Source organism: Pantherophis guttatus, chromosome 3, assembly GCF_059756535.1.
Source record: "Pantherophis guttatus breed Tessera chromosome 3, ASM5975653v1, whole genome shotgun sequence".
NCBI lineage: Eukaryota > Metazoa > Chordata > Lepidosauria > Squamata > Colubridae > Pantherophis > Pantherophis guttatus.
In genome coordinates this window covers 171,449,317-172,602,749 of record NC_142065.1, presented here as the reverse complement: position 1 = coordinate 172,602,749, position 1,153,433 = coordinate 171,449,317, and the positions used below count along the sequence as shown (strand labels likewise).

At 36.7% G+C, this 1,153,433-nt stretch overlaps 12 protein-coding genes, 13 long non-coding RNA genes, 3 other non-coding genes and 1 pseudogene across 64 annotated transcripts; 14 read left to right on the top strand and 15 right to left on the bottom strand.

Moving 5' to 3' along the window:
- Window positions 1–4,773: 4,773 nt before the first annotated feature.
- On the bottom strand, window positions 4,774–9,751 carry PPDPFL (pancreatic progenitor cell differentiation and proliferation factor like). The gene is made up of 5 exons (XM_034429740.3): window positions 9,343–9,751; window positions 7,944–8,036; window positions 6,991–7,083; window positions 6,677–6,776; window positions 4,774–6,370 (listed from the first exon to the last, which is right to left on the bottom strand). The coding sequence occupies exons 2-5, from the start codon at window positions 7,996–7,998 to the stop codon at window positions 6,358–6,360; spliced, it is 261 nt and encodes an 86-aa protein (XP_034285631.1). The 5' UTR covers window positions 7,999–8,036; window positions 9,343–9,751; the 3' UTR covers window positions 4,774–6,357.
- Window positions 9,752–64,815: 55,064 nt separating this feature from the next.
- Window positions 64,816–69,739, top strand: SNAI2 (snail family transcriptional repressor 2). Its single transcript, XM_034429739.3, has 3 exons — window positions 64,816–66,235; window positions 66,776–67,321; window positions 68,699–69,739. The coding sequence occupies exons 1-3, from the start codon at window positions 66,157–66,159 to the stop codon at window positions 68,878–68,880; spliced, it is 807 nt and encodes a 268-aa protein (XP_034285630.1). The 5' UTR covers window positions 64,816–66,156; the 3' UTR covers window positions 68,881–69,739.
- Window positions 69,740–69,846: 107 nt separating this feature from the next.
- Window positions 69,847–88,296, bottom strand: LOC148114909 (uncharacterized). The gene is made up of 3 exons (XR_015733372.1): window positions 88,147–88,296; window positions 72,346–72,402; window positions 69,847–70,323 (listed from the first exon to the last, which is right to left on the bottom strand). It is a non-coding gene; the product is annotated as an uncharacterized LOC148114909 (long non-coding RNA).
- Window positions 88,297–121,215: 32,919 nt separating this feature from the next.
- On the bottom strand, window positions 121,216–187,331 carry LOC148114908 (uncharacterized). The gene is made up of 3 exons (XR_015733371.1): window positions 187,065–187,331; window positions 122,709–122,907; window positions 121,216–121,847 (listed from the first exon to the last, which is right to left on the bottom strand). It is a non-coding gene; the product is annotated as an uncharacterized LOC148114908 (long non-coding RNA).
- LOC117672384 (uncharacterized) lies at window positions 158,208–160,424 on the top strand. The gene is made up of 2 exons (XR_015733370.1): window positions 158,208–158,393; window positions 160,000–160,424. It is a non-coding gene; the product is annotated as an uncharacterized LOC117672384 (long non-coding RNA).
- Window positions 187,332–187,834: 503 nt separating the features above from the next.
- LOC148114907 (uncharacterized) lies at window positions 187,835–225,028 on the top strand. Of its 2 annotated transcripts, XR_015733368.1 has the most exons (4): window positions 187,837–188,082; window positions 205,464–205,523; window positions 216,246–216,390; window positions 223,534–223,930. It is a non-coding gene; the product is annotated as an uncharacterized LOC148114907 (long non-coding RNA). The 2 variants fall into 2 exon arrangements; XR_015733369.1 differs by lacking the exon at window positions 205,464–205,523 and having other exon boundaries at window positions 187,835–188,082; window positions 223,534–225,028.
- A 7,370-nt stretch (window positions 225,029–232,398) lies between these two features.
- On the top strand, window positions 232,399–270,878 carry LOC117672774 (uncharacterized). Of its 5 annotated transcripts, XR_015733367.1 has the most exons (6): window positions 232,399–232,575; window positions 259,508–259,656; window positions 261,384–261,549; window positions 264,925–267,943; window positions 268,277–268,453; window positions 270,234–270,878. It is a non-coding gene; the product is annotated as an uncharacterized LOC117672774 (long non-coding RNA). The 5 variants fall into 5 exon arrangements; XR_015733366.1 differs by having other exon boundaries at window positions 264,925–268,453; XR_015733365.1 differs by lacking the exon at window positions 270,234–270,878 and having other exon boundaries at window positions 268,277–269,801.
- Window positions 254,712–290,662, bottom strand: LOC117672772 (uncharacterized). 3 transcript variants are annotated; one of them, XR_004593357.3, is made up of 3 exons: window positions 290,400–290,662; window positions 258,639–258,789; window positions 254,712–258,072 (listed from the first exon to the last, which is right to left on the bottom strand). It is a non-coding gene; the product is annotated as an uncharacterized LOC117672772 (long non-coding RNA). The 3 variants fall into 3 exon arrangements; XR_004593356.3 differs by having other exon boundaries at window positions 290,411–290,662; XR_004593355.2 differs by lacking the exon at window positions 290,400–290,662 and adding an exon at window positions 259,583–259,775.
- A 31,025-nt stretch (window positions 290,663–321,687) lies between these two features.
- Window positions 321,688–391,307, bottom strand: LOC117672410 (chloride channel protein C-like). Its single transcript, XM_034429043.2, has 17 exons — window positions 391,238–391,307; window positions 390,240–390,531; window positions 385,237–385,366; window positions 378,913–378,993; window positions 378,205–378,380; window positions 377,389–377,481; window positions 374,579–374,822; window positions 370,949–371,143; window positions 368,671–368,768; window positions 367,649–367,752; window positions 365,771–365,942; window positions 364,649–364,820; window positions 350,976–351,142; window positions 343,733–343,912; window positions 326,365–326,452; window positions 324,425–324,520; window positions 321,688–323,132 (listed from the first exon to the last, which is right to left on the bottom strand). The coding sequence occupies exons 1-17, from the start codon at window positions 391,305–391,307 to the stop codon at window positions 322,902–322,904; spliced, it is 2,589 nt and encodes an 862-aa protein (XP_034284934.2). The 3' UTR covers window positions 321,688–322,901.
- A 1,510-nt stretch (window positions 391,308–392,817) lies between these two features.
- Window positions 392,818–404,681, bottom strand: UBE2V2 (ubiquitin conjugating enzyme E2 V2). 2 transcript variants are annotated; one of them, XM_034429736.3, is made up of 4 exons: window positions 404,454–404,681; window positions 401,028–401,173; window positions 397,314–397,439; window positions 392,818–396,186 (listed from the first exon to the last, which is right to left on the bottom strand). In XM_034429736.3, exons 1-4 carry the CDS (start codon window positions 404,467–404,469, stop codon window positions 396,040–396,042), a joined length of 435 nt encoding a protein of 144 aa, XP_034285627.1. In that variant the 5' UTR covers window positions 404,470–404,681; the 3' UTR covers window positions 392,818–396,039. The 2 variants fall into 2 exon arrangements, with proteins under 2 accessions (XP_034285627.1, XP_034285628.1); XM_034429737.3 differs by lacking the exon at window positions 404,454–404,681 and adding an exon at window positions 403,106–404,449.
- A 1,005-nt stretch (window positions 404,682–405,686) lies between these two features.
- TRNAA-AGC (transfer RNA alanine (anticodon AGC)) lies at window positions 405,687–405,759 on the top strand. The gene has a single exon. It is a non-coding gene; the product is annotated as a tRNA-Ala (tRNA).
- A 486-nt stretch (window positions 405,760–406,245) lies between these two features.
- TRNAA-AGC (transfer RNA alanine (anticodon AGC)) lies at window positions 406,246–406,318 on the top strand. Its single transcript has one exon. It is a non-coding gene; the product is annotated as a tRNA-Ala (tRNA).
- A 642-nt stretch (window positions 406,319–406,960) lies between these two features.
- TRNAA-AGC (transfer RNA alanine (anticodon AGC)) lies at window positions 406,961–407,033 on the top strand. The gene has a single exon. It is a non-coding gene; the product is annotated as a tRNA-Ala (tRNA).
- A 9,000-nt stretch (window positions 407,034–416,033) lies between these two features.
- Window positions 416,034–428,120, bottom strand: MCM4 (minichromosome maintenance complex component 4). Its single transcript, XM_034429734.3, has 16 exons — window positions 427,454–428,120; window positions 426,031–426,186; window positions 424,912–425,072; window positions 424,675–424,776; window positions 424,318–424,413; window positions 424,134–424,229; window positions 423,479–423,617; window positions 422,872–423,092; window positions 422,380–422,500; window positions 421,322–421,581; window positions 420,161–420,526; window positions 419,585–419,712; window positions 418,526–418,733; window positions 417,362–417,590; window positions 417,058–417,191; window positions 416,034–416,425 (listed from the first exon to the last, which is right to left on the bottom strand). The coding sequence occupies exons 1-16, from the start codon at window positions 427,548–427,550 to the stop codon at window positions 416,333–416,335; spliced, it is 2,607 nt and encodes an 868-aa protein (XP_034285625.2). The 5' UTR covers window positions 427,551–428,120; the 3' UTR covers window positions 416,034–416,332.
- Window positions 428,121–428,140: 20 nt separating this feature from the next.
- PRKDC (protein kinase, DNA-activated, catalytic subunit) lies at window positions 428,141–537,945 on the top strand. Its single transcript, XM_034429731.3, has 86 exons — window positions 428,141–428,412; window positions 433,065–433,141; window positions 433,387–433,479; window positions 436,036–436,110; window positions 436,199–436,307; window positions 437,434–437,546; window positions 439,265–439,364; window positions 440,598–440,653; window positions 440,749–440,779; window positions 441,145–441,302; window positions 441,866–442,012; window positions 444,747–444,911; window positions 445,097–445,265; window positions 446,972–447,021; window positions 447,799–447,936; window positions 448,641–448,793; window positions 448,969–449,084; window positions 449,355–449,514; window positions 451,297–451,383; window positions 451,650–451,769; window positions 452,199–452,358; window positions 452,682–452,788; window positions 453,509–453,599; window positions 453,782–453,945; window positions 454,639–454,791; window positions 459,085–459,192; window positions 459,659–459,885; window positions 460,750–460,844; window positions 461,709–461,808; window positions 462,400–462,530; window positions 463,612–463,866; window positions 464,383–464,612; window positions 466,091–466,299; window positions 466,416–466,548; window positions 467,013–467,171; window positions 468,398–468,601; window positions 469,103–469,288; window positions 470,329–470,430; window positions 471,584–471,751; window positions 478,172–478,299; window positions 478,690–478,897; window positions 479,007–479,185; window positions 479,977–480,145; window positions 481,178–481,243; window positions 482,414–482,486; window positions 483,085–483,233; window positions 484,646–484,783; window positions 484,886–485,005; window positions 486,625–486,768; window positions 487,230–487,381; window positions 488,096–488,227; window positions 488,759–488,870; window positions 490,194–490,318; window positions 490,414–490,563; window positions 490,799–490,972; window positions 492,513–492,611; window positions 492,997–493,207; window positions 494,575–494,737; window positions 495,065–495,274; window positions 497,548–497,660; window positions 498,998–499,129; window positions 500,454–500,633; window positions 500,962–501,173; window positions 502,517–502,655; window positions 503,865–504,053; window positions 504,485–504,709; window positions 505,388–505,496; window positions 505,985–506,096; window positions 506,496–506,676; window positions 507,102–507,276; window positions 507,413–507,603; window positions 508,937–509,117; window positions 510,262–510,422; window positions 511,173–511,384; window positions 518,067–518,154; window positions 518,505–518,648; window positions 523,157–523,361; window positions 525,187–525,254; window positions 526,767–526,987; window positions 527,492–527,584; window positions 528,871–528,957; window positions 530,987–531,058; window positions 532,147–532,348; window positions 532,946–533,134; window positions 534,139–534,278; window positions 535,739–537,945. Exons 1-86 carry the CDS (start codon window positions 428,247–428,249, stop codon window positions 535,941–535,943), a joined length of 12,393 nt encoding a protein of 4,130 aa, XP_034285622.2. The 5' UTR covers window positions 428,141–428,246; the 3' UTR covers window positions 535,944–537,945.
- Window positions 537,946–538,558: 613 nt separating this feature from the next.
- On the top strand, window positions 538,559–543,561 carry CEBPD (CCAAT enhancer binding protein delta). The gene has a single exon (XM_034429735.3). It carries the CDS (start codon window positions 542,000–542,002, stop codon window positions 542,948–542,950), a length of 951 nt encoding a protein of 316 aa, XP_034285626.1. The 5' UTR covers window positions 538,559–541,999; the 3' UTR covers window positions 542,951–543,561.
- A 1,908-nt stretch (window positions 543,562–545,469) lies between these two features.
- On the bottom strand, window positions 545,470–720,798 carry SPIDR (scaffold protein involved in DNA repair). Of its 5 annotated transcripts, none has more exons than XR_015733361.1 (21): window positions 718,057–720,798; window positions 716,235–716,390; window positions 714,225–714,294; window positions 711,010–711,177; window positions 708,643–708,803; window positions 658,772–659,013; window positions 654,315–654,415; window positions 643,846–644,065; window positions 614,460–614,673; window positions 609,190–609,455; window positions 577,102–577,263; window positions 575,923–576,010; window positions 573,007–573,147; window positions 572,855–572,914; window positions 565,366–565,576; window positions 558,119–558,271; window positions 555,790–555,883; window positions 548,107–548,191; window positions 547,312–547,426; window positions 546,909–546,962; window positions 545,470–546,429 (listed from the first exon to the last, which is right to left on the bottom strand). XR_015733361.1 is itself a non-coding variant. In XM_034429723.3 (20 exons), the coding sequence occupies exons 1-20, from the start codon at window positions 718,069–718,071 to the stop codon at window positions 546,307–546,309; spliced, it is 2,814 nt and encodes a 937-aa protein (XP_034285614.2). In that variant the 5' UTR covers window positions 718,072–720,798; the 3' UTR covers window positions 545,470–546,306. The 5 variants fall into 5 exon arrangements, 3 of the variants coding, with proteins under 3 accessions (XP_034285614.2, XP_060537970.2, XP_087746672.1); XR_015733362.1 differs by lacking the exon at window positions 718,057–720,798 and adding an exon at window positions 717,787–718,045; XM_034429723.3 differs by lacking the exon at window positions 548,107–548,191.
- Window positions 650,923–674,026, top strand: LOC148114906 (uncharacterized). The gene is made up of 3 exons (XR_015733363.1): window positions 650,923–651,021; window positions 652,529–652,699; window positions 669,213–674,026. It is a non-coding gene; the product is annotated as an uncharacterized LOC148114906 (long non-coding RNA).
- LOC117672767 (uncharacterized) lies at window positions 718,417–720,978 on the top strand. The gene is made up of 2 exons (XR_004593354.3): window positions 718,417–718,506; window positions 720,715–720,978. It is a non-coding gene; the product is annotated as an uncharacterized LOC117672767 (long non-coding RNA).
- A 10,268-nt stretch (window positions 720,979–731,246) lies between these two features.
- On the bottom strand, window positions 731,247–790,415 carry MAPRE2 (microtubule associated protein RP/EB family member 2). 5 transcript variants are annotated; one of them, XM_034429726.3, is made up of 8 exons: window positions 790,263–790,415; window positions 779,567–779,628; window positions 754,666–754,793; window positions 740,249–740,394; window positions 739,610–739,823; window positions 736,507–736,646; window positions 734,276–734,434; window positions 731,247–733,735 (listed from the first exon to the last, which is right to left on the bottom strand). In XM_034429726.3, the coding sequence occupies exons 3-8, from the start codon at window positions 754,784–754,786 to the stop codon at window positions 733,664–733,666; spliced, it is 852 nt and encodes a 283-aa protein (XP_034285617.1). In that variant the 5' UTR covers window positions 754,787–754,793; window positions 779,567–779,628; window positions 790,263–790,415; the 3' UTR covers window positions 731,247–733,663. The 5 variants fall into 5 exon arrangements, with proteins under 5 accessions (XP_034285617.1, XP_034285618.1, XP_034285616.1 ...); XM_034429727.3 differs by lacking the exon at window positions 790,263–790,415 and adding an exon at window positions 789,648–789,666; XM_034429725.3 differs by lacking the exons at window positions 779,567–779,628; window positions 790,263–790,415 and adding an exon at window positions 767,355–767,699.
- Window positions 736,314–737,996, top strand: LOC132709139 (uncharacterized). The gene is made up of 2 exons (XR_009620173.2): window positions 736,314–736,345; window positions 737,911–737,996. It is a non-coding gene; the product is annotated as an uncharacterized LOC132709139 (long non-coding RNA).
- Window positions 790,416–796,977: 6,562 nt separating the features above from the next.
- Window positions 796,978–926,262, bottom strand: DTNA (dystrobrevin alpha). Of its 18 annotated transcripts, XM_087890544.1 has the most exons (24): window positions 926,065–926,249; window positions 875,610–875,677; window positions 872,473–872,553; window positions 854,178–854,391; window positions 850,278–850,363; window positions 847,912–848,066; window positions 846,747–846,852; window positions 844,928–845,094; window positions 843,110–843,234; window positions 839,877–839,957; window positions 835,313–835,402; window positions 828,670–828,747; window positions 827,623–827,715; window positions 821,228–821,315; window positions 817,277–817,383; window positions 816,277–816,390; window positions 815,487–815,583; window positions 814,199–814,219; window positions 809,237–809,396; window positions 808,100–808,189; window positions 807,111–807,279; window positions 805,397–805,529; window positions 803,756–803,803; window positions 800,392–800,661 (listed from the first exon to the last, which is right to left on the bottom strand). In XM_087890544.1, exons 1-23 carry the CDS (start codon window positions 926,079–926,081, stop codon window positions 803,786–803,788), a joined length of 2,358 nt encoding a protein of 785 aa, XP_087746670.1. In that variant the 5' UTR covers window positions 926,082–926,249; the 3' UTR covers window positions 800,392–800,661; window positions 803,756–803,785. The 18 variants fall into 18 exon arrangements, with proteins under 18 accessions (XP_034285606.1, XP_087746667.1, XP_087746670.1 ...); XM_087890537.1 differs by lacking the exon at window positions 828,670–828,747; XM_087890538.1 differs by lacking the exons at window positions 814,199–814,219; window positions 828,670–828,747.
- A 30,666-nt stretch (window positions 926,263–956,928) lies between these two features.
- Window positions 956,929–965,529, bottom strand: LOC148114905 (uncharacterized). Its single transcript, XM_087890545.1, has 4 exons — window positions 965,257–965,529; window positions 965,071–965,152; window positions 957,785–957,852; window positions 956,929–957,027 (listed from the first exon to the last, which is right to left on the bottom strand). The coding sequence occupies exons 1-4, from the start codon at window positions 965,450–965,452 to the stop codon at window positions 956,945–956,947; spliced, it is 429 nt and encodes a 142-aa protein (XP_087746671.1). The 5' UTR covers window positions 965,453–965,529; the 3' UTR covers window positions 956,929–956,944.
- Window positions 965,530–989,611: 24,082 nt separating this feature from the next.
- Window positions 989,612–1,016,399, bottom strand: LOC117672761 (uncharacterized). Its single transcript, XR_004593352.3, has 3 exons — window positions 1,016,045–1,016,399; window positions 996,448–996,585; window positions 989,612–989,801 (listed from the first exon to the last, which is right to left on the bottom strand). It is a non-coding gene; the product is annotated as an uncharacterized LOC117672761 (long non-coding RNA).
- Window positions 1,016,400–1,016,525: 126 nt separating this feature from the next.
- On the top strand, window positions 1,016,526–1,152,502 carry NOL4 (nucleolar protein 4). 4 transcript variants are annotated; one of them, XM_034429707.3, is made up of 11 exons: window positions 1,016,526–1,018,429; window positions 1,063,908–1,064,057; window positions 1,072,684–1,072,795; window positions 1,077,073–1,077,185; window positions 1,084,476–1,084,608; window positions 1,107,870–1,108,153; window positions 1,110,599–1,110,778; window positions 1,111,607–1,111,798; window positions 1,127,999–1,128,115; window positions 1,136,017–1,136,197; window positions 1,150,578–1,152,502. In XM_034429707.3, exons 1-11 carry the CDS (start codon window positions 1,018,220–1,018,222, stop codon window positions 1,150,769–1,150,771), a joined length of 1,866 nt encoding a protein of 621 aa, XP_034285598.1. In that variant the 5' UTR covers window positions 1,016,526–1,018,219; the 3' UTR covers window positions 1,150,772–1,152,502. The 4 variants fall into 4 exon arrangements, with proteins under 4 accessions (XP_034285598.1, XP_034285597.1, XP_034285599.1 ...); XM_034429706.3 differs by having other exon boundaries at window positions 1,016,526–1,018,498; XM_034429709.3 differs by lacking the exon at window positions 1,016,526–1,018,429 and adding an exon at window positions 1,019,196–1,019,295.
- LOC117672757 (uncharacterized) lies at window positions 1,023,970–1,047,705 on the bottom strand. Its single transcript, XR_004593347.2, has 2 exons — window positions 1,047,421–1,047,705; window positions 1,023,970–1,025,578 (listed from the first exon to the last, which is right to left on the bottom strand). It is a non-coding gene; the product is annotated as an uncharacterized LOC117672757 (long non-coding RNA).
- On the bottom strand, window positions 1,040,052–1,041,022 carry LOC148114904 (uncharacterized). The gene is made up of 2 exons (XR_015733360.1): window positions 1,040,849–1,041,022; window positions 1,040,052–1,040,156 (listed from the first exon to the last, which is right to left on the bottom strand). It is a non-coding gene; the product is annotated as an uncharacterized LOC148114904 (long non-coding RNA).
- Window positions 1,097,184–1,098,004, top strand: LOC117672756 (prefoldin subunit 1 pseudogene; annotated as a pseudogene).
- LOC117672758 (uncharacterized) lies at window positions 1,112,590–1,121,678 on the bottom strand. The gene is made up of 3 exons (XR_004593348.3): window positions 1,121,588–1,121,678; window positions 1,113,395–1,113,554; window positions 1,112,590–1,112,944 (listed from the first exon to the last, which is right to left on the bottom strand). It is a non-coding gene; the product is annotated as an uncharacterized LOC117672758 (long non-coding RNA).
- Window positions 1,152,503–1,153,433: the final 931 nt, after the last annotated feature.

The following is a 1,153,433-nucleotide window of genomic DNA, read 5'->3' as shown; positions in this document are numbered from 1 at the left end:
GATAAGCAGAAATACACCATTTTCACAGTCAGATTGGATCAGTTTAATAGTTTCTGAATGTAATGGAAAATTTACCAGCCATATTTGAAGAAACTCTTGATGTTGTATAGAGCAGAGTCAAGAGAAATGAAAGCAGTACTTAATCTGCAGGCATTTTGCCAAAATGCATACAGTGATGTGTCATCTTTTCTATAAGGTGCATATATGCATATATTTGAATAAAACAATTAAGTGTCAGCCCTGCTTTCCTCCTAAATACAGTTTGGAAAAGTTCTATCCAACTATTCCCACATTCATATATCAGCCTACAGGATAGAATTGCAACTTTATTGGATTCTATGCTGTTAGGTATGAATATTATGAAAGCAGAATATGGAAGTCATGCTGTGTAGCAAATTTCAGTTGCATGACATAAAATAAGTAAAAGGAACTTTTGACCTCCAGATGTTACTTCAGCCAGAATGTAAACAACATCTGGAGAGTTAAAGGTTGACATGCTTGATATAAACACTTAACAATTAGCATGTTGCATTTTATATGGAAACTCAACATGGAATTGTTCCATGCTTACCAAAAACTTCCTGTTTAGGTTTTGAACTACTAAACCAGACGTCTTCAAACTTGGCAGCTTTAAGACTCGTGGACTTCAACTGCTAGAATTCTTCAGCCAGCATAGGGACCCCTGTACTAAACAAACAAATGGGAACTACATTTATCAGCCTGATTTAAATGTGCATTAAAACGAATGAAATGTACTCAAGTGGATTAGACCTGCAAAACAACAGCAAACAATTTTTTGATACCCAGAGCCTTTACATGTTTTTCTAATCTATATTTGTTCTGGTGCTGAGAAAGAATGCTGTACAACACACTTATTTTAAAACAAAAATTGAAGTGAAATTGCTGTAGGCATCTCATTCCACAGTGAATTATACTGAGTAAGCACTATTGTCAATATTATGTATAGATGCTTAGGAGAAAAAAAAAATGCAGCTCAACCATTATTTAGTTTCATAAGTTGGACCTCATTTAAAGTACAAAATGTAAGGGCACATGGTTTATTCATCTAGGAGTTCAAAAATAATTAAAAAAATAATAATTACAATCTGAGATGATACGATTGCTTGTTTTACGCATACTTCTATTTCATAAAGCTATACTTAATACCTCCGCTAAAAAACACTGTGTGAGAGACATAAGAAATAGTTTACCCAAGCTATGTCCACAATGATAAATCCTACAGAGAAGAAGCAGAATAACAAATATTGATCCTCTTAAAAGCATCATAAAACTGCTCAAAGACATTATCAAGCAGCCACAGCTTAATTGTAGAAATCTAAAGCTAAAATCTTATATATGTCCAGTATTAAATGATATTAGTAACAACAGAATTGCAAGAAACACACAAACTGCTATGCTTGGTAATTTTTTTCTTTTCTTTGTCCCTGTGGCACTTAGAAGCAATTCTATAACCTGCTCTATTCAATAGTACAGCTTTCTGTTTCCTGTGGTATAGAAAGACAGACAACATTACATCACTGTACAATGCAACTGTGACTTTCTGAGAAAGATAAAGGCATCCTCAAGCTGAGCTCTTCTCCTGGAGACCACATGGACACCTCTTTTCAAAAAATGTTTAGTAACAATATGGCAATTGTTTGTCATTGTCTCCCACCCACACACCCAGTCTAGCCTACAAACCTTTATACATGCTGAATGATGCTGAATATGAGTCACTTTATTCATTTCCCCAAATGGAAAGTGACTGACCTTGTCAAGGCCATTAAAATAAAGTTGAAATATTATGTATGGTTCATATCACTTTGCTGAAGAGAGGAAGAGTGCAAACTGGGGCTGCTTTTTCTGTCAGTGCTGCTGTGTTTTCAGATTTTCTTTTTTGCCTGAGTTCCTAGAAGTCATTGGTGATACAAAACCATTCTAACTGCAGCACCAACACATTTATTGTAGCACAAGATTTATGAGCTAGAGATCAATTCCTTCGTTGAATACAATAATTCAGTGTTAATTATTGTTAAAATTATAGGTTTTTTCTTCAGTAAAACCATATTGTAAAAAGAAACAGAAGTCACGAATAGCACAGCCAAATAATTGGCTCTTAAGCTTCTTAAATACAATTAAAATATGATTTTTAAATACATGTAATATTAGTTCTTTATGCTTTGTACTACATGGTGCACTTCAATAAAAATAATCTCCAATATTGTTTTAACTGTAGCAAACAATCCATTATTAGATAGATTAGTAGCACATTAGTATGCAATGTAACTCCATATGTACAAGAAAACAATGATTTAACGTCATATTTTCTGACTTTTGGAAGCATGCTGCCTAATTATTTGAGAAGTTACTTGAGATACATTGTCAGTTAATCCAGTTGTTTAAATTGAAAATTCAATTAAATTGACTTACATATGTATTAAAAATAGTGTTTATTCAATTTATTGCAAATTCCTCTATGTTGCTTCAGTCATAGGACTCAAAGAACTTGCAACATAATATAGAATACATTGAGTAAATCAGAATTCATCAGCAATAATTACAATAAATACTAATAGCATTGTCATCACCATCATCATCAGTCATCCTTACATCATGAAACAGTCTCTCTCTCTCTCTGATTGTTTCTACTTGGGCCAAACAGCAGGATTGGGTCTGGACTGTTTCTATCAGGGAATATTATCTGGTGAGACATAGGAAGCAAACCTTGTCCTCTGGATCACCATTTGCCCTGAAATTCAGATAATATTTCATAGATCCTTAAAAAACATGCCTGTGCCTGTGTTCTCTCCGGTGTGGCAATTGGCAAGTTAATGGGATCGGTGAGATGAATATTTATTTGTAGTGATTGTTGGTCTTTTCTGACACTATATGTTTATTAATGTTATTATTGATTATTTTTAGTGAGTTTTCATTCTGTGTATCTACTCAGAATTACTATTAAAAAATATGCAACCATATAAATTGATTGAAACAAGTAAACAAATAGCATAATATCAGGCAGCCAGATTCATCTTAGTTCAGGTACATTTTTCATTCTTACCTCAGTGCCCAAAAGCACATTTAAAAAATTATTCTAGAATACACGGATGGAACTGTTTTTATTTCTGATATGAAGGCATACAATAAGATAGAAGCACTTGAAGAAAAAACTGGCCTGCAGATCTAACTTTATATCTCAGACAGAGCAGGGACTCTTACTAAATACTCTCTTCCAAAGATATGTCTTGGATGGACAGATTCTACCTGTAGCAGATGATATCAGAGATAGTCAGATAGTCATGTGTAGCATTAAAGGTGATGACAAAATTCTTTGAATTGTGCCTGGAAATAAATAGCCAATGCATCTCCTACAATATTAAACTTATTTAATAACTGGGTTGTCCCAGTTAAATTCACAATAAATAAAATAAATAAAACTTTATATACGTGTTAATTTAATTGAATGTCCACTTTTGCATTAATAGTTTCTTGATGGTATTCAAGAGCATTCCCATTTAGGTTGCATGACAGTAATGAGGCAACAAAGGCAGAATGATTCTTTTCAAAATTTTCTACTCTAGGTATGATCACAATTGACACACCAGAGACAACCGAGTGAAGGTTCTATTGGCCATGGTTTCCATCTACTGTTCATAGAGAAAACAGGACTGTATGAGCAGACGGGGAGTCCTCGTTTAATGAGCCCAAGCATCTCAGACTGTAGGCAAAACTGAACTGTGCTTGTAATCTTTGCTTTACAGACTTGTGAACAATTTGTAGTAAAATTACTTTTTCATCAGTCATAACTGTGATTGCTGAACAAGACAATTGCAAAATAAAGTCTACCTGTAATCTATTTAAGAGTTAGATTTGGTATTCTCCTGGTCAGTTGACTTAAAGATCCAAAGCTACTTTACCTTGCTAGGATTGTACACTTTTTTTTTAATCTGCTTGTTAAGTTTCACATTTTAAAAAATGATTTTGATATAGGTTTATAAGTGTATTTAATTAGGGCCTGCTTTTTACATCCCAATTGATATTCCCTGATAGACAAATTCTCAGTGCATACAATAATTCATGTGGAAAAAAGTAATGTGAATTGATTTTATCATTCATTATTTATTCAATGAGTGTATATTTCTATAACTTATATTTACTTCAAGTGACACCACCCAAAGACATAAAATTAAGGATGCATATTTTAGGTTGTATGACTTTTTTTTTTCCCTTTTAATTTATATGCCGCCCTTCTCCGGAAACTCAGGGCGGCTTACAATGCGTTAAGCAATGACTTAAAAAACAGCATAACTTTTTATCATTTATGTTTGTACTGTCATTCTAATTTGTCAACTATAATGCTGACCAACCTATAAAAAGATCTGAAATGTTCCAATGGATAAGTCAAATCAAAATGAAACATAGTTCTTTGGGTTTTTTTTCCTTCTAGCCTGCAAGGTGACTTTTCCTAAACTGAGGCTTTGATTACAAATCAGGAGAACTGTAGTCTGGTTTTACAGAACAGCAACAACTAATTGCAAACTAATGCTTAAAGCTGGCAAGGGTGCCGTGCCTATTAAATACATATTGTCAACAATCTATTATTTCTCAGGAAAATTTTCACCTGGCATTGAACACGAAGTGTTCAACATCTATCAGGGCAAAGAAAAAGCATTTACTAAATTTATGTAGATAAAATTGCCTACAGCTTCACTTCATTGCCACAGCATTTGAGAGATATTTAATGCAAATCTTGTTCAAAAGAAATAATTGGAAGGCATTTTTATCAATTTTTATTAATACAAAATTTCATAAAAAAACAAGTTATATACATTAAAACATCGCTTGGCCAATATTATAAATAGGCCTCTATATACAAAGTTGAACAGACAGCAAAAAGTTACTACCCAAATGGAAGCAGATTTTAAACACAGACTTACTGCGTGTTTATATTTTATTTGCTATATTAATCTTTTTCCACTAGAGGGATATAGTGTGTATGTGTGTGTGTGTTTTAAAACATTATGCATCCAAGTATGCAGTCAGCAATAATGCATCCATGTAAGTAATAATTTGACAAAGCAAATTGTTAAAACTTGATGTTACTATTCATTCATACTACAGAACATTGTGTATAATTAATCAGAAGAATAAAAGGATGACAAAGGAACATTAGAAACATTATCAATATATTAAATAATTAAATAATAATTCAATTTAGAATATTCAGCATTCACAGATTTTCTCATGTGATACAAATATATATTTCTTAGTGTAAGTAAATAAAACTTAAGGGCCTGGTGGCTCAACAGACTGATAGCATTGTGATTAACACCAGCTGTCTGCAATTACTGTAAGTTCGAATCTCACCAGGCTCAAGGTTGACTCAGCCTTCCATCCTTTCTAAGGTAGGTAAATTGAGGACTCAGTTTGTGGGGGCAATAAGCTGACTTTGTATAAATATATAAAAGTATGAAGGCTATTGCTTAATGCATTGTAAGCCGCCCTGAATCTCCGGAGAAGGGCGGCATATAAATCAAATTTTTTAAAAAAAAAAAAAAAATTAAAAACCTTACAACTCCTACAAAGCAAAATATGGGTCTATTTTTTTTCCTATGCTTTGAAACAGAATGGTATACATCAAAAATAAAAAAAATCAATTCAGAGTTCTTAAATTGTCTCTAATTTGAAGAGTTGATATAAATTGTACACTATTTGATGTCAAAGCAGTAATATACAATAGTAACACAACTATGAAAGAAAGCTCCAATGCAAATAGTAGAATTAGAATCAGATAAGGAGTTTAATACTGAGTATGTTCCATTTTAGTTTTTTAATGGAGGACCATAAATAATGCCTTAACCAGTTTTCTTCTAGCTGTTGACAAGTAAGAGAAATGTGTATTTGACATTTAAGTAAATTATTCATAAAGTAGAAGTTTATCATAGTTAACATTCCAAACTTAAATTCTGTGGAAAGAGGTGGTCTGTTTTGCTACGTAAAAAGGCACCATTGTATAAAAGGCATGGTAACCTTAAAAGATTTTGACCCAAGCAATGTACAGCATTTCAATTTAGTAAAATATATCCCAAGTAATCAGATATACCATATCCCACTAGATGTTGCATTTGCATTTCCTCTGGTGAAGCACAAAAATTATGAAATGTGGAACACCTGTTCATTATCAAGAATTCTTGCAACAGACACTGTACAGATGGTTGCTTGATGAATAAGCTCTGATTAAATCCTTGATCATCTGTATTTCTTCTCAAGCAGTTCATTTTCTTCACAGAAGTGAATTCATTTCAAGACATGACTGTCTATAATGTCCCAGCAGGAACTTTCAACTTGATATCCCAATCAGCTGTTAGTACTGTCAAGACAGAAATTATGATTTATGACCATGATTAGTATAAAGAATTACTGCCAAGCTTTCGGAAGAAACTAATGCAGCTGTTTAAGAGACATGGCAAAAGGAATAATCACAAAGTCTACCTTTGTCCAGAATAAGCAGATTTAAGTTCTATTTTAAGCTCTATTCTGGGTTGAGCACTTCTATACAAACTACAGTTATAATTAGCATCAGAATGAACTTCAAGTAGCACATTAGCTTCAGACTAAATTCTAAAGAACATTAATTCAAATAAATTGTGTACTCCAGGAGAGAAACAGTTCTTACCTGCTGGCTGATAAGGTTTTTCTGCCTACATTTGGAGGTGTTGGCTCACTGTGAAAAAAGCTTTTTATCCACCAGCACTTTTCAAACATTTCAGGTAGGCCTATAAATGGAAGATGCAAAATATCCATTGTATAATAAAGCTTCAAAGCAAAAAGAAAACTATTACTTTTAATGAAGCAGCAATATTGGAGAAAGATTAAGCTTAAATTTCACTGAAAACATATAGAGATTAAATGTACAATAAAAGATAGTGGAATATTTTTTTAATGCTTTTTCTGGACAACAGTTAGAAACTTTAATAAAGAGATGAATACCATGGTGATTTTTTTCCTGGTCTGAGAATGATGTGGGATCAGAACAGCAAGATGAACTGCTTGAAGAAACACTGCAATCAGAATTCAGTCGTGCTAGATGTGGGAAAAAAAAGCGGAGAGCATTTTGTATTTATTATTAAAAAGTAAACTAGTATTTAGTTTTCCTTAAGCACAACATTTTATATATTCCTGTTCAAAACCTAAAATACCTTTGATCATACAGATGATCAGATAACATGTATACTATGGGTATTTTACCAATCAGATTATAATCCCTTCTGAAAAGAGGATAGCCATTTTATATATGGAAGGGTAGATCATATAATTGTCAACTAAGGATGAAAGGAGAATAGTTCTTTCACTTTTCTTAAATAAATGTAATGCAAACCTATTAGCTGTTGTTTCCAGTTTTCCATAACTCAATAAATAAAGGTCAGGTGACCTAATCAACTTCAGGATTGACACACTGTTTGTCAATAACACACTCACTAGCTGAAGTTAGCACTATAACTGTTCATATTCCATTCTGATCTTTGCCTATTGGCCTTCATGGCCAACAGGGAGCTGCTGGTTTATTTTTATTCATGAAAATATAACATTAGTATCTTAACAATTAATAGTGCTCTGAGTCACTGACTTTCATTAGGTTCAAGTGCACACATTTATCATAGTCTGTGATAAGACTGGATCACATCCAAAGATTGTACATCAAACACACGAGATGGATTGCAATAAGTAGAAAATTAAATTATTCACAAGTTGAATAAAGGAAGAGACTGAAGAAACGCCTGGTTGTTGCTACGTTAGCTAGGAAGGTTAAATATCAAACTCTATGGCAATATAAAGATTATACAGGGCACTCTCTTTTATACAGAAGGAAAGTTTTAAGTTTTAAGATCATGCAAATATTGAGAACACAAAAATCATCCATGATTTCAGGGGACAACACTCACTTCTGTAGTACTGGTTCTTGGCTAAAAGGCAGCCAGCTGAAGGCACAGTTGCCATTGTTATGTTGTTGCAGAGTAACAAACTGCCAGGGCACCCTGCAAATTGAAAGAAAATGGGAAAATTCCATATTACTTTTCCAAAACCTATGGATAGGAAATCATAGTATCTATTTGCATAACAATACTGACTGTACCTCTATAAGGCTGGGTTTTGTAGCGGGAATATATTTAACATACCATATATGTGAATTTATTTGATTTATACCTTGGCTTTTTCATGCCCAAAGCCTTGAGATTTATTCTTGTTACATAAAAACAAATCATTTATTTTTTTCTACTTCTATAAAAATGTAAGATGGGGACAGCAACTGGATCCCTTCCTGCTATTTTTGAATACAATTCCCACAATCCCTTAACACTAAACCTGCTAGCTGTCCTCCTCAATTTGTCTTGGCAGCAAATAAAGATACTTGCAATTGGAAGAATTCTTTGGAGTCTCACAAAAGACATGATGAATAGTTTACAGCAGTGTCTATGGAGATTCTCAGTCATCCAGGTCATGGTTGTCCCAAAGGTGCTTTTTCTTCTTTTCTTCAAGAGGCAACTGGACTTTCATGTTTTTCTTAGAAGATATTTTGCTTCTTATCCAAGAAGCTTCTTCAGCTCTCACTGGATGGTGGGGAATGGAAGGATTTACATGAAAGACCAACTGCCTCTTGAAAAAAGCACCTTTGGGACAATTTACAGCAATGTTCCTCAACCTGGCTGGGAAATTTGGGGAAATGAAAGTCCATGCATCTTAAAAGTTGCTGAAGTTGAGAAGCCCTGGTTTAGAGAATTTGTCTGTCTCAGTTAGTTCTTCTGTCTGTTTGACTGAAAGAGTCCACTAGCTTTCATCTCTTTTACCAGGATCTGAAGATGCTCAGAAATGCAGGCTGAGACTCTACTTCCAGAATACAAAGTATGCTCCGTGTGCTGCTAACAGATTACCTCTTTGAACAAGCCGTGATATCTTCGCCGAGAGACCATTCTGTGTAGGATTCAAGTCTTATTCCCACTCATATATTCAGGATATGTGCTCAAAATTCCTCAAAAGCTTTAAGAAACTAAAGGCCAAACTGCTTTTATAGCGTTCTCTTCTAAGGAGCCCCGTTTCGGATTAACTAGTCCCAACACGCAACTCTCGTTCAGCCTCCGTGAAATCTCTGCAAAAGAACTTTCTAGCATCCCCACTGCTTTTAAATTAAAAAAAAAATGATCGTATAAAATCGCTTGCTGAAGTCACCTCGAAAGAAAACTTCAGGAAAGAATTTGTCCTAATTGAAAGTGTGGATTTGCATTCCTAGCCTCCCAAGAAAAACAAACAGGAATGGGAGAAAACCATAAGCAGAGCTCTGCTTACCTGTTATCGTCCCGCACCGCGGTGTCCTGGAACACCTTTTCACCTTTTTTTCGGGCAACCAGATCCCTCCAAACCCCGGGAGAACAATAAAGCTGGGTCGCAGAAACGTATCGGTAGCAGGAACGCAGCGAGTTTACCAAAGAACCGTTACAAGCGCACCCTTAACTTCCCACGCCTGTCTCCAGAGCTGGCTTTATATAGAAAAGCGAGGGGCATTGAAACTTGATCAGGCGTCTGGAAGGGGTGGGGTGAGCGAAGCCTCCCGGTCTCTGGAAGTTTTCCTTTGCTCAATAGGGTAAAGTTTGCTCCCTTTTTCCTCCTCTCCCGCCCTGCCGGACTGATTGATTGTATGATGACAAGGGTAACAACAACAAACACAGGCCATACTGTGCACACGCGCTAGGCGATTGACTCGTTGGGGAAGAGCACATGCCCTTCGAGAAACGTTTGGCAATTTCGGGAGAACTGACGAAATGACCTGCTTCCCGGGTTGTTCATGTGGAGCAGGTTGATTTTGGGGATGGCCTTTATGGTTTAGCCCAGCGTTTCTCAATCTCAGCAACTTTTAAAATGTATGGATTTGCTGCCTGGGGCATTCTGGGAATTGAAGTCCCAGACACATCTTAAAAGTCACTGAGGTTGCTAGATAATAAAGCATGGAGATGAAGTATGAAATATGGAAATTAAGGTAATGATAAAATATATGAAATGTTTTCTTATGGGAGTTAAGCCTTTGTTCAATAATTGTTAAATGAGAATAATAATATAAAGGGATATTTAAAGTTTTCAAATAAGAGAAATTAAATAAATTGTAATTTTGGATATGGGATTATGCACAAAAGAATCTTAACCGATCGACACACTTTCTGTGATTGTATTGAATGATGGTGTTTTTATGTTTAAAAATAATTTTAAAAAACTTTTTTTAAAAAAAGTCACAGGTTGAGAAACACTGGTTTAGCTATTGCTTGCTTTGGTCTGATTTTCTTAAACCAGGGATAGGTAACTTGTTGCCCTCCAAATGCTTGAATTTGAATTTAACCAATTTAGGCTACAATATCTCTTATGCAACGATCTGGATTATCAATATCAATAAATGGAAATAAAGATCTCTTTGGGTTGTTCTTTAATATTCTGCTGGCTCTTGTAGCCTAGGGAGAAGATTGTTGGTGTTGTAAGGCAATTCAGCAGTGTCTTGTCTGCTTCATCCAGTTTGAGATTAAGCCAGGAGACGGAAGTGTATTTCTGTTGGCTCTCCCAGTATGGCAATAATGCTGGCTGGACATTTGGTTTGGGCTACAGTTAGAGCAAGTCTTGATTGATGGATACCTTTCCCTTTCACCCCTCCTACCCACATTGAGAGCATGCATGGTACAAGTGGCCAGGGACTTTCTTGTAGATTTCAGAACCACTTGGCTCTCCTGCTACAGAACAGTCAGCATTTTTGGAAGGAGACGAGAAATACAAACTTTGCTGAACTTTCTCCTGGCCACAGAAAACATAGCTTTGGTGCAGGGCTCTGATGCCAGGTTGACTGCCCTCTACCAGAAGTGACCTGGAAACTCGGGGCAAACATATCCCCCAGACCATGAAACACAACTAGATCAAATGCAAAGACATCAAAATGTTTCTCCCAGCTTATGTGGGATCATGGGAGAAGCTCCATCTAATGCACTGCCTGCACTAGTTCCCACTTTCCCTTTTTTCCATAGGCAACGCAGTTCCACACATTTCATATTTTAGCAGGCCTCCTTTACTTTGCTTCATTTATGTTCTCTGTTTGGCTTCTGGGCAAGAGGCTGGGAGAGAGAGAAGTTCATTGCTTTCACTCTAAAGCAAGGACATTCCAGCACAGATTGGATAAGAGCCAAGTCAAGGAACAGGGCAGAGAGTCAGAATTAGCACTCTTACACCTATCACCATAGAAGCAGTTCCTGTCTACAGAATCATCAAGTGCAAATAATAATACTCATATGCAGCATGTATATTCTTAGTAGGGAATTTGGGACTACTTTGGGTACTGTGGTATGGTGATGTCTCATTTCACTTGATCCTCCACTGGAAGCCTAAGGGCAGGAGAAGGGCCAAGTACAGTGTTGCATAGGAAAATCACAAATGATCGTGCACCTAACTAAATGAATCCCCAAAGTCTGAGAGAAAAATAGCTCTCCATCCTGCCATAAGGACCACCATGAGTCTACATAGTCACATGGCCCAAGCCCACATTCAGGCATATACACAAGCAGTGATGCTGGCAGCTCAAAGGCAGAGGTGCAGCAGGTGAACTGTGAAAAGCCATTCCACCTACACCTCCTTCTACCAACACTCCACCGTCTTCCAAACCATCAGAATCACATAATCTGATGCTTTGCAGATGCTGTGGAGGTCATAGCACTAATTGGAGGAAACACTGAAATCAGCTGCCCCACACGCTGCCATAACATAATATGGAGGGTAAGACTAGAAGAGACGTATTGTTGATACATTTAGAGATTGAGAACTGTGTGACATTACCCACTTATATTCTACGGGAAATGTTTTGGTCTTAAATCTACATGCCATGGCAGTAAGGTATGAGTCAAAAATGATTATACGGGCATGTAATCAAACACAGTCACAGATTATATTTGCAAAAAGTGTCTAGATTCTGGTGACTGCCTTGGAGCTCCTACTTAACTTTTGCCTCACCCCAAATTTGTTTTTATTCAACTTTTGTGATATCAGTCCATTTCCCAGAAGGAAGGAAAAAGTAGCCTTATTTCCATAGCTCTATACTTCAACATAACAGGGCACGAAGGTGGCACTATAATATTTATTTCATTTCTTTTTATTTCCCCTTTTTAATTTGCTAGAAAAGCAACACAGAATGTTTTTTTTAATTTATAAACTTTATTAAAACACATATAAAAACATATAAAAATATTTAAACAACATACAACACACAAATACATTAATCTTTTGAAGCATTTGTTTCGTATTGTCCTTCAATTAATACAATTGTACTTATTTCCCTTAGTCTTAAACTAATAGTTTTCTTTTTCTATTTCCCCCTCCCCCTTCTTTTTCTCCCTTAAGAATTCCCCCTATATTAATCTATATACTATATGTTTGGATTATTCACAGAACACAGAATGTTGGACCCTCCTCTCTCTCCTATACTGGGGTTAGAGAAGAATGCCAGATGAGGCATCATTCTGAAGTTGGGTGGTAGCAGAATAACTCCTGATAATTATTGTGATTGCACAGCATGGCAAGCAACCAATTGTTAATGTGGGTTTTTCTTAATTACACCAATTTTCAGTGTTCCTATAAGACGGCTAGTCTTTAAACCAGTGTTTTTCAACTTGAGCAATTTTATGATGAAGGAGACTTCAGCTCCCAGAATTTCCCAGCTAGTGTTCTGGGAGTAAACACATCTTAAAGTTGCTGAGGTTGAGAAACCCTGCTCTAAATTAACTACACTCACAACACACCAGGCTAAATTGTACTTCCTTGTCATAGTTGCTGATTATATCAACTTACCATTGTCCATCAAAAGAAAAGAACATTTTCTTTAGGAAAAAGAAAAGTAATTGAGATTGCAATTTCCAGAATTCTCAACCAGCAACCCCAAAGCATTTGGAGAAAATTACTTATCTGAAGACAAAGGAAGGTTAACTACAGCATGCTGTTGCCCCAAAAATAGCCAGGTGTTGGGCCCATAAATCACATTGAACAATAATAAGGTTTATTTAATTTAATTAAATTTATCATTTGTAAATCATAATTCTTTAAAATGTCATGTAAACACATCCAATTGTGATTCATCCCAACTCCACTCCCCCTTCTTGTATTATCCACAATCTAACACATGTCATGGGCCCAAATCCCTTCATTACACATTTTAAAATTGTAACTACAGTGAGATGGGATAGGTTACATCTTGATATATTAATCAGATTATATTACTCAGCTTTGCAACAGCTTGAATGGCACGTCCTGTGCCTTTCCTGAAACCTCTGAAAGTAATTATGTCTCTTTCACAACATTACACAAAAGTGTAGACGCATTCCTGAAATTGAGGATTTGTTTCTCAATGTAAACAAGAACCATTTATCCAGTACAGGTAGTATTTTACATGAACTTTCTGTTGGAGTTTCAAATGGCAAGTTAGAAACTTTCCAGAGTGGAAAGTTGGAGACTTGCCCCAGGTTAGCATAGTAGAGCGGGCAAAGTGTCTTGAAGTAAGGTCTGCGCTAAAATTAGTAGGTTGAATTAATTCAGGTTTTATCTCTTCATTTTATTTATATTCTTGGAGTTATTCTGTCTGCTGGGTAATGTAACCAGTAGAAATTGCTAACACAATCAGATATCTCACTTTGCACTTAAACTGAAGTTTAATTCACACACTGTCTGTTGCAATGTTCCTAGGTAGCAAAAATAAATCTGCACTAATTTTATCTGGGTTTTGGCTCAGTGTTTCAGCCACCTGCCATATAATCCTTCTTCATTCTGAGGGAAAATTACTCTTGGGGGAACTTTTAATCTTGGTGATATGGTTCAGTCAGAAAGAAAAATATCAGGTTGTTATTCAGAGTAAGAAGCTAAAGAAACTGGGCCAGTTTGTGAGGGAGCGCTTGTCACTCAGAAAATAGTGATTTGTTTCTACTTTCATGAGAGGTGAGCGTCCATAATTTTCTCTATAATAGAGAAAGTATAATTATTACCCAATAGGTTTGTGCAAGGAAGCTGAGTTTAGCCTTGATGACAGTGGTATCATTAAAGAACTGTCTAAATCTGCAAAATGATAGATGCAATGTCAAATAAAACACACACACATCCTTTTGTGTGCTGTCACAGTGCTGGGCCAGATATTTTGCAAATTTTGACCTTTCCCCCCAGACACCCTATTTTGATGAGGAACTGTCTCATCAAAAGCAATGCAGCACTCCAGTTCTAGTATCCAAGAAGGCTTCTATGCATGTATACATGCATGCATGAATAATACATACATACTTACATACATACATACATACATACATACATACATACATGACTTCTTGGATACTAGAATTGGAAAAAAATTTGCCTTTAAAAGAAGGGGAAGCATTACTCTATGAAGCAGCTTTGTAAGGATCTTTCTCACAAATTTGTCAAAACTAAATATCCCATGTAAGCTTTGCATAGTTCTACTATCTGAGATCACTCAGCATGGATTTGTATGTACATCATGGAGAATTTCAGAATTAGGAAATTACATTAAAAACATTCCATATCCACAGTGCAATTTTCAGTTAATTTGGTCAAGAAAAAATAGAAAAATGAAGAGATATGTGTGTTGTTACTGCTGCAGCTGTTGTTGTTTTGATACTACACAGCCATGGAATCCTTAGCTTTCATTAATCTAATTCAGTTTTCCACAACTTTTTCCTGTACTGACAACTACATTTCTACCACTTTTGTAAAGTACTAGAGTAGAGAAAACTATTCTACATTTCTGATATTGGCAAGTAGCTCTCTGATCCTCCTGACAACACTGTTTAAACAAAACTTTGAGCCTAAAGACTACAACAACAGTGTGATAAATAGATAGGTAAGGTCATTTTTCATGATAAACCATTTCCCCAAAATCTCTACAAAAAAAGCCCAAAATCTTATCATAGTTTAACCCAGGATTTGCACAACTCGCTAAATATTTACATTCAACAGGAATTGAGAGGAAAGTTCATGCACATTTATAAATACATCGAGATGTCAACAGTTTGAACTGATGAGACCCTTTCTTGGAAATGTTATCTGAGACAGAAGTGACTACTGTATAACGATGTTTAATTAAAACTAACTTGTCATTTGCTATATTTGTTTCCACAGGGCATTTTAAGGCCAATTAAACTGCATCTATTGTTAATATATAAATTATAAAATCAAAATTGATTAAACACACTGAGAACATTGTAATATGTCTTCTCCTTTGTTCTTTTCTAGGGCAGCATATGCAGAGCTTACAGTATTGCCTGGAATTGTTTGAGCCTACATGTCTCAAATGTTTTTAAATAAGAAGCCTTAAGCAACAGAAATGAATATAATAAATTGGAATGTGACCAGTAGAATACAAAATTCATAAAACTTAATATAAGAGAATGAGGGAGAATACATTGGCTGCATTACAGTGGTGGGTTGTTACCGGTTCGCCCCAATTCGGGCAAATCAGTAGCAGCGGCGGTGTGAGGCTCTGCCCACCTGCCCAGATGTCATCAAATAAGATCTCTGAATGTGCAGAAGTGGTGTGCACACGAGCGAACAGTAGCAAAGGTAAGTGAAACCCACCCCTGCTGCATTACTGTCATCTTTTGGTGATCTGGCTTGTTGCAATCTAAATAAGTAGCACCATCATTGACCCTAACAATATGCCATTTATAACTGTTGAGAATAGTTAATTATCCCAGTCTAGTCCATGGCCAGTTGAAAATTAGGAATCATTTACTTCTGATTATTCATCACCTTATTTTTTAATCATAACTCTTGACCTAGATAGCTAAGTAAAGTAACTCCTAAGAAAAACATTGTATTTGATGTGGAATGGGATTCAGGTGCCATGAAATCGCCATTCAGATCTATAATATGGGAAATCATCACATGCTATGCAAATAATGATAAGCAAGCCTGTGTGAATGATACTTCACATTTATGTTGTTACAAAATCAATTTTTGGATGTTCAGTGTTATCTGTTACATTTTTGAGGCTGTTTTCCTGCATTTTTCATCTTTTGATCTATATATTCTAAATATTTTTATACAATTGTGAGGCAGAGAGATGTTCTGCAGTACGTAAGCACATTGCAATGCTTTATGCGGGTTTATAGCAATAGCACTTAGAGCTTATAGACCGTTTTACAGTGCTTTTACAGCCCTCTCCAAGCAGTTTTACAGAGTTAGCATATTGCTCCCAACAATTTGGGTCCTCATTTTACTCACCTCGGAAGGATGGAAAGCTGAGTTCAAATCCCACCAGGCTCAAAATGAGCCTGGTGGGATTTGAACTGCCAAATTGCAGGCAGCCAGCAATCAGCAGAAGTAGCCTGCAGTACGGCACTCTAACTGCTCACTGTCAAGGTTCTTTTTTTTTTAAAAAAAAAAATTGATTTATATGCCGCCCTTCTCCGGAGACTCAGGGTGGCTTACAATGTGTTAAGCAATAGCCTTCATACTTTTGTATATTTATACAAAGTCTGCTTATTGCGCCCACAAACTGGGTCCTCAATTTACCTACCTTAGAAAGGATGGAAGGCTGAGTCAACCTTGAGCCTGGTGAGATTCGAATTTACATAATTGCAGACAGCTGGTGTTAATCACAATGCTATCAGTCTGCTGAGCCACCAGGCCCGCTTATAATTTTACTCTTGTTTGATAATTTTGAGATAAAACAATTCCTTTATACTTAATTTAGTATTGTTCTGGAATCTAAATGATGTATCTGAAGCAAGGAATAATGAAAACAAATAACTAATGAATGATGAGAAGGTCTAAGAGGCTAATTTAAACAAAGTTAGATCAGATCAAAAACCTATTCATGCTCAATTCTTCATTAGTTGATATTGAAAGAAATACAAGCCCTCCAAAAGGGAAGGTCATGTCTGGCTGTCATAACTACTCAGCATAGGTATTCTTTGCTTTGAATGAAGCAAGGAAGTTAGCACCCACCCCTCTTCTAGAAGAATGAAATATTTTGAGAAATATTAAAAAGGCAGAATATTATATTTCCCTGGATGAGAAATTGAGAAACATGCTCTTGGAAAGCAGTCCCCACCTTTTTAAATAGATCTCAGTTGATGTCAGCACTTAAGAAATAAAGAAATAGCTAGCTCTATTCATAAGCAAATTCCCTGCAGCAAAGTCTGAAGAAAGGTAGGATTAGCCCTCAGCCACAATAGGAATTGCCCAGCAAGCCCCTTCATTGCATCAGCCAAACTTCAACCAAGCTTAGCTCAGACAAACTCCTACGATTTGTACATGGCACACTGGGAGTCTGACAACAGCCAATGAAATACATATTCTTGCACAGAAACAGGAAGTTCAAGTACAAAGCCCAAGAGAAGGTATAAACATCCCTCACTCTTAACTCCATGTGGTCAGCTACCCAGAATCACACATGCTTGGTGGTTCTGTCCATCATTAAACCATATTTCCAATCAACCTCCAGCCTCCATTTTGTTTCCAGTGCCTTTCTCCTGGCTTGAAACTGGACCTGGATATTTCTTCCAACACAAGTATAAACCTTAATGGCTTTGTTCAGACAATACACTGTTAAATCATCATCTGTCTAATCATGGTTATTGAATAAACCATTATATCTAGGTTCAAGTAATACAATCAAATACTAATAAGCTACATTTTTTATTAATGAACTATATGAATACAGGCAGTTTGACTACAGGCAGATATACAGGCAGTATATATATGATCTGCCCTACTAAAATAGGCCAAAAATACTTGTCAGGTATTTTTCTAGAATTATGTTTAGGATTAAGATCTCCCTGCACTTTTCTTTACTGGCAAAAAACTAAAACTGAATTCAAATAGTCGTAGATTCAAGCCATGCTAAACTTGAATTCTACCAAACAGTTGTCAATACTACAGTCCTCATTCCATCTAGTTTGTTGTCCTCTAATGGTTCTCCATATTTTTTTATTGCCCAGGTATGGCAACTATAATAAATCAAATTCTAGCTATACTCCAGAGTAGTATAGTAAAAAGATAAGGACGCAGGGAGGAAAAGTAATAGAGATGTTGAAGAATGGGAAACACAAAGAATAGATTTTCCAGTGACTTTTATTAAACCAACTTTGCAAGTACAGATAGTTCTCATTTAATGTCCACTCATATAGCAACCATTCAAAGTTACAACAGTACTGAACAAGGGGAACTTACCACAGGTCCACATAGTTGTGACCTTTACAGTGTCCCTGCAGTTATGTGATCATGATTTGGGCACTCAGCGATCACAGTTATGATGCTGCAGTATCCTACAATCCCGGGATTGCCATTTGCGACCTTCACTGCCAGCTTTTGACAAATGGAAAAGCCAGTAAGAAGTCACAAATAGAGATCATGTGACAATGGGATGCTGCAACTTTATGGGAAGGATTTGGCTAATGATAGCATTTGGGACTGTTGGAACTGCTGTCATAAATTGGCACTATCACATGATGTCATGCCTTATGGTTGCATTACTTTGCAACAGAGTTCCTGGTCTAAGCAAGGAATTCCAACATTCAGAATTAATACCCAACACAATAAGCAAAACTTTACAAATAAATGTATTGTAGGTACTGTGCTAAAACCAAAGGCATAGGCTCCATTATAGGTCTTGAACGCTAGATTACTCTATCTTTTGTACCTAATTATTTTAATTTGTGAACTGCCCAAGTTCATCCTGGAGTGGTGTCTACAACTATTAAATTACTAAAAAACTCCATTGTGACCATCCCCCCCCCACATCCCATTGTAGGAAGAACCCTTCCCTTCCATGCCACCTTTATTCTGCTTCTTACCTGACCTTCCAATGACTCCTGGATAGTAAAACAGAAGACTTCATAAGCCTTTCAAGATCTAGACTGAAATAGACAAAGCACATCTTTTTTTCATAGGTGAAATTGGCAAAAGTCAGCAAAGTAACTAAATCCCCTCTAGCTACGACAAGTTCTTCATTCCAATAATAGATTTCCTTCATGCAAACTCATCAGCCTAAGGTCATTTTGTCACACAAAAGGTAAAGATTGCAAACCCCCCACAATGAGCCAACCACATTTCCTCTCTACCAGACCAGGTGTGCTTCCTATCAATGCCTAGAAGGCAGAATGACTTTGTGCCTTTTATAGAAAGCAACTCTATAGAAGACTTATCTATAAAAGCAACCACTTCAAAACTGTAACTTTGTAGTTACCTTTAACTGTTGTGACTGTCTTGCTGTGACTTGCTGTGTCTGTCATGCTCCCAAATAAACCTCACCTCTGCTTCAAGCAATTTGTCCTGTGTTCTTTGGAAAACCCAGTTCAGATCATACCAGAATTTCCCTCTAGCACCATATTATTACCACTTGCATGAAGGAACCTGCATCTAATCCCTCTTTCCACAAATAAGTTCACACAACACTCAGAAGTAAAACACAGTCTGCCTTATGGCTTAGCATACAATTTATAAACTAGAACTCATAGTTCATTGTATTCTACAAAGTTAGATTGATACTCATGGTTTAGTAGGATATGGGAACCAGGTCTTGCAGCCATTATCATATGGTATCTTATGTTTTTTGTATGTGTGTGTATGTGTGTGTATAATGTTTATGTATTTAATAAATCTGATCTTCTAAGTGTCTTAATTGCATACCTCCATGATTAGAAAAATAACAGAGACTAAAGTAGTGTGGAGTTTATAACCCTTTTCTACTTATAAAGATGCTATCATCATCACAAGTTCTTTCAGAGAAATCAAAGAATTCATTACATTGTACTAACATAGAAAACATCAAATTCAAAAGAAGCTTACTCATAAGAGTAAGAGTAAGTAAGAATTGTAAGTAACAATTATCATAGATAATTGTTTGAATTGTTTGAGACAGCATCATATTCAACACATTGTACTTTGTGACAACAGTGGGCTATAAAACCAAATATGTCATAATAAATGTGCCAGCCTTTAAAATAATGCTAAATGTTTACTTATGTACACATGCATAAATGCTGCAACAGTCTGAAAGTTAAGATTTTATTATCTTAGTAAAAATCTTTTGACAGATATCAAATATCTGTCAGAGGCAGAAAAGGTAACATATAATATTTTATGCTATAACAGAAAATGAGGATAGTATGGTAATAATATTTTCTGAAAATCCATAATTCTTGACCCTCCTGTATAGATTCTGTGACTTGAATGTATAAATAGCAGCAGATTAAACAAAGTAAATGAAACTTTAAGAAGATTCTTGAAAAGTAATGTTCTAAAATTTATGTCCACTCTTTATTTTAATTAATCATAATTTCATACACATATCTTTCATACTCTCTTATTTGCAAACTTATTTTCAAAATAGTTCTGCCCTTCACATTAAGCAGCAAGTTCCTTCTGGTATACAGTATAGAGCACACTTGGCTTTTTAGTGTATATTGAAAAACAAATACAGTAAGAGGAATGGTTCTTTTCCTTTGTTGTGTGCCACCCAGAATCCCCTTTGGAAGAGAGATAGGCATCTAAACAAACTTGATTAATAAATAAATGTTCTACATAAGGATGCTAAAAGTTGCAATCTGACACCATTTTTAGAGAATATTGATTATGCATCCCTATTTTCAATTGTTAATTTTTATTTCTTCTTAATTAAACAGTATTGGACTCCTTATTAACCAAATATGATAGAATAGGATATTAGCTAAAGAGGATAATAGGGAGAACTTATCTACATAATTTGTTACCAATAAAAGATAAGAGGTCCATTCATTCAACAACAATTTCTGCTAACTTCATAGCCATGTCCATGTAGCTTTCTTGACAGTACAACACAAGTTGTTTACATTTTTATCTTCCGGTGTAACTCTATGTGTTTTTTATTTTTTGAGGCCCCAGCCTAGCACATAGATTCAATTTTCCTGCATATAACAGGAGCTTAAAATTATATATTTGTGAACAGTAAAGGTTTTAATTTCCTGTTCCAATGCAATATAAGAACATACAGTAATTTTATTTCCTGATTCTTATCTGGATTCTTCCCAAAAAATCATCTGAAAAAGACTTCATCCATGCCTGATGTTGTCTTCTTTGATTGATTATATATTATGAAATGCTTTCTTTCTGTTGCTTTAAAAAAATGACAGATAGCTATCTTTAGACTGTATTTGATTGAATAGATTATACTTAGACATAACTTTCTTACAGAATTGCTAAAATATAAGCAATATATGTACATATTTATCCTTATAGTTGGCTACAGTTATCTGTAATGAACTTTATCTCTTTACAGTGAAATTTAAGTTCATTCCTCTATTCACACTTTTTGTTCACAGTCAAAATATTGGGAGGTTTTAATACCTCTTTATTCATGAAACTGCCATCTCATGTTGTGTAGAAATTGTGCCAATACATTCGTTGCACCATAAGTCTTTCCTAATATTTCAGAGTTGAGTCACCTCTAACATTATAAACACATTTATGAAAGCATGCTTACAATGAGTGATTTCTTTTGACATGAAAAGCAGCCTAGCAGATAAGGGCACACTCAGGAAAGCTATCTATCTATCTATCAGCTAGCTAGCTAGCTATCATCAAATACATATTTATGCAGCCTCATTTATCAATAGCAGAATGGGACTTTTCAGTTCGAACCCTTGGTGCTGCCTCTTTCTCCTCCAGGGTTTCACCTCCGCGTTTTTACGCCTCAGCACTTTAGGCCACAGCCCCTCCGTCCCAGTCCCTTCACTGCGGCCCATTCGTTGAAGTACAGTTTGCATCGGGCTTTTGGGCACCCAGGACAGTTCGCAGCCACAGGGGCTGCAGTTAAGAGGGAGGCTCTGTCATTTCAGAGCCTCCCGAGGAGGCCAAGAGCAGCATGAGGCAGGGATCCAGTCACAAAAGACGGGGGGGGGGCTGTAGAAAATGAGGGATCCATCAGGTGGGGTTCCCAGTGCCTCTCCCTGTGGAAGAGGGGGCTGGAGGGAGCAAAGGTATTTCAAGAGCAGCGCAGCATCCCGGCGGCTCCTCTTGGGCAGCAGTACGCAGGAGGAGCCCTCATTTTCCTCTCTGACTTCAAACAGTGTCCCTCGTTGCATGTAGCTCAAAGTCTTTTGTTACAACCTCAATTTGCATATCTTGCCATCAAGATATACAGAGGAAATGGTATAAGTGCGCCTGGTCCCCTGGGCTTCAGTGGGAAGCCTGACTGTTGTGACCCCAGCCCCGGAGGCTGATTTATCTTCGCATGCTGAGTCGGAGGATGATATGGAGGAGAAGGAAGCTGTCACGAGCTATGTGTTGGAGGGGCCGTCTTCACTGGTGAGTCAGCAAGAACTGACAGTTGCTGACGTGCCTCTTGTCCCCAGCCAAATTGAGGAGGAAACAGAGGCCAGTAACGAGGAGGGGAAAACCCTATTGGATGCAAGAGAGAAACGTAGGAGACATTGTAGAGAACAGCTATTGCCATGTCCCAAGAGGTGTCAGGAGACGTAAGTACCCTACAAAGTATAAAAGGGGTGTGACTGGGCTGGAAAGGCGTGGTGAACAATTTGTTGGCATTTTGGATGCAGTGGATTTACAACTGTTAGTTTGGAGTTCTTTTTGACAAGAGTCTGCATTCCTGCATTAGCTTGCTGGCCATCTGCCAAGACCTTTGGAACATTGCCCGGTAACTATTGGACTGATATACTCTTTGGAAGAGAACTATTTATTAAAGGGCCAGCTTCAGCCTCTCTAGCCTGTGTTTATTACTGCCGGCTATTTGAGCCTCTGCAAGGCCACTCATGGGAGGGGACAGAATACTGGCTGGCATGCCTCTATCCCTTCCAGGGATGTTTGGGGAAAGGAATGTGAGCAGAGAAAGAGAAAAGGATAAACGATTGGAATTAGTGTTGCTCCTCACTCCTCTTCATTTCCACCTGTAAGGTCCAATAATAATACATTTAAGCTTATAAATGCCAAACAAGAAACTTAAACGGAGGTGAAACCTTTTAGCAGAGAGGTCATTTAAACTCTCCAGAAAGTGGGTGGGCATATTTGGGCAACAAAATGCCAAGCTAAAGAGACAAATTAACATCTCGAGTGAAGGCTAATCCCATTCTGCCTCTGTTCAGACCTTGCTGCAGGAAATTTTTGCCTATGAATATAGCTATCTACCTCTTTATCTCTTAAGTGCTGACATCTTCTGTAGGCTATAAAGGAAGGTGGGGACTGCTTTCTCCCTCTAAGAAAAAATGTTTCTCCATTTCTCATTCAGGAAAATGTATTCTTCCTTTTTAATATTTCTCAAAATATCTTATTCTTCTAGGAGAGGGGTGGGTACTAACTTTCTACAATTGGTGCCATGTTACTATGCCATACTATCACAAGAGGAGACTAAAACAAATTAGAAGGACGACCCACTTATTATCAGTGAGCAATCATGTGTCTTGCCCACTCCAAAAAAATGCAAGAGACTCCTGTCCCAAAGGTGCTTTTTCAAGAGGCAACTGGACTTTCTGGAAAACAAGAAAATCCAGTTGCCTCTTGAAAAAAGCACCTTTGGGACAACCATGACCTGGATGACTGAAGAATCCCCACAGACAACAGACTTCTGTGCTCAGTGAACTGACCAAGCACAGTTCCCCACCCAGGAGAAGCAATCGTTAGATCCATTTGCACCACTTAAAGATACCAGCTGGTTTCAGGGAACCTGACGTTGCGGTGAGACGAGTGAGAATTTCTGGGGCTCCAGAAATTCTGCCGATAGTCCCGCCGCTGGATGGAACATCCTGGACCCCACAGCCTTGTTTTGACTGTGGCAGTGGAAGCCACATCCTGTGGATCCCAGGGACACCGCAAAGTCCCTGGTTGATCCAGGAAAGCCCTTTTTCTAACAGCGGAGTAGCAGCCATTAAGCTGCTGAGGTTGTGACAGTTTCAGGAAGGAGGAAGAAGGAATGACAGGGAACAGATCGGTGAGAGATTTTTACTTCTTTTTAAATAATACAAAGAACACCCTAAGTGATGAAGTGAAGATTGAGAGCAAATGATGAGAAGCGGCGAATTTAATTGGGATTAATTTGTTTACCCAAGTATATAATTTAAAAGGAAATTGCTTTATTTTTATTATTGATTTGAACTGGACCGGACCGAAGAAGAAAAGACCAATATTGGGAACTCTTTAAAATTTGTCTTTTTTAGATTGATATTGATTGGACTATTTGGACTGGAGCCTTTCCTTTTTTAGGCCATTTTTGATTAATTTTAAATGAAAAGAACTTTCAAAGAATAGGCGAGACAGGAGAGTATGTAATGCTGCCATCTGCTGGGAAAGAAACTTTGTTTCTATGTTTATTCAAGTAGCAGAAGAAAGAGACATTGTAGCCATAATAAATAAAGAGGCTCTGTATTGAGTGATAAGAGTGGAGAGCAACTGAAGATTTGTACTGTTTATATAGGTGCTCTTGTTAGATTTAATTGAAGAAGGAACCTGGAAATATTCTGGAAAGCTTTTGATCTCTTTTGAGCAGTTACTTTTTTTCCCTTGTTATTTGTTGTTTGGATAAAGGACAAAAAAATCACCCTCTGTATGCTCTCTGGACTTAAAAGTGTTTGAAGGACTACTTATTCTTTCTTTCTTTTCTTTTTTTTCCCCCTTTTCTTCTGTACTTTTTAATTTTTTTATTTGGGATTTTTACACAACTCCATTGGATTAAGGCACCCAAGAGTCTGAAGATTTGTTGATTTAATATTGGCTTCTACTTTTTATTTTATTTTTTCCTTTTTTTTTCTATTTTTTTCCTTTTTGTTAACACCCAAAGGATTAAGGAAGAATCTGAAGAACTATTTTTTCTTTTTTTTCTTCCTCTTTTATTTGGCCTTTTTAAACTTTTTGTCTTTTGAAAGTGGTTTTAGTTGAATATTGAACAAAATGAGTAGAAAAGTAGCAACAGTGGGAGTTGCAGCAACTACACCGTCTTTGTCACCATCTGGAAGTTAACGCACTATCCGGGCAATGTTGCAACAAGAGAAAGAGAAAAAATCATTGACACAAATGATTTTACAAACACTTCAAAGGATGGAACAACAACAGATGAAAAGGTAGTTAATATTCAACAAACAATTTCAAATATGAAGAAAGATTGGTAAAATTAGAGGAAAAAGACAACCAAAAAAAGAAAAAATTAAGGAAATAGAGAATAGACTGGGAGAGGTTGAACAAGAAACAACTGGCTTAATTTGATGGGAAATGGATAAAGCAGAATTCTACTTAAGATTTCAAAACGTGGAAGAAGAAAAAGGAGAAAATTTAGCAGATATTATGACTGGGATGCTAGCCGAGGCTTTAGAAGTCACTAAAGAGAAGATGATAGAAGGGGGTTGATTAGATTTATCGAGTCTACACTAGATATGCAATGCGTAATAAACTGCCAAAAGAAGTACACATAAGATTTACTAAGAAATGATTAAAGCACAAATTCTCCAGTCAGCCAGAGAAAAGACTCTGAAATATAAGAGGAAATAAGTGATAGTTCTGAAACAAATTCCAAGAAAAGTGAGAGAGTTGAGAAGAGGATATCAATTTCTGACTAAAATTCTGATGCAAAAAGGAATTGACTATAGATGGTTAATTCCAGAAGGATTAGGTTTAACATGGCAACTTCAAAGATATAGATTGAATACAATTGATAAAGCGAGAGCTTTTTATGATGAATTCCTTAAAGAGAAAGAAGCAGAAATGAAAGTCAAAACTCAATCTACAGTAGTTCCAATAAAATTTACAGAAGAATAACTGGCAATGTTTGAATCAACAGAAGGTGCTGTTGGCGGGGTTGTGGAACATAAGGAACAACGTGAAGTCAGATCGACTAGAGCAACAAAACCTACATATAAAGTATGAACATGGAAGAAAGAAAATTAATTTCAATAAATGTAAATGGACTTAATTCGGCCAATAAAAGAAGAAAAGTATTCCATAAATTAGAGAAATTAAAATTTGATATAATTTGTTTACAGGAAGTACATATTAAAAAACAACATGAACAATTATTGATTCAAACAAAACTTGGAAAAACTTTCTTATCTTTGTCACAAAGCAAAAAGAGAGAAGTTGCTCTCTATATTAAAATGTAATAGCGGCAGAGCAGAAATATGCAGATCCAGAAGGTAGAATTTTGATGGTGGAAATAATTGATAATAATATAACACTACTTTTGGTAGCAATATATGCTCCAAATAACAATCAAAATGACTTTTATAGAAAATTACATAATAAAATAATTGAAATGGATTACGACAATATATGTATGATGGGAGATTTTAATGGAATTGTGGATGAAAAGTTGGACTATAAAACACATAAAATAACAAGACACAATAGAAAGATATTATCGAGATCTTTTTTAAAAATGATAGAGGAAATAAACTTGAAAGATATATAGAGGGAGAGAAATATACTTTTTATTCTGATAGACACTTATCTTGATCCAGATTAGATATGATATGGACAACAATGGACTTGACTTTTAATATTGAACAAGTGAAGATAGAAACAAATTTGTGGGTGGACCACAATCCCATGATTGCTATTTGGAAAGGGCGGAAAGGAAGATCTAGATGGACTTTAAATAATACAATATTAAAAGAGAAAGACTTTGTTCAGAAAATGGAAAGAGAGCTGGACTTTTTCTTTAAGGAAAATAAGAAAGAAGAAACATTGATACAAAATCGTTGGGATACCATGAAGGCCTATGCCAGGGGATTAATTATAGACTATACAAGGAAAAGAAATGTGAAGAAAAGACAAACCTTTAAAATATTGACCGATGATTATAAAAGATGTGAAAAGGAGCTCCAGAAAGATCCATATAAGAAAGATGTAAAAATTAAAATGGATATAATAAAGCATAAAATGGACCTACTGGAGAAGGAAGAATTAGCCCCCCCCAAAAAAGAAAAAAAGAAATGCCAAACAGAATTACTTTGAAAATGCAAATATATCAGGAAGATGGCTGGCATATAAACTGAAAAAGTCTCCCGCTATTGGATGTTATGAATGAAGTAATGACAAAAAAGGAAATACCCAAATCATGGACTGAGGCTTATATTACACTGATTCATAAAGAAGACACAGACCCACAACAAATCAAAAATTATAGGCCTATATCCTTGCTAAATTCAGACTATAAAATTTTTGCTTCATTATTGGCAGAAAGATTTAAGAGATATTTGAATAATTTTATACATTCAGATCAAAATGGATTCTTCCAAAAAGACAAAATTAGAGATAATATAAGAATAATTCTGGATACTTTAGAATATTATGAAGCGCATCCTGAAAAGCAGATGGCCTTGATATTTCTAGATGCACAAAAAGCCTTTGACAATGTGAACTGGCAATTTATGACGCTCCAAATGGAAGAGATGGGGTAGGAAATTTATCCAGACAATTGAAGCCATATATTCTAAGCAGACGGCAAAGGTAATGATAAATGGAGAATTGACTGACTTTATTGAGATAGAAAAAGGCACTAGACAAGGATGCCCATTATCCACATTGTTGCTTATATTGATGCTGGAAGTTTTAAATAAAAATATCAGAGAAGAAAAAGAGATAAAAGTATGAAAATTCGAAAAAAAGAATACAAGTTGCAAGCTTTCGCAGATGACCTGGTCTTTATTATTGAAGAACCATTAACATCAATAAACAAACTGATAGAAAATATTGGAGAGTTTGGGAAAGTAGCTGGTTTGAAAATTAATAAAGATAAGACAAAGATAATGACCAAAAATATGTTGAAAAAGCAAAAAGAAGAATTGATGGAGATCTCAAAGATGCAGATCACAAACAAGGTAAAATATTTGGGGATACAATTGACAGCAAGGTGTAGCTCACTTAAAGAAAAAAATTATAATAAGCTTAAGCAACAGATAGGACAAGATTTGGTGAAATGGAGAAATCTGCAGTTATCTTTGATTGGTAGGATTGCAACTATTAAGATGAATATTTTGCTTAGAATTTTGTATTTATTTCAGATAATTCCAATAAAGTTGGATAAGGAATCCTTTGCAGACTTGAATAAAATGATGTTGAAATACATTTGGCAGGGAAAGAAGGCAAGAATAAAACTTAAGTTGTTACAAGATGCTAAAATGAGGGGTGGTTTTGGTCTACCTAACTTTGAACTTTATTACCAAGCAGCTAGTTTAATGTGGATTAAAGAATGGATAACTTTGAAAAATACTAGATTATTGAATTTGGAGGGACATGATTTGTTGATGGGGTGGCATACCTTTTTTTGGTACAAAGGAACTAAAGTACAGGGGTATTTTAGAAGACATCAGATACGTGAAGCTTTATGGTTGAACTGGGAGAAGGTTAAAAAATATCATTGTCTGAAAATTCCAGTCTGGGTATCTACAATTGAAGCTTTTTCATATCCAGTGACATTTAGAAGGGAACAAATTATTATATATAGGGAATTATTGGATGAAAAGGGTGAACTTAAATTAAAGCAGGAAATAAAAGATCAGGGATGTAAGATGGACTGGTTTTCATATATGCAAATATTTTCTAGATATCAAGAAGATCTCAAAAAAGAAGGTTTTTATAATGTTTTGTCTAATTTAGATAAGATTTTATTGGGTTCCGATGACCATGTAATTAAAAAGTTATATGGATATTTGTTATAGGTAAAATTGGAAGAAGAACAGGTTAAAGAATCAATGATAGCGTGGGGGAAGAATTTTGGTTATGGTATTGATTTAGAGAAATGGCAAAAATTGTGGTCACATAATTATAAAATGACAATGTCTACAGCATATAAGGAGAATTTGTATAAGATGTTTTACAGGTGGCATCTACCAATGACGAGGGTAACAAAATGTTCCAGAATAAATCGGAGAAGTGTTGGAAGTGTCACCAGACTCCAGGATCCTATTACCACATGTGGTGGACATGCGTAGAAGCAAAGAGATATTGGACTAAGATACACACGTGGTTGGAAAAAATGATAAAGAGACATATTGACTTTAAACCAGAGATATTTTTCTTAGGGATCTTACCAGAGACATATAACAAAGAACTGCAATATCTAATTGTGAATCTTTTAACAGCGGCTAGAATTGTATTTGCTAAAAACTGGAAAGGAGAAAAAATACCTATTGATGAAGAAATTATTAAGAAAATGATGGAATGTGCTGAAATGAGTAAACTGACATTTGAAATAAGAGAACAGGAAGATAAACAATATTATTTGATGTGGGATTTATTTTATCAATGGATGGACCATAAAGTTTGGAGATAATTATGAAATAAGAGGAAGTTGAGATAAATTAAGTGAAATGATTTTTACGGAAATAAGCTGGGATGTTTAGTTATAATTTGAAGAGAGAAGGAGCACAAAAGAATGTCACCGATCGACATACTGCCTGTAATTGTTTGGAATGATTATGTTTTTATGTCTTGTTTTTGTTTTAAAACAAAAAAGTTGATTTCAAAAAAAAAAAGATACCAGCTGGTCTCACTCACCTCACAAGATATCCTTAGGTAATTATCCAGATTTAAGGAAAGATCACAGTAAAAAAAGGCAGTAAAAAAATCAGACAAAATGCCAAGCTTGCATCCTCCTCTCAGCCATTTCTTCTATGGCTATGCCAGCCTTTCTGTAAATAGTTGTTCCAGCTGTATTAGAAGTATACTCCAAAAAGCTTAAAATAACCCTTTAACAATCTTTAAGAAAGTCAAGCCCCAGGAATAAAGGTACCACAAAAAACTTGGGATGGGGTGGGGGGAACCCGGAGAAGCTTAATCTACAAACAGAAAGTCTGGGTGTAAGGTTTACAATATAACAAGTTTAACCTAGAGGCAGTTTCTGAAAACACTTAAAGCAGCAGGGCAGTTAAAATAAGGCTTAGGCTAGAAATACAGGCATACCAGAATGTTTTCTTCCTGCCTCCCTTGCAGGATTAGCCCTGTAAAGTGGGAAAAGATTTCTTCCAACAACTGGTTCTCCGAACTGCTCAGAAAATTAGCATCCGGTTTGTGAACCGGTGGTAGATCACCTCTGGACATCTCAAGTAAAACTACAACAGAAATAGTTCCTGTCCTTTTATGTTATCCAAAATCACAATAGCAATCTCAGTGGATGAATTCAAGCAATACACTATGTTGAAGTAAAATTGAGTTGGGTAGTTTATATTTCAGCATATTGTAGAATCTCATTTATTTTTAACATGATTTTTTAAAATGCTTGATTATCTTGATATTTCTATATAAATAAATATATCTAGCTTTGCTCAGTGAGGACTTTTACAGACCCTTGAAAAAAGGCTCTTGGCTGTGTGAGCCATGTTTCTGTTCTACCGCGGTCATCCATGTGCATCCATGTGCAAGTTCCAATCTCCATTGCCATTCAGAGGAAGAGAGCAAGGTAAATGTGCTAATTGCTTCTCATGATGCTACTCTACTGTTTGTTCAGAAAGAGTAGATAATGAGGATAAACAAAAGGATTGTTTCCAGCTGAGCTGTGCACCATAGTGGGTTCCTAAAGCCTGTGATGTTTGCAGGCCAACCCGTTTCTCTTGCATGACTTTAATCTTCTTCCTCTGCCTTTTCTATTGCATGCAGTGCATAGAAGACAAATATATTGGAGTCCTCCTCTTAATAATGTTAATTTTCTTAAATTGGGAAGGCAGGACGATGGAATATTTTTAATGTTCTAATGTTTTAAATGATTTTATAATTTTAAGTGACTTTTATTTTAAGATTGGGAACTGCCTAGAATTGTTTGAAAGGCAATATACCTTTTTTAAGTAATTAAATTAAAAGTACTTAAAATAAATAGTTTGATAACATTTTACATTCCAAGTGTGAAGAAGGATCTGCTCATAATTGCCTTGTCTTGCCGATGGGGATGGAGGCAGACGCTGCAGGGGTCCAGCTTAATCTCATACAACAGAAGTCAGACAGAAGAATGCAGGGGGAAAAGCTGGGAAAAGCTGGACTCACACATTTTTACCTTGTGGCATTTGTCACTCTAATTTCCCACCAACAGCAGGAAAGAGAAAGTGAGAAAAACAGGATCCTCTTTTTTTCCAGTTTACCAAGCAAATATTTTATTTGTCCCCTTTTCCTATCATATGTGACCCATGAGCCCTTTATGGGCAGCCCACCCCAGATTTTACCTCCTAAACACCAAAATGCTGCACAGGTAAATTAGAATCTAACGTATTATGTAAATCAGTAGCACTACTGTATATTCTACTTCCTAAATGATACTTTGGGCCAAATTAAACAATACTTGGTGAGGAAAGGACGACAGTCCTTTCTGAGTAATTCTGAGAAATGTAGTAACAAGATCAGATATAAACCAGATACCTTTGCTCTAAGAACACAATTCTAGAGTATGACCAGATTCGTCCATCCAGAATCTTCCAAATTATTTGATATTCCCTAGTGAACGCCTAAATCAGATATTTGCTAAAACTGCACCTGAAAGCAAATGAAAAAGAAAAGCTGGAAATTTATAGCCCTCAAACACTGAGCTATTCTCCCCTCAAAACAAGCTTCAAAACAAGCACTAGGGCTTATTTTCAGGGGGTGTTTTATTTTTTTCCATGTATGGGAGGCCCACTTCTGCTTGCTTGTGGCAGGCAGGAGGCTGCACATTGCACCAGTGCCACCACTGTGAGGCAGGAGGGTGGAGCTGCCCCACGTGCCCCATACAAGCTTACTTTAGGGCCTCCACAGCTAGGCCATTCATGCCCCAATACCTGCCTCACCTCATGGTGGTACATTAACAGCACAAATGTTATTGACCTGCTATACTTAGGAAGGGATATCTCCAGCAAGATGAAAGAGGGAATGAAAAGTTTGTGGAACAATTTTTTTCCTAAGAATCCAAGAACAATTCTACACTTATTTTTAATTCACGTTCTTACCATGAAGACTATATTATTTTTGACTCCTGTAACATTCAAATTTCATGCTAGTTAAGATGATGGAATCCAGCACTTTCTTATACTTTATCTGGTCTCACAAAGCAGCATTCATTGAGATGGCCACTACAGTCTGGAAATGGTTGTCAAAATAAATACGCGAAAGTATCGAAGAGCCTTAAGAAGGATCCACATTCTGTGCTTTCAAGGTCCAAATTGACTGGGCTTACTTTAGGGCCACTATATTCAGACAGGGCTTTGTATGCTTTTTCATTTTTGTACGTAGGGAATATTTGTCTTGAATGCATGCCCAATTCATGTTCCATTCTATGTAGAAGCTGTATTCTATATTGATAGAAACTCTTCTGATATGCTTGGAATATAGACTTAACAGTGAGAAGGACAAAGTTCATCTCCGTTGGCCTAAAACATTCCTTAATTGTTCCTCCAGAGTATTAAAGATCCCATAAGGAAAATCTAGGAGAGGTATTCAACTGTCTTTGATCATGCTTTTTAGGTCATCTGTTTTCTGAAAGATCAGCAGCAGGTGAAGCAATATAGTTTCTTATATCCCTCCAAAAATGCTCGGAAACAGTATTAAGTTTCCTATAAACAGTACCAAAAGTGAGAGTTTAAAGATAAAATACGAGGGGAAGGGCAAAATGTCACCTCTGTCTTTCCCCAGCAAAAGCCTCTGCTAGTTCAAAGTCCTTTTTACAAGAAGCCTTCCATTAACCAGGCAATTGTCAGCATCCAAGCCATTGCCTCCTACAGCAATTAGTAGCATTCAAGTGATGGGGCTGCTATTAGAAGACAAAGCATGCAATGCTCAGTCCCTATTTTTATGGCAGCTGATACTCCCTCTCCGTAATTGCCCATTCCCCTAATAGATGTGCTTCAAAAGTCCATTCCCTTCAATGAATGATTGTAGTACAGCAGTCACCTTTCAATAAAGACGAAAACCAGTGTCAGCAAGTCCTTGTGTTATCTATTATCTATCTTACTAACGCTGTTTTATGCATGTGCCACTGGAGCATGGCTTTTAGTTTATTTTAAAATTAATATGTTTGGGAGTACTTTCTGATTGTGCCGAGTTCAGCATTGGGACTTTCCATTTTCTCCCTGCACAGTCAAGCTGTTTGTGGGCCAGCAGTGAACTTCAACCCAGTTTTCAGTAGCCTCTTAAAATAGACCGGTGCAAAGTGTTCCTCTGTTTTTGGCATGTTATATCTGCATTGACGGCAGCGTCTGATAACCAACTGGGTTTTTTGTAGGGCAAAAGTGACTTGGCAAAAGTGACTTGTATGTGATGAAAAACCCAGAAAACAGTTGCATTCTAAGATTAATCCCACAGATAAATAACTTAAAACTGATATCTAAACCTTCCTGTATTTTCAACAAAACATGATTGGTCTATAGATTAAAAAGAGTGTCTAGCATCTGATCCAATATAAAATCAAAGAATTAATAATAATTTGAGTTTTATTTAAGTATTAAAGCAGGGATTCCTTATTGCCCAGCTCATGGAAGAAAACACAAACTGTTCAGTGGTTGGATTTTTACAGATTTTAACATTAAACACATTGTAAGCAAACAATTTTTTCTTACTGCACAAAAAGGATAGAGAAATAGCTTATATTTATTGGGACAATAGGTACTGTATTGAATCAAACATGTACCAGATTTAACTACATTAAATGGAGGGCTTTACATATATTGCTTCAATTTTTTATTCCCAGAAGTGTCATATAAAACTATATTCTTTTCTACCATTATCCACATTTCACTGTAAAGTATTTTAGATTAGGTCATATTGACTAGTCCAAGAATTGAATATGGACTTGAACCCAGACCTCTCCTAAAATAATTGATTTTGCCTTCTAAGCACTAATCCATATAATAATCACAATGACTCCAGTGCACCTTTATCTTTACTTAAAAAGCAATAGTCCTATATACATTTATCTAGGACCAATGAACAATACAGTGTCAAGATAAAAGCTCACAATGTAAGTATTTTCTTTTTGAGTTATTCAGTTCCCAAAGTGTAAAAGATTTAATAGATGACCTTGGTATGGAAAAAGTCTTAAGGAGGAATTGGAGAACCAATTACATTATCTAGAGCAGTGTTTCCTGCCCCCAAAACCTTATGGGCACCAGGGACCAGTTCTATGGAGAAAGATTTTTTCGCGGACTAGAGGGGGTGTGGTTTTGCATGCTGCCTGCATCCTGTGGATGGGATTCACTTGTTTGTGTGGACTGGTTGATGGCATACTGTGGACCATTGCCGATCCATGGACCAGGGGTAGGGGATCCCTGGTCTAGAGGTTGAGACAAGACAGGAGAGGAGAGGAGAGGAGAGGAGAGGAGAGGAGAGGAGAGGAGAGGAGAGGAGAGGAGAAGGCAGTGGAGGGGAAGGGAATGAGAGAGAGAGATAGGAAGCAAGTGTGAGAAAGAAACTCAAAATAACTAGGCTTTGATTTTGGTGGTATAAAAGAAAATAGAAAAAAATCAATGTAAATGTCTTTATGCACACTGTTATTCTATACCTATGTCATCAAAAAAATCTGCCCTTCTTTGCTTAGGGTGAGATCGTAATCAACATAAAAATAAACAGAATTTATTTCTATGGCAAGTGTTTAAAAATCAGTATTATTTTGCAAATTAACATAGCATAATTTCACATTTCCTGTTATTGTATAGCAGAAATTAATTCTCATTCATTCTACAGTATGATAATGTTGTCTTAATGGCATAACATAATCTCACAAGAATAAATGGATTTCTATGAGTCTAAATTCTAAAAGGTAGTGTTTTTGTCTTCTCAATTGGCTGTTGCCATTTGGCTGGCCAAACTATCCCACAATTTTCTATTTTGCCAATACAACAAATCAAGTGATTAAAAACAAGATTTAGCAAGCTTTTCAGCAACTTGTGCAAATAGAAATCTTTTGAAATTTATATTAAGAATGGATTTTATTAAGATAATGACACAAATAAAAGTGATTTCATCTGATTAAAAATGGTATTGTTGCCGTCACAATAATTTTATGTTCCATATTATTGTTCTGTATGTCACTGCATCACAGTACTACTACATTGGAAGCAGTTAAAAACAAAAATACATTGTGGAGACTTTTAAATGCACAGGACTAACATATGGATCCTACTGTGAATCATGGCTCTGCCACTGACTAGATCTACATGATCAACCCTTTTCCAGTATTTTTTTTCCTGGTTTATATTGAGCTTGGCACAATGTTTTGCTGTATGATAAATACAACAAAGTGATTTAACTGGGTGCAGCTGAAAGTCCTAGCTATACTATTATTTCTGGGAAAAGAGCAGATTGATACTGATTTGTGCTTGATGACTCATGTTACTATCCAATTTACTGTCAGTGAACCAGTAGTGGTATTCACTTACCTTCACTACCAGTTCAGAAATGTGAGCATGCATGCCACCTCTGTGCATGTGCAGAGCCTTCTGTGCTCTGAGCATCCGTGATGATGTCCGGGCAGGTGGGCGGAGCCTCCCACTGCCGCCGCTACCGGTTCTCCCGAACTGGGTAGAATTGGTAGAATCCCACCACTGCAGTGAGCTCAAAACATATGATAAAACAAGAAGCTCTTCTTTATTAGGTCATACGCTGTGAAATAAACCAAAGTGTTTAGAGCTTATGGAATTGTAGTCCGATATATCTGGAGGATGCTAGGAAAGACTGGATTGGATTAATCTGGTAATCAGCAGGAAATTCTCTCTCTCCAGGAAGGACTACTGACATACCACTCAAGTACTATACAGTGAGTATATATACAATATATACAAAAATATATACAAAATACTATATACAATATATAGTATATACCAGAGATGGCTAACCTTTTTGCCGTCGTGTGCCAAAAGTGGGGGGAGTATGGAGGGGTCGCGCACACACATACCAACACCCATAATTCAATGCCCCCCTATGCCCTGCCCCCCGTGCATGCACGTGTGATTCCCCCATGCTCCCCCTGCTTTTGGTACATGATGGCCCGGTGGGCCCAGTAGGCCCATTTTTCTCTCTCCCCAGGCTCCAGAGGCTTTCTTAGAGCCTGGGGAGGGCGAAAACAGCCTCCCTCCGAGGCCCTCCAGAGGCCGGAATCAGCCCATTTCCGAATTTCCTGAAGGCCTGAAAATCAGCTGGCGGCATGCACATGTGCACTGGACCTGAGCTAAGGCAATGCTCGCATGCCCACAGATATACCATAGGTTTGCCATCACAGGTATATATAGTACTATATATTGAAACCATGATAAATCTGGTTCAATCTTCATCCTTTGTATAAAAGCTCAAATTTTCTGAGGGAGATGTGTGTCTTATCCAGAAAACAGTGTGCACGTAATACCTTAATTCTACGTTTGTGCCATGAAGTTAAGATACATATTCCTAGGCTTTGCATCTTCAAAAGAGAGCATGCAAGGCTTGGGATATGGGAGGGAAAAGACTGAGTAAGGCATACTATCTTATAGTTTGAATATAAAATGCTCCATAATCCACCTTCCCAATCTTATATTCACTCAAAACAACTTTAAGATACCTCCCAAAGTGAGAACTGTCACAGTTCATTGATTATAAGCAGACAACTGAAAGAGTGCATATTCCTTCTGGCAAGTATTTATAGAACTACAAATAAAGAAGAATATTTATAGCTCAGGACTGAAATGAGAGGTCCTTGGTGCTCTCTGAGCTTGACCCCTCATTTATAGAAGTACTTGTACTGTCCTTTGGGTCCTCAAGTTAAGTTCTTCTTTGGCTTTTACAAATAACTACTAATTGTTTATACTGACACATACATTTAAGCAGAAATCATCTTGGTTCAAAGACAGAAAGTCCATCTTTGTCTTCTCATAAACCATGACTGTAATCTATAAATTAGTGAATAGAAATACTTCTGTCAGGTAAATTATTTATTTATTTATTTATTTATTTATTTATTTATTTATTTATTTATTTATGTAATTTATATGCCGCCCTTCTCCCGAAGGACTCAGGGCGGCTTACAAGAGGAACAAAAAAATTACAGAAACAACAAAGTCAATTTAAAATTAGTTAAAATTCATTAAAAATTTAATTAAAATTATTAAAAATCACCCCGACGGATTCAGCCCATTTGGTGAAAAAGCCACATCCTCAATTTGCAGTGGAAGGAGAGGAGGTCAGGGGCTGTCCTGAGGCCGGTGGGCAGCCCATTCCAGAGGGTCGGCGCTCCCACAGAGAACGCTCTCCCCCTGGGGGCCACCAGCCAACATTGTCTGGCTGACGGCACCCTGAGGAGGCCCGCTCTGTGTGAGCGCACCGGACGATGGGAGGATGGCAGAAGATGATCCTCTAGATACCCTGGGCCTAAACCATGAAGGGCTTTATAGGTGAGCACCAGGACCTTGAAATGAATCCGAAGAACCACCAGTAGTCAGTGCAGTTCGCGCAGGAGAGGTGTCACACGGGAGTACCAAGAAGCCCCCGTAACAACCCGCGTGGCTGCATTCTGGACTAACTGTAGCCTTCGGGTGCATCCCAAGGGCAGCCTCATGTAGAAGGCGTTACAGTAGTCCAACCGAGACGTAACAAGAGCATGAGTGACCATGGCAAGGGCATCCCGATCTAGGAAAGGACGCAACTGGCGCACCAGATGTACCTGTGCAAAAGGCCCCCCTGGTCACAGCCGTCAAATGATCTTCTAAAGATAGCCGTGAATCCAGGAGGACCCCCAGATTGTGGACCCTTTCTGAGGGAGTAAGGACCTCCCCTCCCATCACAAGTGACGGGGCCACTAGATCACGAGATGCCAGTATCCACAGCCACTCAGTCTTGGATGGGTTGAGTCTGAGTCTGTTTCTTCCCATCCAGGCCCGTACCGCTTCCAGGCAGCGGGACATCACAGAAAGGGCATCCCCAGGGTGATCCGGGGTAGAGATATAAAGCTGAGTATCATCAGCATATTGGTGGTACCTCACCCCGAAACTGACTTCCTAGTTATTCCTAATTGACTTCCTCGTTATTCCTAATTATTGAATTTGGTCTGCTCTGCAACTACAGCAATGGTCTCAAATACCAGTGAATCCCCATTGTTCTTCACAATGACAATTAGTAAGAAACAGATGTATCTTTACAAGCAGCTAAGCTGTAGAGTGATTCAAAGAGAAGGCAAGAAGTCAGCAGGGTATGTCACAACTGTGGCTTCAGCTGATGACTAACACTGTACTCTGTGTGCCAGATGGAAATAGGCCTTAGTAGTAAAAGGAACACATATTTAATAGTACATGTATTAACAGCAGCCAGAATCATGTTTGCACAACATTGGAAGTGCGAGGAGATCCCCACAGAAGAAAAGATAATAACAAAAATTTTAGAATGTGCAGAAATGAATAAACTAACATTTGAAATTAAAGAAAAGGAAGACACTGAATATTTTTGAGGTATGGGATCTGTTCTATTGATGGTTAAATAAGAGAAACAGGAGTTAGTATCTCAAAGATCACAAGAGAAAGATTAACCTCACTATTAGGATTGTTTATTGTAACTTATTAATTTTCATTAATTTTGATTAGTATTACTAACTAATATGTATTAATCAGGGGTGAAATGCTACCAGTTCGACCTGTTCTCCCTGTATTTCCAACGATCAGCTGGGCGATGACCAGCTGTGACGCACAATTTATAATTGCTAGAATCATCGGATTTCCTGCTTTCTAGCTAATCTAAATCACATGGCACAGCGGATTCCCCCCCCCACTGCTCTACTTACCTTTGCAGACTCGGAAGGCTTCAAAATGTTCCTTTTTTAGCATTGCGCGGGCGCACCTTTCGTAGGCAGACTCACAGAACCAATAGCAGAGGATTTCACCACTGCTATTAATGTTATGAGGGAAAAGCACTGTTATTATAAAACTACTATTAGAGAATACTATTATTATGACTATTATGAATATTACTCCAAAGAACTGTAACTAGGCAACACACTGTATATATGGATTTTGAACATGTTGCTCTTTTTTATCTATATTAATAAAAAATAAAAAAAGGAAATAGCCCTTAGTGTTACTACTTGTGGCAACCATTAAGCCATTGTACAGAAAGGAGGAAAGATGAGTGTGTGAGGCAAAATGTCTCACCGTAAGAAATAGTATACCCTTGATAGGTAGGCACAGTCCCTCTATTAGCATGCTGTAGGACTTTGCTAGAGTGGCATTGAAATAGTGCCACTGTAGCAAATAGCACTGAGAAAGCATCAAGGTCACTTAAGAGACATGCACAAGCTGTGGTAAAAGAAATATCAATCTATCATAAGTTTGTTTAAGGCACAACTTGCCACTGCAGGTAGGCCAATAGACAAGGAACAATTGTGTGAAGCAGAATATTCTTGCCGATGCTAAAAATAGCCCCATGAGGGGTAAATAGTAAATGCATCAAAGGCAAAGGCAGTACTTATTCGTTCTGTGAATAGAACCTGATTTTGTCTCTCACAGACTTCTCTATGTAACAAGGATTGTCTGTTTTTTGGTTTGGGGACACATCTGGAATTCTGAATATGTTGAGGGAAACTCTAGCACAGTGACTACTAGGAACTCTTACAAAGGAGTCTACTAAAAAAAGTAATTTTAAAACATCAATCTCCTACCTGTCATTTCCTTCCATTCCTGCCCTTTTCCAGCAAGCATACCAGTACTCCAGCTTTCTCTTTTTTAGGGGGGAGGATGATTGATGACCATGAAAGCTGATTCAGGCATCCCTTTTCCATATGTATTTCCTTGAAAATAACTGAAAATAGCTTTTGTAGAACTTGACTGCTAGAATTCAAAGTCAAAGGCTGAGCTATTTGTCATCAAAAGACAAAGTCCATACTATCCAGACAAGATTCATTTCCAAGGTTCTAATATACAGGTGTTATATTAAGTTGTTATTATTATATTAACAGTATTAATATAATACTGTTATATTAGGAAAATCCCTTATTGGTGAGCAACTAGAAAAAAAGCCTGTTGGACCAAAAAAAAAAAAAGAGGGTATAGAAAGGATGAATACAAACAACGTGAATTTGTATTCCACAGCCTTTAGACTCTCATACTCAAGACTTGAGAACATAGTAAATAATTGCTACAAACCTTAAAAGAACCAAATCTGAAATTATTTCATGGAGAACAGGCTCAAAGAGTTCAAAGAGACAAAAAGCCATGATTGTTCTTTTTGAGGGCATTTTTTGTAATATTTGTGCTCTCCTTCCTGGGTCTCATGTACCGTATTTTTCGGAGTATAAAACACGCCAGAGTATAAAACGCAGCTTAGTTTTTGGGGAGGAAAATCTGCCTACCAGGTATTCATCTGGCTAGCGTCCTTAGTCTGGTCAGCTTCAACACATTAGTTTGCTGGTTTTTTATCCCCTGCTTGGGGATAAAAAACAGCTTCTAAGGCACAGCTGAGAGGAAGCAGCAATGAGAAAATCAGGCAAAGCACGGGGTGGGGGGAGAGATCACTTCACTTGGCTAGCACCTAGTTAGGGCTGAAAAAAAGCTTCTAAAGAACAGCTGAGAGTTGGAGCAAAGCATGGAGATCACTTCACTTGCTAGTGCCTCATTAAAGCACAGCAAGTTGAGGGAGCAGGCAAAACTGGGAAGATTGCTCGCTGGGAAAATTGCTCGCTAGTGCCTTGTTAGTGCCTCGTTAGGGCTGAAAAAAAGCTTCAAAAAAGCTACATTTGGAGTTTAAAACACACCCAAATTTTCAGCCTCTTTTAGGGGGGTTAAAAGGTGCGTCTTATACTCTGAAAACTATGGTGATTAAAAAAATGAACTATCCTGATCAATAAGGGACAAAATGGGATTTTCACATTTCTCAGTTTAACTGAAACACACTGGCAACTTGATAAAATTCCATTCAAATTAAATGCAAAGTTAAAAATTATTTTCTGGTCAAGCCAGTTTAGAAAAAAATAGTATTTACAGTTACTGAAACAAAGAAACTAAAGTCAATATCGGCATATGTAGGAGGAGAGAATATGTTTGCTTTACTCTTTTCAGTTTTAAAAAATATTTTTATACTCAGCTAAATGAAAACTTCATGTTGGTGCTCACTTATTTTAATGTAGGTACTGGGGGGTGGGGGGGGACTGTTGTAATGTCAACCTCTATTTCAAAACAGACATTTGTTCAATTGGCCATGGCTTCCAAACTATAAATCATATTCTGCTCCATGAACAAATCAATCCATAAAACCTATATTATATAGCAATCATCATTATTTGTACTTTGGCAAAAAATCTAGCCTCCTTATCATTTCATTTCATACAAATAGCAATATTTGTATAGCTTTTGTTTCAATATTAGTGCTGTGCAATGTTTTGGATTCAAAAGATCACTGTGTGCTGTGAACATAAGTTATTTTCAGTTCCTTAAAGCAGCTATGACTTTTCCAAAGTCATACAATGCATTCCATGCAGTTACTACATGATCCAAAGGGAAAAATATGTTTTAAATATGTTTTTTAAAATCTGTATCACTTAGATCTCCTATTTAGGAGTTAGAAACACACATACTGTTTCACACAAAGTATGCCATTTCAATGCAGGATTGGCAATCTTTCAAAAGCGTGCTTCTGAAGAAATATGCTATTTTTATTATTATTATTATTATTATTATTATTATTATTATTATTATTATTATTATAGGAAATTATAGCATTTCAAATAAGCTTTTTATTTGATTTGAACAGATTTTAAATAGATCTTCATTAAGAGTAAATACTGCTGCAAATCAAGTCCTGCACTTCAACTATCTCTGACAAAGATAATCACATTTAAAAGACCTTTCATAAATGATATAAATAACTCAAGAATCTTTCTATATTTTTGAAACAATAAATATGGTTCTATTATTAATAGCAATAGCATTTAGACTTATCTACTGCTTCACAGTGCTTTACAGCCCTCTCTAAGCAGTTTACAGAGTCAGCATATTGTTCCCAATAATCTGGGTCCTCATTTTACTGACCTTGGAAGGATGGAAGGCTGAGTCAACCTTGAGTCGGTGAGATTTGAACTGCCAAACTGGCAACAGGCAAACTGGCAACAGGCAGTCAGCAGAAGTAACCTGCAGTACTGCATTCTAACCACTGCGCCACCATGGCTCATAATATTACTAATAGCTCTCTTAAATTATATAGTTTTTATAAGAGGATCAATAGATACAATGTGAATTAAATCATAAAAGTGATTGTTTTAATTAACAGGAAGAATAACATTTGCTTGATACAGAATAATAGAAAGATTGTCCCATGAAATAAGTAATGGCTACATGCAATCTTCAAATTTATGATTAAAACTTCAAACTTCAAATTTGCAGCATTCCACAAATATATAATTTCTGAAACAATGATGGTGTAAACAAATATACTTAATTAACATATTAGTTGCAGAACTTCACAATATATGGATTTTCACACAAACATTAGAAATGGTCTGTAGAAGGCATTTTTTAAAGTACTAGTTGTGATCTACCATGGGTTGGTTAAAAAAATTCACATTGTTCCAGATGTAGGTTTCAGCAGGTTCTGACCAGTTCTGGAGAACCGGTAGTGGAAATTTTGAGTAGTTCGGAGAACCGGTAGCAAAAATTCTGACTGCCTCTGCCCCCATCTATTCTCTGCCTCCCGAGTCCCAGCTGATCAGGAGGAAATGGGGATTTTGCAGTAACCTTCCCCTGGAGTGGGATGGGAATGGAGATTTTACAGTATCCTTTCCCTGCCACGCCCACCAAATCACACCCACCAAACCATGCAATGCCCACCAAGCCACACCCACATAACCGGTAGTAAAAAGTTTTGAAACCCACCACTGCATTGTTCCATAAACTTTTGTCTAAATATTTTTTTATTTCTATCCCACTACAATTTTGAATGCATTTGGCAGGAACTAAGAAAAGGCCTTTTTAATTATTGTCCCTGCTCTCTGGAAATTCTTGATAATGAAACCCTGGCCACTTTGATATCGGAAGATCTATCAGCTGGAGAATTTTTTAAAATTTAGATAGATCTTTAACTCATAAATATAGTATAATCTGCTGAATTGTTGTTAGAGCCTTAATCAGTTAATAACTGCTTTTATTAGAACTTTTGATTTTTTTCCATTGTTCTGGTTTCATTTACTTCTTTATTTACTTTACATCTTATTATTGTTTAATAAACTGAGCCATGCACTTGATGAATAATTTATTTTAATTTTCCTGAAATTAAATCGTGAGTCAACAGAAATTAGCCAGTAATAAATTTGACTAAGAAAAAAACCATCTCAAATATGGTATATGTTTTTAAACGATATGCATGTTAGATTATTAAAACTCAATTCAATCTATTTGCTTCCTTTAGACCTTCCTAGTTCACCTGAACTCATCTGTGTATGAGTTGGAGAGCCAAATCAATCAATCAATCAATCAATCAATCAATCAATCAATCAATGAAATGAAATGTACAATGCCTGCCAAGCTGAATGCAGAAATCCTGATGATCATTGCCAGCTCCTGCTCTAGAACAAATTATCCTTCTTTGCTAAACAAAATGAAAAATGTGATTATTGTTCTCATTCAAGAGACCTGAAAATACAAGTCCCTAGAGCCTGAATGTTTTTCAGCCCCTTTTATTATGAAATTGTCTTGCTCTAAAGCAATTCGGACGACAGGTCATTCTACATTCAGGTTTTATTAATCATATTGTAAAATTTATTATTGAGAAATTTCCCATTGAATTCTATAAGGTAAAGGCAGGGAAAATAATGTCCTCCAGGTATTTTGGATTATAATTTCTTTAGTTCCATGTTTAGAAACTGCAGATAAAGTTCTGTTTCTAGCTTTAACATGTTATGCATTTTGCTGTGGTCAACTGATTTGATTGCCTTTGTCTAATAAGCCAATCTGCAATAACAATAAGAACCAAATATTCAAATAAGCTGATGGTATGAATCTGTTTATTTTTTTTTTTGTTTGTGGGACCGTGAGCGCCCGTGATGCTCATGGCCCGTGAGGCCATGAGCCGTTATGATATGCATTAGTCGGCCTGGTTGTGAATAGGCTAAGGCCCACAGGTTGGAGACCCCTGCACTAAGAACTAATAATTCAGGTAACTTGCAGCAAAATGCTTTTTAAAAAAAACTTTTTAAAAAAGAAAGATGTATAGAGCCTAACAGAATACTACATAAAATGAAATGGCAGAACTTCCTCTATTGCTTTAGCCTTCAAATACCCTTTAATATTAAAGATGTAAATATTCAAGAGTATCAATCAAAACAGCTTAAAAATAAAATGTTACATAGTATAGATATATTCAACCTATGGAAGAAACAATCCCAAAGAATTAGAAATAGGGGCAAAATAGTTTCCAAATTGAAAAAACATATTCATCTTTAGCTTTCTAGTTTGCATTTATTCAAATCTATTTAAAAGCACGGTTACTAGGCAGTTTTCTATAGAAAATCTATAATGCTACCATAACAGTAAAAAGACTGAGAGGTTAGGTGAAATATTGTAGTTATTTTGGTGTAATAAATCAAAAGAAGTCTGACACTTATTTCAGCTAAAGATCAGTGATCTCATTCCCATTATTTTTCAGAGAACTGCTTGACTCATAATTCATCTTTCTTGCTTCATCCTGTTTTTCTTGCATGTTACTATAAAATTGGTATGTGCTGCAATTATAAAATGTCTCAGATTTCCATTTGGAAAAAAATATGATGTTAAGTAGCAGTTAAGGAACATATTGGTGATCTTAAGGATTTGTCCATCTTCTTCAATTTATGAATGCCCTCTTGTGGGAAAAGGGCTAAAGTACTAGTTTTCCAAGATACAAGAATACAACTGATGCTTTCATTTGCTTCATCTTTTCAAACACCTTTTAAGAATACCTGGGTACTTAAACAGACATAATGTTGAAGTGATTTCCTATTCAAAATTTTCCTAGCAATTTTTTTCAGGATTATTTTTCCCTTATCCTGTCACTTATTAGCCAGAGCTACTGTTTCACAGACATTAGGCATAGTCTATAAATATTTAAATGAAATTTTGCTTTAACTAGAAACATACAAGAGGTTAAAACAGTATGTTAAAAAGAAATATCGCAGCAGTTTTAAATAGTCATATGTTTCAGTGTTGAGGAGAAAGGTCTTTCAGTAGATTACTTTTAATTCTTAAATGGTCTCTTTCGCTTGCCAGGAAACATTTACATCTTTCTTGGAGTATTCAGTCATAACATTGTGATTAATCCATTTTTGCCAAATAAAGTATAAAAATAATTTTCTGCTTGTGTGCTTCTTCATTCTCAGCTAGATGCATACTAATCATTTTAGTTGTGATGATCACACTGACGATTTCTATATTTCTCTCTCCTCACTTTCCTTTGTTCACCTTTTAGAAACTAATAGTAAAAGCAATCTTAAGTAAAACCTTCAACAATTAATTCAACAATCCTAAAATCAATAACAAATACAAAATTACAACAGGTTTTATTTTATAAAATCAAGTGAAAGTTACCTTGAAATATGCTAGAGTAGACTCAACCTAGGTGAGAATGGACTGGCGATAATTATTTGTTTGTCAATGCTTAATTTTATTTATTTTAATATTTTAAAAAACGCTTCAATGTGTAGCTGAATTTAGACAAAACCAAGTTCACTTGCTACTTCCAGGCTGGTGTGATGCTCCTAAAAAGCGCCTTACCAACAAGAAGCTATATTTTCACAGATGTTGTTTATCAGATTTATTAAAAGGGGAAACAAAGGAATGCATTTAATTTAGCACGCCATTCACCTTTAAATTTATTCAAATGGGAATTCCTTGATATCTTTGCCTAACTTTTGTTGATGCAGTGAGAAAATTGCACCCATTTTCCTGATAAAGAAGGAACATGAACATTTTCTAAACATGTCATAGTCTGCAAACTGTGGTCTTCTTGTCCAAGCTCCAGAAAATCCATTATAACTGGATTTTAGGATTTGGGAAATGTGCTGGTCTGAATGTGGCTGTATTTCTCGTAAAAGGTCAGGTTTGGAGCAAGAAAGTCCTCCTGGATGCAACATTAAATCTGGATCAGTGGGAAGAAGGTAAATCAGACCAGCTGCATCCTTTCCTAGAAGAGAGAAACCTGGCACTGGAAATGGAAATACTAATGAATACAAGGTTGGATTATTGCAATACCTTTAAAAATTGTTGAGAAACTGTATTAAGCCATATGCACGGTGCAGCAGCAGTGATGAATAATGGTTCAAAAAAGATGCCACTTGACCTCCAGCTGATGAGCAATTGCTTTCAGGGTCCAGTTTAGTCTTACATAGCTTGGGAAGGCCTGTTTACAGAACCTATGTCCACATATACCAGGGGTCTGCGTCACTCCCATCCAGTCACATGACCCCCCCCATCCACGCCTACCCAGGTTTTGTGGTTCCCGGTGTTTTCTGTGGGAAGTGGGTCTCTCTCTCTCTCTCTCTCCCTCTCATTTTTGTTTTTCTTTTTCCTCTCCCTCTCTTCTTTCTATTTCTTCCTTGTTTTCTTTCTCTTTCTTCCTTTCTCTCCCCCCTTCTTTCTCATTTGTTTCCCTCTCTTTTTCCTCTCTCTCATTCTCTCCCTCCATCTCTCTCATTTCTCTCTCCCTGTCTCTCCCCCTCCTCTCTCTCATTTGTTTCTCTTTTTCCTCTCTCATTCTCTCCATCATTTTCTCATTTCTCTCTTTCTCCCCTTTTCTCTTTCATCTCTCTCTCATGCACACACGCGCACACAAGTGGAACACCCTCCTGGACCAGGATCACGGGGGTGACGGTGACTTCTCCTCCTGCTGCCACCACTGCACAATGAAGTGAGTAGCCGGCCATTGCGCAAATGTTCCTGAAGCAGCCCAGGAAGCACTTCAACCAGCTTTTGAACATTCCTGAAACCTTCTAATCCAGAAGCTTTCTCCGTCCTCCCCACCCCCACCCCCCAGCTCAAAATGTTTCCAGGCTGAATGGCTTCAGTAAATTTCTTCTGCTGTCCAATGTATGGTATTGTAGAATCAGAAGGTACAGAAGCAACTACAAAAACGAAGGGGTGACAATTCTTCCATGAAGAAATGCTTGGTGTGTGGTTAAGCCGAGTAATAAGACAGGAGCATGGGAAGACATTTGGATAACTGGCAGTGTAACATGCTTTTAAGAAGCCTGAAAAAAAGATTATTCACAGGATGGAAAATACGAATAATGGTTAAAATCTGGGTAATCCTATAAAATTGTGGTTGATTTAGGACAGACATAAGGAAATACTTTTTCCTTACAGTGCTTAGTGGAAAGGTGCAGAACAAGCTTTAAGAGGAGATTAAACAAATTGGTAGGGATACGGTAAAGCTATCAATGACTATTAGATGTGATTGCAACAATATATACTACTTCCAGGGTAGGTACAGTGTGCCTCTGAATACTAATCTTTCAGCAACACACCGGAGAGGATTTTTGATCTCATGACCTGCTTTTAGCTTTTGTATCTTGCTGTTTATCATGGTGTTTCAGCATGCTCTTATATTTTTACATTCATATAAACCTACAATACAGGTGTTCCTCTTAAAATTCAGTTGAAGATGCTTTTTCAAAGGCTTCAGAGGGGTCAGCTGGCAAACATATGTTGTTGCCTAAATTCAAGGCAGACTTGAATTTAGTTACTTGACATTCATAAGTTTCTACAGTGAATCATTATTTCCCAAGCTGAAGCACAGTGGTCTGTTTCTTCTGACTGCACTGCCCTTTGAGCAAGGAAAATATATTTATTACAAAACTAGGACAGATTGTTTTTCTATGTTCAGTCCTTCAAACAGAAAGATCTTGAGAACACTGGCAGCAGTTACAAAATGGATATATTCTAAGCAGCTGGTCAAGACTATCAATACACCAGTCTCAAAATTCATATTACTAGTTTTGTGTTTTGGAGAGCAATAAATCTGTCTGACATCAGTGCCTGCTGCTAGCCACAATAATTAAAAAACACCACATGACACATCTGGTGATGTCATAATACAAACCTTGCCCTTACATGTATCTGATGTAATTACTGAAGTTGTAGGATTTGTGTTGTGATGTCATGATGCACATTTTATTAGTCCCAATTCTCCTTGCAGAGACACTTATGATTATTTGTTATATCCAAACCAGCATTGATGTGTGCAAGTAAGTCAGAATAGAAAAGAACAGACATCTTAATAAGAGCATTCAAGAGGGGAACAAGAAAGTGAATTCCAAACAGATGCTCTGTGTTTGCTCTTCAAATCCATGATTGGACACAGTACTAATGATCTGGCATGGCCTATAGCTGGAATATTATGTGCAATTTATGCAAAGTCTTCCTTGAATTCTTGGCAATATTGTTTGGACCATTTGCTTTCTACTTCTTTACAGGCTGGCTGGGAACTCTGAGTATTATCATATCTGGAGGCACTAGGATGGGTAAAATGAACTAGTGGCAGGCAGCTCTAAAATCAGAGGTCATGCAATTTAGCATTTATTTCCCTTTTAAACTATTTTTAAAACCATTCCCATTATTCATCTTTCAGCAGAACCCTGACCTGATTTGTTTGACTATAACATTTTTAACATATGTAACATATGTAACGTATTTAACCCCCATTCAATCCAAATATTTTTTTAAGTGAATATAACTATGTTTTTCAAATCCAGCAAGATAAAAGAAGCAATTGAAAAAAAGACTAGACATGGTACACATGAAGCAAACAACTTTTATTTGTCAGACAAGCCTCCAACTACTCTCTGTGTTTACCTCTAGGTATGGCTTTCATTGACACACTTCCATGAAATTAACAGTGTACAAAGCAAAAGCATGCTTTCTTATTCTCCATGCACTTGGAGTGGGTTTCTGAAATCCTTGCTTTGGTTTCTCCCAACACTGATCATTGGTAGAACAAGACTGGATTGTTTTCTTTATTAACATCCCAGTGACTGTTCTTAGCTTCTTTAAACATGCTTCAATCAATGGGAAACTTCTTTTTGAAACTGGCTGATCACCAGTTAAAGTAACTGGTTTTTCTCCAGAAATACAAAGTGAATAGCAATAGTCTGTTCACCACCATTTTTGCAGCAAAAGTAATCAAGGATTGAAGAATATTATTGGAAGGAAGTTACTCTTGCCTCAAAGAATGGTGCTATTTTTCTTTGTGTTCCAGCCAAGATTACTACTGAATCTGGTTTCTGGAGAAACATGGATACATGTTTCAAAAAGTGGTTTGAAAAATAACTCAAAAATAAATCAAATTGACTTGTGTCTTTGGGTGTCATGCCATCAACCATGTTATCTATATCGCCATTATAATTTCCTCTGAACCTGTATGTAAGGGCTTAACCAAAAGTAGATTTATTCAACGAAACTTGTACAGTATCTCCACACTGTTTTGCACATTTTTAAAGAAAAAGATAGGCCTATAAGCATTTGATTTAAAAGATACTCATAATGTCATCCATTTATAATCATTGAGATTCTAAGTATTATATTTTAGAAAATGATTTGGATTTAACAAAAGCATAATAATCATCCAAGAATTGTGTAGGATAGTTAAAGGAATATGACTCTCCAAAGCCATTTTATTTTATTATTTAATTTATTGGACTTAGAAACTGCTCCAAGGGTGAACGACTCTTTTATAGCATGCAATGCAATGTGCATAAATTGAGCTAAAATCAAATACAGAATAATAGCAAAACATGTCAACATTGAATACAACAATACAAACAACAGTAGGAACATCAATCACCAAACACTCCACTATCAGAGGAAACTGTATTGCAGTGTCCCAGTCCTCAAGGCTACTGTAATAATCAGGTTCTAATGGCCTTATTGCTGTAAAGTCTGATGCTTTGTGTCATTCAAGCTTTTCACCTTCTAAGAATAAGCTGCATTAGTAGCTATTTTCCATTTTGATGTAATACAGTGTGCCCAATCAATTCATTATTTCAAAGCTGTCACCAAGGAATAATTTTTTGACGGAGGCATTCATCTTCATTTTCAGCATGGAAACATGAATATTTTATCTGCCATGAGTACATGGTCTGACATCAAATAAAGTGTCAGACTGGATGGCTGCCTTGACCTTATCTTCAGGCAGCAAAATGTGTTAGATTGGTACAGCCAAACACCCAGTCCTACTTGGAGGAAATCACCTGTAGGGCTCACTGAACTTTTGCTTGGAAATAAATCGGAAGAGCTGCCAAATGAATATCTACGTCAGAATTTCCAAATAGAAAAAAGTAAATATGCTGAAAGATATTAATTTACACAGGCTCAAGATTGACTCAGCCTTCCATCCTTTTGAGGTAGGTAAAATGAGGACCCGGTTTGTGGGGGCTGACTTTGTATAAAAAAGAACACCGCTTGGAGGGGGCCGAAAGCCCTACTAAGCAGGTATATACAAAAGTATGAAGGCTATTGCTTAACGCATTGTAAGCTGCCTTGAGTCTCCAGAGAAGGGCGGCATATAATTCAAACCAATAAATACAATAAATAAATTGAAGTATGATCCAATCCATGGCTATTCTCTTATCAATTCAGCATATAAGTAAACTGTGCCCAACAGATGCCTACATTAAAATTCTAGCCAGGTTTGCTGGGTTTTACTTTGATAATAAATGAAGGCGTAAGAAATAAACTTGAGAGCAAAACACTGTAATCCTAAAAAGCAGTACAAAAACTTTACTAAAGAAAAAAACAAATTTTATTTGTCCAGAAATTATATAACTTCGCTAAATTAATACAATCAGATCAACAGAGTTATTTCATCACTAGGGTTTCTCACTGAAATAATCAGGGATTGACAGTATTTTTAATCCGAAGTTTATTCTAAATTAAATTCCATGATTGACCGCTTGGTGGCATAACAGATCTCTTTTTGACTAAAGCAAAACATTCTGATTTAGTCTGTGAGGCTCAAACAATTGAGACCAGTGTACATAGTGTGGATTGTCCAGCAGGTGTCTCTTCCCAACTGTATAATAATGATTAAAATGCCTGTTTCACTCTGTAGGAATCCTTTTCAAGATCTTCCTGGGGAAGAATTGCATTGACATGCAATGATTAACAAAAATTCAATCCAGCTGACTCATCCTTCCACAATAAATCTGTCAACTGGATTTGAGGTCCATATGCATGCAACATGGAGCAGTACAGCAGAATTTAATTGTGTTATTTTATTGCCTTTTTTAAAAAAAATCTGTTACCCCACTAATTCTGACAGTTTTTGCATCTGACCTTTTTGAAGTTGACTAAATTAAATTGTAGGTAAATTTAAATTCAATATAGATATTGGATGGGATGAGGAAGGGATTTGTAAAGCTCTGCTTTCTTCATCTTCTATTAGAGCCAGAGACCTTCATTGGCTTTTAAAAAGCTTTCTTGGTGATTGCTCAATAGGAATACACCTGTCTTCCCTTGGAGATTTCTTAAAGATCATAATTTAGGCAACTTTGGAAATAACTAAATTTACTGTGGGTGGTCAGGCATTAAAATATTGTATGTTATTGATAAAACAACTTTTCAGATTCTTAGGTTTAAATGACTATTTTTAAAATCGGAAATTTTAAGATGTGTGGACTTCAACTCTCAGAATTCCCCAGCCAGTTTGAAGTCCCCACATCTTAAAGTTGCCAGGTCTGAAAAACATTGGTTTAAATAAATGCCTTTTGCCATGAGCTTTGATATAAAGTACCTACGTCATGTGTAGCAGCAGGTGAACGGAGATACAGGATCATTGGGGCAAAGTCCTTTTTCAGGACCAAAAAACAATCAGAAGCCAAAGACAATCCAGGAGGCAAGAGCTGAGCAGTAAATCACTGAGTAAACAGCAAATCAGAGATAAATAAAGCCAGCAGGATTTGATGTTACAAAAGTATATTTAGGAAGGCTACAGCTAGAATGAAAAAAGCATCTAACATTCAAAGCATGCTGCACTTCTCTTCCTAAAATCTACTATAATATAAAAAAAACTATTGTGACTGGATCCATCTCCTTTATTTGTATTCCAGAAACACATACACGGGTGCGTGAGACTGGGATGAAGGATTTCCTTTTACCATGTTATCAAACCTAAGAGAAAGGATTAAGATTCCCTCATCACATGATGCAGATTGGATTTTCAAGCACTAACTCGACAGTTTAAAAAGTAGACTATAGCATGATATAGTTTTTACATACTGTTTCATTCATGGCCTTAAGTTGCTTAACAGAGTTTAAACTGCAATAGAAAGACAAATCCTACATCCGTGATGGTGAACCTATGGCACGGGTGCCACAGGTGGCACATGTAGCCATATTGGTGGACACGCGAGCTCAGCTCCAGTGCTCATGCACGTGCCAGCCTGCTGATTTTCAGGCCTTCTGGACCCATCAGAAGTAGGGAAACAGGCTGTTTCCTGCCTCTAGAGGGCCTGGGGTGGTGGTGAGGAAGGCCCATTTTTCTCTCTCCCCAGTCTTCCAGTCCCACCGGAAGTTGGCAAATGGGCCAGTTCCGGTCTACAGAGGGCCTCTAGGGTGTGGGGAAGGCAGTTTTCACCCTGCCCCAGACTCCTAGAAAGACTCTGGATCCTGGGGATAGCAAAAAATGGAACTTCCTCTCCCACCAGAAGTTGGCAAACAGGCCGTTTTCGGCCTCAGGAGGGCCTCCGGAGGGGTGGGGAAGGCCGTTTTCACCCTCCCCAGACTCCTAGAAAGGCTTTGGAGCCTGGTGAGAGAGAAAAACGGGCTTACCGGACCATCACGTGCTAGGAGCGGGGAGGTCACGTGTGCATGCGCAAGGGCAGGATGCATAGAATTATAGATGTGGGCATGTGTGCAACATACACACACACACCGCTCCTGGCATGTGATAGCAAAAAGGTTAGGCTTCCTGCTTAGAGGAATCTAATAAGTATCTCAATTGGTATGTCAACCCAATGTTTAAATACTGTATACTGCTTCACTTTAACTTGTAGTTTGCTATATTAGGCAATCAATCCCAGACGGAGATATTCCCGTTGTAATGCCTGGTAGAATCATCTGTTTTGACAGTAATGAGTACAAACGGATTGTGCTGCAGTCATGAAAATGGCCCTTCTGCACATTTAGATCCAGTACAACTACCAAATCTGAAATGCAAAAATTCAGAGAGCCATTATTAGATGTTAGGAAAAAGATGCATAAAACTAACTCTTTGCTGTTATCTAGCTGTCAGCCCAAATCTGCTAACCCCTAAGCTCTCAGAGCCAATGCAGTATCAAACATTTAAAAAGGAAGAAGAAACTTAAGCACCTGAACAATGAAGAACTATCACTCCCAATGTTCTTTCTGATTGACCATGCTGGCTGACCTGGTGAGAACTATATTTCAGGACATATGGAACTCCCTCATTTCTCCATCTCCATAGAGCATAGACTGAGACATTAGATATATCAAAAACTAACAATCTGAAACATACCTCCAGATTAGCCAAGAAGAAGGAAAGGTTACAAGAAAAAGGTTTGGTATTAGGCTTCATAGTTTCCATACTCGAATAATATTGAAAATCTGTGGTGATATCTCAAATATGCAAGGAAATCTAAGAATATTTTTGAGCTAGAAGAGTTTTGCAAAGAAGAGTGGGGGCAGGGGAGGGTCCAAAGATAATAATAACAAGAGTTTTAGCTACAGTAGCTATTGGAAGCATTTGGAAGTTGTTACTTCTACAAAGAGGATGTTAGAAAATGCAGACTGAAATTGTATCCAAACGTTTGCACCTACCACATTCACTGTTTTAATTGATTCTGTAAACAACTGCACATAAACACTATGTGCTCAAATTCGCAGGAAAATGTCATATTTAAGCATGCATAGGTAGTGTCAGCTTTAACTCACAATGCTTTCCAACTTCCAGCCTAGCTACAGCCCAGATATTCCCTGTTGATCTGCCTTGATTTTTCACACATGGGGGATGTAGAGAGGGAGGGAGGGAGAGGGAGGGCGGGCAAATACTGTTACTTGCTAAGGCTGAATTAAAAGAAGGTTCATTCCTGTATTTCATTAAGGAAGGGAAAATGCCCATAGAAAAAAACGTAAGGAATTTGTTCTGAAGTTAACATTTCAGCAATGAATATTTTGTCTTAATTATCATCAATATCTGATTTCATGCTGAAGTACAAAGGATGTGACAAGTTCAGAATAATAAACAAACCTTGATAATAAGGACTCTAAATTTATCTTCACAGACTAAATCAAACCTAGCCCACTGTTTCATAGTGTTGCAATCAATGGTGCCCTCAAGAAGTTTTAAGATTGCAAACTATGGGCTTTCCTCCTTTAAATGATAATGTGGATTACTTCACTTACTTCAGAATATGTTCAGTCAGAAGATACTCCTTTTCTGCTGATGGGATCCTAGCATTAAAGTCTTAATACCAGCTATAATTTTGAATGACTGCATGTAGTTTAAAATGTTACCTCAGACATTGCCAATCAGGAACCAAATGCCTGGTTAATATTCCAGTTTAACCAGTGAGCTAAAATGTCTGGAAATACGTTTAAAATTGAATTGGGGGAACAGTGTTTGTTGCATTTTTTTTTTAAAAAAAGACGAAGTCTATTCCTTGACATATAATGATAGGATAATTCTCTCACCAAAGCTCTTATTACCTCCAGTTTCCACATTAATTGTATATAAATATTAGCTCTGTAGTGAAACTTGAATCATAATTATTCAGAGGTTGTACTGCTTAAGTGTCTTTTGAGTTTCACAAATTAGATAGCTAATATTTTAAAACATTATGTACTTTTTCCTACTTTTTTTCTTCTAGTCTATTATATTTGGTTTCTCTTTGTAATTCCTATTAGTACTTATTCCAATCTCTTTAAAAGTATATCCCACGGATTTCAATTATACTCCCATTTAAATTTATGTAGGATTGTATTTCAGTAAAATCAAGTCTATAATGACATCAATATCATTGGTATCTATGCTTCTACACAAAAGCAGGTTCAATGAAGTCCTATCAACATTGTGCGACTAACTTAAAGTTTAATTTCCATTTTGAATTATTGAATTTATTTCTTGCTCTTTTGTTTATCTAACACTCAGAGGTTTATTAATATTAAAAACATATTTTAAACAAATATAATAAAATAATGCAATTAAAATCAAAATTAAATCCAGAATTTAAATCCAGAATTTAAAAGAAATATTTTTAACGAAGTCTTTGGGAAGAGATGGGGTTTTGCCTGTTTTCTGAAGTATTAGTAGAATAGGCTTCAAACTATTTTACCTGTCTGTGGAGAACACTGGGTTTAGCCTGGGTGCTATACAAAAGAATATTTCTCCAATGTATGAGCTTCTAGCAATGAGACCAACTTCTGAAAAACCTTTGATCTTAGGAATCAAGCATGTTCTTTTCATAGAAGGAAAGGTGGCCTCTCAGAAACTCAAAACTTGACAAAGTGGGGCTTCTAAATGGAGCTTATTGAATGTGTAATTCAGTGCTTAGCGTTATGAGAGAAATACACTAAAAATGAATAGGAAGAATAATTTGTTATTCTCTAGGAGTCTCTGGAGGCTGGGGACAGCAAAAAAGTAACTTCCTGTCCAACCGGAAGTTGGGAAACAGGCTGTTTTGGGCCTACAGAGGGCCTCCGAGGAGGTGGGGAAGGCTGTTTTTGCCCTTCCCAGATGCATAGAGAGGATCTGGAGCCAGGTGAGAAAGAAAAACAGGCCTTCCCCGCCACCCCCAGACCCTTCGGAGGCAGGAAACAGCCTGTTTCCCTACTTCTGGTGGGCCCCAAAGGCCTGAAAATCAGTTGGCCAGCACGCACATGTGCGCTGGAGCTGAGCTGGCATGCCAGGCGACATGGCTCCATGTGCCACCTGTGGCACATGTGCCATAGGTTCGCCCTCACAGGTCTAGTGTCTACTTCACTACTACCCAGTTCTGCTAGCATTACCCTGGCCTCCTTACAGAATCAAAGGTTCTAAGTCTTGCATAACTCATCAAATGATTCAAGATGTATCATGCTCTATATTATTTTATTGGAATCCTATTCATCCATACATCAATAAAAACAATAGATCACTTGCCTTCTTCAAACATATTTTTATTTCCCTACTTAATGTGTATTTAAATGCCGTATTTTTCAGAGTATAAGTTGCTCCGGAGTATAAGACACACCTTAGTTTTGGGGAGGAAAATAGGGAAAAAAATTCTGTCTCTGCCTACCAGGTATTCATCTGGCTAGCATCCTTAGCCTGGGCAGCTTCAGCGTATTAGTTCACTGGTTGTGAGCGTGCACGCCTCATTGAGGATGATAAGCAGCTTCAAAAGCACAGCTAATAATCGGAGGGAGCTGCAGTGAATAAAGCAGGCAAAGCAGGGAAGTGGTAAGACAAGGCAGAAGATGTTCCAGGTTGCCATTTTGGGCTCTGCGCCTTGTGTTTTCAGCCTCCAAATGCTCCATTTGAGAGGCATTCAAGGCTGCGGGGATTGCCAAAGCACATTGCCAATTGCTGCCCAAAAACACAACGTGCAGGGGCCAAAAATAGGGCAAGCGGAGGCTGAAAACATGATGCGCAGAGGCGACTGGTGGTGATGTGCTTTGGTGATCCCCGCAGCCTTGAACGGCTCTCAAACGGGGCTTTTGGAGGCTGAAAACACAAGACACAGAGCCCAAAAATGCAAGCCATTGTCTGTGGCAATCTCTGCAGCCAGAAAGAAGGGACATGGAGGCCGAAGGGTGGGGGGCTGACGGGTGGGTGGGGCTACATTTGGAGTATAAGACGCACCCAAATTTTCAGTCTCTTTTAGGGGGCGAAGTGTGTCTTATACTCCAAAAAATACGGTAATTTGACATCAAACTGAGTCCAGATTGTAATGATATACACAGCTGATTGATAAGTCTCTTTAAATTCAGTCACTTCTGAGTTTGTGACTTTTTTCTGTCATCAGAATCTTAATTTTGTCCCTAAATATAAACATAGTAGGTTAATAAAATGAAATATATAATGCTGTATCACTGGAAAAGTGAAATATCCCCTTACATATTTATTTTTATAATAACACCATATTACTATGTATATGTCTATATTGTTTGGACTTAGCACAGTCAGTCAATACTACCATTGTGGTTTTTGTTTATTTACTTATTTACTTATTTATTAATATCTTATGTTTTTGTGCCCATTTCAGTGATACAGTGACTCTGGGCAGCTTACAATATGATGAAACTATTGTTTATGCTTTACTATTATAAACAAAGCACAATTTAGTTTAAATTTCACCAGGGTTCATACATCATAGTGTAGTTTATAGCATATCACGGTTTAATGTGAATCGTGCCTAAATGGGTAGTCATTTTTTTCCTCAAATGTATATTAATTTGCCCTAAAAATTTTGTGTCTATCATTTCCTTGCTCCACTTCAAAATATCAGCTGGAGTATAGGTAGTCTTCTACTTACAACCATTCATTTAGTGACCTTTTGAAGTTTTAATGGCACTGACAAAAGTGACTTATTATTGTTTTCCATACTTATAACCATTGCAGCATCCCTGTAGTCACTTGATCAAAATTCAGACGATTGGCAACTGGTGTGTATTTATGCCAGTTGCAGTGTCATGTGGGCAGGTTATGACCTTCTGACAAGCAAAGTCAATGAAAAAGCCAGATTCATTTAACAACTGTGTTACTAACATAACAACTGCAGGGATTCACTTAACAACTGTGGCAAGAAAGCTCATAAAATGGCACAAAACTCACTTAACAACTGTCTTGCTTAGCAATGGAAATTTTGGGTTCAATTGTGGTCATACACTGAGGGATAACTATACACAATATGATGTTTCTGTGTCAAGAAAAGATTGTAATCACATCCCTCATTGTCAGAACACTTAAGTAAGATTATTTGCTTTCCTACATTTGCTCCACTGTTTGCAATTCTGACACTGATGTATGCTCTGGCATGGTCATTTATTCAAATTTCTAATCCTCCAGTGGTCTCAAGTCCTTGGAAAAGGCAGGACAAGTAATGTCCTACTAATAAAATAGGAAATAAAAAATGGCTTCTTTGAGAATTATCAGCAGTACCAATAAAGGAGAATATTTGTAGCTCATGCTTGAAATGAGCAGTGTGGGTTGGAAGACATAGTACCTTCATCAGAGATTAGGAACAGCGTATCAAAAAAGCCTTTCAAATTGCACTTTCTGAATAAAGTCCATCTTCATTGCATTCTAAAACTCGCAATTTCACATCACCCTTAGCCAGGCATGGTTGCCACAATATAAGATCAATGTTTCAGTAAGAGTTCATGGCTACAATATATTAGTCAATATACTGCCAATAAAACAATTAATGGGCTTATCCTAAATATTTAAGGAACGGAGCCAATACTTGATTTCTGAATTAAAAGAGGGGCCTGGCAAACAACAGAAAACATTCGTGTCTCTCTTTTTCAAAAGGATCTGCTGCTTTTAACTCTGATTTATATTTGATTGTGATCTTTTCTTCAGGCCAATTCTTTCCTTCTAACACAACAGTATCTCTGGCTGCCTTCAACTGAATAGTCTCCCTCTCTAAATTCACGTTAAACACCTGCTGACTCTGACTCATGTAGCCTTCATACAGACTCACCCAGTTTTTTGACAGAAAACTTCACTCAGGTTAACAACATTCTGCTAATATCCTTCTAAAGCCATGTAATAACATGCCTTGCACCCATTGCCCAACATCATTCATTTTACCCCCACCACTTGCCTGACATGTCAGGACCTTATGATTTATACAGAAGTCTGGCTAGAGAAGCCCAAGGGCCTTCTTCACCATGCTTCTCCTATGCTGATGTTCTGATGCAATTGCATCAAGCATGAGACCGTAGAGAATAAGGCTCTTACTGTCTTCTGGATCATATGGACATTGATTAATCATCAGATGGTACAGATGAACATTGTCACATCATAGGAATGATGCTCACAAAGGCTAGAGTCAACGTTATTTTCTGCACTGAAAGGAAATCAAATAGTTGTGGAAATTTAGAAAAGAGCAAGCGTTTCACATGACAGAACGTGCTTTGCTTTGCTGTTGTTGATAGTCTACTGGGGAATTTCACACCATCTGTTAAGTAATTTTTGCTATGTTCTATGAAAAAATAATCTGCTACTTGAGATAGATTCACATAGTATATTCTATAAGTCTGACCAATATTTCACATACAAAACATTTGCAACCTGTGGTCCTCATGCTATTTTTCCTAAAAATCTGTTTTCCCTTTATTGCTTTTACAGTATAATTGTTCTTTAGGTTAATCAAGATCTACTGTATGTGTCAACAATTAATACTACCCTTTTACTAGTAAGACACTGCTGGGGAGAGGTGGATACTGCATCCGTTTTTTTGGAAAGATCAAGTTGGGATATTTCTCATGGACTTAGTGATGTTCTCTAATCACATGAAGTTGCCACTACAACTACATTATGAAGACCATGCTACACACAGAAAGGGTTCCAGAGTAGGTCTTGCAATTTATCAAGCATAGAACAATCCCTATGCCAAAACCCCCCAATATATTCCTACCCGTGGTTGGCCCTGTAGGACACAGGTGTCAAACTGGGGGCCCAGAGGCCGGGTGCATCACACACAGGCCACGCCCACCCCAGCTCCGTGAAGGAAAAAAACATCGTGAAATTATCACGTGGCAGCAATGTGACACCGCAAATTTGACATCCGTGCTATAGGAGGGCAGCCATCTTTGTCTATGTTAGCAAAAAAATGAGGAAGACTCTGGTAGCATTTGTAATAATATGTGTTAATTGGAAAAAGTGCTATCAGACTCCTGATTATTGGTTATCCAGGTTCAGCATTCTAAGGCAAATTTCCAGAATATTTTTTGGAATATTTGGAATATACTTTGAAATAGCTGGGATGGCATTAGCTATTTTGCACTTTGCACTTTGTACCTGCTGGCAGGGGAATGACCATCGGACTAACCGCCGTGAGAGGGTGGATTGGGGATTTATATCCTGGGTGCTGCATTGTTTCTGTTGTACCATCATTCGGCACCTGCACTTTACACCTTGCTGGCAGAGGGACGGACCATCGAATCTGCCGGGAGAGGGCGGATTTTGGACCTATATTATGGGTGCCGAATGCTCACGTTGGACCATTACTTCCATCTCACCAGTAGAGGGGGCAGACCATCAGGCCAAGCCGCTGTGAGAGGGCGGTGGGACTTATCCCTCCCCCCCCTGGACTGTGTTGACCTGGAGATGGACTTGGCCTCTGTTGTGAGAGAACAGCGGACTGGGTCTTGAATCCTTTTGTGGCTCCCGTCTTCTTATGTTCTCCCTCGGACTTTTCTGTATGGACCCTTTAGGAGATGGTCACCCCATCCCTGCGGCAAGATGTACTCAACAGCGGAGCTTCTTGGTCTGCGAGATTCCCCCCTCTCGCAGGCTTGGCCCTCCACGTTATCGAGGGCCTACCTCAATGACGGATTTTGGAATCCCGAGAGGTGGCATGCTGCAAAGAGGGGGCTGAGGGGTTTTTTAAAATTGTCCTTGTGTAAATTTTTAAGGGGCTTCGGGAGCGGGGGTGGAGAGGGAAGGTGATAGGTCAGGCTTGGCACAGATGCATGAACTGGGAGGTGTGGAGCCGGGTGTGGAGGGGCTTAGTGCAAGTATGGAAGAGGGCGATTCCATCAGGACCATGGTTGGGAGGGGCAGATACGGCGGGAGCAGGGGACCATATCGTGTTAGTGGGGCGCGCACCTGCTGTCTTCAAGCGGTGGCATGCCTCAGCCCCCAAGGCTCCTCTCGTTTCCCAGGTTGTCCAGAGCTTCAGAGCCCAGGCCTGATGCTGTGCAACACCAGGTCCGTGGTTAATAAGGCCCCCCTCATCTGCGAGTTAATTCAGGAGGGGGGAGCGGACCTGGCTGGTATTACAGAGACCTGGTTGGGCCAAGAGGGGGAATCCCCCTCGTAGAAATGTGCCCACCAAGTTTCCGAGCATTTCATCAGCCAAGGGCCAAGGGCAGGGGTGGGGGGGGTGGCGGTTGTCATTAAGGAAGGTCTTGATCCGAGGGAGACCACTGTACCACAGATAGCCGGATCTGAGTCTCTCCTGGTGAAGTGGGGCCATGGGATGCAGGTGTGCCTGCTGATCACGTACCTGGCTCCCTGCCACATGACAGCGGCCCTGCCCGAGCTTCTCAGTGTTATTGCCAGAGTGGCAGTTGATACCCCCAGACTAGTGGTCACGGGGGACTTCAACCTGCCATCGGCCGGTGAGGCGTCTAAGGTGGCCCGGGAGTTCATGGCTTCCATAACGGCCTTGGACCTGACACAACTAATTCATGGCCCTACTCACATGGGAGGACACACTCTGGACTTGGTTTTTGTCTCTGGTCAGTGGTTGAATGGCCAGGATATAGGGGATATAGCTATTGAGCCCGTCATGGTCTGACCATTCTCTCCTGAGGCTGGACTTTCTGACCGCTGCACCCCACCGCAGGGAGGTGGAACCGATTAGGTGGTTCCGCCCCAGGCGCCTGATGGATCCAGAGAGATTCCAGAGGGAGCTTGGGCCATTTCCTGAGGCTTTGGCTCACAACTCGACTGAAGATCTGGTGGCCGCCTGGGATAGGACGGCCGCCGGGGCTTTGGATCGTGTTGTGCCTTTGTGGCCTCTGACCTGGCGCTGCACCTGCCAGCTCCTTGGTTCACCGAGGAGCTGAGGGGGATGAAGCGCCGGAAAAGACGCCTAGAGAGTGGTTGGAGGGCCAGTCATTCCGAATCTGATCGAACACTAATTAGGTCTCATATTAAGACCTATTTAGTGGCGATAAAAGCGGCAAAGTGTGATTACTTTTCTGCTCTTATTGCATCGGCAGATAATCGCCCAGCCGTCTTGTTTAGAGTGACCTGCTCCCTCCTACATCAGGGAGCGCGGGAGGACCCCTTGCAAGGGCAGGCTGAGGATTTTGCACAGTATCTGCATGATAAAATCACTCAGATTCAGGAAGGCTTGGACTCTGACTGGGTAGATTCCGGCGGGATGGCTGAGGCGGGTCTTGAGAATGTTATCTGGGACGAGTTCGATCCTGTGACTCCTGAGGACGTGGATAGGATTCTGGGGGGGTTAAATGCAACCACATGTTTACTGGACCCGTGTCCGTCCTGGCTGATACTGGCTACCTGGGAAGTTACGCGAAGCTGGCTCCAGAGGATTATAAATGCTTCTTTGGGGGAGGGTTTCCTGCCGCCTGCCTTGAAAGAGGCAGTGGTGAGGCCCCTCCTTAAGAAGCCTTCTCTGGACCCGGCTGTTATGGCTAACTACCGTCCTGTCTCCAACCTTCGCTTTATTGCGAAGGTTGTTGAGAGTGTGGTTGCGCAACAGCTCCCACAGTACCTGGATGAAACCGTCTATCTAGACCTATGCCAGTCCAGCTTCAGGCCTGGGTACAGCATGGAAACGGCATTGGTCGCGTTGGTTGATGATCTCTGGAGGGCTCAGGACAGGGGTTGCTCCTCTGTTCTGGTCCTATTAGATCTCTCAGCAGCTTTTGATACCATCGACCATGGTATCATGCTGCACCGGCTGGACGGATTGGGGGTGGGAGGCATCGTGTTGCGGTGGTTCTCCTCCTATCTCTCCGATCGGTCACAGTCTGTGTTGGCAGGGGGGCAGAGGTCGACCTCGAGGCGCCTTGTTTGTGGGGTGCCACAAGCGTCAGTCCTCTTGCCACTCCTGTTCAACATTTATGTGAAGCCGCTGGGTGAGATCATCCGTAGATTTGGGGTGCAATGCCATCTGTATGCTGATGACACTCAGCTGTACATCTCCACCCCAAACCACCCCAACGATGCCCTTGAAGTGATGTCCCAGTGTCTGGAGGCCGTGTGGGTCTGGATGGGGAGGAACAGGCTTCAACTTAACCCTTCCAAGACCGAGTGGCTGTGGATGCCGGCATCCCGATATAGCCAGCTGGTGCCATCGCTGGCTATTTGGGCGAGTCATTGACCCCCACAGAGGTGGCTCGCAACTTGGGCATCCTCCTGGACACACGGCTGTCTTTAGAAGAGCACATGACCGCCGTGGCCAGGGAGGCTTTTTATCAGGTTCGCCTGATATGCCAGTTGCGCCCCTTTCTGAGTCGGGATTCCTTATGCACAGTCACTCATGCTTTCGTCACTTCTCGCCTGGACTACGCCAATGCTCTCTACATGGGGCTCCCCTTGAGGAGGCTCCAACTGGTCAAGAATGCGGCCGCGTGGGTGATTACGGGAGCAACATGGCGCTTCCATATAACACCTCTCCTGCGCGAGCTGCACTGGCTCCTGGTGGTCTTCCGGGTGCGCTTCAAGGTGTTGGTTCTCACATTTAAAGCGCTCCATGGCTTAGGGCCAGGGTATTTACGAGACCGCCTTCTGCTACCGATAACCTCCCACTGGCCAATACGCTCTCACAGAGAGCGCCTCCTCAGGGTGCCGTCGGTCAAGCAATGTCGGCTGGCGGCCCCCAGGGGGAGAGCCTTCTCTGGAACGAGCTATATCCCGGAAAACGGCTGTTTCTGGATCTCCGCACTTTCCGTAAGGCCCTGAAGACATTTTTATTTCAGCAAGCCGGCCTGGCCTGAATAGGTTTTATGGGTTAGTTTTTTAATTGTATAGCTAGGGGTTTTAAATTGGGGTGGCCGTTTAATTTAATTTATTTTTAATTATTTTAACTTTTATATTGTATGTTATTTTAATTCTCGGCTGTTCACCTCCCTGAGTCCCTTCGGGGAGAAGGGCGGGATATAAATTTAATAAATAATAATAATATTTCCATTTCACTGTAAATAGTATTGTCTGAAAAAATGAATTGCATGACACAAATCAAATTTAAGAGATCAATGGCAAAGAAAGCAGTAGTAAGAAGGAAGGCTTCATGAGGGCAGGAAATGAAGTAACATTTTAACAATTGTTATGCAGGAATGACAGCCTAGAAGCAGAAGGAAATTAGTTGAACCACTAAAACAGAGATAAGTAGTCTAGTATGCTCCTCTTATTTGGACTGCAGCTCCCCCAAAGCACCACTCAGCACAGCCAGTGATAAGGGATTGAGAAAACTATCCTCCATAACATCTGGAGGGCACCAGATTGTTTACTCTAACTCTACAATGTCTTTGACTGCATGCATATTTATCTAGAAGAAAACATGCCTAGGAAAGCATCTTGTTATTTCCTTGATTTCATTGCATCAAAGCAGAAGCCACATTATATCGTTGTTGTTTTTTTAAAAAAGTAACTATCTTGCTTGGTGCTAGCAAACCAATCAAATTTCTTCAGCATAGGTGTTCTTTCAACAACAACAATGTAAGACTTTCTTGGAGTCTGTTAACAGTTGGATCTCTACATGAAAGCAGATTAACTCTACTGCTGCACTTGTTTTGGCATCTCCCAGATAAAGAAGTTATGCAGCTTGACAAAGCACTTTGCTCTTACAAGTCTTAACAGAACCACAGATTTTTTTTCCATATCTTCACTCCAACACCTGTTGCAAAGGAGGCTGGGGTGGTCTCTGTGTAACTTTCCACCTTCTACTTCCACTTTATATCCCTTGATCTACTGACACGTTGTGATAACAGTGTATATAAAAATGCAAATTTAAGGTGAATTTGGAGACCTAAAGACATAGAACTAGAAATAAATTTCAGTTACAAACATAATGGGCAGAATGATTATATAGCTTAAATTGCATATAATTTGCAGGGAGCATTTCATGAACAACCCAATTTTGCACCATGTGAGAATGAAGTATTCACAAGGTTTAAAAGGCATTATATTTTGGGGAAATAGGTCTGGATCTGCCTTCTCTAATCTGTTGCCTTCCAGATATCCAAAACCTACTTCCAACACATCTGGAGGGCACAAGTTTAGAAAAAACTGAGCCAGAAAAAAATGATATTAAGAGGGAGTTGGCTAGCTTTCCTCTATTCCACACAGGCTCTCTGGGCTAACTGGAGCATTTGGCTGCACACATTTAATTCTGTGCTAGGGTATTTACAGGAATGACTCAATTTCCTCCAGGAAGGAAATGCAGAATTCCTTGCAGCAAGAAAATTCTAAAATAGAAAGGGCTTCTGTGCCCTCTGTAGCACTTTTGCTTAGAATCAAAACCCAACTTTGTTGGAGGAGGTTTTCTCTCAAGTAAGCAACGCCGGACATTGGGAGTGTTTTGTTCAAAGCACAAGGCTTATGCAGACCAGAAGACCCAAATCTCGTGGGTTTTATCTTAACCCAAAGACATCCAAAATAACACGGATCCAACTTAAGCATTCTTTATCTTCAGTTTCATATGCCTGGCTACCTTAGGGTTACACCGGGGCTATTCTGTGATTCAAAAGGCAAGTGTGGAGTATTCCCTTAAGAAGCTATGCAACATTTTTCAGCGATTCCCAAAATAGGTTGCACCGCCCTTGACAAAGCAAAGCCTCGCTCATTAACGTCTTCTACGGGATCACTAGCGGTCTCTTTTCTACCCTCCGCTCTTTGCTCAGCCGAGGGGAGCGTTTCTCCTCCGCCTTGCCCCGCGCACATCTGGGAGGCAGGCGCGCCGTTGGAAGAAGCTTCGCAGAACTCCACAGCTCCGGGAGTGAGGACAAAAAGGTCCTTTCCCTCGGCGCCGCCACACACACACACATACACACACCCCATCTCAAGTAGAATTCGCCCGGGAGGAGCAGGACAGAGAGACTCCAGCGCCTTCCTTGCCGCTGGAGAGGAGTGTCTTCCTCTCTCCTTTGCAGCCATCACGAAGGGAGGAGTTGAAACTTGATCCAAGTCCTGAGCAACTCCAAGGGATTGGATCTTCCCTCCTAAGAGCCGGGAGAAGTCCCCGGCCTGAAGAAGCTTGAGTTTGTCAAAAGAACATGAGCGAATTCCGGATTGGCTGAAACGGCGTCCCCGGACCCCTCCCCTCTTGCACCTGATGAGTGGGGTATTTACTGCACTTTTGAAGGACTTCTTTGCACTACATAATTTTGCTGCATGGGGCAAACGGAGGAGGAGATGTTCTAGAGGACCAATGTCCCTGCAGTGATTCTTCTCTCTTCTGCTGCTCAAAAGCTGGGAACCGTTATTCCGCAGCGAGAGGAAATCCGGGAAGGGGGAAAGCAGTCCTTGTGTTTCAAAATGCCACGGTCCTTCTTGGTGAAGAAACATTTCAACGCGTCCAAAAAGCCCAACTATAGTGAACTGGATACGCATACAGGTAATGCCAGACGGAAATCTGCATGGAAGCTGGAAGTCGGGCTCCGTTTGGGGTAACGGTAGTTCTTGAGTTAAACCTCCCAGCCTGTTTGCACCAAACTGCCCGTGTGCACTTTAGCATACTTTTTCCTTCCCCTGGGCAGTGCTTTCTTTTCGTCCTATTTACAAACGTGTCAGCACCAACCTTTTGAAACGTCTACCTTTTTTTTTTTTTTTTTTTTTTGCTTAACTGCTAAAATTGCATTTGATCGTTGCTGCACAAGAGAAGTTTGGAAATTTAGGAGGATAAGCCTGGATTTTACTGCTGGGTTTCTTGACCAAACTGGGAGAGAACTATGCTTGGACCAAATCGGACCTCCCCCAGTTTATGGTGCACAGTGTTAACTTACATATGTGAAGGACTGCATTCCTTAAACTCTCTACATTTTAAAAACGTATGTTTGTCAATGTCATGACAATTTCATCACTGGGTAAGTCTGGGTAGTGTGGCTGTTATCTCCTTCATTTTCTAATGGTTTTCCTCTCTTTGTCTTCTTTCTAGTGATAATTTCTCCATACCTTTATGAGAGCTACCCAATGCCGATAATTCCACAACCAGAAGTCCTGAGTTCGGTGGCATACAATCCAATCACAGTCTGGACTACAACTGGGCTGTTGCCTTCCCCTTTACCCAGTGATCTTTCTCCTCTTTCTGGATATCCTTCATCTTTGGGAAGAGTCAGCCCACCCCCCCATTCTGACACTTCGTCCAAAGATCACAGTGGCTCAGAAAGCCCCATTAGTGATGAAGAGGAGAGAATCCAGTCCAAGCTGTCCCACCCCCATGCAATTGAAGCTGAAAAATTTCAGTGTAGTTTATGCAACAAGACCTATTCAACTTTCTCGGGACTTGCCAAACATAAGCAGTTGCACTGTGATGCCCAATCTAGGAAATCCTTCAGCTGTAAATACTGTGATAAGGAATATGTGAGCCTGGGGGCTCTAAAGATGCACATCAGGACCCACACACTACCTTGTGTCTGCAAGATTTGTGGCAAGGCTTTCTCTCGACCTTGGCTACTCCAAGGACATATCCGGACTCATACTGGTAAGAGGGAAATACGATTTTTACACATACGTGGTATAGAGCTATCCAACCTTTCTCTGTGTTGACCATACTGACACACTGACTGCTCTTTTTATCTTCTTCAGTTATTGCAATTATATAGACATTGATTCCATTTTGGTCTTTTAGATGTTCAGTGGCATTTTCTATTCCCCCACCCTTTAAAAAAAAAACTTCCTTATGTGAGTGGGCCAAATTTTGTCCTGCAATAACAACTTCTAGCTTCTCTGCAAATTTTCATCAAGGTGTCAAAAGGCAGGCATCCAGCTGGCCATAAAAATGCCTTGGAACATGATCCATGCAGGAATAAGAGAAAAGAAGCAGACACGGAGGGAATAGGAGGCAAACAGATCAAGTTTCCAACAAGAATCTGCACAGTCAAGAGTTGTGCCCAGGCAGTGCATATAGCAAAGCCCATTAGTCAGCATATGGACATAGAAGGTAGTTTTTTTTCCCCCTTGAACATTGTTTAGAAATGAGTTTTTGCTTGAAATCAGTTATTTGGTCAGATAAATGAGATGAAGACTGCAGTTGTTTCTGATTTAGGATTGCAGCCTAAAAGGGGATCTTAAGTGTAGTTAGGTGGGATTAAGTCTTTGACTTTAAGTTTTATATAACTCTGGATATATGAACAGCACAACTAGTCCTAAAACAGAATACTCTCTGATCCTGGTTTATGTAGAAATAACTCTTGTTTATCTAAGATTGTCTTTAACAATTCTAACTAAACTCCCCAAGGTTATAATGCAGTGCATACTCATATGGCAGCAAACTCCATTGAACACAGTCTAAGGGAATTTCCAAAGGGGATTGGCTGTATAGCTATCCAAGCTAACTGAATTCTGCATTAAATTACATAAATCCAAACTATGGGACAGAAGTGAACTGTTCAATTAGGTGCAAACTTTTATTTGGAATGTTTTTTTCATGAGACTGCAAGTCACATCATATGTGAATCTATATATTGGTTTCACAAAAGCAGAATACTAAAGCATTAAATCTGATGGGACCTCTGCCATCCACATCAACAGCATACAAATCACAGCCTTGGGCAGCAAAAGGCGTTGCACAGGATACAGTAAATGAATGGAGGAAACATATGGAAATGTTGGGTGGAGCCCAACCTTCAGGGTGCTGGCTGCACCTGCTGAAGTAGAATAGGTTAGTGACTTGTCATTCAATGCATCATGATTTTCTGCAAGCTCTGAGTTGCCCATAATGTAAAGAAGAGAATCTCCGATGGCATTTAGAATCCACCCATCTCCTCCTCTGTGCTGCGCTAATAGTTTGCCCACTTAATATACACATTTCATTATTATAACATTCAAGTGACTAAATTCCTTCTTCCCTTCTTTTCAGGAGAGAAGCCTTTTTCATGCCCTCATTGCAACAGAGCATTTGCAGACAGGTCAAATTTGAGGGCCCATCTGCAGACCCATTCGGATGTGAAGAAATACCAGTGCAAAAATTGTTCCAAAACTTTCTCTCGAATGTCTCTTCTGCACAAACATGAGGAATCTGGCTGCTGTATAGCTCACTGAGTTTACCTGTTTCCATGCTTTTGCCACAAACTAGAGACACATCTACTCCTTTCCATGTATTCATCTGTTTCCCAAGAGGTGCAAAAAAAAAAAGTTTTATTTCACTTGTTTAAGCATGACTTTTCTGTAACACAAAAGCAACAAGATATATAGAAGAAGATGCAAATGCCAAATTGATTTTTTTATAAGAATGTATCACAGTTAAAATGACCATTCCAGCCAAAGTCTCCCAAAGAACCAAAATTTTGCTACATACCAAGTATCACAAGTGCTTGTCGGCGTCTTCTACATGAAGTCAGTAAATGTCAAATATTTTTTTTAGCATAGCGTGCTTCTTGATGAGTGATCTGAAATGTCTGAAAATTGCATCATTTCAAAGGAACAGAAGAATGTATGTCCAGTTGTTTGCCATGTTTTAATAGAATGTGCCTTTGTAAAACTGCCATGACAAACACTTTTGATGATGCTTCCTTTATTTGTAACAAAACGTTGGGCTTGTGAACGTATTGTTAAAATGGGAATAAGTGCAAGAGTGAGGGATGGGGGGAGGGGGATAACCATGGATATCTTTAAAGCTTTATTTTCCTAATTGCACAAAGGAAATGCAATACCGTGAGCAACTATCCTCAAATGAGCAATACCATTCAAGTGCCTTTTTATAAAAAAACCAAATTGATAGCCTTGTTTAAGGATGTAGACATAATGTAAATAATTATATTTTTATATGACCGAATGTGTTCTGAAACAAAATGAAATGTTATCTATTGCAATGTCTATAGTAATCTTGAAAAAGTGAAGCTAATTGTCTTATATTGTTTTCTAGAATTAATTTTTGTACAATAAACATTTTGGAGTAATATTTATGTAGTCTATCACATTAGATCCAAGTTAAGACTCTTGAACAAACTATATCCTATAATCTTATATATATATATATATATTGATAATTGCAGCTCCTGTGTCTCCCTTGTATAAGAAATCCTAAGTGGCTTATTGGAGGACTGCCGAGAATATAGATTTAGTCTGTGTGGCCAAAAAATAATCAGTAAGGGGCTGAAGTTAAAGAAATCTGGCTAATTTACTCATTGCTTAGAAAACTGCTTTGAATAGTACAAGCTTTGATTTTTCTCTGTTCTTTGGAGGAAAGATAGTAGAATTTAAGTAGAATGGTCACCAAATCTTACATCCCTTCTTCAAAATCACTTAATCAGAAATATAGTATAGAAAGCAATGTACATTTCTGTCTTCAAGAAAAAGTATAGGCCTAGCTCTACATTGGTCAATCAATGAAGAGAAAGCTTGGCTTCCTTCCAACCATGGAAAGTATTGGTATCTAGTAGAATCTCCTTACCACAGGGAGGCAATAATCTTCAATTATTTCAGCAGCCACCTCCCAAATTATACAGTTCAACAAAAGTGCCATTCCATCCAAACAGGTGTTCTCTGAAAAACAGGAGGTTGCAGAGAGAAAGGAGGAACTTTAAGCATTGTTTGCATACAGGCGGAAGAACCGTGTGTGTTTGTGTGTATGTTAACTGAACCCCACAGCAAGTGTTTACCAAACCATCTTAATGGAACCAATGAGATTCCAATGTAAATGTACATCCAAGTTACATGACATGTAACTGTGGGCCTGCTTTTTTTTTTCTGCATTTGGCTCTGTCACCAGACTGAAGCACTGACTATTTGATATGGAAAAGACTAACCATTCAATTCCCTATTTTAAAATTCTATAGTCTTCTTTTTTAAAAAAACATACTTTTTACATACCACATTAAAATGTGTGTTTCTTTCTAGTTGAGAAAAATTATTTTTTAGCAACTCTGATTAGTGAAGTGTTATTAAAGGGCAATATTTGTGCAATCCAGGATACCTGAGAAATAGTAAAAGTGATTTTGATGGTCTTGCAGTAGATCAATGTTTTTTAATCTTGACCACTTTGAGATGGATGGACACCAACTTCCAGAATTCTCCAGCTACGATGCAGTAGATGGTTAGAAAGATGTTCCGATCTTTCAAAGTGAATGAAATGGTAACAGTGCTGTAATCTGACCAGGAAATGAGACTGAGTTGTCTCTTATCTATGGTATGCATATTTTTAGGACCAAGGATGAAGCATTACTGTACTGTAACGTCAGCGTTTCCCAATTAGGTATCTTCCAGATGTGTTGGATTTCAATGTCCAGCCATCTGCTAAGTGGAATTATGGGAACCAGCATCTAATACCAGATTGGGAAAAGCTGATACGATTTGTACTTTTTGTGCCTGTTATGTGAAATCCCATGGACAAGCACTCTATAAATCACTATAGTAGTATTCCTGATTAAATCACTGGAATGATCTGTGCTGTATGATGTAACCAACACTAAGTTATTTTTAATTACCTGATTTCAGAGGAAGTGGTTTAAGCCTAACTTTCCTCTAAAGCACAGAGCATAAGCATGAGCAATCTTTTTTTTTTTTTACTTTTTGTTTAGTTATGTCTTTTGTGCACATTTCTTTAGTACATAAAGGGTGTTTTTGGGTTTTTGGGGGGAGGGGTTTTCATAAATTGTAAAGTCAGGGTAGAAATGAGCTTAGTCCTAAAGCAGCATGTCAGAAATTGCATTTGAAATTATTGGCAGGGCTAGAATAAAACAATATGCCCAGGAAAAAAAACAAATTTGATGTAAATTACATTAGGTTTATGAAATATTGGTTATATAATTACTCCAGTATTTTAAGTATATTCTCCTCTTCTGGCCCATTAAAATTTAGTTTAGTTAAACATTTTGGACACACGAGGCACAGCAAAAAATAAGGCAGACTCTGAAGGAGAACACAAATTGCTGTATTCCAGAAAGTTTAGATTTCAATCCCAAGCAGACCCAACCAGCAGAGGCGGTGGCAATGGATTACATGAACTGTAACATAATTTTTTTTTGAAGATACCACATTGTCTTCCTCTGGGCCATAGGCTGTACCTTTGATTTAAGTGATTTTTTACAAAACCTTACAATGTAGACCATTATTATGGGGTTTAAGATGAAATATAATCATGTTGGAACTGAACATTTTTTGTAGTGATGGATGTGCTTAACTGATAGGATGCACAACTGGGAAAAACAGTAAAACTAAGAGAGGGAGGGAGGGCGGGAGGGAGGGAGAGAGAGAGAGAGGGAGAGAGAGATGCTTGGACTGCTATTATAGTGAGCCTAACTCGGGCTAATCACAAGAGACATCAACTGCCAGGGAAGTAGTGGCTGCAAAACCTGAGAAGGGCCAAGGGGTTACCAGGCTCTGGGAACCCCCAGCAAAACCTCAATGAGTTAGATATATCATAAACAGTTACAAACAAATGAGTCCCCCCCACCCCAATATATCAATTATATGACTGGGATTTCCAGGATTTGATGTTGTCACTGTGATACAACAAATGACATTAGCAAATCCTGTATCGGAAGTGCAAATCACATTTTGACATACCCTCGATCAAATTACACAGCATGAATGAGTCAGGGCCATGGCATCTGCTCTGCAGGGCTTAAAATGAGAGAGAAAAAAGTAGGTCAGTAAGTAAAGCTGATGAGACTGAAAGCAAGCATCTAGTTTAATAGGATGGCATTTCATTACAATCACTTTTCTGATCTTATGGTGGGTGGGGGTGTTCTAAGTGGCCGAGTCCTTCAACAGATAATTATACCATCTCCATTTATTAGAATATTGTACTGGCAAATGAAAAACATTACTTTTATTCCCCAACAAATATATCAGTATATTTTAACTGCTTACTTATTATTCCAAACTGTATTTGTCAAAGCAGGAAGGATTCTGGTATCCATCAGTCATTTTCATTTATTTTAGTTTGAGAAAGCATTATTACGTTTCAACTTTTTTTTTTTTAAAGAATGTTATGGCAAGGTGGCTGTTTTTGTGATGTACACATAGCCCAGTGTGCAAAATTTATTGTTGCTCCTCTACAGGGGTGGATTCTAAATTTTTTTACTACCGGTTCTGTGGGCGTGGCTTATTTTGTGGGCGTGGCTTGATGGTCATGTGACAATTATTTAGGATTTAGCAGAGGTACTGGTCTATCAGGCTTTTAACTGCTTGCAGAGCTGTACCGATCTGCCCATTTATTTTTGCAGGCACTGATCTACTCATGTATTTTTGCAGGCACTGGTCTACCCATTTATTTTTGCAGGCACTGATCTACTCATGTATTTTTGCAGGCACCGGTCTACTCATTTGTTTTCTTTTAACACTGATCAGCTGTAGGGCGGCCCTTTGAAGCCCCGCGGCAAGAGTTTAAACAGTTTTTTTTCCCTCTAGCCATCAGCTGGGACTCAGGAGGCAGCAATAGATTGGGGGTGGGGCTAAATAAAAGGTAAGAATAATATGGGGGGGTGGGGGGGTGGGGGGGCAGAACCGGTTCAGTGACATCATATCGTCACCGCTACTGGCTTGGCGGAACCGGGCGGAACCGGGAGGAACCCACCACTGCTCCTCTACCACAATCAGTCTGCCATCAACTCATTAAACCAGTTGTGGGTCTTCTGGTCTCTCCCACCAAAACTAACTGAGCCTGAAACAGCACTTCAAAATGAAAAGAATAACCTGCTGTTTCCTATGATATCAAAAGCTTGTCCCTGTTAAATGGGTTTTAGTTGAATGAAAACGCAACTTTCGGTGAGTTAAACCAGTGCTTGAGTGTAAAATCACAAATGCCTACAAACGAAGCCTCTGTTTGTTCTACCAAATCCCAGGTCTCTGTGAGCTGAACCAGTCTTTGCAATATCAGGTCACAAGTCTCTGGCGTTAAACCAATGTTTGCTGTATGAAATCATAAACCTTTGCCACTAAATATCCTGCTTTTTTCTGAGAGCTCGAGATAGCTTCTATGGGACTCCTAACCTCGAAGCAACAACCCCGTGAAGTATGTGGCTCAGAATCTCCCCAGTGCCCTCCATTGCCAAGTGAGAACTTGAAACTGGTCTCACTGGTCAGTGTGTAATATCCTAATCACTGTAGGTACTGAGATAATATCAATTAAAACATACCATGAAATGAAAAAATGACAATGTAATAACATTTAATAGCAGCATGGAAGGGTTTGTTTTGCTTTGCTTTCTAATGTTTGATGGTTGTGATCTGTGTTTCCTGGAGTGCAAGGAAAAAAATAAACTTGCCTCTTGGAAACAAAATCCACAATTGGGATGTTTTTATTGAAAAAGCTCAGTTTTCAAATACCTGCTAATTTAGTTGTCAAACAATTAAATTTGTCTAAATCTGCATTTTTCAACCTCAGCAAATTTAAAATGTGTGCACTTTGACTCCCAGAATTCCCCAGCCTGGCTGAGAAATTATGGGAGTTGAAGTCCAGACATCTTTTAAGTTGTTGCGGTTGAGAAACACTGGTGTAAAATATAGGAGGCTTCCTTTCCTCCCAAAAAACCCCCTTGAAAATAAATTGATAGCCAGTGAAATTGTTCTAAAATCATGGGAAAGTTGTCTACAAAGTTCATTCTGAACAAAAGTCTATACGTTTCATCAGTTGTGCTTTCTGATTTGTTAATATCCTACCTTTATTATTTTTACAAATATCTCAAAGCAGCAAATGCACCTTCCTTCTCCTATTTTCCCCACAGCAACAAAACTGTGAGGTGGGCTGGGCTGAGAGAGAGTGACTGACCCACAGTCACCCAGTTGGCTTTCTAACACAGCCTCACTCAGAGTATTCTACGTAAGCAGTGATTAAGGAATGAATCCTAGTCATTAGATCTTCCTTCTCTAAGAAAAGATACAACTGGCACACTAGATGAAGCTAAGGCAAAACTGTCTTGCCTACCATCACAATATGACTTCTCCTGGATCTAAGATGACCTACACTGTAGGTAATTGATATTTCAGAACTTATATAGTCCTATATCTCAAAGGCCAGGTTACATTATCTATTCAGCAATGAGACTCATGACTTTTACATGCACCCATATCCTGCTCAGGGCTTAGGCAAAATTGAAGGACCACTTTAGCTAAACATTTAACATGTTGATGCTGAATGTGTCTCAGTAACTTTGCCTTGGGGTTTCTATTTTATTCCCTCTGTTTGGAGTCGGAGTTTGGAGTTGGAGTTTGGAGTTAAGCGGCAACTTTTTTTTCCTAACACAGACCAAAGAGGTTGATTCCATGCTGTTCTGTGCCTCAACTGCCATATGAATATCCCACAGTAACAAAGAGCACAGTGAGTCTTAAGCACAATATGGGGGGGTGGGGAATAACTCCTGGTGGGAGTCCTAATGGATTTAAAGGATACAATTAGAGGGCATTTTATGGAAGAGCTCTTCAAATACTACATTCATTTAGAAATGCTGACTATTTCTAAATGACCACGGCAAGTAATGCACCTTCTCCTGATCCTAAGAAGGTCAAATAACATTGTGAATAACTGCCATTAAATATATACACAAAACAGTATAAACTCAAAAGTGAAGTAGGGAAGCAAGAATTTCCTTAGTCCATAAATAACAATTTTTTCTTATGCAAATAAGTGGTCTTGAAGGACCCAATCTGAGTTGGTCACTGGGACTAGAGTTTTATTTTTCCAATAAACCTTTCAGATTGGTAGAAGAATAAACCTCTGGTCCCAGTGACTGACTCAGATTGGATTCTTCAGCCTTATCCTAGTACACATATATTTGCCTTCATTTGTCATGAGTAGTCTAGTCTGTGACCCAGATGTTCTCCAGCTCACACAACCCACTTTCTACCACTTTCAGCAACTAGGCAAAATGGTTGCTTCCTGAAGCATGAAGCTGCCTTAAGTCTTAGAAGCTTCATCATGGACAAAACCTGATACAGCTAAAGAACCAGTACCTGTTAAGTAGACTGAGGCAATTCTCCAAGGACACACTTAAACATATAAAGATAGCAATTGTTAATTATTATTTTTCTTACTCTATTACTATTGCTAGGGATGGAAAATGATGTTTGGGGGAGCTGCCCCATTTGAGAAAAAAAATGTCCATTGATTCTTTGTGTGATGGTATTCACTGCTCCATCTCATGCAAAAAAAAAAAAAAAATCTTCGGCCAGCCCTGCCAACAATTAGGATGCTTCCCCGAAGATAGAGAAGAACAAAGCACAGCAAGATAGATCCTGCAGGAGGGAAATGCTTCCAGGTTACCAGCTCTCCACAATCTTTAAAGCTCAACATTTTCTATCTGTAGGCTAGCTGGGGCAGCTTTAGTAAATTCCTATCAGATTATGCTGGAGACATCAACATCCAAGGCAAGGTCACAGCTCAGAATGGAGATCTTGTTTGGACACGTTGAAAGTAAGATTTGGGTGAGTCATACAGGCAAACATATCACAGAAGCAGCTGGAAGTCTGGATGTAGGTAAAAGAGAAAGGTCGTGAGCAGAAGAGACAGCAGAAGAGCATGCTGCTTCCCAATAGAAAGTGTACAGTACTGAGATTTTGTCAATCATTTTATGAGCCCATGTACCTTATCATAGACTAAAGCAATGTTGGCAACTTGGAGACGTATGTACTTCAATTCCTAGAAGCATGCTGGCTAAAAACTGCTGGGGAATGCTGGGAGTTGGTCCACACACCAAGTTGCCAAGTTTGAAAAACATTGGGACCAGTGGGAATTTAAAATTATGAGTGCAGGAGATGAGTGCATCCATGAAATGGTTATTACAAGAATGATAAATCACAGAGCATCCATTTATTAGAAGGAGAACTAGAGTCTTCATCTCCCTGTTAGCTCACTGAAGCAGCTCGAAGACAATCCTATAAATTATTATTAGGACAACTTTGGGCTGCTTTTTAAAACAAAAGAAGCAACAGAGGAGTTTGGGGCATATTGATGGCTGAAGTTAGCACATATCCTTACCCACCATAGTTAGTTATCAATAACAGGACAGATTTAATCAATAAGAACCAATGACTTAAATAAATGATTTGTGTAGCAGCCCAGAAAAAAATGTCAAAGGACGCCAAAGATTCAAACTTTAGGGCTATCACTATTCAAAACCAATGAGCACATCTATCCAAAACTATTTTGGTCAAATACACTCCATCCAGTGAATTATTCCTCTCTCAACATAGCACATGCATTTCCAGTACATCCTTTTCCCAACCATATAAGAGAAACTGAAGATTGGGAAACATTACACGGCAGTAAATTCCTTTTTCTATCTCATCCTCATGCAAAATCTGGGAAATATTCAAAATGATGCACTCATCTTACTCCAGGAACGGACTGAAGTACTTACCATTGGCAAAGCCACACTTTAAAGTACAAATCAGATCCTTATTTATTTTCATGTTTAACACTGTACCAAGAAATAATAAATAGGAATCTGAAATGACGTAGGAGAGCACAGAAATAAGGCTTTGTGGTTGAAGACTAATTCATGAGATGACGAAAGCAGAAAAAGATGAATTTTATCTGTCTGCCACTTTATTTTTCTCATGACTGAGGAGATCAACCATATGTTGTAACACCTTTGCAATAACTCTTACTGACTGCTATGACCTTTGCTGCTTAGTTGGGCTGATTAATTGCAGATTTCTTAGTCCTAATCTCAGCTGACAGGCCAGCTCAAATGTTTCTGCTTTGTTATTTCTTTCAGACCAAAAATTGCACAGAGACTGTTTATATTTCTTTTTTCATGGGACAAAAAAAAAAAGAAAAAATGGTAAGGAATATTTTAAAATCAACTTTTCCTTTTTTAAAAAAAGGATAAAAGTCAGTAACAGGAGCCATAACAATGTTTTGAATTTTCAGTACATTTACAATTCTAAAATCTTATAAATATTGTATCTATTTAGTACATTCATAACACTCAACCCTGTGCTCATCTACTTAGTATAGATTTATTCCAATGACGTTTCACACAATTGGGTCCAGATTAATTCTTTTGTGAATGGAAGAGATATTTTCATTCAGAGAAAAAGTCCATTAAAGGATATTTCCACTGGGATAGGGGAACTAGGAAATAAGTGATCTTCTCCAATTAATTATAATTGTTATGCTAGTTCTCCATACTGTACTCCAAATTAGTTTTTCAAGGGATAGAAGTTATAGGAGGAATGAGGAATTGAAAATAAGTATTGTCTGTGTGATTTTTTTTCCTACTATTAACAGCAGAAACATAATTTGTTTCTTGGGATTTAACCCACTGAACTGTACATAGTCCTAAGGAAGGGATTAGTTAGTTAGTTAGTTAGTTAGTTAGTTAGTTAGTTAGTTAGTTAGTTAGTTTTGTGCCTTTGAGTCAGTTTTGACAATAGTCAAGTCCATGCAGTTTTCTCAGCAATATTTTTCTGAAGTACTTTGCCATTGCCTTCTTCCTAGGGCTGAAATTGACTGGCCCAATATCATCCAGCTGATTTCATGCCTAAAGTGCAATTAGAATTTATTATATCCTGGTATCTATCAATGGTGCCTTTAACCACTACCATCAAATGGGCTCTGTAGTATAACCTAATAGTCTTAATATAAAGTGTCAACAGCATCAAAGTAGAGAATGGGGAACATGCATAGTGTCGAAAACAAGAATCAAAAATAGCTTTTTTCCTTCTCTCAAATACTGTCACTCAAAGTTGTCATCTGAAATTAAATTTAATGAGATTTAGGACTGCTAAAAAGAAATAGTTTTCAATGCATTGAATTAAACTATTAGCTGTATGATTTAATCAAGATTCTTGATGCTGCTAACCAAATGTAGTCTGTAATCATTAGACTACAGAAAGAAATTGCAAATGAAATTTGGATATTATCAGATGAATAGTATTCTCCTTAGTTATTAAAAGGTAATATTTTAGAATATCTCTTTCCAATCTGATTTTGGTCCTCTATAAAATTGTCTGCTAATTCTTGATGGCTCTGGAAGCTCTCAGAATATGTTCAGTCTCCAGGAATACATTTACCAGAGGAATATAGCGGAAGAACTATTTTCATGAAGCACAGGTTGTTTTGACTACCGTATTTCTCTGAAAATAAGACCCTGTCTTATATTTTTTTAGAACCCTGAAATAAATAAATAAGCCTTATTGCCATGAGCTCAAAAGCCCGATTGGGCTTATTATCAGGGGATGTCTTATTTTGGAGAAAACAGGGTATTTCTTTAGAGATAGCATTAAGCTCAGCTCACTGAAATTTTCAGTATCCTGCACTTTCAAACAATACTCATGCTAGAACTCATGATTTCTTTTCAATACAAAAGCACCTTAAGGAGAGAACTGAGTTTCCAGAGGAAAGAAGACAAGAGTTACTGCTGTGATGCTGGCCAATTCCCCTTCTCTAGCCGAAGCTACTTGCACTTTTTAAGATATTAATTTAAGGCTGAGAGGTAATTTTGACATCTGTGTTCGAAGGGCCATCAAATTCTCCCTTTGCACATAGTACACCAAGATCTCCTCTCTAAAATCTGCTGAATGGAATTCAAGTCCTTGAAGGCCAGAAAAATTATCTGGCTATTTTTGTAAGTCCCATTGGATTTATCAGTAGGATTTCCCCCACATCTCTTCTCTTTGCAACATGCTCATATTCTTTATCTCAGATGATCTTGCAACAGACTGATACAGCTGCTATTCTAAAATTAATCCTGATGTAAGCATCTCTACTAGAGTCAAATTTGACCTGCATTTGAAAAAGTTCCACCTTTTAAGATCACAGAATGAAACTTATCAGTTCTAAATCCAGACCAATATTTGGTCTGGATTTAAAGGCAGAGCTATTCATCTCTATAATCTATGTGTATCCTTTGCTTAAAACTCTGTGAACATCATCCAGGAACCACAAAGAGACATAACATTGATTAGAAATGTTATAAGCCAGACTTTTTCTCTCCTTTGCATATTTACAGTTAATGAAAAACTCTCTTATTGTAGCTTTTGAGAGGAAGTATATGTTAGACATGTATTAGGGATGGAATGTCACATGCTTAATAAATTTCAAGATAGGCTGAGAACAACTTCCTGTGTTCCCAAAATTATAGCAGCAAATAATGAAAACATCTCCCTTGTTTTTCCTGCCAGCACAATTTCCTGGCAAAATTTAAGTTCTACATTCAAATCCCACAAATGGTGGAAAGGGGCAGGATAATTTTATAATTTTAACTATCTCTACCCCTACCCCAGTCTTTCTTCCAGGCTTTATAACATCCCTTTTAATCAACTGCATCACAGAAAACATTATTCTGAATATAGTATATAATTTATTAGCCATTCAAAAGCCCAAGATTAATGTAGTAGTTACAGAATGTTTGCCTTTGGTAAAGATATCAGAAAGTCCCCTTTATTTCTAGGCTTTAATACATGAAGAAAAAGTTGTTATTTCAATTACAGAAAATAGAAGATTTGCAAGACTTTATACCAAAATCGGATCATTTTTGGTGATCCGGTTGCCTTTTTTAATTTTTGCAACATGCAACACTCATGCTATTGTATCACATATATTTCTTATTTCTAGATAAAAGGAGATCTCCAAGGAGAAAGACAGCTGATGTTGCCAGGCTGAAAAGCATTTCAATCTGACCTGGCTACTTTGCCTGCGGTGTTGCAATCTATGAGGAGGCCATAACCTCTAAAACCTGCTGATTTAAGAATAATTGGTCAGCGTGATGCTGCTGTGACCAACAAATGGAACAAATAAAATTATCCACCACTTCAGTACAGTGATTGTTCTGTCGCACTGCATGACTCCATGAATCCCCTAGAGGAATGGACTGGCTTATAATAAACAATTTGTTTCCTAGGTTCCTTTTCCAGTAGCTGCAGGGTAGTAAGCAGAAGACAGTACCAGCCTCTGTTGACTATGTTTATGTCTCTTTTTATTGGTCGATTCCAGTGGTGGGTAAAATTTTGGTATGGTAGGTTATACATTTTTCAGGATCCAAACATTCAGTATGTTACAAAAGTGATAATACATTGGCATAATCAAGGTTCACTTACAGAAAAAAAGGAAGAGAGCAAATGTTTTTTTTAACCTGATAATGTATAAGATCTACCCAAGCTGTGAACAGCTGTGGATGTTTGCACAGAAGCTTTGCTGGTTACAGTGATTTACTTATTTACTACCTTCAAACTATATTTTATTAACAGATGCTAAAAATATTTTTCTCACTCCTTTTACAAAGGTTTGGCAAATATCAAGCTTCTGTCTAATATTGCAGCATCCATGCCATTTGCACTGATTTGTCTGTTATCAGTTCTAATTATAAACTAGATTTTGAAATAAACAGTATTAGTGTAAACGGAATCAAAATTGTAACTGCATCCCTACAAAAGTTGAGCCTTGTTAGAATCTATATATATATAAGAATATGCCAATGCATTGTCTTTTTTAAAACAGAAATTTGTCAGCCCAAATAGGAACTTCTGTGTCCATTTAACATAAATATATTGTAGTAATTTATCTTGGTCCAACCTTGAAAAGTACAACTCAAAGTAATTTCAGTTGCAGAGAGAGAATTGGAATGCATTTTAGGATGACTCTAAGCAACGTGTGACTCAGGATCTCAATTTCTTTAGTGCCACTTCCTCAGAAAGGAATCTGTCTATCCAGTGAGATCAGAGAGGAAGTGTTTATAGAGAGTCCCTCTCACCAGGGAGTTTCATCTACAGTGACTCTATTTCTCAGGGATACCCCTACTTTTTTTTTTTTAATTTGATTTATATGCCGCCCTTCTCCGGAGACTCAGGGCGGCTTACAGTGCGTTAAGCAATAGCCTTCATACTTTTGTATATTTTATACAAAGTCAACTTATTGCCCCCATAAACTGAGTCCTCAATTTACCTACCTTAGAAAGGATGGAAGGCTGAGTCAACCTTGAGCCTGGCAAGATTCGAACTTACTTTAATTGCAGACAGCTGGTGTTAAATTGCAGTGCCTTGTCTGCAGAGCTATCCAGGCTCCTACTTCTGTCATGGCTTTGCACTGCCACTTGTGAGAACCTCGCCACTGGTTCTCACAAGACCATTAAAAACCTGGCCATTTGATAATGTTTAAAGAAAATATTAGACTAAGCTTGCTCCTGGTAGATGGGTCACCTACTACCTTTTGGAGGAAGAGTTTTATGCTCTGCAGTTTCCATGGTTTTCTTACTTGTGTACCATTCAGAGTCAGCTTGGAATGTAGTGGAATAGAAATCTTAGCAATAAACAAAGTGCAGCAGCCAAGACTTCAGTCATTGAGAGGGGAAAGATATGCGTGTTCAGTCATTGACAGAGAAATGATATGCGTGTCACACAATTTGTTGACACCCCATATAATTAAGCAAATGAACCTACAATTCTATTGATAATTGTATAGTACTTCCATAGAATCCTACATTAGTGAGGTATTGGATGGCATATCTGAATACTACTTGTAATTATAACCTTGTTACAAACTGAAGTCTTTAAAAAGGAAAGCACCTGAAATATGATAACATTTAACAATTCTCAAATATCTATTAGAAGCTCAAGAAATCATTTAGTAAGTGAAAGTATTAATGAATCTACAGTGCATAACATTTACATACATATACTGTACTTATAAGTATAGGTATACATATACACACAGATTAATCTTTCCTTAGATACATGGTTTATCTTTGTACAAGATAATCACACTGATTCCTTAAATGTCAGAAATAGGATAATAGAATTATCCTAACAGTCAAATTCTTGGTTTTAATATGGCCTGCTGTATTTGCATGTGACAAAGAAACAGCCACGTTATTTTCAATAATTATTTTCCTTAAGGCGCAACTAAGAAAACTACATGGATTGACCATATAAAATCTTTGATGATTTAGTTGGAGATTGTGTGCCTCTCGGCATCCATGGCTACTTGGTGAACTTTCAGTGCAATAATAGAGCTTATGATGTAGATAGATTAAAAGTTTTGGGATGTCTAATTGTTAATGTTGCAATGTAGGAAAATAAAATCCAAAATTACAAAAATAGAACCACATAAGAAGCATGAACATGGGAACACTTAACATAATGAAATATGAAATTAATTAAACTTTGACATCCTAGTCAGCAGCAATTTGAAGTGGACTGGAGTTGGAGACTCTTAGTAAGAAGATTATATAGTTTATTAGCCTAGGCAAAAAATAAAGAAAGAATGGTAGGGTTTTTATAATAACAAAAGATATAATAAAGTCTTGGATATAATGAAGTTAATGACCTAATAGCATCAATTAAGCTTCACAAACAACACTTTAATATGATGGTTATCCAGGTTTATGTTCCAACCACTGATGCAGAAGAGAAAGCTAACAAGTTTTATTATCAAGTTCAATCTGAAACTGATAGAACAGGCAAACCAGATGTGCTGCATATGATTGAAGACTAAAATGGCATAGTTGGAAACAGTAAGAAGGAAAATGCACTGAGTTGTATGATTTAGAAAGCAAAAATGAAGCAGAAGAATGACATACTGGTTTCCATGAATCCAATTATTTCATTAGTTCAACACAGTCTCAAATAACCAAAATAATATCTATATACATGTACATCACCCAATGGATTACACATATTATTGGTAAAAGGAATTGGAGGAACTCAATTATCACCACAAAAATGTGTCTGATATTGATTGTGGAACAGGTCATAACTTGTTCATGTACATGTTCTGTGTCAATCTAAAATGGCAGAACAAGCCAGTTTCCATAATATGATCTTGAGCACAGATCCATTATTTTCAAAGAAAACAATAGGAATGGCATGGACATCCATAACCTCTGTAACAGGGAATCAGATGAACTGTGGAATGAAATTACTGGTCTTTGATCATACTTTAAATAAAAGAATTCTATTTTGATTTTAAATCAAAAAAAGTTGTTTAAAATTAATATAAAAAGAGACTGACAGACAATGAAACAGAGAAAAAAATTTAATATTAAAAAATGGTGAAGAGTGCCAAAAAGAAAAAGGAAGACAATGCCAAGAAAAACAAATATGTCAGGAAACACCTTAACAAAGAGTTTTATAGAACTGTTATAAGATACAAGAAACAATATTACAACAACATCTGTAAAGATGTTGAAGATGGAAAAACAAGGAAAGTCTTTCAAATGATCTCTGAACTCAGAAGGAATTTAGCATTCCAATTCAAGATTGGCATCTGAACCAGTAACTGGTTAAAAAAAGGTGAAAGGGGTATATTCAAATTCTGTACCCTAAAGATGTCAACATCCAAGGAGACCAGAAGATACCCCTCATCTATAAGAAATTCTAGCATTAAAAGGTGAAATTAGATTAGCACTCAGTAAATTTTAAATTAAAAGGCTACCAAAATTGATGGAATCTTTACAAATATGTGGCAATTTATGAAATGTGTAAAGAAATATGACAAGCAACAGAAGAGAATCAATAAAATTCTAACCAAACTACACCAACAAATCTGGAGAACAAACTACCCCAGCAAATTGAAGTGGTAAATCTATATACCTATATCAAAGAAAGGAGATTTAACAATCTTACAATATTCTTTATTTTACTTGCTAGTAAAATAATGCTTAGAATCATCCAATGCATGTGAAAGACCTACATATAAAGGGAAATGCCAGATGTTCAAACTGATTTCAAAAAAGGACAAAGAACAGGAGACTTATTACTGAAAGATGCTGGACAATCAAGAAAGCCAAAGAATACAAAAAAAAAGGTTAATATTTTTTCACTGATTATAATTTTTAATTTAATTTAATTATAGTCCAAGACAAGTCATAAAATAAATAAAATACACAAGTAATGATTATAGAAAAACTTTCAACTGTCTTGACCATGTTGAGCTATGGAATATCCTTAGGAAAATGGGAATACCAGAACATCTAATTGTCCTCATGGGAAAACTATACACAGGATAGAAGGTCACATGTAGAAGGGTGGCACTACTTTGATAGCTGAAAATGAAAATGATCTGAAATCTCTAGTAATAAATGTCAAGGAATGTAGTGAAAAAATGAATGAAGGTTACATATAAAGGAGCTCAAACTAATGAGTACTGGGTACAATAACCATAGAACTGACAATAACAATACTGAAGTGAAGAATAACTTCAGCATTTCAGAATCGACTGTCAATAGTAATGCAGTCAAGAAATGCATCACAGACTAGCACTTGGTAGAGTAGCAATGAAGGTCTTAAAATGTTCAAGTGTTAATATTGAGAGGCACAAAGTTCAAAATTGTGCATACATTTTTTTCCCGTCTGATGCTCTATGGAATTTAAAGGTAGTGCTGGATACCATGAATAGCCAATGCAAACAAATGAACAAAGAAAAATGTAGTAGATGTAGATGTAGTAGATGGACTCAGGAAAGGAATGATAGATTTACTATTTACTGAAGCACTGGCAAAGATGGAAAGTAATCATCCTGGAGAAGGACTATCCATGTGGTCACTAACAGTTGACCCTGATATGATGGCACCTGATCAAATTTACATTAATGACAATAATTACATATTTTTTGTAAATCTTAGAAACAAATTGTAAGTGCAGAGTTTTCTTTGAAAACTGTTCTTTTTTTGTAAGATTGGACTTTTTTTCTTTGTGGTTTTTCTTCCATATATCTTACGTGCAGTTGTATATGTGTCTGCTCATAAATATCTCAGATAAGCAAATATAACATTAAAACTATACATTTTAGAGGCACTTAAGTCCTGGTATCTTACGATAATAAGAAATTCAAAGGAAGATGTTAAAGATTGCAAGGCATTCTGATATTGTTGCAGCTCTGTATTAGGTCACCACACATTGTTTCAGCCTGTTGAAAAGACATCAGCATTTTACATTTATGTAAGATCCACTTCTAAATTTAATTAATTACCACTTGAGCACTCAAAACACAGTGACTGATTAACTAAAATGTAAATTGAGTTAACAACTTGACTTATGAAGGATCAATAAAAATAGTATTCAAATATTATTATATATTTTATACTATTTTGTTTTATGTGTTATCAACAAAATATTCCATTTTCAATTAGTGTTCTAAAACAAGCAAGATAAAGATCAAAGCTTATGTCCCCCATCTCCAATTCCTATAACTGCACTTTTGAATAGTCAAAGTATAAATGGTGATGAGATCAATTTGATAAAGTTTCAAAATATAACAATACTGGATGGCTGGGTTTTTTTCCCCAAAACAAAAGGGTTATAGTTCAGTGACAGAGAACATATTTTCAATGCAAGAAGTGTATCTTTTATCTCTGGCTAAGAAAGGGAAGATAGCCCCATCTGGAAGCTTAGATAGCCAAAGATAAAATATAAGACTACAATTTCTATCATCCCAAACCATGGATCTTGAAGTCCTCCAACCTATCTGGAGATCACCTAGTTTGGAAAGGCTAATATAGCAAACCCCTAAAGCTGAATAATCTGATTCAGTAGAAGAAAATTTGTGAGATCTAAAGCATCTTTTGTGTGGTTTCTTATTAGGGCAAGTAACTGCTGCAACCTGTATGGTAGGAAGAAGTGGAGGGAAATGTTCTTTTTGGAGGGGGTCAGGGCTGCCAGGAAGATTTAACAAGTCTGAGTCTGTGGTCAGTGCTCTATTTGGTTTGGCAAAGAGAGTCTAAGACTCAGTTAGCATTTTCTACTGAAATTGCATGTTCAGTGCCCACTTTAAGACAGTTGAACAAATGGCCCACCCTCACCTGACTTGCTTGACATTGGCTCTCCAGTTAAGCTGAAAAATATCTCATGACACCTACATGATTGGATGAGATCATAATCATATGCTCAAAGCCATTAGGCCTGAACTGGAAAGCAAAACAGAGTGCCTTATGTTGTCGGCAGAATGTACCCATTTAATAGAACTAGCAGAGTAGAGCAGGTTCAAACACCAGGAAACATCTGGCTATTATTTACATCTCCTGTTTAATTTGGATGCTTGAGTTTAGTTTTCAAGATGGCAGTTGAGAAACAAATTGAGCCCATCACTCTGTTGCAGTTTAGAAAAGCAAGTTTTGTTTATACTTTCTCATATTAATACCTCCTCCTCCACTTAGCCAACAGGCGCCCGTGAAAAATATACCTCAATCATACAACTTCCTTTAACTAACAAAGCTGTAATTCAGTATAATGCTTTGTTGATCAGAGGAAAAGGGGATTCAAGTAAACTACAAATATCAAAATGATGAGACAAGGTTGATCCATAAGAAGCTGAACTTTAAGAGATTTGGGATTGTTTTTATTTGCATCTGATGAGAAAGTCAATGAAAGGCCTAAGAGTTTGACCTATCGTGCATTTGTCACAAAGGCTATTTCCTTCAACGGAACTCATTTTCACCCTTCAAAATAGCACAGTATGTAAAAATGACATTGCAGAAGATGATAGCTTTACACTGTAATCATCATCCAATAACATCTGAAACAAGGGAAAGCAAGAGTAGAATTTCAAATGCTAAGAAAAACTAGCATTTGAAAGCAAATTTGGCTACAAGACAAGAGGATGAGCTAAAATCCAGGATGCTTGTGTTTATAAACAAATGGCAGCAGGCTCAACAATACTGCCCAGAGATCCAAGACTGAGGCTACAAACTCATAATTAACACAAGAGCTTTGGAGGTACAAAAGTGAGGAAGACGTCGTACTGAAAATATAGCAATAGCACTTAGACTTATATAGCGCTTCATAGTGCTATGAAGCCCTCTCTAAGCAGTTTACAGAGTCAGCATATTTACCCCAACAATCTGGATCCTCATTTAACCGACCTCAGGAGGATGCAAGGCTTAGTCAACCTTGAGCTTGGTGAGATTCAAACTGCCAAACTGCTGGCAATTGGCAGTCAGCAGAATTAACCTGCAATACTGCATTTTAATCACTGAGCCACTACGGGTCTTAAAACATAATTCAATTTTGGTCCTCAGACTGTTGATTTCAATGTAGGTGTGTGGGGGGGAGTCATTTCACTTGCCTTAAGAAACACTGGAAAGACCAAAATGAAGGGAGAAGGGGAGGGAATAGTTTCTCTCTGCAATTTCATTTCAGGCATGGTTGTAGTTTTCTATATGACATAAAAGTTGCAAAATCTATTTTTTATCCATATGTTTACCTGCCTGCATATTCTCATCTTATACTTGGAATAGGTGAAAGTATAAGAAATACAGATAGAAGATAGAGAGAGAGAGAGACAGACAGAGTGAGAGAGAGAGAGAGAGAGAGAGAGAGAGAGAGACAGAAACAGAGACAGAGACAGAGACAGAGACAGAGACAGAGACAGACAGACAGACAGACAGACAGACAGACAGACAGACAGACAGATATCCTGGAAATGCATACCACCAGTCTATACAATAGTTGCCAGGTGCTCAGGCTCTCTTTGGAGTCTTCAGGTCCCCAGATATATATAGAATGATTCTCCTCATCAATGGCTGCCCTTCAGCATTGCAGCTTCATTTGTTGCTGAATTGCTGTGGTTCTCCTGTTGCCACTATTATGATTACCTTCCTTGACATTCCTATTGTAGATATGGAAAAATACATTGAATGGTTCCTTCATTTCTATTTCCCATTTATTTGTTGAATAATCAGTTTAGCTGGTCTGCAAGTAGAAGGGCTTCCACCAGGCATACTTTATAAAGATGTTGTTTTTTAAGGCTTCATATAAAACAGTGTTTGCCAATGTTTGGCAACTTTAAGATGTGTGAACTTCAACTCCCAGAATTCCCCATTCAACTGAATTTCACACATCTTAAAGTATCTAAAGTCAGAAACACTGCTAGGTGAATCTGCAAAATATTAATGTAAAAAACATAAAGAATTATATGAGTTTACTGATTACCTCAGGGGTGAAATTCAAAAATTTTCCCTACCGGTTCTGTGGGCGTGGCTTGGTGGTCATGTGACTGGGTGGATGTGGCTTGGTGGTCATGTGACTGGGTGGGCATGGCTTGGTGGTTATGTGACTGGGAAAACAAACTGTCACACTTTACACAAAAACAACACAAAAGCTACACAACTGACTCACACACAATGCAAAAGCAGCTGGACTTCACACAAAATGGCCCCTGCAACAAGCAGGAACCTCACAGAGTCACAGAGAGCTCAAAAACAAACTATCACACTTTACACAAAAACACCAGTTCAGGCAATAGGTAGTAAAAAATGCTTTAAAAAGTAAAAAAAAAGTTCCGACCATCGCGCGGCACAGCTGATTGTTGGACAATCAGCTGATTGTCACAGCTTATTGTCGGAACCTTTTTTAAAAACTTTTTTTACCTTTTTTTAAATATCTATTGCCTGAACAGGTAGTAAAAAAATGCTTTAAAAAAGTAAAAAAAAAGTTCAGGCAATCAGCTGTGTTGCGCGATCATCGGAACTTTTTTTTTACTTTTTAAAACATTTTTTTACTACTGGTTCAGGTGAACCAGTAGCATTGTCACTACTGGTTCCAGCGAACCACCCTGAACTGGTAGCATTTCACTCCTGGATTACCCCATTATGTTCAGTTGGTTCTCAAATGTTTTCAGTTTTCTAAAATGAGGTTGTCACTGGATAAAGTTATTAGAACATAGAACATAGGATAACCTCCTGCTTGAGCAGGAGACCCTATACCATTCTGGAGAAATGGTTGTCCAAACTCGTCTTGAAAACTTCCAGCGATGAGACACCATAACTTCTGGAGGTAAGCTGTTTCACTGATGAATTGTTCTCCTTGTTAGGAAATTTCTCCTTAGTTCTCAATTGGACCTCTTTATGAACTTCTACCCATTACTTCTTCTTCTGCCTTCAGGTGCTTTGGAGAATAGGTCAACCCCCTCTTCTCTGTGACAGTCCCTCAAGCACTGGAAGACAGTTATAATGTCACCTTTAATCTTTCTCATTGATAGGCTAGACTTACCCAGGTTCCTTAACCTGTTCATCATACAGTTTAGCTTCCAGACTTCTTATCCTTTTTATTGCTCTTCTCTGCACTCTTTCTAGGGCCTCAGCATCTTTTTCGTATCATGGCAGCCAGAACTGGACATAGTATTCCAAGTGGGACCTAGCTAGTGCAGTATAGAACAGTACTATCATTTTTCGTGATCTTGATGCTTTCTTTCGTTTGATGATAGTTGATCCTAGAACTGCTTTTTTGGCAGCTGCTGGTTCATATTTAAGCGTTGGTCCATTAGGATAGTTAGGAAAAAAAGAGCTGGAGTTGAACAAATCCAACTTCTGAAGCAATAGAATTCAAGCCATTAATCCTATGTTTGGTGCAATGATAGCGTATTGGTGTAAATCAGTGGTTGGTTGCCCCCGGTTCCGACCGGTTCGCAAGAACCAGTAGTAAAAGTGGTGGGAGGCCCCGCCCACTGCCCCGGATGTTGTCATCAGCAATCTGTGCATGCAAACTGGTAGTAAAGGTAAGTAGAACCCACCCCTGGTGTAAATGTGTGGACAAAGTAGATATCTGGATCTGTTACAGGGTTTAAGTGTTAGTATCATGGACAGTGGTCAGTTTCTACCAGTTCGCCCTGATTCAGGAGAACCAGTAGTGGCGGCGGGAGGCTCCACCCACCCACCCGGACATCATCACGGACGCTCTGCACGCACTCGCAGTTCTGAACCGGTAGCGAAGGTAAGTGAAAACCACTACTGATCATGGGAGTATGTTTTTTCCAGTTCTTCTATTTTTAATTTCATTTAGATTAGAGGCACCTTCACATGTTCTTTCTCAAATGTGATATATGTTGTCATTTGCAATGTTCCTCTGAATTCAGTGTAGGACATAAGAATTGCATGAGAATTTTTTTCCAGAAAGAAGCTCTAATAATGAACAAGCTTCTCTCAGCTCAATCAAGAATCAGCTCAAGTGCCTTTTAAAGCTCATTTCCTTTTTTGATCTCCTGCCTCATAGTGTGGCCTACATATTGATGTCACATGTACTATAATGTATAGTTCTCATAACTGTAGTTGGCCTGCATGTGCTACATCATATGCCCATCTGGGACAGAGAGCTTCTTCAAAATCTGCCACTTTCTCTCACCGATTCTCCCACAAAAAAATAATATGCTTTGAGAATTAAATGGATACTAGCAGGTCCTTCAGAAAACATTTTCAAGAAAACATTTGCATATAACTAATGAGCAATGAAACCAGTAAGACAGGTTGAAACCATTTTTGACATATGAACAAGGACACACAGAAATGGAGAACTAACAAGTACAACATTTATAATCAAATGTTTTAAACAGTTTGTTTTATGCAGTTAATTAATGTGCATGCAATCACTAGGTTTCTCAGGGCATCAATGGATATAAACAAAATGTTCCGGCATAAGAAATATGGCAGAATATATTCCGTTCCCCCACCTCCAAATAAAGGGGTTGCTTTTGCTTTTGCACTGTTTTATGTTTGTGGGCTTCCTCTGGCAAAGCAGAAGCACATTTTAACCGTTTTCTGTCTTTGCCTGCTTAGGCTGATGCTATCGGGGAGGCACTAAAACATGCTCTAAGCTTTGTTCCTTGCTCATGCTGTGCAAGACAACTGAGAACTTCTCCAGGCACAACAAGAGCAAATTTAGATACGTGCCTACTTTAACTGAATAATTCCAAAGGTTGAGTACCCTGTTAGTACCTAAATTAAAGTTAAATTATTCAGACTAAATGGGAAATTTATTTTCTTGCGAAACCCCAACCTAATGAAGTTATCAACTTTATTTATGATGGATGCTGTCCACATTATTTTATATTTTTAGAGGGGCAATGTAGCACAAATATTAAGACAACCTGGAAGAATGAATAATTAATTGCATTTTTTAAAAGCAATTGCCAACGTCATTCTACTCACCCTCCAACTTGGTCGATGACACTTGTCATCCCTCAACCATATGATCACTAAGGCATGTTGAATGCTGAATTGGTATGGATAGATTGCATTTATCATTTTTAGCTAGGATAGAATTTCTGTGAAAAGTAAAACTCAATTTATAGTACTATGTCTCAGATTGGACAGTTACTTAACTCTGTATACAATTCTGATCAATGACAATAATAAAGATGTTTTGTTCTATCTACCAGATAGATCAAGGGTGTCAAACACACGTCACAGTGCTGTCATGTGAAGTATCAGCACTTTTTCCCCCTTCACTAAACTGGGTGGGCGTGGCCAGCACGTGACGCATCCAGCCCACAGGCAGGGAGTTTAATAGCTCTGAGATAAAACTCTTCTTAAGGTTGGTTGCACTTTCACTGTAGAACAGGTTCTTGCTTCATTTTTCCTCTCTGCTCTTTACTTACTGAGCATCTTAATTCAAAAACAGAAATCTGTAAGTAAAGCATAATCCTTTGCAGGGTTTTCTTCCTAAAATAAAATGACAACAAGACTGCATAGACAAAAGATGTGACTCTTAGAGTGCTCCACTAAGAGGAGAAAAATCATTAATGCAGATATGGTGAATCTATTTATTTTGCAACAAATTTCCTGCTTGGTGCTATTGGGGTTGACTGTTTACCTGATGCTCTCTAACAAAGAGACAAGGTACTGCACGTTCTGTATTGTAGTGACTAACAAGCCATCTTGTCTAGGCTTGAGTGTTCATCATACCTGCATACTTTGAGCTCTCCCAACTCCCCAACCCTGTATCTGAGCATTCTACTAGAGGTTCTTGGGGAAACAGGATACCAACTGGATAACCAGCAGGAAACAAAGCCTCCTCAGAAGAGAGGAGCCTCAGGCTGTCTAATTACAAGTCCCTGCACTGCTTGAAGTTACTCAGCTGACATGCCTGAACTGTGCAAAGACCTTCAAGTGAACTATTATACAAAGCTCAATGTATCACATGGTTGTAAAGCAGCTGCTAAGTCTCATTGTAAATGAGGCACAGAGCTGATAAGTCACATACCCTCCTACTTAGTGGGAGGAGGGAATCTCCTTTCTTAGATTGTAGTGCTTTAGTCTAAGGATGATATTGGGAGGTGGAGAGGAAGTGGAAATTAGAACAGGAGAAATAAATTGCTTAAGCAAAGATCTAGAAAAGAATCTTACCTTGTTTTTTTTCCTCCAGTGGCATTGTAATATCTACCCACTTCTTTCAGAAACAACTCAGAGGAGGGGAGAAAAAGAGATACATTAATGTAAATGAATGGAAACCAAACTGGTAATTTAGATATTCTATTCTACCAAGTTAATTAAAACAACTATCTACAGAGTGCATTGGGAAAGCAGTGTCAATGATATTTGATGGCAAAGAAAACAGCCTTAATGTAACCTCTTAAGTGTTACTAAGAACAACGCCTATGATTTCCTTCAAAGAAGGCTAAGTGGCATTCTATAATTGTAGAAACTCAGGCATACCGTGATTAGATTTGTATTCCATCTTCCTTCCAAAACAGCCCTCAAAAGTAGCCAACAATTCTTTCACTGTCTTTGACCTGCTCTCTCACTGAGATTCTACTCTCTTGCTGAGATTCAGCATCAATTTATTTCTCTTTGTGTAGTCACCAAAGCCTTCAGATCTTTATTCATAGATGGAAATATATATTTTTTCTGAATTATATATTTACAATTTGCATCTGATAGACCTAATGCACATGTTTCCAAAAATAAAGACTGTCTTCAAAGACCTACTGCCAAGACTTTCTAGTCACTACAAGAAATAGTCAACCCTCTCTGGCCTGTTTTGTTGTTAAATGTATAATGAGACACACAATCCATAGTTTCAAGGACAAGCATACAGTTCCAAGACCGTTTTTGCAATATAAAATTTAAGTAATGTAATCTTTTAGGTTGGCAAATGGAATGAAAAATGTGGCTGATAAATAGCATGGATGTAAAGTGTTTGCTAACCCTTGGCAAGTTTACTATTTCTCCCCTATTCCCATTGCAAAAGATTCTGAGCACACTCCTATCCTTTTAAAAAACATTCGTTAATCTCTTCAAGAATGGAGGAAAAGCGTTATAGCTCAGTGGTGGCATTGCTGGGCCTTTCCAATCAGCTGTGCTATCCACCTGCTACTGACTTAAAAAAATGCTGTCAGCATAAATTGAGCTGACCCCTATGTCAATCCCTACTCTGCAACAGAAATGAGGCTGGCAAAAGGTACTGCCTTTATAAGTCTGTTGCGGGTCAAATTAAAAGGAAAAAAAACAAACCTTGGTGGATTTTGTTTTTCCTTCCATGTGCTGTACAGAAAAGAGCTACAATCACTCTCCCTGGCATGGAATAAGGTAGACTTGGCTGAGTGTGGGTATGTGCTTAGTATAGTAAGTTCATCCATCTGTAAAAGAAAAGCCACAGGTGCAGAAGGTGTAAGAAATGGTTTTCTCCTCTGCTCTTGTTGAGGACAACTGCTCCTCTGCACCTATGACTTGTCAGCCTCTGAATTTAGCATGTGTAAAACCCAAGTTAAAAAAAAGAAAGAAAGGGGGGGCTGCAAAATGAACTGTATAGTATGAGTACTACTCTCAAATAATAGTCACAGTCAGCACTGCAAAGGAATGGAGGTTCTGATAGTGAATGTGAAGAGGTCCAGTTGTGATTTTATGCCAAGAAGCACCCAAAGATATCTAGCAATCTTGGAGAGTATGCCATTATGATAGGTTTGTGCTGACAATCATTACCTTGTCATTAATACTACCAAAGCCACACTGGAGTAAGCAGAAAAGTGCAGGTCACAGACCTCAACAAAATAATTAAAGCATTTAAGCCATGTGAAATTCCAGAAGAAAACCTCCTACTGCCCTGTCATCTTGAGCATTTTCTAGACCAGGATTTGTTTAGATGGCATTTTTAAAATCTTTATTATATGTCAACTTGAACATTTTCTAGACCAGAGTTCATAAAAGTGGTCGGTATTGACTCCCAAGTGAGTTTATCCAAGGATCAATGTTGTTGGTGTTGTTATTCATATTCATTAAAGTTCTACGTATTAAGTTATTTTCATAGAATAAAAGTTTAGGGGTCAATGAACCATCTGAAACATCATGAAGGGGTTGAGGAGCTGAAGAGTTTTGGTCCCTCGTCTAGGTGATCTCAATAAATAAAACCTGTAATGCAGCCAGAATCTCACTCCCTTTTCCTTTGTAAATCAGCTTGTAAATCAGCACCATATAATTATAATGGTCTCTCAAAAGAGTTTAAGTCTGTTTTTTAAACACAGATCTAGCACTCTTTTGAAAGCATTGAACCCATGTTTAAAATGGGTTTTAAAGCCATGATCTTCCCCTCCATCACCTTACATATATTATGCCCTGTTTATTGTTTATTTATGAAGAGGAAAGGTACTGCTAAAGGGATTCCTAATACATTTTCTAAAACTAATTATTGGTGGGTAATCCTTCCCATGCCTTTTACAAGTGCTAGAAGTGGTACTGCAGCTACCCAGCTGTTCAAAGACTTTTCAGAAATAGAAATATGGTTAAGAATACTGCTATACCATCCAAGAGATTTATCATATCAAGCATTCTTGTAAATATATTTGTCTAACAGATGTTTTATTGGTAGTCCATGATCATGTTCTGCCATTATTTCTCAATTATGTCTCTTACTGTGAATAATTAATAATTAATCAATACACCAACAGTTATGTAATTGAAAGTCACTGCTTTCAATGGTTATGCACATGAATAAATTTAGTCCCTTATATAGTTATAATGCAATTTAATGGCCTATATGAATGTATAATAGTCTAATTTCTGAAGAAGTAACTTTTCTCCCACTCACATCCACATTTCTAGTGCAAGAAGAAATGCACCAATCATCTACACACCTGAAGTTGCAGAAGCAGCAAAATAAAAATCATGTTTTATTTTTAAGTCTAGTAATTGTTGGAAAAACACAAGGAAGGATGTCTTACATTCATATCCCTGAGTTCCGAGAAAGAGATGAAGAATATCATAAAGAAGTGTTATAGTATTAAAGTTAATCTATTCCATAAGATGATAAAGATTGGCAAGCATTGCTAGTCCAGAGGAATTGCAATAGCTGAGAAGGCAATTCTGAAAGTAGTATAGCTTTAAAAACCATCAGAATATTGGGGAACAAATTATTGAAAATGATAGAAAATAGGACGTGAAATGCAGACGAAATGAATCAGATGTCACAAAACAAGTGGGAAAGCACAATTGTACGTGGTCCCTCAGTCACACTTAAAAACATCACATCTCAAACAAACTTGATTTTCCACATTGAGATTTTTAAAAAACAGCATCTGACAAATGTCTACAAGACTTCTGGATATCATGCAAATTAGCATTAGCCAACATTCTGTCTAGGTCACATAGCCTCATCACATCCTTATGCAAAATTGAAATTTGTCTTCTACTGGAGATGATCTCTGAGTTTAATTTTTGTACTGTTGTATTCTATTTGCTTCTTAGTGCTTGTTTTAATCTTGAAGATGCAGAGGAATAAAGCTTTGGTTCTGATAGTAACACCATATGGGAGCAGCTGTTTGGGGTTAGATAGTTTGCTAATCATGAAATGAATTACATCTTCCTTTAAATGGAACAGCTTTTATATTTTGCTCTTAAACCTGAAGTCAAGTCAGTACAAAATGATAATAAACATGTCTGGAGAGATATCTCTAGCCCAAAGCAAGAGTCATTGTCCATGAACTCTGTTCCTATTCAGTTTCCATTTCCTAAGACAGAATGTTGGCATCCTTAAAGGAATGGCTTTGCAAAAGGGGAATGCAAGAGGGGAAAACAGTTTTCAACAGTGTTTGCTTTTGCAAAAATTGTGGGATTTCAACTATGTAAAATAATAATAAATGAACTGATAAAGTGCATTCGTTGCTCTGAATATTTTGCAATAAAAAGCAACAACCTTATAACAGAAGTAAATATTGTGAGCATATAAGTCCCTTGGTTTTTGAGGTATAATGCCACAGGTTTCAGAAGGACTTAACACTGAAGGAAATAAAAGGCTCTGAGGTCATTTTGTATCCACTTTTAGCTCCATGGAATGCACGTTACTAGTGCATTAAAAGAGAGAAAGGATCTCATGATAGGAAAGTTTAACAGATGCTACAGCTATCAAGATACAGAATTAATTCATAGATGTTCATATAACTGAACTGTTTTGCCTGCCCCATTATAAGAAGAAGCATTTTTTTAATAATCTCAAGTCAGTGCTCACTCTTGCTGATTCCTGGACTAGTCCCCATGTTTCCTTGGCAAGGTTGTTTGCCATTGCCTCCTTCGTAGGTGAGAGAGAGTGATGGACCCAAGATCATCCCGCTCACTTCATGCCTAAAGCAAGACTAGAACTTGCTGTCCCCTGTACATTGTATATATACTATACTAGTGCTACAAAATATGGTAGTGGATCAATACATTCTGGCTTGTTATGAATTCAATCAAAGCTACTTGAAAGTTGAGTTTGCACTTTATAAACTTATAGCTTCCATAGTAATATGGAGAAGAGAATGCATTTATTCCTGACAGGTATTGAAAAATACAAAGCAGGAGAGATTCATGGAGGAAAAAAAATATCAGCATATATAAATTGTAATGGCTGCTTCCTGGTGTGATTGCATGTATATTTATCAGTTAGTGACAGAGTATAGTTTCTCATACAAAGAGCAAGCACTGAAGCTGTAGCTTTAAGAAATCCCAAGTAATTGGAAACCAGAAGAGCTCCAATCAATCAAGACAGAATATATAAACTAAATAAAGGGCAGGCAATATTTTGTTTATGAATAGACACATTTAAAACTTTCGGGTACAAATAACTGCTAATTGTGGCCCAGACTGGTTTATTGGGGATACGTTTTTAACAGCATCTTGTTTTCCTTTTTTCCATTTCTTACAATGAAAAAGACTGTTCTGCCAGTTTTCAGCAATGCTTTAATAGTCCTAAGAAGTTTTAGTCAGATTCAATATGTGATTGTTTAGTGTCCTCTGATGAAGAGTTCAAAAATCATGTCAAGATGCACAACTTAAGGCTTCAGTGCCAGTGATTCCCAAAAGCTTAGCAATGATTCCATGCAAACTCCAAATTTATTATTAGGTTTTCATGTTTAAAGGGAAAATGCTTCAAGGGACAACTAGGAAAAATCATGTTCACTATTTTTTATTTTTTATTCAATGTAAAGAAAATCAAATTTAGACTGAACATTTGATCAAATGTTGTCCACCATTACTTTGTACTATAACTGAATAACAGAGTTGGAAGGGACCTTGGAGGTCTTCTAGTCCAAGCACCTGCTCAGGCAGGAAACCCTATACAATTTCAGATAAAGTGATGCTGTGATTCCAGCATGTCACTTAAAGGCTAAAAGTGATCTTTGCCAGAAAAAAGAGTTGCACTCTTACTCTGTGTTAAAGTCATGCTGTATAGACTCCATTGCTGACTGTAATAACTTGATCACTTATAAAGTGTTTCATCTACCCATTTCTAGTCTCGGTTATATTGTTGAAGATGTTCTGCTCGAATTCACATGATAGTAATGTGCTTATCAAAAAATATCAGCTACTATTTCCATAAGACAGACCAGCGTGCAAACGTCATTTTCAGCAGCCTCTACAGTCTTGTTCAGGATAAGCATATATGAGCTCCAGGAGGAATGTGCATAAGAAGAAGACTTCTGGGCTAGCTACGTTTGCAATGTCCTCACCTGATTTGGCCCTATGAGTCCATGACCTTCCTGCCTTGTGATAAGCTTTTCAGGAGACTGTTCTCTTGAAAATGACTCAGACCCATTGCTACTTTGTAGAATTTAGCAAAAGCAGCCGTCTCTGTCTTGAGAAAATGTGCACTTGTGTTTCAAGGAAACACAATTAGAAGTCCCTGGGGAGATTGGGAAAGCAGAGGAGGGGAGCACCATCAACAATTTTGTCCTACTTTCACATAACCTCTACCCTATTCAGTAGCAAAACTGTTTGCTTGCCATTCATACTAGCCCGCTTTGGAATAAGAACTTCTGAGTGTGAAATATGCCTTTAGCTGTACTTAGGATAGCCAATATCAGATAGCAATTGCAAGTCAAACTATATTTTATTCCCAGCAATAGCTATGCCCAAACTGGCTAGTTAAAATGGTGGAAGAGGGAAAAATAGAGAACTGGTCCAGCCTTGCTATGTATTGACCCTGGCAGGCTGAGTCCTGACAGGGCTGTTAACGTTCCTCAACATCCTTTCTTCTCTTTTAAAAGTAGTGAAAAGCTAAGGATAAGTAAAGGACACTCTTTTATTAGTTTTTCTTTAAAAATAGATTTGTGTTTTCCACCGCAAACAGTACAGTTTCACCTATTACAGGCAGTGAAGAAGTATCCAGCTTAATATTGAGCTTAATATTGTTACCTACAAATCAGTATTTGTAGGTAACAGTATTAAGCTCAATATTAAGCTGGATACTTCTTCACTGCCTGTAATAGGTGAAACAGCCTGTAAGGGATGTTGAACATTATCACAATAAAACAGGATTGAATTGTTCCAAAAACAGCCATACAAGGCTTATCCTTAAGTAAACTGTAGCCATAACTGCAAATCGTATCCCCGTCCCACCCCTTTTAGCAATAGCAATAGCATTTATATACCACTTCACAGTGTTTTTTACTCTGTAAGCGGTTTACAGAGTCAGCATAAGTTGACTCTGAACCATACAGAGGCTATCTCCATAACCTCCTGTATTAGCATATTCTATAACTAGGAAGGAAGAGGAAGTAAACCATTTTTGAGATGACTTCCTTGCACCTGGGATTAAGGAGCACTAGGCTAATCTAGACACTAATAGAAGGCTATTAGGAGACTAAACTAATTCTAATCCAAGAATAATTTAAATGTATTAATGAGTCTCCCTTACAGAGCTAAATACATCTGGTATTTATTGTCTGTTAACATATGCACATCTTTATCTGATTTACACATGTTTAATTTTTTCCAGCATACACATTTTTATACAGCCTATCTATAATAATGTATGCACTTTTTTGAAATGTATACAGTTTTCTTTCTTGGTTCTTCTCTACAGAATTTTATCAAATTATGCTTCTTTCCCACAATTCCATCCATGATCTGGGAAACATTTTGAGATGGATGCTAGCAGGCTGCAAATTATTCCATTGTGTTGTATCACACCACTTTACTCAAAAAGAACTTGGTTTTCTTTTACATTTCTATGTAAAAAATGGTCTTTGCATAACCATTGCTACTCCACTATATGAACTACCCTGTTACTGAATCAGTCAAGCTCATTCAAAGATATTTGTAAACCACAAGGAAGATAGGAAAAGCTGTTGGATACATAAACTTTAGGTACTTGGCAATTGGTTGTAAGTGCAAACAGGTTGCCAAGCATCAAACTGGGTGGGGGGAGATGGGGAGAGTGGTGCAACATTTTTCAATGGTTAGAAGTGCTTTATAGGCCATAAAGCACTCTTTCCAATATCATCGCAAGTGTAAGGACTATCTATATACAATATGAGATTGTCATTATATCCCAAATCATTCAACTGAGGAATGAAGCTCTCTTCTTTGAAGACTATGGACTATAATCTACCATATAGACCAATACAGATCAAACAAAAGAGTGTTTTGTGGCTTCCCAGTCTAGGATTGAGAGAGAGTGACCAAACCAAAGTCATGGGTCAGTTTCTTACCTAAGGCAGGACTAGAACCTTATAACGAATCATTCAATCAATTCCCTTCTGCATGTATTAGAGCAAATCAACAAAAATTTGCTATACCTTTATAGAAGCAGCCCTGTACTTATAAGCTGAAATTTTTATGTACCACCTTAATATATATTCTAACGTTTGCACACACACACAAAAAATCATGAAACTCATGATCTCTGTGAAACAGTCTACGCTTAAGTTTGAATGATACTAATTTTCTTCCATCTTCTTTGAAAATGGAAGACCTGGCTCCAGCATAAGGAGGAACATGAGGTTCCAGAGTACATCTATTTTATTCTGTTCAGGATTGGCATCACTAAGAGAAAGTGGAAGCAGTTTGCCTCAAGCTACAGATAGGCTATAATATAATAGCATATTCAACTGTCAATTATTTACAATATTTATTTATTTTTACCATGAGGACAATACCACATGGTCAATGGTGGGTTGCTCCCGGTACTGTCCAGTTCTTGCGAACCGGTAGTAAAAGCGGCGGGAGGCTCCGCCTGCCCACCCGGACATCATAATGGGTGATCTGAGCATGTGCAGAAGCTTCTGTACATCCGCTCCCATTGTGAACCGGTAGTAAAAGTAAATAGAACTCACCCTTGCACATGGTCTTTCTATGTCAAACACCAGGCAGTTATTTTTGTTTCTAACTCACATAAATTATGTCTTCTTCAGAGATCCTCTCTAAAGTTTTGGCACTAAAATGCCAAATGTTTGTCTTCTAGATTTTAGCTCTGTTCTATTTGGGCTTGTTATAGCCTGTCCAGTACAAAAACATCCCATTTTCCTGGCATCTTCTGGCAGCTTCCAAGCTATTTTTATGATAGCATTCAAATGCGGCATATTCTAATAGTTTACTGTGAAGTGTATAGAACTGTTTGAATGGCTAATCTTAGCTAAGCAATTCATTCATGTTATCTGATATATTACATCACATTGTGCAAGGTAAGGTTGCATTACATAATTACAAACAAAAATGCAATCCTTACAATAAACTGTCACAGGTGTTCCTGGAATATTTTTGCCAGAAGGAAGATGTGTGCACCATTAAACTTCTTCCAATTGTCAGTAGGAATTTGTGTTTTTGCATCACTGCCTGAAACAGTATGTTCTCAGACATAAACCACCATATTACAAGTATGTTGCCTTGTAGCATTTATCTCCTTAATCTGTCACCATATTTTTAGTTTTATATTGAAGAATGTTTCTGACTTGCATTATTTTCATGTTTCCATTCATAAATCAATTTTTTCCTACATAATTTTTTTATTTTTTTTCTGTAAAAATAACTGTATTTATATACCCATTTTAAACATCTCTGTTTTCAATACAATCATTAAGCATATTTTAATTTTTTTTCAGCTGAATATCGTTCCTGAGAAAGCTCCAATCTATTCCTAACTACAGTGGTGCCCAAAGTTTGAAATATGCATTGGGATATCACAACATACATTCTACCCTTCTATTTTTCATTATTTCTTTCATAAAATATTTCTTGCAGCTTATACAAGGCTGCTATATTACTTACTGCATTTTAATTATATTTTTACTAAGCAGTTTTAAGAAAAGAAGAAGAAAAAAGAAAAGACAAAAGACAAGCAAGGAAGAAGCAAAGAAAAATAAACTACATACAGTACTAGGCAATGAAGCATCAGAGAATAAGTAAAAAAAAAAAAAAAAAACCAACCCAGTATCTCATTATACTATATTGCTAAAAAATACCCTACCATTTGGTATCAAAAACAAAGTACTATGTGAATATTAGCAGCAATAATCAACTATCTTTAAAGGAATTTAGCAATGACCTTGATGAAGTTATGAGAGCGCCATTAAGGCAGCAACGAAGGAGCAAACTCCTCAAAATGGACTTGGGGAAGAGATTATACAATCTAGAGATGAAAGAAAGCATGAGAAACTAGAAACTCAAAATAATTCCAACTTGATTTGGTTTAGCATAAGAAACTTGGACAGGATTTCAAGATTCCATTAATATACCCTACAACAACAAAATAGCATTCCTAGAATCCCTGCAGAGTCTATATCTTGACCTAGCCTTCCTTTAAGGGTAAACAGCAAAGTATAAATCAAAAACGAAATTAAGAACGACAGCAATTTCCATCTGAGCAATGAAGACTTTAAGAGAAACCACAATTTTGGATATGGTAGAAGCCTGTACATAGTGTCAAATCAAAAATGGTTTCCTAGTTGCATTTAAATTCTGTGTTGGATTTACTTTTGAAATTCAAGGCTATAAGCATAAGTAACTAGACCTACAGATGTAATACTTTTATTCAAGCTCATTACTTTATTACATTCTATCTATTACACAAGTTTCTCCCCAGACTGCCAGCCTTAGCCTGGGAATAGAGTAGGAATAGATCAGGGGTCAGCAACCTGCGCCTCTGGAGCTCCATGTGGCTCTTTCTCCCCTCTGCTGCAGCTCCCTGTCACTCAAAATATGTCACAACCGCCAATGTGTACACCTGCTGGTACACGATTTATTGAGCTTTTCAATCCCGGGTAGGCTAACCATGGATAAATCCAAGAAAAGAAAAGTTTCAGAAGAAAACAGAATGTTTAATTCAACTACATATGCTAGTTTTGCAGCCACTCAAGAAATAGTCAGGCACGAGAAAGGTTTTGTGACTCCCAGTGTTTTCTTTTCTGTGGGAAACAGGTCCAAATGACTCTTTGAGTGTTTAAGGTTGTAGACCCATGGAATAGATAGATAAGATTCTACTGGGTTTAAGAAAGGGTCAGTTCTGGAGTTGCGCAAAGACATAAGGCTAATTCTATGCTTGAGGTCTCACCACTGCCTCATTGGGTGTTTCCCAGCATCTATTTTAAATATCAAGATGTACTCCCAGAGTTTAATTAGCCATTCATCTGCAGAAGAAATTGTTCATATTTGTCAATACGAATTGCAGTCTCTTTGACAAATTCAGTATGCTTTGTGGTAATGTGACGGTTAGCAATATTTAATTTTTTAAAAAATAGAGCTTAGAAAGAAAATTTGACTTTTATATTTGTTTCAATCTATTATAAATAAATATAGGAACATGATCCAACTTGCATTTCCAACATTTTTTAGGAAGCAAACTATCCATTTTAGCAATCAACACAGAGATAATATACAAACAGTAAAACATACCAGGGTTTTTTTATGATAACTGGATGTTCTGGATGTTAACCTGCTCAGTTTTTGAGTCATATTTCACCAATAATTTATATATAAACCCAGCCATTGCTCCAAATTGCTTTTTATGAAGTATTTAAATTCAATTAAATACTGTGTTCAGCCTTGTTTCTGCAATTACTTTAAAGCTATTCTGCTTATATAAAGATATCAAAACATGATGATTCTCACTATTTCAAAGAGAGATTCTAGAAAGATTTCATCTTCATCTAATCAATACTCAAATTTTACAATCTGTATGATAACGCAGTCTGTTTCTTCACTGAATGAATTTCTTTGAATCTCTTTGAATTTCTCTGTATGTACATGGTAACAAGGTAAGAGTTTATAAATCTAGATCAGGGGTGTCAAACTCGCATCATCACGGCAGCATCCCATGACGTATCGTGACTTTTTTCCCCCTTCACATGGCATGGGCATGGCCAGTGTGTGATCCATCTGGTCAGCAAGACTCAAGTTTGACAGCCCTGGTATAGATGGATTATTTTCCTGTATTTATTCCAAATTTTTAATCTATTTGTTATTATTGCAGAAACTCTTATAAGCTATTTATTTCTGTTCGTTTAAGTCCAAATATATTGGTGGCATCCATCTGGGATCCTACCTCTACCATAGGGTGATATAATTCAATCTGTGCTCCAATTTCAACAGCTAGCTTGATAACACAGTTTAACTAACTTCTAACTTCTTCTTTTGAATCCTGTAATATCTTGAATTTAACTCTCAGTGTTTTATTAGACATATAAAATTTATTATTTAACTCTGCCCATCATTCAATAATTTATTTTCAATTTTTATTGAAGTAATTTGAAACAGAAAATTAAGCCCTGGTAAAATATTCATTTAATGACTGAAATTCTTTCTAAGCAAGACAGATTTAATTTTCTCCATCTTAGAAAATCTGACATATTTTCAGGTTTGAGAATAGTTTTAAATAGTTATTCCCGGGTATTTAACCTTGTTAAATCCCATTAACAAATTTTGGTATGAATGGTATGAATTTTGCTTTCTTTCCTCAGTTAAATCCTATGTCAACTTTTGAGTTTTATCATTATCATCCAATATCCTAACACCAAATCCTAATGTTCTATGTATTCCATTATTAATTCTAAAGACTCCTTAGAATTCTGCTTGTTTTTACTTGCATTACAACATCACACATGAATATGTAAGAAGTTGAGTTTGCTGGGTTGTTGCAACATGTATTTAATCACTTGTCATGTCTTGTTTACCTTCTGCAGGTGCCTAAGCAATCCAGAAATTTCTCTGAAAATTACTACAAGTTAGCTCCTTATAGAAATCCATCAATAACTCCAACTTTCTAATTTCATGTATTCTTTCTTAATTTCTGGAAACCACATTAATATGAAGGACTTCCAGTTCTATTTTGCATATAAAATGGCATGAAATGTAGTTGTAGACAGAGATCAATCCACAGCTGTTGAGAAGCCCATTTCATCACTGTGTTGTTTTTAGATCTCAGAACAAAATCCTATCAGATCTTGAATGTTGCCTTGGCAAATCTCATTTCAATCATCTTTCAGTCATGGACTGACAAAGTAGGTTGGGAAAAGTGATCCCTAAGCTTTTGTTGTGGGTTTTTTTTAAAAAAAATAATATGTATCCAAGAAAGTAAATGAGATCAGGAAAAGTTAGTTCATGTTATCCTTTTTTGTATGGCAAAGGTTAAATGTACAATAGTTATACACTATTAATGATTCAGCTCTATGTATCTCAAGAAATTTAGAATATTTTAGCATTGATTTAAATACTAAGAAATGACTCTTATAAAACATTTCAATCACAATGATTCAGTGGTCAGAAATTAAATTTAGATATTCAAGATTTCATTCAAATGTTTTAATCACATTTTGTGTGGCTTTGTAAAAATGATTCATTTAGCCTTAGTTCTCCATTTTTAAATGACTTTTGAAAGCTCAATCACTTTGCAAACAGAATATTTTAAATGTCAAAAATTGGAATATTTTTATTTCAAAATATAACAGGGATAAAAATTCATGCACTTTTTTCTCATTTGTAACAAAACGTAACACAAAAGTGGTGATGGAAAGAGATGTATAAGATCATATATACTGGTAAAACTGCCCAATAGGTGAGTTCCATTAAAGGGTCATAAAAATGAAATCAAAAAATATTGCAGACAAGCAGGTTCTCCCAATGTTTTTTCTTACAGCTCTTGGCATAGCCTGCATTAAACCACTTTGATAATAACATGAGACAATTTTTAGCCCAAATGATTCAGTACTATACGTACACCGACCACATGCTGAATGGTCATATGCTAGATTGCCTATTAGTTATTAAGAACAAACAAACCTCTGTTATTCAGTTCAGCATCTCATAGCATTCAAATCAATAAAGTATTTGAGCAAGTTTTTCAAGTGCCAAACTGAAATGTTGAAAATAGTTAGTCAAATTAACCAATATGCTGTTTTGTGTTTTTGCTGGAAAAATTTTGATTGCACCAGGATCTAGAATTAAAAACTAATTAGAATTTTAAAAAACATGAATTTGCAAACCTTTCCGTAAGACTAACCTCTCAAATTTCCATGTTCTTTCATTTGGGAGTATTTATTATTATTATTATTATTATTATTATTATTATTATTATTATTATTTTATTTCTATACCGCCCTTCTCCTGCGGGACTCAGGGCGGTGTACAGCCAAGATAAAACATTGCATATAAAATTTAAAAACAATTTAAAACACAATTAAATAATTTCGGCCCAAGATATTAAAAACAACCCAATTAAAACCAAATTCAATTAAAACTGAGAGGATGGGATCAAGCCAGCCCAGCTAGAAGGAATAGGTGTGTTTTCAGGGATGATAATATATCATCCATATATTACTTACTGAAATCTTCCTGGAAACCTCAGAAATGCCATTCACACAAGTAAGCTATGAACTGAATAACTAAATTTAAGGACAGATGATTCTTTCTGTAATAGTCTAGATATGATTTAAAGGTAGAATAAATTACTCCTGGATAATGATTGGGAACATACTCTCAAATTTTTATACTTCTTCAGTGTGCTTCTCATTTCAGAATCTAGGAACCTAACAAGGGAAATAAAAAAATAGCAACCCAACTCTTAGTTTAACACAACTAGATCAATGTAATCAGTAATTTTATAAGTATGTTCTACATTTTTAAACAATGCATTTGGATGCAGATTACACTTCTTTCCATCCTTATCAGATTTTTAAAATGTTTCTGCTTATGTGGCCACATTTTTCTGTCGGTACTATCACTACCACAGAAGTAAAGATGCTACTTTACTTCTGTTAAACAACAGAATTGTCACGATTTGTACTGTTTTCAGAACCAGCAAAAGTAACTGTTATTCTTTGCTAACATTGTTAATACCATAGAGTTGTGGTTGCCAGCTGAAAAAATATAAAACTGAAAAAAGGGGATTGCTAATCTTTAACTGTACGAATAACATTAACATTATAAGATACAAATGAAGAGATAAAATGCATTCAGCCAACATAGGGTTTGAATTTTTAAAGATCAATATACCAAAGTACAAGAGAATGGCAAGAAGGTATAAGGCAGAGGTGAAATGCTACCAGTTCACACCGGATCAGGTGAACCAGTAATGGCAGTGGCGGGTGGTTCGGAGAATCAGTAGCTGCGGCAGCGCGAGGCTCCACCCACCCGCCCAGACATTGTTATTTCCTGATTTTAACAAGGAAGTAACCTTTTTTTACCCTTTGCGCATGTGCAGAAGGCTTTGCGCATGCACAGAGGGTCCAAAATTGCATATGACGTGTGCACACTTCCGAACCGGTAGGGAAGGTAAGTAGATTTCACTCCTGGTATAAGCCCACCAAAGCTCAACGAACCAAATGAACCAAAAAATACTAGCAGTCTTTCCATTTCTCAATCCCAATAGCACTAGCAACCTTTGTACATGAAGCCTAGTAAAGGAAACGCACACAAGAAGGCACATTTTTTCTGCCACATGAACTTTTCCAAAATATGTTGTTATTATTGTTGTTGCTAAAGTTGTAACTTAGTAGGCAGGCTGGACTGAAATTACAAGAAGTTTTCTCTCTGGTCATTGTTTGTTTGTTTGTTTGTCTGCCCAGAATTCCAACTACTCCAGCCTAGTATTCTAGACCAAAAGCAGCAGGACTATAACGTTCTATGTTACTGTCAGAAGGTTTGAAGGTTGAAATGCATCCCTAATTGATAGCTTGATTCCCATAGCCTCTTTCAGGAAATATGAACAAATGCAGAACTCCCCATTAGTGAGCAACCCTTCTCCTCTCTAAGTCGTGCCATGATGACAACAAATGGTCTACAACAGCAGTGAGGCTATCTGAGGTGGGAAGTGTTCTTGTAAAGTTACATATGCAAAGGCTTTCATGTGAGTTCAAATGTAGATAGGGGTTATTACATGGTAAATTGGATTCTTTTTTGTATTACATGCTTTATGCATTTTCATCAAGTCGTCATCATCATCTTTATCTATATCGGCTTACCCATCATATAATTTTATTGGTTGATTCTAGATTTTAATGCCATCTAGATTTTCCAGATGATGCCAAATGTTGGCAATATTCAGGGGTGTGAATTTGACTTCTCAGAATTCCCCAACCAATGTAATTCTTACTGAGAATTCTGGGAAATTACAGTAAATTCATGCATTTGGCAATTGCCAAAGTTGACATTTTTATCTCTAAGATGCAGAGTTCTAAATTTTATCCTTTCTTCAAAATATTAAACCGTCTTGAAAAGTTTAAAATGTATCTTTTCTCAAAGGTGACTTGCTCCATTTCCTTGAACATTTTAATTTCTTACATTCCACTTTAAATATTAGCTTACTTTGTCTTCTTCCATAAGATTACCTTTGAAACAAGTCTTGTAATGTAGAAAAAAAATAGGATTGTGCTGCAAGTGATTAACCACATCTGTATATACCAAAAATACTTCTGTTCCTCTCAATATGAAGCAAATCTTTTTCACAGCAAGAATCAGGAAGGCATTTCAGATTAACTCTGATTCAAAAATAATAAAATGTATCATACTATATAATGTATTTTTTTTCCTTTTGTCCCCTCCTGGGTTGAAGGACAAAGACACAATTGTAGTTGATGCAAAGCATTTTTGGTAAACATTACAGCTATAGGCAATAAAAAAAACACTATAAATTCAAATAAAATCAAGGCATGGAAAGAGTCTGAAATTTCCGTGGTTCTTTAGGCCTTCTTATGGAGACCACAAACTGAGCTGCCTAGATTTTAAATAGGAAATTCATTGCAGTGTCCTATCACAGGAGAAAATTGATTATTCTAATAGTTTTAATTGGGCCAAATTTATATATCTTTTAATTGTTTTTAATATTTGTTCTGCATGTTTTTTAATCTGGCTGTACACCGCCCTGAGTCCTCAGGGAGAAGGGCGGTATAGAAATCCAATATAAAATAAAATAAAAATAAAATAAAGTAAATAAATTGTTTTTAATCTAAAGAAAAAAGTAATTGCCTAGTTTAACACTCTCTTTGTTAAGTTAATATTTAACCTGGGCCAAATATTTACATTTTGCTTACACTAGCAAATTGTTTGGTGGTAACATCATTCTAGCTTACATCTTCCCTATCCACAGAAACCTGTTCCTTAATTACCACTTAATTAAGCAAACGGTAAGTCAATGTATGTCTTCATTTTTTAAAGCAGTGGATTGACAGATAATAAATTTACAATCCATACACATCTGCGTGCCTGGTGTACATGACAAACAATATAAGTGATCAAGCTACTTGAACCAGAGTGATATCAAAATAAGACAAATAGATGACATGCAGAGAAGAAAAAAAAAATGCTGCTATATTCATACATAGCTATTTTCTCTTTGGCATTTCTGAAATCACCACAGTGTAATGGGGCTAATATGCATGCTTCATTCTCCGCAGAGATCCACTAAGTGCTTAATCCATAAAACTGGATCAACAATTCAATTATCACAATTTTTCCAGGTTCTCATGACACACTAACTATATTGACACAGCTGGATTTGTAGAATATACTATGCTAGAATGTTGTTTGCAACACATTTTTAAATGTGATTAGAAAATATAAATTGTGACGCATCTGTCAAAGTCCCTTGGGAGTTGGGAGGCATAGAAATGTGACAAAATAATAAATAAATAAATAAATAAATAAATAAATAAATAAATAAATAAATAATAAACTGAGATTTTCTCTAGCATCAATATCAAGGTAGCGTTTCTAAGGGACAATTCTGGAAATCCAGGCTGCCCACCAATACTTCCAAAACCCCCAGAGGTATGTTGTCTTGCACAATAAAATCAAAAGGTTGGTGAGAAGATAATTTATAATAGAAATCCAGGGATAGATCTCTTAGGTAACGGAGAAGGTAGTTGGAAGTTAGTGAACATTGCAAGTATTGTATTTGTACTGTGAGGATCAGAGATGCTGTTAAATTCAGGCACAGTAAGAGGAAGAATCTGAAGCTAAGGACACTGTAGGAATATGTAGGATCAGAAAAAGGAAGATCTGCAGCGCAGATTGGCTAGAGGGGGAAAAAATGCTATGTTTGGAAAGACTAGGCCAGGAATCAATGAGGAAAGTTTTGCCAAAATGCTAAAATTCCAAGAAGTTCAGGAAAGAATTACTTTCCCCCTTTCCTCCTACGCTCTAGATCAGGGGTCACAAGCCCTGAGCTATATCCTGGTACTGGGCCATGGCCTGTTTGGAACTGGGCTGGCCAAGTGACAGGCAAGCATGCATGCACAGGTCCATTTGTTCAAATGGCAGGCCACTTGCATAAATGGAGCTGCGCACACACCTGCTGGTTACACAGAACCATTTCCTCCCCCCCTCCCCACTTGCCTGTCCTCAAAGCTAGAAAGGTTGGGGACCATCACTCTAGGCCCATGATGGCGAACCTATGGCACTGGTGCCACAGGTGGCACACAGGGCCATGTCAGTGGGCACGCGAGCGTTGCCGTAGCTCAGCTCCAGCGTGCATGTGTGCGCCGGCCAACTGATTTTTGGGCCTTTAGGTCCCACCGGAAGTTGGGAAATGGGCTGTTTCCGGCCTCTGGAGGGCCTCCTGAAGGGTGGGTGGGGAAGGCCGTTTTTGCCCTCCCCATGCTTCTAGAAAGCCTCTGGAGCCTGGGGATGGTGAAAAACAGGCCTACCGGGCCCACTGTGCCATTACGTGCTAAAAGCGGGGGGGCGCGGGGACAGGGTGCATTGAATTATGGGTGTGAGCACGCATGTGGGCGACCTCCCCGCGCTCCCCCCACTTTTGGCACATGACAGCAAAAAGGTTAGCCATCACTGCTCTAGGCTAAAAAGCCAGTGAAGTGAATATCCTGACACAGTCAAATCAAAATAGAGATAAGTGAGACAGTTAAGAAATTGTAAATGAAAAATAAATTACAAATATTTACTTGAAAAGTACTATAACAATAATTAGCATTGTTATTTAGAGAACTGTATGTATGCCTGTAAAGCTCTTGTTCCATTTCTCACTTTTCCCATTTTTTATTCCATGGGAAAATAAACAATTCAGAGTGCTATAGTTAGGAATAAATCTTGATTTGGATTATCAACTAGACTGTCTCAAGGGATGTTTCCTGCCAGGTGTTACCTTCAAACACACAATTTTACTGCCTCTGCTGAGCGTAGTGTGATGGGTACACAAAAAAGAAAACGTGACTAAAAAGATGGAAGATTTAATAGCTTTTTTTACTGTATTTAGTTAGTTGCTAATCACAATAGGTGTGAAGATGTACAGTCTAGATGAAGTAAGAATCCAGATATAATTCTACATTTCCTGTTTATAAGTAAGTGTCCTTCTATTCACATATCACTTTTGGCGGACCAGAGAAACCATTATTAAGGAATTTGTATACTGAGTAGTAGTAGATGAAAAACAGGTAGCTAGAATTATTGCTGGACTAAGAGAATAATTAACCAAATTCTCTACACTCATTTCATTAATTAAACAGTTTTACAGTCCAATTCATGTATCAGTCTTTCTCTCCCCTTACACATAAACCTCACAGTACAAAGTATACTTCAAATAAGTTTATATGCAAAAGTTAATTCTAAGATGCCCAATTTGTTGTTTTTATAATTTCTAAGCTGCCCAGAATCATATATATATGAGTTGGGAAGTTATATAAATTTGATATAGAAGCAAATAGATAAATAACACCTCAGACTTTTATCATTTCTTTTCAACTAAACAAAAATGAGAAGAATGAGGTTTGCATTTTGTTGTTGTTTTACCCATGTGTTGTTACCTTTTAAAACTGAGTGCAGTATTATAAAAATTATGATTCATGTGCTGCCCTTGATCTGTAAGAACTTCTCTTGATCTCAATGAGAAATATGAGAACCAGCAGGAAACTAGACTAAAGGGGCTAACAGGCCTTTTCCATTTCTAATTTCCATGATTAAAGTGTAGGATCAAAGGCACTCTAAGACTCTAAGTATAACCACATTCATAGAATGAAGCAGGTTCAAGGACTAACATATTTTAGGAAGTGAGAAGGAAATACCATTATAAATTTATTCAGGCACTAGCTGCTTCTCCCTGGCCCCTCCCCTCATCCCCTTCTCAAGATTTTAAAAATTCTTTTTATTCTTTCATCTCAGGTTTTCTTATGAAATGCAGAACTGGTGAAATAGTTTATAGGATCTAGAAGAACAGCTGCTTGATTTTGCCATGTAGTTTTGGGAATATGTGTTTGAAATGTATATATGTGCGTGGAAGGCATATTCCTCTCTGAATAGTCCTAATGAAAGTATTGTTTTGTCCTGACAAATTAAATAAAATTAACATGCTTTGAGGGATAGCAGCAAGATAGAGATAGTGTATTGTTGCAGAGCAATCCACTATACATGCCAGAAATAGATTAAACCACAGGTATGTGAATAGATATAATTCCCATTGTTCTCAAGAAAACGTAACCCCAGTTTGGGCAAGATGGCAGGCTTGCTGAATATTACAATGGAATTTATTTTCTTTTTTTTATTAGTCATATTTCTATGCCACCCACTCTCCGAGGACTCTGGGCGGCTTACACCAAAGACAGTATACTAAATAGCATATTGCCCCCAACAATCTGGGTCCTCATTTTACGCACCTCGGAAGGATGGAAGGCTGAGTCAACCTTGAGGTGGTGAGATTTGATCCGCTGATCTGCTGAACTAGCAGTCAGCTGTAGTAGCTGCAGTACTGCACTCTAACAACTGCGCCACCTCAGCTCCAACATTTGTTCACCAACATTGAATAACACACCTATGTGTGTTCTGGCATTCTGAGTATGTCATCAGTTACCCTTCCCTTGTCCCTCATTATGCCCTTGCTGTTATCTCCACAATATAAGGAAGTTAAGGCATAGACAATCAAATTTAAATCAAGGAATTTATATCTAAACATTTGCTCATTTACAATTTCTGGATGATATTAGCGGAGTTATTATTAAATGTCAGGTTGATTAATTTCCCAGAGTTGCTATTGGGATATAATTGCTAAAGTTTATGTACCTAAGTTGATAATATAACATTAATTCTATGCAAAATTTGTTCACAACCTCAGTTACTTTCCCTCCTATATGCACAGTCATGTACTTCAAATTTTAGATACAAAATACAGGTTCATGCTGTTTGCATTATATCAAAGGGCTAATTTAAATTTTCTGTGAAATAATGTTTTGTTCATTGATACTTTATCTTTTCTTTAAGGTAATGGTTATCACTTTGTCTTATAAAAAGATATAATAAATTGTGGGGAAAAACTGTAAATCCTTTTTTGCATTTAATGATGAGTTGCAATTTAAGCTACAAATTAATGCTGCAGTCTCAACATTAAACAAATCAACAAAAAAACAAAAAGGATTATTGCTTCCCACAGACCCTAGGATCTTTGGATGTGTTGGAACACTCTGAATTTCTCTTGGTATTGCACCAGAAAACAATTTGTGAAGAGAAGTATACTTTGCTGCCCTCAATTATTAATTTTTTTACCAAACAAAAATGTCCCAAAGGTGCTTTCTTTCAAGTGAAAATAAACCTCCAAGTGGCCTTAATGGGTTAATGACCAGATGACGGCAAGGAATCAATCCTTCCATTCTCCACCATTAGTCAAAATTGAAGAAGCTTCTTGGATGAGAAGTGAAATACTTTCAAACAAAACAAGAAAGTCCCATTGCCTTTTGAAAGAAAGCATCTTTGGGACAACCATGACCTGGATGACTGAGGATCTCCATAAACATTTACCAAACCAAAACTTCCCCTTTGTACATACTTGAAAACTGTTCCAACTACAGAGAGGATTTAGGGACATGGCAATAGACTGAGAACACTAAGGATTCTTCTGATCTTTAACCTTTCCAGGACATCTATTTTTCCACACCATATTTGTCCTCTTTCAAAGCTTACTTTGAATAGTGGGAGAAAGGATTAACAGCAGAAGTTGGTAGAAGTTGGCAAGGAAAAGCAAGAGCTCTCCTTCTGCCTTAGAGAAAGTGAAAGGCTAAACAATCAACCAAAATATGTTTTTATTCCACTTTTTCATACGTTTTTAATGTGTTCAATTAAAGTGTTATTTGCCAAAGAAAATGTATTATTCCATTTCCTAGATTAGAGATGAGCAAGAATGCTGAAGGTCAAATTTTGGTGAAGGGTGGATTTTCTTACTCAATAAAACAAAATACCCGACACGTAAGTATTTTTTTGATATTATGCTATTTTAGAAGATTTTTTAAATTTATATGTTATTAATATTTCACAGCTCTAAAAATTAAAAGTATGGATGGTTGGAACCACAGAAGGGAATGTGCAACTTTTCAAAAATGTTAGAAAATCATTCCAACACTTCATTGTTATTGAATCCATGCATTTTCCTTTTGAATGGGTGGGAGGGTTTAGCAAGAACAGCCAACAATAAAGCAAAAACATAAACCTTTCATAACTCAGGAGGAGAGTTGTGAAAGATTTAGTATTAATAACAGTGTGAACATTTGATTTTTAACAGGAATAAAGCACTGATCTTACAGGTCAGGATGGGCAAATATTTGTGACCAGGGACCAAAAGTAAATTTTGGGAGACAACAACATCCCCAAGACTGTGAAGGTCAGTGATGCACAGTGGATGTGGTAATGTCAGGTTAAGAAAAAATGAATAAATTGAAATCAACAAGTGGTAGGAGAGCTGCAGTTTATCAACCTATAGAGAAAAGGAATGAATTTGAGGGACTGTCTTTCCCAATCACATCAGCCCATTTCATCAGGTCTGGCAGAGAAGGCATGCTGTGGGTGCCATCTGTCAGGGAAACACATTTGCTGAGTCCCAGGAACAGGCCTTCTCTGATACCTGCCTTGTGGAACCTTCTCTCCCTATAAGTGAGATTAGTTCCATCCCTCTTAACATTCTGCAAGTTCCTCAAGATCTAGCTATGTTATCAAGCCTGGGAGTCCCAGGGGACCCAGGAGATTTTGCAATGGCTCCCTTACTGTGGCATCATGCTCCCTTGTTTTGTATGCTTTTTAGTAGCTTTTATAGTTTTTAATAGTGCTTGTTTTACATGTATTTATTGCTTTTCATATTTTTGTTGCACGCCAGTCAGAGTCAGTCTCTTATGAGATCGGTAGCTATGCAAATATAATAAATACTTAAATAAGAAATAATCGCTAACTATGCTTTTTCTTTAGGATATATACATTCATACTTCTTTATACAGTATATTAATGTATTGCAATAGCAAGTTGAAATATTCTTTCAGAATGAATTATTACACAGAAAGGAGACAAAGAATTCAGCTACAGTGTGCAATAATAAGCTCCTACATATACAGCAGTATACAATCAGAATAGAATAGAATAGAATAGAATAGAATAGAATAGAATAGAATAGAATAGAATAGAATAGAATTCTTTATTGGCCAAGTATGATTGGATACACAAGGAATTTGTCCTTGGGGCATATGCTCTCAGTGAACATAAAAGAAAAAAAATACATTCATCAAGAATCATAAGATACACCACTTAGTGATAGTCATAGGTTACTAATAAGCAATCAAATCATACCAGGAAACAAATTAAACAATATAAATCATAAAGATACAAGCAACATTGTAATAGTCATAAGTGAGAGGAGATAGGTAATAGGAAGGATGAGAAGAATAATAGTAATACAGTCTTAGTAAATAGTTTGACAGTGTTGTGGGAATTAGTTGTTTAGCAGAGTGATGGCATTCGGGAAAAAACTGTCCTTGTGTCTAGTTGTTCTGGTGTGCAGTGCCATATAGCGTCATTTTGAGGGTAGTTGAAACAATTTATGTCCAGGATGTAAGGGGGTCTGTAGATATTTTCACAGCCCTCTTTTTGACTCGTGCAGTATACAGGTCCTCAATGGAAGGCAGGTTGTTAGCAATTGTTTTTTCTGCAGTTCTAATTATCCGTTGAAGTCTGTGTCTGTCTTGTTTTGTTGCATAGCCAAACCAGACAGTTATAGAGGTGTAGATGGCAGACTCAATAATTCCACTGTAGAACTGAATCAGCAGCTTCTTGGGCAGTTTGAGCTTTCTGAGTTGGGGCAGAAAGAACATTCTTTGTTGTGCTTTTTTGATGATGTTTTTGATGTTAGGTGTCCATTTTAAGTCTTGAGATATGTTAGAACCTAGAAACTTGAAGGTCTCTACTATTGATACTGTGTTGTCTAGTATTGTAAGAAGTGATAGTATAGGAGGCTTTCTCCTAAAATCTACCAGAATTTTTATGGTTTTGAGTGTGTTTAGTTCAAGACTGTTCCAGTTGCACCACAAGGCTAGTTGTCCAACCTCCCATCTGTATGCAGATTCATTGTTGTCTCGAATGAGACCAATCACTGTAGTATCATCTGCAAACTTCAGTACTTTAACAGAGGGATCTTTTGAGATGGAGTCATTGGGTTGTGATGTGATTTTGCCTAGCTTCATCTGCTGCTTCCTGTCTGTTAGGAAGCTTATGATCCATTTATAAGTGTGGTCAGGTACAGCTATCTGATTTAATTTAGTTAGAAGAATATCTGGAATGATGGTATTGAATGCTGAACTGAAGTCTACAAAGAGGACCCTTGCATAGGTTTTTGGAGATTCAAGATATTGTAGGAAGTACTGCAGAGTCATATTAACAGCATCATCTGTCGATCTATTTGCTCAGTAGGCAAATTGCAAGGGGTCTAACAGCTGATCCATGATGGAATGGAAATATATTCTAGTATCTTCATTTTGCTTGACCTACACAATGATGAGAATCTGCAAATGATAATCTTCATAAGAGGTAATTGTAAAATAAGCAACATTTACAAAATTGCTGAAAAGGAATGTGCCATCACATACATCAAAGCATTTAAAAGTGACGTGAGTATCCAGAAGTGAGATTTAGCTTGACAAACTGCAGACTTCACAGTACAGGTCAAGGGTCAGGATCTCAATCCAATTATTTGTGCCTCACTGACAAGATCCCAGAGTTTTCATTGTCCCAGTATTTTTCCAATCTTTTTCCAACATTGTCCTTTCCTTCTACGACTGTGAAAATTGCCCAGGTCTTTTGCTTAAGGCAATGGAAATATACTGGTATAAAAGTGTAAGAGGGAAAGAAGAATCAACTCCTTCATCTTTAAAACTATGTCTATGAAACCATTTGTAAACACTGAAATATGCTATCTATGCCAGGACTTGTACAGCCAAAAAGACTCCACTAGCCAGTGATACCACAAAGCTGCACAGAGCCATTCTGGGAGAAGAGAATTTCAATAATCAGCTGGGATGAAATAAACATTCCCAACAATTATTTGTTGTTGGAAACATTGTATCATGCTATACGATTACTTATATATAATTTTTGTTAGACTAATTTTCTTGAAAGATGGAGAAGAAAAGAGAACAACATCTTTGAATGTTGGGTAAAGAAATAAAGGATATTCTTACTCAGAGCAGCTGGAATTGTGGAGCTATGCTTCTTTCTGAATGGTAGTGCACAAGAAAAATAAAGTCCTGAAAATATAATTCCATTGAGTGAATAAATGAGTTTCAAAAGCATAATCTAATTTGCTTTTGGAATGTCTAAAGTTATGAATGCTTATTAACTGGTTTTTTAAAATAGGTGAGATGAGAGTCCCTAGAGCAATCTAACTCAAACAGTAACATCTATGAAAAATAAACTAAATATCAAAAGTAGCAAACTTTAAGTGGCTTTTGTTAAGTCAGGAGATATGAGTTTTGCTGCAAAAACTCATTCCCATAAATAATAGGACTCTGTTCTTCCAGAAGAACCTCGCTAGTCAAACTCCAGCAGTGAAACAGCCAGTATTACCTCAAATTAGAGTGAAGAGCCACATTAATAAGGACTGAGACATATCTTTATCTCTGGGAAAGGACCAAGGATTAGCAAAAGATTGTATATTATAGATTAACTACATACACATTCTTAAAGGCTCTCTGAAGAGATGAGCTTTTCCTGGTTCATCAGGTCCAAATAGATTTCAGTATATTTAGCAGTTATGTTATTAAATACTGCACACTTATTAAGCAACTCTACCCTCAAAACATCACCAAGGATAAGATCTTCTTATAGACTCATCACCTATGTAGAAATACTTCAGCCTGCAATTTTGAAACAGAGAAATAATGCCTATATCAGTGATGGCTAACCTTTTTGCCATTGTGTGCCAGGGAGAGCGTGCACATGCCTACACCCATAATTCTATGTGTCCTGCCCCCGCACATGCAGGCACGACCCCCCTCGCCCCACTCCTGGCACACAATGACCCAGTAGGCCCGATTTTCTTTCTCACCTGGCTCCAGGGCCTCTTTAGGAGTCTGGGGAGGGTGAAAACGGCCTTCCCCACCCCCCCAGAGGTCCTCTGGAGGCAGGAAACATCCTGTTTCCCTACTTCTGGTGGGCCCAGAAGACCCAAAAATGCGTGCGCTGGAGCTGAATTCATGTGCCCACTGATATGGCTACATGTGCCACCTGTGGCACACGTGCCATAGGTTCACCATCACAGGCCTATATGATGCCTATATGAGCCGTGGTGGTGCAGTGGTTGGAATCAGTACTGCAGGCTATTCTGCTGACTGCCAGCTGCCTGTAGTTTGGCAATTTGAGTCTCACTGGCTCAAGGCCTTCCATCCTTCTGAGGTTAGTAAAATGGAGACCCAGATTGTTGGGGGCAATATGATGACTCTGTAAACCACTTAGAGAGGACTGGAAAGCACCGTGAAGCTGTATATAAGTCTAAGTGCTATTGCTATTGCTATATGACAGAGTGACGTTGGGATGGTTAATGAATGGAGCCTTTCTTTTCTCTCATCTTCTGGTTTTGAACGTATACCTATCTGACTACAATAGTCCTGACTGGATCTTTCTGAAGAAACATTCCAGAGTAGAATTCCCAACTGACCAATCCCTCCCATTTTTGTAGCACATGAATAAACTTTATGCAGGAATGTTTTTAAAATCACCTGATATTAAAAATTGCAAGCTCTAATTCTCATATTTCATAAGAGAGACTAATGCAGCCTTTGCTTATGAAACTCCAGCTTAGGTGTAAATTATGATAACCAACCTATTGAGAAGCATTGTAAATCTGCTGGTCCATTTCAGGAGAAAGGATAAAATGCTTGACATATTTTGTTGGAAAGGAGGTTGTTAGTCTTGCTGAAAGCTAACAAATTGATAAAACATGTTAAGTCTTAAGTAAGATGGATTCTAGAAAATGGAAACACAAGGAAGTGCTAACGATTTATGCACTTTTATTTCTAGGAAAAGGGAAAAGTTGTGTTTGTTTTCAACAGAGACAGGAAGCAGGATGGAAGATTTATTGGCCAGCCAACCAGCAGTTGTCTGGCACGTCTTTGTGTACTGTATAGACTTTAGATATTTAAAAATGCTTACATATTTGTTAAATCTGAAAATAATTAAAGGATTTGGATTATTCTAATGTGCTTTTGAAACTGGATTAAAAGTCTGAGAAACAGGCTAATCATCTGGAATTGCTCTGGGTCTTCTCTGGAACTGCATTTTTTCCCCTCTGTTACCTGGAGTGAACAATAATAAGATGGCCAACTTGAATCCTACCACAGACAAGTCTTAGTATTGCAAGCTATCTCCCCTGACAATCAGTTAGCCTTTCCTTTCTATCTTTCTCATGTAATTCCATGTGCCAATTATGGAATGGAAATCAAGAGGCAAAATGGGAAATCAGACTGTCCAATCAAAAAGTAAAGGGAAGGTACAATGCATGTGCCTATATGCTTCTCCCAAAACAGAGGCCTATATTAAAGCAGCTGGATATTTGGTCCTTGTAATATACTGCCTCCAAGAAATAGCTGACATAATGGACATAATGGCAGTATTTTCTGTGTTAGATATAGTTTTCTGAATGTATGGTCAGTCTCAGAAATACCATGTTATTTTGATTGTAAGGGGGGGGAAAATAATCCTAATTATGAATTAAGAGGTCCAAGCTGCCATGGATTGGTTGTTTTGGATAGCTTAGCAGAGTTTTCCTCCCCAAAGGGCAACTGCTGTAAAAACAGGAATTCTTGTTAGGCATCATTAAGAAAGTAATTGAAAATAAATTGCCAATTCATAATGCTGTTATAGTAACATAATGCTGTTATATGTAACTGGACATGAAAGGAGCTCCCAACTGGGCAATGGTGATGTCACCGGCTAATCCTTTCAACCCAGAAGCGCCTTCGTGCTTCCAACATGAGTGCAATGCAATTCTATAGAAATGGAAAAGATACAGACATGAACATTAAAAATGGTCAAGAGCCTCAAGCAATTTTCCTAAAGTACAGATTATCATGGATGTGATTCAAGATAAAAGGGTGTGTAAGAACTAATAGAGATATATAACATTATACAAGAAAAAACAGGATCACCAGAAGTTGCTCTTTCTTGCCCATATTAGAAGCTTGATTCATTGACTGACTGACTGACTGACTGACTGACTGACTGACTGACTGACTGACTGACTGATCGACTGACTGACTGACTGACTGATTGATTGATTATGTGCCATCCAACTGTTGGTTGTTAGAGACCACATAGATAGATTGTCCTTGTGATATTCTGGTCCTTCAGATCTTACAGTAATGCACCCATTGCCACTACAACTCAGTGTTCCCTCATGCCACTGGTCATCTTCTTCTTCTCTTATAAACTAGGCTCATTCATTGAAGCTCAGTCACAGGCGAGCAGGAAGGAGGCAGTGGCAAACCACTTACAGAATACCGAGTAACATAGTTGGAAGAGACCTTGCAGATCATCTAGTCCAACCCCCTGCTCAATCAGGAGACCCTAAAACTGTGATGGCGAACCTATGGCACATGTGCCAGAGGTGGCACATAGCGCTTTCTCTAATGGCACGCGAGCCATCGCCCCAGTTCAGCTCCACTGTGCATGCATGTGCACTTCCTGCCAACCAGCTGGTCTTTGGGTCTCTGCCGTATATGTGTGGGTGTGGGGTGGGGGAAGGCACGCAGATGCTCAGGGGTAGGGTGCATGCGGGGGTGCATATGCATGCGCAGAGGTTACATGCGTGGGGGCTGCATGTGAATTGCATTTTGGGATTTGGGCCCTCGGTCCAGAAAAGATTAACCATCACTTCCCTAAAATGTTTCTGACAAGTGGCTGTCCAATCTCTTCTTGAAAGCCTCCAATGATGAAGTATCCACAACTTCTGAAAGCAAGCTGTTCCATTGGTTGATTGTTCTCACTGTCAGAAAATTTATCCTTATTTTTAGGTTGAATCTCTCCTTGATCAGTTTCCATCCGTTATTCCTTGTCTGGCCTTCGGGTGCTCTGGAAAATAGCTTCACCCCCCCCTCCTCTCTGTGACAGCCCCTCAAATATTGGAACACTGCTATCATGTCACCTATGGTCCTTGTCTTCAAAACTTTGCCAAGAAAACTGCAGTGATGTTTCCAGGCAGTCTCTGAGAATTGGATACAATTGATCAGAAGAAAACAAAGTTCATTGTCTGGATTCGAAAGATCCCAGCTTCATCCCATTTTTGCTTGTTTTTGCTTGTTTTTTCTTTTTCTTTTTTTCTTCTTTTTTTTCTTTCTTTTTTTTCTTTGCCAATGTAGAATATGTGGGATTTTCATTCAGGATCTAAGCCACTGTAGACATGGAGTATTATATATTCTTTTGAGCTAAGACATTCTGGAAAAAAACAGTTAATATCAATTCTGGCTCCAGTAACAATTGAAAAGCTGTGCTATAGAGATTACAGGGATCATCTTAGAAAAGGGGATCCGGATTTCTCTACAAGTAATCAGGTTTTAAGAGTCCAGTCCTAGGATATAAAAAATCAAAGGGCATCTTGATTTTGGTCAGATGTGGGTAACATTTCGGAACTGTGACACTTCCCATAGGACATTATGCAAAGACAGCAAATGGGCATCAGTTTTCTCCCCATATTGAATGAGCATCTGCTACTATCACATAATACAAGCACAGATCCCATTAGAGTAATGTTGATCTCTATCAGACATCATCTGGCCTCCCATTTGTCTTCCATGCTGTGGCGGGGAATGTGATACAAAGTGAACAAGATACAGACATGAGCTTTGTGCTCAGAGGGATTCTTTGTTCCTCTGAATTTCCCCTGCTGGTTCTCTGACTCTCAAAACTGCTACTGCCACCACCAGTCTTTTGTCTCTTGGAGCCTTTCAACCAAATGGCCTGGTCAAATCACAAGCCAGCAGGTGCTCTTCTATCCATATTTGCACCTCCCAGTCCAAACATTTCTCTCTTTCTCGGAGTGGAAAATAGGAGAGGAGGGACTTATCAGCTGGCTTTAGGATTTGAAGTTTGCCTGTGCTTTGTTTATCTAGTTCCTGCTTGGAGACATATTTGCCCGGGTAAGCTAGGGACAGTGAAAAGCCTCTTGGCTAGGAGACTGGTTTTCACTCAGAGTAATATGTTTGTGAGGGTGGAAAGAATAATCTCACAGTGGAACCGCAATAATGATAAAGCTGAAAGTAATTTGGGAAAAATTCTTCACATTCAGCCTGGACTCACCTTTTTCCAATTATGTGAAGATGTTTTTCCATTGAGGATACAAGGCTGCAAAGTTATATCAGTCCTTTCAAGGTGGCCAACTTCCTCATCAGTCAAAGACTCAATCTTTTATATATATTCAGATGAGGCTTGGCCCAGCAGGGTGGGCAAATATCCAATATGGTGACTTCAGCAGAATAGGGGATGTCTGGGGAACGACCTATAGGGTTAAGTCCAAAATGTATCAAAACATGAAATCATGTAGAGCTGGACTGACTAGAAAACTATACATTGTTTATTGACTTGATCAATAAATAAGATAAAGCAGGAGAGTCAACCCAAATCCTTCCTAAAATTACAAGACTTTCAAACAAAATTTGAGTTTGGTAGTTTTAAAAGCATTATCTATGCCAAACCGAAATTGTTTATAGGAGCACAAGGTGCTAACCTGGAGTCCATGCTATGCCTGCCAACTTTTTTGTGTCTTTTTTCTTATACCATTAACAGGAGTTTGACCCATGGAGATTAAGCACAGGAAGTTTTCTTCAATTGTTTATCTCCTTGTGGGGAAAGCATCCACTGCTCTGTTTTTATGTCATGCTGTACTTAAAAACCAATAAAAACATTGGCAGCCCTGCATTTTGCTTGTCTGCTTAAGTTTTAATCATCAGCTATCTCTTTATTTTGCTGTACGGATTAAGGATGTGTAGTATCTGTCTCTCCCTCTTTCTATTTGTCCGTTTGTGTGCATATGGGGTATATGCATATAACCATACATACACAATTTATTCACATTTTCTTTCTTTCATTCTTTTTTCTTTTTCTTTCTTTTTTATTCAAGGACATAGATCATAAATAATAGTTATAGTGGTTAATGTTCAGAATCTGCCAGCATCTTTCATTTCTGTCTTTTAATTGCCTTTATTTCAAGTGATATAAGGTATTTTTTCTCTCTTTAATCTAATCAAATCACCACAACACAGTAACCCTAGCTGGTCTCCTTGCTAGCAGTTCTGACAATTGATAGTTGTCATTTGGAAAATATAATTACAGCTCAGTTTCCCCAGGAATTGTGTAATTTCAGAAATCCTTGCACAAAAGTGCTAGCAATGCTTCATTATATCCATTCAGGTTTGAATTGGGCAGGACAGTGGCCTTCCAGGTTTGTGGATGTTTCCATTATTGATGTTGAAAGGGATAGCACTTCCCCATTCTAGTCTGGTGTGCAATGTGGGAATCCTTCTTGACTCACAGCTATGACTCAAAGAACAGGTGGCAAGGAAAACCTTTGCACAAATTCATGTTGTGCACCAGTTGTCCCTTCCTCAACCAGGAAGCCCCACAGACAATCAGCCATTCCTGGTCACCTAGTGAAAATATCAAGAGTCAGGGTGAAGATGATCACTAGAAATACCTGGACATCTTTCAAACTGACAACATCAAGCACACTGATGTCAAGAAAAAGGTTAGAAATCAATACATCAAGAAAAGTTCTGAAGAAGATCTTAAAGTCCAAACTTAATGGAGGTAATTCCAGATACACAGCTGCAATAGCGGACTGGACTCAAGCAGAAATAAAAGCCCTGGATAGAAGACCAGAAAAATAATGACAATGGATCAAACCCTTCATCCACGCAGCAATGTTGACAAGACTACTTACTAAAGGAAATAGGTGGGCAAGTACATCAGATGGTTGAAAAAGGAAAAGGGGTATTGGAAGAATATCTAAAGGACAGTGAAGAAGATGCACTGAAGCAGTATACCAGGAAGACCTACCAAGTACTAAAGACCAAACTGGCCTATAAGAAAGACCAAATGAAGAACAGAAAAGAGACATGGGAAGACAAAGCATTACATGTCCAGTACATTTTTTTAAAAAAGCATTACGTGGCAATGGCTAAGAACAGGAAAGAAAGAAACAGAGGGGCTAATTTTGGATGCATAAGACCAACCCTTAAGAACAAAGGCATACCGAGCGACAATTGAGAAGACAGCAATTAATAGCAAGGGCTGACTCTGCAAAGAAGATGAAGAACAAGTAGATCACCTGGTTAGCTGCTGCAAGAAGGTCATACAGACTAACTGCAAACAATGGCCTGACAAAGTAGCAACAGTGGTACATTGGAAAATCTGCAAAAATACCATTTGCCTGCAAGTAAGAACTGGTGGGACTATAAAATAGAGATCGTTATAGAAAATGAGGAAGCTAAATACTCTGGTACTTTAGAATTCAAATTGACAGACATCTGCCACATAACCCCCCAAACTTAACAATTGTTGATAAGAAACACAAAAATGCCTGGATAGTGGATAGTCAATACATGAAGACAGCAGAATAAAAGAGAAAGACCTAGAAAATGAAGAGAAAAAAAAACCCTGAAAATAGAAATAGAATGATTGTGGCAAAAGGAGGCAAAGGTAGTACTAAAAGTAATAGGAACCTTGGGTGCAATCCCAAAACAACTGAAGCATTACTTGAACACCATCAGCATTTTACAAATTCACCATTAGTCAATTGCAAAAGGCAGCTTTATTTGAAAGAGCTTACATCCTGTAACAATATCTGTAACACCATCAAACATCAACCTCTGCCTACCTCAGGTCCTTGGGAAGAACTCAGAAGGTGGACTACAATGCCAAATCCAGTATGAACATCTGGTTGACTGTGCAGAGAGCCATAATAATATGCCTACCCATTTCCCCATTGGTTTAGTGGGCAGCAATAGGTATAATTGAGCAATGCCATCCATCTTTAGTAATTAATTGTTTCTATATAGCAAGTTCTTGATATGAATTCTGCAACAGACTTGTTTTTTTATTTAGATGTTGATGTTCTTATAATATAGCTGGTTGAGTGTAGTTCATTTAACTCTATATAAAGCTGGGTCTTTGGGGGGCTAAGTACCTAACCTCATGGATCAGCTAACTCCTTTTTTAATATTGGCATACTAATCCCAACCCCTTTGATCCAGTTAAGTATGTCTTGCAATAGGGGCACTGTGTTGGTTAAATTGTACGACTTTCACTTTTCCATATTTGGTAAATGGCAGAGGCTGAGATAAGAATGCTAAGAGATTGACATGTATATTTTCTGGATATTGAGAATAGTTTACATATTTCGCCAATTACTGTACTTAATGGGCAAGTTATCGAGAGCACTATCATTGCACCTTAATGCTAATTTGAAGCTTGCTTTGAACATTTTGTCTGCTCTATTTCACCTTTGGAGAGTGGGATGCTGGAAGAAATAGCATGTTAGTGGGGCCATTTAATAATGTGATTATTCTGAAAATATAGGGAAGAACAGCATAAAAATAATTCATGGTCTCTGCTACATCAAATGTATTTGAGTCAAATAAGGCTGTTATACATACTGAATTCAAACTGAAACGTCTTTTCTATTATTTTTAGATATTTTGAATTATTGAACTCAATGGGATGTACTTCCAGATAAAGTATCTCCATGAAAGAGAGTTGAGTAAAAGTACTTTATTTATCATTTCTAATAGACTCATTATGCAATGTTCATGTTATCCAAGGATTAAAGTTTAAGAGTAGGATGTTGTGATTCATTCTTCTATAACTAAATCAAAGAGGAAATGATGTAATTTCAGATGTCACTGCCTAGTAATACCTGTTGTGAGCATGTCTGCTTGTCATGCCATGCTCTGCTATGCCTTGAAATCAAACAAGTAAACATGCCAGGCACATTTAATTTATAAACCACTACAAAGGACCTAGAGTTATCCGATATGCCTGCTTAACTTTTGTCGAACTGTCAAGACTTATTGAGGAATACTCACTACATCTGCAAGATACTTAAAACAAATTAATTGCAACAACGAATGAAGATTTATGGAGGAGAAATCATCAGGCTAATTCAAATATAGAAAATCAAGCATTTTCCACAAATATATTTTTCCAATAGTCATTGCCTAGAATGATTGATATCTTCTCTAGATATTTATTTCTTTAAATAATAATAAGTTGTCAATTCTACAAATTTGCTTTCTTTGACAGAAAGATACAGTATGCCGATTGTGGTAACCAGACTTGCTATACTTGTAAACCTAACCTCAGACAGGAAAAGGAGTGGCCTGAAGGAATTTAGGCAATCCCGATTCTCATTCAGATGTAAGGTTTTTTTTTTCCTTCTTATGTGTCCTTGTATCAGTTTCTTTACTTTTCATAGCCTACTCTGATAAGTTATACTACTAGCATCATTGAAATTTTATCATTGTTAGATTCTGTCTGAAAAAAAAATATTTTCAAGAAATGATCAAGGATATTAGTTGGTTATCTGTATGACATTGTTCCATTCACACCTTGGACTTGGATAGAGATGTCCATATATCTAACCCAAGAATGGAGAATACAACAATGAGAAGAAAATACAGTAGTGGTGTTCAAGAAAAAACACAAACAAGTGCCCAAAAAGTCTGTAGAAAAAAAGATTAGAAGAAAATGTTACTACCTTTCAAAAAGATATTTCACCCTCATAAAAAATAACAACTTTGATATTTTGAGTAGAGCTATGGAGACATGCATGCTTCTTAGTTGAAATGTTAATGGTTCCTAGCTCTTGAACTCCTGATGCAGCTCATTTTAAGCTGTCACCTCTAAAGAGCTATTCTCAGGCTTTCAGTGCAGACATTAATTCAGCAAAGTCTTAATATGAGTTTGAGGAATTCTAGACATTATTTAGACATCTTTTTTTATTTTCTGTTCTTGGTTAAGGCCAAAGCAAATAGCTTGTGTTTGGGGGAACACAACCTTCATGTCCCTTTGTGCAAAGGGTAAGCAATCTTTTTGTACATGTTATGAACACCACATATATAACATGCACACACACACACACACACACATACACACACACACACACACACACACACAAGTTCTCCTAGATAGGAAGAAAAGACAGATTGCTTTTTCTCCCATGAAAAAGAATCTAGCTATTTGTGAGTTTGAAAATAATATTGAAATCCAAGTTTTCAAAGACTGAATGTAAGAAGGCCAGATTGTCTCTATTGTGTGCTTCAGAGTGCAATTTATAACTGCTGAGTGGATATCTCACTGTCCTCAGCAGGAATCAATAGGATCTAGCTTCAAATGTTGAGCATGTAAATCCAGTTTCATATATAGTGTTTCTGCATATTTTGTATAAAATATCATGGACTGATTAAAATTTGCCACCAAAACATATATGAATTTCTAGGGGAAAAAAGTGTGTCTTCCTGTTCACAATACTTATACATGGAAAGTTTGGGATAGCAAGGTCTTGCATGACTTCTGGACAAATTTTGGGAAACAGTTTACAAAATTCTTGAATGAATAATTATGAGCATAAAAAGGTTAGCCTATCCCATGAGTTGAGTTCTTCACAGAATGCTGCATTTCAATATTTACAGAACTTACATAATATGACATTTGGTTTTCTTATGGGATTTCAGTTTTCCAATGGTGGAAATACCACAAGAGTGCAGATGACATTTTATTTGGCATCACAAATTCACAAAGTGTTCCTTGGGGCTTTAAAGCAACAAGTAATAGAAGTCATAACAGAAGTACTGAAACTTTATGCTTAACTCCATTCTCCTTTTCTCTCTCTTTCTCCTAACTTTAATTGTAGATACAGCCCCAATAAGCATGACTATTTCATATTCCAGTTCAAAAGAGCTGAACTTGTCCCTCCAACATGGAATCGAGATTACTCCTCATTTCTTGAATGTTTCCTCCTTCTGTCACATTAACAATTACAAATAGTTGCCAATGATTATAGAGGCTTTGGAATATGCACTTCCCATTTTACCCATTTAATCATACAATCTTCACATATTCATCTTCATGACTGTCTCTCAATAACAATTTGTAATTTTAGCAATAAAATCCCCCCCTCCCTCCCTCCCTCCCTCCCTCCCTCCCTCTCTCTCTCTCTCTCTCTCTCTCTCTCTCTCTCTCTCTCTCTCTCTCTCTCAGTCCAGGTTTTTTTCCTGTAAAAACAAATTTCATTTTGTCTAATTTAAATCTTTCAGCTATTTGTACGTAGGTAAACAAATGTCAAATACAACCCTCTTTTTCCAGTTTATTTCTTGCTTTTGGTCTGAATTCCCCTTTAGCAAAACCCAGTAAATCTGCATAAGTCAACCAAGATTGTTTAGCTATCATTTTCTAGAAAAGTCAACAGTATTGATAATGTTCATGTTCTCCTCACACCAATGATTAATTTAAGAAAAGAGAAAAATGTAGCTTTACACTATGCATTAATGCACAATTTAGTTTTATATAGAAACCACTCTGGATTTTTTTCACAAAAGATAAGTCCATTGTTAAGGAAGAAATATATTCTGATATATTCTGATACATATCTGAATGCACATCCTGTTTAAAGTAATGCAAAGCAGAAGGTCAGCATTATCTTGATGTCAATCTGTAAGCACATCTGAAAATAAATACAGCTCATCTGTTGTGATTGAATTGTAAATTGAATTGGGGCAAAAGTAATGCCACACAATTCTGCGCTTGAAAAAAGAAGCAGTGTAGCATAGCAAGACAAATTATGGCTTGAGTTATTTACATGGGCAATAGGTACTTTTGTTCTTTAGTGACAGACTGAAGTAAACTAAAGAACTGTATCAAAGTTACAATGGTTGGGTGCATAGTGCCAATGATGTATGCTGTGACTCTTGACTGGCTGACATCATACCCTTCCTGTTTTAGAAAACAGCAGCAGTAAATGAAAATAATGGTTGAAAACATACATATGTGAAAGTTGGGGTGTTTTTATAACCGGTCTGGGTATAGTAATGAAACTGCCTTGGTTCCACATGTTGATAATCTCTGGCAGGTTTGGCATAAATGTAATATATTCTAAGATGTTGGGAGTTAGGCAGTATATAAATGGAATAAATGATTAGTATACAATACAGCAATATTAAATTACAGCTTCCAGGTTTTTATGCATCAAGTTTTTTCCCAAGAACCTAGGACTGTGATGGCGAACCTATGGCACGCGTGCCACAGGTGGCACGTGGAGCCATATCAGTGGGCACACGAACTCAGCTCCAGTGCGTATGTGTGCGCCAGCCAACTGATTTTTGGGCCTTCTGGTCCCACCAGAAGTCAGCAAATGGGCCGTTTCTGGCCTTTAGAGGGCCTCCGGGGTAGTGGGGAAGGCTGTTTTTGCCCTCCTGAGGTTCCTAGAAAGCCTCTGAAGCCTGGGGAGAGCAAAAAACGGGCCTACTGGGCCCACTGGGCCATCACGTGCCAAAAACGGGGGGAGCACGGGGGTGTCGCGCATGCATGCACAGGGGGTGGGGCACATAGAATTATGGGTGTGGGCACATGCGCGCGCAACTCTCCCCTGCTTTCCCTGCTTTTGGCACACGATGGCAAAAAAGTTAGCCATCACTGACCTAGGATGTTGTAATGTATCGGTATGTATATGGATACAAGCAGTGTGGCCTTGTAATTGACAGAGAGAAATTTTGTCGATGTGCAGACTTTCTAAATATCATCTAAGATTTTTGATATAGCACCCAATGTGCAGATAACCCCTGGGATCACCACGACCATTTTTTGCCATAATCTTTCAATTTCAGTTACTATTATTATGGTTCATTGCACAGATGTGTACACTGGATTTGGCATTTTTTATCCTCCTATTGAGTCTTCCCCTAGGACAGTATTGGCAAACCTTTTTGGCACTGAGAGCCGAAACAGGAGCGCAAGCACGTGCATGCCAGAAACCGAAATAGCAGTTGCCAGTGCACATGCACACACCAGGAAGATGATCTTCCAGTTTCCGACATGCACATGCACACCATCCTCCTGGTCTTCTGGTTTCTGCTGTGCATGTGCGCACGAAGACCAGGGGGCCGGCGCACTGGAACCCGGAAGAGTAACTGGCAACAGCTCGCTTGCCCAGAGAGATGGCATGCCACTTCCGGCACGGATGCCATAGGTTCGCCATCACGGCCCTTGGACCTGGGATAGGTAGATGTTCTTGTTTGAGATATTGATTGTATCACTGCAGAATGTAAGTTGTTCCAAGTAAAGCTGTTTTTTGCAATTAACTAAAGGTGATTTTTGTCAATGTTGATGGTGTTCAAGTGGTGCTCCAAATGTTTTGTCTTTACATTTTGTTATCTTTTCCCATTCTTTCTCTTCTGTTCTTCTGTCTCCAGATACTGCCACTCCACTATCCAGAATTTTTTGTTTTTCTTATTGACAGTTGTTAAGTCTAGGATGTTATGTGGCAGGTGCCTGTCTGTTTGAATTCTAAAGTCCCAAAGCACTTAGTCTCTTCATTTTCTATAACTTTCTCTATTTTACAATCCCTCCAATTATTGCTTGCAGGCAAATGATGTTTTTTGCAGATCTTTCTAATCAACATTTTTGCTACTTTGTCATGCTGTTGCTTGTAGTCTGTGCGGTCTTTTTGCAGCAGCTAAGCAGGTGGCCTACTATTTCTTCAGCCTCTTTGCAGAGGCAGCACTTGCTGTCTGCTGCTGTCTTCTCAGTTGTGACTTTATACGCATTTGTTCTTAATCTTCTTTTAGAATCATTATTATTATCCTGGCCCTCCTTGATGCTTCAAGACCTTTTGGTACCATCAATCCTTCTGGACCAGCTTAAGCAGGTTGGAAATGGGAAGCACATTTTTTCAGTGGTGGTTCTCATGCTTCCTCTGAGGCTAATTCCAAATAGTTTTGATAGGGAGGGTAGAGAGGCCCTATTTTATGGGGTTCTTAAAGCTGAATACTCTCCTTGCTTCTGTTTGACATCTACATGAAGCTGATAGTTAAATCACCTGGGAGCTCAGACTGAAAATACCTACTACACCTCTCAACCCTGGCTGGCCAAGTGATCAAGTTGGAAATCTGGGTAGAGACAAACAAGCTAAGACTCAACCTAGCAACTCTAGGTTGCTAGTGGCTATGGATTTTGAGATAACATAGTCCCAGTGAGCTTCCATTATTAGCTCTGTATGAGGTCACACAACCCATGCAAAACTAGTGTGATCTAATGTCACTAATTTTGAACTTCCTGTTGGGAAATAAGTTGTAGCCACAGCTAAAAAGGCCTTCACACAAATCCATCTTGTCAATTACACCTATTGAGAGGCCATACTCATATTCACTTCTGCCCTAGTACCTCCCATCTGGCTTACAAGGCCACTGGGAAATTACAGCTGGTCTAGGCTGAGGTATCATGACTAGCTATGATGAATGTCAGTACTCCAATAAATAACACTACTTTGTGAGTTGCACAGAATAGGTTTCTGGGTACAATTCAAGGTACTGGAGATCATCTCTAAAGCTCTTCATGACATAGGGCCTCGCTACTGGTGGGACTTCAGCCTCTGTTTATCTCTGGCTATTTTATAAGATTAAATAGGAGAGGCATATTCCAATACTCACTAATTAAACAGTAGCATTTTATGGGATTCAGATAATGTGCAGTACCTGATATTAAAGTATTTGCTCTGTGGACCCAAATTCAAATGGACCCACCCTGTCAGCCTTTAAGAAGGCCCTAAAGACCCAATTTTCCTACGGCTAGGAATTTATATTATGAAATAGCATGAAGTATGTATTTGGTCTCAGACCCAGTATATTTTATACTGTTATATTTTATTTTTATATGATTTTTCTCTATTGATATGAGCCACTCAAAGTCAATCACGTAAATTAAATTTTAAAATATATAAGCTATAGGTATAAATAAGATTTCCCTTCAGAAAGGCTGCTGAAGTAGCTAATAAATAAATAATCCAATCTCCTGTAAGAGTCATTTTTAAAATGAAAATCTGTACTTTATGAAAAAATAGTTTAAGCTCAATTTAGTCTAGGACTTTTACTCAATTGTAAAGAATCTCAATTTTATTTGAACACCTATTTTATTTTTCAAACGTAATTGCATATAGAAATAATATATTTCCTACTTCAGCTACAAGCACCAAAATGGAAAACAGTAACTTAATAACTGTTTGTAATGAAGCTGTAAATTAAAATGGGCCCTGACATTATGAACAGGTAGAATAAATAAAGTCTAACTTTTCAAAAATAATGAAGGTAGCTATGTTCATTACAAAGTACATGTTGTATGAATGCATCCATTGTATTTTATAAACTATGGATTGTGGCCTAATATATGATGGGCGTGGGGAAAATGTTTAATGGGCAAAATGATCTCAGCCTTCAGAAAGTACAATGAGGCTGAACTCCAGAACAAAATCTAACTTTGACTTGATTTCATTTATAATTAAATTTAACATATTAAACTTGCTCAATCCTTTACTTTCATTACATTACAGACCGCAATGTGGCAAGAACGCGAAGGTTTTGGGGCTGCATTCAAACCCCTTACGTTTCAGATACAACAACTTTGGGCTAAAGTACCTTACACACTTAGTTATTACTTGTTTAGTATGCTTAGGCCTATCTTGGTCATAACAAGGTGAAACATGAATATTTCCATTCAGAAAGGCTGCTGAAATTGCTAAGTTATATCTGGACAAGTTGCCATTGCTCTCCCTTCACCTCCCTCCCCATTCACACACACACACACACACACACACACACACACACACCGTTTTTCTCTTTTCTCTTTCTCTTACAGATTCACAGAGAGAGACTCATACACACACACTACATCCGCAAAATGTAATAGTTTTTTTTTTATCACTAGCCTGCTTTATATTTGTGGCTACAATCTGACAAAGTATGAAGCAAAAAAATGATTTTAAGACCAAGCCAAATGTTATTCCAGACCAAAGTACAGGCAAAATATTCCTGTAATTGTATCCTGTAATTGTGATGCAATCTTCTTCATGCCATGCCACAGTAAATTAATAGCAAGAAGAAATGTTCTATACACAGCAGTATGTACTAACATAGGTTAGTACATACTGATTTAACCCTAAAGTTTCCTCATAATAAATGCAACAGTCATATAGGTCTTTATGAACATGAGAGAGTTAATGTAAAAAAATCTTGGATATCTTAAAATGTGTTTTTTACATTACCAGAGTTACAAGGTCTCTTTGTCTGTAAACAGGTCATGTAATGCACAGTGAGCCCTGTAACAAAAGTATCTTCCCAAATATGGTTGATTTATATTCTACAACATAGTTCCTTGGCAGTACCAGAGGGGTATAGAACAGGAAATATTGCTTTCATTGGAACTATTTTTTAAATAATTGTGGGTAGACATTCCATTTACAACTTTAATGTTAGTTTTTTTTAAAAAAAAAAACCTTAATTGTTAATTATGTATAAATAAATAGTTACTAGATCAACAATGACAAACCAGATAAACAGATATTCAAATTAAACATATAGATGAAACAAAATAAACCAGTTTAGCAATCAGTATTCTAATTACATATGTGACATCTAATTAGCCCAAGTACAATATCTGCATGTTGTATTGTTGAGATGGTGGAGCTCTTTAATAAGTATAAAATATAATCTGTAATGTAATCACTATCACACATTACATATTAAAATATACTGAACCAACACTTGATTTATTTATTAATCAATTACCCATTTTATAAATACATACATTTCAGGGAATAACATTTGAACAAGTAGTGTTTTCAACGCTGTTCATTGATCAGTCCAGTTGTTCCTTATGTTGTCTACAACTATTCTGTTTTTGAATTAATAAAATTTGATCTTTCGGGATAACTCATTTCTGCCAGGCATTATTATTAGCTTAAATATCAGCCCTTGAAAATATCTTGGAATTCTACTTCGAATGGATACACCAGCAAATCATAAATAATTTCTCATTCTCTTAATTACATCTGTTTTGAACCATTCGTAGGCTCACATATGTAAGATGTCTCATCTCTTTATGTAATGAAACAGACACTTTCCCTTGATTTATGGCTCTTTCATGGTATAAGATGCAGGAGAAAAAGTCATTCGCAAAAATATTTCAGTCCTGCTTTCTCCAGTAGAGAAGCCAGTCACAGACCATCCATCTGCATCCAACCATCCATCCATCCATCCATCCATCCATCCATCCATCTATCTATCTATCTAACTATTGTCAAGCATGTATTAGATTTCAGATATACCGTATTTTTCGGAGTATAAGACACACAGCAGTATAAGACGCACCTTAGTTTTTGGGGAGGAAAAGAAGAAAAAAGCTGATTGGCAGGTGGATCGGCCTCCCGGAATACCCCCAATCAGTTGTTTCCAGAAGTGAATTTTAGCAACAGGTTCTTTGGTTATGAGCTCTGTGCCTTGGTTTTGTTTTGTTTTGGTTTGGTTTTTTTGCTTTTTTTTCCTGCCTCTAAAACTTCTGAAACTCTGTTTCAGAAAAAACTTTATTTTCTTGCCTCTGAAAGCCTCCGAAACAGAGCTTCAGAAATAAAAAAAAGCCTCTGAAGCTCTGTTTGGGGGCTTCTTTTCTGCAGCTCTGTTTGGGTCTTCTTTTCTGAAGCTTTGTTTCTGATTTTTTTTCAGCCTCTGAAACATCCATTTGAGAAGCTGGGTGGGCTACATTCGGAGTATAAGACACATCCAGATTTTCACCCTCTTTTTTGGGGAAAAAAGGTGCATCTTATACTCAGAAAAATATGGTAAACATAAACATAATTATGAATACATGGAATGGATATGAATAATATACATGAAATGGATACGAATAAAAGGAGACATTAGGACAGGGATGGTAGGCATGTTGGTGCGCTTATGCATGCCCCTTAAGGACCTCTTAGGGATGGGGTGAGGTCAACAGTAGACAGTTAAAGTTTTGGGGGTTTGGGGAAGAAACCACAGAGTCAGGTAGTGCATTCTAGACATTGACCACTCTGTTGCTGAAGTTGTATTTTCTGGAGTCGAGTTTGGAGCGGTTTACCTTAAGTTTGTATCTATTGTGTGCTTGTGTATTGTTGTGTTTGAAGCTGAAATAGTCATTGACAGGTAGGACATTGTAGCAGATAATTTTATGTACTACGCTTAGGTCAGACCGAAGGCAGCATAGTTCTAAATTGACTAAGCCCAAAATTTCAAGTCTGGTGGCATAAGGTATTTTTTTGCGTGCAGAGGCGTGGAGGACTCTTTTTGTGAAATATCTCTGGACTCTTTCAATTGTATTACTGTCCGATATGTAGTGTGGATTCCAGACAGATGAGCTGTATTCGAGAATTGATCTAGCAAAACCCACTGTCTGTTTGGATTTCTGCAAGAAATCATTTGCAAGAAAATTAAGAGAACATTCACCTATCCACCCAGGATAGGTGAATGTTCTCCACAAGTCTCAGACAATCACAAAGTGTCCTTTCTTAGGTAAAGAGTTCAGTTGACTGATGGCTGTACAGCTGCAGATTTTCTTGATTGAGAGCAATATCTTGTACTATTTAATTTATATAGTTTTGTATTTAATCTATTTATATGGCCAACCTATTTAGCATGCAACTTTTTTTCTGGATTTAGCCAATTTGATTGTGATAAAGAAAATTACTGGATAGATAGCCCATATGACCTACAACTGCAATGCTGAACTGCCCTCTTCTTAAAAGGTTAATTCTTATAGATGTTTGCTGAAGTATTATTATCCAATGTTTTTCATTGTCTAAGTTCACATAGGACTTCATCTTTTCCTTCGTGTACCTTAACATTTGTGCAAATTTTGCTTCTTGTTTTTGTGGAAATGTTAAACTAGTACTTTAGTTTTGTCACAGACAAGAGGTAAAATTTGAAAAGGACAAGATAGAAGCATTTCCAGTTGATAATCCATCTCATTATTCTGCCTATTTGGAATAAATTTATAATTCACTAAATTATTAGATTTACAGTTGAATGTACTGATTGATTCAGTTTTATCCTGGGATACCAAAGCCGCAGTGGTGGGTTGCCCCCAGTTCGGACCGGTTCACAAGAACCGGTAGTAAAACCGGCGGGAGGCTTCACCCACTGACCCGGACGTCATCAGAGGTGATCTGCGCATATGCGGGTGTGATGCGAACTGGCAGTAAAGGTAAGTAGAACCCACCCTGCTAAGCAGCCTTTATAATGTGAAAGCTATCTTCCACTGGTAAAGTTACTCTCTGATCTACTCTACTTTTTTTTAATGAGACTAATAGCATATGTTCCCTGTGCACTTAGACTGAGTATCTGTATCTGGTGGACATATAATTGTAGATCACTGTAACAAGTGGATCTAATTTCAAAAATTTCCCCAAAACATCATTCTTTAAAAATACTGTTACTAAAAATTTCTAATTTCTACACTTTTATTTTATAATAGTATAATGATAACATTCAACCATATCTTAAATAATACAGCTGGACAGATTACTCAAAGGGTACTTTCCTTTGATAAATACCTGAGTGAAGTGCTTCTTTGGTGCAGCTTTGGAACCTCTTTGTAAAGCCACAAGAACTATTGCATTTTGAATCTCCTCTGGGATTTTCAATAACTGAAAGAGGTATTTAATATGCAGAAACTGCACTTGATGCTCTCAGCCAGTCACAAAGATGCACAGAAATGCAAGTGCCAGTGAAGGCAGCAGAGCACCACAAAGCATCTCATTGAAGTACATAAGATTGCCTTGTAGTATAAATAAGAAACACCACTTTGCTTTTGCAGCACAAAAGCAGCACAAAGCGCACGAGAAAAACCCAAAACATTTGTCACCATTAAATAAATCCTTGGATTAAAATGGCTTTCTGGGATAGAGGATTGAAATTCCTTTTTTGTATAATGATGTATATCATTATAATGTAAAATAAATGCAAAATCCTAAACAGAATAATGGGAATAGATGCAAACTGAACTATTTATTTTATTTATTTTATTTTTCAAGCATGTATAAAATAACAGATATAAGTATAAACATGATTATGAATACAGAAGGAAATGGATACCAATAAATGGAGACAGTAGGACAGGGATGGTAGGCATGTTGGTGCGCTTATGCACGCCTCTTACAGACCTCTTAGGAATGGAGTGAGGTCAACACTTTTTTAGCTTTTTAAATTGTCAATGGGTTTTAGTTTGAATGTTTTAAATTCTTGGCCAAAGTCATGTAATTCTTTTAAAAATTTTAAATTTTGTATTAATATGTGTTTTAGTTCTGGCTGTGCACCGCCCTGAGTCCACTAGGAGAATGGCGGTATACAAATTTAAATAAATAAATAAATAAATAAATAAATAAATAAATAGTAGACAGTCTAAGGTTAAAGTTATGGGGGTTTGGGGATGCAACCACAGAGTCAGGTAGTGCATTCCAGGCATTGATCACTCTGTTGCTGAAGTCATGTTTTCTGCAATCGAGTTTGGAGCGGTTTACCTTAAGTTTGTATCTATTGTGTCCTCGTGTATCGTTGCAGTGTATTTATATACTTATATTTTATATTCATCTAATATTTTTGAGGAAGACATTGGAAGTCATCTAAAGGGCTTCTTCAAGATATTTTGTAGGAGGTTGTGTCTGTTGCAATATTTTTAGGATCAGACTCAATAATAATAATGAGAGTTAGAGGTTCAAATATATTTCTCTTTAATTATAGTAGGCATTCTATATTCACTGAATATTCACAGATAGAAGCAAGGAAAAATGGCGAAGGTGGCTCCTTATATATACAAAGGGTGGAGCCAAGAGTGGGAGTGGTGAATTATGAATACATAATACAAAATACATATCCTTTAACCATTGGGAGAATTCCTTAGACATGAATTCACATCCCCTATCTGTCATAATTTGTTTTATTCTGATATTATGTTGTGTTTCTATGCGTTTGTAAAATTCCTTAAATTTTTGAAAGGTTTCATCCTTGTGTTTTAATGTGTAAACAAAACCATAGCGACTGTAATCGTCTACTATTGTTAGGAAGTAACGTTTTCTATAAGTGATTGATGGAGTTAATGGACCAACTAAGTCCATGTGTACTAAGTCAAAAATTTTGTTAGTTGATCTGGTGGATTTTTTTGGCCTGGGACTAGTTTTTAATTTAGTAGATTTACATACTGAGCATTCCAAATAATTTTCACAATTTTTTATTTTGACACCTTCTGCGTGTTCAGTCATTTTTTGTACTACAGGAAAACTTGCATGTCCTAACTTCCTATGTAAGATATGAGCACACTCGTCATGAATTGGTTTTCCTATTTTTGGTTTCTTCTCATTGTGTGTATCTGTGTGATCATGAGATATTTTACATTCATCATTGTCACTGTTACTAATATTTTCATCATCTGCCTCAATGCAATCTTCCATATTTGAATCAATGTTATGTAACCATCTTTCTTTTGTTATCAGATAGGGTAGGCCTCCTTTAATCATCACAGTGCCTACATTTGTTTTATTCTTCTCTAAAGTTGCCTTTCCCTTTGAGAAAACTATATTGATGTCAGAATCTCTGCTTAATTTTATGACACTTAGTATGTTATGAGGTATTTCTGGTATTAACAATACCCCCTCTATTTTTCCTAGACCAGGTAAGGTCACATTCCCTCTGCCTAATACTTGAACTTTTTCTTGATTAGCTACCTTTATTACAAACTTATCTTCTGTAAATGAAGACAATATATTTTTGTTATTAGTGGTGTGATTAGTTGCTCCAGAATCAATAAGCCAATTATTGTTCTCATTTGGTTGCGTTTTGGTGCTATCTTGTTTATTTAGTCCATTCAGTGAACCAGATTTTCTCTCTTTTGAATTTTCTCTGCCCCCTCTACTTTCTCTGTAATTTGGTGGGCTTCTATATTTATGTCTATCTGTGGAAGACTGTCTATAATTGTATTTATTCCTATATTCTGACCTATGTCTTTCCTTTGAAATTTTGGGGCAATCTCTTCTATTGTGTTCTCTGGACCCACAATTGTGGCATTTAAAAGTTTCATTATATTTTTCTTGGAAAGCTACCTTCCTAAAAGGTTTGTGTTCTGTGTGATTGCTATAACGATTTTTTCTTGAATTGTCTTCTGCTATCAATTTGTTAGACAGACTTTCTATTGACAAATATCCTAGATTGATAGTGTCTAAGTGTGACATAAAACTATCCCATGATGAATCAAGTGAGTTGATAATAACACTTTTCATTGTTTGATCTGAAATCACTTCCCCCCTCAAATGCAGCTCAGCTCTTATTTTGTTTAAAGATATTAAATGCTCACTTATGGAAACCCCTGGTTTTACTCTGGAAGAAAAGAAGTCCTTAGACATCCTTGTGGTGGTAGCTACACTATCGCTGTGAAACAAATTAAACATGCATTGAATTATTTCTGAAACAGTTAGATTTGGTTTGATGCTATGATACATTGCAGGAGACACGCTAGATATTATTAAGAAAAATGCCTTATGGTGTAAACAATCTATTTTTAAAGTCCAAGGTCTTCTTGGGGGACTAGTGATAAAAAATAGTAAATTTTCTTTCATAAAGACAACCTGGAGCTGTTGATACCATTCTTGTAAGTTAATGCCATCAACCCTAAGTTTTGGGAAGTCACTGGGTAAGTTACCCACATTATTTTGTCCATTACTTACAACCTGAGGCAGTCCGTGGTCTCGCAAGTGTAGGAAATTGCAAAACGGCATGGGAATGCTCGCAACGAGTCTGCGCGGTTCTCTGGCCAGTTCAAGTCTTTCCGGACCGTCTACGTAGTTTCGCACATGCGCGTTGTTCATTTCTTCTTTGACGTCGTCGTGGAAGGTTCTCCCCATTGCAGCTCGCTCGCTCCGTTCCTCTTCAGACGAGTCGGTCTCTGGCTCGGTCTTAGGAGTTCTGATGGCGGTGACTGTTCTTCTCTTTCTTTTGGGTGCGTTGGCACTTGCTTCGGTCTGCGGTGTAGGGCGGAATCGACATGGCTCTCTGGGCTCGGGCGTCGTCGTTCTCGAAGTCAGGATGGGAGCGTGCAGGTCTTGAAGTATCGGCTTGTTCGCTTGCTTCTTCGTTGGCGCTTTGGAAATTTTTAATTTTGGCCCGAATGCAGCAAAAAGCGTCTTCATTGCTGACTTTACTTGGGATTTCGTTAAGTCGTTTTCATTTTCTGATTCTGGCTCTTCCGAAGAGTTTGAATCCTCCTTTTCACTTTCGTTGTCTGATAACGTTTTTCGCGCCAGAAATTTTGAACTGAGCATTTTGATTGGCTCTGCTTCGCTCACTTTGGGGGCTTGTTGAAACCAAGATGGCTGCCATTCAAAATTTCGCGCGGGATCACATCTTTTCTTTTTCATAATGACTTTCTCTGTAGTCATATCACTCACAGTTTTTTGGTCTTTGGGTTTCTCTTTAGCGATGTTTTTCTCTCTCGCTGCTCCGCTGTTCTTCAGCATTTCTTGGAGGTTCGCGATGAGGCTTTCATCATTCTTCTGGCTTTTTAAAAGCTTCAGTATCTCTGACCTGAGTTCATTATTTTCTATTTCGATTTCCTCCTGGTCATCATTTTCATTTATTAGTTCTTCTTCTTCAGTGGTGTATTCTTCGGATTCTCTCGAAATCGCGTTTGTGGATTCGTTGATTATTTCTTGTTCAGTTTCTATTTCTTTGCTGTAGGCCCTGGTGTTGGGCCTATCTTTCTTAGACATTTTTAGTTATTTATTGAGTCAATTAACCATCCTCTGCTACCAGTTTGTTGCAATATTTTTAGGATCAGACTCAATAATAATAATGAGAGTTAAAGGTTCAAATATATTTCTCTTTAATTATAGTAGGCATTCTATATTCACTGAATATTCACAGATAGAAGCAAGGAAAAATGGCGAAGGTGGCTCCTTATATATACAAAGGGTGGAGCCAAGAGTGGGAGTGGTGAATTATGAATACATTAAGAAACAAAGAATAAGTTAACCCCTGATATCCCATATATACATTATTTACACATTAGAGAATAAGGCATTTACATCTGACAGTGTCCTACTTATCAATACAAGATATATAACAGACAATTTACTCTGGCGCATGAGGCAGAAAATTCCACAAGCATTTCTTCCTACTTTGATCAAAGCAATATACCGAGTATAAAAGATGTAAGTAAATCTTTCATCCCTACCATAAAACTCACACTCAACCACCTGAACTATATACTATACTTTGCATTTATATGATCTGCCAACATCTTCAATGACTTGACATTTTTCTAATGTATCCATTAAAACTTCATTGATTTATAGTAGGAAACATATTGCATATTTATAAAGTAAAGAGAAATTCTTTACAAAACTTGCTAGAGGATAAATTTAGGGATTATACAACTAATTAATGTCAGTAGAAAAAAATGAACCAAAATGAAATATCTTTGCTTAATTGCAGCAGTGGGCTGCCATTGGGATTACCTTTGACAGTTTACTTCCAAGGTCATTTGATTAATCTGTAGGTTCTGCATTTGCTCCTGCGTTTAAATCATTTACTCCTCCTGAGCTAAAGAAGAAAGTTGCTGCTCCAGCTACTAAATGTATGAGAAATATATATAAAAAAGAACAATTACAATATTTGAAGGAAAATACATGTAGAATTGTATTTTGTATAATTAGAAGCATATATTTAATTGAGTATTCAAATATATCTTTTGTTCCAATATTTTTATTGGGGAATTAATTCAGAAAAGTCAGAATTTAGTTATGGATATACACATGAAGAGTTTAAATGGATCAGAAAAGGGCCCATTAGACACCCTAGGAAGGGAGGGAGGCACATGAAGCATCCAAGAAGGGAACAGCATAGACCAATCTTCTCTATCCTAGCACCTTCCAAATCTTTCACAACTGTATGTCAGAGCTTTTGTTCAGTATATTTGCATTTCCCTGACTATAATACCAGGCTCTCCAAATCTGGTTCCCTCCAGATGTGTTAAGACTGCAGCTGGAGTAGGCTCACATTGAAAGGAATTAGTATGTGTAACACCATAATTAGATATTTGTGTTTGAAACGAATGCCATGTTGTCAGTTCATAAATTAAGGGTCCTTAGAAACCATCTTAGACTTTGTATACTGTATATGTCCACAGATATGCATGAAATCTTTGTGTTTATCTCATTTTTCTCATTTTTCTATTTAACAAGTATAAAAGATTGATATTGTGACAGCTCAATTATTCAAAATCATTCTCACTGATTTTTTTTAAATTTCCATTAAAATATTGCTTAAATAAAGTGATAAATAAAATTAAAATATCACCACAGAGCAGTAATGACCTAAGCTGCAAGTAAGGCACCCTGTGTATATCACTTCAAAACATTAAAGGCATTTTCAAGATGGCCAGCAGACAATCTGACAGAGCGACATGCTTTAAGGTATTTCTCTTCAGTCAGGTATTTTCATGAACAAACATTTTCTTGTCCCAGTATTTGCCAAAAGGGAATAAAAGAATCTGTGGGCACCATATAAGCAAATCATTGTGTTTATTTGAGTAAATATTTATAAAAATGTTTTTTTCTACTGTTTGCTTAGCTTTAAGTGGGAGCAGGCAGTAAAGATAGTGGATGACATCAGAAACCAGACCAGAAAATTTAGGCTGATATCCAGAACGCAGATGAGGGCAAGAAAATATAAGTAAAACCACTTCTGATTTACTTATCCAAGACTTCCTTGTGTGCATATCAAATTGATCATCACTTCTATCATAATATCTCTTAAAGAATAAATCAGATCAGATGATAAAAGGAAATGACGGAGTTCCGAAAAATTAAAACTGGCTTCAGGGGTCAGCCAGTTTTGTTTAGGGCCCCATCACTGCTATGTTGTTGTTAGTTGCTAAGTCGTGTCCGACCCATTGCGACCCCATGGACAACGTTCCTCCAGGCCTTCCTGTCCTCTACCATCCTCTGGAGTCCATTTAAGCTCAGCCTACTGCTTCAGTGCTATAGGAGCATCATTACTATAAAGTCATTATAATTTATGCCTGACTTTATTTGGAGCCAATTTGCAAAGACTAAGTTTTTAACAGTTTTCTTTTCTTAGAACCATAGAAAATATAAGGCTAAAATATAACTACTCCAGGCTAACCCATCTCATCCTTGCAATCTAGTGTAAATACTTCTCTAATTTCTCAGAATTATTGTTCAACTATTCTTCTAAGTAATAAGACAGTACTGTAGCATTAACTGGCAAGGTTAATTTGCAATTATCAGTCATAGCCATATAATAACAATGCAGCTAAAACAATTATATAGCAATTAATTCCCCATCTCTTAACAATGTCAGCCGATACATTTGCAATCTCCATTTATCTTCGAGCTTCTCCCTGCATGGTGATTCTACTCCAGCAGAACCAAACCAAGAAAGTCAGCATGGTTAATAATGTTGTGGATTATTAGAAAGTACAGTCCAACATAATGACACATTATTTTGATCATGAGCTCTATCTGGAACTTACTATCATGCTTCTCATATTGATGTTTCTTTTGCCTTTTACATTCTCATTTTGAACTTATCTTATTATGACCATAATACATGTAGTTTAGCTTGTTTGGTTTGTTTAGATTTAGAACATAGGTTTGGAGAACCACATCTAGACCAGATGTTGCTGCACTGCATTTCAATTACACTGTTAAAACTTGGTCAAAAGATGTCTAAACTGCAGTGCTGCAATTTATTTCTTTAAAAAATGGGCAACTCAAATCTGGTAACTCATATTCTTACATTGCTACACTTGAACCCTCCAAAGCCCCTCAATACCCCAAATTCCACACTTTTCAGAAACATCACCATACTATCCACACACATGGAACAAACTCTAGGTGCCTATCTCAGAGGAACTGCCCACTCCAGCAAAAAAAGAACATAGATCAAGAGGTCATTTCAGTATCTCCCAGCACTGTACATCTATGGATATAATCCCAACATTCTACAATGAGAAATGTACACAATCTGTTCAGTGGTGGTATTCAAATCCTGGGGCTACCGATTTGCTATTGGTAACGCGCGGGTGCGCACACTACTTTGTGAGCATGTGCGCTTTGGCGCATGTGCAGAGCATTTTTTGTGATGCCTGGGTGGGTGGACGGAACCTACTGCCACTGCCATTACCGGTTTGCCCGAACCAGGGTGAACCGGAAGCAACCCATCCCTGAATCTGTTCCTTCACCCTTCATGACTCTTGAGCTAAGAAACCATATGAGCACTATGTTTCTGAAAAATTAGACAATTTATTACAACCATTTGACAAATCCAATACACGTGCATCATTCCCACATGAGATCTCTCTGTATGAAAAGTAAGCTCAGGAAGGACTACTTAGGGTGAGTCATAATCATATATGTTTTAAATATTTGATTGGGATTTGTATGAAGCATACAAATGGAATTGTTACCTTATCTACAGATCAAGATCCTGTGGCTAGAATAACCAATCAGGATTGTTGAAGACTGGTTATTGTGCTATGTCTCATTCATACTACCATCAGTTTGAAAGTGGGTGAGGCAGAGTGATTACTTGACATAGTATTACAGTCCTTTTTAGATCAATGAAAATATAGATGAGGAATTTGTGATTCCTTAGAGGTATGTCTCTGACTCACAGTGATTTCTGAGTCAACTCCTACTAGTGGGTGACATTCATTAAATTCATCATTGATCACTGTTGAGCCCTTGAACCTCTTTACAAGTGAAAGTTCATGTTCATACAAGACACACTTCTAAAGAAAGGAAGCAATGTAAAGTAAAAAAATGAATTTAAAATGTGTCTTGTGTACTTCATGAAATATCTCTGTGAACATTAGATAGCTAAGATCAAAGTATTGCAGATTGAATGCAGACAGAAATTTTGACAGAATGAATTCTCACAAGACAACATTAGAGATAATCTGAGCTCAAGGTCAGGAAATGCAAATATCAGCTTCCCCTCCCCAGTCCTACACTATTCAAAGCTGCAGTCAAAACCATGAAACTTCAGCAAGATCAACTTGTTCCAAGGATAATCGGAGCAAAGAATATAATAATTTATGTGTGTATGTATAGCCATTGTATGTGTATGTTTCAGGGTTCTTTGCAATGAGAAGCATTATTTTAAAAATGTAATAGCTAAGGTAAGTAAATACATGTATATGTTTATGTGTTTCCTTGGGAAATAAGTCTATGATGAATCCCATATGCAATGCAAGGAAAAGATAAGATGTGCTTATATCTTATTAATTGGAGCAAGGCCCTTTATTGCACTGTCTACACTAATAAATCTAAGGCCATAGTTTAGAAATCCCTTTAGAAAATAGTACAGGGATATTAAAGATGCTAACTCAGAAGCCTAGATAAAAGGGACATAAGTTAACAATAATGATGGCTCTTCTGATCCAACATTCCTGGAATTTTTTATGCCAGCCTTCCCCAGTTTGAGTTTCCTCATATGGTGTTAACTTCAGCTTATAGAATTCTCTAGGCAGCATGCTTACTGTTGAGAATTTTGGAAATTGACATCCACAGCATCTGGAGAGCACCCAGGTTGGACAGGCTTCTAGGGAGTATGAAAAAGATAAAATGTTTTAGGGAATTAGTCCAGTATTGGCTCTGGATTAGTTCCACCGGTCTACGAATACTGCAAGATAATATACAAACTTCAGAGAACAAGGTTAGGAAAGAACTGAACTTTCTAAATTGCTATTGCTAGTTGCATAATGAGTTAGACCAGCTGTCTGACTTGGTGAAAGGCAATTCCCAATGTTCATCATGCAGTCCTGTTCTTTGCTTAGTGCAGGCCTAATCCCTAAACACTTTACGAGCAAGTACAGTGAGCATATGTCAATGTAATAAAATAATCACGAATAAAACTTTGGTTCTATTGAAACTAACAGCTGAAATCTTTCAATTTTCAGAGATGAGAGTCACATCTGAAATCCCTCCCAAATATCTGCTTATTTTCCATTCACTTGGTCACCTGACTAATTATTACTCCAACTCATATCTCATACAGACTATATTGTCTAGGAGAAACAGATGAGGTTAATGTTCAGGTGGAGGTGCATACATTATTATGAGGTGAATGCTAAAGCACCACATTCAGGAACTTGCTATCCTAAATATGAAAGCAGAAATATAGAACCAAGGCATTCAGCAAACCTGACTGAAATTTTGCAGAATGAGAGCTCTTCAATACTCCCTTACAGCAGAAGATACTCTTAAAGCCACATTAGAAAAGCACATAAAATACAAAACAATTCCACCAGCTACCCAAAGGGACATCTGACATTTCATGAAGTGAAAGAAACATATAGGCTAATTTTCCCAACAATTCTCACCTCTAACTGCATCTTCCCCATTCTTCTTGGATCACATCTGTGCCCCTTCCTTCATCATTTTCAACAGCATAAAAGAATGAAAAAGGTCAGATGATAAACACTCAGATATTATCACAGATTCTTTGTAAGTTGAAGTGCAGTGTTTAATCTCTTCTAACTAGGAAATACAGTTCATTTGGAGCAATTGTCCATTGAGACAAAACAAAAATCATGTTCTCTGTAGCAGAATGTCATAGCACTCTAGCACAAAAAAGGAGACTAAATATTCTAAAGCAGGCACAGGAAGATAATATGTAAAGCAACATGAAGATAGTTTGAAGAAGGTATTCCACAATAATTATATAGAAGCACCAACTTAGTCTTGAATGAAGCTGGAAGTGAAAAAGAAATTCAAGATTGTTCTCCCTTGACACCAGTGATGGGTTGCTACTGGTTCGCCCCAGATTGGGCAAATCAATAGTGGCGGTGGCGGGAGGCTCCACCCACCTGCCCGGATGCTTCTGCACATGTGCAGAAGCGGTGCATGCGGCAGGCGCCCATGAGCGAACCAGTAGCGACGGGATTTGCAACCCACTACTGCTTGACACTCTTTGGTATAAGAGGGGGAAATTCTCTATGAGGCTTTCAGCATTGATGTCATTTCTTCAAGATAGGTCAAGTCAGGAAACAGATTATACAAGTACACCTAGAACTTTTCTTTATTATTGCAGGCACCTTAAAGCTAGTTTGCTCATTGCCGATTCTGTTTCTTTTATACAATGGTTGCTGTTAGCTCCAAAAAAGACATACAAGTGCATGCACAGAATGCACGCATGTGTGCCTATAAAAAAAAAACTGTGAAAGTATCTTTGTGTTTTTAAATGCTCTCAATATCACCAAACTATGTGGAAAGACCAGACATACTGAACCTCAACAGATTAACACACTTCTAACAGCCTTTGCATTTATATACCCACAAAGCATTAACAGCACTTGTCTTAAAGCACTCAGATGCATACAGTAATCTTTACATTACTTACTCAGAAAACACAACACAACATAATGCTTGTTGAGCTTATCTATCACCCACATAATAACTTTCCCACAGCAAAGAATTGCTTAAATACATCAGGAAACATGCTTCTATAACCAGTCTTCTTTTAACCTATTGTTTAACTATTACTTTCTTTCCCTCAACGTTCCACTACCACATCACTCCAATAGAAGCAGAAACATGACTAGTCTTTCCTAAACTTGAAAAAGCTTGAAGAAAAGCAATGTCTCAAAGGTCAAAATAGCAACTCAGTCACAGCACATAAAACAGTCAGAATATTCAAAAATACATTCAATGTGGGAAGTTTAGCTCCAACTTTAAAAAAAAAAACTCTTGAAAAACTCTTGCATGTTTTCTTTCAACTCAGAACATTTCAAGATTGGGATGTTTTGTGGTCAAAACGTCTTGTTCATCCCCAAATATCTTGTCCATACTTTTGTTATAGTTTGTCCTTGAAAGCAGCTGAACTAACATTTTAGTTAATATATGTTGTTTATTGACATTTTTTTCAAATATTCCAACAAATGCTAAAATCCTTTTCTGTTAAATCTCTTCCAATGTTCATTGATATATGTAATACGTATTTTTGCCAGGTTATAATTAATTCCTATTGTTTTAAAACTGCTGATGGAGAAAGGAAGAGATAAATTTCAAAGCTTTGTTCAGATCTCTTGGTTTCCTCTTCCTTTTCCTTTGCTCCATTAATTTCATACTAATTGTATTACCTCTTTTGCTTTGGGGAATGTAATCTACCTAGGAAGGGCAATCAACAAATATGTTTAATACCAAAATGCCAGAAGTTTTTATATATTTAGAGAAATGTTCAAAGAAAAAAAGAAGCTATATCTCCATCATATTATAAGAGACTTTATGTGTATATAAGTGTATGGGTGTTTATATCTGGAAAATATGCATTCATACTTTGATTGTGGGGTTTCTAGTTAGCCATCGTGGGTGTAGAATGCTGGAAAATAAAATTAGTCTGGTGCAGCCTAACTCTTCTTATTTTCTTATTACTAAGTCAACTGTATATAAGACTAAAATCATTTGAAAAAGTGTTATATTTATTCTAGATTAAAGTAAATTATATAATAAAATGCAGTTGTGGTTCTTTTTTAAATTATGCAGAAATCTTAAAATCTTGAGAGTATTTTTTGCATGATTTGTCAAAATATAAATTAAGAACACGTTTAACTTTGATGAAAACATTTGTGTTCTCTTATTAATACAGGATTGGATTATAGGTTTTATAATTGAAATCTAGTTTTGACTCATAAGGATAAGGTTTGACATGATCAGATTCAAATCTATGAATTTTTTATTTATTGAATAAAAGCAACAAGTTCCTTTTTTCAGTCAGGTGTAGCTGGAAGTATTGTGCTTACATATTTGCATGTGCATATGTTTGTATCTGTGCTCCACTACTGTGCTTCTCCAGAGCGTAGATCAGCTATCAACACAAGGAAACTTTGGGTATGTGAGATGCCTGACCTCATACTTCAGTGCTGAAGGCCTGTGGGTTTGGTCCAGAAACAGGAATTCCCTGCACAGACACTGAGTCTGCTGAAGGAGACAGGAGAGCAACAGCTACAGAAGAGGACTTTGTTCACAACCACCAAGGAGAATTTACACAACAGACACACATGAACACTCAACACCATGGAAAAGCAACATTTTCTAAAACACTCACTTTTTTCTTGGTCTACACAAGGACTTAATTTGTTTTAAATGGAGAGATGGGATAGTGTGCAATACAAATAAGCTAGATCTTAAAGCACATTATGAAACATTATTATTGTTGTTGTTGTTAATTTTCAATTCGATTCACAGTCTGTGACTGGTAAAACTTTAACAGTTCAAGTCCTAACCAAGGCCCTAAGAGTTGATTGTTATTATTATTATTGATCATTGCACAGTCAGCCAGATGTTCAGACACAATTTGGCATTTTTTTTTCCTACTTACTGAATCCTTACCAAGGACCTGGGATAGGCAGATATGTTTGTTACAGATACCTTTGTAGGATGGGAGCTGTTCCAAGTAAAGCAACCTTTTGTAATTGACTGATAGTGAATTTGTCAATGCCAGTGGTGTTCAAGTAGTGCTTCAGTTGTTTTGAGATTGCACCCAAGGCACCTATTACTATTGATATGATCTTTGCTTGCCTTTGCAACAGTCGTTCTATTTCTATTTGTAGGTCTTTGTATTTTATTATCTTCTCCAGTTCTTTCTCTTCTATTCTGCTGTCTCCAGGCACTGTCACATCCACTATCTAGACTTTTTTTGTCTTTCTTATTGACAGTTCTTAAGTCCAGGGTGTTATGTGGCAGGTACCTGTCTCTTTGAATTCTAAAGTCCCAGAACAATTTAACTTTTATATTTTCTATTACTTTATCTATATTATAGTCCTGCCAGTTCTTGTTTCCAAGCAAAGGATATTTCTTGCAGATCTTCCAATACATCATTTTACTTTCCAAATTCATAGAGGCCTAACCCTAACCATGTGGATTTGTCCCAATGGGATTTTCCCATGTATTTTACCAGGAAATATGGATAAGGCAGGGTATAAAAGTTAACACCCTCCTAAGTATAACGACATGTTACAAATGCATTAACTATGTCCATTTTGCTCTCCAATCTAATGGAAACCTAATGCTAACCTTAAGTGTATTTGCATCCCAATGGCATTTTTCCATGCATTTAACCAGATTACGTAGATAAAGTGGGCTCGAAAAATCAGTGCCCTCCTAAGTATAATGACCCACTACAAATCTTATGCCAATACTTACGTGCTTGAAATCCATTGGTGATGTCCATTTGGTTCTCCAAATTACTAGAGATGTAACCATAACCTTAAATTGAAATGGGCACCCAATAATTTAAGTAATTTTTTTAGACTAAACTTAAATAATAAAATAGATAATAGATTTTTAAGCTTTCTGCTTGATTATCAGGAAAGCACATAGCTTTACATAAAATAAACTTAATTATAAAGCTCATTATAAAAGCCATTCTTTTCCATTAAGAGTGACTTGCCATAGTGATTGGTTCTAGCTACACTCCTATTTAATCTATATACTAGTGACTTACCATAAACTACCTCTGAAAAGTTTTGTTTTGCTAATGATATGGCAATAGCAATCCTAACCAAGGTTTTTGAGGAAACGGAATACATTCTTACTAAAGATCTGAGGTCACTAAGCCAATGTTATGAGAGGTGGAAGGCTATGCCCTAACCAAGTAAAACCAAAATATGCACCTTCCATCTAAGCAATCATACAGCAAAGAAAGAGTTAAATGTAGCTTTTTGTGGGAAGAGGATAAAACACAACTACCATCCAAAAAAATCTCAGAATAATATTTGACTGATCCCTTACATTTGGAAAACACCTTGAAGTAATTGGACAAAAACTGAAAACTAGGAACAACTTGATTAGGAAAATTGCAGGAACAGGGTGGGGAGCACAAGCCAAAACATTGCATATAGTTGCAAAATCATTAGTATTCTTTGTTGCCGAATACTCTGCATCTGTATGGGGAAGAGGTTGTCATACAAACAAGATTGATGTTCACCTTAATGGCACAATAAGAATGATATCTGAAAGGCTTAAATCTATATCGGTCTCATCGGCTCCATGTTCTTTCTAACATGGCCCCTCCTGATATCAGATGACAACAGGCAGTCCAAGAGTGGAATAAGATAAACATGTCATCAGTTCCTAGAGATCTTCCAATATCTAAAATATTAGACTCTCTACCTCTTACCAGGCTTAAGTCTAGGAAACCAATTTGGGAAAACATTCCACAGTCTTACAATCTAGATGAAGAATGGAAATTAAGATGGGTGACTTTTAATAACCACAACCAGACAGATCATGCAGATCCAACAAAACCTCTTCCAGGAATGCACTTGTCCCAAAAAATATGGAGCCACCTGAATAGAATCAGGACACGACATGCCAGAACTAGGCAAAGCTCTTTAAGTGGGGAATGGCCGAGTGCCTGCAATGCAACTAGGGTGGCACTGGAATAAACTGGAATAAATTATATCACATATAGATCAAGAATGTCTCCTTGGGAAATTTCAAGGAACCTAGGATGATCTCACCACAGCCACATAAGAAGCAGTCAGATAGTTAGTTTCTTTAGATTGAATTATAACACCTATCCATTGTAATTCTATGGCTATATAATTGAATATAATATTTAATATATTATTACTCTATAGTTATGTGTATTGATACTTTATTTAAACTAAATTTGTATATTAGTATATTTTACTACTTTTTATGATTTATTGTGAGCCACCTAGAGTCATTGTACAAGGCAGGTGGAGATATAAGCCCGTAAATAAATAAACAAATAAAATAAATGCTTTATCCAGATCATATTTTACACCAGAGAAAGTAGAACTCCTGCATTGCTGTTTATGATGCATATAGGATATAGGTTCATTTTTTAAATATTGCTTTATTATGGCTATTGAAAATTAAAAATTAAGCTTGCTACTGCTCTCATTCTATCTATTAACTCAAAGTACATTTAGCATATATTTAACAGGCACCTAACGGTATTGATTATGTTTTATATGACAAACCGTTGTTTAATTCTCTTTCTTATTTAACTGTCAATAAAGTGTATTTTTGAAGCTGTGTTCAGATGTGGAACTAACTAGAGCTATTGGCAATGCCATTCATCTCAGAAATAAATCACAAACTCACATTGAACAGCTGCAGAAACATTATTTTAATCTGCTTCCTACAATTCTTTGCCAAGTTAGTAGAAAAATCTATTAGTAGCACTGAACTATTCTATCACTGATATAGAAGGTCTGCTGGGTGTAGTTTCCTCTTATTTGAAATTTTCAGTGGCTCCTTATTTAAAACAAATGAACTCACAAATGAGTTACCAACTTCAAAGGTTCTTGGAAGACCCTTGATATCATATTTTGTGCTAATTTATTTACAGACCTGGCTGCAATACAGACATATAATTTCAGTCTTTTTTTTTCAGAGGCAACCTTGCACTGAACCATCCTTTTTCCCCCCATGTTATAAACTTTTGGAATCCTTTGCTTGCAAGTACCAATAACACATATACATGCTTTTATTACAAATTTTCTAGCTGTTTCCTCAACTTGGAGGTAAGCAGAATGAATTCCTATTGCATCTGGCTGTTTAAAAAAATGTTTTAATAAAAATTAATAGGAAGTATACTTCATAGCAAATCAGTGGCGGGTTCCTCCCGGTTCCGCCCGGTTCTAGCAGTGACGATATGATGTCACCAAACTGGTTCTGCCCCCCCCGCCCCCCCACCCCACCCCCACATTATTCTTACCTTTTATTTGGCCCCACCCACAATCTATTGCTGCCTCCTGAGTCCCAGCTGATGGCTAGAGGGAAAAAAACTGTTTAAACTCTTGCTGTGGGGCTTCAAAGGGCCGCCCTACAGCTGATCAGTGTTAAAAGAAAACAAATGAGTAGACCGGTGCCTGCAAAAATAAATGGGTAGACCAGTGCCTGCAAAAATACGTGAGTAGATCAGTGCCTGCAAAAATACATGAGTAGACCAGTGCCTGCAAAAATACATGAGTAGATCAGTGCCTGCAAAAATAAATGGGTAGACCAGTGCCTGCAAAAATAAATGGGTAGATTGATACAGCTCTGCAAGCAGTTAAAAGTCTGGTAGACCAGAACCTCTGCTAAATCCTAAATAATTGTCACATGACCATCAAGCCACGCTCACAAAATAAGCCACAGAACCGATAGTAAAAAAATTTAGAACCCAGCCCTGTAGCAAACCAATAACTTTGAACTTTTTAAAAATATATCTAATGCAGATTATACAGCTTATGATTGATATGTATTTGATCGATACATGAGCTTCTAAACATCTTGAATTTTTAATCAAACGTTTTTTCATCTTTGAATGTATAGCTATTATGTATAATAAGAAATTTTATGACTACAAAAAAGTGTTATGTGATACAATTCAAGCCTGCCTTACTTAAAAAAAATCTACTATTATCAAAATTCATTGAGAAAGTTTTCCATTGGTGTGTGATATTCAAATTGTTTCTGGATGAGATAATGGCTTTTGATGCACCCAAAAAACAGTTCTTTTACCTGCAGGAAAATAGTAGAAAAAAAAATACGTAATGACATTTAAAACTTAAATTATGTAGCCTTTTTCCAAATCTGTAGAACTTTCAAATTCTGAATCAGGGGCATGGTTCATGAAGGAAACTATATCCTTGAGGTAAGAACATGTTCATATTAAAATAAAATAATTCACCACTACCAACAAAAGATAGTCAGTGACAATTGCTTGGTGTTTGATATGAAAGCCTACATCATAATTCCATTTTTTAAATGGAAGTATCAACAGAAATCACAGCCCTCCTTTGTTAGCCTATTTTCCGACACTGAGGTAAACAACAATGTCCATCACTACCAGCCAACATGTCCGAGAAATGGGATTTGTATTACAAAAGTCTAGAGGACACCAGTTGGAAGATGGGAGCCTGGATAGCTCAGCTAATGCATTATAATGCATTGTAATTAACATCCAGCTGTCTGCAATTACTGTAAGTTCGAATCTCACCAGGCTCAAGGTTGACTCAGCCTTCCATCCTTTCTAAGGTAGGTAAATTGAGGACCCAGTTTGTGGGGGCAATAAGCTGACTTTGTATAAATATACAAAAGTATGAAGGCTATTGCTTAACGCATTGTAAGCTGCCCTGAGTCTCCGGAGAAGGGTGGCATATAAATCAAATTAAAAATAAAAATAAATAAATAAATGGAGGACATTAAATAGTTCCTAAAAGAAAAACCAATACAGCTACAAATTGGTGTTCCCTCCCCCATCCAAGCAATACCCTTGTTTTTAAAGATTTGTACTTTCATTCTGATCTGAGCTTATCAGTTCTCCATGGAATGATATGTAGTACATAATTATCTCCTCAAGAAAGAAAAAGAGATGAACTGTTTTCATAAGAAGCATAGGCAACCGACACCAACACCTTGCACACTGAGTACCGAACAATCAACAAGTACTGCAACAAAACTTTCTTGTCAAAATGCATTGAATACCAAATTCAATGAATTTCAAAGCAGCTGAGTACTGGGTTACCACTATATCAATAAATCATATTATTCATATTATAAATCACATTATTCACATTCCATATTGTCATGTCATTGTACCAGGATTCCAGAGAGAGGACTTTATACTCGGACCAGTTACAAAACAATCATTTGTATATACAGTATTCTCTGTATAGGCCATTTATATTGTATTTATTGTGTGTATGAATAATTCAAACATGATGCATTGCTACCAGGGCAGCACATTTTATACAGTGACGACAAGTAGTTGTTTTTATTCCACAACTATGGAATGAAAAAATTCTATTGATTGTTGCTTCTTTGGTCACATGCAATTTATAATTAATAGCAAAATGTATCCATGTAAATATATTTTTGTACAACAAAATTGAAAATAAATTCCAACCAAAACTAAGTTGATCTGATAATGAGGTGAAGCATAATATTTTAAAAATGATGTGTATTTGTATATACATGGGCCTGCTGTATAAACAGAATATAAAAATAATGTATGCAGTTTTGGCTCTTTAGTAATATTTTTTCTAGAAGAAAAAATAATCAGCAAATGGAAATGCTATTGGTTTACTATGAAGAAGCCTAAAATAATTTCTAATTGTATACAAAGGCAAACAAATATTGACAGAATAGCAATTGAGCATATCATTGTCTCAAGAGGAGGTGCTAGGATCCTGATTTGAACAGCATGGGCTCATATTTCAAATGCAGTCAACCAGATGTAACATACAAATAACACTGGAGGCAAATATTAGGGCCTCCACCTGAAACATCTGCGTAAGTACTGACTACTGGTAAGAGCAGTCCACATCATTATGCCAATGGCAATCAAGCATCCGATCCCAAAGTCAAAATATCCAGAATCCATGTGCCTAGATCTTAACCCTTTCACCAAAGAGCCATCTTTTTATTACCAGGGATTATCATGTCCATTTCATCCCAGGAACAGAGACAATTCATAGTGCTAGGCTTTTAAGCTGTCCAATAGTGTGATGGTTAGATGGCAGAAGCTCATTAAGCTTCAGCTTTTTTCTAGTCTTCACTGGAAAATGAACTGCTAGCAGATGGATTCTGCTGCCACCAGAAAAGAGGATGCTTGCACTGCATAACACGAGTATAAGTTAATTGGGGCAATTTGGGGATATAATAAGTCCAATCAAGAATACATATAAACTACAACATGCCTAGAATCTCCTATAAAACATAAGGGTTTCACAGCACAACTGTCAAATTTGGGATTCCCTGACTTAATAGTTTTAAACCACTATTCTGAAATAGCATTCCATGCCCAATCAAAAGCTGTAAATGTGACTCAAGTAGCAGAACCATGTGCTACCTATGAATCATTTCATACAGTGCAAGAAAGAGCAAAGCAGTAAATGCAGGGGACATCAGCCCCTGCAAAAATGATTGCACAATCCCCCCATGCTGAAATGTGCAATGTCCAAATGAGCAAACACCCTGCTGTAGAAGTGCCTTCTGAAAACTGGAACTTCACAGTATGAACTATTCATGCTACTAATGCAAAGCCATCCATGGTGTCACTGCAACAGAGAAATGTCTAGGATTCCTTGCCTGTCCTTCTATAGTGAACCTCCTTGCCCTTACTTGCCTCTTATACAAAGCTGAAACCCTTGAAACTCATCCTACCTTTCTATTTTATTTTGCCAAAACTAATTGGACCCACCTGTTAACATGATTCAGGAATAATTATACTGCATCCTAAATGAGGGGATTTAGTATCCAAATCAAGGGTGACTCAATAGAAAATCTCTGTTATTACCTCCATGTAATTCTATAACCAAGTTAAACAACTCCTGTTATCCTGCAGATAAATGTTTTTAAAATTTTGGATAGTGTTCTAATAGATACTGCATTTCAGTGAATTAATCCCAAAATTGATGAATGGGAGAGAAATTCAAATGCACTTTCACTGGAACATTTGGGGTGGGGGGGGGGGAGAGAAAAGAAAGGAGACTCTTGCACACAGAAAAAGTCATCTCAATTTTGCATGATACTAAAACACTCTTATAAAGTGCCTGCTGTTACACAAATATGTAACTTCAGGAGATTCAGATTTATCACTGCATCAGCTACTTAACTACAGCCATTTCTTGCCAGGAAAAAAGTGTCAGCATGCCAAGAATGAAACCTGTACTTTGTGAGCAATGCATCCTCCTATATTCATTAAGTACTATATATTGTAAATGTAAGGAAATTTTCATAAAATATGTTTTTGTAATAAGTAACCCCTATCGACACCCAACCCACTGTGACCACACTTTATTTGGGGGTTTCATATGTTAAAGCCTTAGAGGTTAGCAGAGAAGCAGAAAGTGGGACTGAGGCCAGATTCCCCTTCATGGTGAGGTGTGCTCTATGTAGAAGGGAAGTGAATAATCAGATGGTTCCTAAGACACAATATAATTCTGTACCCCAAACTTTCTTCTAGATTTAAAAGTTATGATACAAACTTCCTTCCCCATTCATTTACTCAACTTTTGCTTAGACTAAGATAGCCAATTAAGATGGCTGTACACCGCCCTGAGTCCTTTGGGAGAAGGGCAGTATAGAAGTGTAATAAAATCTAAACCTAAATCTAAATCTACAGTAATTGGTGCAATAAAATGTGAATGGCAGCATCAAAAGCATCACATTTGCAATTAGTGTTTAAAAACCAAAAGAAGGGGGAAGTGCTAGAATTCATACAATAGAAAAACTGACATTGAATTGCTAGAATTAAGCTAAATTCTAATTGGAACATGAATTTCAACGGTAATTCAAAATAAAAAAGAGAAAACCAGTATGTCCCACTATGAAAGGGAAAATAATTAAATGCTGCTATCAAAGTAGAAACTTGCTTGGTGCAGAATAAATGACTTTATTGTTGTTGTTTTTTAATTCACTCTTCTGAAATACTGAGATGATAGATAGATAGATAGATAGATAGATAGATAGATAGATAGATAGATAGATAGATACATACATACATACATACATACATACATAACAGAACTTAATCACTTCTATTTTCCTGACAAGTTTCTCTGCTGAGTGAATTTATCCAGAATTTGTATAACTGTCTGATATATCCCTTTTATATCACACTTTCCATTTCTCTCAGGCCTTGTTGATTGGTCCTCCATTTCAGCCTATAAAATGAGAATACATTGCTTCCTAACTTAGGAAGTTTCCTTAAAGAGGTCTTTGTACTATCTTTGTTTAAAGCTCTAGAGTCTTCCTATAAATCTGCTGCTAACTACTAGTGCAGGCTTGCAAATCTTTCTTTCTAATACTGGGGCTTGGACATAATACGTACTCAGAATGTAAAAGGATGGTACTTTTAAAAAATTGGCAGAACCAAGGCAGGTGTAGTCTATAAACATTTACCATCTGCAGCAGAGGCTGCCCAGATTTTTGTTTGTTTGTTTTGTAATTTTAGGAACTCATCTGACCCAGCTAATGTGTAGAAAATAACTTAAATTGTAATTAAAATTTCTTAAAAATTCATAATTTTTTCTCCAGTCCATGCTTTTTTATTTAACAGAAGATCTGCCCTTGAAATGTGGATATTTTCTATTGCTATGTATAAGTAAGAATAATTCTTCATTAAGCCAAATAAATATATAACTCCATATTATATAGTGTCAGTACAGTAAGAGATTCCATGTAATACATTTAGATTTTGAAACTTATACCGAGCAATACAGTGGTTCCTGCTTAAGGAGTATTCCTTTCAAGAAAGCTTGCCTAGAGTTTTGTGCCCATATGAATTAGGGATTATGCTGAAGAATTTAGTTTTAAAAATATACAGTACTGTGTTTCAGAGAATTTGGCTTACATGTAATTGCAGAAACATGTGCTTTATAGAAAACATTTCTCTTTTTACTAGCACAAAAAATACTGATTACATGTTCCCTTACAAGGACTTTTGATTTTTGTTTCCTGCTTCTTTATTTTTCTGTATTTATTTATTCGTTTTTTAAAATTATTTTTATACATCAAATTTAGAAATCGCTCATTTTATTACAGGGTGACCTATCCTTTCATATTTATTGACACTTTATTGTAACTGCTAAAAAAGCCATCCAACAAATTAGGGAAAAGAGTAAACTGCTAAATTCTGATTATTCACTTAGAATAAATAGTCATTCAATGAACTCATAGCTTTTTCTCCTTGCTAGAGAGCAGTAGATATTTTCCTTTGACCATCCATGTAAGCATATAAATGCTGGCGAGGATATACTCGTGGTATACATTTTATTTTATCTGTATCTTTATAACATGCAAGAAAAGTTCACTTTCAGCCATAAAGAGCAAGAAAATACAAAGCTGCCTGTACAATAAAGCCAAAAGTCTCTTCTAATCCAACTACATTAGGAGGATATGTGAACCAAATGTATGCCCAATATATGAAGTATTCTTTAAGTAAAACTGAGCTCTGCTTTTGTCCTATGAAATCTCTTCTATACATAAGATAAATTAGCTTCTCTTGATTTGTTTGTTTGCTTTCTTTATATCTGACTCTTTCCTCAGAAGTTCAAGTATACCCAGTACACCATCTTCCTATTTTTCTCCATAACAAAAATCCTGTGTCATAGTTTTTTCTGAAAGAAAGTGACTGGCCTAAAGTCACCTATGACCTTCCATGGCTGATGATAGACTAAAACCTGGCTCTCTGGTATCAGTCCTAATACCATCATTATAGTGCTATGTTGTTTCTCATTATGTTTAAAGTTATAAAATGTACACACATTTAAACTTGCTGTTATCTCATTGTTTTGGAATCTAATGTTTTTAAATGCTTGCAGAATTATAGCAGGAGTGTCCGCTTCACATAAGAACTTGGGACCGATGAAAAATTTTGTGAAAATGTTGAACAAGAAAAATGGGGGTTTTCATTATTTCAGATGAGTGTTTTCAAGAATAACTGATGCCAAGATTAAAGAAGGCATTTGTGTTTTTCCACAGACCAGATACATCATTGATGAGAAGTTTGAAGCATTCAAAGGATGTCATTGAGAATTTTCTTGGCTACTCCAGATCACCAAACTAAATTCAGCTGGTTGACAATCTCCTGATAGCATACAAGACCATAAAGTGCAACCTGTTACTGATGGTTCCTTTCTGCATTGACACTTGGACTTCTTTCCCCAAAACCTAGGGGCAATCAGTGATGAACATGTTGAAAGCTTTCACCAGAACATTGCCACAATGGAAAAACAATATAGCAACTGGGATCTATCAGTGCTGGCTGACTATTATTGACGCTACAGTGAGATACATAAGATACTGACTACAAGCAGAAATCAGCAGCAAAATACTTTTGTCCCTGTTGAACTCATGCAGCCTGTCAGAAATATCATGTGATTAAATACATAGTTATTAAAATTTAATTTCATATTTCTCATGACTCCTACAAGATGCAGTCATTCTGAAATTTTACTTATGTTCAGTTTGAAGGCATCTACCATAATCACCAAAAGTTTTTCAGGAAGCAAAACATTTGGGGGGGGAATGCCCAGTTTTGAGTGACCAAAGTGGTGCCCCAAATTATTTGTACAATTGTTTTCTCTTTTGTATAGGAACTACATTTTCCAGTAATTTTTTTATACCTGATACATATGTGGACTGCTTCTCTAACTAATGAACCATACAAGTATTTGCAATGGTACTGTACTTTCATTATTCTCTAATTGCTGTATTTGAAAATGGTTATCATGAGCTTATACAGTGCATGAGTCAGAGACCTCTCCCTGTCTCCAAAGAAGCCGTCTTGAAGCAGGCTGCCACGCGCCTGCTGCACCTGATTGTCTCATCGGCACATTCCAGGTAACAAAAGCAGACGAGCTGAGGCAAAGCCCAAGACACTGATACACTTGTTCTATCCCCACAGGTGTAGCAGCCTCCTGTTTTGCAAGCTTCTGGGTGTAGGCGTTAAGAGCTGCATTCTTTTTTAATTTGTACTCCCTCCTTTTCCAGGCGGATGGAAAGGAAGCCAACAGCAACACTTAGAGCAGAAACACAGCCTTATGTGTGAAAGGACAGGGTGGCATAAAATCATTGCCCCAAATCAGAGTATAGCTCTGTATAGGTCCCAACCTGACAGTTTCTTGATAGGTGGTCAGTCGAGGTCCCAATTAGCTCAAGGGCATTCTTCAGAAGAAAAAGACTAACCTCATGAACACAGTCAGTTTTGGGAGTGGATGAATCTGAATTTCTTTATTTACTAGTTTTAAATATAATCCAGTCAGATCCAGTGGTGAATGCTAGAGTCCTTTCTCTGTAGTATTTATTTATTAAATGCATTGCTCAAGCTGAATCAAATACATATTCACAAGCATGTCTTGCAATTTATGCACAGGGAGCAGAATATGCACGAATCCTTAAAATCATTTAACTCCTGATCACTGGAATTTCATTACAGTTGGTAGAAGTATTCCTATTCATTTGTCTGATAGGTTAACTTATCAAACTCATAAGGTTCAGCAATACAGTATAAATTCCAGGACTATTTTCCTTATAATTTACAGCTAAGTACAGTAGATATCAGATCAGATATCTAAAGTCATCTTGTTGCAGATGCATCTGTAGAAATGCTTAAAATTATTAAATTTTGCTTGAGAAATATAAACTATTTAAACTATACATTCAACAGTTCTAGAGGCACAGGGTCAGAAGTCCAGTGATTACTTTTGAATTTATATAGCCAGTCTTCCTGACCAAGCAGTCTTGTTTTAATGAAAATGTTTTTTATTTTCCTGGATCAACTACTTTTCTTTATTCCTTGGCGTAAAACATTATGTGATTGTAATGGTTCCACATCTGGTGCTGCAAAATGATACAGACTAGTTGAAAATGAATAGGAATTGCAATGACACCATGTTGCAAAAGCATCTTAACATTCAGGTACAAAAATGCAAGCTGCAGAGTTATCTAAAGAAATGGATAATATTTACTAAAGCCTACTAAGTCATTTGGAAATCAAGCTGATAGAAATTTGTTTATCACCACTTCTGAGTTCTTCAGATTCCTACATTTTTCTCTCTCTTTTAAACAAGTTTTCCAGAGTTCTTAATTGAATCAGAATGTGTTATAAAGCAATATCTATTTAGGTGAATACAGTGGTGGGTTGACCCTGGTTCGCATCAGTTCTATAGAACCGGTAGTAAAACCATCGGGAGGCTCTGCCCACCAACCCTGACGTCATCAAAATGCTTCTGCGCTTGCGCAGAAGATCGCACGCAGCCCCATTACAAACCGGTAGTAAAGATAAGTAGAATCCACCCCTGGGTGTATATATATATATATGTTCCACTTACTTAAAATGTTTGTGTAATTTTGTGTCATTTCACAATTAATCCAGTACTTTGGTACAAGTTGGCAAGAGTAGAATGAGGAGAAATGGAAAGACTGACATCATAAACCAAATAGTTTATGTCCACAATGCCACTGAAAAGTTTGGTATGATATGTTTTACCCTTTGGTATTAAAGACCAAACCACACCAGAAGATATGTGTGCTCTAGTTTAAGTAAGCTTCTATCCCTCGAGATTTTTTTTCTTCTACCAGAGAAATAAGAATAAGATAATTCTCTGTCTAGCAATGTTTGCTTTAAAGCAATTGTTTTTAAATATCCATAACAACAGCTAGATTTTTAGAAATTAAAAAAAAAACTTTTTCTGGATATATTATTTAAAATCATATTAAAATATACAGTATAGACATAGTTTGCAGCATCTTTATTAAATTTCACTATACAACAGTATTTAAGTATAGGTAGACATACATCAAAATACTTAATGTGCTTCTAGTTGTGGAGATAGACAAAACAGAGCAATAATTACACCTGCCTGAAAATTAACTTTAAAGTAGACCTTTGACAATTTGGGATAAAATACATCATAAATACCATCTAATTTTCTACAGTCATACCCCTCTTATCTTGTACTCCTTTGATAAGTAACCTTCAGCTCATTTTTGCCAACTCTTGAAAAGAAGCAAATCCAGCTTTGCTTCCAATTCAAGTTTAGACAACATGGTTAAATTAACAGCTTGAACATTACCAAAAAAAAAAGATTAGGATAATTAATGCCAAGATTATAGAACTGGGAGTGTTTTATATTGTAGGTTGGGCCACTATTTGGGAGGCCAAATGAAATTTCTACCACCAACTCTAAACAGGTTCTGACAGTGAACTATGAAAAAGAAATGCTCCATGTCCTTAAAGGGCTTCTGCCAAGGTTCTCGGTGTTTTGAAAGGAAGCCTGCAGCTACACAGAAGAGCAGTTCTATCCCTACTTGTTTGGAAATGCAGACCACTGGAAGTATAAAAATAATATAATATGGTTTTACAATGAAGGCCAGTAATCTTTACTTATTATGAGTAGACATTACTGTAGGGATATTTTCTAATTATGGCACTAAATGCAAAAGAGTAAGACCTTCAATAGGTTAACATGTTCAAAAATAGGGTCAGAATTATGCAATCTGATTTCATTCCCAAACATAAACTTGAGATTTGTTATTTATTTGGAGAATTAGCCACCTAGAGTCAGGGACTAGTAAAATGGGCAACTACAGTACATAAATCAAATAAATAAGAAGCAGAACGGAATTAGAAATGATATGTATAATTTATCCTGATCATTTGGAAAGTTGGAATTAGTTCAGTCCTTGGCAAGTCCATTAAAGATACTCTTTTTATCTCCAAAAGAAATACTAAATGTGATGTATTTTATTACATTTATTACATTTTGCATATTATTTTTGTGCATCCATGACTCTAATGTTTTTGACATGGGGCTTTAAAGTGCAGAGACAAGCTTATATCTTCCTTGGAGATTCTGAAAGTTCTGATAAATGCTACCTAAGTCAAACTTTTTATCTATTCTTAAGTTTATATACTGTATGGCTTGCTGCAAAAATAAGCTTATATAGTGACTGTGGAAATAAGAGCTTTCAAAGCCAAAATCATTATGTTTTACAAAAATGCAGCATCAAAGCAAAAGGAGCAAAAACTTAAATAGCCCATCCATCCACCCCCATGTCTTTGATTTTGGAAATATACTGGATTGATTTGGATTTCTTTTCTTTGCTTTTAACTATTTTCATCAGGGTAAATTTTCAAATCTCAAATCCTGAATCCGAAGATGTAATATTATGTTGAAAACCCTGCTCCAAGTTCAATAATATTTCTATGCACAGGTTTTCGTTTGTTTTTTTTAAAAAAGCTACAACATCAGTGTGTTAATTTTGTGTTCATATTTATTAAATTTTTGTCCATAAAGGAACTAAATAAAGTTATCAATGAAGTATCATACTACCACTAGCCATAATATGAAGCACTCAGATTGACTAGGGTCAATGTTTTCATTTTAAATGCTAGTATAATCTTAGCATTAGAATTACACCTTTCATATTAATACTATATCTAAGATGTCACCTGAAATGCTGTTGCCTAACATGTTGTTTCCTTTTATTTGTTGCTTGTGTAACTGCCTCTGTTTTAGGCTGCTCATTGACTGAAATAAAGATTGACTAAATCTGACCAGGGTTTAAGAATAAGGGTTATTGGAGTAAGGTGATGGGCTTTTTTTTCCAGCTTTACCTAATAAGATTGCCAAATATCGAATAGCAGATATTGGAATGACAGTTTCTCTTTTAGAAGGCTATTCAGAAGTAAAGAAGATATAATCATTTGGGTAAAGCAGGATATGGAGCAGGCCAGGGCCTGCCGTAAAATACATTCACCCAGTGATTTCACTGACAGACAGAGACACTTGCCTATGGCAGGTGCAAAATTCAGGCAGTGCTCCGATTGCCTCAAGAAAAGAAAAAACCTGCGGTGAATGTTGGGACACGTTCTAAGCTTCTCAACAATTATGCATTGCTTTGTCTCTCTTCTCCCTGCACCTACCTCTCCCAGAAATGCTTTCAGGTTTGTCTTATTTTTTTTGGCCTGGAAGCACAGTTGTGGTTTACAAGGATGTGAGTAGTGGTGGTAATGGTAAAGAACAAAGTGAAGTTAGAATTTTAGAAAATCTTAAATGTTAGTCAATATGCTGTTTTCATAAAGTAGCTTCCATAATTTTGGAGATATACTTGCATCTGTTAACTTTGGGCAGAGGCGTTTAGAGGAGGGCAGGAAACCTTGACAATTTAATATCCTTATTTTCTTAAGCATTTCTGATAACCCGAGTATTGTTTTCTCTAACTTCTTAAAGGTTGGTCTACACATTCCATAAGTGGGCATGATCTCCTAGAAGAATGGCATTTTGTACAATTGCACAGCATACCATGAAGGTAGGGAAGAGAATAGGCACAGCTCAGCCTTTCCTTAACAACCACTTCCAAGTGCAATTTCAGTTAGCACACCTAATATGCTAAAAATTCATAGAGAAATCTAATAAGCATTTTGTGTTCCATGTTGTCAAACTATTGTTTGTCTTTGCTCTAAAGGTTAATCTTACAGTTACCTGGATATTTCAGAGCAATCTCTTGTTCAGTCCTGGTAAGAGAATGAGAAAATGTCCAATCTAAAGGGACAACTAATAAGAGGGCCCAATCCTTTTCTTGAGGTATTAAATCAATGACATTCAGTGGTGAACAATATGTGGTTTGCACTGGTGATGTCCAAATATGCCCTTACAAAGAACCCTTAGATATCAGACATGGACTTTGTTTCTTGAGAAGCATCATATCCAGAAATAATGCCAATAACTACCCTGGACCAGCCTTGCCATATTAATCTATGCTGAACAACAACAAAGCTAATGTAGGGGGATTGCAGGATTCTAACAATGGCCATACTGGCTGGGGAAAACTGGGAGTCAATATATCTGAAGATCATCCAAATGAAGAAAAGCTGGCCTAATTCTAGTCAAGTAGAAGGTTTCTAGTCAAGGTTTCCCTCTGTGCTGGTTATGCTTCTTACTTTTGGGCTGAGTCTGCTTTCAATTCTTCAACAGACTTTGTCCGTCATATTTCTTTCTTGCCCATATACTTGGGCTGCTGCTTTTGTCCACCTCTTCCTCCATGCCTACCACAATAGACTGTCTGAAATTCTTCTGCCTGAGATAAATAATGAAATGGCTGGCTCTCCTGTTCTGTATATGCTATCTGATTGGACTAATACTTGAATCAACATTGAGTAGGGGATAGTATCAACATCCATCAAAAAAGAGAATGAGTCAGAGAGGTTGAGGTGCCTCCATGGCTTTGCCCTCCAGCATCTGCCACTTGACACATTTGCCTCACCCTAACAATAGGGCCAATTCTTTCTATTACCAATCCTTTTCTGTCATCTAAGACATAGCAACACTTATAGTTTAAGCTGCTCATCTCCAATACTCATATCAGCTTACTCTAAGCTGGTTTAAGAAAATTCTGTCCAGACTGAAGTATGGTGGCAATAGCTAGCAAGATATTCTTGCAGACAGAAGACTCCCATGTCTTCCTACTGAACAGTTCCCCCAGCTGCTTCGCCCTTCTATAATTCTGTTCTAGAAAATCAATTTCCAATCTCTCTTATTCCTTGGGAGGCTCTTCCTAGACATGGAACTTTATATGTGCGTATTTATGAGAATTTGTGTTCATATATGTGTGTGTGTACTTAGGTATAGTACCTAGTCTACTAGGAAGAGATGGTGTTGGTAAATAAGCTGAACAGTGCATTGTTTTCTTTCTTTTTTTTCCTTAGTCATATAAGAAGCAATTCAGTTTCATCTCCGAAATAGACAGGGAGTTGGACGAAGTATGAAACCTTTCTTCTTCAGATAAATGGAAAAATAAAATAACTGGACATTAAAAAGAGTAGAACTGGAAAAAGTAGGAAAATAAAAATAAAAATAGTCAATAAAGAACATTTTTGCTGTGGGCAACAGTAACCTTCTCTTTACAAAGAAAGTGTTATTGTTATCATGGTAAACTCAACTCTAAAAGGAGTAACCAATCATGTTATGTGTTGACTCAGTTGAAGGGGAATTCTTGTAAAATGGCCTTTGTGAAATAGTCAGTGAACTGCTAGGTTAACTTGCAACAAACTAAAGTGTGCCTATGGAGATTCTCAGTCATTCTGGTCATGGTTGTCCCAAAGATGCTTTTTCAAAAGGCAACTGGATTTGATTTTTCCTTGAAGATATTTAAGCTTCTCATTCAAGAAGCTTCTTCAGTTGGAGAATGGAAGGATTGTGCTATCCCAAATGGAACACTTAAGGAACATAATATGCTATATCTGAAATATAGCAGAAAAAATGTGCCTTGCAAGTAGCTTTGATAGTGAGTGGGGGATTCATTGAAGGTGATATCATCTGTTTTGGGGTGTTTTTTATTTTTTCTTTTGGTTTGCTTGCTGGCTCAATGTAGTGATTAAGCAACCAGGCAGTATATATAAGTCCTATATTTGATTAGTAGTTCCAACTTTGTCTCACAATAAAGAAGTGATGAAGCAGAAGCAGGAAAAGAGGCAGCACTGGTTGCATATCATATTAATATTTCAGAGCACACAAGACGGACAACTGTAGATCTGGAATAAGTGCCTTGGGCCTTTCTACTATTCCCTAAAAACAGCCACACCCTTATAAGCAAGTTTGAAAAAAAGATACTGCTGCTACTTCAGTGAATAGCAGAGAGATGCTTTGTTTGCCCAGGCCAAAAGCACTTCTTCCGAAACATATTAAAATAGTCACCATTCTAACAAAAAAACCCTCTACACATTTGCATTTAATACTCATTTTGTTTTTTAGAATACAAGTACCATTAATGAGGAGGTTGTTAAGTACCAGGGCTCCACTGGTGTGAAGACAGATATCTTTCTTTCCACCCAGAGATGTTACCTAAATCACTCAATATACTTTTATTCTGAAATATTATTAGGCAACAATCCATTCACTATTCTGTTTTGTCCATTTCCGAGCACTGGCTACAGTCTTCCCCCACTTTCATTTCCATACTGATCTATGAGGTAAATTTGTTTACCATAATGGCACCACATGCTGACCTCCCAGTATAAGTGTTGTCTTGTTTCCAAGAAACTGAAGAGTTACAGGGCTTGAGCTATCTGGAGTAGGCATGAGGGCTTAGCGCCAGATCTCACTGTGGTGCCTCTCAAGAAGATTTGCCAGTTTGCGTCCACAGAGATAAACTAGCTAGATAATATGCCTGCTCCTACCCTCACTGAGATACTATGAAAATTGTTCTGCTGAAATCACTGTTAGTAGTGGGACTTTTCCCCATGACACCAATGGGGCTATTCTTTCAGAATAAGAACACTTCAACAGACGAGTTTTCATCAATTCATTAACAAGGAAGAAAAAACTTTTCCATATCAGCTGTAACTCTAATAATTATCAGCTTTTTCAGTTGATGCTATTTGTATTTAAAAATATAGCTGCAGTGAATATGTTGGGTAATTTGTGCCTTACAAATTAGATGTTAGTTATCAATGATTATATAATGCAGCATTTCTATGAAATAGGGGATGCATAGAAAAGAGGGAAAAGAAACCCCCAGATTATTTTTATTTAACAATGAAAGGTACCCAGAAAAATGTTTTCTACGATCTCACAAAAAGGGGAAAAAAACATGTAACTAAATTTGAGATATGTATTATTGCTCAAGCTCAGCAGCACCTTGAGGCAGGCACTGACCTGCACACATATTTTCAGTCACTGCCCTTGCCAGCATGAGCAACAGACAGGAAAACAGATCTTTTCAGTAAAGCAAAAAGTTGAAGGTTCAGTGGTTCAAAATGTGGCTGAATCATTATTGTCTGAAAACTGATAAATGTTTAGAATTCTATTCCCCATAAAAACTCTAAGCAAATTGGAAAACTTAATTACAGCATCTTACAATATTCCCCTGTAATAAAGTGCCCTCAAGGTGTTAGCATTTTTTTTGCTAGCAGTTTCAGACATTCTTATCAATGCACCTGTCTTTTCTTCTCTCTCTCTCTCTCTCTCTCTCTCTCTCTCTCTCTCTCACACACACACACACACACACACACACACACACACACACAGAGAGAGAGAGAGAGAGAGAGAGAGAGAGAGAGAGAGAGAGAGAGAGAGCCTGTGATGCAAGCACTGAGCAGAGTCTTTAGTAAAATACTGGTTCTGCCTAAAAACATCTTTCATGTCTACATTCACTCATCATTTCCTAGAATAATTTTAGATCATTCCAGCAGCTGTTCACAATTGATTGAAAACACATATTCACATACATATCCTCCCTGGTGGGATATGGTTTTCATCCAGGAAGAGTATGCCTCAGAAACAAACACATCTTTGTTAGAGGCTCTTGAATAGAGGCTAGATTGCTACCCAACAGGGATGCTGGAACAGTTAATTTCTTGCATCAGTAGTAATTTGGATGTAACTACTTCTGAGATCCCATCTAATTCATGAAAAATTTAATATCAAGCTATAGAACAATAATTGAACTGAAGCGAGAAGATGGGACATCCCAATCAATATTTCTAGAAATCTAAATGGCTCTTGTTTCCTGAGCTTCTCAGCTTGTGTGGCTTTTCAATGAGTGATTTTGTAGTGCCTGAAGGAGACTGGACATAAAATGAAATCTGTGAGGGGTCCTTGGTGTTCTCTGAGCTCACTTGTTTTCTTGCAGATGTTTCATTACCCAGACTACCATAGGTAATATCAGCAGTGCTAATCAATGAAATGAAATCTGACAATGAAATCTGTGTCTTGCAGACTCTGTCTGTGTTTATCACAAATAAGTCTGAGTGTTAATAATTATTTAACTAAAGAAGTGTCATACCGTTACTCTTGTTCCTACAAAAGTTCAATCGGCTACATTTGCTATTGTCACTGATATCCAAAAGACAAATGACTGATCTCATCAGGTATAATGCAGTACTGCAGGCTAACTTACTGCTCACTCCAGGGGTTCAATTCTAAGCGGCTCAAGATTGACTAGCCTTCCATCCTTCTGAGGTCAGTAAAATGAGAACCCAGACTGTAGGGGGCAATATGCTGACTCTGTAAACTGCTTAGAAAGGGCTGTAAAGCACTATGAAGTGATATAAGTCCAAGTGCTATTGCTATAAATAGAAGTTCCCTTTTTGTGTTTTCTATTTTTCTACTTTTCTTCCATTATCTCTTTTTTAATGATTAGCTTCCAAACATTTGGTCCCATTGAAAACACATTTGGAATCTGCATCATTTTTGTAAACAGCATTAGAACATAGGCTTGTAATCTATTCTAACTGTGAACAATACCTTCCAGACCATCTCCTGATATTACAAGGATGGGCTGAAATACCCTTGTATGGGCCAAAGCATAACAAAAGTGTTTTGCAATAGTCTTGGACTTGGCAGCACATCTGCTGCAATTATGAGGAAATTGCACTTAACCACATGTTTTATGAGATTTTTTTTCCAATTAACACAACTGTTTTGCATTTGTTTTTAAAATACTTTAAAATACTTCAATTGAAAGAGACAAAAGAAGCTAAGAAGATTATTTTTCGAAGCATATTGAAAGCTATGAACATTTGAACACTCAGGAATTCTTTATTAAACTGTCCGTTTTGGTGATCATAATTGGATCCTGCATCAGTTCATGGCACCTGTACATTCTGATATGTTGTCATAACCCTCAGAGCTATGTAAACAAGCAAGTCCTGTCGTGTTGCTGGCTGCCTGCAGTAATCAGACACAGACAAAGTGATTTCTGAGGGAGTCAGGAATATGTACATGAATTTGCGGGTGGTGGTGGTAATAAAGCTGAAAAAACAATCTTTTAAAGGAAAACTTGAGGAGAATCTTAAACTTATTTATTTATTTGTCAACAAGTACAAGGAAACAAGTAACAAATAAAAAAATATAAATAGCCAAAACAGAATGATTACATATAAATGGAAACAGTAGGACAGGGATGGTAGGCACGCTGATGCGCTTATGCACGCCCCCTTAGGGACCTCTTAAGAAACATGAAAGGTCCATGGTAGACAGTTTAAAAGGTATGGGAATTAGCGACACTAACAACAGGATCAGGTAGTGTTCCAGACATTTACTACTCTATTGCAGAAGTCATATTTCCTACAATCAAGATTAGAGCGAATTACATTGAGTTTGAATCTATTGATAGCCCTTGTGTTATTACAGTTGAAATTAAAGTACTCATTTACAGGTAGGACTTTTTGGTAAATAATCTTATGAACTAAGCATAGGTCGGAATGTAGATGGCATAGTTCAAGGCTATCCGGATCTAAAATTTCAAGCCTATCCGGACCTAAAATTTCAAGCCTAGTGGTATAGGGAATTTTATTTCGAGCAGAAGATTTGAGTAATCTTCTAGTAAAATATCTCTGGACCCTCTCTAATGTATTGATGTCTAAAATACAGTGAGGATTCCAGGCAGGTGAACAGTATTCAAGTTTAGGTCTGGCAAAGATTTTATATGCCCTAGTTTGAAGTATAGTGTTACCAGTGAGAAAAATAAGATAAGACAATTCTTATCATAAAGAAATAAAATAAGATTGACAATTCTTAATGCCTGTTTTGCAATGATGTTACAGTGAGCTCTGGGACTTAGAACTTTTGAAGTGAGTACTCCTAGGTCCTTGACAGAGTGTGGGTCAACTTTTAGATCATTTTCAGCCAGCAAATATTTGATGTTTTCATTTCTATCGCCAATGTGCAGGACTGAGCATTTGTTAGCAGAGATTTGAAGTTGCCAATTGTTTGACTATACATAGTTTAGGTCATTTTGAAGGGTAGTAGATGTCTGTGGTGTTGAATAGTTTAACATCATTGGCAAAGAGAACACAGCTGCTTATAATTTGATCACAAAGGATGTTGATATAAAGCAGAAAGAGTGTTGGACCTAGAATGCTGCCTTGGGGAACACCGTTGTTAACAGGTGCAGGATTTGATAGGGCGCTGCCTATTTTGAGCACTTGTTGCCTGTTTGACAGGAACACAACTATCCAATTATGCAGGGGTACAGAAATGCCATAAGATTTCAGTTTCAGAAGTAGTTTGTCGCGCACTACTGAATCAAAGGCTTTACTTCAGCCTATGTTGTTACTTTAGCAATGATAATATAGAGGTGTTATTTTCAGAATGGTCTTGGTTCATAATTAATGCAACACAGCAAAACATGATAGGCTTTTTGTTCATGTAACAGAATGGATGTTGGTGAGTAATCTGATTTTGCCACACTGCACTGATGCTTCCTGGGTAGGAAGCTACTCCCACATCTGCCTGTCAAAAGAATATTGCACTAGATAAATTTTACAGTATGAGATTATGAAGATGATTCAGAACTTCTCTTACTATATTTTCTTCTACAGCTTTCCAAGGTGGAAACAGGTGGATAAATAAAATGTAATAAGAAAAGCAGGTACAGATAATTATGATTTACAATCATATGTTATATGCAAATACTTTTTGTTTCATTCAGACCCATAGGAGGCTCTGCCATTAAACAGCAAATTACCAAATATAGGCAGCACATCATCTATCTTTCTGATGAAAAAAATAAAATTGAATAGGTTTGGTAAGCCTCCAATAGAGAGTTGGCACCTTTTTAAGTACTCAAAAGCCAAAAAACAAAACAAAACAAAACAAAACAAAACAAAACAAAACAAAACAAAACAAAACAAAACAAAACAAAACAAAACAAAACAGGAATGGCAAAAAGTCATTGATATTATGGCATCACTATTCTCTGAAGTCTTTGGCCAACACATTAGATATAAGCAAAATGCCCAGATACTCAGAAATTTTAGATAAACAGGGAAGCTTAAAAACAATCAGATATTAAAGGAACAGGGAATTTCTATCGATTGGTGGCCATATTTACAACTGCAATCTAGGTACAAGAAAGACGTGGAAGAATATGGAATTGACAAGGAACCAAAACAACTAGACAAATTGTTGATAGACCCCGAAGGAAAATTAATATCCAAAATATACAATTAACTATTAGAATTTGATAGAGCAGAGGAGGTGATGAAAGAACCGATAATTGCATGGGCTAAAAACATAGGGCATAATATAGATTTAGAGGATTGGGAAAGAATTTGGAACAAAAATTACACTATAACAAAATCCGCTGCTTATAAGGAAAATCAATACAAAATGCTTTACCATTGGCACCTAGCCCCAGCAAGGCTGGCTAAAATGTACTCGAATTTAAGCCCAAAATGTTGGAAATGTAACCAATGTCAAGGTACCTTCTTTCATGCTTGGTGGCTATGTCCTGAAGTGAAAAAGTACTGGACTAAGATACAAGGATGGCTACAAGAAATAATAAAATGTCAAATAGAACTTGATCTGTCCCCGTACCCACACACACACACACAGCCAGTCGAGGGTTAAGGAAACACTTTGGAATGCACCCAGTTCTTATCTCCCCACTTGGCAGCGATAGACACACCGTCTGCCAAGGGACTTTATTTTCACAAACAGACAGATATGATACGAACGTTCAAGAAAGTCCAAACAGAAATAATATTCCTCCCAGCAGTTCCGGACGAGGCTTTAGTGACTCCAAGGTTTTGCTTTGTTCGTCACAAAAGATCCTTGACCACCACTCTCTATTATATAGTCTCTGGGGTGTGGTCTCTGGGGTGTGGTCCAGTGACTCAGTGCTAATCCTAGCACGCCTCCTAAACTGCTGCAAACGTTTATCACGCCTTCGGAGGCGTGCGTCCAGGAATGATGTCTCATTATCACTTTGACTGGAATCAGCTGTCTCCTCTCCCTCGACCGGCACTTGAGACAATGCCAGAGGGGAGGGGCCTGGAGAGGGAGGCCTGGCTGACTCCTCTTCCTCATGCTCGGAGCTTTCTTCCTCCGATGGGACAGGCTCAGAGGGCGGGGCCACAACAGAACTAAAGCCGGAAACATTTCTCTTGGGAATACTTAAAACAAAATTTGATAGAAAGATAAGATATTTGATTCTACACATATTAACAGCGGTAAGAATTGCATTCACGCAATACTGGAAGGAACGCAATACACCACCAAAGGGATTGATCATTCAGAAGATATATGAATGTGCCGAAATGGATAAACTTACCCTAGAACTAAAAGAAAAAGATGATTCGGAATTTTATGTGGTTTGGGGAAAATGGTATACTTGGATAGATAATAGAAATAAAAATTGGAAATATACATAAGGCTATTGAGGATTAGATATTGAATGTATATAATGTATATATTATATAGAATGTTGATCCGAAGTATACAAAAATGACACGGTCTGTTGATTATTACTAGAGTTGTGTAAAGGAAAATTGTAAAAAAAAATTATTTTAAAAAAAAAAAGATTTTGAAGAATAACTTTAAAAAAGTTGCTACCACTCATTTTAAGGATATTGTATTTATCACAATAGTGCTGAGATGTCAGCAATGAGATTTAATATGCTGCTAGACCTGGGCAAGCCTTGTAGGCCAGGGTGATTGGACATGACAAATAAGGCCTTTTGATGATGAAGGCAAATCATTCTGGTTGAGATTAAGCTGGCACTTGCATTACATATTGTAAACCTTCATTCAAACCATGTTTATCTTAACAAGTTTTTAATAGTGTCCTATCAGTACTCTTTTTGATATAATTCTAAAATTTTGGATATGCCTCTTTTATTAATACTGGCTTTTAATTGTATCGTTGTTACTGATGTAAGCCACTACAAATCTTCTATAAGCCAATATTTCTTATCCTTGGAAATTTTAAGATGTGCAACAAGAGTTTTACATGCTCAAACGTAGAAAGACTTACAAACACCTATCATGGACAAATGGATGGTGAAGTTAATGGAATGGGTGGAGATGGTAAAATTGTCAGCATTTATGAAAGAAGGATTTAACAAATTTTATTTCTATATGGAAACCATTTTTGGACTTTTTACAAGAAAACGAAAAAATGAAAAACTAATTTTGAGATTTGATGATTAAAATTATATGGGATTATGGAAATAATGTCAACAAATATTAACCCTACAGTACGAGTTTGATGTAATTTTTTTAACTTATATCTGTACCAAAGAAAGTCAGAACTCGTTTTTTCTATTTTTCTTTTTTTTTTCTCTTGTGATCTTTCATTTTCACTTTTTACTCTTTCTTTTTTCTTTTCTTTCTTTTCTTTTATCTTTTAACTTTGTATTTTTAAAAAAACCCAATAAAGTCATATTAAAAAATGTATGGACTTCAGCTCCCAGAATTCGTCAATCAGAACTGAAGTCCAACATCTTAATGTTGTCAAGATTGAGAAACAATGCTGTAAGCAAAAAAACTCTAAATGTAATCAGTAAAAAAAATTGCACAATAATATGGTAACTAATATTTAAATTCATTAGTGAATATATACAATTTGACCATCAAGAATTATGGGACAATGAATTATGGATTTATATTATTTTAAATAAGGCATATGTTTGAAATTTTTGGTAACTCTTTTCCATTTCATTCATTTTAGCACTAAGATAAGATATATTCTAAGATATTCTTCAACATACCACAACATGTCAAAGATACTTCTAGATGATATATAAAAATTCTGCATCTTCTATAAAACATAGAGGACCTAAACCTTCTTTTTTAATAAAAAGAGGAAGAGAGAGTATGATTGCTTTCCAGATCTAATTTAAGTATTAGATTAATAATGGGCTCTCCAACAGCATCACTCAACTTTATGGCTCCTTTGTTAATGTGGAATATATAGCATAGGATATATAAGATTTATTTTCCTAGCATTGGCGTGACCATCTTATACCACAGTGTTTCTTAACCTCAGCCACATTAAGTATGCTGGTTGGAGAATTCCAAGAGTTGAGGTCCATCCCTTTTAAGGTAGCTGAGGTTGATAAAAGCTGCTATATATGACTGAGCTGGTCTCTATAAGCAATTTTGACTCTCCTGAATTCCTTTCAACTTTCTACAAAAGGCTTCCAGCCAATTTAGTTTTGAAATTGAAAACATTTCATTTATCTATGTTTAATGTTAAAATATTCCAATTTTTAAATTATTTAATTATTCAAATCAAATTTAATCATTTAAATTTTTTTTGCCCCCACTCCACCCTTTTTGGCATAGGCCACAAGTATCAAGTTTGGTCATGACAAACAAGGGGTTGCCCCAATTACAAAACAGAACAATTTTCTGGAAGGCCTATTATAGTACTTAGAATTATTCAAGATACAGTATTTACAATTACTCAAGAAACACCCTCCAATAATTACATTGCTATCACAATCTGAAGCCCTAGGATAGAATAACCCTCCCAAAAGCCTTTGGAACTGGCCCATGAGCCTCCCTAAAATTTGTTGCTAAAGGGATAGTTCTATCCTTTTTTTAAAAAAACAGGAGCAAGAGGAAAATATACAATGCCTAGGAATTAACAGTATTAGCTGTACACAATTAGTTTGATTTCATTTAACTTAGTTTTATGCCAGCCTCAATACTACTTTATTCTATCTAGCTCATTTTATTTTATTTTTTGGAAGTGTAGTCAGCAGCACAGAATTCAAAAGCTAAGTGCAGCTCCTAGTTGAATGAAAAATCACACCATTGACAAAGTTAGGTATCTGTGTTTGGCCCATGACTATTTGTTATATGGGTCCAAAACTTCTCATGGGTTTGCATCAATAAGATGTAATTCAAAAGCTAACATCTGCATTGGTCATTGCCTTTATCTATCTAGCCCAATATTGACCTCATGATCAAAGGCACAAGTCTTGCTACACCTTAACTGGCAACCAGAAATAGAAATTAGCACAAACAAAGCAGATGCCTTCCATTGGGCTATGCTAACAAAGACAGGTGCAGTTTAATTTTTTAAAAATTGAAATAATCTTTCTGTAGTGTTCAGTTGCCAACTCCTAAGAAGATCCTGGCCTCAGCGTGGCATCAGGGTTGATGACTAGTCGTTAAAGGATGACATTGTTTATGCATTACCCACATTATAAAAGTGAATAAATAAATTATTTGTATAAAGACAGTGACATCGCTTTAGAAAAACAGATGAATATCTAAAGAAACAAAATGTACTGAGGATTACAGAGGAACAGAGACATATTATGAACACACCTATAACAATAAGGAAACTTTCTGAAGCCATAAAAAAGTTTAAATTAGAAAAGGTGCGTGGATGGATGGATTATAAGATTCTTATTATAAATGTTTTGATAATGAACTTTTACAAATTGCCAAACATGATGAAGTTTATCCTACAGAGAGGAAAGATATCAGAGTTGGAAAGAGACGAATATAACATTAATACCCTAAGAGGATCAAGTTTTGACTTCAACAAGAAATTGTAGGCTGTTATCATTACTGAATAAATTGTTCACAATTATTCTAGCTGATAGACTGAAAATAATTTTGAAAGAATTTATTCTTGGGTAATAATGTGGATTGTTACTTAAAAGACAATCAAAGGACAGCACTGGAAAACTGTTGAATATTTTAGAATATTTGGAGCAAATAATGAAAAACAAGCCACATTAATCTTTTTAGATGCAGAGAAGATCTCTGACAAGTTGAACTGGACTTTTTTGTTCAAGGTTTTGGAAGATAATAATTTTCATGAGAATTTTATAAAATGGATAAGATTAATGTACAGAAGTAATGTACAGTTCACAGACAGCACAAATAATTGTTAGTGGAATCTAACAAAACTATGTGAGATACAAAAAGGAATAAGACAGGGATGGCCACTGTCCCATTCTTGTTTATTTTGTTTCTTGAAAAATTGAACAAATGTATAAGACAAGATGGGTGGAAAAGAAACTTATAAATTAAGAACATTTTGCACAAGGCTTGGTGTTGTTTCTGAAAGATCCTTTAAACATTGAATTGAAATATTAATGAACAAATTAAAAATGTCTTGCATTAGCAGGTCCAAAAATTAATAAACAAAAGAAAAAGATGTTAACAAAAATGTGAAAATAGAAGATCAAACAGAATTGATGAAAAAAAATGTGTTTTAAGATTGAGGTCACTATGTAAATACGAATTGTATGTTATTTCAAAATAACTGTGTTAAGACATTGAGTGAAGCTAAAAAGATATAAGATGGGAACAATTACAACTATCATTGCTGGTGAGATTTTCTGTGCTAAAAATTAATGTCTTGCTTAGAATGATCCAGACAATACCTGATTTGACTCATGCATCATTTAAACAGTGACAGAAGGATATATCTTTATGCATTTATGGTATAACCTACTTATTTCATTTACTTATGTAGATAGAATACAAAGGAGAGAATCACCGAAGAAAACAATATTTGTCTAAATCTCTGATTACTTGAAAATTCAGTGTTTTGTATCTCATTTCCATATCGCACATTTTCTCCATGACCCCTCACAATTGGAGACTTCTTTGGAATCACAAATCAGATAAGCTTTTGCAAAATATTGTCACTGAGCCTTGATGCACTTATCAGATTTTCACAGTAGCCAGGCACTCAGAACAGTTCAGCCATTGCTGTTTGGGATGAATGGTTGAAAAAGCAGTTCTCTGCAGAGAATTGATGGACATTCCAGCAACACATTTTCTGTAGATTTATCAAATGATAAAGCCATCTTCTGATGACTTTCTTTTTAACTAAGTATTGCTGCATCTTCTGATCAAATAATTAAAAAATGACAAATAGTTTTGATTGTTTAAATTTCCTAGACAGCCATATGTTTGGGCGTGTCATCAACAGCATACCTGGAAAAGATATGCTATTGGCAGTATCTGTTAATACGAGTGCCCCCCTGTGGCCCTGCTCATTTTTTCTGGAGAAAAGTGCATGAATCTGCAAAAGGTATCAGGTTTCACAGCAAGGTAGCTTCACTGTACAATATATGCAAAGTAATTAAAGTAAGCTGTTGGAATCACCCTTGATAAAGTAAAGCTGGAAATCCTACTAAAGGCATGGGAACGAAGCAGCAAAGCTCTTCACAGTGACTGTGACTAAAAAGTTAACAATGCTATTATAAGGATGGATTTAGGGTCTGCAATGAATTCATGATGGTTTATTTACTGTTAGTATTATCTTGCAAGAGCTTTGAGGGTTGTGAGTTCATGTATAAAATGACAATGCCTGAATTAATGTGGCTTTTCCTGCTTAATTCAAGTTCAGCTGAGGTTGCATCTTGTGCAAAGTTCTATGTTCAAGAAATGCATTGATGTCTATGGTTGCCAACCCCTTTGAAAGTGATTTCCTCCTTTAAGAACGATAGTTACAGACAAAGTTCAGCTAGCTGCAATGATTGTGTATCTAATAATATGAAAGCCTAGTTCCTGGCATCTGCCAAATTCATTAAGTTTCGATATTCACCTTGATCGGAGGCATAATGTTAGTTATACTATTTGCATCAACAGTACTGTTAGCAGCAAAGTCATTAAAGAAAATAGCTTAAGCGAAATTAGTTTCCAACTTTGCCTTTGCTTTATTTATCAGATGTAGAAAGCCTCCATTAAGACGCCTCTATAATGCACACAGCATTAAAATCAATAATAATAATAATAATAATAATAATAATAATAATAATAATAATAATAATAATAATAAATTTTCTGTGGAAAAAGAAATTGTGTGTTGTCCCGATTGTAATTGGAGCCCTTGGGGCAATACACAAAGGACTACCCCGCTATTTAGAAATTCTAAATTTACCGGACTTGAACATTTTTTTTTTTATGAAATTTTATTGAGTAAAGAAAATATTACATTTCAAACTCTATGGTTCGGCAACGTGTAGTCATCTTGTATATTTACATATATGGAATCTAATCAATTATCTAGGTATTATACAGTTTATACGTAAACCTTGTAAGATTGAACACATAATACAACAATAATATATAGATTAATTAATAATTATACATTGTCCTAATGAGAGTTAACTTTTGCATTTATTTTTCAACCACCTATACCACAGATCCTAGATCGTATAGAATTCTGAGTCTTCCTTTCCATTTAAAACATACGTTAATCTGCACATTTCTGCACAGTCCAATACTTTATTGACTATCTGTTCCTCAGTCGGACATCCTTTCTCTTTCCAGCAACTGGCATAGGAGAGTCTAGCAGCTGTGACAATATGAATAATCAAATATTTCTTTTCCTTAACAAATTTCCGTTTTAGCACTCCCAGGAGATAGATTTCAGGTAGAAAATTAATATCCTCATTTAATATTTCTTGGACCCATTTTTGTATTTTTTCCAGAATTTCCTCGCTTCCGGACACGTCCACCACATATGGTAGAAGGTACCTTGATGGTGGCCACATTTCCAGCACTTGGGGCTTGCATTCGAATAGATCTTTGCAATTCTAGATGGTGCTAAATGCCATCTATACAGCATTTTGTACTGATTCTCCTTATAGCTTATTGCTCTTGTCAATTTAAGATTGCTGTTCCATATTTCTTCCCAATCTTCTAAATTTATCTTTGAATCAATATTTTTCCCCAAGCGATCATTTGGTCTTTGAGTATTTCTCCTTCTCTATCATATTCGAGCAGGTAGGAGTATAATTTAGCTAATAGTTTGTTCTCATTGCCCAGCCATATCTTATCAAAGCTATTTGTTCCCACTTCTATTCCCTCCTCCTATTTATCTTTCTTGTATCAGGATTTTATCTGTAAATAGGGCCACCAATCTATATGGATCCCTTGCTCTTTCAATGTCTCATTAGATTTGAGGTTGCCGCTGTTATCTAAGATGTCTTGGTACGTAAACATTTTCTCTCTGCTTATTGTGTTTGGGTGGCTCATTGCCTCCATTGTAGAGATCCATTTTGGGATTTTAAAGTAATGTTTATGCCTAATTTCTTTCCATGTCTTCATTAATGTATCTCTAATTTTGTGTCAGTGGAAACATATTCCTGCCCCCTTTCCTTTATACCACAGGTAGGCATGCAAGCCTCTTAGCAGATCATGCCCTTCCAATTGTAGAATTCTTTTGTTTCTTTTCTTTTTTTTTTTTATTGCAAAAGTTTTACAATTACATTTTCACCCCTTTTTTTCACCCCCCCACCTCCCTCCCCAAACTTCCCGTCCTCCCTAACCCTCCCTAACCCTCCCCCCCCAGACTTCCCTATTATGTACTCATAACTAATAACACTGATATATATACCTGAACCCATCCCTCCCCCTACATAATTTTCCCTCTTTGTCTCTTTATATTAAAATATTTCTAATACATTGTTTTCAAATAAAAGCTATTTGATACTTTCTAATTTGGTATTTGTTCTGAACATATTCTATCCACCTTTTCCATTCCCATTCATAAGTCTCTTGTGAACAATCTTTTAAATATGCTGAAATCTTCGCCATCTCTGCAAAACTAGCCATCTTCGAAGTCCATTCCTCAATAGTAGGCAAAGCTTCATTCTTCCAATATTTACCTATCAACAATCTTGCTGCTGTTATCATATACAATATTAATTTTGTTTCATCCCGTGTAAAACCCTTAACTATACCCAATAAAAACAATTGTGGAGAAAATTGAATTTTTTTCTTCAAAACATTCTGCATGACCCACCATATTTTTATCCAAAAAGCCTTAACTTTCCTACAGGTCCACCAAACATGATAATACGTAGCATCCAAACATTCACATCTCCAACATTTTGGCTGAACATTAGGGTACATACATGACAACTTTTTAGGATCTAGATGCCATCTATAAAACATTTTATAAAAATTTTCCCTCAAATTCTGCGACTGTGTAAATTTAACATTCTGAACCCAAATTTTTTCCCATGTTTCCAACATCACTGGTTCTTCAAAATTTTGTGCCCACTTAATCATACAATCTTTAACTAATTCCGTTTCTGAATCCCTTTCTAGCAAAACATTGTAAAGCCTTTTAATATGCATTGGACCTTTCTCTCTTATATGTCTAACCAATTCTTCCTCATGCAACATAATACCAGTTTTTTGGTCCTCTTTCCATCTCAATTGTAATTGATTATATTGTAACCAGGTTAAATTAATCCCTTCGTCCAACAGTGTCTGCAATGTCTTCAACTGCCATCTGCCCGCATCTGTAAAAAGAACCTCTTTGTATAAAAACCCCCCGAGTGACATTATATTTGTATTCCACAAGGTATGACCAAGATCCAACCATAGCGGTATTTTATAAAAAACAGAAATCTTGGCAAAATGTTCATCTTAACTGCTGCTATTCTTCCAAGTAAAGACAGTTGCAGCTTTTTCCAAGTCCCCATGTCTTTCTGAACCTCTCGCCACAACACCTCATAGTTATTTTGAAACAATTTCATGTTTGATTCTGCAACCTGAACTCCAAGATATTTTACCTTAGGTACAATTTCAAAACCTGCCCTCCTTTCAAACTCATGTTTACGATCTTGTGTCATATTTTTGACTATCATTTTAGTCTTTTTTGAGTTCACTCTGAAACCTGAAACTCTACCATAGTCTTGTATAATGTCGTTCATCAGGATTATTGATTCCATTGGTTGTGATAGGGTAACCACCAGATCATCTGCAAATGCCTTTACTCTATAATCCTCTTGCCTTATCATTATGCCTTTCAAAATTTTTGAGTCCCGTATTGTATTTAGCAAGACTTCCAATGTTAAAATAAATAAAAGTGGGGACAACGGACATCCCTGTCTTGTTCCTTTTTCAATTTTAAACTCTGTCGTCAAACTTCCATTAATAATAATCTGTGCTTTTTGCTCTTGATAAATTGCTGAAATTGCCTGTGTAAACTGGTCCCCAAAGCCCATCTTTTTTAAAGTCTTTAGTAGAAAATTCCAATCCACTCTATCAAAGGCCTTCTCCGCATCCAAAAAGACCAGCACTGCAGAAATCTGTTTATTCTTATCAAGATATTCCAATAAATCTATTACTTGCCTTACATTGTCCTTCATGTATCTACCCTCAATAAATCCCGCTTGGTCCTCATGAATCACCTTTTGGATTACTGGCATCAACCTGTTGGCTAATACCTTCGCGTAAATTTTATAGTCTGTATTCAAAAGAGATATTGGTCTGTAGTTCTCTGGTTTTTTAGGACCAACTTGTTCTTTTGGTATCAAAGATATATAAGCAGTTGTCCAGGATGGGGGTATTTTACCCCCTTGTTGAATATTACAAAATAAATCTCTAAGTTGTCCCACCATTTCAGCTTGTAAAGTTTTGTAATACACTGCAGTCAAACCATCCGTGCCAGGAGCTTTGGCTGTTTTTAGCTGTTTAATTGCTGCTGTTATCTCCTCCTCTGTTATAGGATAATTCATTCTTTCCTTTTGTTGATCAGTAATTTTTGTAACTCTCTTATCCTTTAAATATTTTTCTATAAGTCCATTCTGCACCTCATCTTTGGCATATAGTTTAGTATAATAATCCAATTCTTTTGTTTCTTAATGTGGCCCACTCTAGTAGCCATACTAAATTGGCAGCTCTGTGGTATAGCTCCCAAACTGGGAGCCCAAATCCACCTTTACTTCTTTTTTCCTGCAAAGAACGTAACGCAATTCTTGGTTTTTTCCCTTCCCAAATGAATTTCCTTACTATCATGTTTAGATCCGAAACTTTGCCTTTGCTTTATTTATCAGATGTAGAAAGCCTCCATTAAGACGCCTCTATAATGCACACAGCATTAAAATCAATAATAATAATAATAATAATAATAATAATAATAATAATAATACATCCTCCGACGATACCTTAACAGTTCCTAGGTCCTTGGTTAGGACTCGAGCTGCTGAGCTATTAACCAGCCTCAAAGGCTGTGAATCTCACTAAAGATTAACCAATAAATAATAATAATAAATTTTCTGTGGAAAAAGAAATTGTGTGTTGTCCCGATTGTAATTGGAGCCCTTGGGGCAATACCCAAAGGACTACCCCGCTATTTAGAAATTCTAAATTTACCGGACTTGAACATTTTGACTCTACAAAAAACCACCTTACTCGGAACAGCTTACATCCTCCGATGAAACCTTAACAGTTCCTAGGTCCTTGGTTATGACTTGAGCTGCTGAGCTATTAACCAGCCTCAAAGGCTGTGAATCTCACTAAAGATTAAATAATAATAATAATAATAATAATAATAATAATAATAATAATAATAATAATAAAATAATTATGATACACCTGTAGAAGAAAGCATTCTAACATGCAGAATCCGATAAAGAGCTCACCACCAACATAACCAAAACAGAGTCTATAAAATACTGTCAAGGCCTGAGCCTTGTGGATCTCTAGTGATGTTGTTCCAGAGAGCAGCACTGTGATACGATTTAGTAGGTGATATATTTTGATATATGGAACTTGGAGGGTACTCGCTCTGTCTGAATAATAGGAAATGCAGAAATATCAGACATCAATAGTCCTCAGATTGCACTGGACTTCTCATGACTTTCGGATAGCAAAATCAATAGAGCAGCAGCTGAACTATTAAAGATGTAGTGTTTAGCACAGTAGTGCTAAGATATCAGCAATAAGATTTAATGTGCTGCTAATATTATGTTCAAAGATCCACATGAATTGTAGTGTAGTGGTTTAAAATATTAAATGTAGACCATGGAGACTCAGGTTTAAATTTCCATTTGACCAAGGATGGCTTGGGGCTAGTCCCTATCCCACAGGATTGTTCTGGATGATTAAAATTCGGAGAGACCCTTATGTACTCTGTCTTAAATTCTCAAACAAAAATAAGTGATTCAGTAAAGAAAAATCACTCATATGCAAAATGAAATAAATTGATAATATGTATCTTTATCTTTAAAAATGGTCATTCACTTCCACAACAGAAGCTAATGCATGTGAGCAGAAGAATTCACACACAGGCTGACTTCCTTGAAAGCTTTACTGTTTGACTTGGACATCTTCCTTTACCCCAAATGAATCACATGGTTGTGGTTTAAAAGAAAAAAGAAAAAAAGATTAAGTCCTTTATGCCTTTTTGAATTCCCTCATTAAGGATGCAGATGGAAGATATCAAAATAAAACAATTGTTTTTGTTTTGCTTTCCCCCTTACTAAGATTTTTTTAAAAAAATAATCTCTGCATTCTCCTAAATCATCAGGAATGAAGATCAAGTGACTAGGACATGAATAATTATCTGGATTATCTTGGCAAGGATGGAGAGGTTAAAAAAATAGTTTAGCATAGCTCATGTAGAAGAAAGAAGGCTTGTACCTAAGACACTAGAGAAATAGTTCAAGGACAGTTAATATATCTAAAATATGACTCTTGCAACTTTGCCAAGGTCAATGAGAACTAGAATGACCTGCCACAAAAATGGTGTTTTCATATGTTCATTGGAGCCAGCATCTCCCCCAACCCCAATATCTCCACAATATTTCAGAGATACAGTCATCTTCAACTCCAGGATATAATCAACTCCTCCACTTCCGAAATATTTGGCATTTCCTCAAAGATGTTCACAAAAGTCTAAAAGCAAAATACAGGCATTATATAGAGGACAAAGTGTTCCTTAACTCGTAGAGATGTGGGATTGATTTTGTTTAACAGCATTCCATATTTTAAGAAGAAATGCAGCTTGGCTTTATATGCTCATTTCCAGAACCAAAATATGCTGATAGGATGTTTCTTTTATGATTTTCCTTTTCAACAGATGAAATATTGTTAGTTAATGAAGTTCAAACTGTTCAAATGATCATTTTCTAATTCAATTTTATATTTTGAGACCCAACTGTGCTCCTTTCAAACACTTATCTTATACAGCACTACAAGGTAACTTTTTAATCAAATAACTGAATTCGCCACTTACTGTGGCAGTTCTCACAGCCCAATATCACCCTATCTATAAAATAATATATGTTTTCCTTCTCCTGTCATTTCATAAATAAGAAAAACATTCCTTTAAATTTAAATTTTGCTACATTACAGACCTTCATCCTTAAGGAATATACAGCTGTTGTTTAATAGCCAATGGAAGAATCCATTTTGCACTAAATGAATTTTTTGCCATGACCCATGGTGTCCTTTATCTGTTTATTTATTTATTAAATTTATTAGATTGCTACCTTTCTGAAATCTCTTAGTGGCTTATAAAAGGCATTTCATAGACCTCTGAAAATAGTATGGCTTTGCTCCAGTAAAATGGAAATATGAAATAACATTGTGCTCCTTGATGTGAGATCTGCAGCCACCATTTTGGTCTTCTGTAGTGCCTTAAAACCTGACTCATCAACCTTGAACAACACTGAAAACATTTTTCCTCCAGCTATTTCAAGTGCTAGTCAAGTAACATGAAGTAAAAATACATGGCTGCTTCATAGTCCTCAAAAGAAAAAGGGCTATATTGCTTTATGAAGCAGCTATGGAGAACTATTGCACATCCCTACCACTTCATGGTTAATCAGGGAATCTAAAGGATCTACAATTTGCTTCCAGTGCCCTGTTGTATGGAGTATTTTGTTTACCCTGTTACTAAACATTTTAGTAACATGTTTAGAAACATGGCTCATATCAATTTAGGAAACTTTATAGAAGCAGCTGAAATGCCATAACAACATGCTACCATTATGTTGGGGCAGTAAATCAGTACTATGAAGTAAGTAGTAAGTGAGTAAGTAAGTAAGTAAGCAAGCAAGCAAGCAAGCAAACTCAGAGGTTTTGTACTCCAACTTGATCAAATCAAATTGTATTAAATTCTTTATTAGGGCCATTGATCCAAATATTCTATATTTGGACACAGAAATTACATAACACAAGAAAAAAAAGATTAAACTAAATATAGAAAACAGAAAAGGGGAGGACAATTTCCAATAACATCATAAAGTAGCCTTTAGATGCTCATCTTATAATTATTAAGAAGTATTGCTTGTCTATATAAATTGACCTCTTTTATGCTTGTCCAGAAAATATCATTTCTACTAACAAGGGCAATTTGTTTAGGCAGCTATTTTATTTTATTTTTATTGCAAGTTTTGGCCATCTGCTTTTATTACTTTAATATGTGTGTGTTACATACTAAATATGTTGCAACATCCTCTCTTTATATTCACTCTCTAAAAACAGCATTCAAACAGAGGTTTGATTAGAAAATATTAGAAAATATTACTGTCTTACCACTCTTCGGAAAAAATATTCCATGTTTCAGCACAAACTGCAAGAAAAATGTTTAGTAGAGATATATGCTTTTGGGATTAGGATTTTGCAAAAAATCTGTCCAATGCTTGTGCAGGGGCTTGGACTAGAAGAACTCCAAGGTCCCTTCCAAGTCTGTTATTCTGTTATTCCACAAATAGAAATTACTAATCAACAAAAGCAGGAACAGAGAAACTTGCAGTATTGCATGTTGAAAACTCATAAACACAGCAAGTAGAGATCACTTCAGCAGCTTGGCATCTTGTAATTTGTGTCCTGACCTTCTCTTAAAAATAAACATATAGGTACTGAGATTACGCAGTGCTGTTGGTATTAATCATTCATCTTTTCTCTACTTTTGAAAGAGTACAGATTTCTTCAAATCTGATTTGGAAGTACAAATGAATAAAGGATCTAAACAAAACCACAGCCCTATCTTTTATAACTATTTACTGGCAGGCAATGAAAGAATTTTTATACATGGGGTACAACAGATCCATTTTTGTACAAAGTAGTACCCGTGGAAGAACACAAGCTTTGAATTATCTTTGCTTTATATCCTTTGAATTAGCAGTAGGGGACATATGGAATGTTGAAGTTTGGAGCAAAGGATCAAGTTTCTTCCTTCTTACCCTGAGATACTTATTCAGGTCTTATGGTTACAGTATCATAAATATGTTCCTAGTATTATCTTGTAACATGAACCCTTGTAATAGCTTTTCCTATATAAGGTGAAGATCCTTTTGTTTTGAACAGACTTCAGGGTGTAGGATTTGTGCTTTATTTCTTGGACACTCTTTTGGTGAATATTTCTGTTCGTTATTAATTACCGATTCTTTCACTTTACTTGGTATTACTATCAGAACAAAGAATAATAGGGTTGGAAGGGACCTTTGGGATCTTCTAATCCAACTCTCTACTCAGTCAGGAGACCCTATACTATTTCAGACAAATAGCTGTCCAGTCTCTTCTTGAAAACCTCCATCCACAACTTTTAGAGGTAAGCCATTCCACTGATTAATTGTTCTCACTGTCAGGAAACTTCTTCTTCATTGTAAGATAGATATCTCTTTAATAATCTTCCACCCATTACTTCTTCTCCTGACTTCAAGGGCTTTGCAGACTAGGTCAAAACCTCTTCCCTGTGACAGCCACTGATATCATCCCTAGTCCTGTTTGTTAAATTAGACATAACTGCCATCATTCCCTCCAACAGTCATCATATAGTTTAGCCTCCAGACCCCTTATCATCTTTGTTGCTCTTCTCTGCACTTTTTCTAGGGTCTCAACATCTTTGTGTGTGTGTGTGTGTGTGTGTGTGTGTGTGTGTGTGTGTGTGTGTGTGTGATGGTGACAAGAACTTGATATAGTACTCCAAGTGTGGTCTCATCAGTGCAGTATAAAGTGGTATTATCATTTCATGTAATCTCAAACTATCTCTTTGTTGATGCAATCTAGGACTGCATTAGCTTTTTTGGCAGCTTCAGCATGCTACTAGCTCATACTTAAATGATATTCTAGTCCACATTATTTTAATTAATTTAATTCTAACCTATGACTTTTTACTTTAAATATTTAGTTTTTCAAATAAAGCTAGACATAGTATGAAACAACTGTATGAAAAGGATTCTAAAGCTTATCCCAAGAAATTCTCAGAAGAGGTAACATTTTGAACTTCTTTTTGTCCCACATTGGCTCTCTGGTTCTTTTAAATTTATTGGATGGCAAATACTGCTGCAACTTTCTGGTACAGTGGATTAAGGGAGACTGACCGTGAGAGAATTTCTTTTCTGTTTTCATTGCTAATTGCCATAAAGCAAATATTTGGACACCAGCCATTCATCTGGAAATACTTGTGTGTCAGAAACATGCTAAGATACAAACCATAAACACAGAGAAAACCAACTCATGAAACCAAAGTGTTGCCTGTCATCTAAGACACAATCTAAGAGGCACAGATCTTATCTGATTGTTCCAGTGCCTCTTGCCTACAATACTGCTTTGGAAGATGCAGGAACTGTGCCAAACAACATTTCAGGCAATATGTGATGCTACAGATACTTTCCATTCCCAGAATGGTCAAGATAAAGATATCTCAGAATCTACTATAGCTTAAATGTACAAAATACATTTTCTAATACATCTAATGTGATGTATTAGAAAAGATGGCAAAGTATCACTGCCCATTTTTCCTGAAATATATACCTGGAGATATGTTTGTACGCATATATATATATATATATATATATGATATAAAGTTGCCAATACGTAAATGTTTTAGAATAATCCAACACATCAGGAAGGCTCCAGGCTGGAGAATTGGTTTAGGATTTCTCTCAACTCATGCTGAGAGCTTTCCAGCTATGTTTTAGTTCATATGTCTCTTAGATTTACCGACTGACTCACAATCCATTTAAGTCAAAATATTTGGAACCAAATGCAATGGCATAAAATACAGTCATTTATGGATCAAAACTACATTTCAACACTTCCCTTTGAGAGGCAAGCTGCAATTCTAAATATAGTACGTTAGGAATAGCCTTTTCCTGTATGTCAGTTAACAAAGAAGTTAGATTAATTTATGCAGATTAAAGTTGTTATATGCCCTCTTTCCAATTGATAAGTCATGGAAGTACAATCCAGAAAATATTGTATATCTAAAGATTTTCTAATTAGATTTGTAATTTATTGTTAATCTGGCACATTTTTTATAGTTTTTAGTCCCACCTTTATTATTTTTATAAATAACTCATGGTAATCAACATATATAATACTCACGAATGAAGGCAAATATACTTATGGAAGATAATGTTGCAGGATCCAACCTAGGTCAGTCATTGGGACCAGAGGTTTAGTCCTGAGCTTTCAGATTCATTTTGGAGCCCATCCACAGGGAATTTCTCTCTCACTAGAATGTGTGCTTTGGACTATTCTATGCATGTTATTTATGTGGTGCCTGGTTTTATGTGGCTTTTTAGTTGTTGATTGGGGTGTTGATGGCCAATTAAATTGTTGGCTGTTGTTTCCTTGTGCTGCCATGTCCTCAACTCCTAAGTACCTGATAAACTAGTAAATCAGCATTTCTGTTGACTGACAAGGGTCCCATTTCCCAGGTTTCAATCAATACCCTGGCTCAGTCAAAATCTTAGTAGTGCAAAATTGAATGTATGTCCTTGATCATTGTAATATGAAGCTACCGATGAGTTCAGGTCTCCTGCTCTGACTGCTTGCTTATGTTCTTGCAATCTGGTAGTTAGCTTCATCCCTATCTGTCCTTCATAGTCACAGGGTCAATCTATGCAGGGGATCTGGTAGATACCGGTTCCAATTGTAGTCGTAAATTGAGGACTACCTGCATATCTGAATGCTTCCAAAAATGGTAGGGTGTGGCCCTTAACATGAGCAAATCACATCCTTTATTTACAGGACTAAGACAGAATCCAGCCTTTTTGGCTCTTCAACCTCTAACCTGATCTGAGGTCTAGAAATCTTTATCTCCATAATAGCAACACTCATTCCAAGTCAGAGGTTATCACCTATCTTCTTCCTTAAACTTTAAACTTAGGCAAATGCTGATAAAAAGATTTTACAAGATAGATATTAAGAAGGATAGAGAAACTGGGTGTTGAACTGCAAAGGGCTCCAAAAAGGGCCTTCCTTAAATATATTAAATAAATGCTTAAATAAACTGGGGACAGATTAGATTGGAACCATATGCTCTAAGACCAGGGTGAAATCTAAAAATTTTCCCTACAGGTTCTGTGGGCATGGCTTAATTTGTGGGTGTGGCTTGGTGGTCAGGTGACCTAGTAGGTGTGGCTTTGTGGTCAGGTGACTGGGTGGGCATGGCCAATAATAATAAATAATAAAAATAATAAACAAAGTACACAAAACAATAAGAGGTACCAAAACCCAACTTTTACATTTTACACACACACAACACAACACAACTGACTCACACACAATGGAAAAGCTGCTGCACTTGACCCAAAATGGCCCCTGCAACAAGCAGTTACCTCACACAGCCACAAAAAGCTCAAAAACCAAGTTTCACACTTTTTCCACACAAAATGCCACATACAGCTTTGTGAGATTTTGTGTGTTTGTGTAGTTAGAGTGAAACACTACAGAAACACACCAAATCTCAGAAAGCTGCACAAATATTTTATTTTATTTTATTTTATTATTTTATTTTATTTTATTTATATTTTTAGATAAAAGCAGCTAAATTTAAAACTTCCTTAACTTTAAATTGCTATGTCTAAAAAAAATAAATAAAACTCCTTTAAAAGAACCCAATTAACTATTTTTTAAAGCTCCCAAAAAACAAACAAACCCAGTTACTTACCCAATTGAAGGCACAAGGCAGGCAGATTCAGTTGCTCACTGATGAGATTGATTGCAGGTAGGCAGATTCAGTTGCTAGCTGATGCAATTGATTGCAGGGATTGCAGCAGGTGAAGCAAGGCCGGAAAAGCAAGAGAGCTGGAAAGAAACAGCAAGCGGCCAAGTGGGCAACCAGGCGTTTGGGTGGGCATGGGCATGAGGGGAAAAGGGATTTTTGCTACCCGCCGCCATTGCTAACTGATCGGCCGATCCGGTCCAAACCAGGAGCATTTCACCCCTGTCTCAGACCCATCCACCAATTTTGCTTTTTGAGAAACCCATTTTTTTTCTCAATAGTTCTCTTCTAGTTTGCCAGATATCTACTTTATTTTTAGCTTTGCGATAGTGGGAAGGAAAATAATCCTAGAACATAGAACAACAGAGTTGGAAGGAACTTGGACGTCTTCAACTCCAACCTCCTGCTCAAGCAGGAGACCCTATACCAGGAGTCTGCAACCTTAAACACTCAAAGAGCCATTTGGACCCATTTCCAACAGAAAATAAAACACTGGGAGCCACAAAAGCTTTCCCGTTCCCGACTATTTCTTGAGCGACCACAAAACTAGCATATGTAGTTGAATGAAACATTCTGTTTTCTTCTGAAACTTTTCTTTTCTTGGATTTATCCATGGTTGGCAGAAGTTGAAAAACTCAATAAATCACGTGCCGGCGGGTGTCGCACATTGGCAGTTGCAACGCATATTTTGAGTGACAGGAAGCCTCAGCAGAGGGGTGAAAGAGCCACATGCAGCTCCAGAGCTGCAGGTTGCTGACCCCTGCCCTATACCATTTCAGACAAATGGCTGTCCAGTCTCTTCTTAAAAGCCTCCAGTGATGGAGCACCCACCCAATGGTCTGTAGGCCAACCGCTCCACTGGTTAATTGTTCTTACTATTAGGACATATCTCCTTAGTTCTAGGTTGCTTCTCTCCTTCTTTAATTTCCAACCATTTCTCATTCACAGATGCCCATGCCAGCTCAGTAGATATTTTGAATATACGTTAATTTTAATAAAAATACCAGAGATGCTGGTATCATCTCCGACCAATCTATACTATGGTTAGAGTGTTGGAAGTTAGGTGAACAGTTGTTCTTAAAATCAGTGTTCTTATGCATGCCAAATTGCAGCAAGTTTTTTGCAATTAAAGATTAAATTAAATAAAGACTATAAAGATTCCCAGTGAAATGTTGACAAGATTCTGAACGCTAATGATGCCCTTTTAAGTATATGCTATTCTTTCCAAACTTTCATGAATATTAGGTAGTTTTGCTTCTTTTCTTTCTAACAAACATTCTGTATTCACAAAGAGTTGTTTTCTTATGCTAGCAAATCTTTTCTACTTACTTTTACTACCTGTGAAAGTAGCCCCTAGCTTTTAGAAAAATAAATAACTTTTTATAAAGAGCAAATTTGACAGGCCCGCAATAGCTTAAGGGCTACTTGCAAGAGCTGCCTTCTACAGGATGTGACAAATTATTCTCCGTAAACAAAAGAAAGAAGGATTGCATGTTTAAAAAGAACAGTTGTGTCAATCTGCTAATGAAGGTTCCCAAGGAAAGTGATTGCTTAATTGTGATGAGTAATGACAGGGATTTCCTAGTCTTCCACGGAAGTCTTAGAACAAGGATATGTATGGTCACAAATATGCCTGACAGCACTATTATTGTCTTTTGGAAAGGATGCTAAATTGTTTTGTATATGTCACACCAAGGCATATACATATGCAGTTAAATCTGTTGTTTTTGTGATATGATGCATTGTTCACAGTGATGTAGCTGGTTAAAATATTGATCATAATGAATGAAACCTGAATCAGAATAGAAGTAGAAAGTCAAAGCAACCAGGCATAGAAAACTCTGGAAATACAATTCCACCAAGGCAGCTTGAGAAGCAGGAATTGTTATTTGCTGGTATATCAGGAGATGAATGCTCACTATTTCAAATAGTCTACAGCTGGGATTAAAAGTAAAGGTTCTCCTCGCACATATGTGCTAGTCATTCCTGACTCTGGGGGCGGTGCTCATCTCCGTTTCAAAGCCGAAGAGCCAGTGCTGTCAAAGACATCTCTGTGGTCATGTGGCCGGCATGACTAAATGCCAAAGGCGCACAAAACGCTGTTACCTTCCCAACAAAAGTGGTCCCTATTTTTCTACTTGCATTTTTTATGTGCTTTCGAACGGCTAGGTTGGCAGAACCTGGGACAAGTAATGGGAGCTCACCCTATTACATGGCACTAGGGATTCGAACCACTGAACTGCTGACCTTTCAATCGACAAGTTCAGCATCTTAGCCACTGAGCCACCGCATCCCTTGGGATTAAATTTGGGATTAAACCGGGATTAGATAGAGGCAAATAATTAAAATATTTGCCAATCAAATATTTGTTTTCATTTGTGATCAAAATTTTTAAATGTATTATTAATTGTACTGATTATTGACTGAATAAATTCTGCCCAAAGATGTGGCTAGCACGCACTATGATAGCTCATGTAGGTTCTAAGTTTTCCTCTTTCGCAAAATGTGGATATATTCAAATTGAATATCTTTCTCCCTACCCTGAAAAAAGGTTTGTGAGAAAGAACCAATCACCACCCTTACCAACAACCATTAAAGGCACAAAATGAATATTAACCGGATTAGTTGGGGACCATTGCTATAAAGGACTGTCTAACATACATCCAGATTAAAGATAATGAGCCATCAAAAAAGGAGAAAAAGTTTGAACCTGCCCAAACTACTGTTAGCACCAGTGTAAGAGATTGTGTATTCATCTAATCATAACCTTCCATACAGTGAGATGTATTTATGTTTTAAGGAAGTATAGTTCTAGTTAAATAACTATTTCACATTAGACACTAAACATATATTTAAGAAATGTAAATTACTCCGCAAACCTGAACCCCCAAATCTATGAAATAAATTTAGTTAGTTTGGGAATTTGTTTATGGCAATTGGACAAAAGATAGCCGTAATTGGAAACAATGTGGGTCAGTCCAAGCCCATTTATTCAAATGAAAATAGGCACTAGACAAAAAAAGCCATGTTACTATATATGTTGCGTTTATCCAAGACTCCATCTCCTAAAAACGGTCTGCCAAGCCACAGAAAAGATTCTATGAGGTCAGAATAGGTCTTATATAGATAGGATAACAAGATAAAAGCATACTTATGGCACCAATGCTTCTTTTTATATAGCTGACTCACAAATGCATGAATCCTTATCAAAAAGCTCCCATTTGAAATGAATTAACTGCCTCTTGTTTTGTTCAACATATGAGCCAGTGTGTAATCATTATGGCACCTGCATTATGACAAAACAGATCTAATATAGGCATATTTTTTTACTCTAGTAGATGTCTGAATAGGGACTGTCACTGAAAACAGGAAGCAAATGCTGTAATTTGAAGAACGCTGGCAACCAATCCATTAAAAGAAGACTGATTCAAGCTTTAAAAACAAAACAATCTAGAAACCTATATTTGGAAGCATCCAAATAAGGTTTCCCAGCTAACTCTTGACTGTGATTTGTGTTACTTTGGAAAGAGGGATGGACCTAATTAAAACAATCCAGTGCATAAAGCAGTGGAAGAAACAGCCTATTATCTGGAGAATACCGGTATGAACAAAATCAATTTATTTCATTTATAACTATTTTGCAGTGAAGGAAAGTAGATTAATTCTTCTAACTGGTGACTTAATGACAGTCCATTCTAATATAAAGTTCAATTCATAAACATAAATGAATGAGGAAAGCTCAAAATCGAATTCTATCCCAGGCCTTGTTTTTTAATAGTCCCAGATCAAAAATAGAACTAGATCTAACTCATAATGGTCCTCAGACCTGCAACTGGGATTGGATTTGCCAGCATTCCGGTGACACACTGTCTAAAATTTTTATAGTTTATTTTTGGGAGAAAAAGTCAGAGGTACCCAAACTTCTTTTTCTTTTCAATGGCTCTTTAGCCAGAAAAAAATACATGTTTCTCTGCAACTGTGAGTGATAGCCATTTATTGCCTCAAAGGAAGGAAGAAACAATGATTTTGTTAAGGTTGTTGTTGTACCTGGGAGTAATTCTTATATCTTACTAGGAGAAAGTCCATTTTTACTCCTTTATAATGAAACTACTTGCTTTTGTGTAAATCTTGTGGTATCTTTCTTTTTCACCAGTCTTTCACAGGTATATAGGAATTCTAGGAGTTCCGGTTGCAACTGGAGAATTGATAAGATGACCACAATCTTTGTAACATTGAAGGTGCTCTCTTTTGTAGTCTTTTTAATAATATTGATTATAATATGTTTGAATAACTTTTATGGCTGTTTTACTGTACAGTGTCCAAAGTCACATTTGTGAGATGGATGGATATACAAATTAAAGGAATAAATAAATAAACATGGAAGGTGCCAAATCTCTTTGGGGCCAAGGTATTTTTCGTCCCTTGCTTTTAGACCTCATCTGTCTATGCCTATCTATCTACTTATCTACATCATAAAGTTTATGGAATAAAAAGTATAGTCATACCTCACATGGAAAATGTTGAAAATCTAAGGAAAATCTCTCCTTCAGTAATTATAAAATTATAAAATATAAAATATAAAGTATTGGTTCTTCTAGAGTTTCAAACTAATTTTTCTAACCCAGATAAATCTATATCAAAATACATTTCTCAATAAATCCAAGATTATGAGAATATTTTGATGAACATTTTTTCTTATCAAAACAATAGTGATGGTACAGTTATATTTCAGGATGAGTATGTAGTTCAAATGGCAGACAGAAACCCTGAAAACAACTCTGTTATACAAATAAACAGTGCTGTTCTTGAACTTCGAGCTTCTGATCTTTGTTCTTATTACTCAGATTCAGTATTTGATTTAAAAAACTCAGACAACTAATGTGAAGAAAGACAGAGACAAAGCATATTTTGAGCTCAGGAAAAATACTCTTGATTAAAAGAATTACGAAATACTAATTTTTTACTTTTCTATTCAAATGCATGAAAAGGGGCATTTTTTGGTGTAATTTTTGTGGCCCGCCAGCAGCCTGCGCGGATCGTGGCTGATCCCGACAACGAGGAGGCTGGTGTGGGGTCACGCCAGCAGCCTGCACAGCTGGCGCTCGCATCGGCCAGCGAGGAGGCTGAAGAGGATGTGGTGCCAGAGGCAGAGACTCAGCCTGGGCCTTCAGAACCTCCAGAGGCTCCTTCAAGTGGAGAGAGCGAAGTGGAGGAGCCTCTCCTCAATGCTCGAGCATGCAGGGCTGCCAAAAGGCAGGAGTGGCTACTCAGGAGGAGGAGGTCTCCTCAAGAGTAAGATTTGAGGATAATTGGCCACTCCCTTAACCTATTTAAGTTGCACGCAATTAGTAATTTCTTGCTGGAAACAACATGTAATTATTACAGAGCATTTTTGAAGAGTGAGTGTCTTATTGTATCTTGTTTTCTGGGCTGGTTGCCAACCTTTGCCGGACTTTGTTTATTCTTGGTACGTTATAACTTTGATAAGGACCATTGGTGTGTGTCACAATCCTTGGGAATCCAGAGCTGGGGCAGAACAGTAATAAAAATAGTTTGCTCTAATATTGAACTACCAGCTACCATCACTTCTGTCAAATTTCTCAACAGGCTGGACTAGAAATTAGCACAACAGGCATTCAAGAATATAAACGCTCTTGATAAACAGTTATATTGTAGAAATGGTGATCCATTATGAATGAATGCCAATGACTTCTGTATTAAACACAATTCACTCAAGATTTAATTTTTGTGCCTATTTTTTCAGCCCATGCAGTATAATGGGTTTGAAACTACAAAAGTCTTCTTGGACAGACAGGATATTTTCCATCTATCCCTTGGTTATGTAATGTAGTAGTCTAGTTTCAGGCAGGTATCTACTGAACCTATGAGAACTATATTCTACAACTTTCTGCACATTGAGCTTGAAATCTGAATTTAGACAGGAAGAAGATGGCAATTTCCCTCTGGTCCAAGGCCGCACCTTTATTGTTACTGCCCTCCTAGAAAAGTTGATAGTAACTCAGAAAATTACTGAAAGGTTGGGGTGAAATTGTATGGCAAGAAAAAATCTGACAGAATTTAAGTCTCAAAATAAAGTTTCTATACTTACTAGGATTTAAAAAACAGTAAAAAGTTATACCATGCAAAATCATGTTTATCCGTGAATCAAAATTGGATTGAGACCATATACTTTTCATAAACAAAATACCTTGGGGGCTCTGTGAATGGCAGACATCTATGGCCAATGCATGGAAGATATTAGGCAAGGAATCAAGCCATATCAGAAGAAATAAAATATACATCCCTGTGCCCCTTCACGTGATCAATCTTTTCAAAAGCAAGAGACATTTCACAGACAATAGGTGTGTGCGAGGCCTGGCTGCAACTGTCCGAAAGTAAGCAGCTCCACCATCCCCCATCCTTACCTTTGTTTGATTTTGGGGATAGGTGATTTATACTGTTTTGTTTGTCTCTTTTATTGCTCTATTCATAATTTTTTATAAAAATATTTTTTTAAAAAAATAATGCAGTGTTAGTTCTGTTTGTATTGGAAATTAGCTTTGGAACAGTCACTTTCCTTTAATTTGCCTTCATGATCTGAAAGCAGGTACCAAGTTTCTGGAAAATGGTTTCTCAGTTTGACAACAAAAAGGCATGCACAACATAAATGGTCCTCCAGAACAGTAAAAAAGCAAATGAACTCATGAATTTTCTTGAAATATAAATAGATCATTTATGGGGTAGAAAATGGCCTTGATATGTTTAATGGAAGGGCCAAATCTGACAATGCAACCAGCAGATCTACAAAAGTTATGTTATTCAGATGGCTCCCAAGCCTATCAGGAAAACAGCCAATTCAGAACGGCAGGAGGAAAAAGCCTAGAGTTTAAACTCTAGGTCATAGACCTATATTAAGGATTTAATTTTGCACTATAGAAAAAATCTAGTCGAGTTTTCTCTAACTCTTCTGCCAAGTTAAGCAATTGTTGAATAAGGGGTTAGGCATATGAGATTTACTGCTGAGTTCTGGTTTGAAGCCTAACATATAAATGTGTGTTATTTTATTCTGTTGAAGCAATATGGATAGTAAGGCCAAGAGCCAGTGCGGTATGGTCCTCGTTGCATCCAAAGAATAGTCTCATTATTTGGATTGCATCACAGTTTCTGCTGTGAAAGGATGGAGTTTTAATTCTTATAAGTAAAAAGCAGACTGAGGTTTCATCAGCTTTTATCATTAAGATGTAGATTTTATGCACAGAATATATCAGTTATTTTTATAACTAATTCAATAATAATGAAGTACAATCAACACTGAATTTTCTACCCCTTTCTCCTTTAAAAGTCATCTAAAACTCAAGAAAGTTTACCATCTTTGCCAACAGCCAAATCTACTCACTCAGCTAAGGTGGAGTAACTTTAACCACCCAAGAAGTATAATTATCACCCTGAAATTCACTGTCTGGAATGTATTATTTATGTCATGAAATGGAATTTCTACATAATCATGAAAACAGTTAGATATATGGATTTACCAGGCTTTATTGGCACTAAGAATAACCAATGAGAAAGTTTCAGCAAAAGTTTAGCTTTTCCAAACAAATCCTAATTCTGTAGGATTTTTACTCAGATAAAAGTCTGGGGAGAAGATTGGGGCCCAGTGCTTTATTCCTACTTCTAGCAGTTCCTAATGTAACAAATACTCATTTTCTCCATGAGTTCTTGGAACAGTCTGAGCTGTTGTTATGCGGGGAAATGTGGGTGGTTATTAATCTGTCTTTTTCCTGCATATGAGTTGAAAATTGTAGTGATGGCTGAATACTGTAGCTTTGTGGCCAAATACAATCATTCCAATCGTTGTTGGCTCAGTGAAGATTGTCTATGTATGTTAAGGGGGAAACTAATGGTGCTTAGCACATAGTCTGGGAAGTAGATGGAAGCAAGAGTTTGATGTTTGGTATTTATAATAAGCAGAAAATATTGAGCTTGACAGTTCCTTTTTTTAATAGAATCATTGAATTGCCTAGAAATACACTACAAAGATTAAAATCAGACTCATTGCTAAGGTTCCCTGTGAAGTCTTACTAGAGAGCTCTGATTTCAAGCAGCTGGAGGCAAGGTGAGAAAAATGGAAAATTTGTCCACCCCCAGGCTCTGTGGAATGATATGTACAAATTATAAAAGAGAAATGTTGCAATTTAAGCTATGGTGAAGTTAAATCCAAAAATAAAATTAGTTTGTCTGCCCAAGAAAAACAAGATTATGGGAACTTGGGGTGTCCGCAGGGAACGGTAAAATAAAAGTTAACATGTTGGTCACAATGATGCAATCAAAACTGTGCTTGTTTTTATGTGCATTGTGCATAAAACATAATGCACCTAAATGCCAGGTGGGTATCAGAATACCCCTGATGTGAATGTAATAGAATACTGTCAATTTTGGAGCAGCACTAAAATCACAGATGGATGTTCTTCATTCAGAAGAATGATCTCCCTCAGGCACCTGGTTCTCCAGTTTTTCATTTCTCTCTCTCTCTCTCTCTCTCTCTAACCTTGAACTTCATTTCTATATTTAAAATTTGACCTCTGATGCAGGATTAAATAGCCTTAATCTTGGTTCCTCTTCTTATTACTGCTTCCTATCATGGATTTGTCATGTATAACAAAAAACCCTCAACAAATTAACCAACCAAATTAAAGAAGACATCAAATTATTGTCTGAAACTACACCAGTACCTTCCTGGTAATAAGTGTCAATATTTGAGTGATTTATCAAACAAACACAGATATACATTGTATGACAGTTGAATTGCTTTTCAGTAGTTCTCTGCTTTTAGATGTTGTTAATTCAATATACTTATCCTCAAGCTGCCTTATTTATTACTTTGCATTATAAATTCTATTTGCTAATATAAGACATTTATTGATCTGAGATAATGAACAATAGTTTTCAAAATTTAAAAACTTGTCATGGGATAGTTATGATTATGTTTTCTATTAAAATGGAAAATGATAAGAATAAGTTGCAATTATCAAGAATTTCTGGTAATTATTAGTTCACAATGATGTGGCTTTTTTTTTTTTTTTTGTCCTCTTCATCTCTGGCTGGCAGCTGTCCTATTTCCTTTCTTTAGTTTTAAGGAAAGGTGAGAGGGCATTTTGCATTGTCTGGCAAGAAACACTTGTCCCATGAGATAGGCAATGCCTTCCTACAGACAGGAAGAAAGTTTCACCAGACGGGATGCATTGTTCTCTCCCAACTCAAAAGTACATTTCATTGTCATCAGATAAGATTAAGAGAATCCATACCTGAAGATATTATTGAACTTGACACAATACACACTGATGAGGACACATCCCTGTATAGAAAAGGATGACTAATTAATGGAAAGCCTCACATAGATATTGCCTTCTGACACAAGATATTTAGCTGCCTTCTTACATGGAGCCTCAGCAGCTGCTTACATCTTGCTGATTATCTGGCCTTGAAAGCTCAGCAGAACTGGGGTTGCCTGAATTTCTAGGAAATACGAGGACTCCATCTAACCTAGATGAAAAGTTAAAAAAAAACCTGTATTAATAATATTGGAAGAAGGCAATGGCAGACTGTTTCTGAATTGCTGTCAAGAAATTTAATAGATATATTCATGAAGTCTACAGAAATCACTTGAAGAATACCTTATTTCACAGACATGGAACCTGTAACTCTGTATCACATACACAGAGTGTATGTGCACAATTTTGCAATGCTGAATCTTCAGCATGGATATAAATGCTGGAAATAATTTATCAAAGGCTGTACTTTAAAAAAATCTCACAATTGTATTTAATTTCAAAGGTAAAACTGGCACCAGGCGAGAAACTGAAAGTTACATTTGAAAGTTAAACAATTCTTGGGATTTGGAGATCCCAAGTACTTAGTATGGGATTCTTATTCTTATTTTTAATTATTATTTGGAAGAATTGGTGACAAAGTGGTATCTCTTTTTCATGCTTCTTATGCAAATTCTGGAGTTAATTCTAGAGAAGCTCCCTGAATACATAAAAAAGAAGGGAAATTCAATTGTAGATTCAGGTATTTCAAAAAGTGACCAGAAAGATCTCATGTTTGCAGTATGGATTCTTTAAAGCTTGATGACAAGAATGATTTGCTCAAAGCCTGACTTCATATATACTGTGTTTCCCCGAAAATAAGATCCTGTCTTATATTTTTTTGAACCCTAAAATAAGTGCTTGGTCTTATTTTGGGGGAGGTCTTATTATTTTGGGGCGCATGGAGCAAGATGGGGCTCCTCTTGCTGTCTTACCTGATTTCCAGCTCTGCATTTAAATATTTTTGGGGAGGGCTTATTTTGGGGCGAAGGCTTATTTTAGCGCATGCACTCAAAGCCCAATTGGGTTTATTATCAGGGGATGTCTTATTTTCGGGAAAACAGGGTAGTACAGTTGAAAGAATAATATAAATTCAACCCTGGCTATGTTTTGTTTCATGAATTTAAATATGTGTACTTAGAATCATGCCTTAGATTTCTATTACTGGATCTTTTATTTGTGAATAGCATTTGATTTATTCTGCTAATTGCTAAAAGGAGTGATGCCCTTTTCAGAAGAAAAATAACAGTATTTACATTGGGAATGAAGTTTAGAGTTGCCTTTTAGTCATTGTAGAAACAAGAATTCAGAACAAAAACTTGGACATGTTAGAAAAGAATCCATAACTTGGCAATCTAACTGAGCTTTCAGGCTAGAGCAGGCCTGTTAAACTCCCAGCCTGTGGGCCGGATGTGTCACGCATTGGCTACGCCCACAGCTGGTTTAGTGAAGGGGGAAAAAGTTCCGATACGTCACGTGATGCCTCTGTGATGGCATGAGTTTGACATCCCTGGGCTAGAGCTATATTTGCATAACCAGGCCCCTAAACGTCCCTTATCTGTTTCATGAGATAGATTTTGCTAAAAACTGTAATTTGATGCCGACAGTAGCTGGAAGAATTAGGCTGATTTTGCTTAAAAATAGCTAAGAAGAGTCAAGTCTGGGTAGTACTTGAAGTGGTCTCCAGGGAAACCCAGGTCCGTAGGCAAGATTGGGGAGTTGTAAAGCCACTTCAAAAGGAGGTTATGGCAAATGAGTTCTGTGCTGCTGTCAAGAAAATGACAGGATGTGTCCACGTGATCATCAGGATTCTAGCTCAACTTGAGAGATTTTTATCTACCATTATTTAAAGCTTCCAATTTCTCTTTAGTTAGACTGAACAAACCACATTGCTTCATCTCCAGACTACACAAGGATATAGTCGTTCCTTATCAAGGCAAATTGCTTTACCAGTGCTAATATTGAAAGATATTGTCTTGATGTCCCGGGAATTTTTTTCTAAAGTGAGAATAATTCAGAGAAAGAAACATAGTATAAATAATGTAAAAAATAAAAGCCCACCAATTAAATAACTGCTATAATAACAACTAAAAAATCCATACTTAAAGCTGGAAAAAATGTTCCTGTGGAAAATAAAAAGCAGAGTGGTTTGAATTCAGAAAAAGATGCCAACTGTAGCTCTGAATTTCCAGGCTCTGTGTCAGATTCTGTCAATGTTAGCATTATCCACAGAGAGCTTTATGTCCACGAGTTTAGCCTTTACTATGACTATTTTAAGAGAAACAGTAAAAAAATATGGCTTTTTTATCCATGAGTGAAACATGCATGTATTGAGCTAAAATAAGAGAATGGGAAATCATGGAAAAAGACAAATTATTGGATCCCTATTTCTGCCTGATCAACATACACAGGTTTAAAAGACATATTTGGTATAGATTATTTTAACAAGTGTAATTTAAGTCTCTGTTTAATCTGATCATTCTGAATTGAAGGCTAGATAATTACCTTCTAGTAACCATATGGACTCCAAAGCAATTCGTCAATGCAATTTCACAATAACTTATGTAACTCTTGCCTCCTTTATATGCAGTGAATATATTCAGAATAGGATTTTTTTCCTTACCAGTAGAGGAAATATAGTGAAGGCAGGGAAGGGAGTTGCCTTAGAGGGTGTTCATCAAACTCAAACTTGATATTCCCTTTCCATTCAGGAGGCTCTTCTCAAAGTCACTTAAAGGTCACCTTCTGAATGGACTATTGCATGCATTCCATATGAAGTTAGTTTGAAGAGCATCCAAAAGCTACAACTGGTGCAGAATACAGTTGCACAGGCAGTTATGGATGTCCTGTATAGGGCATATGTTAGACCTCTGATCCGTGAGCTGTATTGCTTGCCAGTATGCTTCCAGGTTTAATTCAAGATGCTGGTAAGTATCTATAAAATCTTTCATGGCAGTAGACTATTTGTAGGATCACCTTTCCTTGGTTACACCTATCTACCCCATTAAATGTAGCAGGAGAAGCATGTTCTGGGTCCCATCAGCTAGAGAATGTTATCTGGCAGGGCTCAGGAAAAGTGCCTTTTTTGTCATGGCACCCGCCTGTGGAACATCATTCCCCAGAGATCAGATTAGCCCCAATCTTACTGGCATTTTACAAGGACTTAGGGATATCGGTACATGATCAAGCATAGGAATCTAGATGTGCAGTAGAACCTATACAATATCTTAGAATTAGAATAATAGATGAAAGAGACCTTAGAGGTCTTCTAGCCCAACTTCTTGCTCAAGCAGGAGAGCCTAATCCAATCTCAACAAATGGCTGTTCAATCTCTTTTTGAAAATTTCCAGTGATGGAGCACCTACAACTTCTGGAGGCAAGCCGTTCCATTGATTAATTGTTGCCCTTAATTCTAGGTTAGATCTCTCTTTGATAATCTTCCATCCATTAGTGGTTAGGTAGTGGTTGTTGTTGTTGTTGTTGTTGTTATTGTTTGCTATTTTGACTTGTATCCCTACAATCAATTGATAAGTTGCACTATTTTTTTCCTTTTGTGTAAAGACAGATGCAAAGAATGAATTAAGCAGTTGCATTTTCTCCCAGATGCCTGTCACCTCCTTGCCATTTTCTCCAGTTAGTGGACCGATCGTTATATTGAATGTATATTATTTTTTATGGAATGTTGAATGTAGATTATTTTTAGAAGAGAATAGATGTAGCTCAGGGTTGAACTATGGAGGCCTTGGTGGTTTCTGAGCTTGGTTTTTGCTTGCAGATGTTTTATAAAATATCTGGAAGCAAACACCAAGCTCAGAGAGCAACAATGAATCCACAGATTGTTTTTTAGATTTGGCTGCTGATTCTATTATTTAGTTTGTGTTTAGTTTTATATGCTTTTTTATATGTTTTAAGATTGTACTTTGTTCTTTTTGTAGTTTTTAATTGTTGTAAACCACCCAGAGTCATGCATCTGAGATGATCTATGTAAATTGAATGAATAAATATATAAATGTCTTGCCCCCATCTTCAACAAACTTGATTAGTTTGGAATTTGGAATTAGTAGATTTGGAATAAATCTACTATATATATACACGGTGGTGCAATGGTTAGAGTGCAGTACCGCAGGTTACTTCTGCTGATCACCGGCTGCCAGCAGTTTAGCAAATCAAATCTCACCAGTCTCAAGATTGACTCAGCCTTCCATCCTTCCAAGGTGGGTAAAATAAGGACCCAGATTGTTGGGGGCAATATGCTGACTCAGTAAACCACTTAGAGAGGGCTATAAAGCACTGTGAAGCGGTATATAAGTCTAAGTGCGATTGCTACAGTATATCTGAGCTGCAAAAGTCAGACTACCACTAGATGGCAGTGAAAAATTCTATTTGCTACGGTGTCAAGTGGTTGTCCTGATGTTTGCAACCCATAGATGAGAACTGAAGATCAGAGTCCAAATAGAAGCTGCAATATAGCAGAACAGCCCATGAATATCTATGCATATAAAAAGATTGAATGAAAAGTAATGCCTCCAATGTTACACATTACCAAAAGATCACTGTACTTACATACTAGAATCTCTGATGTGTTCTTTAGAATCTCTTCTTTTATTTCAGTTGGTGAGAAATCACTGTGGGAAGAGGTGTTGCTGTTTGCAAAATGGAAGCTTGCAGCGAGTAAGTGCACTTTAAGCCATATAGCATTGAATTTTGACTGCCAAAGAAATCCTTCCAATTAAAATTCATCATCAAATGCAGGTTGTTCATAGCATTGATGTGAGTTCTGTGTGTTGCTAGGCCAAAAGAGGCAAAGATGGTGAATCAGGAAGAGTTCATTTGGGTGACCAAACATTTAATTAAACAATTGTGACAGCAAGCAACAAGTTTCCAATGAGAAAGGTTGATAAACTGATCAAGAACAATCAATAGTTTACTGAAAAGAATGTTGCCATCAAAGTAGATGTTTCATGGAAACATGCAAGTCACATTTATATAGTATCATAGAGTTATGCAACACCAGTTACTGTCAAACTGACAGCACAGATGAAAACTTCAAGATTGAATTAGATGACAATTGTGCTGCAGAAATCAAGGCAATAAATTTATTTAAAGCATTGTGACAGCTGACAACATGGATTCATCATCATGACCCAGAAATGAAACATCAGTCCATCAAATAACATCACAAAGCTTCACATTCAAAAACTTAATAAATTCAAATTTTGTGCTCTAACTGGAAAGCTCATTGTTGCAATTTTTAGATAGTGTTCTTCATATGGAGTTTATTGAACCTAGCACTACTATCAATACAGATCACTATATCACAACACTTAAAACTATGATAATTTAAAAAGAGTTCAGAAGCACAAAAGAAATTTTGCTGCAATATGATAACACTAGATTTCAAACCTCACAAACTACCCAACAGAGAATTGTGAAGTTGAATATTACCCCATCTGCCATGCAATCTAAACTTGGCACCATGCAACTTCCACCTTTTCCCAAAATTGAAGAAATTCCTTTGGGGCATCCAGGTGACTTAAATAAGGAAGTGGAAAGGACTGACAAGATCTGATTGAAGAGAGAAAGTTTGGCATTCTTTCATGGCAGTTTAAAGAAGCTGGTCCATCATTACCAGAAATGTGTAGCAAATGACAGTAAATATAGGGAAAGGTTTCTCCTGTTCAGTCGTGTTCAATTCTTAGCCGAGGGAGCCAGCATTGTCCGAAGATACTTCCATGGTCATGTGGCCAGCAAGACTATATGCTGAGTACATGGAACACTATCACCTTCCCACCAAAGTGGTACCTATTTATCTACCTATATTTGCATGCTTTCGAACTACTAGGTTGGCAGGAGCTGGGACAAGTAATGGGATCTCATCCTGTCTTGCAGTGCTTAGATCTCAAATTCAAGCTGTCAGCTTTCCAGCTGACAAGCTCAGCATCTTTAACTGCTAAGCTATCACACCCCCTGTCAGTAGTTACATGAAGAAGTAAATACAGGTAAAAAATAATATTTCAAGGATTATTTTCCATTTTCATATATTAAAATATTCCATTTAAACTATGGAGGAAAAAGCATTGCTTTTTATTTAAGCCACACAGAACCCTCTATGAGACTTTAGGATACGTTAACCTCATATAGGACTATGTTGATTTTTTTTCATGACAACAATATAACTTTTAACAGAATTTCCCATGCTTCTGGGTCTTCTAAGAAATTGGCACGTAGGAATTTCCCCGCACATTTTCGGCTTTATTTAATCAGTTTAGAACCCATGCTTCCATATAAAATGCTAAAAGGAGATAAAAACATTTTTAACATATAAAAAGAGAAGAAAACCAAAGTTAATGCATTTGCTGTTTTTTTCTACAGTGTAGCCATTCATATTAATCTATGTTTGCAAGACATGAAAGAAAGAAAATGTCATACTAAGCTGAGCAATTTAAAATCTCATCTCATGTATCCAAGTAAGACAATTAAGAAATCAGTACATATCACGCTAAATTTATGACAGGACAACAGGGTATTAAACAAGTAAAAATATTAGCATCCAAATTCAAAGGATTAATGATTGTCAGAGAAAACCTTTGTTTCAAACTTCTGATAAATACAAAGTCTTTTAATAATAAATTGATACAAATTGTGTATAGATGGTTATCTAAATTATTTGATGGAACAATTCTATGATTTGCAGTCATCCTTAGTTGCCACTATATGTTATATATTTCATTGCTACACAAACAATCTGAATATGACATTATGGTATATATTATTTACTTGAACTCTAATTAATATTCAGTATAATTGTGCACATGTTACAATATGTGTTTTGGAATATTTTATTTTATATTGGGCAATTTTTATTATTTTCACATATTTCCAGCATTGTTAAATAATGTTGGGAAATTGTCCCCTGAGGAAAGTTCAAGATAATATCTTTGAATCTGTCAGCCATTTGAAAAGACAAAGGCAACTAGGAATTACTTACACAATATATTAAACCTGGAAAAGGAAATGGAGAGCACAATTCAATTTGTATAATTGAAAAGTATGACATGTTTCTCAATGTAAAAATCAGCATATATGGCACATTTTCAACTTGCTTGGGAAACTACAGCAAACTCTTCTTTGTTTATATAATTTTATATGAACAAAACCATGTTTTAAAAAATATAAGAAATCTTTGACCCACATTTATAGAGAAAGTGAATTCAAAACACTAAGTAGTGTTCTATTTGTGAACTTCAACAATCATCCAGCTGAAAGCTGCTGAAGACAGAATGTTGTAACAGTTGGAGCCATTAGTCTTATTTCACAGTGGCTGATTTCTAGAACCAAGAATCATAATTAGTCCAAAATTTAATTTACATAAAATAGATAGCAATTTTTACTACTTTGTGGCCTTACATAAAAAATGCATTATTGGGCAAATTGGGCAACACATTCTGAAATCCTTCCAACTAATTAATTAATGTCTGTATTTTTATTAACATGGCTGAAAATATATATCAGTTCACATCAAATGTTATTGACCATTTTTCAAAGTTAATACCAGAATTTATTGATGTGGTTGTATGATAAGAAAAAATTGTAGCACAGTTGTTCTTTAAATACATCTTCTGGCTTCTCATTCTATATTGGCTTTTATCAATAAAAGTGCATTGTTTTAATTCTTAGTCATTTTCTTGAAAGCATGTAATACACAAGGGGAAATTTAGAGATGCTGTCAAATATCCCAGTATTGAGTTCTTTTCTCTTCTCTAATATGTAGAAAAAATTCCTTTATTTCTGGCAATACTACCTAAACCTTTCCCTGCACCTATCCCTGGTCAATGAAGAAAAAGGGATATCACAGCACGGATAGATGTAATTTTTCTTTATTTATGCCAAGGAATGTGATGACAACCAAGATAGCAGTGATATCTCCCTGGTAACAATCAATAAGGAAAAGGTTTAGCAGCCAACAAAGAGCAGCAGAATAATGGATCAAGAAAATACAAGACAGCAGCTTTCACAAATGTTCTTGTATGATAGTGCTACCCATCCAATTTATATATATATATATTTTTTTAAAAAAATGAACTGCATTCAATGGCCCATATCCTTTTTCCAGAAAGCACAGTATACTTTTATAATTTATTATACCTCTTTTTTCAAAGCTCTTTCTATTTCTGCCAAGGTTATTTTAACAACATACTTTAATAGCAACCTCATAAATATCACATAGATGCAAATTTTCCACATGTGCTTACATTGTGACTCCAACTGATAAATGTTTGAACTTAAAGTTCAAACATTTGATACAAACATTTGGACTTTTGAGCAAGCAAATGCAAGGAAGCCAAAACAAATCTAATTGTCCACAAAGTAGGATGGGAGATGCCACCTACAATTTAGAAAGAAGAAATAGTGTCATTACAGCCATGAGGGGCATCTGATGAGACCAAGAAGTAGACAGTGTCAGACACACACTTCTTTGGCTTTAGAATGTTGTTTCCAAACAAGAAATTTCACTTCTACAATCAGTGCAAGAGGTAGAAAACCAGCTGTCCTTGACACAAGAACTAGCAACACCTGTCAATAGAATTCAAACCACCTGTTTGGTCTTCCTTGGGGGATTTGGTCTGCAGCTGGTGTTGTGCGCTCCAGTCTTTTGCCTATATCTTTTTTACAACAACAAGGAAGAATGTGCTGAATATATAACACAGGTTAGATATTTCATGTAGAACAAGAGAGACTACAATCATTTTAGGCCGATGTTTTGATCGTGATTTTAAGATACGAATTTCTATTCCCATTTGATTTCCAGGTTTGTGCTAATTCAATGAAAGTGTAAAAAGCTAACACCATGTAGAATTTTGTTGTGAATTCTGCTGGAAGCATATCTGGGCATTCTGTTTTCACTGATTTTGCAATGGAAAAAAGATTAGTATCAAATTCTAGTAATCTTTGAATTTTTGTTTTATCAAAAATCAGCCCTTACTTCCATCACGCACACACCCCAAAGAAAAAAGCTAAAAAAGAAAAAAGCTAAAAAAATAAACCTATTAACAGCTGAATCAAATCAGTGCTAATCTTTACTTTTGAGAGAAATCTTAAAAAGTTGCATTACCTATGTAATATTTTGGAGTCTTAGATTTTCTTCCTTCCTGAAATTGAGAGCAAAAGTCACAGTTTCAAAAGTCACAAACAATTTGCTTATATGTAGTGAAAGCTAAAACAGATTGTTCCTAACTTCCTAACCCTTACAAATTAACTGTGCTTTTCCCATTCAGCCTTAGGATAATTATAAAATACATAATCAGCATCTTTAAAACCGTTCTAGTGCTTTAATTTCCATAAGGTTTAACTTCCTTACACTCAGTTGTAGAGCTCGTGCTGGTCTTGCTGCTGAATTTAGACTTCCAGAGGATCACCTAATTCCGAAGAAGCATATAATGGGACAAAGGCAGTAGTGGGTTTCAAATCCCGATGCTACTGGTTTGCTATTGGGAGCGTGCAGGTGTGCTCGCTCGCTTCATGAGCACGCGGCACTTCTGCACATGCGCAGAGCATTTTTGATGACATCTGGGTGGGTGGGCAGAGCCTCCTGCCGCTGCCACTACCGGTTCATCCAAACCAGGGTGAACCGATAGCAACCCACTACTGGACAAAGGCAAACAAATCCAAGGGCCAGCAGCACATGCCAATATCACTGATATTGTGACCAACTCTTCCAACAATAATTACAATAATAATAATAACCACCATTGCATCATTTATAAAAAGTTACTATACAACCCATGATCTATCAAGTCCATTTCAGAGATATTTCCTTATCAAACAATGTAATAGAAAAGTTCTTAAACATTCTTTAAAAAATAAGAACTTCTGATATACTGCCTTCTCTGGAAAAGTTGGGATTCATTCAGAGATGCATCTGCCTTAAAAAATAGCTCATGTTAAACTGTATAGCATAATCAAATATTATCAGATGAATAGTTTTACAACATTTTGTATTATATCATAAATAATTTTATGATAATTTTTATATCATAAAATGTTTTATAATATTTGTCAAATTTCAATTCTATGAGAGCCATGAGTCCTGGATTTTGGACACATTCCATAAGCCCATCATATGAGAATCAAAAATTGTTGCTCTATGATGCAGCAATTCACCAGTTAAAAGTTATGGGAGCAAATGTTTTAGCAATATATAGATAAATGGGGGAATGAGCCAGACCCATTTGCCTTTTTTAAATTCTACATGCTTACATGCTACATGCTTTCTACATACAAAAAAATCCTCTCAAAATAAACAAAATTTCATTTCATTCTTTTAACCATGAATTACAATAATAATTAAAGAAAGTTTAAAATGCACATATTCAGAATCTTGTATCAGTCTTAACAGGTAGCTTTTTTTGCTTGCATTGAAATAGGTAGATACAAAATTTATAGTAACTTTTACCTCAACAGTGTTCTAATAAGTGTACAATTATAATAAAATTAGTATATGATAAAACTATGCAATTTATATTATCCTTCATACCAGTAACAAAGAAATAGTTATCAAATATGGAGGATTTAAAGGTGAAGGAAAAACAGATATCACTGTGGCAATGTGTGGCATTTCTTGAAGTAATACAATGAGACTAACTGATCAAATAAAGACTTCTGTCAGACCATTAAATTTAGGGTTTAAAGTTACCTACTGGTAGTTGTATCATGCCTGGGAGCAACACATTGGGTGAATATTTAGCTTAGTGACATATCTATTAAAGGATCAGAGGTAGTTGTAGACAAAGAAAGGTCATTTTCCACGAATTACAATGAGGGAAGCCCTCAGAATGTGGTAGAACAATAAATCACATTTAATGAAGAAGTCCTATAGAAGTAATTTATAGCAGGAAAATCAATAGAAAAAGAGAAAATATACTAGGAGAAAAGGTTGGGAAGTATATTCTGTGCCATATGAGTAATTCAGATACTCCACCATTTGGATAAAATGGTAAAATAGATTATTCTCATGTGAGGTTCTCATGTGCAGCTATTTCCCGATAATCAGAAACCTCAGGGAAACTATGGGTTTGTTAGAGAGGAATAATAAATAATAGTCGTAACTTATCAAGTCTGTTGAAAGAATTAGTGTTTTCCCAACTGTGCAAAGGGACAGCTTTAGAAGTGCACAATTATGAGAGATTGATTAGGATTGTGGATTAGGCATATGTTACAAGATTTGTCTTATACTGTAAATACTTCTTTTAAATTTCACATACATTAGAACATTGATAACAATAGAAAAGACTGGATATACATAATCCTATCTTTTAGAAGTTGATATCAAAACTACAAGATGAAATAATGTGATGTGCTTCTTTACTCATGACTTTAGGTTCAGCAATCAAGAATAATTTATACATGAAAGAAGTAATCACACCTACTATAACTAAAACTGATTACTATCTTCCAACCATAGAATATGGGGGACAAGTAAGATGTATTTTTATTTATTAACAGGGAATTGGGTTGGTTTTTAGAGAAGTTGGAAGTTGGAAGACAGTGATGTTTTGTATTATTAGCCTCCTTAGCTGTTCTGAACAATTTGGGAGGTCTGAGAGATAATGTTGAGAAGATTTCAAATTGACATACTGGAACATTTAATGAGATCCTGCGATAGCAATATTCCCCTGATAAAATAATGTGTGACAACATTTTTAACAGTGCTTTTAAAGCATTTAAATCTAGAAAAAAATGCTTGCTCTTGAATTTTGTCTTATAATTATTGTTCAATGCACTTTTCACCAGGCCCTCAAGAATATCGGTTATAAATGTCTATTGTTTATAAGTGGAGATTGATTCGGTATTAAAAGAAGGTTAGTAAAAGGCAGAGCAAATAAAACTGGAAGTAGCACAACTAAAGTCTATTAACACTGTTGCCCCAGGGACTTCTAAAAATGGTATACAATATTTGTCTAGCAAAATCCCTCCCCCCTTAAATCTGAACCTGAACTTGGAGTGAGTGAATTGGAAGTTGAAAATATTTCACAATACATCTGGTTCTCAGTAAATACATTCCTAGTTGTTAGCATTTGGTAAATTTCCAGTTAAAATTTATCCTTGCTGAGTTCTTCTAGAATTCTTATCCATTTCAAGGCACTGTCTAATTTGGTAGAGACGGATAACAATCAATTACTGGTGCAGTTCTATGTATGTGTACTCAAATGATAGCTCTACAGGCTTTATTTCTAATTAGTGTATATAGTATTTAAATTATAAGTAGGCTCAAACTAAACCACACATTAAAGAATATTTGTTTTTGCTAAAACTGTGATCAAATTGGATTTAGCAGGTCTCAGAATACCTGCAAATGGGAAATTAAGACAGCTTTCATTCTTCATGTCAAATAGTTCTGAATACTATTTACAGTTTTCCTAAATAAAGGTTTATCTTTACAATAAAAGCAGAAAACATTTTGTCTGACATTTTAACTCATTATTTTCTACCTAAAAACATATGTATTCTTTTATGTATAATAATGTAGATCTTTTGTATTTCTTTTATGAAATCTATATTTTTTTCTCTACAGACACAGAATACAAGTCCTTCTGTGTAGGTCTACAACACGTTGTTTTTCCCAGTTATGTCTTACATCTTTGTTAAATCTTTTGCTACTCAGCAGCCTCAACCATCTTTCCTTCCTTATATACAACCATAGTTCTCTAAGTATTAAAGATAAAAATAAGTTTTACATACTGTAAAACAATAAAAATATCTAGGCCCTTTCTTCATGTACCTTATAGTTGTTGCTTCTTTAACAGATGCATGATGAGTCAATTCCTTGTTACTGGATGGGGGATGGAACAAGGGATTGCAAGACTGGCTGGGAAACTGTCACAGAACATTGAAAAAGAAGATCATGTGACTGCAGCAGCAGTACAGCAACAGCTGGGAGCACTGATGCAGCAACAACTTCCTCAAATTTCATTCCCTTGAGAATAATTGATTCCAGATAATATTTACATTTTTTTTTTTGCTGTTATAATAGTCTGTCTTCATCATGGTAACATATAGCATATATTTATTCTACTGTGGTTTGCCCTGTTGATCTACATAACTATACTTATAGAAGAATTACTTCAAATAGCAAATCTGGGAAAATAGCATTCTTTACAGAAAATAGCATTCTTTATGCCAGAAGTCAACATGTTACTGTGACATACATATAAACCAGACTCAGGAGTAAAATGAATTTTCATTTCAAGCCAGAAGTTAAGGAGTATCCTTTTGAATAGCTTCTCAGTTTTTTTAAAAAAAGTTTTATCCAAAGATAAAAAGAATTATAGAGAATGATTGTAGCCCAATTATTTTCTTTTTGTGGACATTTTCTATTTTCATGGAACATGAAAAAAGACAGCATTCGGAAACATCAGTCCAAAATGTAAATATAACGAGTTGAGATATGTAGATCTGATGACCCATGAATCTCCACCGATTTTAACATGTTATCCTGAACTGTTCTACGTCCTCACAGAGTGGAGCTGTATGTAAAAAGGTCCCTTCCAGTTATCATAAAGCCCACAGCATTTAGGATGAAACAATTCCAAAAATAAGAACAATCAGTCAGCATTCTGACATGAGCCAAAACAAATTGGGATTAATGCAACCAATATAATTATTGGAAAATATGGTTAGATAATTAAGTTCCAGTCAATAAGTTATGATGCTACATTACTCAAGCATGAAAGCCTTTTGTGATTAAGGTAACTACTGTGCCAAATAAATATTATAGATTTTTGTATAACAATAAAATATTATTTATTAAAATAGCACATTAAAGTGATCTGGTTATAACCAAAACACATATATTTAACAAAATGGTCCATATTAGTCTACTAGAAATGCTGAGTAAACAGCTCAGTTCAGTTTCCTCTACATTATCAGAAGTAAAGCTTGCTATTTCTTCCTTTAGTAGAAGATACTGAACTGGTTTCTCCTATTTATTATCAATACTTCTATCTCATCTGAATTAAGCTTCAGCATGTCCCCCTTTACTAATTTCAGACGCTGATTTCTCCTCTTGTCCCTAGCAATCCAATGGGTGGACCAAGAGTTATGGACACTATGATCCCAGGACATCCAAAGGGCATCTAGCTGAAGAAAGTCAAAAAAATACATATAACAAGGCTGATAAAACAGAAATTGTATCATGTGAAGCCATAATAACCATCTGACAAAACCAAAATAATTAGCTGGGAACTAGAATATATGGAAATATTAATCTTAATGTAATCAACAATATTTTATTAATCACTCCTATAAAGTTATTAGCAATGTTATTTATAGTCTTCATCTCATTCACTTTAAAAAGTTATTATTTCCATTCTGTAATATATGTAACAACACTTGGACATTTCACAAGAACTATCATGTTCCAAAACTGGAATGAGGCATGAATTATTTAATCCAAGATTCAGCTACAGTTTCAAATAAGGTCTCCTCATTTTGAATCTAAAACTGACAACTCTGGGAAATACTAACTTTAATACAGATTTTTTTTTTTAAAGAGCTAATTAATCAGGGAATATTGATCAACAAGAGAGATTATATGATCTTTTTTACTGAAATAATATTTTGAGTTCCCCATGGCAAATATTCATATACGGTAATTCCATAAAAGAGTTGAAGAAAATATGCTCTTGGAAACAAGATTATACATTTTAATCTCTAAAGCAAATATATGTTGCAACAAATTACAAAATGTTTCCAAATTAAAAAAACTCTCTTGAACATCCAAATGTGTTCATCTCCTGAGCAAGACGGAGGTGAAGAACATATATTTCTTCCCAAATTTGAAACTCTAGAGACAATAAGATGTGAAAAGATAATAGTGAAGGAGGCCAGGGAAGAAAAGTATTACTGGTCTCCATCCAAACAATGTGGAAGTAATTGAAACTTACAATTTTTATAGTAACAGCAGATATAAAAGAGCAGAACAGAGGAAAGCCACAGAGTTCTAAACACTAGGATCCATGGACACATTTCATTCATAAAGCTGAAATAGTTCTCATTTTCCAGTGTTTTTTTGATGTTCTTATAACTGTTTCTTATAGATGTAATTGATCTGTAATGAATTTCCTATTGATATTAGATCATCTGGGTTACATTTTTGTTACATTTCTACCTCTATTTAGAAAAGATTAGTCAGATTCATCATATAGCTATTCAATTTTCTTTGAACAAATAACTCATTAGTAAAATCATCCAGCTCCTTTATAACATCTATGCCTTATGCTGAACAAAACTGATTCTTAGCATTGCCAGAAGAATTAAAATAAATTAAAACCACAGTAATTATAGAATACAAAAGTTCTGCATTACGTCTTATTTGCTTTCCCTCTGTCCCCAAAGATCAGCAGCTACATCTCATGAGCCAGATGAAGGAGGAACAATTGACTTTTGCCAATAACCTCTTTGGATGACCCTTCTTTCTTGATAAAGAGCCATGGAGCATGATGATACTGTTCCCTATCCTCCCAATACATACAAATTGAAGGTATGTATACTAAAGAAAGTATTACTATAAATAAGCTGTATCTAGCTCAACATCGATTGATATATCAATAAACCAAACTTATAAAGGGATATTAGAAAACTTCCTTCATGCGTCAATGAGCTTTTTGGGAAAAGAAGATTAAAAAAGCTGTTATACTGGCACAATAGCAATATAAAACAGTATGTGTTGAGATCAAAGCATTATCTTTACAAGCAACCCCGACATGGTCTATGAAATATGTTCTGAGCTTGAATAACCCCGAGTCTAAGCTTTTTATTATATACAGTATGTGCATGTGTCTTGAAAGAAATGAAAGGTAAACATAAAGGTGTCCCTGCAGATTTCACTCTGCTAATCATAGCCGACTTTAGGGGGCGGTGCTTATCTCCATTTCTTTAAGTCATTGAGCCAGCACTTTTCCATGGTCATGTGCTCAGCATGACATCATGCTGCAGTGCAAAGCATATGACAAAACACAGAACACTATTTTCTTTCCACCAAGGTGGTTTTATCTACTTGCATTTACATACTTTCAAACTGCTAGGCTGGCAAGACCTGAGGCAAGTGACAGGGGCACACTCTGTCACACTGCCGAAATATAGATCTTCTCCAGCATCTGAGCCATCTTGAAGGAAATAAGATAATCTTTTTGTTACCATCCCAAAGTGTAATTCTGTTAAGAAGTGACTCTAAATACTGAGTCCTTGCTGGGCAATATGTGCACAATGTTTTCTGTTTCTGGTGCTTCACAAATACATTCTCTCTCCCAAAATATGGTATTTGATGGATTTATCTATATTTAAGCATAGAATCCAGCTGCTGGAATCTTGCTACCCCATGGTACTGAATCAGATCTACTGGCAGGTATTTTTTTTTCTTTGAAAATACATTTTATTCTTGGTCAGCCAATTCAACAACCTGATAGAGTTCACAATTCTGCACCATACAGTGCAATTTTTGCCTTGTGGACATTTAAAATGGAGTTCACAGTGCTTGGGTGGTTTTAACTAAGTAATTTAGTTAGCATTTTAGAACTTGTTGTGGCATTTACTGAACTTTGAAGAGGTTTGCTCAAGTATCCATTAAAAATACCCATAAATATGGGAATGAGTCTTTTTCTTTAGGCTCCCTATCCAAATGCCAGATGTCTTTGGCCCATCTTTTTCCAAAAAACACACTTTGAATTTAGGAGTTTTTTTAATGTTCAAAGAAATAGAGGCACAATAGGTGCCAAATTTTCCTATCAATCTTCTCAGTCCTACTTGGGAGTACATCATCAGAACAAGAATGCTGATAACTCTATTGTAGCTTTGACATGTGAAGATCAGTATAATGGAGGAATCCTGAGATGTCATTGACATAAAAGTAAAACAACATTCTGGCCAAGATGCATCTTTGACCAACATCTTTATAAGTGGGTATTCTTTAGCCTAATGAAAAGAAGGGTTGGGGGAACATGGTAACTGTCTTCCAGTGCTTGAGGGGCCATCACAGACTGACTTATTCTCTAAGGCACCAGAGAGCAGGACAATAAGTAAGGGTAAAAGTTTGTTAAACAGAGATCCAACCTAGAAGCAAAGATAAAGTTCCTGACAGTGAGAACATTTAATGGAATACCTTGCTTCCTAGAGTTGTGGGTGCTCCATCACGGGTGGTTTTCAAAAATAGACTGGACAACCATTTGACTGAGATATATAAAGCTCCTGCCTTCAGCAGGGATTGGACTAGAAGACTTCCAAAGTCTCTTCCAACCTATGATTCTGTGTTCTATGTATTTATTTATTAAATTTATGCAGCCTGTTTCATGAATAAGACTCTGAGCAGGATACAATAAAAACAGAACAATTAAACTCATTTTCAATCATCATTAAAGCAATAATCTTTTTAAAAATAAAACATACATATAAGACCATGGGAGAGTGTTTTAAAAATTCAGAGTAGAAGTATCTTGCGGGCTACTAAGTCTTTGATATTAACTATTTATTTAGGTAACACCACTAATAGGTAAAGTTAGGACACTTCCAGAGTTGCAGCATATTAGTAGTTCAAATAGCTATTCCACCTTTCCTTCCTTTAGATATTTTCCAATAAGAATTTTTTTAAAAAAATAAATAAACAGAAAATTTGGAAAGATTGCAATTACATTGATTACATCAATGTAATTGCTATGTTAAAACATCCCAGCATAACAGTAGCTTAGTAATCAAATAGCCTGAAGTGTAGATTCAAGACAGGAGAATATGCTGCATTAGGACAAGTTTATTTTGGTTTGAAATGGGGTGTGGCAGAAAAAAGTCATTTTTTTATTTGCAGCAGGTGAATCTATAGCAAGAGGAAGGGTGAGATTCAAACAAACATTGAATAAGTGTTATATAAACTAGAGCAAAACTTACACTAATAACTTACTAATAAGTAATATACACATTTGACTTATCTTTAAGAATTTATGAAGTTCAGCAATAGAATTATCTGAAACCTTTTTAAAACAGAACAAGTCAACATAGTCTTATGAAAATAACACAAAGCACATTTAAAGATATAAGAAGCCCAACACAAAGTGAAATATTTCATTATGCAATGGAAATGGAAAAAATGGTATACATTCTTAGCAATTTCCAGGAATGCAAAAAGTGGGTTCAGGAGGCAGGGTGTATGCCATTAAAGTCAGGACATATGATTTAATTATGGAGACACGCTCCATCAACAAAAGTGAATAAGCTATTTTAAAAAGTAAACATACAAATTATTTCTGTGTTAAATAAATAAAATAGGAACTATTTGTGATCAAGTCAGGATAGGCTTGCTTTGGAAATGATCCAATTCCTGGTGACTTCAAGGATATAGAATGCATCAAGAATATACTAGCTGCAGAGGTGCACTTCTCAGAAATCTCATCACAAATTTTAGGTTCTACTCTTAACCCCTCTACTAAGATATCAACTTTTAGTATATTAGAAATATATTTGTGGTTATATAGAATATATTAAAAGTATGGCAGCAACTAAAGTTATTACATAGAATATATTAAAAAATATGATACCAACTAAATAAGGTGGAGAAGGTATAACCCTACAGAGGTTGCTTATTGCAGCAGTCCCCAACCTTTATGGCTTGGTGACCCAATTGTGGGGGGGGAAGAGAACCAGCCTGTGCAAGAGGAGAACCAACATGCATGCATGCGCTGGGCCACCGCTTGTGCAAGTTGAGCTGCGTGCGTGCTGGCCCGCTGTTCACACAAGTTGAGTTACATGCACACATGCATGTGCCAGTCAGCTGCTCATTAAGCCCCGGTTCCAAACAAGTCACACTTCAGTAGTAGGCCATGAATTGGGGACCCTTGTCTTATTGCAAGTTCCAATATCTCTTCCTTTTGGTTAAACTGGTAGACAATGCTAAAACTGTAATTGTCCAGAATCAAGCATTTAAGCCCACTATCTCGGTCAGCATCAGTCACAAGGGCTTATTCAAAAATTTTACTGATATCTCCAGTATTTGGCCCAACTCTGACTCATTTCATGAATCATATTTTTTAAAATAAAAACCAAAATTTGCAATATTTCAACCATATTGCAAATTTTGGTTTTTATTTAAAAAATATGATACTGTTCTGCCCCGTATTTCCAAGGATATTGACACACACCAATGGTCCTTATCAAATTTATTAAGTAGCAAGAATAAACAAGACCGGCAAAGGTTGGCAACCAGCCCAGAAAACAAGATATGATAAACCAAAATACTCTGATAATAAAATATGAATTGTTTCCAGCAAGAAAGCACTAGCTGCATGTGACTTAAATAGGCTAAGGGAGTGGCCAATTATCCTCAAGCCCTACTTCAAGTAGACCTCCTCCTCCTGAGTAGCCACTCCTGCCTTTTGGCAGCCCTGCGTGCTCGAGCATTGAGGAGAGGCTCCTCCACTTCGCTCTCTCCACTTGAAAGAACCTCTGGAGGTTCTGAAGGCCCTGGCTGAGTCTCTGCCTCTGGCACCACATCCTCTTCAGCCTCCACACTGTCCAACGCGAGTGCTGGCTATGCAGGCTGCTGGCGCGATACCACACCAGCCTCCTCTTTGTCGGGATCAGCCACAATCTGCGCAGGCCGCTGGCGGGCCACGACAGATACATGAGTCAGAGTTTTAATCAGGGGTGAAATCCAGCAGGTTCTGACAGGTTCTGGAGAACCTGTAGCGGAAATGTTGAGCAGTTCAGGGAATCAGTAGCGGAAATTTTGAGTAGTTCGGAGAACCAGCAAATACTACGTCTGGCTAGCCCCAGAGTGGGGTGGGAATGGAGATTTTGCAATGTCCTTCCCCCAGGAGTGGGGAGGGAATGGGGATTTTGCAGTATCCTTCCCCTGCCATGCCCACCAAGCCACGCCCACCAAGCCACACCACACCCACCAAGCCATGCCAACAGAACCTGTAATAAAAAAATTTCAATTCCACCATTGATTTTAATGCAAAATTTGCATTAAATAATGTTTCTAGCAGAAGCATATTTTAAAATGGAGAACCAGGAAATGAACTGTTAGCCAAGAAATGCTTTTTTAAAGTTTACTTTAATCTCACTGAGTTGTGAGGATTACTGTGAGGTACAGATGCCTACCTGGTGACTATATTCTAAAACCGACCATTATTTCTACTTGTTACTTTCTCTTATTGTTTTAAAATTATTCCTATGTGTGTATTTTTCCAAATTTGTAAAGATTCCCTGAGAAATTGAATGATATTTCTAGTGACAAATCAACCAAGATAATAGGCTACTGAGCTTTAAATAAATGGACTAAATAAAAAATAACTACTTATAAACTGTAAATTGCTGAATATTAATTAAACTGTATTTGCTGTAGCATCATTAAGTAGATGAATTAAATATCTCATTCTCCTGATTGCTGATTAACAATTTACATCAAAGTATAGTTTTTTCTTTGCCACTGTAAATTTATGTAGAAGTCAGAAAGTAGAAAGGATGCATCTTCAGAGAGAAATTCAGAATGTCAGAGTCATCCAATTATGACATGAGGGAATAAGTATGAATTGTAACAGGCTTTCTGACTAATATTTCATCAAAAAAGCATACAGGAAGTCAGGCAAAGTCAGGAAGGACACTGCCCTGGTGCTTCCTTTCTATCACTTCAAAAATATCAACTCATAGACCTATTCAAGGAGTCCTTTGGCCAGACCATGAATTAGCACTTGGCCTTTGCCTTGTATTATGTTGCTGAAAAACAGAAAGAACAAGTGTAGTCTAATAATAATCATAGCAAACCATTGGTCTGGTTAGAAAGCATTTCATGAATGGTTGTATCTGGGGAATTCAAAACTGAAGTGTTTTGAATGTGAATTTTCAATATTGATGGTACGAAGCACAAACCATTCCAAGGTCTCACACACACATTTGTTTTTAGTCAAATCATACTAGCAGGTCGACTATTTCTACAGAAATGAAGTGGAACCACTGATCCATCACAGCCATATGTAGCCCATTTGACTGACAGCCAGGAGACTTGCATCAGCTTCATCCCTAAAGACCTTGTTATTCAAAACAAAAGATCAAACTGCATGAGTAACCTGCAACATTTGTTAACCCTATGAAAACTAGTATGAACTCCTGAGCTAATCCAGACAATATAGCCTCAAAACAAACATTTTAGCCATTCAGCTTGAAGGTTCCCAACATTAATACCTATAACCAGATTAATCAACCAAGTCTGCTTCCTCATATATTACCAAATTGGGATGATCTATGTTTTGAGCCAAACTGGTACTACAAAGGAGCTTCTTTGAGAGATTAGAAACATTTTCATAATTTGACCAAATTATATCTTTTAAATGTTTAGCCTCCTTTTCTCTGTAATAATCATAGCTACCATTTCACAAAGAGGCTAAACTGGGTTTAGATCCCCTCTCCCAGATGTTTTTAAAAAAATAGTAATAACATCTGTGTTGAGAGTTTTCAATTTATTTAAATATGTACTTTGGAAATATTGCATGCATATATTGTCACTGTATCTATATCACAGAAGTGGTGGGTAGAATAGTCATTTAATATTCAATCCTTTTAATGTATAGCTTTCTACAGTCTTTTTTTAGTGTGCTATTCTAATTGGTTTGATCCAGCAAGCCTCTTTTTACATTCTTTTTTACTTAATTTAAGAAGCGAAACAGTTTTTCCTGTTTCTCACATCAGAGCCATCTGGAAATATCTCTGGCTCCATGGTTCAGTTTCAACTGTTTCTAGGAAGTTTGTCTCAATAGCATTGTGATTGCTTATCTGCATAGTATAAGAAACTCAAGTAGAGACAATAATTCTAAATATAATGCAATAGACAGACAATTGCTAAAGGTAACTTCCCTTTAATCATGCAAATCAGAACTACCTTAAGATCTTTTTTAAAAATAATTGGGTTCTACTAAACTGACAAGTTGCAAAAAAAATAATGAAGGAACATGTTGCCATCTCTACTTGCTGTGGCAAACTTACTCAGATTTAGGAAGAACAAAGGTCTATTTTACAATTTACTTGTATTGTTTGATTTGTTTTTTTAGTGGCTCTCTCCTCCTCCTCCTCTTCCTGTCTTCCAAGTTCTGATTCTACTGAATCAGAATCATAGTTAGCAAGCAGCTTACACGGCTAATGATTCTTCACCAGGCAGTTTAATTAAGTTATTTTTTTTAAAAAGGAATATACAGAGTGAAGGTTTGACAAGGTATTGCTATAAAATATAATTTGATATAAGAACCCCTAAAAGATCTTGCATTCTACCCCCGAAGTCATTTCCCCATGGAAAGAACAATAATAGGAGCTTCCCGGATGGCAGATTTTACTGCTGGTAAAAATAAATAGGAACAATATCATATGTTTTAGGGGAGGGGGGGTGTTTGTCTCCCAGAAAGATTGCTTTGAGTTGTGGTTGTGGTCTGTTCCTCCTTCCCATTTTTTTCTTGTATGAGTGAAAAATCTCAGAACTAATAGAGTCCTACTGAAAAATACAGATTAAAATGGTCCGCAGACCATCATTATCTAGAAATCATGGGATAACCTTTTGGCGAAAGTATTTATGAATAAACATTTCTGTCAGAAACATCCACTGTCTTCTCATGCTCTGAAACCAAGGAACTTTCTGTTCTTCTCTCCCCTGCAGCCTCCTCTCAATCGGCTCCTGCTCTCCCTGCCTGCCTGCCTATCATCTTGCTGTAATTGTTTCCAGATTTGTGTGGGAGGTCAGGGCCTGGGAGTGCTGCTTCATGCCAAGTTTATAAACAGAGCAGTGTTTCCAGATGGCCACTGGCTCCAGCCTGGCGAGCAGGTTGATTGGGACCAGAATAACAACAGGTGGAGGACAGACAATGAATTCCTTAACACTTATTTTATTCTTTCGGGTCTCCTTCCTCTCCCCCCCTGCACACAGACACAATTCAACAGTCACCGCAGTTATTACCAGCCTCACCAACAAGCTCAAATATATATTAGCCAGGAGAGGGAATGGAGCATTTGAGGAAAACAAGCAACTTCATATGTAGAAATTAAATAAAGGAAGATGGAGATGAAGTCTTACTTATTTTACTGCCACAAATCACTTCTTGCTGCTTTTTATTAAAACTGACAGAACAGTTTGGCTAAAGGTGTGAAGAGGGAGCCTAACTTCAAATATGTGAAACACACCACACATGCACACGTCTGATGACATACTCAGATACATGATGCTTCTTTAGCAAACACCTTCCATTCATTAACATATTCTGCTCAGAAATATCTTTATGTATGGGAATCTAGTATTTTCTTAACACTGCTATTTCTTCCACGTCGATAAATTGGAGCTTTAAGTAATGTGCACAGAAGTTTCTTGCATACTCCAATGGTCTCCTGAATGTTGAGTCAGAGGCAGAACAGACAGACCATCAGCCTGAGGAGCCAGCAGGCAATCAGACACCTGCAGCAGCTCCAGGAGACGATGGGCAGATCTGCACTTTTTCCTGGGCCCATTGCCAGTATGGGCCCCTCACCACTTCCTGAGTGCAAGAATGGATGACATCATTCTCCTACTCCCAACCCATTACAAATGTACTCCACACCATGTTTTCCAGCTTAAATTCAAAACTGCTGTTTTCTGGCCAAAGCCCTTTAGAGCGGATGATGTCTAGTGCTTTGTCCATTCTTACAACAGACTCATGCTCCCCTCCACCAGCAGCTGGTGTCTGCCCTAGACAACCATTTGATCCTGGGCTACCAGGCTGCTGCTAAGCGCTCTGCTCATCAGTAGCTGCTGGCACGTGTGTGTTTATAATATTGCCACTGTCAGTTAATTATCCTTAGTATTAGAAGCTTATTCTGCTTTCCACCTTTCTCTCTCCCAATAGGAAACCTTTCATTTCTGTCAAGGCTAGATGAACCACGGTCCCGAGGCTTTCCTACTTCTGCCCATAGTAAAGCAAAGCTTCCTTCTTTTCACTTTTATTTTATAAAACATATCTACATTGCAAAGTAAGAGTATTGCTATTTTGCTTCCATGAAATTGACCATTTTTTCCTTATTATAAAATTTATATGGACTACAGAGGACGTTTGGTAGCAAAGAACCTGTTACTTTGTTTATTGTATAAACTCAACGGTGCCACAATAAAGAGAAAAAGACCAAAAGGGTATGTTTAGTGTAAACAGAAATAATGTGGAAAAGTGGTTGCAGTTATCCATCTGTGCAAACATCTAGGGGGAAAAAGAAAGAGACAGGGACTAATGAGTGACAATATCTAAAAGAGCAAAGCTGGTACTTGCAGACAATCTGGCCAGTGCTGCTTGCTTTCCCTGCAAGGGTGGAAGGATAAGAAGCAAGAATTAACCACTCAGGTCTTGTGATGGCCACAGTCTATAGCACTGGTGTCAAATTTGCAGTGTCACGTTGCTGTTACGTGATGTTTCATGATGTTTTTCCCATTCACAGAGCTGGGGTGGACATGACCTGCGTGTGACGCATCCAGCCCACAGGCTGCCAGTTTGACACCCCTGGTATAGTAATCACCAGCTCAGCCTTCTCACCAACCCATTGCAATCCAGAGTGGAAGTTTTTGAATTGGCTTAAGAAGCAACCGGGAGCAGAAGGGAAGGCAAACAATGTAAAGTGCAGTGCAGAATTACCCTATGAGCCCATGTAGGTAAGATTGATCCAGGTAGCGAAAAGCTAGTTTCAAACAGGGCAGATAGTTCAAGGACACAACAGTTGTGAAGGGCAGAGCAAAGGGGATCAATTTGCTTCATTTATTTAGAAAACTTATATGGGCACCTATCTTATACATTATAAAAGACAATGAGCAACCACTGATGAATGCTAACTTTGCAATCAATCCTCTAGGACCACAACAGCCTTCAATGTGAAACTGATTAAGATCTGGTCAATTTCAAGCAGCAGTTGCAAGCCCCTAGAGGGTTCTAATCAACTAATTAAGGCCACAGAGCTCAGCTTGTTAACTTAGAATTTGCACTTTTTGGGGAAGCTGGGGGAAAGCAGCTAAGAAAAAGATGACTTGTATAAGCCATCTCTTCACCCTGCAGGTGGGGAGGGGGAAATGGGTCAGGCACAGGACAATACAGCAGAGAATTGTATCTGAATGAGTTAGCAGCAACCAGCAATATTTGTAATGTCTCTCAGTCACAAGGTTTGCATTGTGACCATATCACATAGCTTCTATTTCACCCAAACCAATTTCAGTCACTAAACAAGGACTATCAAGACATGCTAGCAGTTGAGGCTATGTAATAGCAACCTCAAGGACTTTATCCTTCCATTGGAACAAGTTTTCCTAATCCAGACTTATGTTTCTTTCATTCTTCTTTCTTGCCCTGCATGCAGGTTGACATCTGAATTGACATATGCAATTCTCTACTGTCAAAACCTGGAGTGGCATTGAACTGCGTAGGTTGGAAATATCAGTTATGCCAACAAGCACTCAGTTTCAAAAGCATGAAATTCAAGGCAATGGGTCTATTGAAACTTGATTATTGTGGGGAAAAGAAGCAATGGGTTTAAATTGCTGTTGTTATAAAAAGGGAACTATACTCTGACACTGAAAAAGGACAACCTTCTTTTTAATGTGGTTTCATTTTAGCTCACCATAAATATTTTAGTAGTATTGTGCTTGTGTCTGTAAGACTTTAACTGAATCCAAGCCTAGCAGCCAAGTTAAGCAGTGTGAAATTAGGGAATCAAGATTTTCTGTTAGGGTTTGGAAAACCTGACAGCAAGTGCTGTCAGAATGTTGTATCACTTTGTCTTAAACTGAGAGGAAAAATATAGATCTTTTTTTTTTAAGATATAGATCTTAAGGTGAGTTTCTGCCTACAGGAATTTTGTTGTTGGTCCACACAAACAGAAATCTGAATCTGTGTGGTTCTTTGAAGTTGCAGGCTGAGATGCATTGAGGGGAGAAGAGATACAAAAAGCATTTTTACAGTTTTGTCATCCTGATTCAGCATTATATTATAAATTGTAAAAACCAATGGAAAGTAGTGTGGAATGAAGAAGCCTTTCCCTCCATTTTTCTGATTCTCATCTTTTTATATGAACAGAGAACATCATTAAGCAATTTATAGTCTAGCCAGCTTCAGTTCAGGTGGAAACAATGTACTATTTTCTGATAAATGGTCTATTGTTGATGCACAAACACTTTTAAGTAGATGACGCTACAAAAAAAGGCCATTAAGAACACAATAGCTTTAAAAATGGTCTGATTTTTTTGCCACGCTGCAGACATTGTTATATGGAAATACATTTTAAATATATGAATGTAGAGGTGCCATAAATCAGATCTGAGATAAGACAAGAGGACAACAGAGAAAATCTTAGATTACAACAGATTTGTGGATTTTTGAGGGTTTCCAGACAAGGATTTTATCATACATTAACCATGCCTCTTCTGGAATTTTATAGGACTCCAGGTATAACCTTCTTTATAAATATTCATTCCATGTTTCCCCAACTTAGTTTTTACTCTTTTTTTGAATCAGAAAAAAATGTTATAGAAGAAAAAGCAAAATTCTTCCATAATTTATTCAACTGGTAACTCTAGGAGAAACAGACTCCATATAAGAGGTATGAATGGAAGATAAGAAAAAGCTACTGTGAAAGTATCCCAGTTTTTGCCTGGAAAAATAGATTTCCATTTATAGCCCTACCACCACCAGGACCACTCTGGCTTTCCTTTCCACATTCTTTCTAGTTCCTCCTTTAGGTTCTGGTATGTCTTCAGCTTCTCATACTCCTTCTTCCTGATTTTGCTGCCACTTGGCACCGCAACATCTATAGCCACTGTTGTTTTCTGGCCCTTGTCTACTCCACAAAGTCTAAATTAATGATTAGGTCTAAACAAATTTGAGATGACTGGATTCCTTTAAATCTATATCCAAAAACTGAGGACATGCTTGAAGTTTATTCTTATAATTCTCAATGGTCCACTCAGAACCATATCTACTCGTATTTATTTTTTCTTTCTTGCTAAATTTATCAGCTTTGCCTTTGGGTCCTATTTTTACTTGACATTCAACTTGGCAAAATGTTTTATTCCCATTCTTTATCTTTCTCTAAAATAAAGTTACTACATTGAATAAAGGAGATGTCTACATTAACAATACAGAATCATTACTGCCCAACATAATATGTGTTTGTGTTTAAAGTAAACATAACATTTGAAGTACAAATGTTGAATTATTATAGCCATTGCTTTATTTGAATGATTCTTTATACTAATACTTTTCTATTTAGAAGTAACTATTTCCAAAATTAATTTCCAAAATTAATGAAATATGTATATAAATCTAATATAGGTGTGCCATACTCTTTGAAAAGATTTCTTGTTGAAGACTCTGGCCAAATAGATAAAAACATGCTATAAACACAACATACCCAGCAATAGTTGTGGAGTTTTTCTCTATTAATTTCCCGGAATCATAGTCTTATTCCACCACAGAATCACTCTTATTATTCCAAGACTGATTTAGTTTGTAAGAAAATAGAATATGACTCATATAAGGGGGATTATTACATATGACATTGGACAGTTAACTTGTGGTATTTTTATTCTTTCTTTTCATCTATTTGTACTTTGCAGCCTACTATGCTTACTCAGCAGATTATTAAATCTTTGCCATTTTCCCCATTTTTGTGGTTTCCTTTCCTAATGTTTGTCTTTTTTTCTAAAGATCTCTCAATTTCATTTAGTTTGTGCTTATTCCTAAACTGTACTGTGGTTTATTTTGGGATAATTTTATACTTGGGATGGAATTATACTCTGAAAATTTATGCAATAAGTATATATTTTTGTTGGGAAAATAATACTTGTCTGGTTTGTTTTGTTTTAAGATGTTATTTACAATTGATAAATGTATTCTATTTTTTTTACTGGTAACCAGGCTGACAAACTAAATTGTAAAAATCAATCCTATGCAAGTCTACTCAGAAATAAGTCTCACTGACCTATGTTCTGACAAGTGTAAGATTACGCCTAGTTATATTGGAAACATTTAGCATTTAGAAGTTAAAGCTGCCAGCTCATTAATATTAGGGACAAAATGGGACTAAATCCATGACTGGGAATATTTATGAAGACAATATCCTTGTCATGAAGTATATTTACATCTTTTGACTCTGGCTGGAGCCAATCAGAAGCAAAGTTCAGTAAAACTAGCAACATTTTATAGAGTGTTACTTGCCCAGTCTATTACTGATACTTATACTTTAAAAATAGAGCCCTTTGAGGTTCTCTGTGTAACTTCTTTTCTGAAGAAAAATCCTCAAATCCCTTATACATAAGCAAGAGGGATATCTGGGAAAGAAAAATTCCCATAATAACCAGGATGACTATTAAGAGGATACAAATCACTCTTATATAGGTTTCTTATATAGATATCACCAAGAAGTCTGTGGTTATAACTCCATGTTTATAAATGCACATCCTAAGGATTTTATGAATGCGGTGCAATTGGGGATATGCTTATGGGAATGTCCCTTTGAAAGACTTGCTATAATACAATTTATCATATGCTACTGACATGAATCCTTTTCACTAAACACAGCTGAATTAGTGTGGGGCATTCATTTCAAATAGGGTGAAGTGCTGGTGAATAAAATTCTATACACTATTGGGCCTGTTTTATATCTAGCTTGCTGTTCTGGATGATAGATAACCCACTGTCCCATCTTCAATGGAATAATTATCACTCTAGTTGATGAGTATGAACTGAGGAGGCTCACCAACCTGGTGCAACATTTCAATAGAACAGCAAATACTTTATCTGTATTACTCCTAATCTTTTGGATATGTTTACATGTGATTTTTTTTTTTTTTTAGAATCCCTTCCTATAGATAGCTGCATTTATATAGTTCCTTGCCATTGAAGTAAAAATTTTGAAAACTTTTTAGTCCAGAATAAACCTGCTCACTTCAATTTTGGAAATGTGTTTCACAAAGTAACTTAGCATTTCCTTGGCTTTAAGCCTAAAACTAATATGAATACATATAATTTTTGTACACTTGCTGAGTTAAAACTATACTCAAAACATTTCACAGATTGGAAGTTTTACACTAAATTCAGATAACGGATTTATACATTTCTAAAGCAATGGCTCCATAGTGTCTGTGATGTTACAGTACTTCCATATCATGCGTCTGGAAGACAAATTAAGTATCTGTTCCTGAATGGCTGACACAACTTTTCAGAACTGTTCTATATTCATCCGTGTGGAATAATCACGATTGCCTGTCTCTATTATTTTTGTCTTACAGTTTTCCTGTTCAACCTTTTGTGTTACATGCATTATAAATATCAATTCCGAACTGCCTACTCAAAGAAAAGGAGTATAAATGGCTATTCTTCAGATTGTTCACAAATATTATTCACATAGGGAGGAAATCCTCTGGCCAAAATAAAAAAGGAGGCCTGTAGCATACTAAACCTATGGTTTAGATTTGAAGATAGGTAATTAATCTAATTATATATAAAATAAATGAACTGTAATTTATGAACAAAAAATATTTCTTCTCGATGTAGAATCCCTGGAATGCCTGGGCTTTAGGGGGAAGCCTAAACTAGCTTTTTCAGAGTATAAACTAAAGGAAGAGAAAATTAGATCATTAGATACTAATCAATCAGTACTATACTTCATCTGGGCAAATTCCCTATAACCCTCTAAATCAGAAGCCATATGATTTATTTCCTTTTTAGAGCTTAAAAAAAAATATTTATAGGGAGCAAGTACATAAAATCATTACAAAGGGGTTCTTAGAGAAATATTTGGTCTAATAAATGTTTATGTTTATTTATTACTATATCCTATGTTTCATTCCCAAGAATCTTGCCATATAAATATTTAATATACACTTTTCCAAATTAAATGTTAAATTTACCTAAGCATAAGCTCAACATAACATGACATAATATAAATAATAAGAATAAGTGTGTTCTCCCAGCTGTTTCTATGACTCCAATTTGGTCAGCCAGGTTAGGCTTGTTATGGATCCTATTGCCAAGGAATGGTGGCTATAGGGACTAAGAAATGTGCCTTCCCTGCCATTCTACTTCCTGTCCTCTGGAACATTCTTCCTTCATGGATCAGAATGGTCTCAATTCTGCTGTGTTTCCTGACTGTAAAGACTTGGTTATATGTTAACATCTTTGACAATAGTTTTTCTTAGCAACCATATATATTCTGCATTGTTTAATTGTTTCATGTTTCTTTGATGTACACCATTTAGAGTCACTCTTTGAGATGGGTGGGTATAGAAATTAAATAAATAAATCCACTGGTATAGTATAGAGTATATCAATGGTTGTTTTCTGGCATTTTTGTAATTAAGTTCTTTAATTAAAGTAACTAAATTTTATTTAAAATATTATTTATTTAGCCTCATTGTTTTGAATGCGATCGTTTCAAATTTAGAGAGAAAACTAAATATATACATTAACTGGGATGATGTTGCCAGTACCTATCTTTTATTTAGCAAGTGTACAAACTCATAGAGTTTGCTGCTCTTTCAAACATGTGAACATCTCTTGAGTTTGATCTACCTACGCATCCTTGAATTAACTACACACTTTTTCCTTTCAATGTAGGACAATACAGGCAACTGGCCCATACAGAAAATAAATTCTTAAATGCTGATGAGGATATTCATGTGCTTTGTAGGCCTTCTTAATACAGTCAATGTAATGCATCTTCCAGATGTTTTAGACTACAATTCCATAATTACCTGCCATAAACTAATAAGAGCTGAAATCCAAAAATCTGGAGTTCATATTCTGACTATGCATCTTTTAATATTATCTTTGGTGGGTTAGCATTGAAACAGAAAAATGCAGCATTTCAAAAAGTTCCATCCAGGTAATTATAGTAATTCTGAAATATGAAAGTCTATTATAATTGCTTTTTTCTGTCCATAGCCCCCATATTTTAACTAACTCTTACCTATAAAACAAGACTTAATTCCTCATTCTACATTAACTCTAGTTGTTGTTGTTGTTTTTTAAAGGGGGATTTGTTGGCAAATAGCATATTCCTGGGGGGGGAAATCAATCAGATTCTTTTGCCACAAGAATATACAAGCTGTTTGTTAATTGGTTAAAGGAAGCATTTATCCCTTTTCTTTCTGTTTGTAATCTGTTAGTTTTTAGGAGAAAACTCTCCAGTTTTATGTTCTGTGGTGAATTTGTGCATGTACCACCCCATTAACACAATAGAGCTATAAGGAAAAAGAAATTGCGTGCTGTTTGTGGTTTAAAGTATTCTCCTATATATTAAAAAAACACACAAAAAGTTTGTTTCTAATTTAGCTCCAGAAGATGACAAAATTAGCCACTAAATAATAACAAAAGAGAACAAATAAACACTAAAGTGTCATTCTTTTCCATTTTATTTGATATTTTAAAAGAAAAATCTACAGTAATATGCAGGGTTTTAGTTATTTAGATGAAAAGCAGTGCTTCTGTTTTTCTAAGGCTCTATTCTGACCTCAAGTAGATAAAGAACATTAAGCAACAAACATTCTGCAAAGAGTTACTGTGTTCTTCCCCCCACCTTCAGTTCTGTTTACATTAGGAAATCTACCCGGGGATGAGGGGAAGGAGAAGACGGGAAAGCTGCTTTTCATCGGCTGCTCTCAGTTCCACTGGCTCCAGTTAAAGCTGGCCCCTGTTTCTCGGTAAGTTTACTCCACTCCAGATGTGCCTCGGCTCCAGAGTGGCTGCCATGTACAGTAAATCGGCATCTGAGGGCTCGTCAATCTGTGAAGTAGAGCAATTGCGGTCTCGCCAGGCCACCCCACTGGCACAAACAGAAATTTGTGCTGCTAACTGGTGAAGGAGGAGGGAATGGGAAAGAGCCAGTAAAAGAAATATCGGAGGCTGGGAGGGAGGGAAGGGGGGCAGGAGAAGCGGTGCAGAAAATGGAGGGATGCGGAGCTCCTTAATAACGTTTGCAAACTTGCTTGAAAATGTTTTACGCATTAAAAGTCAAAGGAATGCTCTCTGGCCCTTGTAAATGTGGGCTGTCTATAGGTTCCGTAAAGGCACACATTTAGTACAACTAGTAATCAAAGTGAGAATAATGCAAAGTAGATGGGGAAACTACGCTAATTATTACATCTATAATATAAAATCATGAGAGGGTAATGGCTTTAAGCTATTCACATGTTGGTGGCTTATTGCCCAACCCCTCCCCCGACCAAAATACTGTAGAAACTCATGTCGCTGAAGTTAAGTGGCAGAAGTGAAGTTAGCATTAGATTCAATATTTAAGGAATATTTTGATTTTTCTACCTTTTCGATGTTTATATGTGACTTAGCATAAACTCGTGAAGTATCAGCTTGCTTTCCTGGAGATAACTTAAGTACATTGCAATTTCTGTCCATCTTACTTCAAATATAGTAAAATAAAAATAAATTAGTTAGCATTATGCCATTACAGGGGTGAAATCTAGCAGGTTCTGACAGGTCCTGGAGAACCGGTAGCAGAAATTTTGAGTAGTTCGGAGAACTGGCAAATACCACCTCTGGCTGGCCCCAGAGTGGGGTGGAAATTTCACAATATCCTTCCTCCAGGAGTGGGGAGAGAATGGGGATTTTGCAGTATCCTTGCCCTGGAATGGGGTGGGAATGGAGATTTTGCAGTATCCTTCCCCTGCCACGCCCACCAAGCTATGCCCTCCAAGCCATGCCACGCCCACAGAACCAGTAGTAAATAAAATTGGATTTCACCACTGTGCCATTGTTCAGTTTTGTTATATACTGGAGGTTGTAATATCCACTGTAAGAAATTTCTAAATGAAAGAAAATGATGTTAAGACTAAATTGCATATTATATTTAATATTGAAGGAAGAATTAACTAGCCAAGATTCATAGATAGAAGATGGATGGATCGATGGATGGATGACATCCTGCTAACATATTCAGTTTTCAGTTAAATAAAGAATTTAAATAGAGAAAAGTCTTCAGGTCCAATGAAAATGTGATCATAACATTATTTCATCTACCAGACCACAGAACTAAAAACCACTACAAGTTGACATACAATACATCCTCTCATCTATCTGAAAAAAAATCAATATATACATTGCCTCACAGCAATTTGCCTTCTTACAGCAAACAGCCTGGTCAGCTTCAGCACAGTCTGATTTAGCACGATCAGCTGATTAGCAGTTGGATCTGTCTCCCTGAATACCGCAGCTGTTCCAGGCTGCATGGATTGCCACCGGCCATCGCCGGCCATCGCCACCTCCACCTATCACTGCCTCTGGGTGCCCCGTGTTTGGCTTCCGTGTGTCCCATTTTCAGCCTTGCGCCCCATTTTCGGCCTCCATGCACCCCATTTTTGGCATCCATGCACCCCATTTTTTGCCCATTCTAGGCGGCAGGGATACCCACCACTGCCTATCCCCGCCGCCTGAAACGGGCCAAAAATGGGGTGTGCTGAGGCCGAAAATGGGGCCCACGGAGGCCGAAAATGAGGTGTGCTGACGCCAAAAATGGGGTGCACGGAGGCTGAAAATGGATGCACAGAGGCCCAGAATGAGATGAGTGGAGGTGGCGAGAGGTGGTGGCGATGGGCAGTGACAGCAGTGATGGGCGGTGGTGATCCCTGCAGCCTGGAACAGCTAATGGGCGGTATTCAGGGAGGCAGATCCAACCGCCAATCAGCTGCTCATGCTAAATCAGGCTGTGCTGAAGCTGACCAAGCTGTTTGCTGCAAGGAGGCAAATTGTTGGGAGGCAGAGGCAGAATTTTTTTTTCTTGTCTTCCTCCCCAAAAGTTAGGTGTGTCTTATAGTTGGGAGCATCTTATAGTCCAAAAAATATGATATCTGTCATAAAAAGCAGAAGAGATAATAAACTTGTATGTAGACCAATTTATTTAAGATTGCAGTATTTGCTTAAATTTTCAAACTAAGCCATGAAAGGTCACTGGTCATTCTGTCTCAGCCCACTTCAGGTTGTGATTATGGGGGAAAAAAACTAAAGATAGAAGTGCTAATTATGCCTCTTTAAGGCCTTGGAGAAAAGGAAACCAAGGCCACATAGGTCTGATCTGGTTACAAAAGTAGAGCCATGTAGATGGAAAAAAGATCCAAATTATGCAATCAGATAACACCCACTTTTGATTATTTATTGATAGTGTGCCTTCAAGTCACTTCAACTCAAGATGATTGATCATCTGTGGAGTTGCACAGAGATTAACTGGGAAGAGACTAGGAATTATTGAGATCAAATACTTTAATTCGGAGAATTTTTAAAATGTACAACTGAAACCGAACATCTTTCTTTTATGTTTAATGGATAACCAGTTGGAGAAAAAAACATAAAATTTTGCTTTTACATAAAATAACTGCAACAAGACTTTTGTATGGAAAGAGATTAAAAAATTTACAGATTCCCACAATGGGAGAATGGATGGTGAAGTTAATGGGACTCACCAAGATGGCAAAACTAACTATGTTGATTAAAGAAAAGACTTTTCCTAGCTTTGTATCTACATGGAAACCACTATTGGACTTTTTGCTAGAAACCGAAGGAAATGCCATCTTAATTTGGGGATTTGATTATTAGAATTGTCTATAACTAAAGAAATACTATGTAATTCTGAATTTTAGATCCAAAAAGTTAATGTATTTTATATTTGTAACTGTATTGAAAAAGGTTATCCATTTTCTATTTATTTTTTTATTCCTTTGCATCTTCCCTATTTTTTCCTTTTTAATTCCCTTTTTTTGCTACTTTCTTTTAAGATTACAAGAATGTATCCATGAACACCAACTTGCAGTCAGAAGACATGATGAAAACTCTTTAACTTCACAACATATGAATATATCAATTGGGAAATTGACCATCCTAGACCAAGCCAAGTCCAAAAATGCTAGAGAATTTCTAGAAGCCTAGCACCCTGACAAATTAATCATCAATAGACACATAGACATGAACAATATCTACATACTGTACAAAGAAACAATCAACAAGCCAAAAAGGGAACAAAAAGACTAAAACACTTACCCCCACTAGCAATCAACTCCCAGATTAGCATAGATTAACTCCAAGATAAAAATCAAACCAACAATCAAGTGGTAAAAATACCCCAAGCGAGGAACTGCCAAATAAATTAATAATAAACAATCCAACCAAATAACTTCCGAATTATTCCCACCAACATTGACAGGGCAAGCCACTAGAATATAAACTCAGCACAAATCCCATTCCTTACTAGCATGATGATGTTATATTAGTTTGTGGTATTGAGATGTCTGCAAGAAAACAATCAAGCTCAGAAATCACCAACGACTCTTCATTTTAACCCTGGACTACAAATATTCTTAATTAATTCCTTTTTTTTTTTTTTTTGCTTTTTATTCTTACAGTAGTCCACTTACAACAGACCATTCGAAGTTACAATAGCACTGAAATAGTGACTTATGACCGTTTCTAACATGACCATTGTAGTATCCCCATGGCCACGTGATCAAAAATTAGATGCTTGGCAATTGACTCATATTTATAATGGTTGCAATGTCCAGGGATCATGTGATAACCTTTTGCAACCTTCTGACAAGCAAAGTCAATGGAGAAGCCAGATTTACTTAACAACCATGTTACTAACTTAACTGCAGTGATTCAATTAACAGCTGTGAAAAGAAAGGTTGTAAAATGGGGCAAAACTCAACAACTGTCTCATTTAGCAACGTAAATTTTGGGCTGAATTGTAGCTGTAAATCAAGGATTGACTGTATTTTATCTTTTGTAGAAATTTAATAAAGTATATTTTTAAAAAGAATACCTTGGAGAAGATAGGTGAACATGTTTAGCAAAACATGACCTCAGTCTAGGAAAATAAAGTGTGTGAATGAAACTTAACATTGCCTCGCCATGACCCTCTGATATAAAATGGAAAGAAAGCGAAAGACTGTCAGGCTTTCAAGATTCTGTTAGTACAGCTTACATAAATAGAGTTCTAGTGTTTCTTATGGAGTTTTTTCCTGACCTGGCCTATCTCAGAGAGTTGACATTTTTTCCAGAATGATCTATCCCCAGCCAGGCCTTTCAGGTCATCCAACAATTTGAATACTCTCCTTGAGAGAATCTTGTTCCATTAAAAAAATGTCCTACAGAAAAGAAACTAGTTGTCAAAAATTATTCTAGCATAGTGATCTACTTAAAATGCTTAAATTTGTATGTATAAGTAGGCTTCTACCATGTGAGTTCCTTCCATAAATGTTTAAAAGGTAGGGGAAATGTGCATGGTATGGTTTCTAGAAATCTTTCCACCTCATTTACTTCCAGCGGCCATAACAGACATCTGTGTTTTGTTATGTGTAATGAAGAAACATGTGGTATGTTTCTACTCTCCCCTCATGTTTCATCTATATCTTTTTGTATGTATGTATGGACTGGACAACTCAGGACAAGCTGTATTTGCTCCACTTTCAGTCACAATCCTGTGTAGCCAGCAGGTTGCAGCAGGTTCAGAGCTGAATAATCAGTAATGTTCTATTTTTTGAGGTGAATTAAGGATTGTTTTTTTCTGGAATATTTTTTCTCTCGAACCTTTACTGATCTGTCACATTTTCAAACTCAGTCTTTCTTTTGCCAGCTTTTCCCTTGACCCCAAATTTTGTCCATTTCAGTTTAATTTTCAAAGTACCATCCTGCTATTAAACAGGCATAGTCTCAAACTTCTTCACATAATTTCTTATCAAACTTTCATTGGGCTGGGAGAAGGCTAAGGTTGACACCACCCACATGAATAATATTTATGCAAATTTGTCACAATAGCATGGTAATTAAATACTCATCTGTGGTCCGTGGACCTCTGGAGAGGCCACAATGTCATCACGGGTCTGTGAAAGCTTGAAGAAATGTTAGTATTTAAATCTTGAGTTCAGTCTTTTGTGGTCCACAAAAGGTGTATTTAAAGGGGGTCCAATGGTGAAGAAAAGGTTGAGAACCTATTCCATTGGAATGAATTATAATTCTGATTATTGGCTTACATTTAAGATGATTCTCCAAGTTAAAAACCAACATAAGTCAAGACTGGGGTAAAAACCTTTCTCTTTAATGTGCTACTTTACTATTTACAACCACAGTAGCTTTCTTACAAGTGGGTATTTAAATAGCAGTTCCCACTTGCAGACTGAATTAATAAAAGGCATCTTATTACAGCATGTTTCAGCATTTTGCATGTATTTTCAGTCTAAGCAGTGACAGAACTATCTTTATACTAGGAATACAAAACATAGCATAACAAAAATATTTGATTTTGCATGCAATTCTGCTCTCTATTCCTCCTTTCCTCATTTGTAGAGCTGAAAAAGGCCTCTAAAATAATCTACAATTAGGAACAATTCACCTATAATGTAATTATATACATGTATAAAATTACACCATCATTGAAAGGAATAAATATTGTTTTTCTTACCGAATAGTAATGCTACAATATGGGAATCATACAAAGAAGCTTTCAATAAAGCTGAATGGTGGTACATTCAGAACAATTTTTTTCAATTAAGTACAGTTAAACCTTACTATATGAATATACTAATCTGTGCTGATTAAAATGGTATTAAGCAAATTGATGTAAGCATAATATTATTTTTTTTATTTATTTATAAATTTTTATTAATAATAAAAAGAAAAAACAAAACCAACATAAATACATAAAATGACATACAAAACTAACAAACATCGATTCAGTCCAATGACTGACTCTTAGAAGTTACTATAACGGTGGGGTATTTTCCATTTTTCTGTTTATGTCAATGTCTATAATCATCTGTTTACATGGTTATATATATATATATATATATATAATTGATTCCTTATTTACTACTATACATTTCTATTGATTAGTCATAAATTATCTTTGTATTCCTATTTTTGCCTCCAGCCAGCCGTACCATCTTTGCCATACTAAATAGTAATCAGTATCATCTTTCTCTTGTATTTCTTTTGTAAGCTTATCCAATTCTGCGCATTCTGTAATTTTAGCTATTATTTTGTCTTCTGTAGGTAACTGTTCAGATTTCCAATGTTGGGCAAAGAGTATACGTGCTGCTGTGAGGATATGAATGATTAGATATTTTATTTCTTTGGTATAATTTGCTGTGATGATTCCCAATAAAAAGGTTTCCAGTCTCATTTCAAGTTTTTGTTTCGTAATTTCTTCAATCATTGTTTTGATTTGTTGCCAGTATTGTTTTGCCCTTCGGCATAGCCACCAGAGATGGTAATATGTCCCTTTCTGTGATTTACATTTCCAGCACATCGGAGATGTATTTGTGAACATCTTGACTAGACGCGCCGGTGGGAGGTGCCATCGGTAGAACATTTTGTAAAGGTTTTCTTTGTAGGGTATGGACAATGTCATCTTATAATTTGTCTTCCACAAATTCTCCCATTTATCCAATTCAATAGTATATCCTATGTTTTTGGCCCATGTTATCATGGTAAGCATAATATTATTAAATACCACTTTTAATATCAGGTGCAAAATGGACCTCTTTTCCGTAGATGGAAAAGAAGATGAAGAAAAGAGGCATTGCACTGGTTATCACCTTTAAAGGATAATCAGGCAATGTTTTTACAAACTCAAGTCAGCCTGACCAATTTAATCATTTAGAGAGGGCCCCCCTGCAATTCCCTTTCCTCATTTGACCAGTAACAGACCCTCATTGTAGTAACCCCCACTTGCCCGTGAGTGTATGGGTGACCCCTTACTCTACAACCCTTTTACTCAAAAATAAGCTAAAGCAGCACTGCTCCAGCAGGTTAAGTGACTGGTTTTTTGTGTTGATAGTTATATCTGTTTTAATTTTTTTTTCTGGACTTTGTTATACCCTGCCTAGAATCTATCAGGATTGAGTTGGCAATAAATATTGTTAACCCAAATAATAAGTAAACATCTTGCTTATTGGCTTCCTATGAAGTTTTAGAATTATTTTCCTTACCATTCTAGGTACATAGACAGAAAATTCCTTGAATTTTTTAAAATCTAAATTAGAAATGGTAGATAGTGGGGACTAAAAAAAGCTTAAAGTTGGTAACTTTTAAGAAATAAGGCAAATATTCTTGAGAACTGGCAATGATATGCAACTACATGTACAATGCAGTATTTAAAAATCTAAGAGATGACCAAAAGAGTGTGAACTACAGTAAATAAGAAGTGTTGGAAAAAATGCCATGTTAAGTGATGAGCCTAGAAATAGGCTTGGGTTATGAACTACTTCATGTCACTCTCTTTAGGAAATCTTACAGCTTTAACCCAGTTGGGAAACATTAAATTGACATGGTATCCCATCAGTTTAGCACCATTTCACTCACAATCTTCTCTATCAACCTGATGCTATTTCCTCTCAAAAATCTACTGTTTTATTACATATCTTTCAGGCAAACATGCTTCCATATGTTTCCAAAATATAATGTGTCTCAAAGCTATGGTCCTACCAGTTCTTATTTATAGGAAACCAATAAGAAAAAATGCATTACTTATTATGAAAAAAATCTAAGCTGCAGTCTTACTGGAAACTGACTATACTAAGCTCCCTGGTAAGATAAGTTGTGAAACTGGTTAAGGTAAGGTATGGTTATACAAGAGTTATCTCTCTCTCTCCCCCCCCCTCTCCCTCTCCCTCTCCCTCAGTGGTGGGTTGCCCCAGTTCAGAACGGTTCTGTAGAACCGGTAGTAAAACCGGAGGGATCTCTGCCACCGACCCTGATGTCATCAGAATGCTTCTGCGCATGCACAAAAGCTTCTGCAGAAGAGCGCGCATGCGGCTCCGTTGCAAACCAGTAGTAAAGGTAAGTAGAACCCACCCCTGCTCTCCCTCTCTCTTTCTGTGTGAGAAATCAACAGCAATATTTGGCCTTGGAGTAGTTTAATGGAAGCCACATTCCAAAACTAGAAGTTGCCAGAACAAAGCCCAATTTATCTTTAAATTTATCTTTAAATTTATTTAAAATTAAATCTAGCGAATAAGATCATTCTCTGGGCAATCAATCATGCAATAAGTTTCCCGTTCTGTTAAATTAAAATTTTAATTTAGTAATTAAACCAAATCAATATTAGAGAATGAAAAAAAAAAGGTCCCAAAAAGACAGTGGAAAAAAACAGGAATAATCTAGTCTCTGCTTCTCCCAAAGCAGAATTGATTTCTCTCTCTCTGCTCCTCAGTAATCAAAATGAGAAAATAAAGTTTCATCCCTGTATGTTTTCTGAGACAGAAAATTGTAGTTTAAATAGGAAGACAGTGGTTAGATCCTGCAATTAGAGAGTTTATTGGTCACTAGAAAAAGGTATCCTGTCTTGGATCTCCTACTTTTCTTACAATAAGATGGTATCTTTTAAAATGCTGTGCATTCATTTTCTAAACACTGTATTTTGTATTGTATTGTTGTCACATGGCTACCGAGTAGAGATTTCATTGGAAAAACTGTTGTTATTGCAACATTTCACAAACAAAAGGAGCTTCAATGGAGAAGTTATCTGTGTCTTTTCAAAAATAATCTTCAAAATAAACTGTCCATTTTTTTAAAAAAAAATTTTTTTACAAACTTCACTCAGAATAGATGTTACTAATCTTTCTTCCACATGCAAGGAGGACATTGTGGTTGCACCATTCCCTGCAAGTGAATTCTATTCAACTCAGAATACTAACTGAATTCTGAATTAGTATGAAAAAAAAATGGCATACTGGGGAATGCATTTGAAAATGAATGGAAGAATAAAAAAAGAGGCAGACACATTAAGTTAATATTTCAGGGATCAGAGCCTCCAAGAGACAAATGGTAATAAAAATGAAAAGTTTGATATGCTGATGTAAGCCTCTATGTATTAAGTGCCTGTACAGGTAATCCTTGATTTAACAACCACAGTTGAGCCCAAAATTTCCATTGCTAAGCAAGGCAGTTGTTAAGTGAGTTTTCTCCATTTAGGACCTTTTTTGTCACAGCTGTTAAGTCAACCACTGTAGTTATTAAATTAGTAATATGGTTGTTAAGAGATTCTGGCTTCCTCAATGACTTTGCTTGTCAGAAGATCACAAAGGGTGATCACATGAGTGAAATCTACTTACCTTCCCTACCGGTTTGGAAGTGCACGGACTGTCTGTGCATGCGCAGATGGTAAAAAACAAGTTACTTCCTGGTTAAAACCAGGAAGTAACAACGACTGGACGGGTGGGCGGAGCCTCGTGCTGCAATCACTATCGGTTCTCCAAACCATCCGCCACCATCGCTACCGGTTCGGCCGAACCGGTCCGAACTGGTAACATTTCACCCCTGACCCCCACATACCGCAACCATCATAAATATGAATCAGTTGCCAAGCATCCAATTTTGATCATGTGACCATGGGATGCTGTAATGGTCCTAAGTGAAAACCAGTCATAAATCATTTGTTTTCAGTGCCATTGTAACTTTGAACATACACTAAATGCAGGGCCAGATTTTCCTACAGGCTAACTAGGCTTCAGCCTAGGGCCTCAAGATCAAGAGGGGCCTACACAGTGGTGGGGTTCTAGGGGGTTCGGCCGAACCGTTTGTTAAATTGCTGGCTTGCCCGCCCCTCGCCTCCCACCCGCGCGGCGCCAGCCTACGGTAGCCAAGGGTAGGCAATTGTGGCTTGGCTGTCTCAGGAATTCTGGGAGTTGAAGGCCACAGGTTGTAAAAGAGCCACAATTGCCCACCCCTTCCCTAGCCTGAGTTCCGCTGCCTGGGATCCACGTGGGGCTCCGGACGCAAGAGAGCAGGATGGAGAAAGCAGCTTCCATGCTTTCACTCACCCTCCCTCTCTGCCGTTCTCTTACCCCGCCCACTCCCAATCTATTGCTGCCTCCGATGGCTAGAGGGAAAAAAAACTTCAAATTCTTGCGGGGCTTCAAAGGGTCGCCCTAGAGCCAGTGGTGCAGCCGAACCCTTTGTTAAATTGCTGGCTTGCCCCGCCCCTCCGCACCACTATTTATTGCCAATAAATAGTGGTGGGCGAGGGGCGGGGGAGCCAGCAATTTAACAAAGGGTTCGGTGTTTTTTTTGTAATTTTATTGGCCCCCGGAGCTTCAGCATAGGCTAATTGGCCTCCCGGCTCTCAGCTGATTTGTCTCAGCTGTTTTGCTCAGTGCTCTTCTGCTTCCGTGCAAAGAGTGCTGATTTTTTTTCCCCTACCTATGCTGAGAAACGAAAGTGAAACTGCTTTGCTGTTGCTGCAAGGTTGGAAAATTAGGCAGGCAGAATTCTTTTCTTTTTCCTCACCAAAAAAGGTAGGTGCAAACAATGGGAAATTTAGGGAAAAAGAGGAGAGTTCAAGATTTTAAAACACAAAAGAAAAAAAGCTCTATTTAACTAGGGAATTGTAATAATTGAGATACTATTAATTGTATATTTCTGAAAGCAGAAATGGTTAAGTTGTGGTTTGGAGGAATATATGGGGGAAATTATTTGGTTTATTATTATTGGTAAATATAATTAATTGATTTGTAAGAAATTGAATTGCATGGAAATAATTGGAATATTCATGTTCATATTGATTAATATACAAAAAAGGTAGTTATATAACTAATTGATTTATATTAAAATGTTGAATTTATATTAAACAACTAATATTACATAATTAACCAATGTGAGGATGGATATAAAAATAGATGACAATGGGAAGGGGTATAATATAGACTAGAAGGGAAAAATTGAATTTGATTAAGATTAGAGATGAGGATGAAGGGTAATATTGGTTTTTTACAAAAATAGATGAGGAATAAATATGGTAAAAAGGAAATATAGAAATTGTAAATTTAATTGAAATGACTAAACACTGTTTAAATTTGTGAACCGGCCAAATACTCTGTTCAAAGAAAATACATTGTATGTTTGTATGTGTGTTTCTAATTATTATTTATTCATATTTGTTCTCTTTTATTCTTTAAAGTTTAACAATTCATTCTTTATCTTAATATCTTTATATTTGTTTGGGGTTGGCTTTCTTCCCTTTCATCTTTTTTATTGTACAGCAATCTTTCTCCTCAAACCTACCACCTCTCTCTTTTCTTTCCTTCTTACTTTCTCTTCCTCCCCCTCTTCTTGTCCTCCCTACTTCCTCTTTCTTTCTCCTTCTCCTCCTCTCTTCCTCCCTCTCTTACCCTCACTCCTACTCTAATTTCCCTTCCTTTCCTTCATCCCTCTCTATTGCTGTATCCTTTTATGCATATGGACTACTCAGAGGGCTGAAAAAGTTATTTCTGACTGGTCCTCGTACTTTTGACCAGTCCTCGAACTTACGACTGTCCTCACATTTTACGTTTTTGCCGTATCATGTCACCATGGTGAAGAGAAGCAGTTGTGAAATGAGTGACACGGTTGTTAAGAAAGCTGCACGGGCATAAATGTGAGGATGGTCATAAGTGTGAGGACCGGTCAAAAGTGCGAGGCCCAGTCAGAAATGACTTTTTTCAGCCCTCTGAGTAGTCCCTATGCACATAGCCACGCCCACCCGGTCACATGACGAGCTATCCACGCCTACACAGTCACGTGACCAGCTATCCACGCCCACCCAGTCACATGATTGCCAAGCCACACCCCCAACTAAGCCACGCCCACAGAACCTGTTGTTAAAAAAATTGAATCCCACCACTGGTGAAAGGACCTCATAAGTGGAATAGCCTAGGGCCTCTTTTCATCTAAATCCGGCCCTAACTAAATGAATGGTTGTAAGTCAACTGTCTGTACTTATATATTAATATTAAATCTGGCATTGGTTATTGTCACTAAATTAAAAATTATAAATCAAATCATTGTCAATACTTGCTTAGAGTCCAAAGATACACACTGCTATTAAATGGCATAAAATGTACATCAACAATATGAAGTAATATGGCAAAGTTACAAAACATCTAGTTGGTTCTGCTCTGCTCTTTAGGATCTAAACTAAATAAGTTTAAAATATTAGAAGCTGTTGAAGATGTGCCAGTAGTTTTAAATTTGCTGACTTGCCTTTTTTTTATTTGTGAGTGATAATTTTTCAAATAAGGTGGGTTCTTTATAAAAATAAATTATTGACTCAGTGCATCAAGACTGAGAATCGACTTCCTGGCAAAAACAAAAACAAAATCAACTAGTAGTTTAAGTAAAATGTTCGAACTTTAAAGTTCATCATACAAATTACAAGTAGAAATTTGAAATGTCTATGGAGATTCTCAGTCATCCAGATCATGGTTGTCCCAAAGGTACTTTTTTCAAATGGTCTTTCTTGACTCTCTTCAAAGAAAAACAAGAAAGTCCAGTCGCCTCTTGAAAAAACATCTTTGGGATAGAAATTTGAAAAGAAGTATAATGATTTTTAATTAACTAGGGCCAAAGCATTTTCATTAATAATTTTCAGTAGACTGGCTATTCATCAGAATTGTGGATAATATAACAGGTTCTGAGTCTGCACTGGGTAGTGCAATCTGAAGTAGAGTTTAGTATTTACAGATAATTAGGACTATTGTCACTATATCAACTTATATACTATATATATACATATATATACTCCTATATACATATATATAGGAGCCTTGGTGGCACAGTGGACTAAAGTGCTGTTAAGTAGCACTTAGCTGCCAGTTGCCTGCAATCACTGCAAGTTCAAATCTCACCAGGCTCAAGGTTGACTCAGCCTTCCATCCTTCCGAGATAGGTAAAATGAGGACCCGGATTGTGGGGGCAATAAGCTGACTTTGTATAAAAAAGAACACCGCTTTGGGGGTGGGTGGGTGAAATCCCTACTAAGCAGGTATATACAAAAGTATGAAGGCTATTGCTTAACGCATTGTAAGCCGTCCTGAGTCTCTGGAGAAGGGCGGCATATAAATCGAACCAATAAATAAATAATAAATAAATAAATACTGTTGATCCTTTTTAATGTATACATATTAACTTACTAAGCAAACATGCATATGCATAATCAATGGTGATTTAAATGACCGATAATTAGAATATCATCAGGATAGTCATAAATAATAATGAGTGCATATTAATGGTCCTGGAAAATGATTATGGAGACCAGATTTAAAGCTGTGAGTAATTTATTCAGCTCTTTGGGTTTGCCATTTTCTCTAACCCTAATCTATCTCACAATGACCATTAAGTGAGTTTGTAAATAGTATGTACAGTATATAATGCGAAGTCCTTGAAGAAAAGCAGGGGTATAAACAGACAGGACCAAATCCTTTCCATTAAGCTGATCATCCTTCATATTTCAGATGACATAATTGCAATTTCATCATTAAAAATTTTAATGCATAGTCAAAAAAGAAGGATGAGGGTGAGGAATGGTAATGTAAAAACAATTTTGGAAATACGAACATTGAGCTTTTTGCTTTGGTGACTCTTATCTCAATATTTACGTCTGATGCTCCTTAGCCATAGTCTTTGAACTCATTTCCTAGGTATTTGACAACCTGTCTCACTTTTCATATTACAGTATCTTAGTCATTATTTTATACTTGCTTTACTAGTTTAAATGCTTCAGAAAATCAGACCATTAATTCTTTACAATACATGGAGACTTTGGAAACTAGCTTCAAAATCTTTATTTTGACAAGCCTGCCACTCACAGACTTTTCCTTTTGAGTAAATCTTGATGGATAACAGCATTTTTTTTAACTGCTCTAGAGTGATGACTCTGTGCACTTGTTTGTTGATTAACTCAATCCTCAGGATGCTTAATTAAGGAAAGAATTACACACTGCAAAACACTGTTTACATAAAACCATGAAAGCCCTCTCAATCAATTAGATATGCCTTCTGGATTGCATTCTCCAAGCCAATATCTCTCTTTTGCACTCGCTAACCCCAACTCTCTAACACACACACACCTTTTTTTCCAGCCGGAGGGTTAAAAATCTATTTTCTGGTCACCTTCTCTCGCTCTCTCTCGCTCTCTGAAAACACAGGAGATCTTGTAAATACCATGACCCCTCACACTGAGTCCCAATATATCATGTGAGTACTGTTGAGAGAATCTGTAAAGGAATTTCTTCAGCACAGAGGGAGGCTAACCAACAAAGTGACCTCCTGCAATGACAATATGAATCCATTGTCTTTGACAGACTTCTTCCTTTAAAAGATATCTATAGCTGCAATCTGCTCTGTAAAACATTGCAAAGAGATGCTCTTAAATCTACATCACTGACTAAATCAAAGCACCCTGGTGCCATTCATTCTGTTTCATATAGGGAACCAAGCCATCAAGGAAAACTAGTTAAACATAGGTAGTTGCACACTCCAAAACCCATTGAGAATATTTTAGCCATACATTATCAACCTGGTGCTAGCTGCCATGAACTCATGATAGCTTCAATAAACTTAAAGAGAGATAGAGAAGAAATTAATTTTCATTCTGAATCTTTTATGTCTTTAGAAAAGTAACTAAAGAGAGAAGAAAGTATAGCCATGATGGTCTTGCCTAATCTTCTCACTTTTGTAAAAGCAAGCAGGAACCACCACTATTACACAAGCAATTCTGTAGCTTAATCTAAGCACAATATAATAAATTTGTGATCCACCCACCCTCTTCCACCTGTCCTGCTTCCCAGCTCAGGAATAGATCCAGATTTTGAATAAATAGACCTGAGGTGATTTTCCAATTTAGATAGACAGTGTTTCCCTATATTACTGTATGTTTATTTTTCTCAATGAAATTAGTAGTACTTTAATAAAGGCATACTATCGTAATTCTTAAATTCAATTTTTGTTTCACAAGATTGTGCAGAAAAGTGTTCACTAAATCATATTTAATTATGTTATATAAAATTCATTTCATGCATTGAAACAATCATTAAAATCCTGAATAAAAATATTTAACACATTGTATTCTATAAGCACTTATAAATGCCAGAGTTCCTTCACTTTTACATATGTAGAAGTTTATTAACGTTATTTATCCTTCAAGGTTGTTGATTGGCAAGGTTTTGAGAATATGGTAGGATCCAGAATAGGCAAAACAATTAAATGCAAAATATAACCAGATTAACATTTCAATTATATAGGAAACATAGTAAAAACATGATCCCCTTCTTGGGAAATATGTTGCCTTCCCACTTCAATTACTAAGAGGACATTTTAGTAGTAAAATTTCAACCAAGGTTACATCTTGGTGGCCTAGATTCAAGCATTTCTATTTTCCAAAAGTGACAGAGAAGCATCATGTTACATTGAAAGCTGTTATTAAAATTACATTGCAATATGTTTCTTAACTGATTTGATTAAATTTTTTATATTTTATTACAAGAAAAATGTGGGCTTTTAAATTTATTGTTGAACTATTCATAGAGCCTGGTTCTGCTTTTACTCATGGGAACCCTTCTACAGTTTTTTTATATATATTTGAAGACCAAAAGTTTGATTAATACTTCTGCAGAGAAAGAAGGAGAAGCAGCTCAGATCTGTTCAAATTTTAAAATACTTTTAAAACATAAAAATATAATATGCAGCTTAGCTGTTCCTCTGATGCAAAGAAGTCAAAGCATTGTGTTTTTTTAAGAAGGGGATTATAGCAGTGAATACTTTCAGCATTTGTTGTAATACAAATGAGTAAAGCCACCCCTATGGGAAGATGTACCTAAGAAACAGATGTAATCTATCTACATAAAAGGAATGGAACAAATGAAACTACCTTATTCTGAGTCAGACCAATGGTAGACAAAGCACAGAGTTGTCTGCTGACAGGCAAAAAAATCTCCTGGGTTATTCCTGGCCTTGCTACTTAATACAGTCTCCTCTTAGATAAAAATGCCAGAATTGAATTAGGAAGATCTACATGAGAATAATATGCTCTAGCAAGAGATATAACCCCAAACACTTTTACTAAAGAAATACAGAATCAAATAAAAGCTATTATTTCAATGCTTTAAAAACTGGCTGTCACCTATATACCTTTATATAGAGAGCTACTATGATGTCATAACATGTTCATTTTCCACTCATTGGTCAAAGAAAGAAGTATAGATCTTGAAGTGTTTGAATGAGAATAAATATGCTATGAACTGAAAGATTCAGGGCTGCTGTTTATATCTAGACCCAAAACTGCTGACCTATAGCTAGCACATAGCATCATGTGGGTCAGAAAAATCTTGTGGCAAAAGAAAGAAGTAAAGAAGGGAAAAACTGAAGATTAAATTAGAGTGTGACAGGAGCCTAAGAAAAACAGTCAGGAAAAGGCAAGGAAATTTATATTTATATACCATATTTTTTATTTTGATTGATGTGTATCCTATCTTTTTCCTGAAAGGGTATTTCAAAAAAGTAAAGGAAGGTATTTTTGAAGCGGCTCAAAGGGAAAAATTGTTCCTAAAGGGGTTCTGGAAAAATCTTACAGAAAACTTATGGAACAGCTAGGGCAAACTGTAATCTAGTCCAAAGATTTAGAGGAGAAGCAAAGGACTGACAAAAGTACGGGAACTCTTGGCCTATAGCAGTAGTGGTGGTCAGACTTAGAAAGAAGAGCCCTCTGAGGACCTCAGATCCCGAAAATCCTGGCGATTGTATTATAGGGAGGAAAAAAATACAATTTCATATGTGAATCTGAAGTATCGGTTTTTATTGGCTGATACTCACAACTGCTTTAACAAATCTCAGATTTTGAATCTTTTATCTTTAGAGTGGCAAATTAAAAGATCAAATGAAAGATTTCAGTGGCACAATGGATCTGGAATCTATTCTTCTGAGTATCAAGTAATATACTAACTCTTCGCTAGGTCCTGAAGTGCATGGCAATTCATTTGAGAGAAGTATGACTTTCCTTTAATTGGGACTAATGCTACTAAGATTCCCAATGCGTTGTGGCCAAGGTTTGCTTGTTTTCAACTAGTATCTTCTTTCAGTCAGTGCATTCTTTAAAAAAAAAAAAATAGTGAATTTTGAGATAGGAATTCTTGATGGAGAAAGAGACCTGCACCTTTCATGAATTAATCCTGTGTGCTTAAAATGCATGGTTTTGTTTAATGTGGAACATCTGACAATAGAGTCTGCATATCTTTGTTCCCATGTAGCATATTAAAAGGAAATGCTGTGTAATCATTTTAATCAGGTCACAGGGGGAGAAATCAGTACATTCATTTATTGGCAAAATCCTTGGCTCAGTGGGTACAGTCCAACAAAGACAATTTGGATATCCTATAGATGCATTTTGTTTCATATTGAATAACTTAATTCTATTTGGCTGACTATACTGAGGACTAAAAGAATAGGCATGGCTTTACACAAATCTCATTCTTCACCTGTTCTTTTCACTTTGTTCTTTCTTCCTCCCAGTTCATAAAGTTCAAAAGACAATGAAAGAATGTTTGTATTCATCACCTCTGCTGTTATTTAAACCAAATAATTTATTAATTTATAATAATGCATTTGTAAAATCAATGACTAATGATGTAGGTTGAAAAACAGCTACATGTAAAAATCACCATGAAATTAATAAGACATATAGAATTGCAGCTTATTTCCTATTTTTAAAAGTGTTTATGAGAAAAATGGAACTTTAAATCTATAACAGGGAGTGGAAAAGAATTAAGGAAATGTAAGCTTACAATTATGTTCAGCCTTCCCTGTGACCTGTCAGGTGCACTACTTCTGAAACCTGCATGTGGCTGACAGGTGACGGATGTGAAGGACAGTTGTAGGGCAGAGAACCAACAAATGACTGATAACAAGTGAGTTCCATCCTCAGAGCACCAAGAGAACCATAGAACTGGCAGCAAATGACCAAAGAGTTCATTTCAGCCAGAACTAATTCATGGATGGTCATGCATAATAATGAAAATCACCACCAGGTGCTGCCAAATCCAGACAGAAGTAAGCCAAAGGACTTTCTCCCAGTCCCAAGTAAAAAACACAAGTGGTAGAAAATAGTCACATGTAACCCCTTGTTGACCAAAGCAACATAAAGTCTATAATGTTCCTTATAGTGACAATACCAGCCATACACAACTATAGGTCCCAGAAGAGGGTATAATTAGCAGCCCTAAATCCTATAAACCACTAGGACACACTCTTTCACTATCATCACAGAATTGTGCAAGAAATACCAAAAGATTCAGACTAGATCAATGGATATTTATCGTTCAAAGTAGAAAATTTGCTTTCACTATGAAATGTTTCTTTAAATACAGTTTAGACCTAAACAGTAAAGCTAAATGCATTAGTATTAATTAAGTATGTTTTTAAATACAGTTTATAATGAAGTTTAAAAAGTGCTAAAATATACATATATTTTTTTGCCCTTCAGCTTAGTTTTTTGTTCCCATTACTTCTTTCTGTTGAAGGCATCTGACTTTTACTCCAAAAGGGAAAAGCTCAGACTGCTGGATGGGGAGAAGAAAGGGAATGTGGTTTCCTGAAACATTTCCAGAAATGACATGGGAAAATAACTCTTGAAAGAGATGCAGCGGTAGAAACACTTCCTTTTGGAGCAGCATTTCCACAGTATTCTTGGTTGAGCCAAATGTAATAACAGTTCAGCTATTATTGTTGCAAGGAGGGTGGGCATCAAGGAGGAGAAGTAATTCATGCAAACAGCAGTTTGTAATTTCTGGGATTACAAACCATGTCTACAGAGACTTGGTATTCATGTGGTTTTAACATGCATTTAAAGAGAAAGAGACAGAGAGAGAGGCAAGAAAGAAAGGTGGATTTTTTTTTCTAATCCTACCAAAAATTAGCATTTCCAAGAATGTTTTAGGCAGCAATTTAAAACATGCTTTTATTGTTTGCTTTTTAGTTCCTTCATCTTCAATTTTTCTACATTCCTTTTAAGAAAGCTGCAATTGATTGTGAGTCAGTTATAGTATAATTCTTTACATATCTACTTAAAGTAAGCTGTACTACATTTAGTGTGCCTTACTCCTAGTAATTAGGTATAGCACTGCAGCCTTAATTAAATCACCATGGGCATGAATATTCCATCCAACAGAGCATTCTGGCTTTCCATACAGAATCTATGTACTGGAAAAGGATATGTCCCTTTTTCCTTTTTTTGAAAAGAAAAAAAAAAGGCCAACATCTTATAACTATCATGTTTGAAGAGTGGTGGGAAATGCTGGTATATTTTTAGAAAGCAGAGAAGGCTCAGGGGAGTCTTGGGAAGACAGGAAAGAACCCTCAGTGTATTTCTCACTCCTTCATATTTGAAACTTTCTTTATATACTTAGTGACGTGAAAATAATAATTATAACAGTAACAATTATAACAACCACATGCTTTAAATTTCCATATCAGTGGAAAGCAGTACAATAAACTTTCCAGTGTTTCAATCATTTTTTTTATTCTATGTATGTGTCAAGGGCCCCATTTTCTGGCTATACTGTTAACTGACCAAGTGTGTATATTTACTGTAATCGAGTTGATTTTTATTGGGTTTATTTTTTAAAATATTGTTTTCACCGTATATTTTTGAATTCTTGGCAGCCCAGCATCATTGAGTAAGATGCATACTATAGTGAATGAATGAATGAATGAATGAATGAATGAATGAATGAATGAATGAAAAATTAAAAATAACAGCAAAAAAAAGTGGAGCTTCATATCTGACCTGCAAAAATATGGATGACCACTAGATAGCAGGAAAGAATTTACTGTCATTTTAAAGTTGTTTGGAATTTTACAGCCTAGTAAAGTAAAATGTTTTTATTTTGACATTTAATAATGGGTTTAATTATTTGAACAGGCAAGACATTTCAGAAGACAAGCAGTGAAAAATATTCTATATCTTGTATCAAGTTTCACTTTCAAAAGTAGTTTTACTTAGTTTCTCTTCCATCAAGAAAATCTTTTAGCTTACTGGCAGGTTCTTAAAAGAAATCTCACAGCTCCACTGGCCTTTTTCTAATTAACAAAAAAAAAACCAAATTCAATTACAAATTGAAAAGCTTATTAAATTATAAGGGTTATTTTCTTTTCCAAATGGAAGTACAACTAATGTTCCCATGCTCTGTGTTCCTTGCTAGTTTGGCTTCTCTCACAGTAATTTATATCAAGGAGAAATTACCTCATTCTAGAAGCCAGCAAAGAATTTAAGAGATAGGGATAGAGTTTAAAACACCAGCTAATATCCTCTGTGCCACTGACACAGAATTCATAAAGTTAATTTTTTTTTCTAAATGTTAAACTTGGTGTTTAATTTCAGGAGTTATTTTTTTAATGGGACCAGAGTCTGATTTTTGCCTTGCTACTATGCTGAGAAACTATGACCTCTCCTGAGGTAACTGACTAAACTTTGACAAAGTTTAAAGAGATAAGACGCCCACCCATCACTATAAATCTTAAATATGTACTGTTCTTTATGTTTTAGCAATGCTTTTTCTGCAGTGCTAATATGGCAACACAGTCTGATTCACATTATAGGTTGCCAACTTTAAAAAACTGAGATAATTAAATCTTTTTGTGGAGGCAGCAAAATCAACTCTTTCCTAACAGTTTCTTGATGCAAGCTTGGGTAGATGGATATCACGGGCAGTTTGTAGCAAAAGATTATATTGTTGCTTCCTTTCTCTCCATCCCCAACCATTCCAACTTTTTACTTTGTATAATCATTATTAGGAACTAGGTCTTTTGGTATAGTATTCCACATCACGAGAAATACAGTCTTTTTATTTAAATATATATTTTCTTCCAAAAAAGATTTTGAACATTAGCAGGCTGCCTCCTCCTTAACATCATTGTCCTAATTTAGATCAGAGTTCATACGTGAAGAGCCATAACCAAACTTTTTAAAGGATAAAAAACAAGACACCAGCCTATCCTTTTCATTCTCTCCATAGCAAGGAAACATTAACTTGTACTTGACCTTTTTTAAAGTTAACACTTTAAAATAAATAGTGTTTTGCTTTTATCATTTGGAAAATAGCTTAGACGCTAATCATAACACTCTCCACATATTTCTATTTTCTTTAGCTTGATACTTTTTTGGCATTACTTCAGCTTCTCATCTATGCATTCCAATTTGCAATGGTCTTCTGAACATTTTTTATCCCTCACACAATGTACAAAAACCTCTCTCGTGGCATTTTTACTACATTTTTAACTGATATTCTCAATTGCTTTAGTTTTGCTTCCTAGGCAAGTATATTGAATCCAATTCTCCCTTGCCCCTTTCTCTTTGAACAAGGAATGTTAGATACAACGTGATAAATACACATCACACTGTCTTTTCCTGTGATTCACCTCCTAAAGATAATCATATCATCCAAGATTTTGACAGAAATTCCCAGGCTGTTGAAAAGTTTCAGGCACCCTTTAGCCTCTCCCCCTCTCACCAGTGCTCATTGTAAGCTAATGTGAAGATAATGAAAAATGTTTCACTTTTAAATGCAACTGACCATTTCTGATTCAATTCTATCTGTTAATTAATATATTGAAACTAGAATTCATATAATCCTGAGGCTAATCCCATGATTCAAACTTTGAGTTATGTGTATACCAGGTTTTAGGATGAGCAAAGAAAAGCTCTGGAAAATGAACTTACGACTTTTCAATAGATGCAGATTTAAAAACTGGCGGTCCATGGGTCTGATTTGTCATGTGCAGGCCACGCCCACCCCATCTCCGCAAAGGCAAAAAACATTGCGATACATCACAATCCAGCCTGTGACACGATCGAGTTTGACACCCGTGAACTAAAGCTTTAAATTGGTATTAACCATATGAATGATGAAATCCTATCTATGAAATATATGACAAAGGGGATTCCCCATATTGAACTCTCTTATTTAAAGATCCCTTAACTTCATTGCTGAATCTCATACTATAGAAAAAACAATCAAGACATTTGAAAATAAGAAAATAAATTTAAGTGATTTATTCATTTTTAATGACAATCATGCAGTATGGGGGAAATGAGTCTGGTAGAAAACTATTTTATTTAGTAACATTTTTGGAGTAATTATTTTTACAATGCTCATTAACATTTTCTTTCTGGAAAGCCTCTATACTAGAATACAATCAAATTAAAAATTATTAGCATTCCAGTAATTGGTCTGGTGATTACAGGAACTGCTACCCAACCCATCTGGAGGACACCATGTTCAGGAAGGCTGAATTAGATTATTAGCTAATAAGTTATCCTTACATATAGGCGTGACAGGAGTAATGAAAGGTTTATATGACATGACATTTTAAATGTGCAGTCACTTTTATAAAACTGGTCTGCTTTCACATATAATCATATAAAATCAGCATGAGTGCTCATCAGTAGCAAAGTATCATTGGTCATAAATAGTCATACCTCCTCCCCAGGCACCCACAAAGCAGGTCTAGCTTGATCTTAATTTAGCATAAATAAAGCAGTGCCCTGCTTTAAAAATAATCAAAGACTTCCGTCCATGAACAAATTAGAAGAAACCTTCAGAAAGTTATACTTTATTGTTTTTTTAAACGCTACTAAATTACTTAAATGGCAAGTATAATTTATGAAAAAGTATCACTGATTTTTTTCATATACTTCTCATCAATCTACAACAGTGTACTCTAAATTAGGAATATCCTATAATGCACACATAAAACTCTATGACAAATTAGAAAAAAAGTAAAATCACTTATATTAGGAAGTAGCTTTCACCATCAAATAATTGGTACAGGAAACTTTACTTGCTGGCACAATGTCAAACATTTAAAGAAAAGTCCCATCCATTGGAACTTTTCAAGTGAATAATTTTTATTCAAAGCTGCAATCTTTCAATTGATTTTTCTTTCATTATTTATATCTTGAATGTAAATTACATAATGAAATTGACTAATTTCATTACTTACATCTCATTTCATAGAGGAAAACAGTCAAAGAAATCACTTGAAACATGGGCTTCCTACTTAGATTTAAGGGTTGCTTCAAGGAAGAGATCCAAAGTGTGTCATCATACTATACAGTGGGGTATGGACAGATACCATCGGGACAGGGATTCCCCAAAACACCCAGTGCAACATATGGATTAATAATCTAATAATGAAATGTACACAGCAGCCTAATCAGTCATATCAGTTCACTGAGTAGTGGGTGTAGCTAGGTGTGCCCGTAACTACCTGCATTGCTGTATTCCAAGTATAGCTTCCAGAAGATCTTCAAGGGTTGCTTCATGTAGAGTGAATTGCAGTGATCCAAGAAGGAACAAGGACATGAGTACAGCAAGTAAAGTTTCCTGATCCAAGAACAGACCCAACTGGCGTGTAAGACAAAGTTAACCCAAATTGCATATTGGCTTTGAGGAACAGAATGCCATCTCTCCCAGAGTCAAAGATGAACAATCTCCAGTGATAGAATCCAGGGGACACAAATCCGCACCTACTAGGTTTTGCTTGGGTTGAGTCGAAGCCTGTTCTTCCCATTCCAATACCCTCCAGACAGTAAAACAGAGTCAGTGAGAGAAGCAACAGGACTTAGAAGAAAAGCAAAGTAAATGTGTACTCCATTTCTAGATAACATATTTGTACGTTTTGGGCAAAATTTCAGCCCAAAATAAATGAACTTGAATAAAGAGATAAAAATCATGTATAAATATAACAAAATATAATATTGTGCATGTGGACAATCTATGTATAAAGTTAGAATAGTGTTTCTTCCTCCAGTAAAAGTAATGTGTTTTGGTCATTTAATATAAGCCAATCTATTGAATAGATTTAATGTTTGAACTGAAAACTTTGAGAGATGACATCCTGTTCATACAGTCATTCTCCATATTTGAGATAGCTGCAACATCCCTACACATGGCTTCATAGTTCCCTAAAATCAGAAATTGGAGGGTTCCCTCTTTGCCTATGATTACAGGCATGTTGCGTACATTTCTGAATTTAAAATAATGTTATCATTTTCTCACTGAGCAGTTCCCGGCATTTCCATCAAATTCAAAGGAGCACATGCATTAATGTCAGGCCAGTGTTTTGGGAAAACTGGCAATAAAAAGCCTGCATCTGACGAAATTAGTTATTGAAAAATGGCAGCAGAATAATTTGCTTTTTTAAAAAAAAAATCTTGAACAATTAAAAACAACTGTAAAAATCGGAGATAGTATTTGTTACAAATGTCAAGTTTAAGAATGTTTCCTCATGTTTTACACTTTTTAACCTAATAGAATATTGTAAAGATATCATAAAGAGTTTGATACTCTGCCCATCATCAGAACTCTCTGAAAACACAATAGGACCAAATTTGGTCTAGGACAGGGCTGTCAAACTCCCCATGCCTGGTTTAGTGAAGGGAGGAAAAGTCCAGATACATCACATGACACCGCCATGACACCATGAGTTTGACACCCCGGTCTAGGAAGAGAGACAAAAAAAAAAAAGACTGAATTAGAAAATAGACCAAGTCCATTAAAAAAACCAATCTTGGGTGAAATTATCCCAACAAATCTATAGTAGAAAGACTATTCAGCACTGTACTGGACCACTGTTAACTATTCCATTGTTAAACTTCCTCTTTCTTCCTTGGCAATCATATAATTCAAGCAGAATTATTTTGAAGGGGTTGAAAAGAATTAAAGAAGCATTTACTGCATGTTTTACCTAATTATTTTTATTGCCACTATAGATTAATGCCTTTCTAACATGTACATCAGTTGTGTAAATAGTTTACTGATTCACAAATAGTTAAATGCTATTAAATTCATGTGCAGCTATTCACATAAATAAATATAAATTCACCCTTCTGGTAAATGTGTGTTGTAAAATTGAGAATATACATTCTGGAACAATAGTTTAAAGATCTGGAGGGGGGAGGAGGTTAGAGGAACATCTATTTTTTCCAGCTGAAATTTTGACTCTTAGATGATATGTCCAGAGTTATTTATTGTTTGGACTCAGTTGCTCTTCAGTCTCTTTTGGAAATCTCCACCTTTGTTTTCTCTACTACTACAGCTTGTGAAAATGAAGTTGATTAAACTACTCTTAATTCCCCAGGACATTCATCCCAGGTATGAGAACTGCCTGAATATTCACCTGTTATGCTTCAGACAGCAAAATGCCACAGAGACTAAATACAGTGAGTCAGTCTGTGTAAACAGATGAACTTAAGAGAGAAACAGCCAATAATACATTGCAATTTTGCTGATTATTCAAGGACACTGAAGATGTTTTTGGTTGGAATCAGTTCAATACAGGATCAGCCTGAATGACAATTAGCTTGCAAGTCATGCCAAAAATGTTGCCAGGTTTACCTGTTGGGAAACAAATACAGACTTGATGGAAATCAACTTGTTTTTGCATGTTATGTATAAGAGAGTGAGCAGGTGTTTTCACAGCATGTTGATATGCTTCTATTGATGCTTTTCTTAAATTTAAATATATAACACCTGGATCACAAGCTGCAGTTTATTGACATATTTTAAAACTATGGCCTTGCTAAAAAAGCTGAAAAAAGTACTGTTAATTAAGTTTATACTGGATTTTTTCTTAGATCAAACAATATTATACTTTATACACATAGTCCCATCTAAATTTGATGTGGGAAATAGTATGGCTTCATTGATTATTAGTAAAATTAAATTGTACTAGGTAGGGTGAAGCAATGAAAGATCTCAGAATTAAATAAATAGGAAGTAAGTTTCAGCACTACATCAAATCACAATACTGCTGGAAGAAAGAATTCTTTTATAAGAACTTTTGTGTAAAGGAAACTTTCCATTAAAGCTTTTCATTAAAGTACTTTTTCTAGCATCTATTTGAAAGCATCCACTGAAAGAAAGCCCACCAACTCTCTCAATAACTGGTTTCACTGTCCAACCTGTTTGGGATGGATGGATGGATGGATGGAGACTTGTGGTTGCTGTTGCTGGTTGGAAGTGTGTGTGGAACATTGGAAAACAATGGATCCTAGTCCTGGCTGATGGGAAGTTGTCCTTCAGTCTTCGGCAATAGATTTTCTTGGACCACCCCTGAAAGAAGAATAACAAGGAAAAGACGATGGCAAGAGGCTAAAGATTACTCTTTAGTAATATATATAATATATATATATAATATGTGTGTGTGTGTGTGTGTGTGTGTGTGTGTGTGTGTGTGTGTAGGTCTTTGGTTATTCGGGTTTTCTCCCGCGCAGCCAAACCCCCAACCAATCAGAACACACCTCCACCCAATCAGAACATCAACTGAATTAGTGATATCCATCATCTTCCAGAAACACCAATTATATTTGATCTCAAGACCAATTGTATTTGTTGTCTCCAAAATATTCCTTTGGAATGAGAAATGCATTCAGTATCAATACCAATACTTTGCTTCACATAGTAGTGCACTGTATATTCAACTAAATAAATAGTTAAAGTTCCATACTAAAAATGGAAATCCACCAAAATATGTAGGAAAACAAACAAACCTGAAATCATATTAAGGATCACTGGTTCTCAAATCAGCTGTGCCATTTACTCTGAGAGCCAGCTATACAAATTTAAATATAGGCAATTATTTTACACCATTAAAAAAAAACACTTTCTGGGTCCATCTCCTTATGTCATGTTCCAAGTATTTCCATGATTTTTAAAATAAGTTTTTAATGCTGATTATTTGCAGAGATGACTTGTGGGATTAGTGATGGTTAGTTGAACAATCCTTCCCTAGGCACCCATAAATTTTTATTGTTTCTTTCCCTATTTCAAGCACAGGTGAAATTCATCATGTCTGAATGGGTTTCAGAGGGTGAAGAAGAGAAAGGAAAGATGCAGGAGAAAATACCTTGAAACGACCATTGGGAAGAAAATGAAAACAGATGCATGGAATGGGAAGATCCTGCTGGGAACAATATGAAAGTAAAGCACATTTTTCCGAAGAGATGACAGCCTTGTGCAATCCCTCAAGGCTTCCTTCCCACACAGACGTCTCCACTGCAAAGGTTCTCAGGAGGAGGCACAACATAACCTCTGGGAAGAGGCGTAAATGGGGAAATGTGTCACAACCCTAGAAGAAATATTTCACGTCAACTTGGTGCTGTGCTGCCTAGGTTTTAGGGAGGGGGAGGGGGGAGAAATACTTTCAACGCCTCCAGGAGAAAAGCAGCCTCTGCAATTTAGAAAACAGAAAGAAACGCCTTGTCTTAACCCTGTTTATTTGAAGAGGGCCAGCCAACAGCGGCCTGGCTTTCCAGCAGGGTGATCCCAGCCTGCTCTAAACTGACACACTGACATGATGACTAGGCTTTGAAGATAGAGCAGCAGTGTTTATGTGGAGAGCAGTCATGGTGCAAAGGGGAAGAAGTGAGGGGGAGGTGCAGGGAGGGAGACTGGGAAACTGTAAGTCATTGTAGATGGGCCGGGCTGGCCTGGGCTGGCCTGGCCTGGGTGGCAAGCTCTTAAAGCTCAGCACATTCATCAACCTGCCTAGTGGGCCCGACATACTGGAGCCACAAGCTGCTCTCTCCCTCTCTCGCTGTGTCAAGCGTGATCTAGTCCAACTGTGTGGAGACAGCACAGCCCCAGCCAGACAAGCTCTGGTCAGTGCAAATAATCACAGTTCTGACTTCTTGCTCTGTTACTCAGCAAAGCCTGGCCACCGAACACAGAGTTCTCACAGGAAGTTTACGTCAATTTTCTTACAGACACACACACGCATGCACGCACGCACACACACACACATACACACACAAAGTTCAATTCATCTTTAAAAGCATTCAAATCTCTCATATTACACCCAAAGCTCCATTTCACCTCCCATCTTAACTCTTCAGCACACTTCACCAATTAAAAAAAAGGTTTCTTTCAAATTTTAAATACTCCTAACGTAAGCCTCTTCAATTCTATAGAAATGTTTTCCAACTCGGTGCCCTCTAGATCTCTCCAACTATAAATTTCCATTGCCTCCAGTTCAGTGTATCTGGGGGCACCAAGTTCCCAGAAACTTTTCTATAGTGTTGTTTTGCCCTTTAAAGCAGGAATAATTTGCCATTTTTTTAGAACTAAAAACAAACTTGTAATTATTTACAATAAATTTTTGCATAAAGTTAATAAAAACTAAGATAAGTAAATTAACTGCTTAGATTCATATCAAGGGGTCTGAAAGTTCAAACAGATAGATGACCAGCCACTTACCATTAAGCTGAATGAAACCATCAATCATCAAATGTTTGTCAGTAACAGTGTTTCCCTTTTCCAAAAAAAACCCTCAAAAACCCAGCTAAGGTAACTTTGAGGGAGATGGGCGATAGAGAAATGTGAAAAATAAATAAATAAAAACTGGGTATAAGTTCTAGTTCATCTTTAGCCACGGAAGCAAACTGGGTGTTTCTCAGTCCAAGCTAGCCCACAGCATTTTAGTCACAACTTGGAATGGCCAGTGAATGGTCAAGTACTAATTATATATACCTTCCGTTTATATATCCCATCCTCCTTATGTTGGTTTATGACATAGTAAAGATTTGTTCAGATTTGTTTTTAATAATGTACCTCTCACTTTTATCATGGTTTCTGAAGATAATGTAATAATTGATGATAAATCATTTATTTAGTACTTGTATAATGTAATATATTACATTATTTTGCAGGGCAGTGAATACAAAAGAATCACCAGAATTAACCCATAGTGATAGAAAGGCCATCCTCTGGGACACTGGTGGTGAACCTATGAAACAGGGGTCAAAGGTGACATGCCACAACATTTTAGATGACATGCCAGCATTTATCAACACCTGGCAACAACTATTTTTGAAGGTATGCCATATTCATGTGATTTTTGGAGTGTGTGGAAGCCACAGAAAACTATTCTGTGAGCCCCTTTAAAAATGAAAGCCTCATGTGACCCAGAGCATCCTTGGGTAGGCCGCAGGGGCTTGTCAACCAAAAGAGAACACCACTTGAAGGTAAGCAACATGTGTGACACATCCTGAGGAATGCTGGGCCATGGGGACAATTGCACCGTTTCCCAAGATTTGCACACCTTAAGGAACAGCACAAGGTAGCCATTTTGCATGGCAGTGATGATACTAAAGCTGAAGGCTCAGCCTTGGCACTTTTGCCGAGTGCCACTGTTTAGGATGGTTTAAATGAAAGGGAGATAGGGAATTGTTTCTCTTTTGTTTGGAAGGGGGAGGTGACATACCAGCAGACCAGTGGTGGGTTGCTCCCGGTTCAGGCCAGTTTACAAGAACCGGTAGTGAAACCGACGGGAGGATCTGCCCACTGACCTGAATGTTATCAGAAATGATCTGCACATGCACAGAAGCTTCTGCGCATGTGCAGAAGAGCGCGCGCGGGCACGATGTGAACTGGTAGTAAAGGTAAGTAGAACCCACCCCTGAAGCAGACTCAAGTTAGGTATTCTCTGAATTTTTGACACGCCAAGACCAAAATGTTCACTCCCGCTCATTCGTTTTATTGTATTTATTTTAGCTGCTTTTATGCTGCCCAGATAATGTTTGTTGATCATGGTTAATCAAAAGTGAAAAAGTCAGCACTGGGATGTGCTAGGGTCCAAATTCCAGCCAAGGCACTATATTGTGCTAGCTAATCCTGGTTTCTTCCTCTATTTTTCTACATTACCTCTTCATTTGTAGTCAAGACAGAGGAGAAACAAAGCAGAGTTATAAATCTTCAGGTTTCTCTTTGGGCTAAGCATGGAAATGGGTAGCATCAGGTGAAGCAAAGCAGCCCACTGATAATAACTAACTATGCAGATATGGAATTTGCATTTCTCACAGTGAAAAATGGCTTTTTTTAATCTTAAGTAACAGTTCTGATTTTCCAGCCAGGAGGATCTGGCTGTTTTTTCATCTTTCTTTAGTGTGCTTCCTAGTAATCATTATCTGTTTCCAACTTTCAAAGACGCTTGAGAAAGAACAACATTCAAATATGGATTTTGGCATAGGTCACTTACTAATTTAAAATTGGCAGCAGGGTCTTGAAGTTTCCCACCCTTGCAGCAATAGCTAATAAGAACCAATAATACATCACAAAGGGAATTTGAAAGTCCCAGCCCCAAAAATAATATGTACAATATGTTCAACAGTTTCTCACATAATCAACATGGGAATCCCATAGATTTGATCCCAAATTTAGTTTTTTTTAATGATTCATATTAACTGTATCACAGTTTCTCCAATCCATTCCAAGTTCATGATGTCTGTCTAAGAAACTAAAGCACTTTTGCAGATCTCTCTAAAATGTTCATAAGCATCAGAAACAGCAGAATGCCACCTGAACAGGAAGAACTTAAAGCAGCCCTGTAATAGGACAGTTGTACTTGATAAAAAGAACATGCTATGTATTCTGTGTGGATAAAACCATCAAATATATATTTTATAGAAGCTGCATTTTTCATGCATGGTATATTAGGAAAAAACTGATAATTTGATTCCAAGTATGTTTACTCAGAGTAAGGTCCACTGATTACAGTGTAATTTATTATCTTGTATATACAGTTAAGCTTATAATCTTAGCCGCTGATGATATTCATTTATGCATTCCAAAAAGAGATGTGTTTCCTTGCAGTAATGAATTTAAGAGAATTCAAAATAAGAGTATTCATTTTTTTTTATCTCTGCTGAGATAGCAATTTATTCTCTGCATTATGCAACAAATTATAATACTATCTGTTTTGCAAATAATAGCTTTAGGTTGGTCTCTCAAAGAATAATGGTTTCCTGATTTATGCCACTGAACAAAGGAAGAACTAAGAAGGGCATCTAAATTAATCCAGCTGTATTCTGAATCAAATCCTTTTTCTGCTTTCTGGGATAATATTTGTCTGCAACCAGTTCCATATGATGAACCTTTCTAAAATCTTATTCCTGGACCCTGTCATACCAATAATTATTTGATTCTCAAATCATTCTCAATGTCATTTAAAGACTCTCTCTTATAAACATAGAAAACTGATGGCAGAAAAAGACCTGATGATCTATCGAGTCTGCCTTTGAATTTATTTTTTTGTTTCCTTTTTAATTTATTATTTTTAATTATTATTTTTATATTTTATTAATTTTATTTTAATTCTGTATTTTAAATTTTTGTTGGATGATGGACATATGTTTATTCCAAGCAAGTTTAAATTCAGTAACTGATGATTGACCAACTACTTCCACTGGAAGATTGTTCCAAGCTTCCACTACTCTTTCTGTGAAGTAATACCTTTTGAACTTTTCTCCTATCCATTTGAGGTTATGCTCCCGTGTTCCTGATTATTGCTTAATATTGAAAATACTGCCTTCCAGAACCATATTCACACCCTTAATAGGTTTCAGTCATGTCACTCCTTTCCATTCTGTTCTCCAGCTATATATATTCAGTTCTTCCAATCTCTCCTGACATGTTTTGTCTCTCAGATCTTGCACCATTTTTGTTGCCCATCTCTGAATTCGCTCAATCTTATGAATATCTCTTTTGAGCGAGGTCTCCAGAATTGGACACAGTATTCCAAATGAGGTCCGGCTAAGGCCCTATATAGAAGGATTAGGAACTCTTTTTTCCTGCTGGTGATCCCTCTAATGATACATCACAGAATTTTGTTTGCATTCAGTTGCCTGACCCCACTGTTTGCTCATTTTGCTGTCATCTGCTCTGAGCGCATCTACACCTTTTTTTCCTTTTGTTCTGTATAACATTTTATCCCCAATACTAAAATATGCAGAAAGTTTAACGTGGGTTAAGTCACTGGCTATCTGGATCCTTTCTTATTTTGAGGGGCATTTCATTAAATTCAGCTTTGTAACATATATTACTGTCTTCACAAATCTTCATTTGTGAACTAGCATTGCTTCTCGGACCTCTACGATGAGTTTTTTTTTTTAAAAAAAAACACTCTGTAGCAATTAAATAGCAACAAATGCAATTTATATTTTCAGATGCAAATAGATTTAAATGGAATGGATTTTTAAAGTACCTTAAGATGATATATTGTCCTTCCCTATTCAAAAGTAAAAAAAAAAAAATAGAGCATATCTTACCATGATATATTTAATTTTCTAAACTTCATGGTTCTGCTCAATTATAAAGGAAGGAGAAGTGTAAGAATAAAGATGAATAAGAAATTTAATCCATCACGATTTTCAAACATATCGGTAAAAGTTCTCATTCATCCTTATATCCAAGGAGAAAACAACACCCATACCAATACTGAGAGGGCAAGAAATTGCATATAAATAGAGAGCAGACTCTCTTCTAGCGCTGAAAATGTTACCTAGTCAGGTAATGAAAACATCTGCAACCAAGCTCAGAGAGCACCAGGGACTCTACAATTCAATCGTGAGCTACATATACTCTCTTCTATTGTTATCCTATGAACCCTATACATGGGGTGGTTTCTAATTCTACTATTTGCATTTTCCAGACACTTTTCAAAAGTAATCCATATGAAATACATTGCAGAAGATGTATCAAAATGTGGATAGCTTTTTCCAAGGCTAACCAAATTAGGAAGTATGGCAGTTGGTACAATATCCATAATTGTGCTAATATATTCCTTAGCAAAGCTGCTACTTTATCAACCTAATGACAGCTGGATATCAGGAGCACACTCAAACACGCAAGCCTGCTGTTTATTGGTGAGTATAATTCCATTCAGAACAAGCTTCATCTCAATCCCAGAGTCCAACTTTATCCTTACCAACACTACTCCCAATCTTGTCTGGATTAAATTTTAGTTAATCCATTATGAACATTAGGCAACAATCAAAACTATCACTGCTTATCTCCTTGGAATGTCTGGGTGTCTTTAGCATCCCAGACATTCCAAGGCATCCCACACCAAAATCCTGAATGATGCCCATTTGAAATGGATCTATAAAAGCTGTTTCATCCTACCACACCACTGGTATATTGCCACTTGTCTTATCAACTTGCCCAAGAATACAATATTTGAGATTGTAACTATAATTTGAAACATCTACAAGGTAAAGAGAAGGCTTTTTGATTAAAGTTTTGTAATCACTGTGTAATCAATTTTATTCTGCTGGGATATAAATGTAATAAAAGATAGACTCCTTCTTTTAAGCATGTAGGGCACATCTTACCCTCACATAAGTGATCATTTCTCTTAATCCTGGACTCAATCACAATCTGGCCTGTTTAATCAGTGAGAAGTGCACGGGCCTAGCAATCAAGTAGCAACTTTCATTTGTCTACACACTCTGTTCCAGTGGTGAGTTTCAAATTTTTTTTACTACCGGTTCTATGGGTGTGGCTTTGTGGGTGTGGCATGGCTTGGTGGGCGTGGCTTGGTGGGTGTGGCAGGGGAAGGATACTGTAAAATCTCCATTCCATCCCCAATACAGGGGAAGGTTACTGCAAAATCCCCATTTCCTCCTGATCAGCTGGTACTTGAGAGGCACAGAATAGATGGGGGTGGGCCCAGTCAGAATTTTTACTACCGGTTATCCGAACTACTCAAAATTTCTGCTACCGATTCTCCAGAACTGGTCAGAACTTGCTGAAACCCACCTCTGCTCTGTTCACATCCTCCAGATCTATAAGGGCAAGCTCTATAAGCAAAACCAAAATAATGACAAAATTGCTGCTACTGTACAGTAGTGGCCAAAATTGTGGAAATCTTTTGGGAAAAGTGTATTTTTGAGGTTTGATGGCTAATAACACCACTTTTTTCTGGAGTTTCAAGATAATCATATTCCACTGCTGGAGTGGCCTGGGAATAGCCCAGACCTTAACCCAATTGAAAATCTATGGAGCTGACTAAAGAAACTTGTTAGACAGAAGCGACCCAGCAATAAAACCCAGTTAATAGAAGCAATCATTCAATCTTGGTTTCACATTATAACAGCAGCAGAACTAAAAGACTTGGTTCACTCCATGGGAAGACATTGTAAGGCCATAATTCATGCTAAAGGTTACCCAACTAAGTATTAACTGACATGGTGATAATTTTTGTATATCTCGTTTTTTCTACGTGTTTCATTTTTCTTCTTTATACTGTAACTGCTATTCTAATAGAAAATCCTTCATAAAAGTTATTGCATTGCATTCTTGATTAAATTATCTTTCAATTGATATATAATTTTATGGTACTACTCCAAAAAAAGTGGTATTATTAGCTAGTTTTAGGAAATACATTTTCCCAAAAGGTTTCCACAATTTTGGCCACTACTGTAGTCAAAAGAGCTTGTACATAACTAGTTTGTCCATAATTTTGTTAGGTTCCTGCACTCAAAAATATAGATTAAAATGACACAAACATGATAAAATATCTTTTTTAGTCATTATGTCTTCTCAGAAAAAAATCTTCCAGTGAGGCCTCACTAAAATTCTATGGAATTTTCATAGGAAAAAATGATATATCTAATGTGAGTTCATTCCAATTCCCACCAACAAAAATCAAAATTCAAATAGCTAGTCTCCAGAAATCTAGACATATTTTTTTCAATTACAGTATATGCAACATATTTTCTAGTCTTAAAACCAGTGGTGGGATTCAGAACCGGTTGTTAACTTTCTGAGCAGTTTGGTGAACTGGTTGTTGGAAGAAACATTAAGGCAGAGAACCTGTTGTTAAATTATTTGAATCCCACCACTGCTTAAAATTATTCTAAAACAGAAGTCATAGATACAGGCAGCTATTTTCATTATTTAAAAAGAGTGAAAAATCCCACTATAGAGATTTTTAAAATTTGGGAGTACTAGCCTTCCATACAATACCTCTTTGTTTATATTTATGTTGCTTTTCTTTTGCACGTTCTAGGAATTTTGATCCAATAGAATTTTTAACCCAATAGAAAGAATATTAATCACCTGATGGAATTGACACAGCTTGCAACAGTTTGCTGAGAACTTCAGTATATTTCTGAATCATTTCACACTAGCCAGCAATTCACATTGTCAGCAATTCATTATCTCTCGCAACTTTCTTATTACCACTGAGAGCTAAACTAGTTCAGCTGTTCTGGCTGATGAGAAGCAAAGGAAATTACAAGTCTACAACAATGTTTGAGAGTCCCAACTGTAGAGAAAAACAACATCCCCCTAGAGTGGATTGAGAAATCTTACATTAAGGACCAAAAAGGATCTGAGCCCCAGAGCATGGCCTAATGTACTGTCCCTGAGACAAAATATGAGCTTTTTCACTCTTCAGCTTCAGCTTCATTCAGATAAAGAGCTAATGGTAATTTCATAATTCCTTTTCAAACACATATCTGGTTTTATAAATACTCATCATGTCATATCATTGTGCTATTATAGATATTTCTCTGGGAAAAAAAGCTAAACCAGCAGAATCTCAGCATCTTAGCAAATGCTTAAAAAGAGCTTTAAGTATCAAAGCGCTAGATATGAATTCTATTAAAAGACCTGGCAAAGCTAAAAAATTGAAAAATTCAATTTTTAATTGAAAAATTGAAACATACACTTCTAAATCATTTCAAGTATTGGCTTTATGACATATTTTTGAATGGCTTGCTTTTAAAAGCATCTAGTAAATTTTTCTTCCAACTTCTAGCATGTGAACCAAAAACAACTCTTTCATCAAATTTCCTCAATCACATCCAGTTGCCTTATGAAAAAGCACCTTTGAGACATCTATGACCTGGATGACTAAGAATCTACAAAGACATTCTCCAATCACACTTTCACCCTGACTATAAAAACCTGAAATTCTTTGATTTCAACACATTTGGTAATTTTTTATTGATTTCTTTTAAAATATTACAGAGAATCTCAGCATTTCCAGGACAAATTAATACTAAACGTGTATTTTTCTGTTTCATATCAATTAACTCAGTACAAGAGCTTTGTAAGGGAGACCATTATTTTTTCCCTGCATTACCAGCAAGTAGGTTTGTAATTTAGAGATCAGATTATTGCTTGGTTTCATAGCAATCAGACTATATTTGAAATGGCTATGCTTCAGTGTATTTGTTTTCAAAAACATAAAAAGTTAGCAGAATTATATTTTAACATTGACTTTTTATAAATGAAAGGAATTAAACATTGTGTTGCTTATGAGACTCAAAACTTTCCACCAAGAATTTATCAAGAAAAAATAATTGATTAAATTAAATTTCTTAAATTTGTAAGACCACCCAATTCAAAACCCCTCTGGGCAATGTGTAATATTAAAAGCAGATCAAAAACAATAATTATCCAAAAATGAAGTGAACCAGAAGACCTGGCACACTGCCAAAATGATGTCTTATTTCATCCTGGTGTTTGTTTTGTCACATTTTTAGACAAAATGTTCTACCAAAGTGGTGATGAAATTGAATCCTTTTCCATGAAATATATGATTGGTCAGCTAGTTTATTTTTAAACTAGTTCATTGTTTGTTTATTTATAGCTCCAAAATAGTGCTACAGCAACTCCACCCAGCTTTATCATTAGTACTGCCCCAGAAAAAATTAGTGCATAATTTATGGTACCTCCTGGACTTGTGCTTCTGTTTGTAGTTATGGCACAAATTCATCTTATTCATTAAGTACACCTTTTCCTGGACTGGGAAGCCTTGGTCACAGTCACTTTTGATCTGGTCCCTGTTCAAATAGACTACATGGAGTTGCCCTTGAATATCTCTTGGAAGCTGCAACTGATCCAGTATACAGTACCACAGACAATTATGACAGCACTTTGGTGTGCCCACATTACACGATTCCTCCATGGTGTGGAATAATGTTCAATATGCTTCCAAATGTAATGCAAGGTTCTGGTTGTTACCTATAAAGTATTTTATCACATGGGCTCCAGTTATCATCTGTCACCCATTGTTTCTGTCCATCCCATTAGATCCAACAGGTCCTGTTTATTAAACAGTGCCATCTAGAGGGGCCATGGAAAGCCTGGCTTCTGGAAGATTATATCTCATGAGGTCTGCCTGGTCCTGAACCTCCTAGCATTTTGTAAGAACCGGAATAGAGGCTCCTTCAGACATGGGATCTGGAAGTTGGATAATCTGTTGATGTGGTTCCATATCTTTTTATGGTTTGAGATAGATTCATGTTTGGGTGATATTATATAAGTATTGAATTTAATAGTGTCTTGTTTGGGCTACACATCACACATTTCTAACATTCTGTTTTCACTTTGTCATTATTAATCTATATAAAGTATAGATTAATGAGAAAAATGAATTTCAACAACTGTAGAATCAGGCTGCAGCATAACAAAATTGAGAAAAGTGAAGGGGGTCTGAATACTTTCTGAATGCACTGTAAATAGCCATAGCAATACCACCTAGTTTTATTTACCACTTCACAGTGCTTTACAGCCATCTCTAAGAGTCAGCATATTGCTCTCAATGATCTGGGTTCTCATTTTACCCACCTCGGAAGGATGGAAGGCTGAGTCAACCTAGAGCCAGTGAGAACTGAACTGCTGAACTGTAACCAGCAGTCAGCAGAAGTAGCTTGCAGTACTGCATTCTAACCACTCTATTCTAAATCCTTCCATTCTCCACCATACAGTCACAAGCGAAGAAGCTTCTTGGATGAGAAATGAAACATTTTCAAGGAAAAAACTCAGAAAGTTAAATTGCCTTTTGAAAAGCACTATGGGACATTTTAACAGAATAACATTTGGAAGGGACCTTGGAGGTCTTCTAGTCCAATCCCTTGATCAAGCAGGAGACCCTGCACCATTTCAGACAAATGGCTGTCCAGTCTCTTCTTAAAAACTTCCAGTGATGGAGCACCCACAATTTCTGAAGGCAAGTCATCCTTGTGACTACTTGTTGCTTTCACTGTCATATCTATATCTATATGTATTTGTGTGTATGTGTGTGTGAATATACATACATACATACATACATACACATGGGTTATTTCAGTACTATCATTATGAATACTGGTGGAGTATGTTTGCATTAAATGAATCACTTTAATTTTCTGTTATATTTGCAGCCCAATGTTTTAATATATTACAAGCCACAATATTTATGCATATTATTTGAACTAAATAACAACATGTTCTAAATCCCAAAACAGCCTGAATGGCCAATGTTCAAATCAAGTAACCAAGCAGGAAAGAAACTTCATCCAGAAAATCTAAAAACAAACTAATTTTTTTTCAGCTCACTTGAGATACAGTGCCGGGCTGGGCATATTCTGAATACTAATGATCAGCTGTTTGGCAAGGACGAAAGCTTTAGGAGACTTATCCAGCTCCCTGCTTTTTACCAAACAGCTGATCAGCAATGTACATCTGTATCTTAAATCAAATTAAGTTATCTCTGATTAATGCTAAATTCCTAGCCTGTGCAATTCCCTATTTAACCAAGGATGCAGGCTCAAAATCCTGCTCCCACACGTACTTAACTTCCAAGTAGAAAAAAATAGTGAAAGGAGAATTACACTTTGTAAAAAAAAAATTGTAGCAGAACATTTATGTAACAAAGAACAACACCGGAGGAAAAAAATGCTTCTTAAAAACTAGTGTACAAAGCTTTATATATTAGAAAAATTACAAACGAAACCAGATGTAGATTTTATTAATCTTTTTAAGGACACATTTTTTTTAAAAAAAATCTCTAATGGACTAGAAAATGTTCAAAGAGTAAAATGGGACAATTGAACCACTTGATGAAACAAGTGCCGATAGCATGTTACTTGGCATGACAAGTTTCAAGTAAATCTGCTTAGGCATCATATCTGATTGAAATACATAAAGGCTGCCTGGCCACAGGCATTGGCCTTGCTCTCAGCATGCCAATGTATGTAGTCTTCATCTATTTACATCATATAGATTTAAACACCATATCTAGATTATATCAAAATCTAAATATATATTTCAATGCTTCGCTTGATAAAAGTGCATCAAAAAGTTAAAATTACTTTAAAGGTGACTTGCATTCCCTTACATGCTCTATGGAATCACAGAATCTCTGTTCACATGGAGAATTCTACACTTATTCAAATAGGCTAAGTAGCATGGCCATCATTCCACTCATCAGATTTTACCACTCAATTAGAGAAGAAAATTAAGTGTAGATATAGGTATATGGTTAGCATGTGCATTGAACCTGTACACAGATGTATTTAAACATCCTGTTCAGATATAATGCCTGAGTGAAGTTGATATAAATGGGAAATCCCTGCTTTCTTTAAGGTACCGAAAGCCAAAGTTTCTACAAGAGTACATCGGGTTTTTCTAATGATAATGATATAAACAGGTTAACAACCAACATGGAAGGAAAATTCTTTTCTTTGATACATACAAATAAGTCTATCCACAAGACATTTGCTTATACTATGTTATCAAAGGAAGTCAGCCTTAATTTACTATTTATGATGTTATTTAAATAGTCAGATGTTCACATATGCTAGTTTGAATTAGTGCAGATACCATCTGTTTAAAAACAAATATACGTATGTGCTTCTATCCATATTTCTTTGCCTGAAATATGATGTACTCAGTCTCAGATTAATTGTTCAATTTAAAGATAAGTGTCTGGAGTAACCAGCAGCCTTGCAGCATGACACCCAGGTAAAATGCTCTTCATGCTTTCTTCTATATTGATGCTAGCCAATATAGGTTTTAAACTAAAATTAGAGGTATGAGAAATGTCCATATGGATATAACTATCACCAGAGCAAATAGCTGTAGAAATAACATTACAGCCAGAACAAACTGTTTCACAATATATATGCAGAAAAGAAAGTAACCACAAACATTTCTCAACTATAAGAATTATACCTGGTAGCAACAACAGACAATTACACAGTGACAATAAAATATTGGGAACCCTACTGCTACCAACACAGTAGTGTTCTTCCCAAACGTTAGTTACTTTCTTTGAAACACTGAGGGCCTGCAGTGGGGCGGCTCCACCAACCAGTTGGAGATTTTGCTTAGAAGTCTTCTTCATGCTGTTTATGTTGCTGACAAACCCAGTTTGCCGCAAACCAAATGCTGCCACTTTTTTGTTTACATATCTCATTTCCAGAACATCACTGCCCTCCCCTACTAATCCAGCTCAGTGTGCAAGGAAAGAGCTCCCTTTTTGTGTGAAGTTTGTTAATTATCTTCCTAGGAGGTGTTCAGTCAAACACCACCTGAAGAGACTCTTGCTATCCATGTTTAATTAAGGCTGAATAAGGAGAGAATTCATCCCAACAAAGCTCTCTTTTTCACAGAGAACAAGAGCAGGATCATCTTTCTGAAGAAAAAAAGGCTTTCAGAACAGTTAGCCTAAGACTGTCACAGAATGATGGGCACTGTAGGTTCAGCAACTGTGGAAATTGAAAGTAGCCCCTGGGCATAAATAATGTCTAAATGGTATCAGTCTACAATAGGCTGTGTGACTTATAGATTACATCCTTTCACAAAAGTTCTCAAATTCCTTATGCTTATCAAACATGCTCATCCTTTTGTTTGGTATATTCCTGAACTTTCCACAAGAAAATATGTTTGTTTTGCATGGAAAAAACATTTCTCATTTTGAAAACATTTTTCAATGTTTGCTAGGAGCTAGTGTTTTGTCAGATATTTCTTGATCCAGAGGTACTTCTTTCTTAATGGAGATTTATGATACAAACATGTAAATGTCCATTTAAAAACTTAGATATTTAAAGAAGCATTAAATTTTGGACTGGCTAGATATACATTTTTATTTGGAAAATGGAATTGTCTCTGCTTCAAGCTGTTTTCTGATCAGCAACTCCTTTTCCCTTTAATATAGTTAGCCAATTACTTTTTATTTAGCTCCATGTATTATTCTTATAAACTAACAGAATAAGTAAAGGAAAAGTTATATTATATCCAAGACGGGTGGATTGTTAGCAAGCGTGAAGAAGGTCACAGAAGTAATGGCCAACTGTGATCTCCCTTTTTGTTCCTTTGTTTACGGGATCAAGTCCTCTGTTAATAAAATCTTTTTTTCAAGGGGAGTGATGATCGCATTTTAACTGAAGCTAACAACTGCAGTTCTTAGTTGTTCAGAATTTCATCTGAAATGAACAGTAATAAGAATTCTGTAACCACATTTTTCAGGTGTTAAATACTGATCTGTCAACTAGTGAGCAGTTTGTTATTCTACATATTAATCAGCATTTCCACTCACCCTTCTGCCAGAGCTGGAGTGATAAAATGCAAAGTGCCTCACATTAGTGAACTTAGTCCCTTTATGTCTGAAACACATGCCATGGGAATGGAAATGCCCTTGTAAACTTCTCAAGGTCCTGAGTTCACACAAATGGCAGCAATGTAAGAAAACTATTCTGCATCCTGCAGAGAGGAAATTAAAGGTATCACAGAAAAAAAGAATGTGCTGCATAGTACAAAAAAAACCAAACCTTGCCTCCTGATGCTAAACATCTGCCACTTTTTTGCACTGACTCACCCAACAGTGAGAGAATATAAGCATCCTTGAGGTCGCATGAAGCCTGTTCCAGACACAAACTGTCTATGCTGGCAGCTATGGGAAGACCCACAGGAAGCAGGGACCCTGGAAAAAAGAGTGTGGGAGTGTATCCTGGAAAGACAGATAACAAGTCATAATAGGACTATGGGAACATATTCAGCACCAGGTCATGAATAAAGAGTCAAGGCCTCTGTTGTTTGTTCAGGGATTTGGGTTTATAAGAAATCGTTTTATGTTTAAGTGACTTAGTGTGAATGGCAGTTATATCAACAGTTAAGTAGATCAGTTTTCCTGAGAATGAGAGTTGAAGGGATAGATACTTCAGCCAATGGACCCAAAACCATTCAGATAAACCTCATTTATCCCAGGAATACTGAAGAAAGCAAAGATCAGCCTGGCTCCTCCATCAGCAGCTGTAGAGAGCTGTTTTTTCTCTCTCGGCCAGATAAAACACTCCACTCCAGTACAGAAAGTTGTTTGGAGATGAAGAGCTGAATGAAGGGACGAGCACTCGCCTCATCTATCACACAGGTCTATCCAGGGGTAGGCTTCAAAAATTTTAGCAAGGGGTTCTCTGCCCGGTTGCTGGGTGGGCGTGGCCATGGTGGGCCTCCTGCACCATGGGGGGGGGCATTTTTGCCCTCCCTGGGCTCTGGAGGCTTTCTTTGAGCCTCCAGGAGGGCGAAAACAGCCTCCCCAGGATACAGAGGTGCTCTTCTGGTAGGCCCATTTTTTGCCCTCCCCAAGCCTCCGTGTGCACCCTGCCCTTACCTGCATTCAAAACAGGCCACATGGGGACTACTAGAAGGGGCAGGGTGGGGCCAGCCAGGAGTCCCCATGTGTGGGATTTGGGGGTTCTCTGAACTGCACAGAATCTTAGAGGTTCTCCTGAACCCCTGCAAACCCCGAGCACCCCACCTCTGGGTCTATCATACAGGAGACTAAGAACCACTGGGACACCATACTTGCTTCCTCTTAAGAAGAGTTGAATAGAAAATAGAAGGCCAAGCTGCTCCTGGTCCAACAGCCAGACAAATTCTAAAAGTGTCCTATTCCCAAATATATTTTACACTGCTTATAAAATTTGCAGAGAAGTTTGTGTTCTCCATTGTGGTGCCCATGTTCTGTAATAAACTTCCAATAGATATGCAATTCAAATGCTTTCACTAACAATTAGAGAAATATTGTTTTGCCCAGGCCTTTCTTTGCTTTTCCTTTCAGTCTGCACATTATTTAGAATGCTTAATACAATAGAGCAGAGGCTTTTGTCTGGAGAGTAAAGATGGTCAAATGCAGAATGGAAAGGAAGACCAACATGTGTACCTTTCTCTCCTTGACTGTGTTTATGGCATGTGGAAGAATAAGGTGGGCCCATATTTGCCTCTTACATATAATGTTATTCAAATACTAGATCTCTCAGAAATAAGAAGGAAATAGAAAGGAAAAATCTCTCAGTTTTTTTTATCTCAGCTGAGAAATCTCCTGTCTGGTAGGTGTTTCTGCCTATTATAAAAAGAATGGCAAATGTATAAGGACGTAGGTTTTATAGTAAAAATTCTCCAGCAAGAGCAAAAACAACTCATATCTTTTTAGCAATCGTTTTTTGGACAGTAGACACATAGAGACAAAAGGGGGGATTATTTTTGACTCTACATATATTACTAACTGAGGGTATTAAAAAGTCTTTTTAATTTAATTTAATTTTTTGCTTTAATATCTCAGACAATTTAACAGCATATCAATACAATACAAATCAGCTGATGTGGCAAATAATGTTTTACATTACTTTATTTCATTCATTCACAGTGTAATTTTTTTCTCCAAAGTTTCTTCCTGCTCTAGGCTCTACGCCAAATTGTCATCACACTCCCCAGGAGCTCTTCGCTGTAGAAAGGAAGATATATGACTATAAAAATGGTGCTCCTATGGTACATAATGGTCCATTGCTGCTTAGATCTGCCTTTTTTGGTAACATGGTACCAAATTATGTCCTTTCCTAAAAGGAAAGCCATTTGAAAAATAAATTTTCTGAGAGCTCTTACCAGAGAATTCTAAAGCAAAAAATTATTGCCTCTTTACTGCCATCAATGAATAAAGCTTAATGTTTCACTCACTTCTTCAGTACTCTGAACAGATAAATTAATTCATTCCCCTTTTAAATATTATTTGAAAGATTAATCAGAAAACTCTAGTAAGTTATTTTACAAAAAAGCAGGTCGAAAAAAGGGTAATGCTTGCTAGAAAGACATAGATACACAAAGCTCAGTCTAAGAGAGTTCACACCATAAGTAAACTATCTCTCTTGCAAACAATAGTGAAGCAAAAGGAATCCATGAGTATCCTTCAAAGCATCATATGATTCCCTAGAGCCAGTGGGAAGGACTCTGGAGGCATAAATAGAATGCAGATGTTTCGAAAATGCAACTTAGTGTTCTGCTTAACATATTATCCTACAGGGAGGCTATGTCTCCTCCCTGGGGACATTCCAAAGAGAGACCAGCTGATTGTTCATATTGAAACAACATGTCCAAGAAAAATTCCAATAGAAAAAAAAATAATACTGGCCTATTCTCGAGCAACATATTAATCATCAACTTCTCTCATTTCTTTCTATCTATCCCTCTCTCATCCTACCTCTTTTTTTTTTTTCTTATAGTCTGCTATAAAGCTTTCCAAGGGGAATAGAGTAGTGGGTAAAGAGCTGCTAAAGAAGTAAATTCAGGCACTGACAACTGTTCCCAGTTCCACCCAGATGACTGCTGGATGGGGAAACTAGATTTTTGCACCAGAGGCAGTTTCTTTTCTGGAAGAGAACAAAGGGGAAAAAACTTTTACATAACATTACTTCGAACTCCCTATCAAGCTGTTATAATACCAATATTCTCCTGAAATGTAAGACAAGTAAAATAATCAAGTCATTATGTTAGAAGAGGGCTGAAAAATTTACAGCCCTCAAAAAGATGCTGAACTGGAATTCAGCATCATAGCATGGTAATTCAGCAATGCCCAGAAGACAATCATTTTACCGTTTTCATTTAAGTTAACATTTGCCTATATGCTTTCAAATCTAGCTGGTTCCTATGTACAGAGAATAAGAAAATTAATGAAAAAAACTTTTTCAAAATGATAACTTAAATACTATAACAAACACACAGCTAGTGTCCAAAAGACAGTTTTTATCTAATTCCTCAGTTTTCTTAATTACAACAATACATCCTGCTGATTCCTGATATTGTTATTTTTGGTGAATAATACTATACATGCCTACTGCAACTGCTAATCAAACATCAGATACCCATGTGAACACCCATAAATATAAATCAATATAAATGGTATCCTGTCCCTTTTATGGTCCATAGTAGTAATGCATATTCTAGTTTGGTGTCTTTTTAAAAAAAATATATGTTTGATCACAATTTTCCATGTGTGAGGCCAAGAATCAACTTGATTGTAGCAGCATAAAAATTGGTATAATAAATAAATGAATTTTATTTATTTATTTATTTATTTATTTTCTTTATCTGTCAAAGTTGTCATATATAACCTCCCCTAATATATATGACTGATACAAATCTCCTCCACCTATCTCTTTGGTGCAAATTTAATGAAATTTTCTCCACATTAAATGTCTTCTTTCTCGGAATCGAAATATAAACTTTAAAAATACAACTATTACAATATACTGGTAATAAATGTTTATATATTATTTTCAAGAATTATTCTTTGTTTAGGGAATACATCTTTCACAAGCAGAGGCAAATTATACCAGCAAACTCCATCTTATGCCACTATGTATGTAACTGGAAAGAGACTCTTTAGGGATCTCTTGCAAACTAATTCTTATTAGCATCATTTTTATTCCCACATTCACATACCTAAAGAAGGCAGAAATATTAATCCCCATTAAGATTTAAAGATAAGGGTTTTTTTATTAAAAAATTTATTAAAATTTTAATTTTAATAGTATTACAATAATTCTTGAAATTAATAAAACAATTATGAAGAAATTCACCCTCTTTACCTTCTAGATACTTAAATTTGCATCTTTACAGAGCTGTGAAATGTAGGATGATAAAGAAAGATATCCCCAAGAACAACAGAGATTATGCTTTCCAGTGAGTTCCAGAGCCATCATGACAATTATCTAAACCATACTGTTTCTTTTACTGATCCAAGTTCTCTTAATATTCCCAGAAGCCTGAGCATTGTTGGGATCTACATCTGCACATGAAGCAGCCTGGGTGGGAAGAATGCATGCTGCTTACTTGCCTAACACTGTCTGTTTACATTTCACACTGGGAAAGACCACTGCAGAAAATATTTCACACACTTCCACACAGAAACTAAGGCTTAGGGAAAGCTCTGTAGGGAACTACAGATCATACACTATAAATCAAGACATTGTAACTGTAAACATATATACTATGAGAAATGGGAACTAACTTTTGCTTACAAATACCCAGGCAAAGTCCTAGCTGTGGGGGATAATAATGGAATAAATCACCAACTAATAGCCAGCATCTAACCACCCTTCCTTCTGAGAACTGTCAGCTGTAGTGTACGAGACTAAACCCTTGTATGATTCTATATTGTAGCTTTCATACAACTGCAAAGGTGACATGGAATAGTTTTCATACAATGGCATTGAAAGAAAGAATTTCCATGTAACTTTCTATATAGTATTTTCCTAATTATGAAAAGTCTTATTTTTCTGGGCTAAATATATTGAATATATTATGAGGTCCTTGGTGCTCTCTGAGTTTGGTTGTTTTCTTGCAGACATTTCATTACCAAACTAGGTAACATCATCAGTGCTATTAGGGAGTGGTGTTTGCTCTCATTTTATATATTAAAGTATACTTTATATACCAATGGCCTGCCCTGTCAGTGTTGGAGGGAGTGGTCCCAGTGGTTGATTTCGCTATTGTTTACTGTTAGTTTGTTTGGCAGTTCTTTGGGGTATTGTTTGCTTCTTTGACTGTTGGTATAATGTTAATCTTGATGTTAATCTCTGTTCAGCTGGATATTGATCGCTGGTGAGGTGGTGTTTTGATCTTTTTGTTTCCTTTTTGGCTTTTTGGTTGTCTCTTTTGAATGGTATGTAGAAGTGCCTGTTAACGCAGTGGTCCCAATCTTTATGGCTTGGTGGCCCGGTGGGGGGGAGAGGGGAACTGGCCCAGCTGCCTGCATGACTCGGTTCCAGACAGGCCATGGCTCACTACTGACTACTCACTACTCACTACTCACTACCAATAGTGAGCCATGGCCCAGGGTTTGGAAACCCTGTGTTAATGGGTGATTTGTCTGAGTGCTAAGCTTCCATATATTCTTTAGCATTTTAATTAGACAGCCCATGACATGATTGAGTCATTCTTTTATTCTTTGACTTACAACTATTTGTTCAGTGAGCATTCAAGATTATGACATTACTGAAGGGAGTTGCCACCCCTTCCTGAAGTTATGGCCTTTGTAGCACTCCCACGATCACAAAATAAAAATTCAGATTCTTCACAGTGTGCACAGCCTTATGAGGGCATTGCAACTCCCCCTATCCACCTGTCTTTCTGCCCACCCAATGCAGCTCCTGACAAGCATGCCAAGCCAGTGCAAGGTGCATCCAGACAACTAGCAAGCATGGTGTTTCTAAAACTAGAAAGGCTGGAAAGATTAAATATAAATTTGAAAATAAATATAATTATATCTATGCAAAGTATATTTTCTTTTATTTATTTTCCTAGTTATCTCCATTTTATAAAGTGTCACTTTTCTTTTATGCTCCAGTCAAGTGCAATCCTTTATCTTGAAAAAAGATAAAACTCCTAAGAAATGATTTTCCTGTAGTATATTTAACATCTTTCTATTGTTTTTCAGACCTGTCAACAAATTCATTTATTAAACCTGAAATGTTTCTTAGAAAGGATTGGATAGAGCTGACTCTGTGAATGGCTTTAATTAGATATGAAGTCTTTTTTCAAGAAATTTGTAGACGTATTCAGCAGTTACAAAAATGTACTCATATTTGACCGTTGGCTAAGAAGAACCATGAGCTGTCAAAACCAAGGAAATATGTACCTCCCTTTTAGAGCTTTTCTGTACTAATACTATTAAAGGATCTGAAGTCATGCTATTGACACCAGCTTTTGGCATGTGCTCAGCCGCTGATACCATAGCAGCCAAGAGTGTGACTGGTGCCAGTCCTTATTGTCACAGGAGCCCCAGGACCGCATGAAGAAGGACCCTCCAGGATGCAAAACAATACTGGGAAGGAAAAGGAGGGAACCTCGACCTTGGGGCAGGGCTGGTGGCAGACTATTGAACCCTGCGTCTCGACAAGCTACTAAGAGTAAAACATTCTTGGAAGCTGCAGAGATTGCAGATGAAAACAAAGGATTCTATCATGTAGGAAATAGAGCAAAACACCGCAGAATATGTTTTGTTTTCTGAGATAAAATAAGCACAGAGCATTCCAGCCGGGTCAGGAGATTCTAGATCTTTCGGACGAATTGAAGAGCACAAGGATAAAGCAAAAAGCAGACAGGCATTTAAAGACAGGTAGCGACTTAAAGACAATGGACTATTTTTTAAAAAAAAAACCTTGACAATCTCATTTAGGAGGAAGAAAATTGGAGGGTGATAACTAAAGCATTTTACTGTATTTTCCATGAGAAGCTTAAAATAAGTATCAAGACAAGCATTTGATATCAGTCTTGTTCACTGCTGCCTTTCAATTTAATATTTTTATATAAACTGCCACATGGTATTTTAAAAATGTTTACATACGTTTAAATTCTTTTATTTTCTTTCTTTTAATGAAGGAACCATGTCATTTCATGATGATACTTCAAGTTTTCCAAAATATCAGACACATTTCTTATATTATCCTATAACTGTTTTTTTAGGTTAAAAAAAACACATTGATCCTCATAAATAAATTCTTAGGATATTATTTTCAACCTCCCAGCCAAAATTGTTGTAATCAACTTATGGTAATTATTCAATAATGATATTGACCAATAGTTTCTTGATAAAATCAAATCTTGTTCTTCTGTAAGGTATTATTGTTTTTTTAATCTCTTTCCAGCTCTCTTCCATCTTTTCTCTCTGTAAAATAGAATTCATTGTATCTTATAAAAGTTCATCCTCAAAGCATTTATAGTAAAAAGCTGGTAACCCATCTAGCCCAGGCAGTTTTCCTGTTTTAATCTTTTTTATATAATTTCGCAAACTCCCTTTATTGTTATAAGTCCATTCATAATCTGTTTCTGTTTGGCATAAAATTTGTCACCTTTTTGCTCAGTAATGGGACCAATGAGTTGTGCTTTCATGCATGGAAAGTTAAGGCAAGTGAAAAGTAGATTCCTTTGCTTTCATTTCCCATCCGACCAAACATCACCAGCTGATAGGGAAACATTCCCGCTGTCTCTCTTATTCGAAGGAGACAAGTTTTGACAGATGAGTCCATGGACTTAACCCTCTGTCAAAACCCAATATTAAGAGAGTGCATCTGTAGGGTGGACATGGCTTCCTGATAAAGCAGGAGAGGCTATTTAACTGGCAGGTACTGATTTTATTTCTCCCACCAGCATCAGCCTTAGCTTACATTAAAAAAAATACAAGAATTTATCTACCTGCCTGGACTCGGAGAATTAATTACAGATATCTTAGATAAACAAATCTGTTTCTTATTAATATAATAAACTGAAGTTAATATGCAGAGTCACTTAGATTAACGAATAATGAAATCTAGTATTATGAAATAGCATCTAAAACAAAAGGTCTCCATGATTTTGAAATAAGTTAAATAATTTATGAAGGCTCCATTATTATTTTTATTGTGCTCAGAATACTAAATTATCATTATCATCTAAATTGACTCCTGGCTTTGCCTGTGCAAATTGACTAATCAACTCCTATAAAGCTGGCTGTGAGTTTCTCTTGTCATAAAACCAGAAAGATGGAGGAAGAGAATTCTGAGGACCAGAGAGGAAAGAATATACTCACAGCAGCTTAATAGCCAGTAGAAGAGAGAACACCTTGTTCACTTTAGCAACCACATCCTCAAGGAAGCAAAACAAATTTTATCCATTGCAAAACTGTAATGGAAGGGGGGGGCATCAGAAAAACAATGGAACAGTCAAAAGCAACCTTAAGCTGCTTCTTTTGGGGACTGAGGGTCAGATAAAGGCAACTATGTATGATAAAAAAACATTTTTAGATATGTTTGTAGTGTGATTATACAGATGTATGGATGAGCTCTTGAAATGTGGAAATGGATGCCCTTTGTAGCTCCATGGGCTGGCCTTGTTTAAACTTAATAAGAGCTTGGTATCAAATATATGCAATCCAAATTTAAACATTGGAAGTCTGTGTGTGGCCTTTCTTTTTCCATCCATGCCTGCAGCAAGACATTCTATGACCATATAAAACAGTCTCCTGTTTCTCCTCACATCCTGTTCAGTCCCATTTTTACGCCTATCCGAAACTCCATTACTTTATTCCTTGACCTCCTTGACAATGAAGTAGAAATCATTTAATTTCTTGAATGCTCATCCAATTTACATTGCACTTATTCAAATAGGTTTGTCTAGGAGGAGTGGAAATGGATGTGGCATTGACTTTTTAGCTGTGGTTTATATTTCCATTAGCCTTACAGCACAAAAATCCATGAGATATTTACACAAATCTTTCCACAATTCCTGTGGCTTTGAGGGACATTGCATTTGCATGATCTCACCACTGTGGCTGATTTGTGCTTTCTCAGCATCATTGCCTGAGACAAGGAGCCATCAAACCAATTCCTAATATTTCTCCCTTATTCTATCCTAAATCTCTCTCTTTGTTCTCTCCTATTATTAAGCAATACAAATGCATTTAACCTTCTTGAAGAAATGATTCAAATATTTTTGACGATTTGCAAAGCATCAGTGTAATATGATATCTTTATTTATCTATTGTTTTGTTTCTCATACTTCTCCAAAGAACTCCGGGGGAATAAATGGGGGATTGCCTTACTTTATTCTCACAACCAGCATGGTTGCACATACCTATAAATATATATGTTTAAGAGAATCTAAAACTGTTTCTTCCTTTTTCTTTGATGATGGACGGGGCCCTCTTCTTTGTCCCTTTGCTGCAGGCTTCAAATTGAGATTATTATAGTTGGCTACACAATCAGCCAGAAGTTTAGACTAGGTTTGACATTTTTATTTACCTATCGAGTCCTTCCCAAGGACCTAAGGAGATGAGCCGGGATAGGAGGATGGTATTTGATGGAATTAAAAGTGTTGTTGCCAGATGTAAACTGCTCGATGTAGTGCTGCCTTTTGCAATTGACTGATGATTTCATCAATGCGAATGGTGCTCAAGCGTTTTGTGATTGCATCCGAGGTACCTATCACTATTGGTACTATCTTTGCTTTCTTTTGCTACAGTTGTTCTATTTGCAGAACCTTGCATTCTTTCTTTTTCTTCTATTTTCTTCTTTTCTATTCTGATCGACTCCCAGTGACTCTGAACATAACTGAACATTAGACAGTGCTTTCTCTTTGTATCTTTACCATAGTACAAATGAACCATGGCAGCATCTTTTTTTCTGCTGTGTGTCCAAAAGGTGTCTTTCATCTCATCCCATTCCATGAGTGAAAGAGGCTTGAAAGATCCTTAGCTATATTGAGGTTAAGTTAATGCTTTTCTCCTATTCCAAAATTGTCCAAAGGCAGCTACAAGCTATATAAAATCCTTTACACATCCATTACTTTGAAAGGCTATTATACATCTGGAAATGAATAGGAAAAAGCAGGACAGGGACTGGCAATAAGAACAACAGATTTCATACATTAATTGCTTTCTGCTGATTCAAGGATAAGATGTAGTGCATTTCAAGTAAGAAACAAGGGAAAAGTTCCAATAATAATGTAAAATGATTGGTCCTGAACTACTTGCCAAAGAGAACCTAAGGGCCAATTCAAAATAAGCAGATAACTCAACCCTGTATTTGCATACCCTGAGGTACTATAGTGTGTAATAACTGAAAAAGGTTGTCTTATACATTTCAGGGAAGCAAATTTTTCATTCTTCTTCTGTGCGAACATACTTCAGCATAGAAAAACGTGTATAATCTCAAAGGTTCATTGTTATGATGGGCAAACTCCATATTTATGTATCACTGTTTCTCCTTTGAGTTAGGAAATCTAGATACCATGCCCATTGAAAACAATGTAGATTTGCAAGAATAAGGCAGCTGAATATTTTAACAACCAGAATTTCTTAGCTTCAGGAAAATATATGAGCAGATATGGAAATCCCAATCCTATAAATGATCAGTAACTTCTAATAAAGAAAGAGTCTAGGAAACATCTAGAAGAATACAAGTCAATACTTTTCCCATTACAGTAGTTCACTGTTCTGCCCATGTCCATCTGGCTTTTCCATTTCAAGGTAATAAACATTATGCAAAGTATGAAAAAGTAATTTAAAAAGTAGTAAATAAGAAAATGAACTATAGCTAACTCTAATTAATTCAAACAATATTCAATATATTTATCCATATCTTACTGTCTTTCCTCCAAATTTATCATCCATAAATACATTGAAGAACCAAAGGAACTTGTACACCTACATCTTATTTACTAATCAGTGTTGAATCATTCATTAGACATTTCTTTTTACATGCATATTGTTTTTATTGTATGTTTTGACACATTCAGTAACTGATCTTCAACTCAATACTTGAACATTCCAAAATTTAAATATTCTTACTGTATACATAAACAGAGGGATAGAATCAAGATCATGTGAAGTGTTAATACCGCTTTATACTGCCTTAGTAAAGCCACACTTGGAATACTGCATCCAATTTTAGTCGCCACAATGTAAAAAAGATGTTGAGACTCTAGAAAGAGTGCATAGAAGAGCAACAAATATGATTAGGGGACTCAAGGATAAAACATATAAAGAACAGTTGCTGGAACTGGATATTCTTGTCTTATGAAAAGAAGGGGTAACATGACTAGAGGTAAAATGATAGCAGTGTTTCGGTATCTCAGGGGTTGCCACAAAGAAAAGGGAGTCAAACTATTCTCCAAAGCACCTGAGGATAGGACAAGAAACAATGGGTGGAAACTAATCAAGGAGAGAAGCAACTTAGAACTAAGGAGAAATTTCCTGACAGTTAGAACAACTAATCAGTGGAACAATTTGCCTCCAGAAGTTGTAAATGCTCCAACACTGGAAGTTTTTAAGAAATATTAGATAACCATTTGTCTGAAGTGGTGTAGGATTTCCTGCCTAAGCAGGGGGTTGGACTAGAAGACCTCCAAGATCCCTTTCAACTCTGTTATTCTGTTATCTGTATCCTAGCCTTTCCTGAATTAACAGTTCACATTAGTCATACCACTCAGTTCTAACAGCTTTCACCAATCATTTTTACTTCTACTCACATCAAAACTTTCACTAATTCACTAATTCCTCTTGTACAATTACTACTTCTTTGACACCATTTTTTTTTTAAATGGTGTGGGGTAGAAAAGGGAAATCAATTGATTTCTTAAGAATGAATGTAACTTGAATCCATTTCAGTAAGCCAGTCAGAATTCTAATTCTAGGATAATAATTCAAATCTGTGAAAATAATAAAATAAAATATACTTTGATAGGACTTCTAATGACTATACAGCTGTCAAAAGATACACTTTTATGTGCAGCTTTCAATAGGGATTTCTACAGGATATATTTGTCAGAACAATATTACATTTAAAAAACCTTACCAAAACTGCTAACATTATCTTGGAAAGTAGAAATTCAGCCAAATCTGGCCTCAGTTACAACTCAACTATAGGTATTGTTGCAATTTAATAGGTATCCATTAAATAAATACTTGAATGGCTCTCAGAAACCACCACCACCCCACCACCACCACTTTTACATCCTTCCTTCTAAGGTGTTTGTAGATATGCGTAAGATCATATGATCCTCAGGCAGCACGTAAAATAATCAAATACTAAAATAAAACCTAGATCTTATAAAATCACAACTTTTTCTGAGTGGGAGTTAGAAAACTTTGCTTATCAACATTAACCCTTGCTCAGTCTCAAGATCCTACTCTACCTTCAGCCAATCAAGTTCTAATTAAGATTAAATCTATTTTTTTCAGGAACTTAGTGTCTTCATTTCAGTACCAGTCTTTTCAATGCTGATCTTTAAATCCAGAAAATATATCACATAACAGTAATAACAGCTTTTCTCTAGCCTTGAAATATAAATTGCAATGGAGAACGGGGAATAAATCTAGGGCCCATGATCTTAGGTAATATTGTTTTTAATAACAATGCCTTTTAAAACTCAGTATTAAAAATCTCTTTTTTATTGAGTTTCCCCCATTAAAGGCATGGGCAAGATTCTTTATTCCTCCTGAAAAAAAGACAATCTTTCTGGCTGATCTAAGATGAAAGCAGTACTTCAGAGGAAGTACTTTTTTATTATTTGGTTATGGAGAAATCTTTTTTAAAAAAAAGTTTTCACAAAGGAAAGCTTTCAGTTGAAAGGTTGAGAACTGATTTATTATTGTCTACTTTTTTTGATGATGACTCCCCAGATGGCAGAGAACATGCAATTTATTAAAATCCCTTCTCATTCCACTCAAGTTCAGGTGTCAAAGACGTTTTATTGAAAATCCCTGTTGATTTTTACCTTCATGTTCCCAGTCTTATTTCCAATTACCTATACCTCCTACAGCTGGCCACAGTTTTAGCATCTGATTCTCATTTTCAACCATAACAATATGCAGTGTTACCTATAACTGACATGTCATTTTATGAATCATCAATGCATACAACATCATAATTCCCAAATATCCATTTAATGTGCTTGGTGTCCAGTTAGATGCTATGCTGTTAACCTTTTCAGGGGGGGAAACAGTAATATTAAGTTAAAATTGCTTCCTGAATGTTAGTTGTATTGCTTAACATTAGTAGCAGGTCTCAGGTGGTTCTGCTCAAACAATACACCAAATATTTATAGTCTAAATTTTCCCAACCAATTCCCTTGGTTTATCTAAAAGAATGGGCAATTGCTTCTGGCCAAATGTGGCTGTTCTGACCCAGCAGAAGCAAGAAACAGACGCCTTGTCACAAAAAAGCCCTCTTTATTTACCTCTTGTGAATTAATGGCATTCATCCACCGAAAAGTCCAAGCAAGACTCCTGCAAGGAGTTAAATGCAGCAACAGACCTTATCAGTTCCTTGCAATAATTACAAGGCCGTGAGCTCCCGGTCAAAAGGCTGCAAATTAAGTTCTGGCAAGCAGTCTTTGATGCACGAAACACAATAAGCAAAATCTTCAGAAACACGAACTGTTGTCTCCTACGACAACCACTCCCCTTTCCTTCTATTTATTCTCCAGCCAGGGAGGGGCCATTCAACATCCACGTTTGCTTTGCTTCCCAAGTCAACTCCTTGTCCTTCATTGTTCACCTCTCCTAACTGCTCTGCACACACGTCCATCTGGAACAGGCCCCAGCTGTTCTTCCTCCTCACTTATCTCAGCCTCCAAAGGCAGCTGCCTCTCCGGTGGCTGGGAAATGTTGGGCGGTCCTGGCTCTGTCTCTCTGTGTCCGACACAGAGCATCCATCACCAGACTCCAGAAGTAGCCCAAGTTCCTCCCCAACCTCCTCATCGTCTGAGTCTGCTGCCAGCGGGCCACAGTAGTGGCAATATCCCTGTATTCCATAGACAAGGATTGCCTAACCATCCAAACCACTACCATTTTAATTAGATTTTATTTATTTAGGTTATTTGGATACCATTTATTGCTTTCCCAACGAAAACTCACTAATGGCTTACATTATCAACTCCTGAGGTAAATGCTAGATGAACTTGTGATTCCAAAGTTTTTTTAAGCAAATTATTCTCATGTTTATAAACGTGACCAATGTGTATTACATACAGATATTTTGAGGCTAATTAATTATTTATACATCATCACAGGTTCTTATTAAGTTTATTAAAGAGACCCATAGTTTTTATCTGATTACTCCTTCTATCAGTTACTTTTAAACTAGCCAAATATCAATAGTCCAAGCAGAATTATTTGATGTTAACTGAGTGCTTCTTTTAAAATCCTATATTGTTAGAATATACATTGAAAATATATGTAAACTTATATGTAAATGCAGAATGTACATTAAGACTGAAGATTAATTTGGAAATGGAATGGGGAAGATTTAGGAATGAATACACATAAAAGGAGCATATCCTGCAAATAAACAAACTGAACAATTTTTAGCAAAACAAAGCCCTGATGGAAAGGATTAGGGGAGCTGTGTGGTAGGACATCTGGCTATACAATGTTGTTTATATATGAGCATTACTTCCCTAAGAACAATACTGACTGCAAGTTCAAAACTGAAATCAACAGAAAAGAAAAGTAAATGAACTGCTGAGGTAAAATATTGCCTTGCTTTTATACAACAGAAATAAAGGAAATTGATAAACTAAAAGAGCAAAATTAACCAGCAGAGCTGTAATTTCAGGCTTTCTTAAAATAATTGTAAATGCAAGCCTATTCAGATATTGAGCTATTTTGTTGTCCAAACTGATGCAAAGAAGACATTAAGAGATAGAACTGTGATATTAATTAATAGAAGCAGAAGTCCAGACAGTTTTGTGGAGATATGAATATTCCCATTTGTATCATTATGAAGATTTAGCCTAATCACTGACCCTAGGCTTCAAGAGTCAACCATTTAAATTTAAGCCACCTGTAATTTGGAAATGGAGACTAAGTCAGCAATTCCGCAATTACAAACAGAGCAACTTGTCTCATGATCAACATAATGTAGAATAAATTAATATTCCAAATATTGATCCCAATATTCAGGTCATGTGCAGCAGAATAATTGGGTAGGAGGTTGGATAGCACCTGAGGAGGCTCAGGTTCAAATACAAAGTCAGCTGTGGAAGCTTACTTTAGGTGAGTACCTATCAGAACAACAGAACTCATATTTCTTCATTCATATGCCCACCCCCACCCCCATAAGGCAGCATAGCAGGGCTTATGGGGATCTTCAGTCAGTGGTAAGACATTATTTTCTAGATCTCCAGGAGATTCAGAATAATTGTCCAACAACATACTGGTTTTATGGGTCCAAATTTTTGCATTGAAAGGGGATACAAACCATTTTCTCCATTATATTAGTAGGGAAACTTAAAATTTCATGGACAAAAATCAGCAATTTGCTGCCCAGTTTTGGTGATGCAATGTGGAAAATCTCATTTCACAATCAGCCCCTGGTCACAGATTGCTCACACCTGTCCAAAACTATTATGAAATGATGGGATGGTCGACCTTTTTGAAATGATGTCCAGTGCATTCCCAAACTGAAAGCAGTCTTGAGATTTTGGCTGTTAAATAGAGTCACATATCTTTCCCACCTCTCCTTCCATTCTCTTTTCATTCCTTTAACTGATTATTGTTAACTGTATTGTTCTAGAGATGTGGGTCTTGATTCTTTGACCTCTACATATGGCACTTATATACCAACCTTTCTCAGAGAAGTTAAAGCAGTTTATTTGAGGCTCTCCCCTAATTTTATGTCCAAGAACAACCTTGCAAAATTGAATGTGCTGAGAGAATGTAATTGTTCCATGGTCAGGCAGGATTGAAACAAAAATGCAACTGGTTTTTAATTAACTCTTTTCAAAGAAATTAGCCTTGGATAAGTACTGGCATCCTAAAACATCCCATACATCGAACCCACAGACATATACTATTATCTTCCATTCATTGAAATTTGAAGATACAAATTACACCTGCACTATTCTTTTTTCTTTTGTTATATAATTATGGAGGGTGTAGTAGTTCCCTGTATGCAGACATTATCAAGTCATTTGAGCATTGTACAAAATATGTCAAGGAGTTGTGGAGACCTTACTGGTAAAAGTTGTATGTTTTAATTCTTTTTCTCCCAAATATCAGATAGAAAACAGAGGTACTTCAAGTTTTTTTCCCCCAGATCCTATTTATGAAATGCATTTGCTCTTTTAAAAAGAGCTGTTTGGCTGATCAGGGTTGGTTTTTTGTTTTTTTTTTTGCTACCTTCACAATCACACTTTGGTGTTTTATTCAACTGTTCAGCCAGCCATTGCCAAATACAGGCAGATGTTGCAGCTCTTGACCTGAGCAGTTTGAGAGGTGGTGGAGGAAAGGGGCAGGCAGGGAAAGAATTAAGTCAGTTAGTCAAAGAAAAAGAAGGAATAAAAGGAACAAAAATACACACCAAGCCCTCACCATACACAATAGCTGGAAGGCGGGAGCGGAGTGGTGTTTTCCTCTGTCAATGGATCAATGTGTTCTGTAAGCATTTCCATCCTGTCAGGTCCCCAACTCGGTCTCCACCTGCTAGTTTGCCAACTCTAGAAGAACACTGTCCTGGCCCCTCCCTCACTTTGCTGGCGCCAGCGTCTTGATGGGCCTTGCACTTTGATTATTTGTGTTAACAGTTAATTTAGCACCAGGGACACGTGTGCCAAAGCTGCCTCCACTTCCTTCAGCCGCCAAACAAATGGGACTTTTATGAGATGCTTTTTAGGACTCACCCGCATCCTTTGCCTGGACTCCATCTCCTCCCCGCCCTCCCGCCTCCAGACTCAGCTGTAATCTTTTCTTCATCTTGCAGGAAAAGAGCTATTTCTGGCAGCTCTGTCTCTTAACACTCACTCCCGTCAAACTGATTTAATGGAGATTTATAGAGGCTGGGCTCTGGAGCTCTCTGAGGCCCTTTCCAAAACTGTTGCGCCTACATTATGTATGGAATGTATTTAATGTTTTATATAGAAGCTGTACTATAAACTATTAACAACACTATAATAGATTTACCTAATGGGGTGGGGTTTTTTGCACAAAATGCAAGCAAAAATGTGTTGTTTTTGGCCCCAGTCACAATCTAGATCATCCTAGCACAACTAGCCAAAGGTATTTTGCCGCCTAAAGAGTGGAAGGCAAGAAGACACTGTTTGACAATTTATCATACTTGTTCAAAACAGTTAACATACTCTATTGTACCTGAGAAGAGGTTGGTTGCTTTAGAGCAGTGTTTATGAATCTTGGCAATTCTAAAATGTGTGGCTTCAACTCCCATAATTCTCCAGCAAGCAATGCTGGCTAGGGAATTGAAATCCACACACTTTAGAGTTTCCAAGGTCAGAAACACTGATCTAGAGCATAGCTGGCTATCATGCATGATATTGCTGCACTCTTCGTGATTCTCCTGACACCCAAACCCTGCCATCTGTGTCTTCTAATGATAAGGAAAGCCAGTTTAGGTTCAAGCAAACCAATTTATGTGAGAAACCCAGTTTAGGTCCATTAAAGTTGAGCTGATATAGTTAAAATAATAGCTGAACAACATCTATGTGTATTGATGGTACTCAATAAGAACTTTAACAGATCAAAAGAACCAGCTTCAAGTCAGAGTAGGCATAGCATGAATTGCTCTGATGATTGGACAATATTTTATAAGTTACACTTTTCTTTTGGTGGATTTAAAGTAACAGTAAAGGTTGGTGGTTCACATGTAGCCTGCAGCCAGCATTGTTTCATGAGGATTCAAGATTCAATTCTCTTTCTATGCTTTGCATGCATTCTTCACATTATATTTCCACATTCTAATGTTCAATTTTCAGTTTTTTATGGTCTCATTATTTTCTTCACCCATAAAGAGAAACGAAAAGGCATACTGTGCAATAAAGTATAAGTGCTGGGACTGTTTCCCATACCTCCCTGCTCTTTCATGTTGGTTTACTATATTGCTTACTGAGTCTTGACAAAGTTAGATTGCTAATAATATGGCCCCTTCTGCACATCCAGGAGGTGCCAATGCAGGATCACCACTGCTCCCTGTATGTCCACAATGCCAGTGGTCTTGAGGATGTTTTCAGCAGCTGAGCTAATTAATGTCAAACAGAGGAAAGATGCTGAAGAAAGTTCTGCAGTATTTCCCCTTGAGCTATGAGACAGGCAGTTTCCCATTGGTGGAAATTCTCATCTCATTCAACCTTCCAATTTCTCAGCTTTTCAGAAGACAATGTACTGTTCTCCCATTCTGCTGAGTGGATCTGAAGAGCACTTGGGTTGTTTCAATGCTCTATAGTTTTTTTTTTCCCCATATTGCAAAACTAATGGAATAAAGCAAGGACAGAGATAGGATATTGGCTAGTGCGCCAATTTTTGTACATCTCCATTGGGAAATGTACTGTCAACTTCCTGGTAGAAACAGTGTAGATGGTCATAGTATGCAGCTCTTAAGGTTTGTGAGGAGTAAAAAATTACAGCTGTGTAGAAATCTCTCTTTTTTTCTTGTCTAATACCTGAAACTGTCTTTCATCCTGTAGAGAACTCAGATTCCAAGTCAAGCATAAACACATTCTGGAAAGCCTCTCTGTCTAGAGCAGGGGTCTCCAACCTTGGCAACTTTAAGACTTGTGGACTTCAACTCCCAAAATTCCTCAGCCAGCTTTGCTTTGCTGGCTGAGGAATTCTGGGAGTTGAAGTCCACAAGTCTTAAAGTTGCCAAGGTTGGAGACGCCTGCTCTAGAACAGCACTTGAATTGTTGCTATTGTTAGCCAACTGTTTAAAATTTCAACCCAAAATTTGTACAAAATCTCACCCTGTATTTATGAAAGTGGAAAACCAGTCAGGGTATCCAGGCAGGGTATGCAGAGCAAGAGATGCTAATGGAGTAGTTAGCAATATTCAGAAGACCACAGGTTTCTGTGACTTGTATTAAAACCTCTGTGGAAAAAAATTATGACTAACCACTGCAGTCTCCCCACATAATCAATATGAGGTAAAGGCTGATCCATAATAATTCAGGTGTTAAAATAACTTAATCTGACCTATCATAAACATCTATTGTATCAAATATCATTGTTCCGTGTTTGCAATCACAATCCCACAAAATACCATCCAGAGCACTCTACCAATACTTCAGAAGCCTATTCACATCGTGCAACAGTGATTAGAACAGTCCCCAATCACACAATAGCCATCCCAGAGATATTTATCCTGTAAGGGAAGGAAGGAAAAGAGCGTTTTCAGGGAACTATCAACACTGAGAGGTATTCAGATATAGTTCTGTCTATCTGTAGTCTTAAGCATACAGTCTTAAGAGAGAACTAATTCACAATATTAGGCATTTGAAGATCAGCTGTCAGTGATAAATTACCTGACAGATCCAGGGAAAATTTGCATGGGGCTTCTATCATAGGAAAAGAGCCTTGGTGGCACAGCAGACTAAAGCACTGTTAAGTAACACCAGCTGCCTGCAATTACTGCAAGTTCAAATCTCACCAGGCTCAAGGTTGACTCAGCCTTCCATCCTTTCGAGGTAGGTAAAATGAGGACTCAGTTTGTGGGGGCAATAAACTGACTTTGAATAAAAAATAACACCGCTTTGGGGGGCCGAAAGCCCTACTAAGCAGGTATATACAAAAGTATGAAGGCTATTGCTTAACGCATCGTAAGCCGTCCTGAGTCTCCGGAAAAGGGAGGCATATAAAACGAACCAATAAATAAATAAAATAAATAAAATAAAGGAATGTCAAGATCTGTGAGAAAGTGCCCCCAGTGCTCACAGGACAGAAGACACCAGGTCGAAAGAAACTTCAAAGATTTAAGGAAATGGTAGGCAGAAAGGCAATGCCTATTGTTCAGCTCTCTGCCTCCTCTCTTTTTCATTTCTAGTCACTGCTCCCCACCTTGGAACAACATTCCAAAGAAATAATCCACATGGCTGAGGATAAAATGAAGCAAGGCATTAGAAACTGTAATTTAATCTAATATTTGAGGCTTGGCAAATGTACGAATGGGGTTTTAATGAAAAATCCTACATCTTTTTCATTTTTGAGCAATTAACCAGAGTCCCAGTTCTGCTGGCTCCAGCAAGCCACTTAGCTCTCAGTTTTATTAGCCATTTGCTTTTCCCCTTTCTTTGCATGAGCTCTTGCAGCTAAAGCACAAAAGAACAAATCCCAGGCTACTAAGGTGCTGCAAAGGGGCCACCACAGACAAGTGCCAGGCAATGATTTGGAAATTAATGTGGAGCACGCATCAATGTGATATATTTGGATTCAAATGCTGTGGTGTGGAATCATTTATGTGTGGCATAATTAAAAACATCCAGCAGTCATTTCATGGAACCCACCAAGCACAGACATAAAGTCTAGCTTGTCTTCTCCCTGTGTCCCTCTTCTGCAGTTTTAACTCTTGGAGGAAGAGCAACAAGGAAACTTGAGTTACTCACTGCAGTTACAGAAAGTCTTTTGTTTGTATTCTACTTTATTTAAACAGAGTACAAAAGGCTCAGCCAGGGGCCGGGGGTGGGGGGAGAGATATAAATAGTAATCACATTTAACTGGCTCTAAATTTTCCCCTCCCCCCAGCAACAATGCTAGGAAATGAATTGTTGATTTGTACACGGTGCATTGTTGGAAATTACGTGGAAATACTAATTATCTTCTGGGGTTGGAGAAGGGAAGGGCTATTTCACCATACAAAGCATACAATTGACAATTCACAAAATTTGAATTTCGTACATGTCTCAAAAAAGAAGCATGTGCTTCTTGTTATATATCAGTATCGATTGATTGCTATGTTCATGTCTGTTCTAGAACTGAATTTAGACACCATAGACAGAAAATACGATAATATGATGATCCACATCTCAGAGTGAGCTGTGGCAAACTGTTAAAGTTAAATGCTTGTTTCCACAATATAACAAGACCTCCTTTACAAGTTTGTTGAGAAGATAATTAAAGCACAGGCTTTGAACATTAAACTTAGAAACATGCAGTAAACAGGATAAGTATGTTTTTTTCTCATTATACTGCTTCCCAAGTAAACCTGTTTATATCAAAAATCAAAGGGGCATTCAAATCAAATCTACAGTATTTCTATGTTTTGCAACTAATAGTGAATACTGTATTCCTACTGACTGTAAATGGAAAGTGTATTAACTGACTGCAGTACAAGTGTTTCACCTAACACAAAGCTGAGTCTTAAAAGGGAAATACATTTTAAAATCGCATTATATATAATGAAAAAGGTCGGGGTAAAGGCCTTTTTGGTCTCTTATACCTGATTATTTTGTCAGTTCCTTTTATTGTATTGACTTTAGGCCCCCAACCGATTGACTTGTGTGCCCATTAGAAAGTGCCTTACTTCCTGGGGGTGGGGGAGTAAATTGTATTCTTTTCCCATCTGTTTCTAAGCTCAGAAAATAGTCTCTTGGGGTGAGGGTCACAATAAATAAGGCTTGGTTATATGCAAGCACTAAATTTTATTATGTAATTCAGAGTGCAATGAAAACATTGTAGTACATAATTATGTGGCACATTGTACAGTTCCTTCATTCCTTATGACATTGTATTATCTGCTTAGGGCATGGGATTGCGACCTTCTCAGACAGCTAGTTTCATAATTCAGCAAATTTATGCAAAAACCATTTCTAATTCTTTTAACAAAAGGTGGCTCAGCTATTGCAAGATGCAAAATGCTATTAGATTTTTTTTCAGTGTCAACCTGACATTTCAGTGTTGATTTGACCAGTTTTCACCATTCTCACATAAGTTTGCAGATAATAGTGATGGCTGCCTGAGATTTCAGGCATGCTTTTAAAAAAAATGTAATGGAAGAAACTAATTCTGAGAGTCTATAGATGTCATTGCGAGTGTTGCAGATGTCTTAGTTTGCAACCTTATTGATTGCCTTCCCTGACAACTGACACAATCTGGCAGAAGTGAATAATTGTTAACGAGCTGGTTCTGACAACCAATGGTCATCACACAATTAGTTTTCATCTAGGCCAGGGGTGTCAAACTCACGGTGTTACAACGGCGTCACATGACGTATAGCGACTTTTTCCCCTTTGCTAAACCAGGTGTGGGTGTGGCCAGCATGTGACACATCCGGCCCATGGGCTGCGACAGCCCTGATCTAGGCGATGTGTATGGGAGGACTTGCAAAAACAGAGCCACAACCCCCACAGTTTACTATCATTGCAAAAGTCACACTTCTGCATAATCCCATCAAGGGCACAAACACCAAGCAGCTGCCACAAACTATTGCAAGAGCGTACTGCATGTTATGAAACATCATCAAGTCTTCTAAAAATCAAGAAAATTTAACAGTCCCAGCAATTAAAGCCACAGCAAACTGTAAGCACAGTTTGACACAATAAGACTTTCTTCCAAGTAAATAAGGCTCAAATTGGCATTTATAAAGTCCCTTTTCACCCTTCCAATGGAACTGATTTCCAAGAACTAACATTTTCTATTTGATGGAATTTATGCCTAACAGTAATGTAATACAAGGCAAGATAGAAATTAAGTTAACCAAGGCAACAACTTTATTAACTCTTCACTAACTCTTGTAGGAAATCTACAACAATGGTATGGGCTAATTCTTGTGCTGAGGCCAAATGTGCTGAGCCTTGATAGTACAGTGGTCTACGCACCCTGTTATTAACACAGCTGCCTGCAATTTCTGCTGGTTCGAATCTCTCCAAGGCTCAAGGTTGACTCAGCCTTCCATCCTTTCTAAGGTAGGTGAAATAAGGACCCAGTTTGTGGGGGCAATAAGCTGACTTTGTATAAAATATACAAAAGTATGAAGGCTATTGCTTAACGCATTGTAAGCCGCCCTGAGTCTCCGGAGAAGGGCAGCATATAAATCAATTTTTTTAAAAAATGAAGAGACAGGAGAAATGTTCTGTGTGCTTAAACCTAACTCAGAATCTAAGCAGCTGCACTTGGTTGTTTCGACTGATTCCAATTACAACTGCCCTTAAAGTCATAATAAAAGTTTAATCTTAACAGATTCCAATTCATATTTAAAGATTGCAGCAAGGAAGGTGTGCCTGTGCCCCCAAATCCTTGACCACTAAGTATAATGGTTTGATGACTAATACAAGTTGTGCCCAATATTTGGAAATCTACAGGTAATTTATCCCTGACCTGCCTAGCCTATTTAATCATCATAACATCTACTTATTCTTTACCTGTAGAGTAAAATATGCCAAAAAAAACCCCACCCCACCCTTCATTCAGTATTTAATTAAAAAGAATCTTTTTTTATCAATCACTGATGCAAACCAGAGGTGGGTTTCAGTAGGTTCTGACCAGTTCTGGAGAACCAGTAGCGGAAATTTTGAGTAATTCAGAGCACCAGTAAATACCACCTTTGACTGCTCCACCCCCATCTATTCTCTGCCTCTCGAGTCTTAGCTGATTGGGAGGAAATGGGGATTTTGCAGTATCCTTCCCCTGGAGTGGGGAGGGAATGGAGATTTTATAATATCCTTCCCCTGGAGTGGGGAGGGAATGGAGATTTTATAATATCCTTCCCCTGGAGTGGGGTGGGAATGGAGATTTTGCAGTATCCTTCCCCTGGAGTGGGGAGGGAATGGAGATTTTACAGTATCCTTCCCCTGGAGTGGGGTGGGAATGGAGATTTTACAGTATCCTTCCCCTGCCAAACCCACCAAGCCATGCCATGCCCACCAAGTCACACCGACAGAACTGGTAGTAAAAAAATTTAAAACCCACCACTGATGCAAACTGTCCTTGCAGTTTAATAATGCTGAGGACTCGTGACTCCCTTCAGTACAAATATTAGAATCATAGACTCATAGAACAGGAAGGAACCAGAATCTCTGCCACTTTGCATGAACATGATGTAAAAGCTATTGGTTATTTATTGCTATTGCAGCATTATGCTGCATGCTCTGATCCCTTCACACATGCATGTGAAATCATAACACACATAGAAAAGGCATGGAACTTGTAATGTGATACTGCAATACTTCTTCGCTATTCTGCTATAGTCTTGTCCCTCCAAGCAACAGGCTTGACCGGATGCAAAAGAGCCAATGCCCAATTGCATTGATATGGTTTTGACATTCACCTACATTGCTGGTTTCATTTCATTTTTTAATACTATAAATCTCCAGGTTGTCTATCCCAATTTCACTTTTTTACTGAAATTCCTCATGTGTACATTGCATCAGTGTATCTCTTTTAAAGTAATGCTACAGTGGCTTATCTTGACCAAATGGTTTGCTTTTACCCTGATTAACAGGCTCTATATATCCTAACGTAGTGTATTTTCTGCACCTTCTACTTTAAATTTACTTTGGGATGCAACAGCACTGCGTTCATGTTTTCTTCTGTTTATATTGCAAGTTTATTCACTTGGCTTCTATTCCTGCCTGTTGCTCCCAGCAGTCTCCATGGAGATAGCAATTTCACATGCTCCCTTCAACGGTAACCCAGGATCTTTGAATGCTCTCTTTCACAATACCACACCAGCCAATGGCTCAATGCATCCTTTGGCCAGTCACCAAATTTGTAGAAGTTCAACTGCATATGCTGCAATAGGTTCCCCCTCTTTCTGTTTGTACTTTGGAAACCTGAAACGCTCGCCATTCACTAATACTTTTGATGCCAAACATTCCTGGGTTATTTTTATTAGTTCTGTGAAGATGAATTGCAAGAGAAACTTCATAATAAAGAGTATGGTTTTCTTCCCACAACAAACGGTAAAACAGACACATTTTTCTGATCTGCCTCAAAAAAAAAAAATTCTTCAAGTTTCTCTGTATTTCATGTCCAGCCACATCTCTCCAATAAAAATAGTCTTATTGCTGTATTCTTTTCCCCTTTGTTTTTAATCACTGTGACCCATTCAGTATTATTTGTTCTCTGTTTTCTGCAGCCATTTATCTCATTTCAGAGATAAAGAAAAGCTTGAGGAGTTTTATGTTTTATCATCTCACCTCATTGCCATTGTTGTGACTTTTTGACTGATCTAACAAAAGAAGACACTACAATCAGAAGAGGTTCCCCCCTCCTTTACTTTATTAAAAACTAGTTCCAGTGAGTCTACAAAAATTGCAAGGCATGACAAGGCGATCAGGTAACAAGGGATGCTTAATCCACTTAAAACAACAATTACCCAATAAAGGATTCTACTTTTGCACATAACTAAAAATTATTCAGAAGAAATGCTTTGATTTCTGTTTGCACACATCACTTCTCTGCTCTTCACTAAATCAGCTTCCCATATTTCCATCTTCCACCTAGGCCTGAATAAAAGATGCTGTCACAAAAGAAGTTGACTCATTAAAGTAGTACTTCCCAAATTTTTGCCTTCATTACCCAAAATGAACTTCAGTGATTGGTTGTAACTCCCTTCCTTCCTAACTTTGAATGAAGTTGAATGAATGATGGTAATTTGAGGACTACATGTATTATAAAAGCAATATCATTGACTGATCTTTATGTCATTTCAACAAATTGCCATTGGTCATTTCATCATTTTTTGTCTCCATGGGAATACTTTGGGAGATTTTCAAATATATTTTAATATTGTGGAATCCTTGGTGCTCTCTGAGCGTGGTGGTTTTCCTGAAGACATTTCATTACCAAACTAGGTAACATCATCAGTGCTAGAAGAGAATGGGGTTTGCTCTTATTTTGATATATTAGTGGCTTGCCCTGTCAGTGTTGGTGAGATGGTCTTGGTCAGGGGTCAGCAATCCGCAGCTCTGGAACCGTATGTGGCTCTTTCATCCCTCTGCTGTGGCTCCCTGTTGCCGGTCTGCTCCACAATTGATAGGGATTTCAGTTAGGACAGGTAGAGGAAAAAGGATGCTGCGCTAGGAGGAGACTCTATGATGGGGGAACTGGACTTCTGGTCAGCTCCAGAATTGAACAGAGGCTTCCGGTTAGGACCTTTGTGGCTCTTTGAGTGTTTAAGGTTGCTGAGCCCTGGTCTTGGTGCTTCCTTGATTAAGCAGTTGTTTATTATTAGCTTCTTTGCATTAGTAGTTCCTTGATTGGGGTATTGTTTACTTCTTGATTGTTGGTCTAATGTTAATCTTGGGGTTAATCTCTGCTCATATGGGTGTTGACTGATGGTTTTAATATTTTTAAATTTTTAGTATTTTTAGTAGTTGTAAATTTTACTATGTAAAGCAAGTTTAAAATCAATTTAAATGTCCATGTTGTAAAGGATAAAGGCTTCTGTGTTGTTACCCAGAGAAAAACTTTTACCCAATGCTGGATTATTTACTCAGGTTTGAGAAGCACTGTATTAAAGTAAGTGTGATCTTAAGACTTAAGGCAGAATCCTATGGAAGCCCAAACAAGATCCAGTTGCTTTAATGAATAGCAAAGAGGTTCTGTGCCTGTTTATAACACAGAACACTTTTTCCAGCTCATCTTCAATATGTTCTCAGTTCTACTAAAAAGTTCAACTGTAATATCATTATTGAATGGCTATTTTAGCAATGTGAAGCTACAAATATATCCCACAATGAATATGTGACAACCTACAAGCATTATGGATTTATCGTGCATGAACTATGCTTTAAAAAAAAGGTCCATTTGGATGGAAACACTATGGTAACCAATTTCAAACCATGATTGATGTTTTCACTGAGTTTCTTTGATAATGATGTAGAAGACAGTGTGACCAATACTAGTCCATATAATCCAGATTTACCGTATCTTTCGGAGTATAAGACGCACCTACCTTTTTGGGTTGTTGTTTTTTTTAAGTTTGTTTTTATTTTTTAGACAAACACACATACAAACATACAATGTATTTTCTTTGAACAAAGTGCTTGGCTGGCTCACAAATTTAAACAGTGTTTAGTCATTTCAATTAAATTTACAATTTCTATATTTCCTTTTTGCCATATTAATTCCTCATCTATTTTTTTAAAAAAACCAATATTACCCTTCATTCTTATCTCTAATCTTAATCAAATTCAATTTTTCCCTTCTATTCTATATTATACCCCTTCCCATTGTCATCTATTTTTATATCAATCCTCACATTGGTTAATTATTTAATATTACAATTGTTTAATACAAATTCAACATTTTTATATAAATCAATTAGTTATAACTATGTTTTTTGTATATTAATCAATATGAACATGAATATTCCAATTATTTTCATGCAATCCAATTTCTTACAAATCAATTAATTATATTTACCAATAATAATAAACCAAATAATTTCCCCCATATATTCCTCCAAACCATAACTTAACCATTTCTGCTTTCAACACAATATACAATTAATAGTATCTCAATTATTACAATTCCCTAGTTAAATAGATCTTTTTTTCTTTTGTGTTTTAAAATCTTGAACTCTCCTCTTTTGCCCTAAATTTCCCATTGTTTGCACCTACCTTTTTTGGTGAGAAAAAAGAAAAAGAAATCTCTCTCTGCCTCATTTTGTCACGTTGCAGCAAAGAGCCTGCTTTACTTTCAGTTTTGTTTTTTCAGCATAGCTAGGGGAAAAAAATCTGCTCCAGCACTTTTTGCAGCAAGCAGGAAAGCCCTGTGGAAAGCAGCTGAGAGCAAATCAGCTGAGAGTCGGGAGGCTGATCTAATCAACTTGTGCTAATTAACCTATGCTGAAGCTGAAAGGGGCTGTTTTTTCTTGCTGTTTGCTTGCAAGAAGGTAACTGCTGCGAGGCACAGGCCAAAGGGTGGGGGCCAGTGGGTGGGCAGGGCTACATTTGGTGTATAAGACACACCTAGGGTAAAAAGGTGTGTCTTATACCCTGAAAAATACGGTAGTTTGTTGTTTCAAACCTAATTATATATATATATATATATATATATATATATGTGTGTGTGTGTGTGTGTGTGTGTGTGTGTGTGTGTGTGTGTGTTCTCAGGTTTTCGCGGGTGTTTGTATGTAGGTCTTTGGTTATTCGGGTCTTCTCCCACGTAAAATTGGAAGTGTCTTGGCGACGTTTCGACGAAGTCTCATTCGTCATCTTCAGGCTGGTGTTCTCGGCTTCGTGCTTCCTCCTGCCTACCAGCCATTTGGAAACCCGCCCTTATTGACAAACGAGTCCCTAACACGATGAATGACACCAGACCCACACTCACGAGAACTACACAGGATGTCACCACCACACCTCCACGCAGAAAGCAGACTCAAACCCACACTGTTAATGAGCCACGACCAAGGACCAGAAGCCAAACCGCAGCTGCATCTTTAGCCACTTTAAACCCCTCCAATCCATACATGAAGCAGACTGACACCCACCACGAAGAGCTCGCACGGCCACAAACACGAAGCCAAACAACTACAACGCAGCTCACCAGCTCAAATCCCCCTGCAACTCAGACTAAGCTGAGCACAACCAAGCCCCCACCCAAACAGAATACACCCCCAGCCAATCAGAGCACAACCAACCCCCCATCCAATCAGAGCACAGCCAAGCCCCTAACCAATCAGAATACACCTCCACCTAATCAGAACACAGCCAAGTTCCCACCCAATCAGCTCACACCCCCACTAGCAGTTAAAAGGAAGAGACAGCTGCGATCTCACATTGCTCCTGGAAGCACGAAGCCGAGAACACCAGCCTGAAGATGACGAATGAGACTTCGTCGAAACATCGCCAAGACACTTCCAATTTTACGTGGGAGAAGACCCGAATAACCAAAGACATATATATATATATATATACACATGTAGATATATAACTAGGCATGAATAGGGTTATATTCTTTTACTTTACCCTTGTTTATTTAGCTTGTTTATATTTTTGTTTTTGCTTTCTCTTAATATAAAGCAGTGTTTTCTTTTAAAAAATTGAATCTGCTGAACCATCAGAATCTGCAATCATCAACATAAACATATACATTAATTATAGTCTGTAAACTTGTTTCTATATGCAGTTAACAAAAATCCTACAGACTTAATTTATCCTGGAAGACTTATTAGCTTAATAAGGGGTGTCAAACTCACAGCCTGCAGGCCGGATGCATCACATGCTGGCCACGCCCACCCCCAGTTTAGCAAAGGAGGGGAAGTTACAATACGTCCCAAGATGACAATGTGATGCCGCGAGTTTGACACCCCTGGCTTAATTCATTCCCTCATCCTAATTTCACCCAAACAGATGGCAATTCCTAGCAAATCTTGGCTGATAATGAAAGCTAAGCAGGGCTGGATTTGAACAGGAAGTCATCAGAAATACCAAGGCAATTTCCTACACTGGAAAGGCTTCAAAACAGCCCCAAATCCAGCAATTAAAAAAATATGTCCATAGCATTGTCAGGAAATCTACTGTACATGGGTTGGGTTTGTGTAGAACAGGATTTCAGCTTGACACAAGTGACCCTTTATTTTATTCTTATTTATTTTTATGTATTTATTTAAATGATTCATAGAACCACTGTTTCCTTGTATTTATTAAATCCATATGGTTAGTAAGGAATGATAAAAAGAGCAAAGACTTCTCTGAAATTCTACTTGTCGCCCTTTAATACCACAGGAGCAAGCATTGTTCAATTGGATGCAATAATTATTGCATATTGTTTCTTAAACAGAACCAGTTGTAGGCATGAACAGAAAAATGAAGTCTCTGTCAACAACAGAATATTCTTCCAGTTATAATCCTGATAAAGATCTATTCCTTTTATAAATAAAAACAGAGCATGCTTTATATAGTTTTCTGTGGCTGAAAAGGCAGCTAGATGCGTCATAAATGGACTGCCATAAATTCTCCCTGGGCTAAAGAGAGATCTTGAGATTGCCCATATGTACTGCAGAGACCTGGTTGGTTTGTTTGTTTGTGATAAATAGAAGAAAGTAATGTTTTTCCAGTCTCTTGCAATCTGTTGTCTGTCATGAGATTCCATTGTGCTCAGAGCTGCTAATGTAGAATTTATGGATTCAAAGTTTGACCGAACCGCATTTTATAAATCATTTTGGATATTTTTATTATTAGAATTGTTTGTTAATGATTTAAAAACCTTCAAAATTGCAAGTATAATATTCACTGGGTGAGTTTCTTTTCAGTTTGGTTAGAAAGTTACATGAAAGGCACAGGCTGGCTGTATGTGTCTCTATTTATGCCTGAAAATCCTGCTGGGATTTCAGCAAAGAGAGACTCACATGTGACTGCACTGGGCCTTTCACAGTCTTCCCCATACCTGAGGCACCTTGCACTCCTTATTTGGGACTCCATCTGCTTGATGATTCATGATAACCCTTAAAGACCATAATCAGGAAAGCCAGGATTGCAGTGTTGAGTGAGTGGTCACATGATGTCTCGCTTAACAACTGCTTTGCTCAAGGACTCAGATCTTGGTCTCAATTGTGGTTTTAAATTGAGGATTATCTGTACATTGTCTATTTTGTGGTCCCACCAGTACTTGCTTGCAAGCAAATGGCATTTCTTGCAGATATTATGTTATTTTGTAATGCCATTCATTATAGTCAACGTATGTGATTAGTTGTTTATTATTTATAATTAATTATATCAGTTAATTATGCTACCTAATAATCAGAAGTAAAATATATGATCCAAGTGGCAGCCAACTTACTCAGCACTGGGTTTCAATTAACATTCCCAGATAACAAATTTACAATTCTATTTTGGATTAAATTATCTTTCCAAACCCCACCTATGGTGGATTTCATTAATCACTGTCATGCTGGAAACAGTTATTTAAAGTCAACTTTGTGATGTTTTAATTATTATTTTGAGTACATTCAGCAAGTACCAGATGAAGCCTAAAATTGTTTTATGTAATTTCAACTTTGGGCCCCTTTGCAATGAATTATGTTTTATTTTCCTATTAATGTTTTGCTAATGCTCTTTGGTGTTTATGAGTTTTTCATGCCATATTGGTTGTAATTATAATGACAACTTTTACACAGGAGCAGCATCAGCTGTTCTTTCTTCAGCATCTACCAGTCCATTTTCTTTCTTTTTAAATGAGCTACATTTATTCTGCAGATATGCCTCCTTCTATTTAACTTGTTCTCTCATTACAAATAAAGATTTGTTTTTAAGCCTAAAGGACACCTTAACCCATGTGTGTAGTGTATACTATGGGGTGGGGTGGGGTGGGGGGAGAGATAGAGAGGGAGTAAAAGCAACATACAGATAGTCCTTGACTTACAACTGTTCATTTAATATCCGTTCAGTTACAACGGCACTGAAAAATGTGACTTATGACCGTTTTTCAGTTACAACCTTTGCAGCATTCCCATCATCACATGATCAAAATTCAGATGCTTGGCAACTGGTTCATATATATGACTGTTGCTGTGTCCCAGGATCATGTGATCACCTTTTGCAACCTTCTGACAAGCAAAGTCAATGGGGAAACCAGATTCACTTAACAACCGGGTGACTAACTTAAGTGTGGTTATTCGTTTAACAACAGTAAGGTTGTAAAATGGGGCAAAACTCACTTAACAAATGTCTCACTTAGCAACAGAAATTTTGGGCTCAGTTGTGCTCATAAATCGAGGACTACCTATATTGAGTTAAAAACCCATTGTGGGATTATCCTAACATCCTGCTAACTGTGGTCCAAAGCTGTCCCGTTAACTATTTTCAGCTGTCATGATATCATCTTCATGTTGTCATTTGTACTTATACATTCATCTTTAGTTGTTCCAGGGTACAACCAGTGATGTATCTGGATGCACATGGATACATTGGATATGATGGATTGATCCAGTCTTGAGTATCCTTGAGGTACTCTCTTAATTCTTCAACCACAACACTGCTGCACCGTCCACACAAATCCTGGGATTGCCATCCTGGTAATATTGCAACCAGCTACCTTTTATCACTGGTTTCCTTGGGAGGAAGAAAGTGGCAATTCTCCTTCCTCCAAGAACTGAACTAAATGGGAAGGAAATCTATTAAAGGCTTGTTCTTTTCCTCAGAACAAATATCAATCTGCTAGGAATTCAAAGACTTTAAGGAGGAAGGACAAAAACAGGGAGGAAAAATGAATTTCTGAAAAGGTTAGCTTCAACCAATTACTGCTTTTGGCCAGGATCTCTCATAAGACACAATATTCCACAATTCATATCACCATTCATACATAATAATCAATATTGCATCTAGTTTCTCTGGATTTCAGCTTTGACCTTCAGTCTGGCTTTTTTTCCTTGTAAAAGCAAAATAGAGCTGGCAAAATAGGATGGTTTATCAAGAGGGAAAAACTCACATTTCTGTTTGGCTTCTAAGCATTTGATTGTCTCTGCCCATGTCTTCAGTTATCAGCCTTAATTCTTTTAAGTGTCAGAACCTCCTTACAAGGGATTCTCAACTCCAGCAGAGTTTTTCATTTTCTCCTAACATATAATACTTGCATACAAATGATCTGTAATGGTTCCTCAATGATGCTGGTGATGATATTGCCAGGAGTTGGGATCTGACAAGTTCCTAGTGGCTACTATTGGCTGGTGCAGGTATGTCTGTCTGGTCACTGAGCATTGTTTTCCAAATTTCTCCTGTTATCTTCCCTAGACCTGTCAGGGATCCAAGCGATCTTGCTGTCACCTGGGCCCCGTCATCTAATTGTGAAACTGTCAGGAAAAGGGAGAACAGTTTTTCTTGCCAATCAATTTTTCAAACTGGAAGGACTGATAGAGAAAGATCCTTTGAAACATGTATTTTGCACTCTTTTATGGATCTTAAACTCTTTGGACTGATCTGTGGCATGGATGTGCATTTCCTAGTAAACCTCTCCCAATTCATTAGAAAATAGTCACCTGCCTCATACTTGGATTACGGCACCAATACATCCAATGATTATGAAATTCTAAAAATGCCCAGTATTCCTCATAAACATATAAATCTTGTTTCCTGATGACTAAATAAACATTTCTGGGGAGTTTTTTACAAATTTTTCAGAAGGAGTTTGCCTTTTTCCTATAGCAGAGAGAAAGCAATGGCCAAAAGATGAACTAATACTGACTAGTCTCCTGATTTTTAGCCTAGTACCTTTAACTGTTACACAAAACTGGGTCTGTAGATCTGCACAAAGACCTACTCAATGGCAATCATTCAAAGTCAGATGTTATACCTAAGGAATAATTGAGAGACACAGATACAACACAAATCTAGCCATTACAAAGTTGCTACTGCATTTGCTTACTATATTAATGATTACTCAAAAATGTATTAGAATTTTAATTTACCATAAACCCATCTGTACTTTATGATGAAATCCAGTGAGATAATTTTACTTAATAAATAGAAAATAACACTGAAGAACAGGATTAATGTGATAATGTGAAAACAACAGCACCACTACTAAGTTTTGACTGTTAAAGCCAAGATGATACAACTTGCTGACATTTAAGGTAGAACATAAACAAGTTAAGCGAGAGACATCATCACGAATCAATCATTAAAAAATCAAGATAGCAGCCATCACCATACAATAGAAGTATCACCATCTTGACTTCTTATTTTAGCATACTCTGTGGACTTTCCTACCACTGATGTAATCTTGGATATGAGAATTCTAAAGAATCCTGGGGCAGTAACCTATATTGAGTTAAAAAGAAAAAGAAAAAAGAAATATTCCTGGAAATAGGCAGTGGCAAAGAACTTCTGAATTTCTGTAACTGCTGGAAAAGTCATCAGGAGTCATCTCAACTTGAAGGACAATTTATCTTATGCTACATTTAAAAATGAGATGTAAATATGCTGACATTCTTAAGGAATCCCAAATCTTGAACAAGAAATCATGCCCCATTTCTACTTCAAATCCCACTGAATTCTGTCAGCTAATTCCCAAATAAATATGACAAGGCTGCAGCCTAAACATATTTTTTAAAGTCTTTGTCTTACCAGAGACAAGCAAGCAGCAGGATTAAGTTCCTATCCATTTAAAAACCTGAGACTTGATTGTTCTTTTGTGAGAGAATAAAATTGTAATTTTTTAAATTATATAAAAACTGGCTTTACAAGCTGTGTTGCAAAGTTGACGTGGAATTAGAGAAAACAATAAAGTTGCTTATTTAGATTTATATTCTGCCTTTTCTCCAAGGTTCAAGGTACCTGACATGGGAATCTCCCTTCATCTTGGTGTCATAACAATCCTGTAAGAAGACTGAGCTAATGAAAGTGACTGGCTCAACGTTATCCCTTGAGTTTTCATATCTGAGAGTGACATGAACTTAGGTTTCCCAGTCCATTCCGTACTTTGATGACACCACACTTGTTTCTCAATTTTTTTTTCCAAAAATACCTCAAGTACATAAGAATTATAGGTAGAAAACAACTGATTTGTATGAAGCAGGAGTGTCAAACTCACATTTTCATGTCATCATCACGTGACGTATCGGGACTTTTTTTCCCCTTCGCCAAACTGGGAGTGGGCATGGCCAGCACATGAAGCATGCGGCCCATGGGCCGTGAGTTTGATACCCCTTGTATGAAAGAAATGAAGGAAAGAATCCATATTATGAAAACTTATTTAATGTCATAGACATTTTTATAATAATACCTGTGATGTTTTGAAGAGAAAATATATTCATATTCTCCAGGTGCCAGTCCCAAAATTGCAATGGTTGCTCTTCTTAATGAGTCAGCAAATTCCATCAAAGTTTTTCTGTGGCTCTTGGCAGAATATTAGTTATAAACTGAAGGCCAAAATGAAAACCATATGTATGATTTTTTTAAATACTATTATTATGACCAATCATTTATGTGGTAGGCTTAAATACATGCTGTACTTCTTCAGAAAAGTTTAAGACACGTTCTTTTTAATTCAGGATTGCTGTGTTTGACAAATGCTTGCTGAATAGATTACAAAAGTAACAACAAGTTCATAATTTTAAAACAATTAGTACTCAAAAATGAGACAAATTATGTCTCACTTCTGGCACTTGTTTCTTTGTCCTGTTCATGGTACACCTTACAAATATGGAGGGTGAGGGTTAAGAGCCTTCTTTCTCATGTGACATACTGGAAATGTAGCAAAGAAAAAGTAAAAACAAAGCAAATATCTATGGAGATGCTCAGTCATCCAGGTCATGACTGTCCCAAAGGTGCTTTTCTCACTCACAAGAGGCAACTAGACTTTCTGGTTTTTCTTTGAAGACATTTTTATTATAATTGAACAGGAGCTGAAGAAGCTTCTTGGATGAGAAGTGAATGATCTTCAAAGAAAAAACAGAAAGTCCAATTGCCTCTTGAGAGAGAGAGAGAAAAAAAGCACCTTTGGGATAAAAATAAAGCATCAACCACAAAAAGTAAATATTCTATTTATTATCAATACACTTTCAACAACAGCATTGGGGATGGGGGGTGGGGAAAGAATCAAAAATTCATGCCTCTGCATCTTAACTTTTTTGCCCTTCTGGAGATGCCATTCTGTCATATGCATTCTTGTCATTATTGTCCAATATATTTTTCTGAACCATTTTCTTGCCAAATTAGACATATGAAAGGAAAAGATATAATTTCAAGAACCAGCTGCTTTTAAAATATATTTTGGAAGCTTTACTGAGTGTAAAATTCATTACTCCCAACTATAAGAAGGAGAAAAGTATAGAGAACCCTTTTAGATAACTGACAGGTCACCTCTAAACTTTTCTACTCTGAAGTCTATTCTGATTATACAGGAAGGAATTGAGTTCCACGGTTCTAATCATTCCAGAGCTATTTGAACTCACAATTTCCTGGTTCTAGACTGGTGCCTTAAGCACCAATTCAAACTGGTATTAAAAAAAAAAAACCTACCGTGTTTTGTCAGTTAACCATTTTGTTGTTTGCTGGTGTTTAATAAATAAACATAAAACTGTGTGTTTGCTAACTGAACTGAGCAATATGTGTGTTTGCTTTGATCTAGAAATAGGGATAAACTGGGGAGTGTGCCTGATGCCAACCAAATTGGAAGTTACCAACAGTTACCAACAATATGACCTCAGTGCTGCACTTTTTTAAAAATGCAATTCACTTTTTAAAAAGTGGAGCTTTGACTGTGTGCTCCCTGCTAGATCTTCCCACTAGAAAACAATCTGTAACAAACGATAAATGACAAATATATAAAGATTTAAAGGATAGGTCAATTGTAAAAAGGCCATTCTCCTGCATAATGCTGAAATGAACCCTAATTAAACCAAGCCAGTGTTTCTCAACCTTGACCAATTTAAAATACTGTATGTGGACTTCAACTCCTAGAAATCCCTAGCCAGCATGAAGGGATTCATACAAGGAGAGGCAACCTCTGAATTATTCAGATATGTCGAATTACATCTGTGCCCATTTCCTTTATTCTTTTCTCTCAGCTGCTCCAGTTGCTTCCTATTCCTTCCATTCTGCTGTCTTTTTTTTTCCGCTAAAGCTTTTTTAATGTCAGAAATTCTCTCCCAGAGCAGCTTTGTGGAATCCTTTGAACCAAGAAACATCTTAGGAAAGTTATTTGAATAGGCAAAGTCAGGAAAAGGGAAAGAGATGGAGAAAGTAGGATCACATATATTTTTACACTGCCCAAAATCTAGCATTAAGAAATATATTCTAGATAGTTTAAATTCCAATCTTCAAATGTGTATGAAACTTAAAAGCATGGAAAACATATAGTAACCTAATATACATGATTTGTACATTCAAATAATGTATAAAACAGTTCTTCTACACCTTCTTTTTTATGAAGTCTATTGGTTAATTCCTTAGTCCTTTTTCTCCAGTAGATATATAAGCTGTGTATAAATGGATTTGTACATATTGATTTCCTGTTATCTTATTCCCCCCATTTCCTTTCTTTCCAATGTCTCCTTCTTTATCAAAGCTTATCCTATATAAACCTCAAAGTAGAAAACTGTTGTGCTGTATAAATTATGCAATGAAGATCTGTGAATAATGATGATGTTTGTAAATACATCAGTGAAAGAATGAATGAGTGGGAAGACTCACAACCTAAAGGCTTGAATCAACATTTTTCAGCTGCCCAAAATTTAACTTAAAGAAACCACCTCTCAGCCCTGTTTATGTATTACATGGAGCCAGCTTCCTAGTTTAGCCAACTCCCAATGCAACTCTCACAAGTTTTCAAGTAATATGCCTTATGATGTTCACAGATCCAAAATCACCAAGGTTGGGGCAGGCTGGCTTTAAGCCATTTTGAAGAAGCAGGTTGCTTTCTCCTTTGTTTATAGTATAAAAATATAACATTGGGTTTTGAGACTGAAAATTAGTCCACTTTAACAGCTTGCAAACAGATTTGGATTTTTACTGACAATCTATGACAGAATGAAAGCTAAAAAGAATGAAACCTGACTAACAGTGTATTCGTACTTTCCAAGAAAAAAAATCTATTACAGAATAAGATGAGGGTTGTACATCTTATCTAAAATTTCTTCAGTGGACAAAGAATCTCTTTGATCCTGTTTTTTTTTAAATCATAGCATATTGAAATGGGTAAGTATAGGGTTTTTTTTTCTGTGAGTTCCTGAACTGGCCACATTCAGTGCAATATTAAACATCAGTATTTGTCCATCTTTTTTGAGTCTAGCGATAGCCAGTCAGCTGCCCTTGTTTAGGGTAACCTGCTTCCTGCTGATCAGGAATAGACTACTGGATTATCTACAGAGCTGCTGTGGAAAATATTCAGGCTATTTGGTGGATAAGATCACTCAAGTTGGACCCCAGAGGGCAGGTGCCAGAGACTCAGTCTTGTGGTGACCTGGGATAAGTTTGAGTCTGTGACACCTGAGGAATTGAACAGGATCTCTATACTGTTAGTTCAGACACCTGTTTATTGTACCCAGAGAAATGACCTATAGTTGGCTCCATGCTGTAGTGTCAACTTTGTTGAGGTATTGAGATAGTGTCTTCGACGTTGAGAGAGGCAATGGTACTCCCCTACTCTAGGAATTGGCCTTGGATGCAACAATTTTAGATAACTACCATCCTGTCTTTCTTTTTGAGGGAGGGTTATTGAGAAGATACTGAGTCTGCAGTTGCAGAAAATCCTGAAGGAGGTGGATTGCCTACATCCATTTCAATTCAGTTTCAGGTCAGGTTTCAGTACTGATAGAGTTTGCAAGTTCCTGGTCCTTTAAATTAAATCTATCAGGACACATGCCTGTTTTGTTGTGGTATCTGCTACAGAATGAGAAAGCCTCCAATAGAATCAGAGACCCTCTGCATCTCAGGCAAACAAATGCAACTACTATGCTACTAGAACAGTATTGGTAGCAATAGCTGCAGCTAAGCTTAGAGAGCAACAGGGCAACCACTGTTGACCCAGGGAGGCCTGTTATTGCCACCACATGCAGCAGTCAATTAAAGTGTAGTGGTTTGCCTAGAAAAAAGTAAAACACATCAGCCGAGCCAGGTAGCAACACCATTAAAAGCCAGTAAAAGTTGAAAAACTCTACTTTCAGTGTGAAAACATGGGTGAAGGTTACATTTACAATGACCTGGGGAAGAGTAGAAGATGATGCCCCATCCTGCCCTCTACAAGAAATGGAAACTGGGCCATATAGTACTTGCATTGTGGCAACCTGGCAGGGTGGATTAAACTCATTATCCTTAGACCATAGATGAATGACCTTGTACAATTCTCCTTCACAAAACTCAGAAGGGAAAATGCGAAGCTGGAATTGTATAAAAGCATCTGCCTATAAATGGTGGCTGAGTGGCTAAGACACTGAGCTTGTCGATCGAAAGTCAGCAGTTCAGAGATTCGAATCCCTAGTGCTGCGTAACAGGGTGAGCTCCCATTACTTGTCCAAACTTCTGCCAACCTAGCAGTTCGAAAGCATGTAACAAATGCAAGTAGAAAAATAGGGAGCACCTTTGGTGGGAAGATAACAGTGTGCCTTTGGCATTTAGTCATGCCAGCCATATGACCACGGAGACGTCTTCGGACAGTGCTGGCTCTTCGGCTTTGAAACAGAGATGAGCACCACCCCCTAGAGTCAGGAACGACTAGCACATATGTGTGAGGGGAACCTTTACCTTATATGTTACATCCAATGTGTAGTGGAAGGGAGGAATGGTTTGGGCAAGGCAATGGAGGAGGAATTTTTCATTTATACTTTTTTAACTCTGTCCCCCTACTTTGCTAATTAAAATGTAAAAGAGGTGCTGTGCTCTGCTCAAATAAATGGAAAGCCTACCTAGTCGTCTGTTCAGCTGCCTCTGGAAACTCTAAGCAAATCAAGTAAGAATCCTCTACGAAGAAAATAACTGTTGTCCATATCTCTGACTTACGTTAGCCATCTGTTTGGTGACAATTTCTTTTCATTCTTTGTCTGGATATATGCAGTGTATAGAAATAAGACATGCAAATTAGTAACAGTCTTCTAGTAAACGGTTCATTTAAGCAGGGGCTTTTTATGCCAAATGGGATAATTGCCTTACCATTTGTTTGTCACTTTTAATGTAAACAAGCCATCAAATCAACAAATAGTATACAGCTCATTTCTCAGTGTCAAATTGGTGGGTGATAATAAAACGCTTCAAAAGGTAGTTGTAATATACATGAAGGAACACTCATATAAAGCAAACAATTGTCTAAATTCTGCTGAGTTTCACAGCTTTTGTGAAACAGATTTCAGAGGGAAGGGGATCACTTTATCAGTGTCTGTTTTTAGAGACATTTTTAATTTCATTTTAGATTTAAGTCATGTTTTTTCCTCTTGTATTCACCATCGTTTTTACATTGTGCTGTAAAAATAAACTCTGCCAAACTTAAAGTTTTTTTTTTTTTAAGAATTAGAATTGAAAAAATTACTTCACAGTATTATTTTCTATTTGGCCTGTATATCTTAAGACCAGAAATGTGAATATTGAACATATGATTAAAAAAGAAAAGGAGACAATATCCATACCTAAGCCAACTAGTGTTTATAGCATTGGAATGAAGCTTTCACATTGTATAGAATATAGTGGCCATTATTCAGTTCAAAATACTACTATACAAATATACCAACAATATGAATGAGTTCTACTGTTTTTACCACAGATCATTCCTAATAGTTAAATCCCTTCATCAGAGGAAAGAAGTAAAGTATAAGACCCCATCAATGGCTAGGTTCACACATGCTCAGTAATAATATGATTTGTTAGATTGTAGCTTAGTGCAATGGGTGAGCCCTTCCATTACATTTTGTGAACTATACTTTATAGCTTAGTGTCATGCATTAATTAAACCATGGCTAAAAGAAACAAGTTGATACAAGGAATGTATCAATGCACTAATGGATTTTGGCTCCAGTTTTTCTTAATCTTTACTAGGGAAAACAAATTGAGTTGAACTTCTTTTGGGCAGCTTTCTCATCAAATCTTAGCCGTTTTGATGTAGAAATTTAAACTTTTAATTCCAAATATATTCTGCAAATTGGCAGATAGAAAGTACTACAGTCTTTTTTTATTTCAATTTATTTCAGAACACTATGTTCCTGATATAGCACTTCTGAAGTTAACAAGCTACTGTGTACTCCCCCACAATTTCACAGGTGAGATCTATTAAACAATGCAGCTGAGGAGTTAGGAATGTCAGAGCTATTAGTCGCTGTATATGGCAGCCATGAATCAAAGGTAGAAGATTTTCACTGTATTTCCTTAAGCATGTTTTTAAAAAATTGACAGGGAAGGTGCCAAAAATTGCACATCTGTGTAGTTGTCAAAGTCTTAAAATTTCATTATTCAGAAAATAAGTATAGCTATTCTGGATTTATGCCATTTCAGAATCCATATAAGGATGTCTTTTTAAATGTTTGCCTACATCATAAACTCCCAACCCATAGAATAACCTAAAATCTTTGAAACGTTTCATATTTTCCCTTATACATTGTGTTTCTTCTATGTAACAACATTTAGACATGCAAGTTCCACCCACATTCCAAAATAATGGGATTCCAGAATAACAATATAATACGTAATATATTGTATTATAATTATTTTTAGACTCAAATTCATCAAATTTTCTGGAACATAATCAACTATATGCATATATGAAAATTCTAATAACTTATCCCAATTGCAAAACAATGTATCATCAGGATGCTTCCCATATTAAATCCTGGACCTTATTTTAAAATAAGAATGGGACTCATTTCAGAAATGAAATTAAGTTTGCCCACATGACTTTTCTTTTGTTGTTGTTGTTGGGCCTTAGGGAACAAACTGATAGGGGGAAAAGCAGTTTGTGTCCTAGGGCACGTTTTAAAGCATGATCTCATGCCTTAAAATTATAGCATACAACAGCATCTTAAAAAGTCAATATACTAAATACAGTTTATAGATAATTATATTTTTGGGTAATGTTTTAACTCTACTCAGGTCTGCATGCTGGTCATGATTCTAGCAGAGATAGAGAAAAATATTTCCTCAGTGTAACCCAATTATGTTCAATATAATTGATATATGAAAAATACCATTTATAAAGGGTTTTGTTAATGTGAAGTATGTGGTGATTCTAAACTGAACATTCCAATAACTTGGAGTAGAATCACGATAATGTACAGAATTTGTCCATGAAACCTCAAACAACTGGATTTGCAACACTGCATTTTATTGGGCCTTGACTTGTCTGAGGCTGATGTAGAAACAGCCATGAACCAAAGTGCAACAAATGTGCAACAGATGTGCTACTGGCTTGCTGCTCAAATTCATTCAAAAATTCATTCTTCTCCTCCAGGGAATGGAACAAGTTGCTTCTTTGAAGAAAATGGAAAAACTTCAGTTGAATAACCATATACTTTCAATAATATTTCCTTTAAAAATGAACATTTCAAGGGTTAAGCAAGTAGTTTCAATATCAAACCCTGCATTATGACTTCGACTTATATCATCTCTTAACTTGGCTCAAAATCTAAGAAAATGATCCAAAAACGATAACCATCTGCTGAGGTCATTTTGTAATTCTGTAGTGATACAGTTCTATCCAATGCGGTGGGCCATGCATGGGACATATTCCATTTACTTAGCAAGCCCTGCTGAGCCTTGTGAACTTGTTGCAAAGAGCGGCATCTAGTGGTGCCTATCAGCAGGTGGGTTTCATGCATCGACTCAAACTTGTAGCAACATGAAGAGCTATACAGAAAAAATACAAAGGTGCCTACAACAAAAGTTTTTTAAGACGTAAACTAGGAATTATGAAGCAAACAGGGTAAAACCAGCAGGAAATCATTCTTTGAGAAAATTCTTGGTTTTGTACTTTGGTTCATCCCCGCATTATGTATCAGAACAGCTTTGCTGAAGCAAAACAAAACAAAACAAACCCTTCAGAAAAAATGGTGAGGATATCCTTGTGAATTAACCTGTTTGGGTAGTTATGAAGCAGAAATGAGATGTGACAAGTCAAAAATCACAAGAGGAAAATAATTGCCATATTCAGGGTTTTTTTTTTTTAAATCATTTCAAACAATAGGCATTTCCAAAATCAAAATTCAAAAAGCAATTTTGGGTTCTAATTAACCGGCACACCGAAGATTTGATCAATATGCAATGATGTATATGATTCACTTAAAAAAAGTGCCGAATGGCCCCCTTTCAGATCAGAAGGCTAAAGGTGTTTGCAATATCTAGAATCTATTTGTCTGTGAAGGACAGCATAATTAAGAATGTTCCTCAAGAGGCAGAATTCCAAGGATATCTTACAGAAAAAGATTTGAGAATATCCTTGAGTTAGCTTACTCTATAAAATAAATTGATTAAATAAATAAACCTAAATGAAAGAACAACCAGTTACAGGAAATCTGAATAACTAACAAACAGGGCCGGATTTAGATGAAAAGAGGCCCTAGGCTATTCCATTTATGAGGCCCTTTCACCTATAGTGAAAGTGTAATTTTAATTTTGCTAACAATTTGAATGTAGGCCCCTCTTGATCTTGAGGCCCTAGGCTGAAGCCTAGTTAGCCTATAGGAAAATCCGGCCCTGCTAACAAATCATCCTAACAAATAGAAACTTCTACCCCAACACACCTCCCCATTTCCTAGCTGGGCAATCTAACTTGTCTGCATTTTCTGGATAAAAGCCATCTGCATCTTTTGTATGCTGTTGTATGCTGTCTCTAATTTCTATACCATTACTTTTCATTAATAATTTTTGTTTTCATTATTTGTTTTCCAAAAATGAACCGGGAAAACAGTGTTAGAAATTGACTTTGGATTAAGCTGAAGTCTACGTCACAAGCCAGAATGAGTTGTAGCCAGTGTGGAACAGAAAAACCACAATTGCTCTCCTTCAATTCAGATTCTCAGCTTCCATGAAACTCCTTCCCTCATCTATTTGTTTGGAGTTCCATTATATTGGAAAACCATTATGAAAAACAGCATTTTTGTGACATTCCATTCTGGGCAGGAAGAGGAAGGAGTGAGAGTATTGCATTGATGCAGGGGCAGGTTTCAAAACCTGTCGCTACCAGTTTGCTTGTGGGCGCACACGCACTTGCACGCACAATGCTTCTGTGCAGACACGTCCAGGCATTCAGGACAAAGCCTCTCACCACCACCGCTACCAGTTCGTCTGATCCAGGGCGAACTGGTAGCAACCCACCATTGCATTGATGTGATCAACAGGACTGAAGTGATGTTGGAGACATCCTAGTGACTAGTAATTGAATCCTTTGTACTTCCTCCTCTGACAATGAATTCCACCACATTCAGAAAAGAGCACTATTATTTCTTATTTCTCTCACCCTTCTTTTGCATATCTCACTCCATGTTCTAAGCAAAACTGGCCAAGTTGTTCCCCATTGCAGGGATTGTTATTGCTGGAATTTTCATTAACTTCCATTTCAGAAAATTAAATAGTTCAAAAACAATCTCTTTGATTAGTATAAATTGGGTTTACTGCATCCCCCTTTTAAATTCAATCTGGTTCAATGTATCCATTGAAACTGGATTGTATTAAGCTATCTCTAGCCTAGATCAAATAGCTTCTGAAGGTCCAAATTGGAATCTAAGTCTCTACATCAAATCCATGAACTAAATTTGAATAATCTACTGTAGTCTCCTGGCATAAGAGAACATATAATGCCAGTGGAAGAATTCCATATTTCTTATATGCTCTTCCATCTATTTCCTACAGCTTTATGTTGTTAGCATGAGCCCAGTAACCAAACTTCACAAACAAAACTCCAGTGTTTTTTTATTATTAATACTGGATCATTATTTGGGGGGGACTTTATTATTTTACTTATATAAATTTTAAAAGTACTGTATAAATAAATATAACTAATAAACATATTCATTAGATGAATCTCATAATTCAGAACTATTACATACAAATAATCTTTTAAATGAATTAGTGCATTATAGACTAGAAAGTGATTGAACAACTCTTACTCAGGTTTTATTAATAAAAATAAAACTGGACTAGAAAGTGGGACAGCGTGATTGCTAGTTCTCCCTGAAAAATGAAAGATGGCTAGAGATTTACAGCCAACCATATTACCTCAGCCCAACCTGGTTTCACAGCTGAGACCCCAGGGAAAGGGAGGTGAGATGGCAGCAATTACAGTGGTGAAATCCAATTTTTTTTACTACCGGTTCTGTGGGCATGGCTTGGTGGGCCTGGTGTGGCTTGGTGGGCATGGCTTGGTGAGTGTGGCTTGGTGGGCATGGCAGAGGAAGGATACTGCAAAATTCCCATTCCCTCCCCACTCCTGGGGGAAGGATATTGCAAAATCTCCATTCCCACCCCACTCTGAGGCCAGCCAGAGGTGGTATTTGCCAGTTCTCCGAACTGCTCAAAATTTCCACTACTGGTCCTCCAGAACCTGTCAGAACCTGCTGGATTTCACCCCTGAGCAATTACCTGAAATAATTAGAAGGCATCCAAAGATGCCTAACTTCAAAGATTGTTGGTTGTGAGATGCTGTTTCTTAAATTGGGCACCAGCAAAGGACACCTGAGATTATTGCTATTGTACCAGCCTCCCTTCTGTGTGGCAAATTCCTTGCCTGAGCTCCTTGATTCAGGCAGGAGAGGCAGGGGAGTTCCCTGGACTCATGGCTCATGGTTAATCTGCCTTCACTGGGCATGGATCAGAGGTAGCTCAGGAGTTTATATCTACTACGGCAGCCATGGACCTGACCCAAATTGTTCAGGGGTCAACTCATAACAGTGGTAATACACCTGATCTGGTTTTTCTGTTGGGGCAATGCTGGAACATTCTGGATTTGAGGGAAATATGAATGTCTCCCTTGCCATGATCCATCCCATAGAGCCAGTTCTCTACTGCCATCCCGCTTTACAGGGAGGTTGGGCCTATTGGATTGGCCTTCTCCAGGTGACTAATGGACTCAATTGGGTTCTAGAGGGAGCTTAAGGTTATTCTACAAAACCTGGTAGGCCTGATTGAAGCTTTAGCAGTTGCATGAATAACAAAGCAACAGCACCTTTAGATTAGATTGTGCCTAAGTGGACTCTCCTTGCCCAGTGTTCCCAATGCTCATCATGGTATATGATGGAATTCAGGCTATTAAATTGGCTAAGAGATGCCTAGAGCACTGCTGGTGAAAAACAAGGCATGAAGATCACAGGACATGAGCTAGAGCCACTATTAGAGCCACTATCTCCCTGTCAGAGAATAATGTTCTGAGATTATATGATCAGCCTTAAAATTAAAAGCACCTAGACTACAAACTTATTTCCCCTGACTCAATTTGTTTGCTTTTGGTTATTATCCAATTTCAAAAGAGTTCTAATATTGGCAATTCCTGTTCATATGTGGGACCAAATTTTAAAAAAAAAGTTTCTTCTTTGGGTTGGTCAATATTTTTCTTATTTGCTCTATTGCAGATCACCAAGTGCAATGGGCCTCTAGAATGGGGTACTATTAAATAAACTAAGAAAATCATAGGTTGGTTGGTCTGATTAAAGTAAGGAAAATAGAAATGAGTAAATGGTGAATGTATTGAAGTGCTGAGAAGTAAAACGGGATATCTGTAACTTGCTAGAGTTGCATGACTAAGGGAGAAAAAAGTGCCTTTGGACCTGAGTAATTTATACAGTTAGGGACGCAGTGGTTCAGTGGTAAGACGCTGAGCTTGTCAATCGAAAGGTCGGCAGTTCAGTGGTTCAAATCCCTAGTGCCACGTAACAGGGTGAGCTCCCGTTACTTGTCCCAGCTTCTGCCAACCTAGCAGTTCGAAAGCATGTAAAAAATGCAAGTAGAAAAATAGGGACCACCTTTCGTGGGAAGGTAACAGCATTCTGTGCACCTTTGGCATTTAGTCATGCCAGCCACATGACCATGGAGACGTCTTCGGACAGCTTCGGCTTTGAAATGGAGATGAGCACCGCCCCCTAGAGTCAGGAACAACTAGCACATATGTGCGAGGGGAACCTTTACCTTTAATTTATACAATTAGAATCATGGGCCACTGCAGTGGTTGCAGTTCAGAAGAGCATCCTTCTGAATCAGAATATATTTTATGATTAAAGAAGACTGATTTCAACTGCATTGGATTCAGAAATTTCACTAAATATCAATTTAATTGTGATCTTCAACAAAAGACATTACTCCAAAGCCATTACTCTATACATTTTGCCTAATATACATGTTGTATACACTTTTAAACGCAGTAAGTTACATCACAAAAATCAGAAGTACATTTTGGAATATAACTATATTCTGATTCACATATAGATTCAGGAATAGAAATGGGTAAAGTCTTATTAAACTATGAACTAATGCAAATACATGACCTAATATAAAGCCTTTAGAACTGAATGAGCCTATTGTATTCTAATTTTTTTTATCCAACCATTGTGAGAGGAAAGTACATTTTTTTCTTCATACATTGCAGAAGTAGATAATAATCTGTAATATAATTACTAAGTATAATTTAAAAAGTAGCTTTAGATCGTTAATCTAATTGTCTAATAAATAACTTTGATTATATTAACTTTCTGAGAACTTTATGGGAAAAAAATCCTCTATTCAATTAAAAACCTTTTTGAAAGTACATGTGGAATATTTTTAGATTTTGTTCTTGTATAATTTTCTAGTGTTTTGGCAGAGTTTTTAAGAACCATGAAATTAGTTCCTCACATACAGTACTAAGCTTGGAGCAAGGATTTTTCAAATTATCCCTCTTCCAGATAATTTTAAGGATAATTTCTACAATAAATAGTGAATTTGGATATTAGGAAGATTTTTTTTAATAACAAGTAAAATATCTTCACAAGTATGTCAGAAGAAATGATTAGTTGATTATGTGCCATCAAACCAGTGTTTGACTCTTAGTGACCTGGCAGACAGATCTTTTCTAGGTTGTTTTGTCCCCAGGCTGGCCTTCAGTTCTTTCAATGTTGCACCTATTGTTGCTGTAATCTATCTTGCTACTAATCATCCTCTTCTCTTTCCTTCCACTTTTCCTCCCACTTCTCAAGGGAGCTGGATTTTCATATGTGTCCAAAATATGATAATTTGACATTTGTGCCTCAGAACTCTGCATTAATTTGACTCCTTTGTTTGCTTTCCTAGATGGCACACCATGGTATTCTCAGGACTCTTTCTTGGTTAGTCTTTGCATTCTTGCAAAGTTAAACTATTTTATTCTATGAGCCAATTGTTTGTGTTCTTGGTTATCCAAAGTTCAAAATTGTCTTTATGTCTTGTTTTTTCAGCTTTTACTTCCATGTTATAAAAAGGTCAACTTCCAGTTAATGCTTGATCATTCTTTTCAGTGTTGGATCAATTATTTTACCAATTATTTTTTTCACCATTACTATGTCAAAAATATAATATAAAGAATGTCAGTTTATTAGATCTTGTACAATTTGTTTGCTATAAAATGACATTGGCTAGCATCCTCTATATCAGTTTGCTATGTTAATACATTCATTGCACTAGCTATGATTAATCAAATTGTGCTATTTACTTTCACAATATGTATGCATGTATGTATAAAATTGTTTTATGATGATCTAGCAATACGTTTTTTTAAAAAAATAATTTGAAGTATTTGGGAAAAGTATTTCAGTAAACATTTAAGTAAGAAAGATTACAGATTTTTCTTCCCTAAACCAACATGGTGATAATCTTTTGCTCCATTCTTTCCCAAATCCTTCTAGGACTGTTTTCCAATTTTCTTCATATATATGCTGGTTTTCTGAATTTTTTATATCAGTGATGCATAACATTTTTAAGGTGAGGAATATATTTAGTGTCCAAAGGCTTGTGAAGGCCATATTAAAAATATGGTAGACCAAAACAAAAATGTAATGACAATTTAGTTTAAATAAAAAGAAATGTATACAGCATACATGATTACTTCCCTGTGTTTAATTAGTTTCTTCTCTATCATATTAAAGCATTACAATTTTTTGATACACCAAGTAGACTTCACCAAGCACTTTTAGAAGCTTTATAAAGTCATAGTATAATCTTTCAGCTCAAAATAACAACAAACCTTGGCTCTCCAGATTTCAAAGCTTTTTTTTTCTTTCAGCAGTAGTTTAGTCTGTGATAGAATCTTGGACAAAGTATAATGAAGATACTTTATTGAAGGCAAAAATGAAGCCAACTATTATATAAAATCTGCCTCCTGCAGTATATAGGAATCAGAGCCTATGTATCTCAATAATCCCAATAATATATTTTTCCTCCTGCCATTCTGGGTTAAGTTTATATATATATATGGATTATAATATGTCCTATCTTAGATTCAGATGCAAACAACTGTGTGATTAACATACACTATGAATTTTTTAAAAATCATTCATTTGTTCATTTATTCATTTGTTGTAAAACAGTCACAATGGGAATTGGGCATGAGCCATGTATTGTAATTTGAGCTAAAGAAACCCTATAATTTAAGAACTTCAAATATAAACAAGTTATATATTTCTTTCATTCATTATGAAAAATGTTAAGTCTACCATCACCACCACCACCACCAAAAAAAGAATACAATAATGTTTGATGATAAATTCAATCTTCATTTGGATTATTTCCTAGTCCAAAAGCTCATCATCTGAGTGAGGTTGGTGTGATGCTTTCGGGGATCCCAGTTTTTTTTCAAGTTGGAAGGATATCAGATCTTTCCTAGTGATTATGCCAACAACTTCATTCTGCAAATCAATTACTGTTAAGTGACGAAGACCCAAAGATCGAAATATGATGTATGTGCGTTGCAGTGAGAAATGAGCTTGAACTGATACTGCTGATTTGTTTATATATGGATCCTGAAAGATAAAGTAAAGAACAGATTAAGAGAAAAAGATTGAAACTTTTTTAAAAAACATCTCATTGGTAGTTTAAAATGATTTTTTAAAAAACCAATTACAACAACAATTGGGACCAGTATTACAGTTGCTAAACAAGGTGATTATTAAATGAGTCATACCCAATTTTATAACCTTTTTTGGCCACAGTTGTTAAGTGAATCATTGAGGTTGTTAAGAAAATCACATGGTCATTAAGTGTCTCTTGCTTCTCCAACTGATTGCTTGTCAAAGGCAGACTGGGAAAATTGCAAATGGCAATCATTTGATCCGAGGATATGGCAACCATTACATGCCAATTGGAAGATGGGAAAAAATTAAGTTGTTCGATTAGCAGTGTTTCTCAACCTTGGCAACTTGAAGATGAATGGACTTCAACTCCCACTCATGAGTTGGAGTTGAAGTCCACTCATCTTCAAATTGCCAAGGTTGAGAAACACTGGATTAGAGAAAGATCAATAACTACATTTATCAGTAAGTGGAACCTTATAGACTTTTTGCTGAAAAAAAGAGAAAAACAAACTTGTGATTTATGGATTTGAGGATTGAAAAGAATACTTTGTGGAAAGAAGGAAATTATAATGCAACTTTAGATGGTGAGGGTAAAATATAAATGCATTTACAGTCACAGTCAATTTTTTTAATTTATTCATTCACCATTTTTTCTTATTGTCTTTCTTTCTTTTCTAATATTTGTACTATTTTTATCTCAGTAGAAATTTCTTCAATAAAAATTACATTTTTTAAAATGGCACATTTTCAGAGGAGTGGGCAGACTGGTGTGATTTTTTTTTTACTTATTTATTTATCAGCCCCCTGGTTTTCATTGCTATATTATTAGAGGTATGGCTAGAGAAACTGGGGGAAAAAATGAATGCAGAATATTGCGTCTTCGTGATTGCATAGAAATCAAATATTGACTTTTAAAGGATATGTTCTATTAACGTTGCATCTTTCTGATAATCTGGAACATTTTAACTGCTGGCCCACATGTAATGGTTGTTTTCTTCTTTCCTTTTTTTCCCCTTTGTTGGCTCATTGTATCAACATCTGTTATGTTTATATAATATGAATTAAAACTCAGGAATGCTGTTTGTACTCAGTTACTTTTGTTGAGAGTATATCGTCCCAAGATTGGCAGTGTTTATGTAAATCAGTGTAACTGACACAGCCGTCATAAACAGAAGAGGAAATATAACAAACACGTTGTAGGCAAAGGAAATGTGTGCTTTTAGAATTGCTTTCACTCTTACCAGATTGATGAAGAGTTGCTGATATCGAGGGTCTGTAGTATAGCAAGCCAACATAGCAGTCATCCACTGCTGATTGGGCAATTTCTCAGTTCTGATCTGGAATATACAGTATAATTACTGGGATAATACAGTGTAATTATATAGTACACAAACACTCCAACTGTGTAGAACAATTCAACCAGGTTGGCTTTATAGCAAGAAAAATAAAACTCTGGCGCACTGAAGAATGCATGCTTTTTTTTTTCATTCTATGATGCAAAATCCTTGTACAAAATTCAATATTTACTTGCAATTTTTCTCTCTGAAAATCATTTTCCTACCGTGTTTCCCCGAAAATAAGTCCGTGCCTTATGTTTTTTTTGAACCCCGAAATGAGTGCTTGGCCTTATTTTCAGGGATATCTTATTATTTTGGGGCGTGAATATCAAGACTCGGGGCGTGTTCACCGCCCCGAGTCCTTCGGGAGAGGGGGCGGTATAAAAATCTAATAAATAAATAAAATAAAAATAAAGACGAGGCTCCTCTTGCCTTCTTACCTGATTTCCAGCTCTGTCTCCCTAACCCTAACCAGAGGAAATAACAGGGGACTGCTGCGCATGCAATTAAATATTTTTGGGAACGGCTTATTTTCAGGGAGGATTTATTTTAGCACATGTGTTCAAAAGCCCGATTGGGCTTATTATCAGGGGATGTCTTATTTTAGGGGAAACAGAGTATGTAGTTATTTTTTAAAAAAGCAACAAGTGCTTTTTAAAGAATAAGATATATTAGAAATTTTATTACATAAGATTAATAAAATTGCGAAGTCCAATAAATCAACAGCTGCTTAAGTTCGATACAAGCCATTAATTAGTTAAATATACTTTGTTTTGCAATTGTTGTAATTTATAAGGCTTCACAAATGCAGCAATATTCTGTAACAAGTTTATTATAGCAATATATAATAAATAGAAGTAGAAAAATCATGGAATAAACCATTTCATTTTTGGTGAATAACAAATTCATTATTGATGAAAAAATCCCATTCATCAAATAATTTAGTACACACAGGTAATATTTTTGGAGCAAATGTTTGGTAATCAATCATATACTAAAGAAAGAAATAAGGAAGCTTGCTTCAAGAAGAATACCATTTTTGCAAGTTGGGGAACTATTTAATCTTTATTAAAGCAATGTAGAATAGGAAATGTACTTCATTTAACAAAAAGCTGTTTTTAAGAAATAAAAAGAAAGAAAGAAAATAAAAAGTGTGTAGAAAGATAAGTAAACTGGTCGGTTTCTTGTTTATATTTTTCAAGCATTGGCAAGTTTTTTGAGGACAGATCAGTGGTGGGTTGCCCCCCTGGTTCACACGGGTTCTATAGAACCGGGGGGCAACCCACCACCCACTGACCCTGACGTCATCAGAATGCTTCTGCACATGCACAGAAGCTTCTGTGCAGAAGCTTCTGCGCATGCGCGTGGCCCATTTCGAACCAGTAGTAAACGTAAGTAGAACCCACCCCTCGGACAGATGTCAGTATGGCTTTAGTGATGTCAGTGGCAGTAGTAGATAATTTCTATAATAGAACTGCACAGATCTATATAAAATCTTTAAACTTCTTGTGAGATCAAGAACTAAATTTTCCTATGTAGAGCTTGAGGCATACTGAAGCTCTATCATATTATTTTATTAATTAAAAATGGCTTTGATAAAACAGTTGCAGGTTCCTGTTGTAGAAATACAGTTGTGTGCCAAACCAGAACTTTCAAAATGTAATGCATAATGTTTCACTGGAGTAGAATAATGAGGGAGGGAGGGAGGAAGCAAGCTAACATCAGCTCATAGTGTTCTATACTATTTATTTTAAATCCTACAATACTGTATTGTTTCCATAGTGAACAACCACCCCTAACTAAATTTCATATGAGAGACAATTAAACAAGAAAGCAAACATTACCTTCTGATAGGGCAGAAGAGGTGGATGGGATTCAGTGTCTTCCATTTCAAAAATGGTCTCATTTTCCAGTAGCACACAGAGCTCAGGCCTAGTTTCACAGAAAGCACATTTATCACCAGATGAAAGACCATGTCCAAATCTTCTATGAGACTGTTTTTGTTTTGTTTTGTTTTTAACTGGCAAAATTCTGAATTTGTGGACTTTAGTTTTTTGAATTTAGGATTGATGTTCATATCATACTTGGTTATGCTAGCTATGGATTATGGGAGCCATACTCCAAGTCACTTGTAGACCCAGGATAGATAATAATCTTTGCATCAGGATAATAGCAGTGACACAGTTTTGCACTTGTATACTTTTTTAATTTCCCTGAAAGATGGGAAGCTTAAGGAAAGATATTTTCATATTTATCTCAATTTTCATTTTTAACAGACTTGCTAGTACTGATACACACAGAGAGACATATATATTCTGATAATTAGCTTAACATAATAACACATATTTAAAAAAGAGAATACTGAAAACTATTTTCAATTTATTTCTTATATTAGTAAGTATAAGGTATGGGTAGGTGATCATTCATATAGAATAGATTGCATTAGATCGGGGTGGGCAACTATGGCCCTTTTATGACTTGTGGACTTCAATTCCCAGAATTCCTGAGCTAACAAGGCTGGCTTAGGAATTCTGGTAGTTGAAGTCCACAAGTCATAAAAGGGCCATAGTTGCCCACCCTTGCATTAAATTAAACTTTGATCTGTTCTAGATGTCTATAAGATCTTTGATGTTTATTTTATGTCCATAACACTTATATGTCAAAACGGACACCTCTTGAATTTTCAATCTATTGATATATAAGCATACATGATATGATCCCAACTTAGTTCACTCCAGATATGTTTGCTGGAAAATATTGCTAGTATTAATTAAAAACCTAACATGACACCAGTTGGAGGATGGACAATATAGGCCATCCACCAAACAATGGAGATATTTCTGTTGGAAAGTAGTCTTACCGTTTCACTAATTTAGATGCTCACTAGTGACTTCAGGCAATTGCTGTCATAATCCAACCATGCTTGAGAAGATATCTATTGTGATTATTATTCTGATCATTCCACATAGCAATGGCTGGATAATTCTAGATACTACAAAAAATTATGGATCTTTGTTATTTGTTTTGAAATCTGTTAATTGCACTTGACTCATGGGAATAATGTTGTGATATTATACATTGATATTAATTTTATATGCAGAAAGAGAGTTGAACCTTCCTCTTATACATTATCTGCATTTATCCTCTTATTTATCTGTAGAAATAAAATTTTGCTGGGATAAAAATTGAAGTATGTTATCTTTACAAGTATCTTTTATAATATTTTGTATTAAACAACAGTATTATTGTTTAAACAGTAGCTATGCAAAATCATGTGTCCCTGTGGTCTGATCCAACTTTCAATAGCTATTACATTGAATTGGCTTGAAATAAATTCCCTCACTGGGAAACATGAGTGGGTTAACAGTTATACTGTATATGTGTTTTTCAAAATAGACAAATGATCTAAGCACAAAGTGAGCAAGGTTGTATTCAGTTACCTTCTACCGTAGTTCACTCAGAGTTTTAATAAGTAGATCCATTCATTTAGCTGAACAAAACATTTATTTACTCATAAATGCAGAAAAAGTCATTACAATATTTATTCTCATGGTAATTCCATAAAATAGTTCATTGTAATGCAGTTTTACAATTCAGCTAAACATTTAATATTGGTATTCTTTTCATTTGGCCATGTAAGGTCTTGTTAATAAGTTAATTTCCATTTAATTAAATTTTTTCAAGACATTGTCCAATATACTTAGATACTTCAATATCACTTGTATTCACACAAAACAGTTGACCTGGAATCTCATTTTATTCATACACAAGGTGTAGTTGTACATGTAAAGGCATAAATTGCAAGTGCATAAGGAACGAAAAAAATCCACCGGATCAAGAACTTTAATCAAAATAAGGAACGCAGCATTGTACCACTACTCAAGCTTTCAGTTATATGTGAATATAACTGCTCTTTTTGTCATCTGCCCCTCCCTTCATCCTCCTTCCCCCACAGAAGCCTTGGGTACTTGAGCAACTTCATTTCACTTCACTACTTCACTTGTTTCAAACATGAATGATAAATAAAAAAACAAATTGATAGCTTGGAATTATAATAAAATTTAGGGTTATATCTGAGCAAGGAAATTTTTTAAACTGTAGTAGTTGTTTATTATACTAATAGCGGTGTTTTAGTAGAGTTAAAATGTATGATCCATTGAGTACAATGGTAAAGAACACAACCATTGGTTTCGCATAAGAGTTTGGCTAGCAGATTCATAATTATTCAGCTTTGGTCTGAAATAAACCCAGCAGGGCATCACAGAGAAATTGGACTTGGAAGGGGGGAAAATCTCTGTAATGAAAAAGACATATGTACACATATTGAAAGAAAGATTTAGAATACAAGAAAAAAATAAGTATCCATTGTTTGACTTAGACTCACTGAAGTTACACTTCAGAAATATAACAAGCTCATTTTTTGATGTTACATATATCCTTCCTATCACATCTTCAGGATTTTAAAATAACAGCCTGAGCATGTTTCACTATATTTTTGTGTTACAGGAAATTCTAGAGATGAGATATTGAACTGGTAATTGTTCCTCTGTTCTTTATTTATTTAGAAAGGAAGAAATCTCTTTAGAAAAAAGTATATTTTACAAAATAACCTGGCAAAGTGTTTTAGCATTTCCATTTTATGGTATAGCCTTTACAAAACAAACATCCTATACCCAATTGAATAGCACACAATTACTTCCAACTCTTGCATTAGATACTAACTTTCCCATTGCTTACGCTGAAATCTATAAGTTTGGGAATTTTTTTTTGCATCAACCCTTGAGAAAAAGTCCATTTGTCTGTTACACATTACAATGATAGAAAATTTAAGAAATTGTTTCAAACCAGCTACAAAATATGTACACAGTCAGAGTCTTTCTGCACAACAACATTATGGCACAATAAAGTCTGTATGTCTAATAAAAAATGTCCAATTCACACCAATTTACTGGTTACCCAGATAACAATACTATAATAACCAGTAGCTAGTTCAATTATGGTCCCTCATTTTTTTTCAAATTCAATCTCTTCAACTGCAATCTTTCTTCATGATTCGGTCTGTCATTCAAATATATGGCAGTTTCACAATGCTTCCTTTTTCTAGAGGGAATGTGCCAAGATTTCATTCGCTCAAATTTTCATTGTTATATCCCAATCTCCTTGCCTTCCCCAGCTAGTTTCCAAATATCTCATCTTATATTTATAGGAGATAAACTGATGGATTATAAAAATAGAAGATAAAAGCAAACTTGCCAGCCAGTTCTCTACTATTTTTTGGGCAAGGAAGGATGATGGAGTGTTATCTTTCAGTCTCACACATACTCAGCAGAAATAGCAGAGGAACATGGAAACAGACAGGTAGATCATATTTGCAACCCCATAAATGAGGTATAGCCAATCTGATGCCTTCCAAATATTTTATGATTCAGTCTCAGACTTCAATCCCAACTATCATAGCCAATTACAGAGATAATGGTCTAAAACATCTGAAAAGTATTAGTTACCAATAAGAATAACAAATCCTTAAACATCTTCTCATAGTCATTAATTGCACTTCATATTATATTTCCATTCTAGTCCCCAAATGAAATCTTGGTGATCTGTTGCTCACTATCATGTACACCCAAGATTTTGTTCCTTCCACAGCTTTCTGTAGCTATTCAAAACCAGACATGGGTTTCACTGATCGACTGACTGGTATTTTGTATTGATTTATTTTATTTGTATGTGAAGAGCTACTCTCTTCAAATACAACTTTGAGAGTTCATACAAATTGAATAAAGTAATTGTGTAGGTGATAAAATGTAAAAATAACAACAGTAACAATGGTTGCATATGTTTAAAAGCAAAATTGCAGCTGAGAAATATTGTATCCAAATTTAATGATGATATTCACCTGAAGGCAGGGCAAGAATGGATGGAAAATAATCAAGGAGAGAATCAACCAAAGGGAATGAAGGGGAGATTTCATGAATGTTAGAACAATTACTCAAGGGAATAACTTGCCTCCAGAAGTTCTGGCAGGAAATTTTTAAGACGATATTGGAAAATCATTTGTCTGAAATGGTATAGGGTTTCCTGCCTTATTTACATTTTATGGCAAAATACATGGGGAAATGCCATTGGCAGAAAATCCACAGGGTTAAGGATAGGTCTCCATCAATTTGGAGAGGAAAATTAAAATCGCAAATGGATTCAGAGCAATTCAGTATGGTTAGGAGAATACATAATTTTTAAGCCTTATCTACAATTTTGATAAAATACATGAGAAAATGGAATCTGCGGAAAATCCACTTAGGGTGAGGGTTAGGTCTCCATGAATTCATATAGCAAAATGGACATTGCCAATGAATTCAGAGCACATGGGTATGGTTAGGAGGATACATAACATTTGAGCCTGCCTTATCTACATTTCCTGGGTATATACATTTGCCAAAAATCCACTTAGGGTTAGGGGTTCGGTCTCCATGAATTCGGAGAGCAAAATGGAAATCGCCAATGGATTCGGAGCCCATGGCTATAGTTAGGAACATGAATACCTTTCAAGGCTGCCTTGTCTACATTGCCTGTGAAAATACATGGGAAAATCCAATTTGCCAAAAATCCACGTAGGGTTAGGCTTAGCTGTCCATGAATTCAGAGACCATAATGAACATCGCCAATGGATTCGGAGCCCATGGCTATGGTTAGGAGTGTGCATTCTTTTTAAGCCTGCTTTATTTATGTTTCCTCAGAAAATACATTTCTATTTGCAGAAAATCCACTTAGGGTTAGGGTTAGGTCTCCATGAATTTGGAGAGCAAAATGAACATTGCCATTGGAGTGGGAGCCCATTGGAATGGTTTGGAGGGTGCATACTTTTGAGCAAAGGGTTAGACAAAAGACCTCCAAGGTCCCTTCCAACTCTGTTATCCTGTTATACTATTATTCCTTTTTTACTGTTTAGTTCTTATTGTACCTGGATGGACATGATATAAAGAAATTATTGAGAGGAAATGCATATCAACATTTGTTTAAAAATGTTTTTAAATGGTCCAATTAACTTTCAGTTTTAAACAATTCTACCACGTACTTATTGTAAGCTATAAGACAAATATAGGATCAATATTTCTATGCATGCAATTTTTTTTCACATACCTGACAACAAACTGCTCTTGCCTCAAAAACCCTTACAGATTGCAATTCAGCTACATCTGTTTTTAACTGACCTTTCAGAAATTTAATTCACATTCTATATTATTTGTATTTGTTCTGAGGAATGTGCATCTGCATAGTTGTTCATGTAAAAAGTGAACTCTTGATGCTTAAAATAATTTTAAAAATCGTCCTTAAGATCTTATATAAAATCTTTATCCAAGCACGCTTCTCAATGAATAGTTTTAAAAAACCCTGCATAAAATAAAACTTGTGCATGGGTACCTGTGTGTGTGTTTGTATTTCTCAGATTATTTTTATTGAAAATACTACATAAGAAAAATCTGTTCAGAATTAAGAACAAAACACTTTTTAACTGCATCAGTTTTATAGGCAAGTGTTCAAATGCACATCAAATGTAGGAATCCAGGCTGTAGTATAAGACTGGGAATTGTTGTTCATAGGTAAAAAGTTTTACTGTTGTTATTTTAATAAAGTGTGTAGTAAAGTGTGTACCCTATGCTTTCTAGCAGTAGTTAGCATTGGTTCATCATCATATTCACAAGAGAGACATGTTTTTATATCACCAATCTAATTTCTCTTCTTCTGCCTTCCTTCCTCATTCTCAATGCCTCAGACCGTTCCTAGTTTTCAAAAATATTTTTCTATCTTTGCATGGCATTAATTTCTATTAATCTGATTTAATTCCATGCATGGCAAAGACACAACATTTATTGATGGAACAGTTTTCTAAATGAAGGTGTCAGTGATGGTACACTTACAATCTTATCACAACTATTGTATGATTGCTTTCTAAAACAGAGGAGTTGGAAAATATTACAGATTTGAGTTTTATTATGGGAAAATATATAAGCAATGTAATCTCTATGAGATTGTGCTACAGAGGACAGCATATATTCCAAACTATTTCTTTAAATACAAAGTCTTAGTACTGTTCATTATGACCCAAACCTATTCATAATATACCTATAACGTTGATGCAATAAATTATATGTACAAATAAGAATACAATAAATTTGAAAGTTTTTACCAGATCTTTTGTACTTCTGTACTCAGCAATTGAAACAAGTCAGAGAAGAGATTGTGAGATTGCATGCAACAAATGAAAAATTCATGCATAATTATTTATTTGGTTTTGGTTTGTTCATCTGTTTTTCTTTAGAAGAGATATTATGCAGAAAGCAGTTGAATCACTTTAATGCACAATTCCATCAATATTGATGGGATCTTCATTATTTATATAAGAGGTTCAGAATGGTCAGAATCTTTCCCTTATTAACATTAGTTAATTGCAAAATTATTGTACTACTTAAGTTACTAAACACGAGCATCTCTCTTTTTCCCCAAAAATGGTGAAGTTCAATAACTGTTTCTGAAGGAAGAAAAAAAATTATGGGATTAATCCAACACTAGATGTTGTAACAAGAACTGTGACCTACATATCAACTCTATTTTTTTGCTCAAGCAGCACATATCCAAAGCATACCTTTACACTTCTGAAACAAATTGGCCCCATATCATTTTGGCTTAGTAAATTTGTCAATGAGAAGAAATCACTAAAAATCAGCCAGTAAATATATAGACATAAATAAGTTATTTCTGTCTCGAAGGATAATGCAGCTTTAAGTTTTCAACTTTGTCATATTTTCTAAACTATAATGTCTTCAATTTACTTTCAATTATGCAACATGCACTTTACTGGAGGGAAAGCATGTTTTAGCTAAACAATGTAGTTTGGTTTTAGTATTCCCATGGATCATTGTAAAAATGTTTCTCTCAGCAATAGTGTCGTTATCGTTACTAAATACAGCTGCTCAGCCATCACTAATACAGATGATTTTTTTAAACTGGTTTGTCTACTGAGGAATTAGTACAAGATTATGGCTACAATCAAATAATCTTTAAACCATCAAGTTCTCTCTGTGTCATATTTCTTGTCCTGCTCTCACACTTCCTTCCTATTTTTAATATTCTGTTGCAACTGAGTAGGTATGGGTAGAACAATTCCTCCAAAAAAGGAAAGCAAAGTGTGATCAAATTTTACTATTTTGGTATTACATAGAAGATGTTGATGTAGTTATGACTTAAATGCTAAGTATTAGCACCAGTTCAGGTAAAGATTAATTCTAGGGTCATATTAAATATTGTTTATATAGCTTCAAGAAACTTCACAGTCTCTTTCCTCATTGCTCATGTGTTCTTTTCCTGCTGGGTAGGTTCTCTGGATAGAATACTCAATTTTTTCATTGTCAAATCTGTAGTGTAGAAACTCCAAGACAGTTGCTGGAATTCACACATTAGAAATTTGATATCATATATTTTAGGGGGTTATATTTTGGTAAAGCAACACTGATTCTGCAAAGAAAGCTAAGCCTGCAAATATTTTTTATAATAATGAACCATGAAAAATATCTGGACATAAGGGATGAATGAATCCTCTAATTATTATAATAACACTTCAATATTTATGACCTAAGGTGTGATTTTTTAAAAAAAAAATATCCAGGAGAAGAGAAGAATTCTAAAATGCTTCTTTATTTCATTTTTAAAAGAATAAACGTCATTTGCCATAAATGATGTTGTTTTACTAGTATAAACCCATCCCAAAATTGGAAATAGAAATGCCTGGTATTTATGCAAATGCCAGTCTAGAATTTTTTTTCTGTTTTGCAAAATGGTTAGCCTGTATACCCATTTTTAATAGCATTAACATTTTAAGGGCCTCCAAAGCAGAGGAAATGAGAATTTGCTTACATAATAAAAATTATAATATTGTGACCAAAGTGACATTCATATTTCATAGCCAGCTATTTAAGATGGTTTCCAATGAATTTTATTTTGCTTTGTAAGTGTAAAGTTGTTCTTACTAAAAACTACTAAATAAATGTAAAATGTTTTCTTCTATTGAAAGGCAATCACAAACATTATTTACTAATCATCGGTTGGAAGAATGCTGCATACAGTTCAATATCATTATGATAAGTAATATAATCATGATAAGCAAATGAGTTATATGATTCCAAGGAAACTTTTTCAGATCTAAGAATATAGGCAGTAATCATATACATCTGGCTAGAATTGTTAGCAGACCAAGCAAAGGTGGCTAAATAAGATTAGTTCTAAGCAGCTAGGATGCTATGGGTGTTAGGAAATGTCAGAGAATTACTAAGGCAGAGATGCTACCAAGTCTGATCCTATGCTGCTAAATTGCATCTTATTTTTGCAATTATGTTAGGTTTATTATTGTTGTTGTTGTTGTTGTTGTTGTTGTTGTTGTTGTTTTATTGTCATTGTACGTGTATACCCAGTATACCCATACAACAAAATTCACTTAACACCCAAAGACGAGGTCAAACACAGATAACAATCCCCAAACACACTCCCACCCACCACAAATTCTCCACCCCTAAACCATCCAAACATCCACACAACAGACCAAGTAATACTGTCTAACAGCTCACTAATGGTGGCCCTTTAGTTCATTGTTGAGTGCAATTATAGCTCTGGGATAAAAACTATTCAGAAAATTATCTCTCATCTTTCAACATTCTTGACTAAGGACCTTCATCTGGGGGTAACAGGACTTTAGAGCAAAATAATAATCATTTTTGTGGTTTCTGTCTCTTTCCTAATAGTCCTGTATGGAACTCCTCAGGCTTTTGTCCAGGACAATTAAGAACAGGTACACCAGACCCAATCAGAAAAAGTAAAAAAGTGATTTAGTGGTAGCTGTTTGAAACACAAATCTCTTTGGAATGGAAATTTTTCTCTAAATAAGAAAGTTCTCATTCTGCTTGTAGCAGTTGTCTCTATTGATCTTCCATAATCCAGAAAAGAGTGACAGGGCTTCAGACAGAAGTCTGAATCTAGGTCAATATCAGGTTTAGCTTGACTCTTGAGATTTCACCACTGAATGCAGTAAGGGTTCCTAGGCAAGCTCTAGGACTAAACTTACAAAATCTGGCTCATGGAAGAGAGTAAGTATCCATTGCATAGAAAGCAGAACATTAAAAATTGCTTGAATGGGTTAGACAAAACTAAAGGAACACCTAGTTGTGCAATGGGATTTGGGAGACAGGTGAGAGAAAGAAGGAAGCTCAATAAATCTAAAAGATCCTAATAGAAATATATTACCTTTCTGAAATGACTTTAACAAATTCAAGAAGTTCAAGTATGATAGCATTTTCCTTGCCCTGCTTGTACCTGTGCTCTTGGGGTGTATTTGCCAAAGATAAAGTAATTAGCCAAACATGCTGTTTAAACAACGTTTTCCCAGTACAAAGAAACAATTTATCATCTGACCAAATGAGACTCTAAAGGCAATAAACTGAGAAACTTTGATAAGTCCTTAGGCAATAGTAAGTTCTTTTTCAGCAACTGCTTATTTCCCTGATCTTTCCACAACTAAAATATAATTTGTTTTGGAATTAAAGAAGGTCTTAAGAATTAGGCCAAGGATAGGTAAAGGTAAAGGTAAAGGTTCCCCTCACACATATGTGCTAGTCGTTCCCGACTCTAGGGGGCGGTGCTCATTTCTGTTTCAAAGCCGAAGAGCCAGCGCTGTCCGAAGATATCTCCATGGTCATGTAGCCGGCATGACTCAACACCAAAGGCGCATGGAACGCTATTACCTTCCCACTAAAGGTGATCCCTATTTTTCTACTTGCATTTTTTACATGCTTTCGAACTGCTAGGTTGGCAGAAGCTGGGACAAGTAACGGGAGCTCACCCTATTATGCGACACTAGGGATTTGAACTGCTGAACTGCCGACCTTTCAATCGACAAGGTTAGCATTTTAGCCACTAATCCACCACGTCCCTTACTTAAGGATAGGTAGGAAACTTTAAACAATAACAAGCCAATTTATAAAGCCTTGCAATAGGCCTTGTTTGCATGTGTGGATAGACAGCAGCATTGTGATGGTAAAGTTTACTGCAATATTTATAAGCCATTACAAGAAAGATGGAATAGATCACCATGATCATACCATCACACTTGCATAAGGACTCCAATTCTCATGATCAGGATTTTCAGCTCCAGCTTTACTGATGTTGTCATGTAGTTTTACGGTACCTTTCTGCACTCGTTCTTGGTGACCTCTGTTTTCCAATCTATGCCTTTGCTTGGCACAATAGAAAAGGAAGAATCTCAACATCTATGTGAGTACACTGAGTAAAAAATACATGGTGAATGTAAGCAACATTGCAGTAGCAGCCCTGCCACAATTGAAGTATATTTAGTTGAAGTTCACTTATAAGAGAGTCATGCAGTGCTTCATATACAAAGGAGTTGAAGGGGTGCACATGTAGCAGCTATCTGCAATTTATTAATCACACATGTCATTTCTTGGGTGTGCGCTATAGCAACAGAGAGCAGTTACAGGATAGGTTGCAACTGCTTTAAAGAGTTCCAAATAGACGCTACATGCCTGTTCTTGTGTTCCCTAGATGACCTTTTTTCCTGTGAATCTGAAGTGCTATACAGTTTTGCTATATGAATATGGTTGCATAGTATAAGACTGTCTCTATTCAATAGAAAACTAGTTGCCACTGTATTCCTGATCATGTGGCTTGTGGCCTGAATGTGCTAGAAGGTCATTTTTCAAAAATGTTTTAATATGAATATCTATCTGTTCTGAGCAACAAATTGGAGTTGATGGACTAAATGGCCCCTTCCAACTCTGTGGATCTATAATTATAATTTAGGATTATATTTGGTGTATAGGAATAATGTGTCTCTGACCTGCACAGAAAAAGAAACCAAATTGCCTGTGTCAAGTATTACTTGTAGTTACTGATCCATAATTGTCATATTTTCCTTTTTCATTATATGAAATAATGGCAGTTGACTACAGTTACACACACTGATTTCACTTGCAGCCTTCTGTTTAATTTCTATTTTTCACTGAAATCCATTTGCTTCTATTTTATTTAACATGCACGCTTACAGGGTATTTTATGTCACTTTCTCATCTGTCTTATAATTCCTAGAGCAGACACTGAATAAACAATGTAAACCAGGGGTATCAAACTCATGTCGTCACGGAAGCGTCACTTTTTTCCCCTTCGTTAAACGGGGGAGGGAGGTGGCCAGCACATGATGCATCTGGCCCACGGGCCGGGAGTTTGACAAGCCTGATGTAAACAGATAGAACTTCAGTCAGACTTTCATTGTTCCTTTTGTTTGATTCTGAAATAAACCAGTAAACAGTTCTAATTTTATTAAAATGAATACGGTGGTCTCCAACTGATGAAACAACTAAAGATAACATCTTATTTGTCTGCAACAGTTACGCACAAGAATATTGTCTATCACTCTGAACACTGAAAATGATTGGAAATTTGGCTAAAGTGATAATGCATTGTATTTTTCTGAAGCTGTATTTGGGAGAATCCAGTACTTTCTATATCCTCTTCAGATCTCCCATAAATGAATTGCAGGCACTTTCAATTAATTTTTTTTCAATGTGTGAAGTTTCAGTGACGTTTAACAAATAAACTAGGCTGTATCTTGGCAAAACTACCAACAGCACTGGCTGGTGAGTTATATATTATTTCATTTTTCAGCTGGACATTTAAAATATGGCAACTTTTGTTCATAAGTAGCCATCATTCATTCCATAAATTGATACTAAATTGATAGTAGGATTCATAGGTTGTAATTGAGATGTTCAGATGGCAAATCACATTGTGGCATCCAATGATATCACCAGAAAAGTACAGCTGATTTTTTTTAATACCCTGCCCGCCAACAATCACACTAGTAGTGGGTTTCTCTTACCTTCGCTACTGGTTTGGAACTGGGAGTATGTGCGCGTGTGTGCTTCGCTTGCACGCTGCGCTGTGCTGTGCTTCTGCGCATGCGCAGAACCTTCTGCACATGTGCAGAGTGTCCGTGATGATGTCCGGGCAGGTGGGCGGAGCCTCCCACCGCTGCCACTACTAGTTTGCCCAAACTGGGGTGAACTGGTAGAAATCCACCACTGAATCACACCCATTTGTAACCAAAGCTATGCCACCAAAATGCGGCTGCTTGTTTCTTAGTGGCACAAGAGCCGATTGCTGGAAAAGTACAAATGGGTTATTGGCAGCCTATAAATAACCTCTAGATCATAGATTAACCATCCCTGTTCCATACCTTGAAAAGACCAACATCTGAAACCAAGACTGCAATACTTACTGTGTTGAGATGCATAGCACAAGCCTTCATAAACTCTCACACACATTCTTCATTCTCTGTTCCTATCTTCTCTTTCCCTTCTGAAAATCCATTGCAGACTCTTTGGTATTAAATATTTGTTAACTGACTAATGAAATTTTATTTTCTTTATATGAAAGGCTTGATTATTTGAAGCAAAGAGAGGAAAAGAGTTTCTTGAGTCCTTCCATTTCTATAGTGTGTCTTCTCAACGTTTTTTAAGACACTTTTACAAATGGATGAAAATATGGCGTCCTACTATCTTTTCTCCTATGACTTCGGGGAGGAATTAAAGAATCTCTCTTCCTCTCCATTCATCCGTTCAAATTAAGGAATTCTTACATCCTTTTTCAGTTAAAGGCTCTAGGCCACAGGTGTCAAACTCACCACGTCACGTTGCCATCATGTCATGCCGTCATATCATGACATTTTTTTTCCCTTGCGGAGCTGGGGTGGGCATGGCCTGCGTGTGACACATCAGCCTGTGGGCCACCAGTTTGATACCCCTGCCCTAGGTAAAATAAGTATGTCTTTATTCTTTTGAAACTAATTTTAAAGCTTTAGAGAGAGGGCCATGCAAGGAGGCTAGATAACAAGCATTTAAAAAAAGAGTAGTCTCATTTAAGATCACTGGAAAACCATAGATAACTAGGAGGGGATATTAGGCAAGCTGCAGAATACAGAGAATGCTGTTCATAAATGGACTATGAACAGAATCAGCCCAAAAATGATGGTTTTCTTTTTTAAAAAATATATGAAAATTTTAAGTTGGTACTGCATGAAAAATCCTGCTGCTCCCTCCCAGAAAATTACAGGTTCTATAGAAAAGAAATAATTATAACAGTTTAGATATATTAAGGTCTCTACTTTTTAATCTTTTACTATTTCACATGGGAGACTTACAGTAACTTTAGCTTTTTATTCTAGTTGTTTTAAAATGTATCATATAGGGTGTATAAATATAAAATCCAAATATCTGAACTCTACCATTATCGAATTCAGAATGCTATGGACAATTTAACAGGGAAAGAATGAGACAATCATTTTGGCTCAATTATTTATTAGCATCAGTTCTTGTTTTATTGCAGCAGACAGCTGGAAAATAAAGGAGTGAGTTAAGCTTATTTAATGTAACAAATTCAACCTGGTGCAGACCCCTAGTTTACAAACTTTTAGAAGTGTAGCTCTGTGATTTTTCAGACACTTCTTAATAAGATTTAATGGATGCAACAATAAGACAAAAGTCAAAGCATTTTAAGAATGTCAGCTGGCCTCTTCAGACATTGGGTTGGATCCAAACTAGGTTTGCTGAACTTGTCTCATTCAGATCAATAGGCTACGTCAATTGTGATTTAAGTCAAATAATTTCAATGGGAATTAAGTTCATGTCAGCCCATGTCTATGCAGAAGTAATAATGTGGTTTTATAAAATATGAAGGCAAAAATTTGATATAGATATGTTCAAGATGGTATATAATGTGTAGATAAAAATTTGATAGCTTGAATTTAAATCAAATAGTTCTAAGTTTCATAAATAATTTTGTATTTGCTTAAAACACTCAAATGATATGAATAATTTGATCTTTTTATTCACCACTTTCAAGTTGGAATACCCAACTTCCCCCAAAATAAGACATCCCCTGATGGTCTTATTTTCGGGGAAAGACGGTATGAAAGACATATCTAATTGTAATAATATCTAATTGTTTTAAACATTTGTATTCCCCAATACTATGGATCAGTATAATTCCAATCCATTCCAATCCATGTACTTTCTGTTTTATAAGGTACATTTCCTCTGTCACAGATTTATGGCCACATAAATTCATTGCTCTGCTTTGGGGCAGCCCATATTCCCCACACATCAGGGGTGAAATGCTCCCCGTTCTAAAATTGGGTAATGTTTTAAGGAATTAAGCAATTGATTTTATTCTTTAAAATCCTCCAATTAAAAAATGCAAATGGGAAGGGCTAAAATGTCTGGACCCACCTACACTAGTGGGTTAAAGGCAGCACTGGGACACATTTTTGGCAGCTTTGATGTAAAGGGTTTTTATTTTGAAAGGGGAAAAAGGGAAGAAGAAAACTCATGATGTGGCTATGATGACCTCATATATTTTCAGAAGGGAAACTAATTTTTTTCCCTGAGGACTTAGTTTGAGTTTCATCCTACTATGTTTAATATATGCCTTATCTTTCTTAACTTAATCCTGCCATGGATGTGCTAGGACAAAAAACAACAACAACAAAAATGCCTAAAAATGTTACATTATTTTACATTCCTACTCCTCTGCAAGCAATTGTAGTGTTTACCAGTAGTTCTTAAATTAACTTCCATCCATATAGCAATCATAGAACCAGCATTGTTCTACCAACATCAAATACTCCATTGGGGGAGGGAAAGAGAGACAAAATCTCAGATCCCTGATTGGTTTAAAGGTGACCTGAATCGAAAGTGTTATAGCTATCCAACTCAACCCTTCCAAGACCGAGTGGCTGTGGCTTCCGGCGTCCCGATATAGCCAGCTGGTGCCATCGCTGGCTATTGGGGGCGAATCACTGGCCCCCACGGAGAGGGCTCGAAACTTAGGCCTCCTCCTGGATGCACGGCTGTCTTTAGAAGAGCATATGACGGCCGTGGCCAGGGGGGCTTTTTGTCAGGTTCACCTGATACGCCAGTTGCGCCCCTTTCTGGATCGGGACTCCCTACGCACAGTCACTCAAGCACTCGTCACTTCCCACCTGGACAACTGCAATGCTCTCTATATGGGGCTCCCCTTGGGGTGCACCCGGAGGCTGCAGTTGGTCCAGAATGCAGCCGCCCAGGGGATTATGGGAGTGATGGGGCGCTCACATATAACACCTGTCCTGCGCGAGCTGCACTGGCTTCCTGTGGTCTTCCAGGTGCGCTTCAAGGTGTTGGTGACCACCTTTAAAGCGCTCCATGGCTTAGGGTCGGGGTATTTGCGAGACCACCTTCTGCCACCAATAGCCTCCCACCGACCGTTTCACTCGCACAGAGAGGGCCTCCGCAGGTGCCGTCGGCCAGACAGTGTCGGCTGGCGAGCCCCAGGGGGAGAGCCTTCTCTGTGGCAGCACCTGCCCTCTGGAATGACCTGAGATACGCACGATATCAGACCTCCGGACTTTTCGTCGGGCCCTGAAAACACACTTATTCCATCTAGCCGGGCTGGCTTGATCCCATCCTCTCAGTTTTTAATTGATTTCGGTTTTAATTAGGTTGTTTTAAACTTGGGCCAAAATTATTTAATTGTTTTTTAAAATGCTTTTAAATTTTATATGCTATGTTTTCTCCTGGCTGTACACCGCCCTGAGTCCCGCAGGAGAAGGGCAGTATAGAAATAAAATAAAATAAAATAAATAAATAAATAAATTTTGTATTTCTACAAGTGGAGGTGGGCAGAATCAGGATGCTATGATACATTTCTAAATGATTTTCAGTAGACAAGATTACAGCACATCTCCCAGTTACAATAACTCCAGATCAGAACTGGGCTAGAGCTAGTCAAGGCTTTGGATACAGAAGAGGAGCTGTAGTGTGCAAGATTATGTAAAGTTACTTTTTTCCCCCAGAGGAAAGATGGATATTTTGGGCATGAAAGTAAGATGATAAGACGCCTTAAATACTTTGCAGGCCAACAAGTAGCAATTGGGTGAGTCAAGTCAATACTAATTTTCTGGCAAGGAAAGACATGCTAATTTGGCTGTTTGATTCTCTGCAGAGGTAGATATCCCACATGTAGTTATCTTTGATGACTATAATTCATCTGACCAGCCTCTTCAAGGTGTGCATGAGATTTCACTGTGAAATCAGTAGACTCTCCTAATAAGAAAGCTGCTTATGTAGAAGTGCCCTAAAATTATCAGTTTTGATATGAATTCCTGATAACCATGAGCATTGGGGAGGAGGTGCTAATAAAAATATATATCATCAGTTTCCATAATTTATGTACTTGACTGATAAATTGGATCATCAGGCACAACTATGTAATGGTGGAATTTGTGTAATGATAAATTGGATCATCAGGCATGTGTCTTTTTTTTTTAATGTCACTACCACTGCTGAACAATGAAAATCAACTATAGCACAAAAACCTTTTTGTGATCCTTCCCTACAACAAAATCCACAAGTATTGCCATTTTTCTTCCTTAAAGCAGGGGTGAAATCCAGCAGGGTCTGACAGGTTCTGGAGAATGGTAGCAGAAATTTTGAGTAGTTTGGAGAATACCACCTCTGGGTGGTCCCAGAGTGGAGTGGGAATGGAGATTTTGCAATACCCTTCCCCCAGAAGTGGGGTGGAAATGGAGATTTTGCAGTATCCTTCCCTTGCCATGCCCACCAAGCCACGCCCACCAAGCCACGCCCACAGAACCGGTAGTTTTAAAAAAATGAATTTCACCACTGCCTTAAAGTATATCTGTTTAATTCCTGGAGCAAGCCATCCTAAGTATTAGGTCTTTCCTTTGCTGTTTGAATGTTGATATACTTTATCTTTTAAAAAATGGACTTGGATAAAAAGAGGAAGGTGGCTACCTATTTCCCCTCCTTCCAGTTTTATTTCAGTTGTATGAGAAGTTTGACTACAGAAATGTTTCTGTGTCTTTTTCTGGAATTCCTTCAAGTCCCTAAGATTTTATTCTGTTTCTAATGTCATATTGCACAGTAATTCAGAATAACCGACAAAGAACCCTATGTGTCCAATATTGGATAAAGCTATATACACTGTTGTTTCAAGAGCAAATAGTTGTAGATTGCAAGGCATCTACTCATAATATACTGTGTTAAATTCTAAACACTGACCCGAGGGGCTACTCTAAGGAGGAATGTAGTGTCTTACCTTGTAATTGTTCCCAGAAACACCTTGGACTGGTCTGGTTTAGATTTGTAGACCACTGGGAATCCACTATGGTTGGTGCTGGCAAGGACCTGAGCCAAGAAAGCAATGTTTTCCTTTAAATTGAAGACTCTGACGTGAAGTTTCATGACATCTTTGGCAGCAAACAATTCCAAATTTAACCTGAAAAATACAAAGCAGACAGGCATAATTTATTTAGTAAACAAGAAACTAGGCATGCAATACCATTTTAGCATATTATGGTTTTATAGTGTGCTAGTGAAGTACTTCAAGCTAAAATTAGGTTTATTTATGAATATTTTGTTTAAAGCATAATTACCCAATAAAGTGATCAAGCATAGCCTTCTTACCTATGAGTAAAATCCATGATAAATTCAACCAGATGCAAGCCATGTTTTTTTACTAGAGGACAAGCACCTTTCATCAATTTATTTTTTTTAGCTTTTTGTTTTAACATCCTAACTGAAAATGAAATGCTTAGAAATCACATTCAGTTAACAAAATGTTCTTGGAGTGAAGAAAAATATGACAAAATGATAAATAAATCTTAATTTTATAATTAATTATGGGTGAAACCAATTGTCCAGTTCAATATCCTGCTTATGTCAGTAACCTATGAGAATGGTTGGTGATCTTAAAAACCACGAACAACGGCTTACACAATGAATAACAAGAGAACATTTGTGCCATGTTGGTTTTATTTAGAATATTTTAACAACATAATAAAATCTGATCATCCCACAATTTTCATAGAGTTTTCATGGACTAAGAAGATATAAAATTTGAGATAAAATGTACTGGTCCTAGAAGGGAGTCAATTATTACAATGAAGCAAGGCAATTAAGTCACAATTAAGATATTTGGGTATGGAATTGGGTATGTCTAATTTGGAACTGGGCATGTCTAGTTTAATGAAAAGAAGGACTAGGGAAGATATAATAGCAGTGTTCCAATATCTAAGGGGTTGTCACAAAGAAGAGGGTCAAGCTATTCTCCAAAGCACCTGAAGGCAGGACAAAAAGCAATGGATGTAAACTAATCAAGGAGAGAAGCAACCTAGAGCTAAGGAGGAGTTAGAACAATTAATAAGTGGAACAACTTGCCTCCAGAAGTGGATGTTTTTAAGAAAAGATTGGACAACCATTTATATGAAATAGTATAGGGTGTCCTGTCTGAGCAGGGGATTGGACTAGAAGACCTTTAAGATCCCTTACAACTTTGTTATTCTGTATTCTGTATTCTATATTTTTTTGTTTCAAAGACAATCCTTTATTTTAAAGAAAGAGATATTTTGTCCAGATTTGATCTATAATGAAATATCTTAAACTAGAATTATCATAACTAGTTACAAGGATCCTGGCATCAGAGTAATACATCACAATTTTCTGTATCATTTTGCTGCCATCTCATGGATATCCAGATGCTTGCAGCCCACATATGTAACCCGGCTATAAACCTATGAGACCATTCGTCTGGAATAACTTTTTTTTAATAAAACACATAGCCATAAGGATCAGTGCAAAGGAACAGACAGTTTTATTCATTCATAAGTTTTACCGTAGTTTTTGTTCTAACTCAAGATATTCACTTCATTTGGTGGGAATGTTTATCTGTTATTTAGCTAGAGATTTTCATCAGAACAACATTGGATTTTAGTTTACTTTCTTGTAAACCATTTTTTTATTATGCTGAGTAACTATTAAACCTTATATAAATATATTTCATGAGTTTATTTTGAAGATGGCTTTATTTTCATGGTAATTGCCAGTTTCATTTGGTTAGCTCAGCAATGTTTGGATTCTGAATTATATACAACACTGTAGGTTTGCCTGTTATTATTAACTGGATCCATGACTAAATCTCATTGGTGGTTTACCATTTATGACTTTTTTGCAGTTATTCAGTGCATCTAGTTTTGGTTGGAAAAAAAGTAATACTGCTACTTATAAGGTTCATATTCACATTTTGATTCTTTACATTGTTGAATGTTTATATTTTATTTTGGTGCACCATTTAATAAGTAAATAAAAAACTAGAAAAGACTCAGTTCCCCTTTATATCTGATTTTTTTTTATTTCATAATGAGAGAAAGGTTCAGATAATAATTCTCTCAGGTTATATAAAAAGAAAGGATTTGATTGTTCAGTTACATAAGTGGGTGAGAACTTAAATTTGAAATATATTTCAGATAATTTAATACCTGTGCCACTTGTTCCTCCACAGAGGATTTTAAAAGTTAGTTGTTTTTCAACCAGCAGTAGAACAGATGGAACGTAACCTTCTATATGTATTCTGAGGAGAATGCAAGTCACAAATGCAACCAGAACAAAATCAGTTTGAGGTTTTTTGAAGGCATATATCTTACTTGAATCCATCTGTGGGCATTTCTATTGAATTTTATAAGATAACCTAGCAAAGAATTTTGCAAATATCCAGTAAAACCATTTTGCTTCTGTCTTTTTAATCTTTCTTTGTGCTAAAACCAATTTTGATAGTAAGAAAGCCACATTACTACTGTGAATTCTATTACAGCACTAGCACTTAAACTTATATACCACTTTACAGCCCTTTCTAAGCAGTTTAGAGAGTCAGCATATTGCCCCCAACAATTTGGGTCCTCATTTTACCCACCTTGGAAGGATGGAAGGCTGAGTCAACCTTGAGACTGGTGACATTTGTACTGCCAAATTGCAGGCAACTGGTAGTCAGCAGAAGTAGCTTGCAGTGCTGCACTCTAACCACTGCGTCACCATGGCTCTTTATCGGTTGTTATATTCAATATTATCTTAATAACATACAAAGTATTAAATTATAGCTGTAAAAGTAGGATTTTCTGATTTCCAACAATTTTCTGAAGCTAGCATTTCATCGGTAAGAGGCTGAAAGTTTTCATTTCTGTAATGTTTCTAGCATTTCTCTGCCAACCATATGGCATCATCATGATTGAATATTCATGTCCGCAGCTAATATGCCTCCAATGTCAACAAAATTTTATTTTTACTTTTATCTATAAAGCATTGAATGTTGGTTTTAATAATATTTAGATTCATATTTTTCATTACATCATGCAACCTAGCTATTATTTACTGCAAATAATTTTGCTCCTCAGTCAACAACACAGCATCATCACAAAAGTTACACATATATTCATATCGCAAACCATTAAGTATTTAACTTCATATAGATTTATTCATAAGTATATTTTATAACTAAAGGGACATCTCAGATTTACTAATCTCTGCTCACTGTTGAGCCAGTCGTTAAATATTTTATATATTTTCATACATGCTTCACTTCTATTAAATATTTCTCTTAGATTAACCAACCAACATTAAACTCAATATTGGCACAAAATAATCCACAAATTAGATCTATTCACTTTGTCATACGCTTTCTCTAAATTAAAATGCAATAAATTTTATTTTTTGCAATTCTATTTTTCAATGATTTGAAGAAATTTATGGTTAAAACACATTCAGAACTGAACTTTTTCTAGCAGATAGTCACCAAATAATTACCGTTTTCATTTATTCCTGGATGCCCAATAACTTCTTTTCAGCTCATTAAATAATATATTCTCTTATCCTGTTCTCACCCATCCAATCATGCTTTCTAACAGAATTATTTTTCCCTGGATCCTAATCATCCAGAATGTTGCATAATTTCCATAAATTCACCCAGAATAAGGCTGAATAAATCATAACTGGGCAAGACAGACATGTCTAGTGACATTGTAAATAATGAATTAAGATAGGCTCCAACAGTCAACCAGAAACCAGAAAAAAGTAACATGATTTAATCAAACACATGTTAAAGCACCATAACAAATATAAAAGCTATCTCAATTATTCATAAGCAATTAAAATATAGCAGCTAGACAGCCGTGATCAGAGGTTAAATGAAGAGGCTTTAAGTATATATTGGAAACCAAGCTTAGCACTTGGGGAGGTCATTCCACAATTTCGGCCTCCTAGAAATGGTATTATCTGAACTTCTCCAGCTTTCCCATTATGCCAGTAGATATGGAATAGGATTCTGACTGCTAATATTAAATATCAGACAGAAAAGAGAAAGAAGAGGAATCACATTGTTAATATTCCTAAAATACAACAGATCTTTGCATTTATAAATAGACCTGTTGTTGTTTTTTAAATAAACCAGCTGTATCAGTGTCTGCCTCATCACAGTGGGATTATCTGGTTGTTTTTAAGTAGAAAACCTCAGTAATTTCTTTTGTCTGCCAGCTGGTGACTAGATATTGGAACAGCCTTAACTAATTAGTAGAGTGTCCCATCCAATAACTAGATTCATTGTGTCTACCACCTGCAAACTACTGCATCTGAGATCAATGAACCTTGTTTCTGGCACATAGAAACTATTCAACCTCTGTTTTTCTCCCCAGCAGGAAGTCAGTTGCTCTCTGCACATTATCTATAATAGCCCGAAAAAGAACGGAGGGTATATAAGCACTCCATAAGCCTGAAACAAAATATATGAACTCCATATGTTGCTCTCTTGAGCTTTGTTCTGCAAAGTGCATGGATATGGAAGAGATTTTATTTCATGAAGCTTATCAGAAATGGGAAACTTAAAAGTCAGTACGGTAGGAGGGAGTGTTTTAATACAATGCAAATACCCATAAAGAATAGCAGTTTTTGCTACAGTATCTGCTGAGCTTTTGCTCTTGTATTGTACAAGTACTAAGAAGAAATGTTCTTGGTCCTTCCTTTAGTGGATTGGATAAAAAGTAGACATGAAACCCATGGGCAGAAGAAAAAAGGATATAGGGCTTAATGTATTATGTGAAGGATGGTATAGATAGGCAGATCCCAACCAAAGATAGTCAGGGTTCAGCAAGTGGGCTGTGGAAATTAATTAATGAATTAATTAGTTAAATAAGTTGTATCATAACCAACCTAAAGTATAATATGAAATAGTAATGCTCAACTTCGTTCAGTTTCTTTTATCATTCATTTCAGTTATATGTACATATGCATGTGTACTGCTATATGCTTCTCATATATTGCATGATGGAAAAGTAGAGAAAATTGCCATTATGCTAGTGATATTAAATTGCCTTCTAAAATGTATTGTAAAATGTTCTCTCATATCTGGAGAATGTAGCTATTAATAACTTTAAGAAACAAGATATGGAATTTTTAAAAAAATGTTGTTAACTTGAGTTGTACTCTGCTCTTCAATAAGATTCATAGGGCAATTCATCATCATATTAGAATCCCCAAAATTTAAAAGTAAGCAATATGATTGTTTGATAAGCAACTTCTGGGATTTATTATATCACAACTAAAATATGACAGCCATTTCTTTTGTCTTATTTTTTATTTTTGATCTCATGAGATTGCCAAAATGTACAACCTCTTACCTTAGATCTACACACTTCTCTCAAACTCACTGGAAAAAAAAAATACCCATGTCACCCTAGAAAAATTGGAATTATTTCAGATATAATTTACATTTCTATACACTAATTCCATCAATTAAAAATATGCATACATTCCAATTTTCAAAGTCCATATTAGCATTGTGGAAAAGGAAATTTGAAAAGATCAAGTATGCAATAAAAATCAACTATTCAATATAATGCCATCCTGTTTTTAACTTAAAACTATGTGCAATGGCTACAGCATGCTCAGAATTCTTGGCTTCAACTTTATCAGCTCATCAGCTTTATGTGATGTGGCAGGCAGAAACCTCCAGTGAAAGCTTTGACAGAAGTAATGTTAAACTAGAACAGACTAAGCATCAGACTTACTCAAGTCTTTAACTGACCTTATCGCATTAAAGTGCTAGATGTAAGATATTTTCTCTTGAAGTGAACAGGGTTTTATAAAAGCAAGAAGCTCTGCCAAGTTGGGGGTGTGTTCAAGAACTCTTGCCCTTATTAAAAAGCACTTCCTGGCACCTAGCAACTCTGAGCATTCTAGCCTGCTAGTTTATAACTAGAAATGCAACATAAGTAGAAGTCAAAGAGCACCCTTTTTACTTACATTCATCTCAATCAGCCAAAATCTAAAACATAAAAGCCCATGTGATCAGAAATAAATATTTGCACACAAAAGTGAATAACTACACTATGCAATAAGAAAAACAGTCTTTCTTGTTCATTGTTTATTAATGGAAAGCATACTCAACATTTGAGACTTTCAATCTGGGGAATCAGTCAAACTTGGCTGAAAACAAACCATGATGAATACATTGCCTTTTTCTCATCTCAGAGTACAAAGAGACAGCAGTTCAACGTATAGCTATTCCACAAAAGAGCAGAGAGACAGAAGAACATATATGTTCCCATTCCTCCTCAAAAAAAAAGTTAGTGTGCCATCATTCATTACATTCTAAGTCACTTTTAATTATAACACTGCAGCCATTATGGATATGTGATTACAAAAAACATGGGAATAGAAGGACAAGATACTATTCAAGGCCAATAAAGTCTTGGCCACTCAATTATAGCCTTCTAACTGGCAGCTGCAACCCATTGGAATGTGTTACAGGGGACCTGAACATAGGACTTGAGTGAATGGTCTTAAATCAGGACAGGCAATAGACCTAAATGAACTTGAACAGCTTGCTGTTTGGTGGAGCAGATTGATGGAAGATAAGAAAAGGTCTATGAATTTACAGTCACTTGAAATTGGGCACCAAGAGTGAGACTGGGGGCATATTTCCCCCTTTCCTTAATCATCTGGCCCTAATCTTCTGCCACAGGCTTACCTAGAAATGTCTTCAGTGGGAGATGGAATAGCAGCCAGATTGTCCCCAACTGTAGTGGGAAAGAGAGTTGTTGCCATCTAGATTTGAAAAAGTAGGGGTAGATGGCTTGCAATATTATATTGTAGGACTAATTCTTAATATTGTATGTTTGAGTGAATGGTACTATTGTATGCTGAGAGAAGGCCCAGTGAAAGGTATTTCCAACAGCAGGCCCTGTGTGCATTCTGGTTGGGTTGGAGTTTCCCATTTAGGTACTGTATATGGGCATGGAGATATTAGGTAGCTTCAGCAAGATGTAAGCATAGATAATTATATCTTTGAGGCTATGGCAAAGAACATTGATGGGCCATTGCAGGAGAAGAAAAACGTCCACTATCATACTGATTTCTGACCCACCCTATCCTAACAGGAACACCACCCATTGTATGATGATTTGATCCACCACTTTCCCAGATTTCATTTAAAATTTATGGGGGAAAAAACCACTCACCCATTTTTATTCTGGTAGACAAATGGTTCAACATCTAGATATGGTATGCTTTTTAATTTCAGTAAAGAACTGTACAAAGACATGTTAAACCAGTCACCAACCATTTTTGCTAACATGACAGCCAGCATGATGAGTAACAAGGATTGTACATCATTTGTGATTTCTACCTAAATGTGGAGGGAAAAGAAAGAATATATTACTAGAAAATAAATGTATCAATGATATCAATCAAGCCTTTAAAACTGAGTTATAATTACAATACGGTCTTTAAATAATTACCATTAAATAAACTTTGGCACATAGTATTTTTTTTACACCAGATTTCTTTTCTAATGATTTTCTGCCTGACAAAGTATTGTTTTATTTAATTCTATAGAGAAGCCCGCAAATTGTACCTTTGACCTTTCACTTGAAAAGCATGGACTCTACACTGAGCATGGCTGGCAAAGTAGGAAGATATCACTTAAAAGTTCAACTCCAGCAACCACTATAGATAGCGTCTCCAATTATTTGTTTCTACCTGTAAAAGTGATAGATACTTTTCAAGTTTTGTGTTAAGATTAGTCAATTACAGCTACAAAGCTGGTTCCCCTCTTTATTATTTCAATGCACATGAATCAATTCACTGGCAGTAGCATCACCAACTATCAGAGATAATAACAGCTGCTATCAAGTAGGAGCTCTTAAACTAATATAGACTTCATTAGGAAAGAGCTGTGAGCAATATCATCTAAGTTTCAACATCTTAATAGTAAGTAGAAGATAGAAGGCATCATTATCTCATAAACTGCAGTTTTATTCATGGGCAGAAAAACATATAATTATTTCTCTTGTGTAACATTCTTCTATAAAACAAAGAGCAGCTTCAGATTATTTAAATTTCCCTGAAATTGGAACAAAGTGAAAAATGAAGTCAATCGTCCCCTTGCCATCTTAATTGCCATCCTAATCCAAATCAGGAAGAGCCATTGCTGCCTTTAATTGTTCATCAAAAGAAAAATAAACAATGAGAGATCCTACTCTGATGCTCCCATCAGTTTTGCCTTGTGACATGCATGACTTTGTCGCTTAACACCATATTTAGGTGAAAATCTAACATTTCTATTAATAGCTTTAGATGCTATTCAATAAAATAATCATGCACCTTTATGATATTAGGTGCATATCAATGTATTAGGCTCAAGGAACCAAGAACAACATGATGAATAATTGCTCAGAGAAGTTTATTACTGTTAACCCATAGACAGGAATCTTGCCAAACTAAAGCACACTTCACATAATTATCACACATATACTGTGAAGATTTAGGGAGGATCTTTCCTAGGCCTCTTTCTAAATGCCAAGGACTGATATGCCTCTTAGCTGTTTGGGATGCCCTCCCTCCTGCAACTCAGAACCAGATTCTGCAACAACATGCAACTGTTACAATTCTGGGATTATATCTTGATTCACAGCAACCCTATTAAATAGAAAATATAGAGCTAGTATGATGGTCTGACATTGGTTTAACCTTTTCCCCCCACTCCTTGACACCTACCCAGAATCTCAGAACAATTCTCTAGGAAACCCTTCCTCCAATATAATATTCTACTATGGATTTTAGTCATCCAGAGGAAAAATCAGAAAATAGTGCGTTCAACTAAATGTACTTAAAAACGTATACATAATCAGGAGTTGTGCCTTCTCAAGCTTCCTGATAAACTAATGATTCAAAATATATTTAATATGTATTCCAAAAAAAAAAATCAGACTTAGTAGTGAATGAATGTTAAAAAAAAAACCAACCTACAATTGAAAAGACAGAGAATCCCTGCATAGTATTTTCTGACCTTCTCTACAGTCTTACTTCTTGAATATGCATTTCTATGCACGTTCAATAGACAAAGGCTGATTGTACATGATGTTAAGTCCTATTTGACATAGTCATGTGGATTTTTAAAAAATAAGGATGGGACAACTTGATCAGGAATTTTATTGCACAGGGAAGGGGATTTATGCTTTTCTTCCTGTACTGCAATCTTAATCAGTCAAGTTCCTTTTGGAAATGAAAGGTTAATTTCTTTGCACTAAATAACAATTTCTGGGGGGATTTCAACCAAGTCTACAGGGCCAATAGAATAATCTAATTATCCCTTCTCTCAGGGCCTATCATAATTCCAATTCTATATGCATCTTCCCAATCTTAGTCTCAGGTTTCAAGTGCCTATACCAAATGCTTAATTGGGATTCTCATTGTTTTAAAATTACGTCCTAGTGCTTCTTCTTTTTCTTTTCCCCTGCAAGCATACCATCTTTTTTAAAAGTACAAACATTCTTTCTGGACAGGAATCCCAAACTCAGCAAAGTTTGAAGAAACTAGTTAAAGCAACTTTTGGAAGCACATTAGTGGTGCAAGAGGAAGTGTGTGTGGGGGGGGCAGTGCCTCCCTCCTATAGTAGCTGGGAAAGGTATCTTGCCCTTCCTGCCCTCTGATAAGCAGAAATGAGGCAAGAGGAAGTGGCCAACAAGCATGCAGACAGCATTTAGGGGCTTGAGTGTGACTGAGATTGCTACAGAGATTTTATTCTTGCCTGAACAAAGAGAGATTTTATTTACCAAAACATAATATATAAAAGCTAAATTGATTGAACAAACCCTGATTTATCAAAGAAAGAGTTGATCTGAAAAGCTGTTCCAAATCCATTTATTTATGTCGCATTTCCCCAATTGTTGTGATGCATTTCTATGCCAGTTGATTTTTCATTATTTGGAATATATTGTCAGTTAAGAGAAAATAATAAACAAACAAACAAATAAACAAACAAACAAACAAACAAATAAATAAATAAATAAATAAATAAATAAATATTCCTCTGGATATCCCTCACTCAATAATTTAATATGTTTTTTTTTCCTTTGGGGCTTAGAAGATTGCTCCCATAATGGTGAGCACTGCTTCATCCCCATTTATTCTATTGGGGATCTATTACTTTGGATTCTGACAAACAAAATGTGTTCTAGGAAGAAGAGCAAACATTTTTCTCTGCACCATATTGAATTTTTTAAGTACCTTCTTTTTTTCCCCTAAACTTCAAATGTGGTTACCATATTATGACTGTTGGGTATAATTATAGCTTTAGTTGAGGTAATAATTTAATTAAAAATGAATAAAACACATGTTTGATTTTAGTATATGTTTCCTTAACATTGGAAGGGGTAAGTCTAATCAGTAAACCCATGATTCTGGAAAAATGTTACATAAAATTACTAAACTGTTTTAGGTAGATATGCTTTCCTATGAAATTATATCTTTTTTGTTTTCTTGTTCACAAAAACTGAACAGTTCCATTTTAAAGTTGTGCTGGTTTGTGCTGAACACAGCCAGAAAAGCACTTAATGTCACCAACAGATGTTTTGCTTTGCTTTTTTTGCAGCAGATGGAAGCTTTTTCTTTTTTCTTTCCCAGGAGGAAATGCCAACAGGGTTGTGATCCAGCCATGACATCAAACTGTGACAGTTTACTCCTGAGTATCAAACTTTTATCACTGCTATGCGATCTTGCCATAGACTGCAGATATTTATGACACCAGATGTACTACTGTTATACAGACACGAGTATTGATATCCTGCTTCTGTCAATCCTAGGTTTTATTCTATATATATTCATGCTTAGTAAAAGAATAAACTCTTCTGTACTTTACCACAGTAACAATGCCAGAGAAAGGTTTATCACTTTCTGAGTTAGTTTTTGTCATTGCTTGTCACTATTTGGACATAAATAATATGAATCCATCTGCAATATCTATGGAAGTTGAAAATTGTACCAGGTGAAAATATAAATCAAGATTTTTTACCTGTAGAAATGACTTCCCTATTATTAAACTCTCTCTTGTTGAATCTCTCTCTTCAGAAACTCAGAATCCTCCAAAATCCTAGAGCAGTGTTTCAACCTTGGCCACTTTAAGAGGGATGGACTTCAACTTCCAGAATTCTCCAGCCAGCTTTAGTTGAAGCCCACCCCTCTTCAAGTGGTGAAAGTTGAGAAACTGCCTTAAAGCAATGCCAGTCAGAGCTCCTGACAGGATCTCACTTGTTAATTTCAAAGGTGGAGGGAAACTAAGAAATCCATAGCATGAGGTCAGGTGAAATCCTGCAGGTATAGAAGAATCTAATCACCCAGAAGTAGTAACTTCAAAATTATACCATGACAATCCACTTTTGTGTAATTGTCAAAAAGCCCACATAAACATAACTGAAATGTTTAAATCAGCCTGGGTGCCAAATAAAAAGACACCCAAAGTGGATAGACACTGCTGTATTATTGGGAAGAAAGTGAAACTTTCATAAGCAGATGTGGCATAGAAAAATAAAGGTTACAAGAACATCTGGTTTCAAAGAAGGAAGAAGAGTTTCACCTAGATATTCAAAAATGGAATGTGAAAAGTATGAATCAAATAAAACTTGAAATTCTAAATTAGTTGTTTCAGAAATAAATGAATATAAATGAATGAAAACAGACCTGATACATGATTACCTGATGATAGAAATAGATAAAGGAATGGAGAAATGGATTGGCAATTGTGTTTAAAAATAGCATCACTATTTTTAAACACAACTATAACCCAACACAGGTATAACCCAACATATAAGAGGATCCATTAGAATTAATGGATATCCAATGAACATCGATTTTACACACACACACACACAAAATTGTAATATGTGCTCAATCAAGAAAAGATGGAGTACTATTAATCAGTGATTGGTTAGCAAAAGTTAGAAAATTGAGATAACTGGAATCACTGGAACATTTGGACTGAGTATTGAAATAAGGAAGGAGAAAGTTATGGGGATTTCTGAAGAGATTATTTGTTTATTGCCAAAGCCTACTTCAAGCAAAATAAACTCAGGTTCTACAAAGGCACACCAGCAGATGCAAACACTGGAATCAAATCAAATACATAATGGATAACAGAAGATGAGTAAATGCAATCCTATCAGACAAAGCACTTCCAAGTACAAACTATAGAACAGACAATAAATTGTGTTAAATATATCAAGTTACACTTAGAAAAATAATGAAAGGAGCAGGACGAGTGGAATAATGTAAATCAGGATATAGGATGAATATAAAGAAGATATTAAGTATACTTACCTAATGTGCAAAAGACCATGAGAAGAGCTAAGATATACTGTTATGAAAGCTGAAGCAAGAATATTATCAAAATTTCAAAGCAAATCCAAATGGCTTTTGGAATAGGTTATTGTGATTACCAAAAAAAGATAGAAGAGTAAAAAGATAAGCAATATAGAATTTTAAAATTAAGCTAATTGAAGTAATAAACAAACAAGCACAATAAGCTCTACAAATAAAGATCAATAAACAGTACCTCAATCAAGAATACCAACAAATGAAGGATAATAACAAGAAAAGAAAAATGAGAATTATTTTTAAGATCAGAGAAATATTCAAATAGCCACAGTGGAATTACTTGGAGTAATCATGAAAGAGACCCAAAAGAGGCAAATTAGATTAAAGGAAGATGGAAAACCATAATTAAAAGCATTATAAAATAAGAGAAACATTTGAGAGAAAAAGGAGTTCGAGAACCTATTCCTTTAGAGTGACTATATAACTTCATTTTCTCCTGCAGCTTTAAAGTGCTAACAGTTACATGTCAACATAGAACAAGAATGTGGCAAATTGTAAGAGGTGATTAATAAAGGAAGAACAGAGTACTACTGACCTGTGATTGGAATGTAAAAGTTTGAAAATGGAGACATCTGGAATCATTGGATAAGATCAATTACAGTATATACCTATGCTGAAGAAGCAAGATGCAAAAGAATATGTTTAATTTACCAAAGGATCACACTAATTCTTTGTGAAAGCAAAGTTTTGTTTAAGATCAAAGAAGAGCCATACATGGTAAAAGACAGTAGCAAATTAACCAACAGACATGAAATCAAATAGGTAACATTAAAACAAGATTGTGGAGAGACCATGAGATCATGAAGAATAGACTTGCATGTGTTTTATAGACTTTGTCTAAGATTTAGGTTGTTTAGATCATGTTAGAATGTGACATATATTAAAACTAATGGAAGTGCTTGAACATCTGCTTATTCCTCTGAGGAACCTTCAACATCAACAAAAACTGCAATAAGATCTACACTTCGTGAAATTAGAAAATTTGAATTGGTTTAGAATAAGGAAAGGAATAAGACAAGAATTCATATGGTACCCATAATTGTCAAATTGATGTATTATAAGAATGGAATTAGTGACAACTGAAATGAAAACAAGAGAGTAAGGCATGAACTACAGTATTTCAGATAAGCAGATGGCACCACTTAGTTACCTAAAATTATAGAAGACTTAGAAAAGTTTATTATAAAATAAATATGAAAATACATCTGGATTAATAGTAAGAAAATTAAGATCCGCCACCATATGGATGGTGAAAAAGATAAATATGTAGATGGTTTTCTTGGGTTCAAGAATAGATAAAGATAAAAAAATATACTGGAGAAGAAAAGGGAAGATTAATCCTAGGGAGGAAAGACAATGTAGATAAGATGATGAAGAATAAGGATATTGACAACTCATGATTTAATTAGGGCATCCGTCGGAACTCTGACAAATATTTTTATGATTAGAAATATCAGAATATATAAAGCAAAGATGTTCCATTGGTAATATATGACTATAAATGTTAAATAACTGAGACAGATCAAGAAAAAACACATAGTTGCTATTAACTATGCTACAGATTGGAAACAGTAACATGGGCTGCAAAATTAGCTAGTCTATGTCCTGTACCAAATAAAACCGACTGCTCTTTTGAAGCTAAGATCAGGCAGCAGGTCATATGAAACAAGACAGAATAGAAACATATATTGGTAAGGTTGAGGGAAGTAGAAGATATGATGATAGACAATGTGGACTAGAGAAAAATAGAAGATATGATGATAATGTGGACTGATAGGACCAAGAGAAGATTACCACCAGATACAGCTGAGATGGTAGATATTGGTCCATGCTGTCCAAAAGAATAAGGCATGCTAGGCTTATATCCCTGTTCCCACAAATGTCTGTTTGTGCTTCTCATTCTTTGTCTCTATATTATTGAGTCTGATTCTTTTTAAATGCTTCCTGGCACACCTATATTCCTATATTTTCTGTTTATGTCCTCTTTTTGTTTTGCTACTTCTGCACAAGTTCATAGGTTGCTAGTTCTCTTTAGCTTCTTCACAGAAGAATATAATAAGTTTCATAAACCATTCACACTGCACTTCTAACAAAGCTCAAGGGAAATAGTAAAATGCTGCTACATTTTTAGTAGTAATTTAAGCAGCAATCCATACAGCTGCAGGACTACATCCCACAGGAAAGTGGTGATAATCTACTAGTACAGATGGCAGTAACTGGATTTAGATGATAAAATAGAATGAGGAGCAAATGAGCTGGAGAAAAACATTGTAAATCTCAAGAGCCAAATATATTTGCAGCCAAAAATAACAGCTGGGAAATTGGCCTTCTTTGCACAAGAGAAAATCAAGTGTCAGTTGGCAAGTAATCTTCACTTTCTCTTGCAATAGTTCTGCTGTTGTACTGAGACAGATTGAGAATAAAATATTATACTTTTAAAAAGACATCATAAAGCCAATGGGACTGGTTTCTGAGCAGAAGTGTAGCATACTCCTAAATTCTTTCTATAGAAATAGTTAACTTATTTTAAAAGTCTACTAGCAACTGTCCTCACAATGAGTAAGCTTAAAACTGTGATTAAAGCATGATAAAGGAAGGTAATGGATTGCACACATTTTGTAAATCTTTTGGCTTTATATATCATGCAAGCACAGCTCTACACTACTTAGCGTTATAATATACCAGAGATTTAAACATCCCATCAAATTAAATTGAAAGGAAATATCTTTTTGTTGAATTTTGGGGCACAGAAGCTAAAGTATGATAAAGCTTAGAAGTGGTAAGCATTATAGAACTGCAGGCACTAGATGTTTTAATTTACCATCTTTAATTCAATATGCATCTGAACAAATAATGAAGATAAGCTGTATTCTTGCCAAGGAAATCTTCCAGACTAGCCTCACAAAGTCACTGCTATGGCAATATAAGACCTGTCTGCAATAGTGATTTAGTGCCATAGCAAGACCTGAGTTATGCTATAAATTACTACTCTGGAAGGCTTCTGGAAAAGCCCTGAGTGATCACAGGTTTTTTTTTCCCTTCATATGTTTGTTTTCACACAAAGGGAAAAAAGTGAGTCAGGGGATGATTTCAAGGACATTGGCAGGGAATAACCTACACTTCCTGCATTATATTTAAGGTACCTTTGTAACGGATTAGATAATGGGAATAAACAAGATCTAACTGAACGGGCCGCATGATTTAACCAAAAGCTAAATCTCCCTTTAAAAAGCAATTCCTATAAAATCAGATTTATGGAAAGTGTATGAAACAGTAAATATTCTTTTTTCTTTCATGTTATTGCACTAATAACAGAAGGAGGTGTTTTTATTTTGTAGATAAAGATAAAACACCATCAGTCCAGTGGTGAAATCCAATTTTTTTTACTACCGGTTCTGTGGACGTGGCTTGGTGGGCATGGCAGGGGAAGGATACTGCAAAATCCCCATTCCCTCCCCACTCTGGAGCCAGCCAGAGGTGGTATTTGCCGGTTCTCCAAACTACTCAAAATTTCTGCTACCGGTTCTCCAGAACCTGTCAGAACCTGCTGGATTTCACTCTTGCATCAGTCTCTGTAAATGTAGCTGAGCAATTTTTATACATTCTAACTAGTGGTTAGAATTTTTTTACTACCGGTTCTGTGGATGTGGCTTGGTGGGCGCGTGGCATTGCTTGGTGGGCGTGGCTTGGTGGGCATGGCAGGGAAGGATACTGTAAAATCTCCATTCCCACCCCACTCCAGGGAAAGGTTACTGCAAAATCCCCATTTCCTCCCGATCAGCTGGGATTTGGGAGGCAGAGAATAGATGGGGGTGGGGCCAGTCAGAATTTTTACTACCAGTTCTCCGAACTACTCAAAATTTTCGCTACAGGTTCTCCAGAACTGGTCAGAACTTGCTGAAACCCACCTCTGATTCTCACAAACAAACAAGTTTGACACTATTATCCATGGTATACTAAACAGAGGTGAATCTCCTCTAGAACACTGATGCTTAAATCCTTAGATAGTCAATTCATATGACCTGTTAGGTCAAGGAATGTCCATTTATTCCAGAATATAGTGGCTGATAATTTTCAGAATTACCAGAACATCCATTTCCTCATCTGAAGCATATGGTCTTCTAGTCAACTTCCTGCTTAAATAGGAAATCCTATACCATTTCAGACAAATAGCTGTCCAATCTCTTCTTACAAACCTCCAGCGTAGGAACATCCGCAACTTCTGGAGACAAGCCGTTCATGATTAATAGTTTTAACTGTCAGGAAATTTCTCCTTAGTTCTAGGTTGCTTCTCTCCTTGATCAGTTTCCATCAATTGCTTCTTATCCTGCTTTCAGATGCTTTGGAGAATAGGTTGACCCCGTCTTCTTTGTGGCAACACCTTAGATATTGGAACACTGCTATCATGTCACCCCTAGTCCTTCTTTAAATTAAACCCAGTTTAATGACTTTCATTAATACCCAGTTCCTGCAACTGTTCTTCATATGTTTTAGCCTTCAGCCCCTAATCATCTTTATTACTCTTCTCTGTACTCTTACATGTGAGACGAGTGATATTAAAAGATTTAAGACTATCTTAAGGTTTAAACAAATCCAATGAATTTTTAACAAAATATACTCGCAAAATGATAACGGATTTGTAATTTGCCTTATACGTAACCTGCATAACTACCTTCTCCCCCCCATCTTGCTTCATTTTTAATTAAATCTTACATCAGTTATAAGTCATAAGTCATAAGTTTTATTTGTCAAGCATATATAAGATAACAGGTAAAAGTATAAACATAATTTGAATACATTGAAAGAGTAAGTAAAGAGGAATATTAGGATAGGGACGGTAGGCATGCTGGTGCACTTATGCACGCCACTTACAGACCTCTTAGGAATGGGGTGAGGTCAACAGTAGATAGTTTAAGGTTAAAGTTTTGGGGCTTTGGGGAAGAAACTACAGAGTCAGGTAGTGCATTCCAGGCATTGACCACTCTTACTGAAGTCATATTTTCTGCAATCGAGTTTGGAACAGTTTACCTTGAGTTTGTATCTATTATTTGTTCGTGTATTGTTGTGGTTGAAGCTGGAGTAGTCATTGACAGGAAGAACATTGTGGTTAACCAAAAAGTTATTACTCCAAACATCTGATGAAATAAACTATACTTTATGAAAGCTTCTGTCTTTTAATAAAATTTGTTAATTTGAAGACTTCTTCTGATTCAGAGCTCCTACAGTTATTATCTGACTTATCCCACTGCACAAAACTTTGAAGTAGTCTGTCTGGTTATACTTCAGTATACTAAGCAAAAACAGCCAATTGTAGCTTATTTAACAAAAATTAGGTAAATATCCATGGCGGATATCATAATGAAGCAGGTATCCAAACAATGAAATGATGCAGAGATGGAACCCATTTCATTGAATAGAAAAAAGAAAGAAAATAGAGAAAAATTTGGATTAATTTAATAACAATAGATGAGGGAAGAGAACAAAAAAACCATGGATAAATATATAGTATATCTTAAGTCTATTATCAGAATACTTTAAAGTTGCTATTTACTGATTTCTATCCTTCATTTAGGAGGTTGAGGCTGGGTATATCATTAGAAACATAAATGTTTATTTGTTATTTATTATTTCTTTGTTTACTTATTTATTTACTTATTTATTTATTTGATTCTTTCTCTTTTTTACTTTGTAAGTAAATCAAGGCAGTGACCATACATAATGCCCCTCTTCTATTTTGCACAACAACCCTGTGTGGTGGGTTGGTCTGAGAAAGCGTGACTGGCCCAAAGTTACCCACTGGGTTTCATGCCTATGGCAAGACTAGAATTCAATCTCCTGGTTTCTAGGCCAGCACCTTAACCATTGCATCAAACTCATTGATTACTGTGGAAATAGGTGATATAAGTGTGTATTAGAAGAGACAAAGCAAGAATTAATAGGTACTAAATTAATATGGACGAGTGGTGGGTTCCTCCCGGTTCGGCCCGGTTCCGCCGAGCCGGTAGCGGTGACGATATGATGTCACCGAACCGGTTCTGCCCCCCACCCCCCGCATTATTCTTACCTTTTATTTCGTCCCACCCCCAATTTATTGCTGCCTCCTGAGTCCCAGCTGATGGCTAGAGGGAAAAAAACTGTTTAAACTCTTGCTGTGGGGCTTCAAAGGGCCGCCCTACAGCTGATCAGTGTTAAAAGAAAACAAATGAGTAGACCGGTCCCTGCAAAAATACATGAGTAGACCGGTGCCTGCAAAAATAAATGGGTAGATCGGTACAGCTCTGCAAGCAGTTAAAAGCCTGGTAGACAAATACCTCTGCTAAATCCTAAAGAATTGTCACATGACCATCAAGCCACGCCCACAAAATAAGCCACGCCCACAGAACCGGTAGTAAAAAAATTTAGAACACACCCCTGATATGGACTAAATATAAAAATAAGTGCCCAGTGCAAAAGATCTACATTGAGATAGTTTGGTTGCATAGAAAGAATAAATGTGAAAACAGAACATGAAGGGAGAATGAATGGATCAAGAGAAAAAAGATTGAGAAAATTGTAGCTGGATTCTCAAAAGAGTTTTTTTTTAAAAAAGTATGAACTGTTTTTTAATCTAGATAGAAAGAAAGTTTCTAAGAATAGGAAAATATGGAGGTAAAATAACAAATGGAACTGATGTAAACTAGGTTTAGCTATATCTGTTTCTTACCTCATGCTTTAATTCTTTGGCTTTTCTGAACTTTGCACATGTTTACCCCAAAACAGCAATAACATAAAAGTTATGTATTTATATAGGAAACAAAGTCCATAAGAGTTATCAACAATTGACCCTTTAAGAAGTGTACAAGCAACATTTTTTATTCCAAGGGTTCCACAAATAGAATGAAAAGATACATTCCCACACACATTCATACATAGTACATGCACACCTCTTCCTTTACATCCATCCATGCATTGCTTATTCGTACCTCATATTTCTCCACCTCGCATAGTCTCTGAGAGACTATGCAAAAAACCAAAACAAACATTTCAAAATTATTTTGGAATCTATCAGACAAAGAAATGTGTGCATTTACAGTTTAGTTTTTCAGCTATGTTATTGCACTGTTCAAGTCCTTTTACTCTTGTCAAAAATATATGATGCCTGTATTTACTTTGGAAGGACATGAACTGAACTTCTACTTCCCAGTCTAAAGAAAAAGACTCACAAGTGTTATAATCGCCATCTAGAGGGACTACATGTGCAATGCTAGGGTGCCAGAGTGAATACTAGCAGTTCCTTTATGCTGCTGCTGTCCTTTTCTAATTCTATGGATATTGATTTTTTTCTGACCTTTTCGTAGGAATTCAGTTGCACTGAACATAACATTCCACAAAGCTTCTGAACAATGTTTCAGATAAAGGTTTCGTTTTGCTCTTCAGATATTTTATTTCCAGAAAAATGATATTAAGACTAAGGTTTCGATTGTCTTAAAGTCAAAATAGATCTTTGGTTATTTCATTGGTAGGATATAAGTAGTCCAGGATGAATAATATTTATATTCTATTTCAAAAGAACATTGATAACATAATTGCTATATAAAAAGCATTTTATTATTGGGAAGTCAATGCCTTCTAGGTTTAGATTTTTTCAAAGGAGAGGAATACATCTTGGAGACTTATTTGTTTGAATTTAGATCTGGTGTCAAAATCAGGGACTGAAAAAAGTTGATCTATTGGCTCTTCAGACCCAAGAAGCAGCTTTCTTAAGAACTAAATCTATAAAGATGATGAATCTGATAACCAAGAATTTGTTTCCCATCCCCTCAGGTCTAAAATGCCACATGTCATCTAAGTCTTATGCCTTCTCCCCAAATTTCCTATAATATCTCTATATATAATGCCTGGTCAAAAGTATAGAAACATTTATCTGGTAACTAATTATCAGTTTCTTTAAGTAATGTGATATTCCTCAAATCCTAGCATTTGGTCAGAATTTAGGGCAGTTCTAAACATCATCAACCAGATTAGGAAAATCTGAATGCCAGTGGTATTAAAGCCTCACCTTAAAAGATATGCTTATTCTAAAGTGACATTGTATTGTTTTGTGTATGTTTTTATATTTTATACTATACTTAATGTAGTTTTCCATTATTGCACTGCCTAGGGAGGCAATTTGTGAAAGTCAATATTGTATATAAACATAAGATATAAAAAAAGAACTATTACAGACCTGTGGGCATAACTTTCTCTTTACATCAAACAGTTATACTTCACCCAATTAGCAACATCTGGATGAATCCAGTAAGTCTCTCATTATCCCTTCCCAGCATAGCAAAATCTTCCAAACTTTCTTATGAAAAAAACCTTCTTCAGGGCAAAAATCTAATGATTCCAGCCACTCATTCCCACACTCTTAGTCTCCCAGTCAGGCAACACCTCATCAAATGCTCTTTTGATCCAAGGCTTTTGATCAAACATCTCTTCCTACAAGTTATCTTAAACATACCATGATGACTGTAAGGGATATTGTTAGTCTTGAAACACCACTGAAAAAGGAAGCTGCTCCAATTGCAGCAAACAATCCAGGGTCTATCCATGCATGACTTTCATCAGTCTGAATTCCAAAAATGGAAACTAATACCAAACCAACAATTCTCCCATATAAAGCTCCAGTGTATCTGCAAAAGAAAAAAGAGAAAGAGAATTCTGCACTGAAAATGCTTCACATTGTGCCTATTTGATGATAAATTATTATTTTTTTATAATGAGAAAATTTGGGTTATAGTTTTATGGATGGGAATACAAGATTCTCATGTTTAATTTAGTAACAAAGCAATTGAAGGGTGGCTCTTGACTAACTTTGACTGAAGTGATTAGAGCACCAGGAATGCTATGGGTTTAATTGGGACATTAAAAAAAATATTAAACAGTCTGTGGCTAACCATTTCTTTATTGTTGCCAAGAAAATTATATGAATAAATCCAGGTAGTAACTAGGAGTCATGCTTAAATCAATGAATTAATATTTGTAAATATTTTATATTTTATTGCACAATAATTCCCCTAAAAGTGTTATGGGTATTCACAGCCCAGGCTGCTTTTTTCCCCAAAAAATTATGAAAGCGGCATTGTGCTGTAAGTTCTGCTTCTTTAGGACATATATGTGATGTCTCAAAGCACATATCAAACAGCTGGGGCTTTGGAGTTCAACAATGTTGACATTGCTTTCATCATATTGACTGATTTGGCTGTCTCTGCAAATGCCACTAAAAAGTGTCCTGATCATTCCATAACTACAATTAAGTTACAAAGGAACTTCTCCCACAGGGTTGTTCAGGAAGCAGAAGCAATGAATGACATTATGGAAAGGTGTGTGTAACAAAACATGTATGCAGCTCAAAAACAGCCTCAAAAGAAATATTTGAAATGTTGAAATGTTGAAAATAAGATGGGGAAAATCTTTTTTGTAATAGGAGAAAACTTTACGGAAGTTAAAGGACAGGTGTTAGCACCATTTAAATCTTGAGCAGAAATTAAGTGTCTCTTTAATCTTTGTGCCATATCCCCAGTTTGCTTTTTAGCAAAGATGACAGCATCCCACAGCAGCAGAAAATGAATAGCATACTTACAGCATAGGTATAACCAAGCCACTTGCAACAGCAGAGCCTGCAGTCAAGCAGGACAACAAGAAATAGAGAAGAAGTGCCATAAAAAGAGAGGGATATCCAAATTCCTCATGAGTCCCACGTCTGAATAAGTACATGATTCCTTTCATACCATTTTCTGCCAGGAGGACAGCAGCTTTAAATTTGAATGGAGAGAGACAGAAGAGAGAAGAGTTCATAATCTAGATTTGTAAAACACACAGACACAAAGATATGCACCACATTCATTATGGTTCCCCCTCTTTTCTCTTTAGTTCATCATGTTCAGTAAAATACCATCGACACAAATTGTTGTACACTGTTGTTGCTATTGTTACTATTATTGCAATGATCTATGTTTTCTCTCAAAAGGATGCTAATAGAATATCAGAATAACAGAGTTGGAAGGGACCTTGGAGGTCTTCTAGTCCAACCCGCTGTTTAAGCAGGAAATCCTATACTATTTTAGACAAATGATTGTCCAATCTCTTCTTAAAAACTTCCAGTGTTGGAGCACCCACAACTTCTGGAAGCAAGTCATTCAAGTCTTTGTGACTTGGCTACTTAGCTTAATGTCTTACATAAACAGTTAATTCTCATATCCTAAATGAGAGTTACAAGCAACTTTATTTGGTCAGGCCTGCTATTATTATTGACTCTAATAGGCAGAGGAGGTGTCTGATGATGAGATGATCTTATCAAAAGGTTTAGCCAATTTTTTCAGTCTTTCTCCTTTTACTTTTCATTCTTTTTTTGACTCTATGGGGGAGTCTAATCCAAATTCTTATATTCAAATTTTAAAAGCTGAGAGTTTTAGGTACATCATGGCATCAACTACATATTTCATGCAGTTGGATGTTCCTATACATAAAAGGGCTTTCATGCTAGCCCAATGAAATGCCCTGCCTTCATTCCTGCTGTAGATACATACTGTAAAAGAAAATACCACAGCCATTATGCCCCTGTGGGAAAGGTAGATTCTACTGAGCATGCCCTCTTTTACTCCGTTTTATAGGGAACCCCATAGAGTCCTAATTAGACCATTTCTGAATAATGTCATAGAATTTATCATCCAACAAATATGCATGGTTCCTGCTATCTGACACCAGTTATAACATATTCAGATTATGTGTGGCTGAATACGAGCTACATGGTAAATAAGAGCAGCTGAACGTGTTTGATTATGATCTGCTAGATATGAAACTACTTCCAGCATTACATTTAGGATTGCCTGTTGTGTGTATTAGCCAAAACCACTTGTATTAAGTGGTGAAGCTTTTTCTTTTAGTTAAAATTTCTGTTTTTAACTTACCCCATCATTTATTTTAATCCCTTTAGCTTTATTCTTGGAACTGAATTCCAAGAATAAACTGAATTAACTGAAACATTTTGTCTTTAAATTTCTTTCAGTTGAAATTACACCTTTACCTTCTGTGTTGGTTAATAACTACAGTAAAGATTTGATTTAGCCTCCTTTTAGACCAAAGGAGGAAATTGTCAGCACTGGAAATTATCAGTTTTGCTAGCAATTTTGGTTGCTAGCAACACTGGGATTACAAAATAGGGCAAAGATTGCTGGGTTGTCCATCCCTGTTCTGGGAGAAAATATTGAAAGAGTATAGAATGGCTAGAATGTTTTAAGTACAGAAAGTCCACAAATTCCCAAAGTGGCATAATTTGAATCCAGATATTGCTGAAAACCAAGTTTAACAACAACATATGGCTTCTTGTAAAACTAATAGATTTGCATTACAATTAGGGACCAGTCTTCAAAACATTTGTATGTGAATCTTGTAGAAGAATATTTAAGCAGAGTTGTTCTTAAACAAAGAGGGGAAGGGAAGAGATTTTTTTTCCTCTTACCTTCATTGAAGGTTTGGTTGTAAAATTCTGTTTCATTTGATCTACCTTGTAAAGTGGCTAGTTTACAGTTATATTCACATATTTGCCAGCTAAGATGATGTTTGCTTGTAACCAAAATGAAAAGAAATCATAATCAGTTCATGATAAGAATATATAATGCAGGTGCTAAGGCAATGATTATCCATGTTCTCCTTTCCCAACAGTATCTGAAGCTCTTAATGTGCTTGCAAAGTTCCTTCACATGCAAGATTTCATCTGAGCTAAATCTCTTGAACAAAAAAATGCAATATAGTAAAAAAAAAAAAAAAAACCCTGCTTTCAATGTCAGTTGAACATTTGGCCAGTGGTTGGGGTAGAATACATTTTTCACCTACGTGGTTATTTTTCAATGCATTGTGCATTCACTCATCCACCTATTCAAAAAAGTTGTTTTCCAGTGAATCATTTTAAATTGGTGATTATTTGTAATGTTCTACTATATGTATACTATTTCTTAAATTTTTAATCACCTTTAGGGGAATGGGAGGCTTAGCTAGATATATGATATAACCTTCCTATTTTTATGTATGTGGCAATTAGCCTCCTTGCCTCCTAATCCAGAAGGAAACTTGTGTTTCTTTAGGAAACTTGTGTTGTGATGTCAACAATTCAAGCATCAAAGATTATGCAGTTATTTAAGGAACCTGCATATGAAAACGGCTTTTTTTTTTTTCTGTGATTCCTGCCAGGCCTTAAAAGTGCCTGATTCCATACTTTTTGACATCACTCTGAAAGGATGCTGGTACTGTCATAAATCATTACAGAATATCTAATTGTGAGAAGTACAGTATTGCATATCTGAAGTGAGCATACATTCTACTTCCTGTGCCTCCACTATGAAATATGTTTATGGACTAGCCCTCCACGTATTCCACCCAGGTCATATGACATGCCTTGAAGCTACACAATTGAATCAGTTCCCAAACTGAAGTAGCCAAGAGCCATTTTAATATACATGTGCTTCCATCCTTTTCACTACTTACCTCTGTGACTTACTAGTTGGATCAGATGCTGGCAGCCTCCTGACAGGAGTACAGTGAAAGAAATATGGCAAGTAGACTGTAGTAGTAATAGTCAAAACCTGCATATAGTATTTTAAAATACAGAAAGAAATGTTTAACGATAGTCTAAAATCAGCCAGTTCTACACCACAGGAATATCTACAGTTATATTCACTTGATCTAGATCAAGCAATTTTAACTATCAGATTCACAAAATATTTCACAGAGGGACATTTAAGTTCATTAAAGAACAAAAATCAAAGCCAACAATCCAATAAAAAATTATCTTCATAGTACTAGAACTGTCAAAAACTATTTTTACCCATAGTTTGCTGGTCTACAGTTCTACAAACTTTTGCCCTCTAGAGATATTGAAATTTAATTGTTGAATACCACTGCCTAATGAATTCTAGGAATGGTGGGCTACATGAGTTACATAATGGAAGGCATTGAATTGGGAGAGAAAACAATTTTGCACTTCATTAAAGGAAAAAAATCTGTTTCTGAAAATGGTCTGGAAATTTCAGTTCCTCTAAAATAAACTGCAACACAATTAACTGACAAATCGGGTCATGTTACAGTTTAATGTTTGATGATAATAATCTAATTCAAAACACCACTTTATATTTGGCCTGAATTCAATCAACAAGTTTGGGAACGTGTTACAATTTTTCTTCGACTTATCTGATAACGTCAGTTTGCAGAAAAAAAGGTATTTTGTGCTTTAAGTATGCTTTACGTACTGTACTATATGTATACTTGGCCAAATAAAGCTCAATTCAATGCTTATGTAATGAACTGAGTTTCTGTATGATACATTTACATATTCCTATATTCAAAAGCAGTGTTTATTGATTATATGTGCTTGGCTTCATTCTTAAACATAATTCAGATGGAAGCATTATGTTATATTTGAATTTTTAAAGTAATATTTCCAATTCTTTCAACTGTTCACCAGTATCATGGAAACCTTGTTTTGTTAAACACTGAATAATAGATTCTCTTGTAATAAAAACAGGTAAGACATTTTGCAAGGAAAGAACATTCTGATTTTATTTTTTATTAATAGTTTTTCTATTTTATAATATGAAGATTAGAAAATGAATGTTATTTTTAAAAGAACATATTTGCAGTTAATTTTTGTTATCTCTATTATATTGGCATATTTTATATCCCATCCCATCTTTGTTATTTTTATACATAACTCAAGGTGGCAAAACTACCTAATATTCCTTCCACTATTTCCTCCACAACAACTCTGTGAAGTGGGTTGGGCTGCAAGACAATGACAGCCCAAAGTCATCTGGCCAGCAGGACTATAACTCACCATCTTTTGGTTTCTAGTCTAGTGCCTTAACCACTAGACCAAACTGACATTTTTGTGTCTTTTTAGTCCAAACTTCTTTTAATTTCTATGCATATAGTAAAGTAAAATAAGTTAAAAATATATTGATAATGAATGCCTATATTAATGGTATTTTCTAATGCTTAAGGAACTATTACTGTTCAAAGGTTGCAATTTTCAGTCCAAATGCAACCGAGAGTGACCAAGAAACTTTGAGAAAATTCAGAAAGAGTGTAAAACATTGGAAGAAGATAACAATAACACTTAGACTTATATATTGCTTCACGGTGCCTTACAGCCCTCTCTAAGCAGTTTACAGAGTCAGCATATTTCCCCCAATAAGTTGGGTCCTCATTTTACCGACCTTGGAAGGATGGAAGGGTGAGTCAACCTTGAGCTGGTGAGAATTGAAGTGGCAAAGTGCTGGCAGCCGGCCGTCAGCAGAAGTAGCCTGCAGTACTGCATTCTAACCACTGTGCCACCATGGCTCATGGTGCAATGCAATGATGATGAAAAGGGAGTTTCCCTGGAAAAGCGAACTCCAGGGAAATTCCTTCTTATAGTCTAACAAGTAGGGACTGAAACACTGCCAGTTTCAAATGTTTAAAAATTGAGGAATGTTGGACTTCAGGGTTAGTTACCATGGTCTCGAAAATAGATTTCCTGATGTTTGCCAGAAACTATGATTGGTATCTTCAGAAGAAATCTTCTGTATAGCAGACCACAGCTGCTGGCAAAATGTCAAGATATCTGTTGTTTAGACCATGGTCACTAAACCTGGAAGCCCAATGCTACCCAACAGTGAAAGTCTACATCAGTAAATTGAAAAAGTGTCTAAATATCTATGTCTTACCATTCTGAATCTGGTATAAATATATCTTTGGAATGCTCGAGAAAATAACATTCAATACTTACAAAGATCAGAATACATTCAAGAAGTTTGATTGATTTTCTGAGGGATGGTTTTTGAATTGTGCTGAAGAACCACAGACGTATTTTATTAATCCTTATGTTGAGGAAAACAAAAAAAGCTCCTAAAAGACCCCCAAGTATTCCAAGGAAGATGGCCGGAAGAAAGGCCAACACACTCATATCCAGTAAGTTCTTAACCTAAACAGAAAGGAAACAAAATAAAATGTTCTGTAATTTTTGCCAGTTATTTGATATCTAGCAGCCTCCAGGATAAAAGGTACATGATGCAACCATTCTACATATAAAATAAAATTAGGTGCATAAAAACAGATTGTTCTTATGATAGTTTATAGCTCATCATCAAAGTCTTTTTTCCAGAACTTGTACTGTCTCCAGTGGTCCTTCTTATCTTGAAGATTAAAATACAAATGCTTATTATGGGATTGTATAATTGATAATATTAGAACTGACTGAAATAACCTATTGGACAAACTTATACAAGCTTTTCAGGGCTTTATATAGTTATGAGTGTCTCTCCATATCCCCAAGCAGACCTAAGAAGTTTAGATAAATACATTTATTATGGAGAAATGGAAAGCCATAAATAAAAATGATTTTCCATTTAAAGCAGGGGTCCTCAACCCCTGGGCTGTGGCCCACTACCAGTCCACCAATGGTGGGTTGTCCCCGGTTTGGACCGGTTCTTTGGAACCAGTAATAAAACCGGTGGGAGGCTCCGGCCACCGACCCCAACATCATCAGACTGCTTCTGCGCATGCCCCGTTGCGAACCGGTAGTAAAGGTAAGTAGAACCCACCCCTACGGACCACTACTACAACCTATTCAGAATTGGGCCATGCGAGTGGCTGGCTGGGGCATGCACAGCCCAACCTGCACAAGCAGTGGCCTAGTGGGTACTCGTGCAGATGTGTGCCAGTCCATTGCTTGTGCAAGTCAAGCTGCATGTGTGTGTGCCAGCCTGCTCACATAAGGGCTGAGCACATGCACACGTGCCAGCCTGTTACTTGTGCAGCCCAGTTCCCCTCTCCCCCCCCACCTCAGCCAGGCCACCAAGCCACAAAGGTTGGGGACTGCTGATTTAAGGCAGCCCAGAATCTTCCTTTCTAGATTTGTGGTTTAAATTCTGGGTTGCTTCATTCTATCTTTTGAGTAGCTGCTCATTTCCCAGTTTTAAATATTCCTACTATGTGTCACTTGTTTACAAAATGTCTTTCTCTGGCCTGAAAATCAGAGATATCCACCTTACTGGCTTCCATTCTATTGGGGTCTTTATCAGCTGGCTAAACTGATGATTCTTTTCTAAGCACAAATTATTGTAAAATTTTCTTTAGTGAGATTTCTGAAATGGCTGGAAGAGAAGTTACAAAGCTATCTTAGTTTAAAGAAAGCCAATAAATATTCCAACAGGTTTTTTCTTTCATTTTGTTTTGTTCTTTGGTGAATGGAGAAAACATGCAAAGGAAGTAAATGAATTAACTGCTGCTTTTCTGTTAGAAATTACTACTTTTGTCATGTGCTTAGAGTATTTATTAAAAATAAAGCTTCACTTAAAAGCACTCTATAACTGCCCAACAGAAAATGGTGTGTCATCTACAGCCTATCTCAAATAGTTGAGTTGGCTACCCTGCCAAAATTCAATATGCACACATACATTCTTCATTCGTTTGCTACGTGGTATTTCCAATTCATTCATTCATTCATTCATTCATTCATTCATTCATTCATTCATTTATTTCTCATTTGTGTATGACCGCCATCTCATAAAACATGACTCTGGGTGGCATACAATAAAAGAAACTCCTATAAAACAGTGATATAAAAACAAGTAAAAATATTAAACTTATAATTAAAAGCAAGGAGAAAGCAACAGGTATTAACAGCAAAGCCACTTTAACATCTCACAATTCTCTTTAGACTCCCAGAGCTGATGACATAACCAAATTTTGAGGGGCTTATGGAAAATTAACAAGGATGCAGCCAACCTCATTTCAAAGGGGATGATGTTCCATAAGGTGGGTACTATGGCAGAAAAAGCTCATCTCCTGGATCCTGCCAGATTAGCTCCTTGGCAGGTGAAACCCACAACATACCTCTTATTTCAGATATGATGGGGTGTGCAGATCTAGTTGATAATGGGTACTATATCAAATAACTTAGCCCCATGTCATGAAGGGCTTTAAAACCAGCACCTTGAATTGGATCTGGAAACAAACTAGTAATCAATGCAGCTCATAGAGCAGAGTTGTAAAGTGTTCTGTTTTAGGGGCACAAATAATAATAATAATAATTATTATTATTATTATTATTATTATTATTATTATTATTATTATTATTTTATTTCTATACCGCCCTTCTCCCGAAGGACTCAGGGCAGTGTACAGCCAATTTAAAAACACAGAAACAAAACAACAATTAAAATTTAAAATCATTAAATAATTAGGCTCCAATTTAAAATCCCAGAAATTTAAAATAACTGCCCACACTGCCACGTTCTGCACAGCTGAAGTTTCTGGATACACTTCAAGGGTGGCCCCATGTAGAGCACATTACAGTAGTTAACTCAGAAGATGAATAGAGTATGAGGATCCAGGACTGGATGCAATGGACACATAACACAAAACTATGGAAAGGCCCTCATACCAATGACTTCCACCTGCTCTTTAAACAGGAGTTGCAAGTCCAGAACAACCCCCCAAATTTGTGCCTATCTATTTGTGGCAGTGCAATCCCATCCATCACCAATGACAACATAGTTCCAGAAATGGCAGGCCCCCAGAATCTCTTATTCTTGGCAGAATTCAGTTGAAGCCTCTTGTTCCCTGTCCAGAGCCTCACAGCTTCAGGCACTGGGATAAGATATCAAAAGCACACTTAGTTGCTTAGACAGAGGTGTATAATTAGGAATCATCAGCGTACTAATGATACTTCAGCCCATGGCAATGGATGAGCTCACCCAGTGGTTTCATGTAAACGTTGAATAGGAGCAGAAAAAGCACTGAATCCTGCAGCATCTCACATACTAGAGATCTCTCCCTTTCTCAGTCACCACTGACTGATATCAAACCTGGAGATAGAAGGGGAACCCAGCACAATATATTGCCAATCACCCTCAATCCCCAAAGTTGATCCAGAAGGACACCATGATCAGTGATAGTGAAGGCTGCTAAGAGATCCCGCCAAATAAGGCTGAATGTACAACTTTCATCCTACTCTCACCTGAGATTATCTAAAAGTGTGACTAATACCATTTCCATTCCATAATCAGGCTTGAATGCATATTGAAAATGATTAAATAATCCAGAGTTCCCCATCAAAATGGTCAACTAGTCAAGTTAGTTCCAGGACATGCATATTGGTGATGGTTCCCAAAATAAATTCAGCAAAGCCTATCTCAATTTGGTAGCATTCAGAACCGAACTGAACTCCCCTATACCCTGGGATGCAAATTTGCAATTACTTGCTACCTGTTGACAATTTTATTTTTATGTTTTAACTATAGTCCTAAACAACCCCAGATAAAAGAGGATGTTATTGATAAAAGAGTTTGTTTTTAACTTCCCTCAGAAATATGGAAGTTGACATTATTTGATTTGGTATCAACTTAATACATACCCAAAATAAAATCCTCTTCTCAGCTTTGAAAAATCCAAATTGACCCCTGTATACAAACCCATAGAGAGAAGAGGATAGTAAATCTGAAGTGAAAGCAGCCATCAAGCAACAGAAGAATGTTTGCCAGGCCAATTTGATATCCCAGAAAGAGGCCACCTCCTCTAGTGTAAATAAAAGTCCACCCACAGGAGCATGGAACACAGAGGCGAGTGCTGCTCCTGCACCAGCTGTAACAAAATTCCTTCTGTAACAAAGGTGAGAAAGGATTTCTTTTTAAAAAATTACTCTATAGGCTTATATTACATGATAAAACAATTGTGAACTTCATAAAACTGGACATCTCAGTCCAAATATTAACCATGGATTTATGAGATAAGAAAGGAAAGGAAAAAGAAAAACGTAACTCTAAACCATCTACTTTATGTAGGTACATATTGCAGTTAGGTTGAGTCTCAATATTTAAGTAGGTTACAGCTAACCCAAAAACAATTTTGTTTAGAATTGGTTTGTCAAATTGAATCAGATCAAGATTTTTTGTGAAGAAAGTTCAGAACCCAGTGTGTTGGCTGCAATGCAGATCAGGTAGAATTAAGTTTCCATGGTCTTAAGTGAATGTACAAAGATATTTCTGAAGTCTACATTACTGGTCATGGGCCAAATGTTTTCCATAAGTAACAGCTTAAGAAACACATCCCATATTCCTTTTACAAATTGCTGAAGCCAGTTAAAAGACAAAATATATTTTGTTTATTTGGGCTGTCAAGTTGTCCTTGGGCCACAGATAACTTGTAATAGCTTTTTGTTTGGAGATACAACAAACAGTATGGTCAAAGGTTTGGATGTTATTTACATATTTTCATAATCACTGTTTTAAAGCAATAGAATTTGATCCTTCAACTCTTTCCAAAATTTGAGCTTGACATGAACAATAACACTAGCATTTTGTTTAAAATAAAACTTTCTGGGTACGCCATGGATTTGCAAATGCCATCATTTTACAAATAAAAGATAGGGTTTGAACTCATATTCATACACCAAGAACTGCTGATTTATCACATCCAAATATCTTGAAAGTTTGTTACTTCATACAAATTTAGCATGTTATACAAATTATATCCATGTAAAATCCTGTATGAATAGAAAATGTTCACCTGTGGTATGATAAGCCAACCATTATGTCAGTTCACGACAGAAGACAATCAAAAATCAACTCCAGAAAATTAAATTCTGATATTCTTTTATGCATTTGGCTTGGCAATGTTATCATATTTTTGTGCTATCTATGTTCCAGAAATACTGTGCCCAAAAATATAGCATTAATTGATCTCTCTAATCTCTCTAATTTTCTTTTCCCAATTAAAAAAAATCACCCTAAATTGATGTGTTGCTTTCAGATATATTATACAATTTTTCTCCAACTTGGTGTCTCATAGACTGTTCTGGTTGTAAATTGAGGCTACAGCTTTGGAGAAGCTCAGACTGAAGATTTGTAGTGCAACCCAGTCTTCCAATGTATGCTTACTTGTAATAGATATAAGCATATGGTAACAAACACTTAAGATGATGGTCATTAACCACACAACTGAAGCCCTACCCTTTTTTATGTTCACACTCATAAATGTATGGCTATGATTAGACAGTTGTGGCCATTATCCTGACTTCTTTCTCAGTCCCCTCTCCCTGCAGAGACCACTGGAAAAGTGATGTTGCTCATATATGGCATAAAGGGCTCACTGCTCTTTTCTGCAGTGGAAATGTAAATATATTGAAGAAAGATGGGCTCCAAATGTTCACAGAACATCCTTTGAGATTCATAATCATTACAACCACTGCAACCAACCTCCAATATGACCAATATGACCAACTTTCACTTCTGGAATTTTTTATGTTAAGAAATAAAGAGAAGTAAAGATGGAATTAGAAATAGAAGATAGTATCCAGATGCCACCATTGAATTTTTGTGGTGAAGATAGGATAGTTGTACTATGTATCTTCACTTGAAAGTTGTGGAACCTTATTTATCCCCAAATGAAGTGTTTGTGCATACTGTTACAAATATGTCATACAAACATTGTCTAGGCTTGGAAGGAACTTTAGTGGTCTTTTAATCCAAGTCTTTGCCCAGTTCAAGAATCTTCCAGACAAAATGAATATCTACCTTTTTTTTAAGAGTGATAGAGCACCTACTTCACAAGGCAGGCTGCTTAATAGCTCTCATAGTCAGATATACCCTCTGTCTTCTATTGTGCATATACCATATGTTTTACTTACCGTATAAGTGCAGAACCTTATATTTATAACTGAAGAACATTTTGTTGACTGGAGCCCAATGTTCAAGTGTATCAAGTGCCTTTTGAACATTAAGCCAATCTTTTGGGGTGTTAGCAATCCCCCCAGCTTTATGTCATCTGCAAATTGAGATCTATTCCCCTCATCTACATTTTTTTTAAGATAGTGAAGAATATTGGACCACCCAGGAGAAAATCCTGAAGTATCTCATTGTATATCATCCTCTGCGTGGGCATAAAAAGCCCAGACTGGCTCCAGTTCTTTAGCCAACTGCAAATCAATTTGGTAATGGGATCCTCCATCCTCCATTATTGCAATTTATCAAAAAGGAGGTTATGGCCGACTTTTTCAAATGTATTCTTAAAGTCTAAGTATACATGCAAATGCTAAATCCACAGCATTTCCTTAGTCCACTACTCGCTTGATATTTTCATTCTTATACATTCCATTATGTACGTTGAGGCAGTCCTTATTTTATTTCAGGAACAATTTAGAAGCACACAGTTAATAAATTCCCATACCTGTCAGCTGTATTCCAAAATCTGATGATGGAAGGAAAATAAACTCTAAAAATCTTTGGTCTGAAATGGCTCAATCCATACCCTATATTTGCCCTAGAAAAAACATTTGCAAACATGAGTCTCCTTATACATTTTCATGAAATTAAAAAACAATATACCCCTGACCAAGTTATAAAGTTATTTATATTTTTCAGATTAATGATTATATATTCATTCACAATTTAGAAGTGGAATTTATGGTAAAAACTACAGCATAACATACTTTTCTTCAGCCATCTGGATTCTTTCCATTCTATTTTTTTTTTTAATTTGATTTATATGCTGCCCTTCTCCGGAGACTCAGGGCGGCTTACAATGCGCTAAGCAATAGCCTTCATTCTTTTGTATATTTATACAAAGTCAGTTTATTGCCCTCACAACTGGGTCCTCAATTTACCTACCTTAGAAAGGATGGAAGGCTGAGTCAACCTCAACCTATTTCTTCCTCGTCCAAGTTTTTCTTTTACCCTCCACTTATTTCTGAATTTGTATCCATTAAATATGATAAATATTTATTACATTATACCACATTCTGTTGGCGTTTGTCAGAAAATTTATAGAACTTTACTTAGATTAGTAAAACCTAGTTGATTTTCATTACTATGACCTGCACTTTGTTAGAATGTGTATCTTGCCTTATTTGACATGCTGAATGAGAAAATTAGGTCCCTGATATTCTACCTTTTGTGTAGATTCATGCAGTAGAATCTGTTTAATTAATGCAGCAATGCTTTATTTTTCTACCAGTATGTAGTTTTAAAAACATAAATTATTTACCCTAAATGAATCATAGGTCCTTCTGGCCCACAGAAGAGTCCAGATGCTACAGCTAGAACACAAGAGCCAAATGTTCCTGCAAAAGTCCTAATATTAAAAATTTGCTGAATAGAAGCTCCATTCAGGAAACCAATGACTTCAGGTAATCCACTTGGGGCACCTGTTGGACAAAAGAACTATAAAAAGAAAAGAAGAATATTACTGTAGTTATCATATTCATAGTTAAATCTAAGTTTTTGTTGCTCTAATCAGAAGTTTACTTGTTTATTTAAATCATAATGCTTGGTCCCAAAGAATCCTAGAAGTTATAATATCTTAACAATGCTCTGTCAGAAATAAACTAACTAGTGGATTGTGTGTGTGTAAAGTAGAATTTTGGTAAAATCAGAGGAACTTTAGAAATTGGCTGAGTGGTAGAAACAAGTAACTTCCCAAATCAAGTATTTATATAAAACAATACTGTTATAATCTCATGATCATGCAGATTTTTGCAGCCCAAATATGATAGCCCTAGTGATAAGTTAGTTTAAGAATAGGGGATTGTCCTTCATAATGTTAATGTTTAAAATGTGCTTTCTAAAGTATGGTAGTATAAATAGTGAGTTCTCAGTCATTTGTACTGGGGTCTCATTTTTTTTCACTATAAGGAAACACTTCCCATCTTTCAGAAATTGTTTCAGATTGCTAAGTAAGATATTTAACACTTACCACAACTAATCCTGATGATAAAATGATCATCGCTAGTCCAATTCCCAACATGTAAATCCAGGTCATGTGAAAGTTGCCTTTCTGTCCATTTTACAAATATATGGTAAGCGAAAGAGGAATGTTATAGCTCTTATCACATTCATTTGCTCTACATATTCTGTTAAAACATTGTATGACCTCCTAAGATTTATTTCATCTATATACTGTCTCTGATCTACATACTGTCTTTATCATATGAAAAAAAACTCACAATAGAGGAATGGAAACTGAGTATATTTTAGCTTGGGGAAAATATATGTTGGAGATCTGATTTCAGAATGAATCCTTGTTAAAGGATTCTGCTCCTGTACAAAAAGCAGAAGAATCCCGAGTAATTAAGTAACAGGACATCCCATTAAAAATGCTCATCTTCAAAATGAACATTGTTTTATTTGGCACAGAGTGTAGGCTTACCCCAACTATCAATTAATAGCAACAGACATGCATTGTACTTGAACTGAAACTTTGATTTATTAAGAAGTATATGAACACAGAAAGCTTTCACTTCTATATGAACTATATTTTATTCAGAGTTGTGGATGGGCAGATTTAATAAATAAATACATTTTAAAGTGTGATGTAGTCTGAAGAAAGGGAGGAAAGGATAGAGAAAGAACATTGCTTTATTGCTTAAGAGATTCATTAACTAACAAAAGAACAGGAGAGAATTGAACATAGGAATACAGTATGAATACCCTTATTAGTGGCTTGTCATTGGCTCTAGTGGTTAAATAGGCTTATAAGTGCAAAGAGATAGTCTAATCTCCAACAATATGAATACAGAGGAATATAAAAGCATTCTTCATGTATCTTAAAGAATAGCACGCAAAAGAAACCATAACCTGTGTTTTATCATCTCAGAATACAAAAACAAGGAATGGTCTTAATTTTCAGGAAGAGGGTTTCAGAAAAAATAATAACAATGAAGCAAATCAACAGTATTACCAATCACTCTTCCTTTTGCTGGAAGATAAAAGAGTTTTTAATTTGTAGTCCTGCACTGAGCAGACTTTGGAGTTGACTACTTAAATTATCTTTCCAACTCTGCTTGAAGGGTGCAACCAGTCCACAGAAACGTCATTGTCCAACTGGTATCAGCAAATAGTAGTATCATGGTCATGAACATCTATAATAATGTTTACCCTTTGTGCTGAACTCTTGACTTTCACCCTCACTTTCAGACGTATTTCTGTTCACAATCAAATCCAAATGACAATAGTGAATTGCTAGCTCAAAACAGAAGTACAATTGCTGATGTCAACAGCTTATGTGTTCAGGCTAAGCATATGTTTATTTGTACAACATTCACTGCATCTCTGCCAACGTCTACTGTTATTTTTACCATTTCATAAAATATGAAGAATTCCTTCCTCCCACACACTCAAATACATATATCAGTCCTTGTTTCATCTAATAAGCCACCTCATTAGCCTCCAAGCCCTATAATAAAAATATAATGAAACAGAGGATTTATATGCACTCACACAAGCAGAAAGCCATCTTCGGTATTTATCTAGAGTTATACATTTATTTTTAAATAAAGGCATACTAAATTGGCTATATTACTTAAGCTAAAAATAGTAGCTTCTGAATGTTACACATTTAATTGCATATATTTAGTATATAGTGTTTATTTACTTTAATTTTGAAAAGATAGTGACTTAATAATTTGTCCAGTTCCTGATTTGGCAAATTATCTTGTAATTCAGCTACATCTATAATTATCATTCCAACTAAACAAATATTTCTATTACCAACTTTATACTAACACCCAACTGATTTGATACAGGCTGGGTGATACTGGGAGCAGACTTTTGGTACACATTATGAAATAAATCCCATTGATTTGAGTACAATTGTGACAATGTCCATCCAACTCATTGATCATTAGTGAGTACTTTGTAAAATCATCGTCACAGAAACCCATACAATATATTTCCTACTTTATATCTTCAGCAAAATATTGTTCCATCTTCCAACTTTTTTTTTTTTTTTTTTTTTGTGTTGGATTGGCTGGAGTCAAGATGTCTGGAGTGCCCATCACAAGTAAATTGACTCCTATGCTTTTGCAAAAATGTCATGATACTGAGGTTAGATTCACTTGTGGCTAAACGTCAAAGATGCCTCCAAGGTGAAATAGTTCAGCAAGCTACCACAAATTTCCTGCTGTAGCTTCAGGCCAGATCTTTTGACTGTAAATTGCAAACATGTGGTACTCTGTAGTAATTCAGGAAGACCAGATACATAAACCTGAATCTACCACTTCACAAATTTAAGTGGTATTTACCTCAGCCTTGGAAACATTTCCATAATTTTCTCAAGTTTCCTTACATATGATTAGTATATTCAGCATTTTAACAGAATCCTGATAACGTAAAACACACAAAAAAAACCTATGGGCTAAAATCTGCTCTAAATCTTTGGTACCAAAGAGAGCCATTATTTACAATCTCTTAGCATTAACAGGCTGGCCTGGCCTAAATCTTCTCCCCTTTTTAAATGTAAATTTTAATTTGTTTTTAAATTATGGGGTATTTTAAATTCAGCCAAATTATTTAATTCGTTTTTAATTTATTTTAAATTTTTGTATTTATGTGTTTTATCTTGTGGCTGTTCACCACCCTGAGTCCTTCGGGAGAAGGGCGGTATAGAAATTTAATAAAATAAAAATAAAAAAATAAATTATTCACAGCCCAAGTCTAAAAAACCCTTCTTGCTCTTTACTGCTACATTGTGCATCATATTTTGATATTTATATTGAGTGATATCTTTGCAGGCATCCTCTGTTTTGGATGCAAGTAATCTGATCCCTGTGAACATCCCTGTCTGCACTCATGATGCTTTGCCAATACCCATGATTTATATTATTTCTCTTTGATCAGACATTTGCTAATCACCTTCTCTATTTTGACCCAGAATATTAGTGGACCTCAGAATTAAGAACAGCACTTCCTATATTTAACAATAGAGGTCAGCAGTTAGCTTTGAAATGCCCCTGGACATTTTCCCGTAAAAAAGAAAGGAAGGTATTGAGTGCCAACTTTGTTTAGTGATTAAGGCACCAGACTAGTACCCAGAAGATTGTGACTTCTAGTCTCAACCTTAAGCATGAGAGCTGGCTGGACAACTTTAGGCCAGTTGTTTTCTTTCAAATCCACAATGTCAGGCTTGGTTGACAAGCTGGTCAATCAATTCCCTCCACAACCAATGGATCAATTATCAGTTAATCATTTGGGGAGAAAGGTGACCCTGTATTTGTGAGAAAACACTAGGAGGGGGGGGAGAAAAGTATTGACCATATTGCCACTGACTATTTAGTGGTAGAAAGCTAAGAATGAATTGTGTGGACTTTAAGCTGCAAAAGCTAGAAGCAAAGAACCTGAAACCAAAAAGGACCATGATCAAAACCCAATATAGGTGTCCTCTACACCCAAGAAGACATGAGTAACATTTAAGAGCAAAGAGACTTAGAAGAGTTGCATATTTATTTATTTATTTTATTGATAGGCCATCCAACATCCAGCAACTCTGGACAGTTTGATGTGCACTTTCGAAATGCACTGTTTTAAACACCCTTTTATGCTGGAGTTCCAGAATGGCAAGATATTAAAATGCTATCGACCGTAGTTTTATATCTCAGCAATATTTCTCAGACTATTTATATTCAAAGTTTTCATATATCAACATAAAAACAGGCTTTTACTTGCACCACACACTTGATTCTTTTAAAGGATCTTCTGCATTGATAGCAATAAATCAATGCTTATGTATTCGCTGAAATACACAGAAAGTATAGGTTTTTCAATGCTTTCAAAAATCTGCTTTTGTGGGTCTATCAGCCCTTTAGGATAGATTTTAAGAGTAGGTAGTACAACATCAGAAAATATGGGAAACAGCAATAAATGCCTTGTTGCTCATGTAGTTTTAAGACATCAGTTATTAATTCTAAAGTTATTGTACCTAAAAAGAAGACTTGCTTATTTTTTACAGTGCTCTATTTTGCACTTTTAGAATCTCAGATTTCAAAAGCTTGGATCAAACAACAATATGTAGGGAAACCTACCAGAAGAACTATATCAGGGAAGTGAAAATAGAATGGAAAAGGAAATGAGATGGGTATCACATGTATGTATTAATCCAATTTTATCTCCATTATCTGCTTTGTGGTATGAATAATCTACTGCAGATTTCACTGAAAAAAGCACATAATCGGAATGAATCACTGGAACTGTCTATTCTAATACTCTAGGAATGAAACACACAAAAAAGTGATGGAATAATATAAAAAGAAGGCTTAGGTCCAAGTTCAGGCAATATTCTGGATATATTAAGGACTATGACTCCATCCTCCATCCTAAAAGCCATAGTCTGTCATGACCAGTGAACTTTTTGATTGGGAATTAAGGGAGTTGTAGTTCAGGTTGGGCAAGGATGAGATAAATTACTGAGAAAAGACTATTCTGCAAAGCCTGATACTTTATTGAAGATCCAAAGGAGCTTGTCTCTGAAAGCTCCATTGAATTACTGGATTCAGTGAGGTGGATGCATTTTATAAATAGGCAAGGTTAATAGAGCAACATGGTTGAAAGGTAATTTCCATGAAAATTGGAAGTGTGGCAGTTAAAAATTTACAGGGTAATGGGAGAAAATATGTGTCGTGTTTGCCTTGAGTCTCAAAGCACCAGTAGACAAAAACAGCACCTTTTTCCTGCAGCTGAAGTAAGTCCTATCATGTTTTTGATTATAGCCAAATTCAATGGCACATAGACAAATGCCTTTTGTTTCTTCTGGCTGCTGCTCTTATAGATATTGGTTAAAGCTTTCATTTGCTTTCAATTTCATAGTGATGTTTTTAACCTCTGCCAGGTTAAAATAAAGACCAGATGTGCTGGACTACTTATTCATCAGGCTTCCTCTGCTGACAACTGTGTCCTTGTTGTCAACACATTCAATAATATGCAGATTTCTTATAGGCTGCTCCACTTCAGGCATTCAGCACTTCCCTTTGATGTGACTCTCAATATAAATAAAAGAAAACCTGGAACCGAAGAATGCTACTTTATATAGGCAGCAACAGGTCTCTAAAGCTATCTGACATTTTTCAGTTAGGTAGCATTTTTTTTTCCAAAATAGACAAAAAAGCATAATTTGTTTTATTAGATTCAATGAGCAAGCTTGAAGAAAAATAGGAAGAATTGCTAAATAGGACCTGGTATGTTGCATAGGGTTGTTTTAATCACTGTGTGGAAGAAAGAACTCCAACTGGATAATTGGACCTAAGTTCTTCTATTCATCTTAGCAGGTTTCTAAGGCATATTAGGTGCCATTGCCCCACCCTGTGTGACAGGGGGAAGGTGTCAAAAAACTGTGAATGCATGATCAAAGCTCCAACTCTCTTTTCATCGCATTATCTATTTTAACTTTCTTAGTACCCACTTACAGAACCTTATATTATCTATCTTCCGTTGTGTGTACATGTGTGTTACTTCATTACCTTTTGCTTGCCATTTAGTGTTATCCAGATTTATATGGCCCAGATATAGTTGCATGCAAAATGACTCATATGGCTGCTTCTAAAACTGTCCCTGCCTGGTTGACTCAAATAAGCATATGTGCATATGCAGACAACAAAAGTCAGAAACAAACAAGTCACCTTATGGATTACAACATGTAAATGTACAAACCCTATCAAAACTAATTGTGGCTCATTGGAAATCACAGGCTATTACCAAGCTTTCCACCTGAGGCAAATTCCTTGTGTGTCTAATCACACTTGGCCAACAAAGTGTTCTATTCTAAACTGATACTTATCATTTGTTGTCCTCATTTGGGGGCTGAAAAAACTCACCTAGTATTAAGTAAACAGGAAAATGACCTCACTGCGTTGTTATACAAGCATATTGGGACAAAGTCCTTTTTATAAAAATGGGCAATTTTGTGAAAAGAAAATATGACATATGAAGTGATTGAATCTATACATCTTACCAAACCATAGTTTGCTTAAGCATGTTGATGGGTGAATCATCTTTGGTTAGATTTGCAAAACATGCCAAAACACACCAAAATTTCATTTATGGGCTATAGTAGCTGTACACTACACAAAGCAAAATAAAACAAACCTTATCTTGATGTGACCCAGCCACAATTTAAAATCACCAGGCAACTATATTCAATACTTGAGCAGGGAGAAAGATAATGAATGTAGCATAATCTTACAATCAGACAAGAATATTTCAGTTGAGTTTAACTTTGTAATAAAAGCTATAGTGTATAATTTTCTTTTACCTGAAGGTAGTCTTCCACCAAGCCCCATTTTAATCTGATGAGGTAATCAATTATCTGGTGAGTCAGGAAACCTAGAATTCCGACTGCTGTTCCAATGATCCCCATCACCAACCATCTATCCCAATCCGTTCTTTAAAAAAAAAGGGAGGGAGAGGAAGCAATTCCATATCAGTGGCAAAAATATTATGGGGTTAATTAGTGGCTTTGAGGCAAGAAGTGCATAAAGGTTAATTAGTTAATGTTTAGGATAATGGAATCTAGGTTTTAAAACTGATTCAGAGACTTATCCTGAGAAGCCAGAGGCAAGTAGGAAAACCTCCACTAAGAAAACAATGACTTTGTTTGATTCTACTCTGTTTTGTTCCCTTTTTGCATCACAACAATCCTACATTCTAAACAGCATGTGTGGCATACTGAAAGTCACTCTATTAATCCCGAGGCAACTTCTTTAAGAAAAAAATTCAACAAAAGCAAACTGGTTTACATTTCATTATGTATTCTAATGAGAACTTTTGAGAGGTATAATTTGCTTTTGAGATATATTTGTTTATGGGTAACATATTAGCTTGTTTTGTCATTACATTGTGGCCACATTTGAACTCAATATACCCAGGGGTAATAGCTCATTCTTCATTGCTGAAATGTGAAAATAGTTTGCCAAATCTAGCCTTATTGTCACCATAATTCCCAGTTCAGAAACATTTCAAGAATCTTAGCAAGCTTAGTCCGTGTTTTCCTTAAGCAACAAGAAGTTCATCAGTGCCCGCAGGCAAAGAACATATTTTCTTATAATGTTGTTCATGTGTTTTAGATTGCAGTTCTTCAATAAAACCACAAAGAATTATTATAGTTAAGTATCAAAACACAATTCTGTCCACTGTTTTATCACATTCTTACTTTTACGTTGCACATATTGATATTGTTTTTCTGTACATTATTTGATTACTTTTAGCAGAAAATTAGAAATAAGCATTTTTCTAAAATGTGTCCACAATGTAAAATGACATTTTAAACTTTCCTCATCCTTGCTTATAACACTTGCTCCCCTTTCTTGATTGTGTTTGGTTCTTCTAATGAAAGAGTATGGATTTCTCAAGAATGGGTGTGATTTTTTTTCCTAATGTGATCTGTCTTCCTAGTCTTTTGGTTTATTCTGGAGTTCATCTCCTGGCTGATCTGCATGCACTTTTCACTGTCATCAACAGATGGCACTAGAGCACTTTATAATCCTTGTGCAGAGAGAAAGATGTAATGGAAGGTATTTTCAAACTAGGAAATATTTAGTGTCTCAAATGAGATAAGGTTCCTCAGGTGCCGTGCTCTATTTACTTTTGGGAGTAGTTTCCTCAATGTATATTTTCTACAGCTAGTCCTCAACTTACAACCACAATTGAGACCATAATTTCTGTCATAAGTCATTGTAGTCATAAATCAAGTTAGAACTGATTTGATGACAGCATTTACAGTGCTTATTAAATAAATCACTGGGTCATTAAACAAATCATATGGTCATTAAGTGAATTCAGCTTCCCCAATGGGTGGTTTTTTTAAAAGAAATTGGCAACAAATGTTCCAAATCATGTGACCATAGGATGCTGCAACCAGTTGTGATCTGGTTGCCAAGAGCCAAAATTGTAATCATATGACTGCAAGAGTGATACAATGGTCATAAGTGCAAATACAGGTCACAACTCACTTTTTTCTGAGGCTGCTATAACTTTGAATCATGGTTAAATAGTTCTTTAAATTGTTAAACTTGGATCCCTTTAGTTCTAGCACAACACTTCAATCTCTATAGCACATTTGAATGTTTATTTGCAAGGTATTCATTAGATTAGAGATCTTAGTTTGTATAGAATAGTGTGAGCATATTTGGGCTTTGGTTGTGCTTATGGTTTAAGGGCAAAAATGTGCCAAAAAGTGGCTCATACAGTTCAGATTCTTAGCAAACAATAATGCCTATTGCATGAGTATGAGTAAGGTACTTAATTCTACCCTTTTCTTACTAAAAACATTATTTGAAAGCATCAGCTGACCAGACCATATTTGATGGCAGCAATGATAGTATATGAGCTCACAGATGACATCACAGCTTGGGATGTAATAGGAGTGAATAGAACAGGGGTGTCAAACTCACGGCATCACGTTGTCGTCACGTGCTGTATCACAACTTTTTTCCCCTTCGCTAACCCAGGGTGGGGGTGGCCAGCGCATGACGCATCCAGCCCGTGGGCTGTGAGTTTGACACTCCTGGTATAGAAAAAGAACTAGAATGTATGACATGAAAGAAAGAAAAAAGATGTCTTTTTTACAAAACTAAGAGAAAGGGGAAAGCTACAAAAAACAATGGCCTAATCCTGTTTAGTGAAGGTATAGATTTAATTATGAATAAGTGATGAAATATGTCAAAAATATTAATTGCTGTTAATATATGTAGGTTGGTATATGTACAAAAGTAGGGATACATAGGCTGACAATGTTTATGATAGCTTGTAGGTTACAAAAGACTAAGAAAAGCTCCAGAATGCAATAGCCCTCATGTTCAACTTGGTATATCCATGTTACATATTGCATATCTGTAAGACTGTATTCTCCAGATAGACACTATCCATCCAGTGAGATCCAGTAGGTGAGAACTCAATCCCTAAGAAATCTTACCAGAAGCTTTGAGGGTAACCTTCACTGTAGGAATTCCTATCTTATGGAATAGCCTCATCCAGAAGACAATAAAATCCTGGTTCTTCTGGGTGGCAGCTAAGATGGCTGCATGATTCCTGATGTTGTTATGCCAGAACATTGTGCATCATTATATTCTTACTCACAATATAATCTGTTCAGATTTGGTTTGAACTGGAGTGGTATATAAACTCTAGAAAATAAATCTTACTGGCTGACAATTAGATTCATTGAAGTTCAATGAATTTGGAGAGGACAGACTGAGAAAACAGATATGCATATTCAGAAAACTACCTCGAATTGTTGTGGGGGAAATTGACTATATAATAAATGTCTTTTCAAGAGAAGCAAACTCAAATTTAATCAAAAATCCCACCAGTGTACTCTAAATAATCTGTTTTACCTGCTGAATTGTTAATGGCAATTGCAAATATATAAAAAAATAGATATTCTGGCTTTGCTGTCATTAATTTCTAGATTAATTTTGCTGCAAACATTAGAAATATTTCATGGACTGAATGATCTGACTCACATAACTTATTTATGAAGGATAGGTCTTATTCTGCCATATTTGACCACTTCCCCTTGATTAGTATTAGTGATGTGAACAGGTGCATTATAAAAAAAAAGTGTTTCACTTTAGCAAGATTATATGTCTAAATATACAATAATCCTGATTTAATTGTGTAACCCTGTCAATTGACTCAAGAATGAAGCCTGCTATTTTTCTGGGATTTAGTCCATCACTTATAACCCAGTTAGTTCCTCAGGCTCACCAGATGTACTCAATTAATTTCCATAATTGCTTAGGAATTCATCTGGTAGCCATTATAGCTGAGTAATTTTAGATACTTGATACATATCTGACGACATCAAGCTGGACACAGCTGCCATAAGTGCATTATTAATTCATAATATTAAAATCTACATATTTCATTTGGATAAGTTTCTGAACAAGAGAAACTTTGTTAGTTTACTTATTGCATCAGATTCACAATTCCTTCATCCCAAAACCATTTATTAATATAGTACTTATTGGTACTTTGTTACTGTTTCCATGAAAGGCATTTTCAATCATGTAAACATACTTAATATCTATGATATATTATCATAAATGCATACAGGTAGTCCTCACCTACCTATCACAGTTGGGACTGGCAACTCTATCAAGCAATGAGATTATGAAGTAAAATGTCATGTGACCATGCCTAATTTTCAATGTCACTTCAATTCTGGTTACAGTTGTTAAGTGAACCACCACAGGTCATTAAATATATCTTGTGACCACAACTAGCAACTTTCTACCAGTTTCTCCATTGATTTTGCTTGTCAAAAGCTGGCTGTGATTGTGGGATGCTGCAACTGTCATAAATGTTCACCAGTTGCTAAATGCTTCGAATCCTGATCACATGACTGTGGTAATGCTGTAGTGTCCACAATTTTGAGAACCATTTGCAAGTCTCCTTTTTCAGTATTAATCATAATTTCAAAACAGTTGTTAAATTAGTGGCTGGTAAATAGGGATTGCCTGTACTGGCAGTTCTTAGTAAAATTCCCAGTTTGGAGTGTTAGTTCTATGAGGATAATATCCAGTGTCTCATAGTTTCAAGACTTTCTGAAATTAATATCGGAGATGTTCTCCAACTTTATAGTACCATGCTCTCCTCCCCCCCAATTTATAAACATATGTGCTTCCTAACAAATTAAAAAAAACACTTCTTGGGATTATGGTGAGGTAAGAAGTAAATACTACTTCCATTTAAAAATTTAATTTTAATCCATTTATTAGATGAATTGTAAGCCAAGATGAGCTCCATTTTTTCTGCCTATGCAAGCCTGAGTAAGTTTTTAAAAACATTGACACCTGGGGGGGGGGAGAATCCGGCTTATTGTTTAATAATCCTACAATCAACACCTCTCAATGCCGTTTAAAGAGTTAATAGCAATAGCACTTAAATTTATATACCACTTCAGTATTTTACAGCCCTCTCTAAGCGGTTTACAGAATCAGCATATTGCCCCCAATAATCTGGGCCATCAACCTTGGCAGGATGGAAGGCTGAGTCAACCTTGAGCCTGGTGAGATTCGAACTGCCAAATTGTAGACAGCTGATTGTCAGCAGAAGTAACCTGCAGAACTGCATTCTAACCACTGCACCACCACTGCTCTAAACTCGATCAGTGATCACAGAATCCTAGCTGACTACTGAATGGAAGAGGGAAATGAAAAATTAAAAAGGAGGAAGTAAGCTGAAATCAGAACTCCATGTTTGCTTCTTATAATAGCAATTCTAAGATACATATACATACAAATTTAAGTCAAGTACCTGTAAGCTTGCTCCTGCAGCCACTTCTTGTAAATATTACTGTGTGAAGGCAAATAATCCAGACTTTCATGGACTGAATGTTCATCTTCCTTCTCTTCAAGACTGTTTTTTCTAGAGCAATGAGTATTGTTAGAGTTCCCTTTGCATTGGAGATCAAGAGAGTCAATCAAATCAGGCTGCTCTTCTGCCAGCAACATTTGATCTTCAGCAACACCTGTGCACCTCTTATGAGAAAGCAGGGTTGACAAAATCACACAGCTCACAAAAGATTGCAGCTTGCGAAGTTGTCTTGCTACCCAATCAGAGAAGTAGGAAATTCAACAGGAGGAAAGAATGTATCTGTACAAGAACTTGCTGATGTTGTGGGTTGGATTATTTTGGGGCTGCAAGATACAGATTCAACATGTTTGCGGCATCTACAGTCAGCCAGAACCAGATCTTGCTTTGTATGGTAATCTTCTCACTGGAAGAGACTGGCATGCAACAGACTAGATGCTTTTTTTTTTTTTCTTGAACAGAGGTGACTTGAAATGATAAGATTTAGGAATTAAGCAGCCACTACAAATAATTTGGATAATTTGGCTACATAATACAAAACTGTATTCCTTTTGTTTATTAAGTCAAATCAAACAGAATTCGGAAGGCTGCAGAAACATTACATAACAAGGCAGGTATCAAGAACTGTTGTATAAGTCAAGTGATAAGGCACATCGCCAATATCCAACTGTACTTGAGTTTGCTGCTGCTGCTCCTTGTGCTGCTTCAGTTTACTTTCTCCAAGAGCAAAAGAAGCCCCATTTTTCTCATCTCAAGAGAAATGTAAGCATATGGGGGAAATGATGAGAACAAGAATTTCTCATTTGCCCTAAAGGGAAGATTCATAGTGAATGCCTTTTGAGTATTGTGCCAATCTCGGTCAATTATTTGTGTGACCAAGAACAGAGGTATTTTCTCTCCATGTTAAATGTTAAATCCTGATGACTTCTATGGAAGATTACCTGTCTTGGATGAAAACAGACCATATGAAATTTCCCAGTATAAAATCTTGAGGTATACTTGCACATTCATCATGGAACAAGGTAAGGCAGCTGGAGAGTGGAGCATGCTGTTTTGTATTTCTGCATGGACATCAGCATCACACAAATTGTTATGAAAGTTAGATGAAATATTGCTTTTATATATAAATATAGTATTGATAGGCAATACACATAAAATAGTAGCATACAGGAATGAAGGAGACAATCCATGACAAAATTTTCTGAATAGTGCCAGTTAATGTTTCTAAGAAACACATTTCCTTTCTTCTTGTTCCACTATGATGTTTACTGTAAACTGGAAAACAGTATCAATACTGCCTGTTTACGTAAGAGGGCTTGTCAAGTCATAACTTAAGTTTTTCATCAGTGCCATTATTTATGCAGCACAACAATGGAAGAATACTGCAGCATATCAAGCAGAAAGTTTTGGGTTTTTTTGCTTTACAACAGAAAAATGGAAAGACACATTTTCATTACAAACACTTGAATCTCTTTATGAGCATAGCATGATTTCAGATAGAGCAACATCATTGGTATACGGGTGAAAGGGATGGTGATCTTCTGACCATCAGGACATTATCAAACTGACAAAAAGCTTCACTTCTTTTAATATGAAGCTATTTGAATGTGGCTATCTTGGCTGTGGAAAAAAAGTAAGCTATCTTTTTTTATTGTAAATGAATAAAATTTCTTCCACAGGACAAATGGTAGACACCTGTGCATATAATTAAACATCTTTTATGAAGTGTTTATTGGGGTGAAAAATATAATAAAGCTATCCTGAAGTGTATCATCCAATTCATTTTCTTGCTAGAGATAAAATGTAATGTATTTTTGTATTAAGTTAACCTACAATAAATGACACGGAAGTTAACTCTATCCTATAGTACTCAAACTCAGGGTCAGCTATGAACTTTTTCCAATTCATGTGCTTCACTTTAAAAAACATATTAGAAATTAATTTTTACAAGATGCAGTAAGGCTTGATTAGAAAAGGACAAACCAGATTAATGGAGAAGGTAAAGGTCTATTGCCCATGGCAGCCAGGTCAATAATAACAGTACCAGATGATTGAATGCAATGATGAAGAAGAGGTAGAGTTTGCCTGGAAAAGCCAATTCCAAGGAAATTCCTTCTTAGTCTAACAAGTAGGGACTGAAACACTGCCAGTTTCAGAATGTTGTTTAAAGGGCATTACTCAATGTCAGCAACTTTTAAGATACTGTATATGGGCTTCAACACCCAGAATTATCCAGCCAGCATCAGAATTCTGGGTGTTGAAGCCCGTACAACTTAAAGTTCCTGAGGGTGAGAAACACTGGTTTAAAAGATGCCTCTCCATTTTGCGAAGTCTAAACCTAACACTATTCATGTTTGGGGTGTGGGGTTTGGGGGAAGCAGATTTTTTGTGGGGTGGGGTTAGATACACAATACTGGGAGATTGGGGAAAGGGGGCTTCTCCATTCAGATGTTATTTTGTTGTTGTTTAGGCCTTGTAACAGCATAATTATCTTTGAGCAAACATACAGCTTAAAAATGGCACTTGTTCCAAACATTTATTATAGGTAACTACAGTGAGACAATCAAACAAACACTGAGAAGCCAATGCAGTCAACACACATTAGAAAACAGGATACTAATGTACTATTCTCAGTATATCAGAATGAGTCGGACCCTCAAAAAAAAAAAGAAAGATCACTCATAGAAAGCCGGTGCAATACATTTTGCTGCCTGAGGGAAAAGACAAGATGACATCTCTTTATTCAACAGACATCAGCTGACCAAGTTGATGGCTGCATCTTGTTTCAGTACTACCAATGAGGCAATATTTATCATTAATACCCCAAAGTAACCAAGATAGCTTAGGCCTTGGAACCATCATTTGATGCACACAACTCTGACCTCACATCTTCCCAAATCCTTATCCCTCAGTACTTGCTGAGGTAGCTGCCTTTTTTTCATAGTAAGAACAAACCTGCACACCCAAAGGCTGGGTTGACACATCACTAACTCTATGCCATAAGGTGATTTTAGTTTTAGCTTAATGTGGTGTGTTAGCCTAGTAATTGTGGCTTATATAAGCATAACTGATGGCTTAGTATTGCATATGAACCAGGCCATAATGGCTTTTTAAAACAAGCTATGGCTTAGCACTATGTGTAAAGCCTGAATTGTGTATCATACACGGTCTGATGGATTCGTACTTAATAATATATTTTTATTTTGTATATTATGTGACTTCTGAAAATTCTGGCTTCTTCCAGAAACCATGGTTAGAAAACAATGGCTTAGTATGAAGTTTAAACCCATTCTCGTACTTGTTAATTATTCTTTAGCAATAACCTTTATTTCCAGGCACATTTTTTAGAAATTATTGTGCACTGGGATTTAGGAAGGAAAAACATTTTTGCCTGCCTTATTTATACTGTTATCGCATATACATTTTGCACCACCAAATAGATAATTTAAGGCTGATGTCAAGTTGCCCTGTCTACACATGGTTCTGTGCTCAAGGAACTTTGTTTTTATAAACTTACTAATATCATTACACTGAAAAGTTGCCACGCTTTAAAGGGAAAAGGCACAAAGTGGCTTTAGGGGAATAATTCATCAACCTTCAAGGCTCCTCCAGATGTTTTTTGCAGCTGCCCACTCCCAGTCATACTGTTCCACACTTTTCACTCCTGGCACCTCAGTTCATGTGATCTAGATTTTGTATGTAGAATCAGGTAGTCAGTCACATATATACTCCTAGTTTATCAAATTAAGTCTAGATATAATCCTTATCAAGGAAAGAGTAATATTATGTATCAATAAATTATAGTGGAATGGAAATGGCTGGTCAACTTGGGACATGTATCTATCAGAATTTTTCAAAAAGAAAGCCTTCTTCTTATGATTAGATTACCATAATGGAGGGTTTTTTTCTCAAAATGGTAGGAACTATGATAAAAGAATGTATGTATGTAAATACCCATACACACACTAAAAAGTTAAGTTCCATTACATTCAGAAAGCTCATAATCTAGCAAAATACATTTAGGAACTCAGGTTTGAGGCTTACTTACCATGTGTATATTAAGGGCAATTTCCTATAAGACAATTTGTAAGATATAGATATCCAAATATAAAACATGCATTAGTTATGAAGGCCACATCATGAAGAAACTGCTGTTCACTTTTAATGTATCTGAAATTATGGATTAACCTTATCTTGATTTCCATTTATTCTGAAGGTAGAAGCTGCAAACTGCATTTCATGAAACACAAAATTTTAACATTTACAAAGAAAGCTTCCCTTAAACAGCTGTTTATCCTGTTCATTAATTTAGAAGGAACAAAGAAAAAAGAATTTATTCCTAAATTAATGTCTCCTCTCATGTAAAATGAAGGTGGTAAAAAGAAAATATTTCTAAAATTAACATTTACACCCTGCAAACAAGATTAGGCTGAGCTAATAAATTATCCATCCACAATGGCTACACAGATAAGAGGCTTCTTGTACCTTAGATAGTACCTTAGTTGCTGGCATATGAATAACAGACCTCAATTCATTGAAGAAGGGGTTTGCATGCATATTTCAATCAGTATGAAAGGAAAAGAAATATAAGGCAGAATGAATTTTCAACACCTTACTGTCCATCTAGGGCTCCTTGAACCATCGAGCAGCAATTGCACAAACACAAAAGCACCTAAAAAGCCAGCAATAACATACTTACAAGGAGTTGTATCTTTCCCCTCTTATTATTTTTAATACTATACCTGCTAATAGCAAAGAGAGTTCAAAGAGAGAATTCAACATACGAACTGAGCATCACAAAAGCAAAAAGGTTACAATTAGAGGGCCATTTAGTTCAAAATTAAAGAAAAAGAATTTACACATGCAGAGTCTAATATAACTGGTTCCACTAAAATTGCTCCATCAGCCTAGATACCAAGAAAAAGAGTAATTAAGACAAGATTAGGAGCAACATTTGACTTCTCAATCTTGCAGGGTACTGCCAGCGTAAATTTAGAAATAGCACAGCCTCGGGGGATATTTTTCACATTTTATTTACATTTGAAGACTAACTTTATTCTCAATCACATATCCATACACCTATTTCCTTTTTTTTTGTTTGTTGGTTTCACTAAAACTTAAATGCATGGTTTATTAGAACGAAGACTGTAAACAAATATTTGCAAAGTCCATTACATGAAACACACAGGAGCTGCTTAAAAGAAAATCATTCCCCCATTTTATAAATACAAGTATCAAAACAATCCTGACCATATTCTGAAACACTACTAGCAGTCAGCACCCACACATTGCAAAAATTAAACAAGTTGAGCAATGGTATTTGCAGTACCTGCTACTTAATTGTTTTAATCTGCAGCTCTTTCACTAAAGCAAGATGGATAAAGCATGCCATTAGTTTCTTTTTTTTTTCTTCTTGCAAAAAGTTTCTGAAACATTATTCCACAGCAACCTGACACTTCCGATCATGCGCTCATCTTGAAACACTGGAGTTCCAAATTTAGGCTACTTCAGGCTTATGCTTAAAATGATAGTGCTTGGTAAAGAGGAAAAAATTGTGCTGCCTTTTTTCTCTGATTGTGCCTGAAAACATATGGGGCATACATATACATATATATTCTTTCAATGTCCAGATCATATACACCAGCAGAAACTCTTAATGTGTGGGTGGTTTGCATTGTGAAATTGAATCAAGACATTAACATAAGTAGAAGTTGTTTAAGACAAGTTTGGGATTCAGCTAAAATTAATTGTTGTAAGTTTGCCCTTCTGGAGGTTGTGGAAGCTTCATATTTTCTTTGGACATCATTAGACGCCTTAACTCTTGAAGTACAACTTTAATGCTATAAGAATTTTGCCATTTTGCTAACACTGGTATGCTCCGTGCATCCACCTATAAAGAAAGAAATCATACATTTAAACTGAGAATGTAGAATAATTCATTCTAGAATGATGTCAACAGTCAGCATGTATACTTCAGAAAATATGAACACCAATTTAAACCTGTGGTTTGGTGTTTAAACTGCTGCATTAATTTGTAAATGCAAAAAATGGAGACTACTGATTATTGCAACATAAAAGAAATTATTGCTCAGTGTCTCAAATAAGAACCTTTATCTTGGTGCCCTTTGAATTTTTTAAAAAGCCAAGCTATGGGCTTGGGAGGGATGAGGGATGCTTTCAATGAATGAATATAATTTTTCCTCAACAATTCAAAAATGGAAAAGCATATGAAAAGCAGGAAATTATTTATGTATATATATTTTATATTGTCATATTCAGAAAATACTGTTTGACTGTTAATATGCTCCAATTTTCTGGGACTAGTACATCAAATATTCAATGACATTGCTTTATCTTTAAAAAAATACTCAGCTATTTATTTTTAATTTCTGGAATATGCATAACTGTTGACTTTTAAAATAGAAATTCTTATATATTATTCTTCAACAATTTGCAGTTACAATCTCATTAATTGTTTATCTATCTATCTATCTATCTATCTATCTATCTATCTATCTATCCAGGACAGTCCAATTAGATATATACATTAAGAGGATTATCAGAAACAGACATATTTAGTCTCTACTCCATCAAAGTCTCCTTGCAGCTGCCATGGCAAAGTGGGATTACAGTTCCCACTACTACCTCTCAATATGCAGTTCCCATAGTCAGCTCCATGTTTTACTAATCTCTGATAACAAATAAAACACTACTAAATTAAAAGTTTTAACTTTTACTATTAATTAGTAAACATTCTATTGTGAGCTATTTTATATCTGAATCAAAATTTTAATACTGTGGTGTATTTATCAATATGCTATTTTAAAAAATTGTAATCAATCTCATCATTTTGGCAATAGTTACCGTGATCCAGATGTACCATATATAATTACACACTGGTACATGACAATTTATAAAGAGGTATGTTCCTTAATTCTAAGCCCAACCTCTCCTGCCAAGCACAATCCTTCACAACTTTCCTGCCAAATTAATTGGCTAATTTTGTATCCAACTTACCATTCCATTGGAATTATTTATTCCATTCATATTAATTTTAGTTACAAATCTAACTGTTGGAGGTGCTTCAGGATATTTAGGCCCACACTCTACTTTCAAGCTGTATATTCTGTTTTCATAATTTGTCTAGTAAACAGAGAAGACAAAAAGTTAATCATAATGAAAATATGCATTCACAATTTTAAGAAAACAACTAAATAAAGCCAGCCATATTTCAGGGCTGGTAGACTTTTGCTGAGCAAATGCAGCAGAAATAAAAGAATGCTAGGGATCTATTACAATATTCACTTCTGTTAATCAGCTGATTAATAGATTTTAGGCTTTTTTAGGAGTGGCATTTACAGCCAATCTAATTAACTGTAGAATTATCACCATTCGAAAGGATTTGTTTGTAAACCTAGTTTCAATTCTACCTAAAAATATGTATGCCTAGGAACCATAACTGAATGGGGAAAAGTAATACAATATTTTCAATTTAATTAATATAAAAATGGCTACATGATTATCTGCTTGCTTCTCTATGGCATTATAGACTATTTTAGGCATACTATATTAAAGGTTTTAGCTAAATATTTTTTAAAAAAAAATTAGAGAAATTTAAAAATATCTATCCCTATAATAGCAATCCTTAGGAATTGTTCCAAGAATCAATTTTACACTCCCCAAAAGGCCTTGAGAACTCCTAACACTTGTTATTTGATTCTCAAGTTCCTCCAGATGCTATCATTTATTTTTATTAATGTGTGGAAGGGGAAAAATATTGCACGCATGTGAAGTAATCAAATTGTCTTTACAATTTAAATAACTATACTGTACATTCAAATTAAATAAAATCAAAGTTAGCTTTTGTCATACCACAGCAATTTCTTTATTCTAAGCACACTTAGTTTTTGAAATGCCAACCTTGGAATCCCATGATAGGACAACTATAGCTTCTGAACCTAAAATAATGTGCATACCTGACAGAACAAAATAATGGTGGCAAAACACAATCAATTTATTAAAAATACAGAACTTGCTAAATAAAATCAATTTCTGTACATTTGTAATAGTTTGAAGATAAATATCAAAATTAATTATATCTAGAGGCTAATCATATTTCCCTTTTCAACTTAACCAAGCTGTATTTTCTTACAACCCAGTTTTTCCCATTGAACAACAGTATGCTTTATACTTGTTCCATGTACACTTATTCATTTTATGCTGCCTTTATCATTTTTATAAATGATAAGCAAATATACTCAATACTCCTTCCTCCTCCTATTTTCATCACAACAACCAGGTGAGCTGGCCTGAGAGAAAGTGACTAGTCCAAACTCACCCAGCAGCTTTCATGCCTAAGGCACAACTAAAACTCAAATCTCCTGGTTTCTAGCCTTATGCCTTAAATTTTGCTGCTATTATGTTCTGATGGATATTGACCTTTCAGTTTCACAAATTCATGGCTATGCAATGATTGGACTACATATAAATTTACAAAGCAGGTTTCCCCTTATGCAAGTTTATTTTCTGATCTCAAGGGGTTTCCTATCTCTTTATCGCAGATTTGAGGACCGCCTAGAAATGCGGTCATTAAAAATAATTTTGGCAGAATGGTATCCACCACAAGATAACAACCCATTAAGGTAGAAAGATTCAACCCATTAAGGTAGAAGGTTTCTTCACACCTGTTTACTTCCATTTTCCATACTTGCTCAAGAAGCAATTCAGATTTTGAGCTAAAATAATACAAAATGACAGTATTTAGGGCACTGTCCTAACTAGAATAAAATGTTGGTTATTTCAATAGATTTTTTTTCTGTGTACAAGTAAAAAGTAAAGTTATTTCAAGTCAAACTTGATTCCTGGTGACTTTATGGATATACTGCTCTTTGCAGCAATATGGAAGTTGTTCGCCAATGTAATCTTTTTTTCTTTTCCTCTGATATAAAGCCCTGGAAATCCTCAGTTTTCCACTCAAGTACTAACTAGCCCATGCCCAATTAGCTTCCGTGGCCAGATACTGTTACCCATATTAGGTAGTATATAATTGTTTAATCTCTATTTGTCTTATTAATATACAATGATTAATGAAGTCATTAGTTAGCAAATTATAGGAAAGCACAAATCAAATATATATACATAAATAGAACTGAGAAAACTGTGGGCATACATCAAGCTAATCATCAGAGAGATCAATTCTGCTGATTGAAGATTAATCTAAAAATTAATGTTACAAAATAGGGCTATCAACTGCTTTCTTTCCTAGATAAAATGGTATTCAGCATAAAGATTACACCTATATTATTATAATTAAAACATTCTAAATAGAAGTAATTCTTAAAGTTTCAGGCAGTGAAGTTGCAAATAGTGTATTTACTGAACCTAAATACTGAGGGACTTCCATTTTTACCGTTTTAGATATATTTATATGTGATGATTTTAATGTTTTACGCTGTAAGCCATCTGGAGTCATTTCATTACAAAATGGGCAGCAAATAAATTTAATAATAAATAATAATTCCCTCAACAGCACTGAGAAAATCCTCAAATTTCTCAGTGCTAGGATCTCCATTCTGTAGAACTGTTCTCAGCTTAAACTAGTAAGTGTTACAATTACAAAAAAGAAATACAAAAAGAAATAAAAGAACTTTAGTGTAAGCACAGCCTATTTAAAATACTTTTATACCAAATAAACAAAATTCATTAAATTGTGCTCAGTTCTAAGCAGTACTGGGTTTTAAATCCTGTCGCTACCGGTTCGCTCATTGACGCGCTCATGCATACGCGCAACGCTTCTGCGCATGTGCAGAGACGTCAGGGCGGGCGGGCGGAGCTTGCCGCCACCAACCCACCACTGGTTCTAAGATACAAATTTGTATCAAAGAGCAAAATGCTGTATAATACTGAAACATAAAACTAACAAGGCAGTCATGTGTAAGTTAAAACAGACAGAATAACTAATGTTGGTATACCTAACAAGAAAATTATACTCCAAACCCAGCAACAGACACACATCTAAGAGGTCTAAGAAGGATGCAGTATAGGTTTCCATGTGAAAGTAGCTCACATTCCCTTCTGTCTTTCACTTTATCTCACATATTAACCCTGGGAGAGAAGCCCACAAAAAAGGGGGAGGAAAAGCAACGTATCTTTGGATTCTTTAATGCAGGACAATTGACCTCTTGTCATACATACATACACACACTAACAGAAAGGAGGGGATCTGCAAGAAAGCCTAATATGACCAAGATTTTTTATTTCTGAAAATCATATCAATTTCTTTGCAAAATGTAGTTATCTAGTATTATTTCAATATTGAATCCATGGAATAAGATAATATATTTTAATTGCATCACTATTGGAGAGTAGCATTCAAAATTCATGAATCCTTCACTTTGTGAAATAGCTATCAGTGAGTTCTATTTTCTCAATATATTATTATAGAGTTAATGAACATATACATATAAAGGTATTTGCCCTTATTATTTTAAGTATATTGTTCATGTTTTAGATTGAACATATAAGAAATATTTCCAACTATACCCAAAAGGGAAAATAATTTTTTGTAACTTCCACTATTAATTCCTATTACTTAAAAGACTCCTGACAAATTCCACATTTACATTCAAAGGAAGACTTGAATATAATTATATTAACTACCACTGATCATGTTCTCTTAAAATATGACCCAAATGTTTCTTTTTAGAAAAATATTTAACTTGCAGCACCAACCCTTGGTGGTCCAATAATCATGCCTGTCCACCGTGTAAGTGTCATGTCTTCATCATCTTCCAGACCCCAGCTTACTGTACCATCTCCTACTCCTTTTTGACCCTCTTCAAGTTCTTCCAACAAGCGAAAATTACGAGGGACTTTAACTATTGGAGAAAAATGAAGCAATATTAACATTTTTAAAAACAGTATTAAGAATTTATGTAATCTGTTAGTAAATATGTTTCATCTAATCCAACCATTATAAATCACACATCAGAATGTTTGTATTTAAGCAAAACAAAAACACTTTCATGGTAAACAAAGTACATCCCAATTGAAAATTAAACCATTATGCATAAAATAATGTTATTCTAAGTCGTTCAGAGTTGCCTCGAACTGCGAGATGAACAATATATAAATTAGATGGATTTTTCAAATTATATGGATAAATGTTTAATTTATTTTGGAATAAAACACTTTATCATGAGTCTTATTTTAAATGATAGATTCTAAATATCAAATTTCATACTTGGAAGTCAAATCAATTTTCTGCATCAGAAAACAGCTCTTTTTTGATAGTGAGGATTTGTTCAATTCATGTTATCAAAAACTGACAATCAATCTCCATGAAACTTTATCAAATGTGAATAATCAAATCTTGACTTAATCCTTTTTCTTTCCAGAATATATAACACTTTTTTCCATAGTGACACACTGAAATTAGAAAGTTTCTAACTACTAGTTTTAGAACAAGCTAGAATATTAAACCAATCTCAGATTATGGTTTATAATTTCTGATTTGTTGTAAAGATGACGACTGTAATTCTGGAGTTTAGACAAAATAGGAAACTACAGACAGAGTATTTCTGATTAGTTTTATTATATTGAGCAGGCAATTGCTCAATACATGAGTGCTCCAGGGGGCAGGCAACTGACTATTGCTATTCAGTATAGCACGGCCAGGTACAAGATAGGTGTTCCAGAGGGTAGAAGCATGGAAAAATGACAGGAGTGGGAACAGACCTATGCCTTCACCTCCCAGCATGTGAGAAGCTGGCAGGGAAGGTTACAATGATGATAATGTGACCATGGGATACTGCAACCATTGTAAGTGGAAGCTGGTTACCAAGTGCCAGATCCCAATCACATGACCACAGGGGTGTGGAACTTTTGAAGACAGTCATACATATTGCTTGTTCAAATTAGGACTGCACACTATGCCTGACAATTAAAGGCTTTTTGTTGTTAAGGTACTAGGTCTGGGAAAACATCTGGTGCAAAGTAAGTTTATGATATTTCATTTTCTTATCAATTATATCCTCCAAAACCACATTTCTACTGGTCACTGAAATTGGTATCAGATTATTCATTCAAATATTGTCATACCTGATTCTTTCTCTAGATTAATAATTATGCAAACATGTTGTATCAATTAAGTTGGTTGAATATTATTATGCCCACACAGTAATTTTGCTTTTGGAGGCACAAACTGAGGAAAGATCTATGGGTTTTTATTAGATGGTATCTTCAGCTCAAGATAGAAGTCTGAACTTTATTTTATTAAAATATACTGGGAAAAAATAGCAATTGTAGCTATCATACTAAAATACACAAATAAGAAAGAAACTCAATCTATTCCATGCTGTGAATTCAAACAAAGTGGAAAAGGACATCTTAGCAAATTCTAAACAGCTACCTTCTCTTACAGAAAAGCAATGTGTTTTATTTCTACATAATGTAAGATATAAACACACACTATCCTTGTTCAGTACATACTTATCTGAACTAGATGTAGATTTATAAATTGCTTTTCTCATGTAAGAAATACTATCATTGCTTCCCATAAGACTTCCTGAATTTGTCAAGTTTTAGATAATACTTAAAAACACAAGTATTTATTATATTTTTTTGAAGTAATACTAAGAATCAAAACTCTTAAGCAGATGCCAGTTATTAAAACATTTGTGTAGATACAAATTTATTTCAAACCTAATCAAGTACTTTATTTTAAAGTAATGGCTTATTTTATTGCTTTGTATACTGCACTGGACTCTTATGAGAGAGATACAAATATAAAAATACTGTACATTACTTACATTTAATAATTTAAGTATCCATTGTGTGCAAAACACATCCTGTTTAACAAGAAACAATATTTACAGTCTAAGCAAATCAGAATATAAGGGCAGCTGCCAAAGGCCTAGTTGCCTTATCATGGCAATTGGATGCCCATGGGAAATTCAGAAGTTATGAATAAAACACCATCTCCAGGTAACTACCGGTATGATTAATGTTCACTGATTTAACAATCCCATCTGTATCAACAATTCAATAATTAGACAGCGTAAAGCATCAAATTAATGATCTGTAGCCCTAAAACACTTAAATACAGAGTTGAGATGCAATGATGCCATTTCATGAACCCAAAATAAGAACTGATTTAATCAAGATTTTATTAATTTAGGATACCAGAAAAATAAATTTTGTGAATATATTATATATACACACTAAATCATTGTTTTATTTTTCCATACTCACTGAAATGCCACATCATCAGAAGCACAGGTGCTTCTGAATGAATTTAGGGTGAATTTCTGGTTAACTTATATGTCCTTTCCACAAACAATTTTTTTTAATCATTATGTGAACAATGAGGAGATATGGACAAAATACCAAGAACACTCAAGTCAGAGTAATATAAAAGACAAGGCATACTGCAAAGGAGCAAGAATATTCACATTTATCATACAGCCTAAATAGAAAAAGCAGAGGAACAATCAAAAAAGGAAGAAAACAAAATCCTAAGGTTATATAAATTGCTTAAGTGGCAGATCTTCTTTCCTGAGATCCGAAGGAAGTTAGCCAAGATGACAGAGAAGGAGGAAAGCGCATGAGATTATCAGATAGAAAGAACAAGCAGAATAGTTAGCGAAGATGCCAGGCAAAACTCATTGGGTGTTTTTTTTTTAAAGCTCTGTTAATCAGGTAAATCCCAGACTTTAATATCTGTATTTTCGACCGAATTCAGTCTGGCTTGGGAAGAGCCGCATTTGTCAGCATCCTGACTGGAAAGGGATGCGACCGAAGACATTGCTCAGGTTCAAATAGGTTCAAAGACCCAGAAAACCGGTCCCCGCCCGTCAAGATGCAAAAGCCGCCTTGGAGGGCGCGTCTGACGCCTTCGACACGTTCCTAACCCGGTGTCTTTCCCCTCCCGGGTCTCTTCCAAGCGAATTCCCTGCCCCGGCGCCAAGCCTTCGGCCTCTCCTCCGCTTCCCCGGGTGGAACTTCAGTCGGGCTGTACTGACGCCGCTCACCCCCCCTCCCTCCCGAGGGTTAGTCTCAGGCCCACGCTCGAAGCCTTGTCATCGGAGGGCCCCTCCCCCCCAACCGACAGCGCCGCAGCAAGCCCCAAATGACCCCCACCCCAATCTCAGCACAGACCTGTGGATCCGGCCATCTTGTCCAAACCCCTCCCCCACCAGCCGGAAACACACTGGCGGCCAGCCGTGAGTGTTGCTTTGCGTGTAACGTCATTTCCTGGAAACAAACCCTTCCCCTTCACTGAACTTTTTTTTTTTTTTTTTTTTGGTGGCTGTGGTGGTGGTGAGATCCGTCAATCTCACGGCTAGCATAGAATGAGGGCCTTTGCATCCGGGAAGGGAGGGCGCGATAAGCGCTGTCGCGTAAATGGAAGGTGGGCGGTTCCAACCAGTAGAATATTCTGGAGAAATTTGCTAAATAGACTTGTGTTCAGGGAGCTACTGCTAATGTGCTCAACAAGTATTTTACCATCTGAGTAGTTAATTCATTTCACCAAGTATTTTACCATCTGAGTAGTTAATTCATTTCACAAAGCATTTTACCATCTGAGTAGTTAATTCATTTCGCAGCATGTAATACTTAGCTTCCAGTTGAGCTATGTAGTTTGGCTGAGGAATGGGCTTCCCTGGGCAGTAATCACTAAGCTGAAATTCCACTGAAGTATAAATTTAAAATCTCCAGACCAGTTTTCACAGATACGGCTGGTGAGAAAGAAGATCACAGGAGTGACTAGGATGAGGAGGAAATACTTGTCATTATTGTGTGGTTGTTACCTTGAAGAGTGGTAGCTTTTATTGACCTCGCTTGGTTTGAGATCCAGCCTTACTACTCCCAGTTCTATACTTATAGAAATTAATCATAACGAAGCTGTGTATTTCCAAGATTCAGTTTGGAATTGAATGGTTTCGTCAGACTTATTAACCTTCAAAACAGCAAATGACACGTGCCATCACCACCACAGATAAGGCTATCTGCACATTTAGCGCTGCTGTTATCATAGTAGAATATCTTTTTAATTTTTACCATAATCTCATACGTGAGCATGCTTTAAGGCCTCAAAAATCGTGTTTGGATTCAGTGAATGTATTCCGTTAACAGACCTCCTTTCCGTTGTTTATTAGATTGAGAGTTTGTTAATGCGTTGTTTTTTAAAAATATGCAATGTGAAATATTACTTAATATATGAGAAAGAATAGATTTAAAACAAGATTTATTAAAGCTGCATGTTTCACTTTTAATTAAGCTGTCAGGTGACGCAGAATACCCAATACGGTTTACTGGTTAATCTATGTAGCGTGAACTCCTTCGTCTTTGTTTACTTTTAAATGGAACACCGAGAAGCACAATTGGGAAGGGGAATTAGCTCAAATGGTAGAGCGCTCGCTTAGCATGCGAGAGGTAGCGGGATCGATGCCCGCATTCTCCAAGGTAGTGCTTTTTTTTTTTTTTTTTTAGATCTTCCTCCTACAGCCAGTAGTTAACAGTTCTCTTATTAGGCAAATTGCTAGTTAATCCAGGAGAGGTTATTACTGCACCAATGAGTGTTATGAACCATTGTGGTTTTAAATGGATATGCAATCAAAGTTTCGTGGGCACTTGACATTTATAAGGGAGGAGGAAGATTAGAACATATTTATGGGAGAAACATATTTGATTATTCAGAAGGAAGGGCGGGGAGGAGACTGAAAGCAGCAGACATCTCACAGTTTCAGCTGCAATTAGCTGAATGGGTGAATCTTTGCTTTTTTTTAAAAAAGTGTATTTTGGCTCTCTTGATATTGCTTTAAGTTTCTTCCAAAGGAACCAAATATGAATGCTGTATTTGTGGCGGTGGAGAATACATCGTAGTACTTAGTCTGAGCCATTCATTTCCTGTGATGATTCATCAGAGGTTGAGCAAATCTTGTTGAGAGGGGAATTAGCTCAAATGGTAGAGCGCTCGCTTAGCATGCGAGAGGTAGCGGGATCGATGCCCGCATTCTCCATGGTGTGCTTTTTATATTAAAAGAGAGAATATACGAGGGGAGGGGGAATCGGGACATTCAAATTAAGTTGTGTATATTTCCCGGTATCCAATGTATTCCTTTTAATAAAACAAATATATAATGGAATATAATTTTGGGGTGAATTTTTTTTTAAAAAAACTCAGACTACCGTATTGCCCAGAATAAAGATGTGGGGAATTAGCTCACCTGGTAGAGCGCTGGCTTAGCATGTGAGAGGTAGTGGGATCAATGCCCACATTCTCCATGGCGTAGTTTCTTTTTTAACCCCATGTTTTTATTTATAAAGCTTTGCTTTTGATTGTTACATAGGATAAATGGAAGATCGAATAGCAAAACTTTCCATTTCTTCACATGAGTACCTGCAATTGAATGGTTACAATTTTAAGTAGAACTGCCTTAACTAAACATAGAAAGAGAATTACAAAAACTATTATTTGCTCTTGTTTTATCATAAACACAAACTTCCAAATCCTGGTATAAAGGGCTTATTTTCAGTATAGACAGTTGCTTTCCAGTTTTGCTGCGGAACGAACTGTGAATCAACAGAAATCCCCTCATAATTGCCTGTTCTTTTCGACAAAGCTTTCTATACAGTAGCTGCCAAACTGCTCAGTTGAGTGAGGGGAATTAGCTCAAATGGTAGAGCGCTCGCTTAGCATGCGAGAGGTAGCGGGATCGATGCCCGCATTCTCCACTTTTCGTTTTTAGTCCATTTTAAGAAGAACTATTTTGTTTGGGTTTTTTGAAAAGTACAAGAAAAAAGAGGGAACCAGACAATCTTTTATCTTCTCTCTTTATTTTCTGGGGCTGCTATGATTATTCAAATGTTAATCTTAGAAAAAGTAATTCTGGAGCTGCAATGCAATTGTTGCCTTCATTTTATATTAAAATCAAAACAATAGTGAAATTTGAAAAAAGTAAACTAATATTAATAGTTGTTTATAAAGTGATTATTGTCGTGAACACTTTTTAATTTATGCTAATACTTAACAGCAATACTTCACTGATTTAGTTTTGCTTAAAGAAATAACATTGATATGTTTGTTCCACAGAACCCAGTTTTTGTAAATCATTTGCTATTTGTATTTATTTATATATTTGCTAACTCAATTTATACCCTGTCTTTCTGAACACAAGCTGGTTTATGTCAGAAAGCAAACAAATAAAGGAACCATTAAGTCAAATATATGTTGTGCCTTGATTAATCTTGAAAAACACCATTTCCAAGAATCAGTGCTACAGAATACTCTCTCCAGTCTGCCAACTTTGAAAATAAAGAGCTTTTGTGAGGAATATAATTTTCAATAGATTTGTAACAGGAATGGTATGTGCTCAAATGGTCAGGCCTTAAGCATCACACCAAGCATTAGCAACCACTGTAGATCTTTCCATTTGGGGAACATGTGACCTCTATATCAGCGATTAAGTAGCTACCGACATGATGTTTTTGCACTAACATTAGAACCATCACTAAAAAGGCACAACCAAAAATGTTCTTGCATCAACTCTGGAAGTTCAGACTGTTCCTGGAGCTGTTGATACAGTTGTGCAGAGGAATTATTGAGTCTGTCATCTGTACTTGTTTGGTACAGCAACCAAACAGGACAGGTAAAGACTCCAATGGATAGTTAATACTGCAAAAAGAACAACTGAAACCAGCCTGCCTTCCATAGAAGATCTGTATATCAAAAGGGAGACTGGGAAAATATCTACAGATCCCTCACATCCTGAACATAAATCTGTTTCAACTCCTCCCTTCAGGACACTACTGTTAGAAGAATTATCCTTCTGGGTTCAGTTCCAAGTGGGGGAAAAAAGACACTGGAAACATGGAGACTACTGGAAAGATGGTTTAATGGTGGACAGGATCACATGATTTGAGTTCCTGAACAAAAAAAGGGACAAGATGCAGCGAGTCCCCGGGTTTTATGCCCTTTCTGGCTTTGAACTTCCTGGGGCCCTGAAAGAGTATCCTGATTGGTTGTCGGACTCCCAGGGGGTGGGGGTCTTAGCTAGCCTTGCTGGCTGATATAATCTTCCCTGATGCCATGTGGTGAGTTTCTGTTGCTAGATGGGTCCTATTGTGTTAATTTCTATTGCTAGATGGGTCCTATTGTGTTGCATATGATGGTCCATTGACAAAGATGGGAGGAAATTGAGTTTCTGCCTCTGGCCCGTTGACAAAGGGTGGGGGGCCAAGAAGATGGGAGCTGCTTCGTCTTTAAAACATGCTTCTCCATTTCTCATCCAGGGAAACATAATATTCTGCCTTTTTAATATTTCCTAAAATATTTCATTCTTCTAGGAAAGGGATGGGTGCTAACTTCCTACACTACTATAGGGCATTACATACAAAAACAATTAGACACAGGGATAGTTTTTTCCCGAATGCCATCACTCTGCTAAACAAATAATTCCCTCAACACTGTCAAACTATTTACTAAGTCTGCACTACTGTTAATCTTCTCCTCGTTCCCACCACCCATCTCCTTCCACTTATGACTGTATGACTGTAATTTTGTTGCTTGTATCCTTACGATTCATAATGATATTATTTCCTGATTGCTTATTTGTACCCTATGACTATCATTGTGTTGTACTTTTATGATTCTTGATGAACGTATCTTTTCTTTTATGTACACTGACAGCATATGCACCAAGACAAATTCCTTGTGTGTCCAATCACACTTGGCCAATAAAAGAAAAATCTATATATTTACCCATGTTGTATGGCTGTAGTATTATTATTATTCTTTTCATCTTCTCCACTACTTGCTCTTACTGGTATTATGTTATGATTATTATTACCCTGTTGCTTTGCATGTACATTGAGAGCTTCTGCACCAGAGATAAATTCTTGTGTGTCTAATGAGTTTATTTATTTGTTTGTTTGTCAAACATGTACAGATAACAAGTATAGTATAGACATAAACAAAGGAAGTAAATACAAATAAATGGGGACAGTAAGACAGGGACTGTAGGCACGCTGGTGTGCTTATGCACGCCCCCTTTACAGACCTCTTAAGAAGGGACTGAGGTCCACAATAAAAGTTTTAAGTTGAAACTGTGAGGGTTTGAGGCTGTAACAACAGAGTCGGGGAGAGCATTCCAGGCATTGACCACTCTGTTAATGAAATCATTTCCTGTGACGAGTTTGAAGTGGTTTGTATTGATTGTTTGACTGTGTACGATTATGGTTAAAACTGAAGAAGTCATTGACAAGCAAGACATTATAGCAGACAATTTTGTGTACTATGTTTAAATTGGACTACAGGCGGCACAATTCCAGATTGTCCAAGCCCAAAATTTTAAGCCTGGTGGCATAAGGAATTCTATTGTGAGTAGAGAAGTGGAGTACTCTTCTTGTAAAATACTCTCTGAATCCGCTCAATCATGTTAATGTCCGAAATACAGTGTGGGTTCCAGGCGGACAAGCTGTATTCAAGAATTGGTCTGGCAAAGGTTTTGTATGCCTTAGTTAGCAATATAATATTACCAGAGAACTATTACTTGGCGAAATAAAATATTCTATTTTATTCTATTTTCTTAAAATATTCTATTTTATTCTAATTAGAACTTCCAGAAACATTTCAGTTACCTCAGGAAGAGTCACAGCTGGCACATAAACACACAACTGCTTCTTGGGAATCTAGTGACAGTTGAGGATAAAGGAACAATATTCATGTAATTGTTTCCATATCATTTTAGTACATCTGGCTCTTTGGAGATCAAAACAGACCCAACCCTTTTAGCCTTTTGTAAGGGCCTAAAAGCCTGGCTATGTTCCTGAGTCTGGGATGCTAAATGTGTCCAGGGCCCTGTTTTCTGGCTTTATTTTTAACTAGCCAAATATCTCAGCTGCTGTGTATATTTATTTTGGATGTTTTTATTTTTTATTTTTCAAAACGTTTTAGTGCTTTAATTGCAATATATTTTTTGAATTGTAAGCCACCCAGAGTCATTAATGAGATGGGCAGTTATAAAAATTAAATAAATAAAAATCTTCACTAGAAAAGCATAAAGGAAAATAGAAAGCTCTGAGTAGACTACAAGTTGTTGTTTGCCTGTTATGTAAAACACATAAAGACCAAACTTGCACAGAGAAAATAAACACCAGAAGCAATAAATCAGGCAATAAATAACATACAAATTGGTGTTGGCTGGCTTTTCCTGTTTCTGGATCAAGAGGCCCTACTTATGATCATGCCTTAAGCACTTTGCAGTTGGACTATTGCAATGAACTCTACAGTTGAACACTGCTCAGAAGCTACATTTGATCCAGAATGTGACAGAACTAGTTATGATAAATAAGCCTTCTGTACCCACATAATATCCCTGATTTGTGAGACGCACTGGCTACTAGTTGGCTTGTGGATATAACTCACGGTGCTGGTTATTACCTATCTAGCTCTACATGGCATAAGACCTATGCTATGCTGAAGGATCATCCAATTCCTTTAACATCTGTCCATCCTCTTTGTTCCAACACATAGGATTAGCTTGATTCAAGTCCTATCAATTAAGAATGTTACTGTGAGATCCAGGAAGTGGGATTTTTCTGCCACTGCACCGGCCTTTTGAAATTTGCATGGGTCCCACCTTCCCTATCTTTAAGCATTTTTTTTAAATAAAAAACTTTGCATTTCCCTCAGGCCTTGGATAGAGGTGGATGGGTCCTATGAATTATTAAGAATTTGGAGCAATGTCACCTTAACAATTGCTATTTTATGGGTATACATAACTGTGTACTGTTATTTCTAACTCTGTGAACTCAACCAGAGTCAATTGAAATAGAGCAGTTTAGAATTTAATAAATAAATGTATACTCTACTATTGAATAGAGAACTCTTGGAAAAGATATTACTTATTTACTAGTTGATTATCAGGAAACCTTTTTTCCTGCATATTCCAATTTAAATATGCAGCTGATGTGGATTTTAAATCACACTTATTTCAAGCCTCCTTCAGCAACTTTAGGCAAAAACTTAACTTGTGGCAAAAAGAGTGACATTAGGGGTTAGTCTCCCTGTGTATGTGTTTCCAAGTTTGACTCACTTCAGAATGTTGGCATTGGCAGTCTGCTTAGTGTGCAGCTGACAGTCTTGAATCCTTTAAATGCAAGTTAGCTTCACAATAGCCTTAGCTACACTTACTTGCAGGTTTGTATCATACCATTTATTCAGGAACTTAAGACAGTCTCCCCCTATTCCCCCCCTCCCCACACACACATCATAATCCTATGTGGTAGATTTGACTGACACAATGACTGGCTGAGGTCATCCAGTGAACTTGCGTAGCTCAGCAGCTCAGTTGGATCGGGATCTGTGCAGTCCCAATCTGATAAATTAACCATGCTTTTCATGCTAAGAAATTACTATTTTGGCTAATTTGGGCTACTATTTAATGTGCTTAATTAAGTTTGTTAATTAATTTTCACAAAGACACTCTCTTATTTTTCAGACTGCAAAATGACATGTATTTGAAAGCATTTTTTAAAAATCCAAAAATGAACATTTCCTCCATCAGGGTATAATTATGTTTTTAGTGCTGTAGTACACTTAATTGAATTAATGTCATTATCGTGAAAACACAAATATATGTATATATATATATATATTTCTATTTCTGGTTGGCAGGCTATTTCAATATATTTTAGCTAGCTATCTTTCGCTGAAAAGAGAACTATATGTTCTATTAGTTTCTGAATAGAATTTAATATATAAACTGTCATTGTTAATATTTCCCTACAAATATTACTAATCTGTTGCTGTCCCTTTTCCTGGCATGTTTTTTTTTTTAATTTTTAAAAACTGATCAACATTGTTTTATTTGCACCATGGAAAAAAAATAACTACAATTGTAATTCAGTTTCATTCAAGTTTGCCTCCATCTCCTCCTTGTGGTTATAATTATTACAACAAACACAAATATTTTTCCAATAGTAGCAGTGGTATAAAATCAATGCTATTCTGTCCAACAGTAATCCTCTTAGTTTATTTTAGAAAACAGTTTCGTTGTGGTGCAAGGATTTATAGTGCTTATACCAGAGGAAAATTTGTTAATTCTAAGCTAGTTACTGTGCAAACTGAAACCAGTTCAGGTTTAAATAGTGGCTTGGTTGAACTATAAATCACTTTTAGTGTGACCAAGAAATAAGGCTTATATAAAAGATGGGAGGCAAAATTGGTTTTTGGTAGAATCAATTTAACACACAGCCCAAGTGAAGTTTTGGAGTGTAACTTTCACCTTATTCTGTATAAAACATTGCTATTTTTATGTTGCACAGATGAGAAAAATTGCTAACAGGAAGTTTGAACAGAAGGCATACTATACTGCCCAATGTTTTGCATATAGGCTGCAGGAATCTTAGGGTTTTTTTATATAAGAACAAAATATCTGTTCAATGTAAGAAATCTTAAAATAAATTAGAAGTACATAACAAAGCAGGATGCCCATTATTACATCTTTATTCCAAAGAATGTCAAAATAGGCCATGTAACTTCTCCTTAAAAAATAAAAAATAATAAAAAATAAAAAAATAAAAAGGGAAATACGGACAGCAAATAAATGTTTTGTAACAGTTGTTCCCTAAGATAGACTTTTTGACTAATAAGTTTTCTGATTGTCATTTGACCATGTTCTTAAATTTTCAGATGTACCAGAGCTGAAAAAGTTCGCTAGTCTGTTTCATGAATACCTTGTAAACTGAATGGGAGAAATTTCAAATTCTATCCTCTGTCCACTTCTCTGTTGAAATGCATGCCTCCACTTTATTGTCACAAAGAAGTTTAATAGCAAGTCCGCATCTGATTTTGGGATGGCACAATGGCTCAGTGGTTAAGATGCTGGGCTTGTCAGCTGGGAAGCCGGCAACCCAGGTTCGATACCTAAGCTCCAACAGGGTGGACTCCTGTCTTCTCCTGCCAACCTAGCAGTTTGAAAGCTTGTAAATGCAAGTAGATATAGGTACCACTTCAGTGGGAAGTGAACATCACTCTGTGACATATGCTGGCCATATGACCAAGAAATGTCTTCGGATGGCGTTGGCTCAATGGCCTTGAAATGGAGATGAGAACCGCCCCCTGTAGCCGATGACTAGCAGAGTAGAATCCACAGGGACTCCTACCATCTGATTAATATTATTGATTACTTAACATTCTAGTATGGCACTTGTTTCTAATATGAATCAAGTGGGTCATTCTTTATGAGGGATTAAAACGCAGTTGTAATTTGACCAAACTAAGAAACAAATGCCAGGTTTGCTTAAAACTATTTAAAGATTGGATATAGCAACAGAGTCCTTTAAGTCTGAATTTGCTTCTCTGCATCTTTTATCTTCATGGGAATTTTGGAGCATCTGAGATGCTTTTGGACCCTTCCCCCCTCCTCTCATCTTCTGCATTGTTTATCTCATCACTTTGGTAATGGACCTTCTCCTTTGTTTTCTATAATGTTTTTCTTTGTGATTTAATTTAAAATGGCTATTTCCAAGTGCTAATGCTGACCCTTGGTTTCTAAATGCTTGAACAGAGAACATCCAGAGTACTTCCTTACCCACATTTGACCTGAATGTTTATTCAGTTATACAATTCCGTCATGTATACATGACACACTGAAGCATAAACAGGTTGTGTTCATAAATTATCCAAGAGTCAGCTTGGAGCTCCTTTATGAACTGACATATTAGTGACAATTAGGAACAGATCTTTCAATATTATATGGCTGACTCAGTTTCAAAGCCTCTGTGCTAGTTCCTGTTTTTAGTTTCTGTTTGAAGCCTACCTCCCCTCCTCCCCACCAGTTTTATTTTCATTTTGTGAGATTTGCCGAGATCTATTGTTTGTTTTGAAGGAAGACCCCCCCACTCCCGAGATAGAAGAAACCATGAGGCAGCAAATAATTAAATCACAACCATTTACAGCAGAGAAGAAAAGCCTCGTCTGGCTCATTGCCAAAGCTCACACTCCAGCCAAGTTCAAGTATAAACACTTGAAATAAACCTAACTACAAACAATGCAATTAACGCTATCGTGTTTCCCCAAAAATAGGACCGTCTTATATTTTTTTGAACCCAAAATAAGCACTTGGCCTTATTTTCGGGGAGGTCTTATTATGTGTTTAAATATTTTTAGAGAAGGCTTATTTTCAGGGGGGGGGGCTTATTTTAGTGCATGTGCTCAAAAGTCCAGTTGGGCTTATTATCAGGGGATGTCTTATTTTAGGGGAAACAGGGTAGAATGCAGCAAAAGAGCAAACACAGTAGCTGTTGCTTGTTAGACCAATTACTAGAAGAAATAGACACAGAAATTAGAGATTTCTCAACCCTCCTTTTCAGAAACAGAGATAAACCTTCTTCCTTCCAAACAAATAAGGAAAATTATCCCATCAATAAACACAGGATTAAACATCACCAAGCACAGAATTAAACGTCACCAAAAACCAGTTTTAGACCAAAACTCAGAAAGGTTATATAAAATCCTGTTTGAATAACAATCTTTCTAGCTAGCCAAGAAGCCTTGCTGAATGTCACTCAGCGGGAAGAATCCTAATCAGGAAGCATTTTCCTCCCAAGTTTTAAATACTTGTATGCTTTATATTTAAATACTGGCATCTTAATTTCACTTTGAATGAATTTTAACCACTTGATTCTCAGTTTACAATGTACTGGAATTATAGCTTCCACCCAAATTCACTTGTCTGAAATGGGCAGCTATAGATGATGACCCAACGCATCACGAGTTGTATAGTGTTTAAGAAAAGTACAAGCTATATTGCTGATACTTCTATTTGACAGGAATACTTTTTATCATTTCTGATTGATGGCAGGTCCCACTCTTTGCATAATATATTGTCAAAGTCAAATTATTAAGTGTCTTACACATAGATCTTTGTCATCTTCTCAGCTAAGAACAGCAGCTTTAGACAGCCCCAAAATGTCAAGCAAACTCCAAAACTGTATCTCATATTTTCTATTGCTTTTATTTATTAGATTTATATCTTGCATTTTGTTCAGACTGGGGCAAAACACAACATTTCCTTCTATTTTCCGCAAAAGCAACCCTTGGAACTGGGTTTGATTGAGCATGTGTGTGACTGGCCTGAAGTCACCCAGTAAATCTCCATGGCTAAGGGTAGTGTTAAGTGTCAGTCTAATCACATGACTACATCACATGACTTTCAGTGCTATCATATTCTATGTATCATATTCTATACTTCTGTCATAACCTATAGCATTTATAAAAAATATTATATGCTTACTTAGAAGTTGAATTAAATTTGGTCTATTGATAAAGGCAATGAGTAGGACATCAATTTACTATACTGAAATGGTTAAAATCTTTTCCAATTCTGAAACTCAGAACGAAGTCTTTTTGGAGGAATCAAAACGCAAAACAATAATTTGCTCCTCAAAATATTAAGTTATCTTTCATATGTTGATGTAGTTCAGAACAATAACAATTTATTAGGGCTACCAAAACTACAGTATTTATGCAAAAGTAAGTGAGTTTATAAATATTCAAAGAAAATTAAAGTAAGAAGTTTTGTTCACAATTCACATAAAGCTTTTTAAAAGGATATGGTAAACCTTACTGGCCCAGTCTTCCACCTGAATTGTTTGCTTTCTAAACATGAAATTATTAAGAATAAAAAATTAACTACTGTATTTTGGCCAAACAGACACAACTACTTGAAGTTTGTGATACAAATTGATTTTTTTATTGTAACAATATTTAAAATTTTTATGTAATAATGAGTGTAACATTATTTCAACAATCTTTGAATTCTAATTCTCTACTATCCCAGGTGTTTAAATGTATAGCATTTATTCAGTTTAAAATCCTAAAGAAATATATTCATGAAGATAAAATTCACTGTGCTTTAAGTATTTACAAGCTTTTTTAAAAATTAAACTTTAGATATTAATGTTCAGTGGTGATGTTGACAGCCTCTGTTAAACAGTATTTTTAAATTACTGCAAAAAGATGATTTGAATTAAAGTAGTCTCACAGTCCTCCCAGTTACAGTCAAGAAATCATCATCAGTCAATGCATGAAGTGCTTCTTCAAACATTTCTTTAGTGATAGCCTTGAAGAAAAAAAATTGAAATGAACAAATATGACTTTCAATTAACCATCTTATCAGCAAGCATTCCTTTATCTCCCCTCACTTTTCCTTCACTGATCTCAAGTTCAAAATTCTTCAACTATAATTAAAATGTACATACAATCTAGAAATTATATAATAGATTTGGATATTTAAGACCATTATTTGAATACTTCCTGAAATATTACTGATAAAACTTTCTGAAAAACATGATCAATCTTGGCAATTTAGCCTTCTCCAATCTGATGATATCCTATAAATGCTGTAAATCACATTCCATGCTGGAATTGTAATCCAACAGAGAGAACCAGACTAGAAAAGGTATTCTAAAATAACTTTGTTCTCCAAGTTATGCAGACAAAATGGCCACAACCAGATCACTATTGTTCTTCATAACATGCACATTGTCTTTTGCATTTTCTGGCTGCCTATGAAAAATGCTAATAGATTCTTATAGCAGAATAAGACATAATATTTTATTGATTAGTAGTTATGGTTTTTCAGTAGCTATGAAATAAATAATAAAAGTGAAGACAAAACATTGAAAAATAAATAGAAGTGCCTTGTTGGATATAGATAAAATATACAAAGTCTTAAGCCTGTATCAAACTTACTGTTTCAGATTGTGCACGAAGATCATCAAAGAGTTGTTGATATTTTAGAGATGGCGTTTTACCCTTGGACTGAATAAGTTTTTTCAAAGCTTGAGCCAATTCTTCTTTGCGCTTACGGGCAGTGGCACTCATCCCTTTAAGAGCAAAAATAGAAACAAATCATAGCAAGAGGATTCTACACAACATTCTAATACTACATACAGAACTCTTGTCAGATTATGGCATTAAGCATTTTTAGTTTTATCATGTGGAAATATTTATACACATTTAAGTGAGGACAGAACATGTATTATTATATGAAGACCTGTTGTAAGAATAGATATGTCCACAATTCCAGTCCTTGGATCAGTGGCAGACTGTTTTAAAGCCTCACGGTGAAGACGTTTTGCTTCTTCTACATCAATTGTTTCCACCTTTGCAGAAAAGCGCACTTTAGCATGAGCTTCAGCCAAACGAATCAATGATTCTAGTTGCCGAGGATATGCTGAAACCATCCCTTTTCCACTCCCAACTTTCCTCATATCCACATATGCCTAGTGGAGAAGAAAAGGTTATAATATTGTTTGTATATATTATGTACATGGATTAAACATTTTAGATAGGACATTAATATAAAAAACACCACTTCTATTATTCAATCCAAATTGAAATTGGCTAAATTGTTTACCCTCAGACATTGGGGGAGGGGGGATAACATTATTCATATAATTTTCAATCTATATGGGATCAATGATTTATCTCACCTCTACATATTTATGTAATGAATATATGTACTGTATATTACTTAGAATTTAGTTGAACATACAACTGATCTATGTAGGCAAGCAATTCCCTTGATCTAGTTCATCCCTCTCGCATCCACGCATAAGATTGCAGCAGAAACTGACCAACCAGCCATCCATTTCCCTGCAATGAAATCCTTGGGCATTCGTTTGTGCAATTAACAAGATGAGTTGATGATATGATCTTTAGGGCAGAATTCTTCAAATAATACCTAAGTTGTTCACATATTCAATTAAGTAACCTTAAATTAATGCATGAAATACCATTTTAAATTTAATACTAACATAAGGCTCTAATCGGTTCTAAATCATGTTTATTTGCCTATTCAATACATTCATTTCTAAGGATCTATACATCTTTCAAGAGCACTTAAGTAGTGTTCCTTCTCTCTGCAGCACAATGTTCTGGAGTCCTGGAATTTTTCTTTTGGGATCATCGATTTACACAAAGGTGCTTCATCCAAATGGATTTAATCTAGAGCCGAGTTTCTGGATTCTCACGTATCCTACTTTTAGGCCATGCTTTTCAAATAAAATACGCTTTTTATATACTTGTTAAACTAGTCACTTGTAATTAATTATATTTCCCATTAGACCTTTAAGTGGCTGTTAAAGAGTTCAAAATCAGATGAGCAATTTAAAAATGTGCTGTACGAAAGTTAAAAAATATTTTGGCCTGTTTGTACCTCAATGAGAGCTTGACTTGCTTCTTCACTCAATTTGGGATTGATGTAATTACGAGCATAAGCTATATAGTCTCTAAGTACTGCCATATCCATGTGTTCCTCTTCAACCTGTTCTTCAGTTTGGTAGTATAATGAAACCAAATGATGAGCTAAACGTCTATCATATGTTTCATCACGAGGATCCAACATAAGGAAAATGAGATCAAATCTATTCGGAATAAAACAATATGGATGATTTTTCCATCATTAATAGGATTGCTTCGTAAAAATGATAGCACCAATTTCAAGTTACAAAAACAATTTTATTTCATTCTGGAATGCGAACTTCATCCAGTAAAATCTAAAAGTTAAAATTTTGTTCTCTATGTATGGCATATTCATTTTTTTGATTTGTCCTGCTTTTCACACAGAAACACAAGAGGACATAAATACATTCCTATTTTTCCCCACATCCAGCTCGCTGTTGAGGTAGGTTGGGTTGAGACAGGAATGATTGCTCAAGTCAGAGTGAGCTTCTTTGATTGAGAGTGGACTAGAATGCTCAAACTACAAATCTTAGGTCTAGACATGTATCCCCATTTCTGCCTCCTTAAATATTTAAACTTTCTTCTGCGAATGCAGCCCTAAGAAAAGCCATGGCTTCTTTTAAGGAGCAGCTACTGATAGTGAAAGGGCACCCATACCAGACTTCAAGTATTCTTGCCCACTTCAGATCTGAATATTGCAAGCTTCAGAACAAAATGCCTCCTTTTGGAGTATACCAAGAAAGAAATATAGAAGGGTCAATGAAACAGCTTCCCATCATCTGAATATTTAACATTAGTGTCTTCCTCTTCTTGGGTAAGCAATCATATAATCCCAGAAGATACAGTCGCTCTGAAGAGTTCCAAACTAATACTCCTTCCTTACACTTCAATGCACTGTTTTGCCAAAACAGTTAAATCCAAAGCGCTGTACAGCCCTATTAGGGAGTTAGTGAAAAACTATCTGCAAAGAGCAAGAGTAATGTCATGCAAAAATAACTACTAGCAACGATAGTGCATATATTTCAGAGCATACCTGGATAATAATGTGTGGGGAAGCTGGATATTTTCAATTGTAGTTTTCTTTGGATTCCACTGGGATTCTATTGGGTTAGCGGCTGCCAAAATGGAAGTACGAGCATTTAGTTGGCAAATAATTCCAGCCTGTTAGGAAGAAAACATTTGAGGGTCTCTTACAATTCTGGATCTCATTTACATGAAAGTATAGCAACAAAGTTCTTATATGTTTTACTCTTTTATAAAAACTCTGTAAGTGAACCATTTCTCAATTGTTCTTTGTGAATAAGACCCTAAACAAAATATGTCAGTAGGAAATGCAAATATTTATTCTTTTTCTGGTCTGTAGACTTTTCTTAGGACACCCCCTTTGTCTTATCACCCCCATAAACTCAAGCATTTTGCCTTTCCCTCCTTTATACTATTTAATTTTTTTCTGTGGGACTCGGTCATGCCTGCTTATTTGTCCTATCATGTTTTGCATGAATTATTCTATTTGGGTATAGAGGTATCTGCACTCACACCTGGAGGCCAGATATAGAGAGAATAATAAAATTACCAAAATTTTAAAATGCTGGTTTTTTTAAGGACTTACCTTGGCAATAGAGAGTGTTTGTTGCTCCATAACTTCATGAAGCACTGATCTTGTACTTTCATTCATTTTATCGAACTCATCAATACAGCAAATCCCATTGTCACTGAGGACCAAAGCTCCAGTCTGTAGAACTAATTGTCTTGTTTCAGGATCCTTCATTACATATGCTGTAAGACCAACAGCACTAGAACCTTTTCCAGATGTAAACTGTCCTCTTGGAACCAGGTTATAAACATACTGAAGTAATTGTGACTTGCTGGTGCCAGGATCGCCACAAAGCAAAATGTTTATCTCAGCCCGGAAATTACCTCTGCCAGTGTGACTGAAATCTTTTCTTGAACCTCCAAATAGCTGAAGAAGAATACCCTGCAAAACAATCTCAAGGTCAAGTCTCCCTCCCACCTTTTTAAAAAGGAGATTCAATCATACTATTAACAAAATGAACCATGTGATTTTTAAATTTCAAATTCAAATAATTAGGTATCTGATTAATATATATGGAACATTTTCTTAGAACACCTAAGTGATATAATCTTATGGATATGTCTGGTCATATGCATCTTTTTCATAGAACAGGCATTACTTCTGAGAAAATCTCCCTGTAGATTGCTTATAGAGACATATCTCACTTATTAGCCTTCTAAAAACACATCCAAAATCAGACTAAATTTCCAAACTGATGCATGTTTTAGAAATTTAAGGGGCAATTTAAGGTAGTATTAAAAACCTCTGACAAAACAGGTCAATTCTTTCTTTTGAAATAGATATTAGCTATTCAAGTTAAGTATTTTATGTTCTGTTTGGTTTCAAATTATGAAGGACCTTATTTTATATATCCCCAAAATGAATTGCCCCATTCATTTATACTGAACCATCAGTATAATTGAGAGTTTTTCCCTTTAGTAAACCAGATATAACTAAAGTTCTCTACTATCATTTTAAGAAAATGCTATCTAAGTTTCTGAAGTGAGATTCGCATCCTATACTTGCACCTAATGGTTTGAGGTTTTAAATCCCCTTATGTAACATAAACCACTTTACTTATTTTTCATAATTTGACTGTTAGAATGCATGTACCAAGAGGTGTGCAAAGAGTTTCATGTATTTCATCAACATAACATCTGGTTCAGCTGCTAAAATATAGTTTTAAGTTTTCCTTACCTTTTTAATGTCTTCATGCTCATATATGCTTGGAGCAAGAGCAGAAGAAAGTCTGTCATAAATATCTGGTTTTTGAGAAAGCACTTGAAGCATTTTTTCACGTTCTTCCATAAATATTTTCTTTTCTGTTCCTTCTTCAATTCTATGGAGACGTTTTGAATCGGTTTTGCAGTAATGAATAACATCAATGTGAGTCTTATAGACAGACCTTACACTGCTCATTCTTGGTATGACACGAACAGGAACTGCTCTGTAGATTCCTGATCAAATATAAAATAGTATTAGATTTACCATATGTATGTATGTATGTATGTATGTATGTATGTATGTATGTATGTAAGTTTTCACGGGTATGTATGTGTGTACAGTTAATATTTCGGGTTTCTTCCCGTGTAATTGTGAACATATCCCTAAAAGGGTAGAAGCAACGTTTCGACAGAATCTCATCTGCCATCATCAGGCTTATGTGAGGGGTCTTTTGCAGTAACTTATATAGTAACTTATAACTTATAAATATAAATATATATATATATATATTAGATTATGGAGTCACAACTGGATACTAGTAATGCTCCTACACAATACAATTATATGTATTACATATTATTTTAAGTAATATTCAACAAATAGATAGATCCACCTCATTGGTTATGTCTTCCCTTCAGTGAAATATGTTATAAGCAATCAACATGAAATTTTTTTTGAGCAATAGAAAGATAACACATTCAAAATGAACTCCATAATTCCTGGATTTGTGAAATTATTATGATGTACCCAAAATAGAAAAATTGTTTTGCAACTCGAACAAGTCATTTGTGTTTTGGACGATCTGCAGAATTTTTGGAGGCCATTTTCAGCAAAAGCAAACCAGAGAATGTTTCTGTTGTTCAGATGAAACAAAACCCATATATCCTGGTGGGTGTGGCCCCTTTTTCATTCCCAGAAACTTATAGCATATCATGCCCAAAAACCTGCCCATCCCCCTGCCCTTCCCAGTGCATTGTGGTCGCCCATCTCTAGGTTATAAAAAGTAAGACTATCAATCTTTTTTTCCTTACCAGTAATATTAACTCTGTCCCCAGGCTGAACTTTATCCACAAGATCATTGTGAGCAAAAAGGATAATAGTATATGGTGTCTGACCAGCTGGCATATCTTCTGGAGACTCCTGTAGTTTGATCTGACCAAAAAAAAAAAAAGTGCAAAAATATATTTTTCTATTATATTAGATAATTCCAGAATAGATAATCTTCAAGAAAACCATCAAGAGCAAAAAGGCGTTTTCCTAGATAGGATCTCAGTAGATAGGATCAATTGAGCTTGCAGTTATCTACTCTCAATTAATTTGGCTTTGGATAGGTCAAAAAAGTAGGATTTTTAAAGAAGGTGTAATATAGCCTGGTATAAAAGTTAACTGTTTAATCAGAATGAAGCCCAAGGAATGAACATTTGCAAGTCACTATAGACATGGAGCTGAAAGCTAACAGAAACATATAGTAATTTTTGACAATTAAGAATGAATTTTTATGATTGAAGATAAGAGCAACATACCATCTGTTTATCCGAGAAGAGAGAGCGATTGTGAATCAAATTCATGCTATGTGTAGTGTTACAATTCTTACATGCTGATGGTTCAGCAATCCTGCCACGATCAATCTCAACTCTTGTTGTGAATCCACAGACCTGACATTTGAAGAACGCTTCTTGCATTTCTGGAATTAACTGGGATGTTCTGATCACCATGCCACTGATTGTGTTAAGCTGATCAATATCTGATTTTAAAATGTTTTTTAAAAAACATATAATTAATCAGAATGAAAATTGTGTTACTGTAAAATGGCATCTAGCATTTCTAAATGTATTTCAAATGGATACAGATACAGTAAGAGACATCCAAAATATTCATTGTAGAATTATACATTTATATATAAGGTAAATTATTCTATTTCAATAAAGTTGCTGATATAGGAAATAATTTCCCAAATGACATTAGTTTGTTTCTTCCCTTGAAGCAAAGACATTTGTTAAAATTAAATTGCATAATAGTGACAAAATGTACTAAAATTCAGTTGATTACAAACCTGCTGACATCTAAAGATATTTATAAACAATTTCTATGATAATACACAAATATTGAACTTATATCAAAACTTCTTACCTTCAGGGTTCAAACTTCTCATGTTTCTTGTCTTTAATGCATTGTATGGTCTAACTTGAATCTGATGTTCCAGTATGGAATCAGGGTAACGCTCAAAGAAAATTTCATTAGCAGCCATATCAAATGTTGGGATTACTTCCTATGCAAGTTAGATATAAGTGAAAAATACATATTGACATTCTTCAGTACTAGCACATCTTTCCCATAAAAAGCAAATCAATTATTCAATCCAATTGTATAGTGGATAGATTCAGAATCCACTTTATTAATGATATATTTGCTTTAAAATACAAGGCAGATGGGTAGAATGGAAATGGCTATATAACAGTGTGTGGTTTTTCTGGACACATACGTTTTTTTTTTGTTTTTTTTAAATAATCAGTTGCCCAGAGTCACTCTGGACTTAGGCAGCCTCTAAATCTTTTAATAAATAATTAAGTAAAGACTCAAACCATTCAATAACATTTTCAGATAAAAAGAAATGCTTGCTCATTAAAATGAACAACTAATTAATTTCTAATCACAAGAACTTATAATTTTTGCAACATCTCTATTATGCACATTAATGAACATCCAAATTACTTAAAGCAATAAATCCAAACTATCTAAAATTACCTTTGGCTGAGACTATTCCTCCATTAAAAATGACTATTACCTGGGGATAGCACATCAGCTGTCTGTAAAGATTTTCATCAAATGATTTTAGATGGTCACAGTTTAGATTCAGAAATGGTTCCCCAATTAAATTTATCTGCAAGGTGAACAAAGATTGACAATTAACATGCAAGTCTTCTAACACAAGTCAAATTTAAATAACAAATACACCTCTTCTGTTATACCTCTTCTAGTCGCTGCATGTATAAAGGTTCATTAAGATCCAAGCCAATGTTTTCTTCTTCCTTAGCTGTTGGATCAATAAAACGCTGAAGAAATCTCTGGATATTTTAAAACAAGAGGATATGGATTCAGTGCTTAGACTTAGCCAGCAAAATCACAATAGGATAAAATATCCTGACGATGGTACTCAACCCAAATGAATCTTCACAAGTGCTATCAATTTTATGTAACCGCAAGCAAGCATAATAATTAAATATAAATATCCAGAAGCATTCAACACAAGGCTTTTCATGCATACTTCATGTTTAGACTTCATGTTATCACTATTTCAGATCAAATTATAAAATGCAACTACTTACCTGGAACTTTTCTTTACATGAGGCTACATTGACATCTGTTCCCCAAATCACAAGCTTTTGTCCATCAGAGGGGTCACTTGCTATTGCATCACCTGGTGCAGGCTAAGTAAAACAGGAAGTTATTAATACCAGTATAAATCAAAAGGATACAATTTTATATTTATTTATCCAAGAGAATGCCACTTTTTTAATACATAAGTTGACATGTATCTCCTGAAATATATGGAAAAAACCTACCGTATCAGAATGCAGATCCACCTGCCTGGTTTTACGGACAGAGCCAAGATCAGCCCGTTGCCGAATGGGAGTCCCTCGTGCACCACTCCTTGGTGTTCCCTCCACTCTAGAACTAGGTGTTCCATAGGTCAGAGGTGAACTAATATCAAAATCCATGGGAACTATTAGAGAGGAAAGTTTTATAAAATAGATTATATATTTTTAGATACAAGCTTGATGATTTATTTCATTTCCTGTCAATATAAAACTTTAGTAGGCTACTTTAGTGTATATTCTCCACTGTCAAGAGACACTTGATAGGTACCAATAGGTAACAATAACCATATGCCAATTAATACAAAATTAAAACTTGCAAGATAAAAACTTCACATAGCCTGCTCCTCCAAACAATCCAGCCTGTTTAAAATCAACAAAATCCAGAAGATTGGATATGGACTTCAAAAGTGAAGTCTTTCTAAATTAAAAAGATAGTGCATTGAACCTCTGAAATATAAGCAACAATCATGAAGACACCAGAAAAATATATTCTGGACCTGTAATATTTTATCCTTGCATCACTACTTAACAAAGCTATCTGAAATGGACATGCAAAACCTTCCAATGATCAGGGATAAGCCGTTCTACTTTCCTTCCAGAATGGCAAAACTGGTTAGCTCCCAGAGATAATGAACTGGGAAATTTCAGAATGTTTCATTCCCAAGACAGTAAGTTTTGTCTGCAATTAAGGGAGAGCTAGGAGTGCACAAAAATTAAAATTTAGATGTTCAGAATTTTGAATGGTTATGTATGGCTAATATTATATACAAATACAGTGGTATATTATTTTGGACACTGTATATTCAAAATAAAACATTATGGGTTATGCGTATGCTTAAATATTTCATGAGAATTTGATACTCCAAATTTAGGACTGTAATCTTTTTCTTTTTATTCTGTATTTGTATTAATATTCTTCATCCACTTTTACAGATGAATAAAGAGCATCAATTAGAAATATTTAAGAGTTAAATTATGTTAGAAAATTATTCACTACATAAAACTACCGGTTTTGACTTGACAAATAATTATAAAAATCCTAATAAGTTTAATGCAATTATTAACATCTAATGATAAAGATACCTGAATTTTGCATTTGTGGTGGACTGGAAAACAGAGCATCCTGAACATTTGGGCTTTGTATGTCAACTGGTGGAGAAGTTGGCATTGGTTGCAAATCTGTAGAGTCATCCAGGCGATTTTGCTGTGACTGAGTGGAGCGTACGGATTCAGAAGCAGCTGCAACAAGAACTATTGTAAATAAAACTTCAAGCTAAAGAGTTTCAAAAAAAAAAAAAAACAACTCTATACAAGAAACCTATACAAGAAAAATCTAGAGCATCATAGAGAAAGTGATTCCTTAATATATGTGATGTTCGTCCATTGTGTTCGAAGAGGATCTTGACATCTAACAGGTTGTGGGCTGTCCACAATGTGGTTGGTAAAGCCTATACGGGCAAGAAATGTTCTGTTACATGTCGGGCAGAAATATGTGGGCACCTTAATATAACAGCATACTGAAATGACAGCAAAATGGTAAGGCTGCATTCTGCTTGGCGTTCCTGTGTGGTTGAGATGAATTAAAGATAAGCATTTTTTAACAGTTTAGTTACTATCCTTTACCAGTGAGCGCCCTGAAATGCTCCTATAACCATGATGGTGAACCTATGGCACGCGTGCCACAGGTGGAACGCGGAACCATATCTGTGGGCACACGAATGTTGACCTAGCTCAGCTCCGCCAGCTGATTTTCGGGCCTTTTGGGCCCACCGGAAGTCAGGAAATGGGCCGTTTCTGACCTCCAGAGGGCCTGTGGGGCGGGGAGAGGCTGTTTTCGCCCTCCTCAGACTCCAAGAAAGCCCCTGGAATCTGGGAAGGGTGAAAAACGGGCCTGCCAGGCCCACCGATAACCTTTTTTCCATTGCGTGCCAAAAGCAGGGGGAGCGCGTGCATGCGAGGGGCAGGTGGGGGGGGCATTGAATTATGGGTGTGGGCACATGTGCGCAAGACCCCCCGTGCTCCCAGTGCTTTTGGCATGCAAAAAGGTTAGCCAGGTTAGCCGTCACTGTCCTATAATAATAGGACAATACAGGAACAACAACAATCAAAAGCAGGGGTCTCCAACCTTGGCCACTTTAAGCCTGGCGGACTTCAACTCCCAGAATTCCCCAGCCAGCAAAGCTGGCTGGGGAATTCTAGGAGTTGAAGTCCGCCAGGCTTAAAGTGGCCAAGGTTGGAGACCCCTGATCAAGAGGATAGGGCTCAACAGTTAACAGCCCATCTAATGAACAAGCCACCCGCACAAATACAGAAAGCAAGGCAGTGGTAGATCCTTGCTCGCAAATGCACAATCCGGGATGATACAGCGGTGACTCTCCTTGCAGGGCAGAGCTTGGACTGGTCTATTAGTCGGGGTTGCACTATTCAAGAGATCGCATCCCATCGATCTCTCTGATTCGGAAGAACGACGGACGGCGCAGACGGGCTCGGGGGATCCGCAACTTACGAGTAGTAGGAGCATTCGTGTTCCCGCCAGTCGGGGTGGTTTCCCCTCTCGAGCGTTTTTTGCCTCGGCGACTCGGAGTCGATGCTGGCGAGGACATGACTGGTTAGGCGAATCCTACAGCGGGGGTAAAAAAAAAAAAAATCCGCGCCAAATGGGATCACATGACCGCGCGTTTTCGCGGGCTTTCTCGCCCATTGCAAAGCGGGAGAAACCACGTCTGCGCGAAAAGGGAGGAGGGAGTTAATACCCGCATGCCAGTCGCAGGTTTAATATCTGAAGCGGCGTCTTTGAGCGGGATGGATGAAACGGCGAAATTTTCGTTTGTCGGCTTGGTGGAAGGGGCTGCTGACCGAACCATACGGCCGCGCACGCTTCCAAATAACTTTTTTCCATGTTGAGTCCTCCCCTATGTTCAATTGGTACCGCCCCGCCGCTGCTATTCAGATAAGGAACATCCAATTAATTTCAAGGAAGGAGGGTTGTCTAACGTTGTATGCTAATTCAATGTCCCGACAGGACCAAGCGAATTAGAGTGTCGTTCTTCCTTGTGCCGTAATCTTAGACCAGATTGTCCCCTCCGTTTCCAGGCGGCAATGGTTTAATCTAATAATAATAGGCAGGCAGCTCTCTCTTGCTAAAGCCAATCCCGTCATGTTCCCTAGCGCCTGATAGACTTGGTTTATTCCTCTCTTGTTCCTCCTCCGTCCGGAGGTGGACTTGGTTTCGTCCGCTCCTCTCCACTTCCCTCTTTGAGCCCGAGCTGGTTCCTGCTGCTGATGCGGCGGCGGGCGGCATGGCGCCCTCCCTTGCAGTGCCTGGCGGTGGGTTGCAGGGCTGCCTTTTGCAGCTGCACGACACCCTTCGGAGCTCAGACCCCGGCAGCGCCGCGCTCCACGGCTGCGGCTTAATCCGCTCTCTAACGGAGTCGTGTGTCATTAGCAGTGGAGACGACATCCTGGGTGTGTAAAACCATTGATCAAGCCGTGACCTGAGTTCTCAGCAATGGTACCCCTAAAAAAAAAAAAACAAAAAAAAAAAAGCAAGCAAACTTTGGGGGTGATCAAATAGAGTTCGGGCTTTGGAGTGTAACTGCAAGCGATGCGTTGCTTATTCAGCGAGTCTTACTTCTTCGGAATGTTGCAACGGTTGTTATCCATTCTGGAAGCAGATTGTTTACTCCATGTTCAGTGGTAGTTAATGAGGTGAAAAACGGACCGGAAAACAACATTGCAGACCACGACTGTGAACGCGCAACCCTGGGAAGTAGGGATAATTCTGCATTCGCAAACGCTTAAACAATGCATTAAACAATGGCTTGGTTGCAACCTTCTGAGGAATGAGTTGTGAAGGCAAACTTAAATCGACTTGTTGTTACCCATGCAGATGTTACAACACTTTATGAGGGTATTCTTTAACAAATGGAGGTTTATTTAAATTACGTTAAGCTGCTTTACAGGGCTAGGTTCTCAAAAAAGTGATAAAACTACCGTATAGTAAGTAATCTTGGGTATGTTTTGAGAAAGCTGCTGGAACAATTTGGTTTCTGAAGAAGCAGCAGCAGGGAGATGTAGCGTAACCTAAGAGTTTTTTTAAAAAAGTGTTCTTTTGGCTCAGCAACTGTTAAGACCTTAAACTTCAATTCCCAGAATGCTAACTGGGGAATGAATTCTGGAAGTTGAAGTCTTTAAAGTTGCTGTGATTGGGAAACACTGAGAATGTTAGACTGGGGTTGGAAAGATCCAACTAAGAAGCCAGCTATGGATTTAACTAGGTGCTTCTCAGCTCTTGCTGTTTCTCGATCTAATCTGAAAAAATTTGTGAGAATGAAATGAGTGGCCAGTGCCTAATAGGAAAGCTGGAAAGAGTTAGTAGAATAGAATATAGAATAATGGAGTTGGAAGGGACCTTGGAGGTCTTCTAGTCCAACCCCCTGCTCAGGCAGGAAATCCTATATCATTTCCGATAAAAGGTTGTCCAATCTTTTCTTAAAAACGTCCAGTGTTGGAGCATTCACAACTTTTGGAGGCAAGTTCTTCCACCGATTAATTGTTCTGTCAGGAAATTTCTCTTTAGTTCTAGGTTGTTTCTATCCTTGATTAGTGTCCATCCGTTGCTTCTTGTCCTGCCTTCATGTGCTTTGGAGAATAGCTTGACTCCCTCTTCTTTGTAGCAGCCCCTGAGATATCGGAACACTCCTATCATGTCACCGCTAATTCTTCTTTTCATTAAACTAGACATACCCAATTCCAGCAAATGTATAGTTATACAGGAGTTCATGGCTTCCATGACGGCCATGGACCTGACCCAATTAGTTTATGGCCCTACTCACACAGGGAGAAACACGCTGGACCTGGTTTTTGTCTCTGGTCAGTGGCTGAGTGGTCTCGAGATAGGGGATATAGCGATCGAGCCCTTGTCATGGTCAGATCACTCCCTCCTTCGCTTTGGCCTTCGAACCGCCACACCCCGCCGCAGGGAGGCGGAACCGATGAGGCGGTTCTGCCCCAGGTGCCTGATGGACCCGGATAGGTTCCAGACGGAGCTTGGGCCATTTCCTGAGGCTCTGGCACACGACTCGACTGAAGACCTAGTGGCTGCCTGGGATAGGGCGGCCGCTGGAGCTTTGGACCGGGTCGTGCCTTTGCGGCCTCTAACCCGGCGTTGATTTCACCTGGCTCCCTGGTTCACCGAGGAGCTGAGGGAGATGAAACGCCGGAAAAGACGCCTGGAGAGCAGTTGGAGGGCCAGCTGTTCTGAATCTGACCGAACACTGGTAAGGTCTCATATTAAGACCTACCTGGTGGCAGTAAAAGCGGCAAAGTGTAACTATTTTTCCGCTCTTATTGCGTCATCAGATAATCGCCCGGCCGCCCTGTTTAGGGTGACCCGCTCCCTGCTCCACCAGGAAGCGCGGGAGGACCCCTTGGAGGGTAGAGCCGAGGACTTTGTACAATATCTGTATGACAAAATCGCTCAGATTCGGGAAAATTTGGACTCTGACTGGGTAGATTTGGGAGGGAGGATGGAGGCAAGTCTTGAGAATATTACCTGGGAAGAGTTTGATTCTGTGACTCCGGAAAACGTGGACAAGATACTGGGCAGACTGAGTGTGGCCACATGTTTATTGGACCCGTGTCCCTCCTGGCTGGTGCTGGCCTCTCGGGAGGTTACACGGGACTGGCTCCAGGGGATTATAAATGCTTCCTTGAGAGAGAGTGCCTTCCCCGCCGCCTTGAAAGAGGCGGTGGTGAAGCTTCTCCTCTAGAAGCCTTCCCTGGACCCAGCAGTGTTGGCTAATTACCGTCCAGTCTCCAACCTTCGCTTCGTTGCGAAGGTTGTTGAGAGTGTGGTAGCGCAACAGCTTCCTCAGTACTTGGATGAATCGGCTTATCTAGATCCGTTCCAGTCGGGCTTCAGGCCTGGATACAGCACGGAAACGGCATTGGTCGCATTGGTAGATGATCTCTGGAGGGCCCGGGACAGGGGTTGCTCCTCTGTCCTGGTCCTATTAGACCTCTCAGCAGCTTTTGATACCATCGACCATGGTATCATGCTGCACCGGTTGGAAGAGTTAGGGGTGGGGGGCACCGTGTTGCGGTGGTTCTCCTCCTTTCTCTCTGATCGGTCGCAGTCTGTGTTGACAGGGGGGCAGAGGTCGACCCCGAGGCCCCTTGTATGTGGGGTGCCACAGGGGTCGGTTCTCTCACCTCTTCTGTTCAACATTTATGTGAAGCCACTGGGTGAGATCATCCGTGGTTTTGGGGTGAAGTATCATCAGTATGCTGATGATACTCAGCTATACATCTCCACCCCGGACCACTCCAATGATGCCCTTAAAGTGATGTCCCAGTGCCTGGAGGCTGTACGGATCTGGATGGGGAGGAACAGACTCAGGCTCAACCCGTCCAAGACCAAGTGGCTGTGGTTTCCGACGTCCCGATATAGTCAGTTGGTGCCATCACTGACTATTGGGGATGAGTCATTGCCCCCCATGGAGAGGGTTTGCAACTTAGGCGTCCTCTTGGACTCACGGCTGTCTTTAGAAGAACACTTGACGGCTGTGGCCGGGAGGTCTTTTTATCAGGTTCACATGATTCGCCAGTTGCGTCCCTTTCTGGATCGGGACTCGTTAAATACGGTCACTCATGCCCTCGTCACTTTATGCCTGGACTACTGTAATGCTCTCTACATGGGGCTCCCCTTGAGGAGCACCCAGAGGCTCCAGCTGGTCCAGAATGCGGCCGCGCGGGTAGTTATGGGAGCAGCATGGCGCTCCCATGTGGCTCCCCTCCTGCGCGAGCTGCGCTGGCTCCCTGTCGTCTTCCGGGTGCGCTTCAAGGTCTTAGTTACCACCTTTAGAGCGCTCCATGGCTTAGGACCGGGATACTTACGAGACCGCCTTCTGCCACCAATAGCCTCTCACCGCCCAGTACGCTCCCATAGAGAGGGGCTTCTCAGGGTGCTGTCAGCCAAACAGTGTCGACTGGCGGCCCCCAGGCGGAGAGCCTTTTCTGTGAGGGCACCCACCATCTGGAATGAGCTCCCCCCAGAGATACCGAAGATTCCGGATCTGCACACTTTCCGCCGTGCCCTCAAAACATTCCTGTTTCAGCAGGCCGGCCTGGCCTAACTTTCCCTTTATATTGCTTTTGATTTTATTTTAAACTGGGATGTCTTGAATTATCTAGGACCAGAGTGTTTAGTATATTTTAATTGGTTTTTTTATTAACGTTTGTATTACATGTATTTTTATCGTTCGCTGTTCACCGCCCTGAGTCCCTCAGGAATAGGGCGGTATATAAATTTAATAAATAAATAAATATATACATTTCAGTGGTAGCACAGTCCCTACTATTTAGTTTAGCGCAGGGGTGGGCAACTGTGGCCCTTTTACAACCTGTGGACTTCAACTCCCAGAATTCCTGAGCCAGTTGAAGTCCACAGGTTGTAAAAGGGCCACAGTTGCCCACCCCTGGTTTAGCGTGAGGTATAAACCCAAGCAAGGTTTGCAAATAACTTGCCTTAAGTTTTTACACTGCATTTAGATTTCCCCTGCGTTTGTGATGTGGAGAATCAAGAGCGTGATCCTTGTTCCCAATATGACATGTATTTCCTGAATGTGCCATTCTTTGTTACAGTCATAGGGAGAATATTATATTCTGTAATCCTTCATTTGGAAATGCAGGTAGTCCTTGACTTCCGACTAGAATTGGGACCAGAATTTCCATTGCTAAGCAAGGCGGTTATTAAATAATTTATGCCTAATTTTACAAGCTTTTTTGCCATGGTGAAGCAAATCACTGCCCTTGTTAAGTGAATCATGCATAATTAAGTGAATTCAACTTCACCCACTGACTTTGCTTGTTGGAAACAGTTTGGGAAGGTAACTGCAACTATCATAAATATATGGTAGTTGCCAAGCACCCAATTTTCATCAAGTGACCATGGGGAAGCTGCAATGGTTGTAAATGAGAAGACTGATAATGTCACTTTTTTCAGTGCCATTGTAACTTTGAATGGTTGTTAAACCAATGGTTGTAAATCAAGGATTACCTATAGAGTATTTGCTTAATTTATTGAAATATTAATCTGCATTTATTCTTTCCTTCAGCCTTGCAGATTTCACTGGTGTTTTCTAATGAAAATGGACTACTATCATTTATTGATAAGTCGCTGAAAGTTGAAGATGTAAGTTAAAAATTTAGGGATGAAACTTTTTAAATAGTTTAACTTTATTGAATATTATTTCTAGACAAATTAGGTACATTTTGTTAACATTGGAGGTGATTTGAATTGCTTCTTCAAAAGCTATGTGTAGCAACTAAGTAAGTGATCTGAGACGGCAGTGTTTATATATATGTTCATTTCATAAGGCTGATATGAAGCCTTATTTTATCTGAATGTATTCTTAATGAAGATTATTTTTTTTTTAGTTTAGAGAATGCAGAGAAGAAGCATTAAAATTTATTCTTACCTTTGTGGAAAAGATTGGCCCCAAAGTTCAGCCTTATGCACAAGATGTAAAGGTAGGTTAAAGAAAATTATTTTACTTTTTTTAAATGTCAAACTAGATAATTTTGCTGAGCAAAGTAGAATTAATGTTAGGATTAAAATATTAGTAATTTTAAAAGCTAATTGCTTCCATGAAATTTTTGAATTATTTGTTCAATTGAAACTCTCAAACACGAGATAATACTTCCTATACTTCATGAGAAATATTTAAAGTGTCTCAAATGAAAAATGTTACATCTTCCAAACAGATTAGATGTGAAAATTGTATTTTGGATGGAGGTCGGTCGGGAAAACAGGAAACATGATTTGTACTTCATCTTAATTTCATAATTTATCTTCAGAATGCACCCTTTTAATATAAAGTCTGTAACATGCTGGTCCTTCTGAGTCTGAACAATCAACTGTGATTGTAACCTTCTGCCTCAATCTAGAAATTGTACTATTGTAATATTGTTAACATTGTTCTAATCCCCCAGCAGCGCTGGCTGAGCGATTCTGGGAGTTGAAGTCCACCCATCTTCAAGCTTCCAAGATTGAGAAACACTGTTCTAATCTTATATTAATATCAATAATAATAATAATAATAATAACAACAACAAAAATAATAGTAGTAGTACTATATAATATTCTAATATTGTTAATGCTTCCAGATAGAATAATATCTTCCAGATAGAATAATATCGTTTTGTGGCGAAGGTTGTTGAGAGTGGTCGCGCAACAGCTCTCCCAGCACCTGGATGAAACGACGTATCTGGATCCGTTCCAGTCGGGCTTCAGGCCCGGGTACAGCACGGAAACGGCATTGGTCGCGTTGGTTGATGATCTCTGGAGGGCTCGGGACAGGGGGTGCTCCTCTGTCCTGGTCCTGTTAGATCTCTCAGCGGCTTTTGATACCATCGACCATGGTATCATGCTGCACCGGTTAGAAGAGTTAGGGGTGGGAGGCACTGTGTTGCGGTGGTTCTCCTCCTTTCTCTCTGACCGGTCGCAGTCTGTGTTGACAGGGGGACAGAGGTCGACCCCGAGGCCCCTCATATGTGGGGTGCCGCAGGGGTCGGTCCTCTCGCCTCTCCTGTTCAACATTTATGTGAAGCCGCTGGGCGAGATCATCCGTGGTTTCGGGGTGGAGTATCATCAGTACGCTGACGACACCCAGCTGTACATCTCCACCCCGGATCACCCCAACGATGCCCTTGAAGTGATGTCCCAGTGCCTGGAGGCCGTACGGATCTGGATGGGGAGGAACAGGCTCAGGCTCAGGCTCAACCCATCCAAGACCGAGTGGCTGTGGTTTCCGACGTCCCGATATAGTCAGTTGACGCCATCACTGACTATTGGAGGCGAATCACTGGCCCCCACGGAGAGGGCTCGCAACTTGGGCGTCCTCCTGGATTCACGGCTGTCTTTAGAAGAGCACCTGACGGCCGTGACCGGGAGGATTTTTTATCAGGTTCGCCTGATTCGCCAGTTGCGTCCCTTTCTGGATCGGGACTCGTTACGCACGGTCACTCATGCCCTCGTCACTTTATGCCTGGACTATTGTAATGCTCTCTACATGGGGCTCCCCTTGAGGAGCACCCGGAGGCTCCAACTGGCGCAGAGTGCGGCCGCGCGGGTGGTAATGGGAGCGTCATGGCGCTCCCATGTGACACCTCTCCTGCGCGAGCTGCACTGGCTCCCGGTGGTCTTCCGGGTGCGCTTCAAGGTTTTGGTTACCACCTTCAAAGCGCTCCATGGCTTAGGACCTGGTTATCTACGGGACCGCCTACTACCACCAATAGCCTCCCACCGGCCAGTACGCTCTCATAGAGAGGGACTCCTCCGGGTGCCGTCAGCCAAACAGTGTCGGCTGGCGACCCCTAGGGGGAGAGCCTTCTCTGTGGGGGCACCTACCGTCTGGAATGAGCTCCCCTCAGAGATACGGAGGATTCCGGATCTGCGCACCTTCCGCCGCGCTGTGAAGACTTTTTTATTCCATCAAGCGGGCTTGGCCTAATCTCCTCCCTCTTTTAATATGTAAATTTTAATCTGTTTTTAAATTATTGGGGTGTTTTAATCTGTCTGGGCCAAAATGATTTAATTTGATTTTATCTGGTTTTAAATTTTGTGTATTTATGTATTTATTGCTTGGCTGTTCACCGCCCTGAGTCCTTCGGGAGTAGGGCGGTATACAAATCAAATAATAAATAAATAAATAAATAAATATATATATATATTTCTATCTATTTCATATTCTCTTGTTTTTACCACTGGGATGTTCTGAATGGATGTCTTTATGAATACTCTCCACTGTTGAAAAGATTTAATTTACCCCAAAATGTATAGAAAAGACATTGCTAGAACCTGGCTTTTGATTAATGCAGCTGCAGGATGTGAAATATTCTAATGACCAAAATTATTATGTGGGTAAACAAATTTGCATTGCTATCTTTGGGTAGTTTAATATTTTTGAATAAAGTAAAATAATGAGGAACAATTGCCTCACCAATTCCATATTTAAAAGTTAGAGGATTTTGGTTGTATTGTTACTATATAATAATATATTATCATTTTTGTCTTTTAAAAATTAGCGGATATGTGTTATTGCTTATACAAAAGACAGGTCAGCAAGATGTGGAATCCCAGCTCTAGAGCTACTGATCAAGGTAAAATTGATGGCATTGTTTTATATTTTGCTGTACTTTAAAAAATTATTTACCATTCTAATCCTTGGCATGTTGAATATCTTTGTAGTTGCTTCAAAAGTTACAATCATCGAATGCAATGACATACATGAATGTCGGACAAATCTTTAACAAATTTTATGGAGAACTTGCTATAAAAAGTAAAGTGCCTGATACAGGTAATATTTAACTTGTCTGTCAGTAATTAAGATTAAAAGGTATTTAGCAAGTATTGTAAATTAGTGTCCTAAATAATAAACAGATTGAGATACAGTATAACCTGACAAAAAGTTTCTAATAAGTCTCTGATAAGGTGTAAGTAGTATTGAAAGCAAGGAATGATGGTAACCAATGTAACATTGATTTCGTACAAATTTAATCCTAGTTAATTGTTTTTAAAATTCATTCACAACTTAACATCTTTTTAAAAATGTGCCAGACATCAAGATTTGTTCCACAGGTGATGCAAAAGAGACCAGCCTAAAGGAACATGGCTTGACAATAACTTGTAATTTTTTCTTCCAAAGAAAAAATGCACATGGATGAAGAAGAGTATTCTTCTGGTTTCTGGCTTGACTAGGGAAGAAATAATCTTTACACATGCTTTATTTCTTCTCTGAGTCATTAAAAAGTTATTGCTGAAAGCTTGAACAATCTTGTGGCAGACTCTTCACTTTTATCAAGTTTAATTGTAATTTGTCTGGCAAATTAAATTAAAACCCAGTTGTAGAAATTATATAATTAATTAAGTAGCTGAGCTAATATACCAGTGATGATTAACCTTTTTGGTGCTGAGTGGCCAAAGCACGCGCAAATTCATGCACGCGTGCCCAAAGTCCCAAAATGCAATGTGAATGCTTCCCCATGCATGCGCCCCACCCTACCCCCACATGCGCGAGGCCCCCCCTGCACCCCTTTTTGCGCCTGGAAGGCCGTCTGCACCACCCCACACATGCACACGCACGTCCCTCACATGCACCCCACGCATGCACGGCAGAGACCTAAAAACTACCTGGCCAGTGGGAGGCACCCACGCATGCGTGGTGAAGCTGGGCTGGGGCGATGGCTTGCATGCCTGCAGAGAGGGCTCTGCTTGCCACCTGTGGCATGTGTGCATAGGTTCGCCATCACAGTTATATACAATGAGATTGGCACCCCTCAGGACAATGTATGCAAATGCCAGAAGAACTTGAAAATCTGTATGTTGCTCTGAATTAAATCCTCCTACATTTGATGATAAGGGAAAGTAATTGGGGTAGTTGACAGAAAATATAATCAAGTGATTAAGATGCTATTTTTTTTAAGTGTTGGAAAGGATTTATGAGCTCTTGGGAGTCTTGGGTGAAGTTCAACCTAGTGAAATGATTGACAATTCTGAAAACCTATTCCGCGCTTATCTGCGAGAATTAAAAATACAGGTAAGAAAGGTTTTTGCATTTGATATGGAAGGTTGAGGTTGTTTTCTTAAAAGTGTTGATAATGCTGACTCTTAATACCTCATATATTGCTATTTGTATTATGATACAGGTTTTAATGGGCTATTCCAGTTCATTGTATCAAATTGAATAGATATTTTTCCATGTGTGCTTTTGATATATAATAATAATAATAATAATAATAATAATAATAATAATAATAATAATAATAATAATAATAATAATAATAATAATTTTATTTCTATACCGCCCTTCTCCCGAAGGACTCAGGGTGGTGTACAGCCAGTTTAAAAACACAAGACACAACAATAATTAAAAATTAAAATAATTAAATAAATTTGGCTGATTTAAAACTCTAAAAATTAAAATACCCCAATTTAAAATTATTATATTGACAGCCCTGCCTGCCGGAACAACAAGGTCTTCAATGCGCAGCGCAACACCCGGAGGTCGGAGATCTTGCGTATTTCCGGGGCAGTTCATTCCACAGGGCTGGGGCTCCCACAGAGAAGGCCCTCCCCCTGGGTGTCGCCAGCCGACATAACTTGGCTGATGGCACCCTGAGGAGACCCTCTCTGTGGGAACGGACTGGTCGGTGGGAAGCTATTGGTGGCAGAAGACGGTCTTGAAGGTACCCGGGTCCTATGCCATGGAGCGCTTTAAAGGTGGTAACCAACACCTTGAATCGCACCCGGAAGACCACCGGGAGCCAGTGCAGCTCGCGCAGGAGGGGTGTCACGCGGGCACAGCGAGTTGCGCCCATAACCACCCGCGCGGCCGCATTCTGGACCAGTTGGAGCCTCCGAGTGCTCTTCAAGGTGTTGGTTATATATATATATATATATATATATATATATATATATATATATACTTACAATTAATGCAAGTTGAGTTAGTGAGATATTTGCTATGTTTTATAAACACATTTAATATTTTTAAAAATATTTAATGAGAATTTGGAAATATGTATATTGAATTGGATTAAATTTTTCTATATAATGAAGGGCAAAAATAATTTGCATAACTGGTATTAAAATAGAAATAGGTGAAAAGGATGCTAAATATTTTTTGTAAATGTATTAGAAATTATATGTAAGCTCCTGGGAATCAGGTAAAGTTTATCCTTTATTTACTTACAACTTATAATTTATATTTATGTACATTTTTCTGTTGCTTATATAGTATTCTTACACATGTAATTAAAACTATGCATTCTAAACTTTATAGAACCGTAAAATAAAACAACTGATCTATATATGCAGTATATCAGAATGATGAATATATCTCTTATTGCTGTAGAAATTAGCTCGCTTCTAAGAAAGGCAGATTTTACAAACCTATCTTTTAGCATCAGTTATTCATTTGTAATAGAAGTCTGTTTATTTAAGATATATATAAATGGTGCCAATTTGACAGAATTGCCAAATAACTTTAAAGACAGTTGATAAGAACTTGGTTAGTGCTATCACAACCCTGTATGATTTATTGATTACTTATGTGTCAACATTTTCTGGATTATTCATCCTATCTGCAATAACAGTGATGAAACGATTCTTTGGTACCCCAATATACATCAGAAGTACCACATTTGTTCCATAATCTGACAATAAATGCATTACTAAAATGTTGACGTTTATTATTATTGTTATTTCAAATCTTCTCTATTTTTTTAATGCAATCATTTATTTTCTCATTTTCAGATGACCTCTGCAACAAGGCAACCTAAATTCCCTATTGTAGCAGGGTGTCTGAAAGGACTGACTGCACTTATGTATAATTTTACCAAATCCATGGATGAAGGTATAATCTTTATTTTACTAAAATAACCCAATAACAAAAAAGCATACAGTTTTTTTCCTGTATAAAGTTGTGTTTTACCAAAAAGGCTAAATCTCTTAAGGATGGAGACACGGAAACATTGTCAAGGTTGGAAAGTTCATGCCTCAAGCCATCCAATTTAAATTTCATTTCACTGTTTGGAATAATTTGCTTCAAGATCAGACCACTTTCATTAAAGTGAAAATGGCCAAATTTGTGGTAAAAAAAAATCTCAATGTTGAACAATTTGCACACATATTTAAAACGAAAAGCCTTGCTGACTGCTTATAACCTGTGGAAACTTTCTATGAATTACTTTCTTGCTTTGTATGATACTAAAACTGATTTATCAATTTGAGAAGCATTTGGTATAAAACAAGCTTATGGATACTTTCCTAGATTAATTCATGTATAAAATTGTATAAATTTTGTATAAATGTATAAATATTTAGAATCGTCAAAAGGTGATTTTGTGACTTCTTTGATCTTGGTAATTTGTTTTATTGGAATAGCATTAATTCCCTTTATTTAACCTGTTGTAAGTGGATACTTTGCTTTTCTCCTTTTTCTAGAACTATTTTTAGATTGTTAAAATGTTTTTAGTGCCCTTTCCAAGTAATTAGTTCTGTTAGGATCTTAAAGCAGATTAGCAGGTATTTCATAGTGTTTGGATTTCTTCTCTGAAGGTTTTATAAAATTAGGATATGCGAGAGTAGAGTAGAACAAATTGATAAAAATTGAAACTTCCAATTGTTCTCTACAGTTCATTCTAATAATTTTCTAGGCTTTATGGTGCAGCTATATGGAGATTTCCTGTTTCCTACAATAGCAAAAGTAGAATGGACCAAAATGGGAATGCCTTGGATTGGGGTGGGTCTTGCCTAATGATTGGTAGGATTTGGTTATCAGTGGCAAGAGAATGCCAGGATTTCCGCTGCTTAAGGAATGCAGTTACATGATGTTGCACTTTCTGACCATATTGCTTAGCAACGGAAATTCTGATCCCAATTATTGTTTGTTAACCAAGGCCTTACCTGTATGCTAAATAAACATGGTGGATTAGTTTGGCTTAGTTTGTTAGGAAGTCCTTGTTGAATCAAAGCAATATGTTGGAATAAAGAATTGTTGATATCTGACTTTTATGACATGTGAGAAAAGGATTAAATTCACACAGCTCTTGTCATTACTATGTTTATATTGTTCCTCTATCCACAGATCCCCGAACATCAAAAGAGATCTTTGATTTTGCAGTGATGGCAATAAGTCCACAGGTATATAGAGTGTCTCTTCTAACTTCTTCTTAAACGAAGATTCTGACATATTAATTTGACAAATTATTCTTATTCTGAACCCTTTGAAATTGCAGATTGATTTAAAAAGATATGCAGTGCCTCTTGGTAAGAATTTCTTATTTTCTTATGAAATAGTTCTGTGGTGACAAAATAGTTTCTGTGATAACATATTGTGCTTGTGTTCTTTAGATATACTTTAATTTCATCTCCCATTATCATCCAATATAATCACAGTTTAGATTAGGTTGACATGTGCTTTCCATTTAGAAAAGACATAGATACATTACATGGGGTTTTTTTTCCCAAGGAAATATTTAAAAACTAACAGAATAAATAACAATTGAACAATTTTGTCAAAAGTAGTTTTATAAAAAAAGTAATCCTCCAAAACTCTTAAAATCTACTATAAAAATATTTTGGATATAATGGAAACAAAATGGTCAATATAAATTAAAATGTTTACTTTACAGCTGGTCTACATTTATTCAGTAAGCACGCTATTCAGTTCAGCACTTGTCTTTTAGACAATTATGTCTCCTTGTTTCAAACAATGTCCAAATGGTGTGGCCATCAAAATGCAGAACTCAAGAAAGCTGGTCATTCTGCGTTGGATTCATTTCTTAAACAGGTATAAAAAATACAGCTGTTATCTGGCAGAATTCCTAGAATGTAAATACTATAGTGAAACAGTCTACATATAAGTTTGCCCCTTGTTGTAAGTAAGAAATGAGTTATGCATACTAGCTCTAGCCTGGTTTACATTTTTCAAAGAAGAATGGAACAACTTTAGATCAGTGAATTCAAAAAAATTTAAAATCTATCTAGGGGCAACCATATTTTATCTCTTTTCTTCCCTTTTATATTCATTAATATTAGACTGAATTCAGAGTTGTGAGGGTCTCAGAGATTCATGAAGGCATGAAGAGTTTATTCGCATTTTTAAAAGCAGATCTTCCTTTCATCTCTTAACCATATCTTAAACGATATCTGATTTCATAGGCCTCCTAAAAGTTTTATTATGTTACTTTTAATATCAATAGATCACTGCTTCTTGTTCCTTCAAATGTGTTAGCATTTTATTACATAATTTTGGAAAACAATTAGCAATGTTAATAATAGATAAATGTAAGACTGTGGAAAATATTTGAATATTCAAATGATAAAATTACTAATTTTACGTATAATTTTAAGGTTTCATCAATGATTGCCAAAGATGTTCAAATGCATAGGGATAAGTTATACTTCTTTATGGAAGAATTTTATGGTATCATCAGAAATATGGATGCCAGCAACAAACAACTGTCCATTGCTATTCGTGGTTATGGACTATTTGCAGCGGTATGTAGTTTTCTTCATGATATGAAGGTATTTTGAAGGAATGCAATGCTACAAATTATTATTTATTTATTTTATTCAATTTGTATCCCGCCCTTCTCCTAGTGGACTCAGGGCGGTGCACAGCCAGAACTAAAACACATACTAATACAAAATTTAAAATTTTTAAAAGAATTATATGACTTTGGCCCAAAATTTAAAACATTTAAACTAAAACCCATTGACAATTTAAAAGGCTAAAAAAGGGGGGGAGGGGTTTCCAGCCCTACTTGATGGAAAAGAAAAGTTTTTAGGGCATGGCGAAAGACCCGGAGATCAGATATCCTTAGTATCTCCGGGGGCAAATCGTTCCAGAGGGCAGGAGCTGCCACAGAGAAGGCCCTCCCCCTGGGGGTCGCCAGCCGACATTGCCTGGCTGACGGCACCCTGAGGAGTCCCTCTCTGTGGGAGCGTACTGGTTGGTGGGAGGCTATTGGCGACAGAAGGCGGTCCTGCAAATACCCAGGTCCTATGCCATGGAGCGCTTTAAAGGTGGTGACCAACACCTTGAAGCGTACCCGGGAGACCACTGGAAGCCAATGCAGCTCACGCAGGAGAGGTGTCACATGGGAGCACCCCCCCCACTCCCATAATCCCCCACGCGGCCGCATTCTGCACCAGTTGGAGCCTCCGGGTGCTCCTCAAGGGGAGCCCCATGTAGAGAGCATTGCAGTAGTATATGGGAATGGGAATAAGGTTTTATTTTATATATTTGGCTAGTCATGTTCTGTAGAAATTTTGTTAATTGTTTATAATGTTTTAATAACATTTAAAAATACAAAGATAAAAAACCCAATATATACTAAGAAATATATTAAAAATACAAAGAGAAAAAGAAAAAAGGGGAGGGGAGAGAAGGCAAAAAGGGAAAAATATATTAAAAAGAAGAATGAAAGAAAAACATAAAAAGAAATGACTTCCATCTTCAGCAAGACAAGTACAATCATTTTCAATAATTTAACACCACCTTTAATATTCCAACCAAATATTTGTTCATCCTGTATAGGATGTATTGTTAAATCCTATGCTGTACTACAAGTAAAATTCTGCTTGATGTGAATAGAGACTTTAGGAACATTGCAAATATAGAAAGGGATTTCTAACTAAGAATTTCCCCCTTTTCTTTAAATTTAATTTTCTTTGTATACAAAAATAAAATTAGTAAATACATTTTGAACATGTTCTTTTATAGTTAAAGCTATTAAATTAGAAATGGATAATCATGAAGGCTTTTTTTATTTTGTGTAGAAGACACAGATGCCTTCTGTTCCAAACTATAGTTTTTTTAACTGGTTTAGAATTTTTTATGTCATTTTATTCTATTTTACATATTTATGTATTAAATTGTTACATTTTATTCTATAACTATTGTATTTTACCCTACTATCATTTTAAATTGTTTGTTTAGAATTTTATTGATAATATGTGTTTGAACCAGAGGTGGGTTTTAGCAGGTTCTGACCAATTCTGGAGAATCGGTAGCGGAAATTTTGAGTAGTTTGTAGAACCGGTAGTAAAAATTCTGCCTGGCCCCGCCCCCATCTATTCTCTGTCTCCCAAGTCCCAGCTGATCAGGAGGAAATGGGGATTTTGCAGTATCCTCCTGGATTGGGGAGGGAATGGAGATTTTACAGTATCCTTCCCCTCCCACGCCCATCAAGCCATGCCACGCCCACCAAGCCACACCCACAGAACCGGTAGTAAAAATTTTTGAAACCCACCTCCAGTTTGAATCTGTACGTTGATTTGGCCATAGCTAATCAATTTTTTCTATTAAAAAAACCCCCTGGTTTTAGGAGACTTTTGAATAGTTCAGGATGCTGTTGATTCTTGTAGTCCTATGCAGTTGGAAATTCATTCCACTCATGCAACTGGATGTTGAAATTCAAACGAATGTACTATAAATCTAAGATTATATTAAAAGTTTTGATTATGCAGAAAGTTGACAGAAAAAGTGGTGTTCTTTAGATATTACGTTATATCCCATTTAAGTTCTTTTGTATCAATCTTCGAATTTGTGCATAAATATTACTAAATATTTAATGCATTATCAGAATGCTAGAGAAGAACTCCATACAGGTAGTCCTCAATTTAAGAGCACCACTGAGCCCAGAATTTTTGCTGCTAAGTGAAACATTTGTGAAGTGAATTTTGCCTTTCTTTCTACAATGTTAGGTGAATCACTGCAGTTGTAAATTATTGTGTTAATCTGTCTTCCTCATTGACTTTGCTTGTCAGAAAGTCACAAAAATTATTCCATGACCCTGGGACACTATCAAAAATATGAGTCAGTTGCCAAGCATCTGAATTATGATCACATAATTTCACGTAGGTGAAAAATGGTAACTTCACTAAACTGGTCACTAAACTGTTTTAAGCCGAGGACTACTTCTATTAGATAGGTAGAAGATGTTTTAAACAAACTGTCTTAAGAGAGCATTTTGTACATCTCTCTGGCTTTTCTATATCAAATTACTTCTACTGAATATTGAATAGAACATTTCAAAGAAGTCAGATCATGTTAAATGACTTTTGGACAAAATACATTAATGAATGACTTAGTAATTTCTAAAGAAATTTTGACATGGTCCATAAAAGGAGTAAAATAATCCAGAATTGTCCATTCCCTAATTGATGGATTTTGCATATTCCTAACCTTAACCCTATATAATAGTTTTTGTATTTTCTCCACTTAAAGCCTTGTAAAGTTATCAATCCAAAGGATGTTGACTTCATGTATGTGGAACTCCTTCAGCGCTGTAAGCAAATGTATCTAATTGAGGCAGAAACCATTGATGACCATGTGTATCAGCTCCCAAGCTTTCTTCAATCCATTGCAAGTGTTATAGTCTACTTGGACACTGTAAGTAAGCAGTTTAAACCTGATTTGTGAGGCTATTTGTATGCTCAGGAAATATATGGACCTACACTGATGAAGTTGCTAATATAATTTTTATTTTGGGTTGAAAAATACAACAACAGATTTTAGAAATTTTAGAAAACGGGCAACTGCTTTTTTCCTAATATCTCCTCTTGTTCTTCTTCTAGATTCCTGAAATATACACTCCAGTTCTTGAACGTCTTATGATAGTTCAAATAGATAGCTTCCCACAATATAGTGCCAGGATGCAAACAGCATGTTGTAAGTCTATTGTGAAAGTATTTTTAGCTTTGGCAGCAAAAGGCCCAGTGCTGTGGAGTTTTATGAGCACTGTCGGTGAGTATTCGATACTGTACAAACAAATGTGTATTGTTCCTTTGACTTCAGTATGAATTTAGGTTTGAATAACATAAATTTAAGGAAGCAGTAGTGATAGTAGGCTTAGGCATTTCCTGATAATTGCTATTTAACTTTTGCAGCAATTAGAATATATTGTTACATTAAAGATTTGCAACTTTTAATACAACAACCTTTCAATTTGGATTTGGATTTCTGAAACAGTTTTCCCGAACTCCATCATATTCTCCACCATTTTGGAGGACATTGCTGACTTTCAATTATTTTTTTTAATTCCTCCCTGACAGTCATGACTTAAATACTATTAATTTTCACTACCCTCATTCCTGTAACAAAAAGGCTTCTTATACCATAATGAAGTTTGAATTAGGCTTAACAAAATGTATGAACCCATTGAGTAAACTTAAGCATTATATATGAATTCTACACAGCAAACTGTGATTTTAAAATCTTGGCTTAGAGTTTTGTACCAATTCCAGTTTCTAATGCTAGTTTGTTATAGTTTTCTTTTGACTCAGGTATTTTTCCTGTTTTTAAGTGCTAGAAGATAAGAGGTTCCATGTTTCCATCTTAGTTTAGTTTTGCTTAGACTGGATTCCGGATGGGAAGAAGACAAAAGATTTATTACTAGCAAGATACTGGGTCAAAAATCACCTTTTTAACCTTTTATTTTCTTATGATCTGGAAATAAGAAGGGGGAAGACTTACTGTCTATAAATAGGATGATTGATACAGTCAGAAATTAGCAGTTGATTACTGAATTGAACAAATAATGAAGTTTGATAGTCTAGACAAATCAATGAAATACATTGCATAAGTTGCCATGCAAAAAGACTTAGAAATTACAGAAAAGTAATGGTAATGGCTAGTTTAACATGATAAAGGATGCTGTAAATCTTATTCAGTTAACAACTGGACCATTTTAAGTTGCCATTTTAAGATTCATCATTGTCACTGTGAAAAGGAGAGAGTTTTTAGAAGTTTTCATTTTCTTTGAGTTCAGTGGCTAGTGAAAAGTTGTCATTGTAAAACTTAATTGTGAGTACAAGTAGTCTTCAACTTATAACCATTAGTTTAACAACAGCCCAAACTTACTATAGCCTTGACAAAATGGCTTGCATTCCATTCTTGAAGTTACTATTCTTGCATCACTCCCATGATCACATGATTGCAATTTGGGCATTTGGCAACTGGCTTGCATTTACTTAATGACCGCATTGCTTAGCCATCAAAATTCAGGTCCCAATTGTGGTCGTAAGTCAAAGATTACCTGTTGCAAAAGTCTGTCCTAAAATTGGGTTCATATTTAGGCCTCAGAGAAGTACAGCAGATTGATCGTTGCAATACCCATCTCCCCTTTGTAATGGGAACATAGAATTTTTGTTGCATTAGGACATGAGCGGTATGAGCCGTAGTGGTCCAGTGGTTAGAGTGCAGTACTGCAGGCAACTTCGGCTGACTGCCAGCTGACTGCAATTTGACAGTTCAAAGCTCACCAGGCTCAAGGTTGACTTCCATCCTTCCGAGGTCAATAAAATGAGGGCCCAGATTGTTGGCGGCAATATGTTGACTGTAAACCACTTAGAGAGGGCTGTAAAGCGGTATATAAGTCTAAGTGCTATTGCTAGTATTTTGAGACCAGCTTATTGAAATACTAAATTGAAACAAACTCTCTTCATTTTCAGTGCATCAGGGTTTAATCAGAATCTGTTCAAAACCACTGGTCTTTTCAATGGTAAGTTTACTGGGGTTTTGTGGAATTAAATGTGTATCTACAGAATTGGAAAAAGTACTTATTTGCAATTTAGGGGCAGTTATTCAATTACGAATTTCAACAATGTTCTCCCTTACCAGAAAATTTAGAATGTGGTATACTGGTATTGGGGGAATGACTTTGGGAGACTGGTTCCAGAGATGCTTCTTAGGAATAATCGGATAAGAGAAAACATAGTCCACAGCTGGATAATGGGTGGGGTAAGAGGCTCAGAAGAGACCCCCGTAATTTTTTAGTGTTGTTCAGCCAATAGTGCCACTGAGGAGTGCCACTATATAGGGCGGCCAAAGAGGCAAAGGTGAATAGGAGAGTAGAAGCAGCCCTATAGTTGTAAGTGCGGATAGGCTGCAAATCCCCAAATGTTGATCTTGTGACCATGGGGGTACTGCAGTGGCCATAACTTTGGGGACCAGGCACAAGTACCACTGAACAAATGATCATAACTCAAAGACTATTTATATCCATTTTTAATTTTCATTTGCCTATATGTTACCTCTTGATTCAAACCTCTTGATTTCTATTGCAAGAAACATAAATAGGAATCCCAGCAGATTTATTAGGAACCCATTCTGCACTTTTCAGTTAATTTGTATTGTACCAGATGAAGGCATTTTGAAGAATATTTCAGTATGTCTTGGCAAAATGTTCTTGCTTATTTATTATCATGGAGTCTTAGATTAAGTATTGAAAACTATATAATTTTACTTATAGTTACTTCAACATTGCAATGTCTTTCAGGATTTTTTTGGGAAGAATATTTCCAAATCAGAAGAATCAAATTCATCTGGAGAAGTAAGGACTGGGAAATGGAAAGTGCCTACATATAAGGATTACCTAGATCTCTTTAGAACCTTACTTAGCTGTGATACAATGAAGGTAAAGAAAAACTTAAGGTTAAGAATAATAATTAATATATTGTTATGATTCATGATACAATTTCTGCTGGAAAAAAACTATAAATAGTTTCGTCTCCTGGCGCACTCTTTCTTTCTGTCACCTTCATTTTATAAGAGATTATAGTCGTTCAAAGTGTTCTTTTTCCTCATGTCCAGTTCAATATTTCTGAGGTCTCATAGATGTTGATCAAACTAGCTGGGCATGAACAAAATGGCCTCTCCAATGCTTTTGTAGATGCAATATATGCAATTTAATCTTTCATGTGGTAAACAACCATTGAAATACAATGCCATAAATACATTTAACCAAAAAAGAGTTGTAGAGCTCCTATGTTTGGGATTCCTATATACATATCACTCAGAGGTAGGTTTCAGATATTACCACCAGTTTGCCACGCTTGCTTCGCGCGCATACCTTCCATGCATGCACTCAGCCTTCCGCGCATGTGCTTTGCTCACGTGCGCACGTTCCGCACATGCGCCCAGTCTCAAAAGTGTAGCTAAATAGGACAGCATAGCACCTGGGTGGGTGGGCCCACCCGCGATTTCCGCTACCAGTTCGCCCCAACCGGTCCAAATCTTCTATCACTTAATTTTAAAATATCTGTATTTTTTTGATTAATTGGCAAAAAACCAATATAATGTGCAATAGCAGAGTTTTCTTTCCTTCCTTCTCTATTAAAGGATATCCTATTGACAGATGAAGTCTGTTTAACTGAAAATTCACCACTACTGTCTCTAAATCGTCTGTTGTATGATGAACTCATTAAATCTGTCATAAAAATAATTGATAAACTGGATCTTACAGTTCAGAAACAGAACATTAAGGAAGAGAAGGTAGGATTTACTTTTTAAAAAATAAAAATATAGAATTATTCAGTCTTTTTCCCCCATATTATTGTTTTCAAGGTCCTTTATTGGGTTTTTGTTCTTATTTGAGCAGTTTGCAAGAATTTTATAGTGGCAAACTTGAAAATCAGTTCCAAAACTGCTTCTGAAACTTTTTTCTCAGGATGGAAGTGAAGGGGATGCCCATCTGACAATTCCTACCTCTGATCCAGCTGCAAACCTTCAGCCATCTAAGCCTAACGACTATTCTGCCTTCATTAACTTAGTGGAATTTTGCAGGTAATATAGGACTAAAAAAGCAGCATATGTGTGAGATGCATCATTTAACATACTGTGTTTTCATCATTCTTACTAAAATATCCTGGCAAAGCTTCACAAATGTACCATTTACTTATTTAGGATATTTTAAAGTAATTGAAATAGTTCTTTGGTTGATTGGGACATCCTAGGTGGAGGTGTATTGAGAATTGCTTTAATTGATCGTTGGTCAGATTGCTCATCTGACTTTCTAGTCTACTTGTTTTTCTTCTTATTTCCAAACTTTTGCAGAGATATCCTTCCAGACAAGCATATTAAATATTTTGAACCATGGATTTATTCATTTGGTTATGCACTGATTATACAGGCAACACATTTACCTTTTATTAGTGGATTTTATAAACTACTTTCCATCGCGATGAAAATTGCAAAGAAAACTAAATACTTTGAGGTGAGTAAGCCATTGCAGGAATTATAATTTGGGTGGGTTTTTTTCAAAGGAGCAACTGAAGTTGTATTGATCTGTTCACACCTTCATATTTTAGATATAATTGTGATTACTTCATTTTTATAAGGGAAAGGTAATATTGAGCCATTTTTCTACTCCCAAGTTCTTTCTCTCTTCTGCCACTGATCCTATGGTTCATATTATTTCTTTATCACATTAATTATAATTGTAGCTTTTCTCCTAATCAGAATTTGACATTAATCACAAGTTTGAAGTGAATTATAAACATTTCCGAGTTGGTCATGGTTCAGGCTGATGGAGATTAGGAGCAATTCTGATAATAGATGCATAATCTCTCAACTGGGTTTTTACAAATATTTGCATACAAATGAAAAGTATCATTTGGATTTTTATAATATTCCAGGGGGAAATAGGAGGAGGAAGGTGTTGGATATGTTCACTGCCTTAAGTTACTTATAAAAATAATAAAGCTGGGGTACAAATAAATAAATAGTTTTCAATAGCATATTCTGTTATTTTCATTTTCTGAAGAATTTTATTATATCGCAAAGCAATAAAATTAAAACATAGTATTAGACCCCCCTCCTTGTAACAACACTTCATTCCAAGGACTTGGTTGTTAAGTAAAAAGTTTGTAAGTGAACAAGAAGGTTCTTCCTGAGCTGCTTTCCTCCATAGCGGAACACTTCCTTAAAAGTGCTAACCTCAAGCTAATAAGCTTAATAATTAGTTGATTAGCTGGCTGCTTTAAACTGACCAAACCTTAACCAGTTTCATGCTAAAGACTTTTGTTGCCAGGCACTTGAATTTTTGTTGTAAATACAGGCATTGGTCAGAAAAAATTTTTTTATTACTGTTTATTACCATCATGTTACCGCATTGTAGTTGCTAAATGCTGAGTGACTATTGGAAATGGTTTTAATTGGGAGATAGATTTCAACTATTCCCAGGATTTTCTGGCCTTGATTTGTTGATTGCATCTTATTTAAACATCATCCAGGTAACAAAGATGATTGTACACTGCTGAGAGTTGACTGTGATTTGAACTATCTATAAACACTGTTAAATAAATAAATACATAAAGCAGCAGAAAAGGAGCTGTGCATGTCAATGTGTCATATTAAAATTCTTTTACTCAGTGGCCGGCTTAAATATATAGCAGTATTTTTCATTGAGATGCGAAAGTCTTGAGGTAGCTATTGTGTGCATGCCTTGTAGTACAGGTTTACTACTTATAACATGTTTCTCAGCCTGAAAAACTTATAGCTTAAACTTTTAAAAAAGATTAATTTAAATTTTAAGCCTGCTGAAATTGACAAATGCTCCCTTTATAGAAAAGACATCAAAATTAAGAAGACCTTGCCTTTCATTGAAGCCCTGCTCAGTCTTAATCAGTCTTATATGTTTTTCAGAGACTTGAAGGTACCACTGTATATGTGAGCAAATGTGACCTTTGATATACTTGCTATACGTTTTCTTAGGGCATTAGTATTTGAGTTATGCGCAGAAAGAAATCATTGGCCAGTGCAATTCATTTAAAAATTAGCAAAATTTTAAAAACAATTAATTGTATTCTAAACCAATTCCAACTTCCAAACAGTCTTCAAAGGAAATGATATACAAAGATATTGCAGTAATTTTTGACACTTTTGCTTGGTACATGGAATTATCTAATATTTTTACATTATCCAAAAGGTTCTTTGAAAACATAAAACACAAGACTAATAAAATCTGTACAGTTAATCCTATTTTGTCTTTTGCTAGGGTGTCAGTCCAGAGAGTACGAAAAAATGTCTTGAAGATCCAGAGAAGAGTTCCTGTTTTGCATTATTTTCCAAATTTGGAAAAGAGGTTATTTATATTATTCTTTGAACTGTGCTAGTAGTGTTTGCAGGGATGAAAAAGGCAAAGAATTCTAACTTATCATATTTTCATTTATATTTTTTCTTACTTTAAATCCATGAACTGTTCATTTTAGTTAAAAGGACACTTGTGGGCTTATTTTAAAAGAATATTGTTGCTTTTTTTGAGGTACAGTGAATTATTTTTTACATTTATTAATTCATTTGTTCAGGTAACACCCTATGTTATTTCCATTAAAATTTTTCTTACCTCAGGTAACTGCAAAAATGAAGCAGTACAAAGATGAATTATTGGCGTCCTGTCTGACTTTTGTGCTTTCTCTTCCATATAACATCATTATGCTTGATATCAAAGCATACATTCCTGCTTTACAGGTGGGTTAATGTGGTGATCGAATAATGAAAAAAAATTATATTTGTAATTTTGTTGGTATTCTTTTCTTCATTTCACTTATACAAAATATTTTTTCATGATACTTCAATAATACGCAGGCAGGACTGCAGTCCTCTTTATATTACCATCACAACAGTGAGCAAACCAGTGAGAAAGTCCAAAATGTGAATGATAAATTTGTATGTCTGTTACATGTGATGATGTAGTTTTATCACCTCTATTTAATTCTGTGGTTTAACAGTACCTTATTCCAGGAGCAAGTCTCGTTAACAATCTTAACATTTTAAATATTTGTAGCAATAGTTAAGAAAATAGTCCATTGTATGGTCAAAGATAACTTCAGGACAATGTGGATGTTTTATATCTCCAAAATTCTTATATATCTCCTTGTCATTATGCACAAACTACAGAATGCCTTTAAACTGGGTCTCAGCTACACTCCAATGGCTGATATGGCACTGGACGCACTGGAGGACTGGTCAACCCACATTCCTAGATACACTATTCAGCCTTACTACAAAGACATTGTGCCTTGCCTTGATGGTTATTTGAAAACTTCTGCATCAGCAGGTAAAAATAATAAATATACATCCTATTTATTTACAGCAGTAGATCTAGGAATATGAAGATGTTTTTAGCATAATTCATGTATTACTAAATAGTCTTAGAGTGAATAATGTCTGAGGTATAAAGGACTGTAATTCAACTTCCTGATTTTTATAGGACTACTTCGTGGCAGTTTATAATAGCATTGATGGAAGGTGTACGTAGTCAGTCATTTCTGCTGCATTTGGGGGACTTTAGTTTTTTGAAAAATCATAACTACAGATCTTGTCTTAAGATTTTTATTTTATGGTTGCATATTAAATTTTCAGTTTTGTATTTTAAAATAGGTGAATCTCAGAATAATTTGGAAGTGAAGAAACTTTCCAAAGCCATCCAGAAAGGAATGAACAAAGTAGTTATTCAGCATCTCAAAAAATCAAAGAATCTTGAATTGGTAAAGATTTTTCCTACCTTTCTAAAATTCTAGCTTTTTATTTGGAAAAGTGATAGGTGGTTTTATTATTTCAATAAAAGCTAATTTTGTTTATTATGTAAATAAGCCTTGAATAGAATTTACATATTAAAGCTTAAAATTTGTCAGTAAACAGTCAGTGTCTCACATTAGATTTCATTGGTAGTAATAAAAACACTATGTATGGTTTATTACAGAATATCTTATCCTCAGGCAGGCTAAAATCTCATACAAATAAAACTCTACATGCTGGTATGATCTTGCAATATCTAGAATCAATAAATATTCCATTCTACCAAAATCAAAGGATAGCATGTTCTTAAAAGGCTTCAAAATTTACAACATTAAAGAACTTTCTGACAAAGTTTGGTTATGAAATATTGAAGATTTATAAAATTAGAACAGAGTATCTTTTCTGATTTTTGTTTTGAAAAACACTTTACACAAAGTCAATTTTATACAACCATTTCTGTTGAAAACTTTATAAATTTGATAAATAAATTTAAAATGTTCCAGGAATATTTGTAGGATTCAGGGGTTTCTGACACAGGAAACTGTTGCAGCAGTGGTATATGCTTTGGTTATTTATGACTCTATTACTGTAATATTGTCCTGACCGGTGTTCCCAATTTGTGTCTCTGTTGCCTGATTTTACACCTTTTAAACTGTTCACATTATCATTATACTGTTGTTATGGTTTAGGAGGAAGACCCATCTTTAGAAGCAGTAAGAACTAGAGTTGTACGCCTTCTTGGAACTTTGGGAGGACAAATCAATCGGCATTTAATTACAGGTAGCAATTTTATTTACATGCTTTTATATTTTTTTCTTGTTTTTAAATTGTTGCACTGGTTTTGCACTTTTATATTGCTTTTAACTGTTTGAAAGCTGCCCAGAGTGTATGTTGTACATACTCAAGTATTAGCCCTTCTGTACTTAGATTTTTAGTCAGATATTCTTTTCTAAATGTTACAGCTGCTTCTGCAGAGGAAAAGATGAAGAAATTTGTATCCTGGGATATAGAGAAGCGTCTGAATTTTGCAGTTCCATTTGCTGATATGAAGCCTATTATATACTTGGATTTATTTTTGCCTCGGGTCACTGAATTGGCTCTTTGTGCTAGCGACAGACAAACTAAGGTATTAGGCTGAATATTTTTGTTCTATTCTTTTCCCGTTGAACTATTTTTTTCTGGATTGGGGCTATGGTTCATCATTAAAAGTAATCTAGATATGAACGATACAAAAAAATATTCCAAAAGTATAAACTCTGAAGATCTTTGAATACAGTGACATTATTTACTTATTGATTATTGGGGGCAATATACTGACTCTGTAAATCGCTTAGAAAGTGCTGTAAAGCACTATGAAGCGGTATATAAGCCTAGGTGCTATTGCTATTGCATTTATATCCTGCCTTTTCTCAGAGACTTCAAGGTGATATACATAGAAGTCTGCCTCACTTTTATGCTTACAGTAGCACCTCTGTGGGATAGGTTGGGCCGACAGAAACTGGTCCAGAATGCTCCAATGAATTCCATTGCAAAGAGAAAGTAGAACTTGATTCTCCCTGTACATGTCCAACAGTGTAAGCATTACTCACCCCAGCTTTCTAATTGCAGGATAAAGATGTTAATTATTTGGGGAAATATTAATCCCTGCCCATATATTGCTTGTATGTTTTAAAGGCATATTAAAGATTTAGAGTTGTAACATAACATTCTTTCACATTAAATTGTATTTTTATCAAATAGAATGTGCTGAATAATTCATACTGATAAAATAATTTGGAACAGTTCAATCTAGTAGCTGATCAGTACTCACATTTTTCAGGTTGCAGCTTGTGAGCTGTTGCATAGCATCGTTATGTTCATGCTGGGAAAAGCTGCTCAAATACCTGAAGGACACGAGAATTGCCCACCAATGTTTAATTTGTATAAACGTATGTTTCCTGTACTGCTTCGACTTGCTTGTGATGTGGACCAGGCAAGTAAATTTCATTTTACTGCTTCAGAGTGAGATTGGATTTTGATGTTAAAAAAACCCCAAAAACTTATGAGAGGATTTCCAATGATTTTAGATTTCATCTTTGGTCTTACTGCCTCTCCCACAGGAAAACTTACTGTTTTGTCTGTTACATCATGGAAGCCAATGAAACTAAAGAGGAGGAAAATAGTTTAAAATTAAAAAACCAGTCATCAGTCCAGTCAATGTATAGGTTAACTCAGTGTTTCTGAATTAATTTAATAATGGACTACTAAATACCTATTAGAAAAATGAGAGCCAGTTTGGTCAGTCAATTCCTGTTAGATCAAATCAAGCCTGACTAGGTGGCTCAGTGGCTAAGACACTGTCTTTCTGTCAAACATAAAGGTTGGCAGTTCAATGGTTCAAATCCCTAGTACAGGTCTCCTGCGTGAGCAGGGGGTTGGACTAGATGACCTCCAAGGTTCTTTCAATTCTGTTACTGTTAATCTCTGTTAAACTCTCAGTTGATTAACTCCCCCTCTCCTCCAAAAAACAGATCCTCACTTCTTGGAAAAGTTCTAAAAAGGAAATAAAAATATGTTAGAAAAAATTTGAGAATACCATGTTAAGCAAATAATCTCTCCCTAGTCTTTTTTTAACTGTTCATATTTTTTTTAATTTATTTGTGAATGCCTTCCTGTTCTCTCCAAACATTTGACTGCATTTATTTGCTCCCTTGAGTTCGTTTATGTTCTGCATACTATAAGGATTCCTACTACAAGTTCGTAGAGGCAAAGAAGGTTGTTTGATTGAAATCTGTGATTACTTGAGAGCTATAAGCAAGTGAATCTCCAGTTTAATAAAACCTCATTTTTATATATTCATCTGTTGTTTTCTTTTGGGATTGCCTATACAAGATCACATTTCCCCTTATCACAGTATGTATAGATTTGTAGTCAGTAATTGTACTTCAGACATATCAGTTCGTCAGTTTTCTTTTTTTTTTTTTTTTTTTTTATTGAAAAGGTTTTCAAATACAAATTTTTCCCCCTTTTTCCCCCCCCTCCCCCCCTCCCTAACCCCCCCTCCCCACCCTTCCCCCCCTGTGACTTCTTCGTAACAAAAAAAAAACCCTAATTCATAACAGATTACTTACTCCCTCCTCAAAATACTGACCTTTACTTACTAAAAGTATTATAAATCCCCCTTTATCCATACATTTCAGAAAAGAAGAAGAGAAAAAAAACAAAAAACAAACAAACACATTATACTATAACTATTATAAAATAACTTCTAATTTAGCATAATAGTGTTTTATATCTATACATTATTGCAACAATTCAAAACCACCTTCCACTTTAAAACTATACGATAAGTCCTACTTTAATAACATTTCAAAGCGGGCTCCCCATAAAATCTAATTTAACATTTATTCCACTCTATCCATTTCCTCCACTCCCCTAAATGTATCACTTAAAAATCCCTTTTCTTAAACTAATCAGTCTGTAGCTAGCTTATTCACCCACTGTCTTACAAATTTACCATACACAACAATTCTTGATATCTTTAATTCACTGCCCACACTACTTAAAATATATATATATATATATATTCCATTATATCTAAATAAAAAAAGAAAAGACAATAACTTTAAATTTATAGTCCATATAATATCTTCTTGAAGTCTTTCCACTGGATTGTTAAAACCAACATCCATAATAGGGTAACATAGCTTGCTGATGCAACAGTTTATTCAAGATCTCCAATCATATCTGCCCCCATCAGTAGTAAACATCTTCTTATATATATAAAAGTAAAAACAACCACCCGAGTGACATTATAATTATATTCCATATAAAAATAATTGTGGGTTTCATCAGGATTATTAATTTCCATCATCGTATTGGGTAACAACCCGATCTTCTGCATGTCCCAATGTGATTCTCTTGCCTTATAATTCAAGATAATTATAATATATTTATCAACACAAAAAGAAGTTTCAAAGTAGATAATTCAAAACCATCAATTTGAGGCTCTTTCCATGTCCCAAAATTACGGCAATGCAGAGATCTGCCACTATCCTCAGGATAATATTGACCAATATGTCGCCTCCTCTATGTTTTCACATAATCATTCATATTTTAAAATCACTGGCTTCACTGTTGCTTGGGTTAGAAATTTCTATTTTTGTACAACCTATTTCTTTTTTTGTTTTCTTTTTGTGGGTTTGACTTCCATCCTAATTTTTTGTGTCTCGCATTTCTTTTTTATCCCTTGTCTATCCTCTAATTGGTTTCCATGCTTGTCCTTGCCTTGATAAGTCATCACATTAAAATCAGATGGCACTTCTCTCAAATTTGTAGATAATCCAGCTGGGGTATCCGATAAATCCAAAGGCAATTTATCTGGTACAGTCTCTGTCTTTAGTTCCAGCTCCTTCTGCTTATCCTGTATTATATCTGAAGACGTTAAATTCATTTTCAACCTATTTTGATAAAATTCTTCCGCTCTTTCAACAGTATTTAACTGGTATCTTTCTCCTTGATATCTCAATATAATACCAACTGGGACGTCCCACCGGAATTGAATATTTCTCCTTTTTAACTCAGACACCAGAAAGCCAAATTTCTTCCTTTCCATTAATATCTTAGGTGGGAGTTCCTTGTAAATCCAAATCTTTCTTCCATACAATTGCAAATTAGAATTGAAGGAATTTTGCACAATTTTATTCCTAATTTCTTTATCTGAAAAATAGATTACCACATCTCTAGGCAATTGCCTTTGCTTGGCAGTCCAGGAGTTTATTCGATAAGCTCTGTCAATCCTACAAAACACTTCCTCAGGTTGAATCTTTAAAATCCCAGCTAGAAATTCAGAAGATATTTTCCTTAAGTCATCTCTGTTATTTTCCTGCAAACCTCTAAGTCTTATTGCATATTCTGTGAAATTATATTGTATCTTTAGAACCTCTTTTTCAATCCTCTGTTGCAGATTTTCTACATTACCAGACTTTTGGTCAGCATCCATTTTAAATTTTTCTTCTGAACTATAATCCTGAATATTTAACAAATCATTTTCAATTTTTTGAATTCTATTGTCCAATTTATCTTGAATTTCATCCATTTTTAACTCTAGTAAATTAGTATTTGTATCCAACCGAATCATGAATTCTGACACTTTTAAAATTTTTTGCTGCAAAAAGTCAAACTTGGATTTCACCAATTCCTTAGTTTCCTGCTTAAATTTTTCAAGTTGCTGATTCACAATCTCATCCCTTCTTTCAATCTCCTCTAAGAGAAATTCTATTATATTAAAATCAGGTTTCTGGGACTGAAGAGTTAAAACTTGTTCCTTTAAATTCTTAGTGGGGGAATCCCCCCCACCTATTTGTTTGTCTGACTTCACAAGCCTCAGTGCCATGTTTCCGCCTAAGCAGGCTTTGTTAGAAGAAAAAAAAAAAAAACAAGACAAAAGACTTCCAGCCAGCAACAATGCCTCCAGGGGAAAAAGAGAAAAACAAAAACAGGAGCGGAGTTTTGTCTACAAATGTAGCCAGTGGTATTTATTCCGCTACATTGTAATAATAAAAAACGGAAGAACTTTCCCTCTCAAACTCTTCTCCAGCCGCGGCAGACGCCATTTTAAAAAGAAACTTTTTTCCTCTTTCTCTTCCTCTATTCTCCTAAGTAATTTTTAAAAGATAAGTAAAATACTTGCGCTTCAGTATTACAGGTCCAGCTCACATTTTCTTTGAGTAATCTGTCAAATTCGCAGGCTTGCTTTTGACGCCTGGCTCTGCATTAGCAGAGGTCTCCCAAAGCCCGGAGCAGCGGCTGGGGATATGGGGCATCTCATCCGCTCCATCCCAAAAGTAAAAGAAAAACTTTTGGGACTCTGCAGAGAGTTCTACCCACCCCTGCCGGCTCTATCTCCGTTTCCTCATGGGAACGGAGTTTTTTCGAGCCGCCGTTCCGTTGTGAAGGCGGCTCTGACAGGCAGTGGAAGCTGACGATCCCAAAGGAACGTCTGGCGGCGGCCAGCAGCAAACAGGAAGCCCAGTTTGTCAGTTTTCTGAATTTAAGCATACATACATGTATGTTTCAATAGTCATTTCAAAAGGGAACTAATACAAATCATTACATAGCACTTAATATTTAGTAAAATATAATAAAGAGTTCAAGCTGTATGAAATCAAGTGAGTATGTGTTTCTAAAAGGTCTGACAAACATTGGGATTGTTTTGTGAGAAATTTTCTACAGTATAATTATAAATCTAAAATGCAGAATAAACCAATCTTTCATTTTTTTTTAGGTTACAAGACAACTCTATGGCACTTTAGTAATGGAATTAATTCATTGGTTCACAAACAATAAAAAGTTTGAAAGCCAAGACACTGTGACGCTACTGGAAGCAATTTTGGTAGGTGATTGTTGAGTAAGATAAATTATAAAGATTTCTGTCAAATTGTAACTTACCAGTCTAAGTTTTAAGATTTTCTCAATTAATTTTCAATTTCTTATACAGCGGTTGACAATTTGCCCAACTACTATTGTCTTATTTTCGACCATTGCAATATGGGCCTCATGCTGCTGTGTTTATTTTATGTTTATATGTTTATTTTTTAATAGAATTTAATTAAGTGATTTTAACCAACTAGAGAATCCTATTTTTCTATTTAAAACAAAATCCACTATTATTTAGCCAAAATTTTGTCTTGGAGCAGTTTACTTGAAAAGGTTAAATAGCCAATTTTTGCTGTCATTACTATTTGTAATTATTTGGATAGCCTAAAAATGCCATATATAAATTACTTACCGTTTCATTTTGTGTAGCATAAATTGCATAACTCTGAAACATAGTGAATCTAGCTTGTTCTCTGTTTCAGGATGGGATAGTGGATCCTGTAGACAGTACTTTGAGAGACTTTTGTGGTCAGTGTGTCCATGAATTTTTGAAATGGTCCATTAAGCAAACAACTCCACAGCAGCAAGAGAAAAGTCCAGTGAACACCAAATCTCTTTTTAAGAGGCTGTACAGCCTTGCTCTCCATCCAAATGCTTTCAAACGGCTAGGAGCTGCCCTTGCTTTCAACAACATTTACCGAGAGTTTAGGTGAGCAGTGAATAAATTAATTGCTGAATCAAACAATACAGTGATGTACAAATATTTGTGCAGTTTCTATCAAATGTACTTTAAAATACTATTAGAAGTTGTTACTTGTGGGATATTAAGTAGTTGTAAATCTGATGAGGATAAACATTGCCACAACCTTTTATGATATTGGGTGCAATAGATTTGAATTCAAAATCAAATAAATATTTATTTATTTATTTATTTATTTATTTATTTATTTATTTATTTATTTATTTATTGGTTTGATTTATATGCTGCCCTTCTCCGGAGACTCAGGGTGGCTTACAATACGTTAAGCAATAGCCTTCATACTTTTTGTATATACCTGCTTAGTTGGGCTTTTGGCCCCCCCTAAGCGGTGTTCTTTTTTATACAAAGTCAGCTTATTGCCCCACAATATGGGTCCTCATTTTACCTACCTCGGAAGGATGGAAGGTTGAGCCTCTCACCAGGCTCAACCTTGAGCCTGGTGAGATTTGAACTTGCAGTAATTGCAGACAGCTGGTGCTACTTAACAGCACTTTAGTCTGCTGTGCCACCAAGGCTCTTGAAATAAAATACTTCAATCTATTAATTTTTGCAACAGTTTTGCTGTATTAATAGTTATTAAAATCTGGATTGTTTGGCATAATTGGCATTGGGTGTCACAGCTGTGGTGTCATGTTTAGTAGAATCCAGTTAATAACTCATGTTTATTCCGGAAGAGATCAAATTGTTATTATTTGCCTCTGTGCTAAACATTTTTGAACCATCTGAGACAATAAAGTTACCATTTTTTACACTGCATTAGCTGTAAATAGTTCTCACCTAATAAGCTTAATTTGTTTCCCCTTCGTTTCATAGAGAAGAGAATGCTCTGGTGGACCAGTTTGTTTTTGAAGCATTGGTTGTATATCTAGAAAGTCTGGCCTTGACACATGGAGATGAGAAGTCTTTAGGTGATATTGACAGCTTTTGTTGGATTAGGTTTACATTTGGTTGTTTCAGAATTCTTTAAAAACTAAATATTTTAATAGTTTTCTAATGAAATGTTTCTGTGTTGAGCAGTTAGAATGTTTCTGTGAAATTATATTATAGAAATGTGTTGACAGACAATTTTGGAAAGAATGCTTTTTTAAAAAATAGACTTGAAATACTTTTATGTATGGTTCATATTTTATGTTAATTATTTCAGTATTATGTTCTTTTAAGCATTACATTTTAGTAATTTATTTATTACAATTCTAAAAATATAAAACAATTAAAACAAAACATTCTCAAAATAAATAAATCATTAATCATGATTGATCAACTAACAGTAAATCCAAGAAACACAGCCATTGATGTACTCAGACCCAGAACTGAGTACATAGCCAGGTTTTCAAGATTTTACTATGTAAGACTTTTATTACAAACAATCAAACTAAGTGAGGCATATTCAGGGTTTTCTGTTCTCCAAAACGGGGAAAAATGAGAACTATTAAAAATTAGGCTAGATGTTACCACTTTGTGGATTAAACATAGACTGAATCCAATTTTCAACCGGAAATGTGTTCACTATCAGATTTCAGATTACCTTCTCAGACAGAGCACACGGAAGAGATATTATCTATAGTTTTGTTTCTTATTCTCAGAAAACCTTAAAGGTTCCCGACTTAGCAGAGAATAAAAAATTTTTAACAGTCCTTATACAGTATCAGCAAAGCTAGAGAGTAATTTAAGTAATGTGTATTTTATCATTGCAAAACCAACTAAGGGTCATATCTGTTCAAAATTTTACTTGGAAGCAATCACAATATTACTTTTTCTTGATTTGAAAATAGGTACAATTCAACAATGCTGTGATGCTATTGATCACCTCAAGCGTATTATTAAGCATAAAGCATCTACTTTGAACATAAAAAGTACTCGGAGATTGCCGCGGTTAGTATTAATTACTTTATCAATTCAGAGGGAACATCATTACATAGCACTTAGTTATTAGTTTCAGTAATTTTTCTTCTGAGGGAACACTATTATAATCTAACAATATATTTCAGCATTCTATAAACTCTGAATTTGTTCCCTAAATTTACTTGCAACTAAGGTGGGCATCCAGTTTAATTGACCTGGATAAACCTCTGTATCCAGACTTTTGCATACAGATTGAATGTATCTAGTTTAAATATATCCAAGTTACATGCAGCATAGTACAATTCTGTCACAAATATAAAAGATGAAACTCTTGTTTGAACTGATGTGGTATAGGGGAATAAAGAAAGTTACTAATTATTAATTTATTTTGCAGTCAGGAGGAGAAATTAATATTTTAATATTAAGTATAATATTTAGTATTTGAGATTAAAATACAAGGCATGGCAAAAATCTGACTACAGTATAAACTTTTAATGCATATGAATCTGTTGATTCTCTTATTGGTAGAGCATTTGAAATCTTACATTTATATATAAATGCAAAAGCAGAGCAGACAACTGCTTGATAATTTCAGACTTACGTTTTAATTCATTCCTGTAGGGGATTTCCATCTAGATCTATTTGTTTAGAGGATGTTGTCATGTGGCTTTTAAGACAGTGTGGACAACCCCAAACTGAGTGCCGGCACAAAGTCATGGAACTGTTATTTGAATTTGTTGTCTTATTGCCAGGTATGTATATTACAACATGTGTAAATAGTCTATTGCTATCATGATATACTAACTTTTGCACTGTGTTGCAAATTGGAAATTCCTTTTGAAAAATGTCCCTTTTGGAAGCCGAGCAATTTATTTTACTTTCTTCACATCAGGGGTGAAATGCTCCCAGTTTGGACCGGCTTGGGCGAGTAGGTAGCGATGGCGACGGGCAGTTCGGAGAACCGGTAGCAAAAATCCCTGCCCCTGCCCCCCCCATGCCCAGCTGAGCCGTGCGATCATCAGAGGCTTTTTTTCTTTTAAATGCCTCTGACGAGCCAAGCTCTGACGATCCCAGCTGAATTGCCTGCCGATCAGGCAACTCAGCTTGTATCGTCAGAGCCATTTAAAAGAAAAAAAGTTTTTTTCTTTTAAATGGCTCTGATGATCCAAGCTCTGACGATCCCAGCTGAGTTGCCTGATCGGCAGGCAACTCAGCTGGGATCGTCAGAGCCTTTTGAAAGCATTTTTTAACATGGTTTTACATGTAAAAAATGGTTTTAAAAGTAAAAAAAAAATTGGCCACGCCCACCCAGTCACATTTCCCCCCCCCCACCAAGCCACACCCACAGAACTGGTAGTAACAAATTTTAGATTTCACTACTGCCTCACATAAATACATTTTGAAAGTATGTGGACCAGTTGTAATGTTGCATTCTGCATACCATTAGGTTACTTACATTTTATTTATATTGGTAGGACATGTTCTATAGTTTAATAAATTGGCTTTTGCCAAATCAAAGTAGCATAAAAATGTTACTATCGTTTTTTATAATAATTTTAAAATTGTATTATCATCCCCCCCAAAATCAAATCCTTGGAATAATTAGCTCTATTCATTTTATAGACTGTCTAAGGGTAGCAGAGAATATTCTTTATCAATTTCTCTATCAATCCAGGCTTTATTTAAAAATGGATCCATTTTTGGAAATAGTTTTTATAGTTTCCCTCCATTTTTATAATAAAAATATTTTTGGGGGGTGTTTTTTTAAAAAAAATGTAAACTTGGAATTGAATTGCAACAAATTTATCCAGGATCTGTTTGCTTCTCTAACAGGAAACCCATCTCCATTTTCATGGTTGGGTGATGTTCTCCGGAAAGAAGGAATCTATTTTCTGATAAAGAAATTTGAAGGAGGAGGATGTGAGGGTGAAAATGTCTCTGGAATCTTAGCTCATCCAACCCTCTATGAGTTGCAAGGGAACTTTAGTTTGCGAGCTGTTGTACAATGGATGGATATGCTTCTAGCTGCCTTAGACTGTTACAATACCTTTATTGAACAGGGAATGATAAAACCAAATGAGATCTTAGGTAGGTAGATGATGACCTAATCAGTTTGCACTGTGATTATCATCCCAAATCCATTAGAAGAAATTATATAACTACAGATGTGAAAATGGTTCATGTTGAAGTTCATGTTTAATTGCAAATAAGTTATTTTTGATAGAATTTTTATAATCTTTTAACCAATATACAGAAAGTCCAGAGTCCTAACCCCTTCATTTAGGAACACTGTTCCACCAGACCGATTGGCAAGTGCCAATGGGGAATCTTGCACTGAGGTAGATTTGCATTATAGAAGATCTCACTCTCCTTTTTATGCTTTACTTTGCCAAAAAGTACTTCAGTCTTATCATCAAAGAACTTTCCAATTGTATTTTTTCTTCTTAATAAGGTCATTCTTTGGTGCTGGCCATCACAAAGGCCTACTTTTTAAAAATAATATATAGTATGTTGGTATAAATGATTTTTGGAAGTTCTTGTGAATTTTGGAATAAAAAATTGTGATGGATGTATTTTTAACATTTTTTAAATATTTGTTTAAAGCTACAAACACAGGGTCTTCATTTTTAAAATCACTGGAGTTCTTCCTTGGTAAAATTGCCTTGTACAATATATCTGGTGCAGAACAATGTTTTAGCAGTGCATCCAAAGGTGATACGTTGTTGACTCCACAAGAAAGAGAAGAATACAATTATAGCAAATGTACAATTATAGTTCGGATTATGGTTTTTGGCAGCATGATTTTGGAGACTCACCAGCAACATTTCTGGAAGGTAGGTTTGGCTTCACTGCTTTAAGCAAGTTTGCTATTTGCACTTTTTGCACTTAAAGGGTCTTAAGAAATGCATACACTGGCACACTATTTTCTGACTTTGGGACAAATTATTTTTAGAAATTGCGATTTATTTTATTTAGTCAAGTTATATGTGTAGTGTAGGGTTTCCTGCCTAAGCAGGGGGTTGGACTAGAAGACCTCCAAGGTCCCTTCCAACTCTGTTATTCTACTCTATTCTATATAAGATCAACATGACTAACGGTGATGTATAATCAAAGCAGTAACAGAATAAAAAATTATAAGACATATAGGACAGTATTCCAAAGGCAACTCAACAGTAATAAAGAATCTAGATCACAAGACCCATGTGCCCCAATGCTGGAGAAAAAAATGGTTTAAAGGCCTTTAAAAAGGCAGGGAGGGCCAAGACATGCAGATCTACTGGTACTGTTATTCCACAGCGTGGACATGATGATAGAGAAGGCATGTCTCCTGGGTTCTACTAGATGATACTTAAGTAATGGAATTGGAACATATCAACTCTATCAGATCTTATGAGACCAGTAGCAGTAATTGGATACAGACAATCTTGCAAGATCTAGATCCTGTGCCAAAAGGTCCAGCATCTTGAATTGTACTTTGAAGTCCAAATGCAATCAGTGTAGTTTTGTAAAGTAGTGATGTTGCATGGTGTCAAGATGTACCATAACTACCTGTATGACATTGAGATGTACCCATAGCTACCTGTAGTGCCGAATCTTAGACTGCATATACCTTAAAGCCTCATATAGAGCATGTTGCAGTAATCTAGATGAAAGGTAGCCAAGGCATGAGTGAGTAAGACTTCCTGATTTAAGAGTGACACAGTTGGCATATAAGATAGGTTTAAGATACATTTGTGATATAGTTTAGGTGGAGTTAAAATAATGAAAGAGAATTGTGTAATTTTAAAAATGTCTTTATATCCAACATTGCCTTTGTGTGCTGCCTTCTGACAAATTTAATTCAGATAAATGCCTGTTGCAATTTTTATGACACTGTACCAAATGAGCTGAATTAATATACTGATTAAACAGCTCCATGTTGTTTAATACAACCCAGAGAAATATATTTTCCCTATATGAAGATGATGATATTATGAACAATTTGTTGAAAGTATGCCCACTAGATGCAGTGACTGTCAGAGTATAGCAGAACTGTTTCCTCTCGGTTACCTTCAATAAATCTCATAGGTGTTCTTGAAAATTTGATCCAGTTGTTCATCTATAAACATACATAGCTTACATAATACCATCTAATTAAATCCTTTAACTTTTGAAAAAAATTGTATATAAATAAAATGTAGATTGAACAAAATTATTATTTCAGGGGGATGCACACAGAGGTCGTATATTTAAGGGTAAATGTTAAATGCAAATTATAAACATTTCAAATTAAAAGTACTTGTCTATCTCATTTTTATCTTACCATTTCTAGCTGCTTGAGAAAGAGCTGCTTAATGAGAATCTAATAAAACTTCTTGTGAAAACCATTTGTGACCCAAAAAGCGTAGGCTTTAATATAGCTGATGTACAAGTTATGGAAAATCTCCCAAGTATTTGCGTGAGGCTAGTAAAAGCTTTGATGAACTCTCCCTATAATGAATCTTTAGAGAATAGTATCAAAGAAATAATAACCATGAAAAGGTAAGACATTTTTGATTCAGTATTCTAATATCACTGTTTAAAAATGCAAATAATTTTTAGGGTAACATTTAGTGAGTCTGTTATACAATTGTAATTTATTCATTTCTATTTGTTAGCATTGAAGAACTTTGCACTGTTGATTTGTACAATCCAGAAGCCCGGCTGGATCACGTTAGATATGTATCCATTCTTTCTGCCTGCAGACAGCTTCACAAGGCTGGTGTATTGCACTGTACCTTGCAATCTAAGGTAAAAATATATGTATTGATATAAATGGGAGTTCATATGTCTATCATGCCAATGTAACATGTTTGTTAGTCGCTGAACATTAGGCATTCATCACTTACCAAGTATTGTATATGTATCGCTCTTTTAGGGGCATCTAAATGATGCAGTTCTCATTCTTTTAATAGTTTGGGGGATTTAATGCGTTGGAGGAAAGCCATTGTTTTTCCTCAGTTATTTAGTTTAAGAAGAATCTCTAGGTTTTTTTAAAAAAAAATAATGAGAAAGACTGTAAGAACTTTAGACCCTGCCTGTGGGCCACGGCCCACTAATGAACTGTGAGGGGTTTGCAACCAGGCCACAGAAATGGCTGGCGAGCACACGCATCCTCACTTGCGGAGCAGCAGACGTTTAGAAGACATTTATTTAATTGCTTAATTATAAATATGTTTTTAGTCAAATGTTTTAACATTTTTCTCTCCCCAAAGGGTGGCGATCTACATTTCGAAACTGGTTCTAAACTCATGTTAGTAGTGTACAAAAGTATTGCACCAGGAGAGGAAAGAAGGTCCCTTCCTTCATTAGACATCGGCAGTAAACAATTAGCTGAGGGACTTCTGCATCTGGCTTTTGCTTTCGATGTTCGGGTAAGGCCTTGGCCTTGTTGGTGCCATCTGTCTCTTTTCTGTCTTCTCTGTATCTGTCTCTTCTTTGGAATTTAAATGTATTTAAGAAACTTTCCAGTTGCTGATCTCTGTCCCTTGTATAAGCCACCACCCAAGTTAATGTTATATCACATAAAGACAAAATAAAATAACTTTAATTAAAAATCGGCATGGGTTAGGGTTAGGGTTTGCCTTTACCCATAGAGCTATAGGACAGTGCGATCAGTAGTGATATATATAGATACACACACACACACACACACACACACACACACACACACACACACTTCTGGATAGAGTGAGTTCTTTTGTTCGACATAGAGAGGCCGAACTACATACAGAACTCCCTTAGAATTTCCATACTGGAGTTCTGCACCTGAACTGCAGAAGACACCTTTTCTTCTTTACCTTCCTATTTCCAAGCTTAGTTCATTAAGGAAAGAAAAACAGAATCTCAAAAGCAGCAAAAACGTGAAGAATTAGTTTGCTGGTAGATTTTCCAAAGTAGCTACTGCTGCCAAAAGCAACTTGCTTTGCTGGACAGTTGCAACCTACTATGCTGTCATCAGTATCTTGTTCCCCTGGAAGCACTGAATAACCTCCCTACTCTGAATTAGTGATGAAATTCAATTTTTTTTACTACCAGTTCTGTGGGCGTGGCTTGGTGGGCATGGCTTGGTGGGCATGGCAGGGAAAGGATACTGCAAAATCCCCATTCCCTCCCCACTCCTGGGAAAAGGATATTGCAAAATCTCCATTCCCACCCCACTCGGGGGCCAGCCAGAGGTGGTATTTGTTGGTTCTCCGAACTACTCACAATGTCCGCTACCGGTTCTCCAGAACCTGTCAGAACCTGCTGGATTTCACCCCTGCTGTGAACCTAAATATCCCAAAAAGAGAAAGCAGCACAATTGATGGAAGACATTTGTAGATGTGCCACCTGGGTGCCTGCTTTCACCTCTACCACTGTAAGATTAGTGCTTAGGTATCAGTAGAGATGAATTTTGTAAGAAAAACAAAGCAATTACTCTGGGCTACTATTGCTTATCTCGCCAAAGGATATCTGCCTCTGTTCAAATACAAAAGATGGTTCTCCTTGGAAATCCTGATGTGTTCTGTATTATTTTCTATTTGTGATTTTTGACTTAAGAAGATACATGGGAAAAATTAAATGACAAAAAATATTCTTTTGTATTTATTTCCCTTAGTGCACAGAGCTGGTGAGCCTCTTGTTGAACACACTGATGTTATCTGTACCATTGTCTGGAGCAGCCCAAGAAAGTCTTATCAACTTTTCTCATGGAGAATATTTCTACAGACTCTTCTTAGAAATCATTAACCGGGAGTTGTTGAAAAATCTGGAAATTGCTGTACTTGAGCTTATGAAATCAGCTTTAGATAGCCCCAAAATGGTAGTGGATTTTTCCTTTAAAATGTCGTTTAAATTTTTAAAATATTCCTTTAAAATATACTAGCATATTTATTTTTTTAGGTTTTATTTCCCCAAAAATTCACAATGAAACTATAACTGTATTTTAGCTATCCTTCTATTTTTTGGTTCTTTGTTGGTTTTATTTCTGTTGAATTATTTATTTTTCATTTGTTACTATTTTTAATAGTATTTTTTTAGCCTTTTATTACTTTTACCTTAAACACCACTTCTATTTTTAGATCTACTACTAGATCTTCTTGTTACTATTCTATAAGCAATGGATGTTTTGAAAGTGGCTAGAACATTCTGATTTTACATTCTTAGTTTCTTAGAAGTACACTTTCTAACGTTTGGGAAACTTCTAAAAATGTACTTACCAATTGCTTACCTTGTACATTTTGTGCCTCTGTTCCACAGTATAAAAGTTGAATTAAATTAAAATGCTGTCAATATTGTATACTTTCAATATCCTATACTGCAGGTTAGTACAGTTTTGAATGGTATGTTGGATCAAAGCTTTAAAGACCGTGCTACTTGCAAACAACAAGGAATAAAACTAGTAGCTGCTATTTTAAAAAATTGGGGACATCTTGATCACTGGTGGGCCAAAGATGCTTCTCCTGAGAGCAAAATGTCTGTTTTGACGCTATTGGCTAAAGTTCTGCAGGTAAACATATATATATATATATTCACGCATATATATCTACCCAGCCTCCTCTGGGTAATTTTCTAGGGTTATAATATCAAATTTGATTTTGGAATAATTATTATTTTTAAATGTCGGTGGTATTTCTACAGCTATCCAATATTTTAGCCTTGTTTCTTCCTTTTCTATGTTTGGTTTAAAAAAAGGTAAGTATGTTGTAATCGGTTGTAATGTCATTTCAAGATACTGTTACAAGGTAAAAGCAGTATCCCATTCATCACCTTAATTTTTGATTTGCTGTACTTCTAATCATGATAAAGTGGTCTCTTTCATCCTAATAATAAAGGCTAATGTAGAGGTCTGGTTGAGGACACTTGAAAATTGAGATTACTTGTGTTTTTAGGTAAGACTATAGTTATATCAGGCTACCTTGAGAGAATTCTGGGTACTTAGAAATGTAAAAATGTTCAGTGTGTTCAGAAGTATTAGACGTATATTTATTTATTTAAATATATTTATTCCCATATCTGTGTATAAGTTGCTGTATTATCATGGCTGTAGCATGTTGATCTTCAGTCCGCCTTTCTAAGGATCTCAATATATATGGGATATGGTCCTGTATAAATATTGCAACATTACTCCCCATATTAACTATACTTATATGATGGATGATTCACAATTGAAATTGCCAACTTTTCCTGCACTATGAACTAAAATGACTCAAATCTTCTGTCAGTTTGGTTTATAGTATCCAACCTCATTGTATAATTGAGAGTGTTTGTTATTTGTCTGCATATATTTAGAATTGGGACTAATATGAAGTTAAATAATAATAAAATTATATCTTTGAAAGAATGCTTTGATTTTAATAGGCATTATGCTGCTTTTTTTTGCATTTATTAATGTAATTAATGTGACAGTTCTTAAGAGCTCTACATGACACAAAAGTATAGAAATATATTGTATATAGAAATATAAAACGGATACTGTAAACTTTCCTTAATGAAATGCTTACTATTCTAAAGTGTATTTTAAAATATAAGTTCTTTTATGTTTTCAAGATCGACTCTTCGGTGTCATTTACTCATCATGAGGCATTTCCCCATGTTTTTAAAACATACACATGTCTGCTTGTGGACCAGAAGTTGGGTTTAAATCTCAAGGCAAGTGCCTTATGCATGCTTATTAGTGTAAATGAAGAATGTGTTGCATAGAGTGGCCATTTAGCTTTATTCAGATTAGCTAGAAACATTGAACTGCAGTGAGAATTATTACTATCGTTATTTAATGCTGCCTGACTCTCAACCACTCTGAGTTAAGTCTGAGGATGCTTCATGAAAATTGTGCCAGTATCACTATTTAAGGATAAATATTCATATATTTACTGTGGATATCTGTATTGAGGACTTTTTTTGAGTAAATGAAACCCAACCCCATGTAATCTGTTGCTGGTAGATAAACTGAAGAGAATGTTGCAGGATCCTATCTGGGTCAGTCACTGGGACCAGAGGTTTTGTCTTCTGAGCTTTTTGACTTGTGTTGGAGCCCTTTTTCAGGGAACTTCTCTCTAGCCACACTGGCTAGAAGTTCCCTGGGCTCCTGCATGAGTCCAAAAACTCATAAGACAAAACCTCTGGTCCCGGTGACCGACCCAGATTGGATCCTGCAGCATTATCCTGAGACATGTATATTCCCCTTCACTTGGGAACAGAATGTTGTTAGCAGGGGAGAAAATGAGAACAACCTCTGACTGTTAAATAGAATTAACAGGGTTAAAGATTTCTACAAAAATATCCACAAGAGTCTGTCTTAACCATATGAGAGTAGTTTCAGCTCTCCTTTGTAATCTACATTTCTTAGCACTTAATTAAAAAACAAGAAACCAGTTTTGGAAGAAACAACAAACTCTACAGTTAACTAAAGCTAAAGTTGCCAAGACCATTTCAGGTTATGATTTGTTTGTATGGATAATGGTCAAATGTATAAGCCAACTAGACTTCACAAATTATTGTTTGTTACATCTGAGCAAAGATTATGGTGTAGCCTGTTGCTTTTATACTTTGTTTTCTCAATCTTAAATGTTTACAGTTTACATTGGTCCAAATGCTATTCAGAATGTTAATTAACCAGAGTTAAAATTAAAGCTTAAAACATTTTCAGATTTCAATGTGAAAATTGAAAAATCTTAATCTGACCAGAATTTACTGTTCTTATCTTGTTGTGCGTCATTTTTTCTATCAAAGTTTCTCAAAAGGCAATAAGATTTTAGATTTAACCAGATCTACAATGACACATTGTAAATTGTATATATTTCAGAGTCAGGCAATTATTATTCTGCCATTCTTCACTAAACTTGTTGGAGAAGGACTTCGTAGCCTTAAACATGCACTTGATCAACTTGTAGCATATAATTTCCCTTTGACATCAGATGAGTTTCCTAAGGGAACTTTAAAGTACAATAACTATGTGGATTGCGTAAAAAAAGTAAGTGAAAAAAATCTAGAATGACTTTTTGCACAGTTGATTTATTTCTATCATATTACTAATTTTAAGTCCTAATTGATATAAAGCAAATGGGCATTGGTCTTACCTTAAATGCCAGATTTCTTGAGGGGGGTGACATTGTCCAGATGAGGGTTATATCAGTCGGATCTGATGCTGGCTGAGTCATAACTTTTGACCACTCCCCTTGCTCCGCCCCTTTCATGCTCAGTTTTGACGAAGGAAGGCCACCAGAAGTATCTCCAACAGGAACCACCGTTATCAGGAGGAAGTAATTCGGTCCAACGGGACAACTGGAAAAAAACTACTGAACAAGAACAATAAACTGTACAGGCACTGAGACAGAGGGAGGGGCTGGACAATGTCACCCCCCTCAAGAAATCTGGCATTTAAGGTAAGACCAATGCCCAATTTCCTTGATGAGGGTGTGACATTGTCCAGATGAGGGACATACCAAAGATTTGGCTGTCTCAAGGGCGGGATGTCGAAGGGCCTGGAGAGACCCTCGCACGATGCACCTGCTGCAAAACCCTCCTGCCAAATGACGCTTCAGCAGAAGCAAAGGTATCTATCTTGTAATGACGAATAAATGGCGAGGGGGTAGACCAGGTGGCTGCCCTACATACCTCCTCAAGGGAGGCCTGAGTTGCCCAAGCTGCTGAGGTAGCAGCACTCCTAGTGGAGTGGGCAGTAATGCTATTGGGAACAGGAATCGCCTGGGCCTGATATGCCGAGGCGATGCAAGCCCTGATCCATCTACCAATTGTGGCAGAAGAGACTTTGAGCCCTAGGGAGCCTGGCAAAAAGGAAACAAACAAAGCCTCTGACTTCCTGAAGGGAGCAGTCCTTTTGATATAAATCTTTAGGGCCCTCCGTACATCTAAGGTATGCCACCTTCGTTCCAAGGCATGAGAGGGCCGGGAACAGAAATTGGGCAAAATAACCTCTTGGGCCCTGTGAAAGGGGGAATTAACCTTGGGAATAAAGGAAGGGTCCAATCTCAAAATAACTGTGTCCGGCCGGAAAACACAGAGATCCTCCCTAACTGAGAGGGCTGCCAGCTCCGAAATGCGACGGGCTGAAGTTATGGCTATAAGGAAAACCACCTTAAGGGTGAGAAAGCGAAGGTGAACCGTGCGGAGGGGTTCAAAGGGAGTCTCAGTTAAAGCGTTAAGGACCTTGGGCAAATCCCAAGTAGGGTATCTATGAATCGAGGAGGGCCGCAAGAGCCTGGCTCCTCGCAGGAACTTTTTTATCACAGGGTGCTGAGTGAGTGGTCGGCCGGATGGACTGGACAAGGCCGTAGACAGAGCCGCCACATGTCTCCGAAGGGTACTATGGGCCAGACCACGGTCAAACCCATCTCTGAGGAACTCCAAGATCTGGGCAGGTGAGGCTGAAACAGGATCTATCTGCCGGGAACGGCACCACCTATAAAAGGCGAGCCAGGAGATATTGTAGAGTCTGACTGTGGATTTACGTCTGCAGGCTTGAACAATGTGAATCACCCTATCTGAATAATTGTCCTGCCTTAGACGGGCCCCTTCAAGCGCCATGCAGTCAGTTGGAGCCACTGAGGGTCCGGATGAAGAAGGTTCCCCTGACGCAGTACAATCTCGTCTGGTGGAATCCTCCAAGGGTGAAATGTGGAGAGACTGACCAGGTCTGCGAACCACGGACGGCGTGGCCAGTGGGGAGCCACGAGGATAATTTCTGCTCTGTCGGCGATGACCTTCCGAATCAGGGCCGGAATCAGAGGCAGCGGTGGAAAGGCATAGTGAAGACCCGGCGGCCAGGTGATACGGAGAGCGTTGACCCCTTCCGCCCCTGGCGTCGGGAACCTCGAGAAGAAGCGAGGAAGCTGATTGTTCAGGTGTGTGGCGAAGAGATCTATGGCTGGGATGCCGAACCTGTTGCAAATCTGATGAAATATGTCGGGGTGAATCTGCCACTCGCTGTTGTCCACCTCTGTCCTGCTCAGGAAATCCGCCTGTGTGTTTTCCGACCCCGCAATGTGGTCCGCTCTGATGGAGAGGAGGTGTTGTTCTGCCCACTTGCCCAGGCGAAATGATTCCTCCATGAGGCGCTTTGAGTGGGTGCCCCCTTGACGGTTGACATGTGCCTTCGCCGCCATATTGTCTGTCAACACCAGAACATGACGGTGTTGCACGAACCGGTGAAAGTGCGTGAGAGCGAGACGAATGGCCTTCAGCTCCAGCCAGTTGATAGGGTTGGCGAGGTCTGATGCAGACCAACGGCCCTGAGCCACGTGTGATGCAAGATGAGCCCCCCATCCGTGAAGGCTGGCGTCTGTAGTGAGTACAAGTCGGTCGTGAGTCATGAAGAGACACCCCTTGTCGAGAGAAGGCGATGTCCACCAACCTAGCGATCGCCTGACTGAGAGTGGAACTTTGACTGTTAACATGGTGTGAGCTTGGCGTTTCTTTTGAAAAGGAAGCAGGAACCACTGCAAGTGGCGAGCGTGAAGGTGTGCCCATGGGACAATCTGGACGCAGGAGACCATCTTGCCTAAGAGCTTGGATAGAGTGGCCAATGGAACTGATGGAGTTCTGCGAATGAGAGCTACTAGGTCCCTGATGTCTGACCGTCGTTCCAAGGTTAGGTAGACGGTCCCCTGGGCTGCGTCTATGATGGCGCCAAGATGGGTGATCCTGGTGACTGGCACTAACTGACTTTTTTTGTAGTTGACCAAGAACCCATGGTTGTTCAGGGTTTGAATCGTGAGGTGTAGGTCGTGTAAGGCTTGCTCTTGAGAGTGAGCCTGAATCAGAATATCGTCCAGGTAAGCCTGGATCCTTACCGGTTGTTGTCTCAGGTGAGCCGCCACCACCGCCAGGACCTTTGTGAAGACCCTTGGTGCAGATGCCAGTCCGAAGGGAAGAGCCCGGTATTGAAAATGCTTTCCTGCATAGCTGAATCGGAGATACTGTCGATGCTTTGGCAGGATGGGAATGTGAAGATAAGCCTCCATGAGGTCTATGGAAACTAGAAAATCGTTGGGACGAATCCCTTGAAGAATAGAGGTTAGTGAACACATTTTGAATCTGCGATACACTATGTATGAGTTGAGATTTTTTAAGTCCAGAATGGCTCTCCACCCCCCTGACCGCTTTGGAACTACGAACAGGATGGAATAATACCCCTGTTTCCATTGATCGTGGGGGACCTCCTCTATGGCGTGAATCTGTAGTAGGTGCTGAACTGCTTGGTTCATTAATTGACGTCTGGATTCGCTTTTGGAAGTTGGACATTGAAGAAAGCGGGTTGGAGGCCTGGAGAGAAATTCCAGGGGGAGGCCGAATTTTACAACTGAAAGAACCCAAAGGTCTGAAGATGACCTTTCCCACCTGTCCGCGAAGAGGGACAGGCTAACCCCCTACTGGAGGATTTGGTAGTGAGTCACTTACGACTGCGGGACTGGCGGAAACCAGAACCCCGAAAGGACCGTTTGGGCTGGAATTGTCTGCTCCTGTCCCGAAAATATTGACGGTCCGAGGATCGACAGGATCCCTGAAGATATTCCTGCCTGGAGGGGCCTCCCTGGGGGTAGGAACGAAAGGAAGGCCTTCTGTAATATGGAGAGGGTCTTCCTTCAGCCCGTTTGTATGTTGAGGGCAAAATTTTTCGCTTGTCCCGTGTCTCTACAAGAAGAGGGTCAAGTGATTCCCCAAATAGTCTGTTTGCAGAATATGGAGCTGCAGCCAAGCGCCATTTGGCCTTAAGGTCAGCAGGCCATTGGCGAAGCCAGAGCATCCTGCGGGCTGAAACTGTAGAGGCTAAGGCTCTGGATGCAAATTTGGCTGAATTCAAGGTTGCATCAGCCGAAAATTGAGTGGCAGCAATGATTTTATTAATATCCTGATGAAGGCGAACCTCACTGGGGGGTACCCTTGCCTGTAACTGTTGAAGCCAAAGGATGGTAGTTCTATTAAAAAATGAGGCTGATGAAGCTGATTGAATTGCCCATGCCGAGGCCTGATGGTTCTTTTTAAACAGAAATTCTAACTTTTTGTCTTCTGGCCTTAGACCTTCAGAAGTATCCCCAGTTACGTATGAAGAAGAAGAGGAAAGGGCCGCTACAGGACTGTCTACAGGTGGAACTTGCAAGAGTTGAGCAAACTTTGGAGCAACAGCATAATATTTCTTATCTGAACCATGTGCAGATGCCATAGTTGCAGGCCCAGCCCACTGTTTCTTTACCACGTCTATGAACAGTTGTGGAGTTGGTACATAACAAAGTTCAGGGGGGGGCTCAGAAAAAGGTCCCTGTAGTCCACCCTTTTGAGCCTCCTGCATCTCTTGAAAGTATTCATCTTCCTTTAAGGCGGCTGTTAAGCGAGCCTTATGCAATAAAGACTTGAATTTATTGGGGGGAAATAATCCTGTAAAGGCAGGTTGATCTTGGATTATCCCCTCATCATCTGATAGGTCAGAATGTCTCTCTTCCTCAAACACAAAGGCTTCACTAACTCTGGAGGCTGCAGGAGAATGAGAGCCAGTAAGACTGACTGCAGGAGAAATTCTAATACGGGCAGATCGCTCTGAAATAGCAGAGCCAGAGTGGTGACCATGAATATTGGCTGCCATTCTAGAAGCAATGGCCTGTTCAATCAGAATTCTCAATCCTTCTGGCACATTTTTTAAAGGATCTTCGGGGGTTAGCACAGGCATAGAGGATTCACCTGTTGAAGCAGCTGCAGCTGCATGCCCACCAAATACAGGAGTTGCAGGGGTCATTAATTGACTTGCAAAGGGGTTTTGCAAATTGCTTTGGTCTTGTTGAAGAACATTACCCTCTCCCTCCGAAGACCAGGCCTGGCTAACAGTTGAAATGGGAGGAGGGGGGGTAGATGGGGGGGGGTCCCCTTACCAGGCTCAGTTGCAGGCACTTCACTAGCTTGCTTTTCTAGAGATTTATGCCTCTTTGTTAAATCCTTCTCCTCAGGCTTAGAAAGGTGCTTACGTTTGGAAGTTGATTTCTTCCCAGTGTACATAGTATTTTCCTCCCCATGGGAAGAGCGATCTGCCATCTTTAGTATACTCACTGCGACCACGATGTCGACTGGAGAAATAGCTTTTGGTTTCAGTTTCGCCACGTGGTTGAAATTTGAGATGGCAACGACTCTGGCGTTAAGCACGATGGCTGCCAGGTCACACTTGAGCAGGAGGAAACTCTGCTCTGGAGGTATCTGTCTAGTCAAGCCTAGAAACGGACCTCCACAGCGCCCCCACAGCCACGAAGAGAAAAAATAAAAAATACTGGCTGGAAATGCCACAGGGAGAGGCAAGAAGAAGCTTGCTGCCCCCCCCAAACTTGCAGACTCGTTGGTGGCAAAGCGGCAAAAAACTCCTTTTAAAATTGCCGCGGCGCTTCAATTAACCGCTCTACAGCTGATCAGCGGTTTTGGGATCACTGTAGCGTGGGCGGCGGCCCGATTTGGCGATTTCCCTTAAAATTAGGGAATCGCTATTATTGTTGGTGGTATTGTGGTCTAGGGCCCCTTAAACAATCGTTGGTGGGATAGATCAAAAAAAATCCCCCCCAAAAAAGACAGGAAAAAGAAAAAGGAAAAAAGTTCCCTTTTAAAATGGGGCTTTCAAAATGGCCGCCGCCAGGAGCAAAGCAAAGCCTGGCAGCTTAGGACGCTCTAGCAAGGCAAAACCGGCAGGCTACAATAGAAGGGGGGAAAAAAAATATATATATATATAGCCTGGTAGACCGGTACCTTAGGAAAATTTAAAGGGGAAGTAACAATTTTAAACTAGAGAAATAAAAAGGTGGTCAAAAAGACTTACAATTCTGTGATATTGAACAGACCTGGGCTGTATAGCCAGATCTGTAGGAGATGTTTCTCTCAGGCCGACTGAGTCTAAACTGAGCATGAAAGGGGCGGAGCAAGGGGAGTGGTCAAAAGTTATGACTCAGCCAGCATCAGATCCGACTGATATAACCCTCATCTGGACAATGTCACACCCTCATCAAGGAAATCAAATCTATGAACTAAACTATAGGAACAAATAGACTATGCAATATTACGGTATTATAAAGAGAAATTATCTTATTTGTAATAAGATTTTGCTATTTAAAAACTTACCTAAATTTCATGTGTAATTGTTAAGTATTTTTATACTTTTAGAAATTATAATAATAATTGACATAACCTTAACATTCTGAATTCCTTAATTTGTAAAGGCATTTATGTTTGTATCTTAATTTTAAAGGCTGTTGGCACCCAGAATTGTTCTAATGAGATGGCCATCCAAATCAATCAATGTTTTATTAAACATACCAGAAAAAAAATGAATTTATGTAGATAAGCCTAAGAATACATTTTAGTGTATGGAAATTCTTAACTGTACAATTATTCTTTTATATTTTAGCTTTTAGATGCACTAGAACTATCCCAGAATTCTACATTATTGGAGCTGATGACAGAAATTCTTTGTAGGGACCGTAAGCATATAATGGAGGAATTATTTGAGATTAACTTCAAAAGAATTGCCAAAAGGTAGTCAGTAAAACATATTCTTTAATCGCATTATATTAAGAGCATGATTAAAAAACAAGAGTTCAGTAATATGTTAAAGGCTTAAAATGTGAACAATGACAACTGCTATACTATGCTTACACATTGAAATTCATACATATTATTTGTGTATTTATATGTATTTCACTTTGTTTCCTATCAGAGATACTCATACTGGAGAAGGCACAACACATATGATTTTTTAATAGCAGTAATATAGGTTGTGGTTGTGATAGTTAGCTGGAATTTATCTCAAATACATAGAAAAACAAATCACAACTTTAGAAAGAATTCACTGAAACATTATGGATAACATAATTTACAAGTAGGAAAGTAGCTGAAGATTCTACTTAAATTTATTGTGGTGTTTAGGGGCAGCTGTGAAAGGCAAGTGCTGTTGTTGGATACCGTGCACCAGATGTTCCAGAGTGAAACCCTTCACTCAAATATAATCCGACAAGCCTATGTAGATCGATGTCTTCTCATTCTGTTGCTTCACTGCAGCTTAGATGCATTGAAAGAATTTCTAAGTAAGATTATCATAGAGGCTATGGATACATTGAAGTCCAGGTTTACGAAGGTAAAGATGAATTATTACTAAATAGTTATATTATTTAAAAAAAAAAATAAAACACTTATTCATGTATGAATCTCCTTTGACATTTTGTTCTGTTAATGTATTTTTCCAGTCAAATGAAACTTCTTTTGAAACCCAGCTAATCAAGAAAATAAGCTATTACAAGATTCTAGAAGTTATGTACTCCCGTCTGTCCAAAGAAGATGTGCATTCTAAAGATTCCAGAATTAACCAAGCTTTTCAGCATTCTACCCATGTAGAGGGGAATGAACTTACAAAAACACTTATAAAGTGAGAATTGTTCATGTATGCTTTAAAACAATGTTGCCAATAATTAATTTGGTTATCACAGTCAGTAAAAAAATATTTTGAAATATTGCCTTAAAAGTGTCATGGTAGCTACATGGAGGAGCAGTAATACCCTATTAATAATGATAAACACTTAATAAACTTTTCCTATTTGTTTAGAAGAAAATTCGCAATTCTTTCTTGATCTTAAAGGTTTATCCTGAAAATCTTAAAGAAAAATTATGTTGCTTTCCTTCATAAGTTTTATTTTTGTTAGCAATTCAGTGAAAATATTTTACTGGTCTGAATCCTCTTCAGGCACACGAGATCAAGATTTCAAATAAAGTCCATCAAAAGAGGGTTTTTTCAAAAGGCTCTAGGACAGGGGTGTCAAACTCGCGACATGCAGGCCAGTTGCATCACGTACCCCCCCCCCCCCCCCGGTTTAGCGAAGGGGAAAAAACCTGTTAGAACCTGCTGGATTTCACCCCTGTATTTGTGTCTTTTAGCCTTACTTATATAAATAGGGTACACCGTAGACGGGGGGTTGGTTATAATTGGAATGGAATATTAACTAAATGAATAGATCTCAACTAAAGCCAGCTACAACTTTAGTTTGTATTTGCTGGAATGTATTTGTTCAGCAAATTAAATCTCAACTAATAGCCCTGATGTTGTTCAGATGTATTAGATGTTCTAGTGCACATATAGACGGGGTAGCAGATTTGGGAAGAGCACACACATTTTTTAAAAAAATGTCTTGGTATTTTTTTCTTTTTTTACTTCCTTTCAAGGTCCTGTTATGATGCCTTTACAGAAAACATGTTGGGTGAAACACAGTTGTTGGAAAACAGGAGACAGTTTCATTGTGCTGCATATAATTGTGCCATTGCAGTTATCAGCTGTGTCTTCAATGAAAGTAAATTCTATCAAGGTTTTCTGTTCACTGAAAAACCAGACAAAGTACGTAATAGTAAATAGATACTAGATGGAATTTTGGTGTAGAAAGGTGGTCAACAGCCTATACAGTGGAGTATTTTTTAGACCTTGCCTGTGGGTTTTGTTAATATTAATTTGTATTGGTTTTATGTATTTTATATAGTTTGAGTTCATTGATTTTATAGTTTTTAAATTACTGTAAGCCATCCAGAGTTATGCAGTTCAGTTGGCAACTATATAAATAGAATGAATGAATGAACAAACAAACAAACAAACAAACAACAAGATTAAATTAATGGAATTTGAATGGATAAAATTTTAAAATATTTTTATAGTAAAAATCACCATCTTCCAAAATTGGTTAAATTGTGCTCTTATCAATAGATAGAAGAATACAAAATGTAGCAAATGCTGCCTTAAATATCATTGATCATGGTACCTCTCTGCGCTGGTTTGGGAGATTTAGGAATGGGAGAGATGGTGTTGCAGTGGCTCTCCTTCTTTCACTGATATTGGTTCCAATCATTTTTGATAGTGACCCTTGTCCCCAGCTCTTACTCTTGGGGGAGAGGGGCTCATGGTTCAGTTCTATCCACTCCTGTTTAATGTCTAAATGAGACTTCTTGGTTAGGTCATCTCTTACATGAGGTTATATATCAGTGTCCTGATGTTGTACATATCAGCCCTTGCTTGTCCAAGTAATGCCCTCAAGGTTCTTTGTAGAAAGACTCTGAGGAAACTGGATGACGAGAAAATGAATCCAACTCAATCCTATAAAGTATAAGCGGCCTTGGGTTTTGAGGCTTCCTGAATCCAGAGGTCTTATGAGTTAGTCTTGAGTGTTTGTCTTTGGTGTTTGAGTTGCCTTTGGCACAATATGCTGTGTTATCTTATATTTTTATGTTTATTTTTGAATGTAATATAGCTTTTTACAAAATTGTATATACCTGCCTAGGTTGCATATTGAGTAGTAACGATATATTATGACTAAATTAAAAAATGTTTATAATAAAGTAAATCATGGTGATCACATTACAATTTGCTATTGTCCTACAGAATCTGCTTATTTTTGAAAATTTGTTAGATTTACAGCATCGTTATTCATTTCCCATAGAGATTGAGGTAAGAAATCTTATTCCCTATGAGTTCTGAAATTGTAATCATTTTTATCTAGCATGATACTAGAATGTGGTATAGATAATATAAGAAGTTAGTGTTCCCAGATAAGTTTATTGAGACTTTTTTCCAATTATAAAATTTCTACAGTAAGCTTAAAGGGTCTAAACAGACGACAAGTATCAAAGTATACCTCCTTGAATTAGTATTCTTATATAACTCTCTCATACTATGAATGGATTGTGTCCTTTGGCAAATGTTAGCCTAGTTCTTCCTGCTGGCTACTACTTGATATGTATTATGATGAATTCCAAGCTTAATTTTGGCATGGTGGAATTTAGGCCTTGTCTTATCTTATAACAGCAGTCCCCAACCTTTCCAGTTCTGTGGATCAGCGGAGAAGGGAAAAGAGCAGAGGTGGTATTCAGCAGGTTCTGACCAGTTCTGGAGAACCAGTAGCGGAAATTTTGAGTAGTTTGGAGAACCGGTAAATACCACCTCTGACTGGCCCCGCCCCCATCTATTCTCTGCCTCCCGAATCCCAGCTGATCGGGAGGAAATGGGAATTTTGCAGTATCCCTCCCCTGCCATGCCCACCATGCCATGCCACGCCCACCATGCCCACAGAACCAGTAGTAAAAATTTTTGAATCCCACCACTGGGAAAGAGGGGATGGTTTTGTGCACATGCCTGTCTTGCAAATGGAGTTTCACGTATACACTCTCCTACTGCTTGCAAGGCCTGGTTCTCAATAGGCTGCAGCCCAGTACCGGGGTGTGGAGCAGAAGTTGGGGCCCCTGGATTAAACAACATGAATATGTAGGCGAGTTCTTACAGTATTGATGCACAGCTTTAGACCCTATAATGATTATTTACTTCCCAAAAAACTTACCAAAGGATCATTTTTAATGTGACAAAAATTAAATAAAAAGTGGAGGGTAATCTCTCTTGTTAGGTAAGTGAAACCAAATTTTATCTAACCAGATTCTCTACTTTTTGGAGCATGATTATCCAGCATGCCACTCAAACGCCAGGTGCCTAGAAACAAACTGGGTAGTGCAATCATACATTTATTAGTGTTTAAGATGCCACAGAATTCCTTGTTGTATTTTTCTTGGTTTATTTAGAAATTCTGTAAATATATCAAATATACTGAAAGCCTTTTACATTTTCTAGGTTCCTCTGGAAAAGAAAAAACAGTACATAACCATTAGGAAAGAAGCCAGACAAACAATGAGTGGGGATTCAGGTATTTGCTATGTCTACAAAAAAGATGAATTGATCACGGCTTAAGTTATTCTGTGTCAAGCATGAATATACGTGTACTAATATAAATATACTTTGAAAGCAGAAATAAACAAAACCAATCTAGAGAGCCAGTATAGTGTAGTGGTTAAGGTGCTGGGTTGGGCATGGTGACACCCGTATTCTAGTCCTTGGTTTGAAGACCAGACATTACCTCTCAACCCAAATTGGCATCAGGTCTGCAAGAGGCCAGCTGAAAACCAGTTGCCTCATTACATCATACCGTGGCACCTTTGGTGTGTAACTATGGTGAGTGCAGTGAAAAATAAGTGGACTCTGCAACTGAGCAGGACAAATTCTAGGAATAACAATCTGGACCACGTCTCTTGCTGTTTTCAGTATTCACGTTCGCTAAAGATTTGTTTAATTAAGGGATAAATGCAATGTAATGTTGAAATCAGAAAATTCAGAAAAGGAATTTGAAAGAAGAAAATTTATTTAGCATTATTTATTGGAAACATACAAAGAGGTTTGTGTAACTGATTTTGTAATTTTTATTGGGAAGCTTCTTACTTATTTCAGCCGCACTATTTGCTTTCTAGCTGAACCAAACTATTTAGCGTCTGCATCATATATGGTAGATAGCAGTTTAAGTGAAGAAATGAGCCAATTTGATTTCTCAACTGGAATACAGAGTTTTTCATACAGCTCTGAAGGTCCTACCAATTCCGGTTCTCACATCAGGAAAAAGGTGATTTAATTTATACATGTGTAAGTGTGTGCTTAACTATACTGCTTTTTAGCCCAAACAATTCCTTTAGCTGTTTGTAGAAAATTGTCAGATTTTATAAAGGCTAAAAAACATACTTTATCGGAGTACTAATGAGGATGCAATAACTGCTCTCTAATAGCAACATAAGTTTCCCCATAAAATACTATCTCCTTTTGAGCAAGACTTAAATCTATAAGTAGTCAGGCACACTATCATTACAAATATTTACAAATATTTATATGATTCCTTAAATCTAAGTGACAGATTTCAACCGTGAGAAACAGGAATGTTCCAACATTAGTACCTCAGCAGCGGAATAAATAGGCACGGTTAACATTAGGTTGTTTAATTAAGCTTGATTATAATAGTAACTGCCTTGAGTACATTGTGAGGAGAAAGACAGGGGTAAGAGATTTGGGCTGAATCAAAATTTTCCACTTCAGGGAAATTTGACAGTTTGTCATTTATTAGTCTTTATTGTTTTACTGGACATTGTACAAAAATACAATGGAATGTTTTCAACACTCCAGTTACAAAGCTCCCTATATAAAAGGCTTTAGGTTTTTTTTTCACTATATTGATCAAACTTCATAAAGCTAGGTTTAATTTCTTTTTCACATCAAATGATAGAGCCCATGGAATGTGCAGACCAGGGGTGGGTTCTACTTACCTTTATTACCGGTTTGCAACGGGATCACTCGCACGCTCTCACTTCACTCGCACGCACGCCTTGCTTCTACGAAGCTTCTACACATACGCAGATTGCCAATGATAACATCCAGGGTGGTGGGCGGGGCCTCCCGCCAGTTTTACTACCGGTTCTTGCGAACTGGTCCGAACTGGGGGCAACCCATCACTGGTGCAGACCATAGAAATTGAAATGAACATTCTAATTGGGATTTTCTCCCAAATCTAAAAGGAAATAATAAATTAGGTGTGTAATAAATAGCGAAGCAACTTTTGTTTTGTTAAACCATTGTTTCTTGGAGAGCTCCAGATAGAATCCAGTGAAATGTGGAGAGCCTTTTAGTTACATTATTGCAATAAATCCATCTTCCTCAAAGTTTCGTTGCATTGTTCTTATTGTTCTTTATGTTCATTTTGGGGTTTGGGAGACCTGATTGAAGTGAGAGATTAGCACATGCAATATTAATCATATACCAAGCTCATACTTCATTTAAATCAAGTTTCTTGCTAACATATTCTTTTAAAAAATAGGGCTACAAGGATATCATATGAACAACTTTGAGAAATACAAGCTTTGCCTGATAAGCCATCTTGAAATAACAGGATATAATATATGCATTCTTTAAGGGTAGTTTTGTTATAGCAAAAATCTGAACAAAAAGGAGAGATAAGGACAAAATTGAAATTAATTATTATTCTAAAAGGAGATTACAGCTACTGAGGTTCCAGATGATGTGATGGAGTTAGAAATGGATGAGCTCAATCAGCATGAGTGCATGGCTTCTATGACAACCCTACTCAAACATATGCATAGAAATAATATCACACCAGTAGTAGAAAAAGTAAGTATTCCATTTTAGCTTCTGGAGTTGGCTTTCAGTTAACCTAATTTGTAAAAAGTATGCTTTCATATATATAAATCTGTAATTTTTTTGGGTATTCAGGATACAAATTCACCAGAACTTCCTCCATGGATGAAGTTTTTGCACAGCAAACTGGGAAATTCTACTATACCTCTAAATATTCGTCTCTTTGTAGCAAAACTCATTGTGAACACAGAGGAAGTAAGTTCTTTTTTATGATAGAGAAAAGTATTGTATATAGCTGGTATACTTGCATTTCTTTGGGTTATTAAAGAAGCTAATATTGAGATTAGAATAATCTCCAAACTTTACAGGTAGTCCTTGCTTAATAACCACAATTGTGACCAGCAAGTCCATCATTATGTACCATGGTCACTAAGCAAGGCATCACATGACCGTGCCAGGCTTACAGTGCCTTTTCCACTTCCAGCGTCAAGGGGGTCACTGTGGTCATTCACCAGGATATCACATGACCTCAACTTCCGATTTCACTTTTACATTCTCCAATAATTCTACTTGGTAGAAGCTGGTTGTGAAGCTTGCAAATGCAACCACATGGCCACGGACTGCTTCAACAGTTGTAAATATGTATCAATCATAAAGCGCCCAAATGGCGATTCTGTGATAGGGATGCTATGATGGCCGTGACATCCATGAGATGTGAGGATTGGTCACAAAGCTGGGTTTTTTTTCCAACTGTCATAACTAAACAGTCTTTAAACAAGACAGTATATAAGGACTACTTGTAATAATCGTTCTGGTGGTTTTATTAAATAGAGGCAGTTTAACATTCTTTTTATGAACAAGATTTTCAAGTGTTACCAAAAGTGACAAAAGCTTCTTGTTTAAACTAAATATAGGGATAACGATATCAAATAAAGTCTGTCTTCGATCTTGTGAGGGTGAGTTTTTGGTTTTTTTGCACCTTGTTGAAATACATTAATTTTCTAAGCAAGTATAGATTTCTAACTGATTTCTTAAGTAATTAGTGCAGCTAGTATCTCCTTTGTGAGGTGGATTCATGAATGATTCATAATGGCAAACTATGGTCATATAATATTGTTATTACCATGTATACATTTTGACTGGAAACAGACAAGGGTGCAAAATAACTTTAATATCATTCAGTCTCTATGTTGTTGCTCAAAAATAAGTCCTCCCAACACAGTAAAAGCTGCTCCTGATTCACAAGCTATATCAAGTCTCTGGAGTAAGAGATGATAATTCCTTGACGAAATAGTATCTCTTCTAGACAGAAAGCCACTCCCCATACAATTTGGTTGGTAGCTTTATGAGCAGTGTTAGAATTTATAGTTTGGTTAGCTGTTCACGAAATAAAGAGTACAAGGACATTCATATGATCTTAATGGGCGTCCTGATAGACTGCAGTGTTATCTCCCCTGTGATGATTAATTTTTCCCTCTTCCTCTACCCAGTTATTTGAACACATAAAAGGTTGTGCTAGATGACAATAGTTCAAGGATGGTAGTTTTAAAAGCAATAAAACTTGATGATTCAGGAGACATTCTGTAATCACCCAGAATTTTGTATTTTATATTTTGCACTGTTGTGGGTGGCAGTTGACTGATACGTGCTAATAGAGGGGTTTGATTGAGGTAGTTCTTATATTAATTATGAATATAAATCGGAGGTTGAAATACTAATGTGTCATGTAATTTATCTGCTTAGATATTTTTGTGTAAGGCATGAAATGTTTTTACATTGTTGAGTATTTGCATGGGTAACCTTTTAAATAATAATTTGGTTAGATGTAAATAACAAAGCTAACGTGCATCAAATCTTGGATTTTTCTTCTCTAGGTTTTCCAACCCTATGCAAAATGGTGGCTGGGTCCTTTACTGCAGCTGGTCGTTTCTAAAGATAATGGAGGAAAAGGGATACATTACATGGTGGTGGAGATAGTGGTCACACTGCTTTCATGGACTAATGTGGCAACTCCTAAAGTAAGAAATGTATTTGGTTATAATAAGGCCGCCATATATACATATGACCAGACCGGACCTCTCCTCTCCTCTCCTCTCCTCTCCTCTCCTCTCCTCTCTTCTCTTCTCCTCTCCTCTCCTCTCCTCTCCTCTCCTCTCCTCTCCTCTCCCCCTCCCCCTCCCCCTCCCCCTCCCCCTCCCCCTCCCCCTCTCCCTCCTCTCCACTCCTTTCCACTCCTCCCTTCCCTTCCCTCCACTAAGCCTCTTTAGTACATATATTCTTAATAGGACAACGGCTAAGAGAATTTTGTATTGCTGAAAAATAAGACTTTTCTTTCTTTTCTGAATATTTGTTAGTCCTAAACAGGGAGAATTTGGCAAGCCTGAATATAATGTGTTTACATTAAGGTACCATATATTTTGTCACTTTATGAGCAAAGATGAATATTTGCAATATGCTTTTTCTAATTCTTTCATATCAGGGCAACATAAAGGATGAAGTCTTGGCAAATAGGTTGTTGGAGTTCCTGATGAAAAATGTGTTTCATCAGAAAAGAGCAGTATTTAGACATAACCTGGAAATAATCAAGACGGTAATAGAGTGCTGGAAGGATTGTCTGAGCATACCTTACAGGTAAATTATGGCAATAAAATGTGGTTGTATATGCAATTTTCCAAGAGCTATAGCAAAAATGAGAAGGGGTGACTTTCTACATACTACTGAAATACAACAGCAGCGCCACTAGGCATTGGCTATACTAAGAAAAGGAAGGAAAGAAGGAAGGAAAGAAGGAGATTATAATGAGAGTGAGGGAAGGTGTGAGGGAAGTCCTGCCTTAGGACTTGGCCACCACAGGTGGCCCCAACATGAGTGACGTCGAGCTGGCCACACCCACTCTGGCCACGCCTACCCCAGCCCCCCCCTTCCAGGTTAAACACAACCCTGATGTGGCCCTCAATGAAATTTGACACCCCTGGCCTAGACCAAGGCTTAAACTTCATCTATGGGATACTGGTTTATTTAATAGATGCCTCTATTAGACTAAATCAGAAAGTGTTTTAATAAGGATTATGTTTTTGCATCACTAATTTGTTTGTGGTGCCTAAGCTCGATAAGTAATTAAATAACCTATTGTTCATGATTGATGGCTTATTATATTATAGTAATTTGTCCAGTTTGCTAACAATCTCTATTTAGGTAAAGTTTATGACTTAGTGTGATGAGTGATTCCACTTATTAAGTGACCAACATTTTGCGGTCTATTCTTTCTCAGTACAAAACACCAACCTGGTACCATTGGTTATTAGTTATTTTCAGTACCTTCATCTCTGTCTTTGCTTGCTGCAGGATAATATTTCAACAATTTTCTGGTGAAGATCATAATACAAAAGACAATTCAGTAGGAATTCAATTATTGGGAATTGTTCTTGCTAATAATTTACCTCCATATGATCCAAAGTGTGAAATAGATAGTATAAGGTAAGAATTACAACTTTCTGATATTCCTGTTGAGGTACATTGAGCATAAAGCAAAAGCCAAGAAGAAAGTTATGAAAATAGGAGGTGATCTCCAAGTGCATAGATTGGAAAACAAATGATGAAATTGAGATATATTATATCAGCTATTAGCGGACATTTTCCTAAAGAATTTGATTGATCTTTTATTATATTTCATATGTATAGATGTGTTTCAGAAAATGAGGACCCAGATTATTGGGGGAAATGCTGATTCTGTAAACCGCTTAGAGGGCTGTAAAGCACTATGAAGTGGTATATAAGTCTTAAGTGCTATTGCTATTACGCTTGGATGTGTTTCAAACATTGGAAAGAGGTAGATGGAGAATTGATAACAGAATTGGGAGATGTAAAAGACAGATATATAGCTCTGGAGCTCCTCAGACTTTACCTGAACATTTCAAGATATTATGAAAGTAGTTTACTTTATGTCAGGGGAATAAATATGCATTTGTGAGATATTGTGAAATAAATTATATTTCTCATTTATATTAGTTATTTCCAAGCTTTGTCTAATAACATAGCTCTGGAAAAATATAAGGAAGTACATGCTGCCGCCGCTGAAGTACTGGGACTCATTCTTCAGTACATTGCTGAGAAAGAAAATGTGAGGATAACATGCTTTTTATGTTTTATTGTGCTATAATTAAAGAGTTAGCTTTTTAAATCAATTTAGTTTTTAATCTAGTACCTAAAATATTTTGATTTTAATATCATGTTTCCCTGAAAATACAACCTATTCAGAAAGTAAGTCCTAGCTTGATTTTTACATATGCACCCAATATAAACCCTACTCTCAATATAAGCCCTAAGACCCTACCCACTCCAGGGTGCACGGGTAAAAATTAAGCTAGGGTGGGGATTAGGGTGTGTGTGTAGCTGCCTAACTATATCTTAGGATAGTTGCAGCCAGGCCTTGCACCCTCAGGATCGATCCGGAGCTCTCTTATCGGCTACAGAGGCCTTCAAGAAAGACTTGCTGGCTGCAGAAGAAGTGGGCCGAGGTGTGTGAGGCCTGGCTGCAACTATCCAAAGCCGAAGAAGTTCCTGAAGGCCTCTGACAGTGAAAAGGAAGCCAGGGGCAACACATGCAAGTGAGGTGAATCAGTGGATGATATTCCCCTACCTCGAAAATAAGACCCGGTGCCTTTTTTGGTGGCAAAAAAAATATAAGACACAGTCTTGTTTTCGGGGAAGCACAGTACTCGTACCTAAAATACTTCGATTAGTCTACAGGTAGTCCTCAACTTATAACCACAATTGAGCCCAAAATTTCTGTTACTAAGTTAGACAGTTGTCAAGTGAGTTTTGCCCAATTTTACAATCTTTTATTATTAGGTAAATCACTGCAATTATTAGTAACATGGTTGTAAAGTGAATCTGGCTTCCCCATAGACTTTGCTTGTCAGAAGGTCGCAAAAGGTGATCACATGATCCCTCATAAATATGAGTGTTGCCAAACATCTGAATTTTGATCACGTGATCATAAGGATGCTGCAACAGATGTAAGTGTGAAAAAGTTTTTCAGTGTGAAAAACACTGAATGGTCACTAAGCAAGTTGTTGTAAGTCAAGGACTACCTGTATTGAAAATAGCATTGAAAGGCACTGTAGAACAGTGATATTACAAAATATTAGATTTACTTTTCTGGATCTCCTGAAAGATTCTTCTAGTCTAGGATTCATTCTTTGGTATAGGCCAGCTATTTAACTCTTAAGAACCTGTATAAGAAATAGTTTATGATAAAAGTATCATTCATTTGTCTCTGAATGAGGATTTATGGGCAATGAAAAAGAAAGATAGTTTTTATGAAATGTTCCTAAAAGAAGAACTGAGGAGGTAAATTTCAATTAGCAGCAGTAGTTTTAATTATTGCCAAAATATTTGGCCAACATGTTAAGTTTTTAACATTCACTTTTCAATTTTTCAGACATTTGAAGGTCCAATTTATGACATGGTCATAAAACAATTAAAGCTGTATCAGAATACCAGAGATGACAAATTTATTGTGTGCCTGAATAAAATCACAAAGAACTTCCCTCCTTTTGCTGATAGGTATATTAGAATTATGAGTGGTATTGTACTGTTGGGATTATGAGTTTAATACCTTGGTCTAACTTCCTGTACTTTTTGTTTTTGGTCATGGGAAGATTTATGAATTTTGTCTTCTTTCTGCTACCAAAACTTCATGGAGTAATGAAAACTCATTGCTTGGAAGTAATCATGTGCCGTGCTCAAGAAACAGCTGATTTGTACTTAGAGTTGAAGAGTAAGGAATTCACCCAAGTCATGTGCCACAGGTGAGGGATGGCATGATTTGTAATTATTTCTTGGTAGAATAGTCCATATTAAAATGTCTTTGAACAAACTCCATATTTAAGAAAGTGGGAGTTGATCAAGGCTTTTTTTTTTGTCATTTTGCCTGATAACAGATGTTGGAATTATGTTTCTTATCAGTTTCATTAGGCCATTTAATGCAATCCCCCATGATTAGTAATGAAGGCAATAAAGGTGTTTTATTCATTTTCCCCTTAGAGACGATGAAAGGCAAACAATATGCTTAAATATTGTGTACAAGATGTTACCTAAGCTGAAACCAGCTGAAGTATTAGAGCTACTTCCTTCAATAACAGGATTCATTTCTCATCCTTCACCATTATGTCGGGCCCGAATGTATGATGTGCTCATGTGGATCTACGATAACTACAGGTAAAGACTCAAGCATTGATAGTATTATAAATAAACAATCTGAAGCTATTTTAAGTTTTCCAGGATTCTAGATCTCGCTCTGTGGTCTGCAATTTAATTTAATTTAATTTAATTATATGTGCTATTAGGCTGTAAAATAGGTCTTGATTAGAATTCTTTTCTTTTAAAAAAAGAAAAACTAGAGTTGATCAGACTGTTTTTTCTTTATTTTTATTTTTTCCTACCCAAGACAATTGTCTCTTTCCTTCTCCCATTTTCATCTATCTGTCTTACAGTTTGGAAAGCCACAGAGCAAAATGCTTCAATACCTCATTTCTACCACAAATTCTTCACAGAATTTCTATTAAACTCCTTTTGCCCAAATCAGCAGAAAAGGGAAGTGCTGGAAACTGCACTGGGAAGGCCTGGGTCATACTTCTTCTGCAGATCGTTCGCTTCTGCCATAATGCAGATTTGCAGCTAAAGGGGAGGGGGGAGCTGGAAAATGCAGTTGAATATTTCAGATGTACTGTGCATTAAACAGTTGCCTCTTTCATTTGTCTTTTTCGACTTCTAGGGAAACTTCAGAATTCACATTCATTAACTTTTGATTTTATATTTGAATGCTACATAATGGGTCTACGTACATTCAGGCTTTGGCATTTAACATTGTAAGGATGTGCAAATAATCATCACAAACACACTTGTGTAATAGCCATGTGAATGTTTCTTTAGGAAGAAAACATCCTGGAGACTATGAATAAATTCGTGCATATGCTCACTATAGCAAAACTGCCATTAGCTGAATTTCTGTGATCTTCTACTTCCATGGAAGAAGGAGAGTGGTTTAAGTAGAAAAACTTCTCACAAAATCTACAAAACCAGAGAAATGGTAGAAGTATCAGCAGAGTTAGGCAGCTGAGAATTGAACAGAAAGGCCACTCAACAAATACTGGTAGAAACAGGCAGGGTATTTAATTGCAAAAAATAGACAAGAACAATAGCTGGAGGAGATAAACAAGAGCAGAAGTAAAGAATTTGGAGTACAGCTGAAAAAACTGGAGTACAGAGATGATGAAATACCTCATCTCTGTTTATTAGAGATTATGTTGTGGAGTGAAGGAATGTGAGACAAAGGCATTAAAGAGGCTAAGGATTTAAAACCAGATTAGGAACAAGATGAAGGGGCATATGAAATAATTTCATGTTCATCTTCAGAATTTATTTTAATGTGGAAGTCTTTGGAACAGCTTCAGATATTCTTTTGTGATTTAGGCAAAGCACATACAACTGAATAAAAGGCATTTCCTTTTCTTTGTTTAGCTTTAGTTTATAAACCCCTCTTTTGAATCCTAAATCAACAGAGATAGCTGAAGCTTATTATTTAATAACTATATCTAAATATAAAGTAAACCCCTAAAGTGCTTTTTCCTGTTTCTTAATTATTTATTATTATTCCAATAAGTGGTCTCATGTAATATATTTCATCTGGTGAAAACCATCATCAGTATTCTGGTATGAGTGACTGAAGTTCAGTAGAGCATGCATTTTCTTTTATTAGTGATTCAGAAAGTCAGGCAGATGAGAAATCTTCACAAGTGCTGAAACTGGCAAAAGAATGTTTACTTCAAGGACTGATTGATGAAAATTCTGGACTACAGTAAGTAATGTAAATTTTATTCTGAAATCAGAATTCTCTTTTTAAAACTTGAATTGTATGTATTGCAAAATTGTGCATGTTTATACATACATTTACAGAATAAACTCTTTATAATAAATTTAATTTTAAAATTGAATTGAAATATATATCTTGTTTATTAAAATGATATAGAATTGCAATCTAAATGTTTTAATAAATTCTGAACCTTTTTTAAAAATAAAGATTTGATTTAAGCAAAATTTTGTTTTTAATTTGGGAACGATATAGAGGTAATCTTCATCTACCATTCATAAGGACATAAGGATATGTCATGCACTTCGTTCATATATTTATACAACTATGGATTATTTGAAGTTGACATTTGCATATTTATTTTCTTTTACAGATTAATTGTTAGGAATTTTTGGAGTGATGAAACTAGATTACCAACCAGTACTCTTGATCGCATGCTGTCTTTACTAAGGGGTTTATACTCTGACAAAATTGAAACTCAGTATTTGAGTTTAGCTACAAATTTTCTCCTTGAAATGACGAGCAAAAGTCCAGATTACTCTAGAAAAATGTTTGAATATCCACTTTCAGAATGTAAATTTCAGGTGAATGTATATTATTTTGCAATGTTATAAGAGATTATTGGAATACTTTTTAAAAACTAAAATTCTTTAGATCAGAAGTAGATCATTTTTAAAAAAAAATCATAATAATGTAATTTTTATGTTAATTCTTTGTTTTAATAGAGGCAAATATTAATTTTGATAATTATATTAAAAACATGCAGCTGCATTTGTTTTTACTTTGATACATATTGATATTAAAATTATCATTTACTGGTATATAAACTTCATAAATAAAAATGGAAGAGAGGAATATGGTGAATTATGCTACTGATTATTCCATATAAATGTTATGCATCTCTAAAAAAAGCATGAATCTTCTTTAATTTCCTTATTATGAAATATTTACAAAGGTTGCATATATTAATATGCTGCCTACAATTTGTTGTGATTATTTTTTATGGGGAAAACAGGGATAATGTTTTCCTATTTTTACAAATATGTGAACCAGTAATTTGAGAATAAATGGGCAAAAAATACTTTGTTTTGACTATTTAACTATAATATAGATGTTATATACTATATACCAGGGGTGGGCACAGGTTGTAAAAGGCCCCTTTTACAACCTGTGGACTTCAACTCCCAGAATTCCTGAGACAGCCAAGCAAAGCTGGCTCAGGAATTCTGGGAGTTGAAGTCCACAGGTCATAAAGGGGCCATATCTGCCCACCCCTGCTATATGCAGTATATATAGTTTTACATACTATACTGTATATTCTACCTATAATGTTTATAAAATACTTCTAATTTATAACTAACAATAGCCAGGCATCAGGCTAGAAACTACAAGACTGTGAGTTCTCGTGCTACCTTAGGCATGAAAGCCAGCTGGGTGTCTTTGGGCCAGTCACTGTCTCTCTCTCAACTAAATTAATCTTTCAGGGTTGTTGTTATCGGCAAATAGGAGAAGGGAAGGAATGTTAATCATGTTAGTTGCCTTGAGTTACTTATCAAAGTAATAAAGGTGGGAAATAAATAAATAAAAATAGATAGACGCTATCATTTTTGAAAACTGAAAATCTTAAAATCATCTTAAGGAATGAATCTCTTTTAAGTAAAAGTCAAATGGGGTAGTTTCAAGCTAATAGATGCATGATTTGATTAAAACTGCAAACTTGTTATCTATTTTTTCCCCAGATACTGATCTTTGATATATTTAAAAATAAACAGCAAATAAACAATATAATAATTAGGAAAATAATATAGCCTAAGCATGTGGACATTTTAGTAGTCTCTCTGATTTTAATAGGATTCTGCAGAATATATTTGCATAGGATTATAATGTTTGTGTTGACATTAGAGTGACGATATCAAGATGGCTTCAAGTATTTCATATATTTGTTTTCCAGGATTTTGTAATTGATTCCAATTGGCGGTATCGAAGCACTATTCTTACCCCGATGTTTGTGGAGACTCAGGCTTCCCAAAGTGCCATTACACAGGAAGGATATTTGGGTGGCCAGCTAAGAGCTACTCAGCAACAATTTGAATTTACGCCCACCCAGAATATCAGTAATTATCTTACTCCTTTATTGTAAAGCATTAGCATATCATAATGAAATTGTTGAACCATAAAGGACATATGATTATGTTTTGCCACTTTAAAGAATCATTCCATGCAGAATAATGTTTTTAATATGTTTCTGAATATATATATATTTTTCATATACGTCTTTGCATTTCATATATTACTCTTGCATTTCAGTTTTTCTATCAAAAACTGATACTCTGTTGTCATTCTTTAGTATGCAATAGATCAATGTAAAGGAAAAGTATTTGCTGGAAAGAGGCAACTTGCTTTTTCATACTTTAAACTGTGTTCTTATACTCTTTTTATAGGTGGAAGAAGCTCTTTCAATTGGCTAGTAGGAAATAGTGTTGACACCTTTGCAGACTCTACGGTTCCTTCCTCTTCTGCATCAGTTTCCATGTTGCTCATCAACAAGCATACAGACAGATCTTACAAAACTGCATTCAAACCATTAAGTCCTGATTTTGGGAAAAAACGACTGGGTTTGCCAGGAGATGAAGTAGACAGTAAAACTAAAGGTATTTGTTGCTGTTACTCTAGTTCTTTTTGCTCTTTCAATATGGTTCTCAAATCAGGTCACCCCCTATTGCAAAACCAGAATTTATTTGGATAGTAGTAGCATAATTTGTTTTAAGTTTATACTGGGAATAAACATCTTCTAGGCCACCATCATTAGCATCCTTCAGTCTCAAGAGACTATGGTATCGTGCTCTGGAAAGAGGTCCTAAAACAGCATCTAGTGTGACTAAAAAGGCCAATTCGAGAGTGGCAATCCCTTCCACACTGAGGGCAGATACATTCTGTCCCCTGCCCAGCCCCCAGATTTCGCTGGTTCCGGGACTGCCTCTTTGCCTCAGCCTGCCGAACAAGTGTCTCTTCGAATTGGAGAAGGCCATGCTGCGTCTTTAGCCTCCAAGTTGAACGATCGGAGGTCAAGGTTTCCCAATTGTTAATGTCCATTCCCAGGGCCTATAGGTCCCTCTTGCAGATATCCTTATATCGCAGCTGTGGTCTCCCTCTGAGGTGCTTTCCCTGCACTAATTTTCCATACAGGAGAATACAGGCCACCACAAATACTAAATATTCAAATTCTAATACAGTGTTTCCCTAAAAATAAGACTTCACAAAAAAATAAGCCCTCCCCTGAAAATAAACCCTCCCCTAAAATATTTTAACACATGCACAGCGGGTCCCCGCTATTTCCTCTGGTTAGGGTTAGGGAGGCAGAGCTGGAAATCAGGTAAGACGGCAAGAGGAGCCCCACCTTGCTTCATGCACCTTGCTTCATGCACCCCAAGAGCCTTGGTGGCGCAGCGGACTAAAGTGCTCTTAAAGTAGCATTTAGCTGCCAGCTGCCTGCAATTACTGCGAGTTCAAATCTCACCAGGCTCAAGGTTGACTCAGCCTTCCATCCTTCCGAGGTAGGTAAAATGAGGACCCGGATTGTGGGGGCAATAAGCTGACTTTGTATAAAAAAGAACACCACTTGGGGGGGCAAAAGCCCTACTAAGCAGGTATATACAAAAGTATGAAGGCTATTGCTTAACGCATTGTAAGCCGCCCCGAGTCTCCGGAGAAGGGCAGCATATAAATCGAACCAATAAATAAATTGAACCAATAAAATAATAGATCTTCCCAAAAATAAGGCCAAGCACTTATTTCAGGGTTTTAAAAAATATAAGACAGGGTCTTATTTTCGGGGAAACATGGTATTGAGGTTTGTATTTTTATTAACATTACTATGTCTCTTATCTGTTCTTTGTAAATCAACAATACATGTCATAATTTTGCATGAATTTGCATGCTCTTTTCCCAAACATCAGCACTTTAAATTATACTTTGTAGAATGCACAAAAAAACACATCGAGTTCCTACAGATATGAGGGATACTAGTGAAACAATATTCAGTATAACACATGCTTAAATGGTTTGAAGAGATTTTAGTAAACATGTCTTCATAAAGATCTATGCCCTGAATCCAATTATTTATGCCATGAAGTTGCTGGCAGTTTGTTGGTATGTACAGTTGTTTGCTTCCAATGACCAAACTTCTTTCAGAGATCTAAATCCATGGGGGAAATTTCATCCTGCTTTTACTTTCTCTGTTCAGTATTAAACATATACATATAAATATGTAGCTTAAAACAGATTTCTTCTTTGGAAATCTGAATGAGTTTCTAAAATTATATAAAAATTGCTGAGAAATAAACAAGTTTTAACTTTAAATGTGGAAACAGGTGCATCCATTGTAGATTTTTTTTAGCAAGATATCTTGTTAAAAAGTTTACAGAACAAATATTTTCAGCCATTTTATCATTCTCTTACCTGTCTTCTTCTCTCCCGTAGCAGCCTCATTAGAAATGGGAGAGAGGAGTATGCTTCCAAACAGGAATGTTTATGAAATCTGCATACTGTTACTAAGTAGTTCGCTTGCTTATATGAACACCTTCAAGAACTCAACTGAAACCAGTGGATAAGTGACAATAGTTATAGCCCTGCAGGAACTATTGCATGAGACTGTAACAGTAGGCAGGGAATGATAATTTAAGCAATTCAGAATTTATCAAAATATGTTCTTTGTTAAAAGGAATCACCAAAAAATTGACTTAAAGCATGACAATAAGATGGTTCTTAAAGGTGTCCCAATTCTGTCCCTGCTGTATTTATAAATCTTAAGTCGTACAAATTGAGAAATTCTCAATTCCAGGATTTGGCTAACAAGATTGAATACGTATTTTCTTAAATCGTTTTACTGTGTAGGTTTAAAGGAATTTATTTCTACATGCATTAGATACAGATGAACACACAGAAATTCTGAGACTACGGAGACGCTTCTTAAGAGATCAAGAAAAGCTTAGTTTGATCTATGCAAGAAAGGGTGTTGCTGAACAGAAACAAGAAAAGGTTAGTTTCCCATGTATAGTTTTCCAAATATGCCTGACTGGTACATGGATTTCCCGTTGATGGGTTGATAGTAGATTATAAAAGGGTGTTATAAGTTTTAATTATAACACAATTGTGCTTAAGTATGGTTTAAGTTATGTGGACTTCAATTCCCAGAACTCCCTAGCCCAGTGATGGCTAACCTTTTCCGGACTGAGTGCCCAAAGCATGTGCGTGCCCAAACCCCCAAAATGCAATACAGCTGCCTCCCCCCTCCCCGTGCATGTGCCCCTCCCCATGTGCATGCGTGGCAGAGACATGAAGACCAGCTGGCCAGCGGGAAGTGCATGCGCATGTGCAGCAGAGCTGAATTGGGGCAACAGTTCGTGTGCCATCAGAGAGGGCACTGTGTGCCACAGGTTCGCATCACAGCCCTAGCCAATATACTGCTTGGGGAATTCTGAGAGTCGAAGTCCACACATCTTAAAGTTGTCAAGTTTGAAAAACACTATTCTAGAGTATTTCATGAAGAGCAAGCACATCTGATGCATTAATTTAGCTATCTTTTCCTGAATCAAATTTAAAGTTTGAGCCAAAATATCTAAATGACAACTGAAAAAAACACAAGGCATAAAATGCATGTATGAATAGAAAGCCAATCTATCCTTTATGTATTTTGCTTGGATAATGTTAGTTGAATGAGCAAATCCCTGGCTTGGTTTAAAGGGTGTGCAGTAACTCTTCCCTTTATAAAGTTAGAAGATGACACTGGAGATTTATGAGTTTCTAGATTCCTCTTTCTGATCTGGAAATAAACATTTTCATTAAGAGGGAAAAATTTATTTATTATTTAGTAATAAAACCAAACTAATGCAAATGTGAATGATTAAAGTTACTCTGTGAGGGGCAAACCAAATCAGACCACATCTTTATAATGGTTATAGACCAGCATTAGGTGAGGGGGTACAGTCATTAAAAAAAGCATAGAGTAAAAATACTCTTAAAAAAATATGAAAAGCTAAAAAAATAGAAACAAAGTATATATAAAAAACAGGCATCTAAAAGAAGCATTAGATAGGTTGTAAGAAAGAATAAAAGATCAGCATGTAAAATAGCAAGCTAGATGCTCACTAAATTTAGTTTATAACACAGGTAATGGTTAATGGGGCAAAGCCAAGGGGCAGGAAAAAGATGGAGTCAATAGCTGAGTATAGTCACCCTTACTCTAGCCTTCACTTTCCTGAAGCTCCCCTTTAGTCAGAGGGCGGCATTAGAGAGAGAGTTAGGAATTTGAAGGGCTGATCTTATGTGAGGTGCAAATTTTTTGCTACTTGTGACAAAATGATAAATTGTTGCAGGAAATAAAAACCCAGCTGAAGATAAAGCATGATGCTCAGATCACTTTGTACAGGAAATACAGACAAGGAGATCTCCCTGACATCCAGATTGAATATAGCAGTCTAATTACTCCCCTGCAGGTTGTGGCACAGGTAGGCTATTTTATCAAGGATTTTTAATAACTCTGAGCTAAACAATTTTAGTAAATACAATTTAAGAACAGTATGCTAAAAGTTTAAATTGGATATTTTTGTTTTAAGAACCTGTATTTTTCTATTATTGCATTGAGTCAATCCAATTTACGTGTTAGGTAATATTTCTTTTATTTAAATTATTTTTATAATTGTTTAGTCTTAGTGTATCATTTAATATGAAGAGTTTGATTCCAGGGGTTTTTTTTTTTTTAGCTTATTGCACCTAGAAAAATAAATGGTTGTTTTCTCACCATATATCAAATGACCCTGAAGCAAACCTGAAAATGGGGCATTTCAAATTTAAAATACGGTACATATGAGGCCTTTTAAAGTGCTCAATGTTACTTAACATAACCAGGAGTGTGTTGTTCTTCTTACATGCTTCAGAGGCTGGACTGTTCAAATAATTTAATGCTTGTTTAAGCGTGGGGGATCCTTTACAGTTCAAGTCTTGCCAACTTCAAAAACCCGGCCTTCAGAGTTCCTGCTATGTGACAGTTTTGTCAAGTGAGCAGCTTACCCAAACACTGATTTTTATGATGGTTTATCTGATCTTGACAAAAACAATTTCTGTTTTACATGTCCCTTTTGCCCCAGAGAATACAATGGCAACAAAGACAAGAATAGCTACAGAATTGTTTATGGCAGGCCTTCCATTTCTCTGTGGAAAGGCCTGAAGTCCTAACTGTCCTAACTGATGTCCTAACTTAAATCATCATCATAAGATTCATGGATTCTGAAGATGATTAAACCTCAGGTCTTTCACGGAGAAGTAGTAAGAAATGTATAGAAAATGATGCTCTGTTAAGCAGTTCCGTGGGAATCATATTTTCACCCATGGAGATTGGTCTATTAATATAAAAAACAGCAAATTCATATTTATTTAGATCACTTAATTCATTTGGTTCTTTTACTTTCAGGGTTTTCATAGACTTCACAGGCAATCCAGTTCAGAGTGCAGAAACAAATATGTTTTGTGTAACTTGTAATGCGTTCTTATTCAACTGTGTTTCACAAGTTTCATTGCAATTTGTTTCAGTATTTGTCACCTTTTAAAACATACCTTTTACAAGAACTCACAAATTGTTTATTGTGATTCCATAAAACCTATTACTTATTGTATAATATTACCTACAAAATTTTAAAAGGTGTAACTTAGATTTTAATATGAAAATTCATCCAGTTTGAAACAGTACTCTAGTGAGTATATTGTTTACACTGTGACAATACTTTTGCAGAATGTTGTAAGCAATCATATCATTTATATGTCTGCAATTTACAGAAAGATCCCACACTGGCTAAACAACTCTTCAGCAGCTTGTTTAGTGGAATTCTGGAACAAATGAAAAAATCAAAGCCTCTGGCTGAAAGAAATAATATCATCAAGCAACTGTTACATGACTTCAATAACTTTTTAACCACAAGTGTGTTGTATTTCCCACCATTCATAGCTTGCATCCTGGTATGACGTTCAATATTATATTTGTGAATTCATTTCTTAGTTCTTTTTTATATATATATACTTATGGGTAGTATGAATGAAGACAGCTAAAAATTCTATCAGCAATAGAGCCTGCCCAATATTCTTTCCAGCTCTCTCTCTCTCTCTCTCTCTCTCCCTCCCTCCCTCTCTCTCTCTCTCTCTCCCTCCCTCCCTCCCTCCCTCCCTCCCTCCCTCCCCCCCTCTCTTTCTCAAAACTTCAGTAATCTAATAATGGTGACTGTAACTCAATATTAGTCCATTCTCAGAATGCAATTAATTTCATTAATTATTTATTTGTTAATAATAGGAGATGACTTATCTGCACAAAGAGTTGCTAGACCTCAAGGATTGCAGTGTAAGTACTAGCTGTTTAGCAAGTTTACAGCAACCGATGGGCATCCTTCTTCTTGAACAAGCTTTGGTTGACCTTTCTCCTGTGGAGCAAGAGCCTCCCTCCAAAAGAATGCGTGGAAAGACAGAACTTTCACCTGATGTGACCAGGTGGATTGAACTTGCTAGGTAAGGTTTCTTTCCTTGAGAAAGAAAATGTTTGTAGATTTTCCCCTTAAGTGGGACATACGTGTTAGAATTTGGCAAAAGTTAATATTGAAATTAATATAATGGCAATAGCTTTGGTTGTGTATTGTCAGAATTTTGGCCTGCCTTTTACTTTTGAACTTACAATATTTGTCTCTTTGATTTTAATTAAATGATAAAGACACTCTATACAGTTAACCATATATAAAGCATACCTTGAATTATCCAGTACTGAGTAAGAAACAGCACTGTATTAGAAGCTTTTCTGCAAAAACAGACTTTGAAATACAGTCAAAATGTTAAGCCTTTTACTAACTACTACAAAGAAAAAAATAAAGATATGGAGAATCTGCATTAAAGATGTGACTAAAAGCTTTAGAATGCTATTTGATACCACATTTAATTTACTATTTATTCTCTAGTCATTGAACTCAAGGTCAGAAATTCATGGGCATCAGATACAATAGGTAAAGACAGTTAGTTTCATAATCATGTTTAATCTTATATCTGTTATCTTATACATGTTTGACAAAGTAAATAAATAAATACAATAAAAATAGTTCAACCATGGCTGTATCCAACTTGTGATTTGGTTCAAAGGAGTCAGTGGTCCTTAGTATGAAACCTTATTTGGACATACCAAGCAACACACTTATTCAGGTTGGAGAACCTAGTTTAGTTGCAAATTATTAAAACAGATTCTGCCCAAGGTACCTAGCTTTCGGGTAGTTAATAATGGTGGTGGTAGTGGCAAGTTTTGGTCTTGACTAAAACTGAGATTAAATGAAAAGATAAATATTTTAAATATCTTGAGTGAGGGGAGGATCCAAATAAGTTTACTGGCTACTTGAATTGGAATTGATTGAGAGAGAATCACACAATCCATGCATTTAAGAAACGATAATGGTTTATGAAATAGAAGAAAATTGAAAAAGCATGTTGGGTAAGTGTGATTTTGGACTTGATTGTATTTGTAATAAACTGGCTACTATGAAGTTTGTGATTGGGTGGAGGTCATAACTTGAAGTCAGGCACTGATTTGCATATATTTGCAATTTAGTTCAAAACAGCTTTCCCCCTACTAACTATCTTGGTAATCATCAAACTTTTCTTTTCTCAAACCAAAAAGGATTTGCTAGCTAAGGTGACATACTGATGATGATGGTAGTATGTATAATACAAGCAGTATGAATACAGAAAGCTTTGTATCCTGAGCTATGAAATTTGTCCTTATCTGTGTCTTTGGAAAATTACCTTAACCTCATTGATTTGAGGAATGAATCATTTTAGTAATTTAAAGTTTTTTTCCCCCCAAATGTGTGTAGGCTTTATCGATCTGTTGGAGATTATGATGTTCTCCGGGGTATTTTTAGTGGAAAGATTGGAACAAAGGAAATTACCCACAATGCTTTGTTAGCTGAAGCAAAAAGTGATTATGCTGAGGCAGCTAAGCTGTATGATAAGGTACAATTATGTTTATAAAGTACATTTTCAAGGACATATAAACGGGAAATAAAGATTGAATGTCACTTAAGAATAAAAACACAGCCTTTCAAAATCAAAATATCATCAGCATAACTGGTGCCTGAGGAAAAACAAGGAACCTGAATTGTGCATAAACATATTTGAATTTTATAAAGATTCTTAAATGCAGTTTTGTAGTCTTTAATATGCTTGAAAAGGTGGGTCGATGGAAAAATAACCTTTGAGATGAGGTTGAATCAAAAGTAATTATTAACTAAAATAATTCAAGCCAAAAACAAATCCAGAGGTATCTAATGAAGCTCCTATATTAAAACAATAATCCACAACAGGAATTCAGTAAAGGCAGATACGTTCAGTGATTAATGTTCTTTCCCCTTTTCTGCTCAAATATCACTATCGTAAGTCCTAATCATGATAAATTAACAATAGTGATTCAATTATTGGTAACTTCGTGTCTTAAATATTGTAATGTAGGCTGGCAAAATGTAGTTAGGCTGCTGTTTGAGCCTGATTAGCACCATGCGACACTATTATTGAAAGAATTGTTCCAATGATTGATATGATATTAGACATAGCCAGATTTTTATACTAGCATAAAAACTTGGAAACAAATATTTGTATATATTCTTTCCATCCTGTATTTTAAAATTTAGGTCAATAGAAGCTATTTTTAGTACCTTAGCATATGTTGATACTGTTCCACCATTCCTAACCATTGGGTTATATATTTTAATATATCTTAAATGTTTTATTGCAGTGTATTCTGTAATTCAGTGAATGTAATACTGATCTATATAGACCTGCTATGTCCCTAACTCATGGCATTTATTCCATAGACGTATTTCAGTTTCATGGGGAAAGAATAACTCAGAATTTCATAAATATATTTGTATAAATCACAGACACATTTTTTTCCAGCAGCCTTTAACTGATGAATGCAGGCTGTAGTTCTTTAATTGATGGTCCAGGAAAATGAAAACGAAAATTAATTCATTCCATTTGCATTAAAACAGGTCCTTTATTTATTAATTTTTACATTGAAAATTACAATTTTGAAGCAACTTTTTAAACTCTGGGGATTTCATCTAAGGGTTTCCAGGCCTGCCTGCTTTGCTCTAGGTTAATCACTAAAACACATTGCCTCTCCCTGGATTAACTGCTAAACTGCAACTTTCTTTGCTTCGGTAGGCACTCTCTATGCAAGATTGGCCTGATGATGAGCCAACGGAAGCAGAAAAGGATTTCTGGGAAATTGCATCTCTTGAATGCTACAACCATTTGACAGAATGGAAATCTCTGGAATATTGCTCGACTATGAACATTGATAATGGGCAACCAGCAGACCTAAATAAAATATGGAGCAATTCATTCTACCAGGTTTTCAGAAAAAAATTTATAGAGATGTTCTCATATTATATTTATGAGTCTAAGGTAGGGGTGTCAAACTGGCAGCCCTTGGGCCGGATGTGTCACTCTCAGGCCACATCCACCCCAGCTCCGCGAATAGGGAAAATGTCACATGATGGCAACGTGACGCACCGAGTTTCACACCCATGGTCTAAGAGAAAAGGTTTAATTGAGCCATTGACCTTTCCTCTAGGAATTGCTTTGCATAATACATTAAAATATGGACAATACTGTGGTTTACCCTTTGGGGGGCAGGAGAATTCTCAGTTTCAATATTAAACTTATGTCGGAGAATCTGATTGTATTTAAAAATATATAATTTTGTAGAGTTTACAATTTAATATACAATGCTAATGTATTTTTTATTACTCAAAAACATTTCAATTTTCTTACTATTTTAGGAGGCCTATTTACCCTATGTAATTCGCAGCAAGTTGAAACTTCTCTTCCATGGTGGCAGTGACCAGTCTTTATTGACATTTATTGATGAGGCTATGAAAGCAGAAGAGAAGAAAGCTCTAATAGAAATGTATTATAGCCAAGAGTTGAGTCTTCTCTACATTTTACAGGATGATTTTGACAGAGCCAGATATTATGTCAAAAATGCCATGCAAGTGTTCATGCAGGTAAGTCAAAATGAATGAATATAATATCACACATGTGCAGAGAAAGTGCAGAGAAGAGCAACTAGGATGATTAGGGGACTGGAGACTAAAACATATGAAGAATGGTTACAGGAGCTTGGCATGGCTAGTCTAGTGAAGAGAAGGAACAGGGGAGACATGATAGCAGTGTTTCAATATTTGAGGGGCTGCCACAGAGAGGAAGGTATCAAGCTATTTTCCAAGGCAGCTGAAGGCCAGACAAGGCATAATGGATGGAAAATGACCAAGGAGAAATTCAACCTAGAAATTTTCTGACAGAACAATCAACCAATGGAACAGCTTGCCTTCGGAAGTTGTGGGAACTTCATCACTGGAGGCTTTCAAGAAGAGATTGGATTGCTATTTATCAGAAATGGTGTAGGGTCTCCTCCTTGGACGGAGTTGGACTAAATGACCTACAAGGACCCTTCCAACTCTGTTAATCTGTTAAATATCATGCTATTTGTATTAACTAATCAGGAGTATTATGTCGTTCAGAGATTCTGTGTATGAATCCACCATATCCAGCAGTATTAATAATGGAATAAATGGGTTCATAGAACTTTTATTGTTAGGATAAGATATTTATATCTGGAAAACCCAAGAAAATCCACTGATTATTAGATAGAAATTCAAAATGAAATGTTTTTTCTCCCACAGAACTACTCCAATATTGATTCACTATTGTACCACAGCCGTATGATCAAACTGCAGTCAGTTCAGGCTTTAACTGAAATACAAGACTTCATCAATTTTATGAGTAAACCAAGTAAGTTCCCCCCTTCCCCCAATGCAGTGCTCTTGTTATATAGTGAGTATATTGTTTTAGTAAAATAATAGCTAACATAGTCTTGGATATCACTGGTGGATTGCGTTTTGAGTTTGGGGGTTTTATGACATTATTGTTTGTTTTATTGTTTGGATTAGTTGGTTCAAATACATAAGGGCATGTGAAAATTTGATTGAAATTATTTCTGTATATTATACGTCATAAAAAAAGGTTTTTAATATACAAGAAGTATTGATTGTATTAGAAATGTATTAGGTTCATATAAAGTGTTTCATTTGGCTTCAGTGTAATGTGCCACCGTGGTTTGTAAATTATTTTTTACGGTTTGGCCTGATGAATACAATCACATGCCTACAGAGCTTGAAATCTGTTACTAACTATAATGATTTATTTAGTTTAAAATGTGATTCTTCACTTGCTGACAGTTTTAAATATTTAATGTTTTTTTTTCAATAATTGCTTTTTAGGTAATTTAACTTCTCTGACTTCTCTTAAGAGATTTCTCAATATTTGGACAAACAGATACCCTGACACCAAAATGGATCCTATAAACGTTTGGGATGATATAATTACAAATAGGTAAAAAAAAAACACAATCTGATTCAGTTATTGGTGTTTACATACATTTATTGTACACCCAAGAATATCCCCAGTAAAATCTCTTTTCCGAGAGCACTCTTTTGGTCACTTGAGACCTTGGGAGAAAAATAGGGCCACTTTTACTCTTGTAAGTTTTAAACTATTTTTTATTATGAGTTTCAAATATATATTCAGATTGAAACAAACCTGTGGATTGATTCCTGCTCTCAACTGCTGACTTTTACTGCTGAAACTGGCTGGGGAGGGTTATTAGAGCTTTAATAAAATCATTATTTTAGTATTTCATTGTTATGCCCAGCTCTCATTTTATGAGGCAAAACAAAAATATATTTTTAGATGGTTGGATGGGTTCTCAGTTTTTTCTTGATTTTTGTGCAGATGCTTTTTTCTTGACAAAATTCAGGAGAAATTTTCTAGTACCCATCTAGATGATAGCATGGAGTTAGATGGAGATGCTACTTGCAGCATGGAAATGGACAAGAATGAAGATATACATACAGTGATTAAAAACTGCAAGTTTGCTATGAAATTGAAGATAATAGAAAGTGCTACAAAACAGGTATTTACTTTATGAGGACAAAATGAGGTAAAATATAACTGAATAATATAGCCTTTCATCAAAATATATTGTGCCAACTTTGAGAGATTCAGTCATAATAATTCCTTTAAAATATTCTTTAGAACGGCAGGACTATGCGTGCCTACCATTATGCCAAGATTAGTTTTAGCCACAGTTTATTGAATTGAGATACATTCAGAGGTACCAAATGAGCAAAATAATTGGCTTATTTGATCTTTTGAACTAACAATATTTAAATAAAACACACAATCACACACCCAAAAAAAACCTTACTAGCACTGTGGAATTCCTGTAATGCTTATTATTACTATTAATTTTCATATGTTGAATTTAAGAGATTCTCCCTTCTTCCATATTCTTACGGTAATCTCTTCATTCTTTTCTCCTGTTGGATTGCAAAGTAGAACAGTTTCTCAGTAGCTTTAAAGCTTCTGAAGGATTTGCATGGAGATTCTAAGACCTGTGAAGATTGGCAAGTAAAATGGAACCACAGCTATTGTTGTTTTAGCCATAGTCGCAGCCGGAGTCAAAGTAGTGCTGAACAAATTATTACAGTACTCAAAACTGTCTCTCTACTGGGTAAGTGCTTTGTGTAGGTTTTCCATCACTACATAAGAACATCATGATGTTTACCTTAGGAAAAGATTCTTGGTTGTATTTTCTAGGCATGGAATATTATACCAGCATACTAATTTTATAATTTTTTTGTCAACAGATGAGATTAAACTGAGCAGCATGAGCAATAATGCTGTTACTTTCCGTAACCAAAACCTCCTCTTGGGAACCACTTTTCATATAATGGCCAATGCTCTTTCCAAGAATCCAACTTGCCTTGACCAAATTGAAGAAGAAAAGGCTAGAAAAGTCTTGATGCTTTCAGAAGAAAGACCCGATAATGTTGAAAAAGTAAGATGCCCATTTCTTAAAATATGAATGCCTAATTAGAAAAATGAAGGTAGAATTTGAGAATTTTTTTTAACCTGGTCAAAAATGTGTCATATAAAAGCAAAACACTGCAGCAAATTCAGCAGATGTTATTATTCTCACAGACTCTGAAAATATTTGAAGCAGAACCAAACTCTCTGAATGAAGAAGCACGTTGAGTTTGTCTGTTTTTAACTCCTTTTGTTCTCAGTGATTCCTTTTACATTTATTTATGTGTTTATTTATTTAGAAGATTTATACAGTTGCCCATTTCAAATATATGGCTCTGAGCACCTAACAATAAAAAAAATAAGAAAAATATGCACACACACACAAAAAAAAAACCATAAGAAACACAGCAGCGCCCCCCCTCCCAAAAAAAAAAAAATTCAAAAGCAACAATCAGTTACTCAGCACAACCAAAAAATGGGCTCTGTCATAGATTAGGTCACCAGGTTTCAGCACAGAGCGAAGTCTTCAAAGCCTTATGGAATGCCAACAGGGATGAGGCCAAAGGGCAGGCATCACAATGCAAAAAGCTGTCCACCTGAGCTTTGCCAGCTGACACTGCTTAGCAGATGGGAATGGATTATGCCCCCCCCCCCCCGCCCTGGTCAGACTGGTTGGGATAATCAGACAACATTTTCCAGTGGATCCTGGTTCAGGATAAGAGACAGGAGAAGAGTATTGACATAGTTTGGGACATAAGTTTATTTTAGATCTCAGAGAGCATGGATATGAGAATGATTTTGGAACTGAAGTAGTTAAATATATTCCTGAAGTACAAGCATATCATAAACATAATAATGGCCATAACAAAAAAGGATTAATTTTAACTCCAGTGATTTCTTGCAGATGTATTTGTACATTTTGATCAGTGATAATATTCCATTTAGATTCTTCAGGTAATATTTTTCTCTTATATGACCACAAGCATTTCTAATGCAAATTATTACTCCCAACTCCATCCCCTGGCAGGAGCTTATGATTGTGCCTTTCTCCTTTCCATTTCCAAAGAAAGGTCAAAATAGACGCTGACAAAAGGTCCCTCTATTCAAAAGTTAAGAAATGGAAAAGGTGTGGCATCCTTAAGAGAAGAAATACTCATGTTTGGAGTCAATAAATCTATCTCAAGACTTTCCAACATCTTGCTTCCACCTGTGTACCTTAGTTTTATCTCTAAGTGTTGAATGAAAAGTTATTTCATTACCCACATAGCAATCACACATAAACATTATGATTTTATATTCTATTTCTTATTGTTTCCTATTGTGGTTTGTGATCGTGATCACAGGTTTTTCATGTTTAATTTCAGGTGATAGCAGGACTGAACAAGAGAGCTTTTCTGTGCTTCAGTGGGGCTGTGAAAAAAGCTGAAGAAGAAGTACAGTCCATGTCATTTGACCACATAGACATAAGTGGAATTATTGATGCTTATATGACATTGGCTAATTTCTGTGACAGTCATCTCCGCAAAGAAGAACAAAATTCAGCAGGTAAATTAAAGGATGAGTTGTTCATTATTTCAGTTCTGTAAGAAATGCCAGAGAAAATTCGCTTCAGACTGATACATGTCATTTTTGACATTGTCACCTTTAGTTGATCATGTGTAGTGCTAGCAGTGTTTGCAACGTAAGGCCAGTCTTATGTTCTAATCTTCATTTTGTTTTGGTAAATACCAGTTCTCACCATGCTAATGATACATTCCTGCTATTTTTTTTTCATGCTATCTAAAATTTACTCTGTTTTGGTGCAGTATAAAAATGTCATTCGGTTCATTTGTAATTTTTTAAAAAATTAGATACACTTAAGAAAATATATAAATTACTTCACCTATACTTGTATTTATTAATTTTGAATGCCCCAATAATGCCAAAAAATATATAGAAGGCAGGGAGAATGTTCAGAACCTGACAACCAAAATGATTGGGTTGTTAAAAGCCCTTCCCCTATTGGAAAGAGTACAATATTTGGAATATTGTACTTCAAACCAAAAAACAGGTAGGAAGGGATAAAATAGAAGTATTTAAAAATCATGAGAGATGTAAAAAATTACATTAAAACAAGTATCATTATCTATTGAAATTAAAGGGTAATCAATTTAAATAAATAATACAGGAAAATGTCTGAATAAATGAGAGTATTTAGGTAATAGTGTATAGTTAAATGCTGGAATTTATCACTATTGCATGTGATGGTAACCAATTAAGATTATTTGAAGAGAAACTGGGCAGTTTCAAAAAGGAATGCACTATAGCTATCAGTTCTAGTAGCTGTTAATTATCTCCTGAATCTCAGACAAGTGCCCTGGATTAAAGTTTCTGGTAATTGGCCACTATGTCATTCAAAATGCTGGACTAGCTGCTTTGCACTAATCCAATAGATTTCTTCTTACTATTCTTCCTACTATTGTAAATGTCATTCCAGCCAGCCTTCAAATCTCATACTATATGTTGTTTTCTTGAGAAGGGTGTGATGATAGGTGAAATGTCAGGTCTACAGAAGATTTGATAAAGTACTTTAGAAAAAAAAAGAATGTATTATTTATATGTAGCCCTAAAAAAACTTTGTTAAATAAATCACAATTTTTAATCAACATTAAAAGTTTAATATTTTGTTAACGATCTTATGTTCTGCCAGATGTAAACACTGAGGATTTGCAAATATTTCCAGCAGTTGTAGTGGAAAAAGTAATAAAAGCTTTGAAACTAAATTCAAATGAAGCAAGATTAAAATTCCCTAGACTATTGCAAATTGTAGAGAAGTATCCAGAAAGGATTTTGGGACTCATAACACAAGAGGTGAGTCTTCCCATCTCTAAAGGAAAATATATTACCTACTTTTGTTTTGTAAGCCCCTCACAATCATTGCATGTACATTTATAAATAGATTTTGGAAAATTAAGACCACAGATGGCTTACTTTGAAAAAAAAAGAAGATATTCTCGCAGACATCTGTACCTAACCTCCCACTGGAATCAGTGCCTTGCTTGTGAATATTACTTGCTGTAGCACATTTAGCAGGCCTCCAGCATTATCTTATAGGTCATCTTACCTGCCTCAGGAGAGCATCCTACAAATTGATGCTTCACTCATTGGTAGTTCTGCACAGGTGGTTTATTCCTTGTGGAGAACTTTATCATTTTGTTCCAGTGACAACTGGAAAGTGCCCTGATTTTCCTTGTCCTTTTGTGCTGGCTCAAGCCTATATTTACATTTAAATATAATAAATGTTTAGGATTGACACTCAAAGGAACAATACGTGCAACTGTCAGCATTGAATACAAAGTTGGTGGTTTGCTTCCATAGCTGGTAAGAATATTGTTACAAATTATGGGCAAAAGCTAGTTGATTTGTGTTTATCTCAAGTTCATTGGTTCTTAGAAACATGTTACTATGTTCTTGGCTGAATTTGGTAAACCTTTTATACATCCTACATGCATTTCCATATTCCAGCAGGTAGATGCTTTAGTTTTTATTGACTTCAGGGGAGTTAGGATAGCAGCATGCTTTATTTGCTGTAATCTACATTCACAGTTACTGTTTTCACAGATTTCTTCCATTCCCTGCTGGCAGTTCATTGGTTGGATCAGCCAGTTGATGGCAATGCTGGATAAGAATGAAGCACCTGCCGTTCAGCATATAGTGGAAAAAATTGCTTCTACTTACCCACAAGCAATAGTGTATCCCTTCATGATCAGCAGTGAAAGCTTTTCTTTCCCAGAAACTGCCATAGGTCATAAAAATAAGGAGTTTGTAGAAAGGTAATATTAAAAATGAAAGAAAACATGTTTTAGAAGAAAAGCAAATTCTCCCACTGGGATGCGGAGTGGGTCAGAAGTGGGATGATCCAGCTCGTCTGGCCAATCACTGAGTCGGATAAACTTGGCCACGCCTACTCAGGCCTCCCTTCCTTCCAGTTTATTCGACTCAGTGGTTCTGACCAGTCGCATTCGCTGAGTCTCTCACTTCTGACAGACATTGGAGATCGTGTGTGTTGCTGGGGGCTTCAACTTTAAACGCAGACGACTGCCTCCGTTGCCTCTCGATCATCAGAGGGACGTGAGTGTGACTTTGCCTTCAGCCCCCATTCTTCTTAGCGCTGTGCGTGCGGGCCATTTCAGTCCTCCTGGGCTGGAAACGCCGCCGCCGCGCTCCCCTGACAGCCGCCGACTTCAGCGCCCATCAGCTGAGGGGCGCGAAGATCGCGACGCTTCGGGGACCGGCACCTGGGTTTCCTCTTCGCCGCCCCGCTCTGCTGTCAGTCTCCGCCTCAGCGTCGATCAGCTGGAGGTCGGAGAAGCCGCAGAAGCCGCTGCCTGCCCAAAGGCTTCGTTCCGGCTTGTTGCTGCCGCCGCTCTTCCCAGCGATCGGGGAAGACGGCGTTTTCAACTGCGCTGCTCTTGCCTTGGCGTGGGGGGTGTCTGACACTTCCCCGCCAAATTTCCGTGCCGCCATCTTTGTTGCAGCCGTTAATTAGCCGCCATTTCCGCGCGCTTCTTCCATCGGCTGCTGGGACCTGCCTGATCTCCTTCTTTGGTGAGCTTTGCACTTGCCCCATATATATATAAAAAAAAAAAAAAAAAAAAAAAGGACGATTGGAGTAGGTCTGGGGTCCCTTTGTGGATTTTTGGTTATTTTAAAGAATATTTCAACTATTGGCGGCCATTTTGTCTGACCCTGGAGACTTGTTCCCGGGCAGCCATTTTATCTCTCAGCATAACAGTAAAAAAAAAAAAAAAAAAAAAAGAAAATTTCCTTGGTGGTTGGATTGCAGCGAACTTCCTAATTTATCCTTGATTTAAGATATCTGGGAAATTACAATGGATTATACTGCCTCTTTTCAAAATAATGATAATGATAATACTTACTGTTGTTCATTTGTGTGCAGATTCCTGCTGTGACACAACTTATCCATCGCTATGGCAGACCAGTCATCTTGCAAGATTGATTCTGGCCGTAAGGCCTCCTCAAAATCAAAACATACAAAAACGTCTCATCAGCATGATTCTGATCTGACTTCACATACCCATGGAGATAAGCCAAACCCGGATACCGGTCTTGATTCAGGGGTTGCAGAGGAGGCTGACTTGACAAGAGCCTTCTCTCCAGAACGCCAGGACAGCCTTCATGGCTCTCCAATTAGACAGGAGGGGGACCCCTTTGATTGCTCTATCCCTGTTCAGGATCCTCCACCAAGTAATCAACCTAAGTCAGATCTGGAGAACCTTCCACAATCAGTTCAGATATTAATTGCCAGGGCCATTTCTCATGGCATCCAAGCGGGCATCAGAGAGCATCGCTCTGTCTCTCTTGTCTCTGAGAGCCTTCATTCCAGAAGATCAAGGGTGTCTCCTGATGCCAGTCTTACAGGGTCCCCTGATCACTCCCCTGTTAGATCTAGAGGCAGTGCTGATATAGAACTAGAGGATGAACCTCAAAGGGAAGTGGATTTATCGGATGACGAATCCACTGCTCCTGATGTGCCAGCCTTTACCGGCCTTTTTCCCCAGGGACTTTTTAAATCACTGCTTCACAAGGCCAAAGTCACCTCGGGCCTAGTTGACACTGATTCTGTCCCATCAACTTCTGCCGCTTCCTCCAGTCAAGGCATATTTTCTGAACCAGTAACTGAACAACTGTTTGTCCCAGCGCCAAAACTTTTCACTGATGTGGTTCGTAAACAATGGACTAATCCAACTTCTTTTCCTACTCCTAGTGGCTACGATCGTAGAAATTACAACATGGATCCTGTCCTGACTAGTCTTTTGCAGGTTCCCGAAGTCGATGGCCCTGTGGCAGCGCTTTCATCTTCGTCTCCTTTCATCTCAGGGGACACTTCTGAGGGACTCAAGCCGGAAGACCGTAAGTTTGATTCTTCTTTCAAGAAGGCTCACCAGGCCTCAGCTTGGGCAATTCAGGCCGCTACTGCGGCCTCATTCTTTTCACGGTCATCTCTATTATGGCTCCAGCAGCTTCAGTCCCGCTTACCAGCCCAGGAGGCCAGAGTCCATCAGGACCTAAATAAGATAATAGCTGCCACTCAATTCACCTCGGATGCCACGTTAAATGCTGCCAAATTTGCCTCGCGGGCTATGGCTTCTTCAGTCACTTCCCGTCGCCTTTTGTGGCTTAAGCCTTGGCAAGCTGACCTCAAGGCCAAATGGCGTCTAGCTTCTACACCATACTCTGGGCCTAAATTATTTGGTGCTTCCCTTGAACCATTATTAGTGGAGGACAGGGACAAAAGGAAGGTCCTTCCTTCCATTACTAGACGAGCTGATCGCAGGGCTACCCCCTACTATCGCAGGCCCCCGGCCCGTAATTTTTTCCAGGAGGGTCCCAGTCAAAGACCTTACTCACAGGGTTCCTTTCGTCCCCAAGATAGAGGTTCCTACAGGGATAAATCCAAACCCTTCGCCCCTCAGAAACGGCCCTTTCGTGGAACTGGCGGACGTCAGTTCCGCCGCCAAAAGTGACTCTCGCTTGATAGCTCCCATTGGGGGGAGGTTGAGCCTGTTTCTCCCCGAATGGGCTCGCAGTACGACAGACCAATGGGTTCTTCATATCATCGAATTCGGCCTCCCATTGGAGTTCCTCTCCCGCCCTCCGAGCCGCTTCGTGCCTTGCCCTGTCTCCAGCTCCCTCAGCAAGCGGAATTTGATGGAGATCGCCATTCAGCATCTTCTGGAGATCAATGCTGTGGAGGACGTCCCTCGGGAGCAATGGAGGCAGGGATTTTACTCGATTCTTTTCGTGGTTCCGAAGCGCTCGGGGGGATGGAGAGCGATCCTAAATTTAAAATCCCTGAACACCCATTTAGTGTACCGCAAGTTCAGGATGAGTACGCTCAAATCTATCCTGGAGGGAATAAGACCCGGAGACTTCCTAGCCTCAATCGATCTCTCCGAGGCGTACCTTCATATACCTATAGAGCCAGCTCACCGGCGGTACCTCAGGTTCAGCTACGCGGGGCGTCACCTACAATACCGGGCCCTTCCATTTGGCCTGGCATCGGCCCCGCGCAGTTTCACCAAGATTCTGGCAGCCTTGATAGCTCACCTGCGGTCCGTACCAATTCGAATTCAGGCTTATCTGGACGATATTTTAATACAAGCCTCGTCCTTCGACAGAGCCAGAACCAATGTATTTCTCACATTGCAAATATTACAGAATCATGGGTTTCTAGTCAACGAGCCCAAGAGTCAGTTGGTCCCTCAACAGCGCATAAATCATCTAGGCGCAGTCATAGACACGCAGGTGGGACAGGTGTTCCTCTCCCAGGAGAGGAAAGACAGCCTCAGATCTCTGATTCGGCATCTGTTACAAGATCCGACAGCTCCCAAGCTAGAATTGTCCCGTCTCCTGGGGAAACTAGCCTCATGCACAGACATAGTTCCCTGGGCTCGGCTTCATGCCCGCAGCCTTCAATGGCTGCTACTCCCCTATCAGCGGGCAAGGACAGCAGCCTCCAAATCCAAGATCAGGGTCCCCCTGTCAGTACGCCGGTCTTTGCACTGGTGGCTATCCCCGGCTCTGGACAACGGATGCGTCTTCTTGGACACACATCCACTGATTATGACTACAGACGCCAGTCTGACGGGCTGGGGTGCGCACCTGGGTTCCCAGGTCGCTCAGGGGCGATGGTCCACGACAGAAGCAAGGTCAAGTATCAATCTTCTGGAACTCAGGGCCATCCGCTTAGCTCTTCTGGCCTTTCTTCAGACGGTGCAGGGACAACACTTACTAGTGCTTACAGACAATGTGTCAGCAAAGGCACATGTCAACCGCCAAGGGGGGACAAGGTCCAGGACCTTGATGCAGGAGGCTCTTCTTCTGGGGAGGTGGGCGGAATCCCACCTTCAATCCCTCAAGGCGGATCACATCGCGGGGAAGGACAACCTTCAGGCGGACTATCTCAGCCGCACCACGATAGACGCATCAGAATGGCGCCTCAGCCCCGCTCTGTTTCGGGACATCTGTCTCCGGTTCGGCCAGCCACAGGTAGACCTCCTTGCATCCCCAGAGAACGCACAGCTACGCCGATTCTTCACGCGCTACCCATCGCGGGGGGCAGAGGACACAAACGCTCTCCGTTGCCCCTGGCCTCAGGAGCTACTCTATGCGTTCCCGCCGATCCCATTGATCCCGCGGGTCCTTCGCAGAATTGTGACCGAGAGAGCGGATGTAATCTTCATCGCTCCCTATTGGCCAAGAAGGCCATGGTTCTCCGACCTCGTAGCCCTCTCAACGACGGACCCTTGGCGGCTTCCTCCGGAGAAGGTGTCCCTCAGTCAAGGGACAATCCTACACCCAGAGCCCCAGTGGCTCAACCTAACCGCTTGGCGTTTGAAGGGCTGCTCTTGAGGGAAGCGAGGTACTCAGAAGATGTCATCCGGGTGATGCAGGCTGACAAGAAGGAGTCCACCATCAGACTCTACAACATCACGTGGAAGGTATTTATTTCGTGGTGCTCTGCGCGCGAAATTAACCCGTTGTCAGCTTCTGTTCCGCAGGTGTTGGAGTTCCTCCATGATGGCTACAGCAAGGGTCTAGCGCATAATACCCTCAAGCGGCATGTTGCAGCTCTCGCCACGGTGTTGTCTCCCAGGGACGGCGTGCCCCTGTCTCATCACCTTTCCATCCGGAGATTCCTACGTGGGGTACGAAATCTGCGTCCACCCGTGGTACACCGATATCCCACATGGGACTTGCCACATGTATTGTCAGCCTTGACAGGTCCACCCTTTGAACCTCTCCGGACTGCCTCCCTTAGATTTCTAACCATGAAAGTGGCTTTCCTGGTGGCCGTGACTTCGGCTCGCCGCATTTCTGAACTGGCAGCTCTATCAGTCAGGCCAGACTTATGTGTGATACACTCAGATAGGGTAATTCTTAGACTGGACCCGGCATTCGTGCCAAAAATTAACTCACGGTTCCATCGTGAACAGGAAGTGATCCTGCCTAACTTTTGCCCGAATCCATCTCACCCACTAGAACACAAATGGCGGACCCTTGATGTTCGCAGGGCTTTAAAAATATATATCTCTCGGACCGCACCCTCAAGACGCTCCGAAGCCCTATTTATTTCCTTTCAACCTTCATCTTTGGGATCCAAAGTTTCTTCTGCCACCATAGGGCGTTGGATCCGAGCCTGTATTTCCAAAGCTTATGACTCACGATCTCTCCCCATTCCACGTCATATTACAGCTCACTCCACACGGAGTGCAGCTACTACCGCTGCTTGGGCCACGCAGGCCTCCCTCGAGGAAATTTGCCGGGCAGCTACCTGGGCCTCTCCTGTTCCATTCATCAAGCATTACCGTTTGGACACCTTTGCCTCCGCCGAGGCAGCCTTCGGACGGAGGGTCCTCCAACAGGTTCACCTGGCACCTCGACATCGACCTTCGCAGACCTCCCGCCCGACGAATTAGCAAGCTTGGGTATGTCCCACTTCTGACCCACTCCGCATCCCAGTGGGAGAAGAGGCGTTGGACTTACCGTGAACGCTCTTTCTCCAGGGGATGCGGAGTGGGTCAGCCCCTCCCGTCTGCGATTTCTCCTTTGTATTTTCTAGGCTTGAGACTGTTTTGCAGATCTGCCTTCGTCGAACAAACTGGAAGGAAGGGAGGCCTGAGTAGGCGTGGCCAAGTTTATCCGACTCAGTGATTGGCCAGACGAGCTGGATCATCCCACTTCTGACCCACTCCGCATCCCCTGGAGAAAGAGCGTTCACGGTAAGTCCAACGCCTCTTATCTCGTATGGTTAGACAAAAGTGTAGTGTGCACATAATTTCATATGCTACATTTAAGTGAAAAGTTTTTTTTAGTTTGCTAAAGGTTAAAAAAACCGTCAATAGGTTAATTCTTTCTACTAAGGAATTACATAATTGCTGAAACACGTTTCTATAAGTTGTAAATTCATTCATCTTATTGATCTCGCTGCCCCAACATAATCTGTGTTATCAAGTGGCTCAGACACTATGTCTTTTTTTAATTTTGTTTTTTTTTTATTATATCTGTTCAGAAAGAAAGAAAGACATTTATTTAACTTAACCTAAAGAGTAAGGAATCTTAATTTAGAGAGTAGTTTATATTAAATCATTAAACTTTGAACTAAGTTATAGTCTCTCTTTAGACCAAATATGTTCAACCCACGACCATATGTGGTCGTAGACAACTAGTAATCCAGTCCCACAAGAAAATAAAGTATTAAAAAATAAAGGCACTTTGTTATTTATATACATTAACTATGTTATATATTTTATATGTGGCCCAAGACACTTCACTCAATGCAATCCAAACAAGCCACAAGATTGGCTAACCGTGGTTTAGATGATTGTAGCTGAAATAGCTTGCTTATTAGTTGAAAAACTAGGATATCACTTTTAAAAAATTAAGGGGAACATTTCTCTTTCCTTGTTGCACTCTTTCTTTCCTTTATAGAGTGAAGAGCAAGTTGTACGAAGGAGGAGTGATACAAGATTTTGTCCATTCCTTGGAACAGCTTTCCAATCCAGCAATGCTATTCAAGGTACATCTGTCAAATGCTTCATAATGTGAAATTATCTATATTTATTTATGTAGTGACTTGAATATGCCAGATTCATCAGTTTTTGCTGTTCACCCAGTAACTAGGTGTTTTTTTTTCTTTTATTCCCATCCGATTTTGTCATCCTGCCATTTCTATCCTTTTAAAAAAATCTCTTATTGTTTTCTTGGTTTTAATGTTGTAACTATTTGTAAAGCACCCAGAATCTCTGGGAGTTAGGTAGCATATAAATTTAATAAAACATATATTATGACCTGATTGCCATTACATTTTTATGTCTGCTATCAGTTCATTTCCTAAGAGAGAAAATAATTTTTATTCTACATTTATAGGATTGGACTAATGATGTCCGAAATGAGTTGGGAAAAGCTAAGAAAAATACAAATAACATTCAGAAATTGTATGATGGAATGTACCAAAACCTTGGAAATTTAGAGGCTCCCGGTCTTGGGTGGTTCAGAAAGCAATTTATTAAAGTATGTATCATGCTTTACAGTTGAATACTAATGAGTTTATAAATTAACTATTGATTTTTTTAAAATAATCCCTATACCCTGTTTTCCTGAAAATAAGACATCCCCTGATAATAAGCCCAATCAGGCTTTTGAGCGCATGCGCTAAATAAGTCTCCCCCCCCAAAATAAGCCCTCCCTGAAAATATTTAAACACAGAGCTAGAAATCAGGTAAGACAGCAAGAGGAGCCCCATTTTGTTCCACGCGCCTCAAAATAATAAGACCTCCCCGAAAATAAGGCCAAGCGCTTATTTCGGGGTTCAAAAAAAATAAGGGTCTTATTTTCGGGGAACATGGTATTTATATTGTGGTTACATATCTCAGTCATATTGACATTCTTTAGTGCAACTGTTCACAAATCTTGGCTTTATGCAGAGTTTGAATTTTTTTTAAAAAAAACTCAGTTGAACAAAAAATACTTAAGAGTCCCAAATCTACGGTAGTCCACCATTAATATTATTACTACTCAGGCTGCAAATTGAAAAGTTGAAAGCAGAATAGACGTTTTGAAACATTCCTCCAGAGGGAGCATTCATTCAGATTTTATGGAATAAAAGAAGACTAGAGAAGCTTCCAGTTGCATACAGAACATAACTACAGAAGAGAATTTAGATCCACTTCAAGAATTTTTTTTCAGCCTTTTTCAAGGCACATCCTCTTCTGAAATTGTTGAGCACAGTAAAGTAAAAATGAAAATGTTCTGCATAATCTGTGTTTTTAGGAATAATCATTAGAAGTCGTCACTGCAGCAGCTGCTTTTTAGCATATTCATTCATAGAATTGAGCCATTCAAAAATCAGTATGTATTTGGTGGAATTTTGGGAATCTCCTATATTGTTGTTGTTGTTATTAATTTATTTATTTGTCAATAAGTACAAAGAAAGAACAGCCCTACCTGAGCTACTCGACGTGATAGCCACGGTGGCAGTAGATACACCCAGGTTTTTAGTCATGGGTGATTTCAACTTGCCATCCGTTGGTGAAACGTCCGAGGTGGCTCGGGAGTTCATGGCTTCCATGACGGCCATGGACCTGACCCAGTTAGTTCATGGCCCTACTCACAGGGGAGGTCACACTCTGGATTTGATTTTTGTCTCTGGCCAGTGGTTGAGTGGTCTTGTTATAGGGGATATAGACATGGAACCCTTGTCATGGACTGACCACTCACTCCTTCGCCTAGATCTTCGAACCGCGACCCCTCGCCGCAGGGAGGCGGACCCAATTAGATGGATCCGCCCCAGACGCCTGATGGATCCTGATAGGTTCCAGACGGAGCTTGGGCCATTTCCTGAGGATCTAGCACATGACTCGGCCGAGGACCTGGTAGCCGCCCGGGATCGGGCGGCTGGTGAGGCCTTGGACCGAGTTGTGCCTTTGCGGCCTCTGACCCGATGCCGATCCCGTGCGGCTCCTTAGTTCACTGAGGAGTTGAGGGAAATGAAGCGCCGGAAAAGACGCCTGGAGAGCGGTTGGAGGGCCAGTCTCGCTGAATCTGATCGAACACTGGTAAGGTCGCATATTAAGGCCTACCTAGTGGTGATAAAGACAGCAAAGTCTAACTACTTTTCTGCCTCTATTGCGTCATCAGGGAATCGTCCGGCCGCCCTGTTTAGGGTAACCCGCGCCCTGCTCCATCTGGGAGTGCGGGAGGATCCCTTAGAAGGCAGGGCGGAGGATTTCGGACAATACCTGTATGACAAAATCGCTCAGATCCGGGGGGATCTGGACTCTGACTGGGTAGATCAGGGCAGGGTGATGAGGAACAGTCTTGAGAATGTTATCTGGGAAGAGTTTGATGCTGTGACTCCCGATGATGTGGACAGGATTTTGGGGAGACTTAGTGCGGCCACATGTTTACTGGACCCGTGTCCCTCCTGGTTGGTACTGGCTTCCCGGGAGGTTACACGAGGCTGGCTCCAGGGCGTCATTAATGCTTCCTTGAGTGAGGGTCACTTCCCCGCTGCCCTGAAAGAGGCGGTGGTGAGGCCTCTCCTCAAGAAGCCGTCCCTGGATCCAGCAATATTGGCCAACTATCGTCCTGTTTCCAACCTTCGCTTCATTGCGAAGGTTGTTGAGAGTGTGGTCACGCAACAGTTTCCGCAATTCCTGGAGGAAACATCCTATCTAGATCCGTTCCAGTCGGGTTTCAGGTCTGGGCACAGCACGGAAACGGCATTGGTCGCGTTGGTGGATGATCTCTGGAGGGCTCGGGACAGGGGTTATTCCTCTGTTCTGGTCCTATTAGATCTCTCAGCGGCTTTTGATACCATCGACCATGGTATCATGCTGCACCGGCTGGAAGAGTTGGGGGTGGGAGGCACTGTGTTGCGGTGGTTCTCCTCCTTTCTCTCCGACCGGTCGCAGTTTGTGTTGGCAGGGGGGCAGAGGTCGACCTTGAGGCCTCTCATCTGTGGAGTGCCGTAGGGATCGGTCCTCTCGCCCCTTCTGTTCAACATTTATGTGAAGCCGCTGGGCGAGATCATTCGTGGTTTGGGGTGAGATACCAGCAGTACGCTGATGACACCCAGCTGTACATCTCCACCCGAGGCCACCCCAACGATGCCCTTGAAGTGATGTCCCAGTGCCTGGAGGCTGTGCGGATCTGGATGGGGAGGAACAGGCTCAGGCTCAACCCTTCCAAGACTGAGTGGCTGTGGCTCCCGGCATCCCGATATAGTCAGTTGACTCCATCGCTGACTATTGGGGGCGAGTCTTTGGCCCCCACTGAAAGGGCTCGCAATCTGGGAGTCCTCCTGGATAGGCAGCTGTCTTTGGAGGAACATCTAACGGCTGTTACCAGGGGGACCTTTTATCAGGTTCGCCTGATTCGCCAGTTGCGGCCCTTTCTTGATCGGGATTCCTTGTGCACAGTCACTCACGCCCTCGTCACCTCTCGCCTTGACTACTGCAACGCTCTCTACATGGGGCTCCCCTTGAAGAGCACCCGGAGGCTCCAGCTGGTCCAGAATGCAGCAGCGCGGGTAGTGATGGGAGCAACATGGCGCTCCCATGTAACACCGCTCCTGCGCGAGCTGCACTGGCTCCCGGTGGTCTTCCGGGTGCGCTTCAAGGTGTTGGTTATCACCTTTAAAGCGCTCCATGGCATAGGGCCTAGCTATCTCCGAGACCGCCTGCTGCTACCGACGACCTCCCATCGACCTGTGCGCTCCCACAGAGAGGGCCTCCTCAGGGTGCCATCAGCCAAACAATGTAGGCTGGTGGCCCCCAGGGGGAGGGCCTTCTCTGTGGGTGCTCCCACCCTCTGGAATCAGTTGCCCCCGGAGATAAGAAGAATCCATGACCGCAATGCCTTCCATCGTTCCCTGAAAACCTATCTTTTTCAGCAAGCCGGGTTGGCTTAGAAGAAATTTTTTAAATTCTTTTAATTAGTTTGTGATTCTTAACTTTCGGGCCAAAATTTATATATATTTTTAAATGTTTTAATATTTGTATTCTATGTTTTTTATCTTGGCTGTACACCGCCCTGAGTCCTCAGGGAGAAGGGCGGTATATAAATTGGAAATTAAATTAAATTAAATTAAATTAAAATAAGTAACAGTATAAACAAAGACATGGATACATGAAATTTTTTTGGTACAAATAAAAGGATATAAATAGGCAAATATAAATGGGGACAGTAGGACAGGGACGGTTGGCATTCTGGTGCGCTTATGCACGCCCCCTTAGGGATCTCTTAAGAAACATGAAAGGTCCACAGTAGACAGTTTAAGGTAAAAGGTATGAGGATTAGCAAGACTAACAACAGGATCAGGATATTAACTGATTGCTGGTCAGCTAGAAACCAGACATAACTGGTGCTGCTTTGATAGATCTGAGGTAAATGAATATTAGAAAGACTATGAGTTCATTGTTCTTGGACATTCCTAGAAGGCAGTGAATTTGCCTGTTTCAGAGTCTTATAAGTGAATTATAGTTTTTGATTTCATTTTTCCTATGATGGAGGTAGACTGGACACTTGGAATTTAGTTCCTAAAGTTCTATGATTTTTTTTCCCCAAATGTCTTTCCTTTTGGCATAGTTATGTTTTATTCCACTAGTGAAAAGAGGAGTTCATGTAGCTTTGATTGCGGTTCAGTGTGGCAGCTTCTCTAGGAGGACATATTTATCCATGTTCCCTTTTACTAGCTTCAGTGAAAAGTGCCATCACACTTTTCCAGTGGTAACGCTTGGAAATTTCATAAGAAGCTCCTACCCCATTGTATGCAGTTTATCACTCAAAACCCACATGCATTTTTTCTTGAAATACATGGAATCCTTCCCTGGCCACAGTTTATACTTTTTGCTGATCACTTAACTTTTGGCATGTTGACAGTTAAGTTCTGGCAGTTTGTAAAAGTTCTACTCTGGTCCTTTGTTAAGGATACCATTATACTTTTTTTTTTCATAACAGCCTAAATATTTTTCTTATATTAAAGCTAGTGCTTTTGTTGTAAATGAATTTTATTTCAGGAATTTGGAAAAGAACTTGACAATCATTTTGGAAAAGAAGGTTCAAAACTTCTAGTTATGAACCTCAAGGTCTTCTGTAAAGTTGCAGACACTCTCTCTACAAAAATGAAGACACATGAGAAAGAACCTGGGAATCTAAAGGAGTGCTCCCCTTGGATGAGTGAATTCAAACCAGAATTCTTGAGGACTGAACTGGAAATCCCTGGTAAAGTACACTTTGGAGGGTAAAAAGAAGAAAACTCCCTATAAATTAAAGAACCTCCCTAATGAAAACAAAATATTAATTGAAGTAATACCCTCTAATTATATAATCACAGGGGGTTGGACTAGACTATTTGATATTTTCTATCTCTGGTTTTTACCACTTTTGAGATAATATGAAATCTTCAAACTTAACTTTAATTCAAAAGCTTTACGTATGAGAAAATGCATTTTGGTTGAAATGGGATGTGAAACAATTTAAAACAATGTTGAACTGTTTTTAGTACAGTGACAGGAAAAAAAACAATGGCATTTTGCTTTTGCTTGGTATTCAGGACTGAGGTGCTAAAATGGTACCTGCATAGTGTGCCTGGCCCATTGGAATTTTTTAGTGAAAATGCTGCAAAACAGCATACTAATTGCCAGCCTCTCTTTTATCTCCGGAACATACAATTTGTTTGAAATTGTGCTCATGTGCCCGAAATAAATGAATAAAAGAAACCTGAGGATTGTGGGGAAGTATATGAGGGATATAGCAAATAAAAGATGTGAGGGTATATTTCCATCCGCTTTCTAGTTTTGCCTATCAATTTTTTTGTGGTGGAGGATTTAGTGTGTGTTTTTTGGAGTATAAGATGCACTCCCCCCCCAAAAAAAATGGGTGGAAATGTCTTTGTGTCTTATACAGTGAATTTTACCAAAGCTCCGCCCACTCACTGGCCCCCACCCTTCGGCCGTTTTTGGCCTCCACACGTCACGTTTTTGGCCTCCACATGCCCCGTTTTAGACCCGTTCCAGGTTGCGGGGATTGCCACAGCACATTGCCGCCTCCCATGTCGCATTTTTGGTTCCATGCGTCACAGCGTGCGGAGGCCAAAAAAGTGACATGCGGAGGTGGCGTTCGGCGGCGATGTGCTGTGGTGATCCTGGCAGCCTGGAATGGGTCTAAAATGTGATGCACGGAGGCCAAAAATGCAATGCGCGGAGGCCAAAAACGCGACACGCAGAGGCAGCAATGGACTGTGGGGATCCCTGCAGCCTGGAACAGCTGATTGGCAGTATTCTGGAAGGCTGATCCAACCACCAATCAGCTTTTTGTGCTGAATCAGGCTGCGATAACATGCTGAAGCTAACCAGGCTGTTTGCAGCAAGGACGCTAGCCAGATGAATACCGATGGACGCTGGTAGGCAGAGGCAGATTTTTTTTTTCTTGTTGTCCTTCCCAAAAATTAATGTGCATCTTTTATTCCGGAGCATCTTATACTCTGAAAAATACGGTAATTGACATTGTTTGATATTTTATATATGGTTTTCCTCAAGGTTTCTGTGTTGGTATAATCGCTGGGCATCGCCATTTTGACTTCATAAAAGTGATTTAGCATTTAGGATTTAGATTCCTAAATCAGTCTTTTTTTTTTGAAAAAAATCCTGAACTATTGAGTTTCTGGTAAATGAACCAGAACCACCCTGACAAATCTCTCAACTGATCTAAAATGATTGTGACATATTAGAGCTCCTTTTTAGACTGGAACTTAATTGACAATACTTTCCAAAGCAGCATTTTTCAAAAAGTTTTTGCTGACAATCTTGATTTCAAAACTTGAATTGCAAGAATCGTATTGAAGCTCCCTTAACAGGCATCCTTCCTATATGACTACCTTTCTACTATAAAAAATAACTTGAGATTTTCTACCAATGTAATACTGCATTGTGTACCAGATAAAAATGTATCGAACACATAATACATTCTGATGAAGTTACTTGTTATTTGATCTAATAAGCATTTTTAAAAAGCCACATTTTTAAAAAACAAATTTTTACTTACTCAGGTCAGTATGATGGTAAAGGAAAGCCATTGCCGGAATATCATGCAAAAATTTCTGGATTTGATGAGCGGGTATGTGAAACTATTAACCTACAGAGCATACTGTTACCATTGTAGTAGAAATTTATCTTAAATAACAATTGGACATTTTCCCCATATTAATCTACTCAGTGCAATAAAGATTCTGATGCATATGCCAAAACAGGAAAAGTTAATAGCATCTATTAATTAAAATTAATTGGTTGAAAGCAGTGGTGGGTTTCTATCGGTTCGCCCCGGTTCAGGAGAACCAGTGGCGGGAGCTCTGCCCACCTGCCCAGATGTCATCACGGATGCTCTTCGCATGCGCAGAAGTGCTGCGCGTGAGCACAGTTCCAAAGTGGTAGCGGAGATAAGTGAAACCCACTAGTGGTTGAAAGATAAAGAGATTCCATTTATAAAATTGATTTCCCCACTGCATATAACCCATTAACAATGATAGATGGAAACACAGTTACACTCATTCCTCTCCCTCCTTCCAGCAGAAACAGCAAAAAATAAATGGAGAATAAAGCAGAAAAGAGATGAATAAAGGAAAGGGGTAACTGCAGTGGAGAGTGAATGAAAGAAAAATGGAATAAAATGGAAGAGAAAATGAAGCAAGAGTAAAATTTACAAAGAAAGAAAAAGCTATTTATATATTATTAAAATGAGAACTAGCAGCCCCAGCTGCTAGAGAAAAAAAGCCTAGAAACTAGTGGATTGGGATTTCACTGAATTAGGGCTGCAGAAAAATCTTGGTTTACGTAGGAAGAACCTGGCTAAAGAGAAATACACACACACACACACACACACACACACACACACACACTATGTATGTATGTATGTATGTGAGGGAATCTCAAACTGTGACATCCATTTTGCAAAAATAAAAACTACAAGGAACATAGTTTTTATTACCACTCTCAAAAACAGAAGTAACTATAAGCTCAAATGAAAGGTCTATGACAGCTGTTAATACCCAATGAGATTCCTGACTGAAAATCTATATATTAATAGATGTTGAGGTCTGTGCCTTTCGAAAATCAGTGACCTGCAGCAAACTGAATCTGTTTACTTGCGACATGGCTTTTTCATTGTTGCTTGTATATATAACCAAATTTAAGAGCAGCATCAAGATCATTAAGAATTCTAAGATATCCTTGACTTTCCCTAAAACTGGATTGTTTGCATTTTAAAATAGGAACATTTTTCATTGTTACTTTTGTTCATAAGTAATTCTATAGCATCTCTAATACATCTTTGGTGTGATTTACCTCCTTTTGTCTGTACTCTCCAATTTTATTAATTTTAATTTACTGTAAATCTTGTTTGTTATTACTATAAATTGCAGGTCACTAAACCCATGCGATGTACAAAAACAAAATGTAAAAATAAACAATATAAGGTAATGTTTGGAGACAATACTTGAAAAGCTCAGGAGAGAATTTCATTTCTGGGTTTTATTTCTGGTGCTGCATAGAAATATGTCGCTTCTTTAGGGGTCGATTTGTATAACAGTATTTTCTTATCTGCTCTGTATTTTTCTTCTACATTCTGTCAAAGATAAAAGTAATGCAATCCATCCGGAAACCAAAACGTATAGTTATCAGAGGCAATGATGAGCGGGAATATCCCTTTCTTGTGAAAGGAGGAGAAGACCTCAGGCAAGACCAACGCATTGAGCAACTCTTTGAAGTTATGAATAACGTTCTTTCACGAGATGCTGCCTGCAGCCAAAGAAACATGCAGATAAAAACCTATCAAGTTATACCAATGACAACCAGGTAGACACATGCTAAACCCTTATGTAGAACGGAGACGTATGTCTTCATCACAAGGCCTTGTTGGAAATAATTGCTGTATATTACAGAGCACCACCTCTGAATTACTTGTGCCCCCCCCTCCCCATTCTTAAGCTCCTCCTCTTTGCTGTTTTCAAAACATACACCGTGCCATCTCTTATGTGTTTAGAATATTTTAACATGGATGAGAAATACATTATTTATTTTGCTATTGTTGGGTGTGCAAAACCAAATTCATACACAAAGTTCCAGATTACGGATTTATTGTTAAAGCCTATGCACAGGAATATTCTCAGATTAATGATTAGCAGCTGGTTAGAGCTAGATCAATGGCATTTGGGGGTGCGGGGTGTTGGACGTAGTTGACTTGTGGCTTTGTTAATGATTCTAAACTAAGGCCTCTTTTAACTCCTCCCTCTGGTTCTGCCAGTCATCCTCCTACAGCCATATCATAACAAAAATAAATTCAAATTTATTTTTTTACAGATTGGGACTGATTGAGTGGCTTGAGAATACCTATACATTAAAAGACTTTCTTTTGAAAAACATGTCTGAAGAGGAAAAGATTTGTTATAACAGGTAAGTGGAGCAAAACTCTGTTCTGATTTGTTAATGACTTTCTTTGCTTCTATTATTAGGTATGTATAATCAGTTAACATTACTCATTGTACTAACGTCCATTGGATCAGCCGAGAATTATCTTCGGAGGTTATTTGAAGTACTTCCTGACCTAGATAATAATTGGAAGCTGTTTGCTTAATCAGCATGAGTTCACCTATATATTTTCTTTATTACTTAAGCAAGAAGATTTTTATTACCTGTGGCTTTTTTATCACCTCATTCTTATCAACAGACTGGTTTTTACAAGGAAGGGATTTTTAAATTTCATTATAGTTTAAATAATTAGGAAGTCAACTTTAATTAAATTGGAACTCAGATCTGCTTAGTGTGGAAATCAGATCAATAGCAGCAGGAGGCAATTATTGTGGAAAATTAGGATTATGAGGAACCCTCACTGTTGCATCACTTAACAGAATCTAAGCCATTTTTCATTATGGAAGGTTTTTTTCCCCCTCATGAATGCTAACTAATGAAAGCAGCTCTTAAATATAGTCAAATCATGTACAATTGTAGGTTTATGTGAAGGTCAAATTAAAGAAAATACTTTTTGGCAACTTTTCAATGCTTGTCTTTACTTATTGGCCCTTGTCAAAATTTTGTGATATTTTGTGACATAATTTGATAGCTTCATTTGAGTTTGAATGTACAAATTCAGTTGCATATTTATTCAGCCCCACTAACCTTCTGTCTTTTGGTTTACACCAGATACTTGGCATTTTTCTGTGAACAGATTTTATGTAACAAACTATTTAAACAGTTTGGGGGGGGGGTTTCTTGTAACAGTTTGAACTGACTTGATTGAATACAGCATTGATAACAATTGTTCACATTCTTTTTTTTTTGTTTTATTAACAGATGTAGCTGTCATCTGCAAATAAAGTTACTCTTTATATTATTCTAGAATATTGGTAAAACAGTACATTACCAATAGCAGAGAATATTTATAATTTGGGATTGAATTGTAGAGTCCTTGGTGCTCTCTGAAAGTGGTTGTTTTTTTGCAGATATTTCATTACCAAACTAGGTAACATCATCAGTGCACTGATAAAGTTACCTAGTTTGGTGATGAAGTGTCTGCAAGAAAACAACCATGCTCAGAAGACCAAGGACTGCACATTTGGACATTAATTCCGCTTACAATTTATCATTGCTAAAATCAAACCAGAAAGTAAGCACTTTTAATAGTTCAAATGATGTATAAATGCCTGCATGTAGATTAAGTTTGTATTCTTCCCTCTCTAAAGCCCCAAAGGTCCTTATGCCGACTATAATGATTGGCTGCGTAAGATGGACGAAAGAGATGGAATTGTACGTTACATGACTATGTTCAAGTAAGTCTTGGAAATGCTTATTCTCCATCAGATACTTTGGTTCCCCTTCCTCCAGCACACACATAAATTATTGTCAGCAGGATACAGCAGTTCTGCAGTGACTGATCATCCACACCTGCTCCCCTTCTTGCCCCTGCCTCCATTTCTCTGCATACCGCATATTTATAGCAATATCAATAGTATTTATATACTGCTTCACAGCCCTCTCTAAGCCATTTAGAGTCATCATATAATCTGGGTCTCATTTTACCTACCTCTGAAGGATGGAAGGCTGAGTCAACCTTATGCTTGAACTAGCTTAGAAGACTTGGAAACTGAAGATGTAATACTATATTATATTATACCGTGTTTCCCCAAAAATAAGACATCCCCTGATAATAAGCCCTCCCACAAAAATAAGCCCTCCCTGAAAATATTTAGATGCATGCACAGCCAGTCCCCGCCATTTCCTCTGGTTAGGGAGACAAGAGCCGGAAATCAGTTAAGACGGCAAGAGGAGCCCCAACTTGCTCCATGCCCCAAAATAATAAGACAGTCCCGAAAATAAAGCCAAGCACTTATTTTTGGGTTCATAAAAATATAAGACAGGGTCTTATTTTCGGGGAAACACGTATTATATTTTATGTTACACTATGTTGAAAGCACTGTGATACAGGGAGAGGCAATTCCTGGATGTAAGTTTCCAGGAAAGACATCAGATAGAGTGATCAGATGTAAACCTTATTATAATTAATTTAATATGGACTCTATAATCATAATCTGTCCTCTTCTGCTATGTAAAATTTACTTAAATTGTTCCACGTGGTAAGTTTTTGTGATCATTTTATAAATGATGATGTCCCTTGTATTTTTGTATTGCAGAGGCCCAAACAGAAAGGTTTGTAATAGCTTGTTGAATTATTGCACTTAATATGAGGAGTATAGCAATTGTTATAGGCTTGAAGTACATTTATGAGGCAGGACTAAATTCTGTCAGCATACCTAAAGCCCAGTTAAAACAAAAGGCAACAATTAAAATATATTATAGAGACACAGAATAATGTTAATTAAAATCAACTATGATTGTGTTTTTAGTTCAATCTGCAAGCAGGTAAGAATATCATCTTTGGAATTAAGAACAATTTAGTTTAATTACATTCAGTATATTACATAAACTGTATCATTTAAAATCCCACAGCAGTATACAACACAACACAGTTAATTTATGTTTATTTTTGCCTGTGTATCTTTGATGCAAATATTTTGGTGTTTTGTACATATAATATTTATACATTATAAAACATTGGTATTAAAATGCCAAAAAAAGAATTATTTTAGAAGAGAATTCTCTGTGCTACATTTATTTATTTATTGGGTGAGTGAGTGAGTAAGTGTATGGCAATACATGGACTTATAGTAGTTCAAATGTTAATGTCCAGTCCATCCCGTCATTCAAGGACAGGGTGGTCTATGTAGAAAAAATCAGACTGGGCCAGTGTAAGCTCTTGATGGACATTTGGACACAATGTGGTGGACATTTTGTTGAGGAGCACCAATCACACTGAGGGGTACAGACAAGACCCCACTTCTTCCACACGGTACCGTAAGCTGCAGTAAGGTCGATGAACACAGCTGTGGTTTTTAAGCCTCGCTGGAAACCAGCCTCGATATGTCCTGTTAGGCCCCTTTTTGTTTATCCGTTGCCATGTATTTAGAGAGCCAGGAGTTCTACAGAGATGTCTGGCTGCCAACTGTCGTTAACTGCCAATTCTTCAATGTAGTCTGGCTGCCAGTTGTTGCTAGTCATTTGGTTCACACTACCGTGCTATCCAGGGTGCACCACAAGGAGGTGAACTAGCATCACACCCCACTGTGCTACACTTTCACTGTTATTGGTGCTTCACATCCTAATAGTTTGTAGTTTATAGACTGACAGAGCAAAAAATAAGAGATTCAGGATAAGCATAGATTAAAAATAACGTTGCTACAAAATCCTTTATTGCAGTTTACATATTTGCCTGATTATAATTCTGTTTGCTCTAATTTTCAGAAGAGCTAGCCGAACAGAAACAGTGATGTCCTTCCAGCGTCGAGAAAACTGTGTTCCTAAAGATTTGCTAAGGTAAGATAAGGGTGTTCTTTCCAAGCTCTTGGCTTTGAAACAAGAGTAGTAGATTGAGTAGTAATATTTACTACCGTGTTTCCCCCAAAATAAGACCCTGTCTTATATTTTTTTTGAAACCCTAAATTAATGTTTGGCCCTATTTTCGGGGATGTCTTATTATTTTGGGGCACGTGGAGCAAGATAGCTGGCTTCCAGCTCTGTCTCCCTAACCCTAACCAGAGGAAATGGCGGGGACCGGCTGCGCATGCGTTTAGACATTTTCGGGGAGGGCGTATTTTAGCACATGCGCTCAAAAGCCCGATTGGGCTTATTATCAGGGGATGCCTTATTTTAGGGGAAACAGGGTATTAATGTTGTTGGTAAGAGCACTCAAGGTCTTAAAATACAGATAGTCCTTGACTTACAAGAGTTTATTTAGTGACTGTTACAATGGCACTATAAAAAGTGATTTATGACCATTTTTCACACTTATGACTGTTGCAGCATCCCCATGGTCATGTGATCAAAATTCAGATGCTTGGCAACTGGCTTATATCTATGACGGTTGCAGTATCCGAGGTCATGTGATCACCTTTTGCAACCTTCTGACCAACAAAGTCAATGGGGAAGCCAGATTCACTTAACAACCATGTTACTAATAACATGTTAATAACTGCAGTGATTCCATTAACAACTGTTGCAAGAAAAGTGGTAAAATGGGGCAAAATTCATTTAACAACTGCTTCACTTAGCAACAAAAATATTGGGTTCAATTATGGCCATAAATTCAGGACCACCTGTAATTAGATCGAGTAAATGGATTTTAAAAGTCTAATGATTAGGTACAAAATGCATTGGTAGGAGCTATTCCTTCACCTTCCCTTGACGTCTGCTTATTTTAACCTCTAGTTCCATAATACTTTCTAAAGAAAACCTTTATCTGAGTTTTTTGCAAAGCAGTCCAATTTTGTTGTTTTATTTCACTTATTACATGTCTGAAAAAGTAAGAAGACCCATTTTTCTGAGTTTCTAAATGTTGTGATTTCCAGAATTATCTGCAAGGTAGTTGTACTTCAGCTAATATAAAATCTATTTATTTTCTAAAGGAAAGCCTTTGTTAAAATGAGTACAACTCCAGAAGCCTTGTTGTCCCTGCGATCTCATTTTGCCAGCACCCATGCACTGCTGTGCATCAGCCACTGGATTCTTGGCATTGGTGATCGACACTTATCAAATTTCATGATCAGTACCGAGACTGGAGGCTTGGTGGGAATAGACTTTGGACATGCGTTTGGTTCAGCAACACAGGTATTTTCCTCTTGTCCTTATTCTAATGTTTACATCAAACACGTTTAGCTATATTGAATGAAGCCAGGATAGAAAATATCTGACAGCCTCAGGGATGCTTTTGAGGGACCATGGGACTTTATGAGGCTTTTTTTCTGATCACAGAAAGTATGATATCCATTAAACTCTTGCTCTTTGCTGAGTCAAGATAAGCCATTCAGAGCATCATTTTTTCTGCTCTTTCTGCTATCACAATTCCAGTAGTTAAGACCAAAATGTAATAGTTTTCTGGTTACTTTCTGGTTACTCAGTGCTTAATTTCTTCACACACTTCTACAATAGCAGACATTTCCTGCTAGGCAGAATGAATTTGAAATTTAAAGGGAAAATATTTGCCAGTCCCCTTATTTTGCACCTTTAATAGTTTAATATCTTCGAGTGCCTTAAAAGTCAGAGACAGTATAGACAGTACTAATGCATGCATTTATAACTAGAAGCCATATTCCTTTATCATGTTTTGATTTCTGCTATTCATAAATCACAGGCTCTTCTGCTATGAGCAAAAAAAGTTTTCTTGTTTATTACATGGATTTTTTAAATAATTTTTATTCTTTGTAGTTTCAGCAAGTTCCAGAATTGATGCCTTTCCGCTTGACTCGACAATTTGTTAATTTGATGCTGCCAATGAAAGAATCTGGTCTTATATACAGTGTGATGGTACATTCTTTAAGAGCCTACCGTATAAATCAAGATGTTCTCATTAATACAATGGATATATTTGTAAAGGAACCTTCTTTGGATTGGAAAGTAAGATATTGACTTAATGGCTTAATTTTGGCACACCTGAAAAAACAGAAAAAGTTATTAAATGAATTATTATTCAACAAGCAAACACTGAATTTTAAAATAGTTTCGTTCTTATATTTGAGTCTCACCTTTCCTTCAGTAAATAAATACGACAAAGTACATTTGCCATTCAGAAATTTAAGCAAAATACTTTTTTTTGTAAAATCACTCTTGAAGATATATGTGTACCCTAAGTTTCAGTACATACACACATACATACATGAAGTAGGAATTTAAATTTTGATTGATAACTGCCATTATGTTTGTTTTGTTTGTTTTATTAAATTTGTATACTGCCCTACTCCCGAAGGACTCAGAGCGGTGAACAGGCACAGAATAAAATACAGAAATACAAAAGTTAGAAACAATTTAAAACCAAATTAAATAATTTAGCCCAAGACAATTAAAAAATCCCAATAATTTAAAACAAATTAAAATTTCAGTTTAAAAATTTAAAAGAAAGGGGAGAAAATTAGGCCAGGCCGACTTGCTGGAATAGGAGGGTCTTAAGAGCACGGCGGAAAGTGCGCAGATCCGGGATCCTCCGTATCTCTGGGGGGAGCTCATTCCAGATAGTGGGTGCCCCCACAGAGAAGGCCCTCCCCCTGGGGGCTGCCAGTCGACACTGCTTGGCTGACGGCACCTGGAAGAGCCCCTCTCTATGAGAGCGTACCGGCCGGTGGGAGGCTGTTTGTGGTAGTAGGCGGTCCCATAAATAACCAGGTCCTAAGCCATGGAGCGCTCTAAAGGTGGTAACCAAAACCTTGAAGTGCACCTGGAAGACCACCGTGAGCCAGTGCAGCTCGCGCAGGAGAGGTGTCACACGGGAGCGCCATGTTGCTCTCATAACCACCCGCGCTTGGAGCCTCCGGGTGCTCCTCAAGGGGAGCCCCATGTAGAGAGCATTAATAATATGCACTGTATTATACAATATTGGTTTCATGGTTTAACTTTTTTTTCCTTAGAATTTTGAACTGAAACAGTTGAGAAAAGGAGGTACATGGACTAAGGAAATAAATACAGATGAAGTGAATTGGTATCCTCTACAAAAAGTAAACTTGGCGAGAAGAAAGTTGGCAGGGGCTAATCCAGCTGTCATTACCTGGTATGAGTTTGACATTTTAAATGTGCGGATCTGAATTAAAAATGCAAATTCAAGAATTATTTCTTGGAAAATAGGAATTTTAATATAATGTTCTATTTTAAGATGAATTTATTTAAATTATGTAAAATGTTTGGAGAATTTTCGGACTTTATAAAAAATGTTCCAGATTTGAAATGAGCCATTACATAACATCAAATTATAGCCAGAGTCACCTGTTCTGAAGATGGAGCAGGACAATATGCTTTTTCTGAGGCCACGAAAGAACATTTGGGGATGAAAATATTTCAGTCTTTAGCTGTTTTGTACAACTGTAAGATGCACACATTCATGCTCATTTCTTGAAGAGTGCATTGTGAGGTGTGTGTAATTGCTCTCATAAAACAAACATCATTGAACATACTTTCGCTTTAAGTATTTTAAATATGTGTGAGGTAATACATGAGTTTGGAACACACACATTGCCTCATAGCTGTTGACATTCCTTAGGCTCTTAAGATATTACTGAGTGACATATAAGACTAAGTGATGCCCATGTTGTTGTATATAATAAAGTACCATATTTTTCGGAGTATAAGACACACTTTTTTCCCTCCTAAAAGAGGCTGAAAATTTGGGTGCGTCTTATACTCTGAATGTAGCTTTTTCAAAGCTTTTTTTTCAGCCCTAATGAGGCACTAGCGAGTGAAGCAATCTACCTCCGACTCTCAGCTGTGCTTTAGAAGCTTTTTTTCAGTGAAGCGATCTTCCATGCTTTGCCTGCTCCCTCCAGCTGCTCCCTCCGACTCTCAGCTGTGAAGTTTTTTTTCAGCCCTAACAAGGCGCTAGCGAGTGAAGTGATCTCCATGGTTTGCCTGCTTTTCTCATTGCTTCTCTCTCCAAAGATCAGTTGTGCTTTAGAAGCTGTTTTTTATCCCCAAGCAGGGGATAAAACCCAGCAAACTAATGTGCTGAAGCTGACCAGACTAAGGACGCTAGCTAGATGAACACCTGGTAGGCAGATTTTTTCCCCCTATTTTCCTCCCCAAAAACTAAGCTGCATTTTATACTCCGGTGCGTCTTATACTTCGAAAAATATGGTATATGTACTGTGCCACCCACTTCCAAAACTAATGCCTCTGGGTGATGTAAAACAAAATTAAAAAATTATAATTGGCAAATAACAATTATTAATATTAAAACATTAAAAATGCAGCTGAAACAAATAATTGGCTACGGGATGTTATTCTTAGTAGATTGCCTGTTACTGGAGGTCCCAGGGCCCAATGGCACAAACGGGTCTTCAGAAAGTCAGGAGTGATGGTGCCAACCCAACCTCAGGTCTGCCAAATGTAGGCCCTTAAATGACAGTGCCAGCTGCATCCAGGTCTAGTAGAGATATGGTGGAACAGGAAGATGTAATTGGGGAAATGTGGTTTGTCAAATATGTACTACATACTTATTTGTACTTTTTCTTTTATAAGTGATGAATTACGTCTGGGCCATGAGAAATCTGACGCCTTCAGGGAATATGTGTCTGTAGCACAAGGGAGCAAACAGTTCAACATCCGTGCCAGAGAACCACAGGATGGACTTGCAGAAGAAATACAAGTGAAGTGCCTTATTGATCAAGCCACTGACCCAAATATCCTTGGCAGAACTTGGCAAGGATGGGAACCCTGGATGTAAAGGACAAAGTTGTGGCTTATCAGTGTTTAATTGACCTGGAGATGAAGGCTAAAAGGACTGGATATTTTTTATAACCAAAAAGTATTAAAGCATACATTTCAAATTGTAATGTAGTAATATAATTTTATATATTTCTTGGCATTTCTGTAAACTGATTTTCAAATTAAATGATGTAGGAAAACTTGAATTATACACGTTTTATAAGTATACATTAAATTGCTGATCTTAATGAAAGGAGGGATACCCAAAATTATTACTCAAAAAGTTAGAAAAATCTAGTAAGAATTAGTTATTATATTAACAATGAATATTAAATAAATCTGATACACTGAATTGATTTCACGAGTGTCATGTTGCCTGTCAATGGGTATAAGTATGGTGGCTAAAGTGAGTATTTCTTTAAATTATTTCTTCCATGAACAGAAAAAATAGTTGTAATTTATGATGTGTCAGAAAAGAGAGACAATATGGTTTAGTTACATTTCAATAGTTATAAGCAAGCGGTGATGTGTACAGAGCACTTTGAATACATTTAAATACATACTCTGAATTCTGTCATTCCTTGACACAGACATTAATGATTATTAGCAAAATTGATCACTCATGAAATGTTATTTCTAATATGTGTGCAGTTTTAAAATGAAACCAAAAATAATAAAATCTGTTGACAATAAGGTCCTACCTTCCTATAGAAACCAGACTATAGAGAGGAAAAAAGGTACCTTTGAAAGATGCATCAGACCCATCTGTAAAGATGCTTCCAAACATGCCTTAGAAGAATTCCTCGTTAATATCACGCAAGTGGTTAACTTTTATTTGTGTACCCTGTTTCAGATAGGTAATCAATCTGTTTTTAGGATGTACAAAATTAGCACAATATTTTGAATAATATTGAATCTAACAAAATGTTTACTTTTAAAAACATGGTATGGACTATTTGATATACAACTTCATGCTGTATTTTTAAAAATGTAGAAATGTAAATTCTGAACATAATGATTTGACTCCAAGATCATTTGGCAGCATCCAGGTGTTATTTAGATTCTATCTTATTAGGGTTAAGATTGGAAGATGTGGAGAGACTGGCCCATAGAACTGACAAAAGTCGGACACAACTGAATGGATAACATCATCATCATCATCATCATCATCATCATCATCCTGTTAAGGTAGAGTGAAATCTCATCTTTCCAAGCCAATGTAAAAAGTTCATATAATCAATATTGCATGGGCATTAAAATATAGTCTAGCTATGCAGCCTCCATATTCAGGACTAATAGAAATGTTGGCCAGTAGTTTCCCCTTCCACTCTGAAAGATGGGAGATATCGGATAAAAATATAGTGGGAAAACACATCCATCCCTTTCTGCTTTTTGTAAGTCAGTCCTTGGAATAAGGCAGTTCCTCTGCCTTCAGATCCCCCTCTATCTGGTTGCTTGTTTGGTGAGTATCTGTAGTGAATTTTTGAAATTGTTTTCTCTTGGAGACAAATCTTCTCTTTATATTTATATCACTAAAGGTGTTCTACTTTTAAAGCAATTGCACTGTGAAGAAAATTAAGATAAAGCTCAATTAAAGCTGCAGCTTTGGTACTTCAGGTATTTGTCTTAACAGGATGCATTACTTTGTACTTCTGCCCAGTCTTTCACTTACTGAGCACTTTGACCTGTAGGTTTAAAGGACAAAGTTCTAAGCTTATAATTTAACCAAGTCCTTAATCATAATGCATACATAGTAAAGCATTCTTGTGCCAATTGCTTCTTGTTATAGGTTCATATTCCAAATGTCAGACAGATGTACTGTATATTAAAGATCATTTTTCCAAACAGTCTGGTCAGTACTAGTAAGCTTTCGAAAGGAGAATTATTTAGTTTTCTTTAAATATTATTTCATTGTAGTTGCAGCTACAGGAAAAAGAGTGACATTAAGTCCTGTATTTGCATGTGTGTTTTTCTGTATAGTGATGCCTCCATTGTTATAAAATAAATCCACCTGGACTATATGGAGTTTGTTTTGTTTGCTTTAATCAATTTTGATAAACCCCCATCCCTCCCCCAAAAAACGTTCTCTTCTGTAAAGATTCTATCAGTTGCTATTAAAGTCTTTCAGGCCAGAATGATGATGTTATCCATCCCACCACATCTTCCAATCTTGCACTACTTTGATTTTTTCTATGCTCTGGCTGGTGTCAGCTTTGATGGTGTCCAGCCACCCATATTCTTTGACGTCCTGGTTTCCATTTACCACCAACTCTTCCAGACATAGAGGAAAACGAAAGAATAAACATTCAGGCCATAAAGTGAGATATAAATACTTTCAGGTGAAAAACTTGTAGTTATCCAAAGTTGATGATGGACAACTTGTCATGCTGGCCATTGTGACGGGCAGGGGTGGGCAAATGTGGTTCTTTTACAACCTGTGGACTTCAACTCCCAGAATTCCTGAGACAGCCAAGCTGTCTCAGGAATTCTGGGAGTTGAAGTCCACAGGTTGTAAAAGAGCCACATTTGCCCACCCCTGGACTGGGACTTCTGGGCTCTATAGGTTTCTACCAGTGGTCTTTATGAACTGAAGTATCAGAACACTAATCCCCACTGATGACCACATTTGGGGATGGGGAAGTAATTTCTGGCTGATCGGCTTAAGAGCTATCTAGGATTGATCCACACACACCCAACTCTTCACAAAATTTGCTAATAATATAGTAGTTTATCATAGATGTGCTTCTGTGCCAAACTGATGAATTGTGAACATACAGTGAAACGTCTAGTTCAAGCTTAAGAAATGCTTAAGATGTTGATGGTTCTTCAGAAGACTAGCAAATGATTAAAATATACTGGTATTGCCTGTTTGCAACATATAATAGATAAAGGATCAATTTAGTCTGGTAAAAATTGATAATTTTTATAATTTCTACTAGAATGTGATCCATATTACTTTTGGTTTTGGATATATTTTTTTAAACATGGCTAGTTTATCTAAATAATTTCAATTTCTTTTTAGGTTTTTATATAAAAAAATTAGTATTTCAGAATCAAGTTCTCTGGACAATCAAATGGAATAAAAAGCCAAGGATAGGCTAATAATTAGCATGAGGAGAAATCTAATGCAGTGTATATCAAGCCAACATCTGACTGTACAGTACATTTTCTACCCACAGAGAATGATTAATCATGAAGCTAATCACTATGCACTATGACAAGCATTTATTGCCTTTACTCTGGGATAATTCAGTCATTAAAATCAAGTGGCTTTCAAATCTTCCTAAAGGCAGAGCAAAGGTTTCAGGGTATTCAGCAATAAAAGCTAAAACAGAAAATTCCATGTATAGTTTGAAAGTGGAACAGATCTTAAACTTATTAAAGTGAAAAAAGAGTTATCAGCACTGGATAACCGAAGAATAATGAGCAGAAGTATAAAAGAGTGACAGTAATAGCCTTCAACAATCCTGATCATATTGGTTGTTATTGATAGCAAGAGAACTCCAAATAGTTCTATCCAGACTTAAGAATTTTAAATTCTCATCCTGAGAGAATTCCTGCAGCTGCAAAGAGAAGAACAAATACAGCTGCTGGGCACAGAAGAAACTCCTCCTTGCACATATGGTGAAAAGGATTTAGAAACCAGTTTCTAATACAAATCAGCTCCTGTTGGAAAGGGACCAATGAATTCTGTTTATCTGTTTGTTGATCCACTTTCAGCCTTGCTCATACCACTGCAACTGCATAATTATTTATATATTTTAATTTTATGAAAATAGTAAAAAGATTGTAGTTCTTTTTAAAACTACTCTTATGAATTGGTAGGAATATAAGGATTAAAAGGCTTCTTTGTAAGTCAGTGTGTTACGGTTGTATTTTATACTAAGGAAAACCAAATATGAATTATAACGCTGATGACAGTGCTGAGAATTAGTTGCTATACAAAAGCCTCTCCTCAGCATCATTAGTTTTCCCATACAGATCATGTTTACCCTTAAACTAGAACTATAAATTGGTTTTACTTGCACAGGTAAGGAACACTAAGGTGGTCCAGAAACAACCAGAGAGATTCTCTAATTGCTATATCAATGTTTTTAAGCAATTTTGGACTCACTTTTCATTAATTTGGTTGATTCCGATAAAAGTATATCACCCTTATGGAGTTTTGATTCTTTTTCTAATGGACCAATAGAATTATGGCTTCTGTTTTTTAATTTAATGGCATTTAAATCACATTGAATCAACAATCCCCTTTTTGAATCTTCAATTTTAATTATTGTGCATGAGAGTTACTAGGAGTCAATACCATTTCATTTGTTATAAGCACAAATGAAATGGTCTTAACAAAAAATTACAATGAAACTGATGATTAGAACTGAGAAAACAGAAAGACCCTTTTTGCGGTTTTTAAATTGCCTCAAGATGGCAACAGAATTGCCTATGGTCTGCAAAACTCATCTAAACAGGAGAAAGTATTCTGGATCACAACAGTATGGGCAATATTTAGCCACTAGAGGGCAATATTTAAATGAGAATATACAATGAAGATATAACCAATTGATATTTTCTATGGCAAGTATAAATAAAAGTATACATAAAAGCAGTAGTAGACAAACCATTGGAATCCCAAAACAAAATCCTATGGCTATGCTCTGTCAAACCAGCCCTTGCATATTTTACCAACAGTTTCTGATAAAATGGTAAACAACTTGTTTTCTAAAGATTTGGCAAGTGTTTCACTTTTAAAGTGAGTTTGAATTCTCTCAAACATCAAGTTGCATGTCTTGTTCTATGCTTGATGTGGTTTAGAACCATCGAATATGTATATCAGTGGGTTTATGGATTCCGCCAAAGCAATAAAATATGTAGTCCTGATTAGCGTATTTCCATGCTGACTGGGAATTGAACTGTAGAGCCTGTAGATTCAGATAGCCCTTCTGAGCGGAGACCAACTCGGTCATTTCAGAGATCTTAGAAAAGGATACATGCAGGGCGTTAGCAAGACCAAAATGGGACCGTTCGCACAGCACGGGGCAGGCAAAACTAGCGCTCAACCGCTTTCCCCACCTTCTCAGAAAGGCTGCCGGGGATCCTCTCCCTGAGATAAAGAACTGTAATCAAAAAGCAAACGGGCAGGATGGCTATCAGAAACCGATCCACCCTCTGCCGCCCACCCCCTTCCAGCGCAGCCACAGTTAAAGATCGGGCTTTGCACGGCTTCCGCTCCATTTCTCACACCCCAACCTCCCCTCCTCCCCCCCCCTCGGATTATTAGGTGTTCGAAAAGCTCCTTGCTCTGGAGGAGAGAGCTGGGTGAGGTATTGCCAATCCAAGTAATATCGGGCGGAGGGTCTATATCTCCAAATTATACTGAGTGGCCCGGGTTGTTCTTAGGACGGGCTTCCTTTCCCGGTTGCTTCGCTGCCTCAGGCCAGAAACCCCTTTTTTAAATCCGGAACCAGCCGAGAGTGACGGACCAGAGAGCTGCCCTTTCGCTCCCACGCCTTGAGCCAAGGCAGGCGGCTGCCATCTGAGCAGAGCCGCCGTCCTGGCCACTCGAAGGACGTTAATCTTCATCTCCCGAAAGGGGAGGGGGTGGTGTTAAAGGCCGCTCCTAGGTTGGCTTCCCGGCCCCGATCAAAGGTGGCAAAGCAGCAGGGGAGGTCCGGGTTTTGCAGGCCAATCCCAGCAGCCGTCTCTCCTCCAACCGCCCCGTTGGCAGAGAGGCCGAAAGGCGCCCAGAGCCAAACCCGCTGCCTCCACCTCCCGGGACTTCTCCAGCCACACCCTCCGCCGTCAGAAAGGGCAAGGAGGTGGGGTCCGAGAAGCGATGTCGATATAAAGGGCCGTGGCGGCACCTCGCCGCCAGGTTTTCCTTTTCAAACGCACGTGTGCGATCTCGGGCTCTCAAGCGACGGGAGCACAGTTTACCAGTCCGAAGGCGCGAGTGACATCGGGGGGCCGAGGAACGTCCGGGGAGGCCCGCAGGTCAAGGAACGAGCCGCACCGACGGCCGCTTAAGCTCCCCACCTTCCCTCTGAATTCTAGCTTACCTCGCCGACCCGAGAGTTTGCAATGAGCGCCGCCACCCTGGACCCCTTGGACTCGCTTTCGTGCTACAGAACCTGGTCTCTGGAGCCCGCCAATTTCTACGACGCCAAGGCGGGTGAAGGCAGCGGCGGCCTGAGTCCTTCCTGCAAGGCGAGCAGCGTGAGTGTCACCCAGGCGAGCGAAGAGTCCGGGGGGATGTGCTCGGCTCCGAGCAGCGGCAGCCGCGACCTGGCGGAGCTGAGTGCCGCCGCGCCGGCCATGTACGAGGACGAGAGCGCCATCGACTTCAGCTCCTACATTGACTCCATGGCGGCCGTGCCGAACTTGGAGCTGTGCAACGACGAGCTCTTCGCCGACCTCTTCAACAGCAACCACAAGGGCGGCGAGCGCAGCGGGGGCTACGGGGATTACCTGCCGCCGCCACAGGCGCCGCCGCCGCCAGCGTCCGGAGGGAGCGCCTTGGCCAGCCTGCTGCACGCCAGCGTCTTTCCCGGCCCGCTCCGGGGCGCCGTCAAGCAAGAGCCAGAGTGGGGCGAGGAGGCATCGAGCTCGCTGTTGCCCTCCCAGATTGCTACTTGCGCCCAAACCATTGTCAACTTGAGCGGGCAGCCCACGCCGCCCACCTCCCCCGAACCTCCGGGCAGCGCCTCGCCGTCCAGCTATAGCAGCCGCTCTTCAGCTTCGTCGTCGTCGGGGTCCAAGGAGCGGTCGGGCAAAAAGGGCGTGGACAGGTTCAGTCCGGAGTACCGGCAGCGGCGGGAGCGCAACAACATTGCGGTGCGCAAGAGCCGCGACAAAGCGAAGCGCCGCAACCAAGACATGCAGCAGAAACTGGTCGAGCTCTCCGCCGAGAACGACAGGCTGCATAAGAAGATCGAGCAACTCAGCCGGGACTTAACTAGCCTCCGACACTTCTTCAAGCAGTTGCCCAACGCCTCTTTCCTGCAGCCTTCCTCGGTCACGGACTGCCGGTAACCGGCTGCAGGCAGCGCCGCCACGGCCGCCCATACGCGAGAGACTTTGAACTTCTTCATGAATACCTCAGCGCGAGTCGCACAAACTGCAGCGGGGGCTGCGGGGGAGGGGGAGGGAGGGCCAGACTAGAAGACTCGGGCTGCCCCGGGGACTGTGCCAAAGGTACGCGGAGGGAGGGAGGGAGGCGCTCTTTGCCTCGCCTCTTCCCTCAAGCAAGAAACCTAGCCTGGAAGGCCGGACTGAACTACGCCGGAGTGGGGGGGTGGGGACAACAACCTGTGTGCGTGCGTGTGTTTTGCCTTTTTTTTTTTTTTTTTTTTGGAATGGGCTAAGCTTGGGTCTTTTTAACCACAAAACTTGCCAAAGTTTTTTTTTTAAGCGAAAGAGAAGCTAAACGTCTTTCCTCCTAAATTATTTTTATAATGATCATCCTCCCTTTCCCCTTCCCCCTTTGTTGATGCAGCTATGGTACTTTGTAAGAAACAATGATTTTTCAGACTTTTCAAACACTTTTTATTATAAATAGTATGAGGAAAAAGTAGACTGAGCATGCTCAAACTTTTATATAAAATTTTTACAGCATTTCTAAAATAAAAATCCCTTGAAATGTATTTGACTTCGTATTTGTTGTGATGTGAACATGTACAGAGGGAATGTAGCAAAATATAAGTGTACCATCCAGATGAATGATAAAGTGCCATGGTTAGTATTTCCTCAAGGACATTTAAATGTCAATTACATAGTTACTGAATACTTTTAAAAGTGCAAATACAAGCAGAAGATATATAGGTGGTGTGATAGAATAGTTAATGGATAATGTATGATTCACTCTTGGACATAGTTAGCTTCATACAGGATCCAACCACCTAAAGGAGGGTCCCAGATACCTGGAAAGGTGCCTCACTGAATTTGTTACAACTTCAGACTGTTAAGAAGACCTTTATTTCCATAGGTAAACATTCCATTCATATTGAGATGCATAAAAATAATCAGGTAATACAAATTTACCTATATGTCCAAAAAGACATAGTATTTGCACAAAATATTTTGAGCCAAATGCCATAGATAGATTAATGCACAGTATTGTGAAATTGCAATGCAATAACAAATTGGGTTTAGGCATGAGATTAACAGGCTGAGAAAAAAATTCTAACCAGAGTAAGTAATTAGCACTGGAAAAATATTCCAACTGGTAGAAAAAGATCAACTGTGAGAACAAAGCTTCAAAAATTAGTCTAATTTAAGGATTTTTTCCACAGGAAAAAATAACGGTTATTTTGCCTTATTTGCAAAACACATTGGTCTTTCTAAAACCAAAAGTACATGAGAGAAGGGTGGGATTTAGAATGGTGATGTTACAAGATAATTCCACTGCTCTGATTTACACACTTAAAAGGTTTTATAAACCTTTTTAAGATCACCTGAAACTTTATATATAATATATCACATGTATTTTCTTCTGCAGCAAGATACAAAGAGAAGGCATAACAGCCATGACTTCCAAAGCTACCTATAAAGTTCAAAATAAAAGTAGTCCTTGATTTATGACCACAACTGAAGCCAAAATTTCTGTTGCTAAGCAAGGTAGTTAAGTGAGTTCTGCTCCATTTTATGACCTTTTTGTCACAGTTAAGCAATCATTGCAGTTCTTAAGTGAATCATGCAATCATTAACTGAATCTGGCCCCAGAACAGCACAACTATTATAAATACATGCCAGTTGCCAAGTGCCTGAATTTATGCTGCAACGCTTGCAAGTATGAAAATGGTCATAAGTCACTTTTTGCAATGCTGTTGTAACTTTGAAAGATCACTAAATGAATGGTTGTAAGTCGAGAGCTATCTACAGACTTCAGGTAGTCCTCAACTTACAACCATTTGTTTGGTGACTATTTGAAGTTACAACAGCACTGAAAAGTGATTTATAACTATTTTTCACACTTAAAAGTTGCAGCATCGCCATGGTCGTGCGATCAAAATTCATGTACTTGGCAACTGGCTCATATTTGTGAGAGTTGCAGTATCCAGAGTCATGTGATCACCTTTTGCGACCTAGCAAACAAAGTCAATGGGGAAGCCAAATTCACTTAATAACTGCAGTCATTCACTTAACTATGGCAAGAAAAGTTGTAAAACAGGACAAAATTCACTTAACAGCCTCACTTAGCAACAAAAATTTTGAGCACAGGACTACCTGTACCATGATTGATTTAAACTTCATTCTCTGCCTTTCTGTCTATCAGGGTGTCCTCAACAGAAAACATTTTGTTCTCTACAGCAGCTAAATTTATTTCCCTTGACTGTCACCTATTCACCCACTAAATACAATTATCTAGAGTCAACAGAACCATTATTTTGAGAAATTAACAGCTCGATCATATATATCTATATCTATCATGTTTTTCTATAGAGATCTCTCTCTCTCTCTCTCTCTCTCTCTCTCTCTCTCTCTCTCTCTCTCTCTCTCTCTCTCTCTCTCTCTCCTACATCTTCTAAACACAAAAATCCAGATCCAGCTGCTGAGTACGGGAATATTTTATGCAAATAACAGGAAATCCCATGCATGCCAAGTTCTGTCTAAAAGAAATTACAGGAATTTGAATCAGATACTAAATGATTCCAGTGTTTCAGCATCAAATAATAATTTCATCCAGAAATTGAAATGTACAAGCAGAAGGTATAACCATTTTAATTACAATATATTAATCTACTTTATAGAAAAGTTTAAAAAAATACAAGATCTAAATAATTCTTTATTTAAATAATGATTATTGCTGACATATGCCTGTGTTCATATATACTCTTCTTTCATAATATTTAATTGTAATGATAAAAAATACATGCTACGTCAGGTCAAACATACTGTATCTGAACACTTAGCCTACATTTACATGCGAGTCAATTAAGAAAATGTACCTCTAGATTAACAATTTGGAAGTTAATTTCAAAACCTTTCAAAAACTTACATTTAACATTCAGTTAGTCAAAAATTATTTCAACCCCTGAACTCATAACAGAATATAACCTCCAGAACAAAAAACAAAACGAAGCCACTGCTGGAAAAAAATAGGTTTCCTTTTAAGTGCTATATGAGGACCAGACATCTGTGTATGTGAATTCCATTAATTTCTTGAGAAAAGATTTAAGAATGTGCATTTAACTCCTCTCATTGAAATGACAATTGCACCTGAATTGAGATTTGTTCATGGTTACTGTTCCCTGACACATGCCTAATGTGAGTATTTTTAAAAAAGGCACAACAGTTTGATTTCAAAAGCAGCATAGAAGAGCTGAGTACAGTTACAAATATGTTAGAAAAATCATAGACAGAAGCAGACAATATTCCCTTCAGTTCTTTCAGGCCTCCGAGAGAACAATTTCTTCCAATCCAATACAACTAGATGGGTGGCTGGTTATAGATTGGACATAACAATTCAAAAACCCCACCTCTTTCCTCAGCACACTCGTTACTTCATAACTCTGCAATGATAAAGCACAGTCATTGAAACAAATAATCTTGTACATTTTGTCCTAGCCAACATACCGCTGAACACTCTTCAGTAAAGAAAGTTCTTAAGGGCTTTTTTCCTTATTTGCTTTTTTACTGCTCCAAACTCCCTGTAATCCTAACAGTTATGAGAAATAATTTTATTAAAGAAATTCAAATAAAAATATCTCTGAACCACTTAACCGAAAGCCAAAATTTCTACAAAACTATTCCAGGAATTTCAATAGAGCATTAGACCAAGAGATCACCCACTTAATAATTATATTTTTATTCAAATGCCAATATAGTCAAAATATTACAAATGGAACAGGTTATCCAGAATATGCATCTTTATGAACCCTAGCTGAAAATGGTGGGGGTTGAGAACTAATACATCTAGAAGGCACCAAGTTGGGTGGGGTGGGAGGTGTCATCACTAGAATTATGAAGTTGCCATTTTAAATGCACATACCCCATCATCCATGGTTGCTGATTCTAGAAGTGAAGAAATAGACTTCTGTAATAGCTGTTATAACGGAAAGAATAAAGTATTATAATTATGAAATCAATAATGTACTCAGTTTGTATCCCTAAGATCTAAGTATTTTATTACCTGCAGCTGTTATCTGTAATTTCACAGAAAAAAAAAATTTGGTTAAGACCTTACACATAGTAATCTCTATTTAATTCTACCACAGATTATCTAGAATATTTGTTTGCCTATTTGCTTGCTTGCTTTACACCTTGTCTCTATGCTCTGGGAAACATAACTATGGTATCAAACACAGATAGGTGGTAATATAAAAATAGATGTCTTTCTTCACCTAGAGCTGATAATAAAATACTGAATTAGAACAATATTGTTCTTATAATACCTTGATTTTTACTGTAGAATTTGATTGGGATTGGCAACTCAAAAAGACTTCCAGATGCATCTTGATAACTGGTGAAGTTACAACTTCACAGCAATGGCTGCAATAGAGTAACCCTCTGAAATACATGAGAAAAAGGCCATTTATATCTATCCCCAAATTTCCATGTCAAAGTGTGCTCATAGACTTCTTCACTTTGCACTGTAAGATAGAACATATATTGTTCAAATATTCCCAGCTTCCTTGATTTAATGTGTAACAATCCTTTGAGAGATGAGATAAAAAATAATGAAAAAAACACAAGTTTCTCAACTTATGTTCCAGTGTCAATATTAGGAAAAACGTTTAAGTGAAGATGTTAACCTTTTACAACTTATCAGTTGTTTTGGTAAAATGACAATCACTTTAACCATTTCTGAAAACTGTTCAAAAGATTGCAAGAAGATTTTTTAAAAAAACCTGGCTTGGAAAGGAGCATATAATGTACATCTGGCAGAATTAAAAGATGTGAAAACAGTAAAATACACAATACTACCGATCCTGCTCTGCTAATCCCCTGCTTTATACTTATTAACAATCAATTATACATTTAGAAAGTTTGTGCTAGCTTATTTTTAAAAGATTATCCTATTCTTTGGCTTTAAAAAATTCCCAGTACAGTTTCTATATGATCAATACAATAAACCATCACTATGCACCAGCCTACAGTATGAACAGTGTCCATAGTATCCTGACATTAAAATTTAAGTGCAATTTTAAAAGTTAGTGAAAGTGAGAATCTCATAATTATGACAAGACCTCAATGGAAGTGCCAAAATCTTGCAAGTCTCTTCTTTCTTTAGGAGCTAATGTGCCTTTCATTGGAAAAAAAACCTGTTGATTTCTGAATTAAGAGACAAAAAGGAAAAGGAAAAAGGAATTAGGAGAAGAAAACCAAACTGAGACATCATATTCTTACAAGATATACAGTAATTTTTTTACTGTAACTCAGGACATCAAAACCAAGGAAAGAACAGCATTGCTTTCATTGTCATGAAGGCTATAGCAAAGATACTACTTGGATATAATACAATCAATTTTGCAATAATACCTATTAGACTTTGTGAAGAGGTTTTTTAATATGATGGTTATCAATGTTATATTCTAAGCACTCATGCAGAAGAAGAGGGGGTTGGTAAGGTTTATGGTCAAATTCAATTTGAAATTAACAGAATATTTAAGCAAGTTGTTTGTGGTTGGAGATTGGCATGCCAACGTTGGAAATTAAATTAGAGTAAAATATTAAAAATATTAAATGTAATGGCCTAAGAAATAGAAAGATGAAGATGGAAAGAAACATGGAAAACAAGGAAAGTCTTCTTTAAAAAATCTCCAAATCCAATGAAAGTTCCAAATTTGCTAAAAAAATACAAATGGACAGTAGTAACTGATTCCAAGAACATTGAGCAAAGATGGAAGGAATATACTGTAATTCAGTAGAGATGTGAACATCCATAATAATTTGTATAGGATATATTTAGGATATACTTAGGATATATTTCCTGCTTACAAAAACCTCTAGTATTAGAAGATGAAGTTATATCAGCACTCCAATCATTATCAAATTGGAAGACTATAGGAATTGATAAAGTATCTATATAAAGTTGGCAAACAATCAAAAAAGAATCTGTAAACTTTTAAGAGTTATCTAATATTGATTAGAGCTTTACATGGAAAGGCTGAGGGACAAGAGACATTAGTGCTGATTCACACTGAATAATTGAAAAAGGAAAACAATACCAAGAAGAAGTCAATACATGCTTTACATATTATAGAAATATTTCAGTTATGTCAAACTTGTCAACTGTGGGATGTGCTTAGGAAAATGGTAACCCAAGAACATCTTATAGTCCTCATGAGAAACCTTTACAAGATCACGAAGCCACAGTTTGGATGGAACATGGTGAAACAGACTGATTCCTGTTCAGGAAAGGAGTGACATAAGGTTGTATACGCTTCCCTTATACTAAATATGTATTAAGGGAAGCTGGATTGAAAGATGATGAGCAATAGGAATATTCTTACTGTTCTGATGATACTATGTTGATAGCTGAAAATTTAAAATTAAAATCAAGGAGCATAGTGAAAAAATAATGACAATAAATACATCAACTAGTCTTAGAATTAGACACTTATATGATATGGCTGTATCTAGTTTTCTTGTGATAGTCTTATGTAAATAAAAGTTGTACTGTCAAGAAGTAGAATAAAAGAGTATTGATACATTGAATGCTAGTGTTAGAGAAGAGTCCTGACAATATCACAGATAACCAAAGAACACACAAATGGATCATAAAACAAATCAAGGCTTTTCATCATGGCACAAATGATCCAGCTCTAATTATTATATTTGGGTACATTATGTAAACATTTATAGAAGTCCATAATACTGGGAAGGTAGAAGAGAAAATTGGATGATCAGTAACAAGGTGGATGGACTCAATTAGCAGTGGGTGCTATGCTGGAAAATAATAGGACCGGTTGAGGGAAGGCTTCTTGAGAAAAAACCTATGAGGTTACTAAGACTTAGTACATAATCATAATTACATATGATTAATTACATGATTATGTAACTATCATTGGACTGATTGACTTAATAGTACATAATCATAATTACATAGTAATTCTAGTATTGACCAATTGAAATGGAACAGCTGAAAGGCAAAGTATCTTAGAATCTGCCTCCATCGCTTTCACTGTGGTGCCAAGGAGAATAGACTGCAACTAAAAAATTATGAGACATCTTGTTCCCAATAAGATTCAAGTCTGAATCTCTATTCTGTGACTATCAAGAACCATTCACAAAACCTGTTTTCTAAATCACTTTAATTTTTAAACAGACATTCTGTGATGACAAATTATAGTTTCATGAAGTAGACATTTTTGGTTTCTCTTTAAAATACTTCTTTTTTGCAAGACTTAATGAAGTTAGAACTATTCTTATCAGGTGTAGCACATTATATTGGCACAAATACTCAGACACTTGTACTATGTTCTATATAAGTGCCCAGGAATTAAGAATGTTTCTACTATTGTAATTACTATTACTATAATTATAATCAACTTTACTGAATGACTAAGAAAAATAAATGCTGGAGATATAATATAATATACTTTATATTTACTTTCTTTGCACTCTTTATGATTTTATAACCCTTCCAAGTTGGGAATTCATCACCAGGACAGAAACAGTTTTGTAAGGAAGCTAGTGAATTTGGAGAGCTGATCAACTATTTGTAAGGAAGGATCTTTGTTAATTGAGTGAGACTGATCCCCCCTCCCCCTTGCTGGCTGGGTATGTGTTTACTTGCACCCTGACCACATGGACTGAGGGGAGGGGATTACAGCTAAATCACTGATCAAGAGATTGGCTATTGGCTTTTTGTAGCATTCCTTAGCCAGTAGGAAGTCCCAGCCAAGAGTCTTTCCAAAGAGGAGAAATACTTGGAGCTCAGAAGCAGAACAAGTTAATAGGAATGGGAAAATTTTAGAACAAAATTAAAAGGGGGATGAAGCACATACTGACCTCCCACTTTCAAAGCTAAGTAGCAAGATGAATTTAGAAATAACATGAGGAAAACAGGGGTACAGACTCTGTAAAAGTGTAACATAGGATAAAACAATTGTTAAAAGAAAAAGAATCCAAGTTATTAACAGTAAGTAGGATGAAGATAGAAAGCCAAGGTAGAAGGTATTTTGCAGTTTATTCCACAGACAGTTAAATGTATAAGTACTAGCCAGCTAAGCACAAGTCATGATTCATTCCTGCATTCCTGGCTCTCATGAAGCTAATCTGTTTTCTTGAAACTATTGCAGTTATTAGACAGTCATGAAACTATGTGGATGAAACTTCCTGGGATATGACAGCTTTGTCCTACTCCCAGAATGACAGCTCCCTTATGGTCAGGGAGAACAAGTGTTAAGGATGGCATAATATATTTTCTGTAGACAATGAGCCCAATTATTATCTATGATAATAAGAAGACTTTTGATTGTGGGCGAGATGAGTTATCATTTTTATCATTTATCATTTTATTAAATTTGTATACCGCCCTACTCCCGAAGGACTCAGGGCGGTGAACAGGCACAAAATAAAACAGATAAATACAAAAGTTAAAAAACATAATTAAAACCAAATTAAATAATTTTGCCCGAGACAATTAAAATTCCCAATAATTTAAAACAAATTAAAATTTCAATTTAAAAATTTAAAAGAAGGGGAGAAAATTAGGCCAGGCCGGCCTGCTGGAATAGGAGTGTCTTCAAAGCACGGCGGAAGGTGCGCAGATCCAGGATCCTCCGTATCTCCGGGGGGAGCTCGTTCCAGATAGTAGGTGCCCCCACAGAGAAGGCCCTCTGAGTTGGGTTTGTCATACACGTGGATAATATTGGGGTAAAAGTAGTAGTCATAGTCTACATTTGCATTAACAACATTAAAAAACTAAATTAACTGCCCTGGAACTAATTTAAGATGCTAGGTAGATGAGTAAAGTCCAGGTCTGCCAAGATAGTATTGTGAGAAATATTATTTCTTCCACACAGAAAATCAATTATAAAGACAGAGCACAGTGGTCTCCACATTTGGTCAAGCTCATGCAAGAGATTTGGATTTACTGATTATCAGGCAACTTTTTGGAAAAAGCTAGATCTGTATGAGAGAGGAGTTGTCACATGACATCAAAAAAGATGGCACAGCAGCTTTTAAATTTATCTCTGAGGAAAAGCCTAGCATAAAATTTAGAATAGGGCAGATGCCAATATCTAGATGAAGAACAGATACCCAATAGTTTTTTTTACTTTTCTGGGAAAAAATCAGAATAACATAAACAAATTAAGGTAACAAATGAAGATATTCTAGGAAGAAAGTATTTGAAGAAGTCAGAATAATAAATAAAAACATAGATTGCATATCAAAATTAGGTTTACATATATTAAATTCTTTTGAGAGTGGTAACTTTACATTTAAAAAGGGTACTTACTGTACTATTTATTCTTAGCTGCTAAATTAAAAATTAATAAATAATTTATCATTGGACAATTGATGCACTATGCTATAGTCAATTACTCTTCTTGAAAAAGTCACTGACAAAATTTGAATACTAAATTCACAGATGAATTGCATTTTTATCGGATGTACAATTGCAATGTTATTTTAATAATAACTCTAGTTATGGCAATATAGAGAAGCTCTTACTGTTCTTGGATGCTATCTTGTACTCTTGTTTCAATGCTGATTTGTAGAATGAACAAGTAAGATTTAATTATAAGAATTCTAGGGTATCTTGACATGTGGGTCCTAATGGCATCCCCCAAGAATCATTAAGCAATTCAAATTTGACATTTCTTCACATTTGCAAAGAAAAATATCCTTCAAATTGGGCTAGGCTCCAGAAGAATCAGCAACAGTGCATGCAACTTTACTTTTTTAAAAAGAGAGCTGACAAGATGAGGATATTATAGACTAGTCAGTTTAACATCAGTTCTTATGAAACTGGTGAGTGGTAAGTACAATTGCTCTCATTCCACATTAAGAGCAATGAGGAAGAAGCTTTGCTGAAGAAAAATAAGTATGTTTTTTGCAGTGAAAAAAGTATATCTTTTTTTCACCAATCTTTCTAGAGGTTTTTCAGCGTGTCAACGGGTATAAGGATAGAGGTGTTCTGCTGACTGTCAGTCTGTTTGAAACTGTAAAGAATACAAGACTCCTCATCAAAGGATTTTGAGGAAATGTAATGGGATAGAGGACCATTTTTATGAATTGCTAAATGGTTAAACAAAACAGAAAACTAAGAGCTGAAATAAATGCATTATTTTCTCAATGGAAGAAGTAAGAATTGGCATCCCTCAAGAACTGATAATTAGGTTTTTTCCAACTTGTTGATAAATGATGTTGACTTAGGGATAAGTAAGCAGTGATCTGATCAATTTTATGGATGATACCAAACTGTTCAAAATGACTGTGAACTTTCATTTTTTTATTTTTAAGATTTTTATGCCACTTTTATTACTTTATAAGTAAGTTAAAGTAAGTTACTTCTGCTTTATTGACTATACTAAAGACTTTGATTGTGTGGATCACAACAAATTGTGGCAAGTTCTCAAAGAGATGGGAGTACCAGACCATCTTATTTGTCTCTTGAGAAACCTATATGCGGGTCAAGAAGCAACAGTGAGAACTGGACACGGAGCCACTGATTGGTTCAAAATGGAAAAAGGAGTTTGGCAAGGTTGTATACTGTCGCCCTGCCTATTTAACTTATATGCAGAGCACATCATGAGAAAGGCGGGGCTAGATGAATCACAAGTTGGAATTAAGATTGCCGGGACAAATATCAACAACCTCAGATATGCAGATGATACCATTCTAATGGCAGAAAGAGAAGAGGAACTAAAGAGTCTTCTGATGCAGGTGAAGAAGGAGAATACAAAAGTTGGCTTGAAACTCAACATTAAGAAAACTAAGATCATGGCATCCGGCCCTCTCAATTCCTGGCAAATAGATGGGGAAGAAATGGAGGTAGTGACAGATTTTATTTTCCTGGGCTCCAAGATCACTGCAGATAGGGACGGCAGCTAAGAAATTAAAATATGCTTGCTCCTGGGGAGGAAAGCTATGGCAAAGTTAGACAGCATACTAAAAAGCAGAGACATCACACTGCCAACAAAATTGTATATATTCAAGGCTATGGTTTTCCCAGTTGCAATGTATGGCTGTGAAAGTTGGACCATAAGGAAGGCTGAGCACCAAAGAATTGAGGCCTTTGAACTATGGTGCTGGAGAAGACTCCTGTGAGTCCTTTGGACTGCAAGGCGATCAAACTGGTCAGTCCTAGAGGAGATCAAACCTGACTGCTCTTTAGAAGGCCAGATCCTGAAGATGAAACTGAAATACTTTGGCCACTTAATGAGAAGGAAGGACTCACTGGAGAAGACCTAATGCTGGGAATGATTGAGGGCAAAAGAAGGGGATGGCAGAGAATGAAGTGGCTGGATGGAATCACTGAAGCAGTCGGTGTGAATTTAAATGGTCTCCGGGAGATGGTAGAGGACAGGAAGACCTGGAGGAAAGTTGTCCATGGGACTGCGATGGGTCAGAGACAACTTCGCAACTTAGAACAAGAAGTTAAAGTGGGGAATATACATAATACTCCTTCCTCCTCCTATTTTCCCAAAATAACTACCCTGCGAGAAAGGTTGGGCTGAGACAAGTCACGCAGCCAACTTTCATACCTGAGGCAAAGCTAGCACTCACTGTCTCCTGATTTCTTAGGACAGCACCCTAATTGCTACATCAAACTGGTTCTCTTTAAACTTTTTTTAAAATTATATTTCTTTAAACTGGAAAAATGATCAAACAAATAGCAACTGCAGTTTAATTTAAATGAATGTAAACAGATATATACTGAAACACATACACCCTCTCCATTTTATATAAATACTAATGGGATCTGAGCTGCCCATATAACTAACTAGAAAAAAGATATTGGGTCAAATGTAATTTAATGAAGGTATGAGCTCAGTGTATGGCAGCTGGGAAAAAGACAAATTTCATGCTAGGTTCACTAAGAAAGATTGGAAATACGACTGCCCATATAACATTCCTATATAAATCTATAATGTATCTGGTTGCCATACATGTAAAAAGATAGAACTGGAAAAGATTTGGAAGAAGATAAGTCAAATGAACAGAAGGCTCTAACACTTTTCTTACAAGAAAAAACTAGAAAAAATTGGACTCTTTAGCTTAGAAAGAAGACAAATGAAAGGGACATGGTTGAGTATGCATGGCATGAAGTTCTCCTCCTTCTCAAATCACTAATATAAGACAAGATGATGACAACTACCTTGTATGGATTTAAGAAGTTGGATAAATTCCTGGATGATACGTCTATCTAGGGCTATAAATCTTGAACCTGAATCTTTGCCAATTTACATGATTTCCAAAGTTTTGTACTTTTTGAGAATCACAGTTCTTCCTTTCCTGTATTGATATTTTATGCTAATACCACTATAAAGTCAAAGGAAATTAGAAGAAAGAAATCAGAGATTATTTGATGTATGAAATATGTCATTTAATTTTTTTGTTGATAATAAGTTTCCATCTCTGGATGAAATTAGACAATGTTGCTCTAAAATCTGGACCAAAAATAGATAGAGGCCCATGATACAAATTGCCCAAGATAACATTGAAAACTTTTTATTCCATAACTTTTCCATTTCTGTATACCTTTTGGTGATGAACCTCAACAACTGAAGTAAGACTTTGTATGTGAATACCTACTGCAGGGGTCTCAGACTCGCGGGGCCAATGCGTCATGTGCTGACCATCCCCACACCCATTTTAGCGAAGGGAAAAGTCGTGATATGTCACGTGACGACATGAGTTTGACACCCCTGACCTACTGGATCATTAATATGCCAGTTAATCCAACATGTTCTTACTTGTCTTGTGGATGCTGATCTATTTTTTCATTGCCACATCTGTTACATATAGGCCAAGAGAAAGCAGTTCTCTCATTAATGCCAACTACAGTACCTGAAAAAAAGGTAAAATAAGTTGCAAAATTTAGTATACTTTGACTTTGAATGCCTTTAACAATCATGTCTGTTTGGAAATACCCTTTCTTCTTCTTTTTAGAAGTATAATTAGCAATATTTAGATTTCCATTGATTTCAGATTTAATTGTAATCCAATCCTAGTTGCTTTTCATGTATTAAAAACCTGTAACTATGTTTTATTATTTTTCTAATTTCTAATTTCTCTCTTTCCATATCAAAGAGGAAATGTTTTCAAATACAAAGTTTGAGTGATTATATAGCCAATCTAATAAGCTAAGAAATTAATATTTTTTTGTCACCAAATACTGCCTCCCTTAGTTTCTGTCTTAATGGTAAAACTAACAAACCAGACCTCCTTTGAACCAGAAAATTCTGATTAACAATACCAGGGCATGAAGCCAAATTTAAATGATGATTAAATATTCTGGCTTGTCTAGAGCTATTAAAGAGTTTTCTGAAATGGATGAAAAGGGAATTAGTTAATGGTCGCTTTCCTAAATTTATTCCATAAATTGATCAGCTGTGGTGGCACAGTGGTTAGAATACAGCATTGCAGGCTAATTCTGCCAGCAATTCGATGCTCACTGGCTTCCTTCCTTCCAAGGTCAGCAAAATGAGGACCCAGATTGTTGGGAGTAATATGCTGACTCTGTAAACTGCTTAGAATGAGCTGTAAAACATTATGAAGTGGTATATAAGTCTAAGTTCTATTGCTATTTGTCCCATCCTTTAGAGAAGTCATTTGAACAAAAGGATTTTCATATCTCATTTTATGAAGTTCTGATACTAAAGATAGCTATTACTTTCATCTGAAAAAAACCAAAGTGAAGAAGAAAAACAGATATGACAGAGTTTTTAAAAAGCATTTACACTGGTTTAACACCAGGAATTATTCTTTATTTATATCCAAGTAACTGAGATTTAAGTATGTTTTCCCAAGCCATATACGTGACTAGAAACATTAAAGAACTGAAGGTCAGTCAGATATTTGGATCACTAGTAAGCATTGTTGTTCAGTGTTATAAATCAAGCAAGATGGGTATTTTATGGGAAGGCTAGTAAAAAGATTTAGAACAATAGCAGTTTGCTGAGCCAAGCAATAAACATTAATGTTTGCAAGCAAAACATATAAATGAGTAATCTTAAAACACCTGCAAATAAATGGATTACAATTGTTAATCCTACAGCGTCAAAGGCAAATTGCTCAGAAAGCCCTGAGGGGTTGAGTAACATGCTTGTCTTTTGATAAATGAAATTATTAGGAAAATAATTTCTGGCAATAATCCTATACACAGGTAGTCCTTTTACTTACGACCACAATTGACCAAAAATTCTTTTGCTAAGTAAGACATTTCTTAAATGAATTTTTTCTCACTTTAGAAGGTTTCTTGCCACAGCTGTTAAATGAATCACTGCAGTTGTTAAGTCAATAACACAGTTGTTAAGTGAATCTCACTTCCCCATTGACTTTGCTTGTCAGAATTTAGTAAAAGGTGAGCAAATGACCCCAGGACACTGCAACCCTCATAAATATGAGTCAGTTGTCGAACATCTGAATTTTGATCATGTTACCATAGAGATGGTGCAATCATTGTAAGTGTGAAAAACAGTCATAAATCACTTTTTCAGCTCTGTTGTAACTCTGAACCATCGCTAAAGGAACAGTTGTAAGTCAAGGACTAGCTGTACTAGACATCAGTGCAGGAATCTGTAATTAATTCAGGGTTGTGAGAAAAGCAATGTGTATATATTTTATTTTTATATACAGTTTAAGCTTTACAATGAGTTAAAAAAAAACATTCAATCATGTTGAAAGACCAGATAAAGTAATAAATGTAAGCTAAAGCCCCAATTTTCTTCCCAGGTTCTCAAGGCGGTACATATAGGCATTCCCAATTTATCCTTGCAACCATCCCATTATATAAATGGAGTTACCCAAGCCCCAGACTCTGCAGTACAGGATCATTTGTGAGGTCACTATCCAATATAATGGCACCCATAAAATGCCAACAGAACAACTATTATTAAAAGTATCATTGCCATTTTAATAATCTGCTACTGCACCAGGGGTGTCAACTATAACTTTTTCAAATGAAAATTATTAATTAAAGAAACAAGAAACAAGGAATATAATTTGTCATACACTTTTGGAAAACAGGCAAAAGAACAGTTAGCATTAAGATTTTAAATAACAAAAAATATAGTTACAAACCTCTTACAGTACAAATAGAATTAATTTGAGTAGTAGAATCCAGATAATCTAGTTTGACAGGACCAGTCAGTTCAGTGATGTCAGCACCACCAGCCCTACACAAAAGGGGCTTTTGTAGCAAGAGAACGGTACGTTCAATGCAAATAATCTTACCTGCCAACAAAGACATTTTGATAAGTTACAGTAACAAAGAAAAAAGTGGCTATGTTAATTATCTAAGCCAATAAAGACAAATTCCTGCAAGCATTTCATTAAGCTTGTTTTAGTCTGATTCATTCAAATGAGTACTTTATTCTTGTTAATAGTCTGCCAGCATCCACTAACCTGGTTTTATTTAGAAAGGAAATTGGCTGCATGCTGAATTTTCTTTATCTTTTAATGGTGGATTGGGAGTTATTCCAAAATTATTCACATGTTGCACTTTGCTCCCCAGAACAAGGTAATCAAATCTTTGCCCAGAGGGGGGTGTCACCTGAATGATTCAGTTCTGGAGGCATGGTAAGAGATTTGTGCAAATAGGCCAGAGGTTTAAATCTGATAGCCAACAATGACCAAATATGTACTGATTAGCTTATTCTGAACATGATTAGAATTTAATTTTATTCTTCTCAAGTAGTGTTAGGTAGAGTACTGGCATTGATACTCTATCCAGATACTTTCCCTCCCCTTCCATTCAATGGTGTCCGCTTCTTGGAGACTGCCTGGACAAGTCTCTGTGGTTTTCTTGGGAAGGTTTTTCAGAAGTGCTTTGCCACTGCCTTTTTCCTAGTGCTGAGACAAAGTGAGTAGCTCAAGGTCACCCAGTTGGCTTTGTGCCAAAGGTAGGACTAAAACTTGCAGTCCCCTAGTTTTTAGCCTGATGTCTTAACCAGTAGCTCTTCATTGAAATACCTACAAGTGTGATTTATTATTTAAAATAAAAGTTAGGCTTGGGCCATTGTATTTAGAGAAACAACTTAGTGTTAACAATAATGAACATATTCCAGAAGTGAGATAAGCAGCTATAATATGAACAATAAAACTTATTCTGGTGCATAATTCCCTACAATTCCTTCCCATTTGATACTACTGGACTGGATATGTAACGCACAATAAACTGGTTTTACTGGTGCACATTAAATTATTATATATCAAGTGTTCTCAGCAACAACTTGAAGTATGCTGGTATGCTATCAAATCAATAAAGATTAAGCAGTGGAAAGCATGAAAAGGATTGCTTCTTCAACTTTGTTAACAATATAGTTCCACTGGTTTCCATTCCATTGTCATTATAAAACTCTGTAATTCTAAAATATAGCCTCTATGTTTTCTTATTATTTAGTCCCTTCTTCCTTTCGAGTTATCATCACTCTCTAGTTTCTGTTGTAGGGATGGTCTAGATATAGGAAAGTCATCTTATTTAGTAAATAAGCTGCTTTCAAAGCTTTTCCACTTGTAAAGAAAGAGTGAGTGTGCTAAAAATCCTTTAATTAAAAACACAGCAAAAATCACCGAAAATATTTATTTATTTATTTATTATTTATTATTTATTTATTTATCTATTATCTATCTATCTATCTATCTATCTATCTATCTATCTATCTATCTATCTATTTATGGTTCGATTTATATGCTGCTCTTTTCCAGAGACTCAGGACGGCTTACAATGCGTTAAGCAATAGCCTTCATACTTTTGTATATACCTGCTTAGTAGGGCTTTCGCCCCCCCCCCCTCCAAGCAGTGTTCTTTTTTATACAAAGTCAGCTTATTGCCCCCACAAACCGGGTCCTCATTTTACCTACTTCGAAAGGATGAAAGGCTGAGTCAATCTTGAGCCAGGGGAGATTTGAAATTGCAGTAATTGCAGGCAGCTGGTGTTACTTAACAGTGCTTTAGTCTGCTGTCTTCCACCAAATGCACCAATAAGATTTGATTCTCTATTCTTAATGTATTGTAATGTCCAAGTGTCAGATATCTTTTTAATTTGGGGCTAAGGAATGAGTCTAGAGGCTGAAGAAACTCCCTTTTATTGTGCAATGTTTATGTTTGTATTAGGAGAGATCTGGAGAAGAATCTGGATGGTAATGAAAACTATGAAAAAGTAATTATTGGGTGATCCTGCGGGAGAGGGCAGCTTGACCATTATAAAGAAAGGGCAGATTGATTGCTTTCTCACATCTTTTTCAGTCTGCTGCTTAACCAAAAATGTCAAAGAAAGAGATGTTAAGTCCTATAATCATAAATTCTGCTTTTGATTGCTAGGTTAGTTGCTGGTTAAATGTATTATCCAGCATTTAATTATGAATGGAAGTACAAACCTGGCATGTGACAGGAGCACCTGGCAAGAGCGTAGAACTAGTTAAAATGGCCTGATCCGGAAACCTTATGAAACTGGATAGTTTCCTCAATCCACTTAGGGAATTTTCTATCTCATCTGAAGTATTTTTTGGATTCCTATTCTGCTGCATGGAGGAAGTGGACGTTGGCTTACCTGAACGTCCTTTCTGCGTACCAGAGGGTCCAGCAGTCTTGACAGGGTTAATACAGTGTTCCGGTACGAACTGAGTCTGCAATTTGTGAAGCTCCTCCCATTCCTCTGGCTTCCCAGATTTCTGACGAGGGAGATCTTGCAGACTGTGAAGCTGAGCTGAGAAAAAACAATATTAGAAACACCCCCGCCCCCGCCCGAGGACCGGGAGAAACAGGGTAGGAATGACTGCTGGACCCTCTGCTATGCAGAAAGGATATTCAGGTAAGCCAACGTCCATTCTACTATAGTGAGGGTCCAGCAGTCATGACAAGGACATGTCAAAGCAGAACCCCCTATTGGGAGGGATCCGCCTGGTCCGAAGAAGCTACCCCTCCAAGAACCTGCTGCAACACCCGACGGCCGAAAGCCGCCTCCGCCGAAGCATAGATGTCCAACTTATAGTGGCGGATGAACGGGGAAGGCGAAGACCAAGTAGCAGCCCGGCAAATGTCCTCCAAAGAGGACTGGGTAGCCCAGGTGGCGGAAGTGGTCGCGCTATGGGTAGAATGAGCCATGATGCGTGCAGGTAGAGAAAGGGATTGGGCCTTCTAAGCCGAGGCAATGGTAGCCCTGAGCCAACGACCCACTATAGAGGAAGAAACCCTCTGACCCAGGGTAGCCGGTTGGAAGGAGACAAATAGACTGTCCGAACGCCTGAAGGAAGAGGTTCTCTTAAGGTAAATCCTAAGGGCCCTACGGACATCTAGAGTATGCCATGTCTGTTTCAGGTGATGAGATGGAGAGGGACAGAAATTAGGAAGGACCAACTCCAGGGCTCTATGGAATGTGGGACATTAATGGGGGAGGACTGTGGAAACTCCAGTCTCATGGCCACCCGTACAGCCTTTTCAATTGCTCTTTCAATGGACTTATGCCTCTGGGTCTCAGCTTTTTCGCTGGCTTTGGAAGCTTTCTGGGTAGCAGAGGCTTTGGAAGATGAAACCTTGCCCCTTTTTGAAGGTCCCGGTTCAGAGGGACCAGAAGGATCAGATGACAACTGGGTAGCCGCTACCCTTTTAGAAGGAAGAGCAAAGGGCCTGGAAGACATCTGGGACTAAAATGTGCAGAAAAAAAAATCTTCAAACACTGTCCAAAATGGCCATCGACACAATGAGGCAAAACAAAATGGCTGCCATCACCCAGATGCAAATAAAATGGTCCCGGACACAATGAGGCAAAAACAAAATGGCCACCTGCACAAAGAAGCCAAACAAAATGGCGGCCAGCACCCAATGTCACTCAAAATGGCAGCCGCCAAAACTCTCCACCAGGTCCACAATCCCAGCAACTCCAAGTCCAAATGGAACAGGCTTACCAGCTGTTGGTATGCTGTTCTGAAGCCCTCTGCACGGCGCTCCGGCGTCTCTGCGGCTAAAGGAGCAATCGAAAATCGCCACCGCTGCAAGGCGTGTGAGGAAGCCCCCCCAGGGACACCGATTCAGGATCTGCCAGGTGGCAGACCTGCTGCCAAAAATAGCAGTCTTCAGCGGGCTCCGACCTGAGCTGTTCTCGCTGGAAAGGGAGGATCTCAACCAGACAGGCCAGGAGATCCTCACCCAACTGCTAAAGCAGTCTTCAGCGGTATGAGGCATTAGCCCTTCTCGCTGGAATGAGCAGAGCTCAACCAGATCCCTGGGAGCTCTGCAACCTTTAAAGGAGAAAGGCAATGCTAGAACAAGTAAAGCCAAATTGTTTTTAAAATCAAAACTTGGCAGCTCAGCCAAAAACAGTCCGTTCAGAATAACTGAGTCTGAAATCTGGGAAGCCAGAGGAAGTGGGAAGAGCTTCACAAATTGCAGACTCAGTTCGTACCGGAACACTGTATTAACCCTGTCATGACTGCTGGACCCTCGCTATAGTAGAAAGGCAGCATAGAAGCGTTCTTTTATGCTTTTACTGTATCTTCATAAGACAGTTGCAGCATCTTCATCAAGAACAAAGAAGAAAGGAACTTGCTATAAAAAATGTGCATCCTCCTTTATGAACAAAATTGATCAGATTTGTCTCAACCTGGATTTCAATGTTGGAGCATGTCACAGGGACAAAATCTTGGCAACTGTTTATCCTCTTAGTTCACAAAGAAAACATTTGCACAATTAAGCTTAGGATACTGTTATGAACTTTTATTAGGAACTTTAGAACTTTAGGATACTATTATGACCTTGTCATATTTAACAGTGCTTATTCACACCTTATTTACATCCTATCCGAACCGTTATAACAGATTCTTCATAGAATTATCTTTAATATGTATTTGGAAGTTGCTATTGGTTTAAACTGGAGAAGGTAAGCAGGGATCATATTATGCTTGCACTGAATGCACTTCCTGACAATTATTGACTGGACACAATATATTGACAATATATTTAATAACATAATGTAATGTAATATCTCAATGCCTAAATGACTATCATTTCTGATAAAACTGTCCAATTATTAATATATGTTAGAGACCCATCTTTCAAATATCTGAATGAGGGTATTCTCTTTTGTTGTTTCCAGGCCAAATAACACACTTCCTCAGGAACTGCATTTAACTTCCAATTTTTCAGCATTTAGAAGATATACAGATGCATATATTTTACAATAAATGAACTTTGTACTTTCAAATCAGTCTTGACTCCTGTGACAAGTCCCTGCAGTTTTCTTGGCAACATTTTGAAAGTAGCCTAATGATATTTTGGTTTAAACCTGTTTGAAAACATTAAGTGAAGTGGAGTCCACCTACAAATTGGTTCCCTCATCAAACATTTCTTAGTGTTAGGATTTTTTCCCCTGTCATTCAGTTGGAATCTACCTTCCTGTGACTCTGAATTCAAATCAAAATCATCTTGTCTGACATTATTTCAAGTACTTGAATATATTATTTTAGTTCCTCCCAGTCTTCTCTTTTCAAGGTTAAACATTCCCAGTTTCTTCACTGTCTTCAGTAAACTTAGTTTCCAGTTCTTTGATCATCTTCACTACCCTTCTTTCTACCTATTTCAGTTTCTCTGAATACTTTTTAAGTGTGATGGCCACAAGTGTGTGTGACACAAAATAAAATAAAATCAAAATATTACTGTGGAGTTCTTGCGATCTCCGAAATGATTGTATGTTAGAGTATTTTATCAAATATTTTACTGAAACCAGGATGTATTATGTCCATATTAATCCCACTCTCCATTAAGAAAGTTTCCCAATGAAAAATTATTTTTTTAAAATAATACTGTTACTTGGTAATTACTACATTCATTTCAAGGTGCTTACAGATCTACTTGTTTATCATCTGCTCTATGAATCTCAGACTGATTGGTCTGTAGTTTTCTGGGTCCTCCTCCACTTATCCTTTTGAACAGAGACATTTTCTTTCCTACAAGTATCTTGTATTTTATACATTGTCCAGGATGTCTCAAAAATAATGTAAGCACTTGGTGAAACTGTTAGTCAAATCATCCAACCCTAGAGATTTAAATTCATTAAGACTAAAATAATATTGTCTAATCATGCTTTCATCAATTCCAAATTACAATTCTGCCCTTAATTCTGCTCTGCATAATTTATTGCTATGGGATAAACTTTTCAGTTAAAAAATTGATCCAAATAAGAGTTCATAGACTCTTTTTTTGTACTTGTTATACAAATTTTGTTGTAGTAAATGAAGAATGTGTAAAGTAATTCATTTTTTGTTTTTATTTTGAAGATGTATACATATTTTTTACTGTTCTTAGCATTCTTTATTAACCTCAGGGCATTCCAACTTTTAGTATTTGAGATTCTATCTCAGTATCATGTTTTGTTTTCCTTAAAATAAAAAAATGCCAGCTCACTTTCTCCCAATGTTCTCATGTTTCAATTTCATCAACAAAGCATTCTGTATTTGTTGATATCTGGTCAAATATGCCTTATCTTCTTGCGCTATATCCTTTGAAGGAGAAAGTTAGGATATATCAAACTAAGAAAGTTGTCAGTTAAGATGAGCCAGGAATTTCCTGCAAGTACCATGCTTGGCAGAATTTGTCTCGCAACAGATATCAGGGTAATTAAGTTTCCTATCACTATTGCTCCATGCTCTTGGAAAGCTCTGTGATTTGCTTTTGGAAGAATTATCCACATCTTCTTGCTGGCGAGGTGAACACTAAATTGGTATGGATTTTATTCATTTATCCTGTTTTAACAATTCAATGAATGAGGTTTTAAAGAACATTAAATGTAAGATCTTAAGAAATCAACAATATATTAATTTTTATGCTTATTGGATACCCATAGAATGTTCAAGGATGACTGGCTATTGCAAGTATAAAAGGGTTAAGGGGCTATATTATATTCTCATATTGGATATGATATCCAATTCAGATTGCCTCATTATTTGGGTTTAATAGACCTCTGTTTGCTAAATCTATTTCTAATCAACGAATTATTCTTAGAAGTTGGGAAAGTGATGTGAGCCCAGATTATTTAGTTATTATTTATTTATTTATATTTATATGCTGCCCATTTTATAATCCAAAGCAACTCTGGGTAGTGTATAAATTTATAATCTTGGATTTCAGATTTCTGTTTGCTTTCAGTTTGTGCAGAGACTGTTTTCTATATAATGGAAAGACTGATATATATTATTTTAGGTCCTCAATATTTAATGATATGTTTAAAAACTAGTCTATATATTTATATGCATTATAACACATTTGTACACATTCTTTTAATTTCTGTTAGTTTGCATTTATTTCTATTTTGTTATGAAATACTAACCCTTACCATTTCCACACATAGCATCCTTGAAGAAAACAATACAAGGGGATGAGCTCTTGAATGCTTCCATTACTTCCACATCAATCACACATGATGAAGAAACTGAGACAGGTAGCGTTTTGGGGGTTCCAGAATTGATCTCAGACTCTCTTTGCAGTGAGAAATCAGTGACAAATAGCCAAAATTGTCTTTGGTCTGGGGAAGTGCTGCCCATTTCCTAGGGTTGAAAGGGGGGAAAAATTAAATGTTAAAGTTTAAGAAAAATATTTTCTAACCAGCATAAAATTAAAGACAATTAAGCAGATGAAAACTTCAATTTAGCTAGCAGCATTTTAATCAGAGTACAATCAATGGATCATACAACACATGCAGCCTACTCTACCCTCCAAACTGAAGTTCAGAGACAAAAATTGCCAAATTTTTATGGCACAATTTTATTCTATTTAGAGTGATTTTAAGATAATGGCTGCACATCGTTTCTCTTCTTCCCATATCTCACCCTTAACCACCACCATCCAAGCTCAAAATATTGGCTACAAATTTAAATAGTTTCAGGTGACATATAGAATCACTAGATCTTTTGTAAATCTTCAAAAGATCAGGAGGTGATTATGGTTGTACTCCAGCCATAAGCAGAAAGACATCCAGGTCCTGTATACATGCTGGGATAAAATCAATGATCATCACTGCTGTCTATTGATTGCAATAAATCAACTATGTGATATGACTAGATTTGAAACTTAGAAAGTAAAAGGGTACCATATTCAAAGTTGCTATACAGGTAATTTCATTTAACAACCACAACTGGAACCACTCTTTGTCACTAAGGCATGTGGTCATTAAGTGAGTTATCAAGTGACTGTGATGGATTTGCAACCTCACTTCTACCACAATCATTAAGAGAATCTCTCACAGTCATTAAGCAAGACATCACAGATTTTTAAGAATTTTAAGATTTGAGAATCATTTGTCTGAAATATTACAGGGTTTTCTGCTTGAGCAGGAGGTTAGACTAGAAGACCTCCAAGGTCCCTTCCAACTCTATTTTTCTGTTAACTGCAATTTTACTGCCAGGCTTTCAATTGACTCTGCTTGTTTAAAGCTAGCTGTAAAGTGTACAAATGACAAGCACATGACCATGAAACATTATGGTCACTGTAAATAACTGCTTGTTGTAAAACACCTGAATTTGTGTGATTGTAGGGATAGTGCAACAGTCATAAATGCAAGGACTGTTCATAAAGTTATTTTTTAAGTGCTGTCATACCTTTGAATAGTTGCTAAAGAGGGCAGTTGTTAAGTGATGTCTACCTGTAGCAATTCGACACAGCAAACTATTACAACCCATCTTATTGGTCAAAGTGAAAGTCACTATAGTGCAGGTATAATTTGCAGCTCTGTCAGTCCCCTTTTGCAATTTCCAGAATCAACTCTACTACATGGGCTGAAAGTAAGTAAAATTTTGAAGTGAAAAATATTAATAAAACCTGTAAATTCTAAATTTCACTTCTTTTGTTAGTTTTATATCTTGCTTTTCCTCCAAAAATGCAATGCAGCATACATGGTATTCTTTTTTCCAATTTTATTTGAATAACAATTCTTTAAAGTAGGTTGGGCTGAATAGTGACTGATAATCATCCAGTCAAATTCCGGCTTAAGGTAGAGTTGAACATCAATCTCACAGACTTATTCCAATTCCCTTAGAAAAATTCTGAGCTTACCCAATTTACCTCATCTTTCCACACATAGACGTTTTTGGCCACTAAAAAGCATTAAGTCCTGCCTCCAACTATGAATAGTTCACCCTTAATTAAGGTTTAAATATAAATGTTTTCCTTATGCATTTGTTTTCAAATAAGTCACTTTGAGGATTTCATAATTATTGAGCAATTCAAACATGCTATATGATGTGATGCCTTTGACTAGTATTATTTTGAAATTTTAAACAATTGTTATGTGTTTTTTTTTCTTTGAATAAAGAAAATACCAGAAGCATTATTCCTATACTGTGCAATGTAATTTTCTTGGTAGAAACTCTATAGATATAAACATGGAAGTTTTCTTCCTGGATAAATTTCGACATTTTTCAAGGATGCATACAAACTAAATGATTCATAAAAGGTAGAGGAGAAACAAAAACATCTATTCTAGCAACATAAATATCCTATTTGGGACAGGAAGATAAATATATTCAACAAAAGATAAAGGTCATCAAAACAGATGATCTCATAATGAAATTGCTTACCTTTTGTAGCTCCTTCTAGACTCAAAGAGTTTCAGCTTTGTACTAAGAAGTTTACTATTAAATAGTGAATATAAACACTGAAAGGTTCTTGAAGATTCTTGAAAATACTGCAGAATTACTTCAGATTAAAATTTTGTTCAACTTTTACCATCTGACATTTTTGTCATTCAAGATTTTGATATAAAATGCTTAGGCACATCTTCCTGAAAGTAGGCCCTCTCAGAAGTCAAAGAAACATGTATAGATTATACTATTAAAGGTATGTGGTATACCAAAAGGTGTTATAAAATATCTATAAAATTTGAGTGTTTAAATTGAAATACTAATGCTGTAGTTGAATTTAAAACAACAAGTGAGCAGGATCATGATCTCCCTTTTCTTCTCAGCACTTCTGCCATAATTCACCCATTTCCACAGAACCAAATGACCCTTTCCAGGAGCTGAGAGTCTGCTATTCGGAGTTCTATTGGCATGCACCCAACTCTACAGATACTTCCATTTAGCATTATATCATCATCCGTAGACATAACAATTCAATTAGTCTTTAAAATGTCACAGTAATACTTTTTCTATTAACAGATTTCTATAGCTACCATATCTCTTCAGAAGCAAGAATATTAGAGCTTTAATCTGATATTTGCATTATATTTTTTAAATAATTGTATATTAATTTTATTTATGGCCTCAAAAAAAAAACAAACCTGGAAAATATGAGTGACAAAAAGGGTTAATAAACTGCAATGTATAATTTCTTCAATCTTGTTTTGCTGCTGTTCTCATTTCAATTGTTAATTGAAAATTGAATTTTAATTATATTTTTTAAAGACATAAAGCAGAAACACTGGAACACTGAATTACTAACCTTTAGATTCTGACCAACAAGACTGTCAGCCAGAAAGCAAATAACAATAAGTCACTTTAAAACCATCATCTTCCTGTATGTGTGTCAATTTGTTCTGAACAAAAAGGACAGAACAGACAAACAGCAGCAGGATTGAGTTATGTGACAGTACAGTTCCCCGAGCCCAGATGGAATATATTTCCTCATTTTCCTTTCGTACCATAATACTTATTCTGAATAGTAATAATAAAAAGACAATATTTCCATTTCCCAATTCACAGAAAGAACTGAAGAATTTTAGTTCCACTAGCTCTCTGGAGTTCGGATTTAAAAAGAAGACAAAAGGAGATTTGACTTTTAAACACAAAATGTAGTCAGAAAAGATTATTTTTCCTGGAATGAATTAGTCTGCAAAAGAATTTTAAGCTGAACCAAGGTCTTTCCCTCATATTTTATGATATAGTAGACTTTTATGAAGGACACATCCTTGCTAGCAGAGATTGAACTAATAAACAAGTTGCAGCCCTGACATTTTATTTCTGGAACAGTTAACCTAGGTGAGCTTGTTTAGCTTGTTTACATTTTTCCTAATTTCTGGACCTCATTTCCAATAATGGTGTATCTTTTTTCCATTTTGAAGATGCTGATAAAGTAGAATTAAGTGACTACTATAAAATACTACCTTCAATTAAATATTTGAACTAACATTGCTATTCAGTTGCAGAATTCTGAATGATTTTTTAAAAAATTTCATATTAATTAAAACAAAATTAATGCACATGTGAAACAAAATCATCTGGGATGTTTCTAGTACAAAGGCTATGCTTTTAATTTGTGGAAACTGAGAACATAGGATCAAAGAAGCTAAAGAAAGAACGTAAATTTGAAAAACTGTACTATAAACCAACTGTGCTATTATACGATTCTAGTCTTCTCCTAATCCTGCGGCAAACTTTGCGTAGGCCACCTGAGATGGTGAAAAAAAAAAATCCTAATAGGGAGCTCTACAGCTTACAACCAGCAGTGCCCACCAGCTGTTTGGTGGATTATACTGGGATACAGTAGGGCTTAGATGTGACCAAGACTGATACATAGCCATGTTTGGACACAATTAACTTACATTTAATTGTAAAAGATTCATCAGTTGCCTTATTGAATTAAAATCAATTATTTTCTTAGTGTCCTGCATTAGTTATTCTTGACAGATTTTATCTCTCTTATTGACTATTTAATGTTTATGAAAATGGGGTTAACCTCTAACTATCCATCCATCCATCCATCCATCTATCTATCTACTTACTCTGCCAATCTGCTCTGCGCTGGATATCTTAAAATGAATCAAATTATCAGACAGAAGCATACATGTTTTATTTGTGCCCAATCATCCCAGAAATTCTGAGAAAGAATACAAGCATATCTTTATAGCTGGATTTCTCATGAAGATCTGATTTAAGGATTGGGATTATAAAAGATTTGGAACTAAGAGAATATAACAGAGATATGCAAAATTCTGTCGTAGAGCTGCAGAATTTTGATTTCCCCCCAACACATATCATTTTTTCCTCTGTTCCACTCAAACAGAAAAATCTGAATATTCCTGGGTGGTTAATGTAATTTTGGAAGTGGATTACCTAAAATTGGAAATAATTGTATATTCTGGATGCTGCCCAACTACTCTTCTATGGAATAGACTACACCTCTCTGGGATTAAAGACATCTATTTTATTATCACATTTAGAATATAATATATATCTCAAAAAAGGATATAGATCTATTATAATATTTGGTGCACCAGAACTTCCAAATTCAAAGCCACTTAATATCTTCAGGAAAAGGCTAATGCTTTCTTGTCCCTATTATGGACTTCCCAAAGGAATCTGATTGGTTGTTGTGAAAGGATCATACTTATAAAGATGCACTATTGGTCTCTTCTAGCAGTTCTTCAAGCCAATATAAACTAATTTATCATCACACAAACTTCTGTGAATTATACTACAGTTTAACAGATAATTGGAGCACAGTCCTAAAAGGAGTTTATATGTACAACCTGCTGTTGATGGGACAGTATCTTTTAAAATAGGAAGAAGACAGATGGTTACAGGAAATGAAAAACACTGGGGATGACATATAAATTGTCTTAAATATTATCTTAAAGTTTGCTTAAACTCCCTCTTCTTTACAATAATGTAAATGTAGGAAAGTCACTGTTGATCAGCCTATTTTTCCTTTTCCTAGGTATAATATCCTATTATACCTAGGATATAATCTGAAGTTTAGGGATAAAATAGCCATCATGAACATGCTTAGCTGTGGGGAGTGAGGATTTCCCAGATGTACAGCTAATTTCAACAGAGCTTGCTGATGTCTTGTATTAAAGGCTTCCAAACATGAAGCAGATGTAACCAGGAGGCATACAAATTATGCAAGAACCCAAAATGTCTGGAGCAATGTTTGAGAAGGCGATTTTTTTTCTTTCTGTTAAAAGAGCTCACTCAACTACCACTGATTCTGTAAAAGTAAGACAACCATTATTTAACTTACTAAGTAAAATATACTTTATTGCTTAAAAGTAACCTAATGTTTAAGTTGTCTTTTAATGCCAGATAAGAGTATTAGATTGTAGTAAGTAAAACAAACAAAATTTTACAAGACTTTTAACTCTTAGTGTCTCCCATGTGTAGTTTTAAGGAAGGTTTCATGTTTCATTTTCATTTAATGTGATATCCAGTTAAAATCTCTGGAATTTAACATATGACAGGTATGTCATATGTTTTGTTGGAGTAATTTGTAGAACTGTACTGACAAGCAAACTCCAGCAGCTGCCCACATGCCCATATAAAATGTTTAGTGAAAGAAAATGTTAGAAATCTTAGGAAGATAGCTTGAAAAGAAGGCAAAAATAAAGAGTTAACCATCTGGATTATAAAGGACAGAGGACGTGGCAAATTAAATCTACCTAGATATATTCAGTTTTTACTGCAGTTTCTAGATTTACACACTTAGTCATCTCTCATTTAATTATGTAATATTTTCAACATACAAATATGCATTTGGTGTCATCTTTGTATCTTTCAGAGTAGTTTCAGGTGAATGCAATAGTTCCAGTTCAATCAAAATGTTCTTTCCGGTACTGTATACACAAAACTTTTTGTAAGTGGAGTTATTTATATTATCCACTGTCTAAATGAGTAAGATTATTTTAGGTATAACACACTACTTCTTTAGTATCATAATACTATTTTTACTTTATTCTTTCATTTTATTGTAAATAACTTTTCTAAAATGATTTTTTTTTAATTTTAGTATGAATCTATCGACATTATATAATCTAGTAATTTGATTTAATAATTGGACAGCCAATATGAAGTAGGACTGAAAGCACCCAAGTTCACATTTGTCCTTATTCATGGGAACCAACTGGGTGATTTTGGGCCAGTTATTTTCCCTGAGCCCACTTCATAAGATTGTTGTTCCTGGGATAAAAGGCAAGGAAATCCCTACGTAAACCTTAAGTTTTTAGAGGAAAGACAGAATAACAATCAAACAACTATAAAGATGGAAACCCTCTAATGAAACTCTTAAGGCGGCATCAGGCTTTAAGGAATTGTACCAATAAAGGAGAGTATTTGTAGCTCAGGGTTGAAATGAGGAGTGCTTAGTGCTCTCTGAGCTTGGTTGATTTCTTGCAGACATTTCATTACCCAAACTAGGTAACATCAGTGTTAGCAGTGCTAGTTTGGGTAATGAACATCTGCAAAAAAAACAACAAAGCTCAGAGGGCACCAAGGATCCCTCATTTAAGGAAATGTGCCATCTTTTTGAACTGTTGAGCATATTTGGAATTATGAGAACATGTCAACAATTTTCTTACAAACTAACTGTGATAAGGAGAACTGAACTGTTACTGAATAGGACCAATGAACATGTTTGTTTATGATAACAATAGCAAATAACTTTCGTTTATACACTTTACAAAGAAAGAGACATTACCATTTACATGGCAATGAATAGAAGACACATATAATTCATTTACTACTTCAAAACTAAAGAACAATTTCAATGTAGAAAATGGCTCCTGTATTTCTGGAGAAGAAATTCTACTATTACCAAACCCAAAGAATCCTCTAGCACATAAAAGGATTCTCATTTAGACTGACAACATATTCAGTGGTTTAGGTTTGGACTGGGATAAGAAGAATGAGGTTCAGGAATCTGTTTGACCAAAGTGAGTGATTTTGATCTAGTCACTTCCTTTTAGCTCAGCCTATCTTACAAGGTTTTGTGCAAATAAAATAAAGAGAGATTCCTATATGCACACACTGAGCTCTTAAACCCAGAACATAAATGCAATAATAATTAAAAATAACTTGTTGATGTATAAAGGAAGATTATTTACATAAAAACAATACCTGCAGTCTTCGATATATAACATATGCCCAAAAACTGCAACGCTGAGGTAAATCGCCCATCTGAAAAACAATTAAAATTTGGACTTAATATTGAATTCCAAACTATTACTGGTTGATTACTGATTGTAAAATTTTTGAGGAACAAAAAATACCTGGTAAACTTCCTTGAGACTATGAACAGCTGGGGGGAAATATAAATTTGACAATTGTTCTCTTTCATCTGCATCAATGTAATCAGCAGAAGCAGCAAGAATGTAACAGAAACTTGGAGGAAGCTGGTTAGCAGTAATGTGCTGAAAATAATAAAAATAGATACAGTCATTTAATAAACGGATGCTCCATACTAAATTAATTTATTTGGTATGGTCTAGGAAGCCCTTCTAAATTAGTGAGAAGAGACTCACTTCTCCAAATGTCAATCATCTTTACAAAATCAGAAATAATATTTCATCTACACTTTCTTCTGAGTATTTATGACACAAATTTATGACACAAAAAAATATAGCTAAACACAAAGTAACAAATCATGGAAATTGCTTTTGCTATCATAATACTGGCCAAATGGGGTTCTAATATTTTAATTTCTTCACATACTTTCTCTGTTATTTAGAATATTAAACACGAGGGTGAAACCATCAATAAATATTTTAAGCTATGTTACTGAAGAACAAGAATGCTGCCAAACTGAATTATCCTCATGCATCCAGCAGCATGAGGATAATTGGGGACATGAATAGTAGAACATAACATGATGTTCTCTTTATAGGTGGCTGTAATGAGATTAAATCTATTTTATTTATTTGAAGATTGTATGAAGCAATGTATAAATTTAAAGATCAATAAATACTGAAAGTTATTTCTTGATAATTACTCCAATTACAAAGGAATGACAATAATGAAAACAGTTTCATCTTTGTATATCCATTTGTGCACATGGAGTTTCTGAACTATCAAACTTACTAAATCTGTGATTCATGTTCCGAAGCACCGTATACCTATTTAACATCCTGACTAAAGAATCCCGGGTGCTTTCGCTCTGTTTTGTCCATATGCATGTAAATCTGAAATTCACAAACCCCACCTTCAACCATCATTGCTCTACCCAAATCAACTAAGAGATAAGTGCAAGCCAATCATTGAATATACCTCCACAGACTTTCCAATGTGAATTAACAAGAAACTCAGCAAAGCATAAAAGTGAATATATATTTTAAGTATATCCTTTCACTGGAAGACATAACACACAAATGCCCCTTGCATCAGTATTTGCGCTTTTTATGTTGCACAAAGCATGATTCCTTACAGACTGTAGAAGTGGGTGTTGTGCAGATGGGTGGAGAATTGGAAAAAGCTTTCAAAGAAAGATTGATTTGTGAAGCACTTAGTAAATTTACAGAAGGGCCAGAAAAGGGTTTTATTCTATATTAATACAAATCCGCTTTGGTGGTATATTCCCCACAGCAGTAACCCAGTGAGAGTTTTATGCTGGTGAAAGAACATTTCTGGGTTTCTCCCACAGCTAGCATACTAACAATAGGAAGAGAAGCATAGCAGTGATAAAACAGCAATTTTGGAAGGACTACACCCACAGGGACAGGATGGAACTGCTTAAAAGCATATGTCTTCCACTGCTAAGAGAGGAGGTGGACAACCCCTCATTAAGCCTGGTACCTTAACCATTGCACCAAACTGTTCCTCCATTTTGAGAATATTATTTATTTATAAAGGAATTAAAATACAAGGCAAAGCAGGCTATAACTGCCCTAACCATAGCTCCACCTGTTTCATTATTCAATTCCTACATGACTCCTACTTCAAATTTTACTCAAAGAGCATAAGCATCAACATACTTTAATCTGAGGTTTAATATTCTGTAGAGTCCCTCCCAGACTGAAGTTATAATTAAGTAGGAACCTTAAATAACATTTTATTTTGCTGAGATAAGAGGTATCAAAGTAAACAGATTTTCCATTCATTAGAAGAGGAGTAGAGAGGATAGAGAGAGGGGGAGAGAATAGAGGGAGAAGATAGAAAGGGATGGAGGGAGTGGAGAGAGACAGAGAGACAGAGACAGAGACAGAGACAGAGACAGAGACAGAGAGAGAGAGAGAGAGAGAGACAGAGAGAGAGAGAGAGAGAGAGAGAGAGAGAGAGAGAGAGAGAGAGAGAGAGAGAGAGATTGAAATTATTCCTTAAGAGGCATAGAAAAATATCCTTGCATATTGAATATGCAAAATCTATGCAACATTGATCTTATCTACTTCTACAAGACTTAGGTAACGTTTAAAATATGGATTTTATCTATTTTATCTATGTGATATTTGAGAAAAAATGATTTCAGTGTTAAGTACAAGAATATTCTAGTGTCTTATTATCTTTTTGAATATGCTTTTGTAGCAGGAAATACATCTTCCCTGCTAAAAAATACCTTAGCTATCTTTCTCTCCCAAATTGCAATAGTTATAAATTAGTACAACAAAATCTCAAAATCTCATTAAATTACTGTCAAATTTTAAACAACAAACTATGGTATCTTAATTACTGCAAACAGCTTTGTATACATTTTATTTACTTCATATTTTCTCATTTTCACAGCTAACAGCACTGTTTTAGCATGCATAAAGTATTCTATTATAGAAGTTTTATCTCCATATATGGTTCTAGCTCTGATTTTATATAAGATTGTGATTAAATATGGTGGTTGATTGAAGAAAATAGGGCATTTGCAGCTGAAGATGCTATTCTTTGAAGATTTTAAAATGAACCTAGGTTAAATCAAATTAATTTGGAATTTCATGTACATAATTATACTAAACATTTCATTTTTAATTTCCTTCAGGATTCTCATTTTTTAGGATTCTTTGCTTCTAAATGTAAAATACTTTTCCATAGAACCATAAATAAGATTTTCTGTTGCACATTACCAATAACAGTAATTGTTGGTGATGTTATATTAAGGGAGGAAAATACAATGTTGAAAGTGTAATGAGGGCATTGAGAAGATAATTATTAAGGAAATCTTATTTATATGATTATTTTTGAAAAAAACAAGTCTAAAAGTATCTTACTCCTTTATTTTCTTGTCTCTTGCCCGGAACTTGAAGAGGTGATAATGGTGGCCACAGACTGTCAATCAGGCTAAAAAGCCCTAGAGTTCTATCAAAACAAGTAAGCAAAGTACAAATATGATAAAATCTATGTGAGTATATACAATAAAAGTGTAATCATTAGAAACATACTATCAAAATAATTTTTGTTGTTTTTGCTGAGACTGCATCTATATTTTAATTATTTTGAATTACAATGGAATCTTGTACCACTACTAAAAGAAATTTCACAAGATATTGATATGGAAGCCATTCTAGATGAAATGGTATGTGTCTATGAGAATCCAGTATACTGTAGAATTAAAATACAATGCAGCAATGTCTAAAGCCTGTAATTTAATTATGAAAAACAGAAAAGATGTAAAGAAGTTATGTTGTAAAGAAAGCAGTAGAAGGTGGCAAGCCAATCTGAAAAAAGTTTTACAGAAAATCCAATATAACAAGTTAATGATAAGTTTAATATTTTGGGGATGATGTCAAAATAAAGATTAGTTTTGATATATGGCTTTTATTTTCTACAGTGTACATTGAAACCAAATATGCTAATTTCAGTGCAATTATAACATCTACTGGCAGTATCTAGTCAGTAGAAACATTTTTATTTAAATGAGTGGTTGTGTTTTTAGTTCTTTTCCTTTACAAAATGGCATGTACAGCACAAAAGAACACAGAACATTTTACATGATAAAATTTAGCACACTGCCCTCTTTTTCTTCTTTTATCATAATCTCTCATTAGTCACCTTCTGTTAAACAGCTGTAAAGTATTCAGGTTAACTTTGGGAAGAAAGGTAATCATGCATGAATCAGCACAATAACACGAAAGGATGTCAGGAAACAAAGATACTACCTTACATAGAATTAATCCAGTTGCTTTAGCAATGACTGTATGGCGTTCTAATCATCTACTCTCAAAAACAGCAGAACAAAAAGTGTGCAACAACAATAGGGGACAAGGAATATGTTCCATGGTAATAAAAGTTTTCAATTTAAGAGCAAACTGCACAGTAATTTTTTCTAACAATTGAGTACAATGTTATTCAAATTCATTGAGCTATGCTAGTAGGAATATGCAAGAATTGTTGGGTTTTCTGCTGCCTCTTCACCTTAAGATGCAAAGAAGTTCTGTGACTTTTCTTACCTTCCCCTGGTGACTCTTCGCAAAATTTTCAGTCTAGAAACATGACAGCATTTTCCTTCCCATTTTTTTCTATATTGTTCTATCAGTTGTGAAGAGGAACATAGAACTGGAAGCTGTATTTCACTAAATATTCCATAGATGTCCTGAACCAGCAGACACAACCTACAAAGGGTATGTAAATGTCATCTCATTAGCAACACGCTTTTTCTACATCTCGATCATCTCAGGTTTTTTTGAAAAAAAAATTTAGCAGAGAAATTTTACTTTTACTTTAAGACTTCCTAAATTCTAATGTAATTGAAATACTTAGCAATTGGTAATCAAGAGCTTTATTAAGTACTGATATATCAGTTTTTAAAACGACAACTAAGTACACTAAGAAATTTTCAGCAATGATTTACATGAATCTCAGCTATTATGGCCAATGACAAAAGATTTGGAAAATTGTAAAGTACAACACGATGTCACCTGCCTAATTGCGTTGCTCTGGATGTCAAATTTAAGAGAAGCAACAAAAACAGAGTAGTAGAGAAATTCTTAGCTTGAAAATTCAGATAAATTGGGCCTAATATACTAAGCAGATCAGACTCCTATTCAATAGTATCTTCTCATAACTTATTTTGTAGATTTATGTTCTACTACCAATTTCTTTTTAACGTTTACATTAAAGCCACCAAAAAAAATGATTTAAGATACCTAACTAAGGTTACCCGCAATGTCACAAATAAGCAGGTAACATGCAAGTGTTACTTATATTACATGTAAATCAGATTAAATTTAGGAGCAATACAAATATGTTGACATAATCAGTAAGAAGCTCATCTGATCACATTGTCTCTTAGAGGTGAGACCGCATTTCTCAAAAACATAATGATATTAAATTTGGTCACCACAATAAATGCCTTTTCCCTAGGTCCCATTCATCACCAATGGATTCCACCAATGGATGGAAACTAGTGATGAAGGTGTGAATCAACCTAGAACTAAGGAGAAATTTCCTGACAGTTAGAACAATTAATCTGTGGAACAACTTGCCTCCAGAAGTTGAGGATGTCCAACACTGGAAATATTTAAGAGGTTGGAAAATGATATAGGGTTTTCTGCCTGAGCAGAGGGTTGGACTGGAAGACCTTCAAGATCCCTTCCCTTCTGTTATTCTGTTCTGTTATCAACACAACTTAAAGCAGTGTCTAGACTACTGCAGACTGAGATGATCTGGCCTCATGTTAGAAATGCATCTTATTTTGAAATATACTTAGAAAAATAATTAGGTGCAAAGTGCAACTATCAGAAACTAAATGTGCTGATCAAATTTTTATGCTTCGAAATCTTTCAACTATTTTATTTATAATAAAAATTTAACAGGCTGTTATTTTTTAACCTTTTAAAGATTTAATATATTGGTTTCCAGGCATCTAAATACACCAAATGCAGCTCATATACAGGTAAGGCCTTCACATAACCATCTGCTTAATAATGGTTCAAGGTTACAATGACCTCAGAAAAAGTGATATACAACCTGTCTTCACAATTCTGTCATACCACCTGCATATTCACAAGATTGCAATTTGGGTGCTTGGCAACGGGCTCCCAGCTACAATTTCTGCAGTCGCGTGATCACAATTTAGGACCTTTCCAGCTGGGGGAAAAACATCAAATGGGGGAACTGGATTTGCTTACTGACTGCAATTTGCTTAATAACCGCAATGATTTGCTTTATGATCACAGAAAAAATGGCTGTAAAATTGGGTCTGGTCATGTGATCACTTGATTTACCACTGTACTGATTTACAACAGAAATTATTTTTATCGGCCAATTTTAACTAAGAATTTATTTAAGTGCTCTTCACCTATTGCTTTTTAATCAGTTTTAGTGTCTATAATTCATTAATAATCATTTGTAATTTCTTCTTTTTCTGCGAGCTCTTTTAGGCAATTTGTAGTCCCTGGAGATACTTGAACTCATAATTCTTATTTACAATAATTACTACTTCCTAAACTGTCATATATCAGTTTCTCCATATGAGTGCTCTCTACATATATTGGGACTTTGACTGTCAGAATTCCCTCCTACGCAATCCTACAGCTGAAATATTTCCCTTCAACCCCCCAAAAGAAAGAAATTTGAATAAATTAAAAAAAAAAAAAACTCTTGTGCAGAATCAATTCATTAGTTCTAAGCAACTATTCTTTTTCTCAATTCCCCAAGGATGGGCTCCAGCATGGATCCGAAAACTCAGAAGACTAAACCTCTGGTCGTGGTAACCAACCCAGATTGGATGTTGAAACATTATCCTGGGACAAGTATATCTGCCTTCAGATATATCTGCTTTGTGAAAAAGCTATTTGCTTATTGCTGAACATAAAAACAGGTGGAAAATTGTCCAGGGGTAAAACTGATATTCTCTACAATTACCACTTCAAAACCATATGCAGATGCCCAAACACAAAGAGAGACTGTTAGGTGTGTAGTTAAGGAGAGTACATAAAACTGAGGGTGTGAGAAAAGACAGGTAAACAAGATACTCAAGACACATGATTCACTGGGAGGAGCGAAGAGGCAGAGGCTATCTGAGATGACAGAGATTAGACTATTCCCCCCCCCCAAAAATCTCTGACCTGATTTTCCTTGTAACAATAAATCTATGTGCCTATTGAAGGAAATTGTACAAGTGAATGCTTGAAGAAAACAACAAATAAACCCTTTCATATCTGGCATGCTAGACTAGGTCTCTTCTTAACATTTCTTATGCTTGCAATAGTTTTGTTTTGTTTCGATATGGAAGGTTATTGTTCCTGAAGTATCAGAAATAGGTAGATGCAAGTGTATCAAGTACAGTGAGTAGTTTGGAGCAAACAATAAAAATCCCATTTCAAAGCTTGGGAATATTCTGTTAATTCCCTAAAAGAGCTGGAGGCAGGGGAGCGAGAAGGTGAGGCCAATTACTTTTCACTATTTTTTTAAGATTGTGTTGGTAATGCTTATATTTATTCATTTCCCACTGTTTATATGGAAATGCTATCATGCCATCATACCCACTCCTAATTAGTCATCATTCTTGGGAAAGATAGAAAATTACTTTTTTCATCAGTAATTATACACATATGCCCTGAAACTTGGAAATGAGGTTGGTGGTTTTTTTTTACGATTTTCACTGTTCCAAAGGATTAAGGCTGAAATGCATTCCATAAAGTAAACAGTTTTTTTTAATGCTTTTCTGAAGATATCAGTATAACAGAAAGACCCAAAGAAAAAGAAAATTTGGTATTTGTAGTAACATTTTCAAATAGGTATTGTAAAAGCAAAAATACAGAACTAAATACATTTAATAAACAGAAAGGAAATAGCTGTTCAGTCTTCTGTTAGCTTTCTGAGTTAATGAAAGTAGTGAGAAGGGGTAAAAAGAAAAGCGGAAGTTGGTGAAAAAATGAGAGTACAGTCCATATTTCCTGTGATCAATGAAGACATTTGCTCTTCCAAAATGCAGTGAACTTGGCAATTATACTTGCCCCCTGAAGGAAAACCTATCTCTAGGTGCATCCTAGCAAGGGACAAAGCATGAAGCAGCACATGCACTCTTAGCAAGACCTCTTTGTGTTCCACTCTTTTAATCAAAACAAGCACAAGGTTGCCCACAGAGTTCCAATCTAACAACTTGTCTGGTCAAGTCTTGAGGTGGAGCTCAAGTAGCTTCTACTGGTGTGGCTTAGAATCAAACAGCAACCCTCAAGGCTCCACCCAATGTGGATTTAATTTATCTGAACTTTTCTAATACAAACAAAAGCCCTCCACCAACGGCACACGTTATCTAGAGTGCAATCAGAATCAGGCAATCAGATATGCAGGCACTGAAAAATAAAAATAAAGAGCCTGTAATACAAGAATTCTAAAAGTAATTCTTCTGCAAAGAAACTTCATATTAGGTCTAATATCTTTCTTATCAGTTCTAGAATATTCTCACACCTCCATAGAATGTTTTGGCTGTTGTGTGTGCTTTCATAATTTATTTTGATAAGAATAAACACATGTAACACAAATCCACATTAACTAAAATCTGAATAATATTAATCAGAATTACAACCAACTTAAAAATATATTTGTTATAGAGAAGTTTTCTCATCTAAAGGAATGTAAAATTCTTTTTTTTTTAAATGTTTTATTGTAAGAAATTATAATAATACAATTTTATCCATCCAGTTACATAGTATGGAAAAAGAAATAAATACAAATTGTACATATTATACATAAGTAGATAATCATTGCAAACCAGTTACATGGTAAAAAACAAAAAAAAATTTTTTTGTTCACATATCATTTTTAGCATATGTATATGTGATAATCTTTAACAATAAATTAGTAAATACATAAATTATGTCTTTTGCTTACCCATGTAACCTTTCCTTGCCTTATTATATTTCCTACCATCCACAGTACATCTTCTCTTACTATTTCATTTTTCTATTTCTTGTACTTGCTCTGGTCTCTTTCCTTTTTATTTCAATTTCCTCTTCTCTAACCACCCATACCACTTATCCCATATGCTGTAATAATCCGAATCTTCTCTGTCATTAATTTCTAATGTTAATTTATTCATCTCGGCACATTCCATTATTTTGCCGATTACTTGTCCCTTAGTTGGTATAATGTAAAATTCTTTATGACAGACAAGAAATTTATTTATTTTTATTTCTGGGAATAAAGGCAAAATCCCATTTTGAAGGAAGTACATCAGCTTTGACGGAATAAGCACTAAAATCTAAGCTAGAATTTACCAAGCAGCTGGTGTTTTTGAAAACAAGTTTTGGGAATTTTTTGTTCTGTTTTGCTGAAATCAGCACCATTTTTATTATGCATTCCTAAATACACGTGACTGAATTCAAGTCCCTCTGAATTCTATGAGGCTTACATCAAAGTATATACAGAACTGAATTTTTGATATTGTGCAAAATCTATCAAGAAATCACAACTTCTGAAACTTTATGTTCCTTTTGAGTGTCTTTCCATTTGTACAGCTTTATTTGTTAGTTCAGCTTCACATAACATTGTGTCATAACTCTTGACTAGGAACACTGTTAATGCAGTGGATTTGAAGGGCTTTTCCATGACAAAAAAAGAAATATGGTTAATGTATGTTTAACTAAAATTAAGTGAATTTTCTTCAAAATATTGCTTTCTGATTCAGATTATTTTATACGAATTAAATTACATAAAGCATTGGCATACTTAATGAAGCAGAGTTTAAAATGGTGATGATCCTTCTTTTTTCAGGCCTTTCTACATGGAATATTGCATTATCCACCTGCACTTCCATTTTTTATATTTTGCAAGATGACACATCATAGTAGTCACATTCATCTTTTGAATTTCTTATAAAACAATTCTTATAAGTCATCACAATGTACTTGTGTCTAAAGAATCACAGTTGCAACTAATTTTTAGCTGTGGAATGGAAAAGCTGAAAACAAAAGCTACATAACATGAGATATCCGGCTACTGACTGTTGTTCAGTAGTTCAGCCATTTCCAACTTTTTGTGACCCAGTGGTCATCATTACATTAGGATCATCTGTCAGTAGTTGCTTCTTTGAATTTCTGTAAGTTTGATTGTCATCAATAAAAGTATCTCAGTAGCTTGTCTTTTTCAACTGCCTGCAAATTTTCTAAGCATCAGGGCTTTCTCCAATAATTCATATTTTCACATTATGTATTCAAAAGAGTTATACTTTACCTTGTTGCTTCCAATGAGCAGTCTGGTTTTATTTCATTTAGAATTGAATTATTTTTTCATGCAGTCCAAAGTATTCTCAACCACTTTTTTATGTGACGTATCAGGATTTTTTCTCCCTTCGCTAAAATGGGCATGGGCATGGCCACCATGTGAGGCATCCCAGCCTGCAGGTCGGGAGTTTTACACAGCTCTCCTCTATAGCATCTTCATAGACACATGATTAGAATTTGGGTGCTTAGAACTATCATGCTGCTCCCAATTGCGATCATAAGTGAGGAATACCTATAGTTAGAACTATAATTTATTTTGTGTATTCTAGTCCTTATTTTATTCTATGTTTAATCCAACAAATTTAGTCCATGCCTCTTGATTCACAATGGTAGACATCCAAATTCACACTGCAAATTAAGCACACATGGCACATATAAAGGGAAGATGGTTTCTTTTATCTTGACAGTTTTAAATCCATCAAAATTAATTAAGAGAAAATAACACATTGTCCTTAAATGCTACAGAGACATAAAGGGTTAGAAATCTTGAATTTCTTCACTCTAGCTGCCATCCGTGTGATTGGGAACTGTCCTTAGAATTAGCAAAATGAGGAGCATGCCACATAAGCAGAACTGATAGATATATCCATAAGGTCAAATCCAGAGAGGTTCTGAGGGGAAACAGAAAGCATAAAGAACCAAAAACAGACGAAAAGCAACAAAGACAAAACAGACATAGTCCAAAGATAAATTCTGTAAACCCAAAGAATGTGTTATTTAGGATTCAGCTCTAAAACTCGGGAAAGTTGATTGTATGTGCAAAGTGTAGCATAGCCAAAACATTAATTCAAATTTCCATCTTGTAATCTGATACGTTTGCTCTGAGATTCTGGACAAAAATTTAAGAAAACACACATTACATACACACCTTGATTCATGAAGCAATACTTTTATGATTTGGAAATGAAAGTCACATGAACAATTGATATGGTAGGAAGGGCACTTCAAAGTATATAAAATATGCATGCCTATAATTTACTGGACATAGTATATATGATGAAGAACATAGGGATGGCACAGCAAGATGTATATTGCGATAGTAGGGAGTAAAAATTAGATATCTGAATAATTATTTTTTTAAAAAATATAGTTGGAGACTTATCAAGATGATTATTTTTATATATGGTTTAATTTTCTTCTGCTATTTTGTTAAACACAGTAGTACCTTGTAAAGTAGACATATGAACAAAATGTAGACTTTTCTGTGTGGTATGTGTGAAGGAAAAAACAATGTGAATATTATTCACAAAATTATTCACAAAATAAGGAAAACACAATTCCACATCCACAATAGAGAAGAAAAATTTCCTTATTTTCTAGAGCTCCAACTTTTTTTTCCTTATTACAAGCCCATGAGCCATCTTCTCCCATGATCTTCACTGCTAATACCTGTTTCCTTCATTATTTCCAGCTTCCATTTCTACTGTCTCTTATCTTATTTTCCAGCCTTCATGCATCTCTTCTTGCTGGTATTGTTGAACTTTACAAGAGAATTAAAATTAATTTATTTGTATCTTTTATATGAACATCTTCATTACTGAAGAACTGTATAAACATGAATGAATTAAATTTTGGAATAAATATGGATGGAAATTGAGGAATTGCTATAAGGTTGCTATTGAATTCGTCCTTTCCTGTATGTCTGAAACTCAGTTTGGGAACAATCTTGTTTTAAGATTTAGAACTGATTAAAAATATATTAGTCACTCATTTTTGTGAGTGACATTTTAACATCTATCCATTGCAACTACAAATTACAAGACTAATGATTTGGAAGACCTGAGATTCAGATTAATTATTTTATTGTTAATTATTCAAATTAAAATAAAGTGAAAATTTATTTATTATTGGTATTTATTGTATTTATTGTTTTTAGTGAGGTAGTTTGATATAGTGGTTAAGGCATCAGGTTTGAAATGGGAGACTGTGAATTCTAACTCGTGAGTTTAGGCACGAAGCCACATGGGCCAGTCAAATTCTCTCAACCCTAGAAAAGATGTAATGGCAGTAGCAAAGGATGCAATGGTGAAATCTTGCCACGAAAACTGCAGAGGCTTGTCAAGACAGTCTCTGAGAATCGGACACAATTGAACAGAAGAAAAACAAAGACAGAAGTGAACAAAGAAAAAACATACTAATAAATCTAATTTTAATTAATAAATATTAAAATAATTTACCATCTTGGGGAGGAAAAAAAGAGGCCAAATGGGACAAAAAAAGAGGTATTTTTGTACTATATATTATAAACCATCTAGAGCAGGGGTGTCAAACTCAAGGTCTGTGGGCCAGATCCTGCCTGGAAATAGCAAAGGACTGGCCCGCAGTGCCTCTGGCAGCCAAAATGGGGTGCAGGGGGGTTACATGCAGTACCCCCGCACCTCATTTTCGGCCTGGACAGCCTCCTGCAGCACTCTGCCAGCCAAAAAGGGGCATGGGGGCCCCCTGCGTCCCCCTCATCCCCCATTTTGGCTGGCAGGGTGCTGCAGGAGGCGTCCATCCTATCTCCTCCCACCCCGGCCAGCCCATGGTGGAGAACTGCAATGCTGATCTGGTCGTCGAAAATAGAGTCATTCAAAGAGCCATATAAATACTGGTAATAAATAAACATGTACATTTCTATTTATTCTAGTGGGTATTTCTACTTGTATTTATAATACATGTATGCAATATGCCAATATAAATATACTGGGAAATAGTTAATTTTCTATCCACAATATGAGATTTCACCTTTGAGGAAAAAAAAAAAAGCAACATATAGGCAGAGATAAATATTCATTTGTTATATAATTTAACTTTAGTAAACATAGAATAGTGAAAAGATCAATATACCGTATACTGATTTCCACACGTATAAAAATTAGAATCCATTTATTTTGAAAAGTAAAAAAAAAAACAGCCCAATAGATTATCTGTTACATGAAGCAGACTTAATTATTATATTGTTTCACTGTAAAAGCAAAAGCAAAAAGGTATAAAGTGCATATATTTGGGATCATGTTTTTTTCTACTGTTTAACTTAACACTATCTTTCTGAAACTGAACAAAAATATGCTCTACTGTTTTAGGAAAACAAGCTAAGATGAAAAACAAAGTGGGGGTGGAGAACAGAAAGAAAAAAAGAAAGGATCTGCTGGGGATTCTCATTTGGCAATTTAAAAAACAAAACAAAACACTCTTTTTCAAACTTTTAAGAATCAGTTCTTCTTCCTTCCATACATATAAACTTCAATTGCTTTTTGCCTTCCACTACTTTTGCTGGCTCTGCTTCATAAATGCACGCCAAAGTGTGAGTTGAGTGTTTCTGTGAGTAGGCTGTTTACAAAAGTTATGCTAGACTTCAGAGCAGCTCCGAGAATTCCAGGAAATGGCCTCTGTTATTTTATTCTAGGTCAGTGTCGACTCATGACAGGCAGCAAAGCTGACACAGGACAGCTCGCTCAGCCTTTCAATCCATAGCGAGGCCTCAATGGGAAGGAAAGAGGAGAAGGGGAAGGAGGGAAGGAGAGGGGGGGTGGAGGGAGAGAGGGAATGCATACGAATGAGCCATGAGTGGGCGGAGTGCTTTCCCAGCACTCTACCAACCACAGCACAAGGAATTATGATAAACACCACTCTGGAAACAAGATACAACAGTACATTGTGTTCTTCTTCAGAAAAACATCCAGACTTCGGCTCACTTCAAGTAAACAGTTAATCTTGTTTACTTTTTTATTTGTTGAGCGGTTAACTGAACAATCTAGTGTGCACATGAGCTTTTTTTCTTGCAGAATTTTTTAAAAAAGAATATCTCAGCAGCATCCTTCCACAAATCAGTCCAATGTGTAAATCTTCTATAAAATTTGAAAACACTGCGGAAAATTGTTTTGTGCACAGTGTCAAAATAAAATGTTTTTCAGGCAAATAAGCGTTGAAATAAGTTCAAGATTTTCCTCCATGAAAATCAGCGATAGAATATAAATCTGTAATTAATAAAGTGGCCGTAGAAACAAGCTGTTAGACATCAGAGACAGACCAATAGTTTATGTAAAACATCTGTAGGAAAAATGAGGACCTTTTAGCAAGGACTGGTACATCTCTTAGGCTACTTTCACGTGTAATTATATAAAGAGAGAAATTAAAATACATTGATTATAATGTTTTTGTATTTACCCATTTAGTGTATAGTATAAGAAAGGAAGTTATTGGCTCCACATTTTGTTGAATTATGATTTTCAGAACTTTCACCTAGCATTCAGAAACGAATATGCTGAATTTTAATGCAGTTTCTAGAGTATTGGAAATTCCTCACTTCTGCCATATATCTATGAATGATCTGCCAAAGAACCTCCAGGTATCAGATGGAAATCATATCATTCTCACCATTTGCCATACAAGATACTGCAAGCCACAATACCTGAGGCCACAGTTAAATAAAAAGCTGGCTATAGTTACCAAAGAAGGTTTTTTTCCTGCCATGAACCTATTTTCAACTTCTTTATTATAGAGATGATGTCTTAGAACAAAGCAAAAGTTGAGTATGATCTAACTGAACAAATGATCATATCAGGCAGGAATAAAAGATTGCATGTTAGCTACATTTTTTCTACATTGTCCTTTCTTTTGCTAAGAGAGCAAATGATAGTACAGTACCTGCCTTTTATATTAGAAATTTAACTTGGTATATAAATCAATAAAAGCCAAAATTGCATTGTTACTTCATGTTTATTGTAGGATATCAGGCAAAAGTCCCATTCAGCTGTTTGTTTGGTAGTGGATATACCAATCCTCAAAATATATACAAGGAAATTTGATGGCTTTCCTATCAATATGGGCGGCCGCTGGAGCTCTGGATCGAGTTGTGCCTTTGCAGCCTCTGACCCGGCGCCGATCTCACCTGGCTCCTCGGTTCACCGAAGAGCTGAGGGAGATGAAGCGCCGGAAAAGACGCGTAGAGAGTAGTTGGAGGGCCAGTCATGCTGAATCTGACCGGACACTGGTAAGAGCTCCAATTAAGAATTACCTAGTGGCGATGAAAGCAGCAAAATGCACCCATTTCGCTGCTCTTATTGCATCATCAGATAATTGCCCGGCCGCCCTGTTTAGGGTGACCTGCTCCCTGCTCCACCAGGAAGCGCGGGAGGACCCCTTGGAGGGAAGAGCCGAGGATTTTGTTCAGTATCTGTATGACAAAATCACTCAGATTCGGGAAGATCTGGACTCTGACTGGGTAGATCCAGCGGGGATGACGGAGGCAGGTCCTGAGAATGTTATCTGGGATGAGTTTGATCCTGTGACCCCTGAGGACATGGACAGGATTCTGGGTAGATTGAACGCGACCACATGTTTGTTGGACCCGTGCCCCTCCTGGTTAGTGCTGGCTTCCCGGGAGGTGAAGCGAGGCTGGCTCCAGGGGATTATAAATGCTTCATTGGGTGAGGGTGTCTTTCCCGCCGCCTTGAAAGAGGCAGTGGTGAGACCTCTCCTCAAGAAGCCTTCCCTGGACCTGGCAGTATTGGCTAATTATCATCCAGTCTCCAACCTTCGCTTTGTGGCGAAGGCTGTTGAGAGTGTGGTTGCGCGACAGCTCCCCCAGTACCTGAATGAAACAACGTATCTGGATCCGTTCCAGTCGGGCTTCAGGCCCGGGTACAGCACGGAAACGGCATTGGTCGCGTTGGTTGATGATCTCTGGAGGGCTTGGGACAGGGGTGCTCCTCTGTCCTGGTCCTGTTAGATCTCTCAGCGGCTTTTGATACCATCGACCATGGTATCATGCTGCACCGGTTGGAAGAGTTAGGGGCGGGAGGCACTGTGTTGCGGTGGTTCTCTTCCTTTCTCTCTGACCGGTCGCAGTCTGTGTTGACAGGGGGACAGAGGTCGACCCCGAGGCCCCTCATATGTGGGGTGCCGCAAGGGTCGGTCCTCTCGCCTCTCCTGTTCAACATTTATGTGAAGCCGCTGGGCGAGATCATCCGTGGTTTCGGGGTGGAGTACCATCAGTACGCTGACGACAGCCAGCTGTACATCTCCACCCCGGATCACCCCAATGATGTCCTTGAAGTGATGTCCCGGTGCCTGGAGGCCGTACGGATCTGGATGGGGAGGAACAGGCTCAGGCTCAATCCATCCAAGACCGAGTGGCTGTGATTTCTGACGTCCCGATATAGTCAGTTGGCGCCATCACTGACTATTGGGGGCGAATCATTGGCCCCCATGGAGAGGGCTCGCAACTTGGGCGTCCTCCTGGATTCACGGCTGTCTTTAGAAGAGCACTTGACGGCCGTGACCGGGAGGATTTTTCATCAGGTTCGCCTGATTCGCCAGTTGTGTCCCTTTCTGGATCGGGACTCGTTACGCACAGTCACTCATGCCCTCGTCACCTCCCGCCTGGACTATTGCAATTCTCTCTACATGGGGCTCCCCTTGAGGAGCACCTGGAGGCTCCAACTGGCGCAGAGTGCGGCCGCGCGGGTGGTAATGGGAGCAACATGGCGCTCCCATGTAACACCTCTCCTGCGCGAGCTGCACTTGCTCCTGGTGGTCTTCCGGGTGCGCTTCAAGGTTTTGGTTACCACCTTTAAAGCGCTCCATGGCTTAGGACCTGGTTATCTATGGGACCGCCTACTACCACCAATAGCCTCCCACTGGCCAGTACGCTCTCATAGAGAGGGACTCCTCCGGGTGCCGTCAGCCAAACAGTGTCGACTGGCGGCCCCTAGGGGGAGAGCCTTCTCTGTGGGGGCACCTACTATCTGGAACGAGCTCTCCCGGAGATACGGAGGATCCCAGATCTGTGTACCTTCCGTCGCGCGCTCAAGACTTTCTTATTTCGTCAAGCTGGCCTGACCTAAGTCTTTCCCCTTTTTAAATGGAAATTTTAAATTTGGTTTTAAATTATTGGGGTTTTAAATTTGTTCAGCCAAATTATTTAATTCGTTTTATTTTATTTTAAATTTTGTATCTATATGTTTTATTCTATTGCTGTTCACCACCCTGAGTCCTTTGGGAATAGGGCGGTATATAAATTCAATAAAATAAAATAAAATAAATAAATAAATATCTGCCAGAACTGGTCCCTCAAGTACAAAGATGCTTTTTTTACATCGGGGAAGCCAAAGCTGAGGCCTAGCTAATGAAAAGGCTGCCAGATAAGTGACCATTGGAAAAAAAAAGTAGTTTTTTTCATCAGTATATGTGAGTATGTGTAAAATCTGTGTAACTGGCATACTGTAATATTTTTAATTTATTTTATATCTCAAAAGAGACTTTTGTATGAAAAGCCTTCAGGGTTGCAGTAATTGGTCTAATGAATTATGTGGAACCCTTATATTGACTTAATGTTGAGAACCCTCATTTATATTAATTTGAAATAGAATCTATGCAAAATCAGAAATCCCAATAGTTAGTGTTGATGGTTAAAATATGATTCTATATGTATTGAGAGGCCCTGTTCAGAAAGTCCTGACTGCTATGGAGGTAGGGACAGGTTGAATGAAAAGCTCTTGACAGACTTGAACAATGGGCCCTATCCAACAACATGAAATTTAATGTGGAGAAAAGCAAGGTTTTACACCTGGGCAGGAAAAACCAAAGGTTCAAGTACAGATTAGGTGAAACTTGGCTCCAAAACTGTGAGAGAGACCTTGGAGTCCTAGTGGACAATCATTTAAACATAAGTCAGCAGTGTGCACCAGCAGCCATAAAAGCTAATACAATCCTTAGTTGTATAAAAAGAGGAATAGAATCAAAATCACATGAAGAATTAGTACCACTTTATAAATCCTTAGTAAAACCACACCTGGAATACTGCATCCAGTTTTGGTCACCACATTACAAAAAAAGATGTTCAGACTTTGGGAAAAGTGCAAAGAGCAAGATGATTAAATGCCTAGAGCAGGGGTGGGTTCTAAAATTTTTTACTACTGGTTCTGTGGGCATGGCTTATTTTGTGGGTGTGGCTTGATGGTCATGTGACAATTATTTAGGATTTAGCAGAGGTACTGGTCTACCAGGCTTTTAACTGCTTGCAGAGCTGTACCGATCTACCCATTTATTTTTTGCAGGGACTGGTCTACCCAATTATTTTTGCAGGCACTGATCTACACATGTATTTTTGCAGGCACTGGTCTACACATTTGTTTTCTTTTAACACTGATCAGCTGCAGGGCGGCCCTTTGAAGCCCCTCGGCAAGAGTTTAAACAGTTCTTTTCCCTCTAAACATCAGCTGGGACTCAGGAGGCAGCAATAGATTGGCGGTGGGGCCAAATAAAAGGTAAGAATAACGCGGGGGGTGGGGGGTTGCTGGGGGGCAGAACCGGTTCGGTGATGTCATATCGTCACTGCTACCGGCTCGGGAGAACTGGGCTGAACCGGGAGGAACCCACCACTGGCCTAAAGACTAAAACATATGAAGAACGGTTGCAGGATTTGGGTTTGGCTAGTCTAGAGAAAAGGACTGGGGGACATGATAGCAGTATTCCAGTATTTGAGAGGCTGCTACAAAGAGGAGACGGTCAATTTATTTTCCAAAGCATCAGAGGGCAGGACAAGAACCAATGGATGGCAATTAATCAAGGAGAGAAGCATCCTGGCATTAAGGAAAAACTTCCTAACAGTGAGGACAATTAACCAGTGGAACAGCTTGCCTTCAGATGTTGTGGATGCTTCATCACTGGAAGTTTCAGTCACTTGTCTGAAATTATATAGGGTCTCCTACTTGAGCAGGAGACTGAACTATAAGACCTCCAAAGTTCCTTTCAGCTCTATTCTGATTCTGATTCAGACCAGGACAGGCCTGTATTCCTTTCACATGTGTTGGTATATCTTGTTCAGAGATATTGAGGGTTCTGAATAAAATCCTTTTAAAGATGGACTAAATTATATATATTACTGAATAAAATCCATGAACATAATATGGTCTATTACCATGATGGCGAACCTATGGCAACGTGCTACATGTGGCACGCAGAGCCCTCTCTGCGGGCATGCCAACCGCTGCCCCAGCCCAGCTCCACTGCACATGCGCGTGCGCCTCCCGCTGGCCAGCTGGTCTTCAGGTCTCTGCCGCACATGCATGGGGGCAGGAAGCATGCGCGGGGAGCGCTCGCATTACATTTTGGGGATGGGGCATGCACACGTGCATTCCCGTGCACATGCTTTGGGCACTCGGCACCAAAAAGGTTAACCATCACTGGTCTATTACATTACATGTAGTTTGATTCCAAAAAACATTACTGTACTTATTTTAAAATTTAAATGTTAAAGTACAGTAACATTTATCTTTGTAAAATACTATGGAGCAGCTATTGTTTCTATTTCTTATGCATTTAAATTTTTTTTAAAAATAAAACAGGAGCAACAGATGTCAGCTAATCTGCAGTAAGCAAGCTGAAGAATGATAATCAAGTTAATCAACAACAATCTCACACTTCCATATGGCTTTTCATCACAAAAGACCTCAAAGGGACAAACTATCTTCAAGATGGGTATCTATTCTACTTTTCTGCTCCAGCCACATAATCAGTATTTCCCTGAAAGGGATAAGATTCTCTTTATCAGCATTGAAAAACAGGCCTATTTACTACTAGCCAAAGGCTTAACACAAAGCAAAGAATGCCTATCTAATCTAAGCTACAGAGGGAGACTGAAGGTAATCACACAATTAGACCTGGACAAGGGCATTCTGTTAACATCATCAGTTTACTCATATCCAAACTGCATGAGTAATTCTGAACAAGTAGTTCAGACTTGGATTATCCCTTACTTGGATGAGAGTACTCCTTCTAGTACATACAGAGCAGCAATAGTACTACAGCATGCTGGGACACTAGCTAAGCACTAACTCTTAACACTTTAAAGAGGAGTTTTGTTCCTCCTAATGTACCTTCTCTAGTTTACCTCTTTGAAATATTTTGCACAAACCTACACAAACCTAATATATTATGGCATGTCTACCAATTTTTCTTTTCAGAACTTATGAGTCAGACATATGGTCAGAGAATCAGGAACATAAAATCACCTTCTACACAAATGCACATGCAGCAATTTTTAACCTTCTTTCTAGAATTATTTTAGATTGCTATAAAATATGTGCATCACAGTCAATTACTTTATAGAAACATGCTGTTGCTTAACATTAAACCCCCTTGCCCTCCTTTTTACATCAGAATTTTTATTAACGTGAAGAATAAAACTAGACCCAAACAATTAAGCTGCCTCTTGTTTGCTGAATGTCTTTTCTATAGCAGTAAATTCTGTTTTCTTACAATTTTTATGGATATGATCACATTCTGAATTAAAACAGCTAATTGTAAAATATATTCAAAACATTGAAATGACATTATCTTTATTATGATGAACCACAACTTATTTCAAATTTGATTCAGTCTTCTTTAGATCATATGACATTATATTCAATCATAAATAAATAAGTAAATAAATAAAGTGGGGAAAGGAAGTAAGAGGTGTTTGACAGACACATCCAAACATTCATTCATTCATTCATTCATTCATTTGTTCGTTCGTTCGTTGGTTGGTTGGTTGGTTGGTTGGTTCGATTTATATGCCGCCATTTTCCAGAGACCCAGGGCGGCTTACAATGCGTTAAGCAATAGCCTTCATACTTTCGTATATACCTGCTTAGTAGGGCTTTCGGGGGGCCCCTAACATGTTTCCATCCTGATGGAACATGTTTCCATCCTGTTTGTGTTGGAGACACCGTTTAAAGCGCTTCTGGATTGAAAGGATTAGCCGGTGACATCACTATTGCCTGAGGGATACCCATAGGGGCTCCTTTCATGTCCTTGTCAAGGAGCTGGAGCGAGTGATGGGAGCTCACCCCGCCATAAAGCAGCACTCAGGTCTCGAATGTGGGCTTGCTAAATTCCAAACCAGCATTGTAATGACGTGATTGATCGCGCTTTTCAGGGAGTATGCCATAACTTCAGTATTAATGCACAAATATTTATTATATAATTTATGAGCCTAAGTATTAGATTGGAAAATAATACCTAAGTCCCACCATAGCGACTTCAAATATAATCTTTTCAGTAACACATTTTCATATAATCCAATCAAATAGTGCAATGTCACAGTATAAGAAGAAATATCTATATACACTACTAAAACTCTAATGTCTGTAACCTTTAACTGGGCAAAACTCTGTATCATAGGGCAAAACCTTTTGAATCAAGCTATCTCAAATAGGTTAAGATAGAGAATGCATCCAAAATCCAGGATGCATGATTGCCAGGATTTGAAATTTGGCAAATTTTATAAAACATTTTATGACTTAAAATGATTATAAAACATATTATGATATAATGCAACTTGTATCAACTGATGTTTTGACTGCACTAAATAGTTCAATATGGGCTACTTTCAAGGCAGATATATCTGAATATATCCCTTAATTTTAAAGAACTTTTCACGTACTTTAGAAGATCTACCATTGTTAAAACACTGAGGAATCTAGTAAAGAAATATCTTTGAAACAATGACTGAATGGATCACAGTATGCCCAGTATTCAGTAATAGCAGCCATAAAATTCTGATAGTATTTTGGAAGTAAAAGCAAAAGGGGATTTGACAGAGAATCTCTCTTAATGTCCATGAAGCCTAGACACACATTAAAAGAAAGCTAAATATAAAAAAACACCTGCATTTCTATTTTTTTTCAAACTATCTTTGAGTGACGTCCATGAACAAAATCAATATATAATCCATAGGCAGAATTTTGTTTTAAAATGCTTTTAAGTCTACATTTCTAGGATTATATTTCTTTGTTATACCTGTTTGAGATGTCTCATTTTTACTTCAAATTTGTAGCACTTGGGGATTTTTATAAATTTTCCATGATCAGTTTTGGCGAATTGATTCTGCAAAGCCCTTTATGTAGCAATTATAAAAAACAGTTAACCTATACGGTGACAAGACAAAAGACATGATGTATAACTGGTTATATATAAATACTTCTGCTCAGATTTGAACTATCAAAAAGCATAACAACAACAGAAATAAAAGAATCACAAACAGATTTGAAAAGTTTAATTCCATTTCAAAATATGGTTTATTACTAAAATTACTTTCTTAATAAAGTCTAATCACTTACTTTAAAAAAAGGTAATTAACCCTAGAACATGGGTGTCAAACTCGTGGCATCACGCTGCCATCACGTGACGTTTCATGATGTTTTTCCCATTCCTGGAATGGGAAGTGACTGTGGCCTGCGTGTGACGCATCTGATCTGTGGGCTGCCAGTTTGACACACCTGCCCTAGAACATAATTCTAGTCAATATAGCCATAGGGGTTTTAAATTTAAATTTTGTAAGCTTAGACAATTAATTTAGAATATTTTCTGAAAGAATAATGTTGAACTATCAATTATTTTTATTTTTATAGTTCTAAATCCTTGGAAAGTAAAATTAATTAGAATGCTTAATACAGTACATTAAAAGTTCAAATGGGAAAATGACCTAAGATGCTATTTATGTTCAATTGCCACTGAAATCTTTCAAAGTACTGATGGGAGATTAATTAAATAAAGACTTAAATTCACTTTGAATATGGTATAAGTAGTTCTTGTTTAGCTATCCCAATAGGGACCAACAACTTAACAGTGAAGTGGTTACTAAGTGAAACCCTGACTGTGCTTATCATCTTATTTCTCATTTCCTTTGCTTTTCAAGTCATAAACATGAGGACTGGTCGTAAAGTTACTTTTTTATCACAATCTTAACTTTGAATGGTCGCTAAACAAGGTAGTTGCTAAACAAGGACTGCCTGCACTGATTGACTGGCAGCTGCTGTTCAGCACATACTGAACCTGCTCCCTGCTGTTCATAAAGTACATGCAGTACCACTGAACTGCAGCCATTTCCAATATTAAAAAGAATGGACAAGTAAGTTTAGACAAGTGATTTACTAAATTTCCCAACTGCTCAGTTATTTTATATTGAACTATTATTTTGCTATCTTGCCTTCTCTTGTAATTGTGTTTCCTCAAAACTTAATCTGATTAAAAATACAATATTACATTTAGTATCTGTGCTGTAAGAAGTGACTTCTTGAATGCAGAACCAAACCCTTAAATTTACAACAGATGTGTACTGTTCTAATATATAAACTGCGACAAGTCAAAGAGCCTTCTTGTAAACTAGTGATATGATGACTAACAACTCTGTTTCCATCAGAAGCCTTTAATCCTACGTAAGATGTCTGCACGCTAATAGATGTCACAGGCAAATGTTAACCAACTACAGCTGGTTCCCAGCTATAAAAAGATTAATGAAAACACAAATACTAGCTTTTGCTACCCCCACCCTTCACCCTCTTAGCCCTACGTCAAGGCTGTGCAAAGGCATCACTTTCCAAGTGTTCTATGTGAATGAACTCCCTGCTCTGAACTAGCTTGGTCTGGTTCCTTGAAGTTTGTTTACTGAACAGCATGTGCAGAGACGCACACTGATCATGGGGGAAAACGGGGAAAGAGAAATCACATGATCCCTTGGCTCAGGCAATGGATATTACTGAGAGACTTGAAATATGTGCTTTTCTATAGCAAATAAGACCAGGAAGTAAAAGTGTGCTTTGGTGAAAGGGGAAGGAGGTTAATAATAGCATTGGGAAAAACTAATCTGAAGACAAAAGTGATTCAGTCTGTACTAGTTTCAAATATCACAAAATATGATATTTCACTGAATGTAGAAATTAAAGGCTTAATGCCTTTAATTTTAGAAGTACATAATATTATTTGTATTTCCTTGCTCTCCTGCAATTATGAAGCATTTACTTTGTCTGTATATCATAACCATATCATGACATTTAGATATATTCAAATTATTTTGTATTTTTAAAACTTATAAACTGCAACTTTATGTAGACTTGGATCCCAGAACAAAACACTAATTTTGAATGATACAATGATCATGCCCCAAAGGTGCTTTTTCAAGAGGCAACTGAACTTTCTGGTTTTTCTTTGAAGATGTTTTGCGTCTCATCTAAGAAGCTTCTTGAGCTCTGAAGCCTCTTGAAAAAGCACCTTTGGGACAACCATGACCTGGAGGACTGAGAATCTCCACAGACCAGCGCTGTCAAACTCCCAGGCAGCGGGCCTGGTGCACTGGCCACGCCCACGCCTGGTTTAGCAAAGGGGGAAAAGTCCTGATACGTCATGTGACGCTGCAATAATGACATGAGTTTGACATCCCTGCCATAGACATTTACAATGATCATGGCAACATTTGTTAGAGGAGACATTTCTCTTTATTGAGATGGAAACACTTCTGCCTAAAGAATACAGGTAGTCTTCAACTTACAACAGTTCATTTAGTGATCATTCAAAGTTACAACAGCACTGAAAAAAGTGACTTATGACTATTTTTCACACTTACAACTGTTGAAGCATCTCCATAGTCATGTAATTAAAATTCAGATGCTTGTCAAATGACTCTTATTTATAACATTATACATTTATAAAAATGCCTGAATTGTAGGGAGCTCTAGGAAGAAGTAAAAAGTTCAAACAAATATGCAACAAATCATAGCACTACATGCATTGTATATGAAATTATTCCTTCCATATTATTTCAAGGTTTCTAGGAGGCCATGATTGCCTTTTTTTGTAATTTCTTTTACCCATTTAGGGAAATATTAGCTCATAACACATCAAATTCTATCTCTGTGGTCACTAGCTGAAATTAACTATGGAAAGCAGGGATGGAGATCAGGAAGGGTGTACATTTAGAGATTGGTAACTATTTCAGACAACAATTTACACCTGCACATAAATTTCTCGCAACTGGGAAATTAAGAGTTCGTAATTTTGTTTTAAGGCATGCTGTCAAATATAAGAAATCTGTACTGTGTCTGTGCAGTACAGATACAATGTTGGGAGACAGAGTTTCTCAAAGCAGGAATCCTGAAAATGTCAGTAAGTACCATTTAGCACTGAGTGTGAGAAACATAACGCAGGACTTCTGTTAAACCTTGGAAAGAATGGGAAGAAATGGTGCTGGGTTTAAATTCAAGAGGGCATATAAGAAAGATCAGCAGCCTAATAATTGGAAGCAATTCTGATTGAAGTGGCTTCAGATTTTTTACTAGTTTTGCCATGTTGAGTTTTCCAGGAAGCTTCAGCCAAGTTTTTGCCAGCCTAAGGGTGGTTTGCCATTCATTATACACCCTTTACTTTGACAAGGTTGAAGTCTGAGCACATTCTTTCTGATCTTATACCATTGTTCTTTAGTTGCACAGCTCTAGAGCATCAAATAGTGCCCAGATTTATTTAAGTTTATGAAGCAGAACCTATTTCTATGTTTTGGGAGTTGATCACACTTTTTCAGAACTTGGAAAGGTATATTTTCCCTCCATGTTGCTTCAGGAATGTTCTATGGCATGTCATATTACTGAGGTAACATGGAAATGTTCACATGGAAATGTTTGTCAGTTCTTTGTATAAAAGTGATACATTTACTGGGAAACATTCATACAATTTATGTGGTTCTTCTATACTGGAGTTTCTAGAACTGGGTAGAAAAAATATAAGTAGCTTTCACTTTTAGAACAACATGGTACTGTAATTAGGCGAAGCAAGAAGCTAACATAATTTTTACAACTTCTTTTGCAAATTTATATGCTCATTGTAGAAAGAAATATTATGGATGATCCAAAATTATAGGAGTCCTACTGATATTTCTTTTTTTTTTTAATTTGATTTATATGCCGCCCTTCTCCAGAGACTCAGGGCGCCTTACAATGCGTTAAGCAATAGCCTTCATACTTTTGTATATTTATACAAAGTCAGCTTATTGCCCCCACAAACTGGGTCCTCATTTAACCTACCTTAGAAAGGATGGAAGGCTTAGTCAACCTTGAGCCTGGTAAGATTTGAACCTGCAGAAATTGCAGGCAGCTGTGTTAATAACAGGGTGCATTAAACCACTGTACTACCAAGGCAGTCAAAAATTTCTGATCATTTTATTCTTCAAAGTGAAGGATACAATGCTTGAATTGCCATTTATTGCTTTATGAAGGCAATAGGAACACAATGTTGTCACTATATCTAGAATGCATGCTGTACGCTATACATAGTATATATAGGAAATTGTCAATTTCATAATCAGGTAATTGAACACTTTAAAGTTGAAATTCTATGGACAAATGTTACTAACAGGATATAAACTATTTGTTGCTAGCATGCTAGCTGATGCAGACTTTACTTTGCGGACTAAAAACTTCAGTTGATAAAAAGAAAATTAAGAATGACTCATCTGTATTCAATATGGAATCTATGATTGAGACAGTTTTATTTCCTTTTAAAAAAAACATTGAGTTCAAAAAAAGGAAAGAAAAGAAACTGGAATAGAGAAAAATAAAGTTTCTCAGTTTGGGATACATGTAAAAAAAGCCATTCATCTTATTACCCATCCTTATTTTCATCTGCCTAAGACATGACAAGATACTATTTAATTCAACGTAATTATATATGGAAAACTAAGCTCAGCTAGCAGTCAAAAATTGTCACATAAAAATATCCAGTCTCTAAGATAAATAATTCAACATAACAAAACATGGGGAATACTTCTGGATAGTTATATACTTTAAATCATTTTCACATATGCACATTTAAATTAAAGAAAAGCTTTAATTGAAGTACAATTGATGTTTTTAGCCCATGGATCTGTTCTGATATAATATTCAAATGTACAGTTTGTTGAAGACATACAAAGAAATCAATGCTGAAAGGTAGTGATATTAAACTTTTTGGCACACTCTGTACAAATTCATCCATTGCTTATTTTATTACACTTGCAATCTAGTTTCAGACATACTCTTGTTCTTCACTTTTTTTTTTACAAAGCAAGCATCTTTTCCAACTTGCTGGCAAAATGGGGAAGAGATAATGCTCATAGATTTCTCCCTGCATTCCCATCTTTTCTATTCTTGACTTCCTGCAAAAATCTGTTCAGAAAACTTGGGGACCTTCAGAGAATGTGCTAGGTGGCATATCTTTTTAAAGGCAGGCATTCCTTAAGATAAAAGATCTTAGTGATAAAAACTGCTACCATAGTTTGAATCTGTCAAGTCTGACAATCTGTACATCTGAAACAGCAGAAGCTGAGTCATACCATACTTCCACAAGAGGTTGACACAATATAAATACACGGTAACCTAAAGTTTTATATACATAGTATTATACACACACACCACACACATAGACAACACAGCTCTGCGTTTAAATATTTTCTGGGAGGGCTTATTTTCGGGGGAAGGCTTATTTTAGCGCATGCGCTCAGAAACCCGATTGGCCTTATTATCAGGAGATGTCTTATTTTCAGGGAAACAGGGTAGTAAAACTCATTTAATTCTGCCTTTATTATTTTTATAAATATTTTATTTCAAAAGGCAATGAACACCCCCCTCCTCCTATTTTGACCCCTCTCCTCCTATTTTCCCCACAGCAACAACCCTGGGAGGTAAGGAGGGCTGAGAGACGTGACTGGACCAAGTTCACCCAACTGACTTTGTATCTAAGGTGGGATTAAAATTTACAGTCTCCTGATTTTTTGCTTTCTCCTTAACCTAGTTTAGGACTCCCAAATGAATCATGATAGCATGAAGTGAATTCCAGAGCATTAAAAATGATAATTTATTATTTTAAAATTATTTTTATTTTTAATTAATTTTTTATTTTTTGTTGGTTGATGAACATGTATTTATCATAAGCATCTTTAATCTCAGTTGCTGATGATTGACCCACTACTTCCGCTGGAAATTTGTTCTAAGCTTCCACTGCTTTTTCTGTGAAGTAATAGTTTCTTAATATTACTCTTGAACTTCCCTCCTATCAGTTTAAGGTTATGCCCATGTTCTTCATTTTTGGTTAATATTCAAAGTACTGCCTTCTAAAACTTTATTGACATCCTTAATATATTTAAAGATTTTAAGCATGTGCCACCTTTCACTTCTATCCTTCAGGCTGTATATATTCATTTCCTCCAATGTCTTCCAATATATATGTGTGTGTATGTGTGTGTGTGTACACACACACATATATATACATACACATATAGACACACATACATATACACACACACACACACACACACACATATATATATACACACACATATGCATAGAGTATTCCAAGTGAGTCTGATTAAAGCCCTATGTAGCAGGATTAGGACCTCCTTTTTTTCTGCTGATCCCTTTGTTCAGTACCCCAAAATACACTCCCAGTGTAATGTTGAGGCTTGAAGTTAACATGCCAATATTAAAGCTCAATCCTGGACTAGGATTCTAATTTCAGGATTTAGAATTATTTTTGAATGCAAAGATATTTACTGCCATTATAAGTAATAGATTAAGTAGATTTATAGATAGATATATAAGTTATAACCAAGTAGGTTTTGTGAAGGTTAGATACATGAGTGATATTGTCAGAAGAGTATTAAATATTATAGATGTTGCTGAATATAATGCTGATAAAATAGGTATAATATCATTAGATATTTTTAAAGCTTTTGACTCTGTACAATGGGAAACTATTAAAACAATTGTTGAGGTACTAGGTTTTGGTAATAAGTTTATACATGTTATTTCAAAACTGTATCAAAAAAGTAGTGCAAGAGTGAAGGTGAACGGAAGGCTGACAGAAGAGATAAGATTGGAAGCGGGTACGAGACAAGGATGTCCCCTGTCTCCAACATTATTTTTATTAGTTATGGAAATTTTGACTAAAATGATAGAAAAAGATGAAGAATTGGAAGGGTATAAGGGATATAAGATAAATCTGTATGCGGATGATACTTTGATTATTTTGAAAGATATAGAGAAAGATTTGAAAAAGATACATAAGCATTTGGAAGAATTTGAGGAAATGACAGGTTTGAAAATAAAATTGGTCAAAATCTGAACTATTAATGAATAATAATGGTAAGGAGTGGAAGAATATGCAAGAACAACTTGGGATAAGGATTAAAAAAACATTGAAATATTTGGGCATAACACTTTCACTCAAAGTGAGCCTTGGCAGTACAGTGGTTTAATGCACCCTGTTATTAACACAGCTGCCTGCAATTACTGCAGGTTCGAATCTCACCAGGCTCAAGGTTGACTCAGCCTTCCATCCTTTCTAAGGTAGGTTAAATGAGGACCCAGTTTGTGGGGGCAATAAGCTGACTTTGTATAAAATATACAAAAGTATGAAGGCTATTGCTTAGCACATTGTAAGGCGCCCTGAGTCTCCGGAGAAGGGCGGCATATAAATCAAATTAAAAAAAAAAAAAAAGTTAAAGAAATGAAAAAACTAAATTATGATGTGGTGATGAATGAAATTGAGAAAAAGATAGATAAATATAAAATGATAAAGTTGTCTTGGTTTGGTAGAATTGCAATGTGTAAGATGATGTTGTTGCCAAAGTTTAATTTTTTATTTGAGATGTTACCGTTAAACTTGACAGAGAAAGATATTGAAGGATATCAGAAGAAATTGGATAAATTTTGCAATGGTGGGAAAAGACCTAGATTAGTAAAGAAAATGTGGTATCAAAATCAAAAGGAAGGTGGATTAGGAATCCCCAAACTATTCAATTATTATTGGGCTTATGCTATTCGGACTGTGGTAAAAATATTTAAAGGTGAAGATAGTCATTGGAGAGATTTAGAATTAAAGGACATCAAGAGATTTGGCTCAACATGGTTTTTAGATAAAGCAAAATCAAAATGTGTAATTAATAGCTATTGGTTAAAGGGACTGAGTAAAATTTGGAACAAATTTGTTAAAATTTTAATTCCAGATATAATTTTCTTAGGGAAGACAATTGAAAATTGGCCAATTAAAACTAATATAAGTCGTGATAGGGTAATGGAAGATGAAAATATAAAAACTATAATAGATTGGTTAAAAACTTCAGCAAATGAAAGGAGGAAAAAAGAAATCATTGAAAAATTGGGTTTAGGCTGGTTTGAAAAAATACAGATAGAAAAATGGACTAAGAAGGTAAGGGACAATTGTTCAATAAGTAGAAGTAAAACTGAATTTGAATATTTAGTATTCCAAATTATGAAAGATGAAATTGGGCTAAAGGGACTCGTTAGTAAGATATATAAGATTATAAATTTTGATGGAAAACCACAAAGGGTGATTAAGATGAATTGGGAAAAAGAACTTAATATTAAAATATCAGATTTAGATTGGAACGTGAATTGGAAGAGTAGAATTATGAAGACTTTATCTGTAAAGATTAAAGAGCATAATTATAAGGTTGTTTGGAAATGGTATTTGACTCCATTAAGATTGTCATTGATGGATAAAAAAATTAGTAAACAATGTTGGAGATGTGATATGGAATTAGGGACTTATGAACATATGTGGTACAAATGTGATAAAGTTAAAAAGTTTTGGCAACAATTGGAGGAAATGATATTTGAAATGATGGGGAAAGCAATAATATTGAGACCAGAAACTATATTACTGTTGATAATTAAGGAAATAGAACCAACAAAATATGAGAAAGAATTGATTAGAATTATGATTATAATGGGTAGAATTATAATAGCCAGATATTGGAAATTAGATGTGAATTTTAGAATAGAAGAATGGTATTGTGAAATGTGGAAATTAGCTTTAAACGATAAAATGACATGTGATATTAAAATTAGAAATGGTGACTATAAAGAAGATATTTTCTGGAAAATTTGGAAACCATTTGTGGACTATGCGCTGGGAAAATTTGATGCTTCGGTACCTGTACCCCGAGAACGTGGATTTTTGCAATCATGAGGATATATCCGAAGAACCAAATCTTCCTTTCTTATGTATAGCACAGGGTGAAATATTGTATATGTTGTTTGTAATGTTAGTAATTTAAACTATAAAATGTTTTTTTTAAAAAAAAATAGAATTATTTTTGACCCTACAGGCCTGATGCCTTTGCTGTTGTGAGACTATTACTGATCTCATTGGCACCATAGCTATATAGAAGAACTTTGCAGTTTTGACCTTCCTTCCTGAATATTTAGGCCAATTAACCCTGGAATGGTGAAATCAATAGTAAGAGAGATTCAGGGACATTGATCACAAAATGATATTTTCAGTACCTTTGAATTCTATTGCCAAATGTCAGATAGTCTAAGCCAAGGGCGGGTTTCAAAACCTGTCGCTACCGGTTTGCTCGTGGGCGCACACACGCTTGCGCACACAAGACTTCTGTGCATGTATAGAAGCTTCTGCGCATGCACAGAAGCTTCCGGGCGGAGTCTCCCACCGCCACCACCGGTTTGCCCAATCTGAGGTGAACCAGTAGCAACCCACCACTGCTACAAGCCGTCTACTTGCAATCTACTCTACAGGCCATCTATACAATCTAACCCTAAGCAAATAGAGATGAGCTTTTTCTAGAGTCCATTTTAATGCCCTCCCATCAGCTTCATTGGTGGGAAGATTTTATGGAACTCCTTATTTGCAGCGACTTTGCCCTTGTGGATCCCGGAAGGTAGAGCCTCTCACTCATGTTCTCATACAGCATTCTTTTTATGATGCCCAAAAAGGTGATCTGATCACTGTAATCATTTTCAAATACAATAGCCACTTTGATAAATCTTATTTTTATTATTTTTAAGGAATACCCCATACTCACATACCAGGTGGCCAAATATTTTCACCAAGTTATACAATTGCACAAACTTTTAAGTAGATATGTCTTTTTATTGTCTTTTTTTTTCTTTTTTCCAATAATGAATAGCTTGCCAAACAATCTTTCTTTTTCATTTTAAAGGCTGGTCAAACACTGTTATAAAGATCTTTATTTCATTAATAACTGATATTAGCATAATAAAGAAAATAGAAAACAGCATCAGAAAAGTGTGATTCTTTGCTATAGCTTTGGAGACCTGATTACCTGTTTGGCTTGTAACTGATTGCCTTACCCTATATGTTGTTAGACAAGATTCCTTTACCTTATACTGTGTAGCAAACTGCCTAACTAAAAATAACAAGGAGAGCATGGGAGAGAAAGAGGCAGGCAAGTTTGCTTCTTAGAAGAATATCATAAATTTACTGTGTACATCCCTAACATATTCACAATATGAGAAGACATGCCAAATTGTTTTGTCCAACTCCTGAGCCACAAAGTACACTCCTTTTAGGGGGTCCTATTATCTGCCTTCCAGCAGAGCAGATGGAAAACGTTAAATTGAGCATGCAAAAAGGCACTGCAATGTTTAGGCAGTTCCAAAGTAAAGAGACATTTGGCAAATGTGGACCTTGTTTCAGATTTAAATTCCAGTGCTTACAACTGTAAGGAACTAATTCAACTAATTTTGTGATTCCATTCCAAGACTTGTTGTTTAAGAAATGCCTTGACTTGATCATATGATTCTATTTTTAATAGAAGAAGTATATGTTATACAATACCAACAGATATCAAAACAATATCCAAGTAATGAAATTTTAAAACCAGCTTCTATTCTTCAGTGGCTAAATCTTAACTTGATCATTCTAGGATGACTTCTTTTAGATCATACTTGAGTATATTTAAATTTGGCACACTGAGAGTCAATGCACCAATTCCCATTGGCTGGAAAAATGAAATGCAGGCACATTTGGACAATACAGAAACACACATATACTTCCTAGTTCTAGCAATCCCTATGAGACAATCTAGTTCCCAGATTTGTTACAGAGTTTTAATTTGCTAGACTCTCAATCTGCAATTCACTTCTAAAGGAAGCTGCTATACTATTCCCGCTATTTTTTCAAGCTGACAAACCATCTATTTACATGCTGCTTCCTCTTTATAATTGCAACTTTCAGCGCTGGATATTGTTTCACCTTCCTTATTTTATTCTTAACAGGGATGTGAGATGTGTACAGAAAATCTCTAAATCTCAATTAATTCATGTACTCAGTGGGGATTTGGATCAATCTCTGCCATCTTGGTTTTCCATCTAGAACTGTGATGGCGAACCTATGGCATGCGTGCCAAACATGGGGCGGGGTGCATAGAATTATGGGTGTGGGCACGTGCGCATGCACCCCCCCGTGACCCCCACTTTTGGCACACAATGGCAAAAAGGTTAGCCATCACTGATCTAGAATGTCAGAAGATGGGTTTATTCTATCTTTGTAGGGCACTTTTATCTATTAATGTCTATCATGCAATAGATAAGTTGTCAAAATTGATTACATTATTAGCTGTGGCAAGTAAAAACATTCATTGTCCTTTGGTCAGAATAAAATTGCTAGTATATACTATTAAGTACTGAATGTAACTTGCACAGATAATGCTTTGCTGGGGACTTCAAAAATATGAAAAATAAGGTATAGAATTGAATGTGTTTGTGTGTAGTATGTGATATTTTACAAGGTCACAATTTCCAAAAGGTAGAGAAAGATTATCACAGAAATATAGAAGCAGTATTATATTCTGTACAAATCACAATTGTTCCTTAAACTTCAAAGCAGAATCTGATTGTTTTTCTATCTGTAATCGATACATTCAGACAAAAATAATAAAGCAGACTGACTAATACTTAAAACAGCTCAGAAACAATTAAAAACATATTTCATTTACAAGGCACTTCCATCAGGTATCAAATGGTGTTCAGAGAGTAACATTTAAATTGCCTGCTTCCAGTTTATCTTTCACTCAAAAATATGCATCCCAGAAGTATTAACAATGTTCTTTAAAATCACTTTTTCATGAAATGTTTTGTTTAGAAACATTTAGCTGAAAAAAATGAATGGTATGCTGTAAACAGAATGAGAATTGCCCACACACAAAAAATGAAGACAGCTAACATTTGTTAACTCAGCAAAATCCTTTCCCTCTCATCCCTCTTGAGTCTCAGCAAATACCAATTTTAAATGAATCTTGTGTAACTCAAATTTTGACTTTCCTTAGGGCAAACACTACAAATGACCTCAATTCTAATTTACCTACCTTGAAACATTGGCAATAGCATTGGAACTACTATCTTTACTCAGATGGAGATCTGGCAATAAATTTAATGATGTTTGACTTCAGATAAATTTAAGATCAATGTAAGTTGACATATAAACTTTTAACATAGAAGTTAAAAATTATAAAGGAGTTTATGAATAATTTAGATTGAATCAGATAGTCCATTTAGAATTGCATAAATGAAAATGCTATAAGACTTATTAATCATTCCTTCTAAAATTATTGATTTTCTGGAAGGCAAATTAAAATGTATATATTCCTCATTACCTATACTTTCCAGACCTCATATAAATTGCTAAATATTTTGAACTAGGCACAAATCATCAAAAACATATAATGTGGGATTTAAATCAGGCTGCAGTTTATTATTGCTAAATAACTAAATTATTCAAAATATATACACCAAGGTAAACCATGGCAGATACAACCTAGTCTTTTAATAAAGCTGCCTATAAAGAAATATTGGGTTCCTGTGACTACTTTTGAGGTAAAGATGAAGGATCTATATAGCATGCTATATAGCAGTGATGGTTAACCTTTTTGGCACTGAGTGCCGAAACTGGAGTGTACGTGTGCACACCGGAGCACCAGAACCCAGAAGAGACCAGCCTGCTGGTGTGCATGTACGTGCTGGAACCCGGAAGGGACCAGCTGGCGACAGCACACATGCCCACAGAGAGGGCTCTGCGTGCCACCTCTGGCATGCGTGCAATAGGTTCGCCATCACAATTATATAGGATCTATATAGTTGGATGTGATAGCCAACCTTTATTTTTAGCAGTAGAAAACTGGGGTGATTTTTTTTTTTGCTGCAGAAAATAAAAGTCGACCTACATGTTCCTGTTAATTTGTCTGGTAAGAATTTTTATAGGAATAGACTGGAGACATTTTTATGTGTATTTTAGCAACAGCAACCTATCCATTCATGCAATAGCTACAGCTATTAAGATCCACACACTGCATTAAGTAACTGATGGTTTTACATATGGTTTATACAACAAACAGTGGTGGTCTAACTCACATATAATCCAAAGCCATAAACTATGATTTGCAAACCACAGAAGCTTGATTCACAATAAAGAAAATATAAACAAACCACTTAATACAAGAGGTGATTAAATGCCTAAATGAAAAACTCAAGGAGAACACCAACCTAAAACTAAGGAGAAATTTCCTGACAGAATAATTAATCAGTGGAATGACTTGCCTTGAGAAATTGTGAGTACTCCAATGCTGGAGGTTTTTAAGAAGAGATTGGACAAAACATTTGTCTGAAATGGTATAGGTCTCCTGCTTGAGCAGGAGGTTGGACTAGAAGACTTCCAAGGTCCCTTCCAACTCTGTTATTCTGTTATCAATAAAACTATACAGTCAAAATTGATGTAGTTTCTAATATTGCTTTATCAATATTACCATAAAACATTTGGCTACTTCATAGAGAACTGAATAATCTTATACATTTTTAAGTGTATAATGCAAATACCCTTTTTGGTAAGCAGAAATTAAGTCCATTGCTATCTGACAACAAAAAGAGGTAAGAGCAAGAAAAGAGATCGCTGATATTGTGAAACCTGGAATTATGCATCACATTCCTTTTGTAAATAGTGAGCCACAGAAAGAATTTAGAGTTTGAGAGTTTGTTCTCTCAGTATCTAAGTTCCTTTATTGAAAGAGTAACATCTTCACACACATACACAAAGAGTATGAAGGAAAAAATAAGACAGTAAGGTAATAATGCCAGAATGTCAGTTTAGGAATAACATCAGCAGTAATTTCTGAGCAGTAAACCTGGATGATAATATATTCAGCCTTAAAAAATCTCTGTTTTAAACAATGATTAGGTCAGCGTCACCATTTATGCTTTATTACTACAATCGTCTCACTAAAACATAATTTTATAACCTTACACATTGTGTAGACTATTCCAACATCAGTTTCTGGGATTTTCACATAGATTCACTAAAACACCATTGTCTGAAATCCTGGAAGCTACTTTCATTTTGTGCAGAAAGTAGGTTTAATGAATCTACTAAGCTAAATCTTGATTCCATGTCTATGTCCTAATTGTATATTTCATAATATGAATGGATCTGAATGAGCAAAAGATGTGGCCTTCGAAACTCAGAAAAGATTCCCGGAATGGACAGTACTTCAAATAAGAAATATTTGAAGCAGCTCTGTGTTGCATTGTGTTTTGAGGATTTAAACCAACTTTAATGCTTATTTCAAAGATATAGTATTTGTGCATAACTTCAGTAAAAAACCAAGATTTTTTTATTCTGCTTGAAAACAAATTTATGATAGCTTCTTTTTCAACTTCCTTTTAAGTTTTCTTCAGTATTACAAATCCACATTCTTTTACTTACCTTAAATTCTGAAGGTCTGATTTTAAAAATGGTGCCATGTTCTGGGAAGGATTACTTCCATGAGGTTGACATCTGAAACCATCTTCAACAGCCAAATAATAGACTCTCTGAATAACTACTTGGACTTGGATTGCAGTGCTTTCAGTTGTCCCTTGCATCTCCACAACATCAAGAAGAGAATCATTCAAGGAAATAACTGATTCCTTAGATTCAATATTGAAACAATTCTCTGTATTTTTAGAAGTCTTCATATTGGAACAGGAAATCTATTTAAAAAATCCTCAAATTAATACATAAATTATTGGGAAATTAATTATTACATTCTTTTTAGAAGTCCAAAGACCAAACTATCCAAGTTAGTTCTTCCTGGTTTACCAAAATTGGTGAAACAGTTTCCACCATCAGTGATGAATATGTCAGCAATAGCCTCAAAATGCAGGGCTATAAAACTGGGGTCGTACTCATTTATTCAGAAGTGAAAGACATGCAATGCTTCCATCTTGCTGCCTTTAACTGTGTTTTTCAGAATGCATTCCAGAATTAGTTGGATATCATCTTTATAGTAAATCAATTTATGTTTTAGATAATACTGAACAAAAATTAGGCTATATCTATCTCTAAAAATAGAATTTCTAAAATTTAGCTTCAGTGTAAAAGTAATATCAGGCCTAAGCACATTTGTTTTTATGAAATACCCCCATATACTTATAAACTATATTCTAAGCAAAGTGAAAGCATCAAAGAACAATAATTAAACAGATAATAGAAGATTATTCTATTGGGGGAAAAAAACTAACAGGAAGGTTTAAGAGGAAGACTAATGAAGGCCAAAGCACTTGGTTCAAGCTTAGCATAAGATAAATATGAAACTAATGGAAGATGATTAAGATAATAATAATAATGATTTATTAAAATGGTAAGATTATTTAAAGCAGAGTAAAATCCAACCCAATTGGCCTTCAGCCAAATTCCATCTTCCTTAATATTTCCTCCATTTAGATTCCCTTCCCTCTGTGCCATGGGTACTTTTTCATAAACCCAGGTCTTCAAAACCTACAAGAGCCAGCACAACCACACAGATCCCTCAGCAACACATACACAAGGACTCAAAGGCTAAGTATACTGCACAGTAGTCTACGTTTTCCCACTTCTACTATATCTCCTCCTACTGCTCCTTCAATTATTACTCTTTATATGAGTTCTACTGCTAGATAACAGTAAGTCTTTCTATCTGCACTTTTGGCTTCTTCAGGCTACTTTACAAACATTTACAAATACCAGGACTCCTAACTACCTCTCTGTTCTGCTTTTATAACCAACAATTGCTGTGCAGGCTAGGGACAGGACTTAAAGGGACAGGACAACGGTACTAAAGTTGCTGGCCATTTTGTAGGCAGTCTGTCCTCTCACAAAGGACAGTCTTTTTCCTTTTAAAAGAAGAAGTCAAACCTTTGTTTCCCACCTGCTTCTATACAGAAAAAAAACCACTCCATTCAGGAAAAGTAGGAGAAGATAACTCCCTATCCCTTCTCCATGAAGTGTCTTTATGGAGGAAAAAGCATGGAATCACTTAGCTTCTATGTCCTTCTGCAGAAATCAAGAGATTCTTTCAGTGATATGATAGTTTGCTTTCTAAGTCCTCCCACATAGGCAGGGTTTTAAGTAAGGGACAAGTTTGTTATCCAGGCCTCTTTGAGCCACACAAAGTCAATAGATCAGCCAGTACTACTTTAGACTAATTATCTTCTGTTAGTAAATTATTCTGGCTATTTATTATCCCAAAACATTTTCTATCTAGAGGAAAGAGAAAAAGGTCTGCAAGAGAAAAAAAATAAGATTACAAAAACAGCTCTAAACCACTTTGTAAAAATTGTTTATGTTTTTTAAAATGTGAACTGTTTGAGAAAGCAGGGAATTCCTTCAAATGAAGAAATCAATAAATAGTTATTTGAATCAGGAGGAAGTGCTAATTCCTGGTAAAGAAACTATATGTTGGGAAAACGGAGCTTTATAAACACATGCTCAATATTGAAAATTATATGTTTAAAGCTTTTCAATTTACCTTGTATCTTTCTCATACAAAATACATTTGTATTTATATTTAAATTCTCCAAACTGATTTCCGGTAATAAACAAAATACATGGTAAGATTTTTTTAAAATATATCACAAAATAACACATTGCAATTTTGGAGGAGAGTAACAAAAGAAAACTTTCTGTAGATCGCATGCATTTTTTATTGCAATTTACACTGAATATAAAAACTCTACACACACCCTTCAAAATCCCAGGTTTTTGAGATGTAAAAAAATCAGATCAAGATAAATCATTTCATAATTTTTTCCCATCTTTAATATAACATATAAACTGCATAATTTAATTTAATTTAATTTAATTTAATTTAATTTAATTTAATTTAATATTTAAATTTATATACCGCCCTTCTCCCGAAGGACTCGGCAGTGAACAGCCATAGATAAAAAACATAGAATACAAAATTTAAAAACAATTTAAAAATATTAAGCAATTTGGGCCGACAGTTAAAATCCCCCATTTAAAATTAAAATTAAAATTACACCATAGGAGAGTTAGGCCAGCCCGGCTTGATGAAATAAAAAAGTTTTGAGGGCCCGATGGAAAGTACGTAGATCCAGAATCGTCCATATCTCCGGGGGGAGCTCGTTCCAGAGGGCAGGTGCTCCCACAGAGAAAGCTCTCCCCCTGGGGACCACCAGTTGACATTGTTTGGCCAACGGCACCCGGAGGAGCCCCTCTCTGTGTACTCTCTCTCTGTCTCTCTCTCTGTGTGTACTGGCCGGTGGGAGGCTCTCGGTGGCAGAAGGCAGTCTCGTAAGTATCCAGGTCCTAAGCCATGGAGCGCTTTAAAGGTGGTCACCAACACCTTGAATCGCACCCAGAGGACCACCGGGAGCCAGTGCAGCTCAATTGAAAAACTGAAATATTTTAGGGGGAAAATAACAATAAAAACTTATAACAATGTGGTTGTATAAGTGTCCATATCCTTAAACTAATATTTGTTGAAGACATCATAAAACATCTTGTCCTGGAGATCTTTGCCCACTCTTCCTTGAAAAAGTGCTCCAAATCTGTCAGATTGCAAGGGCATCTGCTGTGCACAGTCCTCTTTGGGTCACCCCAGATTTTCAATTGGATTCAGGCCCAGGCTCTGGCTGTGCCACTCCAAAATTTTGATCTTCTTCTGGAGAATCTATTCTTTTGTTTATTTAGAGATATGATTTGGGTCACTGTCTTACTGAAAGATGAAATTCCTATTCATCTTCAGCATTTTAGCGGACACCTGAAGATTTTGCGCCAAAACTGATTGCTATTTGGAACTGAACTATCTTGATTTAAGTCTCGGTTCCAGTTGAAGAAAAACAGCCCCAAAGAATAATGCTGCCACCACCAAGCTTCACGGTGAGTATAGTGTACTTTGGTGATGTGCAATTATTTTTATGCCAAACATACCTTTTGGAATTGTAGCCAAAAAATTTTAACTTAGTATCATAAGACCATAACACGTTTTCCCCCATGCTTTTGTTGGGTTTGATGTAGATTTTTGCAAACTTTAGTCACACTTGGTTTGTTTTTTGTTTTGTTTTTTAAGAAAGAAAGGCTTCTGTCTTACCACCCTACTCCACAGGCCAGACATATGAAGAATATGGAAATTGTTGTCACATACATGTAGTACACAACCAGTACTTGCCAGATATTCCTGCAGCTCCTCTAATGTTACTATAGCCTCTTGGCAGCTTTTCAGGCCAATTTTCATCTTTTTTTAAAATCAAGTTTGAGGGACATCCAATTCTTGGTAATGTCACTGTTATATTTTCTCCAGTTGTTAATGATTGTCCTCGTTGTGTTCCCCGGTATATCCAATGCCTTGGAACATTTTTTATACTCTTCTCCTGACTGGTATCTTCCAACAAGGAGATCTGTTTGATGTTTTGTAAGCTCTTTGTAGACCTGTCTCTTTTTGTAGACAGGTCTACAAACAGCTTACAAAGAGTCTCTTTGTAGACAGGTCTCTTGCTGTCATAGGCAAATGAATACAGGTAATCCTCCACTTATAATAATTGAGTGCCAAATTTCTGTTGTTAAGTGAGATATTTGTTAAGTAAACTTTGCCCCATTTTATGACCTTTCTTGCCACATTTGTTAAGTGAATCACTGCGGTTGATAAGTTAGTAACCTGGTTGTTAAGTGAATCTGACTTCCCCATTGACTTTGCTTGTCAGAAGGTCGCAAAAGGTGCTCACAAAAGGTGCTCACATAATCCTGGGACATTGCAACCTTCAAAAATACCTGCTGGTTGCCAAGTGTCTGAATTTTGATCATGTGACCATGGGGATGCTACAATGGTCGTCAGTGTGAAAAAAATGTCAAATGTTATTTTTTTCAGTGCCATTGTAATTTTGAATGGCCACTAAACAAACTGTTGTAAGTCGAGGACTACCTGTATATCCCAAAAAACAATCCTACTAGATTAGCTGAACTTTATATGGGCTTGATCAGAGTCACCTTAATTGATGGCAGGTATGAACTGACTACTATCTAACATTAGTTTGAATGTGACTGATTAATTTTGAACATAGAGACATTGCTACTTATAAGAAGGTGTGCACACTTATGCAACCACATTATTGTAAGTTTTTTATTGTTATTTTTGCCCCTAAAATATTTCAATTTGTTTTTCAAACAACAGTTTTTCACTGTTGGCAAAGTGCTCGCCTAGAAACTGTGGAGACTGTGTTTACTCCCACTTTAGGAATGAAAACCAGCTGGGTAATTGTAGGTCAGTCACTGTGAGGTGAACCCACCTCACAGGGTTGTAGTTGTGAGGAGAACAGGAGGAAGAAGTATTAGGTACTTTTGCCACCTTGAGTTACTAATAAAGTAATAAAGATGGGATAAAAATTTAACAAACAAATAAAATACATAAAGTCACAAATGGCAACCCCATGACTGCAGGCAAGTGAATAGCCAGAACTATGAGAACCAGTCAGAAGTACAATTCTTTCAGCCTTCCCCCCTTGAGTTTGAACAGTTGCTGATCAAGTGTTTATTAAATGAAGACCACTTGTACTAGAGACTGCGGGAGAAAAATGCTTGTAAAAATATGAAACTTGTTCCCTATCAAACGTTCAAATTTGCTCCAATGGGAAAATATACAAATTCTTGTGTTCATTATTTTCAAAGATTTATTCATCAATTTATTATAAAACATTAAATCATAAAATAAACCTTACCTGATTTGCAGGTGTTAAAGAGCAATTGTCTTTTATATCAGATAAATTAAATACCCAGGCTAAAGATACATTCCTTTTAGCAAGCATTGGCTCTTGCAAGAGGGGCTTGTCCATATCAGTAGGTATATCTGTTGATTCTTTAAGAGTGACCTTTTGACTGAAATATGTATTCAAGATAACTGGAATATTTTCATTCTGCAGAAAGAGTTTTTGCCTGAAACAATGGATACATTTTGTTAGCTTTCAAATTATTTTGAATGATGATCTACTTCAGTTTTATGTATTAATTGCTTTCCTGCACTTAAACACAATGAATGAAAATTATTAATTTGTTTTAACGATATGAAGGTATTAAAATATTTTTTAAATTTAATTAACTAGTTTAACAAAATTATTAGTAATGAGCTCAGTTTTAGCTATGCAAAGACATGAAATATTGACCAAATGACACCATGTAAAAGAGAACTGCAGTTCAACATATTTCAAATTTGAAGATTTACTTGCGTCTTTAAAAAAGCACTTAAAATCATAAAGTTAGCACAAATGCTAAGAGTAATTACAGAGGTTTTATTTGTACTTTATTTATTTTTTAAAAAAATACAATTCCATATATACAAAAAGAATGCACACAAATAATTTTAATGACATTTGTGAATAAACGCGGAATGTTGACGCCAACTATAAGCAATTTGAATTAAGAAAATTAGAATAGAGTGGTTACTAGGACTTCTAAAACTAGAACGACACAATTTTTTCCTATGTTTAATATTCTATATTTAAACTTTTCGCATACCATAGCATAGAATTCTTTATTGACCAAGTGTGATTGGATACACAAGGTGCATATGCTCCCTGTGTACATAAAAAGAAAAAAATACATTCATCAAGAATCATAAGATACAACACTTAGTGTTAGTCATAGGTTAATAATAAGCAATCAAATCAAACCAGGAAACAAACAAAACAATATAAATCGTAAAGATACAAGCAACATGGTTATAATCATAAGTGGGAGGAGATAGGTAATAGGAAGGATGAGAAGAATAATAGTAATGCAGTCTTAGTAAATAGTTTGACAGTGTTGTGGGAATTAGTTGTTTAGCAGAGTGATGGCTACTATTCGATACTATAAATATATACATATAACCTCTACCTCTACTCAAGGCCCCAGCTCAACAGCTGCATAAACAAATAGAGACAGAACCATTTGGAATGGTAAAAACAACAAAATGAGAACATACAGTATATAGCAAAGTATATACTGTATACTGTGACGGGCAAATCTTAAAATCAGCAAGATGTATAATTTAAGTGAGTCCATTTTATTACTCATATACAACCATTAGTGAAAATTAAATAAAAAATGATGAGAAACAAAACATTCTGGCATCTGTTATCAGAGAATCGTGGGTTTTTTGCTACTGTCAGAGAGTTGCATTTTTTCAAACTGGCACATTAAGAGGCCACTGCCTTTTCTCCCAAAAGAAATACAATACTGAAAAATGGAAACAATATAGCACATGAATAGATTCTATCATTAAATTCTCAACTTACAACAGTTTGTTTAGTGACCATTCAAAGTTACAACAGCACTGAAAAATGTGATTTATGACCGTTTTCAGTTAAGACCTTTGCAGCAGCCCCATTTATTTATTGTTTTATTGGTTCGATTTATATGCTGCCCTTCTCCGGAGACTCAGGGCGGCTTACAATGTGTTAAGCAATAGACTTCATATTTTTGTATATACCTGCTTAGTTGGGCTTTCGACCCCCTTAAGCGGTGTTCAAAGTCAGCTTATTGCCCCCACAATCCGGGTCCTCATTTTACCTACCTCGGAAGAATGGAAGGTTGAGTCAACCTTAAGCCTGGTGAGATTTGAACTCGCAGTAATTGCAGGCAGCTTGCAGCTAAGTGCTACTTAACAGCACTTTAGTCCACTGCACCACCAAGGCCCATGATCATGAGATCAAAATTCGGATGCTTGGCAACTGGTTCATATTTATGACTGTTGCTGTTTCCCAGGATCACAATCTTTTTGTGATCTTCTGACAAGTAAAGTCAATGGGGAAGCCAGATTCACTTAACAATTGGATTACTAATGTATCAACTGCAGTGATTCACTTAACAACTGTGGCAACAAAGGTTGTAAAATGGGGCAAAACTCATTTAACAAATGTTTCACTTAACAACAGAACTTTTGAGCTCAATTGTAATCATAAGTATTTGTAATTGTATTCTTACAATTACATTTATTATTATATACCAAGGCACTGTCCAGGATTCTTTAGAACATAAAAACAAGTTTTCAGAAATAAGTATCAGTTGCTGTGTATGGTAGCATCACTTTTTTTAAAAAAAGATTTATTTTTACAAAAACATTAAGAACACTTTTAAAATCCAACCTATACCTTTATATCTATTTTTCACAAGATCAGTTAAAATTGATTAATTTACCATTTAATCTACCATTTTCTTAAATTATGTGGGTTACACGCCATATCCTAAATTAGAGCATAACGGGCAGAAGGCAGATATCATCCAAATACATGAAGGCCTCTAGATTTTTACAGTAACAAAAGCATTGATTTTCCTAGAAAATAATTTCCCTCAAAGCATTAAGAGCTGTCTGCATATTCTGGATTTAAAATGCCTTGACTGATGTAATAGAGTTAGAGAACAACAGAGTTGGAACGGACCTTGGAGGTCTTCTAGTCCAACCCCCTGTTCAGGCAGGAAACCTTACAACCTTTCAGACAAATCGCTGTCCAATTTCTTCTTAAAAACCTCCAGTGATGGAATACTGACAACTTCTGAAGGCACATTGTTCCACTGATTAATTGTTCTAACTGTCAGGAAATTTCTCCTTAGTCCTAGGTTGGTTCTCTCCTTGATTAGTTTCATCCATTACTTCTTGTTCTGCCTTCAGGTGCTTTGGAGAATAGGTTGACCCCACCCATCTTCCTTGTGGCAGCCCCAAAAATACTGGAAAACTGATATCATGTCACCCCTAGTCTTCTTTTCATTAAACTAGACATACCCAATTTCTGCATTCGTTCTTCATATATATATAAGAGTTTTTCGATTCTGTGTTTTATCTAATTATATAAAACAATGTAGAATAACATACCTGTAAATTTTAAAAAGCCAATAAAATAAATCAATTGTGATTTGGGGAGAAGTTTTGAATAAAATAGTTATTCATTTAAATGGATTCAGGAAGTTAAACAATTAAGCTGAGGTTATTCTGAAGTCTTGGTGAATTCCATAATATAAAAAGTAAAGAGGAAACTCTGTAAATGTCCTTACATAACCCCACAGTCTTGAATAATGCCCCTTTTATTCAAAGCATCATGATCACTGCCTGCTTCATAGCACAAAAAATTTATACTGAATTGTAATATTGAAAAGTTGAAACCTCTGTTCAATTTTATAAAGTTGAATATATATTTCAGATAATTCAACAATACTTATTTTTAAAAAGAAATCAAGAAAAGAAAAAAGGGAGGGTAACGTTACTTCCCAACTATAAGTTGCTCTGTCAATCTTTTACAAAGACAATATTTCATGGGCAACTTTAATCACTACACTACAAAACTATTAGCAGCTCAAAATAAAAATATGATGATGATATGATAAATATGATATAATATAATAGGATAATAAAAATATTGGAAAGTTTAATCTTTCAGAGATTTATGATTTATGTATAAGTCATATGTTATTTATTCAGGAAATGTAGCTAAATATATCATCACTAGATACATACATGGCAAGAAAATATGTAGTATATAGGTAGCTTTCGATCACCCCCTCTCACCCCCCACCCCCCACCCGTGCTGAAGGTTCTGAAGAACTTCCTCTCTGTACAGATAGTCCTTGGGTTATGACAGAAATTGGGACTGTATAACTGGTGGCCAAAGTCAAAACCATCTGAATCATCAATTCAACCATCCTATAGGCTCTGTAACATATTCCACAACCCATGTCTTATGGCATAACCAGGTCTTCAAAGCTGTATGAGGGGCCACCAGAGTTGGAACTCTGTGCCAGATCTATCCACTGTGCCAGATGTTTGACAACCACTATTTAAATTACTGATGTTCATATAAGTATTCACAAAGCTCTGCCCAGTAGCAATTAGTTATAGTGGCCCACATAAATGGAGAAAACACACAATCCAGCAGAAATCATACTGCTTCTGCAAAGAAAATGTAAACAGTCTTTGTATATATTGTTATCTGACAATTATTTTCTTCTACTTTTCCAATTTTTCTCTGCCTATAGAGAATTCATCATAGCCTGAAGTGAACACTTGTTCACACCAACCTACTCCCCCCATATCAGGAGCCAGATTTATATTGGGAAAGAGGGATCATCTGCAATTTGTGATTGAAAAATTGTACACGCTGACACTACTCTTGTGATTGTTGTTGTATCTTGTTGAGTTTTGGAGGGTTTAATGTATGTTTTTAATACAAGATTTAATTTAGTATGTCAAACAAACTTTAGGAAGAACAGTTGAAATTAAGGGAACATTGTATGATGAACTAAGAGCCATATTCTTGCATAAAATATAAATGAACTGATTCATCTTTGGGGGATTTCCCTTCTCTCTTACCTAATCTCTTCCAGGATACCGTGCTCACAAGGAATTCTTTTCATTTAGCCAGTTACAATACGCCGAAGAAGGCAAGTTGCCAAATAGCAAACACAATGAGTACATGAGCATTTAAGAAAATACACAAAAAAAGCATTCAATTTCATGTGAGAGGAACACTTTTCATTGCAACTGTAATTTGAAACCTGCTTTATAAAAGAACGCTTTAAAACAGAAATATTGTTCCTTACCAGCAAATCTACTAATTATTGAGGAGCCAAGGCCAACCTGTCAACAAAATACAAACATTTATCTCACAATAAATGGGTGCAGCAAACCTACAAAATATGAGAAGTAAGAAATGAGGCAAGTGAAAATCATTACTAAAGAAGGCTACATTAATAAAATCAAGTACTGGAAGTAGAGAAGAAGACTAGAATCAAGACAAGTCTTAGTCTAAATAGATGAAAACAAAGTGGTTAGGATTCCATTCTTTATCCAAAAATTAAAAGGTAGTATAAAAATCAATAGTTTTGCTGAATTACATTTAAAAGGAAATATTTAATGCATTTGTTAAACTACTTCCTTTTTCTTCTACAACCACACAAGGCCTTTCACATTAATTTAAATATATATATAATAAGAATAAAGTCATCTCCCTTCCATAGGGAATACATTTAATAACCTGGAAACAATACATGACAAAACCTTTTCAAGTATTGCAGATAAATGAATTTCTGGCAGCAACAAGGGAATCTTTAATGATATAAGCTTTAGGTCAATAATATTAAGCAACATATACCCCATATTAGCCACATTAGCCATTTTTTAATTAAGATAAAATATGCATAATTGAAATAAGCTTCAATTACGCATAAGCTTCTTCCATACATATTAATATTCTCCCATTCCCCTAACTTATTTTCAGACCAGGAATTCTTTTCATAAACAACTTATCAAACCTGTTATTTTGGGGGGGGTGGAGGTTGTAGTACATACAGTAAAAAGTTCTAAAAACAAAAGCCCAGAGGAAAAGTACATCTTGGATTCAATCTAAATGACATATCTCTATGAGGGATTCCTGTTCTGAGATTTTAAGAGTTTCATTTCAGTTTCTTGAACCTAAATTTCCTTGAAAAATTTCCCCCGTCTCCTGAAATATATCAAGAAATATCTCAGGGCAAAGAATCCAAAATCCCATAAGGATAAAATATGGGAGTATGAATCAGACCTAAATAGAAGAAGAATTTGAAAGGATGTCTAGAAAAAATAAGTAAGATGATCTCATTTTGCCTTAAAATATGATAATCTGAATGAGCCTCAAGTGGAACATTCAGACTAAAGACCTGGGGAAAGTCTATACTGGAAAGCCTTTCTGTCTAGAACTTGAGGTATGGAAGAATCTCTCCAACATTTCTTAGTTTGTTACTTCTCTGGACTGAAGTACCTTGACTAAAAGAAGAAAACAAAGCAACGCAGACGTCTTCTGGATTTTATTATTGTTGGTTGCACAGCAGGATTTTTAAACTGGATTTCACATATTGTTCACTTGTTTAAGTGAACAAGACCTTTTAAGGATCTGGGATAGGCAGATATTTAACAATATTAAAAATATCATCACAGGATGTGAGCTATTCAACGTAAAGCTGCCTTTTGCAATTGCAACTGGTGATAAATTTATCAACGCTGATGCTGTTCAATTGATGCTCCAGATGTTTTGGAATTGTTTTCAAGGCACCCATTACAATTGGTACAACCTTTGCTTACTTTTGTCACAGTTGTTCTACTTCTATTTGCAGGTTTTGTGATGTTCTCCAGGTATTTTGTTTGTTTGTTTGACTGTGTTGTTTCCAGATATTGCAATATCTATTATCCAGACTTTTTTGTCTTAACAACTGTTAAGTTTAGGGTTTGTGCAGCAGACACTTGTCTATATGAATTATATAGTCCGAGAGCACTTTAGCTCTTTCTGCTCTTCTTATTAAGGTCTTTAAGTTCTGCTTGAGTCCAGTCTACTATTCCACCTATGTATCTATAATGACTGGAAATGCCTAGGTAATAACTGCCTTGATGGTAATTCCTCCACTGAGTTTGGTCTGCAAGATCTTCACTTTCATGATGTATTCACTTTCTAGTCTTCTTCTTTACTTCAGTGTGCTTTATGCTGTCATCTTGAAGGATGCCCAAGTATCTGTAGTGATCGTCTTCATCCAGACTTTTGAAGTTATTTCCATGGAGTTTATTTCCTTCAGTTTTCAAAATTTTTCCTTTGATGACAGTGAGGGTGGCACATTTGTCTACCTAAAGTAACCCCCACAACCCTGCAGAATTTTAAAAAGACATTTAAGACTGGGATCTTAACCCAGTGCTCCTATCCGGTGGAATACAATACAGTTTTATTCCAATCACCATTTAATTGTTATATGTTATTTTAGTGATGTGTTCCATGCACCTCTGGCATATAGCCATGCTGGCCACATGATCACAGAAATTGTCTTCAGATAAGAAACATAGATAAGCTCTATGCCCTAGAATCAGACATGGCTGACAGGGAAACCTTTATACTTTTTACTGTTTTTTTCTTTTGTATTTTTATCTAACAGCTGCGTATGTTACTTAGTCACAATGTTTGAGTTGGGCAGTCATAAAAATGTTATAAATAAATAAATGAAACTCTTTATCAGGAAAAAACATGAACTATACTTATTAAAGGAGCAAGTTTATATCACAAGAAGAAAAATGTCATTGTCTTTTTTGTCAACCAAAAAATAGACTTCCAAGCCCATATAAACTATCCTGCTGAAATTGATCAACAATGGATGCTATGCAACTATCACAGTTCAAAGAAAACTGTTAAATGAAATTTCAACTTTCTATCATTAAGTATTTTCTCATGATCAAAAATAATGTGCTTGAAAGTGGGAACATCTGGAAGAAATACATGCTTGTTAACCTTTTAAAAACATTAAAAGGTTTTAGCATGCATTTAAATATGAAATAATCCCTATTTCATAAGAATTGTATTATTTGATGTAAAACATGCAACAAAAGGCAGTGGTTGAAAAGTTATATAGATAAAAGGATGGAACTTGCTTGGGAATAAATTCAAGGATTAAATTAAAGGAATCAAATTCATGCAGTGGTTCAATATGAAATGTTTAACAAAATTCCTTAACCTGAACATATTTCCGTTTGTGGAACACAAAAAATAGGGGACATAGCACATATTGCATATTGTTTGAATGCAAACTGTGTAGTAAAAACAAAACAATGTCTTGATCCATACATTAGACAATAGGCAATTGGTATTTACTCATTAGAACAATAGATTTTACATGTGAACAGAATCCAAATATGACACATTGTATGGCCTTTTACTTGAATAAAACAGAACAAATGAGAATTGTATATGTAGAGTTGACTGGAATACATTGGAGGAGTGATACAGAAATACTATTTCTATTTTCTTTTAATTTGTTCTTCTATTCTTTTTATATGGTCTTATTTTTGTATTTTGACATAGTTTGTATTTTGACATAGCTTATATTTTATATTTTGACATAGCTTCATTGCTAACCAATAAAATATATTTATTTATTTATTTATTTATCAAGAACGTATTAGGCAATAAGTATAAACATGGATTGGATACATAAAATAGATACAAGTAGAGGAAACATTAAGACAAGAACAATAGACACGCTGGTGGTCTTATGCATGCCCCTTACAGACCTCTTAGGAATGGGATGAGGTCAACAGTAGACAGTCTTAAGTTAAAATTTTGGGGTTTTGGGGATGGAACCAGAGTCAGGTAGTACATTCCAGGCATTGACTACTCTGTCACTGATGTCATATTTTCTGCAATCGAGTTTGGAGCGGTTCACTTTAAGTTTGTATCTATTGTGTGCTCATGTATTGTTGTGGTTGAAGCTGAAGTAGTCATTGACAGGTAGGACATTGTAGCAGATAATTTTATGAGCTATGCTAGGTCATACCGAAGACGGCGTAGTTCTAAGTTTTCTAAGCCCAGAATTTCAAGTCTGGTGGCATAAGGTGTTGCGAGCAGGAGTGGAAGACTCTTCTTGTGAAATATTTCTGGACACGTTCAATTGTATTAATGTCCAATATGTAGTGCGGATTCCAGACAGATGAGCTGTATTTGAGAATTGGTCTAGCAAATGTTTTGTATGCTCTGGTTATTAGTGTGATATTACCAGAAAAGAAGCTATGCAAGATTAGGTTTACAACTTTTAATGCCTTTTTCTCCTACAAATAATAGGATTGAAGGGGGGGAACAACTGGATACAGATAATCCTTTAAAATATTATTAGAAAGGGGGAGATCACTCATACCTTTATGGAACTGTAATGTAAGTGATGGAAAAGCACAAATGGAGGTATTCTATAGTTCGTGACTATAATATTAATTAGGAAGTCTTTGTATTTAAAGAAAATCACTGGCACAAATGAACATATTACTTGCCATGTCCACTATAGCAACTTGAGATTTTCTGCAAAACAAATGTGACACAGAGCTAAAACTTGCTAAATTTGCCAACACTAGAATGTTCCTGCTCATCCTGGTTTTTCACTTCTAAGTACAACTGGAATGTTGTACATTTCTAAACTTTGCCTCTCAGCAAAGCCTAGATTATTTTATGACTATATTGTGACTACATCAATTAAAATTCAGTTATTTGGCCTGTATTTTAAAATTCAGTCTTGGATGCTCTTTAACTACAGACTGTACCCATTACAGAAAGTAGAAACATCTAAACATGATTTTTGACATTTGGTTTATGAATTTTGCTCCTCCTCCCTGAACAAATTCCAAACTCTACACCGAACACTGACAAAACAGCATGTTCTTTCTACGTTCAACATATTGCACTCTCTTGCAAAGAATGCAGCGTGCCAAAGCAGAAATCCCTTTGAACCAGAAGCTTTATATAGAAGCTAACTATATAAATACAGGCTAACTTTGTATACCTTTGAATAACTGTTATTCTTACCATTTATGTAATAACCTGATATACAATATTAAGTTTTCTGTATAGTCCTACTGAAGGAACATTTTCTCCTTTTAACAGATTCACAAATATGATCCGTTTCTACTTAGCAACTCTTCTGTGAAGTCCAAGAAACATTTTAATTTTAGAAAAAGCAAATCTGCTAAACTTAAAAAAATAAGATCAAAACTCAATCAACTGTTTTGACTAATTAAAAAATGCCAATTGTAAAATGAAGATTATAGGTCATCCCAGGGGTGGGTTCTAAAATTTTTTACTACCGGTTCTGTGGGCGTGGCTTGTTTTGTGGGCGTGGCTTGATGGTCATGTGACAATTCTTTAGGATTTAGCAGAGGTACTGGTCTACCAGACTTTTAACTTCTTGCAGAGCTGTACCGATCTACCCATTTATTTTTGCAGACACTGGTTTACTCATGTATTTTTGCAGGCACTGGTCTACCCATTTATTTTTGCAGGTACCGGTCTACTCATTTGTTTTCTTTTAACACTGATCAGCTGTAGGGAGGCCCTTTGAAGTCCCGCGGCAAGAGTTTAAACAGTTTTTTTTCCTCTAGCCATCAGCTGGGACTCAGGAGGCAGCAATAGATTGGGTGGGGCGGGGGGGACAGAACGGGTGATGTCATATCGTCACTGCTACCAGCTCGGCGGAACCGGGAGGAACCCACCACTGGGTCATCCCCATTTTTTAGTATCAGACAATTTACATCTCAAGTTTTGGATTGAATAAGAAATTCTAGTTTAAAAAATATGCCTATGGTGCTTTTCCAAAGCTTAGATAGAACACCAGAAAGTATGTCTACAATAAAAAAAAATCCAGAAGTAAAATAACTCATTGATAGATATTATCTCAGCTCTACAGGTTAATATTTTACATTTGTGTAATGAAAAACCTCATCAAGAACTAAAGAAGATAAACCTCTGGCTCCCAAGGCTCTGCATACCCACAGTCACTCCATCTCACCAGAATTCATCTGAAGCCTGCTGTCCTTCATCCAGGTCCCCATGGCGTCCAGGCACCACAAAAGGGTAACAATAGCCTCACTAGGGTCATAGGGATGGAGATGTAAAGCTGAGTATCAGTATCATATTGATGATATCTTATCCCATGGTGTCAGATAATCTCACCAGTGGTTTCATGTAGCTGTTAAAAAGGAGCCAAGAGAACACCGAGCCCTGAGATACTCTATAAAGTAGCTGCAGCAGACTGGACTTCTTGCACCCTATCAATACCAATTGAAAATAGCCGTGGAGAAAGTACAACCAGCCCAACACTGCATCGCCCAATCCCAAAGCTACTCCATGGTTGATGGTAGTGAAAGCTGCCAAGAGGTCAAGGAGAGCAAGGATGGATGCACTACCTTCATTCCTAACTGGGAAGATGGGGAACTGGACAAAAATTGCCCAGTAAGGTGGGGTCTAATTATGGCTTCTTATGTAGGGGGAAGACCCTGTCCTCCTTAAAGGGCGTTCTGAAAGCCCTCTCTTGCAGTGATGCATTAATCACTGCATGCACCCATCCAGAAATTGCCATCCTGGAAGCTTTCAATAACCATAAGGGACATTATGCTTAGATTCAAACTGAGAGAGAATACGACCAATTTTATCTATCAGGTTTTGCACAAACTCCACTGCATGGCCATGGGGATGATCATCTGAGCCCTTCTTTCCATGGATGGACCGGATGACCTTAAACAAGGCTGTCAGGCAACACTCTACAAATACAATAATTGTGGAGAAAAAATGACGTTTTTCTGCTCTTACTGCCATAATGTAGGGCTTTATCGCAACTTGTGTTCAGTCACATTCATTCTTTGTTTTCCTCCAGCGGCCCTAAGAATTATTAGGCCATTGCAGCTAGCAGACCAGTTTTCAGCACATAATGAACCAGATCCAAGCGTAAAAATAATTCATTAAAATCAAATAGATTTAATTTAGCAACAATTAACTTCAGTCTAATTGATTTCAGAGGATCTAACAATCTTCAAACAATTTTTAAAAGAATATGCTTTCTGAACATTTGGTCCATTTCTTCTGTTTTTCTTTCTGCTTTGTGTTTGGATGAGAGAATATGAACAAAAAATTATATTCTGTTTCATAACAATTATAAATTATCCTATTATATAATTGTATATTATGTAGATTGATAAATTCAACAATCCATTCTATAATTACATGTGTAATTTTAATTACATATTTTAAAAACTATAACCAACAATCTAATAATGGAGTTCAAGCCTGTTCTTGAAAACTGAATCCCTCATAAAAGCTCAGTTTCTACTCAATAAAGCAATGTTTCTTTTCTTTCAGCAATAGTGACCAAATATTTGTGCTCATTTGAAATTATCACTAAGCATATCGGAGTGGGCTTTGGAACAATACACAAGATGAAATTCAAACCAAACATTAGATAGGGACTCCTAAATATATGTTCATGAGTTTTATGTGTGCGTTTGCAAAGTATGCCTGGGTAAACACTCCAATAGAAGAACAAACTATTAAAAAACCTCTGAGTTAAAAAAAAAAAAATCCAAAGGCTGAGGCTTTATTCATGTCCTTGGGAGTTAAAGTCCCATTATTTTCAGTGCGGCATACTTCAGAATACGTCTGAATAGGATTTCATGCAACCCTTGTTATTGAGAGCTTTTTCTATTTTAGAATCTTTATGCTTTTGGAAACATTGAATAATAAAATACTAACACCTCACCACACATTATATAAAATATAGTACAGGATAATATTTTACAGTATTATACTCTTTTTTAAAGAACAAGCCAGTTTTTGAAATGTATAAACCACAAACAAGTAGATAATACAATTCCATGTAATTTTAATGGAATATCGATAACTGCTTATTTAAAGCCACTGTTAAATAGGGTTAATAGTCAAGGCATCATTGACAGAACCTTAGAACATGCATGAGGAAAAACAGCAAAGACCAATAATTTCAGCAAAACAGCTTGTTTTCCAAATGCTAAAAATAGATAAAGAAAATATCTCACAAACTATGAAATGTTGGTCAGCAATCATTTTATGCTAAGCAACATAGCCTCCCCACTACCTTGCTAAAAATAAAACTGTATGTATTGCAATACTTTTCATTTGCTTCAGCCAAGAACTCCAAAACCTCCCTGAAACTAACCTCAGTTGGATCACTTGCTTGTGTACTATGAGTCAGCACTTCTCAACATTTCTGGAAATTCCTCAGTGTAAACTCCTCCCATATAGCAGGAAACTGCAGATTCAACTCAGCATATACCAGGAAATACATTCAGTTATGCACATTTCACTGGAGTCACATAAGCATTCAATTTAGTTTTTGGAAAGCTACCAACCACACAGTTTTCAGCCATTCTCTTCGTGCAGAAATGCAATGCTACAGTGAAGAAAGAAAAATAACAAGAATGCCTTCTGTTCATCGCTAAATGCTGCTTAGAACAGTATCAGATTACATAATTATTAGAATTCTGACAGATATTCTTAAATCTAATGTATATAGTTAACAATTAAATATGATACCTGTCATTTCCTAAGAAATATATTGACTGGAAGCAGTTTCTACATTAACTATTTCATATTCAGAATAACCATGTAAATAAATAAGTTAAACGTGAAGTATAATTAAAGTAAGGTAAAATAGACAAAAACAAGACACTGTAAGTAAAACCAAGGTAAAACCACTAAAAGTGAAATATCAAAAAGAACACAAAACTGTTCTTAAAATCTCAAAAAAAAAAAAAAGTTTTCACCTAGTACTGACAAAATATAATATAGAACCTAGGCAAGGTTCTCTGAGGAGCTTATTCTATAAAAGAGTAGAGTAACAACTCTCAAATGATCTTCTTTTTGTAGCATTATGCCTCATCATATTTGAAGAGGATTTCAGAAGAAAATGGTTGATGACTATGGTGCAATAGATGAATATGAGAAAAGGTAATCTGCCCCAAGCAATTTATTCTATTTATTATTCAGTTTACATCCCGCCTTTCTTCTGTACAACCCAAGGCAGTGTACATAATGTTCCGCTATCCTATTTTACCCATAACAGCAATCCTGTTAGGAGGGCTGGGCTAAGAAAAAGTAGTTGACCCAAAGTCACCTAGCCAGGTTTCATGCTTAACAGAGAACTAGCACCAGAACACCTTAACCACTAAATAAGCAATATGAATTCTCTCAATAGAATCATGCAGAATGATATGTTCCGTTCTTCCCATGTGTTTATTAAGAATTTGACCTGAATACTACTGAGAAACAGGCCAAATCAAGAGCTCAAATGCCATATCATGATCAATTACTTTGATAAAGAAGAGAAGTTCTGACTCCTTTGTTGTAGAGAAGCTTGTCACCGGAGTGTCTGCTAACTGCAGAAAAGTGGAACAAGGATGAAAAGCTTCAGGACAACAGAAAGGAACCTAGAGAAATAGTAGCATTAAAAGGCAACATCAGTACCAAAAGAGAGACTGCAATGAAGTGGGAAGCAGGGATGATATTGTAGCACATTGTAGTCTTCTGTAAGGTAAGAAAAGAGGGACAGAGAAAAATAGGCAGCCCTTCCTCCACATTAAGAGCCTGCTGGAAAGCAAGTGACAGCAACTGCAAGGCAGTTAGACAGCAGGCCTCTGACAGTCTCAAAGATTGATGATGGAACAGGTGAAGACGCCAGGTACTAGTAGCAGAAGACAGCTGCAATTGATGGCAACTCAGCAGAACATCTTCTATTAAGACTTTCTCAGAAAGTCTAGAAATACACAAAAGAAGTATCAATGATGGCTGGAGAGAAACAGGAAAAAGAAATGTCAAAGTCAGGAGATGACAGAATTCCAGTAGCAGCTTTGATGGAGACAACTGAAATAAGCCAAGAAGACCAAAGTGAAGCAATTATAGCAGACTGCCTCCACTTGGCCAGCTGGCAGTAGATCCTTGGTTTATCTAAGCTGATACGGCCATTTAAATAACCAAAACCACCTGTGTCCAATAAAAACAATAATACTTAGTCAGAGCATCTACCCAGTTTATAAAACTGTTCTTTTGAGGGGAGTATAACCCTAACCCTAATCCAAAGAGACAATCTTCCTACAAATAGTTTCCTATGTCTGGATTGTTTCTCTGTTTATTGGCTATTATTTCACAACACCGAACAGTGCAGTACTATTAACATACCTCATCAGATCAAAACAAGAGAATACATAATCCCCACCCAAGCAGAATGTGTAGAATCACTTTCCCTTGCATTCTATATGCCATATAGACAGATTCATAGCCTTCACCTGCCCAATAAACTTTACAGCAACTCTATGAGAAATGGCAAGTCTCTTAAAAAGAGTTCTCTGTAGTGAACATTCAATATTTGTTCTATAATAAGCAGCACCGTTGACAGTTAATATAGTCTTAACCATACATACTGTTTCACTGGATGGACTACAGACAGTATTTATTATTCTATTTATTTCTCACCTTTCTGCTCTGCAACTTTGCAAATGAATGGAGCTATAATACTATGAGTACCTACTATTTCAGCTGCACAGGCATGTGTATAACTTTTTAGGGTACCATAAATATATTATTTAACAGAAATAAATATTATGTTTGGATATATGTGCTTTTACAGGGAAACAGAATCACTCATGCTGGTTGTTTAATATTATATTCAACTTCTGCACTAAGTAGCTTTTTTTTTTTCAGTTGTGCTCTAAAAAGAAAAGCTCTGTAACAAACCTGTTTTTCTGAACTTTTTTTTATTCTCTCTACAGATCAATGAGATTAAAAAGTGGCAGACAGCCAAATACTCCAAACATTATAGTCATTAATAGATGCATTTAACATGTATGCAGCTTTTAAATGCAAGGCATCTGGTTCTAATTTCAATTCTGGCTTACAATAAAAGTGACTCCTCCACAATACTTGTATTATAAACTGTTCTCCGCCTCCCCCTCTTCCAATATTTTCCTCCTTTGTGGAAGAGGTTGTTCCTTCCTTCTTGCTGGAAGCCACCTGACCACTGCCAGGAAGAGGAATGCAAAACATTCCCAGGAGCAGTTCCTGACGTCAGCAGAGCTTTTCCCCTCCCAATGTTCAGAACTGTCTGGAAATTCCAGTCTCCAGAAGAACTAATTGAATGTGATAGCAGCTGTAGCCTGTACTGAATCATATTAATCTGCTTCATGCAAGCTGTCCCAAACAACCATAAACCTGATCATTTTTTTCATGGAAATAACATACACCATAAGTACAACTATTATTTTTGCAAGTATTATAATTAACTTGAGCAACTGCTCTAGCAAAATTAAATATATACCTATACATTTCATTTCTATTCCTTCTTTATAAGAGGAGGAATAGGAAAGGCAAGGAAGAAAAATATTTATAAATAAGACAGCCAGACTTCCTCAAGCAGCTTTATGTAATCCATAGTTCTACATACTTCATACTTCAGGATATAAATTTCTCCTTCCCTTCCACAAAAAAATAATAATAATTCAGTAACTATGTATATTCTGTTATGATTTTTTCCAGTCTATAACTACCAGTTCTGAGTACAGAAATATGTATGACCAAAGGATAGCAGCACATAGTTAGAATTTAGTGATCATCAGTATGATCTAAATCACAAGTACCATTAATATATTCCCAGAAAATATCTTAAATTAAAATTGTTGGTCTTGGAATTGATCATATATCAAGGCTTAATAGGATGTCTACTTTCATTTGGAATTGTTGACTGTGAAACAAAGATAAGACAGAATGTGAATATTAAAGTATGTCCACAAGTAATCCTATGTCTCCGGAGATGGAATTTATTACAGACAGTCTTTAGCCTACACGCATTTGTTCTGCGACTTTTCAAAGTTAAGGCACTACTGGAAAAATGGACATACAACAACCCCCCAAAATTCCAGCTATCACAGTACCCAATGGACATGTGATCGCAATCTGGATGCTTGAGTGGCCAGCTCGTGATTACTTCCTCCAAAGTAAAGGGGAAGCTTGCAGGGAAGATTGCTAGTCATTTCTTTAAGTTGCTCCTGCTTGTAGCACCTCCCCACACCTATGCACAGCCTTTACTGGTCTCCTAGGTCTTCTGAAATTTGCTGAGTCTGCCAAATCCTTGTATGTATTTGTTCTTAAGGCTTGATCTTACACAGCCAGAATCAGCCCCTCTGTCTCTTGCTTTCCTGCTCTTAACCATTGCCAAATCTTATTATCTACTTTACCTGTTATTTTTTTTTAATAAAAATTGTCTTCCCATCTCTTTTTTCTCTTCTTCATTACCATTACAAAGTACTGGTGGGTTGGTTGGTCTTTCTTGTAGGCCAGAGTGGTCCCTCCAGTACTCAGTAAGCCTTCATGCTATACTAGCTTCAGTGCTTTTCTTCACATCTTTCAGATATTCTTCCAGTGCTTTTCTTCTTCTTCAACCATTTGTTGTACTTGTAGTATTCCATGCATGGAAGTAGGGGGTGATTCAGTGTCATTATTTTTTGGTCTTCCTGTCCAGGGTTTTTAGTTTTGCTTCAGTCCAGCCCATTATTCCAGCTGTATATCTAATGATCAAATTACCCTGCTGTTAATTGCCTTGATGGTATTTTTCCCACTGAGTTTTGACTTTGAGTTCTTCATTCTTATGATTCATTTACTTCTAATCTTCTTGAATTCAGTGTGCTTAATGCTGTCAGTTTGAAGGATCCCTAGGAATTTGTAATGATTGTCTTCATCCAGACACTTGATGTTATTTCCACATGGCATCTTGATTCCTTCAGTTTTCACTATTTTTCCTCTGTTGATGGTAAGGGTGGCACATCTGGCCAACCCAAACTCCATTGCAATATCTTGATTGAATATATGGACAGTGTTCAGCAGGAATTCTATTTCAGATGGTATTTTTCCATACAGCTTCAGATATTATGTGAAAAGGAGGGATGAAAACTTGGCAGATGTTTTTGATGTTTGATAACCATGGCCTGACTTGTTCAGTATTGTTAATAGAGGAATCGGCAATAACGAACAGTAGTAATGAGAGTTAATCTCCTTGAAAGATTTATCTCTTAATATTAATTTGTCCCAATCTATTACCATTGACCGGCAATTGTGTCTTCCATTCTGCCACTGATTTTTGCATAAAGCTTTTGATATTTTTACTAATTCCTGCTTAGGCACTAGATTATCCAGTCATGTAATAGAGAATCAAATGCCTCCTTGTAATGAATCCAAACTACATTCAAGTTGGTCTTCCTTTAACTGTGGTTTTTCAAAATCATCTTGTCAATTAGGATCCGAATTCTTTTGTTCCTCCGCTACTTGGGCAGTTTCCTTTCTGCTCAGGTGGAAAGAGCTTGTTTTCAATGTTGGACTGCATTAACTACCACACCTTTTAGCAATTTGAAAATTGTTGGTAAGCAGGTAATTGGCCTGTACTTGCCTGGTGCTGCCCTTTTTGTTGGATCTTTCATTCAGGTGGGTCTTGCCAGATGTTAACCAATGTTTAATTTCACCTCCTTGCAGTATGTTATTAAATTGCTTGACAATGAGCGAGTACAGACCAATCAGATATTTCAACAAAACACCATGCAGTTCATCTTCACCTGGTCTTGAACTATTCATGATCTTCTTGCCCTTTTCTCCATCATCTCTGCTGTTAAATTCTTTCATTATAAGTTGTTGTTTTTCACTCTTGTCCACATCATTTATCCAAGCTACATTTTTGATGTATTTCTTTGGGTTGCCCTGTAGCTGTGCCGAGAACTGCCCTATCTTTTCTTTATCATGTCATGACCAATGTAGTGTCTCCATTGATGGACTGGTAGAAACATTTCTGATTCAACTGAAATTGGAGATTCTGCCCATAGTTGTGCAATTCTGCTGATCTTCTTCACCAGATATGTTATTTGCTGCTTTATTATTTCCAGTGCTTTCTTAATCTTCCTTATATCTTGGTGATACTTCTTGATCAGGTAGTCTTTGGTTTTCTCGTTCTTCACCTCTCCTTTTGTTCTAGCTTGTTTTCACCTGAGCTTAGCAGGCTGATCTTCCATTTTGGTGGTGCACTGTTTGGCTTTTTTCTTGCTTTTTATATCCAAGTAGTTATTCCATTATAACTACAGCCATGCAGTACATTAATTGGTTGTGTCTTGCAATGAGCTGCTTGTATTTGATATAATAGTATTGACATCTTTTAATATTTGTGCTAGCTGTTTCATTAGAACAAACTTCAATGTAGGCAACCTTATTCTGTTGCTTTACTGTTGGTTTATATGCCAAGTTATTCTTTGTTTCAATTTAACTCTTGTTTTTTTTTTTTTTTAATTGAAAGGTTTTGTTCTTCTGAGAAGATAGAGGAGAGCAGTCGCAGTTTGGGAATGAAAATAACTCAGTAGCTATGCTGGCTTCCTTTATTGCAGACTCTCCCTGGTTTGCCTCTACAGTCTAAGCCACTTCTGGCAATGCTTTGATTTCTCTGCCCTTCACAGTTCTTCCAAGTCTGCTTCTGTGAATATTTTATTTTGTATTATAAATCAGTGTTGATCCGCTAGTCTCCATTCTGTAATTTCTGATTCTGGATGTTGTTCTTTCCAGAACTGATGCATTCTTTTCAAATAATCTCTTTTCATTTGACTTGATTTGTAATAATAGATTATTCTTTGTTTCAATCTTTGTGTATTTGTGACAGGTAAACAACTTTTCTACACCTACTTGGCCTTTGGTTGTGCTCAGCGAAAGGTCCTGAGTTCTCTAGACCATTTGTCGCCAGATGTCCAGGAACTCCAACACCTAATGTGGACTGCTGTTGTGACCTGGGCGATGACTGATCTGGTATGTGTTCCTATAAATTACATCTTACCATAGTGTTTATGGGAGAGACACTCATCTTGCTCCTCTGATGAGATTGTCTAGTATGGTCGAACCTCTGGCATGACCTTCATCTTCCTCAGAGTACACAAGCCCCATAAGCACATCAAGGCAGTGCCTTTCTGGAGGCAGTACCATATCATGGGTATGGAGCATTAGCATTTTTTAGTATTATTATAGCTTGTTACAGTCAAACCAGATATTTAGATTTGATCTGGCCTATGAATCCTTTTTAAGGACCTGGGATAGGCAGATCATTGTTTGATGGTATGAAAGGTACCATAGCATTATTATGTATGTAGATAATCTACAGTTAGATTCATAATCTGAAACTAGTGGAAACTTATTACTTTGCACATTTTATGTATATATTTAGTTTATTTGAACATATAAGCTACCCACATCCAATGAACTCTGAGCAGTATACAAAACTAGAAAAAAAAAGCCATAAAATCAGATAAAAACATTAACCAAATGAACATTTCAAGACTAATATAATCCCTCACACAACAAAAGTCAAACAAAAGACTGGGACCCTAAACAAATATTAAGCCTGGGACTGAGGTCAGTTTTCAGAGATTCCTGGAAATCTAGGAAAGAGAATGCAGTCTTTAACACTTTCCCTTAACTGGGTGAGGGGGTAATATTGTTACAGAGTTTTGGGGCTGTGACAGAGAAGGCACACTTCCTTAGAGCGATGAAAACAACAGATTATGTTTAACGCAGGCATCTAGAATGCATCTACTCTGCTGGAACATGCTGGGCAGGAAGAAATGACTGGAGGCAAGTGGTCACTCAGATATTCAGGCCCTATTCCATACCTACCTACCTACCACCTACCTATCTATCTATCTATCTCAATGCTCTACAGCCTGCTGAAGAAATATTCACAATCCCTATCATATATGCGGCTTTCAAATGTACAGTATGCATGTATATATATGTACATATGCATATTTTCATATGCACATATACATTAATGTAACGGATGTAAGTTGGAAATCTTGTGTACCTCCCAGCATTATCCACATGCTGCAGGGCCATATTTGCCTCCAAATTGTTTCTTCTGGGAAATGCTACCAATTCACGTGCATATACATGAGTGGAGAGATAAATGATGAGGCAGATGCCGATTTCTGGCTCTGCTCAGTCCTCTACTGGCTGTCCTCAACTTATGACCATAATTGAACCCAAAATTTCTGTTGCTAGTTAAGACAGTTGTTTAATTTTGCCCCATGATATGATTTTTCTTGCCATAAGTATTAAATGAATCACTGCAGTTGATAAGTTACTAACATGGATGTTAAGTGAATCTGGCTTCCCCATTGACTTTGTTTGTCAGAAGGTCACAAAAGGTGATAATGTGACCAAAAGGTGATCATACTTACCACATGGTCATAAATATGAATCAGATGCCAAGCGTCCCAATTTTGATCACATGACCATGGGGTTGCTGCAACAGTTTTAAGTATGAAAAACAGTCATAAGTCCCTTTTGTTGGTGCCATTGTAACTTCAAACAGTCACTAAACAAATGGTTGCAAGACGAGGACTACTTGTACTATCTTTTCCTGTGAACAACCAATAGTCTTCAAGAACCAAAAGGAGTTCTCCTATACCAATTGCTGATATTTCTTAGACATTATTCCTTACTCTATTTATTTATTGTATATGTAGAGTTTTACATAATAAAATACTCATTCTTATAATAAGCTGCACATGTAAGGGTTATTGTGCATTTCAATTATTTTGAATTCCAAAGAAACAAACACCATTAACCTTTCATTTTTTTGTTTCCCAGAAAAAAATAATTAATCACAGATTTAACTTTTTAAAAAAATTTGTTTATTCCATGCCAGGCTTTTTTTCTTAATATGTATGGGCGAGTTGGGATTACAAAAGGAACACATGTAGGTTTCATCTTTCACTTTAGGTTATTTTAAAAGCATTGATTGTTTTATTATTCCTCCAATTCTGTTTTTAACAATAGTTTCAGTTATTGGGGGGGGGGCGCAATTTTTACTAGCCAAAGGAGTCATCTTGCAGGAAGAAAGAATTGGAAAGGCATAGTTAGGCTAAACTATTTATCACAGCAAAACTTTCCATGAGTATCTTAAAGGAAAGAAAGTTGTTCAAATATGCCTCAAAATCCCATGACCTTCCTAAGCCTCATTTCCAGAGATTTGCGGTCATGCAGTCATATCCAACATTCCCTGGTCCAAATTCAGTAAGAAATTTGATTCCTTTTAAATCATTAATGGAAGCTTCTGGAATGCAATTGCAAACTCTCAGATTCCTTGAAATAAATATATATAAATTAAGAAAACATAATTTATCAACATGGATTGTCACAATTTTAACTTCAGAAACAAAAAGACATATTTCAGAGACTAACAGAAAAAGCTTAGAAAGTCCAAAACGAAAAAGGGCATAGAAATAAATTCTACATAAAACATATTTTTGTGATATCTTGGTTTTTGATATACTGCCATGCCTTAAATGTTAGATACTGAAAGAAATGCTAGTCTTAAGAGCAATCACAACTTTAAACATGACCTATATATACAGTACCATACAGGTTCAAGCAAACTCAACTCTTAGTTCATCAACATGCAGTTCATGACTGCAGCAGCTTGCCAGGAAGTCTTTCAAAGTATTTTATTGACTTCCCACTCTAATCTACAGTCTTCTTATTTCTTTATATTCTCCCAGCCACATACTAACCACTATGGATCCATCCTTTTTAATTTCTTAGCCCAGTCAAGTGCTGACATGATTTCAATCCTTTCGAATACTGCTTTTTTTTCACTACTAAACTGAAATTTCACTTCCAACTTTCTGTGGCATGAAGACTCCTTACTAATCACTTTCATGGAACATTTCTTAAAGATATCACCTATATCTCATCTCTAGCCTGCTGCAATGGCAATCTGAAATCATCTTCTGCTTTTCTCCATTAAACTGATGTTTTCCGTCTTCTTTCAACATTAGTTTCACCATACAAATAACCAGTGACATCTTGGTGATAAATCTGGCAAAAATATGATCATGCCTTCTACTGATCAATTAATTCTGCAGGCACACTCTTCCCCACCAATGTTAGGCTCTCTAGGCATTTTGAGTTGGGCTAAAAGAAAGTCCAGACACCTCATTTTAGTGCATAGTAGAATTGCCACCTGGGGATTTTGTTTTGAGTTATTTTACCATACAAAAATCATGTCTCCATGACAACGATGGTCAAAGAGAAAGATAAGTACAGCTTGTGAAAGAAGCAGGGTTAAGCAAGAATTGACTGTTAATCCAAATCCCAACCTCATCCCAACTGACTGATCAGTTTTTTGTGTTTTATGTTGATACAAGCCTTTCTCTCTCCTGGTAGAGCAATAGTTTGGGGGGAGGGGAGCAATGTTCTGGTGAAGCACAGGATGAGCACAAGATGAAACTAACAGAATGGTCAGAGTTCCCAAAACATCTATCAGACAAAACGAATTTTTTTACACAACATATAACGTTTGGAATGTGCTACTAAGAGATGTGATGCTAACTACCAGCTTGGCTATCAGCAGGTCTAGACCAATTTATGGAAGACACAGGGAGCAATAACTATTATTTGATGGCAGAGTGGCTGCCTCTGAAAGCCATCTACTGGGAAACAAGTAGGCGTCCTTGTGCAAATATCCTAGTTACAATTCCTAATACAACTTCAGATAAAGAAATCTTGATTCAGCCCATATGGGTGATATGGCCCAACCCCTGTAGTCCTTCCCCCACACCTGCAAAAATGCACAGCTACCAGTCTCTAAAAAGATTGACTACACTGTGCCATGCAGATTTCCCAACAGAATTGCACTTCTATCTTCATCGCAACACTTAATTTATCCTCCAAACATTTCTTTTCCTAATGCATTCAATGACTACTGAAGTCAGACAACTATAATACCTATTACCTGGTTATGATTTTTCTTTCCATATGTTGTTTAGTACAAAGTTAACATTCAGATGAATAAATATTTAAACCTAAATTTTATGGGCAAGTAGCTACTAAGCAGATAAATATTTTATCAATGTAAACTTTTCAACATTGATTAAAAATAATTCAGAGATATTTCTATATTAGAAACTAAACTAATATTAGATTAACTCTACCAAAGAATGTTAACAGAGAAATAAATTCAACCATTTTATTGAAGCAAGCAACCATTTTATTTGCAGATTTCTTTAATCTAATTTGTTTGGTAAGTGGACATTTTTAAACCTAAAATAAAAGCAGATGTGTACTTCTAAGACTAGAGTATAATAGGATTCTGATGTTAAATTTGTTGCTGTAATTTATTGTATTTTCAAACAAATTGCAACCCTTTTTATTATTATATGTTCTAGTGCTAATATCCCTTGCCTACTCAAAAGCCAAAGACAGAAATTGTTGGAATCAATTTAGCAAAATCTGCTACCTTCAATGTTTATTTTGTTTCAATTTATTTGATAAATTTGTTTTATTTCTAGACTTATAGGGACTGCTTTTATCCATATATTACATATTCTTCAGATATTTCTTTATTCCTATGAACATGCAATTGTTTTTGCATGTACATAGCAATAATTGTTTTTTAATTATTATAGAAAGATGACAAATAAAATAAACACATTGATCAGTTGGGACAGTGTTTTTGTATTTGTGCACAAGCATTTCCATTGACTATTAATGGAGACTGACTGATCTGGTATTATGATGGTAGCAAAGGCAACAAATAAAATCATTCTATCATCATATCATTCCACTTGCATAACAGCTACTAAAAAGTTTAGAATTATTCAAATATCTTCATGCAAATATTTGATTATAGATACACACTGGGACAGTAAACTGATTGAAGATCAACTTGATTGAAGTTGTGTATAAATTTATTATTTTCCATATATATATATCAAGCAAACAGTATTTTACTGGGGTTTTAGTTAATAAACCTTGGACTTCCTATAGGTATATATTATCCCAAATATAAAAGGCTAAATGTAAGTCAAATTCCACTGTGATCTTTTCCGTGTCTTACATGAGATGTACAAAGGTCAGGTCCCATAAGCCAACCATAATATATTTTATCAATTATTTTCTTTAAGAAAAAATGTTACTGTATTTAAAAATGTTCAAAGGTCTTGTGTCAATTGGGTAAGGAGCGTTTACACATAATCCTTCACTTACAACTGATCATTTAACAACCGTTCATAGTTACAATGATCGATGCTCTATGGCCTGCAAAACATTTTCAACCATCCTAAAATATCACACCACTCCCCCTGCGGTCAAATTACTGTATTTTGGGTGCTTGGCAATCTCTCTGTATTTATAACTGGTTGCCAAGCACCTCAAAATTATGTAATTCTTAAAAAGGAGCCTCCTTAAGGATGGCAAGAAGAGCCCCCACTTGCAGACTGGCAGAAGGCAGCCTTTGTAGAAAGGCAATGCCTCACTCTGCCTGGGTGCATCTATAGAAACTACAGAAAAACAGAAAGGTAAGTTGTGAACTGCTAGGCCCTGGAGCTGGCCAAGGGCTTCCACATATAGCTGGGTGGGGAGCAGGCTAAAAGCCTCTAGGGCCATGGAGGGTTCAGGTGCACTGATACACCCTCGAATTAGTTGAGGGAATCTGGGCATAGCTAGGTGGGAAGCAGGCCAAGGCCATCCAGGGCTGCAACAGCCTTGTGCATGCCAGAAGGTTCTGGAGCCGGTCAATGCCTCTTAGCCCGAAGCACGTTTTTGCATGCTGCTGTGCCCCGGGTCTCCCAGGACCTCCCCCAACTCAAGGCACCTCCACGCTCTGCTTAATGACTTGTGCAATTGTTTAACAACCACAATTTGGTAAGCAGGCTTTATAGTCATTAAGCAAAGCAATCACATGACATCTTACTTAATGACCATATTTGCTCAACAACTGAGATTCTGGGTCTAATTGTGGTTTATTTATTTATTTATTTGATTTGATTTTTATACCCCCCTTCTCCAACAGGACTCAGAGCGGTGAACAGCCGAGATAAAACATAACATATAAAATTTAAAAAACAGTTTAAAAGACATTAAATAATTTTGGTCCTCAATTTAAAACAACCCAGTTAAAACCAATTTCAAATTAAAACCGAAAGGATGGGATCAAGCCAGCCCGGCTAGATGAAATAGATATGTTTTCAGGGCCCAGCGAAAAGTCCGGAGGTCTGGTATCGTGCGTATCTCTGGGGGTAGGTCGTTCCAGAGGGCAGGTGCCACCACAGAGAAGGCTCTCCCCCTGGGGGTCGCCAGCCGACATTGTCTGGCCCACGGCATCCTGAGGAGGCCCTTTCTGTGCGAGCGAACTGGCCGGTGGGAGGCTATTGGCGGCAGAAGGCAGTCTCGTAGATACCCCGGCCCTAAGCCATGGAGCACTTTAAAGGTGGTCACCAACACCTTGAAGCGCACCCAGAAGACCACCGGAAGCCAGTGCAGCTCGTGCAGGAGAGGTCACATGGGAGCACCCCGTCGCTCCCATAATCCCCCGTGCGGCCTCATTCTGGACCAACTGGAGCCTCCGGGTGCATCCCAAGGGGAGCTCCATGTAGAGAGCAATTGTGGTTGTACGTTAAGGAATACTTATAGAAGAAAATGAACAGTTAATTTATTTTGATAATAAATTGTCTAATAGGGCTGCCTTTTAGTACACTCAGCATAAAGGCAACAAAATCTCCATTCCTGTGGTAGAAACACAGGCTGAATGGGAGATGGGAGTCAAAAGGAATGCCAGGATGGAATCACTCTGGAGAAGGAAGCATCATAGACCAGACTGGAAACCTTGTCTGTTGGTTCCCAAAGAAATAGAGACAGTCTAGGGAGATTCTTGTAATATAATTGATCAGTGATAAAATAACTGTTTTGGCCTATTCGTAGAGTTTTGGTTCCTTGCATCTGACTATTTCCCCAATAATCTTCTTATCTAATCCAAGAATCTTAAATCTGACCTACTCATTAAAATTTATATAGCGATCCATCTATATCAGTGATGGCTAACCTTTTTGCCATCGCGTTCCAGGAGGGGGTGGTGGTGGAGGTTTGCGCATGCCCACACCCTTAATTCTGTGTGGCCTGCCCTGCGCATGCACGCGCAACCCCCCCTTCCCCCCCTCCTCTCCTGGCACGCGATGGCCCGGTAGGCCCGTTTTTCTTTCTTACCTGGCTCCAGATCCTCTCTATGCATCTGGGAAGGGTGAAAAGAGCCTTTCCCACTCCCTCAAAGGCCTGAAAGGACCCATTTTCCAATTCCTGGTGGGACAGGAAGTGACGTTTTTTGTTGTCCCACTGGGAGTTGGAAAATGGGCCCTTTCAGGCCTTTGGAGGGCCTCCGAGGGAGTGAGAAAGGCTGTTTTCGCCCTCCCTAGACTCATAGAGAGGATCTGGAGCCAGGTAAGAAAAAAAAACAAGCCTTCCCCATGCCCCTCCTCCGGCCCTCCGGAGGCAGGAAACAGCCTGTTTCTCTACTTCTGGTGGGCCCAGAAGGCCCAAAAATCAGTTGGCCAGCGCACATGCGCCCCAGAGCTGAGCTGGCGTGCCCACTGATATGGCTATGCGTGCCACTGGGGCACGCATGCCATAGGTTCGCCATCACGGATCTATATCAAGCTCTGGGCAGCTCCTAGTCAGCAATTTAACTTCATATTTACAGGCCACAAATGTATGACATATTTCTTTTACTGCTGTATACAATTTCATTAATATCTGTTATTTCAATTTAGGAGAATATTCCATTTAACATGGATTTTGAGCTGAATTAAAACACATGAGCATATTATTAGTAGCAAATGCAATCAGCTAATTCCTTATTTCCTCCCCAAATTTACTGATAATTTAAAACAAATGCCCCAAACTAGTCTCTGAGGGATTCTTCTAGTTTGTTCCAAAATATATTGCCTTTAATAAAAATGTCATGTTATTTTCTCTGTAGTTAGCATCTATTCTAAACCCATTTCTCTCCAAAACTGTTTTCATTTATTATTACATTCATTGTGAATAGAAAACTTGACTTTTTAAATGAAGAATTATTACAGGTAGAAGATAATCATTCATAGCTGTGGGAAATTAAAAGCCAATAATTATTTATACATTTACCCTTGGCCAAATTAATTAAAAGTGTTTATTATTTTATATTTTAATAGGGCTAGATTTTAGCTCTACTACTTCATTATTAAATGTGGGGTTTGGCCAATCTAGAGAACAGAAGGACTAGAGGTGACATGATAACAGTATTCCAGTATTTGAGGAACTACCACAAAGAAGAGGGGGTCAACTTATTTTCCAAAGCACCAGAAGGCAAGACAAGAAACAATGGATGGAAACTAATCAAGGAGTGAAGCAACTTACAATTACGGAGAAACTTCTTAATAGTTAGGGCAATTAACCAGTGGAACAGCTTGCCTTCAAAAGTTGTATGTGCCTCATCATTGGAGGTTTCTAAGGAAAGATTAGACAACTACCTATCTGAAATGGTATAGGGTCTCCTGCTTGACCAGGGGGTTGGACTAGTCACTAGAAGACCTCCAAGGACCCTTCCAGCTCTATTGTGATTGACTGATTGAATCCATACTGAAAGGGGTATGAAGCACAAATCATACTATATATAAAGTCACATGAACATTTAAACCAATATTATGGTTAAAAAAGCTTTAAAAAGTTAGGAAATGGCTTTGTTTCAAAAAAATTCTAAAATTCCAAATTTCTAAAGATTTGATTATCAAGTATGTGCTACAATAACATGAAAGAATTTGATAAAAGACTAATTTGCTTATTGCTCCCAATTCAAGTAGAAGAAAAACAACTGCTTTAAAATAAGACCTTTGGACGTCAAATCTTATTTTGAATGATGATATTAGGCAGAAGCTAAGCAAGCTGTTCCATTTTTTCCCATATAAAATAGTTTATTATCTCCAGTTCTTTGAAGGGGTAAACATCTACAGATTGTCCAATTACATCTTTTTTCCAGCAGTGCTTCTGCCGTAACTGACTTTGAATTTTGTTGAATTTTATTGTAGGGTGGCTCAGTGTCTTTCCCTTATCAGAGCTTTTTACTTTTTCTGTTTCTACAAAATCTTCAAAGCAGGAATGTAAAAAGGACTTACTTTCTTTTTGATGGTAGGGATTTGGATGTTTATTTTTTTTATCTGTACTGTCTGCTTAAATATCTATAACTTTTCAAAATGCACAGATGATATCAAAGGGCTCTATAAAAACAATGGTAACAAAATTTCTTTGATTTCTTTTGTTTGGAACTTCCCCCTCCCTTTTTTGGAGAAAACAAGGTACTGTTCATCTCATACCAGAATAAAATGTTATGAAGAATAAATGTCTTTAGCATACAGCATTAATCCTGCATGATTATCAGCAAAAACACTATAATAGTAAAGCTCTTTTTCTACTGGAATCTCTTATATGCATTTAATCAAATGCAAATTAAATATGTTAATGGTTGAATTATTCCTATATCTTAGCATTTAGCGAAATGCAGGAACATAAGAAATAGACAACAAAGGCAACTACATTATTACTAGAATAAAAAAATAAATAAAACTTAACTTAAATTTGGGTCTCTTCTAAAAGAGAGCTACTGCTAAAGGAGCACTTAGGTATTTTTATTTATCTTATATCCCACCTTTTTTTTTTTTTACAAATAACGTGGCAAACATATCCAACACATATTCCTATTTTTCTCACAACAACCCTGTGAGGTGAGTTGGGCAGAGAGAGAATGACTGACCCAAGGTCACTCAGTTGGCTTTCATGACCAAGGCAGAACTTGAACTCACAGTCTCTTGCTTTCTAGTCTGGTGCCTTAATCACTAGACCAAACTGGCTATGATATGATTGGTTGAGGGTATGACTGGTTGAGAATGTTTTATGTGCTTACCAAGGAGGATGAATATATATGACGTCCTGTGGTACTGCCTTCAAATGAGCTGTTGTTTCTTTTGCAAAAAGAACTTTAAGTCTTGGCTGAATTTCAACAATTTCTTTTATGATAGAACCATCAGCACAAATTTGGCCCAGTTGATGACAGATAGCTATGCAAAGAGTGCATTCTTCATGCATTTCTAAGATCTTCACAATTAATACACCAGGTTTGCCACCTAGAAGTTAAGCAATAAAACACAATTAAGAATTGATGAAAACATATGAAAAGAAAATTTTCTAAAATTTCTCAGCTACAAATAAGAAATCAGAAATGAGTTTGTATGGACTTCTTTTAATTGCATAGATCTTCAGGAAAACAAAACTTTGTATCTGTTACAGAACAATTTATTCTTAAGTGTTTTTTAATAAACTTAAACATTAAATAATATGTCATAACAAAATGGAATTATATTTAAGACAATGCTATCCAAACATTTCCAATTATTTGGCTTGTTAGAAACTGGCATGAAAAACATGTGCTAGAGACTCTCATAGGCTAGTAGTTTTTGCAGTTATGAGGCAATTTCCTGTATTTCTATCAAAACAACACTCCTCAAAAGACCGAGACTAAATCGGCAGGCCTCATAATCTCACTTATGAAAAAAGTTAGCATCTAAAAACTTAAGTTATCCTTAGTCATCTTAGTAGAAAGAAAATTTTCTAATAAAGAAAATACTGCACAAATCGTGCAATAAAATCCCAAAGCAAGGGGAAGCTAGTGTGTCACTATAATTTTATCCATTGTCAATATCTCATGAACTATTGAAGAATGATAGCAAAATCATTTTTACCAGTGTAAATGCCAACTTGCTTGATCATATGAAGAACAGACTACAGCTTCTGTGGACAGCAAAATTTATGTGTTTACTCTTATTTAAAAGCTGTATCCTGTTATTCCCCTCCCTTCCCCCCTTATATTAGATTGTATTTTAATATTTGTGTATGAAACATAATGAAGATATTTATTTTAAAAAGCTGTCCAGCAAAGAAAAAACAAAAACACATTTGACACTTTGAAATATTAAAGCATTGGAAAAGATCTTCTGTGATGTTTGAATATGGTGTACCAGGATTTCTAAGTAACTAGAAAGTGCAGCCAAGAAGGGGCTTAAAGCACAACATCAAAGAAAACCTGTTCCTGAAACTGCAGCTGCCCTATCAGTTAGGTTCTACATGGAACTCACAAGGCTAAGTTCTTCCCTGGAAGGCAAATCTTTTCGAATACTTGCCTAGAATAAAAAAAAGTTACATGTCAAATGTGGAGGAAGAAATTTATTATAAAACCTAGAAATATATCACTATGGAATAGAAGAAAGTTCTATCTAAAATTTGAAAATCCACCCGATATTACTTACTCATTTCTAATCTGATTGTTGTATCTTTCTTGTATTGCAAAAAATTCAAAATGGGCAGAGCAACGTCTCTGCTAAAAGCTCACCAGGCATAATGTGTCGAAGCCAAGGCCTAGCATAGTAGAAGAGTCCAAAACAGAAACAGCAATTCCTGCCTTTCCTGTATTGCTTTTCTTTTATAAGTCTTATTCCTTCTTGATGTATATAGACAAAGTCAGTCTGCACTCATCTACATAATTTATTGAATGACTCTCTCTCTCTCCCTCTGTCCCTCTCTCTCTCTCTCTCTCTCTCTCACACACACACACACACACCACCACCACCACCTTTACAAATTTGCTGTGAGGAGAAAATGAGGAAATTGAGAACATTTATGTTACCTTTGAGCTCTTGGATCAAAAGTAAGGCATGAATGAAATACATATGCATATAAATCTTTATTTTCATTACTGATTTCATTAGTGGTAGAATTCCAATTAGCCCCACAACTGATTTCAATTTAAAGAAGTTAAGTAAGTACCAAGAACTAACTTGAAAAATGAATGTAAATACCTGTCATACTGTTTATTTCATGGATACATATATGCCTATTTGAGATAACAAACATTTGAAAATAAGTCTAAACTTATATTTTAAAAAATAAGTAATGCTGTGCAAAATATTATGCACAAAAGCCAGCCAATTTCAGGTGGCCTGTGTCAGCACATATATTTGAACTAGGCATAGCTGCAAAACATGTTCCAGGCAGGAGTGATTGAAGAAAAAAATAGAGCCATTTGCAGAGAGTAAATGGAGACTAACATTTTGGTGTAGTGGTTAAGGCATCAGGCTAGAAACCGGGAGACTCTGAGTTTTAGTCCTGCGTTAGGCATGAAACCAGCTGATGACCTTGGGTCAGTCACTCTATCTCAGTCTCAGGAAAGAGATAATGGCAAATCCCTTTTGAAAATGCTGCCAGGGAAACTGCAAACACTTGTTGTCAACGTTTAAAAAAACAACAACAAACGACTGACTTGAAGGCATTTTTAAAGGGCTCTGGAGAAATTGGTAGGTTAACCTGCAACCCACATGGAAGACAAAGCGAGAAATGGTAAGACATATTCAGCCTTCCCTTACATATCCCATAAGATTCCTGTTTTAGGTTTCAGTTAAACCTAATTTCCTGTTTTTGTTTTGAGTTGAAAATAACACTAATTCTATGGTTTGTATACACTCCAAGAAACAAGAATCAGCAATCTTCAAATATCTAGTAAAAGATAAACAGGGCAGTTTGTATGACTAGGTTTGAAGTAAGTTTTCTCCATTTCTAGAATTGTGTCCAGTCCAGTCCACTCCTCCTCCTCTGGTTGAATAGCACTGAATGGTAGAATTAATTAGTTATGGAAAATAGATTATAGCAAATGGGGGACAAGTAATTTTTAGCATCTAGACATTTTTTTTTTTAGAAATCCATACATTAATTATACCCCAAACTCAATTTTACTGGCAGTTGCAAGTCTAGTTTCTACCTTCTCAGAGGCAGTTTACATTTAAAGCCATACCTTTCCAGAAAAGTCCCGTATGCTTGGGCATGTGTATGCATGTGTGTGTATGCACATACAAAGGCAGACCATTCTAAATTAAAGTCCAGTTGCTTGATTTTGAATATATGTCAGGTTCAGGCTGCATTTAGCTATTCTAACATTCTCTCCTATGTATATTCCCATTCCTTAGGTCTTATCCTCAAAATCTAGATGATAAGACAGGTGAAAACAGTGTAATGAACAGGTGAATGCAGACAAGGTACAGTCAAATAATCCAATTTAGCTCTATTTATTTATTCAATTTTTTCTTATTTTTGGATAGCTGCTTATCTCCTATCAATGACACTTAACAGCTCACAGCAATTAAAACAATACCCAAACCACAAACATATAAAATCAATAAAAAGCAGCATTAAAAACAGAAAAATGACTATAATCAGCACAACATCCAATCAGTACCTCACAATCAACACATCAAAGAGCTCTTGTAAGTACCACGGTGCCAGCCATATCAAGCAGACAAAAGATTGAAGCAAAAAAACATACACAAAGCTAATTTGCATGGAGAAACCTAGGAATACTAACTAAAGTTGTCATTTCCATTAGCAAATTGGTATGAATCCGATCCATTCAGAAAAGTTTGTTGTACTTGATCGTATTTGGCTTAGAAACTCTCATACATATTTCACCAATCTGCTATAAAAGAAGAATCCAAAATAGATCTCTTAACTCTGCCCCTTCTCCCTCATTTTACTATGTTTACTAGTAGTTTTACATCATCCATATGGTGATAGAATTTATTTTTCCTTTCCAATGCAGGAAGTGAGCATCTGCCTTTGCTTCTCTGAGGAAGGACATGCTATTGCCAAATAACTGCAGCAATAACATTATATCCTCTGAGAAGTTGACATATGCTCTAATGAGAAATTGTTGTGGTATCAAAAGCAGCCAGAAAAGATGGCCAGCTACTGTCATCTTGGTTTTTTTTTTTTTAATAACTATGAGCCAAGGCTCTTGCAATCAAAAAACTATGTGCATTCATGACAGAAACAACTGAGAAAGGCAAAGTAGCCTCCATAATTGGGAACTAGAGAACTTAACTAATAGAGGGTGTTTTATAAGGAACTGCTGCCTTTCGAAAAGTGATATTTAAGCTCAAATACAAGACATTGCTCTTTCTAATGAAAAGAAATGGATGGAATTTTCTCCTCTCATTATATGCTGTATTTTATAGACACATACTGTATATTGTTTTGGCCCCATTTGAATAGTTCAGAGCTAGTTCTGTTATACTGCTGAATGAGATTTTGTTCTGGATTCTGTTAGATTTTGAGGTGAGAATCAATGTAAGAGAAGGGAGGGAGGGAGGGAGGGAGGAAGGAAGGAAGGAAGGAAGGAAGGAAGGAAGGAAGGACATTTCAACTGATGTAATCTATCAGATGTTTCCTTGTTCTAGCAACTAAAGGTTCTAGAGAGCAACTGAGGATTCTGAACAGCTTACCCTCTAGTTCCTCATGCTCTGATTATTCAATCAAATGATCTGAGTGATGACAAATTCTTGGCTTCTAATCTTGGCAAGCATTTTGGAGATCTGTCTTTCACTCTGAAAATGACATTCAGAGCCCATATTGGGTTCAGGGTGGGTCATTATAGTTCTGTAACATAAAGTAGATGAATATGGCACTGATTTGCTGGTCCTCTTCTGCAAGAAGCTCAATCTCTTTGATCTTCAATTTCTCCAAATACATAAAAAGGAAGCATCAGAAATCTTTCCTCTGAAGCCCAATATTTCTGTTGCTAAGTGAAACATTTGTTAAGTGAGTTTTGCTCCATTTTACAACCTTTCTTGTCACAGTTGTTGTGTGAATTACTGAGGTTGTTAACTTAGTAACATGGTTGTTAAGTGAATTTGGCTTCTCCATTGACTTTGCTTGCCAGAAGGTTACAAAAATGATCACATGGCTCCAGGGACAGTGCAATCATTATAAATGAGTCACTTGCCAAGCATCTGAATTTTGATCATGTGACCATGGGGAATGATCATAAGTGTGAAAAATGGTCATAAGTCACTTTTTTCAGTGCTGTTTTAACTTTGAACAGTCACTAAATGAACTGTTGTAAATCGAGGACTACCTGTATAACCAGAGTTATCCTACAGATAATATTATGGATATTCTTTCAGCCAAATTACATACCTGAATTCTGACAAAATGTATTTATATGTGGATATTTTAGTTTGAACTACAATTCATTTATTCATTCACTTCAAGTTTTTAATAAAGCAAATTATCTAGTAATTATTTAAAAAATCCAATCAAAAATATATAATCTGCTTTTAAACAATTGAATGTTGTTCCCCAATATAACAAATGTACAATTCTTTTTGTTTCTCATGTTACTTAATCTCAGAGTCATATCTCTAAAAATGACACAGTATAAATAACTGCAATGCCACTTACCATTTGAAATAATTTCAGTTAATTTCAGTTAAATTCTATCATTCAAGCAAAACAGGAATTATAGTGTTAACAACTAATTATATAATGCGACCTGAAATTCATCAAATCACTTCCAGACAATACAATATGCGACAATGAACATGACTTGACATGACTAATTGTGCTGTTGGCTTCTTCAGAACAGATTTAGATCTTGGTCAAAAAAAAAAAAAAAGCTATATCCTTACATACTGTCCATGTTCAATGAATGGAATGCTCACTGCCCATGATCAATGTGTGTATATATATATATATATATATATATATATATATATATATATATATATATATTATTTATTCAGTGAATGCTATAAGTAAATATCTTAGAGTTCCAGAGAGTGGCAGATGTGTATGAGGATAATGAGATATTCTGGAATTCCCATTTTCCAAAGGCATTATAACTTGAATGACTGACATAACTGAAGGCCTCCTTATAGTCAAAGAAATGGATTTTTAAAATTAAAAGATAGGACATTCCCATATCATTGACAGCGAGTCCATCAAAACCACTGTTCATTTCAATGAGGCCTTCATATAATCTTTATCTGGTGGTTTTGTTTTTCTCCAATTTTCTGATTTGTTTCCTTGTTCACCCATCATTTTTAATCTCTCTTCAGTTCTCTATGGATTTCTCCCTCATTTCTGATTTTGTTTTTCTTTTCCTTTAAAAAAAACTTTGTTAGGTTTAATATTATTCCATTTCCACAAGAACACAGAAAGAAATGTGTATCAAACCGAAACAACGAACGTTGCATTTGTGAAAGTATGTGATTTTAAATGCCATAATGTTATTGTCTATCTTATTTTTTCTGTTCTTCTACATACACTTCTTTCCTTGGGAGTATGAAGGAACCTCTGGGAAAGCTAGATGACCAAAAGGTCAGTATTTGGGAAAGTCCCAAGAAAAGCCCAGCAGCAAAAAAAGAAAGGGGGGTACTTCTTAAATTATCTTCCCTATAGAAATTGTTCTTTAGGAGAACTTTTCTATGCTGAACATTTAGGATGGTTTCTTTCCAAAAAATATAATCCTGTTAAGTCTGCAAAGCTTATTATCAATTATATAACAACATTCTTTCATTGTTCTTATTTTCTGTTGAAGGAGGTTACAGATACTTGTGCACAGGTGTACCAACTAAACCAGAAGACATCTGGCAGGAGAAGCTTTTTAAACATAAAACCAATGACTCAGTCCACAGAGAAAAAAGGGGAGTGTACACACATTGTACAAACTTAAGTAAGTGCTACTTTAAGCCTAATCATAAAAGCTTAGACTTGAAAAATGTTTACTTTTACTTAAATAGCACTTTACTTTCCTCAAATAAGATAGGCAAATGTGAGAAAAAACTACAGGCATATAATCCTATTTGGAAGTCTATGGTTTAAGACAAAGATATTGATACGTATTTTCTAGCTTCTTTTAAACAAATTTCTTGGCTATTGTAAAGGCTTCTAATTAACAAATGCATTTGTATGTGCCTTACAGAGAAAGAGACAAAGTATACTTTTTTTCCAACAATGAAAAAAAAAAAAAAAAAGGTGATCAGAGGTCACAACTATTTAAGTAAAACAAAGCTGATGGATGTGATGAGGTCATAGCAGAAGTACTGAAGTCACAAGATGACCTTTATGACAACTGCATTTCCTAATTTAATTGTTCTGTACTTCAGAACAAATACCAAGCACATGGAAGCAAGCAGGAGTGATATCCAGCAGGTTCTGGAAAACCAGTAGTGAAAACTTTGAGCAGTTCGGAGAACCGGTAGGGGAAATTTTGAGTAGTTCGGAGAACTGGCAAATGCTACCTCTGGCTGGCCCCAGAGTGGAGTGGGAATGGAGATTTTGCAATATCCTTCTCCCAGGAGTGGGGAGGGAATGGGGATTTTGCAGTGTCCTTCACCTAGAGGGGGTAGGAATGAAGATGTTGCAGTATCCTTCCCCTGGAATGGGTGGGAATGGAGATTTTGCAATATCCTTTCCCCAGGAGTGGGGTGGGAATGGAGATTTTGCAATATCCTTCCCTCAGGAGTGGGGAGGGAATGGAGATTTTGCAGTATCCTTCCTCTGCCACGCCCACCAAGCCACACCCACCAAGCCACACCACACCCACCAAGCCATGCCCACAGAACCAGTAGTAAAAAAATTTGGATTTCTCCACTGGAAACAAGACAATAATACCATGTTTACAGACCAAGCAATCCTTATCTCCATCTTTAGCAAAGAAGCCAACTACAAATGAAAAAACTGCTGTCCTTAGTCAGTAAAATACTGTATGGACCAGCCAAACTCTATAACAAAGAGAAAAACTGACTCATGAAGATCAGGATAGTTTTTGATATCTATGATATTTCACTATTGCAATAGGCGCCATCAGGTGGGAAAAACATTAGTGTTGTTAACTGAACTTTTTCATTTATCCGTCTATCTACTGCTTATGGGGAAAAGTCAATATTATATATCCCAAAATGCACCTAAACGGCATACTTGGGAGGATAAATGGCCAGCATATTGATGAAGTGAAATCTTTTAAATATGTGGGCATGGTTTTCTAGAGCTCCACAATGCAGTGTACACTAAAATTATATTAGAAAATGGTCAAAAAATAGCAGCCATTTTCACGCCATGCATGTGAATTTGTTGAGGCCTGGTATTCTACCAAAGGAGCAATTAACGAACATTTTGACCCAGATCCAGCATATAAATATATAAGAAACCAGACTATTCGAACAACCAACCAACAAAAGAACCAATCAGCTGCTCAGAATTTAAATATAACTCCAAACGAACAACCAATCAAATCACCAACTGAACACAGTGGCACACAAGACATTTACAAGCTAAGGGGAATAGGACAAGACAATCCTGCTAATGATGTTACCTACTCTGGTAATGAAACGTTCGGAAACTAAATTGAAAGAAGCTTGGAGAGCAAACAACTGCCAAAATCTAAAACCCAAGCTACAAATATTTTCTATTATTTCAAAATAGCAGCCATTATTCAGTCTTTTCACTTCACCAGAGGAACACAACAAATCCCAAAAGCACTGAAGTTATATTCGGCTTTAGCACAATTACTTTTTGGTACCCAGCTATGACCTTACACTTTATATTGCTCTTGAAAATGTCAATTTCTATATTCCTAAGGGATATATTTCGAGTAGCCACTTGCTTCCTACATGTAGTATTGAGGAAGGAGGGAGGGAAGGCTACTATTGGTGCATGGATCTGATTCATAGCATATTGTTTGAAGTTATTGTTCTTTACCACAGGACTTTCTTTCCTTATTGTGGACAATATTGGTATTGTTCAGGACAATTTCACAAAAACTTCAGCAGCTTTTCCAATGCATTCATAATGATGGGTAATAAACTCAAGAATTTGCACTTTGAGCATTTAAACAACATATCAAAGAACAGAAAGCCCAACAGAATCAGTAAAAGGTAAAGGTTCCCCTCATACATATGTGCTAGTCTTTCCCAACTCTAGGGGGCGGTGCTCATCTCCGTTTCAAAGCCGAAGAGCCAGTGCTGTCCAAAGACGTCTCCGTGGTCATGTCACTGGCATGTCTAAACGCCAAAGGCGCATGGAACTCTGTTACCTTCCCACCAAAGGTGGTCTCTATTTTTCTACTTGCTTTTTTTACATACTTTCGAACTGCTGGGTTGGCAGAAGCTAGGACTAGTAACGGGAGCTCACCCCATTACGCAGCATTAGCGATTTGAATAGGATCAGTATGCTCTACTTAAGAACATTTTTCTAAGCAGTCAAACCTCTTTTTACAATCCAACAAGTTATTTGCATCACACATAACTCGTTCCAAATTCTGAAGAGTACTAACTTTAGCATGTTTCAATGCTCTCTACACATCAGTTTTAGGGGGCTGATGAAAAAAAAAACTCTATGAGCTGAGACTGTGCCCGTGGACAAGGGACTGTTGAAACTTCAGTTCATGTCCTGCTGTACTGCAACACTTTACAAGGACTCAAGAATCTACCTTATAATTCCTTATCTGGTAAAATACCTGGGAAATTCTGATCTTTTTTTTATGTACAGTTATTCTTATCAGATCAGTATGATTTAGTCTCCTTGAACATAGCAAAATTTTGTTATACTGCCTCTAAAATCAGGCATACTTTGATTATCCACTGACAAAGCTACCACCAACTGTAATGTTTTATCTCGTTTGATTTTTACTTTTATTTGTAACATGTGTTTGTAATGGTCAGTGACCAGAATATTTAAAAAAAGTATTAATACACAAAATTGCAAATTTTGTTTCAGTCAGTGGTATTACCAGTCCTTCTATATTGAGCTAAATCATGAATGCTTCTGTAACCAGAGATAAAAACTGGGAATCTTCTAGGAGTCTTTGGCGGTATAGTGATAGACCATATTGAGAAAAGAGACCATGTATCAACAATATTGCAACCAGTCAACAATAACTGATGAAAAAAAAATTGGTGGCTGAGATGGTTTGGGCACATTTGCATAATAGTTCCAGTTTGTTTGCCATAAAGTTATATGGGAACACAAAGATAGAAGGTTTAACCCAGGGTATCAAGGCAACTCTGGAAAAGGTAGATTGTAACTGATCCAGATTAGACTTGAATCCATTGCAGCAATGGACAACACATCTTGGGCAAGGCATTATAGTAAATTCCCAGCAAATGACTCTGTAGCACCACAGTAGCATATTGGATGTACTTGCCATTTAATCTGTTTTTGCACTGTATTCTAAGAGACTTAGGATAATCAGTGATGTTTACAATTAACATTTAAAACCACCAAACATATATGTTGAAAAGGCATCACCGAGTGTAAATAAATGTAAGATCTTCATGTTTCTTCCTTCAAGAAGCAACACAAAATATTTATATATCAAACTTCTTAAATGCCTATCTCCCTCATAGAGGGGCTCTGGGTGGTAAGTATATAATGACGGTCAAGCCTTGAAAGCATACAGTTACGAAGTCATATCAATATAACCATAAGACTTTGTTTAAAAATTATACTTTCTTCCAAATCGTAGTAAAATATTTTTATTATAGTTCTTACCTGACAGTGTTTCATGGTGAGAGGTACATTGATGCCTCCAAAAGTTTACTGTGGATCTCTTTCTATTTTGAAGTGTATTCAACCTTTCTGCTAGCCCTCCCCTAGAGATAGAAGAAATTTCTTTTCAAATTCTCAAAATTCACTGATTTTCTCCAAGACTTTGTTAAATAAATGCAACACACAATTTCTAGAATTCTTAGCAACAGAAGAATATTGTAAGAATAGTATGTGAATAGATTTATATAAACTGTGTGTAATAAATTCTACATTTAATATAGGCAGTTTCAATAAACAGTTTTTTTAAATTCCTGGAATAAAAATCAGAACAATTTTAAAAGGATACAAGAATACTCTTTGGGTCAGAATAACTTTCCACCTGAAGAGTGTAATTTCAGTCAAGACAAGTGTACTTTTGACCATTGCCCTACAGCATATTACTGGAAGACAAGTGACCACTGGTAAGGAATGTGTCCCAAAATACTCCTTGTGCATACTTGACCTCATGATTCATTTCATAAGCTAGGTCAAGTGTGCACTTTCTGTAGTCTGAAAATTGTCCATAACTGAAAAAGTTCAGTATTTGTAAAGGGAACAGCCTTCAAAACAATTTTATTAAAAGCAATTCTGAAATTTACTATTTCAGATAATATTCAATATTCTCGAAGCTAAGAACAAGAATTATTGGTAAAGCTACCTTTGTCAGTTGCATGATTGAATAATTTAGTAATTCACTTCTTAAACATCAATTTTCAGCTGTGATCCTATTTTGAATTACTTCTGTGAAGAAAAATCTGTATTGAAGCCACATTAAAGGCTTTTGCTGGTCAAATACTGGTCAAAAATATGAAATTGGCTAGAGGAAATTACTAAACAACAAATAGATCTAATACCAGAATTAATCTTATCAGGTATATTAAGGAGAAATTATAGTAAAAAAACTCAGTATATCATATTACACATAATAACAGCAGCTAGAATCATCTACGCACAATACTAGAAAAAGGATAGTACTCCCTCTGATGAAATGGTGATAAAAAAAGTGTTAGAATGTGTGGGAATAGACAGGCTAACAATGGAAATAAAAGAAAGAGGTGAAACAGAATACTATCTGATTTGGGACACATGGTATAACTGGTTAGAGAATAGAAGCAAAGAATAAAGATGTAAAAGTAAATTAAGATGTGACAATAAAGGGTAATATATATAGGTATGTAATTGCAATATCAATGCATTGTATAGAATAGATACGTACACAAAAGGAAAGTAAGAATAACGAAAATAATTTGTATGTACTTAGAAGATATACTGATACCGGAGTGCTGTAAAGATCAAAATTGTGATATAAAATGAAGAAAACTGTTTAATAAAAACTATTTAAATTAAAAAAAAATAAAGGCTTTTGCTTGATTGTCATATATAAATGAATACCTTGTACTCTAAGTTCTAGAGTATTTTTGTGCTATAATACATATTTTTGTTAAGGCAATATTTCAAGTTTATGCTGTAACTACCAATGCAAAAGAAGAGGAGGAAGTTGATTTCTATGATTAAGTTCAGTTTTAAATCAAGATACAAGTAAGATGTGCTGCTCACGACTGGAGATTGGAATGGCAAAGTTGCAAAGGAAAATGTAGTTGGACTGTATGATTTAAGCAACTGAAATGAGCAAGAGACCAACTTATTAATTTCTGCCACTGCAATCATTTCTTCATAAGTCAAAATTGTCTTCAAACAACCAAAATGAGGCCTCCATACTTAGATCTCACCAGATGGTGTATACAGAAATCAAATTGACTACGTTGTTGCTAAAAAGAGGTGGTGGAGCTCAATTATAGCATGAAAGAAATGCCTAGGTATTGACACAGGAAGAGATCACAAACTCCTCATAGTTAAGCTAAAGACAAAGAAGAAAGTCAGTTGGTTTTCACAAATGATAGTGAATATAATATATATGCATCAATTTCAAGGAGAACATCAAGAATCACTTTGAAATCCTGAACTTCATTGATACCAGAGAACCAGAGGAGTTATGGAATGAACCTAAAGAATTCATAAAGAATGAATGTGGAATGAAAATGCCAAAAATGATGAAAGAGAAGAAAGCAAACTGGATATGAGAAGGGTGGAAATTGCCAAAAAGAGAAGAGAAGCCAAAGCTAAAAAAGGCAAACATCTCAGAAAGGAACTTAACAAAAGAGTTTCAGACAGTTGTTAGAAGAGATAAGCAGTACTACATTTGTAAAGACATTGAAGATGGAAACATGAAAGGGTAAGACGGCTTTGCTGAATGACTGAAATTCCAGTACCAGTTATAGTCAAAGACTATCTGTATTATGGTTTGGGGGACAAAAAAACTACACCACATCTCATGGTTGGAATATAGCATTGAATAAGCAAAACATTTTATAGTTTTTTAAAAAAATATATTGCCAGGGTGCATCTGAACCCATATGTCAACTGTTATTTGATACAAAAGGGAAACATATAAATATAGATTTAGCTTAGGGAAAAATTAGTGCACACCTTGCTTATAGCTTGGAATGGAAAGTAAGACTTACGATTAAAAGACTTATAAATTAAAAACTGAAAAGTTAAGAATGAAGAGTCGCCATGAATCCTCTTTTATGTATTACTTTTACTTTCATAGTTGGGTCCAATCCCAGCAGAAATTGAATGACTTAAACTGCCTGGTATGGAAACACTGGAAATTCCTGTAATCCATAAGTATTTCAGATGCATAACAAATTTTATATAGGTCTAGATGAGCCATGAGCCATTGGGTCATCCTTTCAGAGATATTTCCTTAACTAAACAAAGTGTCATGCCCCCGTTGGAGTCTGAATCTGTGGGGGAAGATGAGCTGGAAAAAGAGCCGACAGAAATTGAGAGGGCGGCTCCATTGGCCTTGGAGGAAACTGGGGAAGGACAGAGTCAGTCCAGACAAGGCTTTTCTGAATTAGTAAGGCCTGCAGACAGGGAGACTCAGGAGAAGAGCAAGAACTACCCCCTCCTGATCCTAGAACAAGGAGGAAAGAGAGAAGGCGAGATCAACGAAGATTGAGCCGGTTACGAGGGAGGAGAGTGCCCCGCCCCCTTTCATAAGGCACACCTGGGGACTGAGATGTAAGGAGGTGCCAGTGGGAGGAACATTTGTCGGGAACAAGCGTTGAATCTGTGGAGCCTCATGTGCACTTGCCAACGCCTGGAGATTGCTGTACTCCATTTTGTGGGGCTTGCCGGTTTGCCTGTTTTGCTGAACTTTTTGCTCTGGTTACTGTTTGGCTAACCTGTCTTATTGGACTGCTGGCCCTGGATAATGTTAGTTAACCTGACTTACTGGACTGTTGGCCCTGGTTGCTCTGTGGTTAACCTTGCTTACTGAACTACTCACAGCCAGAGGAATGCGTGTGCGTGTGAGAGCTTTGCTCCAGGACTTGTAGTGAATGTGGGAACGTTTGGGGGCACAGTTGGAGCAATAAAGGGGAGTTAGGTTTATTAGGTTTATTATTATTAAATTAAGTTATTTTATTTATTTTATTTGATTTCTATACCACCCTTCTCCAACAGGACTCAGGGCAGTGAACAGCCGAGATAAAACATAATGTATAAAATTTAAAAAACAGTTTAAAAGACATTAAATAATTTCGGTCCTCAATTTAAAACAACCCAGTTAAAACCAATTTCAAATTAAAACCGAAAGGATGGGATCAAGCCAGCCCGGCCAGATGAAATAGATGTGTTTTCAGGGCCCAACGAAAAGTCCGGAGGTCTGGTATCATGCGTATCTCTGGGGGTAGGTCGTTCCAGAGGGCAGGTGCCGCCACAGAGAAGGCTCTCCCCCTGGGAGTCGCCAGCCGACATTGTCTGGCCGATGGCACCCTGAGGAGGCCCTCTCTGTGTGAGCGAACTGGCCGGTGGGAGGCTATTGGCGGCAGAAGGCGGTCTCGTAGATACCCCGGTCCTAAGCCATGGAGCGCTTTAAAGGTGGTCACCAACACCTTGAAGCGCACCCAGAAGACCACCGGAAGCCAGTGCAGCTCGCGCAGGAGAGGTGTCACATGGGAGCGCCCCGTCGCTCCCATAATCCCCGCGTTAGAGTTAGACCTGTTATCTGGTTGTGTTGCTTTCATGCCACCCCCCAGATCATCACACAGAGAAAAAGAATGACCACAGGTATGCAACCCCCCCCCTTCCTGACAGCTTCCCCACTGACTTTGCTTGGGGGAGATTGGCAGGGAGCATTGGAAATCACAATCACCATTTCACCTAATCAGCTAATCGAAGATTACAAACAGATGAACTCAGCATGAGTTTTTATCACTTTCTGAAAAACATGAAAAACGTTAACTAGCAACAAAACATGATAAAAAGTGAAATGGCCAATGCCATCTTTTTAAAGTTTCAAAAATATAACTCTAAAATTAATGTTCTTGTTACTTTAAACAACTGATGCATACCTCAGCAATTTTCTTTTTTTTGCAGAATCTTCTGGAGTCTTCAAACTTTTTTCAATTTTTTTCTTAGGAGTTTGTAGAAGGGTCTGAGCAGATTTTAGCCAGTCAGTGGCTGATCTTCCTGTATCTGTTTCAAACCCTACTCCAAAACAGAACTGGAACTTTTTAGAAAACTCTAAATTAGTAGCTTCTGTTTCTACATTGTTTCCTTCAAAATTGTCATCATCTGATGAATATTCTGAAATCTGTGGAGAAATTGTCAAGACATAAAAAAACATCTATTTAAAGAAGCTAATGAATTAGTGTAACACTAACTAATAAGGATTTATAATCATGGAAATGTATAATTCATCACCACATATCCAGAATGTGGGGACTCAAAGCCACCAATGTAGCTATATTTTATTTATTTGATAAAAGAAATAAAGTCTACCTTTCTGGTTCAAAAGTGACATACTTAATAATAGTTTAAAAAATATTGGTAGTATGTAGCAACACCCAAAATACAGTAGTTAACTAAACAATGAGAATCATTACCAAAGAAAAATCACAGAAACAGACCTTATCCCGAACAACTGAATCTACATAGTTCAGGAACAGCCCACCAACCTACTTTAACTAAGTACAGGTAGTCCTCAATTTACAACAGTTTCTTTGGTGACTGTCCAAAGTTACAACTGAAAAAGTGACTTATGACCGTTTTTCACACTTATGACGACTGCAACATCCCCATTGTCATATGAGCAAAATTCAGATCCTTGGAGGCTGGGTGTGTTTGGCAGTCTTGCTGTGAGCCTTGGAAATAGAATACATGGATTTGACACTTGTGGCTCTAGCCCTTTCAGAAGCCTCAGGTCTGCTATCAATCCTTTCTATAGCCGCCATATTGGCTGTCCTGCTTTTCCTGCCCTTTCTTGTTTTAAACAAGGCTTTCGGCATCAGCTGTGGTTGTACCTAAAGGCAGTTGCCCCTTTAAGAATGGTTTCCCCTGGGAGCGCTAAGCTCCTCAAATGGCAGCAAATGGCGGGCTTAGCTAGAAAAACACACACATACACACACACTGGCTCCAAGCCTTCAATGCCATCTCAGCCGCTCAATGAATTGCAGAGAGCTTCTCCTGTCAGAGAAGGCCCGTTAGTAAGTGGAGCGCAAGGCTCCTGTCAATGGCTGTGCGGTATGCTGCGGAGCACTAGGCTGCTGTCAAGGCAATCGACAAGCGATCTCACAATCTTACGCCGTGTGCCGCTTTTAAACCTAGGGGTAAGTGCAGGGCAACTGCCAGAATGCAGGCTGGCAAGCTGAGAACGCAAAGCTCCACCAGAAAGGATTTTAAAGTGTCGGGCGGCACAGCAGCTTTTCGGTGTTCAAAATGGCCACTCAACTCGCCCTATTCAGAAGCACCAAAATACACCAGCAACTCACTTTTTGACTGAGTCAAAAGATGGAAGCCCCTAGCAACAGGGGCAGGACTTGTCAATTATGACAGACCCAGTCCATCAATCTGAACAGACGAGTACAACCCATGCCTGGCTGCTGGCTCCACCCACAATGGAGAAACCTTTGACACGTCTGTCCAGGCTGAAGGACGGAGTCAAAAGCTGGGAGGTCTTAGCAACAAGGGCAGGACATTTCAACTTTGGCAGACTCAGTCCAATCAACTGAACAGACAAGTACAACCCATTCCTGGATGCTGTCTCCACCACTATGGAGAATGGGGTAAAACTCATTTAACAATTGTCTCATTTAACAAAAGAAACTTTGGGTTCAATTGTGGTTGTAAGTCAAGGACTAACCAGTATGTTTCCACTTTGCTGAATTGCAATCATTGTAGCTACTGTAGCATGGTTGCTACTGTGGAAGGCTAACTTATTATAAACATCCAACAAAAACTCCACAGGATTTTCCCGCCATCCTTAAAAACTGAACTTGGAATATGACATCCATGTTCTGTCCCAGTACCATGCACACACCCAACCAGCCAGCCAAGGGTTAAATAAACTCTTCAAACACTCAACATCAATGATAAGGAACTTGGCAGCAACTCCGTGGCTGCCTGCCAAGAACTTTTACTCCGATAACACAGACAAAAATACACACAGTTTGAATAGTCCAGTTTGTAATTAAATCCACAGCAAATAGGTGTTGTGTCCGAAGGTGCAAAGTGCCTCGCCAGAGATTAGCTTTGTCCATCACAGAGTCCGAATGGCCATCACACTCCCTTTTATAGCCTGTGGGGTGTGGTCCAGTGACTCAGCTTAATCTCTGGCACGCCTCCTTTTCTGCTGCGCCCGCTTGTCTCTCCGACGCTGGCATGGGTCCAACCACAATGTTTCTTCGTCACTATCCGACGGCTCAGAAACACCTGGCTCCTGGCCAATCTCTTCTCCTTCGGGAGACACCTGAGGCATTGCCAGAGAGGAGGGTCCTGGAGAGGGAGGCCTGGCCATCTCCTTTCCTTCATGTTCAGAGCCTTCTTCCTCTGATAAGATAGGTTCGGAGGACGGAACCACAACAATCCATTATTATACTACAGTCATTTCCAGTAATCATAAGCTTACTGGGAAACTTAATTATTTGAATGGTAACTGACCAAAAAATGGTTTTGCCAAGAGCCTTTGTCAGAAAAGAGTCTTAACTTTTAAACCAAGGAATATTTACATTTTGGTGCCATAGCAAAAAAGTTTATGTGCTGATCATATTTGGGAAGTTATGGAAAGTGAAAATGAGCACAGTAGATGAGGAAATTTATATAGGGAAAAATGATATTTTGTTTATAATGGGCTTGTATTAAGAAACTGAGCAGTAGTCAACATAGCTGGTATAATAAAGAATTACTCATTTAAATGTGATTTTTATTTATTTTAAGTAATCTCACATTTGAGAACATTTCTAGTAGTATTTATAGCAACTGAACCTTCAGAGATGATCCTGTGTAAATCTCATTATACAATTCAATCAAAATGGATTACTAAAACCTTTGTGACTATGACAAGATGAACTGAAGTTGAATTCCTAAATACCCAACTGCATGCTTAGACTATAAACTTCCTGTTTTCAAGAAAGAATAATTCCATCATGAAAAATCTAAGTTATGTTGATTGGCTTCCTGGTTTTTTAAAAAAACCCTCCATGCTTTTAGCTCACCCTTGGAAAGCAATTGACAGACTTTATACAGTACAAACTGTACCATTTCAAAACATTTCATTTGTAGTGCAAATAATAGTATAAAATTACAAATCATAAATAATCAACATTGGTTTTAGAAATCAAGGTTGATATATTATTGAAATGGGCCTTCCTTATCAATATGTAAAAAATAAAAAAATTATTTGGAAATTGGAAAATGAAAGAGGAACAAAGGAGTTCTGGTATAAAAAAAACAGAGTTAATTTCTTTTCACCTAAGTTTAATACAGTATATACACTGAAGCAAGTTTTACTCCTTTATTCAGAGCAGTAGATCAATTAGAATTTCTAAAAAAATCTTCTGTGAGGGCTTATCAAGCAGGAGTGCCTTTTGCTCAACAATCTTATTATTATTATGTAGATTACCCAAGTAAGACTTCCTTCCAAGAACCTGATTCTAGCTACATGCAAACTTCCCTTTGATAAAATGATTTCCTTTTCATTTGCACCTTATCATTCCAAGATCACGCTGAGAGCTTTTCCTGCCCATTTACTCTTCCTCTGATTAAGTTAATACCCAAATTAGCTACCATGAATGAAATGCTAGATATACCAGTGGAATTAGAAAGCAGAAGCTAGATCTATGGACCACTGAAAGAGGCAGGATTAGAAATGATAACAAAGAGGTGTTTCTAAGGTGGCTGTAATTAGCAACTTGGAACAGGATTAGAGTTGACAAAACTTCAGGTTTCATGGAATCTCTTCCTAATTATCTATTGACTGCTAATTATTTGCACAAGTAAAATAATTATTTATACATAAGAGTTTCTCTGCAGGCCTACAACTCCACCTTTGAACTTAACATAAGGTCTTTTTTAGCTATTAATCTTAACATTCTATCATTATTCTATCAGCCAGGCCTTTGGCAAGACAGAATATAACCCCTTGCTTCATCGTGGGTGACATCTTTTATTGTTAGCTTTTATGTTTTGTTGATTTTATTGTGATTTCTTCGTTTTGATTGTTGTGAGTCACCTAGTTGTTAACAGAAAGCAGCATACAGGTTTAATTAATACAGTTCATTGTACAGTCAGCCAGATATTCAGGCAGGATTTGACATTTTTATCCTCCTATTGAGTCCTTCCCAAGGACCTGGGATAAACAGATGATGATGGTGATGACGATGATAATTTTGTGAATATACATTGTCACAGATTATGTGAATTATACAAATGATATTTTTAAAACAGTGAAATTTGAAAGTAGATACAAATATGCTTAATAGTAGACCAGATAACCATTATAGCAACAAAGAGAGAAAATTGTACTTACTGCCATCTAGAAGTTATCTGGAATTTTGACACTAAGATGTGGCATCCATTCTTAATATTCCATACATTTATTTTATTTTTTATTTTTATTTTATTTTTTTGGATTTATATACCACCCTACTCCCGAAGGACTCAGGGCGGTGAACAGCCAAAAAAATAAAACACACAAACTACAAAATTTAAAAGACAATATAAAAACCCATTAAATGATTTGGCCCAAAACAAATTAAAACACCCCTAATGTTTTAAAACAAATTTACAATTTACAATTAAAAGGGAAGTTAGGCCAGACCAGCCTGTTGAAATAAAAATGTTCTTCAGGAAATTTCACTAACATCATATCCTGTAACATTTTAAAACCATTAGGTCCATGACTTTAATTAACACAGTTAATTAAACTGGATATGGAATTATGGGCCAACATTTCTGGACAGCACCCATGCATAATGTTCTGCACAGGTGTTAAGAATATCACAAGAAGCGGTGTATCAAATTAATCTGCTAAACGATTTAGCAATAGCAATAGCACTCAGACTTATATACCATTCCATAATGCTTTACTCTCTGAGTTACTTACAAACATCAGCATATTGCTCCCAACAATATGCTGTTCAATACTGTGTTCATTTTACCGACCATGGAAAGATGGAAGGCTGAATCAACTTTCAGCCGATCAAGACTGAACTCCTGGCCTTGGGCAGAGTTAGCCTGCAATACTGCATTCTAACCATTGCGCCACCATGACTCGTATTACACTTATTCATAAGTATAATAATAGTTCTTTCTTTAGCATGAAAAGTCAGTTCAGAAGAAGGGAAATTAGGAACACAGAAATAAATGGAACTTAATATTTTTCTATCCATAATTCCAAATTACCTTTTAAAAATTCCCTTCCAAAGTCATTATGCATACCTCAAAAGCCATTAGATGAATATTATATGTGCAATTCAGCCCTGTGCCATAATTATTTAAAGAAAAGTTTATTTAAAATTTTGCAGCCACCAATTTGGACATACAATTATTTTAATAAGCAGAAGATACGACTGTTACAAGCCAGTATCCTGGATAATGGAAATTGGAGGCTATTTTCACACAACATGCTCAATCACAAACCAGTCACCATATTTTAACCTACTATGTTGTGGAAGCCAGTTTCTGTGGTTAGCATACTTCTTGTTATATCCATGATTAGAGACCTGAAGGAACAGTTTAGGGACATATTATCATGGAGAAAATGTAGTCATTAGGAATTAGGAATAACCCTGCTAGACTAGGTTAAAGGCTGTCTTAGTCCAGCCTACTTGTTTCTCACACTGGTCAAAAAGATGCCTTAAGGAAGCTTGTAAGAATGAGGAAAAGAAATACTCTTTTCCCAACCCTAATCCCCTGCAACGCTTATTTGGTAGTATTCTACCCTTGTGTCCAGTCACTATTTTTCCAAGCTAAAAAACCCAAATATTCTAGCTCTTTCCCACAGGAAAAAGCGCTAAGCCCTTTGAAATGCCATAAATATATAAATAATAATCACCACACATTTTTAAGCAGTGATCTATAGCCAAAAAGCCAAAAAAAAAAAAAAGTTTCTGCTGGGCTCTTCTGAACTATAACCTCCTTTAGCAATGGTCCCTTTATTGTCTATTGATTACATGTAGTAAGTGACAAACATCCTTGAAAACCTTCTTCATTTCTTTCATTAATACACATGTAGAAATAATAGTGTTAACCTTTGGCATGTACAGGTAAATTAATGTCTGCTCCCAATTTTAGTTCCATATGACAAATATTATCATGAGGTAACCTGATATTTCAAACTGTTAACTGTACCACATCAGAAATTTGTTTAGCTTCACACATCTTTCTTGAAAGTAATATCAAGTTCCTGCCATGCTCCAAAAAATTTGAAATGACTTTTCTCCATATGAAAGCACATGAAATGAATGAGGCATAGTGATTCAACTTGCTTGCCTTTTCAATAATATGTTCTGCTGTTGATTCTTAAATTCCTGACTAAATATGCCAGGATCCTTCTAAATTATAGAACAGAGGAAAGAAGACAATTTTATGACATGGGTATTAAATAATTATTCTACATTAGTTACCCTATTTATTGTTGTAGTTTGTTTTTGGAATTTCCTCCAACACTGGGCTCTTTTGTACTATCTTTCTTTACAACTAGACTCTCTAATATACTCACTTGGTATGAAAAAACAACTCTTCCTTTAATATTCTACAGCAACCTTCTACCACCTAAGCACCCACCTGTGGACTATACTTCAACACCCAAAATTCCCAGTTAATATGGCTATTCTTGTGAGAACTGGGGGTGGCAGTCCATAGATCTAGAGGCTGCTCAGGTTGGGCAAGGCTTCAGTACAGTTTATTTCCTCATTTTTTCAATAGTTTCTATTCTGTTCCTAGAAACTATTCCAACTTTTTTTTCTTTCAACCCCAACTTCATTCTACAGAAATAACTTGTTTTACTTTTCTTAGTCATTTGGGCAGTCTCTTCCATTTGCACACTGGAGTTTTTAATGAAAGTTTTCCCACATTTAATTTGAATATAAAAACTTTTTGTTTCTAGTATCAACAGCGTTAATACAGGAATTACTGCTTAAACAGACAAAAAAGGGTCTGCACATTTCACATTTTTACAGAGCTCACAAGGTTTATGATCCTTCCAGGCTGTTATCCTCACCTTCAAACTGCACAATCCTTCCCAACTACTTAGTTTGACCTTTTCTATTGATTTATGGTTCTCAGAAAAAATAGAAAATTAATTCCAAAATCATACAAAGAGTATACCCAAAGTCAACCATTTTTGGGATAGGCAAGGTTAAGAAACAGGCATAGCAGGAATTCTATGAAAATTTGTTATCAGGCATGCTGCAATGCTGCCTGCCGCCTTGGGTGGCCGGCTGACTTTTTAAAAAATTCAATAAACTCTCAACCACCCTGAAATAAATGCTGCTGAGCACCTCCAGGCCTCCCTACCATTGCTACTTCTGGTGCTGCTGCCTTTCTAGATAGTAGCCACTGAACAACTGATAAACATGCCAGGTATTCCTTTGCAGCCTGCAATTATTTTTAATTTTTTTTATTTTTTTAAAAAAGAAAAGATAAATGTAGCATTCCCCCTCTACAAGTTCTGTAGGCTTGCTTTTTATTGGTATTGGATACAGTAACAGAATCTTGAAAGCCTGACAGATTTTTTCTCTATCCCTTCTTATGCCAAAGCACAACCATTTTGAGTTTCTAACATTTCCACTTTTTCAGGACTCCTTTTTTTCTGAAAACTCTCCATTAATGGTTTACTCATACATTTTCCATGCCGAAGGCAGGTCAGTTTCTTCACAAATAGAGAAAAAGTCAATACAATATAAAATCACAGGAAATGATTCATTCATATTATCAATAACACCTTCATAGACCTGTATTTCATACTTTCCTATTTATGTTATAAAATATTTTTTCTCATAAAATGCTTTTAAAAAACCCTTATCTCTCCAAACTTTAACATTGGGGTGGGGGAGCTCCAAGGTATGATTTATTTGTACCCTGTTTCCCCTAAAATAAGACATCCCCTTATAATAAGCCCAATCGGGCTTTTGAGCGCATGCACTAAAATAAGCCCTCCCCAAAAATATTTAAATGCATGCGCAGCTGGTCCCTGCCATTTCCTCTGGTTTCCTCCTGCACCCCAAAATAATAAGACCTCCCCGAAAATAAGGCCAAGTGCTTATTTCGGGGTTCAAAAAAATTTAAGACAGGGTCTTATTTTCGGGGAAACACGGTAATAGAACTTGTTACAAACTACCTGGGTCCAATTTTGTTTTATCCTATTCTTCTTTAAATGGACAGCTACAAACCTAATTCAATATGACAATGTCTCCGTTTTGCCCATAGTATAATGCTATCAAAGGAATTATAAGGAATAATTCTTTTGATAGCATTATACTAAGGGCAAAACTGAGGTTTTCTATTACAGATAATAAATGAAACAATTTATCATATGCTAAAATATGCTTGATATACTTGTCTTATGATTTGAGATTAGATTTCAATATATAATTTGACCATGGTGCAATAATGTTTAACAATAAACAGACACAACACTACTGAGTTTATTGACTAAATAAATTTTGAATTTTATACTATGATTCTAACACTCATTATGTAACCCAGGCACTTGGATTAGATGGGTAGATGAGCTTTGTGACTATTGATGGTGAGTGGGGTCACTGTTTATCCATAGCCCTGCAGGGTTATGTCTGATGAGTTTGCATTTTAATCCGATAAACTATGCAGAGTCAGAGATGGGTGGCTATATAAATCAATTAAATTAAATTAAATAATTAAATAACATCAAATCTGATGCAAAGCTGAACATGCAACAATTGAAAGAAGCTGTGTTTGACAGGGTAGCATGGAGAGCACTTGCCTATAAAGTCACCAACAGGGCTAAATAAACAACAGAGTTGATAATTTCACTAAACCATATATTCCTGATATGAACAATTATTGCATATATTAATAGTTGTAAGGATTCTATATGCTTTTTACTGAAAAAAAAACCTCTGATTCCTTAGGAATGGCTAATTAAATTATGAGAATATGCTTCAAAACCTCTTTCTCTGTTCATGTTTCTAGCAAAAAGAGAAGCAGCCCTTTCTTCTTTTGGTGAGCAACATCTTAATATATTGGCTTGCTGGAGATGACTCTTCTCTTTTTGGCAGCAAAGGAAGCAAAAAAAAATGGTGGAAAAAATGATAAGAGAAATTGAACATGCCTGGGAAAATCTAAATGAATGGTAACCCTAGTATTTGTGAAGATCTTATAGTATGCAACATAAGGAGGAAAATTGAGACCACACCCAACTTCTCATTTTTAACTATCTGTGTATATAGTTATAGGTAATACCTGTTTTCTTCAAAGAATAAAATCACGTAAAATGTTAATGATAAAACCTAGGCATGGGTAGAATTCACCATGTTAACAACTAAATATAAAAGCAATTTTGACTTTTTATATTGTATATACAGCGCAGTCATTCATCCCACACAGAAATTTGCTTCTTAGATTACATGTCAGATGTTTTTTCTCACATTCAGAATCATGCAAATAAATATTATGTTAAGTAGAGAACTATGTCTTTCCATTAAATTTAACAGTGGGATATTTATTATAAACTTAGCTCTTCCTAATATATATATATATACATATAGTAAAAGAGCATGTATACATGAAAAAGTAGAAATCCTGTATTTTTAATAGAATATTACTCTAGCTGATGAATTTTGCTGCATACCAGCACACATATTCAGGATTGCAGCTTTAGATATGTATCTCATGTTATGTTCACCCATACAATAGTAACTCTGCTTTACTTAAAGTCAGGTCCATTGCACTGCTACTAGATATGCTTGCTCTCATAAACTGCATCTTTAAATTCAGTTAGCCAAACTCAATGGCAGGAAGCTTCAGTATTCCACGTTATCAGTTATGAACAAAATGTTTTTGTTCATTCCAATGTTACTATGTATTAATTCTATATAACAGTTTAACATAGATAGTAAAGAAAATTAATCTTAATGCAGTAGCCCATAAATCAGATTAAAGATCATCAGATTAAATTTGTATTTAAGACACCACCCCATTTCTTCAAAACGGTATTTACCGATCTTTGAGATGTGGTTAGAATTTTAATGCTATAATGCATTATCGCAGAAAGGATATCTTAATGCTTTACCACATGAGGACAAGTTAATTATCTCTATATGAATGCAGCCACCATTATAATTTCCTTAAATGTTTTTAGTTTTAAGTCAGTGTGGTTTTGCTATGAGTATGTGTTGATGAGATTTCACCAAAACACTATTTTGAATGGAAATCAGTACAAATGTTTGGGAATGAAATAAAGGAAAATATAAAACAATTTTTCTTCAAGTAATGAAAACTAAAGAAAATTTCTTTTTTTTTTCCATTTTCCAGGATATTTTTCAGAATAAAAGTACCAAAATCACCTACTGGAACACAACCAAATCATACAGAATGAAGTCCACTGTTTATTTGTATAAAATATTTTTTTTAATATTTGTGTAAAACTGGGGAAGTGACAAAATTCTGATGTGCAAATCAGTATTTAAGCTACTATACTACTAGCTTAGTGGAATGTCTTAGAAACCAAAGTACTGCAGATGTTTTCCAAGAGCAGGGGGAAAGACAATTTTACGAAAGAAGGTTATAATAAACTACTTCATATCTAAATATTTTGAAGGTAGCAGCAAGAATCTATATATGCAGTACGCGTAGTTTTTGACTTAGTACCACAATTGGTACCAGAATTTTGCTCACTAAGCAATGCAGTGATTAAATGAGCCATTATGTGACCAGACCCAATTTTATGACCATTTTACCACCGTTGTTAAATGAATCATGTGGTCCTTAAGCGAATCACAAAATTGCTGAGTGACTATAGCTTCCTCAATTGACTTTGCTTGTCAGAAACCAATTAGGAAGGTTGCAAATCATGATCATGTGACCACAAAGCATTTCAACTGTCACAAATGCAAGGCAGTTGCCAAGCACTGAATTGCGATCACGTGATCACAGGGGTAGTGCGATGGTCATAACTTTGAGGATGGGTTGTAAGTCACTTTCACCAAGGCAGCTGTAATTTTGAATCCTCATTAAACAATGATTGTAACTAAGAATCGTCATTAATCAATGGTTGTAACTGAGAATAAAAACAAAATACTGAGACTTTAAAAACAATAATCTTGCTCAGCACATATTATTTTGGCCACTTTTCAATTATTTTGAACTAAGAGACATAAAGATATAACATATTGCATGTAAATTATAACTGATATAATGTCCAGATTGGTAGATTTAATAAAAAGAGGAGGAAAAAGATCTGGAAATTATACTGTAAACAAAGCAACTAAAAAGAAAATGATTTTTTTTTCTTTTTTTAAATTGCTAAGATTAATTTTAATTGATTAATAAAATGTTTTATGTATTTATTCTTACTAGCTTGTGTAGTAATATAACAAATAAATAATGTTGATTAAAAATCTTTAAGCCTTTCTAAACAATAAACTCTAATTCAAATATTAATAACCGAGACATATTGATATTCCATTGATGTAAATCAGATGTAGATTTCTCCTTCCAATGCTGTATAATTCATTTAGCCAATCCCTCAGGCCTGGGCAATCCAAAATTATGTCTTGATTGATTCCAAATACTGGGAATGCAGCCAAGATGAACATATTATACCAGGGATAGGTTCTACTTACCTTTACTACCAGTTCACATCGCGCCTGCACATTTGCTTCACCCATGCATGTGCTCTTTTGCACATGCACAGAAGCTTCTGCATATGCGCAGATCACTTATGATGACGTCCGGGTCAGTGGTCGGAGCCTCCCACTAGTTTTACTACCAGTTCTTGCGAACCGGTCTGAACCAAGGGCAACCCACTACTGTATTATAAGTATTTTTAATGAAAAGTGACCAGTCCAGAGCAATAATCCTGTTCACCTTTGATGTTCTTCTTTGCAACTGAGCCATTCATCTAAAAATGTTTGTAAACTATGAAGCCCAGCATTACACATATACTATCTTGTGGCAACTGTTTGAAACACTGTCAAAGGATATAATTTGAATAAGTAATACTGAATAGAAATACAGGCTGCCCCATCAAATGCTGCTTCTTCAAAATAAAATATTTATTTACAGTATCACTTCAAATTGTTAGTTCAACAAGATGCTTATGTACAGATAGATCCTACCTCCTCTTATAAACATTATAAACATCCAAAATCTTAAAGCAAAAGCTTTAATCTTTTGCTTTTCAGGGGAAAAAATGAGAGAGAGAATACAAAGTCCTTGAGATGATTATTTCATGTTGTAACAATATTCAGTTTATTCTATTTTTCCCAAATATATTGCTAGTAGATAGAAGATGATAAATTGGTATTAGAAAAGAAAAAAGGTATAAAGAAAATAAATACTGCTAAGACTTAAATAAATTATAATTTCTAAACCTCATAATAAATATATTTTATGAAGCAAAACAGTTTTTACAAGTTAAACTTAATCAACCCAATTGTAAGCTGTTCCAGCCTGCCTCTGCTAAAACAAGTTTTTTAATACCAAGATAAAAAATAAAGGTCACTGCTTTATTTGAACAAAAGGGTTGGACCCTTCACTCTAAAGTATCTCCTATTATATTTGTCTTCACTATGTAAGAATATACAATCTTAATCCTTTTACTATACAAAAATGAAATAAGGTAAACATTTAAAATCTTCAAATGATTTAATAATTTTTGAAGTGGCAGCATGGCAACTAGACCTCACCTAGTAGCAACTAGCCCACTCTGAATTAATAAAGTACTCTGTAAAATTTCACTGCTGTTTTTTACCTCTAAAAGGTTGAAATAGCAGAAGTCTTATCACCATTCCAAACAAGAGGTTAGATTCTCAAGATGTATAAAATAATAAATTGGTTAAAGTACTATCTATAAAATGCATGGACTGCTATTGAAAATATCTAGAAAATATGTGTTGAAATCCAAAGTTGACAACTTTAATATAAATAGTCCTTGACTTACAACCATAATTGAATCCAAAATTTCTGTTGCTAAGTGAGACATTTGTTAAGTGAGTTTTACTTCATTTTACGGCCATTCTTGCCAATGTTGTTAAGTGAACTTAATTGCCATTAAGTTAATAGCACAGTTGTAAAGTGAATCTGGCTTTCCAATTAACTTTGCTTATCAGGTCACAAAAGATAATCACATGACCCGGGGACACTGCAACTGTCATACATATGAACTAGTTGCCAAGCATCTGAATTTTGATCAAGTGACCAAGGGGATGCTGCAATGGTTATAAGTGTGAAAAATGGTCATGTCACTTTTTTCAGTGCTGTTGTAACTTCAAACAGTCACTAAATAAATGGTTGTAAGTCGAGGGCTTCTTTTATTAATCATTTTATTATAAAGAAATCATCCAATATAAGCTTTTGTGTCTGTTAGAACTGAAATCGGATAAAGCAGTTGTGCATTCAACAAACACAAAAGGGTAATTAAGAAAAGATTTATATGAGGTTAATGAATTTCTGAAAGATTTCCTGAAATTGCTTAACAAGAATAATTTTACAGGAACAATTCTAAAGTTAAATTTTGTATTGAGTCAGCTAAATGTTAGGAATTTGACTTTGTACTTCTGCATTTTGCACTTCAAAGTTCAACCTAACCAGAAGAGAACAATTGTGCATTTAAACATTTTGCAAACTTCTAATTGCAATTCTAGCAATAATTCTTATTATTTTATGGAGCTGTGTTTAGATTCCATAATAAGTGTCTCAGAGAACCTTCTGATCAAGTAATGGATGTTGAAAAATAGAAGTTATATAGGCTTTGATCATTACTATGAAATAATGTATTTTCATGTGCTTCCTCAAACCAGAACCATCCACTCAGTAACAGGAAAATATTATTCCAAAAAAGGGCCATGGTTGTGAAAAAGAACCCCACTTTTATAAGCTAAAATGCTGCTGCATGTGCAAGTCTCACAGCTGAAGGTTCATACCCAGCATCTATGAATGTATGTTGGGTTAGCATTATGTGTGCAATATATAAGATGGTTCTTGTGAAAGTGAATTTAGATTTTCCAGCCAAAAGATCATCAAAACATTTGTGCCTGTGCAGCTGCAACCAGTAAGTTTGTATCTTTAGATTTTGTAATGAATGGATATATAAAAGGTGTATTTGAGAGAAATTCCTTAAAGCATCTATGGCTTTTTGCAGAATTGTGTAACTTACCCTTTGTAGCTGCAACTCAAACAAGGAAAATCCAAATTTGGTTTTAGGATTAGCAGATGGCTCATATTTCCACCATTATGCATTCTGAAGCACTTTTCTGCCCTTGAATACAAGTACTGCCCAGCAATCATAACCAGCTATAAGCTACAAAGTAATTTCCATCTACAGTCTATGCTACTAAAACTCTTGCATCTGTAATCTTCGTGAAACAATGCACCATAGGGGAAAACCTTTGAATCAAGGTACCTTAAATGAGTTAACTTACAGAAAGTGTCCAAAATGCAGGACCCATGATTCCCATGAAACTGAAATTTGGAAAATTTTATAGAACATTTTATGATATAAAAATTATTACAAAACATTTTATGGCATAATGCTCTTGATCTTTGTGCTATATGCTGAGTTATATGCTGTATGAACTGTATGCTATACAACAGGAGTCTCCAACCCACAGGCCGTGGAAGCGGTGGGGGAGTGTGCCTGTCGCCTGTGCAAATGGAGCTGCACATCATCACCTCCCCACCCACCCCCAAGCCGCAAAGCCGGAAACGTTGGGGAAAGCTGCTATAGAATACAGTATGGGCTACTTTCAAGGCAAATGAGCCTTGGTAGTACAATGGTTTAAAGCACCCTGTTATTAACACAGCTGCCTGCAATTACTGCAGGTTCGAATCTTACCAGGCTCAAGGTTGACTCAGCCTTCCATCCTTTCTAAGGTAGGTTAAATGAGGACCCAGTTTGTGGGGGCAATAAGCTGACCTTGTATAAATGTACAAAAGTATGAAGGCTATTGCTTAATGCATTGTAAGCCGCCCTGAGTCTCTGGAGAAGGGCACCATATAAATCAAATTAAAAAAAAAAAAAGGTTTCTGAATATCTCCTGAATTTTTAAGAACTCTTCAAGTATATTAGAAGTTCTGCCATTGTTGAAGACATTGAGGCATCTAGTAAGGCAATATCGCTGAAACAATGACCCAAGGGTCACAGGTTATCTAGTACTTCCTGTGATCCAGAGAGGGCTGCTATAAAGTTACATTTCTAAATACTTTTTCCCAATTTGCTTCACGTTCTAGGAAATTTACAACTCCACTTCTAATACTAGTATAATAAGCAAGGTCAGAAAATGTCATGATAGAGGATTGGGACCCTACAAAGGTTCAGAATGGAATTAAGGTTGGGAAAGTTTCCTAACTTTTATATATGTATATGTAACGCTTGAAATACAAAGTTTATTACATTTCAATCAATAGCCTATGAATAGGTTGTTCAATCTGATCTGCAACTTTTTGCTAAACCAGGTCCCTAATATCTCAGGTTCTGGCATTCTGCAAATATCATTATATAAATTATGTAAATTCTTTCCTAAGGTAAAAGCAAATATTCCCTTGAGATGACCCAATTCTTGGTTTAGGTGCTTTATGGACAGGTGTGGCTTACCACACTGCATTGTTTTGGGATGGTTTTTTCACTAGCCCCTAGCTTTGGAATTTCCTGGTGGTCTTCTAACTAAATATTAACTGATGCAATCCTGCTAAGCTTTTTGAGATCAGTCTGACACTGCTAACAAGTTCTGTCCTTGCTTTCAATTAAATAAAAGTAACTGTTTTACCACTAAATAATGTTAACAGGGTTAAAGTCAATTTTGAAAATTACTGTAAATATTAAGTGTAGTTTTCTATCAATAAGATCTTCTTTTTCCTTCCTCTCTTCCAAATCCTTACAAAGATGAAAAATTCTCTATTGTGCAGTATCTCTGCACATATATTACATTTTAAAAGTGCTTAGGTATATTTGAATTACCGTATATACTAGGACAGAACATCTTGATCTACTTCTCATTATTCAGGATGCAAAGCAAAGTCATTTCCTTCTGAAGTTCCACAATTCAGCAAATTATGACATTCAAGTGAGAGCAAATGCTCTGCTGGACTGCAGTACAAATCTCTTAACTTTTAACGAGGGTCATCTTCCAGGAAGCTCTAAAGCTGACCAAAAAAGCAACTTGTGTTTTCTCAGGATTTAATCTATATGCCTTCCTTCTTACCTAAAGATACCATTAAAAAAAGACTGTTAAAAAATCCACATTCAAATAAGAAACTGTTCCTGCAAAGGATATTGCAAATTCATCCCAAAAAGGGAAGTTGCAGAACAGAATTAAATGTTCCAAAACAACTTAGACGTCATATGTGGGTCACACAAAAGAATAATGAAGTGAATTTATCAATTTGAGCTGAACACTTTATTATTTAACCAATTTGCTCTTTTTATTACAGTATTTTTCTATGCCAAGGTAATATACAATAAAATAAATAGAAATAGTACATGATACAAATATAATTAATAAAAACATGTTAAAAATAAATGCAATCATTCTAAAAATAATTTAAAAAATAAAGTTAAAAAGACGAGTCTTAATACCTTGGAATAAATTCCACTATTTGAGAGTAACACAGCAAAAACCTATTTCCCATAAGCCCAACAAGCAAACCCATTCTATGAACGGATATGCCCTGAAAAATAATTCTCCTACAGAAAACTGGTTGAAGGCCAGACAATTGCTTGGATACATGTTGTTTATGACTTGTAGCTCAAAACAAGTATTTTGAACTGAGCCCAGAAAACAACTGGCAACCATGCATTTCTTTCAACACTGTTGAAAGCTTGAAGCTTTTTCAAACGAAGTATCAGTTTAGTAGACTGCATCAGGAGATGTATGTGATTAAGACCAGAGGAAAACAGATGCAATCAAAACAGAAATAAGAATCATGATTTCCTTAAACTGACTTGTTTTTCTTAAACAGATTCTCTCACCAATCCATCTTCTTTCACCTTATCCAGTCTTAAAATTACTAAATTTAATTTACTAACATAAATCAGCAGAGACTGAGGTGGGGACTAGAGTTCTCACAAAACCCTCAGGAGTGCAGATTGTACACCCACAAAACCCATTAATTAACAATCTAATTTGCCATTTTACACTTCTCAAAGCTTCCTGGCATTCTTAAAAATAACTCTAGTTTGGAGAATGTTGCGATATTCTCAACATAAATAGGTCATGGATAATTATTACTAAATCAAAACAGCTCCTGAAACAAAAGTATATAAATCTATTATTTGCTCCTGTTACAACCTTAAAAACCAAATGTTCTGATTTAGTATCAATTATCCATGACCTATTTATGTTATTGGATGTAATCAAAACCAGTGTGGATAAAAATCAATGGTTTTTTTTTTAAATCAAAAAAATCAGACTTTTTTATTTAAATCAGATTTTTTTGATTTTTATCAAATTTATTTTAATAAAACGGGATTTGTCTTACCTGAACGCCCCTTCTGGGGACTGGGAAGACAGCGGTCAGGAAAGGGTTATCTGCTCCAATCCAGCGAAGATCGGGTCAGGAAAGTTGATAAGCTCCTCCTCCTCTCGCTTGCCAGCTTTCGGACGAGGAATGTGATGTTTTCCTGACGACGCACTAGCCCTGAAATTACGAGAAAGAAGAAGTGGACCAGCCGAGACGAACTGGCGGAGAAAAAGGGTGGGGCTGACCGCTGTCTTCCCAGTCCCCAGAAGGGGCGTTCAGGTAAGACAACGCCCGTTCTAGGGAAGCGGGAAGACAGCGGTCAGGAAAGGGACATGCCAAAGCCTGAGAACTATAGGGGGGGATCCGCCCGGGACGTGGAGGCCTGGTCCGCACAAACCTGTTGGAGAACCCGGCGGCCGAATGCCGCCTCCGCCGAAGCGAAAGTATCGATCTTATAGTGGCGGATAAAGGGAGTAGGGGACGCCCAGGTGGCGGCCCGGCAGATGTCAAGGAGGGAGGCCTGGGTGGCCCAAGCTGCTGAAGTGGCGGCACTGCGGGTAGAATGGGCAGTGAGCCGCCTGGGGATAGGAGTGGAAGAAGCCTCGTAACAGGAGGCTATAGTGGCGCGGAGCCAACGACCCACCGTATGGGAGGAAACCTTGAGGCCAAGGGTGGATGGTTGGAAAGAGACGAAAAGCGCCTCCGACCTGCGAAATGAGGACGTCCGCCGAAGGTAAATGCGTAGAGCCCGGCGAACGTCCAAGGAGTGCCAAACACGCTCCCTCGGATGGGATGGGCGAGGACAGAAGTCGGGAAGTATCAACTCCTGAGATCTGTGAAATAGGGAATTAACCTTTGGTTGAAAGGTTGGGTCTAGACGGAGTACTACCCTGTCCGGGTGGAAGATGCAGAGGTCCGCCCTCACGGAGAGGGCAGCTAATTCTGAGATCCGTCTAGCGGAGGTGATAGCGACCAAAAAGGATACTTTATAGGAGAGGAATCGAAGGGGCACTGTACGAATGGGCTCAAATGGTTCCCTAGTAAGGGCGTTCAACACCTTTGGGAGGTCCCAGGTGGGGAAACGATGGACGGGAGGGGGCCGAAGATTCGAAGCCCCTTTTAGGAATAAACGAATCAGAGGACGTTGAGCCAAAGAATTACGGGACCCCAAACAGAGAATGGAGGATAAAGCAGCCACTTGCCTGCGTAACGTGTTTGGCGCGAGGCCGGCGGCTAACCCCTTCTGAAGGAAGACGAGTACCTGGTTAGTTGAGGCCTGCTTCGGGTCGATTCCCTGCGGTATGCACCACTGCGCGAAGGAACGCCACGTAGCCGCGTAGATGCGTACCGTGGCCGGCCGGCGTGCCGCCGAGATGGTGTCAATCACGTCGTGGGGCAGGTTAGACTCCGACAGGAGCTGGCGCTCAACCGCCAGGCGGTTAGTTGCAGCCAAGCGGCGTCCGGATGTAGGAGCGACTCCTGACGAAGGACTATGTCGGCGGGAGGAAGGCGCCATGGAGGCCGAATCGAGAGAGCCTGAAGATCGGCAAACCAAGGCCGACGGGGCCAGTAAGGTGCGACGAGGATCATCTCTGCCTGCTCCGCCAAGAGCTTCTGGACCACCCTGGAGAGGAGGGGGAGGGGGGGAAAGGCATAAAGAAGACCTTTGGGCCACCTGCACAGGAGCGCGTCCGTGTCCTCCGCCATCGGGTCCGGAAACCTGGAGATGAAGCGCATCGTTTGCCGATTGTCCCTCGTTGTAAACAAGTCCACCACCGGGTCCCCGAAGCGGTGTGAGATCCGCTTGAACAAGGCTGGGTCGAGTCGCCACTCGCTGTGGTCCAATGGAGAACGGCTCAGCCAGTCGGCCTGGGAGTTGGCAAGGCCGGAGATATGAACAGCTCGCAGCGATCGCAGGTTGGCTTCTGCCCAAGTCCCCAAGCGATCCGCCTCTTCCATGAGAGAGAGAGACCGGGTCCCTCCCAGGCGATTGACATTGGCTTTGGCTGCCACGTTGTCCGTCCGGACAATCACATGCCGGTCCTTGACGATGTTCGTGAAGACCCTGAGGGCCAGGTAAATAGCCCGAAGCTCCAGCCAGTTTATGTTGTGTGACTTGTCCTGCGAGGTCCATGAGCCCTGGGCCATGTGGGAGTGGACGTGAGCCCCCCAGCCCAGGAGGCTGGCGTCCGTTGTTAGGATGACAGGGTCGGGCTCCCTGAACTCCCTTCCCTTGACAAGGGCCCTGGAGGACCACCAATGGAGGGACTGAATTACAGAGGGGTTAAGGCGAACACTTTGGTTAGAAGCCGAAAGGTGGGACTTCTGATACGGGAGAAGAAACCACTGCAGGGACCTGCAGTGGAGACGGGCCCATGGTACAATGCCGATACACGATACCATCTTTCCGAGGAGTTGGGAAAGGGTCGCCAAGGGAACAGGGGATCCCTGCGCAACCGAACTGACCAGAGACCGCAGGCTGGCCAGTCGTTCCTCCGAAAGAAAGACCCTGCTCTCGACCGTATCGATGATAGCCCCCAGGTGTTGGATCCGGGTCGTGGGTACCAAGTGGCTCTTGGCCCAATTGATGGAAAAACCGTGAGCCGTCAGGACCCGGAGGGTGGAGTCCAGGTCCTGATGCGCCCTATCCTCCGAGCTCGAGAGAATGAGGAGGTCGTCGAGATAACAGAGGATCCGAATTGGAAGAGCCCGGAGGTGTGCTGCAATAGCAGCCATCAATTTAGTGAAAACTCGAGGGGCCGAGGATAAGCCGAATGGAAGGGCGCAGTATTGGTAGTGACGGCCCGCATAACAAAACCGAAGGAATTTGGAGTATGCCGGATGAATGGGGACATGAAGGTAGGCCTCAGTAAGGTCTACCGAAGTGAGGAAGTCCCCGATCCTGATGCTCTCTAAGATGGAGGAAAGAGACTGCATTTTGAACCGCCGGTAGGGGACCCAGCGATTCAAAGATTTGAGATCCAGAATGGCTCTCCAGCCCCCCGAGGATTTCTGAACGAGAAACAGGCGGGAATAAAAGCCCCGCCCGTACTGCTCCTGCGGCACCGGCTCGATGGCCTGAATGTCAAGGAGATGTTTGATAGCCGATGCCAGTAGGAGCCGTTTCTGACGATCCCGAGAAAGAGGGCAACGTAGAAACCTGTCGGGAGGAGTGGAGAGAAATTCGAGGGAGAGGCCCCACCTAACCGTCTCCCGGACCCAAGAATCGGAGGAAGTACTCTCCCACTGGCTGGCAAAGAGAGCCAGGCGGCCCCCAATGGGAGGACTGGGAGGGGAACTATCTGGGCCTACGGAAGGGACGCCCGCGTCCACCTCGCGGTGGACGTCTGTTGAAGCCCCTTTGATTCTGAAATCCCTGATGGTCTGGAGGTCTGGGGCGGGGGTAAGGGGCCCTGGGGAACCGGCCTCCCGAGTAGGGAAATTCTGAATGGCGAAAGGAGCGGTTAGGATTATTCGAAGAAGAACGATACTCAGAGCGCCTGGACACTGGGGGAAGGATACGTTTTTTGTCCTTTGTCTCAATTAAGAGGGGTTCTAATGGGGCCCCGAAAAGAGAAGGACCTTCAAAGGCAGCAGAGGCGAGTCGCCACTTTGATTTAGCGTCTGCCTGCCAGTTCCGAAGCCAGAGCAATCTCCGGGCGGTTACGGAAGAGCCAATTGCCTTAGCCGAGAAACGAGACGCATTAAGTGTCGCGTCGGCAGAGAATTCCAGGGCCGCCAAGACCTTGTTAAGATCCTGGTGGGTCCTGGAATCCGTAACTGGAAGCCTGTCCTGCAGCTGGCGGATCCATAAAATGCAGGCCCTATTGAAGAATGATGAGGCTATGGTGGATTTAGCTGCCCAGGCAGAGGCCAAGTGAGACTTAACCAGTGCCTGTTCCAGACGCTTGTCCTCCGGACGGAGGTTATCCTCTGGGGGGCCGGTAGCATTGGAAGGAGCTGGAAGGGCTGCTACCGGAGGATCCACCGTTGGAATTTGCAGAAGAGAGGCCAAATCAGGGGCCACATTGTAAAACCGCCTGTCAAGCTGATTACGGTTAGGCCCTGAAGCAGGCGCAGACCATTGTTTTTTAAGAACATCCCTGAAAAGCTTAGGGCCTGGGATCTCCTCAACCTCTATTTCAGGGACCTCAAATAGGGGAAGGGAACTTTGAGTCTCCCCGCTAGAAGCAGGGGAAGGCTGAGGGGCACCCAGGCGGGTGGTTAACTTGGCTTTGTGCAACAGGGACCGAAACAGGTGAGGTTTAAACAAGCCTATGATGGATGGCTGGTCAGGAGCCAAGTCCTCATCCTCGGAAAGGTCCCTTTCCCTCGCATCATCTTCCTGGCAAGATGGTTGGTCTGAGTGGACCCCCGAGTTGAGCCCGACGTCAGGATGGGCCTGACCTTCGCCCAGGAGGGAACCCTCAGTGTGAGGGAGGGAACAGGCAGATTCAGCCACCCAGGAGGATGTTCTTTGCTGTAATTCCGCTTGGACCCCTTTCCGAATGGCGGACTGAATATAGGCCATGAGTTCCGGGGTAACAGCAGGCCCTGAAGGCACCGGTTCTCCCAGATTAGCAGGACCAGCAGTTGCAGAAGGAGAAGGGGCCTGGCCCTGAGAAGGAGTATCTGACTGGGAGCCAAAGAGAGCCTCACAAATTCCCTTCTGAGGAGGGGGTGGCAATTGCCCCCTGTCCGGTGATAGAGGGCGTGAATCCTGGGCCTGGGCCTGGATACCCGTTGGATCGGGTGAAGGGTCAGCAGAAGCCTGAGGGGCCAGGGGAGTTAGAGTAGTCAAGCCCCCCTGTGGAGCTGGGGCCTCTCTAATAGAGGCCTCTCTAATGGCCTTTTGTATGGAGCGTTCTATGGCCTGGTGCAGGCGAAGCTCCTCCTTTGCTTTTGCTGCAGCCTTCTTTTCCTCCCTAGAGGCCTGAGTCTTTTTTGATTTATTCCTAGGCTCCGCTGATGAAGGACTAGGAGCCGGATCCTTAGGAGCGTGGCGTTTGGCCGCCTTAGAGGGGCGCGATGCCATGTTTTAAGCAAGAGGCCCCAACTGCCACGAGGAGAAACAGCCAAAATGGCGACCGATTAGGTCCAGGCGTTCAGTGGTGGCCTAGGGGCGACAAAATGGCGGCCGCAATAAGAAAAACCCTCGATCTAGCCGCCGTTCAGAATGGAAGCGCCCCAATTAGAAGGTTTCGGGAGAAGCCTCATACGATACCGCCTGTTTCTTCGATGAGCTAGCCGGTCTGGCGCTGCGATCTGAGCCTCGGCGGGGAGCGCAGGCGATGCAAAGCACGCTGAGGGCGGCGAGGGCTCCGAAACGAGCAGGCGGCTGCTGGAGGTCTAATTTGGAAGAGGTGCCTTCGGCGAGAGAAAGCTCGCTCGCCGGAAAATTCACCAAGCAGCTGCCGGCAATAAGCAGGGAACCTCGACTCACAGAGGAGGTTCCCAAAGGCGGATTCGGGCGTTAACCGTTCCCGCCGAGTGGGAGAGACCCAGCCAAGGGGTCTCAATCCCCCAAGACCGCAAGCGGTCACAGCGGAATTGGACCAAAGCAGCCCTTCTCGCTGTGCACCTCAATTAATTTGGAAGAAAGTTGTAGTTTTAAAGCCAATTAAAAGGTGATGGAAGACTAAAAGTCAGGAGAGAGGCTAAGTGCGTTCGATCCAGCACAGATCGAGTCAGAAAGCTGGCAAGCGAGAGGAGGAGGAGCTTATCAACTTTCCTGACCCGATCTTCGCTGGATTGGAGCAGATAACCCTTTCCTGACCGCTGTCTTCCCGCTTCCCTAGAAAAATTTTGGGCTAAAAATCTATCGTAAGATAGTTTTCTATTTAAGACACATAAATAATTTAGTTTATTCAGCATGAAATGGAGCTTAGTTATGTAGCATGAGGCTGTATATTCTGCAACACTGGGACTATCGGTGAGTCAACAGTGGGTCAAAGGAGTAGCAGAGATGACAGTTGCGCTTTAAAAATTATGATTTAAATCGAGTTGATTTAAATCAAGCCTTTTTACTAGTGATTTAAATCATGATTTAAATTGTGATTTAAATCAACTCAATTTAAATCAAATCCACCCTGATCAAAACTACTAAACTATAGATTTGGCCTTTTAGGAAGAGTACAATCTTTCCAAAATAAGTTGTTTCCTAATCCCCAAATGGAAACTTCCAGTGTAGAAAACATTTTCCAGTGTAGAAAATATTCTTAATTTTCTATAAGCCAATAGCGTCAAATATCTTAAATCAGCAAGAATAAAATGACTTCTCAGATTACAAATTTCCTAGAGACATTGTTTATTATTTTAGAATTGTGAAATCATAGTTAAGGTGACTTCTACTTCCAGCAGCCCAAATTAATGTCTTCCCAACCTCTGCTCAAAATCAGCAAGCAAAATAACCTATTAATCCTAATTCATTTTCCTTTTGTTTTTATTTATGTACCTACACTGATCTCTGAATTTTTATGCTCCCTACAAACCAGATTCAGAGGCTATTACTGTGACATGTAATCTAGCATAGAATCCTTTTCCCTGTTGATCTTTGCTTTATTTCAAATTAAAACAGAGGAAGAAATACGGGTAAAAAAGATAAAGCACAATATTAAGTAAAAAAAAATCCTGATTCATACCTAGAATCTACTTTTAACTATGTCCAATGATGAAAATGAGAACCACTTGTAGAAATTAAAAGACAAATGTAAAAGTTTAATGCAGCCAGATATGGGTACCATGATACCAATCTCAAGCCATAAAAGAAAAAACATTTTAAATATAATCCTGTTCATACAAATTCTAAAACGAATGTCAATTTGGGTTCTTATGTTAATTTTGGAAAGTGCTATGGCTAAAAAAGTGCAATTTATAGTTTTATAGGTTTCCTTCATATTGACTCCTATAGAATAAAATCTGAATGGTCTACTGTCATATTATTAGGCCCTTAACCTAGGCTAAGTGTTTGCCTGATGCTGAGAATAGGAATCCAGCAGTGTAGTTTACTATTGTACATGTATTGCAAGCTCACAATAATTAGATTATGTTGATCGCACAGTAATCCACTGCTAATGCTGCAAGCCAGAAATGCAACCAAAGTTGGTCTGGATATTCAAAAATCACTCATAGTTCCCAGAATGTAAAAAAAGACTCTTGTCTTCTCAGAAACCCTCTCAAACAAAAAGGAACATTGAAACGCATGCAGAAATCTCATGGCTCATTGAGTGACACGCAGATATCTTCATTCATTAAGTGGTAGCACAATGTCCTCCGTTCTGCAGCAGCGTAACAGTTTTTCTTTCCCATCAATGGATGGGAATTCAGAAAGGGTAGCATAACTTTCAGCATAATTTTTGAAAACCATGATCAGATGTACTCTTATTTAAGACTAATACTTAAACTGTTAACAATTCTAACAATATTTTTTAAAAGGTAACACCGGGTTGGGAGGTAAAATAATGTCTAGCTGCATTGTATATATGGCCTTCTGCAAGTAATTCTATGAATGTTACAGGCTTAAAATTGAGCAGAGAATGGAGCAATGCAGACTCACCCCCACCCCCACTTTATCCAACTTCCAAAGAACAGCATATATTGGTCAGCTTGAATCTGTCTGTGTGATCCAAAATGCTCACGCCAATGAAATGTCCTGGAAGAAAGCATGGAGGTGGAGAAGAGTAAAAAGCAAGGGTAATGTGTATTCACTGTCTGAGGCCCTCCATCCGTTCACTGCCCAGATCTGTACTAGTTTATATGTTAGTGGATTTATATTTTCTATTTTTAAAATCTATACATAAATTTTGAGTTTTGGTCTTAGAAATCTTCCATTAGCCTTCAATTTAAACCTGAGAAATAACTTTAGGGGGGAAAAAACTTCCAAACCTGCTTTTTTTGCCTGATGCTCTTTACCTGCCTCCAGTGAGCAATTTGATTCTACCATATTCTTTCTATCATATTCTCTCTCATTCTCTCTCTCTCTCCCTCCCTTCCTCTCCCCCTCCCCTTCCTTTCTCCATTTACAACAGAAAGTAAACATTAAAAATATAGTTGAATGAACAACTATATATAGTTTTTGATATAGCTTAAATATAAAACAGATGTTTTATTTAAAGGTTAAAATGATAAAATTAGCCATTTTGTGATTTCCATAAATAAAAAAGCAAGAATTCTGTCATAGATAGATAGATAGATAGATAGATAGATAGATAGATAGATAGATAGATAGATATTAATTTGACAATAATTTAAAAGGAAAGGGCAGTTTTATCACAAACTCTTCTATACAAGTGAGAACATTTTTATTGTCCTACAAAATTTAGGAACCATTGGAAATTTTTATCTTACTTTCTTACATATTCATACCTGACCTATTTTAATATCATTTTTTACTGGCATGTTTTTAAATAAATTGATTATTTGGGGTTCAAAATATAACAAATTTGGTAATTTTTAAAGTGAACTTTAAAAAAAACCATTAAGATCACTGTAGATCAGTAATCAATATGGATTTTTCTAATATTGCATATTTATGTCTCAGAAATTTTATAAAAATGCCACTTTTTTCAGCGGATTGCTTTCTTTCATTGTTAGGCTGGGAGAATATAAAACTCTGCACAACTAAAGTGATTACAGGTAGATTTAAATCAGCAAATGTGGTTCTATTAACCCCCTTCCCAAACTAGTTTTCCAAATAAAGAAATATTATTTTTTATTTTCATTAAAATTTTGGATTAAATAGAACCCTTGCTTGTACTCTTTTTAAATATTTAATAGTGAACATGGAATTTCAGCTATGTATTCAGTGAGTCCATAGGAAGATGCATCTCATTATAGCTCTTCAACCACTTGATTGCACGTACTGTATCACAGAAGTATTAAATAATGAAATCAATACCTACATTTTTTCTCTGTTTGTCAAAATGAAAGGTTTTATTCAGGATAAAAGCTGCAATCATAAAATCACTCCAACTTTTTACAATTTGTACGGTGAAGAAAACTTATTTGCTTCAGAAAATAGTCTTGTTAATAAAATAAACTGGTGATAAATTCAAAATTCCATACTTAACAAGTAAAGCACTTGCTAAAGTACAAAACAACAGAAAAATAAAACCAAAATGAAAACAAATATCACATTCCACAACATTTACTGGCAATTATAATTACAAGCAACATCACACCCACATTTGTGCATTCTGTTTAAATAAAATTTTAAGTTGCATAGGTTTTTGGATACAGTATATGATTTTGCTTTTTGCTAGCAAATCATCTATATGGCCATTCTGCCTACTCCTCCTAATTAATGCCCTCTATTAATTAGGTAAATGTCATGCTCAGGTATCAACATATCTTTTGCTAGCTGCATTAATATTCCAAAGTCTCCCTTTTCACTTAATTTGTAATGTTTTTTTTAATTGTAAATCCTTATTTAGCATACTTCAAAATAAAGTGCCAACTTTCAAATCAATGTCTTTTTTTTAATGTTTGCAAATTTCCTTGATCCCATTAAGCAGTCTTTGAAAAGAGATGGTTGATAATTTCATTTTCAAGCCTGCTAAATAAGGAGGGAAATAACACGTTACAGGTCTAGAAGTGACAGAAATAAAAATGACTGGGTTTTAAAAGTTGGATTCCAACTTGTACATACAATCTGGAGTAAATTATTTTTCTTTTTGCATTTTCTTCTGAGAATTAGCTGTTTTATGACTGGATTTACCCATTATGCCATATATCTAGTTAACCTTTGATAATGTGTATATACTGTATTTTTCGGAGTATAAGACACACCTTCTTCCCCCCTAAAAGGGAGTGAAAATTTGGGTGCGTCTTATACACTGAATGTAGCCCCACCCACCCACTGGCCCCCACCCTTTGGCCTTTGCCTTTCTCCTTTCCGCTTCAGCACAGCCTAATTAGCACAAGTTGATTGGATCGGTCTCCTGACTCTCAGCTGTTTTGCTCTCAGCTGTTTTGCGCAAGCCTCTGCTGTTTGCTGCAAGGAAGTAAATTGCTAGGAGCAAGTTTTTTTTTTCTTGTGCTAATCAAGCTATGCTGAAAACGAAAATGAAAGTAAAGCAGGCTGTTTGCTGCAACGAGGTAAAATTCCTGAGAGGCAGAGGCAGATTTCTTTTTCTTGTTTTCCTCACCAAAAAAGGTAGGTGCGTCTTAGAAAAATACGGTACTTCATATTTATGAACATTATTGTTGTGACCTAAGCTCACTTAGTCATTACAAGACACCATTAGTCCCGAACAAACTATTTTATTATAACAACTGAGAATTATTTCATTCCCAGCTTAGTTCAAATTAATTGCAAACCAAGTCTTTCAGAATAAATTCTTTGGGCTTATCACAAACCTTTATCTTCTTTGGCACCCTGCCAAAGGCCTTTTTTTGGCAAAGCCCCATGGAGTTCAGAAACAAGAGACGCTGACTGGAAACAGATTTAGCAATGTTGCTTTCCTACAAAGAGCCCAAGAGCTTTTGCTGCTCTTTTAAACCTTATGGGAGGGGCCAATCATCTCCTGGCTTTACTCCCAAGTCGTCCCTTTTGCTTTAGCTGCTCTTGTCTTCTGGCAGCTCTGTGCATGCGTACACTAGGAACAGGCTCCTCCTGTTCCTCTGCCTCTATACTGCCCGACTCTGGAGGCTCCGGAGTCCGTGCATCACTCCCAGATGGCCCTGGCTGAGGGGTGAAATGCTCCTGGTTCGGACCGGATCGCCCAATCCAGTAGCGATGGCGGCGGGTGGTTTGGAGAAACGGTAGCAAAAATCCCTGTGCCCCCCACCACCACCATGCCCAGCTGAGCTGCACGATCATCAGAGGCTTTTTTTTTAACTTTTAAAAGCATTTATTCTACAACTTCTTCTGCCGAAAAAATGCTTTTAAAAGTAAAAAAAAAAAAGCCTCTGATGATCGCGCGGCTCAGCTGGGATCGTTGGAGCCTTTTCAAAGCATTTTTTTAACCACCTCTTCAGCAGAAGAGGTGGTTAAAAAAATGCTTTGAAAAGGCTCCAACGATCCCAGCTGTGTTCCTGATTGGCAGAGACTTTTCAAAGCATTTTTTTGCATTTGCAGAAAAAATGCTTTGAAAAGTTAAAATAAAAAAAAAAGTTGGCCACGCCCACCATCACATTACCCTTCCACAAGCCACGCCTACAGAACCGGTAGTAACAAATTTTACATTTCACCCCTGCCCTGGCCCCATCTCTGCCTCCGACGCAGAGCCCTCATCCAGGCTTTCCCCAGACTCCAGGACTGGCCCATTGTCCTCCCCAGCCTCCTCACTGTCTGACTCTGCTGCCAGCTCCGCAGGCTGCTGGTGGATCACAACAATTGTCTTTTGAAAACCTTAAAACTTTTTTTTAAATATAGAGACAGTGAAAGGGGTAGTAAAGACAGTCATCATCTTACAACAGTTCATTTAGTGACTGTTCAGTTACAACGCAACGAAAAAAAGTGACTTATGACAGTTTTTCAGTTACAACCTTTGCAGCACACCCATGATCATGTGATCAAATTTCAGATGCTTGGCAACTGGTTCATACTTATAATGGTTTCAGTGTCCCAGGCTCATGTGATCACCTTTTGCAACCTTCTGACAAGCAAAGTCAATGGGGAGGCCAGATTCATTTAACAACCAAGTTACTAACTAATCAACCGGAGAGATTCACTTAACAACTGTGGCAAGACAGGTCGTAAAATGGGTCAAAATTCCCTTAACAAATGTATCACTTTAATAACAGAAATTTTGGTCTCAATTGTGATGTAAGTCGAGGACTACCTGTATTTTATGTGTCACGTCAAAAAAACCAAACTCAAAATCTAAACCACAACTATTGAACTTGAGATTTTTATGGGGTTGTGTTTCTCCATTACACACATTAACCACCTAAAATGAATTGGAGATTCTAGCAATGCAGACATCATAGGCAGTAGCTAATATACAATTTCTTCAGATCTCTCACATGCTATTTCCCATATACAACCAAAGTTACTGTATAAGTGAAGCAATCACTAGTTAGCTAATGAAAATCTATACACTACTTCTTAAAATAATCTTTAGAAAGTGCAGGCAGAAGACTTCTTGTAGAGAGAGACAATTGTATTCAGTTTTTAAACTGGATTATTTTGGGTGATATTCACAGTTCAGGACTGTTTGCTCCTCACTTGCTAGTTTCATGTATAACACTATTTTGAGAATTTTTGTCCACAGTCTAAAGTGGTATAATATAAGCAGATCATCTGTTGTTGGTGAGTACTAAATCTATGTAGCAAACTAAAAGCATGTATCAGAATGCATTTACTATTTCCTAATCAATCAACCATGTTAAGAAGTAGGAAATGACAAACATGGTAAATAAATACCAAAATAACAGCTGCTATTGGCAAGAAAAGACAAAAAAAAGTATCTTTCTTTCTTCCACAAACAAAAGTAGAAATCAAAGGAGGAAAACAAGGGAAGTCACTGCAATCATGACCTCTAGCGATGAGTACCAGGTTGATCAGATCTTGCTCTCCCACACAATTAAGATAAAGAAGCAAGCTCTGACAAGTACTTGTTCCATAGTGGGTGTTCAACCATGGGAACCTGGTACAGCTCTGTTTCTCTTCCTTAAAAAATGAACACCTGGTGAGCCAAGACCCAAAGCCGACACATAACCCCAAAACAAGTGGATAATTAAAACAAATGAAACAGAATTCTGCAGTCTATTATCTGTTTAATTCTCTTCTTAGCCCATTTTCTTGCTACTCCCAAAACCGATCCCTTCCCTCCTCCTCCTGAACATTTTATTAAGACATAATGAAAGGAGGTCTGTGTGACATAGGTAAAATGATACCGAGGGTAAATGATTCCCAGTTAGACTTTAAATACTTGCAGTTGTTTTGGAGAGATTTTAATAGCAGTCTGACTATTACTACGATGTAGTGACTAGTTGTTTTATAAATTTGCCCAATACATTTTGCCAGCAATTCCCAGCTGTTGCTAACTAAGCAGTTACTAGAAGTGAGGAAGAAAAGAGGGGGCAAAAATGCAATGTGATTTGTTGTAAAGTTTCAGGAAGGAAAAGCTATATAAAACAGAAATAACGGCAGTTCACTAAAAGGGAAGCTGGAAGAAGACAGTAAAGTTAAAGTTGTCATGATTACACAGTGCACCCTTGAGGAAGGATTCATCCAAAGGGCTGTTGCTGATCTCTGTAAAATTAAAAACCTAATATATGAAATGTGTTTATGTAGTTCAAGTACACATTCCAAGAAAACTCCTGGACTTCTGGCAGTAATTAAAAAACAAATGAACAAACATGTAAGACTGGGATCAAATCTATCTTTATTCCAAGCAAGAACACTGAAATAGCTGCAGAACACTCAATTCCAAGGAAAAGAGGCATGCAGATAGTTTTAAAAACAAAAAAGGAGAAAATATTCTTTTCTTATTCAGTTTACTTTCTGCATAATTTCTCTCAATTTTCTTTTATTTTAAATTTGCCAGTTATATGTGCTACATCTCTCCTGAATTTTCCATGGCACAGGCAGCTATCATGCAAAGACACGAATGACATTCCTTACCCAGCCAGAGCCTACGCTGAAACTTATTTGAATGAACTTGACCCTCCTTGGCTGCAGGCCAGCATGCAACGTCACTCAATGACTTAACAGAACACAGTGTTCTTGGCACAAGGACAAAAATGTGCTGAAAGCCATGCTGGAGCAAATCTAAGTATAACATTTCACATTAATAAAAAGAACAAGTAATAAAGAGATAGTAAACACAAAGCCAGAAGTAGTAATCTGAATATTTGCTTTCTGAGGGAAGGGTTTTTAAAACTGCACTCTGTGCTTCTCTGCTTTCTCCTTACTTCCACCAATCCCCAACAAAGTAAATTTATGGGCTTGATCTCTGAATTGAGCCTGTTTCAACTCCACCCTCAATCTGCTTCAAATCAAAGCCCACACACATTCTTTATCCTGCTTTCCCGCAGTGCTTTACCTGGAAAATTCCTATTCACCTTTCAACATGCAAGAAAAGGGAGTGACACTCTCTTAACTACCAACAGTTCATGACTCACATCCCTTCCTGAACTTCAAGCAGATGATACCCAACAAACATTTCACACAATTCTAGTGCACACAGTCACTTATTATAAAGTTATGTCATTCATAAATAGATTATGGTAACTCTGTCAAGTTATTAAAAGCAACCAAAGGGGAAGAAATCAATACAATTTTACTATGAACACAGTGTACTTCCTCTATGTAAATAAATTGCTATTATCTCCTCCCCTATTTCCTTGTTGGGGATTTCCCCATTTTTTTCCCCAATAGCTATAGCTTGATATTTTTCTATTTTATCTCAGATGACCTATTTTTCTTTATTGTATCCCATTTTTTGAAGGTTTGGGCTTGAACATCGTAAATATGTAAAAACAAACATGTTATCACATGTAGATATACGAATTTGTATTTTTGGGATAAACATGAAAGAGAGGTTTCTCCATTCTGCTGAACCTTTTTCTGAACAATAATTGGATTAGTACTTGGCAGGGCAAATAGTATAAATCTATACAAACTGTATAGCAATGAAAAGGAAAATGAAGAATCCATTTCCATTGTAACTTGAGAAGTATTACCCTGCCATGGCAGAGTTGTCCTGAATGTGCAGGTATTGGCTGAATCCACATCTTCCTGACTTCTATAGGTTTATATTAAGTTGCTAGCTGTGACCCTTCCTGAATTAGTTGAATTCTAGTGACAGTTAGTCAGATTCACTGTAAATTACTGCACATGATTCTACCCTAGCTGTAAAATGTGGCAAATCTGAAAAATCTGCACTGACTATTAATTGCTTACCAAGCATCATTTAAAGTGTTGGTATTTGTTTATTCAAATAATTTCTATACACATGCCATGTAAAAATCTCAGATAACTTTAAGGCTATGTTATTAACTTTAAATTCTAAATAATTTATACTAGAAGACACCGACTTTATAAATCAGTCAGACTGGCTATTAAATTATCAGGAGAAATCCTTTTGAAATTGGCCCTATTCTCAGAAGCCAATTTTATGGAAAACTGGTATTGCACCTGAACTACATGTTTGACTCCAACATTGTTGGCATTTACAAAAACTGGAAAGCTGGATCTCTCTCACCAGGACGATAATTTTAGCATTGACTTGCTGAGACTTTTAATTTATAATTTTAATTTAACTAGTTTTTTAAATTATTTTAGCATCTTCTCTGAATACACACCGGAGTAGACATTTATACCCAGCCTGCAGATTCTGTCTCTTTTCCCAATTTACTACATTGATATATATCTAAATAATATAGAATAGCAAGAGCAAGAGAAGATTTATATACTGCTCCATAGTGCTTTATAGCCCTCTCTAAGCGGTTTACCCGATCAGCATATTCCAGACCCCAATAATCTGGGTCTTCATATTACGGACCTTGGAAAGATGGAAAGTCAAGTCAACCTTGAGCTGGTCAAGATCAAACTCCTGGCTGTGGGCAAAGTTAACCTCCAATACTGCATTCTAACCACTGCACAATCACAGCTATTGCAGTTAAATTATTTATTATTCCCTCAATGTGTCACTACATATAGTCCTTGATTTATGACCGCAATTGAGCCCAAAATTTCTATTGCTAAGCGAGATAATTGTTAAGTGAGTTTTGGCCATTTTACGATTTTTCGTGCCACAGTTAAGTGAATTACTGCAGTTGTTAAGTAACATGATTGTAAAGTGAATCTGGCTTCTCATTGACTTTGTTTGTCAGAGGGTCACAAAAGATGATTATGTGACCCTGAGACATTGCCACTGTCATAAATATGAGCCAGTTGCCAAGCATCTGAATTTTGATCATGTGACCACGAGGATGCTGCAATGGTTGTAACTGTGAAAAATGATAAGAAGTCACCTTTTTTCAGTGCCATTGTAATTTTGAATGGTCACTACATGAAAAGTTGTAAATTGAGGATTATCTATGCTACTTTTTTCTTCCCTTTCTACTTCAAAGCAGCCAACTTTCCCTGTGTCATCTACTAAAGTGCTAGTGACTTGGTTTTACTTATGTGGCTAAAATACTTGCAAGCCTATTAATACAGAAGTTCTGGCTTTGTATATTAAAGGTTGGAAAAGGAAGAGGAGGCAGTAGCAGTAAAATCTACACTGTAAAACCTACTGCCTAACATACCATTACAAGCACACAAAGTTGCAATGATTTCTACCCAGTTTTATATTACTAGAACCTCTGTGGTGCCTCTGGATGTATAAACACTTCATTGTAGAAGTTTTCTGTTTCATATAGTATAGCAATGAAATACCTATAGCAGAGGTTTTGCTATGTCCAAGAATTGGATCCTTGTCCAAGAAACTCCAGTTTATAAAAGAATCAGATGAAGTGATGTGAAAGGTTTTTATATAGTTATTAGATTCATATACCGCCTATCCTTTAGAAGCAGAAAGCAGCTTAAATTTATTCCAGCAATACCACTGACATTCATGAATAGGTAGACAACTAATCTGATATTACAGTTTCCTGTAAATGGGATTGTTAAATTCTAACGGGTAAAATAATTAAATTGAATATTGTTTGTAGTTTTTTGCAAAAGTGCAGCAGTTTTATTAGGCTTTTTTTACTTTTTTTACTGTATTAGCATTTAGTATTTAGTATCAAGACCTGTAAGCCTGCCCTAAAAATGCATTTTTTTTTAAATGGAATAAAGACTATATCAGGAAAACGTTTTTACTAATTTTGTGTAATTGACGAAAGAATGGAAATGCTGATTACTTTTACATTATGTTCTGAACTACTGCTCTGATACTAGTAATATCATAGCACTTTCAGCCAAGTTCAATAAAGTCTGAAAGCTTGATTAAAAACCAGATTTACAGGTTTGTGAGGTTTCTAAAGCCACTCCTTTTTGGTTAGTGGAAAACCATAGACGTTTGCCATCATCCTTAAGGAGGGCAGAGTTGAAAGGAGAAGGATGTGACACATTTACCACAGCTAAGCAACCAGCTGGCCTTTGTAATTAAGCACGAAAGTAATTTGCAGTGGCTTAAAATGAAACCCGTAGAGCAGACAGGATTACACTTGGAGTATAAAACAAGAGTGCAAAATTGCACTCAAGAGTTTTGTAATATTTTTGAGATTCATTATCTGGGCTAAAAATTATATGGAGATCTTCTCTATTAATCCCTATAATAAAACTAAAGTAAACCTAAAGAGAGTAATTGGTCAATATTATCCAATAACTTCCATGGTCGTATGGATTGTTCATCTATGTTCAAGACCTTAAACACAGCAGGTACATATGTGGAAACCAATTGAAGGTTTCCACATATGGAAACTTTTGCAAAAAACTGAACTGGTAAGGACTGATCAAGGGAAGGGATCCTGAAGTCATGATGGGCAGCTCAATGGAATTATCAATCCAGTATGCAATTACTATTTTAAAAAAAGACACATTCAATGCTTGGTATTACCACAAAGGGAATTGACAAAATAAATATCAATATAACAGGGCTTGGAGTATTGCATATACAGTAATTTTAATCACTACACTTCCAGAAGGATGTTTTAAAGCTAGAAAAGATGTTTAAAATGTACCGAAATTATTAAAGGCCTGGAGTTAACTCCCTCATGAGAAAAGAATATAGCAATAGGGGCTCTCCAGGTTAACAGCTCAGTATATTAAAATCATGCCTGACATCTATTTCATATAATGCCTATTTCAATGGTGAAATTTTCTGCCAGCAGTTGTGGTAATGGGAGCCAATTTATACAATTAAAAAAGGACTGAACAAGTTTGTAGAGGATCATACATCAACAGCTACTAATACTGATTGTCATTTATTATCTTCTAAAGCACAAGAAATATCATTTCAATATGGTTAGTGAAAAACAATATTGAAAAATGACTATTATTATTAGTCCAGGCTTATGAGCTTTTCAAATCCATCTAGTTGGCCATTTTTTGACAAGAGAATTCTACGTCCTGATCCATCAAGGAAAACTGGCAGAGAACCAGTAAAAATTGTAAGCTCTATCTTGTTCCACAATGAAACATTACTGATTACAGAAAACATGTTAAAAATTAATAGAGCAAAGTTTTTAGATATGTCTAGGGACAACAGATTAACAGCAAAAAATTACGACCAGTTTCATTCTTAAATACAGAGTTCGCTAAATGACTTTGGATTGAGAGAATGTGACTAACCTAATCTGGAAAAAATGTAAGACAGCTGGGTTTGCTACCTTGAACTCTTAAAGGAAGAACTTTAATCTATAAATAATAAATTCATCCTCTGATATAACTTACGAAAGTTAGAGAAGAAAATCCATTTGTGTATGACAGATAAAAAAAAACATATGCTTATGTGCAAGGAAAACAATCATGCTGGTAAAGTCTACAATCTTTTTCTACTCTCCAGCTAAGCAGTAAACTCTATGACCAGTATGACTTACTTTCCTAATCCATAAAAGTAAAAAAAAAAAGCACAGTCATGAACTCTACAGTCATGCCAGCATTAATCAGCCACTGACTAGTCTGTTAATATGTTGATTAGTAGCACAGCATATTAGCTGACAATGTACTTCCACTTCTGGTGACATTTCCTTTACTTGAAGTAAATTCAGCCATGAAAGGCAACTGCCCGACCTCTGTAATTCTAATACATTTTATACCATTGATTAAGTAATTACCTTTACCAGTACATTAGTATGATCATCGTTGTTTCTTTCTCTTCAGCTCTTCAGTGTGTTTCCCCAAAACAATGACCTCTCCAGATAATAAGCCCCATCAGGCTTTTCAGCGCATGTGTTAAAATAACCCCGCCCAATAAGTCCCCCACCACTCTACTTACATGCATGTGCAGTCGATCCCGCCATTTCCTCTGGTTGCTTGCTGCGCAAACAACACAAGGTGAGGAGGCAACGCTGTGGGGGGAAGGGGGGACATGCCCTCCCCTCCTTATTCTTTGTGCCGGCCAAGTGGCTGGCCGCCGCTGCCCTGATATGTACTGTCACCACCACTGCCTTGAGCAGGACTCTGCAAGGCTTGTTGTGCCGTTGCACGCACGAACGGCAGCACCACTGCAAGCTTCATCATATTGGCACAGCTGGTATCCTGCCGCTCACAGCTGTGCCGGTATGTCGAACCTCGCAGCAATGTTGCCGTTCATGTGTGCAATGGCACAAGCCTTGCAGAGTCCTCCTCCACGAGGCAGCGGCATGATGAGTCTCACAAAGACTCATTTCTGACAGGTGGGGCAGGGGAAAAGCGAGACGCATGGAGCGAAACGTGGCTCCCCTTGCCGTCTCTTCTCCCCTCCCCTCACCGGGCATGGCAGGGCTTCTGCCCCTTGCTTAGCCACCCGCCCCCTTTAGGAATGCAATTTGGGGGTGGCAGGTGGGGAGGGCAAGAAGTGGGACTCAGGTCTTACCTTTCAAACTCCGTCACGTTCTTCACCGTTGTGTCCAGGGAAACGTTGTAAAAAAATACCTTCTCATGAGTTCAATAAAGGCAAGCACTGTTAAGATTAATTTCTGGGTCCATTGTTCAAAAATATTTTCAGTATAGCCAATGTTAAAATATTTTGCTCCATTCTGTATTGGTACATCAAATTTAAGTATTCTTTGTTCCTTACTATTTCCTCTATCCTTCAAAATTGTGGCCTATCATTTTTTAAAGGGAATTCAGCAGCATTTTTCCACAAGAAACATTCTTATAATTAATTCCCCAAAAAAATTTTGAATCCATCTGGACTCCAAAATCAAAGTTTTAGTCACTCTTTTGTCGTTTATTCTAAATGAAAAATGATCTTAAGTTCTTAAACTTGTATTTAAAAACTTCTTTTGCTAAGGACTGAAGAAAACTCAACAGGTTATGTCGGTCCAAAGGTTCCTAATAGCGGAACGATGAAAGCTCATTGGATGATTTGGATCAATCACTATTTCTTGGCCCAACTGTAAAGGAATATAGAGATAATCTTGATGCTAGCATTGAAGAGCCAGTAAAGGAAGAACAATTCTACTTCCCTGAAAAAGTAGAAAGCAAGAAAAAGAAATTCAAAATAACCCTGCCTTGATTATGTATGTTACAAAAGGAGGCAAATAGATATTCTGGCAGGCTTTGAAGTTTCATATTATACCCTACAACCACAGTTCCCAAACTGTGCACAGCAGCACCCCAGGGCACTAAAACAAACTCACAAAGGTGCTGCACGATATTTTATTACTACTTGATCTTTTGTAAAACAATCTCAACCATCCTTAATTTATAACCTCAGTGCAGTTTCATTAATTACTTTAGAAGTTCTACATGATATCCTTCTCTAAAAATCTACTTAGTTTATTTTTAAATTTAAATATATATCAACCAATAAAAAAACACCTATGACTTAAATAGAAGAAAATGAAGCAAATGTTCCAAAGAAAAATGTTACATCCATAACGGTGGTAGCACAGAAAAAAGATATTGTGACCTTGATAGACATACAACACTTACTTGAAAATGTTAATAATGGCCTAACAGAATGGTTTAGGGAATAGAAAATACATGGATCTAAATCAGCACATATTGAAGTCACAAGCTTGAATAATTATGTTAGCGTGTAACTGAATGGATACTTGATGAATATCAAGTAAGAAAGTTTGAGAGTTATTGGATTAATTAGAGATAAAGAATATATTGTTCTTAATGTACATATTAAGCTTATTCAGATTTCCTTTCATTATGAGAGCTAAACAAAACTTTAATTACTATATGGTCAATGTAACATATTATACTGTGAATACATAGTGGATATGTTGAGAAGTAGATGCTGAACTAAGAACTACTGTGCATAGAACTCATTAGACCCTCCACCCAAAAAAAGAGAACCAATATAGACAATGTTGATTTTCATGCAAAGATAAGCAAAACAGGTAATTTGATCCAGTATAGTTTATGTACCAGTTCTGTAGTATGAGATATTTTTTTAAAAAAACAACAACCACCAAGTCTATACAAGTTTACTTAGAAACCTCTCATTATTCACAAAAACTATTTGCTTGGAATGTTCTGATAAGTAAGGAATTGTAAATATGACTGGCAGGTTATGGATGAAGAAGGTATTTGCTTTATGACCCTCCTATATCTGTTCAGAGATAACACAAAGAACATGGCTCTCAACCTATGTCCTTCTCAGGAAAAGATTGATTGTTTTTAGCTGAGATTAAAAAGCCATACTCAATATTTAAGCTGGTGATTATTTGTTTCAAAATTACAGTGATTTTCTTTTAGGTTTCATTGGCCATTTGTTAAAAACATCAGGATATCATGGAATTCCTATTTTGTTTTTCAATTAAACCAAGTTTTTGACACTTTCCAGGAAATCAAGATCATACTCATGTTAAACTTTAATGAGTAATGCCAAAGCAGTGACTTTTTTTCAAGCTCAAATGAAAACCAGGTGAACAGCGAAGATATGCTGTAAAAGTATGTGATCCAAAACATTTCTGGATCATTTTCAAAGTATATAACCTTAGTTGCTTAATGTTACTGCACCTTGGTTAAAGTCTAGAACATCTCCCCACAATATAATATGAACAATCACATGAAAAAGTGACAGAAGGCATATGTAAAATGTGTATATAATGCTAATTCACAATTTTATTAACCATGGTTTGTTGAATAAATCACCACTAGCTGAGTTAACACAAAATGATCTAAATCATAATCCATGATCTGTAAAATACAACAGTTGGTCCTGCACATCGTACTAAAGCAAAACTAAACAAACAATATTATTTATTTATTTATTTTTATTTCTTTGTTTTATTCAACTTCTATAACCACCAACTCAGCCAAGTGATTCTGGGCAGCTTATAATTCTGAAATTCTAAAACGATTAAAACAATTTAAAATACATTGAAATTATATAATAGCATAGCAAGTAAATGCAGTCACACTATACAACTAGATAAAAAAATTGGATTCATAAAATAATTTTTTTTTTAATTTGATTTATATGCCGCCCTTCTCTGGAGACTCAGGGCAGCTTACAATGCGTTAAGCAATAGCCTTCATACTTTTATATATTTATACAAAGTCAGCTTATTGCCCCCACAAACTGGGTCCTCAATTTACCTATCTTAGAAAGGATGGAAGGCTGAGTCAACCTTGAGCCTGATGAGATTCGAACTTACAGTAATTGCAGACAGCTGGTGTTAATCACAATGCTATCAGTTTGCTGAGCCACCAGGCCCAATAATTACTTGGTTTTCACTTAGCATGCAATATAAACTCAACTGTAATATATGAACAATGGTATAAGTCTTAGAGTGCTATATAAACCAACCAATTGTGGCTTAGTTAGTAACACAGTTAAGCAAAGTATATCTGAGATGTATGAATTAGTATGTCATTCCACAGGAAAGTGGCTTGGCACAGATATGTTTGCTATTCTTGATTTTTCTCAATATTATAATTGGGCAAAGTTTTGTAGCTGTTACGCTTGGGATGAATTCAAACTTTTTTTCACATTAGAGGGATTCATTATAACAAGTGAGTGCTCCCAATACAGCAAAGATATCAGTGGAATGCAAACAATTGTTTGTCTTTTCTTCCTTGCTCCAGCTTGTTCCACCCTTCATACTAACCAGTAATAGCACAGTTTTACCACACTGGCCCCTGTTTATCATATGCTGCTTGGCTATATTCCCTCCATTCAAAGGCCAGCAGCAGCATGAACAAAAGCACAAGTATGTAGCCGACTTTTCCCTTGTGAAATAAAGCAGGCGTAAAATTATATAGATATACATCTAAGAAAAGAACATTATCTATCAAAAAAATGGAAAGAAAACAGACACACAGGCCTGAAGTGACCAGATTGCTGGAATCTCAATCTCCCTAAAAATGCCAAGAGCTAGCAAACACTACAGAAGTCATCTATTTGATTAAGAAGAGTCTAATGGAAAAGAAAAAAATAGGTCCATTATATATATATGGAAAAGCAGCAGGAGCAGTCTCCTTCATGGCAAACATGGGTCTACACAATGCCATCAATTGCCAAAACATATGCTGTCCTGATGCACACATATTTGATGCTTATTAAACAATATATCCATCAACCCCAAAAGGGTTTTTAGCAGCTTACATGGTTAATCAGAAGGTACACCTGAATTTACTGATAATCTGATATTTTTTAGTAATTAAGCACAGAATTTAGTAATTAAGCCAAGGAATTTAGTGAAATGAAGAGAGCTTTGGGTAACCTAAACAAACCAAAGAATCTGAAGTTAAAGATGTTAATAAAAAACAAAAATTCAAAACCATTAGGGCAGGGGTGTCAAACTTGATTTCACTGAGGGCTGCATCATGGTTGTGTTTGACCTCAGGGGGCCAGGGTGGGCATGGCCGGGATGGGTGTGGCCAGCTCTACGTCACTTGTGTTGGGGGCACCTGTGGTGGCCTGAGTACTCTACCAGCGAAAACAGGCTACTGAGCTCTGTTTTTTACTGCAACGACTTCCTGCAACCCTTTGACAGCAAAAATGGAGCTTGGGTGGGCTGCATTATACTCTGAGAAATAAGGGTGGATCTCTACTGTACCTAAAATTACAGAATTGTTGCATTTCAGTTCTTTTATTATTTGCTTTAATCCCAGAAAGTATCAGCAGGGAAGTTAAGAAGAGTCAGGCCTATGTGGATATGTCACCAGAGAATTCAACAGCTAAATCAAAATCCCAGAAGAAGACAATGATAAACTATTCCACAGAGCAAGAAAGACATATTGATATGGGCACATAGACAGGAGGATTTGAACGTTATTCAAAATCATTTTTATTTTGATATTTTCTTATGTTTTGAAAATATTAATACAAAATATTTGAGAAAAAATGAAAACTTCCATAGCTGTTCAGCAAAGGAGAAACAATGAATTATTAAATTCTAACAGGAATTTTAAATCAATTAGCAGCACAATTTATGATCAATGTACAGTTTTCAATCTACTGCACTGTAATAGAGCCTTGTTTGCACATATATCAAAATGAAGTCGTAGAATGAAATACATTCTGAAATGAAATAAATTGAATTGGGCAAGATGGCTCTCCTTGCTCCACACAAAATACTCCAGAAATATATAACTTGCAAACTTGGAAGAAAAGCTTTGACATAATCTTTTGCCAATTGAACTGTTTGTATTTACCCAAAATTCTAGTAAACCCTACACACATCCAGTGTGTCATCATTACCCACAGGTGTGAGTAAAACATTTTACATAAGAACACAGACATGTTATCTGCCATCAGGCATTAGGTCATCAGTCTGACACAGATACCATATCAAAGAATAGTGCCTCTTAAAACAACTGCATTTTATATTACACAATAGAAGGAACAGACAAACATTGTTTCAATAGGAGAGAAATAAAGTAAAAACATCTTTTAAAATTACATACAACTACATGGACCCCCACACACATGTGCACACACATACAAACAACTAATTTTTTAAATGTTGATACTAAATGTTATTACTCTGAAATCATTCCATCTTACATAATAAGCAGATGGGCTATTCCATTAATCTCAATGCAAATATTGCCACTCACTTAATTTGAATACTTGTTGCATAGCAGAAACTATTTTGAAAAAATATATACGTTTAACAGAGAAATGTCTAGCTGCTAAATTAGTTTATTTACTAAATAGTTTTGAACATTTCCCTGTCTCCAAAACAGTTTACTAAATACCAACAGAACTAAATTTCTCCCCAGTATAAATTCCTTTAGTTTAAAAACACTTCATCACCTATTTCAAGTTCTTAGAATGGGATAGTACCCTATACATTTCAATTAAATCGCTCTACATGGCTTATCCTTGAAGAGCATTTGGAAGCTACAGCTGGTGCAGAATGTGGTGGCATGCACAGTTCTTGGGGCCCCAAGAGTGGCCCATGTTACACCACTGCTCCATGAGCTACACTGGTTGCCAATTTGCTTCCAGGTGCAATTCAAGGTGTTGGTTATCACCTTTAAAGCCCTAAATGGCATGGTTACTTCAGAAACCATCTCAATCTGATGGGACTAACCTGCTTCAACAGCGCTGGCAGAGGAGACATACTGTGGATCCTGTCAGCCAAGGAATTTTGGCTGGCAGAGTCCAGCAGAAAAGCCTTCTCTGCCATGGAATATCTAAACCCCTGAGGTGAGATCGGCTCCCACCCTTCTGACCTTCTGCAAGACCTTTAAGGCCAGATGGCTTGCAGACCCAATGTTGGAGTATTGCATTGGAGGTGGTTGATTAATTAACAGCTAATCCCACCTCCCACACACATATCCAGCTGCTTCCTTCCCCGTCTTATGACCATGATTTTACTTTAAGGAATATTTATTTCAGATGATTTTAATATATTTTTATGCTGAAAGTTGCTAAGAGCTACTTCGAAACAAGATGGGTGGTAAACAAATTAATAAATAATAAATTAAAAAGTGGATTGGATAAGCATTTAACAAAATCTTTCTATTCCTAGTGGGCAAAACTGTCTTCAATAGAATTGTAGGTTCAGTTCTGCAGCCAATTATCAAATTGACCAAGTGAAGGACAAAAGAAGACCTTCCTGATTTCCAGGGAAATACCTGAGTAGAAAGCGAAAAAGATAGTGAGGTGTATTGCTGCAATGATGACTGTAGGCCAAAGAACAAAATAAAAACAAAAACAAGGTGACTCAAGCATGCTAGCCAGTCTATATCGAACAACAGGCCAATTTTTACAATTATCACTAATTTGATGTTGAACTAATTTTTTTTCTGTCCTTATTCCATCATTCGAATGAATGTCTGTTATTTGCTCCACAATTTGACAGGGACATGAAAGGAATCCCCCCCTCCTGCCCCGATGTGCCCTGGGCAATTATGTTACTGGCTAATCCTTTCAACCCAGAAGCACCTTAAATAGTGTCTCCAAGACGAACGGGATGGGAACCAATTTCATGTTGGACTATTTTTTTTCTGTCCTTATTCATAGCAACAATTACATTTCTGTACTATTGCTATTAAAAATTGATATATTTTTTTGCAGCATTTGGTTCAGCTACTTTTACTTTCTATGTACCAGATTGAATTTTATTAAAAGTTATTGTTTAATGCAATGGAAATAAGCACAGTATCAGCCTTTAATGCTCAAAGCCATCTTCAATAGTAGACCATGAGAAGATCAAGAATGTTTACTATGTTTTGATTAAGCATTAATGCTAATATGTCAGAATCTTAAACACTAATAAACTTTAATTATGTTTTCTTTATATCAAGTTAACTTCAACTATAGATTGTAAACATGATGGGCTACAAAGCCCAGTTACAAATTAACTAAGTTAAATGTTCTGAAATCCATCTTTAAAAATACAATAAACTAATATTTAGGGTGAGTAGAAAAAGACTAGGACATGGAATGGTCTCAGAACAACCTAGCAGTTTAATCCTCTGGAATTAAAATAATTAAAATTCAAGTTGTTTAACAGGCTATATTTGTATATATGAGTAGCATATCATCTTGAGGATAATCAGCAGATTAACTCAGAAAATAGCTGTGAGTGCCTTAGTATTTTGCATTGAAATATTGTTAAGAATATTGTATTTTCATTGTTTTTAAAAAGTAATCAAACAGTTACACAGCAAGGAATTACAATGTAAACTGTCAATATTTCAAACAAAGTTATTTTTGTGATAAATTCAATATTCATACATTTAACAACCAGTTTCTCTTGCAAGCTTAGCTCTGTAACCTCCAAAGTAGCAAAACCATTTACTAAGAGCAGCCCAGTAGACAACTCAGCCCCATTGCCATAGAATTAAATTCTTTGTATTATACCCTCTAATTCCCTCTCCTTTATTTTAATGCGGTATCACTCTGGTAAAATCAATGGCCATGTTTACACAATGGCAGCTTGTCTTAGTAATTCAAGTTATGCCTAAAAAATATGAAGCCAAGAATTCTGAAATAATAATAAACATTGATACAACTTAAAAATTGAAACTTACAGAACGTGCATGAAAGAAAACATGAATAATAAAACAGTGTAATAAAAACAGAACAGAATGCTGGCAAGGAAAAACATTTCATGGTCAATTTCCACAACAGATTGAGGGGAAGGTGATAAAGGTAAAATCTGGGAATGGCATACAACAAGAAATTTTAAAAAAAGAAATGAGGGCTTGATTTTGGCTGTGCAAGACCAAACTATTTAAACTAAGGCAATCAAGGCCAGAATTGAAAAATCAACAAATGATTTTGAAAAGAAGCAGAAGAAACCAATTTTGTATTCATCTCGTGCAAGAAGATTGCACAAACTGATTATAAACAATGATATAACATAATTGCCAAAATGATTCACAGGAACACCTGTAAAAATTACCATGTACCATTAATGAAAAATTGGTGAGAACATAGAGTTGAAAAAATAGTCAAAAATGAGCAGGTTAAAATATTGTGGAATTTCCTAATGCAGATTAATAAAGCCTAGGCTCGTAACACACCAAATATAAATGTGGTTGAAAAGAGGAAAGTATGGATAATTGATACCAAGGGGTTGAACACAAAGAATTGAAGAACATCACAAAGTATCAAGATCTGAAAATCAATATTGAAAGACTATGGCATAAACCAGCTGTAGTGGTCCCAGAGGTTATTGGAACACTGGGTATGATCACAAAAAATTTTGGACAGCCCTTAGAAATTCTACTTATTGATATTTCCATCTGACAGCTACAAAAGGCCACACTGCTTGGATTTGAACATATACTATGTGGATACATTACAGCATCCTTGGTTCTTGGGAAGAACTCGATGCATATGAACTCCAACACCATCTAAAGAACTGGCAGCTGTGACTTCACATTGTTGTGAAGAGATGATAATTAATTTGTATTTCACCTGACTACCAACAACTCTGGGTAATTCAAACGTAAAAACATTAAAAATACAATAGGAGACAAAAATAAAAGATGGCAAAAATGACAGACGTCAGTCAGGAACAAAAAAGAAACAAACTCACACAATCCAAGGATTTGTGTATTTAAATCGTATGTTAAATACTAAATGTTCAATTAAGTTCAAACCAGATTTTACTTTGCTTTCAAAATACAGTGCTAGGTAATGCTATGGTTTAAAGTTGCTTAATATCATGGTTTATTTTCAAAGTATGAAACATAATTTTATTGTTTTATCAAAAAAAGAAAACTAGAACTTTTGGCATATATGAAGGAGAAAAAAAATTGGTGGGAGACAACCAATCTATGTAGTGCCACAATGTACAATTCTATAAAAATATATTGTGGTAAGATATTATTATCTGAACATGGTGTTAGAAAAGTTAATCAACCATTACTAATATAGCAAATAAAATGATATTTGTACACTTAGCTCCAATACCTATGCATACAGTATTTAATCATATATGGAAACATGTAGCAGTAGTATCAGCTTTCACTACATATTCATTTTTCTAAGTCTGCACTTGAACAATAAAAATAATCACAACTAAGGATGTAGACTAGATTCTTCATATTTCTGTTTGAACCATATCTAACAAAATAAAAGAGTTGGAAGAGACCTTGCAGGTCTTCTAAACCCCCTGCTCAAGCAGGAGACCCTACACCACTCCAGACAAATGGCTGTCCAATCTCTTCTTGAAAACCTCAAGTGATAGAGTACCTACAACTTCCAGCAAGCTGTTCCAGCAAACTGTTCTCTCTGTTAGGAAACTTCTCCTTAAAAGTTGGATCTCTCTTTAATAAACTTCCATCATTTACTTCTTGTCCTGCCCTCAAAGCTTTGGAGAATAGGTCGATCCCTCTTCTCTATGATAGCCCTTCAACTATTGGAAGACTGCTATCATGTCACCTCTAGTCCTTCTCTTTGCTAGACTTTGGTAGACTCTTTGTTGCTCTTCTCTGTACTCCTTCTAGAATCTCAAAATCTCTTCTGTGTCAGAGTGACAACTGGACACTATATTTTAAGTGTGGTCTTATCAATGCAACATAAAGTGGTGTTATCACTTCACATGATCTTGATATTATTCCTCTACTGATGCAGCCTGCATTGGCTTTTTTTTGGGAGCTGCAGCACACTGCTGGCTCATATTCAAGAGGTTGTCCACTAGGACACCTAGGTCCCTCTTCCAGTTACTTCTGTTGAACCAGGTATCACCTATTCTATACTGGTAGTCCTTGACATACAACAGTTCGTTTAGTGACCGTTCAAAGCTACAACAGCATTTTAAAAAGTGACTTATAACTATTTTTTTACAATTGCAACCTTTGCTGCATGGTCACTTGATCAAAATCGAGATGCTTGGCAACTGGTTCATACTTACGACAGTTGTTGTGTCCTGGGGCCTTGTGATCACCTTTTAGGATTTTCTGACACAATGGGGAAGCCAGAGTCACTTAACAATCAGGTTACTAACTTAACAATTGCAGTGATTCACTTAACAACTGTGGTAAGAAATGTTGTAAAATGGGGCAAAACTCACTTAACAGATGTCTCACTTAGCAACAGAAATGTTGGGCTCAATTGTGGTTCTAAGTCGAGGATTACCTGTACCTGTTATTTACTTTTTCTTGCCTTATCTAAGGTAGCCAGGTATAATATCTAGATCCAGATATTTGTCTTGTCCATTTGTCTTGTCCATAACTTCTCTATTTACTAAGCACATAAACAGGCAAGACAGTCTTATTATATTGAATTAAGAGGCATATAAACACTTTTTAAGCTATTTAATGTAAGAAGTTGCTAGTAACAGCAGTTCTCTTGGTTAACTTATTTGAGTTGCTGTAAAAGGCAACCTGTATTCACCATATTTAGAATTGTCCCACTATTTCATGCCACATAGGCTTCACAGGCACAGATACTTTGAATCCACTGCTTTACATGATGCTCACTTTGACACATAAGAAGAGACAGATGCACCCCATTCTTACCCCATCCAGGAAAAAGATCATTTGTATTTTTGAAAACCAAAGACATAACTCTAGGAGAAGAGAGTCAAATATGAAGCTATGTGATATAGTGAATATGATATAGTGAAGAAAGTTAATTTCTCTTCAACCCAAGTTTAAAGTTTAGAGTTTACTTTAGAACTTCCAAAAAACAGAAGGGAAATCTAGGTGGATTAAATGAGAAGGAAAGTCTGATTCAAGGAATATTACCTAAAAAGAAATAGGTGTCTTAGCTTGTTGTTGTTAGTTGAGAAGTCGTGTCCAGCCCATTACAACCCCATGGTGTCTTAGCTAGAAACTGCTTAATTTAATGTTTGTTTTTCTTGTGTTCAATTAAAAAAAATATGCTCCTCTCTTAAAGCATTATATTTACTGTCAACTGGAACCCAATCATCAAGGAATTTGTGTTAATTTGCAAGTTGTGTTAAGGCAAGTTTTCTCTTAGTAGGATAGCACCATCTTGTGGTCTGCAGGAATTCTTGTGTTTACTCCATATATTCTAAGATTCTTTTCTTGTTACATTTATTTCCAGTTGTTCTGGACTGGAATAACTTTGTAATCAATTTTTTTCCCAAAACCTCCATTTTAATATTTAAAGCTAAATGAGGTTGTTCTACATTTATATGTTTTAAATAAAAATTGATATTAATTTCCCAATAGGGAAAAGGGCTGATACCTGTAATCAAAATTAAGATAATTGCTATTGATAGCACATATCCGATTGTTTAGCATTTTTACTAATGTTTCTTTTCAGCTGATTTTCATTTGTGGCCACTTTATTATTTTTACTGGTTTTAGTGTTTCTTCTGATCTTGATTAAAAGATCAGTGAAATTTAAAAATTAATTTAGAGATGCATTATCACAAGTATAATGCCAGATATAGAAGATATTTGGTAACAGCTAGGATGACATGCCACTCCTACAGGATAAAAGATGGAGCCAAGAGAACTTTTAGGGGAAAAGAGTGAAAGGCACACTTCCATCCCAATAGGCTCAGTCATGCCACTAAACCATGATTTACAAAACATTATGGTTGGGTTCATGTAACACATACAAAGCTTAGTTCACTGTACCTCCAGACTTCTTACTTGAACCCACTTGACTTTATTTATTAAACCTATCTTTACTCAACTCAAAACAAAAACAAATATTTCCCACTTTTGAGAACAAGAAGGAACTGTGGCCAGAAAATGCTCCTTTTCAGTAGCACTGCTGGCATTTTGGAACAGTGTTCCAATAAAAATTAGATTACACTAAATAATAACAATGCTTCCCCTCTCTCTAATTTTTAAATATTATTTCCCCAATTTTAATATTGAAGAGCTCCTGTTGCTTAATCTGGGATTAATGATGCCACATTTATCAGATATCCTGCATTTATTACCTGATAGTTGACCAAATATTTAATTTTTACAACCTATTTTTAAAAAGTATTCTTTATCAACTTTCTTCTAAATTAAAACTTAAAAAAAAAGGTTCCTGTCTCCCTCTACTGGAGAATATTGAAACCCTTTATAAACCAGGTGTCAACTCTCAAAATGAGTTTAGCTGAAGCCATGTTCTTTTTACTTCATTTTTTAGTTGCCATACATATGGGGGAAGGGGGAACTACGGGGTGTGGGATAATTTCCTCCCAGTGCCAGACATAACAACGATAAGGCCCTGCCATCTACCTGGTGGGTTAACGTGACTAGTGAGCCTACGGGGGTGGATGATATCTATTTCTTTTATTATAACAAAATGCGGGAAATATTTAGCATTGGTTTCACAGTTGAATGTGCTGATATGATGTACTCAATAAAATAGATCTTTGAGAAAAGCCACAGCTTCAGAGTCCTGAATTGATTGGGCCCATTACTCAGAACCATGACACCAGGATATTAAGTTTAAAAGAGCAAAACTGGTGAACCATGTTTTGTTTATTATTAAAACATTTCTTCCTCCTTGGATGCTATAAGTCCCAGGATTCCATGCATTTAATTAAAAAAATGCTTATAATTTAAAAATGGTACTGGTCCCTGGCCTGTTAGCAACTTGGCCGCACAGCTGGAAGTGAGCGGCAGGCAAGCGAGTAAAACTGAAACCATCCTCCCCCTTGCCCCTCCATGGAAAAACTGTCTTCCAGGAACCCAGTCCCTGGTGCCGAAAAGGGTGAGGGCCACTGATTTAAAAAAACAAAATTAAAATGCATTAAATTGTATTCAATAATCTCCACTTTCGAATAGAGTAGATATTTAGTCTGGCAGCAAACATTCTTAAAAGACTTCCATCTTAAACAATTTTTTTTTTACCTTTGAGGGTTCATCTTCCTTCTCTCCATCGGCTTTGAAAGTGCTGTTTGTGCATGAATCTGTGTCCAATATATCCAAAGGAGCTTCATTACCTTCCGATTCACTACATTGTTCATCATGCTCATAATCACTATCATTCTTCCACTCAATGAATTCAGGTTCTTCATGAAGGAGCAGGAAAAAAAACTTCCAGAAATTAGACATTTTTAAAACTATTAACATTCTTACACATATATATTTCAGGCATATCTAATTTTTTATATAGAATCTAAGTTAATGACCTCAATTTGGTGTAGATTTGATGACAACTAAGACTAGTTGTTATATTTCACAAAAGAAAGTACTTTCCCAATTAATTTTACTAATTGTTATGTAGCTACTACTCTTACAGATTAATAACGTATTTCTCATTTAAACATACTATACTGGCTGAGCTTGCACAAAATACCAATATATCTACAAAGCTCCCTAGAAGTACATTATCTGGACTTTTTCAGTCAGGATCTGGATCTGGAGAGCTTAGTTGAAGGTAGCATCCACCCTCTAATCCTACTCCATTTCTCAGTAGCATTTTATATGATCAACCATTCTTGACTGCTTATATGAGTTGAGTATTGGAGCTGCTGTTCTACAGTACAGTGATTCTGTTTGTTTGCTGACATTTTCAGTCATAAAGGAGAAAGTAATGGAGTTCACTCCTCTCCCCATTTGATAACAATGACATAAAGGCACTGAGGAAGGTTATCTGTCAGTCTTGGGTTTATGCTGATGATACCACTTTACATTCATATCGTGGGACAAACCAGTTATGTTACAGAAATTTTGTTCCAGTGTCTGAAGATAGTATCTGAATGAGATGAAACTGACTGTTCATTAAGGGTTTTGGCTGGCCCTAATGTCATTTCATGAGAGAAGCCACAGTATCTTTGACATGGTAGGTCCACAACTTGGAGTTCTTCCTTATCACATAGCTACTGCTGGATAGGTATGTGGAAGATGTGACCAAGAGGATCATTGCCCAACTTCTGCTAGCCCACCAGCTAACTTAGCTGGAATGAGAAAACCTTGCTGCAGTAATCCATGCTTCATCATCATGTATAGAGTACCATATGGCGGTGCCTTTAAAGAACATCCAGCTTCTATTAGTGCAGAATGAAAAAAACTTAGGTACTAGCTGAAAAATATATTTCACTATGCTAAAGGCACTGCACTGGCTGTTGATAGGAAAGCTTCCCTTTGAATATTAGCATTGGCTATCAGCTTGTTCCAGATGTGATTCAAGATGTTGGTAGCTTTATGACTTGGGACCAGATAACTTATCAACCAGTCTCTTTCCAGTTGTTTCTACCCATCCTAGCCAATCTGTCAGATAGTGTATATTATAGACCCTGTTAGTTGGTGGGCTCTTCCAGGACCATTTCTGCCATGGCACCTGTCCTCTGAAATATCATTACTCCACAGTCAGACTGGCCCTGAAAACCTGAGCCCAGAGCCCTGGGTATGTTAGAGCTCATCTCCTGGTTATTAATGGTTGTTTTACAAGTCCATCTGCTATGTTTTATTTTTTATATTGTTTTTACTTTTTATCTATTTTATTGTAAGCTGCCCAGAGTCACGAGAGATAAGTGATGATATAAATTGATTAAATAAATATTAATCTAGGCCCAGCTATGCCGCCATTCCAGACAACAATGAACCTTTGGTAATTGGATGGTGTCTTGTCAATGTTTGTGAATTGTATGTTATTACTTAATTACTATAGGGTTGATATACTGAATGTTATCAATTTGAATAATGGTATTATAGGTTTATGAAGAGTGTTTTACTATTACACTATTTACTGTAGATGTTTTATCATTTTCTTTCGTCCATGAATGTTCATATTGTTGAAATACACTATGGATATATTATTTGATTTTCTTGTAAGCCTGCATTTATCTGAATGAATCTGTTAAGCATATCAAATAAATAAAAAATATCCTATTAAATGTTAACACATAAACATACTGATTCCTCTTTTCCCTCCTGATATTTCATTTGATTCCAAGATTTAATAATAGAAATAACAGCAACAGCAGTAAGATCTGTGAAATGTACGTAAATTGTAAACCAAGCAAATAAATCAATGTATATAAAATGCTAAAAAGTAGAAAGAATTCAGGACTGAGGTTCCAAGACCAGACTGTTCCAAAGAATACTAGCACTATTAGTAGAGGCCTCAGGAATAGAATTTTTCCAGGTCTAAAGAATAAAAAAGGGGATAGGATTTACTCTATGGAGACAAGAAAGTGCAAATATGGGAAATACGGCTTTTTGAAAATTAGGAATGAAAACTGATTTTTACATTGTGTACAGAAAATGTGTTACCTTTACTACACATTTCCTTGGAGATCAAGGCATACTTTCTATATTTCTTCATTTTCATATAAAGAGAATCTGAGGCTGCAATGTCATTTTCCTCATCTGAAAATTCACTTCCACTGGAACTCCATACAATGTCAGTAAATTCACAAAGGTGCTCAGTTTTAGAGATTTCTATGGAAAATAATTGGAAAAAATGTAGTACATTACTAGTTTCTTCAGCTTTAATTAAAACATTGCATTACTTAAATATAAAATGCAATAGAAATCCCATTTTAAACAGCATTTAATCATTCAGAATATATGAAGCTATATTTTTAACTTATTTATTTATTAATTAATTAAATTTCTATACCGCCCTTCTCCAAATAGGACTCAGGGCGGTGCACAGCCAAGGTAAAAACAGAGCATACAAAATTTAAAAACAGTATTAAAATAATTAAATATTTGGCCGTAAATTAAAACAACCCAATTTAAAATCAATTTAAAATTTAACTCAAGCCAGCCCAGCTAGTTGAAATAAATAGGTTTTCAGGGCCCGAGGAAAAATCCGGAGGTCTGTTATTGTACGTAACTCTGGGGGAAGGTTGTTCCAGAGGGTGGGCGCCGTCACAGAGAAGGCTCTCCCCCTGGGGGTCGCCAGCCGACATTGTCTGGCGGACGGCACCCTGAGGAGGCCCACTCTGTGCGAGCGTACTGGCCGGTGGGAGGCTATTGGTGGCAGAAGGCGGTCTCGTAAGTACCCCGGCCCTAAGCCATGGAGCGCTTTAAAGGTGGTCACCAACACCTTGAAGCGCACCCGGAAGACCACCGGAAGCCAGTGCAGCTCGCGCAGGAGAGGTGTCCATGGCAGCGCCTCGTCGCCCCCATAATCCCCCGCGCGGCCGCGTTCTGGACCAGCTGGAGCTTCCGGGTGCACCCCAGGGGGAGCCCCATGTAGAGAGCGTTGCAGTAGTCCAGGCGGGAAGTGACTAGTGCCTGAGTGACTGTGCGTAGAGTCCTGATCTAGAAAGGGACGTAACTGGCGTATCAGGCGAACCTGATAAAAAGCCCCCCTGGCCACGGCCGTCAAATAATCTTCTAAAGACAGCCGTGCGTCCAGGAGGACGCCCAAGTTACGAGCCCTCTCCGTGGGGGCGAGTGATTCGCCCCCAATAGCCAGCGATGGCGTCAGCTGATTATATCGGGACGCTGGAAGCCACAGCCACTCGGTCTTGGAGGGGTTGAGTCGGAGCCTGTTTCTCCCCATCCAGGCCCGCACGGCCTCCAGACACTGGGATATCAACTTGATATAATAAACTTAAAAATACACATAGAATTGGTCCAAATATTGCATACCTTTAAGCAGCAGTAAGACTGTGATGTACCATATTTTCCAGAGTATAAGACACACATTTTCTTCCCCCTTTTCTTTCCCTAAAAGGCTGAAAATTTGGGTCATCTTTTTCAAAGCCTTTTTTCAGCCCTAACGAGGCGCTAGCGAGTGAAGCAATCTTCCGCTCTTAGCCTGCTTTTCTCATTGCTGCTCCCTCTGACAATCAGCTGTGCTTTAGAAGCTGTTTTTTATCCCTAACCCAGTGCATGCACGCTCAAAACCAGCGAACTAATGTGCTGAAGCTGACCAGACTAAGGACGCTAGCCAAATGAATACCTGGTAGGCAGATTTTTTTTCCTCCTATTTTCCTTCCCAAAAACTAAGGTGCATCTTAAACTCCGGTATGTCTTATACTCTGAAAAATACGGTATTTAAAGTATTAAGGGAACAAAATTATCACATGTTCCAGCATACAATACAGATTTTAAATTCCAATCTAGGAACTATATGAAATTAAATATTTCCAAATGGCAATAGCTATGTTTTATTGTTTCTCTATTTTTCTCAGGAGCAATTTCCAATTGGGCATTATACATAAAACCAAAAAATACTAAATCATTTAAAATCCATTCAATAAAATATACAAAATAAAGTCATACATGTTATAAGATATTCTTGATGTTTTTTGAGAAGATATTTAGCTTTTACATTTAGATATTAAAATAAGCTATGGCTTATTGTGATGGTGAAATCTGTGTCTCCTTCATATACCCATCCGATGCCATTCTTTTTTTTCATCCTATAAATTCTTCAAAGATGTTATGTTCATTGACCCCTAAACTATGATGACTTAGAATACATTTACTGTGTAGAAATGCCATATTTGATATTAACTACAGCTTATCAGAATTAATTAAAAAATAAGAATTTACAAACTTTTTTTTCAGTATATGAAAGAAGAACATACAAGCCCAGGAAAAGTTGATATGATTTGATAAACTGTAATTTATTGTGATGCCTGAATAATACTTTGTAATTTGAAGACTAAAGAAGTAATGTTTATCTTTAAACGAAATAGTTGCTGAATGTATAACAGTAATCAGAATTTTTATTATAATTCTAAGCAATATTTATACAATAGCTTGTTGCCCTCTTTACAACAATCCTGTTTTATCTTCCAAAGATCATTTACTGGTTCAAGGGACAGATCTGAACCAATATCTTTCTAAACAGAACTCAGCCACTATGTTATCTCACCAACTAAAACTAAAGCTTATCAGAAATTTAACTGATCTGCACACACAACTCACTGTTACTATTTAAAAAGTTTCCACTCTAGCAAGAAGGGAGTAAAATCTCATTCTTACAACACATTCTTCTGTGCATTAAATGTAGCATATCACATCTTATTCCTATATATATACTTAGATCTATGTAACTATATTTTCTGTCAATATACTCTGAGTAAAAACACACATTAATTTCCCTCACCGCAATTAGACATGGTTAAACTTTATACTGTTTTTTTAAAAACTCATAGGTTTGGTGGAATATATCAAAATCAACGATATCTTAGCATAAAGTGTGATTACAATCATAGTGTTGCATGTTATTTATTTCCTTAGGGTTATAGAGTGTTTTAGTCATAGATGACTCTGTGTATATTCTAATACTGTTAAGATTAAATTGTGTAACATAATCCAAGACAATCATCTATTCTAAACCAACACCAAATTCATGATCTATGAAAAAATGAGTGTAATACAAATAACATTTATATTATTTTATATTATTATATTATCTCCTGAGTCTCCGGAGAAGGGCGGCATATAAAAATAAATAAAAATTTTTTAAAAATTAAATTAAAAATTAAATATTAATAAAATGAAAAAACACAGTATTGTACCTTCACTTGAGCTAAGCAATGTTGCAAAAGACTTTTTAGCTCTAACTGGTTTTCTTAAAGATTCTTTAGCCTGTTTGAAGAAGAGAAGAATACATATAATTTAGTATTGTGTAAATTATATTTGTAAATTTTTATCAAAAGTATACTTTTAAAATACATAAAAATGCTATTATCGTTTCTGAACTTAAGAGCCACAAAACAGCCAATTCTTTAACTGTTAACTGTTACAACTGTTAACTGTGTTTTCCATTGAATACTAATAAACTTTACTCAGGTTAGTTTTATTCTGTTCCTATCTACCCTGGCAGTAAATAAATGGATTTTACTGCATCTTCCAGACTTCCATCAATTCATCTCTGTAATTTCAAATTATTGAAAATGCTGCAGTCAAGACATGTGACAACTGTATACATGTATATCCTATCCTTTAAAATGTTTTGTAAGTACAGCAATTGATTTTTTAAAAAATCTTTACAATATTAAACTCCTCTGCAAAAAAACTCATTGTGACCCAGCCCATGTGAATCAGGTCATAATATGTACTTTGAGGGTAGTCTCACAACAGATCTCAAAATAAAAGCAGACTGATATGAGGAGAAATTCTTACCATTCAGGTAAACTGAGACATCAGCAATCCAAAACAAATAAGTCAATTAGCATAGCTTCTACAAGAATGGCACGATAGGATCACATCTAATTATACTCTTTACATATTTTACTTTATACAACCTGAGGCTCAAAGGATCATATATCAACCTTAAATAGAGATGTCAATAACATTATGGTTGCATGTCACAATGACTGTTAAGTGAAGTATCTCACTTCATGACACATACCCCACTACTCTCCCCAATGCAATTGTTAAACAAATGTGCAGTTCATTAAATGGAGCACAGATAACAAGCACAGGCCCAGGCCCACCTGTCCCAGCCCTCCCTTACTCCCTGAGAATGTGTGCTCTTCCCTCTCCTTGGGTACCCCGTCTTTTCCCACTCCCACTCAGTTCTCCCAGGACTTGGCACCCACCAGGCCAAGCACGCTCACTTACCTTTTGAAGAGCTCCAAGGCCTTCCAAAGTTCTAATGTATGACCACTTGTATGTATCAAACCAGAGTTTATTGAGAAAACCCTGTGTTTGTCATTGGAGGCCATGAACTCTAGGACTTTTCTAGACCTGGCTTGAAGGTATGAAGAATTGAAGCTATTAATCACAAAAAAACTGAAGGGATTCCAATACCAGCTTAAAGTGGCTAGTAAATTAGGGAGGATACCCTACTGGCTTTAATGCCTATATAAAAACTTACATCTAGCCATTTGCCTCATCACAAACAAGTTGTTCCATAACAGTAATGCAAGCTACCTTGGTTTTGAGCCTGCAATTGCTGCAAAACTCAAAACCCAGCTGAGCAAATCTCCAACAGGATGGTATCACCTAGCTAGCCACATCTTGCTGGCAGATGGTCTACATCCAAGTCAAGTATAAATTTGATCTTCTTGTAGGATTACCAGGCATTTATTAGGAGCACCTTGAGTCATCAATACTTTGACTTCCCTTCCTCGCATATTAATACAATAAAAAGTGAAAACAAGCTTTTGTTTTGATTTTCCTCAAAAATATTTGGAGTGGAGTCACTGACATGCTCCTAAAAAGCTAAAAGTGACACCAGAAAAAAAAATACTTTTATTGGCTTTAAAGCAGCACTCGGCATAATTTGGAATTTCTAGTAGTTTTCAAGGGTACTACATTCAGGCCTGATTCACACGTTAATACTGAAATCAGAATGTTTACCTGATTTGGGAGCCTACTTAAAAATGGACATGAACAAAGTGAAGTGGATGCAAAAAACAGCTACTAGCTATAACAGTTTGGAAAGCTATGGGGAAATGAAAAAAGAAAGAAAATCCATGTAACTAAGCAATTAAGAATCATCTTGCAGTCTCCATATAAATTTTCTTAACTCTTCGTCACCAAGGATCAAGCTCTCCTATAGGAAAAAATAAAACATTAACCTCCAATGAAGATGAAATCTGAAATCCATCACCACAATGATGCCAGGCATCTGAAATAGAAGCAGCAGCCACTGGAGCATGAGGATTTTTCTTCTCTTCCTCTCTAGGCGTCTCATCAGGAAAACAGGCATGTTCTATGTAGCATGATCGTTTCCTCTGCAAAGAAAATGTTTTTAAATCCATTTCTGCCAGTATTTTTATTAATATAATCATGAATACAAATATACAAATGTAACGGTGCCTAACAAAACAAAATATATCTTCTAATCCAACACAATGAAAACTGAGTTCTAGTGCCATTTTAGAAAAAAAGAAAACTGAGTTCTAGTGCCATTTTAGTCAGCTGGGTGACTCTAGGCCAGTTACTCTCTCAGCCCAACTATCTCACAGGGTTGTTGATATGTATGTTTGCCACCTTGAATTACTTATGGAAATAATAAAGGCGGAATAAAAATCTAATAAATATAACAAAATAGTTTTACTGCTAAGGTGAAGTTACAAAGTATTGTACATTGAGCCAAAATTTAAATAATGATAAAATTGTTAATTACATAGATTCAATAGGCTACTATCACCTGCACCATGCCTGGGCAATCTTTACATCTGCAGATCAATTTAATTTTTACTCTACCAAAGGAAGTAATGTGAAAAATAATATTGGGAGGAGATACGGCCATATACCAATAAAGGAGAATATTTGTAGCTCAGGGTTGAAATGAGGGGTCAATACTCTGAGTTTGATTGTTTTCTTGCACACATTTCATGACCCAAATTAGGTCTAGTCTGGCACTAGACTCACAGGGCCATATACACAGGACTAAGCAACATAATGCCTTTTGGGGGGTTTTTTGTTTTTTTTTTAATTTGATTTATATGCCGCCCTTCTCCGAAGACTCAGGGCGGCTTACAATGCGTTAAGCAATAGCCTTCATCCTTTTGTATATTTATACAAAGTCAGCTTATTGCCCCCACAAACTGGGTCCTCATTTCACCTACCTTAGAAAGGATGGAAGGCTGAGTCAACCTTGAGCCTTGGCGAGATTCGAACCCTGCATTAATTGCAGGCAGCTGGTCTTAATAAGCTTAATAACAGGGTGCCTTAAACCCCTGTACTACCAAGGCTTTTGTAATCAGAATGGCCCAATAAAAATTCAATCACCTCTGAATATCACCTAATTTTATTTTAACCACAGGGTCAGTTGTAGAGAACAGTTAAACATTATCCCTGATATCTTTCACAACATTTTCTTTTGAACTTTTATACAAAGTACAAAATACTTTTATACAAAGTACAAAATACTCTACTGCTTTTCATCATTTCATATGCAACAAATTTTACTGTCACTGTTCTCCACACACACAGGGCTATTTAGGTAGGTTGTAAGCACACCAGGAAAATTTTAGGTCCCAACCCATAGAGAATACAGGACCAGAATCAAAATTAAAGAGGATAATTATTTTAATACCAATTTCCTTCTAAAACAGTATTTTGAAGTCATTGTATCTCTCATTGGCCAAAGCAACCAAATCAACTTCTAACAAAGCCACTCACTTCTGACAATGATGTTTTCTTATCATTATATAGGCTAAAAAAGTATAAAATTCCATAACCCCTGAAAAACTCAGGCGGGGTTTAATTACAGCCATCCAGAGCTTAATATTCGTATTTTTAGGCAAGCGTGACTTTCTATCCTTCTCACTCTCTACACCGCTCATTAGCCGCCTCCCCCCCCCCGCACCGTCCCCTCCGATATTTAGAATTAATGGAAGAGGACTCCAACGTCCTACTTCTACTTCTACCTCCAAGAAAATAATTTGGTACCTTCCTCATGGCCATCTCCCCTCTTCAGAATGAGTCTCCCATTGGTCACGTGACGGAAAAGAAAGCGCTTTGCCGTTTGGGGAGGGCCGGTGTAGGAATTCTAAACTATTATACAGCAGTCAAGAAAAAAACGTTTCTGCGTAACCGGATTGACGCCACGCCCCCTTCTCTTCCAGTTTGGCGCCGTTTCCTCTGCTGAGCTCTGGATTGGGGAAGACATGACAAGCTACGTCTGACGTAATAGTGAAAGCGGATGGCCTTCGTCTTTCTCAGCTGTTCGCTTTGGTTTGGCCACACGGGGGCGGTCGCATATTAAGGCCCGTTTTCTTCGGTTGCGCAGGCGTTCTCTAACGAGTCTTCACAGCAGCAAAAACTGCCGTTGTCTCCTTGCTTAGATTGAAATGAGTTGATGAGATGCCAGCAAAAGGAAAAGTAAACCTCAAGTCACATGTATGTATGTATATATGTATGTATTTAGTAATATGTAGGAGTATATAATGAGTTGACTAGGGCTGAAAAAAGGCAACGCTTCAAATAGTTGTGGACAGTTAATTTTTTCCATCCCTAATTTATTTCTAAAGCAAATTGGTCGGTGGAATATAAATATAATAAAAGCATAAATAGAATCCTCAGAAATGGTGCTCAGGTCACTGAAACTAATTGAATCTAATTTAATGGAACTTAAACTACATTCAAATAATTAAAACATAAGTATAAAAGAAACAGAAATCCTAACCCATTTCACCAACTGAAACCTATTTACTAAAAGCTGCCTGTGCTAAAAAATTACCTGCCTGTATATATGATGAAATCATCAGAAAATACTTGCACTGAGACATCTTTAAAACTGAGACACCAATGTAATTTTCACCTGCCACACACTGCCAATTGCTATGAAGAAAATAACATAATTTTGACCGCTGCCTTTAAATAATATTTAAGAAAATGATATAAATGAATTTAGCAGCTGCTCAAGTAGAGAGTAGGTAAACCTTCAAATTTTCTTAACTTGGTAAAATAAAGTATCTGGTTAAGGATGAAGGTTAGAGTACATGTAAAGAGAAAAAGGTATGTCATAGGCACCAATGAAGTGTATTGTATTGTATTGCACAACAATACATATAGGATGTGATAGTGCATGTGTAGTTAATTTGAATAAGAAACAAGCCAGAAATTAAAAACGCTAACATATTAGAGACTTTACAGATAATTCTGAGCCAAGCATATTGGCTATGTGGGATTATCTGGATGCCTTCTACTCGGATGTATGCCCAGATATGAGACAGGAACAGCATTGCTTGTGCTTTTGGATGGTCCCTGGTGGGATCAAAATGAGGATAGTGCATTGATCCTGGCTCTTCTTGAGCTCTCAGTGGCCTTTGATACCATTGACCATGTTGGGTTAGCCCTGGGTGTTGGAGTGCAGTACCACTTTTGGTTTTCTTCTGGTTTCTGGCAAAAATGCTCATTGGGTAAATGTATTTGCTTAATGCAAGGCTGTCAAACTTGCAGTCCGAGGGCCGGATGTGTCACATGTTGGTCACACCCATGCCCGGTTTAGCAAAGGGGGAAAAAAGCCCCAATACGTCACATGACGACACCATGAGGACGCACGTTTGGCACCCCTGACTTAATGACTGCTGTGTTCTTAAGGACATCACAAAAAAGGTTGCAAAATCAGGATTATGTGTTCACCTGCTTAACAACTACAATGATTTATAATCATTATTCCCAGCTCAGTTAAAGACTACCTGCTTTATGGACCTATGGAACAACATGTTTTACACCACATGTGCCTTTCCTTTCAATGATTAGTGAAAGAAGTTTTAAATACAAATTTAAGGATTTAAATAAATATTTTGGAATAAACAACAAAATGGAGATTGAACTTTGATTTTGGAAAGTTAAAAATGCATGGAGCTCCCAAATGGATTGAAGTAAAATTATGGAATGAATTATAAGAATTGTAAGAAAATGTTTTTGTTTTAAATTCTCTTTAAAATAGAATGAGCCTTGAAAGTTAGATTCTACAGGAAAGCAAAAAGAACTAAAAATTACAATTAAAGGAGGAGGTCACTTAAATTTGACTTATTAATACAAACTGGAGCCACTTGCATTAGCAAATAGCATTAACTTTATAGTTTATTACAACAGACTAATAGCTTTAAAATAGATAATAGGCAACTTCTGAAAGTGATTAGAAAGTGAGGTTTGCGAACTTGGTGCCTTTTAAAGGTCTCTGCCATGGTTGCGAACAAATTGGCTAATCCCATCATTTCCTGCCCACTCAAACCTAATATACAGAAAAAGGTTGTCCTATGGTCTCTTCAGCAAGGAGCAGCTTTCCTTTGGTCAATCTTACATCCTTTCCTTTGGAGAGGTTCTAAGGACTCATCAATTCCTTGGTCTTTACCTTTCTCATCAGTTCTGCTTTTGCAGAGCTGTCTTCAGTTCTCCATACCTCCCCTGGAAGGCCCCAAAGATTTTACAGTTCAATAAAACTGAGGCAGTTTCTACAGCAAAATTTCTTGTCTAGTAAATTGTTTTAAAATACATAATATCACAATAACTATATATTTTAGTTGTCATCTAAACAAAGTTTGGCACCATTAAAAAAAGTAAAATAGATTTTAAAATTACCTTTTTATTTTATTTTAGATTGCTATCTCAGTAAGTCACAGAACAAAAAAAGAATGGGTCCCCGTGTCTCTTCCAGTTATTGTTTTAATATTAAGAAAACATACGGAACATATTTTCCTTGAAAAATAGATGTTCGGAAACATTTTTATCTATTACATTGCTTGACATCATTTGATTGCTATATTATTTATAATGATGTCCTTGAAGCAAAATTTTCATTTTTCTGTTGTTGTAGCATCAATGCATACATAACGAACAATAAAATAGTGACTCAATATAGAATACTGATTTTCTTCAAGTTCTTTGACCTTTTTTTCCTCCATGAGATCCTTGTTTCAGGACTTTTTATAAATAGATATATAGCCAGAATTGTGTCCACTTTATTATATATGGAAATGAGAATTGAAAATGTCAGAACGAATAAAGTCAAATGCAATGGAAATGGGCTACTTAAGAAATGTGTGTAATAAAACAAGGAGAGGAAGTTAAAAAAACATGCAGATAAGTTTGTTACATAGAATGTAAAACAAATATATGTTTTACAAATATATGAGAAGTTCGAGAAGAAATGTGAGAATGTTATGTTGGAATCAAGCTAATGAGTTTTTTTTTAAAAGACAATATATGAAGAGGTCTGTTAATATGGTGAAAGTAAGAATATTTTTCAAGAGTACAGAGAAATACAGTGATGTATTTAACTTCATTGCCTTACTATTTCCTACTGCTTTTCTGCAATCTCTGAAATGGCTTTTTCTTTTTCTTCGTGCCATCAAGTTTTTCTTGACTTCTAGCAACAGTTTGCCTTTTTCTTCGCAGGATGTTCAGAAAGGGGTTGCCATTACCTTCTTCTTAGGGCTGAGAGAGAATGACTGGCCCAAAGTTATCCATGTGGCTTTGTACCTAAGGCAGCATTAGAACTCACAGTATCCTGGAACAGTGCCTTAAACTACACCGTGACTCTCTATTACATTGTTACTCCAAAATAGAATAGTGAGTTGGGTATATTTATAAGTCCTCTCACACTGCAATACTGCCCTGCAGAGGAATATGGACCTAAGTTTGAAGAACAATTGCAAAAACAGTAGTATGCCATTAGGCTGTTACGTATTGGAGCTTCATATATGCAGGCAGACCTTCGATTTTCTTGGCGATTGGCACCAGAATTGCCATTGTTAAGCAACACAGTTGTAAAGCACAACATGACTGGGTCGCTTAGCAATGATAATTTGGCAGTCCCAGTTGCCTCCGTTAAGTGAGGACGATGTGAATCATTAAGCAAGAACCTCATGTGACTGCAAACTTCAACTTCCTTCTGGCTTCCCCATTGACTTTGCCAGAAATGTCAGAAATTCTGATCATGTGATAATAAATAAATAAATAAAATAAAATAAATAAATAAATAATTTTATTTCTATACGACCCTTCTCCCGAAGGACTCAGGGCGGTGTACAGCCTATTTAAAGCACAAAGACAGACATCAATTAAAAATAATTAAAATTATTAAATAATTTCGGCTCAGATTTAAAACCCCCAAAATTTAAAGCACCCAATTTAAAATCATTACATAGCCCGGCCTGGCGGAACAGCAGGGTCTTGAGGGCACAGCGAAATACACGGAGGTCGGAGATCTTACGCATTTCCGAGGGCAGTTCATTCCACAGGGCAGGGGCTCCCACAGAGAAGGCCCTCTCCCTGGGTGTCGCCAGCCGACATAACTTGGCCGATGGCACCCTGAGGAGACCCTCTCTGTGGGAGCGGACTGGCCGGTGGGAGGCTATTGGTGGCAGAAGTCGGTCTCGAAGGTACCCGAGCGCTTTAAAGGTGGTGACCAGCACCTTGAATCGCACCCGGAAGACCACTGGGAGCCAGTGCAGCTCGCGCAGGAGGGGTGTCACGTGGGCACAACGAGTTGCGCCCATAACCACCCGCGCAGCCGCATTCTGGACCAGTTGGAGCCTCCGAGTGCTCTTTGAGGGGAGCCCCATGTAGAGAGCATTACAGTAGTCCAGCCGGGAGGTGACAAGGGCGTGAGTGACCGTGCACAAGGCGTCCCGGTCCAAAAAGGGCTGCAACTGGCGAATCAGGCGAACCTGATAGAAAGCCCCCCTGGCCATGGCCGTCATATGCTCTTCTAAAGACAGCTGTGCGTCCAGGAGGACGCCCAGATGATGGAATGTTGCAATGTTGTAACCATTAGCTATTCACAATCTTGTGACTGCAGGAACACTGCAGTGGCTGGAACCGAGGTAACCTTGAACAGTTACTGAATGAATGGTCGTGCAGTACTATCTGTAGTATTTGTAATATATAGTATAGGGGCCCAACAAAGCTGAAAAAAATTAAGCAGTCATTCAGTTCCTTTGGCATCATATGAATAAAAAATGTGAACCAATTGAAGTGAATAATTATAATTATTAATTAACCAGAATTATAATAATTATAGTTGTTCCTTAACTATCTGTACTCTCTGTACTTGAAACAATTTTTAGGAAAAAAGCCCAAAGGAATACATGGATATTTATATAGACACAAATGTAATGCTTTTCTCACAGAATAGGGCTAATAATACATACTGTTATTCTGTGAGCAGCCATTATCAGACAGCATGATAAAGGTATTGAGTTTAGTGCATGTGAGGATAACAAAACCATGTTTCAAACAGAAGTCCTTGGTATCTTGTGTTTTTATTTGGCATGCAATAACATACATGGCTATTTTTTTTTTGGCCAGAAAATTGTGATTTGTGTGTTCAGATCTCCTCTTGATGGTTAATTCAGCTGAAATTTCTGACAATAAAGATAATATAATCTATGTAAGTGAAAATTACCTTGACACCATATATCACATTTACAATAATTTGTCAAATCTTAGATTCTGGAGTCTACAAAAATTCAAAAAGACTCAATTATGCTTATTAATTACCAAGCAACTTAGAATGCACAGAATTTTAGGTCAGAATTTTGTTATTCAGTTCCCAGCATTAATCACATACTACAAATAATCATACAAGGCCCTTCTATTGTTTATCTCTTCTTTATTCTAAAAATTGAAAAATTCCTAGAGTAATTCACCTTAAATTTCTAGAAGATGTGCTAAATAAACTATGTAAGTTCTCTCAGGGGTGTTTCCTTGAGAAGTTAGTATTCATTAAGAAGATGAAAATACATGCCAATATTGTAATCACAGGAAAAGATGGGTATACAAACAGTCTAAAGAAATTCATTTTGCAGAGAAAGGCTAAAGATAGGGAAAAGACATAGCCTCAGCATAAATCTATGTATCTGTATTGATCCTAAAAGAAATAACAGGACATAAATAAATTCATATTATGGTGCTTAATTTATATTGATCAATAAGAATGCATGTTTATGGTGCTTAGTTCTCATTTTCATATTTGTCAGGAGAGTATTTACGTTTAATAAAATATGGATCAGTTTTATATGTACAATATAATTTTTTTATTGGACCTCTTCTCTTTTCAGTGTCATCCATAAAATAAGCACAAAGTCTCATCTAATTAAATGAGACTTTGTTTTGACAGCATGCAGTCCTAAATAAAGAACAACATTGTCACAAGAACTACATTGAAATAATTTTCAAAGGGTTTTTTTGTAATTTATTTACTTTTATTTTATTGAATTTATATACCACCCTATTCCCGAAGGACTCAGGGCGGTAAACAGCCATAGAATAAAACATATAAATACAAAATTTAAAATAAAATAAAACAAATTAAATAATTTGGCTGAACAAATTTAAAACCCCAATAATTTAAAACCAAATTTAAAATTTCCATTTAAAAAGGGGAAAGACTTAGGTCAGGCCAGCTTGATGAAATAAGAAAGTCTTGAGCGCGCGACGGAAGGTACGCAGATCCGGGATCCTCTGTATCTCCAGGGGGAGCTCGTTCCAGATAGTAGGTTCCCCCACAGAGAAGGCTCTCCCCCTGGGGGCCGCCAGTCGACATTGTTTGGCCGACGGCACCCGGAGGAGCCCCTCTCTATAGGAGCGTACTGGTCAGTGGGAGGCTATTGGTGGTAGCAGGCAGTCCCGTAAATAACCAGGTCCTAAGCCATGGAGCGCTCTAAAGGTGATAACCAAAACCTTGAAGCGTACTTGGAAGACCACCGGGAGCCAGTGCAGCTCGCGCAGGAGAGGTGTTACATGGGAGCGCCACGTCACTCCCATCACCACCCGTGCGGCCGCACGCATTACGCATATCATGAGTAATGGCTCATGATATGATAGCAACTCCCAAGAATAAAATGTATACATTTTATAAATATTCATTTCTATAGTGGCTATTAAATATTTAGACTAAAACCAAAATAATATATAAAGTTGAGCATCATAAGATATTTTTCTATTATGGAGAACCTCCCATGTCTACACAATGTGATTTGAATGAAACAATGTCTGTTAAGCAACTTCAAATTTAAAACAGCTAGTCTAAGTTTGGAACATAAATTAATACCGTAAATACAAATATAAAGTGTCCCTATATTCAATATTATACATAACAGGATTTGAATAAGGGTATTACTCATGCTACATCATGCTTTTCCTTTGAAGTGGCAATTTTGAAACAAAAGAAGCTTCAAAGGAAAGTAGAATTGGTTACAGGAATTTTTCTCTAACAATCAAGTACAAGTACTAAACAATCCTACTCTAAGCCAATGAATGAATCCATTTCAGGGTTACAGCACTAGGGGGCAATATCTCTAACCTTTGATGTACCTGGTTGATCACATTATGAAAGTCTTCAGTCTTTTCCCAAATTCATTTCAAGAAAGTGACTAAATACATATTTCCTGGCTTCAGTACCAACAATTTTTCCTACTCCCTTTCCTTTTTTCACTCTTTTCCTTGTTTACTTTCTTGCTTAATAAACAATGGTGGAAAATTGAAAAGCATGCACCCTACTTTGTGATTTTCAAAATTGACTTAATAAAGATGTAATCTAACATCGAATTTGTATTTTGTTTTTAGAAATATGCTATTTTAACTTGAAAAATATTTTTTTAAGTCTGCCTTCCTTTTCTTTTGTTCTTTTCTTGCTTTTCTTTCTAAAAACTGAGGATTTTGGTCTTCAGCAGGATAGGTCTAACATCAAGCATCATGTTGCTTGATCTCTAGCATAATGTAATGCAGATGTTTGACTGCTGTATTTACATAGTTTTTAATGCAAAAGGTTTCTTTAATAAAAACCATAACTACAGTTCAGATTAACTGTAGGCAATTCTGGAAACAGCAAGCTTGAAAATATTCAGAAAGGTATTCTAAATACTTAAGATCCTTCTTGTGGGAAATCAAGTAGATGTTTTATATATAGTACCACTGCTGCTCTATTTTTAGAGGAGCAGTGGAGGAAATTACAAAGTAATTACTATGTTAAAATAATAAACACTAGGAAGAATGAGATCTGAAAAGGAATCCTAAAATCTTTTTAAAAACAATTGTTTGGGATCAAAGATTTATATTCTTTCTTTCTCCACAACCTGGTGATCTGCATATCAAGGGAGCAAAGCACAAACTTTGAGAAACTGCTGCCCCCACACTGTCCATGCTCTATCTCCAAGATGAGGTCAGAAAGTTGCTGCTCTTGCATGAAGGTCTGGCTCTGCCAATTGGCTTGAGGCCCCAACAGGGGAATATTACACTGGAAATGATTGATGGACCAATAGCAGACCCCACCTCCCCTCCTCAACATTCTGCTACCTCCCTCCCCATGTTTTAGTCATAATCTATATTTTTAATGTAAATGATTAATATAAATGTACATGATATAAATGATTTTATATATGTGATTTTACACACACACACACACACACATACATACATACATCATACATATATATGTATATATATAGCAATAGCACTTAAACTTGTATATCACTTAACAGTGCTTAACAGCCCTCTCTAAGAGGTTTAGAGTCAGCATATTGCCCCCAACAAGGATGGAAGGCTGAGTTAACCTTGAGCCAGTGTGAATTGAACTGCCGAACTGCAGCCAGCAGAAGTAGCTTGCAGTAGTGCATTCTAACCACTGCGCTACTACGGCTCATATAATCATTTATATCATATTTATATGATAAGTCCTCAATTTACAATCATTCTTTAGCCCATTCAAAGTTACAACTGAACTGAAAAAAATGACGACTGGTTTTCACTGTTGCAGCATCCCCATGGTCACATGGTCAAAATTCAGATGCTTGGCAATTGGTTCCTGATGGTTGTGATGTCCCATGGTCATATGATCACCTTTTGTGACCTCCTGATGAGCAAAGTCAGTGGGGAAGCCAGATTCACTTAACCACCATGTTCGTAATTTAACAACTGCAACAATTGTAGCAAGAAAGGGCAAAACTCACTTAGCAACTTAGAAATGTTGGGCTCAGTTGTGGTCAAAAGTCAAGGAGTACTATGTCTCCTTTTCCACATAGAGCTCTAAACTACATTGATTAAGTGTAAGCACTATTTTGCAATTTTATGTATAGGTTATTGCATGATAATTTGCACACACTCTAAATCTCCTTTCTTTGGGATTATTATGTAGATTCACCTTTTTCAGTTAATTGGCCACTCTCATTTTCCAGATTTGCTGATATAGTTTGGTTAGAACTTTTGCTGATTCTTCTTTTGTTGCTTTCCATAATTTTGTAAATATTCCATCAATTCTTGTAACCTTCCAACTTGATAATGACTAGAGTGCCGATCTAACTTCATCTTCTAGTACTAGAGATTCTATAAGTAGGGAATATTTTATAAAGTATCTTGGATGTTGACATCTCTACTGTGGAGAATTTCAGTATACTAATATCAGTATACCATTTATCTATTTTATTAATGATAACGTTATAATTTGATTAAAGAGTAATGTATTTTATGGATTAAGATTTTTGCTGCATTTGAAATGGACAAAACTTTCTCATTTTTGTTGAGTATAACTCATGTGTTGATGAAATAAATTATTATTGGATATTGTTGATCTATTGATCACTGATAATTGAGGTTAACTTCTCCCCATATTTCTGGTTCCAGCATCTTTATTAGTATGGCATGTAGTATCATATCCGTAGCTTTGCAGTGTAGTTTGAAGTATTTTTATCCATTAATTAAATTTCTAGCCTTTCAAAATAAAAACATTACTGTTACATGGTAACATTGAAGTTAAAGATGACAAGTCTACCAGTTGGACTAATTAAAATAAGCCTAAATCAAGAAAGATTATGATTAAGATTACAGATGATATTGCTAAATTTAAGACCTCCAAAATGTGGAATGTAAAGCAATGCTGCTTGGCTGGATGCGTGTTCCAGTAAGAGACACCATTTATTGCAATACCATTTTTCCATTCTGAATGGATTCTTTGTTAAGAATTCAGGTTCTGTTCCTCAGTCAGAAAAGCTAGCTTTGTAATTTCCTGCTTCTGATATTATCCAGACATATTCAAGTCAATAATGATGAGATTCTTATAAGAAAAGACACATTGGCAGATGTTCCTTGTTAGGCAGCAATTTACTGTGGGTTTTTTTCAGTAAGTTACATGTTTCAAGACATAGATTAAATCTTGTGTTAAAAGAATTATGTTTGGAAGGCAGAGGCTTTTTTTCATATTTCATAAGCCAAACAGTAACATTCATGCTTCTCTTTTGTGATATATGTTTTTTCCTTTAGTGCTCCAGCAGTTTCAATCAAATTCTATAAATCTGTACAAAACCTATTTAAACTTTAAGACTTATTTCTGAGTTATGGGGTTATGCTGTCAATATTTGCACAATACAACCCAAACTGTGGTCACCTTTATTTACTTCTTGTGTCTTTCACAGTATTCAGTTGCTGTTGCTGTTGCTGCTCATTTTTCTGTTATAAAATGTTGCATGTTTTCATTCAGTGCTCTTAACTGCCACAGTCAATTAAATATGTACTGTTTGTCTTTCAACTACCGTATACAAGCCATTTGTTTACCCAGTTCAACATCTACAGAATTTTAAGAGATTGTTGACATGGATATGTTAGAAGAATTTATAATTAGATTCTGAGCTTGGTTGTCCAATGAAGGACTTAGGACAATTGCTTGAAGTTGAGGTAGAGTTTATTCAAAAAAGCCAGACAGTGAAATAGATAGCGAGCGAATTGAAGGTGGCCATAAATTAAAGACAAAGGCAGAAATATTTATAGGAGGGTTGGTTCCTTGTTGTGAATTCTGCCTGCCAGTGTGTTTTGTCCTGGGGAATACATGGGCTCCAGGAGGAAGGAAATTCAGTTTTCTCATCCCATGGGATACAATCTTTGGCTCTTGTGTGTCTAGGTGTTGGATTCTTGCTAGTGTTGAAGGACCTGCATTGTGTGGATAAAGGATTTCCATATCTTGAGGGAATTTCTTTAGTTATGATTGCTTTGATATTTGTTGATTTCTTAATAGGAAATGCGCTTAGTTGGTTTCAGTCAATGTGTTAATGCAGTTGGAAAGAACTTAACAGTTTTTGGTTATATTATTTATGGGTTCACTGACAGGTTGAGCAGATCCAAATTTTGCAAGTGGAGTGGATGTTAAGGGTGAGGTGAGTGACATGAGAGTTATGTGGGCATGTTCTACCTACAGATGCTTCTGTATTTTCCTAGCGTACACCTTTGCATGAAAATTTTCAGTACTGCTCCTGTAATCAGCTGGTGAGTACTTATATGTACATCTCCAGATAGTTAGAATTCTATTAAATATATTTTGTTTTTAAAAACCTTCACTGTGAAACTAAGCTGCTCTTTCATTTTACCTTGGTCATTAATTTAGCAGCAATTTTACCAGAACACCAAAATTCGATTTGTTGTTGAACAACAACAAAATACCCATGTACCTAATGATATGAAATTTGGAAAGATTTATCACCTATGCCTAGAAAATAATTCCAATTCTGCTAAGAAGTAAAATACTGCTAGTTTTCAAAGGAAGAAAAACATTTTGCCTTTAATGCATCACCTTGCAAACTTAAATTTCAGATTGTTTTTAATTGAAAGCAAGGTAGAAAATGAAGAAATACACTACAACACACAGGGAAAAAAAGCAATTGCAATTTGATATGTCTCAACTATCATGGGAGAATGTAGAGGCTTGCAGTTCCCAATTGAATTGCTCATTCATAAGGTAATCATAGTGGAAAGCATCCAGCTTGGCCCAGAAATAAAAACTAGGTCCTTTAGAAAGTACTGGAGGAGGAGTCAATTTAATGCCAAGAAGAAGGTGCCCCCATCAAAGTGCACTTCCTATGTCACACAAGCTGCACCAGCAATGCAGCCACTTCTTCAGTTTGCCCCCAAACATCAGTACATGGTTTGGCTAGGTCACTCAAGAGTGTACCTTTGTTTCTGCTGCTAAGCATAAATGGCATTCTGCCTTCCTTTCTATTATCAGGCATCCTTTGCCAGGGTTTGCTAAGATATCATATCACTGCTGCTTTCTTCTATACCTCTGCCTTCCTTTCCCACCATTCCTTTTGCTCTCCAGCAAACAGCTGGGGAGCACAAGAGAGCCATGAACTGTGCTGGCCTTACTCATCTGCTTGGCTCTTACTTCACCTCCAACTGGAGTAAGCAGGATGAATGGCAAACAAAGGGGAATGTCTCTTCCATGCAGCTTTCCCTGCCCCCATTGCTGTTCCTCACTAACAGCAAAAAAGGCATTTTCAACAAGTTATTCAGAAAACAGATGACAGAGTTGGCAGAGGAGTCAACAGGCACCACTATAAATAAGGTACCTTAATTACACCAAGATAAGCAGTGCATAAATAATTCTTTCTTCAACTTTGCACTTTCTTTACTTACAGTATTTTTGTTTATAGACTTGACTCCATACAAACTCATTTCCCATGCCCTTGCACACAGCCTTTGGATTAAGTTATATATTCTGTTAGTACACTACTTGTAGTCATTTTTTCCCTGTTCAATCATGTCAAATTCTCAGAAATTGCCTCAAGTTCCTGCAGTTGTCTTTGCAACTTTTTTTTAGAAGAGTTTGCCATTGCCTCTTTTGTAGGGCTAAGAGAAAGTGACTGGCCCATGGTCACCCAGAGGGCTTTATGCTTAATAACTTATAGTCTTCAGGTTTCTAAATTGATACCTTAACTACTGTACTACACCAAACTGGTTTTCACTTGTAGTCATAATGGAGTGTTTACGACAGTCTGTCTGTCTCTATCTATCATCTATCTATCTATCTATCTATCTATCTATCTATCTATCTATCTATCTGCAATAGTAACAATACCTAGAGAGTTTCTATCCTTAGAGGTTACTCCATACATTGCAGCCTCTTTGTAGTTGTTTCAGTGTGGGGTGTCAATCATTAATAGTTGTCCAATTATTTAAACTGGATTGAATTTAGCAATGGCATTTGCTGTCCCTCCAAAAATGAATATTAATAAATTTTAAAATGCTATGTACAGTATGTTACGTTTGATTATGAAGCAATTTGCTTTGATAACTCAAAAACCCTATCCCATTTGTAAGTCATAAAACCCAACATAGGATCTCACGAAGCTCACTTTAGCAAGACAGATTGTAACATTTTTTTTTATTAAATATGTAAAAAGATAAACGCAAATCAAATTATTCACATATTCAGAGACAAAAAAAGTATATTCTGTCATGCGACAATTGGTGGGTAATGCAAAATGACTGGTACATCTGAATAAGACCTTTTTGCATCTATTATGTCATTATCTATTTATAATTAACAATACATGTTTACATTCCTTTCAGTTTACATTTAATATATAACCAAAGCTTTATGGTGTGCTATTCAGTAAAAGTAATTGCAAATGTATATTAAAACTGTAACGGAATAACAGGATTACTCACCACAGGGGAGGGGGGTCCTCTTTCCTTCCAAGAGTCTCTGTCTCCCCTCAGCACAACTGAGCAGATCAGGTTTTATATTAAACTATTACCCTGCTGCCTCCTAAGCCAACCACTTCCCATCTCCAAATGGGGGGGAAATGCTCCATAGACTAGTCATACAAAGGGGACCGTAGAAAACCAGATACATTACTCTCCTCCCATGGACACAAAATATTCCTATGTGACAGGATGGTGAGCAGAGAGGCTTTGGATGAGAGCAGTTTAGAAACAAACCTCGAAAAGCCCAAAAAGCGCTTCAAAAGGAAGTATTTTAAAAGTTTTCCTAGAAGGAAAAAGAAACAGAGACATGACTGCATTGATGGAGATAGGAGTGTTAAAAAATAATGACTTCCTCTGGTTTGTTTTTTTTTAGCACAAGAAACATTTTGGAAGTGGCATAACGATAATAAATATTATGGTTTTTTTTTTTTGTTGGATTATGACAGCATACAGCTTTTGAAAAATAATGCTATTTATGAGTTTGATTATGCCTGCCAAGAGAAATCAAATCCTTTTCCTTAAAAATATTAAAAGATTTTTTTTTCTAGGAAAGGTGAAAGTGTTACTTTATTTGTGATGAGTTGGCATAGTATAGCTTTGTAAATTCTTCTAAACTGAAGAGATGGAATTAAACTTCAGTTGAGCTACAGGATTAAAGAGAGATTGTAATACATGCTGCCTGAGCTGTAATTAAGTATTCTGAAGCAAGAAAATTTCAGAGAAAAAGAAACGTTGAAAGATGCAACACATAATTTACAGTAATAATAGAACTAGCATTTATGACCAGATCTAGAATAGACTGAGACCTTCAGTGATGATAACCTGTACATTGAATTCTATTTGTTTTTTGCTAGAATACTTATAACCAATCCAATTTAAAACCGAGCAAATCATAAAACAGTAAATACAATGGAAAAATACTATAATTAGACTGTGAAAATGTGCAATTTAAATAAGGAATGTTTTAATATGATTTATTTCTACTATAAAAATGTCACAATCTAAGTGCAAATTTAACTAGAAGTTAATAGAACGCATGGCAATGAATATTTCTGTAATCCAGCAATTTGTTTTTCCATGCTACCCAAATCCATTCATCCGGACTATAGCTTTTCTTTCGGAAACTAGCATTGCATCTGTGTGTACTTGAATTACTCACTGACTTTTAGATTCCAAAAAGATGTATGAAAATCTTTAGAGGATAAACTGTGTAATTATGCTAGTAAATATTCTGACATGGCCAACCACTACTTTCTCCTTTTGCACAGAAGAAAAAGTAAACATTTGTTTTCATAATCAGTGTAGCCAGCAGTGGGAATTGGAATATAGGTGATATCTTCAGACATATATATTGTAAAGATCGGTATAAATGCTTAAACTGACAAACACTGAATATAGAATTGAAACAGGAATAACCTTTCTAGAAGAGGGAAGTGTCCAAAGAAAGATTAGGCAGGCATGTATGCATCTTCCAATACTATAAGATACACTTTATAGCTTCCTAGCATGCTTTGGATTATGACATCAGAAACATTACAGCTCTAGCATGTGTGCTTTTGTTCTAATTGGGGAAAATTATTTGAAATTACTTGAATTTGTCTATTTCAATTATTTCCCACTTTTGCCTTTTGTCCAAAGTAATGTCCAAGTGCACCGAATTATCATGAAATGTGTGAAACCTAACTGAATAGTACTTTTTGTTTTAAGAGATGCCCATATAAATAGTTTTGAACAAATTACAAATGTTATTCATACTTAAGACAGAAGGAAAAATAAATATATATATATATTATATTTATATATATATTTTTAAAAGCTGAACAAATTTCAAGCAGCCAGATAGTGACGTTGCAGTGGTAGAAACTGGGAACAAAGCTTGCAGACCTCCTTAGGTGCAAATGCTGATAGAAGACTTCTGCAAAACATATCTTGGCAAGTTGGCTGACACTCACTATGGTACATTTATGTTAATGGCAGACAGAGAGTGATTGGTTTCAAGTCTGAGGCCACACACATTCCATTCTTCCAAAGAAAGTTCCCACAGAAAATCAGAAACAGCCAATGTGCCAACTGGTCAGTATTCTTCCTGCTGCTGGGGCTGTTCATGAACCTGTTCTTCACCTTCATGTTCTTCTGTGTGGCTCTCCTATATAAGGTAGAAAACAAGAAAAACAAACAAACAAACTAACTTGATCAAATACTAAAAGCAAAATTCTGTCTGCTTAGCTTTCTAAAGAAATGTTAGCGAGTTCAACATTTCTTAATCTTTACCACATAGATAATTAAAATCATTAGGAGTCTTATACACATTCCCTAATTACTCACATTTTTATTTTAATTTAAAGCTAGGATTATGTGTGAAGGAGAGAAGAGAGTGAGAGAGCTTGAAACCTGTGTATAGGGAAACTGATTTCAAATGTGAATATGATTCACTGGGAATCATGGAATGGCAAGCTTTTCTCTATCTGAATTTTGGATCTAATCGGTATCAACTCCCCCAGAATATTCATAATTCTTTTATGGATTATAATTTCTGCAAAGAAATTCTTAGTTGAAACCATTTTGTGGAATAACTAGCATAGAGAGGCAACATTGGAAGACCTTGAATATGAATGTTATCCAGTTCTATTAAAACTACATTATTTATGCTATTGTGTAGAGGATAAAATAGATGATGAAGACTTACATGTTCTTCTGAAGCATACAGAACTTCCATTAACCGTTGAACAAGATCATTGTTTTCTTCTCCGTGTTCTTGACATAGAAGCTCAATCTCCCTTAATTTCCCAAAATAGAAATCTCTCTCCTTTTCCACACCTTCAAGTGCAAGTTTTAATGAATGTACCTGTGAAAATAAAACATTTAGGTAACTGTATATTTATATAGCAAATCATACAACTGCACAATTGCTAGGAAACAGAATGTTCACATGCATTCAATACAAATTTGTACTATATACTGAAGAATTCAATTCATTTTTTTGTTCTAACTTTGATGTTTGTTCATAATACATTCACAGGTATGTATCTGGTGTCTTGTGCTATTCAGGTAGTTCTCAATTTACAACCATTTGTTTAATGACTGTTCAAAGTTACAAAAGTGCTGAAAAAAATTATGTATGATCAGTCCTCTAACTTAACAATTGCTGCAGCATCCTCATAATCATATGATCAAAATCTGGATGCTTGGAAACCAGCAACATATTTACAATGGTTGCAGAATCCCAGGGTCAGCTGATTGGCATCTGCAACCTTCTCATAGAGCTTATGACAAGCAAAGTCAAAGCCAGAGTTGTTTAATGACCATATGGTTCACTTAACAACCACAGCAAAAGGTCATAAAATTAGCCATAACACACTTAATGATCACACTGCTTAGCAATGAAAAGTTCCAGTCCCAACTGTGGTCACAAATCAAGGATTTTATCTGTGCTCATTAGCAAAAAGGTTATTCCAGTCTAACCTTAAACTAGCAGAACACCCCACCAAATCTGACAGGCAAGCTGCCAGTATATAAAAAGAAAACAAACCCCACTCCCTTCTAATACTGTTACCTAGTTTGGTAATGAAACACCTGCAAGAAAACAACCAAGCTCAAAGAGCACCAAGGATCCTATAAGGGAAAGAACTAATCCCTAGGGCACTCCTTATTGGGTGTCTGGGAACCCAATCTCCCTCCCTCACCCACATACACACACATGCATAATCACTCACAAACTCAACTATTCTACTTCCCAAGTAGAACAATCATAGAACGGGGCCTCTTAATCCTAGTTATAATAGCTGTTTCAGAAGGATACTGCAATACTAAAGTCTCTTGAAAGTTCTAACAGAAGGCTGGGTTTCCACCATTCATGCCTCACTACTAGTTGTAACAATGACCAGTGTGGTTTCCATTGTACCATAGCTTGAATCCTGACTGCCAAGATTCTAGAAAATCTGTTTCTTCCAGAGCCCTATTCACCTCACCAGAGAGCAATTTTCATCTCATCACTTTCTTCACAACCTTTCCCCCCAAATAGATCTTCAGGATCTATTAAGCTAACCTAAACTTGATTTTCTTGCCCCCAGGCATATAAAAGGAAGCAGGAAAGACTAGATTCTTACCTATAAAATATAAAGGCACCTTCTTACTGTAGCTTCTGTGCTAGTTATTTTTCCCATAGACCAGGGGTGTCAAACTTAAGGCCCGCGGGCCAGGTCTGGCCCACAGGGTATTTAGATCTGGCCCGTGGGGCCACCCTGGAAACAGCAAAGGATTAGCCCATGGTGCCTCTGCCAGCAAAAACAGCACTCGGGAGGGCTGCATGTGGCCCTCCCGAGTTCCGTTTTTCCTGGCAGAGGGTTGCAGGAGGCCATTGCAGCTGAAAACAGAGCTCAGGAGCCCATTTTCACTGGCAAAGTGCTCGGGCCACCACAGGCGCCAACACAAGTGATGAGCTGGCCACACCCCCTGGCCACACCTGAAACCAAACACAACCCTGATGTGGCCCTCAATGAAATCGAGTTTGACATCTTTGTCATAGACTTTCTATTCAGAAAACTAGTAGTATAGGATTTTCTTAGGGAAAGGGGGTCAAATGACTATATTTTGGGTTGTTCAACAAGGCCACTCAAATATGTAGACTCTTAAAGGACATTGATTTATGTTACACAATTACTATAATGATGTAATGAGATATCACTTGACTAAATGTTTACAAAGCATTTTTCCTGTTATCATCCCAGGTTCCTCCGCTGGCATAAAAATAACTAAGGTAATTGGTTAAAGATGTAATGATCTTCCAAGTATAGGTCAGCAATAACTAGTGCTTAATTGTTGAAAACTGCTATGGTTATCTTTTTAGAATCATACTAGATTTTACTGCTTTGCTCATATGCACAGTTATTTCCCATTTTGGTAGCCTAAGCATATTACCTGTTCGCTGAGCTGTATGACTTGTGTCTCCAAATCTTTATCAGACTTTGACACTGAACTGCTTGGCGGTGTTTTTTTTGCTGATGATGGACGAGATGATGTGGAGCCAGGTTTTGATGCAGGACTGGATTTGGCAGCACCTGAAAAAATATATTAAAAGTTTTTAAAATATTAGTTAGAACCAAGACTCTTGTCACTTAAGAAACCAACTGTGATGAATTTGGAGAATGAGTATGTAAAGCATTGTATGATTCAGTGGGCAAAGAACTTTAGATATAAAGTAATGCTTGAACAATGGGAGAATATGAGAGAAGGTCTAAAATTCACATTAAATTATAATTTAAAGGAATTTTTTAATAAGATGATGTCTATTTGATATCTAACAGCCGACAAGTTGTCGAGAAAGTATAAAGGTATCACAAATGAATGTGGGAAATGTAAATGTAAAGAAGGAATTTTTTATCATTTATAGTGGACATGTGACAAAGCAAAGAAATATTGGAGAAGGATTCACATCTTAATTCAGAAGATTCTTAAAGTGAATATAAAGATAAAGCCAGAGACTTTTCTTTTAGGCCTAATGGGCAAAGAACTTGAAAAAATAATGGAACTTTAATGTTATATATGTTAACATGTGCATAATTACTTTATGCACTGCCCTAGCAGGCAGATTTTACAAAGATCCCTACCCTACCCCTGAAAAGGTGCAGAGTAAAACTGGCAAAGCACATGGCAAGGACTTGGTCCAGAAGTCATGCCAAGCCTTGGTTGCTAAGTAGGGAGCCGCCAGCCAGCCCTGGTTGCTCCAGATCAAAATCCCCAGCCTGCATCTACCTTGCTTTTGATTGCTTCTCAGGAGGTACCAGAACTAGCAGCATTTTGCAAGATCTTAGCTGGCAGCCACAAAAAAAAAAAAAAAAAGACTAAGCTGCATTTGGTGCACAGAATCCTAGTAGGCAGATTGGGAATACATATGGGAATGTGTGATGAGCTGAGACTGCTGAAGCCAGGAGCCTACGGGTCAGGATGGCACAGGGGAGGGAGCCCAGCAGAAGGCAAAAGATAGCAAAGATCAGCAAAGTCAGCAGAGGTAGCCAGAAGAATGAAGGCTGGCTAAAGAGCAGAGATGGGGTGAAGATAGGCAACTGGGGAGAGTTGAAGTGGAGGCAAGCACAGCAGGGTAGGAGAAATCTGAGATCTTCACCTAACAATGGCATGATCCTGGCCTAACAATCACAACTGGTATTACTGAAACTGCTGTCTCTAAGGGGTGCAGTTCACCTAATAACCACTTCGCTTAGACATTGAAATTCCAGTCCCAATTAGGGGTCCTTCAGGTTATTCGGTGAGGATTATCAGTATTATTTTCCAGTATGTAACTTTTGTTTATCTCTTCTCCCACAGAACTAGAAGAATCTCTTTTCTTGTTCTGAAGTTGCTGAAATGTGGGTATCATTTGTTCAAGAGAATTAAAAAAAAATTGGAATCTAGTAGAGACCTCAGAAATTGTCTACTTACAGTAGATCCAGGACAGTTTATCAATTATATAATAATTTCTAAAGATGTGTGCAAGAGTACTCAAATTGGAAATGCTTCGGTTGCAAAATGCTGTATTCAAGCTTGATTGAAACAGTCCATGTTTTGCTCAAAACAGGACATTCAAACTCAAGACAAGGCATTTTGAATTTGAAACAGCTGAAATTAGAAATGTGTTCCATATGCCTAGTGGCTTTCTTATTATCTGATTCAACATTATTTAGAATGGCCTTTTCTCCATCTTGTGCCTTCAAAATGCAATAATTTTCAATTGTCAGCTATCATAATCAGCTGATAATAAAGGGATGTGGATAACAATTAAATGTTGTAGAAGCCATCTAAGAATGAAAATCATTGTAGGGATTTCATTACATATAAAGACATTCTGTTAAAAAACAATATTGTCAAATGTCAAGACCCTCACTTGACACACCCACAACTGAAGCCCCTATAAACAGAAGAACACTGACACTGACACCTCCTAAACTCCACTGAAGATGTTACCTAGCCTGGTAACAAAACGTTCGATAACCAACCCACAATCTCGGAGAATGAATCTTCACCCTCAAAAAACAATATATCTGCTGACAAATGCTGCAGCTCGCAGAACTGCATTGTTTTAAACAGGCTCTATTATTTTTCTGTAGCTTTTTCTGTTATACAAATAATGCAAATAAATATCAAACGAAAAACCACTAAAGAAAATCTGCATGGCAAATAGTATATGTATATGCATTCCCTTTTTTTGTCTACTGGGCCAGCACTTAGGGTTTGGAAACATTCCAGTTACTATAAACCTAGATTACACCAGCAGGTTCTAGTAAGAGGGAATCTATCAAATAAAGAGGAGATGCCATGCATCCCATTTCTTTAATATGCCCATTAGTAACAGCAGTGGCTAAGAATATGCTCTTCTTTTAAGGATGGAGGATTTCAGGAGATTTATAACCAAAGATTTAATACGCTAATGAAACCAACCCCCAGCCTGCAAAAGGCCAAAATATTTACAACAGATTATTAGATTTAGATATAATGTTCTTATATATTGCTCTTTTGTGACATATACATGCAAATAATTCAGTAGAAATTATAACATAAAATATAACAGCCCTATCCTCATCATTTCAGCATGTGGGTACAAGCTAGTAGAAAATCTAGGATTCCTAAAATATCACAGTCTACAGCTGTTACATTAGCAACATATATATGAGCCACAATTACATACAGAAGTGCACTTGTTTACATGTGTATGCTGAAGGAAGATGGAAATCAAGTTTTGGCAAGAGGAAAGCCTAACACAACTCATCGTAAAAGAGAATATCATTGAGATAAATTTACTCTTCTTGCCAAAGAGACAGTTGTATATAAACTCTATTTGGGAACTGTACTATCACATTTTACATATTTCTAGAGGACATCACAGTCCCCATAAATCACAGTATGTTATATGATGTGGTGTGGAAAAAAAGCCATTGTCCTTTAAAATTAGTAATGAAGTTGTATTTTTAACATATTATTCAAAAATTACAACTGTAAATAGCAATAGTTCACAATTGTGGATAAATACCTGCTGTAGGAGAGTTTGCATGATGAGATTTTTTTGGCAGATTAAAGATCTGTTCCCCAGGATCAGGTGGTGGAATTGCATCTTGTCCTTGCCGAGCCTCTACTGGATCATATTCTTTCCCATCATAGTTAGCATCAAAAAATTTCTTAAACCACTGTATGAAATCAAGGTTATCTTGGAAACGTCCCTTTACTAATTTCTCCACTGGAATGACCTATATGACAAAACAAGGCAGATCAGTGATTTAAAAGGCCAACAGAAGAATTTAAATAAAAAATAATGTTTCCAAATACTAATAACAATAGTGTAATACCAAATAGTAAATTTAATAACAAATATTGCTATACAAAATTGTGTTCCTCCTCCCAAAATTGTAATCCTTGTTGATATATCATCTACATAATTTCAATAAGAAATGTAATATATTGCATGTTCCAAGTGCTTTTTAAAACACTAGAGAACAATTCCCTTTTGAGCGTATCTATTTATAGGGCTATCTAGCCAATAAAATATTAGATTTATTTTAGCTACTATAAAAGGAGCCATCACATACCATTCATAAATTTCAAACATCCTTTTTCTATTAAATAGATAATTGAATAGTATTATAGACAGTTCTGCATAAACTGGAATCTTTACCTTATCCACATTCATTCTTTTAAATGATGCTTGCAGAAGTTTGAAGTTATGAATATACTCATGTTCAAGCTTCGCTTGAAATTTTACTTTCTTCAAACTAATACATCCTGGGAACAACATATCCATGAACTGGCAGTAAGCTGCTCCTAGAACAAGAGAACAGAAGCATATTAGTTGCAGTGCAAGCAAATAAGCTAGCCAAGTGTCACAAGAAACAAAGTAAATAGACTTACTTATCACCCAGCCCAAAAAGGAACAAAAAGACCCAAGCACCTCTCCACCATAAATCAGCAGCCAGATCAGTATAGATTAACTCCAAGGTTAACATCAGACCAACAGTCAAGTAAACAATACCCCAATCAAAAAACTGCTAAAGAAGCCAACAGCAAACAGCCCAATCAAAGAATCTCTAAAACCACCCCCACCAACACTGACAAGCAAGCCACTAAAATATAAACTGACAGCAAAGTGCACTCCTTACTAGCACTGATGATGTTATCTAGTTTGGGTAATGAATCATCTGCAAGAAAACAAGCAATCCAAGGACCCCTCATGTCAATCCTCAATTACAAATATTCTCTTTTATTAGACTTACTTATTCCAGTTGCAACAATAGGATTAAATATTGAACTTCTCTTTTAGTATCAAATGAAAGCAATATGTACATTTAGTTTTAGTATGTGACTGCTTTTTCAAGCACATCTGCAACATTAGAACTGTAACAAATGTTACCAAGAAACATTCCAGTAAATACAGTACAAAAAGTCTCTATAGAATATGCAAGACAAACTAGCATATTGGTCTGATCTTAAAAATTAAAAGTGCTTAACTGATTTTTAAGAACCATTGATTTTCAAAGCATTTACTTTTTAATATTTTATTATTATTTTGCCATCTTTATATACATCGGTATATCCCATCTTTATTATTTTTTATAAACAACTCAAGGTGGTGAACATATCTAATATGACTTCTTCCTCCTATTTTCCTCATAACAACTCTGTGAGGTGAGTTGGGCTTTGAGAAAGTGATAGGCCCAAACTCACCTGGCTGATTTTTTTTGTTTTTGGTGGGATTAGAACTCACGGTCTCCTGGCTTTTTAGCCTGGTACCTTAACCACTAGACCAGGGGTGTCAAACTGCATCAGGGTTGTGTTTGACCTGGGGTGTGTGGCCAGGTGGACATGGCCAGTTCAATATCACTCGTGTCTGGGGCACCTGTGGTGGCCCGGGCAGGTCCTCCCGCCAGCTCCATTTTTGCTGGCAGAGGCACTGTGGGCCGGTCCTTCGCTGTTTCCAGGGTGGCCCCACGTGTCATATCTAAGCACCCATATCTGGCCTGCAGGCCTTGAATTTGGCACCCCTGCACTAGACCAAAATGGCTCTCTATATTCTTAGATTCCTCACCAAAATTGTAAAAATGTTGTATTTTGTTCACAGAATAGTACCTATAGTCCTAGTGACAACTTTAGATAGCTCATAAATTCCTGACATTGTCAAGAAAAAAGAAGCTGTCATAGCCTGAAAACCACAAGAACAATTTCAGAGAAACCAGACAGAATTCATACAAAACTGAGTGGAAGTTTTGTCAGTTTGCAGGAAGATTTCATAAGAGGCAGACTACTAATTAATTCTGACAAGCTAATATGGTGTTCATCCTGAACAGTACCACAAACAATGGCTTATGCTACCTAATTAGTTGACAATGTTAAATTAATCAGCAATGCTATCAATTAATAGTGCTGTGGGCAAGAGCAGCCTAATTTAACAGTAAATCTAGCAAAGATTATAATCCAATTCAATGATGGCAAAGAACCAGATTTCTAATCCAGTAAGTACTGGTGAAATCTTGCACAAATCTACATGCTGTTAAGGGACAGTATCTGTCCTTTACTACAAAAGCTAAATTGATGCTTTGTTCTTTCAGTCAGATTCATTTGCTTTATCAACATTTGGCTTAATAGACCCTAAGATACAATGGAGCATTGTATCTGAAATGATAGGAAAACTATGAATAAAATCACTTTGTTTTCTGATGATGAATTAATATTTAATTTAAATATCTTATAAATGTCCTGAAATGAAAAAAGCAACCTAAACATTAGATTCTCCTCCCAAAGTCTACAACAGAATCCAGAGCAGAAGACTGTTCTGGTCAGTTATTCTCAATGGAAGAATTTATTATTATTTATTTATTTATTATTTATTAATTCAATTTGTATGCCATCCCTCTCCGAAGACTCAGGGCAGCTCACAATGCATTTAAAATCATTATAAAAAACATTTAAAAATTAAAAACATTAAAAACATTAAAACTCATTCACACCATTCATGGCCGGATCTCGCCGGATCGCAAAAGTGAGATCAACGGCCCTAGGCCTGCCGGAAAAGCCAGGTCTTCACTGCTTTTCGGAAAGCCAATAGGGTGGGGATGGTCCAGACCTCAGGAGGTAACTGGTTCCAGAGAGCTGGGGCAGCCACAGAGAAGGCCCTCCCCTGTGGGCCCGCCAGCCGGCATTGTTTAGCTGACGGGACCCAGAGGAGACCAACTCTGTGGGATCTTACCGGTCATTGGGAGTTATGTGGTAGAAGGCGGTCTCGAAGATATATAATTATCAGATATACTATACATGAACTGGTATTATCAGTGGAACATCTTGTCAACATCAATAGAACAGCTTGCCTTCCAGAATTGTAGATGTTCCATTGTTGGAAGTTTTCAAGACAAGATTGGATAACCATTTCTCTGGGATGGTATAAGGACTTCTACCTTCAACAAGGGGTTAGACTAGAAGCCCTTCAAGGTCCCTTCCAGCTGATTCTATGGTGTTTACTGCATCAGTCTTTTTCCACAACTATCAGTATATAACAACATATTGTCATATTTTTTATTTTATTTTACTTATTTGTATCTTGCCTTTATTATTTTTACAAATAACTCAAGGTGGCGAATATATCCAATACATCTTCCTCCTTCTATTCTCCCCACAATAAACCAGTGAAAGGTCACCCAGCTGGCTTTCATATCTAAAATACTAGAACTTGTATTCTCCTGTTTTCTAGCCTGGCACCTTACTATTAGACCAAATTGGTTCCCTTTTGCCATATACATAGCTGTTGATGCATTTAATCTTTGGGGTGATTTTTCTGATTTTATGAGTCAGCAGAACCTTCACTTTGTTCTACTTTTAGCAGAGATTAAGCACAAAACACAGCAAAGTCAAGCTACAGTCATACCAGCATCTTCATTTTCTAGGCTACTTTCACCGCTGGTGAAAAACAAGGCATGAAGACAATCAGACACAAGTTAGAGCTATTAGGGCCTACCTCGTAGTGGTAAGGATGGTGAAATTTAACACTTTCTTAATTCTTATTGCATCTGCCAATAGTTGCCCCATGGACCTGTTTCTAATGACTTTGTCCTTCCTCGGGAGTTAATACTGAAGTTCACCTAAAGGGTCAGTGTGATGAATATGCTTTACATCTGGCAGACAGAGTTGCTCATTCTTGCTCCGTGCTGGACTCCGGTTTTAAAGCAGAATCTGTGGAGTGGAGGGAGCCACATCTTGCAAGGTGACCAGGGAAACTTGAGCCTATGGAACATGAGGAAGTGGACAAAGTCCTCTCAGCTGTTGATTCTTGTATACAGGTAGTCCTTGACTTACGATCACAATTGAGCCCAACATTTCTGTTGTTAAGTGAAACATTTAAGTGAGTTTTGCCCCATTTTACAACCTTTTTTGCCACAGATGTTAAGTGAATCACAGCAGTAGATAAGTTAGTAGCATGGTTGTTAAGTGAATCTGGCTTTCCCATTGACTTTTCTTGTCAGGTCACAAAAGGGTATCACATGACCCTGGGACACAGCAACGGTCATAAGTATTAACCAGTTGCCGAGTGTCTGAATTCTGATCACATGACAACGGGAATGCTACAAAGGAGCAGGCGAGAGGTAAAGTCCCCATTCTGCCTCTTCTTAACCTCTCAATGGCATTTGATACCATCAGTAATGATATTATTCTGAGCTGGTTCCAGGAGTTGGAAGTGAGTGGCACTGGGTTTTATTGGTTCTCCTCCTTCCTCTGGATTGGCTTCAGTTGGTGTTAATAGATGGGGAGAGACAGGATGCACCCCCTACTTTGTGGAGTGCCTCAAGTTCTCTGTCTTCTCCTATTTAACATCTACATGAGGTCATTGGGTGAGGTGCTCCATCAGTTTGGGGTGAGATTATCATCATATGCAGATGATACCCAGTTTTACACAATATCTCTAAGCCCCTTAAGTGATGCTGTGGATGTCTTTTCCCAGGGTCTGGAGGCTGTTCGGGTCTGAATGGGGTGAAACAGGCTCTAACTGGAGTAGCTGTAGGTATTTGGACCTTCCCAAAACAAGGTTCTTTCATCTCTAGTTCTGAATGGGAACAGACCTGGTGCACACTGGAGATTCTCCTAGACTCACAGCTCCTGCTTGAAGAGCAGGTGGCAACTGGGGCTAGGAGAGCCTTCACACACCTTTGGGATAGTACACCAGTTGCGCCCATTCCTGGAACAGGAGGCCCTGCTCACAGTTATCCATGCTCTTTTAATCACCCATTTAGATTACTGTAATGCACTCTACAAGGGGCTGCCCTTTGAAGAGCATTTGGAAACTTCAGCTGGTGCAAAATGCAGCTGTATGGTTAATAAATGGTACCAGGTACACAGCACATGTAATACCACTACTCCGTGGACTTCATTAGTTGCCGGTGTCTTTCTGGGTGCAATTCAAAATGCTGGTTGTCACCTTTAAAGCTCTGTGTGGCTTTGGATCAGGTTACCTGAGGGATCATCTTTTTCCAAGACTTCTACCCATCCAACTCGATCCAACAGCTTAGCCATGTTGCACATCCCATCAACCAAATTTGTGTTGAGTGGTCAAAACTAGAAAACAGGCTTTTGTTGGTTTTTTTTTTGCTAAAGTCCCTGTTTTATGGAATATTCTTTTTAAAAATTTGGCTATGTACATGGGCATGGATCCTGGAATATGTGTTGAGGTTGCCATTACTGCCTTTACTATTAGTTGATTGGCTGTTTGGACTTACTTATTTTGTGGAAGTTTTTTTGTTTTAATGTTTTTAATTGTTTGGTTTTATAATTTTATAATTGTAAGCCACTTAGTTACTTAGGGTTACTTAAGTTACTTAGCTGGGTTTGGTAGCTATAGAAAATGAATGAATGAATGAATGAATGAATGAATGAATGAATGAATGAATGAATTTTAGGTCCCTTTTCCTGAAAATAGCTGTGATTAATTTACTTAAAGACAGGGATTAATGCAAAATCAGTATACTCTCCAAACTTCAGTAACAGAAGCTGTTACTGAAATTACTGAAATGAAAAGATGTCACAAATAAACAGACTCACATTATGGAAACAGAAAAGTTATCCTGCTGAGGTGCAACCATTCTACTGATTTAGTTGTCATGAGACATATAATACATTTAAAAATTAGTGTTTCGGGATCCAAAAAACACTGGGAACTATAATAATTGACTTCAGACTGCCCTCTCCAAAATTCAGGATATGCTGACTGAGCTGTCACATTATAATCTAATCTGAATTATTATTGAATTGATGAGATGTGTATTTTAGGAGAATAGCCAATCTTAGAATTAATAATGGATATAATGGTGGACAACTTCTGTTTTTTAGAATCAACCATCAATAGTAGCAGAACAAATAGTTAAGAAATAGCCTACAGCCTAGCAGAACAAATAGTTAAGAAATACCCTGCTGCCTAGCACTGTAGCCATGAAGGGTCAGGAGAGGTAATTAAGATGCCATGTATCTATACCTACAAAGGTCAGACTAGAAAGAGAACTGGTGGGTTTGAACTTTAGTGTTGGAGAAAGTTCTTGAAATTATCATGGACAGGCAAGAAAGCAAACAAATGGATCATCAAACAAATCAAATCAGAGTTCTCACTCAATGCAAAAATAACCAAGGTATCCTTAAGGTATCCTACTTAAGGCACATTATGTGGAAATCTACGGGTTTTTTTGGAGAATGGTCAAATGCTAGTAAAAATAAAAGAGAATGACCTGCAGCAAGGTGAATGGAAACAGTTACAGTGTAATGGGTGAACTTTTGAAGGACTACGTAAGTAATGGACAGACTGTCATGGAGAAAATCTATGTCGTTGCTAACAGTCAACCCCCACTTGATGACATATAATCAACACAGATCTCCAATACTTGAAAGCCGCAAATGTAGAGTTGTTTAAAGCAGATAAAAATCTGTAGCATCTTAGATTATAATAAAAACATTATTATTCAGAAGTAAGCATACATGATTTTATGTCAATTTTGGATGCCAGGATGGAGATTCTTATTGCTAGAGTCTACTAGACCTTAACCTAGGTGTTTTCTGAGGGAGGAAGCAAATAAGAAAATGTATGTTATGGCACAATATTGTGGCTTGTTGTGGATACCTATAAGCCCTAGTTCAGAATATAAATACCTGTGTGTATCAAGGTGACTGAAAGAATGTAACTCATTTTAGGGGTAAAAACATTTTTTCCCAGAGGATGTTGGAATTGCTAATTTGCACACTATTAATAACTAATGAAGTCCAAACAATATATTTGTTTGTTGTTTGGGAGAGTAGCTATACATTTTCCTTGTAGAAACATTTCAATTCAGCTGTGGTTTGGCTCAAATTTGTCAAAATACTAGGTTTATATGTTTCCATATGGAAGACATTATCCATCCATAGTATATAGAGAAAGCTTGTTCCTTCAGGAAAGTGATAGAATTATGCAGCTATTTAATGATATTCTTTATATATTTATATTGCATAACTTGTAGAAAGGAAGAGATCTTTAAAATAAGTGTTTCAAAAGGCACAACCTGCACCTATAGGGAACTATAAATAAAGTTGGCAACATTAGAATATTCATTGCTTTTACCTATTTCTGGAAATAATGTTTCTTTAAAACTCAAGATTTAATTTTCGTTGGATTATTGATTCGGTGGTCAATATTCATTATATTTTTAAAATGGGCTACAGTTTGCAAAAGTGGTAAATTTTGATCTAATTACAGTATAGAAATTCAGTACTTCGTTTAGAATTGAACAGAAGGCAGATACACTACCTGTCACCATACAGATCTCACAACCGTACAACAAAAAAGACAGAAATGAATGTTTGATTTATTAAGCTTACAAATAATATTATAAAAAGGATAAACAAATGGATAGACTGAAAGACAAGAGACATGGCAGACTAACTACGGCTGATTCTAATCAAATACACTACAAAATGGAAGAGAAAAAAGTAGATCTATCATTTTCAAAACAGTTTTCACTAAGGCCAAAATCAGTGTGAATATCTTATCACTGCAATATTGACAACATGAACTAATCACATATTTCAGAGGTGAGAAGCATTTGACTGGGTGATGAACTTTACATACTTTACATATAAAGTAAATCCCATAAAAAATAATAAATGTAAAAGTATCAGTATGGCTCTCAAAATTAGAGAAGATTAATCAAAGCACATCGGACCATCATAAAAGAAAAAAAAAACACCATACAAGGACATGGGCAAGTGTTTTTACCTCCCTGAATACACAAGGGCAAAGTCTCTGTAAATAAAGAATCCCATGAAATCTTCCCACCAGCAGTACTGAAGGGAGGGCATCAAAATGGCTCTGCAAAAAGCAATTATCAGAAATTAATTGCTAAGTAATTATACCTATACTTTGTCATTAAAGTCCTATTTTGCCATTTGCCATGAAAGTAACTGATCTACCTTTCTGCTGTTTATGAAAAACAAAACAATGTGTTTTACAGTGAAAAATACTAAGCCACTGTATGATTCATATTTATCTAGCAGCAATGGGGTTGCATTGGTATCTTGTTCCCAAGTTAGAAAACTAAGATATAATTCCTTCTTGGATATAAAAGCTGAATTTTAACTAGTATGATGTAATTATTATTATTTTTTTACAAGGAACCACTCAGAGTGCCAAATAACCAAACATAGCTTGAGTGAAAAAATTATGGGAAAAAAAACCTGCCAGCGGTACACTTTTTTTTTTTGTCTTTTGAGTGTGTTAATATTCACTAGTAAGCAGCCGGAGTGCAGCACAGGTTTGTTCCCCTATGCTTTCTGATAGCCTGCTGTAATGTACCAGATGATGTCAGTTCTGTAGTGTCTAAATTTAGACTGAAGTTCTACTAATGTCACTTTTGTGAAGCTGTAATCGTCCATGCATACAAAAGGCCTAAGAGTTTCAATTCTAGGTGTATACATGTTCTCAACCGGAAATGAATTGTGAGGATTCTAGAAAATATAGTTTAGTTCTGTGAATTTATGCACTTGAATGAGAAAGCCACAATATATACAGTTCAGATAATCTTTACTATGAAAACAGTCTCATGAGAGAGCAAAACAGGATGCAAATTATGAAGCAAAATCTCTGTCACAAGCCATCTGACTAATGTACTTGCTTAACTATAGTCTAAATCATAAGGAAACCATTAACCGAAGCCTATAGTTTGGGTTAGTCCTACCTATCTATATGATATTTTGTCACTATTATACAGTATTTACCTTTGGCCTAAACAGTCCTTCTACTATATAATAAATTATGGTTTATGAAGCCATGGCCATCTGGCTCCCTTACTCATTGACTACAGATACTGATTAGCATTAATTCTATACTAATCAAATTAGTGTAAAATTTTGAAGTTTCTTCAGAATTCAGCTCCCCCCACCCGAAAAAAATTCTAGATGGCTGGAGAATGAGCTTTGCGTAGAGCCCTTCTTTACTCTCTCAGCCACCACATATTAAATAAAAAATCTACTTGTGTCATGTATTGAGTACAACTCTTCATGCATTCAAGTGGTTCTTGACTGCACAGTGAAAGGTTCTGTGTGTGTGTGTGTGTGTGTGTGTGTCTATCTGTATCTGTATGCATATATTCACAAAAATGAAGATATAGTTTCTACTGGGACTTTTAGTTGATTAAATGGGCATCAGGAAGAGAAATGTGGGACCAGTATCCATGCTTCAATCTCTACCATGTTTGAAGTACTTCATGCCATCCACTGAATGGTTGGAGAAAGTCATTTCTCAAATAAGAAAAAGAAGCTAAGGGGAGAAAAGAGTATGCAATCATGATACTCAACTTACAAAATCACAGTTTATGATATCCTGATATAATGCTGTGAAGATACTTCTTCTACATATGCTCAAATATTGCCATATTGGCATGGATCATGAAAGGTCAAAAAATGAAGAGAAAAACACAAGCTAAAATAAGTACTGCTATTCTTGCAAACATGAAATCAGCCATGGATTTCAAAAGAATCATCCATATACAACTGGAGCATGACAAGAGCAAAATTATTCAATAGAATAATTGGTATACAAAAGATTCTCATTTGCTTCAGTGCAACAGAACTATAAAACTTTATTTTGGTATCAGATTAATTTATTCTTCTTTCATTTATTTATTTATTTATTTATTGTAAATGTCAAAGGAAGGACAGTGAGCTAATCAAATGCCCGTATGAGTACATTAAACATTGAAATTATAGTCTGATCACTACCATGTTTCCCCGAAAATAAGACAGGGTCTTATTTTCTTTCGGACTTCAAAATAAGCACTTGGGCTTATTTTCGGGGAGATCTTACTTTTTTAAAGTGCTATCACTGGCCCCGCTCTCTCCGTCATGCTGTCTGTTCCCCAGAAGCAGCAATGGAAGGAAAAGAGACCGGGGGGGGGGGAGGGAAAGAAGCGATCCCAGAAGCAGCAGTGGAAATGAAAGAGATTGGGTGGGGGAGGGAAAGAAGCGATCCCAGAAGCAGCAATGAAAGGCATGCATGCAGGCGCTCAGCAGCCCAAAGGCGGCGGGGCAAGGCAACTCTATTTTTGGAGGTTTTCAATCTGGGATGATTCAAGCCAGCCAGGCAGGAGCAGTCACGCAGCGCTGCCGAGCGCAGCGCTTCCAGGACTGCGAAGAGGCCAGCAACAGCATGGGCAGTCGCTTGGCCATTTAAAGACTTGTGGATTTCAAATCTTCCCACAGTCCCCCCCCCCAATCAGCTCCTTCCCCTTTCTGGGTTGGGGTAGCTCGCACCCACTGGATCCATTGGGGTTGGAAGTTCAATCGCAAGCCACAAGGGAGCCTCCATCAGCTGAGCTAGCACGGGTCGGGAGCTGCCTCTCATTCTGTCTCTCTGCAGAGGCCTCCCAGTGCAATGCTCTGCCACAGCTTCAGAGCAAACCTCCGACTTCCCTTCGCAGGATTGCAAGGCTGGAGGCTTCGCCTTGCTCTGAACGATCGGCAGGAAAATCCCCCCCCCCATTTCCCTGCCGATCGTTCTATCTTTGGGGAGCTCTGCACAGACACACATCCCAAAAATGCTCCCTCCAAAGCCTTCAGCCTTGCAATCCTGTGCAGGGAAGGTGGAGGTTTGCTCCGAAGCCATTGCAGAGCATTGCACTGGGAGGCCTCCGCAGAGAGACAGAATGAGAGGCAGCTCCTGGCCCGTGCTGGCTCATCTGATCGGCGGGCCACAATTAAGGTGCTGAGCTTCCATAAGGTGACTAGGGAAGGGAAGGGCTGCCTCCTGTGCTGCCCATGCCCACCCCTTCACTAGGGCTTATTTTCGGGGAAGGGCATATATTTACGCCTACCCCAAAAATCAGGCTTGGCCTTATTTTAAGGACCTGTCATATTTTTGGGGAAACACGGTAATAATGTATGAATTCTTCTGTTTGACTTTCCAGGTAATAAAACTACTGAATAAAACTACTGAAAACAAGGTAGATAGATATCACTTTGTAATTCTTCTCATTGAACTTCAAAAAAGATACTGTAAAGGTAGAAAAATGCAGGAAAAAAACAAGAACAAATTAGAGGTGGCAGGTGCAGCAGCTGCATCTGAAAGGAAGGGCAACCTGTAGACTGCCAGATACTGCAGAACTTAAATTTCCCAGTCTCAGCTTTATAGTCAACAATGTGTTGTATTCAGTAACAACTGGAAAGCAATGGAGGTACTGATGGCCATCATTAAAACAGTATAATGATGCTTCCAATTTTTATAACCCTTTATTTTATACCCCTTATTAGTTCACTTGTCCATCTAAAAAAGTTTATATTTTTTTTCAAAGAAACATTTTATCTTTAGAATAACTGAAGAATTGTATATTATCACTTTCTAAAAAGGCAATTACTATTTGCCTTTTAGGTGTATCATATAATGTTTCCAAGCAAAAAAAAAGCAAAACTTGCTGTACTTTCTTACTCAGGATCAAATATTCTGCTAATACTTTTACAGCTTCAATAACTGAGTACAATATATCTAAAATAATTGGGTAATTCCAGAACCAATTTCTCTCACATGTGAGCCTATTAAGACAGTGGCAAACCACTTCCTATGAAAGCTGCATGAAACTAGTGATATATTACTAACATCAAGCTTCACTTAAGAATAGTTTTACAATTGTGCACATTACATTTATTAGAGCTTCTAAAGTTGCCCTTTCTTTCCTGCCTGTAAACAGATGGGATTGTGATTCTGTATTCAGTATAAAAGCAGTTGCTATACCTTAATTATTTCCCAAGAGTTTATTTATTAAAAATAACCATTAATTTATATGTTGCCCATCTCACTGTTGAGCAACAAGAAATATTAAAAGGACAATTACAGGATCAATTTGCTGTTTCACATAGTCATACAGAGGGAAATGTTTCTTTAAACTTTATGTCTAAAAGAGTCAAGAGACTCAGTCACGAATATGAATGAGAAATTTCAATAAATAGTATAAAACACTATGCAATTAAAATTGCAAGAAACACATTACATCACTTCTGGGATGTTCTCAAATCCTTATCAATGAAGCATGGATAGTGAATCAGAAAGGGCAAATTAGCACCTGGGATCAAGACAAAACAATTTAACAAGTTGACAAGTTGACTTTACCAGGAGTTAGCCAACCTATTAAAATGATAAAGACTTTCTAATATACAGAATTACCTTGAAACTCAAACACTCAGGTATAAGAGATAGATTAACAGAGTTCCTAATTGCAATGTATTTATCAAGATAAATGCCAAATATGAGATTTAACTAATTGATTTCTTGTCCACTCTTAGGAAATTCAATCAACCTACCAACAAATTCAAACCTCAAGAATGGAAAATCACATTAAAAAACATTGCTAGCATATTCACAAGCACAAAATTGTGTCAACTTGAAATATCCTATATTATTATTCTCCCTTCAAAGCCACAATCATCTCTATCTTCCACAACCCTCAATTCCCCTCACACTAATACAATTATATTCGTTGAGCATTATTTGTAATTTATTGATAATTATCTGGATATTTTCACTGTAGATATTAATGTACAATAGATATAAAGACTAGACTAAGCATATTGAAAGTTATGCAACATGGGCTTAAGTCTTATTGCACCTATATTACTATTCTTCTATCAAGAATCACACATTTTTCTGGTATCAGAATCTTACAAAGACTCTTTAATGACCCATTGCAGTGGATAAAAACATGCATTGCACTGGAACAAAAAAAGAGAAAGATTGAACAATAAACATTAATGACATTAACTAACTTACATTAAACAATATACATTAAGAACACCACCATTTTATATCTTTCTCCTTGTAGTTGCAATTACTTATACCCACACTCTCCCTCGGAGTTCTTTTAGAACCTGTTGAATACATAGGTGATTCATGATACTGATTTAAATGTTTTTCTTTAATCATGTCAAACTGGACAATTAGATAGATAGATAGATAGATAGATAGATAGATAGATAGATAGATAGAGATAATTGGTAGCGGTGACTGCGGGAGGCTCCATCCATCCACCCAACCAGACATAAATGCACAACTACTGTGCATGTGCAGAAGGCTGTGTGCATGTATAGAGCTGGCGCATGCGCTCCCATTTGTGAACCATTAGGGAAGGTAAGTGAATCCGACGGATGGATGGATGGGTAGGTAGGTAGGTAGATAGATGATAGATAAATTCATTTTAACAGCCTTGTTGTCACAACTACTGTTGTTCCTTTCAAGTCTTTTAAAAATTACAAAGTCTTTTGCCTGTGTGATTCTGAGATGTGCTTAACCAAGCTTGGACAGGGCTGTCTAAAGTTACTGTAACTAAATTACCAAAGTACTTCACATCTAGACATGACCCATGTGGAAACATCATAGAAGCAATTGTAATCATGCATATTTGTTCATTTGTATTGTAAAGGTGCCAAACTTGTCTCCAATTAATTTTTATGTTGATTCTATAATACAGGTATTCTCAAAATGTTCGTTCTATCCATTCACTACTGTCTGTAGGTAATAAACCCATCTCCATCTTGCTATATGTTAACAATACTGTCATTCTTTTCTTTTCCTGTCCAGATTGGCGGAAGGCTCAGGCATTAGCAACATTCAGCCGTGATGTAAAATTAGAAATTATTTATTTAAAACAAAAGAAGTACCAACTGCTACCATGATTGTAAAATCAGTGGTATACAAACTGAATAGATTCAGGTTTTTAAATATCTAGGAATCCATGTTCAGTCTTCCATCATTTGGAAACAACAAAATCAAGAAATTACAGAATCTGCCCCAAAAGCCTCTCTCACTGTAATTAGATTTGCTATCTCTCATAAACAAAATATATAAATGCATACATTACCGATGTAAAAGGTTATTTTATACAATGGGGTTGTGCATAGCTCAGAAATTTGGGAACAGAATATTCTAATATCCTTCTGTTTCCCCAGTAGACAACACCATTTTTCCTTTGTTCTAGTTCAGCAATTCTAATTCCTGAAGCAGATTCTTTGAACTACAAGTGTTTTGTGGAATTGTCCAAGCCTGGACAAAACAGGCCTGCTTTAGGATCTGACCATCATCTAGAATGCGAACAACTTTTGGTTCTAATGAAATTCCAGAAATTGCTCGACTATCTTGAATGTCGCAATGTGAAGAGATTTGGTATGGTCTGGAAGAATATAATGTTCCAAAGTTATTAAAACATTCCTCTCCCAAATCAATGACTTTCTTCCTACCTGCAAGTATTTCCAGAACAATTAAGAAAATAGTCACCCTGAATTAAGACTAATGATGAGTAGCTAGCCAACCAACTGCAAACAGGAAAAAATAATTTAAGCTTGAAAGCCAGCACAGAAGATAATTTTTAATCTACTCTTAAAGTTCTATGGTATTTATTTTCTGAATAGATAAAGAATCTTTTTAAGAAAGCAACATTTTAGTAAAGGTACTATGCAGTTCTGAATAAATAATAGAATAAAAAAATTCAACTGTTTTGGTCATTACTATGATTTATAATACCTAAATGTAATTTTTATTTAAAAAAAATATCTTACCTGAACACAGTTGTTCAACTTTTGTGTAGTTTAAAGCTACTATGTCATTCACCCATGCAATGATGTCATGTCTGCTCATAGTCTCTTGGGTTATAGAGGTAGAATACACGTTGACCGCCATTCCCCAACTGCAAAATCAGATATGCATAGATAAGTTTGATACCAGAACATTTGCCATTCTGAATCCAATATCTATATAACATATGCATAGCAGTGAAAAAAACCCCAGTATTTCCAAAATATATTCATTACCAATTCTGTTGTTTCAAACTCAAGCCATGTTTATTTATCTGTAACCCCTATAAACCTCACTTAGCATATTAATATCCAAATATAGATGGCAAAGAATTAATTAAAGGAGCTGAAGTCCAATGCATTTTGGGGATTCACTGTTATCTGACTTTTCCCATTAAGGAAAAAGAAACTGAATACTTTTATGAAGACTGGTCTCCCATTATTTGACAAGAGAGAATCTTCAAGTCATTCTTACCTTAAATTCTCTCCTAAAACATCAGTGACGGTACAATAAATATAAGACCATGTATTATTAACACATCCATGGAAATATGAGAACAAGTTCTCATATGGTCAAAAGGGCAATCTGAAACAGGGTAGCTTTGAGAACTTTGCATTGTGTGAGTATAAGAAAGTCCTAAGAATCTGAAATTGATTTAATTATGATAGAGTATGCATTTGAAACACAGTAGTCACTAGAATTCTTCCATGTCTTCAAAGCTTTTCTGGAATAAATCTACTTCTCTCCAATTTTGTGTCCTTAGAAGTATATTCTTAAACTTTTTACTTTCTCAACAGTTGGAAGCTTGACTTGTATCAATATACAGCAACTCTCAGTATAATGTTTGTAAATGTGTTGGACTACATTTTAGGATGAATTCTGTTCAATAACTAACCTTAGTATGTTATCTGTTAATTTGGGAACTGTATATCTATCCGGATAGCTTAATTCTGAAAATCAAACAATCATTGTTTATATCTGTAAGTAGCATGGAAAAGTATGTATGTTATGCCAAAAGATCATTATTATATTATGGTTTAGCTTTTCATATGAACTGGATATATATCCTTTAATTGAAGCATAACAGTACTCTGTATATACAGGAAAAGGAAATTAGTTCTTCTATTTTAACCTGTAAAATTCTTCTCCATTAACTCTTTATCTCCCAAATTCAAAATGTACTTGATGTAGTCTGTGTTTAACAGAAGACAATACTTGGCAGTAAGTTATCAGTTTAATAAACTACATATCACTAGTATTTTGACCAACTTGGGGAATAATCAGACTTACTATTCTGGAATGTATGTATACTAGGAGCTGATAGTTATATTTTACCAGAGGGGTGTGTTTTCTATTATTATAAAATGATGCCTATGACATGAATTAAGATAATATAAAATCACCTGTTGCTTATTTTGTGGTGAGAAATGGGTATTTATTTATTTATAGATACATATCCCTACCTTTAATTTATCTGAACATTCATTTTAAAAATATCAAAAAGAATATCAACAGAAGTTTAAAAACACAGTATTACAGCAATTAAAATCTCAATTTTAAAAGTTTTTCATCTTTTTGAAATATTATTTTAAAGCTTTTATTTAAATCATCTTATGTTTAAAAATATGTAAAGTAATTTACCAAGCAAGCTATTAATCAGGTGGAAAAAACTGAATATAGAAAGGGTTACAATAAACAATCATTTTTGCATAGTCACCCATCTCACAAAAAGTGACTCTGGAGCCATACATCAAATGAGTATTAAAATAACAAATACAAAGAAATAGAAAAGAAAAAAAATCCACATTAAAAGATAAATACTATAAAAACAAATATACAAACCCTAGGCAAAGGGGGGATAATAATTGCTACCTCTAAACATGTCTCTGGTTCCCTGGGAGCCCCAGGCCTGATAACTTAACCAGGACATGAGGGAATTCTGGAATGTGAAAAGGGATGGAACTAATCTAATCTTGGGAGGAGGGGAAAATGTTTCATAAGGTGAATGCCACAGCAGATCTGGGACCCATCAAATGTAGGTCCCCAGCTGATGATATATGCAGCATGCCTTCTTTACCAGATCTAATGGGGCAGGCTAATGTAATTGGGGAGAAGCAGTCCCTCAGACAAGTCTAGTCCTGTGCCATGAAGGGCTTTAAAGGTTAAAACCAAGACCGTAAACTGTTCCCAGAAACATACTGGCAACCAACACAGTTCATGGAGCAGAGGTGTAACATGCTGTTCTAGGGCGCACGTAATTGCCCATGCTGCTTCATTCTGTTCCAGCTGAAGCTTCCAGACATTTTTCAAGAGCCGCTTCACATAGATTGCATTTCAGTAGTCCAATCTGGAGATGACTAGGGCATAAACAACTTTAAGCAAAGCCTTTATATAAAGTAACTTCTAGAACAAAAATAACATACTCCCTACATTGCAGTAGGGAGCGTATTTTTCTATTTTAAGAGAAGGAAGCTGCATAGGAGAAAGGAGCAGAATGCTACCTAGTTTTAAAAAGCATAAATCCTTAGACTGGATTGGTAAGAAGTTGGAAACCCTTGAAATGTTCTCAGATGCCTTTCCCGGGATTTCTTCTTTGTCCCACTGAAATGGCAAAAGATACTAAGGCAAAGAAGCAACACATATCACTGAATTTTGCCTTTGGTTCACTAGCTCATTAAACTGATGAAGTGATACTTCCTCCATCTATTGTACTTGCAAGATAAATATGTTAAGCTTTTAAAAAAAGAAGTATCTTAAAATGAAAATAATTTCCTTCAGTAGAAATTATATGTCTGGCAATCTGTGCAACTCATATACAGTGGGTAATCAAACAATCAGTATCTGTATAGCTCAATCTTCCCCAATCTAATGCCTCTATGTGTTGGGCTACAAATAATATCTCTCATTATTCTTGCCCAGATAGTACCTGGAGAACAGATAAAGTAATTACAATATATATAATGATGTAAAATGTTTATTTACAGACAAAAAACTCATGTAACAAAATTACATTTATTATTAAATTTTTGGTGTAAGATAAGACAGTTTTAACAAATGAAACAAATCATAATATGAATGTCATTATAATTTATTCCAAAGGACAGGGGTGAATATTATTCTTGTACTAAGTCATCTCATAAATTTTATTTAATAGAATGAAACATCAACAACATGTTAATGGAAAACAAATAAGCAGGATCAATATCAATTTGACCAATTTTTGGGGTTATTTGTTTAAACAACCTACCCACATAAGAATAATTTGGAATTTCATATAGTAGTCCTCCCTTGCTTTCAAAAACATATTGAAACCAAATCTAATTGTACTAAAAGGGACAATAGGATTAGCAAGTCAGATTGATCTTCTGGGAGAAAAATGAGAAAAGCTATTCTACTGTTCAAAACTATCAATTTTCCACATTAAGTACTCTTGAAAAGAATGGATTGACTGTTAGAAGAGCAACAGCTCTGGATTTGAAAAACCACCATGAGTTCTTAAATTGGCATTTTATAACTGTTCTAAGTACTAAACCAAGCAACCCTTTCAAAAGAAAAAAATAAGCTTGAGACAGGTGAGAAGAAATGGATTAAATTCCACAACCCCCACCACTCATTCCAGAAAGAAAATCAAGAATTTAGCACTGGAACCTACTGACTCTATTAGCATTTTTATTTCTACAGGAAAAAAAAAAGGCCAGATCACTACACCAATTTTAAAAGCAGACTTCCCTGCTTTCATTGTGTCAGGATATAATGTATCATTGCCAAAGCAAATTTATCCAGATGCATTTGGCCTGCTCAGTATGCAAATAGTCAGGCAACTACCAGTACATAATCCCAGAATGAAAAGTCCTGAGAAAAGAGAACTGGTTTAATAGAATGTGGCTTTTAAATTCAATGAGACTGACAAACAATGGCTTCCAGGACAGAACAATGTAACTTGTACCATTTTACCTGATGTAACTATATTTTATAAAATTTCTAATGGGAATGTGTGGAGAGACTATTTCTCTCCAATGAGCTCTCATTCTTGGATCTTCCTAGAAATGCATGATTTTTTTACTTCCAATCCTCTTTGCACAAAACAATAAAGTAACCCACAAAGCCACCTGTACATTGAATTATTTAATTATGTACAGATGTTCCTTGTTGGGAATTTGATGTTTAAAGGAAAAGAGCAATTTCAAGTTCCAGGAATCATACCTGGCCAAGACCTAGGTTTTTGCTTCTTGATTATTTGAAGTAATGATATGTGGTTTATATTATAAAAGCATAAAAATCCAGGTTTATTAATATTTATAACTTGGGAGGGTGGGGAATGCAACAAGTACTAGAAAGTTCTGGGAGATTTGCCTATGGTCTATATGTCTAGTAAGCAGAAATAGGCATTAATGTTTTTTCATGGTTCTTAGCTGATTTTGCTTTGGCAATAAGCAATCTTTACCTTGGTAAAAGAGGTAGTTTTTTAAAAAAACAAAGTATTATAAGCATCCACTTTATTATTGGCTGAAGAACCCAAGCCGTTATGGAAGATTTACAGTATATCATACTGACAACTGGGACTTGGGACATTTAGGAATTTGATTACTTCTCCTGTTATGACAAAAGAAACAGAAAATAATCAATCACAGTGCTTGGCTTTTGATTGTTTGGGGTATCCATGTCCAGGCAAGACAAGGAGAGCATTCTTAGATTCCGTACAATTTCAAAAGATAAAACTGAACAGTTTCTTGCTGCAGAAATAAAGGATAGATAGCTATATAATAGATTTCTATAGCAGACTACAGTTGAACTGCTCTACGTTTCAGTATTTAAGAAGCTTGAAACTATGACAATAGATCATATCTGTAGTAGAAAAAACTGCACACATTCTACTAAGTAAGTCTTCCATAAGTGTTACCACTCGGGTATATTTAATTAGGCCACTGCAAAATTGCAGTAATTGCAGGACGGATTAGTTTGGGTATTTACTAATTTAGGTGCCTCTCCTGCTGCCCCAGATCACACAGTTGAGTTTGTGCCAAACTAAGGCTACCTATTCTCACTAGAAACCAAAAACAAAGCAGGAAAAAAAAATACTGGGTGCTATATTTTTATTCTATTAGAAGAAATGAAAAAGTACAAATCAAAGGAAGTGGGGGGGAGGAAAGCAACCTATCTGCTCTCAATTTTCAACTCGGGGAAAAAAGAGGTCAGCTGGGAGAGCAGAACCAGAACAGGGAGAATCACTCAGCTGTAAGAAAGGGGAGATCAGTTTTGTTTATGAATCTGTTTCCTGACAGGAAGTGGGTTTTATTGGTTCCTCCCAAGATTCCCGCACTTGATGACAATGCATCAACAACCTTTCCTAATGTGGTATCCTCCACAAATTTTACATAGCAACTGCTATTGCCACTTCTGTCTACAAGTATAGTTTAAATTAACTGAAAGGGATTACATTAGAAAAGCGAAATTAATATGAACTTTGTTTCTGAGCATGAAGTTCAGCATCATATAATTTGGGAAAATAATTCTCATAAAGAATTATATCCACAAGCACATGTTTATTACTGGACCTTAACTTCAGTTACAGAAGTTGCGATTTTTGCCTGAACTCTTCAAGTGACTACTTACTATTTTTTGTCCCTGTATGATTCATTCATTTAATGATTTTAAATTGGGTTTTAAATTTTTGGGGTTTTAAATTTCAGCCGAATTATGTAATAATTTTAATTATTTTTAACTGATGTTTGTCTTTGTGTTTTTTAATAGACTGTATACTGCCCTGAGTCCTTCGGGAGAAGGGCAGTATAGAAATAAAATTATTTATTTATTTATTTATTCATTTATTCATTCATTCATTCATTCATTCATTCATTCATTCATTCATTCAGCTTAGTAATCATTACTGCCCAATCTGTTCCCTTCAACTGTGTTAAGATTCTAAGTCCCAGAACTGCCATTTTATTCACAATTAATAAATGCCATGTGGATCTCTTTTCTTCCCTGTCTTGCCCTCCTTCGGTTACAGTTCTCACACACACACTTCCACTTCTATATAGAGAGCTCATTCATGGAGAATAATTGCATCATTAATTATCTCATTAAAAAAAAACTGGGAATGTTTCTAATACACCAATATATTTTCTCTAAACAATGGGATTTTCTGAAATGAAGAACATACATTATCTGTTTTTAGAATCTCAGGTAATGGACAAATTGGTGTTTTAAAGTTAAGCTTTGAAGATGACAAAAGTTACTTTTTAAGTTTTGTTACAATGTTTACATTTTGTTACAGCTTCTGAGCACTGAAAGGAATAAATCAATAACTTCTTTTTCCATTCAAAAACTATACTGTATCCTATTCTTTTTTAGAGACTCCAAGTCTGTGTTATGTTCCATTTCATTTTTCTCCAACTTCATTGCTTAAAGAGTCCAATTAAAACTAATACCTGCCAAGTCAAGATAACTTTTTGTGATTTAATAAACTGGATTTCAAGGTACATCATAATAGATCTTTTAGTCCCGAGATGCTACCAAATCTCTCTTATTTTTGCAGCAACACCAAGCCATCATTGCTTCTTTTTATCAAAGGTTACTGTAAGCTAGTAAGCAGCTGCTCATCTTCAAAATATAAAGTTTATATGCAAATTTGAAACAAGACTAAGATGCTATAAAATATATGTTTAAACACGCTGAAGAATTTATTTTCAAATTCTCAACAAAACTGGGACCAGGAAAGCAGAAAACTTACATTTATTTCTCTGGAGCAGTATTCAACAGAACTGGAATTTTTATTCTTGAAACAATTGAATACAGGCATTAAAGCATCCAGCTCAATCATGAACGTTAAAGAACATCAATAAAAATATTAATCAATTAGATGAAGAAATACTGTAGCTAAAACTAAGAGCTGCATTCCTACTCCATTCTACTTTTGGTTTATCCACACAGGAGATTTCATTTCTAACTAAAAAGTAGTACATTTCTATGTTAATGAAAAAAAATGAGTTGGAAAACTTTTTCTACTTGCAAAAGAAAAAAAAAAAAGGAAGAGAAGGGATGTAAGGAAATCCCCTGGATTTCCTATTAAGAATCAAAGAAATGTACATGACCATTGCTACTGAAGAAATACTACTTAGATACGTATCCCCAAAGGTTTAGAGACGTCTGACTACAAGGCTGAATGTGTACTTAAATTACCATATTTATATTTCTTTTGTTCAATATAAATATATGATCTTATTACTGTTTCATATTTTCTGTTTTCCATGTTGTATTCTGATATGTCCTGATAGCAAAACAATAAAATATTACTATTGCTACCATATGTAGAATGTACTTCATAAAAAGTAAGCTCTTGCCTTCTGTGTGCTAGTTTTTCTACCCTTCAGAAACTTTGCATTCTGGCTAGAAAGCTAGCAAATGCAATGTTTCTGAACAGTAAGTACAAAAGTCTTTTCCAGTGATGCTGACTTTCTGAGGAAGCAAGTAAAGAAGATTGCAAATGGTGAGTACATGATTGCAGGACACTGGTTGCCAACTGCCTGAAATACAATCATGTGACCTCCAGGGTGGTGCAGCAGTAACTTCAAAGATGGGTCATATGTAATCTTTTCTGAGACTCTTATAATTTTGAACAGTCATTAGGTGATTGATAATAAATTGATGACTACCTATATGAAATTCTTCCATCCTTCTAAAGTCTTGGACTCTTTTAAATTCTGAAAAAGCTTTAACTTTTTACAGAACTTACTAGAGAATTCCAGGTTATGAATTTAACATTCTCCAGTCCAGCACAGCAATTTTCTTTTGCACAGTGAGGGGAGAGGAATCATCTTGCTGGCCCAGGAGAAGGCAATTCAGATCTTCAGGATCCAAGCTTCCTTTCTGTGGCCCAGTCTGGCAGTTCCCTTTCACACATGGAGAAGAGGGGAAGGTTTGCAGTAGACTGGAGAAATGAAGCTTGGCTCTTTGGGATCCAATCTTTGTTTTTCCAGCACAGCACAGGATTTCCCTTCTGTGCATGGAGGACAGCTGCCTGCCCTCTTTCAGCAGGCAGCTCTTTCATAGTAGTGACCACTACTATGAGGGCCGGGTTTCTGGTTGTTGAATGATTAATGTGTCCATAGGCACCTCACTAAATGACTCCAATGAATTAATCCAAAATTCCAGGCCTAATTGTAATTGTAAATTGAGGACTACCCATACCATTGTGAATGAATAATGGAGAAAGGGGTCCTTCTCTATTATTTATCTGATATTAATTCCATATTTTCAGAGGAAAGTACAGTATCACACATCTGCAACTAAGAAGTCTATATAATGATTGTCTCAAAGTTCATTTATTTGTACAGTTAATATGCTGGTTGCATTGCTTTCCTTTATAATGCAATACAATTATAATAATACATAACGGCCATCTGTTGGCCATCTCAATGGAAATTGGCAGTAGCAAATATACTAGTTTAAAGGCCACATATTAAAGATTTTTTGTAAGAGTAACAAAAAATATTTTTTTAAAAGTATCTGTTGAGACAATTAGGGTGTGTTCAAATCTCACTTCAAACAAATAGCCAATTGGAATTACCAATACATGTCTTATTGCTAAAATTAATAGAAAAATCCTGATTTAATTCTTGAATGTAGGATTTGGAAAACACAAGATTCAACAGGAAACTAATTATGAGAGTAACTCGACTTGCATAGTGACGATTATTAACTCACTTATTAGAGAATACTGCTAATCCTCAATTTTCTTTCCAGTCCATAGTAAAGAAATATTCACCAGAAATTAGATAAGCGATATGATCATATCTCACATGTGTAGAGTCATAGGAAAAAATAAATAAAGCAGACTCCTTGCTGGGTCAGCTTAAAATGTCAGAGAACTTGTAGAGCAGTATCAAGCAAATGTTAGTCTGGTCTATTGGATGCTTTTCAAGTGGTTATGCTTTATCAACTCTCTCCAAAATAGAAATTTTATACATTAAAGAGTAGGTTCCCAATTAACCAAAGAACTTCAGCTTAAAATTACATCTGGGAAAATGAAATTCTGCAATCTAAATGCTAGCATCTATTTTTAAAAATTATGTCAACAGAAGTTGGGTTTATTTATATTTCAAAATACGGTACAAAAAGAGACAGATACCAGTTCTCAGTTTTAATACCAGCAAGAAGAGAATGCTGGCAAATTCCCTGGAAAGTCCTGAGGATGTTTGTATTCAATTAAGAATTCAGGTTAATAAAAAGTAGTCTTAATTCAAACAATATTTTGAGTGGAAGTGACCCAACAATTTACACTTCTGCACTTCCCCATTTTGTGCAGCATTCCTCTCAATTTCCTGATCAGTATTTTTTCCCCAGCAAAGCAAAACCGTTGTGCACGAGCCGAGATAACTGGGAACAGCTTCCAAAGTAGCCACTCCTAAGCACTCTGAAGAACATTTTAAAGGGTTTTTACAACATTAAAAAACAAGAAAGTTTTATATGTAAAGTACATTTACTAACCACATTTCAGCCTATAAGGCATAATAGCAACCTAGAGATAAAGCTAAGCAGGAAACAGAAACCTCACTCAAAATCGAAGAAACAAGCATGCAAATCTACAGCTTGCATCCTACTTTGCATCCAGAAGAGTGCAGAAATGAACACATTTTTTTGAGGCTCAGAGCCATTGGTCTTTTAAGTGTTGCATCAGGAAAAACACTGCTACATGTGACAGTATAAGGATAAAAAGCTGGGTGGGACCAAATGTAATTTTAAATTTAAATTTAAATTCAATACAAAGTTAATGTGATTACTTCTCACATGTATGAACATTTCCCAAAGTGGAATATTAAAATTCCAATTCTGTGGCAACTTTTGTAGGGCGTGTCTTTGTTGTTGTTAGGAGATTGGGCCTAAGAACACAAATTGTACCTCTCTGATTTGAAAGCTTATATGATTTCAGTTTTAGGAATCAATCCGTTTTTGTCTTTGCACTCAAAAATTGAGGAAATAATTTGAGAAAATTCTAATCTTTATTTTTATTTAAAGTGTGTTATGTTTTTGTTAATCTAATTCAAGTAGAATAGAATATATTAACCACAACACTATGGAGATGCAGCTGGGAGTAAGACTACTGTATGTAATGGGAATTATGTTTGTATAAGTATGGTATGAAAATAATATAAGATCATTGCCAGAGTGGCACCATAATTATACAATTTATATTCTAAGATTGTTTTTTTTTCTGGAACTAAATATACATGAAATTATATAGTTGGCATTTTTATGGATCAGAAATTGTTCAAATATCAGCTTACTTTCATACAGAGGCTTCCATTTGAGTTGATCTTGGCATACTTTAGAGGATCAGACCAACTGAAACAATTGCAATTTCATGGTGACTGTTAAGAATGCACCCTGGTGAAATATGAACTAAATAATATTTGGCTTTCAGATGCCAGTCTGTGGATTATTCATAAATTTATATTTTGGTGTTTTTGGCTTGTTCATATTTCTCCATTGTGGGGGAAAATATGTAGAATGGGTTATCTATAATCATATAGTTAGCACATGTCAGAAATAAAACACAACATCCATCAAGTAGTAGCAATTAAGAGTGCTGCAGGGACATTTTGCTTCTGTACCATATTTATTTCAGAAAACTTTAAAATGTTGGAGAAGTGAAGAAATAAAACACAAAGCTATTACCTAATCTAAACAAGCATTTCCATGATCCTTTGAAATATATTTGCAGTTATCCCCAAATAATGTTACATTTTTGCAGTAGCCTAAACTTTTGCAACGTAAAATTTTCTTCTAAGCAAAGAAGCTTTTTCTTTAAAGAAAAAATCAGTATATACTGTTGATCAAGTAAATACATTATTTTCAGTAGTAATGTCACAGTATTAAGACTGATATCTTCAATGAGATCTCTGATAGTTTATTAACAAACATGAAATGTTCTGTTTTTAATGAGATTAACATTAGACAGATCAGTTTTTCAATAAAAGGGTTATCAAATAAATTTTCCAACAGAAATCTACATAATGGAATGAATGAAGATAAGAAATAAGAGATTCCAACTTCTCAATAAGATTTAAACAAAAATAATCCAAAATTTCAGGAATTATTCCATATTTTCAAGGTCCAATTAGTGCCACACCTAACAGATGCTATATATAAAACACAAGAAAAAAGCTTAAGCAATTAGTGCATTTCAAATTAGTCCATACTGAATGGATGTTAACAAATATAAGAACAAAAACTTGGATTTCAAAAATAATCCAGTGTGTTATATTTTGAAACATTTTTGTGACTTCAGCCATTCATAAACAAAATAGGAACCTACAGTTAGATTGGCTTTAGCTAAGCTAATGGCATGCAGCAATACATTTTTAAAATAATATTCATACACTATCCAATACTCGAATTGATCACTTTTATTCTTTTCTGATTTTACATTTCACAGTGTTGTCAAACATGTTAACAATTTTCATTTTCAGAAGCTTGTTCCTGAGCAAGATACTCTTAAAAAGAGAAAGTGATAGATTGTAGGTTGTGGGCAAGAAACATAAAGATACTGATGCATTATGTTATTCAATCATTCTTACCTTTTCAGAATGCAGGGATAAGAAAGCCTCAAACATGAGGCTCATTCTCAGCTACACTTTTATCCTTACTGAAAATGGAAGCAATCTTAAGGACTCTATCTAGGGGAACATGCCAGATATGCTAATGTGTCTAGGGGGAGGAGCAGAAAGAGGGAACCCTCTTACCAAAGGTACATGCCAAGCTATTATTAAAAATGTTTTATAACTATGGATAAGAACAACAGACAACAGCCTCTATCAAAGCAAGGCACATAATGATAGTATTTTTTTTTTTTTTTAAAGACAGGGATGTCAATGTATATCCTTAGTGTCCCCTGTTCTTTTAGCAGCTACTGTACAGTCCACCTAGTTTCCAAACCCGGTATTAAGAGGATTTTTAATGTATTCCTGACACTCTGACCTCTACTGTCAAGCTTCCACCAATCAGGGGGTTGCATTTCTTACAAAGCTCCATCAATCTGGTGATTTAACATCACAGACTGCAGCTTAATCTAGAGGATTCCATTTTCCCTCCTGCACACCAAGGCAGTGCACCATTATATAAGCCTGCTTCTTTCTTCTCGTCCAGCCTCTTCTTCTGCGATCTTCCAAATGCCCGCTTTACAAAAGAATTGGAAGAAAAACACCAGCACTCATACTACACCCCTTTGATTTTTTTTTTGTGTGTGTGTGTGTGTGTTTATATACCTAAACACAAAAATGCACTCACACCAGAATGCGTATCCTATTTTCGCCACGCAAAAAAAGAAAAAAAAGGAGGGGGAGCTGGAAAATAAGGAAAGGGAAAGCTCCTCTGTAAGACGGAAAGAATATTCACAAGAGGTTTTTTTTTTTTACCGAGACAATGCAAGGAACTCATTAAAACTGCTAAACATGCTACCCGCTACACGAGGAGACACGCTAGATTAGGCTTCGGTGCCCCGCTGTTTTTATTATGCAATGTCCTGCAAGCCTGCTCTTTTTCCACCCGACACTGCAGCAATTCTCCAAGGGGTCAGGATGTGCGTGTGTGTGTGTGTGTCCACGACGCACACGCAGCGCGCACGCCCAAACTCGCACACAGGGCGGGCGAGAGAGAAAAGAGAGCGGGTTACCTGTAGGAACGCTCCCCTCGCACTGTATGCTTCCTGAAAGGGATGATGGTGCCGTTATCCTGGATGATGTCGTTGTTGTTCTCTCCATTTGGGGACAGCGCTTGAGTAGGACCAGGCATTGGAGCGCTCCCAAAAAAGCAAGCAGCCCAAAACCTGGGTGCCTGGGCGAGGAGAGGCTGGGACGGGCTGGGCTGCTGCTGCTGCTTTTTTCCCCTTTACTACCGATTCTGTCCGCCTCTCTTCGCCGCCGTCTTCTTTCCCCTCCTTTCTGGTCGGTGACGTCAAATAGCCGGGAGCAGCACCCAGGCCACGTGACCAGCTCCTCACCATAGCAACCGGCTAACTCATCAGAGCTCCTCGATTCACACAGGGGGCTTGAGCGCGGCCACACGGAGGCAGCCAAACAGGCGCAGGGGGCGGGGCTAACATCTGGCACGTAGAATCCACTCGGCTTGGCGCGCGCGCCCCCCTCCCTCCCCGCCCCGCTTCCTCTACGATTTCCCTCCAGCCGCGCGCTGTGTAAATGCGGCTGCCGATACAAAGAGCCTTCCCTTGGGGAAAGGGAGGCGTCGAAGGAGAGCGGCTGCGCACGCTCTGTGAAGACATCCCACCAGTAGCTGTATTCGGTGTAGCGGTTTTTTGTTTTTTTTCTTTCACGCCTCCTCACACCCGTTCGTAAAATTGTAGAGTAACCATCCTGCTTTTTCAGCTCTATTGGATCGACCGTAACAGAGGACGGAATTGCATAATCAAAACATGCGATTAACTGCTCGAAGAAGCCGAGCTTTAGAATTGCCGTCGATAATCATCCCGGATGAAGCTTGGAAAATGTGCCCAGCATGGGAAATAGTTCTCAGTAGATAAAGCAAGGGAGATGGCGGGCTAAAGGCAAGTTTTCTACAGAGTTATATTGAAATGGCGATGACACTATTCCCTTTTGCTTTTTTCCATTGAGGCAACTTATTTTCAGGCAAAGAACAACATGATAAAAAGCTCTTCCCACACCTAAGCATGGAAACAAACAAAGAAGCATTTCCAATTCTCTTCTTCCTTGGCAATACTAATTTGTTACAATTATAACCCTAGAAAACAAAATGAAAAGCCTTTTGTTCATAGCTATATAATCCACTATCATCTCCATCCTGACAATAGCAAATTACCTTTGGCCCCATGACTGAAAGCAGTATCAAAACCACTGTGTACAAAACTGAGATGGCATCAGTAATCTAAATATTAGAATTGTGGACATAAATCCTAATAAGGTGCTTGTATGGTATAATCCTCATCACTGTCATCATAAAATCACTTCTCAGACTTCAATATACTTTCCTTCCTTATTGTTAACAAAAAAAATGAGTAAAGCAGTGCTGCTGAATTTTTACAGTATTAAAGATCTGACTATAAAGTCTGTGTGTGTGTTGTTAAACATTTTTCATTTTCCTCTTATATACTCCTAGCAGGAAAAAGAGTATCTAAAAACTCTCCTTTCTTAAAGGCTTTTGAAATCACCTTGAAAAGTTTAAATGCATTTTAAAAACCTCAAGAGTATTCACTGAATCTCTTTGATGGTTTTCTTCCTTCAGAATATGCATGAAGAGGAAGGCAGTTAAATGTGTTTTGTAAAAGGTAACAGATCTTAACAACAATCTTGTTAAGTACCCAAATAACAGCACTCCTTTGGTCTCAAGTATCCCTGCCTGACAATTGTTTTCATCTACTTACCATAAAGTAATAAATAAAGCTTTGATTTTATAATCTTTTAAGCAGGGAGAAGAGAAATATCCACCCAAATCACAATTTTTTGAAGAGCCATTCCTCCAAATAATAGATAACTTGTGGATTTTGCAAGATTAATTTAGGTCATATGAGTAAATTGGAAAGCTATGGAGGTTTTCTGAGTGATAGGCTTAGAAATTTCAGATGTAAGGACCAAATAAACAAAATTACCATTTATTTTCTATGAATTCCTAATATCTGTGCCTACCACATTTTCTCCAAAGCTGCCTAGGATGAAGTTCATATCATTATGTGCATGAGCTGTTTCAAGGATGATTTGCAAAAAACAAGATTTACAATTTGTAAATCAGTATGAAATAGTTGAAGACAAACAAAGGCTATCTGCCCATTCGTAGATTATGTAGTAATTTGTCTAAAATGATCCTTGTCTTAATTTTGAAAATCTACATCACTATATCACATTAACTTGGCTCTTTATTTGTTTTAACCTAACCTATTTCAATATCAGTCAAAGATAGGTGGCATCATCTAGGCAACACTGGCTAATATGATCTTTTTTTAAAAAGTATTGATCTGGATAGTACTTTGAAGATCATCAAGGCATCCTAGGTGTATAGTGTGGTTTAGAAAGTTGAAAAATAACCTAGAAGAAGAGAGTGAGAATGCATCATTGCCTTTTATTTCCATCTCAATTGTGATATGGTTTTAAGGAAGTCTGATTTCAAAGGGATTGAGAACAGTGGAAAAGAAATCTAACACAAGCAGAGCCAAACCCACTCTAGTATTTGATGTGGGGGGGGAAAGCATGTGTTAATTATTTTCCTTTATTCAATTGTGTCTGATTCTTGAAGACCCCCTGGACAAGGTCTGCAGTTTTCTTGGCAAGATTTTTCAGAAGTAATCTGCCATTGTCTCCTTCATAGGGCTAAGAGAAAGTGACTGGCCCAAGGTCATCCAATAGGCTTTGTGTAGAACTCAGTGTCTCCTGATGCTTTAACCACTACACCAAGCTGGCTCTTTAACTACTCTTTATTGAGAAGGTACAAGTATTCTTACCAAACAAATAATTAAACCAAAGGTTCTCAGAAAGGTGCTATAATCTGCTCTAATTACCCATTTCCTAATGGGCATAAGCAGTGCTATAATCTTCTCCAATTTGTTACATTTCTTAAGAAATATCGACCAACCACAACCATATTCCTCCACATCCATGCTTCTTTTTTTTAAATAAATCTTAGAACAGTAGACCATTATACAGTGAGTAATGCCAGTTTTCTGGAAATTGATTGAATTTCTCAATCAGGATAACTGATGTGCTACAGTCTATCCATAAATTTTGACACTGCAATCCTATAGCTTCCTTTCTCATGTATACACTGAACTTATTTTTTTTTTACAAGTACACTTCTATAGGCATTTTCCTCCACATTTATAGCCCTGATCTTGATTATGGAACAAATAAGGGAAAAGCTGTATCTTTTCATATCAGATGCTCAAATTATTTACTACTACTCGCTTTGATTCTCAAATGCATAATGTACTGGGCTCTACCTATTCCAGATGAGCATTTCACATTAAAAATAGAGAAATTCTCTAATATTTAATGTGAAATGCTCATCTCCACCCAGTCTTCCTGACTCTACCCCAAATAAGAACTACCGAATCATAAAAAGGGAGTTTTTATGTAGTATTGATACATCTTTGCACATTATTTTAGTTGTATTATTTTATATCTGAAGGAGTCCTCAAAAACACTTTTGCTTGTCAATTTTTCAAACAGTTTCAAGATGCAATCACTCCCCCCCCCCAAATTCCACTTTTTCAAATTAAACTTTTGGTAAAGCTTTTCTGGTTTTCATGCTCTATGTAATTCCACCTATTTATTTATTTTATTTATTTATTTTGTCAAGCATATATAAGTTTACAGGTCAAAGTATAAACATGATTATGACTACATGAAATGGATACGAATAAAAGGGGACATTAGGACAGGGACGGTAGGCACATTGGTGCACTTATGCACGACCCTTACAGACCTCTTAGGAATGGGGTGAAGTCGACAATAGACAGTCTAAGGTTAAAGTTTTTGGGGGTTTGGGGAAGAAACCACAGAGTCAGGTAGTGCATTCCAGGCATTGACCTTAATTATGAGGACCCAGATTGTTGGGAGCAATATGCTGACTCTGTAAACTTCTTAGAGAGGGCTGTAAAGCACTGTAAAGCGGTATATAAGTCTAAGTGCTATTGTTATTGCTATTAACTAATCTAGTTGAAGCACTTCCATTTTGCTTTTCTATTTACTTTTATTTTAAAAGTTTGTACTTTTCTTGCATTTTCTTTGAGCCGCATTATATTATAATTTGCCAAGGGCATATATCATGTACTTCATGTACTCTGCAAAGCATTACATATATTTACAGTGCTATGTAAACAGTAAGGCAATAATAGTTTACAGCACAGTTGTCTAATCTTTTGGCTTGCATGGGCCGCATTGACTGAAGTGGAATTATCTTGGGCTGCATATAAAATATATAATATAGTTAATGTATATAAATAACAAGTTTCCTTCTTTATATATTTTTTATTATCTTGCAGGGCTGCACTAGCTTTCCAGGGCCTTATGCAATCTGTGGGTTGCAGATTAGATAAACCTGATATACAGTAAATATTTAAATATCATTATAGATGTTGGATTGTATAAATCTTTTACCTTTCTTTGAGAAATGCACTTTGACACATACTTGCACCATTAAAAAAATTAACATGATGCAAAATAACTTAATGGATACATCTAAAAACTTGTAAACTATGCTGAGAGAATAGTTCTGGATATTGTAAAAATATTTTGAGCTACCTTTTAAAAACTGAAATTTCAATATCTACTTCATTGAGCCCGTTAAGCAACAAATTCTAAAAATACTGAATATAACATTGTAGCATTGCATGTTAAATTTGTTTCAGTTCTGAAAAAATCAACTATATTTCTGGGGACACCTACTCTCAACACCAGCTATTTTATTCCAACTGTGTTTGGTAAAATTATGGTATAGAAAGGAGAAAAAAGGCCTACATTTTTTTTCTTTTTTTATAGTTACAATTTTGGCAGAACTATTCTGAGAACAGAGAGAAGAAATGATATCAGTTCCATATGGATAGCAGACTTTTTAGCCTGGCTGACATTTGCTGCTTGGAAACAATGCACACATTACAGATGTACTTAATTTTATCATCATCATAAGCTGCTACAAATACACTAAGTCATTTAGTAGGATTCCATCTCCCACAGCTATAGTTGTAGATTCTCCTCAAAGCTTTACTTCCATTTATGAACTAACTGACATAAGAACACAGACTGAAAGCAAGTAGTTAGAATACTGTTTGGTTCTTTAATTATGCCTTTTAAGCAAATTAATAAGTAGTAATTTGGGGTATGGGAACCATGCCTAAAGAGAGTGCCTTGCATTCACCCTCTCCCCCCAAATGAAAACAAAGAAAATATTTCTTATTAAATAGGACAGTGCAAATGTTTGGGTTTTTGTAAAAAACAGACTATAAAACATGCTTTAAAAGTATCTTTATCTCAGTATTTCCCTTTCTTTCTGCATAAAACTCATCCCAAACATTGTTTTAAACTGTTGTACTTGGGTAGTTCTCATCAGAACAGAAGAACCAGATTCAAATAATAAAGCATTAAAATTAAGACACTAACTTATATTTTGTTAGCATAATTTGTTTTCCAAGAATAACTTTGATTTGGGAATTTTTACACTAGGAGATTTTGTGTGTGTGTGTGTGTGTGTGTGTGTGTGTGTATGTGTTTTAAAAAATGGCTGATGTTGTTACAGATATGGATGCTGTTGCTACAAAGTTGCCTATGTAAAAAAAAAGAACACATTCAAATGTGTTTCAATCAGCTTGCAAACTGAGTATCTTTTTTTGGCTCAAGGGTCTCCTATGTCACAGCCATTTCTTTCCCTTTTGCATTAATGATTATCAGATGCTCACATAAGTAACAGGAGAGAACTCAAAGGACATTTAGTCTGAAAGTATTTTGTGAACAACAGTGGCTCTTCTGTTCCTCTAGGCACTGTTCATGTATCCAGATGCAATAGTCCCAAGACTGAAGTTGCCAAGAACAAAAAGGAGGATGAACAAATGAACTGCCAAATAATACTGAGAAAGCTATTCACAGCTCCCATTCTCTTTTGTTGTCTCTCACGCATATTGTTGCAAACATTCTGTGAAATGTATCTTTTTATCTCAGTGTGGAGTAATAAACAAGAGTGCTGGAATGAGACGAAGTCAAATAAATAACAAACTCATTAAGTTGATCGGGATGGTTATAATTTCTCACCCCATTTGACAGAGTTGTTAGGAATGTAAACCATTATCACTCTGAGTTTCTTATGAGAAAGATGAGATCATTAAAGCCATTTAAGAAATGATATTTAGGGGGGATTTAAACATTTTAGCAGCAAAGAGAGAATGTCAAACTCTACCAGGAATAAAAATGATGAAAATGATGAAGGTTTCATTTCCACTGTGCAACTTTTCCTATTCTTTTGGGATACAATACTGTCATTTCCTTGTAAATCTTCCCTATTCTATTACTGAGCAACAAATCTCACAACAAATGTATCCTCTATATGAAACGGATTGGCATCAGGACAGAACAAAAGAATTATTTCCCTTCTAGGATTCCTTCCTTTTGCATACATCAACATTCATGTTTGTAAGTTAGCACTACTATAGTAGATCTTATGGTAAGGGTTCTAAAAAGACACAAGCAATAAAAGAGAAAGCGGAAAAGTTAATTTCTGGGGTTTTTTTCAGTGGCCCCAGGTTGTTGGGACAGCCACAAAGGCTGAACTAACAAGAGACTAGAAATCCAGAAAGGGATGAGTGAAAGTTTTATCTCCTCACAAAATTTCTCTCCACACTTTCACTTCTTATCTAATTTAGAACATTAGCTCTTTGGTTTTAAGGAATTGAAATTTAATTAATTTGAAAATGCCCTCTGCTTTGGGACATTTCCAATTGGTATAGTTTTCAATCCTCCACAAATCATTTGAAGTTTATCTTTAACCATCTTCATTTCTGCAGCCTCCAAACAACGAGAATAGGTAAGGAATAACATGAGCCAGTCAATTCTCCCTGTTGCTGACCTAAATACACAAAGAAATTGCCAGCATCCTGTTGCCATCCAGGTTTTCAGTAAATCCTGTGAGCAGCTGTTACAGGAAAAAAGTGCCTTGGTGTAAAAGCAACATCTATTTCTATCAAAATGTCTGCAGTTGCCATTATGCTGGAAGAACGTATGGCAGCTCTTTTGCAAACAAAAACTTTCAAAACAGCTTTATCCATGGTTGTAAGTTGCTGTGTAGCCTCTGTACGAGGGAGGGGGGAAAGTGAAGGTATGATTTGCTTCAACTTAGGGCAGTGATGGCGAACCTTTTAGACACCGAGTGCCCAAACTGCATGCACGCATGCCCAAACTGAGAAGTGTGCATGCACATGCATGCATGGACATGCGTGCATTCACAGCAGAGACCCGAAGACCAGCTGGCTGGAGGGAGGCAGGGCATCCCAACACCGGCAGCGCGGCAAGATCTTTTTTTCTTTCGTGAGCTTCTGTTTCGTCATTTGCAGGGAAACAGAAAGTCACGAAAGAAACACCACAGAGATCTGACCTGGGGTGATGGCGTAAGTGCCAGCAGAGAGGGCTCTACGTGCCACCTCTGGCATGCATGTCATAGGTTCACCATCATGGGCTTAAGGGCTGGGAAGTGATTGAAGCAAGAATTGGATGCATATTGTTTATACAAAAGGTCAGGAAAAATCAGTGCACAGTTTTTGAATCTTTGTTTTTTAATGTGTTTGTAAAATTAAGAAGAAACTGACTAGGATAGGATCTGCTCACTGGTAAAGTTACCAAGATCCCTTCCTTAGCATAATTCAGCAGCAGTGGTTATTGCTCAACGAGCTGTTTGCATCCAGGAAAAACCAATAGAAGAAAACATCCAACATCACAGAAGAGGACCAGTGGCTTTATTCTTTTGGTTTCAGATGAATTAGTGCGGATTCTTCAAGGTCACATGACCTTGAACAAGAATAAAAATAAATGTAGAAAATAGAGTGGAAAGTTTGACGTTGTCCAAAAAGGCAGTATTTTTAGAAGGAATTTTCTAAATAAGCCTAAAAATGTCAAGCAAACAGTTGGTCATACCAGAATGTATCAAACGAAAAGTTTCAAAGAAAAGCGGATAGCTTAGCCTTCAAAAGATCTGAGTTCTATAGAAACAGGCTGCCTATTTTTTTTTTAAAAAAGAAAAGCATTAGAAAATATTCTGTTAGTTCCTGAAGAACTACAAGATAAGATCAAGCTAGAAACTTTGGTATGATCGATAATACAAAAAAGAAGTTGTAGAAAGCCCTTGAACTGAAGAAAGTTGAAGAAAGGATGTGCTTCATATGAAGCATTGAGTTGTAGCTTCTTTAAAATAATATTTATTTATTTAACTCCATCTATAGAGCCACCCATCTCACATAATAATTCTGGGTGGCATACATAGAAACAATTAAGAATACATAAAAACCATTCAATTAATCAATATAAATTAAAATAAAAAGAAGATAAATAAAAAATGCAGGAAAACATACAAAGGGTGCAATCCATTAACTTTCATATAATCAGCTAACAGGCTCCACTCTACCATGGAATCTCAAGCTAATTAATAGAACCATGTTTTAAGGGCCTTCTGGAAGGCCAATATATTATATACTAACACTATTGTCATTATTAACTAAACTTCTAACAATATGATTCACTATCTCTTTGTAGTTTTCTCCACTTTTGCCTTTCAATAGCACAAACAAGTTCTGGCAACATATTGGTTCTGCTGTGTCCCCACGACAAGGCCTTCATCTTGTTCTCAGCCCATGAATGAGATAGGGTTAACTATTCCTTAACAATACTTCACTACCATTTTCCTTCTTATTCCAATACCCTTTTTTAAACTATGGAATCACTCCTGAATAATATCATTGCCCAGGACTGAGGCAAAGGAAACTAGATAATCAGAAGGGCCAAAACATGTTTGGGAATCATACATGCGCCATTAAATTTTAATAACGGGTGAAACAATACAAGATATATAGAAAAATCAGTCCTTTCCCTTCAATAGATATTGGTATGTAAGGACTTTTTATTTTTATTTAGCTTCAAAAGTACTAATAATATTGTAAAATAGGAATTATAGAATCTTAGCAGGTGTACACCTTCCTAGTCTTGCAAAAGATTATGCTCTCCTGTACAAAAATGGAAAATATTAAGATGCATTCTCTGTGACTGTGCAAACAATTATGAAATTTTTTTCCTTGAAAATCTGAAAAAATCAGCTCCAACAGATTATTTATAACTCCTACAACAATTTAGAATGTATGCTTTCAATGGTCTGGGTTAAAGTCTAAGGAAGAGAGAATAATTAACATATTTAACATGTTTGCTTTCTAATAAGATTTTTGTATTTTAAAAATCCCAAACTATAAATTAAGTGGTGCAATAATATAAACATAGGAACAGAAAAGAAATTTACAAACAGATAAGGTAGCAAGCAGAATAATCAATAGACTAGCATATTTTGTAACATAGAAAAACCAGAGAGATACATAATGTATAAAAGCTAAATATTGCATGGAAATTTATGAAACATTATAATCATTTGACCAAAGCAAAAAGAAGTTACATCAATGCTGAAAGAGACAAAAGCACATCATATAAAAAGTTCAGGCTATTTTAAAGCAGGGCCCTAAAAAGGCTCTGAATTTATCTTACTGCCATAGGACACATGTACAGGAGCAAAACAAACATTCAAATAAACTTTTATTTATCATTTTCATCAAGGGAAAATATCTATCCCACAAGTTTTTAACTAAAAGAAAGAATTTGTAATTAAGAGTGTCCAATTGAACATGGTGCTTTGCAATTATTTTTGGACTGGTGACTCAAATCAGATGTTTGCACATATGATATTAATGTTAATATTACTCTTAATAAGCATCAGATTGTGAGAGATGGGTATATAGTAAGTTCCATATATAAATCCATAAATAATTAAAATGTTATCTATGTTAAACACTAATGACTTCACAGATCAGCCTATCAATTGATAATATTGTAGCTGTGCTATTCTCTGATGGCAAAAATAATCAGAAGTCTGATAATACCTTTTATGATTACAGGTAATCCTTGACTTACAACCATTCGTTTACCGATTGTTCGAAATTGCATTGTCACTGAAAATAGTGACTCATGACCATTTTTCACACTTACAACCATTGCAACATCCCCATAGTCACATGATCAACATTTGGACGCTTGGCAACTGGCATGTATTTATGATGGTAGAGCATTCTTTTGCGACCTTTTAACAAGCAAAATCAATGGGGATCTAGATTCATTTAACAACCAAGTTACTAACTTAATAACTACAATGATTAAGTTATTACTAACTTAATAACTAGCAATTGTGGCAAGAAAAGTCATAAAATGGGCAAAATTCACTTAACTGTCTTGCTTAGCAACAGAAATTTTGGGCTAAATTGTGGTTATAAGTTGAGGAACACCTATAATCGATTTTATTCAAAAGACATTAACTTCTGTGAGCTGCAGCTGACTTTATCAAATGAGACTAGCTAATCTGCATCTGCTGAAATGAATTGCAGCTCACAAAAGTTTATGCCTTTTTAATAAAATCTGACAGTGGGAAAAGATACTACCAGACTCTTGATTTCTTACCAATGGAAGAAAAATGTACTATATTTAAAATCTCAGAAATACAAAACCAATTATGAGAAAAAAATAATTAAATGCATCAGCAGAGATGCATATCTGAAACGTATTTTAAGAAAAATTTACCAAATCCTGTCTGAAAGGCGCTAAGGAAGAAAAAATTCTTCATCTTTACAAATTCATCTTGGTGCCTCTACCAAAAAGAAATGCTTTCTTTTTTTGCAGGTATGCTTGAGCTCTTGTAATAATGGCACACATAAAATGCCTTCCAAGGCAGGGAAAAGAGATTTCTGGCTAGAGATGAGTGGAACTCATATTCTTCTGGTCTTTCAGTCCATAACTCACACTTCAAGATCAATAGAAATAGATCTATTGCAATTAGTAGGATGTAATCCAACCCATAGGCCTGGTCAGAGCAAATCTATTTACATTTTAAAGGAAAAAAATCTTACTGTCTTTCCTTCTCCACAAAACAGGTTCCGTCCTGAATCTTTGGTATGATTATTTTTATAGTTGTATTGGACCTGGAATGTAACTAAGATTATTATTTTGAGAAATTAGAAAAGTAATATTCCTGGTTAAAATAGTTCTCACTGTTAAGAAATTTCTCCTTAGTTCTAGATTGCTCTTTCCTTGATTAGTTTCCATCCATTGTTTTTTATATTGCCTTCTGGTGCTTTGGAAAATAGGCTGACCCTCTCTTCTTTGTAGCAGTCCCTTTGATATTGGAATACTATCATGTTACCCCTAGTCCTTCTTTGCACAAGGCTAGGCATATCCAGTTCTGACAACCGTTCTTCATGTTTTAGCCTCCAGCCTCCTAATAATCTTTGTTGCTCTTTTCTGCATTATTTCCGGAGTCTCTACATCTTTTTTTATAATATGGTGACCAATACTGGGTGGTGGAAGGACTCATTCATTTAATTAGTTCAATATTATCCAATCTATGCAAAACTTTTATGCCGTGGATAATACAGTACAAGATTGCAAAGAACAAACAGGGGCTCCCTCCCTATTAACAATCAAGTTTTTAAATGTTCTAACTCAAGAAAAACAAATTTCTCAAAACTGGATCAGGGGTCTATAAACCTGCTTCATTAAAAATTAACCATTTATCTCTAGTAATTCATTTCAATAAAACAGAATTATAATAATTACTGTTGATTTATTTGAATACTTCAGTGTTTATAATAGTTTTAAGGTTGGATGTTTATTGTGTTCTATGTTAAAATGACAGTATTTGTAACAGTATTTGCAAGCCCAAAATAAGATCTTGCTACTTCTATAGCAACACCAAGAATCTCTGACTGAAGAATAACTTTTTCAGAGACTTTCAAGACATTGCCACCTTGTGGATATATCTTCATATCAACTCTTATGCAGCTTACTGAATATTTAATTGCTGTAATGCAGTAGTTATTAATGGGGTAGTTTAAATTGATGTTATCTTTTTCCAATATTTTATATTTATTAGTTAATCATTATGAATTTACTATAGCACTGAACTGTTTTATTGATTGTGTAGATATAGAAGCATCAACATTGATTGTAATATTGATGTTTTGGGATAATTGCTTAATACTTTTAGTCAATACTTTAGACTTCATATCAAGAGAACAATGTATATAAATATGACATTTAATTTATTGTCTGCTAAGTAGTGCAACAAGTATTCAGAACTTACTTTGTATATTCATCCACTTGTAGTGTCTGCTTAGATGAACTCTTTCTTGTAGCAATTTGATACTAGAAAAGAAAATATAGCAATTTTTAGTTTAACAGAAAATAGAAAAAATATCCAGTACATTGACTTTGTACATCCTGATTATGAGATCAATTTAATCTTGTTTTAGAATCCTCATATCTGAGTAAGATATCTGAAAATTTGAACAAAACATCACTTTTTCATGCCCATGAGGAGGTCTCATATCCCTCAGGATAATGAGGACGATGCTGCAATCCTTACACTACAGTTTATAGAGGACCCCCAGGGCATATCATTGCATCTGTTTAAATGTTGCATCATGCAATACAAAACTTTCCAGTCACCACCACAAAAAAGAAAAAAGAAAAAAAGAAGCTTCTCCTAGAATGTTTTTAGAGATACTAGGGCTGCAGTTCCCAGAATCCTCCAATGCTTATGTAGGCTATGGAATTCTGGTAATTATATTCAAACATCTGTAGGAAGTACCTGGTTGGAAATTGTTGTTTAAGAATGGTCTCTCACTGTAGACTGGAGATGAACTAATTAAACCTAACTGTATAGTGGAAAATTCATATAATTATAATAGCTATAATATAGAAATATATTATTTCCAGCTTAATATATGGACAATAGAGCAATCTTTTTAAATACTACAGTATCCAGTTTTACATATCATTTTATTTGTACATGGTTTAATTTGGTTCAATCTTTTTCTGGTTGCTGTAAGAAAATGGCATTCTACAACATTGTGTCTGTCTGGGAGCTTCTGACTCAAGATACAAATTTCTGATTTATAGTAAAGCAGTTCCTTCTCCTTTTTGAATACGATTTGGAAATTTGCCAAGGGAACTGCAGTTATATTTCACATGCCTATTCATACAATTTCTGTTTGTTTCAATACATTATTTGAATTGATATTTACCACTTGCAAATCTTTATTTCACCACTTGCAAATCCTTGTTCAGGTATGGACATTTTTTTGCCAATGCTCATTTTTCAACACATAGATATGCAGGAAGTGCTAATGTAAAATTAATGGAGTATTAAGCAAAAATATTTTAGTGATTAATATTAATCTTTGTGAAAATTAATATTCTAAAACATAAAAATCTAAAACAGAAAAACAAATTCATTAAGTAACCCTGGAAAGAATATATTAAATAAATAGATTTGACTGAAAAATATTTGATGGAAAAAGATAGAGGACAACACTAAATTTCTGTAAGAATATAGCCCAAGTAAGTATTACATGGGCTCCAAGATCACTGCAGATGGGGACTGCAGCCAAGAAATTAAAAGACGCTTGCTCCTGGAGAGGAAAGCTATGGCAAATCTAGACAGCATTCTAAAAAGCAGAGACATCACCCTGCCAACAAAAGTGCATATAGTCAAGGCTATGGTTTTCCCAGTTGCAATGTATGGCTGTGAAAGTTGAACCATAAAAAAGGCTGAGCGCCAAAGAGTTGAGGCCTTTGAACTATGATGCTGAAGAAGACTCCTGTGAGTCCCTTGGACTGCAAGATCAAACTGGTCAGTCCTAGAGGAGATCAACCCTGACTGCTCTTTAGAAGGCCTGATCCTGAAGATGAAACTCAAATATTTTGGCCACCTAATGAGAAGGAAGGATTCACTGGAGAAGAACCTAATGCTGGGAAAGATTGAGGGCAAAGACGACGGGGACGACAGAGAATGAGGTGGCTGGATGGAGTCACTAATTGGTTGTTATATAACAAAAGCCACATGGATGGCACTCCCCTACCATTCCTTCAAAGAGTATTCTAATATCACAGGAATGTAGGAATAAGAAGGGAAGAAATGCTACAGTTGCATGGAGGAAGGATGCTCCTTTTAGAGACCACAAAAAGATGAGCAGTTTACATTGTTTTCCCAGGAGATCCCTTCATGTGGTTTCTATGTCAATTGGAACCACCAGAGAGCAAGCAATCATTATGGATCATGTAACAACCAAGCTTGTTCTCTTTCCCTTGCATGACAGATTCCAGTTAGCTCATAAAACCTGCATTGGATTTTATATAGCAAAATTGCAAGATGGTCAATATGCAGTTTTGGAATTTCAGCATTTATGAGGAATAATCTTTTTAAAGACAGCCTAGAAAAGAGTCTTAAATTACTGTCAGTCTAGAGCTCAGGGGCACAGATAAGATAAAGGACTTTTCCCCCCTCTCCCTTGCAAAGATCACCAAACCTTGCAGCACCAGAATCCATCTTTTTTAAAAAAAAATAAATAAATAAGGATATATATGCATAGTTAAGACTTGAATCTAAATAATTCCAGGTCTCAAATATTTTGGCTCCTATTTGATATAACATTGCATTTTGCATTTCTCCTTCAGGCCAAAGGTTTGCTCCATGAGCAAGACCACACAGCAGCTGATAGTGATAGGATCACTATCATATAGTACTCAGCTACAATGCTAATACAAGAAAAATATGGTAGCTTTTGCAGATTTCTAATCATGTTGTGCAGTTTTAATGATAAAAATATTCCGGTGTCTTGGAAATAAAAATAAATACATTGTAGCACAAACATTCATAAACTGCATGTCACTTCATCAACTTTGTCTTGGAAGAAATTATGCAACTATTTATCTAGTTAACTACCATGTTTCCCTGAAAATAAGACCCGGTCTTATATTTTTTTGAACTCCATTGAGTGCCATGCACTCAAAAGCCCAATTGGGCTTATTATGAGGGGATGTCTTATTTTGGGAGGAACAGGTAGTTAGAAATAGTTATCGCAATAAAATTGGGTATTCTTGAAAAGACATTTTGATTTAGCATGAAACTATAAACCAGTTCCCAAGTTATATTTTAACATAAAACATTTTCCAATAGCTGGCAGGACTTGGCTGACCTTGCATAATATGAGCAGTATAGTGGGGTCAGGACTGGTTAGTATTTGTAAGAGATAGCATAGGAATCCTAGCAATCTTTATGGAAAAAGCCAGTGGAGGACCAGTATGAACTTCATCCTTAGCTATGCATGCTCACTAAATGACTGAGCTAAGCACTGTTTCTCAATTCACTCTATCATACACTTTATCTTATGGTGGTGAAAAAATGGTAGACAGTATGCTACAAAAGCTGCAAAAGGAAGTTGGGATAAAAATGAGTCAAACAAACTTACCAAGTTTGGCACTTAGACATGTCGAGGTTGCCAGGAATGGACCTTGACTTAAAGCAGACTCTCTTTTCCACCCACAACATTCTATTTTACTGATATCACTCTAAATACCTAATGCTCACAATTAGTGCATATTATCTGCATGAAAACGTCCTATATTCACCCTCTCTGTGTAGTTCTCTTGATGCACCCTAAAATTGCATTTGCCTCTTTGCAGATAACTCTGATAGCACATAACATAACACAAGGGACAAAATGTTAAATATAACAATAAGAACCAACAATAAAAATAGCTGTAACAGAGGTAACTTTTATCAAATTAGCTGGGGCTGAATTTTCAATGAAAGAATACAGTTTACTTTACAACATGGTAACAGGATTGTGCTTACTTGTACTTAAGGAAGGCAAGTGATTCCAAGTGCAAGTACTACAAAGACCTTTTGTCTGGTCTACCTTCTATGTATATTGAAAGAGATGGAGTTTTTAAGTCCCTCTGAAGATAACCAGATCTGAATGGCAAGGCATTTCCTTATACATTTGCCAAATGTTTTTCTGAAATCAAGCAATTATATATATATAGTATTAACACAATATATTGCATAGGAAACTACGTGATCAAAAAATGTGACATAGTCTGTCAAGATCTGTTCTTTTCATATCCATGGTAACTTCTGGTGATTAATGTTTTAAAGATGTTTACAGATCAATCTGTTTACAATCTGCTTTGGAATCTTCCCTGATATTGATGTCAAAATGGTTTATAATTCCCTGGGTCCTTCTTTCTTCCTTTTAAAGTGAGAATGTTTGCTCTCTTTAAATCACTTAGTACTTCACTAAAGCTTAATGAATGGGTTGATATAGCAACTCTTACTCCCACATAAAATGGATTTTGCTGTATGTTGGCTGTGATTTTAAGGAGTTGCATTTCAGATGATTTGGATGGCACTCCATTGGGAAGGATGATATAGCCCATTTAAGTCAAATGTAAAACTTTGGTCATGTGGTTTTAGTGTCATCCTAATTAAAGACCTACTATTTGCAGTACTCATAAACTATTGAAAGATAAATTGTTAAGGACTCCTAAAGCAGCATTTATTTAGTTTATTGGGTGGAGCACCAATTTTTCTCTTACTTTGCAACCACAAACTGTTTATTCTATGTTGATTCATATGAAAGAAGTATGATTAAAAGAAGACAGTTTGCATTATTCAGGGGTTAAGACATTTGAAATAATGCTTTTTCAAAATAAAAGTTAAAATTACCTAAGCTACAATGGGAAGAGTATATGTCAGATAAAATAAGGTTAATAGCAAATGCAATTTTTATTTGTGCAATTAAATGTATAATTAAAGTGTCAGAAAAACTAACCAGCAAATCAATGATCTCTACTTTAAAAATGTCAATTTTGACATTTATTCTTTTATTCCTCTGCATTATCTTCAGGTACCATTCCATGCGGCTATAAACTTTTCAAGTTTATAATCTTTACTATGATTATTATTTTAAGAGGATAACAAGACTCCCCAAATGTCAAAGTAGGGCTGTTTAGAGGAAATACGCTAGTCCCTTTGTTTCAAATTATTCCAATACACAAGAATCCTTATGAAAAATCCAGCTGTCCTGAAGTTTATTAAACTGCAAACAAGAACATTTGACACGCTATTGAAACGTCTCTGGTGTCCTGCTTATCTTCTTTTCAGAATTTCCCATAGTATTAATTCAGAACTAACACAGACACTTTTAACTTTCCCTTTCTATATACTCTACATTCTATAAGTCTCCACTGATAGGTCTTAAGGATTAACAAAGAGATGGAGTAACACTGGATTATCCTTCAACAATATTGTCTTCTGTCCCAGTGCAGAACAATGTTTTTCCAGATTTATCCAATAAATTGTTTCCCTCCTCTTAAATCTTTCCTCAATAGCTTTCCTGACTCCACTCTGATTTATCTATTCTGGATTTATTTATACTCAAATAGTTCATTCACTTCATAACCAAATCCAGATCTTTCCTACTGTCGTTCTCTGCTTAGTTTAAAAATCTACTGGGCAGGCACCCTGTTTCAGTTCTGCATTCTGTAGAATGTCTAGCACACTCTGTTGAAGAATTACTAATAATAACCTAACCTTGAACAGCACAAGCAATAGACAGATGGTTGACTATAAAAACAAAATATTTTTAACATGCATTTTAACATCAGACTCCTGTATTACTCATTCTGGAAAGAAAAGTGGTAACTCAGCCAGAGTTTATAAAGCACAGCAATTTAGAAGAACTGTATTCCAATCACACCTAGGTAGATTTCTTTTGAGTATTACTGTTGCAATCTATATGCCTTTCTGGCACAGTACAACAGTAGATCAAACTTCACCTTATCTCCTATTACAAGACTATTAACTAAACTTCTAAAATCAAAACATAAAATGCTACCAGAGTAAGTCTCAGAAAGGGTTTAATTTTGCTTAATCTAATACCTTATTCCTGCCTAATTTACAATTAATATTCCTTTGGAATAAAGGGAGGGGTTGTATTCCTTTTGAATACAAATAGGTAGGTCCCTCCATCTGCAGTTTTCCTGCATCCCATTCCCCCACAAAAATTCTGTCTTAAGAGCCATTGGAGATCTTCTGAGAGAGAATAACAGCTTTGGGAGAAATAACAGAATGGACAATATGCACCCTATTAACTTCACTAAGGTTGCAAACCTCTACCACTTAACCAAAAGTAAGCCTTATAGCAATAGCATTTAGGCTTATATAGAACTCCACAGCACTTTGCAGCACTCTCTGGGTGGTTTACAATGTAAGCATTTTCAGAATCGAAGGCTGAATCAACCTTGAGCTCCATCAAGATCAAACTCAAGGCTATGGTCAGAATTTGCCTGCAACACTGCACTTTAACCACTGCGCCACCTGGGCTCCTTATTGAACTCCATAGGAGTTTATTCTGGGCAGATACTGTATGTATATTCCATCTTCCCATACCTCACTCCACATAATTCAAAAATATCCTCAGCCTCCAGAAGGGGTTTCATTGAAAACAGATGATGCAATAGGAAGGGCAGAACTTCAAACATTCTTTCTGTGAATCATTAAAATAACCTTTCTAGGATCTGTAACTGTCTTTTTTCTGTCTTCTTTAAATTTAAATTTTATCTGAAGCATTCACATCAGCTGAGTGGTAAATTTAAATCTCACATTTGAAAGGATTCACTTGATGCTAATTGCTCTATGCTGCTAGTAAAACTATATTGTAATGACTAACTGCAATATAAACAAGGGAACAATAGCTTTGAGAGTTATACAGAAAAAAGATCCAGAAATGGGATACAGAATACTAAGCAGTTTTTGAATGACTGCATATGTAAAAAAAGATTTGATCCACTTTATGACTTGTAATTCATGTAACAATACTGTTTCCAAAACAAATATGAGAAATATGGGGCATTAAATAAAAATGTCTTGGCATTCCTTTCTCTATATTTCTTTTGCTAATCTGCTGGGCTTTCCTCAAAGTTTGTTTATGCTTTGAAATTAATTCCTTCCTTTAGAAACATATTTCCTCCCTTAAAAACTATTTGCTATATATTTAAAATGAAGTGTGTGTTTTACAATACAATATATTTAGCCCCAGCTATAATACTGGGTTATAGAGTTCAAGATTTTCAAGCAAAATCTCCATTTATTTCAAACTTTATTCTCCTAAATAAATGTATGACTGTTACAAACCCTACCATTAATTGGGAAAACATCCCTCCCTCCCAGAGTACCCAATAAGAAAAAGACACATCTAGTTATAGCAATAGTACTTATATACTGTTCCATAGAGCTTTACACCACTCTGAGTGGTTTACAGTGTCAGCATATTGCTCCCAACAATCTGGATCTTCATTTTACCAAACTTGGAAGGATGGAAGGCTAAGTCAAGCCTGAGCCCCATCAGGCTTGAACTCCAGGCTGTGGGCCTGGACATTTATGAACATTTTGCAATTTTTTTACTCATAACATTTGAAAGTGTCTAGGCATATGAAGAGTATACTATACCCATTAGTACAATAGTACAATATATTTTCGGCCATGGCTTTGGGAGTGACTGAGTACTGATATGCTAAATCCTGTACACCAGACATTAAATGTATTTTTAATTCAAGCATACCAGCAGATTATTACAAGAGCAACAACAGTGTTAATGAAAGTAGAGGCTGCAACTTCAAACCTTTGTTCTGATTCTGCTAGTCACGTTGCAGGTATTATTCCTGTGGACGAACAACTAGGCAATTTTTCCTGTTACTCTGATATTTTCTTTTTTAGAACTAGATTAATGATGAAAATATTAGTACATTTCTAGAGTATACTCTAAATGCAGAAATTAGAAACAATATAGTTCATATTTTCACAACAAGGATAGAGACAGAGTATATTTTATTTGTAGCTGCTGCAACCTTATGACTCAGTTGTGTACAGAGCATAAAACACCAGGCTATAATAGGTATAATGCCAAAAATAAAGCCAGGAGTATAATTGGAGGAACTATATAAACATTCCTGTCAGATTCTCAACTAATTGAAAGGAGTCTCCCACAGAACTCCCTCTTAGCTTGCTTCTGGAAGGCCAATAGGGTTTAATTTAACTTAGCAGAAAAAGCCATTCCATGATAAGAGGACTACCATGAAAAAACACCTCCTCCTAATCTCTGTCCTGATGTCATAGTAGAAAAGAACAGCCCCCATTTTTTTAAGATGTATCTATTAATTCTACCTAAAGACAGTCCTGAACATACCTTGGCACCAAGTCAAAAGCAGCACTTTTACATTCAGAAAGTATCTGTAGCCAATGCTGGACATGAGTGCTTATGGCAGATAATGCCATTTTAATGTAAAGGCTCTGCATTTGAACCAATTGCACACAACCTCATGCAGACAGTATTGCAGTACTCTATCCAAGTAATGAAGAGAGCATGAGTTATTGTTGCAAGGTCTTTCAACTCAAGGTCCACAGCTGTAATGAGTGCTCGGTTGGGCAAATGCCCTCCTAGTTACCAGCTGCAGCAAACCAGGATACCAAAAGTATGGACTTGCTCCTTCAGATTCAATGCCACTTCTCTAAGTGAAATATCAGAGCCTTGTTTTGTCTTGTTTTGGTTCAGCTTCAGACTGTTTCTTACCATCCAGACCTCAAAGACACGAAGCACTGGACAGAACTTCAACAGCACTCTCAGTGCAGCCCACTGTTGGATGGGAGTCTAGGAGTTTCACCACTTTAATGGGTGTTGGAGGAAGCAGATTAACAGGCACTATTTCTGAAAAGTTGCAGGCCAGTTATAGTAATAAGACAGGATTGAGTGTTATATATTAGGGAAACATAAAGCTTATATTTTCTGTTTTCAAATCATAGTTAATCTGTTAGGCATGAAGTAGGATGTTACTGTATCTCGAGAAAAGGTCACCTTAAAATAGATATCTCTTGACAAGTAAATCCTTATGCCCTGGAAAACTAAATACCACCATGCCTCTACACACACACACACACACACACACACACACACACACACACACTTGCCAAGTTTATTTGTAAATGGATAAACACTCCTAGAGAAAGAAATCAGATTATTTTAGATCCTAGATGTAATGGTTTTACACTCTGCCCTCAACAAATGGTAAAAAAAAAAAATAGATTCAAAATATGTTAAAATATACTATAAAATGTAGTGCACATGGAAAATTTCCTGCTCATCTAAATAAACAGCACCTGAACTTCTGTGACCAGACCCTGCCATCATTGAAACTAAGTTCCTGTGACATAAATCAAGCTTCACCAAACATTCAGATGGATGCACCACTCACACAACGTGGAGGATACTGACACAAATTAAAAAATTACAAAGGGTCTAAAATCTCTCAAAGTTGGCTATGACAATGCAGAGAACTTGAAAGATTTGGCTACTGTATCTAGAGATTTCAGCTACTGTACTTGGTTTTTAAAAACTGTTTTGATATTGTTTGATATTGCTATATGCACCTAATTGCTAATCTCCAGTTTAATTTATAATATAAATTATAAATTAATTATCCATCTGCTCTGCAGCATGTTTGTGTAGATGTTTTTATGTGTGCAAGGGTTTGTCTGAAATTAACAAAACCAGAGATACATTTGCTCCAACAACAGACTTAATCACAACAGAAATCAAAATTACTCTGCTAAGTACCAGTATGTCTATTGCAGTATGTCTACTGTTCCTGTCTGCTGGTATGAGTAACTTGGCCATTTTTATTTTGTAAAAAAAAAAAAGCAATCACAATTCTCTAAACCAGGATGGATTGCTGATTCAAAATGGGATTTATGCCAATTCCCCCATCCTTGCCATTTTGTGTACAAAAAGAACAGAAAGGAAACTTTTCAGCGGAAAACCAGTACAAGGCCCCACTTCAGACTGCCTGTCACTATCACATTGGTGCTCAAAACAAAGGATGGCTGTTCAGCCTGACACCACGATTTCCTGAATTAATAGTGTTCTAAAATCAGAACTGGATTGGCTCCTTGACTGAGAAATTCTTATAAAGCCAGCAGGGCTGCCCAAAGGATTGATGACAGGTTTAGAAAGTAGAAATAAATTTTGGCAAGGCCAAGAGTTCTTCAGTAAGTACAAATCTATGACAAAATGCCCTCAACAACTACCATTGCTCACATCCCACAAGTTATGCTTAATGACCTGCCTTCAACATTTTTACAGCACGCAAAATAATCAGAATATTTATTCCAGATAAAACGAGCTTTGTATTTTTGAGCCCAAGGTTGGGTGAAATAACCCCATTTTCAACTCAATCCCAGGATCAGAGGTCGACCCCAGTAAAACCCATCAAGACCTCTCAGCATCCCAACTTAGCCCAGATTCCAATAACTCACTCCTTCCTACCTCTGTCCCCTGAGCTATTTATTGTTTTAACTTCAGCCGGCCGGCTGGCCGGCCACCCAGGGAGGTTCGTTCCAAGCCACCTCAAGCAGCTTGCTTTGTAGAAGCTTCTCCCTGCTGCTGGTAGCAGCAGCTTCAGCTCCTACCACAAACAGGGTTTCCCCCCGCCCCCGTGCCTACCTACCAGTTCCTGCCTACTAAGCAACCTCCTCCCTCCCTCCCTCCCAACTCAACTCTTTCTTGGTTCGAACTTCAGGTTTTTCTGGGAATCTCCCGCCCCAACCTCCGGCTCCCCTACGACCAAGGAGCGCGCCTTCTCTGCGCGGGAAGCCTTCCCAGAGCCTCGGCGGTGCCAGCGGGGCGACCCCTTCTCCCGCTCACCCAAGAGCGTCCGGCGGAACGCTTCCGTTTCCTCGCCTCGGGTTCTGAACACCAACCCGATTCCAGGCGGCCAGAGACCGGGCTGTTGCCTTAGCAATTTCTGGGGGCGCCTGGGGGGCGCGGGGGGGGGAGAGAGACTGTCGAAGAAGGTTCCCATTCCGCCCCTCGCTTGCTTCCCTGCCCCTTCCTAGAGAAGCGCCAGTCAGCGCCTCCTTCGCCCGTCCGCCCGTCACTCACCTGCTCTTATGCCGAGCTACCGGGCGTGCAGCTCTCGGCGTTGACAGCTCCCTTTTGTTTTCCCCTCCTTCCCCAGCCTCCGCAACGCTTGCTGCTGCGCCCGAGTGCCACGTGAGTCAGCCGGGCGGGCAAGCTGGGCTGCTCTGGAGATGGGCGGTCCCCGTGCGCAGCGGCGGCGGCGGCAGAAGCGGCAGAAGGGAGTGAGGCCAATGGCCACAACTCAGCCCGGAGGCGGGGTGCGTCAAGCGTCTGTGGGGCTGCCAGGGAGGCAAAAGAGCTCTGTCACGCCTGCGACTCCCCGAGCGAGCCCGGCTGGGCGTTCTCCTCGCTCTCAGCCGAGGCCTGAACAGCTGAGGCCACCTCAGCTGCAGCAAGAGCAAAGGGGCGCTCGGGCCACGTACTTTTTTGGGGAGGAGAATGACGGTGGTTTTTAATTGCCAAGTCACTGTGGCTTTGAAATCACAACTGGCCGAATCCAGATATGCAGATGTATTCTTATCCCCATCTTTTATTGCTGAGCTTCCCAACCCTTTCTTTGCATCAATAGAGCACCTTGGATTCTGGAAATTGCTGTTTCAGCCCACTGCTTACCTTGAAGCAAAAGCATTGAGGGCAAAAGTTAACACTTGGTACTTGTATCCAAGTCAGCTTAAAGTCATTGCCTGATCTGCAACTCATATTTTGTGTGTGGTTAATTGGGCAGTTATGAATTTGGATTTTTTAAAATTTTTACAGATGTTCCCTTTTTAATTTTTAATTTTTTTTAAATATACTTGACCTTTGCGCTTATTTTTTGTGAATTCTCTGAGGAATTTATTTTAGCATTGACTTGATATAGAAATGTTATAAATAATAAAAATAAATGAATCAAAGCTGGTACATTAGGATAGGATTAGGATTAGATAGGGTAGGGTAGGGTAGGATAGGGTAGGATAGGATAAAATGAGAAAAGCTAGGCCAGGATGCTCTGATCTCTGCACAAAAGACAATTCCTTCAGGTTCTTAGTTAACTGAAGGAAGGGAGAAAAAGAAAAAAAAAAGCCTTTTACTGAACTTTGAAGTCAAAAACCTTTGGACTCTGGTCTGCTGGTTGGATTTGTCTTAGTCACATTTTACTCTCTATTTTTGTCCATCTATTCTAAACTCAGGTAAATTTGGATCTGTACCAAGTCACTGAGAACTGAAGTTAATTTCCTCCATTTCATGTAACCTTTCCCCTAATTATTTCATAATCCTTATGATAGATTATATTTATTCATTTCATTTCTCAATTTATATAGACACCCAACTGACATATGACTCAGGATGGCTTACAAAGACAACAGTAACACATAACTAACATCGTATCTCAACACTGTGTCAATAGAGTGCCTAAACCTCAACGTGACTGAAGAGGTCCAGATAATCCATTTCTTCCTTGTGAAGAAGCAAAACAATCACCTTCTCAATAGGGAAGGTTGGAGATGAAACAGAAATTATTCAATATCATTGATGGCTTCTTAAAGAAGTGACAGGCAACTGCTTCTTTAATTCATCCTTAAGTTGAGGTGTAACTGCTCCCTCCCTCTATTTACTATCACTTGGTCCCACCTGCATATTGTTTCCCAGAAGGCATTGACAAACCAGGAAGAATATGGACTTAAGAGCAGTAGCACTTAGATTTTTATACCTCTTCACAGTGCTTTACAGCCCTCTCTAAGCGATTTACAGAGTCAACATATTGCCTCCAACAATCTGGCTCCTGATTTTACCCAGCTGAGAAGGATGGAAGGCTGAATCAACCTTGATCTAGTCAGGATTGAACTACTGGCAGTTGGCAGAATTAGCCTGAAATACTGCATTCTAACCACTCCACCACCATGGCTCTTAATGCACAGATGGCTGCACTAACTGTTTCAAGGACCCTGTTCATCTCCTCAGGGTCAACAGGTTCCATCTTTTCCCAAATAACCTAGTGAGATCATACCAATCACTTCATCAGACTGCATAACTGGAATCATAGTGAATCCAAGTGACTTTATCCAACAGATACCTTGAACAGTCCTCATAGCAGTCCTTCAGCTGGTTCTCTGAACTATATTCTTCCCCTTACAGAGATTAAGTCACCTTAAGCTTTTTATTAGTTGCTTGAATATTTTTGGCTTGGCTAGGTAAACGTTTGTTCATTATTTTGTAATCTTTAGATAGTCTTACTCTTAATAAAGCAATCGCTCTGAAATAATATTTGAGATAATGAGGAATTTTATTTTTTCCTCATATACAAGAGAGAAAACAAGCAAGTTTGTTTCTTCAAGCAAGAATTTGTTATACTGTACATGTCAAGTATAAATCCATCTTTCCAAAATGCCAAAAGGAAGATGGCATGTTCTTGAACAGAGATAACAGCCTTTCAATCTCATAAATTCTCATAGAAGCATCAAAATTAACATATCAGCATAAGAAATAATATTTAAAACAATTTCCATGCTATCCAGTGTATAATATATGAAGTTGAAACTAAAAATGCTATTTATTGAGATTGCAACTGTTTCCTCACTAAGTTGAGCAAAGGTACAATCTTATTTCCAATCATGTTTACTTCTCTAAAGGCAGAAAGTTGAAAAGCTGTAAAGTTATAAAGCTGAAGGGAGGCATAAGAATTAATACAAGATTTAATTGTTTCCTATCAACTCCTTTAATATTTGCCTGGAGGAGGTTGGATTTAATGCTTGTAAATGAAATTTTCTCCTCCTCCTCCTCCTCCTTCTTCTTTTTTTTTTTTTTTTTTGATTTATGGTAACATTAGTGATCTCTGATGCTCTTTAGTTGCAATGCTCAATCTACTTTGGAAAAGCCACTAGTTGGCTGCTACAAAGATGTAAAAATAGTTGCTCCATAAATTGGACCAGAGTTCAAAAGGTGAATATTTGATATAACTTTGTTGCATTAAATTGAGAAATACTTTTCAAATAGCATTATTCACAGCAGGTTTTCCAGTCTTGCACTGTGCTGCTTTCTCTTTCATTAGAGGACATTCCAGTGATAAAATTACAGTATGGTGAAGTATGGATAGACCCTTCCAGGATCTGCATAGCTAATATTCTGAAAATATTATAATTATGTCACTATGTTTCTTGCACTTTCCTCTCCAGAACATTTTCTTTTAGTTTCTGTATTTGCAAACTCACAATCTATCATTCTTGAGATATTTTAATATCCAAAGTCATTTAAGTATGGGGAACAAGTATTGTGGGGTGATTATGAGAATAAGCTGTAGAATCTATCTCAGTAATAAAATTGTCACATGATCTTTTATTTTCACTCAGCCATAAACTAGCTAGTTGATCTTTTTATGGATTTCTTTTCTTATAATTTCTTAAGAAAATATCTCCATAAATACTATTAAACAATTGCAACAATAATATTTTGCTCCGTGTGCCTGCAATATTGTATCTGCTTAGCCGAGAGTAACTTATACTTAATTTGTTTTTGAATAAATAATTATAGGTTAGAGAGAGGGGAAAAAATGTAAGTTGCAGCATCACGGTTCTTTCTTTTCATGATCATTTTCCTCCTTAAATGTTTAAGACTTATATTTTGAATAAGAAGTTAATAAGCATATAGACGTTAGTGAAGAAATTACTAATGGAGCAGAATAAATAATATCCTTGCGATTGACAGGTTGTAGTCCAACTTTAGCCAACAAATCATATCCAGATGGGTTGGGATTTCAATTTATTACACTTTCGTGGCTAAACTGATATATGTTTAAATGGGGTGTAAAATCTACTATAATTTCAGGCTTGTTGTAGGATTTGACAGGATATCATTAAGTTTATTTACCTTTTTTACTATTGCAATCTGATGCTTATTTTTTTAATGCAGAAGGACAGGTTGAAGATCTGAGGTTTGTCCTCGGTAGATTATGAAGACAGACGTGGCAACTTCTTTTTGCCCATGATGGCAGTATTCGTGTTCTCAAATCCAAAATTTAGGTACTTCTCCAGATTTGAGGGCCTTGTAAAAAAGCGAGGAAGGCTCTGTATCCTCTGTCTGGATCATACATACTGTACTCAATGCCATCTCATAATTAATACTGACTTTCCAGTGTTGAAATAAAGTTCAGCTGCCCATTGTGTCATCTTCCCTATGCAAAAGGAAGGTGGGTGCATTTTCATCCTACATCTTTGGAGACAATATTTTTTTCCAGTCAGTTTGATTTGTCATGCTATGTATATACAAACTTGTTTTCTATACATATATCAGAAAAAGTGGGTGCTAATCTGCATAGGGTTACAGCATAATAAGTGTATATTAAACCTAAAGAACTCCAGGACTCTTGCCCAGTAAATGTAAGGAATAAGATGCTATTTCTATCTTTAATCATTCCGGTTGTATTTACTCTTAGAATTTCTGACAAAAGACAACAAGGGCTACATCTTGTGTGCTTCTTAATGAACTTATAAATTGAATACTATATGCTATACATATTGCTGCAAAGTTTTGGATTACTAAGAGTAAATTCCTGTGTAATATTCATATATCATTTTCAAAAACCAAATCATCTAAAATCCTCAGTAGCCTTCTATAAATTTTGTTTTTCCCCCTACCTGTTTCTTTATATGACATAAACATCCATTTTTAAAAGAACTATAGAGGGAATTTCCTAGCAGCAAAGTCCCTTGAGCATTAATTATGCTGCTTGCCAGGATATACAGGATGATTTGTTGGTCTTTGGAAGGAATGAGTACAGAAAAAAAAATACTCCTGCCTTCATAGAACTGTAAAGAGATACATATAAAGGGAAAGCTACTGTCAATATCCTTTCTGCTCTATATTGAAAAAAACACTTAAGCCCTAATACCGCACTACTGAATAGCAAAGTATACAGAAAGAGTAGTAAAAGCAAAGACCAAAAACAAGAAACACATTGAGCACTTTCAACTTGCTCTAGTTCTCTTAATAATTGCCGTTTTCTTAAGCCCTAGACATTCATCTAGATTTCAAACAAAAATATATTCATTCTACAATTTGGCTGAATTTACTTAATTGTCTGCAATTGTTTCAATTCTATGAATTCCTATTTGAGATGCATGTTTATTGTAACCATAAGACTATAAAATCTTCTACTGCTTCTGCTTCTGCATCTCATTCAAAGACTTAAGTTTGAACCTAGGCCATGAGCAAGTTTTTTTCCCAACTTCATAGCAATTAACAAATTAAAAGCGTACTATTGAGCATGCCTGCAATTGTCACAAGCAGGAAGATGGTAAGTATTTTTCAGTAATCAGCAAGATTGTTTTTCTACCTAGTGTTTTCCTGCAAACTCAAGAATTTGTTTTTTTCACATCAACCAAGCATTGATCCATTAGTTGTGACAGGAATTGATCAACTGGCTTGTTGCCCATGCCTGAAGTCACGAGTTGAGAGTGGCAACACAAAAGTAACTAGCCATTTAACCAATAGGCAGGGAGAAATCTGCTATCTCTTATCTAGAAGATGGTGAAACAAAAGTTGCAGAGTGAAGAAATCTACTTGACACCGAGTTTGGAAACAGACAAATATAAGATCTGACACCTCAGTTATCCAACAAGCCATTTAAAGCCATAATTTAGAGAAGTAGGAGAAATATTATCTGAACTGACCTATTTTGCAAATCACCCATTGGGGCAGGTAACTTTTTTTCACTACAGTACCTTGATAAAAATTCCAAACATTCTAGGATACTAGGGATTGGACTAGATGATCTACAAGGTCCCTTCCAACTCTGTTAATCTAATATAATTTAAAGGATCATAGTCCATTTATGGTAATCCAGCAATCTGATTGCAAAAACAGAATTGACATATGTCTTTTAAGAATATGACATGCATCACAGCATATGCTTTGACAAAACAGAGCTAATTCTATCAGATGTCATGACCTCTATCCAGCATGACTGAATGTGTGCACGTTTTTAAATGACAAATGAAAAATAAGATTTTTTTTCTTACCAAAGCCAGTAACATCTTTCAAATAAAATCCAATTTAAAATTTAAAGAAAGTAAGAGATTATATAACCAATTGGCTAAATATTGCTGAAGTACAATTGCTGCATCTCTCCCGATTGGCTATGGTGGCTAGGTGCTAAAATTGTAATTTAATATCATCTGTGAGACTACTAATTCCACACTTCTGAAAAGAATCTTAGTAGCATTACTTGTCTCCTCCAAATTAGATCCTGAAGAATTAGGAGCAAAATCTTATTGCATAAATTCACTTGTGAATTTGAACGCTGATGATAAAAATGTTGGGAGGAAAATAGCTGGTAATTTTATGTTAACAGATTGCCAGTAGAATTTGTAATTCTTTACTCCTCTGTATCTGAAAGAAATCCAAGACTCTTCTCACCACCATCATCCACCCATGCTGAACTTTTAATAGTAGATTTTTTTTTCACCATAGTATTCAAATTATAGAATTCCCTGTTTATTAATTCATCTGTAAATATTTCAGTTCTAACAGGCTTTTTCAGTCTGATTGGAAGGTCATTACATTTGTCAATACTGTTGCTGGTGAGCATACTTTTTGTGATAATTGTGCCATTCTGATGTTAGCAGTCTTAGACATTATTATTAAAACACATATGTACCTTCATACCCCTTTTTTCTTAACAAATCTAAGAAAGAATTCTGCTGGAATAGGGGAAAATGTATCTTGGATTCAGTGTAAACAACAAGAAGGGAGACTTCATGAATTACTTTTAAAAATTCTTTTTTAATGAAGAAATAATTCCATTCCAAAATATAGACACACAATTAAATAGTTTAATCACTTCAAAATATGTCCCCAATAGGCTTAACACACGCGCACACACACAAAACAATACTTAACAGCAATACAAAAAACCCCCATACAATAATAGTTCTGTTTACAATACCAATGGATAATGTAAAATTTGCAGTGTGTCCGTTCAGACTGGTGTGAAATAACAGTAGTTAAAAACATTAGACAGTTAGTAGCTTCAAGATGTAATTCTTCATACTTTTTGGTTCACAGATAAATTCCTGTCCTGTCATTCAAGGCTCTGGCACTGAATTGAACCAATCTAACTGCTGCAACCCGCAGCTGTGGTATTTACAAGATATATCTACAGCAATTCCAAGGAACTCATAAGAATGGAGGAAAGTGGCTAAAGTAAAAGGCAGACATCTGTGCTAAATAATGATGCAACATTTTGTCTCATGCATATAAGAAAATACATATTATCACAACAAAGGCCACACACCTTTTAATGCAGTTTTAAAGTTAACATTACTACTTACAGAGATTCTATCCTCTCTTTTCTTTCAACATTCAAGAATCCTGCTATCTTCACATTCTAATTCCTGCCTCTTAATGATCTTTCCATTAACAATCCACAAAGAGTTTTGGGCTATAGTAAACAGCCATGAAAAATGATTAATGGCTATTTCAACCATTCCAGCAACTTTGAAGTTTGCCATCCAAACATGTTTAGCAAACAAAGACTATATGGGCTAAAACATTGGCACATTTGGGACAAAACTTTCACTTAACTTCCTCTACGTGCTTGCTTCTTTGTGCATGGAAAAATATGTCTGTAACACTAGCTTTGGGCCTGGATTCCTTGGGCATGCAAGTTGATGTACATCTGAATAAGGACATCCACATAATATCCTATTCCATTAGGTCTTATAACATCCTAGATAAAATACAGAAACAGGTAATCTGATTTAAGGCCTTTGCTAGTGGAGTTTTATGCAAGCATATCTTTATTCAAATGTTATACTCACACATTGGCTAATGGCCCAGGAGGTTGAGTTGCTGTGTTAGATGACAATACTTTTGCTTCCAGATGCTAGATAGAAATCAAGGGAAAGTATTGTCCATACTGAGCCACTGTCATCTTAACACTGGTTGATGTAGCAAATTTAGATTTTGGAGGCAAATGAAAAAGTGCTTTAACTTGGACTTCCAGAGTATAAGAGGCCACCTAGAGCTCTGCTTTGGGGAATCTGTGCTGAAACCAGACTGAAAAAATGGTGCATATGTTGTGATGACAATAAGTGTTCCACAGATTTTCCAAAGTTTAGACTCATGCATGAGCTTTACATGCAATATGAGTGTGTAAATTAAGGACTATATCAGAGAAACAATCACTATTCTAACTGTAGGTATCTAGCTGGATTTAGATCTTTTCAATAACATTTTGCTTCTCTTTAGGAAATACTTGGCTGGAGTCCTGAGCTGTCAGCAAGAATTGTCAATATACTGTCCAGTACTAACTGATGTGTGCTAGGCACTAGTAGAGAGTAACCAGTTCCTGAGAGAAGGGCATAGGAGAGGTAAGTTGTCAAAAGTTATGTATCCACCATGTGAAGATGGTAGACACTACAGGAGTAAAGAGTAATTATTGCGAAAGAGGGGTTTCTGGGGTGTCTCTATGTAAACATTTTTAAAAATTATTTTCTGCAGTTCTCTAAATTCTGTGATTTGACTACATAGAGACAATGTTGAGAAAGACACAAGAAGGAAGATGTCAGGAATTATTTTGTGTATGAGTGAGAAAGTACCTAGAGATATTTAATTCATACATCTTTGATCTGAAGCATGTCCCTTGTAGAATTAACAGAAAGATTCAGCTTTTAATTTGGACAATACAATATATAAGCACGTTTAAGGAGTTATTATTCTTTTAACAATAACTCTGGATTTATATATTTGAGCTTTTTTAAATTCATGCTTACTGTTAGAGTTGTTGCATCATTAATAAAATATCGGCCTTACTTAACAATTTCTAAACCATTTGCTGTTTTTCTTGGGGCTAAAATTTGCTTGTAACTAATTTACTATATAGGGAAAATAAGATTGCAAAGTATCTTTTCCAAATATAATCCTCAGGGGAGCAGCCTCCTGTCTTATTATTTTTTAAATAGCATATTAAGATTTACTCAAAAGAGATACTGCTGTAATTACATAACATATTCTTTTTTTCTTTTTAGAAAGGACACACCTCCCCTCCATGTGCTTTTCATATTTAGCAGATTACCCCATTCAGCCCCTGAAGAAAGTCTCTCTACTCATTCCAGGAGTGTCCAGAGGGTAAGATTAAAAAAAGGCAAGATGGCAGCCATGATAATGTGATAAAATCTCTGCCTAGTTATGTACATTGCAAGATGTACATGGCAGCCATCTTTATTTTTTGACAATACCCTGCAGATACCCCTGGCCCATTTCCAAGAATGCACACAAAACAACTGGTGGTTGACTAAGGCAATGCACATTCAAAAATAAGAAAAGAAAGTAATTGCAAGCAATCTTTTAAAGCCTGTACATTTAAAGCTGAAGGCCTCAACCAACAAGATATGAAAGATGGAGATAATGTGAAAGAAAGTTCTAAAACTGCAACAAAATAATACAATGAAGATTATACAATTAGTTTAGGGATTTTATGGCACCTGTGGTTTATAAACAGCTTTAGTAACGAGTATTTCAAAACATAGTTCACAGTTTTAAGAAGATCTGTACTGATTTTAAAAACTAGATTCTATATAATTTGAATGTTGTCTTTTGTATATGATTTCTATTTGGAAAGAAAATATTTACACTAACTTCTATGGCTGATTTGTTAGATTATATTTTGAAAGAAAACATTCGTTAAGTTACGTAGTAGCCCTAAGTCATAGAGATACTTCTTAGTGCATTTTGTACAAGTTTGTTTTTAAATTTTCATTTATTTATTTTGCAGAAATATTAAAAACAAATTGCTATCCAAAGATGCAATATTGTAATATCAACATGTGTGCAATTCCTAGTAATATCTGTGAGAATTCTGCAAGTGTAGTTGGGTTCAGTATTGCAACTATAGTTCATTTTTGGGCTATAAATATGTACACACAGGAGTATATTTATTCAACGATAAATGCATCATTATACTTTTAAAATTCCCTCCATGGAAAAACAATGTACAGTGTGTAGGAAAGTGTTCTAAAACCTCAAATTATTCGGAAATCAAACTCCTAATATAAACAGTACTGTCATTGTAAACTGAACAGGTTTAAAAGTATGTGCAAAGGGTTTGTATTTTGTTAGTACAGCCAGTGTTCTTCATCAATAATAAGCCATGTTACATATGATGTAGCTGATATAATTTAGCTTTAAATAAAAATCATGTTTTTTTAATCTTCAAAAATAAAACACCTACAAACTAGAACTTGGCAAACAAAATAATTGTGCTACAGTCTGGAGACCTAGTTGGTTAGAGAGGCTGCACTTGATTTTTCACTTCTTCGCTGAAGCTGGCAGCTAGGCTATCTTTGTCATTAGTCGGAGTGTTGTCCTCTTCTTCTTCCTTTTCCTCCTTCTCTTTCCCCTCCTCAGTTCTTACATCACTTTCATTATCCATTTGACTGCAGCTTTCCTGTCAAGAAACGTTTTAATACTATTTATCACATTTCAAAGAAACATACCAGCCCTATTTAGGCAGTGTGCAAATGTGAAATACTCACCATGTGAACATTCCTGATAAGCCCACCCATCACTGTTACTCGGATTAGGCTAGCTTCCTGTAGACACCTGATTGGACTTGTCTTAGTCACATTTTACTCTGCTCTTTACTCTTACATTTTCAGCTCTGCATATGCTAGCTTTCAGGATAGGTGTAGACTTTCTATTCTGAATGCACAATTAAGCATGATTGGTAGGAGAGTAGAGTTCCTGAAAAGATTTGTGTGATGACTATTCCAATTCATATAATACCTGAATAATATCATTAAAATTATGTGTGCTATGAGTGAATCTTGACTCCTGATGTGCATTTTTTTAGCAGCATTTTTCAGAAGTGGTTTGCCATTGTCTTCTTTTTAGCACAGAGAGAGAGTAGCTTATCCAAAATTACCCAGCTGGCTTTGTATTTAAGGCAGGATTAGAATGGTCTTCTAATTTCTCATCTCTTTAACCCTTATCCCAAAATAGCTCTATATCAGTGATGGCTAACCTTTTCGCCATCGTGTGCCAAAAGTGGGGGGAGGGAGGAGTGTGTGAGGGTCGCTCGTGCGTGTGCCCACACCCACAATTCTATGCGACCCACCCCCCGCGTGTGCGTGCTCAATCCCCCCCCCTGCGCTCTCCCCACTTTTGGCATGTGATAGGACCGTTTTTCGCTCTCCCAGGCTCCAGAGCCTTTCTAGGAGGCTGGGGAGGGTGCAAACTGTCTTCCCCACCCCACTGAAGGCCCTCCCGAGGCCGGAAAAGGCCCGTTTGCCAACTTCCGGTCCCACCAGAAGGCCTGTTTTTCATTCTCCCCAGGCTCCAGAGCCTTTCTAGGAGGCTGGGGAGGGTGCAAACTGTCTTCCCCACCCCACTGAAGGCCCTCCGGAGGCCGGAAAAGGCCCGTTTGCCAACTTCCGGTCCTACCAGAAGGCCCGTTTTTCACTCTCCCCAGGCTCCAGAGCCTTTCTAGGAGGCTGGGGAGGGTGAAAACTGCCTTCCCCACCCCACTGAAGGCCTTCCGGAGGCCGGAAAAGGCCCGTTTGCCAACTTCCGGTCCCACCAGAAGGCCCGTTTTTCACTCTCCCCAGGCTCCAGAGCCTTTCTAGGAGGCTGGGGAGGGTGAAAATGGTCTTCTCCACCACCCCCCGGAGGCCTTCTGGAGGCTAGAAACAGCCTTTTTCCTGACTTCCGGTGGGCCCAAAAGGCCCGAAAATCAGCTGGCCAGCACACACATGCACGCCAGAGCTGAGCTCGTGTGCCCACCAATATGGCTTCACGTGCCACCTGTGGCACGCGTGCCATAGGTTCGCCATCATGACTCTATATCATCAAATTGGTATATTCATCATACCTATTAGCAAGTGAACAAAAATCTATCAGCTCTACAGTAATACCGTATTCTATTGCACACATGTACAGTATATAGAGCACATGCACATTTTTGGCAACATTTCCCGATTCTTTAAAGATATCCACAAACAATGAATGGTAATTGAACAGCAAAATGTTAACAGTACATATAAATTATGCTAGCTAGATTTTCTTTGTTTAGGAAGGACATCATTCGAGAAAAGATGCATCATGTCATGAATTAAACTTAGGCCCCAAAAGGTGTTCCATCTGAGAAAGTTGCTCCATAAATATTGTGATCAATAAAGTTGAAAGCCATGGGAAGATGTAAAAGTAATAGTAGGACAAAAGTCATATTATCCATCTAGAAAATATAATTATGGCTTTAGAATTTAAATCTTGGAAACTAGCCTTCCTCAATATTGCTAGTACTAGATTACAGAACCACTTCCAGTACATGCTGGTTGAGAAATTTGGGATAATATTAATACGGTAATATATCTGGAAAATATCAGGTTGGGGATATTTTTTATATGACAAAACTCCAAGCATTATTAATAAAAATATAAAAACTTAAGTAGCTTCTAAACAAGGGATGGGAACAAGAATAGGTGTCTTGTGTGGCTTGGTGATATAATTTGGGACAGAGACAAAATTGAAGCTCACTCCATACGATAAGTAGCTCCTGGGAGAAAGCTGCCATGAAAAATTCTGGCCTTTAAAAACTATACTAATTTAGTAGAATCTGAAAAATATTTATAGTTCATTTATGTGAGATTAAGTATTTTTTAAATAATCTTACACTTGCATTGAAGGCTCTTCCACAGCATTTAAAAAGGACTAGAATACTAGAATTCAACCTTCTGTGCTAATGTAAAATAAAGTATTAATATTCAAAATTACTCATTGTTTTTTAACAAACTCAAAAGCATTTTCATCTGGTAATTCTTTGAATGGCTAACTTCTTAGATAGCACTTCATAATTTTTAACACATGTGTTGTTTAAAACAAATTAGAAACACTTGAATACCATTGACACTGACAAAATCATGATCCATCACTTGCAAAGGCTATTTTCTTGGAACAGCTTACACCCTGCAACAGTACATTTAGCACTGTCAAACATCATCTGCCTATCGCAGGTCTTTGGGAAGGGCTTGATAGGTGAACAAAGATGTCAAATCCAATCTAAACATCTGGCTGGTTCTGTGACCATCCATAATAATATTGGTTCAAAACATTCTTATGCTGTGTTGCAAAATATTGCTTTGAAAAGTGTACACTTTTATGATAACCCACATGCAGCTCATTTGCATCCAGAAAGCAGATTTATAAGCTAAATCAGTAAATTCTAGTTTGGGGAATTATGTTTCATATCATTCTTTTCAAAGATGGTATTCATTCCATCCAGTAGCATTTCATATTAACAGGCCCCAAAAAACCACATAACCTGCAATCCTCTCAATAGTTTTCCCACTGCTACACAATAGGAACATATTCTCATTTGACAATTAGAGTTAGAATTGCAAAATGATTACAGTATATTATAATGTATTGGTGAAGAGAAAAATGTCATCTTCTTTGCCTCCCCCCTCCCCCCCCCCCACACTCCAATCAGCATAATTACTGAATGAAAGTGATTGATGTCGGTTTTAAACCAACTTAAAACTTACTTGAGAGGAGAGTGATACAAGGATGGTTACTCATCCTTGTAAACTGACCTGTAAAAAAAAAAGAAAGTGAAAACAGAAAATGTGAGCAGCCAGATCAGTGCACCATTCTATAGACAATGGGACTCATGAGGAGTGAGAGGTGTCTTATGGGCATGCAAGAATAGCACACACCAAATGAAGAGGTTAGCATGCAAGAAGAAACTGTGAGAAGGTTGTTGCTGCAGAAAATGCTAGAAAGGATGAAGATTCAATTTGTTCTTTTGAATGGAAATGGCATTTGCTGCAAGGCCCAACAAAATAAAGAGAAAGAAGATTGTCTTGTAACTCTTATTCCTAAATACTTTAGGCAGTTATGGGCAATCATTTCTCATTTGTATTTGTAACTTTCAATATACTCTTTTAAAGGATATGTACAAATGGTCCTCAAACTACAATTTTTCAACAGCATTTAGAAGCACTTCCTAAGATAGAGGTAATTTGCTCATTAATCAGTATTCTTTACATATAGTGAACAGAAAACACATTCTTATATTGTTCAGTGCTTTAATCTCTTTAATATTTCTTGTACATGTAATCCATATTCCCAATAAATAAGCATAATATAGGCAGATTATCTATTGGTTTACTTAGAAGTGACATTTCAACAAACTATGCCAAGAAATTTAGACTTTAGACTGATATCTATTATGCCAAAATTATGGCAGGCAGAGATTGCTATCTTTTTAAATTACAAGAAAATTTTAAAATACTAGAAAATTACTAGAAAAAAATCTTTTGCTGCTTGGATCCACACACATACTATGCTGATACTTTATGACGTCCTAAGGTCTTGAGAAGATCTTGGTGAATATGATGGCTAGTAGCAGCTAAAGACTTTGCAGCTTTGATTACACACTGTTGTTCATATATTTGTGAAATAGTCTGTATAACTGCATTAGAGCTATCAGTGCTATCAGTGACTTCTACACTGTGCTATCAGTGACTTCTACACAGTTTTACCACTGTCAGTATCTGATGTAGTTTCTAGGGACTTTGTGAACTATATCACTGGGTTTTTTATAAAGTCTTTGCCCACGTTGAGAGAGCATAAGTTCCTACTATTATCAATGTACACTAGTGGCAGTTCTCTTTAGTGGGCCATAAAATTGGACTAACCACCTTTGCTTATTTGCATGGAGGTAAGTAGGTTTTAATTTAAAATTATTTATTTTGCTGAAGAAAAGACACTATATTTGAGATGATTTTGAATAAGATTAAAGTTCTACCTTTGGAGATTAAGTCTTGATGGCTCATTCACACATGCAAATTACCACTTCCTTTCACAGTATAAAAATGCCAAGAATGCATGTGTGAACACCCACCTACTCTCAAAGTTATTTTGTGAAAATAGAACAGCACACTGTTGACAGAGTATGTTACTAGCATTTGTGATGCACCAACTAACAGCTTGTGAAGGTTAATGTCAGCCTATTAATTTCAGTACAAAAAGTACTTCCTGATTATTCACAGAAACATGAGTGCATCTCACTATTATTTGGAATCTACACCCTTATCACTATATTCTTCCAAAAGAAATAAAATCTAGGACAGTGAAATTTCTTTCAGCTACGTAATTGTGTTGAGTTCTTATCTTATTTTTACCTGATAAGCTTCATCTTGCAGTTTCTGCTTCAAATACTCCTCCATCTTGAGTTCATTCTCTAGTTGGCGGACAGAATCATTTTCATAGTTCTCATCATCAGCTCTAACGTAAGAATCTCCATCCTCTGTAACCCTAAACACAATTATTAATAAATAGGGTTGTGCAATTACTGCCTGACCTACTTCGTACTCAGATGTGAAAGTGGTAAATTCCATCTTATGTTAGTCTAAGTGTCAGGCTTCGATGCTATCTCAAAATAAATGAACTTCCAAACTGCCAATCTTTAAGGAAATTTTCTCTTTATTCGAATACAGCAACCGGATCCTGGCTCTTTCGCGGTCTTTGCCCCCCAATCCCTCCCTTTCCGATCCCCAATTCTCTGCTTCTCATTGGCTATCTTCCAAGTCACTCTCCTGATTCCTTTTCCCGTCAGTTCACAGGAATGTTTCCCCCCTCTTCATCTCCAAGGAGACCGAAACTTCAAAGGGATTTAGCAGGCAAAAGTTCAGCCTTCATCCTCCCTTTTCTATGTCAGCGCTGAGACGCTGACATCAAGTTTGCAGAAGTGATGGTTGGCAGAGTATACAGCCCATACCAAGTCATTTATATTGTGGAATGTGAGTTTAGAAAAATGCAGTACCCTTTTTCATAATTTAACTTTTGTAGAACAGATTGCCTAGAAGGGCTTTTTTGAAAATCAGTATAGAATGAAAGTCAAGGCACTATGAAGATTCAGGAATATGGTAGGTAGGTATACTGGCTTTTGTGAGTTCCCATAGAGTGAATTCTGATGCTGATTGTGATTTTATACCAATTATAGTAACTTTCATATGTTGTATATTATTTCTTAACTTTCTATTGTTTTTACTTTTATGAGCCTCTCAGAATGGCTTAGATAAGATGGGCAGCCATATAAATCAATTAAATAATAATAGTAATACACAGAACTCTGTATTTCAGAAAAGGATGAATTATTTGGTGGACTACCAGTTTAGTATGTTGTGGTGAATACCAGGATGTTTGGTGCCCAGAACTGAGAATTACACCCTTTTACATCCTGTAAAAGCACCTCTTAATATTTTATCTGAAAAAACATGCAGAACAAACTCATCTGAATCATGTTGATATCTGAAGCAATGATTTCAACAGATACCTGAATTTCATTTGGTCTTTTGCTATAATGTTCCGCTTTGGATCAAGATCTATTCAAGATATCTCCATCTTATAATAAGATGTCTGAGTGGGTGGGTGTAATTATAGGATCATCACTATGTAACTTTGTACACAGATATATCATACACTTAGTTCCTAAATTTCCATCTAAAGCAGTACCCTGATCTTCAGCAGAAAACAGTCCATTCTTCTCAAAGGAAATAAAAAACTGCACCCAATTTTGGCATACTTTCTGAAATGCCCCTTTGAATGGATTCAAATGATTTTCCTAAAAGAGACTTGGCTGTTCTTTGGTATATATTAATTATCAACAACTTTCATCTGGAGTTCAAATATAAAAATAATTGCAAATTGTTTTTCTCACCAAAATTTTATGAGAGTCTTATATTGTAGTTCAAAAGTCACCCTTTATTGCTAACCTTGGCTTAATCTTTAATTTAAAAAGCATCTCAATATTAAATGGAAACTTAATTTCTCAAGCTTTGAGTAAAGACAAGAAAAAGAAATCAAAGAGAAGGCAAAACAGGATGGAGTACCCACAGGTCACTGCGAATGGTTCCAGTAGCAGCTACATTGTGAAGATATCCTGGCTTCCGGGCATGGATTTGTGCCAGAAAAGCCTTTTCAGAAGTTGGTGATGGAACAAGATCATCAAAATGAGTCCGACCAAACTCTGAATCCACATTACTTTCTGTCTCACTTCCAACTTCTGTATGAAGAAATAGGTTGGTATGATAATTATATCTTTCTTTCCTATTTCTAGCATGCTTCTCTCCTGTTTTTTATTTTTAGCATACTGTACATTGCCATCTTATATTGCTAAAGAAACACCATATTGTCTACATTAAAAACACATGGAGAGCAACTTTCACTTTTGTACAGTTCAAACTTGCTATTTATTACAACTTGCCATGCACAGACAAGTAAAACTTTGATGCCAAGTGGGGTGACTCAGTGTACCCTGTATCCCTAAATTAATCAGGGAATATGCTAATGACCGAGTAAGCTATTAAGCGAGGTATTAACAGTTAGTTACATCACTGGGTTGCCTCTTATTACAATACTGATGCATGAACCCTTGGACAGTGTTGTTGTATAAAGAAACTAAACAGCATTGACATCTGTTTAGCAAGAAGACAGAGTGCTGCATTTGAATTCATTTGAGTTAGTTCAAATATATTCAGTGAGATTTAATTTTTAAAATATTTCAGTAGCACCTGGCATTACATGAGCTACCAAGTCTGTTTTCTACATAAATATAATTATTAATAAGGCAAACAAACTCTTATTTAACAGCCATAAAAATTAACAAAAATCCCAGGCATTTAAAAAGCACTGGAAATACATAAATATCACAAATTAAAATGCTGGAATAAGAAGGAATCTTGTCCTAAAAAGACTGTAAATCAGTAGTTCAAACTGTTATCTAGTAGCTTAGAATATTTTGCGGCACATTTTTCTAGACTGCAGCTTGTCTTTAGACTATATATTAAACTAGTATAAAACACTTATGCTTTAAATCATCAGACCTGAGTTTAACTCTTTCACAAGAGAAGACATGGTATTGGTGATTGAATCAGCAGCTACCAACAAGTCATTTCTTAAATTTCTTCTTGTACCTAATCAATAGAAAAGCAAAGTGCAAAATATTGTTAGCAATGTTTTGAGCTTTTTGTGTACATTGTGTACATTTAACAAGGTAAAATAATAAATGATGCAAAAGTCAATTAAGAAAACAATTTAAAATTTATGAATTTTAAAAATCTGTTTAGGTAGTTTTTGTAGTAGCATAATCTTTGACTACCTGCACTACACATGTATAAATTTCTTTATAACCTCTGCAGAATAGATTGGCTTTAATAAAATTAATTCATTTGGAACTGGTATACTTTTTTTAGGTAGGTGGTGTAGTGCTCCTGTATCAAGATATAAGTACTGCCATATAGGGACAGCATCAGATGGGAGAAAGTTAGATTTGGTAGAATTTTGTCTGAATTCTGTGCCTTCTTCATGAAGAATTAAAGGGAAATTATTTATCAAATGAATTATGCTACAGTAGGTTCAGTGACCAGCCAACTGTTGTTTTTAGTTCTAAGATGTGTTTTGTGTTTTTGTAGGGATGTATGATGAAATTATAATAGACTGGGATAGACAGCATGAAAATGATACCCAACAGCTTGGCCTCTGAACTACTTGGAGCCATATTGTAATAGGACCTTGGAAGCCAATGTAGAAGCCTCCGGACTGTTGAGCAGCTGACATGAGGAACAATAACTACAAATCACAGCTTATAATAACACATTATAAGTAAGTACAATTGCTATTGTCTGAGAATAAAATGCATCTCTATGTACATTTGCCAATAAAAGATGCTGTGTCCATTGCAGATAATTTAGAAAGCGGGATATTATTGGAAGAATTTTTTTCTCCTATTATTTTATTATGCAGCAATAAAAACTAATGTTATTTTTTTCATTTCTGCTCTAGTCTGTCATGAATTGTCCTTGACAATTCATGACAGAATTACATTTACTTGTCCCAAACGTAAGCTTTGAATTACTTAATTATTTTAAGAAAAAACTCTTTTCAGAGAGTTTAGTAGATATGCAATGAGGAAAGAAGCTACGATTATCAATTTTTCAACAGAGGACGGTTTGAACCATTACCTTGGGCAAAGGCTTCTTGCACATCTCCTCCCACCCCTGTCAGAGAATCTTGTGGTGTGTGGGCTGGAGTTGAGCTGGCAGATGCAGATCTGATAGGCATTGGGATTGGCCGACTGATTGTGTGGCTGGGAGACGAACGAGGAGAGCCTGCCCCTTGGGTCTAGGGGGAAAAGGAAGCCATGAGTGGTTCAGGATGAAGTAGAGAAAAAGACATTTCTGTCCCACCATCTCCAATTATTTCTCTGCTATAGAAAATAATCAGAATATGCCCATGCTGGATAGTATTACCATCCTGATGGAAAATGAATGAATCAATACGCTGTTCGTTCCTAGAACCAAAAGCACATATGCTAAAACAGAGACAATCAGAAACATAGGGAAAAGGGATTGGTGAACTTGCCCAGGGTCCTAAAGATCACATTGACATTAATTTTAAATTGTCCCAGCTGAAATAGCAAAAATGTATTTCTTTTTGATGTTTTCTTTTTCCAGTTGTCCGAAAGTTAAACAACAACAACAACAACAAGTAGTAATTATGTTTGTCTTTCGTCTTAGTTACCTGGCAGCAGCAATGGAGAAAACTGTTGGACATCACTGTTGAGTCATGACAAAAGAGGTATTGAATTCTTTGGCTTATGTTATGTTAGAACTTAGAGGTAAAGTAATAAAACTGATAAAGTAAGTAAAGTTGTCATAGGGATGTTTTTATTACTTTCCATGGAACTGAGTATTTCTATGTCATCAATGGTCCCATATCTTATGTTGTGGGAATGGAAATTAAAATTTGGAGTCTCATGACCTCTGAACTAAAAAGCAGGCAATGCTCTATTCCAGGTATCCTACTCCATACAGATGAGAGATGTTCTGGTACATATTGGACAGAAGTCAGAATCCAGTTTAGAAATTGCCATTACTCTCTAACCCTAACCCTTTTTAATGTAGTTTAATCAAATTCACATAACAATTACCGTACTTGTTTCCTTATCATGCAGACACATTTAATGTATTTTCTTGCTGTATCTTATTCATATTATATGTAGGCAATGTAATCAGACAAATGTTTACATTTACTCTCTTCCCCCCATTCTTAATACATTTATTTATTTATTTAGCATATGGCATTCTTAATACAAAATATAGTTAACTGTTTTTTGTCTTTGGTATATAGCTCCCTCTGCTGGAAACTAGGATAACTCATAATACAGAATTTTGTAATCAGTAACCTACACAAAATACCTTAATAATTCTGAAATGTTTAGGGAACATCATTTTATGAATACAGGAAATAATAATAATACTATGCCATTTTTCAATTATTAATATTATGGCTTGTTGCACAGTCTATGTAGTTGACTGCAATGAACCATAATTACTGAAAAATGATTTGTTAAATGGCCAATACTTGAAAGATATAGAAGGAAAATCAGAAAGAAAAGCTGATTTAAAAAAAATCCTTCGTGGATTTGATTAATATCAGGAATGTTAAAGAAAGAAACTGAAGGCTTTATTTTAGCAGCTCAAAAAGACTAATTGTATGAACATGTAACAAACAACAGCAAATGTCACCTTTATAGTAAAAAGGATGAAACAATTGACCATTTGATTACTGCTGCAGCAAAATTTCACAGCCTACAAGTGATGTCATGACTGGATTTCTATAATTATTCACTGGAAACTTTGCTAGAGATTTGGATTTGAATGTAATAGACATTTCTGGGGCCATCAAATTGAAAAGGTTTTGGAAAATGAGCGGGTTAAGATTTTATGAGACTTTAAGAGCCAAACAAACAGGCATCTTACTCATAGCATGCCTAATATAATAGTTACTAAAAAGAAGAAAGTCTAGTTCACCAATGTTGTTAATCCAGGTAATGCTAGGATTGAGGAAAAAATAATTGAAAACAATTATGAAATATTAGGACTTGTAGATCAAAGTTGAACACTTATGGAAAAAGAAATTTGTTGTTATATCAATTGTGATTGGAGCCTTCAAAGTTATACCAAAAGGACTTCCTCAATATATGGAAATATTGAGTACTTCTCAAAAAACTCCACCCTGCTTGGAACAGTCCATATTCTTAGACTCTACCTTAATAATTCTTAGGGCCTTGGTTAGGAGTTGAATTATTAAGTTTCCACCAGTGTGAATCTAACTGTAGGCTCATGCATAATAATATCATATACCATGTAAATCAGTGGTGGGTTGCTCCCGGTTCTGTCCGGTTCTATAGAACCGGTAGTAAAACCGGCGGGAGGCTCGCCCACCTGCCATGACATCATCATGGGTCATCGCTCCTACTGCGAACCAGTAGTAAAGGTAAGTAGAACCCACCCCTGATGTAAATAGATTGATACATGATTTACATACCATGTTTTATACACTATTTATATATACCATATAATATATTGATACATAATATAAAACTTCTGTAATGTTATAAATGTTCGTCCTCTAAAAGAGTGTGCAAATAGGGGTAAAAATAGATGTTTCTCACAACACATGTAACTGACATAAAACTCTCTTCCTGTTGATTTTTTCACATACTTTTGTGACATAGCACCACAGTGCTTGCAAAGAGGCAGGTTTAAAGATAGAAAGAATAGAGTTTTGTATTGAAATTGACTAGAAACAGCTAAAGAAATGAGTATGCTTCAAATCTGTGAAAGTGATGCTGCAGTTGCGGTCTTGGAGGGATTCGGATTTCCCAACCGTCATGGGCATTGGAGGAGAATGCTAAGACGTGTAATGTCAACCCATGCAGAAATAAGACTGGGGAAAGCTGCTATGAGGGTAATATATACACAAGCAACTCTACAATATTGAAATGCACATATAAATGGAATGCCATTCATTTGCCATTTGATTTCTGCCACCAATAGTGGTATGTAAAACGTACTCAGAGCAGGTTATAATGAAATGTTGCTGAACATCTGTTCTTACTTGGATCAAAATGAAATAAAGAGTGGCTTAGCTTTATTCTTCCTGTAACAGGGTATTATATACTTTTTCTTCCAGTTCTACTTCTTCTGGTTGGCTGGATGTTTATTATGATTAGCTCCTTGGATATTTTTATGAAAGAGGTTATAGATAATTTAAAACAAAGAAAATAAAAAAACAAGTGTTGCCAGCTACATCATGACTGTATCTATATGAATTGATATCATTATCATGATATGAGCCATCATAGGCAGGAGTTACACCTTAAAGGACAACTCCCTCTTAAGATATCAATGATGGGGTTGATACTGGAGTTAAAACATACAAAATCATTAAGAAAGGGAGATACATGGTATTTCCCATGTTCCTTGAACACAATTTTTGAACTTGAAAACTAGTGTAAAACATTTCACCATAGCAATTGAATCATTCTGTGTTTAAATTAATGTAGATTTCAAGATGCTCTATAATTATTGCTGCATGCTTAAACAGAATACATTAAAGAACGTAAAACAGTATCATACTGACCTTAATATTTCATATGTTTATGAAACTGATTCTACTTTTCCCAATTCTTTTACTCCAAAAAATCACAACAATGCAATTATTTTACATTTTGTCATATTAAGCATTCTTTGCTCCAAAATACATTTTACCATGATATAATGAGAAGCAGATATTGACATAACAGTGACTCAGTGCTACTACTTTGTCTTTTGTCAATGAGTGTTGTGGTCAGCCAGCAGCCTGCAGACCTGGCAGCTGAGTTGGACAGTGAGGAGGCTGGGGAGGACAATGGGCCAGTCCTGGAGTCAGGAGAAGTCCTGGACAAGGGCTCTGCGCCGGAGGCAGAGATGGGGCCAGGGCCATCTGGTAGTGATGCACTGACTATGGAGCCTCCAGAGGTGGACAGCAGAGAGGCAGAGGAACAGGAGGAGCCTGTTCCTAGTGCATGCATGAGAAGAGCTGCCAGAAGGCAAGAGTAGCTGAAAAAAAAGGACATCTTGGGAGTAAGGCCAGAAGATGATTGGGCATTTTCATAAGGCTTAAAAGAGCAGCAATGAGCCGTTGGGTTCTTTGTAGAAAAGCAACATTGATTCCCGTGCTTCTTGTCAGTGTCTCTTGAACTTTGTGGGGTTGTTGCCAAAGACATCAAAGGTTGGTGATAAGGCCTACGGACTGGTTATTTAGAATTTTGTTTTGGACTATGCTGAGAATGAATTAATTCTCAGCTCTTTTAATAAAATAAGTTTGTTGAGGACTGAATTGTGTTTGGTAATCACTACTCGGGCCTTGGTCACAACAGTGAGCGACTATGCCTTCAATTGCACTGAACCAAAAATCAAAGTTCAGCTTTGTTATAATGGAAAACCTCTCACAGTACCTCTTGACCAATTATTATACTACGGTTTAGTAAACCAATGGAGTTAGTTATTCACTGATATTAATAAAATTACAAAGGGCATGCAAATTGTGTCTTAACAGAAAAAAAAAATCTTTACGAATCTATGTTTGAAATTTTTCTTGAATTATTAGCTTGCATGCGGTCTTGGGAAAGAAAAATGTGAACTGACTCTTAGACCAGATGGGACTTTGCCTGATTCTGTAAAGCTCTTATTGCCTTACTTTTTAGGAGTTATTACAAGGGATTTATTTGGAGAAATAAAATCAGGCACATCAAGTATATTTATCAGCAACATGAATATTCCTGCACTATAGGACTCATATACTACTATGGTTTGTATTGCATAGGGTTATTACTATTTAATGACAAAGTGCTTTTAAGTCAGTAGAAAGCCGTGCATATCTCTTACTTTTTTAGCAACATCTCAAGAAACTATTTCATTGAATATAATACCTTAATTCCTTAGATAAATGGTTAAAGGCATGCAATATACTAGTGTTGTTTAGTTGACCACAGCAATATACATATTTTATGTATGTGGATTTACAGCACACATTTGGATCACAAGAATACTACCGGTACCTATGTGTTAGTGACATTGACAGGCTAAATAACTTACTCCCTGCTTCAATTCTTCTTCCTAAAGAAAAATGGGATGACCATGAATTAGATTATTCTAACTTTAGAGAAGAAGATAAAAGAGAAGTGAACTGCAGTGCAACAAAACATAAGTGCTATTGCCAGCAACAGTGTGAAACTATTGCAATTTTGGGAGGAGGTGGCAACATAAATATTAACAGAAGAGAATAATAAATATTATCAATGCCTTCATGCCCTGTCGGTACAGTTATTAAACAGCTTTTTTTTTTTTTGTCTTAAAGCCATATTACTTTATGGGAGAAAAGTTGGGAGTTGCATGCTTGGAGCATAACCTAAAGGTACTATCTTGGGGCAGTACCTTTTCCTCATCAACTTCAGTCTCCATTACTCCTCTTTAACTTTTCATCTCTTTAATCATTTCTTTCTTACTTAGCAGATTCCAAGGGAAGGGACAGATTTTTTCCTGCTAGTAGTTTGGGCTGACTCCTTGCAAATAGCTCTGAAGACTAGGTTGAACTCTTTTAGATGCACATTTCCATTCTTCAAATATCTGCTTGACTACTTTCGGAACCAGTCTTCCGGATTCAGTATTTATGCCCTAGTAGCATTTATGTTTTCAATTTTTTTCCTGAAAATTCAGTGCCCAAAGAAAATTTACTCCAAATTTTAACATTCAGAGACATAATGAATATAAGATGCAGGAAAACTGCCTAATAGCCATTTCACTGAATAATTGCTGTGATTCTATTCTAAGAGTACCAGGATCAAATCCTCCTCATCTTCACAGTTTATCTGTTGTAAATCAAGGAGGGCTTTTACCAGTTTAAGCCAGGTCTAAAATGTTATATTTTCAAGAATTCCAAATAATTACACATAGCTACCTCTCAGCTTATTTTCTTCTCAGGAGCATTAATACTTTTATATTAATCATTGTTCAGATTACTTGTGCTGAAGAGATTGACAAAAGACATATAAATTAGATTCTTAACAGCATTTACTATCTTCAAGGAGCAAGGAGGTAATTCTTTATTTGCAGAAAAAGACCACCAAATAAACTCAATTCAGGCTGTTTTATGGTAACAATCAAGCTGCAGGTCACAGAGTAGTAAGATAATGCAATTATATGATTTTTATTTAGAGAACAGAAGCAAATGATTGCTGTAGCAAGCGAGGAACATATCTGACCACAAACCTCTCTGCCTATCTATAGAATGGAATGATGATACCATAATAATAGTGTACTGCCTTCCTTTTTTATTGCAATTTTATAGACCTATTTTGCTTAATACAGTGCTGGAACATTTTACCTTGAGTAGTTTCATGAGGCCTTCTAACTGAACCATGAGTTCTCTTCGGCTTTCCTGAAGAGCTGACATTCTCTGTTCCAACTCGTCTTTCCTCTGTCTAAACAGCAGGCAGTGAAGATGAAAGCAGTGCATAAACATGGAGCAGAAAGTCTGCATTTGCATCTGAGGTATATGACAATCTGAATATAAGAACTGTACTTGAATTCCTATGTGGACGGGTCTTCCAAACTTAGACATGAACTGGCGGGAACAACAGCAATAATTCTCTATTCATAAACATGTCAGCATGTTTTACTTTTACCATTCCTCTGACAGTATAGAGTGCCTTAGGGGGTCTTCATTAATTTTATCTCCACAAAAATAACTCTGCAAAATGGATTTGATACAAAGCCATCCAGTGAGCAAGAACTGTGTCTCCTTAGGCTAAGTCTAACATTTTAATCGTAATATATAGTCTTGCACTGGCTCTATGTCCATTTTAAACTGGACATTAAACTATGCATATTTCTTTTGGCTCTTTGAACAGAACAACTAGTTTTATTCAATCTTGGTGATAAACTAAGGATAACTCTTATTTGTATTCAAAATGTTAACGAAAGTAGCTCTACAAAAGGATGTGTGCTTTCATTGGAATATTAAAATAATGAATATTCTCGCTTGTAAGTTTAAAAATGGTAATTATTTCTTACCCAAAATAAACGGTTTTACACGGAATTAAACAAAACAGGCAAGAGGTGTTATGCTAAATGTGACATATCTCTACCTCCCCATATTTCATTCGCATATTTACCTCAGGAGGCGAAGTTCTGCCAGGAGCGTAGGGTTTTGTGCTGCCTTTTCTGGTGTGGTCTGAGATGCCTGCTCATGTTCAAGCCGCAGCCTGTGAATCTCTTGTAAGATTTCTCTGGCATAGGAAGAGAGAAAATTAAAAAACAGTGATAAGTATGATTTTTTTTCCCATGAGAAAAGTTGTTTAACACAGAACATTGCAAATAATGTTAACTAATTTGAGATATTTATGGATAAACTTCTGGATCTTAGCAAGCAATTCATAGCAGAGAAGCTTTTAAACGTTTAAAGCTGCTTTTTTGACAACCAACCCTTTGCCCTCCATCTGGGAACTCTTCAAAAATTGCCACAGATGTAATTCAAAGAAGTTGCTGCCCGAGAAAAACACTGCAAAAATTGATCAGAACTAGGGCTGTCAATCACCAGCACACGCATTAGAACAGGGGTCCTCAAACTTGGCAGCTTTAAGACTTGTGGACTTCAACTCCCTGGCTGGAGAATTCTGGGAGTTGAAGTCCACAAGTCTTAAAGCTGCCAAGTTTGAAGACCTCTGCATTAGTCACTTCACAAGGCTGAAAGATTAACCATTATAAGATAAAAATGGCTGGCTTCATGCCTAATATGGCACTAGATCTCATGGTTTCTAAACTGGTGCCTTAACCACTATAGTAAACTGGTTTTATTGTAATATTAGCATATTATTTTTCCTTCAACACTGCTATTTTCTTTCTTTCTCTCACCTTATTAAATCATTTGTTTTCTGAAGAAAAGAGATGACAGATTTCTATCACAAAAATCTTAAATGTATATTTTAAAATACTAAGTGTAATAATGTTATGGCAAAGAAAACAAATAAACTCTTCTGTATGATGGTCACCTGTAATGTATCTGTGGGTTTCCTTATATGCAATGTTGTGAATTTTGCTTTGATATCAACTATATATGCAATATGTTTTGTCCACAGACATACATTTGGATTAATGTAGGTTTTGGGACTTTACCTGTTCTTATTTTCAAGTTCTGCAATAAGCTGTCGTTGTTGCTTATTTGCATCAATAGAGAATGAAATATCTGGAGTGCCTCTTTGTTGTGGTTGCTGTTGTGGCTGCTGTAAAACAGATTGAACATGTTACCACATATATATGTAAATAAATATTATTTAAAGGAAGAAAACGGTAGTATTTTTCCTTAGTATATCTAAGTATATTGTCCATAAGCATAAGTCCCTGGTTTCAAAATTTACTTTAGCTGAGATTTCACATTATATATTTGACAAATATGTAATTTCTCTCGTTTCACCTCTATGGTAACATAGATGATAATAACTTTGCTTGTAATTTATAGTGTAACTGTAACAACTGGCAAATTTTAATAGAAATCTTACCCATCTAGAGTAAGGGCGGAACTAGGATGCTTCCATAGACATTGTGAGCTAAATAAAACATATTTGTATTTAATAGCAATAGCATTTAAATTTATATATCACTTCACAGTGCTTTACAGTTCTCTCTACATGGTCTACAGAGTCAGCATATTGCCCCCAACAATCTGGGTCCTCAGTTTACCAACCTCGGAAGGATGGAAGGCTGAGTCAACCTAGAGCCTGGTGAGATTCGAACTGCCAAATTGCAGGCAGTCGGCAGGCAGCAGAAGTTGCTTGCAGTACTGCACTTTAACCACTGTGCCACCGCGGCTCTTTAAGTCTGTGTGAAGGAGCCTTTTGTTTTATAAAGCAGTGAAATGGTGGACAGATAGTAAAATTAAAACACAACAGACAATACTCTGCTTTAAGCTGTAATGCTATACCCACTGTAAGTGGATATAATAGGCACATACAACCAAACAAACGTCTAGAGGTCCCTAAATTGTAACCTACAGTTTTCTTTCACTAGTAAGAAAGCCAGGAGGGTCTGCTGACTAAATTCTTGGCCAGATACAACTGCTTCCTCTTGAGAGTAAATAGTCAAGAAGGAGAGTGCTAGAGTGGCTGGAAGTGATATGGAAAAAAGAAAGTGTCAGCATCAAATATAAGTTAAAGCAACCTCTGCTGACTTGGTTGGGGTAGGGCAAGTAAATGGAGATTCTTATAATTTTATTAAACTCAAAGGAATATACTTTTGAGGAGAAATCTATATGATTGTAGGTAATGATGAATCTATATGATAGGTAATTCAGAAAATTAAGAATTAAAAAGCAAGAGGAAAACTCAACCTATGGCAAAGAGGTCAAGTAGACTTCATTAAGTTACGTTCAGTTAAAATTTGTTTTTCTTTCTGGCCAGTGCAATCCAATTGCTAAGTAATTAAAAATTATTTTCTATGATACTGCCAATTGCTAGTTGCACAATTAACACTTTACTGAGAGATAATTATACCTAGTATGTAATATTTCTTCTACTGCTGAAGGAGGGTGGGGGGTGGGGGGAAAGAGCAACAGCAATTACCAGAAGCAGTTTTCTAGGCTTTTTCCCCTCAAAGAACAACAATTTGGTGAAACCAAATCTCTCATAGATGGGGTACAAAATTGCTGCAGCTGCCTTAGGAGTACCTTATATTATAATCTATTCAGTCATCTGTGTCTTCTTTTGATTTTCTAGGCTTGAAGTTAAATCTTAAGGAACAGCCTCTTAAGGGAACTCCTTATATAATGCTTCTAATAAGAAAGCACAGGCAAATGAGGTACATACACAATGATGCAGGTATGCATGGTGGACACCCACACACATATTCCACTACCCTAAAAAGATTCAAAAATATCACAAAAAGTGAAGGAAATTAATTAAATCTGAGGGAATGACCAGAAGACTCTTTGAGGAATTAAAATAAGTTCATAGTGGAAAACAAGTTTCACTATAGTATTAGGCAATCATCCATTGCCTAATGTCATCGAATGAGTTGCTGTATAATCAATAACTTGCTTGTGGCAAGAATTTATTCTGCACATTGCATGGGTGACTACATATTGTTCTTTGTTTACCTGAGGTATAATATATATTATATTGATTCAAGGCTTTCCAAACCAACTCCAAACTTAACAATAAAGTATAGATCATTTTTTTGAGGCACAGAATAGCTAAGGCAGCTTCAATATGTGTCAGAGAAATTTCAAAGCACACAGGAGTGAAAGAAGAAGAAAGCCTACCTGCTCAATGAAGGCCCTTTTACCCCAAAGCTACATTGCTGGGTGAGCTTCTCCCTTTGTTGTCCCTGCAATATCAAATCTCCAAAGCTCTTAGTTTATACTTAGATATTGCATCTGCATCAGTGGGCACCTCCCAAAGCTACCATTTGTTTTTTTCTTTAAGACAAGAAGTCTATTTTCTAATACTACAAAGAAATTAAGTGAATGAAGCTTGGTGCTCTCTTAAAGCCTTGAAAGAAAAAAAGAAGCAAAGACAAATAATCTCAAAAGCCCAGCCTTAGCAACACCAAAGACTGTGTGCAAAGCAAGAAGTGAGATTTTTTTTTAATCTCACAGAAGACTTTTAATAGGACAATTTGTTTTGTTCTTTAGAATTTGCTAGCTCTTATTAATTTTGTTATTGGTTCTAATAATTGTCATTTGTTTATTTTACATATAAATTCAGACTCTGTTTTTAAGAGCAAAAATACAATTTGAAAAGCAATGCTAAAATAACAAAACACTGAATAATGAAATAGCATAACTTAAAAGCATAAAAATTTACAGCTATAAGACACTGAAGGGCCTAAATATTTTCCAAAAGCAGAAACTAAGAATGTGAAGCAGTGGTGAAATCTAAAATTTGTTAGTACTGGTTCTGTGGGCGTGGCTTGGTGGGGGGGGGGTAATGTGACTGGGTGGGGGTGACCATTTATTTTTTTTTACTTTTAAAACCATTTTTTCTACAACCTCTTCGGCGAAGAGTTTGTAAATGCTTCTGACAATCAGGCAACTCAGCTTGGATCGTCAGAGGCATTTAAAAGAAAAAATGCCTCTGATGATCAGGCAACTCAGCTTGGATCGTCAGAGGCATTTAAAAGAAAAAAACCTTTTTTTTCTTTTAAATGCCTCTGACGATCGAAGCTCAGAGGCATTTTTTCTTTTAAAAGCCTCTGATGATCCAAGCTGAGTTGCCTGATCGTCAGAAGCATTTAAAAAAAAAAAGGCTCTGCCGATCAGGCAACTCAGCTGGGATCGTCAGAGCCTTTTGAAAGCATTTTTCTACAACCTTTGAAGAGGTTGTAGAAAACAGTAGAGACCTTCAAATTTCTAGGTCCTACCATATCGCAAGATCTAAAATGGACAGCTAACATCAAAAACGTCATCAAAAAAGCACAACAAAGAATGTTCTTTCTGTGCCAACTCAAAAAGCTCAAACTGCCCAAGGAGCTGCTGATACAGTTCTACAGAGGAATTATTGAATCTGTCATCTGCACCTCTATAACTGTTTGGTTTGGTTCTGCAACCCAACAAGTCAGACACAGACTTCAGAGGATAATTAGAACTGCAGAAAAAACAATTGCTACCAACCTGCCTTCCATTGAGGACCTGTATATTGCATGAGTCAAAAAGAGGGCTGTGAAAATATTTACAGACCCCTCACATCCTGGATATAAACTGTTTCAACTCCTATCCTCAAAATGACGCTCTAGAGCACTGCACACCAGAACAACTAGACACAAAAACAGTTTTTCCCCGAACGCCATCACTCTGCTAAACAAGTAATTCCCTCAACACTGTCAAACTATTTACTAAGTCTGCACTACTATTAATCTTCTCATCGTTCCTAATGGTAGGGCTGGTGCTTGTACCAATTTTTGTTTAACTAGATTTAGGTTCCATTAGATGCAAACAAGCACATCCAAGAGAAAAGCCAATTTTAGAGTAAGATGTGCCAGACTGCAATTACAAGGATTGTCTTGGCAAAGGTTTTCATTTCAATATGTATTTTTTTAAATAAAATATCTTTCCCCCTAATTAAAATTACTTACTGATGAAGTAGTCTCTGCTGCCAGTCTTGCTGCATACCGGGCGATCAGTCTATGTTCTTCATCTAGACGGTTTGGGCTTTCAAGTAAACTGTTATAGGAGAAGGGCAAGGAACAATGAAAAAACATTAATATAAATGTTAAGAGGAAAATGCTCCTTAATTTATACAGAGAAATGATATCTGTGATGATGATGGTAGAGGAGACATGATAGAAATTAATAAAATCATGGAAAAGAGGGAGAAAATGGACATATAATGTTCTTCTATAACCCTGTATCCCTAGATCAAGTGAAATAGTTTGATAGCAATTAAAAGAAAATTAAGTAATGTGAGGAATTTCCAGCTGATGAAGTGGGTACAAATTACTGACTTTAACGACTTTACAAAGTGACTGAAGTTTAGTGACTTCACAATTTCATAGTGATTAAATTAACCAAAGGCTACAATCATGCCATCAAAAAGTACCTGCCATAATCAGAAACAGCATGCCTATAAAAAAGGAGCTTTTTTTTTTTTGTCAACCCTGGTAGGGGTTTGTCAAAAGTTTTTGATTGATCACTGCTGGAAATAGTTTGCTGGAACAAAGGATGTCTACAGGGTATGGTTTAAACATGTCAAGATTGTGGCTACAATGGTGTGATTGAAGATCCACCTATTTTTCTGTGCAAATCATCTCTCTCCCCCATCCCCCTCCCCCCCAGACATAGAGATTCAACTGCGCTATCATGGCCAATGGCCATCATCTTGATTTTTTGTTTATATTCCTAGATGACTCAACCATATCTACTCCAAATGTATTAGGATTTCCCTATTTCTTATTGTTAATTACATTTTTGACATTATTTTACATTTGTGTTGGTTGAAGCAGCATAAAAGCACTTGACATAAATAAATGAACAAACAAATAAATAAATAATACACGTATCATCATACCATCCAACATACACAGGAGGAATCTATTTTGAAAGGCAGTGGTAACTTAGCACTTTTGCCATCATTCCTAAATTTAAAATCATTCTGTCACTTCTATTTCTCAAAGCAAATATTTTCCCCTCTCCTAGCAAAATTTAAAAGTCAAAGCATCTTCTTTTTTCGTAAAGTAAAAGCATAACAATGATAATTTGGATTTAAAGAAACTAAAAAATTCATTTTTTTCACCCTTTTTAGTTTTTTTCATTCTAGTATGCCACTATTGTAAGGTAATAATACTGGTAATTTTTTTGTAACAATGAGAAATAACTACATTTTAGCTATTTCACATTACTTTCAGGATAATGAGTCTATACCTGTAATGAAGCTTCCATAATATACTAGACAACTTGTGACCCGCTGGGTCATCCTTTTAGATATATTTCCTCATCTAAACAAAGAATGGAAGTCCAAACCTCTGCCACAGTCTGGCCATCAGCCGCAATCATATGATTCCCATTGACTTTTCCCTTGTAAGCTTCCCAGGTTTCCTCATTGAGTTGTGGGAAAGTGTCAGGGAATGTTGCAAATAAGGATTATGAGACCATAGTAACATATTCAACCTGAACATTTCTGCTCTAAACTTAAGATTAGACAAAGGTATGCAAATAACATTTTCTTAAGCTTTTAAGTAGCAGGTGAAGTAACACTGAAAATTCTGAATGGAGAATGCAGATGTAGGCTATGGGGGGATACATTTTGTTCTTTAATAAGACATTATTTATCACTCTCCCCCAAAATGTATCTGCCTAAATTGTGTGGGCATGCATACAGATAATTAACAGATAGATAAAAGAACACAAATAAGGGTTGTAATAATGCATTAAGCTGAAAGGGGTGGTGGTGCAATTATTCAGTGAGGTAGTAATTGTACTACATTTCAACCTAATCGGGAAGAAGAATTTACTGCCAGATATTTCAAGGCAAAACAAAAAACAAAAAACAAAAAAACCCACTAGCAGACCAAAGATTATTCACATAATTCTTAAAGCTAAAAGACTGCTTGATGGAATAAAACAGCAGGAAAAGCTAAATACTGCAACTCCAAATAAAATCAGTCCATTCCTTTAGTGCTGTGACACCTGAACATGCGAATTTATCTTGCTTACACACAATAAGAAAGACAGGGTTACAAATGAGTTATTTCTCAACTGATACAATGGTGAGATTACAGAATGGGACTAATTTGCTCTAAATCAGTTCAGATGATTTAGGTCTATTAATGTGCCATGATAAATTATATCCACACTTCAATAAATACAAGGCACTGTGCTCTGAGGGGCAGTGTAAAAACAACAGCTAAAAGCAAGCTGAAGCAAACTATTTTATTTCTGAAATCATCAAATCCCCAAATGACTGCTTGGCTATGTATATTAATAGATTAAGATGAGCAAAGGAGCTCCACACTATGAATATCTTCAGATTCTGAATTCTTCATACAGTAACTGCTGGTAAATAACACATAACAGCAGGCCAGTGTTTCTCCTGGCATCTTAGATGATCCTAATACCTTAATGCTTCTCAATCCATTAAAAAAAAAAGGGGGGGGGACATAATATACAAAATTCTGAACTTCTTGTGCTGTTTTATTTTTATGAATACGTATTTCTTATAATTTTTTTCACCCAACAGCATTTCTTTAAGGAAGTAAGTGCATTGATTCTAATACTTTAATGCTTCTCAGTCCATTCAAAAAAGGACCTCACAATATACAAAATCCTGAACTTCTTGTGCTGTTTATTTCTAAGAATATGTATTTCTAATTTTTTCATCCAATAGCATTTCTTTAAGGAAGTCGGTGCATTCTGAGTTTACATATTAGACCACAATATGGCTTAGAAAAGATAAATAGACGGATGGATATAGAGATATATAGATTAGATATAGAAATAGATGATACAGATATAGATACAGATATAAACAAATGTGTCTGCCTATTTCACTGTTTGCTGGGCTCCAATCATAGTAGACTCCTAATGGTGTACATGTTCTATACAGCAATCCAATTAAAAATAATAAATAAAAATGTTAGCCCAAAGATCTCGGGGATCACATGCAGCTACTTCTTATGCAGGCAGGAACAAGATAACAATATGTCCCAAAGGCCTGCCAAAAACAGGTGTTTTTGAAAACTCAGAAACGCAAGAGCCAATCTAATATCTGGATGAATGGTGTTGCAGAAATAGGAGCATCAATTGAAGAAGTCTTGTGTCATGGGTTCTACAGATGACACTCCCTGAAAAAGGGCCTGCGATAAAATGCTTTCTTCCTGATCTTAATAGATAATCAGAAATCATTGAGGATACACGGCTCCAAAGATACACATAGTGCTATGAAAGCGACATCACCAGGACCTTAAATTGCACCAGGAAGCAAATTGGTAAACAGTGCAATTCTCAGTTACACTGTGAACTGATTAATAGTAATCTGTCTGAGCCACTTTTTCTGGACCAGCTGAAGTTGTTCAAGTCATCTTTAAAGGCAGTCCAATGTAAAAGCATTGCAGTAATCAAACAACAGGTGACCAAAGCATAAGTAAAAATGAGTTGGGACAACTTCTCGAGGAAAGATTATACTTGATGCATAGGACAGCACTGTGGGAAAAATCTCCTTTCACAGCTGCTACTTGCTCCTCATCAAGCAATAGCTATGAGAATAGAAGGACTTTATTTTATGGGCCAATTCTGACTGGCAAAACATGATCCTATTCAGAATTAAAGATCAAATTTATCTGAAATCACAATGTTTCTATACCACGTGTCGGGATTAGACTTAATCATGTTTGTCTCTATCTAGAGCCTGGGGCACTCCTATTCAGTTGGTAGCTGAGATGTAAAGGTGAGTATCTTCAGCATATGAATGATTCCTGACTTCAAACTAATGGATTATCCCTCACCTCCCTGCAGCTTCATGTACATACAGTACCAATAGAGAGAAAATTAAGACTTTTCTCCACCTTCCTGAAATTTTTGGAAAGAAGAGAACCATCAAAGGACAGTGCCTTCTACCCCCAACCTTGGCACACAGTTCTATATGTGCAACATGAAGGCTTCAGAGAAATTAAACAATAGCAAGGCAATCATCCTTCCCCTATATCAGACTTGCCAGAAATCCTCCATAGGAGCAATTGTTATGGACTTGTTTCCATATTATGCAGGGCAGAATGCAGATATAAAAGTGTGCAGATAATTCATCTCTTCCAGAGCTCTGGAGAGATTCATATGCTTTCAATAACCTTTTGTTATTTTATTATAAAATGAAAATTACAGCTAAATATCCAAACGTTTTATCATGTTTTCTGTGATTTACAGTCATGCATGAAAAACACGCTTACCTGAAAATCTAATCTTCATATAATGACCATACAGGATATTGCCCTTCCAAAGATTGCAGCTCTCTGAGAGAGGTGACCAATCTAATGTCCTGGGCAAGAGTGGATGGCTGACTCCTGGGAATATAGCTTGCAGGAATGTTGCAAATGTTGCTGCTCATATGCAAAGAATATAGATTTGAAGGCATACTGATGTTCAGCTATCTTATAGCAAAGTGAGACTATTCACTTGGACTGATGCTAGGGAAGAATGTTTTACATATTTTATATTTTATATGTCCTTGAAAGACCAGGAATAATTACTGGTCCAGGCAAAATGGTGCCAAATGATCTCATTATGTTCCTGGTGGTCTGTAGTGCAAACAGACTTTTTGCCCATGGGTGATTTGATGATGGCCATACCTAACTGATACATTTTTCACTATGGCTGTTCTGTATGGCTGAGTTGTTGAGGGTAGGATATTGTTTCTTCCAAGCAGGATGAAGTTGGAGTGACCAAACCCCAATCTATAAAGTACAGTACAAAACAGGGTAGGAGCTGGACTTTGTATCACCTTGTTTTTGTGTAAAACACTGAGCTTGTCAACCAGAAGGAAGGCAACTTGATTTACCAAAGTTAAAAAAAAAAGCACCCAGTTTATGCCTATCTGAAGGAGATACTTTGCTCTAGCAATACTGGTATGTTTGAAAAAGAATCCTTAGGGATGTAAAACCAAAAGTCAGATGAGATGAGAAGATAAAGATCCTTGCACAGTTCTAAAGTATTTTAAAGACGAGATGAGAATAGATTAAGCAAGCTAAAAAAACACTCTTCAAAAAGGACAAATTGTTTTTTTTTTTATAAAACAATTTGATGATCGGTTCAAGGACAAATGTGCTGATGTTGTGACAACTGAAAAACAGAAAAGCTGGGATTATGTCTACTTGCACAGTATGTGAAGGGACAGGGATCCTACCAATGAATTCTATAAACTCTAGATGAGTCTCAGTGTGGCTGTATGCAAACACATAGATCAACAGTATGAATCACAGAGACCATGATGAAGTACCACTTTGACTGATGTCGATTTTATTCACTTTTAATAACTGAACGCTCCCCTACCCACTTTTCTCAAGAGGAAATCTAATACAATCTAATTTAAATGATTTTAGAGTTGAAAGAAATAGGCAGAAATCTTGGCTATTATTAGATGCCTGATCAACAATTGCATCTATTTCACAAGCTTAAAGTGAAACATAAAATAACAAAAAGAGTGGAAAATAATCTCTTGCACATTAAAAACATAATTTAAACAATTATCAGTAACTTTACTGTTAACAGTTTGATCCCCAAATTCTCCAAGTACACCTGTTTGTTGAATCTGTATTTAACACAGCTTTTTCAGTAAAGGTTATATATTTTTTGCTTAGAAGTCACTCCCATGTAAAAAAAGAGTATGCTGTGCAGTATTTGTAGATCAGGAGTTTGAAAATTTTTTTGACCTGATAGTTATAGTTCCCCATGAATCGATACATTCTAGAAAGAAAGTAGGATCAGGGTAAAGTACAGGGTAAAGTACTAGGGCTAAATAAAAACTTGAATGTATATTAAATTTGTAAAATACAGTTAATACTATTAAATATTCAAAAATAATTATAATTAGTTCTTATTTAATAATTTACTCTTTGTAAATTTAAAATCTTAATTTTTTAAAAAATTAAAAGTTATAATTTGGCAGCAAATATTGTAGGGGTTGGGAGCTACAACCAAGTATTTTTTGTGTACTCAGAGCATATAAAATATTCCTAAACTGTCTCGCATAGGCTCTTTGTACCCCAATTAGTATGTTACTAAGATAAATGAGTCCCATTTAATATAATATTTATAAATACATGAATGATTGCATCATAAACACTAATGCAAATCAATATTCATGGCAATAATTCTAATCAAGGCAACTATTTATGAAATTTAGCATGCTGTGGTAATAAAAGGGAATGAGAAGACCAGTTCAATCAAGTCAGATCTGCTCCATTGTTGAGGAATCTCCATTGGATGATCAGGCTTGTGTCCCTCTTCTCTAGAGACCCCACCAAGGCACCCAGCCTGCACTAACCGTGAGGGGTTGTTCTGGAGCATGTTGACATACAACCCAATGAGTACATGTTCATCAGCCAGCCTGTCTGCAACATCGAGGCTATACTGTAACCTGAAATAGGGTTGAGGGGAGGAGGGTATAGTCCGGACAGACAAAGAGAAATAAAACAGAGAAAGCAGGAGCAAGTAAGAGTGCGAAATGGGAATTTACAAATGCGCAGTCAAATGTTCTTCAGTTTGTTATCAAACCCAACCATTGCAGGTAGAGCTCAGGACAGAACTTAAGATAGCAGGCCTATAGAGCAAAGGTATCAATTTGCTAGTACAGTACATACAGACCACCTACAAAGTTTAATAGGGTAGTGATGCTCAAGGACATGCACAAACTAGCCTAGGATTAGTGCTACTATGAAGCATAATGTAAAAAAGAAAATCTTACAAAAGTTGCTAATTATATCTGCAAATCCTAAGCAAATATATTCAGAAACAATTTCAATGATAACAGATATTTTACTGTAGTGCTAATCTTTATAAGCAGAGCAGTCATGTTAAATGGTTCCCAGGAATGAAAACTTTCAAACAGCATGCAGAAGATTACATGTGAAGAGACTTGTGCCCATAAAATATTCTTTACACAAGGCAACCTAGTGTACCAGAGAGAAGATTAAAGGTGGATCATCTCGCTGATATGCTAGATTTTCAGTGGAAAATATTTTTTTAGGAAGGAACAAATATATGATTTGTTCAAATGCCTGTTAAAATGACAGAGTCCTAGGAACGGTATATTACATTATTGAATTGCAAAGACAGATTAGCTATTTAAGATAAGCACATAATATGAAATCTGGATAGATACAGAGCAAAGTGTAGAATTATATTTTAAGAGATTATATTAGAAAATCATTAAAATTGTATAATGTGTGTATGTGAACACACTTAATTCCTCTGGCGTAGTAATTAAAACTATCTATGGTTATACTCTTAGTAAAATACATAATATATTGAAAGGAAACGGCATTTGCTTTAGTTGTGTTAGTATAAACTACTAATGCTTTTTGAAACTTACCCTTTGCCTTTCAAAAAACCTGCAACAGCCCTAGCCAGCAATTTGTCCTGCTCTACTTCATTATCCTTGTAAGGAGAGCTAGTTAATAAGACAATACATATTGACAGCTAACTATTACTGAAACTTGTTCACTAACTGAAACCTAAGTAATTAATAATAAAAATTATGTATGGCTACTCAAAACAAAGAATGCTTCTCCCAGTACAATATAAGTACCTCATCACAGGATTGCAGTCTAAAAGTATAATGATAAAAACAAAATATTGCATAAGTGTAAAACAACTTACAACACTTTTGCTACAGAATATTTTTCACAACTATAAATGCACTGCCCGCTAAATGATACCGTGTTTCCCTGTCTTATATTTTTTTGAACCCTGAAATAAGCGCTTGGCCTTATTGCCATGCGCTCAAAAGACCGATTGGGCTTTTTATCAGGGGATATCTTATTTTGGGGGAAACAGGGTAACAACTTTGGAATAATAATGTACTTAAATAAAAACTAAACGTACTTTGATAATAACGTACTTAAATAAAAATAGATTCTAAAAATTATTTAAGAGTTGCAAACTAGACATTGTATGAAACAAAAATGAAAAATACTAACACTTTAAAAATCATTTTCCAACATAGGGTTTCTGCAGGAAGTATGAGAATGCAATAAAAACACAGTCCTTTTTGTTACCACAGAAAAATAACCTTGCCACATTCAAGAAAATCTACATGAAACTGAAGAAGCACTTAGTGAAGATTTTAATTTAAAATTAGAAAAGTATATTTACTTAGGTATCTCTGCATCGATAGTTCAATACTGCATTTTAAGGCTCAGGTTAAAATATGTATTTTAAAAACCAAAATTTCATTTTTTAATGCAGTTCTGAGCAAAAAATATACCGTAATTTGAAAGAATTTTAAAAACAGATTTAAAATGAAATATATTATAAAATCTTGTCCCTGTTTCATTTTACTCCATTCCTGTTTGCCATTCCCTAAAGCAGACTTTTCATGACAGCTACATATATGGCTGTATGTTATTCAAAATAGTGGATTCCTCTGTTTAAAACATAATACCAGAAGATGATATAATGAAGGGAAAAAACTTTACCTAATGCACAATGCAGTTAGTCCCAAACAAACTTTATATTTATTTAATCCAACTCAATCTGCAGCTAGTACATTAATATGATGTGGACTTAAGTTTTCATAAGTCCACATCATTATATCACTGACATCTAATTCAGGAGAAAAAGATAATTTCAAGTCCTATGAAGCAGGTTTCAGTATGAACAGAAGTTCTATTTGTGCAGGGGACAAAAGTAGTACATCTCTTTTTCATTTATGCTAGGAATATTTCTTTATATGTAAAGGGAAATTACGATGTATCCAAAGGGCAATTATCGCTCAAAAGAGCATCACTTCATAGGAACATTAATATCTCCATCTGTGGTAAATGTGCCATGATAAATATAACTAGGAACAGAGAATAAAATGAGATGTAAGTTCTCTCTGATTTCTAAAATATCAAAATATTAATTCAAAATTAAATGCTAGTGTTTAAGGGCTAATTCTTTCTGGTATGAATCTATCAGGTTTCCAATACAGCCAAAATCTGCAAGTGAATTAAGATGATCAAACTGAAGACATGATTGGAGTTATTCAATCCTTCTTTAGAAATTTAGCAAAAAATATTTTAAACTCTCAAGCCTTTTGGAATTTGACACAGAATCTGCAGTTTTCTATACTCTTGATGAATATCACAGGTTCCATACATTTCCTCAACATGGTAGATTTCATCTCTTTCATATGTTGCATTCAATCCTGAGTTATAGTATTGGCAACAAGCCATATACTGGAATGCTAAGGTATTCTGACATCTGCCTAGTCCAATCCAGCATCTTACTACTAACATAAAGTAGAATTCAGCAGCATTTAGGAATCTAACTGTAAATAATAAATTTAATTGTTTTTCGATAAGATTTCAAATTGTATATGTATGTATATGTATATATATATCAGTGGTGGGTTGTTCCCGGTTCTGTCCAGTTCTGTAGAACTGGTAGTAAAACTGGTGGGAGGCTCCGCCCACCTGCCACCTGCCAGAAGCTTCTGCACATGTGCAGAAGTGCGCGCTCCCGCTGTGAACCAGTAGTAAAGGTAAGTAGAACCCACCCCTGATGTATATGTATATGTATATGTATATGTATATGTATATGTATATGTATACGTATACGTATACGTATACGTATACGTATACGTAGAGAGAGAAGAGAGAGAGAGAGAGAGAGAGAGATACTGTAGATATAGATATACTGTAGATATAATATAGATATATCATCTGGGAATATCACATTGCAATGATCAACAGTTACATATTGAAATTAATTTCCTACTAAGCAATGGAAGAGACATGCATAGTAACAAAATATATAGAAAGAACAGGAATTAAAATAATACAAAATAAAAAAGAATTTAACTTTCATGAAGGGAAAAATAACTATCTATTCTATAAGTTTCAGCATGCCATTTATCTGATTTCATTTCAAACACTTGTCCTATCATTGTAGTAAAAATGTTTATTTTCAAATACTATAGTAAGAAACATACTGTCCCAGAGTTTTATTTAAATCTTGATGAAACAAGGCATTATCAGTTTTAATAAGGGAGCAATGTAGACTAACCTAGCACTGCACTAGTTAAAGGCCTTGTATCATACAAATAAAGCTGATTTTTAAAACATAATTTAGGACTCAAAATACAGTGAAATATTGCAGAAGATATTTAACTGAAATGGGATCAGATCAAATTTCTCTTTTCTCAGGCATCAGCCAAAAGCTAAATTACAGTTGGATGCAGTGGTGAAATCCAAATTTTTTACTACCAGTTCTGTGGTGGACGTGACGTGGCTTGGTGGGTGTGGCAAGGGAAGGATACTGCAAAATCTCCATTCCCTCCCCATTCCAGGGAAGGATACTGCAAAATCTCCATTCCCACCCCACTCTGGGGCCAGCCAGAGGTGGCATTTGCCGGTTCTCTGAACTATTCAAAATTTCAGCTACCAGTTCTCAGAACTACTCAAAATTTCTGCTACCGGTTCTCCAGAACCTGACAGAACCTGCTAGATTTCACCCCTGGTTGAGTGGTTGTGAGATTGGGTTCAAGCGAAATTGCGGGAAGGTATTTGGTTTTTAATTTTCATGTGTCTGTTTGGGAGCTTATACCATCTTTTTCAACAATTTCCCGCTTTAAAGGACAGGAAAGTATGCCATTAGGTTTTAGCAATAATGTGCAAAGAGGATCTAAGAGCTGCAAAAAGATAATTCAAGGAGTAAGCCTGAAGACTGGCTATTCCTCCTTTACTTCATAACCTTCAGATGTAATGGAGGCTGAATTGGCTTAATTCATTAAGTATTATTCAGGTTATCAGTATCTACTGGAAATTGATTAAATGCATTCATTGTGTCCTCATTTATTTTTAAGTGCAGACTCTTTGCTTTGTCGCTTAACAGCAAGTTCCACTTTACTGCTTCTGAATACTGTTATTTTATATATATTTATACACATACAAAACATAGACAGAACGAGTTATGTTGTATTTTGGATTCTGTCTATAATGTTTTATCAGACTTGAAAGTAGGCTGTTCTTCACTTGATTTCTTTTTTCTGGGTGAGCCTGGGGTGTATACTATGTAGGAATATGTCTAGAACAATTTGAGGCAATATGAAATAATACAGTTGGATATATGCATGAGAATGGAGAAAGGTTCAACAAAATGAATCTATCTATCTATCTATCTATCTATCTATCTATCTATCTATCTAACATTCCTTCATAACCGTATATGTTTTAAAAATGATATTCATGATGAAAATGCATACTGATTTACTTATACTGCAGTCCTGTACCAGTTTATTTGGAACTAAATTTATAGAGTTAATGGACAAATTCCCTGTTAAAAATATATAGAATTATGATCTTAATTTTATGAAACATCTATCAAATCTGATTCAAGTCACTACACTTTACATATAGAGTATTATATGATTCTTTGAAAAATGAATAGATTTTAGAAGAACTATTATTGTATGGGTAAGCATAAGATCAACAGGTCAGTATAGTATATTCAAACTTCCATCATGCAAAAATGCCCGGCCAGCTATTTCTAAGAATCTCAAAAGTAGGACATTGAGGATATTTAAGCATAATTGCTGCATGCGTGAATAAGACCTGTACCTTGGGAATTCCTCTGAGAAAATAACTATTGGAAGTAAAATGAAAGACATCATTATAGGATTAATCATACTGGATAATTGAAGGGAAAATATATTTATTTACCACATTTCTAGGACACCCAGACAACTCTAGAAACCTTTTCAAACTAAAAACACAATAAAATATAAAACAATATAAAACCAAGCATAAAAAAACCCCACAGGTATACCGAGGGAAACTACCAAGAGGCACAACATACAATCACTACATCCATTACTAAAAGAGGACTTGCCCAACCTGCATAACCCCAGGCCTAAAGACATAGTAAAGTTTTTTGAGATACATTGAAGACTGGTAAGGGAGGTGAGTATGACACTTGGCAACCAGTGAAATTCACATAGTAGGAGCTAAAAAATATCCTTAGAACCAGGAAGACCAAATACCCAGACTTGTTAGGGTTGAGCACAACCCTTTTCATCCTCATCCATATCTCAACAGCTTCCCATGCACTTGGAGAAGTTTGGACAGCATTGCTTGGTTTGCTAGTGGTTGAGCTTATAACTGGGTACTATCTGTATACTGATGATACCTGACCCCCAACTGATGACCACAGGTAGACGTTAAATAGGAAGGGCAAGAGTATTGAGCCCTGAGTCACTCCACAAAATTAGGACTTTGGAAGACAATCTCCCCTCTCCTATCAACACTCACTGTAACCATTCACAGAGAAAGGAGGAGTACCACTATAACACTGTGGCCCCCATTTCCATATCCTCAGCTGGTTCATAAGGATAGTCAGACTGGTGTTAGCAAAAGCCCCAGTTGACATAGGAGGGCCAGGTTGCTTATAGCATAGCATCACCATTCCAGCCTTCCCAGAACTCATCAAGTTCTGTTTCAGTTTCTATGTCCCAACCTGAAACCTAACTGAAGAGTCCAGATAATACAAGGTGGTTGGAAATTGGGTGAAATTTTCCAGGAAGGTTGGATTTAGCAATATCTTAACAAGGGGAAGCACTACACTCCTTGGCACATGCGGCCACACCATCTTTTGGATGTAGATGCCACCAAATGGACTCAACCACTTATCCCCTCTGAAGCAGCCTTCAGAAAGCATGGGAGGCAAGGCAAGGCAAGAAATAGGTAATTGGGTTGACAAGCCTTAAGAGTTCATCATTTTCTTAGAAGTCACAGGACCAAACCTGTTCCTCTTAATTGAGCCAGTTCATGCTTCCATCACCTCATTTGTATCTGCCTGGTTAAAGTTCAATTTGAACAAATCTGAGTGATTTAATCCACTGGATACCTAGAGTATTCCTCACAGGGGCCCAAAAGATGGTCTTTTGGTTCATCCCTGCCTATCAAAAAGTGGGATAACCAAAAAGGACAGTGGTCTGTTAACAGCAGATATGACAAGGGAACAGAAATAACTATATTTCATCACTCTTATTACTACAATGTTATCCTTAATATGGGGTACTCCATATGCTTGGTTGGATTTGTTCTCCATTTTCCTCTAATAGTGTTCTAATGTCTCTTCTGAAGACACTTTTCTGGAGTTTCAGCTCCTGGAGTTCTTCAGAGTACCAAAGAACCTAATAGGAACAATTTAATCTAAGGCTTCAGTCATCTACCATGACTTCTATAGACAATTCATCAGATCCTTGGGCAAAATCTCAAATACTATTTGAAACCTTAATGAGTTCATTGGATGCTTTGGGTGGACTGATTGAATAGGCCCTACCTCAATATGGGGAAGGGGAACACTAAAAAGCAATCAAAAGATTATCTGACTATGTTACAGAATTGAAAGCGATGTCTTCAGATCAATTTCCAACTGTCCTGAAATAAAAATTAGAATCTCTGTGATCTCTGTCAAGGATTAGTCCGTCAATAATTTGGGACAGGTCCATGGCTTCCTTGATGGCCATGGACTCAATACTCTCAGGAGCAACTATGGTTCTTGAAGATTTAAAGATAGCCATGAAATCCAGTAGCTCAGGCAGGGATGTCACCATGCAACAGAGAGGCGAATGGAGCAGTAATAAACTTAGCTGCTTCCTGGAATGCAGCAAATCCAAATCCTTTGAATATGTTGTGCCATTATCAATAATAATAACAAGAAGTATGTAAATTACCCATACCTAGCATCAGATACTAATTTATTGTAACTACATTGTGCATTTGAATGCTTATCTTGTACAATGTGTAAGTAAGTTCAAAATTGGAAATTTCAAATTAACATGGAATTAATTTGAAACCCAATTCAAACTATAAAAATATTATTATTATTATTATTATTATTATTATTATTATTTTAAAAAAGCCTATTTCTTTGATTAGTATTCTTACGGAATGACTAATGTATAACATATTGGTTTTAGTGTGGTTACAGAACTACATCAATTAGTAGTTTAGTGCTCTCATACTGACCGTAAATTGTTGTGTAGCTTATTTACATACAGGTTTATAATAGCATGCTCATCAACCACCGGATTGTCTATATTTATACTCTCAAGTAACCTGAATGAGTCAAACAATGAAACCTCATTAACAGGACGTATATGCAGAAATACACATTGGGATATACAGTATATGATGGGGATTTAATGCATCCAATTCAGTTCCACTGAATAAAGACTACTGCCTTTAAATAACAAAGTATAAACATGTAATTCAAGTTAAGAAGACCTAGGAATAAAAATAATTAGAAGTTACTACTAGTTATATCACTGAGTGAGAGGAAATATTCTTAAGTGTAAAAAAATCCCAACAATTAATTTATCATATCATAGGGTATCAGTTGACACTCATACAACTTACAAAAGGATTTTGCCATTGTAAGAGATTTGTAAAGCCACAATAATTAAGGAAGAGTGGCTTGCATGTTCTTCACAGAAACTCAAATAAGCAAATTAAACACACAGCACATTGTCTATGATTATTTCTTTACATGCCTTTATGCAGTATTTTTACTGTGTTTATGATGGAATCACAAAGGAGTGTTATACAACCAATGTGGTTCTGGGCAAAATAACAAATACATCTTATAATACTAAACTACATGGCACACACATCTATATCATTCTTAAGAATTCATACAGGAGAAGGGGATAAGGAAAGAAAAAAATCTGATAAGGAATAAACATAGCTCTTTTTTGTGCTTTCAATATAACTATCATAGCTTTCATTTTTTAAAAAATACAATGATGGGCTGTAACTTCAGTTGTTTTCAAAATGTTCAGCAAGTTGATGGAGAAGAGGTTATCCATATTAAGTTCAACTTGTACCTCCAAGGACAGGGAATAACTGAATACACATAGTCCTCGACTTACGATCACAATTGAGGCCAAATTTTGCATTGTTAATCAAGATAGTTATTAACTGATTTTTGCCCCATTTTATAACCTTTCTTGCCACAGCTGTTAAGTGAATCACTGCAGTTTGTTTAGTTAGTAATATGGTTGTTAAGTGAATCTGGCTTTGCTCGCCAGAATGTTGCAAAAGATAATCACATGACCCCAGGGCACTGCAACTGTCATAAACACATGTCAATTGCAAAGCTGTCAAATTTTGATCATGTGACCCAGTGGTGGGTTTCAAACTTTTTTTACTACTGGTTCTGTGGGCGTGGCATGGCTTGGTGGGCGTGGTTTGGTGGGTGTGGCAGGGGAAGGATATTGTAAAATCTCCACTCCCACCCCATTCCAGGGAACGGTTACTGCAAAATCTCCATTTCCTCCCGATCAGCTGGGACTTAGGAGGCAGAGAATAGATGGGGGTGGGGCCAGTCAGAATTTTTACTACCGGTTCTCCGAACTACTCAAAATTTCCGCTACCGGTTCTCCAGAACTGGTCAGAATCTGCTGAAACCCACCTCTGACCATGGGGATACTACAACTATCATAAGTGTGAAAAATAATAATAAACCACTGCTTTCAGTGCCATTGTAACTTTGAATGGATGAATGATTGTAAATCAAGGACTACCCATAGTGGAGTGCTATGAGCATATCAGGGAAAATATTTGTTTTTTGCTGTGTTTTTAAACTTTAGAGCAGCACTATTGGACTTCATATGTCCCTCTCTTCTTTTTTATGTTTATATGAGTTTTGAACAATATATTCAACATATATTAGTTCAATCTATTTGAACTGGAAAAATTTAAAAATAGTAACAAGAAAATGTGAAGCAATATCACCTCAGTTTCATATTCCAACTTTTATTGATTATAAGAAATTTTTTAATATGGAAAAGTTATCACAAAAGTAAATAATCATGTGTCAACAAATGGAATTTTCTAGACCTCATTATAAAGTAAAAATTAAGGAATGGAGAAATTCTTGCTGAATGTGTTTGGTGTTGGGGAACTTGCTCTTATGATAGTTCTTAGTTGACTTTATTTAGCTATCGATGTTCAACCCAGAACTGCCTTTGTTTAATGCCCTTGTCCTTGACTGTCGGTTTGTGCAAGTCTGTTCCTGTTCAGGTAAAGAGGCCAAATGTGCCTATAATATATGAATTAATAAAACTCTCAATCTTTCAACCTTGAATAGAACTCAGTTTCTTCTCCAGAGGTAGCAAATGTGAACAAAGTACTTTCCTATAAATAAAAGACTAGCTCAGGGGTGTCAAACTCGTGGCCCGCAGGCCGGATGTGTCAAATGCTAGCTACGCTCACCCCGTTTTAGCAAAGGGGGAAAAATCATGATATGTCACATGACCATGTGACGACACAAGTTTGACACTCCTGCTCTAGATTGTATGCTTAGTTAATTAACAATTTTTATGCAATCATCTGTTTATATATTAAATCAATGACAGTGAAAAAAATCTTAAGAGTGATTCGCAATGTTATACTCTGATCAGAGCTGGATAAAATAAACTGCTCTGCATATTCTAAGAACAATAGGTTAAGACAGAAGATATTCCCACTGCATAATTTTCTCTTTTTCCTAATTAAAACAATCGAGGCATTAAGTGCATGAATGTGAACTAGGAGTAGGTAAAAGAATTAAAACTCCTGATTGCAGCATTAAACTGACAAAAGATATGTTATTCCTACATGTTATGAACCTGCCTCCTACATTTAATTTCCTCAGCTTTTGGGCCAGTTGAGTGGGAATCTCCTTTTGGTTGAGGTCATCATTTCATGGTTTTCATTTTATATTCCTATTTATATATTGTGTGTATTTTAGCATTCTGTATTTTTAATGGTTTGTTTTTGTTGTTTTATACCAAAAAATTCATGTCATCGAGCAGCCTTATAAATCTAGTAATAAAAAAGAAATAAAAAAATGAATAATCTTAGATAAACTTAAGTAGATCCCCTATTGTGATTTACATCACTAGAGTTATATGTTTGCTCATAAATTATTTTATTCATTAATTTGTATAAATCTATTTCATGCATTATTTATTAAAGGAAATCTACACAAATAATTACATTTAGATGAGTTTTTAAAATGTATTTGAAAGTATGTTCTTTCAGGATACACACATTTGACATAATTTTGAGCTAAGCACTCTGGGTCTAATAGATCAGAAAAACGTAAACTCTACTAATTGCTACATTCCATTGGGTTAGAAATACAGCTGAGGACCACTCAAAATGGAAGTCATAAACATTGAATTTCTTAGTCATCTTTAATTCCAGATTACAATTATTTAAAAATATTTCTAAACAAATCATTTAAGGTGCAGCAAACATAACTTCAGTGAAAAGAAAACAGATTTAAGTTCTTTATATCCTTCTCCATCTTTGTGTATATAAGTTCAAAGAAGGCTTTCTGTTATTTTACATCTCTGTGAATTTAAATCCAGAAACTGGAATTTCAGTCTTTTCTAAAAATCAAAATTTCAATTCATTGTTTGAAATGCTGGTTAAAAGCTCTTAAAACATAATTTTCTGATGTGAACGTCATAGGAAACTGGTTTAACAAACGAGGTTTCTTCCTAATGTGGGCATTTCAGAGATGGAGGGAGTATTTGAATCCTTTAATCTTATATTTTATTAATCTTATATAATATCAGTTTAATTAATATTAAACCAGGCATACACCTTTATCCAGGTACATTGTTTAACATACAATGCCTATATCTCTTGGCATTTGGATATCTGCAGGATCACACTATCTAATCTTCATCCCTCCACCCAGCAGGGTTGTCCTCGAGGAAAAAAAAAACATCTGCTGCTTATTATTTTCCTCTTCAAAAAGTGAGGGAGGCCAAGATGTAGAGGTCCTCTTTCTTGGCAGAAACTCTTTGAAGTAGTCTCCAAGTTGAACTAAAATCTGCCCACCTTGATTTCATTCAGAAAAAAATGTCAAAACTGAGTTATTCCTCAGAACATAACTGGATGCCATCTAGATTGAATGTGAGTTTGGGATTTTTTTTTTTGATGGGATCTGGCTGTCACTTAACTTGAACTAGTAATTCTAACACTGATGTGTTATATATGTTAATTCTGATTGTGGATATTTATTAACCCAAAGCCTGTTTAGATTTGGCCAGTGTCATTCCAAGGCAATCTGAATTCTTCCTTGTCCTCAGTGATGAATGAAAAGCCTGAACTATTTTGTTTTCTTTGTCTATATTTTGAAGCAAATACAGAAGCCCTGGAGCTTCATTTAACTTTTTGGGGAGGTAACAAGAGATGCAGCATGCAAACCAATATTTAAAAGTGGTGAGTGCATCATTGGTCAAACTGGAATTTTTAGTGGAATTCCCGTCTCCTCTCCCCCCTCCCCATAGAGGATTTTTCTATACAAAATCTGTATCTTTTTCAGGGTTTGCACCACAGTAGTTTCCGTTTTAAAAAAGAAGTTCAATATTTGCATCAGCCTTGGAAGTGCAAATTACCAAACTTATTTTAAACAACAACAATTAAAAGGGTCCAATGCTTACTTTATACTATCTTTTCATAGTAATCTTTGAAATTAAAATCTAAAAAATCCTGATTTTAATTATATGCAGGGTATTAAAAAAAAACCTCTCACCTTCTGTTTGTGAAAGGGCTTCCTGAGGGAACAGAGTGGGAGAATAGTGTGTCATTCATGCTGGTGACCGGTCTAGGAGGCCTTGAAAGAAAATAGAAAGTCAAAAAATGTCTTGTTTGTAAACAGGGCATGAAATAAAAAAATTAAACATAAGTGAATGTGATCAGTCAATAATACTGCAGAATGTCCTGCAACTATACTCTTCTTCTACATTAAAAATGCAAAAGTTTAAATTTTATATTTTTTACATACAAGGCTTAATGTTAGAAATACATTCTTTTCAAGTCATCCATGGAAATTTTTTGCAGCTTTCTGTCTTTGCTTTGCTCTCTCTTCTTTGGTAGTTTTCCAAAGAAGCTCACAGAAGTGTTTGATAAATTAGAAGTACTTAGTTTCTGCAAAAGACATTAAGTTATTGGACAGAAAATTTGTCCATTTTTGAATGGCCAAATAGGTCTATTTTGGACTCCTAAACAGACATTCAAAAAGACAAGTACTTATCCTATAAGCCAGTGTTTCAACTTTGACAGATTGAAGATGTGAACTGGGGAATTCTGGAAGTTGAAGTCCACACATTTTCAAGCTGCCCAGGTTGAGAAACACTGGTATAAGTATTTCCATTAAGTGCCAACTCCCTCCAAATTACATCACAGTTCATAAGACATCCACCCAATAGTTATCTGCAGGGAAACTACACAGACAGTGATTCCTGATAATATTGTAATCTTAGCCATGTAGAAGTCAATATATCTCTGACTTCTTTCATATAGCAGACATCCATTACTATAATTTGAGCAAAGTTGGTGAAGACCAGAAATAGGTTATAAATTCTAAATATAAGGAAAGAGCCTATAAATTCCAAATAATTGGAAATATACCTTATTTGTGACTATCAGAAAAAAAAGCTTCAAAATATACTTGAATTAACCATCTGATCTCTTTTATATTTTAAGGCAGTTTATTCATACTGCAAAAATAAAATAAAATAAAAATACGTACTGTAGGTATTACATATAACTGATTAATATGTGCAATAGGAGCTATGAGACAGGCTGGTCTTTAGTTTCTCTTCTTTAGAAAATGTAAATTACCCTTGAAAGACAGACTGTTCAACAGTTTTTATGAGTTTCCCAGCTAGTTCTCGTCTAATAAATAATTTTGCTTCTTCCTCATTAAAATGCTTGAAGGCATAATGCATTACTTACCAGGTGTCTCTTTTGCAGGCAAAATAAAAGTAAGAGAACCTTATTAGTTAAATGCAGTCTTGTCTTTTTAAATAGTGGAGTAATTTATTGTTAATATTCTGAACTTGGAAACAAGTATTTGTAAGGACTGTACTAATTTGCCATGTTGAGGGACAACATAATTGTTCTTGAAATGTAAATATTTCAAATGTATAGCTCAAAACTGAGAACAACTGCACATTTTTGCCATGAGACTAATTTCTATCACTTTAAAGGTAAAGGTCACTGTTCTTCTCGCATATATGTGCTAGTCGCCCCCGACTCTAGGGGGCGGTGCTCATATCAGTTTCAAGGCCGAAGAGCCAGTGTTGTCCGAAGATGTCTCCGTGGTCATGTGGCTGGCATGACTAAACGCCAGAGGTGCACACCAAATATGGTCCCTATTTTTACTTGCATTTTTTACAAGTAAACTGCTTTTGAATTGTTAGGTTGGCAGAAGCTGGGACAAGTAATGGGAGCTCACCCCGTTACGCAGCACTAGGGATTTGAACTGCTGAACTACCAACCTTTCGATCAACAAATTCAGCGTCTTAGCTACTGAGTCACCACGTCCCTTATTTATCACTTAGGAACTTCTAATGGGAGTTTACTTTTCACCTCCTGTGGTCTTCCATATTTTCCCAGAACCATTCCAAAAGATTCCCCAGCTCCCCACACAGATTTGTGAAATATACCGTATATCTTTTACAAAAGCATGTTCTGTTAACACCACCCTCAGAGAGATACATGGAACTGCTTTGTTGTTTCTAAATTGATTATGTGATGTGTATTTATTTATTTATTTAGTCATTAAATTACTATAGCCGCCCATCTCAACCAATGAATTGGGTGACTTATAATTCAAAAAATATATTACAATTAAAAATACTAAAAACATTTTTAAAACAGTAAAAACACTAAAACATTCATATAATATAGATAGGAGCAAGATATTATCATAAGGCGGTGTGCCATAAAATTTTTGATTGTGTTTGTTGCAAAACTTTACAAACATATTGCTCTAGAGCAGGGCTGTCAAGCTCCCGGTCACGGACCGGATGCATCACGTGCTGGCCACGCCCAGTTTAGCAAATGGGAAAAAAGTCCCAATGTGACGCTGTGACACCGTGAATTTGACACTCATGCTCTAGAATCTATTATATTAGTAGATCAGCCCCTCGGTGCATATATTAGTGCAGAAATAGGCAAACATTTGCTTTTCAGATATTTTGAGAAACAAAACCCCACTAACACCAATAATAATAAATATTAGAGAAGCTGTTGTCCCTAACATCATATGGGACAACTGGAGCTAAAAGGTTGCATTTTTCTATCTTTAGAAATTCATATATACCAGGTTTTGTAGAGACTCTGATTAATTTCACACAAAAATCATAACACTATTTTACAGCATTTGTTGGATCAACCTAATTGAGTGTAATTTTTCTATATAGTGCAATGTATTATACTCCTTGAAAAAAGAACAGAACATTTGATACACAATGGATATTAAAAGATATTTCAAAAATTAAGGCATACTTACAAAAAGGAATAAATAATTTAAAATATCAAGGTATCCTCTTCCATACTACAAAGTTTATTTCATGTCAAAACACATAACAGCATTTTCTATTGGCAATAACTACCTGTAAGTGGCATATGGATGTGTATGTATGTACGTACGTATGTATGTAAGTTAAATTACTTCATAACTTATGGTAAATTTGCTGCATTAAAATTAAACTTTATTAAATTAAATTAAAATTTATAGTGACAATTCACAAATGATTTTTTTTAAATGTAATTTTCAAGCATTTAGTTTTTAAAAATTAGCTGCTGCATTTGTCAGTAAGTGAATTATACATCGGTCAGTAAGTTCCAGAATCATTATACTTATTGTAGCATTAATGCAATTCTGTAAATCGTAATTATTAGGTGATTTCTTTCCATTTAACCTTAAGCAAAGGCAAACAGCATATACGGTAGAACAAAGAGCATGCAAATACTTACACTATATGTGCCAAGTTTAGAGGTTTTTCAGGCTGATCAGGGAACATTGGGTGCAAGGGTTCACGGCTGGAAGCACAGCTTAAAGACTTGCTAAGTGCATTAGTTAACTTCTTAGCAGGAGATTTCTAGGAGAAACAAGAAAGATAAAGGTGATTTGGATAGATAAGGGCTGAATACTGTTACTGCCAGCAGTAGAAGGATAAGAAGATAAAACAAAACCATATTCTGCTGGTTACTACTATCATGCATCAACTCCCTAAATCAATTTATTCTGAGGCTCTCATTGATCTCAGCAGCATATGCTTATAAATCTATCAATGGACCTTAAAGAGGATCTTATTTCACAGAGGGCATTTAGCATAAATATAGATATATTTCCCAATTCACCTATCATCTTGTGTGAAAGAATGCAGAGGACACAAATGAATCCCAAATGAACCATGAAACTTCATTATTCCAAAAGCATAAATCTCTAAATAACTGCTAATGAAAAATCAGATCTGGAAGCTAATCATATTAATGATAAAACAATCAAGAAGAAAACAGAGATACATGAACCACATATTTTTCTTTTCGATGGCCCAGTCATCATTCAGATACATTTCTGCTTTGCAAAGTCGGATATTAATGTCTAAGAAGTGAGAGTTCATAAACATAGCAGAATCAAATATTTCATTCACTGCCCAATGAATGACCAATCTAATTGGTATTGCTAATCAGAGAATCTCAGTCTTTTTCTTTATGATTACAAAATGAGAAGCAACAGCTTCTTATACCACACTTTTTGTACTGCAAACTTTAATTTTTATCTAGTATCTGTAGCACAGGTCCAGGTGCATTTTTCGTGTGGCTATTGCATCCTTTCTAATAATACAACTGTGATCATCTCAGGAACTGGAGAGACAAAGAGGTTTCATTTTCATAATGCTTTCTCTGTCATAGAGTTTAATCTACAACCCAATTATTCTGCAGTTCTTGAATAACTAAAAGCAAATCTTATTGATCTAACAGAATTAACTGCCAGGAATATGGGCATAATGTCTATTACATATAGGTTTGAATCTAATGAATTAGATCAATTTAGCTGTGGCTTGTATGAACACTACAATGGATCACAAATATAATTTCAGATACTTGTGAAAAATGGAGAAAGTCCATATAAATACGTTTCAGTTGAGTATAGAGTTCATGCACTAGACTAGAGTGTATATGAAATATGTGAACTGCTAAGCAGCAGTTAAACAACAGCTGAGTTTATAGCATATATATTTACATCAATATCTAATGGAGTTTTGTAGTAAATCAGTAGTTTTCATAATTCTTTTTACTTCTGAATCCCATCTACACACCATCATTTGGGTACGCATGTATTATTAGTGTAGGTGTATCTTTATGCATGTGTATGTTTGTGTAAATATATATGCAGGTATATATAAAATCTCTTATATATAGCAAACAACAAATAGAAAAACCAACATACTGACTATGTCCTACAAAAAATAATAACTTACTGTGTAAATAGTTTTATAATCCAAGATCCTCCTGCAGCTGTTCTGTCATCCACCTAGTTTAACCTGTTAGACTGCTCAAATCCACACTGATGATAGTAGCCACACCATTCAGTTCTTCCCATTGGACATTTCAATACTGATTGAACCAGGAACCCAGATAGGGCATCTCCATTATAGTAACTTCTAGTTAAACTGGCAACAAAGTCAAGCTTCTTATATGTGATCTTAAAGAAAATGAACTAGTCATTTCTAAATCTCTGACTGCTAAGTTCAAACAGTCTGCAGTGATTTGTGAACCTTCCCTTACCCATGATGTGTATTCTTTCATTTGGTGTTGGTTGCTATGGGAACCACTGGCATGTCCCCTCCAGAAGCAATCTTGACAGAGCTGGTAATTGTGACACTGCTGGCATCGGTAGCGAAATCCCATCATGCTCTCACTATGGCAATAGGAACACTCAACAGGGTGGAAGACTGCAGGGGGAGATATATATTCAAACCAAATAAAAGAATTAATCAGCATACTGTTAAAACTGAAGCTATTAAGAAGTCTTAAAAACATCCTCTTGTGATTATAATTTTCAAAATCAAATTTATTTCCTAAATCATTACAATTTTCTCTCAATGAATCATCTGGTTCTAAGAAGGAAACTACACCAAAAATATGAAAGAAAACATTAGGGGAAGAAATATACTAAGTTCAGCTTGTATAAGCAAGCATAATGATTCCATTTGGGAGATGAGTGCTTTTGGTGTATCATGCCAATTTAACAAAGATAAGAGGAGAAATGCCTATGCTACAGGAATTTAAGCACATTCCAAACCACCCTTTTTTTCAGTTAGGTGGTATCATAAATTAAATTCAGACAAGACAATAGAACTGTAATTAGTAGAAAAACAGTCATGGGGATTTGAATTCAGTATTTCTAGACGGGAGTGCCTGCCCATTGAAAGAGCAATTGGGATCTTTTCAATGTTGCTTGAAGTCTACATGGAATAGTGCCAAGGAATGGCTTTCCATGATTATATCTAGGGCATCAATTAAGCACTCAGAGGTAGTTTCAACTATGTTCTTATCTTGTTTGCATAGTGACTGGACTTTCAGTATATTCTACTGTACATGGAACTAAGCTTAAGTGTACCTGGAGACTTGAACTGAAACAAAGCACAAAAAGTAGGTTGCCAGACAAAGCACAGTATGAGGACTGTATCATACCCTGACACTATCTGCCTATTGTTATTTTCCAGGTATAACTCATGTTAGTTATTTTAAATGTTAGTTTTAATATGTAAAACCTAATTACTTAATATGTAACTTTTTGCAGGGCGTGTCGTGAATCTGTATACTAAAATCTGCATCTCTCTTAAGATGCCATCACTGTCAGCCATAGAAACCTTTCTCCTAAGTTATGTAATGCATTCCATTCAGAGATAGGTCTGGCCCCTCACAGTTCAAATGTTCTGCTTCTTCATTTAAACTGTTGCACTGGTATTTTAATATTTATTTAATGGTTGGCTTTTGTTGGGAATATGTATTGGTAGGTCTCTTGATTGGTCTGTTATGTCAGCAACTAATTAAATTAATCATAAAATTTGTGTTTTGTTTTTAGAAATACGTATTTAGTGTAAATACAGGCTGAAATCTGTCCCCTTTATAATCATATACTCTTGGGAAAGAGCATGTCTACTTCTTTCTTTTCAAGGATTAAACAACTCTTTTAAAAGGACGCAGACAGAAAGTGGTGGGAGAGAAGAATACCTGACAAAGTTTCGTTTAGTATGTTTTTTTTCTTACTTTAAAAAACTCCTACATTGTTGTAATTATGTAATTTCTCTGTCCTCTTCTCTTTCAAAGTTACATTGTTAGACAATTGTTTTTTGAAAGGAAATACACAAAGGGACAGATCCAACAGGTATGCATGTAGCAGCCTGGAGGATGCTTTAAAGTAAGAAAAATATACATTTTGCTCCAAAAAGTAAGCAACTTTCTTTCCCTAATATTGTGGAAGGAATTGAATTTCTTCTACCAGTCATCATGAATGGGACGAGTTAAGGATAGCCAGTAGTTCAGAATTATTATGATTTACATTGCTATTTCAGTTGTTCCTCATGTTTTAGCTACATACCATTCTCAACATTTGCCAATCGGTGTAGAAGTGGCAACCAGACAAGACATTGTGGGGGAGGATCAGACATAAGAGTATCCAAAAAAGCATTCAGTGTAACTTTTTTCTGTTAACATAAACAAAGCAAGAAAAAAACATTAACAAATAATGGAATAAGTTTAGTTTTCTCAGCAGAAAAATATACTGCATTTGTAGATGAGAAAAGCATGCAATTAAATTATAGAACTTCACTTATGATGTTGTTTAAGGTAACTTAAAATCCAGGAGTCCCTTTTAAGAAGACATCACTAATTCAAATATGTTGTGGGTTCACAGCCCAACTATACACCACATAATTGATCAAAAATATAATTCAATAACTTCTGCTATGAATTCCCTCATGGTGTATAATAGCAGCATTCTTTTTCTTTTCAACAGCTGTCAGTGATTGTGTTCCTTTTGTGGAATTCTGCTCCATCAGCCTACTATAAAGGACACAAAAATAATTGCTGCTTCCTTCTGAATGTGCCTTCTGTATTGAGAAGATTTGGTGGGCTCAGAGGTGACTGAAAAGGGGAAGATATGTATATAAAATGTGTATTTTAAGATGTAAGAGTTAGAGAAACAGTTTTACTGAGTAGTTTTGAATCTCCTCTGATGGCCACAATATTGGCTATCTCTATGGAGATTATACTTACACATTTCAGAATATGGTATCATATCAGAAGTTTCATTTCACCAACAATATTTTTCTGAGAATAGTATCAAGATGAGATGTCAAATAATTTGGTTGCAAATAAGGCTACAGAGTTCGAGATTTGCTTAAGGCAAGAAGAAAAAAGGAGGAAAGGATTAATGGATAGGGAGCTCATTTTTCTTATCCAATTATTCATGTACATATGTTTTTCTCTCCGGCAGGAGAGAAGATAAACAAACTTGTTCTGCGGCTTTCATCAAATTCACAGTATCTCACAGGTCCATTTTAGGATATATTTTTTTAAATAGGGAGAGCATTTACATATATTTCATGCCATACCTATATGAAATTCTATTACAGCACTATTCTGGATTGCAAGTGCAAAAGATAGATCCTATTTAAAACTAAATAAAATATAATTGGATTTTGACAATGTATGCCAGTATGAATATGATGAAAAGCAAGAAATGATGAATAACATTTATTTACCTGTTGAGAAAAACAAGACTTTGCAGATTGTTCTGTATAACCAAAAGAAGGACCTTCAAAGACTGCAGTCGGCAGTTTAAGAACTTCTCGCAAAAACATGTCATATTTTCCATACACCATTATCCCACTAGTGTCTGAAATCATTGAGAATATATCTGATGGGAAAAAATGGAAACTTTGAAACAAAAAGCTATGAATTACAGATCTAAATTCTTTAAGCTGAACTGCAAGCATATTCTATGCAGTGGTGACTTACAGCCTCAGTATGTAGCACCACACTGCCATACTGTGGTAAATCACATAGAATTATAAATCACTACTAGAGGTGACCTCAGTGCAAGTATAGAACTATGTTTATTAGGAACAATTAAAAGTACTGGGCAAATAGTCTTCAGGTTCAAAGTTAAAATAATATATTTATTTATTATTAATAAATTATTGTTTATTATAAATAATAATTAACAAAAAATCATTGTTTATGCTCTGGGTATAGTAAAGTTCCACAAATATATATCTTTTATTATTTCTAAAAGGTGGAGGCAGCCAATGTTTATTTTCCGCCAAAAGTGATAGAATGAAAAATGTTACCAAAAGAGGGGGGGGGCATACTTTTAAATAGATATACATAAAAATGATTATAAATCCATTTTCCACTTCATATCTAATGTTTAATTACTTTGTTGTATAATTCAAGATGTATTCATATGACAAGCAGTATAGAAATATATTCATAAAGAAATGGCTAATATAACTAAATCAGAATACCACTTTCAACACTTGTTATCTCTTTTCTCCCTAAGATCCTGCTTGAAGATGTCTTCAAGTCAGAATCTTTTTTGGAGGGGAAGGGGTGACAGTTATTTTAGTAGTTGTTTAGTTTTATTTTTGTTTCGCATAATGTAGCAGCACATGACTATAGTTTTGGTCTCAATGTCTTCTGAAAGTATTATTATTAAATGCATTTTTCATTTTAACCTGTGTATTCCTTGCTTTGCTGAATGATAATATTCTTTAGTTACCAGAATGGTAGCAGTAAACCAGAAGATAGCTGTTTGTAGACTGATAAACATAGAAAGATAGAAAACTAATGGCAAAAAAAGACCTAGTGGTCCATCCAATTTGCTTTTGAGTTTGTTTTTTGTTTGTCAGACGATGATCATGTGCTTATCCCAAGCATGTTTAAACTGACTCAGTACATCTGCTGGATATATTCTGAGTTTCTTCATCTGGTCACAGCAAATAAAGAACTGTTTAAATGTAGAATTAATGACTAAATAGATAGATGACTTTTTTGGTCCCAGGAGGCTTCAGGGAGGCCTACTAGGCCCAAAACAGGGTGTGTGTAGGGGTGGGGGAGGTTGTGCATGGTGGCACGTGCATGCACAGTGGGGTGTTGTGCGTACATTGTATTGTGGGTGTGAACATGCGTGCGCTGTCGTGTGCGTGTGTGCGCTTTCGGCACACATGGACAAAAAAGTTAGCCATCACTGATATAGGGTGATTCTACATCAGACATTAAATTATACTTGTGTATTCTGTTTCTGAATGTTGTAGTGAATGTGTTATTTAAAACCAGTATTTTAATTGGAACTGCAACCCAATTAAGCAAACTTGATTAATCTAATAACCAAATTGGCCTATTTTTCAAAGGTGTTGCTGATTGCTTTTCTTTTTGCTTTTGGACTCAGAGAAAAATCAATCCTGTAAAACAGCGGTCCCCAATCTTTCCAGCTCCATGGAGTGGCAGAGGGCAGTGGTGAGGGGGAAGGGAAGGGTTTTGCATGTGCAGCCTAATCCCACGCATGTGCAAATAGAGCTTTGCATGCTTGCCTAAAGCTTGTGCGGCCTGGTTTCAAACAGGCTGCGGAATGGGAGTTGGGACCCTTGCTATAAAACATTTAACAAATATTTTATAGGTAATTAATATGGAGTCCTCAACTTTTTGTCTTTTAATCAAATTAAAAGTATTAGTTTGGTGATAAGATATTGCATAAGCTGGGGAATCTTTACTCATCTGAGTCACCTGAGTAACTGAGTTTTTTTTTTTTTTTACTTCTCAAACGCTGGGGTGGGTGTGGGGAGTGATCCTATGATGCAAATTTTACAGTATTTTCACATTTTTTTAACATTATAAAAACTAGTCAGAAAAATAAATGGCAAATTTGATCAATTGCAACATGATTATTTTTAATTCAAGAATTCTAAAAAGAAGACACAGACATTAGCAATGATGAGAATTTTCTATGAAGTCTATACACAAATTTGTTCAAGAATATTTTTGCTGATTTTGATTGTTATTACATTAAAAACCAAACACATATGGTTCCCTAACAAACTACTTGATCAAAATTCATAGAGAGACTTACATCTTAATTTATCCATAATCTTTCCTCCACAAAGTGTTGCCAAGGCCATTTTGACAGCAAACACAGATATTTTTCCATGTCCTTCTCTATACAAGAAAACATAAAATAATCTTTGCATAGTTGTTGAGTAACAGCATAGATATCTTAGGCTTGCGTTTCTTTTTTCAAATCTGAGGCTATGATTCATAATCAATTGAGAATAAACCCATTTGAAACAATTTGCCTTTTAAAAAGAAATGGAGATTCTTGACTGTCAATTCTTGATTTTTTCCATTTCTCATTTTTCCAGTTTCAGTTTTCCCCTTTATATTTTTTGCATTAATTTGTGAATATTTCTCCAGTCTATGCAAAATTAATACATATGCAAACATTTTTCCATAATAGAATGGATTTTTATATTTTTGCTCATGTATGCATTTTGTTTAATATACTGTATATGCTGTAATCAAGGTGTACAAATTACAAAACTGCAAAATATGCTGAAAGATCATTACATTTCAGTTCAATTATGGGTTTAAGAAATTAACACTGATTTAATTCCTCTTCTGTCCTTGATTCTTTTTTTAAAAATATATATGATTTGCTATGAAGTATTTTGCTGAAGGTAAGAGCCATTTTCAAGTTAAACTTGGGTTTTATGATTTCAGAACTGAGAAATCCGCCACTGCTAATTTTCTATGCATAGCATAGCATGACACCAACAAACAGTTAACTAATTAATTCAGTCTGGAAATTGGCATCTTCAGTTTGAATCTAAACCACAGACGTCAAAAGTGCTTTTATGCAACACACTTTGGTGGATGAAGTATAGACCTCATGACACTTTTATACAATATGAAAGGCTTTGTCGGTATTACCTTTGATTACATTTTTTAGGACTCAGTACGTTGCACAGATCCGTTTGGTTGATTTGTGCTTCAATGTATTGTGCAGCCTCCAAAGGTTTAATTCAGCAATCAGATTCTTGGAGACAAGAACATTAGCTAAATTGTGGGACATTTTCTCTCTTGTTGTAATCCTTGCTTGTTCTAATAAAAACTTCTTGGGACCCTCAAAACCTATGCATTTCTTTATAGCAGTTAGGTTAGTTCTAATCAAAGCACTGCCCATTGTAGACTTCAGATATATTTTTAAAATTCACATATAAGAAATAACTAAATAATAACTTCATTTAGTATCATTTGTTTCCCTGATGACTCTATGGGCATATTCATGTAGTTTCTTGGCAATATACAGAACAGGTTGTGTCAGAGTAAGAATATTCATAAACTGGAATAGATCAGCCAATGAATAGGCATAGCAACTAAGTCTGCCAATTGGGAGCTGAGACGGACTGGAGCCAGGGAGTGTCTTAGTCTGCAGCTTCTGAGTCTGTGCAGAGAATTGAAACTGAAACTAAGCAGTGTGTGCATGCTGTCTGCTCTGCTGAAATGAAACTAACTGTTTTCTCCTGCTTTGTGTTGTAACTGCTACTACGTTGAAGAAGAATCTATATTGGTATTGTAAATACTTCATCTGTTATTATGTATATAAAGAAGTTAATGAATCACGCTGAATCAGTTATCTGTGTGTGCTTCTGGATTTGATTATTGCAAGAAACTCTGACAGGTTGGCCACTGCCTTTTTCTAGGAGCTTCCCCCCCCCCCCAACTCCCCTGTCTAGCCTGGAATCTCACAGCCAACTCCTAAGCAGGTCTGAACTGCTTATCTTTTTCAGCCTAGGGTGGTAATTACTTAATGTACAGCACTTTTCTTCATGTAAATTTACTTGGATATTTTTGAGATGAGACGTTTGTTTTACAAGGAAAAGATTTATAAGGAAAGGACTCTGCTTCAGCAGCAAATTCATCTATAAATTTTCCAATGAGTATCTCCAATTCCAGCATGCATTGATCATTGTTTTATGGCAGAGATCAGATACTAAAGAGAAGCATAAGTGTTTTGGGGAGGGATGAATTAAGAAAATGTGTAAATCCTCTATAATCCTCTAGAACTTTGATTTCCAGGGATGAAATATTTTATTTTACAACACTTACTTGAGATTAAATATAATTTGGTATCAGGAAAGGATGAGTTGTGCAGTGATTCAAAGGCTCTCCCCTCAAATCTATTTAATTGGCGACTGTCTGCTTTCAGCGTGAAAGTGTTTATGTGTGTATAGATGTAGATATGCTCATGTATGCTTGGCCCATATGCTGCTATAAACATTGTTAGATGAAAAAAAATGTTAGGACAGCATTGTTACAATTGATTTGCTTCTTTGCCTTATCTCTAATTCCTTAATGAAAGCTGTTACAAATTCCAAGTCTTCTGTCTGGACACTTCAGAACTGCAATTTGCACAATTAAATGAGCTGCTATTCCTGAGCAAACTGGAAACACTCTTATATTCTAGTTCAGTTACTCAGCTAAGAAAAACCTATGTAGCATTTACTGAGCATATTCTACATACTTAACATCAATATTCTTCTTTATTTAAAAAAAATCACTGTTTCACATCTTTCTTGGTTTATTGAACAATAGAAAAATGTATATCATAATAATCTCATTTTCACAGCTATGATTTTGTGAGAGTGACTTGGCAGTGAGCAACAAAGTACGTGTCCAAGCATTTGCAATTAATTGCCTTCCTGTTCTTGTTAGAATCAAAAATTCAGGGTCTGAATACATTAAAAAGACCTTGCCCCCTTACTGTACAGCCTTTCAAAAATCCTGAAGGCCATATTTCTGCAGCCTACTGACAATTTCTCCTTGGGGAGGGGAAGGGAGATGTTTGGATGCAAACATACAGCGCCTCTGCTGCTTTTTCATGTGGAACAGTTGCTTTCCCACCAACTCAGCTGTTTCCATGGTGACTAAGCTGTACTAGTTGATCTGGCTCAGGAAAGTACACAGTACCAAACGAAAGGTCCATCAAATGCACATTGGAGAGGACACAAGAGGGTGATAGGCAAATGGGAAGATAAATAAACTCATCAGAATGTTCTTTAATTGTGTTAATTTCCAACCAGTACATTTTCAAAATAAAATGCAGTTAAAGCAGTAATACAGTGATAGATAATTTGCAACTCGCACAGAACAGAACAGATGCCAGTCAGTCCAGTTTGTAATTCCAGGCTATTCAGATGCTTTTAAGAATGACAGCAGCATACCGATGGATCCTATGTTCAATTACCATAATTTGCATATTCACTCATACCATTCATCTATGGGATGATATTAAGGAAATGCCATTAACATTTTTTAAAAACTGGAACTTTGCATTGTAAGGAAGTAGTAAATAGCATGGATTCCATTGCTTTTTTTCATTTATTTTTGCACAATTCACTTACCAGCTGGGAAGAAAGTAAAATTATTCACAGTTGCAAAGGTAACTGTTGCAAAGGCATGCAGCAAAAAGCATTCGATTCAAATAATAAGCCACTAGTTCATGTTATCACCACAAAATAATTATTTCTGCAGATGTTTATATGATGTTATCCAAAGAAAATGGAAGTTTCCTATTCTGATGTATCAGTTTCAGGTCAAAATAAACATTATATATATATATTCCCATGAGTCTTGTAGTAAAACTATTATAGTGTGTATGTGAGAGAGAGAGGGGGGAGGCATTTTGAAATCAGGATTTGATAAATAATGGACTTGATAAATAATTTCCCAGTCCATTATTTTCTTTGTCAATTCACTGCCAGGCAGAAGTCTTTCCAACTGACTCCTGAATGTGTATTTGCCAATTCTTTGAAGAAAATGAGATTGACAGTAAGATAGGAATGTATAATTTCCAGTTCTGTATAAATTCATCTTTTTTTTTTTGAAATCAGTACTTTGCTCAAGAGTTAATGCTTTCCTATAACAAAGCAAAAAACAAGTATTCATTATTATTATTATTAAAGGAACTTACGGATCAAAAGCTGCCAGCAAAAAGTTGAGCAGTAAACTGATGGATTGCTCGACGTTAATCTGGTGGGTTGTTGGCATACGTTTGTTGAGTTGGTAAAAAATAGTAGACAGCACAGCTTCAAGTCGAGCCACATTCAGCTCTATAGTTGGGTCCAAGTTGTTCAAAGAGTTTTCCCGCAATGCTTCTATAACATTCCAAATGTCCACTAGATGCACTATGTATAAATTCAAAAACAATAGTTAAGTATTGTTTAAGTATTGGACGAAAAAAATCATGATATAGAATTTTTAAATAATATTCATGTATTCACAGAAAACCATAAGAAATGCTAGTCTTTACATAGCTCCTTCATCCAAAAATTTAATTGATAGCTCAAGAACTATAAGATTTATTTTGATATAATATGTAAACTTCAGAAATCTGAGTTATATAGTGATTTTGAACTACACTGAGATGGGAGTCCTTTGGTTCTTGTACTTCTGTCTCATTCCTCTGTGGTTGGAAACTCAGATTATGCAGATTCTTTTGCTCCTGACTATCTTTTGGCTATTCCTTCTGCCTAAATTCTTCTGATCTAATGAAGTTCTCTTGGGCTGACTTTTTTATGATGGATTGATTGCCATATCCTTTTTTGGGATTTTCTGATTTCCCTTGTAGGTACCCTTAGTTCAAGATGTTTTTTGCATTGTTTATTATCTGTATAATGTTTAACTCAGTTCTTAGACATATCCCAGTGAGAGATATTCAGATTCAGTGTAACATAAATACCAGCTTTATAAACATTAGCCTGAAGTAGTAACTGTACATAGTAGAGCTCTTTTAAATTTATGATTAGGAAGCAATTATATTATTTTTACTTTTAATTAAATGTAAATGAAGTGAAATTTCAGTTTTATCTTGGCTCGTCCTATTATTTTTTTTGCTTCCAGGACATCATATTGTGACCTACCATCATATGTGAAATTTTTCCATATGAGAGTTAAATAAGCAGATTACTATATCAGCCACTAGAAACCTTCAGATGATTCCACCCTATTTATTGAAGCCATTAAGTATTTATTTAAAATGTGAAAGCAATGAAAATTCAGGAGGACCTAAAACAATCTAATTGTCTTCTCATCACCAAGAATTGAAGCCTTGCTGACGAAATCTCCTATTACCACAGAAAGGAACTGTGGCAGATGGAGACAAGGAGACAGTATTTTTCAGTTGCAATCCTGGCATCAAATAGAATTAAGGCTTGCTTTTTTATGATTTACAGGAGCTACTCAAGACAGGTTTATTGGTGGCATCATGGTTTATTGATGCCATCTTTATCAATTTTTTTGATATTCCACTGGATGACATATACAGGCATCATTTTGGTTGTTTTTAATTTGAGTTAGTAATGAATTGGATTGGCAGAAATTGATAAGAGAAATGCTCTCTTGCTTCATTTCTGTTCCATGGACCATATAGCCTAATTATATTTTCCTTCTTACAATTTCACATTTTGGAATTCCATTGTCTAATCACAAGTAGCATATCTTGCTTGCATGTTCTTTTAACAACTATAACACTCCTTTTCTTCTGTATCAATTATTAAGCATATCCTTGGACAATCATCATACTAAATTCCTCTCTATCAAATCTAATTGATATTATTCAATTGTTGACTGTATTGTACATAGGTATTATCTTTGCTGCATCCTTCCTAACTAGGAAAGCAATGCCATTTCTTTTTTATTTTTCACATCATGAATAGCATGAATGAGAGTCCAATTCTAGACCAGTTGAATTCTCTGATGCCTAAGATATCCTTTTATAGTTAATTCATTTCATCTTTCACTATATTGAGCTTTCTCATGTTCCATATTGCCACTGTGATCCTATCTTTGCAGCTTCAGATTTTCTTTTCATGTATGGCAACATTAGCAAATGTCCTGATTGTTTTAATCCAGCCATGTTATAAATGGCATTAGTATTCCAAGAGATCCTCAGTACTGCTTCAGTGGCATACTGAATACCATCCAAGCAAAGGAGGACATAATCTTGCACTATACTGACAATCACTTTATCTTGTCTATCCATATGGCTTTCTTTATAAAAAATGTGTGAGTTAAGATTGTCTTCTTGTATGCAGTATGAAGTGATGCATTTGCAGTTATCGTTAAAGTGATCATCCATCTGCAGCATCTCCCTATATTGCTACTCCCTGATACAGATACCTAACTTAAATTAAAACGAAAACTTTCAGTGATGTTATGGAACTTAAGATAGGAGAGAAAGCAGATGTTCAGAGGAAAAGAGCAAGTAATATTTTAAATGTTTTCCAAGTGTTCTGATATAATCATGGAGATATGGCTCACTTTAAGGCTAAAACAAAGGTGACAGAGTAGTTAAAAGAATCAATTCAATATTTTTTTATGATGGAGGAAATCTGCTTTTGCAACAGGTATGCTGTTACAGTCAGTATTGCAAGCTATTAGACTAGTGTTTTCTATATCTCTGAAACCAAAATAAAAGCAGATCAGAATTATATTATTATTATTATTGAGTTACAAATGATAGACTAATTTACATAATATCTAGGAATAAACACATTTTGTTGTATCTGACTCTTTAGAATGAAATTAGGACTGTACTGTATGAGAAATAACTTGTTTCTAGAAGTTGCATGGAACCAAGATTTTGACTGCACATTTAGCAAAAATAGCTTCATCCACAATCTATAGTATTTAGGGTAGCAGGCCTTGGGAGAACACAAGCAGATCACTATTTGAAAGATTTTCCAAATAAAACTTGGTTGTTGTTTGACAGCTAAAACTGCTATAAAACCCTGTAAGGACCAAATTACAATTTTTTTTTAAAAAAAGATTCAGTTCTTCCTCATATGGTCGGAAAGACTGGCTAAAATATGATTAAATGAATCTAATAACAACAATTAATATATTTATACCATGTTGTGGTTGCTCTTAGACTTAATTTTATTTCTTCAAAGGCATATTTGGCCAAATTGCAATAGAGATACAGAGACTGTGAAGTTGCATCAGTAGCTAGTAATAATATTACATTATACTTGGATACATTTTGATGCAGCCATGTGTTGATGCAACACATTAAACTTCTTATTCTCATTCTCTATTCTCTCTTCCCTCTGTGTGTTTTTGAGATGTAGGAAAAAATGAGCAACTTTTAAATTTTGTTATTTATTAAATTTATTTTAGTCTTGCAAATGAAAGCAAATATACATGTCCAAGGATAATATTGCAGGATCCAATCTGAGTTGATCACTGGGACCAGAGGTTTGTTCTTCCAAGCTTTCGGACCTGTGCTACAGCCCATCCTTAGGGAACTTCTCAAACTCCAGAATGTGTGCACTGGGCTGCTCTATGTGTAGTAGTTATGTGGTGCCTGGTTGTATGTGGCTTTTAATTGTTAATTGTGTGGTGTTGATGACCAGCTATTAAGTAGAATCTTACACATTCTCCATTTAGAAATCAGTCTTTACCACTATTTGTGTTCTCCAGTTTTGCTGGACTTCTGCTTGCCTAGTGGAAGATGAAACAATATGTTTGACAACACTAGATTTGGGGAAGTTGACACATTGCTCAACTGTTGGATTCCCAATAGGACACCAGGCTGAAGAATCCACATCTACAGAAACTCACAGGAAACTCACTTTGCACTTATAAGGTACATATAGGGACAGGAAGGTTTCAGCTCAGTTTAGTTTTGAGATGCCACATAACCAATGAGATTTGGCTTTGCGATAGTGGCTGAATCCAAAGCAAAGCCATTCTTCTTGTCCTTTTTTTGACTAGTAAAAAATAGAGGGAAAAATAATTTAATTGTCAACTGACTTATGCTCGCTATAAAGGTGTAAGGATATACACGTAAATACATCTTGGCCCACTATTGCCTTATTTTTTTTTAAGTTTGTTAAAATAGTTTTAGGAAAAATAATATGGTTTAAAGCTATTACTTTGATGCTGACAGTCGTTTTGACACAGTTTGAAATATGCCAAACATTTGGAATTAATCATTTTTTGAAGAACTGTAGATTTATTGAGCATCAGCTGTAGCAAAGAAATATTATTTTACGATGGAAAGACAGTGCCATGCCAGATTTATGATCTTGGGCTGGTGATATATGTTTACTTTCTGCCTGTGAACTGACTTTTTTTAATGCAATAGAAACACTGATCAATATTATTCTGTGTGGTCAGTGTTTAATGTTCAGACAATCAAATCTTTATTGCGATCATGTTTAACTGAGCTGTTTTGTATATGTGTGCATCTGTTTGACTTTTTTTTCCTTTTTCCCTTATCTGTTTTTGGTTTTATTTTTTGAAACCCTTTTTTCTTTGCTCTTATATTAAAGCGAAGAAATATATAGAAAGGTAAGTGAGATAAGAATACCAGAATATTGGCTGTGTGCTAAATAAAAGCTGCGCATGCATCTACAAATGATATATAGCTGCAATCATATTTTATATATCTATTATAGTTCTCTCAACTGCAGCAAAATCTTCAAGGACAAAACAATAAAGCAGTACACAGAAAAGTACTAGATAACCAATAGATGGCTATTTAAAATATCTTCAAATCTGCCTGTCCATAAGAAGCTGTAGAAATATTATAAAAATAAAACTATTAAAAGTATTTTAGAATGACAGGGAAAAACAGAGGAGCTAAATTAGTATTATTTTTGCATCAGTCACTGGAAATTATTAATGTGCCAATTTATTAATTAATAAGATAGCAACTTGCTGTTTTTCCTTCAAATAACTAAGGGAATTTTCCCTCTATTACCCACCTGACTGAGATTTGTTTAACTTTAGTAATATAGCAACCTAATTTAGCCTCATAATTTATTTTTATTTTTTTATTTTATTTTTATTTTATATCCAATTTATATACTGCCCTTCTCCCTGAGGACTCAGGGCGGTGTACAGCCGAATAAAAACATAAATTACAAACATTAAAATAGTATTAAAAGAATATATATAAATTTGGCCCCGTAATTTAAGAACAATAACAAACCCATTTAAAACATTTAAAAAATTAAGAAAAAAAAGTTAAGCCAGCCCGGCTTGCTGAAAAAAGAAGGTTTTAAGGGCACGGCGGAAGGCACCGAGGTCTTGGATTCTCCTTATCTCTGGGGGCAGTTGGTTCCAGAGGGTGGGTGCCCCCACAGAGAAGGCCCTCCCCCTGGGGGTCACTAGCCTACATTGTTTGGCTGATGGCACCCCGAGAAGGCCCTCTCTGTGGGAGCGCACAGGTCGGTGGGAGGCCGTCAGTAGCAGCAGGCGGTCTCGAAGATATCTAGGTCCTATGCCATGGAGCGCTTTAAAGGTGATAACCAACACCTTGAAGCGCACCCGGAAGACCACTGGGAGCCAGTGCAGCTCACGCAGGAGAGGTGTTGTATGGGAACGCCATGCAGCTCCCGTAATTACCCGCGCGGCCGCATTCTGGACCAGTTGGAGCCTCCAGGTGCCCCTCAAGGGGAGCCCCATGTAGAGAGCATTGCAGTAGTCCAGGCAAGAGGTGACGAGGGCATGAGTGACTGTGCGCAGGGCATCCCGATCAAGAAAGGGCCACAACTGGCGTATCAGGCAGACCTGACAAAAAGTCCCCCTGGCCACAGCCATCAGATGTTCCTCCAAGGACAGCTGCGTATCCAGAAGGACACCCAGATTGCGGGCCCTCTCTGAGGGGGCCAAAGACTCACCCCAATAGTCAGAGATGGAGTCATCTGACTATATCGGGATGCCGGGAACCACAGCCACTCAGTCTTGGAAGGGTTGAGTTTGAGCCGGTTTCTCCCCATCCAGATCTGCACAGCCTCCAGGCACTGGGACATTACTTCAAGGGCATCATTGGGGTGGCCAGGAGTGGAGATGTACAGCTGGGTGTCATCAGCATACTGGTTGTACTTCACCCCAAAACCACGGATTATCTTGCCCAGCGGCTTCACATAAATGTTGAACAGAAGGGGCGAGAGAACCGACTCCTGAGGCACTCCACATATGAGAGGCCTCGAGGTCGACCTCTGCCCCACTGCCAACATGAACTGTGGCCGGTCGGAGAGAAAGGAGGAGAACCACCATAGCACGGTGCCCCCCATCCCCAACTCTTCCAACCTCTGTCCCGAGCCCTCTAGAGATCATCTACCAACGCGACCAATGCCGTTTCTGTGCTGTGCCCAGACCTGAAACCTGACTGGAACGGATCTAGATAAGATGTTTCCTCCAGGTACTGAGGAAACTGTCATGCAACCACACTCTCAACAACCTTCGCCACAAAGCAAAGGTTGGAGACAGGACGATAGTTGGCTACTACTGCCGGATCCAGGAAAGGCTTCTTGAGGAGAGGCCTCACCACCGCCTCTTTCAAGACCGTGGGGAAGTAACCCTCACTCAGCGAAGCGTTAATAATTCCCTGGAGCCAGCCTCGTGTAACCTCCCGGGAAGCCAGTACTAACCAGGAGGGACACGGGTCCAGTAAACATGTGGCCGCACTAAGTCTCCCCAGAATCCTGTCCACATCATCAGGAGTCACAGAGTCAAACTCTTCCCAGATAACATTCTCAAGACTATTCCTCGTCACCCTGCCCGAATCTACCCAGTCAGAGTCCAACTCCCCCTGGATCAGAGCAATTTTGTCATACAGATATTGTCCGAAATCCTCCGCCCTGCCTTCCAGGGGGTCCTCCCACGCTCCTGGGTGAAGCAGGGAGCGGGTCACCCTAAACAGGGCGGCCGGACAATTCTCTGATGACGCAATAAGAGCGGAGAAGTGGTTAAACTTTGCCGTCTTTATCGCCACTAGGTAGGTCTTAATATGCGACCTTACCAGTGTTCGGTCAGATTCAGCGAGTTTGGCCCTCCAACCACTCTCCAGGCATCTTTTCCGGTGCTTCATCTCCCTCAACTCCTCGGTGAACCAAGGAGCTGCAAGGGATCAGCACCGGGTCAGAGGCCGCAAAGGCACGACTAGATCCAAGGCCCCACCAGCCACCCGATCCCAGGCAGCCACCAGGTCCTCGGCTGAGTCGTGTGCCAGATCCTCAGGAAATGGCCCAAGCTCCATCTGGAACCTATCAGGATCCATCAGGCACCTGGGGCGGACCCATCTTATTGGCTCCGCCTCCCTGTGGCGGGGTGTAGCGGTTCGAAGGTCCAGGCGGAGGAGCGAGTGATCTGACCATGACAAGGGTTCCATGTCTATATCCCCTATGACAAGATCACTCGACCACTGGCCAGAGACAAAAATCAAGTCCAGAGTGTGTCCCCCCCGTTAGTGGGGCCATGAACTAACTGGGTCAGGTCCATGGCCGTCATGGAAGCCATGAACTCCTGAGCCATCCCAGACGTTTCACCAATGAACAGCAAGTTGAAATCACCCATGACCATAAGCCTGGGTGTATCAACTGCCACCGTGGCTATCATGTCAAGTAGCTCAGGCAGGGCCGCTGCCACGTGGCAGGGAGCCAGGTACGTAAGCAGCAAGCCCATCTGAACCCCATGACCCCATCTCACAAAGAGGGACTCACATCTGGCTGAGGCACAGTGGTCTCCCTCGGACTGAGACCTTCTTTAATAATAACCGCCTCCCCTGGGCTCTCGGTTGATGGAATGCTCTGAAACCTGGTGGGCACATCTCGACCAGAGGGACCCCTCCCTCCGGTCCCAACCAGGTCTCCGTGATACCTGCCAGGTCCGCTCCCCCCTCCTGAATAAGATTGTGAATGAGGGGGACCTTATTTACCACAGACCTGGCGTTGCACAGCATAAGCCGCAGGCCCAGGTCCTGAGTATCTGAGCCACCTAGTAATAATTCTGGCCAAGGGACTACTACTGATGTCTGTCTGATCTGTCTTTCTGTCTGTGAGCATCTATTATTGTTTCCTATACTGAAGAATATATTACCCTGATTAAAAAAGTGGTTTCCTTATTACAGAAAGAAGATTGCCAGGGGATGGGTGGGGGGGTGGCAGTTGTCATTAAAAAAGGTCTTGGTCTGAGGGAGGCCACTGTTCCTCAGACGGCCGGATGTGAGTCCCTCCTTGTGAAGTGGGGTCATGGAGTGCAGATGGGCTTGCTGGTTACGTACCTGGCTCCCTGCCACGTGGCGACGGCCCTGCCCGAGCTGCTCAACATTATAGCCGCAGTGGCGGTTGATACCCCCAGGCTTATGGTCATGGGGGATTTTAACCTGCCATCTGCCGGTGAGGCGTCTGAGGTGGCCCGGGAGTTCATGGCTTCCATGACGGCCATGGACCTGACCCAGTTAGTGCATGGCCCTACTCACATGGGGGGAAACACTCTGGATTTGGTTTTTGTCTCTGGTCAGTGGTTGAGTGACCTTGAGATAGGGGATATAGCGATCGAGCCCTTGTCATGGTCAGATCACTCCCTCCTTCACTTTGACCTTCGAACTGCCGCACCCTGCCGCAGGGAGGTGGAACCGATGAGGTGGTTCCACCCCAGGTGCCTGATGGATCCGGATAGGTTTCAGATGGAGCTTGGGCCATTTCCTGAGGCTCTGGCTCACGGCTCGACTGAAGGCCTAGTGGCCGCCTGGGATAGGGCGGCCGCTGGAGCTTTGGACTGGGTTGTGCCTTTGCGGCCTCTGACCCGGCGCTGGTTTCATCTGGCTCCTTGGTTTACCGAGGAGCTGAGGGAGATGAAGCGCCGGAAAAGACGCCTGGAGAGCAGTTGGAGGGCCAGTGGTTCTGAATCTGACCGAACACTGGTAAGGTCTCATATTAAGACCTACCTGGTGGCGATAAAAGCGGCAAAATGTAATTATTTTTCTGCTCTTATTGCATCATCAGATAATCGCCCGGCCGCCCTGTTTAGGGTGACCCGCTCCCTGCTCCACCAGGAAGCGCGGGAGGACCCCTTGGAGGGTCAAGCCGAGGACTTTGTACACTATCTGTATGACAAAATCGCTCAGATTCGGGAACACCTGGACTCTGACTGGGTAGATTCAGGGGGGATGATGGAGGCAGGTCTTGAGAATATTATTTGGGAACAGTTTGATTCTGTGACTCCCGAAGACGTGGATAGGATACTGGGCAGACTGAGCGCGGCCACATGTTTATTGGACCCGTGTCCCTCCTGGTTGGTGCTGGCCTCTCGGGAGGTTACACAAGGCTGGCTCCAGGGGATTATAAATGCTTCCTTGAGTGAGGGTGTCTTCCCCGCCGCCTTGAAAGAGGCAGTGGTGAGGCCTCTCCTCAAAAAGCCTTCCCTGGACCCGGCAGTGTTGGCTAATTATCGTCCAGTCTCCAACCTCCGCAAACAATGTCGACTGGCGGCCTCCAGGGGGAGAGCCTTCTCTGTGGGGGCACCTGCCATCTGTAACGAGCTCCCCCTGGAGATACGGAGGATCCCGGATCTGCACACTTTCTGCCATGCCCTCAAAACATTTTTATTCCAGCAGGCTGGCCTGGCCTAACTTCCCTTTTAAATTGCTTTTTAAATTTGTCTTATAAATTGGGGTGTTTTAAATTTGTTTTGGGCCAAAGTATTTAATGTATTTTAAATAGTTTTTTAACGTTTGTACTATGTGTATTTTATATTTTGGCTGTTCACTGCCCTGAGTCCTTCGGGAGTAGGGCGGTATATAAATTTAATAAATAATAATAATTAATAATAATAATAATAATATCAACATGGAATTTTGGCTAGCTAAAAGGAGTAGCCAAAAGGCACAACAGAATTAGGAGAGACCAGGAAGTTGCAAACCAGTTTTACAGAGCTAAACAGATATAAAGAATGCAGTATGAAGAAACTGAATACACCATCTCTGTCAAAATGAATAGAATAGCTACGCTTGCTAAGGAAATAGTGATACTTAAAGCTATCACTAAGTAGAAACAGCTTGAAATTTCATATGAAAAAGGGAGCTCTGAATCATAGATAATAAATTTTATATCACTTCCTGAAGATGAGGTAATACAGATTCTATTTCTAATGGAGAAAGACCAATTACTAACCACTAGGTGGCAGTGAGCATATTTTAGAAAAAAAATATTTCATTGAGAAGTATGCGTGAGGCATGCATTGATCCTATTTCTATTACATGTGAGGGGGAAAATCAGTTAAAAATAAATTCACCCTTGTTGTGTGAAGTAATTTATGCACTTGTTATCTTTAACCCCACATTTGTAATATTAAACTGGCCTACTCTACAGGACTATAAAGATTACCAGGATCATATATGCGAAAGATGTCCAAGGGCATCTGCAGAGTTTCGATAAAATTAAGATGGCATCAATGATTATACCCTGTTTCCCCCAAAATAAGACATCCCCTGATAATAAGCCTGGGCTTTTGGGTGCATGGAAATAAGGCCAAGCACTTATTTCAGGATTCAAAAAAATGTAAAACACGGTCTTATTTTCGGGAAAACATGGTACAGCTGAAGTCTTGCTCCCTTTTTGCCATGTGTTGCACACAAAATAGGGCATAGCTTTGATTGAATGGCCATGATGCTCATCTTTTTTTTTTTTATATCCCCTCTCCTTGGTGTAGATGCCTCCAGTGACAAGTTTCTTGTTTTAGGTTCTAGGGGGGAAAAGTAACTTTTAATTTAGACCAACAATAGAATGGATTTTTTTGTTTCTTGTTGCTCCCTAGTTATGTGCTAGCCCTAAGCAAAGGTTGTTTATTGGCACCTGAACCTTTCCCTGGCTTCCCAAGACTTTTATCCACTTTTAACAGAATAACAGAAGGGACTTTGTAGCCTATCTTGAATACTATGTTCAGTTCTGGGCACCAATCTTTAAAGATTCAAAGTTGTTGGGACAGGTTCAGAAAAGGGATATGAAGATAAATCAGGGACCAGAAATCAATGTCTATGAAGAGAGACTGAAGAAGCTGGATATTCCTTGAAGAGAGACTGAAAGGTTGGATATGATGACATGCAGGAGACCAAGAATGAGTTTACCTCATTATAGATTGCAGAATATGGAACAGATTTAACAAGAGTGATTCCTACTGAATATTAGACCATTTTTTAAAAAAATACTAACAGTAACAGAAGTTTCTCAATGATCTAACTAATAGCAATATATCTTTTATTGAGTGGCTTCACACAGATGTTAAAAATTGCTTTATGTGTGGGATATTTTAACTTGAGACTCCTGCACTAAGCAGGGATTGGATTCAATGAGTAAATGGCTTTTCCAGCTCTATGATTACATCTCTCTCTTAATACAAAAATACATTGTAAGGTATTACATGATTTGTGGAAACAATACAGGACATTATCAACGACACATCACCATAATTCGCTCTCTCTCTCATTGCAGGAACTAATATATGCAACTAATACATTGACAGCTTTTTCAGGTGGTTTGTTATTGCCTTATTACTAGGTTAAAAGAGAGTGAGAGTGGCCCAAACTCACTAATCTGATTTTTGTGCCCAAGGTAGAACTAGAATTCATGTTTCTCTGCTCCTAATCCAGCACCTTAACCACTAAATTGGCTCTCTTAGTAAATCTAACCAATCTATATAACTTCTATACTAGCTTAAAAGACAGAAGAATGGAATGGAATGGAATGGAATGGAATGGAATGGAATGGAATAGAATAGAATAGAATAGAATAGAATAGAATAGAATAGAATAGAATAGAATAGAATAGAATAGAATAGAATAGAATAGAATAGAATAGAATAGAATAACTTTATTGTCACTTGAATGTACACTAATTGGCATACATTAAAATGAATTTTTGTTGCATATTGAATTATATGATGCAATTGAATTATATGTTGCAAATAATCTTCCTTACCAAGAATCTTTTATTCCTACTTTTGTAATAATCTGCCTAACACCTGTTTCTATAGTGCAATTATTTGAAAAGCTATATCTGTTACCTGTTTATTTACATCTTTGTAATGTTTCTATAGATAATTTGAAATGAAATTATAATATAGCCATAAAGCTTGACTCTACTATTTTGTATTGGGTTACTCTTATTATAGTTGCTAAAGGAAGGAGGCTTTATGACAACAGCTTGAAAATAACTAGCGGGGCAACCTATCTTTGTTTATATATGGCATAAGATGACCTAATGCAACTGGAACTGATGAGCAAATGTGATTTGTGGCTGGAAAATTCAAACAGAACTGTTCAGTTACTAAATTTGAAATGATTGTCTGTGGCTCATCCAAGATAAAATAAAAGGTTAATTAGTTAGAGCTACCAGATCTCGGCTCCTGGATAAGAGTAAAGAGCTTTGCTGGATTTTTCCAACTCAGTTCTAGAAGCCTAAATTAGTTGTTGCAGAATAATTGATTGTTGATTGGAGGGGCACTGGAAGGAATAGCATTTCAGTACGAAGTCAGAGAAGCCAGCTGGAAGAAGGCATAAAGACCAGAGTTCGCTGCAGATCACGTTTTCAAGCAGGTAAAAGAAGGGGATTCAAACAGTGGTACAACCAAAAGGTAAACTTTCAGAAGTAGTGCTAGAAACATTTGAATCATACAAAAAAACAAAAAGGGGATATTCAGCCAAAGAAATATATCTGTACAGCAGATATTCCTGGCTGTGAGTCTCTAAGGTAAAAAGGAGGAAAATCTGCTCTGAAAGGGAAACCAGTTTAATCAAAACCCCTACTTATTCCAATGAGACCAAACAATCAGCTGCATTTCTACCAGTATAAAAGATTTGTTCTGACTGGAATATCTGAGGTCTTCTTACATCTTCTTTAAATCCAAGTACCAATGCTTTTAAAAAGAAAGATATGAATAATAGCTATAATACTTCTTTCTTCCTTTTTAGGTGGAAGTAAGACTTTTTAAAATCAGTTAAGTATTAAAGTAAACATCATTAGATCTGGGTTACCAGAGCTTTTAAAATTCAAATAGTACCACATCCTTTAGGTCTGTAGCTAAATTCCTTTAAGTAAGACATGTTTTATCTGCTTCTTTTTATGCACTGAATAATACTAAAATTTGGTCTTAGGGCTATATTAACACCTCAGCAAAATTAAATGCTGCATCTTCAAATATTCAGGAGGAATGATAGTAGCCAGCTACAGAAACAGGAACTACTTAAATTAACACAAATATCTTATCAATAAATACAGTATTAATGTAGATTAGAAACAGTGAAATAGAAATACAATAACAGAGTTGGAAGGGACCTTGGAGGTCTTTTAGTCCAACCCCCTGCCCAGGCAGGAAACCCTACACCACTTCAGACAAATGGTTATCCAACATCTTCTTAAAAATTTCCAGTGTTGGAGCATTCACAACTTTGCAGGCAAGTTGTTGCACTTATTAATTGTTCTAACTGCCAGGAAATTTCTCCTTAGTTCTAAGTTGCTTCTCTCCTTGATTAGTTTCCACTCATTGCTTCTTGTTCTACCCTCAGGTGCCTTGGAGAATAGTTTGACTTCCTCTTCTTTGTGGCAACCCCTGAGATATTGGAACACTGCCCAGTCATGAGATGACAGTCATGTCTCCCCAGTGAAATGAGAAGGAATTTAAAACATCGCATGCATGCTGACATTTATGTCTTTACAATCCAAAGGAGCATAGAAGAAAATAGAGTGAATAGGAATGCACATAGATGGGTTTTTATTTGCAATCTAGTTTGCTCTTAGAGGTTCTGAAAATGAATGGCAAATGTTTTCCAGGAATCAAAGAAAACATTAGATCAATGTGTTTTCAATCCTGGCTACTTTAAGATGTGTGGAATTCGATTCCCATGCCTGTCAGTGTGACTAACCACAAATATAATGAAGAAGGCAAAGAAGAACTAAAAGTAAGACAGGCATGGAAGTGAACAGGTTTCCTTCATAGTCAGCATAGCACTGTTCTATTTCCCATGAAAATCATGATATTGTTCTAGAGGTAAAGCAGAAAAAACCCTTTTCTTAGAAATGTGAAGAGTAAAGGAACATAGTTAACTCCAAATTAAACACCATCAAGGATGTGAACTCTTGATTTGGCTGCTTTAATTAAAGAATAATCAGCTTGATCTTGTATTTAAAGTTTCTGACCATCAACTGTTTGTTCTCATATCAGGAAATCAGCTATCTTTGCTCTTTCTATAGTTGTTGCTATAAAATAATCACATAGCAAACTGAGTAAAATTCAGCAAGTCTGGCGGTAGCTCTCCAGCTGTACAATAATACTTTCTTAAATAATTTTAATTACGGTATGTGGCTACACTCTGACTCAGTGGTTATAGACCAGTGTAAAAAAAAATAGCAGATTTTGGTTTACTAAATGCTTTTTAGAATAAATGATTAAAAATAAAAGCAAAAAAACTGCACTATGAGCCTATAAAGCATTTTAGCCTGAAAACTGAACAGTAGTTTTGGAATTCCAATTTTTAAAGACATATTGTGAATGCCTATTATTCTGAAATCAGGCCCAAAATTCGTGCTGGTATTATCTGTAGATTTAACTTGGGACAGTTCACCATTTTCATCATGTACTCTATTTCTATAAAATATTTCTGTATTTTGTGGGTGGCATCTATTTTCCTTTCTTGCCCTATCCAGAAAAACATGCACAGTCCATTTTGAATGTTGCAGAAAATATCCTTAATTTATTAAGTCTTTATAGGTAGTCCTCGACTTATGACCACAACTTATGACCACAAACCGCTAGGCGAGATCATCCGTGGTTTTGGGGTGAGTGTTAATCAGTATGCTGATGACACACAGCTATACATCTCCACCCCAGACCACCCCAATGATGCCCTTGCTGTGAGGTCCCGTTGCCTAGAGGCCGTGCGGATCTGGATGGGGAGAAACAAGCTCAGACTCAACCCCTCCAAGACTGAGTGGCTGTGGCTTCCGGCGTCCCGGTATAGTCAGCTAGTACCATCACTGACAATAGGGGATGAGATCTTGCTCCCCACAGAGAGGGCCCGCAACTTGGGTGTCCTCCTGGATTCATGGTTACCTTTAGAAGATCATTTGACGGCCGTGGCCAGGGGTGCCTTTTATCAGGTTCGCCTGATCCGCCAGTTGCGTCCCTTTCTGGATCGGGATGCCTTGCACACGGTCACTCATGCCCTAGTTACCTCCCGTATGGACTACTGTAATGCTCTCTACATGGGGCTCCCCTTGAAAAGCACCTGGAGGCTCCAACTGGTCCAGAACATAGCCGCGCGGGTGATTATGGGTGCAGCTCATTACGCCCATGTAACACCTCTCCTACGCGAGCTGCACTGGCTCCCAGTGGTCTTCCGGGTGCGATTCAAGGTGTTAGTTATCACCTTTAAAGCGCTCCATGGCTTAGGACCTGGGTACCTACTAGACCGTCTTTTGCCACCAATAGCCTCCCACCGACCAGTTCGTTCTCACAGGGAGGGACTACTCAGGGTACCATCAGTCAAATTATGTCGACTGGCGACTCCCAGGGGGAGGGCCTTCTCTGTGGGGGCTCCAACCCTTTGGAATGAACTGCCCCCGGAGATACGGAATATCCCTGATCTCCGTGCTTTCCGCCGTGCCCTCAAGACCCTGATGTTCCAACAGGCGGGGCTAAACATACGAACATGTGAATGATTTTTTAAATGTTATCTAATTCTGGGTTTTATTTAATTGACCAAACTAAGTAATAATTTTAATTAGCAATTTTATGATGTTTGTGTGTCTATATTTTTCTTGACTGTACACCGCCTTGAGTCCTATGGGAGAAAGGCGGTATAGAAATATAATAAATAAATAAATAAATAAATAAACAAACTGGGCCCAAAATTTCTGTTTCTAAGTGAGATATTTGTTAAGTGAGTTTTACCCCATTTAAAAACCTTTCTTGCCACAGTTGTTAAGCGAATCACTGCCATTGTTAACTTAGTAATGCAGTTGTTAAGTGAATCTGGCTTCCATATTGACTTTGCTTGTCAGAAGGTTGCAAAGAGTGATCACATGACCCCAGGATAACACAACCATCATAAGTATGAGTCAGTTACCAAGCATCTGCATTTTGATCATGTGACTATGAAGATCCTGCAACAGTCATAAGTGCAAAAAACGGTCCTATCCTTTTTATCAGTGCCATTGTAACTTCAAACGGTCACTAAATGAACTGTTGTAAGTTGTACGTATACTTATAGATCCTGTACAAATTTATATAAAAATATTTGTTATTGGCAATTGGGTGATTTGTTCATAGCTGTAGATCTGTAACTTATACATTATTTTTCTGAGAATGTTTCATAGTCTAAAGATGAACCAGTCTAAAATATAAAGGGGAGAAAGTAACAGAGAAAGGGAAGACAAATGATAGGATAAAAAGGTAAAGTTAAAAGCCTGAAGAAAAGTGCTTTTCAAAAATATTGATGTTTGGTTTATTAAAGAGTTGGTCTAATGACTTTGTGAAAAACTATGAGTTTTGAAGAAGATACATATATGAATGTGGAAAAAATGACATAGTACAATGCCTATGTTCAAGGAGAAAATAGCATTAGTGGAAGCTGAGAATGAGTCATACCGGAAAGTAAAAGATTTTTAAGTAGTTGAGAGTGGTGAAGCGAAGGCTACAGCCAAGGACATAATGAAAATTGACAGTCAAATTTAGTGTTAGTCAAAGCTACAAAAAACTGAACGTAAGGAGTGATATTTTCATTATTAATGACATATCTACTATTACTTTCCTTGGAACTGTTCACACTGATATGTACTCTTACATCATGATGTAGGCAATACTGATGGGCTTTCCTATGCCTCCATCTTTACAAGATTCTGACTGAACCAAGTTATGCACATGATTTCTGCTTTGAACCATAGTGCCAATTTTCAAAGTGTTTGAAATGGGCTCTAGTAGTCATAAAAAAAAGGCCCAAGAGCAATATAATGCCCAGGGATTACAGGTTGCCTACTCTACGTCTAGTTAGATCCACATTTGAATCAATACAGGACAGTACCTGTTTATTTGTGCTGAATATGGAAGAAGGAAGCGAGATGGTGGAAACAATATTGGAGATGGCAAAGGAATATGGGTCACATAGAAGGATTAGACAAGATTAGTACAATAGAAGAGAAGAAGGAAAGGAATGGTAAAGATCAAGAAGGAAATTAAAGGCAAAGTTGGAGGATGACTGAGATGTATTAAAACAAGTTTAATATTGCCACTGAAGGAATCAAGGTCTTTAGGCAGACATTAGAACAAAGGAAAAGGGATGTCATAGTATTACACTTCTACTATTTATTTGATTTAGAGGGTAGAGCTTTAAATGCATGGGCGCTTCATAGGCCACATACAAATTTAATTCTATTTTTGTCATACCATCAATTTTAAGCAATATGATTCTTTCTTATATTATACTCTGGCTTCCAAATTTATAGGAAATCAACAACCAGTTGTCTTTACCAGCCATCCAATGGGAAATGCAAATGGGGATTCGTTGCTGTTCTAAAGGCCATATTATTTTTGCAACCAAGGATTGCATGCAAGACAAATTGCCCATGCTTGGTGAAAACCAATAAATGACATTCTACCAACACAAATGGAGAGATATCGAGCAGATTCTACATGTATTAGTTCTCATGAACAGAAAAGGCTTCATTTCTTCTGTTTTTAAATACCCACTAAACTATGAAAGCTGCATATCTCTTATTTAGTGATTCAGGCAAAAAATAATAATAATTGAATTCATAATTCTACAAAGTAATAGTAAACAATGAGGGATCCACCTGGGAAGCAAAGCCAAAGAAAGACTCCTTCCCACATAAACCCCCATATATATCTTTTAAATGCTATTGAATGCTACAACATTTGATTCCTGTAGCATGGAAAATGCTAATAGATATTGTCAAATAATTGTATAGTGCTGAACATTTGAAAAGCATATCACATTCCCAGGAATAGCTTATATAATTCATTCTTTATAAGAAAAAACATGCTAATTTGTTTACCATTCCAACAGTGAAATTTTTAAAGGCAAAAATTAATACGTTATTACTGCAGGTGTTTAAAAGTTAAGTTACACCAAGGTGTAAAAGATAATACCCAATAAAATAAACAAACAATAGTATTAAACAGCAAAATTGTGAAAGGAAAGCTGTTTGCTATAGTTTCCTTTGGAATTTTACCTCAGCAATTTTTAAATTCTATGCTCTTAGTATCTGCATCCAAACATGTAGGTTTAGATGTTTTATTGCATATATAAAGAGTTGTGAATTACCTTGTTCTTCTGAAGAGTTAGCTGTTGTTATCTGCATTTTATGAATGTTTATTAAAATCAATTCCTAACAGATATACAACATGTACAATTTCACAGTAGTAGACTAGTGAAGGTAATACAAATTAATCAGTGATATACTTACAGTTGCATTTTTTCTGCACAAATCTAAGCTTGCATGCTGTTCGGTAGGTGGACAAACGGATACGATCCAGATCTTGAGCCCCTAAAGGTGGAGAAGTATATGTGCTAAGATATATGTGTTCTGTGCCTAAATATCACCCAACAATACTTACATAAGCTTTCTCTAGGATATTTTAGAGCCTTTTCTTACCTACACAGTTAATTTTGGGTAAAAGGTTTTACCAAATGGGAAGTTTCAATTTATGACATTGAAAGCCAATATAGTTTTATTAAATAAATATGTTGCCTGACTCCCAATATGATCAAATCACAAGCAAACAATATAAAGGAAATACCAAACAGCTGAGTTCCAATACAGGGAAAGTTCTTAAAATTAACAGTTTAGTTCACATAAAAAGCTCCTTTGAACTGAAGTCCTGGTGACTTCATGGACATTTCCTACAGGGTTTTATTTGATTGATTGATTGACTGATTGCCATGGTCCTCATGAAGGCAGACACGGCATGGCAAGCTAGTTTATTAAACATACTCAAACATTTCAGTGAAAGTTTAATCTATTGATTATGACAGGGAAAGATTATCTTTCTCCAACCAAGGGCAACAGTTATTATTTTTTTAGCAACCATGAGTTAAGACAGGGATGTGTCACCATTACCCAAGTCCTAGGCTTTTGAAGACTTCTTTTGTTTCTAGGTACTTGGAAAGTTAATTTTTATCAGTAATGGACACAGAGAATTAACAAACCTATTCCTTTAATTCTCTTCCTAGTATTAGCAGGAAATCATACTGTCATAATTCTGTGGTTCACTCTCCCGAAGAATTTGGTAATATTTTGGGAGGCATCAAAAAAGGCTTCTGCTGTTAACAATGAATTGCCCTTTCCTTATTTATGTAAACCAAGCTAGAAAAGCAGTCAGTTGTATATGTTAGCATCAAGTGTGACTCAGTATCTTTGCTTGACTGAAGCTGATATGTTATCTTTAAACAAGATATGACCTACTTACGGTCTCTGGATAAATTTGTTTATGACATTCATTGGAGAACACAGATTGCAAGAAGACTCTTTGCCTGAGCACTTACTATGTTCTAATTCATCCAGTCTATTTGTAACATTGGAGCAGAGGTGATCTTAATCTGGGGAATCTCTGAAAAAACAGCAGGAAGGGAAAAAAACCCAGTGCTCTACTCTGCAAGCAGAAATCCGTTTTTTATTACAAGTAGGCAAAGATAATTCTCCAAGGTAAAATCAAACAGCTTCAGTCTTATGATTCAAAGATACTGTTTACAGTTTTCAGAATGTAAAGAAATATGTTTTGGTTATGATAAAATAATGAAATTTAACTAGCAAAATGAGAGCATTTCATCGGTTAGCCCAGCAAGAGGAAAACAGACGGTTTTTTCCCCACTCTTCATTGCCACTAACAAAACTTGTACTTATTTTTTCTCTTTCATCTGCCAAATACTCTAGACAAGTTCTTTTTATCAACTAACTGCTTCAGTGCAATCTGTGGCTGGCAAAGATTGTCCTGAACTATTCAGTGTTTCTGCCTGGGAATTTACTTTAATCACTGGTCATGTTGTCAAACACATAAAAAACCATTTCAGTGAAGCCCAGTTTTCCCCCCTCTTTTTTTAATGTCATGTTAACTATTGAATATTACTAAGTTTGCCTTTTGCTTTTTAAAATATTTCTGGGATTTTAAAAAAAAATTGTTTTAGCACAGTTTTATTTAATTTCTTGTCAAAGATAATACATTTATTTTTCAAAGGATTGAGTCTTTTGATGGACTTCCATAATAATAATAATTCCACAAGTATTAATTGGGTCATTAACAATGGGACTGAGTAATAGTAATACAGAGCTTCAAGATTTGTTTGAAGGAGCAATCCATCATATTGATAAGTCCTAAGATGCAGTTGAAGTGCATTCGCAAAACAAGTGACATAGCTTTGAATCTTTCTATATATAGGTATGTTTTGTATACTGTATTATAATGCTATTTTATTTGGACTTCGCTTGTGGCTGATGAGAGCAGAAGTTTAAAATACTTAGATGGCTTTAGTTTGATGACCAGGTGCATTGTGAAGGATCCAGCTCAACTGAAAGTTAAAGTATCTTAATTAGGGTGCACATAGTGGTGGGATTCAACCAGTTCGCACCACTTCGGGAGAACTGGTTGTTAACTTTCTGAGCAGTTTGGCACACTGGTTGTTGGAAGAAATCATTAGGGCAGAGAACCGGTTGTTAAATTACCTGAATCCTACCACTGGGTGCACAGCACATTAATTTGAATGTAAAAAGGTCCTTTGGAGCGTGTGGCATTTGTTTACATATTTCTTCTGCTATTGCATAGATGTCCTTCAATGGCACCACATGATTCCAGGAAAAGACACATTCAGGTTAAGAACTGCAGACAGCTGCTACATGTATGATTCCTTATAGTTCAAAAACCTTTTGTTTCTTTTCAGCCTGAAGCATTGCAGAGTTTTAATATTAATGTCAACGTCATACTGTTTCAATTCTACCCACAAAATAAAATGCCAAATAACATTTGTATTCTGGCAAACTTTTAAACATATTCAAAATTAAGAAACTAAAAATGTAATTTAAGAAACTCAGAAAAATGTCAGTGTGTTGCTTGGGATTGACCAAGCCAAAATAAATTACTTAGATTACATAGAACAAGATACACATGAGATTATACAGAATTAGAACAGCCTTTGACTTTGGTTTCTAAACATTGGGGAAAATTCAGTCCCAACAAATTGGGTCAGCATCCATTGAAGAAAATGGAATTACAGTGAGAAAATATATTTGAATTTCAGTATGGTTATTGGTGAGAAACAATGGCTTTGACTGTTCGCATTCCTTTTCTCCCAGAGAAAGAATATTAGAGATATATATCTATATCTGCATTGAAATAATTTTAAAAAGCAGCATTTTGTCAATTAAATATAGTTTCTTGCTCCTGCTTTGTGTTGAAAATTCTTACTTTGTAGAACAAACTGCCTATAGCCCAGGGCAAAAATCCATGTAATATTTACCACGGGTATATTCTATCTTGTTGGCCTTTTGCAAGAAATTTAACATCTGTCGGAAAAACAACAGAACAAAATGTAACATGCCATAGCACTTACGCATTTCTGCAAACAGCTGCCTCCTTTCTGCCATGGTAGCGCCTCTTTTCCCACAATCTTCAATCATTCTAAGCAAAAAAATATTAAACATACCTTCAGAACCATTTTCAAACTAAGGACATAAAATATATGAAAAGTTCCAGTGCACTGTTTTTCCAATTCTATATTCAATATTTATTTATTTGATTTCTATAGCCTCCCATCTCAACAAATGACTAGACAGCATACAACATAAAACATAAAAACAATTAAAATTATTAAAACAATACAAAATAAATATATATGGCACCAAGTAAAAGTGTTATTATGGATGTTAATATAGCCTGGAAATGCGGGCCAGTCTAAATATGTGGCTGACTTTGCAACTAATCATAATGTTTAAAGCCATTTGAAACTTTTAGACGAAATTATATTGAAATGTGTTCATTGGGAAACAAAAGGAAGAACATATAGCTCAGTTTCAGTTTAATTTCAATTCAGTTTAGTTTAGAATGTCGTATGGAGAAAAAATCCATACCTTCCCAATACTGGATTATAAACTTCAGATTATAAATTTCAGTCTGATTCCCTTCCTGCATTTCTTTTAACAATCAAGATTTATCTATCAGCTGTTTTTTTCAGCTATACATTTAACACCAATTCTTGAATATCAGAAAATTGTTCTGTGTTCTTTCATAAGATTTCTTATAATTGAAAAGTGCTAGTAGCATCTGTCTGTTCTACACATAGATGAGGTACATAGAATATGGCAGGAAAAAAAGAGCTGCTAGTTTAATCAAGTGTGATAATTCAATAACTGTGTGTTCAATTTTTGCCTTGCAAGAAGGAGGAGGAGGAGGAGGGGAAGGAGAAGGAGAAGGAGAAGGAGGAAAAGATTTAAAAAAAACATTTCTTTGATTATTTCTATTGATAAAAACAGAGGTTTTTTTTTAATTTCACTATAAATAATGAAAGAAATTAAATGTTATAATTGGACCCATAATCAAATTATGTTTATTTTACTTTATTGCTCCTGTTGGGGGCTTATTGTGTGAGAAACATTTTAACTGTTGGCCCATATTATTTTTCTGATTTAAACTTTACCCAGAGTCTATTAATATATATTTATAATAATATACAAATTCCTATATATTAACATTTTTTCCTCTAGTAGGGTTAAAAACAAATTTAAAGGTGACCAGCAAGAGCAGATAAAAGCTGGCCCATTTGTCAAAGCTAACACTGATTTTAACATCAGATAAAGTGATATTATACTAGAGATCTGGAAATCATATATTTTTCTTTTTTGAAGCAATAGGTTTGGACAATATAATACATTATGAGTCTACAATAATATGTGTCTATTTATATCCCCTTCATCCATGCATCCAAGAGTGATTAATACAACAGAAACTAGAAACAGAAAAATATTTATTTTGGCTTCTGCCTTCTTCAGCTGTTGTGAAATAGTGGAATGTTTAGTGAATATACTACATAAATTTCTCTGTAATATTCCAAGTATCTATATTAGACAAATGGAAATGTATAATAGTTCACACGCTGTCAATTTTTATTTATTAAATTAAATTAATAAATTCTGGCAACTGTAAGTATAACGTCATGGTCAGAATAATTCACAAAATTAACCAACAATATTTAAGGATTTGGTGATATTGGACATCAATTATATTCCTTCAAATTAGCTCGATTTCCTACAGATCAGTCTTCCAAAATAGGCAAATATTTATTTTATATATATGCAATGAATTCTTGTGATAACACAAACTTTATGTCAACGTACTATAAACTAGCTATGTAGTATGGCAATCTGAGAGGATAAACTCTTTATGGCTACTACTATAACAGCCGATGAAATGGGAATATGATTTGAATCATCCACTATAAAAAGAATAAATATGAAGACTCCGAAAATCTTACGTTGGGTTGTATTTAGGAAGAAACAGTACAGTAGATCAGAAAGAGATTAAAGTTGTTTTTTCATTTATAATACATTAAAAATCATGAAAGGACATCACAATCAAGAAGGTCATCTATCATCTATATGTTTCCAATATGATACAAATTCAATACAAATTAACCTTGTTTTAAAGCACCAAAGCAATTGTATCAGTATTTCCAGAATTGCTCTAGAAGAGGCTGAGAGGTACAGTATATTTTGAAGTGAAACTGTTTGTTAATGGAGTTACTGTTATCTTCCCTTATAGGTATTTAATGGTTTCTTCTGAGAACTGAAACAATAATTTAAATTATTATTGATCTGAAGAAGTAAATGCCATGTATCATTCCCTCAAGTAGAAAACTCAGGTAGTTAGATTGAAACAAAATGAGGGCTTCTGAAAACAATGAGAGAGATAAATAGCACTTCTAGATAAGCCCAACTGTTAAAAAACAAACAAACAAATGACTGGCCTAAGTTATTCAGTAAGTTTCCATGGTTGAGGATGAATTTGAACATGTTCTCCTGATCCTGCCTAGAGCATGAATCACTACACCATATTACCTTGGATGATAAGGGCCCCTTTACAACTTGCTGAATTTTTGGGGAAGGGTGGTACAACTACAAAGAGAAGAACCCACAGAAGCAGTCATTTTAATATGCAAAAAAATATTGCTATTTTTTTATTACAGAGGCAAGCTGTGTTTTCATTTCTAAATATTTTAAAAAGCAAGCATGGAAACATGAAAAACCATGTAAACCTTTCTGAGAACCAATATGCCATTATTCATTATTTTGAAATTGTTAATATTGTACAATTCAGCTTTTTCTGATGTTTTATGTGATATAACTTATGCCCTTTCTCTGTATTTCAAAAGCAAAGTGTCAAGATCAATCTCCCTTCATTTGGGTAAGAAATGCCAAGGATAATGTTCACTGAGATGCATTTAGAGATATAGGTCTTTGTGAGACTTGTGGAAATGGATTTTTTAAACTTTTGTTTTCTAGTGGCAGCGAAGATTGAACAATACTGTTCCATTTTTTTTTCTGCTTTCAAAATTTCCACTTTGCATTTTAATCCAAATATTGATCCCCCAACTAATGGTGGGCCAAGTTTTTGACACATGTCTAGCCGCCCTGAGTCTTCGGAGAAAGGCGGCATATAAATTGAACTAATAAATAATTATTCACAACATTTACATGATCAGGTAAGGGTTGTATGGGGATCAAAACACAGACCTTTCCTTATAAGATTTTGTTAGCTCAAAAGATGGGCATTTTGTGCAGATTTAGAAAAGTTTTCATCTGAAAAAGAAGCCTTGAACCCAAATCCCTCAGTATCATCAATGCCTCTTTGGCTACACCAGGAGGCTATTGGCTAATTCAAATATAAAGGCTGAGACCCTGCAGAGCTCATAAATCTACGCATCCATGATGATTTAGAGTGACTGCTGGGGTGACGGCTGGGGAAGAAAAGGCTTCTTGGGGAAAAGTTAAGCTTCTTTGAGAATAATTCCCTCTTCTGATTATCATCTCTGAAAAATTAGGTTCTGGCTCTAAGTATAAACTCTGGAGGCAGGATCATAAAAGTTTTCAGTTAACTGAAGACCAATGCTACAGCAACATTCAATTACATTTTTTCTTGCTGCTGTCTCATTCTTGATAATAGGATTTTCATGAACTTAACTGCCTGGATATATTAACCAGTACATGGAACCCATTGAGTACTGTCTGCTCAGTATCTGATTTTCTGTACCTCCTGAATCTTGCTTTGCAGTTGTATTATGGAACAGATATTAAAATATTAACGAAAACTAACCGTTCTAATGGTGCCACCATTCTTAATTTCCTTAGACTGCCCGAGTTGAATTATTGCAGGTTGTTAATTTGCTTCCAGTTTTCAGTTCATTAAGTGTAACCTACCACTCCAGATCCTGAAGTAAATAGTATTCTGCTAACTTCACCTCATCTAGATGTGCTAGACTTCAACTTTCATTATTCCCAGAAAACAAGGCCAATAGCTAGGCTGCTCAGACTATGATTCATGGAATATATGGTGGACAATGGACAGTGTTATACCTTGCTTTAGGATCAAAAGCTATTAAATAGGATATAAATAGGATTCCTGAAATATTTTTCTTATTTTTAGCAATCAGGGGAATTAAGCTCAAATCTGAAACAAAAGGACTGTACTGCTATTGGGTACCTAAGAAAAATGTGGAGAAGAATTTAGCTTTGGCCTTGAGAGGAATGCAGGAGAGGTTGCTTATTTGCCGGAAAATAGAAAATGATACTGACTCAAGATAGCCTTACCTTTATCTTATTGTCATTCAAAAGGAGGCAGGGAAAATTTGGAACAGGCTTTAAAGATTCTGTTAATATACCCTTCAACAATAAATAACATTCCTGGAATCATTGGTTTTTTTCCTTTCTTTTCTTGAGCAGCTTTTCCTTGAAGGGCCTTGAAGGAGGTATGAACAAGCTGAGTCTATTTAGCACCTTCAATCACAAATTCAGAAACCAGATCAAGAGAATTATTATGTAAGGAATGAAGGACCTTTAATGGCTTCCTAAGTTGCATGGTTCTTCTGAACTAATTATAGCTTCTTTTCTGACTCACGTTCAGTGAGAAAAGCACAGTTCACACTATTAATACCACTTGCTCGGGTTGTGGTCCACAGTGGAAGAAGCTCAGGGACCAGGGTTCAGCTACTGACTCTGTATGCCCAAGAGTGCTGTATACTGTGCCTAGTTCACCTCCAAATTGATACAAACATAGGGATGGGATTTGCAATGAAGGACTGGTATAGGAAAAAAGGCCATTGCTGGTTGTAGAAGATAAATAAATTAGGACTTCTGGTAATGCTTCCAGGATGGGTTGGTATTTGGTGCTTGGCATAGGAAAAATTAAAAGTGTATCTCTGCTCTGAGTTCGCCTTGAGCAACAGCTGTTCCATCAAAACTACATCAAGCTATAACCAACCTAGAACTACTATATGCTTGTATGCACATGCATGCATGTGTGCATAAAATAAATCTGGAAAAAGAAAACTTTGCATATTAAAGTGCTGTGCTAACTATAACAAAGAAAAAGCAATTAAAATGATAGAAGGCATATTGGGGTTCCTTGTTCCTGCATTTAAAAAGAAAAAAAGAATCTTGTAAATTAATTTTAATCTAATTAAGATTTGACAGATTATTTATTATTCAACATTATTTTTACAATAGCACAAAAGGCAGAATGATAACAGCATTATTAAGCAGAACATTTATTTATACAGAGACACCATATGGGGATGAGGTGCTAGCATAGAGACAAAAAAATGCATTAATAGACAATAATCCTGCCTGCTAAGGTCATTTTGATGAACTCTTATTACTATAAGCAGTACATAGTGCATTTGAAGGAGAACAAATTTTAACAAAGCAATGCTTATTTTTGCACCCAAAAAATGTTCTCTCCTTCATATTTGCTTTCCAACCTTGTGGAATGGAGGGATATCCTTTAAAGTGTATCTTAGAATTGTCTTTCAGTTGGTGGGGAAGCAAACACAAGAAATGGGAAAAGTCTATGAGTTCATAAGAAAAGTAACCATGGATGTTGTTTTTGTTGTTTTGAAAAAATAAGTGTTTGCATGACATTGCATTAGATAGAAAGACTTTTGTCAAATTACCCCTTATATTTAGCACTGGGCTAGAGTGTGTGCACAGAATCAAGAAGCGTATATTGTTTTCCCCTTTCCTTTCTTTCACTTTCTGATCAAGTAAGGTTTTTTGTTTGTTTTGGTTACAAACCTGGTCTTTTTTATAGCGAAGAAGGGATTGGACAAGCATCAGTCTGAAATGGTGTATGATTGGACTAAAAGGGGGTTGGACTAGAAGACCTCCAAGATCCCTTCCAACTCTATTATTCTGTTCTGTTATTCTGTAGCAACTTTGGGTGGAGAGTGATTTTCATTCTCTTTTCCTTTATGTCAAATCAGCAGAAATGAAGACAATCACAGATCACTTTCAAACTGCTTCTGGGGTTTGAAAGGGTTGATGAATGAAAATGATGGCAGTACAGAAATGCCCTAATTATGCTATGCAAACCAGAGCAAACTCAGACTTCTAACTTCAGTCAACTGACTTTATACAGTAAATAAAGCAAACTGAGTTTAAAGGGGGACTCAGCTGGATTCTAGATCTTGTCTCCTGACCAGCTGCTTTTATTGCTGACCTATCCTGCAAACTGTAACTAAAACAGACCAAGAAGGCACTTGCATGGGGTTGCAAACAAAATCTAGCAACAATATAAATGAAAATGTCAGCAGTACACACCACTACTACAAGAAGACAGACTGATCATCAGGCAGTTAGTTTCTAGGTCAAAATTTTTATTTATTTATAACCTTTGTTATTTTTCCCAGAAGGAAATCCAAGAAGGAATGCAACTTGAAGCATATAACAAATATAAGCAGTAGAAATGTAAGGCAACATGTGACACCACCATAGCAGCAATATAACCTAATTGCAAGGGACAGATCATAGCCAAAGGAGATTTTTGGAATGCAGTAAATAGATAATGTTGTTCACAATAAAAGGGCAGCATCCTTTAACACGGGATCTCATTTTGTCTCTCTTTAAAAGAAATAAAAAATCCAGTTGGCCTCTCCAAATATTATTGTGCACAGAATTAACACTAAAAGGACGAATTAAGTGATATACATAGTTTGCCTTCTCCCACTGATGGAGGATGTTGTCAAAATATGCCACAGTCCTCAAAACCTTCAGATTCAGGCAATGTTATCTCAAAATCCTAGGGCAAATTAATTCTGCAGCTGTAAGCTGCAGCTGAGCTCAGTGAGCAGAGGGCACTTTGTGCCTTTTCCCTTCACCTTCTGTAGCATCCACTTAATATTGTCAGCGAAAAAGAAAGAAAGAAAAAAAACAGCTGCAGGTCAATGTTTCTTCTGCCATTGAGCATAGATTGCAAGAACTCCTCTTCTATGGGAGTCAGAGGAAATCTGAAAGGGAAGAAGTTTAGGAATGGAAGATCCTGACACCCAGATCTTGGCTAATTGCAAGGAAGAAGCAAATTATTCATGCTCTCAGTTTTTTAGAACTCAGAAATGAAAATCCTCAAACTGCCACACAATCAATTATTTCTGATGGAACAGATTATTTCTTCCCCATCATCAACATTAAATTGGAGTGTTTAGTTCTCTGCTACACTGTAATCCCTTGTATAAAAGTACGAAGACAATGAATGTCTTGCTGATAATATAGAAGTGAATTGCTATACTCCTACTGCTACATTTTTCCTTTGAGCTTGGTATTACTGTGAGGGGGTAGGTATTGTAGTTCTCAACTCTTGGAGGAAAAATGAATTTCAATGATTAGTCATTGAAATATTGCTGACTATGTTACAGGTAGTCCTCAACTTATAACAGTTCCTTTAGTGACTGTTCAAGGTTACAACGGCAGTGAAAAAAGTGACTTATGACCATTTTTCAGGGTTATGACATTTGAAGCATCCCCATGATCATGTGATCAAAATTCAGATGCTTGGCAACTGGTTCATATTTATGACTGTTGCTGTGTCCCAAGGTCATGTGATCACCTTTTGCAACCTTCTGACAAGTAATTCAACAGGGAAGCCAGATTCACCTAACAACCAGGTTACTAACTTATCAACTGCTGTGATTCACTGAACAATTGTGGCAAGAAAGGTCGTAAAATGGGGTAAGACTCACTTAACAAATGTCTCACTTAACAACAGAAATTTTGGGCTCAATTGTGATTATAAGTTGAGGACTATCTTTATATCATTGTTGATACTCAGTTTATGTGATCTTCTTGTAGGAACTGAATATATGATCTGCAGTCTTGATAAGACTGCATTTGATAATTTTTCAATTCTGGCCTTGATTAAATTATTTCAAATAGCTTGCTATTGAGCAGCTAAAATCAAGCCTTCAGTTCCTTTTTTTAATATTCCACTTGTAAGTTTATTGCCAGGTTTTAACTTTCTTTACTTACCCCAATTTTTTTTTTAAAAATGACCATGTACTGCTTTTCCTTGTCAGTGTTTGGTTCATGTTTTTATTTCATTATTTCAGAGTTAATGTTTTGTTTCCTGTACCATTCAGAAAGTTCCATTTTTTAACTTGCATTAATGCTTCTTGGCTGTCTTTTACGTATTTAGCCAGTTTTTTCTTCAACAGTCTGTTCAACCGTAAACGTCTGCCTTCATTTCTGGGGGTCAGGTATAATCTATCAATATTACTTCAGAGATATAATGCATAATGAATAGTTATGAGTTTTCTTGTTTTTTGATAACAAACTTTCCAGGTCATGTTATCTCCAGTTAATAATTCCAGCTGTACTTTGTATGATAGATATGGCCCGGGTATTAAGGATTTTGATGATGTTTCCACTGTTCAATTTTGTTGTTAGTCATTTTCTCACATTTTGGTTATATTCTTTACTAATCACGTTTTAACCAATCCATGGGAAATGTTTATTTTTATTTATTTTTATTAAACAAATTTATATAGCTGCTTAACTCACACATTCCAGGCAGCTTACAACATTAAAAACAACATAAAAATTCACACACACCCAGTTATCCAACTGTAAAATGCCCAGTTATTTCTAGGCTACATCCTGATGAGTCCAAATGATTTGACCATTCAGCATTTTAATTCTATTAGTGTTCATGACGTTTTTCTGGTTTGTTGCAACTGTAGCAGATTTCTTTAGGCCAAATTCCATTACTCTATCTGTGCCAAAAATTCTTATAGTATATGTCAGTGAATTAAAAGAATCTAAAGAAATAAATCATGAAAGCTCACAAGATATCATAGTTTTCCTTTCGAACCTACAATGCAAAAATATGTTCAGGGAGAGAGAGATGTTGATTTGGCTATATATAGCAAACTTACATTATCCTTGCGATAGTGATATCTAAAATTTGAGATATTTTTCACGGCTCATCCAGTACCTGTTTGATTTTTAAAATACTTTAAAAATAGGCTATTCTACATTTTTTCCCATAAGAAAAGGATATTGTTATAGTTTAGTTGTGTATGTATAAATTATAGCTTAAAACATACCTCACAATGCAGTTGTGCAAAACATATGAATGACTTACAAGAAGCACCTCTCTTTGAATTGCTAAAGTAGTGGTATCTTTCGCAAAGCTTCCAAAGCTGCCCCCAGCTGTCTGTGCATCTACTCTAATGATGTGAAGAGAAATGCTTTATTCATGTTCAGGTTCATGGCAAAAACATTCTTTCAAATGCAACGTGAAGCAAACAGTGCTGTGAGAAAACAAAAATGATAGTGCCACAAATATTTGCTACATTGTGTCAGCTTGCATCTTTCAACATTTAAAAGCTAGGCTTACCCACTATTGGAGGAATCAAAGCCTTTGCAAGACATTAAAAAGGGCAATGGTGTTTCTTTTTGAGGACAGTGCAGAAATTAAATAAATAAATGTGTTGCAAGTAACAGACTTCTGTTTGCCCTCCCACAACAGCTGTGGTACAATCACTCCAGGGAAAGTTCATGCATCATTATGTCAGCTTACTTTTCTGTATCTTTATGTCACATTATTCAGGATTGGAAATGATAGGCTGCTTTAAAAAGAGAGGAAATTAACTGAATGGCCATCATGTAGCCAGTCATTTGGGTTGCCCATTTCGATAAATTCTATGTCTGATAGCTATGGTGAAATGTATAGGCAAACAGTATTAATAAATTTACAAAATGAAAAAAGATACCAATATTGAAAATCATTCTCTCTTTGAACAGAAAATTGCGAATGACAAGCACTCTATATCAACACAACATTTTATGTGTAGATTTATATGAAAATGATACTGGGGAAAATACTCTCTAGTGTCTATAGCAAACTGTGATTTTTTTTTAACATGACATTTTTTTCAGAACCCTCCTCCTCCAAAGCCTGTGCTAAAACTTTTCAGATGTTTTACTGCTGGTAGTATAAGAATTCACAATTCCTCAGGTTGATGATTAAGCCTCCATTGGTAAAGACCTAAATATAAAAATGTATTTTCTGAGCAGCGTTTGCTGTAAAACTAGCATACAGTTGCAAGAAAAAGTATGTGAACTCCTTGGGACTACGTGGAGTTTTGCATGAATTGGTCATAAAATGTGCTCTGAATTTCATATAAGTCACAACAATAGAAAAACACAATCTGCTTAAAATAATACTACACAAACATTAGATGTTGCCATGGTTTAATTGAACATAACATGTAAACATTCACAATGCAGGGAGGAAAAAGTATGTGAGCCCCTAGCCTAATGACTTCTCCAAGAGCTAATTGGAGCCAGGAGTGAACCAACCTTGACTCCAATCAGTGTGATGATATTGGATGTGTTGCTGACAGCTGTCCTGCCCTTTAAAAACACACACCTGTTTTGGGTTTACTGGTTTCAAGAAGCACTGTCTGATGTGAACCATGCCTCGCAGAAAAGAGCTCTCAGAAGACCTATGATCAAGAATTGTTGACTTGCATGAAGCTGGAAAGGGTTACAAAAGTATCTCCAAAAGTCTTGATGTTCATGTGTCCATGGTAAGACAGACTGTCTACAAATGGAGAAAGTTTAGCACTGTTGCTACTCTCCCTAGGCGTGGTCGTCCTGTAAAAATGACTGCAAAAGTACAGCGCAGAATGCTTCATGAGGTAAAGAAGAATCCTAGAGTGTCAGCTAAAGACCTACAGAAATCTCTGGCACATGCTAACATTTTTTGTTGACACATCTACAATAAGAAAAACATTAAACAAGAATGGAGGACATGGAGGACACCACGGAGGAAGCCATTGCTGTCCAAAAAAAATATTGCAGCACGTTTGAAGTTTACAAACTGAGCACATTGTAAGCCGCCCTGAGTCTTCGGAGAAGGGCGGCATATAAATCAAATTAAAAAAAACAAAAACAAAAAAAAAGAGCACCTGGATGTTCCACAGCACTACTGGCAAAATATACTGTGAACAGATGAAACCAAAATTGAGTTGTTTGGGAAGAACACACAACACTATGTGTGGAGAAAAAAAGGCACAGCACACCAACATCAAAACCTCATCCCCACTGTAAAACATGGCGGAGGGAGCATCATGGTTTGGGGCTGCTTTGCTGCCTCAGGGCCTGGACGGATTGTTGTCATTGATGGGAAAATGAATTCCAGAGTTTATCAAGACATTTTGCAGGAAAACGTACGACCATCTGTCTGCCAACTGAAGCTCCACAGAGGATGGGTGATGCAACAGGACAATGACCCAAAGCATACAAGTAATTCAACAAAAAAAATGGCTTCAACAGCACAGAATACACCTTCTGGAGTGGCCCAGTCAGAGTCCTGACCTTAACCCGATTGAAATGCTGTGGCATGACCTTAAGAGAGCAATTCACACCAGACATCCCAAGAATATTGCTACACTGAAACAGTTTTGTGAAGAGGAGTGGTCCAAAATTACTCCAGATTGTTGTGCAGGTCTGATCTGCAACTACAGGAAACGTTGGGTTGAGGTTATTGCTGCCAAAGGAGGGTCAACCAGTTATTAAGTCCAAAGGTTCACATACTTTTTCCTCCCTGCACTGTGAATGTTTACATGTTATGTTCAATTAAACCATGGCAACATCTAATGTTTGTGTAGTATTATTTTAAGCAGACTGTGTTTTTCTATTGTTGTGACTTAGATGAAGTTCACAGCACATTTTATGACCAATTCATGCAAAACTCCACGTAATCCCAAGGGGTTCACATACTTTTTCTTGCAACTGTAGAATTAAAATACCCAGTTTTGGGTGGCTTGAAGGGGCAGCAGAGAAAGGGCCCTAAGCATGACTTGAGAGCTGTGCTGTCACATTTATTCAAACTAAATAACAGCAACCAAAGACCCCTTTTGTCCCAAGCTCTTAAGGCTGATTTAAGAGTTGCTGGCAACTGCCTGTAGCTATCGCTGCATACCTACGCTGCCAAGAGGTTGATGGGTAAGGATAGGCTGCACATGGCTGCAGCTGGGCTGACAAAAACACCTTCCAAATCTTAGCTGCATATTGTGAGGAGATGCGCATCCTGCATGCCGATTGGTTGATCTGATTTCTTGTTCTGTGCTTTGCTGTTTGAGGGCTCCCTAGCCAGAACATTACATTTGCAGAAATATAAATGGAAGATCTATGCAGCCTGCCCCCAATGATAAATGCATACTTTCCTTTGCCTGCTGTGCCAGAGAATTCTTATCAAGTACTTAGGAGCCAAGGGCTTGGCAGTACAAGCTCTGGTCCTAGTGACCAACCCAGATTCGATCTTGCATCATTATCCTGGGACACATATATTTGCCTTAATTTGCCAGAGAAGTCTGCGCTACCCTTTAGCAGTGGCAAAGCAATCTCTGCTCTTTGTCCTTTGAGTCTATTATCAAACTTCTCCCATTTTTCCTTCTAACAGGAACGTTCCCCCTTCTTAATATTGGCCTGATGTACTTTGTTCTTTCCTTTTGAATGGCTGGGGCATACTCATAAAAAGACAATTCCTAACCATCAGAGTAGAAAATCTAATTATGTCATACAGATCCAAAAAGGCAGACACAAAGGAAGTGCAAAGGAGAAAGACACCAGTACACAAGGTATTGTTTCTCTCTTTGCCTTTTGCCATGCAGAAAATATATCCGTCATTTTCTCCTTCAGGAGAAAACAGCAAATGCCCTTGAAAACTCTAAACATTTGTTTTCAATTGTAAACAGACAGCAGTTTGATACCCTGAATTAAAATAAACACAATTAAAAATTAATATTATGTAATTGAAAAAAATAAATTATCCCCATGTAGCAATTCACTTTCTACTAAACTTTATATCTTAGTGTTTATTTGGTGCTTGTCCTTTTCACTATTCATAATAACCTCACAATACTCCATCCTAAAATGGAAAGTGGTGTTTTAATGTGGTTCTTAAGAAACACAAGTAGTGATCACGTTAAGATGAATGATTACAGGTAAATTACATTTGTAAAAATCCATGCTGGTTTTTTTGTCTAAGGAGGAGAATTATAACTGAATTTTTTTTTTTTGCTGATGGAAACAATTTTTTCCCCTAAAAATATATCTATGATTATTTCATTTATTTACCTGATTTTTAGTGCTGACCAACTCCAAGTAACAAATCCTCCACTTTTAATTCTGAGTCAAAATCCTGTTAGCACATGTTCAGATTTCATCTCTTTAATGCCAGTATACTGAAACAGTGTCTCTAAAAACAACTCAAAAATAAAAGCACTATGCTGTAGCACTTGCTTTAAATCACTCAATTAAATTTAACGTTTTTAAAAATACAAATTTATAACAAGGGCCACTTTCTACTCAAAACAAGATCCTGATGATTTCATACAATGGAATTAATGGTTGCTTTTCTATAATTTGCTTGTTTTAAAATTTCCTTACATTTCCACCAACTGATCTGTATTATAAAAATGATATATGGCACTATACAGTAAAGAGTGACAAATATGCTTCAGATAGTGTCCTTTGCTTGAAGAAATTGGGTAGTACTTTTTTCTGATTATAAGGTGAAAGTTTTTGTGACCTATAGCTCATGATGAAATTTTTTATACTTGGAAAAAGTATTATCAGACACAACCCTTCTCTTATGTCCCATAGTTACGTTCTTCTGTACAGTTGAGACCTATCCTGTATACTCATATATCTTCTTGGTCCTCTAAATCAGGAGTCACCAACCTTTCGGAACTCAGGGACCACTAAGTTCATAATTTTAAATCCTGCGAACCACTAATATGATCTGCCTAGTGACCAGCTGGGTAGGTGTGGCTAGGTAGTCATGTGACTAGGTGGGCGTGGCCAACTCCTTGCCTCCCTGCCCAGGCTCCTTAGGGCCCCAACAGGAAGCAGTTGTTGGAGCTAAGCAGCCACCACGAGAAAGAGTTGGCAAAACAGCTCAGTTCAAATTGAATTTGACCGAGAAGAAGGCTTACTGAGGACTACAAGCATAGCAGTGGTGGGTTCCTCCCGGTTCGGCCAAACTGGTAGCGGTGATGATATGATGTCACCGAATCGGTTTTCTTTGTTCGGGAGCTGGGCCCTCCCACCCCGCCCGCGTTATTCTTACCTTTTATTTGGCCCCGCCCCCAATCTATTCGCTGTCTCCCGAGTCCCAGCTGATGGCTAGAAAGAAAAAACTGTTTAAACTCTTGCCGCGGGGCTTCAAAGGGCCGGCCTATAGCTGATCAGCGTTAAAAGGCAGTGTGGTGGTAGACCGGTGCCTCAAAAAACAAATGGGTAGACCAGTGCCTCCAAAAACAAATAGGTAGACCGGGACGCTCGAAAAACAAATGGGTAGACCAGGACGCTCCAAGAACAAATGGGTAGACCGGTACAGCTCTGCAAGCAGTTAAAAGCCTGGTAGACCAGTACCTCTGCTAAATCCTAAAGAATTGTCACATGACCATCAAACCACGCCCACAAAATAAGCCATGCCCACAGAACTGGTAGTAAAAATTTTTAGAACCCACCCCTGGAGTATAGGCTTTCCAAGTAGAGGGAACACCTGCGGGAGTGCAACGCCAGGTACTGGCACCTGGAGGCTCAGCAGGCTGATTTGGTCAGCCAGTTCCAGGCCATGATGCAGTCCCACTGGAACAAGGCTCTTCGGCTCTTCCCCACCAGCAGCACTTCCCTCCAGCCTTCGCCTAAAACCCTGCACCAGGAGGCCAAAGCAGATCCCAAGTCGGAATTTCTGCCCCCCCTCCAACCCATACAAAAAGACCTCGAAGGGGGAGACTCTCTGAAGCAACACAAATGTTCATTGCACGTATCTGGCTCAGAGGCCATAGTTTGAGGACTCCTGATTTAGTGCAATATTAAAAATGCAAATATTTTTTCTGCAGACCACCAAAATTTTCTCGCGGACCACCAGTGGTCCATGGACCACCAGTTGGTGACCATTGCTCTAAATCTTACCAATTATATTGGCCCATTTTTGGGCTCACTGTAAAAAAATGGTACAAAATCCCAAATGGGTATTGTGTGTTTGTGTGTATGTGTGTGTGTTCCATCCTTAAAGTTCCAAGATAAAAGTTCAAGTTCATTTTTATCTATCCGTTTGCCTTTTGCATGGATGCTAGCTATAGATATAAAAACAATTGTAATTGATATTGCTGCCAAGTCGAATATCTGAAAATATTAAATTTAAAAGATAAGCAGATAAATGCCAATTTACAGGTAGTCCTTGACTTACAACAGTTTATTTAGTGACCATTCAAATTTACAACTGCACTGAAAAAAATGACTTACAATCATTTGGTCGATGGCCGTTATATCATCCCCATGGTCATGTGATTTACATTAACATGCTTGACAATTGATTCATATTTATGACGGTTACAGTGTCCCGCGGTCATGCGATCATCTTTTGTGACCTTTTCAAAAGCAAAGTCAAAGGGAAACCAGATTTACTTAAGAACCATGTTACTAATTTAACAACAGCAGTGATTCACTTAATAAATATTGCAAGAAAAGTCGCAAATTAGGGCAAAATTCACTTAACAAATTTCTCATTTAGCAACCTAAATTCTGGGCTCAATTGTGGTTGTAAGTCAAGGACTACCTGTATTTCTGAAATTTAACTAAATATAAAAGTTCTCCATAAAATTTAAATTCATATTAACACAAATATTTTTCATTTGTCAGATTTTTCCCCTTTTCTTTCAGATAACTAAGATCTTGAACCAATGATTTCTAATTCTTTCACTTGCTTTGCTGTTATTGAATAATATTTAAAAGATAATATTATGCTATGGAATGTAATTCCATATTTTCCTACGCAGAAAATGTAAGGGCACAGAATATTTCTCTATTAAAATTAAAAATGTGGCACTAAGAACCAATATTGAATACATCCAATGAAGGGGATGAATAATATGAAAACTATGAGCAACCTTTGATTATTTTGTGAAATTTATTTTCCATTTTTACAATGTTTATACATGCATTCTACTATATTGAAAGAGCATACATTGTTATCCGTTTTTTTAAAAAACCTATATTTTGCTTTGAAAAGTATTCCCCACATAATTGTTCATAAACAAATTTAGATTTGGGTTACTATATCTTCCTAAAGGATGGTCAGTTTTAATCATGCTTTGCTAGGATGCCATAGCTTGTCAAAAGTACTAAGATATAAACCATGGTTTATAAAACAGTAGCTACAGTGACACGCTTTCAATATCCAACTTATGTTATTATACAACACAAGAAATGCAGCTTACTTTCACTATTTTTAATATAAATTGTCTTTCATTTTATTATAGATAACTTAGATTTATGTGTCAAATAATTTCAGTTATCAGGAGTATTCTGTGAGTTTATGTATGTATTCATGTATGTATTCACTCTTAATTCATCCTTTCTTTCGTGGATTATAATTATCTTCTCAGTATTAGAATCAGGCAAATTATAATTATGGCAAAAGACAAGCCCTTTCCTAAACATGTCTGAAACTTAGAAGCTGCTTTTGAAGTCCCAAATTAGAAGTCCCAATCCTGATTAGCTCTGATATGGTTCACACCAGGGGTGGAATTCACTTATCTTCGCTACCGGTTCGCAAATGTGAGTGCGCGCGCCTCCTCCATGCATGCGCAGAGCCTTCTGCGCTACCAGATCACACGATCCCAATAGATCCAGCTGAATTTCACCACTGGTTCACTTCACACCCCCTAGCAAACTGTGGTTTGTACAAACTAGAAATGAGAAGGAAAAAAAGGACTGTGTAAGCAGCTTTATGTCCCGAAATCCGAATATCTGCTTAGAACCTTTTTCAAAAGCACAAAACTGAGAAGCTGTTGAATTTAATTATTTATGTCCGCTGAAATGAAACTTCATTTATGGTATTTTACAGCAGAAAGAGCAAATTACAATATTTCTTCTAATATCACTATTTCCCATATTAAAATCTAATAAATACTATTTAATTAGAAAAAAGAGTTCATGCAAGTCTACATGCAGAATGGCAGCAAGGCAGTATACTTATTCTCAACTGTCATATATACATTAATATCAAAATATTACTGGCAAGTATTTTCACCATATCAATGAATATTATGCTTCACTATGAAAGGCATTTTATATTCCCATATTTGCAGTTGTATCTTACAAACTACCTTAAAATATGAAACAATTTATGCAACCGATTACATATGTGATTAATAAAGTTGTCATATATGATAAAAGCATAATTTATCATTTCCATTATATTTACACTTTTCACATTCATAGAGTCTAAAAAGATTATTGCAATAAGGTCTTTCAGCTGGCAGACCAAGTTAGGCTTCCAAACTATTATCTCAAGTCATGAGAAATACATCTTAAATACTGAAACTTAATTTTCCTTCCACATACAGAAACACACATGGAATGAATCATAGAATAGAATCATAGAATCATGTGCTGGGAAGGAACCTTGAAGGTCTTCTAGTCCAACCCCCTGCCCAGGGCAGTTGTTATTCCATCCCGGACGAATACCGGTAATTGTCCAATCTTTTCTTGAAAACATCCAAAGATGGAGCACCCACAACCTCTGAAGGCAAGCTGTCCAGGGGTGGGTTCTTCTTACCTTTACTACCAGTTTGCAACGGGCGTGCTCACACGCTTCACTTATGCTCACGCACGCACTTCTGCACATGCGCAGATTGTACCTTATGATATCTGGATGGGTGAGCGGAGCCTCCCTCCACTTTTACTACCGGTTGTCAAGAACCAGACAGAACCGGGAGCAACCCATCACTGAAGCTGTCCCACTAACTGTTCTATCAGGAAATTTCTCCTTAGTTCCAGATTGGATCTTTCTTGATGAGATTCTACCCATTGTTTGTTCCCACCCAGGTGCTTTGGAGAATAAACTGACTCCCTTTTCCCTGTGGCAGTCCTTCAAATATTGGAAGACAGCTATCGTATCTCTTCTGTGCCTTTTCTTCGTTAGGCTAAACATACTTAATTCCCTTAGCCATTCACTGTATAATTTAGCCTCCAGACCCCTTATCATCTTTGCTGCTCTTCTCTGCACTCTTTCAAAGGCCTCAGGGTTTTTTCTGTATCATGATGATCAAAACTGGATGCAACATTCCAAGTGTGGTCTTACTAGAGCAGTATAGAGTGGTACTATTGCTGCTTGTGACTGTGATCCCTCTGCTAATGCAGCCTAGCTGCATTGAATGTTTTGGCAATTGCAGCACACTGCTGGTTTATATTTAAGCAGTGGCCTACCAGGACATCTAGATCCCTGAGCCAGTTATTGTTTATTCTTTACCTGTGAATTTGGTTCTTCCTGCCTAAGTGCGGGACTTTACTTTTCTCACCACTGAACTGCATATTATTGGATAAAGCCCAATGCTCAAGTCTGTCAAGATCCTTCTGAATCTTGAGTATCTTCCAAAATGTGAGCAATTCCCCCCAGCTTGATGTTATCTGCACATTTGATGATCTCACCTTCAATCCCCTCATCTAGGTCATTTATGAAGAAGATGTTGAAGAACGGTGGGCCAAAGACAGGTTTGTTTGATTTGTTCCTTCTCTTATTTTAAATCAAATGTTCTATGTAACATTTCCAACATTTGGATTTTCCAGCAGGAACAAATATTTTAAGGTACAGTGCAACTGCTCCTCCCTTTTTCTTTGTTGTATTCCTTTTGAACCAATTCTAGCTTTCAATTGTTTACATTCCAGTCATGGGAGACATTCTTACCAAGTATCAATTATGTTTATTAAATCATATTTACTCTTTTGCATCAAGACCATTTTATTTCCCATATGTTAAATATATATCCCATGAAGGCCATGAATTTTATGAGGCAGTTTTTTTATTTTTTGTTGAGTGGATTGAGAAGCCTCATTTCAGCAACATGCCCATTTTCTGTACTAACAGATCTTTACTTTGGGGAGTTTGTTTTCACCCTGCAAAATCTTTAATTTAAAGTCTTCCTAATGATTGTTCATTTAAACCTAATGTCTTTTTAAAGCAAAATAACTTTGCAAAGTCTGTTGGTGGACAGTTCAACTGCGAAGTATTTCACAAGAATACTTCTTATTAAATTGCTTAGCCCAATATCATTAATGTTCTATAGTTGACTAGCCTGAGGTGGATTTTTATCAGTATGTATCTTTTTTCACACTGAAATATATTACATATTGCTTTATAAAATTCTATCTCAATGCTACTGTGAGATTAGAGCAGATAGCGTTGTTTATTTAACTACAGACTATTCTAATACAATAAAATCAGAAACAGCAACAGCCACTTCTGAACTATCCAACCTATAATTAATATTACAAATCTGGTTATTCAGCCAAGACTAAGTACATTAATCTCAATATATTTTCAATGCAATGTAAATAGAACCTAGACAAAAAGGCGATTAATTATAGGGCAACTATTACTATTAAGGAATAAATATTCCATACTTCAAAACAGACAAAAAGAATAATTCTTCGGTTAATAGAAATGTTCCCCCCAAGAAATTTGGACCAAAAAAGCAATGTAAAATATAATCTAGCAAATACTCAGCTGTTCCAGAAGAATAAATACAAATACAATTTTGTATTTGTATTTACAATTTTGTATTTGTAATTTGTATTTGTAACAAATTGTATTAACAAATACAATTTTACATTATAATGTTCATCTTGTCTCTTCTTTTGAGAATTGAATATGACATTAAATTAAATCTAAGAAGGTTTGGAGTGAATTTCTTCTTAGTTTCATCTTCCTGGAATTAAGTCTCAATAAATGCTGTGGGTTTACTCCTGAGTAAACACATGTTAGTGGAATAATAATGGACTTCTGGGAAAGCAATGGCGGATAGAAGAAAAAAGAAAAGTTGATAGAAAGAAGAGGCAGTAAATTAAACTGGTCCTTAGAATGCCTCTGTGATCACTCACAGATTTGCTCCATATAGAAACTTTTCGTAAAGAGATGATAACATAGTGCTTTCTGGCTTACTCGAGAGCTTAGGGAACCAGGAAAAAAAATCTTCCATTTCTTCATTTGGATACTGAGTTCATCCACTTCTTTTCTTAACTAGTTGAGGAAATTGCTTGTTATCATTTTGGGGGGGGGGATGTTAAAAGTCTTCTGAAGGGCAAATTTCATCACACTATGAGTTTCCTTCTAACCTGGATGAAAGAAATTTTATGGTAAGTTTAAAGAATTAAAAAGATAATGCTGGAAAATATTTGGAAAACAACAAAGGGGTGATTAGAATTTGATTTTGGAAAGTTAAGGGCCCAGATGGACTTGAAAGAATATTTCTTGTGGGTTGTTTAAAATTTTATATTATTAACTGCAAGAAAGCCTCTTGTGGGAAAGTTTTACTGATTAAAAGATAAACATATGATAAGAGAAGACATGAAAGTTGATTAGACAGAACCAGGGAGAACTATTTGTTTGTTTATAAAATTTATCTGCCCATTTTAGGGTAATTGGGAGACTTACAATCATAAAAGGAATGTAATTAAAGGAAAAGTGACCATTTTTATCAATGTTGCAATATTATTTGACTATTGAATTTAGTCTATAAATAACTATACAAGAAATTAAGGCTATTTAGGAAAAATGTATTCAGAAATTACTTCCAAGACTTTCTGCCACTAAATTGCCTTGGAAAGCCTTATCTTGGATTTACAAAAGGGACATGTTAAGCTACCAAAACTGTTCTTGAGAGGGGACAAAGAAAACCATAAGAAATCAATTTGTGGGATTTTTTAAATTTTTTTTTAGAGAAAGTGATAAACTAGAATACAAAACATGAGTTTTACAATTTGTTTATTGATAAATGATGGGGTATGGGAATAAGAGATCCTTTTTACTGAAATACTAGAGAAGGTGTTGTTGCTGCAGTTTATGCTTGTCTGGAAGGAGGGGGGAGTCACTTCTTTATATATCTTTTTTTCTTATTCTTTCCCCCTTTTTCTCTCTTTTTTACTTGGTTTTTTTCTCTTTTTTATACGGTATTTTTCTTGGTTTGCATTAGTTTTTTATCTTTGTATTTGTAAGCATTAATAAAATTATTACCAAAGAAGAAAGCATTGTAATAATGCAGTATAAAACCTATTCAAAAGTACATTCCATAACTTCCTCTTAGATGAATAGATAAAAGGTACAAATTAAATGCATTACATGATTTTAATTACTGGTATCAGAGCAAAAACACTAAACCATAATGATGCTTAAACTTGGCAGGCATGTTGGGAAATCTTGGAATTTGTCTTTCACATCCACAGTTTTTAGTTAAAATGTTAATAAGGCTACTGTGGAATTGAAAAAATAATATTGGGATTATACAACAGAACTATCAGTCTGTATGTTTGGACTTGCAATGCACAAAATACCTAAAATGATTATTTGTCTTGGAAATATATTATTTGGCTTTTTCTGATGTAACAAAGTAATAGTAGTTATAATTTTATAAGCAATAAACACTAACAGTACTAGTGCAGGCATGGACCTAGTAAACCTAAGAATGAATTACGAATTATTATTGTGAATTCGATTGTGATTTACAATTTAAAAACTTCCAAATATATACAAGTGCAATTTTAATTGACTTTGTTTAAAATGCAGAGCAGAAAGTGTTTCCCTACAGCATATGAGGACCCAGATTGTTGGGGACAATATGCTGACTCTGTAAACCGCTTAGAGAGGGATGTAAAGCTTCTTGAAGCGGTATATATGTCTAAGTGCTATTGCTATATAGTGATGCTTCTTTCATTTTTGATTTTATGAGTGAAAGATGAGACATATACACACCTTATCATTTGTGAATTGATAATTTTAATAGAAAATATTCTCTGTAGATTATTTATGAATAGTGAATTCCACTTACAAATCAAGCAGTAATGACTGTAACAATCAATGAAGCCCAATTTGCAAAAGGACTGTTATCAGCATAGGGTAGATGACTTCCTATTGTTTGCCATGGATAGGAAACTAATTCTTAACTCTAAGAAGCATATATTTTTAATTAAAAGGTAGGAATAAGAAATGAAATAAACATTATCAACCCTTGGTTTTTATCAGAAAGTCAAAGGGGATAATTTAACTTTAGTGCATAGCTTAATTTTGGTAGTATTTTGTCTCCTCAAGAGTATTTTGCAACTCCCAGTATAAAAATCAACACACAAAAATCTGTAAAAGCAAAATGCAACGAATTTTGTCATATCGCAGGCTGGTAATTAGAAAGGCTAATTAAAAGGCTAGTTGTATCTGAGCTGGAAGCCTGCTAGGTTTTTGTTTTGTTTTTTACTTCATTTTCAAGTACCTCTCTGGTGTTTTATTTGGTCACTAAGCCAAACTCATAATGAATAATTTGAGAATTTTGTCACTGTTCTTGAACATACAGAAATATTCAAGCACTAGTGATGATAATGGATCTAATTATACTGACACAAAAGATTTAGAAATCTACTTGTCTAGATTTCTGAAGGATGCCATCTTATTTTGGAGCCTTGTTAAATGATAATTGGGACAGCGATTTTAGTTCTACATCAAAAACACTGCTGATAAATTTGTAGTGGAGGTTGGTGGCAATGACTGTTGTAGAAAATCAGGACTATTCTTTTTTCCTCTCATTCTTTTCAAACATTTCTTTGGAAAACTAAGAACAATTGTTTACATTATAAACCTGTGATGGGAACCTATGGCACGTGTGCCACAGGTGGCACGCAGAGCCCTCTCACCAGCTGCTCTTCTGGGTTTCATCATGTGCATATGCACCGGCCAGCTGCTTTCTTCCGGATTCCGGAGCGCATATGCAATCTAGGGCAGTACGCGTGCCAGAGCACCAGAACCAGGAAGGTGCTTTTTCAAAAAGCAACTGGACTGTGTTTTTTTTTCTTGAAAACATTTTGCTTCTCAACCAAGAAACTATTTCAGTTCTGACTGAAGTTCAATTGCCTTTTGAAAGAGCATCTTTGGGTCAGCCATGACCTGGATGACTGAGAATCTCCATAGATGTTCTTCACCACATGTAACGAGCTTTGGACCATCAAATCACATTAACTGCAGTAGTCCTCATTTAGTGACTGTCTCTTTTAGCAACAAATTGTAATTTCAATGGGGATAAAAAATTAACTTTTCAACAAATCTTCACTTTTATGACCTTCACAGGTCTGTAAAACAAAGGAAAGCTGACATAACATCACAAGCACAGTGATCTTAGCAACTGCTTTGCATAGGGACCATGTTGCTAGTCCCAACTGAGACCACTAAATCAGGACCTTTGTTTAGTCCTTTATTTGCAAAACAGAAAACATTACAATAGACAATGTCATGTGATTTGAAGACCCTAGCAAAACTGGAGTATTAACATTTTATTTTGTGAGGATTATAATGTTGATAAGATCAATACAAAAAGAAAAGCAAGAAAATATAAAAGATCTACTTTTCCATTTTGAGGAAGAAAGGGCAAAATTAAAAAATGAAAACAACTTTTAACTTACCTGAATCTGCTGTTTAAAACAGCATCACAGCACTAACTTTCCTAGACCATTGACCATAAACATATCCACACAAGACACTCCAAAGTAACATTTAACTTTTTGCTATTCATTCTCCACTTGTGTTCATGCAGAGCAACCTAATATACCTTATCATGTGGTGTGTTGCTATAGTAACAGTAGAGCCAGCTGCTGCAACACAAAAAACTAACAAAAACTTGTTTTCCTTCTCCTCTTACCTAGTTAAGAGACAAGGTGCTTTTCTTATGATATGCAGCATATCTGATGCCAAATAGATGTCCAGTACCCAATGCTCTGCCTTAAAATATGCACTGGACTGTTTTAAAATATCTCTGTGAAATTCAACAGCTTCTAGTTTACATATATTAATGAAAACAAATCAGATACAATTGCTCTCGCTGTTTAAAATTATTATAAAGGAACCAGAGAGATTCCTTTAATCAAACAGAACAGATATTTTTAGCAAACAGATAAGTCACATTTTTTTTAAAGGATGCAAATGCATTTCTAAATAAACTCACAACACATACATAGAAACAGTTTTGGCAGACAATTCTGTTTCAGGCTTAGTTAATATTGAATCTAATGTAAAGCTTCATAAAGTGCCTTCATTCTAACCTGCTGATGGGACAGTATTCAGGATATTAAGGATTCTGTGTCAGTTACAAAATGCTGCTTTTATTCAGTTACAAAATTCAAGGGAAAAAATGAGATATTTATAAGGAAATGGTAAAAATTCTGAATTCAATGCTAAATTTCTGAAAACAGATAAGAGTTTGGAATTGATTATTCAAAGACAGAGGAAGATAGAGGTACACTTAATTGGAAATTACAACTAGTTTGGGCAGTGGTGAAGGCATCAGACTAAAAACCAATAGATGGTGAGTTTTGGTCCAACTTCAAGCATGAAATCTGGTAGATGACTTTGGGCCAGTTGTTCTAACTCAGATCTAGGAAGAAGGCAGGAGCGACCCCCTTTTCAAAACCTTGCCAAGAAACCTGACCAGACATTTGACAGGAGTCAACATTCATTCAAAGGCTCATATGTGAGCGCACGCGCGCACGCACACAAACACACAAGCACATGAACACACAGAGAAATAGGGATTGTCCCCCTCTACTATTGAATTAAAATTAACAAAGTCAGTGCACTAAAAAAGTTTGCTAACGCTATTAACATTAATAAGGTAGCCACATTTATTAGAAGAAATCACTGTCCGACATGTGTCCATAGAAAAAACCCCTGTATCTTTTGCACTGTAGTTTTCTAGTACATTGAAAGCAAAGCAATAGGGGAAAAAATCTTTCACATCTTTTATTACATTTAAAAATCTATGAGAAGACAAAAAAAAATCTGTCTTTGGCAAATTCAGTATGCTCTAGTATTGTGGTTTAAAGGAGCAGCAAAGCTGAAAATGTAGCACCTCCTAGTTCTTTATAGATGCTCTGATAAGAAAGTTGAATAAAGCTAGTCATTGAATTATTTATATCTGTTCTGGCATGCAGGAAATAAAGGCAGAGTTCAGTGTCATTCACAGGTAGAGTTTGGTGAGTGCTTCTCTTGTCAAGGCCTTATTTTAATAAATCAAATGAGCTATATGGATTTAAATAATTCATTCTGTTTCAAAACTGGCCACAAGTTTTACATTTCTCTTTCAAAAAGAATTCCCTCTATAACCTTCAATCTTCTTTATACAGTAAAATTATTCAGAACTTTGCCTTTTATGCAGTATGATATGGTTAGTGGTGCAAATACCATCATAAGGTTAAGAAAATGGTGCTTTATTTTCTGGTTGTCAGAAGACAAGACATAGTCTTGTATAACTGGGCACATTTTCTTTCACCCAAAGATGTTGATCCAAACAAATTAATTTTCTTCTCAATAACACAAATTTGTTATTCACTTTGCACAAGCACAATGAATATCTGATCTAATGCTACAATTGAATTCATAATTATTAGTCTTAACTTGAAAAGGAAATTATATAATATATAATCAGAGGGTTTAGATGAGGGGGGTCAAACTCATGGCATCACGGCGCTGTCATGTGATGTATCAGGACTCCCACCCTTCGCTAAATTGGGTGTGGGCGTGGCCAGTACGTGATGCATCCTGCCTGCAGGCCGGGAGTTTTACAGCCCTGTCTTAGATGAACTGAATAGTTATCTATTTAAAATGAAAATGGAGTCCTTTGGCACACGGGAAATATTTCTTCTTCTTCTTCCTCCTCCTTAATTGTTGTGCTTTTATACCACTCAGTACTACTAATGCCACATTTCTATACATAGAAATCGTAATATTTAATTATGTGATATAACTTGGCTGGACCTAAATTCTCAAGAAAGGGATGATATCAACCTGGCAATCCTACTATTGTTGAAATAAATAATATGAACATGTTTCATAATCATGTGGCTATACATCCTAAGTTGATAAAGTCTTAGAAATCAAGACTCATAGACTGAGAGTCTATGAAGACTCTCCGTCATCCAGGTTATGGTTGTCCCAAAGATGCTTTTTAAAAAGCCAACTGGAGTTTCTTTGTTTTGCTTGAAGATATTTCCCTTCTCATCCAAGAAGCTTCTTCAATTCTGATTTCTTCAGTTAGAAATCAATTGTTTTTATGTGAAGGCAAATATCCATCCATTTTTTATTTACCAGAAATTGTGTTAAAGAAACCAGCTTCTTAAAAAATATAAATGGTATCCAACAATAAACAGATCCAATAATAATTATTTCAGATTAATATCTAGGGTACGTTCTGGATTTTATTCATTGATTATTTGAAATTTATATAGCCACCCATCTCAGTATATGAGTTTGCAATATAAAACAAAATTAAAAAGTATATAAAACTATACAAAAATTCTGTCAAAAACTATACAAATCAAGGTTCAGGACGCTATTAATCTCTTTTTGTGCTGATTAAAGATTAGCAGCATATTTTATACTACCATATGCAAATGTGACAAAAATATTAGATACACTTCCTTTATTCAATAATTATCTATTTCTTATTGGCATACTGTTGTATTTTGTTTATTAAACTTCTATGTCACCCATCTCGTATTTACAGTGCCAAATTAGATTAATTCTATTGTCAGAAGATATGTAGCATTTCCCATTAGTTCTATAATACTTAGTTCCTTTTCATTTTTAAAAAATCTACAGATGAAAGAACTCCCTGTCCTAAAATAAAATGCTGGAATATAATCAACATTTGGGCAAGGGATTTTAACATTAATCTTATAAATCTGCTTTGTTCTTTAATTAACACCACTCAAAACAGAATTATTAATGTTTAGTGTTAGAAGCCAAAGTTGACTACATATCCAGCTCAAGTGGCATTTGCCAGTGGAGCCGCTTTTCTAGAATCTATGAAGCAGCAGGCTGACTTCATATGTAGTGATTTGCTATCTGAAATTAATCATTCTGGCCTTCACATGTACTCACTCAAACTGTCATCTGATTCAAAAAGAAATTAGTGAAGGGTAGACAACATTTTCTAACTTCCCAACCTGATGTTCTCCAGATGGACTGAATCTCAGTCTCCTCGGCTAGAAATTGTATGCAGCACTTTTAAGAGGCTAGATAACTTTTTAAGAAGGTACTGTTGCTTATAGGTTATATTCCTTGCTAAAGAGGAAAAAAACCCCCGTTTTTTTAATAAAGTAAATGAAAACAGTAACAACACGCAAGCTAATAACTAGCATGTTAGATATTCCTGGCTTTAAAAATATAGGTTAGGGTATTGTAATGCAACAGTTTATCTCCTCAACCAGTTTTTTAGATTACTGAATAAATGTAAAGTCTACTTCTGTTCAATATCAAAGGATAAGTGTAATGAGATACATGAACCACTCCTTGTCAATTATTAAAATGTGCTCTGACCTCTCATTATCAACCTGAGAAATTAGCACAAAATGATGGAGTATCCTCATGAATGTAATTATCTCCTAGTAAAAAGGGAAGTTGGGAAGTCTAGCTGCCAAATGTGGGATAATTATAAAGGGAACAATCCAGCCAAAGCTAAGAAGATGTATCTTTGTAACTGGAAAATAAACCATGTCTGTAATAATGTTTTTTTCATTGTGGCTTCAAATATCCAATCATGTTCTGTATCAGCAAGAAATAAAAATTCATCTGGAATATATTCTTTTTAAATGAATTGCATTCCAAGGAGCCAGAAATAGAATTAAAAATAATGGTTTTAATTGTTTCATCAAAGATGATAAAAATGTGCATCTACAGAAGAATTCCAAGATGCTTTAATGAAATAGTATTTCCCATATGCAATTATGTAAATTTGCCCAATGCCATGCTCCAGAGGTTTATTTTAATTCTAGCCCATAGAAAAAAATCTATGCTAGATTTGTCATGTCTTACCTATGCAGTCTTCCTTCCTTCCTTCCTTCCTTCCTTCCTTCCTTCCTTCTTTCCTTCCTTCCTTCCTTCCTTCCTTCCTTCCTTCCTTCCTTCCTTTCTCTCTCTTCTTTCTTTCCTTCCTTCCTCCCTTCTCTCTCTCTCTCTCTCTCTTTCCCCCTCCTCTCTATTATTTTTCATATTTCTAAACTACCCATCTCCCTGAAAGATTCTGGCCAGCATATACAATAAAACACTGAAATATAAAAATAGGACATAAAAAGTAAAAAGTTAAAAATTGGGTTAAAAAATTAAAACAATATAATCTTTTTAAAGGAGGAAAGAATATGTTAACCTTGATAAAAGTTGGCTAACAAGGGTAAAGGGATGGCTCTCAGCACTAACCAACTCCAGGACTATGCACTTCTTTGGGGCTTCTCATGCAAGGCGGCAGTGCCGTGTTTTAACCCTTTTTTTGGAAGGCCTGGAGAGAGGGGGCCTGCCTCTTCATTCTCTTTAACAAGTTTTCTAAAATTCCGAAGAACCATTTTAAATAAGAGTAAAAAGTATTGTGCTAGGTGACCTAAATGCTTTGATTCCTGATAAAGAGGTCTCTGATGTTCCTGTTGAGGGTGTTGAATAAGAAGAGAAGAAATGAAAATAGCAAACTGGCAATTATTTGGTATGTACATGAAGGCAGTCTCAGGAGATGGCAATATTTGGAAGCTAAGCAAGATCAGCCAGGGTTAGTAGAGAGATGATACAGAGTGGGAATTTGGGGCTACTGATTAGCTGGGAAATTGGGAGGAAAAAAAACACTGGAAGAAAGCGACACAAACTTCTTCTGTAATACTGTCAAGAAAGTCGTACGGATGCAGCTACTTGGCTCAAGGACTTTTTTTACTCTTTACCAAGAATGAAAATTGATTTACTCTGTAGAAAAAACTATTCTGCTTTCTAGGCTTAGAGTCGCCATAGGGTGACTTTTTGCACTCAAAATAAAATAGATTAATTGGTTTTGCACTGGCACCCTACCGGTGCCTTTTAAAAGGGGGACAATAGAAGCCATGCTGGCAGGCCGATTTCCAGGAGAGGATCCCATTTGAAGCATAATTCAGTATTTGAAATGATCAGTGCAGGATGTAGCGACAAGAATGGGTATGGGCAGGGGAAGTGTTCAAACATTTTGCCTCTGAGCTTTCTGGTGTCTTAAAGAAGTCCTGGCTGGTCCTTGAATAAAGCTGCCAGTTTCCTTTTGAAAAGTATCACTAACTGGAGTTCCAGAAGATTTCATGAGAAGGAAATGAACTGACATGGATAGAGCTATTATACACTTCTAAATTAGTCTAGAGCTTAATTCGTGCACTTAGATAATTGCCTCACACATAGCCTCATCCCATATTTTCCACAATTTCCATGCATTCATCTAAAAGTCTGAACCAAAGGTGGGCTTCACTTAGCTGGAATATGAATACATCTCTTAATAATATCCAGGATTCTTAAAAAATCCAAGACCCAGTGAAGACCTATCTCAATATTCATAACAGACTTCTCTAATTAGTATGAGACTCTCAATGTGTCTATTAAACGTTTAAAGACAACTTGGTGATTTAAAAAAAAAAACAAAAACTCTGGCTTCAAATATTTACCCTGACAGCAGAAGCCATTTTAGTATACTGTCCTTTAGTATAGTGTCCATAGATACTTTATGAAATCATTGCTAAGGAAACATTCCAAGATTACAAAAAGTCAACCATGTCTTCCCAATTACAGGTTTATGACAACAACTAGAAGAGGGATTTCCTTTGTTAAGCGATGCAGTCGAGTAGTGGGATTCAAATCTCCGTGCTACCGGTTCGCTATAGGTAGCGCACGGGCATGCGCGCTCCTGAGCATAGCGTTTTGATGATGTTTGGGTGGGTGGGCGGAGCCTCCCGCAGCCACCACTACTGGTTCGCCCAAAACGGGACTACTGATGCAGTCATAATATGCAATGTAACATGACTGCATTGCTTAGTAATGGAAATCCTGGCAATCCTTGTTACTGTCATAATCCCTGGACTGTGTGGGTTGTTAAATGGAAAAAAGCAGTAATCTCAGGCAAGAAGGCTGGTGGGTGCACACATACTTCAGGGAGCAAGAGTGCTTTTGGCAGGCACAGTAGAGGCAAGCAAAGAATGAGAAGTGCTACTTCTGACCAGATTCAACACTGACTTTACTTATGGGAAGCTGGCAGAGAACATCAGAAATTGCAAGGACCATGGCTTGCTGCTTTGTAGTAATTGCAAGCTGGGCATCAAGCATCCAGATCACAAATCAAGTGCCATGGCGACACTGTGATAGCTGAAACTCCGAGGACAGGTTGAAAGTCGTCCCCCCTTGTTCAGCTCTGTTTTACTTTGAATGGCCACTGAATGAGTAATTGTAAACTGAGGACCACCTATACAACTGTAACAAATAGACAAGAGTATATTCATTTGCTCCCAATATTTAGCTGCTATTTAGGATCACATTTTTACAAAGCAAGATTCAGTGAATGGAACAATGACTGGACCAAGGGAAACAGGAGTTAGATTGGATAGATGATCCTCTGCTATATATCACTTATGATTTTTAAGAAGTATGTGCTAAACGCAAAAATGAATGAGCACTTCTAAAAAAGTATGTTGAGATAATTTGGATATATACAGGATTGAGCTGCAAAATAAAGAAAGAAATAATGGATAATGAGGAAAGGCAAGGAAGTTCTCCAGAAAAACTGTGTTTTATTCAAAAAGTATACTATTAGCAATGAAATATTTAAGGTTAAAGGCTTTCCTTTTGTTGGACAGAAGGCGGTGGATGAGGAAGATCTACTGTTTCAAATTAAAATTTGGATAGAGTGGTATACTTTTCCATCTTTATACTCAGTTACAGCATAAAAAAGGTGCAACCTTTTGCGCACCTTCCGCCGCGCTTTAAAGACCTTACTATTTCACCAGGCGGGCCTGGCCTAATTTTCTCCCTCTTTTATAAAAGATTTTTAATTTTTAAATATCTTTTAGTATTTTATACATTCAATTTTAAATTGGTTTTAAAAGTTTGGGGTTTTAAATTTGTCAGGGCCAAAATTATTTAATTTGATTTTATTCTACTTTTAAATTTTGTATGTATGTGTTTTATTGTTTGGCTGTGCACCACCCTGAGTCCTTCGGGAATAGGGCGGTATAGAAATCAAATAAAATAAAATAAATAAAATAAACCATTTTTAGGATTAGAGTAAATCCAACAAATATAGTTAAAAGAAGCAGCTTTCCTTACTGTAGTAAAATTAGATCACAAACTGGGCTACCCATAGCTCATCTGTGGCTCTGAAATCCTCTGAAAGCCGGTCCGAACTGGGAGCATTTCACCTCTGGATGCACCCACCAAAATTTACTTTAGCCCTCAATAACTGAAGTAATTGTAACAAAAGTTGTGACAGTAATCTAGTCGTAGTGTAGACTCTGGCTATAAAATTATTTGCAATCTTTACGCCTCCATCCCCATAAGACCAGAAAAGTCAAAAGATCCAGGGGAGAAATTTATAGATGGAAAGTGAAGCAGTCCAGGACGACTTTTTGGATTTGACTGTAGATGTTAAGGAAGTAAAGAGATTCTGCAATGTCTATTTCTACAGGACAAAACACAGCTTCTTGATCCTGGTTAAGAAATGAAGGTAAAGACTTTTATACAGTTAAATTATTTCTTATAAAAAAAAGAAAGTCCTTCCTTCCTTCCTTCCTTCCTTCCTTCCTTCCTTCCTTTCTTCCTTCCCTTCCTTTCCTTCCTTTGCATTCCTGCCAGCAACCCCATTTACTTTGCTTGGGGAAAGATTGACGGGAGAATTTCAGTGGGGAAGCCAGTAGAAAGTTGGAAGGCCAAGGCCAGCAGACAGAGAAGGGGATGCTGGCAAGTGGACGAGTGAGTAAGGGGTGCCCAAGCACCATGCAGGCAGGAACGGTACCTGAGGATGCGTTCCATGTATGTTGGGAAAGGTGAGTTTGCACCAGAGATGCTGTGTGGCAAAGAGAGGATGTACAGTGCAGGTCAGGAAGGGCATTTGGGGTGTGTGTCGGGTAAATTGGGGGGGGGGCAGCACAGGTCAAATAGAATGTATAGGTTGTGGTGCAGGTGAAGAAGAATGCATGGAGATCACAGAGTTGTGTGATGATGCTGCAGCAGAAGGTCGGGGTATCATTCTCTTTTCTCAGTTGTCGTAAGGGCAAACCCAGAACTGACAAATTCAGAGATAATATATATCTTAGAGTGATCAGCACAAAACAAACTATGATCAACAATAATTATAAATTGGACACAGGATATTGTGTTTCCCATTGTGGCCTTCTGCCATTTTTTACCATCATGAAGCTTCCCGCGCGCACATTTGCGAACCGGTAGGGAAGGTAAGTGAATTCCACCCCTGGACTAGACCTCTATAGCTTTCATATTATTTGTTTGTTTGTTTAGTAAAAATAAAAGGGGATTAAAGACACACATAAAAGTAATCAACTGTCTGTACTGTGCCATCCTCTTCTTTACATACATTCTGTAATATTTTCTATTATATTTCTCCTAGCAACAGTTAGCAGTATTTCAGTATTTTATGAACTAAAGCAAGTTGTCAAACTATTTGCTTTCCAGTTGTTGACCTTGTAGTTATTTGCATATATATGGAAACAAATTTTGAACATTCTTCTCATCCTAAAGGAAATAAGTTGTCTTTTTTTCTCAGTCCCTTATATTTAAAATAGAAACAAGCAACAACTAACTCGTACAAAGACTAAGCAAGGTAAGGTCAGATTGGGAATTAAGAGTGGACTTACTTTCTGTACACAGTAGGTACAGGTTTTGCAGTCTAACATACTATATCTTCATCTTATTAATAGCATTCTGTGTCTTTTCAAAAGTCAGCAGACATTTAACCGGAGAAAGATTATAAAGCAATTTATATGTTAAATTGCTGCATAAATTGTTTCAGACAAATTAACTTTACTCATGACTTCTGGTTGTCTTTATAAACATCTAATGATCTGAAGCAACCCTGGGGGAAAACATATCTATAGTGAGACTCTAATGTTCTGAAATAAGGAAGAAGTTCTTCACCTTTAAAGGGCATGCAGCAATCCTATACAAAAGTCAAAGTTAATAATTGGACCAGTTTTGAACAAATGATTTCTTTATGACAGCATTTGGAAAGCTTGAAATAAATTCTTTTTCCAATGGTTTTGTTTTTAAAAAAACAAAGGTATCAGGAAGACATGGTGTCAGGGAGAATATCTAGCCAGCTCAGCTCCATCCAGTCGCCCCGATTACACTCCGAATTAAGCGATTACAGGGTGGTAAAAAGGGAGTTTTAGTTTAGATTTGCAGAACCCTCTCTGTGGGCATGCGCGCAGTTGCCCCAGCCCAGCTCCAATGGTATTTCTCCATTGCGTTTCACTCAATCAATTCCAATTACTTGCGAAAGAAAAAGATCTTGTGAACTTGGAATTGATTGAGTGAACTTTTTCACTCGTGTGCTTCACAATGGGGGGAGACGGGGTCCCATCCTCCTCCTGAAGCCCATTACAATACAGAGCCATAATGCGACCCTGTGTTGGCTCGGCTCGACAAAAAAAAGCAGTTTCTTTTCCTGCAGAGCTGCTTGTGTTGGGATGGCCTGCCTCCCCGCCAGCTAGCTGAGCGTGAACACGCTGCTCCTGGGCTCGTTGGCCTTCGGGCATCATTCCCACCACCCAGCACCAGTTCAAGGGTTCCTTCTCCCCCCCCACACTGGGGGGGGGGAATAAAGGCAGAGAGAGGGGTGAGGGAAAGAGAGAGAGATAAAGAGAGAGAGAGAGGGAGGGAAAGAGAGAGAGGGGGAGGAAAAGCGAAATGATATTACAAAAGTTTTTCTTTTTTATTGTTGCTAAACATATTATTTCAAAAGCAGGGAAAAAATGAAGGGGAATTAAAGTGCATTTATCACGTTTTTCTTAGAACAATTAACTGAACTCTGCGTTGTTTATCATTATTTTTGGTAGTAAAACCTGATTATTCAAGTTAAATTGCCGTGTTGGCACTTTGTGATAAATAAGTGGGTTTTGGGTTGCAGTTTGGGCACTCGGTCTCCAAAAGGTTCACCATCACTGTTCTATGTTATTTCTCTTGTCCACTGTATCCAATTAAATCAAAAAGTCAGAAGTGTTGATTTTTTAGATGATAAAGGAAGATGTTTTGTTGCTCCCGGGCCTTGACAATTCTTTATATTGTTTACATTGTAATTTACACTTCATTGGACGTGACCTTTTATATACAATATTCTGACTCAACACGTTTAACAACTACAAATGTTGAACTGAGAATAACCATCTTGTTCTCCAGTGTTGATCTCACAGGGTTTTTGTTTTTTCTTTCTTACAGCCTCTGCAAAGAAAAACCTTAGGCAGATTTCGCAAAGAGGGACTGTCTTCCAGATTGACTTCTCTGCTTTGCCCTTTCTGAAACATTGCACTCTAAAGGAATATGGCAAACTGAAATATAGTTGCTCTCACAATTGCAATGCTTTATAATATATGTTGCTTTACAAACATAGTTTCAAGGGTGTATCAGCAAATGCAGAGGAGAAAGAATATTGATGCTGATAGTGTTATCAAGTCAGTTTTCCAGAGCCTGGGGAGCATTCACTGATATTTTGCCCACAATCCCCAAAACAAATATGGCTGCTTATAGGTGGCGGTTTAGCTGCCTTGCAAGGCCAAGTCTCCAGCAATGCCTACTGAAGGAATTTCTGATTCTGATTGTCCAAGATAAAACTGAAATTTTTTTATACGCAAACATAGATACATATAATATTAACCTTCTTTCTGATAGCAAGGCAATAGGAAGGGTATCCACCCAGTAAACACTCAGCTCCATCCAGTCACCCTGACTCTATCCCAAATTAAGGGATTACAGGATCATAAAAAGGAAGGTTTTTTTTTGACAGAACTGTATTATGAAATGCTTAGCAACTTTTTGGATCAACCACAAGTTCACACATCACGCTTAGCCATTAATGATAATTATACTAAGCTGAAACCAAATAAACCAGAGGTGTCAAACTCAAGGCCCAGGGGCCAGATCAGGCCCATGGGGTGCTTAGATCTGGCCTGAAGGGCCACCCTGCAAACAGCGAAGGACCGGCCTGCAGTGCCCCTTCCAGTGAAAATGGAGCTCAGGAGGGCTATGTGCAAGCTCTGTTTTCACTAGCAGAGGGTTGCAGGAAACCATTGCAGCCGAAAACGGAGCTTGCGAGGGCCTCGGGCAGTACTCCCAAGCTCCGTTTTCACTGGCAGAGGGTTGCAGGAGGCCATCAAAGCCTAAAACAGAGCTTGGGAGCCTGTTTTCGCTGGCAGTGTGCTCGGGCTACCACAGGTGTCACCAACACGAGTGACATTGAGCTGGCCACCCCCACTCTGGCCATGGCCCCCATGGCCCCCCAAGGTCAAACACAACTCTGATGCAGTCCTCAATGAAATCAAGTTTGACACCCCTGAAATAAACCATACTGCTTTCATGCAATCTCTGGTCAAACTGACAGCGTATGTACTTAGGAATGATATACCGTATTTTTCGGAGTATAAGACGCACCTTTTTCCCCCCTAAAAGGGGGTGAAAATTTAGGTGCATTTTATACACCAAATGTAGCCCCCGCCCAACCACTGGCCCCCACCTTTGGCTTCTGCCTCCCAGCAGTTACCTCCTTGCAGCAAACAGCAAGAAGAAACAGCTCGTTTCAGCTTCAGCACAGCATAATTAGCACAAGTTGATTGGATCGGCCTCCCAACTCTCAGCTGTTTTGCTCTCAGCTGTTTTGTGCAGGGCTCTGCTGCTTGTTGCAAAGAGGTAAATTTCTGGAGCAGATTCTTTTTTCTTTGTGCTAATCAAGCTATGCTGAAAACGAAAATGAAAGTAAAGCAGGCTGTTTGCTGATTGCAGCAACGAGGCAAAATTGTTGGGAGGCAGAGCCAGAGCCAGATTTCTTTTTCTTGTTTTCCTCACCAAAAAAGATAGGTGTGTCTTATAGTCCGGTGCATCATATACTCTGAAAAATACGGTACCTGCAAATTTAAAGGAAATGCTACAATCTGCAGAAATAACAAACAGCTTGGCAGGCTAAGGGGGACTAGCCCCACCTAACCTAGATTATTTTGAAAGAATCCCCTTCTACTGTTAGTGCGAGGAAGAAAGAATGATTTTCTTTCTTCTTGCTCTAATTATCAATTCCGGCATAGAGGAATTTACATTAAAATAAAACTCCATAGTAGATGCAAAGATGACATAGACAAGAACAGATACTTTATTCTCCTGAGCACATGCCTAATTTGAAGTTTATTAGATAACATAGAAGTAGCCTTTGAAATAGGTAAAAATAGGAGGAAAATTTCTCCCTATTTTATCATTTTTTTCTTTCTAGTGTAACAGATGTAGCCCATATTTCAATAATGTTAAGCTATGACAGAGTCAAGGAATATGACAGACTATTCCAATAAATACTTTTTTATTTACTGCTTAGAGTAAATTCATCATGGAACAGATCGCTGTAAAAATTTGGCAGACAAGTTCCACCAAGGGCTGAAGCCAAATACATTTCATATCCATATTAGGCTATGGAACAAGTTTAGAATTCGTTTTAGCAACAATTTTCTTTATAACTTTGAAGAAGTTAATGACCATATCTTACCAGTACATGCAAAAGTCCTATGTCTCAGAAAAACTTTTACACTCAGTAGCAATGCCTACTAACTTAATAAATAAGCAATATGTGTTAATTGAATTTGGCATGAAAACCAAGAAAGCATAGAAATGAGCATAGCACAAAACTTTCTATTACATACAAATTATGAAATGTATGCTGTACCGGTAGTAGTAGGACAGCTCAAAAAAGAAAGAAAAAATGCTAGCCCATATTAATCTGATATTAAAGTATCTGGATTGCTCTGAAAACTTTCTCAAGGGTTACGATATAGTAGAGATGCCCATCCACCAGTAGAGCAGCTGTACCAATGGAGGGAAGCCCCACCTTCAGAGAGAATTCATTTTACACCCACAAAAAGCTTGATAAGTCTGATACAGAAGGATTATCATCAGTGCCTCTCAAACGTACTGTTTTATGCATCACCCAAGGTTGTTGTTACAATGAGCAGTTATATAAATCTTTTAAAATAAAAAAGCAAGCAAACTAGAAGAGGAAACCATTTTGGGGTTGTGATTATAAAAACATATAATATCTATTTCTATTATTCTCCTGGAATTTTGGATCTCCAAGTAGTATAACTCCTGCTTGGTGTCCAATCGTCCCATTTCAGTGCAGGAAAATTCCGAATGAAATGGATCCAGAAATCCAGAGTGTCACATAGTCACTTCCTGCCTCCAGTCAATACAAATGGGGCAGGGGGGAACTTTAATAAGCCAGAAGGTCCCCTATTTGGCATCTCTTTACACTCCTCCAATTTAGGAACAATGAGAAAGTTTACATTTCTATCTATGCAAAAAAATTTAAAAAGAGGAGAGGGGAAACATACAAATACAACTTTCGTATAGTGGATTATTATCAATTTATATATATTCATAGCACATTTATATAATTCTTGACATTTAAATCAGTTTTGCAAACATGAAAAATAAACACAAAGACTAGTTCTGGTGCATGCAATCTAATTTCTCCCTGGTCTTCCAATTTCAAATCATTTTTCATATTGTAGAGTTAAGCAGTAACCACTCAAACTTGTGCTATACTTTTGGGGGGGGGGCGATTGATCATAAAAGCATCCAATATCCATTTCTATTAGCCTCCTTTTATTTTTCTTTTAAATCAGAAGTACCAAAAGCATCTAGTCTTCAAGAACATTAATATTCAAAATAACTTCTGTCCAATTATTTCCAAAAGGATATATCTATAGGAAATTTGCAATCCAACTCAGGGACACATATGTTTGAAAATACGAAACTATACAAAACCTACAACCAATTTCAGCTAAACCTTTAAAGATTTATAAGTATTTATAAGTATTTGAAATACCTTAATTGGATTGTGAAGCAATTTATACATTTTATTTCTTAAAGGACTAACAAGCAGGGACAATCTGTATATACTATACCTGACTGTATATCTTATGACTACATGAGAATGAACAGGAAGTATTCTTTCAGAATTGCTCTCTTACTAGCTATTTACACAGTCCTTGCCATTGCAGGATTCAAGTGTGCTTTCATTACCCCAAAGCCTGGAATGTCCTATTTGTGTAGTAGCAACTCAGCATACTCTCAGATCAAAGCATACCGTGAACAAATGGGATGCTGACTCAGGAAAGGACAACAGAATATATTTTATTTTAACCCATACTTTTACAGATTGCACTATATGCAGAGGTCCTTATCAGAATGAGAATTCTTCTTGCACTGTCTTAATAAGTTGTTTGCAATTCTCATGTTCATGGTTTTGGTTACATTGTTTCAGAAATAATATGTCACATTTTAACGTGCATTGCATTATTATAAACTGAATCTCATGCTAAATTATTATTTCAGCAAAATATTTATTACTGAAGCTACAGATTATTTTACATAACAATACACAAGTACTTTATGCCTCATTTGGGACATATTGTAATATTTTATTTAATGTTTTAAATTAAATATCATCAAGTAAAGAACAACTGAATGAACAAATATAAACGATAGCTCATGAACTGGGAAAATGTCTATGAAACACAAGAGATGGTTTATTACTGCCTGCTACTATCATAATAAAAAATAATTTGTGCAGTTCATTTCTACTTATCTCCAATTTTCTCAGGAGCATTTATCAATTTATAAGCATTCATTTTGCTATGTAAATGCAATATTTAAATATATATGAATTAAGGTAGTCTTTGATTTATGACCACAGCTGCAACTGGACTAGAATTTCTATTCTTATATTAAAAGGCCTACTCTCTTCTTTGGAACACTGAATTGTTTAACCAATTAGTAAGTCCGTCAAGTTTTTAGGAATAGTTGACACTTAAAGCAAAAGTCTGGACTGAAGTAACTGAGCCTTCAGGCTATACATTTAATGTCTGGGGGATGACAGAGTTTTACAGATCACTTTCATGTTTACTTATTTTCCCCAGATTAACCTGATCCAAAAGTGTTAAGAGTCGAGAATGAAGCACTATCAGAATATTAGCACTAAGTCAGGACTTTTGTAATTACTCATTCTATAGCAGGGGTGTCAAACTCACATCATCACGGCGGCATCACATGACATATTGGGACTTCCCCTTTTGTTAAACTGGCCGTGGGCGTGGCCAGTGCATGACGCATCCAGCCCGCGGGCCAGGAGTTTGACAGCCCTGATCTATAGGAAGACTCATGAGCAATCAAATCCTGATTAAGCATAGTTATGGCAAAAATATACATTAGACAAGAGTCCTGTGATCACCATTTGTAACCTTCCCAGCTGGCTTTCGACAAGTTGAAGTCAGTGGAGGAACCGAGATTCTGTTAATGACCACCTTATTCACTTAACAACTGCAGTGATTCGCTTAACAAATGTGGCAAAAAAGGTTGTAAAATGGAGCAAAACTCACTTAACAGCTGCCTTGCTTAGCAACAGAAATTCTGGGCTCAGATATGGTCCCAGGTTGAGAACTATCTGTAAACACTAGAAAGAATAACTTTAATTTATTTGAGGAGCAGAAATTAAAGAATCTGTGGCCTTCTCCCAAAGGGTCAGAACAATATAAATAACAATACAAATCTAAAGATATAATGATCTTGTGATCAACCAATTTGAGTTTATTTACTTACTTTTTCATCTACCAAATAGAATTGGTGACATTCTAAGAATAGTATAAATTTAAATCTATCCCAACTTCATTATATAGAATTGTAGAATAATTTGCTCTGTAACTCCCTAATTTTTTGCTTAAAGTTACTTCTGACATGGACATCAGTAATTCATAGATTCTGTAAGTAATATTGTCAACACCCTGGCTAATGTTTTGCAAGCTTGTTAAATGTTGGTTTATGCTAGTTGACCTTTACTTTTGTTGGCACTGATTGTTTTATGCTAAAGAAAAATGAAATGACTGTAAAGAAACTCAGGTAGAGCACACCTGATAGGGCAACATCACCAAAAGAGTAGTGACAGAATAGAGAAACTAGTTCAATTACTTCCTGGAATGGCTATTAAACCATTTTTTAAAAAAGAAATCTTTAGATTCTATAAAATTTAATCTATAAAATGTTTCCAACCCCTACAATGAAATTTAAAATGTTCTGTAATCAAGCACACCCAGTCTGTCTAGAGGGGTTGATCAGTTTCATTACTAACTCAATTAGAAGTTTTTCTTTGTGGACTGTTGATCACCCATTCAATCAGGATAAAAGCTAGGTTTGATTTATATAATCACTGCCTTCAGTAAAGAAGCAATCCTCAATTAGGATTTTTTTTGTAATGGAGAAATTCTATTCACAAAACACCTATTGTGGTCGAATACTTCAGAAAAGACCATCAACCGTTTACTTCCTAATAGTAACATCCTAGTTATGTATGCTCTTTTATATTCTGTGGAACATATTCCCAAGTATGCTGCCAAAAAATTACAAGCTCATCTTGAAAAATTAAGTAGGAGAAATATGCAAAAAATTAATACCTACGTACTCACTGGAATGAAAGTATAGGGCTAAATGTCAGTCTCATAAAAGAGAAATGCATTATATAAAGTGAGGTAAAACTAAAAACTTACAGCCTGGTTATGGCTTGTTTCTTTTAGGTCTCTAAGATAAAGGATAGTTTTTGCTGCACTGTTGAACATTCATAGCAAGGAGAAAGCCAAAGCAATCCATTTTGTTCACTTCCAGCTTTGAACTCAAAAAAAAAAAAAAAAAAAAAAGGAAGCTTGTTCTCATATATATCCCCCCCCCCCCTCCTCAAAACTTTAAATGGTGATTGTGTGGGATTTGGAGATTATGTGCAATTGCATTACTGGGAGCTGGAACAAGCAATTTCTGATTTACTATAGCAGAGTCTAATCATGGTAATTCTTTTACTAATTTTGGTTGCATCTCTTTCACCAAGAAGACATTGGATCCGGCTAGACAAGAAGAAAGGAAGAATTTTCATGCTGTAGTTAAGACTCTTCAAGTAACTTATTCTTTTGGAGAACTGATGCATGTCTCTCTCATTTTGTATCATAACTTTCTGGTGCTTTGATCCTGACTGCAGGCTTTTGCTATGATATCATGGTTTCCAGCTCTGCCAAAGTCACAATTCAGTCCTAATATCCAAGCTTACAAGGGAAGAAAGGAACAAGGAATCTTCCCCGATTTAATGCTGAAATAGTACAATGTTAAGACATAATCCTGGCAAATTTTAATATTAAATTGTCATCAAAGCCAGCCAAAATCGGCAAACTTTTGAGGTTTATATGTACATACATAAATCACAATAAAATTTTAATACCACCTCCATTGATGGAAATGTTGCATAACCTTCATTTATATTCAATTAAAAAAGTGTAATTTCTTTAATTACCTTATGTATTATTGATTACTCAATGCCTAGAAGATAATCTGACTTCCATAATTAACCATTCCCCAATTACACATTCTCATGTATACATACAAATATACTTTTCATAGGCAAAGCAGAATGGTTTGTTAACTGCAGGATTTTTTAAGGGCAGAAACTTGCAGAACTAAATAATTAAATAGGGGATATATATAGACAATGCCAATGCATATGTCTACTGGCTTGAGAATCAGGGTTAAGGATAATTTTCTATTGCATTCCCAAAATATATAAGTTTTGCAAAGCACTTTAAAACCTACTGTCCGCCTCCATAGGAAAAGCAACAATAAAGTCTTGGAAATGTTTGCGTACAAGGCACACTAAAAATGGGAATCTGTAAGTAAGTTTGCTAAGTGCTTCCTACATATCCTCAACTACCAGTGTAAGTAGTCAATAAAGCACTTTGAAATCCTTAGATGAACTCTGCTTTGGATGAAAGGCATTATTGCTGCATTAAATCATCTGTCTTTCTGGTATTCTGAGAGAATGTGAAGAATGACAGATAGACATTCATGTATCAATGTTCTGTTCTAAATTAAGTGTGTTGCTATCTTTCTCTCATCTCTAAAGCTGATGGTATCCAAGGATGGTAGGCTGTCAGTTGAATCTGAGCAAAACCAGAGGCATGATGGATAGACAGAATATTAAGGAAAAATACAACAAGCACCCTGGGGTGCCTCAGTTTACTACAATATTCAGGTTTGATAAATAAGCATAGAATAGTAATGACACGAGAGACAGGTAGATGTAGTGGTTGAGGTATCAGGCTAGACAGTGGGAATCTGTGGGTTCCAGCTCTGCCTTAGGCACAAAGCCAACTGGGTGATCACCCAGTTGGTGATCTTAGGCCAGTCACTCTCTTTCAGTCCTAGGAAGTAGGCAATGTCAGACCACTTCCTTGCCAATAAAACTGCAAGGACTTGTCTAGGTAGTTGTCAGGAGTCAACACTGACTCAAAGCCCCCCCTCCCCAAAGCCGTAATCTTTTTTGTCAACAGGAAAGCTTTTCAGTTTAGTTCTTTGGCACTACTAAGAAGGTAATTTTAGTGGGACAACACAGGAACAGTGTGTGAGAGGCAGTTTGAAAGTGAGGCTTATATTAAACTCATGAAAGAAGATAAATAACCATATATGCCTTTGTTTTAGAGCAGGATATAGACACAGGATTACTTATCAATAAGCATCAGCACTTAGAGCAGGAGAAAACAATGTTTGTCAATCTAGAGAGAGAACATGAATTTAAAGACCTGAATAGACTGCTACCTTTTGTAGTTAGACACTCATATTTCATATCTCAAAGAGATCTGCCAATGTATTTATACTCAAATTACAGTTCCTTACCAGTAGAACATTGATAATAGCATTATATACATTCCCTCCATAGTGAAATGTAAAATAGGGTATGACAGCCATACAAGGGTTAAAATTCACTTTCCTTGCCTGGAGAGGGAGAATTTGAAGGATGTTGAGGATTGGTTAAAAGCTATAATTAGCTCTAAGGATTGTTGGGGTAGGGTGTGTGAACAAAGAAAAAAGTGCATTTACTGGTTTCAGCTCTTGTGAAGAGTCTTAAAGCAAATCCCTAGGGTCCAAGTAAAAGAAAGGACTACAAGAAGGCTTTCTGCTGGGAAAGGGCAGTGATGAAGGAGTTAAATTAAGAACATGAAGTAACGTATGAAAACTAATTAAGGAGAGAACCAACCTAGAACTAAGGAGAAATTTCCTGACAGAACAATTAATCAGAAGAACAGCTTGTCTCCAGAAGTTGTGGGTGCTCCATCACTGGAAGTTTTAAGAAAAGATTGGACAACCATTTGTCTGAAATGGTATAGGGCTCCTGCTTGAGTAGGAGGTTGGACTAGAAGATCTCCAAGGTCCCTTCCAACTCTGTTATTCTGTTACATATATAAGTAGCGACCATAAACCCATGAATAAATATACACAGGAGCTTTCATTGCTTATGAAAACACTTTGTACACCAGAAAAGATTTGCCTTGAGTCTTTTTGTTTGACATCTATTGGGAAAAGGCTGAGGAGTGCTAGGAATACAAAAAAAAAAAGAAAAGAAAAGATGGGGGTGTGAACTAGACAGATAGCCCAATTTTAGTATGTCATCAATTACTACCGGTACTTCCCAAATCAGTTTCATAAATTTAGATGACAAGCCAGTAATTCCTCATTCCATAGGTATTTATTTGAATTCTGTTTTCCAAGGAACATACCTTACATTCATAGCATTATCACAATCTAATCTGGAAATTACATGATTCAGAATAAAAAATTCTCAGCCTAATTCGTACTGTAAAGTACACTTTGTAGAATAAAATTCCTCATTACACATTCTACTAAGCCATAAATCTTAGTAATGTATAAAAATTACAGTGGCTGAGCATGCCTGGCAACTAAATCAAAACCAAACAAATCACAATATAAATGAACGTTTAGCATATAGTTTAATCCTACTGTCTATATTGACTGTATCGCATGGTAAATATTCCATGGAAAGTATTTCACGTAGAATAACACATAGCAAGGTTAATGCTCTTCAACCAGCTCTTTAAATGACTGTAGATATGAATGGTGCCTAAATAGACAGGATGTACTTCCACCGTATTTGCCTATTGTACACATTTGAAAAATTGTATCAAGTTCAATAGTCCATGCAACCCAATATAGTCTGTATTGAACAACTATGATTTACCAAGAAAGGACTTTTAAGTGATCATCCTAAGCCACAGTAACTATGTTTTATTATTTGCTATGATATCATATTCCTATCTACTTATTGTATCTTGTGTTCATTTGTTCATACTTAGTGGCTTCAGTGGAATCTGGTAATTGCTGATTCTGGTCATACAGAAAGAAGGGATGTTAATAAATTTAGAAGTGAATGTTTATCCTAGTGAGGAAACAGTACAAGAGCAACAGAACATAGGGAGGAAAGAGAGAGACAAAGGAAGAAAAATTCTACATCACAAAACCCTTGATAAAATCAAACTCTGTGATGCTGAATTCAATTTTAATGAAAAATCAACTAAGTTTTAAGTAACAAAGCTACTGTAATATATTTTTTTCTAATGTAACCGAATGACAAGTGATAAGATGAAAAAAAAAAAAATCCTTCCAGGAAGGTAACAATGCCCTTCAGTTCTCTTGAATGCAGCTGCCAGCACAGGAGCTGTATAAGAGCCAAACAATGCCTGTGGCAATATCTATTAAATGACTGTCTTATGCTTCAAAGCATGTCTGATTTATGTTTCAAAATCCCAAATATTAATTAGTACTGTACAGTTGCTGAATCAGCCTATGCCAAGCTTATTCTTTCTCCCACTCAAAGCTTTTGCAGTACCTACAAGTCTTGTTTCTCTGACGTGAGCATTTAACAGCTCCGCTGATCTGAGTTGGTTGCTGTGTGATAAGCATGATAGGAAGTGCAATACGGCAACTTCAGAGATTCAGTTTGTAAAAGGTTCATTAATATCTCTCCATCTGAGTGTTTTATGGATTAAAAGAGGTACTGGACAGGCCCTACCAACTGCTTTGTACCACAGGTCTTCTCAGTGACTGTGAGGGAAGCAGAACCCCCAGTACATCAACACAGAGTTTTTCTTTCTCTCAAAACATTTTCAATTTGTCCCATCCCCACTGCAGCTTAACTTGCAGGAACCTACAGAATGTTGCTGCCATCCTGGTGCCAGCTGCCTTTGAGTTGTTTCTTGCTTCTACTTGTAAAATGACCCAGCAGCACATGCTACTTAGCATTATTAAACAATGGCAGCATTCTCCACAATCTGCAGAGCATTTTGGATGAAGATTACTAAAACATAAAAGAAAAGAAGAAAGTTCAGCAAATACCCAGTAACTAGTTTTAGCTCACAAAGGTGTGTCCCCCACTCCCCACCTCCAGTATGGAGAGTTGCTCCAAAGTCCTCTATTGCATGTTGTATCAGCCTGATTAACACCTGACATTTACTATAGTAGGATCCTATACTCTAACTTAACCCTAACCTTGAATGCTAAGCAAAGAGAAGATAGCAACTAATACTCCAATGATACAATTGACTGAAGAAAACACTACTTTCCAAGAGCAATGAAAGACTGAGATACATTTTTTTCTACCCATTAACTGCTTATAGCAATAGCAATAGCACTTAGACTTACAGTATATACCGCTTCACAGTGCTCTCTAAGCCCTCTCTAAGCGATTTACAGAATCAGCATATTGCCCCCAACAATCTAGGTCCTCATTTTACCAACCTCAGAAGGATGGAAGGCTGAGTCACCCTTGAACCTGGTGAGATTCAATCTGCCAAACTGCTGGCAGCCGGTGATCAGCAGAAGTAGCCTGCAGTACTGCACTCTAACCACTGCGCCACCATGGCTGTTATCTATTGAAGGACCAAAATGCCCCACCGTTTTAGGCCAAAAGCAACAGTTGGCCTCTGCATGGCAAATTAGGAATCATCAACAAAAAGAAATATAATATAATATTATTATATAGGCTAGAATATAAAACAGAACCGAGATGTAATTTGCTTTAATTTAATTAGATATGGATAATGTTACTTTCAAGGAGGCATGATGGCTCAGCGGTTAAAGAAGCTGAGCTTGTCAGCTGGAATGCTGACAGCCCAGGTTCCATGCAACGGGGTGAGCTCCTGTTACTTCCCCCAGCTCCTGCCTACCTAGCAGTTCTAAAGCATGCAAATAGATTAATAGGTACCACTTCGGTGGCAAGGTAACAACGTTCTGTGCGCCTTTGGCATATAGCCATGTTGGCCATGGAAATTGTCTTTGGACAACACTGGTTCCCTCAGCCAAGAAATTGAGATGAGCACCAAGACCTAGAGCAAGTTACACCAGGGAAATCTTTACCTTTATCCTTAATATTACTTTCCATGTGATTTATAATTCTTTGAGGAGACTGCTGAAGGCTACTTCAAATATAGGCTGCTGTTCCATTTCTAAACTCAATTCAAGGTGCTAATACCTTTAAACCCTATATTAATTGGGGGCTACATAGCCTCCAACTCCCTATTTTGGAATTTTGAGATAAGCACATGAATTATTTGAGAGGAAGATCAGCATAAAAATAACTAATAATTAATAGTACCTCTGCCTCCAGCTACATTTTTTTTTCAGAGAATCACATGGTCACTTAGATAATCTAATCTTCTGTAAATTTCTTATGATTTTATGTAGTTTTATCATCATGGTAAAAACATGTATGTGGGGATTAAACAACGAACGAGAGAGAAAGAGTTTTCAAAAGCACCAATTCGGAAATACGACAAACACCAACTGAAATTGTTGTAGATGGTAAAACTAATAACTGCACAACTGCATAATATCAACTCTACTCTAAAAGAGCAATTTTAGTTTAATAGCTCTTATAATTAAAGCTGGATAGTACTCTTTCATGCATTATGGACAAGCTTAACATGACAGTCATCTACATTGGTCAAAGAATTGATTGAAAGACTTCACTAATGTCACAGAACATATTCAGGAATGTGCAAACTATTTTTTTTTCTTACACGGAATTTTAGATCTGGAGTTTAAATCATTAAAATGTGAGACAGTTTCTGAACACAACTCATAACTTACTTAAGTATGCTTTTACAGCCATGTATTTACAAAGTTTTTGCACACTGAGTCATACTGAATGTCATAACTTTACCAGCTTTAGTAAAAGAAAATGTAAACTATGATAAAATGGGACAGGACTGTGCCCGTCTGATTTATTTCTATCCATTCCTCTTTGGTAAATAATTTTATCAGTTTTTCCTTTCTAGGGAATTTCCCCCCTGCTGTGTAGTTTCCCATTAACCTATAAACAGATCATAGAGAAAAAGACAGGATTAATGACCTGTGAAATAGGTTCAGTACAGTGGGTACTGGCTAATCTTTGCTCACTTAGCCCAAAGATTTGAGATATAAAGCCCACTTAAATCCTGGCCAAGTTTTGAACGTGATGAACCAAAGTGGACTCACAATATATTTTCTGGAGCTATATATAAAATGGTTACAGATGCAAACAATTTGCCAAAGAACAAATCCTGAAATTACTGCTAAAGATTTTTTCATGTTATTTTAGTGTAAGAATGATTACTGATTTCAATAAGTAATAAAGTCACTTGACCTCATACTATAAAAAAGTTAAACATCTAAGCATCATAGCAAGCCCACAGGCAGCAGTTAATATATTAAAAGCAACAGTAAGTTTGTTTCCACAACAAATTGGATTCACAGTAATTGTAGGCAGCCTTGGGGGTAAGGATTGTCTAACCTAGTGATTTTTAAACCTGTTACTTTCAAATAGATTAGCTTCAGTTTCTCTGAGGAGAGATCCTTCCATATTGGAACACATGTGTTCCAACCCATGTTCCATCGTTTGTACTCAATACAGAAAATGTTGATCAGATTGGTTGGATTTTGCTGCCTCCATTATCCACTCAGGGGAATTCAGTTTAATGGCTGAATTATCTTCATGGAAATGAAGGAATCCTTGATAAATTACAAAACTCATGGGTTCCTTAGAATACATTTTGAAACCAACAGTAACTTACTGTTTTGGCCTGTTTTAACAGCAAAGGAAAAGTGACATTAATTCGTAAGTGTATTCTTCAGCATATTATGAGTTGCTTTCCATTTCATATCAAATGTTCAGCAGAATTAGGCACAAACTAACTAGCTGCTGAACAGTTTACTTATAATTTTACATTTTACATTTATCTTTACCTTATATTTGTAGTTCATTTATATTTTGTTTTGTTGACATGTACTATAAGAATCAGTGAAAAAGTATTGAGATGGATGTTGCCTCAAATACACATTTAAAAGGAATATGGAAACATTTATTGTAGTCTTATGACAGAATATTTATTTTCTAGGTCATAAAAGCTGCACAAAAATGTCACATTTGAGATGTTGCTCAGGGCAAAATTTACTGTAACCAGAAACAGCTATTTTCTTGTTTGATTATATTTTTGAATTTTTCTTTGGCCTTGGAATCAAATCTCACTGGACCACAGTTTTGACACATCTGGTAGGTAGCAGGTTGTATACTATGGTCTAGGGCAGGGCTGTCAAACTCGCAGCCCACAGGCCGGATGCCTCACATGCTGGCCACGCCCATGCCCAGTTTAGCGAAGAAGAAAAATGTCACAATACATCACATGATGATTCTGTGACGACACGAGTTTGACACCCCTGGTCTTGTGTATGGCATAACACCCCCCAACATACCCTAATGCCCTGATAGCGAACCTATGGCATGCGTGCCAGAGGTGACACACAGAGCCCCCTCTGCTGGCACACACGTCATTGCCCCAGGTCAGATCTCCGTGATGTTTCTTTTGTGAGCTTCTGTTTCCCTGCAAATGACAAAACAGAAACTCACGAAAGAAAATGATCTTACTTCTTGCCGCACTGCCATTGTTGGGATGCCCTGCCTCCCGCCGACCAGCTAGTCTTCAGGTCTCTGCTGCGCATGCGTGCATGTCCGTGTATATATGTGTGCATGTCCACACATGCACACAATCACACATGTCCATGCATGCGCATGTTTGTGATGTCCACACATGCACATGCGCATGTCTGCATGCATGCACGCACCTTTCAGTTGAACATGAGTGCGTGCAGTTTGGGTACTCGGTGTCTAAAAGGTTCACCATCACTGCCCTAATGCATACAAACTGTATTTGCTCTATTCACTTGAGAAGTTGAAAGATTTTCAGCTGGGTCTTCAGCACATCTCTCTCCTTATATGTAAGAAAACATGTAAAGAAGGACCCTTCCCACCTCCAGCTTCTAACACAAATTATCCTTCTAGTTATAATTTCCATTTTTTTCCTCTGAATTTTTAATTTGTTCTTATAAATGTTTTTTTTTAATTTCCTCTCAATCATAATAAGTGGGAAGAAAAAAAATAACTAAACTTCAAACATTTATTTTTCTCATTGTAGACCAACATTTCCCAGAGCATGGCAAGTTGGAATTAGATAACTAGCAAAAAGAAACAAATGTCAAATACATAAACTTTTCCATCAAATAAAAACAGTTGTAGTCAGGTGTTCCATATTGGCTATAAAAACAAAAAACACATACCAAAAGAATCCTGAGACACTTTATTCTCCTCCAGCTGTTTATAAGAAACTTTTTTACACATAACTTCAAATGTGGGAAGCATAGAATACATTATATACATGCATACATACATACATACATATATAACAAGTAACATTTTCATAAATTGCAATGACTAAATAAAAGTCTGACAATTTAAAAAACTATAATATGGAAATACACAATGAGCTGCATAATATACTAATTTGGGGAACATGGAAGCAAGTATGCCAGAGGTCCTTTCCTACTTAGAATTTAAAAAAAAAAACGTAATGTTTTCATAAAATCCACCTTTCACAGGCCAATGCAAACTTCTATTGTTAAGTATATTATCTGATGTTTTACAAACTCTACTTTGTCAAATACATATTTTTGATGCAACATAAAATACATAATGCAAGATACAAGATACAAAAGATGAAGATCGCTAAGTAGGAGAATTAGGGGAAAAACATAATTTTTCAGAGTACTGAAATATAATTGCAATTAGCAGAGTGATACTGAAAAACAGCCAAAGCAGAATCAGAAGCACCAGGCTGATGTTACAATGACCTGCCATTGAGCCATGTTTTAAAAACTGAGGGAGAAGGGTAGTAAAATAGGAAAAAAACTTGGAATTTTTCAACGCAACATGTGAAACAGAACTTGCATTTCTCTAGGAAAATTAAATGAGGTTGGAATGAAATGCCACTTTTAAACTACACTGTTAGGACCAGGAAAGAAAAAGGGCTCTTTAAACAGAGTTCTATCACAGTGTCAGCCTGCCAAAGCACCCTTTTTGAGCCTCATAAAATGCAACCATGGAACATTATCTCTAAGTATGACTCTATGAAATGCTTAGAGCAGAGGAAGCCAAGCATGGCAAAGCACGGAATTTAAATAAAGCACTTGCTACTTACCCTGTAGTTTGCACCATGATCAGCTCACTCTCCTTAATAATTCCAATGCATTGTCTAAAAAAAATGGGAACTAAATCCTGAGGGGGAAGCAAGCAGAAAGTTCCAGAAATCCACAGATCTACAAGACTCTCAAGTTTAAACCCCTGCCCAAGATGCTGGGTAGTCTGTGTGTCTATCTTTAACTTGTAACTGATTTGGTTTCACATTCCATTGAAGTCCTGCTGGCAAATGCAATTGCACAGTTTACCAATCACAAACAGTCAGATCCACTCCCTTTCGCCTCCTCTCTCCCTCCCACCCCCGTTACTCCACCCTCCCGATTCCTCTCTTTTGGAGAGCCCATGCAGCTCCCTCGTCTCCGTGCTTTAACCTATCTTTGCAACATGAAAGGAAAGAGTTTACTAATCTTTGCTGTCCACACATAAATAGATACCATTGTGGTTTTGCAGCCAAGAATGAACTATCTTCCAAACGTGGCTGTCCAGGAAAGGCATGTTCTGCTAGTAACATTCCTGAGAGCCTGCAGCAACAGAGTACAGGAACGATCTTGCCTTTCACTGTGTGCCTAATTCTATAGGTTTACCTCATAGAGCGTACATCACTTCTTAACTCCTGAATGAGAAGTTTTAACATCCACTGAATTCAGGATTAATAAGCCCTAAAATAATATTTACGCATGGATCCTCAGCTGCTCAGGAAGAAGGGGTTAATATGTAAATAAATCTATTGGAGGTGAATAAAGCAACATTGACGAAAAGGTATGTAGGAATGCAGCCTGACATAAAGTATAGATCTGTTGCTGTTCCTGATGGAGGTTTCTTGAGATTATCCAACTTTGTGGGGTTGTTGTTGGGCTCAATTTTTTTTTTTATTGAAAAAGTTTTTCAAATACAAATTCCCCCCCCTTTCCCCCCCCTCCTCCCTAACCCCCCCTCGGGCTCAATTTTTAATTGCAGACATAAAGAACAGTGCATTTTTTATTCTTGGCTGGGTTGTGTTTTTGTAGTTCCACTCGGTGTTGGTATTGAAATTGTCTGATTGTCTACTCCCAAGGTAAAGCTCAACTTTTGATAACTCTATGGACAGCTCCCTTTATTTTTCTTCTGCTTCTTCTTTTCCAGACAGCAGTTATGGAAACAGGATTGCCATTGTTTTCTTTTGAGATTTTGCCTGGGGTTTCCTATAGTTTTTCATCTAATATTAGAACAGTTCGATTCAGCTTAGCTTTTTGAGGTCAAAGCTGGCTAGGTATGTTCATATTAAATTAATGAATTGTCACCTGTGATTTTGTAATGGGAAGTCAATACAACATAACCCTCAGAAGAAGCAATCCCTCTGAGTAGAAGTGTGGGTGTGAGAGAATGCATGCAAAGAAAGGAAAATAGCTATCCTAAGATGGCATCTGCAATTTTTAAATAATTATTTAGTTAAAAATAGGAGAATACTAGGTTGATTGATCCAAAACCCTGAATGAATTATATTCCAGTTCAGTCACTTTATGTTACAATATATTCCTACAAAAGCAATCCTGTGAGATAAGTTAAACCAAGATGGAAGGATTTATGCCAAATCACCTGTTGAGCTTCCTGCCCTGAGACTGGGGTTGACTGGAGCTGAATTTCTATCATTCAGTATCTTAATTACAAACTATTTAAATTGGTCCTTTATTAAAGTATTTAAGTTTTCCTTCTAAAAGCAATCTAGGTCATTTACAAAAGGTCATAATTCACTTTTGGGAATCCAACTCAGCTGCAAAAGCTTAAACATTACAGTTATTTACTCTTATGTGTACATATTTTGTTGGCACAGAGACATAAGAAAAGGATTGCCAGCTGACTTCCAGGAAAAAGATAGATAAAATGTGATATTCCTGCCAGATCTATTATTAATGGTCCCTGCCGACTTGCCTTGTATTAAAGCAATGATTGGCTGAAATCCTGTACACATTTTCCTAGGAGTAATTCCTACAAAATTCAATAAGGCTAGCTTCTGAATAGTTTATGAAGCATGAGTCCAGAACATTGGATTTCCCGATATTGCTGAATTAAAATTTCCAACATCCTTTCTATTGGCTAAGGAGCTACTTGCATTGATCTAATTTTTCCTAAGCAACTGGAAATCTGTTTTGGACAGAATAACGGAGTTGGAAAAAACTTGGAGGTCTTCCAGTCTAACTCCCTGTTCAGACAGAAAACCCTATACCATTTCAGACAAAAGGTTTCCAATATTTTCTTAAAAGCTTCCAGTGTTCCAGAACTTCTGGAGGCTAATCATTCCACTGATTAATTGTTCTAAGTATCAGGAAATTTCTCCTTAGTACTAGGATGCTTCTCTCTTTGATTAGTTTTCGGCCACTGCTTCTTGTAATGCCTTTAGGTACTTTGGAGAATAATTGACCCCCTCTTCTTTGTGGCAGCCTTTAGTTATTGGAACCCTGCTCTCATGTCACCCCTAGTTATTTTAATTCCTGCGACTTCTTCATATGTTTTAGCCTTCAGATCCCTAATCATCTTTGTTGCTCTTCTTTGTACTCTTTCTAGAATCTCAACTTTTTTACATCATGACGACCAAAACTGAATGCATTGTGGTCTTACCAAAGCATTATAAAATGGTATTAACACTTCACATGATCTTGATTTTATCCCTCTGTTAATGCAGCCTACATCAGCCCTTCTCCAATCATCTGGTAGTTCCCTGGTGCTCCAGGATTTTGAAAGATATGGTTCAGTAGTTTTGAAATCACGTCTGACAGTTCCTTCAGAACCTTGGGGTATAACCCACCTAGACCTGGTGATTTGATGTTAACCCAGTTAAAGTAGTTGTCTCTGCCTTTTCATATTGCTGGAGACTTACACAGAGTCCAACTATGATTCAAGGAGCATTTTTCATTTTTATATCCCTGTTTCATATTTCTCATTCAGCTATATTTGAGACTATCCACTTGATAACTTTTTAGGGCACTTGATAAGAGTCACAGGTCGCTAGTTGTCACTTGGTAACTCCAGTCCAAAGTCCAACTCTGCAAATATATATTGCATTAGAACATGTTAGAATCACAACAGTTATGAGGCTGGTATAACTCTCTAATTGGTATAATAAATATCCATCCACCAAGTTTTAATTCATTAAGATCAAATGCCTGCTCAAATATGGATTTTCTTAATGAACATTTTTAAGTAAGTCGGGAAACAAGAATCAAGACAGAAAGTAAATCATATGAATGAAGGCAAATACATGTGTCCTAAGATTATGTTGCAGGATCCAATCTGGATTAGTCACCTGGACCAGAGGTTTTGTCTTCCAAGCTTTTGGATTCGTGCTGGAGTCCATCTTGAGGGAACTTCTCTCTAGCAGACTGTGTGCTGCTCTGTGTATGGCACTATAAATACCACGCACAGAACAGCACACACTCTGCTAGAGAGAAGTTCTATGAAGATAGGTTCTAGCATGAGTCCAAAAGCTCGGAAGACAAAACCTCTGGTCTCAGTGATTGATCCAGATTGGATCCTGCTAAATCATATGAATTATTAAGCTCTTGGAGCTGAAACTTGAAAAGTATAAATTCACCATCGAAGGAATTTCAATAGAAGGGTAATATGGCAGCACATTTTATTTTTATTGTGATCAAACCTTGCAACATTTGCCATTTAGTTGCTAAACTTAAAAACTGTTTTATTATTAATATTTACAATTGAACTAAACTCAACATGTTGAACATATGACAGAGGGTTAACTACCTTCATGCTAGATTCTCCAACGTACACACAATACTTACTACTAACAAGAAAAATATTCAATATATCGCTACTCAATTCGTAATGGAGAGGGCCTTAGGCTTCTTAAGTACCTAATAAATGCCACCAATTTGTTGCTAATTCTATTTTTTCACAGAGAATGGTATTTGCGAAGCAGAGCTCTTCTGGCAAGAGCTGTTTTTTCCACACTAAGCCTGAGGAGAAACTATTTTAACAATTTAAAGCTTTATATACAGTATTGGTAGAGAAGGAAATGATTCTTTTCTGAGCTAGTAACTTCTTTCCATGTCACTTCTCATTTCTGCAGAGTATATAAAACTTGCTCTCTTCCGTAAGTGACTATGTGAGAGAAGGTTAATAACAACAGCAAGACACAACTCCACTGGTAGTTCATTTGGAGTCTCATACATACAAAACATGTAATTTAGAGACTGCCACAGTTTATTTGTGCTCCATTCCCTGGAACGACTTATAAGGATAAATTAAAGGCCTTGATTAGAAAGTCAATCCTTTCTTTTTTCTATATTTCTGTTTCCATTTTTTTCCTTCACAAATAAAATGGGATCTTTCTTTATATTGCTATTACTAATGTCAACAATTATTTCTGGATACCATCCACAGTTGCTTACATTAATTCCTGCCTGAATAACCGAATTTAAAAATGATATTCCTTTGAATTATAATTTAAAAGCAAAAAAAAATGGCATTTTTCAAGAATAAATGCTATGTGCTATATAAGGAATATATTGGGGCATTTATTTCTCAGTGTATTGCTTGCTTTTCTAGTTTTTCCTAATTGCAACTCATTATAGGCCGTTAATTAATTAAAACCAGGAACTCTTAAATACAAGAGGAAACAAAGCAACACAGAAGGGGCTTATCTGAGCATCATTGTTGAAACTGCTGGATGAAAGACTGCTTGGAAATCACATGGAAGCTAGTAGGGCCTACTTGAAAGCTAGGAATTCCTCACCCCGCCAAAACAAACAAACAAAAGAATTATAATATTTCTTTCCAGTAAGAACAAAACAGTAACAGAAAACTCCTGTCTCTACCCTGATACAAGTTAAATCCTTTGTCATTCAATGCAAATTCACATAATGATGACCTATCACCATAGAATGAGAAAATAAATGCTAAAGCTTCTGCAAGAAGCAACATCAAAAAGCTATGCACTATGATGGAAGAGCATCAGAAAATCTCAGGACTGTATACTAGATTGGGAAGTTGAAAAAAAATGTCAAAAAAGGACAGTTGCCAAGAAAGCTTTGTGGACATGACCTTATATCACCAAGAGCCAAGCTCAATTTGGTGGGGAAAAAGAAAATGTTAAAATATCACGTTTAAATCATCCAAAAGAGTCACCTTGATGTGAGAGGTGTGGCAAATAAATCGAATGAATGAATGAATGAATGAATGAATGAATGAATGAATGAATAAATAAATAAAAGTCCCCAAGACTAGCAAACAGCATTAGGTTTTATATATCAGTGGCACACAGAGAGAAGTATTTTTAGTCCAAAATGCTTATAGTCAACCATTGCTTCTATTTTTTAAGAGACGTATATTGAAATCCACTTACTAATGACATTTATCCTCTTTGCTACATTTTGTAATAGGAGATATAAACACTATGGACTGATCCTAAGAGTTCATCTCTTCCTAGCACTATCAAGTCCAGAAGAGCCTCAACATCTAGCTCCTTAAGACAATCTGTTGAATCATTCTCCTCTCTGATGACTAACTGTAACCTGATAAAAGAAAAAATCACCAGAGAAGAACAATAAGGGATAATTTTGATTACTTCAAAATCCTAAAGTGCCCCTAAGATTGTGACTCCTTTTTGCAAATGTGACATAAAATCTTCTTCCAGAAAATAGAGCCAGCAGGGCTCCCAGCCCCCTCAAATATACAATACTAAACACTAGTTATAGCGGTGTCCACAACGGTAGTCAAAAAAGTCAAGATGACAGCCACAACAACAGCCCTGCCCTTGTTTACATGCAACAAGTTATTCTGTCACACATAAAACCCTACAGGTTTACCTTACAGAAGTATTGTACTCTAAGGCCTATATCCACAAAATGTGCATGTAAACTTAGCAAACTCAGTAGGACACACTTCTACTAGTTTGCTCTCCTATCATTTAAAATGGTTTTTTCCTGCACAAATTACTTACTATGCCTTATCATAAAGCTGATCCTATTCAGCTTTGAACTCCAGTAAGATAATACTAAGGAAGTCTCATTTTAATTACGGTATATCCTAATCAGTGGTGGGCTGCTGCCAGTTTGGACCAGTTCAGGTGAACCGATACTTGAGACCTGCGGAAGGCATGTGCGAATTGCTGTGTTTTTTGACACCACACGCATGCGCAGATGGCGTGCATGAGTGAATTGCTGTGTTTTGTGATGCTGCATGCATGCGTGGATGGTGCGTGCACGAGCAAAGTGAGCGTGCACACGCACATGTTCTCATTTCCGGTTGTTACAGTATGTGACGCCCACCTCTGATCCTAATTCATGTGAATACTCAAAAAAATGTAGCAAGCACACAATCTCAGGTTATATGGCACCAAATCAAATTCCTGAACAGACTAAACATTCATATTTCCACCAAATGTTCATTTACCATCTGTGCTTTTTTAATTAATTCAAGCAAATATTTGTATAACTCATTTGAATTCAGGGATTTTCCAGCATTGTCCTTAAAGAAAGAAACTGTGCTGTGCTTCCATGGCCACAATTACAAAAGCACGTTATAATTTTTATTTGTTTATTTGTTTGTATCCCGCCTTTATTATTTTTACAAATAACTCAAGACAACAAACATATCCAACACATCTTCCTTCTCCTTTTGCCCCCACAACAACAACCCTGTGAGGTGAGTTCAGATGAGAAAGAGTGATTGGGCCAAAATCACCCAGCTGGCTTTCATACTGTAGCTAAGGCAGAACTAGAACTCATGGTCTCTTGCTTTCTAGCCCGGTGCCTTAGCCACTAGACCAAATTGGCTCTAATAATTTCTTCACAAGATGAATAACTACAATATAAACGTTTACTGGCATGGACTCCACATATTACACGTTTGAATAATTCTTTCTATTAAAAATCATTGAGGACTGCAAAACGTGTGACCTGTCCCATATAGCTTTATTCAGTGGATCAGTTCATATGTAATACAAAATCATGGTTTTTCAGTACATAAGCAACTCACAGTAAGCTTCAGACTCACACATTTTGCTACTAATTACTTCTCTCCTTTATAGCATCAGATTAAAAGTTTTGGCAAATAAACTCTAAATTGGAAAAAATACATTTGTTGCAGTTCTACAGTTCTATAAGCTGCAGCCTGAGGCTACGTAGCCTTAGAAGGCTCAAAGAGCAGCTTTCAGAGCTCCTGTAAAAGTTAGGAGTCTGGTAGCACCTTTTCCATCTAACACATTTTATTAAAAACCATAACCTGACCAAACTGATGGAAGTCCATGGTATCATCTTGAATAAGATGGAATACATTGAGGAAGCCAAGAAACAGCTCTTAAATACCACATTCTACCAATTTATCTCCTCAGATCCCCCAAGAACCTATCAAAGAGAACTATGCAATGTGAAAAAGATAAAGACATATCTGCAAATCAGTGGCAGAGCTATGGATATTCTGACTCCTCATTTTAACAAAATCTCTGTAGTTCACCTAGAACACTTTCTTAACTCTCACTCCCTTAAGCGCTTCCTGCATTTGAGATTCGTTTGTGACATTTTATCATGTGGACCTATGGAAACAATCTCTCATCAAATTTCAACATGCCTTCAACAACTTCCAGCCCAACAATAACTTCAGCCTATATGTACCCAAAGAATAAGTCCACTTCCTTGATGTCACCCTGAAACTGTACAAGGAACATATAAATACTTTCATTATACAGGAAGTCTACTGATTGCTTTACAAACTTACATGCTTCCAGCTTCCACCCAAAACATATCACCAAATATATCATCTATAGCCAGGCTCTAAGCTACAACTATATTTGTTCTGAGCCATCCAAAAGAGGCTCAATTAATGGAATTAAGCCAAATATTTAGGAGACTATACAATCAATCAATTCCCACAGAGGTCTTATTAAAAGACAGACCACAGAAACTGAACAACAGGACACTAATGATTGTCTCCTACAGCTCATAGGTCAAGCAATTCAAGCACATTATTAATAAGTTACCAGGGTGGATTTGATTTAAATCGAGTTGATTTAAATCACAATTTAAATCATGATTTAAATCACTAGTAAAAAGGCTTGATTTAAATCAACTTGATTTAAATCATAATTTTTAAAGAGCAACTGTCATCTCTGCTACTCCTTTGACCCGCTGTTGACTCACCGATAGTCCCAGTGTTGCAAAATATACAGCCTCATGCTACATAACTAAGCTCCATTTCATGCTGAATAAACGAAATTATTTATGTATCTTAAATAGAAAACTATCTTACGATAGATTTTTATCCCAAAAGTTTTTTATTAAAATAAATTAGATAAAAATCAAAAACATTCGATTTAAATCAAAAAAATCCAATTTAAATCAAAAAAATCCAATTTAAATTAAAAAAATCTGATTTTTTTGATTTTTTTAAAAAAAATCATTGATTTTTATCCACCCTGTAAGTTACACTCCATACCAGAAATGACACTGCACTTTCTCGGACATTGGGTAACAGGCCCATACTTACACCTAGATAACCATCAACCAAAAGCAGATTCCTACAAGTAATAAGAAACAACAATGCTAACATGAAACCAGATCCTACAACACAGATGTCTACTTTGCCCCCACATATATACCAACAACACCATCAAACACCAATGAATACATGCGTAAGATTAAAAGCAACTTCAATATGACATATGCCATCAGCTGCCAATACCTCTCTAGTTTCTACATAGGACAAATGGGACAAACTTTGCACAAAAGAATTGCTATACACATATGACATCAGGACTCAAAACAAGGACAAAGTTACATCCAAGCATCTCAGTCTCCAAGGACATTCCATAGCAGACCTCAGTGTGACTGTTTTGGAAAAATAGAATGTTAACAGCACTGTTGAATGAAATACTATTGAACTCACGTGTTTCAAAAGGTTTCAGACAATTTCAGAAGAGCTCAACAAACTCAATGAGTTTTAATGCATTACAATAGTTAATTAATAAGCTATTTGTAAACTGTTCAATGTTAACCTGCATCTGCATAACCAACCTATCTTCCCCACATTTTCTCCCACCCCAATTTAAATCTACCTCTACCTCTAACACCTCTATGTTTCTGAGGAAATGAGTTGCAGCTCACAAAAGCTTACACCTTTCAATAAAATGTGTTAGTCAGAAAATGTGCTACCTGTTTTTTTTGGTAGTAGCTTAACATGCTTCTCTTCCTACGTGTCCAAAAGTTACAACTCATCAGAATAATTAAATACATGAAGAACAGTCATATTCTCCATGGTTCATTCTAATTAAGCTTGCATTTAAATTACACCAAAGAATTTGAAAGAAAATACTGTCTTTATCTGGACCTTGTTTCTTTTTCTTTTCCATGTTTTAGACTACAACCCTCAACTCAAAGGCCAAAAAGGTGCTTCCTGAGTAACTCAAAAGAAGCAGTTTTGAATAGTGGCTCCTAACTTTCTTACCTCAGAAAGTTTAGATGAGTTAAGTTTTCCTGATAAGAGTAGGAAATTGTGGCCATATTGTATAGCTTTCTGTTCAATTTCTGAGTTTGTGAAGCTTACGTCAAGATGAATTACCGTTAACTCTGCTCTCAGACTGACCAGTTTTGTGATAATTGAATGTAGCCTCAATTGAGATTTAGGAATGAATAGTAGTCTCCTTCCTCCATACAGATTGATGTTAACTCTTCATACTAATTATTTAGATTAAGTGTATATTTAATATAACAATCTGTTGCTTTTGAACCACTTTAACACATAGATTAATCTGGGAATAACCTGGTAAAACAAAATCTTTTAGAGTATTTGGCCATGTGTTTTTAAGCCTGAGGTGGATAATATGCAATAAGAAAAAGTACAATTTTCCCTGTATTTGTTTTATAATGCTCCATTAGGTCTGAAGGAACTAGCCTAAGATTTATTCAAAACCTACCCTTAAATCCATTCCTCCCTTTTCCGGCATATCCGTACTGAATGTCTATGGAGATTCTCAATCATCCAGTTTATAGTTTTCTCAAAGGTGCTTTTTTCAAAAGGCAACTAGACTATTTTTTCCTTGAGGAGGAAGAACAAAACGTTTCGTTTCTTCATCAGTTGTGATGGCAGGGGGGGGGGGGGGAGGAAGAGGCATGGAAGGATAGGTACTGACAGCTGAGACAGTTGACAGTCCTCAACTGTCAGTACCTATCCTTTCATTCACCCCCACCCCTACCCCATTACAACTGATGAAGTTTCTTGGATGAGAAATGAAACGTTTTGTTCTTCCTCCTTAAGGAAGAAAAACAGTCCAGTTACCTTTTGAAAAAAGCACCTTTGGGACAATCAGTACTGAATGTGTAAACTTACCACAAGGTATAGGCAACGCAATTGAAAACTGCTTCTCTTTGTTTAGAAATTATTGCTCTCTATAACAGGCAGCTTATTAAAAGATAATGATCTCATTTTAAGATAAAGATGGATGTCATGATTAGCTGCTTCACTCTGTTTTTTAAAAAAAAATGCCCATAAAATTGTCCAAACACAGTTGCTTATGGCAACAGATTCATAAGTTATATAATGTATTCAGTAAATTCTTCACATTACATAGTATGCTGCAAACACTGGAAGGAATTAAACCCCTGATTCACAGTAATGCTGCATTAGATAAATATATAAAATATCCAAATATAAACAAAGCAAAATAATGGCCTATAAAAAGGTTCAAAAATGATATCAGAAAATTATTGAAAAGTCAAATTTCTGCATGCTTGACTTTTATCAGATAGCCTTACATTTTGCAAGGAAGTCAACATGCCATCAGTGTTGGATTTCTTTCCTAGCTGACAATATCAATATCAACTTCGATTGTATTTTTAAAGTATTTACAATCTTGCATTTTTGGAGAACGTGTAGATGAAAATATTTCTAGGATATGTAGAGAGACTACAGAAAATAGATGAGTGTGTTGTAACATGTATACAAAAATATGCATTGATGTTTCTTTTTAAGAAAACTTTGGAGCAACTTGGCAAAATTGTCAGACTTTCACGGTTTCGTACTTTATAGAAAGTATCCCAAAAATACTTTCAGATGCCTGTTGAAAAAGCCATAAATCCCCTGTGCTGGGGAAACATGCATTCATTGAGCTGGATAATAAGCATGATTCCTTCCTGGAACGAAGATGGACGTGGAGAGTAATCATTATGCATCCATCCAGTTCATACAAATGCTCAATACCTCAGTGAAGTATTTACACTGCATCACTTCCAGGTTGTGAAATAAGATGGAACTTAGTTTGGTTCTTTCTCTGTGCTACTCCTCACATGTTGCTAGTTATGGGACAACATAGCTTAAAATCTGCTTCTATAATATTTCAGATAAATGGTTGTTCAATGTCTTCTTAAAAACCTCCAGTATTGGAGCACCTACAACTTCAGAAGGTAAGCCATTCCACTGATTAATTGTTCTAATTGTCAGGAAATTTCTGAATATCCCTATAGCAGTATCTTCATCTCATCCAAGCCCATAACCAAAGCAGCTTAAAACTGTCCTTACTTGTTCCAGTTTTTAAGAAGTGTTTTCTCTTTTCTCCTGATACAATCTTTGTCCTGGATATGATCTGGTACACATTTCACCAATAATTTGGTGGATGACAATCAAGGGTTGGAATCTTACTGGCCACTTTAGGGTACTGAAAGTAACCATTCCCTTTGGTCACTGAAAACTGATCTCCATGGCCATTTTGACGTGGCTTACATCAAAATGTAAGCCAGATGGGATACCTGGCTTTTGCTAAAATATCAAGGTGTTCTCCAAAGCAAGACAAGAAGAAATGGATGGAACTAATCAAGGAGAGAACCAAACAAGAACTAAGGAGAAATTTTTAAAAAATGTAAATTGCTTTGATTATTTCCATAAATGAAAAGACAGGGTATACATTTAATAATAAATATTTTTCTTAAAAATGATTTTATTGAAGAATCCTTTCAACATAATTGAAATGCAATTAGACACTTATTTGGTAAAACACACACACACAAATATATATTTCCTTTTCCAGAGAGGAGATCAAAATACAATGCTTTTCTGTACATTGCTGCCATAAAAATACTCCTGACTGTCACAATCATGACTTATGATTCTTTCTTCTACATGCCTTAAATCAGCAGTGGAATGAAAGGTAAAACTGCTTTTTTAAAACATTGGTTTTGATCTTGTGTGGTGGATCTAAGCTATTGAGACAGTACAAAGTAAAGTGTAATTTATGGATAGTGCAAAGTCCTGGCCCAGAGCTATGTGACTAACCTCACATACCTTAGCTTGATAAATGTAAAGTAGAAGAGAAAGATTAATTCTGGGTTTAGCTTCCCACAGGCAGAAATATCTGTCTACTTCGCTACAAACCTTAATTATGGAACATATGGATAATATAAGGGTATCTAAAAATCCACATCATTCGTACTCCAGAGGCAGTAAATTAAAAGAATGAAAGGGATGCTGTGACAAAACTAAAACCGAGCTGTGGTTTCTGAGGAAGGTTCCACAATTAAACTTACAAAATTGTCTGAAAACAAGCTCAAAGTATAGAAATTGGATGAGTGGTTGCTGTTAGACTACATATGTTACAGTAAGTAAAGGAAAAATTGCATGCAGCTCTCACTGTCAGATTTTCACAAAATAAATTAGTCTTTTGAATTTCCAAACTAAACTTACTTGACATACACATTGTATCAAAAATATGTGTATGGGTGTTCAAAGTGGTAATTTCTAGAAAGTAAGAATTAATAGCTTTGAGTCTGGATTTTGCAACCCAGAGCAGAAAGGCCCAGAAGATCTAGGATGATATAATATCATAACGGCTACAGTGGCAAATGGAAAATTTACAATATAGTATAATAATGCAGCAGTATAACATTGTAGACTAGAGCGTCGTAAATTAAGCTTCTATTGCAGGTTATATTTTTCTCAATCATTAGTGAGACATACATACATATGGGACATACATATGGGATGGCAAATAAATTTAATAAATAAATAAAACAGTACAGTATATAATCCCTCCCACACCTTTTAAAAAACATTTGCTGATCTTTTTCAATGTCATGTTTTAACAAACATTGCCTAAAACCAGAGACTGCTGTTATGATGTGTGAGAGAAAAGAATTCTAAAAGCAATTTTTAGTAATATATTTATTAGATCCAATCCTAAGGGCAGAAAAAAGCATGCAAGCTTTAGAATTTTCCAGAACATTGCATTAATTAAATTCACACACAAAATTCCAGAGCATGAGGGTGGGAGGGGGGAGAGAGAGGAGATAGAAGCAGAAAAGCTTAAGAATTCGATCTTTTTTAAAATCTGAAACTAGATACTGTACACTAAATATAGTAAGTGTTTCATGCATCAGTTTACACTTGACATTGGAGAAAAAAGAAAACTGCCATAATTCTGAAACAAATAAAATAAAATAAAAGATGATGCAGGACTATTTCAGACTATTGGCCAGATAAATAATGGGAATATAGGAATGTTAAAGTTTATTAGTATGTTTGAGTGGTTAATTGCTGATGGTACTATTGAGGCTGGATTTCAGGGCTTTCCAATGTAATGGACAACAACTCCCAGAATTCACAGACTCTTACCTGGAAGTTCAAAGAATTGTAATCCAATGTACAGAAACCCATCTGTTACAGGCTTTTACAGGCTATATAAAAAAGAATTCTTTGCCCAATATTTCTACTAACAGTACCATAAAAATAGGGGGAAATAGCATTTTTACTCAATCAGTGAAAAGCAACAAAAGATAGCCTAATACACCCACATATACATACAAACACAGTATAATAAGACAGTAAATACTTTAAACCGCCTTAAAATAGGAGGTGATGTGTTCCACCTCCTATTTTAGGTTTTTCACTATGCTGATCAAAGTCAGTTCACTTTGGAACATATCAAAACAACCCCATCACTGAGACAAAGTATTTGTGTGACACCACAACAGAGGACTTATTATATCATCTGCTTCAGCTTCAAATCTACAATATTCCAACTGCGGTGACAAGTAGCAAATAATGTCAGATGCAGCTTCCACCATTAAAATGCCAAGACAAATACAGTTTACTCATTTAATTAAACAATGTGCAAAATCAATCACAGACAGTACAATTAATATGTTTGTCTTACACTCACATGCATCAGTCCATAAGAGGATATCAGCACAATGTGGAAAATGATAAAATCATTGCCTCTAAGAGCACTCAGTCTGAGTACCGAACCAAGGTTATAAATAAACAGGAAGGCACCTCCCGGGATGCTTAGGAAATTCTGAGGGCTTTCAAAAGTACATTCCTCATCACTCCCTTGTACTTTGGTTAGCAAAATCTGCTTGTAATCTTCCCCTCCACCCAAAAACAGTGTGGAGAAGACTCAATATGCTTGATGGAATGTGGGTCAGGGAGGGCATGCAAGTGTGCACAGTAGGTCAGGAAGAGTACACAGGGGTGCATGAGAGGGTTTGTGTGTGTTGGCTAGGGCAGGGGTCTCCAACCTTGGCAACTTTAAGCCTGGCGGACTTCAACTCCCAGAATTCGCCAGCCAGCTTTGCTGGCTGGGGAATCCTGGGAGTTGAAGTCCTCCAGAATTAAAGTTGCCAAGGTTGGAGACCCCTGGGCTAGGGCATGGTAGGTGCTGCAGGTTGAGAAGGGTGCATTGGGATGCACAAGAGGTCCCACATGTGTTGCTAAAACATGTGGAGGCAGCACAAGTCAGGGAGAGTGCATGGTGTGTGCACAAGGTGCTGCACAGGTTGGGGTAGGCGCATGGGGAATGACACAGACTGGGAAGAGTAGTGGGGGTTCCTCCCTCATCTCCTCATCTTTTAATAATAGTAAATATATTCCTATATGGAACAAATGTTGGATTAAGTAGCCATTTTGATTTTCATAAGGCTTCCCTAACTGATCTTCCCTAATAGCGCAATCCTATTACATACAAGAAAAGTTACTACTGAGGAAATAAATATGCACAAGGTTTTCTGGTTACAATGGAATATACATTCTACTGAACTCACTAGAAATCCAGAGAAGTAGGAATACATTGCACTTCTTTGAAACATATGGCATTGTTTGTAAATACTCAGGTTTTCCTTCCTCATCTTAATAATTTCTTTAAATTATATTAATTTAAGATGATTATTATTTAAGCAAAATGTTATATATGTTGAATGCTGTACAAAATAATTTTGCTTGAGCATCTTCTTGATTAATGTAGGAATACAGTAGATCTCTGCTCAGATACTGTGTAAGATACTGGCATATCTATGGAGCATTGCAAGCCAGGCCACTAAAAAGAAAAAGGCTGTAAGTCTGGAAGGAATCCAGCAAATACAGTGCAGTGAGAATTCATGAGCTCATGTACACAATAACAACTCTATCAATTTCACATAAGACAGGATCCAATGGTTTGTCTTTCTATTCCTGTTTTACTGTTTTCCATTATTATGTAATGATAATGAGGCATGGCGATAGTATAAAATCTTTGAATCTAACTGCTGTTTCCTCTTATTGTACTCATACCTTCCAAAGTAAAATTATAATCCAAGATCCTTGGCATGTTAGAGAGCTGTATCTTTTTAAATGGAAAAGACCTGCAATGGCTTTGTAACATAACATAACATATAACCTAATTCTATCCAGTGCAAAACAGAAAAGCTTTCCCCCCCTGAATTCTTCAAAAGTTCTTCTGAACTATTCAAAACCCATCACAGTCCACATCATAAATACAGAGAAGAACCTTTTCGAACCAATGGAAAGTAGTATACTGCATGAATACCTACACCACAACAGGGATAGGCAACATATGGTACTCCAAAAGTTGCATCCAAAGCAAGCAAGATTAACAGTGAGAGATGCTGGAGTTATAGTTCAGCATCTGGAATACCAGATTGACTATCATTTCACAGAATATGCTAGTTTGTAAGATGTCAACCTAACTCCTACATATGCTGCAATAGATCAATGTAGTAGCTGCCATTTGAATTATAGTGCCAGCTTTTCACTTGAAGCCTGACTCTACAAAGTTGGTACTTGCCATTTACCTGTGTAACTAAAATCACACGCTACAACAACATATGGCAGCTATTCAAAGATAGTATGCTGGAACTGCTTAGTATGCTCTCTATACAACACACAAGTCTGTTTCTATGGTGTGTATGGCAGTATCTTCTCTTCATCTTCTTTAAATCAGATATTATTATGCTTTTATATAATTGTTCTCCTCCAGAAATATCTTTCATAAACTTCAGTACTCACATCAATGTGCCACTTTTGATATTTTTAGGAGAAATAATTTTAACATGTAGATGGAGATTTCGAAAGAATTCTTCTGTTTTGTCCCCTTCTTCTACTATGGATATTTGGAAGTAAAATAAAAAGAGAAATCTTAGCAATGTTCTTCCTTGGGTTCAGTGGAATCTACCCCTAGAACAGTGGTTGGCAAACCACGGCTCGCGAGCCACATGCGGCTCTTTGGCCCCTTGAGTGTGGCTCTTCCACAAAATACCGAAAAGTCCACAAAGTGCCAAAAAGTCCTTCAGCCGGTGAGAAGAATGTGCGAAGATGGCGGCAGTGACCGGAGGTCTTTTCAGTGCTGTGCGCCAGTGGCTGGGTAGAAAGATCAAAAGGCGTGGAGCAGCCTTTAATTAGGTAAAAGAAAACCAACCACTGAGGGAAGGAGCCCACTGAAACTGCCGGCGTTGCAGCCGCCCCCCCTCCCCGCAGTTTGGAGCTCCAAGCAGAAGAAGTCCTCGGCTGTTGCAAAGAAGCGGCAGCCCTGGGTGAGCCATGCCTGCTTCTTTCTCTTTGAGAGCTGCTTTGCAAACAAGGTGCAAAGCAGCTCTCAAAGAGAATGAAGCGGGCGTGGCGCACCCAGAGCTGCCGCTTCTTTGCAACAGCCAAGGACAGAACAGTTCGCTCAGGAGTGTCGCCAGCAAGGAAGGTGGCTGGGTCGGAGGGAGGCATAGCCCGAGCTCTCTGGGACGGGTAAACAAGTGTGGGGAGGTGAACAGGAGCGGACTTGGCCCTCTGCATGTTGCATCCCCCTCCTCCTACTTTTTAATTGTAGTTAAAAAGAACTAATTAAGTTAGTAACAATGTACCTACCTATATAGTTTAAGTTTAAAAAATTTGGCTCTCAAAAGAAATTTCAATTGTTGTACTGTTGAAATTGTTGCTCTGTTTACTAATGAGTTTGCCGACCACTGCCCTAGAAGTAGCCAACCTCCATATTTTTCCAAATGAGGTTGTATCAGTTGTGGATTGTGCACTAATAGGATGAGTTGTGGTGAGAGGTGAGTGAATTCAAGAGTAGATGACGAAATTCAATCTCTGACATCCCCTTTCTTCTTCATTTACTCCTTTTGGTAAGGACAGATAGTTTTTACTAAGGATCTGAATAAATCACTCATAGAATATATTTGAAATTAGCTCAAAGTCCCATATACTTGGGCTAAGGTACACACACTGCCCAACTGTAGCATATAGAATTGCAATCTAAATATCTAGAGAAAATCCTACACATTTAAGCAAAGAGAGGATAATAAATTCATTCACCCTTTTTGTTTTAATTTAACAGGCTATATTCATCTTTATCCAATGTTGTTTATGAAGCATTAAATGGCCTGTGACCAAAACATTTAACAAAGCTGGGGTTTTTTTCCCAACTAAGCCTACCTGAGAATTCTTTTCTGTAGCAGCACATACAGATTTGCTGACATTTTTAATACAATTTCAATCAGGCTGCTTATTGAAGTTGGAACACATTCTACTTTTAGCTATATTTGCCAACCTCAATTCTGTGGAAGGATTTATCCTTGCAAAGAGAATCTTGAAGGATGAATGTCCACATTTGTTAACTCTTTTGAGTCTGTCACTATGCTACTTAGAGGGAGCAGACTGCTGTACAACACAACTGGAAATTGTGTAGAAAAGTATCCCAAACTGTCAGTTGAATATTTGGCAAGATCAGCTGAGGAGTAAAATGAATGTTTTTCTTTAAAAGCTAGTAACATTTTTTTACCCTTAGAATAGTATCGCAGGAGGAAAACGAATAGTCATTACTTAGAATCTTTAAAATTAGACTGTCATTCAAACACACACTTATTGGAAGAATACACAATCCAGTGAAAAGGCTGATTTAGAGTTGGCTGTAATTGCCCATAGTGACTGCCACATACCTACGCTGTGAAGGGGTTGATGGGTAGGTATAGGTTGCAGATGGATGCAGGGTTAATGCACAACACCTCCCAAATTCCAACTGTGTGTTGTGTGGAGGTGCCCATCCTGTGCTGATTAGTTGATCTGACTTCCTGTTCTTTGCTGTTTCAATGACCCCCTAGGTAGAATGTTACATTTGCAGAAATATAAATGGAATACCTATGCAACTGTCCTGAATGACAGACTGCCTATGTTCCCTGACATGCAGTGCCAGAAAAGTCTGCTCAATCCTTAAGACAGAAAAATCAACTGCAATCAGAGTTATTGTAGTGGAAATGCCATAAATTCTTTTCATGTTGAAAATGTATGACTCCTGGGTTGCTATTTTCATTCAATGTGGTAGTAATGTAGCATGCAAGGCTCTAAAAAATCAAGGGCTTTAGCCCACAGGAGATCCATTTGCATGAAATGCACAAAATGTTCATTGTAGATAAAGATACAAATATAGATCAATTTCAAATCATAAAGAGCTAAACGGAATGTTGAGGCTTTCAGCCTTTTGCTCAATGTAGGATTCCAATATTTCAACTCGGTTTAGCATCCACCTGAATACATACAGGGAAGAAGAAGCCATGATCTCATGTGTGTGTGTTAAAATAATGTACATCTTCATTTTCCACACCTAAAGAGATAATGCATTTGAAATAAGAGCTTGATTAAAAGCAGATTATACTCTATAATAAGTGGTAATTTTCTTCACAGGGTTTAACTATGTAGAGGAACATCCTACCACTTATTCCCTGATCTCTAGCAGGTTGCACCAACTTTGCAAAGACCTAGTTTCAACTCTCTGAACCTCTGTTTCCTCATCAAGTTCCTAGGATTTTTTCAGACCAAGATATCCGAGTAATCAAAAACTAGTACCTTTTCTTTTTTAGCACCATGGCTTTTCTGTTTCTTCTATAAAATTGGTGATGTACTAAAACAAAAGCACATCTAGTTGTAACATAGTAATTGACAATTCACCAACATCAAAAGGTGTGCTTTTCAGCTTCAGTTAATGATTTCATCATCAGACAAGCTGTACCACTGTTTTGATAACCTTCTTATCTGCCTTTTTATTTCTAGACTTGCCAGCTTCCACACCCTCTTCTGTTTTCTCCTTCACTTCCTGGAGTTGCTGAGAGATTCCCCATGCGTGCAGTTACACCATGAAGCAAACTCTGACCTTATGTACTTGCATTCTGACATCTGGCAGTTTCACACTTGCAAGACTATGTTAATGTAACCTGCAGATTGAAAGTTGAAATCTCCCTTTTTATTGCTTGATAGGTTAGGGCAGATCCTGCCTAAGTTTCTTTCTTTGTCTATTATTCAGCTATGGGGTCCTCCCCCTTTTATCTGATCATCCCCAAAGCAACATCTCTTCCCGTCATTTCCCAAAGTCATTCTCACATATCAAATTGCTCTTAGAGAAGGAGCTTTGTGGGGTTTTCTTTTTGCTTTTGTTGTATTGTTCTATTTTTTCTTAATGTTCTTTTTTAATGTTTTATTCACTAAGTAAATAAACATAAACAACTAATAAATCTATAAACTATGGCAGAAATGGCATCCGGGCCCTTTCCAATAATAAAAATATATCCCTTGCAGTGATGGGGTGAAATATAGCAGTCTGATTGGTTGGCAGTTAGAGAGCTGTCATGGGAACATGTGACAAGATGAAACTTTGGCTTTGATGTCTATTCTGACATGAAGCCACTAAAAGTCCCAGAGTAGCAGATGGATTGTTTCAAAAACTCAGTGATATCCAATTGGCCAACTGTCATGGCAAAGCTGCAAGATTTCTTCCCTCAAAGGAGGAAAAATATACAGCTGGTCAGTTTTCCTCATTTCCAAGGAAAGGGGAGGGATGAAAGACAAGACCTCCTCTCAGGATCATCTGTTTGAGCCTACACATATGGATCTTGTGCTTGCTGAACAGAGATTTAAACAGGGGCAGGAGTTTGGCTTCTGGCCTCCAAATCTGATAAATTGTTTATCAAAATGGAGGTGCAGATCAACATTTGCAGCTTATCTGATGATGAAATCATTAACTGAAGCTGAAAATCACCAAATCTCATAAAATGGAAGGTGGGGGAGACAACAATTTTAGGCATAGGATGCAGGTAGTGGGGCTCATAAGGTGTAAAGTAGTTTGGTTGATGGAATATGGAATCAGTCTACTCTGCGGACTGTTTCAATTAAGTGGAATTTAAGCTCTGACAAATAAATTCAACCTTTATTGCATCAGACAGTTTCTCTTTAAATGGTAAATCAAAGCCTCCTTTATTCCAGCATAATCCTGAGCTAACAATGTGTCTTGTCATAAGCAGTAGGGCTTGTAGTTGGAAATTCTTGTTTTATGGGATCATCAAACTTAGCACTTAGGAGCAAAGCTGGCAAAGTTTTCCAAGATCAGGCTGTTCTATAGCAAAAGAGGGATTTTCCTTTTCATAGTTCCCTCTGTCAGCAGGCCAGCTGATTGACTATACCCCTGCCTTTCATTCCTCAGAACTCTGACCATCCCTATTTATTCAGAGTTCAAAAGCTAAAAAGTATGTTATAAACTGATAATCTGTGTGCAATCATCTAGGTTTTCCATTAGGAGCAAAGAGCAGTTCAGGAGGAAACTTCCCGTTGAACGTTGAAATGATTAAAAAGAATCTTCCAGGTTTTTCACATATTGGATAGATGGGGAAAGAGATTCTATGGTTAATTTGGTTTTTAAAAGAACAAGAACTGTCATCAAAGGAGATACTTGATTTCCATTAGGCTCCACAGGAAAACAGCAAGCATGCTATATTACTTCACATTTAAATTACTTACAGCTAGATAATCTATTTTGGAGATCATTACATATAACCCAAACTGTCAATAATTATGCAATGCAGAAATTGAACATATGGCTGAATTAATCTGTAAGTGATAATCCCCTGATATCTGCAAACAGTATATCCACGTATTATATGCATATCACTGTCCACATATCACAGTAAAGTTCTAAATCTATGCTAGAAGGAATTACCATAATTAATAAAAATTCAAAGTCCCTGAGATGTGCAAATGACAGAGTTGAGAAGGCATGGGAATTAGAATTCTCCTATTCAAAAAAAATAATAATGAAAGAAATCAATTTGTTTTCTTCTTGTACACACTGAAATGTATGCTCTCCATTGTTTTCCTTATTAGAACATCAATGGCAGCCCATTGTACCAAGCCTATAAACTAGAGTTTAAAATGTTAAGTGCAAATGTTACTTAGCAACCAGAGTGGAGAACCAATTATAACTAGTGATGGTTAACTCTGAAACTTTTTTCCTGCTAGAAAGCTATTCTGCACAGTTCTGAATACATACCTCTTGGGTTTTAATAAATATTTTGGGAGTTATACTGAAATTTATTTTTCTCAGTCAGGTTTGCTAACATTTTCAAACCTTTCTTACTGGATAGGAAAACAGAAACAACATTCAAAGTCTTTGGCAGCTAATTACAATGACACCAAGGCATACATCATGAGTTTGTGGTCCTAGATACATCCTTTACATATGTGGCTTTGCAATGCAAATACACAAGGGATCTAATTTGTATTGCATGCATGTTTTGTAACTTGCTCCCCCTTGCCCCCTTCTGCAAACAACCAAATCAGCAGGAGACAACTGCTGCTACGCCTAAGCATTAAATCATTCAATCTTAAAAACAGGACATTTTAATGCAACTCCAAGCATCAACTTTGTTTTCAAGGTTCACACTAAACCTTTAATAAAGATACGTACCTACTTGTACAGTGTGCTGACATTGATGGGATTTCTGGGGTCAGAGGGGAGTGGATCAGTGGTGGGTTGCCCCCGGTTTGAACCGGTTTGCAAGAACTGGTAGTAAAACCGGCAGAAGGCCCCACCTACCGCCCTGGATGTCATCATCGGCGATCTGCTCATGCGCAGAAGCTTTTGCGCATGCGCAGAAGCAAGACATGCACGCAATCCCATTGCGAGCCGGTAGTAAAGGTAAGTAGAACCCACCATTGGACTGGATGCATATTCAGCCCTAATCCTCTCAAAAATCAATATGCATTCTAATCCCAAGGCCAGAAGCATGGAGAATGGATACCATCCAGAAGTTAACTATTATGGGGACTAATCTATGAGGTGCAATGTACTGTTGAATTGAATTTGCAGTTTTAGGTTCACTTAGTTGCAAGCAAATCCCATTGCAACTAATGATATGTATCCTGAAAAAACATGCATAGAATGAGACTATAACAGATTTGTTAAAAGAGATTCTAATGAAATACCTTACTTGGAATTATAAATCATAGTAGAATGTTTTCAAAATTTGCAATCAGATACAACTGATAGCAGTTAGCTGGACAGAAAGAGGAGATGAGATAGACTGTCTTCCCCCAACTTGGCAAGCCAAGCCTTTTGGCTCAAACTCAGTTTTCAAGGCATCAAATATGCTTGGATTGCTGCAAAACTAAGATGACCTTTTTACACTCAATGTGAGTTTCTCCTGGAATGTGATAGATTTATATTGTTACTTAGCCTTGACTGAATCTCTACTAATTGCTTTTCAGATCTACAGGGTACATTCAAAGGCAGAGATCCATAGTAAAATCTCCCTCACTAAGTTCAGCAATATACTGGTTGAAAGAGATAGTGTCCTTCCTCATGATTTCAGCTAAACCATCCAGAGGGCTAAATCCCACCACAGGTCAAGAAAGGCAACTGAAATACAGCAATAATCTCTCCAGCAATCATCCAAAGAGAAAATAAGGACTCTGAAAAGCACAGCAAAAAGAGAATTCCATCAGGTCTCCCCTTAAATTTGCTTAAATTTAAATGTCAACAACATCATCATAATATTCACAGCACATCAGAAATTGAAGGAACATCTTTTTACAACCAACTCCCAAAGTAGACATACTGCAGAATGCTATAGTAGACAAAGGGCGATATTTGCAACTGTATTTTTCCCTGTGCATATATATTGCATTCCTTTATAATAGAGCCCCCACCCCGTGCTCTCTCTTCTAATTTTAAGATTTACAGAAACAGGCTCTGCATATACTCTACTGAAATTATTTAAGACTTTAATAGTTTGACAAATACTCCTAAATCTCAGGGTTATGTCATCAGTACTTTTTGCTGAGCTAAACCAGAGGCCAGTTATTCTTCTAGTGCTCTCTAGTGATATATTGTACATATTATATTATTATAATGTTTAGCATTTATACAGTACGTGAGACAATTATAAAAACTATGCATATATACAATTTTGTAACGGGGCGAAAGGGGGGGATGAATAAAAGGCCTCTCATTTTCACTGTGGTGAGAAAAGCATAACATGTTTTTAAGTGAATGACATTTTTTCTTTATTTACTATTGCACCAAGAGTTAATACGTAAGAATTAAGGGAAGGCAAAACTATTACCATCTCACTGTAGATAATAACAAATCACCCAGAACAGCAGTTACCTCAAGGCAGTGGATAGCCATAATTCAATATGGACTGATTCTCCCCCCACCCCCAAAGGTTACACTCTTGATTCAGACATCAGCCTTTTTGGAGGGAAATGAATTTTTCCAAATTATTAATATGCAAGCACACTTGCCTCACAGGATATGCATACATGTCCAGTTGGCTTACTTCCATTTATGTCCTTCTGTTTGGATGGCACTCTGCCTAATAATAAAACATGATGGACTTTGATGAGTAGCCAACATTTGTCTCTTTTCCCTACTCTACACTACGTGATCAGACATTGCAATTCAGAAATGCAATTTCAAAAATAATGTTAAAGCATCACATCTTTGGCAGTCTGTATTGTACTTCATTTCAGTACAGTACTTGCAATCCACCCTGAAGCATGTTTCACTGACAAAATCAACAATTGCCACAAAGTCTTTTAGAAAAATGAAATTTAAAATAACATCTCTGAAGACAACACACCTCAGAGACACAAGGCCCAAGAAAAATATAAATGAATCCTTTTGAGAAGTTTTCCTAATTCTTCAGGGCATAATAACCCTCTAGAACAGTTTCCGAAACTATGAGGTGTACTTCCCTTAGTGAGGTGCCGACAGAATCCAGAGGAGGTGTGAAGGACCTTTTACAATAAATCAAGTTTCCCCTAAGTTTCATTGTATTGTTTTCATTGTGAAAACAATTCATATTCATTTTGGTGTTCAGATTTTTAGGGGGGAGATGTGTATTTTAAGATTACACTAAAGGGAGGTATGATGGCAAAAAGTTTAGGAAATCCTGCTGTACAAATAGCTTGGTTACCACCATCAGGGAGGAAACAGTGTACACAAAACATCAAATATCTCAAAGTATAAAGATAATTTGCCAAAATAATTCCTTTCTGAAATACAGTCCTATTATTATTCCTGAAAAATTGTCTGGATGGACATCATCCAAATATAGTAATTTTAGATATATACAGTACTAAGTACAAGAAGGAGCTTTGAAAGAGTTTCACATTAACCCATAAAAATAAACATTTCTTAAACATTCACATTTCTTCCTGTATTAATCTTATTTAGGAATCCAATAGCAGTAGAAATTATATCTTTTGCTAAACTTAATTATTAAACATTTTCTTTTGATAATGAAATTATTTTTATAATAATTTATTGAAAATTATATTACATAGATAAAACTGATAGACTCTACCTAATATAATATGTATGTATGTGTATGTATATGTATATGCAGAAAAGAAAAAGTATCTCCCTATTTATTCCCAGAAGGTATAATCAACATTAAAACTTATCACTATCTCTTCAAGTAAAACCAAGCAAGTCTTTATCCCATACCACAGCCCATTCTTTATAAACCAATCCCTAGAACCTCATCTCTCCATATTAGTTAGTAAAAGGCTGATGGGAGAACCCTCAGATTCGCAGATCTTATTGAAATCACTGGGTGAGTTTTACAAGTATAAAGATTTATAAAAAAAGAAAAGTATAAGTTTAAAGGTTTATAAAAAGATTTGTTTTAAATATACAGCAAAAGGATGATTAGTATTGGCTTTAGAATGTTTTAAATAGATTAAAGACTCAGAAGGACTTGATTTAAAATTTTGAAGTTTATTTATTTTATTTTTATTTATTTTATTGGTTCGATTTATATGCCTTCCTTCTCTGGAGACTCAGGATGGCTTACAATGCGTTAAGCAATAGCCTTCATACTTTTTGTATATACCTGCTTAGTAGGGCTTTCCCCCCCGCCCCCCACAAGCAGTGTTCTTTTTTATACAAAGTCAGTTTATTGTCTCCACAATCCGGGTCCTCATTTTACCTCCCTCGAAAGGATGGAAGGCTGAGTCAAGTTAATTGAAAAAATCCTTTCCATGGGAAAATATATGTTTATATTTGTAAACAACTGATAAGATGACTTTGAAGTTTGGATACTAGAGGGCAGGAGAAGGAAATAAATCCATCAATGGCTATCTTAAAGAGTGAGCTGCAATGAATGAATTTAGGAAGTTTATTCACTATTATAGAAAAATTAGAAGGTGTTACTGAAGATAATAAGTCTCATTAAATAAAACTGAAAATTGATTGAAATATGGATCCCAAAGTGATAGCCTATAAGAAAGACATGGAAATAATGGATTTACAAATGAAACTGGATAATGATTTAATAATTTTAAAGGCACATAAATATGTGCTAAAAGAGTGCTAGAATATGTGCTAGAAGAGTGATATGGATAATTTCTCTACACTGGATATCCAAAAGAACTTCTTGAAATTGTCAAAGGTTTTCTAAGAAGAGACAAAGAGAACAGTGACATGGGTAACTTCTTTCTGCTGGAATTATAAAAGGGCCTTGATAAAGACACCAAGGATTTTGAAAGGAAGGATAAAGACTCTATGAGAAAGCTGATCTTAGTATTATGTTTGGGGGATCTATAGATTGTTGGGTGAAAGAATAAATAATATAAAATTGGTTTGTATGATCAAGGTTAAAATAAATGAGCTATTATTTCTGGTGAAGTTTAGTAGTGTAGAAAGTTAGCACCTACCCCTCTCCTAGAAGAATGAAATATTTTAGGAAATATTAAAAAGGCAGAATATTTCCCCTAAAAGAGAAATAGAAATCTTAAAACAGAAACTCAGCCCTAGCTCCCTGCCCCCAGAAGATACTTTGGTTATTTACAAGGCAAAAGGCTGGGCCAGCTTATCTACAACACAAAGGACCTTCACCTTCAGGACATAATAGGATTAGCCCTCTACCCATCTCACCACATGGCACCTGGGAAGATTACATCACCCAGCACGATTCAACCAAGCCTGGGACTCAAGACAACCTACAAAGTTACCCCTGCATGGCCCGATGGGAGTCTGACAACCAATCAGAATACATTCCTTTCAGAGGAACAGGAAGCTCCAAGGTGGGGCCCAAGAGAGGGTATAAATCTCTCTCTCTCTCTCTTACCCATGTGCTCATTTTGCCCAGGACCTCAAACCATGTGGTCCTGTCCACCATTAAACCATCTTTCCAAATAGCCTCCATGTTTTCAGTGTCTTTCTCCCCACTTGGAACTGAACCAAGATGGACATTTCTTCCAACAGTAGTTTGCTGACTAGGGATGGTTTTGAAGATTTTATTTGAAGAGAGGAAATGGGAGAATATGTTTAAATATAAATGGAGATATAAATATAAAAGGAAGAATTCAAATTGGATTTAGTATATATAGTTTGCAATGGTTATGGTCTTTTTTCTGATAAATCTTAATAATATTAATGTTCAAATAAACATGAACATAAGAATGGGAGATATTGCCTTGAGCTTTTAAATTCATTACTTAACCAACACTCCTTGTGTCACCAAATTAAGGCAAACATATGCTCTTAGGTTCTCTGGATAAAGAAAGAAAAGAGTTGTTATGCAATGCTGGTATCATTAAGTGCTGGTCTTTATTTTTTTAGATAATACCTTTCTATTCTATCTTTGTTAGAATGAATTACAAATTTATTTGGATATGTTTATACCTTGCAACAAAGCATCAAGTTGATTTTCCTACCTCTGTACCCATTTGTGTGTCCAACAACTGGAAGGAAAGGAAAATTATTAAGGAAAGGAAAAGAAAGAAAAAGTATTAAATAACAAGAACAACAACAATAACAATTTTACATTCATGTTGCATTTGGCTTCATGTGAGTTTCTACAGGCAGAGAAAGAAAAGAGTTGCTGGCTTTTTAGATGCAGTGTTATGGCAATAAGCTCTTTGATTTCTTGACATTGGAATGAGGCTCTGGCTTTCTAACATTTCAATAAACAGTATTCAAAAACAACAAAGCAATTAATGTTTCTATTACTTAAAAGATTTCCAGATCCTCGCAACAGCATAGTATAAGGAATATCAAGTAGTCTACACCAGTAAAAGATGCAAAGAATAGTTTTAATTTGGTTCAGTTTTCTGTTTAGTGATTCCCTTTTCTTGTTGCTGGGCACCCCATTTTACCTACTCTCTTGATTTATGCACCAGTTGCAAATGTGAAAATACCGAACCTCCATAACTTTATGGAAATGATGTCTAAAGAAATAAATGTGGACTTAAATCCACATTTTATGGATGTGAGAAACAGGTTTGCCTGTAGACATTCTAAAAATCATGGTATAATACAATAAAGTACCCATGCAAATATGCAAACACCCCACTTTATAGGTTAATCTTCATTAAAAGCAGCCCCTTATATGACTCTCAAGTTACAGATCATTTTCAAGAAACTGCTGGCACATCACATTTTAATTGTGCCCACTATCTTAGACCAAAAATAAAAATAAAAATAGCTGAACTGGAATTTGTCAGCATTAAAGGAAAATAGATTAAACATATTTGCTTCAGCTAGACTTTTAAACTTAACAGAGTAGATTAGAGAATCTGGAGCCAACGCAATACTAAAACAAATAACTAAATAAATCTCAGAGCACAGTTGTGGAATTACTCCAGGTTCTACTTTATTTACCTGCATGGTCTTAGATTACCTTTCTATTTTACATAAATATTTTGACTTCTTGGGCAATACCTGCGCATAGATTACAGGACTAAGACTAAAATTATATGACAGCTTGGTCAAGAATAGTTGCTGAGGTTTAAAAAAAGGTTCATTTCCATTTTTCTCCTTTTTGGGGGGTGAGTTTTGAATGGAGACAAAGGTTCTCTGCTCACTTTTGAGTTCTACCTCTGGGTCTGAAGAAATAAAACCCTTCAAGCAAATTATTTTCCTTCAAATTGTTACAGAAATCAATCAACGTCCAAATGAGCACTGTTTACCAAAGAGGCAGAAAGAAAGAAAAATACCAGATTTGCTGCTGAAGGAAAGATTGGGAAATAATAAGATTGAACTTATATTCATGCTTTGATACTACCATCAATCAGTGGCATACAGCTGTCTTCAGATGGCAATATGGTGACACTATTAATTAGAATTCAAACAGTCCATCCAGGATCTTTTAACAGCAATTGTACAGAAATGACAGAGATGAAATTTCAACTAGCATGAAGATCAGGGTTTGAGAAAATATTCCCTCTGCCACCTTTCTTCATGCCAATAGCTTTTAACAGGCAAAGAGAAAAGCCAATAAAAGTTGACAACTCTTCATTTATTGTGGATACTTCCGTCATACAATTATTATTAAGGAATATCCATGTTAACATGATTAAAGAGTAGTTGTGCAAACATTATTCTGGCAGTCCTTTCAGTAAGTAAATGCCCTTGGTTATAGAAATATGTTTCCATTCACTATCAAACATACAATTAATACCATTAACTGCTATTAATGTCAAGGTTGCCATCATTCAGGATCGTATTAACTACAGAGCTCTGTAGCACATCTAGTATTCTCTCTAGAGAAATGTAGGTTGCTAGAAAAGGTAAAAATGGCAAGTCTGCAGCAAGATAAGGGAAGCAATAAAATGGTAAGTAAGATGAAAAACTGAAGTTGCAGGACCAAATTACACTGCTAACACAATAACAGAGAAGTATATTACTGAAAATGATTACGAATCTACTGTTCTGCATACAGCATTTTTATTGCTCTTGCTTTATATTTAATCATTCACATCAAATGAGGTAGGTTAAACTTTTGTTTCTATGTCTGTTAGTATATGCATAAATTGGACTACTGAAACGGATGCAGGAGTTGATCCAATCCTTCATGTTACAGCCTCCTGAAGAGGTAGACAAAAGTTAAAATAATGTAAAATGAACCGATGAGCAGAAGATACCCAACATGAGGGCACAGCAGAACACATTTAGTGTCAATTTCACTTACTCTAGAATTACTAAAGTCATAATGCTGCTGACTTTAAATGTGACCAGATACAGATAATGCACACTAAGGGAAGTTGAACCTATTGAGTTGGTGGATAGAATATCATTATTATTCCAGAGTTATCCTAAACAAATACAATTTAAATGTTGTGTATTCCCAGCAGTCAAGAAACACATAAATAAGAGTTAAAGCTTTTAGCATCAAAAGTCATTGCAACAATTTCCTTCAATATCTCCATATTTCCCATATATCAAGGTAGTAAGTAATGCACAATGATACAATTCTATGCATAATCAGACAAGGCAGGGGACAGTCACCAACTACAAGTCCCATGGTGCCTCAGAAATCTGAATCAGTCTATGGTCTTCATCTGAAACAAATACCCATCTCTAATGCCTCTGCTTTACTAATTAAACCGTTCACCACCAGAAAACAAGAATTTTTAGTTCTGGTATTTCATTTATAGAGCTTCCACATCATAAATATCTTTTTGAATTTTAAAAAAATATTAACTTTTAAAAATGAATCAAAGCCTTATTGTTTTTGTTTTTATGTGTTTATTCATGAATTTTTTGCTTTCATTATCTTTTAATCCAAAGTATGTACATCAACTTCCATATTCTGGTGAATGGCAGTATATAAGGCCATTTGCAAAAATAAAAGTAGAAAAAGGGGGGGGGGGGTTTAAAAAAAATTAAAGATACAATGCAACAGCTCTAGATTCAGGTATCCCTCAAGAAGGTAACAACATGCATTGTTTACAAATTAAGTAATGAGCCATAGTGCCAGACAGAAAAAGAAGTGATATCTCAATTACCAAAGACAATCAACCCACATCCAAAGAAGTCTGAACAGAGACCATGGGCTCCTTAGAGTAAGAATTCAACTCTTATTATGGGAACAATGTTCCTAATAAACATTGCATAGTTCCCGGAGTGATATTAAATGAAGAGAATAAACATTTTGAAGGGAGAGGAAAATAAATAAAAGTGAAACCCTAATCCCAATGCCACTATAAAACACCCGAACACCTAAACACCAGATAATATTGCATAGTGAAATTCTAGTTTGAAGCTGAATTGGCACCTGACCTTAGAAATGGCTGGGAGAATCCACATAAACATTGACAATCAGAGGGACCAATGTTTGGCTCTTCACACATTTCAGAATGCATATAAGCTGGTCATTCTTATCATATAGAGACCAATTATTCTCAGTAAATCCTGACCCACATGTCTTTGTTGATTGTCAAAAACATGGAGATTTAGACATTTTTTAACTACATGAACTCATACTGGGCATGCTGCAAGGTGGTATAAGATGGCCTTCCTTAAAGAACATAAGGAACATAAATTAACCTCCATGATAACAGACACACAATTGAGACAAATAGAACTTTTATTGATCAACTTTGAAAGTAGAATGAATTCTGATCATTTCCAAGCAACTGAGTGCTAATCTTTTGGTGCATTCACTGAAATCTGTATGACAGGTGAGAAAACAGGTGAGGCCTTTCCCATTGTTTTATATTACCCATGGTAAGTGCAAGCAATTGTTGCACTTCAGTTTTTGAAAAACAGAGGAGCATTGATAGGATTAAAAAATGGGGGGGGGGAGGGAAAACCCAGGAGAATCATTGGATTTTCACAGGTCATTATTGCTGATGATTTGGAGGCATGGTTACATTACTTTTATTAAGACAGGTAACTTTGTTCTCAACTATTGATTCCTTATATACCACTTTACAGTGCTTTGTAGACCTCTCAAAGCGGTTTACAGAGTTGGCATATTGCCCCCAACAATCTGGGTCCTCATTTTACCAACCTCAGAAGGATGGAAGTTTGAGCCTGTTGAGATTCAAATTGCCAAATTGCAGGCAGCCAGCAGTCAGCAAAATTAGCCTGCAGTGCTGCATTTTAACCACTAGGCAACCACAGCTCTTAATATACTTGTGTGAGAGAATTATGCCTCTTATTTATTTAATTATTTTCTATGGCTGCCCATCTCAATCAATGACTCTGGGTGGCTTATGCCCAGATAAATTCTGTTACAGAAGAAATGATATCAAATTTGAACAAAAATATTTACTGGGAATGATGAACATTTTTCTGCAAATATATTTGGAGACCTTATTTTGGCTCAGGCTTATCTAAGTGTTCTACAATTCTCCTACTGGGAGATCCTCTCATAAGTGATTTACATATTGGTAGCAAATTATACTGTCATTGAGATACTCACCCGTTCCATGTAGGATGTTTCTTTGGATCCAGCTATTGGGTGGTCTACTTTCTGTCCTGGATTTAATTCTGCAACAGAAACAGGATTGTGGCATTCATTCATAAAAGAAACATTGAAAATGATATAATATTGGGTCAAGCCATCAGTCTTCAATATTCTTTGCATTGGTTGGCAGAAGCTGTTTTAAATTATAAACAGGGTAAAAAGATAAAGGTAAAGGTTCCCCTCGCACATATGTGTTAGTCGTTCCTGACTCTAGGGGACAGTGCTCATCTCCATTTCAAAGTCGAAGAGCCAGCGCTGTCCGAAGACGTCTCCATGGTCATGTGGCCGACATGACTAAACGCCAAAGGAGCATGGAACACTGTTACCTTCCCACCAAAGGTGGCCCCTATTTTTCTACTTGCATTTTTTACATGCTTTCGAACTGCTAGGTTGGCAGAAGCTGGGACAAGTAACGGAAGCTCACCCCGTTACGCGAAACTAGGGATTAGAACCACTGAACTGCCGACCTTTTCAATTGACAAGCTCAGCATCTTAGGCACTGAGCCACCGCGTAACGGTGTAGGATACAGGGTAGGATCTACCAGATCCAGGCTACCAAAATCAAGATAATCACTGGCTATTAGTAAGCAATTATGTTTTCTATATTGCTTTGTTACTATCTACTGATTGTCCAGATTTTTGCAGCAAATCTAGTAGTCTATTATAGGAGCTTTTCTTAATGTGAGCTGAAGGGATTGGGGGGGATTTTTAAGAGTCAAATTATTTATGGGAAGATCTGGAGATGCATGAGCTGAATCTGAAATATTTTGCATGTGGTATGTGTACTGCTAATGAGCTGTTATGTTTTCCAATATATAGCTATAGCTGTCCTTCACATGGCACATGGGAAGTTGCCTTTCATGTAGTTGATGTAGGAGAAGGAATGCCAGAACCTGGTACTGGAGTCAAAACAGGAATCAGCATAGAGTCCCTATGTAGCCAAAACAGACTAAGTCCAACCTCTCTTGAATTCCGTTGACCCTTATCTAGTATCAAAATAGCACTAACCATTAGTTGAGTAGATTCCTGTGCATAGGCATGAGTAGTAATAAATCAGTTTAATTGGAACTTCACATGTGGTCGTGGTATTTTTGCGCTTAACATTTAATAATGAAATGGGATCCCATTTTACATAGTGTATATTCTTTTGTGGGATGCTATTCCAATCTACCTGGTTGATTTTGCTAATATGCATTTCTCCATATTATCACAAGGAGAGCTATGGAAGGTTGGAACTGCCATAGGCACAATAGCATTGGGAAACATAGCTTTCCCTTCCTGAACTTACTTGAGATTTAGTTATAACTAAATCTCAAGTAAGTTCAGGAAGGGAAAGCTATAGCTCCAGCTGTAGATACTGGGATGCGGAAGCTCTGGTGGGCCTACAAGTCTCCCTACATTGTTGTTCTCCCCAATTAACTTGTTTTTGCACATTTTCTTTCTCCAGACTTGCTGTCACTTGCTGTCACTTTCTATGAGCCCTTACTTACATGCTACACTTTTAAGTCCTCTAGCCATACAGATAGGAATGATGTCAATCCTAGACAGCAACAACAATGTTGAGAGATTACAAGAGTTGCTGTCAAACTGTGTTCCTATTATGCTAATCCTCAGAGAGTGAGCCATTACTCTCCATGGTTTAGTCCCACCTTTGGATAGGTAGTGTTTTTAGATCTAGTAATTTCATCCACAGCATGGCCATAGCAGTTAATGATGGGAAAGGTATTCTAATACACCTAAATTAATACAGGTAGTCCTCAACTTGGAATTACATTTGAGCGCAAAATTTCTGTTTCTAAGTAAGACATTTGTTAAGTGAATTTTGCCCCATTTTATGAACTTTCTTGCTACAGTTGTTAAGTGAATCCCTCAGTTGCTAAATTAGTAACATTGTTGTTCAGTAAATCTGGCTTCCCCAATGCTTGTCTCAAGGTTACAAAATGTGATCACATGACCCCAGGACACTGCAGCCGTCATAAATACCAGCCAGTTGCTAAGTGCCTAAATTTTGATGACATGACCATGGGGATGTTGCAGTGGTCATAAATGTGAAAAATGGTCATAAGTAACTTTTTCCAGTGCCTTCGAGGTACTGCATTTCTCAACCTGCGTTTCTCAACCTCAGCAACTGTAAGATGTGTGAATTTCATGATTCAGAAATCTGAACAGATATCCAACAGATGGGGCACATTAATCTGACAAAGTTTTATATAGTATGTACAGGTGGTCCTTGAGTTACAATTCAAAGTGACTTTTCAAAGTTACAACGGCACTAAAACTTAATGACCGTCTTTCTCACTTACGACCATTGTAGTATCCCCTTAGTCATGTGGTCAAAATTCTGATGGTTGACAACTGGTTCATATTTATGACGGTTGCAGTGTCCCAGGCTTATGCGATCATCTTTTGCAAACTGCTGACAAGCAAAGTCAATGGGGAAGCCAGATTCACTTAACGATAATGTTATTAACTTAACAACTGCAAGAAAGGTCATATACTCCATCTTGCAGTTTCATCTGGTCAGCACTACTTGCTTTAGGACTTGATAAAACCCTAGCTGAACCAAAATAGAGGATTTGGGATCTAGGTAGCCAAAATGACAGAGCGCCAGGCTCTTGTCCCTTTTATAGCAAAATAACTTGTCCTCCCTGGACTGTTCCTAGATATTTCTTTAATACCTTATACATGCCATATGGAAGACAATTTAATTTGGCGCAAATTAGGGTACTACTTATCAGGACAGCAAGTGGTAGATATATAAACCTCCCAGACAAAAGCCTAAATTGTTTTTGATCAGGCTCGGAAGTATAATCTCTCTCATATGTGCTATTAAAATGTCCATTGTACACCCAATGATGATCAAGTTTAATACTTCCAACTGTTAATAGTTGTAATTGTCACTGCAACCAGGAAACCAACTTCCTTTTCCTGGGTGACTATTTTTCAGAAATCTCTAAGGGTACAAAATTCTTATCAATAGCTTTAGCTGTCAGAAATCATCTGGTTCCTCTCTCATGTTGTTAATTGTTAGCTGTTAACTGCTTTAGGATTTTCTCACAATTTTTAAAATCCCTTTTTATCGCTACTGTATTGTACAGGTAGTCCTTAACTTACAACCATTTGTTTAGTAACCATTCAAAATTATGACACTAAAAATAATGACTTGTGACCATTTTTCACACTTACGAGTATTGAAGCATTCCTGTGGTCACTTGATCAAAATTTAGACCCTTGGCAACTGGCAAGTATTTATGATGATTGCAGTGATTCTTTTGGTGACCTTCTGACAAGCAAAGTCAATGGGGAAGTCAGATTTACTTAACAACCGTGCTACTAATTTAACAACTGATGGCAAGAAAGGTTGTAAAATGAGGCAAAGCTTACTTACAACTGTCTTGCTTAGCAATAGAAATTTTGGGCTCAATTGTAGTCATAAGTCGAGGACTACCTGAATGCTGGTTTTTTTATTGTGTTTGGTCTTGGACTATAAATAAATTTTGATAAATTTGCCAAATGGAATCTATTCTTCAAGACCTTAGTAGACCCTAAATGCATCTACTACAGTAAATTAAACTTAACTGAAATCAATATAAATTAACACTAACAGTAGCTTCATGAAGATAATGAAGACAGGCAATTCTATTGTCCTGTGAGTAAACACAAAGAACTTTACTCCCAAGCAAACCCTGATAGCTTTGAGCTGTTGATTGATCATTTACATTGCTAAATTATAATTGAAAGAATTACACCAGTCTAAACGATAAATCAATAGCCTCATATTTAGGTATTCCAAGGACAGAAGTAATATTACATTAAATGTTTAAAATATTTAGACTATTTTTCCATAGTTGAAATCCACAGAATTTAGGACAATTTTAAATTTATTACCAGAAGTGTGGCTTTATCGTGGCTTTATTTTTACAATTATTTGATTGAAATGTTTTGTTATCTTTCATATATGGATTTTATGTTGTCCACATTTAAAGTGATATGTACAAAGTTTTAGACATGCAAGTAAGTTGTAAGTTGTAAAAATTGGATCAATTTTACAATCATTTTAATTTTATGCATCCCAAAGATTCATGAAAATAAACAACAGTACATTTTCTTATAAATTAATATCTAAAACTCTCAGTATTTCTTGATAAGATCTACAACAAATCAATAGACCTAGTAACCCCAAGTTTTACAAGGACCACTGTAATCCTCATAACAGATCATTCCTAGTTTAATATAACCTATTTAGCAATAACATTATTGATCAACCTAAGTTATCTTTAGAACAGCACCAAATACCATACGAGACATAACCTTTTAATTGTCATAATTATATTGCACTTAAATATTTCAATTCACTTGTAAGAATGTTCCCAATTCTACATCAAATCATGTCTTGATGTAACAGATTAAAGATGGGGAGGGAAGTCCACTAGTCCTTTGCTAAAAAGCATATGGAAGCTTACACATGAGTAAATTGGCATAATGCAGGTGTAAAATGGAAAATGGGATCTTAGTGAAACATAGGAGAGAACAGATTTTGTTCATTGCATCTGAAGTCTGCTAAACTGTAAATTGTCAAAGTATGACATCTCAGTTCCTATCTCCTTTTATCCTTGTTTACTTCTCTTCTGTCATGTTCTCATTATACTCTAAATAATAATAATAATAGCATTCGGAAGATTTCAAGAAAAAAAATTAAATTTCTTATATAGATTTCTCATTTCTTCCAGTTTCTCTTCCAGGATTGGTACTAGAATGAATTAAAAAAACAAGCACTGAAATCTATTTCAAAATCAGTATTAAAATGAATTACCAAAAAGCGTTTACATCAATTCTGTCCTGGAAATCTACCATCCCTAATCATCTTACTCAGAAATAGAAACTTAACCAAATACACTTCTCATTGTTCATATGTACAAAATAGTGGAATAGAGGAATTTCATTCATTTTTGACCCGTATTCTTTTTTAGTAGTAAAAAATGAATTAATTTCCATTTTATTAACAATAATGAGCTGCTTAACAGAGAACAATAGAAAGTCTGTATTTATCTCTAGCCTATTTTATTTTCTGTGTATTTACTGACTACAATTGATGAACACAAATATTTACAATAAGCTTCCAAAAAATGGAAGAGATGGATTGTTAAACTGGGATTATAACCATTTTAGACAAATCAACAAAATCTTTAGTGGAAAATAATATAATTTCCAAAATATATTTTAGGACCAGTTACTCTATCAGAGAAAACTTCTAAGATAGTTTTCTGAAATATAATGCTTTGTGTCAATTTAACATGTTACTGTGAAAATAATACCAGTGCTAAGGCAATAGGTAATAGAGTTTTGAAAGATTCCTTCCATAGATTTCTGAAATAAAAAGCTGAAGAACTCTGTACTTTATTTAAAATTCATTTTGAGAATAAATAATTTCTACTGTATTAATCTTTGTAGGCATCTAATGAAATAGAGTTTTACATTTGAAAACTTGTTCAGCAAAAACCATTAATCCATTCAGGTATCTAGGTCTTTTTCTCTCCTGCAATATGTTAATACATTACTTTTTAAATGATTCTATCATAATCATGCCTCTACTATGACTATGCTAGCTTTCTAAAGTTATTAAAATATGGTAGTTTTGGATGGAACTTTCAGTGTCTTGTTGAACAGAAACAGCTAAAAGCTTCAGGCTACAATCACAAGTACAAGTCAACTTCAAGCACAGAACAACCAAGCTAATGTACACAGATTACTCAGATGTGCATTGCGTAGGTCTTTACTCACAGATTAAAAAAATAGACTAAATATGTTTTTGCATGCTTTTACTAAAAACAAAAATCCAATAACAAGAATGAATTTGCAATTTCATTTTCTGAGAAGACAACTCCCCAACATTGTTTTTTGCCTTGATATTTTTTTTCAAAGGTTTTTTAAATCTTTCTTGCTGACAAAGTTTAGGATTTATTTATTCCCACTGGGATCTTTAAACATTGCATAAAATGTTACAAATGCTAGTTGAACTGCAAACGTTTACACTATATTTGTAAAGATATCTAGCAGATCCAATCTCCATTCCAAATGGCAGAAGTTTGTAAATTGACATGTTACTAAACTCAGCACATAAGAAAGGAATAAGGTGGTGTTAAATATACTTCTGCCTTTATAGAATTGATTATTTTTTTAACTAAAACTCAAGACTTCACATTACAAATAATTCTAGAAGAATATGTATTAAATCCACTAGCAGAGCCCATAGAGACAACTGAAGGTATGACAAGCAAAAACAAATCTACATTTGTTTTTCAATATTCAACACATTCCTGTCTGCACACACAGGTTTTATATAAATATGATCCCAAATGTACTATTACGTTGTCCTTAAAATGGAACATACTGCAGGGAAAATATCTCTTTGAATTCCAGAGCTGTTTCTCTTACGCTCCCAGCTCTACCTCTTATCTCTCAAACACTGAAGTACAGCAAAACTCCAAGAGATGATGTCATCATAGGCCTGTATGTATTCCTGCCTGAGCATCTCACCACACGTATCACATCTAGAGCATCTCTCCTCACATACAATTGGATGCCTTACCAAGCTGTATAAAGAAATCCGGAATGCCAGCAAGGCTCTTTGAGGCTACCCTAAAGCTAGTTTGTCACAAGACCTGCTGATCTCAAGTTCTCTCTCAACCGATTTGTCCCCTTTTTATTTCTCCCTATTGACTGTGCCTTATAGAAGGGGGGGACAAACTCTCTTTAGCTTTCCTGCAACACAGGAAAGAAGAACCAGCAGCAAATCAAATGAGGTTAGTTATTGGTTCCTTCTCCAAATGTTCTTTCTTTCTCAATCTCTCTCTCTCTCTTTTTCTCTTTCTCTCTCTCTCTCTCTCTCACACACACACAAACATATACACACATGAAAGCTAGGTAAAAGAGACTGGCATCTCTAAACTGGCAACAGGCTGAAATTACCCCCATCCCACTCCCCAGCTGTCCCCAACCTATTCTCATCAACAACACTGCGGTGCAATGCTACATATGCAGCTGATTTCTGAATAATAATTATTTATCTCTCCCAATACCATCCCCCTAGTTCTAAATTACACTCTCTTTGCAGTAGGAAACATCATCCATAATGGAGACTTTAGCATCCTTGAGACAAGTCTGGCAAATAGGATAGAAGGATCAAATGGAGGGAAATATGAGGATTGGATAAGTGAAGGAAAGAAGGAAGGAATTGCTACCTCCAGAAAAGCTCTGTGGGTTGCTGGCTTCTCCTGCTGCTCTCGCTGCTGCCTCTGTCACAACCGATCAGCTGATATTTACCTGTGAGGTAATGCACACTGTGTAAGGTCACCACGCACCCACTTGAACAATATACAAAGCAGGAGGGGCGCACAGAGATCCAACTGCTTGCTGTTGCCGCTTACCAGTCTGAAGAGGGGAAGATGTACCGCGCACAGGCTGCTGCTGCTGCTGCTCTTCCCGCTGCTGCTGCAGCTCCTGGCACATGCTGCAGGTGTCATAGCTGAAACTGCCCTGCTTCAGAATGTACTCATTTTGCTTCTGCACATGCCCAGAGCACCTCGTGCAGCCTAAATGAGCATGTGCCAAGCTCAGGCGCATGCCCAGAAGGTACCTGAAGTCTCCGCGAAGCCATTGCCCTCATCAGCCCTTTGCCCTGAGTTCCGCGGGAGATCCATTCACTTTGCCCAAAAAGCGTCCTAGTGATGCGGAAGAAACGGAGGGACAGGGAGGAGCTGAGCATGGAGGGAGGGGAGCTGAGCAAAAGGATGACGTATTGCAAAAGCCGAGGAGCAGAGCGAGGGAGGAGAGTCGGCCAAGGGGATTCGCCGAGGCGAGGGGTCTGGCGGAGGACCCGGGAGTTTGGAGGGGATGCGCAAAGGCGCGGAAAGAGAACATCGGTTGGGGAGGGAAGGGCGGAATCGCGGGGACGTGGGAGAGGGGGCTAATCGGAGGAAGACCTGGGAGGTTTTTGCAGGGGAGACAAAGGAGAGATGAAAAACTGGGCGACGGAGCTTGGTCTGCATCTGAAAAGAAGCGGGAGGGGAAAACAGACGCGCGAGAGATGTGGGAGAGCGCAAAAGCCCGGGGAGTAAAGGAGCGGAAGGCCAAGTGAAGGCGGGTGGGGTTGTTTCGGGTGAGCCTCGTTATAGGACATATTGGCGTCAGATTTCTGATCTCCCGTCTGGGCTTCCAAATCTGGCACAAAGAGAAGGGAAGGGGAGTCCTGACGCGACACGTCCTGGGAGCTCCCCGGCTCTCCGCTAGGGAGAGGGATCGGTTCCCTGTCCGGGAAAAGTGTTGCTTTCGCGGTTCCATTTGTTCCTTTAAGCCTTTTGTTTTCCAGCTCCTTCTCGGAGTTTTTTCTCGCTCGTCCTTGCCAGTTAAAAACGACTAAGGTCAGAAATTCTGGCTCCAGGAACAAATGGTGCCATTAAAGTGCTTGCCCCGTCTGACAATAATAGCTAGATAACCCTTGAAGAGACGTCATCGTTTGGAAAGACTCAGCAGAAAGAGGGAGGGGCTACATCGATGGGTAAAGACGAATTGGTGAAAGAAGAAAGGCACTTGCTCATCCTGGCATGGTTTTGTTAGTTGCTATGGATTATCTGAGGAAAGCTAATAGAAAAACGAAGACAAGATTTTTCTTTGAGGCTGTTCACTTTTCCAAGCAGAATTTAAACCACCCATGCGAGAACGACATATTTGTGAGGCTGGTTGTTGTGTGAAGCTGCCTTAATATCTTCTAGATAGAAACACAGGATATAAATAGATATAACAACAACATGTCCATTTATCATGTCCCTCATTTAAATGCAAAACGGCATATTGGCTGCACATATATCCTATTGTAAAATAACTAGCCATCTATAGCATTCCAGGATAAAGTGGCATACTTAACATGCTTATAGATCTTTTATTGCACAGCTGTTCCGCCGTACTGAATTTTATGAGGGATTTAGAACATAACATCTTCCATTTATAGCCCAGGCCTGCACTGTCTTGTACATGTCCACTTTTTCTTTGCTTTTTTGTTTTTTTCTTCCCAAAGAAAAATCTTTTAAGAAAATAGAACGGTGGAAGGCCTTCTGATTAATACTAGGAAGACTGCTATTTATGTAATTTGTCTGAAATTGCAAAATGCTATCAATTAATATACATGGTTGTTGTTTTTTTAAAGTGTTTTTTTTTTCTGTTAGCAATAAACTACCAAATACCAGAATTTCTACCTCTTCTGCTAATGCTTTGCACCACAAATTATGAGTATAGAAAAAGGGATAAGTAGGCACTAGTCCTGAAGTAATATCCATTTGGGGAGGTTTGTGTTGTATTTTTTAAAAGATGGATTCCCTTCCACCTCACCCCACCCCCACCCCCACCATTGAGCAAACCTTTGTGTCTGCCTGGTTCTGTGTAGATTGGTTTTAACAATTAGAGAAGTGAAGCATTCACCAAAAGCTTGTGATAAAATCTGGTGTGGTGGTTAAGGTGCTACCCTAGAAATCAGGAGACGATGAATTCCACATTCTCCGAAGGCATCAAATCCAGCTGGGTGACTTTGGGATAGAGTGGGAAAGGAGAGAGATAAAAATCAAATAATAATAATTGTTTTCTTAAAAAGCATAGTATAGTCCCAGTACCAAAGGTGCTTTTTCAAGAGGCAACTGGACTTTCTGGTTTTTCTTGTAAAGATGTTTCGCTTCTCATCCAAAAAGCTTCTTGGATGAAAAGTGAAACATCTTCAAAGAAAAACCAGAAAGTCCAGTTTGCCTCTTGAAAAAAGCACCTTTGGGACAACCATGACCTAGATGACTGAGAATCCATAGACATAGACAGGAGCCTTGGTGATGCAGCGGACTAAAGTGCTGTTAAGTAGCACTTAGCTGTCAGCTGCCTGCAATTAATGCGAGTTCAAATCTCACCAGGCTCAAGGTTGACTCAGCCTTCCAGCCTTCCAAGGTAGGTAAAATGAGGACCTGGATTGTGGGGGCAATAAGCTGACTTTGTATAAAAAAGAACACCGCTTAGGGGGGACCAAAAACCCTACTAAGCAGGTATATACAAAAGTATGACGGCTATTGCTTAACGCATTGTAAGCTGCCCTGAGTCTCCGGAGAAAGGCTGCATATAAATTGAACCAATAAACAATAAATAAATAAACGTGATGCTTTCTGATCTGGTGGAGATAATTTCAGAGTTGAATATAAAACTGTTAAGATCTTCATGGATGGAAGCTGTTATCATTTTATCAATTTGAATGAAATTTCTTGTTTCAGGAGGAATCATTTTGCAATACTTCTGGTGGCAAGCTCATACATTTTTTATTTTTATTTTATTTTTCTTACCATTCCCTGTTGCTTTACACATTGATCTATGAATCATAAAATTCTTTGCTTCCTCTCAGCTGTTGCAGAAAGAGAGAGCAGACTGTTCTTTTTTTTTCTTCCTGATGGTCACCTCTAGATACACTGGACTTAAATTCTCCCTGGAGAAGGTGACATTATTTTACTTAGGCAGAGGACAAGGAACCCATCATCATATGACCAGAAATCAATTGGTGTGTTCTGCAGATTGAAATCCAATTTTGAATAATTGTTTATCACCCAAAAGCCAATAATCTGATCAACATAAACTTGTTTAGCCCAGAGACTGGAATTGTAAATGAGGAAGTACAATTGCAGCCTTCAAATTTCTGAAAGCTTGTCATAGACAAGACGGGACAGAATTGTTTTCTGCTGCTCTGGAGAGCAGGACTTCCAAACAGCGGAAAGAAATCTGAATGGAAGCAGATTCTGACTAAATAGTAAACTGTTCTAACAGCATTATTCAGCAGTAGGATAGAAAAGCCTAGGACATGGTAGAGTTTCTTCCAGGTGAACAATTAAAGCAAAGCTTAAATCTCTGTTTCCAGGGCACCCTACATGGCAGATCTTGCCGTAAGCAGGAAGTTGGTGGTGGGATAGAAAGCTGGTGCTCTTCAGAAGGTTATATCATTGCATCTGTTAATATTGGCATGGTCAATAGAAGGAGACAATGGGAATTATAACTGAAATTATCTATGCCTTCTAGCTATTGATCTCAAAGGCTTGCTCAGATTTATAATACCATGACAATAATCAAAACCCTTCAACATTCATCTTGATGACAAAAACAGTGATTCTTTTGAAAATTGAGGGGTTGTTTTTTTTCAATGTCTTCCCAGACACGTTTGCCCCCTCTCACTTATAATTATTGGAGCTGTGTTATTACTTTAATTCATAATTATGCCTTGTTTGAAATATTTGGCTGTGTTATGAATTTACTACTGTTTTTCCTCACAGTTTGGAATGTAATTCCATATGAGATTCTGTCATAAATAGTAGGTATTCAGCAAATTGGGCTCACAAAACCACCTGTTTTGCAGGTACAGTACATGGGCAAAGCAAGGCATTGTTTTACCCACCAAATGTTATGTGACTAATCCTAAATTAGCCATCTGTGAAGCAAGGAGCAAGAAGGGAGGCTATTACCCCCAAACAAGTAACAATTTATCAAGAGGCCCAACCCTATTTCCTGTGGCCTGACTAGGTTAATGTGTAAAAAAAATGTGCCCTAGCCAACTGGTTCTGTGAATGGCCTCTTAACAAGATGATCATCATTGTATATACCTTTTTCATTTCCTTCTGAACTCACCAGTTCAAATATGGATGATCTACCCATTTGATTTGCCTTTTTAGAAACACAGTGTGAGTCATTGAGAAACATCCCCAACATATGCACTCACATACAGAAACCTATTCTGTGTGCTTTTTCAGGCATGAAGTTAGAATCTGGCAACATTCCTGGAACTGGCTCATTTAACACATTAAAATGTTGAAGAATAAGAAAATATTCCTTTTATTTGTTTAAGCAAAATGTTTTTAAAAGTACTGTTTTCAAGGGGAAAAAGTACACTTGATGTTTAGTTATTTAACATCTTGGTCCTGATTCTTTTCTGGTTTGTCCTAATTTCAGATCTGTCTTATCTATGATCTGATAGAAAATCTTTACAAAACATACACTAATGATAATGCTCCATAAATCCTACAAATTATTTGAAAGTTAAATGCAAGGCATGCTGCTCTGCCCATATGAAAATGAGGATCTGATGCTATGTGTTAAAACGATCTTGATAAAATCATTGCTTGACTGTCAGAAATCTCACTCACTCTTCATATATTGAGTTGTGAAGAAGAAAGGGAGACAAGAAAAGGAAGATTTACATTCTGAATTGCCTCCAGTATAATTTTGCCAAAAAGATTTGTAAGATTTCTAAGCTGGACGCTACTAAATTTACAATGCTTCCTAGTGTTGATTCTCATATTTTTATCAACTGCAAACGTGAAAGGCTTAACTTCCCTCTTCCTCTCCTTCAAGGCTTTGCTGACTCCGGACCCTGCAGTCTTCTTGGCAAGATTTTTTTAAGTGGCTTGCCATTGGCTTTTTCCTAGGGCTGAGAAAGACTGACTGATCCAATGTTTTCAGTTGGCTTTGTGCCTAAGATTGGAACTAGAACTTGCAATCTCTCATCCAGTATCTCAATCACTACACCATACTGGTTATCTTTAGCCCTATTAGTATCAAGCACAATCGGGGAATGGAAATTTCCAGTTCTTTACATGTCGCTGGGTGCAGCTTTCAGAATTTTTCATTATTGGCTATACCAATTTGGAATTCAGAAAATTACTATTCTGTAACACCTGAAGAACCACAGGTTCCCTGACCCCGTTTTATAAAGTTGCTATTATCTGTTGTCTATTGTCTGTGGACTGATATGTGCTATTCCATTTGTGTGGATATGTGTTTGCATACATTACAAGTTAGAATAATATTTGTTGACATGGTTCTATAAAAGCTTGTGCCACAATAGAAATATCAAGACATTAAAGAACAATATGATTGCTCTTTCTAAATTTGCATTGTTTGTCTTATGTTAACTGTACCCTCTCTATGAAACAGCTTTTAATCCATTCAGAGCTATGCTCTTTTTGCATGAAAGGTGAAGTCAGTTCATCCTAATTCTTCCCATTCTTTTATAATATTTTAAAAATGATAATGGGCAGAGATTTAGGCAGTCGGAGGAAACTGGTAGATCTACATTCCCTTTCCTTCTTCACACAATTATTCTCTCCATGTTCCATTTCAATCAAATCCTTCAGGCCCAACATTGCCCCAGGTTCTGCAAAGCATTTCTACCCTTTCCAATGTTCTTATGGCTACTGTGCAACTCAACCTCAATTTTCTATCTCCCCAAATATATGGAGCTATCGCCTTCTCTAATCCTGCAAGCAAAGAATTCTGTAACTATTGCATGCCAGCACAGTGTAGATGTCAAGCTCCAGGAACAAGAAGTTGAGTTTCAGTGATGAGACTGCAAAGAAAAGAGAGAAGGTTCACTTGAGTCCAGAGCCACAAGGGCATACTCCCCCACCACTGTCAAAATGTGCTATGATTGGTGCTGCCAAGACAGAGTTAGTCCATGTTGTAGGCAACTACGGTGGCTGTGATGCAGATTTACCAGTGATCTGCACAAAAGAAGCAATAAGAGAAGAAGCAGAGGAGAAGTAGAGGCAGAAGAAAAGTGAGAACAAATTCTACCATTCGTTGCATGTCATCATTGGAATATCCTGTACTGTTGCAGGTGGAAACCATTTTCATCAGTTGCTTCCATTTAGTACTGTACAGCAGGGTGGGTTTCAAAAATTTTCGCTACTGGTTTGGTGGGCGTGGCTAGGGGGCATGTGACTGAGTGGGCGTGGCCAACATGACATCACTCATGTCCACGCCCATTCAGCCACATGACCCGCCCACCTAGCCATGCCCACAGGAAAAGGTAGGAAAATTTTGGGAATTTCCACCTATCTATCCCCGCCTTCCCTTTACCAGTTGCCCCCATTTCCCCTCCTTTAGCGGTCCTGGCCCTAGCCCTGCTTCCTCCCCCACCACCTCTTTGTTTGGGCTGCTTACCTTCCACAGCGGCTGGTCCAGAGTCCGGAAGGCAAGCTGACTGGAGTTTTCAGTGGCCTCCAGCCAGCCGCTGCTACTGGAAAGTGGCTGGCAAAGAAGAGCCACTTTGTGGCTGTGGTGGCTGGCCTCAGGCCACCAAAAAGTACCAGAGGTTGCAGAAAAAACTGATGCCGTCGCTGCCATGTTGTTCGCCCATGCACATCCCATTGGACTTGCAAGGCAATGGGATGCGCATGCGCGAAGAACATGGTGGTGACGAACATGGCGGGCGGGCCGAGCAAGCGGCGACTGGAGGACCAGTTCGGGGGCGTGGCTAGCTGGCCATCACTACTGGTTCAGCGACCTTGGCCAAATTTCTGCCAACGGTTCACGCGAACCAGTGCAAAGCGGCTGAATATCAACTCTGCTATACAGGTACTGTATCAGAAGATAAATGATTAAATAAAAGATTAGGTGCACCACCTCTGAAACTGAATTATTCCAGACCTCAACCACTATGATGTCGTAAACTTGGAGGTCTGAAATTCATTTTAAACTGCCTTGCAGGATCTTTCTGTGAAAGTGTCCTAATTCAGTCAATATCTTACCTATCAGGGAATGGTGTGGCTCTTCAAACCAAATGGATATTCTGACCAAAGCAATTGCAAACTTCTCTCAAGACACTCAGAAGATGGAAGCATCTCCATCTTCTGTCTATCATTGCCTAGCTTCTTGTTTATGTGGACAGTTTCATGGTGCTGTGTTTTACTTGTTGTTTCATGAGTTGCTCTTAGTTTTCCTTTTCCCCCCCTTTATTCTTATTATAGCATTTATTTTAATAATTGGAATTTCATATTTTTATTCATTATGAGGGTTGCCATGGAACAGGGAATACATATACATATTAAATAAATGCTGTTGCATTTTTTCTCATGAATTGCATTCTTGTGTATTTCAGTGAAGCATATACTATTAAACCAAAAATATTTCCATGAATTATACTTTTTCTTACTTCTTAACTACAATCAGCTTACAGTTCATCTTTTAGTCAGATATCTTTTGTTTTAGTTAGAGTGGTAAATAACAAAATCTTGCCTCCTAGCATTTTCTTTTTTTCTTTCTTGCAATACTATTTTAAGACTCCTCTTATGCTATTCTTTCAAGGCAACCTTTCACCGTCCTATTTTAATTTGATCATAAGCATCAACTAAGATTACCACTTTGTGATTGCAGAATTAAAGCTATTTCACCAATCTTTCAAAGTGTTATGTTTTAGCAAACTTCCCAGTGTTCCATATCCAGTAGCCAAATAGCTCTACAGCCAAAATCTATTTGTAACACATACACACAATATTACCACCACCATATTATGAGAGTATGCCTGTTTCAAACTGAGGAAGATTTTTTTTTCTTTTAGCCTACAGCTAATTCCTTTTACCATAGTTATATGTGCAGATAATCCTTGTTCAGCAACCACCTCATGTAATGAGTGTTCACAGCTAAAACTATAGTGAAAAAGTAACTGGACCATTTTTTGCAGGTTTATAAAGCAAAAGAAAGCTGAAGTAAAATAGTAAATTTGTGGTGTTTCACTTAGCAACCACTTAACAATCAAGTTGCCAATACCAATTGCAGTTGTTGGTGTAATGAAAATAATCTCACACTTAACACCACAAAAACTAAAGAACTTATAATTGACTTCAGGAGGAAGAGAGATGTACATCTACCATTGTACATAAATGGTGAGGAGGTGGAGAGGGTGGGTAGTTTTAAATGTCTGGCCATTTATATCTCGGAGGACCTCTCATGGACTATGAATGCTAACATGCTTGTGAAGAAGGCACAGAAGAGGCTGTACTTCTTGAGAATGTTCAGGAAGATAAATCTATCTCAGCATCTACTTCTGTCCTACTATTGCAGCACCATTGAAAGTGTCCTGACGTACAGCATTCTTGCATGGTATGGGAGCAGCTCTATAGTGGACAAAAAAGCTCTACAGAGAACCATTAAAACTGCCCAGAATATCATTGGACTCCAGCTACCAGCCCTGGATGACATTTTCGAATCTCTCTGTTTGAGAAAGTTGCATAACATTCTCTGAGACTCTTCCCATCCTGCTTACAACCTTTTTGGACTGTTGCCTTCTGGCAGAAGATACAGAACAATTAAAACTCCGACCACATGTTTTCTGAATAGTTTTTATCCCAGAGCTATAATTGCACTCAACAATGAACTAAAGGGCCACCATCAGTGAGCTGTTGGACAGTATTACTTGGTCTGTTGTGTGGATGTTTGGATGGTTTAGGGGTGGGGAATTGTGGTGGGTGGGAGTGTGTTTGGGGATTATTATGTGTGTTGGACTGGTCTTTGGGTGTGAATTTCATTGTATGGGTATACTGTGTATACACGTACAATAACAATAAAGTTATTTATTGTATTTTATTTTAAGTTGCCAATACCAGTTGCAGTTGTTAAAAAAAATTGCCTGTATTATATATGTAATAGATGCATATCTATTAAAGGACTATAGTAGCCACTGTATTCTAGGATTGAACCTTTTATTTTCATTGATGAGAAGAGGCCAAGGTTTTATCACATAGCATGTGATACTATGTGGGAGATGGCACTTACATAACCAATGCTAATCTCCCTCCAAAAATCAAAGTTCTGTCTATTAGTGTCTATATGGAAGATTTTCAAGATATTCTGGGGTTATAGACTGCAGTGAGAAAACAAAAAAGCACCTCAGAAGAAAGCAAAGGCAAACTGTATTCATATTGACGCCATGGAAGTCCACCATGGAAGTATCTATGGAATCATCAAATATCCAGTTCAGTTGGCAGAAGTCTTAACTTTTTAATTATTATAGAATAAACTTGTATCTCCTACTTGCTGTAAATAGGAAATGTTGTCAGGAATAATTTGGGATTTGCAGTTTTTGAACAAGAATGTGTAGCTATGAAATGTGTAGCTCAGAATAAACCTACTGCAATTTCCTTATAGTATGGATGTTTTCTGGTCTGTTGTTGATGGAGGTGGTATTTTACAGATTTTTTTTTAATAAAATAAGATCTGGTAAGAAATCAGCATCAATTGTCATCTCCAACTTTGTGTACTCTATGACAGGTGGGAGAAATCCAACAGGGAAGGATGCATTAAATAATGAAAGAGGCTGAATTTACATGTTAGCTGGCAAGAAAGTGGTGCATCTGAAGAGAGGAGGAAAACAAGGGAATGAAACTAGAAGGCAGAATGGAACACTCAGCAAAGTTTTCCTCATGCAAGTTGTAAATGCAAATCTTCTTAAAATAACTTCTCACTTTTTAAACATAATCATATCTTTTTTCAAATAAAAATTGTTTGTCAGATCAATCCCCAACAAATAAGCAAGATTTTATGCAGATTTTTGTCCAGAGAAAGATGGATCTGTCCTATCTTGCCATCCATGAAATCATGAAAATTTCTCCTTGTAGGCATTAGGATTTCATTTATAACTCCTACAGAGGCAGTTATATTTTTCATGCTTTTACGCTATCTTGCTGGAAAGTTGGTTTTTATGTGCAAGTTCTAAAGTGGAGTTCTACATCAAATTCAGGTTGGCAGATTGTGAATCCCATTGAATCAAGTCAAACTTAATATAATTTGACTGTTCTGCTAGAGCATTTTTCTTGATCAGAAGTTGTAATTGTAGTATATGATGGGAAACTAAAATCTGTTGATAGCTTCCCTTTCTTCTATTATCTAGGCCAGGTTGTGTGCTCCATGTTCAAAATAGCAAATTAGAGAGAACCAATTGAATTCTGGGACTCAAACTATAGGAGGAAAAAAAAACAGATAATCGTGTACTGTCATAATGTCCTTTTATAGCTGGAAGCTAATTGTTTCCTAGATGCCATGAATAAATCACAAAAGAATTATGAATCTAGAAAAAAGGAATATATAATAAACACCGCAGAAAATATTGAATCACAACATTTGTTCATAGAGCATTTTTTTCTATCAGGGTGGAACTGCTACATGTATAGGACATAATATGCACCTATTGATAATATATTTTTCCTTTGTGGAATTGTTTCTAAATTATATTAGAATGGTTGGAACGGCATAAGCACACATCTAGAAATCCATATAATCAAATGGCAGCTGCAGTGTGGATGAGGCATTAGGTGATGTGTTTTTCTTTATCTTGTGGGGAAAGAGATAGAAATAGACGTGCCCAAGAGGCTAAGCAGAACTGATTATTTTACAGCAGCCACAGCAAACAGATGAGTTAAAGTTTTGTGGACAATTATATGGGAACAATGGATAAAAATAGCAAAGAAAGAATAAGCTGCAGCTCATAAGGAAAAATTATGCTGGGAATTGCAAGCTCCTGTTATTACCTGAATGAATATGTCCAACTGGTTAATATAATTTTTTTTTTTTGCTATTGCATTGTAATCTAATGAGCAGCAATATTACAGCAGCTCTCTGATTTGAACACAGATATTGAACATTCATTTCTGGTTGACTGACACCTCCTCCATTGTTTAATCATTGAATTATTATGCAGGTTATCTACCCCTAATGTTTCAGTGACTGATTCCTGACAGCTAGTGCAAAGTTATATGGCTGCTTTGAAGCCTTTTGCTTCAAAGTGATTGTGTCTGATTATTTTTCCTTTTATGTAATCCCCCTCTCACTTTTTAAAGAGGTTTGTTTCAATAAAATTCCCTTTTTGTTTCCTTAAGTGGCATTCTCCAATTAACTACCTGTCTGAATGTATACAATTAGCTCCCCTGCAGCATGTACACATGCTACAGTCCCAAACAGCACTATATGGAGTGGCATTAGATAATGATTCAGAACTGGCCCATAGTTTTAAAAAAAAACTGATATATTGCTCAGTGGAATCAGAACTGTAATTCTGCCTTGATAGTGCTTAAACAGACACCTTAATTACTAGTAAATTCTGAGCAACATAGACTAGAGAGTTTATTTTCAATGCCTATGTGAATTGAGATTAGATACCTAAAAGCTCATTGACCTAGGACTAAGTGACTGACCGACTGACCTATCTACCTTATTTGTTTGTTTGTTTGTTTGTTTGTTTGGCAAATAACAGCTCTGAGTCTTATATATGTTTCCTACCTCAAAACAAGAAATCAATGGTCAGATAACCCTATAACCAAGGCAACCACAATACAAAGTCATGTATATACAACTCATTTCAGGATGGATTCATCCAACATTCTGGCCCAAAGCCTGCATGAAAAACAAAAGGCCTTACAGGGCCATTTGGATCTTGGATTGTGGGGCAGATGTTCCATAGGTCAGGTATTACAACAGAGAAGGCATGCCTCTGAGGTCCTACTGAATGATACTGTTTGTTATATGGGATTTGAATCTTGCCCAACTGTTGGATGTTATGGGACAAGTAGAGTAATTGGAGACAGATGATACTGCAAATAACCCCACCTGTGCAATGAAGAATTTTTGGAAATGGTTAGCCCCTTGAATTGCACTTGAAGCTTACAGAATCCAGTGGAACTCCCAAAGTAGTTGTGTTATTTAGGGGTATTGTGGTGCATATACCCATAAATATATCTATAATAGTACATGCCATCACATTCTGGATCAATTAAAGTTTCTGGATAGTTCTTAAGGGCAGCCCTGATGTATTGTGCATTCTGATAGCTCAAATGGGAGGTGACCAAGTATGAATGACTGTGAGTATGGTCTCCTGATCTACAAAATGATGCATTTGGCATACAATATGAATCTGTAAAAGGCCCTCTTGGCCACAGCTTCCACCTACTCTTCTACCAAGTGCTCAGTGTCCAAATTGCACACCAGTTCTGTCTGGAAGAGTTCTACTCAGTCTAAAACTAAGTATGGAGAGTTTCAGAATCAGGGGACTCTAAAACCACAGTCACCTGGTCTTGTTTGGATTAAGCCAAAGTATGTTCTTCTCCATCCAAAAGCCCATAGCTTCTAGACACTGGAAAAGAATCTCAACGACATTGCTTGGTTGGTCCAGAGTAGAGATGTATAACTTGGTATCAGTAGCATATTAATATTATACTTAATTCCATACCAGTGATGAATTCATCCAGCAGGTCCATGTAGATTTTAAGAGTTTCACATTAAAATACCTATGTAATAAGAGTTTCTTCAGAGATCTCTATTGTGCAGTCAAGTTACAGGAAGAATCTGGCACACAGGGAAGTCAAAACAATATGTTGCATTGCAACCTGAAACTGATTAGAGAATTTTGGACAAAGACTTCGTAGACAAGAATTTAAAATAATGCTTTATGCACTTTAAAGCACAGCAGTGGATTCATTGATGCTGGTCCAAACTGATCTTAAAGAATGCTACTTCTCATCCTAATTTACAGTCCATTGAATGAAATTGTGCTGGCCTGTAAAATGTGATGTTTGAATTAGTTCTGTATATGTTTAAAAACAATCAACAACACCAAGAAAGGAGTATACATATCAACACACAAACAAATATGTATGTCTGTGATGTGTATTTATGTGTGGATATATTTGAATTGGAAAGGTATATATAACTAGAAGGAATTTGTTAGATTCCATTTCAACCATTTTGGCTTTATTTTACCACTACCATCCTAGGAAGGATTCCAGTGGGTCCACAATATGGTGAGGAAAGTCAATATGGTAGACATGATGGAGCAATTGAAGCTCCACATGTTTTTTATGTACAACATTCAGACCACACTCTTTGGACAACCTTGTCTTACATGGACACTCTGATATCACTCCAAATACTTTGTGGTAGGGACGGGTCACGTGAAGTTGGATGTTACAATATTAACTACTCAGATTATCATGCACATAGTTCTTAACTGGTTCTATAATAAACTCAATCATATCCAGATAAGTTGAAACTACAGCTCTAGAATTCAGGCCATGTTGTCACAAATTCCAAGAGAGGAAGTCCCAAATATCTAGAGCAGGTCTGGGGACATAAATCAGATGTGGCCAACCAAGCAGCCCACATCTTTGTGAAAACGCACACGTTTTAAGAAATTATCTGTACAAAAATATTATCAATACGACTATGGTAAATTGCATCATTAATCAAAAAGATTCATTAATCAAAAAGATCAATTCCTATTATGTATATGTCTCCAAACTATTAGTATCCCTGTGTAATTCTATAATAGATGGAGATTTATTTATTTTATTCTTAGCCCCACAGAATGCTATAACATTCTGAACTTCCTAAACATATGCCTTGTGTTCGTTTTAGAGTAGCTTTGCTGATAAGGAGAGAAGATACATTATAATTTCCATAGGAAAGAAAGGGAGAAAAATGAGTTGACAATAAAGATAGTTTTAACAAATTATCAGAGATAATTCTGGGAAGAATAAAAGAAGAAAACTGGAATGGAAGCAATAATCAGTAACTTAAATAGCTCTGGCTTCTGAAAATGTGTACATTATTATAAGAACAAATGGGGTTGGTAAATCTAAGATGGATGTGGTAGTATTTATATTAACTAAGGCTTTAGTGGTTCAAGGACACATCTAAGTTTGCTGTTGTAAGGCATGATCTGGAGAAGAAGTGCCGAAGAGGGAGTCAGAACCTCCAGATCTCACCTGTTCAACACAGAAAGCTGTCAGAGGATGAAAGCTGAAAGTCTAATACCCCTTTCCCTCAAAAGACGGCTGCCAATCTGACTGATGGAAAATGGCACCAATCTCTGTAAATTTTTCCCTAACTCTAAAATTAAGAAGAAAAGAAGAGATAAAATAATGCATACATAAGCTAAGTTCATATCATAATTTACAAATATACATACTTAAAGTTGTTTTAGACTGTCTTGAGTACAGTGAAAAACCTCTCTTGCCCTGCAGTTTAACTTATCAACTAAATTTTGTCAGGTGAGTGGAATTTGTAATGAAATGAAATGCAATTAGTTTCTTGCCAAATAAAGTTCAGAAATTGAAACTTCTCATGCTTCTTACTTTAATATACTCTTTAGAAACACAACTGAAAACATCCTGAAGTGATGTCTTGTACTGAATTTCTGACAAATCCTAAGAGTCCATAGGCTGTTCTGATCATACCTTCATCTTTTTCCATTCTCAATTTCCCATAATACATTTGCTATTTTATTATTTGCAATTCTCACAAGGCTGAAATAATTCTGATTCCTTAAGGCAAACATTTATATTTAAAAGAAAAGAAGTCCTTTGATTTATGAGGAGAATACTTCATATTTAGCAATATTATTTAGTATGATTTCTCCTTTTATTTTGCAATACATTTCCCGCATTTATTTAATTTTTTTCCAGTACTATACCTCTAATTGAGCAAACTGAAAAACAGTCTGGAACATCAATAAAATCATCTTCTGAAAAGGAAAAATGAATATTTGAGTATGGATAATTTAGAGCAGACCAATATTACCATCAATCTACCATCAACCTAACAGTAGGTTCATTAAACATAATGTAATAATAAAGAAAAACAGGCACGACTCACTTCTTTCCTCCTACCATTTCCTCCAGTATAATGATGATCCATTATAGGAATTTCCCAAAACAATTGAAATTAATGTCTTGTAAATCCAAGCCAACCAATTATTCACCTTGTTTATTTGTAAGGAATTCTCACTGTTTACAACTGGATAAATGAAACTTTTCTTTAAATTAATCTGGAACACCTTCCCATTCTAATCTATAGCCCTGGTGCTTCTTGACAACTTCCTTTTAAAATAGTAATCAAGTTTGGCACGGTTGCTTTGGTTCAGGCTGGCTTGTCTTCTGTGTTTTAATTGTTTTATAATCAATTGTTGGGTATAATAAGCTGCCCAGTGTCTCTTGGAGTGTGCAGCTATCATTAAATAAACAAACAAACAAATAAGAACTTGAATCGTTTCAATACTAGAGCAAGTCAGCCCCAGCCTACTTTCTTACAAATTAATGTTTTTATGTTGTCATCAGTTGATCATAAATTTTACTATGCTTTATTTGTCTTCATTGGTTTGGTAGATGATAGCTAAGAAATATTCTGGAAATACGTTTCAAATTGATCCTAAAATGGCTGATATTATTATATAACATGTTTCATTCATGTGTTTCCCACCCAAAAAATCAAAACTGATCAAAGATGGAGTATATTTTGAAAGAGGTCCAGGGGATCCACTTCTTGGGCTGTCAAGTTCAAAATAATAAACTTTGAAAAACTTTGGATGATAGCAAAAGGGATTTTATTTTAGTTTTTTTAAATAAACATTCCATGCCAACATATCATATTTAGCATCTATTTTCTGGAAGACTAACTCCTTCTAGCTATTGATAAATATATTTTACCATTGACATGAAGCATGCAAACAGTTATAAAGAATTTGACTTGAGTAAATTCTCCCATTCATATTAGATCAAATTTTAGCACTCTTTATTTACAGAGACAGATCATAAGGATACATGCTTATTCATTATAGCTGGAGATTTTACTAATTTATCCATATAATTTGTTACCCATTTTTCAGTGTTCCTATAAACACTCCAAAATTGTGTACAAAACATAATATTATAGTGCCAATAAAAACCCTTGCATCAAAAGCAATACCATTTTTTAATCTTAATCTATGTTGTTATACCAATATTAAGGAAGTAACAAAATTATGTCTTATTATAATCAGGTCTTCAACAATGCTTGCGGACTTTAGTCTTTGTTAATTTGAAAAAACTCTAATTCTTATTTATTTATTACAAGTACTTTTATGTTACTTTAACCAAACAAATGTAAGTAGAATAGAATAGAATAGAATTTATTTTTATTTTTGTAAAGTAGTTTATAAAAATAGTATTACAATAGTATTTTCAAAGCATTTTGTACACATGGATCTTCAGGCTCCTATTTCTTTTGTCAAAATGATGAAAGAAGTATTGTACTGTTACATCCAGTTCTATGCATTTTGGATATCCATGCAACATCATGACAAACGTACAAGAGAGGAAGGGATTGCATTGTGATGATGCAACACTGCTCCTGTCAGATGGATCCTCTGACTATCCCTATGAATACTACTCTGTGTATGTGTGTATGTGTGTGTGTGTATGTGTGTGTGTGCGCACGCACACATACATATGCATATAGACACCATGACCTATTCAATGTCAAGAATAACAATAAATCAAGATAAGCAGCACCAATACACATTCTGGGTACATACTTCACTGTCTCCTCAGTCCTCAAATGCCCACTTAAGAGATTTTAATAAGCTTCTGAATATTAACCATGAGGATGATGAACTTTTTTTCCAGAGGTAATTAATTTCACAGGGAATTCCCTGCAAGGAATTCTTTTTTCAAGTACGCCAGTGCCATATTACCCAAGGAGCACAAACTTTTAGCATGCACTCTCTACCAACTTCCTTGAGTGGCCAGATTCTATATTGAGCGAGGTGGCTTGCAGATTCTCAAGTCTAAAACCAATTCCTACATGGATGGATCTACTGTAGCCTGCATCTCCTGGATTAATGGACCCATTAACAGAGTGAATAAGCATTTAAAAGATGTTTTGAGTGTAAATGTATTTTCCTCATAGCTTTGAGAAGAAAAAATACAAAATAAACAAAAAAGTAAATCTTTGTGTGGATTTTTTTAAATTACAGATTGATATAATTGGAAAGTATGGATTTTATCCAAAGACATGAAGATTTGTCACAAAATGGAAACCGAAGGATTTTTCCATTCCTGCAAACATCTCCATTTTTAGAGGCAAACAATAAGAAACTTTCAACATAATGTTTTGTAAGTTGTAACTACCAAATTGTGTACAAATATGAATGTAACTTGCAATGTTTAAAAATAACATTTGGCAAATTTTTGGCTACCTTGCCTTTACTAGTTTGGATTACTTCTGTGAAATAGAATGTGTTCACTTTAGGATGATGGTGTCAATGAGGCCATAACCTAACTAAAGTTTATACAATGGGAGGACCTGAGGCAATATCCATTTTGCTGGCAGCTGTCATATCCCAGTGCTTGGCATTGTATGGATATTGGCAGAATGCTGCATAATTCGTTGTTAGTTGTCATAGACGGTCAAATCTGTGTAAGGTGCTGAATATAGAATTACAGAAATAATAGAGACAAAGCTATGAGATTTTCAATATATGGAAAGTTTATGAAATTTCTCCATTTTACTATGCTGGGGTTTCAATCCCAGGTGAAGCTTTTCATTTCCTCTTCTTGTCCAGACATTTTAATGTAATACTTTAGCATTCATTTACTGTAGGTTTTGATTTATATTTGTTTAATCTGATTCACAGTTTTATTTGCCATAGTATTTTAGATAATTTCAATCTTGCTTGGGCTTTTCCAATTCTTTTTTTTCCTGCAACCTTACCTACTTTCATCCAGATATTAGAACTTTCTTATTTCAAGATAACTGACATCTTCTTTCTGATTACAGGTCTAGACAATCATTAAGATTGTCAGATGAAGTTCCGTTGTATATGCTGTGACATGGAGATGTTCATCCTGTAATTACTCACTTTTGAGTCTTCTTCATGATGGCTCTTGTTGTCTGGAATTGTTCATTGGTTCTGGAAGGATGGTGGGGGTGATGGAAGGATTAGTTCTGACAGGATGGGGGAGGGGAGTTGGAAGGATTATATTTCTTTGTAGTTGTCTGGTCATTAGCACTCTCCCTGAGAGCTCTTGAGGCACTTGGGGGCTTATCTGTGCCTTCAGGGTCACCAGTATCATCATGCAAATGGGGTGGAATCTTCTTGGAACTGCTGAAAGGACTGCCTTGTAGACTAGTGATGTACCTTCTGTTCTTATCACCCAGAAATTATTTTCACAATACCACTGGCCTGACTCACCATACCTTTTCAATATGATTTCAAGGTTCAACAAGGCTTTGATTAACCAGAATAAGTCTTCCTTTCTCAGTCCCATCATATCATCCCAATCAGCCTGTCCCTTTGTTGTAGAGGTTGATGCTTACATTGTATTCTGAGAGCTGAATCATAGTCATACTGGTGTTTCCAGATAAACCTCTACTGTGTACATTCTATTTCCCCAGCTTTTGCCAGACAGATAAATTTATGATATATTTGACATCAAGAATCTGGAGCATCTTTAGACTTCTCATAAACTCACCTAATTTCAGGTGAGGTGCGCAAAGTTTTTGCCTCATTTTTGACATCCCAAGGATACAGAATAAATAAGCTGATGCTTGTCACAAAACCAGAATTTCTTCTAGTTTTCATATTGCATTCTTATAATACTTTTTTTTTCTCTTTGTGAAACTCTGGATCTTGGAAAGATGATTTTTCCTTACCTGATCAGGTCTACATCCAGCAACAGCAAAACCTTTAAATGTAGGTTAGAATGGATGACCTTCATGATTTTTTGCCATTTTCTTTCCACTTTTCCTAGAAGTATCACCATAGCTTGGTATACTGTATGTTCCTATTTTCTCTGGTGAGGAAAATCTGAAACTCTGTAATGACTAAATCTGTAATTGGATCACTAGCTTTGGTGATCCATTGAAGTGATCCATTGATAAAATTAGAAAGTGAAATTAATTGGAAAATGGTGATTTTGAACCTAGCCATAACCATCATTTAAGTTTAATTTTGAGTACATCTGCAGGTTTTCAGTTGATTAATGTACTTCTAAAAATCAATAATGATAGCATATGGAGCCTACGAGTGTACCACTCTAACTTATGAAGCCAAATGCTCTTTCTGACACTTATTTCCCCACACTATGTATTGATGTATGCTTTATATTTCACATTTTGAACATTTTAAATACAAGGCCATTCTTAGCCCTCTGAGGAGGAGCAAATGGTTTGGCAACTGATGAAGCTTATAGTAGGGCACAAACTCTTCCTGCAGGTACATCTGTGCAATGTTGCAAAGCAAGAACAAAAGAATTACTAAGAAATAGATGGTTGTGATGCCAGATCAATGCAGAAGCTTACTCAGCAGCAAGGGCATTCAGAGGAAATACTAATCCACATTGTGCCTCATACTGTACTTGTCTAATGATGGTGGCAGTGAAAGCATAACTATCCAACCATCAATTTTTTTCTCAGTGTTTTCCTTGGACACTTTGGAGAGGGAAAAAAAAACAACTACCTTCTTTCAAGCATAAACCTCCAGTTTTCTTTTATGTATTGTCCACAATGTTTTTATTGGCATGTAGTGAAAATAAAATGTTGCATGGACATATTATATATATTAATCTTCAGTCTTTAAATATCTGTAGCTGCTGTTTTTTGGCTATTAAATTCTAGACAGTTCTTTTAATTCCTAACATAGAACCAATCTTGAAATTTTCCATGTATTTGATATGAACTGCTTTTCTTTATGAATTTATGAGCCATCTAGTAGAGTTAATTTTTGTCATTATCAGAAGTTCTTGTAGCAGAATGTCTTTATCCATTAAAAAAATGTGGGGGAGAAGATGGATGTCTTCCTATTCATTTTGTCATGGATAGCAACGTCCACTCAGTTTAATGTAAATTTCTTCAGGAAGTACCGGTATTCTGTTTCTATGATATTTTCTTTGGAGTAAGCCTCATTTAAAATAACTAACTTGCAGTTACAGAAATTAAATAATAATTACACATGAAAATGCAAAAAGATTTATTATAATACTACTCTTTATATATACCTCAGCCCCAAAGTGGTTTTGAATTAGCTCAGTAAATGGCTGATCAGCAACTTCATGAGGCATTTTCAAATGAGGCATTATTCAAGTTATTATTTTGCCTCATTTAAAGAAAGTTAAATTTTCTTTCATCACTTTTTTTTGGGGCTTCTTATTCTTTTTGCATATATACACAATGTTGCATATGCACATACTGTTCAGGAGTATGAATGAGTTGCAAATTATAATTATATTTGCAGCACTAGGAGCTGTCCATCTGGAAGTGTCTACAGAAGTAAGTTTAGAATCAATTTCTTCACTTATTCAGCTATTTCTTGGTTTAATTATAGCAGTATTAAAAATGCAGTATTACCTTGTGGCTTCATTTTGGACATGAATAATTTCATATATTAATTCATTATGAAGCTCATTGATTTTTTAAAAAATGAATATCTTTTGAATTGTAGTTTGAAATAAATTAATGGACAAGAAAATTGATAGTGCACTTTCATAGTTATTAAAGGGTTGATGCTACATGGCCAAAAATATTATCAATTGTAACAACATGACAATCTCAATTCTCCTTTATTCACAAGGGTATTCTGTCTCTGAAAGATTTCCTTGAAGGACTACCAGTAATTAGGTATTTGGACTGCATATACTCATTTATAGGCTTAATTTTTTATATTAATTGGATTGTTAATAAATTGCACGCGCGCGCGCACACACACACACACACACACACACACACTATATCTACATCTTCATCTATTTGTATCTATATTTACATATGGCTGCCAATTTCATAACTTTGAGTGGCTTAAAACATGTCTTCTAAATCTTAATTGTTTTCTTTTGACTTCAGCTAATTGGTGAAATGAAGTATAAGTCATGAAAAGAAGGTCAATTAATATTTAGTGACAAAAGCTTCAGCCTCCACTATTTAGCATTGAATCCCACTGAAATTTCTGCTGAAAGATTCCCCTCATTAGCACAGATTTCATCATTGCATATTACAATGTGCTTTGTTTTTTTTAAAAAAATAAGAGACAGAGAGAACAAAGGCTTTTTTAATGTTGAAAATCACTGATCCCAGTTTGACAACTATGAATCACAACTGAACTTGGAAATTGCAGAAAAGAGGACTGGTGAGGAGAAAAGACAGACAGACAGACAGACAGACAGAGTTTATTATGGTCACAGACCAGAGTTGAAACACATTAAAAGTAAAATAAGAATGAAAACATAAAACAGGATAAGAATGTTACAATTGGTAACAGATTCACCAATGGTAACAGATTCATGAATCAGATTGTGTCTAATTTTACTGGCAATTTGGTTCATTCAAGAAAACTAAACCATGTTAATCTGACCATTATGTTAAAAAGATAAACATTTCCTGGGTGTTTTACCAGGTAAGGAGTTATAAGGTGGGTCCTAGGATCCTTATATACGGCACAATATAACAGGACATGTGCAACATAGTGAAAGGTAATTTTATGAAAAGTGAAACTGCATTAAAGGTTATACCAAAAAAAATCTTCTATAGATTGCACTGTCTACTTATAGAAAGAACATTCGAAGTGAATCATGGTGCATTTAAGTTGATTGAGGTATTAGCCAATTATCTAGAAATACCATGAGATTTAGCAATAGGTTGGTTTCCAAGTTATTAGTGGGCTCCAAACAGTCTTTTGAGGCCAGGGCAAAGGGCTGCTTCCAGTATTATTTTTTAGATATGTTAATCCCTGAAAATACAAATGTATGAAAATTTGTGATGCCTTTGTAAAGATTTGTAAAAATGCACATCGTTCCCAGAAAACACATTTCCACTTTGCCTATATTATTAAGTACAAAACTGTGAACTTGGGACACAGTCCAGCTGAAAAGCTAATTCATGACAGTAAAATTGTAATCACACCTTTTAAATTAAATTTAAGTTTATTTTTCATTTTGACAAGAGTGTTACTATTGGTGCAAATATACGTATCACATCCATTTAATGCAGATGAGAAAGAAGTGATGAATTGTTTTTGGGAAATACCACTGGAATGTACACAAAGTAATACATCCTGTAATATATTTTTGATATTATAAATTTGTACTAAATCATTATTAAACTGACAGAAAATTAGTTTTTCATAAGACATAAGTCTTTTTATATATAGTTAATGTTAATGCTATTCATCACAAAGTATTCATCATCTTTTCAAGGAGTCAATTTTTAAAATTATTGTTATTTAAATTCTAAAACAGAAATTTGTAATTTAAATCTGGGCATGGAAGAGAAGTATATTTTTAAAGAAAAGCTTGTCTGTCTGTCTGTCTGTCTGTCTGTCTATCTATCTATCCTTCCATCCATCCATCCATCCATCCATCCATCCATCCATCCATCCATTTATCTAATTTAAGAACAGCCCATCTTCCTCACAAAGGAAAATTATATCTGGAAATAGTAATTGAAATGTTCAAAACAGATAAGTGGAGAATTATCTATATTCATAATTATCACAATTCTTTTACCCTGTAAGAAAAATATGTTTCAGGACTAGCTGAATGCATATATGCATTCAATAATATCACAGAACTTGTGATGTTTTGTCCACTATTCCATAATGAAACATAGGCAGTGGTGGTCCTTCAGATGTTGCTTAACTACCCTTCAAAACATCTCTGATTATTCAAAACATCTCTGATTATGCTGACTATGGATATTGACTATAGGTAGTCCTTGAATTACAACCATTCATTTAGCAACTGTTCAAAGTTACGACAGTGCTGAAAAAAATTACTTACAATTGGTCCTTGCACTTATGACTGGCCATATGATCAAAATTCAGGCAGTTGGCAACTGGCATGTATTTATGATGGTTGCAGCATCCCAGGGTCATGTGGTTGTCACCTGCAACCTTCCAGGGGGCTTCTAATATGCAAAGTCAATATGGAATCTGGATTTGCTTAACAACTATGTTATTCATTTAACAATGTCAGTGATTTGCTTAATGACCATGGCAAAAAGGAATGTAACATGCGTAATGACCATCTTGCTTAGCAATGGAAGTTCCAGCCCAATTGTGTTATAAATTGAAGACTAGCTGTGCAATTCTCTACCTCTGTTGTAGGAACTGATGTTCATTTTAACACAGTCATGTACAGTTGCTTTGTATAAACAAATCTTCAGGAAAATATTTTAATTCCAAGTAACTCTGGAATACATAACACTGTACTGCCATAGATAAAATCAGCAGAATGCTTCCTATCTAGTAGCTGACTAAATAAAATTAGCAGGGCATTTAGGAATGCCCTGCTAGTTAAGGAAATTTGTAACAAAATGAAAAATTTCCATCTTAAAATCTTTTGAAAAAGAACATAAATTATGGTTATAGAATTTTCCTTTGTGAAAATAATTTGACATGGGTTCTATAATCTCTTTAATAAGGTACCCAGCTATGTAAAATATTGATCAAAATAGCACAAAAGCAATGAGCTAAAAACAAAAACATTTATCCCATTTTTCCAATTATCCCACAGGCATATTACAAACTACTAACAAATATTGATAGAAATCGCTGATACATTTTATTACAGCTTTTAGAAGGCAATCATCCTTCTGAATAATACTTTTTAAAAATTATTGTCCCACCCCATTAAATCATATTATAGCCTCTAAAGCACCAATTAGGCTGTCATGTTCAAGTTTTATTATAAAACTAGAAACCAGATTTCCTGAAGCTAGAAGCCAGGACAATTGATTGATAGAGATTTTTGAGGATAATAGTACCAGAATTTCAATGCCATGTAATGGCTATAGTCCAGGACTATTTCCAAAACTTTACTGGGTTTATATATGTCTGCTAATTCACAGTAAAACTCCATTTGCAACTATTTCCTTACTTATATTAGCAAGAGAGGGGATCCAAGGACAGTTCTATTGTCATAATTTAGGATAAATTAGTCTATCGAATACCTAAAAACTTGATTTCCTTGAATTAATCTTAATAATAGTGTTTTTGATTGAGCGTGTGCAATCTGATCAGTGTTGAATTTTAGCATTCCTGTTTCTCAACCTGATCCTTTAGATTTTCCAATAGGGTACCCATCGCGGAATAATAATATTACTTTAGTTTTTGAATTATTGAGTTATGTTTTCAGAATTAGCAAGCATGTTTACTAATATTTAATGTCCAAGATATAAAAAGGCAGAGTGGTTTTAAACTGAGTTCAGTTCCTGGTAACTTTTGAATGGAGAATAGATATATTGCCATATCATGGAAGTGGTGTAGTGCTGTTTGTCTGACTGAGAAGTTTATAGTCCTGAAATTCTTAGGTTATCTCTCTTCCAAATGCAGATCCTATGAAAAATAATTGTCATTAGTTAGCTTATTTATTAGATAAAATGATTTCAAGGAAGTAGGTTCAAATACTGTGAGGGAATGGGACTGCCAATGTTATATTAAGATTAATTTTAATTTTAAAGAACTAATTTGTGCATGTGTATGTGTGTGTGTGTGTGGCTTTGAGTCAGTGTTAACTCCTGACAATTGCCTGGACAATTCCCTTGCAGTTTTCTTAGTAAGATTTCAGAAGTGCCTTGCTCCTTCCTAAGGCTGAGAAAGTGTGATTGCCCAAAGTCACACAATTAGCTTCGTGGATAGTGAAGACAAGAACTCAGGGTCTCCTGATTTCTAGCCTAGTGCTTTATACCTGAGCCAAACTGGGTCTCTTAAAGTTCTTTTTAAGAATATTAGTTCTCTTAAAGAATTAATGCTCTTTGTGAAACTATAGCTTGTCCATGGCATAGGAATTTAAAAGAAAAAATAAATGGTGTACTTTTACATTTAATGAGAGATCTAAATAAGGGCACATGAATGTAAGCTTTAACTTAAGCCCAATGTGGAATGAGCCTTTTTGAATCCTGTATTGATAAAGAAATGTCATCCAGAAATGGTTACAGATGCCACTTCAGCTTCCATAATTTATATGAGATAAGAACATATAAGAGGATTTATATTAGAATAAGAAAGCTTTTATAGCCTCCCACTTTCCCCTGGAGTTAGAAGGTTTTCTTTTTGTATTTCAAAAATATTGATGGCTTTTTTTGAAGTGCTGGTTGGAACTAAATTGATGAAACTAATTTTGCCCTTTTAAATCATAACAGAATCCATAATCCATTCTCCCTATTTTGAGCTGAACCTTTAATGGTCTGTTTGGGTGCTAAACATTTTTAGAAGCAATTTCAAAACTAGAAATTGTATCATTTAGAGTTGTGATGCATCTCAGCATGCTACCATGATTCACATCCTGCCTGTGGCCATCAGTAAAATAAGTCATTGGGTCTCAGTTCAGTTCTCTGAAGCTATCAGTTTACAGCATGGGAACTGTAACATAAAAAGACATCCTCTGCAGAGGAAATGGGGAGGACTAAGCAAGCATGAAGACCTGAATTATCTTTGCAAGGTATGGCTTAGCCAATTCAAGAAGAAGGTCACCTCTAATGGCAAAGTTACAATACCATTTTGCTTGCTAATCAGTCCATCAAATACTAAATAGAATGTTCCATTCCTTTTGTTTCATCTAGCATGAATAGGAACTATTTTACTGAAACAAAGTTTTAAAAGTCATTCTCAAAGTTTTCTATTCACAAATAAAGCTATTTTCTTCTCAAAATAACTTACCAAAATACCGCTTCACAGTTGGCTGTGAAGATTCACTTGCTTGAGTTAGGTTCTGTATTTATGAGCAATTGACTTTGCGATCTGAACTGCCTGAGTATCTTGAAATCCAAGGGTCATATGCAATCCCCAAACCACAGTAGTCAGAGGGTGGGAGTGTCAGAAAAATCAAGATGCTGCTAATGTCATAAATTATTAAGCATGTGATTCAATCCATAAACAGGGCTGTTTTAAAAAGTCATGAACTAAAGATTCCCCCTCCCAAAAAAGTTTTATTGATAAGAACTGTTACTTTATTTTATCATTATAAAAAACTGTATATTTAGAATATCCATGATTGCTTTTAGTTAATATTACCCAGTTTGTTTTTTTGGTATACAGGAGCCCATACAAGAAGCGCCACATGGTGGCACTCTGGTTGTGTTCCAATTAATGGCTACTTCCTTTCAAAGACACACATTCCTGATGGTAGAAGCAAAGCAAAGTCATTGTCTCTGTAGAGCATCTGGAGGGCTCTTTGGGAAATGCTTATGTTTGTTTTCTTGGCCTCCCATCGTGCACCTTCTCCTTCAGCCTTCCAGGAAGCTAAAGTCATTTAGTTTGGTTGCCAGCATTGGCAGCTGCTAGTGCTGAAAGAGAGCCACAGCAGCACTTTCAGCACTAGTGCTTTTCCAATGTTGAACAACAGGCAATGGTCTTAATGCAGCTCAGAGCCCCTCTGCCTGCATTTCTTTTATCTCTCAACAAAGCTAGTCCTCTACCATGGACAGAGGAAGGCCTTCTGTTGCCCTTCTGATATTTGCAGTAATTGTGATTACTTCCAGTGGACTCCCACTGCTACATTAGGAACAGTAATTAGCTAAAGGACTTTTAAAAGCTGATGATCACCAGAGAGCTAGAGATAGAATGATCTTGACCTAAAGCTGAGTGACATTTAACTTCCTCCTTTAAGGATGGCTAGACAGTACAGGAATACAGTGGCCTTGTTATATCTCCAATCCCAGTTGAAGAAAAAGTGAAAGACAAAAGCTTATTGCCCACCAGTGGAAGAAGAAAAATAGATATACATTTTCCTTTAATTTTTTTGGTGTTCATACTGGACTACTGGTGATGATGAAGAGGTAAACAGGAAGCCGTGTCTATAACATTTGGGGCCAGTTTCCCTAAAAATTTACAGTAAATAAATAATTTATGTAGCCCACTTTAAAATATACAATTCACTGCAAACTGCACAGAATATAATTTATAGTAAATATTTTCATCTGTCCAAAATGTCAAGATGAATATTAAAATCCTAGAGAAGCAATCTGTACTTTGAGGGAGAAATTATTATTAAAATTTTGAAGGAAGATGTGTGAATCCCATCAAGATTTAGACCCATTTGGGGAATGTCCTCCCTCCAACCCCAACAATAGATGTCTTTGGGCTTATTGCCATAAAGCAGCAATCTGTTATTATCAACCATGTTCTTCTTGAAGCTCAGTGGTAAGTAATATGGGGGAAATAAACAGCTGGGCCAGAATGAGAATTATAAAATCTGCTATTAATACTTTTTTTTAGGATGGATGAATTCTGAAGGAGTAGAGATATAATCATCTCTGCTCCTTCAGAATTCATACATCCTAGAGATGTAAGCATCTCTATTCAGTGGGTAACAGATTTTAGACAAAAATTTGAATAACAACTATGGCTGTATTTTCTTTTTGTCTTTGCTGTCTTTGTGGTCACCTGGATTTCTGCAGCCCAAATCTGATGGCCCTAGCAAAAACTGAGATTAAAAAACCCCCAACAACAATAGCAATGGCTCCCCCCCCATTTTAAAGTACTACATATTATGCAGTCTAACAAACATCAAGTTTTGACTATAACATTAACCTGAACATCATACAACTTACATCTGCTACATAACTTTTGCCTCTATAACTTTAAAGTGACTTTTCACTAATAGAGAAAACGGTTAGTGAAGCCTTACTAAGTTTACAATCTTGGATGTTTTACTTGGGGAAGAATCTCCATATTCATTTTGGAACTCCAAAGTGAAATTTCATGGAAATAATTTGGAAGAAATGCTACTTCCTCCAGAAATATTCCTGATAAGCAGCCTTCAAATGGATTTTAACTATTATCTTCCACTGATTCTTAGTGAAGGAACCAGTGTGTCTTTATCAGAAGTTTGGCACAGAGAAATGTGTTAAGCAAAGATTTCCCTACCTTTATACTTTAATTATTGGGAAAAAAATCCTTTACCTCTAATTTTGTAATTAGCTGCTATTGAACTGCTGAAGTGCAGCTAGACTCATAGTGCTGTAAATTTGGAATTTCAATATTAAGGAGATCCAGTGGTACTAATGGTAAAGGATACTGGGAATTGTACTCAATATTGAGAGACTCATGAGTTCCATATTAAAACATGTACAATTCTATATTACAAAATGTAGATGAGTTTACACTGGTTTCTACTAGAAGCTAACTTAAAACATTTCAGTGGTTGATTTAGCTTGGGCCATTTGTTTTTATTTGAACAACAAAAAGTATTGAGGTCAAGTATCTAGGTCTCCAATTGGGAAAATATTCTATTGTTCACTGAACAAAAATATCTGTACTATTTAAATAGAAAGAATTGATTTGCTTAAACTCAGAGTTTAGTGTTGCCTTGTATATGAGAACTCATATCACCATATTAATTTAATGAATTATGCAATTAATCACACTCAGAAATCTAGGATGGTCAGATTAAAAAAAGAACAGGATATTTGCAACTTCTAATAGTTTTGCAGAAGAGGGATTTTTAGAAGGTGTAATTTTCATTTACATTTATGTAATTTTCACATTGCCTTCTGAAATTCCCTCTTTTAACACACTATTAAAGGTACAGGAGTCCATGTTTATATCTTGCTACACAATACCTCTCCTGATTAATATGGAACATATTGCCAACTTTATCTCCAAATATATTTTTCTATTTTGACCTGGATATATGTTCCTTCTTTTTAAAGTGAGAAGTCTTCAATCTATCCATTTTTATTTCACTATAAACCTGCGATTCACCAAATATAATGTATTAAAAATTATATGTAAATTAAAGAATTCTTAGTTGGGGGTATGTTAAACAATTATGGGTAAAAATATAAGGTATTTAACTGGATCTTGATTAACATGATCTGTCTCCTAATACAGCTCCTTATCTGCTTTCCTCCAAAAAGCAACAATAGGCCAAATAGGTTGTAAAAAAAATGCTTTTAAAAGTAAAAAAAAAAAAAAGAAGGCTCTGATGATCAGGCAGCTCAGCTGGGATCGTCAGAACCTTTTTTTAACCTTTTAAAAACATTTTTTTAAAAGAAGCGGCAAGTGGGCAACCGGGTGATTGGGTAGGCATGGGGGGGGGCAGAGATTTTTGCTACCGGTTCTCCAAATCACCCACCGCGATCTGGTCTGAACTGGGAGCATTTCACCCCTGCAAAAGTCTAACAGTATTCTGCCAACAAAGAATTCAAGACCAATATTGTGTTCTAATTTTCAAAGGCCAGGAAAAGGGTCAGCTCTAAAAAAAGCTCTATGAGTTTGGGTTATAATAACTGTGCCCTATTTATTAGCATATTTGTGAATCTGGACTGTAAACAGCTGGCAACTACAGAACAAAAAGAAATTTTGTCTGCATATTCATATTATGGTATCTGAAAGTTCTAAAGAACTGGTAAGATTAATATGTTACGTGCTGTTTGTGTAACAATAAAAAAACTTTGAGACATTTGTGCTATTGCTATTGTATATAGTACATTACATGAAAGTTTAGTGCAACTAAACAAGAAGAACTAAAGACCATCTGGACATAGAGATTAACAAAGACTGCACTAAATGTGTATTTCAAATAAGAAAAAGGAAATGAAGTAAACAAAAAAAAGAGCAGCAAAATGAATCTGATTCTCTCTCTACTCCAAACAAACTTGCCTAAAGAAATTCTAGTGGAAAATTGAGGCACAAACAACAGAGCAGCTCAAGTACTAGGTATCATTTGCACATGTGATAAAGACTCTTCACTACCTATGTCATATCAGAGACTTGCCTTCCTTAATTTTCCCACATACTGTAGACACATACAAAAACTATGACAATATTTGAAACAGCAAAGCCAGAAAGTAAATTGAATCTTTAAATCACCTTCAGATCTCTCCAAAGAGATTTAAAGACACCCAATCCTATTTGACATCTTAAAATGCCTCAGAGATGCAGTTCAAAGATTTACTTAAAAGGGGTGATTTTTGATTGAATCTGCTTTGAATTAAATTGCCTCTTCCAGCCTTTGCAGTCCTAATACTTTACATATTACTCACTGTAGATTTCAATTTCAATTCCTTGAAAATGCAAAAGAAACTGACTCATGCATCACTTATTGCAATAGTCACTCCTAATATACTATTTTTATAGTAGAAAGTTGCAATTAGTATTGTCAGCTGAAACTAACAGCTAAGTAAATTGGCACTAGATTTTTGCAACATTTTAACTAATATTGCATACTTATAATAAAGAAAGCTAGTATAGCACAGATCATCTTTATATTATGTGGTGTCCTTGAGATGGTTTGGCCTATTACCTCCAAAATTTTCAGGCAATATGTTCAATCTTCATTTACTGTGAATTCTGGGAGTTTTTGTTTAATATGTCTGAAATGCGTCACATTGGGAAATGCTGATATAAAAATAGGATGCTTCCTCCAGATCAAGCAGACTAAAATGAAGTTTCATACCTGGATCAAGCTTATTAAACTTAAATATCTGTCCAGCCATAAATAGGATGAGTCTGAGAATTGGTGCTATCCGAATACCTCAAGAATTTCTTGGGAGCAGGGGGCAGTGTCATTATTTGGAGTTGTTGGAGAAAGGGGATTCATCCACATCAACAATAACAATATGTAATTAGCTTTCAAGAGCTCCAATCTAATTGGCCAGACACATAATAATGTCAACTGAAAGTATGTATATATATATGTGATCAATTGAATTTGTCAAAAATAATCTAAACAAAGTCACAAACAGCTCAGATGAGATGCTAGAATTTGAATTGAGATTAAGCTAATAAGCAAAGTTCCACATTTTGAAATTGTTATCTGGGTCATTTCCACATTTAAAAAATCTAAAGTAAAAGAAATCAGTTACATGGCGGGTGCTAAGGAAAATGTTGCATTGGCATCCACAGACACTTGCTATATGTCCATGATATTCATTACTGGGAATATCATGGTAGGAAGAAAATAGGATTTAAATAGTTATTTTCTGAATTTTAGTGGTTATGGTAGATTAGGAATGTGAAGACTTGAGTTCTGTCCTACCTTAGGCACAATAGCCAGCTAGATGATTTTGGGCCTGTCACTCTGTCTCAGCCAATGGCAAGCCACTTCTGAAAATGTTGTCTACAAAACTGCATGGACTTGCCTCTGTGATCACCAGGAGTTTCACCCTAACCCTAACTAAAACAAAAAAAGGAAAAATATTTTTGAAATGGCTGGTTTACTAGTTAGAATCTAAATGTATTTATTTATTTATTGCACATTTTTTAAAAAATTGCCCAACTTGAAAAGACTCCTGAAAGTTTCCGAAGAATAAAAGAAAAAGTTCCAATATATTGAATATACATGTCCCCATGCAGACAAGATGGTCCTAACTGCCTTACAGAACGCTAATAGGAAAGGAGCAAGATGTACCTATGGGGGGTGGGGGGTAAGATTGCCCTAAAGTTTAGATATCATTCCAGAGGAGGACCCATGTCGCCGGGAATAATTACAGGGATAGTATCGGAGCATTCCTTTCCTATATGTATATACAGATCCTGAATTACCCTGAAGCCAAACCCCTTTGGGCTTTATAGGTGCAAAGCCTATATGAATTAGACTTAGAAGCCTATTCGCAACCGGTGCAATGATTGGGGAATAGGTGCTATGCTGATCCAGTGCCTTTTGGATTCCAATTTGGATTCCACATTCCAATCATATCAACCATTGCTTCTGAATATTGACTTTCTTTGATCTTCCTGGAGAATAATGTGTATAATTAAATAGGAATTTCATTAATGGCCTGTTTAAAGAGGTGGCATGAAGAAAGATATATTCATGCTCTTTTTTAAAAAAAAATCCGTGAGTTGCCTGTATTTGCTGAATTACTGTTTGTTTTCAAGAGTTTTAAATAAAGTATCTAATGGTTAACATCCAATCTATCACCCAAATAATAACCACAATCTTGATTTTCAACTGATTTACTCTGGAAATCAATATCATTGAGTTAAATTCAAAATATATCAGTTTAAGAATCAAGACATTAGTGTCACATAACAGCCTCTAAATATGTGATCTCTTGTAATAAAATCCTTTCTGCCTTCTATTACTAATTACTAAAACACATCCTGGAGGAAAAAGGTCAATAGCCAATGTTAAACACTTATTAAATATTCGCAAACACCTTTTTAAACCATGGGAGAATTTCTGGAGAACTTAATTGTTAGCAATCATGCACCAGTGCTTGAGTTTTTGTGAAACTACACATTGCTCATTTAGCAAATATTCCAGTATCAGGCAAGAAATAATTGGAATTACAGTTAGTGCTTATGACTACAATTGGGACCGAAGAATTCAACATTAAGCAATTTTTAAGTGAGGCATCATGTGGCCAAACCCAATTTTACAACTAAGGAAGAAAGCCTCATATGGCCAGCAGCTGCCTCACACAAAGGACCAGGTGGGCATATTTGACTAGCAGCAAGAAAAGGAAGACAGCAAAGGTCAGCTAGTGTGGCAGATTCCACGGAGCACAGGGGGCCAAAAAGGTATAGCTGGGGTAGAGACAGGCAGGTGGGGGGAATTGAAGACCCTACTGGCAGGCTGCCAAGTGCCCAAATTTTGATCACATGACTTGACAGTGCTGCAATGGCCATAACTTTGGGTCTGGACATATGCGCCTTGTTCAACAGTTCAGCTGTGACTTCAAATAGCCTCTGATTGAATGGCCATAAGTTGAGTACCACTGGTACTTCATCCCATAGCGATAGATGGTCTTCTCCAGCAGTTTAGATGCTAAACAAGAGTGGGCAGAGCACCAAACTCTGTGGCACTTCACTTAGTAGGGACTGGATCTCTTAAACTTGATCAGCCCCTTAGAAAGAAAAGTAACCAAGCCAATACTGTGCCAATTGTTCCCAACCCTCAGAGTTGATCCAGAATGATACCATTGTCAATGGAACAGAAAGTCTACTGCAACATGTTCTATATGGACCTGCCCCTGAAGAATATTCAAAAACTTCAAATGGCTCAGAATGCAGCTCTGTGGCTAGTAAATGGTGCCAGATATACGGTGCCATTACTGTGTGAGCTGCATTGGTTACCGGTATATTTCTGGGTGCAATTCTGGGTGTTGGTTGGTAAAGGGAAACTGACTTGATAACAAAATCATAAAATATGTATGGTTTAAGGCAATAAGAAACAGACTGGAGCCTTCAATGTTCTGTGTTGATTCAGGACTGCTGTGTAGAAAAGCAAATGAAGAATGATGTGCTTTCTTTTTTTTTTTTAATTTTTAGAAGTGGTTGGGGAAATTATGGAAATTGCCTTCCAACAAATTTGGGAAATGCTAGATCAAAAAGATAATTTATAGAACAATAGCATATAAGCAGGGGAAAAAAGGTAATGTAGGGAATAGAAAATGTTTATTTTTCTTTTTACTGTAGTTATATTTACATAGTCCTATCTATATATTTCAGTAATGTTGTTTAGAAACTATTGTAATGACTTCATTTTCTATTCTTGAATAGTGTCATCTAAGATTTTCAAGTGCCCTCTGGTGGAAAACACTTCATCTCAGTATTTCACTTGCTATTACTTTTAAATATTATCATTTACATTTACTGTCAGGATGTTCGTTTAAATAGCTTTTATGTTACTTCATAAAGCACAGTGCCAATTATTACACCAATAAATATAAGCTAATAAATGTAAATGCAACTGACTGAACTGTTAAATTTCTGTTGTAAATACTGAGAGAAGAAATACCTTGTTTTTTGTAATTTTTACACATAAAACTGACATGCCAATAACTGTAGGTTCACTATGTTTGAGGAGTTAACTCTTTGTATTAATTGTGTATTTAGCCACATCGTGCCATTCAAGGTGCTTCCTTGTGGAAATGGTGAAGTTGCCTAGTTTGGACAGAGAAAAAGATGATAAATATTTTTTTTAAAGACTGGAAACCTATATGAATCATTTGCAGAAAGGAAAAAATCCTGAACTGATGATTTATGGATTTGGGGACTAAAAAGGGTCAAAGATGGAAGGGAAAGTGTAAGATAGCAATTACTCAATAGAAAGAAGGTCTGAAGTCGTAATTATATTTTTTCCTTTTTTTTTCTTTTACTCTTTTATACTTGTATTGAAAAGTAGTGAGTTGCCTGTCTGTGCTCAGTTCTTGGTACTCGTGTCAAGGTACAGAGCATTCTATTCAATTGTCTATTTTAGGACAAACTAAAAAAATATATTCAGTTGATCACTTTAGCATGGCTTCAAAACTACACAGTAATCAATTCTTCTTAAAACAAGCATAATGGCTAGATATACAGTATACATTGCACTGCCTCAGAGTAGCTATTTTGTTATGGCTTTCTATATTGTGTGAACCCAGCATTGCACTGGTTTATGGCGACCCAATTAGTTGTGGCTTGAAAGTAATAGACAAACAAATCATAGCTTAGTGTGATGTATGAACCAGGGGTGAAATCTACTTACCTTCCTTACCGGTGTTACCGAAAGCAACACAGCCAGCTGATAGTTCAAACTCCCCTTTATTGCTCCAATTTCCCCCCAAATACTCCCATGTTTATGGCAAGTCCCAGAGCAAAGTGCTCACACACAGCAGCCTCTGGCTGTGAGCAAAATGCTGTTAGCACAATGGCTTCAAAGCAAGAAGTCCAGAAGGCAAAGGAACAAAGTAATGAGTCCACGAAGCAAGGAACAAGACAATGAGTCCAGAGTGAGAAACCAAAACAATGAGTCCATGAAGCAAGGAACAAGGCAAGAAGTCCTGCAAACTCCAGACATCAGCAATGGCACACAAAACTCCACAAATTCAGCATTTGTTCCCGACTAACACCCCTCCCCACAGTGTCTCTTTAAGTCCCAGTCCCCAGGGGTGCCTTGTGAAGAGGGGTGGGGCACTCTCCACCCCTCTCTCAAGTCGTCAGGTCAGCCTGCGCTGTTCTCACCTCCTCTCCACTCTCTGTGCTTAGGGATCATGAGGGGGTGGTCCTTGCTCATCACCTGAGCTCCGTTGTTCCTTATCTCCACTGACTGCCCTCTCTTCCCCTCTCACTGGGTTGACCTGCCCTCATTTCTCCCTGCTGGCAAGCTGTGTCAAACCTGAGGAACCCGGGGCTGCCTCCTCAACCTTCATCGACCCCAGCTCCGGCTCATCTCCTCCACAGACTCAGGCTCCGACGGGACCATGACAAGATATGTATGCATACATAGCCACCATGGCTTCCATGGCTAACTGTAGACTGTCTAGCTTTTATAAGGCTACAAATATCAACATAGTGCATCACAGGAAGCAAAACAGGGGAAGTTTGCTTGGAACACTGGTTTGGAAGATCATTCTTTGATCTATTTAATGTTGAATGATGTACCTTTTATATTCTGTATAAATGAGTCCCATATTTCATTATGCTTGTCCATACAGAGTCTACATTTATAGGCAATCTGCTCAAAAGTGACAAGCGCAATAGGTCTTCACTGAGTAAAAGGGGACATACATTTACCTTTCCCATGCTGCAATATCAATCTTTTGATCACAGTGAAGGCATAGACAATCCATTTATGTTGTTCAGTTGTCAAATTACACGTACTAGGCATGTAATTCAAGAGAACATTAGCCTCTGAAAATACTAGCTTTTGACATACAGTCATATTTATGTAATCCACTAATTTCTTTCAAAATGTAGGAGGTATTTTAAAGAAACACTATCCTTAGTACATGTCCAACAAAATACTATTTTTGACAGTCCTTTTCTATACAAATAATTGAATCCAATAAATTCTAAATATTATTTTTGTTGCATAATTGTAGTTTGAGGTCCACTGACCCTCTTGCTATAAAAGTTAAGACACTTCCCTATTATCTAGGCAATATACAAACTAATTCTTTATTCTGTTGATTTCTTAGCATATGCATATCAAATGGATTTATTGATAACAAATATTTATACATCTAATTGTTGGTATTTTAGTTCTAAAAGATTTAACAAGTTGTTCTCAGAAACTGAATATGTTGCTGGTCCAAAGAAATTTACCTGCAAACATTGCCACTGGGTTTCAGCTGATAGATCCTATCTATTTCTTTGCACAGCATATGTTAAAAATTCATCATCATCCTCTATCAATTGGTCCAAAGTCATATTTCTATTTCCATCCAATTTTTTCATATCATCATCTTTTCCCCAATTTTTAAAATGGGAATTTTTGATTTTCCTCATAAATTTAGTATGGGAAAAAGGGTGAAATCTTTTTTTATTAGATATTACATTCCATAATTTTTAACTGATGTAATTGTTTCAAGACATACTGGAGTTTTAGTATACTTAGATCCTAATAGGGTAATTCTTGACTTATGACCACAACTGAGCCCAAAATTTCCACTGCCAAACAAAGCAGTTGTTAAGTGAATTTTGCCCCATTTGACAACCTTCCTTGCCACAGTTGTTAAGTGAATCACTGCAGTTATTAAGTTAGTAATGCAGTTGTTAAGTGAATCTGGCTTCCCCATTGACTTTGCTTTCAGAAGGTCACAAAAAGTGATCACATGATCCTGGGACATTGCAACCATAATAAATACATGCCAGTTGTCAAGCATCCAAATTTTGATTACGTGATCACAGAAATGTTGCAACCAGTGTTGGGTTTCAAATTTTTTTACTACCAGTTCTGTGTGTGAGACTTAGTGGGCGTGGCATGGCTTGGTGGGTGTGGCTTGGTGAGCATGGCAGGGGAAGGAAACTGTAAAATCTCCATTCCCACCCCACTGCAAGGGAAGGATACTGTAAAATCCCCATTTCCTCCAGATCAGCTGGGACTTGGGAGGCAGAGAATAGATGGGGGTGGGGCCAGTCAGAATTTTTACTGGTTCTCTGAACTACTCAAAATTTCTGCTACCGGTTCTCCAGAACTGGTCAGAACCTGCCGAAATCCATCTCTGGTTGCAACAGACATAAGTATGAAAAATGATCATAAGTCATTTTTTTCTGTGCCATTCTAACTATAAACAGTCACTAAATAAATGATTGTAAATTGTGGACTATATGTGGTGTGTATGTATGTGTGTGTGTATTCCAAAGTTGTCTAAACTGAAAAATTAACACTTGTTGTTGGCTTCCAGTATTTCATACTTGATGATAGATAAGCATAATGATACTGAAATGATGGGACCACAAAATAGAGTAGTAGAAAATGAAGAAGATAAAGTGCTCTTGGAGCTTAGAATTCAAACAGACAAATATCTTTCACACAACCCTTCATACTTAACAATTATTGATAAGAAAGATAAAGTCTGGATTGTGGACATTGCAATACCTAGAGGCAGCAGAACAGAAGAGAAAGAATTGGAGAAATTCACAAAATACAAACACCTGCAAATAGAAGTAGAACCACTGTGGTAAACAAAAGAAAGCAAAGATAATATTAACAATGATAGGCATTTTGGGTGCAATCTCAAAACACCTGGATCATCACTTGAACACCATTAGCACTGACAAATTCACCATCAGTCAAATACAAAAGGAAGCTTTACTTAGAACAGCTTATATCCTGTGATGATACCTTTGATGATACCTTTAATATAACTAACATCTGCCTATCTCAGGTCCTCCAGAAGGATTCAACAAGTGGTAGAAAATATAAGATTCAGTCTAAACATCTGGTTGACTGTGATCAGCCATAATAATGTATTACACTTCTTTGCTGTTCAGTGACTCAGGGTGTCACACAACAGCCCAAAAAAATTATAGTGAAATCAATAAAAAATAAAAATAAGGCCAGCTGGAGTGAAGCAAGGAGTCTGCATAAAAAGCCTGAATTAAAAGCCACATTTACCAACCAGTCTCCTGAACAACAGAAAAGATAGGGCTATCCAGATCTTAGGAGGACAGCTACAGAAAAGGTATACTTCAAGGGTCCCAAAATGTGGCATCTTTAATTCAGGGGTGGGGAACTATGGCCCTTTTTTGATCTGTGGACTTCAACTCCGGGAATTGTAGAGCCAGCATGGCTGGCTCAGAATTCTGGGAATTGAACTCCATAAGTCATAAAGAGGCCATAGTTCTCTCACCTCTGATTTAATTGAAAAGAACCCAGAACCCTGTAAGATTGAAGTGGTTGAGCAAATACCATGGGAGACAGTCCCTCAAGTAACAAGGCCCTCTGCCATCTAGGACTTTATAGGTAACAATCAGCAACTTGAATAGCAAGTAAATGTGGCTTTAAAATTGGAATAAGAAACATTTGTTACCAGGACTATATTGATGACACTACCTGACAGTCAAAAATGCATAGGATGTATGACAGTGTTGGGTTGCCCCCGGTTCAGATTGGTTCGCAAGAACCAATAGTAAAACCGGCGGGAGGCTCCACCCACTGACCCAGACATCATCATAGGTGATCTGCGTAGGCACGATGCGAACCTGTAGTAAAGGTAAGTAAAACCCACCCCTGATGTGTGAGCTATAGTAATGAAAATCAAGGAGCATTATAACATCATCATTTCTAGTACAGAGTTTGTTCCTTGTTTTTAACAGTAGCTTGCCCTGCCAGTATTGGTAGGGGAGTGGTTTTTTTCTTGATAAATTCCTTGATTAGGGTATTGTTTTCTGTTTGTTTGTCTAGTATTAATGCCTACGTATCTGGATGTTGGCTGCCGAGGAGGAGATATTCTGATCTTTGTGTTTTCTTCTTAGATTTTGTATTGTCTCTTTTAATGGTTTGTAAATATGATTTTATAATTTCTTGTGTATTAATGACTAATTTGTCTGAACACCAAACTTCCAGGAATTCCCTACATTTTTGCATTTAGCTTGGTCTAGGACAAGGCTGTCAAACTCCTAGCCCACGGGCCGGATGCATCACGTGCTGGACACGCCCATGCCTGGTTTAGCGAAGGGAAAAAATTATCCCAATACATCACATGACACCACTGTGATGATGTGAGTTTGACACCCCTGGTCTAGGATGTTCATGGTTTCCCTGTTGAAACTATGGTTGTGTTTTGAGATTAATGAGTTTTCATCATGTCTTCTGCTCTGATTGACTTACTCTTCTCCTTCCCCTTTCTATCTCTACACCTCATGTATAAACTTCAAATATTTCTGACAAATACGGGAGGTGTTACTTTGAATTCTCCTGTGCATCACAGCAGTGCACACACATTTAACTTATTTAAATTTATATGCTACTCTATTTTTAGAGATTCTAAGCAGTTTATAAAGCATATACAATAGGGTTAAAAACAAAACAAATAATCAGCTGGTGCATCACCATTAGGAGGTAGCATTACCTCACTGTAAACACCTTTCTGAAGAGCGAAGCTATTATAGCTCTTTTAAAATGTAATAGGATGGGTAGGATGTTTATTGAGAAAGCTTGACTAAGTGTCTCTATAGGGTTCATTCCTTGAGCAATGGGATCTTCAGCAAGGTCTTCTATTTTGCCATATAGGCAGATTCAACTTGAAGATGGATTTGGAGATACCTAGGCTCTAAGCCATATAGAATTTTAAAGATGACTGAACCACCTGTTGGGTCATCATTTCAGAGATACTTCCTTACTTAGAATCGTCAGTGTTTTCAACAATGGCAGAACTTTTAATGTACTGGAAAAGCTCTTCAAAATTCAGGGAGATATTCAGAAATGTATCCGCCTTGAAAGTAGCCCATGTTGAACTGTAAACTACAGCTTACATCAAACATTAGAAGTTGTTCAGAGGAAATGTTTTATGACACTTTGTATTATGTCAGAAAATGTTTTATGATAATTTTAATGTCATGAAATGTTTTATAAAATTTACCACATTTCATTTCTATAGAAGTCATGGGTCCTGGATTTTGAACACATTTTGTACATCAGCCCATTTGGTTAACAAATTGTTGCCTTATAATGCACCATTTTGCCCAGTTTACATGTATGAAATTTTTATTAGTAGTAAATGACCAGTAGTAGTTATAGATGACCAGTGCTTGAATTGCACCTGGAAACCAACTGCAATCAGTATAGCTCCTAATACAAGCAATAAGATGAGTGAATAGATACAACAACAACAACAACAACAACAACAGTTTAACAGCTCTTAGGTCCTTGGTTAGGACTTGGACTGGACTTTTTACCAGTCCCAGGCTATCAATCGAATTGAAGATTAAATCTTAAGTAATAGTAATAACAACAATAATGTTGCAAGTACACCAGATGGTTGAAGAAGGAAAAGGACATTAGAAGACTACCTCAAGGATAGTGAGAAAGATGACTGAAGCTAGTATAACAGGAAGCCCTACTGAGTACTAGATGGACCAAACTGGCCTACAAGAAATTACAGATGAAGAACAAAAAGACAGACTGAGTACAAACAATGGCACGACAAAGCAGCAACAATGATGCATAGGAAGATCTGCAAGAAATACCATTTGCCTGCAAGCAAGAACTGGTGGGACCATAAAATAGAGAAAGTTATACAAAATGAAGAAGCTAAAGTGGTCTGGGACTTTAGAATTAAGACAGACAAGCACCTGCCACATAACACCAGACTTAATAATTGTCAATAAGAAAGATTCTAACAGCGCCCAGATGCAAGATCAAGTTTTCTTCTGCATCTTCTGCCCAGTGTGAGGTAGAAATATATAACTGGTTATCATCTGCATATTGATGATGCCTCACCTCATGCTGGCAGATGGCCTATCCCAGTGACTTCGTGTAAATATTAAACAGCAAGGGGGAGAAGGACTATCCCAGTCTCCAATTCTTTTGCAAGTTCATGTCCTCCCCCCATTTCATTCAATATTTCATAGCTGGCAGCAGGGGGAGGGGAATATATTAAGCAAAGTAGCTTGGTATTCAAGTAATTTTGCATAAAATCTTCTATGTTTATGTTTGAAGGTCTGAGATAGGGAGTGGATGAATTATTTTAATAGGAATAAAAATTAACTAAAACATTAGAAATATTAAAATACATTTCTATACTTTATTGATCAGTTTATTATTGATCAGTTTATTAATAAGCTGATCAATCCAAAACCAGATTATATTCATATATGAACTATCATTATCTCCCATCCAGCTATGAAATAATCAGTACAAATCAGTGGTGGGTTTCAAAATTTTTTACTACCGGTTCTGTGGGTGTGGCTTGGTGGGCGTGGCAGGGGAAGAATACTGTAAAATCTCCATTCCCTCCTGATCAGCTGGGACTTGGGAGGCAGAGAATAGATGGGGGCAGGGGCAGCCAGAATTTTTACTACCGGTTCTCCGAACTACTCAAAATTTCTGCTACCGGTTCTCCAGAACTGGCCAGAACCTGCTGAAACCCACCTCTGGTACAAATGTCTTATCTTTTCTTAAGATAGTATGATCAGTACTGAAAAGTAAAACTATAGAAAATGTTGAAATGGTGCTTTACTTCAAGAAAGAATACATGATCCCTTTCAAAAATTTCCACAAAATTATACAATTGCAGCAAACTGGGTAAGGTGCTCCATTTTATGCCAGTCCAAGAAGTCCTATCTACTGTGTTCCCCTGAAAATAAGACCCTGTCTTATATTTTTTGAACCCTAAAATAAGCGCTTGGCCTTATTGCCATGCACTCAAAAGTCCAATTGGGCTTTTTAATCAGGGGATGTCTTTTTGGGGGGGAAACAGGGTAGTAGTTCTAACAAACTCTCCCCTTGTATACAGGCAGTCTCCAGGTTAAGAAAGTTTGAGAACAAATTCTGCTCCTAACTGCCTTTTTGAATTTGAATATAAGTCAGAACTTATACATACAAATGGACTTCCCATTATTAAAAATGGCATATGGTGTTGTCCTGCTTGAGCCAGTGAAGTGCTGAAGCTGCACGACGCTTTCAGGAACCACTGAAAACTGCTGAAAACAGACCATATTCAGCGGTTAGTATTGAACTGAAATCTGTGTTTCAATATTCAAAAGTGTCCCTCTATCTCTGAAGATTTTGAAACTTTGACCTATCATTGCTTTGGTTCAGGGGTGAAATGCTACCAGTTTGCTCTGGTTCAGGTGAACCAGTAGTGATAAAAACTACTGGTTTGGGTGAACCGGTAGTAAAAAAATGCTTTAAAAAGGTAAAAAAAGGTTCCGATGATCACAGCTGTGCCGCGTGATCATCAGAACCTTTTAAAAAACTTTTTAAAAGCATTTTTTACTACCTATTCGCCGGAACCAGTAGTAAAAAAATGCTTTAAAAAAGAAAAAAAAAGGTTCCGAGGATCAGGCAGCACAGCTGATTGTCAATCAGCTGTGCCGCCTGATTGTCGGAACCTTGTTTTCCTCTTTTTAAAAGCATCTTTTTACTACCGGTTCTGGCAAATAGGTAGTAAAAAATGCTTTAAAAAAGGTTCTGACAATCACAGCTCTGCTGCGCGATTGTCGAAACCTTTTTTTTACTTTTTTAAAGCATTTTTTTACTACTGGTTCTGGTGAATAGGTAGTAAAAAAATGCTTTAAAAAGTTTTTAAAAAGGTTCTGATGATTGCGCGACACAGCTGTGATCGTCAGAACTTTTTTTTTACTTTTTTAAAGCATTTTTTACTACCTTTTCGCCTGAACAGATAATAAAAAAAATGCTTTAAAAAAAGTAAAAAAAATAGTTAGCCACGCCCACCCAGTCACATGACCCCCACCAAGTCACGCCCACCAAGCCATGCCCATAGAACCGATAGCAACAAATTTTACATTTCACCACTGCTATGGTTGTATTTGATCAGTCCCTCTGATCAGTCTAAGAACAGACACTGCATAAGCATTGAAACATATCTGGGGCTGGATGAAAAAGGGATCAGAATTGCATGTAATCAATGTATTTCTTCAGTAGCTCCTGATAAATATCCCAAAGAAAGATACAGGACAATAGATAGATTATAAATGCAGCAGAACGAATAGTAACTGGCACTTCTCATTATGTCCTTATGTCATCACTGCTATACAAGCTACATTGGCTGCCATTCAGCTTCTGGATACAATTCTCATCATCATCTAAAAGATTCTTCAAGGCATAGGGCCAGCAGTGGGTTTCACATATTCTTGCTTCACTCATTCGCTTGCACCTTCCGCAAATGCATCCGGACTTCTGCATATGCACTTTGCTCATGTGTGCTCCTTCCGCGCATGCGCCCAACATCGAAAATGTAGCGAAATAGGACAGCATTATGTCCGGGCAGGTGGGCGGGGCAGGCACACCTGCAGTCGCCGCTACCAGTTTGCCTGAATCGGCCTGAACTGGCTGAATACCACCTCTGCATAGGGCCCAATTATGGGTTGGAACACCTATCTCCTTATCATTTCTGCCAACCCAGTATGTTTGGACAGAGTAGGTGTGCTCCAAATCCCTTCAATTAAAAATTGTGATCTTATTACACCAAGGAAGCATGCTTTCATTGTTACTGCCAATATCCTCTGGAACAGCATTTCCCCAGAGGTATGTATCAGAGGTGGTATTCAGCAGGTTCTGACCAGTTCTGGAGAACCAGTAGCGGAAATCTTGAGTAGTTTGGAGAACCAGTAAATACCACCTCTGACTGGCCCCACTCCCATCTATTCTCTGCCTCCCAAGTCCCAGCTGATCGGGAGGAAATGGGGATTTTGCAGTATCCTTCCCCTGGACTGGGAAGGGAATGGAGGTTTTACAGTATCCTTTCCCTGGAGTGGGGTGGGAATGGAGATTTTACAGTATTCTTCCCCTGCCACACCCACCAAGCCACGCCCACCAAGCAATGCCACGCCCACCAAGCCACGGCCACAGAACCAATAGCAAAAATTTTTGAATCCTACCACTGGTATGTATGCCCATTCTTCTGGGGTTCTGAGAACTCTTAAGACCTGGGTCTGTTCCCAAGCCTGGCATTTGTGTGTTTGTAGAGCCTCTATCATGGTTCTTTTTTAGTTATGATTGTATTTTACTACAGGCTATTGTACTTTTCTGTCATAATTTCAATTGTTTTGATTATATATTTTAATGTTTTATGCCCAGAAACTTTTGGAGTTGGGAGCCAATCACTAGAATGTTATTTCTCTCTCTCTTTTTTACCTGAAATGAGCCTGGCACCTATAATAATAATAATAATAAAGATGGTGGTAAGTATGACAGCCTACCAAGTGCCTTCTCCAGGGAGCAGGTATTTGAAATTTGAAACATAGATGTGGTTACATTTAAGGTCATGATTTTTTTTTTTAAAAAAAGAACCTGACAGATTTGATTCTGATTATAACTTGCCCTTTAAAAAGGAACCAGTGATAATTCTGGCAAGCAAGAACCCATTGCTTTTCAGTAACTTTTATCAACCAGATAGGAAAAAGATCTATTGCAGAAATAGCCATGTTCATCTTCAATATGATTCAGTATAGGCTGTTGTTTTAATTATCTTCATGCCACAAGGAAGCAATGTTTATAGCAGCCCTGTAAAGGGCCAATGGAGTGCATCTAAATCTACAGCAGTAGTGGGACCACTTCCTTCTAGTCATGCTTGTCTTAAAGATAAGGAAGATAATATATAATTTAATTGAATGCAGCCATGACATTATTTTTTACTTTTTCCAAATAGGATATCTCTTCCAAATTTCATATCAATGAAATTAGGTTTTTTAGAATCTGAAACATATGCTTCCATGATTTCCCTAGTTAAAGACAACTCTTGGAAGACAATGGCATTAAAGCATTAAATCAGAATAAAACCAATTGATTAAAAAGTTTGTTCTTAAGCTAAATTTAAATTTAAAAAGTTGAGCTGCTGCTCAAAGTCTAATTAAGAAAATAAAATCATGATTAGTTATCCTGTTTTTTATTCCTAAAAAAATACACACACAAATCTATACATAGATTTAAATAGTTAATTCTAAAAAGTGCAGTTAAAATAGAAAAAAATAAAAAGATCCTTAAAAATTCAGGAAGATATCTTATTTTAAAATTATTGAATAGATTTTTGAAAACATAATTTAAACAAATTATTAACCCAGAAAAGCAAATGCAATGGCAAATTCAACAACACAGAGAACACAATAAAGTACATATATTTGCCACTTTTTAACAATATGGGATGTCTTATGAGATCTTACAAAATATTACAAATTGTTAAAAGAAAAAGTGGCAAAACAAAACCAATGCGATTTTTATTCATTTTCCTGGTTAAATGTCACTACAAATTTGTTTCTTAAGAAAAAAGCTCTGTTACAGACAGCTTGAAACTGTGGATTTAACTCTGAAAATATTCTGAAGGCAACTATCTAATTTCTAACTTTTGTATGTAATAGTAGTTCCAAAAAAACAATAAAAGGAAGTGTAAGCATAAATGCAACATGAACAAAATAATGGAAACACTGTTTGAACTAAGCTTTGTAAATTGTAATTTACATCAAGTCAGTGTTGACTCCTAGCAACCATTTAGATATTTTCCATGAAACTTTGTATATTATGCTATTACTTTTCATGTTTGAAATATTTCATATTTCAGGATCAAGTAATTGTCTAGTACCAGTACATTAGCTTATTACTAGAGTTCCAATGTGCTGCCAGAGGTACTGCCAACATCTCCCTTCCTATCTTTTTATATTGTTTAATTAATAATGGAAAACTGGTATAAAGCAGTGCTCAAATCACCATAGTTGTTTCCATTCTTTGTTTCCAAGAATGGCTTTGAATCCCAAATGAGTCTTTTTATGCTTTCTTAGAAAGTGAAAATTATGGATGCTTGGCAATACGTTCAACCAGAAACAAGACAAAAGTAAGTGGGTATAATAAGAAACATTATGTGGAAATGAAGGAGACAAGAGGAGGAGACAAGTAACGTTCTATTAGACTAGTGCTTCATTATGTTCCCCATGAGTGTTATTTTGTGTGGGCATACATTCTCAAAATGCCAAATGTGTCCACCAGCCTAAATAGGTTGGGGGGTCATGTTTTTTTTTTTAATTTTCCTTTCTCTCTTCTTATTCCACCTTCTATTTTGTGTTTCTGATTATGTATCATCAAGTTGACTCTCAGTGAGCATATATTTTCCATGGTAACCTGTCCCTAACCTGATCTCCAGATCTTCCAATAATGCAATCACACTAGAACTGAATCTATCCATATTTTTTTTTAAAAAAATGCTTTATATGCTGCCCTTCTCCGGAGACTCAGGGCGACTTACAATGCGCTAAGCAATAGCCTTCATTCTTTTGTATATTTATACAAAGTCAGCTTATTGCCCCCACAACTGGGTCCTCAATTTACCTACCTTAGAAAGGATGGAAGGCTGAGTCAACCTTGAGCCTTGGCAAGATTCGAACCTGCAGTAACTCCAGGGAGTTAGGTGTCTAAAGTCTGATAATTTAAGACTGACAATTTGTGCCTTGAGTAAGAACTCTTGGTTGGTTTGTCTGATGATTTTCTAATTAATATGTTGAATTGTATTATAATAGAATTAGATTATAACATATAATTTTAGTAATCTTATTCATTTGAATTTACCCAGGTCTTAATTCTTCTCTAGAATCCAAGCTTAGAATCACAGAGCTGGAAGAGATCATTTATGCCATAGGTCCATTTCCTGCTCAGTGCAGGAATCCAGATGAAAGCATTTGAGGTGGTCCAGATAGCGCTGAATGAAGAGGAACTACCTACTTCTATGGTTAATTAGATGCACGGTCAAACAGCTCTTATTATAAATAGGGAAGTTTTTTCTAAAATTCAGTCTGTCTTTCTGTAACATAATCCACTGTTTTAGATCTATATTTTGAAACAATGGAGAATGGTCTTAACCTCCTTCTGTGTGAAATCCTCTTAGATAGTTGTTGAGTGCCATCATGACCACTCTCAGTCTTCTTACTGGACTAACAGGTAACATCTAAAAAAAGACTTTTGCTGTTGTGCTACCCTGGTTATGGAATACAATGTAATCTTTAAATGGACCATTTGAGGAAAAGGCGTCTGTTACTCTTAAATGTCTATCAAATTTGAAAATGAGCCATTCTATGAATTATGTCCTTTGGGTAATGAGATCATTACAAAAGTAATGCATATGCATCAAACGATATAATTTGCATATGCAAATAACATATTTTGTGCCATTTGTATAGTGTCACTATCTAGTAATATACTATATATTACTAGATAGAAATATTACAATAACATTAAAATAAATTTAACTATTTGATCCAGACTATCTTAGATGCAGTGGATTAGTGCATTCTTTCAGGAGGATCTCTGGGTGCAGATTTGGTCAACTATATTCAAACTCTAATAAATTGGGATCCATTAAAAGTTTCACTCTACGCTCCTGAAGGAAAACAAAAACTCTTGTGCCATGGATTTAGTTTGGCATAAAATGAAACAAACTCCAGTCCCTTAAAACAGCTAGCCTCCTGGGGAGTTTTCCATGGAAACTCGACCCATTAAGCATGAGGATATCATTTTGGGATATTATATATTATTTTGTGTTGCCTTTTTATGTTGAATGAATGCTTTTAATGACGACTTTATAGTATGTTATCTGTTGGAATCATTCTCAAAATTATATATTTAATTTATATATAAATAATTACAAGCATATAGCAAGCATGATTATATATATATATATATATATATATATATATATATATATATATATATATGTAGGTCTTTGGTTATTCGGGTCTTCTCCCACGTAAAATTGGAAGTGTCTTGGCGACGTTTCGACGAAGTCTCATTCGTCATCTTCAGGCTGGTGTTCTCGGCTTCGTGCTTCCAGGAGCAATTTGTTTTATATATATATAGAGTCTGCTAAGGACCACATCTTACTTAAAAATATCCCTGAGTGTAAGGCATATATCTGAATAATAACCAAGATACTGAGATGTGTCACCAAGCCAACCACAAGTGTCTTATATACTCTCTGTTTTGTGAAATATAAAAAGGAGGCACCCCATCTCCATGAACTTTGAATGTTGTCATCCCTGGGGAAAGTTACTATGCATCTCCAAGGCAATTCCTTCACTGCCTTTTTGGATGGATTCCAGGCAAACCAAAGGAAGGTGGTTTTGTATACCTTTTCACTTTCTCTGTAGCTGTCTTAATATTCATTAACATCTTTTTTAGCATTTGGCATCTGCTTGGAGCCTATTGTCTTTGAATACTAAGAGCCTATTAGCTATGGCTGGTCACCAATGCCGTCAAATCAGCTAATAAAGATAAACTTGATCAGTTGTACCAACTAGTCACTATAGAGGTTTGTTATCTGGAGCTAAACCAAAAATAAAATAGCTGCAGGTAGATTTTAACTTCATCATTCCTAAAAGCTTTGAATCTCAGTTAGAAATAGCCTGATGTATACTAAATGTATATGTCCCTGTCCTAATATTCCTTTTTACTTACTCTTTTCATGTATTCAAATTATGTTTATACTTTTATCTGTTATCTTATATATGCTTGACAAATAAACTTATGATTATGATTATGATTAAATAACTACTTGAGAGTGTTATATGAGTGTTATATGAGCCATGGTGGCGCAGTGGTTAGAGTGCAGTATTGTGATCACTGGCTGCCAGCAGTTTGGCAGATCAAATCTCACCAGGCTCAAGGTTGACTCAGCCTTCCATCCTTCCAAGGTCGGTAAAATGAGGACCCAGGTTGTTGGGGGCCATATGCTGACTCTGTAAACCACTTAGAGAGGGCTGTAAAGCACTATGAAGCGGTATATAAGTCTAAGTGCTATTGCTATATAAACAATATCTTTAAATACACTGTACAATAAAGCCTTGGGATAATGATCAATTTGAACCAATGACAAATCTTTAAGTTATTGTTGCCTACATATTTGTCATCTGTAACTGATGATAGATATGTCATTCTTTATTTGATCTCTCTGTACTATCCTATTATTTTTTCGCATAAGCATACATAGAGTTGCCCCATCCTTTCCCCTTTCATGAACATTACTTTGTGACTTCTTAGCCTTGGGGGTCCTAAAAACACTAATAAATCCATTATGATGTAAGCATGAGAGGATCAAAAGTTTATGCTATGATACATTGATTAATTCTTAACATGCCACAAAAGGCATATTAAGGATTAGGACAGCTCCCTTTTAAGAAACAATTCAAACTAATGGATTTTTTTTAAAACTTCCAAAACACTGAATTGGGCTACCCAAATAGAAACTTCTCCATAGTGCAAGAACTGTGTCTCTAAGCAGCTGATTGACTGAATTTTCTTGGAATGTCTCCTTACTTACCAGGGGACATTTAAGAATCTTTCATGAAATGCAAAAGGGGGTTCCTTTCTCCACAGCAGTGAGGATATTTTCTTCAGCCATTGGCAACAATAACTGGGATTCATTAAGTAACTTACTTGAATTTTGAAACTTGCTTTCGTGGTATGGAGACAATAACTTGGTCCTTAACACCAATAAGACCAAGGAGCTTATAGTGGACTATAGAAGGAATAGATCAGTCATTCAGCCCTTGCTTATCAATGGAGACCAAGTGGAGTAAGTGGCCAGTTATAAGTTTCTGAGTGTTAGCATAAAAGAGGACCTGATCTGGGCACTCACATTGCAGCACTGGTCAAAAGGGCCCAGCAGAGATTATACTACCTTCTCAGGAAACAACAACTCAATGAAAAACTGCTGGTGACCTTCTACCGCTGCACCATAGAGAGTATTTTAACTTACTGCACCTGTGTATGATTTGCCAATTGCACAGTGGCAAATAGGACAGTGCTCCAGAGGGTTAACATCATGGCCCAGAGGATCATTGGTTGCCCTCTCCCCTCTTTGGAAGTGCTTTATAGCTCCCGCTGTCTTAAGAAAGTTCAAAACATTCTTAAACATCCATCTCATCCTGGGCACCCTTTTTTTGAACTATTACCATCTGGCAGACGGTACAGGATAATAAAAACAGGCTGAAAAACAGCTTCTATCCCAGGGCAATAACCATATTGAATTCTACTGTATAGTGCAATATTAATGCAATAGCAGGGGTTTTCAATTCAGTTGTATAGAATGTGAAGGATGTGTGTTTGTGTGTGTGTGGTTTTTTTATAGTTATAATGTACACTGAAGATGGCATTTAATTTTGTTGTACTGAGGTGCAATGACAATAAAGTAAACTAAACTAAAGAATGAAAAGGAACTCAAGATCCATTAGAAGAGAAAGCCTCCTGCCCTGTTTTTGCAAAGGCCGGCCTTACTGGCTCTGGCGAGGATGTGCTGAGTGAGAAGCAGCAACCCGCCATGCCAGTGAACTGGAGAAAGAATCTTTTGGAAAGGCATCATCTGGTCCCCGCTAAGTAAACGCTATTATCCTCATTCCCACCACCACCCAACAAATTATGCGGGATGTGTGGGAAGGGAGCAGCACCACAGGGTGGTAGTTGTGGCTGCCTGGAACCCTGAAAGTTTAAGGACCCTCTTGGGACTCTTAGTTCCCTGGGCTGGGAGAGGGTGGAACTACTTCCCTCCCTCCCTGGCTTGTGCTGCCTCCTGCAGCTGGCCCTCTCGCTCAAGTGTTGCTCCAATAAGCAATAATTAGGTCCTAAGCTAATAATGTGTCAGCTGATCTTATGGGAGGGAAGATGGGGAGGAGAGAGAGAAAGAGAGAGAGCGGGAGGGAGGGCTAGACCAGAACAAGTCTCCATGGAAACGCTCCCCTCACACGCCCCTCCCCCTTCCCCCCACCTGGCTGTGGCGGAGAGGATGTGGAGATGCCTCGTCCTCCTCCTTCTTCCTCCCCAGCGCCACCTTGCCGTCCGCAGCTCAGACTAGCCTCGCCTTCGCGGCGCTCTCTAACCTGCAGCCGCCCGCCTGCAGCATGCGCATTGCCCAGCATCCCTAAATGGGACAATTCTGTCCGTCACGTTGCCGCTCAGCCGTCTCCACAGAAACTTTTGTCCGGCTGACCAATCAGAGGAGAGCGGGCGACGAGCGGGGAGGGGGCCAGAGAGCGAGACGGGGGTTTAGCAAGGAGCTTTTTTTGCTCGCGCTCAGCTTGCGTTGCCGGCTGTCAGTCCCGGTTCTTGCGCCGCGAGACCTACCAGTAGAGCCACTGAACGAAGAGAGCGGCTGGCGGGGAGGAAGGCGGGGGAGGAGGCGAGCGGGAGGGAAGAGCGGAGGGCTGGGAGTGAGGGGGGAGGAGGAGGCTGGGGAGGCGGGCGGGTACTGACCGTTTTTGCAAGTGCCTTCCTGGGACAAGGCAGAGGCGCGGCGCGCGCAAGGTGCCAGGCCAGCCATTTCTCTCAGGGTGCTGCTGCCTTTCGGATGGAGGAAGAGGCACCGAGGGAGAAGGCGACGGGACAGGAAAAGCCATTATGAGACTTCCTCTTACCCTCACGGGCCTGAGGAGAGTCTGAAAGAGAGAGCTGGGCTGAGTAGCAGCCAGAGAGAAGAAGCAGGACTGGACGGGTCCAAAAGCCATGAGAGAGAAGGCGCACGGAGCGAGGCAGAGTGGGAGTGTGTCTAGGCTCGCGCGGCGGAGAGGAGGAGGAGGAGGTGGTGGTGGTGGTGGAGGAGGAGGAGGAAGAAGATGGGAACTCCCTTTCCCGGGCCGCGAATAGGTGTTGAATGGAGCAGCTGCCGTCTTCCTTCGCCTGCTTGGAGGGTCGTTGTGCGGCACTAGCCATTTGGCTCCAGAGGAGGAGGCGGAGGAGGAGGAGGAGGGAAGTGTCGGTGGCCTGCCCCAAAGACGTCTGGAATCTCAAGCGAGAGCTGAAGCGGCGGCAAAGGAAGGGACAATAATAGGGCCGCTTGGCGGAGGGGAGGCAGCAGGGATGACGGTTCTGCTTAAGCATCCGGACGCCAAACTTCCTCGAACGCCCTGAAGCTGAGGGAGATCTCAGGATAGCCTAGACTGGGCGAGTCCTCCATAAACGAGTGCCGTCGTTGCAAACGCAGCCCGACCGCCAGCCACCACTCACTGGCCAATAGGCTCCTCAGATTGAACTCGGCCTCTTTCAGTCTCATACCAAATTTGATGTTTTCAGATTAGGGGCAAAAAAATAAATAAAAATAAATACTTTGGTGAGATTTAAAAAACAAAACAAAACGCGAGCCAGATTTAAAAAGTGGCCTGCGGTGTCTCTCCCCAACGTGCCCTGTATCTCGCCAGCTGGGAAGAACTTTCTATCCCACCAAGAGCTTCACATTCAAAATGCGGAGATTTAGGGTAAAATAAAAGGGGGCAGTAAGGCCAGGCTGCCCTTCAGCATTTTCCTCCATCCTGCACAGCCAGGCTGCTTCTGGAGAAACGGAGTCCTCCAGGATAGACGCAGGAAGACAGCCGAGGGTTGGCTGACTGGGGTGGAGGGTGGGCTTTACTCTCTCCCCCCACCCCCAACCTGCACCATCCGGGCTGAAGCTGATGCCCAGGAGAGAAGAATCCGACTCCATGATATTATTATTATTAGTATTTTGGCTTCGAACCTTTTGGCTTCGATCTACTCAGGGGCCATGTCTTCAGTGCCATAGAGGCACAATCCTCTGGGGAAGAGACGCTGCTGGAGACGCTGGGATAGTCCTGCCTGGCACAACGTTGAAGGGACATTCACGTACCGGAGACGGGGAAGAGAAGGCAACCCTGCCAGATTTGCTCGCCTGGATTGTATGAGGAGGGGGACAGCAAGTTGGGGGCATGATCGGGCCCCGGGGCGGGCCACTCTTGAACTGATCGCCAAGCCTACAGAAAGCAACCCCCTCTACGGGGACGGAGCGATTGCCGGGGACCTCCTCCTCTTCTCTCGCTGGATCTTGGCGTTGGAGCTCTCTTTCTCCATGAGCCCGGGGTGAACAGGTGCCCCGGAGGTGTGGGGGATCCGTCCCCGGGTCCGCTTGGGCTGTGCGTGTCTCTCCGGGCGGATTATGGAGAGCGGTGACCGGGACATGTATCGCCAGTTTCAGGACTGGTGCCTCAGGACTTACGGGGACTCGGGCAAAACCAAGACGGTGACCCGTAAAAAATACGAGCGGATTGTCCAGCTCCTGAACGGCTCCGAGACGAGCTCCACGGATAATGCCAAATTTAAATTCTGGGTCAAATCCAAAGGCTTCCAGCTCGGCAGTCCGGACGAGGTCAGTGGTGGTGGTGGTGCTGCTGGTGGCGGAGGGATGCAAGTGCTGTACGTGCCGGTCAAGACCACGGTTAGTAGAGAAATTGTCTGCCTTGTTATTTAGCCACATCGGGGAGGAAGAGTAGGGAGCCGCCGCGGCCACATAGCTGCCACCTCCACCCCCGAGTTGGCTCAGGCTGCTCTCTCTCCTCCCTCCTCCTTTCTGAAATCTCTTCCTCACCACCCCTCCCGCCCATGTTGCTGGCACCTTCTCCGCTGCTCAGGGCTTTGTGATCCTTCCTTGCTTTTACGTTGCAAGTGCACAAAACACACCCCTCTACGAAGTCCCTCCGGTTCCTTTCTTCTTAACCGGGGGTGGGGGGGTGGGGGGGGAGCGGGAGGAGGAGCAGAACGAGGAAAAGGGAAATCTTATTTCGTCCCCTAAACTAAAACGGACGGGTGTGTGTGTTTGTGTGTGTGTTGGCGAGTCCTGTAGCTGCGCACTACCCATAAGACTATTTCCGATCGACAGAACAGTAGATTCTGATTAGCCCCATCCCAAACGGTCGGGTGATTTGGGGTTTCCCTAGAATATCAGCTCTCCCCTTTCATTGTTAGCTCTTATCCCTTGAGCGGTAGGAACGTGCCTGGCTGGTTGCCTGTAGAAGCGGAGGGCAGGCTAATCAACAAAAGAGCCATAGGCTCGCACAGGACCGGATGGGAATTGGTCTCTCGTGCGCTCGCTCTCAGTTGAGCCAGCCCAGAAATGTTGGGAGCCTTGCAGAGGTGGAGGGCGTACTCTAAGAGCACCAGGGCTAAGATGCTGGGCTGTGGCGGTGGCAAAAAGCCTAATTTCCTATTTCAGAAGATGGAAATTGTTGGTTACAAGTAGGTTGATATTCTCCTTTCGGTATTTCTTGCTTTCTGAGCCTCTATGCTGGCCTTCTTTTACTCCAACATGCACTTCTATACTTTTGATATTAGGATCTGGGTTTTGTTTAGAGCAATTTTAAGTTGGGCAAGAATTTGGGGTTCTTTTTTCCTGATTGACAGGGAAAAAAGGTTTTTAAATGAGGCATTAAATCGTAGTGGAGGTATGCAGAGGAAAATGCCAGAATCCTATGCCTCTGCAATAGTATATCTTGTGTATGTGATTGTATGTATGTATGTATGTATGTATGTATGTATGTATGTATGTATGTATGTATTTATGTGATTTACAAAACAATAAAAGTATATTAAATGATTTTAAATGAATAGATTACAGATTATTTAAGGCACTGTTTATTTTTGGTTTATCTGAGACTTAAAGCTATTTACTACCACATAATATGAAAGTTTTGTGGATCTGGGGCAATATACCAAAATTATTTTCTATAAACTCATTAGATTATACCCAGTATTATAATAGTTACATTCACTATAAACCTTTGAAAAGCCTTTAATATCATAAACCTGAAGTATGAAACATGGGAAAATACATAGTTTTCTATAGTCTTTTTAGATAAAGGCTTGTAGATGTCATCTTATTTCTCACAATGACTCAAAATGGAGCATAAGATTCATTTTGACAAAAGAAAGAACTCAGTGAGAAGAAAGAATCAATTTTCCTTTTTATAACATAGCAATTTTAACAAAATTAGTAGTATTTTTGACTTTACATATATTAACTGTTCTGCTTCAAGTGTGCTGCTTTACAAGTTTGAATAACTTCTTTTGAATTCTGTTTCCAATCAGTTAATTTTTTTTTCTTGATATACTGTATTAATCTAAACATTTTACTTATTTGCTTGAATTAACAAAGCAACAACTCTGAGATACATTTTTACATAATCTTTTAAATGTTTGTATTGTGATTCTTTGCATGTCTATTTAAAGTTCAGTGGAGTTTCTCCCTATGTAAAGGTAAATACAGGATAATATCCACAGTCTTAGAAAGTGATCAGCACATAAAAATTCATAATAATTCTCATAATGATTTAGTATTACCGTACATTCAATGACCATCATGCAATGAGGAGCTTGCTTGACATGTAGGACAGTTCTCTGAATTATCTTCAGATTGCATTACTTTTCACTATGGCACATCATTCCTTGACCAGGTAAAATCTTCAGTTTTGAAAACTGGGTCCAGGCTCAAAGCAGAGGCATTTAAATCAATGAAATACTCAAGCTGGAGAAGCTTCATTTTACACAGTGCCAATCATGCTTTTTTTTTTTTACTAACTCAGGCCAGTATTTGTGGCTCTATCTGCAGAGGATGCAGAAGTGGCATCTGAATTAGACTACTGTAATTAGCTGTAAGTAGGATCTACTTAGACATTGGCCCAGAAATTTCAGCATGTGAAAATTGCAGCTAAGATTTTATGCACTAGTCAGAATATGTAACTTCTGTATTGTAGCAGATATACTAGCTACTAGAACATTTCTGGGTCTAATTCAAAGGGCTTGCTCCCACTTTTGAGCCTTAAATGGATGGAACTTGGATCCCCCCAAATGTGCTTTTACTAGTGACAACTTGCTTGTATTGTAAAGTCAGGAACAGAAGTCCTTTCTCTGCTTTGAAAGCTGTTGATTAACTTGGGGGAGAAGACCTTTTCCATATTGTTTCCATAATTCATCGATCCACCTGCCAGTTTTCAAGAAATCTTATACATTTATTTTTCCAAGCACACCCCAAAATGAGCTTTATTCTTTGATCTGATGTCTAATCGTATTGCTCGTAATTGGCTTTGTTTCAATGTATTTAGTTTTATTATTATTTTACTGGGAGGATTTTGACCTGAAAGGGTGACTTACAAGTTAAAAATGAATAAAGTTTAACAGATTTCAAATAATTTACTTTTAAGTATTGCTAAGACTAAATATATCTTCTAAGATATCTTTTATTAAATCAGTTTCTGTAATGTGGACGATTAGAATAGAATAGATTTTTTTTAATTGGCCAAGTGTGATTGGACACACAAGGAATTTGTCTTGGTGCATATGCTCTCAGTGTACATAAAGGAAAAGATATTATTTATAGAGATACTACTTCCCCCACCTCTAATCACCTCTCTTAGCTCAAAATGTGGTCAAGGACAACTGTTACCCTTTGATCTACTTCAGTCTTTCAGACCAAGATAGAAGAAAAAGAGTTAAAATAGTTTCTTTTAGATTTAAGTAAAATTCATTAACATCCCATGGAGACATAGGACACATTTTTACCCCATTTGAAGAAAAAGCAGGGTATATTGCTGTTTATTAATGGTTAACAAGAGAGAATTTCAAGTTTTTCTCTCTCTCCTGCTTCCCTTCAACTTTATACACTAGCACCATGGACAGATGTTTTAGTCTGTTCAGCAATTTATCACCTCATTCATTCCAGCAATCTACAGTAGTCATAAGAAGAGTTTAATTATTTATATGTGCAGCACTTCTTAATTGTTGATTGTTGCATTATTATTATTACTGTAACTTCTACTAATATTTATGGTGCCGACAGAGTGTAACTTCAGTTTAGTAGCCCAGTTTAATAAAAAAACTTTTTTTCACAACTTGAAATGCCACACATAAAATTTTAAATATAAAACAAATTACTAATTATAATTATTATTTAGGCATTTCCAGTAATTTTAAACTCTAAAACCATTTCAACAAAATTTTTAAAAGTTGAATTTGTCCAGAATTATTTTCTTCTTGAAGCTTTAACATGTGTGACTATGCTTTGCTATCAACCAGAGTCCTTTGCTTCTAAAGGTTCTATAATCCACTACTGCTGGTAATTAGACATCATTATTGCTGCATTAAAGGCAAGGAGAGAAGAGAAGAGGACAGGCTGGGGCTAATTAACTACTTGATTCTAATGAAAGAAAAAGACACTGATAGCAGGTGGGAGTTTGCACCAGGACGGACTAGACACATAGCAATGACTTCATTGAGGCAAGAATAAATTGTTGTTTTACATTAGCAGGATTTTAATCTTCCTACTGATTTCACGGGCAGTGAATAAAACTAAGCTTAGTCAAAGTTATCCTCTTATTTGGTTGTTGTATGCCTAGTGAAAATCTGAGGGCCACAAGACCACAGTTTTATTAATATGCACAGGAAGGGAGTACTTAGCATGTTGATATCAGGATTAATTCATTTTAGTATCTTAGTCTTCTAAGAGCAATAGGAGTTAATCTGTCTTCAAGTCTTCACATCACTCTGTGGTATAGGAAATGCACTCTTGGTCACCAGGCAACAACATCCTGCAATACAGCCATTTTAGGTCTACAGTGGGCCAACACACAGTGGAGTATTTATATGTACAGCTTAGTGAACAATATGCCTCTGCCACTTCTCCCTCTGTTACTGTTTTTGTTAGCAACTCTCTTTTGTTAAACTCAAGCTGCACTTTATTGAAAGGATACAGTGAAAGGATACCTAACAAGAGGTTTTACATAAAACTGTTAGGTGAGAAAAAAAATGTCAAATGAAAGACAATATTTACTATGAAGATACTACTTAGTTGAGTCAGGGCCTGAAACTGTAGTTTCTTTGAGAATATGAAATATACAATTTTTTGTTTGAAAGTAAAATTGCAAAGATTAAATAATAGTGTACTAGTTGAAATAATTTCTACCAATTTGAAAACAAATGTTTATTTAAATAATGAGGCTACAATTAGTATTATATTTTACTTCATACACATAGTGATGTCAAGTTTAATAGCTGCTGGATAATAATAATTATGGAGTAGATTTCTATAGTGATTCCTGTATTGAATGTGTATATGTGCATGAATCTATAATGAAGATAGGTTAAACAAAATCTATTCCTTATTTACATTGATAATCTCACTCAGAAATATATACCACTGACACCTTAAAGATTTAATTTTCAGTTTGAAATAGGATTAGCCCAGTTTTTCCCCCAGAGCTTGTATTTGGAATACAAATATTTTAATTGCCCTTTGGTATATGAGTTGTAGCTGGGCCTCTAAATAAAAGACACATATCTGAACTGAGCACTGATGACATTTGATCTAAAATAAGATCATTCTCTTGTCTCTCAATTGGTGAGAAAGACATGTATGCCACCCTTGTGTGATGCATACTGTATGCTTAGATTTATACCACTGATTCAATAACTTTGCTACAGATCAGTATTTTAGTCCTCAGCATAGATTTGGGAATGCTGCTTTGTATTATAAGAAAAAAAAAGAGAAAAAAAGTGACATTACCTGTTCATTATATGATAATTGGCATGCTCTTGATTTGTTGCACCATAGTACAAATGCTTAAGGCAGAGTATATGTAAAGTTAGGCATGTTTTAATACTGGTGTTTCAATGATACTGTGATGGAACTACAGACACATAGACAAATTATTAAAACTGGATTGAAAGTCATGCTCATTTTTATTTAATAATTTATGATAGTGTGAAAGTATGTATCATTAAACCCCTCTCTTTAACTTACACTGATAAATTTAAAGAGCTTAAATGAAATGTATTTTGGAAAAACTGAAGTCTACAAGCTAATTAACAAGCCGCGTTGTCATATGATGCATACTTCGTGCTATAAAAAGCAGACCAATATAATTAGGCAAATTTTATTGGAGATTTGTAACTCTATATCTTAGAGTTCACATGTTTATTCTACAGAAGCTCAAGCAGTGAACACGATTATTGTATCTACTAAATTCTTAACCAATTGTAATTTCAGTTAGGCCATAGATATATTTCCTTGAACAGTAATTCAGCAATAAAACTCATGTTTTGCATTTGGAAGTTCCAGTTCCAATGAGTTTGGGTCTTCTTGTCTGACTGCTCATTTGTGTTCTTGCAATCTGGTAGTTAGCTTCCTCCACATCTGTCCTACATAGTCCCAGGGACAATACATGCAGGGAATTTGGTAGATTACATTGGAAGTATCTCCCACCTCCAACCAATTTTTACAACACATAATTTGTCCTTGTATGGTAGCCTCCATGTGGTGTGTGATGCCCACTTGCAGATCTCAGAAGCTGCATTGTGCAGCTTCTGAAACGTTTTTGATGTATGGCAGGGTGTGCCAAGTCCCTGAAGATGTGCTCCACCATGAGTTCAAAAGCTCGGAAGACAAAACTTCTGGTCCCAATGATTGATCCAGATTGGATCCTGCAGTATTGTCCTGAGACACCTATATTCACCTTCATTCATATGTATTCTCCCCTTGATTTCAGAGAAAAATAATAATATAGCTATTTGGTTATATTTTATACCCAGTCTTCCCCTCATTAAAAAAAAAATATTTAGAACTCTTGTAGACTCTGATACGGCTATTACATTGACATCTTTAATGTAGCCCAGCTAGTTTTCCAGGAAGTCCCAAAGATGCTTTTGCAAAAGGCAACTGGACTTTCTTGGGTTTTTTTTCTTTGAAAACGTTTCACTTCTCATCCAAAAAGCTTCTCTGGTTGCCTTTTGAAAAAAGCACCTGGATGATTGAGAACCCCATATTTAGAATTCCAGGAATAAAAACAAGACATCATTCTTTAATTAAATTCATGTTAATAAAATTATCCTTGGACCTATTTTTAGAAGTTTGAAAGTCTTTCAGATTTCATATTTCCAAATAATTCTTGATAAGGATAACATTTCATCTTGAAAATTTCCTTTGCAAAAATTTATTAGAATCAGGCATGGATAAAATGCTATTATACCATTAGGAAGGCAAAATAAAATCCAATAAGATTGTAATGACTATGGAGCCAAACCATACAGCTCAGATTCATAATTGCCCATTAAGAATAACTGTGATACATTTGGGAATAAAATTATTGGAATAAACAGCTGATCTACATAATTTAGTCCATTTATACAAGTGACCATCATAACATCATCTCACTCATTTTCACAAATTCTTTGCTTTCTTAAGAACTTCTGTTTGTCTCAAGAATACTATTTTTCATTAATCTTTCACTGTAATCTTTCAAATTCTACAGTTTTGAAGGGCACTTAATATTCTTATTTCTCTCATCACCATTTATAATGTTATTAATCCCTTTAATATCTGACCATCTGAACTTAAACCCTCAAACTCTTAGCTTCTTTTTATAGAGATGTGAAGTCCATTCCTTCTGCAGATAATCTGAGTTGAATTTTCTGTGGGCTCCTCAGCTTTATAAATCCCTTTTTATATTCGATGGCACGGGATAACCAAAATCTGAAAAAAATATAAATAGCATACTTTTATTTTGTTTTCTTAATAATTTCCAAGATACCAAGAAGGAGTCTTTTTTGGCCTATTGTGCATATTGAGAGCCTCATCTTCTCATAAAATTATTTGCATGGGAAGCTTGTTCATTTATAAAGATGCACAAACAAAACTTGCTTTGAAGCACACCAGGCTTGATATAAGTTAAATTCTTTAGCCAGGCATCTGATATAAGTTAAATCACATCAATTTCAGTTTATATTGACTAAATTCACACTTTGCTTTATGCCTTACTGGATTTGCTTAAATCATAAAGCACAATTTATGGACCACAATGGTTTCTTTAATGCAACATATTATAATTTGGCATGTTGTGTAAAAACCAGGAGCCCTAGTTGTGCAGTGGATAGAATGCCTATTGCAGGGTAACTCTGCCCATAATCTAGAGTTCGATCCTGATGGCTCAAGGTTAACTCAGCCTTCCATCCTTCCAAGATCAGTAAAATGAGGACCCAGATTGTTGAGGGCAATATGCTAACATTGTAAATCACTCAGAGATAACTGCAAATCACTATGAAGTGGTATATAAGTGCTATTGATAAAACAACATGTTTAGCCCCCTATCCTTTTTAAAGATTTTGTTCTGCAAAAGGACCAGTCCTTTTCGTTTTGATTGCTACATTTATTTATGAAAAGTTGATGAGAAACTTTCTCACTGCTTTAGTGTGCATTGGATTTTTTTCATTTACATGCTTAATGGTAAACTTTTTTAAAAAAAAAACCTTTGCCTTATTTATTAGCCTCAATATACTCAATACTCACGAGCTTATGTATGTAAACATTGCCTGTTGTTTATTGTTTTTTTGCTTTTTTATTTGTAAACAGTTTTAGTTCTTCAAAATATCTCATTCTTTAATCCAATCACCACCTGATTTTCTTTGGAAACAGTTGTGAGATATGTGACATTTATTAGGTTTGCTTGTAAACTGGAGGGCATCCACTAAGATTCCAAAAGGATCAATAGAGAAGGTTTTATATACCATTGTACTAATGAAAGACCTATCAATGTTGAGATATCCATTTCCCATATACTATTGTTTTCCTGCACTATTCCCACTTCCTTCCATTACTTAGTCATTGTCATGAATGATGCATGGACACTTACTTGGTTAATCAGAAAATATCATATTATCTTTCTTTTGGAAAAAAAGACAGTCTTGGGCAGGCTTGGTCAATATTGTAAGCTTAGAGGTTTTTTAAAGACAAAATCAGGCCAACTCAGGATCTAGTTATAATATCAGCTGTTTGTCCTTTTTATGTATTTTTTGTTGTGCAATATTTTTATTTCCTTTTGTTTTTAGTATGGTAAATTATTGTTTTTTATTTTGCATTATTGTATGTTTATTTGAAAATGGATTAATAAAAATTATTTTTTTTATTTTTTTAAAAGGCTTTAAAAAAAGGCTTGCTTTTCCAAAGTTGGCCATATTTCTGTTTCTATATCTAATGGCTTAAAATTTATCTTCCATGTTATTTTCCATATTACAGTATTCCTCGATAATAGAAGCCTGATTCTGATGACATGGGATTGGATCAGTGGTGGGTTTCTCCTGGTTCCTCCTGGTTCCTCTGAGCTGGTAGCGGTGATGATATGATGTCACCGGACCAGTTCTGTGCCCCCCTGTCCCCCCACCTTATTCTTACCTTTTATTTGGCCCCACCCCCAATCTATTGCTGCCTCCTGAGTCCCAGCTGATTGCTAGAGGGAAAAAAAACTGTTTAAACTCTTGTGGTGGGGCTTCAAACGGCCGCCCTACAGCTGCTCAGTGTTAAAAGAAAACAAATGAGTAGACCAGTGCCTGCAGAAATACATGAGTAGATCAGTGCCTGCAAAAATACATGAGTAGATCAGTGCCTGCAAAAATAAATGGGTAGACCAGTGCCTGCAAAAATACATGAGTAGATCAGTGCCTGCAAAAATACATGAGTAGACCAGTGCCTGCAAAAATAAATGGGTAGACCAGTGCCTGCAAAAATAAATGGGTAGATTGGTACAACTCTGCAAGCAGTTAAAAGCCTGGTAGACCAGTACTGCTGCTAAATCCTAAATAATTGTCACATGACCATCAAGCCACACCCACAAAATAAGCCACACTCACAAAATAAGCCACGCCCACAGAACCAGTAGTAAAAAAATTTAGAACCCACCCCTGGATTGGATAGTTTGTTAAGCCTATATTTCTGGATTTTCTATTCATGCTAGTGATTTATAGCATCAGATACATATCTCTACAGTCTATATTAGACATTACTATGTCCATATTAGTAATATATAATGACAACTATTGCTAGATGACGTTATAAATAGCTAGTCTGGATAGCCTTCTAGGTTATCAGCAGAATGCTTTGTTTTTATTACTGGTGTGAAGAAACATGAAGTCCTGTCATTTATAATTAGCAAGCTCCATAATATTCTAAAATATTCATATAAATTATAGGTATATATTATTTTAAATACAAATAATAAACAATTAATATTAAACTATAATAACAATTAGAAATGTAGCAGAATAATATGAATGATGCAAATTAAGGAAGAAATTTGGATTTGATCAGAGTCTGATTTCATAGCAAACGAGTAATTTGGAAAAAAAAGTTTCCCTAGGACAGAATAAATGAGTAACTTGCTTCAACCTGATTCTGGACCTTCACAAAACTCCAGGCCCAATCTATTATTCTGCAATTCTTGCATGCTATAAATGGCACTGTTAAAACTATTCTAATAGGGCAAGAGAAACAAGATTATATTGCTTATAGAAAATATGACAACAAAAAGGGGAATTTTGAATTCAATGACTGAAAAGTTGATTTCTATGAAAGTTGGTATGTTTATAGCAGTCCAGTTTTCCTGTAAATTTCCTTATGTTTGGGTGAAAAACAAAACAGAGCAAACATTTGAGTGTTTCTTATGATAAGACAATATGCAATCTGAACTGATTTTTTGAATTGCATTCCAGAAATTAACAGAGACTGAACTTTCCCTGGAAAGACTTAGAGCAGATTTATGTAGTTCTACATCTAGCCCTCAAAACTCATCACATGGTTACAGCATACACTGTAATATAAAACATGTTTTTAATAAAACTGACTTCATTTTATAGCTTGTCAATTACAGTATTTTACTAAGAGGAAATTCCTAGCTTATTAAAAATTACTGGAAAATGATGTATGATCTCATGTCCTCATAATTACATTTTATGAGTAAAACTCTGAGAGGTTAGCTTTTTCTTCCATCCTTACATAGACATGATTGCACTTGAAAACAATAAATCCCTGGAAAATCATCCCATTCATCTGTGCAAAAGCCAATATACTTGTCCTCATAATTGCTACCTACTCAGATAGCTGATTTTACTTCCATATGCAAATTTATTTATTTATCATATTATAGAGTTACCTATCTCACAAGAGACTTCTTTATAGGACAATTGCAGAAGATATAGACAGACTGACCACATATATTTTATAATAGAACTACTGCCATGGCTGTGTGAATATGCTGTGACCTGAGAAACTGAGTTCAGATCCATTTTTCTTTCATCTTGTAACTCCATTACATTAGGATAATCTCTGTCCTTACACAGCCTAGGCTATCCATTGGAGTTATGTGTCTCGAGCTATAATCTTACACCTTGTCTAAGTTTGAGGGCAATCAGACTTTATGTGGCATAGCACAAAATTCAAAAGTAGGTAAGAGCAAGGCAGGCAGATTTTTGTACTCCTGATCATGATGAACAGGCATGAATTGTTATGTCATGACTAGTCAAGAACGATCATACATTGATGTAAATATCATTCCTGACTGCTCTATTTTTTCTCATTTAGGAATAGTTCATTTCTCACCTGTGACTTTTCCTCTAAGTTCCTTGAGTTCATAATATTTATAAAACCATACTTTTGGAAGGAGCAATTTAGGCAATTGAGTTCTATTCTTCACTCAGTGTAGAAATCTTTATTAAAGCTTCTTAGGAAGATGGCTACAAGTAGTTCTCTTCTCCAGCCCGTCACTGATCACTCACTTTTTGTAGAGCTCCAGAGGTCTACAAAATGTAAGTGGCTTACACCAGGGGTGGGTTCTACTTACCTTTACTACTGGTTTGCAATGGGGCTGCACGCGCGCACTCACTTCACATGCGCAGAAGCATTTGGATGACATTGGAAACAGTGGGCGGAGGCTCCCGCCGGTTTTACTATTGGTTCTATAGAACCGGTGTGAACCGGGGGCAACCCACCACTGGCCTACACCCATACCCTTCTCGATTGCAGAAAATATGACTTCAGCAACAGAATGGTCAATACCTGGAATGCTCTACCTGAGTCTGTTGTTACATCCTTTAACCCTTACAGCTTCAACCTTAAACTGTCTACTGTGGATTTCACCCCATTCCTAAGAGGTCCGTAAAGAGGGTGTGCATAAGCGCACTAGTGTGCCTACCATCCTTGTCCTACTGTCCCCATTTATTTGTATTCATTTCTTTCGTTCATATCCATGTTTATATTCATACCTGCTATCTTGTACATGTTTGACAAACTAATAAATACAAATACAAATGTCTGATTGCTTACTTATCTTTGAAAGATGTCCAGAGTTCCAAAGCTCACATTAGGGAAGGAAAGTAGACCACTCTGCCCCCTTAGCTGTATGGCTCCATCCCGGAAGTAGGTGCCATTTTAGGAGCAGCCACAATTCATTGCAGTCGCTCAAAAAATGGTGCCTGCTTCCAGGATGGTGCCATGTGGCCTTTAGGAACACCACAAAGAGTAGAAGGGATGGCAGGCCATTCTACCCCTCGGCATCCCCAGGTTGCATCTCTGGGAAGCAGGCATCACTTTTGGAGTGGCCACAGTTCATTGCAGCCACTCGCTTCTAGGATGGAGGAACACAGCCTAGGGATGCTGAAGGGTAGAAAGGCCTGCCCTCCTTCCTGAACACAAGCTCTGGAGCTCTTCCAAAGAGAAGTGTGTAACCAGTGATGGGGGCAAGAAGGAGGGTATGGGACCAAGTGGAGTGGGAAGCAGACCCAAGACCTGTGGAGGCCCAGCGGGAAAGGATGGGTAGATATAGGCATGGGGACACTGTAGCATCCCTGTGGCCAGTTGTAAGGGAGAATCCACCTAATTTTATGTACATTACCATTGGAGCACTGCAGTGGCTATAACTTCAAAACCGGGTCGTAAGTAGCTTTTGTAGCTTTTGAGGGGTCTGTTGTAATTTTGAATGGTGGCTAAGCAATCGCTCATAAGTTAAGGACTACCTACATTTGTCTGAACACATCCAATGAAGGAGAATCCACCAGTACAGTTCTTGGAACTATTTTTTTTTATTTACTACTATTAGAATTTTTTAAAAAACAAGATTCAACTAGAATTTGCCTTTTCAAAGAGCTCTTAACCTTCCATTTGATGTCCTTTCAGATATTTGAAGAGTACTACCACATCTCTTCGCCCCATTATCTTTTTCTAAGACTAAACATGCCCAGTTCCTTCAGTCTTTTAATCCTTTGATCATCCTTGTGGCCTTCCTCTGAATCTATTCCAATTTCTTCAAATCCTTTTTAAAGTATGTCTAGGAGCAAAAGTGAATATACTGAAATGATTACTCCCATGATTTGGAAATTAGATTTCTATTGATGCAGCCTAAAAATAATTTCTGTGAGGTAGTGGGTCTCTGTCTGTTGACAGCTGTATCACAATACTATCATATCAATTGCAATCAAATAGTACATGATTCCTTATTGTAAGGTATTTTGTTTTGACAAATACTATTACTAATCCAAATAGTCCCCATCTTACTGTTTTGGTAAAGCCAAGAAACATATACCTACCACTTTCCTACAATATATTAAGAAAAATTCTATCAAAAATTGAGATAAATGTACTCTAGCAAGATGTGTTGTTGACAAATTTATGCTGACTTCAGGGAATAGATTGTTTTCAAAATGCTTCAGGTTCCACTCACATGCAGTGTGGATATATACAGCAGTTCGCCAAAATTCAGGGCATATGGAGTCAGCATGCTGGCCAATACCTTTCATCTAACTGGCTTCAGCAGTCATATATCCTAAGCAGTCGTGTTTTTGATACCCTTCTGGATCATATTCTCAACCACATTTTGGTAGTGTAGGTGGTATGAAATTTACATTGTACAAACAATGCTGGTCATGGTCTCCAAGGCTGAAAAGCACAAAGGAAAATATTTTCTTAAACCAAAGAGAGATGGCAATAATGCTGTATGCGCCATGGGTAGAAGAAAGTTTTTCATGTTGATGGAGGGTCATCAAATATTTAAAGTATTTTGTAAAATAAATTCTTATCTAACCATGTATGGAAAGGCTTGAGGCTCCAGTCTCTTCAGAGCATGGGTTTGAATCCCGTATCTGCCACTTTCATGTTTCTTAGCACTCCTTCAGGAGCCAGGTAGAGATTGTAGATACAGGCAGTTTTAAAGGGAGGATTTGTTACTACAAATTCCAGACAACAAAGCAGCAGGAGGTGACAGAAAAAGGCAAAAGCAGAAAAATAGGTATGACTTGTAGGTAAGAACTTGGATAAAGGCAAATTCCAAGTCAAGCAGCCCAAGGTCAAGCTGAAGATTTAGGATACCAAGTCAAGGGAAAGATGTAGTCTTAGTCAGTTGACAAACTCGAGTCATAAATAACTGGATTCCAATCAAGAGTCACAGAACAAGAAGTCAGATGCACAAATTGTTTCTAGAAAGGGAAGACTGTTAGTGTGAGGTTTAAATTCTCTCCATGGTAAGTGTGCACAGGTGTTACCAATTTTTCCTTAAGCTTTGCTGGTCAAAGCTTCAGTGTTGTGTTGCTTGCTTAGAGGTCACACACTTCCGTGGGATATAGAGATTCAAAAAAGAATAGGGTTGGGGAGAGGAGAGGAGAGGAGCAAGCGAGTGCCTAAAGCAGCCTGTTTTTCAGCTGACTCTGACTCCAAGAACATGACAGCCTGCTTGTTGGAGGCTGGGTCAGGATAGAAGCTGATACACACATACACAGTCAGTCCTCCCAGGTAAACCAGACAGGAAACACATTAACAGCATCTTGCACACCTGAAGATACAAACTTCCTGCTGCTTCTTTTAACTATTTGATCATTAGGATGGGTTGGTGAGAGGGTCCTTTCTAAGTTTCTTTCTCTGACTGTTAAGCCACTGGGGGCTCCTCTCTCTTTTGTCTGATTGTTTCCTAGGCAGCATCTCTTTCTCCTTTCCCCAAGATTCCCACATTCCATTACAGGTTGTGATTGCATCTTTTCCCTTCATTCTCCAAGTTCAACCACACTTTCCATTACCCACACACAAACATAGAGCCAGAACTTAAACAAACAAGGGATTTTATTTTGGACAAGATGATATTTATCCTTAGTTAGTTTGTCCTAATAAAGTAGTATGATTTAATATATACAAGTGAAAATACTATTAAAATATGTGTTTCTATGTATTTTCAGAATAGTATAAGTAATATAAGAAATCAAGTCTTAACTAACTTTATTTTCCTCCTTCTCAAATCTTTTTCCTTCAATTTCTACTTGACATTTACTGCATTTTCTGCCTCTTCTTATCTAAATTACTGATATTTGAATATCAGTGAGTTTTCTCCTGGCTGTCTTATTGTCAAAGTCACTCATTTCCAATGAAAGCCTTTAATTCACAAAGTTTCACTATCCAGCTTTTGAATTTTGGTACACATGACACAGACTGTGGGGCTGAGTCACCTGCTTTTCCCCACAAAAATCCTCAACTAGCACAGACCTAAACATTTACCTCAAGCCAGGCACTTCACTCTACCACAAAGTGTTTGTTGATTTCAAGCCAAGGAGCTTGTTAGCATAGTTGTCTTTTATTCCATCTATATCAAAATGCCAACTTCTGTACCAGATCAATATAATGGAATCCAAACAAACTTTATTGTTTTCCTCACTGAGCTCAGAACATTTCTTTTCCTACTAAAGAATTTTTTATAAGCCTAATGAAGGGGTTGCAAAGTGGGCCATGCCACGTCTGATCCAGATCAGCACTGATCTGGACAATTACCCTGGCTTTTTGGCATCTTGAGAACTAATTTTGAGGATCTTGTGACAGCTAATTGTGAGATCTATTGTCTACGATAGGGCAAGATTTCAGTGTGGGCATACGTTCACTCATAATGTAGAGTAAAAGGAGAGAGGTTTAACTGACCAGTTCAAGGACTGATTGATTGATTGATGAAATATGAGATGAGATGGTTCATCAAGGCACTCCAGACATAATGACAACATTAACTTATGTCTGCTTGAGCATTTATAAAAAATGAGCTATTGTGGGTGACTACAGGTAATAAAATAAGATACTACTCTGTTTCATTCCCTTTTCCTTCCTACTTCCCAATATTGAGCAGGCTTTGATTTGAAATTTACCAATTAAATGCATACATCTGTAAGTCAGTATAGATAATTCTTGACTTACAACCATTCATTTAGTGCCTATTCAAAATAACAACAGCAGAGAAAAAAGTGACTTACAACTGGGGCCTTGTACTTACAACTGTTGCAGCATCCTCACAGTGATGTGATCAAAATTTGGGTGCTTGCCAATCAATATATATTTATGACAGTTGCAGCATCCCAGGGTCATATAATCACCATTTGTGACCTTCTCAGATGACTTCTGACAAGCAAAATAAAGCTTGTCGTTGCATGAGTCACTTAACAACTATGATGTTTTGCTTAACAACTGTGGCAAAAAATTGTCCAGGATTCACATAACAACTGCTAATGGAAATTATTCTAATTGTGGTTATAAGTCAAGAACTACCCATTAAACACTTCTTACTGCTCAAGTATCTGCCAGCATATATAAAGCATATGTTAATGGACTCTGACTATTACATCTAAAACGCCATAGTTGTAAAGAAATGTGGCATTTTTTTTCAGCAAATGCCTTACTTCCACTCTGGCTTGTCAAAAAACATGTCCCAGTCAAGGGCTATGAGGCTGGATCAACCAGAAATTAAATGAGCTCAGTCTTGTGGATTTACACATTGCTATTTAATCAATCCTTTTATCCTGTAACCCATACTTAGCACAGGAATACAATTGGTAACTTTATTAAATAATTCAATGTATGCAAATATGTTCCCTCTACTTCTCCTGCTTATCTTCATGTTGAGACTACTTTTTGATTACTTTAATAGGTCCAATCACATCCCAGTTACCCTTTACAACTCACCACTAGCCACTATCAGAAACTTCCATGGTTTTATTTGATCTCCTCCTTACATTATTCAGTTGTTGTCAGCCTTATGAAATAGAATAGAAAGGAAACACAGCTAGATGAGCTAATTCCATTTTATTATTAAGATTACATTAACAAAATCATGCAAGACTGAAAATACGTTTCTCCTTCCATACCCTTTATAGCTCAAGGAAAATAGGGAGAGTCTCTTCTGAACCACTTGCCCTGCCCAGATTCCTGCTGTGGGCTAAGTTGGTTTTTATCTGATGATTCTCTTGGCTGCATCTCTTCACCTTTTTCCCAAGATCATTCATGCATACCACCATGGCCTTGGGACTGTAAGGGCCACAGACTCACCAATGCACAAGTCCTCAGAGAAATCTGATTTGTATGAAGGAGGAGCATGAATGATAGCTTTTGATTATCATTACAGGATATTTGAATTTTTAATAATGTCATACAGACTGGCCATGAGTGAGTCTTTCAACGATCTATGAACCATATTTCCATAATCTCTTGAACAAGCAATTTATTGTTTAGATGATACATATGTTTATTCTGAGGACAATGCATTCCATGACAACCAAGTGCATACAGTTCTTCAGTGTCTTCATGACAACAGCCTCTGCATTAAACTTGAGAAATGCACCATTGTCAGCCTATACTAGATTATTTGGAATACTATATTTCTTCTGAAGAACTACAGATGGATTCAACTAAAGTACAATCTGTTATCTTGGTATTCTCACCAACCCCTCCCCCAATATTATTAGTACTGCATTTCTTGGGCTTTGCCTATTTTTATCCTAAATTTATTTCTAAATTTACAACAATGGCCACAACATTCACTTAGCTTACCAAGAAGGTAAAAGGTTTCTAAATTGACTTTCTAAAACCCAACAAGCCTTTCTGAAAGTCATTTTTCAGCCCCACTTCTGTCACCAACATCTTATCTGCCCACTTATCGTACAGGGCTGATGCCTTGATTTGACCCTGGGATCTGTGTGTTTACAATTTGCTCCTGAGTTCTCAGTAAACTTCCCTCCATGTTCAGTTTCTTTTTTTTTTACAGCTGCTACCCTTGAATGAAACCAGGGGTGGTACTCATTTACCTTCACTACCGGTTCGCAAATGTGAGCGCGCAAGCGCGCAAAGAAATATTTAGAAAAAAGTGAAGAGTAACCACAGGAAATGCTGGTGAGATGCAGGAATGTACAACTGAGGAGAGACGTGTGAGGACAGATTACTCCATTGCTTGTAAGCAGCACCAGGTTGGAAAAAGCCTGTGCCACTAGAATCAGAGTTTTGAAAGTGTTGATGTCTCATCAGCTGCAGCTTTCAGTTATGAAGAATGAAATGGAGAAAGAAGCACCAACTATTGTGGTGGAAGAGACAAATATAACCATGGAGAGAGTATGGAACACTTTCCCTTTGTTTCATGCTGAGTCAGAAGGAAGGAGTGGTAATAATTCTTCCATACACATAGAGGGAAAAGGAAGTCAGCCCTACAAGGCAAACCAGACTAAGAAATCAGTGTCATATAAGTCAGGACTACTTTTATTGTAAAAGTTATAGTAATAGAATCTTGCAAGTCTGAATGTGTCCTCTCCCTCTCACCTTATCTTCAATTGCAATAGGGAGGGTTTTTTAAAAAGAAGTTTTCTAATTAATTTTTTTGGCCTGGGCTCAAGACCCACTTCTCTAACTATTACTTTGGTAATGGCCCTTCCTCCTGTTCTTCAAGGCCATCCCCTATATCTTCTATAGGGAGGTGGTATGGTGGTTATACTGGAAGTATACAGAAACAATGGAACATAAATTGTCTGTCTATTTATTTAATTAATTAATTAATTAATTAATTAATATGCCGCCCTTCTCCCGTAAGACTCAGGGCGGCTTACAAAAATGACAGAGAATTACATAAACAGTTAAAATCAATTTAAAATTAATTAAAATCAAATTAAAATTATGAAATATTTAGAATCCCCCTACGGATTCAGCCCATATGGCGAAAAAGCCATGTCTTTAATTCGCGGCGGAAGGAGAGGAGGTCCGGGGCTATCCTGAGGCTGGTGGGCAGCTCATTCCAGAGGGTCAGCGCTCCAACAGAGAATGCCCTCCCCCTGGGGGCCGCCAGCCGACACTGTCTGGCTGACGGCACCCTGAGGAGGCCCGCTCTGTGCGAGCGCACCGGACGGTGGGAGGAAGGCAGGAGATGATCCTGCAGATACCCTGGGCCTCAGCCATGTTTAACATTGATAAAGAGTGCAGTCATTAATTGCTCTAGTTCAAAGAAAATATGAGATTTTCATTTGTTTGCAAACTTTATAGTCAGCCAGTTCATATATTTTGGTGGTTCATCGAGTTGATGCATAATTCAGCTACTCTTCTGCAGTAATAGGACAGTATTAGTGTCTATTGTATAAACTGGTGCTCATTTGTCTTCTGGCCACTCCCTGAAATAGTTATTGCTTTTCCTCAGTTTTGGGGTGGGACTCACTTTTTTCCTTTTGTTTAATTCATGCACACTTCTGATTCTTTTCTCTACCCATATCTTTCTTTCCAAACAACCAAACATGAAAATTTGACTTAAAATACAAAATAACTTAATGGTCAATGAGAAAATCGAATAGAAGTAAAATATCACAGCCACAGACTGGAATTTTGTACTTCTGGAAGTATAATTAGAACAGAAAAAGAAACTATTGATTGCCATGCTTAAATTTCTCACTTTCTTATATTCATAAAAGTAAAATTATTGTAAAGTTTATGGCTGTATTTCCAAATTGAACTAATCATACAGAAATAGCCCTAAGCTTCCTTTAGTTTAGTTTATAGAAAGTAGATAAGTGTGTGTAAAATGTGGGATTTGGTACCTGAGCCTGTAGTACAGTGGAAAGCACTGTTATTAACAGATTAACATCTGCTGCTTGCAATTACTGCAAGTTCAAATCTCACCAGGCTCAAGGTTGACTCAGCCTTCCATCCTTTCAAAGGTAGGTGAAATGAGGACCCAGATTGTGGGGGCAATAAGCTGATTTTGAATAAATATACAAAAGTATGAAGGATATTGCTTAATGCATTGTAAGGCGCCCTGAGTCTCCGGAGAAGGGCGGCATATAAATTAAAGCAAAATAAATAAATAAAAAAAAATTGATATGGTTGAAGTAGATGATAGTAGAAGTGGAATAAATTAGGCAGACTAACTTTTCCAAATCCAATGTCTTCCAAATTAGTATCTCAGATGTGAGATACCAAGAAGCCAAGAAGCTGGGCAGTCTGGTGCAGATCATTATGAAAGACCATTTCTTAAACTAATATAAGCAATAATTCAATATTTCCAGAAAAGGACAGATGCTTAAGCAGTGATTGGTGGGTAGGGACAATGGAAGGAAAAATGAACTATGCAAATTTTCACCATTAAAATATTTTACTTAGTTATTTTCTTTCAATATTTCAATTTTTAGTATCTATACTATTTTTGCTATCTATTTATATAAAGCAGGGGTGTCAAACTCAAGGCTCAAGGGTGCTTAGATCTGGCCCACAGGGTTGCCCTGGAAACAGCGGACTGGCCAGTGGTGCCTCTGTCAGTGAAAACAGAGCTGGGTAGAGCCACATGTGGCCCTCCCAAGCTCCATTTTCACTGGCAGAGGGCTGCAGGAGGCAGTTGCAGCTGAAAATGGATGTTGAGCTGGCTACTCCCACCCTGGCCACGCCCCCATGCCCCCCCCAAGGTCAAACACAACCCTGATGTGGCCCTCAAGCAAATCGAGTGTGACACCCCTGATATAAAGGAACCAGTGGTGGGTTTCAAAATTTTTTACTACCAGTTCTGGGTGTGGCTTGGTGGGCGTGGCATGACTTGGTAGATGTGGCAGGGAAAGGAAACTGTAAAATCTCCATTCCCTCCCCAATCCAGGGGAAGGTTACTGCAAAATCCCCATTTCCTCCCTTATCAGCTGGGACTTGGGAGGCAGAGAATAAATGGGGGTGGGGCCAGTCAGAATTTTTACTACCGGTTCTCCAAACTACTCAAAATTTCTGCTACCGATTCTCCAGAACTGGTCAGAACCTGCTGCAACCCACCTCTGAAAGGAACCATATGTTTATAATAACTGTTCATATCAAAAAAATATTCCTGATTGTGATAGGAATAGGGTTATGTTATGTCTAAGAAATAAAATTTCAAAATCAGATTTGGTCAGGATCATTCATATTTTATTTTTAATTGAAAGAGCCAGTTTGGTCTAGTGATTAATGCACCAGGCTAGAAAATGGGAGACTGTGAGTTCAAGTCAGTGGTGAAATCTAAAATTTGTTACTACCAGTTCTGTGGGCGTGGCTTAGGGGGTTATGTGACTGGATGGGCGTGGCCATTTTTTTTTCTTTTAAAACCATTTTTTCTACAACCTCTTCGGCGAAGAGGTTGTAAAAAATGCTTTCAAAAGGCTCTGACAATCCCAGCTGAGTTGCCTGATTTTTTAAAAAACGCTCCGCCAATCAGGCAACTCAGCTGGGATCGTCAGAGCCATTTAAAAGAAAAAAGCCTCTGATGATCGCGCGGCTCAGTTGGGCATGGGGGGTGGGCAGAGGTTTTTGCTAGTGGTTCTCTGAACCACTCGCCTCCATCGCTACCGGATCGGGCGATCCGGTCCGAAAAGGATTTCGCATTTCACCCCTGGTTCAAGTCCCGCCTTAGCCATGAAAGTCAGCTGGGTAACTTTAGGTCAGTCATTCTCTCTCAGCCCAACCCACCTCACATGGTTGTTGTTGTGGGAAAATAGGAGGAAGGAGTATTGTGTGTGTTCACTGCCTTGTGCTGTTTATAAAAATAATAAAAGCTCGATATAAGTAAATAAACTGAAATTAGTTTCTTGGAGTAATGATACAATAATACTATTTGGCACATGCATTATCCGCTGAAAGTTCAGAGATAGGTTAGTGATAGAATATAAACATTGTTGCAAAAGTAGCAGCTACTAAACAAAAGAATTCAAGCTAAATCTGATTCTCACTGTTCCAGGATAGGAAAATATGTTATTCCATCTTATTTAAACTAATCCACTTAATACGGATTATTTAAATTGATAGAAACTATGTAACTAATAGAATTTCTTTTGGTACTATGGTTTTGCTGAATACTTGTTGGAATTACATTATTTGTCTCCAGAAGAAACGAGCCTGCTGCTTGTAGTATTCTGTACAATGTATATTATATGGGTCAGTAGAGTGACACTGAAATTAATCAGACAGGAAATGTTGAGCAGTTGCTTTCTTGGAGCAGGTATTTTGTGAGTCCCTGCAGAAAATAATTCATTAAAAAGAAACTTTTTATTTGCATAGTGATTGCACTGGCACTTAAGTTCCAAGAATAAAATAGTATTTTAATTTTGCTAAAATTCTTTATATGCTTCCCATTTTTGACATAATGGACATCTCTAGCTGGAAAACTTCTGATTCCTGATTGGCAGCTCAAACCTTAGAGAGCTGTTCATTATATTTGTTAGTGGACAGTATAGTGCATACCACTGCACTATATATCAAGTGAATCGCCTGAGTCAAATCCATCTTCTGCAATGTTTTACCCCTGTCTTCTCTAATTTGGCATACTCCACATCTGTTGAGGCTATAACTAATTTGACTGAACTCTGACAACTGAAGGCTGTGCTGATGTGAATTCTGGATCACAAGGTGTTTCTCAACTTTTCTAGACAAAGATGGTGAATGTGACATGTAAATTTTTTCATTAATACCATACTTCAAAGACTATTCCAATGCAAATACTTCTTTTTAACAAATGTACATCAATCATGGCTAAGTGCATGCTTCTCTATTTAGCTAAGCTAAATCAGTTTTCTTTCATTACTTCAGTAGTTGTTTATTGCAGAATAAAAGAAGACATTAAAGATATGGGCACAATCTAGTCTCTTAAGATCTACTGAGTCATATTAATTTCAGTGGGAAAAAAATAGGGAGATATAGTTCACGTACCATTAGAAGTCTTGAAAGATCAGGTTAGGACATGCTGTCTTGGAGAAAATCTACTTATGTGGTTGCTAAAAGTCAGCCTTAACTTGATAATAATCAAAGCTCAAATTCTCCCAGAAAAAATCAATAGGATTTCATAATTGCATAAGGAATTTGAAATTTACTCTCCCCTCCCGAAAAAAAAAAGAGAAGAAGATATAAAAGCATGATACTAAGATTATGAATGATTAATTTTAGCTCCAGATTTTATGCTATGGTACTATTTAAAAACTGCTTATATTCATGCGTATGCATATGTATGAGATTTAATGTTTTAGACAGTTCTTTTTTCTACTTGCAGTTGGATTGAAAAAAAGCCTTCAATTATGACTATTATCAGTATAGTGAAAAAATGCTGAATGATAGCTAATGATAATCTGTCTAAATTAAAAATATTTACTATTTAAAGAAGTCCCCTGTAAGGCATTATTTTTTTATATTGTTTTCTGATTTTCATACATTTTATGGCTCCATACATCTCCCACCACCATTACTGATTCCATCAGTTTATATTTTTCTTAGTCATTGTTATATCCTAATGCAGCCATGATACGAATGAACTATATTGGGAAAAGTCTTCCATTTTTTTATACAAAAGTTCAGGAAACTTGTACTTTTGCCATCTCCTCCCAGTTCTTTTGATTCAAGTAATTAACTTTTTAAAAGTAATATGAATTATATTCATGTATAATTACAATTACCTCTAGCTGTAATAGTTTATCCTAAGCTTATTAATGTTAAATAATTACATGTAGACAAGTATTCTTTAGTAGAAACCAAGTGCTAGGATACAGATGGTATGAACCAGGATCTTTCTTTCACAGTAACAAATTAACAGAGTTGGCAAGGACCTTGGAGGTCTTCTAGTCCAACCCCTGTACAACCAGGTGATCTTATACCATTCTGGACACATGGCTGTCCAATCTCTTCTTAAACACATCCAGCGATGACGCACCCACAACTTTTGAAGGCAACCTGTTCTGTTGTTAATTGTTCTAAGTGTCAGGAAATTTCTCCTTAGTTCTAGGTTGCTACTCTCCTTGATTAGTTTCCATTCATTGTTTTTTTGTCCTGCCTTCTGGTGCTTTGGAAAATTGAGTCACCCCCCCCCCACTTCTTTGTGGCAGCCCTTCAAATATTGGAACACTACTATCATGTCATCCCTAAGCCGCCTTTTCACTAGATTAGACATACCCAATTCCTACAACCATTCTTCATATGGTTTAGCCTCCAGCCCCCTAATCCTCTGTTGCTCTTTTCTTCACTCTTTCCAGTGTCTCTACATCTTTTTTATAATATGGTAACCAAAACTGGGTGCAGTATTCTAAGTGTGGTCTTACTAAGGCTTTATAAAGTGATACTAATACTTCACATGACCTTGATTCACATTATTTTGACACTATCCTTCTGTTAATGCAGCCTAGGACTGCATTGACTTTTTTTGTGCAGCAGCACACTACTGGTTCATATTTAAATGATTGTCCATTAGGACTCTGAGATCCTTCTAACAGTTACTACTATTGAGCCAGGTACCACCTATTTCAGTGATGGCTAACCTTTTCTGGACCGAGTGCCCAAAGTGCGCATGCATACGCGCAACCGCACCCAAACCCCCAAATGCAATGCATGCACAGGCCCCACCCATGTGCCCCGCCCATGCACATGCAGCCCCCTGCACATGTGCATGCACCCCCCACACCCCTGCTCCATGAATGCATACACGCCTCCCTGCATGGCCTCTCATGTGCATGAATGAGCAACCCCCGCACATACCCCGCCTCCTGTGCATGTGCGGCAGAGACCCCAAAGACCAGTTGGCTGGTGGGAGGTGCACGTGCATGCACAGCGGAGCTGAACTGGGGTGATGGCTCATGTGCCCACAGAGAGGGCACGTTCGCCATCACAGACCTATTCTATATACCTGTGCATTTGGTTTTTCTTACCTATATGTAGAACCTTACTCCTGTCACCACTGAATTTCATTTTGTTAGATAGGGCCCAGTGTTCAAGTCTGTTGAGATCCTGAGTCTAGCTTCTGGGGTGTTACGAGTTTAGTGTTGAGTGCAAATTTGAGTTCCCCTTCTATTCCCTATTTAAATCATTTATGAATATATTGAAGAGTACTGGGCCTCAGGCAGAACTTTGGGGTACCCTACTGCTTACCTTCCTCCATATAGGTATACAGATAGTCCTCAATTTATGACCACAATTGAGCCCAAAATTTCTCTTGCTAAATGAGGCAGTTAAGTGAATTTTGCCCCGTTTTACGACCTTTCTTGCCACAGTTGTTAAGTGAATCACTGTAGTTGTTAATAGTTAGTAACATGGTTAAGTGAATCCGGCTTACCTATTGACTTTGCTTGTCAGAAAGTCACAAAAAGTGATCACATGACCCCAGGACACTATCATAAGTGTGAAAAATGATCGTAAGTTTTTCAGTGTCAGATCATAAGTGCCATTGTAACTTCAGTCACTAAATGAACTGTTGTAAGTCAAGGACTACCTGTAGTTCCATTAAAGACTAGACATTGAGTGCACTTGGTCAGCCAGTTACAAATCCATCTGGTGGTGATGCTTGTATATCCCACATTTTTCTAACTGACTAAGAAGTAGATTGTGGTCTACTTTATCAAATGCCTAAAAAGTTTTAAATTTTGGATTGAAAATTAAATTATTTTGCCACTTTTTCAGTACATTATTTGCTATTTTAAGCTAAGCTTTCAATGAAAATTGTAGGATTCAAAATCTAAAGTAATATAAAGTAAAAACACTATCACAAGATCCCATAAAGTCCAGACCGCCCACAGCCATCTGTGACAATATTTCATTTTTCTGTAACAAATGTTCACATGACTTAAGAAAACTAAAACAAAAGAATCATTGATTTAGTTACATGTTAGTGATTTAGGCTCGAGCCAGAAAAAAGAGAATGTTGAAAGATTGATATTGATATTGTTCGCTGTGCTTACACTAATTTCTACTGCCATGGTATAAACTCAGATAAAAGAGAATGCTTGCCTTCTGGTGTGTTTCATTAATCCTACAAGTCTGTTTAATAAAGTTTGATAGTGAAATTGGCCAGTAAAGGCAAAATAACTTTGCTATAACACTTTTATATTTATTAAAATTGGAGCCAAATACTTACTTAAATGTGCTAACTAAAGCCACCTCCCCCAACCTGGAGCCCCCAAGATATGTTACCATAGAATTACAGTACTCCGAATTTCAGGCATACTACTCAGATATATGTAATCTTATTAAACTTGGAAGGCACTAAGTCGGGAAAGGTTGAAATAAATAAATTATTTTAATGTAATCATTTATGCGGATGCCACAATTACATCTGAAATGAAGCAGAATTATTTACTCACAGACCAGTTTAGGGATATAACTTTGTTTCAAAACAACTTCATTGTATAGTTTTAAAGACTGTTAAAAAAATTATATCAGGTTCATATGCTTCTACATTTGCTCAAGCTAAAATTCATAAAAATAAGGAAACATATTTTAACATCCTGGTTGCAACACTAATCTATAGTTTGGAATTACATGACAAGCCTGGCTTTCGGTTTCTTTGGCTGAGACAAATGGAACATTTCTACTTTCAACTTAATTGTAGTATGTAGTTAGGTCCAAATCTGGTTACTTTTAATTAGAGTTTATCAAAAGATGCTAGGAACAGGAATGATTGTTTATACACAGTCAAAAGATAGTTCCGGGTTTCTCTTGATATTGACGAAATGGCAAATGGTAATTGGCTGAAAACAGTTTCTTCTCATTTTTTTCTTTTAGCCATAAAAAGGGAAAGTGGATTGCATGAACAAGATGCTTGACTCCATCAAATTACATTGAGGTATATTGTTGTTTTTGAGCACAAAACTTGAATCAGTGATAAAGCTTTCCCACTGCATATTCCACATTTGATCAGTGAGCTAACACCAGAAAGATGAATTATCTAGATCATGCTGGCAGAGCTATTAGCAGTTTCTTAAACATGGAAGTACTCACCTAAAGTGAGTAGATCTTCTTATCCAGATTAATTTGAAGGCCATCTGCCTGGTTTCAAAATTAATCTAATTTAAAAACTGGCCCTAGTCTAGTCTGCACTTTGGACTGCTGAGGCACAGCAGAGAAATCGGTGTGCTTTCTCTCACAGCCCTCCCCTTTCCATCTTCAGTTTGAGGTCTATATTGGAAGAGTTTCAAGAAAGTACTTGCTGAACGTATGTGGGGAGGGCCCTCTCCTTTTTTCTTTGTTTCTTGTATGTCTCTTACACTTAGTTCTCTCCCAGGTCTCCTAGGTACACTCTCAAAGAAATTAGAGTGAGACCAAACCAAAGGCAAAATTAATAAAAGCTTGGAAAGAGTTGAATCAGGCAGATGGAAATGAGTATGAATAAATTTGATTGTTCTAACATGGATTTTACACCTCTGATTTAACTTAGTATAGGTAGCCATTGCATAATGACTATTGGAAGTTACAGTGGACTCTACAAAAGTTACTTACGATTCATCCTCAAAAATACTACTGCTGTACCACCTCTAACAGCCACATGTTCACAAATTGGGCATTTGTCAACGGCTCAAATTTACAACCAGTTTCAGCATTCTGCAGACATGTGTCCATCATTTGTGACATCTTTTACTGGTTTTGCTGGTTTCAGGCATTTTTCCTAGTTTCTGGCCAAAGAATGCCAATTTGGGTTTATGGAGTTGTTTAAAGACCATGTAACAACTATGGTGCTATTCACTTAACAACTATGGTGATTCACTTTACAACTGTCATAAGAATGTAAAATCAAGTTTATTGATGGGGCTCAACTGTGGTTGTTAAGTGAGGATTTAACCTTATGTGTATTATGCTTCATACAATAAACAATCATTTTTTTAAAAAATGGAAAAGTTTAAATAAAATTATTAAAAGCCACTCTAAATTCTGTTTTGCTTTAACCTAGAGAAATGAACAAAAAAGTATAATTAATATTTGACTTAAGTGCAGCTTTGATAATGATGCTTTCTTGTTTCTCTAAAATGCTTGATGCAATTTTTTTATAACACTGATGATTCTATAGAAAAAAATATACATTTTTCTCTATAACTGGCTAAATTATGCACATAAATAGAATAATTTATATTGCAGATACACACATTTTATCATTAACTTGAGACATAGTCTTACATAAATCTGCCTACACTGATTAAGCAACTGCCCATCATCTCCCAGTCGGGAAGCCATATGGTACAATAAATAACCCATGCGAGGCTTTTCAAGATTACACTAATTTTTTGTTGGATGTCTAATTTCATATGATTGCTGCTAAAAAAAAACCATATTCATCTCCTGTATCTTACCTGGTCTGGTTATAACTCCTAGAAAACAACATGAGAAGATATCTCACACATTCTGGGCTTATGATACATGGAGTGCGGGGTGGTGGGGGCTGGTGGTGGAGAGACACAACAGGATGAATTGAACAGTTTACTATTAACAGCTTAGAACAGGGCGATATGCCACGCTTGGCTGCTCCAGTAGTTTGTCCCAGCCAGTCTGACCACTCTAAGCTCCTCTGGAGTTTTGGCAAAAGAAGGAAGAATGGCAGAAAATAGAGTCAAGAATGGAGCTGTCTCTAATATATCAAATGTGCACTGCAGTGAATGAAAATGGTAAAAGCTCCTTCAGAACTGAGGAAGGCTAGGCCTGGCCTGGCAGAAACACCATGCAAGAATAAATATCCTTAATGTCAGCTGTAATCTTATGCAAATTTGCTTAGCCAGAAGCTCTATTCATTTTAAGTTTAAATAATAAATTTTAGTATCTTGGGGGGGGGTTGTTAATAAAAGCATAACTTTATCAGGGGCAGGGGTGGATTGTCCACATCAGGGGTTCATTTATATATTACATAAGTACTCCCATCCACACCAAAATCTGGTGAGGCTACCTTTCAGGTACACCCTTTAATACAACCTTGGTGTTTTCTTGCTGCCTATCCACTCATCCTCATACATTTGGCATAAAGATGGAGCTCTCCCCTCCAGGAGCAAAGCCAGCGTAGGTATTAAGGGTCCCCTCCTTTTAAACCTGATTCTGTCGACTGCAGTCTCTCTCTTCCTATTATGAACAGAACAGCCAGGCCTGCTGGGGAAAAGGGAAGAGAGGGAGAAGAGACGTTCCTAAACCAGCTGCTCACTAGTCCCCACTCTTTCCCTGGACATCTCTCCCTGCGCAACAAGGCAAGCCGGATTGTTGGATTGGGTCACTCACCGCCAGTTAGGCGAGCGCACGTTCAATAGCCGGGAGGGGTGAGGGAGATTGGAGATGGGGTCGGTTTGGGGGAAAGGAGGAGATGCTGCGGCTGAAGAGCAGCTTCTCTTTCCGCGCGCACTGATTTGTGCAAGGCCACCATTTGACTCAGGACGCGATCGGGAGACTCCCACCCCCCCTCCAGCCCCCCCCGCCCCGGGCAGGAGGAACCAGCTCTTTTCCCCTCGTTCTTCCCCTCCCTTCCGCTTTCTGTTCCTATAGAAACCCTGAAATACCTCCAAGAAACCATGGCTGGGCTCCGAAGCTCCTCTCCGGATTGGTAGAAGGTGGGGGCGAGGGGAAAGGAGCGGCGTATCGCGGAGAGCGCACCATGCTGGGGCAGACCCGGTAGCAGCGGCAGCAGGAGGGAAGGCGCGCCCCCCCTCCCCCGCACGCGAGTTCCCATGGAGACTGGCTCTGCGAGTTGCAGAAGCTAGCTGAGCAGCACCTGTATGGGCCGCTCGCCTCGGGGAAGAGACGCCGCGGCTGACAGGAAGCACACCCACTCAGCCCTGCAGGACCACGCCACGTACCGGCACGCTGCCACCTCCGGCTCAGCTCTGTCCTCTCTCCCCCACATGAGGATAGGTGATGTTGACTCAGAGAGAGGGGATGGTTCTGCAAGTAAGCAAGCTGACAGAACGAGGGAAAATGGACTTGGCAGATTCTCCACGAACGTTCACATTTGCTGACTGTGTGAGCTCCATTACGCGTGGAGGGGTGGGGGACAGGAACCCCAAATGTCTGCTTTGCTTAGTTCTTCTTCATTTTTCACATATCCCTGTGGCAGGTTTTTTTTAAAAAAATATTTTATTAAAAGAAAAAATTACACCAAATTTTTAAAAAAAGAAGAACAGAAGAAAGAAAAACAAACAAACATGAATAAAAGAAAAAGAGAAATATTTCAAAAGAGAAAGGAAAAAAAAAATCTAAGGAAGAGACTTCCCATCTTCTTTGTGGTATTTACACAGTTCTGTGGACAGAATTAATTTATACATGGTGCTGATGCTTTCTCCTCGACAAACATACCTCATGTATAAGGAATATCAAATGCTGAGAAGAAAGGGCAGGGAGTGCTTGGTCGTCTTCATGCTCTCCTTGTGAGCAGTTGAAGCATTGAGCCGGTTTCTCTTAACAGCCAAAGTCTTGGACCTGAGTTCCATTCACTTGTGTTTTAGGCAAGATGAGTTCCACACAAAGAATAGGCTTCTTCCTCTTCCTAATGCCACATATTAAGCATCAGAACATAAGTCTGTATTAAGCACAGCTTTTCCTTTTTCTGACATCAATGTTCATACTTAGAGATTGGAAGTTTTCCATGCAATGTTGCAGATTGGGTCTGCAGTGAAGTCCTGCCCTTTCTGCATATAGAATTTCAAGTTGGCTATACATGGAGTCCTCTTCCTATGACTAAAAGGATTATGAGTTGGTCTGATGCAGAAAAGCAATAGTTATACTTTGTTAGTGTAATGCATGATCTCCTCTCCTGTAAACACAGTTTTATGCTATTATAGACAATATGATGGATTATGATTGTATGTACTTTTCACGATTTTTATTCTAGAATAGTGTAAGATTGTATATATGATTAAAAGAAGCACCCACACCTTTCTGTATTGAATGTATGACCATTGACAATTACATGTGACAAACTCTTTTAATCTTGCTTTGGTGTGTGTGTGTGTGTGTACTCATACAATACCATTTGTGTGTGTGTGTGCACGCGCATATACATGCATGCGCACACACACACACACATACACAAATGCCTATTCCACAAGGTATTGTATGAGTCCTGGGGACTGGACTGAAATTCTGTATAATGAAGCTTGTACAATAAACAGACTCAATACCACTTTAGATGATTTCTCTAAATCTCTTTTTTCTGCACCAAGAGCATTTTCCCCGGAATTCAAAATCTCAGAATTAGGTAATTCTAGGCCTAGGTGTATATGCAGCTTACGGCGCAAGTTTGACAGATATGTATGATATTTTTAATCCTACCTAGAACCTAATTCTAGAATTAAGGAAAAGCTTACAGAGATTGATAGTATTTTTTTTCTCTCTCAAACTGATAGTTGGCCTGTTTTTAGTTAATAGCCTTTGGTGTTTTGTTTTGTTTTGTCTACTTTATTTTATGTCTTTATAGGTGGCATTTCACACTCTTTGTTGCACCCAGAAGCAACAAATTGCAGCTTGTGGAGCATTTATGACACATGGCTTGTAAAGATGCCTTTGGTTGCATTTTGGTTTAGCTGTAGCTCCTGGGTGGTCTTCAGGGGCAGCTTCAACATATTACAGTAGTCAAATTGTGAGATGACTAGGATATGGGTAACCACATGAAGAGTTTTCTATTCTAACAATGGGCGCAATTGGCACACAATATAAACCCATGCAATGATCCTCCTGGCCATAGTTACCTCCTGTATTTTCAGCAGTAATTGCAAGCCTAGGAGAATTCCCAAATTGCATACTACTCTTGAATGGGGAAGTGCCATCTCATCCAACAGCAAGAGTGCATCATGTTCTAGCTCCACATCATGTTTCTGCCTTACTTAATTATTGTCTCAAAGTGCTCTCCATCCTCTTCTGGTCTTCATTATATTTGAACAATTCTATTCAGAAGTACAAAACTGCCAAATCAAACTCATGTTCTCCAGTCTCCCTTTGTCTTTATAAAAATCCATAAATCATCTTCAACAACCACTGCTGTCTGCTCCATTATAGGTAATCTCAGTTACTCAGCAACTGTTTGAAGTTGTGACAATGCTGAACAAGTGGTACTTTCAATCAGTCCTCCAAGTTTGGGCCTTACAGCAATTCTGCGGTCACATGATTATAATTTGGGTGATTGGAAAGCAGCTCACATTTATTATGGTTGCAGCATCCTGCAGTCAGATAGTAACCATTTGTGACCTCCCCTGCTTGCTTTCTGCAAGCAAAGTCAACGGGAAAGCCAGCAACACCCCATCCCCTGCCTGTCTGTACCTGTGTGGCACCACAACACCTCTTCCCAATCTGTCTATTGCTTGCATGGCACTGCAGTATTCTCTCCTCTACCCAGTGATACTTCACAGAAATCACCTCCTACTGGCCTGCTCATGTGTCATCTGGAACTTATAATTTCTTACTGGATTTGCCATTCGCTTTGCTTTTTCGAAGCAACAGGAAGTTGCAAATCATTGTCATGTGAGGTCCTTGCTTAACAACCTATGATCTTTCCTTAATGATGGCATCATTTAGTGATGACTGTTGTAATTGTCATCACTAAATGATGTGATCATGTGACATCCCTTTTATAGCTGCATCACTTAACCTGCCTGTACCTGTGTAGTACTGTGTACTGTGCACTGTGTAGTAATTGAGAACTACCTGTATAGTTGTCAGGTATTTTGCAAACCTCAATATTCATCCCTACAGTTCTGTCTGAAGCTCCACCACTTATACCAACATGGCATCTGATAGAACTTCTGAACAACAGCAACAACAACAAAAATTGTACTACACCATCTGGAACCACTTGTTTCCTATTAGAACTGTTTTCTAAGGAAATGTAAACTAAGATTTACTTCCCTTACCAGCCAAGAAGGTACAAACTGTTTTGTTTGGGTGCCTGCACATATTCATGGATTGTGAAGAGTGGGTAAGAAACATAATTGAATGTAAGTTCATCACAGTTTGCATTATTTGGAATTATTTTTTAAAAAGTCAATATGTAGCTGATAATACATATACTCATCTTGTTAAGTATAAGTATTTCTATACATACACACATCCACAAGTCCTGAGATATAATTAAGCAGAACTTGGTCATTATGATTAATTTGTAACAAAAGAAGTTTAAAAAAACACTCAAATGTATTATTCTTTATTAGATCACCTGTTGAAGGTCACCAATTTCAGGAAATATTCATAAAATTGCAAAAATGGCTCTTTTATTTGATGTATCTATAACAATAAAATATTGTCATGGAGACATATTCTAAGTCCTTGTCTCCATTGAGAATCCATCATGCCTTCTCTGAGAAACTATTTTAAAAGAGATTACCAGAAAAATTGGTGACCTACAACACAGGCAGAATTGAACTGAGATTCATCATGTGCATATGGTGACTAATCCTTTCTATTAAAAACTTAGCAGACTAACAATTTTCATATTATTATAGCCATCACTACTCACTCAATAATTATAATCTAAAGTACTATTGAGATGGGTCCTCTTTGCTTCCTCCAGGTCTGCCCTGCTCAGATTCCTACCAGCAATTGTTTTGTAGTGCATTATTCCTTTCTTTCAGATTTTAGTTTAGGTTTCATAATTGCATCAATTAAATACTTAATAGGTTCAGGGACAAGAAAAAAAATTGCAGTACCAGTTAGTTTCCAAGTAAATGCACTATAAAATTTGGTAAATATAGAAATGTATCAAAGGGGAATTTTGCTTCAATAAAGGTTTGTAAGAAGTGTTGAAGCAGCTTTTATGAAATGCACCCTTTTTCATTTCTAAAAGTAAATTTTACACAATTTTTTAAAAACAAAAATGAGGCTGCTTTGTTTTTATTTTTCCAATACAATATCTAGCAGTTCCAATAGCCAAAAAAGGCTTCTTCTGAAATTCCTGAATTATACATGTTACATTAAAGTTTTTAAGTACAATAGTAAGCACCAATACAAATTAAACTCAGAAAAAGAAAAAGAGGTAAGGAGAAACACTAAACAGTGCAAAGAAATAAAAAAGGAAAAAGCAGAATAAAGAAAAAAATATGTAAAGAAGTAACTTCCAATCTTCATCATAAGTAATAAAAATTGATCTCACCACCTCCTATAAAGTTACAAGCAAATATTTCTTCTTCCCATAACTCATCCCTTCTATATGCAAAACCATAAATCCTTAGTTTTTGTAGTCCCAGTGTCAGCAAAAAGTCTGTAAAGGGTAACCAGAGCTGAATAAAGTCTTCCTCAAACTACAATAACTTTATATTCCTTTCTTTCTTTACTAACAATCTTGATCTTTAATTTATTCAGATGTTGTCTGCCCCCCCCCCAAAAAAAGCTTTTTCGAGGCTTTAGCAAGCCTCTTTTGTAAATTGGAAAATCATTATCCAGGTCAATGTCTTGTCTTGTCTTTTGTATTTCTCCTTTGATTTCCAAAGCTATAACCAGCTTCTTTTGTGTATCCAGTAAAAAGTCCTTATCAGGGCCATCCTCTTGGCTCTTGTAATCCACACTTTTTCCTGTCATTTGTGTTTCCAATTTCAATGCCTTGCCTATTTTGTAATTCACAGTATTTTTAATCCAATATTGTTTATTCCATTGTTGCTGTATCAAACAAAATTTGTTTCAAATTTGTCATCCCTTCATTAACATCTTTTAGGCATAGTCTAGCCATAGAAGCAGACATCATTACTGATATTTTGATTACTAATTTCTGGTACCATTTGAAGATCTTCTTTAATATTTCAAATGAATATTTCATGTCATTTTGTAAATCCTAATCCTAAAAGTATTTTTTCCCCTGTCATGTCTGGAATTTAATTTCCTCTAATGTCCAATTTAAATTATAAGATCTCTCATCTCTGTTATGATTTGTATTAGTCAAAATTCTGGTTTTCACAAAAGCTATTTATTTTAATAGTTAATTCCAAAATCTTATAGTAAAAGTTTCACCATTCCAGAGGGGATTGGAAATGGGGTTAGCAAACTTTAATAGACACTGGCCATAGTTGGAAGGTTGATGATTATGCCATTGTCTCCCAGACCTGCTGGAAACTGCTATACTGTGGTCTCCTCATAAGGAGCAGCTGTTTTGAAAGCAGCTGTATGGAGCAGGTGTCCAGAGTACTTATCCATAGAGGCTGTGAGGAACCAGTGTGCTGTCCCGCGCGCGTATGCACACACACATGCACACACTACAGGTGCAGGTGTAAGGAGTCTTTATTAAGGCTTCTGAGCCTGAATTGGAATTCCCCAGCAATTCCCTGTGTCAGCACAAGCTCAACTCCAATGAGCTCCACAGGTTACTCAAATGAAGCCAATACTAGCCCTCAAGGCAAAGGTGAGTCCAGGCCACTAGGAAAAATCAAGTTTCCAAGGCAAAGGCAAATCAACAAGGCAAAGCAAGACAAAGGCAACTTCACAAGGCAAGTCCACATGCAAAGGTAAACCCTCAGGGCAAAAGCAAGGCCATAAGGCAAGGCAGGGCAAAGCCACAGCTGAAGAGGCATGATCTGGAGTTCAAGGGAAGAACACACAGCAAGGAAACAAATACATTGTTCTCAGCATCATCACCATCTGTCTGCTATGCTAAATAGCCAGCTTCTGGTGCAGCCCATCAAGAGGGGCAAGGCTGCCTCCTTGCAAATAATTGGGCTGACCTTCGCTGTTCCTTTCTTTTCTCTGCCCTACATGTTCTTGGATCAGGTGCAGAAGGCAGTTCCTCTTTCTCATCACTGACTGGCTGCAACTGTGTGCTTTCCCCACCTGAAGCCGCAGGGCTGTCCTGCTACAGCTGTGCTTCAGCCAAATCAGTCTCAGGTGGCTGCTTGGAGCCATTGACCAACTCCCCTTTTCTGATGTGCCTGGAACTGGTTCATCTTCCTCTTAACTTACATCTGGAGAGGTATTTGTGGAAGCGTCCGGGGGAGTCATCACAACCAGTCTCCTCACTGATTCTTTGGACTTTGCCACAATCATAGTCTCTGCTCTTCAAGAAGACATTTTTTTTCTCATCATGCCTCCACCAGAATTTCCTTCTTCTGACATTTCCAGAAAGTTAGAGGAATTGTCAGAGAAGGAATCTGAGGGGCACAGAATGGATGATGAGGCAAATTCGTCATTTCTGTCATGAAGTGCTTTGCAAGGGATAGAATACAGTCTGGTCTCCTTGCTGTTCTTTAATAAGTACTGCAGAGACTTAAAATGCTATTATGATGGCTTACATTATTGTCTTTTATATCATTAAAATAGTTAATTAGCTTGTTAATCTATATTGAATGTCCAATTATTATTTCATTTGTAGATGTACTTGAATTCAGATGTGAAGCTTTTAAAAGATTCCCAGTCCTTTACCTTCAATATTAAGATTTTTTTTTTAAAAAAAGACTTATTATATGACAGTTACAAAGACAAATGAACAGCAAGTAGGATCTGAAATAGGTCAAATACTTTGACAACTTGTCTAAAAACCATCAGCAAAGGAGGCCAATCTAACATCTCTTGAGAGACCGTTCTACAGTTGGGAGTTATAGTATAGAGGCCTCAGGCAAATGTATATCTCTTGATGGTGGATCTCCGAACATTTAAGACTGCAAAAGATAAATACTGTTGACAGGCAGGCTTATATGAGAGAAAGCCAGTTCTTTAATACCTGGGCCCAAACCTTTTAACAACTTATATTCATATATTGCATTTCATAAATTAGTATTTTGAACAGTGGCTAGAAATAAACTAAAAGCCAATAAACCTGAAACAAAAAAATGTGATCCAAAGACAATAAAATAGAAAATGAATCCTGCATTTTGCACTAATTAAATTGTTGTGCAGTCTTCAGAAGTAGATCCATATACAAAATATTGCGATATTGAATCGGAAAGTAACAGGACATGGATAATTATGTATATGTGGAATGAAGTCTAAAAAATTACTGATTAAAGTTTTGATCAGACTTGGAGTTCTGCCAAGCAACAGCTGTCAATAAATGCAAGGAAGGCAAGTACTGATACCTGATGGTTCTATCTGATAGCAGACTAATCATGTCAGTCAATAGAGAGATTACTAATATAATAATCAGCTTGTTCTATAGGGAGACTGATTCCATATGGTGTGGCTTTACTAAAATTTCTAGCATCAGCAGAATATGGGGGGAGAAAAACCTCAGCAGTAGCAGCAACAATATTAATTTACATGTTTTATACTGTGACATTTTAATATACATTCATTCATTCATTTTTAGTGATCGTCTATTCACTGCAGGATGAAGGCCTCTTCTGCATGTTTCCAACCAATACAGTCCTGAGCTTTCTTTTGCCAGTTGGGCCCGCAATACTTGCTGATGTCATAGATCCATCTTGTTTTAGGTCTCTTTTGTGGACCCTTTTTATCAAGTGGGATCCATAGTATAACTGCCTTGGTCCACCTGCCATCAATTCTTCTTGCTATATACATTTAATATACATCATTGAAATATTTTCCTTGTTCATCTTTGGATTTTCATCACAATGACAGAAAATAAACATGAACACTTCTTGAAATTCCAGAAGAAATATACAACTCCCTCTACTGGAGATAATCTGTAGGTTAACAAAAGAAAGAAAAACCTCTCATATTATTCAATTAGATCGGCTGAACATTTCAAAATAAAATTAGAAATGAACTATAATAGCCATTAATCATGTAATGCCACGTGACAAAGTCTATTCTTGCATGTTTAGAATTTGATATTTCTTACATTCTATTACTACTGTTGGAGTTTGTTTTTTGGATGAATTGATATCCACAAATAATAGATATAAACAGAAATGTAACTGTATTTTCAGTAGCAGTATACCTCACTGGCTCTTTTAAAAAATTGAAGATGCATATTGTCCCTTCCTCTACTTAACACTTTTCCTTACTTTGATTTAAATAAGAATCTGCACAGTTTTTAAAAGAGATTTCTCTGAATATCAGCTAATAAGCCACAATTAAGGGAGTTTTTCAGCATCGTATACTAAAAATACTTCAGTCATTTCCTTATGAATTGAAATTTAAAAGCAGTAGTTTTGTTTTGTGATTCTGAATTCCATCTGGTGAATGTTCATGAGAACTAATGAATATTTTTTATTTCTACAAATATATGTATTTATCATGATGCCAATACTTCTATAATGGATTGGCTATAGGAGGGTTGAGAATTCTTCTTTCAACCTCATATCTCTATTCTACAATCTTTTGTATATGAATCTAAGATTGTAGAAAGTTCTACTTTGAATGTCCTAGCTATCATAATTTACATACATTTTGGGACTTCCTTCTGAGTCAGGTTCACTTGGTATACACTTTTTTCATTTCAGTGCCAAGTTTGTTGTTTATTTATTTATATTCCATATTTATTACTTTTCCATGTAACTCAAGGCAGTGAGCATATCCCACACACCTTCCTCCTACTACAACAACTGATGAGTTGGGCTAAGAGAGAGTGACTGGCCCAAGGTCACCCAACTGGCTAAATCAAATCAAGCCCCTTGTAGATGATAGCATAGCCATAGGCTTTCTTCATATCTCTATGAAACACATTTTAAGATGTGGGACACAGGGAAGAGCCTCTCTCAAGCATCTTAATAGATAAATTGCTTTGTATTGGGAAGGTGTTCCATAGATAACCTGAAGCTAAGCTATTTAAGTTTTCTTACGTGGTTTTTTCCCCCAATAGAAGCAAATTCTGATCTTTTGAAGGAGGGCTAGTGGATGTGTTATTCGATCCTGATTTTTTTTTCTTCCATGTCAACCAGAAGTATTATATTTGGTTGTACTATAATTTGTAAATAATTATTGTTCATTACTTCAATCCTATTCAACTGCGAGGCTATCAAAATTGTTTCTTGTTACTGGCATAAACAAAGGGGTACAAAATAAACAAAAGGTAATTCAGAATGACAGATCTGCCTGTAGCATTGGCTGTAGGGGATACAGAAGTGGTGGACCTTGTGAACTGCCCTTTGCTTTCCCTGAGACTGCTAGCCCCAGTGACAATTAATAGTTTGTTATAGCTGTGGTTTTAGGAAAGAGGCAGTTGTCCACTGGGAACAGTGTGGAGACAATGAACCTGTTTACAACAAGCTGTTGTACAGCTGCTGCATTGCAAAATCATAGATGGAGATGATTAGATCATCTACTTTGACATTATAGGATTAATCCCTCTAGCACAGTCTAAACTGAAACAGAAAGAGAATCAAATAAATTCTGCTATTTAGAAGTATGATAGCTAACAAACTATGAATCATATTTGATTCTCTCTCTCTCTCTCTCTCTCTCTCTCTCTCTCTCTTTATCTATCTATCTATTGTTGTCTGTCTATCTATCTATCTATCTATCTATCTATCTATCTATCTATCTATCTATCTATCGCCTAGATTTGAATGAAAAAATTGAGATAGAAACAAGGATTCAAAGCATGTGCCGTAATTTAAATATAATTTATTGCTGAACTAGGGGAGAGAAGCTGTGTATTAGCCTGAGGTCTTCTCTGTGACAACTGTATAAATTGGTGTTTATCTTCTCATAAACTGATTATTTTAGAACAAATTAAATGATTTGGGAGTGAGAATATGTATATAGAAATAGAAATATGAACAATTTTCTGCAGATTCTTTTTATTGTAAGCACTGCTTTTAATTTTTTATTTGTTTTAATGGTTCTCTGCAAAAAAAAAAGCATTTGTGCTTTTATTTAGTAACATTTCCCCTAAAATGTTAATTTTTCTGAAATATTAATTTAGGGTACATCACACTGCAGAAGAGAAGGGGTTATTATGGTACTTATTGGTTCATCTCCTTAATGATTGTCCCAGATCTGGGAAACTCTAGCTAATACTGAATTTCCTTTTTACAGGTCTGGGAGAACAATTGGAATCCAAAAAGGGCAGCATTTGGGATGAATCTAATTGGCTAGAAGGAAATGTGTGTTTGACCTGTGCTTTACTGTCTGACTTAAGAAACCATAGGGGGATTATGAACATGACACCCTCTCAGAGGAAATCTTGAAAGCAGACATTTGGACAGAATACTAACATCACTGCCCATTTCTTGAACCTTACAATTTCTTCTGTTTTTAAGCAGAAGATGTCACTTCAGGTCACAAATAAAAAAGCCATCCTTGCAGTGTTTGTACAACATACATCATTATTTTGTGACACCAAAATGATGATGTATGAGGAATAACATCATCATACAAATGATGCCCTTACATTCTTGCATTTTTATATCTATTACAAGTACTGTTAAAAACTTCATTTGTCTCATCATCATTACACACATATTTCAATATTTGTTCTCCATTTCTTCTGTGGGTACCCATTGCCAACTTCTCTAGATACGTTAACTCATAGCTAAAAAAAGATTGAGAAGTTATTCTATCCATAATTTTATTTATATAACATCTCTCAAGATATCTTGTGTTAAGGTACATCTGATAAAATCCAAGATTTTTTATTAGACAATTTTGCTTCTTCTGAATAGGTATTGCTTAGAAGATTTCATAATTCCTTTACTTAGCACCATTGGGAAGAATATAATATCTAGTAGATTATGCCTTGCTTTTTATATATTCCCAGAACATAAAAATGAATGGCCTCTAATGTAATACTGAAATTGGAGGTAAATGGAAGGAAGAATTCCTTAGGTACCCCCTCCCCTTAAATTTAAAATACTGTTACAATTGATAATACATTCTGTTTATGTTTGTGCATATTGTCACTTTTGCTTTGAGAATTCAACTTATGAGGGGTCCTTGGTGCTCTTTGAGCTTGTTTGTTTTCTTGCAGACATTTCATTACCCAAACTACGTAACATCATCAATGCTAGTCTAGCACCATGATGTTACCTAATTTGGATAATAAAACATCTGCAAGAAAACAAGCAAGCTCAGAGAGCACCAAAGACCCCTCATTTCCACCCTGAGCTACATTAGTAATTCAGTTTATGGAAGTGCTTATAATTTTATTTGTACTTGTTTGCTTCATTATATTTTGTTATAGTTAAGACTGATGATTTTATAGCCTCTACAAAAACAATGTTATAACTGTGATTGTAATCAAAGAAGTTTATCCCAAGTCAGTTTGAGAGGAGACAAAAATTCCTAAATAGATGTATTTATAGCATTTATATCATGCTGCAATCAGTATAATCTTTCAGCGGTTTACATAATATAAACACAATTAAATCATTTACTATAAAAATAAACAAAAGAAAAGAAAATCTTAAAAGTTTATCAAATAATAAAGTCTCACTAGAATGCTCTATAGACAGTTTCTCATTCAGCATCTTCCTGACTGCAAACAAGAAAAGGGCCTATTGATCTCCACAGGTAGACTGTTCTAAAGTAACATTTTCAGGTGTTACCTTCTTTTACTTCCTTAAAAGTAGGTAATTAAGAGTAGCTTCTCTTTTGATGACCTAGTACCATGATGGCGAACCTATGGCACGCATGCCCGAAGTGGCACATGGAGCCATGTCGCCTGGCACGCGCAGCATCGCCCATTCCTCTTCCAGGTTTCTGGCCTGCATGCGCATGCGATGATCAGCTGGCCTTTGTGCATGTGGCAGTGCCGGAAACTGGAAGAGCTGGTCTTCTGTTTTCCAGCGTGAGCATGCATGCTGGCCAGCTGATTGACACATGCGTGCCAAAAACCGGAAGACTTGCTGGTCAGTGTGCATGCGCGCACTGGAAACCAGAAGTACCTTATCCGGTGCACGCATGCCCCCTGGGCAGCTCCTCTTCCTGGTCGCGGCCTTGACAAGAACACACAAAATGCCCCCTTTTCGGCATTCACCATCACTGACCTTGTAGGTCAGAAAAGATCTGATTGGAGTAACTCTTGCAATACCCAGATCTAAAGTATAAATGGCTTTATACAACACAACCAACATTTTGGAATAGCAAAAGCAATACTGCATACAGCATATTGTCCCCAACAATCCAGATCCTCATTTTACCAACCTCAGAAAGACAAGGCTGAGTCAACCTTGAGCTGTTCAGAATCATACTCCTGGAGTGAGCAGTGAATTAGCCTACAGTACTGCATTCTAACCATTGTGCCACCACGGCTCTTTAATGTATCCTGAGTCCAAGTGGAAGCCAGTGCACGGCCTGTAGCAAGCCCTGGATTAAACATTAAGCAAAATAAGCACATACATATGGCATCAATGGAAGGAGTGGGGAGCTGTCATGCTCTTAACTCTTTCATTGTTATACCTGACTTTAGTTTTCAACACACTGAGTGTAAATGTCTTGTCAGTTCAGTAATAGAAGAGCTGGGGACAATATTGTTTGGTTTTACTTATGGTATCAGTTGGCCTTACATGGGTATAATATGAATACTAAATACTGAATGCAGGGCTAACTATCTTACAAGTAGTCCTTAAAGGCTCCCCTGTACACACATTTCAACCATGTTTGCTGCAGATGCACATATAAAAACATTTGTTTATTTAATTTATATAGCCACCTTTCTTACTTACATGTGACTCTAGGTGACATGCAAAGTTAAAATCAAAAGTAAAAATCCATATTATTCAACCATTAAAACAAATTAAAAACAGTTACAAAATTATAATAACAAAAAGAGAGAAAGAGTGCAGTCTATTCTTAAAACAACCATTTAATGAGCTCCTAACTTCAATGGCTTCCCCAGATTTAGGCTTTCTGGAAGATTATCAGGATTCTAAAAATACACAATGGCAATGGCTGTAGAGTTTTGAGAAGTTATTTTTTTTAAATTATTTGATATGAGAATGGCTTTAAAGCCATGTGTTCTGGATAATTATGTGTTTGTAGCATTAATTATGAAAAATGTAGAAATTACTGATCATTGGTATTTTCCCTTTTGTAACAGTCTGTGACTTAATATTTTCTACTACAAAGAAAATATTTGCAATATTATTATTATTATTATTATTATTATTATTATTATTATTATTAAAATTTTTATACCGCCCTTCTCCCGAAGGACTCAGGGCGGTGAACAGCCAAGATTAAAATACATACAATATGAAAATTAAAATAATTTAAAACATAATTAAATCAATTTGGCTTCCCCAATTTAAAACCCCTTACCCATAAAATTAACCAGTTAAAAATTTTAAGCCAGCCCGGCTTGCTGAAATAGAAAAGTCTTCAGGGCCCAGCGGAAAGTACGGAGGTCCGGGATCAGTTGTATCCCTGAGGGTAGCTCGTTCCAGAGGGCGGGTGCCCCCACAGAGAAGGCTCTCCCCCTGGGGGCCGCCAGTCGACACTGTTTGACTGATGGCACCCTGAGGAGACCCTCTTTGTATGTGCAATGTACTAATTTTTGTGGCTAACTGACTGAAGATAAAAATGTTTCCCCTGCCAGTTGTGCCCAATTCTAAAAGGCAATGCTCATTTCCTATTCACAGTCAAAGTGTTGTTCTGTGGTCATGTGACTGGCATGACTATATGCCAAAGGTGCACAGAATACTATTACCTTTCCACTGAAGTGGTACTTACTTATCTTTTTGCATTTACATGCTTTCGAACTGCTAGGTTGGCAGGAGCTGGGGCAAGTAAAGGAAGCTCACTCCGTCATGTGGTACTTAGGACTCAAACTGCTGACCTTCCAGTTGACAAGCCCAGCATCTTAACTGCTTGGTCACCGTGCTCCTATAACTTACTGAATATATTGCTGCTGTGATATGACTTTGATAAATGAGTGATTTGTAGTTTGAGATATATTTGTTTTCCTCAAAGATAGGGTTATATAAATATGGAAAGGCATTAAATAACGAAAAAGAGATAAAGTTTCTATTTCTCTTTGCTGTCATTCAGATTTTTGCTTTGTAAATCTTGTAGCCCTATTCATGGGTATTGTTCTGTCTTGCTGAAGATGCAATTTTATAATAACATCAAGGAAAGAGGCTTCTTAAAGAAAAATATATAATTCAGTGTCATGGTTGATAAATTCAATCTCCAAGTAGCATTAGGGAAGATTCAAGACAGAAATTTTGGAGATGTTTTGCCAGCCAATATAAGCTATATTGATGTAACTGAAGAAATGTACTGACTTAGTGGTCATATTTACTTCACACAAATGAAGCAGAGTTGGGGATTTTGTAAAATTTTCTATGTTAAATTTTGTAATGATTCTGGCAAGGCATGATGACAGTGAAGGGTTAAATTTATTTTTAACAAATTCCCAGCCATTGATGACAGGAAGCATCCCAAGCATTTTTAGAAGAACATTGTCAACTTTTTGTGATATCACCAATCCCTTCCACACTGTGATGTGAAAGAAAAGAGGAAAAACTTGCAACACCATATGAAGTACTGATTTACATGTACCTTCCAATCATACTTCCTGTCCAGGGCTGGGTTTCAAAACCCGTTGCTACGGGTTCGCTCGTGGCGTGCGCGCATAACGCTTCTGCGCATGCACAGAAGCATCCAGGCAGGTGGGCAGAGCCTCCCGCCGCTACCAGTTCTCCCAATCCGGAGCGAACCAGTAGCAACCGACCACTGTTCCTGTCCCTTCTAATGAAGAAGATGAAGAGGAGGAAGGAGAGGAGGAGCTGTATGTCACCAATTTCCGCTCAGTTCCAACATAGCCACAGAGAATACTATAGAAGATGAAGTAATAAGAAGCCTCCTTTCTGTCATCTAACAAAAAACCCCTAGCAGAAAAAAGCCTTAAGTATAATGCAAAGAAAAAAAATGTCTTTAATGAGCAAGAAAAATAAGAGCAAATAAGACAATTTTTTCCAACCACAACAGGCTCAATTGAAGGTTACAGTAAGAAACGTGACAAATATTCTAGGCCGATGTTTCACGACCATGCCCACTTTCAGATCGGTGACTTCAAACTCCCGAATTCCCCAGTCAGCAAAGCACCTATAGATTTATAGCAACTGTATGGTGTGCAACATAAATGTGCCAGCAAAACAAAACAAAAAACACGGTATCACATCAGCATTACACAAGATCAAGACAGAGAATATATTCAGTATTCTGCAGTAAGGCTCTTCCTCCACCCACTCAGGTGCGCTTTCCAGATTCAGCAGATCAGACTAAGCACAGTATTAGTCCCAGTCCACTGAAGTGAACCATGTGTAAATTCCATTCAAGTGGCAGCATTTAAGTTAACTGAATCTAATTGTATTAATCTGACTGGCTGAATTTCTATAACTATTAACAGAATAATACATCCAACTGAACATAAGTGGATTTATTCCTGAATATTTATGTTTAAGATTTCACAGATGTCTAATGCTCTTTGGATGTGAGCCAGCATTTTACCTGAGGCCTCACCATTGCTAAATATGTTATTTGTCAAGTACTGGGTCAAATATTTATGCAGTTGTCCTCACACATTTGCAAGAGGTTTACACAGCTAAATCAGCTAGAGCTAATGCAGTACCAACACCCCACCACATTTTTCTTTTCTATTACTAACTCACTTTTTTTCAGTGCTGTTGTAACTTAAAATGATCACTAAGCAAATGATTGTAAGTCAAGGACTACCTGTAAAAAGCAGTAGTCAGCCAATTCAAAGGGATAGTAAATAAAATGTTCCAATTATCCTAATGGATCCATAAACATGATTTTGGTGAAACCAGACCTTGTTTTAAGATTCAGTAGAAATCTTAAACACATACACATACATGTATGTGTCTGTGTGTGTACGATGTGTGTGTGTGAGTGCATATATATATATGCACACATAGAAATCTATTGAACTCATTCACAAATTCTGTTCAAACCAAATCAATTCTTCTAATTAAAATGCAATTTTGAATCAGTTTTTGACTGCTTCTATTCCAATTAAATATAAACCATAACTTAGAATCCTATATACATCTACATTTATTGTGTAGTGATAATATTAGTATCATTGATTTAACTGTTAATTGGTATATGATCTTTAGATAACAGTGTCAATATCTACAATTTACTGTGGCCATAAGGTATGTTTTCTAGTAATTTATGAATTCATTTTGTGTTTCCTGTCATTTCTTCTTAGGATGGAATTGGGGTAGATGAAAAGCTGTCATTAAGACAGGTAGCTGTTGTTGAAGATTTCTTTGATATAATCTACTCCATGCACGTGGAAACAGGACCAAATGGAGAGCAAATCAGAAAACATGCTGGACAAAAAAGAACCTATAAAGCAGTAAGTAAATAATCTTACACAAAGAGGAACGGTATATTGCTATTTTTTATCCAAGATAAATAAGGCATATTTGTCAATTATCTTTCAATCAAACCATTTTATCCCTACATGGATCTATGCTGACTTGCATTAATAAGCTGAGATGTGCTTTAATATATTTGGATTCCAAGTGAAGAAAGAATGCAGATATTATATTGTGCCAATAGTGTACAAATTATTTGAATTATAATAAAGTAAGATATAATAGGACCCATGTTGATCAGATAGATCAGAACCAATTCAGCAGTATATTTAAATAATCTTTCATACTTATTTTCCTCTAACTGCTAGAGAAATCAAGTTGTATATATATTCTGTGTCCTACTTATCAAGCTGATTCTTTTGTTTTTAACATTTTATTTATAAAATGCTTGATAAGTTATGTTATCCTTAGGGGTATACTCATTTTTGTTACCAGCAGTTTAGACATTGATGGCTGTGTGTTGCGTTATTTTGAGGGGACAGCACATTTACACTGTTATACAAGCTGTATACTCACTACTTTACATTGTAGTCAAGTGTCATTTCTTCCGTGTTGTCACATGAAAAGATATACTTAAATATTTACAAAATGTGAGGGGCTGTACTCACTTCTGTGATATATGGTACTGTAAATATTACTTATGCATATTAATATATATATTAATATACTATACCATATATTAATATACTATATTAATAGTTTCAAGTTTATTAGATTTCTATACCGCCCTTCTCCTGAAGGACTCAGGGCGTTGTACAGCCATATTAAAACACATAGATTTATAAAATTTAAAACCAATTAAAATCGAATATAAAAATTTGGCCCGCGAATTAAAACACACATACACCCATTTTAAAATTCGTACTAGGCCAGTCCGGCTTGCTGGAACAAAAGGGTCTTAAGGGCGCGGTGAAAAATACGCAGATCAGGGCTAAGACGAAGCTCTAGGGACAGCTCATTCCAGAGGGCTGGTGCCCCCACAGAGAAGGCTCTCCCCCTGGGTGTCGCAAGTCGGCATTTATCTTGGATAAAATAGTAAATGAAAATGTTCCCCAATAATTTTAGTAGGTATCTACTAAAATCTTCAGGAAACATTATAAATTTATATTTTTTTTAAAGTTTGAATCACTTTATTCTTAACAGTATTTTAATTTTAATGTGGGCTGTCTTTATTACTTTCATAGTGAACCAGCTTTCCAGTTTGAAACCCCAGTTTTATTTCTCCAGTCACAAACATGCCTTCTTAAGTCCTCCTCTACCTATCTAATTCATCTTTTAGTCAAATAATGTACTTTTACATTACAGTTGGGCATTGTTAATAGTTATGTATGAATCAAACAAGTTCCAAATTGAAGAAAGCAATATTCAATTTGAGTTTTAGAGATATAAAAGGAACAAAATTCAGTTTCAATGAATTTGAGATTAATTCAATAACAAATTGACCACTGAACTAATACGGAACATTAACATGTCTTTTGATTTTTCATTGAGATAACATAACAGAGATGATAGATTATTATTTCCAAAACATTAATGATGAAAGTTTAAGACAAATAACTTCAAGACTTTATATAATAAAAATGTGAAATAATTTTAAGGAAAATTATTGAATTGGCCCCAAACTTCTTCAACTTCTTTGCAAAAACTATTTCAAAAATTATTATTATTATTATTTATTTATTTGTCAAACATGTATAAGATAACAGATATAAGTATAAACATGATTATGAATACAGGAAATAGATACGAATAAATGGGGACAATAGGACAGGGACAGTAGGCATGTTGGTGTACTTACGCACACCCCTTACAGACCTCATAAGCTTTATTAAAAATAAAAAAGCCTATGACTTGATTTTTTTGCACTAAAGAGCCTATTGATATACTGTAGCTCTTTGGCAGGGTTAACATTTTCCGAGAATTATGGGCTGCCTGTTAATTTAAAAAATGGAGGTGTATATATTAATACTTGCATATATAATACAATATAATATAAAAAGCCTTTATTATACACAATCATATAACTGAAAACCCCCAAGATCTATCTATGCAATGAAAATTCACTTAGAGCGTAGTCAGGACAGACAAATACTGTGTTTTCCCGAAAATAAGACCCTGTCTTATAATTTTCTGAACCCTGAAATAAGCGCTTGGCCTTATTGCCATGCACTCAAAAACCTGATTGGGCTTATTATCAGGGGATGTCTTATTTTGGGGGAAACAGGGTACCTGAATGAAACAAAACTGGTTGTTTATTTTTTATTTGGGGGGAAAATTGAGAGACTTAAGAAATAAATTACCATTAGGAGAAATCAAATAATCAAGAGACTGAATGACCCGAACAGTTGCAGACAGATTGGAATACAGAGACTGTCATTGACTATATTACAGATCAGATGAATAAACTGAGAGTTAAGAAATAATGAAAATAAAACAGTATAGTTTTAGTGAAAAGAAAGTAATACAAGAAAGAGCAAATCAGGTTGTAAAAAGAACAGGAGAGTATACCACGTTTCTCATCCGTCTTTCCTCCAACTCAACTCATCTAAAGAAATTATATCACATGAGTGTGGCACACATATGCTCACTCTTCTGATAGTGTTCTGACAAGCATGATTTTACAGATGTAATCAAACTCATTGACTGCCTACTCAGAACATAGTCTGAGAAACACTGTACTCAGCCCTCATCCTCAGCTTTGTTCACATATGGAAAGAAAATTTCAGTGGTGTGCAAGAATTTGCAAAATCAAAAAGTAAATTCATTCTCTGAATAACCCTTAAATTTCTCCAAAGCTATTTGAAAACACCCGATTTGATTTGGTGCCTTACATGATGCAAAATTTCTACGTGTAAAACTCTTTAAAAAGGACTTTAAAACATCACAGAACCACAAGGCAGCGGGCCCTTATATACCCCTCCTTTTTTTTTACTTTAGCAATTCAGAGAAAGGGTGAGCAGCTGATTCTTCTAGGAATTTATTGGAGTCATTAGACTGAAGCTGTGGAGACTTTAGAATTAAGCAATATTCAATACAATAATTAAAAGTTTGTTGTAAGATTTTTTGAACATAAAAATATTTTTTTGTGTAAGCTAGTAGAGTAATCTTGGAACCAAACCAGTATCATTCATTATAAAATAACATGATAAATATTCTTATTACGTAAAAATGCATTGAATATATAAAGAAGAAATATCATCACAGTCTTTACAACCTTTCACTTTTCCTATTCCATCCCTCTGTAGAATCAAGTATATCATCAAGTGTTCAGAATGTTTAGGAACTAAGAGGTACATCTGCCATTTTGAGAAAATGTTTCATAAAATAATTTCTATAGTTGTGAAACATACGTTTTATGAAAGTCTGATTGCTGAAGTAGAAAAACCTGAACTAATTTGTCATACAATAATGAATAGCAATAGCAATAGCACTTAGACTTATATACCGCTATATACAGTGCTTTACAGCCCTCTCTAAGCAGTTTACAGAGTTGGCATATTTGCTCCTAACAATCTGGGTCCTCATTTTACTGATCTCGGAAGGATGTGAGTCAATTTTAAGCCTGGTGAGATTCGAACTGCCAAATTGCAGGCAGCCAGCAGTTAGCAGAAGTAGCCTGCAGTACTGCATTCTAACCACCGTGCCACCGCGGCTCTTGAAGGGGGGAGGTTTTTGCCTACAAATTTCACAGTAAGCATTTCAGTCCATATAGCATAGCCTCCACTTGACTGAAGATAAGTTAGTGAGGCTAAAAGCAAGAAACTAATGAAGAAACTAAATGAAAAACAGAAATAATTTTTGGGTCCTAGCAACAAAAAAGTGGTTACTTATATCTACAGTTTTGTCCTGTGACATAAATTTTCCTTTGTTTCATTCATTTGTTAGAAAAGTAATCCAATTAATTTCCCCAAATTATTATTAAATAATTTCCTTTATAATTAATTTAGTTTCCAAAATGTATAGAGAAGTCTCAATGAAATCACTTCCCCATATTTAGTCATTATTTCCCCAGATCCTGGCCCCAATCAAGTCACATTCAAATAATTTTCAATATGTTGTTTTCTATTTTATCTGCTAACTAATCATTTTAGGATTTTTGTCAGCCAATTTGTCCATTCTTTTTTTCTCTCTGCCATCAATTCTCTCAGTCAGCTAATTTACCATTTCCTTAATTTCTTATTTTATGTCTTTCTCTCACAGAGAAATAATATGAATGATTACTTCAATTTTTAATGCAAGAATTAGATCAAGTAACTTTTCTAATGTTGCAATGCTACTTACATGTATCTATGAGAAAGCTTCATTAATCTCAATATAACTTATTTCTGAGCAAATATTGGGTTCACTATTAAATATTATATACACAAGATAAATAAATATTTTCAACTTTAATGATGCCATTATCTATATATCAGGATAATCTTGCTTGCTAGGATGTTTATTTATCTTGAACTGCATGTGTGAACAAATTAAGTATCATTGGTCTGATTCTGCAACTCTGAAAAATAATAAATAATTTGTGGCACTATAAAGCTGGCAAATTTGTTTTGGGACACTGGTCATTTGTAAACAAGTAGGTAGAGGATAAAATTGAAAAACACTTGAGGGAAAATCCTGGATGTATACATGAATGACAATGTCCTGTCATGTCAAAGCTGCTATGCCTGTAGGGCAGTTGGTGGTCAAATACAGGAGTACTAATGGGCGCTACATGTGGCAAGTAAATTGTATGACAGCTATCACAACATCAAGCAATGCACAATATCTGTCCTAGCTAACAGACAGTTTCTCTTTCAGCAGCTAAGTTGTGAGCAGCCTGCTCCCTGTTTCATTATATCAGAAAGTACCTATATCAAAAATTTACTTGACAAGTTCAAAATGATTTCATACTAAATCTAGTTCTTAAAGCAACAAAAAAATAATTTATTATAAAATGGAATAACACTTCCACAATCATGCAAAGATAAACTCAATTTCATTGGAACTTTTCCTGGTTACCTGCTCATTCACATTGTGAGATTTTTTCTTTGTAATTTCTATCACTATAGCTGCTTTATCCAAGGTAATTCTCTCAAGATATTTATGGCATTGATTTAAAGAGAAATTAAATATTGTGGAGAATAAAATAAGTTTTTGAAAACACACAATTCATTTGGAATTTTCTAAACATATACAATTTTTAGGATAAAAGTCATCAGTATATTCATTTTAATTGTACACATTTTAATAGCTACCATATGGATGCTGTTTCAAATTTGTTCAGTTACACAACTGCCATTGTGTAGGCTACATGACATGTTGAAGACAAATTCTCACAAGTAATATTGTGCAATGAATTGCTTTACATTTCAGGTTATCCATGCTTGTGTATGTATGTGTGTATTATGTGTGTGCATTATTTTAAAGTAATTTCTTTATAGCATAGGCATACATTATATTGGAAGATTTTATTTTATTTATATCATGGGACCTTAGCTGATGACTTTGCCTAAATAAATAATAAAATAAAATAAATAAATAAATAAACAAACCACAAAACCTTTTCATATATTATCAGTTTTAAATACATTATGTTTAAAATTAGTTTTATCATGAATGAATCCATTTCAAAGATGTTTTAGCTGCCAAAATTTGACCAACTGCAAAACTATACCATTAATAAATCAAACTGTGCAATGCATCTATACATTTTAAAATCATATATGAAACATATGTATTACTTATTAGCCTCTACTCTGCCAATGACAATGAGGACTTCCAGAGAGGCAGATTCTCCTCCCCCTCTTCCCCATTTCTTTTATACCAAATATCTTGAGCAGAGTGAATAGGCACAGTGGTGAAGGAGAACAAAGAAAAGTGATACTGAAATCAAGTAGAACAAGGCTTTAGTATAACTTATCTAATAGTGACCAATAATTTGCCTAAAATCAAGCCTTTTAAAAGAATGCTTCAATGGATGAAATTTCAAATGCAATGAAAATCCTACTCCAAAAGAGTACATTGAGTATAGTTTCCAGCATGATAATTAATTACATCTATTGTATGCCTATGTTTCTTTGTATACATCACATTAAACATGCTTTGTCATCTTTTTCTAAATCATCAATTATTTAATAACAATAACACAGTCATATTACTCTAAATGTTTAGCATTTGTCATGTACTAGAAAGGGCATTGTTTGGAAATATATTAGTGCAGTATATAATACAGTAACTGTACCACTGGTTATGTAAATCAGAAGAGCATCTTTTTTAAAAAAGAGTAAATACATATATCTCTATGCTGCTTCTTTCATGACATACTAGAGTTCAGCAAGGAAGTTGCCTAGAAACAGAAAGAAGAAATATGGAGGCATAACCTTGTTTTATCTCTGTTGCATCTGATGAATAACACTGCTAACAGTATTTGCAACACATATCCTGGGCTGCAATTCTATGTGCTATATTGTGGCATGTAGGTGGCATGTAGAGGAATGTCACACAAGAATTCTGCATTAGTCTGAAGAAAGGGACAGATTTCTCTTTTCACACACAATCATATTGGAGATAGAGGCAATTTATTTTTGGCTTGTTTGGTATCATTCAAACTATATTAATCTATATACTACTAAAACTCTCATGCTTGTTTGATAGTTTGTAACTTAAGAGCCTGAAGAAGGGAGGGAGGAAAAAAAAAGGAAAGAGGAGAAGGGATGGAAGGGAAGTAGGAAAGAATAGGGGGCTCCCACATCCACTGATTTTTTATTTTTATTTTTTTGCCTGCCTGTAGTCATTCTGTTTCTCTGCTTAGGTAAGAAAATATCTCTGAAATGCTGATCCAATGGGTTATTATGGGTGTTACTTCTAAAAGTATTTAATATGCAAGTATACAGAGAAAATTGATTACTTTCTGCCCAAAGTTCCAGCAGAATATATGTTCTCTCTCCCCTATTTCCCCCCACAAAAATACCCTGTGATGTAGGTTGATAGAAGCTGAAGTAACTGGCCTAAAGTCACTCAGTTTGCTCCATGGCTGAAGGTGGTCTTGAAACTAAGTCTCCTTTGTGCAATCCAATGTTTTCTCCAGGCATTATACTATTAAGTTCTAGTGTATGAAATGTATATCAGTTTCACAGTTTAACTCTTTTGTTTTCCAAATAAAATTCTATCCTACCTGAATGAATTATGAACTCAATACAATTTTTGATTAAAATAAATGAAGCATTCCCCAAAATACAGGTTGCTAATGAATCCACAAGAATGCTTCATTAATTTCAATGCACTAAATTTTTGAATATCTTAGTGAAGTTAACTAATGTGTACAGACTATTTTCACTCTTAATGTTACATACTGATTGAGTCTGCCTGGCAGCAACATGGCAGTGTCCAATATAATTGTTTATTGTTGAAAGTAGAACTAAGTAGAACTAAAGGCTATGTTGGATAGGGGCTTCTGTACATAGCAATCCATGGGGTAGGCAAGATGGAAAGTGATCAAGTATATCTTAATATTGTGATACTAGGTCTGCCCCTTATGCACAGTGTACAATGGAATATTATGATGTGTATATAAAATGAAGGTACTTCTGTTGTAATGTTTAGAGGATTTTGATATCATGGTTTGGAATGAATATCTATATTGAAACGTGTTGAAATAACTAGCAATAGCAATAGCATTTAGACTTATACATGGCTTCACAATGCTTTACAGCACTCTCTAAGCGGTTTACAGAGTCAGAATATTGTCCCCAATAATCTGGGTTCTCATTTTACTGACCTGAGAAGAATGGAAAGCTGAATCAACCTTGAGCCAGTGAGATTTGAACTGTTGAACTGCTGAACTGCTGGCAGTTGTCAGCAGAATTAGCCTGCAATACTGTATTCTAACTACTGCATCACCACAGCTCTGTAGCTAAAAAAGGAAAATTCTTTGCTATATTGGGTTTTAATCATGACAGATTGAGATGCAATTATATTTTCCCTTTTTTTATCCAGAGCATCTTCTGGAAGGATGAGGTTATCTGTATTCTTTATTTAAATGCTCATGCATCTGAATTTATCATGTTATTCTCATAGTAAGGTAACTGCAAAGCCTTTCACCATTGTGCATTAAAAATAACTTCACTAGGTTATATTTTTTGCTTAATTTAAAATCTATTCAATGGTGTGGATTCACTTCCACAAAGGTGCAGTGGAACACCTGGCATCTGACACTGTGGTAACTTTAAAAGTAGCTGCATCTTCTACTGTCTAAAATTGACACACAATTAACAAAATATTATAAAAAGGCAAAATTGGGGACAGAATGAAAACAATGGTAAAATAACAGAACTATAACAGATAAATGCACATATTTTGGGCATACGAACAAAAGACATTTTGGAAACATCATCTGAGCATTTATTATTTTCTCAATTTTTTTGTCATAAGCAAAAATGATTTTATTAACATTATTTGGTAGACCAAGTAAACTGCTATTGCTTGAAATTCAATTAGTATTCAGGCATACTTTATAGGATTTTCAGGAATTATGATATCATATATTTTATTTAGAAATATGATAGGTTCCATTAAATCATACCCTCAGCTTATATCATAATGCTTATATGTCATCATTCATTTCAGATTTCAGAGACCTATGCCTTTCTACCAAGAGAAGCAGTGACACGATTCCTAATGAGCTGCTCAGAGTGCCAGAAGAGAATGCATTTAAACCCAGATGGAGCTGATCATAAAGGTAGGTTTAGTGTCAAATAATGAGATGTAAAGCATATTATTCATAGTCCATTTATATTTTCCTGATTTAAGTAAAGACTCATAAAAATTGTACACTAGAATGGTTGAAACATTCATACCATCCCATTTCTGCATATACTGTGTTGTATGTCTCCAGAATTCCCTGAAACGGTTATATGTAATACAAACCTTTGCTCTTATATAGCCACAATAAGGGCAAGATTTTTTTTTTCTTCTGTTCAGTCATGCCCAATTCTTGGCAAGTCCTTGCAGTTTTCTTGGCAAGATTTTCCAGAACTGGTTTGCCATTGCTTCCTTCCTAGGGCTGAGAGAAAATGACTGGCCCAAGGTCACCCATGTACAGACAGGACTAGAAGTCACAGTCTTCTGCTCTCTAGGCTAACCCTTTAACCACTACACCAAGATATGATAGTTTTCATTCATTTTCTTTGTATGTAAAAGAATGTTTTTCTAAAATATTACATAATAACTATCCTCTATTGGTATAATAAGATGATGTGTGAAAATTCAATGCATGATTTTTTTTCAGCTAAACCCGTCCTTCAGTGTTGTGATAGTGGGGAAAAGGATCTGGTGAGTGCAAGGTATGCAGTCCTGAGATCCTGGAGGATGGTACAGTCTGAATCTAACTAATGAAATGTCAATGATAATATTTAGGATGGGTTAAAGTACAGATAAATTCTAGGTTAGATATAAGTCAAAGATAAATAACATATTCTGAAATGAAAAACTCTGCTCTCTCTCCTCTGACTCCATGCATCTATAGAAGTCTTTCATTAAGTATGAAATATAAATAAATAAGTCCTCTTAAATTACATTTGAATTGTAGAAGGAAAGTTCTTTCTCACAGAGAGAGAAACTCATAGATCTCATAGAAAACATAAGAATTTTGAGGGGAGGCAAAAGTGAGACAATTTTCTCAGATCAGCTAGTTACCCTGATTGTTTGACTGATTTTATGCCATCGAGTTGCTATTGATTCTTAGCGACACAGATGTTCTCCATGATGATTTGCCTCTAACCTGGTCTTCAATTCTTAAGGTTAAAATGCAGAAAGGGTCATAAGAAAAAATATAGTTAAATTTAGTTTTCCCTAATTCACTATACCTTTCCATATCTATCATGTGCAAGAAACCAGGTAGAGTTCAAAAGCACTGCAAGTTTATTCCAAGCAATCTACATGCAAGAATCTGATCTATTAATGGTCAAGGCCCATTGACACCAGATAGCAATCAACAGACTTCCAAAATCTCTTTCAGGGGTGTAGGGATTCCAGACTCCAGACTGATGATGCATTTGACCCCACCTTGGGCTCAGCCTGGTCACCTCCTACATTATCTTTGGAAATTATCCTGGCTTTCATTGTGTTCATACCAGTTCATTCATTGCATTTTGTTTTCAGATCTTTCATCTTTTATTTTTGAGGATCTCAACTCCACTGAAGCATAATTCTTGGCCTATCTCTTGCTCGCTATCCATTCACTTTTCTTGATGTCATTCACCTTGGTGCTGAATCATAGCATTCATAAGACATTATTTTTCCACTGCACTGAAATTACTTTATGTTTCTCTTAACATAACCAATTCTTATTCCATTTAACAAAATGGTCAGAAGCATGCTGTTATAGTTATAAACTAATAAAATATTGAATTCCCAAAAGAAGCATGCTGCTATAGATATTCATTTATGCTCATTTTTTACAAACACTCATGCCTTACATTATGCCACATACTACACATTATTGTTCTATTTGCATTTGCATACCTTAACATTTCTCTATTTATTTCCCTATATTTAATAAATATTCTATTAAAATATAGGAATTAATTCAGTTACTATAATTTGTAATTGTTCGCTTCCTCTTTCCTATCAAAAACAATTGTGTTGGTATTTGATAATTTTCAGATCCATATTCACGTTATATTATTGTGGGAAAGCAGCAGATGAAACATTTGGTATTTATCTCAGAAGAGGCAATTCAGTGAAAGACTCCCTTAAGTAATATTACTGAGTTTATGAACCAATTCTTGCCATTTTCATATCTTAGACTAGCATTAAAAATCTATATTGTTTTTGCTTCCTTATGTTGCCAGCCATGAGGGTCTTGACAACAATCTTGAAAACTTGGTTGCCACTCCCTCCTTCTCAGTTCCCTTTTGGGGAGAAGATCAAAACAAAGTAAGAGATGAGGAGTTCTCTCCATCATGCTTGCTTCTTTCCATCACCTGTTACCATCCTATTCTATCCTATTATTTTCTTGTACTAATGGGTTCACGCCTTCCTTTTTCTTTCTTTCACTATTTACAATACCAAAAAAGCCTTTTGGTTTCTTTTAGCTTCCCCATGTGAGTCTAAGTTACTTCTGCACTTTAGCCTTCCAACTTCATTTCAGTAGCTATTTGCTACTTACTGATTCAGTTGTTTGGTGATTATATCCACGTTCCATTTCCTCAATATGTCTTTCTAACACTCAGTTCATCTAAAAGCCTGCTGTGCAATTTCTAAAATGTCCATTTTTTTCTCATTGAAAAGGTCCGTAACTATAGTTTTAGTAATATGTTTTTGAGAAATTCCCAACTTTCTTACATAATCTTGGATCTCAGAATTTTTTCCCATGGGATCCTCCATATTACTTCTCTGGAATTGCCTTTTCTGAAACATATTGTGCGCACTATTATGCCCCAGTTTCTCTTTCTGCAGTATCTTGAATCTAAAGATGATATGGTCATTTCTCCCCAAAAATCCCATTCCTATCTAAGAGGCCTGATCCTCCTGTTCTTGTCTTCAGTGTTCTGAAACATGAAATAATCAGCAAGACTACTGAGAAATTTAGGAAGCTTGCAGTTTTGGTGAACCAGGTTTTCCAACAAATATCTGGGTTGTTGAAGTTTCCTTTATTACTATGTCTGTCATCCCTGAAAATTCTTTTAACTAGTCCAGGAGTGCTGTATCTGGAGGTTCTGCCTAGCTTGATGGTGTACAGCAGTTGTCTCCCCACTCCTCAATAATACCATCTTTGTTTCCTGCCTTGTGTTTTTATCCAAATCTTCTTGGACTTTGGTACTGAAATTTCTGGATCTCAATATCTGAATGCACTTCCTTCTTGTATAATGCCACTCCTCCACTTTTGTTTGGTCTTTTGAATAAGTTATATCTTTCAAAGTTATATCATCACCAGATGGCCATAGATATGGACCTCAGGCACTCTCATAGCCTTGATCAATGTAGACTAGGGGTGTCAAACTCGATTTCATTGAGGGCCGCATCAGGGTTGACCTGAGGGGGCCGGGGTGGGCATAGCCAGCTTGACATCACTCCTGTCGGAGGCGCCTCTGTTGGCCCGAGTGCTCTGCCAGTGAAAACAGGCTCCTGAGCTCTGTTTTCGGCTGCTGCAGCCTCCTGCAACCCTCTGCCAGTGAAAATGGAGCTCCGGAGGGCCATGTGTGGTCTTCCTGACCTCTGTTTTCACTGGCAGAGGGTTGCAGGAGGCCGCACCAGCTGAAAACAGAGCTCGAGAGCCCGCTTTAACTGGCAGAAGCACCACGAGCTAGTCCTTCACTGTTTCCAGGGTGGCCCCACGGGCCAAATGTAAGTACCCCATGGGCAGGATCTGGCCCCCCGGCCTTGAGTTTGACACATCTGAGTAGGCCATTGCATAATGTATTTCAGAAGGTGTACAAAAAGGAAGATGTAGAATGTAGAATGATATTTGCCTTCACATAGCATGGCACATGCTCCTTTCTGTGTGCTAATCATACAGCCGATATCATTCAATATGGGCATATTTTGTTAAAATGTGCGGAAGCATAACAAAAGCCCTTTTACAAGGCAACAACTAGATACATGCAATGTGCTGCCACACTTTCTGGATGTATTGTCATTTAACTACATATCCTGGATGTAGCTTTCTTGCTGAAATTAAAGTCAGGATTAGTGAGACAGGAGGCTGCCTGAAATCCTATGCAGGCTACCTTGAACTCTATTATGAAGAAAAATGATACATATGTAATTAATTATGGGGCTTTCATTGCACCTCTTACAAATCTTTCTATTTAAAATATCTCAATATATTTTTATTGTCATGTAAAAATTTGTAGTAGTGAAGAAATTTTTATAATCCCCATGGAGTTTATCAAGTTGCAGTTGCTGATTAATTTTTCCTAAAATGGAAATATTCTAAACACTTAGTTTGCAATTAATTTGCTTATAGAACCCTATAATTATCACATGATATATGATATGTTCTAATTCTTTCAGATAATGGAAAACCTCCAACATTGGTGACAAGCATGATTGATTATAATATGCCAATCACAATGGCCTATATGAAGCATATGAAGCTGCAGCTATTAAATTCTCAACAAGATGAGGTAAATACTTTGTTCATATTAATAATAATTATATTCAAATTACATTCATATAATTTGCTGTGTGAGGTTTGGACTTGGGTTAAGAGTTTTTCTTTTTAATGCAATTTGATTTTTCCAGATGGAAAATATGGTAAACATGAGAACTTTTTAAAAAAAACTCTATTATATAGAATTCATAAATTATAAATAGGTAATATTTTAGATAATTTTGCTAACTGAACAGCTACTGTCCAAATAATGGGGAAAATATGGGAAGCAACATGATAGGACATTTTTTTTCATAGTGTCATTGGTTGTCTTGAAAGGAATCAAGAAAGTTTAAAAGCAATAAATTGTCTCTGAAAATTTGACTATCTTGACTATTTGGAAAAATTGAATGACAGGGTTAGAAATAATAACAATACATTTGTCTCTTACTTATAAATTGGGGAGAGAGACATATACATGACAAAGTTGATAAGATGGCACTCACTGAACTGTCTCAGTGTTCCTCAAATTTAGCAGCTTGAAGATGTGTGGATTTCAACTCCCAGAATTCCCAAGCCAGCATTCTTGCTGGGGAATTCTGGGAATTGAAGTTCACATGTTGAAGTTCACATGCTGGTAAGTATACATAAAAGAGGAAAATAGACAAAAAAGAAATATATAAATGTCCAAAACAACTTATAGAAAACTGAGACCAATCATTGCCTACAGATTAAGAATAGAGAGATTCATAACAAAGCCTCCTGAACCAGGGGTGAAAACTATTTACCTTCCTTACTGGTTCGGAAGCGCACGTGCCGCGCATGTGTCACATGTGCGCGCACACCTTCTGTGCATGCACAAAACCTTCTGCGTGTGTACAGAAGGTAAAAAAAAAACACAGAAGGTTAAAACCAGGAAGTAATGACACCCGGGCGGCGATCACTACTGGATTGCCGAACAACAGGGAAAAATCGCTACAGGATCAGGCGATCCGGTCCGATCCGGGAGTATTTCACCCCTGTCCTGAACCCAATTTTCAGTTTTACCCAACCTAAGATATTTTATTTTTTTTTAAAAAAAACATTCACAATTTGAAAAGAAAACAGTCTGAAGGAGAAATCAGAAAGCTTGATTTAATTAATAATCTGCTTCTACTCTAAAAGTATAAAATAAAGTGAAAAGAATATGCTAATTGGTTCTCTCTCTACCTAATTCTAACTCATCCACCAGACACAACCATCAATAAAATGAGGAAGGGGAAAAGAACATCATATTATTTGATCTGTTGATCCTCTACACTTCTCTTAAAAGGTTGCTGTTAATTGTTATAGTAATAGTATATCTCCAAGAATTTAGATTTATATGAGAAAAAAAAATTGGGAAGAAGGTACCTTTTGCCCAACATAGCCAATGTGATCAAATTTGGAAGATCTTGTATTCGGTCAAATTCTTTCTATCTATATCCACACTAATCTTCAAAAGTAACAAAGTATTTATTTTCACAACAGTTTTCTTATTATGCACATGTGATTCTGTAACATATAAATATATGCACATACATTTTTGAACACATTTTTGTAACATTTGCACGTTTACAATAAGCTTTCCTTAATGTAGACATCAGATGGCAGCACCAAGCCAATTTTGGCTAACCCCTGAAAAAGTTAACAAGGTGATTCCATGTTACTACTCAGATGGAACACAAAAGGTTGTATGATTACAAGTATCAAATCACTTTATACTATGCCATTTTTTCTGATCATAGTAAAAATATTTTCATGATGCATCATGAAAATCTCTCTTGCTGAGAGGCTTAAATTGTTAACCTATTCCCATTTTCTGAGAGTAAGAACTATTGAATACAGTCAACCCTATTGAGCAGGGATTATCTGTCTGAGTAGACAGAATCAGAAAAGCAAACTACAGCTACAGGTCTGAAAAGTGTGCTATAATAAACTGCTCTGCTGTGTCTACTCTGTATATTACTGGGACTATAACTGTGGTATTTTATTGCTGCCTGCAATTGTCCCCATGAACATCTGACTATTTTCTACAAATGTACATTCTATAGTAATTTTTTAAAAAATAATGACTCTGAATAACAACTGCCTGGCTTACAGCTGGGCATGTGAAAACTGGCAATTACTGCCAAGATTCTGGGGCCATGATCATTATCTCAGGGTGTCAGGTTTTGATACTCTATCTTGCAGAAGTATCCAAGCTTAACACATTATGATCAGTGGTGAAATTCAATTTTTTTTGCTACTGGTTCTGTGGTTATGGCTTGGTGGTCATGTGAGTGGTTGGGTATGGCTGGGTAGTCATGTGAGTGGCTAGGCATGGCCAACTCAATGTCACTCCCACCCAGTCACATGACCTCCCACAGTCACTCCTACCCAGGTTTTGTGGCTCCTGGTGTTTTCTGTGGGAAATGGATCATGTGACTGGGTGGGCATGGCCAACTTTATTGGTCTCACCCTTAGGAAATTTCTCCTTATACACAATAAAATAGCACTATTCCAATATTTAGAATAGAAAAGAATAACAGAATTGGAAAGGACCTTGGAGGTCTTCTAGTCCAATCCCCTGTTTAGTCAGGAAACCCTACACCACTTCAGACAAATGATTATCTAATCTCTTTTTAAAAACTTCCAGTGTTGGAACATTTACAACTTCTGGAGGCAAGTTGTTCCACTGATTAATTGTTCTGTCAGGAAATTTGAGGGCTCCTACAAAAATGAGGGAGTCAATCTATTTTCCAAAGCACCAAAAGGCACAACAAGAAACAATGGCTGGAAACTAACCAAAGAGAGAACTAAGGAGAGGACTAAGGAGAAATTTCCTAAGGGTGACACCAATCAACCAATGGAATAACTTGCCATCACAAGAGGCTTTCAAAAAGAGTGAGGGAAGTACACCCCAAAAGGACAGTGCCAGGAACCACTAAAACAATGCAAAAAACTTAAAACCGCCATTCCCCTTTTTTAAAAAAAAGTCAACCCCAAAGCAAATGCAGCAGCTGAGAGGAAAACTAAGAGCAGCTGCTCAGGCTAATTGAAAGCCTGGACGTGCTGCCAAAAGCCATTAACCCTTCCAACTCTATTATTCTATGTTCTCTATGTTCTAAATTGGGTCTTCACAGCAGAAGCAATACAGCTGACTGGACCACACATGCATTAAATTCACGGCCTGTATGATCAAGCTGCATCATTGTCCCCTCCTGTATCTTTTCCCCGAGAAAGAAAAAAGAAGTAGCCAACACTGCAAGGTCTTGGAAACTCCAGGGAGTATCAGCTGATCACAGAAGTGTTACTTAATACTTATAATGAAAATGTTTGTAATCTTGTCCTTCTTCCTGAAGGGAAGAGGTTAATCCCATCCCTAGATGGGTGATTGATGGGTTTCCCTGCCCTAATCCTGTCAGTTTCTGTTGCTTATTGACTTGATTCAGCGTGTATTGGCTGCATTCCAGCTGCAACTGTTAAGTGGAGCTATTAACTGAAGGGAGAGAGAGGGGGGGGAGGGAGGGAGAAAAGCTCTCTTGCACTTTATTTTTAACCGGTTCTCCGAACAGCCTAAGCAATTTACTAACAGTTCGGGCAAATTGGTGAGAACCGGCTGGATTTCACCTGTGATTATGATGCATTACTCTCCTTACCTATTATGAATGTATATGATCCTGGAAGATAGGATGATCAATCTGAATATGTAACATGACAACAATGAGGAACAATGTAACTAAGGGGTTGTGACCTAGTCTTAGTCATAAAATTAGTACCATAAACACGGGAGCTATAAAACATTTCCATTATTTTTCATTAGGTTAAATTATTTTTAATTGACTATTTTTTTGAAAAGAAAAGGATTACTTCCAATTAGAAGCCTAGTCGATCATCAGTCAAATTAGCCTTGTTAGATATGCATTCTTTCTGGGTTTTTTTCCAATTCATTTTTATTGATTTATTACATCTGCATTCCACCTTTCCCTCAGGAGCTCAAAGCAGCATACAGTGTTCCCTCTTCCTATTTCCCCCCCCTACAACAATAACCCCGTGAGATAGGTTGAGCTGAAAGGGGCACCTACTCCAAAATCATCTAGTTGGCTTTTGAGGATGAGAGTAGACTAGAGTCTCTCCTTGCTTCTAATCAATTACTATTCCTTTGGAATTATTTGAACTAATAAGTGAGCAGGGGGAATCATGACACATTCCTAGTCAATACATGATTTTAAATTGTAATATATGGAGTGACCTTGGGTGATTCGGGAAAGAGCCACAGTGCTGGAACTAGATGTTGTGGCCCGTCAGCGGCCTGTGCGGATTGTAGCTGATTCTAACAGCGAGGAGACTGGTATGGTGTTGTGCCAGCAGCCTGTGCAGCTGGCACTCGAGTCAGACAATGAGGAGGCTGGAGAAGATGTGGTGCCAGAGGCAGGGATTCAGCCAGGGCCTTCAGAACCTCCAGAAGCTCCTTTAAGTGAAGAGGACAAAGAGGAGGAGCCTCTTCTTGATGCACGGGTGCGCAGAGTGACCAAAAGGCAGGAGTGGCCCCTCAGGAGGAGGTCTCCTTGAGAGTAAGGCTTGGGGCTAATTGGCCACTCCCTTAGCCTATTTAAGGAGGAACGCCAACTGAAGCAAATTGTAGGGAACAACTTTAGTTCATTCTCCTTCGCGTCTGGATTCTCTGCAAATTGCTTCTGGGCTTTCTGCCAACCTTAGTAAGATTGTGATTACTTTATCCTTGGTTTTTTATAGGCTGTTAAGAAAGTTTATTAACAGCCTTTGTTTGGAAAAGACTGAGTTATTTTAGTAAATTTAAGTTTTGTACAGACCTGTGTGTGCTGTGTTCTTTCGGGTCCGTAGCTGGGGCAGAACACTAGACTTGTTACTTTCTCAGAAGCAGCATTGTTATAAGAAAATACCAGCTTACCTGTTATAATTGTGTTGCAACAACCAGAAATGAAAAGAAACCCAAAGCAGTTTACCATGTAGGTTTTACTAATACATTCCAAGTTTGCAGCCATAGGGAGCTGCCTCTTTGTATAAAAAGTTTTTTAAAAAATATCTATTCAACTACTTCACTTACAATTTCCTTTCAGAAAGTACAATTCATAACAGCATCCACTGTCTAAAGAAGGCATAACTGCAGAGCATTGCTCTGCCCTATTTTTCCCAGTTGTCTGCTATCTTGGGACTATGGAGCATAAATGAAGCCAATTGTCTTAGAGACAAAGAGCTGCTGCATAGCCTGTAGTAGTGATTATATATAGTATTTCAGGAAATAAAGCCTAGGTTTCATGCCTTCCACTATCACCTAAGGCAGGGGTGGGCAAATATGGCCCCTTTATGACCTGTGGACTTCAACTCTCAGAATTCCTGAGACAGCCAAGCTGGCTCTGGAATTCTGGGAGTTGAAATCCACAGGTTGTAAAAGGGCCACAGTTGCCCACCCCTGCCCTAAGGATATACATGCAAAGGATTAGGTTCATTAAAAAAAACCCAAGATGGTCTGTGATACTTTCAAGTTTCACCTTTTTTATGCGCATTGCATGTTTAAAGAGGGTGGGGCGGGTTGATCTGCAGTCATGTCCACAATCTTGACTTTTTGAACCTCCTGTTAAATAAGCCTAGAAAACAATTGGCATCTAGTTCAAACTTTCAGTAGTGGAATTTCTGTATATTACATATACAGTTACATATAGTTACGGTTGGTGCTTTGTAAATTTTTTTTTTTTTTAAAGAGCAATTTAGGCTATTTCATGTCTTACAATGAATCCATTTACTATAGTTTAAATCAGAAATTCTCTACTTTTTTTGGGATTGTTAGCAGATCTAGATTTTTGAGTATATGTGAATGCTCTTGCAAAATAAACTACTTTGTAAAGAAGTCATTATCTACTCATAAAATAACTTATATGGTAGACAATCTGTTACAAAGCAATCATTTAAAACAATGCTACCTGACAATTAATTATAGCTGCTTCCTGTGTAATACTTATTACTTTTGACTACATTTATTCTTTCCATGAAAATAAAAGCTCTGAAAGCTAATTCTTCCTCTGAATTGGGGATCCTAGGAATAAGTAGTCAGTTTATTTATTCAGTTTGTTTCATTTATTAAATTTGTTTATTTTAGTTATCTATTTAGGTATATACTATATAACCTTGTTATAGTTTTATTCAGATACTGCATAGCGTAGAGGAGGTGGGTTATCTCCACATTGTGGGTAGAAATCCGGATAGGAGAAAATGTACATCCTACATGGAAGATTTTTCCTTATTTAGATCTTGGTGTGAACATATAGTGGTGAAGAAATAACACTAGGGCCAGCAGGCTAGTTTTCTTTGCCTCTTGCATGATGTTAACTGTGCTGAGGGAAAAAGACTTATATCAAACTACTTTTATTCTGGAAAACAGTATTGTTTTTTCTGATGAATACTTTCCCCGGCAGACTAGTAAACTAATTTTCACACTAGATTACCGTAAGTATGATAGAAAACGAATCTCTACCCTTTCATCAGGAAAGAGTTCATTTCATGGATATATTGTATACTGTGAAGAATAGATTGACAGGGAGGCCCTAGAAAATGTAAATACATTTTATATGTAATGTAATGCTTCATAATTTAAAAAATGCATGCTGAATTTATACTAAATGTTTATTTATAAGAATTAATTCATCAGGCTTGCATATATGTTGGGTGGAAAACAAAATTCGGCTTATACATTAATGCTTTTCAATAACAAGAGCTAGTATTGAAACAATGATAATATGTTCTGATTCATTACTTATCCAAAATTTATTCCTCTGCTTCAATTGCCCCAAAATTATTTTTTCCCTATCCTTCATAACTCCAAAGTATTTTGCTATTCTTTATCTGATGTCTTACCATAGCATCTATTACAATTTGATGGAGTTTATACAAATCCTTTATATTTTCTTTTTCTTTGCTAGGATTTGTAGCAAAGATACTGTTATCTTACACCATTTCATTCTGCATTTTTAAGAGGTAGAAATATTATGGTCACCTGTTTGTAGAAATTACAGCTGTTTTGTGCAACCTTCTATCTCTGTTCCATTTAATCATTAATTATGAATCCATTTATACATAGCATATGTGTGTGTGAATATAGGGTTCCAGGGGGAAATCAGCCAGTTAATTATTCGTTACATAGATGCTTACAATCTTAAGTGTTCTGACTCTTTATATGCATTTCTTGCTAGATTTGTTATTACCTGGCATAATCCAATTCAGTACAAACACGTTTGAAAATTACCTTGATATTTTAAATAGGCTGTGATATGGAATGTTATATTTTCAGGATGAAAGTTCCATAGAAAGTGATGAATTTGATTTGAGTGATTCTACCAGAATGTCTGCTGTGAATTCTGATCTCAGTTCAAATCTTGAAGAAAGAATTCAAAGTCCACAAAATCTTCAAAGTCAGCAAGATGGTAAGATATTTTAATGTTTAATAGATGAAGATGAGTTTTTTCTTTATTGATTTCTGTTTTTGTTTTTCTTCTATTCAATTGTGTCTAATTCTCAGACACTGCCTGGACAAGTCCCTGCAGTTTTTTGGGCAGGATTTCTCAGAAGTGATTTGCTTTTACCTCCTTCCTGGGACTGAGAGAAAGAGGCTAGCTCAAGGTCACTCAGCTGGCTGTGTGCCTAAGGCAGGGCTAGAACTCAGAATCTCCCAGTTTCTGGGCTGAAGCCTTAACCATCACATCAAACAGGCTCTTTATTTCTGATTATTAGCAGGCAGTTGTTGATTCCTGAATGTGATGAACTATTTTATAGGACTGTTCAAACCATTTTAAACAAAAACCATCTGACCCTAACAGAAATATTATCTCTGTATGCAGAGACATGTCATGTAAATTGGATAGACTTTGAAGCCACTGTGAAAGTCTTAAAAAGGACATAATTGCTTTAATGCTTCTAAGATACTAATATACTTTGTGAAGCATTACCTCTGCATCACTAACACTATGGTCATATTTGCAAACAAATATAAACTACCTACATGCATCCTAGATCAAACATTGGGACCTACCTGTCTATGTCATAGTACATCAGCATGATCTTAAAGACATCGCCATCATTTATATCATGCGAGATGATGAGTACTAGATAGTCTGGTCTGTTCATTCCTCAAACTTCACATAGCCCCTTTACATCATAAGCAACCAAGAACTGTCAGAAAGCCAATCCATATCAGCAATCTACAAGAAACAGATCAAGTCCTACACTTCCAAGATGTACTTACCCTCTCCAGCAAGTTATCACTTGTAAGAACCCATTTTAAAAAGTGGATACAGTGTAAAGAAGGTATCGGACAGACTGTACTTGGACTGAAAATATGGGTGTATAAAGACTGGCTTGATGAAAACCACAAAACCATTTCAGCAGGCCAACAGGCCAAGAACAAGACCTTGGCAGACTGGCAGAATAATCACATCAAAGAAAGAAAAGTTTGAATATCAGTAATTTAAAGTATAGATAAAACTGTGAGAAATACAGAACAAATGGTGGCACAAGGAGGCTGAGCAGGTGAAATGCTATGCAGACACATATGCCACCAGAGAGTTCTTCAGTGCCATAAAGTGTATGGTCCTTCTAAATCAGGATGCACCCTCTTGTTTCACTTGATGGGATGGGATGGAATGTGCATCTGCAGCAGCAGCAAAGGAATGTTTTTGCAACTCAGAGCCTTTTCAGAAAGAGACCCAGATTAAGAGAATGTGCAGTCCCAAGATGGATGGGGGAGGAGGGAAGAGATCCAGGGTAATCACACCTTAAAATATCTCAGGATACATCTAGTAGGTTAGAAACTTATAGCTTTAGTTTGGCAAGATTCTGTCCATTAGGTGCAAGTAAATACAATTTTGAACTCAACTGGATCTCACTGTCTCATCTCTGGGCTTGGGCCTGATATAGGTTGAGACTGATCAAAGACCAAGGAGGACTGAAAAACCACTGGGCTGAACACTTTTTCAACTTACTCAATAGGCCATCCAGATTTGATCATGGTATCTTGCAGCAGATTCCTCAGCTGCCAGTCTTGAATGTCTTAGACCACGGGTGTCAAACTTGCAGCGTCACATTTCCATCATGTGATGTTTTGTGATGTTTTTCCCATTTGCAGAGCTGGGGTGGGTGTGGCCTCTGCATGATGGGTCCAGCCCATGAGCCACCAGTTTGACACCCCTGTCCTAGACCTTCCTTCTTCTACTGATGGATCAAGAAAATGATCTCATGTAGATGACCTCTAATAAAGCAACAGGCCAGGATAGCTTTCCTGCTGAGATCTGCAAAACACTAAACCCAAATACCTTGCAGGCATTCCAAAATGACTTGGAAGACATTTGGTCCACAGAGGATATACTTCTTATAGTGGCTTTCTATAAAAATAAGAGAAGCAATTTAAACTCCAGAAACTGCTGAGATAACTCCTTGTCATCCATCACAGGCAAGATCTTTGCCCATATTCTCCTAAGCAGGCTTGTCATTGCCTCAGAAAGAAATCTCCAGAGGCACAGTGTGGTTTTCAGCCAGAAAGGAGTACAGCAACATGATATCTGCCATGAGGCAAGTCCAGGAGAAGTGCTTCAAGTAGAACAAGCCTCTTTGTCTTCATTATCATGAGAAAGGCATTTGACACTGTAAGCAGAGAGGCTCTCTGGATCATTCTGAGATATTATGGGTGCCCAAGGAAATTTTTGAAGTTGATTCATCTATTCCATGATGCAATGACACGACAGGTACTTTACATTAGCTGTATTTGCCATTTCCAATGGTGTAATAAAGGGCTGTGTGCTAGTCCCAGTCCCTCTCAATCTGTTTTTTTCTTACATATTGTTTCATGCTGTCCAGGGTCTGAAGAAGGGAGTGTACATCAGGTAGTGACTGAACAACTCTCTCTTTGACCCTTGCCTCTTGAATGCACAAAGCATCCCTTACAGTCATTCAAGAAATCCTCTTTGCTAATGCCCAAGTGCTCCTGGCACACAAGGACAGTGATCCTCAGTTGATGCTAAACAAATTCTCAGAAACTGTTAGCTGTTTGGCCTATCAGCCTGAACAAAACTGAATTACTTTACCAGCTCAATTCATCTTCCTGGGCTCTACAATCAACCAAAGTGGTGACTGCAGCCCTAAGATCAAAAGATGTATAGCACTTGGAAGAATTGCAATGTCTGCCATAAGATCTGGAATATTAAAGATATCAGCCTCAAAACCAAATGCAGATTAGTTAATGCAATAATTTTTCCAATTGCTACTTATGGCTGTGAAATTTGGACTCTGAAAAAGGCAGACAAGAGGATGTCTATGGAGATTCTCAGTCATTCAGGTCATGATTGTCCCAAAGGAACAAAGGAAGTCAGAACTAAAGAAGTTTCTTGGATCAGAAGTTAAACGTCTTCAAGGAAAAACAAAGGAAGTCCAGTTGCCTTTTGAAAAAGCACCTTTGGAGCAGATAGGAGAAGGATGGATGCCTTTGAACTGTGGGGTTGGTGGTGACTTACACATCCCATGGATTGCAAAAATAACAAAGAAATCCTAGACCAAACCTCACCAAAAATATCACTTGGAGTCAAGATCGCCAAACAGAAGCTGTCATACTTTTGTCATGTCATGAGAACTGACACACTTGAAAAATCAATCATGCTGGGAGTAATCAATGGAAAAAGGAGAAAGGGCTGCCCTAGTACCCTCTGGCTGGACACTATAAAGGATGACACCAGGTAGACCATGACAGATCTGAAGGAGGTGGTGAGAGATAGAGGGTTATGGAGTGTGCTGATCTATAGAGTGGCCAAGGGTCGGATGCAAGTGAATGGTACATGACAATAAGCCTTCTATCCTAGTGACTGGAATTCTTTTCCTGTGCTTATTCCTTATGGAATGGAGTATAGCACATGTGTTTCTTATAAGTACAGCTAAGTGCATTGCTTACCTGAAAACAAAATTTCTATTATTTTGTTTTTAAATTGAAATTTGCTAAATCTACTCTTTGAACATTTTGAGCATAGTTCATAACATTGAAAGATAATTAATATTTTCTTGAGGAGGTTGACAACAGAATTTATATACTTGAAATATTTTTTTTTATTCCCAGTTTTTTTCTTGGAATGCAAGAATTCTTGTTCCTTCATTTGGTTGACATTCTGCCTGCTTCATATGGAACATCACTGACCTTTTAAATACCTTTAGAAGACAGTGGTATGACACTTGAATTTAAAGAATGGGAGGAGGGCAGAAGCAGCTAGATTTCAAAAGAAAATTCACGTAGAAGTTTCTTTTCTTTGAATTTCAGATAAAGTGAAAAGGGATATTTTTGGATCCTGCACCTTTAAAAAAAAAAATAATGCCAATGAAGAAAACCATTGGATGACTCTTATAACACATTTTATATAATTGTCAGTTTAAACTAAAGGATAATGCTTGTTGCTTATGATAAGGAATTAATCATATCCTAATTAAAAAGTATTACAGTTGTCATAAACAAATAATTCAGCTTGGTAGTAAATTGCAACATAACTGCTTGGTCAAGCACAAAAAACCATTATCGTACAGCTTTTTATTCACTGATTAAGTCTGGCTTTCCTGTTGTAATAGGGAAAAATTCTTGAATTCTGCACAAGAGTTCAATTTAGATTAGGCACATGTCATGTATTATGATATAGTTGGAACAAGTAAATATACATACTTAAACACTGAGTATTTGAAAAGAAATGAGAAAAACAGCATTTCAAGCTTGAGGTTGTTAACAGTTAAAATAGCAATTTATGCTTTCCATGTCTCCCCAAACTTCATGAATAGCTTTAGCCTAGACATAAGGCTAGACTAATATGCGGAACCACCTTACATCTCTTGTATAATTGTGAAGAAAAAAAGACATTCTCACTTTTAATACCATGCACCAATATCAATACTAACAGAAACTATGTATTAATTTGTCAGTAAATTAAAAAGTAAAGCAAAATAATGGAGCTATATGCTGTATCTGCATGTGTGAAATGGCTTTGGTGCTGAATTGAAAATTGATTGACCTATTTTTTTCCCCTGATGGCAAGGTAAAAAGGTTTCTTCAAATTGGAGGTGATGCCACTGTATTGAAGATTAATACTTTTGAAACCTATAAAAGATTTAAGCAAAGCTGGCACATAGCACTCTTCATTGATTGACATAACCTCCAGTTGCTTCAAAGAAAGTGCTACTCATTGAGTTTTCTCAGATGCAATGTATTTTTCACAAATTAATATCAACTTTAGAAGAAGAAACTAAGTTACATTTACTATTAATACAATTATAACAACAGTGCCGGGCACTTTAGTGAATTCTTTGTGAGGCTCCTACTGACCGCAGAATGATGGCTGAGCTAATCAAACATTATTCTACACAGTGTTTTGAATTATTTGTGTCACAAAATGTGAAGGATTGCTTGTAAAGATATATGAATTTCCATTTGAGCTAGGCTCATCAGTTGTCCTACAAATAGATCAAATCTGTGTTGGTTTTATATATACTCGTTCATGAATTTGCTCTAATTCCTGCATGATTCTTTATGGACCTTGCCATACATTTATTGTCATATAAAACACGATTTGTTTGCTTTATGCCCAATTGTATATGCAACTTTTCCCAATATAAAGATTTCTTCACGTAGCTTTCCTTAATACATTTTATATTCATTTCCCCCAATATTTGAAAAAAAAAAAGCTTATTAGTCTGTTGAGTGCAGACCAAACAGTCAGGATTCCTAATCGGTTGCCATGGTAGGAAAATCCTTGCCCTAGGCTCAGGCAGAGAAATTTTACTTTAATAATAGGAAGGGAACGTCAGATAATAGTAAAAGCATTTAGAGTTCTATACTGCTTCATGGTTTTCCAGCCTTCTCTAAGTGGTTTACAGAGTCGGTATATTGCCCCGAACAATCCTAATTTTATTGACCTCAGAAGGATGGAAGGCTGAGTCAACCTTAAATCGGTGAGGATCAAACTCCTGGCAGTGTTTAAATTCTGCTTATTTTTACTGAGAAATCAGGCTAACCAATATTCTTGTGTGCCCAAAGCAGGATAGTATACCCTGCTAAATTCCTTAGAGGGAAAAAATAGGATAAATATACTATAAGTAAAATAAACATGGAGCAGTTCTTGTATACTGCCAATTGTCAGTGCTTTGAATGGCTACTAGTATCTATATCTGTTTAGAAATAAAATATGCAAGAAGAAAGTTAAAAAACAGACTTTTTCTAATTGCACATTCTTTGATTTATTTTCAGATTATTCTGTTTTCCTAAAAAATATTGCACTTGTATATATTTTACTTTATTCTGTAATATGTTTTCAGAAGTTTAAAATATTAAGGTGAATGATGTAATTAGGAGATGCAGTGCAGAGTTCTGACTGGTCCAGTATGAGCAAGTGAATATAACTTCTAATAACAATAATTGCTTCAAAATTGTTTTGCTTCTTAGCAACAAAATACTGCCAGCTGATCATAATCAAGTTCTTAATTTTATTACGATTACTTAGGTCTCACAAATGAAATTTTCTTCTTTCTCACTCAGGAAACAGAAATGCTTCATGTTCTTATCACTTTTTTACTTTTTATAGTAATCAATACACACTCATACTGGCAAAAGTATAAAAAATCATAAGAATATGTTATATTTATGTCTCGTGATTTTATTTACTGGAAAAATGATCTTTTACTGGAGAGATGTTTGTTTTGACTTGATCCTTCAGTTGGGGTCATTTTTGCTATGTAATAAATAAAGACACATATGAATCTAATGCCAGCTGAGTCAGAAAATCAACATTACCTTCCTTTATGCATCTTGCTTGGTTCTAGCATTCAGGTATTCTCTAAATTCCTTAATCTCTTAACACATGGACAAATTTGACCACAATCTGAAGTTCTAGTTCAGATTCTGAACTAGAAAACTGTTGTTAGGGTTAGACAAGCTACTGTTGAATATTTGGAAATGTTACTCACTTTGGGTGTGCAAGTAAGTCCTTGAATATGGAATCATTCCAAATTCTTTTATTAGATTTCTCACAATTTAATTTTGAAAGAATAGCTTTACATTACTTTGTTCATGTAACTTTTCATCTGATTCTTTTAAATTTGGTGCATGCAGATTTGAAGAGAAGGGAAGAGAAAAAGAAACAAAATTAAGAAAATATATTTATATAACTAGGGCCAAATAGCTTAACACTGTCAGTAAACTTTAATAAAAAAAGGATAGTAACTCTATTTTGTTTATGTCAAACCATAAAAATCCCTTTTCATTTTGTTACAGTTCCCTATCCAAGAGGGAATGGGTGAGCTTTTTCTATTCAAACATTCACACCTCCAGGAAAGGTCTCTGAACAAACATGAGAAATAGTACAGGATTTCCCCCCTCAACAGCCTTCAAGTTTCTAGGTTCTATAATCTCCCAAGATTTGAAATGAACACTTAACATTAGAACTATCATTAAAAAGGTAAAACTGCATCAACTCAGAAAGTTCAGACTGCCCAAGGAACTGCTGATACAGTTCTACAGAGGAATTGTTGAATCTGTCTGTACTTCTATAACTTTCTGGTTTGGTACAGCAACTGAACAGACAGGACAGGTACAGAGTTCAATGAATAATTAGGACTGCAGAAAAAATTCAGTCAGAATAGAGCTGGAAGGGATCTTGGAGGTCTTCTTGTCCAACCCCCTACCCCAAGCAGGAGACCCTATACCATTTCAGATAAATTGCTGTCCAATCTTTTCTTAAAAACCTCCAGTAATGAAATTGCAACCAGCCTGCCTTCCACTGAGGACAGGGGTGGTATTCAGCCGGTTCACACTGGTTTGTGTGAACCATTGGCAGAAATTTGGCCAAGGTCACCAAACTGGTAGCGATGGCCGGCTAGCCATACCCCGAACCAATCCCCCAGTCATCGCTCGCTCGCCCTGCCTGCCATGTTCATTGTTGCATGTTCTTCATGCATGCACATCCTATTGCCTTAAAGTCCAATGGGATGCGCATGTGTGAAGAACATGGCGGTGACAGTAGCAGCAGCTTTTTCTGTGACTTCCGGTACTTTTTAGTGGCCTGCAGCCAGCTGCCACAACCACAAAGCAACTCTCAAAGAGGTAGCAGCTGGGAGGCATATTTGCCAGCTGCTTTCCAGCAGTGGCAGCTGGATGGGGGCTGCCAAAAACTCCAGTCAGCTTGCCTTCTGGACTCTGGACTAGCCACCGCAGAAGGTAAGCAGCCTGAACAAAGACGCGGTGGTGGGAGAGGAAATGGGGCTAGGGCCAGGGCTGCTAAAGGAGGGGAAACAGGGGCACCTGGCGAAGGGAGAGCAGGGGTAGATACGTGGAATTTCCAATCATTTTCCTACCTTTTCCTGTGGGTGTGGCTAGGAGGGGGGGTCATGTGACTGAGAGGTCATGGGTATGAGTGATGTCAAGTTGGCCACACCCACTCAGTCACATGCCTTCCTACCTAGCCACGCCCACTGAACTGGTAGTGAAAATTTTTGAAGCCCATCACTGATTGAGGACCTATGTACTGCATCAGTGAGATAGAGGGCTGAGAAAATATCTATAGACCCCTCACATCCTGGACAATGCAATGCCACTATAGGGCATTGCATTCCAAAAGAACTGGACACAGAGACAGTTTTCCCCCCTCATGCCATCATTCTGCCGAACACCTAATTCCCACAGCATTGTCTTATGTCTAAGGATATTTACCCATGTAGTAGGGCTGTATTACAATTATCCTTCTCATCTTTCCCACTACCTTCCCCTATTGGTATCTTATGATTATATTACTTTGTTATTTGTATGTACACTGAGAGGTTATGCACTGAAAATAAATTCCTTGTATGTCCAAACACACTTGGCCAATAAATAAATATTCTATTCTGTCTTGCTTCTACATTTTTCAACCTAACATTGAAAAATGTAAGACCATGATGAATGTTATGAGGGAAAATATCAAGCTATTCCATCCACGTTTGCCTGCCTACCCTTTGTAAAAGATTATTTTTGGATTGTTTATTTGGTAAAAATACTTGTGCTACTGTAGTCTGAAAAAACAATTAGACGAATATTAACTCATTTGGTCACCTTTTGATATGTCTAGATTACAATTCCTCCTGACATAAAGCAGCCTTCATCATAAACTAACAATTACATGACACCTTTATAATGGAGCTATTAAATGGTTCAGTGCTGTATTGCCAAAGATCAAGAGACTTGATTCCAGACTAGGAACGATAACAAAGCCTAATCTATTATAGATACAATCCTATAATAGCATGATTAAATAAGACAAATTATTTCTTTTTTTATGCTGTTATATTGCATTCATACCATGCAGCCTTGAAAGGTATGACTAGAGCTGACAGATGTGACATGGTTCATTGATCTGTGCAATCCACAATCATATTTCTAAGTTATATAAACTAAGTTATATAAAAATGATGAAAGAAAATGGAGTTATACAGTTCTTGTTTCTGTGGTCATTTTAAATTCAGCAAAAATACTCAAAAGAACCCCCCAAAAAACCCTACATGCATATTAGGAACAAATTTAATTTAATTACATATGCTAACATGGTGTGTCTAGACTCACGAAACAGACTAAAGACATAGCAGGAACTATGTGGCTCCCACCCTTGGGAACATTTTATGCCCGGAGGTGAGATTAGCCCAATACCCTCCTGACCTTTCACAAAAGCCTGAAAACCTGGCTCTGCCAATTGGCTTGGGGCCCTAATGGGAGAATATCATGCTGGAAATGGTTGATCGACTAATAACCTCCCCCCCCATATATTCTGCTCCTTTCCTCCCCATCTTTTAGTTTTAGTTATAATCTGATATTCATTGTGATTGTATTGTATTTATATACATTGGTGTGTGTGTATATATATATATATATATATATATATATATATATATATATATACATATACATATATATATATACATATATATATATATATATACATATATATATATACATATATATATATATATATATATATATATACACACACACACACACACACACACACACACACACACACACATATATATATATATATATATATATATATATATATATATATATATATATATATATATATGGCTTTATTTTGATGTTGTAAGCAGCCCAGAGTCACCAGAGTGAGATGGGGGCAAATAAATTTAATAAATATATAAATAAAAATAAATAAAATAAAAACTGTTAACAAAGGTAGGAATAGTTGCATTTACAAATTACTAGAAGAATAAAAAGTGATCTCAGAAAAGAAGAGGGGGCATTGAGACAAACAAAAACAAAATTTGAAACCTTTATACCAAAATTTCAATATCTATTGAATATTATCTATTAAAATGTTACTGGACATTTATGACATGGAATAAATGAAAAATTGTATGATAAAGTGAATGCAAAACTTTAAAGAAATAATCAGAGTACAATAATGGGATGCTATGGGGGGAAATCAATAAAATCAATGAACAGTTACAATTTAAGTGAAAATTTGTACAAAATGTTTTATTTTCACCAATAATTATCAAGATAGACAAATCAATTTATAATAAATGTTGGAAAGCTTTTAACATAGAAGAAACATTCTATAAAATGTGAGGATTATATAATAAAACTTCAAAAATACTGGAAAGAAATGCATCAAAATATTCAGTAAATCCTAAAAATAAATTTTGATCAAAAACCACAAATATTTTTATTGGATGCAATCCTGGAAAACATAAATGAAAAATATCACAATTTAGCAAGATATATGTTAAGAGCTACAAGAAAACATTGGCACAACATTGAAAAAAGAGAAATTGTGCTGACAGTATCAGATTGGGAGACCAATAAGAGTTAATATTCAGCAATGGCAGAAATGATGGTATATATCAATAATAGAAGTCTAACCAAAGTTAAGAAAAAGTGGTCTTATATATATACACATTGCACAACAGGGTGAATTTAAACATTTGGGATATGGTTCCTAGGAAATATAAATCCAATAAAAAATAATAGATGGAAGGACTTAAAACTTTAACATTCAATATGTAGTATAAATATCTTGGTTTGAAGGGGAGAACCAGAAAGTTTTTCCACAGTGTTTTAATTTATGTTTACTAGTTGCTTCTTTATGTTTTAATTCTATTGTCTACTGTCAGTATCTAATGGTAGACTTCTTTGTTTTTTGCTACCTTTACAATAAAAATATCTTTCAAACTAACACAAAAACATATATTTTGGTAATAGTAAGATAAAGTGATTTAAATGAAATCAGGCAAACATATTTTAATTTGTTTCATATACCAATGTTTGTATAAATTAAAAAATGAGATAATCATTCTAATTGGAAAAGGCAGACTCTGATCCATAAGCCAGCCCTGGCCTGCACTGATGCTTGATGCAGAGAACAGTGTACCTAACTATCCCAGTCAGTGTTTGAAATTGTCAGTTTTTGATACGTGACTTTCACCTTGTCCCAAATTGCTTGTAAATGCCTAGGTAGTTCAAAATAGTGAATAAAAGATATAATAGCATTAAAGCCTGTGTGGGCACAGCACTGTTTCCATTTATTGCCACTTGTACATAAAAATGTAGTTATTGGGTAGTTGTTACATGAACTAGTCTCTCTCTCTCTGTCTCTCTCTGTCTCTGCATGTATTTATTTCAGATTCTAAGATTTTATTATTTGGATCCTCAGATTTATCTATTACAACTTTCTAGATACTCAGGAATGAACTATATTTCAGTGTAAACCATATTCCTCTTTATTCAATCATTTGGTTTAATTTATGTCCATTTCTTAAACTTTGTAATCAAAACAACTTATTACATTAATTTATTTGATTTTTTATGAGTTTTAGTTTTTTAAATGTGATTTTTTATATTCTGTAAGCCGCCTTGAGTTGCCATATGCGAATAGGCAGCAATATAAATCTAATAAATAAATAAATAATAAACTTACTAGTAGCTATTTTGTAAAAATATTCCTAAAATTGGGATGCACGACCACTAAGGAGTTGAAGAAAATGCTTCCTTTTGTACAGCTGTAATTTTTGTGATGATGTAGCATTATAATTTTTAGGAAATTATTCCATTAATAATGTTGACTTTACTAGCACTATATAAAAAAAACATCTGCTGTGTATTATTAATATACTGTATTACCTTTCTCCTCCTCTTGCAGAACTTACATTTCAAATGCAAAATTACAGAAGGCAGAATCATTTATATTAACAGCCACTAGAGGTCTGCTAGTATTATAAAAAAGTAAAGATTTCCCTGCCAGTCCTATATACTTAGTCAATAAGTATTGATTTCTGCAACTATTAAGAATCTCCTAATTTATTAAAAAGACATTCACTCTTAAATGTGAATTGATTGCCTTTTTGTGCCTAATATTTTGTGTACCATGACCCTAATTATTTTTATTCAGGAATATATGAATTCCAGGAATTTCTGTTTGCTTAGATATAGGCCTCTCTATTTATCCTCATAGCCTTTCACAGCCGCACAGAGCAGAGATAATTTTTAGGCATACAGAAAGTATCAGTAACAAATAATGCATTTGCTTATCTTAAAAACTCACATCTCCAAGTTTAGTTTGTAACCCTTTTGAGGTAAATACATATATTAATGAAATTATTTTAAGTTGCTATAAATCACTTTATGCATAGATTGAATTATTTCAAAATATCAATGCAACATTATGTTTAGCAGCTTTGAATATAATCACACAAAGAAAGTATGAGAAAATCTGGTAAGTAAGTAATTAATCCTCCATGTGATTTTTTTTGTCAGTGCAAAATCTGTGAAATAATCTGAAGTTTTAACTTACTTGTTTTGTCAGCTTTCTATTTTCCCATACAGAGTTAGATCAAAATTTACTGATCTCATGGTCCACAAAGTTAACTGATAAGCCAACATAGACATGTTCAATGATGTTACACAACAGCTCTTGTTGTCATAGTAATTGCTGTGCTCATAATGTTCACTTTGTATTGTCAGTAAGCCAAAAGCAGGTCTCTACTCTGAGTGCACTAAAGCTTGGAAAACTGATCATGAACATTCATAACTAGCCTTTCAGTTGTATTATTAATGGATTATTAGTTACTACCTTCTGTCTTCAGTGCCAATAGTTTTTCTGCCTCAGAAGCAATTGGTAACGTATGAAATAAGTTTACGTATTTTATCCTACAGACAACTACGTAGCACTGTTTTAGGCTTTTACAGTTGTACAATTGAAACATGCAAAATAGAACACAAGTTTCTTGTGTTAAAATGGCGGCACCCGTGGATCTTGAGTTGAAAAAGGCATTTTCTGAACTTCAAGATAAGGTCGTTGAAACCCAACAAAAGGTGAAACTGGCAGATATACAGATAGATCAGCTGAACAGAACAAAAAAGCATGCACATCTTGCAGACACAGAGATCATGACTTTGGCTGAAGAAACGAGGATGTATGAAGGTATAGGACGAATGTTTATCCTTCTTCCCAAAGAAGTAATTCACAATCAGCTCTTAGAAAAACAAAAAATAGCAGAAGAAAAAATTAAGGACCTGGAGCAAACGAAATCATATTTGGAACAGAGTGTAAAAGAAGCTGAAGATAATATCCGGGAGATGCTCACAGCTAGAGGAGCACAATAAGTTCCTTGTGTTTGGACTGAATAGTTGAAAGCAGACATTTTGAACCACTATTGTTAAACATTCAAAGATGTGAAGAACTTGCCTTATGTAACTAGCTGCATCATGTCAACCCAACCTTGTAGTTTGATGCACTAATAAACTACTTAATTTATATACCAAAAAAAGAGTTTTTTTTCTTTTAATCTATACGCAAGCTATGATCTTGAGTTCAAAGAAGTTCATCATATGTGTAGGTTAAGGAAAAACAAAACAGAACAAAACTACAGAAGGTTGTGATATGCTGAAAAGGTCATATAGAATAAATAAAAGTGTATGAAGAGATTTGAGACTGGCTTGAGGCCTGGGGGAATAGAGTTCTCTAGTGACTAGTGAAATGTAGCTATTGGAAAGATGAAAGAAAGAGGTTAATCCCAGTCTTCTTTTCTGTGAGGGTCTTTGGTGCTCTCTCAGCTTGCTTGTTTTCTTAAAGATATTTCATTACCCAAACTAGAAACAACATCAGTGTTTCTGTTTCTGTAAATTTATCCTTGTCAAATGTGAAGGAGAAACAGGACAGGCTGATGTCCAGGAATTCAGAAATAACAGAAGTTTTATGACATAGCCAGGCCAGTCACTCTAATGTGACCTGGGAAATTAAATTCTTAATATCTCTCATTCCATATTAAGCAGCAACCATCTGGGTCTATATTTTTCAGAATTTGTTGCAACAGGGAACATTCCATAGAGTAGCAATTGATAGGAATGCCGGAACCAAATGCAAAAGTTTGGTATAAATTAGGATTCCACTGCTAGGTTACTTTTCCAAACACAACCATCATTTATTCCACGCTAAGAAGGACAACGAAGTTGATGTTGCTAAAAAAAAAAGTAGGAAACATTTATACATATTGGACTGTTGAAAGTTCTTTCTGAAGGAGTAAATATTGGGATTCATACAGTTTGATTTATGTTTGTTTTTCCACACAACTCCTTTTCCAGCTCCTTGAAGATTTTGCTCAAGAAAATTGAAATTAAGTACATTTCTACATTTATGGTTATGATTATGGAGCAACCCAACTATTGTTCTGTCAAAATAATGGCTCCACGCTTCTGCAGAGTCATTTGCAATAGTGAGGCCAGTAAACGCAAATTCATCCACTCAATAAAATAACAACAAACAGTTAAGCAATGCCTAGATAATATTGTGAAGGTTATTTAAACCCCTAGTGTAGTAATGATCCTCCATCACTCTGGGTAGCTATGCTCACCATTGATTTTGTCAATTTTACTTTTCCAGACAACAAATTTGCATAATACAGCAAGTTGCTGAAAGCATTGCTCCAAAGTACTAATGATGAATCATGCTTTTTTTCATTAGTAATAGTGAGTTTATAATTGTTGAATTGTATGAATTATAGACTTTCATGAACAACTGACTAATCATTTCATAGATTCCATTTCTGACTTTCATTCCCACCAGAGATGGGATTCAAATCCCGGTGCTACCAGTTTGCTATCAAAACTTCTGCACATGTGCAAAGCGTTTTTGATGAGGTCTGGGTGGGTGGGTGGAGCCTCCCGCTGCCACCGCCCTTACCGGTAGAAACCCACCCGATTCCCACATTCCCACAGGATTTTAGAAATGTATATCATCAGTGGTAGTAAGGAGTGTGGTTTGCTGTCAGTTTATATTTTAGTGGCTTGTCTTGTCAGTGTTGGTGGGGGTGGTCTTATAGATTCTTTGCTTGGGCTGTTTGCTTTTGCCTTTTTGTGCAGTTTCTTGATTGGGGTATTGCTTACTTGTTTGTTGGTCTGATATTAACCTTGAAGTTAATCTATGATGATTAAACATAGATTAATTCATCATAGATTAACTCCAAGATTAACATCCGATCAACAATCAAGAAAACAATACCCCAATCAAGAAACTGCTAAAGAGCCAACAGTAAATAGCTCAACCAAAGACTCTCTAAGACACCCCCACTAACACTGACAGGGCAAACCACAACAGGACAAACTACCCAGAATATAAACTGACAGAGAACCACACTCCTTACTAGCACTGATGATGTTACCTAATTTGGATAATGAAACATCTGCAAGAAAACAAAGCAAGCTCAGAGAGCACCAAGGACCCCTCGTTTCAACCCAAAGCTACAAATATTCTCCTTTATCGGTATCTTAAAGTGTATCCAATCAGCATGTGATCAATGCAGATGTACAAGCATATGACCCCACACTGAAGTTTTGGATACTTTTCAAGGGAAGGCTGCACAAGGAGTGTGCTCAATGGCTAAGATTGAGAGACATCAGTGTAGATGATCTTCTCAAAATCTGATTGGTTTAGGGAGAGCTACAGCTAAGACATCAATTGTACAGGTGCACAAATGCTAATCATTGGAGCCATCATTTGCAATGATGACGGCACATCAGAATAATAGTGCAAATGGCCTAGGCCCGTGATGGCAAACCTATGGCATGTGTGCCACAGGTGGCCCGCAGAACCCTCTCTGCAGGCATGCCAGCTGTCACCCCAGCCCAGCTCCAGCTGGTCTTTGGGTCTTTGCTGCACATGCAGGGGGTGCAGGTTGGTGGTGCAGGAAGCTTTCCAGGACCAAAATGGGGTGCGGGGGGACCTCATGTGGTGCCCCTGCGCCCCGTTTTGGCTTCCAGGTTGGTACAGGAGGCTTTCCAGGTGCAAGCCTCTTGCACCAACTTGGAAGCCAAAACGGGATGTGGGGGGCTGGGGCTCATGCGTGGGGGACACGCGTATATGCATGGGGGCAGGGTGCATGCATGGGATGAGGCGTATGTGCAATGGGGGTGCTCACATTACATTTTGGGGGTTTGGGCACACGCTCATGCATACACATTCGCGTGTGCGTGCTTTGGGCACTCGGCACCAAAAAGGTTAACCTTCACTGGCCTAGGCCATCTCTTTTTTAACAGCAAAGCTCAGGCAGGGCACTGGCAATATTGTCAACAGATAACAGGGGGAATTGCATGTTGCACTCAGACAATAATGCAAATCCATCAGATGTAGAATTGGACCATTTTAATTTGCCTCCACCTCTGCAGAAGTTATGGTTTGTAGGATACAAGAGTATAACATAACATGGAGGAATGTATAATATTTAAAAAAGGAGCTATATTGCACTCAAAATAAAATCCACTCAGAGTTGGGCCAATATCTGTGTAAACAATACTTTAATATATCTGTCAAATGTATTTCCAACTTATTAATCATCCTTAGAAAAATGAATAGATAATCCCAGGCTGCGGTAAACTTAGGATAATTATATTTTAGACGAAGAACCCATAGTCCTGGTTCAAGGTTGATACAGCCTCCCTGTAATCTTTTCAACTAATGTCAGTAGTCCCACTGTTAGAATGTGTTGTCATGGCAACATCTCTTACTTCGCGCAGGAAAAATTAGCTCTTACTGTGCAGTCGAGAAACATAGAGGGAGTCAAGCTAATCCCAGGGTGAAATGTAAGAAAAAGGTTGGACTTCGCCGAGGGGATGCTGTATCAGCAATGCTAGAATTGACCTGCCACCGATTCTGATATTTAAGTTAAAGAGCAGAATTCACAGTAAGTGACAGCTCCTCCAGAGTGTGTTATTGGCTCAGAGCTTTCTAAGGCTTGTTGAAGAATGTCCCATACCCGCAAATGACATTAGGCAGCTCTGTGTGGTATATCTGTATCTTCACTAGTTTAGATGTCAAGCTTTATTTAATACAGAAACTGTGGGAAAAATTGTCTCAAACTAACCATCAAATACTATGCACCTATAAGATTTATTTATGAGTTTATTAAAAGCCATGACATTGAGGCTGAAAAGGAAGTTAGGAAATCTGGAGAAATGAAAACCGTACTGCAGCTTATAAAAACATTGAGCAATCCATGCAAGTTTAGACATTATTTTATTGTTGATATATGGACTTCATTTAGAACTCTCAAGAAAATAAGGGGACAAGTAAATTGTAAGGAAAAAAAATAGAATAACAATCTCATGTGTGATGTCTTTCTGATGCAGTATAGTACAGTATGTAAAACATAAACACATCTTTCCATTATGTAAGTAGCTGGAAGGAAATTAAATATTTGCTATAATTTTTCAAACTGTTATGTTTAAGCAGTCTATTTTACAACCTATAGAAAATGATCCATTTCGCATTCAATCATAAACTATATAGCAAGCTTTAAAAAGAATGGGGGAAAATGGCAAGTATAAAGTACTAAGCTTTATGCAAGCTTTTAGTGCAAGTCACATTAAAAAGGGATATGCTTGTGGATTATCCTGATGAGGTTTGCATAATGGTGTGTAAATGTGTTTTTGTGGTGACAGAGGTGAAATATGTATGAGATATGAAATAAATATTGTGCTTCTGAGTTCTATGTTCTTCCTTGTAGCATAATACAAAATTTATACTTGTAGAATTGAATAAAGACAGTGAACTGAAAATGAGGTTAGTTTTCTAGCTATCATATCTTTACTGCTGTAATCAAATCAATATAGCCCATCACATGCTTTTTAAGTAACTTCTGTGTGATTCTAAAAAACTCACAGGCAGTAGGTATACTTTATCAAAGATTTATACTTTTTAAATTGAACTCTTCTATCTCTTGTACAAGAAGCTGAATTGAAATATTTTTTAAAAATTAGAGCAGAGCAGAGATCAGAGCTTTTAAATGAGAAATCTAATAGTTACAGAAAACAGTATAAACAGGTATAATAAAACTAGTGAAACATTTTCCACAGTGCAAGGATTTATATTAGCAGTTGCTGCTGACAGAAAATACATTAAAAACCTAGAAAGCAGAATCCAGATTCCAGAAAGCTATGAGCATCATAGTATCACCAAGGACGATGTAATATCTGCCCTGCCAAGGTGTTAATTTAGCTTTTTGTCTGGGTCTTGGGTAGTAGTTGTTGAATTGAAATGTGGGTTAGACAATATCACCATCTGGCGAATTTGCAACTGGCTGACTCAATGTATAAACCAGGGATCTGCAACCTTAAACACTCGAAGAGCCATTTGGACAAAAAAAAAAGGCAAAAATAGATCTATTTTATCCATCATCCCTTGTCCATTTTAATACTTCATTTCTTATTTGTTTTTTGGCTTTCTTCCCATACTCCTCTCTTGGATCTTTGTCTCTGTCAACATCTGTATCTTCATCATTCCATCTAAATATTTCTCCTATCCTCCTAGGCTGCCATATCTCCAGAGTATCCACCCATACTCCTATCTCCTTTCAAAAACATCTTCCAGATTATCTAATTCCAATTCCATTTTTATATCTCTCAAAAAGTTTTTATCATCCTCTTGTTTTATTTGGTGGTTGTCTGTTCTATCTTTTCTTCCATTCTTTCCTCTGCCTCCTCTCTTTCCTGATCTTCATTCATTGCCAGTTGTATCATATTTTCTATTTTGTCACTTATGCCTTGGATTAAGTCTTTTATCTTTCTTTGGTTCTTATCACAGTATCACTGATGCTTTGAAACATCCAAGCCATTTCTCTTGAAATCTCACTCATTTCCCCCTGAAAAGGCATCTTGTTTTAGTTTAATAAGTCCACTTTTAGTCAGGGCCACAAGCAATATATTCAGTTCCAGTTTTGCTCATCAAAGAGTTCAATAATCATAGCTCTTTACATCTCAGGGTAATTAATCAATTCCATTTAAATAGTCCAGACAGTTTCCACACAACAAAAATCACTTTACTTAACTTAAAAGTCTTCCTTATCACAATAGTAAAGTAATTAATTATAGGGCAGTTAGTATCACCACAATCCTTCAAAAAGATGTTGCTTATTTCTTCTGTCAAAATTTTTCTAGATTTGTAGAAGTGCAGTATATTCCATTTACCAGTAGATGGCAGCATCAACAGATGTTTCAGTGTTGTTTCAAACATGATAAATTAAAATCCAAATTTAATTCAGTTTATAAACACAAAATTAGATACTCAAATCAATTCAGTTACATAGTTCCAGCATATTATAATGCCTTTCCATAACAATATCTACCCAGTTTAAAATCCAATGTTCTTTGATTAAAAGATCTTTAGCTTTTCTCCCCTCAGTTCCTTTCATTTGGGTCTAGGATTTTTCTCTCTATGGTTATTTGTCACTTTATAAAAGGTAATTCTAAGAGTCTCTTTTCTTCTCTGGATTTTCTTCTTTTTTCCTTTAATTTAGGGACTAAATGCAGAAAAAAGGGGATCTTCTCACCCAGCTCCAATCACTGTTCACTAACTCCACTCCAGCACCAGTCTTAGGTGTTCCTTGGCTGCCCCAGCTTCATGGCAGCCATGTTTAGGCTGCCTCTTCTCCTCGTCGTGGCTGAGAGGAAAAGAAAAACCCCGGGTCAGGCAGTAGAGTTGCAACTCTCCACAACCACGTAGGGCACCCTTCGTGCTTCACCTCCCGTATAGGGAGGCTTTGACTCCTCTCAGAGCCCACTAATGGAAAGGATTTGGCACAGGAGCATGTGGACCCACACCTCGTATCCAATATCGCTGTGATGTCAACCAGAAGCTCAGGCCCAGTAATCTTCAATATCTTCATAAACAATTTAGATGAGAGGATAGAAGGAGAACTCATCAAATTTGCTGATGACAGCAAGCTGAGGAGAATAGCCAACACTTTAGAAGACAACAAGCTTGATGACAGACTTGAGCACTGGGCCCTATCCAACAAAATGCAGTTCTGTGGTGAAAAAAATAAGATTTTACACTTAGCCAAGAAAAACAAAATGCACAGGTATAAATAGGTGGTACCTTGCTCAATAGCAGTAACTCTAGGAGTCCTAGTGGATAATCACTTAAACATGAGCAGCAGTGTGCTGCAGCTGCGGAAAAGCCAATGCAATCCTTAGCTGCATGAACAGAGGAATAGTATCAAGATGTGAAGCATTGGAATTGCTTTATACTGTAGTACCATACTTGATACTGAATATAAAAAAGATGTTAAGACTCTAGAAAAAGTGTGGAGAAAAGCAACAAAGATGATTAGAGGACTGGAGGTGAAATGTTATGAAAAATGATTTCAGGAACTGGAATGGTCTAATCTAATGAACAGAGGGACAAGGAGTGACATGAGAACAGCCTTCCAATATTGAAGGGGATGTCAGAAAGAAGGACTGAGCCATTGCTGCTGGGCTTCCCGTCAGCCTCCATCTCGCCTCCCTTATTGCGAGATGCCTGCAGCCACCTCCTCTTTTTTTCAGTGCGGCTGAAAAAGAGAGGGTGGCTGCATGCTTCTTACAGTGAAAATTACTGCAGCTGCTCCGCTTCTTGAATGTGCTGCCGCAATGTTACATGCACCACCCACGTATGTGCACATTGTTGCCTGCTGCTGCTGCGCCGGAAGGACTTGCCCGGGCCCCCACCAAGCCACACCCACAGAACCGGCAGGGAAAAATTTTGAATTTCACCCCTGAATCAGTGGAATGATATGCCTTTCGAAGTTGTGATTGCTCCATCACTGGATGGTAGAGAATGCCCCCCCCCAGAAGATTGGTTCATTACTACAATATTACAGCCCTCACCCTTCTGTCCCAAACTGACAAAACTGATTATGAAATATGCAAAGTACTAGCTAATTTATCTGCGACAAGAAAGGGGTAGTCTCTAAGGCCTGTCTGCACAGTCTGTACGTCAGGTCCTATCTACAGTGGTAGATCCCTGCTTCTATGGATCTGGTGCTTAGTGTCTGTTTTTGCTCTGCTATGAAGAATGCCTCAGTGCTGTCATTTAGTCTTGCCCTTTCCAGCCACTGGTAGGATGAACACACAAATACACACACTTGTTGAATAGCATAGCAGCCTTCTTTCATAGATGATTGGAAATATCAAAGGAAATAAAATAGGCATTTTGGAATCTTTTCCAAAAGTACAATGGAACTCCCACTGCAATATACCTAAAATGAACATGCATCTTTATCAATCCAATCTAAGGTTTAGAAAATGGATCTTAGCTCTTTCCCCACGCACCATCCTCTTTTTCTATTTACCTTTCTCAGGAGACCCAAAGTAGTACAAACTACCATATGTAAAGAAAGGAGCAGCTTGATTCTTCCTCTCATCTCCTTGCCCAGGGCAGAATATCAGAGAGGAACAAGAAAGGACATGCTTCCCTACTGCCCAGTTCCTTTATGCTTCTACTGCTTGTGTAACACTTAGTTGCTGGTGAATATAGTGAAGGTGGACAGGCTTTGCTGGAGCAGTTTTCTCTCACTACTGAGGATATGTGGTAAAGATGAGTATTTCTGAGGGCAGAAGAAGGGAATGCTGTATCATGAATTAACAATCTAAGAGGAGAGGTAATTGGCATTTTAAAACCTCACATTTCATTTGGGGCATGGTTCACTAGCTACTACTTCAATAGCATTTCTACATAATTTTACAGGTACTCTTTGACTTACAACCATACTTGGGACCAGAATTTCAATTGTTAAGTGATACAGTTGTTAAATGAGTCATCATGTGACCAGATCCAATTTTATTACCATTTTTACCATGGCTGTCAGGTGAATCCCATGATTGTGGAATCCAGCTTCCCAAATTGATTTTGCTTGTTGGAAGACACAAATTGCAATCATGTGACCATAAGATGCTACAACTGTCATAAATGTGAGCTGATTGCCAAGTGCCTGAATTGAGATCACGTGTTGGAGAGGTCATGTGATGGTTGTAATTTTGAGGATGGGTCATAAGCCACTTTTTCTGAGGCCGTTGTAACTTCAAACCATCATTAGACAAACGGCCATAAGTCAAGGACTACTTGTACTGGTTATTTCTACAATTGCTGAATCATTTGAGTAACTTCCTTCAAAAAAATAACAGCTTTAATATAATGGCAAGATAAATTGCCATTATCTTAAATAATGGCAATTTAAGAAAGGACTCATTTCAATTTCTTCAGATTTAATTTCCGGATAGCCTAATATAGTCCTGTATTAACTTGATGTGTTACTATAAATTATAATCCTCCCATATCGTTTTAGGTTTTGGTAATATTTTTATACTTGTGAATATTCATCTATCTATAACTATCTTTTGAAATACGTCCAAGTGCTTGAAGATGTGCTGAATAATAATGTCTTGCAAAAACAATTTTTAATTAATTAAAATTACTTTGAAGTTCACATACTCTTTATTCACTTTTTGTTTCCAGTTAAATTACAGAATTGCTAAGCCATGCTGCCACTTGATGCCATGCATTATGACTGATTCCAATTACCATAACAACTTGAACCTTTTCTGTATATATGTGATTCTATATATACAAATGTATATGTATAAAAATGTGTAACCTGCAGAATGTAAATCTATACAGGAGGCACTGTCTCTGAATGTCAAATAAAAGCATATTTAAAGTATTATAAGCAATATTAATAAACATAATATTGCTCTGCAATTTTATGTCGGTGCACAATGTAGTAAGATATAAATTTTAAGTTGCTTATATTGTTTTAACAGTAAAGGGAAACTAACCTAACTCACTGATATGGGCATTTTGTTTATTTTTTTCCTGCAATAATAAATTAATTAGGCAATAAAATAAATTATTAATAATATATATGCTATTAATAATGTGACTGCAGTGCGACTCAGTGAAGGCAGGTGTTATTATTTAACACACAATAAAATTATTAATTTTAGGAACTCCTTATAAATCATTATTCTGGATTTAGCTTATCAAGAAATCAATTTATAATGTTGGCTGGTTGAATTTACCACAATATGTCCATTTCATAGATTGTTGTGAGCTATCCCTGATACTCTTGAAACTATTGGAATAATGAAAGATATACCAGTATTATAGGAGGTTACATGATATACACACATGCATACACACACACACACACACACATGCACGCAACATATTTTCATACTGCATGCATAAGATTCTGGCTACAGTACAGGTGAAAAAACAAGCAAAGTAACGCTGAACATTCTGTGCAAGAAGAAATTGATATATTTATTTGAATGCAATGTTCATGGCATGGCTCTAAGCACCTGTAATTTCATGTTTTTTTGTAGATGATTCAGCTGCAGAGAGTTTTAATGGCAATGAGACTGCAGGACGCAGTTCCAACACTTCAGGTGGAACACACTGCAGGGAAGTTGCAGAAGCCAATAGTAATGGTAAAACAACTCTGGAGTTAGATGAACAGCCTCTGAACCTGAGTGACAGCCCCTTTTCTGCTCAGCTTACTTCAGAATACAGGTTAGATGACCCAAACAGTGATGGAAAGAGCAAGTACAAGAACATCCTAGCATCTGATCTTAAATTGGAGCAAGAGGCAAAAGAAAATGGAAGCAAGGTAAGCTGCTTCTATGTTCATAAAGTATTTCTAGAGCAGAGCCTCTTGAAATTTGTTTTAAATTTTTAATATACAAGTTTTAATGGTTTACATTTGGTCATTAACAAGTTGTCTTTGTGGGCTTCATCATCCCTATGCATATATTTGCTAATATTCTTAAAGGCTTCTAATAAATAAATGTTAATTTTGTAGAAACATAATAAGTCTGAAAATTTTATCTTTAATAATGCTTTCCACAGTATACAATCTACACAATTTATTGAATTCCTTTTTATGCATTGGCACTGGCCATTTCCAGAATGTCTGGCGCAATCAGCCAAACTTAGAAACATATAAAACACTTCTTTTTGAAATTCTCAAGTAGATATCACTGGAATCCAATGATTATTTTTGAATTTGTCAGTAAGTCTTCAGTTCACCTCTAACTTTGACTATTTGCATTAGACTCATTTCCTGATAATCTCAGTTCAGGGATAAATTATCTGCCTTACATTTTATACTGTGGAGATATAAATAATTAATTCAGACTTACCTGCAATCTTCTTATTCTTCTTTTGTACTTCTTTGACTCCTATGTTATACAGCAAAGTAAATATTTCTCTTGTCAGTTTATAATCCCATATAATTCTATGCTTTTTCTTCCCTCCCCCATGCTGTGGGATGGAGTACTTCCAAAACATTAGATCCAATTCTCGAAGAGAGTTGGGTAGGTCTTTAATATCCTCGATGTTCCTTCCTGCCTTATACTGTACAATCACCTAGCTGGCTTTCATGCCTTAAAGCATGAACTCACAACCTCTTGGTTCCTAGGCCAGTATCTTCACCGCTAAACTGAACTAGTTTATGCAAGAAAGTGGAACATCTTCAGGGATATGTGTATGTTTTCTCTCTAACTTTTAATAGAGAAAGTAGTGAAGATCCAGTAATTATAGTGCAGTCACAGCTCTTTTTATTTCTTCTCTTAAGATAGCTACTGCCAACATTTCTATAGAACTGTCTACATACGAACGTATCCCAAATCTACAAAATCAATCCCTAGTACAGAACCAAAAAAATAATCCTAAAGTTTCTCAGGACAAACCAAGGACAAACCAGTCATTCTGGGTCGGGCATGACCTTTCAAGGGTACTGCATTTTTATTTCTTGTTTTTTTTTTTAATTGTAGGGACAATTTATTTAGGTCACTTCCATTGCACCCCTAAAGCTCTGATGATCTTTTATGTTTGATCTCTACTGGAGAGCAGTTTCTGGCCCAGTCAGTTAGGCCCAGCCATGTCTATTGCAGGGAGACCAAGTGGAGGCAAATGAGTAAAGCAGTATCATGCTGCTGTGATGCAAGTTCCATTCCTTTCTATGTGAGTTGTGATATCACATACAAGTACAAAATAGGCTGAGCTTTTAGCACAATGCTGTTTTTTACTTTTGACCAAAGCATTATATACTATGGATGCCTTTGCCTATCTCCATGATCTCATCATCTTCCAAGATGCTGTAACTGGGGAAGTGGGAGGCTGTTAGCAATATGCCATCACTCTCAGACATTCAATGTTCTTTTCCCCTTAACTTCCCATAGTTTTGTTTTATGCAAGCAAAGCAGAAGTGAAAGGAGTATTTTAAGCCTTAATACTGTTTTGTCTTTAGGAGTACATGAATTTTTTCAAACCATTTTCTTTCTCTCCATTTCCTTAAGAAAAGAATGTATTTTTTAATGTAATATGGCAACCACTCAGCTCTGTGGTAATCTAGTGAAATTCTATGGATAAGAGAGACAATTTTCATATTATATAGGAAAAAAAGGGGGAAACAAAGGGAAAGCTAACTGAAACTGGAAAGTTGCTTCTTATAATACAGTACAATTCTTAAATGTCTATATCTAAACTGCAATACAGATAAACTGTGTAAGTTGTGCACGGAACAGACATATTATTTGTACATATTTCTGAGGCAAGATTAGTTATAAGTAGTAAAAATCTATTATAAGAATAGAAGCTTTCTCAATTATTAAAGGTAGTTAGTAATTGGCCTCAGTTTGGATTTGATTCAATGGTAGAACAAGAGCATTCCATTAATTCTTACACCTTCAAATTAGCTTTATGTCCAGTAAAGTCAGTTGGCTTGTTCATGTCTTATAAAGTTAATGCAATGAGTAATTTATGCATTTATAAATGTGTGTTGTATGCATATTAAATTGTGTGTGTATTTATTGATGATTAAGAAAAATAATGCACATTCTGGCAGAAAGAAGTTCTCTGAGGATGGGCTCCAGTGAGAGTCCAAAAGCTCAGAAAACTAACCTCTGATCCTGATGATCAACCCAGATTGGATTCTGCAGCATTAAGAAAAATATATCTATGATTTTATTCCACTTTCTCCTCCTTCCCTTCTAAAGCAAGGCAGATGCTTTCCTCAAGCAAGTTTCTTAAAATGAAATTTCTTTCCTTCTAGTCACCTGCCCATAGTTATTCAAGCTATGATTCTGGCAAAAATGAAAACATGGACAGAGGTGCTGAAGACCTCTCCCTGAACCGGGGAGAAGAAGATGATGATGACCATGATGATCACGAAGATACTGAGAAAGTGAATGAATCTGATGGGGTTGAAGCCGAGCGCCTGAAAGCTTTTAATGTAAGTTATATGATTCTTCTTATGTCCTTTGGAATTTTATTTAGTTATTTATTTATGATTTGGGGCATATGTTTATGGGTTAATGTGAGAATTAAAGAGGTGTATTTTTTAAAAAAATATATACAAGGGAATTTCTCCCTTTTTTACTGACGATACATAAAGGCTGCAATCCTATACCCACTTGCCTGGGAGTAAGCCTCACTGAACTGAATGGAACTTACTTCTGAATAGACATGTATAGGATTGTACTTAGATAGGATTCTCAAAGAGATACCAAGTTCATATAATTTAGCTATTTAATCATCATCTAAAGGAGAAATTTCAGCTGTGTATTGTGCACGTGTATGTATGTGTGTGTATGTCTGTCCAGCAAATGAAGGCAGTGGAGAGGGAACTTATAGATTGTTGATTCCACTGGTCAGCTATTTTCTATTATTTTTCAAATTTTATATAATTTTGCATGACAATACACACACCATAAAATGTTCACGACAGAGGAAGAATAAGAGATAAGGGTTCTACAGACCAATAAAGCAATAAAGCACATTGTTAATAAGAGACATGAAATGGTGCTTATTTTTACAATCTATGTTTTATTTTCCTCATGATTTCTATACACTATAATCTAATCTTTTCTTGTCTTTTGTCAGCCCTAAAATAAAATCCTTGGTTGCTTAACATTTCTGGCTTTCCATCACAAAGCTCTTCACTGTGGTTTTTTTTTAATTAAATAAAAAAAAGCAGTCTTCCTATCTGTAACTGAGACAGGAAGCCTAGAAACCAAGTACCCCTCCAAATCCTTCTCCTCTGTCTCCCTCTTACCAACAGATGTTTGTCAGGCTGTTTGTAGATGAAAACTTGGACCGAATGGTCCCAATCTCTAAGCAGCCCAAAGAAAAGATCCAGGCTATCATTGACTCATGCAGGCGACAATTCCCTGAATATCAAGAGCGTGCCAGAAAGCGTATACGTACTTACCTCAAGTCCTGCAGGCGGATGAAAAGGAGTGGTTTTGAGATGGTGAGTTTTGATTTAAAACCCAGCCCTAGTTTTCATCAAAACCCCCATATGTAAATCCATGACACTATTTTGTTTCCATCTTAGTGTCTCTTTTTATTTGTATTTTTGGTACTATCAGGTCAGAGGTTATTCTCCTCCTTTCATCCCCTTTCCTTTGACCATGCACTTGAAATGCTTTGCCAAATAGAGCACACATTTATGTCTAATATAAATTTATCAAAATGGAAGAGCACCACAAGATATAAAGGAAAAAACACATAGAAACAAGTTTCCTTCATGTTTTTATTATTCTAACATTTATATGACAATATGCATAGATAATCTGTTTCTTAAATTAATTGCATGTTTGCAATTTAGTATGCATATACATGCCTATGCTTAATTACTGATTGTCCTTTAAGGTTGTCCTGCTTCAAAAATCATTTGGAAGAAGTGTTTGAACCTTGTGTGAGCACAATAATTCTCATTAAGGTGCACAGAATTTTCTCAGGGTTCTGTGTGGCCTGAAAAAAAGATGCTACTGATTTAATAAATTAAAACAAAGTTTTTAGTGTGACTGAAGTATATGCTGTAATAGGTAGTACAGAGCTACTGTGCTTGTGTAAAATCTAAATCATGTTGAAGCAAGCACAACCCTTTAAGGTGTTGTGATTTTTAACATTTAGATAAAACATATTTTAAAGTATACTTACCAATTTATTTATGAGTTTAAATAAAATAGCCTTTTTCAATCTGTCAGATTTCTTGCAGAAAGAGATATATAAAATATAAATGAATATTGGATAGTGGCTGTTAATGAACCATGCTTTTATTTAAATGTCTCACTGAAATTAAATACCAAAACACATTTTATATGACATAGAAGGAAAAAGAAAAACCCTGATGCAAATTATTGTTAGCACTTCTATAAAAAGACCAAAAATTCAAACTTCAAATTCTTCCCTTCCCTCTTTTTTCAAATACCATTTTTTATTTCAAATGCAATTTTAAGAAATACATGAAACTTCCTTCCTTCCTTCCTTCCTTCCTTCCTTCCTTCCTTCCTTCCTTCCTTCCTTCCTTCCTTCCTTCCTTCCTTCCTTTTCTCTCTGTTTCAGAATTTCAGATGATTATGTTCAAAATAAAGGATCCCATCTGCTAAAATTACTAGTTTAGGAAAAGAAATAAAAGAAAATATTACTATAACCAATTGCATTTGTATACACATTTCGTACATTTGTACAGCTTTTCACAAAAAGTAATGGCTAGTGATAAACAAGGGAAACAAGATATTAAGGGTGATGAAAAAGTATATGTTCAGTTCACATGCCAAAATATGAAAAAAAAATGTTGAGATATATAGTAATTTGAAATAATGGCAAGTGCATTTAGTAAATATAATATCGTACTTTCACATTTGTTTGATTAAGTCATTTAATAGAATAAAAATATTTGTGCAATTGTCTGATTTTGGTAACTTTTCTGTCTTCCTTGGACAAATTTTATGTAACTTGTTTCATGTTCTACAAATATGTGGTCTCAAAAGTGTTGCATAGTCATAATTATTGTAAGCCATACTGACTGTTATACATTCTAAGAAGATGCAGACATTCTTACATGGAAATAAATAGGTAGATGAAGTTATGCTCCAGCATTACCATGAGTTAGGTAGCCTGTACAATTAAAGTATCAGGCTTTATAGATTATGGTTTTTTTCCAGTGAATCCTCAACATCTTTTCTTCCATATCAGCATAGCCTGGAACTAGCTGTATCTAGCTACAGAAGATAATACAGAGAATAATGATTAATAGGGACTAAAGCAGGGGTCCCCAACCTTTCAGACCTCAGGGACCACTAAATTCATAATTTTAAATCCCACGGACCACTAATGATCTGCCTAATGACCAGCTGGGTGGGCGTGGCTAGGTGGTCATGTGACTGGATGGGCATGGTAAACTCGATGTCACTCACATTGAGCGGTGCCTCGCCGGTCTCTACTTGCCTCTCTCCTCCCAGCCCCTCCTCGCCTGCCCACCCAGGCTCCTTAGTGCACCAACAGGAAGCAGTTATTGGAGCTAAGCAGCCACCATGAGAAAAAGTTGGCAAAACAGCTCAGTTCAAATTGGATCTGACCAAGAAGGAGGCTCAGCAGAAGCACCTCACTGAGGACTAGGAGCATAGGCTTTCCAAAACAAAGGGAAGACCTATGGGAGTGCAAGGCCAGGTACCGGTGCCTGGAGGCTCAGTGGGCTGAGATGGTCAGCCAGTTCCAGGCCATGATGCAGTCCCATTGGAACAAGGCCCTCCTGCTCTTTGCCACCAGCAGCGCTTCCCTCCAGCCTTTGCCCAAAGCCCTGCACCAGGAGGCTGAAGCAGACCCCAAGTCAGAATTTCTGCCCCCCTCTGACCTGCACAAAATGACCCTGAAGGGGGAGACACTCCACAGCAACACAAACATTCATTTCAGGTATCTGGCCCAGGGGCTGTAGTTTGAGGACCCCTGATTTAGTGCAATATAAAAAATGCAAATAATTTTTCTGCAGACCACCAGAATTTTCTCACGGACCACCAGTGGTCCACGGATCACTGGTTGGTGACCGCTGAATTAAAGGGTCTTAACTACTGTAGATGGATGCTTGTCTTTTAAAAGCTTTGTTTTGAAAACATGACTATGTCAATGTGGATGAAAATTTGTCATCAGCTTAAGTTCTTTCATATAAATATTTTTATTACACATTTTAAGCATACAATTCAATTGCTAACCATGAATTTTTTAAAAAAACAAAACCAGCCTGCTGCTACCAAACTACACAAATACAGGACTTGGCAGGGTTCAATGGATAAATGTTACCTGGTGCTGATGTGGTGAACTAGAGCAGGAAGACCTTGATTCAAATACAGCATTAGCCACAGAAACTCATCGGATGACTTTAAGCCTTTCTTTCGCTCTCAGGCCTACTTATCGCATATATTTTTTATATTTATATTTTTAAAAATATTTTATTAAATTTCTATACCACCCTTCTCCCGAAGGACTCAGGGCGGTGTACAGCCAGAAATAAAACCATGACAATATAAAAATTAAAAGCAATTTAAAACAATTAAATAAATTGGCCGAAAACTCTAATAAAACAACCCATTAAAATAGTAAATTATTATTATTATTTAGGCCAGCCCTGCTTATTGGAATAATAATGTTTTTAGGGCGCGACGAAAGGTACGCAGGTCAGGAATCCTACGAATCTCCGGGGGCAGCCATTCCAGAGGGTAGGGGCCCCCACAGAGAATGTTCTCCCCCTGGGGGTTGTCAGCCGACATTGCCTAGCCGACGGCACCCAGAGGAGCCCTTCTCTGTGGGAGCATACCGGTCGATGGGAGGGTATCGGTGGCAGAAGACGGTCTCGTAGATACCCAGGTCCCATGCCATGGAGCGCTTTAAAGGTGGCAACCAGCACCTTGAATCGTGCCTGGAAGACCACCAGGAGCCAGTGCAGCTCGTGCAGGAGCCGTGTTACATGGGAGCGTCGAATTGTTCCCTTAATTACCCACGCAGCTGCATTCTGGACCAGTTGGAGCCTCCAGGTGCACTTCAAGGGGAGCCGCATGTAGAAAGTGTTACAATAGTCCAGATGGGAAGTGACGAGGGCGTGAGTGACTGTGCGTAAGGAGTCCCAGTCCAGAAAGGGACGCAACTGGTAAATCAGGCGAACCTGATAAAAAGCCCCCCTGACCTCAGCCGTCAGATGGTCTTCTAAGGACAGCTGCGAGTCCAGGAGGACGCCCAAGTTGCGAGCCTTCTCTGAGGGGTCAAGATCTCACCCCCAATAATCAGTGATGAAGTCAACTGACTATGATGGGACGCCGGAAACCCCAGCCATTCGGTCTTGGAGGGGTTAAGTCTGAGCTTGTTCCTCTCCATCCATAATCTCCGCATGGGGATTATGGAGAAAAAGTGAAGTGAAAAAGTGAAGAATTGAGCAGCATGTATATTGCCTTAGAACTCCTGGAAGAAAGACAGGATGTAAATAAATCAATTTTATGTACTTTTCTGTTCCAATTATGGTAAACATACTTGTTAACTTAAATAGTCAACTTCATATAATGAGGAAAATTTGTTTAGCTGAACTGGCGGGCGTCATATTTGTAAATTACTGAGAATTTTAATCTCTGAAGCATAGACTAAAGAGAGCAACCAAAATTATTTTTAAAGTTATGTTCAAATCAACAGACTTTCAAATGAAGTTAGAAAACAGCCAATTTGGGTTAGTTGTACACTTGTGTGATATTCAGGTTTTTTTTTTAAAATTGAAGTTTTAAAAAAATTGTCTGTTTTTCCAACTGAAATTGCAATTTAATTTATTGTCTGCAGTGTACTTCACTTCAGACAGTACAGTAAGTTTAAACAAATCACAGGTGGGTGGTTTCTAGCCTTAATGCTCAGAATAAAGATCTTAAAGATAGCCCAGGGTGCTTTTTTATAAGCCAAAATTATGGCTTTGTTACCTAACTATTTGATAACATGCCCAATTACTGTAGATAATTAAATATAGTTAAATGGTCTCTGTTTAAATTCTGCTATAACTGGAAGCCAGCATAGGTTTGTTAAAAACAGGTCATGCAAAAACAATCTTATTTCATTCTTTGACAAAGTGACTATAATTAGTAGGCCATCGAAAAGCTATGGACATAGTATACTTAGATTTCAGTAAGGCATTCAACAAAATAGACCACAACCAGTGGTGGAATTCAAATAATTTAACAACCGGTTCTCTGCCCTAATAATTTCTTCCAACAACCTGTTCATCAAACTGCTCAGAAAGTTAACAACCGGTTCTCCCGAAGTGGTGCGAACTGGCTGAATCCCACCACTGACCACAACCTTCTTCTAGGTAAGCTAGAAAAATGTGGGATAGATAGCATCATCACCAGATGTATTTATAACTGACTGACAAACCATATTCAATGAGTCCTCCTTAATTTTACTACATCTACATGGAGGGAAGTAAGCACAAGATTCTGCCTTAGGTCCAGTACTCTTCAATATCTTCATAAATGACTTAGATAAGGGAATAGAAGGGGAACTCATCAAATTTGCAGAGGACACTAAGCTAGCAGGAATAGCTAATTCCCCAGAAGCTCAGGATCCAAACAGATCTTGACAGACTTGAACAACAGGCCCTATCTAATAAAATGAAATTTAACGTGGAGAAAAGCAAGGTTTCATTCTTAGGCATGAAAAACCAAAGGGACAAGTACAGATTAGGCAAAACCTGTCTCAAAAACAGTAACTGTGAGAAGGACCTTGGAGTGCTAGTGGACAATCACTTATATATGAGTCAGCAGTATGCAGCAGCAGCCAAAAAAGCTAATACAATCCTTGGTTGTATAAACAGAGGCATAGAATCAAAATCACATGAAGTATTATTACCACCTTAGTAAGACCATAACTGGAATACTGCATCCAGTTTTGGTTACCACATTACAAAAAAGATGTTGAAACTTTGAAAAAAAAGTGCAGAGAAGAGCAAATAAGATGATTAAAGGCCTGGAGATGAAAACATATGAAGAACAGTTGCAGGAACTAAGTATGGCTAGTCTAGAGAAAAGAAAGACTGGGGTGACATGATAGCAGTATTCCAGTATTTGAAGGGCTGGCACAAAGAAGAGGGAGTCAGCTTATTTTCCAAAGCATTAGAAGGCAAGAAAAGAAATAATGGATGGAAAGTAATCAAGGAGAGAAGCAACCTGGAATTAAGGAGAAACTTCCTAACAGTGAGAACAATTAACCAGCAGAACAATTTGCCTTCAGAAGTTGTGGGTGCTTCATGACTGGAGATTTTAAAAAAGAGACTGGACAGTCACTTGTCTGAAGTAGGGTCTCCTGCTTGATCAGGGGGTTGGACTAGAAGACCTCTAAGATCATTTCCAGTTTTATTCTGATTTATTTATTTACTTATTGATTAAATGAATGGTACTTCAAAGTATCCCAAATAATACTGTACTACACTTCCAAATAGGGACGCAGTGGCTCAGTGGCTAAGATGCTGAGCTTGTCAATCGAAAGGTCGGCAGTCCCTAGTGCCCCATAACGGGGTGAGCTCCCATTATTTGTCCCAGCTTCTGCCAACCTAACAGTTTGAAAGCACATAAAAAATGCAAGTAGAAAAATAGGGACGACCTTTGGTGGGAACGTAACAGTATTCTGTGCGCCTTTGGTATTTAGTCATGCCGGCCACATGATTATAGAGAAGTCTTCAGACAGCACTGGCTCTTTGGCTTTGAAATGGAGGTGAGCACCATCCCCTAGAGTCGGGGACGACTAGCACATATGTGCAAGGGGAACCTTTACTTTTTACACTTCCAAATGGGATATCTTTACAGGGATCCTTTATAAAAGAGATGTATATCGTGAGGTTCCAAGGCCATGTGCAGTCTTTAAACCCTTAGGTATGGCTTTTAGAGGCCTTCAAGAGATCTTACCAAATTTAAACTTTCAATGGCAAGTCCTTGGAATGGTTACTGATTGCAAACAAAATGGAAATCAATGCTTGGATGACTACCAGAAAATCAAATGCAGCGTAAGACTACCTCAACAAATAGTTTCAACTTATGAAAAGTAGTGATTATAGTTTGCATTGCATTTATCACAACCTACTTTATTGTTTATAGTAGTGGGCAACATTCAGACAAAGTGAAACAAGTACAGGAATGACAATGAGATGATCATAGAAACAGAAATTAAATCCTGTGAAGATTGATAGGCATTTTGAACTGTGGGGAATGTGGTTTGAACATACTTTCAGTATATTCTGAGGCATATTTTTAGGCAAGATAACATTTTTAATAAACTATTTTTGTCATACATGGAATATATATCTGGGTTTTTTATGCCAAGATTAATCTAACTTTATCTATCTAACCTGCTGCTTTTCAGACATCTTGGATTACTGCCATCATCAATTCAGTTCACTGAGACTTGCCGGACTGATATTGATTCTCTTTTTCATTATCATTCTAATACTTATAGCAAGGTAATCTATGCTAGTCTTTTCAAACCAAGTCCCATATATAGGCTTTTATGGGAGGGCACATTTGGACGAGGGTATGGCAAAACGAGCATTCTGACATTGCAATACAAACTCCACCTCCTGTAATTGTGTGCCGCACAGGGCGAATTTTGCATCTTGTCTTTATGACACATATTTTGTCATTATCATGGTTAGAAATGGTTCCATGGAGTTTAATGGATCTTATTCCTAGGAAACTCAATATTGGATTGCAGCCTAAGTAAGCTATTACTCAGTCTTGCCACTTAGAAATGATTAAATTTCACAAAGTTTTAATGATAAATTGTGTTTGGGGACATTGCAATTTGTAACATACCCTTCTTGGGAGTCCATTTGAATCTAATTGAATGGTGCATAATTAAACCTTTATAGCAGACAAAACTATAAATTATGAAGATGCATCTGGTGGCAAAGTGAGACAGCATCATAATGTCCAACTTTTGGTCATTTAAAATGGTCCTTCCAGTTTTAAGATTTTTCTTTTAATATTTCTATATTTTTAAAAAGCTACATTTTTCCAAATATCTCTAATATAGAATTTTATCATGTTCTGATAATTATTCTGTAACAGATGTTTTATGCCTAAACAAATAATAATAAGATTCAAGTCATCTATACCTACTACTAACATTACAAAATAACAACAGGTGGGATAAAGTAGATTAGGAGAGAAAAACCGCAGAACAGACAATTTAGCCAGTTTAAGGAGGTGCCAGGCTATGTGGCTTGATTGCACATCAGGAAGTAGTTACAAGTGAACTGTGGGTAACAAGAGGATTTGAAAGCAAACTGCTTCATCTCCAAAGAAGGTCTTGTGTTCACTTCACCAAGATGATTTGGAATGGGGATACCCACCTGCAAGTTAAGGCAGTTCTGTGTTAGCCAATAGGTATAACTGGGGCTGGTAGAATCATTTTCTTAAGCACAGGGGTGGGTCTAAAATTCTAAACAGTTTTTTTCCCTCTAGCCATCAGCTGGGACTCAATAGGCAGCAATAGATTGGGGGTGGGGCCAAATAAAAGGTAAGAATAACGCAGAGAGTGGGGGGGTGGGGGGGGGGCAGAACCGGTTCGGTGACATCATATCGTCACTGCTACCGGCTCAGCGGAACCGGGCTGAACTGGGAGGAACCCACCACTGCTTAAGCAGAATTTTATTGCATGATGAGTAATGCTGGGTTTTTTTCCAGATCATTATGTCAGTGCAGATTACTATTTCTTCAAAAGTACAGTGTTCCACTATCCTTCTTCATCTCAGGTTGCAGGAATCCAACTACAGTGTTAATTTAGGGCTGTGTGAAGAAGGAAGACCTCCAAATCTTATTGTGCATTGAGCTCCATATTCCTTAAATGCCAGGTAGAAACTAGGAAGAAAGTTTATTGAATAGAGCTTCACCAAGAAAAAGAGTGATATCTCCTTGAGGATATTTCTTCAGGCAACCAAAATGTGTTTGGAAAAGTTTAAGCTAGTCCATATGCTGGGTCATGCCAAAGGACTGGAAATGTTTGCCACTACCACACATTTATCATGTTCTCAATTTGTCACCAGTCTTCTTTGATGTAATGATAATGTCATTTAAAGTAAACTGGACCATGTAGAGGATCCCAGAGGGAATTATTTTTCACTCCCACTCAAGGGAGTTCCAATGTAATGTAGTAATTAAGGTCTTGATCTGGGACTAGAGAGACCCAGAGTCGTAGAAATTGGAAATTTTTCAAGCTATATTCCTTTAAAATCTATTTATTTAAAATGTCCTCCTTTTCACAGAGAAGATAATATTTATAGAAAAGTTAGACCAATATAACAAGAATGGCACAGGCCTGATTTGATGCTAGGTTTTATTTTTTTATAAGTGCCAGATTCTTTTGCGATACCACATGTTGAACTTGGCAATAAGAAAGAAGATCACCTTGGCAAATTTGATGGAAATAGATTGAAGGAGATTGGGATGGCAGCTGGCAAAGGAATGCCTATCACCTGGGCCAAGGATGTCAAATTCAGGTCGTAACGGCAGCGTCACATGACATATCGGGACTTTTTTCCCCTTCACTAAACGTGGTCAGCACATGACGGATCTGGCCCATGGGCCAGGAGTTTGACAGCCCTGACCTAGACTGATCTCTAAAGCTAAACAGCATAAAACCTGATTAGAACTTGGATGAAAGATATCGTTGCTCTTTGCAAGAAGTGACTGCTTCCTGCTGAACAGGCAGAGTTTGTTGCAGAATCTGGAGGAAAATAAGACTGCCATTGTCTAGGGATCAAGCTCAGTGAAGAAGTGAATGCAGAGGATAAATTAAAGTTGGATTAATTAAAGTTTGGAGGGGAAATTTAGGAGCAATATACACAACACATTTTCTTTCCTAACTTGGTCTTAGGTAATTGGCTAACTTGAGAGACCAAGCAAGGAACAAAAGTAAGTCTTTCTTCTAGTGAAACTTTTCTAAGTCTTTATTTTCAATATATACATAAAATATATTATATAATTTATAAAGTATATATATATATATATATATATATATATATATATATATATATATATATATGTAAAAAGTTAAAATCTCAGGTGTTTTCCCGCGTCATTATAAGTTTGTTAGTTAAAATATTTAAAATCCTGGCTAAGATCACAGCTTAGAATGCTCTAAATTCCCAAACAAAAACCTTTTTAAGATCTTTCAAAAACTCTGGCTGAAATCCTAACCAACACTTTAAGGTTAGGCAACATTTCGACAAGCTCTCTACCTTGTCATTTTCGGGCCTTTATTATCAGTTTAGAAGCTGTGGTTCATGCTTCATTATACTAGCTGCAGCCTGAATGTGATTTAACGGTCCAGTTTTCTCTGGCTCCCTATTACCAACTGTCAACTGCAAAGAGGTAAGAATTCTAGTAGGCATCACAGCACCACTGGTTGCCTGTTGAGATCTTAGCATATCTTCTGGTTGGTTCTCTCTCTCTCTCCCTATTGCTAGCTATCAACTGCAAAGAGGAAAGGGTTCTTGTATGCATTACAACACCACTGGTTGCCTGTTGGGAACTCTGCCTATCCTCTGATGTTAAAATTCGAGTTTCCCTCAGTGCAGGTTTCCAAATACTTGATAACCTAGAGGCGTCATCTCGTCTATTCATATTGTGTGGCCTCTTTTCAATTTCGATAGCCTCCTATATATATACACTTTATAAATGTTTCAGCTTCATTTTTTTCTAGTTATCATTTTTTCTAATACTGCCATTCAGACAGTGTATTTGCTATGTAAGATAAACAGATATACCAACAATATTTATCCTTGTTTCTATCTTATTCTGAATTAATCTGTTTCTCCAGATTCATTTATTGTTCACTATTTTTCCAGGAGAAAATTCAGGTGTTCTGCCATACCTATTAGCCTTAATAGAAGAGCTCTTTATGAGAATAAAAATAAAAAGTGAAAAATCTGGGTTAATATTAAATATTAAGAAGATAAAGTTAATGTTGACCAACATACCTAGTGAATTTACAGTTGACAGGGAAGTGCGAATGGTAGCTGATTTCATTTTCTTTAGCTAAATTATAAAGATTAACAATGTGCTGGAGAAATAAAGAGAAAAGTAATCTGAGGCAGGAAGACAAAGTAACATAAGATCGTAAAGGATAAGGATATTTCTTTGACCACAAAGATCTGAATAGTTTAAGCAATCATCTTTTCAAGAGTAATTAGCTATGAAGTATAAGCCTTGAAAAAGAGAGCGTGAAATAAGATAACCACAAATATGGTTGCTAAGAATATCACAGGATACAAGAAGAACAAATAAAAACTCCCTTAGGCTGACAATTAGAAATTAAAAAAGCATGTATGTGGACATTTGGTATGAGTATAGAAAAACGACAATGCTTCACACAGTTGAGGGAAATAGAAATGGAAGACTTCTATTCCCCTTAATACATTATCTGATGTATGTGGATGTTATCACATGGGAAAATCCTTGGAAGAATACAGATGAGGTTGAGGTTGAGATGGTGAACATTTGTTATGAAGTCACAAGGAATCAAGCCTGATTAGATGTCATCTCACTAATTTAAGAAGCAGAAGGGAAGATTAATCTGACTCAGCAGTCATGCTGAGTAACTTGCTGGTAACATGTCTGTATTTCTGGCTGAGAATAATCTTCCATATACAGTATTTGCAGAAAATACAAGTTAACGGATTGGAATGAGGACTGCTAACACTTTTAACCCAAAGGGCAGAAATGTGGTAATGCTTGTGTTAATATTCTTAAACTGAATGAAACACACTTACTATTAACAGGTTTAATTTATATTTTAGGACTCCTTTCCTAAATTTTGGTAGAAGTATTCCTATGATGAGAATATAAAAAAAAATTAACGAAATTTCATAGAAATAGAACCCAAAGCTCTACATAAATCTCATTTTATTTAAAAGGACAAAAGGAATATCTAATTTTTGATTAATTGAAAACTGAGTTAAAATAATAATTTCTTCCTTTCACAATATTCTTCATTAAGTTTTGATAGTGTCTGTTTGCTAAATCTCTCTTCTCATCACCCTCCTTTTATGAAACATCAGCTTTGTATGAACACCTGTCTCATGAAAAAACAACCTAAATTGATTAGGAAATCCTAAAGATGTATCTCAAGAGATACATGTGTTACATTGCTTAGCTTTTGCCCTGTCAAATTGTGTATGCATTTACTTTTGCATGTAGCCTTCCCCATTTCACTGTGACAGGAATAAATTGGGTCACAAGTTGATATTATGTACATTCATGCAGCTGGTTGGGGGGGTGTCTTTCTAATTAACTATAAAGTATTTGTTGCTTCTTTTCATTCTGTGATTACAATTTTTCTGGAAATTGGAAAATTGTTGTTGCTTTATAACAATGTAGAACATAGATAAATGCTCTAAACCTGCTATCTGGGGCTAATTTTGTCCAAATGTCTCTTTTCAAAATATTCAGCTGCGGTTGCCCTCCTTCATTTTGTTAATAATTACTTACTGATCTTTTTCTTCTTCTTAATTCATGTGCAACATGAATTAAAAAACACTGAAACTGCTATCAAATGCAATATTGCAAGGATCAGAATGATAACATCAATATATGTCAATTTGCTATGGGTATGAGACAACATTAAAGTAAAACAATATCGGGACATCCAACAGAGTGCAGTGCTGTTCTTAGTTCGTAATGAAAGTGCTATTCAAATATGCACATTATGTTCATTTGAATTGCATGTCTCTTGTAATGAATATTTCAAATACATGCCACCACTATTCTCAAGATACACTTTGCAGTCTTAATTCTATAGCAGGATGTTGGTGAGTAGTTTTGATTCTGTTCAGGTATTATGATTTAATTATATCTTTTTTTAGACATTTGAAATTTAACTATATATAAATGAACAGTTCTATGTCCCACTACCAGAATTACTGAACACTTTGATACTAAAGAATAAAGTAAGACATATATTTAAAACACATTTAGAGGATATATGTGTGAGAGAAATATGTTATTTAAAAGGCTGAACTGATAGAACATAAACATATTTGCCTTCTTAGCTGAAAATATACTTTATTTTTTTTTTATAAATGTACCTATTTTGTGTACATTCAGATAAAAATATGGCACACATAAGATTTCATTTTTAAACCTGGTTTTAGAAGTATTGGACATGGACCAATCACTGCCTTAAATATAATAATTGTACTATAATCTAAGCCTGTGCATTTGCCCTTTCTTTTACGTTTGGGAAAGATACTGTAAATATTTATTACATTTGTATATAATATATTTGTATAATGAATAATAATATTATAATTAATTAATTATAATTATTATATGATATTATTACATTTGTGCCTCTGTGTTCATAAATATCTACATTTGACTATAAGTAATAGATTTCTCAGTGTAAGATTTTGGATATTATTACTGGTCCGATGATATATGCAATTTTTGAAAATTCAAAGGATATTTGATAGAATATTGTACTTGTACAGATATATGCAGGGCTAAAAAATCATCACACATTTCAATTAGTTTAATCTAACAGAAATGACAGATTTTGAGATCAAGTAATCTATCAGGACAGGTAATTCAAAGTATGAAGGAAAGCTTGCCTTCCTAGTATTTTATGGCTTGCACATGGATTTTATTCAAATAAGGTAGTAATAAATGAGATTAATTTATATACTGCTAAATTGTTAATTTATTAATATTTCCACCCTAAACATTCATAATATTCTAATCATGAATTCAAAAGTAATAACACAAAAGTAAAAATCTTAATGCAAAGTCAAATCTTGAATTTTCAAAAAGTTGCAATTTCTTTGTTAAGGTTATTATCCCTGACACTGATAGTTCAGCTATCAAGATCAGTAGTAATTTATATGGGAAGAAAATGATCCAATAAGAACCTGAATGACCTATAAAGTTTAGTGAAGGCCTACCGGTTTATATGATCATAGCAATTTAGTGAAGTGAATTCTTTTATTTTAGAAATGTACAAAATACAGGATAGTAAATTTTTATTTTTCTAAATAATTTTTTTCTTTTTTGTAGCTCCTTATTTCCAGAATAGTATGTTTTCTCCAAGTTTTCCAATACTCTATATTTTGTAAATGTTGAATCTTATGCAAACATCTAAGAGTGTCTGAATGTGAGCAGAAGCGAGAGTGTGTGCATGTGTTTATATGCAGAATATTTTCAAGTGAAGTAAGAATCATTCAAGAGTCCACTTGAATGACTTTCCCCTGCAGACTAGAGTGGACTTTTCCATTACAAAGCATCTGCCTTTCTCTAGTTTTAAACAACAAACCTTTAAAAATAATGAAATAAATTGAGTTCATATGTAATAGAAAGTTCTTATGTAAGATTATGCAAATTTCTTGGACTGGGGAAGATAAAGTTTCAAATAACTCAAGAGTATTATCCATTCTCCTCTAGATCATACCAAATCTTGTATGTTACTTTCCTCTGAAATAGAAAAAAGTTCAAGATGGCATTCCAAATGACAGAAATAGGTAATTTCTGGGATGGTTACTCTAACTGAGAGCATTTATTTCTAGAAACTGCCAAACCATCCCTAGAACAGTATGATCTTGGAGAAGAATGAAACAATTCAATCCTGAATCTGTGAGCATTCCATTTCCATACTTTTATGTTATGTTTCAGTTGCTGCATTTGCTATGGTAGGCAAGCCTATTATTTTAAAATTTAAAGTCCAGCCCAGTCAAAGTAAGTATTTCTAAGTCCACTAATTTCAGGGGGAAGACTGGTATCCCTTATGTGGGTGAAACTCATTTCTTATCTTGAAAATATGAAAATATAACAATCTTTAATAAAATCCACTGCTATTTAGACTTTCTTTTTAATGTGTTACATTTCAGTCTTCTTTTTCCTGTTTATCTATTATATTTCAGTACTAAAGTTAATTTATTACTGAATTGCCAATTTCAATATATTCAGTACTCAAATGAATGGAATAGTTCACATTTGCAACAATAAACTACAACCAACAGCATAGAAACAGAATCTGCATTATTTTCTGAAGCATGCAGTCTCTATGAATGGGCGAGTTTCTCTTGCAGGAGCTGTAGCCCCTGTGATTCCCTCCAGGAATTTAGGAGTTATTAGGAAAATCTATTATAGAGAAAAAGAAAACTCCTCCAACATGATGACTTATACTATTTGATTTCCCTTAGTCACATAGATACTAAGAAAAATGAACTATTATGATGGGAAATAAATGACAGTATTGGTAGAGAACAGAACAGTGAGAGCAGGTTTTCCCCCAATTCTCATTAACTCTGCTTAAAATAATTGCTTCCCTGTAGCCACTTGCAATGTGCAAAGGATATCTGTGACAGATTACTCTTACTTAATACTTGAGTGGCATGTTGACTTGTCTGTAGCAAGATTGTTAGAAGAGTGAGAATGAGGTCTGTCACTTAACAGTACTACCAACTCTCTTGATATATGTGCATGTTTACGTGTCTGACACTCAATTTATGATTTGATTCCGAATTAACCCTTGGGTGCAAAAATATTACCTATATTTTGTTTGTATAGGTATTCAATTGTGTGGTCTTTTGGAAAATGAATACATGAGTAAAATAAATTAATTAAAATAAATGAATTTCATTAATGATGAAAAGAATATTCCATTAATATTTGATTTTATAAAAATGTTAATGACTGATCTGTGTCGGAACTAGTAATTTACAGCTTTTGAATACTTAAAGGGCTAAGATGTACTATAGTAGGATTACAGTTTGTCATTGTAATAAAAAGTATTACAAACACCTCTTTATTATTCTTTAAAGAAAGCTTACAACCCATTGGATAAATAAGAGCCTTGGTAGTACAGTGGTCTAAGGCACCCTGTTATTAAACTGGTTATTAAGACCAGCTGCCTGCAATTACTGCAGGTTCGAATCTCGCCAAGGCTCAAGGTTGACTCAGCCTTCCATCCTTTCTAAGGTAGGTAAATTGAGGACCCAGTTGTGGGGGCAATAAGCTGACTTTGTATAAATATACAAAAGGATGAAGGCTATTGCTGAGCACATTGTAAGCCGCCCTGAGTCTCCGGAGAAGGGCGGCATATAAATCAAATTTTTTTAAAAAATTGGTAAACAGTTTAAATGTATTTCTTCAACAAAATTAAATTGCTTAAAGATTGCTGCTGTCACATATTTTGAAGATTTTCATTTGCAAAACTAGTTAAAGAGAAAAGCATAAGGACATAGTGGTAAAACATATATTATTGTAGTAGAATTATTAATTAAATCTTAAGTTATATTTCAATAATACTTATTGATTACTTAATATCTGTATAACATATTTGTTTTAAGCCTTTTATATTTATTATCTAATCGTAATCCTTACAACAACACTGAGTCAGCATTGTTATCCATGTATTGCACTGAATTAGTGGAGTTGGGAGGGAGGGCCATTCCATTAATGGCCAGGGTAAGAAACTAGGTTGTTTTGAATTCAAAAGGATGAACTGCAGGTGAAATCTCCAATTTTCACTTTTCAGTTTTGACAGTCCTTATTTCTACTTTTTGTTGAAGTAAATTAAGTAGTTGCCTATTGACTGCTTGTCCTCATTATTATGAATAATCTTTTTATATTCTCTCTCTCTTTCTTTTCTATAGTCAAGACCCATTCCCTCACATCTTACTTCTGCAGTAGCTGAGAGTATCCTAGCTTCTGCTTGTGAAAGTGAAAGCAGGAATGCTGCAAAGCGCATGCGATTAGACCGACCGCAGCAGGTACAGTGCATGAGAAATGGGGAACACAAGATGTATATTCAGATGTCAGGTGTCTGAACAAAAAACAAAACAAAATAAACATAGAGAGATAAAACCTGTAAAGAAATACTATGTAATTTTTCTTATAATTTTTCTTAACGACTCTATTGTTGAGGTTTTTCCAGTTGAAAGTGATATTGTATGAGTGATATATTGTAATATGAGAACTCTCAGTCTATTCATGCAGTTTTGAGTAACTTTTCTAAAAAGGGAATGTCTTCAGTTTGTATTGGAGGAAAGAGGAGAAAAGTAGGAATAGGATGATACATAGGCTCCAATCAATATTTGATTGCCCATATGTTCTGTTATCTATAGTTAAGGCAAACTTGTAACATGACTTGGAAGCATTTTTGGAAAATTTGAAAATTTAAAAAATAGTTTATCATTGCACACTAAAAGTCTCATTATCAATATTGTATTGTAAAATATCAGACATCAATAGGTACTGTATAGCATATTAATAAGGACATCTCCATTGCTTCATTGAGAATCTTTGAAATCTCATGGACAAATTTGTAAAAAAAATGCATTTTTATTCTATTTAAATACAAAACTATGTCATTATAATACATGTGTAACCTCCCGCCCAATTATAAATACCACTCAGATTGGCTAACAGTAAAAGTCTAAAATCAGCTACAAAATTACCTAACAAAAGCAAGCTAAAAATAACTGGTAGCATCTGTAAATAAAATGTTATTGTATGAACATCTTTACAGAGGAAGGCCAGTCTGTTGTTTTGAATCAGGGACTTTTTTTTTTTATTTGATTTATATGCCGCCGTTCTCCGGAGACTCAGGGCGGCTTACAATGCATTAAGCAATAGCCTTCATACTTTTGTATATTTATACAAAGTCAGCTTATTGCCCCCACAAACTGGGTCCTCAATTTACCTACCTTAGAAAGGATGGAAGGCTGAGTCAGCCTTGAGCCTGGTGAGATTCGAATTTACAGTAATTGCAGACAGCTGGTGTTAATCACAATACTATCAGTCTGCTGAGCCACCAGGACTTTCAGAGTTTGTTTGCAATCCCTGAGAATGGTGCCTTCTATTTGTTGGCCAACATTACCACTATTGATGGAAACACAAGATAATTCTTATCTCTCTTTTTTTAAACCCATGGAGCTGTTTTCAAAAGTGGGTTAGAATGCTTTCTATACTGCTTGGACAATTAATGTATTTTTGTTTTCTTTGGTTTTTAATGGATGTTAAAGTGAGCTAATTATTATTTTGTTTCTCTTGTTTTTAAAAATTAATAGGGAGGATCACAATACACGATATAGGAATCACTGAATGTTTAGCATCTCAGATACAAAACATTTGGCTATTTCTAAATTTGTAAGAACAAATTTAGACTCTTCAGTGTAGTCAAGATACTCTAGGTTTGATACTGTGTTCATGTAAACAGCTAAGCTGTGAATACTTCAGAAATGATTATATCCAGCGTTTCAGAATGCACATAAACACAGCTCTTCTTTGCTATTCTTTTAGAAAGTACAATATTTTTCTGTTCTTTGCTGACATTGTACTTTAAGAAATCTCATTAATGTTAAGACTTTCTAATCATTTTTAATGAAATGCAAGCTAGTAAAACAATATGTGCTTCATTTTACTCCCTATCTGCTATCTCTAATACAATGAAGAAAAAATGAATGTATTTATTATTACAGGTATATAAAGCAGTGCAAATTAACGTCATCCAAAACTTGAAACAAAGCTGTACTAATATATAATTGCATGCACATCTTTAGCGTAACCACACCTGACAGCAACCCAAAAGCATTTTCCAGCTAAGATGGCATAACTAATCACTGCTTCACTTCTCTGTACTCAACTCCTTAATGACCAGATTGTCTCTATGGTACAGCAATCTATCCAGACAATGTCCACAGTAACTTGCTCTGACAAAGGAGCCCTCCGAGCAAGGCATTTGTGCCAATTAGCTATTTCTAAGAGTCAGGCTGACCATTCTTTTGCCATAGCTCTTCAGATTCCTCAACTTGTGTTATAGTCCTGTGATTGGTTATAATATTTAGCTTACAATACAAATACAATTTATTATTACAGTCTTGGACCAGAACAAATAAAAGCACTCAGTATATACCGTGTTTCCCCGAAAATTGGACATGTCCTGAAAATAAGGCCATGCCTGATTTTTGGGGTGGGCCTAAATATACACCCTCCTCCCAGAATAAGCCCCCCCCCTCTTATACACACACACACACACACAGGTCCCTCACCCCCCAACCCTCCCAAGGCAGCCACACCCCTGCAAACCCCTGCGCTCCCCGCTCTTTTGCCGCCAGCGGCACCAACTGTAGGCCTCGAGCGCCTGCTCCTGTTCCTGTGCCATGGTGGTGGCCCTCCTGCTCTTGCCCCTGTGCCCAGGCATTGCATATACATAGCCTGTGCTACCAAGCGCCCACCACAATAGCCCCAGGGCAAGCATCGCTGCCCTGGGGCTTCTTTCGCAGAATGGCCACTGGTGGTCAAGCTCAGCTGCGGGCGAGGAGCATTGGCCATGGCTGAGCTGGCCAAGCTGTGTTTGTAGGTGCTGCCCTTGGCACAGCTGCCCGGCGTCTCACTGTTGGGCACCTGGAAAGAGTAAACTGGACCTGCAGGTTCGCCAATGGGCGCTCTGGTCAGTTAGAGCTCAGGCAATCAGAGCAGAGAGGAGCAGGGGGGAAGGGGAGGCCTCAGGCCATGGTCACCATAGAGTGGGAAGCACACTCCCAGAGCAGCTGCTGCCCTTGTTGGGGTTTGGAAGATGCAGAGGCAGAGTTTGGGAGAGAGAAAGAAAGACTTCTGCTGCTTCTGCTTTTGGGTGCATGCAAGGAAAGCAGCAGAAGCAACAGAAGTCTTTCTTTCTCTCCCCCAAACTCTACCACTGTGGCTTCCAAACCCCAGCCAGGGCAGCGACCACTCTGGGAATGTGCTTCCCACTCTATGGTGATGGCTGGAACTGGACCCTGCAGGGAGAGCTGGCCTAGGCTGTGGCTTCCATGCGGGCGCTGGTGGTGGGCACCAGCGGCATTGGCTATGAGCTGAAGGACCTGGTGCTCACCAGCTTCGCCACATCGACATGGTGAGCCCTGGAAGGCATGTGAGCAGGGGTGGGGTCAGGCACTCATGCAGCTTGGCGCCTTCAGGCCACTTGCGTTCTACACACACACCCTGTGGGAGGGGAGGGGCTTGATGGTGGCATGCCCAGGCCTCCTGCACTCCCAAACTAATAAGACCCCCAATAATAAAGCCAAGCCTTATTTCGGGGTTCAAAAGAAAATAAGACCCTGTCTTATTTTCAGGGAAACACGGTATACACTTAAGAATTCTAGTATAAAATAATAAATAACAACTAAAATCTATAATAAAATCCAGTGTCAATTATACATGGTCTGACTATACAATAGTAGCAATCCCTAAACTGTGGCCCGTTGTAGGTTCAACGCTAAAAGGGAAATGACTAAGCAGTGCAAAGGGTTAGACACAATTGTTATATACATCGCTATGGTGGAGAAGATACGTATTTGCAATGAATCCCCAGTGCTGCTGCGCAGAATCTGGCCACCTGAGCTGTAGTTATGGACTGTTCATCCTTAAGCAGCCACTGAAAATAAGTAGTGTCAGAACGGCCAGGATACCAGTTATCAGCAGAATATGTTTTTTCCTAATCTCCATATAAAAGGAACATCTAAGGAACATCTAATGTGACCCACAGTCTCCACCTCTCCTGAGCCCCAGGGACAGAGTCTTTCTGTGAAGGATATCCTTTTGTACATATAATACTGACTCTTCAGATTGGTGGTGGCTGTTATTCCAGAGTAATTCTGGGAAGTGTTCAAAACAAAAACAATGCTGATCTTTAACTCTGGAGGAGCTGCAGGTAGAGTGCCCTAATATATTTTGTTGCGTCAGCAAGCCATGGCGTTGCCTAGCAACCCGGAAGCATCTCCCATTGGCTAAGACGTGACAGCCCAGCTGGTGGGAAAATAAATGCACACCATTGGTTAACTCGTTTGACAGCTGCTATATAAATAGCGGCTTGACAGAAAGTTGTTGCCGGTTTCCACATTCTTGTTGCATGTTAGTTGTTACCCTAATAAAGGGATTTATCTTGGAAACCATCTCGTCTCAGTTTCTAGCCACCCTCATTCTTCCGAACAGAACATATTTCCATTCCTAATGAGCTATCTGAGACAAAATTTATTAGGATTTTGAAAGGAACCACCCTGCTAGGAAAGCTGTTGGTAGTAAAACCAGCCCACTTTGAAAAGGATACTGTAAAACTGGGAAAGAGCATAAAATGGCAAAGCAAATTATCAACTATCTGGAATAACTTTATCTGAGGAAATCTACTAGCTATGGTCATTGTCAGCGACCTGTAAGTTGAGAGGCAGTATGCGTCTAAATAACATATCACAAATATTCCAAATAACATTTGGCTTCTTGTGGACATCTGGTTGGCCAGTTTAGGAATAGAATATTGGACTGGAGAGGTTTTTGATTTAATCCAGTGGGATTATTTTCACATTCTTGAAGACACACCTATATTTTTGTGTAAAAAAAGTACTCCATATATCCTTGTATTATAAATATTGGCTGCTATCCCTACTGGAACTTTATTTTATGTAAGTTGAAGCATACTGAGCTCTTCTATTTAACTAGCACATGATCTTGGAGGGTTAATGCATTTTTATTCAGATAAAGTTCCCCGAACACTTAATGTTAATGGGATTTAATGAACCAAATCAGCAGCCAAACAGCATCTAGTCCCTGTTTAGAAATAAAATTTTCCATCTCTACTGATCGCATCAACTCTGTAACCTTATTGAAATTGAAAGAAATTCTTGGCCACTCTGATATGCCAAAACACACAGCTGTAATTTGAGCTTTTAAGTTTATTGCTCATAAAATTTAAACTGGGTCAAGCCCAGAAGAATTAAACCTAATAGAAAACACAACATTATGTCAAGATGGTTCTTTACTAGATTACATGGAAAAAACAGCATTGTCCAATCAGACCATGGATACTAAAGAAAATGCCCTCAATCCCCATTTGCACAGCTGGTCACATTCAGCAACTAATGGACTTGGATAAGCATGTGCATTTCTATTTACATCAAAAGTTGCACCTCTTTAGTTCTTGGATCAAAATGAATGTGTTGCAAATTGGCCAAAAGCTTGTTGCTGGTCAATATTTGTATTGACATTTTTGCTGCAAGATTCATGATGGCTTGAATTGCAATTTATATCACACATACAGATACACAGAATCACTTGGATATAGGTAATGTTTTATAACAAACTTCATTTGTCTAATAACTGTAGAAAATAGATCCCTGGATTATACAGTACAGATAATCCTTGATTTACAATCACAACTGAGTCCAAAACTTCTGTGGCTAAGTGACACATTTGTTAAGTGAGTTTTTGCCCCATTTTTCGACCTTTCTTGCCAAATTTGTAAAGTGAATCACTACAATTGTTATATTAGTAACATGGTTGTTAAGTGAAACTGGCTTCCTCATTGACTTTGCTTTTCAGAAGGTTGCAAAGGGTGATCACATGACCCTAGGACTCTGCAACCATCATAAATACGAGTCAGCTGCCAAGCAGCTGAATTTTGGTCACATGACCATGGGAATGCTACAATGGTGTGAAAAACAGTCATAAGTCACTTTTTTCAGTGCCATTGTAATTTTGAATGATCACTAAATGAACTGTTGTAAATCAATGACTTTCTGTATAAGTATTCCAATGATGGGTAATGATAAAATAATTTTCCAAACAGAAAATTCCTGATATACCAGGGTGTCTTAGGTTATCCCTCTAAATTTCAGAAATGCACAAAAGATTACAATTTACCTCATACACTACCTATATCTATTGCATTTATGCATCATAATAATTTTCAATAATCTCAGTAACACTGAATTTATATGCAACTGTGATTGCTACTATGAAATTGTTCTCCTGGTACTACAATCTTGTCTGTAATTCTATTTTAGACTGAGTGGACAGTATAGTTCATTCCCAGGCCAGTTCTATTTTTCCTGAGCAGCTAATATCCCACATGAGAAGAACCCATATTATTTATTACTCATAAAATCTATTATAGGGATTATTGCGACAATGCAGGCTACGGTGACATACAAAAAGTTCCCATGTCATTCCAGATTATGAGTAGTGATTAAAGATTCCTCCTAGAATCGTTTGCACTACAATTTGAATATTAATCCTTAACATTGCATCCATTTTTAAAGGAATTAATGCCTACTTCCTAAATTGTAATTCTATAACATGGGAGTTGACTTTTCACAGCAACAGCAATTATTCTCTATTTTGTCTTTCTTATCAATTGTTGTTAAGTCTAGGGTGCTTTATGGCTGGTGTTGTCTTTTTGAATTCTAAAGTCCCAGAGCACTTTAGCTTCTTTATTATTAATATTTTGTGTCCATAATCTATGGTTAGATTCACAGACTAAGGCTGGTGGAAATTTTAGAATTCAAGTCCTAACCAAGGATCTAATAATTATTAAGGTAGGGTCTAAGGACAAGGAACAATTCCAAGCAGAGTGAGGTTTTGTTTTTTTTTAATTTAGGGAATTCTTGTCCAATAAATTCAATACTTTCAAACATCAGTCCTTTAGGTGTTGCTCCGATACAACTGGTATATCAAACATCTTATGAACAAGAAGCCTGTCTCTTTGGATCTTAAAGTCCCATAAGAACTTAACCTGTTCATGTTCCAAAAGCTTCTCAACTTGAGAACATCAATAGTTTCTACTACATTCAAATCCAAACCTCTGGCAAAGTTTCCAATGAATAATCCTGACAACTCAGACATGACCCTGCTTATAGTCAGTTTGTGAAATTTTGCTGCAGCAAAAAACAATTATTGTTGGTTCATTGCAATCAGCCAGATATTTTGACTGGATTTGACATTTTTGTCCACCTATAGAATCCTTCCCAAGGACATGGGAAAGGCATGTGTTGTTGTTGGATGGCATTAAAGGTATTGTTGCAAAATGTGAGCTGTTTCAAGCTGCCTTTTGTTATTGACTAATGGTAATTTTGTCATTTTACTGATAATTTATTTTTTCACAATTATTTTGTCAAGTATTTATTATTATCTTCATAGGTGTTGGTTGTATTAATTGGGATAATTGAGATAATTGATCTAGCATTAATTTTGAATGGTGTATAGCATGACTGGCAACCTTTGTCATTTGCCATTCTGGGTTGCTGGGAGTTCAGCAATGTATGGAATAATAAGAAGTCTCAAATCTGGATTTTTGCATTCCATGCACCAGAAAGTTGAATAACAATCATCTTAATGATACTTTCTGAAATATAAGCAGGGTTATCTATCATATCAGACATGCCTCTTGGTTCAGGTAGAAAATGAGACTGGCAGTGAGTTAAATGCAATGCCTCACGATGCTTCTTTCTTCCATGTTTCTCTTCTATGATTCCATTATACAGTTCATCATGGTATCATGATAGCAAGCCAAACAAATGCCAATATTAGCATAATAATTGCCTCTTAATTTTATCTGTAGTTTCACTTTAAACTTCCATGCTCTGAGTTATCCTTCATAGAAAAAAGGGTGGAGACTACAGATTCATAGAATTGGCCATACATTTGACCAATGATAATAATGACAGTTAAAGTTATGCAGAGCTTCCTTTGTTTTATTTCTGGCAAGATTAAAATCTCGCAGTGGTTGTATTACATCTTTTCTTAATTTTTTGAAAATAATTCATAAATACTCTATTAAACAACAGTATAATGTCTTAATCTTTTTATGAAACCTATGCCCCTCTAACTTGACACTCTTCACTGGACATTGTTCCTGTAGGATGATCCTGCTTCTGCTGACAAACCATTTAAACAGGAACCAACCCAGGTCACACACTCGACATCAGCTGTTTCCAGTACACAGGAGGTGCTGTACATCAATGGAAATGGGACCTACAGTTACCATAGTTACAGAGGGTTAGGAGGAGGTCTGTTAAATCTCAGTGATGCTTCTACTAGTGGTGAGTGTTTTTGCACTTTTGCATATACATTTGCACGCATACATATCTGTCCTCTTTGGAACATTGCTTCCTCCTTCATTTCAGCATAAAAATTAGCCAAACCATTCAGTTGTTCTATGGGCTAGCATCCTAATATTATGTTAATGGACACAGATTAATAATGTTTAAACCTCAGCTCTTTCTCTAATTAAACCTAGATCTATATAATATAAAATGTAGAGTATTAGATTTAGGAAAAACAAAAAGAATCATGGAAAAGCACGGTAATTGGAAAGAATTTTCATTTTCTTTTAATAGAATGGAATTGTCTCTGCCTACTTTATCCATTTCTCAACATCTATGACGTTTCACTACCTTCAGTTTTTTTTGAATTTCAGTTATATTGCTAAAGAATATTCCAGATACTTAAAAGAGGAAAAATAGTCATTCTGATAAAATTCACAGGGAAATCTGGAAGTATTAGAGCCAATATTAATATATTTATTCTTAAATCAGAGTAATAGTTACTTGATCAGATTACTAGTTTCCTCTAATACCTCATCTTCAGGATTAAGAAAGTATTACTGTTTGCTCCAAATCACTACTGTCCAATTTCTTGTTTTGAGGAATACTGTGACTGTGATAAATTTGTGATCTTGATCTGAACTGGCCATCTTTATACTTTCATGTTAACTTTTTATAATTACTATATATAAGGAATATCTTTATGCCTCTCATTTGCATCAAACTCTCTCAATCTATCAGTCTGGAAATATGACACAGATGTTCCCTATTGTAGAAACTACTAATGTCATATATTTAATGTCATTCTGCCTCAAGAAACACGGAAAACAAACATTTCTATGAGTGTTTTATCATTTACATTTGTAATATAGAGGGCAAATCATCATGAAGAATGACTATACAGTATATAGCACAGTTTGTAGTTTTCTTCAGGACAGCAACATCTTGGATGGATGCCTGGATAATTCTAAATTCATATCCTGATTCTAACCATGTTTGTTTAGAAAAGGGTATCCCATTTAATTTAACAAGACTTTCTTCTCAGCATTGCAGTGTACTACAGTATAGAATTGTTTCTGCTGGCAGAACAAGTGTAAAACCTAAATGCTTAAATTATGCATCTAAATAGTATCACTTCTTTCGTATAAAAACATGCTTCGAGAATGATAATATAATTTAATCTGTCTTTTAAAATATATGAAGGACAAGATATTGTAATACTATTCTTTAAAACAAGTTATCTACATTCTATTAAAACTCTCATTGCGTTTATCTGTTAGTCTGTACATTCAGCTTAGCCCAAAAGATGCATTATACCACAACGATTTTTGAATCAAAGTACCTAAATCTGCACATTAAAGAATTCATAAAAATGAATTCTATTACTATTACTTCTGTGGAATTGAAGTTTCCATAATGTTCAGACCAGTTTTATTTGCAAACTTGTGGCCATTTCAGCATCCCTGGGGTTATATGATCATGATTTCCGATGCTCCCTGCCAGCTTCTCATAAGCAGTAACAATGGGGATGCCAGCAGAAAGGAGGGAGTCACTCCTGCTTCCACTGCTTTTTTGCCTGCCTGGGGTCATTCACTTTATCTGTTTAAGTAGCTACTGACTTATTATTGAAGTATGTTTTGTCACTACAATTATTTTTCTGTTTATGATATATACTCAAATTAGGTGAGTAAACAAATAATAATCAAGACATCCCCAAATGCCTCCCCAATGGATACTTTAAAAGGCTTTCAGTAGCTTGTTGGAATTTTGGAAAGGAAGGAGTTGAGGTGTTTTGCCTACTTACTCTTTCCGGAAGAGATTGGACAATCATTTGTCTGAAATAACAAATAGGGTTTCCTGCTTAAGCTGGGGGGGGGGGGTTGGACTAGAAGACCTTCAAGGTCCCTTCCAATTCTTACTTCAAATAGTTCTACAAAGAGTCAGGAAGAGGGTTCTCAAGAATGAGAAAGTGGAACTCCCTTTCCTTCATCCATCCACTCAGTCAGTCAATGAGTCAGTCAGTGAGTGGATTATCTGCTACAACATTCTACCTGTCAATGATTACTTCAGCTTTAACCACAATAATACACAAGCACACAATAGATACAAATTTAAGGTAAACCACTTCAAACTAGATTGCAGAAAATACGACTTGAGCAACAGAGCTGTCAGTGCCTGGAATGCACTACCTGACTCTGTGGTTTCATCCCCAAGCCCCCATAATTTTAACCTTAGACTGTCTACTATTGACCTCACCCCATTCCTAAGATGCCTGTAAGGGATGTGCATAAGCACAACAACGTGCCTACTGTCCCTGTCCTACTGTCCCCATTTATTCGTATCCATTTCCTGTATTCATAATCATGTTTATGAATCATATCTGTTATCTTATACATGCTTGACAAAAATAAATAGTAAGTAAGCTTTTTATTGCGGTCAGAGACCAAATTAAAATACACATAGAAGGGGAGTATATTTTACAAATATAGCTAGATCATGTGACAGTACACCATCTACTGCCTCAGATACAATGATGATCTGTCCCCGTCTACACACACACACAAACACAGCCAGCCGAGGGTTAAGAAAGTACTTGGCATGCACACAGGTCGTTATCTCAAACTTGGCAGCAATATAAGCACCGTCTGCCAAGAGCTTTTACTGCAACAGATAACATAAAATTTGTTGAGGGCGGGGCCACAACAAATCTGTACTATCAATACTAGTGATCCTTTGCCATAGGGGTTACCCGTCTCTTCCCCCATTTTTTTTCAGCCACGACTGCAGCAAAAATTGTTGCCACCTTTGGAGTTATATTGGGGTCTGTGTCCTGGAGTAGGAAATAAAGGCTGAACAGATCAGGTAAACCAGGGAATCTCTGGGAAATAGGAGAAATGAATCTTGATCTTATGTCTCGGTAGTGGGGACATACGAATGTAATGTGGAACAGAGATTCCGGGGATCGGCCATCACATGTACAATAGATGGAGTTTACTCCCCCCAAGAGCCTACTATCGAGGACACTTGAGGGGATCACGTTAAATCGTGCCTTCATAAATGTGAGCCTATGTTTGATGGAGTGTAACGTGGAGAGATAAGGCGGAGGGTGAGGCGAGGGAACAATACCAAGGGAAAACGGTGAGCATGTTCCCAATCTGTTTGCCAGATTTAATTGTCTATCAATGTCGTTCAGCCGTTGAAAAATCAATGATTTGGCAGCATCAGGGCCTAAAATAAAAGCTTCAATGGGGGAAATCCCAATCTTCAAAAGTTTTGTATGGATATTATGGGCCCAGGGACTATGAAAAAGGTCCTGCCATAGGCATTGGCCTAGGTAATAGCCTGGGAGTCTAATCCACAGGGACAACCAATAGCCAACTGCACGTTTCCACAAGATTGTAGCAAGTGAGGATATGCCCAGTTCCAAACGAATTGCAGCATTACTTATGTAGGGAGGGACTCCCATCAAATGGTGTAGGAACTGGCTGTGGACAGACTCAAGAGAGGAGATGTTGGATTGGACCCAGAGGGGGGCTAGCAGCTATCACCTTTGCCCTGTAGACTTTTATTGCTGAGGGGATGTGATGAGCTCCCTCAGTATGAAAAAAGTGCACGAGGGCATAGGTGGAAATCTTAGCCTTATTACAGAGAGGCTTAACCTGCGCAGGCCACTTGGTATTGGATTGAAAGAGGATACCTAGATATTGAAATCTGTGGACCTGTTCCACTGGGATGCCATCAAGGTTCCAATGATAAATTTTCCAGCTTCTTGCAAAAACCATGATTTTAGACTTAGAGTGGTTTATTTGCAGTTGGTTAGCAGAGCAATAAGCAGAAAGGATTTTTAAGGCTCTACATAGGCCCACCCGGGAAAATGAAAGTATTGCGGCATCATCAGCATAGAGCAGGAGTGGACATCTATAATTAGCTAATCTAGGGGCATGGATGTAGACCATGTGATCCGAAAATGCCTTTCTCCAGTCACTGATATATAAGTTAAAGAGAAAGGGTGCCAGTATACACCTCTGCCTAACCCCCTTGTTAACTGGGATAGCATTAGAGAGATCCCCCTGCGGGGTAAGGCACACTTTTGCTTCTGTTCCGTCATGCAGTTGGGAGATAAGCCAGAGTAATCTTTTGTCAATACCCCAGGCGGAAAGTTTGGCCCACAACTTAGCTCTAGGGATGTTGTCGAAGGCAGCCTTTAGATCTATAAAGGCAACGCAGAGACGACGCTTCCTGGGGGTAGAATATTTTATGGCAAGATGATGAAGGATCAGAGCATGGTCAATTGTAAAGTGGTCTGGACGGAACCCCGCCTGCTCATAACCGAGCAGGTCGGCCTCTTCAGCCCAGCACTCCAGTTGGATAGGAGATAGTGGGCATAGAGTTTCCCCAAAATTGAAAGAAGACTGATGTTATGGAAGTTGCCAGGATTGGAGTGGGCACCTTTCTTATGTATTGGGATGATTATGGCATCCTTCCAGAGCTTGGGGATAAGGCCCGTTTGGTTGATCGCATTGAATACCTCGGTGAGAACCAGGGTCCATCAGTCCTTATGGGCTAGGATGGCTTCAGCTGGGATGAGATTCGGGCCGGGGGTTAGGGTGGTTTCATCCCCAAGCCCCCATAACTTTAACCTTAGACTGTCTACTATTGACCTCACCCCATTCCTAAGATGCCTGTAAGGGGTGTGCATAAGCGCAACAACATGCCTACTGTCCCTGTCCTACTGTCCCCATTTATTCGTATCCATTTCCTGTATTCATAATCATGTTTATGAATCATATCTGTTATCTTATACATGCTTGACAAAAATAAAAAAATTTAAAAATTTTTTTATGCTGATGACAGTGGTTCCCCAATGCAGTTCTCAAGTAATCAGTGTCTTCTGACAAATCATCAGTGAATATTTTGAATCTGGACAGTTGCTAGACAGTTACTGAGTTCTTTTATTACTCCATAGCATTATAAATATTTATTAAAATGATGGAAAACAAAATGCAGTCCAAAACGTAACCCCTGCCATTGAAATTAGTAAATAAACAGTTCCTTTTGCATACCTTTCCTAATTATATTAGATGATTGGGGGCTTAATAGCACAATCTGCTTGGCATTTGAAAGAGGATAATTCCTCCTCTGATTTGAAAGCTGAATGTATCCTTGCTTGTGAACTGCTCAGAGTTTTCCCTGTAATGTGTGAGAGATGATTTTCAAGAAAAGTGAGAGAACATTTTCCTCACTTAATGATGTAGTTTCCATTTCTTTAGAACTGGCCAATGTTGATTGCATTATCTCCCCCTCCCATTCATATCTCAAAAGAGTGTTCTATTTTTTTAAAAAAAATTATTAATTGTACTAATATAAGAGGTACTATTTTTTAACCACTTAGAAATAATGATTAAATTAGCTAGGACTTAATGTCTTGGATAAGCTATTGAATCTCAAACTGGCTGTCTAATACTAGTTGTTGGATTGCCGGAGTAACTCAGACATGGCTTTGCTGCTCCTAAACTGTCTGTGCTTTTTCAGTGAAATAAGCATGTATCTTATTCTGACTTGCATTTTAGAATTCTAAGTAATTGATGATGCCAACAAGTAATTTATGGAGCAATAACTACCTCCTGTTAAATCTTGCAAATCATTTGTCCAGCAGTGTGTTTAATGTCAGATTTACTCAGCAGCTAATATGATAAATGAATGTCTAGTTCTTGGAGAGGATTCACAGTGCTTGTAGCATTTTGAATGATTTAGTTAAAACAAGAACTATTTCACTTCCAAACATATGTGATGTCTCTGTAACTGCAATGAATCCATAAAACATAGGCAGTAACTACTTGCAATATAAATGACTAAGTTACCTCCATGATGGCAAGTGAAATAAAATTCTTTCAGCACTGAAAAGGATGTGACAGACAAGATTTCTTACTTAGACTTCAGGTATAATTTGCTATTCTAGATGAAGTTGGACATCTGCACCAAGAAGAGAAAGAGAACATAGAATGATGGCTCTTTAATCTTAAAGCAATGAGAGTCAGCCTGTGAATGTTTGGTATTTGTTCCCAACAGTAACATGTGGATCAGTGGTGGGTTGCCCCTGGTTCGCACTGGTTCTATAGAACCAGTAGTAAAACTGGTGGGAGGCTTCTCCCACTGACCCCAATGTCATCAAAATGCTTCTGCGCATGCACAGAAGCTTCTGCGCGCTCAGCCCTGCTGCGAACCGGTAGTAAAGGTAAGTGGAACCTACCCCAGATGTGGATCTGCCTGCATAATATCCTCTCCAAATTAATCAAGTATTAAGTATAAATCCAAATATAAGGGAAATTATGTCTATGGATCTTCATCCATTGTGCTAAGTGGTGCTTATTTATATACTTGAATATGGAGTTACACAACATACTACTTGGCCTCTCAATGGCTTTTCAAACCATCGACCATGGTATCCTTCTAAAACAGGGGTATCAAACTCAAGGCCTGGCGGCCAGATTTGGCCTGTGGGGTGCTTAGAACTGGCCCACGGAGCTGCCCTGGAAACAGCAAAGGGCTGGCCCATGGTGCCTCTGCCAATGAAACCAGAGCTTGGGAGGGCTGCGTTTTTGCTGGCAGAGGATTGCAAGAGGCCATCACAGCCAAAAATGGAGCTTGGGAGCCCGCTTTCTCTGGCAGAGCACTCAGGCCACCACAGGCGCCCTGACATGAGTGACGGTGATCTGGCCACAACCACCCTGGCCACACCCACTCCGATCTCCTGAGATTAAGCACAACTCTCATGCGATCCCTGAAATCGAGTTTGACACCCCTGTTATAGAATGACTCTGGGGTTGGGGGCATTGTGTTGTCCTGGTTCACTTTCCTCCTCCAAGATCATTTTCAATTGATGTTGATCGGGACAAGAGGTCCAACAGCTAGCCCCTCTTTGTGGGTTTCCTCAAGGGACAATGCTTTTTCCACTCCTGTTTAACATCTACTTGAATCTGTTGTGGGAGATTATCCATCACCATGGGATGAGGTATCATTAGTATGCTGATGATACTTAGCTATATATCTCTGTCCATGGCCGTCTTATCTTGGTGCATGGAGGCTGTTGAGGTCTGGATGTGGAGAAACAGGCTGAAACTGAACTCTCACAAGACAGAGTAGATCTAGATTAGGCGCTCTTTGGCTCATGGGGAATTACCGTTTTTGGTCATAGATTGGGGTGTCTTGTCTCAGACTGACCCAATGCGTAATATGAGAGTTGCAGACTCACAATTCTTGCTCCTGGAAATTGTACTCAGGACACTTTGCATAACTACAAGTTGTATGCCATTTACAGTCAGGTCCAGAAATATTGGGACATCGACACAATTCTAACATCTTTGGCTCTATACACCACCACAATGGAGTTGGAATGAAACAAATACAATGTGTGTTAACTGCAGACTGTCAGCTTTAATTTGAGGGTATGTACATCCAACTCAGGTGAACTCAGGTAGGATTTACAGCAGTTTGCATATGTGCCTCCCACTTGTTAAGGGACCAAAAGTAATGGGACAGAATAATAATCATAAATCAAACTTTCCCTTCTTAATACTTGGTTGCAAATCCTTTGCAGTCAATTACAGCCTGAAGTCTGGAACGCATAGACATCACCAAACGCTGGGTTTCATCCCTGGTGATGCTCTGCCAGGCCTCTACTGCAACTGTCTTCAGTTCCTGCTTGTTCTTGGGGCATTTTCCCTTCAGCTTTGTCTTCAGCAAGTGAAATGCATGCTCAATGGGATTCAGGTCAGGTGATTGACTTGGCCATTGCATAACATTCCACTTCTGTCCGTTCAAAAACTCTTTGGTTGCTTTTGCAGTATGCTTTGGGTCATTGTCCATCTGCACTGTGAAGCGCCGTCCAATGAGTTCTGCAGCATTTGGCTGAATGTGAGCAGATAATATTGCCCAAAACACTTCAGAATTCATCCTGCTGCTTTTGTCAGCAGTCACATCATCAATAAATACAAGAGAACCAGTTCCATTGGCAGCCATACATGCCCACGCCATGACACTACCACCCCCATGCTTCACTGATGAGGTGGTATGCTTAGGATCATGAGCAATTCCTTTCCTTCTCCATACTCTTCTCTTCCCATCACTCTGGTACAAGTTGATCTTGGTCTCATCTGTCCATATGATCTTGTTCCAGAACTGTGAAGGCTTTGTTAAATGTTGTTTGGCAAACTCTAATCTGGCCTTCCTGTTTTTGAAGCTCACCAATGGTTTACATCTTGTGGTGAACCCTCTGTATTCATTCTGGTGAAGTCTTCTCTTGATTGTTGACTTTGACACACATACACCTACCTCCTGGAGAGTGTTCTTGATCTGGCCAACTGTTGTGAAGGGTGTTTTCTTCACCAGGGAAAGAATTCTTCGGTCATCCACCACACTTGTTTTCCATGATCTCCCAGGTCTTTTGGTGTTGCTGAGCTCACCGGTGCATTCCTTCTTTTTGAGAATGTTTCAAACAGTTGTTTTGGCCATGCCTAATGTTCTTGCTATCTCTCTGATGGGTTTGTTTTGTTTCTTCAGCCTAATGATGGCTTGCTTCACTGATAGTGACAGCTCTTTGGATCTCATCTTGAGAGTTGACAGCAACAGATTCCAAATGCAAATAGCACACTTGAAATGAACTCTGGGCCTTTTATCTGCACATTGTAATTGGGGTAATGAGGGAATATCACACACCTGGCCATGGAACATCTGAAAAGCCAATTGTCCCATTACTTTTGGTCCCTTAACAAGTGGGAGGCACATATACAAGCTGCTGTAAGTCCTACACCATTCACCTGAGTTGGCTGTACATACCCTCAAATTAAAGCTGACAGTCTGCAGTTAACGCACATTGTGTTTGTTTCATTCCAACTCCATTGTGGTAATGTATAGAGCCAAAGATGTTAGAATTGTGTCGATGTCCCAATATTTCTGGACCTGACTGTATGTTCCTTCCTGGACTAGCATGCCATTCTCACAGATAGGAAGTGTGAGACCACCCTTTGGTCACCTTGCATCTGGACTATTGTAATGCGCTGTATATGGGGCTGCCCTTGAATAGTATCTGGAAGCCTCAGTTGGTTAAGTATGCAGCAGCCCAAACAATTTTGCACAAGTTTAGACTTGTATCACCTTTGATGGATTCTTGTCTGTGGAACATTATCCCGCCCCCATGAGGTATGATTGGCCCCCACCTTGTTGCTTTTCTGAAAGACCCTGAAGATATGGTTTTTTTATGAATCAGGTCAAAAAAATAGGCTAACCCAACTTGTTATGTTTTGATTTTTGTTTGTGTTAGAGCTTTATTTGAATGTGTTTTTGTTTTTCTTTAAAAAAGCAATATCCGCAATGATATACTAAACTTTATAATATTTTGCTGTTCTCTGGGCTCCTAAACCACAAATCAGAGTGCCCTATCCAAGGAGATCAGTTTTTAACATCAATTTTTATTTAATAGTACTTGAAGTAGTCCATACATTTGCTGTTAAATGAAAATATGTCTTCTGCAGCAATTCCATTATAATGATGATTTACATTATATTCCACTTTGCCTTTGAGGAGCTCTCAGTGGCTTAGATGTGATTTCCAAGAAGTATCCCTTACTGGCATTGGCAGGCTGAAATATTCAATAATTCATAAATATAACAGCATTGTATGCCCTCTGGTTCTAGATAAGGAGGAGGGAGAAATGTCACTAATAATAGAAATGCACAAATTTGTACTATATGTAAAGAGCCATGTATATTTGCTGTATAAAGTTGTATTGAAAATAAGAACGGTTCATGAGGTAGGCTGGAATCCTAGAGATGTGAAACTTCTTGATTTTTTTTTTCCTATTTTAGTTCTGAGAAAAAAGTGGAATTTTGAGAGAAAATTTGAAATTGATTTAGTTCTTATTGTTTAGCAATTTTTTTACTGTACAAAAGAGTATTGTTCTGACCTAGGCTTCCTGAGAAAGCATAAATCACATGCTTAGTCCCAAAAACCCTCTTTTATTGAGACAGCTGTGAATTATGTTCATTCACAGCCCGTAATGAGTCCCAAGCAGTTTGTAAATAATCTGACAGAAGTCTGCCAGAGTCTTTCGGGATAAGGCTGATAAGCACCCACCTTTATCTCCCTTGAAATGCTGCCAAATACCTAATTGACAATTAACTTTGCAAGGCCAAATGGAGCACAAAGTCAAAACGGAACTTCAGAGTTTAAACTGACCAGAACAAACAAAGTTGCTTCCTGCAAAGGCTCATGTCCTTTTGCTCCACCTTTATCTCTTATGGGAGGGGCCAATCATCTCCAAGCCTTACTCCCGAGTCTCTTACTCCCTTTTGTCTTAACTGTTCTTGCCTTCCGGCAGCTCTGCGCATGCGTGCACTGGGAACAGGCTCCCCCCTGTTCCTCTGCCTCGCTGATGTCAGATTCTGGAGGCTCCAGAGTCCACACATAACTCCCAGATGGCCCTGGCCCCATCTCTGCCTCCAACCGCAGAGCCCTCATCTCAGCCTTCCCCAGACTCCAGGACTGGCCCATTTTCCTCCCCCGCCTCCTCACTGTTCCACTCTGCTGCCAGCTCCACAGGCTCGCTGGTGGACCACAACAAGTATAGCTTGATTTGCTTATTAGGTTGTATATAAAATTGAAAAGCAGAGTTTATTCTGATAATTTTATATTTTGTTAAAACTATTATGAAACAATTTTACATTTACATAAATAGATTTTCAGATCAGATTAAATCTTTATTGTTTTCAAATACCAACTAAATGGATGTACAAGTTTGCTGAGCTTTTGAGGAAGTAGAATCTCCTCATTTTTGCCTTAAAAATGGGCAAAGGATTAATTCTGAAAACAGATGAAATCATCAACTTGTAGTAAACATTAGGCAGCCTATCATTGTGCAATGCAATAACCTTGTCTGTCCCATGAAATGTGTCTGCACTAAAACACTGGTTGCCACATGAAATGTTAACTAATTATTTTCAGAAACTGAAATATTATCTATCAGCAAGTTCAACTTCTTAAGACAAAGCTTTTGGTTTAGTTTATTGTCATTGCACCTCGTACAATAAAATTAAATGCCATCTTCAGTATACATCATACATAAGAAAACTATAAAAATAAAACAAAAACTCATCCTTCACATTCTACTCTGTTTCCCCGAAAATAAGACATCCCCTGATAATAAGCCCAATTGGGCTTTTGAGCGCATGCACTAAAATAAGCCTCCCCTAAAAATAAGCCCTCCCCGAAAATATTTAAATGCATGCTCAGCCAGTCCCCACCATTTTCTCTGGTTAGGGTTAGGGAGACAAAGCTGGAAATTAGGTAAGACTGCAAGAGGAGCCCTGTCTTGCTCCATATGCCCCAAAATAATAAGACCTCCCCAAAAATAAGGCCAAGCACTTATTTCAGGGTTCAAAAAAATATAAGACAGAATCTTATTTTTGGGAAAACATGGTATACAATTGAATTGAAAACCCCTGATACTGCATTAATATTACACTATACAATAGAATTCAATATATTACTGCTCTGGGATAGAAGCTGTTTTTCAGCCTGTTTGTCTTTGTTTTTATTGTCCTGTACCATCTGCCAGATGGTAATAGTTCAAAAAAAGGGTGCCCAGCATGAGATGGATCTTTAAGAATGTTTTGAACTTTCTTAAGGCAGTGGGAGCTATAAAGCTCTTCCAAAGAGGGCAGAGGGCAACCAATGATACTCTGGGCCATGATGTTAACCCTCTGGAGTGTTGTCCTATCTGCCACTGTGCAATTGGCAAACCATACACAGGTGCAGTAAGTTAAAATACTCTCTATAGTGCAGTGGTAGAAGGTAACCAGCAATTTTTCATTCAGTTGTTGTTTCCTGAGAAGTCTCAGGTAGTATAATCTCTGCTGCGCTCTTTTGACCAGTGCTGCAATGTGAGTGCCCCAGATCAGGTCCTCTTTTATGATAACACTCAAAAACTTAAAACTAGCCACTTGCTCCACTTGGTCTCCATTGATAAACAAGGGCTGGATGTCTGATCTATTCCTTCTATTGCCCACTATAAGTTCCTTGATCTAATTGGTGTTAAGGACCAGGTTATTGTCTCCACACTATGAAAGCAACTGGTCCACCTCATCTCGATAGGCAGACGCATCCCCCCTGGAGATGAGTCCCACCACTGTTTTATCATCTGCAAATTTAATAATAGTATTACTGGCATGAGTGGGAATGCAGTCATGTACACAAAGGATATAGAGTAAGAGACTCAACACGCAACCCTGGAGGGTGGAGAAGGTATGATTACCTAATCTGACCCTCTGAGAATGGCCAGACAGGAAATCCATAATCCAAAATCAGATTGAATAAGAAAACCCAAGGTCCATAAGTTTAGACACTAGTCTATGTGGAAGGATTGTGTTAAATACAGAACTAAAATCTACAAAAAGCATGCTCACATAGCCCCCCCTCCCCCCCACTGTTCCAGATGAGTCAGAGCAGTATGAAGAGTGATGGCTATAGCTTCCTCTGTAGATCTATTTGTTCTGTATGCAAACTGGTGTTTATCAAATGTATGCAGAAGACCAGAAGTGATGTGCTGACAGACCAATTTCTCAAAGCACTTCATGATGATAGGAGTGAGTGCCACTGGTCTGTAATTGTTGAGATTGATAGAGATTCTTCCACATATTTATTTCTTAATATCATATTTGTATTTTTAAACATGGATTATATTATTTTACAGCTTAATCACTTTTATGTGTTGGTCAAAAAGAAAATATTAGGAAACATTCCATAATCCCCCTCCCCTCAATATTTGCATTTTAGAAAAAAAACAGAACTTCCTCTGAAATGGCCTTGGATAAAATAGAAAAAAGATAGGCTTTTTCTTGATTTTTCAGGATTTTTTTTTAATGGCTTTCACTTTGGAACATTCAGTGGATGATATGGTTCCAGAGAATAAACAGTTGTTGCCTTCCATCTGTTTGCAACTTCATTTCCAGTGTAATTTTTGAAACTTGAATACAGCTCATATATACTCCTAAAGTACTCCTATGATTCAAGTCCAGTAGGCAACAGAGTAATCAACTGATTTGTCACTATTGATGATTCAGCAGTATAGAGTATGCTGACAGGGCTGTAAAGTTGAATCTAGTTTGGTAAGAATGTAAAAGCTAAGTGACATAATATATAAATAAGCTGTCCTCAGTTTATCTGTGCACTTGGCACACTCCAGTTTTTATCAAAGAAAGAAAGTTGGTTTCAGAAAATCAGAGACCAGTCCGTCTGTTATTAGTTATGAACAAATTATAGAATAGACTATTAAGCAGTTGACTTAATTGCAGCTAGAAAATTATTAACCAGTTGCTAGAGTTCATTATGGATTTAGCGAGGGTATATTATGCCAGACCAGCTATCTCTTTTTGCATGGAGTCACTGGTTCGGGAGAGAATGCATGCATCAGTATATATTGATTTACATTCAATGAATTCAAAGAAATTCTTTTTGAGAAGATGGTAAAATGTGGTTTGGATATTTTGACTATTACATGGAACGAAAGCAGTCATTTCCAATAAGTATTCAATAGGAATTCTATTTCAAATAGAGACTATGTTTTAGACCCAGAAATAAATTACTTGGGCAACAGTTGTGTAGAGGTATTGCTTAATTTAATTGTTAAATTTACATTTATCAAAAAAGCAGTAGTGAACAGTACAGAAGAGAGAAAAAGCAGGTTGAATATCCTTATTAGATGAAAAAATGAATATAAATTTAACAGTTATTATGCTTAAGGGCATAACAGCAAGCAAAATAATAGGGGAAAAATTGAACAGATATACATAAAAACTCACTTTTTACCATGTTTCCCTGAAAACAAGCCCTCCCTTGAAAATAAGCCCTCCCCCGAAAATATTTAAATGCATGTGCAGCCGGTCCCTGCCATTTCCTCTGGTTAGGGTTAGAGCTGAAAATCAGGTAAGACGGCAATAGGAGCCCTGTCTTGCTCCATGCGCCCCCAAATAATAAGACCACCCTGAAAATAAGGCCAAATGCTTATTTCAGGGTTCAAAAAAAATATAAGACAGGGTCTTATTTTCGGGGAAACACGGTAGTAAAAAGGTAAAGATTTCTCTGTCCAGCCCTCTCTTTAAATATGCATGTAGGATAAACAGATGAAATGGAAAATGGAATCTTGGTTTGGGACCTGTATGAACGGAAAGCCATCTTATCAGGCAAGGAATGATAATATAGGAATATCCTACATTGCATACTCTTCACTGAACAAGAAGTATAGTTAATTTTCCAAAGACCTTTCAAGTCTGTGAATCTATGAGGTTATCTTGATGTTTCATTCATTTTTAATTCTCTTTCTCAGGTCCAACTGATCTCAGTATGAAGAGGCAGCTAGCAAGCACTTCCGGGTCTTCTAGCAATACCAGCTCTAGACCTCAGCTGAGTCCAACTGAAATTAATGCAGTACGGCAACTGGTTGCAGGATATAGAGAATCAGCAGCATTTTTATTACGTTCTGCAGATGAACTGGAAAATCTTATTTTGCAGCAGAACTGAGACACACATTATTATCTTGCTGATCTAGTTTTATCATAGAATTTCCACTGATGACATTTTGATATTTCAGAGCAGATCTTTTCATGTGCCGCGGTCTTGTTGACGAGTTAATTTCCATTATGCCACACTGTTCTCAGTGTACTCGGTGTGTTATGGTTCTCCAAGCGAACTTGGATCTCTGACATTTTTAAGATCCTTTGTAATACCAATTTGGTTTGTTTTCATGTGTCAGCATCAATAGCAAAAAAAAAAAAAAGTGAGCAGAAGTGTTAACCCATTCTAACATGGACAGAAACAACAGATATACGCTGGGGTTTCAAATTTGATTCAGAATCCAAGTGCAATATTAATGGAATGTGTTACTGATTCAGTGGACTCAAAGCTGCATTATATGGCAAAATGTTGCCAAAAGCCCTGATATTAACAGGATGTTATTGCAATGAAAAGGATCTTGTATTTTAAATAAAATGTAATTTTTATAGGAAAAAAACAAGAAAAAAAGGCTGGTTGACATTCTAAATTGATCATTTTTACTTTGGTAAATTTTTCACTGATTTTTCAAATGAAGTTTTGAGGAGCTGTTGTTAAGCTCTCCTCAATGAAATTTTAATCCCTCTCCAATTCTCCTGTGTCCTCAAGGCATATTTTTCCCTTGTAGTTTCCTATCAAACATTTGTGGACTTACTTCTGCAGAAAGCAGACTTTCCTGAACTCATAGCATTTTTGCTTCTGTTTCGTAATGAGTTGCAACTTAGTAGTAGTTGATGAAGATGTGAGAGATATTTTCAAAAGACATACTATTAATTTTGTTTTTAAACGGATTTCCTACAAGCCAGCTCATTTAACTCCAGGATTGCTGCTGCTGTCTTGTATAAATCCTTCTAGTAGTGAATGGATGTAGATGACTGAATGTGAAGAGGTTGCAAGTGACAATCGGAAAATTTGCACTCTTGTGTATATTTCTTTTTTTTCTTTCTAAATGAATATGTATTTGAAAAGGGCCATTGACATTTCTGATGTGATTTTATAGTGCTTATTCTAAACTAAAAATTGTACAAAAATGGTAAACGATAAAGCTGCCATTTAAATAAAATTTCTTTCCCTTGAATTTCCCTCTCCCCTCCCCTCTCCCACCCCATCCCCATTTCTTACTTTAGGATGTCAAATACACATCAGTGGTGTTTGCTGTGTGCTAAGGAAAGCTTATTTTTATGTATTTAGAGAGAAGTATTTTACTTCGGGCTTATGTAATATCTGTTTTGTTGATTAGCTTTTGTTAAATAACAAGTTCCTTGTGCATTCCTAAATTTGCCTTATTTTTGTGTACAATTTTTTATGTACTTTGGTTTTTCAACAATGAGTTTAAGGCATCCGGTGATATTTTCTATCTACTTGTTACATATAGTTTTTCAAGTAATGACTGTGGTTGTGACAAAGTAATGTGCACTTTTTTCTTGTAACTGGACATTGCTATGCTTTTTCCCTTTAGTGTTTATAGAATTACTGTTGCATACAGTTATGTTTTAAAAAGACAACTTTTGTGATACTGTTGGTGAATATCAGTGTGAAAAAGCCTATTGAAATGAGTGTTTTGGAGATACCTAAGTACACAAGCTGTTAAGTTGTAGACTCAATTGTTCACAAATTTAAATGAAATTTAAAAAAAAAATGAGGGCTGGGGGAACAATCTTCAGTTTTGTTTGGGTGAATAAACATCTGTGTTTCAATGCATGCTTGTGAAACAGTGTTTGACATAAAATTTTGTCTTTTCTCTCAGGGCAATTTAAATCCAAATTATAAAAAAAATAAAATATTCATCTGAACATAATGACGGTTTAGATAATCAAATAGAAGCCTGCTTTGCATACATTTTGCTGGCGTCATTGCCTAGATTTGAGTGAAATTGCCAGTGTTTAATTTGCCTATGGAACTTTTTTAAAAAAACTTAGTATATATCAAAAGTAGGTGGTAGAGATTTGTAGAATACCTAGGAAAAGTCCTAATCTCTGCTGCAGCACAAACTGGAGCTAGTGCTGGGATTGAAACCTTGAAAACTCCCCTAGGAATCCAAACTTGGTAAGATAATCATTGTTATATAAAAAGAAACAAAGAAAAAGTACTTATCGAATGAACTGAATGTGTGCCCAAATAAAGGCTGACAGGAAAGGGAGGAAAATTACAATGTGTTATTATATGTTTTGACAGATTAAATTATGACATTGCATTAGAAATTGTGGGTACTATGCAATCCTCTGGATATGTGAAAAGACACATATAGAAAATTGGCTAAGATATATACATATTTTCCCCATTGTCTTAGCATCCACTGCAAGTGGCTGTGTTGTAACGATGACTATTCATGATAAACCAGTTTGTTTAGACCTTATCTACATGCATCCAGTCACATTCTGGCCATGCTTAGATCTCTGGAACAAGAGAACTAATACCAAATGCAATGGTTTGCAGAGACATAGACCACAAATATATTATCATTAAATGGGATGGTCCCATTACAGTAAGACTCTCAAAAAGATGGACAGCCAAACAAATGCAAGATATGTACCTGAACACTTTGGAGAAGCTGTGCAATAAAGTCTTAGAAGATTACAGGTTTTTTTTCTTGGCATCCAGTTCTACATGAAGAAAGGGTTAAAGTTTAGTA

What these genes read in the sequence shown, in the direction of transcription:
- PRKDC (XM_034429731.3), top strand. Translation starts at nt 428,247, where the DNA reads ATGGCGCCCTCCCTTGCAGTGCCTGGCGGTGGGTTGCAGGGCTGCCTT. An exon ending in CTTATGCACAAGATGTAAAG is followed by an intron (nt 433,480 to 436,035) that starts GTAGGTTAAAGA and finishes TTTAAAAATTAG; the next exon opens with CGGATATGTGTTATTGCTTA. An exon ending in GTTCTCACATCAGGAAAAAG is followed by an intron (nt 483,234 to 484,645) that starts GTGATTTAATTT and finishes TTATTCTAAAAG; the next exon opens with GAGATTACAGCTACTGAGGT.
- NOL4 (XM_034429706.3), top strand. Translation starts at nt 1,018,220, where the DNA reads ATGGAGAGCGGTGACCGGGACATGTATCGCCAGTTTCAGGACTGGTGC. An exon ending in AAAAAAGAACCTATAAAGCA is followed by an intron (nt 1,064,058 to 1,072,683) that starts GTAAGTAAATAA and finishes CATTCATTTCAG; the next exon opens with ATTTCAGAGACCTATGCCTT. An exon ending in TCTTCAAAGTCAGCAAGATG is followed by an intron (nt 1,084,609 to 1,107,869) that starts GTAAGATATTTT and finishes GTTTTTTTGTAG; the next exon opens with ATGATTCAGCTGCAGAGAGT.
- UBE2V2 (XM_034429736.3), bottom strand. An exon ending in TGATTATTGGACCACCAAGG is followed by an intron (nt 397,440 to 401,027) that starts GTTGGTGCTGCA and finishes TCTGTTTACTAG; the next exon opens with ACAAATTATGAAAACAGAAT. An exon ending in TAAATAATTCCAATGGAATG is followed by an intron (nt 396,187 to 397,313) that starts GTAAGTTGGATA and finishes CTTTCTTTATAG; the next exon opens with GTGGATGCACGGAGCATACC.
- MAPRE2 (XM_034429725.3), bottom strand. Translation starts at nt 767,473, where the DNA reads ATGCCTGGTCCTACTCAAGCGCTGTCCCCAAATGGAGAGAACAACAAC. An exon ending in CGAGGGGAGCGTTCCTACAG is followed by an intron (nt 754,794 to 767,354) that starts GTAACCCGCTCT and finishes CTGATTTTGCAG; the next exon opens with TTGGGGAATGGCGGTCAACG. An exon ending in TCATACAGCTCAGCGAACAG is followed by an intron (nt 734,435 to 736,506) that starts GTAATATGCTTA and finishes TTATTTTCACAG; the next exon opens with GTACATTCATTAAAACTTGC.
- LOC117672410 (XM_034429043.2), bottom strand. Translation starts at nt 391,307, where the DNA reads ATGAATGTGCAAGTATACCTCAAGATTTTATACTGGGAAATTTCATAT. An exon ending in CTGCAGGAGCAAGCTTACAG is followed by an intron (nt 385,367 to 390,239) that starts GTACTTGACTTA and finishes TTTTTTTTAAAG; the next exon opens with AACGGATTGGGATAGATGGT. An exon ending in GGCTTGGTTATACCTATGCT is followed by an intron (nt 364,821 to 365,770) that starts GTAAGTATGCTA and finishes TTTCTTTTGCAG; the next exon opens with ATACACTGGAGCTTTATATG.
- MCM4 (XM_034429734.3), bottom strand. Translation starts at nt 427,550, where the DNA reads ATGTCCTCGCCAGCATCGACTCCGAGTCGCCGAGGCAAAAAACGCTCG. An exon ending in TGGATCTGCATTCTGATACG is followed by an intron (nt 424,777 to 424,911) that starts GTAGGTTTTTTC and finishes TGTTTTACTTAG; the next exon opens with CCTGCACCAGGTGATGCAAT. An exon ending in AGCTGATGTGCTATCCCCAG is followed by an intron (nt 423,618 to 424,133) that starts GTAATAGTCATT and finishes TAACTTGCATAG; the next exon opens with GAAGTAATCCCAACATTTGA.
- SNAI2 (XM_034429739.3), top strand. Translation starts at nt 66,157, where the DNA reads ATGCCACGGTCCTTCTTGGTGAAGAAACATTTCAACGCGTCCAAAAAG. An exon ending in TGAACTGGATACGCATACAG is followed by an intron (nt 66,236 to 66,775) that starts GTAATGCCAGAC and finishes TCTTCTTTCTAG; the next exon opens with TGATAATTTCTCCATACCTT. An exon ending in ACATATCCGGACTCATACTG is followed by an intron (nt 67,322 to 68,698) that starts GTAAGAGGGAAA and finishes CCTTCTTTTCAG; the next exon opens with GAGAGAAGCCTTTTTCATGC.
- CEBPD (XM_034429735.3), top strand. Translation starts at nt 542,000, where the DNA reads ATGAGCGCCGCCACCCTGGACCCCTTGGACTCGCTTTCGTGCTACAGA.
- LOC148114905 (XM_087890545.1), bottom strand. Translation starts at nt 965,452, where the DNA reads ATGCGCCTGAGCTTGGCACATGCTCATTTAGGCTGCACGAGGTGCTCT. An exon ending in CCCACAGAGCTTTTCTGGAG is followed by an intron (nt 957,853 to 965,070) that starts GTAGCAATTCCT and finishes TTTCTGTTGCAG; the next exon opens with AATTAAATCCAGGACAGAAA. An exon ending in AAACATCCTACATGGAACGG is followed by an intron (nt 957,028 to 957,784) that starts GTGAGTATCTCA and finishes CCTGTCATACAG; the next exon opens with ATTTCAGTGAATGCACCAAA.
- DTNA (XM_087890534.1), bottom strand. An exon ending in TTGCTGGCAGCTTTTGATCC is followed by an intron (nt 850,364 to 854,177) that starts GTAAGTTCCTTT and finishes TTTCTTGTATAG; the next exon opens with AGAAGGACATGGAAAAATAT. An exon ending in TGTGAAAGAGTTAAACTCAG is followed by an intron (nt 807,280 to 808,099) that starts GTCTGATGATTT and finishes TTCTTCATACAG; the next exon opens with AAGTTGGAAGTGAGACAGAA.
- PPDPFL (XM_034429740.3), bottom strand. Translation starts at nt 7,998, where the DNA reads ATGGCAACTGTGCCTTCAGCTGGCTGCCTTTTAGCCAAGAACCAGTAC. An exon ending in CAAGAACCAGTACTACAGAA is followed by an intron (nt 7,084 to 7,943) that starts GTGAGTGTTGTC and finishes TCCCACATCTAG; the next exon opens with CACGACTGAATTCTGATTGC. An exon ending in CCAGGAAAAAAATCACCATG is followed by an intron (nt 6,777 to 6,990) that starts GTATTCATCTCT and finishes TTCCATTTATAG; the next exon opens with GCCTACCTGAAATGTTTGAA.
- SPIDR (XM_034429723.3), bottom strand. An exon ending in AGATTTCATCTTCATTGGAG is followed by an intron (nt 714,295 to 716,234) that starts GTTAATGTTTTA and finishes TTCTTCAAACAG; the next exon opens with GCTAAAGAATCTTTAAGAAA. An exon ending in CGAAGAGTCACCAGGGGAAG is followed by an intron (nt 576,011 to 577,101) that starts GTAAGAAAAGTC and finishes TTGTTTTGATAG; the next exon opens with AACTCTAGGGCTTTTTAGCC.